The 1,153,433-nt window shown below is 36.1% G+C and overlaps 4 protein-coding genes, 1 long non-coding RNA gene, 1 other non-coding gene and 2 pseudogenes across 17 annotated transcripts; 5 read left to right on the top strand and 3 right to left on the bottom strand.

The window, feature by feature from the left end:
* Positions 1–225,403: 225,403 nt before the first annotated feature.
* LOC125171367 (U6 spliceosomal RNA) lies at positions 225,404–225,509 on the top strand. The gene has a single exon (XR_007154286.1). It is a non-coding gene; the product is annotated as a U6 spliceosomal RNA (small nuclear RNA).
* Positions 225,510–279,369: 53,860 nt separating this feature from the next.
* On the top strand, positions 279,370–756,880 carry PPFIA2 (PTPRF interacting protein alpha 2). Of its 10 annotated transcripts, none has more exons than XM_047868598.1 (33): positions 279,370–279,449; positions 280,177–280,283; positions 284,496–284,746; positions 362,733–362,786; positions 556,744–556,845; positions 567,572–567,736; positions 573,759–573,833; positions 606,531–606,647; positions 632,879–633,100; positions 642,263–642,409; positions 643,427–643,561; positions 648,934–649,017; positions 649,279–649,410; positions 650,947–651,009; positions 655,786–655,877; positions 660,296–660,431; positions 662,255–662,475; positions 675,548–675,785; positions 679,097–679,126; positions 683,258–683,388; positions 686,556–686,710; positions 695,819–695,912; positions 720,856–720,937; positions 724,896–725,096; positions 732,951–733,013; positions 734,564–734,593; positions 736,202–736,377; positions 740,821–740,918; positions 746,869–747,044; positions 747,932–748,000; positions 751,830–751,989; positions 753,207–753,298; positions 755,547–756,880. In XM_047868598.1, the coding sequence occupies exons 3-32, from the start codon at positions 284,498–284,500 to the stop codon at positions 753,263–753,265; spliced, it is 3,756 nt and encodes a 1,251-aa protein (XP_047724554.1). In that variant the 5' UTR covers positions 279,370–279,449; positions 280,177–280,283; positions 284,496–284,497; the 3' UTR covers positions 753,266–753,298; positions 755,547–756,880. The 10 variants fall into 10 exon arrangements, 9 of the variants coding, with proteins under 9 accessions (XP_047724554.1, XP_047724553.1, XP_047724558.1 ...); XM_047868597.1 differs by having other exon boundaries at positions 736,184–736,377; XM_047868602.1 differs by lacking the exon at positions 734,564–734,593.
* On the top strand, positions 426,380–426,887 carry LOC125171291 (40S ribosomal protein S10-like; annotated as a pseudogene).
* Positions 663,479–670,998, bottom strand: LOC125171289 (hsc70-interacting protein-like). The gene is given in 2 exon segments (XM_047868608.1): positions 663,479–664,370; positions 670,994–670,998. A coding segment is annotated over 1 exon segment (849 nt). The 5' UTR covers positions 664,328–664,370; positions 670,994–670,998.
* LOC125171292 (uncharacterized) lies at positions 738,816–750,361 on the bottom strand. 2 transcript variants are annotated; one of them, XR_007154246.1, is made up of 3 exons: positions 750,185–750,361; positions 743,537–743,633; positions 738,816–740,531 (listed from the first exon to the last, which is right to left on the bottom strand). It is a non-coding gene; the product is annotated as an uncharacterized LOC125171292 (long non-coding RNA). The 2 variants fall into 2 exon arrangements; XR_007154245.1 differs by having other exon boundaries at positions 750,305–750,355.
* Positions 756,881–757,636: 756 nt separating the features above from the next.
* ACSS3 (acyl-CoA synthetase short chain family member 3) lies at positions 757,637–914,321 on the bottom strand. Its single transcript, XM_047868607.1, has 16 exons — positions 913,612–914,321; positions 879,553–879,697; positions 865,569–865,757; positions 861,340–861,474; positions 857,171–857,311; positions 847,246–847,326; positions 847,069–847,164; positions 821,947–822,098; positions 807,590–807,693; positions 790,721–790,816; positions 787,946–788,009; positions 777,636–777,717; positions 775,337–775,459; positions 761,476–761,575; positions 761,210–761,385; positions 757,637–759,836 (listed from the first exon to the last, which is right to left on the bottom strand). Exons 1-16 carry the CDS (start codon positions 913,923–913,925, stop codon positions 759,768–759,770), a joined length of 2,067 nt encoding a protein of 688 aa, XP_047724563.1. The 5' UTR covers positions 913,926–914,321; the 3' UTR covers positions 757,637–759,767.
* Positions 914,322–1,013,430: 99,109 nt separating this feature from the next.
* LOC125171266 (KATNB1-like protein 1) lies at positions 1,013,431–1,014,323 on the top strand (annotated as a pseudogene).
* Positions 1,014,324–1,028,988: 14,665 nt separating this feature from the next.
* On the top strand, positions 1,028,989–1,152,886 carry LIN7A (lin-7 homolog A, crumbs cell polarity complex component). 2 transcript variants are annotated; one of them, XM_047868557.1, is made up of 7 exons: positions 1,028,989–1,029,159; positions 1,029,506–1,029,910; positions 1,072,101–1,072,219; positions 1,114,580–1,114,651; positions 1,116,985–1,117,194; positions 1,144,772–1,144,990; positions 1,151,350–1,152,886. In XM_047868557.1, exons 2-6 carry the CDS (start codon positions 1,029,829–1,029,831, stop codon positions 1,144,988–1,144,990), a joined length of 702 nt encoding a protein of 233 aa, XP_047724513.1. In that variant the 5' UTR covers positions 1,028,989–1,029,159; positions 1,029,506–1,029,828; the 3' UTR covers positions 1,151,350–1,152,886. The 2 variants fall into 2 exon arrangements, with proteins under 2 accessions (XP_047724513.1, XP_047724512.1); XM_047868556.1 differs by lacking the exon at positions 1,028,989–1,029,159 and having other exon boundaries at positions 1,029,272–1,029,910.
* The last annotated feature ends 547 nt before the right edge of the window (positions 1,152,887–1,153,433 follow it).

The following is a 1,153,433-nucleotide window of genomic DNA, read 5'->3' as shown; positions in this document are numbered from 1 at the left end:
TTACATTTCAGGACCTGCCTCTCAAGACTGTCACAACCTCTGGATTAATTCATTTACTTTTCCATATCTCTTTTGTTTTTATTTCATTAAGAAGATATAGTTTCAGAATTTTTTTCCTGATTATACTTAGGGAAATAGAAAGATACTAAAAAATGTAGATAATTCTACGTTAAAACCCTGATTCTCATTGATCTCTCAAATCCAAGTTTAGGTGTTCTACCTACTTCCCAAATCTTTGCCTAACTTATTCTTTGTTTTTTCTGATATTCTATATTGTATCTACTAGTCACTTAGTACTCATTGTTGAAGCCAGTGGGGGTGGCAATAAAAATTATACCAGTACCTTATCCAAATTCTGAAGCAATTAAAATGTAAGACAAATGAGCAGACAGGAGATAAAAATATATATCATTAGTGATAAACTTAATATAGCTAAACGTGGTTCATATCTTATGGCCAAATAGGTTTGCTAATAATTTTCACCAGAATATTGTAATTCTACTGTAGTAGAAATAACAACTGCTTACCAAATCTCTACATCCTCTCTCCAATATTACCTGAACCCTTTGCAGTTAAACTGAATAATGTCACTAGTTCTAGACATATGCCAGATGTTAATTCCTGGTTAAAGTGTTTAAATTCTCTATACAATCGATTTTTCTTCATCTTAGCAACACTGCCAGAAGTTTACATGTTCAAATAGTATCATGGCAAGGTGTAAGCCAACTGGATCCCTGAGTCATTGTGTAGAAATGAGTAGCCCTGTAGAGCTACTGATCTAAGCTGATTTTGGTATGTGAAGCCACTGAAATTTTGACATCTCAGCATTGCCTAATTCAACATACCTAAAACACATTCTCACCTAGTCCTTTGGTGGTGGCAGAATTTCCTCCTGCAGAGAATGGGGCAGCAGAGTGGAGTACATTCTTTCTGTAGGGAGCACATTCTCTCTCCCAAAAGAGAAAAGACAGCAAGTAGCTGGGCTAAATGTACCCAATTTCTTTTTACCAACTCATGGATCATGTGTGGTGGTGGAACAAGTAAAAAGATACAATGATAGTGGAGTTCTTGCCACATACAAATAAACATCAAGAGTGTGAAGAAAAATTCAACTCCTCTAACATTCTAGTTGTTCCTGTTCTCTTAGCCCACTGGATTTAATTTTAAAAACCCATGGATTACCAGTGTTGTGGCTTTTCTTTTGGGGGAAAGACATCATCAGCTTATAAAGATAATCTCCCTTCTACATTCATGAGGCCACATCCTTTATATAAACAACTGTTCTTTTGGGATTCTTCTGGGACCAGTGATGGACAATATAATTTTGTTGCCACAAGGCTCTGAAATTGGACCAAAAAATTCAATATTAAATTAACATTTAGGTATCACTTGTATAAACACTAAAAAATTTATTTACATGTCTATTTCTCTTGCCATTTTGTCCCAAAGTAGCCTATCAATAGTTTATAATTACATTATATGACAACATCAAGATGCAAATAATGAAGTGTTAATATCAGGATCCCCCAAATCTGCACCATGAACCCCTTCCTATTATTGATCTTTGGGGAGAAATCAACATTCAAGGAAATTTAGTCCTCTTGAGGGTCAAAGTATCAAAAAAAATGCAAAAAAAAATGAAGTTAATATCAAATGCTCTTGTCCCTGGCTATTAAATTTCAAAGAAATTAAAGTCCAAAGTTTATCCTTTTCTTTTTTTTTTCCATCTCAGCTGGAGGGATTTCCTGTGTTTGGGGTGATTTAGGACTTCTTCAGCAGTCTTACCCTGCGGGAACTCAGAAGTTAATTAATTGAATGCCAAGCTTCTAAGTGGCTCACTTTTTAAGACTCCAAATACTTTGTAGAGCATGCATGATAAGTATAACTCTAATCCCAAGTCTATTAAATTTAGAAAACTAACCATTCCCCATTTAACAGAAGTTATTCCTGGCCAAATTTTATTGCCAAAAGCTATTAGGAAAGACTGAGTTATTTCAGTGAAGGAGAGAGGAAAATAGGGACAGCTCCTGCTCTCAAGGTTTGGTCTCTAGGATGGCAGTGAGTTTATACCAAATGTCTGAAATACATCATGGCTGCGAATCTAAATGCAGGAAGTATAATTCCCACATTAGAAGGTGAATTTTAGGGGTGCCAGTGTGGCTCAGTCAGTTAAGCATCTGAGTCGTGATTTTGGCTCAGGTTATGGTCTCACAGTTTGTGAGATTGAGCCCTGTGTCTGGCTATACAATGACAATGTGGAGCCTGCTTGAGATCCTCTCTCTCTCTCTCTCTTTCTGTCTGCCCCTCTCCCATTTGTGCACAGGCAGGTGTACTCTCTCCCCCTTTCTCTTTCTTAAAATAAGTAATAAACTTAAAAAAAAAAGATGAATTTGGCATCATATCACTATCATACCTGTGGGAAATACTCTCATGCTTCCTGTTCATGCACGATGAGAGATGTCAGGCACAGTGTCTGGATTAATCTGCTGCTATAACAAACTATAATATGATGTCAGTGGTTAAAAAAAATTAGCATGTTAGCTTCTGGTCACTTTAGGTCACCTGTAGCCCAAAAGATCTGTCCCACATCTCTTTTTATTCTAGGATTCAGGCTGAAGAATCTTTGTTTATTTGGAGCATGCTGTTCTCATAGCAGAGAGAAAAGAGAGAGAGGGCAAAAAAATATTCAGTGGCTATTAAAGCTGTTCTGTGGACATGGTGAATGCCATATTTGTTCATATAAAATTGGTCAGAGCAAGGGATGTGGTCAAACTCAACATTAGTGTGACAGATATGTATACTCCTCCACTGGAGGTACCCCATGCCTTATGACAGCAATGACACTCAGAATTTGCTTACAGGAAATGGGAGTAAATATGTGAGAACAATACAAGTTATTAGGAGTTACTATTTCCTTCTTGCTAAGTTTAGATTTTTATAAAGTGGGTCATCCAATTGCCTCGTTCATTAAATATATCTCTTTTTTTTAAGGTTTATTTATTTATTTTGAGAGAGCACAAGCACACATGAGTGGGGGAGGGACTAAGAGAGAGAATCCCAGGCAGGATCCACACTGTTAGCACCAACCCTACCTGGGGTTCAATCTCACTAACCGTGAGATTATAACCAGAGCTGCAATGAAGAGTCCAACGCTTACTCAACTGAGCCACGCAGGCACCCCTATACTAAATATATCTTAATTTCTGTCTCCTCTCTGAGCGCCATATGTCAGGCTCCCCGGTATTCAATAAAAACTGAGAATAGTCTAGTGTAATGGCATGAAAAATCTCCTGTGAGAAAGTATTTTCATACATTTTCAATCTCTCTTGTCTAGATTTGCTTAGGTATCAAATAAACTAGTCCCCTAGGAATTTTTGTTATAAATTCTTTGACTCATGTAGTATTGGAAGGGGTATTTTTAATATTCTAAATGTGCCTTTTTGATATTAACTTGTAATTTAATATCATTGTAGTCACAAAATGTATAATTCAGATAGTGGATTTTGAAATTGGTTGAGAGTGGTTTTATAGCTTGGTGTGTGGTGGCTTGTGTAAAGAAATTATGTGTGCTTGAGAGAAATGTGCACCTCTAATGTGTGGGTACAGAGCTTTATATGTATCCATTAAATAAAGATTATTAGTTATGCTTTATAAACTTACTACATCTTTATTAACTTTTTTCCTTCATGGCTCATCAATCATTGAGAAAGGCATATTGAAATATTTCACTGTAATAGTCAATTTATCATATTCATTCTATAACTCTAATTGCCTTATATGTATGTTAAAGCTATTTATTAAGGGCTTTCAATTTTGTAATTGTTACATCTTTCTGTTCAATTGGATTAGATGGCACATAGCTTCCTAGCTAGAAAATTCCTTTCCTGGTCTCTTTTGCAACAAGCTGTATCCATATACCTAACTAATGAGGTGTTCTAAATTCTAATTAATGTAGTGGGAGCAAAGTGAAATAACCTCTCATTATGTGCATTAGAAGGAAGGTAATTACTCTCTCTCTCCTTTGCCTCTTTCTGTTGGCTGAGACATGTTGTTGAACCAGATTTATGCATTAAAAAAAGCAAACAAAAAAGAGAGCAATACTCAAAGTGGTGGTGGACCATCAAGGTTGAAGGACTATGAGTCTCTTAATGATCTTCTGGTCCATTGCTGCTACTTTCCCACAACTGGCTGACCTCTTGCTTCTGGATTGTCATATGATAGAACAGGTGTGTTTGGAGTCTCATTTGTTACTGCGGCTCAGGCTGTACCCCAACCAAGTTCATTGGCTGAAATCGACTTGGTCTGAAAGTAAAAGAATCACTCAGGTTTCTTTTTTTAGTATTTTGCTGGTGTATCCTTTTCCAGCCTCTTCTATCAAACTTTGCATTTTATCATATTTTGGGTATGTCTCTTATAAAGACCATGTAGTTAGATATTTTCCCCCTTCAAATCTGAGAATCTTTGGCAAGTTTAGTCATTTAATTTTATTGTGATTGTTGGTAATTTTGGACTTGTCTTCATCATTTTCCTTTTTTTTCTATTTTATCATGTTTTTGTGCTTTTTTTTCTTATCACTTGCCTTTTCTAAAACCTTTATTTTTTCTCACTTTTTTCAGTGATACTGTGATATAGTTTTTAAAGTAATACTTAGGGGCGCCTGGGTGGCTCAGTCAGTTGAGTGTCCAACTTCAGCTCAGGTCATGATCTCACAGCTCGTGAGTTCGAGCCCTGCATCAGGCTCTGTACTGACAGTTTGACGTTTATTTATTTTTGAGACAGAGAGAGACAGAGCATGAACAGGGAGAGGCAGAGAGAGAGGGAGACACAGAATCTGAAATGGGCTATGCTGACAGTTTGGAGCCTGGAGACTGTTTTGGATACTGTGTCCTCTGCCCCTAACCCACTTGCATTCTGTCTCTGTCTCTCTCAAAAATAAACAAACATTAAATTTTTTTTAAATAATACTTTAAAAAAATCAAATAATATCTTGATCCAGTTTTGAGTTTGTTAGAAATTAAACAACATATCCTTGGACAACCAATGGGTCAAAGAAGAAATCAAAAGACAAAATGATATCTAGAAACAAATGAAAATGAAAAGATAGCATAAATACCATGGAATGCAACAAAAGTAGTTCTACAAGGGAAATTTATAGTGAAAAATTAAAAAAAAAGAGTTAGATCTCAAGGAAATAATCTAACTTCACACCTTAAGGAATTAGAGAAAGAAGAACAAACTAATCCCAAAGTTAGTGGAAAGAAGGAAGTACTGAAGATCAGAGCAGAAATAAATGAGGTAGAAAATAGAAAAAAAACAGTCAATGAAATTGAGAGTTGGTTATTGGAAAATATAAACAAAATTGACAAACCCTTAGCTAGACTAAGAAAGAAGACTCAAATAGGTAAAATCAGAAATAAAAAATAAGACATTACAACTGATAACACAGAAATACAAAGAATCATAAGAGATTAGTATAAAAAATTATATGTCAACAAATTGGATAAACTAGAAGAAATGGATAAATTCCTAGAAACATACAACCTACCAAGACTGAATCATGAAGAAAAGAATCTTAACAGGTTAATAATGAGTATAAGGAGATTCAATAAATAATCAAAAACCTTCCAATAAGGAAAAATCCAGGACCAGATGGCTTCACCCATGAACCAAACATTTAAAGAAGAGTTAATACCAATCCCTCTCAAATTCTGCCAAAAAATTGAAGAGGAGGCAACATTTCCAAACTCCTTTTATAAGACCAGTATTACCATAATTTATTTTCTGAAATTTTTCTTTCATTTTTATTCTTTCAGCAGACTATATTTTCCAAAAACATCCATCACAATATATACCATCTCACATGCCCTTGTGCAACTTGAATTTGCCATTTCATCATCAAGAAATGAGTCTCTCTCTCTACCCTTGAGATCCGGGTGGGCACTGTGACTGTTTTGACCAATACAGTCAAATAGAAATGGTAGAAATGACACTGGTGCAATTCTGAGCAAAGTCCTTACATGGCCTGGGAGACTTTCACTTGTTGCTTCTAAGAATTAAGATTGTTAATAATTTTTTTAGTGTTAATGTGTCCCAGGAAATACTTAAGATATTTTACACTAGGAAAATTTGTTTGTTTATCTGAAATTCAGATTGAAGTGGGTGTCCTGAATTTTTAAAAAAATTCTTTTAATGTTTATTCATTTTTGAAAGAGAGAGAGACAGAGCGTGAGCAGAAGTGAGGCAGAGAGAGAGGGAGACACAGAATCTGAGGCAGGCTCCAGGCTCTGAGCTGTCAGCACAGAGCCTAACGCGGTACTCTAACTCACAAGCTGTGAGATCATGACCTAAGTGGAAATCAGATGCTTAACCAACTGAGCCACCAGCACCCCATGTCCTGAATTTGTATTTGCTGAACACAACAATCCTACTTGAGAGCCAACAAACATACCAGAAGTGTGATTAACCTGAAACAACCATTCTTGAGAAGCTCAAGCTGAGTGACCAGGCCTTGTAGTATGAGTCACCATGTGGAGAGAAAGACAAGCCAAGGAGCATCAAGGCACCAGCCATATGATTAAAGAAGACATCTTGGAAATAGCTCCTCCAGCTCTAGGGATTCCCACTGATTCCAAGTGGATCAGGTATGAGCCGACCAGCTTGGACTTTCCCAAAGTCCTGGCACACAAAAGTTTGAACAAAATAAACTGTTTAATTTTAAGCCAAACATTTTTGGGATGGTTTGTTATACAACAATTCAGAATTAAAATCGATCCCTATTTGAAAACAGAAAACAAGCCCAAATACCGTGTCTTTGTCAATTTACATTTGCTGTTACTATTCCTGATGAATTATTCTGGTTTTGGTTAGCAATCATATCTGATTGCTTTTAAGATATTCTCCTGGAAGGAAAGGGAAATTCTATTTTGTTCTGCTGGAACCAGGTCCCAAATTTAATGCAAGTGACTTAATTTTAGCTCCTTATCTCACCAGAGACCTCAAAGTTTAGTATTCTGATCTGAACAATTACATGGGCAGCCCTACCTTTCACCTTCACTGACCATTAATCGCTCCTATTCAAGTTTCAGCTCATGGGCTATTGTTTTTTCTTATTCTGGACATAAAATTGTTGTTTTGGACATTTTTTTTTGGTTAATTTAAATTTAACAATGGCTTAAAAAGTATCTTTTATCTAAAAGTGTCTTTTTTTTTAGTAGAGAATCTCTTAGATATCTATCTGCCTTATTGCACAATTTCCATCTGTTATTTCTTCAGAAATTTTAAAATGGTTTCTAGGAGAGACAAGGTCATTTTATGAGGTCCTAAAGAAGCTATACTAAATTCTTTGGAAGACCTCCAATCTGTGGTTGTGAAGAAACCCCAAGTTCATAAGGAGCATTAAGAACATTGACTGAGATCCAGCATGATAAGAAGTTGGAGAAGAATTTTATTTCTTTAGGCTGTACTTAAAGAACAAGATGGTTCAACTGAAGCTTTAGCTCATTTGAATCTTGATGTTTTTAATTTATATCAGGATTTAGTCTTTGCATTTTAATTTCTTCATTGGAATATAAAAAATGACAAGAAATTTATTTTAGATTTGTAAACTTTTACTATTATTATTGGACTATCCTAATTTAACATTTGAACCTATGTGCAAAATCTTTGCTTATATTGGATAGTGTGGGTGGATATAATTTGAGATGGAAAATAGAAGTGAGAGTATGCCGTGACTTTAGGTACAGAGTGGACTTGGAGTGAATTCCTAGTGGAACAGGAAATGATCAGTCCTCCATGGTAATTAGTTTGTACACAAGGAAAAAAAATCATCAGGTTCAAGTTGCGATGGCCCTGTGCCTTTAATTTCAACAGTGTGTAATTTTATGCAGTTATATAAACAATTCTAGGATTTTCAAATTTACTCTTCACATGAATTATCAGACTGTTAAAAGTATTTTGCACTTTTTCATTTCTCTGATTAAATAAAGAAAAAGAAAATTTGCCTGGTTAAGTAGGTAATTAGCTGAAACTCTGGAAGTAGGTTCTTTGAGCTTGACTTGCAGAGTTTGGCTGTGAAACTTTTAGATAAATCCTCTGAGTTAATTTTTTAAAAATTTCTGGAGCTAAGAATAAAGATTTTTCTTCCTTGTCATCAAAAACAGTCTATAAATAGCCCTATGCATTTCATAAGAGTAGCCCTAAACTTTTCCTTCTGGAGGGGTTAGTCAGAAAATTTTCCTCAGCATTTAATTAATTGGAATTTTTAATTATTTTGGAAGCTTTGAGAAATAAAATCGTCACTGTCTACTGGCCCCAGGAAGATACTATAAGAAGCAAAGATTGTTAAGGGGAGTAGTGGCTTCATGAAAGAAAAACCAAACTGTCATGATTCTCTTGTAATTTCCAGCAATGGGGACAAACAAACCCCCATGTAACCATACACTTAATGTTTAAAGTCAATGGGTTAAGAGAACCAATAGCTAAGGAAGGTTAGTAGGGGAATGCTTCTTCCTATTCTTGATATTTCCTTATCCCTGGAGGGAGTTTCCATAGTATATCCCTCCTTGCCTCTCTCTTATCCCTCTATCCCCACTTCTCCCCACAAATGAGGAGTTAGTTATGTTATTGGAGAGTTTACTTTCTCAATCTCTCTCTCTTTCTCTAACACAGGTGATTTTTAAACTTTAGTGTGATACTAAATATACTAGAGATACTCTAAGAATTTTTCTGAGCCCTCTCTCCAGATATTTGATTTAGCAGGTCTAGGGTGGACCCATGACTTTACATTTTTAATAGATTCTCAAGTGATGTTGAGGCTGCTCATCCAGGAACCGCACTTTGAGCACCACTCTGTAGTAACTCCCTGGCAAAAAAGAGCATGCATTCTGTTCTGCTCTGCCATGTTAACAGTCCTTCAGTGGCAGCTTCTGCCTCCCTGGTAAGGCCAACACTATAGTCACGTCTAACAAGATTGGTAAGTCTGTCCAATTCTGGGTCAATATAAGTAACCCTACTTTGCAATAAATAGAAATGCCTTACCCAGTTTTCATTCTCTGTCTTACTATTTTATGTGTATTTTAACATGATCAGAAATTGAGTGGGGAAGAAGGGTGCACTTACTGCGTGCGACTTCTGAAAATCTCAAAATGAGCACATGTTTTCATGCAGTCAGTCGACCTGCCTAGATTGAAGGGAATTTAGAGGTCTATATCTTGTCTACCTTGTAAAGCCAGTATGCAGTCCATTGCTGTTCACTGTGTACTTGAACTCAGTGCTTATTAAATAAAATGTAGCTTATATATAAATGTTATTGTTGCATCCTGGACAAGAAGATATTTCAATGTTAGTTGGAATTTTATAAGTTACCTCAAACATATGAGTTCAAACATGAAATATGAAACACATGAAATTCAGCAATCTGTTTTGAAGATCTGATGCTGCTGAAATCATTAAATGGGACTTTCAAGAATGTCCAGGGCACCTGGGTAAAGTGTCCAACCCTTGACTTCAGCTCAGGTCTTGACCTCACAGTTTGTGAGATCAAGCCCTGCATTGGGCTCCACACTGAGCATGGAGCCTGCTTGGAATTCTCTCTTTCTCTCTCTCTCTCTCTCTCTCTCTCTCTCTCTGCCCCTCCTCTCCTTGCACTCTTTCTCTCTCTCTCTTTGAAAATAAATATACATTAAAAAAAAAAAAGAATGATGTCCAGTGCTCAGTAAATGAGCCATCTTGATGTGTGATATCCTGGGAAGTTAATTTTTCAAGTTTAATTTATCATTGACTTTATTCCTTCAAGGTTTTCTATCTCATGCTGAGTGGATTACAGTCCAGCAACTACTCCTAGCAGCTAGCCAGCTGGTGATAATTGCTGTTAATTTCCTGGTATTTGGCAACCGATTGTTCCTTGACAACTGGAAGGAGATAACAGAAGTGTCAGAGGGAATTGCAAAAATAACATTTATTGCTTTTGCTTGATTATAAAAATGGTACATTATTCTTGTTGAAAGCTTAAAAAATATGGAAAATATAAAGAAAAAAGTAAGAGTTTAACATGACTCTTCTACTCAGAGGAAATCACTTGCATAATTTAGTGAATTTCAGCTCCACCTATCATCTATCTTTATATGTCTTGATAAATACATACAAATAACGACCACCACTTCTAGTAACAAAAATTTTGCATCATACTATTTATTCAGCTTTGGATTGTACTTTTTTCTACTTAAAGATATATCCTCAGCATTCCCCTCTTTAGTTTTTAGAAAGGTTATTTTTTTGGCACTACAATATTCTTTCATACGGTTGTGGAGTATATTGGTTTAAGAAATAACCAGGAGCAAAAAAGTCCATCAAACTGGCAATTTATCCTGAAATTTATTGTTGAATACAGGAGGAGTAATTCTCAAAAGCAGTCAGATAATGTAATTTCACTTGCTAACCAGAGCCTAATAAAGGCCTAGGCAGCCATAGAAACAAGCCCAGTGTTGTTGGACACTATGCTATGTTTTTATTGCTTATATTAATGAGTAAAAACCTAGATATAAGGAAATGAGTATTTCTTCTTTTTTTCTGATGTGTGTGTGGGGGAGATATTTCTCTCATATCTATTTGTTTTCAATAGGCAAAACTTTCTTTCTTTCTTAATAACTAAATCTGAGTCTAACCTAGATTTATCTCCCTGGTTTATGGGTAAATTCAGTCATAGGTCTCCTCCTTCTCCCAGGTATGCGATGTATCCATAGTTCAGTGCAGCATCAAGATATTTTCTACCTGTAAATGCTAATTGGGGTATAATGCTCACTGACCTAGCCTACAGGTGCTGTACTAATGCTTAAAAATTACCTTAAAGGTTGGGACTTGTATTAGTCAGAGTTTTCAGGAGAAACAAAACCAAGAGGATCTATAGAGATATACATAAGAGGATATTATTACAGGAATTGGCACACATGATTATGGAAGCTAAGTCCCGCAATCCACCCTCTGAAAGCTGGAGAATCAGGAAAAACAGTGGTATAATTCAGTCTGAGTCCAAAGGCCCCAGGAACCAGGAGCTCCAATGTCTGAGGGCAGAGAAGATGGATGCCCCAGCTCAAGAAGAGACAGAATTTGCCCTTCCTTTACCTGTTTTTTCCCCATTCAGGCCTCCAATGGATTGGATGATGTCACTCATATTGGTGAAAGTAAATCTCCCTTTACTGAAATAAATGCTAATCTCTTTCAGAAATACCTGCACAAATACAGCAGGAAATAATGTCTTACCATCTTTCTGGGCATCCCTTAAGCTAGTAAAGTTGACATATAAAATTAACCATCGCAGTACTCTTTGGTGAGTACTGTTTGGATGCCAATTTTTTAGGTATGTAACACAAGCCTTTCTGAGTTTTACCAGCCTCCCAGCTACTGTCCTAAAGTACATAGGGGTGAAACTATCCCCCCCACCCCATTCTCCAAATTTATTTTAGTCTGTGGAAACATCTTCTTTCATTTTTATGATCTTTGAAAACATATTTTAATGAAATAGTCTACTAATTAAAATAGGAAAAAATACTGTCTTCCAATAGTTTCTGTTTTGGTGAGCAAAAATCTTTAAGCTAAAGAAACATCATGGTCCTAAATAACTGTTTGGGCTAGAGTGAAAAGAAAATCACATAAAGTTTAATATATATTTTTGAAAACGTGAATGGATAAATGAATGAAGGGTCACTAATTTCTAAATACCAAGGATTTCTATAGTGTAGACAATCACATATATTGTCGTATTTTACCTCACAACAGCTCTGAGGTAGTAATCATTATTCCCATTTTTAGAGGAGAAATAGATGCTTGAAATAGTTTTTAATTGCCCAGGGTCACGTTGTAAAAAATATCCATGTAGTTTTGATCCTTTGGTAAGTGTTTATTTGCCAAACACGGCTCCTCTGTTATGATGGAGTAACCACTAGAGAAAGAAGAAATAGCACAAGAGTCTTAAGAAAACTGAATATCTAAAAAATCTGTATCAAGCAGTCAGAGAAATGGAGACTGATGTCTCACGAATGGAGACAACAGTTCTGTAGCTTTCTAACTAATACATATGAGACTTGTGGCATCAAGGGTCACACTTGGGAGGAACATGGGTTCTGTGAAAGAAAGATGAGAAAATATTTGGAAATCAAGACAAAGTCACACAGAGAGTTTAGAAAAGTGATATAACTAGGAGAGTAGAGGGATAAACTGATCTACTGGAGCTCTAAAATCAGTAAGCATGTTCTATTATAGGAAACATAGATTTCTGGGAAAAAAACAATTTAGCAGTGTAATAAATCCCCTGAGTTTCAGTGATTCCAATAATCCAGTTTTGTTCCTGGAAAGAACTGATGATTTGTTGTTGACTCCCTGCTGAGGGTTGTAGAAAGAAGGGGCTCCACTGGAAGATGTGCTCTTTAAGGAAGGAATTGTAACAGACATCCTGCCTCTACTCAGTCTAATCTGCTGGATGCTAATTGTTGCTGCTGAGTTATAATAAAGAGGTAAATGATATTTCCAGAACGAAGCTCCCTAAAATCTTAGAGAACTGTGTAATGTGGTTTTGAACAGCAAATGGAAGTACTTCAAGGAATAGTGATGTTTTCAAGTGAATTCAGACATTACAAGTGGTAAAAAAGGGCATCTAAAATCTGAATCCTAACACCAGAAGCTTGAGTCCTTGACTAAGAAATTAGTGTCACACAAACCAAGAAGAATGTTTGTTTTTTTTAAAAATGTACTGTGTTTTTATTTTACTTTATTTTATTTTAACTCCAGTAAAATAAACATATAGTGTTATATTAGTTTCAGGTATACAATATACTCATTCAACAATTCTATGCATTTCTCAGTGCTCATCATGATAAGTGTACTCTTAACCCCCTTTACCTATTTCACCCATCTCCTTCCATCTCTTCTTTGGTAACCATCAGTTTGTTTTCTATAGTTAAGTGTTTGTTTTTGGTTTGTCTCTTTTTTTTTCTTTCTTTGTTTTGTTTCTTAAATTCTGTATATGAGTGAGATCCTATGGTTTTTGTCTTTTTGTAACTGACTTATTTCACTTAGCATTTTACCCTCTAGATCCATCTGTGTTATGGCAGGATTTCATTCTTTTTTTTATGGATGAGTAATATTTCATATACACACGTATATACCACTTCTTTATCTATTTATCTTTTGATGGACACTGGGGTTGTTTTCATAATTTGACCAGTATAAATAATGCTGCAATGAACATAAAGGTACATATATCTTTTTGAATTAGTGTTTTTGTATTCCTTGGGCAAATACCCAGTAGTGGAATTACTGGATCATTTGGTAATTCTGTTTTTAACTTTTTGAGGAAACTCTGTATTGTTTTCCACAGTGGCTACACCAGTTTGCATTCCCACCAACAGTGCATGAGGGATCCTTTTTATCCACATTTTTGCTGACTCTTGTTTCTTGAGCTTTTGATTTTAGCCATTCTGACAGATATGAGGTGATATCTTATTGTAGTTATGATTTGCATTTCTCTGCAAGAAGTGATGTTGAGCATCATTTCATGTGTTTTGTTGGCTATGCTTATGTCTTCTTTGGAGACATGTCTGTTCATGTCTTCTGCCCATTTTTTAATCGGATTATTTGTTTTTTGGGTATTGAGCTTTATAAATTCTTTGTATATTTTGGATACTAACCCTTTATGAGATATGTCATTTGCAAATATCTTCTCCCATTCAGTAGGTAGCCTTTTAGTTTTGTTGATTTCCTTAGCTGTGCAAAAACTTTTTATTGTGTTGCAGTGCCAATAGTTTATTTTTCCTTTTGTTTCCCTTTCCTCAGGAGACATATCTAGAAACATGTTGCTGTGACCAATGCTGTGACCTTTTCTCTGTGATCAGAGAAATTACTGTCTGTGCTCACTTCTAGGATTTTTGTGGTTTCAGGTCTCTCATTTAGGTCTTTAATACATTTTGAGTTTATTTTCGTGTATGGTGTGAGAAAGTGGTCCAGTTTCATTCCTTTGCATGTAGCTGTTCGGTTTTCCCAAAACCATTCTTTGAAGAGATGGTTTTTTTTCCCATTGCATATTCTTATCTTCTTTGTCAGAGAATAATTGACATATAATCATGGTTTTATTTCTGGGCTCTCTATTATTTTTTATTGATCTATGTGTCTATTTTTATGCTAGTACCATACTGTTTACTACCATTTTGTTATATAACTTGAAATATGGAATTGCAATATCTCCAGTTTAGTTCTTTTTCAAGATTGCTTTGACTATTCAGGGTCTTTTGTAGTTCTATACAAATTTTAAGATTATTATTATATTTTTAAAATGTTTATTTATTTACTTTTGAGAGAGTGTGTGAGTAGGAGAGGGACAGAGAGAGAGAGGAAGAAAGAGAATCTCAAGCAGGTTCCACACTCAGCACAGAGCCCAACACAGGGCTCAATCTCATGACTGTGAGACCATGACCTGAGCCAAAATCAAGAGTCAGATGCTTAACCAACTGAACCACCCATGTTCCATGGATTACTAACTATTAATAAATACAATTTATGTAAGACACATTAAAAAATAAAATTTATGGGGCACCTGGGTGGCTCAGTTGGTTAAGCATCTGACTTCAGCTCAGGTCATGATCTCACAGCTATGGGTTCAAGCCCCACATCAGGCTCTGTGCTGACAGCTCAGAGCCTGGAATCTGCTTTGGATTCTGTGTCTCCCTCTTTCTCTGCCCCTCCCCCACTCACACTCTGTCTGTCTCTCTCTCTAAACTAAACTAAACTAAAATAAAATAAAATAGATTTATGGTCTCAGATGTATCTTATACCAATTTCCAGGGTATGGCTACTAAATAAACTAAATGTGAGATTATTACATAAGGTGGTAAAGTTTAACCACACTAATGTCCTGAAGAGTTCTTGGAATGGATTCACAAAGGTGATAAGCAATTGGAACGTGTAAAAATACACATAAAAGTCAGGAGAGGAGGACCAGCAGTAGCCAGCATCAGGAAGAAATATGATAATATACGCTGAACTCCCAAATTCACTGGAGCTGTAACTGGTAACAGATGTGAATATGCTCTCCTCCTAATGCCAGTATACATATATTTTATGTGCACTCATCTTCATGGAGTTAGGAACCTCTTGAAGAAAACAATGTGAACAAAACAAAAATGAAACAAATCAAACAAAATAAACCTTCACTTGTTCAGTACTTAGGGTATAGATCTAGGCTAGATAGGCATTACTGGTAAATTGAGACTATGGGAGGCATCAGAGGCCAAATTATAATGGGCTGAGGGTGGGGGTGGACTCTTTGGCACCTGAGAAATAATTCTTTTAAAGGAAAGAAAAATTTTGAGCATCACAGGAGTGCAATGGCCTTGACTGTAATGGGGAGTTGGAAGAAAAGTGAGTTTATAACTGAGTTCCTCACGTTTTCCTTTTGGCAGGCAATTTTGACTGGACTGTACCTCCTTATGAATGAATATTCTGGTGAAATTTTCAGGCTGGAAAATAAATAAAGATCTTCCAGGAGCTCCTGTATACTGACCACCTATTGTTTTAGCAGAGAACTGGCTTGAGAGGTCTTTTTATTGTAAATAAACCTATAATTTATGGATTGATGAGATATAGCCAAACTGAAAAATAGAAATTAGTCACATAATTTGTGTAGCTACCTGAATTGTAAGGTGTGAAATCTAAGAGAACCTCAAATTAAGCAGCCTCCCTGTAAAGTTTATAGCAGACACTGTTAGTGCTGGTCATTCTAACTTGCAACACACTTCAGAGTGGAAGTAATTCTAGGAAAGGGACTTCTGGTGGAGTTAGGACATCCCAGATTTTGATTTGGCACTGATTATGCCTCCTTTCATGATTGTGTCCTTTGTGAGTTAGTAGTAAGGCTTGGTGCTGGGTAAGATGTTTTGTGTAATCCTGATTGAGAACTGAGCCCTTTGGAGGAGGGCACTAGCTATTACTTGAACTAAAGATGGACTAAGAGCCTACAGCCAGACATGAGAAATTAATGAACTAGCAAAGTATAAGTCTGTGACTTAATGTTAAAATGACATCAAACTGGAGAGCATTTGTGAGAAAGTAAAGGAGAAAAGTGCTCAAGTAACATCATTATCATCTCAGAGCCAAATACATAAATGCTACTTCTTCAGAATTCTTACATTTGAAGGTGACAGACTAACAGATGGAGGGAATGGATGATGTGTTTCTGACACAAATTACAGAACTGGCACAGAGGCAAAGTGAGGGACTTTCTGGACATCTGCTGGAAGTCTCAGTTGGCTAAAATCACAGTATCTGACAAGTTCTTGATTTGCCTTGCTGATGACTTCATCTCCCAAAAGGCAGAAAAAGCAAGAACAGAAATTGCTCTCCTAATTTTGACCCTCTTCTCAAAATAATTGGTAGGCTAAAAGAGATGGAAAGCCTTGAAGAAAAGAAACAATGCTGTTTTGCAAGTTAGTAAAGCCATGAAGGAAAGTCTGGGTGTTTATTGACAAATAGTCTACAAATGGTGAAGGTCAGCTTTATAAATGCATGGATTTATAGGCTCACTTCCATGAGCTAGAACTCCACAAGGGAAGAGTTGTGAGTGTATTAGTTTTCTATTGCTGCTATAACAAATTATTACATAATTCATGACTTAAAACAGCACCAATTTGTTATCACAGGTTTGTGGCTCAGAAGTCTGGACACAGTGAGGCTAAGCCAGATTCTTGGCTTAAGGCATTATGTGCCCAAACTTAATATCTTGTTTGGGCTAGAGTCCTACTGGAGGCTCTGGGGAAAATTACACTGTTTTTTAATGTTTATTTATTTACTTAGAGAAAGAGAGTGTGCAAGCAGGACAGGGGCAGAGAGAGAGGGAGAGAGAGAAAATCCCAAGTAGGTTCCACACTGTCAGCACAGAGCCCGTGGTGTGGGGCTCGATCTCAGGAACCGTGAGATCATGACATGAGCTGAAATCAAGAGTCAGATGCTAATGGACTGAGACATCCAGGTGCCCTGGGAAAATTTCACTTGTAAGTTCATTCAGGTCGTTGATCAAATTCATTTCCTTGAGGAAATGTAGTACTAACATCCCTATTTCCTTGCTGGCTGTCAGCTGGGGCTAATCTTTATTCTCAGGTTGCCTATGTTCCTCTTTCCTGCATTTTATGTCACTGTTTTCAGTAACAGCACATCAAGGCCCCTTCACATTTTGAATATCTCTGACTTCTCTTCCTCCTGCATCTATCTGACTCCATATGTAAAAAATTCTCTGCCTTTAAGACTCTTGTGAAGGGCACCTGGGTGGCTCAGTTGGTTAAGCATCCAACTTGACTCAGGTCATGAACTCAAGGTTCGTGGGTTCAAGCCTAGCATCAGGCTCTGGGTTGACAGCTCAGAGCCTGTAGGCTGCTTTAGATTCTGTGTCTTCCTCTCTTTCTTTCTGTCTCTCCCCTGCTTGTATGCTCTCTCTCTCTCTCTCTCTCTCTCAAAAATAAATAAGTAAACGTTAAAAAAAAAAAGGATTCTTATAATTAGATTGGGTACATATGGATCATCCAGAATCCTTGACCTTTCCTAAAGCCTGTAACTTTAATTATGTCTTCAAAGCCCCCCTGTATTTTTTTTTCATGTTAAAAGGCAGAGATTAGTGCATGGGTATCTTTGGAGGGCCATTTGCATACCACAGTAAGGATCTTCTTAAGATTTGAACTATACAAAGGATAAAAGTAAGGTATGAAAAAGGCAGATTAAATTACCTTGAGCTCACATTTTAAAAGAGTATTTATAAAAAGTTTTTTAAATACTTAAATTTTAAGAATAGTGTCGGAAAGACTAATACCCTAAATGAACTGATACATTCAAAATGTTTAAAAAAATACTGAGAGAGCCTTTACATTTATATTTTCTATAAAGAGATAAGGTTTTAGTCCTGGGGCTGGCTGAAAGAAGAGTATTAATGAATATCCAGGAGATAACGGAACTTTGCCCTTAAGATAAATAATCTTGGTGGAAAAAAATTCACTCAAGAAATGTGAGAACTAATTGTTTTAGATGCTCAAATGAGCTGTGTCTTGGCCTACTTTAGCTGAATTATATGTTAGAGCAGTGAGAGGATTTAAGGAAGAAAGTACCAAACATGATTTTTAAGGAATCCTATTAAATGGGAGAGATTCAAGAAACACAAAGGAAAGGCATTGACATTGTTTTGTTCTGTTTAGTAGTTTAGACACTGAGTTACATGGAGATATAGAAAGGGTTGCTCAGAAGTACTTGTTCTCGGGGCACCTGGGTGGCTCAGTCGGTTAAGCCTCCAATTCTTGATTTCAGCTCAGGTCTTGACATCATGGTGATGGGTTCAGGCTCCATGCATTAAGCTCCTTGTTGGGCTCAAAGTCTTCTTAAAAAAATAAAAAAAGTATCCTGCTCTTTAATCAAGAAGAAGAGTTAAAAAGAAAAGGAGAGTTAAGACACATTTAAACTTTTCAAAGTTCTGATTTCAATGTTTATCAATGGCTACTAACCATGGATACTTATTCAGATGTCATTAATTGATGTTGACACAAATAGTGGCCAGATAATATTCTTCAAAAGATAAAAGAGAATTTACAGTGACTGAAGACTATTTTTGTTTGAGATAAACAAAAATACAAAGATATATAAGTTCTGATATCAACCTCTAGTTTTTCTATGTTAAGAAACTCAAAACCCAAAACCAGTATGGAAAAAATAAATTTTCTGTTGTCTGACCTATAGTCTTTATTTCAGAATTTGGTAATTCTTTTAAAATTGGGCCATGTTCCTCTTGTCCTGAACAAAAAGGGTTTTATGACCACTTTTTATTTTAAAATGTAAATAAGAATAACGTATTCATTTTTCTAACAAGTGATTTTTGAATACCTGCAATAGGTCAGAGCTGGCTCTAGACAAAATTGCATTCTTTCTTGCATCTCTGCTTGTTTGTGAGATTAATTTTCTTTCTGTAATGTATTCCTGAAGATAATTTCCTCCACTGAGGATCTGTTGAGGGTAAACTTCCTTAATTCTTATGTGTCTGAAAATATCTCTATTTCACACTCACTGTTAGATGATAGTTTAGGTAGGCATAAAATTCTAGGTTAATTGTTACTTTATTTTAGATATGAAAAGTATATTTCTTTTGTTTTACAGTTTTTTTTTGTTGTTGCTGTTGCTGTTGAGTTCTGTTATCTACTAATTGTTATTATTTTCTTGGTGATCTGTTTTTTTCTCATTGGTTGCTTTTCCTTGTCTTTAGCATTCTACAGTTTCATTTTGATGTGTCAAAGTACAGATTTGGTTTTGTTTCATTTTCCCTGAATTGTTTTTATACTTTTTAAAAAAGTTTATTTTGAGAGAGACAGAGACAGAGAAAGTAGGGGAGGGGTAGAGAGAGAAGGAAAGAGAGAGGGAATCCCAAGCAGGCTCTACAGTGCCAGCACAGAACCCTATGTGGGGCTCAAACCCACAAAGCTACAAGAACATGACCTAAGCCAAAACCAAGAGTCTGACCTTTAACCAACTGAGCCACCCAGGTGCCCCTGTTCTTATACTTCTTGATTGCTGTTACTTGATTTTCCTTTATCAATTCTATAAATTTTTTAGTGATTTTTTTCTTTGAAATTTTGCCTCTCCCCTATGCTTTCCACTTGGTAAAATTTATACCTTTACTCTCTCGAGAGTCCTTTAATGTCCATTTATAAAACTTTTCTCTCTTTATCTCTGCCTGCTACATTTCAGATAATTTCTTCAGCTCTAACCAGCATTTTATTAATTATCTCTTGAACAATGTCTGGTCTGTACCAAACCATTGAGGTTTATTTTTATTTCAATGACCACATTTTCAATTTCTATAAGTTCTTTGGCTTCTTTTCCAACTTTTCTGGTCTTGTTTTTTTATAGATTTCTTTCTCATATCTTCAATTTTTATTTGTATAATTATTTTAAATATCCATTTGATCATTTTTTAACTGTAATTCTCAGAGGTCTAATTATTGTATGTGTTGCTTTTACTGACTCTCACAATGTTTTTTTTTCCCTCCCATATTATGGAAATTTGTATAATATACTTATTTTCATGAGAGATTTATCTGTGGGAATCTTATGGGGTCTCAATTAAATATATTTTCTTCTGTCAGGCACCTATGGGATTTATTATATATAAAATTATAAAGTCAAAATTCACAGTCTAACCTTATATGATGGCAGGACTTTGCAAATTCTTAGGAGGAGACTTTTTGTTATTATTTCTATCAAGATTCTAGGCAGGAATCAAATTTTCATTTGTGAGGAATTCAGTAATTTTTTAAATGTGAATATAAAACGCAAGGTAGTTTAGGCAGAAAAGTGGGGCTTAATGATGGAATGCAGTGTAGCTTCGTTGAGAACCAGACAGATGAGTTATAGAAAGTCATACAATCAGACACTGGCAGATAGATTATACCCAGCCCATCTCTCTCCCTCCCTCTGTCCCTCTTTACAATTATTAGGAAAGGGCATACGGCATCAATTCATACAATCTGGGAGCTTCTTCATATCATGCAAAATGGATTCTAGACGACTAGCTCTTTAGATAGGTAGAAAATTAAGGAAGGGATAACTATAATTTTGAGACACTTAGGACTATTATTGGTATAATTTAAGCTAACAGCTCTCAATTCTCAATTACTAGGCTTATTTAGAAAGTCATATGGTAACTGATGGTATCAGCACATCAATAGAACTACCCAAGTGAACATGAAAGTTAGAGAGCAGACACATAATGAAAAATCTAAATTATGAAACCTAAAAGAAGAATGGAAGGAAACATGAAATGTAGAGAATGAAGAATTTAATAGTCACAAAGACCACTATAAAGACCAGTTACTGTAAATGAATGATGTCATTCAATCCTACAAGTAGTTGTAGGGGAAATGGAGTCAATGTTTTACTGATTTAGAGAATGGAGACTGTGAAGTTTAGGTGGCCCAACATCATACAACTAATAAAAAGAACTGGCATTTGAATCCAGGTCTGGCTCCAAAGGTCATCCTAAGAGCACAGTGTTTTGTAAGGCTACACCACGAGGAGAGCACAGAATCATGCGACTCAGATAGACTTGAAGACACCATGTTCTTCCAGTAAATTTTGACAAGGAGTCACAGAATAGCTTCAGAATGAATAAAGAACTTACCTATCTTCAATGAATGAAACAAGTTGGTTTTAAAAAATCTACTTTATAACCTTGGTTTCAATCCTTCATCTACTGTGATGAATTTTTATCCTTCATGTAGTCTCTTCTGAATCCACATCCAAGTAAAACTTTAATTTCTTATGTCCCTCTCTGCTCAGCACCAACTCATGAGCTGAACTCAACTCATGTTCCTCAGTCAAAAGCCCAGGCTTTGGAGTCAAACAACCTGACATGAATCCTGGCTTCACCACTCAACAGCTGTGTGACCTCAGGCAAGCTATAAAATCTCTCTGTGTCTGAGTTTCTTAGCTAAAAAGCAAAAGGGAAAATAATAATAGTCAATACCTCCATATGGCACATAATAAGAACTTCCAAAATGTTAAATTCAGAAATATTCTTGATGGAGAGAGGGACAATACACATATGTAGGTGATACACAAAATCTTTATGTTTGGCATACATGTAAACCAATTAGAACACATACTGACCCTAACACTGGAACAGGATCCTGGAAGCATTTAGCGTTTCATTGCCAAATAGGGGGAGTCCCATGGGTCCTCGAAAACGACGAAATTATTTGGGCAGTGAGAAGGAACTCAGAGGACAAAGTGCTGGTGCTATTAGCCAGTTAATGTATGAGCATTCTTATCATAAATAGTATAGTCACATAGTATGTACTAGTTTGATATAGTCCTGAGCATATGAAAAAAAAAAAAGACAGTGATGAGAGAAACTAGTGTCTACAAAACTAAAACTAGCCAGGCTCAAGATTTTATATTGGAACATTGTTCTTCTGATGGGAAGATTGCCTTTAAATCTCATTCCACTAGTGTAGTTGGTGAGAAAAATAATAATAAATATTGATTGAGCATTTCTTAATTGTGAGGCATTTTGTTAAGTAATTTTCATGCAAAAACTAAGCTAATCTTCACAAAAACATATTGAGGTAGCACCATTAAAATATGTACCTTGCAGAAAAAATGAGGAAGCCAGAGTGTTAGAATTCATTGAGGAAAGCAAAATACCAAGTATTTCAGAGTACATTTAATATGGAGGATAAAATAATGATGAAAGTCAAATAAAATAATGATGGAAGAGAGCAAAAAGGGGGTGCCAACAACATCTAAAGATAATAATGGTTGGGGCCACTGGGTGGTTCAGTAGTTTGACTTCAGCTCAAGTCATGATCTCATGGCTGATGAGTTCAAGCCCCATTTTCAGGTTCTGTGTGGACAGCTCAGAGCCTGAAGCCCATTTCAGATTTTGTGTCTCCCTCTCTCTCTGTCCCTCTCCTGCTCTCTCGGTCTCTGTATCTCTCTCTCTCAAAAACAAAAACAAAAACAAAACAAACCCGCATTAAAGGTAAAAATGGTTGGTAGCAGCCATCATTCCTGGAGCTAGGAAACAAAAGAGAAGAGATATATTATCAGATCATAGGAGATTAGAGAAGACAGCCTACAGGGTTCAAGTTTGGACTTCTTTGGGGAAGCTCTGCTCACCAGGACTCAGGCTTGGAATTCTTTGGGAAAGCTCTTCTCAACTGGTGTCAGATCTCTGTGAAAGTGTCATAATCTGCAAGGTACACAGACCACCAAGGATACTATTGGATACTTGGATAGCCTAAGGATCATTTAAACTTTATTATGTAAAAAAGCTTATTTATTTATTTATTTATTTATTTATTTATTTATTTATTTTGAGAGAGAGGGTGGGGGAAAGGAGGGGCAGAGAGAGGGAGAGAGAGAGAGCAGGCTCTCTGCTGGCAGCACAGAACCCGACGTGGGGCTCAAACACAGGAACCATGAGATCATGACCTGAGCTGAAATCAAGAGTTGGACGCTTAACTGAGGCTACCCAGCTGCCCCAACATAAAGGAGCATTTAGCTCAAAGGATAAGTAAGTGAGGCATAGGAACAGGTTCAGGTTTATATCCAAACCTGAGTGGGTGTGGTGAGGCCACTGTTTGATGTGAAAGAAGAAACCGTAGGCTACAGCCAACAATTTGCTGCTGTTGGATCAGTGCTGATGGAAACTGAATAAAATGTGATTCAAGGCCCTTCCCTCACACACTTTCCCATTTCTTTTTATTGCCCCCCAAGATAGAACCTAACAGCTGACAAAGGAGTCTGGAAAGTGTAATTTTCATAGACTCCACACCAACATCACAGAAAAATGTATGGAATGAAGAGCTTGGAGCTGAGAGCTGTGTTGCATGGTATTTTGTACAATGTAGGTATATATAGTTTAAAATGCAGAATTTGGAGCTGTGTTAGTTATTTGCCCTCACAGAGATTAAGTAAAAAGCACCATCTCTGGAAACCAGGTTTCTCACTGTTGGGAGGGTAAGTTTACAGATAAGCATGGGAAAGTGATCAGAATATTCCATGTGGCATGGATTAGAGTGGAGATTATCAATATGAACTCATTTTAGCTTAATATAGACACAAAAGTATGGTCACAAACAAAAGTATATATGTATATGCATGAGTGTATACAATATGTGTGTATATATACACACATGCATGTGTGTGGGTTAATATACATGCATATATTTCCTTCTTTTCTCAGCTAGAGAGTCTAGAACAATGGCATTTAGTAGCAATGATCATACTCAAAACCCAGATCTTTTTTTTTAAGAGTTGGGCACTTAACCGACCACCCAGGTGCCCCCCTTTTTTAAAAAGTTTATTTATTTTTGAGAGAGAGAGCATGAGGTGCAGAGAGAGAGGGAGGGAGTGGATCCCAAGCAGGCTCCATACTGTCAGCTCATGGCCCAACACGGGGATTAAACTCATAAACCATGAGATCATGACCTGAGCTGAAATCCAGAGTCAGATGCTTAGCTGACTGAGCCACTCAGTTGCCTCCCAGATCTTATTTTCTAATGACATTTACCAGTAAAAACAAAACCAAAACCAAAAACAAACAAACAAACAAAAAAACAACAACCAGGGCTTCTTGGGAAACTTGGCTGATTCTAGGACTGGGAAAGGAAATATGTGAGATGAGCCTGTAGCATCATATTGTGTGAGAATGAGGAAAGTGCAAATTGCTTTGAAGGAGGTATGTCAAAGGGCACAAGAACCAACTGAAAATTCTCCCAGTGGAAAATTTAAGCAACAAAATAAAGTAGTAATGGGTTATAACATAAAATATAAAATAAATCAACATGAGTCTATACTGATATAAATAGATGATTAAATAACACATAAATGAAGAATAAGAGAAATGTCCGATGCAAAAAATTCAAAATAATATATGTCAATACTCTGATCTTAGGTGGTGGAACGTAACTACTTTCTCCTTAAATATGGGTTGTACACAGTGACTTCATTCCAAAGAGTACAGTATGGAAAGAGGTGCAGGGAGGATAACTTTACAGTGGAGAAACTTGAGAAATACTATCTTAGCCAAGTGGCCAAGGTCAATATCAATCGTGGTAAGTCATGTTTATAGTTTGTACCTTTGGTATGATGTGATGAAAATGACACTTTATCCCTGTGGTCTTCTTCCCATCACACCAAATCCACAGTCTAATTTTAAGAAAAATATAGAGACAAATCCTGGTGGAGGGCCATTTTACAAAATACCTGACCAGCAATCTTCAAACCTGTCATGGTCGTGAAAAACAAGGAGAGTCTGAGAAACTGTCACAGTCAAGAGGAACATAAGGAGACGTTATGACTAAAGGGAATGTAGTGTACTGGTTAAGACTTTGAAACAGAAGGAGGGCATTAGGTAATAGCTAAAGAAATCTAAATAAAGTATTGACTTTAGTTATTAATAATGTTTCAATATTTGTTGATGGTAACAAATGAACCAACTGCACTAATGTTCACAATTGGAGAAACTAGGTTGGAGGTATGTGGGAACTCTGTACTATTTTGGCAATTTTTCTGTAAATCTAAAACTATTCTAAAAAGTCACCATCTCCCTTGGAAATGTGGATTATATAATTTATTTTTGTACATATACATGCATATAAGGCTAGATTATACTATTTTACATAGATTATATTATAGATTATATTGTAAGACTGGATAAGAGAAGATTTGTTGAGGGAAAGGGCACTATTTTATTACCTCACATTCAAGTTCTTAGGAAAAGAACCTGTAATCTGTCTTATTAGCATGCTCAGGGGATCTTGGAAACTTGGAAAAGATAATGGTGCATTTGAAATGAGGTGAAGATGCGAGGTATGCGTTACTAGAGTGTCAAGGAAAGCTCAGAGAGGTAGGTACTGCAAGATCTCAGTACCCAACAGATAACATGTGCCCTAGGGTGCTAATAGGGTATCTTCTTAACAACAGATCAAGGAATGTACTATAAAGGGGTCTATCAGCAATACTGAGAAGCTCAGTGTTGCCTATCCTGTGTTGAGCAGGGTTGGTTGTAGGAAATTCTGGTGAAAACAGGTTCTCGAGTGTCATTAAAATAATAGCTTCCCAGAAGAGAAGCTAGGGATAGCACCTAAACATTTGAGGCAAGGTAGATGATATTAACATAATGGGCAGCAGACCAAATTGCTCCAAGGAGTTACCAACTGCAGGGATCAGCCTGGGTGTTCTTGGGCACTAGGTGGATTAGAACTGGATAAGCAAGTGGCTGATGCCACCTAGTGCCATGGAAAATGACCATCATTATTCAGGTTTGAAATTTGATCCATTTCTCAGACCTAGAGCCCATCAATTGATGAATAGGCCATGTTCTCTAGAAGAATCCCACAACAACCCAAAGATATACAGTAGTGATTCCCTCAGTCATTAACCCCCCAAATACTACTGTCATTTCTCAGAGTAACTGCATTCTGAGGAAAAGAAATTTCCAAAACTTTTGAAAGCTGTTGGATATAGGGTTCAAGCTTACACTGATATTGGGAGTTCAAAAATGCCATCAAAGGGACACCTGGGTGGCTCAGTCAGTTAAGCATCCGACTTTGGCTCAGGTCATGATCTCAAGGTTTGTGAGTTTGCACCCCGCATAGGGCTCTGTGCTGACAGCTCAGAGCCTGGAGCCTGCTTTAGATTCTGTGTCTCCCTCTCTCTCTGCCCCTCCCCCACTCGTGCTCTATCTCCATTTCTGTCTCTCTCTCTCACAAATAAATAAATATTTTGAAAATTTTTTAAAATGCCATCAAGGAGCCTGTATTAGATTGGGGCTTATGGAGGTCAGTTGAGAGCTCAAGCATCTCTTACTGTAATTTTGAGGAGTCCAGGGCTAACCTGTGTGGTTATTTGAAAATTTCCCGAGTATCTGATATGTGTGTATTTAGCATATGGAAGAACCGTCATACTGTTTCCATGTAAGGAAAAGCCAGATCTCTAAAACTATTATTATCTTGGCCAGATTAATAAATCAGAAACTATAGTGCATCTGAGATGCATAAATGACAGAGTTTAGTGCCACCCTCAAAGATCAGTGACTACAAAGATCAATGACCCTCATTATATATCAATATAGTTTACTAAGCTGGCCCCTTCAAAGGCAGTAGATTGTAGTGAATCACAGTGGAATACTACAAAATTTTCCCCATGGGTGGAATGAGAAGAGTGGTCTTATTTGAGCAAAGAATGGCTGTTTCTTGTCTTTGTCCTGTATGGTTAGGACTGACCTGGGAAAGTATTACACCCATCACTACATCTATGGGAGGCAAAAGAGGGCATTGATCAGAGGGTTTTGTGGAAAAATAGTCTCAGAAGCCTTTGTATGGGTTAGGTGCAACAGCCCCAGGGGACTCCCTTACATAAGGCATAGAGCCTACGGAGGGGTGGTGATGCCCTGGGTGCTAGTAGTGTGAGATACACAGGGGAAAATATACCTCTCAAAAAAGAAAGAAAGAAAGAAAGAAAGAAAAAAGGACACACACACAAAAACAATAAAATAGAAAATATACCTGTCACCATCTTCAGATACTGCAGCACAGTGGTCAGAAAGCACATATATGAGATCTGACACATGATTTTAACATAAGATCCAACACATGAGTTCAAGTCAAAGGGTGAGCAGTGCACTGCTTGTATCTCAAAGTTCTGAACTCATTCTATGCCCAATGTTAGTGAGCATCATACACAATCACTTGTCAGGGGTATTCTGGAAGCCAATCTTATGTAATCCTGTGAAAGAAATAATACACTGGCTGGCAGAGAGCAAGGCCACCCTCTAGGCCACCCTCCAGGAAATAAGGCCTAGCCCAGGGGCCTTGGGATGACCTCCCAGGCATGAGTCATGGAGCACCTTGGGGCTTCTGGTTGATCTTGTGCACAGGATTGAAATTTGGGAAGTATCTGAAAGGGAAACACAGAGACCAGGGAACCCCACTTGGCTCCTCCTCTGAGCCTAAGACTCTGCCCTGACATAATTTCTGGCATCAACTGGCCCCAGGCACAGAGGGGGAATTTTAACAATTTTGAGGAAAGCCCATGAATGTGTAGGGCCTCTTGAAGAGCAGAGCCTGGGTCTCAGGGAGTTCTTGGTCTCTATTATGAGTTCCAAGAGGGCAGGAATGGGTCTGTTTTGCTCATGGTTTCCCTGTACCAAACACTTAATTCATTTTTGAAGGATGAGTGAATTGGAACTTGATTGCCCAAAACATGAAAGATTAGTTAATCATGGAAAAATTTTAACTGAAGTTTGTAGTTCCTTAAATGTAAAGTATATAGCTTAATGCCTTTCTCATAAGATTTTTAAAAACATTACTGTAGTAAGTTATATAAAGTGCTTAGAAGATTATCTGGCACAGAAATATACTTAATATATATTTGTTAAGAGATAAATGAATAATTAATAAGCCCATGAACAGAAGAAAAGTTTTTTTAGTTTTTCATGATTCTGACTCTATCATGATTTAAAAAAGTAATTTTAGAAATGGTTGTTCTGGCTCTGATTTACCTTGGCTGATAATCAGGAGAACATAGAGATTTTGTCTCCTGACCATTTTTCTCCCTTCCTTCTTTCCTTCCTTCCTTCTTTCCTTCCTTCCTTCTTTCCTTTCTTCTTTCCTTCCTTCCTTCCTTCCTTCCTCCCTTCCTTCCTTCCTTCTTCCCTCCCTCCCTCTGTCCTTCACTCCATCCCTCCCTTCCCCCTCTCTTCCCTTCCTTCCTTCCTTCCTTCCTTCCTTCCTTCCTTCCTTCCTTCTTCCCTCCCTCCCTCCTTCCCTCCCTCTGTCCCTCACTCCATCCCTCCTTCCCCCTCTCTTTCCTTCCTTCCTTCCTTCCTTCCTTCCTTCCTTCCTTCCTCCCTCCCTCCTTCCCTCCCTCTGTCCTTCACTCCATCCCTCCCTTCCCCCTCTCTTCCCTTCCTTCCTTCCTTCCTTCCTTCCTTCCTTCCTTCCTTCTTCCCTCCCTCCCTCCTTCCCTCCCTCTGTCCTTCACTCCATCCCTCCCTTCCCCCTCTCTTTCCTTCCTTCCTTCCTTCCTTCCTTCCTTCCTTCCTTCCTCTCCTCTCTTCTTTCTTTCTTTCTTTCTTTCTTTCTTTCTTTCTCTCTCTCTTTTCAAAGAATGGAACTTCTGGGTTGAAGGAAACCAGTATTTACCTTAGTGTCTACACACAGTAGGTACTTAGTAAATTTTAGTAGAGCTCAGTTGACTTTATAAAATAAAACTAATTGATTATAATGGTGATGCTCTTGTCTAAAAGCTTGCCAATATCTTTATAGGAGTTCCCAGGTTTTTCTTATCTGCCCTAAGTGTGTAGAGGCCTTGAAGATTCTGAGAAAAATCAGTTTTAGAAACTTTCCACTAGAAAGCCTGAAAAGTGAATTTATAGGAGTTAATTTCCTTATGGTTATTTCTAGTTTTTCATTTATTTAAATTTAAAAATAGCACTCTCAGAGGCTCAAAAGATTACAGAAAGCATAACTCAAATATTTTGAAGCCTATAGAAAAATGCTTGTTTTTCATTTAATCTTAGGTTATATGCATTGTATAACAAGCAGAAATATGTTGGATATTTAATTCATCTGGAAGACTCTCTAATTCATATTAATAAAAAATATGTTGAGATTTATTCCCATTGTAGTTTTCCTTGGAAAATCTTTGAGGGCTAAGATTACTCTTTTATACATACATAAAACCCTCAGACTCTGGCACATTTTATCTGAAATAACAACTACTGTTCAAGAAAAATGTATTAATTCCTTGGTAGCTAAAAGCTAGAAAGATCTCTGCAGAGGTTTAGCATATTTTGAAGGAGAATAAAAGAAAGTCTACATAATCTTATTTGAATGTGGGGTTAAAATACTGAAAATGTGTACTTTTTTTTGGTATTTAAAAAGTCATTAGTATGTAAGGGCACATAACTGGTATCTTAAAATGTCAGCCATATTGCTCATCTTAACAAATGACTGCATTAGGAGGACAGCTGTCAGTATGATCTTCTGACATAAAATCAGGACTCTGATAATTTCCACTGTTGCCTTAGTTACCCATGAAGATGGTGTCATCTTCAATAGTAAGTAGAAAACTGTCCTCATCACAGGATGTCATGATTTCCTTTAAAGTATTACAAAGATTCAACATGAATATGCTAATTAACATCATGCTAATGGGCACTTTATTGTTGATAATAGAGACTACTGTGTTTCCTTCTTTAAGGAAAATAGGACAACAGATAAGTTGCACCTGACGAATGCATAGCTGGACAGCAGCTATACATTCTTTGCTCATGACTAATACACGCAGCATTTCTCCATCTACTACTTTAAAAGCATCTTTTGAAAAATAAATCTTTTAAAAAAAAATTTTTTTTAACGTTTATTTATTTTTGAGACAGAGAGACAGAGCATGAATGGGGGAGGGTCAGAGAGAGAGGGAGACACAGAATCCGAAGCAGGCTCCAGGCTCCGAGCTGTCAGCACAGAGCTCGACGCGGGGCTCAAACTCACGGACCGCGAGATCATGACCTGAGCCGAAGTGGGCCGCTTAACCGACTGAGCCACCCAGGCGCCCCATGAAAAATAAAGATTTTTAAAAAATCCCTTACTGCTTTCCTTACATAGAAATCCTGAAACAATGGCAGTGGCCCCTATGCTTTCGATTATTGTAATGATCATTGCTTTTAGGTTTCATTAATCTGGAATGGAGATTTGTTTCTGTTGAGCCTCACCATCAAACCTGTGAAAACATTGATGGGCTATGCAGTGAAGCACCTGTAAAAGGGGAGTATGTTCAAAGAGTGAGGGAGGGTGTGCTTTAGCTCTTTCTGCTTTCCTTATTGCAATTGAGTTCTGAAAACTGAAACCCTCCACATTCAGAATGTTTTCACCTGACAATTGTTCCACACTGTATGCTTTTTTATTATTTCTGGAAATTGTAACTGGTTATAATATCACTAATTGAAATTTTAGTTTGCTCGTGCTCATTTGATCAATTTTGATGTTGTGAGCATGCAATATACATTGTTAATGAAGAATGCAAAGAAAAATGATCTCACAAACAGATCTTGTTTGTTGAGTTATATTGGATTAAATACAGTAGGTACGTGTGGGGTGGGGGGGGATCCAACAGGAAAGAAAATTATTGTTGATGCCATTCTTCTGGAATAATTCTATCAACTCAATCCAATGTATATTACTCACATCTAGACATAACTAATGTTAAAGATATATAGGTATATACAAAAAGTAATAAAACCTATATGAACAGCAGAAAAATTAGTATTTAAAACAGATTAGTAGATGACAAGGAAGTTCTAAACACATGTTGAATGCTTCATGACTTACAGATTTCACCATCATATCATTTTTAGGAAATTTTCACCATAATTTTGGGCCATTCATCACTGAAATAGACAAAGTACATCTGTAGTAACCTAGTTTAGGCTTAATATACATTGAAGTTTAATTTGGAAGGATTTTTAAATTAAAGTTGCTTTTAGGGCACCTAGATGGCTTAGATGGTTAAGTGTCTGACTTTGGCTCAGGTCATGATCTCAAGGTTTGTGAGTTTGAGCCCCTCATAGGTATCCCTGCTGTCAGCTCAGCGCCCCCTTCAGATCCTCTGTCCCCCTCTCGCTCTGCCCCTCCCCCACTCCCCCCTTTCAAAATGAATAAACATTTAAAAAATAATTAAATTAAGATTGCTTTTTTGCATCTGATATTAATGCATGATAACAATTAGGCAGTCTCCTACTTTTCGCGACTCTCCAGTTATACCTGCACACATTTAGCATTCCCTTGATGACAACTCTGCTCCATCCCTAAGCTTCAGTCCCCTCCTTAGCAGTAGATATTTAAGACGCTTTAGAGAGCAGCTTGGCCTCTAACTACTTTTGCTATTATTCATGCTCTAATTTGCCCCAGACCAAGTATCTGAGCTCTTGTCTAGAGTCCCTCTCTATTACATGGGTTCCTGCAGTATTGGCCTCAATCTCATTCATATTGAATTTAATGCAGATCTCATACTACATTTCCTGCTCATGTTATGTTTCACACATTTTGGTCCCTGTATTAGTTTACTAGGGCTGCCATAACAAAGCACCACAGATGGGGTGGGTGGGGGCTTAAACAACAGAAATGCATTTTCTCACAGTTCTGGAGGCTGGAAGTCTGAGATCAAAGTGTGGGCAAGTATGGTGTCATCTGGGGCCTCTCTCCTTGGCTTGCAGATGGCTCTTTTCCTTGTATTTCCACATGGTATTTCCTCTGTGCATGTCTGTTTTCTGTACTCATGTGTGTTTTAATCTTCTCTTCTTACTGGAATGGAGCATACTCCGATGAGCACACCTCATTTTCACTTAATTACCTCTTTAAAGACCTTATCTATAGTCATATTTTATACTGCGGGTTAGGACTTCAATGTATGAACTTGGTAGGGGAGTAGATTCAGCTTATAGAAGTTTCTTCTTTTGTTACAATAGCAACAACTATTATTATTTTTATGGCTAACATTCATTGAGTACTTATTATATGCCAGCCACTGTTCTAGCTTCTTCACATCTTCTGTGCCATAAAGACTGGAGCTCTGACCCCACACCTCAGATCTCTAACTTGTGATGTGAGTCTTGCTATCAGCTGCCAGATTCTCTGGCATTAGCTGCTTGATGCCTGACTTTTCAGAGGCAGGGTTGCCTAGTTATGAGTGGACTCTAGAGGTGGAAACCATGGGTCTTTGTTCTAGTTCTGCCTTTTATTGGCTGTTCGACCTTGGGCAAGTTACTAACCTCACTGTGCTTCAGTTTTCTTGCTCTGCATAGATGGAGAAATGATACTAACTATAGGATTGTTGGTGAAGATTAAATGAGTTTACTACAAGTAAACCCCTTAAAGTTTTGCTGGGTGTGCGACTGGCAGAATGAAACACTGAGATAATGTACTCTGCAATAATGACATTTTGGATAGAATGTAATTTGCAGTTAGCCGAGTCCTCTGCAGCAGCCTCACCCCAGTTATTTTATTAATTTCATATAGTGTAACTTCACATCGTACAGGTCATTTTTTTTTAATCTCACATACAGGTATTATGATGGAATTTTGCTGTACTTGCTATATTTTAACTCTTGTTACTATTTTCATTTTTCCTGCCACGGGTATTCCTACTTCTATTTCTATACTTGCCTTTGGTAACATCTGTTGTTATCTTCTATGTAGGTATCACCTACCTGAGTTGACCCCTCCCTTATTACTTGAATACTATGCCAGCCTTACGGTGCTTCTGACTGCTTCCTGTATTGAATATGTCTTATTTCTCCCCTGGCTTGCTCATCAGTGCCTATATCCCATACCTACAATAAGACACGAATCCCTAAGATTAATTATCTGTTGCAAATAATTTTGCTGTCTTGTGTGTAAACCCATGACCATATTCATTGGAGGATAAATGCTGACCTGTCTGTGAATGTTTCATTCAGTAGTTAACTGTCAACAAACAAACAAACAAACCTCTATTGCCCCATGCAAGAAGTTGTGGGCATAGTAGTAGTACTTTTGAATATTGTTACGGTACATGATTTAAGACTACCACCTTTGGAGTCATATTGATGGATCTGAATATCAGCTCCACCATTTACTACCTGGATAATTTTAGCTTCAGTTTACTCATCTGTAAAACTGGGATATTTGGACCTGTGGGGAGGATTCAGTAAAATAATTTGCTAAACAATACATGTCTCAAGTGCTCTACAAACATTATTTTATTTGATGCTCACAGCAACTATGTTAGTTTTATCATTCTTGTTTTACAGAGATATTATGATTCAACCAGAGTAGACCCTGCATCCTTTCTATACTTTCTTGCCATTTTCCTTTAAAATGCCATCTATTATTTGGATGCTCAGATATTTACGAATATCCTGGACAGGGAGAGTTCGTTTTGTTTTGCAGCTCTTACTCCTGGTAATTACAAAATGCATCTTTTTTTAAATAAGTAAATTAATAACTTTCCCAAAAGTGATTTTTGTAATGAATCTGTCATGGCAATTAGAAATAATTAATTTTTGGGTCACCTGGGTGGCTCAATCAGTTAAGTATCTGACTTCAGCTCAGGTCATGATCTCACAGTCAGTGAGTTTGAGCCCCGCGTCAGGCTCTGTACTGACAGCTCAGAGCCTGGAGCCTGCTTCAGATTCTGTGTCTCCCTCTCTCTCTGCCTCTCCCCTACTTGTGCTCTGTCTCTCTCTCTCAAAAATAAATGAACATTTAAAAAATTTAAAATACATATATATATAAATAATTATTTTTTCACTTTTTTAACAGTACAGTCAAATTGGGAAGGTTATAAAAATCCCATAAATAAGAAGCATGATATCAGAAGACATTAATTGCAAAAGATCATTGTTTCCAATAGGTCATAATGTAGACTATCCTTCTTTTCTACAAAAAAAGTTGCACAGCTTTTATTTAAAAAGGTCATTAATGGGTTGGCACATCTTTAAAAATTTTTTTAACATTTATTTATATTTTGAGAGACAGAGAGAAAGAGAGAGAGAGAGCATGAGTGGGGGAAGAGCAGAGAGAAAAGGGGGGGGAGACACAGAATCCGAAGCAGGCTCCAGGCTCCGAACTGTCAGCACAGAGCCCGACACAGGACTTGAACTCACAGACCGTGAGATCATGACCTGAGCTGAAGTCAGACGCTCAAACAACTGAGCCACCAGGTGCCCCGGGTTGGAAGAGCTTATATTCAATTTTGAATTATTTTAAAAAATGACTGGATAGAAATCCCTTAAGTAAGGCAACCATAGTAGAAATGTAAACACGTTAGAAAAAGGCATATAGCATCAGAGCTATGATTAGAACCTTGGTCCTACATGCTCAAAAATATATCCTATTGATAAATGTTGAAAAGAATGGCCTTTAAAACCTTGTATATGTTGTACAGATTTATTCTAGTATAGCAAAGATGTCAGACTTGCCCCATTTTAATTTACTTGCCACTGATGTAATTAAGTTCAGCTACTATTTGTATATTTGTAGCTCACTCTTGGGTCAGTTCTATTCTATAACTGCTTCACTAAAACACTGTCGTTTATGCCACATGCAGCCATTCAATTTGCTCTTGGTTGCATTCATTGAATACATGAAGGAATTATGTTATGTAAACATAATTTCATTTTGAATTCATTAGAATGAAACCTAAGCCTAAATGCAAGGGAAACTGCCAGGACACATGGGACCTGGAACTCTTGTTGATCTTTCCTCTTGAGAAGATGGTTGTACTCTATCACAAATTGGTAGAAGGGGTAATTGTAGAGAGGACCACATATCCCATGACTAATCCGTTTCTTTTCTCCTCAGTATCACCACGTGGACATTTCAGTATATCAGACTTTCCTGAAAATACGGGTTTAATATTATATCAATGAAAATAGCTTAGAATTGAATATTAAGTACTCTCTCTTCTAAAACAATGCCTTTAACCACAAGAAAGCAATCCTCTGGTTCTTTTGTTGTGTTGTCTCTTTCTCTCTCCCCCTTTCCCCTCCGAACTGCTCTCCACTATACCATCTTCCCTGTCTGATTCTGTTCCTCCTCCCCCACCTCCTTCCTCTCTTCTCTCCTTTCTTCTCTGCTCTCTTCCGTCCTAAAATTCTCAATGATTTATTATGAAGTACAGTTCAGCTATGTTTTTTGTCTACTTCATTATTGTATAACCTAGATTCAGCTTCCTCCCTAATAAGGCTACATCCCTCTAGCAAATTTGGAAACAAGGAGTTTTGCCTCACATCTGCTGCTGAATCAGTTTTATACTGCAGCTGCTAATCTTACTGCCTAGCTCTCTTCCTCCAAGTGATGTTTCAGGTAGATACTGTCCCACACAAAGATGCTCCCAATTTTATAAGCAATTGGGGTATCCATGTTGCAATAATAATTTTTTTTTATCTTGGTAGACTTAAAAAAATCTTGCTCTACTTTCTATTTGCCTGTGTCACTACTTGACCTTGATACTATCTAATCCAGTGTTGCTCCTCTGTACACTGAATCAAGATATTTCTAATTCTTATTTTATTTCCATATCATTGTAGCAGTTGGTATTTAATATGCATTTATGTTTCTTGTTAGAGAAAAACACAGATGATTTATTATATGCTTCTGGTCTGTTCACTTTTCCTCCTAAACTTTAGCTTGGGAAAATAGCTTAGTATTTAGAAATTATGGAACAAAAACTTAAGCACAAAAAGTAAATGGATCCTTGGCTAATAACTAGCAGATGTTATATCTACCTTTTACTTCTGCTATAGAATTATACAACTTCTTTAACATCTGAAAAGGCAAGACTCTGAGAACTGAAACAACTTTAAAGTTATAACCTGTAGACATGTCAACCTCATATGCAGAAATCAACTCATTATTTTCTGCCACAAGGTGTTTTTCCTTCTTGGTTTCATGGGACTTCCATACATGTCCACATGGCCAATCATTACACAGGGATTGTCAATGGCATTGTTCTCTCCTTCACTTCTTACATTTAAATCTTCTCCAATGTCTGTCAATTCTTTTTTTTTTCCCTAAAAATTTTTTTAAACGTTTATTTATTTTTGAGACACAGAGAGACAGAGCATGAATGGGGGAGGGTCAGAGAGAGAGGGAGACACAGAATCCGAAGAAGGCTCCAGGCTCTGAGCTGTCAGCACAGAGCCTGACGCGGGGCTCGAACTCACGGACCGCGAGATCATGACCTGAGCTGAAGTCGGCCGCTTAACCGACTGAGCCACCCAGGCGCCCCCAATGTCTGTCAATTCTAATAGTTGGATATCTCTAGAATCATTTATTGTTAATCTATCTCTACTGATAGCACTTTGCACCAATCTGCTAACTAGTTTCTGTGTTTCTTATCTCAATTCTGTTTGCTCTTTACATTGCAGAAAAAGTGACATTTCTAACATGACTGTCTGAGTGGGTTCTTCCTTTATAGTTCAGTGGGTCTTGCTTATATGATAGAATCTGAAGTTACCTGCCAAATACAACAGGCCAGTTGCCTATGTACTTAATTTAACTTTTTCCATTATCAAGTGCCCCTGGTTTCTATTGGTTCACTATGGTGTCAGGGATACGGATTCCGTGTAAGTTTCAAGGATTCAGCAGGAGACCCGGCTAAGGCCACTCAGTTTGTTTCAGTACTTAGCTTTCATGTGACCTAAATGGACCAACCAAAGTGAATCTGTGGATTTTCCTGGAAACAGGACTCATCTTCCTTTTTTGTTTCTATGCTGGGTGTGATGAGAAAGCAAGCAGGTCTGTGTGGTGCTGATAGTCACTATGAGACCATCAGTGCAAGTGTTAGGGTGGCAAGGATGAAATCTTGGTGAGGAATTGGACCTGGGAAAAGAAAAAAATTAACTGGGTCCTAGCCTAACTGCTTGCACAGTCATCTCAGGACCTAGAGCGATTTATTTCTGTTACTTGGTTTTGAAAGCATCTGTTGAAAATATCTTAACTTCTACCTCTCTCACCTCAATTTAATCTCTATAATGGAATTGTACAGAATTTCTTTCGGGTCATTCTTTCTCTTATCTGTGGATCATTGCACATACGGTTTCCTCATGTTGAACAGTTTTCTCTCTTTTCTGTTCACTTCTCAAAACTTGGCTAATTTCCAAACGTCTTTTAGATCTGAGTTTTGATTTCCAAAAGACTTCCTCCAATTTCAGAATTCATACCACCATTGTGTCCTTCTCTCTTAACAGTGTTTATGATATTGGTTCCTGTAATTGTTGACTTGTCTATACCTTCAGTGAACTATAAGCTCTCTCATGATAGGGACCATGTCTACATTGTTTATTACTACATCTTTGGCACCCAGGTCAGTGCATGACACGTGATAACAATTTGTTCCTTCATCCACTTGGTAAATGTTTATAAAGCTCTTGGTTTGAATCTGGGAATAAAACAGAGTATATTATAGAGAGAATCCTCCTCTTGTGGCATTCATATTCTCGCAGGTAGATATAGACAGTACACCATTGAAACAATACCTACATAATAGGTTAGGTGGTGATAATTGCTATGAAGATGCATAGATCAGGGGGAAAGCAGAGTGAATGAATGAATAAACTTCAAGAAATTGGGCTTTTGTTTTATGTTGACAGTGTTGTAAAATCCGAGAAACTTAATTTTTCTGGTCATTTAAAATGTTCCTAACAATTATTTTTTATATAGAAAATGATTTACATTTTGAAGTAAATGACCAGCCACTGAAAGACCATTGTTTAATCATCATCTATAAACATTTCTCTCGAACCTCCCACACTCTACATTTTTAGTGCAAGTAAGTAATATTTCTACGAATCTGTTAGGCATCTTCTTAGCCTTTTATTCATTGTGTTTGAATAGTTCAGATTTTTATTAAAGTATAGGTTATGATAGCTTAAAATAATAAAACCTAGAGAAAAATTATGAATATTTAAATTCCTCAATCATATCTTTGAGCAAGTTGTCAGTTTAAAATTGTCTTTAAAATGATTTCTTAAAGTCAGTTTTTTGTTTTCTTTTCAGAATCATGAATTATAAATTATAGTTTGGAAGTACCTATGAGATAAGATTTAATAACAGGGACTTCATAACATCTTTGAAGTGGTTTGAAATTACCTTAATTTCAGCTTTTGAGTCCTGATACAATTTTTATTGAGACTAGACAGATAAACTATAATAAAGGAAGGAGATTTTTTTCCTATTTTTATGAGTACTGACACGTTTAAAAAAGATACAAATAACTTTCATTTCTTGTTCAAATTATAGTTATTTGGAAATACAAGTTTCTAACCTGGCAGTAACATTTTTGCTTCTTGTGTATGTGTTTCTTTTAAAATTTATTCCCTACTATGGATTTTTAGTTTTTCTTAGAAGGACCACTTTTCTTTGAAATATTAGCAAAAAAATCTAACCTATTACAATATTTTCTTCTGTCATTGTACATAAAAATGGTAGAAATTTTGTACTTTTTAAATCAATAAATATTTAGACTGCCTATTATGTGCCAAGCACTGTGTGTTCATCACTCTCAATTATTTGAATCACAATGTAATATAACCTTATTAAAAATATCAATAGAATTCCATCAAATTATATCATTGAAATGAAAATTCCCTGGTTTTTGGAAGTCTTTCTTTACAATTAGTGTGAATTCTGTAGCTCTGAGACCTTAAAGGGTAGGGGGAGAAAATATATTTCTTCTAAAGGGTAGATATGAATAAACTTGAGACCCTTCAAAGTATCTAGACTTAATGGGACACATTTGCTTAAGTATTTAGTTGGTCGGTAACATGTGCAAAGCATGATGCTCAGCAAACATTTCCTCTTCTACGCTTTCAGCTTTGCAACAGTGAAGCTTTCAAACATCTCCACTGTTTTTGCATGATAATCTTAGGTTAGAATAAAACCTATGTCTCTAAAACATCCAGCTTGCTCAGCACACCTTGTCTGGGCCATTGGAACAAGTGGGCTCTGCTCCACAAGGTGGATAATGGCGGTGTGTGTTTGGTTGCCAGCGTCTGAGATGACACCTAATGATTCCCACCTTTTTGAATTCACACCTTTTTGTAGTCCCCCACCACACTGTACCAGGCTGTCTGTGTGATCAATAGAAGTTAGCAGAAGTGATGGTACGTCCCTTCCAAAATTAGGGGTAAAAGACTGAAGCTTCTGTCTTGAGATTTCTCTTTTCTTTTTCTTGCTTTAGGGAAGTCACGATGTTGTGTGACCAGCTTTAGGAAGAGGAATATATGGTAGAAAAAAAAATGAAACCTCCATCAGAAGTCACATGAGTGAACTTAGAAATGGATTCTCAGTCCCTAGAACTGCAGCCCTGGATGACTTTGCTCCAATCACAGGCAAAGACTGAGCCAGAAGCACCTAGTCAAGCCCCACCTGAATTTCTGACCCTTATAAACTGTTGTGATAATGCATGTTTGTAACTTAAGTTACTAACTGGGGGAATATTTTGTTACATAGTAATAGATAACTAAAATACTTTTAAGTTATTCCATTTTGTGTTTTGGGTTATAAACTAGGTCAGGAGTTCAGCACGATGAATTTTCAGTAACTGAAACCTATTCTTAGGATGAACTCAGGAAAACTTAGAAAGACTAACCACTTTTCCATGATGTAGAAAATACTTGTCATCCTATTTTTTCAGCCTTCCTTTCTCTTAAACCCATGGACATGTCTTCAAAGAAAGGACGGAAAAAGAGAGAAAATGAAGAGTGTTGAGGGGAGTATAGTGAGTCCGAGCTATTTTTCAGGCTTGTGTTAGACAATCCATTTACTCTTGTCGATAATTGCAATAAGCCTTGACAACCCCCTTTTTACTTAAAGAAATTAAATGATATCATGTAGCTAAAACATTTCACAACTGCAAAAGAAAGAAACTGGATCACTTTCTTACACCATACACAAAAATAAATTCAAAATGGATTAAAAACCTAAATTTGAGACCTAAAACCATGAAAGTCCTAGAACACAGGCAATAACCTCTTTGACACTGGCCAAAGAAACTTTTTTCTAGATATGTCTCCTGAGGCAAGAGAATAAAAGGCAAAAATAAACTATTGGGACTATTTCAGAATAAAAGGCTTCTGCACAGTGAAGAAAACAATCAACAAAACTACAAGGCAACCTTTGGGATGGGAGAAGATATTTACAAATGGCATATCCAATAGAGAGTTAGTATCCAAAATATATAAAGAATTTATAAAGTTCAACACCCAAAAAACAAAATAATCTAATTAAAAAATGGACAGAAGACATGAATAGACATTTATTCAAAAAAGACATACATATGGCCAACAGACACATGAAAAGATATTCATCATCACTTACCATTAGGGAAATGCAAAATCAAAACTCCAGTGAGTTATCACCTGACACCTGTCTGAATGACTAAAATCAACAACACAAGAAACAGCGTTGGTGAGGCTGTGGAGAAAAAGGAACACTTGTGTACTGTTGGTAGGAATGCAAACTGGCACAGCCATTGTGGAAAACAGTTTGGAGATTCCTCAAAAAATTAAAAACAGAACTTCCCTATAATCCAGTCATTATACTCTAGGTATTTACCCAAAGAATACAAAAACACTAATTCAAATATGCACCCCTATGCTTGTAGCAGTGTTTTTTTACAATAGCCAAATTATGGAAGCAGCCTGAGTGCCCATTAATTGGTGAATGGATAAAGAAAATAAGTGGTATGTACAATGGAATATTATTTAGCCATAAGAAAGAAATTCTTTTTTGCCATTGGCAATGATATGGATGGATTTAGAGAGGATATTGCTAAGCGAAATAAGTCAGTCAGAGAAAGACAAATACCATATGATTTCACTCATATGTGGAATTTAAGAAAGTAAACAAATAAGCAAAGGTAAAAAGAGAGAGAATTACCAAGAAACATACTCTTAATTATAGAGAACAAACAGATGGTTACCAGAGGAGGGTGGGTTAAATAAGTAATAGGGATTAAGGAGTGTACTTGTTGTGATAAGCACAGGGTGATGTATGGATATTGTACACCTGAAACTAATATAACACTGTGTTAACTAATTGGAAGTAAAATAAAAACTTAAAAAAAATTAAAACATTTCACAACCAGAAATTAAATACGAGTATGCCTGACTCCAATGACTGATTTTACATTATACAAAACTGCCAAATACAAACATGAAAGATTTAAATCCATAATGTTGGGATGCTATTTTTTTCCAGTTTAGTTAGATTCATTTTAAAGGAAGAAAAATATCTATATTGACGGATTTGTTGTAAGAATAAAATGAGAAAGCAAATGCAAACAAAACTTTCGCAACTGCAAAAAAAACATGCAATATAAGCCCTGGTATGATTTTCATAGGTCTTATGGTGGATGGTCAATATATATTTGCTCATGGACAAAACAGAGTGAATTTTGTCCTTTTGTATATAAAATGAGTTTTAATACACATTAGCTTGTTAGACTGTACATTTCTATGACAGCATGGATTTCTATACATATTTCTGATATATGGCTATTTCTTGCATGTAGATTCTATTTTTGACAGGTTTCTACATATATGAAATTTATGAGAGAAAATAACCTTTAAGGTGTAGTATGAGAATATTATACGAACTGCACATTACCTGAAATGCAAGTATTCAGATGAAGCATTTTTATTTATTTATTTATTTAGTTTTTACTTATTATTTTATTTTATTTATTTATTTTTAAATATATGAAATTTATTGTGAAATTGGTCTCCATACAACACCCAGTGCTCATCCCAAAAGATGCCCTCTTCAATACCCATCACCCACCCTCCCCTCCCTCCCACACCCCCATCAGCCCTCAGTTTGTTCTCAGTTTTTAAGAGTCTCTTATGCTTTGGCTCACTCCCACTCTAACCTCTCTCTTTTTTTTTTCCTTCCCCTCCCCCATGGGTTTCTGTTAAGTTTCTCAGCATCCACATAAGAGTGAATACATATGGTATCTGTCTTTCTCTGTATGGCTTATTTCACTTAGCATAACACTCTCCAGTTCCATCCACGTTGCTACAAAGGGCCATATTTCATTCTTTCTCATTGCCACATAGTTATTCCATTGTGTATATAAACCACAATTTCTTTATCCATTCATCAGTTGATGGACATTTAGGCTCTTTCCATAATTTGGCTATTGTTGAGAGTGCTGCTATAAACATTGGGGTACAAGTGCCCTATGAGATAAAGCATTTTTAAATTAATGAAAATATATGTGTTGATGTCAATTTTGAGTAATTTATCTTACATATCAATTTGATTTAGAGGTGTATTTCGTTTTTGATTGCTTGACATTAGTTGAGGCATTACCAATGTGCGTTTTTGTGAATGGTTTGCTTCAAGCAATACCATGATAGATTTGCCTTTGTTCCTTTCAACTGAATGTGTTGTTAGTGGATGTTTGTATTTTAATCCTGTTGCTTTACTAATGTCAATTCCGGAAGCAGTCATATGCTGGGAGGGGGAAGGGTAGGCTAAATGGGTGATGCGGATTAAGGAGGGCACTTGTGATGAGCACAGGGTGTTATATATAAGTGGTGAATCACTAAATTCTACTCCTGAAATCAATATTACACTCCATGTTAACTAACTAGAATTTAACTAAAATTTTGAAACAAAAAAATAAAATAAAATCAGGTCACCTGGGTGGCTCAGTCGATGAAGCATCCAACTTCAGCTCAGGTCATGATCTCATGGTTTGTGAGTTCAAGCTCCACATTGGGCTCTGTGCTGACAGTTCAGGGCCTGGAGCCTGCTTCAGATTCTGTGTCTCCCTCTCTCTCTGCCCCTCCCTGCTCATGCTCAGTGTCTCTCTCCCTCTCTCTCTCAAAAGTAAATAAACATTAAAAAAAATAAAAAATAAATAAAATGAAATAAAAGCAGCCATATTTACTGACAAAGTTTAGTAACTTATGTTTCTAGCTAATTAACTAAATGAAAAACTGAATAATAATCCAGCTATTGGCTTCTCATAAGGAAATGAAGATTCAAGTGAATAATCTGGGAATGAAGGTTTAACTGGCCCTCAGTGCTCACTGGTGTAGTTTTGATGGCCCACAAATTAGATTTCAGCATCTTCATATGTTATAGCAATAGTTAAAAAATTAGTTTGGAAATTATTTTGTGTTCTATGACCTAAAAGACCAGGAATGTATTTTTATATTATTTTCTATACATAAGTTAAGACTAGAGTCCGAGCAGTTTGCTTGCTAAAGCTTCTAACATGGGATTCAGGGCAACATTCATGCTTGTGGTCATTTAAAGAAGGGGAAATGGTGATAAAAAGGAAGCTCTATAGAGGTAGGATTGTGTTGGCCACATATTTATTAGAACCATATATATATATATGTGTATATATATGAGAAATTAATAAATAATTGTTAAATTTATAAATGAATTTATGAAGCTGGAGAGGCAATTGTGTGCCAGTCGTTTGGGTTATGATAAGGCTTTGTAATTTTATGTTGACAGAATTGGGGAACCATTGAAAGATCTTTTTTAAAAAAATATTTATTTATTTTGAGAGAGAGAGAGAGATAGAGCATGAGCGGGGGAGGGGCAGAGTAGACAGAGAATCCCAAACAGGCTCCACACTGCTAGTGAAGGGCCCAACATCGGGCTCCAACCCATGAACCGTGAGATTATGACCTGAGCCAAAATCAAGAGTCAGACACTTAACCAACTGAGCCACTCAAGGGCCCCTGTAGGATCTTGAAGAGGAGATGCATGGACAAGTTTTGGATTATACAAAGATTATCTGATAGCAAATGGATTAAACTGGAGGCAATAAGACTAATTAGATGGCTGATCCAGGCCAGAGATGTTGGTGTGTTAGTAAGAATATTTAAATGGGATAAAATTCTGAACATGCTAATTAGAAAGGCATTTGACTGAAAGTAATAGAAAATCCAACTTGAAGCCACAAATGTCTACTTTGTTTCTTTCACAAACAGATGCTTGGAAGTAGATGGTGGCTAAAATTGGTTCAGGAACTCAGTGATGGAAGGACCAATGTTTTTGTGGTTCTTTGGGAAATCTCATACTTGTTCCCTCTTGAATACAAAAAAAGTGAGCCAGGAAATGGCTGGAAGGAAGAGGGATGTGCTAAGTGCATATGTTCTGTTTTATCATGAAGGGAAAACCTTCCCAGAAACTTATTCAGCAGTTAACTTAACTTTAACTTCTCCTTAACTTCTTTAAGTCTTTTAATCCAGAAACAGATGCCATAGCCATCAAATTAGGAGAAAATATGGTCACGATTGATTATCATGATCCATCACTGGGGTGCCATGTAGCTTTCCCAAAGAAAATATGATTCTGTTAGCAAAGGAGAAAGGGAGAGTGGATGCTGGCAGAATAGTATCTTCCACAGCTAGCCATTTTGACCCAGTGGCACAGTGAAATAGGTCGTCATGACTCTCTGTGCTTCGGTGTAAATGTGCTGCTTTATGGGCTGATTCGTGTCCATGATTGTTTATGATAGTCCTAATTAGTGAATATGTACCCTAAAGGAATGTGAAAATTCAATTAAAAAATAAAACTTCTCAGGCAATTTAATTTTCCTTATCTTTTATTTTTATTTATAACATCCACACACAACCTGCACCCACCAAAGCATCTCTCTCTTTAGCCAGGCTGCTGTGGAGCTTTTTTTGTTTCATGGTGATAAAAAGGTATGATTTTCATTTCAATTAGAAGGAATTGAAATAGACTTTAGCACTAGAATGCCAAAGGATACCATACCGCTGACTTGTATGAAAAATTTTTTATTATCCAGATATTTTATGGTTTAAAATTTTTTCATCAAGGCAGTTGATTTTCCCTGTAGCAGTAGTTTCTCAATAGGAGTAAAATCATATGATTATGCAGCCTGGCACAATCTGCTTCAGTACTTTGGCAGTAACTGCGGAAAGGACATTAACTCCAGGGAGCCTTCATCAGGCTTGAAGAGCTTTGGCATCTGGAATGTTAATCAGGGATTTTTGTAAAGTCAGTGAAAAGGAGATATCTCCTATGTATTTTTAATTTGTTTAAGAAAATTGAATACCATGGACCTTTAAATGTTATCAATTTAGCAATTGAATAACGTAATCAAGCTCTTTGTCTACTGAAGTGAAGGTATTTTGCATTTCCCTAAGATGTATGGAAAAGACCTTGCTTCCTGCTACTGTGCAATAAATACTACTTACTTTATCTTTAAGGGAGAATTGAATGTCTTAAGCAGTTTTGTTATGCAGTAATCTTTTGGGTGGAAACTACAAAATATGTACCTAATATACATGATCAGAAAAAAGAAAAGCTAACTATCTTAGCCAATAGAATTAAATTTATGCCACATTTTCTACCATTTTCTATTATGTTTTCTATTTTCATATTTTATATTTACATAATAATATATTTTTCCTGTTATCTACTGTAAATGAATACTTAGATTTAAATAGATATGTCTTATTCCATGGTGTTTTTATGTGTTAAATTATATTATAAATTTTATAGGCTAAATGAAAATATCCCACTTGTCTGGAAAATGAACAAAACAGTCCACATTGTAAATTCTTAGATTCGTTGAATTTTAGATTACAGAGATGGTTTGAGAGATCAACTTCTTCAACTTATTTTTGAGATAAGGAAATATAAAACCCAGATCACTGAGTTGCGTTTTCAAGATCTCACAGCTCACTAGGGACAGTCAGTAGTAGATTCACAGGTTACTAATATTCAGTGTTTTCTGACAATTCCAAATTCATTTTTTTAATATTTTATTTATTTTTGATTGAACAGGACAGAGCACAAGTGGGGGAGGAGCAGAGAGAGAAGGAGACACAGAATCCGAAGCAGGCTCCAAGCTGTCAGTACAGAGCCCGACGCGGGGCTTGAACTCACAAACTGCAAGATCATGACCTGAGCTGAAGTCGGACGCTCAAATGACAGAGCCACCCAGGTGCCCCTCAAATTCATCTTTCTTTTTTTTTTTTTTTTTTTCAAAGTTTATTTATTTTGGGGACAGAGAGAGACAGAGCATGAACGGGGGAGGGGCAGAGAGAGAGGGAGACACAGAATCGGAAACAGGCTCCAGGCTCTGAGCCATCAGCCCAGAGCCTGACGCGGGGCTCGAACTCGCAGACCGCGAGATCGTGACCTGGCTGAAGTCGGACGCTTAACCGACTGCGCCACCCAGGCGCCCCAAATTCATCTTTCTAAATGAAGGTAGAGTCATTGATCAAGCCAGGAAGTCTTTCAACTGTAACCTAATATCAGATTGATGAGATTGGTCTATTACGAACCAAAGGGCCCCTTAAGTAGTTACTCTTTGAACTTCAATTTGTAGAAGGATGAACCTCTGGTGGAAGGGTGAGAGGTAGTTGACTGGAAATTATTAGTTTTGCTTCATTCATTCATTGATATAGATACATACAGAGTATATGTCAAGAGCCATATACTGTTTGAAGAACTAGGGCTATAATAGTATACAAGACAGATGAAATTCTTATTCCATAAGTTTGCTTTCTCACCTGTAAAATAGGTTTAACACTATGCACAATACATATTAAGTACTCAATAATGCTATTTTCCTTTACTCCCATCATTCTTAGGGTTGTATCTAATTTGAGGATTATAGATTCAGTGTCTGAATTGGGCCTGAATAAATTTCCTATCTAAGGAATCTCTATCCAGAATCTAACTCTGTTAGAGGTACAGAGTAAGTAATTATTAAGAGCTGGTAAGATAGCAGTATCTAGACATTTTGTCCTCTAGTTAAGGACATAATTGAGTCTTCACTAGGTTTTCCACCATTTTATGAGTAAGACCGATAAATCCATAGACACTAACCCTTTGTCTATGTCTTTTGCCATTTGTCTGATGATTAGAAGTAATGTGTGGGACAAAATGTTGATGCATTAGGCATTTAGTAAGTCCACAGATGGTGGTTCTGATAAAAGATAATGAGTAAGGAAAGCAAATTCAAAAGCAGAATGAGTGTTTATTTCCATGAGGATGTTTTACTGCCTTTTTCATGGTGGAAGAGATCCAAAGTAGTGATCTATTTCAGTATTGTCTTGCTGGTTGATTTTATTGAAGCATGATAACAATGCTGAGGGACTAGTTAGTCACCACTTCTGAAAAACTGGATGACAGTGGTAGTAGACAGGTCAGTCTTCATGAAGACAGTCTCATGGCATTATGTTTGTACATATTCATTCTATGCCCATGCCACCATGGCCACCCCCCTTACTTATGAGCCAACTGAACAAGCACTAGGTTGCTAAGAAGAAAGCTTACATACACCTAAAGTAGATGAATATATGCATCCAATTATTGAAGGTCTACTTCACTGTGAGAGTGTTTTGTTGAGTTTTCTCCCCTACTGTTCTTGGTCCCAAGTCTTTAACCTTGTTTTTTACAAGTCTTTGATCATTAGTCAAGTATTTATAACCCATAGCTCAATAATTGGTACGTCTCCTTATCTTAGGCTATCTATCTTTGCAGGCAGTGGACAATGAGATATAAGGCTAATATTCTGCCTGCTGAAAGGATTTCCTTTAGTCCCTAACCTTCAGAATCTTTTAGAATGTGGTCAAAACAGCCCACTTTTGAATCTGTGTCTCAGCTTTAGACTATTTCATCTATTTGTCTCTGTCAGACAGTTTTGATAATATTTAAGACAAATTTTGATAGCTAAGAATATGTACTTTCAGCATTTTTCTTTAAAAATATTATAGCTGGGGTGCCTGGGTGGCTCAGTTGGTTGGGCATCTGACTTCAGCTCAGGTTATTATCTTGTGGTTTGTGAGTTCTAGCCAGGCCTCAGGCTGGCACCCCTATGGAGCTGGCTTCGGATCCTCTGTCCCTCTCTCTCTCTCTGCCCCTCCCCCACTGGCACCCTCTATCCTAAAGATAAATATTTTAAAATATATTTAAAATAAAAAATATTGCCAATCCTTGCATATTTTTTTCCTTTGTGATTTTTATGTTAATTTAAGAAGACTTCATAGTTTTATTGTATAACTCATCAGTTACTAAAGGTTTAAGACTTTTAATAAAATTGAGTATAAATGTTGCCTGGTTTTGAAGGCCCTCCAAAATATCAGGACCTCATTCAAACTACATAGCTTTGCCTTGATAATCAGACTTTTCCCCTCAGAGATACCCAAACAGCTATTTAAATGAATGACAGCAATAAAATATTGTGGACTTATTATGTGCCCAGTAGTTAGGAAAATTGGTGAAAAAATGCTCTTTCTTCTAGAAATTTGTGATATAGTAGAGGACATTTGTTAATTCACAAATAACAATGGCACAGTCTAGTCTTTAATAAATGTTCCATAATAAAGATGTGAATGAAGTGTAAATCCAGACTTCCCATCCTATTTCTATCACTTTCCTAATGTTTAGCCATTTTCAAGGCCCAGATTAAAATCATCTTCTACATAAGATCTTCTCTCATGGCCATAATTCTTAGTGATCTAATTCTTCCACTATTCCATATTAACTACATTACCAACATTAACTACATTTACCAACTACATTACCAACTACATTACCAACATTAACTACATTACCAACCTTTCCAGTTTGTGTTAGATATTGCAGTATTGGCTTTAAAAATTTATTCTCCAAATCTTACATAAGAGGATGTATTACTATCATATTCATTTTATTGATGAGGAAACAGAGGCTCAAATAATTTACTTCCTCCCAAATCATGCAGTTAATGACTGATGGAATTAGAATTTGACCTAGATTTGTTTGGTTTCAGTGTTCAAACTTTTTCCAACATATTTCCTCTTCTCTCAGATTAACACTAATTTATATGCCATATTTTCTTAGCTTCTCATTGAGCCATGTACATTATATCCTCAGTGCCCATTTAACATTAAAATTCAGTCAACATGTCTACCTCTTTCAGCATCATAAAAAATTCTTCTACATATTTAACAAGTTTTATTTTTCATCTCTACCTTAAAAGAAAATCTTCACTTTTACCTTGAGAATTTTTCAGTTATGTATCTTTGTATTTTATCACTAGGTGATCCTATAGAGTAGTGAATTTAGGAAGTAATTCATAAATGTTATAGTTTAAAATGTAACGATGGGGTACCTGGATGGCTCTGTTGGTTAAGTGTCAGACTCTTGATTTTGGCACAGGTCATGATCTCACAGTTCGTGAGTTCCAGCCCCACATCTGCTATCAGCCAGAGCCCGCTTGGGATTCTCTCTCTCTCCCTCTCTCTCTGCCCTTCACCCACAAGTGTGCTCTCTCAGCTTTCTCTCAAAATAAATAAATAAACTTTAAAAAATAAATAAAATGTAATTAGAATTACACTTTGGCTATACATACACTTAAATTTATCTAATATAGTCATCTTCTTTATTGTTTATTTATTCAGTGTCTGTTAACTGCCAATTTTACTATCTCTCTGCTATACTGAGGATACCATGGTAAATAAGGGGGGATACAAAAGGGCATACAGGCAGGAAACCTATGCTGATTCTCAGTATTTCTGAAGAATGTAACACCTAAACTGAGAGCTGATGGATGAAGATTAACTAGAAAAAATAGGGGAAGGGCAGGTTGAACAAATGGAAAAAAGTATATGTTTAAACTTGAGATTAGGAAGAGCATGGAGAATTACCGAAGAATAGAACATATGTGTAGGTATGGGTGGGACTTGAGAGTGTGTGCTTGGTAATGGAGAGAGAAAAAGGGCTCAGTTGTATGCAGGGGAATGGTTGTACAGTTTTTGGAAAGTCTGGACTATCTTGGAGTCAGTGAATGATAGCCAGGAGACTTCAGAGTGTAGTGTTATACTCAGAATTGGGTTGTGGAAGAATTATTTTACTCTAGCTGCACTTTGGAGGGTGCACTGAGTTGGTGAAAGTGGTAAGATTAGAAGCAGACTTCTCAGGTCAGTGGACAAACAGAAAGATACTGAGGTGGAACCATCAGGACTTTGTGACTAAGGGAATGTGGAGATTCAGGAGTGCAGCCAACTGAAAACAGTGTACCCCAGCAACATGCAATCTGAAGCTACAGCATTTTGAAGAAAATATTAAAGCATAATAAATGCAAAGGTGACTATAATTACAGGAGTTATTTCCTGATAAGTTATAGAGTAGAAATGAATTATTTTATAAACAGTTTTTAAAATAATTTCTAAGTGACACATCAAATGTTAAAGGGGCCCTCAGAGGTGATCAACATTAAAGGCTGTTTGAAGAGTGTTGAAGCTACAGCTTGATCTATTCTTGGCTTTATTTACAAACAATATTGACTTAGCTATAGATTTTTGGGAAAACAGCAGTCTTAAATTATACACAGTGGGTTTGGCTAGTTCAAACCTAATTAGCTACTTATATTAATCCTTACTTGACAATGTAGAATGTGTTGTAATATTTTTAAATGCATGTATTTCATGTCAATTTTATGTTCTTGCTGCTGTAATATATTAGTACTTCTCAGAAATCCATTTTTAAAATCTTTTTTTATTTATTTTGAGAGAGAGAGAAAGAGAGGGAGAGAGAGAACCCCAAGCAGGCTCCATGTTGTCCACACAGAGTCCAACACAGGGCTCAATCTCACAAATAGTGAGATCATGACCTGAGCTGAAACCAAGAGTTGGATATGCTTAACCAACTGAGCCACCCATATGCCCCAGAAATCTCTTTATCTTACTTATTACTCTTTTCCTCATTGCTACCTAATTTTGATTCTTTCCAAATTGTTGCATTAACATTGTTTTCTCAGATTTTTCTGTTATCCCTATAGGTAAAATGTACAAGATGAAAATTAAACTAAAATTAGACATAATCAAAACATGATTTCATCATAACTCACTACATATTCTCTAATGAACAGAAATCTTTTGTCTTGTTATACACTAATGCCTTAAGAATGAAAGTAGATTACACAGAAAAATTGCCACTGAAGAAAAGAGGGAATAAATCAACTAATTGCAATGAGAGGACAAGTGATTAATCTGTGAATGTTTCTATGTTGTTTAATTGCAGTGCACTCTTGTGGTGTCAATATTACTCAGTTATTTAATCCTAGCTACTGTTATTTGAAGAAATTCTTATTCCAGGATACAAGAAAAGGCAAACACCACTGGTACTGTAACACTAATTAGAATTTTTGCATAATACTGGTGGGTTAAATTTGTTTTTGTTGTTTTATTTATATTCTACCTTCATTTAAGAGTATTTGGATATTTCATTTTATAAAATGCTTTCCTATTCTTTATATTTTTGATATTCCCAATAATTCTCTTGGAAAATCATCTTTATTCTCATTTTATATGTGAGAAAAATTGAGACTTTGTGAGGTTGTGTGACTTTTCTGACACCAAACTTGTAAATATCAGAGCTGGCCTTCCAACTTAGATATTCTGACTCTAAATCCTAGCCTTTTTCCTATATCATCTTCATCATGTTAAAACCCCACAAAACATGATGAGTTGTAGTAGCTCATTTCCAATTCCACTAACATTCATTGAATGTTAATTAAGTGCTGGATGCTAATTATGTACAGCTCTGATCAAGGTTTTGAGGCTAACAGCAGGATCTCTTCTCAGATATGAATAACCTCAGTGCATCATAGGGTATGCTACTCCATTTACATTTTTCTTGAGTTAGTATATTCTTCAGTGAAGAATGTTCTCTTATTATTATGTTCATGAAAACAAGAGAAATGTCATCCACTGTGAAAATTGAGAGGAATCAAATTCCAATCCAGATTGGTTTTCTTAGATACTGGTGATGAGATAGGAGATGATAGTCTTTATCAGTAGCCAGCCTGTGAACACAAGTGTTTTTGTTTTTTCTTTGTTTGTTTCTGCTTTGGTGCTAAAGAAAAGAGTCCAGTGACTCTAAAAACCATTAAAGCCCATGCATAGCCATCTGCCATTTGTCTGATTTTACATAACTTTATTCAGCAAGACAAACAACACAGTATACCTAGTTTCCATATATAACATGAGCTAGTGGGATAGTCCAAGTACTACATTTAAAGCTATTTCTCCTTGAGTGAAGAGGATATAACTTTCTGAATGGTGTGAAGGCTCAACTCTGAGAAGCTTTTCGTGAAAAAGAAGAAACAAATATATATTTCTAACTGGCTTTTATATAGTTATTTTTCAGCTAGGAATGGGACTTACCTTTCTTTGTCCTTGAAAAGTAGTCTTAAAGGAAATAATGATTTAAAAACTACTTTTTAAAAATTAGGGATCAACAATAATATAAATTTCTTACAGCAAAAAGTTTCCTCCTTTATACAAGCTTGGGTCTTAGGTGTATTTAGATAATGTTTTCAATTACAGAAAATAATTTATTAGGGACCTATTAGAGATGAAAAGATTGCCAATAGAGCAAACATTGCTTTCAGCTTTTGGCAAGTTGATTATAAGGTTAATAGACTATAGGTAGAAATTCTCAGAGGTAAATGGTCAAATACAAATTATAATGCTCTGAATGAAATTATCTTGGGGAATGTGAACATTTTAATACATTTGAAATTTTTATTCATAGCATTTTTGTTGTTTTAGTTTACTTCTGCTCATAGCCAGAGAGAGAGAAAAAAATGTACTTGTTGATGTTTGAACCAGTTTAATCCTGCTAGAACCAGTTTAAAACTTTTTTTTATTGAAATATATTGGACATATAATATCATGTACATTTAAGGTGCACAACATATTGATTTGATCCATTTGTATATTGTGGTACGATTGCCATTGCAGGGAGGGTTAGTATCTCTGTCACGTCATGTAATTATCATTTCTTTTTTGTGGTGGGATAATTAAGATCAGTCTCTTAGCAAGTTTGATGGTTATAATACAATATTGTTTTCTATATTCACTACACCACACATTAGATCTCCAGGATTTATTTATCTACCACTTGCAAGTTTGTATCTTTAAACAACATCTTTCCTTAAACAACATCTGCTTAAAAAATATTAAAGACCTGGGACACATGAATGGCTCAGTCGGTTAAGTGTCTGACTTCGGTTCAGGCCATGATCTGGTGGTTCCATGAGTTTGAGCCTCAAGTTAGGTTCTTTGTCTGTCAGCATGGAGTCGCTTTGAAGCCTCTGTCTCCCTCTTTCTCTGCCCCTCCCTCACTCATGCTCTCTCTTTCTCAAAAATAAATAGACATAAAAAAATACTGAAGACCTTTTTTTCTGTATGATCATGAGGTCTACAAAGTATAAATAAGCTCCAAGAAATTACCATACAAATTCTGAAATAATGAATGAAGGCAGAGAATTCCTACTTTATATCCTGAGCAGGTTGTCTCTATTCTCTAAAGAATTTAAAAGAATCCAGTCCTGGTAAGAACACTGTATTTACTCTAGATACCTACAATGTCCTGTCTTAGGCTAATGGAAGAATTGGAATCATTTGCAAGTAGGGACAGAGTAACCTTGTGCAGCAGATGGTAGCTGAGTAGATTGCCTGAGTTTGGTCCCTGAGGGACTGTATTTGAGGGAATATTGATAGATATTAATCATATTTATTAATTTTTTAAGACATATACACAAAAATAATGTGACTACTGATCAAAGTTAGTTACGAGTGCAATTTTGTTATGAATATTGTACAATTGTATTCTTCTGTAAAGTTATAGAATTTAGAGGCCTCAGAAGCTTCTGGCCTCATGGAGGCACTTCAAAAAAATAGCTCGAAAGTGTTTCTATTATATTTATGTGTCATCAAGTGCCTAAGAACATGGGAGGAAAACTAAATATGTGTATAGATTAACAACATTTTAGTGAAAATATGGTTTTAAACTTATATGAAAGATATACTGAAGACAAGTTTATGTTCCACTGTTCCTTGAGTCTGATGAACAAAAGCTTTGTTATCTTTTCATTTTGAAATAAATAATAGACCTAAGATTATTATTGGATCTAAAAATAAATTATCAATACATATTATTGTTATCCTTATGTTAAACAAAAGAATACCATTTGAATGTATTGCTCTTTTACTCTACAAAAAACAGTGTTTCAACACAACAATTTTATCATTGATTATTTACACCTACAAAGTATAGCTACAATAATGAAAAAAATGTTTTCCAAATATCAAAATTTGTAAGATTATCAAAAAGTCAAGCATGCTTAAAGTTGATGTAAATGCTTTGTAGTGAGAGATGTATGGATTCTCTGCTTTTGAATCATGCATCTCTTGCTTAAGAGCTATATTACTTCTTTCATCTCATCTTCCTTCCATGTAACATTGGGTGATAACCATTCCCATGCAAGAGATGTCATCAGGTAACAGAGGCCAAACTAAGTTACACTTTCTGAGAATTCCATTATAAAATGAACAAAGAAGCCCAATTTTATATAGTAGAATTATAAAACCTGTGGTGTATTTTACACATTTACTTTTATGTATTTATTTTGTAGAGAGATAGAACGTGTGAGTGGGGGAAAGGGGCAGAGGGAGAGAGAGAGAGAGAGAGAGAGAGAGAGAGAGAGAATTTTAAGCAGGCTCCAAGCTCAGTGCACAACCCTGGGATCATGACCTGAACCAAAAGCAAGAGTTGGACACTCAAACAAGTGAGCCACCCAGGCATCCTTAAACATTTACTTTTAAATAAATAATATTGGGAGCTTTTTTCTCTGTTTATAAATGGACTCTCTGAAGCATAAAAAATGCAAGAAATGACATACAAAAACATGGTTCCATTTATAACCTCATATGGTATATAACCAAAATTCCTCATTTAAGTGAGTCCTGGCTAAGGAGATCTCCTGGTTCTTGCTGGCTATTCCACTGCCTTCAATGCTGAATTAATGATAGAGCAGCTGTGACGACTAACTACAATATTTGAAAAGTTTCCAGTAAATGCTTATTATATTTTTTCTTGTCTTTTCCCTTCATCTGAGGAAAAGCATTTGTAACTTTTGGATTAAATATAGTTATGAGGTCATGGAATTCAGTGTGGATTGTCCCCTACCCCCTATTTTTAGAGACCTAAATTAACACTTCTATAGTGTTGGAGTAAAAGAGTTCTCTAGGGGCTTCCAATCTTTTCTGATAGTGACTTACATGATCAAGTACACACACATGCACACACACACGCACACAATATAGGCATCTCTCATTACTGAAACTTAGCCCATTTCTGTAAACTTGTTTAATATAAAATTTTTAACATAGTAGGAACCTTGATGTTCATCATTTAAAAAAATTCAATGATTTCTCAGCCCATACAAAAGTCCCCTCAAACTTTGCCAAAGTTTATTAAAACAAATAACTCAAATGAATATATAAAAATCTATTAGGAGTTTAAGGATATTATAAATCACTTAAAAGTCTAGTTGACTAATATTGTAACACTTAACGAACTCATTTGTAGGCATATTTTGAGGAAAAACACAATGATACTGTGCATTTTATTAGATACAAATTACATTATCATTTTTCAATGCAAGGGACATGTAACATAATATGATGCAAACAATTAATGGCATGATATTTTAAAATTTCATAATGAAGCCAAATACATTTGGAAAAATAAAAAAATGTAAAAACTTTTAAAATGAAAGCTACTTATCAGTTGAAGGGAGGTAGGATTTAGTGGTGAGAAGGTGGAGATGAATGTGGTAATCATCATTGATGTTTGAGGGATGGGCGAGAATGAGCCAGTGAAGGAACAAGTAAAAGAGTAAATGTCCAAATTCCATTTGTGACAAATTCAAAGATCTGGTAGATAGTCTTTTCTTCTTGGGTCCCAAGATTCTTTAAGAAAATGACTATGCATCACCTATCGTCTGAAGCCTTAGTCAAAGCAATGCAATGAACAACAGAAAAAGTCTTCTTGAGATCCTTTCCCTGCTTAATACTGGGCCTGATAAACCAAGATTTTTTTTTTGTAATTACATTTTTGAAAATAAGCTTTCAGCTTATGTCACACTCATTCTCATTGCAATTTAAATGACTTTGTCTTTCTAATATTTTCTTTTTCCTTTAATATTTGATGTCAAGTATCCCTGGATCTTTAGATTGACAGTGAAAATTAAATTGACTGAGTGCCTCAATGATAAGCATGGAAATTTGCTTTTTAGTGTAATTTTTTGGGAAAAATTGTTTCCGCCTCACTATCTGTGGAAGGCATTTCACCCATTATCTTATATAGATCTGCATATTTTTCTCAGGTCATTGATGCATCCAATATTTATTGAAACCCAATTTCTGCACCAAATCAACTTCTTTCTTGATTTCCTCTTTCCTCAGATTTTTAAATATGTACAACGTATATTGTAGTATGCATGTGATACTTGATGGCCAATAATCCATTACAGAAAAGATTCTTTAGTTAGTGTAAAAAGATTAAATTGTAGTTTGGTAACATGGTAAAGCTTTCTAGAATCAAATGCCATGTCCACCATATTTGTTTATTTTCTTACTCATGTCCAGGTTTACAACCTTTATGTGCTTTACTCTATCTATATGGTTTACAACTTCCAACTTCTAATGCATGAGCCTTTCTAGGTCTCTGAATTCAATTACCTTATTTGAAAACATGTACCATTTTTTGAAGACATTTTTAAGTTAATAAGGGGTGGGTTGTAGCCATAATACACAATACATTTAAATGACAGAAGTACACAATTTGATCCTGTTTGAAGAAAATCTGAACGATGATATCAAGTTGATCTTATATTTTCTTAGACTCACAGGCAACTAAACTATTTTTGTTGGAAAATGCATATATATTTATCATAAAGCTTTTTAGATTTTGACATGATATTTTGAATACACATGATTGCATTCCATTGAAGCATATATTCAGATAGAGAAACTTTGGCTAGGGATAATGTGGCTAACTGGATTATTGTTCCAACTCTTCAGTAATAGGATTATATATCCATACCCTTTACCATGTCACTTTGCAGTGCCCTTCCACTGTAAGAAGACTGTCCTTCCTGATCTCTTGGCTCTAGGTTCTTAGGTGACTTGGTCTGGCCATATATTTGCTGATATAATGCAAACAGAAGCATGAAAAGTATATGTGCCCCAACTACTGCCATGGGAAGAACATGAATATGCAATGGCAGCTCTCTGGTCCTAGGAGGAAGATGACAGATCCTGGAGTAGAGCCAACCCGAGCCAAGTTGACCACAGAACCATTGACACCCATCCTTTAAAATGAATGAGCCCAGTTGAGATTAGTAGAGGCATTCGGTGAAGTCTAGACTAAAATAGGCAAACTCTAACCAACCTACCAACTTCGGAGCTAAATAAAATTTTACTGTATGCTGCTGAGATTTAGTTTTCCCTGTTTCTTTTTTTAGTATAGAGTTATTATGGCCATAGTTAAATGATACAGAGGATCCTCATATAAATTACTGAAATATAAATTTCACAAAACAATGTTTTTATATGCTAGCTGAACATTATTAAATGCTATGAACTCTGATTTTTTTCTATAATTATACTAGTCTATTTTCATTTTCCTTCTTTTTTGTTTCTATTTCATTATTTAAAAATGATGATTATAAACAACTGAAATAAGTTATTAGACAACCAATGGATCTCCATCCAAAATACTTTTACAGTTTTGTTGTTTCAGTTCTGGACTCCTTCTATATACCTCATGGCATCTCATGTTCTGAGTTTAAATGTAATATACTCAATGTAGAGCTTCTGTTATTGTCAAGCAAACACACAAGATTGGCAAGGCCAAGCCCAAGGCCAGACTACTTGAGCTGGTGAGGATACAATGAGCCATTTACAGATTTAGACAGTTTATTACTTACATAAACAATGAAAAGAATTATAAGCCAAAGGTGCCCATTCCACGCTATTTTTGTTCCATACACCAAAAAGGATAATATGGAAATGAAAAGGATGGGAGGTTGCAATGAGATCTTTTGGACATACTGTTGCTGAGGAACCAAATATAGACTGTAGCTAAGTAAGTTTATATTCTGACACTATTCTGGGGGAGATGAGCTAGAAAGTCCCACACCTCATCAGACCCCAGAGACTATGAAAAACTGTTTCATAACAGCCTCTCATGGGATAAAAAGAGTGAGTAGGACAGGGCCTTACAGGTTGCAACTTTGCAAAGGACCAAACGTTGTAGGACCATATGGCCTGCTTCAGCCCACTGCAGACATGGTAAAACTCTTCACCAAAGAGCCCCACTGACCCCTCACATCCTCCATATCTATATTCATTATAGCACCCATCTTAGCCCTCTCACTCGCCCTACCCATATGCATCCCTCTACCAATACCATATCTACTCATTAACATAAGCCTAGAAGTGCTATTTATATTGGGTATGTCAAGCCTCCCCGTCTACTCAATCTTACGGTCAAGATGAGCCTCAAATTCAAAATACGCTTTAATCAGAGCCCTCCCGGCCAAAGCCCAAACAATCTCATACAAAGCCATCATCCTCCTATCGCTCACATCTCACACTAGCCATCATCCTCCTATCAGTACTACTAAGTGGATCTTGCACACTAGCCACATGAATTACCGCCCAAGAACACCTATGATTAGTTTTCCCCACAAGACCCTTAGCCATAATATGCTTCATTTCAACATCAGCAGAAACTACTTGGGCTCACTTTGACCTAACAGAAGGAGAATCAGAATTCGTTTCTGGATTCAACGTTGAATGTACAGCAGACCCCTTTGCCCTATTTTTCCTAGCAGAATATGCCAATATTATCATAATATAATCGTAAAAAACATCCACACAACAATATTACTCTTTGGAGCATTCCACAGCCAATATATACCAGAACTTTATACAGTCAACTTCACCGTCAAAGCCTTACTCCTAACAATTCCCTTTCTATGAATTCCAGCATCTCTCCTATTCCAAGAGAATCATAAAACATCCTGCCAAGACTCAGATATGATGTGATTCAAACCTCTGTTTGTATGGATGTGTGCAAGGTAACCAGGGCACAATGGTGGAGCTGTTTCCCTATAGTTAACACCTTATCTATTTTTGTGGCAGTTAAAGGTCAAAGTTCACAGACTTTGCAGAAGTACACAGGCCTCCAATTGTCTATAGAAAAATAGTAATGGCCTGCCTTACTTGTTATCCCAATGGCTGCACAATACATATATTAGCATCTTTTTTATAAGTGCACTTAGTGACTTTTTCCTCTGACCTAATAATTATTTTTTCCTCAGTGATTAGCATTATTCAGACCCTCGTGATTAAAGGGTTACTTAAACCTCTTTTGGAAGGATGAGTAATCTTCTGCTTGATGTCTTAGTTAAATATGGAATTAGATTGCAGAGTACTATGGGGTTTCTTGTTTAATGCCAATAGCTCTTGTCCAGAAGCAATTGTTCGGAGATTTTAACATTTAATCATTTCATTTGATATTATTAATTATTTCATCAGTATTATGCTAGAGGAAAGATACTGATTAAATAAATAATAGTTTGAAATTTGCATTTCAAATAGTGTTGTCAGATGTGAGTTATTTGTAACCAAAGTTTTCAAGGTAAAATGTTATTACGCTAAGACAGTAAAAATCCTCTATATAATACTAGAATGATAGATATGTGCCGTTGTACAATTGTCCAAATCCTTAGATTCTGCAGCATCAAGAGTGACCCCTAAGGCAAACTACAGAATTTTAGTAATATGATGTGTGTCAGTATAGGCTCACCAGTTGTAGCAAATGTACCACTGTGGTAGTAGATATTGGTAATGGGAAGGGTCTGCATGTGCAGTGGGTAAATAGGAAATCCCTGTGCCGTCCTCGTAATTTTTCTGTAAACCTAAAACTGCTCTAAAAGAGTAAAGTATTTTTTTTAAAAAAGGCAAAAGAATTTATTACAGCTCAACCATTATGTTGTACGTACTAAAAAGGAGTTTGTTTCAAAATAAAATTCATTTTCTATAGTATAACAAATTCCTTTTTAGTACGTACAACATAATGGTTGAGCTGTACATTTTCTATGCAATTAGAAAACAATGAATTTTCCCAGCATTGGCATAATTATAAATTACTGCAATAATTTCATTACACTTTTTGTGAACAAACATGGCTTGATTATTCTGAGAGGGAAAGCAATTAATTCTGCACACAGGTTCTACAAAATATTTCAGCTAATGAATTTATCAAAATAGCAATTTATACCTATTAAGTTACTTTTTATAGTCTATAGATAAAAGTGAAAATATCCCCCAGTGTGAGTGCTCACTCTGATGATTTAAAATAACTATCCTTAAAGAAACTTTGCACAAGTTCAAAGTTAGATAATAATTGTTGCAAAGATGTTAAAAATAAAAAAGAAAAAATATGTGCTCCTTTAATATGCGTAGTCAACAGTTGCAACACTTTATAAAAAGAAGGTTATTTCACAACTTTCCTAGAAATTGTACTGGAAAAATTCTGCTATTTTTTGGTTTTCTTTCTCTTCAGGATAAAAGTATACTCTTCATTTAGGGATCCCTTGTTTGCTTGAACCACAATGGTCCATTATAACCTTGTAATATGTCCATTGTATTTGTACCAAACAGTTCTTTGATTTATTGATGTCAGAGACAAAAATGGTAATGGGATCCCAATATAGCTTTCTGGTTTGGAAGACTACATACTTTAAATAATCTAGAATAGAGAATACTACTTTTGGCAACGTGCACTAGTGTTAATCTTGCTCTGGCAGGTCATCAATGAACAGGGTATTTTCCTGCCCTACCCCGGTAGGAAGTTCTGCTAATGCCAGAGTTAAAAAGTTCTCTTAACATTCATGCATAATTCAACATGTGCCTTCTGATTTCTGAGGACTGTGCCTATCGTTGCAAAAGAAAAATACTTCATTGAAACAGAAAATACATGTGATAAGGCAAAATAAATTGCTTTGTATGGGGAAAGAAAATATTTTTATTTAGTGTTTATTGAAATGGTGTTAGATTTAAAAATCCTAACATTAAGGATAATACAATGAAAGTTAAGTTTCTTTCCATTACATATCCACATCTCCTTCCTCAGAGGTAATAACAATGAACAGATTTTTGTATCTTTCCTGAAATAATATTCTATGTTTGCAAATATAAATACACACACACACACACACACACACATATATATATTTAAATTTTTTAATGTTTTTATTTATTTTTGAGACAGAGAGAGACAGAACATGAGCAGGGGAGGGGCAGAGAGAGAGGGAGACACAGAATCCAAAGCAGGCCCCAGGCTCTGAGCTGTCAGCACAGAGCTCGACATAGAGCTCGAACTCACAGACTGTGAGATCATGACCTGAACTGAAGTCAGATGCTTAACCGACTGGGCCACCCAGGTGCCCCTGTTTTTAAAGCAAAATTGGGGCATACCTTGGAAAATATTTTAATTAATATACTATATATAGGTATTCATATAGATAGTAAAGTGGACATATTTCCAATGGGTATATTTAAAGCATTTTACTGTCAGTAGCTATTTCTCCCTAGAGTCAGTTTATGGAGACTAATTCAACATTACCTACAAATTATTTGAGTACTTTGCCAGACTCCTATAGGAGACATATTATTCAAATAAGACATTATTAACTTGAATAATAACAGTAATGAATAAAGTTAATTGAGTGATCCGTATGTACCAGACCCTCTAGTAAGTAATTTACACATATAAACTTATTTAATCATTGAAACAAAAGCTTACTATGTTTATACCATTTTATAGATGAAACTGAATCACAGAAAGACAGGTAACCTGTGAAAACTCACACAGCATATGAATAGCAAAGGCAGAGTTTGGATCCACATAATCTGGCTCATGTTTCTATGTTTTCTGCTATATTAGCTATCAATACTTAATAAGGACTACTTCTTTGTTCTTAATTTGAAAACATTGTCTTTAAATATAGCATAGATCTTTTAAAGAAAATGCATGTTATGACATAATATTCCCTTTTTTCCCCATTCTGTGTGTTCCAAACATAAATGACAGAAAAGTCTCTTTCTTTTTGTCCATCATAATATACTTTCTCTGCATTACTCTCCACAACCTAAGTTGCTGTCATCCCCAACTCTTTCCAAAGAACTCTCAGAAATCCTGTCTATGAGACTGTCTTGACGACCACACAGAGTGTGCTGGATTCATCTTACGTATCTGAGGTTATGGCACCAAACTTCTGGTCTTATATGATCCATTTGGAAATTGACTTCCTGTCTCTCAGCGTTGGGCTCCTCAGCTGTGTGTGACAGTTGGATAGCTATTGGGCTCTCTTTTGGCTTCCCTCCTACCTTCCCTGTCACTTCCATCAAAACAAAGAATCCTTCAGTGATATATTAATTCTTCTAGAATCAAACCTTTGTTTAAAGGAAGTAATCGTGATTTTACAATGAAGTCCTCATAAGTGTGGAAATGTTGACCCATATTATCTTCCTCAACAGCAACATTCTGCTAACAGTGCCTGAGTGCAGCTGTGCATGACCAAAATACTTCCATGGACAGTTTCCATTTATCCTTACAGAGCAGAAGCTAAACAATGTTGCTGAAAGGAAAAACAACCAAGATTTTGAATGTTTTGGAGGAAGATCTCAGCTTCTTTTTGAAATCATATGCATTCTTATCAGTGTAATTAGATATTTATTTTCAGTTTTATATCTCAAATTATAAAACCATCAAATCATGTCTAATGAAGAAGTGAGAGTCACATGAGAGAGAGAGAGAGAGAGAGAGAGAGAGAGAGAGAGGGAGAGGGAGACAGAGAGAAAAAACAGATTACTGCAGAGTAAGGGAGATGTTCCTAAAATTACTCTAAAAAGAATATTGGCTTAAAGCATGATTTAATCCTTCTTGCCTGACTGGGAATACCCTCTATACTGAATTTTACATTCAATGTTATGCAAGGGTCAGTTTTGTTCCCTTGAGAATGATGAGCTAGAGGGATAAGTTGACTTGGTGCCAATTTCTATATTTTTTAAAGGGTGCAAGTTGTAAGACAATATTATAGATTTGTTAGGAACTGGAGATTTTAACTGCTTAGTTGAATTGAGTCTTTCCCCTTCTCCACCATTTATACGTGCATATTTGGGGGGGGGGGGTTTCTGTTTATTTGTTGTTATTTTGTTGTTTATTTAACTGGTTTATTTTCTTATAATTTTGTTGTGACTATTCACAAATATTCCATTTCTCTGCCTTTGTTGCTTTGACAGACAAATTATGAGTAAATGTGGTATGTAGAACTTCCAGGTGTTCATCATGTCAGTATGGGATGGAGACTATCAGTCCCAGACCTTGAATGAACTACATGAACAGGCTCTTTGCTGATCTGCTTTGGACATGTAGTGTGAGGGAGAAATAACCCTTTATTGTGCTAATGCACTGAGATATGGGAATTATTTATTACTGTAGCATAACTTAGACACCCTTGCCTATGCTAACACATAATTTTTCTCTTCTGAATATATCCCTATGGATCTTGAATGGTGTAAAATTTGTTAAAATTTATATCAAGATATCTTACTGGAGCACATTAGTTTTGTTATTTCAATTGTCATATATTGTTATATCATTACATTACAATCCCCATAATTCTTATCCTTTTTTCTGCTCCTAGGAGAAATTACACCTGGTTTTCCATGCTATTACTTTTTTCTTTCAAATCACATCCATATGTTCTCTGATTTTGTCTGAGTTGTCATATTCTCACACAATCTTAGTGGTGAGCCACCACTAAGTGAGCCACAACTGACCATGGGTTTGACTCTTAAAATTAATAAGCATCTTGCCCATAGGGGTTCACCTGATACCTACTCACACTATTGTTTGTAATAAGAGGATGTATCAGTCTTTTGAGAAGTTGTTCTGATCTCACTAGGAAAATAAGCTTTTCTCTCCCTGAATTTATAGCATGGAGGAAGAATTCCTGTTCCATTTCAATTGGCAACCCTGGCTCTATAAATAGAATGTATTCTTTTGGAGTCTGATTTCACAAAGTCATATAGTTTTACTTAATATTATTTAAAAAATAAAATCCAGAAAAATCGTATATATGGTATATAAATATTGATTCAGGTCAGCCTTTCATTCAACAACAAAGCTTTAAATTAAGATAAGGGACCTCTGGGTGGTTCAGTTGGTTGAGAGTTCCACTTCAGCTCAGGTCATGATCTTACGGTTTTTTAGTTTGGGCTTGCTGCTGTCAATGCGGAGCCTGCTTTGGATACTCTATCCCCCTCTCTTTCTGCCCCTCCCCTGCTTGCACTCTCTCTCTCAAAAATAAATAAACATAATAAATAAGTAAATAAATAAATAAATAAATAAGACCATTGGGGAGCACAAATTTTACATCAATCATTTTCTTCATTAGAATATATTTCATAAATGATATTAATTTCTCAAGAATTTTATCTCTTATTTTGCAGTCACTCCCTTGTGACTTAACTTTAAGCATTTAAATATATTCATGTAAATAATCTTTCCACTACCTTATACCCTCTGGCATTGACCTCCTCTCCTCCATGACATTGTCCTTCAATCTGCCTCAGCCATACATTTCCATGGGAATACCCTAAAGATCTTGTCCTTTCTTGTCCTTTATAATTACAACCACTCCACATTTCAATTTTATGTATCCCTCTAACTACATCCTCTTCTTTTTTCTTATTTTACCTCAAGACCCAGACCCCTAATCTTCTTCAATCTAACCACACCTCCCCATGTCTTTTTCTTCCACTCAGCTTAAAATCATGGTTTCTGATTTTAATTTCTTGTATATCCTCCCTATAGTCTTTTCTTTATGTTATCCTTGCTTTATTTTTTACCTCCTTAGCAAAACACAAATCTCGTTTAATTAAACTCTTCTCCTATACCAAGCTCCACCTGTGCACCATAAGGCTGGGGGAAAAAACACAACTATGCTAACTTGTTTTACTTTCAATTCATGATTTTGAATCACAAGCAAATCCTCCATTTTTCTCAGCAATCACACTATATATCCCTAATCATTTCATATTTCTTATCTTTAAATGACCGTTTCTCTTCTTTCCTTCTCAAATTCTTACATGTCTCCATCCTCACCTTACTTTCTACTTTGCTGAGAAAATTATAGCTATCATCAGTAAACTTTCACAGAAATCCATGACTACACTTCTTAACCAGCCACCAATATTAGCATATTCATACTCCAGTATTCATACTTGTTGTCATATATGAGACCACAGTGTTTTTATTTAAACATAACACCTCTGCTCATGATCTAGATCTCATCTCCTGTCACCTAGTCAATGTCATTATTCCAGAATGCACTCTTCTCCAATATGTTTGTTTCTTTTTTACTTGCTGCTGAATCAGTATACAAATATATTATTATTTCTTCTGTTTGAAAATATTTCTCTCCCTATTAGTTCCAATGCCAGTTTGGCAAAGATCTGCAAATGACCAATAGGTATATGAAGAGGTGCTCAACATCACTGATCATCAGTGATATGCAAGTCAAAACCATGGTGAAATGTTACCTCACACCTGTTAGGGTGGTTATTTTCAAAAAGACAAGAGACAACTGGTGCTGGAGAGAATACAGAGAAAAGGGAACACTTGTGCACTGTTGGTGGGAATGAAAATTGGTATAGCCATTATGAAAAACAGCATGGAGTTTCCTCATAAAATTAAAAATAGAACAATCATATGATCTAACAATCCCACTTCTGGGTATATATCCAAAGGAAACAAAATCACTATCTTGAAGAAATATCTGCACACCTGTATTCATGTGGCATTATTCACAAAAACCAAGATATGCAAACAACCTAAGTGCTTGTCAATAATGGAGAAAGAAAATGTGATATGTTTCTACAATGGAATATTATTCAGCCTTAATAAAGAAGGAAATCCTGCCCTCTATGGCAACATGGATTAACTTGGAGGGCATTATGCTAAATGAAATAAACCAAACACAAAAAGACAAATACTGTATGGTATCACTTATATATGGAATCTGGACCAAAAAAAAAAATTTGAACTCAGAAACAAAGATAGAATGGTGGTTACTGGTTCCTCCGAAAGTGGAGGAAAGAGGCAGATATTGGTCAGAGGGTACAAATTTTTAGTTATAAGATGAATTATTTTTGAGGATCTAACGTACAACATGGTGACTATAATAAGTATTTTGTATACTTGAGATTTGCTGAGATTAAACGTAAGTGTTCTCAGCACACACAAAAAATAACTATATGAAGTGATGCATGTGTTAATGAATTTGATTATGGTAATCATTTAACAATGTATATGTATATTAAATCATCACACTGAGCAATTTAAATACATATGATTTTATTTGTTGATTATAGTTGGGAAATGCAGTTGTCAATAAAGTTGGAGAAAAATTAGCCATTTCAAATTAATTCCTTTCATAGAAGAATATGAGGTGTCCCATATTTAGCCACACATTTATATTTTTTAGCTTCTAATTATTTTCCTTAAGTTATATATAGTTTTCTTATGAAAAATCCATTTGTATACCTTGATTTCATGTTGAAAAACTAATTAACATCCCACAAAATAATTGGTAAACCTGATGATGCAAATTTACCCCCAAAAAATGATACCTTCAAATAATTTATTTGTTAAGACACTATAAACAGATTTTATTCCAACTGTTATTTCTGTTCTTACATGTCCTTTATAGAAAAAGGACATAGTGTTATAATGTATTCCAGATTCATTTGTAGATTTATTCAAGAATACTGTTAAAGATGGAACTGAAGTTGGTCTTAAGTACTATAAATGGTACACATAATTCTATATTATTCTATAGGAAGGAAATATCTCATTTAAGTCATATGCCTGCTTATTCTATATATAATTCAAAGATATCTTTGGCCAGCTCAAAATAGAGTCTTGCTAGCTCCCAAACTCAAAGTGGAAGTTGAGAGAAAATAACAGAATGAGCAATTCTTGTTGCAAAATATTAATGGTAGATCGTTGCAAAGTTTTTTTGAATGTTTTGCCTGACTTTTCGATGGGTGGTATTTTACATATATTTTGGGTGTGTTTTTTACAACACTTAATTTATAAAAATGATACCACACTTAGATTAATCCTTGTTTCTAGTTAATAAAATTACATTTATTTGCCTGGAAACTGTTCTAAGAGTCCCGGGTTTTATGAGGTTACACTTTACAAAATTGTACATTATTTCCTATACATTTACATAAATGATAGTGTCTTATTTTAAATACTTTGAGCACCTTTTTGAAATTGTTTTTAGAATCAAGTTTATTATAAGAGAACTAACGAGATGAAATTGAATTGTGATTCCCTCTTTTTGCATTGGTTATCATATTTTTATATCTGTTAGGAAAATCATATGTAAAATACATATATATGTATATGTGTGTGTGTATATATATATATATATACACATATATATAGTCAGTCTTCTAGCAAATTCTTATAACTCAACTCATTATAAGCATCATCAGCCTTCTTCAACAATCACTTATGATTTTATTTGTGATCCTGAGTTTTTTCTTTCCTAGAGAAGTAATCAAGGTGAGAAGTGAAGTCATAAGACTTTTAAACTGAAGTAAAATAGCTATATTGAGTTTTCTCTTTAAAAATAATCGCCATTGGTGACTGATTTATGTCATATTAAGTATTTTAGAGCACCTTTCTGAAAATTGTTTTTGAGTCAAATTTATGAGCAATAATGTAAGTTGCTTATTGTTAGGCTTAATATGTAATGGAAATGTAGTTGTAACCATACCCGTATTTTAAGAATCAAAACAGCACTATGAAATATGAGTCTGGCAACTTTAAGTTGTCTATTACTTTGAATGAAGAAAACTTCAAACACAAAAGGAAAAAAAAAAGAAAAAGTGTTTAATTTCCTATATTGAATTAAAGATCCTACCAAATTCTACTAATCTGTGTTACACATTACCTTAGGGGAATGATGGGAAAAACTTATTAGGGAACACTGTCACACATGTAAAAAATTACCTGACATTAAAATATAAATATTGCCCAAATCACAATCCACTCATCAGTGGTATCATTTCAGTGGTTCTTTACAACCTACCATTGGTCATAAGACATGAGTTAGCTACAAGCATTTCTGTTGATTTCCATTGTCTAGAAAGAAACTAAAATATTTCATTTGAGCCAGTGTGCTAAAACTGAAATTATTTTTCTGACAACTGGGCAATATTCATCCTGGTTTGTTTAGACAACCAATTAAAGTAAGATATCAAATCAATTGCTGATTTTTCTATTGTAGTAAAGTCAACACCATGATATTACCCCTTTCATTTTGTCTCATATTTTCATTTTGTCTCCATGAGAATAGTCCTGTAGAGTGTACCAGCTTTTCTCTACTTTCTCTCCGCCCCTAGATGCACTGGCTGTGGTAAGTAGAAAGTAGGGAGTACCCAAGGGATTAGTAACATATGAATGCCAGAGAATGAGAGATAAACTCCATGAAACTTAGAAGCCTGCCACTTCTGTGTTGATTCTAGAGGCTGAGACATCTGCCGCATGTCAGGGGACTCTGTTTAAAGAGAAAGGTACATTTCTCTACATTACACCACTCACCCATGAATAAAGAGGCACAGCACCTACAGAACCTCTCTGGATGTTGGTGTAGAGGCCACATTTCAGTATGCTGCTCTGATGCCCTCACCCATAAGCTTTGAGTGGGATCCAGCAAGACAGGGCTCTGCAGAAAGTGTGTGGTGTCCACTCTCCTGCTCCTCGGGCCTTAATTATTCAAAATTATTTGCACGTCTTTGGTAGATATTGCCTCATTTATAAAAATGCTTGTATTTTGCATATGTGTAACTGTGTAAGTTAACTCAAATTCTTAAAAAGGCATAAACAACCAAGCTGTTGGATGAACATAGAATGAAAAGAATAAAACTAGAAATGGATTTGCTTTCCTTTTTATAAAATGAACTTGCTATGAGGCGTAAGAGACAGATCTATGAATGAAAATCATAACTCCCAATTAGTTAATTAGCTTATAGGTTTACTAAATAAACAAGTGAATGTTAATTTTAAGTAAAAACTGTCATTCACAAGTCTTTTTGGTGGTACATGTTAATCAAGAGTTGAAAATTTTTTGTGATAGATTTCAAATATCAGCTGCATTTTTCTACATTTCTCATGCTACTGAAATTTTTTTGTTGTAATTTACATTATGAGATGGGAGGTAGTATGATATAGCATTTAAGAATTTAGACTTTTGGGGTGCCGGGGTGGCTCAGTTGGTTAAGCGCCTGACTTGGGCTCAGGAGATGATCTTGTGTGCGTGGGTTTGAGCCCTGCATCTGGCTCTGTGCTGACAGCTCACAGCCTGTAGCCTGGTTCAAATTCTGTGTCTCCCTCTCTCTCTGCCCCTCCCTTGATCCCACTCTGTCTCTCTCTTTCTCTCAAAAAATAAACATTAAAAAATTGAAAAGAATTTAGGCTTTTTAGTTAAACTGTATAAATTTAAATGTTAAATGTGTCATTTTTAAGTTTTGGTGGCCTTTAGCAGGTTGTGTAAGTTTTCTGAACTTCAATTTTCTCCCATGTAAAGTGGGGATAAAAATGGAACTGGGTCAGAGGTTGGTATGAGGTTTTAATGATATAGAACACGTAATGTGCTGGCCATAGAAGAAGCCTTCAATAAATATGAAGTATTAATATTCAGGAAACTACATGTCAGCTTCTTTAATTGTGAAATAACAAGCCCTTTAAAGCCTTAAAATGGTAGATGTCTGCTATTTTAGGTAATATCTATGTAAAGTGAAGTGAGGATTTAATCAGTTATTTCATGAATAGAGAAAAGAACCACTATGTAATCAAGGTTTATGAACAAATTATAAGGACTGACTTTATAGTAGTGACCTACTGAATAATTACTCATGTTTTTTAACTTTAAGAAGTCAGTCTCATTAAAGTCCCTTTTAAAAGCATTTAATTATGCCATAGATCTAGTTATCTTGTATGCCAAATTGTCTTAGCTCCTAGCTACCTCATCCTTTTTCTTCCAACTTACGTATTTTTATATCTCCCTCACATAAGGGATTTTGCAATTAGAACAAATAATGTGTACAATTAGCAGTTTAATTTAGGTTGAAATAATGTTTTCATCTCATGTCTGGTGAAAGACATTTTTTTTTCTAAAACACCTTAATTCTCTCATCAGTACTGTCAAAGTAAATATTTGTTAAAGGCAGAAATATTAATGGGAATGTGGGTCCATTTTTTTCTTCCCATAGAAGAGCAAAAGGACCCAAACACAAAGCACTTGTTTGGCATTTGCAGTTATAGATCTCACAGAAAATAACTGGGTAATTGTTTTGTCAGTTTAGAGATCACACGCAGAATTATAGCGTTTGCTTCATTTCACTTCTGTCTTGGATTGATAGGACAAGCTATGTGGGGGAAGATTCTGGTTTCAAAATACGCTGTGGAATTTTTCCATCAAATCAATATCTCTAAAAATTTGTGCATGATGAATGAAATTTTGTGCCTTTAATGATGACCTCCACAGTTCTCAACTGTTTCTCACTGGGGAGTACAGAGTAGTTATCATAAAATGAACTTACATCAGGCTTTCTATTGTCTTCTTCAAGTTGTGAACTGATTTCATATATTTGGATTTCACTGCCTGACCTGAAATTGGTTCATTGATTGTGATATGTCTCTCTGTGCTTCTTCTCATAATTGTTTTCCAGAGAATGTGACTTACACGTTAAATGCTAAGTACTTTGTGTAGGATCGGGGGACATCGATAATGAACCCAAGAAGAAAATGCATGATATATAATGAAATATTGATAATCTTCAACACATATAACACTGTGACTAGCAGATTTCATAGAAACCCTTACAATTAAAAATGAACTTATAGTCACAGACATTCATAATTCTATTACTCAAAAATCTTTTTCTCAACTATGAAAAACATTAATACGTTAGTACTGGTGACAGCATCACAAACATCCTATTGGAAAACCAGCTTTACCTGATTCTTTCTCTGCAACTCTTCTGCTACTCCTAAATTTAGAGCAGATCTCACAAACTTAAATGCCTGAGGGAATTGTGCCGTTAACATCTCTTCCATAATGTGTAAAGAAAGAAGAGTATCAGGCAATAAATGCATTTATGAACCCTATGCATAGCATCTGCCTAATTTCACTGCTATTTATACCAGCCCAAACAAGTCCTACATTGGTTTAGATTAATTGTCATAACTTGGTTTAGACCATACCTTACCATACACTGTTTCTGTCTTCCATCTCTAATAACTCAAGTACACTCTGCATACTATGTACTGGTCTCCTGTATAACAAGACTGATGACATCGTTTTCCTGTTTACAATATGCTTTACTTTCCCTATGTTACTTGATGCACATACTTCACTTTCTAATCCCATCTTCTACCCCTCACCTCATTGCCGCACGACCCGTGCTCTGGCCCCATTGAGTATCTGTCATATTGAGACTCTTGAGTCCCTCAAGATTTTTCATGACTAACATTTGTCCTTTAATATCCTTCACTCCTAGAAATGTACATAGTCTGTGAATCTTTCCTTGGAAATCAGCAATTTTTCATCCAGGACCCAGGGAATAGGTTCTACCCATTTCCATACCACTTCTCCCGTTGTATTGCAATTTTCAGGGTATGTGTATGTTTCCACTATCTGCCTTTCAGGGCAAGGAAAAATTCTTGTTTATGTTTACAAGAAAACCTAACAACACCTAAACAATTTTTAATTAATTAAAAATTAATATGTGCATGTGTGTGTGTGTGTGTGTGTGTGTAATAAACATACAAGGTAGCAGTATGGTAAATTAAAATTCTGTGTGCACAGCAAAGCACAATAAATGATTCTTTTAATTTTTCATGTAGTGAAGATTTCTTTCAGCAAAAGTGAAAATATAGATAAAAACAACAAATGCAATGAGAATTTTCAAAGGCAATGTGTCCTTTATTTTCATATTAACGGAGGTCAGTCTGTACACAAATCCATATATCTACCATTGTTTCTTAGCCTTGACCTAAGTGCCTTCCATATCTGCAGTTCTTTTATAATTTTCTACTTTTCTGTAGAGTTTTCACCTACTTTTCATTGAAGCAACAGAAAGAACTGTCCTTGGAATTTGAATGTTTTAAAAAGTAAATGTTTTAAAGTAAATGTTTAGCTTTATGCTTATGAGATAACAGACTTTTTTTTTTTATGATTTCCTGCACCCGAGTCTCAATTAGACCTCAAAAGACAAATTGGAAAAAGCACAATAAACTGCCATTTGGTGCATGAATGTGTGTGTGTGTGTGTGTGTGTGTGTGTGTGTGTGTGTGAATAGTATGGGCTAAAGCTAGTGATTTAAAATTCTAAAACACATATTATTACTATTCCTCCATAAAATCTCTGTTTTTCATTACTGGACTTAGAATATTGCTATTACCTGTCTTTGTGATGATTCTGCTGTAATATTGCTAAGATCTCTTCATTAAGCTTTCATTAAAATTGATTTAAAGATGGATGGAAGAGCATAGTCATTGCTTATTTTTTTTCAATAAAGGCAATGATGTATATCTAGGGTGTAGCATAAAGCTTCCTCTTTTTTTAATTTTGGTATTTTTTCTGATTTCTTTAAAAATACTATCCATATTTTTATTAAATCACACTTTTAAAATAAGAAATGTTTATATTTATTTTTTTAATTTTTGTTAATGCTTATTTATTTTTGAGAGAGAGGGAGAGAGAGACAGAGAGTTGGGGAGGGGCAGAGAGAAGAGGGAAACACAGAATCTAAAGCAGGCTTCAGGCTCCAAGCTGTCAGCACAGAGCCTGATGCAGGGATCAAACCCACGAACCATGAGATCATGACCTGAGCTGAAGTTGGACACTTAACCGACTGGGCCACCCAGTTGCCCCTAAATGCTTACATTTCTTATTGCTTACTTTAATAGTTTTCTGTCCTTTTCCATTTCTACAAAGTTCTAAAACTATTCTCTTTGATTTCTGAGTTCATCAGAGAGTTCAGGTAATGAATTAAAGCTCTAGTGTCAGAAATGGTTTGAATAACATCTCTGCCAATTATCTCTATCCTGATTAAGATATTTAACCTTTCCAAGCTGTACAAAAAAAATGGGAATAATACTGAAACCATGTCACAGAGTCTGGAAGATTAAATAAGCTAATGTATGTAAAACAGATTGTAAAGTATCTAGCCAATAATAAGCATTTAATAAATGTCAGTTGTTGAGATAATATGATGTTGATGATGATGATGCTATTTTATCAGTGTCTATTACACTGCAATGCCATTGCAATCCAGCTTCCCCCTATGTCACTTCACACTAAAAAAATTGCTGCCTATAATGATAACTGTTTGTCACATCATTCAAAATGATCTACAGTGCACCAGGCCCTGTTCTATTGGATGGAGATACAGCAGTGTATGAACAGATGAAAGTCCCGGTCTTTTAAAAAAGTTTTTTGATGTTTTATTTATTTTTGAGAGACAGAGAAAGACTGAGCCTGAGTGCGGGAAGAGCAGAGAGAAAGGGAGACACAGAATCCAAAGCAGACTTTCTAGGTGCTGAGCTGTCAGCACAGAGCCCAATGCAGGCCTCAAACTCATGAACTGTGAGATCATGCCCTGAGCTGAAGTCAGATGCTTAACTGACTGAGCCACCCAGGCCATCCAGTCCCAGTCTTTTTAAAGGTCGAGAGGCGATAGACAATACACAAAGAAAAAGTGAATTATGTTGTATTTTAGGTAATGCTATGTGTCATAGAGAGAAATAAAGCCAGAGTGAAGTATAGATAACTGGGAAGCAATGGTGAAGTTTTAAATAGGGCAGTCACAGGGCTCCTACGAAGAAAGTGATATTTGAACAAAGACAAAATGAGGTGAAGAAAAAAACCAAAACACTTGGGTAAATTTCCTAAGAAAGAACATTTCAGGTACAGGGCAAATGCTTACTAAGTGTGAGATCAGAATAAGGTCAGAGGATTAAAGGGATCCAGTATGACTAGAGATCAGTTCCACTATGATATAGGCCATTACCATATGTTGCTTTTCTTCAGGTTAGTAGAGATTTTGAGCCCTAGTAATGACACCCTTTTCAATTTAAGATTGGTTTATGTGTTTGTTCACAGTAACAGTGAGACACTGAGCACCAAAAGGCCCCAAGTGGATCATTTGATCTCCACACAGATTCTTCTCTGTCTTCACCATGTAAAAGCAGCTCCACCTCCTGCTGATTGGAGTCAGTATCCCAAAGATGATGGCCTACTCCTCTCTTTGCCGTTGATTCCTTGTGAGAGGAAGCCTAAAGCTCTGACAGCAGCTGCAACTTATAATTCAATAGGCCCCTTGTGGTATCTCCTGATGAGCCTGTGCCTCCTCTGGGCTCTGAGGCTTCAAGCACTGACAAGCTCAGAGGGATGGGGTCAGGAAGCACAAAATTCTCCAGAGTGTCTTTGGAAGGGATGATAAGTGGGATAACTCCTGCTTCCTGGAAGGACCTATATGTAGCTTTCCTATTACAGCCCTATACCGTGGTCCATGATTTAATGACTACATTACCTTGAAGGATAATGCATTGTCTTTTCATAGCGCTTTCACTTATAACAACAGTTACAACAGTCAGAAGACTGTTGTAGCATTGCATGAGATTAGCTGCTTCTGGATGGTGAGGTTTCAGATTTGACCTGTGGATTCTATGGTCATGGGCTCACTCTCACAACTTTAATGTGAAGTGAGTGCCCTGACCAGAAACTATGTCATGTGGGATTCCACGCTTAAGAACTAGATATTCTATAAGCCTCTTGGTGGTGGTATTGGCTGAGTCTCTGCAGGAAGGGAAAGCAAACCTAACCCACAGTAAGTATCTCCTTCTGAGGGGACAAATAGCTGGCCCTTCTAGGATGGAAGGAGGCTAATATAGCCAATTTGGCATTCACTGGCTGCTTAGCCTTGTTAGAGAATAATGCCATTCTGAGAGCTCAGTGTTGATGTCTGTTGTTGACAAGTGAGACACTCAGAAGTATTAGTAGGTAAATTTACTTTGAGAGGTGGAGTCCATCATTTTGGTATCCATATGTACTCTTCATGTCTGTCACTGGGGCTACTCTAGAGCAGCTTGGGCTTGATCCCAGCTGTGTTATTTTCATTGTTTTGATGGGCTGCTGTTAGGCATGTTTAACTTTATGACTTGGCAGTTCTGAAAGAAGCCAACTCATCGTGAGTAGCTGTGGATGCATATTCACTGAAAGTCCCCTTGGTCAAACATTTCTTTTCTATCAGGTCCTCAGACTTATTTTTCAAAGGCATACGATTATCCACACTGTGTTGCTTCAGAGTCCCTGTGGTTTACATCTGATTCTCCATGAGAGCTTGCTATAAGCTCCACATTTAATCCTTTCCCATCATGGACGTCTCCAACCCCATAACATCTGCCAGATCACATAATGTAAGCAGGAGAGCAGACTGTACCAACTCTGGACCTACTACAGCATCCTTTTGGGCTCCAGGCCCTATTCAGTATAGCCTACAATTACATGTTTCATTTATCTGTAGAGAATTCAAAATGCAGCAATTTGTATTTGAATTTGTGGGAAAACACAACACTCTTCTGACCACAGGATTCCTGAAAATTTTACTGGAGTTTCCTGTCTCTAAAACTTTCTAGCATTTATTTCTTATTACTATGGAACACATGTGTCTTACCACAGCCTCTAAACTACTAACTGCCTTCTGCTCATCCTGTTCCATCAACATGATGTTCATCAATGTAATGGATCAGTGATATGTTCTGTGGAATGTCTAGGTGATACAGGTCTCTTCAGACTATGTTATGACACTGGATAACACAATTAACACAGCCCTGAGGCAAATATGCAAGTGAAAATTGTCTATTCCATATGAAAGGCAGTGATTTCTTATCTTCTTTTCTAATTAGAATGGTAAAAACACATTCACCAAATTAACAACCACCAGTCATATACTTGTGGTTTTGATAATCTATTCCAGCAATGAAACCATGAGCAGAACAGTCCCTGTTATCAGTACTGCTTTATTAAATCGGAAATAGTCTACAGCCATTCTCAGTATCCATTTCTTCAGGGGCTAGTCTGTGAATTAGGTTAAGGTATAATATGGAGCACTGCCCTTCATCTTTAGTCTTTAATGATAGCACTTATCTCTGCTATAACTGCTGGGACATGATATTGGTTTTAATTTTCCATCTTGGCTGGCAGTGGATGGTTGGAAAATGGACAGTTCCAGAGATTTCCCTTTGGCCTTTCCTAATATTATAGCTCTTATTCTAGACTAGGGACTCTTATGGACTCTACACTAATTCCACTATTCCCTCAAGGACTGGGAAAACAAACACTGACTTGGGTTTCTGGACCCAGTGAGCACACAGTTATTTTAGAATTTTGCCAGGATTCTGTTCATTAACTGTTTTCTATAGACTTTAGCAAAAAGGACTGTGATAAAACTATGAGTCTTTAGGTGTCAAAGTCATCTCAGAACATTTGTCTAATAGTTATTGAGAAGTCTGGCTATTTCCCTTTAGGCTACACTATCTGAGTAAATGGTCATATGTAACTCCCTTTGGAGAGTTTCCATGTTACATACTTGCCATGGTGTTGCCAGGTTATTCTTCCCAGAGATTGGAACACCTCTTCAATTTGTAGGCTCCAGATATGAAAATGGGCTCAGGTATGGAAACTGAGCAAGGAATTGTGATTTTAGTTGAGACTCATCGTCCTGTTTTGCCATTCTTTTCAGCTTGAACTTTTTCCACATTTGTTAACTGCCCGGGTATTTTTCTTTTAGGGACATCATGGTCTATTAATCATCTTCACAACTTTCTGTAGGTAAAGTCCCCTTGTTTGCTCCCCTGACCTTACTGTCAAACAGTAATTACTGTCTCTTGGCTTCTGAATATTAAGTACTACCTATAACATCTATTACCCTGAGGTCCCTATTTGCCCAAGAATGTTAATGACAGCAGCTCACTGATCTATCTCCTCTTCTACATCTATTTCCCTGGGCCTTAGAGAAGATCTATCAAAGATGGTACTCCTGTCACCACACATGCCTGTAGGATTTGGTGAATTGTGTATTCTTTGGACCCTCTCCTGGATCAGAATTGTTTGGTGGGTCCTTTGTCCTTACATAATATATCCATTCCAGCATTCCCACTTCTCTTAGACTCTTAGTTCCTTTCTCAATCATCTGCCAGGGAAACTCAGGCATTTCTACTTCACTTAGAGTTGGCTATCATTTTTTCCCCAGGCTTCTATGAACCACTCCACTGCAACTTTCCTTCATCTGATGGTGTCCTTGGTAGAGTTTTAAATCTCATGTCCCAAGAAAATGCTCTACCTTTCCAAGTCAATGAATTCTTGTTTATTCAGTCTTACATTCTGGCACTCTTAATTAAACACACTTCAAATCTAATCCCAGGAGGACTCTTTAGGCTCCTGCTGATAAATGCCAGCTAATTCTTATAATTCCTTATTGTATATAGTCTCTATCCTACCTTATCAGACTGAGCACATCCCCAGCTGAGTTATACTGGGATTTTACTCTGGTTGTCAGCTTAGTGGCCACCAGAGAAGGCAGAAGGACACCTGATGCTTCCTGACAGAGCGGCTCCTGCAGCATATTATAGCAGAGTGGAGTGCTCATTCTTACCAGAGAAGCATGGGTCAGCTCTTACCAGAGAAGCATGGGTCAACCCTCTGCTAGACCTGAGAATTTGAGTGGGTCAGGCATCTCCATTCAGATGTCTCTGAACCATATTTTAGCATTTCAGGTTTTCTATACCAGGCCCTGAACTTTGTATAACATACTTGCCTTAATTGAGCATTCTAATATCTCTGGAGCTTTGTACTCTAACAATCTTCAACCTGGTGCTTGACTGTGTTTGTCCTTCTACTGCAGGTAATAGGGTTCTCTATTGCAGAGGCTCTTGGCTCTAGAACTTAGCCATTAACTGCTTGTTAATAGCCTGAGTCTCTCATTATTTTTCCACAGGGCAGCAATACAATATAGCAGTACCCAGGCAACTCCACTATCTTTGTAAGCATCCCCCCCACCCCGTTAAATTTTTCATTGCCTTCATTCATGTCACCTGCCATGACACTCTTCTCCATTGGGGCTGATTTCTTCTTTCGTTTTATTTTTTTTTTCAAGTCACTACACGTAAAATTGTTAGCAATTACACTGCCACTTTGAACTAGGGATCACCCGAGCCTCATTTATCAACCAGAATGACATTCCCTTCACTCTTGGGGTGATGACGAGCCAGTCCCAAATCCAAAACTTACTTCCCGCTTTCTCAGATTACTGTAATTCTGATACCACTTCTATAGTCTAGACCTAATAAGAAGTAGATAATAAGATGGGCTTAGTTAGGCAAGGATTTTCTTAGAGGAGATGCCTCTGTGACAGAAAATGTGAGGGAGCTGGAGAAACCTGGGAGAGGTAAGTCTGACCCTTACTAAAGAAAGTTGTATGGAAGCATCCTAGTCTTCCCCACTATCTTAGAAGTTTCAGCAGAATCATCAGAGTCTTGGAGGCCTTTTAGGATCCCTGTGTGTTCAGGGAGAAGCCAGTGAGTATGGCCTTGGTGAAAAATGTGGTGGTGTCTTCAGAGTGTAGCAGCCAATGCCTTTGGCCAATTAAGCTTCCTAGACCTGGAGGTCTGCAGGGTGCATCCTCATGCTGCCATATTAAGTGAATAAAATATAATACATTAGTTCAAGGGGTAGAGGGGGTTAGGTCAAACTCAAATAACTACAGGTATGAGTCTATATTATCTAATATACATATATATTATCTAATATAAATGAACAAAGTAGGCAGCCTAGTTACTGGAAAGGAACACTGCTCAAGCTTGAAGGTAATTTTGTCTCAGTGTTGGGAAAACAAGGTTTGGTGCTGTGAGGGAATGATTGTTGCATGCAAAAATTGGAGTCAAGCATTTCCAGATCTTCTGGGGTGTTTTGTTTGTTTGTTTGTTTTGTTTTGGTGTTTTCTTTTTGTGAAGCCAGAAATGTAGATATTTATATGATATATGAATTTTACATACGGGAAACTAATTTTTAAAATAGCACAATAGAACACATCAACAACTTGATTTTAGGTTAAAGACTGAGTTTATGCTCCTCCATTTAATTATCTTAACCATTCTTCTCATCTTCCTCTCTGTTCACATACCCCAGCCAGCTCATTCTACACTCTCAAATGTAAGATGGGATAATGTCATTGCCTACCCTTTCTTCTATGTGCCTCCTAGTACTTGAATTCCTGGCATTGCAAAGACAAAGGCTTAAGATACCCTGTCGAGGCAAATTCTGCTCCCTTGTGCTGTGTCAATGTCGTGGTCACTGCCAAGGATGCCCCCAATCATTCTCTACTCATCCCCATTAATATACTTTTTAGAGTTTCCTACAGCCCTTGCCAATATCCTTCTCAGACCTATTGTCGCCACTGAGTATCTGTTGTCATTTCAATTCGAACTAGTAGACACTTACACACTAAGACACTCTTACCTTTAGACAAAATATGTTCCATATGTATGCACCTGTAACTTGGTAGCTTTCTTCTTGTTTTTCAGATTGATAAACCAAGAAAATAAATATTCCTGGGATTTTTTCCCTTGCTCTAGAATGTCAGCGTCAAAATTTTTCTAAAATTAGGGTGGGCTGAAAGTTGTTGGCTACAGTAGAATGTGAGTGCCTTTTCCCAATGCATAGTTTTCGTCTGAATCTTAAAGGAGTCCTTGACCCAAAAAATATATATATGAAAATTTATGTGCTTTGTTTTGTTTTGTTTTCTAATTCAGAATCTCTTCTATAAGAGAAATGTACTTGGTCCCATGTCCCACCCTTAGGACATTTTTCTATGCTGTTTCAGAGCCATAACTTTCTCATCCACCAATAATAGAGATTTATAAAAGTACATTTTTTCTCCTGCACATCTCTTTGCATCCCAATCATTTCTCTCCTCGAATTAGTCAGATTCAATAAATACGATGATATCATTTCACCTTTCTTTGCTTAAGTGTCCATCTGAGCAAAGAGTGATTAGAGAGCTTGGGAGTCTGTTCACGGACATTTTTTTCAACCTCTTGCAAGCCCAGTCTAAGCTGCTTGTTTATTCTCAATGCTGAAAACAGTTTAAAATAAGAAATAGGAAATATTGTTGCATGTGTAGATATGAAAGACTTATTCATCTAATTCCTTATAAAAACAATGCCATGAATCTTACATTTACCATAAGAATGTTGTTGAGGATGTCATCCAGTGCATTAAAGAGGGTCTTTTATAAGTATCCACAAGATACATTTTACTCTGACCTCAGAACCAGAAAGTTTTAGCTTTCCTTGAGAAACTACTTTTTTTGTTTGTTTGTTTTCAGACACTGAGAATGTAACTGAATACATGTCATTCTTCTGGAAAGCTTGGAGCCAATCTGTGAACCTTCCAAAAGTTTAATAGTATTTATTTATTTGTGCTAAGTTCATGCTGGCTCCATTTTATTTCTCCATCCTTATTTTCTCTTTGCCTCATTTTTCTTCTCATTTTAGAATTTAATCTCACCTAGCTATATCATTTCTGTCTTTCATTGTATGTCTCCTTAAAACTACTTTATGGACCAAAACATATAAATAAATTATACATAAGTCAAAACTCCTGCAACTAACAAGTTCCTAATTACATTGAATGGCCACATCTGATATTTAAATATCATGTAAAATTCCATGGGAGCCTTTATCCTGTCCAGTGCAAAGACATATTACCACAGATGGGATTAATTTTAGAGTTGTTTCCTGAGTACATGGTGACATTTATTGAAAGCACATTGCAGTACAAATGCATGGAGTGGAATTAGGTTGTGTCTACTAGCAGAAAACTTGTTAAGTGTGGCTGCAAATGCTGACATTCTTCAATCTCTGCTTCTTACCAGGCTCAGAATAGTCCTGTGAGATGTGACTTCCTGAGGAAATAATTTGATCTTCTAAACCTAGACATTTCTAAAGTAGAGAGGAATTTACCATTCTTGCATACAGATAGGAGTGAAGAGAAGAACAACATGAGCAAGTCAAGGTTTCTTTAAACTTCTGAGGCTTAAAATGTTTGGTAGATCAATAGCTTCTCAAAAGAAAGTCAAACATCTACTTTAGTTGGCATTGTCTTTACAATTAATTTTTTTCCATGTAATATAATGGTTGATGATTCCTCCATTTTTTTTCTCTAAAAACTCTATGTTGTTTCATCGCAATGTGGATGAGTTTATGCTTGCTGGTTATTGTATATTATAATTTAAAAAAACATTCATGGAACTTACATTTAATCAGATTGTTCCTCTGTCTTAACCTCCTACATTTTCTCTTTCATTCTCAGGGTCCAATTTTCTTTTTATTCTTTTAGCAACCAATATTACTTCCTTCTCAAGTATTGCATTTCCTCCTTCCTTTTCATGAAAATTTCCCCTAGAATCTTCAAATGTCTGACTCTTTCTCTTTATTCAAATTTGGCTTAAGTACACCGTTTAAGAAAGAGGCTTTTTAATGAACAATAGTCTATAGTGTCTATAACAGACTATTTTCCCATGTTCCCACCCAATCATCTCATTACACCATTCTTTTGTTTATTGTATACATCTTATATTAATTAATTTTATTTATTTGTGTCCTTATTTACTGTTTGGTTTCCATTGGTTGAACACAAGCTTATTGAGGGAGTAAGCCAGTTTGTCATATTGACTGCCCTATTTTCTGTTTTACTGACAGAACCTGGTGCCCAGTAATTTCTCAATCAGCACTTTTTCTTATGATTTTAACGAATGTAATAAAAATGAAGTACAACAGCTTATACAAACAATGCTGGTTATAAACCTCGATTGTGCTTTACCAAGATGGTGGACAGTCTTCCTGGGAATGTCTTCTTCCCCTACTCTCCAGAAGCTGGATAAGGACTGTGAATGTTGAAATTTTCTTCATTCAGTGACAGTGGTTTTTTTTTTCCTATGTGAAAATTGGTATCTGTGAAATATATTCATTAGTTTTAAAAAGCTCAAATGCATGGCCAATAGGTCATTCTGTAAGATTTACTTTTTTTAATTTTTTTTATTTAAAAAAAAATTTTTTTTTCAACGTTTATTTATTTTTGGGACAGAGAGAGACAGAGCATGAACGGGGGAGGGGCAGAGAGAGGGAGACACAGAATCGGAAACTGGCTCCAGGCTCTGAGCCATCAGCCCAGAGCCTGACGCGGGGCTCGAACTCACGGACCGCGAGATCGTAACCTGGCTGAAGTCGGACGCTTAACCGACTGCGCCACCCAGGCGCCCCTAAGATTTACTTTTTAATTTGGCAAAGCTCGATGGTTTCACTTGAAAACACTGTGTACTTTCTACTTAAATCTCTAATTGAAAATTACAGTAAAACCTTGGATTGCAAAGTAACTTGTTCTGTGAGTGTTCTGCGAGATGAGCAAACATTTCTAATAAATTTTAACTTGATGAACAAGTGACATCTCGCAATACAAGTAGTATGTGAAATGCCGAACGTCACAGGATGACAACTGAGCCAATGGTCCTTTTCTTTCTCTCTTTGTCTCCCTCCCTCCATCTCTCTCTCTCTCTCTCTCTCTCTCTCTCTCTCTCTCTCTCTCTGTGGGATTGTGGATGATCATATCCCTCGCTCGGATGCTCGGTCTCAGGCTGAAGTGTTTGGCAAAAAACTGATTTTTCAGAACCTTGGAAGGTGCCATGACTGGCACTAGTGTATCTTTTGTCACTTCAAAGCATCTATGGACAGTACTTTGCTTTCCTGTACAAGAGTAAGTTTAGGAATGCCTTGCTTCCTTCTAGGTCAGGCTGCCTGCAGACATAGACCCTTTTCTCTGCTGCCTTATTTCCAGTTACATTATATACAGTATAAGACAAGAATTTATTAATACTATACTGTTCTCAACATCCGTTAGTGATAGTGAAAGTCATCCTACACAATAACCCTCCTCTCTCTTATCTCCCTCACACCAGCCACAGAAGTTTTCAAAGGTAAGTGCAGGTTAATTTGTTTACTTGTCTTTATATTTTGTATTTTCTTTATTATTTTCTATTGTATTACAGTATTGTAAACATTTTTATATTAATATTTTTGGGTTGTGGAACAAATCATGTGAGTTTCATTATTTCTTATGAGGAAATTCACTTTTATATATAAGTGCTTTGGATCACAAACGTTTCCAGAACAAATTATGCTTGCAAACCAAGGTATTATTGTATATACATTTTGCTTATCTGCATTATTTTACATTTAGTTTCAAAACCCTTGAAACCCAGAGTTGCACAATGTGGTCATATAAACCAGAAAATCATTAGACTGAGATTTGCCTTCCAAACTCCATATTATTTTGTCTTTACTCCTGTTCTACTACATATCTGGTGGAAAAGTTATTTTATGATTTAACCTCATATTTTATACAAAGTACATGAGAGATAGTTGTGAAAAATCATACTGAAAACAATAATATTAATTGCATTCACATCACATGCTAGACACTTTTCTAAACACATTGATGTATTATCTCATTTAATCCTAAAACAAACTTCCTTGGCAGTACTATTAGTCCCATTTTACAAATGAGGAGACTGAGGCCAAGAGCTCAGAGATAGTGTGGACCTGGGCTTTGACTACAGGTAATATGACAAATGGCCTTTGTGGCTATCAAAAAGGGAGAAGGACCGACATTTTCTTTTGCTCTCAGCAGAGAAGCTGGTTGACACAGTTCTACTTGCTGTTTGCCTGGGTCACAGACTAGGCAGATTGTGATGTCTGTTGCTCTGAAAGTGTCTCCTAGGATCTTCTTTCCACTCTACTGAGAAATCTCCTGCCCATACTGCCTTTGGACATACCCTTCAGTCCTTCTCTGAGTATTTCTATTTTGTTTGCTTTTTCTTTATTTTTTTGTTTGTTTATTTTGAGAGAGAGAGAGAGAGAGAGAGAGAGAGAGAGAGAGAGAAGAGGAGAGGTGGCAGAGAGAGGGAGACAGAAAGAAAATTCCAAGCAGGCTCTATGCTGTTAGTGCAGAGCCAGACCTGGGGCTCAATCTCACAAACTGTGAGATCATGACCTGAACTGAAATCAAGAGTCAAACACTCAATACATTGAGCCACCCAGGGACCCCTCTATTTTGTTTGCTTTCTATGATTACAAAAATGTTTGCTCACTCTAGACTATTTTGTAAAGAGTATTTATGAAAATATAAAAGTCCCCATAATCTCTAAATTATTAAGAATTAGTTGTTTTCTTATAGTCTCTTATGATGTCTCTCCTTTATAATTAGATACTTCGTGTCTTTATATCCTTATGTTTTGCTTTAGGTCTCCTTAGAAGTGGCTGCAGAGATGGGACTACACGTGCAAGAGATTTATTGCAGGAAACACCTAGGCTGAGACAAGCGGGGAGAACTGGAGAAGACTGAGAAAATCTTCACATCATGACACAGGTCTGATGCCAGTAAAGGAGTGCAAGGAGTGAAAAGAATTGAATATGCAAAATTTTAAGCCATAGGGCAAGTCTAAAAGTTTCAGTGCAGTGGCAGATCAGAGACATAGCTGGTGGGCTGTCAGTTATGTTCTGTGTGGCTCATTATCAGGGTCACCAAGATTTACCCATTATGCAGCACACATCTATTTCTCCATGCATATTCCAGGAGCATCTCCTCATGCCCTTGTGGGTCTCTCAACCTGAGGAAAAAAACCTGAGGACTATTGTTAGTAGCATGAACAAAAGTCAATGTCCCTGCTGTTGATCTAGAGGCCACATCTGAGCTTCCTTCTCTACCATCCTTTCGAAACACTCCTCACCTTTAGCTATGACTGCATCAGGTCTTAGTGGATGGTCTAATTTGGGGATTCAAACCTGCATTTCTGAGGAGTCTGAGACCTTGATAATTATACCCTCCTCCGGTGAGAGTCACTGTATGTGCTTCTTCACATTTGCAGTGGGGTCAGGTAATACCAGAAGGATCAAATGAATCATCTGGGTTCCATATGTATTTCTCCATACCTCCATTGTGTAAAAGCATCCCTACTTCTTCCTGATGATCACAGTCAACTATCTATGCCACCATAATGACTTCTCTTCTTACCTACTGGGTCCTAAATATAAGAAATCAAAATTTTTCTGGTAGCAGACATAACTTATAGTTCAATGAGATCCTTGCTGTATCCTCAGGCAAGGATATGCCCCCCTTTGTGGGCCACAACATCCAACACTAGAGATACCAGAGTTGATTTAGACAAGAATGAAAATTCTCCACTAGGTTTTGAGGAGTGATGGTAAGAATAATGCTAAAGACACTCAGTGGTTCTGTCCCTGAATTCCCAGAGACATGTAATCTTCCCACTTGGGACACAACATCATAGTAGAGTTCTCTGATCTCATACATACATAACATCATGAAGGATATCATCCCATCTTTTCTGGATATTGCCTCAAAGCTAGAGCTTCAGCCGTGCTTTTAGAAGGCTGTTCTATTGTTCTATAAGGTTGGCTATTTCTAGATTATGAGATGCCAGAAATAACTAGTGAGTCCCATAGTCATGGGCCCACTCTCATTCTTCTTGGCTGTGAAGTGGGTCTGCTGATTGGATGCTGTGATACAGGGATTCAGTATCTGTAGATCAGACATTCTGTAAGCCCCAAGATAGTGGTTGTTAACTGAATCTCAGAAGGCAGGAAAGAAATCCATATCCTGAGTAAGTGTCTATCACAATGAGGATGACCCACAACAGTTATCAGCATGGGAGAGCCCAAGGCAGTTGGTTTCCCAAGTGACCAGTTGGTCTCTGATGGAATAGTGCACACTGGGAAGTCTTGTGGTGTTATGGATTGAATTGTGTCCACCCAAAATTTATATGTTAAAGCCTTAATCCTTATTGTGATTCTATTTGGAGATAGGGACCATAAAGAGGTAATTAAGGTTAAGTGAGGTCATAAGGATGGGACCCTAATCCAATAGAATTGATATATTTATGAGCAGAGGAAGAGACACCAGAGCTCACCCATGCACTCTGTCTCTCCATGCATACCCAAAGAAAAAGGCCATGTGACAACACAGCAAGAAGGTGACATCTGCAAGCCCAGCAGTGAGGCCTCGCCAGAAACCAATCATGTTGGCACCTTGGTCTTGGACTTCCAGCCTCCAGAATTGTGAGAAAATAAATTTATGTTGTATAAGCCACCCAGTCATTGGTATTGTGTTATTGCAGCTGAGCAGAATAATAGGTTACTGATAGGATGGAAATTTAGATATGTAGCACCTGAGTTTATGAGTACATTATACTCTTCTCAGCAGATCTAAGACAGTGGAATATTTCCAAGATTTCCACACATATTCTCTTATTATTCATTAGGCAGACAACTCTGGAGAAATTGAAATTGTCTTAAATATGAGTGAATTATAAAATGCTAATAAAAGGCATTCTCCACTCAAATTCTTATTGAGCCCCTGACTATTTAAGTTAACAGTTCTAGGGAAGAGATGGCTAATACAATATCTCAGCCATTAGAGCTTCTACTAAACAGTGGAAACTCGATTGATATGGTATTTCTGCAAGAAGGTATCTTTTGCCTTCGGTTCCAAAAGGCATTTTGTTGAGATTGCCAAAATTAGAAAATGAAATTGTCTTGAATATCTTTTATAGTTCGTTTATTAAACATTCAGTGCGAATAAATGTGAATCTGATGTTTTTTAAATCTTGAAATAGATTTTTAGGAAATGACTTTCTACTTCTTTGGAATTGACATCTTTTCACCAGTAGAAAAATTCCTAAATAATTCAGCAAACTATTTCTGCACCTACTGTGTGTTATTGTAGCATGTAATGGGATAAAACAATAAAAAAGACCGGTGTTAATTACTCCTGCAAGGAGATTATGGAATAACGGATTCTTTGTCAGAGATTCACTGAAGGTGTCAAGGTCAAATATTTGTTACATCTTTTGATGCAGTTTTGAGGCCTGTGTATCTGCTTTAATTCCATTAGAATCTGCAGTCAAGAGGAATAGCATAATGAAAGGAAATACTGCCCAGAGTATGTGTCATTTTATTCAGTTGATACGCATTGTAAAGATAAATCTTACTAATAGGGTGAGCGAGGATGAGCACTGTCATACTGTGTGTAGTGAGCTGGAAGTACAAACATAAAAGCAAATAAAGGATGCCCAGTTCATGCAGCGAAGCTGGTTCAAACCAAATTTGTGGCCTACAGAAATGGGACCTGGGTAAAATTTTCTAATTGTTGTATATTATTACTCTTCTAAGTTATATGTAGTAGACCATTTGTCTACTGTATCCTAATGTGAGAAGATATTTATAAAGTAGTACCTAATTCCCAGTGAGGAAATTCTTTTGTTCATCACTTTTGTTCATTACTTATGATCTTTTAAGTTATCACTATTATTCTTGCACTGTCATGTAGTATATCAAGTGTGCAGTGTGTACTGTGTATACGTGTGTGTGTGTGTGTGTGTGCGCGCCTATGTGTGCATTGCTAGATACAACCCTTCTATTTCTGCCTACAGCATCCAGTTCCTTGTTTTACAGTATACACATTGTAGGGTTTTTGCTAAACTACTGTTCTGTATTAAATTGCTAATCCTCGTGGGGAAATGTCTTTTCTTTCCCTAAATAGATTTAATATAGGCATACAAAAGTTTATTCCCAAGACCTTTAGCTATATCCAATAAATATGTCCAAGGAAGAACATGCATTATTTTTCATATCATCAAACTCAAGGACAGTATCACTGGAGCAACTTTACAGCTCTCTATAAAATTAAATGCACATAACTCTTTTGTTACAGTTACCACAGAACACATTGTATCTGAAAATGTTTCCAAGAGCCACACTAAATTCACAGAATTGAACCAAGTAGAAGATACTGCTTTATTAATACAGTTTACACTAAACTCATTTAAAAAACTATACCCTGAGATGTGGTGGTAAATTTTCTTCTAAATTAAATTGTAAAGGTCTACCCCATAATTAGTCATATTTGCTAGAATACTAAAAATTGCCACATCTTTCCTCACATGATTTGGTTGCTAGACTACATAGTTAATGATGCGTAATCTATGAAGGTGTGAGTACTCCCTTAGCACTCTGACAAGATGTTTCAGTTAATTGTTCCTCCTTGTAATTTATCTTCAGTTTTGAATGTGATTCCAGGGGCAAAAGCTTTATGAATAAAAATAATCTTTGCTATATCATTTCGCTTTCTGGATGAGGAAATACATGGGCCTGGAAAGAAGAAGAACAAAGGAATACCCAGTGTTAGGAAATGTATGAGTAGGATACTCTGTTCTATTCAAACGTGTGCTGCTTTTTTCTTTGTGAATAATATAAATAAGGGTCTTATTTTTCTTGTTTATTGATTTTTTTGTCATGGGTCTAATCTTATTATTTTATTTTTAGTCACTAAACACTACTTGGTTTACATTAGTTGGTTTACATTTTTTTAATAACATTTTTTAATGTTTATTTATTTTTGAGAGAGAGAGACAGAGCATGAGTGGGGGAGTGGCAAAGAGAGAGAGAGAGAGAGAGAGAGAGAGAGAGAGAGAGAGGGGTTGACACAGAATGCTAATCAGTCTCAGGCTCTGAGCTGTCAGCACAGAGCCTGACACGGGGCTTGAACCTACAAACTGCGAGATCATGACCTGAACTGAAGTCAGACACTTAACCAACTGAGCCACCCAGGCACCCTGGTTGGTTTATATTTTGTATAAAGTATATTAATGAGTACCAAGACTGGTGCTGTAAAATGCAATCTATATGTGACCTTAACATAATTAGAGAATTATGTAATTATGAAATTAGAGTTCTGATTGGTTTTATTTGATTTGAACAGTAGTGATCCACATTTCAAAGATGCAAGAAGCATAAAACACTCTTGCAACAAACATAATACTGCCTGATTTTATATGTGACAGCTTATGTTTGTTACACACAATTTTTTAGGATGGCAGTTCAACAGATTCAGCAGATGAAATAACCAAAGACACCAAACTCATTTATGTTATTGTATCAATAAACCAGATATATTCTGGATGGAGTCTCCTGTTCCTTTGAAATAACTTAAGACAGGCTCAGACTCCAAACATAACCTTTGGAAACCTAAGCCCTTTCTCTAACATTATGTGAGCTTCTGTGAGTATGGTTCCTCTGCCTTTGGGCTTATGCTTTTGTACATGCTGTTTCACCCTCAAACAACCCAGAAGTGAGTTTATCCCCATTTGCAACGTATCAAGAAAAATATTCTACAAAAAAATCACTCGTAACTAAGATAGTTCCATTAAATACTATTTGAGAAGCAGATGATGTCAGGGTGCTGGAGCTGACAGAAGAGAGGCTGCACATTGAAGCAACAGAAAGAGTTAGAAAGTAGATAGTTTCTAATGGATACTTCTTACAGATGTCCCTGCCATGCTCCATCTCTCTGGTTCTGACTCTCTCACAATTCTTTGTCTCCATACACTTCCCTCCTAAGAACAAAAACTTCATATCTTTGTTTCTTACAGAAAAGTGTATCACCATTGCATAGTTTGGTATTTTCTGATACTAACCTTCGTAGGATTTACCCTCTATAGAAAGTAGCTTAGCAGGATAATTAGCCAAAGGCATTTCCCTTCTAAGGGAAGCTATTTTGCCTTGTCCAAATGACTTTTGTGAATGAAATATCCTTAGATTAAGGAGGCAGAAAGGGTTCACTTGTAATAAGTGAGGGCTTGACATTCTGTAGTTAGGACTGCAGAAAGGGTTCACTTGTAATAAGTGAGGGCTTGACATTCTGTACTTAGGACTGTAGGGGGCGTCTTGAGGTTGGTGGTCAACAACTCACAGTGATCGCTTCATCAGTCACCAAACTCATCCTATGGGAAAGTTATCTCTGTAAAAGTAAAGTAGTATTTCATAGGAAAATAATTCAAGGGCCTCTTCCTTTGGCTTCAAAGTGTTTCAGGATTTCTTTTTTTTACCTCAATACCTGGGGTTCACTGTCCTGCTGCTTCGAAGAATGAAGAGGTGGACACAAAATTAAGCAGCAGGCAAAAGTTTACTACAGTATGAGAAAGTAAGAATAGTATGCATTCGAAAGTGAATGCCCGTGACTATAGGCAAGGGTCTTTATTTTATAAGGTTTTGGTCGCGCCCCACTCCTACCCCTCCTTTCTCCCTTGTTTCTTCTCAGGTTCTACCCTTATTGACTGAGTAACTCTAAATACCTAGTCATTCTTTTTTGATTGGTTCATTTCCATTGTATGACGAGTGTTCTATGGCCTTACTGTTCCTTGTGGGTCATATGTTTTATGGTCTACTTGTTTTTAGTCGGGTCTTTTTTCAAATTCTTAGGGGAACCTGAGGGGTAGTAGGTGGTGTCTGTTACATCCTTAAGAGGAACTTTACCCCTTGAGGGGGTTTGCTATGGTCAGATACTCCCAGCATTGTTCCAAAATAAGTGTTTTCCCTACCCAAGGAACTCAGGTCCTAATGTTTCCCTCTCTGCCTACTTTATCTTTCCCTGTCATAAAAAGACCAAACTTACCACTTACAACTTTATATGAAAAGTGAGTCTTCTCTTTTTGGTTAAGAAGTGACAAGTATATTCCTGGCCTTGTAGTATTAGTGAAAACGTACATTTATTAAGTAATAAATTGCTGTATTTTTAGTGGTGTACTCATAATAAAATTACATTAATTGTGTAGTAATTTCTAAATTAGAATACATGCTATCAAGTCAGGTAATACCTTCTTGTCTTGGTATTTTCCCAGAAATAATATCTGTAAAATTCTCTATTTCCAGAACAGAATGCATTGATCCAGAACACCCAAATGGTTGTCTGTTTAGAAGTGCTTCAACATTTACAACAAAAACAAAAAAGTATTTAGAAAAATTCTGTCTTGGCAGGCTAACAGGGCCAATTCAGAACTGAAAAATTGTTATTTAAAACTAACTCGATTGGGTTAAGATTTTGCTTTCTATTTCACACTCAATCCATCCACTTTCTTTGAATACACTCACATACATATAATTTATTTTTTTAAAGAGAACACTGAAAATATTTATTTTGGAAATAATATGGGCTGGATATACAAAAATGTCAGACATATTGCCATAGACTTTACATGCTCATATTTTAGACATGTTTTCATATTTAAGACTTGTTTTACACCGTTGCTTAGCAACATTCTGGTCATTTATTTCAAAAACAACTCCTAAATTACAAAGCCTTTTGTGAAAAAGAAATAAGAAAATTTTGACTTTTTTTTCATGTATAGAAAAAATGCAGAGAAAACGTCCGTTGTTGTGCATAAAAGGACTATTGTATTAAATGCTGAAAAATAACATTCTGACTAAATTATTTGTTGTGATCTTTATTTTAAGTCTTTTTATTTAAAACATTAATAACAATGAAGTTATTTGTTCTTTGCTCTTTTCAGTTACTGGTTAATGTGGCATCCAATTTATATCCAAAAGGTTAAAACCCTCTAACCCTCTAATATTAGGCATACAACAGCCTAATATTTTAAGAAAAAAGCTGGATGAAAATGAGGTTCTTTGTTTTCGGTTTTTGTGTTACCTGAAGAGGTGATTAGGTAGGGAGTTAATATTTAAAACACATAAATATCTATTATATGCATAGCACTAATGCATCTATTATAAAAACTTGTTACCTTCTGCCTGAGGTATTAGTTTTTTGCACATATTTTATCCTCCACACTAGTCTCTGTGCTCCTTAAGATCAAAACCTTTTCTTTTTTAAAATTATTTATTTTGATAGAGAGAGATAGTGCGCACTCACAAACGAGTAGGGGAGGAGTAGAGAGATAGAGAGAGAATCCCAAACAGACTCTGTGCTGTAGCCAGAGCCCGACGTGGGGCTCAATCCAAAGAACCATGAGATAATGAATGACCTGAGCCAAAATCAAGTGTCAGATGCTTAGCCAACTAAGCCAACACAGGCACACAGAACCTTTTCTTATTTGTTGTTGAGTTCTCATAATCTGGTAGTGTCTTATATATAACAGGCATTCAACATGTGTCAAGTTGAATATTTTAATAACAATAATTACCATAGTAACAGTGACAATATTTTTGAGCAGTTGTCTATGTGCCATGTACCATATCAAGCACTCTATTTTAATTGTAGAAGCAATTATGTTATTTTTTCTGTTTACATCATGGGCAGGGGAGAAGGAACTCTTAAATTATAGTGAATACAAAGGCTGGGAAACACTCCAATATATAACCAAGAACTTGCAGTCTTCCACATTGTGATAAATAAGGTAAATTGAAATGCTTATACTTTTAACTATTGATAGGCTTAACAATTGTTTTTCTCAAGCTTAGATCTCAAAACACACCAAGCATAATTAATTATATCTTGGTGTAATGGATATCTGGTGATTTAGCCTGTGCAGTGTATATTGTCTCATCTGGTACAGCATCCTGTTTGTTGTTGTTGTTGTTGTTGTTGTTGTTGTTGGGTTTTTTGATTTTTTGTTTTTTCCCTTGAGAAATCTCTCCTCCATTCTCAGTTCATATGGTCACGTGGGACAACCCACCCTCTAACCCCAGAAGTGGGAACATAATCTATGCCTTATCCATGACAGTGGCCTTTCCTTTGGCTATCCCTGTGGTAATTCAGCGATTAATATATGACACAAAGGAAACAATTAGCACTAGGTGTTCTGTTGCAAAAGGGGAAAGAGGTATGCTCTTTTCACTGGGATTGTTGAGCTGGTTGGATTTAAGAGTAGAGCTACTGTAGTCACTATTTCTTCAGCACATCCCTTTGAGACTGAAGCTAGTGAGGAAGAAACAGTGTCAAGGCAAACACCAAAGAATACCTGTTCCTAACAATGTCCACTGATGCATGCTAAAATCACTAGGTGAAAGTTTGAGGAGAAACAGGATATTAGCATAGTCTCAAAGTGTCTCCTCCAAGTTATTTATCAATTACAAAGGGAGAAATCTTAATTTTACAATGAAGAAATCTGGCAGACAAAATTTAACCAAGCAGTCAAGGTCAACATCACCAGAAATAAGATATATTAGCATTATATTTCCTCAATATTATATACTTAAAGAGGAAAAATAAATCAATATTTTGTGGTATTCTTGCCAAAAATTCAGAAACTTAACCTAATCATCAGACAAGAAGAAATGTCAGACAAACTCAAAATGAGGCACATCTACAAAATAAGTGACCAGTATTCATCAAAAGTTTCAAGATAATGAAAGATAAGGAAAGACTGTGGAAAGTTTTGAAGAGACAGAACAACTAATGCAATATGGCAACCTGGATTAGGTCTTGGAAAATAAAAAAATATTTTAGGCAAAAAAATTTGGTGAAATTTAAAAATAAGGTCTGTAGTTTAATTAATAATATTGTACGAACACTAAATTTTCCTGGGTTTAAAAAAAAATTAAGTTTATTTATTTATTTTGAAGAGAGAGAGAGAGAGAGAGAGAGAGAGAGAATCCCAAGCAGGCTCTGCTCTGACAGGGCAAATGCAGGGCTCAAACTCATAAAGAGTGAGATCATGACCTGAGCTGAAATCAAGAGTCAGCCGCTTAATCAACTGAGCCACCCTGGCGCCCGTCTAATTTCCTGGTTTTGAAAATTGTATTATGTCTACCTAAATTGCTAACACTTTATTTTATTTTATTTTTATTTTTTAAGGTTTATTTATTTATTTTGAGGGAAACAGAGACAGTGCAAGTGGGGGAGGGGCAGAGAGAGAAGGTGAGAGAGAAAATCCTAAGCAGGCTTCACACTGTCAGCACAGAGCATGACGTGAGGCTCAAACCCATGAAGCCTCAAGATCATGACCTGAGCTGAAATTGAATTGGATACTTAACCAACGGAGCCACCTTGGTTAAGGTGCCCTTAAATTGTTAACATTTTAGAGGAAACTGAATGAAGAATATATGTGAACTCTTGGTAATATTCTTCCAAATTTTCTGTAAGTCTAAAACTCTTTCAAAATCAAAGTGAAAGAAACACACACAAAAAGAAATTGAGTCAACAGATTAAGATTAGATTCCTGGCAACTTTGTGTACCTCTATTCAGCCATATTTGAGCACAGACATACCCATTAGTCTTTCAGGTCATGAGTTGAAAAATTCTTTAATCATTTTAATTGGATTTCTCTCACTTTCAAGCAAAAGAGATATGACAAATATGTATTTATTTTCTTTGCCAGTGAGTTTACTGTGGTCTGTCTAGAAAATGCCTCATGACTAATAAGGTGTTACATGTAAGGGGATTTTCCCAATAATTTCTATGCTCAAGGCAATACTTTTTTTCATTTTAAAAATAATTTTGCATGGAGGCGTTTTTCTATAATGTACTTTTCACTTTTATATCTTTGCTGTGGAGTGTACTAAATATGAATTTTCATTCTTCCAATGATTTTGAGTCATCATTCTGAACATAGATCATCTTCTATCACAGAACGTGTTGGTATTGATTGACTGATTGATTGATTGAAATATTGAAATGTATGCTTATACATTAATTGACCTCTGATTCTAGAATTTATTTTGTCCATTCTTATAATTTGTGAATCCCATTTATCTTATTGGTTTTACATACATTTTCTTACTGTTAAACTATTTATAACAGTGTTCCTCCCACCAGAACTTGCTGTTGTATATCTGCTGTTGGAGAACACAATCTTACTGAAATCAAATTTAAATCAAGAGTCATATGGTAACTAAGGAATATCATAAATATTTCTTGTATGATCAAAGTTCATAGATTTTGTGATATCTTTTTTAGGCACAGAATTTTTGTGGGCTTTGTTTTTTTCATATATGTAACTATGGACTATGATCTATATGGGTGAATTGAATGTGTCACTTTAGGATATGATAATGTGACTCAATTAGAAATTAAAGTTTGTAGTTTTTGTTTTTATTAATATTTTCAAGTAATGTGTTTCCTTAATAAGTCGTCAGTGCTCCTGCTCACCATGATATGTTTCCCAAGATGGCCTAAGAAAAATGAACATCACAGAATGACAGGGAGAACTACGAATAAGTCCCTTGGGCAGATTAAAAGTGTCTCCGTGTGCCAGGGCCTGTGATTGCTTCTTCCTGCTTACAGAATCATTCATGACATTCTTTTTGTGACAGGTCTTTTGTCCTAGCTGATGTGAATATAGAGCTTCCTTTTTGCCTGTATGTGTCAATTCCCGACAGTCACCTTAAATGCCTATCCCCTTTTATCTTGGTCTCCTTCAAAATGTGTCTCGTGCACATGTATTGGGCTTATAATTAATCTGAGCTGATTGCACTTCTCCTCACTGCCCATATGCATCTATTATTATCCATTCTTCTTCTTTTTTTAATTCCTTCAAGTCAGCAGCAGCTATACTGTGCTGTCATTTCCTTGGCTTGGAATCAATTCTCTTTTCCTGCCAAGTGCCATAGATCCTACAAAGTGCTTCTGTTGCAGTAGTAATTTTGTTACCTAATATAAATGAACAGTAAGTCTTCAGAGTCTACTATAAATAGCATGGAGTTTCTCAAAGGTCTCCCACTGATTGTTCACCAGACTGATTTAATCTCTACTAATAGTCTTAATTCATAAATTGACATTTTAGCATTTTTTTCTGGATTTTCCCCACCACAGTCCCAATTAATTTTTTTTACTGTTTGTAGAGAATTGGCCCTTAATTGTTTTAGTGTACTTATTTGTAACTCTAGCTAGTCTTAAAGAAAGAGGAGAAGGGGTAATAAATAGGGAGATTCAGGTTTTTCCACTATTTCTTATTCTTGTGAACTATTTGTCCCTCAACCTCCTGAGTATAACATAACTGCGAAGGGACTCTTTCTGTACATTTTGTCAATTAAGGTCATCAGCTTGTAAGAAAGTCTATTGATGACTGGCAATACTCAGGGTATAGTGTTCAGTAAAAGGGAAAAGGCATAATGATGTAATGCAGAAAATTCTGGGCAGGGAGTTGAAGAGGTGGAATTTGGTCACAACTATACTGATATATTTCTGAGTGATAATGTGTAAGTTCAGTTCCATCTTCTGAAAATAGTTAGGCTTGACTACATGAACTTAAATTGCTTTCTTCTCTAATATATTATGAGTCTAGAATACCATGTTCCTCTAGGAATTCACAATTTAATTGAAATGTAGAACGAGAAGAGTTGCATTGCCTGCAATTCCTTGTGAGAGTTTTATAGCACAGGAGCCATGTTTTATTCTCTCTCAGGTCTCAAGTCCAAACACAGCCTAAAACAGAAGTTCCAGGTTTTTTTTTCCATTGAGACACATATAACAGATGATAGTCACACTTACAATCCATACTTAAAGAAGTGCATGTGATTATGATCTATTCCATGTCCACATGGGAAATTTCTCCCCTTCTCTGTCATATTTTGAAATCCACTGTTAAATCTGCTTTTGTTCATTTATTTAGACATCTTTATTCAGGCGTAATATACAATAAACTTTATATATAAAGTGTCCAATTTCATGTGTTGGCACATGTATACACCTGAAAAATGATCACAATATAATGAATGTATCTAGCAACTCCAATGATTTCCTCATGCTTCTTTGTAATTCCTCCCTTCTGCTTCACCATATTTTTCTGTCCCCAAGCTACTACTGATCTGGTTACTATCATGAGAGATTAGTTTGAGTTTTCTAAAATTTTAAACAAATGAAATCAAGAAATAGAAAGATACTTTTTGGCGGGAGGTGGGGATTTGGGTTTTCATACTGCACAATTATTTTGTTCATCCCGCTTGTTGTAGGTATAAATAGGTCATTACTCTTTATTGCTGGGTTACATTTCACTATATAAATATACCACAGTATTTTAATCCATTTCCCTGCTGGTGAGCGTTTGTTTGTTTCAAATATTTGACTATTACAAAACAAAGCTACATGAACATTCGTATATATAACTTGTATGGACATGTGCTTTCAATTCCCTTGGATAAATACTTAGGAATGATTGGATCATATGGTAGGTATATGTTTAACCTTTTAAGAAATTTCTCAACTCTTTTCCAAAGTAGTTATACTATTTTACATTCTGACTTGCAGTGTATAAGAGTTCCAGGTGTTCTGTCTTCATCAGCATTATAGTCAATCATTTTGATGTTAGCCATTCTAATAGGTGGTGGTATATAATTTTGGTTAACATGCATTTCTTTAATGATTCATGATTTGAGCATTTTGTGTACATGTATGTCAGAGATCTGTGCATTCTTTGGTAATATGCCTGTTAAAATATTTGCCTATTTTTAAAATGTTTGGGTTTTCTTTTTCATAATTCCAAGTCCTGAGGATGCTTTATGTATACAAATTCTTTACCAGAAACATGATTTATAAGTATTTTCATTCAGTATGTGGCTTATATTTTCATTGTCTTTATAGTTTCCTTTGAAGAACAGAAGTTTTAAACTTCATGCTCTAATTTATTTTTTAAATAATAAATGGCTTGCAGATTCTGGCACTTTATTAATATTAACAAATAATTTGTTACTTACCTCACACCAAATCATGATACATAAATGTGACTGGATACTATGGAAGAGGATGCTGAGTCCCTACTGGTGGTGAGGTAATGATTAGTGCAGCTATTTTATGGTATTTTTTTTCTTTGTTGCATAGTAATTGCTGATACCCAGTCACTTTATTTTTAGGCCATTTGAAAAATAGCTTAGGGTAAAGGTTGTTGTAGATGTAAGCTCCAGGTTGGATACCTTTGTGGATTCATTGTTGTATTTTCAATATTGGAATATTAAGTTTATATCCCTGAAGTGGAACTGCATTGTTGAAAAAACACAAATGTTTTCCTGACAGTCCTAAGCAATTACTTTTATATAATGCTTTTTATATAGCAATTATGTTTCTTGCCCTTAACTTTATTACTGACAAAGAGTAGATGCTAATCTCCAAGACAGGATTTTTTTTTAAGTTTATTTATTTTGAGAGAGAGAGAGAGAGTGAGAGAGGGGCAGAGCGAGGGAGAGAGAGATCCCAAGCAGGTTCTGCACTATCATCAGCCCAGAGCCCAATGTGGGGCTCGAACTCAGCAACCGTGAGATCATGACCTGAGCTGAAATCAAGAGTCAGACGCTTAACTGAAGTGAGCCACCCAGGTGCCCCTCCAAGATAGGATGTTTTATGCAAACAAAATATGCAGTCTCAGACTGCTAAAGACAGAGAAATGACAAGACTTGTGACATACAGAATCTGTTCATTCAAAGAAGTGCCATCCCTGTTCATGGTAATGAGAAGCATGGATGTGGGAAACTGGAGTCAGTTCCCTTATAGTTGATTCATGCCTTCCTATTCACTGCCCCCAATTTTTGTACACAGAAATGTTGTCCATACATTATCACATTTTGGTTTGATCAAAGTTCGGTCTTAGAATCTTTAGTCTGCTCCAGTAAAATAAAGGTATGGGGTATCCTCCTGTTTGAAATGAAAATATCCTAGAAAGTATCATATGATATTAAATCTTCACATTTTATAATTGAAATTCATCAAAATATTGTCTAATAATTACACTACACCTGACCATTGAGGTCATGGTAAATTGGTTTGGTGTGAGAAAGGAAGGAAAAGTAATTTTGGAATATCGTCATTGACAACAGGAGAAGGCAAACACAACAGGTTATTGTGTGGTAAGATAAAGAACTAAGGACAAATACTAGAAGTCAAACAATATCTATCCATTATCTCGTTCTTCAATATTAAAGCTCCCAAGTTTTAGCTGAGCTTGTGATTTTCCTTTGCAGGCTACGTTCCCACTTCCTTTGCAGTTTGTGTACTCGTGTGACTGAGTTCTGGACAATAGGGCATAACTGGAAATAAAGAATGCTATTTGGTCATGCCCATAAAAAGAATTGTACTTATGCTTTCTTGCCTTCTTATTCCTTACTGTGGCAGGTGACGAGTACTTGACAAGACAGCAACTGTGGACCCAAAGATGGAAGTCATGTGTTTGGGACTATAGAATTACCTTCTAATCCAGGCTCCTTACTTCTGGAGAGGTAAGGACTTATGAAAGAAATAATAAACATCTGTTTTCTTTAAGTTTCTGTATTTTTGGATTCTTTGTTATAACAGCTTAGCCTGTGCTCCAATTAATAATGTCAGGATTATCAGAGAAGAGAAGATAACACTAATTTCTACAGAGCATAATAAAGGTAAATTTAAATGTTTCATATATTTTAATTTTTCTGAAGCTTGATAATATATGGACGATATTTTTTGTATACAAAACTTGGACTATTTCCTCAAAACAAAATGTGTACTTTTTACATTACAGGGAGGTTTAAAGAATTCATCTGCCAAATTATTTTTTATATGTAAACTGCATGCAATGACAGGGGTCAGTTTAAAATCTAATGGATACTCTCCTGAATGGTTGATAAAGTGTCTGATCTCAAGATTAGAAATTATTGCCTAATTACATATACAGCAGTTAGTTTCTTCTCAATGAATTTACTGAAATATATGCATACACATACATATACATACATTCATACAGAAAGGTAATCATGTTTAAAACTGATAACTCAGTGATACCTGCATGCCTCAGTTGGTTAGGCCTCTGACTCTTGGTTTTGGCTCAGGTCATGATCTCACAGTTCATGGGTTTGAGCCCCGCATCAGGATCTGTGCTGACAGAGTGAAGCCTTCTCAGAATTATCTCTCTCTTTCCCTCTCTCTCTTTCTCTGCCCCTCCCCTATTTGAGCTTTTTCTCTCTCTCTCAATAAATAAACAAATAAACTTAAAAAAAAAACCCTGATAACTCAGTCTTTAGGAATTGCACAGATCTTTTTTTTGTTTATTATTGTTATTTTTATTGTTTTATTGTATTATTTGTTCCAAGATTTGTATATTTCCCGAAGCCTGGAGATTTTCTATTGGGGCTTAAAGGTAATTTTAAGCCTTAAGTTAGCAAGTAGGAACTGTGGTAGGTTTTGACCTTAATTATGTTCAGCAGCCTATGAGTTTCTTGAAGTTAGTGTTTCCTATTTTGTGATTGACTTTTTACCTATAGCCTGGGGAGATTGCTTTGAACTTAGCTCCTTGTAAAGGCTGGCCACATGGGTTTACGAACTTGCCAGGTTACCACACTTTATGAAGGCTTTATTCACAGGCTTGTAGCGATTTTTATTTAGGTGAGCGACTTTTACTCAGGCCGTTTTTAAATCATTAGGACTACAGCAACAACATTAGCAAATGCAGGAAGACAGTCCTGCCCTTAGCAATCAGGCAGAGCAGAGGCAAGGATTCAATTATGGAGAAAAAGAGTATATTTGTTTTCTGAGACCGTGTAACACATTCCCACAACCTTAGCAGCTTAAAACAATACAAATATATTATTTCACAGGTTCTATGGTGAAGGGGCCGGTAGACTTTCTGCTCAAGTCTCACACGGTTGTAGTCAGGCTCTTGGTTGGCGGGGAGGGTGCTCCATTCTTATCTGAAGTTTGAGAAACTCTTCCACACTCATTCAATTTGTTAGCAAGATTCATTTCTCTGCATCTGTAGAACTCATGGCAGTTACCATTTTCTTCTAGGCCAACAGGAGAAGGTCTCTCAGGCTTCACCTTATTCCTTCTATCATCTATCTATCTATCTATCTATTTATCATCTATCTATCAATCTATGTATATAGCTATCATCTCTCTATCTATTATTGTAATAAGAACATTTAATAGGAGAGCTACCCTGTTGACAAGTCTTGACGGACACGGTACACTATTGTTAATTACAGGTATAATTGTGTACAGCAAACCTCTATAACTTATTAGTCTTGAACAGCTGAACATTCATTGAACAGCAACTCTTTATTTATCACTCTCTCCAGTCCCTAAAAATTCTATTCCCTGTTTCTCTTAGCTTGACTATTTTAAATACTCACATACGTGGCAACATGCAGTATTTATCCTTCTGTGACTGTCTTATTTCACTTAGCATAATGTCCTCGAGGTTCACCCATGTTGTTGAGTGGTGTTGAGAAAACTGGATATCCACATGAAAAAGAATGAAATTGGACCCTTTTACCACACACAAAATCAATTCAAAATGGATTAAAGATTAAAGACTTAAACATAAGGTTTGAAACTATAAAACTTCTAGAAGAAAACAGGAGAAAAGGCTTCATGGCATCTGTCTAGGCAATGATTTCTTGGACATGACATCAAAAGCAAAGGCCTTAAAAGCAATAATAGATTGTGAGAGTACATAAAACTAAAAACTTCTGCACTGTAAAGAAAACAATTAACAGAGTGAAAAGGCAACCTAGAAAGAGAGAAGATATTTTCAAACTATTTATATGATGAGGGTTTCATTTCCAAAACATATAAGAAACTCATACAACTCAATAGCAAAAAAAGCAAATAACTCAATTAAAAAATAGAGAAAGAACTTGCTAGACAATTTTCTAAAGAACAAATACAGAATGGCCAACGTGTATATGAAAAGTTGCTTAACCTCACTAATTTTCAGGGAAATGCAAATCAAAACTACAGCAAGCTAGCACTTTACTTCCGTTAGATGGTTATTATAAATCTAAAGAATTAAAAATAGTACTCTCATATCATCCAGCAATCCCATTTCTGGATTTATATTGTCCCAAATTGAAATCAATATCTTGAAGAGATATTTGCATTCTCATGCTCACTGAAACATTATTCACAATAGCTAGGATATGGAAACAGCCTAAATGTCTGTCAACAGATGAATGGGTAAAGAAAATCTTGTATATACAAATAATGGAATATCATTCAGCCATAAAAGAAGAAGAATGTCCTGCCACTTCACTTTATTTTAAAGGACTTGCTTAATTAGATCAGACTCACCTAAGATAGTATCTCCAATTTAAAACCAGTTGAGTAAGGATTTTAATTACATCTGCTAAACCCATAGTAACACATTAGTGTTTGAATCACTAGGAAAAAGTTTGTACAGCAAGGGCTGTACAGCAAGTTTGTACATCTTGAGGCAGAGAGAGGGGATATCTTATTCTTATCAATTCTGCCTACCACAGGGAATCATTCCTAAACAGACCTTTAGATATTACAGTAGGAAGTAATCTTTCAGTTTCTTAAATAGACTTTTTAAGCTAAATCTATAAGCCGAGGTCTAGGCTTTTATCCACAGAGTTGAGTTCCACATGATGCTATAGAAACCATGTGATATTTTAGATTAAAATCGTTCATGCCAGGCACACCATGCTAGGTATACTGTCTTGCAGTCAAGACAACTTTCAACCAACCTGCTCTGGAATTGTTAATCACTGAATTCTGAAAGTAGCTTTAGATAGCTAAGCCTCAATGTGTCATTCTTTCACAATGAAGGGATAGATCTTATAAGTCAATAAATAAAAGGAAATAATTTTCTTATTATAAAAAGAATAATCCTTCTTCCAAGGTTGTGATGGTAGAAAAATACATTACTGTAAGCCTCAAGGCTAAGATGCTGGTAGTTCTCATATAAATAAAATGGCAGAGTAGCCAGAAGCTGAGTAAAGAGAACCAGGGAAAGAGACAATCAATAAAAACCCTCCTGGGATTACAGACAACTCTAGGGTTTGGAAAGTCAGTGCACATATTTTTCTATGCTGAACTTGCTCAGGAACAGTCAAGATGTGGGGTAGACTTGAAAGCATTCTCCAAGGCTCAAATAGATCAACAATGTCTGAAGCTTCACAGCAAAGAGGCTGAAACACCACCTCTAACGGGACATTGCCATAACAATAACCTGCTCTGAACAGATCTGACTTCTTTAAAATTTTTTTTTTAATGTTTACTTATTTTTGAGAGAGAGAGAGAGAGACAGAGAGTGAGCAGGAAAGGGGCAGAGACATAGAATCTGACACAAGCTCTAGGCTCTGAGCTGCCAGCAGAGAGCCCAACACAGGGCTCAAACCCACAAGCTGTGAGATCATGACTTGAGCTGAAGTCAGACGCTTAACCTACTGAGTCACCCAGGCACTCCTGATCAGAGATGACTTCTTAAGAAGCCAAGTTTTAAAATAATGTTACAGTCATCCCTGGCAGCCTCAAAAACTATATGAATGCCCAAGGCCACATTCTCTCAAGAATGATCAAAGAGAGAACCTCCAACCTACTCTTCCTGGATGAATATGGGGGAAAAAGTAAAATAAAATTCCTGGACTATGATAGTCTCCAAACCTCACACACATGTCCAATAGTAAAGGGTAAAAATCTAACTGCCTAAGGAGGCTTATGTGTAATCTTTGACCAATAAGTGGTTTATGCTGACCCAAGAGTGACCAAGATTAAACTACAACAACAATAAGAGAGGACAATATGAGTGACAATATCAGAGGCTGCATACTGCAGGAAAAATGTACCTTATAGAATCATCTCAGTCAAGTCTCTAAACAAAGAAACCAATGACCGAGCAAATAGCAACCAGGTATAATTAGAATCCAGAATTTGTACCATGTATTTTTGAAAATACCCCATTTTCAACAAAAATAATGAAACATGACAACAAACAAGAGAGTGTGACTCACATACAACAAAAATTTTGGCAATAGAATAGATCTTTGAAGTCATCCAGACGATGGACCTAGCAGACAAAGACTTTAAAGCGGCTATTGCAAATACGTTTAAAGAAGTAAAGGAAGCTATGCTTGAAGAATGAAAGAAGGTATGATGATCATCTCATAAAATATTGAATATCAATGATGAGATAGAAATTATTAAAAAGAACCAAATTAAAATTCTGTGATTGAAAAGTACAATAACTGACATAAAAAATTCACTAGAATGGTTCAACAGTAGACTTGAGCTTATAGAAGAAAATCAGTGAACTTTAAAATAGATCAATAGGATTATATAATGTGAAAAAGAGAGTAAAGAACAAAGAAAGATTAACAGAGTCTCAGAGAAATGTGGAACACTATTAAACACAGTAGCATACTTGCAAGAGGGCTATGAAAAGGAAACCAAAGCAAAGGAGAGTATAAATAATCAAGGAAACAAAGGCTGAAAACTTCCAAGTTTGATGGAAAACATTCATGTACAAAGCCAAGAACCCCAAGAAACTATAAGATAAGCACAAAGAGTTGGGGCGCCTGGGTGGCTCAGTTGGTTGAGAGTCTGACTTTGACTCAGGTTATGATCTCATGGTTTGTGAGTTTGAGCCCTATGTCCAACAGGCTCTCTGCTGTCGTTGCAGAGCCTGCTTCGGATCCTTTGTCCCCTCTCTCTCTCTGCCCCTGCTCCACAGGCACACTATCTCTCTCTCTCAAAAATAAATAAACATTACCAAAAAAAATGAAGATAGGCACAAAGAGGAAAACACCCATACTAGTCACAGTCAAAATGTTGGAAGATAAAGAGAAAGTCTTGAAAGAAGCAAAAGAAGAAGGGGCCTAACATCAAATTACAGAGTTCAGAAAGAAGTGGGCTGACACAAAGTGATAAAAGAAAACACTGTTAAAAAATCTTATATCTAGCAAAATTATCTTTCAAAAACGTGGGTGAGATAAATGGGTGAGATAAAGACATTCTCAGATAAACAAAGATGAGAGAATTTGTTGCTAGCAGATCAACCTTAAAAGAAATAATAAAAGAAGTTCTTATGACAGGAAAGCAAGTGACACAGAGAGTAATGCAAAACCACAAGAAAAAGCAGAGTCCCAGTAAAGGTAATTATGTAGGTAATTACAAAATACAGTGTAACTGCACAGTTCTTTTCTTTCTTCTGTTGACTGATTTAAAAAGGAATTATATAACATACCATGTACATGATGCTATTATTGGGCATATAATGCATGGAAATGTAATATATTTGACAATAACAGCACAAAGGGATGAACAGGAACAAAGCCATGTTGGAGTACAGAAATGACACTAGACAGAAGTAAAGAGAAATAGAGAAGGTAAATAATAAAGTTAACATATATACATGCTTTTATTTATTTAGCTTCTTTAAAAAATTTTTTTAATTTTATTTTTGAGACAGAGAGAGACAGAGCATGAGCAGGGGAGGGGCAGAGAGAGGGGGAGACACAGAATCTGAAGCGGGTTCCAGGCTCTGAGGTGTCAGCACAGAGCCTGATGCGGGGCTCAAACTCATGGAGCATGAGATCATGACCTGAGCCAAAGTCGGACGCTTAACTGACTGAGCCACCCAGGTGCCCCTATTTAGCTTCCTTAAAACATATGATTCTATGAAGTCATAACTATAACAATATATTGTTAAGTTTGTAAAATATATAGATGTAGTATAAATGACAATAACAGCACAAAAATATAGGGAGGAAATGGAGCTTCATAAAATTTTTATATTTTATGTAAAGTTAAGTCAGTATTAATCTGAAACAGACTCTAATAAGTTTAGATGACATGTTGTAAGTCCTTAAGAAGCCAGTAATAAATTACATTCAAAAATATAATCAAACCTTTACTAGAGATTTAAAGTGTTATACTAAATATAATCTGATTAATATAAAAGAAGTTAACAAAGGAAGAGTAGAGGAACAAAAAAAGAATGAGGCACATAGAAAACAAAAGATAAAATAGCAGATTTAATTCCAATCATATCAGTAATATTAAATGTAAATAGATCATACAATCCAATCAAAAGTTAGAGATTGTCAGATTAAATGTAAGAAACATAACTCTATGTTTTGTCTTAGAAGAGACATACTTGGTATTCAAAAACACTAGTAGGTTGAAAGTACCAGCGTGGAAGAAGCTACACCATGCACCAGGAAGAAAAGGAAAGTTGGAGTAGCTATACTCACATTAGACAAAATAGATTTTAAAACAAAAATGTTACTGACACAGAGATGAACATTTTACAATGATAAAGGATCCATTCATGAAATATGTAACAATTATAAATTTATAAACACCTTACAGTGAAGTTCCAAAATTGTACTAAATTGTGGGAGGAATATTCAGCTCAAAATAATAGCTGAAGATTTCAGTCCTACACTTTCAATAACAGAAAAACAGTTGGGCAGATCAACATGGAAACAGACTCACCAGACGTAACAGACATCTGTAGATAGAACCATCCACCCCAAAGCAGCAGAATGCACATTCTTTTCACGTGCTCCTGGGACCTTGTCCAAAACAGACTATACGCTACGCCATCAAGCAAGCCTGAATAAATTTAATAGGATTGAAATCATACAAATGATGTTTTCCAATATCAATAAGATTAAATTAGAAATCAGTAATAAAAGAAAATATGGGAAATTCAGAAATATATTGAAATGAATATTGAACAGGCTCTTCAATAATTAACAGATCAAAGAGATAACAGAAGAGAAAATAACTTGAGTAGAATGAAAATATAAAAGTATATGGGGATATGGCTAAAGCAATAAAAATTTAAATAAAGCTGTAAATGCCTATATTAGAAGATATATACTCAATAATTTAACCTTCCATCATAAGAAACTAGAATAAGGAAGAGCAGATTAAGCTCAAAGCAAGTAGAAGGAAGGAAATAATAAATATCAAAGTAGAAATAAATGAAATAAGGAAGTAAAAACAATAGAGAAAATAGAAATAAACCCCAAATTTGGTTCTTTGAAATATCAATAATATCGACAAACTTTTAGGTAGATTAACCAAGAATAAAAGAGAGAAAACTTAAATTACTAAAATTGAGAATGAAATGAGGGACATCACTGCTGACCTTACAGAAATAAAAAAGATTGTAAGGAAATGTTATAAATAAATTACTATGAACCAACAGGTTAGATAATAGATAAAATGAACTAATTCCTAGAAAGACACAAATGAAATCTGACTACAAGAAGAGATAGAAATTCTTAGTAGGCCTGACAACAAGTGAAAAGGTTGAACTAATAATTTTAAACTTTCCAAAAGAAAATCCAGACCCAAAAAGTTTCACTAGTACATTCTACCAAAGATCCAAAGAAACTAAATATAAATTCTTCACAAAACCTTTCAAAACATAGATGAGTTGGAAACTCATTTTATGAGTCCAGTAATACAATGATATGAAAATTAGGCTAAATATCACAAGAAAAGAAAAAAATATAGACTAGTATCTCTTATGAATATATCTACAAAATTACTCAATAAAATACTAGCAACACAAATTCAAGAACAAAATAAGGATTATACGTTATGACCAAGTAGGATTTATTCCAAGAATGCAAGGTTGAATTTGTAACCAAAAATCAATTCATGTAACACATCATATTAATAAAAGACAAAAATCATATAATCATTTGAAAAGCATTAGACAAGATTTAACTCGCTTTCATGATAAAAACATTCAACAAACTAGGAGTAAAAGGGAATTTCCTAACCTGAATAAGGATATCTATAAAAAAAAATACAGCTAATGCTGTGTTTTATGATGAAAGAATGAATGTTTTTACACTAAGATCAGAAATGGTTTTTTAGAGGAGCCAAAAATGTTGTATCATTAGATTGTTGTGATGGTTGCACAACCCAGTGAGTATACTGAAAAATGTTGAATTTTACATTTTACATCAATGAATTGTACAGAATGAATTGTGAATTATATCTTAGTAGAGCTGACTGAAGATAAATAAAAACAAACAACAACAAAAAGGGAAATGATGCATGAGACCTGTGACTTTTCCAAAGCTCAGTAGGAAAATGTACTGAGGATTATATGACAGAAGTGGATCCATCATAGGCCTCTGGAGTCACAAGCTAAACAAAACAAAACAAAACAAAACAAAACAGCAACAAAAACCAAGCACCAAAACCAAAACCAAAAAAACAGGAGACCATTTCCTTAGAAATATGCTGAAAAGTATATCTCTAGTTGAAACAAATGAAAAGATTAGGGGAAACCTTTCCTGTGCCATTTAATAAGTGTCCTTATTAAATGACTGAACTACATCATGGAGCTAAAATGTTTATTTATAAGATAGTGTGAAAGCACCCCCCCCCCAAATAAATGGATTAGGAGAGATTAAATTTAATGGCTAGATTGGGAGGAAGTAAAACAGCAAAAGGTGACTGGAACTGCTAGTAATGCAAATTTCTAGACATTGTAAGAAGAAAATAGCTCAAACTCAGCATGAGAAGACAGTATGAATAGGTGACTTTCACCCCAAAATGAAAAATTTTTAGTGAAAAATATTAACCCCTGATGAGAATTTTCTCTCAATTATGTTTCTCACACATGTATTTAAATATATGCTGGCATTGAGTACCTGAAATCCCACCATGGCTAAAATAAGTGTTTTCTGCATTTCTTCTCCTTTCTTCAAAAACTGTTGAGTTTATGCTCTGGTGTATGGGAGTCGATTTTTCATTCTGGTTGGATGTTAAAGTACTTTGGGCCAAGATGTACTTCAATAGGTGAATAGATATAAAAACTGTGGTATATTTATATACTAAAATTTTATTCAGCAATAAAAAGAAATAAGCTCTCAAGCCATGAAAACACATGGAGGAACTTTAAATGCATCGTGCTAAGTGAAAGAAGGCAATCTGAAAAGGCTGCACACCATATAATTCCAACTAGGGAATTCATGTGGAAAGGTTCAACTCTGGAGACTGTAATCAGTGGTTGTCCCAGGTTCAGGTTCAGGGAAGAAGGGATAAATTTTTAGGGCAGTCAAAGTTCTATATGATACTGTAATGATGCATACATGTCAGCATACATTTGTCAAAACTCAGAGAATGTTTAACACAAGGAGTGAACTGTCATGTGAACTGTAATATAAATGTAATGTACGGACTTTAGTTAAAAATGATGTTTCAAATATAGGATAATCAGTGTAGCAAATGTACCACACTGATGCATGATGTTAATAATAGCAGAGAACAGAGGGGGAAGTGAGGGAGTATATGGGGACTTTTTGTACTTTTTGCTCAATTGTTCTGTTAACATAAAACTGCTAAAAAAGTTTTTTTTTAAGGGAAAAAAAACTGGGGAGATTTAAAGAATGTATCAGCACAAATTCTTTCTTTAGAGATATAGATTTAATTGTGCTTGGAAAGATACCAGAATCTTTTACAAGTACTTCAGGTGATTATAATATACAGATAAGACTGATCTGTTGGTTGATGACAACAGTAAGTATATTCTTGTAATATAATTTTAACAGGGCATGTTTGGTGTTGTGGTTTGGCTTGTTTTCCATATTTTTCAGGAATGGTCCAATTCTGTGATAATAATAACGTCCTGCTAACGTTTTGATTTTTTTTTTAATGAGGCACATTAGAGATTTTGATTTTAAATTCAACTTTATAGGTACTATGGGATTTATAGCTTTTCCATGAAAACAATACAATATCTATAAGTATCATGACCTCTTCTTGCAGAGATTAAATGAGATAAGAAATTGAGGGGAACTTTAAATTCACTAGGCTTTAAATTCTTTCATCTGAACAAGATATTTTGATTTTAAACATAAAATGTCTTTGGATTTTTTTCCATATTTTCCCATGAAATAATTATGGAAGAGATTTGTATTCAAATATGGAGCATATCTTAACTGTTATTTTATCATTGGCATATCTTAGTCATTTAATCTTATTGCAGAAACTTTGATGAGCTATAATGAACAGGAATTAACATAATTTGAGGTGAAAAATAGAAGAGTATGTAACTTTGGATTGAGCCATGCTTGGTGTTAATTCAACTGATAAAGTAGTTTTTGGTGGGTTCCTCAGTTTTCTGTGGGATATACATTACCCATCAGAGGATTAAAGATAGTCCAGACAGAAGTCATTCATATTTTGGTTGGAGCCTCTTGAGTATGGAAGCAGGATAGTTCTGACAAAAATACTGATATGCTTTCATGAGAGGCGCAATCACTGCCCAGGTTGACCGTAAGTCAAATGATCGTTCCAATAGCTAAGAGTGCACAAAGCTTGGGGGTGGGGAGTGGTGGACCAAGACCACTCCTTTCTCTAGCAAGTCTTCCCTAGAAAGGAGGTTCTCCAGATGGACTGAACAGTAGTATCATCTGGGGAGCTTTAAAAGTCTGAGTGTCTGATAATACCGAGACTAATTACATAAGAATGTCTGGGATGAGACCTAACATCACAGAGGTGGACATGACTTACTTTGGTGAATTTGAAGAATACATTGAATGTGCGGAGCTCACCCACTTCTTTCTGCTCTCATTTTGAAGTTTGCCTAAGTGCAGAGATATGTATTACCTGTGCCTCCATACTGTGTTTTTTTTTTCAGTTACAGGCCCTTGTACCTTGACACCTGTAGTATTCCTTCTGAGGTTGTGCATGGGTAGGTAAATCTGACAAATTTAGGGTGAGTTATTAACAGACTTAGCTTTTACCACTAAAGCTATTTGATTTCTTTTATGTTTCTAAAGTTACTTCTCAATTGGTTCCAAGTTGGGGGCCTAATTTATTATCTCTGAATGACCCTAACAGATTTGATGGCCTGTAAAGCACTGAGGAGCCCGAGGAATCTCAAGGAACCCAGTTGTAGGAAATACAGCTGATTTCACATATATTAGAAGGTTAATAAGCAGCCCCTGTCCCAATATCATGTCCTTTCTCTTCCTTATACTCTAGTTCTCTCTTACTCTAGCTATTTGTCTGACGTGGTTCACACACCCACTGAACAACACCTTATAACTTTGAGAAACAATACCAAAAACCTAAATCCCTGAATTAGAAAGCAAATTTCTGAGAGAATAAGATTAGGTTATTTTGTAATACATGTGCACCTTTGTTCCCATGAATTGTGCTTGCAGTGAAGTCACAGTCACATAGGAGGGCAGCCCGCCCCTTTATCAGAGTCTGGGTCTGAGGATGCTTCTCAGAGAAGTTTTGGCTGCGAAGGCATTTCGTGGTATATCCACAGATTCACCAGCTTTCTTCTGTTTTTACATTTATTTCAGCTCTCCTATGTAACCTTCAACAAGTCATTGAAACCTTTCATCCCAGAATTGTAAACTTCTCCTCGTGAGAATAAATAACATAATTATATGCACTATTTTGAGAATTTTAGAAAAACCCTAATTCATCATATTTTTAGATAGTTCAGTTGTGTATATTAAAATTTGGGTGAAATAGGAGTATTTAAACTTCAAAAGTTGTTATTATTTTTTAATAAAAAATGATTATTGGAGGTTATATTACCTTAGGAAAGATAATAATCACAATCATTTTATTTCTATAATGATTCCTTTTTAGGCACTAATTATTGCTCTACAACATTTTTTTTAAATTCTTTAAACTGTGTTTTAACTGCCTTCTTGAATTTTTAATTGTGTTTAAAAATAGTCTCCACTGAATTTTTCCTCTCAACTGAACTCTATAAAAATTGATTTTTGCCTTTCAAGAAAAGTGTTAGAAAATGTAGTTTAAGGGAAGTGTATTATTGTGTTTTCTCCCCCCATGTTCTCTTGTGCTTTAGTTGTTTAGGTTCCTGTCTTTTAGTTGTACTTTAATATTGCAGAACTTGAACATTTCCTAGGGAGACAAAAGTGCCTATTTTAGCTTTGGCTCCATTAACTAATCATTGGATAGAGGCAGTGCTTTCTTTTCTTTTCTTTTTTTCTTTTAAGTTTATTTATTTATTTAAGTAATCTCTACATCCAATGTGGGCTTGAACTCCTGACCATGAGATCAAAAATTCCATGCTCACATGACCAAGCCAGCCAGACATCCCAGAAGCAATGCTTTTTAATGTTGAGATGCCATTGGACAGTTTTGGAAGATTCCACCTCTCTATAACTAATGAACTGTATGACCCTGGGCTGGTGACAGACAATATTTTTGAATCTCAGTTCTCTCATATGTGAAAGCAGGTAGTTAGAATATATTTTCTCTAATTTCTGATATATTTTTCTGTAAGTGGTTCTGTGGTATGATTCTTGGTTCACAGTTTTTATAGTAAGCAATTACATAAACAGAGATTTATATTTTAAAATGTCTATGAAAAACCATTAGAGGTTCCCTGCCACTGAGAGAATCTTGAACCACAAACACTTGACAGTGTTTCTCAGAGAGTTTCTCTGAGTTTGCCTGAAGATCCAGAATGCCATGGTGTTAAACATAGGGAGTGCCATGGATATCCAGAAATAAAGGATATGAAATTTGAAACTTGTAAAGAATAGTATCTTTTTTGAAAAATGTGAAAATAAGTACCCCCTAAATTTAGGAAAGCTTCTATATGGATGGGGCCCATTCTCAGTTTTGTTCATTGGTTTTATGGGCATGTGGACAAAGGAGGGCTCACAAGACAAAGGCCTAAGCCCTGAATTGATATAATGTCATTCGTGTTGTGTTGTGTGGGTGAAAGCAAGTCAGGATATCAAAACTTGTGGGAGAATAGACTTTATCTCCCTTTTAAAAATAAAGTTTAGGGGCGCCTGGGTGGCGCAGTCGGTTAAGCGTCCGACTTCAGCCAGGTCACGATCTCGTGGTCCGTGAGTTCGAGCCCCGCGTCGGGCTCTGGGCTGATGGCTCAGAGCCTGGAGCCTGTTTCCGATTCTGTGTCTCCCTCTCTCTCTGCCCCTCCCCCGTTCATGCTCTGTCTCTCTCTGTCCCAAAAATAAATAAACGTTGAAAAAAAAAATAAAATAAAAAAATAAAAAAAAAATAAAGTTTATTTATTTTTAAGAGTGAGAGAGAGAGACGGCGGGGGGAGGGGTGGGAGGGTGGGCAGAGAGAGAGGGAGAAAGAGAATCCCAAGCAGGCTTCACACTGTGAGTGTGGAGCCCGATGTGGAGCTCTAACTCACAAATCCTGAGATCATGACCTGAGCCAAAATCAAGAGTTGCATGCTTAACCAACTGAGCCACCCAGGCACCCCAGACTCCATCTCTTGATAGGAAGAGCTGCAAAGTACTGAGGTCAGTTTTGAAATCTATGCATTTCTGATAAAATTGACAAATAAAATATACTTTGCAGAGTTTTCACGGGCATTGAGTAAAATAGAGTGCTTGTTTCAGTGCCTAGCAAACAGTAGCCAATCAATAGATAACTTTTTATCAGCTACATAATTATTATTAGAAATGCTACCTGTGTAGAGTGCCTGGGTGGCTCAGTTCCTTGAACATCTGACTTTGGCTCAGATTATGATCTCATGGCTCCTGGGTTCTAGCCCCACATCGGGCCCTCTGCTGACAGCTCAGAGCCTGGAGCCTGCTTCAGTTTTTGTCTCTGTCTCTGTCTCTGTCTCTGTCTCTCTCTCTCTCTGCCCCTCCCCTTCTGGCACACTCTCTCTTTCTCTCTCCAATATAATAAACATTAAAAAATTTAAAAAAAAAAAAAGAACTGTTACCTATGTTAAGGTCACCAGGAGCCCAAATCCTGTTACTTCTACTCCTATCTTGTATTCCTTCTTCTCTACCTCTATTGCTATTGTCTGAATTGTGAAACCCAATTATTTCTTGCCATGAATGTTGAAACAACCTGTTGAGTAAAAAGCAATTGGCTATTCATCTCTATTGAGAAACTATAAACTCCATGAAGGGCAGGGAACCTGACACTCTGATTTATAGTTGCATTTTCTTTTTCTGATACAGTACATTGATCACAGTAGATGTTCCACAAATATTTGTCAAATATATGAATAAAAGATGAAACTCTACATACAAAGAAAGCTTTAAAAAATCCAAATCTTGTTACTCTGCCTCCTCATATTCTGCCAATATCTCCACACTTTTCTAAATAAAATTTAAGCTTCTTGGTGTAACCTACAAGGCTCTCCATGATCTGATCCTTGCCTCTAACTTCATCTCTCACTCTTCCTGTACACATAGCTGATCTTCCAGCAATTTTCCTGAATCTATCATGATTTACTGAAAATGTCCTTTCCCCTGGAAAAGCCTATTCCCACTTCTTCACCTGGCCTAACTCCTACAATCTTTAAGACTTATGGCAATAATTTCCTCTTCTGGGACATCCTCCTTAATGTTCCAGCATTGGCCACATGCTACTCTTCTTGTCTCCTATCACAATCCTATTACAGCAATTATCACTCTAGAAACCAAGTGCTTATTTTTCATCTCCATATGACCAGCAGTATCTGGTATACAGTAGATGTTTCATAATTATTATGTGAATGAATAAAGGCAGAGTAGCAGGTTTAAAGGAAGGGTAACTTTCAAATCCATTGTCAGGAGTTTCACAGAATACCCCACTTAAGCCTGGGGATGTGTTTTTCCTCCCTCATTAAAGTCTCATTAGAGTATTTTTCCCCACTAAATGGACGAAATTGCCTTCCTTTGTCCTTAAAATAATTCTCAGTAGTGAGCTTGGTGTTACTCTGTCCCCAGGTGGCTATTGTTCTAACCTTTATTTGCACTGAAGCCTGACTTCATTTCTCTTTAACTGCTTTTGTTGATTGAGCAGGTGGCTTATGTTTTATTTCTGAACAATCTCAAAAGACAGACTAGTCCAAGTATAAAGCAATGTTTGTATAATGCTAAACTATAGAATTTGGTAATGACTAAATTATTTTGGCATCTTGAGCACAGAGCTAGGCTCAGCTTCTTCCACAGTAATGACAATTGTGTTATAGAAGTGCCTTCAGGAAAGAAGAGAGATCCAGCATCAATTTGACATGACTAATGTTTAAGTGGATCCTGCTGCATTTGCTTTTCAATAGAAAGCGAAAAATGGTAGTTATTTGAAGCACCCTGTGAATCTTGTGTGTGCTGTTTGTGCATAAGTTAAAGTAGCCCCAGGCAACTTTTTACTTACTCTTCTTTGATTTACTGTCTTTCTTAAATTGGAACACAAATACACTCTAAACAGTTTTAGGTCACCTAGTGCTTTTCCTTATTTCCCAACCATAGCCCAATCCTCTAAATTCTTAGCTTTTTAGAAGAAGAGTGACAAAAGAGGCATATAATTTAGTACAGAAAGATACAACAGAAGATCACAAATAATCCACTATATGTAAACAACCACATTTTCCAAGTTCTTAAGAGTAAACTGGAGCTAACCATTCCATAAATACATTTGGCAATTTCAGAAGATGTATGGACTTCTTTTTGGAAAAATGTCACCCTTTACTTTCCTGTATAATGTTACTTAAGATTGGGCACGTGCTTCCATTATATATCTATTACTTCCTCTCCTTACTACACTAAATAATAGCTGACATACCAAAAATGCATCTTAAGATGAATAGGAATCTTCTTAATGAAACCAACATTCCCTTTATTCAGGTTAGAAAATTAGAAAACGGAGCCCCAAGGAAGGCAGATGACTAGAACAAATTCACATAGCTATGTAATACAAAAGCTAAACTAGGGCAAAGACCTCATTCTCTTCCCTTTCCATTCTTTCTACTACATCACTATATATTTTTTATTCTACTCATTCTTTTGGTTTTATCCTTTTGAATGCTTATTTATAACAAATTGTTTTAAAGGTAGTTATACATTTAAAAAGAAGTGAGATCTTTAGCTGAAAGGAATTATTTGTAAGGATTTGGTTAGAGATGCAAGATGATTATTATCTAGTTCTAATTTCATAAACTCTCTTTTTAAACAATATTTTACATAAACAAAAACTAAATTAATATTTAATCAATATTGCTATTGCTATAAGATTGTAAGTCTTATTTAAGTTATTTTGGGATATATGCTGTAAGCAAGATATATGTTAGAAATAAAGTATATTATCTATATTTAATTTGTATTGAATTTAATTTTTATTCGATGCCCTAGGAATTGCTTGGGAGTATTCTAAAGTATTGTTTTGCATTTGCTTACAGCATCTTATTATGTTGCACTCAGTCTTTTATACAAATCTACCATATAGAAACACAGTTACATTTGTGATCAGGTCAATGTTGCATTTCTGGCTAGATCAATATTCATGCAATTAAGATACAAATATGTCTGTATGATATTAAACAATGGTTGAGTTCTTCTTCCCCTAATTTTTTATATTGGATTTTAATTCCGGTATAGTTAACATACAGTATTCTATTAGTTTCAGGGGTACAATATAGTGATTCCACATTTCCATATACTACTCAGTACTCATCAAGATAAGTGTACTCTTAATTCCCTTCATCTGTTTTACCCTCCCCCTGCCCACTTCCCCTCAGGTAACCATCTGTTTGTTCTATACAGTTAAGAGTCTATTTTTTGGTTTGTCTCTTTTTTCTCTTTGTTCACTGTTTTGTTTCTTAAATTCCACATGAGTGAAATCATATGGCATTTGTCTTTCTCTGTCTTATTTCTCTTAGCATTATACTCTCTAGGTCCATCCATGTTGTTGCAAATGGCAATATTTCATTCTTTCTTATGAATGAATAATATTCCATTACATATTTATATAATCTGTATTACATAGATATGAAGATTAATTGACCATAACATTGTGAGTTTATTTCTGGGCTTTCTCTTCTGCTCAATTGATCTATTTTTATTTTTGTTATTTTTTTATTTTTATTTTTATTTTTGAGAGAGAGAGAGAGAGAGACAGAGCACCAGCAGGGGAGGGGCAGAGAGAGAGGTAGACACAGAATCTGAAACAGGCTCCAGGCTCTGAGCTGTCAGCACAGAGCCCGATGTGGGGCTTGAACTCACAAACTGTGAGATCATGACCTGAGCTGAAGTTGGATGCCTAACTGACTGAGCCACCCAGGCACCCCTATTCTGCTCCATTGGTATATGTGTCTATTTTTGTGCCAGTACCATGCTGTTTCACTACAGCTTTGTAAAATAACTTGATGTCTGAAATTGTGATATTTGTTTGGGTTTTTTTTTTCAAGATTATTTTGCCTATTGAGTGTCCTTTGTAGTTCCATACAAATTTTAGAATTGTTTGTTCTAGTTCTATGAAAAATGGTGTTGGTATTTTTTTTTAAGTTTATTTATTTTTGAGAGAGAGAGAGAGAGAGAGAGAGAGAGAGTATGAGCAGGGGCAGAGAGAGAGGGAGACACAGGATGCAAAGCAGGCTCCAGGCTCTGAGCTGTGACACTGGGCTCAAACTCATAGACCACGACATCATGACCCGAGCCAAAGTCAGACGCTCAACCCACTGAGCCACCCAGGTGCCCCAGTGTTGGTATTTTGATAAGGATTGCATTAAAACTGTAGATTCCTTTCAGTAGTGTAGACATTTTAATAGTATTTGTTGTTCCAATCCATGAGCATGGGATATCTTTCCATTTCTTTGTGTTGTCTTCAATTTTTTCATCAATGTTTCATAGTTTTCAGAGTACAGTTCCTTTACCTCTTTGGTTAAGTTTATTCCTAATTGTCATTATTTTTGGTACACTTGTAAATGAGATTATTTTCTTAATTTCTCTTTCTGTTGCTTCATTTTTAGCAACTGACTGTGACTTTACTGAATTCATTTATCAATTCTAATAGTGTTTTGGTAGTCTTTCACGTTTTCTACATACAGTATCATGTCATCTGCAAGTAGTGAGAATTTTACTCCTTTCTTATCAATTTGGATGAAAGACTTTTATTTCTTGTTGTTGTCTGATTGTTGTGCCTAGGACTTCCAGTACTATATTGAATAAAAGTGGTGCGAGTGGACCTCTTTGTCTTGTTCCTAACCTTAGAAAAACTCAGTTTTTTCCCCATTGAATATGATGTTAGCTGTGGGTTTTTCATACAAGGTCTTTATTATGTTGAGATATGTTCCCTCTATACCTACTTTGTTGAGAGGTTTTATCATGAGTGATGTTGTACTTTGTCAAATGTTTTTTCTGCATCTATTGAAATGATCAAGTTTTTTTCATCCTTTCTCTTATCAATGTGATGTCCTTTTCTCTTTAAAAAAATTTTTTTTAATGTTTATTCTTGAGAGAAAGAGACAGAGAGAGAGCATGAGTGGGGGAGGGGCAGAGAGAGAGAGAGGAAGACACAGAATCTGAAACATGCTCCAGGCTTTGAGCTGTCAGCACAGAGCCCAACGAGGGGCTCAAACTCACAAGCTGTGAGATCATGACCTGAGCCAAAGGCGGAGGCTTAACCGACTGAGCCACCCAAGTGCCCCTCCTTTTCTCTTTTAATTGAATCATTTGTATACATACTAAAGTGCTGGACTGTATATGAATTCCACAGAGTATGACCATATTTGTAAATATGTGAAATAACTTGGAAGGTTTTATTTTCAAAATTATGGATTGGATAAATAAAAATGTAAGTATTCTTATATATATCCAGATAAAAATGGTGCATATCTAAGTACTTACATATGCATTTTTAAGAGGTCATTTGCTTAATACCACCTAATTTTCCTTTACTTTATAATATATATCTACCTCTTTTATTATATCATTATCACAGAGCAGTTCTTCATTTTTCAAAGCATTTCAAAGTTCTTACTAATTAAAGTTTTGTGACAACACTATGAAGAACATATGTTATAATTTTTATTAGCATAGAAATAAAAAGACAAATATTTTCTAAAAATGTGTTATCCCAGCTCTTTTGTTGTTGTTGTCAGAATAGATGGGACTGGTTCTCAGGTTACTTGGGTTCCTTTTTTAATACAAGTCATGGTGAAACTTTGTCTCCTTTTCTCATAAAAATGGAGAATATCATTTGGATTAACTTTGATGACTGCACATTCTCAAATTAACTGTTTATCAAGTATGAGCTAAATGATAACTAGCACTCTGGATTTGTTTCAGTGTGTGTGCATGCATGTGTGTGTGTTGACTTGGGAAAGGGGATTAATGATAATGGAAAGAATATGAATGTTTCTGGAAGAGCATGAGAATGTTTGTGGAGTTGCTATTAGCCTGACCTCAGGAGAGAAGGAAAGAGGTGGCCAAAAAGAGAACTGAACAAATGGTAAGAGGAAGCACTGAGAAAGAAACCAACCTTTAAAAATCCCTAGATCAGGGGGTGCCTGGGTGGCTTATCAGTTAAGTGTCAGACTTTGGCTCAGGTCATGATCTCACAGTTCATGGGTTTGAGCCCTGCATCCGGCTCTGTGCTGACAGCTCAGAGCCTGGAGCCTGCTTCAGATTCTGTGTCTTCCTATCTGACCCTCCCCACTCACACTCTGTCTCTCTTTCACTTTCAAAAATAAATAAAACATTTTAATAAAAAAATTTAAAAAAAATCCCTGGATCAGTCAGATATGCTTTGGGATGTAAGTAACAGAAACCCAGGTCAGTCTGGCTTAAGTAAGAAGAATTCTTATTACAAAACATCCAAGAAACAGATATAATTTCAGGCCAGTTCAATCCAGGGTTTTGATACTTTTGATGTCATCAAGATTTTTCTCTCTCTCCATTGCTCAGCTCTGTTCTCAGTCGTTTTTACTAGCCTGACATTTAGGAGTGAGACCTGTAAAAAAAGGTATAGATTTTGGGGTTACCACCCCATAACTATTGATTATATCCTTGGGAAAGGATGAAATCACCTTTGGGTTCTAGAAATCACATCTGGGTTCTAGAGTGAGAAGAGAAGAAGATCTTGAAGAGAATCTTGACAAACACCAGCATTGAAGGTAGAGGAATAAGAGTTCAACATGGAGACTGAGAAGGAACCTTATGAAAATGAAGAATACTAGAAACACAGAATCCATGGGCATGGTTTTGTGTCATAGATACACATTATTTGACTATCTGATATATTACAATTTTCCCTTTTTCTATAAATAGTCTCCATATGCGGGAATGGCCACCAGAACTATATGGCTATGACTCGTGGCCATAGCTGACTATTTCAGGTGGGTCCAATTGAGCCAAGCTCACCCATGAGACTCTTGTTTCTAAGAAACTAAACTTTAAATTTTTTTTTAACTTTTATTTATTTTTGCGACAGAGAGAGACAGAGCATGAACGGGGGAGGGTCAGAGAGAGAGGGAGACACAGAATCTGAAACAAGCTCCAGGCTCTGAGCAGTCAGCACAGAGCCCGACACGGGGCTCGAACTCACATACCGCGAGATCGTGACCTGAGCCGAAGTCAGACGCTTAACCGACTGAGCCACCCAGGCGCCCCAAGAAACTAAACTTTAGAACTGAGAGATGTGAAAACCATATATGGCAGGCTGAGTTGAAGCAAACAAGTAAAACAAATGAAATAAAAATAGAGTCATGGACCTAGAAGGAAGTAGAGGAGTTTAAAAGGGCTCAGAAGTAGAGGAAAAGGAAGTATCTGTTGGAGGAGTGTTGAGGGAGAAAAAGCATAGGGCCTGGGAACATTTTTTCTTTTTTTTTTTCAGGTTGTTAAAGACCTGAGTATATTTCATTTTATTTTGTTTTATTTTATTAATTTTATTTATTTATTGTGTATATTTTCAGATTTATATTGTCTCTCCCTTCTCATCAGATAAGCTTGCTTCCTAAATTACAAAAGAAATAGAAGTCAAGAGGTAGAACATTTCTTAATTCCTTGCCACCAAAACTGAAAACTATCAGCATCTGTGTTTATTCCTTTGCCCTTCTTTGCACCATGGCACAATGGAAAAATGCTTCTCTCTTGTAAATTACCCCACCATAACACTGCAAGAACGATCCCAAAATTAAATAACTTAATATGGGGGGGGGGGTACAATTGCAAGTTTAATGAAATGAAGTCTGTGTCTACACAGCTATCCATCCTGAGTTCCAGGGGTCTGTCTGCAAGATCCAAATCCAATTTGTCCTGGCTGGTGTTTGGCATGACTTGATAGCTGCTCTCTGCTCTGGCCTAAATATACATGAAGATGATTCTAGGACCTAAAGCTGGCTGTGACTTCCAGGACAGCACTTGAAATTCCAAGAATATTCCTACTTGTTTTGCTTTTGTAAAATTGGGACTGAAAAATACTGCTAACAAAAATATTTTCTGATGCCTGCAGAAAAGGAAAGTATTTTCCTGCCTGACTCCAACCCCTGTCATATACTTCCTGACTTTCAGAAAATAAGAGCTTTGATTCATTCCAGTTTGAGAATGGGAGCTGGATGGAGAACAGGAGCTGACTACCAGGTTTCTCCTGTTTTCTCAAACATATTTTCCAGGATCTTTGTATCCTTGGTGCCTAGCATAGTGTGAGTACATAGTAGGATCTAAATGCAATATTGGAGAATCTATGACCGGATGAATAATTTATGCAAGCTAAGGGAGGCCTGAATTCAGAGCACAAGATAAAGGATACATTTTAGGGAAGAGGAACTCTTTTTTATTTTCTTTTTTTTTTTTTTTTTAATTTTTTTTCAACGTTTTTTATTTATTTTTGGGACAGAGAGAGACAGAGCATGAACGGGGGAGGGGCAGAGAGAGAGGGAGACACAGAATCGGAAGCAGGCTCCAGGCTCTGAGCCATCAGCCCAGAGCCCGACGCAGGGCTAGAACTCACGGACCGCAAGATCGTGACCTGGCTGAAGTCGGATGCTTAACCGACTGCGCCACCCAGGCGCCCCTCTTTTTTATTTTCTACTGAAACTTCAGTGTTCTGCAGAGAAGGGAACAATATGGATGCTGCTTCACACATGAAAAAGAAAAAAGAGAATCAGATCATAGATTTTTAATGTTCTTTTAAATTCTGAGAATGGTGCCCTGTGTGAATAAAGAATTATAATTGGGGATATGTTTAAATATTTACTTCTGATTTTCATTTCCAAGTGAATTAATTGAAGTAGTTTGATACAATTTTCCTATTTTGGAACAACCAGCATTATTAAAGTAAGTTATCATGGATTTAACAGCTGTGAGTTTTAAACCAAGCATGGCTATTAAAGCAATGTATCTTAGTTTTGAGAACCAAACTTGGTTTCGCTTTATTACATTGCAGCTATTAAAATGTGGCCATTTGATCAAAATCTTCAAAAATTTTTAAAGGAAAAAACATGTATACACACGGTTTTAAATTGTTAGTTGTTTGTTTTCTTCCTTTTCTTTAGAGAACAATCCCTATTCCCTAATGCTCTTGGAAATTAATGTAGGACAGGCAGAAACAACTATCTTGAATGAGCTTTGTTTTATTTTATGTCTAATAGGCTACCCTCTCCTGAATTTTTTTCATATTGTCTGACTTTATCGCTTGTTATTTCCAAACCATCATGGAACACTGTTTCTGTTTGATAGGCCCTTTCGGATGAATAAAAGAGAAGGAAGAGGGGGGAGAGGGAGAGGGATAAGAAGAGGGAGAGGAAGAGGGAGAGATGAAGGAAGGGAGGAAGGAAGGAAGGAAGGAAGGAAGGAAGGAAGGAAGGAAGAAAGGGTCGGGGGACAATCCCTTAGAAATCTCTTTTCAGATCACAAAGAGTTGGAGATGCTTTAATGTAAAAGAAGCAAATAAAAATAAGTGCAACTTTGTTACTTTAATTGCACTTGAACTCCACACTTAAAAGCCCAAGCCAAAGTTAGCTGAGGTAACCGTTTTTGAGGGCACCTGTCAGGGAGAGTCTACTATGATGGTTAAATTTGTTAACTTGACTATGCTAAGGGGTGTCCAAAGAGCTTGTAAAACATTATTTTGGGGTGTATTTGTGAAAATGTTTTCAAAAGAGATTAGCATTTGAATCAGTAACACTGAGTAAAGATCTGCCTTTACCTATCTGGTCAGGCATCAACTACTTTGTTGATGACTGAATAAAGCAAAAAGTTGGAGAAAGGGTGAATTCTTCCACCCTCAGATATCCAAGCTCCTGGTTCTCAGGTTTGTTGCTTAAGACCAAGAGTTACACTATTGGTTCCACTGGTTCTCAGCTCTTTACTGTCAAACTGAACTACAATAGTGCCTTTCCTTGTTCTCCAGCTTGTGGACAGCAGATTGTGGGACTTCTTGGCCTCCATAACAGCATTAGCCAATGTCTATAATAACTCTTATCTATCTATCTATCTATCTATCTATCATCTATCCCTATTGGTTTTGTTTCTGTGGAGAACATTGATTAATACATTTACCTTTATCTTTCTTAGAGAAAAAAATTGAGATGAGGAAAGAAGCCTTCAATTAAAAAATAATACTTCTTAATGAGTAAAAAATAAACTTTTTCTTTAAAACATTCGAATGTGGGCCTTTGTAAAAAAAAAAAAGTAGCTTGTTTTCACTAATACAGGAGCTGACAATCAGAAGTAAGAGTCTTCCATGAAAATTTGAAAGTAAAATATGACATTGGCTTAGGAACAGGTGGCTAGATAGATGGTATCCATGTTATTTGGTAACAATCTATTTTATGCTGTAGCAAAATATTTGGTAAATCTATCTCCTAAGCTAACTTTGGGTGACATATCATGTACACATGATCTTAGTCTTAGGGGAAAAAAGTTGGGAAAGAGAATGCCAACCTGCATGTTCATTGTTGAGTACACTTGCCCAGGAATTTTAGAGAAAGATGAACTCAAAAAATGAATTTTCTGAATGTACAGACAAGAATTAATAGGACCAGATACTCCAGAAACTCAAGGCCAGAGACAACTGTTTTTAGATCTTGAAGTGGAGATAACAGTGAGAAACACTTTGAGTAGCAAAGATTGATACAGGTAACAACAAAGGCTGATCTTACCACATCTATCAGAATAGCTAAAATCTGAAACACTGACAACTCCAAATACTGGTGATGATGTGGAGCAACAGGAACTCTCATTCACTGCTGGTGGGAATGCAAAATAGTACAACTACTTTGGAAGACAGTTTGATGGTGTCTTACAAAGGTAAATATAGTCTTACCATGTTATTCAGCAATCCTACTTTTATTTATTTACCCAAAGGAGTCAAAAAGTAATATCTACACAAAAACCTGGACATGAATGTTTTTGGCAGTTTTATCATAATTATCAAAGTAGAAACGATGAAAATGTGCTTCAATAGGTGAATGGATAAACAAAACTGTGGTACATCCATGCAATGGGATATTATTAAATGATTTTAAAAATGAGCTATGAAGCTAAGAAGAGACATGGAAAAACTTCAGAAGTATTTTATCAAGTGAACTAATCCAGTTTATAAGGTTACATACTGTATAATTCCAATGATCTGACATTCTGGAAGAGGCAAACGTATGGAAACAGTAGACAGATTAATGGTTGCCAGGGGTTCATCAACTCCCCCTACACACACACTCGCCTGACAGTATGTCAGATACTAAGATTTTGAGTCAGTACATTCATTTCAGTTCTGACTAGACATTTCTCTTATTTGAGTAGTGTTGAAGAAGTAGGAGGCTCAGTGGTTAATTACTTTCTAATCTCAGTAAGACTAAGGAAACACTAGTTCAAACAAGAATGAGAATCTAAGACATTGTACAAATAATTTGCAGTAGTGTTAGAGTACTAATTGCATGTAAACTTTGGGGATCTTTAGGAAAATATTTTTCTCCTTATTACTTTATCATTTTTGAGAACAAATAGTTGTCTTTTGGAGAATGTGTGTGATTGAGTATGTGAATGTGTGTATTTATGTGTATTTGATCCAGAGTCACACAATTTTTAACATAAGAAGTCTGTGCAAATCTTAGTGGTGAGAAACTTGGAAGAAACATAAGAAAAATTTATCTAAGTAGACATTGTAGTATCTTGGTAAAACCTGGATTTGAAGTCAGGCAGACTTAGGTCTAATTCATGTTTTAGTACTATGAGCACCTGAAGAAGTTTTGCTAACCTCTGTGAATTTTGATTTACTTCTCTGCAAAGTGGGATTCATAATTTATAGCTCACAGGATTACTGTGATGATTAAGATGATAAATGTGAAGGGTTTGGCTCACCACAGAAGCTCAATCAATGTTAACTAATTTTATTTGAATAAATAGTGGGTCAAGTGAGAAAGTAAACACAGGAAGACACAACCTTGGTTCAAGCTCCATATAGATCTTTGGTACAAATGAATAACATTTTCTTTATACTCAGTCTTAATTAAATATCTAAGTCTTATATTAGACTAAGGTATATGCATTTAAAAAATGTATAATGCTTTTCTTCAAGATGCTTAGAAGGGAGTTCAGAGAGCAGTTATTTATATACCCAACAGAACAAACAACAAACAGTACTAAAATGTGAAGGCTAATTGGCAAGTGAGCACAAATTACTATGATGTGGGAATGTCAACAACATTCAAGTGGAAAATAATGGATTTTATCTGGGTCTTAAAAGAGGAAAATGCCTTAAATAAATGATTATGTAGAATTAGAACCTGGGAAAGGAATAGATGACTGATGTTGAGTGTCTACTATTTTTCAGGCACTGTCTATTGATACCAAAATACGTACATAGAGCCTGATACAGTGTTTGCATACAAACAGACAGATGGAAACAAAGAAACAGAGAGAGAGAGAGAGAGAGAGAGAGAGAGATCTAAAAATAGACACAGATGGATATACATCCTCATTTCAACTCTTAAGAGTAGCTGTCAGTGGGGTGCACGGGGGGCCCAGTAGGTTGAGCGGCCAAACTCTTGATTTCAGCCTAGATCTTGATCCCAGGGTCATGGGATTGAGCCCTGTGTTGGGCTCCATGCTGAACATGGAGCCTGCTTGAGATTCTCTCTCTCTCTTTCTCTCTCTGTCTCTCTAAAGTAAATTTTTTAGAAGTGGCTATTATTAACTCAGTTTTGCCAATAAAGAAATTGAAAATTATTCAGTGAGAAACTTGTCCAAGCTCTTATAGACAGCAGGTAGAGAAATGGGTTTACCAGCCCAATTCTGATGCACACTATGTGTTCTTTCTAATATAGCACTTCTTAAGTATTAAAGTGTTTTTGAAGACAGGTAATGAAATACAAGTTTAGAGAGGTTAAAATTAAGCTACTTACTTATAAAATTTCTGCTCTTTCCCATTCACAAATATTTCTGTATAGATCAGGAGTAAGTCTGGGACCATCATGGTGGAAAGAGGGAATAAAGAAATAAAGATAAAGAAATGTAAGCCTTATTATAGAATACTAACACAATTTTTTATTTGGATTTTTTTAATGAAGGGTGATTTTATTATTTTCTACAAAGATGATTAGCTTTTATTTCAAATTGATCTGCAGTTGGCAGCCTCCTACTTTTCTCTACCTCAGTTTCTTTTTATTGTTATTTTTTGTTTTAAAATTTTTTTATATTTAAATTTTAGTTAACATACAGTGCAATATTGGTTTCAGGAATAGAATTCAGTGATTCTTTACCTTCATACAACACCCAATGCTCATCACAAGTGCCCTTTTTAGTACCCATCACCCATCTAACCCATCTCCCACCCTCCTCCCTCCATCAACCATAGTTTGTTTTCTATCAGTAAGAGTCTCTTGTGATTTGTTTCCCTGTCTTCTCTCCTCCGCCTTCTAATATGTTCATCTGTTTTGTTTCTTAAATTCCACATATGAGTGAGATAATATGGTATTTGTCTTTCTCTGATTGACTGATTTTGTTTAGCATATCTTCTAGTTCCATCCACATCATTGCAAATGGCAAGATTTCTTTCTTTTTGATGGCTGAGTAATATTCCTGTGTGAATATGTGTGTGTGTGTGTGTGTGTGTGTGTACATATCACATCTTCTTTATCCATTCAGCAGTTGATGGACAATTTGGGCCCTCTCCATAGTTCATCTATTTTGATAATGCTGCTATAAACATTGGAATGCATGTACCCCTTCAAATCTGTATTTTTTTAAAAAAAAATTAATGTTTATTCATGTTTTGAGAGAGACACAGATGGAGGATGAGTAGGGGAGGAGCGGAGAGAGAGACACACACACACACACACAGAATCTGAAGCAGACTCCAGGCTCTGTGCTGTCAGCACAGAGCCTGACTTGGGCTCAAACTCATGAACCATGAGATCATGACCTGAGTCAAAGTCAGACGCTTAACTGACTGAACCACGCAGGTGCCCCTGAATCTGTATTTTTGTATCCTTTGGGTAAATACCTAGTAGTGCAATTGCTGGATCATATGGCAGTTCTACCTTCAGTTTTTTGAGGAACCTCCATCCTGTTCTCCAGAGTGGCTGCACTAGTTTGCATTCCCACTAACAGTGCAAGACAGTTTCCCTTTCTCTGCACCCTCACCAAAGCCTGTTGTTTCTTGTATTGTTAAGTTTAGCCATTCTGACAGGTGTGAGGTTGCATCCCATTGTGGTTTTGATTTGTGTTTCCCTGATGATGAGTGATGTTAAGCATCTTTTCATGTGTCTGTTAACCGGATGTCTTCTTTGAAAAAGTATCTATTCATGTCTTCTTCCCAGTTTCTTAACTGGGTTATTTGCTTTTTGGGTGTTGAGTTGATAAGTTCTTTATAGATTTTGGATACTATCTGTTTATTCGATATGCTATTTGCAAATATCTTCTCCCATTCCCTAGCCTGCTTTTTAGTTTTGTTGATTGTTTCCTTCACTGTGTGGAAGCTTTGATCTTGATAAGGTCCCAATAGTTCATGTTTGCTTTTATTTCCCCTGCCTTTAGCAACATGTCTAGTAAGAAGTTTCTGTGGCTGAGGCCAAAGAGATTTCTGCCTATATTCTCATCTAAGATTTTGATGATTTCCTGTCTCACATTTAGGTCAGTCATCCATTTTGAATTTATTTTTGTATACGGTTTAAGAATGTGGTCCAGTTTCATTCTTCTGCTTTTCACTGTCCAGTTTTCCCTACACAATTTGTTGAAGAGACTGTCTTTTTTCCATTGGATATTCTTTGATGAAGAATAGTTGGCTTTGATGAAGATTAGTTGGCCATATAGGTGTGGGTCCATTTCTGGGTTTTTATTCTGTTCCATTGATCTATTTGTCCGTTTTTTTGTGCCAGTACCATACTGTCTCGATGACTGTAACTTAGTAATATAGCTTGAAATCTGGAATCATGATGCCTCCAGTTTTGTTTTTCTTTTTCAGGATTGCTTTGGCTATTCAGGGTCTTTTGTGGTTCCATAAAAGTTTAGGATTATCTGTTCTAGCTTTGTGAAAAATGCTGGTGGTTTTTGATAAGGATTGCATTAATATGTAGATTGCTTTGGGTAGTATAGACATTTTAATAATATTTTCTCTTCCAACCCATGAGCATGGAATGCTTTTCCATTTCCCATGTCCTCTTCAATTTCTTTCAATTGTTCTATAGTTTTCAGAGAATAGACCTTTTACCTCTTTAGTTAGGTTTATTCTTAGGTATGTTATTGTTTTTGGTGCAGTTGCAAATAGGATTGACTTCTTTATTTCTTTTTCTGCTGCTTTGAGATTGATGTATAGAAATGCAACAGATTTCTGCATGTTCATTTTATATCCTGTGACTTTGCTGAATTCATGCCACAAGAAAAAACTTGGAATGGTTTCAAATACATAGAAGTTAGTGAACATCCTACTAAATAATGAATGGGTTAACCAGGAAATTAAAAAGTAAATTTAAAAAAAACATGGAAGCAAATGAAAAAACACAACTGTCAAAACCTTTGGGATGCAGCCAAGACAGTTCTAACAGGGAGATATACAGCAATTCAGGCCTATCTCAAGAACCAAGAAAGATGCCAAACACACAGCCTAACCTTACACCTAAAGGACCTAGAAAAGGAACAGCAAATAAGGCCTAAAGCCAGTAGAAGAAGGGAAATACTAGAGATTAGACCAGAAATAAATTATATGGAAACAACAACAAAAAACTCAGTAGAACAGATCAATGAAACTAAGAGCTGGTTATTTGAAAGAATTAACAAAATTCATAAACTCCTATACAGATTTATCAAGAAGAGAAAGGACCCAAATAGATAAAATCATGAATGAAAGAGTGGAGATCACAACCAACACCACAGAAATACAAACAATTATAAGAGAATACTATGAAAAATTATATGCCAACAAACTGGGCAATCTGGAAAAATGGACAAATTCCTATTTGGATTTTCACCTTCTAAGTTCAGAAATTAATTATTGATATCATTAGTATCTCTTTTATGACATTTGTGTTTATAAAGCTTTTATCCATTAGGAATTTTTCACATCTTCATTGGTATTTTCTAGGTAGATGTTGTGTTCAAAATTCACAAGCTGATTTCTTCAGGCAGGGTGGTAGAATTGAATTGTATTGCATTATCCAAAATACAATCTGGTAACTTTAAAAAATTTTTTAACATTTATTTATGTTGAGAGATATAGTGAGACAGGGCATGAATGGGGGAGGGGCAGAGATGGGGAATGGGCAGGACCTAAAGCAGGCTCCAGACTCAGAGCTGTCAGCACAGAGCCACATGCGGGGCTGAAACTCACAGACTGCCAGATCATGACATGAGACGAAGTTGGACACTTAACCGACTGAGCCACCCAGGTGCCTCAAGTCTTGTAATTTTTCTAATAGATTTAAATGTTAAGGAAAGAGTGTTTCTGGAATACAAGACATCCCTTAAGGATATCTCTTATCACTACCATACCCTATGATTAAAGTCAATGGAAAACTACAATAACAATTTAGTACTATTAATGTCCAGATGCTTTAGGAATGAACATTTGAGTCATCCATCAGGCAAAGAAAACCATGAGCTAAAATTGAGGTTTCCTAGAGAAGAAGAAATTGTCCTTTAAGACTAAAGTATTAATCTTACCCAAGTATCCATCCTGGCTCTCTAGTATATCAACTGTCTGAGGTACCAGCCTGCCGGACTGCCCTGCAGACTTCAAATTTGCCAGCTCCCACAGTTGCATGAACAATTCCTTAAAATAAATCTCTTTAGATAGAGATAGGTAGGTAGATAGATAGATAGATAGATAGAAGATAGATAGATAGATGATAGATAGATGATAGGTAAAATACATATATTCTATTTCTATATATAGAAAATACATAAACATTATAGACAGATATATATGTGTATATATATGATTATAGAAATATTAGAAATATAGAAATAATATTCGAAATATTATTATAGAAACATTATAGATTTCTCTGGAGAACCATGCTATAGTGTGGAGAACATACCATAGCAAGTTTTAATAATTCCTTAAGTCTCAGGTGCCTGGGTGGCTCCATCTGTCAAGCGTCTGACTTCAGCTCAGGTCATGATCTTGCAGTTTGCGAGTTTGAGCCCCACATTGGGCTCGCTGCTGTCAGCCTGTCAGCATACAGCCTGCTTCAGATCCTCTGTCCCCATCTCTCTGCCCCTTCCTTACTTGTGCTCTCCCCCAAATGAATAATTATTTAAAAATTATTTAAGTCTCAGTTAGCTTATCTCTTATATGAAATAATAAAATCACTTATAGACTCATTAAGAGTAAAAAAAGAAACAGTGCAATCAAATTACTTAGCAAAATATCAGACAAATCATAAGTACTTGATAAATATTAGCCTTTGTTCATTTTCTACTACTCTGATTATCCAGCCTGCAGTATTCCAGGTATAAGCTTTTTAAAATATCTTTTATCTATATCTCAATTTATTTTAATGTGTAATAATTTCATTTAAGTTTTCCTCCAGCAAGATCCAAGAAATGGTTAAATTTTCTAGTTGTTAAAAGGATCAGTTCTTCTTTGACAATATATTTATTGATTAACTCAAATTTCTCAGGTTGGCTGAACATACACTTTAAGTCTCTGAAACCATTGTATAATTATGACTACCATTTGGACAATGTCCACGGGAAATCTATGACCTAAGAAGAAAATGACAAGGAACTCACACCTTCCCCAACAAACCTTTGGTAATTTGAGTTTAAATTTTGACCTTTTGACCAGTTATGCAAATGAACACCTATTGTGTTCTACAGATTGATCAAATAGCAGTAAGTAAAACAAAGTCCATTTTCTCATAAAGGCTGCCTTCTATATGGCCATTGTAAGGCTTTTCCTCAGCAGGAAAACAGTAGCCATTGGAGGGTTTTGAACACAGGAAAGATAAGTGAGGAAGCAGAATTAATAGTGTACCCAGTTTCCATAATGAATAAGTGTGCATATCATCTCCCCTTGTCATAAACAAACTCTCTATATGGTAGGATATGTAAATAAGCACACAAATAAAAATAGGGCCATGCTTTCTGATTCTAATTCTCCAAATAAATGATATGGTGTTATTTTCCCATAAGTTACAAACTCCTTAGCAAAAACAACCTTATCTATAACTTGAAATGCTAATGAACACACATGATGATTTTGTTATATAATCAATACATATTTAAAAACTGATTTACTATCTTGAAGAGATGAATAAAAACTTTGTTGTCTTAGTCCTCATTTTTCTTTAAATCCTTTTTACATTTTTTATTTGATTAAAACTGGATGATAAGGAGAAAGAAAAATTGTTAGAACAACATCTTTGAGTAATTGGGAGGCCAGTAGGATGTGTGCTAGTACATATGAACAACAAAATCTCTGGAGAGAAGTCTTGATTTGTTGCATTTTCTGATTTTTGTGGTGTAAATACTCCCTCCCAAAAATTGAACACTGTTCAATTTAACAGTGATTATGGACAAGAGAGGTAAATGCATCTATCTAAAGGTTGTCATTTACACAGAATTCTTTTTGAGAAATTTTTTTAGGAAGTAAACATGTCTGTCATTTCATCAACATTATTATAACAATGTTCACACATCACAATTTCTAGAATGAAACCATGTGTGTGCTATGGGTTTTTTAAGTGATAATAATTTTCCTCTTCCTCCATCCAAGTAGGAATAATAGAAATACAATAATAAAGCTATTATATTCATAATAAAGACACTAAGAGAATTGAATGAAATGATGTCTAAATTCAGAGTCATTACCACTCCAGTAGACCAGAATTTAAATGGATTGAATCAAAGCATCACAAGTTTCCCCTAATTTGGGGAATCTTGATATATGACATTGATCATTTCTAATGTGGCAAAATATTCATTCAATAGTCTTCCCTCAGTTTATACACTCTTTTTTTTTAAGTTCACTTATTTACTTTTGAGAGAGAGAAAGCAGAAGTGAGGGGGGTATAGAGAGACAGGGAGAGAGGGAGAATCCCAAGGAAGCTCCATGTTGTCAGCGTGAAGCCTGACATAGGGTTCTATCTCATGAACTGTGAGATCATGACCTAAGCCAAAATCAAGAGCCAGATGCTTAACCAACTGAGCCACCCAGGTGCTCCAGTCTTCCCTCAGTTTAAAATACAATGGAATATTACTCAGCCATAAAAAAGAATAAAATCTTGTCATTTGCAACAACCCAAGTGGAATTAGAAGGTATTATGCTAAGTGAAAAAAGTCAGTCAGAGAAAGACAAATACCATGATTTTACTCATATATGGAATTTAATAAATGAAAATAAATGAACATTAGGGGAAGAAAGAGAAAAGGAAACCATAAAATCAACTCTTAACTATAGACAACAAACTGAGGGTTGATGGAGGGAGGTAGGTGGGGGAATGGGTTAAATGGGTAATGGACATTAAGGAGGGCACTTGTGATGAGCACTGGATATTGTATGTAAATGATGAATCACTAAATTCTATTCCTGAAACTAATGTTATACTATGTGTGAACTAGCTGGAATTTAAATAAAAACTTGAATCTAAAATAAACACCATGCTTTATGTTTTGTATAAAAAATAGTACTTTTAAATTTAGATGTTGATCTGAACAATCTGATTTTAAGTTAATGAACAGACATTTTACTATCAGTGAAAGCCAAATATTATGCTGTATCTTCATTTATTGAGCACATAATTTTCCAAATAAAGTGGTGAACTACTTGGATATAGTCTCAGCATTAAAATATTCTGGAGACTTATAGTCTTACTATTTTATAATATGTTTTAAAAGGAAACATGTGAAGTATAGTTCATGTGTATTTTAGGAAGATAACTAAAGGTAATGTTGGAGCCTGTCATGGGTTGAGGGATATTCTGAGAAAGGATTTGCATGTGAAGTTTATTAAGGAGTATTTCCACAATTGTAGAAGGAAGGCAAAAAAAGCATACTGGAGAAAGGGAGAGCAATTGTGATGCAAACACAGCAAAGGCTTCGGCCAATCCAGAAATTCAGAAAATGATATGACCTTAGAGAGTTTTCCTAAGTTAGGGCAAGTTTTAACAGGCTTTAATAGCCTCAAACAGTCATTAAATGCTGGATATTCTGGGAAGAGCCATGACCCTGGGTGAGGAGATTCTCTTCAACTATAACATTTCTCAATGAATGCTCTGTGATGGTATATTTTATTTATCACCCTGACTAGGTTATACTCTCCAGTTATGCAATCAAACACTAATATACATGTTGCTGTGAAGGTCACGTCAGTTGACTTTAAGGTAGATTATCCTCTATAATCTAGTTGGGCCTGATAAATTGAAAGGCCTTAAGAAAAGAACTATGGTTTACTTGAGGAAGAAGAAATTCTACTTGTGATCAGCAGCTTCAGCTGGTGCCCAGAAGGTCCAGTCTGCTCCTCCTGTTAGCCTGCCCTACAGATTTCAGAATTAACCTTACCAGTCCCCACAATTGTGTCAGTCAATTCCTTGCAATAACTCTCTTCATATCTGCTTCCTACTGGTTCTGTTTCTTTAGTTGAACTTTAACTGATGCAAGCTGACGGCTGAGAATTGTCTACAAACAGAATGTCAAGTAGCTGGTGGATTAATCTGTCACTCCAGAAGGGAGTGAAATCTTTCACTGGGTAGGCATCCCAGTGTTCACCATGGGATAGTTAAATTATTTCTCTATCTTTTACATTCAAATTTATATTCCTGCCACTTGCCAGGCAGAGAAAGATGAGGAGAGACTGGGAACAACTCTTATGTTGTTATACTAGCGATGACTCAGATCAAGATGCAGAAATCCGATTCAAGCAGTCTCCAGCACATATAAAATGAAAATCTGGGAACAATGCTAACTTCAGGTGCTGCTGAACTGAGAGGCCCAAATAAAATGATACATTTTTGGATTCCCATTCTTTATCTTTCACCTCTGCTTTTCTCTGGATTCCCAACTTCACCATTTGTCTCCTTCACTGCTCAGGACTTCATAAACCTCATTCTAGCAAGTCCAATGCAAACATTCGGATTTTAGTTTGATTTCTCACATTTGGATGATAATACTAACTGCAAACCAATTACTATGAGCAAGAAAGATAGACTATGCTAATTTAACAAAGTCTGAGTAATTAGCTTACTACTGGAGACAGGGGTTTCAAATTTCATATAAGGAAAGGAGCTGCAGCCTTGGTAGAGAAAGGAGAGTGAGATAGCGCTGGGAGAAATCATCAAGGATAAACTAAAAATACACACAAGTCAGTATGAGAAGATGACAAGGACATTTGTCTGCCTTAGCCTGGACTCTGGAAAGAAAAATAGTCTCATTATTAAATAAGTATGTTTAAAATAAAGGCATAAAATGTCAAAAGATAATAAGTGACAATGTTTTATGAAAATTGATGGGATTTTAAAAAGAATAAAATAAAACATGTACAATTAAAGTATAGGGCTATTCAAATTAAAATTAAAACCCCAGTAGATGAATTAAATAGCTACTTAGTCACAACATAACATAGAATTAGTAAAGTGGAAAATAGATTGAAAGAAATTGATTAAAATGCAGCAATGGGAATTAAATAAAGAAAATCTGAGAAATTAATATAGAGGGAGGATTCAGTATATATTGAATATGAATTACATAAATAGAAACTAAATGAAATGAGAAGTAACAATATTTGAAAGTATAAACACTTAAAATTTTCTAATATTGATAAAAGACATAAATCCTCATGTTTAAGAATCACAATGGGTTCCTGGGAAACCAGAATAAAAATCAAGCCACCCCTTGGAACATTATAGTAAAAATGGGGAACACCAAGACCAGGTATTAAAATCAGATGTAGGAAAAATTCAGATCAGGTACAGATGAATTATTAATTTTTAAAATAATTTATTTTTTAATTTACATCCAGGTTAGTTAGCATATAGTGCAACAATGATTTCAGGAGTAGATTCTTTAACATCCCTTACCCATTTAGCCCATGTCCCCTCCTACAACCCTCTGTTCTCCATATTTAAGAATCTCTTATGTTTTGTCCCCCTCCATGTTTTTATATTATTTTTGCTTCTCTTATGTTCATCTATCTTGTATCATGAAGTCCTCATATGAGTGAAGTCATATGATATTTGTCTTTCTCTGACTGACTAATTTCACTTAGCATAATACCCTCTAGTTCCATCCAAATAGTTGCAAATGGCAAGATTCCATTCCTTTTGATTGCTGAGTAATACTCCATTGTGTATATATACCACATCTTCTTTATCCATTCATCCACTGATGGAAATATGGGCTCTTTCCATACTTTGGCTATTGTTGATAGTGCGGCTATAAACATTGGGGTGCATGTGTCCCTTGGAAACAGCATACCTGTATCCTTGGATAACTATGTAGTAGTGCAATTGCTAAGTTGTAGGGCAGTTCCATTTTTCATTTTTTGAGGAACCTCCATACTGTTTTCCAGACTGGCTACACCAGCTTACATTCTCACCAACATTTTTTGTTGCCTGCGTTGTTAATGTTAGCCATTCTGACAGGTGTAAGGTGGTATCTCATTGTGATTTTAATTTGTATTTCCTTGATGATGAGTGATGTTGAGCATTGTTTCATGTGTCAGTTGGCCATCTGGATGTCTTCTTTGGAGAAGTATCTACTCGTGTCTTTTGCCCATTTCTTCACTGGATTATTTGGTTTTTGGGTGTTGAGTTTGATAAGTTCTTTATAGATTTTGGATACTAACCCTTTATCTGATATGTCGTTTGCAAATATTTTCTTCCGTTCCGTCGGTTGCCTTTTAGTTTTGCTGATTGTTTCCTTCACTGTGCAGAAGCTTTTTATTTTGATGAGATCCCAATTGTTCATTTTTGCTTTGTTTCCCTTCCCTCTGGAGACGTGTTGAGTAAGAAGTTGCTGCAGCCAAGGTCAAAGAGGTTTTTGCCTGCTTTCTCCTCTACAATTTTGATGGCTTCCTGTCTTACATTTAGGTCATTCATCCATTTTGAGTTTATTTTTGTGTATGGTGTAAGAAAGTGGCCCAGGTTCATTTTTCTGCACGTCACTGTCCAGTTTTCCCAGTACCACTTGCTGAAGAGACTGTGTCTTTATCCCATTGAATATTCTTTCCTGCTTTGTCAAAGATTAGTTGGTCATACATTTGTGGGTCCATCTCTGGGTTCTCTGTTCTATTCCATTGATTTGAGTGTCTGTTTTTGTGCCACTACCATATTGTCTTGATGATTACAGCTTTGTAATACAGCTTGAAGTCCAGGGTTGTGATGCCTCCAGCTTCAGTTTTCTTTTTCAAGATTGCTTTGGCTATTCCGGGGCTTTTCTGGTTCCATACAAATTTTAGGTTTGTTTGTTCTAGCTTCATGAAGAATTCTGGTGTTATTTTGGTAGGTATTGCATTGAATATATAGATTGCTTTGGGTAACATTGACATTTTAACAATATTTGTTCTTCCTATGCAGGAGCATGGAATATTTTTCCAATTTTTTTGTGTGTCTTCTTCAATTTCTTTCAAAAGTTTTCTATAGTTTTCAGTGTATAGATTCTTCACCTTTTTGGTTAGATTTATTCATAGGTGTTTTACATATTTTGGTGCAATTGTAAGTGGTATCAATTCCTTGATTTCTCTTTCTGTTGCTTCGTTTTTGGTGTATAGGAATGCAACTGATTTCTGTGCATTGATTTTACAGCCTGTGACTTTGCTGAACTCGTGGATCAGTTCTAGCAGTTTTTTGGTGGAATCTTTTGAATTTTCCATATAGAATATCATGTCATCTGCAAAGAGTGAAAGTTTGACCTCCTCCTGGCCGATTTGGATGCCTTTTATTTCTTTGTGTTGTCTGATTGCAGAGGCTAAGACTCCCAATACTATGTTGAATAACAGTGGTGAGAGGGTACATCTCTGTCTTGTTCCTGACCTTAGGGGGAAAGGTCTCAGTTTTTCCCCATTGAGGATGATATTAGTGGTGGGTCTTTCATATATGGCTCTTATGATCTTGAGGTATTATCCTTCTATCCCTACTTTCTTGAGGATTTTTATCAAGACAGGATGCTGTATTTTCTTGAATGTTTCCTCTGCATCTATTGAGATCATATGGTTCTTGTCCTTTCTTTTATTTATTTTTTATTTATTTATTTTTTTAATGTTTATTTATTTTTGAGACAGAGAGAGACAGAGCATGAACGGGGGAGGGGCAGAGAGAGAGGGAGACACAGAATCGGAAGCAGGCTCCAGGCTCTGAGCCATCAGCCCAGAGCCTGACGCGGGGCTCGAACTCACGGACCGCGAGATCGTGACCTGAGCCGAAGTCGGACGCTTAACCGACTGAGCCACCCAGGTGCCCCTGTCCTTTCTTTTATTGATGTGATGCATCACATTGATTGTTTTATGGGTATTGAACCAGCCCTGCATCCCAGGTATAAATCCCACTTGGTCATGGTATATAATTCTTTTAATGTATTGGATCCAGTTGCTAATATCTTGTTGAGGATTTTTGCATCCATGTTCATCAGGGAAATTGGTCTATAATTCTCCTTTGTAGTGGGATCTCTGTCTGGTTTTGGAATCAAGATAATGCTAGCTTCATAGAAAGAGTTTGGAAGTTTTCCTTCCATTTCTATTTTTTAGAAAAGCTTCAAGAAAATAGGTGTTAACTCTTCTTTAAATGTTTGGTAGAATTTCCCTGGAAAGCCATCTGACCCTGGACTCTTGTGTTTTGGGAGATTTTTGATTAATAATTTGATTTTTCTACTGGTTTTGGATCTATTCAAATTTTCTATTTCTTCCTGTTTCAGTTTTGGTAGTTTATATGCTTCTAAGAATTAGTCCATGTCTTCTAGATTGCCCATTTTATTGGTGTATAATTGTTCATAATATTCTTTTATTATTATTTATATTTGTGCTGAGTTGGTTGGGAATCTCTCCTCTTTAATCCTTGATTTTATTTATTTGGGTCCTTTCCTTTTTCTTTTTGATCAAACTAGCTAGTGGTTTATCAATTTTGTTAATTCTTTCAAAGAACTAGCGTCTGGTTTCATTTTTAGGTTCTACTGTGTGGTTTTTTTGTTTGTTTTGTTTTGTTTTTGTTTTTTTGTTTTTTGTTTTGATAGCATTGATTTCTGCTCTAATCTTTATTATCTCCTGTGTTTTGCTGGTTTTGAATTTTATTTGCCATTATTTTTCCAGTTCTTTAAGGTGTAAGGTTAGGTTGTATATCTGAGACTTTTCTTCCTTCTTTAGGAAGGCCTGGATTGCTATATACTTCCCTCTTATGACCACCTTTGCTGTGTCCCAGAGGTTTTGGGCTGTGGTGTGATCATTTTCATTAGCTTCCATGTACTTTTTAATTTCCTCCTTAACTTCTTGGTTAGCCCATTCATTCTTTAGTAGGATGTTCTTCAGTCTCCAAGTATTGTTATCTTTCCAAATTGTTTCTCGTGGTTGATTTTGAATTTCATAGCATTGTAGTCTGAAAATATGCACAGTATGATCTTGATCTTTTTGTACTGTTGAGGGCTGATTTGTGTCCCAGTATATCATCTATTCTGGAGAACATTCCATGTGCATTGGAAAAGAATGTGTATTCTGCTGCTTTAGGATAAAATGTTCTGAATATCTGTTAAGTCCATCCAGTCAAGTGTGTCATTCAAGCCATTGTTTCCTTGTTGATTTTCTGTTTAGATGATCTGTCCACTGTTGTAAGTGGGTGCTGAAGTCTTCTACTATTATGGTCTTATTATCAATGAGTTCCTTTATGTTTGTGATTAATTGACTTATATATTTGGGTTCCACCACATTTGGAGCATAAATGTTTATAATTATTAGGTATTCTTGGTGGATAGACCCCTTAATTATGATATAATGCTCTTCTTCATCTCTTATTACAGTCTTAATTTTAAAGTCTAGATTGTCTGATAAAAGTTTGGCTACTCTGGCTTTCTTTTGTTGACCATTAGCATGATAGATTGTTCTGTATCCTCTTACTTTCAATCTGAAGGTGTCTTTAGATATAAAGTGGGTCTCTTGTAAACAGCATATAGATGGATCTTGTTTTCTTATCCATTATGTTACCCCATGTCTCTTTATTGGAGCATTTAGTCCATTGACTTTAAGAGTGAATACTGAAAGATATGAATTTACTGCATTATGTTGCCTGTAGAGTCGGAGTTTCTGGTGGTGTTCTCTGGTTCTTTCTAGTCTTTGTTGCTTTTGGCCTTTTTTTCCAATCTTTTCTCCCCTCAGAAAGTCCCCCTTAAAGTTTCTTGCAGGGCTTGTTTAATGGTCATGAACTCCTTTAATTTTGTTTGTCTGGGAAACTTTTAATCTCTCCTTCTATTTTGAATGACAACCTTGCTGGATAAAGAATTCTTGGCTGCATATTTTTCTGATTCAGCACATTGAATATATCCTGCCACTCCTTTCTGGCCTGCCTAGTTTCTGTGGATAGGTGTGATACAAACCTGATCTGTCTTACTTTGTAGGTTAAGGAATTTTTTTCCCCTTCCTGTTTTCATGATTCTTTCCTTGCCTGAGTATTTTGTGAATTTGACTATGATAGGTCTTGTTGATGGATGGTTTTTGTTGAATCTAATGGGAGTTCTCTCTGCTTCCTGGATTTTGATATCTGTCTTTCCCCATGTTAGGAAAGTTTTCTGCTATGATTTGCTCACATAAATTTTCTACCCCTTTTTCTCTCTCTTCATCTTCTGGGACCTGTATGGTTCTGATGTTCCTTTTTAATGAGTCACTGATTTCTCTAAGTCTTAAATTGTGCTCTTTTGCTTCAGCGTCCCTCTTTTTTTTTGTTTTGTTTCATTATTCTCCTTAAGTTTGTCCTCTCTATCAGTGATTCGCTGCTCTTCCTCATCCATCTTTGCCACCATGGCATCCATTCGAGATTGCAGCTCAGTTATAGCATTTTTTTTATTTCATCCTGACTAGCTTTTACTTCTTTTTTCTCTCCAGAAAGGGATTCTAATCAATTTTCAACCCCAGATAGTATACTTATTATTGTGATTCTAAATTCTGGTTCAGACATCTTGCTTGTATCTGTGTTGATTAAGTCCCTAGCTGTCATTTCTTCCTGCTCTTTCTTTTTGGGTGAATTCCTTCATTCCATCATTTTGAAGAAAGATAAGAAATTAATAAGGTAAAAAAACATTAAAAATTAAAACAACCACCCAAAAATCAAATAAAATGCTAGATCATAGGTGTGTTTTGGTCAGGTTGTTGAAAGGAACTTGATAGATTAGTGAGAAAAGAGAAAGATAAGGAAAGAAAGAGGAAAAAAAAGAAAAAAGAAAAAAGGAAAACGTTTGAAAATTTGAAAAAATGAATACAATGAAATAGAATAAAATGAAATGATGGAAGTAAATTAGAATTTGAAAACTTTACAGAAAAGAAAAAAGTACAGTAAAAAATTTAAAGGAAAATATTTTTGATAAAAATTAATAATAAAAATAAATTTTTTCTCTTTCTGTATTCAAGAATATGAAAAGAAGGGAGTGCCTGGATGTCTCAGTCGGTTGAACATCCAACTTCAGCTCAGCTTACAATCTCATGGCTCATGGGTTTGACCTCCACATTGGGCTCTGTGCTTACAGCTCAGAGCCTGGGTCCTGTTTTGGATTCTGTGTTTCCCTCTCTTTCTCTGCCCCTCTCCTGCTCACACACTCTCTCTCTGTCTCTCTCTCAAAAATAAATAAACATTAAAAAAAATTTTTGAGGGGGGCCTGGGTGGCTCGGTTGAGCATCCAGCTTTGGCTCAGGTCATGATCTCATGGTTTGTGAGGTCAAGCCCACGTTGGGCTCTGTGCTGATGGCTCAGGGCCTGGAACCTGCTTCAGATTCTGTGTCTCTCTGCCCCTCCCCTGCTCATGCTATGTCTCTCTCTCTCAAAAATAAATAAACGTTAAAAATTTTTAATAAATTTTTAAAGAACAGGAAAAGAAAAGAAATTGAATAGATGGACCAGTGAACAGACTAAAATACGATTGAAATTACATTGTTTTTCCTTAGAAGTCAACGTAAGAAGCACTTTATAATCCATAAACTAAGCAGGCAGAGACCAACTAAGCAGCACCCAGTTGGGTGGTGTTTAGTGTAACAGCTCTGTTCTCCACTAGATGGTGCTGCTTAGCTTGCTGGGGTGGGTTGTTGTGGAACTTGTAGGTGTGTGTCTCCATGCGTGGGATGGGTGAAAATGGCGTCACCAAGCTACCCAGTTTCTAGTATCAGAACTCTGCTCTCCCTGACCAGCAATCACACACCCCTCCTTTGTCTCTGGCTTCTGTCCACTCCCCACTTTTACATTGTCCATGATCACATCATCAGTTTGCCAGATGGCACCTCCCTCTTGAGTTTTATCTCAGATGTGGCTGTGTTTCCCAACCCCTCACTTCTGAGGGACTGTAGCTTTGACCTGCTCAGACCTTCTGGGGGAGGGTGTCACTGAGCAATGGCCAGGTGCCAGCTGCACCCCGGATGTTCGCAGGACCATGCTGCTGCCAATGCCCAGAGACTGCAGCTGGGTACCAGCCCACCCCAGAGAAAGTTCACATGATCATGTAGAGCAATGTTTCAGGGTTTATGGAAAATCACAACACCCATCTGGCACCATGCTTCCCATTTAACATCCTTCTTCCAGCACCAGTGAATGTGGTTGTTCTCTAGAGTCCATTGGGACCTTTGCTTGTGGATAGGCCACATAGCCCCTACCAAATGTCCTCCCAGCAAGGGAACCGCCTCTCCCCATGTGGCCTGAGGAACCCTTGGACCTCTTTCTCTGCTGCAGGGGATTTTCTCTTCTAACCAGAGCACCACTAGGTATTGAGTTGCAGAGTTTCAGACTCGGTTCTTCCCCTGTTTATAGAGTCTTAATGGACTTTAAACCCTCTCCTTTCTCCTTTCTCCCTTTTTTTTTGTTCACTCCCATGAGTACTCTTTCTTTTCTCTCCTGCTGCTTTCAGACATGGGGATGCTTTCTCATACTCTCCCCCATCCCCTGTCTGCAACCTCTATGCAATCAAAAACAGCTCCCTGCCCTCCTTGGCCTCTCTCTCCTCCAGTTCACCTCTCCATGCCACATACCTGCTGAGTTCTGTGGTTCAGGTTGTGCAGATTGTTGTGTTAATCCTCAAATCAGTTTTCTAGGTGTGCAGGGTGGTGTAGTGTTGATCAGCTATATTTCAGAGATGCAAAAAAAACGTCTATGTTGTTCTGCCATCTTGGCCCCTTCTCAGTCATTTTTCACAGTAGGCTTTTCTCCATAAAATCAAAAGTCAAAAGAGTATAATAATTAGCTTGAATATAGAGAGAAAAATACTGTCACTTAAAAGTCCATTCAGTAGTTGGCTGGAGCCAGTTCATACTGGCTTGAAAGTGCAAGCTGTTAAACCACTGGCTGCTTCAAATCTAAGCCAAATAGCAAAGGAAATTCCCAGGGAGAATAGGATCTCTATGATATTAGCCAAGGATTTACTGAATTTATAAAAGACTAACTCAGAATTCAAAAGCTCAACACAATTAGGGAAAACAAAAAGCAACACATTTTCCGATGCATCAGAGTGAAAATTCAGAACACGAAAGGCAAAGACAAGATCATAAATGAAGCCGGAGGAACAAAAAGAGGAAAACTAAGGCTAATCTGTTTGTCAGCAGTTTTCTCTATGTAACTAATGGGAGTCCCAATGCAGTGAAATAGTATCTTACAATTTAAAACTACATGCTACTCATATGTATGTATTTAGCTAACCCTATTTAAGAAATAGTATATTTTAATTTGAATTATAATATAAGCATTTGATATTTTAAAAACTAGAATATGTTGTATGTGATTATCTTTTCATATTACACTAAACCTAGAGTGGGAATTTGATTTTAAGAAGTTATTTCTCCCCTTTAAAATATGTTGGCTTATTTTTTGGTTTCTCTTTTACATATTATATAAATATGTATATATGTATAATATATATTTAATATAGGCATACATAAAAATAGACATCTGATTCAGAAAGTAAAAGCATGATTTCAAATCTTCTGTAAGTTTTTTATATTTTGCTATAGAAGTAATAAAAGTTACCACTATATAATCATACATTTGGACCTTGAACAATGTGGGGATTAAGGTATTGACTATCCACATAGTTAAAAAATTTGCAAAAAATCTTTGTTTCCCCCTAAACTTCATAACTGTTGACTGGAGGCCTTATTCATACATAGTCAATTAACACATATTTTGTATGTTATATGTATTATATACTTTATTCTTACAATAAAATAAGCTAGAGATTAAAAAAGTGTTATTAAGAAAATCATAAGGAAAATAAATTTATATTACTGTATTTTATTTACCAAAAAAAATCTGTATATAAGTAAACTTTCACAGTTCAAACCCATGTTGTTTAAGGGTCAACTGTATTTTGAATAGAAGGAGTAAATGAGGTATAAAGGGAATGATAAAAATAAAGGAAAAAGTTCATCTTTTTCATCAAATCCTTAGATCATCTGGAAGTACAAAGGCCATCTGAAGTTACAGGCTAGAAGAGATATATTTATTATTTAAAAGCAATTATGCCTATTTGAATTCCTAACACCTCCCAGAAAGTGTCTGTATCTACTGTCTTTGACCAGTTGGTCAGTCTGGTAAGTGGACTGATTCATCCCACTGAGTAAATTCTGATGGACACTATGAACAACCTTTAGTTGTCTTCTTATCCTATTACCTCATTTCTTTAAAAAAATGTTTTTAATGTTTATTTATTTTTGAGACAGAGACAGAGCATGAGCAGGGGAGGGGCAGAGAGAGAGGGAGACACAGAATCCAAAGCAGACTCTCTAGGTGCTGAGCTGTCAGCACAGAGCCCGACGTGGGGCTCAAACCCATGAACTGTGAGATCATGACCTGAGCTGAAGTCAGATGCTTAACTGACTGAGCCACCCAGGCACCCCTTCTTATCCTATTACTTCATTTAGTTCATGATAAACTAATTTTTTAAAGAGATTAATCATGTGTATTTTATGATTGTTTTTGACAAAACCTTTGGTTAAAATTTCATATGAAAGTAATTTGATTAATATAAAACCATTGTACCTAATTAATATTTGTATTTTCCTTTCTTTGTTTTTTTTTTAAATTTTATTTATTTGAGTTGTCTCTATAACCAATGTGGGGCTCAAAGTTGTGACCCTGAGATCAAAAGTCATGTGCTCCCCTGATGGAGCCAACCAGGCACCTCTATTTTCCTTTCTTTTAAAAATATGGAACATGAATTCTTCAGTGCTTATCTGAACTTCATTATGTACTTCAAAATTAGTTTTTAGAATGTAGATAAGATGAAGTCACCCATTAAAATTTTAAGTAGGATGTTTTTCAAAGAGAAATTAGTATGGATTGAGAAGACAAATTTTAGTTTCCTTTTAGAAAACCTTTTAAACAATCACACTGGAATAAAAATGAATAATTTATGTGGTGCTGGATATCTGAAGGTAGGAGATAAAAAAAAAATTCTGAATTTGGCAAAGCCTGGAGTTAGAGTATAGCAAGTGTAGCAAATTTTTACTTCTGTTTATAGGGGAAAAAATGGTGCAGAATGAGAATGTGAGGCAAGAGAAATTTGTTTTTGTTTCTTAAGATAAAAGAAAAAAAACAGCATGAGAGATAATCCAGGAGAAAAGGAGGACAGGAGAGAGAGAAAGAGGGAAATTTTGGAAGCAAAACTCTAGACTATGAAAAAGCACGTAAATGCAGGGCACAAGTGGCATTTAGAAATACAAGTTGTTCATTTCTTTTTTTTTTTTTTAATTTTATTTTTAGAGAGAGAGAGAGTGAGATCGAGCAGGGGAGGGGGCAAAGAGGGAGAGAAAGATTGAGAGAGAGAGAGAGAGAGAGAGAGAGAGAAAGAAAGAGAGAAAATCCCAAGCAAGCTCCAAGCTCAGTGCAGAGCCCAACATGGGACTCGTACGCATGAACTGTGACATTATGACCTAAGCTGAAATCAGGAGTTGGCACCTAAGGGACTAAGCCACCCAGGCACCTCTGTTCATTTCTTAAAATGGTAGGTGAGACAGAGGAAATGATGACTATAGTGTAGTAGATTGAGGCATATTATAGCGAGAGAATGAAAAGTTTTGTAATAAGATCTGAATATCTCTCTCAAGTTCCCATTCTCTGAAAATTCAGAAAAAAAGTATGATTTTTGAACTTTTCTTGTTTCATGAGAGAATAACAAAAGAAAAGAAACGAAAAGAAACGAAAAGAAACGAAAAGAAAAGAAAAGAAAAGAAAAGAAAAGAAACATTTAGACAATATATACCACATTCCAGGCACTCGAGAAATTTTACTTATGCAGTTTTTATCTTCACAAAACTCTTGAAATAAAGGCATTAGTGTGATTGTTTTACAAATAAGTAAACTGAGAAACAGAGTGATTAAACTATTTGCTTAAATGACCCACTGCTACAAATTAAAAATCAGAATTTAAAATGGAAATCTGGCTGACTTTAGATTCCATGTTTTTTCCATAACTCATTACTGCCTAAGTAATTGAAAAATCACATGCAAGAAACTCCATTTCATTTTAATGAAAAACTAATACTACTATGTTTTAAAAATCCTAGGCTGTGAATTTTATGATAATAGTTTGAAGCAATTATTATAAGCTTACTTTTTTTTTTTAGTTTTCAAGGATTTAAGACCACATGGTATTCTGGTAGTACTTAACAGACAATGCCAAAGAGAGTGCACTTAGAAGCTAATATGTACTTTTACAGTTTTATTTTTTATTAATTTTTCCCCTTCTTAAAATCATTTTTAAATTATAGTTTACACACAGTGTTACATGAGTTTCAGGTATACAATATAGTGTTTCTACAACTCTATATGTTATGTTCACCACAAGTGTAACTACAGTTGTCACTAGACAACACTATAACGATAGCACTGAGGACATTCTCTATGCTGTGCCTTTCATCCCATGACTTATTCATTCCATAACTGGAAGCCTGTACCTCCCACTCCCCTTCACCTGCTTGCCTACAGTGTTTTATGTTTGTTAAAATAAAGTTCCTCATTCTTTAGTCGTAATACTCTACAAAACAGCTCAGAGAGTTGATTGAAGAAATGGAAAAGTCAATGATGGTGTACACAGGAAACAGAAGAGAGGCTCAGGAACTCCAGGTGCTGGGTTTTCTGCTACCCAGCACCTTGGGAAGGTACCCTTCCTGGTACATCTGCTGACGTGCCTGGCTTCCATCATGGAAAATATATTCACAATTACCATGAACTGGGCTGACCATCACCTCCAGACATATATGTATTTCTTCCTCAGCAGTTTCTCCTTTATTTACAGTTCAAAATTTGTCATAATTTGTTAACTCCTCCATTTTGCTACATAATTCTGATGTGCAATAATTTCTTATATTTTTTTAATTGACAATGCACCGTATGTTTAATGTCAAACACTTAGCACTGTCTTCACAAAGTTTTGCATTACAGGTGATATATCTTGCATTTTAAAAACAGCGCAGTGTCAGAATTTAACCACCCAGATGGTGCTGAATATCAGTAATTCTTTTTTTATTTGTTTACAATAAGAAAAATGAGTTGTGTATTTTGCCATTCTATTAATATACATGATCATTTATAAATCAACAGCTTAGCATTAACAAAAATAATTGACTGTGAGTGATTAATATTTTCCTTTTCTTACTGTTAAGTACATAACATATTGAGTTTCTCTGCTTTTTCTTCTGCAGTGTTAGGAGATAAATATTTTATGCTATCCTTATACAGGAGATTAAATAATACTTGAAAAATCTTTATAAATTAGAGAAAAGAAACTTCTGTTCTTCTTTGCCTAATTATTATGAATATTAACATCTCTGTCAAAAATCAGAAATATGTAGATCATCAAAAGGGACTCTGTCATATATAAAGTTAATAGAATATAGAATAATTTCATTGGAAGTCAAAACAAAAATACAAAGAAGCATACTGATATTATATATAATTCTACCCCTCTTCTCCTTTTCAACAATGGAAACCAGTAGCAAAGACAGAACAGGTCTTCGAAAATGTTAAAAGTTTATACTTGCTCAAAAGGGAAGTTTTCAAAAAAAGTGTTATTATACAATACATAGGGATGGGCTGTTGTTTTTTAAAAACACAAGTGATAACAATCAGAAATATTTAGATAAATTATTTTATGTTGAATATTATGGATGGTGCATAATTAAAAGGAGTCTGGGGGCGCCTGGGTGGCCCAGTCGGTTGGGCGTCCGACTTCAGCCAGGTCACGATCTCGCGGCCCGTGGGCTGATGGCTCAGAGCCTGGAGCCTGTTTCCGATTCTGTGTCTCCCTCTCTCTCTGCCCCTCCCCCGTTCATGCTCTGTCTCTCTCTGTCCCAAAAATAAATGTTGAAAAAAAAAAATTTAAAAAAAAAAATAAAAAAAAAATAAAAGGAGTCTGGATTATGTTAACTTTTTTGAAAGGGAACTACCAAGCTTTGTTCTGGCAGGGGGATCCCTTTGATTCCATTTTTTTTCTTTGGGCAGTTTATTTCAATTTTATTTCCACTCCTCGAGTGTGGTCTTATTCTATGCATGGTCTGTCCTCTTGAGATTTGAACTTTAAGGGGTCTCACTTGAGTGATGGCCTTCCAAAAACATTCTCCTCTTTCAGCCAAGCAGCTTAGGTGTTTCCCTTTGCCTTTGCAGCCCAGCCATTGGTCCAAGACTCATAAGGAACCCGCACACAGACTTCTGAATCCTCATCAACCTTGAAACCCTAACTTCAGTCTGTGACGCTTAGTTCAGTGAGACCGTGACTCATGGATTTTGTCTAGTTTTATAATTATTTATGGTGGAGGATAGTTACAATACGAATTACTCCATTATAGCTGGAAGTGTGAGGTTTTTTTAAATAAATTATTGACCAAAATAAAATCAGGTGTGTTTTTGTTTTCTCCTAAGAACTCTCTTTTCCTGAAAGATATGCATTGAATTGGTCCTAAAATTATAAACGTGACGTGTATTGTAGGAGAGAGTAAATAAGTGTTATCTTTTGTAACATATTATTTATTGGTAACAAACATTTTTAGCACAAAGTAAAATGATGGAGGAATTAAAGCAAAGAAGCTAAGGAAAACCCTATAATTCTACTGTTCATGGGAAATAGTAAGATCACTTTAACTTTCCTTTTGAAAATTTATATATTCCCCATCTCTACTGATTGCAAAGGTCTAGAGGCAAAGACAGCATAATAGTATTGAACCCTCCTAGCTCTAAGTATTGGTCTGTAATATCATTTCCCATCAAAAGATAGGAGGACTCCTTGAAAACATGGCTGATTTCAAGTTTGGGTTAGAAAATGTAGAAGAGGAGCCTAGGACATCATGTTGTGCTAGAAAATAAGCTGTAAAAAACTAACAAGGTGATATCAAAACTTCACAGGTACTGTCACTGACTGAAGATGGGACAGTGTGAGTCTCAGGAAAAAAACTGATTTTGATTAAAACATAATGAGTATTAAAGACCATGAATTTCATGTAGCACTTTAAAAAAAAAAAAAAAAAGGAGAGGAAAAGGAAATAAAACTCAGTGCATATCACTGGAAATAGATAGCATACCAATAACTCTAATAATTGATAATTTAAAAAGAAATAATTATGCAATTATTCTACCTTTTCAACATAAACTGTAACTTATGGTAACAAAAAGATACTAGCAGTTGTTGGAGAAAAGTTCTTTTACGGAGAATAATTACAGCTAATAAAGGCAGAAGGAATGACAATGAGAAAATCACTGTTTGCTACCACATACAAAAGGACTGATTTAGGAAATGTTCAATAATGGATGCTAAAACCATTCGGTGAAACTAATGGGGAACTTTGCACTGAAGGAATCAAGATGTTACCGTCTGAAACCACATATCAACCGGTATCAGTGAGGCAAGACAATCAATGTGTGCCTCCAAAGGGATGCAATATAAAGTACAAAGGATTACCTATAGGATACTCTTGTGAAAAAGAAAGAAAAAGTACCTGAATTGAATTGTCTTTAAGAACTTTTATCCAGGGAGCCTGGGTAGCTCATTCAGTTAAGCATCTGACTTTTGGTTTGGCTCAGGTTGAGTATGGTAAGTTCTTTGTAGATTTTGGATACTAACCCTTTATCCGATATGTTTTTTGCAAATATCTTTTCCCATTCTGTTGGTTGCCTTTTAGTTTTGTTGATTGTTTCCTTTGCAGTGCAGAAGTTTTTATCTTGATGAGGTCCCAATAGTTCACTGGCTCAGGTCACCATCTCACAGTTCGTGAGTTCCAGCCCCACATCAGGCTCTGAACTGTCAGAGGGATTGGTATTCTCTATCTCTGTCTCTCTCTGCCCATTCCCCATTCATGCTCTCTCTCTTTCTCTCAAAATAAATAAATATTTTTTTAAAAAAGAAATGAAAAAGAATTTATATCCAGTCTAATGGAATGTATTGTGCAACACCTCAAGAAATAATCAGCCAAATCTTGACTGTGGATCATCAATAAATAGGATTACTGATCTACTTTTTTCAAAAAGGCAATGATGTGAAAAATAGAATGGGAGGAGGGAGACTTGTCTATATTTAAAAACAATGAAGAGAGGGAAGGAGGGGAGGAAGGGAGAGAAGGAAGGGTAGGGAGGAATACAATAACCAAATACAAAAGTGGACTGGATTCCATTCTCATTCAAACTAAGGAAATGTAAAAAGACATTTTGAGACAAGGACATTTTAGCTGATAATAAAAAAAAGTATTGCTAATGTTGTTAATTATGTGTAATTATAATGACATTATGGTTTTGATTTAATTTGCCTTTGATGTATATTGAAATAAAAATGACTTGCTGCCTGGGCTTAGCTTTAAAATTCTTCAGTGAGTGACTTAGTCAGTTGAGTGTCTGACTCTTGATTTCAGCTCAGATCACGATACCAGGGTCGTGGGATTGATCCCCACACTGAAACTCATGCTAGGCATGGAGCTTCCTTGGGATTCTTTCTGCCCACCCTCCCACCTCTCCACACACATAATGTCTCTCTCTCTAAAATAAATAAAATGAAAAAAATTTAAAATAAAATAAAATGCTTCAGCCCCACCCCTACCCCTACCCCTCTTCCACCCACAAAAGGCAAGGAAAATAGATTGAAATAAGTATATAGCAAAATAGTCATGATTTTTGAAACTGGATGATGGGAGTCATGAAAATTTATTTTACCCTACTATTACATATGTTGGAAATATTATTAATGCAAATTTATAAAGAGAACATGAAGTTACCTGTGAAGTTATATTTTACTGTCTCTGAAGAGAAAGGAGAAAAATGGGCCTTATTTTAAAATGTAATGTTAATTTCCTCCCTTCCCAATTGTTCAGGATAGGAACTTGAACTCAGTTCATATGTAGCCTCAGTATGATACATTCTGTATATATCAGGCAGGAAACTGATGGCATCCTCCAAGAAGTTAACTGATGAAAGTTTAATGCCTGAACTATTTATAGAGGTGAGTTCAGGGTGAATGAAACCAAGGGATGGTGAAGCCTAAGGGATTTGTGGAAGTCAGTGTCACCTGAGACTTTAGAGACAGCAGGAAATTGGAACAGTGATGCTAAAACCTGTGAGAACAAGCTCTGGGAGGGGTCTATGGGAGAAGGTAGAGCTGTGTAGAAAACATGCCTGAAGGGAAAGCACCATCTTCTAACCCCTGCTGGTGTCTTCCATCCCTGTAGTCCAGCTGTCAGAGGTGAAAGAGTCTTCTGTCCCACAGAGTTCAGAGCAGGGCAGAGAATGGTTGTTGGTTGGGGAAGGCAAGGAGAAGTGATGGAGAAAATATTAGCCTGAATGTTTATACCACTAAAGATCTGATTCTGATTTTGAATAAGTTCAGGTAATATAAGGTGAAATTTTACAAGGTCTTCAGAACCTTCATAATACAGACAATATCTTTCAAATTTGTTTGTATAATTCATAAATTGGCTATTGCTTCCATATTTTGGCTGTTGTGAATAACATGATAACATGGATGAAACTTGAAGACATTATGCTAAGTGAAATAAACCAGACAGAGAAAGACCAATACTACAGCATGTCACTTATATGTGGAAAGTAAATAAAAAGTCCAACTCATAGAAACAGTAGAAAAGTGGTTGCCAGGGGATAGGGGGTAGGGGGAAAGAGGGAGAGGTTGGTAGAATTGTAAGATGAGTTCAATGGTTCAATTATAAGATGAGTAAGTTCTGAGGATCTAATGTATGACATGGTAACTATAGTTGTTAACCCTGTATTATATAATCAAAAATTGCTTAGAGGGTAAAACTTTAGTGTTCACAAGCATACACACAAAGATAAATATGTGAGATCATGCATGTGTTACTTATATAGATGGGATGAATCCTTTCACAATGTGTACATACATCAAATCATCACAATGTACACTTTCCATTTCTTACAACTTTACGTCGATTATGCCTCAATAAAGGTGAAAAAAATTGTCCATTGCCCTAAGTAGAATTACTGTTATGTTACATTTTTAAAATATTTGATCACTATATCTGTATTTTAGAGTGCACTAAAATGTGTCCTTTTCCTGAGCATGTTGTACTTTCTCTTTTATTTGCTAAACTTTTTAATAACATGTTCACCTTTGTTTTTAATAGTTGTAGCCACTTGAAATACAAAAGAGGTTAGAATGACTTAATTTTTAATTTCTATAATAATTTATAAAGTTCTAAAATCAAGGTATCCATGAGAAAATGGCATTGAATAATTTTTAAAACTAGATCATGGATGTGGCAAGAATTTAAACACAAAAATTTAAAGAAAAGACATGGGTTTGAAACAATATGGAACAGGATCATGGTATTTTTTTTTTGTTTTCAAATATACTAAGATGGAGAGAAACCAATGAACTCGTTCAAGAAATGTTAAGCCTCACAGTCTTATTTAATTTTGTATCTGTGCTGCTTAACTGAGTGAATGAAAGTTAGATTATAAGTCAGGATTGAATCTCTGTCCATTTGAGCCAAATGTTTGCATAATTTTCACTGAAAGAGAACTTGTAACAAACCAGTTATACAGGCAAGGTCACCTTTATTTAAGACTATTGCAATAGAAGAGAGAGATCACTGTAATAGAGAAATAATATTAAACTCCAGTCCACAGAAACAAAGTGGAAAAGCAGAAAGGTACTGAAGTACACTGTGTGGAGTGGAAGGTTCAGTTAATGAATTGGGCATTTGTGTCTTTTGATTGACATTTACAGAAGTTAGATTCTGACCCTCCCACAGAAACTGGTAGATAGAGGTATTATTTTTCTTGAGGATTACATTTCAAAGGATGACTTCCAAGTCCTTGAGAAAGCATTGATTGATTGTATAAGATTTATAACTCAAAGGGTCAGAGCAAGAATTTACAATTTCAAGGTTTCTAAAGTAAATATCCTAAGATGGGAGGTCATGGAACTATACAGAGGAAGAAACTGGCCTAAAGTTTTGTTGAACTTAAAGGAACATTAAGGAAGGCTATCTTAGTCAACTATATCAATATCCTAGTTATTGAACTTGAAATGAAGATTTCATAAAAACAGTAATGCACTCTATACTTTGTGCTCTGAAGGCATTTAGGGGCAAGTAACGTATTACTATTTCAAAGTTAACCTTATGATTAATTTGTAGAGAATTTGGTTCATTGTACATTTTGTTTTAGTTCAAACAATTATGTTTCCATAAAACTAAGGCTTCCATATAATAGGCAAAAGTATTTGAGGACTTTTTATCCCAGGGTGAATAAGCAGCCAATATTTTTTCACAGATGATGAGGGACAATGAGAGGCCCAACTGTTGAAAAAAAGGAATAAACCTTTCTGTTAAGTAGAAAGGAACTCTATATACCAGGGTTACCTTGCGGAAGGGTTGGCAGAACCATAAATTGTAAATCAAAGTGCAAACAACCATTGCATGACAAAATATTATTTCAGGCAATTCAGTGAAGAAAATCTACAAGTAAATTGTTCTCTTCTCTCTTTTTTGATTGATATGTAATTTATGTTCCAAAAGGCTCTAGTCTCTCTTGGCTTAAAATTTTATACTTACTGCTTCTTGAGCTGTCTTATTTTTTAAGCTGGTTGAAAGTACACAGGGAAATTTGTCAGTAGACTGTTTAAAGGACAATAGGTCTGGGAGATCCCTTGGAAAAGGTAAGAAGAAAAAAATGAGCATTATTTTTGAACAAAGAAAGGATGAAATTTCAGGTTACCTTTTCTTAGATATGCTTGAATCCAAATGCTTTTCTTAGATATAATGGAACCAAAATGCTGGAATTGAAGACATTGGAATATGTGGGGTTTTTTTTAAGTTTTTATTTAAATTCCAGTTAGTTAACATATATAGTTTAATATTGGTTCCAGGTATACAATATAGTATTTTTACAAAAGAAAAGAATGGATATTTAGGTTCAGAACAAATATTTGGAAATGTCTAGGAAAAAAAAGAGTCTCTTTTGGTTTGTTTCCCTCTCTTCTCCCCCCCCCCCAATCCCTGCTTCCTATATGTTCATCTTTTTTGTTTCTTAATTTCCACATTTGAGCGAAATCATATGGTATTTGTCTTTCTATGACAGACTTATTTCACTTAGCGTAATACATTCTAGCTCCATCCATTTCATTGCAAATAGCAAGATTTCATTCTTTTTGATGACTGAGTAATATTCCGTTGTATATATATACATCACATCTTCTTTATCCATTCATCAGTTGGTGGACATTTGGGCTCTCTCCATAGTTTGGCTATTGTTGATAACACTGCTGTGAACATTGGGAGACCTGCACCCTTTCAAATCTGTATTTTTGTATCCTTTGGGTAAATACCTAATAGTGCAATTACTGGGTTGTAGGGTAGTTCTATTTTTAGTGTTTTGAGGAACCTCCATACAGTTCTCCAGAATGGTTGCAGGAGTAAAATGAATTACTGAATTCTGCTCCTGAAACCAATATTACACTGTATGTTGACTAAGTAAAATTTAAATTCAAAAAATCATTAGGAAATCCAAATCAAAACCACAACGAGATAACACCCCACATCCATTAGAATGGCTACTACCAAGAGAAACAGAAACTAACAAGTGTTTGTAAGGATGTGAAGAAATTGGAAGCCTTGTGCATTCTTGGGAATGTAAAATGGTGCAGCTGCTGTGGAAAACAGTATGGCAATTACTAAAAAAATTAAATGTTGAATTGCCATAGGATCTAGCAATTCCACTTGAGGGTACACTCAAAAGAAGTAAAAGCGCTTGTCTTGACAAGCACTGAGTAATATATGAAACTGCTGAATCACTATATTGTACACATGAAATTAATATAACACTGTATGTTAACTACACTGGAATTAAAATTTTAAAAAAAATTAGAAAAGAAAATCTACCAAGGATTATGATGAAAACTTGTAGACGTGAAGAAAAGAGGTAATTTTCTGAAAATACTGAGGAGAAAATAACATTAGTATTTGAACACATCTATAGATACAGCCTTATATTAGTTGTAGTTTTATAACTACTCATGCCTGGTTGATAATAACATTAAGTATAGTTCATTCTAGTATGAGGTCATGCATTTTTAATTATACGTATTTTAGGCATATATATATATACATGTATATATATACATGTATATATATATACACACATATATATGCCTTTTTTTCTCCCTTCCTTTTCAAGATTTTTCATCTCTATCTGCTATCAAATTTGAAGCTATTCAAAAAAAAGCTCTTCAAAACTTGGTTCTATACCACTGTCTCTAATCACTTCATCCACATTCTCAACCCAATTACATCTATGCCCCACTCTGCATATGGTGTGTGTGTGCGTGTGTGCGTGTGTGTGTGTGTGTGTGTGTGTGTGTGTGTGTGTGTTACCACATGAAGTGTGATGGCTACATGAGTCACAGATTTGTGCATCTGATGCAGGCCTATTCCCTAAGCTCCAAAGCAAAACCAATAGTTTACCTGACAACTTTTCCTGGGTATCTGATAAAAAACCTCAATCTATCTGAAGCTGAACTAAAGCCAAGCATGATCCTTTGCCAATCATATCTGTCTTATGAAAAGTAGCACACAGCTCACCTCCCTCTCCCAAACAACCTTCCATATCCAGTGCTTTACCATGAATTGTTACTTTTATGTCTTAAATATATTTTGAATGTTTTTGCTTCCATCCATCTGTAATGTCACCATCTTTATCCAAACTGCCATCATTTGACATCTACATGACTGCAACAGCCTGGACCACCTACATTTTTCCTCCTCACCCTTTCCTCACCGTCTCATACCAACACATCCCTTTCACTTCTCCTTACTACAGCTGGAATGATCTTTCTGGAATGTATATCTGGAAATCACATCAACTTCTTCTTTCAATTCTTCAAGGACTACTCTTTGCTTTGAGAATAAAACAGGATTTCTTTACATGACCTTCAAGGCTTCTACTACTTTGCCAGCCGTATTCCACTCCATGCTCCCCCTTAGTGTTTCTCAGAAACCACACTGGCTTTCTTTTGCTCCTTTACTACTTCACTAACATCCTATCATGTTCCCACCTAGGGATTCACGCTTGCTGATCCCTCTACTTGAAATATGTACTCCCTAGATTGCCAAATAGGGAGATGGGTCTTGGCTCACTTCCTCAGTAAGACCTTCCCTAACCACCCTATTTAAAATTTAAAACCTGTCTCCCCAACTTCTGTACTTCCTATTCTTTACTCTGTTCTTTTGGTGCCTTATGTGTCTCCATAGCCCTTACCATCTTGATATGTACTATATATATTTACTTATTTTATGCATTGTCACAGTAGAATGTATGCTCCTTGCTTGCAGGTATTTTTCTGTGTTTACATGTAATATCACTGAACCTAGAAGAATACCAGGAACACAGTGCTAGATAGTCTTCATTTGCTACACCAGATCTACCCCAAGTTTTTTTCTTGCTATTTCTGTGCTATGGGAGGCTGGCCTCTACAGATTGTATATCTGGACTCTCGTCCTCCGGCTTACACTCAGATGTTTGCCAACTGGGAAACATTTTCAGAGGATTGGAAGAGAAAGGGTATTTAGGTTGGATATTCATTTCTCTTGCAGCACACCAGTAGTGGCTATATCTGTCCAGTGAAGGCCAGGGCTGCCCCATAATTCCTTTCCAAAGGTTATAGGATCTCTAGGTTTTGGTAACTGCTTCCTGTCTTTGCTTCTTAGGAGACAAGTCTTTTGTTTTAATTCTTAGACTCTCATCCTCTTCCTTTGGTTTCTTCAACCCTTTCTAAAGCCTTGTAATCTGCCCTTCATCAGAATTTCCTCAGATACCCATTTGAGTGTAACGTCTATTTCTGCAGGTACTCTGATCGAGTAGGCATTCAATAGTAAGACCACAAAACATATATAGTTAGTATTAATAAATTATCTTCTAGGAAGATATACTGTTTATTTATTTATTTATTTATTTTAACTTTTATTTATTTTTGAGACAGAGAGAGACAGAGCATGAACGGGGGAGGGGCAGAGAGAGAGGGAGACACAGAATCTGAAGCAGGCTCCAGGCTCTGAGCGGTCAGCACAGAGCCCGATGAGGGGCTCAAACTCACGGACTGTGAGATCGTGACCTGAGCTGAAGTCGGCCGCTTAACCGACTGAGCCACCCAGGCGCCCCGAAGATATACTGTTTAAAACCTAGTATATTTCTGAGTGCATTGTAACTTTTCAATTAGTGGTAATTATTATTATTATTATTATTAGGCCAAGATTTATTCTCATTGTTAGCATCTTAATAGAATTCCATACAGCATTTTGTATACGGTACAGCAGTTTAGCATATATGGCACATAATACAACATTTTACTAAGTCTGTCTGCTTTTGCTCAGTCTGAAATATTTTACCAATAACTAGAAAGTAGCGTAGTGAAACTTCAAGATGTCAGTCTTCATGATGAATTTATTGTCATTTTATAAAAATTCAAGTGCACCCTCCAAAACTGCTGCAGTGGCAGAAATATATTTATTTTGTTTTATGTCAACTGGGTGACTCCTCTGTGTACAATAGTGTAGTTCAAATACAGCTCAATTTACAATGCAAGTAAGAAGAAGATAAATCATAGAACAAAGATTCTAAAAATAGCCAGTGATTACCTGTCAGCTCCCTGAGTTTCACACTGCTAGTAGAGTGGCTCGCTTCTACTTAATTCAGACAATAGCCACAACATCCAGTTGGCCTGGGTGTTTATGCTTTTAAGCTATAGGGTGTTTAACAATGAACTTAAAGCTAGGTTTTAAAATTCTATGCTCTTCTAATTAATGTTTGTGCATAAATTTTTCCAGGAAGGTAATCTACATGATGCCACTAATGACTTCTTAAAATTCTCTGCTGGTGAAGAAATCAACATTGCAACCTCCTGTTTAGAATTTCTCCTAAGCTCACACCAGAGCATAATGTAGTCTCCATGACACCACATGGGATTCCAGGAGATCTTTAATGAGCAGGTGCAGAATTACTGGGATAAGAATGGGATGTCTAAGAAGTCCTTCAAGGTCTTCATTGCCAAAAAGATAAACTTTTAAAAAGGGAGGACCACAGCCTTTGATCAAGATAGAAACTCAAACAGAAAATTGAGAATTTTTATTTCTGTAGCCACATTATGTAATTTTCTTCATACCTTAATTAAAATTTTAAACTGCATAATTAGTACTTTAAGTTTTATTAATTTAGTCTAGGAATGTACTTTATCAACAGTACAAATACAAGATACCAAATAAATCTAATATTTTTAAAGGCCAAACGTCCTTTGGAACATATCAAATAAATCTATGAGAGGTCTATATTTCTATCACTCAGATCCACTGTGACCATGGAAGGCAGGAAACTTCATATTCTTATACTTTCCATAAATTTTTTAATTCAAATTTTTCTGTGTCAACTTACAACATTTGTCTTCCAGATTTATAGTTAAGCAATTTGTCAGGCATCTCTTCACTCCTGGCACATACAACCCAACCAGCTGTTGTCAATTTTTATCCCTTCCAAGCCTTTTGGCTCAGTGACCATATCTCACCTCAAAAGATTCATTGATGTTTTAACATATGATGAGATAATTAATAAGAAATTTCTTTGGAAATCTCAATATTTTCTATTTACAGAAATTGTTGAAAATTATATTTTAGTAATCTAATCTTATAGATTGATTTGCATCTTCAACAACAGCATATCTTCTTTATCTCCACCCTACTTGGAACCTTTGTTGTCTTCATCCTTATATCTTGAATCTAGTAATGCCTTAACAGTCATTCTTTCTAATTGTCACCGATTTCTCAGCTCCAGAGTAGAGAGTGTCCTTAACTAATCCACATCCAATGCCTCATTTCTGCCCCAAATGCTTGTTTGAGGATGTGGGCAGTCTCAAAGCCAAGGGCCTGCTTAGTGTTCTTCTATAGGTGTATAATGCAGGCAGTAGGATTTCCCTGCAGAAAGGCAAGAGAAATAAGATTAAAACCCTACAAAAATATTTATTAGTGTACTTGTAATGCCATCATAATGTTAGTATATCTGACTACAACTGAAAAGAAAGATAAATGAGTAGCCATGATATCACACACACACACACACACACACACACACACACACACACACGCAAATGCTTCTGGGAGTGAAAGACTATTATTTCCTTAGTCTAATGATAAAAACAGCTGGAAGCACAGTTTGTCAGAGATCTCTTAGGATAAAGAAATGCATCATCGTGTTCCAGAGAGTCCAATTCTGAACATTTCTTACTCTAGGGTAAGAGAAAGACTGCTATGTTAACTGTTGTGGGTATTCATCTTAATTTGTCTAATCTAGCCCCATTTTTGAAGACCTAAAAGTCTTAAGTTTCATGAAAATTTGTGGAAGACTTTAAAATGAGGATGACTCAAATTTGTTGATATTTAAAATAGTGGGCTTAGAAATGTAGTTAATAAGAAAGTCTAACTTTCGTTTTTACTTTAATAATACTTTATCAAGCAAATCATTTGATTTTTCCTCATAGATTTAAGATTCTCTACTTTGGCTAGCCCCACTTGATGAATTGCAGACAGGTAAGCATGACAGAATCTGTGGCATACCCCTTCCCTGTTCTGTAACATCTCCGCATTTCCACCTCTTTGTGATATAAAGGAAATGGTAGATGCAAAAGAAAGAGCAATGAGAAATGAATACATGATCTCTATGGCGCTTTCCAGCCTGAAGAGTCCATAGCTTGAGATTACAAACTAAAGAACTCATTTAATCCATTTCTACATAGAGAGTACTCTTTACATATATATTCAGCAATTATAATAAGATTAGGTTTTGGGATAATTGCTGCATCAGGCATATTGTAACATTCCATTTTACTAGATTCATAGACTGCTGCATTTTTCTCTCCATTGACTACCCTCCCTATTTTTGCTTTCATATAAAATATATTTATCAAAGTAATATGGACATAAAATTTAAAAATACATAATATTGAAAATCACACCCTCTACTGTTAATCCCCAGTGACAAACACTTCTTTAACGCCTTTATTTCTTAATTTGTATCTTTGTACAATACCTATTGACTTCCTTTTATGGCTGAGGAAGAGTTAGTTTCCTTGCATTCTTGCGCTTCTCTTTCTTCCACTCAATATGGAAATCATAATTTGTAGTTAAATCAGTAATCAGTGTTTATCTTATCATGGCTATGTGAATATTATCCATTGTTGAGTGTACTGTGATTTATATTTCCTCTGTTGAATATCTTTTCATGAAGTTAAAACTTTTTTCTTTTTCCATAATTTTGTTTTTGTTGTTGTTAACTTCTCTGGTGAAAGCCTACAGTCACCCAGGTGATAGGAAAACATCGAAGGGTAATATCGAAGAAGGCACACCAATGAAAATTTTAAGTGTTAAAAGTCCATTGCGTTAGGGTTCTCCAGAGAAATAGCTCCAGTAGGATGTATATGTATATCTATCTATCTATCTTCCTATGCATCTATATATCTATCCATCAAAAGAGGGATTTATCTTATATTAATTGGCTCACACAATAATGGAGACTGACAAATTCAAAGTTGCAGTGTGTGGGGGCTGGCTTAAGACACAGGAGACCCGATGATGCAGTTACAGTTTAAAGGTCAACAGTCAGAGACCCAGGAAAGGTCTCTCCCTTCTGCTTAGGGAGGCCAATGTTTTGTTCTATTCTGGCCTTTGACTGATTGGATAAGGCCCATCCACACTATGGAAGGCAATGTGGTTACTAAAGTTTACAGATTTAAAGGTTAATTTCACCCCATAACACTCTCCAATAAGATACATAAAATTAACCATCAAATCCATGATTTTGTAATGTACAGTGCTGTTTTAAATTATATCCCAACTCAACCAGATTTTCCCCCAATATAAGTATCTTAAAAAAATGTCGAGAAAAAAATGGTGTCTTTTCTACATCATTATTTATTTGAAATAGATATTAACTTTGCTAATATAAGGTGCTCTAAACTAAATATGGCTTGTTTTTCATCAGGGGATATAAAAGGTCAAGTAAGAGAGTATATGGACTTTCCATGACTAGAATAGAGCAAGGGTGTAAGGAATGAACTGAATTTTTTTTTTATACATATGCTGCTGCCTCTTATCAGTGTTTTCTTAAGTTGTTTTTCATATACTTCCTTAGATTTGCACTATGCAATGGGAAAGTGACTAACTACATTGGCTCTTTAAATTGAAAATTAAATACAATTCAAATTCCTTTTCTTGATCACAATAGCTAGACTTCAAGTGTCCAAAAGCCACATGCAGATACTTGACTGCACAGTGCAGGTAGAGAGCATTCATGTCATTATGGAATGTTCTACTGAACAGCACTACTCTGGACAAATACTATAGAATTAGTAATTGTAATCAAATATATTGTTCCTGTCTTATGAAAAGATTGAAGTATGAGTTGGTCTTAAAAAGGCTGCTTGATTCTTTTTTCCATTAATAAGAGCTCTTTGGACTTCACACCTAAGACTTGAAAGGAATATTACCTTTAAATCACTCAATTAGGACTTTTTGGTTTTTATAACTGAACCCATTCAATTGATAACAAAGGCCAAGACATGAGTGGGCACATTAGAGGAAGATAAATATGCTTCATATTTTTGAATATGGTACATGAGGAGAGATTCCCAGCCGGTCAGGGGCAGGTGAGGGCTACGTTCTGAAAGGGGATGTAAAACATGTTGTAAGTTTAGTTTTAGTCCCAAAGACAGTAGAAGAGACATTGACATCTAACAATTTTAAACATGGAGATAGTATAAGCGGATTATTTTCTTTAGAAGAAGCTCACAGTTTTATGAAGAAAGAAAGCTAGAAAGAGGGTAGGATTTAAGAGTCAATCTTACCTGGATTCATATTTTTCCATCTGCCACAATCAGAATTGTCTTGTACATGTTCCTTAAGTTTAGTCTATCTCAGTTTCTCATTTGCAAAGTGGAGCTAATAATACTTCATGAGTTGTTAAGATAAGTAGATAAGATATGCAAAGTATCTATTGAATACCTGGCATTTAATAGGAATTTTGTAATTTGCTGGTCCCTAGTCCTCCTCTTATTCACATATGTTTAAATTGCAAAGACAAAAGGCACAAAAGGGAAATTCTGCAAGAGGATAGTATATTTGATCCCATAATTCAAGACGATTTATACATGGCTTAATCGACGGGAAGTTCAAGAAGTCTGAGATCAGATGATAGCTTATCACCCAGTGACAGCTCTGAGTAGAGCAACATCAGAATAGAAATGAATGCCTGGTAATCAAGTGGAAGAAGACCCAGTGCTGATGTACTGACCACCTAACTTAACTGCTACTCTGAGACCCATCAATACAGAATTAGGTGTGGCCATAGTAAATGCAAAAACAGAAAGTAGTTTTTATCCTATCAAAACTGATTTTCAGTCAGTGTTGTGGATCACTGGGGTACCACAAACATGCACAGATGTGCTGCTGATCTTCAAGAGATGTGTACAATTTATATTTTCTACAACTGAGAATACGTATTATAATGCACTTATTTGAGCCACCCATATGGCTGGAAAGCTTTCCTCCTAGAGAGTACCATAACTTGTATTTTTGCTTCATTCAGGTATCTGCTCAAGCATCTCTCTTATGAGGGGAACACTTTGACATGCCATCTAAAATAGCAGTTTTCCAAAGTTCTAAGTTTTACTTGGAGGATCCAATTTAATCTTTGGCAACAAATACTGTCGATTGTTTTCTTGAAGTGACAGGCTCACTCTGTTCATTTTCAAGCAAATGTCTGCCAATTACCCAAGTCTGAATAACCGCGGTTTATCTGCCAGTTCTTTCAAGTAAAAATGTTGTTTCATGAAAAAGGCAGCTAGTTTCAGCTCTCAACTCAAAAAATATACAAGTTTCTTTTTTTTCTGGTTCAACAACACTTTAGTTATGTAGCAAAAGCACTTGTTTTTTATGTTTATATTTATTTTTGAGAAAGAAAGAGGGAGCGGGGCAGGGGCAGAGACAGAGGATCCAAAGCAGGCTCTCTGCACTGAGAGCAGAGAGCCCAATATGGGGCTCGAACTCAGGAACTGTGAGATAATGACTGGAGCTGAAGTCGGCTGTGTAACCAACCAACTGAACCATCCAGGTGCCCCTCTAGGAAAAGTACTTTATGCATACTTCCCACTTCATCACATGGAACATTAAAAAGCCAACATTTAATAAAAATAATAATTTTTACTGTTTTAGTTTTAAGCACAACTGACTTTTTCTGCAAGTGCATGGTCAAATGCAATAATAATTGGTAGTACAGTTGGGTGTCAGTGCCTAAGGCACCAATAATTCCACCTACCATTACTTTTGCACTATCCAAATTGCTCACAATAATTAATTAGTATATAAATATTGTAAAAATACTGATAAAATAAATAATTTTATTTATTGTTATTATTAAATAAATCATAACATCTAGGCTTTAAGTATACTCATAACATTAATAAAGAAATATGTTAGAGAAAACACAGATGCACAAAATTTAGAAATAGAAAAATATAATCACATAAAATATTTTTAAATTATAAGAGATTATAATTTCCAATAGCATTTTCATAAATTAGAAATACTTCATGTAATGGCTAATTTTCTACACAAATGTAAGTTATTACAATGTACCCAGTACAAGGTATATAATGAAGAACCTGAGGAAACATTAACAATGTAACTTAACGTCAGTGATCCTAAATTTATTTTGGACAAATAAAGGGATAAGATTAGCAAGAAAATATGGGTTGATAATAAAAAGAACTTCTTTTATTAATTTATTTATTTTCATATTTTCTGCAATGAAATTTTATTCATTATTATAACAGAAAAATGATATTTAAAAATATCAACATCTTTCTCTTTTAGAGAAAGGTTAATTTTTAAAGACTATACTTATTAGTGTTAAGAAACAATGTCACTGATGATTAAACTGATGTGAACTCATAAGAATATGAGTTCATTTTTCTCTTTTCCAATTAAAGTATAACCATACAATTTGGGAAAGATAAACATAAGCCATAACAAGTGAAGCAAGGGCTGGGAGAATTGACAATTTAGATCATGTTGAAATTGCCTCACTGATTTTTTTTGTCAATGTTTCCCACCTACCATGTTAAATATCCATAGCAAAACCCCCTTTTTACTGGAATTTTCCACTTCTAAAACACACTTTAAACACTTCCAAAAGATTCCTATAGCAAATTCACACTTCCTATCTCCAGATAGCTGCAAATAATCAGATCTGGGACTAGATCATGTTCCTAACTTGAATGCTTCAATTTGGAACTTTTCTGATCGCCGACGGCACATTGGATTAGGAATTAGAGCCTTTACTCCCAGGAGCAGAATTTTTGACACAATTTATGCCACAAAGGTTGCAAACTGAATGCCCCCTTATTACATCCTCCCTGGAGGCATTTTTTTTTTCTTTTTGGCCCACACAAGGTTTAAAAAATATTGAATTAACTTAACAATTTGAAAATATTTGCTTTCATAACAAACTGAAATGTGGGACCCTGAGCTTCATTCTTTCTATCTGGCATGGCAAAAAATCTTCTGGAATAGATAAGTTGCAGAATGCCCTAGATGGGGCTTTCACCAAGATCCGCATTGCCTACTCCTTTACAAAATTTGAATTTATGATCACCTCCTTAGGTTATGTACAAAATCTTGCTGTTAGAAAATGATTTCCCAACATACCTGCTATGCTATCATATTCCTATAAATAAAGACTTTTTTTGGTTTATGGAACTCTACAAAATTTCCAGGCAGAGAGCAGATGTGTATCATGGGAGACATTGGTAATTTCAATCTCACATTTACAAAGATTGGATTGTTAATGCCCAAGCAGGGAATAAAGTTCCCAGTGAAGGTGATATAAAGGATATGTAAGTGTTCATGGGGTTGCATTCAGAAGCAATGGGTACCAAACATCGATGAAAGTCTGTGTGATCAGGCTGTGAAGGAAGTTAAAACCGACAGTCCACAGAAAGCAACAAAGTTACTTTTGAAGTTAATGTGTAAAAATTTCCTGACCTGTGGTGAATACAAATACTAGCAGATTAAAAAGCTGCTCACATTGGCTTTTGAACAATCTGAGTCAGTTGCAAACTTCTAAAATGTGTGTTTAAATATACATGTCTTTTAAAGAAAGGGACTGCCATACAATATGTTTAATATTCTATAGTAGTTTGATCTCAGGAGTACTTTTTAATTCTTATCCTTTCATGAAAAACAATTTTGAAATCTGTTGTTTTCCTTTCAGTATACATGCAATTCGTCTATTTTTGACATTGCTCTAAGAGTAAACATGATTAAAATGGTAATGAAACCATTTATACAGCCACTAATAAAATGTGAATTAAATCCGTATTTAATCTCCAACATGGTTCTTTCTATAAATTTATTCAACTTTTTGAATTTTATCTCAAATAATTTGGAATTGAGATTTACCAGAGTCAGCAGTTCTCAGAATGGTTTACTGCCTAAGGGGATAACAACAACTGGGGCAGAGAATTTAGGTCCATCTTGGGAAACTAGAATATATTCTTTTACTCGCTCAAAAACATTTACCAAAATCTGATCATACATTACTCACACTAGTCCTTGCTGAAGCTATAAAGAGGAAAAGACACGATCCCTGCTTATACGGAGCTAGCAACTTATCTGGCAGAAAGACAGCTGACCAGTACCATGTGATAACTGTGGTCATGATCCCAGGCAACTGCAAAGGAAGCACGGAGGAAGGATAGGTTAATATTGCCGTGAAAATTAGAAAGTTTCCTCCAAAAGCAGTAACAGTGAATTGGACTCAGAAAGAAAACTATGATTTTATCATATAGTGAAGGGATATATGAAAGCACATGGCAGTTCAGGGAGCCATAAGTAAACCCACATGATGGGAAAATGACTTTGATGACAGAGATAAGGATGCTAACGGGGTATTGGGATGGGGGCCCCTGGGCGGCTCAGTTGGTTAAGTGTCTGACATCAGTTCAGGTCATGATCTCACGGTTTGTGAGTACCATCTGCGGCTTGTGAGTTCAGGCCTGCGATGGGCTCTGTGCTGACAGCTCAGAGCCTGGAGCCTGCTACGGATTCTGTGTCTCCCTCTCTCTCTCTTCCTCTCCCCTGCTCATGCTCTCTCTCTCTCTCTCTCTCTCTCTCTCTCTCTCTCTCAAAAATGAATAAACATGGAAAAAAAATTTTTTAAATGGTATTGGGACAGAGGGCAGAGTGTTTTATATTATATTTATATATATATATACACACACACACACACACACACACACATATATATATATATTATATATTCCATTGTCTTAGGAATATTGAGGACATTTGGGAAACTTATTCAAGAGTCTAGGAGGTTATGTACAATTTAAGCAATTGCATGTCTAGGAGTTTATTATAAGAAAAGAATGTGGAGGGGCGCCTGGGTGGCGCAGTCGGTTAAGCGTCCGACTTCAGCCAGGTCACGATCTCGCGGTCCGTGGGTTCGAGCCCCGCGTCGGGCTCTGGGCTGATGGCTCAGAGCCTGGAGCCTGTTTCCGATTCTGTGTCTCCCTCTCTCTCTGCCCCTCCCCCATTCATGCTCTGTCTCTCTCTGTCCCAAAAATAAATAAAAAACGTTGAAAAAAAAATTAAAAAAAAAAAGAAAAGAATGTGGAAAGGAAAATATGATAGAGTAGCAAGGATGCTTCTCACAGCATTATCTAGAACACAAACATTTGGAAACATCTGGAATAAGTTACAATGGGAGCCTGAAATAGGGGTAGACCTTTAGAAATACCTACATTTTGGCTGTAAGTTTAAGATATTATAGTTAAAGCAAACTGAGTTAGACAAAGACCACTTCAAATATCTCTAATTTTCTCAAGACTTGTGCTGCTTCTCACATCCTTATCTGCAATCTTCCCATTGACTTTAATGATTTATGAAGAAACTAGCAGATTCAGAGAAGGCCTGGGGTAAATGACTATTGGCAAAGTTAATCTTCCAGAGAGTCATATTTCTGCATTTGTATCCATCTTTTCATCTTTACCCTTCGTACCTACTGTTCACATGCTTTACTTACACTTCTTAAAGCCACATTTATCACTCTCCCTGAAGTTAAACATTCTTAGTGTGTTTTGTATACACCAAGTAAGACATGTTGCTGTCAAAAGCTATTTTTAAAATAACTCTAACCTCCAAATTAGAGAGTGGCATATGAAGCCAGGCTGCTTAAATGCACATTTTAAGTGCTGCCTCACTTTCTACCTGGGTGGCCTTTGAAATTGACTTAACCCTTCTCCTCAGTTTACTCATCTGTAAAAATTAGGGTTGAAAATAATGCCTACATTTTATAGCTTGAATTTTGTCCCTCAAATACTCATATGTTTAAGTTCTAACCTCTAGTACTTCAAAATATTACCCTATTTGGATATAGAGTCATATATAGATGTAATTAGTTAAATGATGTCATACTAGAATAGGGTGGAACCCTAATGCAATGATGGGCATCCTTATGAGAAGGGGAAATTTGGACACAGACATGCACGCAGTAAGAACACTAAAGATGAAGGCTGACATCTGCAAGCCAAGGCACACGAACAACCTCCAACAAATACCAGAAGTTGGGAGAGAGGCATGGAACAGATTTTCCCTCAGAGCCCTCAGAAGGAACCAAACCTGTGGCATTTTGATCCCAGACTTCTAGCTTCCAAAACTCTGAGGCCATACGTTTCTGTTGTTTAAACCACCCAGTTTGTGGTAATTTAAGGCAGCCTACCTCAGAGGACAATGGAAGAATCAAATACAAAGCCTATAGGATGATTCTTCCCACATAATAAGTTAACATTATCAGCCATCAACTAAAAGAGAAATAAAGGGGTAGGTACAGTGGTTCTTTGTGGTACTCCTGAATCATGATACCTACCTGAATCTATCTTGCTCTCTGTAAGTTAGGGAAATTCAAACTCAACACTTACATAACCAATTCATTTTTTTTTTTGAATGACATTGTGAACTTTTCTCTCAGGCTGCCTACTGTCCAGGTAATTCTGCTATCTTTTGTCCACAGTTCAATTCAATGTGAAAACTTCAGCTCATCTTTAGCTTTTCTATTTCCCTCAATATTGTTTATAAAGTCTTATTTTTTTGGTATATGTTCAGATTTTCATAAAATAACACTTAAACTATCTTAAGAGTCTCCATATAGTTTTCCCTTTATATTTTAGGCACTGCATTTTAGGCACATTCTGAAATGTTCATTTGAGTGCATCATCTGCTTGCTAGAAAATATGCACTGTTTTCAGAAATGGATTTAAACGTTTTACTTAGCATTCATGATCCTTTATGAGTAAACTACCATTTAATTTCCTAAACTCAGATTGCATTCTTATAAAGTTGATTTCCATTAGCAGTTATTCTCAGGGATACAGGTCATAGCAAAAAAAAGGGGGGGAAAGCCTTCTGTTTTTGCATTTCATCTTGTACCAAATAAATAACATAGTTCAGTTTTCCTATAACCTGTTCTTCTCCTTGTTTCCAGAATACTTCATTGCTATTCTTTAAATACTTGAAAGTATTTTTAAGTTTCTTTATATTGTGTGTGTGTGTGTGTGTGTGTGTGTGTGTGTGTGAGAGAGAGAGAGAGAGAGAGAGAGAGAGAGAGAGAGAGAGGGAAGGGGCAGAGAGAGAGACGGGGAAGGGGCAGAGAGAGAGAGAGGGAGAGAGAGATTCCCAAGCAAGCTCTGTGCTGTCAGTGTAGAGCCTGATGCAGGGCTCAATCTCATGAACCGTGAGATCATAACCTGAGCTGAAATCCAGAGCCAAACACTTAACCAACTGAGCCACCCAGGCAACCCTATTTTTAACAATTATATTAGACTTATGAAAAAAGTTTATAAAATAATATGGTGAATATTCATGTTCTTGTCACCTACAATAAAATATAAAGCATTAAGAAACCTTGGAAGTTAATTATGTTCTCCTCCTCTCCTCCCTTTCTTTCTTTTTTAATTTTTTAAAAAATGTTTATTTGTTTTTGACAGAGAGACAGCTCATGAGCAGGGAGGGGCAGAGAGAGAGGGAGACACAGAATCCGAAGCAGGCTCCAGGCTCTGAGCTGTCAGCACAGAGCCTGATGGGGGCTTGAACCCACGGACTGGGGATCATGACCTGAGCTGAAGTCGGATGCTCAACCGACTGAGCTACCCAGGTGCCCCTCTCCTCCCCTTCTTAAACTTCAGAGAAAACCAGATCCATAAATGTCTTTACACTTGCACTATGTTCCCGTCTCTAAATAATGTATAGTGCCATTTTAAGATTTAGTATTATATATTTGTGCTGTATGTGTCTTTCTGCAACTTGTTTTTTACTCGGTATTATACCTTTAGGACTCATCATGTTGATTCATGTGGACCTAGTTCATTTATTTGCCTTTTGTATAGATTTTTTACTTACGACTATACCAAGATAAATCCATTGTCCTGTTGGTTGACATTTAGTTGGTAACCAATTTTATTTCATTCATTCACTCAAGAAATATTTATTAATCATCAAGGATACAAAAGGAAATTAGTTCCCCATTCTCCCGAAGCTTATGTTCTAGTACAAACCTGTCTTTTGCAAATGAACAAAAGTTTCTACAGAATAAATTCCCAGTGGTAAAATTGCTGTGGCATTGATTATTTATATCTTAAAATGAGTAGGTATTTTAAAATTTTTCTCCACAGAGATTGTACCAGAATATTAGAACGTTATTTGATCTATATTTTCACCAATACTTGACATAGTCAAATTTTAAGTTTTACCAGTCTGATAGGTATGAGATAGTATATCCTTATGGTTTAAATATGCAATTCCCTAATTCCTAATGATATACAAATATTTTTATATTCACAGGCCGTTTGTATTTCCTGTGCTCTTACCCATTTTCTACTGAAATATGTAACTTTTTTTTAACTGCTTCGTAGGGGTTGTCTGTCTCTCTCTCTTTCTCTCCCCCCCCCCTCGTTTTTATTTAAATTCCAGTTAGTTAACATACAGTGTAATATTGGTTTCGGGAGTAGAGTTTAGTGAGTCATCACGTATGTACAACATCCAGTGCTCATCACTACAAGTGCCCTCCTTAATGCCCATCACCCATTTAGCCCATTCCTGTGCCCCTCCATCAAACCTTATTTTGTTTTCTATAGTTAAGAGTATGTTTTATGGTTTGCCTTTCTCTCCCCCCCCAACACCACGTTCATTTGTTTTGTTTCTTAAATTTCATATATGGATGAAATCATATCATATTTGCATTTCTCTGATTTTTTTTTTTTTTGCTTAGCTTAATACTCTCTAGTTCCATTCACATCATTGCAAATTGCATGATTTCACTCTTTTTTTATGGCTGAGTACTATTCCATTGTACATATATACCACTTCTTCATCCATTCATCAGTTAACAGACATTTGGGCTTTTTCCATAATTTGGCTTTTGTTGATAGTGCTGCTTTAAACACAGGGGTTCATTTATCCCATTAAGTCAGCATTTTTGTATCCTTTGAGTAAATACCAAGTAGTGCATTGCTAGGTTGTAGGGTAGTTCTATTTTGAGCAACCTCCATACTGTTTTCCAGAGAGGCTACACCAGTCTACATTCTTTATATTTTTTTACATGCTAAAGTTTGAAAAAACTTTCAAAAAAGTTTTATAATTTTCTGTACAAAAGTCTTACTTCTTTCATACATTAGTCCTACTCTGTATATTAATTTTTGTAATGGTGTTTATAAATTACATTTCTAATTGCTTGGGTTGTGAATAGATTTTATTTGGAGATCTAAGTCAGGGGTAGGCAATTTTTTTTTTTTTTAATAAAAAGCCAGTTAGTAGGCACCTGGGTGGCTCAGTCAGTTAAGCGTCCAAATTCAGCTCAGCTCGTGATCTCACAGTTTGTGGGTTTAAGTGCCACATCAGGCTCTGTGCTGACAGCTTAGAGTCTAGAACTTTCTCTGTGTCTTCCTCTCTTTCTGACCGCCCCCCCCCCCCACACACACACATTCTGTCTCTCTTGCTCTCGAAAATGAATAAATGTTAAACAAATTATTAAAGGCCAATTATTAAATATCCTTGGCTTTGCAAACCACGGCACAACCTTTCTCATAGAAAAACTAAGAGCCCTTTTTAAACTAAGTGTCATAATTTGTAGATTTGTGTGAGTTTTCTAGTTAGGCAATCATATCATCTATGATATGGGATGATTTTACCTTTCTTTCCTTTTCAATCATCATAAAATTACTTCTCTTATATTACTGCATTTGGTTAGGACTTCTAGAAACATACTGAGTAAAAGTGTTGATCATGGTATACTGTTCTTGTTTTTATACAGAAGAGATTGTCTTAATGTTTCACCATGAGTATGATGTTTGATATGAGCTTGTATAGAAGCATTTATCAACTTAAGGGATTATCTTCTATTCCTAGTGTCCTGAGAGTTTATTATTATTTTTTATTACAAAAGCATATTTAATCTATGCTTAATGCTATTTCTTCACTTTTAAATTAAGATTATTGTATTTTCTTTTATGATGACTAAAGCAAAGCATATGAAGACTTTTCTGATGGTAAACTCTTTTGCATTACTTGTATTAATGCATTGATAAATAAAGTTTGCTTCTATTTTATTAAGAATTTTTCATCCATGATAATATGTGAGATGAATATGTAAATTTTCTTTCTTTTATTGTCCTTTCTGTCCTTTCTTTTTATTGTTCTTTCTTTTATTGTCCTTTGGTATCAATGCTATACTAGCTTCATAATGTGAGATAGAGAATACAATCACTTTATCATTCTTTGAAAGTATTTGCATGCAATTAAAATGATCTGTTTTGTGAATATATACACCTCACTGGGAAAAATACCTAAGGCCAGTACTTTTAGATGTGTTTGTGTATGAGTATAGATTTTTAGTTATTGACTTAATTTTCTAATGGTTATACATCTATTAAAATATGTATTTCTTAAAAATTAGGTTTGATAAGGTATGTTTTAGAATATTGTTCATTTTACCTAAGTCTTCAAGTTCATTGGCATAGATTTGCACCACTTTTGGTTTTAAAGCATTTTATTATGGAAATTTTCCAAACATGAATCCATTGAAGTAATAAAATAATCTCCCTTGTACCCATTGCCCAACTTCAATCATATATAATTATATAAACCTCTACTATTTCATTTTATTTATCTTCCTGACACACTTTTTTGGCTTGCATAGTTTAAACCAAATCTACTAAATCATATAATTTTACCTATAAATAATTCACAATGCATTAACTAATAAATTAATAATAATAATTATTAAATTTCTTCCAATAAGTGTCTTCGTTTAGTTTTCCTGGTTTTTTTTTTTTTTTTGAATGTAGGCTTTTGGGGAAAAAATTAAGGTTCAAAGCTCAGTATGATCTTCTCTGTAATTTTCCACTTAGAATGAATGAGTTTTAATAATCATATGACCTTGTTAACCATTTTATCTTCATGGCTAAAAATTATTCCGTAATTACAAAATAATATTGCAAATAGAAAAAAAACATTGGAGTTGAAATTAGAGAATCTTAATTTTAGTTCCCCTTTTCTAGCTATCTGTGATTTGCCAATTATTTAGGGCTTCTGCATATCTGTTACCTTAATTGGATAAAACAAAGCAAAAATACCTTCTACTGAGAATGCAAAAACTTACATACATATTAATATACTTTTAAATTTTTAAATGCTATAGAGAATGTCATGTGCAAGAATGATATGTAACACTGTGAGTGATCAGTGCAAATTTCTCTCCACTTCTGAACAGAGAACTCAGTGTGCATTTAGTACTAATGGCATGTAAATAACCCCATTTCTAAATGTTAGGAATCGTGTTTTATGTTTGGGCTCTGATACTCAACATAAGCAGATTTTTGCAGAGGAATATGATTTAATAAAAATCTTACTGCTGCTCTTCGGAGTTAGGTAGAGGAGGTGATGACGTTTTCAACTTCTCTTTTAAAGGTTTGTGTCCTATCTAATGGCAAAAATAAGAATTTTCTTTTTACTACCCCCCAGGATTTATACCTTGAAAATTATAACAGGAGGGGATTGGCTAGGACTGTATGTATCTATACCTTTTCCATTATCACGTGCGACCTTTTTCATTTATTTTATGTTCATTTAAAAATTTTACACTTAGCTACTAAACTTAAGCAATGGCCAATTTTTAGTTGGTAAAATATCAATGAGGAACAAGTGCAAACAGAAGATGTGTTGTGTTCTCTTTTTCTTCATGCTTGTGTAATCATGGAACTGGATAAGGAGTGGTAATAGAGTTAACTCATCTTAGTAGAGAAGAAAAAGTGGAAGCATGAAGGGTAGCTGGGTATCACAATTGAGGTTACATTAGAACTTGAAATGCTGCAATGTGAGAAACTTGCTCCTATTTCCTGCCTTCCTCCCAATCACTTCGCAGAAAAAGGTAAGCAGACATGCCTAGTTCCCACAATTGCTTATAACACAAGTCAATACAATGGCAATAGCCCATGTGAGGCTTTTAATACTAGCTAATGTCCAGACATTTTATAACTTATCATCCTCCATGACACTAGGAATCAAAAAATTATTTATCATGCGTTAGACTGACATTGAAAAAAGGGCCAGTGGCCATTTTGAGTGTTAAAAGACTTTTGTTTCTACAAAAATATAAAACTATAAAATTGACTCAACTAGTAAAGGCTTCCACTTCTGCAGATAATATTAAACTGTAACTTTTTTTTTAAACTGGGACTATCAATCATTTTGCCATCAAAATATCAAAAACTTCCGAGTTCTCAGTTTTGACAGCACCTTGGAGGGTAGATATTGAACCATAAACAGTGACAAGAAGAAAACTATGCAGAGTAAGACATTTCAACCTGCTCAAGCCACCATAAGATGGAATATAACTTTGTAATCCTATTAGTATTGCCATTATATGCCTCAGCAGGTATATACATATGTCATACTGACTGGGTGTTCTGATCATTCAGGCAGTTCTCATGACATACAAGTTGCTGAAAGTATTGAACATTATCACTGTTTAACTTTCTTGTTTTTAACTGATATACAGTTAAGAACCAGATACAGTGTAGTGTTAGGGGGAGAGAGGACATTTTTGTGTGCGGTACCTAGAGGAAGTGATGGATTAGGTGGGGAGAAGGAGAGTACAAGATGATTATGCTCAAACTTGCTTCCATTTACTAGTTTTGAAATCCCTAACAAGAGAACCATAATTAAAAAGTGAAGGGAAACATTTTCAAAGGGATTTGGGAAATACAGGGAATATATAGTGCTGTCTCAGGGTTTCGGAGATAAAGTGTGATCTTGAGTAGTCAGGAGTTTTATTTCAATTTCTGTGAAGATCAAACTGCAACTCTGAGACCATGAGAACTGACACATCATTAGTGTGTATGAGAGCTTCACATCCAGGTGGAAACAAGTAGAAGAAATTGAGAGAATATCTTTGAGAATGTATAAAGCACACATTGGTGACCTTCAGAAAATAAGTGGAGATTGGGGGAAGGATAAAGCAGGTGTTGTGGTCCTCAATTCATTCTCTTAAAGCTAGAAGGTAGCAAAACAGGGTAATAATTTGCATAAATATCAATTTCATGAACAGGAAGGGATTGTGCCTCATGATTTGATCTTAATAAGAGATGGTATAGAGGGAGAGACTATTTTTGTGTATTGCATCAGGTTAAGGAATTATCTCATATTCATAAACTATTTAGTAGTAAAAAAACAAAAGCAAACAAAAAATCACTTGTGAGGCTTTTTCTCTTAATACAGAATTTAACCAAGTTATATTCATTACAATCAAAATTTTTGGTTTTCTTCAGGTCATTTATTTTATGTTTAATATGCTTTTTTAGTTTCCTATTTTTAACTTTTGCTTTATGTATAAAGTCACCACAGCTTCCTATTTTTAAAGGTAGTGTTGCTATTTATGTATTTCTATACTGACAGTAATTTTCTCTGTATACTTTAAACATTTTATTTCACTGTCTCTGGCTTGCATTTTTATTCTTATTGAGAAAACTTCCTTGATTTTTACCATTGTTCTTTGTAAGTTATTTTATCTTGCTTGGGATAAAATGTGCCTTCTGGATAGGTATGTTGTTATTTTTGTTCAGAACTCACAACCATGATCTTTTTAAATGTTTTGGTTAGTACATGTTGGGTATAGCCTTTAGGTTGTTTTACTTTCACTTTTTTCTTTGCTTCTGATATTCCAATCAGAATATCTCTCTCATTCTGCCTTCCATATTTCTTAATATTATAAAAATATATTCATGCCCTTAATTCTGTGATGTATTTTGGTCATATATCCATATTACAGTTTACAAATTACCTTTTTGTCTCTTTCTCATCCACTATTTAACCTACTAGTGCTTCTTTTTTATTTCAAAATCATCTCTGGTTATTCCTGGAAGTTTATTTCTAATTATTTTTTTTCTTATATATATTACGTAGACTAAATGTTTAAAACAACTCATATGTAACTGTTCTAATATTTGTAATTCCATGTCTTCGTAAGTGAATATTTAGATCTTTTCACTCATTGTTTCATCTGACTCTGACTTATGCACTTTGACTTCTTTCACATTTGGTGATCATTGGTTGACTTTATCCATTGAGAATCTAACACAAAACAATTTGGGAAACATGTCTTCCAGAGAAGATTTAATTCTGGATTTACTAGTGTCCAAACTGAGATCAGCCTCCTGCTGACCATCATCAGTGGGCAAATCACACTCTGTTTTTCTGCTCCATCCCATCTAAGACTGAATATCCTGCCAGCATTGTTATCATTGGAAAACTCTCAGAACGACCCATTTTAAGGTGGGCATGTATTGTCCCAGCACCAGATCACATTTATTTCATTATGAGGAGAATAATCAAAGATCTCTTTACTCTTGTGAAGTCAACTATGCCTCATGGAAAGTGTTCTATTTAGGATATAGTTCGACTGTAGTGAGAATGGTTTATCAATTCACTTAGCCACTTATGTGTGAAACAGAAGTCCCATTATATATAGATGCTTGTCATCATTATCTATTAGTGTCTTCATTGTTAGAATCTATAAAATCATCTGGACTATTGGTGTGCAATGCTTCCTGTTTTACCTGACATTACACTTTACCCTTTTTAAAAATCTTGGAAGTAAGTAAGCAATTAGAGACATGGCAAAGGATTTCATTTATTTTTTTTTCGCTGTTGTTAATTTTAAAGCTTACCTTTTTTTTCCATTGTGAAAAAATGTCATGCTTGGACAATTATTTACAAAATACATATTTTTAAAAAGAGGAAGGGGCGCCTGGGTGGCTCAGTCAGTTAAGCCTTCGACTTTGGCTCAGGTCATGATCTCACCATTCATGAGTTCAAGCCCTGCATTGAGCTCTGTGATGATGGCACAGAGACTGGAGCCTACTTCAGATTCTGTGTCTCCCTCTCTCGCTGCTGTTCCCCCATTCATGCTCTGTCTCTCTCTCTTTCTTTCAAAAAAAATGAATAAACATTTTTTAAAAATAAGAATAAATAAAAATAAAAAAGAGGAAAAATGATAACTATAGTCCCTTCACCTAGGAAAATATTATTATCATTTTGAATCATTCAGTCACAGTATTTATGTGCATTTTATTAACATATTTTTATTTAATATGAATTTTTGCTAATATATTTTCCTTTAGGGAATAGATTTTTTAAAGTAAATTTATATGATTAACTTAGAAATTCAAATAAATTTCAAAAGTTAAAAGAAAAAAAGGCATAACATTTTAACACCATAATGTAACCATTACTATACTTTAATGAATCCCTTCAAGATCTCTAAGTACACACACACACACACACACACACACACACACATACACAGAGTTTCTATATAGATACATAACATTCATTCTTCTCATGAGATCTCTCAAACATGTGTCTTTGTAAATTATTACCTCCTGTGATTTGGTTCATTCTCATTCATTCTTGCATGCATGTATATACATCAGGCATTATTCTACTATTGAGAGCCTATGATTCTGAGTGCTAGAACTCGATGCACGGAGGCAAATGCAGCTCTGCCCTTGAGACATACTGACTCAGTGAAGAGGAAACAGAATTAAACACATATAAAACATATTAGTGACCTATATAGAAAACACCAGGAGTGCTTAGAGGAGTGGGCAATTCTTCCCAAGAGGGAAATGGTATAATAGCCTTAAAGAAGAATATCTGAGTTGAGTCTTTAAGATATAAAGATGTTTGTTTACCTTGTGGACTTGTAAGCTTCAGGATCAGGGAGAAGAAATATGAAACAGTGGCTGGTATTCAAGGAAGAGCAACTTCTATAGATTCAGTAAGTCAAGAGTGTGGGAGAATTAACTTATACGTAGTGGTGGTAGTGGTAAGTGTAATTAGTGAAATATTAAGCAGAAATAAAAAAAAACACATTTTCCCCAATTCAATTCGTTTTCAGTGATATGTACTCAGACACAGCTATAGTGTATGCCCTCCTGCTATGATGGTGAGATTAGATATTCATTTCAGTAAACACTTGAGTATGTTTTAATTAAAATGTCTTCTGAGGAAATGGAATGTCACATTTTTAAATAGAATTTCAGGTTGCTATAGTTACTAATAAAACTGTCACTATTTATTCTAAATAACATAAAAAGCATCTTTAAAGATGGTAAATCATTTTCAAAATATCCTGACCATTAGTACTGATATTAAATTGAGTTGTAGTAACAACTAGTTGAATGTTTCATGTGTGAAAAACTGCAGAAAATGGATATAGGAAAATAGAGAAAATAGAGATATCTTTCAAAAGCTTATGAGTTAGATGGAAATAAATGTTAATGTACCTTGTACAGAACAGGAGACAATTTCTCTTCACTGATCAGATCATCTGTTAAGTTCAAATGATCCAGTAAAATTATTTTTTGTTGTTATTCCCACAAAATTATGCCAGTCATTGAAGCATAAAGGTAGTTAAGTGAGGGGAACATTGAGTGACATAAAGGAATAATGCATCCTGGAACTATGGGGCTTTTGTGGTCATATCCCTACAGAAATTCTACCCTATTGCAGACTTTCTGACTTCTGAAACAAAATGTCAACTACAAAATAGTTCATATATTTTAAAAAATGGTTTGCACAGTATAATCAATACCATCCAGAATCTCAGACTTCCTGATATGTTTTGAAAATTCATACAGTATAATTAATACATAATCATGTCCCTATTTGCCAGATAATGGCCGAGACCCCCAGGATAATTACAAGAAGTAAAGTCAGGAGCTGTGGTCAAGAATGTGGTCAAGTTTAAAAGATAAGAAAAATGCCAGCCAAAGACTTCCCAGATGTATTCAAGGCTTGAAAGCAAATTACCAAAATTATAAGTGGCACATAGTACTAATCAACACCATGATGCTTTCTTCCTTTTGAGGAAGGAGCATAATTGCTATATGTTTCTAGTTGGACTTAGTTTCCTCATCTTTCTCTGGACTTCGTTTCATCATCTTACAAGAAGGGGGTGGGGGTGGAATAATACCTACTGTAAATCAGGAAGTGATTTTTTAAAGTATTCTAGCATAGCACCCTATAAGCCTTGGTTCCATTATTTTGCCCACCCTTTTCAAGTCTCACAAGACCTAATAAATGCTACCCTGTCACAGAAATTTACAGAAGAGTGCTTTCACTGAAGGGTACAACTTTGAAGTTAAGGAAGAGTTAAAAAGTCCTGCTTTTTTTTGTTTGTTTAAAGCAGCAGTCCACACATCGCAAAGTAAAGAAATTGGTTTCATCAATAAAAAGATGCAAAAAGGTTCTGAGATGATTCATAATGCACATTTAATGATTCATAATATACATCTAAGGATTCTCATCATATTGTTCTGTTTTGTCTCTTCTATATTTACTAGAATAGGAAAATAATGTATTTATCTTCCTTTATAATGTTTTAATGTTTAAAGGATTTGAAAAACTTCACTGAAAATCCTCCTCACATCTTAATGTCTTTCAGGGTTATTCATTTATCTAAGCAGGTTCCTAGAATTTTTTATGGGATGATCGCATAGATGTATGTCTTTCATATTAAATGTCTAATATTTTATGTAAAATATATACAATATTTATAATATAAAATATTATAATTTTATTTTATAATATATTATAATTTCTATAATATTTATAAATATTAAAATTTTATAATTTTATTGTATATATGTAATATATATAATATTTATAATATAAAATATTATAATTTGGGATAGGACCAAAATTTTTTTTTTAATTTTTTTTTTCAACGTTTATTTATTTTTCGGACAGAGAGAGACAGAGCATGAACGGGGGAGGGGCAGAGAGAGAGGGAGACACAGAATCGGAAACAGGCTCCATCAGCCCAGAGCCTGCCGCGGGGCTCGAACTCACGGACCGCGAGATCGTGACCTGGCCACCCAGGCGCCCCAGGACCAAAATTTTTAAATATAATTTTTGGATTAACCATTTTCCTCATTTGTTTTAGCAATACATGATGGCTAGCATGTGTTTTCTTAGAGAAGATAGAGTTAGAAAGTATGATCAAAAGATAACATTTTTTAATGTTTGGTTATTTTCGAGAGAGACAGAGACAGAGCGTGAGTGGGGGGGAGGCAAAGAGGGAGACACAAAATCTAAAGCAGGCTCCAGGCTCTGAGCTGTCAGCACAGAGCCCAATAGGGGCTCAAACCCACAAATCCTAAAGCATGACGTGAGCCGAAGTCAGACACTTAACTGACTGAGCCACCCAGACACCCCTCAAAAGATAACCTAAATCCTACTAAACAGAGAAAATAATTGCCATGCATTTATATAAAAAATGAAGAAACTAGTACTGGACATGTTATTATTGCTTTTAAAATAGTAAAATGAAATAAAATGATCTCTATTAACCAAAATGATCCAAGAAACAGATGGCAAGAAAAAAATATTTTGTGCACCATCAATTAATCCATGTTAGTTCTAGAATTCTAGGGGAATAAATATTCTTTTCTTAAAAATTATATATTTTTGTAATGCTTAAAGGTAATCACTCTGATATTATGAGGTGGTGAAATAAGGAGTATAAAAATCAGATGCTAAAATTAGAGTATTTGGAATTTTCATCCCTTATCTAGTGAATATATATTTGGCATTTTACTTACCTTCTATAAACCCCAGTTTCCTAACTGAAAATGGAAAAAGTAGTTAACAATCGTGTATAATAAATAAGATAATGTATGTATACCCTTAGTAACCCTGAAATTTTGGTAACCATTAGAAAAGATAGAAATATGTACTCATGCTTTTTCCAAGGAATATTATAGTATACCAAATAATCAGCATTTGCCCTAATATAATAACTTGACTTTTTGTAGAGTAGAGGAGGTCACAAAATGATTATGATTTCCTTGACTGAGTATTTTAGTTTTTAAAAAATTTGTACATCCCGAGTGCATACATATTTAAGGCATTCTCCTGTACACTTAAGCCATATATGTCTTAAAGAGTATAACAACTGTATTTAAGGCTTACAATATCAAAGGTAATTTTACTGCACCACAGAGATAATTCTGAATTCCATGTAATGTGCAATTAAGGACTGACATCAAGTAATATGAATAATTATATGCTCCTTCTCTAGATTCATATAATAGCCATTTTCACTTATGCATTTGTATGACTTTAACATATCAGAGGAAGTGCTTACAGAATGCAAAATGTTTTAAACAGTGTTTCATAAAGTATTTGGGGAAAAGCTTTGTAAGAAATCAGAGAAAACTGGTTTAGAATGTATAAATAGTAGTTTATTCATTTTTATATAAATGCATGGTAATTATTTTCTCTGTTTAGTAGGATTTAAATTACACATTGTTTACTCATGCAATCCCTATCGGCACAAAATTATCACGGTGGTTTTTCATTTTTTCTTTATATAGTGCTTTATATTTTAAAAAAATTTGTAAGTCTCAGAAAGGGTTTCTGAACAATGATACCAAATTTGTAGGTTTATTTTCTCAAACCAGATTAAAAGTTCCTAGAGGATAGAACTCCTTTTCATCAACTTGGAATGAACATTGATCAATATGTTATATTCTTGGCAGTTTGATTGGATTCAATTGGATTGCATAAAAGATTCCTGAAGTCTGATTTTTGGAGACTTAGATTCATATTCTAGCTCTACACTTAATAGTCTGTGGACCACTTTTTGCAAACACTTAAAGCCTCTGATTCCTCAGCTGTCAAGCAGGGATCATAACATGCTCTGCTTTGCTGACCTCAACGTTCTGTTTAGTGCAATAATATGAATGAAAACATGTTATTTACAATGAATGCATTGTTTCCTTTCTGATCACACACCCACTCCAGTCAGGGGCTCTTTTTTTTACCAACTGATATCAAATTATAGGGTCCAGATTTTACAAAGTCAACCTTTGATGGCAAAATAAACAGTCCTTGTCCCACTTCTTTTCTCTTTGAAAACAAAACAAACTCATGTACACGGATAATTAGCTTATATTCTTCCTATAGAACCAGTTATTCAGTAAAATTAGGGAGGACAAAGGTTGCCAAGAACAGAAGTATGTCTATGTTCATTGATGTTTTGAACATAATTTTATCTGGACCCTCTTGTTAATTCTATTATTAATCTTTAATTTTCCTTGTGCTTTATCAACTGTGATCATTGCATTTGAATTGGATATATGCTTTGCCCTGAAACTAGATTAGTCTTTCAGGCAGTTTTTCTTAAAAAAAAAAAAAAAAAAAGAAAAGAAAACAAGAACAAAAACATAACAAACATCATAAACTAACCACAAACTTTTATCAATGCTTTTATGATGCTATTTCTGGCAATTATTCTATTGAATTGTGTATACTATAATATCTAATATGTATTTGACACCACTTTTTAAAAACCCCCATAATTACCCAGTGTGAGTGTACTATCTATTTCCTGATGGACCCCAGATACAGACTAGTAAGGATAGTAGATAACAAGCAAGAGAAGCTACTGGATATAAAGGATTTTCATTTCATTAAAAGAGTAATGAGGGGGGCCTGGAGTTGGCTGAGCATCCGACTTCAGCGCAGGTCATGTTCTCGCATTTCATGAATTCGAGCCCTGCATTGGGGTTTGTGCTGACAGCTTGGAGCCTGGAGCTTGCTTCGGATTCTGTGTCTCCCTCTCTTTCTGCCCCTCCCCTGCTGGCACTCTCTCTCTCTCTCTCTCAAAAATAAATAAACATTAAAAAATAATTTCAAAAAGAGTAATGACTTTATCTCATAAAGGCCATTGAAGGTTTTTAAATAGAAGAGTAGTGTTTTCAAATGTCCATCCTTATCCTAGTAGTAAATACTCAAGGACATGACAATTCAATACATTAAGAGATTCTGAAGTTTCAGAATTGAGCATATTTAGATTCAGTGGTTTAATAAAAACCAAATGAACAAATAACTTCTCTGCATCAGTTTATTGACTGCTGTTAAGGTATGCTTAATCCACATGGGGCAAGATACAAAAAAGAGGGCTTATCAATATTAGTCTTTTCTCAAAAACACCTTCAGACTCCTCACACAAATATTCAAGGACCTCCGTTCGTAGACCACTTTGTCATATGGACCATCATTATCATCCTCTCCTTGTCTTACTAAATCAAAAGTACTGACTGATACGTGTTTGGCATCTTACCTTGACAGGAATTGTATATTATTCCTATTTCTGAGAAGGAACTTTTCAATCCTCTAAAACTTGTTATGCAATTTTTCTTATTACCTTTTGTCAAAGTCTGACACCTCCACAACTATTCCCACAAATGTCCTCATTATCTATTATTTTCAAGGCTGCTGGCGACTTTCCACAGAACCTAAAGTTGCTCAATCTTAAGCAAGTTGAGTAAGGGGGACAAATATCTCCATTTAAAATTATATATCTGTAGTATGTAGACAGCTAAAGAATCTGTTAACAGATTTGTTGTGGAAAGGCATAGTGGTCTTTTGGTGGTTGGATAGAGAAGAGAGGTGAGAAGACCCTGGAGGATACAATTTTAATAGTGTAAATAAGAGATGATGAATGAGTGAGAATAGAATACAGGGAAGAGACCTAAAAATTAGTTACCAAAAAGAACTTGCAGACTACATGTGGATGATGAGTTAATAGGAAAGCTGAGGGTGGTTATAACTTGACTGAGGGTTGCAGGACCTCATATATTGTTGGTGGAATTATAAACTGATATTTCTTCTCTCATATCATTCTGACTAGGCCTTCACTTCCTCTACTCCAGTAGGAATTGCTCTTATGTAGGTCACTGATGATTTGTATGCTGCTGAACCCTAATGGTCAAATCTGTTCTCATTTTATGGGACCTCCCAGCAGCATTTGACAAAGTTGATCACTGTGTACTTTTTCATACATTTTTGCCACTAGTTTCTGGACACTATACTCTTGGCATTTTTTCTTTCCCCTCTTTTTAAAAACAATTTTATTTTAGTTCCAGTATAATTAGCATACAGTGTTATATTAATTTAGAAGTTCAATATAGTGACTCAGTAATTCTATATGTTACTCAGTGCTCATCACGATAAGTGTACTCTTAATCCCCTTCACCAATTTCACCCATCCCCCCCCAGCCTCCTCTCTGGTGACCATGTTTGTTCTCTATAGTTGAGTTTGTTTTGTACGTGAACTAACTAGATTTTAAAATAAAAATTTTAAAAGAAAAAAAAAGATGTTGTATGTAAGTGGAATCACTGAATTCAATTCCTGAAACCATATTGTACTGTATGTTAACTAAGTAAAAATTGAAAAAGAAAAAAAAGAGTTTATTTTTGTTTGTATCTTTTTCCTTTATTTGTTTTGTTTCTTAAATTCCATCTCTGAGTGAAACCATCTAATATTTGTCTTTCTCTGACTGACTTATTTCACTTAACATTATACCCTCTAGACCCATACATGTTGTTGCAAATGGTAAGGTTTTATTCTTTTTTATAACTGAGTAATATTCTATAGTGGGTATTATATATACACTATACTACACACACACACACACACACACACACACATCTATTCTTTATCCATTCATCTGTTGATGGTCACTTGGACTACTTCCATAATTTGGCTGTTATAAATAATGTGGCAATAAACATAGGGTGCATATATATCTTTTTAAATTAGTACTTTCTTATTCTCTGGGTAAATATTTTTTTTCCTCCTTAATCTCTCTTTATTTTTCTTTTTTACTTCTCCATTATCCTCTCCTTGACCTTTTAGTGTTAATGTCCCAAGACATTCTTCTTTACCTCTTCCTTATAGTCTTATCCAGGAGACCCCAACTTTTTCCAAATTTATATTTCCTGCTAAGACCCCTCTTTCTCCAACTCCAGATATGAATAAAAAACTACATATTTAACATCTTTACTTGAATGCCAAGTGGATATTTTAAACTTGGATGAAGACCTCCAAAAGTATGCTCCAAGATATTTCTTTCTTCAACAAACTGTTGTCTTGCCAGACTTGTCATTTCAGGTCATGGCAACTCAGACTTCTGGCTGCTCAGACCACAAGTCATGGGGTTATCTTTGACTTCTATTTATCTTCACACCCCACATGCATCCTCTTAGAAGTCCTTTTGTGTCTAATTTTCAAATATTGTAAAATCCAATCACTTCTTACAAAATTCAATGATGCAAACTTGATTCAAACAACCATCAACTCTCACTTGGATTATTGTAATAGTCTTCTTACAGATATCCTTGTTTCCATCCTTGCCCCTGTACGGTATATTCTCAATACAGTATCAGGGATGGTCCCTTTAAAACAATCAGATCATGTCTTTCATCTGTTCAAAATTCCATTTCATTCAGAATAAAACCCAAAGTCCTTATAATGACCTACCATTTCCTGAATTATCTGTGCCACGGCTTACTCCATTGTCTTTCTGATTTCACCTCCTACTTAGTCATTCCTTCATCTATAATGGCATTCATATGCAAGACATTTTGCACTGCTCCCTCTACTTGAAATGTTCTTCCACTCAACATATGTGTGGCCAATTACCTCACTTCCTTTAATTCTTGCTCAAGTTAATTTTCAACGCAATTTATTTGCAACCTTCCCCTGGACAAGTTTCCCAATTCTCCTAAACCTATTGTACTTTTCTATTCTCCATCATGTTTACCACCTTCTGGCATATTTTGTAATTTACTTATTTTATGTATTGTCCACGTTCTCCATCTAAATGTAAACCCTATGAAGGCTGTTCTTTTCTTTCATTCATTGATGTATTCCATGGATACAAATGATGCTTGGCACTATAGTTTTTCGATAAATACTTAATGAGTGAACCATTTCACAAATCAGTTTGACCTTGTATTGTACTGAACAATCATAAGGTTTCAAGTAATTCCATTTCAAGGTACATATACCCAAAGGAAACTTCAGCACACTTGTACTATGCAATATATACAATCCAAAATATATAGGAAACTCCTACAACTTTATAGGAAAAATAAAAACAAAGCTCAATTTTAAAAACTGGCAAAGAACTTGACTAGACATCTCTCCAAAGAAAACATCCAAGTAGGCAATAGATAAATGAGAAAGTTGTCAACATCACTAATCATCAGGGACGTGCAAATTAAAACCACAAGGAGATATCATCTCACAAATGGTAGAATAACTATTATGGGAGAAACAAAAGATAACAAGTATCAGTGAGATTGTGGACAAATTAAAACCTTTGTAACCTGTTGCTGAGGCTGTAAAATGGTGCAGCCAATATGGAAAGAGTTTCCTCAAAAAATTACAATAGAAGTACTACATGATTCAGCAGTACCACTTCTATGTATATATCTAAAAGAATTGGAATCAAGGTCACAAAGACATATCTGCACTCCCATGTTTATCGCAGCAGTATTTACAATAACTGTGATATGGGAACAATACAAATGTCCATCAATAGATGAATGGATAAAACAAATGTGCTATTCACCTAAAACTAATACAATGTTATAATTCAGTTATGTCTCATTAAAAAAAAAAATAAATGACTAGGGGCACCTGCGTGGCTCAGTCATTTAAGCGTCTGACTCTTGGTTTTGACTTGTCATGATCTTATGGTTCGTGAGTTCAAGCCCTGCATCAGGCCTAGTGCTGCCTGTGTGAAACTGGCTGGGGATTCTCTCTCTCTCCCTCTCTCTCTGCCCCTCCCATGTACTCTCTTTTTCTCCAAATAAATAAAATTAAATTAAAAAAAAATATATGACTAGATAGATTAACAAAAAAAAAATGAAAGAATACATAAGAAAACAAGAGAAAATGTGTCATATGTATGTGTCACATACAATGGAATATTATCCCATCCAAAAAGTAAAGGGATTTTTTTTTAGTTTTTATTTAAATTACAGTTATTAACATTCAGTGTAATGTTAGTTTCAGGTGTACAATTTAGTGATTCAACACTTAACATTCAAAACCCAGTGCTTATCATAACAAGTACACTCCTTAATCCCTATCACCTATTTTTTTTCCTTTTTAAGTTTTATTTAAATTCCAATTCATTAACATATGGTGTAATATTAGTTTCAGGTGTAAAATTTAGTGATTCATCACTTACATACAACAGCAGGTGTTCATCCCAACAAATGCCCTTAATACCCATCAACTATTGAACCCTTCTTTCTACCCACCTCCCTTCCACTAACCCTCAGGTTGTTCTCTATAGTTAAGAGTCTATTTACTGGTTTGCCCCTCTTTTCTTTTTCCTCCCTATGTTTATTTGTTTTGTTTCTTAAATTCCACATATGAGTGAAATCATATGGTATTTGTTTTTCTATGACTCATTTTGCTTAGCATAATTCTCTCTAGCTCCATCCACATCACTGGAAATGGCAAGACTTCATTCTTTTTTATGGCTGAGTAATATTCTATTCTATTATTCTATTCTAATATATATATATATATATGTATATATATATATACAACACTTTTTTATCCATTCATCAATCGATGGACATTTGGGCTGTTTCCATAATTTGGCTATTGTTGATGATGCTACTATAAACATTGAGGTGCATGTATCTCTTCAAATCAGGATTTTTGTGTCCTTTGGGGAAAAGACTCCTAGTGCAATTGCTGAATCATAGGGTAGATCTATTTTTAACTTTTTGAGGAATCTCTGTACTATTCTCCAGAGTGGCTGCACTAGTTTGCATTCCCACCAACAGTGTTAGAGAGTTCCCCTTTCTCCACATCCTCATCAACACCTGTTGTTAGCCATTCTGACTGATGTAAGGTGATATCTCATTGTCGTTCTGATTTGTATTCCTCTGTTGATGAGTGATGTTGAGCATCTTTTCATGTGTCTGCTAGTCATCTGGATGTCTTCTTTGGAAAAGTGTCTATTCATGTCTTCTGCCCAATTCTTACCTGGGTTGTTTGTTTTTTGGATGTTGAGTTTGATAAGTTCTTTATAGATATTGGATACTAACCCTTTATTAGATATGTCATTTGCAAATATCTTCTCCCATTTTTTAGATTGCCTTTTAGTTTTGTTGATTTTTTTTTCACTGTGCAGAAGCTTTTTATATTAAGTCCCAATAGTTTCTTTTTACTTTTGTTACCCTTGCCTCAGGAGACATATCTAGTAAGAAGTAACTATGGCCAAAGTCAAAGAGGTTACTTCCTGTGTTCTCTTCTAGGATTTGATGGTTTCCTGTTTCACATTTAGGCCTTTCATCCAAAAAAATGAAGGGAATCTTGCTATTTGCAACAATATGGATGAAACTGGAGGACATTATGCTAAGTGAAATAAGCTAGTCAGAGAAGGTCAAATACTGCATGATTCCACTTATATGAAAGATCTAAAACAGTCAAGAAATAGAAGTAGCACAGGAAATAGTCAAGTACAGGAAAATATGCAATGAATTTTAGTAACAATATTGGGTGAAAAATGCAGATCCAAAGAAATTTTATATTGCAATGAAAGATATAATACTCAGATTACAGACTGGATCAGAGGAATAATCCATAATAAATATCCACTAGGGCTAATATTATAATTTTTAATGGGCAGTCTTTTTATGGGACTTCTTATTTTTATGAAGAATACAAGACAGAAAGAAGGCCATGTATGAGCCAATGTGAATAATGCTTCATGAACTATAAACTATTATAATAAGCTGTTTATCTAATTCTTTTCACTTATGTTCCAAAAAGAAAAAAAGAAGAGTATTTGGAATTTGGGCAGAAATTGTTTATGTTCTCATTGGTTGTGCTTCAGCTGTCCTTTCATCTTCTGACTGGAAAGCCTCAGGATGTTCAGGGAAATCCTCTTCTACTTCTCTGGCCTGGGTGTCTCAGCTCTTACAGAAGAATGCTCAGTTAGCTACTTGAGTCAGGTTATGTCTGTGGTGCAGAATCAACAAATCTCCAGGTGTGCTCCAAAATTTAAAAAGGCCAAACACCATTCTCTTCAAGCAGTTTCAAAAGTGGAAATTTGTTCTCAGCATGCAGCTATCACAGTAAGAGAATTTAAAGGATCTTTAAACTTTGAAGATTTTAAGTCAAATGCAAAAGTAGTTTAGTTTTAAGGACAACAGATTCTCTAGTTTTTGAAATAACCGAGAAAAAGTAGAATGAGTAATAAGTAATCAACTACATGGATAAATTAAAATGAAAATAGCCAGCAACATAATGAAATATACTTAAAAATCAAAATTGATTTTCTTTGAAATTTTGCCAAATTTCAGTTAGGATATTTTTGTCACTGAGAACTTTTTTTGGCTTTCCAAATGGAAATGTTTGTTTTCTTTCTTTTAAAATATTTATGTATATTTCAGGGCGCCTGGGTGTCTCAGTCGGTTAGGCGTGGGACTTCGGCTCAGGTCATGATCTCGCGGTCCGTGAGTTCAAGCCCCGTGTCAGGCTCTATGCTGACTGCTCAGAGCCTGAAGCCTGTTTCAGATTCTGTGTCTCCCTCTCTCTCTGACCCTCCCCCGTTCATGCTCTGTCTCTCTCTGTCTCAAAAATAAATAAATGTTAAAAAAATTAAAAAAATAAAATATTTATGTATATTTTAAAATTCAGCAATATCTTTGTTTCTGAGTTCTATTTTACTTTAGAGACATAATAAAGTAAGTGTGATGGTGATGATGAAGGAAATATACTGTCTGGCTATGACACTTTCTGAAAATAAGGGTTTTTAAAAATAATATTATCCTGAATGTGTGCACTAGAAAACCAATAAAAAATGGAATCCAGATCAAATAATTGGCATGGTATAGGGAAAAGCCTAGCATTTTAGTCTGCATTAGTCATGTTTTTCATACTAGAAGACACTTATGAAATGTACATTTAATATTCATAAGTCTTATGAGAATAATAGGTTTGCATTTCCAAATGTACTTAGCAATATGTGAATAATATTATGCTGCAATTTGTATAATAACAGTTATAATTATTTTGTAATCAAAGGGTAAATGATAAATGGGAAAAGCCAAGAATTTTGGCTAGGTAATATTTATTCCTTCCATATGAGACAGAATATTTCCCACTTTCCTGGTTCTTTACCCTGTAAAAGAACTAGATAAGGTGAACATGAAACAATTGTCTACTGTGATAACAATATAAATATCATCAAGATTTACTAACATTTCTAATAAGGATATGGCTTATGATTTTATTAAACATGTTAATTTTATGTAAGAATTCCATCTTGTTATTAGACCACTAATGAAATGAAATTGGATTCATATCTTAATTTTTAAAAATCTTATATTCCACACAGGAGTTGATTCCAATAGCTTATCAAAAATAAAATAGGTTTGTTTGTTTCTTTCTGAGAGATGTTAGCCAAAACTTGCCTTGATCATTATTATAATATAATTAATTCAGATGACACAGGTAAGCAAGTTAGCATTGCAATCATTTATCACATTAGTAAAGTATTTCCTCATGTTTAAATTAAATACTAACAATCACGTTCTTGTAATATGCTAGGAGTTCTTATTCCAGCAACACAAAACCTTCTATATCTTCACAGTGCATGATCCATTTGATATTGATAAGAAACCTGATTTTTTCTTGTATTAAACATAATTCCATTTTAGATCGGTAAGAAAACTGCAGTCCACTCAAAACAAGAGATGAAGACCAAATCATACTGTTAACAAGTTTGCGTGCTCTGAGATGTTACCAGCTGCTGCTCTTAATAATAAATGAAGTCATCACTTTCAGCAATCTGGAAAAGAAACTGAAATAATTATGTTTTCAGTTTTGATTTAACTGAAAAACAGTTAATGGGAGGGAACAAACATTCTCCCAACTGAAAAAAGCTGTAATTCACTAACAACCAGGTCAAGTGTGCATTTTTCACAATGGCCTAATTTGTTGGTACGCATATCCACTGAAGTGAGGAAGACCTCAGAGGGCCATGATGTAATTCCCAGGAATAAAACTCAAAAAGCTCTATATTCACAGTCACCCGATATTACTTAAAGACATTATTTTGTGATTACTGAGTAGTTTCTCAGTGATTTTCTGACTTTATTTTATAACAGCTGACATTATTGAATAATCTCTAACTTGCTTCCCTGTTACATTAAATATCACATTTAATCCCCAAAATATACCCAAGAGAAGGTTGATGCTATCATTATTCCTACGTTAAATGTAAGGAAACTGAAATCTATTCACTTGCCCAAGGTCACACAGTTAGTAAGTGACAGATCTTAGATTTCCAGTCTCTCTTATTCCAGAGCCAAAGATTTTTTGTTACCTCTGTAATATTGACTTCCTACGGGCTCATTATTAAACCCACTATTTACATTGTGGCATTAATATGTAGATTGTGTATTTGGTTTAAGAAATGTTTTCAAGAAAAACAAAGAAATTCTTTATCTCTTCAGAAAACATGGCAGCCACAGCATAATTCCGTGAATACTTAAGATCCCAATATTCCAGAAGACATCACTAAAAGTATCTTGTAGATAAAATAGTTTCTTCTCTTGCTTTGGGTCACAGATCCTTGATTACCTGGTGGAAGTAACTAACTCACTTCCCCTCAAAATTGTGTGTGTGTGTGTGTGTGTGTGTGTATGTGTATGTGTGTATATATATATATATATATATTCAGTTATTTTGCATAAAATTTTAGAGCGTTCTCTGAGCATTTGAAATCTATTCATTGACTCCCTGAATTCTGACAGGTGAAAAACAAAACAGCAACAACTGAGCTCATTAATTAAGCCAAAATGATGGCAGATAAAAAGGATCTGTGATTTCTTTACCAGAAAGTCTGTAGTAACCCTTTCCTTTTCTAATTCAAAATGCATTCCAAATCTGCCTGCCTCTTCCCACTTCCAAAGCCCGTCTCAGACTGTAGCCACTGTTTGGCTCTCTAGAAGATAACTCATCTAGTCTGTGTTTCCATCCTGCCTTCCTATACTTTGTTCTCTGCACTTCAGCCAGAGTGATGTATCTGAAAGGTATCCCAAATCATGTTACCCACTCATTAAAACTCTAGAGGTTCTATTTATATTAGAATAAACTCACACGTACCAGGGTCTACACGACTGGTATTCTGGCTTGTGCTGACTTCCCCAACCTCACCTGATACCCTGCTCTCCTGTTGTGCTAAAGCTCTAGCCGACTGGCTGCTTCTTCCTCTCCAACGGACAACTTTATTCCCATCTCGGGCCTCGGAATCTGCTCTCTTTTCTCTGCCTCAGGTACGTCCCCAACCTTCTCATGATTAATTCCTTCTTATAATTACAATCTCAGCTGAAATGTTTAAGCCTAAAGAAGAAATTCCTTAATAATTCAATCAAAAGTACCCTGCTATCCTCATGTCACTATTTCAATAATATATTTTATAGCAATTATTAATATCTGACAAATTCTGATTATTTGTGATGATTTACACCGCTAATCGTTTTCTCTCTCTCCCCACACACATCCCTCAGTAGAATTTGAATGTTTTCTTCTCACCATTCCTATCTGCCTGGCACATAGTAAGTTGTCAATAAATGTCAGTTAAATCAATTTCTCTAGCTAATTGAGACTATGTGTCATGCAGTATTTAGACAGAATCTAAACTACCACCTTTTATGTGTGTTGTGAACAAACGTAGTTTTTAGTAATTGTTTCATGTAGACATTTCTGAGATGAAAAACTAACTTTTACAGATGGATTTAGGTTTCTATATAGTGCTCTGATTTGTTTTATACTTACCCTTTTTAAAGAAATGACTTAATCATTCTTACTTAAAAGCTTGAACTTTCTGTGTATCTAAAGAGAAGATAAAATTCTCTGTATTCTTCCTTATCTAGCTCCTCTGCCAAATTGTATTTCCGCTGATGTGAAACATAAAACAAACATTGCTGAACATTGTTTAGTGTTGCTCCGTAGGTGCCGTACAACCAATCCCGAGTATTTGAAACAAATAAAATAAAAATTTAGAACTATACTGATTTTTAAGTACTAGAAAAACAATGAGTAACATATATAGCATAACTTCTATTCCCTTAAATCCATTTTAAAATATGGGTAGGATGATCATACGTTTCATTTTCCCTTGGATAGTGCTACTTTATGTCGTCTTATCTTAAATATTCATACTTTCTCTCTCACAGTATAATTTGCATAGACAGCAAATTATATGCTAACTATGAAAATGGGCAATATTAACTTTGGTAGCATTATTTGTCAAACAGTAAGAAAGGACAATGAGATTATCTACTTTCATAGGTTGCTGGAAGAATGAAATGAGTTAGTGTATGTAATGTCCTTAGATAGGTGCTTGGAATCTGATGCATGTGAAGTAAATGTCAGCTATCATCCAGGTTTTTTGTTTTTGTTTTTGAGAGATAGAGAGCAGAGGAGGGGCAGTGGGAGAGAATCTTAAGCAGACTCCATGCCTGCCCAGAGCAGAGCCAACGACGGGGTCATGTGAGATCAGAACCTGAGCAGAAATCAAGAGTCTGACACTTCACTGACTGAGCCACCCAGGTGCCCCAGCTATCATCTAATTTGGATGGAAAAGATAGACCAGTAAGTGCTGCCCAACTGGGCAGAATAACAGCATTTAGTGGATCCAGAAGTACTGCCCCTTCATAGATGTCTTTTACTATTTAGCTGGATTCAATTTTCACCTGATGTTTGCAGAGTCCCTGGTTTTAATTTGTAAATGAAGCCAAACAACTACCCGGACCACCTGTAGTCCTTTAAAATGATTGCTTTCCAGGGGTGCCTGGGTGGCTCAGTTGGTTAAGCATCCGACTTCGGCTCAGGTCATGACCCCTTGGTTTGTGAGTTCAAGTTCCTCACTGGGCTCTGTGCTGACAGCTCAGAGCCTGGAGCCTGCTTTGGATTCTGTGTCTCCCCTCTCTCTGCCCCTCCCCTGCTCATTCTCTGCCTCTCTCTGTCTCAAAAATAAATTAAAAACATTAAAAAAAATTTTAAGTGATTGCTCCCCTTGCAGATATATTTTTCTGGCATTTGACTTTACTAGGAACAGGTTATGCTGAACAAAGGACCTTGAAAAAAATATGAAACATTCAGACATTACTTGGTTAGGAAATAGGGAACAACTGTCTTTTCATGTGGGGAGGGAATTGGATTTTGGATGGTGTGAAAACCAGAAGTCAGGCACCAGGTGTTTGATTAGAGGTGTTGTTCTTTAAGCCTCGAGTTTTAGAATAGAATTTATTTATCTTAGGTACCTCTGTTTCAGATGTTAGCGACTCTCAACTAAAATGAAAGTACTTGTATTATATCCCCAACCCACCCCATAGAGCTGTACTACTCATATACTTAGGAACATTGTGTTTTATGATGAAAAAGACGTGGGGGATTCCTTTCTTTGTGATCCTCAAGATAATGAGCGCTATTTAAGAAATACAACTCTTTTGTTTTTCTTTAAGGGAAACACAATTTTATGTCTTTCAGCTTATGCATGGATATTTCAACCATATTAAATTTGAAGCAGTTTACTTAAATTTCACTGGAAATGTCCTTAGTAGTAGAAACATAGTCAGGAGATCTTCACTCTTGAATATGTCTCTGTGAAAGTTCATTATTTATTTCAGACTGCTAAAGGTATTATAAACTTTTCTTCAGTTAAAAATAAATTGTACAAGGATTTTGGAAAATGTTGCTGATTTAAATTGGTCTTTTCATATTAATTAGTTATCCAGTTCTAGATACATTCTTATGTATGTAGTGTTTTGGGGAGAAATCTACAGAACTATCTTGATGACAGAGAACTCGGTAAATTCCTTTACTGCCAAATTTTGTCTCAGGACAAAAAATTTTCAAAGCTTATTTTCAGTCCATATTTCCTCAGACTATTTTCTTTAGTGTATTAAATGTTTCAATTTATTTTTTAATTTATAAAAAGTGTGAGAGTGACAAATATACTGTACTTAAATTTTGCATTACTGTGTAAAACTAGATCCTTAAATTGAATTCGCAATCAGCGTCACTGGCTTAGATTTATATTTCCTGTAGAATAAAGCAGAAAGTGGAGATCACTTGCCATTTGATTGGTTGTGAAATACTCGGAACCAGTAGGAAGATAACCTGGTTTGTGAATGACAGAAATCCTATACGATTTAAAAAGTTGGAAGATGATGGTTTGTCATTACAGAGTGCTACAACAGAAACTGATGTCATATATTCTGAAAGTGACTGATAAAATGGCAGCAAAAGCAGCAACTCCTAAGAAATAACATGTGTGATATAGGTTGTCGAGTAGTAACTTCTACATGAGACTGGATTTATACACCCAACAAAATCAATAGCTTGTTGTTTATTGAATGAATTGCTGAACAGTTTATTCAATGGATTACTCCACTGAAAAGACAACCAGGAAAATGTAGTATTACCACTTTATAAAATTCATCATTGAGTTATTGAAGATACTAACTCTCTTCAACAAAAATAAAGACTAAAAAACTATTGCTGAACCTTTATCCCATTATTTTCAGTGCATACACTGAAGCCAACATATCAACTCACTATAGGTTAGATTTAGAGATGATTATCAATATTTGGATCATTCATTTATTCATTTATCAAATAATTACAATAATAAATATAAAGGAAACAGGCATTTATTGTACAAACCCCTGGAGAGTCAGTATGGCAGAATAATTTATTTTCTTCAGGTAATATGGAATACTTCGTGGATCAAATGGTATGCTAATGATATGGCCTTAAAAGTTGGGTTTACTGTTTAAATTCTCTCAAGTTATAGTCGACTGACAGTTTTTCAGCTATCTTATAGGAAAAACTGGTTGATAAGGCAACTAAGCAAATGTCAAGAAATATTTCATAATGAAAGCATTGCTGATAACATTTATGAAGCATTTACTGTGGGTGAGACTATATGTTATGTTGTTCCTCACTACAACCCTAGGTCAGTTGTGTTAGTTAGAGTAGGGTGAACTGGCAAATGGCTCAAATCCAAAAGCTTAGTTGAATAGTCCAAGGATATTATTGCTGGTTGTTGGACAGGTGTTCTCCATGCAGTGATTCAATGCACTGAAAAAGAAAGCATGGAGGAAAATATCCTGCTTAATAATATTGGCTCAGGGGAGACAAACATTACTTTTCCTCAGATTCTATCAGTAAGAACTGGTAACATAGCCATTCCTGGTTGCAATGAGAACTGAGAAGTGGAGTCTCTAGATGAGCAAACATCTTCCAGCAAAACCTGACTAACATAGAAGAGGAGAGTGTCAAACAGCTAACCTACATGTCTGGTATGTGCTAATGTAATGGACATTTTACTGATGAGGGAAGTGAGCTGTAGAATTTTTAGAAAACTTGCTTAAGATGACACAGCTAATAAATGGTATATTTAGGAACTTTATTGAGAATATGCTCACCTTTCATTTTGTATTTCTTAATTTTCAACTGCTATTCAAATTAATTTATATGAAATTGCAAGTTACTTCTTAAATTCCCTTAAAGTTTTTCTATGTTTATATTTTTTATTTTCCTAAATAGCATTTATACTTTACAGCAGAGATTCTGTCTTTTTACATTTTTGTAACACTAATATTTTTTTGTGGCTTTGAGATCATATCAACTCATAATTAATGTTCAATAAATCTTATCTGAATGTCTGATTACAGGTTAATGTTGGGCCTAGTTTAGAAACATGAGGCATGATGTAGGAGTTCATGTAAGAGAGGAAGAGAAATAATGGTTGAGTTCAGGGTCTTGGCAATTTTTCAGAAATAAATTATAATGTAGCAAGTTAAACTATTAGCACAATCTCTAATCTAACCAAAGAAATGATGCATGTGATATAAAATATAACTGAGTTTTTTTTCTTTTGGTATCATACGAAAATGTCCTTTCTGTATGAGTTGTTAGTATTGTGTGTTAGTATTGTTAGTATTGTGTGATGAATAGAGGAATTGCAGTGGAGTGTTTAAGTTTATTTTTAAATGCATCAAAGTCTGGGATACCTGTGTGGCTCAGTCGGTTAAGCATCTAACATCAGCTCAGGTCATGATCTTGAGGTTTGTGGTGGGTTTGTGAGTTCAAACCCCCACATCAGGCTCAGTGCTGACAGCTCAGTCTGGAACCTACTTTGTATTCTGTGTCTCCCCCTCTCTCTGCCCCTCCCCCGCTCTCTCTCTCCCCCTCTCTCTCTTTCTCAAAAATAAATAAACATTTAAAAATTTTTTAAAATACATGTGTCCAAAGTCAATGAGTTACAGCTATACTGTTATGTCATTTTATTTTCAAAAGCAGTAGAAATGTTTTCCAACCAAAAGGAAGCAAATTTATTATATAGATAGTAATAAAAACACACTGTAGTTCAAAGTGCTCTGATAATCAAATATAGTGGTTAACTTATGGAATATTCCATTAAAATATTTTACATATCATTTCCCCCTTCAGTTTCTGTAGAATATTTTTAATGTAGATACAAAAGGGGAAATGTGTTAAATATGTTCTTTTGGAAGGGAAAGGTCAGACAACAAACAAGATCATACCACACTTGGGTGATGGGTATTGAGGAGGGCACCTTTTGGGATGAGCACTGGGTGTTGTATGGAAACCAATTTGTCAATAAATTTCATTAAAAAAATAATAAAAATTAAAAAAAAAAGATCATACCACACTTGTAGAATTCGTGAGAAATATTCAAGAAAAAATATAAGAACTACCCTAAAGTTTTTCAGGTTGACTACATGTTGAAAAGATAAGGAGATAAACCTTAGAATTAAATAAATGTTGCATTCTATATAGAATGGACTGGAAAAGTCTTTATAAAAGACAAATTTAGTTCTAAATTTATTTTGACATATTAAAATGTTCACTATTTTGGTGAATTTAGATTTTTCTTTATATATTGCTTTCAAATCTTGAACATACTATTTCCCTAAGTTTAAGCACTAATGTACAACCTTTGAAATTTTTACCATTTTGCAAACTGCATTAACTATTATTTGTTAAATATTGCATTTAAAGCGACTTTCCTTATTTCACTTGAAGAGATTTATTTAAAAATAAAACTATGGGGCGCCTGGGTGGCGCAGTCGGTTAAGCGTCCGACTTCAGCCAGGTCACGATCTCGCGGTCTGTGAGTTCAAGCCCCGTGTCGGGCTCTGGGCTGATGGCTCAGAGCCTGGAGCCTGTTTCCAATTCTGTGTCTCCCTCTCTCTCTGCCCCTCCCCTGTTCATGCTCTGTCTCTCTCTGTCCCAAAAATAAATAAACGTTGAAAAAAAATTAAAAAAAAAAAAATAAATAAATAAAAATAAAAATAAAACTATATATCATGTCTTTATATAAAAAAATCAACTTCCACAAATAAAATATGAAAGTTAATAAAACGAAAACAATTTTGTTACATTTATTTATTTAAATAAATAAATTTATAAATTGTATAATCTATTTTACAGTTATTAAAATTTTACCAGATAAATATTACTTGAAAAACATATGTTATTAAGTCTAGAAAGGTATTGAAGACAGCAAAGTGAGATTTTCTTTCTGAGGTGATGAAAGAGATTGAAGATGTACATGTTTCACTCTTTGATTCAATTTTTAACATTGTGTTCACATACATAAAATCGTCTTTTGCCACCAGTGGTATGATCCCATATATTGGAATGTATCAAGAAAATGTATTGGAGATTTTATTTTTATGGAAAGCATTAGTGTTTCTTAGGGGATCTGAGTACCTTCTAAGTTTTGGTATTATTGCTACAGAGAGCAAGAAAGTTGGTTTACTTACCGACAGTAAAATAGTTGTGAATTTTTGCTACAGCCATTTTCTGTTTCAAGTATCTTCACTCCCATTTATGCCTGTTAAACACTTCATCTTTTTTTTTAACCAAATAGAAATGTGTATATTGATTCACAAAATACATGCCCCAGAATGTTCATATACTTGCTATTTATAACAACCCAAACTGGAAAGAGCCCAGTTGTGCATCAACAGTACAATGGATAAATAAATAGTTCTGTAGTCAGTAAAATGAACACTAGGCAGCAATGAGAATGAATGACCTATTGCTATAGCAGCAACATGGATGGATTACACAAAATGTTTTTGAGCCGAAGAAGCAAGGCTCAAAGAGTATATGCTGAAGAAATGCATTTTTTAAAGTATTAAAATAGATAAAAATAAGTCTATGCAAATAGAAATAATGATGGCCACTTTGGGTGAAGGATAGTGACTGGAAGGTAATACAAAGGGGCTTTTAATTACCAGTATTGTATTTGTTTTAATTTTATTTAAATCCAAGTTAGTTAACTTGTAGTATAACAATGGTTTCAGGGGTAGAATTTAGTGACTGATCACTTAATTAACACCCAGTGCTCATCCCAGCAACACTGCTTCATCTTTTAATCCCCAAATTTAGGGCGAGCTCTTCTAAGAATCCTTTCAGGATCATCATCTGCAAACCACCTCTTCTCAACTGGTGTCTGTTGTTCTGGAATCTCATCTTATTTAGTGTATGTCCCAGAGTTTTCTCTTTCTCATCAAGTATTATTACTAATAGCACATCAAAATAAGCTGACGTGCAATTGGTTGATTGACTCTGCCCCATTTCTGCCATAATATTTCCTAGCAGTATCTAAAATACACATGGAGTGCACAGTTTTCACTTCAAAGTGCATGTAAAACTGGAAGACAACCAGCAGCTACCTATGTCTTTTGCCCCATTCTCTCCAGGCACAAGATAACAAACACTTCTCTTCATGGACAACGTGAAGAACAAATAGAATAAGACCTTCTAGGCCCCGCTAGACTCTGATGTGACAGTCTGGGCATCATGGTGCATTTCACAACCTGAATGATAGAGGAAGCTGCATGAGCAGTTGGCATCAGCAGGAAATTATAGGTTAGGTGTAGGAAATATGAGCAAGAAATAGAGGCTGAGCCTAGTAGTTTAAAAAGTATACAGAGTCCAGGGGTGCCTGGGTGGCTCAGTCGATTAAGCATCCAACTTCGGCTCAGGTCACGATCTTGCAGTTGTCAGTTCGAGGTCCACATCTGACTCTGTGCTGACCTCTCAGAGGCTGGAGCCTGCTTGGGATTCTGTGTCTCCCTCCCTATCTGCCCCTCTCTCGCTCACACTCGGTTGTCTGTCTGTCTCTGTCTCTCTCTCAAAAATAAATAAACATTAAAAAAAATTTTTAGAAAGTATAGAGATTTTGAATGTTTTCCTGCCATGGTTTTCCCATTTATTGTTTGATGTACATACATAACTATTAATATATGCTTTTGTTTTATATTTGTAATCTTTAAATTCTGACAAGTCAATAAATATAATCTCTTGTTTAATAAAATGCAAAATACTGAAGATCCATTTCACATGAAAACCGATGTTGATTGTGTAACTTGCTCAAAATGTTTGCTTACATTTAATATCTGCCTCGGGGCTTATAATGATATCAATGGCCCATGAAAATAAAAAGTTATAAATCTGATGAAAAGGCATCAGCATTTACTTCAAATGTAAGTATTATAAGATTCAAATTGTAAGATGTTGTCCCAGAAGATTAATAATTAACTCATGTAGTTGTAGTAGATGTATTTAGGAGCTCTCTCTAAACCATGACTTTTTATTTAGAGCAAACAAGTATTCTTTTAAAATAATGTCACCGTGTTTCTCCCAAGTTTTCTTTCGCACGTACAAAAAGTAAAACCGTCACTGTCAGTGTGTTGGCTCATTAGCAGAGAACTGTAGAAACAAGTAAAGGATACGTTTTTACATCCACAGTGACTTTTTGTCAGTATTACCAGAGAGAAAATCAGTTGAATGAATTCACTGTTTTCATTCATTTCATGAAATCAAAGTAAAGCTTTTGGAAGTTCATTCTACACATGGTGAAATATCTGACATTATTATGAATGCTGCTGTAAATTCAGTTTAGAAATTCAATGCTTACCATAAAATTAGTGATTTTATGATGAAAATTTAAATGCAGATTTTGAGGAAGCACAATGTCAGGGTAAACTGTTTCTTATCAAATTCAGAACTCTTGGAATAGTAATGTGATTTGATTTTGATTGCGGGGCACATGCAAATTTGTAATTGTGTAGAAACAAACTGTGATATTCCACCAATCAAAATAGGGTTGTACAATAATTACAAGAATTTTTTTAGTATATGCTGTTAACTAATTGAACTAAAATATTTTACGATGAAGCTGATATTGAATACCAAAAAATTACTTAGCATAGCAATGTGTAATTTCTATCTTTGCTGCCCATTTCCAATTGGGTTTTAAAAATATTGGGCCTTTGATGAACTACTTTGTAAAATAATCTACATGTCTTAATATAATATCGAACTTATTTTACGGATTAGTGTTCTAAATTTATTTGCATTTGGCCAAAATCAGTTGGAAACCTGTAACCAATAAATGATGCACTAACAATCTCCAGCTTTTAGAGCTTTTAGTAAGTTACAATTACCACAAATGACACTTGGAAACAGGAATTCATTTGCTATCTACAAAAGCAAAGGAGGAAGTGAGCAAATTAAATGATGGGAACACATATATGAGATGTAGTTTTGAAATAGAGTAATTGTTATTATGTATTGATTTGTCTTAAGACTCTTTTGAAGGAACTCATATGCTTAATTGAATAAATTTATATTCTATGCCAAAATTGAATTAGCTTGAGGGGCCCTATGATTTTGCGGCATCTAGAGTTTGTGGAATTTTAAAAAGTAAATATAGAATTAATTTATTGTCTAGTTTACTCATAAGATGTAATAAAAAGTTCCTCTGAGTGAAGGCAAAATTTCAGGTATATTTGTAAATGTTTGGGTTGAAATAGATGTCCATTTCAATATTAAAAAATAGAAGTGAAAATACCCTCCATTGACCAAAATCTTCTCTGCGTTTCCTTTACTTCAGTGCCTATAGAGACATTATTTTCTGAAATAAGATTATGATCTTTAGAAGAGGCTCAATTAAATAAGTCAACCATTTAAAAGTTATTAGCCACAAATGCAATTTTGAAGCTAATTACAGACAAATTTATGAAAAATAAAAGTCGTGAGACCATCTATTCTTCAGAAAAGTAGCAGATATGACATTAGAATAAGAGACATTTATGAAACTCATTAAAGCTTATGAATACTTACCAAGAACAATTCTTTTCCTTATATAATTTATCAGTGAGTTTTAAAAATTATTAGTTGAAGTATATGTATACAAGTGCACAAATACTATATGTACAGCTCCATAGAGTTTCATTAATTGAACTCACTGATGTAACAAGAAAACAGATCAAAAACAAAACATTACCAGGGCCCCATAAGACCTTCTTATGGCCCCCTCTACTCACTATTAAGCTATAGATTTGTTTTGCCAGTTTTGAAACTTATATAAATGGACTCATACAGCATGCAGTTTTATTATCTGGCTTCATATCTCAATATAATATATTCACTTTTTAAATGTTTGTTTATTATTTTTGAAAGAGCGCACGCTTGTACTTGCAAGGAGGGAAGGGGCAGAGACAGAGGGAGAGAAAGAATCCCAAGCAGGTTCTGCAGTGTCAACACAGAGCCTGATGTGGGGCTGGAACTCATGAACCATGAGGTCCTGACCTCAGCTGAGATCAAGAGTTGGGGGCTAAACCGACAGAGCCACCCAGGCGCCCCTCAATATAATGTTTTGAAAGTCACTCATACGTATATTTGTAGTTAATTCATTCTCACTGCTCTGTAGATTTGCATTACGTGAATACCAAAATTTATTTACACATTCTAATTTTGATGGACATCTTGGTAGTTTCCAGTTTGGGCTATTAGAAATAGTGCTGTTGTGACTATTTTAGTGTACGTTTTTGAAAACATATGTATGTATTTTTGTTGAATACATAAATAGAAGTAGAACTACTGGGTCATAAGATCATAAGATTATAGTTATGATTATAAGCATTTTATAGATCAACCACAAAAAATAAGACAGTTTGTAAGCCAATATATAAATATTTTAAATTTTTTGACTTAATTTTAAGTTCTCTTTGCCCTCTCAAAATTGTCCCAATTTGAAGAGCAAAATAAATGATCACACTAATGATAACATGCTCCACTTTATCAGTCTGCAAACAAAAAAAATGATATGTCAAGTGTGCTTTTTGTTCCCCAAATAAAAGGACACACTTTTTTACTATTAATAAAATGTATATACAACTTGAAATTTGCTTTTAACATAATTCAAGTTGAATACAGATCAAGATGCGACATAAGTAGAAAATATAACATTCCTTGCATTTGCTAAATTTCTTTTACAAATAGTGATGAAATCCAATTTCAAGTGAATGATTAAAAGCACAAAAGTAATGTAAAAATAATTTACAACTAAAATTATCCTCTCTTAAAATCCATTTTATTTAATGGATAAATTCCAATATTGAAAAAAATAACGTAATTCAACAATTTGAATTCTAAAATTTTCCATTTTTGAAACTCTAGCTTAAAATATCATGGCAAGTATAATTTCACATTGTATAATTATTTTATGTAGCATTTAAAATGCTTTTAATAAAGCATTGCAGAATGAAAGACTTGTATTTGAAAATATTTGCTAACTATTCCTTTTTTTAACGTTTTTATTTATTTTTTATTTATTTATTTATTTATTTATTCTTAACTTAAACCCAAGTTAGTTAATATACGGTGCAGTAATGGTTTCAGGAGTAGAACCCAGTGATTCATCACTTATATTTAACACCCAGTGCTCATCCCAACAAGTGTCCTCCTTAGTGCTCCTTGCCCATTTAGCTGATCCTCCCCACCCAACACCCCACTAGAAACTGTTTGTTCTCTGCATTAAGGAATCTCTTATGGTTTGTCTCCCTCTCTGTTTTTATATTATTTTTTCTTTCCTTCCCTTATGTTCATCTGTTTTGTATCTTAAATTCCACACATGAGTGAAATCATATGATATTTGTCTTTCTCCGACTGACTTATTTTGCTTTTTGATAACTGTTCTTATAAACCTTTATAATTAATTATTTTGTACTTTTAAAAACTTTTTTCTTCTCCTTGGTAAATAAGTGAAAATCTTTTGAGACAATAATTATATAGCTAAGTATATGGAAAAGATACAAGTTCCAAGCTTCTTTCTAGGAAGTAAAGGGCTAGGAAGTAAAGGGATTTTATATTTTAAATGTGTTTAAAATTTTTATTCTCAGTGGGTTCTGAAATGGCAAATACAACATTCTTCAGTTACTTCATATTTTTCAGTGTTAATTGACATGGGTGGTTCTCACTTTGAGGGAAATAATGAACTGTTTAAAGGAGAGTGAAGCCAGCCCGCTTGAAGAATATTATGTTTCCACAAAACAACCTGCACAACTTTTGGTGCTGTCCCTATGGGTTTGGGATCTTTTACTAAAATATTGGCAAAACTTTAAGTAACTGAATTGATACTGTCCTTTAGAAGAGCATGTGGCTTTTGCTCCTGTTTTAGACTGCTTTTATGTATATAATTCTAAAGTGTTTTTCTTTTGTTTAAATTGCTACAAGCCATAAAGCCTTAATCCACTAATCCATTCATTCAACCAATATTAATTGAGCACTCATTATGTGTTAAGCACCGCCTAGGCATTGGGACTATAGAAATGAAGTAGACAACAATTCTAGAGGGAGGAGGCAGATGGGAGGATATGTATGTTCTGAAGAAAATGGTGATATGAGAGAAGATGCACTACATAATTAGTTATAGGGTGAAAGAAAGGCTTACAAAGGAAATAACATTTGAGATCCTCCAAATCATAGCAGCTAAAACAAAGGATGCTTCTTCAATTTCTTACGTTATTTTAATGAGAAGAGAAAAAATGTTATAAAATCATTCTATTCAGATGCTAAATAAACCATCAGTAGGAGAAACTACATTTGGTTTTGGTCATGTAAATTAGAACATTTAATCAGTAGATTACCTACCCATCAACTGTTTCTGCCTGCCCTTTCAAAATTGTATGATGTGGTTCTCTCTCTTTTTTAAAATATGCACTTGATTAGGGGCGCCTGGGTGGCTCAGTCGGTTGAGCGTCCCACTTCCGCTCAGGTCATGATCTCATGGTTTGTGGGTTCCAACCCCCCCGTCAGGCTCCATGTTGACAGCTCAGAGGAGCCTGCTTCGGAATCTGTGTCTCCCTCTTTCTCTGCCCTGCCCTCGCTCATGCTCTCTCTCTCGAAAATAAATAAACATTAAAAACATTGTTTTTGAATAAAATAAAATAAAATATGCACTTGATTAAATAATTTTGAGAATAGCAGCATACTTTATTTTACCATTATTGAATCTCAATGCATATTAGACTATCAAATATCTAAGAAGTTCTAAAGTAGAGAAACCTATTTAATTTTATTTAACCCCAAATTTTCCAATTGTATTTAATATTTGATCTTTTTTTAAAAAAAGAAACATCTATTAAAATCCATAGAAAACTTATGGTCTGTGAGATACATTTTGGGACATGTTGGAAATATGTCTATATCACCAATACTGAAAGATTTGAAAAAATTTATTTTATTTATTTATTATTATTTTTTAATTTTTTTCATTGTTTTTTATTTATTTTTGGGACAGAGAGAGACAGAGCATGAACGGGGGAGGGGCAGAGAGAGAGGGAGACACAGAATTGGAAACAGGCTTCAGGCTCTGAGCCATCAGCCCAGAGCCTGACCTGACGCGGGGCTCGAACTCCCGGACCGCGAGATTGTGACCTGGCTGAAGTCGGACGCTTAACCGACTGCGCCACCCAGGCGCCCCTATTTATTTATTTTTAAATGTTTATTTATTTTTGGAGAGAGAGAGAGCGCGCACAAGCGAGGGAGGAGGAGGAGAGAGAGAGGGAGACACAGAATCCAAAGCAGGCTCCAGGCCCTGAGCTCACAGCTCAGAGCCCCACATGGAGATCGAACCCACGAATTGTGAGTTCATGACCTGAGCCGAAGTCAGACACTCAACCGACTGAGCCACGCTAGTGCCCCTGAAAAATTTTAGTTACAGTAGAATAGCTAATGGTACATTTCAGACTATATCTAGAAAGAAAAATAATGCTTAACCTTGAATAGTTTTTGAGGGAATTGGACTTAAGTCATTGATATTTACTGATAGGTGACATGAACAAATATCATCAAACTGTCATTTAGTTCTATGGTTAGCTCTTATGTCTTGAATAGTTCTATCACCACCAGTAAGGAAGTGTGGCCTGAGAAGCAATTCTTTTTATATTAAATGTTTATACAAACATTTAATAAATATTATAAAGATATATATTCATAAATATTTACTCAGCTTTTTATTCAAATTATGAGTTGAAAATGAAATATCTTACGATAAAGAATATCAAGGACTTATTAGTTCCTTTAAATATACTTTATATAAAATTAGCTTGAGGAATTTCCTTATTTGTTTATCATTTGTTTATGAAAGGTTTGTATAACCACAGTACCCCTCCTATACTAAGTATGCTCTCATTCTGGAAGCCACACAGAATTAGTCATAGTTAAAGCTCACATGAGAGAGAGGCCAATATTCCATTTCCAACGCTTTATTTGGTATTGTTTGGAATATATAAAGCATCTGGTATTTTGTTTCAATTATTTTCCTTCACTCGAGCAACCAGCTGAAATTTTATTTCTGAAAAATTTGTTAAAGTTGTGCAGAACAAATTTCCCCAAATGTGCCATGTGGGCCTTATGGACCATTTTAAGCTGAAGGAGATTGAGACTGCAGGCTCACATGAAAGTTTTACCCCTCCATTTACTACCACAACAATCTGGGGGTCTTTCCCAGACTTAAAGTTATTACCAGAGATATATTTTACCCGAATGATTCATCTGTATTGCAGGACAAACATCTAATTACCAAGCATCTACTCTTCTTACTGTCTTGTGAAATGCCCTCCACCCCTTTGAAGCCCAGGTCTCTATATTATTCCTTGTCTTAGGATAGGATGTATGTACCTCACTTTGCTTTTTTGTCTTGGAACTTGTCATGTATGTGGGGTTCCAGTACATGTGAAATCAAGTTTGATTTTCTATTATTAATCTGTCTCATGTCAATTTAATTCTTAGACCAGCCAGAAAAAGTTCTAAAGGTTAGATAAAAGTTTTCCTTCCTCAACACCATACAGCCTGTAGGCCATGAGTTTTGTCAGGCATGAACCAAATGATGGAGGCTATGTTGAGGATTTTGAATTCAGTCCAAGGATCAAAGGAAAGACATTGTCAATTTACATAATGTGACATGATTGTATTTGAATTTAAAAATAATTTTGGAGGGAACAGATAGGATTGATTGAGGAAAAAATAGTAAGTTGACAGTATATCAATTCAGCCTCCAGTTTTCCCCTCATTTTGATTTTAGATCTTCCCTGCGTCCTTTCTCATTCTAAGCAGAAAATCTTCAATAACTTCTCCACTTCTTATGAAAGCTACATTCTTCAATACCAGCATGTAGAAGAACATCAAAAGAGAAACAAGCCAACTTTTAGTATTGGGGAACAGGAGTTAGTCATAGGCATGGACCATAGATAAAGGGAACAGAGAATATGAATGCAGTAACAGTAGACAATGAATGTTTTGAAGGCTAGATTTTTAAAAACCACTGCTCCCATCAATTTCACTTAATTTCTATTTCTTGTCAAGATCTTTGACTTAATCATATATGAGTATGTTAAATTTAGGAATAATACTATATTAATATCATATTTAAAATTTTTGACTGGAACAGGAAACAGTTTGAAAAGGTAAGAGACAAATAGGACAAATAGTAAGAAAAACTATTTTTAAATTATACTACTTGAATTCTCATTCATATTTTTGATGTGTGAATTTTTACATTGGCTCATGAAGCTGAAGATAAATTATATTCCAGTTGATTAATTATTTTTGCTAAACTCATGGAATTTATCACTTTTGAAGTAAATGATAAATTACAAGTTTATTGCTTACTCTTCTATTCATCTCATGCACATTATGACCAAATAGAATGAATGTTTTAGAAGAAAAAAATGATTATCCTTTAAAATGTATTTATGATTTAAATTATTTTCTTAAAATTGTTTTATTATATAAAATGTTTTGCCTTTGATTGTCTCAAAAAAGAAAAGATTTATTAAGCCATATATTTTATGGGAGATAGAAGATATAGATTTTATATATATCTAAGAAATTCAATGCATTTCACTTGATAATTGACATTCATGGTGCTAAGGCTTTTCTTACACAACTTTACTTTGAAAAGTAAGTATAAGCTGTATAGGGACAGAAAAGTTTTCCCTTCTTCCCTTCTAGGTTCTTTGGCTGATCTAATAATTAAATAGATAAAAGATAGCATAACAGGAGAAAAACAGAAGTTTAATAACATGCATACCTACTGTATAAGTGGGAGAGACCCAAGAAAACAGAGTGCAACTCTCTAAAATGGTCAAAGTAATCAACTTAAATATCATCTTCAGACAAAAGAACATATTGGGGGAGGTGCTTGTGAATGAGAGGGTCAGTCATGGTAGGCTACCAGGAAAAGCACAATTAATAAAAGAAAGATTGTAATGCACATGTAAGTCTTTTTTTGATGGCAGTTTCTAAAGATTTCGGTATCTTCCTCTTCCTGGTATGCAAAGGAGATCCCCTTACAACTAAGGAGATTTCCCCTATAAATGTCAATGTCTCTTACAAAAGGGTAACTTTTATTCAGTTTTCAGAGCTTCACTGTGTCTGCCACTTCTTAAAAATAACCATTAAAAAAATCAATATGCCAAAGAGGCATATTTCGGAGTGGTATATTTTGCTCCCTTTCAGCTTTATCAAATTAATAAATCATCTTTTCTCTTTTATTTTCATTTTTGTACATAGATGATAATTTTAACATGAACTATTATATAAAATATCTTTAATTCATTCAATGTATATCATTTAATTAGGCACTTATTAGCAGCAAAATTAAGTATTCAACAAAGTAAAGTAATATAGGTGTTTTTCAAGAGCTGTCAATCATATGGGAATAGATTAGAGAATGGTAGGCATCATGAAAAGTACAAGTAATTGAAGAGACAAGCTCTGCACTCAATTCCTATTTGAAAACCACATCCAGGTTCACAGCTATGTGCCTCATTAGAAGGGAAAAGGACATAAGAATTTAAGCATGCAAGTGTTATGGGATAAAATTATTAATTATTACGCAGAAACATTTTCCTTAAAAAATCTTCCATTTTCAAAAGTGATTCATCATGTCAGGACATTAATTTAAAAAGATTCATGATCTTGTCAGCAAAGCCTCACAAAGCATGAAGAAAATAGAAGGAAGTCATTATGTATCAGTATAAAAAATTTAACCAAACTAAGTGTTTTCCAGACTTGCTTATACTCAGTCTTAGACAGGAAGCATATTATAGGAGGGTATATTTAGTGGGACATCTTTTCAGCTGAACTCACTTAAGTTTCCATAGCTAAAAATCACAGCTTTCTCCCCTACGTTTTCAAAGCATTTGATCCTACCTATTCGTGTGTGTGTGTGTGTGTGTGTGTGTGTGTCTGTTTATTTTTAGATTGAAGTCCATATCTAAACAGTTAATTGCACTAATCTAAGTGTATGGCTGGAGGAATTTTAACATATGATTTTTACATATGAATGTACCTATCTAACCACTACCCAGATCAAGGTATTGAACTCCAGAATATTCCCTTCAATCTGTGCTCCATCCCAGGGTACCTTTCTCCAGATAGAACTAATATTCTGGTATATATTGCCACAGATTTGTTTACCCCTGAAGCTAATCTAAATTGAGTTATACAATATGTATAACTTCTTTCAATCAAATAATATATACGAGATCCATTTAGGCCATTGTCGTTGTCACAAATTTGTTTTTTTTTTTTAATTTTTTAAAATTTTTTTAACGTTTTTATTTATTTTTGAGACAGGGAGAGACAGAGCATGAACAGGGGAAGGTCAGAGAGAGGGAGACACAGAACCTGAAACAAGCTCCAGGCTCTGAGCTGCGAACACAGAGCCCCACACGAGGCTTGAACCCATGGACCGCGGAATCATGACCCCACCGTCCAACCACTGAGCCACCCAGGTGCCCCACAAATTTGTTCTTTTTTATGGTTGTGTAGTATTCTTCTATGTGTGCACATACACAGACTATATATCCATTCAATTGTTTTTGGACATTTAATATTTTTCCAGTAATTGAGAAGTATAAGTAAAGCTATTATGTACAAATTACTTGGTATACCTATTCATTCTTAGGAGTATGTAAGTGTAGAGGTCTAGCATAATTTGTAGGTTTAACTTTCATAAATACCATCTAAAAAGGTTGCCAAAGTGGTTTTACCAGTGTGCATGACCACCAGCAGTGTATGAAGATTTTCTTTCTTCCATCTCTGTTTTCACACTTGGAATATTCTCTTAATTTAAGTCACTGTAGTGGGCATTTTGTGGTTTTAATTTTAATGTCTTTGACAGTAAATAATGTGAAACTTCTCATATGCTTATTGACCATTTCAGCATCCTCTTTTTTGAAGTGTTTGGTTAGTCTTGTGACCGCTTTTTGAAACTGAGTTACTTATCTTTTCATTATTTTTTAGTGAGAGTTCTTTTTATATTCTGGATATGAGTCCTTTGTCAGATTTATTTATTGTGAATGTTTTCTTCTAGTATATCTTCCATATTAATTCTCTTGATAATCTTTGATGAACAGATGTTCTTAATTCAATGTCATACAGTTAGCAATTTTTTAGTGACTATCTTTTGTGTGATTTCCTTAAGAAATCTTTGCCTACTCTAAGGTCACAAAGATATACCCGTATGTTCTATTCTATAAGTAATATTGTTTTACCTTTCTCATTTGCATCAATAGTCAGAATTGAATTTCTTCTTTATTATGATAAATATAATAATAGAGATATATTTTTTCTTATTTATATTTAATTTTCTAGTGCCATTTACTGAAAAGGCCACCCATTTTCCACTGACTGGCATTGGCATGTGTATTTATGAGTAAAATAACTTAGTGTGTTTAAATCTTCTTCTTGACATCCTATTCTAGTCATTTGTTTATTTGAATATTCTTATTTCAGTACCACACTGTCTTAATTACTGTAGCTTTGTAATAAGCTTTATAATCTGTTAGTGGTAAATTCTATAAAATTTCATTTTTAAAATTTTATTTGCTATTCAAAGTTCCTTGGATTTTGTTTGAGAACCTTAGTTGGGTTAGACAAAGTCCAGTTCATATTTTACTTAGTCTGTAAATCTTTCTATGGCAAGCAAGGAGTTACTACTTTATTACAATATAAAATTGGCAGGTATTTTTTTCTTAGTGAAACTGGAGATAGCTCCAGTGAGATGTAATTTTTATTATGGACAAATTTGGATTTTGTAATGTGTCACTGAAATTATTCTGACTATCTAGACTCATCAAATGATATGTAAGGATAAGAAATTCACTATACATCACCTTCATATTTAAGCAAATGTCATTGAGCTAAAATAAAATTCCAAATAGTTATGTAGAAAATTTATACTTCAGCAGTTGACTGTTTTAGGAAAATACTATAAATTGGATTGCAGTTATTTTTGCTTTAATGCAACTTGAAAATGGTTTTTATGTAGATTTTAAGAGTTGGAAAAAATATTTTTAAATCCTTCAGAACTCTTTTATATCTTTATCAGAAGCAGGAAGGAAATAGGTTGTTAGCCAGATAAGGTTGTATGATGTAGGAAGGCCTTGTGTTTGTTGTCTGTTGGATTATAGGCTTGCTCATCTTTAAATGCAAACACTTGAAAGGCAAAACATGGATATAAAGGAAAGAGAAATAACAGCCAATGTCATGAATTGAGGTTCCTGAAAGATCAGAGGGGTCCAAAATAGCAGGATTGGGCTTGGATAGGATGAGGGACACCTCTTTTGAAAGAGGAACGACAGGAGAGAATGAGTATCGATAAATGCTTTGCAAGATTGGTGAGAGGAAGTTGAATCCTTTCCTTCTGTGAAATAGCAAGGGACGCCATTTGCTGACAGGGAGGGAGGCAAAGTATAGGATGTAGAGTAGAGAGGTTTTCAAATAGTTTATACAGTAAGAAAGCAATTTAACCAGAGAAATTTAGCAGGATAGCTGTTAGGAGGGGTTGAAAGTTAATATTAGTTTTGTTATCATAAATTTGGTTATTGTAGAATTCTCTCCTGAAACAAGTGTACAACTTGTCATTTTGCAGGTAACACCACAAGCTACTGTATTTTTAAAAAGCTTTTTAAAATATGTTCTCTCACAGACATTTTTTTCAATACAAGTCTAGGTATTCCTTCATATAGAAACATCCTTTGATACAGAATACTATTATGCTTAGAAATTTTTTAAAAAGTCTTTAATATAATTTCCTTATATTATAACTTGGTTCTGAGTATGGTGAAGAAAGAAAATAATTATTAACTATTACCTGTATGATTAATCATCAGCTACTTAAAAGTCATAATGAAGTCACTTCAGGTTGTAGTGGCATATTATATGTGTATATATAATATATATGCAATAGGGTACCTGAACTGTGTGTGTGTGTGTACATATTCCTGACCCCTGAACAACATGGGTTTGAACTGTGCAGATTTACTTACGTGTGGATTTTTTTCAGTACATACAGTACAGTACTGTAAATGTATTTTCCTTTTTTATGAGTTTCTTAACATTTCTTTTCTCTAGCTTACTTTATTGTAAGAATACAGTACATACTACATATAACATACAAAATATGTGTTAACTGTTTATATTATCAACAGTAGGCTGACTATTCGTTGTTAAGTTAAAAAAAATTTTTTTCAATGTTTATTTATTTTTGAGACACAGAGAGACAGAGCATGAACAGGGGAGAGACAGTGAGAGAAGGAGACACAGAATCTGAAGCAGGTTCCAGGCTCTGAGCTGTCAGCACAGATACCAACGTGGGGCTCAAGCCCACAAACCGTGAGCTCATGACCTGAGCTGAAGTCAGACGTTCAACTGACTGAGCTACCCCAGGTGCCCCCATTAGTTATTAAATTTTTAAAGAGTCAAAGTTTACACAAAGATTTTTAACTGTTCAGGGGAGTCAACTGTGTTGTTCAAGGGTCATTTGACCTATTATATAACTTGTATAATATATCCTATTATATAACCCTTTAGATGAGTTTCCCTGCTGTCTTCTGTTCTTTATATTCCTTCTAATTGTCAGATTTAGAACTCATAATACCTTATGTTTGCATAAAACTTCAGAATTTACCACGTATTTTCTCCTCTCTTGTCCAGGTTCATTCAACTGTTGTGCTGCATGCCTAGGCCATAAAGTTAATTATTCTGTTTCTAATTCTAGTGACATTTCCTCTATAGGACAGAGGGACTACAGTAATACATTTTTAGTCAGATTAATTTAATTACACTGGAGACTTGACTTGCATTTATTTCTGCATATGTTGTTATTTGAACATAAAGATACAGATATAGGATTTTTTTCCAAATATGTTTCATAAATATTTTGTGTAAATTCAAAATTAATTAGTCAAGTAATTAAATCCAGTGGGCTAATGCTTTAAAAGAATTCTTTAATCATTTCTTTCTTTTTTTTGGTAAAAATACAGATGATCTTATACTAATTTCTTTGTTTTGTAAATATAGCCTTTTTTTTCCATTTTTTCTAGAGTGAGACATACTTGAACTTAAAAGAAGAAAAATTAAACATATAATGTTAAATAACCAAGAAATTAGACATCTGCATTTCAAATCTATGTATATTTTAGGAAACAATTTCAAGCTTTGAAGACATGATTCATGGTTTAATGTTTTATATAAATCAACAATGGCTGAGATCCAAATATAAACAGTACAACTAATAAAGAAAAAATGTTTCTATTTCTTTATGACCCCCATTAATTTACTATTCCATAACAGCACTTGTAGTGACAGTTGAAAGACTCTTTGAAAATCTCCTCAAAATCAGAAAAATCAAGACAAGATCAGTTTTAATTAGATTCATCTAAAGAATTCAAACAGATATTTCTCCAAAGGTTACAATCATATTAAAAGGAACTCAATTTCACTAGTCATTAGGAAATGCAAATCAAAACCAGGATGAGATGTCATTTTATACCCACTAGAATTGCTATGGTAAAATAGATAATAATGAGTGTGAGCAAGGATACGGTGATATTTGGACCTTTATACATTGTTGATGGAATCTAAAACTGTACAGACACTTTGAGAAGCAGTTTAGCAGTTCCTCAAAATGTTGCACGTTGCACATAAACCAGCAATTTTACTCCTATGTATATATCCAAGGGAAGTGAAAATATGCCCACATAAAAACCTGTGGATGAATTCTTATAGCAGCCTTATTCATAATAGCCAAACAGTAGAAACAACCCAAATGTCTATCAATTGCTGAGTGGATAAACAAAATATAGTATAATCCATAAAATGAAATATTATACTGTAGTAAAAAGTAACGAAGTTCTGATACATGCCACAACATGGATGGAACTTGAAAGCATTATGTCAAATGAAAGACATCAGTCAGTCACAAAGACCACATATTATATAATTACATTAATATGAAATTTCTCAGAGTAGGCAGATGCATAGATACACAAAATAGATACTTTATTATTAATGGTTACCAATGCCAAAGGAAAATTGCACCAGATAAACAGGCAGGGAAGACTTTATTCAAGACTACTGCAACCAGGGTGAGAGACTGAACTTCCTTTCTCTGACACAAAAGGTGATAGGATTAGTGCTGGGGTGAGCTAAAGGAAAAGTACTAGAAGATATTAGGGTGAAGTAGATCAGTGTGATTAGGCCATCTATGTTTGCTAATGTAGTTGGATTCTACATTCCTACAGAGACTGGGGGATAGTGCCGGTATGTCTTTTGATGATTATATTTCAAAAGGATGACTCCCAAATCCTTGTGAAAGACATTCCTAGGTTGAAAAACTGGTAAGAGGCTGGAGGAAGATTTATCTATATTTCAAAAGAGCAGAAAAAGAATATTCAATCCCAAGTTTTTAAAGTAAATTTTCTAAGGAAAGATGGGGGGTGGGTAGGGGGGTCAAGTGTCTATAGTCAGGGAAAAAAATCATCTAAAGTTTAGTCAAGCTCTTGGGAAGGCCATCTCAGCACCTAGGACTAGGAGAAGGGTTGGACAAGAAAAAGAGTGACTGCTAATGGATACAAAGCTTTCTTTTGGAGTGAGGAAATATTCTAGAATTGATTGTGGTGACTTTTGGCCACCTCTGTGGATATATTAAAAAAAAACAGGGGCGCCTGGGTGGCGCAGTCGGTTAAGCGTCCAACTTCAGCCGGGTCACGATCTCGCGGTCCGTGAGTTCGAGCCCCGCGTCAGGCTCTGGGCTGATGGCTCAGAGCCTGGAGCCTGTTTCCGATTCTGTGTCTCCCTCTCTCTCTGCCCCTCCCCCATTCATGCTCTGTCTCTCTCTGTCCCAAAAATAAATAAACGTTGAAAAAAAAATTAAAAATAAAAAAAACGAAAAAAAACATTGAATTGTGTACTTTAAATTATTAATTTAGTTAATTATTTCTCTTTCAAGATGCCTATTTTTTAAAATACCTTGTATAATAGGTAAGTAGTCCTACCTATTACCATTTCTTTACCAAATTACTACAAGAAAAAATAATGCAGTGCAGTTATAATTTTGTCTGTGGTACATGTCTTTTCTTCTTAACAAATTTTACAGGGCTCTCATTACTTGACTCCAGGTGCAATTTAGTGTTTGTTTAGCACCTTTTTTCTCTTCTTTTATACTACCTGAGTTGTCAGCCAGAACAGTCAGCCATCAACATTGTTGCCCCATGATCATTTTATCTAAACTGAAAAGCAAGCTAACACCCATATCCCAAGTGAAAAAATATGTGCTCAGCCAAATGTTATATCATGTACCATGATTTGGATCCAAAATCCTGGTGTGACTTTCAATTCTAATTTATTCAACAGGTACATACGAGGACCTTGAGAACTTGTCTTGCCTTTTCAACACGTATCTTTGACTAAAGGTCAGGTGTAAGCAATAAGCTTTGTTTTTCCTTCTCCTGAGAAAAAGGTTACATTTGACAAGTCAGCATCATTTGACACATTTGACCTCCTGGAAATACTGCCTGTTGCATATTTTCATAATACCAGATTTTGCCAGTTTTCCTCCTACTTCACTGACTATTCCCCCTCTCCTTTGCTGAATCTCTTGTTTTCAAACTTCTGAATATTGGAGTACTCAGATTCCGTGCTCTCCTCACTGCTTTTCTTTATCTACATGTCTGTCCTATGTGTACTTTACAGGTACACAACTTGCATTTGCTAATTAATGACAAAATTTACATAGCAAGAAAAAGAAGTTAGCATTACTTCATTCAGGTAGAGACTAAATAAGAATGATTTTCTTCAGCTATGAATTTAATTCATTATTTACTAAAATAGGTGCTTTAAAGCAGCTTTTTTCATGTCACTAGGAAAGTGCTATTAAAGTGATGAGACTGATATTATTTTTGCTTGTATAGTGTTATAAAATGACTACATCCTTATTTCACATGCAAGAGAGTTTTCCAGCAAATATGGGAGAGTATGGTCAACCTATTAACTCTTTTTTTAAAGCAGCAATATGGTATTAAAAAGTAAATGTAAACTCATTCATTTAGTAAATGTTGGTAAAATGTCTCTTTTATGGCACGTTCTGCTTCAGGAACTAGAGATATGGCAGTGAACAAAATTGAAAAAAAAATTCCGTAATATGGATTCTATATTATACTGTCAAGAGAAAGACAAAAAGGAAACAAATAAATATATAATATACTGTAAAGTAATAAGTGCTATGGAGAAAAATAAATAAGGACAGGGGAAACTGAATATCTCAGTGGGGGTTGCAGTTTTTAAAATGATGGGCTGGGACTGAGGCACCTGGGTGGCTCAGTGGCTTGGGTGCCTGCCTCCTGATCTCAGCTCAGGTCGCGACCAGGGTTATGAGATTGAGCCCTGCGTTGGGCTCCACGCTGAGCCTGAAGCCTGCTTGGGATTCTTTCACTCTCTTTGCCCCTCCCCACACCCTCTCTCTCAAAATAAATAAGTAAATATTTTAAAAAATAATAATGAAATGATGGTATGTGAGGATCTCTCTGAAAAGAAAGCATTTAAGCATATTGTTGAAAGAAAAAAGGTAGTAAACCATGTAGATAAATATCGAGGTGAAGTGTATTCTAAGCAGAGGGGAAAACACAGTGCAAGGAGCCTGAGATAAGACATGTATTTAATCTGTTTGAAAAACAAGAAGGCCAGTGTGTCTTGAGAAAGGTGAGTGAGAAGAGTAGAAGGAAATGAAACCATAGAGATACGTAACAGGTTCGTGTTGGGCTTTGTAAGCAAATTAAAAACATAAGTTCTTAATTTTCATGTTTAAGTAGACATTTATTGGAAGATTTTGTGCAGAGAAGTGGCTTGATCTCTTACACTTTTATTTAAAGAATCACTCTTGTTATTGTGTTGAGAATAAATTTTAAGAGGGTAGGAGTGCAAACAGGCAGATAATAAGGACATTACAAGAATCTAGGCAAGAGGTGGTGGTTGGTAGTGATCACCATATACATATACCAAGAGTAGATGTGTATGGATTGAATGTGGAGTATGAAAGAAAGAGAGATGGCAAGGATAACTCCAACTGTTTGATTACGTGAGTAGCTAGAAGAACAAATAGCCTTTAACTGTTAAAGTATTAATGCAGGGTGAGGGGTGTGAGAGGCTCCATGCAGAGATGGTTAGAGCAATGCTAATTTTGAAATGTCCGTTATGCATTCAAATGTTGAGAATGCAATTGAATGTATGAGAATGGAGTTCAAGGAAGAGGACTGAGCATGAGATTTACATTTGGGAGTCATTACTGTAGATCCATTATTTATGAGTGAGATCTTCAAGGGAAGACTAGACACAAAGGAAAGTGACCTGATTCCTGGGAACTGAGAGTCAACACAGGAGACTGAAAGGTAGCCACAATGAAAAGAAGAAACCAAGGATGTATGGTGTGCTGGAAGCCAAGTGAGTATAATGAATAAAGGTAGAATTGATCAACTGTAAATGTGGCTGAGGGATCAAGTAAGATGAGCAGTGAGAATTGCCTATGAGATTAAGCAACTGGTAACTTTGAAATAGAAGTTTTAGTGTCTCTGGAAATCCAGTGAGTGACTCAAAGAGAGAACAAGAAAGAAACTTAAGTAAATATGACTTTTTGATTTGTTTTTGTTTTTATTTTGTTTGTTTCTTGCTATAAAAGGGAGCAGAGAAATGTATATATTAGATTGATAACAATGAAGCCATTCAGTCTCTTCAAGGATTCCTGCCACCAGATGTCCTAGTTTTTAAGAATGTAGAAGACACATCTTTTAAGCAGAAGATCTATGAGAACCATGATATCAAAAAGATTTTTATAAACCTCAGTGTTAAGGACACACTCTGGTTTTGGTCTCTCACATTTCACAGTAAATGGGCTGTGGTGATAGAGAATAGAGTGGACTGAGACAGACAGTTCTTCCTAAGGCTTAGAGTACAGTAGAATTAAACTGCCTTCACCCAGCTCACCTTCTTGTTCTTCCTTCATCTCTCAAGTAAGTGCCACCTTTAGGTCCTGTCTATGAGCTTAAAACAAAGGTCTTTGAAAAAATAAGACAGATTTCTGGGGCTGCCCCAGTTTAGTTCTATTTGTAATCCAATTTTTGATCCTACTAACATTTCTGTCCTCTCCACATTATGGTAATGGGATAGGCATGAGCAAGTACCCAGCCAATCTCTTATAACAGGGGGGATAATTGACTGCAGGCACAAGATGGTACTCCTTGAAATCTATTTCACAGCCTGCCTGCCTTCCACAGCCTGCCTGCCTACCCCCCTCCAGTGATTAAATGTAGTGGGAATACTAAAGCAGATCCCTTCTAGGATACACAAGACTCTTTTGACCAACTTTGATTCTCAACTCACAAATGGCTTTGCTGAGCCTACCTTGAACTCCATCCAACATTCTCTTCTTCTGTCCTTCATTTACATCACAGTGTGACAACTTTTCCACCCTTCCCTAGTTCCTTCTCTATTTCTTTTTGTGCAAACATTTCAGGGACTATTGCAAACAAGATCTGAGTTGTCATCAATACCTGGAGATCCAAAGCATTTTCATGCTCTTCTTCTCTGTCCCCTGTTCAAAGGGGAATGTATAGGGGCCAGATTTTAAAAAATGAAGTTTTAGTGAAAGTCTGGCCCATAGTAAGCCCACTGGGTCTGCAGACTCATTCTGTGGTCATTTCTTGATTCCTGAGCACAGAAATGGAATTGGAATACTTGGCAGTAGGAGTCACTCCAGACTGAGTCCCTGGTCTATGGATTAAAAGTTAATATAATGGGGGAAGCCTAATAGAATACTTTAAAATCACTCCTCCTCCCAACCACATCCAAGGAAACAATACGTTTTCCTAAGATATATGATGAAGACTAGTGTGACTATTAGACCTAAAAGATACAGAGGTATTGGGTCCCTATAACATATACATTTAATTTGGTAGTGTAGCCACGGCAGAAACTAGAGAATTAATTATTATAGACTATTGTTGGCTCTATACTAGTAGCCCCAATATCACCTGCTGCATCAGGCATGATGCCAACTTCTAGAACAGATTAATAATGTCTCAGGCAAATGGTATATGGTCATTTATTTCACAAGGATTTTTTTCTATTTCAATTATAAAAGAAATGAGAAACAGTTTTCATTCACATCAGATAAACAATACTAATTTATAGGTTTTGTTTTGTTTTGTTTTGTTTTGTTTTGTTTTGTTTTAATATATGAAATTTATTGTCAAATTGGTTTCCATACAACACCCAGTGCTCATCCCAACAGGTGCCCTCCCCAATACCCATCACCCACCCTCCCCTCCCCCCCCACCCCCCCATCAGCCATCAGTTTGTTCTCAGTTTTTAAGAGTCTCTTATGCTTTGGCTCTCTCCCACTCTAACCTCTTTTTTTTTCCCTTCCCCTCCCCCATGGGTTCCTGCTAAGTTTCTCAGGATCCACATAAGAGTGAACACATATGGTATCTGTCTTTCTCTGTATGGCTTATTTCACTTAGCATCACACTCTCCAGTTCCATCCACGTTGCTACAAAGGGCCATATTTCATTCTTTCTCATTGCCACGTAGTACTCCATTGTGTATATAAACCACAATTTCTTTATCCATTCATCAGTTGATGGACACTTAGGCTCTTTCCATAATTTGGCTATTGTTGAGAGTGCTGCTATAAACATTGGGATACAAGTGCCCCTATGCATCAGTACTCCTGTCTCCCTTGGGTAAATTCCTAGCAGTGCTATTGCTGGGTCATAAGGTAGGTCTATTTTTAATTTTTTGAGGAACCTCCACACTGTTTTCCAGAGTGGCTGCACCAGTTTGCATTCCAACCAACAGTGCAAGAGGGTTCCCGTTTCTCCACATCCTCTCCAGCATCTATAGTCTCCTGATTTGTTCATTTTGACCACTCTGACTGGTGTGAGGTGATATGTGAGTGTGGTTTTGATTTGTATTTCCCTAATGAGGAGCGACGTTGAGCATCTTTTCATGGGCCTGTTGGCCATCCAGATGTCTTCTATAGAGAAGTGTCTATTCTTGTCTTCTGCCCATTTCTTCACTGGATTACTTGTTTTTCAGGTGTGGAGTTTGGTGAGCTCTTTATAGATTTTAGATACTAGCCCTTTGCCCGATGTGCCATTTGCAAATATCTTGTCCCATTCCGTTAGTTGCCTTTTACTTTTGTTGATTGTTTCCTTTGCTGTGCTGAAGCTTTTTATCTTGATGAGGTCCCAAATAGTTCATTTTTGCTTTTAATTCCCTTGCCTTCGGGATGTGTCAAGTAAGAAATTTCTACGGCTGAGGTCAGAGAGGTCTTTTCCTGTTTTCTCCTCTAGGGTTTTGAAGGTTTCCTGTCTCACATTCAGGTCCTTTATCCATTTTGATTTTATTTTTGTGAATGGTGTGAGAAAGTGGTCTAGTTTCAACCTTCTGCATGTTGTTGTCCAGTTCTCCCAGCACCATTTGTTAAAGAGACTGTCTTTTTTCCATTGGATGTTCTTTCTTGCTTTGTCAAAGATGAGTTGGCCATACGTTTGTGAGTCTAGTTCTGGGGTTTCTATTCTGTTCCATTGGTCTATGTATCTGTTTTGGGCCAATACCATGCTGTCTTGATGATGACAGCTTTGTAGTAGAGGCTAAAGTCTGGGATTGTGATGCCTCCTGCTTTGGTCTTTTGCTTCAAAATTACTTTGGCTATCTGGGGCCTTTTGTGGTTCCATATGAATTTTAGGATTGCTTGTTCTAGCTTCGAGAAGAATGCTGTGCAATTTTGATTGGGATTGCATTGAATGTGTAGATAGCTTTGGGTAGTATTGACATTTTGACAATATTTATTCTTCCAACCCATGAACATGGAATGTTTTTCCATTTCCTTATATCTTCTTCAATTTCCTTCATAAGCTTTCTATAGTTTTCAGCATACAGATCTTTAACATCTTTGGTTAGATTTATTCCTAGGTATTTGATGCTTCTTGGTGCAATTGTGAATGGGATCAGTTTCTTTATTTGTCTTTCTGTTGCTTCATTATTAGTGTATAAGAATGCAAGTGATTTCTGTACATTGATTTTGTATCCTGCAACTTTGCTGAATTCATGTATCAGTTCTAGCAGACTTGGTGGAGTCTATCGGATTTTCCATGTATAATATCATGTCATCTGCAAAAAGTGAAAGCTTGACTTCATCTTTGCCAATTTTGATGCCTTTGATTTCCTTTTGTTGTCTGATTGCTGATGCTAGCACTTCCAACACTATGTTAAACAACAGCTGTGAGAGTGGGCATCCCTGTCATGTTCCTGATCTCAGGGGGAAAGCTCTCAGTTTTTCCCCATTGAGGATGATATTAGCTGTGGGCTTTTCATAAATGGCTTTTATGATCTTTAAGTATGTTCCTTCTATCCCGACATTCTTGAGGTTTTTTATTAAGAAAGATGCTGAATTTTGTCAAATGCTTTTTCTGCATCGATTGACAGGATCATATGGTTCTTATCTTTTCTTTTATTAATGTGATGTATCACATTGATTTATTTGTGAATGTTGAACCAGCCCTGCATCCCAAGAATGAATCCCACTTGATCATGGTGAATAATTCTTTTTATATGCTGTTGAATTCGATTGGCTAGTATCTTATTGAGAATTTTTGCATCCATATTCATCAGGGATATTGGCCTGTAGTTCTCTTTTATTACTGGGTCTCTGTCTGGTTTAGGAATCAAAGTAATACTGGCTTCATAGAATGACTCTGGAAGTTTTCCTTCCCTTTCTATTTTTTGGAATAGCTTGAGAAGGATAGGTATTATCTGTGCTTTAAATGTCTGGTAGAAGTTCCCTGGGAAGCCATCTGGTCCTGGACTCTTATTTGTTGGGAGATTTTTGATTACTGATTCAATTTCTTTGCTGGTTATGGGTCTGTTCAAGCTTTCTATTTCCTCCTGATTGAGTTTTGGAAGTGTGTGGGTGTTTAGGAATTTGTCCATTTCTTCCAGGTTGTCCAGTTTGTTGGCATATAGTTTTTCATAGTATTCCCTGATAATTGCTTGTATTTCTGAGGGATTGGTGGTGATAATTCCATTTTCATTCATGATTTTATCTATTTGGGTCATCTCCCTTTTCTTTTTGAGAAGCCAGGCTAGAAGTTTATCAATTTTGTTTACTTTTTCAAAAAACCAACTCTTGGTTTCATTGATCTGCTCTACAGTTTTTTTAGATTCTATATTGTTTATTTCTGCTCTAATCATTATTATTTCTCTTCTTCTGCTAGGTTTATGGTGTCTTTGCTGTTCTGCTTCTATTTCCTTTACATGTTCTGTTAGATTTTGTATTTGGGATTTTTCTTGTTTCTTGAGATAGGCCTGGATTGCAATGTATTTTCCTCTCAGGACTGCCTTTGCTGCATCCGAAAGCATTTGGTTTGTTGTATTTTCATTTTTGTTTGTTTCTATATATTTTTTAATTTCTATCTAATTGCCTGGTTGACCCACTCATTCTTTAGTAGGGTGTTCTTTAACCTCCGTGCTTTTGGAGGTTTTCCAGACTTTTTCCTGTGGTTGATTTCAAGATTCATACCGTTGGGGTCTGAAAGTATGCATGGTATGATCTCAATTCTTGTATACTTATGAAGGGCTGTTTTGTGACCCAGTATGTGATCTATCTTGGAGAATGTTCCATGTGCACTCGAGAAGAAAGTATATTGTGTTGCTTTGGGATGCAGAGTTCTAAATATATCTGTCAAGTCCATCTGATCCAATGAATCATTCAGGGCCCTTGTTTCTTTATGACCGTGTGTCTAGATGATCTATCCATTTCTGTAAGTGGGGTGTTAAAGTCCCCTGCAATTACCACATTCTTATCAATAAGGTCGCTTATGTTTGTGAGTAATTGTTTTATATACTTGGGGGCTCCCATATTCAGTGCATAGACATTTATAATTGTTAGCTCTTCCTGATGGATAGACCCTGTAATTATTATATAATGTCCTTCTTCATCTCTTCTTACAGCTTTTAATTTAAAGTCTAGTTTGTCTGATATAAGTATGGCTACTCCAGCTCTCTTTTGACTTCCAGTAGCATGATAAATAGTTCTCCATCCCCTCACTTTCAATCTGAAGGTGTCCTCAGGTCTAAAATGAGTCTCTTGTAGACAGCAAATAGACGGGTCTTGTTTTTTTATCCATTCTGATACCCTGTGTCTTTTGGTTGGCGCATTTAGTCCATTTACATTCAGTGCTATTATAGAAAGATATGGGTTTAGAGTCATTGTGATGTCTGTAGGTTTCATGCTTGTAGCGATGTCTCTGGTACTTTGTCTCACAGAATCCCCCTTAGGATCTCTTGTAGGGCAAGTTTAGTGGTGATGAATTCCTTCATGTTTTTGTTTGTTTGGGAAGACCTTTATCTCTCCTTCTATTCTAAATGACAGATTTGCTGGATAGAGGATCTTCAGCTGCATATATTTTCTGTTCATCACATTGAAGATTTCCTGCCATTCCTTTCTGGCCTGCCAAGTTTCAGTAGAGAGTCCGTCACGAGTGTTATCGGTCTCCCTTTATATGTTAGAGCACATTTATCCCTGGCCGCTCAGAATTTTCTCTTTATCCTTGTGTGTTGCCAATTTCACTATGATATGTCATGCAGATCGATTCAAGTTACGTCTGAAGGGAGTTCTCTGTGCCTCCTGGATTTCAATGCCTTTTTCCTTCCCCAGATCAGGGAAGTTCTCAGCTATTATTTCTTCAAGTACACCTTCAACACCTTTCCCTCTCTCTTCCTCCTCTGGAATACCAATTATGTGTAGATTATTTCTCTTTAGTGCATCACTTAGTTCTCTAATTTTCCCCTCATACTCCTGGATTTTTTTATCTCTCTTTTTCTCAGCTTCTTCTTTTTCCATAATTTTATCTTCCAGTTCACCTATTCTCTTCGCTGCCTCTTCAATCCAAGCTGTGGTTGTCTCCATTTTATTTACAGCTCATTTATAGCATTTTTTAGCTCCTCCTGGCTGTTCCTTAGTCCCTTGATCTCTGTAGCAATAGATTCTATGCTGTCCTGTATACCGTTTTCAAGCCGAGCAATTAATTTTATGACTATTATTCTAAATTCACTTTCTGTTATAATGTTTAAATCCTTTTTGATCAGTTCATTAGCTGTTGTTATTTCCTGGAGATTCTTTTGTGGGGAATTCTTCTGTTTCGTCATTTTGGATAGTCCCTGGAGTGGTGAGGAACTTCAGGACACTTCCCCTGTGCTGTCTTGAATAACTTACGTTGGTGGGCGGGGCCGCAGTGAGACCTGATGTTTGCCCCCAGCCCACTGCTGGGGCCACAGTCAGACCGGTGTGTACCTTCTCTTCCCCTCTCATAGGGGCGGGATTCACTGTGGGGTGGCGTGGCCCACCTGGGCTACTTGCACACTACCAGGCTTGTGGTGCTAAGGATCTGGAGTATTAGCTGGGGTGGATCTGCAAGGTGCATGGGGGAGGGAGGGGCAGGCTCAGCTCGCTTATCCTTCAGTGATCCGCTTCAGGAGGGGCCCTGAGGCTCCGGGAGGGAGTCAGACCCGCCACCGGAGGAATGGATCCACAGAAGCACAGCGTTGGGTGTTTGCGCAGTGCAAGCAAGTTCCCTGGCAGAAACTGGTTCCCTTTGGGATTTCGGCTGGGGGATGGGCGAGGGAAATGGTGCTGGCGAGCGCCTTTGTTGCCCGCCACACTGTGCTCTGTCGTCCAGGGCTCAACAACTCTCCCTCCCATTGTCCTCCAGCCCTCCTGCTCTCCGAGCAAAGCTGTTAGCTTATAACCTTCCAGATGTTAAGTCCTGCTTGCTGTCTGAACATGCTCTATCCGGCCCCTCTGCTTTTGCAAGCCAGACTCGAGGGGTCTGCTTTGCCCGTGGGCTGCCCCTCCGCCCGGGCTGCCCCTCCGTCCCCGCTCCCTCCTGCCAGTCCATGTAGTGCACACCACCTCTCCGCCCTTCCTACCTTCTTCCGTGGGCCTCTCACACTTGGCTCTGGAGAATCCATTCTGCTAGTCTTCTGGTGGTTTTCTGGGTTATTTAGGCAGTTGTGGGAGGAATCTAAGTGATCAGCAGGACGCGGTGAGCCCAGTGTGCTCCTACTCCGCCATCTTCCTCCCAGAATACAATATATATTGTTTTACAACTATCTGTTTCACTTTGAAGTAGGTTTGGAATCGCATTCATGTAAAATGCTCAAACTTTAATTTGAGCACTTTTCCCTCATACATAGTATCTAATAAATTCAGAGACAATCTTGTTTGGTAAATTGGTCATATATTTAGTGTTAGATTGTGGGAGAGAAACTCATAATAGACTGCTTTCCTAGACGTTGGGCACCCCATCTGGAGGGTCTCAGAAATGAGCTCTCTCAAGTCGGCCTCCCTGAAAATGGCCTTATAGTTTTATCTTAGGACCGTGTCAACTCTCCTATGCTTTCTCATATTGAAAGCAAAGAGATTCAGACTAGAGGGAAATCCCATAGAACATCAGACTAAACCCTTACATCTTTGGACATAATTCCAATGTGATATAGTGAACAAAAAATGACCTGAATTAAGAATATATATCGATTCATTTGAATGACCATTGGCCTGGTCAACCGGTCAGGGGTCTGGATGGAAAAAGGCTGAGAGTGTGCTCCCTTCAGCAGCACATATACTAAAATTGAACGATACAGAGAAGATTAGCATGGCCCCTGTGCAAGGATGACATGCAAATTCGTGACATGTTCCATATTTTTCCGGATGGCCAACAGGCACATGAAAAGATGCTCAACGTCACTCCTCATTAGGGAAATACAAATCAAAACCACACTCAGATATCACCTCATGCCAGTCAGAGTGGCCAAAATGAACAAATCAGGAGACTATAGATGCTGGAGAGGATGTGGAGAAACGGGAACCCTCTTGCACTGTTGGTTGGAATGCAAACTGGTGCAGCCACTCTGGAAAACAGTGTGGAGGTTCCTCAAAAAATTAAAAATAGACCTATCTTATGACCCAGCAATAGCACTGCTAGGAATTTACCCAAGGGAGACAGGAGTACTGATGCATAGGGGCACTTGTATCCCAATGTTTATAGCAGCACTCTCAACAATAGCCAAATTATGGAAAGAGCCTAAGTGTCCATCAACTGATGAATGGATAAAGAAATTGTGGTTTATATACACAATGGAGTACTACGTGGCAATGAGAAAGAATGAAATATGGCCCTTTGTAGCAACGTGGATGGAACTGGAGAGTGTGATGCTAAGTGAAATAAGCCATACAGAGAAAGACAGATACCATATGTGTTCACTCTTATGTGGATCCTGAGAAACTTAGCAGGAACCTATGGGGGAGGGGAAGGGAAAAAAAAAGAGGTTAGAGTGGAAGAGAGCCAAAGCATAAGAGACTCTTTTTTTTTTTTTTAATTTTTTTTCAACGTTTATTTATTTTTGGGACAGAGAGAGACAGAGCATGAACGGGGGACGGGCAGAGAGAGAGGGAGACACAGAATCGGAAACAGGCTCCAGGCTCTGAGCCATCAGCCCAGAGCCCGACGCGGGGCTCAAACTCACGGACCGCGAGATCGTGACCTGGCTGAAGTCAGACGCTTAACCGACTGCGCCACCCAGGTGCCCCCATAAGAGACTCTTAAAAACTGAAAACAAACTGAGGGCTCAAGGGGGGTGGGGGGGGAGGGGAGGGTGGGTGATGGGTGTTGAGGAGGGCACCTTTTAGGATGAGCACTGGGTATTGTATGGAAACCACTTTGACAATAAACTTCATATATTGAAAGAAAAAAAAGGAAAAAAGCTGAGAGATCTGAGACAAGGTCTTTGGTAGATCTGTGTGAATGGATATATGGCAGAGGGCATAGAGTGAAGATTTTTGTATTTATATCAGAAAGCATCCATCATGGAAGAGGCACTGCACAATGAAGTAGACAAAATGACTTAACCAGCTTTCTTCATTGACCATCCTGTAATTAGGATAATAAGCACAATAAAAAAACAAATGGCCAAAGTGGCAGAGATGGAGACTATTTATGGGCTCAATTTCATGAAGTCTGTTACCAATATATATCTAGCCTTTGCTGCCTCTGCATGTGCAACTGTGAGTGATAGAAATCAACACTGAGCCCCTTGAAAACAATCAGGAGATGACCTTGATCAGCTGAAGACTGGAGACTAGTATTACTGAGGAGGAAAGAAAGGAATGCATGTGAAACCCTGGTGATCCATTTTCAGTGCCTCCTGGTATTCCCTTCCCCAAGTGCTGTAACTGTGGACAGATATGTGCAGCAAACTGAGAAGTGTATGATGGTCAAGTGTCAGACCACATAGAGGGGGTATTTTGGAAATGAATTTCTTTTCTTAGCGTTGATTGATTAACTCTTGATATGCTACATCTAGGCTAAAAAACATACTAGCTTTACTTATTTTTAGATAAAACTAGAATCTTCTATATAGACTTTCTGTACAGACTTCTTACCGTAATTTAGATTGAGATTGATGCAAAAAGATTTTATTTAGACATATATCTTAAAGATAATGGTTAGTCCACATATTTTCACCTACAATAAAGCAGCAGGTAAAGTTTAAAACATAGTCTTCCTGTTTCTGGTTACTCTTAAATGTTACTGTGTTAGATAACATCCGTTTATCCCACCACCTTTTTTCCACTCTGCTTTCTGAGATCGAAGACTGACCTGACTAGACTATACCAATGGGTTCCCTTTCCCTATAGCTTTCAGTTACAATCAGTAATTTGGGAACTTGCAGGAGATCAGAAAAAGGTAGGAAAGTAAGGTTGGGGAATCTTTTACCCTGAAGTCTTTCCTAAAGGAGTACTTTGAATTGCTTGTTTTTGTCAAAGGTCCCAGTTCTTCTAAAATTGGTCACTGGAATATGATTATTTGCTTCTAGATTCTCTTAACTCCACATCTCTTGTTTTTTGTCTTAGGGCATACTGTTGATAATACCTGCCCTCGCTGATACTAGCCGCAGGATATTGCACTATCATTTGTAGTTTTCCAACACCTTCCCCGTAGCTTTGTAAATAGTTTTTGAAATGAATTCTCCTGGGACTCTAAGTGATACAGTAATTCATTGTTTTTCAACATTTTTTTCATTATCTATCCCCTAAGGAATATTTTTAGACATTATTAAATGCTATTATAATATCCCAGATTTTTTCACACTCAAAATCCAATTTCCCCCACCTGGGGGTGATATTGCTCCTGTTGAGAATATAGGAGTAGCTGGTTAACAGAGGTAGCCTAATGGGATTTATGGTTTACATGCACATATCATCAAGGACTTCAACTGTTGGGAGAAAATAGGACATGGTAGGCTTATAGAATGTGATTTGTACCTTGAACTAGCAATTTATAAATGCTTAGAATGCATAGATCTGGAAACCAAGAGGTAACAGTGAAGGTTATCATTATTACATATAGTAATCCTTTGAGAAAATTTTCTTCTTGTCACTGCAACCTTGAACTTGATGACTGTGAGAATTGACTGTGAGAATTCTAGTGCCCAAAGCAGGAATATTTACTCAAAAAGATACAATCATGATTCAATGAATGGGAGGCTAAATCTACTCCTGGCCACTTGGGGCTTCTCATGTTTCTTCATCAACAAGAAGGGAACTTACCAATGTTATTGATTAGATTCCCTTATCAGGGAGGTATCACAATAATGGACAAAAAGAGGGCTATTATTGGAATCCAGAAGGTTTTCTGTGGTACCTCTTGCTATTTCTTTGTGTTTATTAATACCCATAATCAGTGGAATACAGTGGTAAAGCAATGTGTCAGGTTTCATAGGACAGATGGTTCAGGTTACCACATTAAAGAACCCTGTCCAGAAAAGTTCTGGCAGAGAGTAAGGAGAATATGAAATGTATTATGAATTAAGGCAGTTACAGTCACCAACCTAGGTTTTTTTGACTAGCTAAAAAAGTGGGGACTTAGCAGCCATATTCTACAGTATTTAACTTTATTTCCTCCCTCCTTTCTCCCAGGATATTCAATATGAAACTAACTGAAGAAATATATTTGGCCAAAGAAAATAATCTGAATCTTGAAAGCTTTGAAATTACTAGCTTGATAAAAATTGAATACAATCTGACTTGTTAAAGTCAGCTGTAATAGAGTGTAATGTTGTTCTACCAAAAACCAAGTTAATTTTCAAAATCAAAAACTTATATGGTAAATTACATACTATTCTACTTATAGGAAGGAAACTTAAGTGAATTCTTCTTTACATTTGTTATTTTGCTTAATTATATGTAGGTAAAAATTATGTATACACCTAATGTGTCCTAACTGTATTTAGTTTAGTATGTTATTTTTTAATTTTATTTTTTAATTTTTATTTTTTTAATTATTTATTTATTTATTTATTTATTTATTTATTTATTTAGAGAAGGAGAGAGGGGCAGAGAGAGAGGGAAAGAGAGAATCCCAATAAGGCTCCACACTCAATGCAGAGCCTGCCCCTGGGGCTCATCTCACAACCATGAGGTAGACACTTAAGCTGAAACCAAGAGTTAAACACTTAACTGATTGAGCAACCCAGGCACCACAGTATATTATTTTTTAAAGTAATACTTCAGTTTATACATTTTACATCCTCAAATATAAAACTAGGTTCTAATTCAAACACTTTTTAAAAATTTTTTCTTTAATGTTTATTTATTCTTGAGACAGAGACAGAGCATCAACAGGGGAGGGGCAGAGAGAGAGGGAGACACAGAATCTGAAACCGGCTCCAGGCTCTTAGCTGTCAGCATAGAGCCTGATGCGGGGCTCGAACCCATGAACTGTGAGATCATGACCTGAGCTGAAGTCGGACGCTTAACTGACTGAGCCACCCAAGTGCCCCTCAAATACTTTTAAAATGTAATTAAGATGATGTTTATTTCTGATTAAATATATCATCTTTAGTGTTTTGTCTCCAGGTTATAGCACGGTGAGCAACTTACTTTTAATGAATTACAGTAAACTGAGCTATTTGTTGAATGAATGAAAACTTAGTTTAAAACAAACAAACAAAAACTACCAAAAATATCAGGTAAAGTATCCAAGAGTTATGTCACAATCTTATTCAAGATCTAAGATTGTTGATGATCCTTGAATTTCTTTTATATAACCTTTTATAGATAATATACAGAAAAAAATGTTGCCATTTTCTTTTTTTTTAATTTTTTTAAACATTTATTTATTATCAAGAGACAGAGAGAGACAGAGAACGAGTGGGGAAGCAACAGAGAGAGAGAGGGAGACACAGAATCCAAAGCAGGCTCCAGGCTCTGAGCTGTCAGCGCAGAGACTGACATTGGGCTTGAACCCACTAACCATGAGATCATGACCTGAGCTGAAGTTGGTCACTTAACTGACTGAGCCACCCAGGCGCTCTGATGTTACCATTGTTTTCAATGAAAAAATATGAAATATATTCTAGAAAACTATACCAATTAGAAAGATGAATGATCCAGATATTATAATTAATAATATTGAATTTCTAGAATGTGATAAACCACTTATTTTCTTCAATCTCCCTTACTGTAATTAATTTTGTTGGTTTAATCCTTTTTTGAGATCCAAATCTTTCAAATTTGGCCTGTGGTAAATTAAAAAGTACATATTATGTTCCGTGATACAGACTGACTTTTGTTCATAGCAATGTGTCTACCAACCTCATATTTGCAAGTGTGTATGTGTGCACTTACTGGACCAGACAATGAACAATGTTTATTATACAATCTATGAAATTCTTGTTTATCTGAGCTGTGTCCATGTAATGACTTGATTTTCCATAAACCAAAAGATGAACTATTTGGAATTGAATAAAAAGAAGTTTCTAAAATTAACAAGTAAAGTAATCATCTAATAAATTCTTTTAAGTTCCTCTATTTTGATTGTCATGAACATTACTAAATACCATAAAGGAACTAAAACATAGCTCTAATCCATGTGCTTCATTCAAATAAGGGAGATAAAAATATAACCACCCTTCATAGTTTCCTCAGAGAAGTCTGAGTTTATACCTGTGTCCCTACCTTAAATATTGATGCCCCTTTTATTCCTAAAGGTGGTCATGTTAGGTTAATATTATATAGTCATCACCTTAGAGGTAATGCATATAAACCAATAACTAAAATATGGAGTGGTAACTAATTAGTATCAGGAAATAAGATAAGTACAAAGCAATTACCATTGGAATTCATGATTGGGTGAGTTCAATTCTCTCTGGTGATTAGGGAAGACTTCAAAGCAGATATGGCAGACAAATACGCCATATCTTAAAGAAAGAGGACTATTTCAACAGAGAGAAAATGAAGGAGAGGCAGTTTATTCAAAATATCTATACGTTTAATGTGAAAAATTATTCACACTAAAGTTGAAATGTTGATTTAAAATGTGGATTTTTTGGAGTGCCTCGATGGCACTTCATGACGTATATATCAAGATTGCTTTGCCTATTCAGAGTCTTCTGTGGTTCCATACAAATTTTTTGGATTGTTTCTTCTAGTTCTGTGAAAACAGTTGGTAGTTTGACACAGTTGCATTAAATCTGTAGATTGTTTTGGGGTCTATAAACATTTTAACAGTATTTGTTCTTCTAATGATTGAGCATGGAACGTCTTTCTATTTCTTTTTGTTGTCTTCTATTTCTTTCATCAATGTTTTATAGTTTTCAGAGTATAGGTCTTTCACTTCTTTGCTTAAGTTTGTTCCTGGGTATTTTATTATTTTTAATGCAGTTGTAAAAGGGATTGTTTTCTTAATTTCTCTTTCTGCTGCTTCATTATTGTTGTAAAGAAATGTAACAGATTTCTGAATGTGGATTTTGTATTCTGCAAATTTACTGAGTTTATCAGTTTTAACAGTTTTTTTGGTGGAATATTTTGGGTTTTATATATATATATAGTATTATGTCATCTGCAAATAGTGAAAGTTTTATTTCTTTCTTAGCAATTTGGACGCCTTTTATTTCTTTTTGTTGTCTGATTTCTGTGGCTAGGGCTTCCAGTACTATGTTGAATAAAAGTAGTGAGAGTGAGTGGACATCTTAAGGGAAAAACTCTCAGTTTTTCACCACTGAGTATGATGTTTGCTGTGGGTTTTGCATATATGGCCTTTATTATGTTGAAGTATATTCCCTCCAAACTTACTTGTTGAGGGTTTTTATTGTGAATGAATCCTGTACTTTGTCAAATGTTTTTTCTAAGTCTATTGGAATGAGCATATGGTTGTTATCCTTTCTCTTACTGATGTGATGTATCATGTTGATTGATTTGTGAATATTGAAACACTCTTGCAACCTAGGAATAAGTCCCACTTAATTGGGGTGAAAGATATTTTTTAATGTATTATTGGATTTAGTTTGCTAGTATTTTGTTGAGGAGTTTTACATCTATGTTCATCAGAGATTTTGGCATGTGGTCCTGTTTCAGTGGAGTCTTTCCCTGGTCTTGGTATCAGAGTAATGCTGGCCTCATAGAATGAATTTAGAAGGTTCCCCCCCCCATTTATTTATTTATTGTTTTTTGGAATAGTTTGAGAAGAATAGGTATGAACTCTCCTTTAAATGTTTAGTGGAATTTGTCCATGAAGCCATCTGATCCAGGACTTTTGTTGGGAGGTTTTGATTACTGATTCAATTTCTTTGCTGGTAATTGGTCTGTTCAAATTTTCTACTCTTTCTGTTTCAGTTTTGGTAATCTATATGTTTCTAGGAATTTATCCATTTCTTCCAAGTTGTCCAATTTGTTGGCATATAGTTTTTCATAATATTCTCTCATGATTATTTGTATTTCTGTGGTATTGATTGCTATTTCTCCTCTCTAATTTGTGATTTTATTTATATTAGTCCTTTCTCCTTTTTTCTTGATAAGTCTAGCTAGAGGTTAGTCAATTTTATTGATTTTTTTTTTCGAAGAACCAGCTGCTGGTTTAATTGATCTGTTCTATTGTGGTTTTTTGTTTGTTTTTTGTTTTTGTTTTTGTATCCAAATCATTTATTTCTGCTCTAATCTTTATTATTTCCTTCCTTCTACTGGCTTTAGGTTTTGTTTGATGTTATTTTTATAGCTCCTTTAGGTATAAAGTTATGTTGTTTAAGATAAACCTGTAATGCTTAAACTTCTCTCTTAGAAAAGCTTTTGCTGCATCCTAAAGTTTGTGGATCATGTGTTTTCAGTTTGATTTGTTTCCATGTACTTTTTCATTTCTTCTCTTATTTCCTGTTTCACTTACTCATTTTTAGTAGCATGTTATTTGGCTTCCATGTATTTGTAGTCTTTCCAGATCTTTTCTTGTGGTTGACTTCTAGTTTCAGTGGTCAGAAAAGATGCATGGTGTGATTTTGATCTTCTTGAATATGTTGAGGCTGGTTTTGTGGGCTAATATGTGATACATTCTGGAGAACGTTCCATGTACACTTGAAAAGAATGTGTAGTCTGCTGTTGTAGAATGGAACGGTCTGAATATGTTTGTTAAATTTGTGTCATTCAAAGCCATTGTTTCCTTGTTTATTTTTGGTTCACATGATCTATCCATGGATAAGTGTGGTGTTAAAGTCCCTGACTATTATTATATTATTATCCATAATTTTCTCTATGCTTGTTATTAACTGTTTTATGTATTTGGGTGTTCCTATGTTGGGCATATAAATATTTATAATTGTTATATCTTCTTTTTGCTTGTTTCTTTATTTTCATATAGTGTTCTTTTTGTTTCTTGTTAAATATTGTTTTAAAGTCTATGTTGTCATATATAAATATTGCTACACCAGCTTTCTTTTGCCATCATTTGCATGATAGATATTTTTCCATCTCTTCACTTTTATTCTCCAGGTGTCTTTAGGTTTAAAATGAGTCTCTTATAGGCAGCATATATGTGGGTCTTGTTTATTTTTTTATCCATTTTGTCACTGTATGTCTGTTGATTGGAGTGTTTAATACATTTACATAGATATGAGTCTCTGTCATTTTATGATTTGTTTCATGGTTGTTTCTGAAGAGTTTCTCTGATCTTTTCTTGTCTTTATCTTCTTTCATGGTTTGCTGATTTTCTTTAGTGATATATTTCAATTTCTTTCTCTTTATTCTTTGCATGTTTAGTAGTGGTTTTTGATATATGGTTACCATTAGGTTTGTATATAACCTTTTCTGTAAGGTTATATACAGAAGGTTTGTATATAACCTTTTCTATTTTAAGTTGATGGTCATTTAAGTTTGAATTCTTTCTTTACTCGTCTCCTCCCCACATTTTTAGGTATATGTTGTTATATTTTACATCCTTTTATCTTGTGAGTTCCTTGAATGATATTCATTTTTACTGCTTTTGTATTTCCTACTTCTATACTGTCACTTTTGATCTCTTCTTTCCACTCAGAGTCCCTTTTAGTATTTCTTGCATGACTGGCTTAGTGGCCATGAACTCCTTTAGTTTTTGTTTGTCTGGGAAACTCTTTATCTCTCCTTCTATTCTGAATGATCATCTTGCTGGGTAGAATATTCTTGGGTGAAGATTTTTTTCCCATTCAGCACTTTGAATAATCATGCCACTCCCTTCTAGCTTTCAAATTTTTTGATGAAAAATCCCTTGCTAGCTTAATGGGGGTTCCTCTGTATGTAACTGTATTCTTCTGTCTTCCTGTTTTTAATTTTTTTTTCTTTATCACATTATTTTGTCGTTTTTATTTTGCTATTTTGATTATATGTCTACTCATGGATCTGTTTTTGTTGGTTTTATTTGGGGTTCTCTGTGCCTCCTGCATCTGGATATCTGTTTCTTTCCCCAGATTAGGGAAGTTTTCCGTTACTGTCTCTTCAAATAAATTTCTGCCTTTTCTCTCTCTTCTTCTGGGACTCCTATAATGTGAATGTTATTACATTTGATGGAGTCATTGAGTTCCCTAAGTCTACTCTAGTTTTGCATAATGCTTTTTCTCTTTTGTCCAGCTTGATTACTTTCCATTACTCTGCCTGCTAGGTCATTAATTTGTCCCTCTGCTTCTTCCAGACTGTTCTTCATTCCATAATGTGTGTTTCTCAATTCATTTTTTGAGCCCCTTATCTCTGCTATGTTATTCCTTATGTCTGTATTAAGGGTCTCACTGATGTCTTCTACCTTTCTCTAAAATCCAGTGAGTATCCTTATGATCGTTACTTTAAATTTTCTATCAGCCATGTTACTTATATCTTTTTCACTACAGACCTGAATGTGATGTGTTTTACTAGATGTTCTTGGTCTACTTGTGAAATAAGACTTGTTGCCATGGCTGCCAGAACTGAGGCCCCACAAAATGCCCAAATCTGGAGATGCAGTGCTGGTAGGGGTTTGAGCAAGTTTTCTGGGAGAAGAGTCCCACTGTGCTGGGACTAGGGCAAGTGTGACTGGGGAGGGTGGTTCCACTGAAACACGTGGGGGGTAGGGCTTGGTATAAACAAATGAAGTTGTGAGTATATATGTTGTGGTGTTTCCCACAGATGGCCATGTGCTTATGCTGAGGGGCAGGAGAGGAAATGGTGCCTGCCAGTTCTTTTGTTCCCAGAGGGTTTTTTCCACGAATGCTGCATCTCTGGGACATGCCCCTAGATGACCAACTAACCTTCACACTGTGTACTCCAGGTGCTCTTCATTTCACTATTTCCATGCTATGTATCTGTGGGATATTTGCCCTGCCTTCTCTGCAAGAATAGCCTCAAGGCCTCTGGGCTCTCCTCAAGCCAAGTCCACTGATGTTTAAAACTCCAGGCTTTCAGCCCTACTGGTTGCAAGAAGTCAAGAAATTCAGCCACTACCACTTTCCAAGCCAATCATTATGGGGAATCATCTTCCCCATGTGCTCTCCTGTGTGCTACTCTCTCTTGCCCTTCACCACTACATCTCCCTCCCCACCTCACCAGCCACGATCAGTTTCTCTCCCAAACCACCACTCCACACTTCCTACTTCTTTGATGTGGCTCTTCTCTATCTTTTGTGAAGTTCTGCCAGTTTTCAGGTCAATTTCTGGGGGTATTTAGGATGATTTGATAGTTATCTAGTTGTATTCACAGGATGAGTTAAGCCTAGGGTTCTCCTACTTCACCACCATCTTCCCTTCCTCAATCAGGCATTATACTTTTAGGGCACCTGGGTGGCTCAGTGGGTTCAGCATCTGACTCTGGACTTCAGCTCAGGTCATGATCTCAAAGTTCGTGAGATCAAGCCCCATGCTGGGGCTTGTGTGCCCCTCCTGCTTGTGTGCACGCTTTCTCAGAATAAGTAAAATTTTTAAAAATTAGAAAAGTAAATAATAATCAAAAGTGTGCTTCTCACCACCCATCAAAAAAAACACCTGCACAGAGTGATGTCAGCAAAATGGCAGACTAAGAAGATCCAAGCTCCCATCTTCCCCAAAGACACACCAATACAAAACAAAACAAAACAAAACAAAAAGCCCAAAACAGAACAGGCTCTGTCTGAACAAATTTTATAGGAGCACTGGAAAACAATGAAAGGTTTACAGCAACCAGGCAAAAGCCCAAACAAGCAAAGCCATGTTCACAGCGGTAGGGAGGTTTTATGACTCCTTACTCATGCCCCACAGTCTTGGTTTCCTCTCCTCAAATGCAGACCCTGTTTGTTCCAGTATGCCTGGGAGATACCTGAAAGACTGACTTGCTCACTCAGTCTCGATGACTTGGAACACGTGCAGGAAAAAAAGGCACACACCCTGCTTTAAAAAACTACAAGGTAGGCAACAAATATAAAAATAGGTTGAAAAAAAATACTGCCATGCATCAAGGGACACAATCAACCACATGGAAGGCAACCTATGAAATGGGGGAAAATATTTGCAAAAATAGAGGTGAATATCTAAAAAATGTGAAGAAATTCTACAGTTCAACAACAACAATAAAAAACTAACAGAAAAATGGGCCAAGAACTTACTTGACTATACATTGCTCCCGAGAAGATTACAAATGGCCAAGAAGGACATGAAAAGATGTTCATCATCACTAATCAGATTGGGAAATGTAGATCAAAATCACAATGAGGTACCACTGGATACCCATTACAATGACTATCATAAAAACAAAACAAAACAAAACAAAAAAGTAAACATTGTTGAAGATGTGGAGAAATTGGAACCTTGTGCACTGTTGGTGGTAATGTAAAATGGTGCAGCCAATGTAGAAGACGGTATACTCATTCTTTAAAAAAATTAAATGAAATTGCCATGTGATCTAGCAATTTCATTTCTGGCTATCTACCCATATTATTCACAATGGCCGTGATGTGTCCACCCAGTGTCCATCAATGAATGAAAGGATAAACAAAATGTGGTCTATACATACCATAGAATATTATTCATCCATAAAAAGGAAGAATATTGTGATACATATGTCTGCTCTTACTCTTTCATTTCGACGGAGAGAGTTCCTAATCCAAGGGATAAGATGAGACACACAAAAGAAATACAAAGAAAATATAAGAATTATGAAGGAAGTGATAAATCCTCTTATTTGCATATGATACAGTTGTCTACATAGAAAAATCTGGGAGAATCAAGAAACAATTATAAGTGATTCAGCAACATTGGTCTTTATAAGTTCCACTTAGTAAAATCATTAGCATTCCTATGCCCAGTATAAATAAATATAAAACATAATAGAAAAACCAGTGAATTCAAGGCTAGCCCTATAATAACATCATTTTACTCACATTTTTTGGGTGGGAAGCAAAAGTTGTTATACTAGGCAGAAAGGGTGAGAGAGAAAGAGTCTCAAGCAGGCTCCACACCCAGTGCAGAGGCCAACTCTGGGTTCCATCTCACAACCATGAAATCATGATCTGAGCTGAAATCAGGAGTTGGATATGTAATTGACTGAGCCAACCAGGTGTCCCAAGTTTTATTCATAATCCAAAAGGATATGGAGCCAGAGAGCCTCTTTCCCTCATTTATCTGACTCTTTCTTTTGTGTCAAATCCTGGAAAGGAAAACTCACACCAATTTCACCTTCCCTCCTCCCTGCTTCCATAATTCCATGGAACAATGAAGGACTGGCTTATCCCTATCCTCCATGCCTCAGCTCCCTCCTACTAAAAACAAAAAGCCTCAAAACTGAACTGTGACAGGAGGAAGAGGCATCTTCCTTTTGCTATGCCTGTGTCCTTTTTTACTGCTCCTCAAAATGTTGAATGGGAGCTGAAACAGTCTGCTAATTTTTTTTTTTTCTTTTCATAGAACTGGCTCTTCATGACCAGTGTCTTGCTAAAGAGAGCAAAGCCTCTACCCCGTCCTTCTCAGAAAACTATAAACTTCCTGGCTTGGTTCTGGAGGTGGGAAATGAAAAAATCAAACATGATTTAAAGGCAAAATTAAAATACATTTGGGTCACCATTTGCAAAATATAAATCATAGCACACAAACTTGTGTCTTTCAGCAGCTTTTCTTTCCCCCTTACCTTGTTCGCAACACACGCCTTCATAATGGAACACGGAATAATGATGTAAGCATCTGAAAACCCTCAAAAGTATAGAAAATTAATATTTTTAACAAAAACAATTAAAAATTCTACGCTACCCATTGTTAGTACCCTTCAAACTCTAGCTTTTATTTGCCTGGGATAAAAGAACTTTTATGATCAAAGTTCCAAAAGTGACCCCTGTATAAGAATATTGAAACCTTTATGCATAAGAATAAAAACAACAGGTCAGCACTCTGTCATAATTTACAGCATAACTCTCAAATTGTACCTCTGATTTATTTTGTTCTTAATACATATTTAACAAAATAAGTTAAAATTAGGTGGGTTATACTACCAAAAGGTAGCATGGAGTTCAAATTTATCTCATAGTAAGATTCTGTCATTTTTATGCCTCAAAGTAAAAAAAAAAAAAAATCACATCCTTCAGTTTATCATAATTTTCTTTGGTAGGAAAAAAGGAAAGCATTCTGTCTTGTCTTTAAAATATACTTTGATCACTGCAAATATTTCTATCTTTTTCAATTCTATTAGATATTTGCTCTATTAGGATAATGAGGCAGTTAATTTTCTTTATGATCGAAAATCTGAAGGTTACGTGGTTGAGATCCAGCAAAGTTATTCAGGGATGTCTTCAGGGAACCAGGCTTCTTCTATCATCCTCTTCCATCCTTAACATATACCTTTTCATTCGCTGGCTTTAAGAAAGCTGTTGCACTTGTGATTATCTTTACATTCTGGAGGGGAGGAAGAAGAAAGAGGAAGGTCAAAGGCAAAAGTCTTATTTTCAAGAAATTTTGACATTTTGTTCAGGAAGTAAAGCCGGGGGTATCTTCTACATTCTGCTGCCAAAACTCTGTCTCCTGTCCAACCCTGTAGAGAGGTTGCAAAGGACACTGGAGTAATTAATGAGTATTTTGCTTCCCAGCCTTCAGAGTAGAGGAAGGCAGTGAGTCATGAGTGAGCCAACAGCCAGCATCTGCCACACTGACATGAGTCTATCTTTTGGCATGTGTTCAAACTTAAAGAAGCTTTGAAAAGATCATTATCTATTTCCATTCATAAGTATAAATTACATTGTAATGATAAAACTTTAGTTATAGTAAACATTTATGATTTTAGGTAATATGTATATTAACTACTGACTGAACAACTTTATGTACTATGCAACACGCAGCATGATTAAACACTAATTCTGATCTATCATGACAGAAGTTTCTTCATGACTGAGACCATAATTCTTAGTCAAAACCATAGTAAGATGACAGTATTTTCAATTATAATAAAAAAGCCATGGTGTGCAATATTAATTTTTCCTCAGGAAACAAAAGAAATTGATTTTCAATTGAAATTCTACTTGAGTCCCAGTGAAAAAATCCTTTGGTCAGCACATCGAAAAGAATACAAAAAGAAAAAGAATAAGCCAAAACTCATGAATAAGAATGAACTTGATTCAGGAGAATATCACATTTAGTTCTTTTATTTTCTTTAAGTAAAGTTCTTTATCATAGCTTCAGTTTAAGATATTATAATAGATCTGATTATATACTATAACTATGCCACTAAGAGACAGGGAGCATTATCTTGAGTTTTTGTTAATACTTTAATATACAATGACAGGAAACTGGTGTATGTTTAATAAGTGAGGAAATTAATTCATATAAATGAGGGGGATGCATGTAATTCTTATAATTTCTATTGGAGAAAAATCCTGAAACCAACTTCTGAAACTGATTTCTCATAAGAAAATAAATATCCTAAAAATACAACTCACGATGGATAGTTTTGAAGAACTTTACCTACATCTGCAGAAATTATTTATTCAGGAAATATTTATAGAGCATCCATACTATGCTAAGACACAGTTGGAGGTGATGAGAATATAGTAGCAAATAAAAGAGATATTAAGATATTTGAACCATACTTAAATAGTTCTGCCCAGAGAGGATGATATCATTATGCAAATTTGGTTTAAGGGCCCATAACTAGGGACTGTTAGCTGCTGTAATCAAGAATGCACAGTCTGGGGTGGTCAGTCCTCATTAGTGAAAAGTAGTGACTCTGTCCTATAATGATGAATAGTGCATTTGGGCTCTCCGCAGAGAATCTAATAATATTTAAGAAATATCCATTAGTGAACATGTTTTTAGAAATACTGTCTTTGCACCATGGAGCATAAGACTCTAACAATCCTGCATCTCGTATCCTACAGTTAGCCTCAGGCAGGGTGATGGCTGGTGCCTGAAGATGATCACAAGTGTAACAGAGGATTGTTTTTTCTGCCTCTTATATAAAAAAAAGTGTGGTTGGAGCCCCTAAAAAGACAGAGCTGGGACGTTTTGATGTACAAAATACTTTGTGTGACTTATTTTGTGCCTGCTTGCTAATGACTGTACATTTACCAAAATCTGACATGTAACAGAACTGGTCTAAGATAACTTTCATTCTGATCTAGCAGTAAAACTGTGGAAGAAAAGGAAAGCTGTGAAGGAGGGCTACCTCTCTGGCAGTTGCTATAATGTAGCAACTAACATAACTAAAACATAACATAATGTAGCAACTAAACATAAAACTAAAAGAATAAAAGCTTAAAAGTGACGCTTCAAAAAATCTATTTAAATCAAATTACAACAAAATTGCCCCGCCCTATGAAGCTTATATTCTGATAAGAAAGATGGACAATCCATAAATAAATATACCACATATTAAACTAATTTATTGGGTATTCACAGTCTGCCTCTGAGTGAATGATGTCTGAGGTAAGACCTGAATGAAATAGATTGAGGCAAGTTAAAAAAAAAAAAAAAAAATTACATCAGAGTCTTATCAAGAATCACCAGGATCTGGAAGCCCTTCTTGCTAAAGTGTATCTAAAGCAAGGTTGTTGGAATTAAGTGTATATTAATCACGCAAGGTGGTAGGGAATAGTCTAGATTCTAAAGGACAATTTTATTATCTAGTTATGAGGCCTGGGGAAAGACCGTGACTATTGTGTTTTATGATATGTAAACTGAGGTTGAAATAGAAAATATCTCACGTCTCTTTAAATTCTAAAATTTTTTGTGATTCTTATTCTGAATACTTCTAGTATTAGCTGACGCTCCAGGCTTTGGTATAAATGAAAGTCAAAGCAAACATTTTTAAGAGCTTTAGTGAGATATAATTCATACAACTTATAATTCACTCATTTATGCACGTACAACTCAGTCATTTCTAGTATATTTACAGTCATACGACTAACACCACAATCAATTTTAGAACATTTTAATCACCCGCAAAAGAAACCTTGTACCCATTGGCAGTCACCGCCCCCTCCCCCACACAACCCCCACCACCCGTACTTCTTCTTCCAGGGCTGGACAACCACCAATCACCTTTCTATCTCCATTGATTTGCTTATTCTGGACATCAAGTAGAAACGGAATCATGCAATATGTGATCTTTGTGGCTGGCTTCTTTCACTTAGCATAATGTTTTCAAGGTTCATCCATGTTGTAACATGTATCAGTACTTCATCTCATTTATTGCCACATAATATTCCACAGTAATATATTGAATGGATGTACCACAGCTTACTCATCCATTCGTCAATTGACATTCGTCTTATTTTCACTTTCACCTATTTTTTTTTAATTTTTTTTTCAACGTTTATTTATTTTTGGGACAGAGAGAGACAGAGCATGAACGGGGGAGGGGCAGAGAGAGAGGGAGACACAGAATCGGAAACAGGCTCCAGGCTCTGAGCCATCAGCCCAGAGCCTGACGCGGGGCTCGAACTCACGGACCGTGAGATCGTGACCTGGCTGAAGTCGGACGCTTAACCGACTGCGCCACCCAGGCGCCCCAACTTTCACCTATGTTAAATCAGATGCTGCTATGAGCATTCATGTACATGTTTTTGTATGGACATATTTTAGTTTTCCAAGGCATATGCCTAGGAGTGGAAATATTGGGCCCTATGACAATTCTTTTTAACCTTTTGAGGAAGTGTCAGACCATTCTCCAAAGCTGATGTAACATTTTACATTCTATAAGCATGTATGAGGGTTCCAATTTTCCACAAGGTAAACATTTAAAGGTAAGCTTTTCAAATTCAAAGGGTCATCTTGGGGATAGAATAGCAGTTCACGGCCCCCCTAACTTGTATTTAGTAAACGTCAAAACCCTTCTCTGATTGTGACACTCTGAGATGATCTGTGCAGGTTTATCACCTGTTGTAACTACTAAACAGCATACATTTATTTTTCTCCTCATTCTTTTAGATTCTTAATTCACTATCTGCTGTTATGGAAAATAATGACCTTTCTCAGGCAGGATAGGCTGAAAAATGGCCCCAAATGTAATAAGTATTAATCTTTGAGATCTTTGTAACCTTGTGTGGCAAAATGGACTTTGCAGATGTAAATAGTTAAGGGTCTTGAGGTGGAGAAATTATCCTAGATTGGCCAGATGGGGTCTAAATGAAATCCCAAATTGAGAGGCAAAGGAAGATTTGACACAAATAAAGCAGTGTGACCGCTGAAGCAAGATGCCATACTGCCGGTTTTGCCGGTTTTGAGAGAGGGTCATGGGCCAAGGAATGCAGCTCTGGAAGCTGGAAAGTCAAGGCAATGGCTTCTTTCTTAGAGCCTCTGGAGGTTGCACAGCACTGCCTATATCTTGATGTTGACCCAGTGAAACTGATTTGAGATATTTGACCTCCAGAATCATAAGAGAATAAAGGTGTGTTATTTGAAGCCATCATATTTGTGGTATCTGGTTATAGTAGCCATAGGAAATTAATACATCAGGTAAGATATTTGCATTTTAATACAATTCTTGGAGTTACACACTCTATTATTATATGAATAATTCTGATGATAATTCATATATGCAGTAGGTAGTCGAAGGAGATACTTGGGAGTATATAAGCTTTTATATCCCATAAAATCATACATTCTATATGGTAGCTTATTCTTAAATTTCTATAATTGGGAAAGTACACAAAAATCTTTAACCATTGAATAAATAGTGGTCAGGATTCCAGGTAGCAAAATCTATTTTCTATCAATTCAGTGTGTAGGCATGAATTCTTCATTGTAATGCCCCCGATTTCGAATCCGAGAGACCACCAAGGAGCCGGTACTGATGCAAACGCAGGAGGGTTTATTTGCAAGCTCGAGCTTGGGCCCAAGTATACCCGACACAGCAGAGCAGGGACTTGGACCCCTAGGTTAAGAGGCGTAGCAGTTTTATAGGGGCCAGTGACCAATGAGATTGTAACACACATAGAAAGTTGCATAGTCATGTCAGTCCACATGCAGGTGGCCAACTGAATTACAATTTACCCTATAGTAACTGTTTGAACTAGCCTATCACTCTGGTCAGAATTGGCGCACAAGTTTGGCGGGCAAAAGGCAGGGTTTACATTCTTTGGCGGTTAGGGTTTCCGCATTCCTATTTGAGCTGGTTTCCAGTAAGGGTGTGCTCAGCGGCTTGACTAGGGTGGGGGAGTGTCTTAAGCAATAAGCAGGTCATGTGGGGGTTATACATGAGATGGTGGGTGTAGCACAAAACGGAGTTAGTCTTGCTCTGCTGGTCCAGGGGTAGGGGATTTTTGTTAAATTCCTTGGGTCCCACATTCATATTTATCCTTAATTTTCTTTCCTTTACCAAAAATACTTATAATCACTAGGGGTATGCCCTTGACTTTTCTGGGGCTCCAGTGGAAGGAACTATAGCCAAATGGTTTGCAAATTCATGTTTGGTATCAACCAGTCACAAATTGTGCAGAAAAACACAATGCATGTAGATCAGAGATTGTTTTCTGAGGATTGAAGGAGATAAGTTTTGTAAAATACTTAGTACAGAGCCTAGTGTCCAGCCAGCATTCAAAAGTGGCCTTTACTTGTTTTAAAATGTTATTAGTGAAGGTATCAATGAGCAAGATCTGCATATTGTTGAAGAGCTCAGATTCTGAAATCAGACTTCCTAGATCTGGGTTTTCAGACAATATTAGGTGTATGACCCTGGATAAGTCATTTATCATCTCTGTTTCCTCCTTTATCAAATCGATTTAATAATAGAGCCAACTCACAGAACTAATTTATGAGTTCATGAACTGAAGTATGAAGATCCATGCTTAGCACCTGGAAGCTCAATAAATTTTCGTATTATTTATTGAGGAATTACTTTAATTCTACCTTATCACATCTGAAGGTCTTGTCTTTTCAGTCTGTATTTGTTTATAAGTGAGTAAAGGATGTAATGTTCCTCTAAGTGTCTTCCAGCTTATTGTTACACTGTTCACACCAAACAGCACTGCCTAGTTTTCTTGAACCGGTGGGGGAAAATCCCCTTAGGTGGCCCATGTAATCAGTCCCCTCACGCTTTTGCAGTGCTTGCTGATAAAGAGGCTTCTGCAATTCTGAAGGCTTCCCTGAGGGCAACATCCCCAGGCCTTGCTGCTTGTGTGCAAATCTGTTTCTACTTTTGGGAAAGGAGCCTTATTTACCTAATGAGGTTCAGTTTACAGAATCCAGGCTCCAAATTCAGGTCAAATATGAAGAAGGAGCAAAGCACCCTGCCCAAGCATGTCAGAATCAAGGGAATGAGCATAGTAACAACCTGAATTTTTTTTTAAGTTTATTTATTTCGAGAGAGACAGAGACAGCATGAGTGGAGAAGGGGCAGAGAGAAAGGAGAGAGACAATCCCAAGCAGGCTCCTTGTGCTATCAGCACAGAGCCGACAATGGAGTTGAACTCACAAACCATGAGATCATGGCCTGAGCTGAAATCAAAAGTCTGATGTTTAACCAACTAAGCTACCCAGGCGCCGCTATCCTAAATTTTACGTACAGATTTTCCCCCAAAATATTCAGACCAATTCATATAATTTGATTCACACAAACATTTATTTGGAAAACTTTTCTTAAGCACCACGTTTCAGTGTCCCATATGTGCCAGGCACTTTAAATATATCATCATATCTACTCTTGACCACAATTCACTTGAAAAGGTATTATCAGCCCCATTCTGCATTTGGTAAAATGAAGTATAAGATAAGTGAACTAACTTAGAAACAGTCAAGACACAGAGAAGAGAGAGAATCAGTATTTAAATCTATGCCTACCTAGTCTCCCAAAAGCAGAAAGATGTGCCAATATTCTTTTAAGCATTTTCCAAACGTTGAACATGTAGGTTGTTCCCAATATATTGCTATTAAAAGTAATGCCACAATGAACATATCTGTGCATTAATCTTTGTCAGAATTTTTATTGCCTCTGGATAGAGAACAGTAGGAAGTAGCACACTAGGTCAAAGGGTATGTAATATTTGTAAAGATTTTTTTTTTTTTAATATATGAGACTGCCTCCCAAAAGATTGTTCTGGGCCTTCCTTCCAGCATGAGGAAGAAAGAGTGTCTGATTCATGCACTTTTACCAACACCATCATCCTGTAATCTTTGCAAATTTGATAGGCAGTCTGTTCTCTCCCTTCTAATTATGTATAATTTCAAATGGGTGCTACTGCATAGATAAACACAGCCAATGGCAACAAGTGAATGAATTGAAGCATCTATATCTTGAACACAGAAAAACTGAAGCAGCAGACATTCTACGTTTGCTTTTGTTGGGGTGACAAGACTGGAAGGAAATTCAAAATGTCACTGAATTTATTTTTTAACTTTTATATCAAACTGCATTGTACATACATAAAAGTGCACAAATCATAACTGTACTGCTTGATTAAGTATTGAAATAAATACACCTATGTAACCTATATCAAAATACACTACAGACCTCGCACCATGAGAAGACTCCCTCATGCCTGTTCCCGTGCTGTCCCCGCAGATGACCGCTATTCCAACTTGCATCATTATACATTAGTTTTGTTGCCCTTTTTGCATTTTACATGGGTGGATTTAAACAGTATGTGATGTTCAAACAGGGTGCTGTCGAAAAAACCACCAGATGCCGAATAGAAGCGAGGCAAGATTTTATTCATGGCAGGGCCAAACCTGATCTCCTGATCTTTTTTTTTTTTTTTTAACGTTTATTTATTTTTGAGACAGACAGAGCATGAATGGGGGAGGGTCAGAGAGAGGGAGACACAGAATCTGAAACAGGCTCCAGGCTCTGAGCTGTCAGCACAGAGCCCGACCCGGGGCTCGAACTCACGGGACCGTGAGATCATGACCTGAGCCGAAGTTGGCCGCTCAACTGACTGAGCCACCCAGGTGCCCTCTGATCTCCTGATCTTAAGGAGAAAAGTGCAGAGAATGACCCCAACAAAGGTAGCAGTGAGCTTATATGGATTTTAGCAAGTCAGAATACATCATTATTTGGTTAACCAATTACAATTTACGCGTTTCATGGTAGCCAATTATATTGTGACACACAGACATTAGTTTTGGCGGGAAGCTATCAATTTAAAGTTCTTTGTCCTAAGAGGGTTTAAAATGACCAATCATAGTTAGACACCTGAGATGCCAAAGGGCAGCGAGTACCTGACTTTTTACATGTTGGTCTTGCCTAGGCCAGATCTTGGTAGAGGGGGTGGGGAGCGTTTTGCATCCTAGGTTATCTATTTAGCAAGCAGGCGAGGTCACAGAAGAGAGATAGGGTGGTTAGTAATTTACGATAACCCTAATAGGGAACTAAATAAGCCTTTTATCTCAATTATTCATGAAAGGTGAGTTTAAGCTGAACTTATGTACAATAAGCTTTCTGATATCTTATAAGTTGACCTATTACAATGTTTTTATATCTTCAGATCTTTAGATCTTTTGGTATATGATTTTTTGCCTGGATTCTTTTGCCCAACATAATGCCTTTATTGTTTTTTTCATTGTGGTACAATATTCCATTTTAAGAATGTGACACTATTTACTTATTACTGCTGATGATTACTTAGGTTGTTTCCAGTTTAGAGTTATTATGAAGAATGCAGCTATTAATTTAGTGTTGTGCTCAGATTACACATTTCTGTGTGCATGTCTACTTGCTGTGTATATACCCAGGAGTAAATGACTACAGTTAGTTTTGTTAGATACCATCCAAAAGTTTTCCAAAGAGATTGTATTTATCCTCCTTGGAGCAATATCCAATCGCTCTTTATCCTCACCAACATGGGGCATTGTCAGCTATTTCTTAAGGTGAGGATTGGTATCTCACTGCTCATTTTCATTAAGGATATGCAACACCTCTTCGGAGGTTTATTTTTTATTTTATTTATTTATTTATTTTTTTTTTTTTTCTTCGGATGTTTAAAGGCCGCTTAGATTTCTTCTTTTGTGAAGTGCTTATTCAAGTCATTTGTCTATTCTCTTTAAAAGAATCATGTATCTTTGTCTTGCTGGAATTTTTGAATTTAAAATATTTTGAATGAAATTTCTCTTTAGATACAAGTATTACAAATATCATCTCTCTGAACCTTGGCTTTGAATAGTGTCTTTTGATAAATAAATTTTAATAAAGATATATCACAAATGGAGAGACATTGCTACGATGTGGCAGAACTTAATAAATAAGACCCTTTCTGTCTCAATCATCAATATTCTGCTCCCTCCCTTTCTTGATGGCCCGTTTAACCAATTTGTGCCGATAAATTCCTATAAATTTATCCTATAATGTTTTTTTTCTCTCATGTTCCAATCCATAAATATCATTTATCTTCAGATATCTGTATTACTTGTGAAGAAAATACATTATTTGTGACAGGGAAAAAGTGTTTAATATTTCAAGTCCCCAAAGCGTTGTTTGCTGAGCTGGGTGGTAGGAATGATGAAATTCGCAAAACTAGGAAATCTGATAGGTAGGTGAATTCTGCTGAAGAAGAAACTAATGAGCAGATTCCAAGGGGTTTGTAAAGAAGCTGTGGCCCTGGAGTCTGGAGAGACCTTTGTGGAAAGAGAGCTAACAAAGGAGAATAGACCAGAAGGTGTTTGTGAATAGTCTTAATTTTGGCTATGTGGTTGCAATGAATTTCCACTTTGGTAAAATCTACATTACAAACTGTTGCTTTCTAGAATTGGATCCACTCTGAGGTAGGGAGTGCAAAAATTTCTTGGGATGATTCAGGAAAGGCACAAGAGAGTGAGATGCTGATCACAGGGACTCCATTACACTTGGGTTACTTGCAGCTCTAATTTGCATCTGCACAGTGTGATTTATGCTGTTTCCAGCTGCATTTGCAGTCAACAATAGCAACAATGATTGCAATCCTATCGCAATATATTTATCACAAAAAGTACAATTATATCATATTTCCAATCTACTATCGTTCTCTAAATTGTGGACATGTGAGAATTATATCAGAATATATCAGAATTGGGCTTGTCTTTGAAAATTAGCCTTTTTTTTTTGCCACATTATATTTCCATGGTGAATCAAATTTACATTGGTAATATAGATGGTCACTCGCCATCTTGTTTTTATAAAGTGGGCTTTGTCTTATTTGACATATTTTGGCCAATCCTTGGTTTTTCCTCTCAATTATTTAACTTGCCAGGGAAATGAGGTTGCATTGTGTCCAGAAAAAAAAAAAAAAGGAGCAAGAATGAATAGTAATATTAATAATTGCCTGTCTTTTATATTAATATTTTCTTTTTAAAAAAATGAAAGCTGCACTCTTAGGGGGTACTATTAAGTTTAGAGACCGTATTCTATTATGGAATACTACTAATCTTTCCTATTCCAGTTGGTTCTCTAATGTTTTCTCTCCTATAGTGTTGGAAATTGATAAAATTCACTGAACTACTATCCCTGGCAGACAACTCCTGCTTTCCTTCCTACAAAAGAGATTGTCACATAAAATTTCCGTCAAAAGGATTTTAAGACTTCTACAATTTTGTATGCATGTAAAATTCATGTAACATGTGCATTCACAAAGGCCCTCCACACTGCTAAAACTGTGACTTGTGAGAACTGATCAAATGGGCAGGAATGCCAAATGGCCCTGTGGGTGGAAAAGGGATCAGATGATTTCTATAGGGAACTTGAGTGTCATAACTAGAGTCCCGATTGTACACTTTGTTTACACTTCTAACAGAGATTTTCAAAGTCATGAACGTAGATGTTGCTAATTCCGACATTTCATAAAATGACAGATAACTCATTTTTTGTGGTATCTTCTATGAAAAAAAATTTAATTTTTGTCTTTGTCTGACTGTCAAGGGCTGATTAGGTAGCACAGAAACTGAATACTAAAAGACTCCCTTTTTAAATTAAGGAAATCATGTCTACAAGTCTCCAGAACAAAAAAAGATTTCTACTCTCTTGCCAGTGGGATGAAGGGAATTTTTTCTAATGGACTAAACATGAGATCAGGCAAAATGTTCAATAGACATGTAGGAAACATTTTGTCTAGTGTGGACCTAGGATTTCAGGAAAGCCCTGTATTCTATATGTACTGCCTTCTCCGTGTCTATGAACAAAGACCACCAAAAATTCCCAGCAGCCAGTGGCATTTCCTGTTGGAAAAGTTACTCTGCCTGAGTTTCAACACCTGGAGAGAATGTTAATGATCAGGTGCCAATTCTCTGTGCTTTTTTTTCCCCTCCTCAATTACCTTACAAATTGGTGTCTAAGTAAAGCAGGCTTATTTCTATTACTATTTCTTTCTATTTTTAATATATTTTTAATGTTTATTTTTGAAAGAGAGAGCACAAGCAGGGCAGGGGTGAGGGAGACACAGAATCTGAAGCAGGCTCCAGGCCCTGAGATGTCAGCACAGAACCTGATGTGGAGCTCGAACCCATAAACTGTGAAATCATGACCATTGCTGAAGTCGGATGCTTAACCGACTGAGCCACTCAGGTGCCCTTACTATTACAATTTCTTTACATTTTACTGAATCTTGGAAAATGTGTCATACAAGACCAGTGTGCAGTGTCCCCATTCTGGCTGAATCTTTTCCCTGCCATCTGCTTTATGATTCTTTGCTTTGCTGCTCCTTCCGGGCCCTAATAATCAAGCAAACAGAGAAGGTAGCAGCAGTCTCAACGGTTTTTCTTTCATCCAGCGTGTATCCCCTTGCTGATAATTTTGTTTTCTTGATACCAAATTTCATAAAAAAATGAACACACGTGTCTGGAAGGCAGCATGCTGTGGTGTGAAGACAGAGGGCTTTAGGGCCAAGCGTCTTTAGTTTGAATTGTGGTTTTGTCACTTTGTCAAGAGTGTGGATTTAGACAAGCCCACATCTCTGTGTTACCTAGTTTCCCTAATACTAGTGATGACAATACCTAGCAGGAAGTGCTGTGCAATTAGAGATCGGAGATATGTATTGTTCTTAGAACACACCGGGCATGATTTAAAAGATGGCTAGAAGTCAAAAATTAAAAACTAAGTTTTCTCTCCATAAGCAGCTTGGAATATAATTGCTGATACGTGACTCACACACACTCACAGAATCAGCATTATAATACAGAATATGATTTTGACAAATGATTGATCAAGATAATCATTATTAGGGAATTTCAGAAACCCAAAAGGAAAGATTCTGTGACTTTCATAAGTTAGTGGCCTTTTCTGAGCCAAAAGCACCATGGTGGGATCACTGTCTTAGGCAAGCGCTCTTGGCATGAGTTGATGCAAGACACCAAAAGTGGTTATGGGAGGTTAGAAAGCTATTGCAAAACTTTAACGACGTGTTAAAGGCTGGAATTGTGCAGACAGATAACTCTGTTCACATTGGAATTAAAAGCATTTAAGGACTGAGAGGAGCAAGCAGCACAAATAGGTAATTCGTTCACCAAATGTTAAATAGAGATAAGCACAATTTCTTCCACAGATACATTGGTAGCATCATTGATTTGAAATGAGTTAAATTGCATTGAGCTACTTATTAATCCAGAGGAAACCACTTGGGGTTCTGAAGAAGTTTCTTTACAAATTATGTCCCTAGCAACTTCACATGCTGGCGCTAGTGTTGAATTTAATAAAACAGGGTCAAAGAAGCTGTGGCAATTGAAGCACGTAGCTTAGTTACAGAGCTGAGGGAGAGCACACAGGGCTTTATCCAGACTGTTTCACAGGGATGTGTAAGCACCACAGAGAGTGCCCTCAGGATCTGCTTTCTCCCAAGATCCTATTCCTCCCTTCACTGTTGACCACCTACACAGAATAACAATAATTCCAGTGCCCAATTGAGTAATAACAATAACTGTATTATTCTACATTTGCTTAGTACTTTATGATTGTTCAGGCCAAATCCATATATTTTCAATAGTTTTTATTGGTTATCTTCCCTAAATTTCTTAAAAAATTTTTTTAATGTTTATTTTTGAGAAAGAATGAGTGGGGGGTGGGGCAGAGAGTGAGGGAGACAGAACTGAAGCAGGATCCAGTCTCTGAGCTGTCAGCACAGAGCCTGATGCAGGGCTCAAACCCACTAACCGTAAGACTATGACCTGAGTGGAAGTAGGCCGCTTAACTGACTGAGCCACCCAGGTGCCCCAAGTTATCTTCCCTAAATTTCTAAAGATATGCTTAAAAATGCATTTCATTTTTTAAGAGTTGCATAATATTTACATTGTTGAAGGACTTTCTGTGAATTAAATTTTTTTTTTTTAAATCTTAAAGAATATACTGATTTTCAAATCATTTTAGTGATACTAGATGAATAGAAATGTAAAAAGTTTGGTCAGAATAATTATGTCTCTTGGTAGGGAAAAGAAACAGAAGTGTGGAGAATCTAGATTTTGTTTTTAAAAACAAAATGAAGTGTTTGAGATACAGCCTTGAAGATTCTGGGTAATAGAAAAACAGTAACAGTTTCCCCTATATCCCAGTCCAGCTTCTTGAATGCATCAGTTTGTTATTAATATGGTTATATAAGTCTTTCGAGAAAGAGAATAGAGTTTCCAGAACTCTAAACACAGATATTGAGAATAGCAAGTGTTCTCTTAATATTAAAAGTGACTTTAACAGCACAGTGTGCTCAAGGACAAATGCCCAAGTCGGCAAACACGTATTTCTCATCATCAACTTTAATAAATATGAGCTGTGCAAGTCACAATCTATCTACCACTGTCCCTGACAAGGAAATGAATATTTTTTAAAAGTATGTGCCCTGAGTGGATGATTCAGCTCTTCAACTACAGGAAATCAGTGGTGAAGCATAAGAAGCCAAAAGCAAATCAAATAGTAGGCGAGCCTTTTAGTGTGTGTGTGTGTGTGTGTGTGTGTGTGTGTGTGAAAGAGAAAGAAAAACACCCAGAATAGCTAGAAAGTTCAGATTAAAGAAAATTGAAAATGAATTTTTGAAAGTGTTGTAGAAGACTGTGTATTTCAGAACGATGATCCCGAGGATTCAGTTCATACATTTTCTAAGAGCTTGAACATCTATTTGGGAAGGGCACAGAAGTAATTAATTAGGGACTAATCATGCTATCTCTATCTTTTTCTCTGTTCGAATATGTTGTGAACATAAATTTAAGCCAAAGTCTCCATGAAACTATGTCCAAGGATATTTTAATACAGCAATATTGTAATACTAATGTGTAAAGTGATATTAAAATGAGAATTCCTTGTGCTGCCTATGCTGGACAAGACCAGAGCTGAAGCTGGACATTTCAAAGTAGTGGTTTCCCAAACACATCTTGCCATACTTAATGCAAGAATTAATAGTTATATTTTATTAAAAAAATAAAAAATTTGTGGACAAATAAAAACTGGATGTGACACCATACCAGCAAGCATAATCCAAGGCTCTCCTGAGCAAACCAAGAAATATCATCATTCTGGTCAGGAGTAAAGTCAGGGAATGTGGTTTTAGGAAAGTCAAGGAAGAGAGAGTTCTGGGAGACAGGATTTGTCGACATTGCCAACTGTGTCTCGAGCTCAAATTAGATAAAGCCTGTCAAGCATTCTTTTGGTTTAGCAACATGAAGCTCAAAGCTGACCTTACTTAGAGAATATCGGAGTGGGTGTTGGGATGAGTGGGGGCTAACGAAATGGACAGATGACAGGTGAATATGTCAAGAAGCGTGACTGAAAACAAGAAGAGATCTAAAGTAGTAATTAGTAGAGTAGATGGGTCCTAGGAGGAATTTCAAAGATGGATAGGACTCGGGTAAGTTTATATACTTGTAATAATAAGAAGTCAAAAGAAGAGGAAAGGTTGATAATAAAGAGAGAGAGAAAAGATGAGTAGAACAAAACAGGGAAAGAGCTCTAGAGACAGGCACGTATTGGAAACGAATTTAAATAAATTTTGAATACTTATAAAAAGTTCATTTGTACTTGGGTGAAGCAAATCTAAAGTGAATTAGAACCAATAGAACTAACATACAAATACAAACATACAAAACTAACATAAAAAACACTTTTTAAGAGGGGTAAACTACTAAGTTATGAAGACAAGCTTTCAGTAGTTTGAAATGAATTTCATTATAAAATACATTAAATAAATGAGAAAATATTAAGAAGGTTGATCATAGCAGTAATGGGTTTTAAGTTTTATGAAATGCTGTGATAATTAGGTCAGAATTTTCAAGTGGAAATTGAGTGATAATCCTTAGAAATGCAAAATAGTAATGGAACCTATAACAAGAGTGCTATTAAAGTGTTCAGATAAATATAATTCTAGCTCAAATAATTAAGCTTTCATTTATCATCCTGAATCTCAGTAAAATTTGGCTCCAAATGTTTTTATGGAAACTAAAGTTCTGTTTAATAGTTTTTACAGGGGCACCTGGGTGTCTCAGTCAGTTAAGCGTCTGATTTTGGCTCAGGTCATGATCTTGTGGTTCACAAGTTCGAGTCCCACATCGGGCTCTGTGCTAACAGCTCAGAGCCTGGAGCCTGCTTCTTGGATTCTGTGTCTCCCTCTATCTCTGCTCCTCTCCCACTCATTATCTCTCTCCATCTCTCTCTCTCTCTCTCTCTCTCTCTCTCTCTCTCTCTCGCTCTCTCAAAGATAAATAAAACATTAAAAAATAGTTTTTACAGTTTCTGGAATGAGAATTTCTGAAACTTCACTAGGATTGAAAAAAAATTTTAAGAGTTGAAAACCAGTGAAACTACTATGTAGAGATATAATTAAAGAATTCATCTGTTTAAAAACTTTGGTTCCACTCAGTCATTGCTTCTCACATAGCAATGTAACTAGATAAAGGTTTCATTTATTGCCTACATTTGGCTGTGTCATTCCATTCTTCCATTATTTACATCACTACTGGAAAGAAATCAGTATCTGTTTATATGCTATGCCTGATAAAAATAAGGTTTCTTCATTATTAAGGTAGATGATGTAGTGACTCTTAGTAAAAACCTAAAAATGAGAAACCTTATAGTCTATGTGGAATATATAGGAATGTGACTTCTCATTGTGTAACAATACAAACACCAGACTGTCTGTTTATATTTCACTGCTGCAAGTAAAATTAAATAAGATAACTTTCTACGTATTCACAAGGGAACAAATTTCATAGATATAACCATCCTATCCTCTATAGCATTTAGAGATTACTACAGCTATTAATGATATATTCTATTTAATGTTGTAATTATTTTATCCAATGTATTCAAATATTTTCGTTGTTGTTCAGGAAGCCCTGTGCCCAATGTGGGACTTAAATAAATCCTGAGATCAAGAGTCCTATATTCCACTGACTGAGTCAGCCAGGTGCCCCTCAAATATTTTTAATAAAACAGTTTTCCCTTGCTATCAGAATGAGTCAAAATAGTTTAACTGATGTTGATTTGTAGTGCTGAAAAACTCACAATGTGGGTCAGAAACAAATTGTTCTCATGCAGAGAAAGAATGCATATGAACGACACCATATTTAAATATATATTGAGAAAAGAGATAGTTTTTCAAAATTAAATGTATCTTTTAGTTGAGCTCAAAAAATATTTAATGTGTGACTTCAGTTTAATCATTAAAAAGAATTCTAAGGGAAGGTGGAATGATATAAACCAAAGGAGCATAGGTTTTGCCTAGTTTTATCTTTTCTTTTTTATTAGAATGATTACCCATGTGTGAAAGCTGTTTGTAAACTGTAAAGTCCTATACAAAAATGTCTTTACTAATATTTTCCTATTCTGGTAATTAGAGTGATTTATTTCTCAAAAATTCTGATACTAGGAGAGTAAACATACAAGATGGGTTTTATGAAACTGTGAAATTTTATTTTCATTTGCCACAAATTTGGATAATGACATAACCATACATTTTGACCCCAAGCCCTTTTGAATTGAAATAGCTTATTCTACATATTGATTATTTAATTAACAAAATTGTTAATTAATTATTTTCCTACCTTAATTATTCTTATTATGGACAGGTGTTATGTGAAATATGAATTATAACTCATCACTTCTTAAGTCAAATGAATTCAATGCTGTCAGTGACAGCATAGAATTAAATAAATTCCATAATTTATGGAAACAGCTTTTTTTAAAGTACTTTTTGTTTATCACTGTTGTTTGCAGTCACACTATGTAATGATAAAGGGGGAAAAATAACTTAAAGCTGTTCCAGTATGTTACTGGGTCTCTCGGTTCTTGTCCCAGATGCACCAAAGAATTGGACACCCAAGACCAGAATGGGGAGATAGAGTTTATCGAGTAGGTAAGTATAGTACACTTTCAAGAGTAAAAGGGGACCACTTCCAGAGCAATAGTGGCAATGGCACCAAAAAACTCTAGCTGCATCCTTTTAAGTACGCTTGGTTAACTTGTAAATTTGACTTTGACATTTTTAATTTTTTTTTTCAACGTTTATTTATTTTTGGGACAGAGAGAGACAGAGCATGAACGGGGGAGGGGCAGAGAGAGAGGGAGACACAGAATCGGAAACAGGCTCCAGGCTCCGAGCCATCAGCCCAGAGCCTGACGCGGGGCTCGAACTCACGGACTGCGAGATTGTGACCTGGCTGAAGTCAGACACTTAACCGACTGCGCCACCCAGGCGCCCCAGACTTTGACATTTTTGATTGACAGTTGGTGGTTATAAAAAATTTTGACCTCTGCGCATGCACATACCCATGATGCATTATAATTGTACTTATTTATGTGTTGCCTAGTTATGGACATTTAATAAGCTTTGTTGTGACCTTAAACGTACTTGAGGGCAAGTTGCACCCTTTGTGTACATGCTCAGTTCTTAGGAGTCCCCTCATGGCTTTTGAGCCAGCTCTGTGGTTACGCCTTTCCTGTTCTGTTAGCCTTTTAGAAGTGGCTCCTCCGAGGGTGTGGTGAGCATCTGCTTTATCTCTTCTCACTCATGCCTAAATAGCTGTCTAACATCCCCCGCTCAAGTGATTGGACCCCAAACTACTGGAAATTGGGACATGACCACTGTGGCTTCTTCAAGCTGCTGGGGGCATTATGAAGATTTTGGGAGTTCAACACTTGCTCACTATGGATGAGAGAAGGCAGTGGTGGTTGGCAGCCTTCCTCCAGGGACTTCCTTCCCAAAGGAAAGAGTTGTAGGCATCTGAAGGTTGATATCTTTGATTGAGGACCAGTTAGAAATTGGTGGTGGGTACCTTGGAGGAGACAAAGGATACTAACGTATTGAGTAGCTGTGGTCCAAAGAGTAACATAAAAAGAACCCCTAGAATGAGGAAAGGCAGTCAGGGTGTAATTGTAAGCAGTTGTGATACATTATCCAGGAAGACAGGTGTTTCTTTGGTATGCAAATTTTTAAGGCAGAAAGGGAAGGGAAAAGTTTGTAGGAGATCTGATTCCACATTGGGGAAGAAGACAACTGAGCTATAAAAGGAAAAGATGACTTTGCCAAGCCCTATTCCTAACGGGATAATGCAGAGAAAGAGAGAAGACTTATCTGTCATGGGGTGGAATAATCAATTCTGCCACTCTATACGGTTTTAAAAGAAGTGTCCTATCACAGGTGAATTTGGGTATGGGAAATGCAGAGAGATTAATTTGTATAGAGGAGGGCATCTATCCAAAAATGGGGGTTAGAGATGAAGGCTGCTTGTAAACAGGAAATTACTGGAAATGGTGACCACATCCAAAGAACAGATCCAGTCAACAGGGACTCCTAGCCCACAGCAGTGCTCAGGCTGTGGGGTTTATGGCAGGCAACGGTCATTTTCTGGTTCCTAGAGGTCACCTAGCCCACTGCAGCACATGCAAAGCAGCTGGTGTCAGGGAGCAGGGTCCACTTCCCAGAGGACCACAGGTGGAAGAACCAAGCAGTGTTTGTCACCAGTGGTGGGAACAGTTTCAAGGCAAACCCTCAATCTCATAAAGAACTGGACAGAATTAGGGAACTAGAGTAGAAACTTTCAGACTATACAAATGTGACAGGAGTAGGGGAAAGAAGCAGCTGGGAGCACTCTCAGCTCTTCAAAGAACTAGCTCTAGAAAATGTCTTCATAAAACTAATTCTAAAATCACGCTGCTGACTTTCACACGTTTCTCTGGAATAAGTAAAATGTAATGGAGGGCATCAGCAAGTATAGCTGAGCCATGAAACGTTCTCAGTAAACTTCAAAATACTGGTGTACTAGAAAATGTACAGAGCACATTCTATGACCAGGTTGTGTGTGTATGTGTGTATTAAAATATATAATATATTGGGACTTCTGTCTGGCTCAATTACATGTCCGACTCTTGATTTCAGCTCAGGCCATGATATCACAGTTCATGAGTTCCAGCTCTGCATTGGACTCCACGCTGATGGTGTAGAGCATGCTTGGGATTCTCTCTCTCTTCCCCTGCCCCCCTCCTTGTGTCTCAGAATAAATAAATAAACTTAAGAAAAGTAAAGTTTTGAAACACAATTAATATTCTGCAAGGTTTTAAAAGGATGTGCTATAAGGACAATGTTTTGGATTTTGTCAGCGTGCCCCTCCACATCTATTCCTTCCCTCTCTCTACTAAGTTCTATCTAGACTTGTAGAAATGTCACCAAGAGCTTCCTTGACCTCTGGTTTGCAGTCAGGATGGGACTGGAAGAACAGTGGGAGTTTTCTGCCATTCCCACTCCCTGCTGGGTGACTAAGGTTAGAGTGGGCTGGTGGTTCCTAGAAGGCAATCCTATATACCCAGTCCTCTCTGGATCTGTATTTTGGGGTTCTTCCAGGTCTAGAGAGATGGGAAGATGCCCTCCTATTACTTACCAGTCCCCCACAGTTACCAGCTTCCAGTAATCCTTGTGGTTTTTCTTCACCTCAACCATAACTTTACAAAGAACCCTTAAAATTATTTTAAGTAGCCAGCTGGAACCCTAGGCAATATATGTTGTTTGGTATGACAAAAGGAAGGTGACTATGGGAGGCAGTAAATCACAGCTGTTGAACTTAAGATTCTGGAGTCTGAGCTTGAGTCTCAGCTATACCACTGACTAGAGTAGCTCTGGGAAAATTGCTCAACTTCTTTAAGCCTTAATTTTCCCATGCCTGGATAAAGCAGACACTTTCTGTTCCACTGGGCTATCATGAAGGTTAACTGAGAATATGAGTGTAATGTACTGACCCAAAAGACTGGTCATTAGTAATAAAAGGCACCAGGTACTGGTCACTTACCGTGCACCACATATTCCAGGCACTCTATATGTACTATTTTAGTCTTTTCAATAGCTTCGGAATAGAGAGCATTACATAAGCTGAGATATATATGTGTGTGTGTGTGTGTGTGTGTGTGTGTACATATATATATACATGTATGGCTTAGAATAGCATCTGAAACATAGCAAATATCATATAATTGTTTGTATTATTATCATTGTCATCTAATTTCCTAATTTTAAAGATGAGGAAACTGAGAGGTTCAATATTGAAGGTTGGTTTATCAAACAAGAAATTTAGCTTGGATTTGAATTTAGGAAGTGGCTTTAAAACACAATATTTTGGAGTGCCTGTGCAGCTCAGTCAAGTAGTTGAGCGTCTGACTTTGCCTCAGGTCATGATTTTGGGGTTCATGAGATCAAGCCCAACATGGGCTTACTGCTGTCAGCACAGAGCCCACTTCCAATCCTCTGTCCCCCTCTCTGTGCCCCTCCCCCACTCATACTCTCTCTAAAAACTAAAATAAAAATATTTAAAAAAACCCACAATATTTTATGTGCATTTATCAAATTGATATTACCTATGATTGTTACTGTTTAAATGATTCTACTTATGTAAACATATATTAAAAATATATTTTATTATATATATGATGTATATATATGGTATATATATTTATTATATATATATATACACATGATATGAATATTTGTATGTTCACAGACTATGTCAAGGAAGACTACATAGTAAGCTATTACTTAAAAATTACAGATCTGGAAATTCAAAATAAATTATATAAGTGTATCTGTGTCTATCTATGTGTGTATCTATGTAGTGACTACCTGACACATATAGATCTGTCTATAAATGCATACATATATAGCATATAAAATTGTAACCTATTTATTTCTACATGTGTGACAAAAATTAGCACATGTGTTTAAGATTATTTTTGCCTACGTTTCCTAATTTGAAGAATATAACTTTTTCTTGTAGCTAATGAACAATAGTCAAGAGTTTGAAACTTGTTTAATCAAACAAAATGACTAAATCACTAAATATACCTTATGTTTTGAAAATATGTAGTTGTGATATTTTAGGGAAAATAGTGTTTGTTTGCTTGGATATGAAGAAGGATATCTCTAGCTATGTGAGAGGTATTTTTGCTTTTGTGCTGTCATCTAACATATACGATGATGATTTTTGTCTGAGAAATGCTATTTTACATGTGTCAAAGGAAAGGGTATACTTTGTTCATTTCTGTTTTTTTTCTAGGAGCTGCCAATATTATTTAATATAAGTAGTTGATCTTTTAAAACCCTTGCTCTTATTGTGTCTCCCTCAAGAAGCTGCCTAAAAATGCTGAAATATGCCTCAAATGATGGACATAACACAAATTAATAGAATCTCTGACTAATGCAGAACTTCTAATGTAACCATGGTTTCATCATTGAACATTTCTATTGTTAGTTCCCATTCTCGTGGAGAAAGGCAAAACAGCAGGACTTTTTGATATCTGAATAATTTGAACATAAAATGACAGAATATAATACAAAAGGAGGATAGCTGAGCTTTATGTAAGTATGGATTTAAATATGTATTTTAATTTCCAAAAGGTAATATGGATTCCTAGGCCAAAACGATGACTCTGATTTAAACTACAATTTATTGTGGAGAATGAAGTGCACGATGAAACATTCAGGCAAACTGTCAACACTGATGCTTGAATGTTGTGATTACAGTTGCTATTTGAGGGCAGAGATCATTTTGCTTGAATTCCTTGCTGGTAAATTTATTGTTCAAATAATATGGTGTCTGAAATGTGGTATAAAATGGATAACTACAATCAATAAACTTGTGATTTTTTTATCTATTGCAGATATTTTCATTGTCAGGTTGCTGTGTACAAAGAAAATAAAGAGGGCAGAGTGGCGAAAATGTTGAAGATGCAAATTACAGACTATGCTTTTAATTAATTCAGTGGCAGGGAAACTTCAAGGCATATACCAGTTTCACGTGCTTTTTCTTTTTCTTTCTTGTAATTGGAAGAGACTAAATGTTCTAAAGGAGGTGCAAAATAACAAGAAACATTAGCTCCTTTGGTAAATGATATTGAACAATGTGATGGTGAAGTTAAATTATACATCATTTACATTGATGAATAGATCTGTGACATAATTGATTAAATTAATAGTTATAATGTGAAGTTTAAATTTAAAAGCTCCCAGAGCAAAACCCTCAAAGATAATTAATTAGCTTTCCTTTAACCTGTTGGCCAAATACTGAGGGACACAAAAGAGAATGATACCTTTTTTCTGTAATTTTTCCCTTAGCCTCATCAAATTATGTTGGACTAAATAAAAACCTCCTACCTGATCTCTTAGAATGCTATATCAGAGTTCTTAGGTAGATTTTGGCATATTTTTTAGAATTGCATATGTTCTTTAAACTGAAATATCGTAATGATGATCTAATGGTACACTCAAGTAAATAACTCCTCGAACTAGAACTCAAAGTACCATTTTTAATTTCCAAGACTTTCCATATCTATATTTTAGTGTGTAGTATTGGAAGATGTTTCCTGACTAATCAGAGATGCAGATTGTAAGAGTGGATATTTTATTTTAGTTCTAGCTTTTTTTTTTAAACCCTCTGTATTTTTTATTTTTTATTATTTTTTATTTTTTTTAATATATGAAATTTATTGTCAAATTGGTTTCCATACAACACCCAGTGCTCATCCCAAAAGGTGCCCTCCTCAATACCCATCACCTACCCTCTCCTCCCTCCCACCCAGTTCTAGCTTTGATTATAAGCCACTGTATGCAACAAAAAAGTGATTTAATACTTATGACCTAATTTCCTTTACAGGAAAGTCTTTATTATTATTTATACTAATACTATTGTTAAGGATGGATTTTTTTTATTTTTAGTTCACAGTGGGATCATGGCGTGGGGTCATATGTTGTGGCAGGCAAAAATTAATCTCACTATGGAAATCATATATTATTCTCAAGTTTCTTACATGCGGATAAATTAGTTGTGCATGAACGAGTTAGAAATGTTTATGTGTATTTTAAGCCCCATACACCATATTTACTACTTACTTCTACTACCATTGTATCTGATCATACTGGAAATTCTTTGAAGAAAGGCAATATATTAGTTTTACTGTTCTCTGTCTTCCACAAATTATATATATATTTATATGCATATGCATTATATATAATTATATGTATATATTATCTAGATAAAGATATAGAACAATTTTTCAATCTATGATGCAAAGATAAGCAAATGATTTGTCTTATTTTGTCTTTTTTTGCATTTTTAAATTAAAGTTTTCTAAAGTGATTTTACTTTTTATTTTCAAAGATCTAAATGAAAGTGTAGTGGTTACACTCAGTTTAAAGGCATCATTTAACATGACTACATTTTAATGCAGTTTCCTTTCACAATAATTAAATTGTGAAGTGCATGGCCATAATGGCTCCTGATGTGAAAAATTTGCACTACAGTGATATCATTTAAGAATTGATTTATCTTAGAAAATTGACAGCATAATGGATATAACAACATTAACCTTGAAACCAGGACTTATAATTAGTTGAAGTTGACGAGGAACAAAGGTCACCATCTGAAGGTTATCTTCAATATCTTTATCTAATTTCTAAAGGACAAACTACTGTATCTAACACCCACTGTCTATGTGATCACTAAATAATCATTGAAAATTAGTCAAAACTCAATTACCTTGTCCATCTGTATAGTTCTTTTGTTCTTTGGTAGGTAAGTGACAAAGAAAGAGAATATTAGATTACTCTTGATGTCCACATGTTGCCTGACCCATAAACATATGCAGCCTATTAAGCTAGTGCTGTTTTATTAATCTTGGCCAGATTGGCCAATGTGGCTAGTTCTTTCTAAAATGTGCCCTTCCTTCACAAATATAGGTTTTTCTAAAGTTCCTCAAGTAGATGATATCAGCTCAACCGTAGAACCTTGAGTAGTTTTCCTACTTGAATAAGTTAATCATATCTTTGGGTCATGAAAATGCAATTAATTGAATCATTTGAAGGACTTTTAGGCAGAGAGGCAGTCTTCGATTTACATGGTAAGTACATTATTACAGTAAAAGACAAGAAAGTAAATAAAATATTAGTAAAGACACTTTTCAAGTAATGTGGGTTAGTAAGATAATATAAAGCAAGATTTAAACTAAAATGCCTAATATAAACATGCATGTAGGAAATAATATCTCCTCTCCATATAATGCAAATGGTAGACATAGATGATAGATTGATGATGGATAGGTAGGTATAGGTGTGGATAGAAAGAAAGATATTGTGTTAAAACAGGAATTGTGTAAATATGCACTGACTGGGAATAAAATATTTTATGGAGCTGGTAATTGATAAATGTAAGATATCATTCTTTAGATATATGCTCATTTTACAATGTTATGGCAGCACCTATTTTATTAGTCCTATCTTCAATTATTTAGACAATTTTAAATGTGCATAATCCTTTATGCACAGTTTGAGTTGATATTTAGAGTACATTCATATGAAATATTATAATTTATTTGTTGAAATTGGACCATTTGATATAAATATAATGTAATGTCTCTTCTGAAATGAACCAAAATATGAATTACCCATTTAAACTCTTGAAATGTAGTGTTTATGGCAATAACCATAAAAGGATGTAATGATATTCTTAAACACTGACAGGAATATTGTTTATTCTTGTAGTAAAATGGAAAAGTTAAATTGTATTTTCCCATGTTACAAAAAAGAAACTCCCAGCTTTATTCCCAATATAATTTTAATGTTCAGTTTTTGATATGAACCCAAATATTCAAATTATCTTAGAGTACTTAAGAGAGTTTCCTGTAACATGCCTTCTGTTTGGAAATTTTGTCACATTTTACCATAAAAATAGTTACTGTGAGTTCAGTATTTAAAAAAAAAATACACGTTTTATTTAAGGTTTTGAAGACGGTTGCTTTTCTAAGAAAGAAAGAAAGAAAGAAAGAAAGAAAGAAAGAAAAGGAAAAGAAAGGAAAGAAAAGAAAAAAAAGAAAAGAAAAGAAAAAAAAAGAAAATGTTCTCTTGTAAGGAAATGCAAAATCCCAGTAATGGGAGATTAAAATATTTTCTCATAACTACTATCCTTGATGATATCAGAAGTTAGCCTGAAACTTATAATATTGGCATGGAAATCAAATAAATGACATCTTGGTGAAGTAGAAGGGATACATAAATTAATGAATAAATAAAACAGTTCGATATAGAGTAAAGCAGTTATGAAAAATTGGAGTGCTATGGAAGCACATACTTCTTACCAATTTTAGAGTAAAAATAATACCTTACAATAGTTTAAGTAGATATTGCTTGTTTTGATAAGTTACTCATCTGAAGTTAACAATTATATTAATTGCTCAAAGAAAGTATGTCACATTCAGTGTTGTATCTGACATAATAAATATTTTTGGATGAATTAATAATTTATGAATTTAAACACAGGGACATCTTCTATAGTTCAAAAACATGTATAATCCTAACATAGTCATATTAATAATATTTTGCCTTGTGTTTTCATGCCTTTTAAAAGAACTCCTAGATAGTCTTGTCAGAGAACTAGTGTTATTTGGATATCTCTGTCTGGCGAATCAGTATTATTTGGATATCTCTGTCTGCTCTGCCTTCTCATACACTGTTTGAGCTCCATACCGTACAATTTAGGAATACAAGCTGAAGTCCCAAAAAAGGGTAATTTGAAATGTATTTTCCCCCAAACGAAGATATAAAGGGTTCTCACACGTTAACAATCTGACCTAACCACGTATTTACACTCTGATAAAGAGGCAATGAAGATAAATGTATTAGAAAGCATTTTATAAAATCATTAATAAACGAAATGGTATGCTGGTGCCTTAAATGTTAACATAAATTCCGTATAATTTAGTTATGCATTTTTTACTTGAAGCTACAGAATTGAGAGGGTAGAGCAAGGTATGTTTATCTATCAAGACCATCCCTGACTTTTATCTGCTTATACAAATTTGCTCTACTGTGACCTCTAATTTTTGTCTCAGCGGCAAATTCTAGGTTTTGCCTGGTTTCTCAGGTCTGGAATCACTGGTGCTAATAATAGCTGGCATTTATTTAGCTTTGTATGTAAATGATCTTCTTTAATCCTACGATGTAGATACGATTTTATCCTACGATGTAGATATGATTTTATCCTTCTTTTACACATAATGAAATGGGAAAGACAGTTATTTCCCATGCATTTATTTATTTATTTAACTTTATTTTAAATAAAGTTTAAATCATTTGCCTAAGGTCAGCTAGCCTATGATAGGATTTGAAACCAGGCAGTCTGCTTAGATAATGCTTTCAGGACATTTTATTTCCTTGGGGCAAGTTTCCTGCCTTTCTCTTGCAACCCTCATGTGGGCTGAAATTGTGCTTCAGTGTGTATCCGAGTAAACCGCACATGCTGCCAGACATCCCACTCGCTCCTGCTTGACTGCTGGAGTCTCACCTGTTATGTGCGGACATGATGGTTCAGATGCTCTGCCTGCTGAAATATTTGTGTATAATCTGTCACTACACCTCCCTACTTGCGGCTTGCCCCAAGACCGTTTATATTCTGACTTCTCCCTACACTTGTTGAATGCCTACAAGATTATTACAGTCAGTTAAATAACTTCTATAATAATATGGCATAAGATTTACATCACAATGAAAGAAAGAAAAAAACCAGAAATACTTTGTAGTTAAAACTCAACAAATCTTGCTATCATACTAGATACCAGGCCAAAATATAGAATTAATTAAATAGAGATTTCAAAATTATGAAGCTTATTTACTGGAAGGTTCGATGTGTCATTCAGAGCAAAGAGAAACTTGAGAGGAGGTAGGGATACAAAGAAAAGAAATAAACCTGGTTTTGGCTCCCATGAGTTTGAAGCAAAGGAGAAACATACAGAGATTCTTGATATCACCATGTCCACATGTTTATTTGATCACCATACATGATATATACATATATATTTAATTTTAATATCTCATAGAGAAATACTGAAATAGCAGGAGCTTGGGAAATTGCTGTAAGAAGTACATAATAGGTGCTCTGGAATTTCATTGTAAATTTAATTGTAATTAAATGACTAAGGCATAGATTGATATCTAATTTTGACAGTTTCAAGGCCAATTCATTTCAAATTGAATTTGCTACAATTGTTAATAGATCGAAAAATATATCAAATGTCACTTAAAGCAGAATCTGCTTTACAGGTATATTCAATTAATCTTAAAAACTTTCAGTATTATATTTAAAGGCGCTCTAAGAATTTTTATTTTTATTTATTTATTTTTTTTTTAAGAAGAAGACACAGGTCTTTTTTTTTTTTTTTTAATTTTTTTTTTTTTCAACGTTTATTTATTTTTGGGACAGAGAGAGACAGAGCATGAACGGGGGAGGGGCAGAGTGAGAGGGAGACACAGAATCGGAAACAGGCTCCAGGCTCTGAGCGATCAGCCCAGAGCCCGATGCGGGGCTCGAACTCACGGACCGCGAGATCGTGACCTGGCTGAAGTCGGACGCTCAACCGACTGCGCCACCCAGGCGCCCCAAGAATTTTTATTTTTACCCTTAATAACTACTAAATGAAATTAAAAATCAGTCTAAAAGTTTCTGATTAATGATGCTTAAATTTTAATTCCAGGTCATTTTAAAGGTGTTTTAATAACTATCTTAGTGTATTTTATTTCATAAGGAAACAGGGGTTTGAAGGAAAAAATTATGAGATTTGTTCCTGATAATTTGCTTGGGAAGTTGTACATAGTTACTATTTGTAACATTTAAGCATTTAATAAATTGATGCAGTTATATTTTTAGAGAGCAAAGAATATTTTTTATCTTTGTTTTCCTTCACTTCTCTTTTGTTTTTTGTTTTTTTATTTATTTATTTATTTATTTTTTTTATTTAAAAAAAATATTTTTTTTCAACGTTTATTTATTTTTGGGACAGAGAGAGACAGAGCATGAACGGGGGAGGGGCAGAGAGAGAGGGAGACACAGAATCAGAAACAGGCTCCAGGCTCTGAGCCATCAGCCCAGAGCCTGACGCGGGGCTCGAACTCACGGACCGCGAGATCGTGACCTGGCTGAAGTCGGACGCTTAACCGACTGCGCCACCCAGGCACCCCTTTTTTTTTTTTTTAACTTGTATGTAGGACACTGAAACCCAAATGGACAGAAATTAATTTCCAAGAGAATTATATTCTTTGGTATATCTTTAAAATTGATTGTCCTTAGATTTTGAAGAGGTTCAGAAATCACTAATACAATTTTGTGTCATTTTTAATCCCTTTTATCTATACACGCATGCTCTTACCCACCTGCCCTCTGGCGATCACTATTTTGTGCTCTGTATTTAAATCTATTTTTTTGTTTGTATTGTTTCTTAAATTCCACATGAGTGAAATCATATGGTATTTGCTTTTCTCTGACTGACTTACTTCATTTAGTACTATACCCTTTAGGTCCACCCATGATGTTGCAAATGGTAAGATTTCACTTTTTTACAGCTAATATCCCATTGTGTATACATAGCATATCTTCTTTATGTATCCATCTATGGATGGACACTTGGGTTGTTTCCATATCTTGGCTATTGTAAATAATGCTGCAATAAACATAGGGATGCATATATCTTTTTGAATTAGTGTTTTCATATGGGAGGGGGGTAAATACCCAGTAGTGTGATTACTGGATCATATGGTAATTCTATTTTTAATTTTTTAAGGAAAACTCCATACTGTTTTTCACAGCAGCTATATCAATTTGCATTCCCACCAACACTGCACGAGCGGTCCAGTGTTGACCAACACTTGTTTCCTGTGTATTTTTTAAAGTTTATTTATTGATTTTGAGAGAGAGAAAAAGAAAACATGCACATGCTAGTGAAAGGGGCAGAGAAAGAGGGATAGAGAATCCCAAGCAGGCTGTTAGAGTTCACAGCCTACAAGGCCTTGATCCCACAAACTGTGAGATCACAACCTGAGCCAAGATCAAGAGTGGGTCACTTAACCTACTGAGAGGCCCTGATGCCCCTCTTTGTGTTTTGATTTTAGTTATTCTCACAGGAGTGAGGGAAATCTGGTTGTAGTTCTCATTTGCATTTCCCTGATGATTACTGATGTTGAGCATCTTTTTATGTGTCTCTTAGCCTTCCTTGGAAAAATGTTTATTCAGTTCCTCAGTCCATTTTTAAATTGGGTTATTTGTTTTTTGTGTGTGTTGAGTTGTATAAGTCCTTTATATATTTTGGATGTTAACCCTTTATCAGATATCTAATTTTGTGCATTTTTATTTCCAAATAATTATTTCAAATTGTTTTCTTGTCAACTTTATTAAAATGTGGAAACATCATAATAGTCATAAAAGCCACGCATGAAAATAAACAAATACAATGAGACAATAAAGAACAATTTTGTAAAGTGCATTTGAGGGGTGCCTGAGTGGCTTAGTCAGCTGAGCGTCTGACTTCAGCTCAGGTCATGATCTGTGATCTCACTGTTCATGAGTTTGAGCCCCACATTGGCTTGGTACTGTTAGCCTGTCAGCACAGAGCCCGCTTCAGAGCCTCTGTCCCCCTTTATCTGTTCCTCCCCCACTTGCACTCTCCCAAAAAATAAATATGTTTTTTAAAAGCACATTTTATGTTTAAGCTTCTCTGTACCTTAATAGAAATGGATGTAGAAGTAAAGTGCATTTTAAGAGTCAGATATTTATGACATGCTTCTGGGTAAAAGATTCTTTTTGTATATACACACGTACACACAGACCATGGGTCCGTGGTTTGCAAGGCACTGGACAATAACTGATGTTTGTTACTGGGTCCCATTGTACTGATGAATTGTCTGATAAAAAGAAGATCTGTAATAAATGTTTTGAAATAAATGAATACTGGTATATGAACTCCATGAGCATAGGTTTGTCTTTTAAAATTCACTGCCACTTCCTTAACATTGACACATCAAGATGCTTAAGACATATATAATATGAAAGAAATGAAATCCATAAATAAGGAATGAATTAGAGGAGGGAAGAAATTATATGAATATAAAAATGTATTTCCAGCCACTTGTATTAACGCTGTTCCTCCAAGCCCTATATGTTTAATTCCAAACCAAGTATTAAACATCATCTTGTATTTCCAAGTTAACTCCTTGTTCCTCCTCCTCTGTTACCTATTTCCACTTACAATCAACATAATGATGTTTTTGCTCTGTACTCCAAATGCCTTTGGTTCCTTCTTTCACAAAAGTTTTGGTGTCACTTATTTGAGCAGGTGAATAATTGGCAATTTTGCTGTCTTATCACTGTCTTAGGACATCTTTCTGGTCAGATGGTCCTTCTCATCATAACTCTTTCTCCACTACCTCCATCCCCCAAAATAATTATGTGTAACTCTTCAAGCTGTTTACTCATACTTTTACTCATTAAAAAAAAAACAAACAAAACATTTAAAACCGAATTAACATCTACCTTCTTTGAGAACATTACTGCTTTGATTTCCATAAAATTTCACTGGATTATACCTTTACATTTTTATGCTAAAGTCCATTGTGATTTTGTCTTATTTATTCCTTAGGACCCCAGGGAGTGTGGCCAATTTTCTTTTTGCATGGTTCATATTAAGTAATATTCTGTCATTTCTCAATATATACTTGTTCTGTGAAAAAAAATAAAATTCTTGATGCAGTCCTTCCTTTGCATTGGTTACATAGAATGGAAAAGGAGAAAAACCTGAGAATGGCAACAATATCCCAAGAATATTGATGTGGGAACACATTAGCCAAAGATATGATTTTGGAAAGTACATTAATATATTAGGCTAAAGGAATAGCATCTCTCTTGGATCTGTGGCAGAAGGAAAAGAGCCATAGAAAAACTGTGATAAAATTTTTTTAGGTCCCGGTATGGCCACTTCTTCCATGAACACAGTCAAGAAACATGAGCAGGCTTATGTCAATACAGGAGGGATGCATACTCTTCCTATGGAAGGCAGTGCAATAAGCATTGCAACAGGTGGGGATTTAAAATCTTCTTCAGGGAATATTGTGAGTAATAGCAAATAGTAATAAAATATATAACAATACGCATTATAATAAAGTAAGTAGATTTGTTTTCTTGTCTCACAAAAACTAGTCACAATAATATATTGTGATTATATACAAATTTAGATCTCTGCAAGTTATAAAAATTATACATAGAGTATAAAAACTAATGGGTATCTAATATATTACATACAGCTCTGGTTACTAATCTTTTGATCTCTGACTCCCCTCAAGAATCTCATACTATCAATATTTATTTAAAAAATGCACTTGTGTATATACACATACAAATTATTTTTTGCGTATTATTTCAGGGGATTCTAGAACTTTCTAAAGCCCACCAAAGGACTATGTGGAGCTCCAGTGACTCCAAGACAAGAACTCTTATATTCTCTTTTCAGTTTACTCTATCCCTTTCCCACCACCAGTAGCCATATTCCTTGGACGGACACTATTTCAACCTGTAATCTCCTTAAGCCATTGTGATTTGTCTTCTATAATTATCACTTCAATGAAACTTTCCTTACCCAATATTCTAGTAATATCTTCTTGCTAAATACACAAGTTATTTTCCCCTTTTTAAATCTTACTTGATTTTTCAGGAATATTTGACACTAGTCACCATCCCCCACTTTTTGCAATTTTTTTTTTTTAACTTGTATCCATGTCATATACCCTCCTGATTTTTCTCTTTTATATGCCTATTTCTTGTTAGAATCATTTTGTAAATATTAGTGTTCACTAGGATTCTGGACTTCAGCTCTCTTTTCTAATCCTGCACTTTTTGTCATCAATGTTGTTCACTTCCATGGTTTAAAATACCACTAATGATTTCCAAACAATCAGATTTCTCATTTGATAGGTTAGCTTTTCCAACGTATTTTGAATATCTGTAAATGGATGGCTCACAGTCAGATAATAAATTTCAACATGGTCAAAACTACATTCATTTTGTTTTAACCTAAATATTCTCCTGCCTGTTTCATATGCCACTGAAGAGTGTTTCTATCTTCATACCTTACCTATAATAGCTTTCTTCTTTCCTATTTTTTTATCCTGCTCCTTCCAAAATATGTTCTCCTTTTTCTTGATTTTAAATTTTCCTAGGCTCCCTCAGGATAAATTTTAGGCTCTTTAACAAGATTTACATATTCTTTCATGGTCATGGCTGCTGCTTCGATTTTTATTCTCTTCTCTCAGTCTATGTCTCCCCCATCTTCACATAGTAGCCAAACTGTCACTATGTCCTCTTCTGTATGTAAGTTATAGTTTATCTGTCTCTGGTTATTTGCCATTGCTATTACATTTTCACACCATCCATTCATGATTTACTTAGTAAACCTTTCTCTTCCTCAGCTCTGATTTCTCATAAATAGATTAGATGGTTCTTTTCTGGGTTCCCATATCACCTCCAAGTTTTCTCTTATCATATTGTGTGACTCCTGACTCCCTATGCCAGCTGGTTCTTAGATGATTCATGGACTCCTAGAAACAGGAATAAAAACTTTGTTTACAAATGTATGATATCCAAAATCCAAAGACTCATTTTATAATACGAAAACTCTAAAATTGATTGAGAAAGTAAATGAAAAGAAAACACAGATGTGTACTGTAACGAATATTTACTATAGTAAATGATTACTAAAATAAATTTAATTACATAATATGAACATTTGCATAATTTCAAGATTAATCAAAGGATCATAATGAGCCTTTACTGCCAGCTTGCCAGGAGTCCAGGTTCCGGGTCCCCTATACAATTTTAACCTGGACCCAGTCGCAGGTTGGCACCATTTGTTGGTGGTTGTCTGACACAACTTACACATATATCATAATTTTGGGTTCTGTGGCTGAATGAGACTTCAGGGATTCCAGGGAAAAGCCAGTTGACTGGCACCTGGTGGGTTAAGATCAGGTTTTTTACTGTTGTTTTTTGTTTGTTTTTGTTTGGGGCCCAATCCAAAAAAATATGGAAAAATATTTGGAGTTAAAAAAACCCAAACTTTGCCTCCTCACTTCCCAATATGAAGTGTCATAGGAGATTACCTTAATACAATGGTAGCCTCCAAGTAGATCAACAGCACACTATCCGGGAGGTCATGATACAGAAAAGCTCACAGAACAAATTAAAATACTTAAATGACACATTTTATCTAGTTTATTAAAAACACACAGAAGCAAGGGGAAAGAGGGTAGGTTAAGACACAGAATATGGTACAGTGTGGAAGGGCTACATGGTCATAATCCTGAGTTATGCAATAATCAAATGTCCTATTCCTCTCTCTGCTACATCAACCTTCCAAACTGATGGGGTGGTCACAAAGACCAGGCTTGAAGCTTGAGCTTTATTCAAAAGACAAAATACACTCTGGCTCAATGATTCATAGGTGCAGGGACAAATACACGTGGCTGATAGATGTAGTTCTCCCGTTAGCCTAATGAACAGCAATGAGTTTTATTTGTGTTATTTAAGCAGAAGACATATAAAGTCATAATTGAAGTCACCAATGATGGCCAAATAAAGACTTTTGAAAGATAATTTTTCATGTATATCTATTGTATCCTAAATACATACAGGCTTCTTATATATTTATTATCAGGTATATTTACATACTATAAATATATAGTTTCCAGGTGTCTCATGAATATTATGTATCTCTGATATTTCCATCGCTCTCTGCCTATGTTTAACACAAGTATGCTCTGCTTTATAACTACTTATCTTATATTGGACAATTCTCATGAATTCCACCCATGTCTAACAAACATTTTACTTACCAACACTTCACCTATTTTTAAAACATTCTAAAATACTTTGCCTACACTTTACAAACTAAAAACTTATTCATATAATAGAATATTTTCACAGCAAATGTGCATTTCACAAAAGTAGCCTATGGTGGGTGATTGTATTTGCTAAAAATGGCTTCAATATTACTTCTCTTACCATGTGATTTTGATGCTCCTCCCATTGAGAGGTGAGGGTCTATGTTTCATTCCCTTGAAATCAAGTGGGCTGGTGACTGGCATCCAATAATGAAATGTTGCAGAGGTGACACTTTGACTTCCAAAGCTAGGTCATAAAAAGTGACATAACAAGCTTCTGCCTTGTTCACCACTTGGTTTGACTTCTGCTGTGATATCTGACTGCGCTTAGGCTGCCATGCTGCGAGGAAGCCCAACCTATCCCTTTTAGCAATCCACATGTAGAAGCCATAAGACCACAGAAGGAGGGGGTGAGAAGGGAAATAGAGTTAGAGATATCTCCCCAGTCAGCCTGAGGTGTTTTAGCGTTTCTACTCTCCCAGGCCCAGCCACTGTCACATTACAACCACATGAGAGATTTTAAGCCAGAACCATGTAGGCAAGAACTTCTCAAATTTTGACCAACTGATACCATGATTAAATAAGAAAATGTTTGTTGTTTTACATTACTAGGTTTTGGAATGATTTTTTACCCATTAGCACATGCTAGAACACTTGCCATGTCCCCACCTAGTCTTGACCTCCCTTCCACATCTCACCCCTCTACATTTATGAACGTATTTCCACTCCATTTCAGCCTGAGAACACAAGAGCCATTTGCTAAGTACATTATATAATTGTCATTTTGAAGAAAGTTTTGTACAGACTTGAACTGTCTAGGACTTCTTGTTATTAAATTTTTCTTATTAATTTAGGGGCACCTGGGTGTCTCAGTTTGGTTAAGCATCCAACTCTTAATTTTGGGTCAGTTTCATGAGTTTGAGCCCCACATCAGGCTCTGCGCTGCTGGTGTGGAAACTGCTTGGGAGTCTTTCTCTCTCCCTCTCTCTCTCTGCTCTTCCCCCCCCCCCCCACTCATGCTCTCTCCGTTTCTTTCAAAATAAATAAACTTAAAAAAAGTAAATTTTTCTTATTACTTTAATACTGAAGATACTGTTTTCTAATTATAGTCTTTCTAAATCATACATTTATGTGCTTCATTACTCTATGAATTTTTAAAGTATATCCAAAGTGAAGATTACCCATCTAAGTTATTTTCATTGTTTACTTGACTGTCTATGACTGCTTGCACATGTCTTTGAATGAAAAAGAAATGGTGATTTTTTTCCCAAAGATGTCTCACCAAAAGAACAGCAGTAATCACTGAGCTCAACTTTATTCAGTTTATTTGTGTTGCCAACTGATTCAAAGAAATATTAGATTGGTATCAGTGATGTCGATAATCAAGGTAGTTAGGTAATCAGAAATAAGTTTGAGTCAAATTCTGGAAGATTTATATTTGACAGAAGTTAAAAAGTGCATATCAGAAGTCAAGCCGTGTGTACCTAGCTTCTTCAGGTGCTTGAGCTGGAAAACCCAGCAATTATTAGTAATGAGTTTTAATTTACTCACCTGTAAGAATGGAGTTAGATTAGTGTTCCCAGCATAAAATTCTATAATTCTTAGAGAATTATAAGTGAGGTTCCCAGAATTTGAGCAGAGGCAAAAATGAAAAACTTTATTATGGGGCTTTATATTAGAATAAACCTCTCTAGGTGAAAACAACTGCTGAATGTATTTAGGATGTTTCTTCTCCCTTGATATTTCACCTCATAGTGATCTAAAGAGGAGGAACATAACAGATTTTTCCCCTACATGTTATTTTTCCTTTTAAAAGGAGAAAAAATATTTCTGAAGTTTTCACTATTTTGTTTGTTTCCAGTGCCTTGGTATTAGTCTTAGATTTGATGTCAGCACAGAATGATGCAAGAGAAAATTCTATGGAACTTGCCTTCTCTTCTCATACTTTGACTTTAGACAATAACTAACAGTTTTTGCTTTTCTCGAATGCTAAGATACTCTTAGTTATGAGCTGAAATCTCAGTGACTATTTGTCAAATTGGTACATTTTACAGTAATCCCATGTAAATGCATAGATAAAGGCTGATTAATGTAGTCTTTTCACAACAATTTATCTTGTGAGAATTGATGCTTATATATTCATGTGGAGGCACAAGTGTTAGCAACAATGTGCTTAGTATAGCTCTCCTATTCTGCAGTTTGTTTTTTAGACAAGTAAGTAGAGTAATGTGTAGCATTAACACAAGAAACATGAAACCTACATAATAAAAAGTGCTTACTATTTATGATAGAACCGGATATGAATTTTATGACAGTTCATTTCAATTAATTACATTTGATCTATTTTTTAATGTGTGCATAACAGAAAAATTAAACATAATATGCTTTTACATACCTTTTCTTTCTATTATCATTTCACAAACAGTATGTGGGAGAAACTAAGTTTTCAATAAGAGCCTTTTTATTCTTCTTTCAGCCTTAAGGCTCTGTGGACTACTTTTCCAGCTTCTCTTATAAGTGGATATTGCCATGTGGGTTGTTCTCGGCAATGGAACATGAGAAAAGTGTGTGTTACTTCTGGATCAAGGGTTTTAGAAGTGGGGTGCTTCCTGTACCCTATATTTTTCCTTTCACCACCTGGATATAAAACCAGAGGAGATGGCAGGGGCCAGCTAAGAAAGGTGCCCAAATTACTGTGTGAAAGAAAGGAGACCACTGACCAAGTCTTACCCTGGAATATTGAGAGAGTGAAGAATAAACTTCATTTGGGATTGAGTCATTATGTATTTGGTGTTTTGTTGCTTATTCTAAATAATACGATGTCATAGTATTGTGTGGCCTTGCTGCTTAATGAAATAAAATAAAATTCACATTCCCACAAAACTATAGGTAAAGTGTATGAAAGGAGTTACTTCTATTTTTTATTCAAATCTGTCTTCAGTTTTAAACTCAACAGTAAGCATAAGTGCAAAAAAATCATTTAATTATTTTAACAATGTTAACATAAACTATTGTGAATATAGGCGAAATATTTTTAGAATGAGTAACTATACGATTGAAATGAGGTGATATTGAGATCAACATGTCTATTACAACTAATATTATTTGTTCTCTTTTTGCATCCAAATTATCCTTGCACTCAAAAGACAAATTACTGTCACTTACCGAATCTTTGTTGTTGTCATGGCCCTTGCTTCTCTTGTGCTTTGATCTCAGTAAGTTAATCCTTGTAAACAAAACCATCCTTGATCAAAAAAAAAAAAAAAGCCCTTTTTATTATTATTACTAAAGAGTAGTTGTATGACACCTCCCACTTAAGAAAATATATAGAAAAAAATCATATGTAAAATAAAATATATGGAGGGAATATTAGTAAGTGTGACTAGTAACACTGTATACCTCTATGGACTAAATCTTTCCATTGATAAAAGGTATTGGGACTAATGAAAGGGGTGATTTTTACCACCTCTTCCCTCTTTCTATTTAAAGTTTAGTTATTCATTTTGAGAGAGAGAGTGAGCTGGGGGGGAGGCAACGTGTGAGGGGGAGAAACCCAAGCAGGTCCCCACTGTCAGCACAAGCCCGAAGGCGGGGGCTTGAACTCACCAACGGTGAGATCGTTACCTGAGCCGAAATCAAGAGTTGGACTCTTACTCGACTGAGCCACCCAGGTGCCCTGCACTATCTCTTCCTAAAACTAGTTGACCAAAAGATAAGCATATCTCATCTTAATCAGTGATCCTTGGTTATTAAAGAGCAGATGATAACTGTAGCATATCAATTGGTTCTATATTTGTTTGAGAGACTTTTGTCTTCAATGAACAAGATGAAATGTGTTTTTGGATCTCTATGTATTTTGTTCCCAAATTCCTTCAGATTTATTTAAGCAGTAGTTCTCAAAGTGGGATTCTTGACCTAGCAGTATTCCATCGCCAGGGAACTTATTAGCAGTGCAAGCTCCCTGACCATACTACAGACTTGCTGAATCTGCAACTCTTGGGATGGAGTTCAGAAATCTGTGTTGTTACAAGCCTTCTGGAGATTCTCCTACATGCTAAATTTGAGGGCTATTAAACTAGAAGAACTGGTGTAGAGGGTGACTCCTCTTTACTCATGTGAATTGGCTGACCTAATTTCTTCTGCAAAATTGCTATTTATAAATGCTCCTCAGTTTTGATTGAAAAGGTTATTTTTTTTTTTTGTAGTGATGTTAGTGGTAAGAAAATGAGAACGTATAGTTTCTAAGCTGAGAGTGCCCATGAAGACTATCTCTTCTTACTAAAATATTTTTTACCTATGATTATTTCCAGCCTTCCATTATCAAATTCTTCCTTTTTGTGATAGCATCTACTGGGTGTCCTTTAATTGTGTGTCAGCCGCATGTAGGGATTATACTGAGAATTAAAACTTTTGTTTGATGTGTGAATGGGAGTCAGGCAAATCAACACTCTTCTTGGAAATGGTTACAATATCTGAAGCTGTACAAGGCAAATGTTGATTACTAAGGAAATTAGAACCAAGGTTTAATAAGAAAGGAATTCTTCTACAGAGTGACATATAAACTGTCTTTAAACATATGAAGTTTTTTCAAGTATAAAGGGCATTTTATGTCTTCTGGGAAATGCCAGAGAGTGAAAGTTAAAAGAGTACTGATATATGATTAATATGCAAAAGTTATTATTAAATTAGGTCTGTCTGAAAATGGACTGGACTATCGCATGAGTTAATGAATTTTCTGTAGTTAAGAGTGGTTAAGCCACATCAAATGGTAGGTTGACTGAGTGGTCTAGACCCTTGTTAGTCAAAGTGTGATCTTCTCTGGGAGCTGTTAGAGGTATAGAAGCTCAGGGTTTACCCCAGTCCTGGTGAATCAGAATCCACAATTTAATAAGATCCATTGGTAATCTATATGCATGTTATGTTTCAGAAATAATGCTTCAGTAGACATCTAATGAATCATCTAATTATTCTTATACCTAATTATTTTTAATTTAAATCCAAATTAGTTAACATAAAGTGTAATAATGATTACAGGAATAGAATTTAGTGATTCATCACTTACATATAACACCCAGTGCTCATCCCAACAAGTGTCTCCCTTAATGTCCCAATTCTTTTAGCCCATCCTCCACCCCAACACCCTCCCAGCAACTTTCAATTTGTTCTCTGTATTTAAGAGTCTCTTATGGTGTGTCTTCCTCTCTGTTTTTACATTATTTTTGCTTCCCTTCCCTTATGTTCATCTGTTTTGTATCTTAAATTTCACATATGAGTGAAATCATATGATATTTATCTTTCTCCAACTGACTTATTTCACTTAGCATAATACATTCTAGTTCCAACCACGTGGTTGCAAATGACAAGATTTCATTCTTTTTGATAGCCAAGTAATATTCACACACACACACACACACACACACACACACACAGCACATCTTCTTTATCCACTCATCAGTCGTTGGACATTTGGGCTCTTTCCATACTATGCCTATTGTCAATAGTGCTGTTATAAACACTGGGGTGCATGTGCCCCTTTGAAACAGCATTCCTGTATTCTTTGGATAAATACCTAGTTCTTATATTTAATTACTATAGGATTATGTCATGATGCAGAATTTGAATAACAGTCTAGAAGAGAAGGGGGAAATATATGAACTTGGCCTCGCATTTCACTATGGGGTTGCTAACTGAATTAAATGCTACTCCAGAAGAAAAGATCCTGTTTCCTGATATTGTACTTGATTTAAGTGAGATGGCGCTCACAAACTATTTTTTCAGTTAGCTTCGGATTCTTTGTGATACACAAAAGCAAAACATGCCTTTTGGATTTCTTGCCCTAAACCCTGAGGATACTTGCATTAATCCCCACATTATACACAGAGTTTAATCCTTCTCCTTGTTCCCTTCTCCGTGGCCTCTTCCCGTTCACTAAAACTAGGCGAGGCTAAATTCCTTCCCTGACAACATTTCCTCCCTTCTCAGAGTGGGTACTGGTTTTGTCTCCTGCTTCCTCCCTATTCCTGGCGGAACGAGTCCGTACTGACGGCAGAAGGAAAGGAGAAGCGGTTAAAGAGATGTGTAGGTATAGCGGGGGACTGGAACCCCTTTCCAAAGACCAGACTTTGCTCACAGCTGAAATTCACTAGGGCGGGGAGGACTTCGCACACCATCCTTATCGCCAAAGCAATGCATGGAGAAGAGCTGGAGAGGCAGTGAGAAGTGACGGATGCCACCACACCCTAGCTTGACTCAGGTCAACCATGACCACCGTGCCTCGGTCCGGCGAGCAGGGCGCTGCTTAGAGAAATGACAAGCACGGAAGGCCAGAGAGCGAGAAGGTGCCCAAGCGCATCGGCCTCCCCACAGCACCAGCCGACACGCGCTTTCCTGCGGCGACCATTGTGCGGGGGAAGCCCGGACGAGGAAGAGCGCACCCCCTGCCCACACCTGCCCACCCCCAGCCTTGGCTTCTCAGGGGCGCTGGGACGGCCGCCAGCCCCAGCAGCCCGGGAGCGGCTTTGAGGGAGTCGTGTGTATCCGCGAGCGCGTGTGCGTGAGGAGGAGAGCAAAGACGTGATTACTTCAGAATTTATTTAAGGGCCGGTGGAAACCACTGCAGCAGCTTCCAGGGGAAGCCCTGGTTCCAGAGGAAGAGGAGGTGGCGGCTGCCAAGGAGGAGGAGGGGGGAGAGGCGGGGGAGGAGGAGCGGCGGCAGCGACAGCACGAGGCGAGTGAGGAGAGACGATGCTGTAGCGTCCGCACCGGCTCCCGGCAGGTTGGTCCCCCCCGGCCGACTGGTGCAAGCAACGAGGCTCGCCAAGAGGCTGGGAGGAGAGTCGGGTGTGGGGGGCCGACGGCTCGCCTCTCCGGAGAAGAGGCGCCTCTTTCGAGTTCGATGAGACGCCCTGGCGCGGAAACAGTCTGGGGGCCCGGAGACGACCTGTAGTGCTCCCCGCATCCCTGGGGAGTCGCTTCCCTTTAGCTTCCCAACTCTCGGCGCTAGCCATCAACTCCGGAGAGGCTCCGGGTGGGGGCATGGGTGGAGAACTTCTCTTCCAGATACTCCTCTCGCCTTTCCCCAAAGCTCGCGTTTGCAGGGACCCCCTCCGGGTGGCCTGCGAGGGGGGATGGTGGCCGGGGGGTGGGGGGGAGCGGCGCCGCTCGGTTAAGTTTCTGTGAGTCCAACCCAGTCCCCTGCTCCCGGCTCCCCGCCCCGGGTCACCAGCTGCACGCGGGAAGCCGAGGCTGCTCCGCCAAAGGGGCCGCTACTGCTTTAAGAGCCGCCTCCCCCTCTCCTCCCTTTGACAATGGTCTGAACCGAGCTCTGCTTCCCAAAGCAAAATTTGTAATATGCCATTTTTCCGATGGACGCTTCTCCTTTTGGCTGCTGACGGAGCCGCGGGAAGATGCCGGGCTGCTGCCACGCCACCCAGCCGGGGCACGTTCAGGGAGGGCGCCGGGGCACGCGAGTGTCTAAGCTGCCTTTCTCCTCCGGTTGCTAGGGAAATGGTCCAGGAGTGCCGGCTGTGAGCTTCCCCTCTCGTCAAGCCTGAGACTGCGGTTGTCATTGATCAACTGAAGAAGCAGGACCCGAAATTACAGACATTAGGTACCGAAACTGTGTTCGAGTTGCAACGTTTCCATTCCGCCTTATTTGTTTATTTATTTATTTATTTATTTTTTTTACCACCCCCCTCCCCGGCCCCACCCCGCCCCCAGGGAAGATGAGATGCAAATTCCTCCTTGCCAATTACTGTTCCATACCTTTTGCTTTCCACCCCCATCCTCTCCCTTCTCCTGTTTCTCCACCTCCTCCCGACTTGGCTGTCTCTCGTTGGGCAAACCATACAGAATTTTAGTGTGGAAATTATGAAGTCAACTTCAGGGTGGTGGTGGGGGGGGGTGTGTGGCTGAGAGATAACTGTCCAGCTGTGTGGCGAGGGCTGGCTCCTGGCCATCTGTAAAAGCACTGGGGTAAAGAAAGTGCAAAATGCTTCCATTAGAGGTGGTCATAATATTTCCTGAGGACAAGGGATTTCAAAGAGTTAAATAGGAGGAGGAATATTCATGTAATGTAATCAGACAATGGCTAGGATTTCTCTCACTCCTTGTGGGTTAACTGAGGTGGAGCTGGGTTGGTTCTTAAGACTAAATCTTTGAAGAGGAAACTAACTACCCAGAATAATTGCATCTTTGCCTCTAGTCGGGTCTAAATCCCAATGATTTGCTTCAATAAAGTGATTCATTGACAGAAAAAAAAAGCCTTTTGTAACATTGTCATATCTGAATAAGTACTTCTTGAGAGGCGTATATTACTAAGAAACACATTGGATCTTGAAAGCCCTTGGGTAACGACTCCAGTGGGCATTCAAAACTTTTATTTTGAAATCTGTGAGATCTGGAAGACAGTCAAGGTTACATACTAAGAGTAAGGGAGTTGGTGTTCCTGGTATAAAATTCTTCCAACTAAATTTAAGCACTGGGACAATTAAACCAATCAGATTATTATTATTTTTTTTCCTTTCACAACAAAATAAACAATGTCTTTAACTAGGTCTTGAAACCTTAGGTAATTTCATGAACAGGCATCAACATCTAGAAGAGGATAACATAATTCATAAATTCAATTGGCTTTGGAGAGGGGTGCTGAAAAGGCAAATATCCAAGTGAGCTGTTAGGATGTCCTTCCTGGTTTTTCAGGAATTGTGTGGTACAATACAATTTTTAAGACTGAAAATGATTGTAAAAGTTAAAAGTGGTATAGGAAGATGGAGTACACTAGAGGGTAGACAGCCTTTGGAAGTTGCTTCAGATGTTGGCCATTCTACAATAGGGTGTTTAACTCTTACCTTGAATATATGATCTTAATACCCAAATATGCATTTAGAAACGGGTTGTATTTTGTTTTCAGGGTTATACAAGTATTTTGTCATTTATATAAGACAGGATAGGAGTTCTAGTGCCAGAAACTAAGCTAGTTCATGAAAGTGACCTTTAAATTTTTTAGAAAAAAAATTTTTCTTCTAGTTTTGGTGAAAAGACTTTAGATTTGTTCATCTGGGTTGTCTGTTGGTGAAGAAAAAGCAGATTAAGTCATCTATTTCCTAAGTAACTTTTGCATAGTTTAATTTCTCCCAATTGGATTTGAAGAGTTCAGAGTACCCACTGGAATTAAAACTTTAGGCCTAGAATTAGAATGAATCATAAAGGCAAAATATTCTGTCTGAAAAGGTTAATGTTGTTCACTTTATACAATAACTAAATAAATACTAAAATTTTTAATTTTTTGCCCTTTAGAATTTTACTGTGTTATCTCAGTCAGGTATTCTATTGAAGCCTTACAATGGGCTTGTTTTCAAAGAAAATCATGGATTCTCCCCCTCCCTTACAGAAGAGAATACTGAGGTTTTGAGAGGTGATGTGACTTGCTCTCCTTCCAACGCCTTAGTTGTGAAATTAAATCAAGTTGAGTGAATTAATAGGCTAAGACCCTAAGTCCCTAAGCTACTTCTCATTGTAGCATCTCTGGACTGACTAAATCAGACACCAGCTTTTATACTGATATAAGAGCCCAAAGTTCGTGAATGTGTAATGTCCCATGGTGACACCAAGCCTTTGTTAGCACTAGGGTAGTATATCCAGGAGGGCATTGTAGCTGAGGTAATCACCGCAGTTATGCTTTTCCTTGGAATTTCAAGTTTTTATGAGTAATTCAGAGTTAAGATGCACGAAGGGCTTTTTCCCAAGAAGGATATGATGTAAAATACGGATTTAAGAATGTTTAAGTAACCCTAAAATGTAAACCTTGCAAGTGTTCTGGCACAGATTGTCACAGTGCTATCATTTCCTCTCCCAGTGTTTTGTTTTAACCTTAAATGTCAAAAAGAAACACATTGGCTCCTGCTAATGATTTCTCAGAATGACACAGCTGTTCAGTGTGTGGATTTTCATGCATGGCATGTGAACTAATTGTTTTTAATATTCAAATGTGTTGGAACATTTTTTTTCCCAATTCCTTCTCAATTAATGAAAAGAAGATGTATAGCAGTTAGAAACGAGTCTTCTTTCCATTTTTGTGATAGTGTTTCAAAAAATTCAAATTGAGAAAAATACAAAAAATATTATATTTTTATCTGTTAAGTGGTTAGCAGTAGTAACAATGTGTGTGCGCACTCACGTGTGCATTTAAATACATCTTATGTATCTATTCTTTTACTTATTTTAGGGTGAATAAGAAATTGAACAAGTCAATTCTTTTGCCTTCAGGTAGCCCAGTGTTTGGAGTGATGAGCAACAATTCAAACTATTATCTTGAATTATCCTACAGTTCATCCCCCCCCTTAAATTTTTATGTAGAATATCAGTCACAAGATACTTTCCTTTTATCTTTTAAAAAGTTTCTCCTAGTTTTCAGTGTGCCCTGACCAAATCATTCAGGTAATTGAATTTATCTCCTCAATAACCCAATTTATATGAAGAATTGCATAAAAGTAATTAACTATTGACCTGTTAAGTCTTGACATTTTATTTGACTATATCACCAGAAATATTTTCCCCAAGGACAGGAATATATAGGCAGAAAAATGAATTGACCTTGCATTATAAAACCAAAGAATGCTCCAGGATCAACAGCAAAACCAGTATATCTCCACATCAGCCTTCTGCAAAACCAAGCCCTCTAATTAATAGCTCCTGGCCTCAGTACAACAACTGAAATTGAGATGGGTTTGATTCTTTTTCAAACATAAGATAGAAGGTAAAAGGGAAAATGAGATAATTTCTGATTTTTAAAATGCTATACGGTATATCAGTATATCTAAAAGTCTGTTGTCTATTTTAAATCAAATTAATAAATGATTTAAAAATATTCTAAGCAGTTCATTTATTTCATGACTGGAACCTTGTGATTAACAGCTGAGATGTGAAGTTACTACATTAGATAATGTAGTTTATGGTGTCTGTTTTGTGGAATATTTGAAAGAGTGTTAGCTTGTATTGTTTGGATGGAAAGCAGACAATGCAGTTCTCAGGAGACAAAGGAATACTAACAGTAATTAGGGGAATAATGACCTAAACAAACTTATATACCTCAGTCTGTTTCATAAAGCCTCTATCAAATTTAGTCAATATCACTTTATCTACTTTATGTAGACTACTTTAACAATTTAGGTAGAGAGCACATAAAAGTAATAAAATGGGAGTTGTAAAGTCAAGAAACTATAAACTAGTTGGTATGCAAAAAAATCTGTTGGTAAAATTAAAAAGTCAAAACTGATTATTATATAAAATGAATACTCAATTATTCATAGGTTTCCTAAATGAACGAGTGAACATTAATTCATTCAATTATTTAAGTCATTCAAAAATCATTTACTTCCTACCCATTAACAGCCAGACACTCTGCTTGCTTTTAACAATGTAACAAATAAGGGTAAAATGGAGGTGTTAGCTATAAGAGATTTGTAAACTTACAGGTGAAGATCACTTATTAGTAAGTTGAATAACATATTACTATAAATTGAATTGGAGGAATAAATCATGAAAAAAACCCCAAATCTTTGAGAAGTAGGTGAAACCAAGTTGTATCTTGGGTAGAAGCTTTATAGATTATCAATAAAAGAGAAAGGATGTAGATTGGCCAAAGTCAATGAATCATATTTCATTGAGGTCAAAATATTTAGTTGGAGTTGGAACAGTGTGTAGGAGAAGAAAGAGACAATCAGACTAATGAGTTGCAGAGTTTGGTGAGTTGAGGGTCAGGTGGCATTATCGCAAGTAGTTTCTTAGTACTAAGACTTCCCTCCCCTTTACTTCCTTTAAGCAATGATGTGTGAAGTGATGCCCACGATTAATGAGGACACCCCAATGAGCCAAAGGGGGTCCCAAAGCAGTGGCTCAGACTCAGACTCCCATTTTGAGCAGCTGATGGTGAATATGCTAGATGAAAGGGACCGTCTTCTAGACACCCTTCGGGAGACCCAAGAAAGCCTCTCACTTGCCCAGCAAAGACTGCAGGATGTCATCTATGACAGAGATTCGCTCCAGAGACAGCTCAATTCAGCCCTGCCACAGGTATGATTCCTGGTAATATTTGTCTTTCCTATTGCAATCACAAATGTGACAAGACTTTGCTTTATTTCTATTCTTAGAATTATCTTTTTGCTTAAAATGTATGATATGTATGTTTTGGTGAGAAAAGCATAAGAATAGATTACTACTGGTTCACAGAAAATCTTATCTTAAATTTGTAGTACTTTGGTGATGGTGGGTGTGAAGGCTGAGTTCCTATCAGGTCTTTCTTTTGAAAATTTTATCTGAATGTTTTGGTGGGTGTAGAAAAATCACCTGTTGATCAGCTTTCAATCACCCAAATATGGGAATAGTTAGTTTTCTCTTTCTTGCTCTTTAAACAGTATTATGACATTTGGAAATATGTGTTTTCCATTTTCAGCTGTGTGGTCTGTCTTTGGAAATAATCATAGTTTGGAAGTCTACTGTCTTTCTTTAAAAATGCCTAGCACCTGCTCAAAAATTCTTGGAATTTTCAATGTATTATACCCTCTTCTTCAAAAACATTTCAACCAGTTTCTTGAAAATATATTTTGGAAGTTAGAGAAAAGGCAAAAGTTCAGCCTTACTCTAACAAACTTAAAATTGTTAGATTAGCTATTTTTCAATATGTTTGTCAAGCATCTTATTTTATAGAAAAATATATCATTTTAAGAATTTCAAGCTTATTTACATACAAAGTTAATACTGACACTCAATTTTCTTATTTAAGAATAGAATAATTGTGTTTGTTTTAGGTATGAGAAAAATTATAGAATATGAATGAGATTTTTAATAATCAACCGCAATACACTATATTTTTCTCTTAAATACAAATTTGATTGGCCCTCCACTTTAATGACAGTATAGAAATGTTGACGAGTTGACCTCTCTCCATGAAGTTATGTCTTGTAGCAAATATCTTTTCATAAATATTGAAAATTATATAATCAAAGTTGATAAAATTCTAAACCCAGATGTACTATTAACTTGAAGTGTGTTGTTGAGATATTAAAGACTCTCAGAATGGAAAGGATCACCTAGAATCCTTTATCACATCTCCACTAGGTAACCCCATAACCCTATATGAAGAACTCTTGTAGTCCTTTTTGTTTTCAGTTTGTCTTGTGTTAAGATGCAATACTGTTTTCTGTAACCCTCACCCATTGGTACACCGGTTTATTTAATTACACAGAATGAGTTGATTCATTTCAAAAGACAGCTATCATATCTTTACTTGGAGTTATATTTTTCAGCTGTATTGAACATTTTGATTATAATAACATCTAAAATTTTAAGTTTTTTTTAAATTGTTTAATGTTTATTTATTTTTGAGAGAGACAGAGACAGAGTGTGAGCAGGGGAGGGGCAGAGAGAGAGGGAGACACAGAATCTGAAACAGGCTCCAGGCTCTGAGCTGTCAGCACAGAGCTCGATGTGGGGCTCAAACTCATGAACCATGAGATTATGACCTGAGTCAAAGTTGGACGCCCAACCCACTGAGCCACCCAGGCACCCCTAAAATTTTAAGTTTTGGATTTGAATTATATTGGTCTGCAATCTCTTATCTCAACACTCTGGGGCTAGTGTGTTTCAGAGTTCAGAATTTTCTTGACTTTTTTGTAAGTATATGATGTATATTATGGAAAACTAGATGCATTCTGGGAAGCACCCTATAATTCTACATTTTCATATCTGAAAAGAATTATATGAATATTCCTATTGCATGGAAAAAATAAAGACCATAAATCTCTCACGTTAGTACAGCTTTAGTTTTGTACCTATCAAGTTTGCAACACACTTACAAATAAAATATCAGTTTTCAGAGTATATGGGTTTTGGAATTATAGGTTAGGGATTATGAACCTGTATATTCAGATGGACATAGTCCCAAAGTCTTTTGTGAATACTTTGACACTTTTCTTGTTGTTGATTTACATCTTACTATTCTATGTATTTGAATAATGCCTGCAATTCACAGGTCCTTAAAGACAGTGATGGTCCTATAATATTTTTAAAGTAAATTTTAAATAATCTAATCTGTAACTTTAAGCGCTCTGGGTATCCTGCAAGCAACAGAGGAATATTCTTCTTTAACTGGTATCTTTGAATATTTTTGACTTTTTTGTAAGCAATGTGCCTGCACTGTTTAGTGGCATTGCATTGGATATTTAGCTGGAAGGAGAAAATGACTACTATAAATGTGTGTTTTGAGGCAGAATAAAGCATGTAAAATTGAAAACTACTACAATAACATAAAAATGAAAATTATTTTAACAAACATGGGATAGAATTCAAAGCAGAGTCAATCAAACTTTATGACACACTATGTTTTATATAATACTTTTAGGTGTTGGTGATTTGATGCTTTGCTTTAGTCACTTTCTCTCAGAACATTCCTTTAGGAACAAACGTAGCGATGATTTTAACAATCCTAACCATATAAAGTATTTTGTAGCCATAGTGTTTAGTTTTTCATCACTTGATTGGGCGTAACTGTGTTTAAAGAGTACTTATAATTGCACATCACCAGGCCTGATGTTTCTAACCTTCACACTCAATTTTCTACCTTTCTTATGCACAGATGAATTTAAATGTTCCATAGAACCTCAGATTCAACATGCCCCAAACTCAGTCATCCTCTGCCTCCCATTCCCCACCCAAATCTGGGTGCTCTATCTCCTCACCCAGACACCTGACAGTCCTAAATACAATCATCATTTAGCCATATTGTTTTTAATCTTCTAAATAATTCTCAAATCTCTCTCTATTTTTTTTGTTTTTTGTTTGTTTTTGTTTTTGCACCTGGTCCCAAACTTCTTTGTTTTTACATCTCCTAACATTTCCACTTTAGCAAATGCGTCATGCCATGTGTTTGAATAATATTGCTCTGCTTGCAGGATCTCCATAAGCTTCAGGCTTTTCCGGTCTCTCCTTTGTACATATTCATCTCTATGCCCATAATGTTTTTCCTCAATGTCTTTGCTTCATGTCTAAACTTAGCCAAGACTTTATCTCTTCCGGGAAGGCTTCTCTGAACCCCCAGGTACATTTCCTCTGTGCTCCTTAGCCTTATAATTTCCCATATTATCATTAAATTATCTGTGTATATGCCTGTTTCCCAACCTGGACTATATGCTTCTTCAGAACAGGAGCATATCTTAATCCTCTAACCCTGTGAACCAGTGGAGTACCAGGTCTGGAGTGAGGGCTTTTAAAGTAAAATCAGAACTAAATGCATATTCATTTGGATGGAGAAGTAGCAATAAACTTGATACAGGAAGATCTAGTTTGTATTGTGGCTCTTCTGTGCATCATCAACTTGAGTCAGAACTTCAGGTTTCCAGGCCATAAAAATCAGTTCATACTAATACTTCACAGGGTAGTCTGTGATGATTAAAGAAAATAATATAAGTAAAAACTAATTAATTTGCAATGTATAAATATAAAAAGGCTTGCATTTTTTTTGTCTCCAATGCCAAAAGATAAATTAATTTCTGTATATGTATGGAGCGTTAGAATAATTTACTAGGAATATTAATCAAATAGTTTTAAAATTTTTGAGTACAGGACAGATATTTGTCAATTACTAATATGCTTATTAAGAATATTTACAGGAAAGGTAAGAGGAGGTAAGAGGAGTGAACTTTCCATTATAAAAAGTCCATTTTATATATATATATATATAATTTATATAAAAATATGTTTATATTTAGTTTTATTTACATATTTTTATTTACAGTATTAAAATATTACTATAATATATTATTCATATTATATTTTTATATTTATTTATATTATTTATATATAGATATATACATATATATTATACATAAAATATATTAGTTCTTCATTTAGCATATATTGAGGATCTTCTGTGTATTATTAACTAGTTACATATATTTGAAAAGGGGATAAAGGAGAAAAGGCACATTATTTGGCTCCCAGAGAACTTAGGAAATAAATTTGCTTAGAAACAATATATAAACGAACCCAACTTAATATAGTACCAGAAGATTGTACAAGTATTGAAAAAATTTTGAGCTATAATCTAGGCATATGATTAAATACAGAAACTTTCACGTGTAAAGTGATATTAAGGAGGTCTTTTTAAGAAAATGTTGGAAATAATTCAAATATATTCTGTGTGGAGTTGTAGAGTTGTGCATAGGGCCCTCTCAAAGACTTTTGGGTGGTTAAAGTTCAGCCTATGCTCTTCTTTCTAGTCTAGGCCTGAGGTTCCTAATTTGCACAAAGGAGACAGATTAACTAGCAGCATGCCTGAGTTTTGTTTTTATTTTTTGAAAGACTATATAGGAATCAAATAAGGAGAATAACTGAAAGATTTGTTTGTCAAAGAGTTGTAGTGTAGGAATGAAATTTTATATACTGGCAGTGGAGGAATATGACCTGTTAACAATAGGAGTTTGTACACAGTATGATCAGTAGAATTTTGAGTGAACTGGTGACATGATGAGGTAATGATGAAGGAATATTACTCTGCCATTTTGATTTAGGATGGATTACATAATGTACTCATTAGCTATCTATCGCTGTGTAGAAAGACAAATACCATATGATTTCACTCATATGTGGAGTGTAAGAAACAAAACAAATGAGGAAAGGGGAAAAAAGAGACAGGCAAACCAAGAAACAGACTCTTAACTATACAGAACAAACTAATAGTTACTGGAAGGAAGGTAGGTGGGGGGATGGGTAAAATAGGTGATGGGGATTAATGTGTGAGCTTGTTGTGATGAACATCAGGTGTTGTATGGAAGTGGTGAATCACTACATTATACACCTAAAACTAATAGAACTGTATGTTAACTAACTGGAATGTTAATAAGAACACTTAAACAATAAATAAAATTATGCTATGTAACAAACACAAAATCTCAGTGTAAAACCTCATGTAAAATTTTGGATTTATGGAAGTCAGCTGATCTTGACTTAGATTGGTTGATCTTGCCTGGGCTCATTTACGCCCAGTTTATGGTTAGCCCAATTTATGGTTAGCTGAAGGTTGGCTCAGTTAGCTGTATGTTAAGTGGCTATTGTTTGAATTAGGATGGCCTTGGCTGGACCAACTGGGGCCATTCATCTCTATGTATGTGTGTAATCCTGCAATAGGCTAGCCCTGGCAAGTTCTCATGGTCGTGGAACAGGAGTAAGAGCAAAGCAGAAACAAGCAAGTGGTTTTTAAGCTTCTGGTTGAGTCTTATTTTGGTAAAAGTTATGGCCAAGCCCAGAGACAGAGTGGAAGGCAATACATAATTACATGGCAAAATTACAGGAGGGGATGAAGCATAAGGACCACCACGGTAACTGGTCTATCACAAATATAAGCTAAAAGGGTCATTTGGGCCATTATTATGTTAGGGAGAGCTTATTGTGATAATGTAATAATTCTGGTGGGTTGTGGGAATTTGAAATAGGATTGTGCAACTTGAATCTAAGAAAGACAATAGAAATGTAAAGAATGTTGGGGAGAAAGGATGGACAAAGACTGGTAATGAACTGAATGGCAAAGACTTGGAAGTTGAGTCAGAAGATCTGAATTTGAATTGGAGTTCTTCCACTTATTAGCTGAGGGACCATTGGTAAGTAACTTGACTTCTCTGAAACTCTATTTCCTTAATTCAAAGGAGGGATGATATCCTCTCTTGGGAGTGGTTAAAAGGAGGCATGTATATATTCTTCAGAAACCTTGAACATTTAAAAATGTCAGGAGTCATTTTTCATTAATTGGTTTGTGCTAGTAGTTTACTCTGAGAGGAATTAAGTTAAAGGAAGCTACTTATGGACAGCAGGAATATGTTTATATTTTGACATTTTAAAATGCAAAATATTTAAGTGACACTTATGAAGAGTCACTTTTATTCTGGAGACAGACTACCTCCTAGGTATCTTTGTGGCTTGCAACGTACTAGCTCAGTGACTCTGGTTAAAGTAGTTAATTCAAATAATGATAGACCTACCTCATAGGATTATTATGAGGAATAAATGACCTGGAACATGTCAAATGATCAATTCAATGCCTCACAGATAGTACATGCTCAATAAATGTTAAATGCCGCTATTGATGCTGTTATTATTACTATAGATATTATCATCATTATCCTTAGCCAACCTTAACTGCATAATTTTGCTGGGTAATAATGAACACCAGCACGAATTGAAAGCACTAAAACGCCGTACTCTCTGCAATCTTTATCAAATTTTGGAAGACCTTTGATTTCTTTTTTTTAAAAAAATTCTTAACTACACTCTTCTAAATGGCTTCCCCCAATTTTCTACTTCCTCAATGACCAGTTTCACATGTCCCTTGATTGAGTCAAACAAAATCCCTTCTTATTCTACTGAGAAGATAATATCTGGATTGAACTCTTTCCTTTTCAATGAAACCTAATGGTAGTGCACTAAGCATTTTATCCCTTGCTCTGTCAAAGATGCTACATCTTTTGCTGCTTCCTATTACAGTTATTCTATTTTCTTAATGTGCTTTTCTTTCTTCCAGTTAGTTATTTTTCCCCTGGCCAAATGAAATGGTGTTCACAAGCAGCCTTTGTTTCTCATGATTTAGATCTCTTTATTTATATGTCTTTCTTAACCTTTATTTTCAGACGTCTATCATCACCATTTTCTTAAAAATACACTTCTGCATGCCATCACTGGATACAGATTTTGCAAATCTAGTGATCCTCTTTCATTGTCATGCTCCTTGGCATCTCTGTGCCAAGCAATGCTATTAATTATTTCATCTTATAATTCCCATGTCCTTAATTCTTTATAACCATTCCTTTCCTAGATTACTAGTTTTGATGTCCTCTAATAACGATTCTCTTCCCACATATCCCTGTACACTTATTTATTCCATACTCATCTTCATTTACTTGTGTTCTCCAATCTTAAGCGTTGCCCTTTTTGTTTAAGGCTAGTACCTGCCTCTAGATCTTTGATGTCCCCTTCTCATGTCCTTTTGATTATTTTTTTGTCTCTACTATCTTCAATCTTTCTTGCTCTATCAGTTGGCTTTTTTGTAACATGTTCAAATCAATTTCTTAAAAGTAAAAGTACAACAATACCCACAAAAGAGTTGCTTAACACTGTGTCTCCGCTTAGCCACCAGTCTATCTTTTCTTTTCCTATAACTTTATTTCCCAACTTGCCTGTTCTCACTGTCTCAATTTCTTCATTTTCTATTCACCTTTGAGCAACTGAAGTCTGGCTTTCCCTCAGATTCCCTGCTCAAAATGATGTAATCAGCAGCCAAGTGATGGATGCAGTAGGTCTGTTTTATTAAAATTCACTGCAAAATTTGACACTGTGATGACTCCCTTCTCAAAGAGTGAAACTAAACAAACTAAAAAGCTAAACACCTTACACTGTTAACTTGTATGACACCACACTATCTTGGTTTTTAAACATTTTTTACTTTTTCCTCCCCATTTCCTTTTCTGTGAATCCACTCCTTAAATGTTAAATAATAAAGATATGATGGGGGCACCTAGGTGGCTTGGTCAATTAAGTGTCCAACTCTTGGTTTTCGCTCAGGTCATGATCTCACAGTTTATGAGTTCAAGCCCCGCATAGGGCTCTGGGCTGACAGTGCGAAGCCTGCTTGAGATTCTCTCTCACCCTCTCTCTTTTTACCCTCCCTGCTTATGCTGTCTGTCCCTCTCTCTCTCATCCAAAATAAATAAATAAACCTAAAAAAAAGATATAATGAATAATAACAATAGCTAATATTTCTAAACACTCCCACTAGGATAGGCAATGTTCTATGTAAGTATTCAGATATTAAAATGGGGGTCTTTCTGTCTTTCTCTTTGAAGGGAGGCTAAATAAGTGAGGTGTAACTATTTGCAGAAAGTACTAGGACATAATCCAACTAATAAGTCCAACGTTAGTTCAAACTCCATTTTAAGTCTCAACAAAGGTTGAGGTGGTAAAGCTAGAAGAGAGACTGGATTGTTTTGGAGAGCTGTTGGTTTGTTGTACACAATCTACCATTCCATGTAGGAGGGATGGGGTGATTACCATTCAGTTGAACCAAGTGAGAGGAACTTCAGGGCAGATACTTAGGAGAACTTGATGTATTTCCTCCAGAAGCCAAAGGATATAGTCTGAAGTCTAAAAGCCACAGCTGTGGCTGGAGATGCCCCTGCCTCTATAATAGATTAGAAAGTCACATGGTAGGAAAGCTTCAAGTCCTCCAATGTCAGAATAAAGGTTGGTAATATTTTGAAGCCCAGGTCCCAGGTGGTGAATAATGAGAGAGAAATTGGAGGATTGATTTCAAAGGACAAACAGAACTAGTCAAATAAAACTGGGGAAGACAGATTCTTTGAGAAAGCCATGAACCTGCCCCAGAAGAAGGGTCATTGATTGTGTATTTGCCATTCAGAAAGCCCTGAACACACATGACAATTGTCTGAAAAAGTTCAGCCACATTCCACTGTGATCTTTCATTCCAATTTCACTTTCCTAGGGTCTGACTCTGGAAGGGTCAGGAATTGTTGCTGTGAATGTAGGCTATCAGCATGAAGGAGACTACCTTGTCCCACCCTCCATTGTAGACTTTAAAGCTTGAAACAAGCCTGAGCTAAGTGAAAGGATGAGCTTTAGGCAGGACAGAAACTTGGGGCTTTGCATATTATATAGTCCTATATGGAATGAGACTATGAAATTGTTAGACTACTTAATTCCCAAACAAAAGGATAGATAGCTTATTTTCTAAGCATGAGCAGCAAAGCTAAGACACCCACCTGAAATTTTATTTGGGGTTCATTTCTTCACCTGAGGAAATCAGGAGACACAGAAATGTTGATTTCTGAATCCAGCTCCTTCATTAAACTGGTTAGATGTATCATCTCAGTTAATCCTCAAAACATTCCAATGAGGTCGTTATTATTATTATTCCCATTTTACAGATGATACAACCGAGGCACAGAGAGGTTAAGTAACTTGTTCAACACCACACAGTTGGTAAGTGGTACTCACCAGGATTTTATTCATGGCTTACTTTTGTTTTACTCTGAGCCATCTCCTTCATCTCATTATGCTCATTAGATATAAAGAAACCTTTCTTGAAACCTTCTTTATGAGACATGGGCCATTGAAAGTATTTCTCATGACTACTCCTAAGTTTTTAATAAGGCAAACATTATGATTTAAATATGAAAAGATTATTAGAGTTCATATAATTATACACACAATTATTTAAGAATCTCAGTTCTTTGTATTTATAAATTTACCTTTTAATGTATTAAGCATACTTCATAGCCCATCATCTACTTTTTATAAGCAAGAGTGTATGGGTTGCATGGAAAAGTATTTAACCAGAAATTATAGTACGTGGGTTTCATTTTCAACTTTGTGAAACCCCGTGACACAGAAAAACCAGTGAACTTCTGAGGCTTCTTGTTTACTTACATGTAAATGGGTAATTCTGGTTCCCTCTAATATGTTGAATACTTTTGTTAATTTCAAATGATTATAAGGGTATAGACTTCAGCTTTATTGATTTAATAATCACAATGTAATAAACAATTGCTATTTATTTTTATTTAATTTTTATTTGAGGGGGGGCACACAAGCTAGGGAGATGGGTAAAGGGAGAGAGAGAGAAAAAAAATTTTAAACAGGCTCTGCACTTAGTGCAGAGCCTGACGTGGGGCTCGATTCCATGACTCTGGGATCATGACCTGAGCCAATATCAAGAGTTGAATGTTCAACTGACTGAGCCACCCAGGCGCCCCAAACAATTGTTTTTTATACAACAAATATTTTAGGGCCTACCCTGTGTGAGGTTCTATGCTTACAGTATAGTGTTGCTGATAACTATGCTTTATTTTAAAACTTGACTAACCATGAGTCCTAGGAATGTATTGTAACAAGAAGGTAATGCCTATAATCCACTGGATATCATGTTCATTAGTAAATTCTTTGAAATGAGAGTTATTTCTAGTTGCTCCATTGCCTTTTATCCTCTAATGTAATGAACCGTCCATGTTCCTTGAAAAGGGCAGTCCCTCTTTTGTGTTCTAGAAATCACCCCCTCTTGCTATTTCAGGACAAAACGTTTCCCCTCTTTTTCCTACATCATTAAAAAAAAATTCTATTACCAACTCACCTAACCAAGTTACCACCCCATTTCTTTCCCTTTACAGCAAAAGTTTAAAAAAATTGTCTACAATCATTATTTCTCATTTCTCTCCTCCTGCTTTCTCCATTTTCTCTTGAATCTACTCTAGCTGGGAATTTACCGCAAAAACTTCTAACCTGCTTTGTGAACAATACCTGTAATCTCCATAGTGCTAAATGCATTGGTCAATTCTCAGTCTCATTCCTGTTTATCAGCTGTATTACATACTTTGGGTCTCTTCTTTTTTGAAACACTTGCTTCATTTGGCTCTAGTGCTTCATTTGGCTCTAGTGCAGTGCATTTGCCTGCTTTTTCTCCTATCTCTTTGGTCACTCCTCAGTCTTTTTTGTTAGTCATTCTTAATCTTCCTGACCTATTAATGCTTGATTATTCCAGGATTCAGTTCCTGTACTTTTTCTCTTTCCATCTTGGGCTAATACCAGTGATGATTTCTCCTATCTCCTAGCTTTATGTATTATCTAACTATTGATGACTTCAGAGTTGACCTCCCAAACCCAGACATTCCCATGACCTTCAGACTCCTATTGTCAAATGTAGAAATTAAACATGTCTCAAACTGAGTTCATGATCTTCACTTACTCTTCTGCATCTAAATTAATAGCAACGTCAGTCTTCTTTTGGCTTAGGCCAAAACCTCATGGTTTTATTTCTTTCACATTCTGTATTCCATCCAGCAGTGAAGTGTCTCTATTTTATCTTTAAAATATATGTAGACTTGAACCACAATAATCACTTCTACAACTCCATCCTAGTCAGAGTCATCATCTCTTACCTGGATTAGACAGTATTTTCCTTTCTCCTTGCTCATGTCTGTACCTCATTAATCTATTGCCAACATAACAACAAGAAAGATCCTGATTCTGATAAAAGGTAAGTCAAGTTTTGTTTCATATCTGCTCAAGTGTCTGAAATGCCTCCCCTTCTCAATGTAAATGCCCAGGTCTTTAAATTGGACTAAAGTTCTAATAGCCCCCTCCCCTTTTTCTGTCTGATAGCATCTCCTGTAGTTTTCTAGCTCATCCACTCTACTCCCACTATCCTGGTGTCCTTGCTGTTCAACATGTCAGGCATTCAACTGTGTTAGGGTCTTTGCACTGGTGTTCCTTAGGCCTGGAAAGTTGTAGCCCAGACAGCTATGTGACTGGCTCTTTCAACTCTTTAGGGCTTTACTCAGATACTGCTTTCTCAGTGAGGCCCTACCTGAGCAATGTATTTTAAATTAAAATAGCTCCCTCCTTAATATTTCCAATCCCTCTTCTCTGCTTTTTTTTCCTAGCACTTATCACCATCCAACACAGTGTATACTTTATTTATTTATTTATTTATTTTTGCCTTATTTTTTATGTCTTTCTTCCTCCACTAGATTCTGTTCCATGAAACCCGGGAACTCTTTTGTAATGATTTACAGCTGTATTTTCTGCCCACAACAGTATCTGGCACTTAGTTATTGTTCAAAAATACTAAGTAATGAAATGAAAACAAAAGTCATTCTTTTGCTTATTGAACACATTCTCTGTGGTATCTAGTTTGTGCTTATTTGGCAAATCTCATACAGTCATAAAGAATTACATATACTGACAGAACAGGAAAACAAATACAATTTATACAGTATTATGGCTGAAGTGTTTATAACACTAAAGTCATAGTATATATGAGGCTGGTGTTGATATTACACCTCAAAGGTCCTTCTAGAATGAAGTGGGTTTTATATCAAAAGATTGTGGCATTTTTAAAATATTTTATAAATCAGAGCAAGGAGATCAGAATGTAAATGGCTTGCTTTGAAGGTATGAACAAAAGATATTAGTCCAAGCCTTTTTTACTTCAAATTCCACTTTTTTCACATTTTCATGTTCTTTTATAGGGAATTTATTTCTTAAATTAAACCAGCTTTCATGAAAGAAATGATGTGGAGAGCTGTGCAATGTCATAATACTACTACCATGATTTGAAAACTATATACAAGTTTTATTTCATGGAAACAGAAAAATAAAAGAATATTTTGGTTAATTTTTATTTTTTAACAGTTTATCTTTTAATTACTGATTTTCTATTTCTTTCTTTCTTTCTTTCTTTCTTTCTCTCTCTCTCTCTTATTCTCTCAGAAGGAATTATATCAACAGAAAAACAGCTGTTAGTATTCTCAAGATGAATTTCTAACTTGAGTTTTCCAATCAATTTTATAGTATAATTAGGTGTGCTTAATAGTATCATGCATATGATTCATTTGTTTTTATTAATCTTTGAAGAAAAATTCTAGGTTCAGTAACAGAGACCTTGAAATTTACAGTTTACTTTTTCTTGGTCTTTTTTCTTCAGGACCTTATAGCTTAAGGCTAGATAGCAACCATCACAATGTTCTAGTTTGGGAAGAGAGAGAGTTTAGAACTGTAGTTTAGAATGCTTTACAAACATGACTTTCACACTCTAGTTAATTATATCACACATTTTTGCATCCATTTCTGCAATTTAATTGGTTTAGCTCTCTATTAGCTTATATGTCACAGATCTTAGTGGGCACCTAAAATTTGTTGTCTGATTACTTAACAATCATAAAGATTACGTGAATAATTCTTAGTGAAGATTAGTAGATCGAAGGGAAATAGTGCTTGAATTTAAATTATTCTTTGCATTGCAATTGAGTTTGTGACTCTAATTTTTTTTTTAATACAGTTCTACTAATTTCCCCCAAGTGTGACAGAATTTATTGAGTGAGATTTTGAATGATTGGTACTTTCTTCCTTGGGCCTTGAATTAGGACAAATTTTCCCCAAAATGGAACTTTTAAATCCTTTTTTGCTTCCCAAGAAGTGAGATCCTTGATAGCAGAACTTGGAATAGGTGCTATAGGAACAAGGTAAATATTCCTCTTGAGTCTCCCTCCCAGGAGATCTAGAGGTGTCAGATTGCCTGCAAAGGCAGGTGTAAGGATTGACACTAGTTCCTAAGGTATTTGGCCTAAAATGATTTCTGCTTTGCAACACTACTTTGCCTGCAAGCCCATGTTCATTTTGATGTTAATTAAAGGAAATTGTTCAACCATGGATGTGAGCAAGTAGAATTTGGCACTACTTGTCTTATGTTCAACTAATTTTCCTGTTTTATTATTACTTATGATTCTCTTTTTATGCCCACTTTTAGGATAATCTGCTTCAATTAAAGTATATAATATTTTGGCTCAATTTATTATATATTTATGCTAGGGCTTAGAACATGCATTTATGTTTTGGTGACTTACAAAAGATCATTAATTGATGAGCTTTAAAAAATAGTGGTCATTAATTTAAAAGTTTTTCATGATAAAATCTTACCTAATGATCTATTTCTAAGATAAAGGAGAAAAATCAGTTCGAGATGATAGCGAGATTATTTTATCTTTGTTAATTTTGTATATGGAAAACATTATTTAGCGATATTTATACAAATGTCATTTAGAAAATTCTGTTAGTTAATTGCCTGGTCTATTCTGTCATCAAAATACAGTCCTATGAACTATATTCAATATGTACAAAAGAATCCATGGCAGTTGATATTGCTTGAGTTAGAAGAAATTTATCAATTAATATCTTTTTAGTAGAAAAGATTTGATGTCTGAATCAGAGTTTTTAGTAACTATGTTAGGTAAATTTAATTTTTCTTCTAAAACTTTAACTTCAATTTACAGCTCTAAGTCTAAAATTCTATGTTGGTACGATCACAAATTTTATCTCTTACTATGATGTAGATTCTCTATTTCTCCCCTCAATTCTATTAATTTTTACATGTTTTGAGACTCTTATTAGTTGCATTCTACTTTATCATTATTCTGTTTTCATGGTCAATTGAAAATCATCATGAAATGATCACCTTTATTCCTAAACAGGCATTTTCTCATAGATTCTGCTTTGTCTGATTTTAATTGTACGATAGAAGATTTCTTTTTTGCTAGTCTGTACTGTACACATTTATCTATCTTTTTACTATCACAGTGTCTGTGTTTCTATGTGCATTATTCACAGAGAGCAAGTTTTATTTTTATGAGTTTGACAGTCTTTCTTTTTTGGTCTCTTTATATTGACTATAATTACTTGAATGTTTGTGCGAAATATACTGTCTTACTAAGGGCTTTCTCTTTTCCTTTTCTGTTTTGTGTTCCTTTTATTAACCTTTCATGCTTAACTTTTGAATTGATTGAATATATATTTTTGTTGTACAATTTCCCCCTCTATTGTTCTGGCAGTTTCATATTCTTTTGCTATTCTTTTAACAGTTAACACATAAATTGTGATGTGCATTCTCACTATACCAAAATGTAATGTTTAATGTGTACTATTCCTGCCATCTATTCCCATGTGTGTGATGTGAAAGATATTATTTTGTAGATTTACACAGGCAATATTCCTTTAAATTTATTCACACATTTACCATTTGTGTTACTAATTCCTCTTTCTGGATATTGAATCTTCCATTTGAGATCATTTTTCTTCTTTCTGAAGAACAACCTTCAATATTTCCGTAAGCGTAGTCTACAGATGAATAATTTCTCAGCTTAAGACTTTCTGAAAATGTCTTTATTTCACCTTTATTCCTGAAGGATGTTTTCACTGGATATAGAATTTTAAATTAGTTGTTATTACTTTTGGCATTCTTTTTTGTTTTGTTTTGTTTTAAGTTTATTTATTTATTTTGAGAGAGAGAGAGGAGGAGGGGCAAAGAGAGAGAATTCCAAGCAGCCTCTGCACTGCCAGTGCAGAGCTCGATGATGCGGGGCCCAAACTCATGAACTGTGAATCATGACCTGAGCCGAAATCAAGAATCAGCTGATTAACTGGCTGAGCCACCCAGGTGCCCCTTTCCTTTGGCATTCTTTACATGCCATTTTATTCTGACCACCATTCTTGCTATTGAGCGGACAGTTGTGAATTTAATTATTGCCTCTTTGAGGGTAAATTTCTTTTGTTGTTTTCTGTTTTGAGGGAAAGCATGAACAGGGGAGAGGGGCAGGAGGGGAGAGAGAGAGAATCTTAAGCAGGGTCCACCTGCAAGCCCACCTGCTGGGGGCTTGATCCCAAGACCTTGGGATCATGATCTGAGCTGAAATCAAGAGTCAGATGCTTAACTGAATGAGTCACCCAGGAGCCCTGGTTTTTGTTTTTATTTTTGGCTTCCTTGAATAATTCTTTTTTTAAGAAGTTTTAGTATCATGTGCTTAATATGTATTTTTTAAATTCTTTTTTGCTTTGTATTCAGAGGGATTATTGACATTGTAACTCAATGCCCTTTATTAGGTAGGAACATTTTTACTCATTTTAAAAATTCAGTTACATTCCATCTTTCCTCTCATTCTAGAATTCTACTTGTTTATTAATCTCATTTTATTCTCTCTTTTATACTCTTTTCTGTATTTTCTATTCCTTTATCTCTCTGTGATTTATAGGATTTTTTTTGTACCCATCCTTTGGTTCACTAATTTTCTCTACTGTATCTTATTTGATGTTAACTTATTTATCTGGTTCTTTACTGTGTTTATTGTCCCTTCTGGTTTTACAATTTCATTTGTTTGTATGTAAATTTTTAGCTTTCTGTGAAGTTTTACAATCTCGTCTTTTATCACTTTGAACACTGTAAGTATAGTTATTTTAAGTCTTTTAGATAACTTCAATGTTTGGGACTCCTGTGGTCTGTTTCTGTTGTTTACTATTTGTATTATCATTTATTCTTATTTTCTTGTAATCTCATGTGTATGGTTATTTTTGACTGTGTGGCAGACATTTCATTTATAAAGTTGTGGAAGTCATTTTAGTTCTAGAATTATATTATCTTCCTACAGGGAGAACATGTATTTATTCTGGCCAGGTGCCTAGGAAAATAGCAATCCTCATTCACCTTTATTCAAATAATTCCTGGGGTGACCCATCATCCAGGGATATTCCCTCTAGGGACCCATCATCCAGGGATATTTCAGAGTCTCAACTTCAAATGAGGAGGATTTCCTAGGGCCCCTTCATCTTATCAGAACTTGACTCCAACTCCTGTCCCTCTAGTCCTATGAAACAGTCACATGTGCTGAGCTAGTCCCTTTAAAACTAGGGGAAAAGCAGATCTAAATGTCTGGGACCTAACTTTTCCCCTGATCCCAAATACTCATTTTTTTACTATCTTTCTATATTAGGTCATACATGAATACAAAATAAAATATAGATATAAAGAAATATGTATAGATAGATATATCTCCAGTGTTTTTAGTTTTCCTTATCAAGAGAAGTAGTCCAAATTGCACAGTCTGACATTACCAGAAACAGAAGTCCAAGAGCTTTAATGAGTACAATAAATGTAATTAATTGAAAAGAGAGCTGAAAGCAATTTTCTTAAAATAAACATGCTAATTTCTGTGAAAAAATTAAGCAATTATCTTTCTTAATTCATTTTCTAGTATACTCCTAGTCTTGTTATATATTCCTGGTAGGCTTCTGGATGTCAGTAACTGTTTCAACAGTGTTGAAAAATAATCTTTCCTCCAGCATTTCCTCCTTCAAATACATCCTCCTCACAGCTGCAAAAGTCTCTATTTAAAATGCAAATCTGACTTTGCCACTCCTTTCTTAAAATGCTCTCATGTCCACAAAAATCAAAGCAAAACAACAATAAAAACATTATTAGAACCAATACACTATTTCAGCAAGGTCACAGAAGAAAAGATGATTACACAAAAATTGATTGAGGTGACTGATGATTAAACCAATATTTATGATGATATGTGATAGAAGCATAACAATGATAGAAGTATGTAGCTAATGAACAAAAGCAAGGAGACCAGAGCAATGGAATGGGGGAAGAGAAGAAGCATTTGTTGGTCATGTATTATACATATATAATCATGTATTACATTAGTTGCCACCTTTGAATATCTTATTTTATCCTCAGAAGAGTCCTGAGATCAATCTCTTTAATTCTACATAGACATAGTAAAATGAAATCTCAGGAAAGTATGTTTCCTACTGTCAGATTACTGGTAAATGTCAAAAGCAGGATTTAAATTCAAGTTTCTGTAATTTTATTTTATTTCATTTTATTTTATATTTTATTTTACTTTTTTATGGTATGTAAGGGCACTTAACATGAGATATACCCTGGTAATTTTTTTTAACTGCACAGTCAGTATTGTTAACTATAGGCACAAAGTTGTATAGCAAATCTCTAGAACTTATCCATCTTGCATAACTGAAACTTTGTAGTATTGCACCTTTAAAATGAAACTTCTCTTATAGCACTTAAGATTATAAAGTCAAAGATAGTCAAAGATAGTTTTTTTTTTAAATTTTTTTTTTCCAACGTTTATTTATTTTTGGGACAAAAAAGAGACAGAGCATGAACGGGGGAGGGGCAGAGAGAGAGGGAGACACAGAATTGGAAACAGGCTCCAGGCTCCGAGCCATCAGCCCAGAGCCTGATGCGGGGCTCGAACTCACGGACCGCAAGATCGTGACCTGGCTGAAGTCGGACACTTAACCGACTGCGCCACCCAGGCGCCCCAGATAGTTTTTTTTTTTTAAAAACATTATCTATATTTCCTTATTTAGCAAAATCAGGAAAATAATTGTATGATTTTTGCCCAAACTATAAAATTGCTTTAAGCTGTATTTTTGATTAATTACATTTATTGTACCCTATTCTTACTCTTTTCCCATACTGAACTTGCCCATCTGTGTTAACATAAAACTGGTATGCATTTTTTTTTTTTACTTAAGATGTTGTCCATAATTGCATTCGGGGTTGCAGGTAAGTATTCAGCACCTATTTAAATGCAATGTTTAATATATTTCAATGTTTGTATCATTTATATATTCACCATTTATCCATTTATTCCCATAAATAGGAAGATACTTCATTTTGATTTCATCCATTGGCCTAATGGAATGTAACTTTAGTCAACCTTCTCAGAAAGGTATTTGAGTGTTGGCATGTTTTCTGAACACTGAACATATAGGGCAGTGTCTATTGATTTAATATAAGGTCAAACTTCATGTTATATCCGCCTATTTCCTTATTCATGCCATGGCACAGGTTTTGTAATTGGCTTTCATGTTTTCATTGTGTTTTCTTGTTTAAAAGTTTTTACAACTGATCTTCATGCATCCCTGCACCACTAGCTCTTCAAGTGGTAACTACAACCAGAAACAGAAATGACAGCCTCTGTCTGAGAGTTTTTGTACCAGATACAGTTCCAAGGACTTTACATGTCTATGTAAATATGTTGTATATGTTAAATAACGAATTTAATTTGAACCACCACAATATGGACTAGAGGTACTGTAATTATACCCCTTTCACAGCTAAGGAAATTAACATGGAGCATGTCCCCAGGCTACAAAGGTAGTATATGGTAGACTTTCAGTTCTCATCATGATGGTCTAATTTCTGAACTGGACTGATACACAACTCTTAAAACCATTTCAAACTTACATATTTTTAAACTAACTGATATGTCTTAAAAGGAAAGGTTGAGAAGTTTTTCACATAAGATACTAGCAAAATAAAGCCCTTTTGTGAAACTTGAGACCCTGAACTCTACAAGACTCTAGGCCTTGATGCACAAAGAAAAGCATTGCCTGTGAAATTTTAAGTTTAGATTTCAAGTTACGTCAATGTCTTGAACCTCTCTGTGCCTCCCAGTTCTTCGTTTTTGAAAAATTAGTGAGGTTCATATCCATAGCCAATAAAAAGTCAGCAAAAAAAGAACTGAAAGTATTTCACATTGTTATGTGGAACAATGGAAAGGGACACTGGAAAGTTACAGTTCGAGTTTCAATCCTTCCAGACAGACCAGAGATAGCCTTCTTTTAACTGCTGGGATCAGATAGGAAAAGAAAAAAGGGAGAGGAAAGAGAAGAAAGCATTTTTGAGCAGCCAGCACCAGGCCAACAGAGCAGCATCCAAAGACAGACTTCTGAAGGCAAAGAGTGTATTTCACCTGAGCTTTGTAGCAGTGGTGACAGTGACGTTAGCGTATAGAAGTGGTGGTAATCAGAGTAGCAGTATCAGGATGGCAGGAGACCCAGAGAAGGAATGGCTTAAGCCAAGACTGTTGACTCTTTTTTGTTATCATTAAAGAGTACCTTTGAGCACTGAACAATTTCACTGTGCTTTAAAAAAATAAATGGCATGTATCTCTTCTCTTGATAGTTAGAAATTTTTCAGAAGCCAAGCCTGTATCTAATTCAACTTTGTTGTTTCTAACACTGTGCATCATGTAAATACTGTAAATTTCCTGCAAATTTTTGGTAAAGTAGGATGGGCAAAAGTCAGTTTCAATGAGTTTAAGAGAAAATGAATAGAGTAGAATTAGAGATTTCAAGTATAAGGAGATGTTTCAAGGAATTTTGCTATAAATAGGAAGATATAAACAGGTGATAGGGGAAGTGGAATCAAAAGAAATAATTTGTTTCTTTTCCTTCCAGACAGAGTAACAGGATGTTTTTATGCTGATGGATGCTGATGAGAATAATCTCCATAAATTTGTGATGTATAAAGGTGGGGTGGGGGATGACTTCCTGGATTAGGTCTTTAAGGAGGTGGAAAGGGAAGATAATGAGAATGGTTTCAGTAAGAGAATACCTATTTTTTTGTATGCTAGTAACTGAGATACGTCGGTAGAGGTATTGGTAAGTGGACAGATGTGATTAGGAAGTCTGTGAATGTCCTCTGCTGGTTGCTTCTGTTTTCTCGGTGCAGTAGGGAGCAGGGCATAAGTTCAGAGTGATTATGGGAAAGAAGTTGGACGTTTGAGGATAGAAGATATGAAATAGTTTCCTAAGAGTGTGAAAGAAAAAATGAATTACAATACAGAGTATAATTGCGGAAAAGTATTAACAACCCTCTTAAGATTTGTTATAGCATCCGTTATTTACCTATTGTCTTTTTGCTTTGTGTATCTATGCTTTCTTCTCTTTTCTTTCTTTTTAAAAAAATTTTTTTTAACGTTTTATTTTATTATTGAGAGACAGAGAGAGACAGAGCATGAGCATGGAAGGGGCAGAGAGAGGAGACACAGAATCTGAAGCAGGCTCCAGGCTCTGAGCTGTTAGCACAGAGCCTGATGCAGGGCTCGAACTCAGACCACGAGATCATGACCTGGGCTGAAGTTGGATGCTTAACTGACTGAGCCACCCGAGCGCCCCTCTTTTCTTTCTTGATTAAAAGATTCAAAAGGTTATCTGTTTCTTTTCAATTAACTATTGTTTGGATTGTCAGCTGTTTAATTTTTTTCCTTATTCATTTATTTATTTATGATTTTAAAATGATTTATTTTTGTAAGTTTATCTTCTTTTTTCTATGAGTTGCATGTTTAATTCACATATTTTCAGTATTTATTCTTCATTAATATGAGTATTAAGGCTTTTTTCCCCCTGAGAACTGTTTGGTTTCTCTCCATTAGGTTCAGATATATATGGTATTTAAGATATTCTGTAGTTTTTAAAATATTAAATAATTGATGAAAATTTTTGATTTTTAGGTAATGGGATATTTTTAGCTTGTTTTCTAATTATTATTTCTATCTGTAGTGCATTGTGATCAGAAAATGTGGTCTCTACTAGTGCCAGATTTCAAATTATTGATTTTTTTGTGTTCCAATATGGCAAAATTTATGAGCTAAGGGAATTTGGGAATCAAACTTTATTATTTTTCAAAGTGTAGAATTCAATGTGGATATCCTAGCTTGTTTGTTATTAAGTTCTTATAAATTGTTATTTAATTTTTGTTCACTTGATCTCACATGAACTGAGAAAAATCTGAATTAATTATATAGGCAATTTAATAACATTTTGTCATTCCTTATAATTACAGAGCTTTCAAGTTATCAGCCAGGCATAACATAATGTCATTCTGAACTTATAATAAGTAGAATAATTAATGATCACTATTAACAATGTCAAATACAGCCTTTTAAAAGAGGATATTCTATAAATCTTTTAACATTTTTAAGATTATTCAAATTTAAGATAAACAGTTGAAACCAAGACAAAAGATGACTGGAAATACTCCCATATGAAATAGTGGTATTTTCCACTTTATTTTTCTCGTATTTGCAGATAGCTCCATTATTTAAAATAAGCAAAGCAATAATAGTTTGAAATTGCCTTAAATGTGCTTCAATCTCAGACATTTTAGTTGACAATTTAGATAAAATTAACAGCAAATATCATTTATAATTTATCTCATTTTCAGTCTTGAAGGAGAAATGTCTCTTAATTTTACCCTCTAATTTGTTCTTTCAGATATAAAGCACCTTAAGTGGGGGGAAATTATCCCATTGTAATATGCAGAATTTTCTCAATGAGCTTGCTTTATAGACAGAAATTCTAGGGTGTCTTTATATTTCATAATTTGCATTATAATAGATGTTTTTGCAAGAACTTAATGCACTCAACTGGAAGCTTTTCAGTGTGTAGAGGGAATTGTATTCTACTAAGCAATGACATGATTTTTTTCATGAAGAAAAGTAATTCTTTTCTTGGATACCGGGGGAATGTACTAGAATTGTATATCAAGGACAGAATAGGTGACGATAATTGATAGTTAAAATTGTATTTCATTGATCCCCCCAAGTACATCAATAGGGACAGTTTTCTGCACAGTGTTTCCCCTTAGTCATTATTTTTATGAGGCTTAAAAAATTAGTTTTCTACTTATTAATTTTTTTAGCTCTATGTATTTAAAACTAAATGTAGGTATGTCACATATCATCTCCTTTAATTGTCACTATAACCTATGAGGCAGCTTGTACAGTCTTCCAGTTGCATTTTCTATAGACTGACCAAACACGTCCTCCTTATGTTTTGTATTCAACTGCAAGCAGAAAGGGTGCAGTGAGCTAGTTGGTATTTTGAGATGTTAATTACAGCTTTCAAAGGGGATGCATGGAGTTAGTGGAGTACGAGGCAGCAAAGGAAAGGCACAGTGTATTCATAACCTTTATGTTCTTGAACATGTTTGCCTACATGCTTTAACCTGTACACATGTGCAACTGAACTTTTAATTGAGGCGAGGCACAGATGATAGAAGGTTATATCCTCTGGCCAGGTTCCATTGTTTGCAGTTATATATTGTCAATTGATGTGTAATTCATGTATGTCAGAAACCTGACAAGTTGAAGAGGTAATTAATTTCCCTTATGCTTGTTGCACTGCACCTGTGAACTCTCAGAAGAGAAATTTGAAAATAAATCATATCTTGGCAAAGCAGCAAGACCAGATTAGATAAGCATCAAGTGGACAGATTTTTCAGAACAGGAATCTTGCTTAGGTGGGTTGGAATGAGAGAATATGGAAAATCAATATTAAGGCCTGAATTCTGGATAATACAAAAAAAAAAAAAAAAACAACTTCCTGTGTAGAAACTGGAGCTTGCCTGAAATGGTGTCCTGATTTGCATTTGGGAAGGCAAAGAGGAGAAAATATAGTAACTATTCCTCGAGGGATTTTTCTGTGGGAAGCTGAAGTTTAATATAGGAAGTGGGATAGATGCCCTTTCTCTCATGGGGTTCTGTGATGTTAGATAACACTTTGTTGATAAATGAGGAATTATTTTTTATAAAGTTTTGAAGGAAATTACAGAAGCTTTGTTACCTTTTATCATATAAATACATTAAAAATGTTAATACAGATTTAGCCAATTTAGATTTGGGAATAAGATATGTGTTACATACACATTAAGAGAATCCCCATAAATAATGACTTGATGGGCAATAAATCTTAGAGAAACATCTATCTCAAAGGCAGATTGATATAGATGAAATCAAGTTCTTATTCTTGTATAATGTATTCTGACATTATTGCAAAGTTTAAGACCATTTGATTTTTGGTTAAGATTAAATTGGGTTGAAAAGTCGGAATTAAGGGAGAAGGTGAGAAGTGTGTTACATCACAAAACTCATCTGGTTTATACCTATTCTGTATCTATATGAAGATATATCATCATCTATATGAAAACTATATTATTTTAGAGGTAAATGCTGTAGGAAATGTTTTTCTCTGAAAAACTGATGCATTTTCCCTTCTGGACATTAGGAGCAGTTATAAATTACAGCTAAATTAGTGACCTATACTTATCATACAGATATTTTTTGGTTTTACAATACATTGTTTTAAACAGTAAAAATAGCCAGTGTTTATTAAGCACTTATAATACATCAGACACTCAGTTATCTCATTTAAATCTTTACAAAATTCCTTTGAAGTTGATAATTACAGTTGACTCTTGAATAGCATGGGGGTTGGGGCACCAGTCGCTTTGTTGTCAAAAATCTGTGTGTAACTGTTGAGTCCCCAAAAACTTTACTAATAGCCGACTGTTGACTGGAATTCTTACTGATAATAAAAAAAAACACATACTTTGTATGTTACATATATTACATACTGTATTCTTACAATAAAGTATGCTAGAGAAAAATGTTATTACTAAAATCATAAGGAAGAGGAAATACATTTACAGTGCTGTGTGCATATTTATTGAAAAGAATCTACATTTAATTGGACCATTTAAGTGGTTGTTCAAGGGTCAACTGTATTATTTTGTATTCCAGATGAGGGGTAAGGAGAATTATTGTCATGTCCAAGGTAAAACACCAATAAGTGATGAAGCCAAGGCATAAGCTTAGGCAGTCTGATTTCAGAACTAATTTTTTAAAAAATACCAACTACGAGTTGATATCCTAGTTTTAAATTTGGGAGATTTTTATATCTGCAATTCTATTTTCTCTTAAAACTTGGGTAATCTGATGACTAGATTTGTATTTATTTATGGAAACAATGAGCTTAAACTGAGCAGCAATTGATCCATTAGGCACATTTCACCAGGGCTCTCACGATTGTACTCATGGGAGCTGAGACCCTGAATGATCAAAGTGATTATGTTCTCTTTGTTTTGATCATCGGGATATTCAGAACATTTATGATTGAACAGTAATTTTTTTCTTCCTTCTGGTATTGATTTTTAATGTTCATAGTTCTCTAATGAACATAATTTGTTGTGCATTTCTTTTTAGGCATGCCAAAGTTTTTGTAGGATGCTTTATTTGACTATTGTGCTAATAGTGCTCTTCGTGTAATTGTATAAAGAACTTGGACTTTAAATAGACATAAATTTTGTCAAAAAGAATTTAAATAGATTGCTATGGAAGAGTATTAGAGCTTCTGTAGTGGAGTTGTGTTATTCTTAAGTATATGAAATTTGTGTAGCTAAAAATATATGGATGGTATAGTATCAGTGCTATATCATGAGATTATGAAGAAAGGAGTGGAGTTATTTTTAGAAAATACTTGTAGTAAAATAATACTTTTCTAATGAAAAAATTGGGGGGATATGCTTTGTGAGACCCCTAATTACAGCTACCTAATCACTGGGGACAATTTTAGAGCTCCAATGGCCCTTGTGTGTGTGTGTGTGTGTGTGTGTGTGTGTGTGTGTATGCTTCTTAAGTGGAATGAAATAAACATGTATTAATGGAATAAAAATTCTGCACAATTCGCTCTACCAGATATAGAAAATATGGTAGCCACAAGTCCTGCCTAGTTGGAGCTTAAAAATGCATGGAGGGATACAAAAGAGTTTAGAACACCTATACAACAAAATATACAGTCCTGAAGAACAGACTATGGTTAAGCAAAAATGATCAGGGGAATTTTTCTAGGAAAATCTTTGGGATCAACATGAAAGAATTTCCAAATTTGGCCTCATCTACACCGGTTTCCCCATTTTATTGGAGGTTTTACGCTTTTCCCCTTTATTGTAGTACTAATGTAATTTGTAATTCTTGCAGGAGGCAGTATGAACTGTCAATATTTTTGTCTTGCTAAGGTGTTATCATTTATTTCATAATCATCTGCTTGTTGCACTTTTCAAGTTGAGATTTATGGGACAGTCTATAAGCCAATTCTGATTTATTTGTTATTACTGCCACATAGAAACATTTCATTTTTCTCTGAGCATATTACATTTCATCATTTCTAGGAGCTTTGATTGGTCAGAGATCTTGCAAGTTGCAGAAGTTAATTTTAACTAAATATAGTGAAAAAAGAATTAATTAGACATATACAAAGCAGTGCAGTCTCAGAAAGGAAACCGAATAGTTAGGTCTCAGAAAGAATAGGGACAAAAGAAAATCCAGGGATGTGAGCAAGAAGAAAGCGAAAGTCATTGGGGTGTTTGCATTCGGGTTGAGCCCCCTCCAATTCTTTTCAGTGTTTCTGACTCTGTTCAAAATTCACATGCCCAGGTAAAAGAACTGAAGCAGCTGAAGTTGATTGAGAAGCTCACACTGTGGCTAGAAGGGAGCAATAATTTCATCCGTGGTCTTAGCGTAGGTGATAGAGAGGGGTATGTTTCTAAGAAACTGAGGTCTCATTAACAGAAAGGTGGGATAGGCACTGTGCAGGGAAACTGGTAGATGACATTCCTGCTGGAGTCTTAAATTTGATCCATTTTAGTTCTACTCATACTTGTGTAGCTCTTGGCTGTACAAGAATGAAGTTAGAATATGCATTTGACATACAGATGCAAATGTATTTAGTGCCAGTAACTTCAACCAATTTTTCCTCCAAAAACATATTTTATAATCAGTTAGAGCTTTTTCCAGAAACATTTCTCTTCCTAATTAAAGAATCCTGTTGAGAGCAACTGTCTGCCCAGAAGTAAGTAACAATTAGGGATTTGATTTTATTTGAAATTTAAGACATGAACATATATAGGCGATGCTTCTTCACCAATTGTATCATAGGTTACTCATATTTGACCCCTTAAGGGACTCATATTTGACCCCTTAAAGAATGCCAGATTAGGTTTAAACTGCATTAAGTATTCCTGAGGTTTACCAACTCTAAACATTAGAAGGGATATTTTGTTAGTAAAGCAAACATCACTCTTAAACTGCAAGCAAATGAAATAAATGCTTTAACACCCAAATATTCTATATAGTTAAAAAGAGAATATTTAAATAAATTAAACTAATTGTGCTATATGTTACTTACCAGAAATATACTATTTAAAAATTTTTTTAATGTTTATTTATTTTTGAGAGAGAGAGAGAGAGAGAGCGAGAGAGAGCATGAATGGGGGAGGAGCAGAGAGAGAGGGAGACACAGAATCTGAAGCAGGCTCCAGGCTCAGAGCTGTCAGAACAGGGCCTGATGCGGGGCTTGAACTCACGAACTGTGAGATCATGAGCTGAGCTGAAGTCGGACGCTTAACCAACTAAGCCACCCAGGCACCCCAGAAATATGCCATTTTAAAAGTCAGAGGACATATATACTATTTTGTAATGACTTTGCCCTGGCAAAATATTAAAGTATATATAATTGCAGAAAAGAATTGAAGTTTTATTCATTTATCTTTTTAAGATCTCTGGTTAAATACTGTTTTGAATATTTTTTTTAACGTTTATTTATTTTTTGAGAGACAGAGCATGAGCAAGGGAGGGGACAGAGAGAGAGGGAGTCACAGATTCCGAAGCAGGCTCCAGGCTCCGAGCTGTCAGCACAGAGCCCGAAGTGAGGCCCAAACTCACGGACCTCGAGATCATGACCTGAGCCAAAGTTGGATGCCTAACTGACTGAGCCACCCAGGCTCCCCTTGAATATTGTTTTAATTAAAATAGATAAAGATGTTTAATTGAAAGATTTAACTCCTCCACATATATCAGTTTGACATCATTTTCTAATGTCATTGATATCTCAACATATTTAAAAAAGAGAAGTGTGACACAGAAATGGAAATTAGGCTTCTATTTCAAGGATATCTCAGAAAGGGCTAATCACCACACCAGAAGTTTTTTCTTTTCTTTTTATTTTTAATGTTTATTTATTTTTGAGAGAGAGAGAGAGACAGCATGAGCAGGAAAGAGGCAGAGAGAGAGGGAGACACAGAATCTGAAGCAGGCTCCAGGCTCTGAGCTATCAGCACAGAGCCCCAGTGTGGGGCCCGAACTCATGAGCCATGAGATCATGACCCGAGCCAAAGTTGGTGGCTTAACCAACTGAGCCACTCAGGTGCCCCCACACTAAGAAGTTTTTACTGGCAAATAATCAGGAAGCACTATTAGGATCAGAAACTCTTATGTAGGAGATTGACATCAGAATGAGATATGGACTGTTTAAGGTAAAGCCAGAAACAAGAAATTGTGTTTGAAGAAAACAAAGTATGGCTTTGCATTGGAGAATATAAAGTATTTTGATGTAATTGAGTTACTGGATATAGTTACTCTACATTCAACAACAACAACAGAGCACTGAAGCAACTAATAAATATTTCTATGAAGGCCAATACTAATATGAAATGGGATATTTCTTTCAAACTAATAGAAGCAACAGGATATCATTAATGTTATTGGGTATTCATGTGCAGTGTCATTTTCAAATTGCTTTATAACTACTTACTGATTACCCTTCAAGGATGGTCTGCTGTTCTCCATTCATCAACTTGAGTATAAAATACTTTGCATTGGACCTAGTAGAACAGACAATTTATGGAGCTATAGTCATCCTGGAAGTAGCTGACTGTTGCATGTAAGGAAAATATGGCTCACTTGCTTGAAACCAGATCACCATTTCTCTTCCCCAATGTGCCGGAGTTACAGCTAGAATAAATGCCATGCTCATGCCAGACTGTGAGCATGCATTCTCTATACATCAGCCAGCTCACTCTCATCCTCTTGCAGTTTTGCCATTGATGGGGTGACGTTAAGATTCAGGACTAAAATGAAACCTAATACACAGAAACTGCTCAAATATTTATAGCAGAATTTCCTTCAAATGTACTAACTGGGAAGTTGCTTTCCATATACTTTAGAACTCTATCCTTGTCTTTTAGCTTCAGTGAGATTTTTTTCATTGTAGAAATTCCCTAAAATTTAGAAGTTAGACCAGATGGCTTTTGAGAGACCTTCTGGTTCTAAAAGATATCTTGTGGAACATAGCACTTTTGTTTTCTTAGTATAAGAGCTCAACACCCTACAATGATCTATAAGGCTCTTTATGATTTGTCACCACTTCTTTCCTCTTCAGCTTAGTTCCTACCTATCTCATTACCCATCCTCAACTACTTCAGCCACATCCACCTTCTCAAACTTCCTAGAAGATTCTAAGGCTAGTTCTTTTTGTTTTTGAAGTTTATTTATTTTGAGAGAGAGAGAGAGAGAGAGACAGAGCATGAGTTGGGGAGGGGCATCAAGGGGAGAGAGAGAAAGAGAGAGAGAGAGAGAGAGAGAGAGAGAGAGAATCCCAAGAAGGCTCCCTGCTCCCCCACACCCCCACCCCCAGTGCAGAACCAGACTACAGGATTGATCTCACGACCCTGAGATCATGGCCTGAGCTGAGATCAAGAGTTGGATGCCTAACCGACTGAGCCACGCAGGTGCCCCCAAGGCTACTTGTGTCTTGAGTTAAAGTCTTTCTTTTGGATAACTGCATGACCAAAACTCTTAATTTCCTCAGGTCTCTGAGGAATATGTTTAATATATGTTAACTTCCTGTAAATTTTCTCCATTGCATCAATGTGAAGCCTGTCCCCAGATAAGACTATTTCTTGCTTAGATTTTACCTCTTCTACTAAATCTTCCTCCTCCATTCTCCTCTTCCTTAGCCTCTGCTTCTATGGAACTTGACCCAATGCACTACTTTGGAATGTAAGCTGCCTAAGGTTAGACAATTTGTGTCCTTTATTCACTGCCACATTCTCAGCATTCAACTTGGCATCTGTAAATACTTAAATATTTTAGAATGACTGTTTTAGTCTTGAAGGCCCTAATTATTTTAGAGGATTTGAGTACTCATTCTATATTGGGTAAAGACAAGCAAACAAACAAATAACAAATAAAAATCAACCAACATTATATTCTCCACTTGCAAGCATCTTAAAATTCAGTTAAAATGAGTTTCACTAACCTAAATCTTTTCTATTATTCTCAGTGAGAGTGGGCTTTTTGAAGTTCTGTGTGAAGATTTAGGATAAACTCTGACCTGTGGGTCAAATCGAGCCCTGTTTTGTATTGTCCATAAGATAAGAATTTTTTTTGTTTGTTTTTTTACATTTTTAAATGGTTGAAAAAAGATTTAAATAATAATACTATTTCATGATGCATGGGAATTTCGTTGTATGAAATTCTAATTTCAGTGTCCATAAATAAAGTTGTATTGGAATAGAGCTATGATCATTTATTCATGTATTGTCTATGGCTACTTTCATGCTACAAAGGCAGAAATTTTTAGTAATTATGAGACTATACTGCCCACAAAGCCTAAAATTTTATTCTCTGGCCCATTGCAAGAAAATGTTTGCTGATCCTTTTCCTCAGATGTAGACTCTCATGTCTCATTACCTCTTGGATTCTTATAAGCACCTTTCATTATCACTTTAGATCATGAAATGTCTTTAATCCAACAGACCCATGACACCATACTTTTCCATGTCATTATTTTCTGACTTCTTTCATTCAAGAAACTAACTTTATTCTTTCCTGTTGGGAACTTCATTTTTTTTCCTACTTACCAGCTGTTACATGTCTAGCTGGTAACTTTCTTAGTCATCCAAAACATTTACAACTCTCTCTGAGTATATTTGCTGTCTTACCCAGGAAAACATTCCTGCCACATTCTTACTAGTAAAAACAAGAAAAAAAAATAGAATACATGAAAATAGAACGAAAGATCTCCACTTGTGGCAATTTTCTTCTAAGTTTTTATTGTTTATCAGATACAAGTCCCACAGTCTTTTATTCCATATGAAGCAAATTTTGTCACTATCTCTAACTTGCATTCTTAGATAACAGGTCTTTTTTTTTTTTTATTCCTATGAAAAGTATAGAGAGGAGCCAAAGCTTGTGTGTGTGTGTGTGTGTGTGTGTGTGTGTGTTGATGCTTTCTAAGAGGTAGTTTATTATCCAGCTGAAGAACTGTTAGGTGAGAAATAGAATCTCAAACAATAACCATGGATTACATTTGATATTAAAAATGAATGTCTTAGCAGTTTTATGAACTGCTTTATGATTTAACTATTTCAGTAGTTAGATCATAGTGCTAATGAGTTGAAAAGGATGAACTTGTTTCCTATAGGCTAATTAGCTTTATGCTCTTCTTTGGCCATTGAAACGTCAATTTGATGAGATGTTTTGCTGGTCCAGATCTCTATTAGCATAGATACTACAGCAACAGTGTGGATGAAACCAGTAAAATTTAATTATACAGCTTATATACACATTTGAGAAGAAACCTTATTTTATGTAAGATATTTAGATTATATTTTAATATTTATAAGTCTTATTATTCTAGATGATGCATAGATAAATATAAACTCAAAGGTAGGGGCATCTAGGTGGCTCAGCTGGTTTAGCGTCTGACTTTAGCTCAGGTCATGATCTCACAGTTTGTGAGTTTGAGCCCTGTGTCGGGCTTTGTGCTGACAGCTCAGAGCCTAGAACCTGTTTTGGATTCTGTGTCCCCCTTTCCCTCTGTCCCTCCCTGCTCATGCTGTATTTCTCTCTCTCTCCCAAAAATAAATAAACATTACAAAATTATATAAAAAAACAAAACTCAGAGTTGAAAGTGAACAATTAGCCATTGTGACTAGTTGACATAATGACAATCATTATTATAACCAATTTTTGTTACTGTTTCAAGGTTAATGTTATTAGTTGATTTATTCAATAAATCTATTAAATATTTATTAAAGAAAATTGATTAAAGAAATTGACTCCAGTTCTACCTAAAATTTCTCTGAACTTTGAGCTTAAATTTAAAATTTGTGGTTCCATACAAATCTTAGGATTGTTTTTCTATTTCTGTGAAGAATGCCACTGGAATTTTGAAAGAAAGTACATTAAATCTATAGATTGCTTTAGGAAATATGGGCATTCTAACAGTATTAATTTTATTGATCCATGAATACAGGATATCTTTCTATTTATTTATGTCTTCTTCAATTTATTTAATTTGTGTCTGACAGTTTTTAGTGTAGTGATCTTTAAACTCCTTGGTTAAATTTATTCCTAAATAGTTTTGTTTGTTTTTTTAATGCTGTTATATATGGGATTGCTTCTGCAGTTCATTGTTAGTATATAGAAACACAATTGATTTCTGTATGTTGATTTTGTATCCTGCAACTTTACTGAATTTATTAGTTCTAATATTATTTTATGTCTTTAGGGTTTTCTGTATACACGATCATATCATTGACAGAGGCAACTTTACTTTTTCCTTTCTTACTTGTTTTTATTTGTTTTTCCTGATGAATTGCTCTGCCTAGAATTTCCAGCACTATATGAACTAGGAGTGGTGAGAGTGGGCACTCTTGTCATATCTCTGACCTTAGAGAAAAGCCTTCAACCTTTCACCATTTAGTATGATGTTAGCTATGGGCTTGTCATATATGGCCTTTACTATGCCAAGGTATGTTTCTTCTATACCTTGTTGATTGGGAGTATTTATCATGAAAGGATGTTGAATTTTGTTAAGTGCTTTTTCTGTATCTATTGAGATGATTATATGATTTTTATCCTTTCTTCTATGAATATGGTAGATTGATTTGTATATGTTGAACTACCCTTGTATCCCAAGGGTAGGTTGAAGTACCCTTGGTTACTAGTATGATCCATTTATATCCTATTGACTTTTATTTGCTAGAATTCTGTTGATAATCTTTGCAAGTGTTTGTATCAGGGATGTTATCCTATAGTTTTCTTTTCTTATAGCATCTTATCTAGCTTTGATATCAGGGTAATTGTTGCCTCATAAAATGAGCTTAGGAGTATTCCCTTCTCTTTAATTTTCTTGAAGAATTTGAGAAGAATTGGCTTTAATTTTTCTTTAAATTTTTGGTAGAATTCACCTGTGGAGCCATATCCTGAATAGTCAAAGCATTCCTGAGAAATAAAACAATGTTGGAGGCATCAGCCTTTCTGATTTTGAACTATATTATAAAGCTATAGTAATCAAAATAATACAGTACTGGTAATAAAATAGACATAATAGCCCAGTGGAACAGAACTGAGAGCCCAGAAATAAATCCATACATATATTGTCAAGTAGTATTTGACATCACAAATAATCAATGAAGAAAGGATGGTGTCTTCAATAAGGGTTGTTGAAAAAACTGGATATTCATATGCAGAAGAATGAAATTGGACCCCTATTTTATACCGCTCATAGAAACAACTTAAAATAGATTGAAGACTTAAGTGTAAAACCTGAAACTGCAAATCTCCTAGAAAAAAACATAGGGGAAAAGCTCCTTGACATTGGTCTTGGTGATGAGCTTTTGGATATGACACCAACGTGCAAGCAACAAAAATAAAAAAATAAACAAGGGGGACTATATCAAACTAAAAAGCTTCTGTACAGGAAAGGAATCAATCACTAAAATGAAAGGACAAAAAATGGAATGGTTATCATAAAATCTGGTAAGGAGTTAATATCCAAAATATATGAGAAATTCATATAACTGAATAGCAAAAATCCCAAACCAAAACAAAAAAAAATGATTTAAAAATGGGCAAAGGAACTGAATAGTCATTTTTCTAAAAAAGACTTAGAAGTGGTCAACTGGTACATAGAAAGGTGCTTAGTACCATTAATTATCAGGGTAATGCAAGTAAGAACCAGAGTGAGGTATCACCTTATATTTGTTAGAATTGTTGCTATCAAAAAACAACAAAAGCAAACAAAATAAAACAAAACAAAAAACAAGAGATAATAAATAAAACAAAACAAAAAACAAAAAACAAGAAGGATGTGGAGAAAGGGGAACTTTTGCACACTTTTGATAGGAATATAAATTGATACAACCATTGTGGATAACTGTATGACGGTTCCTCAGAAAATTAAAAATAGAACGACCATATGATCTAGCAATCCCACTTTTGGGTATACATCCAAAGGAATTGAAATTACTATCTCAAAGAGATATCTGCACTTTCATGTTAACTTCCTAAGTGTTGATTGATGAATGGATAGAGAAATGTGGTTTGGGGGTGCCTGGGCGGCTCAGTCAGTTAAGCACCCTACTTTAGCTCAGGTCATGATCTCACAGTTTGTTAGTTCGAGCCCCATGAAGAGCTCTGTGCTGACAGCTCAGTGCCTGGAGCCTGCTTAGGATTCAGTGTCTCTGTCTCTCTCTGCCCCTCCCCCCGTGCTCTCTCTATCAAAGGTAAATAAACATTAATTTTTTTTTTAAAAAGAAAGAAAATGTGGTTTTATATATAGAATGGAATATTATTCAGAAAAAGAAGGAAATCCTGCCATTTGTGACAATATGGATGAACCTTGAGGGCATTATGCTGAGTGAAATAAGTCAGAGAGAAAAAGACAAATACTTTTTGGTATCACTTATATGTGGAATCCAAAAAAAGCCAAACTTAGAGAGTAGATGAGTAGTTTCCAGGGGGTGTGGGTGGGAGAACTGATCAAAGGGTACACACTTTCAGTTATAAAATGAGTAAGTTATGAGGGCATGATGTACATTATAGGGACTAATACTGTATGGTATACTTGAAAGTTGCTAAGAAAGTAGATCTTAAGTGTTCTAACAAGAAAGAAAGAAAGAAAGAAAGAAAGAAAGAAAGAAAGAAAGAAAGAAAGAAAGAAAGCAAGCAAACTAAAGGTAACTATGTGAGGGGATGGATGTGTTAGCTAACCTAACCTTATTATGGTAATTATTTCATAATATATATGTATATCAAAACATCACATTATACACCTTAAACTTACACAATGCTTCTTGTCAATTATATCTCATAAGGCTGAAAAAAATTAAAATTTGTCTATATACCAAGGTCATTCATATGTAATAAGCTGTAATTGTGTTGCTAATAATACACTAAAGCTTGTTCTAATTTATTTTTATAGAGCTATAACTGATATATAGCATTATATTAGTTTCAGGTATACAGCATAATAATTTATTATATGTATATATTGTTAAATGATCACCACAATAAGTCTGGTTACACCATCACCATATATAATTACATTTTTTCCTTCAATGAGAACTTTGAAGATCTATTCTTTTATCCACTTTCAAATATACAATATATTTTTATTAACTATAGTCACCATGCTGTATATTACATCCCCATGATTTGACTTATTTTTTTATAGATGAAAGTTTATATCCTTAAAAGTTATTTTTAAATAGTAAAAAATAAAGGTAAAATGAGATCAGAGGTATATAGGCCGTTAGCTTCTCTTAAAGTCATGTGAATTATATGTTTTTATCAGTAATTATTCATTTGTTTTATATAATTTAGATTTCCTTGCCTAAACTTTGCACTCCAGCTTGAAAAGCATTACACTTAAATTACAAATGTGTTTCTCATGATTTACCCTAGCAGTGAAGATTACATTCATAAAGTCTACCAGCAAATGTTACATTACTCTCATTGATGTTATGGTCCTCACCTTAATGTTATTGGGGGGAAAAAAAGAAAAAAAGCTGAGAGAAAGTACATCATATTTGATCATCTCCTAATCTGCTAATACCCAGCAGCTAACATGAGGCTTGAAAATTAAATCATCTGAAAAAATGAAGTCTTATTTCTTATACCCCTCCCTTTTTAAAAAGTGTTATCTGTATTAAACTTGGGATACCAGCATGATTTTAAAAATGTGTACCAGACTCAGCAGTTAGTATGTAGCTACTAACATGTAGTATATTCAGCTATGACATAATTAAATTCTGTTATTATTAATAAAAAGAGGGAATAGATTAATGAAAATAAAGAATTCTCAGTCTTATAAATGTATAGAAATTGTTACCAGGACTCTACACATATATAAATATTGTATTTCTGTGGTCTTCTGTTAACATTAGGAAATTATCTGCATATACATACCAGGGTTCTTGTGCCATTTTATGAGATTAGAGTCAGGGAGTACTTTTATATCTTCAACAATTTGAACTTTTCCTGCTGGACAGAATAATAGTATGAATAACACCCAGATTAATAATATGAATAATGCTAATAATACTCAGGAGAATTTGTTAACAGACTTTTCATTAATATCCATTGATCATTTACAGATATTTTACACTTTTTAAAATTTTTTAGTGCTTATTTTTGAGAGAGAATGAGAGACAGAGCGTGAGCAGGGGAGGGGCAGAGACAGAGAGAGGGAGACACAGAATTGGTAGCAGGCTCCTGATGCGGGGCTTGAACCCACAAACCACGAGATCATGACCTGAGCCAAAGTCAGACACTTAACCAACTGAGCCACCCAGGTGTCCCTATAGATACTTTATTTATAACAAATCCTCCACCATTAACTGTTGGAAATGATAAATATTGGCTTCTGCTCTTGACCCAATTTCATATCAAGAATTAACATACGTATTCTTCTTCAATGCCATTATTTCATAAAATTGTGGGGAAATAAGTTCAAGAATTCCTTATACTTACATAAATGGGTTAAAAAAAAGCTTAGGGTGGAAAGCTGCCGCCACAGGGTGAAAGCACCCAAAGTTAGCTAGTGAGATATTATACCATTATAATATCTCGAGTAACTTGTATCACCTGCAGGAAATAACTTTGCATCTGGCGCCAATATACTTTGACCACAAACTCCACTTACCGCCCAGACTCTTTACTTCTTACACACAGGAGTTAATGGTTACTATCTGATTGTTTTCTTCATGTTCGCCACGTGTGTAAGATCTTGAGCACTCAATAAATATGGAGACGAAACCCCTGCTCAGGGCTCTTATTTCCTCCCAGACATTAGCGTCTCTCATTTTCACTTCTGCATCTGTTCTCTTGCTGGACAAGAGAGAACTCCAAACTCACAGTCTGTGACATAAAATAATATCAACTTTATATTCTTCTTAGTTCATTGTTAAAGCCAAAGGATCTTCCCTTATCCAAGTACTATATCTCAATGAATTTTACAGTGTATCTTTTATTATTAAAGGAGTAGTTGCAAAACATAGTATTCTTATAGAATATTATCTGAAGGATATTCAGACTCTCTCTATTCCTTCATGTTCTATAGTCTAGTTATTTTTTTACTCAGATGATATAATTTCTTTCTCATCTTCCTAGCCTCTAAATGTCACTATGCACCAAATTTCGTCCTGTGTCTTCTTTCTACATTGAGTCTGAGGTGATCTTATCCAGTCTCATGGCATTAAATATGATGCATAATGTGACAACTCCCAGATTTCATGTACAGCTAGTAACTCTTCCTCAAGGAGGACTCATATCTGCAACTGGGTTATTCAACAGTTCCTTTTTGACATTGAATAGGAATCTGAAATTTAACATATTTATAACTTGAATACTTGATTTCCACATCCAACCCTTCAAAAAATATTGCTCACCCAACTGCCGTCCACATCTTTGTAATAGATTGTATTCTTCCAGTTACGTAGACCAAAATTTGAACTAATTCTATATTTAATTTTCTTTTTCTTTCATATATATCCAAACCAGCACTTACCTTCTTGGCTCTACTTTCAGTACATAAATGTATGCATTTATGTATATATGTATGTACACACACATATTTACATACACATTTCCCACTTCATCTGTCCCCTGCATCTTTTTAATCCATACTACTCCCCCCTCTGTTTTCTTTCCTCCACTCACACTGGCACCCTGGCTGTTCTTCTTAGAATGGTCTTTTCCCAGAGATATATGTTGATCACTTCTTCATTTAATTTAGGCCTTTACTCAAGTATCAATCTCTTGTTGAGCACTACCCCACCATCCTATATAAAATGACTTTCCCCATCTCTGACTTTTTCTTACAAAGTATTTGTAGCATAACTGGCTAATTAACACTCACCACCCTTATCTAGAATATAAGCTTTGTTAAAGCAGCAATTTTATTTTATTCTCTGCCATTTTCACAATGGCTGCAAGAAGTAATGGACACATAGTACGCATTAAATAAATTCTGATGAACAAAAGAAGCAAACTGACCTGCAGGTTAAATTAGACAGCAGAAAATGTTATGATAATGACATGAGGAATATGCTATAGGTTAAGTACATTGGCAAGCTCATGATATACTGCTAACACGTTAGGATTTACAGAACTTGTTAGAGGTAATTAAATATTGGGTTGCTGTAGAACTGTAGAAGTTGGCACTGTTGAATCAAGGAAATGCTGTCTCTAAAATTTTCATTATGACCTTGTTATAACTTCGGACTACGGTAGCTGGAAAAAAAAGTGTAAGCTACATCAAGCACTAGACAGTATACTCTTCGAGAGTGGGAGGTAGAAGCAGTCTGCCCTGCTTTTGTCTTACCTCTACTACTCCTAGATAATAAGTATTGGCAAGTATCTGAATTTGTTGTTGTGTCAATATTCTTGTCTTTCCATTAGTAATACAAATAGAACTAACTTCGTGTTTGCTAAAGGTTAACTGAATGAGTACCCTTAAAGCTCTTAGCGTGCAATCAGCCCTCAAAACATTTCTACTTTGATTGTATTTTCTAATAAACTTGTACTAAATATTAAGGGAATCACAGAAATACTAATTACGAACATGAATCACATGGGTGTACATTTGACTTACTATTAAGCAAGAGTGAAAAAATGCAAAAAGTTAATCGTGGTATTTTAGATTTCCAGAAATAGGCTCCAGCCCTTGCCTTGAGAATAATGACCTAATGATAAAACAAAACTTTACCTACTCAGTGGGACTCTAGCCACACCATCTCTTAGAGATGTAGTTAAAAATATCAGAACCTTTAAGGAAGTTTTAGGCATGGACAGGATGGCAGCTCCATGAGCCAAGTGAAAGGCACCACAATTGGAAGTATAACCTAGTCTCTTTGTGGTTGATGTCCGAAAGAAAGAAAGAAAGAAAGAAGAAAGAAAGAAAAAAGAAAGAAAGAAAAAAGAAACAAAGAAAAGAAAAGAAAAGAAAAGAAAAGAAAAGAAAAGAAAAGAAAAGAAAAGAAAAGAAAAAACAAAACAGTGATGTCCTACTAAAACATCCTTTTGTGTTATTGTTAGAGCCAGAGTGAAGGGGCTGAGTCACCCGGTAAGCCACCTGTTAAATCATGATGTTTCAAACTCTATCTACCTTCAGGATATATTTAAGAGTGGGCTGTTCATTAGTCATAACTAAAAATATGTGGTACTGAAATGTAAAGTAAAAGGCACGTATTCTCTATAACTGATACTTATTACTCAGCTCTTACTCTAAGTTTCCAAGTCTATTTAGAAGTTTAGACAGCCTTGCTGTCATTTGGGAGAGATGCATTTGCAAATAAGCATTTTTGTCCCATAGAGGCAATATTATTAGGGATGTTTTCTTTGCAATCAATAGGAGACATTAAGTACTTTGTATCAAACTATTCAAATGGCACTTTGATACAAGCCTCAACACATTCAAACTTGCAAAATGGTTTCTCTGATATTATTTTTGACTTTTGCTGAATATTAAAGATAAAAGTGTTACTAACATATAGCATACATGTGTCATATGTATTATAATATATGTATTGTGTGTGTGGTGTGTGTAATTTTCAGTCTTGGGATAAATTAGGTCCTTTTAAAACTTGATACTATAAATCTTGATATAAAAAACTTGGTATAAAAATTAAACTTGATATAAAAATGGTGGAGGGAAAACCAATTTGACTACAAAACAGCCAACCACATACAATAAGACAAAATACATATTAAAAACTGGAAAAAATATTTGCAAGTTGAGTACATGTATTAAATACTATTAATATATGAATGATCTTAGAAATCAATGAAAATGGTAAATTTTTCAATGGAAAAATTATCACAGGCCATAAATCATTTATTGAAAAGGGGATGATATATCAACCCATATTGAATTGGCAAGTATTGATAATTTCAGTATTGCCAAGAATATGGAGAAATAGTCACTTTTGCACAATGTTGATATAATTAGGAAGAGAAAACATTTTTGAGGAGAGTACAGCAATATGAGTCAAAATTTAAAATGTGTATATTTTTATTTATTTAGCAGTTTAATTAGGGGAATTTATCTGGCAGAAATAATCAGGCATGTGTTCAAATACCTATGTACAAGGATGCTAATAAAAATATTGTTTATAACAGTAAAAAAAAAGGCACTAATCTAAATATCAACAGTAGGGAATTTGATAACAATATCTACTATATTTGGATGGTGGGCCAGCCTGTAACCTTTAAAAAATTTGCTATAGACATATGCTTATGGATTTTGAAAGCTCTCATAATAGATTTTTACTAAAAAAAACCTGGCTACCAATATCAGTAGCAACATGAAATTAACCAGGTTATATACATATGTGAATCTGTGTATGTGTATGTGTGTGGTATGTGTGTTTGTATGCATACCATCAGTTTGTTTGTTAATGGTAGTTTGTTAATGGCAGTGGAAGAACCAAATAAGGTTTTAGTTCTCATGGAGTGTTCTACAGAGGGAAGTTTAAGTGTAAACAACTAAGCATACAAATTAACAAGATACACTCAGAGTTGATGGTTGTTCTGAGGAAAAGAAAGGAATAATTTCTGCGTTAGGGGAAATGATGGTACTTAAAAAAGGAACTCTGGAAAGATGTCTTTTAAGTAATAATGTTTGAACTGAGACCTAAATGAAAAGAAGGAGCTTGTTGTAAGAGGATTGAGGAATCTAGCCTTCTAAGAAGAGGGAACAGCAAAGACAAGGATTCTCTGACCACGATAGGTTTGTAGGGCTCAAGCAGAAAGAAGCCCTAAGTGATACAGAGATTTGAGCAAAAAATCTTGTTCTCTCACTTGAGAGAGTGTGAGAAAAAAATCTTTACTACGCTGTATGTTACCCAATTTGAATTTAAATAAATAAATTAAAAAAGAAAGATTCTGTCTGCTTCTCTCTCCCTCTGGCCCTCCCCCACTTGACACACATACTCTCTCTAAAATAAAAAATTTAAAAAATAATCTGAGACCCTAGCAGTCCAATGAATCCAGTTAGGAGTCTTTTAAAAAAGTGTATTTTAATCTTAGTGCATGTATGAGTTAAGCAGGACTAAATTTTACAGATACAAAAAATTAATGAAATAATTTTATTTTTAAAATTCCCTTGCCTTGAAAAGTAAAAAATTCAAATAGAATTGTTATTGCCTTCCTAAAACAAGAGTATTTCACCTTCCCCTTCCCTAAGTTTAATTTAAGAGTGAATCAGGTTCACTGAATCACAGCTAATTGTGAAGCTTTCAGAATTAGCAGAAATCTTCCATTAAGGGCCCGGTGATTATGTTTATTAGTATTTGTGGCCTGATTTGTTATTAGGTAAAGAATGCTATTACAGTGTAATCTCATGCATTTTAACAGCTGTGTTATTCCTAATCATTTGAAGGAAGCTGTAAACTGAGTCTCTTACATTAATAGAGATTCCCTAAACACAGTAGATAGTAATCCATTTTATTTTAAGGCATTTCACAGAAATTGGTGGCACTATGTAATTAGTTTAATGTTACTGAATGCCACTATTGCTTTATATTAACTCAGCTAAATAAAATATTAGTTGTAATTTTTGTACAAGTAATGATTTTATTAAAATAACCAGAAAACTTTTTATATGAGGGTCATTGACTTAAAAGTAATTTTTAAAGGTACCTTCCTTAATTTTACAGTAATTAATGAAAATGGGTCTCAAAATATCTAGTTTAGGTTTCATAAATAGATATTGACTATTTGAAGTCATTTTTAACTTAATTCTTAAGTTATGTTATCATTGTACTTTTATGTTTCTTTAAAATTAAAAATATAAAGGTAATCACCATAAATATATAATCGTTACACATTTCTACCTGATGTTTATCTTTAGCTTTAACATGTATAAAGTGCTATTAGAAATCAATAGATTCAGGGGCGCCTGGGTGGCACAGTCGGTTAAGCGTCCGACTTCAATCCAGGTCACGATCTCGCGGTCCCTGAGTTCGAGCCCCGCGTCGGGGTCTGTGCTGCCAGCTCAGAGCCTGGAGCCTGTTTCAGATTCTGTGTCTCCCTCTCTCTGACCCTCCCCCATTCATGCTCTGTCTCTCTCTGTCTCAAAAAAAAAAATAAACATTAAAAAAATTTTTTAAAAAAAAGAAATCAATAGATTCAAAGGAGGGGATACATGGATTGGAAAAATTAAACATATTTGTATGTTAATTTTCTAGGGTTCTGGAAATAAGAAAAGTAACATAATAAAGAGCCTCATTAAAAAAATAAAGGTGGTTATGAAATTTCCCATCAGTATAGGACACCTTAGATGTTTTTAGGTTTAATTAAAATTATAAAATACAGTTTCCCTAGGTAAAACTACATTAAAAATGCTCAATGCTTCCCCACATGTATTACAGATTACTACCGTGTTTTATAATGCTAAACTTTTATGGTTTTCATTTAAGGCACATATTATTTAGAGAGGATTTTATGGGCTCAGTGTTGAGTAATCTCTAATCTTCTAAATTGGTCTTATCCATTCCTGGAGAATAGTATTAACTTGTTTTATAAACGTCTTAGAACAGCACAGTCCAATAGAAACAGCTGGACATGTAGTTTAAAATTTTCTGGAAGTCACATTTAAAAACAAAAATAGGTGAAATAATATTAATAATATATTTTATTTAAATCAGCATGTGGCAGTAGCCACGTTTCAGGTGCTCAGATGCCACCTGTGGCTAACAGCTCCAAATCTGGTCAAAGAAGCTTTAGAACATGCATTGATCTAGGACTTAAAAGAGTCCCTGTAGACTGTAGTTTCTCCAAAAGAGAAAGAGTGTTTCAATTAGCAAAGATGGTTATAGTGGTAGAAGGCTAAATGACTGATTAAATAATTTTGTATCATGACAGCAACTAAATGTATCACTTTGCCTTGGATTTTTGCCTTTTTACCTTTTAGTGGGATGTTATGACTCCGAGTGAACAGTCTTCTATGCTGCAAGAACTTGTATTAATTCACTGAGATGTTCTCAACCCTTGACCTGGACTGCTTTGCATTCCGTATTCCTCAGACACCCTGTTCCCTGCCCCCACTCCCCAGACCTATGACTTTGAACAGGTCATTCATTCTTTCTATCTGGAATAAGCTACTGTCATTTTATGGAAAATCAAAACTCTACTTACCTTTGACGCTTGGCTCCAATGCTTTGTAAACTGTAAAATTGTAAATTTGTAAATTGGCTCCAGTGCCTCGTAAATCCATCTTAGAATCCACTAGATAGAATTCATTGACCTCTCAATAGTGGGGCCTCCATAACATTGTATTATGTTTTCTATACTGCTTGTTGCACTGTGTATATAGATTTGACATTCGTCTCATTATCTTCCTTCCCTTTCTCTCCAACTGGATTATGCACGCTCTGTGAGTACACACCATATCTTATTCATCTCAGCCAACCTGAATTCAGCTAGAGGATAGACACAACATAGGCCCCTAATAAATGTTTATATATTATATTTAAATTGCTATCTCAAAGTATTGTACACCACAATTCTGAATTTTTCTTGTAAGTTATCTATATAGTTATTAAAATTCCTCAAGGCACATGAAGCTTGTATGTGCACATTTATATGTAATTTGAATCTGCTACATAGTGGGATCTACTTTTGTCCTTGATTTCATCTCATTTCATTGGTGCTCACCTTTTGAAGGGCCGTGGACATTTAAGGTTGCTCTCATCAAAGAGACCCATTTGTTATCATTAAGTTTTATTAAATATTTTACAGCTATTTGTGACATCATGAAGTCATTTCATGTATCCTTTAACCGTTGCTTTGTGTTTTTAAAACTTAGGTCCTCAAGAATGTAAACATTTTTAGAGAGTAATGACTATTTTTATTTTTATTCAACTCTCCCCATAACACCAAGCAGTTTTCTGGGAATAGTGTAGGTACTAGGTTCAGTAAAATCTTCTTGATGAACCCACAATATTCCTGCATAACAATTATGTGTAATATTGAGAGGTTACTATATATCAATATAGTTAATTTTTTTAATATTGTATAATTTATAATAAACCCGACTTAATTATTTAAGTGTATGTTGAATGCCTGTTTCATACTTGAGTTTATTCATTCAGCTTGTTGAGTGCAACAAATTAGAGTGCAGAAACTGTATTAGACACTGAGCATGCATTAAAGAAAACAAGAGACAAGAGCCCACCCTTGTGTGTTTTACAGTATAATGAGAAGTACACATGGCAAATAAATAAGCAAATACATATAAATGAATTCTTCTTAATTCAATGAAGGAATGAATGGTTGAGGAACAGAAAAAAAAAACAAGAGGAATACATATAGATGCAGTGGAGAGGGACTCTACAAATAGAGGACATTTAAACTGGGGCTTGAGTGGGGTCCCTGGATGGCTCAGTCGGTACAGCATGAGACTCTCGATCTCAGGGTCATGAGTTCAAGCCCCATGTTGGGTGTAGAGTTTACCAAACTGGGGCTTGAGTGATTCGTAAATCATTGCTGTGTGAAGGTGGGAGAAAGAGGATTCCCAGGAGAGGAAACAGCCTTTGTAAGAGCACAGTGCATATTGGAATTTAAAAACTGGCCAATGCAGCTAGGACCCTGTGAGCCAGTGGGAGTGGCATGGGATGAAGATGGAGGAAGAGGCAAGGCACAGGATTAAGCAGAGATTTGCAGGCTATGCTAAGGAATTGGGTTTTACTCAAGGTTTTTAGCAATGAAGGACACGACTCATATTGAACAGAAACTAGTGGAGGAGAGCAAGAGGACGAATGGAATAAGATTAGGGGCACATTATAGGAATTCTTATGATAGAAGCTGGTGGCTTGGGCTAGAGTTGTCACAATGGTGACAAAGAGAAGATGACATATTGTGCACCGGTTTACAGAAAATTTATCAAGAGATTGTAGATGAGGATTGAGGAAGGGTGAAGAATCAAAAATGACTAACAATTTTTCTGCTTTGCAACTTGTGGATGTTAGAATTTTTTTTAATGAGCTGGCAGAGAAAACACAATAAGAGGGTTGTTAAAAATAGTTTTTAGGAATGGATAGAAGATGGCAGAGGTGGACCCTGAGTTTATCCCATCCCACACTTACAACTAGGTATCATCCACATGCAAGTCAATAAACTGGAGAGTGATCCAAAGACTGACAGAACAAACTCACAACTAAATGTAAAGAAGCAGCTGCATCTGGAAGGTTGAGAAGATCAGAGAGGCAGAGGGAGTCTGCTTGTAGGAGGAAGGCAGCTTTGCATGTAGAGAGGGCAGAGAAGCAAGCCCTTGAGGGCCTAGGTTGCTCAATGATATATTTTGGTTTCTTTCTCTTTATTCTTTGCATACTTGTTAGTGGTTTTTCATATGTGGTTACCGTTAGGTTTGTACATAACATCTTCTGCATATAGCAGTCTATATTAAGGTGATAGTCATTTAAGTTTGAACCCATTCTTTACTTCTTTCCTCCCCACATTTTAGGTATATGTTATTATATATTACATTCTTTTTTGTGAGTTTTCTCGATGGATTTTTTACAGAAATATTCATTTTTACTGCTTTGATGTTTCCTACATCTATACTGTCACTATTGGTCTCTCCTTTCTACTCGAAGAGTCCCCTTTAATATTTATTGCAGAGCTGTTTTAGTGGTAATAGATGCCTTTCAATGTTTTGTTTTTGTTTTCTTTTTCTCTGGGAAACTCTTCACTTCTTCTATTTTGAGTGATAGCCTTGCTGGATCGAGTTGGCTGCATATTTTTCCCATTTAGCACTTTGATTATATCATGCCACTCCCTTCTGGCTTGCAAAGTTTCTGTCAGAAAATCTCCTCTTAGACTTATGGGTTTTCCCATGTAAGCTACTGACTACTTTGGTCTTGTTGATTTGAAAATTTTTTATCATTATATTTTGCAAATTTAATTACAGTATGTCTTGGTGTGGGTCTGCTTTTGTTGCTTTTGATAGTTGCTCTCTGTGCCTCCTGGTTCCGGATATCTGTCTCCTTCCCCAAATTAAGGAAATTTTCATCCTTTATTTCTTCAAATAACTGCCTACCCCCTTTTCTCTCTTTTCTTCTTCTTCTGAAACTTCTGTAATATCAATGTTATTATATATGCTGGAGTCACTGATTTCCCTAAGTCTATCCTTATTCTACAGAATTCTCTTCTTACTCTTTCATTTGCAATAATTCCTTTGTCTTCTCATTTTGTCTGTCTCTCTGTGTCTGTTTCTAAGTATTAAGAAAGTCAGCTGTGTCTTCTTGAAAGTAATGACTTTATGAAGAAGAGATCCTGGAGTGTCCTGCAGTGCAGTGTCTCCTATTCACCAAAACCTAGCAATTCAGGAGAACATCCTATGTGTGTTGCTTACACCCTGCTGTTATGTCTAAGTCACTTTTCCTTTTGGTTCAGTCATTTGTACTGACTCTGCCTCTTGTGGGCTGTGCTTGCTCTCTGTGGTGTTATTGGGACCCAGGCAGGACAGCTTTGAGGGGGTGTGCTTGCTGGGGAACTCGAGAGTGGGGCAGCAGTGTTAGCAAAATTTGTGCTGGTCCCCTAGTATTTGCCGGATTCCCCCAAACCCTGAAGTGGTTAGGGGCTACATACCAAGGTAGTTGGGGGTGGGAGCCTGGTTGCATTGCACAATGATGACTGAGTGTGGTTGGGTCTAGTGCCTGAGGGTGGCTGAGGATGCACAGCTGGGCATGGCATGTCAGATGGGTGCAGTGCACAGTGGCAGCTGTGTGACCCAGTGGCTGGGCGGGGTGCGTGCCCAGCTTTAATAAGATTTGCTTGGAGTCCAGGGCTGAAGCTATCAGACTTGGAGTATGCAAGTCCTCATGAAAATCAGTGGGGATGGCACACTGCTAGTGGGTTGGGTAGCAAGTGTCTGTGCAGTCCCATCTCTCATAGGTGTCTCTGTTCTTATGCTGGGGGAAAGGGTAGGAAAATGGCCCCTGTCAGGTCCCTCATTTTTGGAGAAGTCCCTCAACTTGCTCTGAAGCTAGCAGGAACAGATCTGTCTTCCATTTACCCATGGTGTTGTGTACACTGCCATTTTTATGTTGCTTTCCTGTGTAGGCTGCTATCTCTTTAAGGGTAGCAACCTTCTATCACTAGCTCTCCCAACTTGCCTGGTGCTGAGTCAGCTGACTTTTAAAGCTCCAGGCTCCAAGTTCCACTGATTCTACAACTCACAGAATTCAGCCCCTCTAGTTTTCAAAGTTAAATATTATGTGATACATCACATCAATAAAAGAAAGGATAGAAACCATATGGTCATTTCAACAGATGCAGAACAAGTATTTGACAAAGTACAATACCCATTCATGATAAATACCCTCAACAAAGTAGGTTTAGAGAGAACATACATAATGAAGGCCACTATGAAAAACCCACAATGAACATTATGCTCAGTGGTGAAAAACTGACAGCTTTTCCCCCTAAGGTCAGGAACAAGATAAGGATATCCACTGTCACCACTTTTATTCAACATACGACTAGAAGTCCTAGCTCCAGGTATAAGACAACAAAAGGAAATAACAGGAGTCCAAATCGATAAGGAGTAAGTAGAACTTTTAGTATTTGCAAAGACGCGATACTATATATAGAAAACCCAAAAGACTCCACTGAACACTGGCTAGAAATGATAAATTCAGTAAATTCTCAGGATACAAAATCAATGTGCAGAAATCTGTTACATTTCTATGCACCAGTAATGAAGCAGCAGAAAGAGAAATTAAGAAAACAATCCTATTTACAATTGAACCCAAAATAATAAGATACCTAGGAATGAACCTAACCAAAGAGGTGAAAGACCTATACTCTGAAAACTATAAAACACTGATGAAAGAAATGGAATACAACACAAAGAAATTGAAAGACATTCCATGCTCAGGGATTAGAATTACAAATATTGTTAAAATGTCTATACTACCCAAAGCAATCTACACATTTAATGTGATCCCTATCAAAACATCACCAGCATTTTTCACAGAACTAGAACAAACAATCCTAAAATTTGTATGGAACCATGAAAGACCCTGAATAGCCGAAGCAATCCTGAAAAATAAGGCACAGCCAGACATATCACAACTCTTGACTTCAAGTTATATTGTAAAAGTTATAAAAGTTATATTATGTAGCAATAATCAAAACACTATGGTAGTGGGGCGCCTGGGTGGCGCAGTCGGTTAAGCGTCCGACTTCAACCAGGTCACAATCTCGTGGTCCGTGAGTTCGAGCCCCGCATCAGGCTCTGGGCTGACGGCTCAGAGCCTGGAGCCTGTTTCCGATTCTGTGTCTCCCTCTCTCTCTGCCCCTCCCCGTTCATGCTCTGTCTCTCTCTGTCCCAAAAAAATAAATAAACGTTGAAAAAAAAATTCAAAACACTATGGTAGTGCCACAAAAATAGACACAGAGACCAAAAGAACAAAATAGAAAACCCAGAAATATATCCACAATTATATGGTCAATTAATCTTCAAGAAAGCATGTAAGAATATCCAATGGGACAAAGACAGTCTCTTCCACAAACGGTGTTGGAAAAACTGGACAGCCACATGCAAAATAGTGATACTGGACCACTTTCTTACACCATAAACAAAAATGAGTCAAAACGGATTAAAGGTCTAAATGTGAGACAGGAAACCATAAAAATCCCAGAAAAGAACACCGGCAGTAACTTCTTTGACATTGTCCGTAGCCTCTTCTTTCTACATGTCTCCTGAGGCAAGGGAAACAAAAGTAAAAATAAGCTATTAAGACTACATCAAAATAAAAGGCTTCTTCTGCAAAGCAAAGGAAACAATCAACAAAACTAAAAGGTAGCCTTATGGAAAGGGAGAAGATATTTTCAAATGACATATACAATAAAGGGTTAGTATTCAAAATATATAAAGAACTTGTAAAACTCAACACCCAAAAAACAAATAAACCAGTTAAAATGGGTGGAAGAGATGAACAGGCATTCTCCAAAGAAGAATGTGGCCAACAGACACATTAACAGATGCTCATCATCACTTACCACCAGGGAAATAAAAATCAAAACTACAGTGCAATATCATCTAACACCTGTCAGATTGGCTACCATCAACAACACAAGAAACAACAGGTATTGGTGAGGATGTGGGGAAAAAGGAACCTTGTGCACTGTTGGTGGGAATGCAAACTGTTGCAGCCACTGTGGAAAACAGTATGGCGGTTCCTCAAAAAGTTAAAGATAGAACTACCTTATGATCCAGAGGTCACACTACTGGGTATTTACCCAAAGAATATAATAACACTCATTCAGAGAGATCAATGCACCCTTATGTTTATAGCAGCATTATTTATAATTGCCAACATATGGAAGCCAAGATATGGAAGCAGCCCAAGTGTCCATTGATTTATGAATTGATGAAGAAAAGATTATATATAAATAGAATCTTATTCAGCCATAAAAAAAGAGTGAAATCTTGCCATTTGCAATGACATGGGTGGAGCTAGAGAGTATAATGCTAAGCAAAGTAAGTCAGAGAAAGACAACTACCATATGATTTCACTCATATGTGGAATTTATGAAAGAAAACCAACAAGCAAAGGGGAAAAATAAGAGATAGATAGTGGGGGTGGGGAGAGAGAGAGAGAGAGAGAGAGAGAGAGAGAGAGAGAGAGAGATCAATAAACAGACTCTTAATTATAGAGCACAAACTGATGTGCTCAGAGAAGAGGAGGGTGGGGGATGGGTTTAAATAGGTGATGGGGATTATGTCATGATGAGCACAGGGTTATGTATAGAAGTGTTGAATTACTATTTTCTATACCTGAAATTAACATAACACAGTATGTTAACTAACTGGAATTAAAAAAAAACTTAAATAACAAGAAAAGGAAAAAAAATAGACTTAAGTTTGAGGTGTCTGGGACATGCCCAGTAAAATGTCAAATAGGCATATTGTTTCAAATATCTGGAGTTCAGAGGAACCTTTGCGGGCAAAATGCACAAATGTGGAATTCATTGACACACATAGATAGCCTTTAAAGCATGGAACTGGATAGAGACCCCTGGGGGGAAAAAGTGTAGAGAAGAAGAGGTGAGGGTTCGAACCAAACCCTGGGGAATACCTGTCTGAGGTCAGGCTGCCAGAACAAATGCCATAGGCAGGCTGTTTATTTATTGCTCTATAATTTCTTTTTTTCAGAGCAAAATGGTGCTTTTATTGTAGCATGGGGACATTTACTTCTTACAGTTCTGGAGATTGGGAGTCCAAGATCAAGGTACTAGCAGATTTTGTGCTTGGTGAAGACCCTCTTCCTGCTTTTGGATGGCTGCCTTTTTCCTGTATCCTCACACGGAGGAAATAGGGACAGCTCTGTGTCTCCTTTTTATAAGCGCAGGAGTCCCATCATGGAACTTCACTCTCAGGACCTGATCTTAACCTAATCTTGTCCACAAAGCTCCACTTCATAATACTAGCACACTGTGGGGAGGGGGGTGGAGGGCTTCAACATATGAATTCTGGGGAGATGCAGACATTCAGTCCATGACAACTTTTGTTTGAGAAGAATACACCAGGGAAGTAGGATTAAAACTCAGATATTGTAGTGTATTTGGAGCCTTGCCCTCCCCCCAAAAATCTTTTTGTGGCTTCCTGCGGCACTTTGGATAAAACCCAAGATTTTTAGTGTGTTCTATAAATCTCAATGTTTTAAAAAAGGATGCGAACACCTCCAGGAGATGCCACTGACATAGTAAAATGTATTTAAATAATTGGGTGATGTCAACAAGATTGGCTTTCCAGGAGTGGTGGTATTTGAAGGCAGATGGGAGTTGTACTCATTGCATGCTATCATGCAATACAGTGAAGGGAACTAGTGGAGACAACGTTAAAAATTTGGCTATCAATGGCAAGAAAGAGAGTAGTAGCTGGGAAAGAAAATGGACTGGGAAAAGATACATTTAGCCTGGGACATGCTATAGCACTTTTGCATATTGAAGGGGTGTGTGTGTAGAATTACATCAACTTGCAAAATCTGGGCTAGAGTATGGCACTAGACAAGAGTAGTCACAGTACCATTTGTGGTGGGGGTGGGTCTCAGAGAAAGAAGCTACACTCCGGGTGTTTGCCAGCTGCCCTATTTTTCTTATTCATCTCCAGCAACCAGCTGCTAAGAAGCAAGTGATAGGAAATGCCTGCTTACATCCCACGTTTTCTCTCACTTTCTCAAGTTTCCAGTCTGCTGTTCTTTCTCTTTCTTTCCTTACTTATCCAACTCTTGTTAATCTAAGCTTCTAGCCACTGTCTTTTTTATTCTTTTTACCTTGCCATAAAAACTAAGTTTATTTTTATGAAGTTAACTGAAATCAGAAAAAGTACAGTTCAGGGTTTATCAGAACAGTTATGTGACTGATAAAGTGAAGCCTAAATAATACACCTCTAGTTTTAATTGAGATCTTTTATTATTATTATTATTATTTTGCAAAAAAAAAGAACAGGAGAATGGTAGAATATTAGGCAGTGACTGATATTTACTTACTGATCACTGACTATGCTTCATAAAGTGTTTACATGTTTTATGTGACATGTGCTATATACACTTCACAATAATCCATTTAGTTACCTATCATTTTTGTCCTTGTTTAATAGATAAAGAGGTTAAGTAACTAAGATAATGCATTTTGCAAGTTTTTGGAGCCAGGACTTGAACCCAAATAGTCTGAAAGAGAGCCTAGGCTCTAACCCCCTAAATCTTGCTGCCTGGAAATGGTGTGGATGAAGTAACAGTGCCAGCATTACGTAGCTCCTTCAAGATGTTATTCTTCTGAATCCCTCAAAATGCATGGATCAGTTTGACCCATACCCCGAAAGGAGGGCACCGTGTCTCTACCAACACCTACAAGTAGTAGTATTAGCAAATCTATGACAGTCACATTTGGTAAGAGATGACCTTTGTTACATGATGACTGAATGCCAGGCACTGTGCCAAGAATTCTACTTGGAGCATTTCATTTAATCTGCCCAACAGTCCTGTGCAGGGCTCTCACGATGGTCTTCATCTCACAGATGAGGGAAGTGAGATTCAGAGTGGGGTAATTTGCCACCTTGCCCATAAGTGCTGGAAGACACAATATTACCATAGAATCTAGGCTATCAATCTCAAAATCTTGAACACTTTTACTTGTTCAAAATTCTTGATGAGTTTACCCAACTCTCCATAGCAGTCTCTGCTTTATCTTCCAGATTTTTTTTTTTTCACTCCAATTTGGGAACAACTTGTAGATAACATTTTATTGATTTTTAAAGTACAAAAAATATAGGAAATTCATATTTTGAGCATTCTCAGTGAAATTTATTTCCATTCAAATTTTTTTCACTCAATTTTTTTTTTTCCAACGTTTATTTATTTTTGGGACAGAGAGAGACAGAGCATGAACGGGGGAGGGGCAGAGAGAGAGGGAGACACAGAATCGGAAACAGGCTCCAGGCTCTGAGCCATCAGCCCAGAGCCCGACGCGGGGCTCGAACTCACGGACCGCGAGATCGTGACCTGGCTGAAGTCGGACGCTTAACCCACTGTGCCACCCAGGCGCCCCTTCACTCAATTTTTATATCCAACGAATTTATTTAAATTTTATGTTTCTTTTCTTTTCTTTTTTCTTTCTTTCTTTCTTTCTTTCTTTCTTTCTTTCTTTCTTTCTCTCTTTCTCTTCTTGGTTGATATTGGTAATTGTTCTCTGAAATACTTCTGTGGTAAATTTTAACCATCACTTACTTTTTATATCATTCTGAACACTGAATGAAATTGAAATGTAAATTCAAACATAATGCACAATGCCAGAAGTGAAACTAGTAATCTTTTACATGGTGACATAAAATTGTTTTGAAACACATGTTCCAAAACCATATGCTGTGGAATGTGCCAAAAAAAACAAAAAAAACAAAAAAAACAAAACCTTTGTACAGAAAAAGTTTTCAGGTTCTATATATTTTTCTTATAAGCTCATCATTTATGTTTTCACAAGCTATGATAAATTTTATATTTAACAGAAGAAAACATTTTTAAAAAGCATAAGAACAGGAATTTTACCTTTTTTAAATTTGAAAGCAATAGACATATATTGAGTCAAAATTTGTCCTTAACAATTGTAATTTTTAAAAATATTTTCATTTACATGTCAAGTGCAATTTTGTTGCCCTTGTGGTTAGATAGGCTTACTGTGCTTTCTGAGTTAACTGTGGTCCCCAGAGAATAGCCCCAAAAAGCCAAATGATTTTATGTAACAAGGTCAGACTTAGCATTTATGGCAAAGAAAAAAAAATCCATTTTTTTGGTCATTTTGGCCCTTACCTGGGGACTTCATTGGCAGCACTGAACAACTCCTTAAACACAGTGGCGCCCCAGAGAGGGTGCAAAAGATATTACTTTCCTAAGATACAAGCCACTCCCAAAGATCAGGGTCAGTAGGATCCTACCCCCAAATGGAAAACAACTCACATTTCTGTCCAGCCATAATTTTGTGGTCCTCAACCTGAGAGTTGTCAAAAAATTTCTCAGGAGACAAAACAAGTCGAACAAGAGGTCAAAGCTGTTCAGGAAAGAGAAAGGATCCACAACCAATGAATACTTGAAAGCCTGAAAGCAAATTCAGGGGTCACAATTTAAAGAGAAGTTATATCTATATCTATTTCTATATGTCTATATCTACATCTATATATTTATAACTATATTTATCTATCTGTATCTACATCATCTATTATCTATATCTATGGTGGGTTTTTTGTTTTGTTTTGTTTTGTTTTGTTTTTGTTTTTGTTTTTGCCAGCCAATCTGAATTTGGAAAGGAAAAGGGAACATAAAATTTCACCTTCCTCTCTCAACCAGGCACACAGATAGCTATCTAGGAGAACTGGCTTTGGTAAGAATTCTTACCCTTTGCCAGCTTCTGCCATTTTTCCCAGAATCTAGTCTGCAGACTCTGGAATGAGCAGATCTCATCCTAGTAATGATAAACTGTAGCCTAGGAAAAATAATTACCCTTTATCCTTTATGGTGAGTTTTTGGCTGAGACCCCTTTTTCTGTAGGGCAGCTCATAAATGGATGAGCTCATAAATTACAGGCCTCTGTAATTCAAGACTATCTTTGATAAGTTTAACCTGCTCGTTCAGCCTCGAAGTAGAATTTTACTCACCTGAGGTTTTGCACTCGACCCAGCGCAGCTTTAAGTCGTACCAAGAATGATTGTAGACCAGAACGACTCTGGACCTGGTTTGGTTTCTGAGTGGGACCCAATTTGACCCTGGACAGGATCTGGTTTCTAAGCCGGAAGTAATTCAACGCCGGACCTGGTCTGGTTTCTATGCAGACTCCTGGATCTGGTCCAGTTTGTAAGCCAGTTCCTGCCTGAACTTGGACCGGTCCCGTTTCTTTGTAGGACCCAGACCAACCCTGAACCCAGTCTGGTTCTAAGTCAGACCCGTCCAGGCCCAGTTGGTTTCACGATCCAGTCCAGAAAAAGAAATTCTCAGAGTCTGAAAGTTCATAACGCAAAGCTGCAGAGGATCCGAGAAGGACTTAGGACCCCTTGAGGCAGTGAGAAAGCAGTGAGCTCAAGAGGCTCAACAGGTACCCATCCATGTCTGGTTGCTCCTTGCTCCAGGAGCTTGGGAGGCGGGGAGATCGGGGGTCTCCTTTGATTTTGTCTTTCGACACTAAGAACTGTTAAGATATAAACCGAGGCATATTATACATTTTAAGAGTTTACTTGAGCAAACATTGATTCAAATTGGGCAGCATCCAATCTAATTTATAGGAAGGAGCTCTGAGGAGCAGTACAAAATTAAAGACTCTTATAGAAGGAAGGGAGTAGGAACAAAGAGGTTATACTAGGCAAAAAAGTGAGTTCTTTACTTCAAAGTTACTTTTGTTTTAGGGGATTATAAGGGTCTGCCATGAATATTACCTAACTAGTGCTGATCGGGAGATTCCTGATTGACTGGTTTAAGTAAGATTTCATTTCTGGGAGAAGTCTTGGTTCAGTATTGACATAGGGTTTAGCATAAGCAAATCCATTTTGGGCCTGTTGTCTTTTTTTTTTTTTTTTTAATAAAGGATATAATCTCCAACAATAAGATACAACAAAAATCTTGAAAAAACAGGAAAAAAATATTTATCTGAGGAATACAGCTAAGAAGAGACTAGATAGAATGATAATGGGATCTTTAAATTTGTACATGCCCTCTCCACTACCTTCCAAACCAGTGTTTTACCAAATGTTATAGGATTGATTTCACATGCCTAGCACCATTATTAGTTCCCTGTTTTATTCTTCGATGACTCCTTATCTATAGTCTATACACAGCCTGTACACCTCAGATTTTACCCATCCTACAAAAACCAACATCCTTTGCTAGAAATGCAGATTTTTATTCCTATACCCACGGAATCAGAAACTTTTGGATAAGATGTAGAATCTGTATTTCTGTATTTCACATCTGGAAAGATGGGCACAGAATTTGAGACTTACTTAAGAGGTAAAATTAGAAGGCCTGGGTGATGTGATGGAGAAAGGAATCATCCAGGGGTTCTACAAAGTCTGATCTGGGTGATGAATGGTGGCATTATTAATTGAGGTGGGAGGGTCAGTTGAGAAGAAAAGATGAAGACTTCAGTTTGGATACATTACATTTGAGATTTCTCAGTGACAATACGCCACAGGACAGATAAAGTTTCAGGAATCATCAGTACGCTATTGCTGGTAATTATTTCCCTATAAATGGATGAGATCCTCCAGGGGAATCACAGAGTAAGAAGACAGATGGGTCAAGGATTTAATTTTGAGGGACACTAGTTTCAGGTAGAGACAGGCATGAAAGAATCTGAGGAGTGGTCATTGGGTATAGGGTTAGAACTAGGAGAAAGTCCAATATTTTCATGGAAGCAAGTTTCTTAGGTTAAAATTTCAAGGAGTGAAGATTCAACCATGTTATAGTCGTGTGGACATCTAATAAGAATTTTATTTACGGGCGCCTTCGTGGCTAAGTCAGTCAAGGGTCTGACTTCGGCTCAGGTCATGATCTCATGTCTCGTGGGTTTGAGCCCCACGTCAGGCTCTGTGCTGACAGCTCAGAGCCTGGGGCCTGCTTCAAGTTCTCGTCTCACTCTCTTTCTTTGCCCCTCCCCCACTCAGACTCTGTCTCTCTCTTTCAAAAGTAAAATAAACATTAAAAATTAAAAAAAATTATTTAGACATACGTAAAGATCATTGTTCCTTTGGCAAGATAAAATTCAGTAGAATTTGTAGAAGCAGAAACAGGTTTGGTATTGAATAATTGAAGATATAGGAAGCTAATATACCTTTGCTTCTTCTAAAAGATGGACTAAAAGGCAGGAAAGACAGGAAGATGCCTAGAGGATGGTTCAGGGCTAAGAAATGTATATTAAGATACAATAATTAATATCATTTAATGTTGTAAGACAATTACAAAGGATAGTGATAAAAACCACTAAAGGTATTCTTTTATCTTTATGGAATCATCTTAGAATCCAATAATTTGTTTCTTTTTACATTTTGTAATTGGATTACACTTAATCTACTTGATTCTAATGATCAAGGGAGAAGCTAACTTTTGTTTTAGGGAGTTTACAATAATTTTTATGTTTCTATATTCTGGATAAGGGCTTACATGACTACTATGAACAAAGTAATTTTACCACTACACAATTTTTGACCCATAAAATGTTTATGATAAATGTTGGGGAAAAAATTTTAAAACAAGAAGGAAATATCTATTCAAAAATTAGTGTTTACACAATCTTAAAATCATTTAAAAATAAAGTAATTTTTATGTAGATTATATTTATTTATTTATATTAAAAATGTTAATGTTTATTTATTTGTGGGAGAGAGTGAGCATGAGCAGGGGAGAGGCAGAGAGAGGGAGACACAGTATCTGAAGCAGGCTCCAGGCCCTGAGCTGTCAGCACAGAGTCCAACACAGGGCTCAAACCCACAAACTGCGAGATCATGACCTGGGCTGAAGTCAAATGCTCAACCAGCTGAGCCACCCAGGTGACCCTTATTTATATTTTTTAAATAAAATGTTTCATATAATGTATACCAGAGTAGGGTCTGCTCAATCCTAGCAGATTTAAAAAAATTTTAATATTTATTTATTTTGAGAGAGAGAGAGAGAGCGAATGCAAGCATGAGTGAGGGAAGGGCAGAGAATCCCAATCAGGCTCCATGCTATCTTCACAGAGCCTGAAATGGGGCCATCACATGAACTGTGAGATCAGATCTCAGCCAGAATCAAGAGTTGGATGCTTAACCAACTGAGCCACCCAGGTGCTCCAACCCTATCAGATTTTTAAACTGCTACTGAAGCAAATCAAATACAAGTCAAATTGATCCTGTTTTATCTTTTATTAATGTTTGAGGATATGGGTAGTTAATTTGCCCATTAAAAAAGGTTTCTACTCTATATATCATCTTTAGTGATTTCTTTTAATTTCTTGAATCCTATCATGTTTTATTTCTGAAGTCTTTATGTTGTTTTATAGTAGATCTATAATCTGATTATATCCTTTGATAGTAGAATACTGATTTAAAGGCTTTTCTGAGTTGGAAGAAATAAGTTTGTTTTCAGAGTTACTCATGGATAGCAAATATCTTAGCTTTCCCAGTATTTATAGTAAAGTCCCTTTTGCTCAAGTGCATTTATTATGATACATGGGAATTACCATGGAACATGCAACAAATAACTTAGATCCAGTCTACTTAAAGCTGCTACTTTAAAGAAGAAATGGAATGAATCTTCTTTTCCACTAATGGAAATATGTTTCCACTAACAGTGTGTGTGTGTAACATATTTACATTTGTCTGTGTATATGAAAATGTGTGCGCATGATTGTGTATGTAAAAGCCTATGTGTATATATGTGAGTATATGTATATGTATAAATATATATGTATATATACGAAGATATATGTGTGTAGAAATATATATGCCTATATGAAAATATATGTATATATAAAATATGGCTTATTTAAAAATGTCATTAAACAAATTTATCTGAATAGGATTATTCTTATCACATTGGTTATAGTATTCTGTATTGCAAATTCCAAACACCATAGATGAAGGTACTTAAAAATTAATTTCACATACTTCCTTGATTGATCATTGTAACCTAATTTGAATTAAAATAGTATATTCATCCAGTCATTCAATCTCACTTACTGAGTACCTGTAGACACTGACCCAGATACCTGTAAAGTGACCAGTGAACAAAACAAAGCCTTGGCCATGAGGAAACGTGCTGAATAGTGAGACAATGTGAGAGCATTTGTAACATTCTGGAAGTTTTTCTATTGATTGATTTTCATTTTACTGAGGACAACCCATGTTCTCTTGCGGTTTCTAGGTTACTGTTATTACCAAAAAGTGTAAATTATCCTCTTCTGAATAACGTAAATCTAAATCCAATAGTGTGATATAATTATGTATAGATTTTTCAGTTGAAGTGGCCTTAAAACTCGTCATAATTATAAATCCAACTTATTTAATTTATCCTCTTTTCCTTTCCTTCCCCAGACTAATTAAATATCTCTTCCTAGTCTGAGCTGAGAATTGTTGTAAGGGGAAAGAATTGTAACTAGAGTAAATAATTGTATTTTGTGAATCAGTTTTTAACTAATTTAGCATAATTTTCTGTAACTTACCATATGGTATAACATTTAGTGACTCCAAATAGCCTTAAGGTTTTAAAAATGATTTACTGAGAAATTTTCTGATAACTTTCTGATAAGACCTCCAAAGTGAGAGAGAGGAAAAGATTGTCTTCCTTTCTATGTTTAATTCATTACACAATTAAAACATATTCATTAGAGAAAATTTAGAAATTCAAGGGACAGTCCACATTTTCTATGTAAGCCTGCCACTTCTGTATTAGGTAATGTCTGTCTGTGATTCATTTTAACCACAAAAAATTATTCTAGATTCACAATAAATCCACATTTAAGATTAAAATCTTTTACTTTCACAGGCAAACAGTATCTTGCTTCTCAAAAGAAACAATCTAATTGAAAAGCTGGAACGTTATTTCCTTTTAAGTATATGAGGTTTAAGGCTAAAAGAATATCTTTTCATCTTGTGTAGAAAAACATAGCAGGAGATCAAATAGGTCAAGACTAATTAGATCCTATTTTAATAGGTTAACTTTTTTATTGTCTGTTTTCCAAAAAGTGTCCAAAACATTTTTAATTCCTTTTCTGAGAGAATTGAAAACATGATATGGCTTGAGAAATTGCTTGTTCAAAAGTAAGCTTCAAAGAAGTGAAAGCACAGTAATGTGTGTTAACACAAAAAGTTTTGCTGAAGCTGAGAAATGCAAGAAGACTTGAAGAGATCCTGCTTAATTTTAGGTCTCACTAAACCTGAAAAATATCGTGAGATCTATTAACCCTGCCTTATGCCTCTGCTTCATAAGAGAAGCTTGGTTATTTCATGATTTTGTAAGTCAAATATTCAGGGTTTCAGTATGCCAATATTTAAATATGTCAGTCTTTTTTCCTTTTCATTCAGTCACATTGTCTCCTGATGAAATTATGTCACCACGTCCTCATGATTGGATGAGATGCAGAGCCTGGAGGCCACAAACCTGGTAAAATTGAAAGGCCAGACTTTTTTTTTTTACTCTGTCAGTATGTAATTCAGAATTTAAAACAAAATACATCAAAACAATATTGCGTGACTAAGCCTGCAGCTGCTTTTGCTGCCTGTGCTGCTACCAGCTAACACTTGTTTTCGGTTGCTATGCACAGTCATTTACCCTCCCTACCGCCCTGTGAGACAGGTACTATTACAGAAGTTTTATATGTGAGACAGGAAAGCACAGGGATATTAAGTAACTAACCTAAGGTTCCATATCTGGTTAGATTGAAACCCAGGGATTCTGGCTCGAAAGCTCTTATTCCCTAATTACACTGTCCAACGCCACATACTAACACTACCACCAAACTATATGACACAGAACCACAAGACATTGAAATTAGATTATCTTCCTAGTCTATTTTCTCGGTGCAGACTTCTGGATAAATTTGTCTCACATTTTGGGGGACCCTGCTTGTTCAGACAATTACATAATAGTCCTGGAAATAAGGAATGAGGTCAAGGAGTTGCCTAAGGAAATGAGTTGGGGATATAAAATGCAAAACCATTTAGAAGAAGTGGGAATCGATGGTGATCATTTGAGCAGGAAGATAAGGGTTTTTAGGAAAATGTTTTTAAAATGTTTCTGGCTGGTGTGTGTGTGTGTGTGTGTGTGTGTGTGTGTGTGTGTGCGTGCGCGCGCGTGCAGAAGAGGCCGGATCATTGTAAATGCTCATATAAAGGAGAATTCTTTATAAGGAATTTTAGTGTCGTTTGTACTTTATAGTGCTTCCTCAAAAGGATGTTTTTAAACTGCCTTATTTATTACTAAAGCACTAGGTAGAAATGAATTGGATGGATATGCTCATATTTTTATTAGATGGTCAGACATTGAATGAGGAGTATTTTTAATCTCTGTTGTAAAATATCTCAGGTTAAAAATAAAGTATGAGTCATCTGCTCTGATGGTATATTCAGTAGCTAAAATCACAGTGCTTTTAAAACATTCTGCTGTGTCAATTTGACTAAGTTGTTCATACATAATTGAAAAGAAACTGCTTTTTCTTTATAAGATTCCGTATTGTAACTGATAGTTACAAGGCTTTGAGGTATCAAAACTCAACCTTGTAGTAATCATCACCAAAAAAACTCTTTTTCTTAGAAATTTAAGAATCTTTAAGTATTCAGAAATGGTCAAGACAATGGAAATGTGTTTGGAAGAAGGCATATTGTGAGTTATGCATACTTTTTTATGATTCATAGTGATAAGTATCAATGATGCAGCTAATCAATTGATCACTGAGTGTTTTTCCCCCAAACATTGCTCTGATTTTAAAAATATAATTACAGTTGTACAGATGCATAAAAAATAGAAGAATGCTTATTTTTTCTGGATTTATTAGTATAAAAAGTTTAATCTTGTGCAGTGTTTTTGTTTTATAAGAGCACTTATATGGAGAATATATAAAATTGAATGATAAAGTAGAAATTATGAATATTGGGTTTACTTGCTGTATTAGCTATCTAGTCTTTTGTAAACAATTACACAGTTTTGTAAGCCTCAAAACTTAGTGGCTTAAAACAACAGCATTTATTGCCTCACGGTGTCTGTGGATAGAGGTTTGGTGCAGTTTAGCTGGGTCCTCAGACCCAAGGTCTCCCCTGAAGCTGCAATCAAAATATTAGCCAGGGCTGCAGAAATGTCATGCTCAAGTGAGGGGGAAACTGCTTCTCAGTTCACTTGCATGAGCTTGGCAAGCTTCAGTCCCCAGCTGGTTGTTGGCACGAGATGTTTGTTTCTTGTCACATTGACCTCCCCACAGGGATGCTCACAATGTGGCAGCTTCCTCTAGAGGGTTCTGAGAAAGAAAGAGAGAGAGGTATCACAATTTTTTCAAAACCTAACCTAACCTCAGAAGTGACATCCCATTTTTTTAAATCACATTTTCACTAGGTCCAGCTTACATTCAAGGGGAAGGGATTACACAAGGGCATGAATTCCAGAACATGAAATCATTGAGAGCCATTTTAGAGTCTTTCTACCACAGTGTCCAAAGACATACTAAACAATATTGTGGAAGGGGTGCCTGGGTGGCTCAGTTGGTTAAGCATCTGACTGTTAGTTTTGGCTCCGGTTATGATCTCACGGTTGGTGAGTTTGAGCCCTGTGTCTGACTCTGTGCTGACAGCATGGGACCTGCTTGGGATTTTCTGTCTTCCTCTCTCTCTGCTACTCCTTCTCACTCTCTCTCTCTCTCTCTCTCTCTCTCTCTCTCTCTCTCTCTTAGAATAAATAAATAAGCTTAAAAAAACCCCTAATGGGGCGCCTGGGTGGCGCAGTCGGTTAAGCGTCTGACTTCAGCTCAGGTCACGATCTCGCGGTCCGTGAGTTCGAGCCCCGCGTCAGGCTCTGGGCTGATGGCTCAGAGCCTGGAGCCTGTTTCCGATTCTGTGTCTCCCTCTCTCTCTGCCCCTCCCCCGTTCATGCCCTGTCTCTCTCTGTCCCAAAAATAAATAAACGTTGAAAAAAAAATTAAAAAAAAAAAAAAAAAAAAAAACCCTAATATTGTAGAAGAAGGGAGGTGTATCTTTTTTTCTTCTCTTTCCCTTTTTGATAACTTTCTTCCTTACGGAATTCTCTCCTTGGGTCTGAAATGACTTGTTTCTTCTCTACGACTGATTAAAGTTTGTTTTGAGCTATGATCCACCAGTAGGTACTTGTTGAAGTAATCTTATTTTGTGTTCAAGATGCTTAGCAAATGCAGCGTAGACAGTAAAAGAATGAGTAACGTAATGTACTTCCTCCCAATGAGTTTGTGCTGGAAGTACTTAAGATGGGTTAGAATATGTTGAAATGATTCACTTAGTGTTAGTGACTAATTCCAATAATGAGTTATCTTTTAATTATGTCTTAGGTTTCAGTGCCTTAGAATAGGAGAATAATGAGTAATGGGACCTAAAGGGGAATCCTCTTTGGTAGAGGCTTTAAGAACACCTTGCTTCCACTGCACAGACAACTGTATACTCCAAGCATCCTTCCTTGAATTTGGGGTTTTTGAATTGACATATTTATCAAGAGATTATAGAACATGGAGAGGTGTAGATAAATCTCTGCTAAGGAAATTAAAATTTTATACAAAAAGAAAACAGAATGTATGACAATTTGTACCTGAAAAAAATATAATGGAAGGTCAGTGGATGAAGAGGTCACTTCTGGCTGGGTTGGTCAGAAAGTGTTGTTTGTTTTGAATCTGAGATATCCTTACAGTTCCTGTGATACAGGCTAAGCCTACTCTGGCTTATATTTTTAATATCCCCTTACGGTAGGTTGAATAGCAAACCTCCAAAGGTATTCACCTCTTAATTCCCAGAACCTGTGAATATGTCACCTTATGTGGTAAAAGGGACATTTCAAGTATGTTTAGGATCTTGAGATGAGGAGATGGTTCTGAATTATTTGGATGAGTTCCTGTAATCATTAACAGGCCTTATAAGAGGGGGGCAAGAGGATTAGAATCAGAAAAAGGAGATGTAAAGGTAGAACAGAGATTGGAGTTCTGCTCTCTGAAGTTGGAAAGTGGGGCCATGGAACAGGGAATGCAGATGGCCTTTAGAATCTGGAAAAGGCAAGAAAGAGTTCTCCCCAAAGTCTCCAGAAGAAACGCAGCCCTGCCAACACCTTGATTTTTAGACTTCTGACCTCCAGAATTGTAAGAGAATAAATGTGTGTTGTGTTAAGCCACTAAATTGTACTAATTTGTTACAGCAACAATAAGAAATCAATACACTTCTTATTCCCTGAAATTCCACTTCTCCATCCCTAGGCTAAGTTACTTAACCCTTCTAGGAAGTCTCTTGGGTCAACTACCTCTCAGCATGTACTCCCACCTGTGTAGCCCAAATATGGTCTTCAGGATTGTGTGTGTGTGTGTGTGTGTGTGTGTGTGTGTGTGTGTGTGTGTGTGTTGGGGTAAGTGAATAAGAAATAGGGGGCCACCTGGGTGGCTCAGTCGGTTAAGCATCTGACTCTTGATTTCGGCTCAGGTCATGATCTCATGGTTCATGAGTTTGAATCCCTCATTGAGCTCTGCGCTGACAGTGTGGAGCCTCCTCGGGATTCTCTCTCTCTCTCTCTCTCTCTCTCTCTCTCTCTCTGCCTCATCTGTGCACTGTCTTTGTAATAAATAAACTGAAAACAAAAATCAAAGAAATAGGGATGTGCTTTAGTGCCCATGTCTGAAGTTGCCACACATCCTGAAGGCAAAGATACTGCATTGTGCATGAAGAAGATTACGAATGTCGGTGAAGATATGCAAACATTGGAACCCTGTACGCTGTTGGTAGGAATGCAAAATGGTGCAACTGCTATCAAAAACAGTATGGAGGTTCCTCAAAAAATTCAAAACAGAACTACCATGTGATCTACCAGTCTCACTTCTGGATATTTATCCAATTAAGAATTAAAATTAGGATCTTGAAACGATTTTGGAGTAGCACAATTTACATAGAAATGTGGAAAAATTTTAAATAGATAAGTGGATAAAGAAAATGTATGTTTACACATGTGCATATATACACATATACTGTGCACACACACATTAACACATATGTATATACAATGAAATACTATATGGCTTTAAAAAAGAAGGAAATCCTGCCAAATGCAACAATATGAATGAAGCTTGAGCCTTTATGCTAAGTGAAATAAGCCAGTCACAGAAGGACTGATTCTGCATGATTCACTTATATGAGGTCTCTATAATAGTCAAAGTCATGGAAACAGAGAATAGTGGTTTCCAGGGACTCTGGAAAGGAGGAAATGGGGGATTGCTAATCAACAAGTACAAATTTTCAGTTATGCAAAATGAGTAAGTTCCAGGGACTTGTGTAACATATGCCTATAGTTAATATATACTTAAAATTTTAAGGGGTTAGATCCCATGTTAAATGTTTTCATTATAGTAGAATATATGTATAGAAAGATTTTCTTACCCAATATACCAATAATGCCCCCCTTAAGACAAGATGCCTGTGAATTTTGGCAGAAACTTTTTTTTTTTAATGGTATACAAGCATGGCCTGGTGTAGCTCCTTGCTTGAGGATGTGGGAATATTTGTCACCATAACATTGTTTCTGGTTTTGGGCCAAACTAAAATTGAGACAGTTTTTAACTTTAATATTGGGTTATACATAGCCACTGCATTATGCATTCAGGATTCACAATCCAGTTTTGGGGATGCTGGAGGCAAAGAAATAAAGACTGATGTACCATTACAAAATAACTGTAGGCAGTTTTTAGTATACATGTACTGTGTTACCTGAAACCAGTGGGTGTCAGAACCAGAGAGTGGTGTCCTTGCTTTATACAGTAGCTGAGTTACCACAGAGCCATGCAAAGTCAGGACATGGTTCTTATATCTACCAGTTTCAGCTAACACTGTGCCATGCAAAATGGAGGATTGTCTGCATTTTCTGTCTAGGTGGCTTTAAGCAAGAGAAATATTCATACTTCTTTGTTATTGCACTAATCCCAGGAGACTTAGTGTTCTGTTCACTTTGGAATTCTTAACCTGGCTGTGTGGCTCAGTTGAATGTTCTGTTACATCTGAGAAGAATAATTAATAGTGAAAAATATATTCCAGAAATATGAAGGAAAAGAAAGATCTGAATACAAAATATTTTAAATCATAGTAAATCAAAGCATATTATAAATGTGAAGCTTGGCTTTATTTATTTATTTATTTATTTATTTATTTATTTAGGGAATCTGATCAAATGAATAGAAGAAAACAAGGCTGTCTATAGAGCATAAACTGATTATAGAACATTCCGTCATTGACTCTTTAAGTCTTCAAGTTAGACGACTCTTGCATTATATTGTAATCTCAATTAATTTAACAGCATAACATCAATGCATTTTATGTTCTCATTTCAGTGAGTTCATTTCCTTTCATTTAATAGTATTTTGAGAATATGATATAGATATTGTAAACATTGATTCATATCAAAATTTTGGTAGCATCAGTTGAAATGGAGCTGCCCAGAAGAAAAGTAGAGAAATCATATGTTTTAATTGCTATTTCTAGTTACCATTCTAATCATCATTCATCATTTCAAAAGCAGAAAAAATAGGAAATGAATTTGAAATTTACTTCTTATGATTTAGAACTTGGTAATTTTTTTTTCCTGCCAAAGTAAATAGCAATGAAAAGGGAATTTGTCTGCATATCCCTTAGATTCAGATTAGACTCCATTCTGAAAATTTTGCATATCTGATTTTTTTAATGTTTTTATTTATTTTTGAGACAGAGAGAGACAGAGCTTGAGCAGGGGAGGGGCAGAGAGACAGGGAGATACAGAATCCGAAGCAGGCTTCAAGCTCTGAGCTCTCAGCACCGAGCCTGACGCGGGGCTCGAACTCACAGACTTTGAGATCATGACCTGAGCCGAAGTTGGACGCCCAACTGACTGAGCCACCCAGGTGCCCTGCATATCTGATTTTAGATAGTGCTACTGATTCCTGTGCTTTCAAGTTCTCATCTCTCCCCTAGTTCTATCTGATTCCTCCATGGCTGTCATTTCCAAAATTAAAGTATGCACATGCAATACATAACTGTTAGCTGACAAACCCATGCCAAACTTTTCTGAAAGTGTGAACTTAATGTATTTGACAATATTTTATTTGCTCTCTTGCCAGCTTCTCGTAATTACCTTAAAAACTATTAATGTTAATTGGCCAAATACTTAAATATATTAAGAGAGAGAGATAGTTAGATATTTGTTAGAATTATCTGTTTAATATACATATATTTTTTAACAAATTATTTGCTCTGTTTTAGTTTTCAGTTCACAAGCAATTCTTTCTTGCAAGTATTTATAAGTCAAAATGATAAATGGTGTTGAGGTATTTTAGTGTAATTAATGAAATTCCAGATAATAGTTGTTGGAAGGATAGATGTATTTTTAAAAATCACCTTAGATAGGATAATCTCCAGTTAGTTTTTCAACCCAGCAAATATTTTAGGCTCTTATGTATGGAGTTAAAAATAAAACCGGATACTTTAAAAGGGTAAGATATTGTATTTTTTCCTAGTTATTGTGTTTTGTGTCTGGTAGGGGAAGACTAAGTATAATATAATTGGAGGTTTAATTGTAAACTAAGATCACAGTAATTGAGTCTCTGACTCTCAACCAACAAAGGCTGATAGATAAATCTCCCATATATTATGTGTATCTAGGATTATAGCATTGATATCCTCTTTTAAATGCCAGATCTTTTCTTTCAGTTCCTATAGCACATTTTGAACAGGCTGAAAGCTGCCCACATAAATATGTGATGTCAGATAACACACACTGAAAGAGGAATAAGTTGTGTTTAGGTTGATGGTATGAATTTTATTCAGTAAATAATTCTACAGCAAAAAGATTGCTCAAATTTTAGTAAGAAGAATAAAAATTATATATTTAAAACTAATGGTGAAAATTTATAATAACCAAAGCCACAAAAATACCTGAAAAATTGTAGGGTGCATTGAGGAGGTAAAATACAGAATTTAGGGTCTTTTGCCTTTCAGGGAAAATACATTCTATAAATCTAATGGAGATTTATAGCTAGAATTAATCTGTATCTGGGTCTTATCCATATGTATTCTAATCCATATCTATTTCAATGTATACCATGTAATCTGTGTTGATAACCCATATCTGTTTCAATGTATACCATGTAATCTGTGTTGATAACCTATCTTTATTTTACTTGTTTACAATCTAATTTGTCGATGCATTATTTCACGTATAGTAATAACTAATATTAATTGAATACTTACTATAAGTTGTCAATAAGTAACTTTCCATGAACAGTCACAATTAATATTCCAGTGTCCTCCTAAGATAGGTACTAGGACATAGATTGACTTATTTTACATGAGGAACATAAAGAAATTTGCCTACATTCACACAGCTAGTAAGTAGTGAACATAGGCTTGAACCTATTCTCCTAGTCACTGAAGTATTTATTCTTTCATATCTATTGCATTTTGCAGACTTGAGGTAGAATTGAAGGGCTCAGGCAGGGTCTCTTGGGATGGTGCCTCTGTTGTGTTAACAAAAATATCTGATCACTCTTGTCATTCAGAAGTTGAATTTCTGCAGTAAATTCAAAGGTAATCAGTTCCTCAGTGGTTGCTTTACACTAATAAAACAAAGATGTAATAAGAATGAAAATCTATTATTATAGGATAATGCACATTTCAAAGCAGTCCCAAGCACTAATGTCAGCCAATCAGCTCATCCTCTCCTTGCAGAAGGAATTCATAGGAAGCTAAATTCAACATAAATGTATAAAATTCCTCTAACATTTATTGGTTGTGTTTTGTGGTAATTTCTTAGGATACAGAAGTAATAAGTACAGTACTGAGCTGATTTAACCCTCAAATGAATGGGAAAGACACATGAGTAAAATGACAATTACAAAATAGTGTAATAAAGTTGTGATAGAGTTAGGTGCAGAATACTGGGGATGACAGCAGAACCAGCAGTCTCATTTGAGGGACTCAAGAAAGTCTCCTGATTCTTACCTTTTAAAAAGGGTAAGATTTATCCAGAGGAGGGAGGTGGCTTTCTAGGCACTAGCGTCTGTGATGCAGAAGCATAGAAGTAAGAAAACACTTGACACAACAAAGGAAGTACAGGATTCATTATGATAAGGGTATAAGGGTTCTGTGAGGAAGTGGTGAAAGGTAAAATGAGAAAAGTAGTCCATAATGATATAATGAAAGACCTCATGCATAAATACACTTGATATTTTTTCTTCCTAAGAAGAATGGGGACTTTATTAAGAATTTTGAATTTGGGAATAATCTACACATATTTGTATTTGAAACACATCTTTCTAGAGTAGTGGTTACCGAACTTTAGCCTGCATCAGACTTACTTGGGGGGCTTGTTAAGCAGAGTTTCCAATTCAGTAAGACTGGAGTAAAGCTGAAGAAAATATATTTCTAAGTTGCCGGTGACGCTGATGCTACTGGCCCCTAGACCACTCTTTGAGAACCACTTCTCAGTAGATGAGATCGTATGAGTGTGAGAGTGGAAAAAATAACTCAAAAAATACACTATTTTGGAGAAGGCCTATGTTGCGGTAAAAATAAAATGAGATTCTAAACTAAGGCAGTGAATGCAGTAGTTATTAAAAGTAGGCAATAGATTGAGCTGAGCAGATATTTTAGAAGGAAAAATGAACTGGCTTGGTATATAGATATCAGGATGAGGGAAGACTTTATTGAACCTCCAGAAATCCAGATTGGGCAACTGTATGTTTATTGGAAGGACCAATAACATAAGAACTGGGGGAAGAAATTGAATGGGAGGCAGCTGACCATAGTAATTGCAGAGGAGGAGAGGAGATGATGTCTGATTTGGACTTGTCGAGTTTGAGATAACAAGGATACATCAGTGTATAAAAGTTGGCAAAGAGGAGCTGACAGAGACTGAGTCAGGATTCAGCAAAAGATTCCCTTTATCACCTCAGCCATATGGAAGGGAATAGAAAAAGAAAAAGTAACACACAAAACATTCATAAAGGAAAGCGTTTCAGAGAAGGTATTTCATAGAAAAGGCGCAGAACCTTAAATCTCTTTGGTACTTTCTTCAGAAAACCCTGTTCCATGCAACACTAGCACAATTGTGTCTTTGCTACATTTTAGATTTCCTGTTTAGGTGTGAGTTTGAGGACAATGCTTTGAAATTAAAAATATATGCCAGAAATCTTTGGAATTGTACTTTTTTGCTAAATTCAATGGCATTCACTCTCATATCTTTAGGTCAAACAAGGCTATTCTTTTTCCCATCAGAGACGATCCACTTCACCTCAGAAAAATTCTGTTTGCAAGTCAATTCATTCTTTCCACAGATATTGAATAAATATGTTTTCTCTCAAGTCATCATGTGGCATCCCAGGAAGTTCTGCCCGTTTTCTCCCCACACCTCCACTTATTTAAGAGAGCATAATTGTTAGAAATCATTGCCTTTGGAGTCAGCCTTTCTAGATTTGAACACTTACTAGCTGTGCGATTTTGGGAAGACTCTCTTCCATCTTAAAAATGATGGAAATTACATCTAAAGGAGCTAAGATGCTATGTAGTAAGACAGTAGAGCTGTTTATACTGTGTCTGGTATAGTCAGTGCCCAGTTAATGTTATTTTGTTACCCAGCCAAGGTCTTAGGACAAACTTATCCAGTATGCATTCAAAAACAAATACTGAAACTTATTGTCACCCTATAAAATCTACTCCTGAAGCACTTGTATAATTTTAACAACTTGTTTCTCAGAATTCTTCCTCATGTTGTTAGATTGAAAGATCTTTTACTCTTAGATTGACACACTCTTTGATTGAACAGATCCTTGAACTGAGAAAGCATGTCATAGCCTCTAGATCCCATACATCAAATTCTGTGTGATGCCTTGTGCTTATTATGTGTACAATATACATATACTGACTAAATTGTCTTTGTCATTCTGACTCCCCACCAGACTCAGAACTCTTTGAAAGCTATGACCTTGACTTATTTACCATCATGCTCTTCATGTTCAGCACAGTCACCACATAGGTTCAATCATTCTTTTTTTTTTTAATTTTTAAATTTTTAACAATATTTTTAGAAAGATGGAGAGATAGAGTGAGTGGGGGAGAGGGGCAGAGGGAGAGAAAGGGAATCTATGCTGAGCATGGAGCCTGATGCAGATCTTGATCCCATGACTCTGAGCTGTCAGTGCAGAGCCCGATGCGGGGCTCGAACCCACAAACCGTGAGATCATGACCTGAGCCGAAGTCGGACACTTAACCAACTGAGCCACCCAGGTGCCCCTATTCTTTTATGAAAGAATTGTGTGGCTCATGGAACATTCAGATTTGGGCTGGACTGTGGTCAAAGTAAAAGTGTAGATATTTTCCTTTTTTAATTTCAAAAAATGACTACAAAGGGCTTTTTCTGGCTTCTGTAGGAAAGGAGGTTTATAAAACTGGTTGTGTGTGTTTCCTGCTTCTCTGCCTCCCAGGAAATTTACCCTGTAAAGTTGCCAAGGAAACACTAACAGCTGAAGTCTGGTAGAGGAGAAAGATGCCTCATTAACAAACTCAGCTTCATTATTTGGATGCTTGCCTCAAGGAGATGCTGTTCTCTGATGGAAGTTTGTTTCCATTAAGCATTGTGTGAAAAACTGAATGATTTTCAAGGAAATTTTTTCTTCTATTACTCCTCAGGGCTGTGAACCTACACACTATGAGATGTTACATAAAAACATTACGGACTTGTAGTTTAATGTGTTTGAACTATTATTGCTAAGCATATATGTTAGATCAAGTTTTCAAGCATATCACTGTATAATGATTAAGGTGTCAGGTCTTTAACTTGAAGTATTGGCAGTATTTCACCAGAAGATAAATTTAATATATTGTTTATTATCTATTAAGTCATTTTGTATATTTCCTTCTTATGAACTAGAAACCCTGGGATATATGGAAATTTGTTGCCTTAAGATAATACAGAGTTGAGTGCCTTTTCCTTTAGTAGGATGTCTGATCAGTGATGTATAATGGAAAGAATGTACGTGGTGCTTGGGGTTATAACACTTGGGATTTCAAAGTTTCTTTCCAGAATTTACCAGCTGTTTGATCTTGGGCAAGTCATTTATTAGTTTGTTCATTCAGGCATTCTATAAAGATGGGTTGTGCAAACACTGTTGCCTTGAGCCATCTTTCAAAGTGATATATTTATACAAAAATGAGAAATTATTCATCATTTCTATACTGTGAGCCTCAGCTATTTTGTGTATAAAAATGGTATTATGTGCTTTATTCAGTCAGTCATTCATCCAGTCAAAAAGTATTTATTGAGCTCTTACTGTGTGGCAAGCTGTTCTGGAGAGTGATGGGAGGTGTTCACCCTTTATTGGGCTCTTGACAACATTGTTCTTTTATCTTCTTTGGATTTAGGGTTGGGTAAAACTTCCAGCTATTACTAATCCCTGTGCTTCCCTATTCTCCTGGATCCATGGAACCATCGGTACCTCTGTAAAGCATCCTTGTATTAATTGCTCTTTTATGATGTTTTTGAGTTTGCCATTTGTTTCTGGGTGGAACTTTCACTGATTTAGACAGTTAGGGAAGGTCTGTTTGAGATTTTGATACTTAAACTGAGATCTGATGGAGTGAGTTAATTAGGAGGATGTATAGGAAATGAGTATTCTGAGAAGCATGAAAAGCATGTGTAAACATGACCCTAAGATAGGCGTCATATTTGGACTGTTTTTGGAACAACAGTGGGGTCAGTGTGACTGGGTGGCATGAGAGAGTTGGATAATGGAAAAAGGATGATATCAGAGAGATGGCCGGATCACTACAAGACATTGCAGGACATGGTGATAAATTTGTGTTTTATTCTAGGATTAATGGAAACCTCCCTGGGGGTTTGGATCAGAGGAGGAATCTGACGTAACTTACATTTTGAATGGATAGTCCTGACTGCTGTGTGGAGAATACGTGGGGGAAAGAAGAGACATGGACAGATGTAGAGACAACAGTTAGGCTATTTCTTTAGTCAAGGGAGAAATATTGATACGGTCCAATGAAATAGGATGGTAGGAATGTATGTGGTAAGGAATAGTCAAAGTCAAGCCATTTTTTATTTTTTATTTTTTACTTAATTATTAAAATTTTTTTTTTAATCTTCATTTATTTTTTTTTTAATTTTTTTTTTAAACGTTTATTTATTTTTGGGACAGAGAGAGACAGAGCATGAACGGGGGAGGGGCAGAGAGAGAGGGAGACACAGAATTGGAAACAGGCTCCAGGCTCTGAGCCATCAGCCCAGAGCCTGACGCGGGGCTCGAACTCACGGACCGCGAGATCGTGACCTGGCTGAAGTCGGACGCTTAACCGACTGCGCCACCCAGGCGCCCCAAATCTTCATTTATTTTTGAGAGAGACAGAGTGGGAGTCTCTGGGGGAGGGGCGGAGAGAGAGGGAGACAGAATTGGAAGTAGGCTCCAGGTTCTGAGCTGTCAGCACAAAGCCTGATGCTGGGCTCGAAATCACAAACCGTGAGATCATGGCCTGAGCTGAAGTCGGATGCTCAACCAACTGAGCCACCCAGGCACCCCAAGCCATTTTTTAAAGATAGAATTGGCAGGATTTGCTGAGAAGCTGGGTGAAAGGTGATGTGAAGATGGAGAGCACTGGGACAGGAACTTAATTTGCGGGAGGGGTAGAAGTGGGAATCAAGTTTGACTTTGCATTATTAAATTTTAAATGGCTATAATACATCCAAGTGGAGATCAGAGTAGGCAGTGTGCATCTCAGAGGATAAGTTGGAACTGAATATGTAATTTCCTAATTCATCAGCATACATGATATTTAAAGCCATGGTAGCCAGTACAATCATATAGAGGGTGAAACTAAATGGAAACCACGAGGAAAAGTATTTGAAGGAAGATGGAGCAGTCAGCTTTGTCAGTGTGGCTTATGATCAAGGAAGGTGATGATGAACATTGACCAGTGATTCAGCCAATTGGATGTCAATGGCAGCCTTAATAAGAGGGTTGCAGTGATCCAGTGGGGACAAAAGCTGCATGAAGAGAGAATGGGAGATGAGGCACATTTGAGAAATTTTTCTGTAAAAAGGTTGAGAGAAATGCTTAATTTTGATATTTTGAATATATAAATTTTGTAAGCTTCTCTACCAACATAAAATACCCCGTTAAGTGTTTTTAAATACCTTGGCACAAATTATAAATATAATCATTCAGTGAAAATGGTTGATATCTTTTTTTTATTGATTTCACTATACTGATAGACTTTTGATAGATTATTTTAATGCACTCTGTATTGATACTGAATCACTTTCCCTCAAACAATTTCTAAAATGGTCCCAAATTTTAAATATGTATAAACCAAAATTTAAAATATCAGTAGCTGATAACAATATTACAATGTTTTAAGTATTTTTATATTATGTAAAGTGATTTTTTAGAAGTGTGAAACTTGAAAATTTGATATTAATTTAAATGCAACTCTCAGATTTCGAGATAGTCTGGGTTTATGGCATGTGCAGTGTTAGATTCAGTGTGTTATTTAGAATTTAATTTTCTTCATTTTTAATGTATTTGATACCCAAGCTATTTTAACATCTTTTTTTTGACCATACCTGGCTGATCCACTCTTTAGGGATAAAAATAAGGATATGGCAGTAGCCCTGAGGGAGACCTCAATCCCAAAATCTTTTTTTTTTCCCACCTGTATGCAGGGGAAGCAAGACTTAAACAGCGAACTTAAATGATGTGCACTGAAAACCACATGATTAATCCCTAAGCTCCATTATTCAAAGTCTCTGTCAAGGGGGAAAATATGTCAACTCTTGGAGAAGGAGTCACAGGGAGGAGGGTGCAGCTGGGTAACCAACAGCATCAGTGCAGCACAATGTGGAGTTTATTTAACCTGTCCTGATGCGATCCTCGGTGTCCAGGCTGCCCTCAAATCTTACACTTCTTGGAGCCCTGACACTAATTGCTGCTCTTGCAGCTCAACCTTCCCAAGACTTGAGACTTCTGATTCATAAGCCAGCCTTGGCTGACCTAGGAGCAGAGCTCTCCTGCATTAGACGAGGCTGCCTTTACATGGCTTGTGTCAAGGACTGACTAATAATGTCTCTTAGGTATTTGACACCTTGCAGGACAAGTGAAACTTTCATGATCTAAAATCATGTTAAGAGATAAAATTGTTTGTATAGTGAAGGATCCTAGTCAGCAGATGATAGCAACACATATGGTGGAGGCGATGTAATACAGGTGTTTAGCAGCAATGGTACCTGAGCAGCAGCATGTGGGCAGGCACTAGGCTGGCTTGGCATATTTTTATAAGTTCAACCGGGAAACAAGTCAAATGTATTGAAAGAGTCTGTTGCATACACAGCATGACCAAGGTCACCATGGTGTTAGCTCTCTCCATATCCCTCAGAGGGTCAGGACTTGGTGAGACAGGTGGGGTGCTTAGGGCACAAACTTTGAGGAGTCACTGACTCCTAGGATTGTACATATGCCAACGCTGCTCTTGTAGGCACCTGTAAGAATCAGGTGCCTAAAGGATAAAATTTAAGGAGGCACTCACTGCCAGGATCCTGCACCTGCAGGGTCAGGTCAGTACTTGTATGACCCTTGGAACGAATGCCTCCTTAAATTGTGTGCCCTAGACGTATCAGTTACCTCACTCTTCCTGGCCTGGTCTCTTGTCCCACAGGACAACACTAAATTGGGTGGACCAGATGACAGCAATAGTACGAGGAAGAGGCAACGGGGAGTAGCAAATTCCACAGTGCATCTAAGCAGTTTTACAGCTCGCAGGTGGATCTAGGTTGCGGAAGAATGAGGTGGAAAGTTCCCTGCCTCATTGGTGCCAGAGAGGCAAATGAGAAACAGCTGTATGGAAGCTCTTTCTAAGACTGCCTACCTTGTTATGTTCTCAGAAGGCTGGCAGGACATTCCAGTAAGAATTAGGCCAGCCTGTTGTTTAACTCTGCCTACATGGCCCATGTGGATATGTTCAAGGTAACCAGAATGCAAGGGTAAAGCTATTTCCCTATGGCTGGTATTAAAAAACACAGGTTTGCAGTCCTGCAAATATGTTTGTAACACCACTTCCTGATAGCTACATGATATTGGGTAAGTTATATAAACTTTTAAAAAAAATTTTTAATGTTTATTCTTAGAGAGAGAGAGAGCAGGAGAGGGGCAGAGAGGAAAGGAGACACAGAATTTGAAGCAGGCTCCAGGCTCTAAGCTGTCAGCACAGACCCTGACACAGGGTTTGAACCCACGGACCATGAGATCATGGCCAGAACCGAAGTCAGATGCTCAATCAACTGAGCTACCCAGGCGCCCCAAGTTACATAAACTTTTTAACCTCCTAAATAAGAAAAGAAATAAGTACCTTATAAAGCTATAATAATGTTAATGTTTATAAAACATTTACATGGTATGTAATAAATGTTTAAGTAGTAGATATTTTATTAGATGTAAATGAAGCTATTAAATCTAAGTGAACATGGTACATAATATAGTTAAATAAATCCTGTAACAAGTTTTAAAAATCAGTTTGTTTTCAATGTTTTAGTCAAACAACATTATTATAATAGTAAGTTAAAGTTTCTAGGAAATCAATGTTTTCTACTTTTTGATGTACTTTTGTTGTTATCTATATAGAAAGATATCTAAGTAACAAGATAGATGGATTTGTTAAGGATTTAAGTTATATTTTGCAAACTATTCAAGAACCATCAAAAAATGGACTCACTTTCAGTTCAGTGTTCCTCAAAAGATTTATCTCACCTTTTAATTTTACAACATAAATGCATTCATGCACACTTACGCTCATTATTCATACCTGAAAAATTTATTTTTGCATCAACTGATAGATAAACTATAATTTTGGCATCTGTCCAAGTAGGACACTTTTTTCTAATTTATACTCAAAATAGCACATAAGCTCAAAAAATCATTTTTTCAATTAAATGAATAAACAGTAAGAATGTGCATCTGTACTCTGTTTAGAGTCATGAGTTCCTAGTGTGCTTTAATTCAACATGTTAAAAATCATAAATACCAATGCCTTTGAATTCATCTTCTAAATTCTTTTGCTTAATTTTTCTGAAGATGATAACTATCATGAAAGGCTTAAAATTTTAGAAATGTGAAAATTTGCTCAGTTGAAGATAGCAAGAAATCTTCATATCTATGATACCAAGAAATCTTCAGATATAATTAAAAAAAACATGACAATGCAGGGGTGCCAAGGTGGCTCAATTGGTTAAGTGTCTGACTTCCACTCAGGTCATGATCTCACGGTTCGTGAGTCTGAGCCCCGCAGACAGCTTGGAGCCTGCAGCCTGCTTCAGATTCTGTGTCTCCCCCCTCTCCACCCCTACCCCACTTGCACTCTGTCTCTCTCTCTCTCCCCAAAATAAATAAATGTTAAAAAAAATTAAAAAGAAAAAAAATTAAAAAAATGGCAATGCATTAAATAAATGGCTAAACTACTTTGAATCTGAATCAGTTTCTCTGTTACCTCTCTGATAATGACATCAGAAATGTTTATCTTTAATGTACTTTATATGTATGTCTATTTAGAAAGGCATATATTAACTCAAAATGTATTTAACGTTATTTTCTTTCATTTTAAATGTACTTAGAAATAACTTTTAATATGAATAGAACTTTGTTTTTTGTCATGGTCATAACAGGTGTGTTTATAAACAGTGCAATGGCTGTGTGTTTTATTTTCTATTTATCTAGTATTTTAGCTACTTTACTACCTAATTTTGTCAGTTCATTCCATGAAATTCTAAAACAGTTTTAAAAGTTATATTTTACCTTTAGATTAAAAATGTTTGCCAGTTTATAAATGTTTCATACTTTACTTTTATTATCTAAGGACATAAGATTACTTAAATGATTTAATGATAACGTTAAAGAACTTATTAGATCAAATAATTTAAATGATTTGATTGTTTATGGTGTACATGGTAGTGAAATAAAGAACTTCAGCAAGACAGGGAGAGCCTTTTACAATAGACTTAACAATGCAGGCATATTAATTGGGATCTTCCTGTTTTTGAGAGGCAGAAATTTAAAGTTGCAGGCAGGAGAACATGTAGTTTCAAATGTGGCCCAAATGATAGAATCAAGGACTTGGACCCTACCATTATATCTTTCTAAATCCACATTGCCTTAATTTTCCGTAAGACTTCTATCTCATTGGAAGCAGTCTTTCTAAGCCTCTTTTGGAGCTAGAGTGAGGGAGAGGAAGTTCCTCAAAGGGATGCTGACTATGGAAAAATATGATATACAATATATTTGTTACAGTGAAGACAACTTAATAATTTTCTTGGCAAGCATTCCTTGTGGTTGCCTTATCATTTATGGCCCTTGATAAAATATGCATGTAGAAATTCATCGCCCATTGAGTTCCTGTTCAAAGTCAGCTTCTTCTGATGGAAACTTCCATCACACCATTCCTTTCTTCTCCCTTATCCTGCCTTTAATGTTGTCTAATGTTGTCATCACATGCTTATTTCAGCCCCTTGTTTTTGTTTTGTTTTGTTTTTGTTAGGACTCCCTATTTTTGAGATACTAGGGAAATAATGTGATTAAGTCACGAATGAATTGGTAGCATAAATCTTCTTAATGGTATAAAGGAATCAGCTATTTCTCTGATCACAGGTATTTAATTTTCTCTTCCTTCAATCTTGACTCCATTCTCTTTCATCTTTGATTTCTTACTGCAACTGTATTTCTCCTTATCCCTATCCTTTCAACTAGATGCAGACAGATAAGTGACCAGGGCCACAACCAAGAAGCTTTTTATGAAGTATAACTCTTCTTCAGTGGAGCCCCAGACTCCTATCCAACCCCCTTTGAGCAGAGAGTTTTGGTTTTGTTTTTTCACTTGGGGGACTGGGGTATGATTTAAAACTACGATGGTTGCAAGCATTAAAATCCTGAGAGGTTTTAGTTAAAAATCCAGAATTCTAGCTTTTGAAAAAGTCACATGGTTAGTAACCCTGGAAGCAAAGTCCTGCAACCAAGGTGGAACTGCATTTGTACCTATAAACAGGCACATGCTCTCCAGTTTGTCGCAGTCACCTGTTTCTCCGTTTATGATATCCTTGACAATATAATCATTACTCAGGCGTGATCTTCTGCGGTTACTGATTCAAGATTCGAAATCAGTCCTTGTAGAAGAATAGCTAGTCTCTTTTAAAAATATTTTTATCTTCCAAGTACAGTAATAGAGTAGACTATACATAATTAAAATTTTTATAGGTTCAGCGTTTTCCATGGGATTTGTATTCTTGCAAATAATATGTTAAATTGCAGTTTTGTTAAAATTGCTTTTTTTTTGTTCTGTCCTCTTTTCAACACCTTAGAGAACAAAACATTTGCTTTCCTACCTAGAGCCTAACCTTTTTTTTTCATATTTCAAGACTTGTCTATGTACATTTTTTTTTCTTTTTACAGAGTGTGCAGAATTAGAGGAAATATCTAGATTTTTAGATACAGGTTATTTGTATAGTGTTACAGTGTGCAAGACTGTCTGAAAACAAAACAAAGAAAACAAATGTAGCTGTGTGCCCTAACTTAGTAGCTAAAGAAAATATTATACTATGGGTTTGGGAAATTCTCCATGCTGTTGAGTAGCATTTTACAATCAACACCTCTCCCCTTTTCAGGATATCGAATCCCTAACAGGAGGGCTGACTGGTTCTAAGGGGGCTGATCCACCGGTAAGTTAGATTCTTCATTAAATTTAACTATTGACAAATTGAATTATGTACACACCAGATCATGAGATAGTTACTTGTATACAATTTGTGATATAGATACCTTTTGGAAATCTGTAGTTATTGCATAACTAATACAAAAGTGTGAACTGATTTGAGGTGTTGTTTGCTATTTTTAAAAGTTTTAAGATCTCATAAAATTATCTCCATGTACTGACTTTAAAAATAAGAGTAAAATCTTCATTAGAATGTGTAAATACTTTACGTCCTATGGCCTACACCAAAACTTTTGGAACATGAGGGGAGGTTTTACCATTCTAAATATGAATGTATGATTTGGGTTGCAATATATTTTCTAGTTACTGAGAAAAATTATTGTATCAGCCCATTTTATCAACAGTGTTAATGTGTGATATTGCTGTTTCTTTTCTACTTTATCTGGGAAGCTTCTGGAAAATTAGAAAAAGTGCTCTAAAGTTTTAAAGGATTATTATTTGTAAGCAATAAGAAGAGATTGATAGTCTAGTATTGGAATATCTTGGTACTTTCTGTGATATCTGCTTTCAGAAAATATTGATTAAGATAACATTTATGTGATTCCATGTTTGAAGTACAAACATGAGTTCGTGGTGTATATCTTAAGTAATAAGATTCAATCTGTTTCAACAGAAAATCAATGCATAAATTTCTATCACTGTTTGCTTTTCACTTGGCACTGTGAGGTTTAATGCAGAACACACAGAACCTACTCTCATCAATTTTAGCTATACTTCCTCTAGGTCTCTAGGATCTAGGTGGAGTGCATAATCACATTAAAACATCAGTGAGGTGTTCAAAGACAACTTTCAACGGCACCTCTTTCTCTCCTGTCTCCCTCATGTGTCCATGATGTTGTCTGATCTTCATCAAATTACTCCTAAAGTAGGCTAAACAACATATTTTAGTCCTATCCCTTCCTTTTATTTTCAGTGTCTGAATTTATGTGGGAAAAATGTATTGTCTTCAGGTATCTGCGTATATTTAGTCCCTGAACCTATTACATTACAGTATAAAGCAAGATGAAATGTAAGTCAGCCAGCGAGTATATTGTGACAGGATTTACAGGCAGCCCTATATTCAAGTAGTGTAGGTGAATGTTTATGTGATGTAATTTCAGCCTGCTGCTTAGCATGGTTTTACGTAGTACTCAAATTTTATTAGGAAAGTAAACCCATTTCGTTCCAAATCGCACCCTCATAGGTCTACTGATTCTTAAAAGAATTCCACAATTAGAGATCAGTTGGTTTTAAAGGGATTTGTCCCTGGCTCAAATAAAAATTAAACATCTCTTTTCTGCAAGGGGTGATTAAAATCTTATTCATTATTTATATGTTAAAATAAGTTAAGCATGTCCTTTCAAGAAAACATTTTCCAAATATGGAAAATTGAGTGGGCTTAAAGCCTAGTTGTTGAAAGAAGCTCCTTGCAGGGAAAAAAGATCACAGAAAGGAATGATGGTGTACAGAAGGCAAGCCTCATCAACTTCATTCCCAATTGCTAAAAGTGAAGTGTGTGTGTGTGTGTGTGTGTGTGTGTGTGTGTGTGTGTAGTTTATAATATTGTGAAGATAGATGTTCCCTCTTGGCCGTGCCCTACCATGATGTTGGATATTTTATACTGCTGCCTGTATTTTCAGAAATTCAATGACTATCCCTATTTTTTACCTTTTTGTAGAATGGAAAACTTGCAGATTTTAGAGTACATAAGAGCTTAGGCAATCTAATTAGGGGTTAACAGTACACATAAATTTAGTACCCCCCCCATTGTTAAAGATTTATCTAGAATATATTACTGATGCTATTTAATAAAATCATTTTTAGTCCCATATAAACCTTATGTAGAACAGTCTAAGTAGAGATGAAATGGTAATAGTATCTAGTGTTACTTCAGTCATTTAAGAGTAAGACATTGAATGGAGTTGTTGTTCTTGCCCCCAAGTTAGAAAAAAAGTCAGATTATATTAATTATAACCTAAACCCATTTGAAGTTTTATATAACTTTTCCTTTCTCTAAAAAACATCTTTATAATAGGTCATCTAAATACTATTGTCCATTTCTAAAGTTATGTCTTTTGCATAAGTGTTTACAATATATTACCAAAATTATTCAACAGTGAAATTTTTATTGGTAAGAAATTCAAGGTCCTTTACTTCCCCCTCATTATACAGAATGTATAAAGTGCTGAATGAATGGCGTCTTACATCACAATGGTGCAGAGCTGTGAAATAATTTCTTTACCAGTATAACAGAAATCTCAGGGATATTTTTAAATGTGTTATATTAAAAAATTGTAATTTTTTTCTCTGTGTATGCATGTATTATTTCTGAAGCATGGGAAAAAAGTGAAGTTTATATTATTTTAAATAGTATACATGTACAAAAAGTTGTGTACATTTGTAAATGTAATTATAAATAAGTTTGCATACCTGGAAAGAATAAATTTGAGGAAGTCCAAGAATATAGTTTACATTAATATTTTTAACAATAAATGTTAGCAAGTTTCTTTTTGAAAATTCAAGCAGTCTCAGTTTCAATACTGATAATGAATGGGAATATCATTCATTTATGATTTTCAGGAGCAATTCAAGTTTTATGATGGCTTTCTTTCTCTGAAAAGGATTTCAAGAGGATTTTTTTTTAATTCAGAAACTGAAAATTAATTGATTCAGTAGATAGAATTTACAGATTTTTCTCAATCACAGTTATTTTAAGAACTCTTCCATCATTGAGAAATGTATTAACAGTTTATATATTACCTTGAAACTGCTTTTGAAAAACTGTATCAGACATAGTCTACATTTAGCATATGTTTTTCATTCACAAAAATTGGATCACAAGTTAACTTCCAGTGTAAAAACATAACATATATTTACATATAAAAATAAAGTGAAAGAAAACGTATAATTAAAATCTAAAGGGTAAAAATATCATTAAGTTAAATAGTGCTTTTTATATACCATTTACCATAGTGTTTTAATTTTTTTTCTTGGTTTATTTAAATTCCAGTGTAATTAACATACAGTTTATGTTTCAGATATATAGTGATTCCACATTTCCATACAACACCCGGTGCTCATCACGACAAGTGCCCTCCTTAATCCCCATCAATTTCACCCATCTCCACCCCTACCTTCCCCCTGGTAACGAGCAGTTTGTTCTCTATAGTTTGTTCTCTATAGTCTATATAGTCTGTTTTTTGATTAGCCTCTCTCTCTTGTTTTTTCCCTTTGCTCATTTGTTGTTTTTTAAGTTCCACATATGAGTGAAATCAAATGAATTTATCTTTCTCTGACTGACTTACTTTGCTTAGCATACTTTCTAGTTCCATCCATGTCATTGCAAATGGCAAGATTTCATATTCTTGTATAGCTAAGTAATATTCCTCTGTGTGTGTGTGTGTGTGTGTGTGTGTGTGTGTATACCTCACGTCTTTTTTTTCCTAATGTTAATTTATTTTTATTTTTATCTTTTTAATACAATTTATTGTCAAATTGGCTTCCATACAACACCCAGTGCTCATCCCAACAAGTGCCCTCCTCAGTGCCCATCACCCACTTTCCCCTCTCCCCCACCACCCATCAACCCTCAGTATGTTCTCTGTATTTAAGAGTCTCTTACGGTTTGCTTCCCACCGTCTGTGTTTGTAACTACTTTTTTCCCCCTTCCCTTCCCCCATATTCCTCTGTTAACTTTCTCAAGGTTCACATATGAGTGAAAACATATGATATCTGTCTTTCTCTGAGTTATTTCACTTAGCATAATACCTTCCAGTTCCATCCACATTACTGCAAATGGCAGGATTTCATTCTATCTCATTGCCAAGTAGTATTGCATTGTATATATAAACCACATCTCCTTTATCCATTCATCAGTTGATGAACATTTAGGGTCTTTCCATAATTCGGCTATTGTTGAAAGCGTTGCTATAAACATTGGGGCACAAGTGCGCCTATGCATCAGCACCCCTGTATCCCTTGGGTAAATTCCTAGCAGTGCTATTGCTGGGTCATAGGGTAGTCTGTTTTTAATTTTTTGAGGAACCTCCACACTGTTTACCAGAGAGGCTGCACCAGTTTGCATTCCCACCAACAGGGCAAGAGGGTTCCTGTTTCTCCACATCCTCACTGGCATCTGTTGTTTCCTGAGTTGTTCATTTTAGCCACTCTGACCAGTGTAAGGTGGTATCTCATTGTGGCTTTGATTTGTATTTCCCTGATGATGAGTGATGTTGAGCATCACTTCATGTGTCTGTTGGCCATCTGGATGTCTTCTTTAGAAAAGTGTCTATTCATGTCTTTTGCCCATTTCTTCACTGGATTATTTGTTTTTTGGGTGTGGAGTTTGGTGAGTTCTTTATAGATTTTGGATACTAGCCTTTTATCCGATATGTCATTTGCAAATATCTTTTCCCATTCCATCAGTTGCCTTTTGGTTTTGTTGATTGTTTCCTTTGCAGTCCAGAAGCTTTTTATCTTGATGAGGTCCCAATATTCATTTTTGCTTTTAATTCCCTTGCCATTGGAGATGTGTTGAGTAAGAAATTGCTGCGACTGAGGTCAAAGAGGTTGTTGCCTGCTTTCTCCTCTAGGGTTTTGAAGGTTTCCTGTCTCACATTCAGGTCTTTCATCCATTTTGAGTTTATTTTTGTGTATGGTGTAAGAAAGTGATCTAGTTTCATTCCTCTGTATGTTGCTTTTCAGTTTTCCCTGCACCATTTGCTAAAGAGACTGGCTTTTTTCCATTGGATACTCTTTCCTGCTTTGTCAAAGATTAGTCAGTCATACGTATGTGGGTCCAATTTTGAGTTGCCTATTCTATTCCACTGGTCTAGGTGTCTGTTTTTGTGCCAATACCATACTGTCTTGATGATTAGCTTTGTAGTAGAGGCTAAAGTCTGGAATTGTGGATGCCTTCTGCTTTGGTCTTCTTCAGTGTTACTTTCACTATTTGTATCCCACATCTTCTTTATCCATTCATCAATTGATAGACACTTGGGCTGTTTTCATAATTTGTTGTAGATAATGCTGCTATAAATATCAGGAAGTATATAGAAATACAGGTCTACCTTAAGAAGCAAGAAATATCTCAAATAAATAACCTAATATTACATCTAAAGGAGCCAGAAAAGGAACAACAAATGAAGCCTAAAGCTAGCCGAAGAAAGGAAATAAAGATTAGAGCAGAAATAAATGATATAGAAGCTAAAAAAAAAAAAAAAATAGAACAGATAAATGAAACCAGGAGTTGGTTCTTTGAAAAAAATAATAAAATTGGTAAACCTTTTGCCAGAATTATTAAAAAGGAAAGAGAAAGGACCCAAATAAATAAATCACAAATGAGAAAGGAAAAATAACAATCAACACTACAGAAATACAAAAACTCATAAGAGAATATTATGTAGAACTAAATGCCAGCAAATTGGATAACCTAGAAGTGGATAATTTCCTAGAAACATACAAACTACCAAAATTGAAACAGGAAGAAATAGAAAACTTGAACAGACCAGTAAGTGACAATAATAAAAGAAAATCTCCTAACGAATAAACAAAAGTCCAGGGCCAGATGGCTTCACAGGCAAATTATGCCAAATATTTAAAGAAGAGTTACTACCTGTTCTCTCAAACTGTTCCAAAAAAATAGAAATAGAAGGAAGACTTCCAAACTCATTAGATGAAACCAGCATTACCCTGATACCAAAGCCAGGTAAAGACTCCACTAAGAAAGAAAACTATAGGCCATTATCCCCAATGAACATGGATGCAAAAATTCTCAATAAAATACTAACAAACTAAATACAATAATACATTTAAAAAAATTATTCACCATGATCAAGTGGAATTTATTTATGAGTTGCAAGGGTGGTTCAATATTTTCAAATCAATCATTGTGTTATATCACATTAATAAGAGAAAGGGTAAGAACCATATGATCATTTTAATCGATGCAGATAAAGCATTTGACAAAGTACAACATCCATTCATGGTGTTTTAAAGTTTAAAAAAAATATTAAAATGTAAAAATCTGGTGAAATTTCTTATGAGGGTGTCCAGGTGATCAGTTGTCAGACAACGTTTAGGAAGACCAGGGTAAGATCTAAACCACTCAGCTTCAGAGAGCCAAGAGGATTTTGGATACTGAAGACTGGGGCACAAAGCACAAATATTCCTAGACAGATGTTCTAGCTGCAGTTGGTATCTGGAGAGCTGTGGTATGTAGTCATGTGAAACCAGTATTGTGATGGATCGCTGTCTAGCCCATGAGCCAGAGCCAGAGGTGTTGACCAGCCCCACTCAAGAACCAGGATTTATCCCAGCCTATGGGCTAATTCTAATCTGCAGCTAGAATTTAGTAGCTCGACTTGGCCATAAAACTTAAGTTTAATGACAGCAGACCCATACAGACTAACATACACAATGAGGAAGGTTTCTTTTCTTAATTTGGTTTAAGAAATGTCTGATTATTAATTAGCTGTTTGCTTTCTTATCATTTTTGATTCTTTTTAAGGGTCAGTATGGGCAAAATCTGATAGGGACAAACCCTAAACTACATGAAACACATTTTTGAACATATTTCACTGTAACATACATATTGGTTAAATGCGAAAATGTCATGATATATCATAGTGCTAGTATCAGTGTTTGAATTAAGTCTACCTCATTGCCTCATCCAGAACTTATAGCAGTAAAACTGGGGCTATGCAGTCCCTTCCCTGTTTTTCTTTCTGTTTGTTACGTTGGAGTAGCAGGATCTATAAATTTGCTTCTTAGAGAACTTAGTTCTTTTCATTGTTCTGTTTCCTTTATCCAAATGCTAATGGTTCTTTTTATTTCTAACGTATGGTGAATAAGTGGATGCCCATCTACGCCATATCCTTGGGTTTGATATGTACACCATCCTAAACATTCTCTAGCTTTATTAATTTTCTCCACTAAAGAACCAGAATTGTACATTCCATATTTTGCTTTTTTCTGTTCTCATTTTAATATCTTCCTGATGGTTCTGAGCAATTTGGGTAAATACTCCATAAAATTTGAAACAAATTTATTTTCTTGAGGGTGGTGTTTAGACCAGGTTATATATTTTTCAAGTTCTGAATGGTCTTAAATTTTTAGTCTCCAAAACCAATTTTAATTTGATTATTCAAAAAATGCCAGTGTTCTACTTATTTGCTTCAAAAGATAAGAGAATAAAAAAAGTAAATCTGAATTGTGATATAATATAGTTTATTTCAACCTAGACTTTATATTGCTATATTACATACTTTAATTCTTCTATTTATTTATTTGAAATTCAGTGTATATTTGAGTATACACTATGTGTTAGACATTCGTTTAGGTTTTGGAAATAGTGATGTACAACACACAGTTTCTCACTTCAGAATCTTACGATGTAGCGGAGTAGACAGGTTGGTAAAAACAATTCCAGTGTAAACTAAACACAGGATGAGATGAAAATGAGTAAGATAATTCATATAATCTGATTGTTAGAAGTGAAAGGGGCTGGAGAATCAAGGAAGGTGAATAGAAGAAAATACTGCCTAACTTAATAAGTATAGGATAAGTTGAAGTTTGCCAACTGAGGAGAGTGGGCATGGCATTTTAAGCAGAGGAAACAGTGTGTGTGCATAGGTCAAAAAAAGTGAAAATAACTTACTGTGGCTAGAGTATGAATAAGCTGGAGTGTTGGAGGTAATGGTGAAGATAAAAGGCTAGGTTAGGCCAGGGCAAGACATGAGAAATTTCATGGAAGGAATTTGTTCTCTATAGTAAGAACCATGAAAAACCATTAAAGTCTTTAAACAGCAGATCACTTAATCAGCTCTGTCAAACATTTTTTTTTTATTCCACTTGTAGAGTGATTTATAAAAGTCTAAAAAGCAAGAGAACAAGTGAAAGGCTCTTGCAGTCATCCCAAAGAAAGATAATAAAAATGATAACTGCAGCATGTGTGTGTGTGTGTGTGTGTGTGTGTGTGTGTGTGTGTGTATCCCACTAAATTATAATACTAATAGAAGGCCATATCTCAAGAGAATGTCAACATTTTGAGTGAAACACTGAATGATTAATATGAACCTATAGAGTGGCAGTGAGAATGGAGAGGGATGGACCGATTGATGAGTTAGTAAGGACACAGTGAATACTCAAGAATAAGGGGTTGTTCAGAGAGGGGAGAATGAGACATACTGAGAACTTAAGGCTGACTTTGTTTTGGCAATTGAGTGAATGGAAGACAAGAATAGAGACAAGAATACCATGAGGTAGTGCACTTTTAGAGGGGGGATGATGAGTTCAGTTTGGACACATTAATTTGAGCTGACACAGTTGGGAGTGTATGAATGATGTTGGAATTTCTAGGTGAGATCTCATTTAGAGCCATTGATTTGGACATGTAGAATAGTCAGTAATTGAAGCCATTGGAGTTGATGAAGTTACCTCCAAAAAAGGTATTCCAAGTGATGTTCATTGTAAACTTCAGAGGAAGAAAAGAAGTTAAGTAATAATCAGAGGAAAGGGAAAGATCAGAGGGAAAGTAGGCCTCAAAAAAGAGCAGAGATGGGTGCAAGGAAGGAATACCAGGAAGCTGTGGAATCAAACATGCTAAAGTCAAGAGAAAGTGGTGATAAGGGTTACTAGCAGTTTCACGATGTTGAGAGTTCAAGGAGAACAGAGTGCCCGTTTTATTGAGCCACAGGAAGATAAAGTGTTCTAGGTGAGAATAATTTAAATGGCATTAACTTGGGTAGAATCACATTTCCAGTGAACTGAACGATAAAATGGAAGACTTGGATTCAGTGACTACAGAAAACAGTCTCAAAGAGCTTGATTATGAAAAGTGGGAGGGAATAATTCCTGATATAGGTTATGAGGTCGAGTGTGTTGAAACATATGGAAAGCACATAAAGCGGGAGGAGAATTTACTGAGGAAAGATAAATTAATTGATAGAGCACAAGGTGAGGCAAAAAAGCAAGGACTTCAAATGTGCCTTCAAATGTGAAATGAGTGAGAAAGAAAAGATTGTTTTCAGAAATATGTTTCTCAAAAACATTCACAGGTGGAGGTCTTAAGAAGTTAAAAGTTTCCATTTAATAGCTTTTATTTTCCTCACAAAGTATAAAGGTGCTAATTAGCTGATAGTAGCAGGGAAGAAAATAGAATAAGGAATTTCAGGAATACAGAGATTTATCTAGCCATTATGGATTATGGGAGAACTATGTAAATCACAGATGGATTACTGGAAAGTGTTAGGGGTCCACATGTGGTTTTAGGCAGTGAATTTGTAATGATTTTAAGTGACTCAAAGGTGTGTTTTCAAAACAGTGCTCAGGTGTTGGAGGGGAGAATGCCTGCAAGCATTTTAATTTCAGGTTGCTCTGCCAGACCATTGCTATGGAAGGGCAATGGGGCAAGATAATGGAGAATGTTAGCAAAGATGCCGTACAGTCTAAACTGAATAAGAATTGCAGTGGAGATAGGAAGAAATTGATAAAACAAGAGGATTCAAAGTTCTTAATAAATTTGAAAAATAGTTGCAGTGGGTGTAGGGAAAAGGATAAAAGGTTATGGTGAGAGAGTAAGATGCTTGATTTAAGCATTTCAGGACCCAAACATTGCCAGGTCTAATAAGATCCAGGTTGTGGTCATGGGAATGGGTGAAGTGCAGAGGGAATGAGGCTCATTGAGTTTGAGGATGCCAAGACAGTGAGGGACCAGTGTAGGATGATCATTTCTGTGAATCCTGCAATCTTTCTTACTACATTCATTCCCTTGATAATCCCAACCTATTTGACAGCTTAAGTGGCATCTAGGAACTGAAAACTGAATAATTTACATTTCTACACTGGGTAACTTTCCTGAACTTTAGACTTGTGTATCCAACTAAATGTTTGACATATCGTCTTATACACTCAAAAAAGGAATTTAAAGCATGGCAAATTAAAAATTGAGCTTCTGATCAGCTCTGTCGCTCTCTACAAATTTCTTGCAGTTTTCCCCATATCAGTTAATGGCTACTATTTCAAAAAAATCAAGACCTAGAGTCATTTTACAGGTTCTGTCTTCATAATTTATGTAGAATCCAACCAAGTCTCACTACCCCTAGAAAACTATCAGCCTTGTCAAAGCCATCATTCTTTCTCATGTGCATATGCTCAGTGAACCAAGCAGGATAAGTTTGTTAAAGTCAGATCATGTCACATCTAGGCTTGAATCATTGTTGGCTTCCCATCAGAATAAAATTCCCAAAGCTAGTGAAGTAGCTTCTAAGACCCTTTATGACTTCTCTCATTACAGTGCCTCTAGGAACTCATCTACCTTTTTATTTTTCCAAAGGTCATTCCACTTTGGTTGTACTAATAATTTGCTACTCTTGACCCAGGCAAGCACTTGCTATTATTTCTTCTGCCTGCCATGCTCCTTCCCCAGATATCACCATGGCTTACTCCCTCATTTTCTTTACGTTTCCCTTAAAATGCTATTTGAACAGAGGGATCATCCCTGAACACCCAATATTCTTTTCCTTGCCTCTATGTGTTTACTGTTAGTGTTCTTCAACTAGAATACAAACTATATGGTTAGGGTCTTTGTCTCTTTTGTTCAGTATAATATCCAAAGATCTAGAAATAAAATCTGTTATATGAATTCTTCAATATAGATTTGCTGAATGAATAAGTAAGAACAAACACATTTTAGGCACATGATTTATATGATTGTATTTGTGTGCTTAAAATGATTACTAGAATACTGCACGGAGAAAGAGATTAAGAATGTTATAAAAATTCTGTAATGAGATTACACAGTTATACTATGATAGTGGTAGTAAGAATTAAAATAGCAGAGTTAAAACCTTAAAAAAAACAATATTGGTAGAACTTTTTGGTGGGGAAGGAAGTGAGACTCATGGATAAATTCAAAAATTGGCCACTGGGGGGAAAAATAACAGCAATATAAAACCAGAAGGATATATGTTTGTATACTGTCTATCTTATTTATCTTGTTTACTATCACTATATAATAATTCCCCTTGAAAGGAGAATGCTTCTCTCTGGCTTATAGCCACATTTTCAATGCTTTGAACATAGTGGGCCTTCAGTAAGCATTTAATGATCAAATGAATGAAGCAAGAGTAGTAACGCTAAAGGGTCTTCAGAAGGTGAAACTGTGAACCAAGTATTGGAAACTTCAGTATAAGGGAGGAAAAAAAGGAGACATAGTATAAAAGATAAAAAAAAAAAAGAAACTTCTATTGTTGATTCAAAATACTATTTTAAGCTCCAAAACATATACTACTAATGATAAATATCCCCACATTCTATGGAGAAGTGCTAGACATACTCACCACAGACTTACTAAGTAATAATTACAGTAATATCAGTCCTGCCACTGTGAATGATCACCTTGATTCTGAGAGATGACCAGCAAGGAGTCAGCAAAATTTCAGCTGTAGGGAGTGCTACAGGGTTTTTAGCCTGTGAAAGAGAGAAGGGTGTGCTTCTCCTAAATCAAATGAAGGTGAGCCCAAAACAGTGACTCAAAGAAGGACCCAATGGCATCTGCATGTTTGGATATTTATTCAGTAGCTAAATCAGTATGTGGTTCCATGGAATAGATGTAAAGTAAGGAGGGAAAGAAATTAATGTGTATCACTTGGATGCATAACCAGTAAATTAGATATTTGCTTCCTATCTAGTAAACTTGAATGGCAGAAGCATGATTAGGGCAATGGAAAGGGGTCTTAATAGGAGTGGCTGTTACAACTAGAGTTTGTTGTGTCAAAGATGCATGAGCTTCTCATGGACCAGGTTGATGAGGTAGAAGGATAATGGAACCTTCCTAAGATGGCTACTTTCTACCACAATGGGACCCAGTATTAAGAATTAAAAGAATGTCAAATATTCTGCCAAAGATAGAGGCTGGGATATGAGGGGAGGCAAGTGGTTAGTCATGAAGCAAATAACAAAATGCCTGTGTCAATGAACTGTGTAGCATGGGACATCCCCATGGGAGGATGTCCAGGGAATTCCCTAATGAATCCCAGTTTAAAATTTTAATATTTAGGCACCTGGCATATATAAGTCACCAATCATATAAGACTTGGCCTATTTTTGTCTATTATCTCTTTCATACCCCTGTCCTAACCTAGAAGGAAGGTTTGTGAAAAAGAAGATAGGTGAAAAAAAAAAAAAAGAATCATTTCCCTCTTCCCAATATGAGTTCCTCAGTCCTAAATCGGACTGATCAATTGAGTTGAATAAGAAAAAAAAGTTAGAGAGGGAGGGCACCAAACCATAAGAGACTCTTAAAAACTGAGAATAAACTGGGGGTTGATGGGGGGAGGGAGGGAGGGGAAAGTAGGTGATGGGCAATGAGGAGGGCACCTGTTGGGATAAGCATTGGGTGTTGTATGGAAACAAATTTGATAATAAATTTCAGGAAAAGAAAAAAATTAAAGTATTCCAAATGAAACAAACAAACAAAAAAAAGAAACTAAAGTTTTGATACAGTCTTAAAATCCAAAATAAGACTTTTCTTATAAGGACTATGCTCAAGCTCAAGGAGTTAGACATAAGGAGGGAATATATGACAAAGCTTATTTAATGGCAAGGATGGATGAAAAATGAAGTTGGTATTTATTTAGATCTGTTACCTGTATGCAGTTACTCATTTAAATTGAATTCAGCTCATTAAATAAAGTCATTTATATTGTGGAAAGACCATGGCATTTATAGCTATTAATGACAAGGAGGGGTGAAGCAGGGGGTTTACTCGAAGTGAAGATGGTTTTACTTGAGACTGGAGAAGTAATGGATTAGAAATTCTAATGGCTTTCAAGAAGGATGCCAACTTTACCTTCTGAAGTGAGCTGAGAAATTATGAACAGAATAATCTTAGTGCTACCCATGAAGCCATATAAATTCATTTCAGTTAAGATGAAGCGATGGTGATCTCCTTCAACAAAGTGATAAAATACACAGGAAAGATTATTTACTATAAAATAGGAATTTCAGAAGGCATGATGAAAAGTTTGAAGGGAAGAGTTGAAAGTAAGATAAAGAGCAAACAGAATACTACAGGATAAATATGCTAGAGAGACTTGGTGACTTAGAAAGGTTAACATTTTGTGTATCCCCTAAAGATGAAAAAAGTTAATAACTGGCAGGAAACGTTCTGTAATGATTCATACAAAGTGTACATATAGATGCTGCTCAGACTGTAATTTACAGAAAATAAACTCTGTCTCTCTCTCTCTCTCTCTCTCTCTCTCTCTCTCTCTCTCTCTATATATATATATATATATATATATGTGTGTGTGTGTGTGTGTGTATAGACATAGTCTCTCTCTCTCTCTCTCTCTCTCTACACACACACACACACACACACACACACATTCAGCAATGTAGTATACAAATTACATTTTTTGTAAATCTATACTTGAATTGTTTTGTAATCCATGAGAAAATAGCATAAGATGTAGTAATTTAGAGTGTGGGCTCTGGAAAATGGCCTGAATTTGAGTTTTGGCTCTGTCCCTTTTAGGTATGTGTAATTTTGACCAACTTATTTGAAGTTACTTACTTCATTGTGCTTCAGTTTCCTAAACTATACGATGAGGGTAAAAATATAATCTCTTTCATAGGGTGGTTATATTTTTTTAATTTTTTTAATGCTTATTTTATTTTATTTTATTTTATTTTATTTTATTTTATTTTATTTTATTTTTGAGAGACAGAGAAAGACTGGGCGTGAGCAGGGGAAGGGCAGAGAGAGAGGGAGACACAGAATCTGAAGTAGGCTCCAGGCTCTGAGCTGTCAGCACAAAGCCCGATGTGAGGCTTGAACTCACGAACCATGAGATTATGACCTGAGCCGAAGTTGGACACTTAACTGACTGAGCCACCCAGGTGCCCCCACAGGGTGGTTATATGTAATGAGATACCACATACAGAATGCTTCAGATAGTGTGTGGTATGTGCAGATCCTCAGTGTTTACCATCGTAATTTTTATATAAATGAAAGTCTTCATTAAGTATTATGGGGTCATTGCAAAGAATTGGCTTAGAGTGTATGCTATATTTTAATTGGAGATGGAAAAGCAATAGTCTGTGTAAATTATATTTAAATCGGTCCAACCCAATAATTTGATGAACTCCTAAGGATGTTCTTCTTAAGACGTGGGTATATACCAGGGTGGATAGGGAATAAGAAAGAAAGGAATCTGTTTCATTGCAATCAATTAATATTTTTAACTTGTCAGAAAAGGTAGTTAAAGTATTGATGGCATGAATATGTAGCCAAAATGCTGAAAGTAGTTCAGATGCAGAAATTTTATCATGAGAGAAATGTGATTTTTAGCATATATGGTACCATGATTCCCATGCTGTTATTTCCTACTCATTAAGGCATTACTGATTAGAACTCTTTAAGTGAGCGTTTATATTTCAGCACAATCAAACTACTCACTTAAAGGGGACATTAGAATGTGGCTTCCTATATTCAAAAGCATGTGGTAAGTGTGGAAGTGAGAAAAGAGATGAATTATAGACTAACATCTGAAAGCTGGGTTTGGAATAATGCTGAATGTAGGAAGCATTTATGAGGTCTTTCAGCATATTGTTTCACTAATGATTAATGTGATAAGAAATATTTTAGAAATGATTTCCCCAGTGTAGGTCATTATTTGAGAAGCTCGGGTAATGAAACAACTCCTTGTTGGAAATAGAGTCTTGGTATTTACTGTTAATTTTTAATTTTAAGAAAAAAGATTTTTGAAAAAAATTTGAGGGAAAACCAAAGTTTTTCATGTGAATGAAAAAGACAGAAGTAAAATAAATTATGAACTTACATTATTGCAAAGATACATTATTTTTGTTAATAATAATATTAAACATTGGAAGATATACTGATATATTCTGTTTTCTGATCATATGAAGTTCAATATAAATTAATGCACTTATCTTTGCTCTCCAAAATACCTTTTTCCAAAATAGTAATATAATTTCAACCACAGACATTGTACCCATTTATATTTTGTTCTTTTGTTCCTGCCTTCTTTTCTCTACTGTTTATTTTTATTATACATAATGTGTTTATTTGTGTATATGTACATATGTATATTTTTATATATAACATATGTAAACACATATATAACATATATAACATATGTACTCATATATATATATATATATATATATATATATATATATATATATACTTTTCCTACAAAAAGCAGAACAGATTTTTTAGTCTGAGTTCTTAGCTAAATAAGAGGCTGGTTTCTAATTAGATTGTTATTATCTAACACAATAAAGTGGAACTATTTTTATTTTTGATCAAAGATACTTATAATTTAGGATGTTTTTCTGAAAAGACAGATGGACAAATACAGCTTTTTACACATAATTGCTCATTAAAATGTGAAAAATATAAAGTAAAAATAAAGGTTTATTTAGAAAGCATATCTGTAATGCCTGTTGTGTACTTAGTGCTATTCTAAGCATTTTAGAAAAAATATCAAGTCAGTGCAATAGATTTTTGCACTCTAACTGCTTAGCAATTGTTTCTTTTAAAAACATGTTTAATAAGTATAAAAAAGGGTATATAGATACATAATTATTTTTGTATTACATGGAATAATTACGGGAAATGTGTTTTTGGGTATTTGATTTTCATTTTTTTGGAAGACTGTTTTGAAAGGTAAATGTTAAGCCAGGTCTTAAAGAGCTAATTTGCATTAAATTAAAACTTATTTTCTGGATGGAAGGAAATCATCCTCGTATCTAAAGTAGTTCAATTCTATATATAGGTTTTAGCAACTAATAAAGCTGGCGGCTGCAACTTGGGTTTTAGATATCCTTTACAAAAGTGTGTGTGGGTAATTGTTTTTCTAGGAAGCCCCAGATAACCTTCACGTGCCTTGTAGTTTAAGAACTAAACATTGGTTCACCCTCAGTGAGACTAGGCTCCTGGATGATGCTTGCTGGCCATTCTGGAAAGTGGTTCTGATTGCCCCCAGGGGCCCTCTAAGAGGAAGGGTCTGGTGGGCAATTCAGCATAGTTTGAGGTGACAGGACCGGCTCAACTCCAAGGCTGCTGCTTTTGCTTTTCCAAGAATCCCATTTAGGTGATGTTCTACCTTCTTTGGAAAGATGAAAAGGAGCTAGTTTTCTAAGAATTTACCCCCTTTACATTTGTGTTCTTTATTAAAGTTTTACTGGTAGGAAATTGCAAACTCCTCTGGCCAAGATCTTCCCCTTTTCCCTCATTGGCCTCCAGGGGACAGGAGGCCGCCTGAAAGCTTGCTTGCCTTCTAACCCTACCGCAGGAACTTGTGTCTCTGTGTGAAGGAACATTTATCTGGAAGGAAAACCACTTGCTCTGACTAGTCTTTATAACCAGATACGTCTTTTTCAGATGCACACAGTCAGGGAACATGAACCAGCAAAATGCAAATGTTTGAAATTGCATGCATATCCTTCTTTCAATTAATATTAATTATAACCATGGCAGGAGCTTTAAAAAGGAATCTGCTGGTATATTCATAATAAGTTAAAGTTGAGATTCTGCAGAATTCTTACTTTCAGTTAAAGTCTATCTATGTTGCTTCAAGAACACTGTATGATAGGAATATGTCCTAAAGATTTTATGATAGTCTATTAAATTATTTTTCGAAAAGATATTTGAAGCTGTTGAAGTATATTTAGAAAATTATAAGCATTATGGAAGAGTGGAATGTTAAAATACCAGAAATTTAATATTTGACAAAAAGAATTCACCAAGATTTTCTGAAAATTTCTAAATTGTGTTCTGGCTACATAACAAATTCTGCAGATATTTTTTATTTCACTAATAGAAATCATTTATATTTTTATTGGAATTATGGAAAAGCCTGGTTATTTTCTCTACTTTCCCTTTCTTTTATCACAGATAAAACTAGTAATCCACATAAATGACTATTTTATCTCTCTATAGACAGTTCTCTCTGCAAACTTTATTTATTTAAACATTTTTAAAGTTTATTTATTTATTTTGAGAGACAGAGGGAGAGAGAGAATCAATCCTAAGTAGGCTCCACGCTGTCAGTGCAGAGCCTGACACAAGCTTGAACTCACGAACTGTGAGATCATGACTGAGCTGAAGTCAAGGGTCAGATGCTTAACAGACTGAGCCACCCTGGCGCCCCTCTCTCTGCAAACTTAAAAAAAAAAATCTTCCTGTTATGCCTACTCAGAAGCACTGGATTTCATTTAATTTATATTACCATTCTCTAAAAGAGAAAGAATTTAACTATAATTTTGCATTGCATCCTACCTCATTATTCTAACTTTTAAATAAAGGTATTTAAGTAATTGAATTACATTTAAGTGGGGAAAAATGGTCAATTTGAGATAAAGATTACCTGAATAATTTTTTTTAAGAGTTATGGGTTTACAAAATAAAATTTAAATATAAGAATAAAGAAAGGTTGAAACTATAATGATAGAAAATATGTACCATATAATACTAACTAAAGAAAAAAAAACCTATGCAACTATATAACATCAGAAAATAATCTTTAAAAAATTGCTAAATATAAAAAGAGAAATACTTTAAGAATAAAAATTGATATAACAGGAAGACAAAAAATTTTTAATTTTATGCCCCTAATAATGTAGTCTTAAAAATAGAAAACAAAAATTAACAAATAAAAAGATAAAAAAAATCTATTATGGTGGAACATTTTAATATTTTTCTTAGTACCTGGTTGAACAAGAAGGTGAAATCTGTAAAGGTAATGATAAGTTGAGCAATATGAAAAACAAGCATGGCCTAGTGGTATATATAGGGAGCCTAGTGATATATTTAGGGAGATGTATCTCCCTAAATATATACATATACATATATACTATATATATATACACATATATACATATACATATATATACATATATACTAGATTTCTCCAAATTAACCAAATGTGTGTCATACAGGAAGACTCCACAAATTTCAAAGAATTGAATCAGTTGGAATATTTTCTTATAATAGCAGAATTCAGCTAGAAATTAGTAAAAAAGATGAAATTAAAAAATTAGAAAATACTTATGTTTTTGAAAAGTATGGCAGCTAAATCTAAATAACTCACTGGTTACAGAAGAGTTCAAAAATTAAAAATTTTTACATTCAGTGATATTGAATACTGCATATTGAAACATGGAGGAGGCAATTAAAGCCCCACTTAGAAATTTACATTTACATATATTAGAAAAAACAAAGGCTAATAATCAATGATGTAAATATTCATCTTTTGAAGCTATGGGAAAAGAAGCAAATAAAACCTAAGGTTTATGGAAAACAAGAAATAATGAATCAAGTAGCAGAAATTAATAGAGTAGAAATATTTAAAAGTTACAAATAGAGCTAGAAATTGGTTTGTTGAAAAAATTATTAATGCTAATAACTCTCTGGTGGGTTGGTAAAATAACCAAGTGAGAAGGTGCAAATAAATTAAATATAATAAAAGGAATTTTGAACACAATTTATGCATTATGAATTTTAAATTGTAGATGAGATGAGGAAATTCCCAGGGAACCACACATAGCCAGTTTAACACAAGAAGTAAGAAACACAAAATACTTTTACTATGAGAGAAATCTACAAATAAAAATCACACAAAGAAAACTACAGGACCAGATGGCTTCACCAATGGATTCTACAATCATTCAACAGAGGAATTATACCAACTATTAAAAGCTTTAGAAGACAATTAAAAAGAAAAGAACACTTCCAAGTCATTTTATGAGGTGTATTAGTTTTCTATTGCTGTGTAACATATTACCACACCTTAGATGCTTTAAGCAACACACTTAATTATATCAGGTTCTGTGGGTCGGGAGTTTGGGAATAGTCTACCCGGGTATACTGGTCAGGGTTTAACTGGATGTGATCAAGGTGTGTGCTAGGCTGCATTTTGTTATGGAATTGGGCTCCCTCTCCAAATTCATGCAATTGTTGGTATATATGCCTGTATATACATATATACAAATATACACACACATATACACGTACATATGTAACAGTGGGAGTGACATCCTATTACCTTTGCCATATTGTTTAGTTAGAAGCAAATCACAGACACTGCCCATGTTCAAAGGGAGGGGATTAAAGAAAGGCTGAACATGGGGCCATCCTAGGGTCTGCTACATGAAGCCAGAGAGAAAAATCTTAAAGCAAAGCCTGAAAAAACAACCTAAATGTTAGCTAATTAAATGAAGCCATACATAAGGATATGACATCAGAAACTAGTTGGGTTTGTTCCAGAAAGGGAAAGTTATTTTAACTTTCACAAATCAATGAATGTAATTCATCATATAATTGTATACATAAGTATAATATGTGCAGATTTATGTGCATATTATATACATACATAAGTGAAGACAACATGTAGGTAAAAACTAAGTACTTATTTAAAATGGTATATTCTTATATATCATATTCTTATATATCACATATATATAACATATGATTCAATATCATTATATGTTAATTATATGATTATTTTTATGATAAAATGTCAGCATTCTAGGAATAGAAGTGAACTTTCTTATTCATTAATTACTCCATCATTATTTTATTCAAATATTTATTCAACAACTAATACTCATCAGGAACTCAACTATTTTCCCTGTCCCTGTGTGCTCATAAAGATCACTCCCTTTAAAGTATTGGCAGCTCTTCATATTCGTTCACTATACTTATCCCACGTTATACTTATCAAAGTACTTACACATCAGAAGTACACACAAAGTACACTAATCAAAATTTACATCTGAGCTTATTTCTATTTGATAATAAATATTTTTCCTCCTGTCCTTCCTTCTGAATTTCCTTCCTTTTATTTAACCAAACTTAGTAACTCTTCCTTATCTTTCCATATTTAGCAGTTGGAGTTGTGTCCAATTTTCAAGGTTTATTTAATATAACTAGTCCCCTTTAATAGATCACACACATATTTTTTAAAACTATGAAATGAACGAAATGAAAATTTTCAAGGAAGTATGACTTAGTTTGATTTGTTTTTAAAGTGGAAAGAAGGCAGATTATTACAAGTAAATTATGTAAAATATACTTCCCAGATAATTAGGAGTATGGAAAAGTTTGCAAACATGAAGGTATTATACACAAAGTATAAAAATAGCATTATATTCTTTATGTAAAATGATAACCTGCTCCAGAATGAAGACTTGAAAAGTAATATACTCTTTGTTTTGCTGCTCTGTGCAGAACTTAAACTCTACAAACAAATTACCAAAATGCATACATCACTAGCAATAATTAGGGAGGGGATTACAATAGTATTCTTTTAAAGTACTTATAAATGTCTGGAACTTGTTACTTGTAATTATGTTTGTTTATTTTATGTTTGTTAACATTGGGACTTAATATCTCTCAGCCTAAGGAAAACAAAAAGAGTTCAAGTTTTTAGATGACATTACTAGTATTAAGGAAAAGAATACCATTGATATCATATGGTAAGACTCCCTTCCCCCTTTATTTTTTATTTTTATTTTATTTTTATTTTTGGGACAGAGAGAGACAGAGCATGAATGGGGGAGGGGCAGAGAGAGAGGGAGACACAGAATCGGAAACAGGCTCCAGGCTCCGAGCCATCAGCCCAGAGCCTGACGCGGGGCTCGAACTCACTGACCCGCGAGATCGTGACCTGGCTGAAGTCAGACGCTTAACCGACTGCGCCACCCAGGCGCCCCTCCCTTCCCCCTTTAAAGTTCTGGTTATGAATCAATTTCTTTGAGGGCAGTAATCAGCTCTTCGGATTGGATTATATGGCAGTCTTGATTTGCTTATCTAAACTAGATGAGGTTAGATGCCATAAGGAACATAGGAAAAATGCCAAATTCTTGCTCTTAAGAAATGTAATTCTGAAATCATCAAGACATCAGCTTAAGTTCACATATTTTAATGCTATTCAAACAATTTTAAATATTTATTTGGACATGAAGGAATTCCATTTTCGAGACATTATAGTAAGAAAGATTGCTGCAAATACTTGAAAGGAAGTTTCATTTATATTAATGTTGAAGATGTGACAAGAATTCAAAGGTATTGCCAAAGTGTAACTATAAAACTGCAGGTTTTGCTAAAGTGCATAAAGGTTTTATGTAGATACCGACATCAATCAGGATATCCATAGCTACACATCTAACTCTGATCTCCTGTCAAGGTTGGATTTAATAGGAATGACTGAGAAGCCTACTTTCCTTCCTTTTCCACTCTTAAGATGCTATTGTCTTTGGAAAGCTCATTTTTTTTGGAAGACAAAAAATAGTTCTTTATTGCTGATCCTATCAGAGGACTCTTTAGTCCTTACACTGAGATTAATAGACTGGAAAGTCTAACTTTAGTGTTTTTTTTTTTTTTTAACAACTCATATAATACTAAGTGTTATTGCCCCATGTCTTCCCTTTGATTTCCATCATTTTCTCATATTTTTTCTGTGACATCTGTTTATTTTTTAATTTTAATTTATTTTTTTATCTTATCTCTACACGCAGTGTGGGGCTTAAATTCATGACCCCAAGAACAAGAATCACATGTCTACTCAGTGAGCCAGCCAGGCACCCCTCTTTTGATACCTTTTAGACCGACAGATGTTCCTGCTCATCTTCTTTTCCTCCTTCCTTGTACTCTTTATACTGAAGGTGATTTTTAAAAACTCTTTCTATTTCTAAAATATCCCACTCATTTCTCGCTAGCTTCCTTTGAGTATATACCATGACAAAGTTAAATTAAAAAAAGTTCTCATGTTCTTAAACTGAGGGTTGATGGAGGGAGGTGGGTGGAGAATGGGCTAGATGGGTGATGGGTATTGAGGAGGGCACTTGGTATAATGAGCATTGGGTGTTGTATGTAAGTGATGAATCACTGAATTCTGCTCCTGAAATCAATATTGCACTGTATGTTAACTAACTACAATTAAGATAAAAATTTGAAAAGAAAAAAGAAATGTTTTCATGTTCTTAAGTGATCATACAGCATGTACATGTGCACATGCATACAAATATGTTACTATATTTATGTTTTCTTTTATATGTATATATTTATATTTAGAATGTATTTATATTTAGGATGTATATATGTATTATATATGTATTCAGTATGCGTGTGTGTGTATATAATGTACATGTACACATACACAATGTGCTGCATATAAAATATACCACTGAAATTATGCATGTTTGGCTAGTATTGTGAAGGCAGCAACAGAGAGCTATTATTAAGGGGGCACCTGGGTGGTTCAGTTGGTTAAGTGTCTGACTCTTGATTTCAGCTCAGGTCATGGTCTCACGGTTCATGGGTTCGAGCCCTGGCGTCGGGCTCCACACTGCCAGTGAGGAGCCTGCTTGGGATTCTCCGTCTCCCTCTCTCTCTTCCCCTCCCTTGCTCAAGCTCTCTCTTGCCCTCAAAATAAATAAATAAACATTAAAAAAAAAAAAAGATGAACCATTTAAAGTGTAGATGATGAATGATCTGGGCAATAATATGAAGAATGTGATGGATTAAATAGTGTCCCCCAAAATTCATGTCTACACAGAACCTTAGAATGTGACCTTATTTACAAAACAGATCTTAAAATGAGATCAACCTGGATTTAAGATGGGCTCTAAACCAATGACAAGTGTCTTTATAAGAAGATGAGAGGACACAGAAACGCACAGAAAACACAATGAAAATGGAGACAGATATTGGAGTCATGCACTTATGTATCTCATGCACTAATGTATCAGTGAATGGCAAGGATTCCTGATAGCCACCAGAAGCTGGAGAGAAGTATGAGATAAGTTCTCCCTCAGAATTTATGTTTAAAACAACAGCAACAACAAGAGCAACAAAACAACCTGCCCAATAACTTGATTTCAGACCCCTGGCATCCAGAACTATGAGAGAATAAATTTCTATTGTTTTAGGCCACCAGGTTGTGGTAGTTTATTACAGCACCCTTAGGAAAGTAAGACAAGGTGCACGGGACCTGGACAAACATGGCTAAAGTTTAGTGAGCTACAGGGAAGTGATGTTAAATTAAACTTCCCCCGCAGCCCATCATATTGGGTCTTATAGGAGTTTGGGTTTTTTTTCATGTGCTATGGGAAGTCATAGGAGAGTTTAATGTGAGGGAAATACATGATAACATTCATATGTTAAAAATATTATGCTGGATGTATTACACTCTTTAAAAATGAGTGGAATAAGACAAGAATGGAAGCAAGAATCAAAACTGTGTGAGTCCAGGTAAGAGATGATGGGAGTCTGACTTAAGTTGTTGGTGACAGAGAAGTGAACTAGGCTGAGGTATATTTTGAAATTACAGTTGATGTCTTGATGGTGGTTTGGGTTTATGTGCTGACAAAAATAAAAAAATGCCCTTAAGTTGTGGGCTAAGCTACTGGATAGATGATTATGACATTTACCAAAACAAGAACAAAGAAGAGAAAAATTTGGAGAAAGGGAAGGAGGAGAATGTTATTTAGCTTGACAGGTGTGAGTTGTTTACATGGATTGAGATGTAAATTTCCGGGATGATAGTATATGAATAATATTTAAAGGCATGAGAATAGTTAAGTTCTTCTAGGGAAAGAGTGTAGAAAGAGAGGAGAGAGAAGTCCAAGCCAATATTGAAGCAAATTAGAGGAGAAGTATGCAATATAGGGCATTAAATAAGGAGCTTCCTGGATGAAAACGTAATGACTGTTAGGTTATAGAAGAAGAGAGCTCTAAGTGGGGAGCCAAGTTCTATTGCCTCACGATATTAGAGTACATATAACATTTACTTGTACGTAAATGAAGGATTTATGAGTCAAATGATTTAGAGTTCAGGACTTTAGCCTAACATCTTGAGAAAAATTTTCCCCAGCAATACATTCAAAGTAAGACTGTAGCATATCTGTGTCTTTTGTCTTTGTGCTGCTTTTTACTATTGAAGATGATACAGAAATGGAATTCTGAAGCAAATTGCCAAAGACATTTTTTGTAAGGTCACAAATCTAGTTCATTTTGCTTTCAATAGCTTCTAAGAGCAATAAACCTCAATAGCATTCCCTTCTTAATTTCATAATCAGATCAAATGGTATAACTTAAAAAAAAAAGTGTCTATATGTAAAGGCCAAGTAGCAAGTAAAGGAGGATATAAACCCACAGCCAGTCCAAAGTTTTGTTCATACATATGACTGAGCAGTTATTCCAGTTTTAGACTCAGAGGAGTGTGGAACTGGAAGGTCTTACAAACTGTCTGGAAGTATATCTTTACTCAAAAATAAGGGAATCAAGAATCAGAAAGGCAAAACCAACCAAATAAAAACCAAACTTGCGTATAGTCTTATCTTGGCTGAAATGGAACTGGCTTTTTTTTTTTTTTTTTGGTCAAAACTGTACTATTCCCTTATGATAGATAAGGGAATGCTATCATTCAGAAGGCAGTAATAGGTTCTAGTTTCATGAGGGAAAGAATAAAAAAAAAATTATATACTGTGGTTATACAAGTTGTAATAAAGGACCCTAAGGTTTAATCCCAGTTTTATCACTTTAATAAGCACTTTGATTTTCCTCAGGCAGCATATTCTCACAGAGCATCAGTTTTCTTATCTGTACAATTAAACCTGCATTTCACAAATGCGATGATCCTTTAGTAGCAATCATTAAGATTCTGAGTCTCTTGTAGCCTTCAGTCATAACACCACTAAAGGAACACAATTTTGACTCACCTTGGAAGCTGGCCTTGACAGGAAGAATCAAGTAGAGGAAAGAGGGAAGTCATGAAAACAAAGATAAAAACAACAGTATTTTAAAGTTCTGGTCATGTACGTGTAACACCAATACACTGACCTTAAAGTATTTATCTATTACTAGATACAGCTACTTTACAGCTTTTTGTAAAAAATGTTATAAACTTCCCCTGCAGCAGGTTTTTTTTTTTTTTATTATTATTCTAAACCTTCACTACTTCCCATCTTGTTAGATTACTTTTTTCCCATCTCTCATGGCTTTTTACCTATAGTATCACTCCCCCTTTTTCTTTCAGCATCTTGGGGATCTTTAACCTTCAGATAGTACTTTTTCCCTCCAGCAATCTCTACCTTTCCACTGACCCCTCTTTCTCTACTTTCAAATAGTCCCTGTGCTTTAAACCCTTCTGTAAGATGATACTGTCCTCTCGAGTTTGGGTCTGTATCTCTTCTACACAACCAGATTCAAACCACATGGTGCCCCCTGCTACAGTTGCTCAGCTCCCACTCTCCTTCATTTTCTGTGAAATTATGTCTACTCCCAAACTATAACAGAATGTTTGAAAATTATATTTGGAGCTGTCGTAATTGAATCCACTGACCTAATTTCATTCTTCATTTCCCTTGCTCTCTCTGTGGCACTTGATGCTGCTCTGTCCCTGTCTTGAAAGACTCCTCTTCTTTCTCCCACTGCAACCAAGTGAACATATCCTAAAATTCAGTCCTCGGTCATATGCTTCTCTCTGCACATACTTACATTTTTACAGGGCTTAAGAACTACCATGGCTTCTACTATAGTGCAGCTAAATCTAAAATCTCTGGCTGCAGACCTAAAATCTCTTTTGGTCTCTAATCTTCCACTTGCAATTAAAAGGAAAAAAAAAACATATTTAAGGAGTATTACAGAGAGGTATCTTAACTCGTGACCCACCCTTCTTCCTACCAATTGTTTCTGATAACCAAATCTAGTTTTACCTTCCTTTGTACATTTTTACAAATTGTACATTTGATTTCATTCTCCTATTCAGGAGTTTTTACTATTTCCTGCTGACTATAGATTATAAGCCTGTACTCAAGTGGATTGTTTCTTATGCATTTGGAGTTCTAAGAGCCAGAAGACAAAAAAAGAAAGAAAGAAAGGAAAAGAGTTAAAATTATTTTTGAAAATCCCTTAGGAAGAAGCCATTATAAAGACAGATAGTAAGTACACTATGTTCAACTCATCCAATATATTTATTTAAAAATTATTTAGGTGTAATATATAGGGAGCATATTTTACACTTTTGAAGTATACTGTTTGATTAATTTTTAGTCACCACCCCCATCAAGATATAGAACATTGCTGTTACCCTAAAACTTTCCTTGTGTCCCTTTGTAGTCAAAACCCTTCCTGACACTTAAACCATGGCAGACGTTAATCTGCTTTCTGTGAGGATAATTTTGATATTTCTGTAATTTCATATAAATGGAATCACACAGTATGGCTACGTCCACTTAGCATAACAGTTTTGAGATTATTACATAGTTTTACCTGTATCAGTAGTATATTCTTTGTTATTACTAAGTAGTAACCCGCTGTATACTTATACCACAATTTGTTTTTCCAGTTGCCAGTTGATAGACATTAGGGATATTTCTCATTTTGGCTATCGTGACGAATCCTGCTGTGAGCATTCAAATATGTATTAACTTCTCTTGAAAAGATACCTACAAGTGCGATTTCTAGATTGTCTATTAAGTGGTCTTTATAAGAACCTCACAAGCTGTTTGCCAAAGTTACTTATCATTTTGCATCACTGACACAAAGTATGAGAATACTAATTGTTCCAGCCTTCTCACCAACACCTGGTATTGTCAATTCTTTTTATGTTTGTCACTCTCGTGGGTGTGTCGTGGTATCTTGTTAGAGTTTTAGTTTTCATTTCTTGATGAGTAATGATATTGAACATGCTATCTAATGCTTATTAGCCATTATGATTAATGGCTATATGTCCACTAAAAGATATTTTTGTCTTTATTAGTAAGTTTTCATAGTTCTTTACATAGTGAGGAGACAAGTCCATTATCAGATGTTTTATAAATATATTCCAATCTGTTGCTTATCTTCATTTATTCCAACAGTATCTTGCAAAAAGTTAATTTTAATTTTGATGCGGTCCAATTTATGTTTTTTTTATGATTTGTGTTTTGGGTCCTAAGAAATTTTTGCCTAAATAAAGATAAAAAACATTTTTTCCTATAGTTTCTATGGAAGTTTTATAGATTTAGCTCTGACATTTACGTCTGTGTTCCATGGATCATGTGTCAATGTTGTGTTTTCTCACATGGATATTCACTTGCTTCAGTTGCAGTGGTTGAAAAGACTATGGCTTCTTCATAACCTTTGCCACAATAAATTCACCATATCTGTTTTCATCTGTTCTGAACTCCCTCTTCTTTTCCATTGATATGTAAGTCTGTCTTTTCTCAATACCACAGAGTCTTGATTACTGTGGTTTGATAGTATACTAATTCTTGAAAGATTTACACTTTTGTTCTTATTTTTACTATTCTAGGTTTTCACATTTCCATGTAAAATTTCGAATCAAGTTATCAAGTTCTATTAACGAGAAGCAGCGAAACAACCTGCCAGGGTTTTATTGAGATTGCATTAAATCTGTAGATCAGTTTTGGGAGAACTGATATCTTACCAGCATTGAATCTTACAATCCACGAACGTGGGATATCCCTCTTTATTTAGGTTTTTAAAAAAATTATCTCAGAAATTGGTTTAATATTTTAATTTCCAATATTCTTTGAAGGTATATAAACTTACAGTTTATTTTTCTACATTGACCTTATATTCTACCATCTTACTATATACACTTATTAGTTCCAGTTGCTCTCTATGTAGATAATCATATTTTGTGAGAAAAAAGACAGACTTTATCTGGTTAGGACTTTCCAAAAAAACACTGAAAAGCAGTGGTAATTCTGACATCCTTTTCCTGTTCCTGTTTTTAGGAGGAGTAGTATTTTGTTATTAAGAAGGATGTCGGGGAGTGCCTTGGTGGCTCAGTTGGTTAAACGTCTGACTCTTGATCTCAGCTCAGGTCTTGATCTCAGGGTCTTGATTTCAGGGTTGTGAGTTCAAGCCCCACATTGGACTCTGCGGGAAATTAAAAACACACATATATATTAGCTCTAGGGCTTTCTTTTTTGTTTTGTTTTATCTAATTTTAATAACTTCTTCCATTTCAAATTGAAGAATTTCCTAGTTTTTAGGGACCATTTTAATGAATTGACTTGTGTTTTATGAAATTATTTTCTGATTTTTTATTGATTGAAAAATGTATTTTTTCTAGTAAATTGTATGAATTAATTTTGATTGTTGAACTAGCTTTACTCCTATACTACAATATGAAGCCTTGTGGTTTTTATATAATCCTGGGCAAATGTATTTTCATCAATTATGGTATTCTAGATTGAGATTTTTTTTTTTTTTTTGCCTTTCAGTAAAGGTATTGCTTCATTGTGTACATGCACTCACAGTTTCTGACAAGAAGTATCCTTTAATTTGTAATTATTTTTTTCATATTTAGTGTCTTTTTTCTCCTGAGGATACCTTCAAGATTTTCTATTTATCATTGATTTTTAGTACTTTTACTATGATTTGCCTATTTATGTTTTTCTTCTTATTTCTCTCTCTTGGAATTCTCTGAGCTTCTTGAATATATAGTTGTTCTTTTTTCCATTAGTTTTGGAAGTTTTCCATGTATTTTGGACTGTTGGAAACTGTCTTGCAGGTTTTGAAAGTTCTATTTAATTTTTTTCCCATTCCTTTTTTCTCTACAAGTTTCAGTATGGATAACTTCTATTTGCTTATTTTCATTTTCAAGTTTGTCTGCTTCTAAGTCTATCAAGTGAATTTTCAATCTCTTCCTCTCTCAAGAGGAAGAGAGACAGAGAGGGAGAGCTAGAGGGAGAATGACACTTTCATTGCAACACAAGCTTAAAAGTCCCCCATTTTTCAATTGTATCTATTTTGTATTTTATGTGAGTTTTGGAATGACAAATGGTTTGTTGAAATGTTCTATTCCTCTCTCAACTTCTAGAAGACATTATATGCCTATCCTACAAGGGGGGCTGGGAGAAGTCTATTTGCATTCTTGCATCTTCTCTAGCAAGAAATTGCAGTTGCCTGTTACTCATTGCAAGGCTCATGGTAGGAGCCAGGGGAAGGAGGTACTGGGACTTGATAGTTCTCCTCAAGTCTTAGCCTTAAACTGGCTTTATGGACCCAGCCTCAGGACCAAGTGTTTCTGCATTGTCCTGCCCCTTCCAGGGTGGAAAATTTTCTATCCCTCCTCCAAGGTAGCTGACTGCCTTGATTCAGTAGGTGTTTCAACAAGCAGTTTGTTGCTTCCCTCAAGCAAGAGACCTCTTCTTTAGATCATTGTAGATTCTTGGGAATGAGTAGGTTACTTGCTCCTCCCCCAGTGGCAGATAACTTTTTCTTACTGTCAGTGCTGGTTAGAGGGAGTGGATTTCTGTACTTCTCCCAGTGGTGATTGCCTTTGGCCTGGGAGCAAGGGGTGAGAGGGCTTCTGATCCCTTCCTCAGTGAAAGCCAACCTTTACCTGGGACTTACAGCAGGGACTTTCTATCTCTAGTAGATAGATGACTTTAAAAAAAATTAAAGCAGAATCAGTTGTTTGATATTAGAAGGGTTCTAGCCCTTCTCCCAGTAGCAGATATCTTTTTCTTTTTTCATACCTGTCCCCAAGCAGCAGCTGAGCTCATCTTGTTAAAGAGCTAGTAGTAGACAGGTGCAGACTCCCTTTGGGTATGGAGCTCCCAGGATTTAGATCTCTCATGAGAGCCCACACTAGACTTTTAAGAGTTTGTTAAAATGTGAGTTTATTTCTTCTCACTTACTTTTACACCACCTTTTATTTGTCTCCCATGTTCTGCCAACAATTATACAGTTTTTGTATCCTGTTTTTCCTTAGAGGGGCTTGTCAACCTTGGAAATTTGTTTCGTCTGGATGCCTTGTGTCCTCAGTTTTGTGATTATTAAAGAAAAAAATTGGTTTTTTAGATCACCTGGTTATTCCTCATGGTTAGCATAGGAACAGTATTCTCTTAATGCTTCTGTATCCTAAGTGGAAGTAGAACTCCTTATCCAGTTATTTTTTTCCAGTATTGAAATATATTTTTCTTCGTTAGCTGATTACTGGATGAACTCTTTGACTTTCCCTGAGGAGTGATGTAAACATAATATAACAGTTTGAACACTAGAATGGGCCTTAAGAAGGTGAGATGTAATACTCTAAGAGAATTGAGGGAACTCAGGGCACTGAAGAAATAGCAGATTCAAACTTCCCGCTTTATACTGAGGAAATACAATCCTTGAAAGAAATGGCGAATAAAATCACTATTGTTATTCAGTTTCTTTTCTTTTTTTCCTCTCTCTCTCTCTCTCTCTGGCTTTCCTCTTTCCTTCCCCACTAGCTGAATCTGTACTTAGTTTAAAGTTAAAAGCTTTCTAGATAGTGTTTCCATGCTCTATTTTAGTTTTCCTGTATTTCCAGAGAAGAACATCTATTCCAGACACATTTATCTTCTTTCTTCTTTCCTTTCATGTTTTTTCTTCTGAATAGAATGCATTTTATTGTTCAGATTTTAACCCTGAATGATTAAGACATCCAAATTTTTAGTAACTGAATTGCTACTAAAACTTACTAGTACATTTAGCAATTTTTAAATAAAAATTCAACTTTAATCCACTACGTGACATGGGATCAATAAAAATAAATTTTAACTAATGCATGCATTTTCATGGCTCGTTTGATGATTCACAATGTGCTGAAGCTTGTGTAATGTCTTTGAACACTATGCAAGTAAAGAACAAAACTGCTTTCTGGTAGAATTTTTAAATTAAGAGCACCACCTTGTGGGAATATGTATTTATATGAAATGTGAGACAGAAATAGTAAGGTAATAAACCTCATTCTGACAATACCTACAATCTATACTAAATTATTAGTGTAAAAAAGAAAACATCATACTTTTTCCTAAGGAAGATTAAGAGATATCAAGATAGAATTAGAAAATTTTTATTGTGCAATTTACATCAGTTTTTTTCATACCTTATGAATCAGTAAGAATTTTCTGCAATATTACAATTGCTAATGATTCCTTTTAGATAAACATTATTCTAGAACTGATTTTTACCATAAAATAGTAAACATTGTTATAAGGAACTATTAAGATGATCTAATCCAAAAAAGCCTTACTTTAAAAATAAGGAAATCAAAATTGAGGGAGTGTATTTAGTGTGTCCACTAGGTATAACCAATGGTGGGATAGGTTTATTCATTGAAACATTGTTGCTGTTTGCATAACTGGTTTTGATCAATTAGCAGAAATTAGAATATGATAATGCTTCATTGACCTCTACTGGGAATAGATTATTTAAGAAAAGTGAATTTTGTTATAGTAAAGCAATGCATAATATATAATGTACTATTGTATGCTTAAAATGATTATTTTTCTACAATCTTTCTATGGTGTATTATTCTTATTTACTTTTTAACATCAAATAATGTATCTATTGTCTCATGGAACTTAATTTGAAAAAAAAACTTAATATTTTTATGGATTAAAGTATTGCTGGTTCTTTAAAAAGTTCTACATTTGACATTCCTTCATCTCAGCTTACTTTCAAAGATTGGACTAAAATTTGTTGATATTCATGGGATGAGGAGCCCATGACTAAAAAAAAAGTAGTTCTCTCCACAAACAAACAAAAAAAATAGGCTTCTTTATGTCACAAACTCAAACACTGGTCTTCTGCTTTGGAACTTCAGATTCCCTTACTACTTTTTGATATCAAGTCATAATCATTCTTCCATGTTGAAATTGCAGAAGAATAAAATATGCTTTTTGTTGATGTTTTATTTTTCTTTAAACATGGAGTTTTGTTGAGCCAGGTTTTCCCCTGTTGTAAATTGTGTGAGTTGGGCAAATATTTCTGGTGAGGTTAAGCAATCTGGCTTTGATTCTTCCAGTTTGTTGGAATCTTCATGAATTCTGATTCTGTTCTTTGTTTCTTATTTCTCTAACTTTGAGTGATAAATATAATTTATAAATATGTTTTTGAGTCTTCATATACAATAACAACAGTAAACTAGGAGGGGCCAATTATAAAAACTTAAGTCTTGCTTCTGGTACATTTAAGTGACTCTCCATATAGTTATTCGTTCTGCTAAGAAACCATCTCACCACATCATCCAACTTGTGTATCCTTATCTTTTCTCCAAGAGCCTTGACTCAGGTGATTATACTCACCAGGATTGTTGGGCTGTAGTAGTATTTATCTCTCTAGTCTTATAGCCAAATATAATTCATATAAATCTATTTGTAACTATTTTCATTTGATAGTTTATTGCATCTAACAAAGCATGAATCTGAAGAACTAGGTTGCATAGATTTATTGAACTATGCATGATTTCCAGAAGTCATTTACAGAAACTTTAGGACAAAAGTCTGAAAATATTTTGGTGCTTTAGGGGACTTTGATATTTATCTTTCAGTTTTTAGAAGTCTTACTTACGGTATATTTACTAGAAACTTATCCTTCAGAGAGATAACGTGACAATAAATTATTTTGGGTAAATTTCAAATAATAATTCTCTTGCTTCTTTTTTTTTTTAATTCTCTTGTTTCTTAAGCCAATCTGAATAGAGTATTGAATGATAGCATATTTTTTATAATGATATCTTAAATAATTTGGATATGTATGTTGCAAGAATTAAATGAGTGTATATAAAATCCTTGGTACAGTTTCTGGCACCCAGAAGTTTCTGAACATGTTTGCAATTTTTATTAACATTATAATCATCATATACCCAGGAAAATCTTGTAGCAAATAGAAGCATCAGAGGGCCCTAAGTATTGTACAGATGTGAAAACTAAGGCCAGAAAAATAAAATAACCTATATAAAATCTTATATAATTCTGTTTAGAAATTGTTCTATAATGAGAGCTAATCTTCCACCTTTTTCTGCATTTCTTTAACTCAGTTACATAAGCAGTTTTATGTTAGTCTTTTTATAACAGGTATGTGATAAAATGTGTGTGTGTGTGTGTGTGTGTGTGTGTGTGTGTGTGTGTGTATTTGAAATAGCAAGCCTGGGGTAACTACAATAATGTAATCAGGAGGTAAAGTATGCCAATAAATTTAATCAGTAAGACATCATTATGAGAAAATAATATGAAACTGTGAAATGCAGTATGTAAGTATAAAAGTGAGGGAATAAATAGTAAGTAGGCTGCTTTGACTAGAGCAGAGTTTCATAAATAAGTAGCCTACATTTTGATGCATACTAGAAACCCTGGCACTTAGTGATTTAAAACAGCAACCATTTATTTAGCCTGTAGTTGTGTGGGGTAGCAGTTTGGGGTGGGCTCTCCAGGCCAGTTCTGCTGATGTGGGCAATGCTCAAGTGAGCTTGGTTGGGCCTGTTCATATGACTCTAATCAGTTGTCAGATCAAGGATGCTGGCTGGTTCAGGATGGCTCAGCTGGTATAGCTGTCTCATCCTCCTGCTGGGCAGATATGTTTAATAGCTAGCAGGAGCAGAAATCTCAGGAAGGAAGGCAGAACCATGAAAAGTCTCTTGAGGTTTTGATTCCAAACTCACACAACCTCATTTCTGGAGCTTCTGTGGTCCACAGTAAATTACCAACCAGCCCAGATTCAAGGAGTGGGTGACTGCACCCCTTGTTAGCAGATAGATCTGCAAAGAATTGTGGTCACTTTTGTAACCTACTGCAATCAGAATTGGTCGCCATCCATGGAAATGAAAATGGTACATGCTGAAATAATGATCAGTGGGACTTGGAATCAGACAAATAAATGAAGAAGGGAGAAGAGTCAAGTTTAAATTATTGGAACTAAGTGATTTAGTTCATGAGAAGCAACATACTTTATATGGTTAAAGATTTGTAGTAAGGTTCACCTGGATTAAAAGTCCATTCAATTTTACCAATTCCCTTCCTAAAAACTGGCCTTAGGCATCTCATTTAATTTCTTTAAGAGCTCATTTGTTCCTTCATTTGTAAAAAACTGGAAATGATAACAGCCACCTCAGGTGATTGGGAGAATGAAATGAAATCATGCAAGTAAAGTGCATAATTGTATGCTTTTTATACTAAGGGTTCAAAAGTGTCATTAATTCATTATTTACAGAATTCATACTTTATTGGTAGTATTACAATTAGTATCCTGATTACAACAAAACCACATCTCAGGACGAAAACTCAGTTGAAGATAATTCTGTTTGGGACAGTATTTGACTGTATTGTCAATGGAAATAGTTGCTGGGGCTCTGAATATTTTAAACTGGAGCTTTAGATGGAAATCAGAGACTGAGATACCCATATAGAGATGATAGTTGAAACCAGGTAATGGAGGAAATATAGAGCAAAAATCTGTGCAAGGAAAAGAACATGCAGCCAAATCTAAATATTTAGGAATTTAGAAGATTAGATTATGATTAATTCAGCCTGTTTGATCAAACATATAAGGTAATATGGTATTTTTGTTGTTGTTTGCTTTCCTGGCACTAAATTTTTGCTCATTCTGTTTTCAGTCATTACTGTCCTCACCAACTGTTAGATCCTATTCTGCAAAGAATTATTCATATATCCCCTGCTTTCCATGCTTAATGATCTCAGCCTGTATTGTAGGCAAATAACAGCTCAAGAAATATTTTAATTGAATAAAAGGAAATGCAAGAATCATAATAGGTTTCCAGAATTTTATAACACTTCATATATGATAAACATTAAATTTAAACATATCTAATCACATATTTATATATAATCATGTTCACATTTGAATATCATGCATCATAGCTAAACTTCCCCAAACTCAAATTAAACAAAACAAAATAAAACAAAAAAAACTAATAGTTCTTCCTGATAGTTGAGTATAAATTTGCCAGGTACAAATAATATTTACTAATTATATCTGATATAGGAAAACATGGAACCATCTGGTTTCTTTAAGCACAACCTTTTATTTTTTTTATTAATGGCTCACCCCAGGGCAGAGCATTGTCCAGATCAACAATTTTCGTCTCCATTGTATAATTTAGTATTATAATCTTAGTGTGAACTCTTCTGTGAAATATTGTATCATTTCTCAGTCCTATTCAAGTTAGAATATATTAAGTTAGAATATGCTACGTGAAGAATGTTCTTGTTTATTAATAAAACGTTTGCCACCTTTGTGTGAAACACATATATTTTAACTTTCTTATGTTAAAATCACAAAAAAACCCAAAATAGGACATTTCAGCATTGGTAGACTATGGTGACTATATAATTTATTTTATTGCTGACTTCAGGAAAACTAATTTATTTCAACTGAGTAGACATTCTTTGTAAATGTGGTTAAGGGGAACGTGTGTGTTTGAGTCATGCTGGAGGTAGGAGGGGATGTGGGAGGTTGTAGTTTATTTTTCTAGGCTGTAGGTGGTATTTGGATATTTTGGGGATATTTCAAGGCTTAGGAGTGAACGTTCTATTGTACTTTCTATTTTCTTTTGTCAGAGATATGCTGAATAGTTGTTTTTGTTGTAGGTGGTATTTGGAAATTTGATCCAGAGGAACATGTTTGAAGAGAAAAAAAGTAGGGGGAAATCAATACCAGTCAAACACTCCTACACTACTCATCTGGTAGTTGTTATTGCTTTTGTAGTTTTGTGTTTTTCATGAAACAGATACTGAATGATGAACAAATTGTTGGCGTTCATATTTGACGCACTAAGGACTTTGACAAATCCCTTAATAACAAGTACTTCCCTCGAAGGAGAGAAGAGAAAACTTGACAAGAAACTAGAGAAGAAATACAGGAAAGAGGTTCCAAAATATATAGAAGAAAATTTAAGGCAAAAGGAGGAAAGGCTAGCATTACTGTTTCCATTTTACTGTGTTAAATATGGAGCTCTAAGAAATTCTTGTATAGAGATTCCAATTTTATAAAATTATTATCATCCTGCATACAAGATCCATCCTCCGCATTCTACTTCTCTCTCTCCATAAAATCTCGAAACTCGTGATTCCAAGTATAGCTATAAAAATTACTTATCAGTGTAAGGTTAAATTTATCTGTTACTATATAGATACTTCTATTATTTATTACTTAGGTTTTTCCTGAGCTCTAGGTCCACTTTATAACTTGAGTGTCACATAAGCACCTCAAGTACAAATCCAGTAATTAACCTTAATTTTTTCTTTTGTGTTCTATGTTTTACTAAATGGTTCTACTACCAAATCAGGCACCCCAGTTCAAAAGTTGGATATTGTTCTTTTGAATCTTTCTTTTTTTGAACCACTCTTCCATTACCAATTTTCATCAATTTAATCTTCAAAATACATCTCAAACCAAACATTTCCCTTTCTTGTCACTGTCACAGCCCTAGTCTAAATCACTGCTGTCTTGCAGTTAGACCTCTTTATTAGATTCCTTATACCCTGCTTCATTCCCTCAAATTATTCTATAAATATACACTGTGCTTTTCCGTAATGTATAAATCTGATCACAGTTTAGCTGCAAAGGAATCCCTGAGGAAGTAAGTTGGAGCACAGGAGACTAGTCAAACGGTTAGAATCCTGAAACTGAGCTTTAGAAAATCACGTTGTCACTGATGATGATAATAAGATCAAGGTATACCCATCAGCATGTGTCAGAGAAGAACTACTGGAGGTGAGGAGACTGAAAAGCTCAAAAAGCACTTTGTTGAATGAATTTCCTATGATTTTTCAAGCCATTAAGAATGGTGATAGGAATAGGTAGGAGGACCTGGACCTCTACCTTCACCTGGAAATAATGAGGCAGCATCTCCCTCGCCTAAGCACTAGACTGGAGGCATGCTGAAACATGGGATTTTTTGTAAAAAAAAAAAAAAATATAATAATGTTTATTATTGAGGGGAGTGGCTGAAAGTGGGAGACACAGAAACTGAAGCAGGCTCCAGACTCTGAGCTGTCAGCACAGAGCCTGACGCTGGGCTCGAGCTCATGAACCACAAGATCATGACCTGAGCTGAAGTTGGACGCTTAACTGACTGAGCCACCCAGGCGCCCCTGAAACCTGAGACTTAAATAAGATCCAGGGATCATAACATAATACCCAGAATGTCCAGGTTTCAACAGATGTTAATCCTGAGATGGACCAATGGTTAGAATTCTATGACACGGATTTTAAAGCAACCATCATAAAAATGCTTCAATGAGTAATGTTAAACGTGCTTGAAACAAATAAAAAGTAAAGTCTCAGCTAAAGAATAGAAAGTATCAGTGAAGCATTAGAAAATATAAAGGGAGCCAAATGGAAATTTTAAACCAAAAATTACAGTACCAAAAGTAAAAACACAATGGCTAGGCTTAACAGTGGAATGAAGGCAGAGGAAAAAAAAATCATTTGAACTTGAGGAAAAAAATAAGATAGGGATTATCTGTTCTGAAAAACAGAGTAAACAAACTGAAAAACGGTTTCACAGACATGTGGAACTAAAACAAAATCTCTATTCATGTCAATGGAGTCCAAGAAAGAAAGGAGAAAGAAGGTGAGTTGAAAAAAATATTCTAATAAATAATAGCTAAAAAATTATTTTTGAGTAAACCCCAACCAAATAGGGTAATTTCAAACATCTACACCAGAAATTTCTGAAAACAAGGACAAAGAAAAAAAAATCTAGAAAGCAACCAGAGAGAAATAACACATTATCTATTAGAGAAAAACAATATGAATGAGAGTAGTATTTCATAAACCTTGGCTATCAGCAGAAGTGATACAGTGTTTTAAGTGCTGAAAGAAAAGAACTGTCAACACAGAATCTTATCCTTATCTACTGAAAGTATCCTTTAAAAATACAGAGGACAATCAGGACATTCTCAGGTGATTGCAAAATAAGAGAATTTGACATCCACAGACCTACTTAAAAGAATGTCTAAAGGCAGTTCTCTAAACAGAAATAAAATAGCAGTAGGCCACTTGGAACATCAGGAAAGAAGCAAAAACATGGAAGAGGCAGAGCTATAGACTTTCCTTCTCTTGAATTTTCAAAGTTTGTTTAATGGCTGCAACAAAAATTTTTACACTGTCTAATGTGGTTCTCAAAAGCAATTATTATGAGAAGTAATGTATCTGAACATTGTACTGTACAGCATGTCCCTTCAAGGAAAAATACTCCACTTTCACCACAAGAGGGCGATGCAAAAGCATCTGGGAGGAGGATGGTTTTAACCGCGAAGAATTAATGTAGAAGTCACGAAAATGACTCAGTTTCAGGAGGTTATTAACAGCCTTCTCAACTCTGGGGAACAACAAAATCACAATTGGATTGGACCGCTTCATCAGTTCACCTGAAGGCCGGAAATACGCTGTTTACTGTAAAGAATACAAAAGGAAAAACTTAAACATTTTTTCATCGCACAAAATAAGCTTACAGAAATCATTCTGGTGTTATGAAAAATGGTGTTAGTGGTTACAGCAGGAACATTCAAAGAAAGAATGGAGACCTCTTGACTTGTCCACAATTTCAAACCCTCAGCTATGAATTTCATTTTGCAGGCTACAAAAAGATGCCAACCTTCAAACCTACAATTTACACAGAACAGCCCATGAGAACAAAACCCACTATTGTAAAGGTTAGAGACTTTCTAGAAATGAAAGAACTTTTATTTGGAATCCATATTTGGTGTGGCAGGGCACAAAACCTGCTTTACTGAAAAAAAAAAAAAAAGAAAGGAATGGTAACTTTTTCCTTATATTTCAAGCCATTCCGAAGTGAAAACCAGCTGAACACAGAGCACCCTTAAGTAGATTCTTTTTTACCTCCAAGCTTTGCCAAAGAGCCTGGCAGTGTTTAAAGTACCTGGTCTTCTCATTTTTGGCATCTGTTCCTGAGCTCCTAATAAAAATACAAACAGCCTATTACCCCCCTTACCACCTTAACAAAAATCACATTACCCAGAGGAGAATTATAGCTACTTTGATACTCTTCTATCTTGTTTGATGGTTTCTATTTAGTCTCATTATCTTCATATGTTTAGTCGTATGGTTTTTACCTGTATATATGTTTTTGAACTTCAGTTTATTGAGATTTTTTTTCCCTGGCTCATAAAATTCCTCTCCCATAGAATTTCCTATCCGTACATGGACCATACCCTTCTCTACTAGCAAGCTGCCTTTTAGCTTTTAACAACCAATTTAAAAGCCACTTCTGCCGGGAAGTCTCTCCAGTTTTGTTGTTTTATTGTGTTTTTGTTTGCTTTTGTTTTTTGTTGAATGTCTTGTTTTGTTTTGTTTTTTCTGTCTTGCAACAAAAAAGAAAAGCAGCAGCAGCTACAACAAGCTAACCAGGATTACAGCACTAGATTCCACATCTAAGTTCCTGGGTGATCACCAGAATGACTTAGGTGCCATTATATTAGAGTTGTTTGCACATCTGCTTCTCCACAAGTTTCTCAGCAAGAAAAGTGGTGACAATGAGAAATTTATCACTAAATCTCCAGTAGCTAAGGCAGGACCTAGCACACGACTCCAATGTCTGGTTTATTAAATATTTCCTAAGAGAAAATAAACTTTTTTTCTTTCGAATAATCCCAAGCCTTTCTACAGGTTATTCTTTTATGTTTTGCGTAAGAAAGAGAAATTGCAGGTGTGCTTTAGGAGTATGAGATTGGAAAGTATTTTTTTTCCTTTAGTTCCATTAAGCAGAAGGGCACTATAATAAAAATAGCAACACTCTGTTTTGGCCGTCCGACAGTTCCCACATTCATCACTTACTAGATATGCGAAAATGACCAAATTTTTAAAATCTCTGCAACACTCAGTTTTCTCGTGAATATCATAACTACCTCGAAAGAGTTGCCATGAATATTAAATTTAAAAAACACAAGTAAATGTAATAGTTAGAGTGCTTTGCACAGTGTAAGCATTCATTTTGTTTCCTAGTCAGGCAGAAACTGAGATTCCAGTTAGGTCTCCAGTGCCACTAAAAATAAGAGCGCCAAGAACTTTAATAGAGACCTATCACTTGGCCAGAGCCCACAGAGGCTGGGACAGAAAAGAGCAGAGCATTTCAGAACAACCAAGGGCCATTGAAGCCCTCGGGGCACAAGCCAAGGACTGTAAAAAAACGGGAGCATTCACAAACATCCTTGCTTACTTTTCTTTGGCTCAAAGACTAAGAAGGACTGCATTTGCATCTTGCAGGCTTCCTTTCTTATTCCTAGGTGGGCTGAGAATGTAAATTTATGTAATTTCTATCACCAGTTAAAGAAAGCTACTGGTAAAACAAGGAGAATGAGAAATGCAAAGAGAAGAATGAAGTAGCAAAGATACCAGCCCAATGTAGAGTTTTTCTTTCCATCAAACTATCTTATGTTTGTATTGCCTTGATCTCTTTGTTAACTGCCTTTGCATTTCTAACAGGTTTAGTGCAGTATACACCTGATCACTTTCAGAAAGATGATTCGTGTGTATATATATATACACACGCATACATACATACTTGCATACATATACATATATATTTCTACACATGCATATATATATATAGTGGGTTTCATTATATGTTTTTCAAATGATGTAAGGATGACCTTTATTTTTATTTATTTATTTTTTTAACATTTATTCATTTTTGAGACAGAGAGAGACAGAGCATGAACAGGGGAGGGTCAGAGAGAGAGAGGGAGACACAGAATCTGAAACAGGCTCCAGGCTCCGAGCTGTCAGCACAGAGCCCGACACAGGGCTTGAACTCACGAACCGTGAGATCATGACCTGAGCCGAAGTCAGATGCTTAACCAACTGAGCCACCCAGGATGGGTGACCTTTAAAAGAAATCAGATACTTTTGTCTGGTAGGGTGACAAAGTTTGCATTGCCAGAAATATTGCAGAATGATTTTGGGTGATATTTGTAATTAACTGCAATGAAAACAGGAAAATAATGACTGCAGTTTACAGAGTCATTGATTACTTTGCTTTTATATTCAGAGTTATTTCATGGTTTACGCATTACTTGAAATTAGAAAATACAAACCAATACGCCACTTCTGTTATTTTCTGTTAACGAATACTTTTGAACGTTGTATTTTGATAAGAAATCTACTTTAATACTATGTAAAAGCACATTACAAAAGATGATTATAACAATACTAGCCGTATACTGTGAAGAAGGATAGTGTTATTTCAGTGAAAAAAATATGTTCACCACACTGGTGCATGGAATACATTATGTAAAGACACATGTATAAAAGATATTTCTAGGAGAATATAAGAGAAATATGTTTTAAAAGACCTATCATTTGTACATGTACTGGTTAATAGTAGTAGAAATGTGTACAGTAAAAATAGTATGTGTCCCTAAGAATGAACACAAATACACTCAATACATATTTGACTTGTCATAGTTAACATTACTAAAATTAAGAACTAACGTGTACTGAGTAGTTTTTCTGTGCTCAAGTCACTTAAATTTTTTTAATGTTTATTTATTTTTAATAGAGAGAGACTCAGCATGAGCAGGGGAGGGGCAGAGAGAGAGAGGGAGACACAGATCCAAAGCAGACACCAGGCTCTGAGTTGTCAGCACAGAGCCCGACCTGGGCTTGAACCCATGAACCATGAGATGATGACATGAACTGAAGTCAGACACCCAACCAACTGAGCCACCCAGTCACCCCAATGTGTCAAGTCTCTTAGGTATTATATGTCATGCCATGGAATCTTGTTACTAACTTGTACAGTAAGTGCTATGATTGCTTCAATTTCACGCATGAAGAAAGTTATTTGGAGATTGTAATTAGAACAGGTGAGAGCCAGAACTGGAAGTCATGTCCATTGGGAATGAAGACTTTGTTCTTGAACACATTTTTACACTGCTTAAATATTTTGGAGTCACTGTAAAACAAAATTAGGATGAAAGCATTTACAGAAACATGAACACTACTACATAGTAGGATTTGTGGTGATTATGTTGTAACTTGGTTGAGATGGTATCTTCTAAATTTAAGATTTAGCAATTCATAACTTTGATCTTCTGTATTCATCACCAGAAAAAATGTTGAGAACGAAAGATAAACTTAATTTCAAATTTTGCTTTTTGTCTATTTTTGTAAGCAATTTTATAATTCTGTACAATGTCGTCAGTTGTTTTCTTTCATTTAAATACCATCAGACCTTGCGATTAGGTGAGGTAGAGGTGTAGCCAAAGGAACTGGGCTTAGAATCATTTTCACAAGATCAGCTCTTCATTCAATAAGAACTTTATCATGAGGGGTGCCTGGGTGGCTCAGTCGGTTAAAGCGTTCGACTCTTGACTCTTGATTTTGGCTCACGTCATGATCTTGTGATTTGTGGGTTTGAGCCCCAAGTCTGGTTCTATGCTGACAATGTGGAGCATATTTGGGATTCTCTGTTTCCCTCTCTCTCTGCCCCTCCCTTGCTTGTGCTTTCTCTCTCTCTCTCTCTTTATCTCTCTCTCAAAAATAAATAAATAAACTTAAAAAAAACCTTTATTACTGTATTGTGAATTTATCCAGACTCTTAACTCATCATTTTTTCACCAGACAACACTGACAAATTCAATAGTATAATCCAATTTTATATTCATTACAATAACTAGAAATGTGTTTTAGTGTAAACATTACTAATAGCATTGAAATCAATGTCTAATTGTATGGATCAAAATCAGGTTAAAAGAAAGTTCTACAGCCCTTCCATAGCAATGTTTATGTAAGAATGGGGCAGAGACTAGCAGCAGGATTTTTTTTTTCTTTAATGAAAGCATTATATAGAAAAGACACAATTATATAGAAAATATTTATTTTTTAATATCATGGCATGTCTGAAATAGCTATAGTTTTAGCTACAGTAGGAACTGGCTTTGATCTCTAATAGCTAAGGTAGAAGTTTTAGTTTTTGAAGTTTTATGATTTTGCTTTGAGCTGTTGGAGGTAGTGATCTGGGAAAGAATGGAGGTAATGGATCAGAAAGTCATCAGGACTAGAACATCAGGCTTCCAAAAGCAATATGATGATGATACAATCCAAAGAATAATGATAATATGAAAGTATAATAATAAGAGATACTTGTACTTTCTTTGGATTTCCTAGCACCTGAATCTCTCCTATGCTTTGAGAATTCTTCACCATTTACTTCTTCCCCCACTGCATCTAATTTTATTTAGATAAAACTGAGACATGACATTGTGTAAGCTTAAGGTATATAACATAACAATTTGATATGTATGTATATATGTATACATGTGTATATACACGTGTATATATGCTGTGAAATGATTACCGCAGTAAGTTTAGTCCATGCTCATCCCTTCACATAGTTACCACATAGTTAACATTTTTTTCTTGTAATGAGAATTTTTAATCTCTACTTTGTTAGCAACTTTCAAATCTGCAGTACGGTATTGTTAACTATAGTTGCTATGTACATTACATGCCCAGAATATACTTATCTTTAACTGGAAATTTGTCCCTTTTAACCACCTTCCACCTTCACCCATTCTCTTAGCCCTCAGCCCCCACCTCTGGCAACCACCAATCATTCTCTGTGTCCATAAGCTGGGTTTTTTGTTTTGTTTTGTTTTTTTAAGATTCCACCTATAAATAAGATCATACAGCATTCTTCTTCCTCTTTCTGGCTTTTTTCACTTAGCATAATGCCCTCAAGTTTCATCCAGGTTTGTCAAAAAGGTAAGATTTCCTTCTTTTGATACCTGAATAATACTCCTTCCTATATATACCACATTTTTTTTAATCCATTCATCTGTAGATGGGCATCTAGGTTATTTTCATTTATTGACTCTTGTGAATCATGCCAAAATGAACATGAGGGTGGAGCTGTCTCTTCAGGATGGTGATATCACTTCTGCCAGATACCCAGAAGTGCAATTGCTGGGTCGTAGGGTAGTTCTGTTTTTAATTTTTTGAGCAACCGCCATACTGTTTTTTCAGAGTGGCTGCACCAGTTTACATTCAGTGCACAAAATGTTCCCTTTTCTCCACATCCTCACCAGCACTTGTTATCTCTTGTCTTTTTGATAATAGCCATCCTAATGGGACTCAATTGATTTCTCATTGTTTTCATTTGCACATCCCTGATGCTTAGTGATGTTGAGTATATTTTTGTGTGTCCATTGGCCTTTTGAATATTTTCTTTAGAAAAATGTCAGTTTGAGTTCTTTGCCCATTTTTACATTGGATTATTTCAGGTTTCTTTTTGCCATTGAGTTATAAGAGTTTCTTATATTTTTTTGGATATTTACCCCTTATTAGATGTATGATTGGCATTTTTCCCATGGATTTTTCCCATTCCATATGGATTTTTCCCATTGCATAGTTTGCCTTTTCATTTTGTTAGCTGTTTCTTTTGCTGTGCAGAAGCTTTTTAATTTAATGTAGTTCCACTCATTTATTTTTGCTTTTGTTGCTTGTCTCACTGTGTGTGTCACAGGGAAGCAGAGCCTCTGTGCCCTATAGAAGCTACAAAAATACTGGCTTTATAGGCTGTCATGTGGTTAGGCATTAGCTGCATTCCCTGGGCCTGGCAAGTCTGATGTACCCAGCCATCATTGTAAATGAGCACTAGTGATCAAGGAGGCATCTGCATTGGGGAACGTATTTGTTTCTTACTGCGACTCTAACAAATTACCACAAAGTTAGTAAGTTAAAACAACACAAATGTATTATCTTTTCTAGAAGTCAGAGGTCTGAAATTGATCTTATTAAGCTAAAATGAAGGTGTCAGCCATGTTGTGTTCTTTCTGGCGGTTCTAAGAGCCTGTTTCCTTATCTTTTCCAGTTTCTAGAGTCTACTGCATTCCATGGGTCAAGGCCCCTTCCTCCATGGCCTTGCCAGTAGCATATCATGTTCAAATCACCTTCTCACCCTTGCCTTCTGCCTCCCTATTTTAAGGACCTTTGTGGTTACATTTGGGGCCACTGGATGATCCAGGATAATCTTTCCACCTCAAGATCCCTAAGTTGATTAGATCTTTAAAGCCTTTTTGAAATGTAAAGCAACACATTCACAGATTTCAGAGATGTGGATGTCTTTGAGGAGCCATAACTCTACCTACTACAAAAATGCTTTCTGTGGATCCTTTCTGTGGATCAACGGAAGCAGCGATATTTATCTCCTAGGGGCTTCAGTGATCTAGGTCTTGGTGGGGACATCTGCAGCCCATTTGGCATTTAGTGTTCTCTGACAGTAGTATGTTCATTTGATGGGTCTTGTGGTTTGGGGTGGTCCCAATTACTCCAGACCCTCTGTTTTTGTTTTTGTTTTTGTTTTTGTTTTTGTTTTTGTTTTTGTTTTTGTTTTTCCAAGCCAGGTACCTCAATTGCTTTTGGTGGTTCTATGAGCTACTGCGTACTTTTTCTATACTTTCCTTCTCTGCTTAATTAGATCTCTGTATGAGAGAGAGACCATATAGTTAGTATGGGTGAGATAAATGATATTTGAAGATGGAAAGTCCAGGCAAAACAACAACAGCAACAAGAACCCCCCAAAAACAGCAAACAAAAAACAATTAAGTTTCCAGCTTCTAGCTGTTATAAAGGCTAATCACTGATTTGTTGAATAAATGTAGTAGAGATTAAGTAGTTATTTTTAATCTTAAAGGAATTTCATCTAAAAATAAATGTTTTAGGGGTGCCCGGGTGGCTCAGTTGGTTGAACAGCTGATTTCAGGTCAGGCCATGATCTGGCAGTTGGTGAACTTGAACCCCGCATTGGGCTCTGTGCTGACAGCTCAGAGCCTGGGGCCTGCTTCAGATTCTGTCTGATTCCCTCTCTCTCTTCCCCTCCCCTGCTCACACTCTGTCTCTCTGTCTCTCTCAAAAATAAAATAAACATTAAAAACATTTTTAAATATTTTAAATGACTCTTGGATTTTAACTTGCTGTATGGTTAAATCAAACTATCAATGCTCATTCAATGTAATGTACATTGCATTAAAGTAATCGATGCATTGTAAAATCAGTCCATCAGTCTCTCTGTCTATGTATATATATAGATAGGTATCTCCTGAGATCTATGTTACATGAACATTCACAAAGCTTGTATGATTTAGTTTGTGTCTGTTTCTCATTGTGGTGGTGACTACAGAGCTGGTTTTACCTTTCTTTTTGGCATTTATTCCTTCTGGAAGAGGTAGAAAGGTCAACTAATTCAGTTTACCCAGGGAAGCCTGCTTAGCATCTCTCTGCCTGTGGTCCTCTCCCTCCCTTTTATTGTTCTGTGCCACTCCTTGCTATTCCAACACTGAAAGCAACAGGGACTGTAAATATCATGTGTCACTGTGTCCTTTTGCTCTGAGAAGAACTCTCTCTGAAGTTTACAAATGTGATGACAAGGCAGCGTCTTTTTTAGAGGAATTAATAGATATTTTGACTTACATTCTAGAATTCAGCTAGAAAGACAAAACAAAACAAAACAAGAACATAACTCTTCATTGCTAGTTAGTTCTTGCTAATGCGATGTGGGCCACAGCTAAAAGGGATGTTAAGATCACCTGGGTCAAACTTGTCATGTTACAAATGAGGAAGCTGTGGCTTAGAAAGCTTAAATAGCTAGCTCAAGATCAATACATTTTTAGCAGCTTCATTGTCTGATTGTATTATTTCTTAAGCTGTCTTTGAAAATGAAAGTGCTCAGTTTATTAAATATGTTAGGTAACCAAGAATAAATCCTTTTCTAATACTAGTACTTTTCTTATAATAATATTAGATTATATCCTAAAATTTCCCTTTCTCTTGAAAATTATGTTACAGATAGCTTTAGAACTTAATTTGATGAAATTAAATCATATTAGTTTTATGGATCAATAAGTGTCCACAGTTTAAAATTAATAACCATAACAAGACTCCATTTACTTATTTATTGTATTTCTTGAATAATTTTATTGCAGCCAGTTTTGAATTTTCAGAAATCAAGATTTGGGGCTCCTGGGTGGCTCGGTTGGTTAAACATCCAACTTCTGCTCAGGTCATGATCTTGCATTTTGTGGGTTCGAACCCCACATAAAATTCTGTGCTGACAGCTCAGAGCCTGGATCCTGCTTATGATTCTGTGTCTCCTTCTCTCTCTGCCTCTCCTCACTTGTGCTCTGTCTCTCTGTCTCTCTCTCAAAAATAAACATTAAAAATTTTTTTTAAAAGAAATCAAGATTTTACTTATAATTTACGTTGAGGAATATTCATGGATATTTCATCTTGAAACATTATAAAGTGAATTTTAAGATATAAACCCTCAAATCATTTCCTAGATAGAAAAAAAAAATAACCACACATGAAAAATTTTCATTTTGTTGTTTGTAGCATCACATATGGCCACAAGAGGGCAATCTGTGAAAATAATTGCAATTGCAAGGACCATAGCATTTAATAAGTGGATGTTAGGTACCTTTGATCATGAATTTAGCATCATTGTCGGGATACATAAGAGGGTTCCATTGTAACTACATAGTACTTAATTTTAAATAAGACAAATTAAGCCCTACATTTTCCTATAGGTTGTAATGTTTATAGCTATGCAATAGATATATCCCATGTGTGACACTGGAATAAGATTACATTCTTGTAATGATACCTCAGAAAAGCAATTGTAGTAAACTGTCAATACTGTCCTAGGAGAGTGACAGTGATCAAAATAATTCTTATTTGTAAAGTGTCGTGGATTTTGATGACTCTTGCTTAATCACTGATAAAGGTATTTCTTGCTTTGGTGCACATCACATAAGACATAAGGAAAAATAAAAGGATCCCTTATGGATTAAAAGCTTTTTTGATAGGTAGAAGTAGATCAATTATTAATTTTATCTACATCCCTTTGACTCAAGTTAATGTAGCACAAGAATGATAACTCTTCACAGGACCAAAGAGGAAAAAGTGTTTAGAGGATAAAGAACGGTTTAGCATACTGAGCACTTCAAAAATCTCTGCCCACACTAACTTCCCACCCCAACAATCCCCAAAATAATACATGTCATCTAAAATGTACATTCACTTTTGTTCTTAGGAAAATAATGCAATGGAGTCTTCCAGTCAAATTTCTGGAAGCAGGTGTTCTTTATGATAGCATCACCTTCATTCCTGCCAAGAACATAATGTTCAGCGCACAATTCCAGTTTTATTAATTTCATTATTGTGTGCAGTACTCTGCCCATTCTACCAGACATACTGCAGGGTGACTCAAACAGCTCAGAAGAGAATTCTATTTATATCCAACATTGTGTTTATTTGTTACATCCCTTAATTTTTTTAAGATTATATACTTTTCAAATTTAATAAAGATGCAATAATAACAAATTTGTTACAGAATTATATTTTTGGTGGTACCTCAGACTATGTGCTATAGATTTAATTTGAGATTTTATAAATTAACTAAGCTACTTAGTAGAAAACATTCCTTTGAAAATATGCAATGGAAAAAGCTTGAAAATAGCTTTTTTTTAATGTTGACTTATTTTTGAGACAGAGCATGAGCAGGGAGGGGCACAGAGAGAGGGAGACACAGAATCTCAAGCAGACTGCAGTCTCTGAGCTGTTGGCCCAGAGCCTGATGCGAGGTTTGAACCCATGAACCACGAGATCATGACCTGAACCGAAGTCAGATGCTTAAACTGACTAAGCCACCCAGGTGCCCTGAAAATAGCTTTTTTTTTTTAATCTTACAGAGAATAATTCTTTTACGTTTCTTTAAAGTTCTTTTTGACCTAAGAAGCATCCTCTCACTACCTTTAAGCTTCCTGTATTAGGTATGGTGTAAAATTTACACTTACTAAGTTGCTATAAATGGTAGCACCATGAGTTAATGATCAAACTTAGAAAAGGAGTAACTAAAACTAGTTTCACATGTTCTGCTGCAGGAACTGGGCATTTCTGTCAACTAAGTGAGGCTCTGGGATTGGGTTTTTTAATGAAACCTGATAACGATTGCTATTGAGTATGGTTTCTTTCTCTTTCTGTGACTTTTGCATCATATTTCGTTTTGTCACAGACACTGAAGCTATAGTGCAAAAAAATTATGGGGTGTAGAAATAGAAGAGAGGGAAAAATAAGGAAATAACAATAATGCTTAGAAAATGCCCACAGAATAATAGAAATAACATATAAATGAAATCAACAAATATTAAGGTGTCTATAATGTTAGTTATTTTCAAATAATATGTCCAGTTACAGTGTTCTCAAGAAATTTCTCAGGTATGTGTTATTGTAGCTAGTTTACAGCCTGAGAAACCATGAAGTTAAAAGTTAAGTATCCACGGGGCGCCTGGGTGGCGCAGTCGGTTGAGCGTCCGACTTCAGCCAGGTCACGATCTCGCAGGCCGGGAGTTCGAGCCCCGTGTCAGGCTCTGGGCTGATGGCTCAGAGCCTGGAGCCTGTTTCCGATTCTGTGTCTCCCTCTCTCTCTGCCCCTCCCCCCGTTCATGCTCTGTCTCTCTCTGTCCCAAAAATAAATAAATGTTGAAAAAAAAATTAAAAAAAAAAGTTAAGTATCTTGCCCAGGGACACATAATAGCCATTATGCAAAGTAGCAGAGCCATGATTCAGCTGGTGCCATCTGAGACCAAATCCAGTTTGTGTGTGTGTTATTTTGTTATTGTTTGTTTGCTTGTTTTGCTCTTGTGAAAGTTCCTAAAGGAAATCACTAAACTACCAGAATACTAGAGATCACAAAATTTCTTGAATATTCATAATGCCTAATAGAAAGAAGAGTCAGAAGGAGAAAGGATGTAAAGAAAGGGAAAATAGAGTAAACGCAAGAAAGAGGAATATAATTTGCCAGGATTGGAAATGGAGAATTTTGATATGGTATCTGAGAGACACCAAAACATAATACAGAGTAGAAGGCACTTTTCCACACATATGCTCTTACTCCCCTGCATTCTGCCCTAAACCCTGCTTTGCCCATGTGCTGTCAGCTCTTGTGGTCTGTGCGTAAGCTCTGACTCACCCAGGCACCACAGGGAATAAGGGGTTCGCTCTCAGATGTTAGAGCTATGTTACTCAACTTCAGCCAGATTTCTAAAGATTTTTCGGGCTTCATTTTAGGCCCCTTCCTTCCTTCCTTCCTTCCTTCCTTCCATCCTTCCATCCTTCCATCCTTCCTTCCCTCCTTCCTTCCTTCCCACACTGTATTGATGACACCAGTGCTGAGTTTTGACACACAGCTTCCAGATCTTTCCTTTCATATTGAGTTTTCCTGCCTTCTTGGAGTGTTATCCATAGAGAATTCAAATTTTAATAACGAATCTGAACACTGTATCTGAAGTCAAGCATGATTTTTCTCACTAAATTTCATGTTTTGGGATGTAAATGCATACTTCTAATTCCCCATTCACAGCTTTTTTTTCCAGTGCTCAGGACATGTCCATGCAAATTGACTGTAGTATAGACAACCTTGACTTTTCAGAATTACTGAGACTGATAAGGTTAGGTCCCAACCATGACCTGGTTTAAAGTGCTAGGCAGTTAGGCACCAATCTGAGCCCAATTTGTCTGTAGATTATAAAAAATTCTCATAAGCTGAACAGAAGCAATTCTGATATCCCAGAAGCCTCCTGTTCTTTATGTAGAGCACGATTATGTGTGTGTGTGTGTATGTGTGTGTGTGTATTCATGCAGACATATATTGTGTATATATAATATATATATTATACATACACACACGTCTGTGTGATATGTGTATCACATCAATATAATATATATATATTGTGTCATGTCTGTGGTATTTTTCCTTAGAAAAATATAATATGCAGTTTTATTTATTTGTGAGAGTAGTGACATGTCCCATACTTCATAAATTTTTATTTAAACAACCATATTTTTTAGCTAAGTAGGTCCTCCTATGACTCAAGACAAACTTGGTGATGAACATGGACAAATTCTAGTAAATTCTAGTACCACTTCAGAGAATAAAACTGATTAATTTATTATAATCACAGCATTACTTCATAGCATCGTTACCTCTATATTTTAACAAACTGCCTCAAATTCATTCTGTATGAAATTTGCCCAATTATTAGCATTTTAACAGACTAAGTTATTCTGAAATGTTTTTTTATAGCATAGTTAATTGCATTGTGGCCTAACCTCCTTCACTTTTGCATTGATATCATATTTAGCATATGAAAGGGTCTTTTTCATTTATACAACCTGTCACTTAGAATTTGTTACTTCCATTATTAAAATTCTGAGAAAGCCTGGGACTAGTAAAAGACTATGCCATTCATTGCCTTAATTCTGGTTGCTGTCTGGGGTAAAATGTGGAGAGGAAATTCCTTAAGGTATTTTGTCATCACCCTTATCATAGTTAGATATTATATATAACCCTGCGACCTGGGACAAGTGCTAAAGCAGTGTATAAATTATACGATTTGTCCTGGCTCTGAACCTAACAAATTAATAATTAAGAAACAGAATATATAATGAGCATGTATCTACTCTATATTTCTCTAGATTTGCCAGTTTGATTATGATTGTCATATGATTATCAACTACCCTAGGAAGACTGTGTTTTGATGTTTAGTGCTTATACATATGAAGATCCATTTTCCAAACCACCTGTCTCTTCTGTTGCACCTGTTCCTTCCTAGTCACCATTTCACAAGGAATGTTTTCCCTTGCCAAAGATCTATTATTGCAAACCAATTAGTATAAAATATGACAAGTGACTCACTATAAAGGTTTGTTGGCATAATGTTCTGATCACGAACATAGTGAACATTGTTTTTTGTGGTGTGTTTTCTTTTTATGCAACTATTTGACTAATGCCCAAATGTAACTGCCTTGTTTACAGGAGATAAAAGAGTACTAAGTAAAATTTGCCTTTTTTAACCCCAATGTCACAGTCTTACTTTCATCACATCTTAGGTGGAAAATGATGTGGTTAACACTTCTCTATTCAAAATAGACTCCAAACTCAAAAACATGATATCTTTAGCTAACACATAATAATTTCCATTTCCACAAAAGATTTCCTGGTGTCCTGATTTATCTAACTTAAATTTTAATTTTTTTGATATCTTTGTATAAGTTCTGTTAATTGCCATGTATACTTGTGTCATGTCTGTGGTTCTTCAAAACCATAATTATTCCAATTATGAATTTTTCTAATTAACCATTCAGTAAATATTGTTTTAGTAACTTCTTAGCATAGAAGATAAAGTTGTGAGTACGGTCTTTAATCTCATAAGACTTACAGAATCAATTTATAGATAAAGCAAGAAAAAAATACAGATTTTTCTGTCACATTTTATGATCTAACCATCAGTAACTTAGTACTAAAGGTTAATAAGCCATTTTCCATGGTCTTTAAGAGAACTGACAATGAATTGAAGGAAATGAATATACAAATTATTCTACTGTAAGAGATAAGGTTGTAAGCCTTCTAATAAAACTATAGACAGCAGGATCTGGGACTATCTGAGAAGGAGAAATTATACCACTGTTTGAATATAAGAATGGATAATTATTATATGAACATTTATATATTATATTGAATGAATAATTACAGCATAGTAATTCACACAAGGATTGGTTGCAACTATGATAAACGGAGTTATTTAGGATGCAAGATTTTCCTTTGTTCTATTTTATACACACACGCACAAATGCACACACACACACACACACACACACATATAGAGGCTTTTTAAGAATTCAAAGTTAAATATTTATTTCTCTTTTGGGCGACCTGCAAACTGAATTTTAACCACCTATGGTTGGTTTTTTGTTTTTGTTTGTTTGTTTGTTTGTTTTGCTTCTATACTTTTGTTTTGATTTAACCTGCTTTGGCCTACTTCTTATCTGAGTAAAAAAATCTAATGCCACCTAACCATGTCTTAAGGCTTTCCTCTTTCCCTAATTACTTCTGATGATTATCAGCATAGGGACAATTAGAAAAATCAGTTCCTGTCTCCTGCAGTTTGTTTTAATTACCAAATGTTGTTATGTTTCTATATTCACCAAAAATGGAGTGTATTGTCTATAATTTGGTAGTAAAAAGTGAATATACATTTTAGGGCCTCCTATCTATGCAAGTCTATAATTCTACTATTCAAAGTAGCTTCTTTAAAGTGAACCTTTTTGGGGTGCCTGGGTGGCTCAGTTGGTTAAGTGGCCAACTTCGGCACAGGTCATGATCTCGTGATCTGTGAGTTCGAACCCCGTGTCAGGCTCTGTGCTGATAGCTTGGAGCCTAGAGACTGCTTCTGTTTCTGTGTCTTCCTCTCTCTCTGCCCTTCCCCCATTCTCGCCCTGTCTCTCTCTGCCCTTCAAAAATGAATAAATGTTAAAAAAAATTAAAAAAAATAAAGTGAACCTTTTTACTGACTTCCAGGGAATGGTGTTGTCACTATATCTTGTGTATGTTTCTGGCATTCATTCTATCAACTAATATTCATTAAGTTGTGACTTTGTGAGGCACTCTTCTTTTTTTTTTTTTTTCAACGTTTATTTATTTTTGGGACAGAGAGAGACAGAGCATGAACGGGGGAGGGGCAGAGAGAGAGGGAGACACAGAATCGGAAACAGGCTCCAGGCTCTTGAGCCATCAGCTCAGAGCCCGACGCGGGGCTCGAACTCCCGGACCGCGAGATCGTGACCTGGCTGAAGTCGGACGCTTAACCGACTGTGCCACCCAGGCGCCCCATGTGAGGCACTCTTCTAAGCAATGAGGTTATAACAATGACCAAAACAAAATTCCCTGCCGTTACATAATTTACATAATTCTAGTAGAAGGAAAAAATGAGTTAGTTTGTTTTTTGGTATCAAATTCATATAAAGAAAAGGTCCAGATGCATATCTGAATCATTAGGACATTTGTTCTTCTTTTGAATGCCTGGTTTTAGAAACTGTACCCACATACCCATAGGATGCAATTGTGGATATACTGTATATGCAATCTGAAAACAGATTGTAGTGGGAGTCTTACATTGCAAATGTTAGTTACTCTGACATCTTTGCAGATCACTTAACTGCTCACATTTGTAAACATTGTTGGCCTTAGACAGAAAATTAATGTTCCAATTCTGTATAGTAGATGGATGAAGTTAATGGCATATCATTTTAGGTCATTAAAATTGCCTAAGATACTCATTATTTTAATGAGCATTTATAAATACCAGTTTATATTTCTCATGACACTTATTCCTTTTCATCTACTCTTTTAAATTAATGCTATACATTTTGAGCATCTCTGTTTTCACTGTTTTGAATATCTCCTGAATATCTCACATCTCTAAATAAGCTGGAGTTTTCCTCTTGAGGGACCCCACAAGATTGCTTTCCTATTCACACTTCCACTTAGTGCTGGCAGAAAGGCTTATCTCTCATGTGATTAAAATAGATTAATATTGCAACTGTGAGTTCATTATCATGCCTCCTCTTTATTGCAACTTCTGTCTTGGTGGCTGTGGAAGAGCATAGTCACTATGTTGTTTCTCTTTTCTTTTTTTTTTAACTTTTTTTTTAAGTTTATTTACTTTGGGGGTGAGGGAGGGACAAAGACATGGAGAGAGAGAATCCCAAGCAGGTTCTGCCCTCCCAGATTAGAGCCCTATGGTGGGAGGGGGTGGGCATGGAGGGGAGGGGTGTGCTCAGTCTCAGGAACCATGAACTGAGTTGAAATCAAGAGTCAGACGCTTAACCAAATGAGCCACCCAGGCACCCCTGTTTTAAACTTTTAAATGCATCTTTTTATTCCCTTATTTTAGATTTAATGTGTTCCTGAAATGGATAAACCTCACTAAATGTGTGTATTCTTATTTACATCAAGTTTAATTTTCTTCTGTATTAACTTTCTCCCTTTCTTTAAATTACAATTTATTTAAAATGATTGATAGATAGCCCTGGTTATCCCCTTTATGCTATCAGTAGTTTTAGAGATTTTGCACATCATAATCTAGGGAGGAAGAACAATACATTGACAACCTGGACATATTTTATGGAGGTCCTTTTCCCCCAAACCTTTCCTGACTGCTGCAAATGCCAATTATTTTCCCCTCTGAACTGATTAAGGTTTTTTTTTTTTCTTTTACATTTATGCTTGTGTTTTTAAGCCATGTTTACCAAGGCCATAGGACTATGTCAGGATGCCTCAATGAGGATAGCTTCAGCAGGACTGTGAACAAGCAGGACTCTGATTCTGACTCAAACAAAGAAATTCCACTTTTATATGGCTTACATCTTGGGCTCCCACATATAATTTCACTTAAAATACATTCTGTTTATGGTTACCAGAGCAGAGGTGGAAAGTGGGATGGGTGAAATAGGTGATCGGGAGATTAAAGAGTACACTTATTTTGATGAGCACTGAATAATGTATAGAATTGAATGTATAGAATGAATTACTATATTTGACACCTGAAACTAATATGACACTATGTTAATTATACTGGGATTAAAAGTAAACACTTTATAAAATAAATAAAAGATATTCTATTTAGAAAAAAAGAAAATTATCAATCACTGGATTATATCAACATTTTACTCGAAGAATCTATACTATGCCTCTTACTGCTGACATCTAGCACTCCCAGATTATTTCAGGTACTGGCGTTGAGCTCTGTATCAAATTTAGGCACAAGTTGTTCATTATTATATTCCCCTCCTGACCTTCCATTAGAGTCAGAATGGGAATATAGTCATGTGACTGAACATCAACATCATGAACATCATCTAGTTGACCAGGAAAATGCCACTTCCTTTTTGAGTCTACCTGGTTTGCTATCCAAGTTATTGGCTTGGCCAAAGAGGCTGCCTTCTCTGAGTAGAAGCCTTTTGCTTCAGGTAGGAGACTAAGAGTGGGATGCTCCACTGGTGAAACACCATCCGCATCCTAGTGTATTGCTTACTGGCCCCTCCTTTTAGCTTCTTTTGCTGGCCCTTCTTCATTTTGCTGGACTCTTTTAATATTGGGGCACTGGAGGGTTTAGTAGTTAGACTTCTCTTTTTTTCCAGTATTTACTCCCCTAAGTCTACACACTGAAGACTTCCAAATTTATTGTTCTTGCTAAGACTCTCCACTGAAACCCAAGCTCATGTGTCCAACCACCTAGTTAAAATCTCCATGTGAATGTCTAATAGATGTCCATGTTGAAAATCGAGTTGTGGATCTTCCTTCCAAACTTGATCCAACCATAGTCTTCATGTAGGTAGAATTCTTGGAGTTATGCTGGTTTCTTATTTCTCTTATTTCCAAATCTACCTTCAAAGTATTTTTAAAGTCCAGCTAGGTCTCAGTCGCCTTTACCACTTCCACCTTTGTCTGAGCCACCATTAGCTTTCACCTGAATAGCGCCCTAGTTCATTTCCCTTGTACCGCTCTAACCTCCCCTCCCCAAGCCTCATTCTTTTTTGTTTTTAAATTTTTATGTATTTTTAAAATTCCAATATAGTTAAGTTTCAGTTTTACAATATAGTGATTCAACACTTGTGTACATTACTCAGTTATTACCACTTAATCCTCTTGATCTATTTAACCCATGTACACACCCACTGACCCTCTGGCAACCACCAGTTCTTTATATTTAAGAATTTGTTGTTGTCGTTGGTGGTGGTGGTGGTGGTGGTGGTGGTGGCTGTGGTGGTCTCTTTCTTTTCCTTTGTTTCTTAAATTCCACATATGAGTGAAATCATATGGTATTTATCTTTCTCTGACTGACTTACTTCATGTAGTACTACACTGTTTATATCCACTCATGTTGTTGCAGGTGGCAAGATTTCATTCTTTTTTATGGTTGAGTAATACTCCATTGTGTGTGTGTGTGTGTGTGTGTGTGTGTGTGTGTGTGTGTGTATACATATATATATACACATACAAACATATATATATCACATTTTCTTTATCCATTCATCTATCAGTGGACACTGGGTTGCTTCAATATCTTGGCTACTGTAAATAATGAAAAGGTTCTCTACATCACTTCCCATCAGAAAAATGCAAATCAAAACCACAGTGAGTTGTCATCTCACACCTGTCAGAATGGCTAGAAAAACATCCACAAGAAACAACAAGTGTTGGTAAAGCTGCGGAGATGAAGGAACCCTTATGCACTATAGGTGAGAAGGCAAACTGGTACAGCAATTGTGTAAAACAGTGTGGAACTTCCTCAAAAAATTTAAAAATAGAATTACCCTATGATCTAGTAATCCCACTACTGGGTATTGTCTATACTTTATTCTTAACCCAGAAGCCAGAATGATTCTTTTAAAACGTTGGTCAACCATTTAATCATGTCTCTCCTCCCCTCAAGGCCTTCCATAGCCTTCCACCCTGCCTCCTGTCTTACTCAGAATAAAAGCCAATGCCCAGTTAATGCCCTATAACATCCACCATAATATGGCTTCTTGTTCTCATTGTGATTTCATCATCTAAAGCTCCCTTGCTCATGTACCCAGCTTGGGACACCACCCTCCCTTTTCTTTATTCACACCCTGAGCATGCTACCACCTTAGCACCTTTGTATTTCTTCTTTGCTTTACCTAATACCCTTTTCCTTTGGATACCTCCATGGCTCATTCTTCACCTCAAGTCTGTTTCTGTTCAAATGTTGCTTTTTCCTGGGGGCCTTTTCTAATTACCTTTTAAAAAATTCAGTTCTCCTATTTACTCCACTGGGAGATAAGCTCCATGAGGAAAGGACTGTTTTTTCTGTTTTGTCCACAGTAGCATCCTCAACAGTTCAAACAGCTTTATAGAAAGTATGTATACACACACACGCACACACATACACACACACACACTGATTTCCTAAAGCACACATATATATATATATATGTATATACATATATACACAAATAAAGTATATACACATATATGTATGCACACACATGTATTTGTATATATATACACACATACACACAAATATATATTTTTAAATAAATAAATGACATTTCTTTAAGTTCTTTCCTTTAATATTGAAATATGTAAATAATATACTTTATCATGGGTGTGATAGATGTTAAGGTGCCCTTACATTTTGTTAAGACATTTCCTTTAATATCTAAATAATATACTTATCTTATCATGGGTATGATAAATGCTAAAGTGCCCTTAACATTTCTGTAGATGTAAAGGGGGATTTTAAATTTGCCTGCCATTTGCATCAAACTTGTTGCTTCTGATTTATGCTGCAGGCTCAATTCCAATGACCTTAGATACTCTTAGATACTACCAGAATCTGTCCTCTCCTTGAACCTACTTGACTCATGCATGGAGGCATTTCCATTACCTTCTTTCCCTAAATTGTAACAAATACAGCTTTTTATGGATAATTTTAAGATAATGAAGGTATTACATCACCGAACAGAAAATAATTTAAAATCAGTAGAAGACATAATAGTTCATAAAGTTTATTGGTCATTCTCTGCCTCAGATTATGTCTTACTGGCTGTCTCTCACATGAAAGTTTGGATATTTATATCTTTATATCATTCTAGGTTTTAGTTTAGTCTAGGTATAAAAGTATAAATGTTGGTACATTTTAACTTATAGATTATAAAAACTACTCAGTAGATCTGGTACTGCATCATTTTGGACCCAGAGGACAAATTTGAACCATATAAACCTTTATGTTTCACTAACCCTTAATCTAAGTGTCATTGTCATCAGGACCAAAGCTCCTAAGAATAGAAGGAACATTTACCAATTCAGGTGCTCCTGGTCCTTCACCAGGGAGAAACAGTTAGCTTTACTCTGAATCCAGGGAGGAGATGCATACAAAAATATCAAGCTTCTGTGACCATTGCTGAATGGTAATTTAACTCAAAAAGATTAGCAGTGTGATTATATTCACAATTTTTGGATTTTAATTTTTATAATATATGTGTAGGGGTTTTTATTAAAGATTACTTTAAAAATAATTATCTCCATTTAAACAATTTTATTATTATTTATTTTTAAATTCTAATATAAATAACTTACAGTGTTATATTAGTTTCAGGTGCACAATATAGTGAATTGCTGTATCCCCAGTGCTTAGTACAAAGCTGAGAACATTATAGGCACTCAGTTTTTAATTGTTGAATTGATGAATCAGTGGTCCAATTTAAAGAAGTTTGTCAGGAAATTTTTTCAATAGAAGTGCCATGGACATCAGAAGCAGAACTTTAAAATATGAAAACTTCCCAGTTATTGAGAAATAATAGATTATTGACTAAATTTTAGTCTTCTTGGCCCTACCTCTTATATTTAATAATGATTAGTTGAAGCTAATTATTACCTATGTTCATTTATTCAATGAATATTTATTAACTTTATGCCAAACATTATGGGAATGAATGCAACAATTAATAAAACAAAAAATACATTCCTTTATAAAATGAATAAATGTCATTTTTCACATATAGTGCAATGGAGAAAATAAAGCTGACTAAGTGAATAAAGTGTTGCAGGGAAAGAGTGGGGACATACTTTTTAGACCGTCTTCAGATAAGAACTTACAGAAGTGCTGACATTTAGGCATACCCTTAAGTAACTGATGGACGGAACCATCTGACTATTGGGTGGGCTGGGGAGAGAGCCAGGCAAAAGGAGCCGCAGTTGCAAATACCAAGGAGGCAACATCAATATGGAATTTGAAATCACAGGTCACTAATCCCTCTTCCCTTGTTCTAGTGCCTGTTTCTCTTCACTCTTCTCCTTCTTTCCATTACACTTATCCCCTCTGACATACAATTTAATTTACTTATGTATTGCTGGTTTCTGCACTTCTTCCCACTGCAGTGAGAGCTCTACAAAGAAGGGTGTCTGTCTATTGTGTTTACCAATATATGCTAAATGCCTAGAATAGAATCCACCTCATAGCTGGTACTCGGTAGATCTTCATTGTATCAATTGACATTATATTTTGGGAACTGCAAGGAGATCATTTGGCAGTGGACAGTATATAGGGGTGTGGTGGCATGAACTGAGGACAGAATTGTATTTAGGGACTTTGTATTTTCTTCAAAATATGACAGGGAGCTTCTGGAAGGTTGAGAGTAAGAGAATGCAATGGCCTGATTCACATATATAACAGATCTTACAGGCTGCTGTGTGGAGAACAATCCACATTCTCCAACAGCCCCCAGTTGAGTGTACAAGCACACCAACATGCTAATAACTCACCTTTTGGAGACTTTAGTAAGGGCCACAATTGAAGTGTGGACTAATTGTGTGACAGTAAAAAGTTTCTGGACTGATAAGACTTCATAGATGAGGGGGCACTGAAACTAGATCTTGAAATGAGTAAAAAGAAAATTCCAGGCAACCAAAAACAATTGGGCAAGGGATAAACGAAACACAATTGTTGTTGGGTTGAATAAAGAAATTTGGAAAGTCGTTTTGGATTCTGAGTGCTGAGAGGGTAACAATGACGGTAAGTTTTTTAAAATACATTATCTCTGTTTTTACAATGAGTTGAAACCTATTTTAATCCCCACTTCAAAGAAACCTGATGCACAGGGAAGCTAAGTCAAAGCTTTATTAATCAAGAAAGAAGCATGGAGATTTGAACTTGGATCTGTTTGGTGCTAGATCCCATGTACTGAGTTGGTGATTTAATAATAATACAATCAAAGTTCGAAGAATTATCCAATTCCTTGCATCTAATAAGTTCAATCACATTAATATTTATTTTGTATGACTGGGGATGCTAGAGTGTGTAATGCTGTCCAAGGCATCATAATCATGTTACTGATTATGGCCCTTTTGATATTAAAGCAATGCATTTATAATAAGAATTTCTGTCTTTGTTATGAAATGTTAATATTTATGTTCCTTTCATTTATTTATGTGTGGTGAATGTCAAGTACAAGGCAGATAAATTGAAGAAATTAATGTATGCCCATAATTTATCATGATATAATAAACTCTTGATTCTGTATCTGCATGGCCTTCTAATCAACAAGCTGAAAAATTGTGACTTGACCATAGTCATTTAGATGTCTACATTTCCAACCAGGAGGTTGTGATCCAGGACATAATAATAACTTATAATAATTCACTAATACTCACATTCATTTAAAATGAAGTTTTGCTGAGGTCATCCTCTACATGGTGTTTTAACTTTTCATTCCTTACTTAGTTATTGGGCAGAAGAAATTACTGATAACACAAAATTGGTCACATGACCTGGGCTTAGAAGAGAGAGGAAACATTAAAAATGGAATTACAAAAGTTTTTTTTAATGTTTTATTTATTTTTGAGAGAGATGGAGAGACAGAGTATGAGCAGGGGAGGGGCAGAGAGAGAAAGAGAGAGAGACAGAATCCGAAGCAGGCTCCAGGCTCTGAGCTGTCAGCACAGAGCCCAAAGCAGGGCTCAAACCCACAAACTGTGAGATTGTGTCCTGAGCCAAAGTCATACGCTTACCCGACTGAGACACCGAGGTGCCCCAAAAATGGAATTTAGTGGAGAAAAGGTGAAAAGACAGACTTCTCAAAGAAGAAATATTAGCCAGTGGCTCTTGAGGATAAGCACACACCAGATCAGTGTTTCTCGATCTTGCTCACATTGTAGCATAAAGAGGAAATCATAAAGTTTTCCATTATACTAATGTAGACAGAGGAGGGTGCTCATGCCTAGTATTGAGTACCTCAGGAGCTCTGGAAGTCCCAGGATTTGACAAATCACTCTGAAGCTGAGAGACTGGTGTTTCAGTACACCTGTAATCTGTTTGCAACACACCGGCTGGGATGCTCTGTCCTAGTTAGCTCAGAATGATTCATGGTATCACCAAGAAAAGCAGGACATTTTTATCTTGCTTATGTTCGGTTTGACTATAAAAAAAGAATTCCACTACATCAGCTATCCCTTAATCCTGTTTGCACATTCAAAAAAAAAAATCCGGGGGGATTTAGAAAAACACCATTTTGACATCCTTAAACTAATTACATAAAAAATCACTAGCGTTGAGGCCTAACCATTGGTATTTTTTAAAGCACCATAGAGGATGCTAATGTGCAGAACATTCTACTCCACTAGATGATCACTAGTGTGTTCTATATCTCTAACCATCTAGGATTTTAAGTGATGTTAGGAGATAGTCTATAGCAACCTAAGTTTGGAGAAGCCATTGAATATGTGGATGCTTTGCAGGGACAATTAAGGAAAACTCACAAAAGAGACTGTCTTTCAGAAAAAGTGCAAACCATTGCTAATGATGCCTAAGAAGATCCCCAGAGTTAAAATTGCCTGGAAGCTTCCCTTTCTCCTTGTGACAAGATTCAAGTGGAAGTATCAGTCTCAGACTTTGAGATGAGAGAAGAAGAGATAAGGATAGGGGCAAATAGATGGGAGATTGTAAGAAAAGGAATTTTAGTATAAAACAATCAACCCTTAATCTGCCACAAATGAGTGAGCAAGCAGCAAAGAGAGGCCTTAGCAGACTGGAGAAATGTTTATTATTGACCTGCTATGAAAGGAATGTAAGGTATGAAGGGCCAGGCAGTACAGAGAGCACTGCTGAGGTTGAGGATTATGAATTTGTCAGTGTTTTGATTATCTGAGGTGCTCCAACAACACACATCCACTCACGTTGTAGCAGAGAAGCTGGACGAGTGGATTAATACAACTGTTTACTGAATGGGTCAAACAGAAGTATATTAAGAAAATAGAGTGAGGGTTTTGGCAAGAGAATGAAAGATATGATGGACCATGGATTCTTGGTTGGGTATAGAGAGAGTGAAAATGGGAATTAGCAGATAGATTGGGACAGAACTTGGTCAAATGGTATTTATTTTCATGATGTCCAAGAAAAAGTGTAGTGAAAATAAGAGAACACGAGAATGGAAGAAAGGGGAGTCACATTCTGGGGAATACATTCCCCTCCACTCTAGGTGGCTGGACTCCCATTAGAGTAATTCTTCTGGCCCCATTAGAGTAACTTGTATGCCCCCAGGAAGAAATGGCTTCCTTAATAGATGAGTTTGATAGAATGAACTGGGCATGTGTGACTCATCCCTTTCCTCCCTTCTGTTCTCAGTCTGTGGAACTGCCTCCTCCAAAGAGCATGCATTCTAAACTGCTTTCTGCCATGCTATAAAAACTCTAGCTTCTAGCAACCCACCCATTCACAGCCAAAGCTTTTAATTGAAGAAGTTAAAATCAACTGATTTGCTTGCATGTCTAAGCTTGTTCTTTAATATAGGTATATTTTATTATTCTCTCTCTTTTACATGACAGCTTCACATGACAGTTTCATACCATTTCCTCACTTCTTCAAACATTCACTACTCCCTCCCCTAAGCTGACTCTCAGCTGATATCTCAGCTTCCTAAGTTCCTGAGCAGTTACACAAACCCCCACCACTATAGTTACCAGCAAGGGAAACCACATGCTCTGCCTTCCCACCTGTTATGAAAGATGGTGTTGTCTTCTCTCTAAAGCCAGTGTCTTCTCTCATATGTTCTACCTCCTTTCACCTACTGAAGGACATTTCTCCAGAAATTCACCTTCTTCACCTATGATGAGCCTACATCACAATCTTTCACCTTCTGCTAGACCGTCTCCCTCAGCACAGCTTGTTCGTATTTCTTTCCCTCCTTTCCTTGTCAGCTACTGTCTCATTTCTTTGGTTCCTTGTACAGCGGTGTGCTTTAAAAGTATTGTATAAACACATGGTTTCTATTCCTCTCCTCCCATTTCATTTTAAATTTACATCGATGAGGCTTTTTGCATGTTGTGCATGTCCCTTCCTTTCCGACTCTGGACCAGGACATAGCAGGTGCCAAGATGTTGATGCCCAGGAAGAACCATACTGCCATTTATGAACTCCCTTTCAAGGAGGGAGTGATGGTGGCTAAGAAGGATGTCCACATGCCTAAACACCTTGAGCTGGCAGACAAGAATGTGCCCAGTCTTCACGTCATGAAAGTCCTGCAGTCTCTCGAATCATGAGGCTGTGTAAAGGAACAGTTTGCCTGGAAACGTTTCTATTGTTAGCTCACCAACAAGGGTATCCAGTATCTCTGTGATTACTTTTACCTGCCCCCTGAGATTGTGTCTACCACTCTGTGCTGCAGAAGTCCTGAGATTGGCAGGCCACAGCCCAGAGTTCTGGAGAGTGACCTGCAAGACTCACACAAAGGGAAGCTGATAGACACCTATAGACCAAGCGCTGTGTCCCCTGGTGCCGACAAGAAAGCTGAGTCCGGGACTGTCTCAGTAACTGCATTCCAGTTTAGAAGTAGATTTGGTCATAGACGTGGTCAGCCACCTCACTAAAGTTGGAGGAGGTTGTTTTGTGTTGAATAAATCTGTAGTCAGAAAAAAAAAAAAAGGCTTTTCTCCCAACCATCTGCTGAATCCAGTGGCCAGTGCTCAGTCCTTGTTTTAATTGATCTTTCAGCACCATTTGATACAGATGATCACTCTTGCCTACCTGCTTCAGTGCTCACCCCTGGACTTCCAGGACACATCCGTCTCTTAGTCACCACCACCCCCCCCCGCCCCCACCTCACTCCGCTGATTTGTTCCTACTCATTCTCCTTCGCTGGTCTCCCAGGACTCTTTATTTTTGGAGTATACTAGGGCTTGGGTTTGGACCACTTCTCTTGTCTATTTACATTCACTTCCTGATGACTTCATTCCAGTTTTTTGGTTTTCAGTCTGTATGCTAATGTGGTCTACTGATTTGTATATTCAACTGCCAATGTGACATCTCTATTTAGATGACTAATAGAATCTCAAACTCAACATGGACCAAATTGAACAATTGGATTTTTCTCAAACCTGCTTCTTTCACAGCCTTCATCTCATTGGTAGCAATTTCCTCCTTTCACTGCTCAGGCCAAAAACCTTGTAGTTGTTCTGGATTCCTTTTTTGTCTTTCACAAACCACTTCTGATTCATCAAAAGAACCTGAATACTTCCAAAAAATTAAAATAGATCATTAAATAGCCAATCATCAAAGAATTATTTCATGTGTGAAATCAGTTAGGAATTTATTAATTCCACTTTCATATTGTATACTGAATTAAAATCAGTACCAGATAAAGAAGTACCAAGATGTAATTTTGATTTATGGTGTGCCTTTGTAATCAGAACTGGTTTCAAATGATGTGACTTTCCCATTTGCCTAAGATGTGATCTTAGACAGCTATATTTCCCTAAGACTCCATTTCCTTATATATAAGTGAGGAATAAATACCTCCTTTTAGAAGGTTTTGTAAAGGACAACTCTGGCATGCCTATAAATAATATCATTCAATAAGTAGCAGCTATTGAATTATTGTTCTTGCTCTTAAACAAAATAAGACAGGATAGTGATTGGCTTTGTCTTTCAAATGAAATTCTTGGAAAAAGTCAAATTAAGGAGAAAATAATGTACCCGCTACCATGGCAACTGAGGCAGTAGAGGCAGTAGAGATCTTAAAGAATAAGAAATGATAGTCTAAAGATTGCTTTAGTCTATATTTTCCACAGTTTTGACTAATATTGCCTTTGTTCCTGTAATCTTATAATCTTTGTAATCTTAAACATGGGATTATGAGTAGAATGTCCATCCCTATAAATTAATGTTTTTTTAAATGTTCTGTTATTCCAAGATAGCTATGATAACATTATCTGAAAAGCTCTTGTATAGAATTGATCACCATTATGATTCTTCTCTTCCTCTCATCCTATCAGTTAAACCTGTACCTTCTGAGATGGTATAGACAAACTATTTAACATCAAATGAACTATATGAAGAACATTAGAACATCTGCTTTGTTTGCTTGGAATATACCTTTCTTCTCTTTAATATGATATTTCTCCCAAAACTCCATGAATGTGTGCATGGAGATGAATTTATGTGTGTGTACGTTTAAGTGGGTGGATACATGTAAGTTTGCAAAGTTTCTTTCTCATTCTATTTCATATTTTTTTTAATGTTTATTTATTTTTGAAAGAACAAGCAGAGGAGGGGCAGAGGATCTGAAGCAGGCTCCACTCTGACAGAGGTGAGCCTGATGTGGGGCTTGAACTCATGAACCAGGAGATCATGACCTGAGCTGAAGTTGGAGCTCAAGTGACTGAGCCACCCAGGGGCTCCAATCTGTTTCCTGTTTTTTAAAATCTATTTTTGAAGCTTTTTTAAAAAATCCATTTTCTAAACTACTAGGCAGCATTATTTAATACAAACAATATGAGTTGGTAGTTAGAATATCTGTGATTTGTACATTCTCTCTTTTTGTTTTTCATTTATTCACCAACAACTTGACTATTATGTACCAAGAAGTGCATTCAGCCCAAACTTTGAATGCTATATATACCACATATTAACTATAAGAATCTGGGAATAAGAATAAGTATTTTTTGAGTTCTCAGGACTAGTCAGCAAGTCAAAATGAGATAATTACTATTAAAATACAACCCATGAAAAGAGAGAAACAAAACATCCAGAGGAGGATGTGTCAAGTATTTCCCAAATATTTACTGGGTGCCTTCTCTATGCCTTGCGTTGTGCTGGTTTTGTTAGTTATAGACAAGAAGGTCTATATAAGGCCGCTTTTGCACACTAAGGAATCTTATTTCATCTCAGACTTTAGCTGGAAATTATGCTTCTTGATTTAAAAAATAAAATAAAAATTCTGTATCGGTTACTGAGAATTCTTTTGCATCCTGATGCGGTAATTATGGTGTATAGTAACAGAGAACATCTATGGAAACTGGACAATAAATAAAGTAAAAAAGATTGATTTATCCAGAGTGGAAATATTGGTCACAAATAGCTAAGAATTTAGCCAATTTCTAAGAAAAAGGGAAATTTAATATCAAAACTGTACTATACAATAGTATAGTGCATGTAGGGTATATCCATGTTTAAGTTCAATATGTAATATTCTATATGTAGGTCTCATGCCATAGAATAGACCCAGTATTTCTCAACTATTTATGTTTATAAAAGTCAGAACTCAGAAACCCCTTCAGATGTTATAAAAACTTAAACTATGTGGGCGTCTGGTATCCACAGTGGTAGATGAAGAAATAACATCCTGTCATAAAACTGTAATGTGAGATTTGTAAACCAGGCTAATGACATGTATTTTAGAACATGAGAGAAGCTTAACAAAATATAGTAAAATTATTGAGTCATAGAATTATAGAGTTCTAATCAATCAGTATTTTTTTTTGTTAAAGGACCAAAACAAAACAAAGCTTAATCCTGAATTTCAGACAGTTTAATATTTTTAATTTAAGCATGAAGATGTTTATGGGCTATTATAATACATGTAAATATTTGTGAAAAATGTCATTCAAGCAAAGAGAAACCAAAGTGCAAAAGAAGAAGGATTATGGAAAGAAGATACCATTTTAAAATTTTCTAATTTGAGTTTGGAAGACAATATATATGTAGGTATGTTTGTGCATGTATGTGTACATATGTGTATGCACATGTGTATAGTCATGCATGTGTATAATGCACACACAAAACATACATGCTCATAAATATATACATGCATCTACATACCTGCCTGTATCTAGACATATATAAAAAACTTTATGAGATTATGTGAAAAAAAAAATAACCCAACACATTATCATCAAAATGTGAACTGAAAGCATATTTAATATTTTTGTCTTGTTACAAATGGAAGTTTGGAAATTTCAATATGCTTGATTTGTGTTTATTTATTTAGTCCACATAGCTACAAATCTTGAAGGATCACAAAGGGTTCTATATTTATTTACTTGAGACACTCTCAATGAGTACTTAAGTAGCTAAAAAAAATCTCTTGAACTTGGAAGAAAGTCTTTGAGGCATTACAAGTTTTGTTTTGTTCGTTGTTTTTTAATTTGGATCTTCTAATGTAAGATCTCACTGCTGGAATTGATTATACCTGTTGGTGGAGTGTCTCATTGGCTTACTACAAACACAGTGAGTGTTTGCTTTCACTTCATTCACCTGCCCTTCATTTCTGTTCTAACCTGTAAAAGGTGTCTGGCACTTCATTGCTCTTCGATAAAAATTTTTTGAATAAATGCATGAATAAATGAATGAATGAACAAAACCTACCAACCTATGCACAAGCAGCTGTGACTCTCAGGAAGGAGACTCTGAGGCAGGGTGTAAAAGTAAACTTACAGTTTTGTCTGTGTACACAGGGTCATCTTTGCTCAATCTTGTAGAAGTCATGATATGAAGAGAAGGATCCAGATATATAGAGATGCATAAATATGACTACACATTTAGTAGATAGATATGATAGATAATCTAGCTGGCGATATGTACTTAACTAGCTTCCACATGCCATCCATATGGATCACTAGGATGTATTGCCCATCTGGACTGCAAATTTCACTCCATCTGGCATGACTTCTAGCTGAACGCTTGGCTAGAGAATTCTTTGTTATCCTATAGTGTTATGGTGTAAATTGTAGTGATATCTCTCTTCCTCGTCCTTGTCTCTCTCTCTTTCTCTATCTCATTCCTATTTTTGTCCAGTGTGGCATTTTTCCTCCTGAGCATTTATCAGAAACTAACAGCACATGAACAGCCCTTTCAGTGTATTTCTTTAATTCCCCAAAGTATTATCACTCTAGCAAATTTTTGAGCTTCTTATTCAGTACCTGTAAATGAACAAAAAAAGGTGTATTGAATTGCTTGTATTGAAGTAGAATATACCGAACAGTTATTTGTTTAAAAGGTTACATTGAAGGGATATAAAAAAAGTGTGAGCTGAATCCTCCTGACAGTATATGGAATAGTAGACTCCAAAGTATGTTTTTGAACTTTTTATCAAATCAAGTTGATAGCATACATTTCATAAGGCTTTAAGAATAATTATTCTCAGAGGCCCAGAGGTGGATTCAATGACTTCTGGGAATCTTCTCTGTAAATCTATTAAAAACAGTGTCTGGCTTCAGGACTTTTATTTTACCCATTTTTAAGAAAGTGTAATTTAGTTATCCTTTTACTTTCTCATTTTCGATTTCCTTCTGTAAAAATTCAAGTGGTTGAGACAGCTAGAATTAAACTTTTCTGGAGTTTGTATTCTTAATTTCTTTCTTTTGAGAAGAGATATATCTTGAGAGATTTTTGGGCTGTGGTCTGTGGGTAGCAATTAAAATGGACATCTTACCAGTACTTGATGTGGTTGGTAGACATGGCCCAGAAACTAATGAGTCCTGGCCTGAGCACAGTAAGTTTTGTTTCACATAGTAATATTGTACTATCTTTCACTTTTGAGTTAATACTTAAAATAGTGTTATTATAAATTGAATGCAATCAAACTAAGAATGAAGTTTTTGACAAGCCAAAAAAATCTTGGAAAGCTATTTGGAAAACGTAAGAAAGATGTCAAAATATACTAACCAAAAGTATGAAAATATGTCTCTACATTTTATATATTTTTTGAGATAAGAATGTTCTTACTTTACTTGATTTCAGAGAAATGGGGTGTTGACCAGGTTAATAAGTCTCTTTATTAATTTCACTTGAGAAAAGTTTATATATGAGAAAATACGTCTAACACAGTTACCTCAGGTGCCCTGAAATGCTTTCAGTCATATTTCCCAAAACATTCCCTGTCATCTTGTATGTCTTCATGCATTGTTCCTTCTCTTCCTTCAACCTCCTGCCTTTGCCAAGGTCATTTTGATATATCCCTGTGTTAGATACTTTTCAGATGAACTCAGTCTCCTTTACATTAAGTCAGTCATTAGCACTTACTAAACTTCATGTCAGTTGTCTTGTTAGTTAATAACCTCTTAGTAATCGATGTCTCTCCCACCAAATTTAAAATTCTTTAATAAGGACAGAGACTGTATCTCTTATAATTGTGATGCTAGGGCCAAGAAATAGTACCAGACTTCTGTAACCAAAATGGACAAGGCAAGGTTCTGTATCCTTTCAATTTTCAGATGTGGACACCACTTTCCCTGTTGGCTACCAAGCAGAGAAAGAAAGTTATCTTCAAATAAACATTCAGTACCATTATATACCATCATTATCATAAATAGCCTGCTTAGAAAACAAAAGTTTGAGGAGGAATGTATCTTTTGGCAATTTCTGCAACATTTAGAGTAAAGCACTGTATTTAAAATAATTATGTATTTATACTGTTTCTCCTTCCAGCTTACTCAACATTAATTCTTTCTTCCCCTCCCCACACAAAAACTGTGAAAAAGAAAAACCTGTACCTTTCTTGGCCAAAAAGCTTCAGAATTCCTTGCTGAAATAGTTTGTTGGTTGAGGCAAATTCAGCAAATATATGAAATTATGCCGGGGATATGTAATATTATACCATGAATATTTGATTTACTGGCCTTCTAAATAATAATAAGAAATCTAGTGAATCATATGGTCTGTATTATATCAGAACCAATTTACAGGTAAGCATAAAACACATGGGTTTTATTTGCACCATAATAATCTATTTGGCAAAAAAAATAAATAAAAATTCCTTTAAAACCTGGGTTCACAAGAAGCTTCACATTTGTTTTCGAGACATTGTTTCCACTGATAGCTCTTTGAGGAGCAGACTTACTTGGCCCTGCCAACCATAAGAGGAAGTATCTCTGAGTGGGAAAAACTAAATTTTTTTACATACATAGCTAATTACCAAAGCTAGTATGCCTGTATACTTATTTTATTTAATTTGATAGTCATTTGAAAGAATCCCATGTAGCCTAAAAAATCAGAAGGGAAAAAAGAATATTTAAAAAATATAAGGTAGCTGCTTAAATAATCATGAAAAAGAAAGCACGATTTTTCTATTTAAATTGCAGTGGTAGAGTTATAGTTAAGATGACTAATAGTTTTAGTAACTAGGTAAATCATGCAGGAGGAAAAAAAGCAGTTTTAAAAAATAATCATTTGTGTGCTCAAAGGAAAAAAAGGATGGGAACACATCAAAGGGAAATAGGAGCCGACCTGAAGGACTTCCCCGTAGCCAAATCTGGGACGATTTAAGCATCAAAATAAATTATATTGTATAATAACTCTAGGTACAAAATAAATATCTCTGAGTTCATACTGGTAGAAGTAAATAGTTGAAAAAATAATTGTAGATGAGGCAAATCTTCTCTACAGAAAAATTCCATTTAATACATATAAATACTACCCTCCCCCAGGATGTAAAGCTTAATTTTACCACTTTCTATCACCTCTTGGAGAATATACTAGACTTAGTGGCCAAGTTCCAAAGAACAGAGTATGGAAAGGAAAACATAGTAACTTTACAGTAGAGAAACCTGGCAAACACCACCTTACCAAGTGATGGTTAATATCACTAGTGATAGGTGGATATCACATACTCCCATGATGTTGTGATGAGGTCACTTCATTAATATATGATGAGGACACTTTACCTCTGTGGTATTCTTCCCTAAAACCCATAGCCCAGTGCTAATCATTAGGGAAACATCAAATAAAGTTAATAAAAGCATCAAAGCAGGGTAGCCTGTGGGATACTTGGCCAGTAAATCTTAAGACTTCCAAAGATTATCAAGATCATGAAAAACAAGGAAAAGCTGAGAAGGTGTCACAGGCCAGAGGAAACTCAGGAGACACGGAAACAAAATGAATGTGAAACCCTGGATGGGAACCAAGAACACAAAAGAGACATTAGTAGAATGACTAGTGAAACCATAGTAAAGTCTGGAGTTTATTTAATAATAATGTACCAATATTAGTTACTCAGTTTTGACAAATGTATCGGAGTAATACAAGATGTTAACAGAGAAATCCGTTGAGGGATGTATGGGAACTCTCTGTACTATCTCTGTAACTCTTCCATAAGTGTAAGATTATTCTCAAATTAAACATTTGTTTAAAAATTATCTTCTGGTTTATTTAGCAGTTTACCGAGCAAACAATTACCTACTTGCAGAATTTACCAGAATGTGGGGGTCCTATCTAAAGAATTGAGAATCATGTTTCTGCTTCTTCCTCATTGATATAAATTTGAATCATAGTTGGCAAATAAAAGCTACAAATGAATAAAAATTTAAGTTTTCAGAGCCCATCACCATCATAGTTTGATAGTCTTCAGGTTCAAAGCAGGTGGTTCCTGGTTGTTAATTATATATAACTATGCCATCTTAGATACATTCACAAAGTCACCACTTTGGGCTCATTCTCATCTCTGTTCTCCTGAAGTCTCCACCTTTGAACCATGTGTAAATGGAGCATTTATTTTTACCTCTAAAAAGTGTAAAGCCATCTGAATATGATCTTTTATACAGACTGAATAATCTGTGTTAAAAGACATAAAAAATGAACACACTTTGCAGCACAGCCTATACAGTTTACAGTTTACAGTTAATGTTTTTGGATATCGACTTAAAAATCTTCATGTATCTAAAAGATAATTTTCTTTTTTTCTATATATGAGAGTTAAAGTTTTGATTTTTTAAAAACAAGTATATTGTCCTTTTTTAGTTAACTTGGAAACTTAATGATTTTTGAGTTAAAATGGGAGAAGTAGAGTAATGATTATGCTCATATTGTGATGTGCATTAAGAGTTCAGAAAAGTAGAAATATTTAGTGCATTTTATTTGATAATACTCCTAGTATTATATAGCTTTCCTGAATTGTATGTCTTGAGCCTTAATGTTCTAGCCAACTATAATATGCTTTGATCTCTAAACTTAAAAATATTCTTCCCTTTCAAAGAAAAGGATTTGTACAAAAGTCTAAAATCTCATTGAAAAGGCTGGGAGTAACAAAGAGATCTGGAAACATACAGAAATAAGAGTGATGGAACAATAATTTGTTGCTAAATACGGCTTTAAACAGCATATGAAACATGCTTCAGGTTAGTCAGAAGAGGTCCTCTGTATTACACTGTGCGCGCTTCCCTGAAATGAAACTGTATGTTATTGGTTAACCAGGATATTTAGCATAATCACTCTGCTAGACTGTGGTGGAGGGAGGTGATTATCACTGAGAACAGATGGGCAGGTCCACAGCACTGCCAGATTCTGCACAAGCTCCATTTATTGTTGGTTCTTGCTTTTTCCCTTCTGTGTTTTAATTTTTTAAAAAAACATTGTACGTTCTAAAGAACTAGCTGCACAAAAGGTCGGTGGCTGATAACCTTTCAGCTTAGATTTCAAACGTAGGAGAAAGAGTCAAAATGCTATCACTGTGTATCTATGAAGGATGGGGCAGATTTCATTTTACCCTCTAGCCTCCCTCAATGCATGCACGGATTTATCTGTACGCTAAGCTCTCTGCTCTGCATCTGTAGCTCCTTGTGGATTATATTGTCTCTGTGATCAGAAATGATTTTCTCGGATATGAACACCGTTTCTGGCTCCCCTAAAGTGCATCCTCCTAATGGGACCCGGTTTTACACTTTTCAAGTAAGTGTGTTTTAAATGGCTTCACTACTTAGGAAGTTAATGTATAGTCAAACTTTTAATAAAAGGAAATATAATCAAAGGAAAACTGCAAAGTGTGCAAGTGTTAAAGAGGATGTAAGAAATGGATAATGTGCATGTCAGTTTAATCTGTTTTTTAAATATGGAAATAGGATGGCATTAGAATTCTCTGTGAATTCAAGCAAAATAATAACGAACACTTAATTTTCTCAGGGATTTTAAAACTTGCTACTGTGTCATCCTTGAGGGTTTATGCTGATACTGTTATTTCTGGCTATAATATGGTGAATATTAGAGTTACTTCTCTTCTATATCACAGAGAGAATAGAAGTAAGAGACATATTATGGAACTTTGAAAACTATGTCCTCTGGGCTTAGAAAAATGTTTTCTATTTCATACACATAGCTCAACAGAATTTGTTAGTTAATTTTGTTACATGTGCAATATACAGGCAATCAATAATATAGGAAGCTTACATACCATGTTTAGTATGCGTTACAATTTGAGATCAAGTAGAAACTCATTAAGATGGAAGCTTTTCTGTGTTATCAAGAAGTCAGAATGATTTATAATATAAATATGTGTGAGTAACAAAGCTGTTACCTACTAAATGTATTTCAGTTGCCTGTGAATAAATCAGTCATCAGTCTAGAAAATGGATAAGCCTAAACTAAATCAGATTCTTCCTCATTTTTGTCCTCAAACTGCATCTTTTAGTACTAAGGTTTACTTTGTAATTCAGTCATTTCATCATTACATGAAAAGAGAAAATGAACCTCTTCCCTCCATATATCTTACTTTATGGGAATATAAACAGCCTGGCATTTAATTATTTTAGCTCTACAGTTACAGTGTTCTGAAAAAAAATATATATAAAGACCTAGAGATTAATAGGGGAGAGAGTCAGAATTCTTTTAAAAGAGGGCTCTGAATAAATGCACATCTGATTTGTTAATGTCTTTTGCCTTTGCAAACTATGAGCAGTAAATATAATTACTCCATCTCTCTCCCCGTTTTTATACTTCTATTTTTAATCCTGTTGCCTCTCCTGCTTTACACTGATGTCTACTGATAGTGCAAGTCTGTGCTGGTACAGAATATATTCACTTCCCAGTGGCGATCTGCTTATTGTGGCAGTGACTCAAAGTGCAAGTGCCCTGGGGCTGTTCTGCAGAATTATTACTTTTTTTTTTCTTCTCCGTACACTGAGATATAAACACTCTTTACAATATCCTGTAGCTGGCTCTTTGGGGCAGCTTTTGACATTAGGTATTCTACTTCAGTCTCTTAAAGTTTAAGGGTCAGTAAATTCCATATGCTCAGTCATGACACAAGCTTTTTACAATTCCTTCGGTAAAGATCTTACTGACACCTTTCTTGGCAGATGATTTTCTTTGAAAACACACTGGAATGATTTTTAAACACTCATTTTGTTGTTGTTGATGTTATAACGATTCATGTACAAACTCTAGGAATTTGGACAAAATAGAAATGTTGACAAATAATGAACTCTATTTCACATTTTTAATTCATAAAGTGACATTTGATCCTGACATTTATGGTAACAGGCAATGTGTGCTTAACTTTTTGTTGCTATTCGTTTTTGTTTTTGGCAGAAGAGAAGGAAGAAAAAAAGATCATTTTTTAAAGCATAAAGGTAAAGATTGATAAAAGCTGACTCTTTTTATTTTCAAAGGGCAGAATTAAACATGATTAGTTTTCTTCGTTATGTGTATCAACCTATTTTAAGGCAATGTATTTTCTTTGGTTGACATATTGTTATAAGAGATGAGATGCTGGAGAAGTAACAGACCATTTCTGGGGAAAAACATGAAAATGATTAGTTAAATTTTCAAAAGTGGTTCTCATTATGGAATGGCATGCATAAGTGTGTTTCAGAAACGATTCTGCATCAAGGAGTTGAGATTTTAATGCTTACTTTCTTAAAATTATTTTAGCATAAGAGTTAGCATATGCAAAACATTTAAGATAGCTTAGCATGAATAATATTCAGTTTCAGTTCCATCTTCTCATTAAATGTTCAAACTGTTCTGTCATATTTGCTGAAACTGTACATTACCAAATTTTAAGAGTAAGATTTAAAATGTATTTGACCTGAACAGTTCAAAGGTAAAAAGCCAACAAATAAGCTAAAGGATATTAAGACTTTCTTTTTCATTGTATTTTAATTTAGTCAAATATATTCATACTTCTACATACACATGCAAATACTGTTTTTGTATAGACTATCTAACACTTAATTTAAATTAATTTCCTTATGTGTGAGATCTCAGTTCTATATTACTGTGAATATACGCGTATCTGTTTTTTTGTTTTTTTGTTTTTAATTCAGAGGTGCTTTGATCCTGGATGATGCCAGAACTCAATTTGCACTATATATTTAGTGAATTTTTTATCCCCAAAAATCAAGTTCTGGAGTGTGGTTGCTTAGAATGCCTTTTGGTTGACAAAAATTAAGATTAAATGCTACCATAAGAAAAAATTGATTATAATGTTTGTGTGTATTAGAACTGCCAACTTATGGAGCTCAAATACACATTTGAGGAAATGTGGGAAATCTTATTTAAAACAAATTTGAATGGATATATATATGTATATATGTATGTGTGTGTGTATATATATTGTGTGTATATATATGTGTGTGTGTATATACACACACACACACACACACACACACACACACACACACACTATACATAAGAATGCAGTAAATTCTCCCAAATTTTATGTCCATAACAATTATGTCCCAACGTGATTTCACATTTAGCTGTAGTGTTGCAAATAAAACAGTCTATATGCTTTATTAAATCTCTAGATTGGCTAATCATGACTTAAAGTGTGAATCCTCCCAGAGGTATTGGGGTCCAGCATACTACCCCTCATTTTCTAGAGATAAACTGTCTTCACCTAGTGGTTTTCAGACTGTAACCACACAGCCCTGAGACTTCATGAAAGTTTGTTAGTAGATGCCATAAACAGTAGGGAAGAAGAATACACTCTGAGGCTCTTAATGTTTCCCTATTCTGTATTTACCAGTTTTATTCACTGGAGCTCTATGCAAGTTTTATGAACAGCAATAATAACAAACAGCATGGTGTTATCAAAAACAGAACAAAATAAAGGTTATGTACTACTTCCTCACATTAAAGGAATTTATTTCTGATGAGAGCAACTTTGTCTATTTAATCTGCAAGGAAGTTATTTCTGTTTAGAATACCTTTTTTTTTTTTACCATTTAATCCTAGCATTAATAACATCAACTGCCAGGACTGTGTATAAGAGTGACTGACTCTGTTGCCCCCTGGGACCCACAGAAAACAAAATATGGCCACATAGTAATCACCATTTTTATGTTTGAAATAAATACTTCATGTATCCTCCATCCTTAAAGGATAAAGTTCATCTCTCCAGCTTGGCATGAAAAGCTCTTCATGGTCTGGTGCACACGCAACATACTGCTAATTTACTTGGCTTTGCTCTCCCAGAATACTGTCTGTATACTTCTGCTGCCCACCTCTTCCATGAACCTGCCCACTGGGATTTTTTTTTGTTTTGTTTTGTTTCTTTTTACTTGAAGACTCATCTCAAATTCCACCTCTCCTGTGAAGCTTTTACTCATTCACCTCATTTCTGCAGGCTGTATTAAGTGGCTTCCTTCCCCTTGCTCCTTTGCCTGTGCGTATAATCATTGGAGCATTTATCACGCTTTGTCTTAATCCCCAAGAACATTTTATCAATCTGTGTCCCTAGCACATGGATACTGTCAGTATCTCTGTTTTATAAGCTGGGGGCATATATTAGAAAGGTAAATGATAAAAATATGAAAACTTAAAACAATCAGCTACAAATTCTTTTTATAATGATATAGGCAGCAGGTGAAGCATTACTGTTAAAATATCTAAAGTGTATATAAAGGTAAATTTAATAGTAAACTTTTGTGTACTGCTGTTCTTCAAAGTTCTTCAAAGTAGGTAATGGTTACATGAGTAATCAAGGAAAAATGTTAATTTTATTATTTTTAAGATGCATTTTTGGGGCTCCTGGGTGGCGCAGTCGGTTAAGCGTCCGACTTCAGCCAGGTCACGATCTCGCGGTCCGTGAGTTCGAGCCCCGCGTCAGGCTCTGGGCTGATGGCTCAGAGCCTGGAGCCTGTTTCCGATTCTGTGTCTCCCTCTCTCTCTGCCCCTCCCCTGTTCATGCTCTGTCTCTCTCTGTCCCAAAAATAAATAAAAAACGTTGAAAAAAATTTAAAAAAAAGATGCATTTTTATGGCAGCTAGACAAAATCTCCTTGAGATTTTCTTCTTTCTATCTCTTTACCATTCCTTATTACTCAGGGGTTTTTTTATATTTCATCAAGAGAGATTTAAAATTTCATTAGTATATAGATTTCCCATTCAGCAGATAGGATTAGCACCCAAAATAAACAGAATACTAAAAAGTAAGCTACTAATTTCAATTGCATGAAGAATTTTACTCAAAAGATTTACTGGTTTTTAGTGTGGCACACCATATCTTTGTTATTGAATGAGGTTGAGATAATTCTGGCTTTTTAGCAAAGAGCCAGATTTTTTTTTTTTAACATCTATTCTTTTGGTACTACCTAGGAGTCCACTGTTATTTTTCTGTTGTTTGGAGCACATTGTAACTTCTTATTGTTGATGATTTTGAAATGCATGGAAAGTATCTAGTAGAACACTTGGCACATGCTATGTGTTAAAAAAAAAACAACAACAAAAAACTGGGGCAGCTGGGTGGCTCAATCAGTTAACCGTCCGACTTCAGCTCAGGTCTTGATCTCATGATTTGTGAGTTTGAGCCCCGCATCGGGCTCTGTGCTGACATCTGAGTGCCTGGAGCCTGTTTCGGATTCTGTCTCCCTTTCTTTCTGCCCCTCCCCAACTCACGCTCTGTTTCTCCAAAATAAATAAACATTAAAAAATTTTAAAAATTAATTAATTAATTAATTAATTAAAAAGAATAAATAAATTAGCCCTATAGAGATAAGAAAGGCCCCATGGCTCCAGGGTTACATAGCAATACAGGCAGAGATCCCCAGCTAAATGAGAGAATTGCGTTTTTTCTCTATCATCCAGTTGTATGCAGTCATGATTACGAGTGGCAGAGATACATAAGAGGTGGAACAGATGGACTAGCATATTCAGAGGCACTTACTGGTGTGTGGGAAAGGCAGAGTTTAGTATAACAGGAACATAAACTGGAGATAAGAAATGGTTAAAAGTGAAGTGTGCAAACTCAAAAATTAAACATAAATTTGAATGTCATCCTCAGGGATCTTGGACTTGAGATTTAAGGATTTTCAGTGAGGATTGACAAGCTTGGAGTTGCTGTTTAGTTAGAATTTTGAACTGTGCCTTGGCTTGATGATAGGACTAGAGCAGAGAGAACAATTTCAGAAAGCTTTCAGAAAAATTCAGATGAATCTTTATGATTTCTCTGTGCTACAGATGAAAACAAACACTAAACTGATACTCAGAAAAACTGATGCACACAAAAGGATTTCAAATAGTTGTTAACAGTGTAGAGTAAATAATGTAGTTTCTGTCTGAAATCAAAGTTATGGGAACCCAAAAGTCCATGCTCTTTCCCTTATAGTCTGCTGCCTGTAGTGTTGATATTTAAATATATTAGCAAAAGTATTCCAAGCTACATAATTTCCAACCTCAGTGATCTATTTATTTATAAACATACAGAAATCTGCTCTACCACTAAAAACATTGTACTACAGTCTCATTGTGTGTGTGTGTGTGTGTGTGTGTGTGTGTTTAACTTAAGGTTTTCATTTAGTTACCCCTCCTCATTTTATCTTTACTGACATGACATTCTCCTATTGGAAAGGCATTTTTATAGTAACCAAACTATATCCTATACTATATCCTATTACTATATCAGTAAACTTATATCCTGAAATTGTACTGAATGACAAAAAGAGAAATCAAATCGGGAGGGAAAGCTCTCCTAAATACATGCCTGTATTAATTAAATAATACTCTGGACATCAGTGAGACCAACCAAGGGAATCAATGAGTAGCCCTTGGAGCTTCATGTAGGAAATCATAATTCTTTAACCTGCAGAGGTTTCTGCTTATTGAAAATCTGGTGGACTATATGTTCTGTGAGCACCGCGTCCTTCTTTTCACTGTTAAATCACCAACACCAAGCAGAGTGCTTGGCACACAGCCATGATTAGCAAATAATGTTGAATTGATTAGCAAGCTGAAAGGAAGAATGTCTTGTCCTGCATCATGTAGGCATTACTGATAGCCTGATATAGAATGACCTTCCCCTAGGAACATATAAATGGTTCTAAGATTCCCAGGCTGATGTCCACAAATATATTTCACTTATACCTAGCTAAAATAGCTTCATTTTTCAGGTAGTGTCTGGAGGGGAGGGTAATTGGAAGTAGGGAAATGATTGAAGATGCTCCTGAGATAATCATTTCATGCACCAAGCGCAGTGCCAGGTGGTTAGTAAGGGCTCCATAACCAGCAGCAACAGTATCAGAAGCAGCAGAGATGGGGTCTGTGGACCACACTGGACGTGGCAAGGATGAGCCAAAAGAAATTAAGCATGAGGGAAAAGCTATTAAGAGATACATTCTAAAGAGTTTAACTTACTGAATATAGGACACGAAAGAGGACAAGGCAAGATTACCCCCAAAGTTTCTAATGAGGGAAAGAAGGATATGGAGGAGGAACAGCTTTGAAAAACAATATATTTAGTTCAGTTTTGGACAGATTGAGTAGACCAGTTGGAAACACAATTGTGCCTCTCAGGAGAGAGGTCTGAGTAGTAGATGTAAATGTGGGAGGCATCTGCTTACAGAGTAGAGAACACTATGGAAATGGATGAAATGACTTTGGCAATGAATGAGGTGAAGGGGGCAGATGGATGGGACATGAAATCCTTGGACATATTGACCTACTCAGAAGTATCATTATGGGTATATGTACTTGGTTTATTTCATAAACATATTTGGAAGCCTTTTCTTTATCACTCCTCCTTGAATATCACCCCTGAACCTAATTAAAAAAAAAAAAAAAGAAAGTAAGAAAAAGAAAGAGAAATGAAAGCAAATTAGCCCTATAGAGATAAGAAAGACCCCGTGGCTCCAGGGTTGCAAAGCAATTCAGGCAGAGGTCTCCAGCTAAATGAGAGACTCTTGAGGTTTTTCTCTGTCAAGTTAGATGTTCCTGCCTCTTTATGTGTATGTTTGCTTCATTTTGTGAATGCGTTTTGGAAGCTAAAATTCTCTTTCAACCCCCTCCTTGAATGTCATTCCTGAACCTTAATTCTTACACTTGCGTAAAGTAATTGACGTATATCTGTTATACCGCTTATGATACTGTTTGTAGTTTTTCACTTAGCTCTCTCTAAGACTAGTCTGTGAACTCCTGGAAGCATAAAATGTATTTTACTTAGCTACTTACAGTTGTTCATTGACACTTAGCCTAATGTCTGTTAAACAGAGGTTGTCTGTATTTTTTGAATGAATGAATGAATTCATGTTTAAGTTGGAGACTGCCTAAAATTAATTCTTCTCTATTAATTCATGAAATCATTAAACACACCTTGTTGAGTATCTCCATTATGCCATACTTTTACAATGGTGAGCAAAACACCTGGTTTCTGCACTTAAAAATCTTAGAGTTTCCTCAAGGAAAGTTATCCAAAAAGTCACAGTAGAACATTATTTGGTTCTCTGGAGTAGACAACCAAAATGCTTTGACTTTAAAGGTACATATAAAGATAGTTTTATCATAACTTGGAAATTTAAATTAAATAATTATGTCTCCAAATCCGCTTTTAATTCTAGTTCATGGTTAACTTTTCTACTGTTACCATATTGGTAACAATAAAATTCCATAATAGTTAAGATTGTGTCCTTTGGAATTAAACACAGGATTGAAAACCAAGTTCCGCCATTTATGGGAGTGTGGCTATGAGCAAGAAGAATCATTTCTGTATTTTTGCTTCCCTTAACTATTTATTGTAAAAGAGTAAGTCATGAGGTCATCATTAATGCTAAGTAAATTATTTATGAAATCGTGTAAAGTATTTCCTTCTAATAAACATGGCCCTCAATCAAGATTAGCTATTGTTGTTTTTAATGATTAATGAACTTTCCAACTAAAAGCATAATTTATTTTACAAGTTATATTTTTCCTTTTGGTTTATTTTAAATTTAGAAAAAATTAATGCTAAGAGAGCAGATTTTACCACTTTACTTCATGTATAGGAGCTTATTAAAATATATTTAATTAACTTTTCAAGATCTTAATTTTATATAAAATAGTTTCGTGCCTATGGAATGTATGCTTTTGGAACATTGATACTACATATCCTTTTGAAAATGTACTTGGATTCCTTTTTATAAATGCATTATTTATTATCACTTATTATCATCTAAAGTTTTGCACACATGCAAATGCAAATTTAAAATCACTGGTTCGTGAAATTGGCTAATGTAGTATAAAATTCAAAATATCTAAAAATTCTTAGAGGTATCTCACTTTGTATGTTGGGTGCTCCATACACTATGTAAAGATCTAAAGTAGTTTATGCTACTGGGAGCCAGCAAAATTAAATCTTATTATTGGCAGCAGAAGCATCTGAGAATTGCTGAGCATCTCACAAATAATGAGGCATTTTAACAATACTAAAAGGTGTGTAATGTGTTTAAAGAATTTCACAAAATGATGTGTTCAATCACAAAGCAGAGTTGGCAAAGTTAAATGGAAAGCTGAACGATGTCATTAAGAAGAAATTATTGTAACCTAGTTCGTGTTGCTTAAATATTCACAATTTCAATTATGTTGGTGGAAAAAAAATACAGAAGATTCATAGAAAACAGCATTACACTTAGTTTTTCTCTACCAGGTACATTCAGTGCAAAAGTGACAGCTCTGAACTACAGTGTCATTTTACACTGTTATATAGTATACTGTTTCCTTTTATTTGTTTTTGTTATTTAGCATAGCATTAATCTGTTTTCTAAAATGATCCATCTTTGAAGTTATGATAGGCCTATAGAAAGCCACGTGTGTATTTTGATTCATGTTAAAAGAGGAAACCTTGTTTGAAATCCTAAAATATGTTATTGTAAAATATTATATATTTATTATATTTGAAGAATTATACATTATCATTGTTAAGCTACATTATTTGTTTAATAGCATTTTGTTTAGACATTAAAATAGTTTATGCATAAAGAACCAAATCATTCGGGGTGCCTGGGTGGCTCAGGGCGTGATCTCACGGTTTGTGAGTTAGAGCCCCGCGTCGGCGCTGTGCTGACAGCTCGGAGCCTCGGAGCCTGGAGCCTACTTTGGATTCTGTGTCTCCCTCTCTCTCTGCCCCTCCCCTGCTTGTGCTCTGTCTCTTCCTGTTTCTCAAAAATGAATAAATGTAAAAAAAAAAATTTTTTTAAAAAGAACCAAATCATTCAACACACCTTGTTGAGGATCCCCATTATGCCAGACTTTTACAATGGTGAGCAAAACAGCTGGTTTCTGCACTTAAAAATCTTAGAGTGTCTTCAAGGAAAGTTATCCAAAAGTCATGGTAGAACAGTATTTGGTTCTCAGAGCAGACAGACAAAAATGACAGAAGTTATAATTAAGGAATAATTTATTTTTGTATAGATTTTAAAATACAGTTAAGGTCTGTTGAAGTGCTCCCTCTAGGAGTCAACATGCACAAATATAAAACAGGTGTAAGTACAGAATTCTTTTTATTAATATTATTATTGAAGTATCAAATATTTGAAAGAAATACTATGTTTCTCAAGAATATAATTACTTCCCAGGGCATCTGGGTGGCTGAGTTGGTTAAGCGTCCAACTTTGGCTCAGGTCATGATCTCTCAGTTCATGGGTTCGAGCCCCGTGTTGGGCTCTGTGCTGACAGCTCAGAGCCTGGAGCCTGCTTCTGATTCTGTGTCTCCCTCTCTGCCCCTCCCCCATGCACTCTCTCTTTCTCTCTCTCCCCCCCCAAAAAAATTAATAAACATTAAAAAAAATTTTTTTTAAGAATATAATTACTTCCTGTTGCCAGTGCATATTCTTTCTGGGAATTGACATTGGAATTTCGGATATTATGTTATTGACTACAGTTTATTTTATCCTTCCTCTCTTGTGGATCAGTGTTAAAGATCCTTAGAATTGTTATAGCGATTCTCAAGCTTCGGAATACGTAACTATCCAAAATGCAGGCTACCAAGTGCCACCCCCAGAGATGATTCAGAAAATCTGCTAAGGGCCAAAGAATTTTCATTTTAAATAGAATTCCAAGTGATGTCTGTTCAGAAATGTCACAAATTGGGAAACAGTGGACAGGAGGTGGAGAATTTTTTAGCACTGTGAGAGTTACTTTCTGTTTGAAGTACAGCTGATGAATAGGTGGAATACCCATAAGGCCTTGCTCCAGTTTTCAATACAGTTGACCCTCAAACAATGTAGGAGTTGGGGCACCGACACCCTGAACAATAGAAAATTTCTGTATAGCTTTTAATTCCCCCCAAACTTAACTACTAATAGCTTACGGTTGACCAGAAGCCTTACCAATAAGTTAATTGGCATATGTTTTATGTGTTGTATATATCATATACTCTATTCGTACAATAAAGTAAGCTAGAGAAAATAAAATGTTATTTGGAAAATCACAAGGAAGAGGAAATACATTTATATTACCGTACTGAAAAAATCTGAGTCAGTGCAGTTCAAACCCATGTTGTTCGAGGGACAGCTATAATTATTCTGTTTTAGAAAGACATGCTTTTGATTTGTTGTGATGAAGTCATTTAGTTATTGCTTTTCATGTTTCAATTTTTAACTCCAATCGATGTATGGATTTTGAGGATTCCAAACTACTGCCAAGAGAACCTGATTAAATCAAGGACGAGTGCTCAAGAGTGGTGAACTTTAGCTTATCTTTCCTTTAGGGCCTGTGTTGGTCACAGAATTTCCAAATTCAGACTTCATATATTGCCATGTCAAGAAAAATATTCGTTTGTTTTTAATTATTTATTTATCTGTCACCTAGAAACTGTGTAGGATTAAACAAAATCTTTGAATTATTCACTGGTTATAATATAAAAAATAACCAGTTCCTTTTTAAAAATCCTGAGTTTAGGGGCGCCTGGGTGTCTCAGTCGGTTAAGCAACTGACCGGCTCAGGTCATGATCTCGCGGTTTGTGAGTTCGAGCCCCGCGTCGGGCTCTGTGCTGACAGCTCAGAGCCTGGAGCCTGCTTCTGATTCTGTGTCTCCCTCTCTCTGCCCCTTCCCCGCTCATGCTCTGTCTCTCTCTGTCTCTCAAAGATGATTAAACATTAAATTTTTTTTTCTTTAAATCATGAGTTTAAAATAGAACTTGATTAAAATAATAAGTGTTCATTAGAAGAGGGGTGTTAGGTGGTTGCTCTACCCGGCCTACACGATTCTCAGTTATCAAGAATAATCCCTCCTTGTGTGTTTAGCCATTATCTTTATGCCTTCAGCTAAATCTCAATTTTAAGACATACAGAATGGCACTTAATTTTCATAAAATATCTGCCCTTATACCAGGTTATATTTGCAACTTCAAAATCATGGGTTCATAAGAAAATTGTGATTTTAAAACCCTCACGAAGAAAGTTAACTGTTTAGTTGTAAATTCACTAATTCTTTGTCTCCAGAATTTTTTTTAAGTGTGTTTACTTATTTTGAGAAGACAGAGACGGCACGAGTGGGAGAGGGGCAGAGAGACAGGGAGAGAGAATCACAAGCAGGATGGGTGCTGCCAGCGCAAGGCCTGATGTGAGGCTCCAACCCACGAAGCCATGAGATCATGACTGAGCCAAAACCAAGAGTCGGATGCTCACCAACTGAGCCACCCAGGTGCCCCTCCAGATTTTTTTTTTAATTTAGCTTCAATGAGAAGAAAATTGACAATATTACTCTAATTTTGTAAAATAACAGCTATTAAATATATTTTACCTATTATAGAAACAATTGTTTTAAAATACCTGAATTGGGGCGCCTGGGTGGCACAGTCGGTTAAGCGTCCGACTTCAGCCAGGTCACGATCTCGCGGCCCGTGAGTTTGAGCCCCGCATCAGGCTCTGGGCTGATGGCTCAGAGCCTGGAGCCTGTTTCCGATTCTGTATCTCCCTCTCTCTCTGCCCCTCCCCCATTCATGCTCTGTCTCTCTCTGTCCCAAAAATAAATAAATGTTGAAAAAAAAAAAATGAAAAAAAAAAATACCTGAATTATCAGTGTTGACTAATGTCTCCATCTCATGCACTTTGTGCTGTATTTAAGAGGGACAGTGGTCACTATGCAGACATTTTTAATCTAGCAGGGTCAGCCCAGAGCAGATAATATTTTCTGAGAATCATGTATGGTTGAAGGAGTGTTAAGATTTGGAATCAGATCAACATATATCCTGCCTTACTGCCTATGTGACTTTGGGCCAATTATTGGATTACTCTGAATTTTAGTCTTCTCACTTTAAAATGAAAATAATTAAACCTGTCTCCCTAGAATTTTAGGAAGTTAAGAAATGATGCAAAGGAATTTTATGAATATTAGAAATGAGTATACTGCTAAGTACATGGTAGGCCCTTTTATAATAAAAATGATGATGATAGTGATAATACTAATATTAGTAATACCTGATTTGTCTTCTGACTTCCTGATAACCTCCAATGATTCTCACCACCTGCTACTCATGCCTTTGTGTAGAACTCTCCTTCATTAAACTAGAACTGACGCTGTGTGAATAATACAGGGTTCAAGTGACAGTGTGTGCCTTCTGAAATGAGATCATGAGGCATTGCAGCCTGTACTTTGTGCCCTTGGAATTGCTCACAAGCCAGTTGCCATGCTGTGGGGGTGCTCAGCAGCCCTGTCAGAATGGCCCCACATGGAAAGCCGCTGCCCCCCCCACCCCCCCGCCAATTGCCAGCATTAACTTCCCAATCATGTGAATGAACCATTTTGGAAGTGGATCCTCTAATAGTTAAGAATTCAGATGACTGTTGCCCCAACCAACCTCTGACTGCAGCCTCAGAAGAGGCCCCGGGTAGAACTATCCAACTGAGCCATTCCCAAATTCCTGACGACTCATAAAAACAATGACAGATGATAAATAATTGCTGCTTTTCAGCTACTAAATTTTAGAATTTGTTGTGCAACAATAGGTAACTAACACAATAACAAAGGTCAAAAGACAATGTTGTCATCTCTAAGCAAGTTGATGGTAATGTATTCTGTCCAGATATATTTCATTATCTCTAATAGAGCCTTCCTAGCCAACTGACTTGCTCTTTCTCCACCTAATTTATCTTTGCTCCCCACTTTACTTCTCAGTGCATCTACTTCATGAATATATAAATCTTACAGCATCAATATCTTTCACATTAAACTTATTTTATGCACTTTTCTTCCTGAAAGTCTTTTCTAAGATATTTACACAGTACCCTTAGAAGTTGCTATTAGCAGGTAACTTAACTTCTTTTATTCTTTTAAAAGAACGTATGTATGTATGCTCTCTGGTATTTTCCAATGGCTTTTTCTTAGTAGAAAAAGCAGGTGATTGAAGGTTATGTCTACTTGCTAATACTGTGCATAGGAAAGGAGTCTTTTTTTTAATTTTTTTACTTTTTTTAATGTTTATTTTTGAGAGGGAGAGACAGAGTAAGAGCAGGGAAGAGGTAGAGAGAAAGGGAGACATAGAATCCGAAGCAGGTTCCAGGCTCTGAGCTGTCAGCACAGAGCCCGACACGGGGCTCGAAACCACGAGCTGCAAGATCATGACATGAGCCGAATGACATCTGACGCTTTACCAACTGAGCCATGTAGGCACTCCAGGAGCCTTTTTTTTAAATTGAAGTATAGTTGGCAAATATTACGTTAGTAATATTGTACAATGTAGTTGACATAGTGTACAATAGGTGTACAGCATAGTGATTTGATAACTGTACATTGTTATGCTCACCACAAGTTAACTACCATCTTTCAGCATAAAATGCTATTACAATACCATTGATTATATTCTTTGTGCTGTGTCTTTAAAAAAAATGTTTATTTATTTATTTTGAGAGAGAGAGTGGGGGGGGGGGGGTGGGGAGGGGCAGAAGGAGACAGAATCCCAAGCAGGCTCCGCAAAGCCAGCGGAGCCCCGTGTGGGCCTCAAACTCAAACCATGAGGTCATGACCTGAGCTGAAACCAAGAATCAGTGTTTAACGGACTGAGCCACCCAGGCACCCCATCTATGCTGTCCCTCTTATCCCCGTGACTTATTCATTCCGAAACTGCAAGCCTGTAACTTCCACTCTGTTCACCCATTTTGCTGAATACCCTTTTCCCTCCACCCTCCTCTCCTCTGGCAACCATCAGTTTGTTCTCTGCATTTATGGGTCTGTTTCTGCTTTTGTTTGTTTGCTAATTAGGACAGGAGCCTTTTATATGGGAAATAACCAATCCAAAGAGAAAATTTAGAAGAAAAAAAAGTAAAAGAAGTAACTCCTTATGTGTTTTTTAATTTTTTATATTTTACGACCAAATACACTAATGCTTAACTTCCTTAGGTAAAATACCATTATGTATTGAAAGAATTTGAATCCCTATTGAGTAAATCTATAGATCAGAATAGCCTGTTTAGTAATACATTTTATTATCCTGACCAACAAAATTCAAAATAACAATTCTCATATTTGACTTATGATAATGTTTATGTGAAATTCTAGTATCTTCAGATGTATTTCAAAACTATTCCTGCCAAGTCTGGATTTTTTAAAAAAAACAAATGACTGCTCTAAAAGTATTTTAAATAGTTTTGGATAAATTGCCAATACGCTCTCGTCAAAAAATAAATGGGCAGGGGATATTTCCAGAGAATATGTATCAGATGAAAGCATAGCAGTAAAATGGACTTTAGGACATGTTTTCAAAGGAATATTTTCTAACATGTGACATTTATCACCTAAGAATTTTCAAAATCTTTACTTTAGCAAAAGTACTTCAAACAGCTTTTATAAAATATGTATGTATGTATATGTGTGTTTGTGTGTATATATATGTATACATACACAATATGTGTATATGTGGCATACACCTGTGTGTATATGTCTATGCACACACACACTTGTGACATTTATATGATATTGACAGGAGAGATTTATTTACTTGTGTCTTTGATACTGTTGGAAGCTTACACAAACTCATTGTAAACCTATGATTATTAATAAACAAAACAAAACTATGCACCAGCCTGAAGAAAAATAGTAAAATATGGAAACTAGACCTTATCTAAGGGGTTAGTAAAGGCTGTTATATTAGATAGGATAGTTAGGATTAGTTTGAATTGCATATTTTAAAAATCTCAAGGGGTGCCTGGGTGGCTCAGTCGTTAAACATCTAACTTCGGCTCAGGTTATGATCTCACAGTTTGTGAATTCGAGTCCCCACATCGGATGAGTTCAAGTCTCACCTTGGGTGAGCATGAGCCCTGCTCTAGGTGAGCCCCGCTTCTGTCTGTCTCTGTCTCTCTCTGTGTCTCTCTTCTCACCCACTTGTGCCCTCTTTCTCTAGGGAAAAAAAAATCTCAAAACAGCACTGCTAAAACAAGAGATAAGTTCTTTCTTTTCCCACATAAAAGACTACTGGACACCAGTGGTCCACATCCCACTGCAAGGGACGCCGGCACAACCATGTGGATTGTGCCTTTGCCTGGAAAGCCCTTCATTCTCCTCCTCCTGTCACCGTCTGTCACCACCATTCACCTTCAAACCTCAGATCTAAAGTCATCTTTTCAGGCGAGCTATGGCAGACACTGTACTTGCCTCCAAATATCAATTTCTTTCTTCTTTATTACAAGACTCCTAATTCTTAATTAGGCACATTTCACATGGCTGCACCATCCTCTCCTACAGCTAGGTATGGCGGTATGACTAAGTTTTCACCCACTAATGTTTGGGAACAGGTTGTACAAAACTTCTAGAAAGCTCTTTAAAAGAGATGGAAGGCACTATTCCCCACTTTACTCCTTCTTGCTGATTTGAATGCAAACTGATTGCTGGAGCTCAAGCAACCATCTTCGACGATGAGGCAGAAGCACATACTTAAATTGGCAGAAACCAAAAAAGGAGTATAGGCTTCTGGCTACTTGGACTTCCCATAAATAGCCTTGGACCACATATATCCAGTAGGTTTTTTTCTATGAGGGAGCAGTAAACTTCTCTCTTGTTTCTGTCACTTTTATTTTGTGATTTTTATATGCAACTGAACATTAGCTTAACTTATATAACAGTCTTTGTTTACGCATTAGGTAAGGTCAGATTTCTCTATTTTCATAGGTTTATAGCACCATATTCTTTTCTTTCATACTAGTTATGTCACTATATAATTATACATTTCTATAAATTGGCTTTCTTTCTTTTTCAGTGTAGACTCCCGACAGCAGGGCCCAGTATACTTGTGCTTACTTTTATTCACTAAAGCCTGTCATAGTGCTGATCACAAAGTTAATATTCCATAGATATCTGCTCAGTAAAGAATGATCATAGGGTCAATATGTATGAGCTGAGGTTGATAAGCTTAAGTGGGACTTTAAATTTCTATGAAATACGGTGAATAATAATTATGTTTCAGGCCCACGTTTGCACTGGTTGTATGCCAGTGGCTGTAATGGATTTGTAACTATCTACTTCGTCATAAGAATTAACTGGTGGGGGCGCCTGGATGGCTCAGTTGGTTAAGCGCCTGATTTCAGCTTAGGTCATGATCTCACAATCTGTGAGTTCAAGCCCCGCATCAGGCTCTGTGCTGACAGCTCAGAGCCTGGAGCCTGCTTCAGACATGTGTCTCCCTCTCTCTCTGCCTCTCCCCTGCTCATGCTCTGTCTCTCTCTCTCACTCTCAGAAATAAATAAACATTAAAAAAATTTTTTTAAAGAATTAATTGGTGAAAGGAGCAGTATGAGAAATACTGTCTATTTTGGTGGATGAAATTCACTGATGTCATCATATTGTGATAAAATTCAGTTTCCAGCTGTCTTAATTACATTTGTCTTTACTTTTAGGAATTATTTCCATTGTGGAGATGGGGGTATTAAAAAGTAATTATTGGGGCACCTGGGTAGCTCAGTTGGTTGGGCATCTGACCCTTGATTTCAGCGCAGGTCATGATCCCAGAGTCGTGGGATTGAGCCCGGCATTTGGCTCCACACTGAGTGTGGAGCCTGCTTAAGATTCTCCCTCTTCCTCTCCCTCTCCCTCTCCCTCTCCCTCTCCCTCTGCCCCTCTCCCCTACTTGTGCTCTATTTTTCAAAAAATAAAAGTAATTATTAAGTGTATGGTCATAAATTACATCAAGTGTGTATGTCACAGAGAAAAATTTACCAATTTTAAAATCAGTGATCTCAAAAATAGTGCATTTTTAAATTTAAATTTAGAGGGCATCCTTTGGAAATTATTACTCTTCAACCTCCTATAAACTTTGAAAAATTTTAATAACTATATAACTAACTATAACTATATATATGTTTTTTGCTTCATAATGGAATAATCTGCCAGTTTTCAGAACCAAAAGAAACATCAGTTTACTTAACATTCAAATTACTTTTAATAAAATTACCTGAAAGTAGGAGAAGATATCAAAATCTTTTTGTTTGCATGTCATCTAACCTCAGGTAACACAAAGCCTTACCATAGCAAACAATTAATCTTGGGAAACGTGAGAGCAGTGTAAACTATAAAAGAATCAATCAAATTAGGACTGTGTTTCTATAAAGGAACACGTGACTCATTGAATGCAAGCCCTCTCAGGAGAGCGGAGGTTTATTTTTTTAAGAAAAACAAAAAGTCTGTAAGGACACCATGGTGCCTTCAGGTAGAAATGCAGATGCACATATTTTGTTCATGGGCACTGGAAAGTCAAAGGGTATTCTAGGGATCATATTACTATAGAGGTAATTGACGGGTTGTGCAATGTGTTATCACTGCATTCGTTTAGTGTTAATTGAAGGATGCGAACTTTTGTGCCTGGGAAGCTGAACACAGTGACATAGGAGTAAGAATCACCTGCTCTAATTCTGACTGTTTTCTATTTAGTAGGATTTTTGTAAGCTCTTTTTGTTTTTAAATACAAGGAATTTCAAAATCCTGATGGGGCTTCTGAAACATCAAGAAAAAAGTCAAGAATGGTTCATTTAGCGTTAATCTTAGATATATTAAAACTCTTTAAAAACTGATTATCCATCACTATTACACAGAATATTATGTTATCTAGAATTCTCCATTAATTCCCTAATTAAAACAAAAATATATTAGCAAGAAATCCATCAACAGATGGTAAGGCGTGGCATGGAACCTTCTGGCTGCACAGAAGTAGATGATAAAAGAGGAAATGTGAGTTATTTTTCCTGGGTGTCTACAGAAAATGGATATGCAGCCCATGATCACTATTTTTGTATTGTGATATTAGAAATTGTAACATTAAATGTGCAATGGAATACCATCTGTCTAGTTGCAAGCCAAAATCATGATCACAGATCTGACATATTAAGTAAAGCTCTAATGAGAGAGTGAAAGTCAGAGGTACAATTCCTACTGAGAATGTTTATAGCCTGGAACGGTATACAGATGGATTCTTTTCCTTTTGTTATGATATTAGAGTGCTTTTAAGCCAGCATTATTGACCGCTTTGAGATCTTGGGGTCAACCAAAGCATCTTTAACACCCGTAATAGATATTCCAAAAATAATAGAATATAGTTAAGGGTGATACTTAATTGCTATTCTGCAGGAGCGTTTTAAAGAGCGGTTTGGGAGCTCCTAGTAGCATCAGGGATTGAAGCCCTGCTGCTCTTTTTTGTCTTCCTTCAGGGGGTTATACGTTCTTAGCTGCAAAGAAAGATTTGTGATTGGACTGTCAGACCACACACAGGATCAGAATCACCAGATGAAAGCTCTGAAATCAGGCAGAGAGAGGAACGCGGGGTTCAAGTTTATCAGAAAGGACCTAGAAATAGCGATCACGTGGAGAACCTAAGTATTGACTCTGCCTTTTCTCCTTTGAGGATGCAGTCTCACTAATGTCTAATGTGGTTCAAGAATCTGAATGGCTGTCTGTAAATACCTGTTAGATGGACATACATGGATTGTTAGCATTCCAGAATGGTGACATAACACACGCGTTGTCAGTAGCAAAGAATTGGCTATTTTTGCACTACTACAGAGAATGTGGTAGCAGTTGTGTACCTATCCTTTAGGAGATCAGTGGATAAGGAGAAGACAGGCCAAGATATGCTACTGCTTTGTGTGGTACCCCCTCTTTTCTTAAGGTTGGTGACCGTCACCATATTGATTAGGAACTTGTTACACATATCTCTGTGCTGTTCCTTCCCACCAATCTGCAGCACAGTCTAAAAATCTGATAGTCATATATGACATTTGGAGCATGACATTTCATTTAAACTTATTATTAGCTTAATTAATTAGTTCATCAATCTCATTGCCTTCTCATGATACCAACTAAACAATATTAGTTCTTGTTACATATTGCATTGGTAATTTTAAATATAGGCTATGAATTTTTATTAATTTTCTTTACATATTTTCTTTACATATGATATGTTAGTAATTCACACTATTTAACAACAAAAAATAGACATTTCTAGAAAAGCAGCCTTAGTGAGCATCATGTTTTTTTATATGGTCATAATTATTATAACTCTAAGAAAACCCTTATTTTGTTCTATTTTGTAAATTAACCTAGAGTAAAATTGACTTTTTTTGGTATAAATTTCTATGAATTATAACGCATATATAGATTGCATGCAACCACTACCACAACCCAAACATAGGACAGTTCTGTCACACCAAAAATTCCCTCCTGCTATCACTGTGTCATCACACTACCCCCTTCCCACTATCCCCTGGCAATTTGATCCGTTCTCCATCACTATAATTTTACTTTTATCTTTTCAAGTGTCATGTAAATGGAATCATATATAATCTAACCTCACGACACTACCTGCTATCACTCAACCTAATACCTTTGGAGAGCCATCTAAGTTGTTGTATGTATAAATACCATGAATGCTTTTAAAAGCTTCTTATACACACTTCCAAATAAATGTTTCTTTTTCCTGTGTAAATATACCATGGACCAAATTACAAATTTGGTATTTTTTACTAGGAACAGCAAATCTTAAACTACAAGGCCCCCCAAAAGTAATTTGATCTCTATTACAATAATGTGGGGAAAAGATTTTATATTAAAAACACACACACACACATTTGCTAGAGGTTTTATCAAGAGAGCATTTTTAAATTACATTTAAATTACATTTAAAAATACTGTTTTTTAAGGGTGCCTGGGTGGCTCAGTTGGTTCAGCATCTGACTTCGGCTCAGGTCATGATCTCACAGTTTGTGGATTTGAGCCCCACTTTGGGCTCTGTGCTGACAGCTCAGAGACGAGTCTGCTTTGGATTCTGTGTGTGTGTGTCTCTCTCTCTGCACCTCCCCTGCTCGTGCTCTGTCTCTCTCTTTAAAAATAAAGAAAAATAACTTTTTTATCGATCTTTCCAAACATTTTATCTTCAAGAATTAAAGACATACCTTGAGTGTGTTTAATGGGAAAAGTTGTATTTGAACAATCATTTATATTAATGATCATTTAATCATTGACTGCAACCACAGTGACCAGAGATAAATATTAATAGCTCTGTAACCTTGGGCAGTTGACTTAACCACTTCTAACCTTTTAAAAAATCAATAAAAGGAATAATGACAGTGTCCATTACATAGATTTTGTGTCATTAAATAAAATCACATATATGAAGCTCTTTGCACAGTTCTTTTATTCATTAGGGGCTCGTGGAACGTTTTGATGTTATTATTTAATTCTTCTTTAATTCCACAATAAAAATGTTCCAAACTTATTTAATATTCTACTATTATGTTTATTATTTGGTGTTAAATTAAAAATATAGGACACAATGTTCCATGTACAGTATGATCCTTTTGTTATAAATGCTTTTGAGTGAATGAACTTTAAAAATTCTGGAAATATATTTTGAAAGTTATTACAACCATTTTTCCTTTCCTGATTTTACATATTATAAAATATGTCTCTCTCAAAAATAATAAACATTGAAAAGAAATAAAAAAATAAAAGCATGATTCAAGATGCATGCACATTGATTAAATTAAAATAGTTGAAATATTGGTTTGTTTTTTAGCAATATCATTATGAAGAAAAGCAGAAAAATACCTAATGTAGTTTAATTTAAACAGGTTTTCTATTTTGGCCATATACACGTATTTTATTATTTTAAATAGATAACAATAAGTTTATATCCTTATTTGACGAAGGATAATGTTTTGAAAAAAGATAAACTGCTTTGTTTTAATTTCTCCATTAAGCCGAAATTTCATTTGTAGCTTCTGAACTCTGACCTTGAGTAGTGATGTAAAGAATGGGTAAAGCCTGATCCTCTCTATAAGAGAAGAAATGACAGGAAGGAGGGACAGATATTGGTCAGGTTAAAGATCTAAAGATATATTAGATAAAAGAGAGGCATATAAGGAAGAAGGAGGATTTGACCATATTGGATTCCCACTCTTTATTCTGAGATGAGACTCCCTCAACTAGGAGTATAAGGGAATGTGGTTTCCTGGACATGCCTATTTTCCCTGTAGGATGAAAAGGCCCGTGGGTTCTCAGATCAAATCTCCCTGAGAAGACATGATGGAGGCAATTGGTTTGAGTATTTGTGGGTCTGCAGTTGGGCCAGCCTTGGGAAAAAGCAGTTTGACCCTGCAGTAAAAGTGGGAGGTGGACGACCCGTACAAGGAGACTCAATGGAGCATGGGGCTTAGGTAAGTATAAGCTGACTGGCAAGAGTGACCAGGCTCCATCAGAGATCCCAAGTAACATTAACCAGAGACAGTTTGTGATTATAAGGGAGACGGACAAGGGATGGAGGAGGTAAAGGACAGCATCTTTTGTGGCCCCTGACCCTTAATCCTTTTTTGTGAGTTTGTATAGGTTCCATCATCCTGAGCTGTCATCTCAGAGTATAGCCAGGGCACAAGATATGGAAGTCTTGGGGAATCATAGCTTTATTTAAAGGGACTGTTCAGGGGTACGGGGTGGCTCAGTCAGTTAAGTGTCTGACTCTTGATCTTGGCTCAGGTCATGATCTCACAGTTGATGAATTTGAGCCACATGTTGAGAGGCAGCTTTGTCCATCAGCATGGAGCCTGCTTAGGATTATCTTTCTCTCCCCCTCTCTCTGCCCCTCCCCTGCTCGCTCGCTCGCTCTCTCAATAAATAAATAAATAAATAAATAAATAAATAAATAAATAAATGGACTATTCACATTATCAGACTAGATTAAGTTCATTTTTTATCTACTACTCAGTGTGTGTAGTAGCTTCTTGAAGAAGCTTAGATCAGTTGCATATTAAGCAGATATACAGGTCACTCTTTACCTTCAAACATAGTGTTAGTACATTTATGGCATGGTCACTGCACTATGGTTCTGATACTAACTACCCATAGTTAGCATAGGCTTCACATGTTGAGGGATACAATTTAGACATCAGTTGCAAGCTCTGGGCTTCCCAAGCCACTCACACTTCTGACCAACCGGCTATAAATTTGAGGACCCCCTCTAACCCTCTCAAGTTCAATAATTCATTAGAACAACTCAAGGAATTGAGGAATATGCTATATTTACAATTAAGGTTTCATTATAAAGATTACAAATTAAGGGGCGCCTGGGTGGCTTGGTCGGTTGAGCGTCCGACTTGGGCTCAGGTCATGATCTCACAGTCCATGGGTTCCAGCCCCGCGTCGGGCTCTGTGCTGACAGCTCAGGGCCTGGAGCCTGCTTCGGATTCTGTGTCTCCCTCTCTGCCCCTCCCCTGCACATGCTCTGTCTCTCTGTCTCAAAAATAAATAAATAAACATTAAAAAGATTACAATTACGACTTGCTAAATGTAGAGACACAGGATGAGATCTGGGAGGGGCCCACATTTAAAGCTTCCATGTTCTCAGAATGTATCATCCTCCTGGCATATTTTAATCACTAATAAGGAAGCTCATCAGTCTTCAGGTATTCAGTTACGGTTAATTGAATCATTGGCCAAATGATTGAATTCCATCTCCTGTCCCCTCCTCTCATTGGAGATCATGAAGTCATGCTAATACCACATGGCTGAAAGCCTCATTACTCCAATCACATGGTTGATCTTTCTGGATTGCCCAGACCCTATTCTGAAACTATCTGAGGGACTACCATGAGTCACTTTATGAACATAAAGTCAGGTGTGGTTTAAGGGACCCATCATAAGTCATAAAGACAACTCACCACTGGGGACATTCCAAGAGTTTAGAATTTCCCTCCTAGAAACCTGGGACAAAGACCAGACATATTCTTTATTATGCAACAGTTTGTGTATTTTAGAAATTGTTTCACTAGATATTTTGTTGTTGGAGCATTTTAACAAAATTCAGTAGATTTCTGAAATAAGCTTTAATACCGTCAAAACACTTCTTATATATGTATATAGTTGAATATTGATATACATATATACACACCATATATGTATTTATATTTATCAGTATATATGCAGGTATGTCTCATATATATGAAAAAGAGTATATAAAGTAGAATGGCATCACTTACATATATATCTTATATAAATTTAATTATTCATGTACTGCAACTTCAAAAGAAGGAACGGAGAGACAACCATTTAAGAATTACAGAAGATTACATACAATGAGCATATTCTCTCCTAGTGAATGCGAGATCAGAAACCTGAACAATTTCTGAAGTTGCTTCTGATGTGAACGCCTCATGGTGCTGAATCAGTCTGTTTTTAAAGATATTTCTCATACATTAAAAAGTACACATTGTACTTTAAAAAAAAACAAAGTCCTTATGGTAGGATAGGTCATCCATCTGGTGCTTTTCCCCTGTAGGACTGATATACTCTTGACTTGGGAGGAAAATCTCTCAGAGTGGACTGAGTGGGGCATAGTATGTTAGTTTCTTGTGTGATGTCTCCCTGAGGAATTGTTTAGAGTGGCTTTGAGTAAGTTGATTTTTCCTTATGGGCTGACTTCTAAAACCAAACCCACCCCACAGAGAAGATGCAATTTTCCTGTAAATATGTACATTTTGAGAACATCAGCTTCAGGTCTGCCGTTGGCAACTAATTTTTTCAAAAGGAATAGTTGTGGATTTGTGCTAAAATGAAGTGATCAGATGACAGATAAAGGAAATATTTCTTGCATTATCTATGAGATATTTAGAGACACATCTTGTAATTTTTTTATAAGATATGAAGGACATTTCTAGGAATCTTATTTTCTTATTCTTGTTTCTTAGAGCAACACAGTCTCAGCTGTGTTAAGTACCATCCATTTGAGGGTACCTGGGAGTTTAATACTGCATTTAGGAGTTGATCCATCATTTTATAATTGGAATAAATGATGGGGTGGGAAAAGCATGTAATACTCAATACACATTAACATATTTTTCTCTGGACTATTATAAACGTTTTCCAGAAAGGGGTGTATGCACTTCACTGTGTAGTCTTACTTTTGTGCTCAGTTTTTCTGGTTGGTGAAAGATCATTTGGAACAGAGCCTCGTGGGTTCTAATCCTGTTGTGCCCTATGTGTGACTTAGAACAAGTGTCTTCCAGAGTCAGTTCCGTCTTTATAAAACAATGAGTTTGGACCAGATGGTTTCTGAGATCCCTTCAGTTTTAAAAGACTTTTCTCAGTTCAACTACACCACCTTTGAAGTGCCATTTGATTAATAATTATTTTTGTAAGTATTTAATGAAGATGAATGTTTTCTATCTATAACGTTAATCAGAACTAATACTATCACTTAGACTAGTTTTTCATACTTAATCTGTTTTGCAGAATGAGTTATGGTTTATGTCATTCACACAGAATTTTTTAGAAGCTATTTCTGTTTGTTTCTTTCCATTAAAATGAACAGATTTATATATATATTTTAACTTTATATACTTGAATGGGAACAGTGATTTGTATTGAAGTATTTTAAAATGAGACCTCTTCCGTGATACGATTTTACAATGTAAATATCTCTTTTATAGCATTTATCATATTTTATAACAATTATTTGTGTATTTTTCCTTTAAAAGTTCATATATTATTTATTTAAGTTTATACTTTGGCACCTACCATGATGCCTGTCAAATGATACTGATTAAATATCTGTTAAATGAACCAATTAATGAATAATGACTGAACACTGTGTCATTATTGAAGTCAAGAAAGGAGATAGTTTTAAAGGAAGGAGTCATAAATTGTGTCAAATGCTAGACACATTATTAGATGTGGACTAAAAGGACCATGGATTTAATCCATTAAAAATGAAACTGGAGTGCAATGAACAAATTAAAACCAAATGGAAGCAGTGAAGTTATACCCTTTAAGAAGCATAGTTATAAAAAGGAGAAATCTAAGGCAGAAGAATAAAGGTTGTACATATATTAAAGGCATCGTTTTTAAACCTTTGAATATATTACTAGTATATAATGTTTGAAGGTCATGCTGAAGGATCCGATGGAGATACTGGGAGAGGAGGGTACCTAGGGTAAGTGGTAGAGTGACAGACACATCAGAGGAGGGAGAAGACAAAAGTAATGACATGTAAAAATGTATACTTTTAGAAAGGAATAGATGGTTGAGTTCTTTGGGAAAGATAATTTAAAAGGAAACTACATGTGGAGTACCTGGGTGGGTCAGTCAGTTGAGCGTTTGACTCTTGGTTTAGGCTCAGGTCACGATCTCAGGGTTTCGTGGGTTCAAGTGCTGCATCGGGCTCTGTGCTGGCAGCGTGGAACCTGCTTGGGATCCTCTCTCTCTCCCTCCCTTTCTCTGCCCCTCCTCCACTCATGTTGTCTCTGTCTCTCTCAAAATAAATAAATAAACTTAAAAAAAAATACATGTAAAAGAGGGCAAAATGAAGAAATTTATTCCTAAATAACACTAAAAGAGGAGGCTGTCACTTCTCTGTGTAGACAGTGTTCATTGTGTTCATTGTTCATATGTCCATTGTCATGCATAATGACTTACAAGAATGTCTCTTCTTACCTAATAACCTGAAGAGGTCTTAATACTACCATATTGGAATTCTCCAGAGCCAGTGGTTACTGCGTAGTCAACATATACTCTCTTAAAAAATAGCTATATGCTCTTGAAATATTCCTCAGTGAACCTTATTCAGCTCTCACCTTTAATCCTAACTACACAGAAGTTTTTAATGTTTTCTCTGAATAGTTATCTGTATAATAAAAAAAAACAAATTATTGTTTGGCAAGAAAATAATGCACTATCATTCTCCAGATTATTTTTATTTTATATGCTGGCTTAATCATTTGTCACATGTTACTTTCATGGAGAATACCTTTGCAATTAACTCTTGGTTTATATTAATACACCTTATTCTTCTTAGTAACTTACCACTTTTAGAGTCATTCAGTTCTTCTGTTCTACTGGGTCTTCAGAATTTTCTCTTTATGTCCCCTAAGTTATATTTATTTTTCTGCAGTGCTTGCTAACAGACAACAGCTATAAAACTAAGTCTGAAAAACATGCAGTCCCATCCTCTACTTAAGAGATAAGAAAACTTTAGAATTAAAGAAGTTGTGTCAATATTAACTTATTAAAGGATTTTTATCGTTCATGCTATCTCTGTTTTCTGTCACTAGCAAAAAATGTGAACATAGAATATTTGTTACAGTTAAAAGAAAGCCTAGCCAGATCGCTGGGCACAAAAGGCTGTTACTGGACATTGGATAATATTGCCCCCACTTTGGTGGAATGAACTGGCTCTGTCTGTATTATTGTTTATCACAAGTCTCAGATTATAAACCTCAAGTAGAAGCACCCAAATGTCTGAATGTATTGGTGCTCCAGTTGTTAAGGATCAAGGTAAGCATCTGACTTTTTTGCAGTGAAATGCAGATATTTTCTTCCTGGAGACCCACCCATCCCTCCATCTAACACTCTCTCACCTAACTCAGGTTGGGTTGGCTACTTTAGGTCAAGTAGTGACCACCTGATCTAAACTTGCCAATAAGATCTTGCTAGGGAGTTTTAGGAGAAACAGGAAAAGAGGAAGCTTTGTGCTTGTACACATAAAGTTTGGAAGCAGTATGAAGTCCCATGTTCTTTCAAAATTAGGGGGCCTATGGTAGAAAAAGGAGAACTTAAGAGGAGTAACAGATTATGACAAGGGTACAGATAAGAGGAGTGAGTCTATGGACATTCAAGTACGCTTTCTTAATTCCTGAGACCCAGTTCTTTTCCCATCCCTGAATTTTGTGAGACATCTATTATAATAATTTGCCCTTCTTACTTAAGTAAATTCAAGTTGTCTGTTAACTCTGGTTCTGTAAATACATTCCTTATTTGTTGGTCAGTTAAAATGAGATAAAATATGGTGAAATTTGATGTGAGATAGTGAAATATTTATATAGTGTTTGACATTTATAAACTTTTAAAATTATGAAATAAATTCTATAATAAATAATGCCACATAGTTTAGTATAATATAAAAATCTATTAAAAAGGAGAGAAAACAGAAACTGTACCCTCAGAAAAGCCTGTTATGGTTTGCTTTGAAGGATTAGTTCTTTGACGTGTAACTTAGAAACAATAGGTTATTTCTATGTCAACAAATTACTTGCTTACCTGAGTACATTTCTTCTGAAAATACTTTCAGCTTTATGTGTCTATGTTCAAAGTACAAAGGATCTAAAAGTCTCCCATAGTTAATGCAAACTGGTGTAGCCACTCTGGAAAACAGTTTGGAGTTTCCTCAAAAAGTTAAAAATAGAACTGTCCTACAATCCAGCAATTGGACCACCAGATATTGACCCAAGGAATACAAAATATGAATTCAAAAGGATATATGCACCCCCATGTTTATAGCAGCACTATCAACTATAGCCAAATTATGTAAAGAACCCAAGTATCCTTCAACTGATGAGTGGTTGAAGAAGAAGTGTGTGTGTGTGTGTGTGTGTGTGTGTGTGTGTGTGTGTGTGTGTGGAATATTACACAGCCATAAAAAAGAATGAGATCTTGCCATTTGCAATGATGTGGGTTGAGCTAGAGAGTATTATGCTAAGTGAAATAAGTCACTCAGAGAAAGACAAACAGCATATGATTTCACTCATATGTAGAATTTAAGAAATGTAACAATGGGGGCACCTAGGTGGCTCAGTCAGTTAAGGGTCTAACTTCAGCTCAGGTCACGATCTTGTGGTTCATGGGTTCGAGCCCCAAGTTGGCTCTGTCCTGACAGCTCAGAGCCTTGACCCTGCTTTGGATTCTGTGTCTCCCTCTCTCTCTGCCCTTTCCCCGCTTGCACTCTGTCTCTCTCTCTCTTAAAAATAAATAAATATTTCCTCAAAAAATTAATTGCCCCTACCCTTCCTAGATTAAAACCCCACAAAGGCTCCTAATTTTGCTCCAAGAAGACTGCCCATTCTTCCTAACAGAGTTTTAAAAGCCCTAGAGGTTGGCTCCCGGGATGTTTTTAGCATCATTTCTTGCTGTTGTCTACTTTATACATTATACTTAGTTAGTTGCCCTCCACATTAAAGCCTATTTCTTATTGTGTGCTTTGCTGAATTTATTCCACCTTTACCAGGTAACTCTATTTAACCTTTAAGCTTCTTCAGATTTCACGTCTTTATTTATTAATCCAACAGTGTTTTTATTGAGTAGCTACTAATTATATTAAAGCAGCTGTCTTAGAGCTTCCTGTCTAAAAGAGAGTAAATATTTATCAAATACTCAAAGAAATATAAATATAAAAATTAGTAAGACCTATAAAGTAAAGGGATGAAGTTCAGGAAAAACTTCCCTGAATAAGTCCAGAACTAGAAAGAAGACTTGGACTTAGCTAGTTCAAAGGAAGGACAGGGAGTATGATGGTATTGAATGAGCCCGTTGACAAGAGGTTTTCTACCATAGCAATAGGTTCAATTAGGTATTTTCTTGGTGCCCCTGTATGCCTGTATGCACATCCTGGGACATATCTCATTAATTTGTTATTTCTACTTGCTTCACCAAAGAGATTGTAGAATTTCTGGAGCATGAACTGTGTCTAATTTATTCTTGCTTATTCTATCATAGTCGCCTGTCACAAAGAAGACACCCCAAACCACTTTATGAATTATTAGCTTATATCCTAATTGAAATGTTATGCTTCAAACTAGTGAGATTAAATTAGTTCCAGTATCATAAGAGAAAAGTGGGACATAGGAGTCAGCATATTGTATGTTCATGCATTTTGCTCTTTGGCATCTCATATAATATATAGTCTGTGTCTGTCGTTTCTCCTGTGTCAGCCACATTAGAAATATGTGCTATCATTTTAAATGAATCATAGGAATAATTTTGGCATGTTATTATACTTTTAAATTTATTAGTGAATTAAGTAAACTATAGCAGTAAAATAGCTAAGGTATATACAGAAATAAGCAGTTAGCTTTTCATTGAGAATAAAAGCTCGTTTATTATAATTTGTGCAGAATGTCTTTTGCATAAGATGTGGTTTATCTGATGCCTATTCTTCCCTCATCAGAAGTGTCAATAAATTAAATGTATCAGCTGTTTTGAGGTAGATGTATTTTGTTAAGTTTTTTGAATTTTCTAAATTTAAGCTTCAAAATCGTTCCCATAATAGTCAGATCTGAGGCCCTAGCACTGAAACTTAAACTTAGGTCTCTGCGACCTCTTTCTCCTATTCCGTGCTTTCTCTTGCTTTACAAGTATAAGGTTACATGATGCTGGGAAATAGTACAGGCAAACTGTTGAGACATTGAAGCTACATTAAAATGTTTAGGGCTATATACTTAAGATCTGAAAAAGTCTTCTATGAGAGAGAGCCCACTTTCTGCCTGACAAAGTGTAGACCCTTAATGGACATTTGTGGACATTTATTAAATAAGTCAATCCAGTTTTTATTTAACAAAAACTAAGACATCCTGATAAATCTAGTTCTTTTCAAAACACATACGATCTTCTGTTAGTATTTTATAAGAACAAGTAAATGGTGAGAACACTTCAATACTACAACAATTGTTATATGATTACATATTGCTTTTCACATACAATTCTATGTCCAGCGCTAAAGGATTTTTTTCTCTTTTCCTGGCTGTCTGTCTCTCTCTGTCTCTCTCTCTGTCTCTCATGCACACACACGCACACAGTATTTTGTCTTAAAAAACAAAAAACAAAAAAAACAAAAACAAGATGCCAGTACTTTTGACAATGTTTTAAACATTTTAACCATGCTAACTCTGGTAACTGTGCTGTTTCACCCACATTTTAACTTTCTTGCATTCCAGTGACTGGTACCTGTCTTCCCCAAGACCCAGGTACAGGCCGATAAAAACACAAAAGCAGGTCAGTTAAAAATAAGAAAGAGTGTTCACAGCTTTTGTGCCTCTGTCACTGTGAGGCATAATAACATGCATTATATTTTCAATGGAGGAGGCCACATAGATCAACCATAAATTAGCATTTGAACTTTTTTATTCAGGCCAAATGAGTCTACTGAAGTAGGCTGATAATTAACTTGAGCAGATGTATGTCAACATCCGTCTAAGGGGAAAATGAGCCAGAAGACTGCCAAATAACTTAGCGTCACAGAACAAACACTGGATAAGAAAAACAAATGAAATGTGAAAATCATTTAATAAGTATCATTATTTTGCAATTTTAGAGGCTTACAACATCCCACCTAAGTATAAAGATATTTTTCTTTTGATGTTTTCGTGAACTTTTAGATACAGTAGCACTTGATCCCATTCTCTTTTTAAAAATGTGTTTTTTGGGGCACCTGGGTGGCTCAGTTGGTTAAGCGGCCGACTTCGGCTCAGGTCATGATCTCGCGGTTTGTGAGTTTGAGTCCCACGTCGGGCTCTGTGCTGACAGCTCAGAGCCTGGAACCTGTTTCAGATTCTGTGTCTCCCCATCTCTCAGCCCCTCCCCCGCTCATGCTCTGTGTCTCTGTCTCAAGAATAAATAAATGTTAAATTTTTCAACGTTTTTTTATTTATTTTGAGAGAGAGAATGTGTGAGCACAAGAGAGAGAGGGGGAAGGTCGGAGAGAGAGAGCTAGAGGGAGAATCCTAAGCAGGCTCTGCGCTGTCTGTGCAGAGCCCCATGCGGGCTCGATGTTGCAACTGTGAGATCATGACTTGCACTTAAATCAGGAGTCAGATGCTTAAACGACTGAGCCACCCAGGTGCCCCAAACCCATTCTTTGGTCTAGAATTACTGAGCCCTAAGAAAAAAGTCTTGTAATGGTGTCTTGGGTATAATTTTTAATATATTTATAAAGTTCACTTAGGTTGAAGTCATAATTTTCATTGTGCAACAAGAAACACTAATTTAACTTTCAGATAAAAAGATATTTTCCTTCCAAGTGAATAAAACTTAGGAGAACCTATAACACGCAAGTCCATGGGATTTCAATCTTGTATCATCTTTTTCTTGTCCTCTAGTTTCCTTACCACTTAACATACAAAATACATACACCCACTGCTTCCACACACATTTTTTTTTAATGGGAACATGGCTCTTTAACACTTATTTTGAAATGTAATTAGCCGTTATTACCTGAATTTTGTGCCAGTTGGAGCATCCTAAAGCAATCTTGACTCTTTTAAAGAAAAGAAGGATGGCATTTTCTTTGTTTTAAAATTGTTTCAATTATTGCATGAAGTACATTATTCACAAAGGTTCAACTTTTTTTTTTTTTTTAATTTTTGGGACTATTTTGGATTTAAGAAAAGAATTTAAATTATCCAAATAGCCCGAATTGTAATTCATAAACTTAGAAAACAAATTTCATGCTTTTTCTGATGCAGAAAGGACTGTATTTCAGCCTTTTGAACACACAACATACTCCTCTAGATATGGTACCAATACTATTGTATGATATAGAATCAAACACGCATGTCTTCATAATGTAACAGCATGAGCTTCCTCAGGCCACTGCAGCCAGAGGGTAAATTGGTGGAGAGTAACCCATTTTTCACTAGTGCTTCCCTTATTTGCCATTGCAGGCCTTTAGTTAACACGGAGCTGTCCACAACTTCAGGTATTTTCCAGGTCTCCAGAAATGCCTGAGGAGTCCTCTTAAACAAACCCTTGAGTAATGCACATCAGTTGTCCTGCCTCTTTGGACTGTCCTGGCCTCATTGTCATACACTACTCTGTAGCTCTGTGATGTAAGATGGGCTTGTCTCCACTTTCACAGATAGGTTGGCCATCCTGTTTCAGGCAGATATGTGAGAATGCTTTCTCTGGGTAGTGCAGTTACCAGCGGTTTATTTGTATTTTGCTTATCTTGATTTCCTAATTATTCTCAGTGGACTCATACCAAATTAAAATTTATATGCAAATATATTTGCATTAAGGTAAGTAAATATAGTAGATCATAGTAACTATGCATCAGTCCTCCATTTGTTTTAAATATTGGTTTCAGGTCCAAGCTTCACAAAGGGAGAAGCATAGAGAACATTTGGAAAACCATGACTATAATTCTATATTTTAATTTAATAATGAGAAGGATCATATATCATAACAATAATATTTCTTACAAACAAGGCAGAGTTAATCATCTACATATTCTTTGAGAAATGAGCCACAATCCAGGGATCCCAAGAAGCTATAATTTGATAAAACCTGGTAGAATCTTAACTGTTAAGGTGATGTGTGTATAAAAGGGATATCTTCAATATAATATAATGTCTCAAAATACTATCCCTACTATAATGCCATTTTCTCAGGCAAGACCACCTTGAGAGAACCCTATAGTTTTGCCATCCTGTGGCTCTGATATAAGAATTTCTTTAGTTTACCAAAATATATACATTTCTTATCAGCAAGAGTAAGTTAGCTTCTATAACTTCGTTCTCCATTCTATAATGTTCACCCTTGATATGTGTACATAGTTTTAAAATTTATAACATTCTGTTATGAATGCTTCAAAAATACACTGTGGATTTTATATTAAAATATTGTTTATCTGCATGTTATGTCAAATAGCAGCAATTAAATGCACAATATAATTTTTATAAGACTGACATTTTCAAATATAGCTAAATATGATGTCAAATAATTAGATAAATGTATTTCCTTACTCTTTAAATGATCTTTAAAATAGAGACCATTTATTTCATTATTGAAAATAAATTAAAATATTGTGTTATTACACTTCTACATATTAATGACTTACAAAATTGAATTATAACGTATTCATATAATAATTTTTTTTTCAATTAAGGAAGGACTATGTTAATGGCTGTCATGAAATTTGACCCAGATACAATTCCATAGTCCTGTCTTTCAGATTTTAAAGAATTAGACTGAAAATTTCTATGTCACCTTTTTTGGCTAATAAGGAAAAATTGGGTCTACATTATATTTTGTTTCTATTAGCTATGTAGATTTCTTAAAAACACACATGAAACATTTTAACTTTTTAAAAAAGTTTTTATTTAAATTCCAGTTAGTTAACATACAGTGTAATATCAGTTTGAGGTGTACAACATAGTGATGCAATACTTCCATACAACTCCGGTGCTCATCACAAGTAAACTTCATCTCCAACACCTGTTTAGCCCATCCCCCCCACCCACCTCCCTCTGGTAACCATCAATTTGTTCTCCATAGTTAGGCGTCTGTTTCTTGGTTTGCCTCCCTCAACATAAATTTTAAGACTGTCACTAAAATGTTTCATCTCTGATGAAGTAAAAGAAAGTATCATATTACACACCCACCAAATTGTGTGGACCAAAAAATGAAATTAGAAGGAAATTTTGGTGTAATTTTAAAATTATGACCTAGGCTACTTACTCCCAAGTACATGACTTGTAACTGGAAACTCACAGTCCTTCAAGAAGCTTGTTGATTCCCTTTCCTATGGTAATGCACTTGGCTCTTGAGAGACCTAGTATCTAGTCAGATCTCAGCATCTGAGCTTAGTGCAGTAATAATTTGTTCATAGGAATTAGGCCATAGCTTTCCTATAGACAGCTTTCCTGGGTCTCAGATGATATTAGAGAAATAATTTATAGCCAGAGATTTTCTAGGTACATTTTTGCACAGGCATTAATTCTTTCAGACCATTAATACTTTTAAGTAAATTACCCATTTAGTGAGCTAAATGCTATTTAATTTGAGAAGGCTCACTTATGATCTGAAAGTATTTAACTCTGAGTAATGACCTAGAGTTAGTGTATTTTCAAGAATTAGCTTAAATAATAGAAAAAGGAAATTATTACAGCTATTCACCTATGCGAAGACTAACTTTAATGTTAGCTGGTGGGAATTGCTGAAAAGGGTGCTATCCAGAACAGTTGGTAACCTTTATCATAAGATTTTGAATAAGAAAACATTAAGTGTAACAATTCTATAATTTTTTAAGGTTGATCGATTTTAAAGATCCTGCTCTAGTAAGCAGAAGGGAAAATAGGCAAGAATTCTAACTACAGTGATGACATTGTGTGTCTGCAGCAGAAAGGATTTTAAGTATTCATTTAAGATTTGGAGATTTGGGGGTGCTTGGGTGCCACAGTTGGTTGAGTGTCCGATTTCGGCTCAGGTCATGATCTCGCAGTTCATGAGTTTGAACCCCGTGTTAGGCTCTGTGCTGACAGCTCAGAGCCAGGAGCCTGCTTCCAATTCTGTGTCTCCCTCTCTGTCTGCCCCTCCTCTGCTCGTTCTCTCTTTCTCTTTCTCTTTCTCTCTCTCTCTTCCTCTCTCTCTCTCTCCCACTCAAAAATAAACATTAAAAAAAAAGATTTGTGGATTTTGAGAGTTTATCTGGGGCAAGAAATTATGTTGATTTAGGAATATCATGATGAATGAAAGTAGATCTGAACCCTCCACTCATGGAATTTTAGTCCAGTTGGCCAACAAAATGAATCAAGTAATCTAAGTAATATACAGCTATAGATAAGGAAAGATACACAGTTGTGTACAAGCATGTTAGAATGACTTTTCTTCAGCTTGGGAAGAAGATAGAAAAGGCTTCCATAGATGAGTATAATTATATTGCTCTTGATCATAAATCCGGTATCTCATAAATTCTCCAGCAGTCTTTGTAACCACAATTTATTGGTAAATTGATTTGGTTTTACAATGACATATCTAAACGTGAATAGGGATGGGAACTATATCAATTAGAGTAACCAAAATTGCAAGAATGATTGGTAGGATTGAATTGGTTAGATAGTCTTAACTTCATTTTGTGAAAAAGACTGCCATTGTGTGTATGTGTGTGTATGTGTGTGCGTGCATGCGCATGTGTAAGTTTTGCATAGACCTGATAAACCACTTCTTATTTAATCCCTTCTTTTTCTTATAACATCAATATAAGTATAAAAGATTGTTTTCAGCATTTTAAGAAATTAAGAGCTGCTAGTGTAAATTTATATTGAATCCAAAAATTAGATAATCTGCCATATTCTTTCTACTAAATAAAAAATACAAATAAGTCGAGAAGTGCAAGATGTACCATCCTTATGTACACCCTACATGTTAGCTTCTCTTATATCTATCATGAATTTCAGTAATAAGGACCCCAACAATGAAGTTTCATTCTGTATGTGAAATTTCTCTAAGTTTCTCTAAATTTGTTGTCACTGATAAGATTTTGCTTGATGTCTTACCAGCCACAGAAGTTAGTGTAGCGGGTGGGTAAATTGAACCAAAACAACCTAACAATGCATTCATCAAAAGCTGGCTCAAATTTCTCCACTTCTGTTCCCACTTCATTGCCTACCTAATCTCACCTTCAGCAACAAGCTTTCAGTCATAGGATCACCTATTAAGTCCAATCAACAAATTTACATTTAGTTTGTAAAAGAAGAGTTCAGAATTTTGCATGTTTTAATGTGCATGGAAAATTGTACGAAATACTCTGTAAGTGATCATCGAATCAAAGTCAATCAAGTTTAACAGGGAACTAGTTTAAAATGTTAGAATCTCAATGAACCCATTCTATTATTCATGATAAGATGTGTTATTCATTTGATAGCCATAAACTCTTATTTATTCATTGGGTTAATTTTGATAAAATAACCACCACACATTTATCAATGAATAATTATTGAACTATCATCATTTCAAAGTATTTGGCCTAATTAGTAAGTTTTCATTATGATGAATAAGTAATGATAATCAAAAAGTGTGTCAATATAGTGTACATTATGTAGAGTATTTGGAAATAGTTGGCAAGTGACCTTCAAATTTTTTTTTTTTTAACGTTTATTTATTTTTTGAGACAGAGAGAGACAGAGCATGAACAGGGGAGGGGCAGAGAGAGAGGGAGACACAGAATCTGAAACAGGCTCCAGGCTCCGAGCTGTCAGCACAGAGCCCGACGCGGGGCTTGAACTCAGGGACCGTGAGATCATGGCCTGGGCTGAAGTCGGACGCATAACCGACCAAGCCACCCAGGCGCCCCAGGCAAGTGACCTTCAAATACCCAGTCCAGTGATTTTCATATATCATGGCTAGTCATGGATTAGTGGTATCAGGATCATCAGAGGTGCTTTTGAACATAAAGATTTCATGGTTCTAATAAGAGTTTCCAAAAACTTTTTACTCAGTTTATTTAGGGTTAAAGACCCCTGGGGTCTCTATTACTAAAAACTATTTGGATTTTCCTGATAAGCAGCAAGATACCAGAGCCACTGATTTTTTGTCCTATTATATTTAATGAGGCCCATATTTGAACACCCAGAAGTATAACTGTAACATGTGCATCTCCAATTTTGAAGCTTTTTTTTTTTTAATTTTATTTTTAAGTAATCTCTACACCCAATGTGGGACTTGAATTTACAACCCTAAGATCAAGAGTCACATGCTCTACCAATTGAGCCAGCCATGCACCCCTAATCTTTAAACTTTTGATCTGCAGACGTGAGTTGTGATTCTGGATATTTTCTTAAGAAAGATTAAAATGCTATTATTTATTTGGAAAAAATATCTCAATTCTGTCAATTTACTGAATAATTAAATTGTGCTGTAGTCTTACTCTTGTCCTTTGTAAAATTAATTGTAATGTTTTGTGTTTTTTGCCATTCAAATTATCAGTAAAAAAGATTAAATAACAGAAACAAGTGACTAAATAACTGTATATTTTCTCCTAATGAAAATCTGTCATTGTCTGAAAATTATGCCTAGTAAGATATGTAGATTGACAATTCAAAGGATCTCAGATGAATGCTTTTTCCTTTTGGGAAAAAATAGGAAAAGAATTAATGCCAGTGTTATCCTTTAGTTACAGTTATCATATTTAATGAGATTTCTTTCAACAAATAATATATATGGTGATGATTTTATCCACATTGTTATATGTTGTGTGTTACACAACGTATACTCTAAATTGAAATTGTAGCCTAAATATTTTCTAGTTTGAAATCATGGAATAGATTTTTAAATCAATATTATCTTAAGTGCATTTTCCACAACATGTAATACAGGATATTAGAAAGGTTATTTTTGAATATTGTCAAGTACTTTAGATAACACTATGGATATATAAAGTAGGGAGAGGGAGACAGAATTTTTCAGATCTTCTAATCTATATAGTGAATGCCTAAGAGGCAAACATAGAATGTAGCACTTCCAGAATCACATGACCACAAAGGTCTGTGTTTTTAAAGTATTTAGAAGAATACTCTTTGGGAAATGCTCTTGTAAAGACAATGAACTTTCTTAAGATTTGCTCACAAACCACACCCTGCAGTCCTATTCCCCAAAGAATGGCTACCTTTAAATAAAGGGGAAGAGTCTTCCTTTATTAGAATATCCACCCAATGTTATCACTGATAATTTGAAATGAACTCACATGGTACCGAATGAGAAAAACCCTACCATACATTTCAAACAGCCTTCAGTTATTGTGCTGAAAAAAAGTGCATAGCTTTTTAGTTCAGAAGACATTTCTATTTCAAGTACAAAAATAACTTCCACTTGATCTATTGCGCTTTCACTTGGACATAATCATCTTCTTCTCTAAGACTGTCTCACACCACAGACAAAACTCCCCTTTGCCACTTTTGAGAATGTGAGCACTAAGAAATCAATTCTTTTTCAAATATTTGCCCAGGTATTTCTGAAACAATTTGTTCTCGACCTGAGAAAGACAAAGTAGGCTTTCTATTGGATTTTGGACTATTAAATGTAAATCTATTGGATTTTGGACTATTAAATGTAAATCTTAGCTTATGTGGAGGCCATATTTTCCTCCATCCAATTTTCTTTGTCAAATCTAAAATTTCCTACCTGAGAAAATTGGGAGAAACCATTATACAGAGAGAGAAAAGAAGGAAAGAAAATTCAGCGGAGAAGAAAAGTAGAAAGAGATCTGGGGACATTGGGTTCCTAGCTCCAGTTGTCCCAGACACCCAGACACACACATCTCAATCTGATTTTCAGTTCTAAGAGAAACCCCACTGTTCTGCAAATATGCCGCATGTTGCCTTAATAAAATTTAATTTGCTGTAATTTTTGACCATTTGAATAACCCAAATTGTATCTCCCATCCAACTGATCATGTCCTACAAAATTTTTTCTCCTATACAGATCTTGACACCATTTGTGTCCCACCTTCCTCCCACTATTACCATTTTATTTCAGGCTCAATATTTTTATTTCAATTACTGAAGCACTCTTGTACCTGGTCTCTTGATTCTAATGTTAGACTCTTTCAATTTAAGTTCAAATATCTAACCTGCAAATTATATGAGATCAATTCCTAGCAAAAAAATTTATATGGATCATTTTTTGTTTTGTTTTATCACTCCCGTTAATATAAAACCAAAATCTTACAATGTCAAGAAGACCATTCTTAATCTGATTCCCAGCTTCTTATCCAGCTCTGTCTCTTGCCACCTACCCCTTCATCACCATCAAAACACTCTTAGTACACAAAAACTTAAAAACACGGTGGCTTAAAGCAACCATTTATCATGATTTCTCATGATCTAAGAGTTGACTAAATGATGCTTACTGGAGTCTGTAATGCAGTTGCAGTTGGAAAGCAGTTGGGGGATGGAGTCATGTGAAGTCCCAGCTGGGGATATTCAATAGGATATTCAGTATTCAATATTCAATATTCAATAGGATATTGGCTACATCCAGATCTCAATGTGGTCATACAGAACAGAGCATTTTGAGTAATAGAGGAACTGAATTAATTAATCAGATTATTTTTTTACTGAAACAGTTACAGTGTATGTTCTTATTCTTTTGGAGAAAAGTTTTAAAGGGATACAACTGAGGGGCGCCTGGGTGGCTCAGTCGGTTAAGCATCTGACTTCAACTCAGGTCATGATTTCGCCATCCGTGAGTTCGAGCCCCACGTCAGGCTCTGTGCTGATGGTTCAGTGCCTGGAGCCTGTTTCAGATTCTGTGTCTCCCTCTCTCTCTGACCCTACCCCATTTATGCTCTGTCTCTGTCTGTCTCAAAAATAAATAAACGTTAAAAATTTTTTTTTTTAAAAAAAAGGGATACAACTGAGACTATAATTAAGGATATGGCAAGGAATACATTAATCCACTTATTTGAAAAGATGTTTATGTGTACAATTTTAAAACATTTTTAAAATAAGAATTTCACAAAGTTACTCTATAAATTTTATAATACAAAAATAAGTTACACATATAAGTGAAATCGTATGGTATTTGTCTTTCTCTATTTGACTTATTTCAGTTAGCTTAAAACCCACAAGGGTCCATCCATTTTGCCACAAATAGTAAAATTTTATTTTGTTTTATGGCTGAGTAATATTCCACTGCATATATTTATACCATATCTTCTTTAGCCATTCATCTATTGATGGCCACTTGGGTCGCTTCCATATCTTGGATATTGTAAAAAACAAAACAAATGAACAAACAAACAAAAGTCAGAAACAGGCTCATAAGTGTAGAGAACAAATACAGGGGAGGTGGGTAGGGGCATTGGTGAAACAGATGAAGGAGACTAAGAGGTTAAACTTCCAGTTATAAAATAAGTCACAGAGATGAAAAGTACAGCATGGGGAATATAGTTAATGTATCATAATAATGTGGTGTGGTGACAAATGGTGGCTACACTTGTTGTGGTGGACACTGAGTACTGTATAGAATTGTTGAATCACTTTGTTGTACACCTGAAACTAATACAGAATTGTATGTCAACTGTACTTTAATAATAAAAAAAATTAAGTAACTATAAAAACATAGTCTCTAAAAAGAGACTACTTGCTTATAACAAAACATCTTCCTATGAATATCATAGTATTGTAATGTAACAAAGTTAACTAATATAGTATAATAACACAGCACCCAATAATGAGGAACATTGTTGATATTCCATTTGGGATATGAGTAAACCTTTAATTTCATTTGTCATTCATCTGTTCATTCAGTTACCCCATAGTCTTTTATTCAGCATCTGCCATATGCTAAGTCTTATTGTTTTGACCTTGGTTTGTTGACATTGCCACCAAATTCTGAGTGTAAATTTGTAGCCTGATCATTTCTCCACTCAATATAATCTGTGTTCTCCCTAACCATGACAATTAAATTGCTTTTGCCATGTTTTCTGTCCTGTTTGCCAAATTCAATGAATATTTTTCAATTTATGTCTTATTTGATCTCACTGCATTATTTATTACTGTTGATAACCCCTTCTTAAATTCTCTCACTGGGATTGTAAGAGTTCAATCATCTGATTCTTCTGATTTCCTTCTCAAACATCTTCCTATCTCAGATTCTTCTTTCCCTTAGCCATTAAATATTAATTTTCCCTAGGGTTCAGTCCTCAGTCCACTGGTCTTTTCACTTATATGTTCTTTCTCAATATTTTTATTCACATGGTTGCCTTCATTCTCTCTTTTATACTAATAGCATAGCAAAGACCTCTTGACTTTATTTCTACTCCCAGATGTCCCATGTGCATGTCAAGATCAGCTTAACTCAAATGCCAAATTAAAAACCATCATTAAACTCTAACACTGCTCTGTGGAGTTTCCTCAACCAGAATCCTGAGTCCATTGAAACCAAAGTCTTAACAGGAAACTTGTGCCTGCTCAAAATCCTCTAAGTACTGTTTACTTCCACTGCCTGCTTTACGACCTTCACAACATATCACTTTAATCCCCTGCCTTCTGGCTAATTGCATTGCATCATTCTGTGTGTATCCTGTAAAAGATATCTTATTATTATTTTTCCAAATAAAAATCTTCCATGCTTTTACAAATGCTATTCCCCTGGGTCTGGAGTGCCTTAACTTTCCTAGTGCCTAGCAAACTCTTATGCATCTGGGAAGACTTAACTCAGATCAGATGTTTCCTTCTACGTGAATTTTGCCTTAGGCCATGAGCTCTGTAATCTCTGGATTTTCCCTACTTCTTAAACATCTCATACAGCTCCATTATAGTTCTTAGTGCATTGCCTGTCATCTTTTTCACCTATCTTCCTGACTAGACTGAATTCTGAAAAGGGGAACAGTTTTGTTATTTAGTCTGTATCTCCTGTGTCTAGTGCTAATTAATTGGTCGATTTATTTGAGATTAAAGATAAAAAAATTATACTAAATTATTTTTTTTTACCACAAAGATCACAAATTTTTGTCAGGAAGGAAACTGTTTTGGAATATACCTTAATGAACTTGGTTTCTTGTTAAGATAAATGGTTTGGACTGATTTAGGAAAAAACAGAGACAAATAAATTGCTTTACATAATAAGTTAATTGGGCTCTGCAAATGGAGAGAAAATAATAGGGACCCCAACAGGAAATTGGTCAGCTGGACAGCAAGTTTTTCAGTGATGTGGAGAAATAGTGTCTCAGAATACATTTTAGAGTAAAAAAGCTTTATGCTCAGGTTATTATTTATCCTGATGCTACTATGCCGTACTATTATCTATTCTGAGATTACTGTATTAGGCAATATCTATTGAACATGCAAATGCCTTATGTGAATGATGTTTTGAGAATATTTAGGGAAAGGGGCCATATTCAAGAATTCAGTAAGATTAAGCACTTTGGGGTGATGAGATTGTTGCGCGAATGAACACTTCTGTATTTAAAAAAAATATCAAGGGTGGGGGTGTATTGGACTTCCCATAGGACATGATGTGGATTTACCAATCAGTATTATTTAAATTTCAAAATGAAGGAGACCTCCGTTGACATTGAGGTCATATTTTAATAGAAGCTAAATTTTCTATCAGTTCCTGTAGTGTTTCTAGTATGTATGCACCAGTAGGTATCTTAAAAGTAGATTTCTTTCTTAGAATACGCATTAACTTTCCACTTGTCAATTCAAATATTATTTTCAATTTTAGTGGTAGTCTGTAGTATATTCCAATAGAACATGTAACTCTTAGTCAACATCATTAAAGGACAAACATTTCTAGGAAGACAGATATAAAGCTAGAACTATATATAAATAGAGGCAATAATAATATATGTGCCAGTGCTCTTTCCAGGAAGGCATGTGTTTCTAAAGGATATAGTTGGGTTAGGACAGATGGGACAGTATGATTCTCTACTTGTGTGGAGGCAAGTTATGGCTCAAAGACATGATTTCTACTATTTATTTCTCTTGTGGGGAATTAAGCCTCCTCATATTTTTGCTAGTAAAAAGTTTACTGACTAAAGCTTTGAAATAACACATGTATTTCCTTTGCAAATTTGGTATTATAGCTCCATAATAAGCACCTGTAGTGTCTTTGTGTAAAATCATAGTATCTATTGTAATATTAGTTTAATGATTACCCTCATAATTCCTAACTGTGGCTACAGGTGTCATGAATTAATGTTGTCATTGTTTAAAGGAAAGTAAATATTCTAATTACCTTCTTACTTTTTTTTTTAAAATAAGAATAGTCTTTGCCAGAAAAACACAGTAGAGTTTTGTTTCATTTCCTTATTACATTTTTCCTAGGTACTTGCTATTGTTATAATTAGAGATCAGTTATTATTTTTTTTCTACTCAAAATAATAGTTATATGGAATTCACAGAGATTGTCAAAGAACCATATAGAAAATCATTGTGGAATTGAGCTCAAATGCACAGTTTTCTTTGTTTTTTTTCTCTAATTCTCTCTTGCCTCTTCACATAAATTTATCACTGATCCATTTACAAGTTAATCAACAAGTTAATAGTTACCATAAAGTGAAGAGTATAGAATTTTGTTTCAGATTGAGACTCAAAGGTAGACTGTGGGTTGATACCTAGATTCAATTACATTCAAGATGTGTAATTGATCAATAAGATGTTTTGGTAATAAAATAGGAATACAACCAAAACTTATACAATACAACTTAGGTTTGTAGTTAATTTAAAGTGAGCGTAATTCCATAAAGTGAGCACAGTTTCTATAAAAGATAAATGCAGATTGTCATGGACTAGTAATTTTGCTGCCAACACCAGAATCTAGGTGCTGGAAAATATTATTTCCTTTTCTCTTCCAGCACACCCATCCCCAGCATCTGCCACACTTCTCATTGCCAGGCTTAGGACATGATTAGGAATTGAGAAGTCACAACCTGCTAACTCTTTCCATACTGGAGAAGAAAGCAAACAGAATCAGGAGCTTCCTGGACCAGTGGTGCTCAAGCCTCCCAGACCCTACAACCCTGACTTATAATAAACCCAATACTTTCTAATGCATTGCTCTTTTTTGCTTCCTAAAGTGACATTCACGCAACTATAATTCATCTAAATATGTAATTTTTTAAAAGTCAACATAATACCATAACTGAAGTGTAAAAGAAATTTAATGCATAGCAAATGGCATGTATTTTAATATATAAATGTTCAGGCATGTCCAGACATAATGAATTTGTTATTGTTTATTTGTATGTTCGATCTCTGTGAATATGGCAGAAATATGCTCTATTGGTGACTTGACTCACTGGTAGTGGAGCTTTCCAAAATGTTTTCAAATAAAATCGAGTCTGGTCAATTTTCCCTTTGCTACTGAGGTGCCATTTCTTCTAGGCTTTCCCAGCTGACAGAACAATTAATTATATGCATATGCTAATTCATATGTATATGTACATACAGATAGATAGGGTAGATAGATCGATATTAGATAGATAGATCTGTATTAGTTGCCTGTGACTGTTGTAACAAATTGCATAAAAAGTGAAACAGAAATACATTCTCTCACAGTCTAGAAGCTAGAGTCCAAAATTGAGGTGTCGGCAGAACCACACTCCCTCCCAAGGCTCTAGAGGAGAATTCATTTCTTGTGTCTTCCAGCTTTTGGTGGTGGTAGGCATTCCTTGGCTTTTGGCCATACCAGGCCACTCTCTGCTTCTGTGATCTCATTGCCTCCTCCTCTTCTGTCTCAAAACTCCCTCTCTTGTAAGGATACATGTGAAGCCATCTGTTTAGTTAATTGTTCAATTCCATCATACATCTATAGTGGTGTTAAATTGTTAACTGATAGCCTGGAGCAAGTCATCTGAAGAAAAAGTTTCTTTTTATCTCACAAGCCTGATCCCAGATATCTGAAACACTCAACTAGAAGTCTTTTGTTTATTGATCGTTATAAAGACATAGCCTGGGGCACCTGAGTAGTTCAGTTGGTTAAGCATCCAACTCTTAATTTCAACTCAGGTCATGATCTCATGGTTCGTGAGTTTGAGCCCTGCATTGGGCTCTGTGCTGACAATGTAGAGCCTGCTTGGGATTCTCTCTCTCTCCCCATTTCTCTCTGCCCCTCCCCCACTTGTACACACACACACACACACACACACACACACACACACACACACACTCTCTCTCTCTCTCTCTCTCTCTCTCTCTCTCTCTCTTTCAAAATAAATAAACTTAAAATAAAGACAGTCCATCTGATTAATATAAAAAGGGAACGATTTGTTGATCAATGACAGTTTTTATACAAGTTGATTTTCTTACAGAGAAAATAAAACCCTTTCCACATTGTAGATACTATAAAGATCACATAGGGACACACCAAAATGAATTTACTTTGTTGTATATCTCTTCTTGGAGTTCACGATTTTCCTTTAGCACTGGATTTCCCACCACAAAAGACAGCCTCTCTCATGGGAACTTCTTATAGAAACATTAGTTTTTACACAAAATTATCTTGTATTAGTATGGACAGTTGTTAAGGAGGGGCTCATGGACAGGGTTGTTAGATTTGACTATGCCATGGACAATTTCCTACAGCTGAATTCATTTGAATAGCACTCATTAAAAAAGAAAATTCCTGCCAATGAATTGTTTGTAATGCAAGGGGGAAAAAAAGTGGAAATAACCTGATTCTCTGTAAGAGAATAAACTGTTTTGTTCTTATGATAAAAATGATTTAGCAATTAAAACCAATGAACTACAGCTACATATATCCATACTGATAAAATTTGAAAACCTAATGATAAGTTATAAACCAAATTATTTATGCAAATATTCAAACACTGAATGATACTATATTTTTTATGAATACACATATATGTGTATAATATGCAGGAATCTGTAAGGGAGTAATATAGTTCCATTTCAAGATATTGCATATCCCGGGAGAAAGAGATAAAAAAAGGACTAGATGAGGAGATACAGTCTTTCATTGTATCTGTGACATGTGATTTTTTTTCTAAAGAGAGATCTAAAGCTAATGTGGAAACATGAAAGATCTCTAAAATCTTGATACATACGGGTTGTATGTCATATTATTTCTGTACTTTTCAATATGCTATTTTTATTGAAATGTACCAAAATACCTAAAAATTCTAAAAAAAATAATATATGACTATCATACAATTATTTGAGTATGTAAATTTTTATTTTGAATACCGCTTTTTATCAATAATACAAAAGGGTATATCGAGATATATATATATATAGTTTTTCTCTTTAAAATATTTTAAAGCCCTAGTTGAATAGCTATATTTATTTAAAATGAAATAGTTGATAAATTCCCCGTCCCAAAGTTCCATCCTTTAATGAGAGATAATTTTTTCCATCTATCTTAATAGCAACTTAATCTTTACTTAGTTCTTGATTTGATAAAATATTGAGATCAATCTCAGCCTTCATGGTAAGTTTACAGGGAAGTTTTTCTACTTGTATACATATTTATTGTTGAACATGAAGAGGTTCTGAGAGATTAAATCACTTTCCCCAAGTTAGATGTTGGGCTAATATCAAACACAGTTCTTTCAGTTCTTAACTGTTAACTCTTAAGACAAATCTTTCTACCATCCTTAAATATTAAAGAAAATTTCAAAAGATCTGTTGTGTATTTACTCACTGATTTATGTGTTTATTCCCTTGCTATTTGTGATTTTATCTGGTTTATTTGCTTTGGTGAAGGTAGGAGTGGGAGTTGGTGAGAAGTATAGAATCTGCCTGAAATAGGCAATTAATATAAACATTCTCTGTCTCTCTGTGTGTGTCTCTTTTTCTATCCCTCCTCCCCACTGAGGGAATTCATTTGGGTAAACAAGCTCTCTTTCAGAATGCTAATTATCCCTAGATGGGTAAAAAACCTTAGTTACATTTTCATTGCTTTAATTAGATTTAATGGAAAGGAATTGAAGTTAATGAAATCAACTGGGGAGTATAAAATTTGCTTAAAGCAATCATGCCTAAAAAGAAATGGAAAATGAGAAAATAAGAAATATGAAAGTATGTAAAAGCAATAATCTAAGTGTAGTAACATCTTAGGGTCTGCACTATCCGAGTGATTGGTCAATACTGTATCTAGTCGAGTGTGTGGTTCTTCACACAGGATCTATGACAGATTTTTATTAACATTTAAGGGAATCCTTGCGAGTTCCTCCATTTTAACCCAAATCCAACTGTACCTCCAAGGCAGTGGTTCTTAAACTGAAGCATGCATCACAATCATCTGGAAGAGTTACTAAAAACATGAATTGTTGGTACCACCCTGAAGCTTCTTACTCCTTAAGGCATGAGTAAGGCCAAAGAATTGCATTTCTAACACTTTTCCTGTGATGCTGTTGATGCTAGTTGGGGGGAAATCATACCTTTTGCTCCTACTTCACTGATTCTACCTTCTCAATTTCCTTTGCTGATGTTTCTCCTTCCCAGACCTCCTGCTACTGGACTACCACTGAGCCCAGTCCTTGGCTACTTGATGATCTTATCAGGTATCATCCAGTCTCAGGGGTTTTAATACCATTTGTAAGCCAAACACTCTCAAATGTATATATTTCCTTCCCGCATTCATCTCCTGAACTTCAGACACAGATATCCAAATGCCTACCCAACATCTCCATTTCTAGTTCTAATAGACATCTCAAGTCTGACAGGTGCAAAACTAGAAATCTTGAACTTTGCTCCCAAACTGCTCCCTCACAGACATGCCCATTTCAGTTAATGACTAGTCAGTTCTTCTAATGGATTGGTGTAAAAATCTTTAAATCATCCTTGATCTTTCTCTTTTACATAATACAATATATCCAGAAATCTGACCAGATCTTAGCCATTTATATTGCTACTACCCTGCTCTGAGCAAACCTCTCTTCTGGATTATTATAGGACTAAGTATATATCCTAAACCTTGCTTTTACCCTCGTCTCTTTACAGTCTATCCTCATAACAGATGTCAGAGCGAAGTTAAAACTGTCAGTTCTTGTGGTTTTTCTGCTCAGAACCCTCCAAAGACTCCCTATCTCCTTCCAGATAAAACCCCAAATTCTTAAAAGGACAACACAAAATTCATGCTCTGGCTTCACCTCGTTCGATAGTCTCATTCACTCCACTCAGGCTATACTAGCCCCCATCCTCTTCTGCACAAAATATCAGGGCTTTATGCTTTAAGAACTTTACATTTGCTGTTCATGCCAAGATGATTCTATGCCTGAAATCTACATGCTCACCTCCTTCAAGACTTTGTTCAAATAGCATCTTCTTAATGAGACTGATGGGAATTTCCCAATTTAAATTTAAACTCCTCTTCCCTCTCCTTCTCTGCAGCATTTTCCGTCTCTCTGTATCTTCTCTCCTCTTTTTCCTGCAGCACTTATCATCGTCTTTCTAATTATATAAAATATATATTAAATATATATATTTATTGGATTTTTATATTTACCTCCATCCCCACCAGAATATAAACTCTGTAATGTTTTGTACATGGATGTATCCAAACATCTAGAATAGTGACTGGCACTCAATAAGAATATGTTTAAGAAAGGAATTAATTAATCATCAAGATCCACAACTTCATCTTCTTTGCCTTTGTTATTGTTACGGCAATAGGAACATTTGCTACTTGTTGGGAACATGCAGTGACTGTGCTGTGGTATTTATCCTACTTTATCTTTTTCTAATATTGAAACCCAACTTTTGAGGTTATCTGTCATTATACTTATTTTAGAAATGGGGAAACAGGCTTATTGGGATATAGTAACTTCCAACACCAGCAGCTAGTGGGGACGGCGACATTTGATTTAATAAGATATGATCCAGGGGTTGTAAGCTGAACCACAAGGCTGTGATGCCTGGCATTCACTTGTTGGGATTTGTGCTCATGTCAAATTATGAAAATGGGTGATATGAGTCTCAATTTAAAATGTGGGTCCTTTCTCAGCATACTGTCCATATCAAATGTTTCACCATACAAGATGTGGGAAAGGTACTGATCTGGGGAAGATTCTGTAAGGAAATGTCACACCTTGAGATCCTTCATAGCATTCAGCTCTCTTCTCCCTCAGAGCTCAAGTGTCTTGTTCAGACTGAACATCTGCATAGGCTAGGCACTGCGCCAGGCCCTGGAAGACGTTGGTGAGATAAAGAACTCATTCACAGGCTAACAGGAAGAAGGGATTCTTAAAATACTTTGTGATCTGCACTCTACTAGAGGTGTGTTAATGGTAGAATAAATGGTCTATCAAGAGCATGTACATTTGCCAGGAGGTGTAGAAAGGCATCTCAGGGACCTGGGTTAGAGGAGTAAATTATTTACCAAACGTTGGTGGAGAGCAGTAGAGGGAATCCAAATATCCATTGTATGGGCAAAGACACAGAAGTGAGAAAGAGCTGATGTCTTCTTGGATGCCTTTGGTTCTAGTTCAGGCCACACTGTATTTTTCTTTCTTTCCCTTACCTCTTTTCCTTCCTTTGTTTCTCCCTTTTTCCTTATTAGTTAGGGAGTAAGGGGTTTGGGGGCAGTGTCTGGATTGCCAGTGGGGAAGATTTGTGGGGAAAAAAAATTGATGTTTTTTAACATGTTTAAATGTTTAAATGTTGGCTTTAATCTACTACATAATTGTCCCAGCAGAGAACTTTTTTTCTAAACTTATATCACATTAATTTTTTTTTTTTTTGGCCTGGTTTCCCTATCAGTGTTTCAGGTTGAATCTTTTGTGTCATCTATAAAATAACATGTGTATTTAGGTGCTTTATTGGAAGATACTTTTTTTTAATGTTTATTTATTTTTGAGAGAGAGAGAGAGTAGGGGAGGGGCAGAGAGAGAAGGGCAGCTGCCAGCACAGAGCCCAGCACGGGGCTTGAACTCACGGACCTCAAGAGCATGACCTGATCCAAAGTTGGATGCTTAACCAACTGAACTACCCAGGAGCACCAGAAGATACTTTGTTTTAATTCATTTTCCTTCCGCTTCCTACTTAGGTTTTTAGGGCCCTGTAGTATAAACAGTATGTGCTTGATAAATTAATAATTACTGATGTAAAATCATAAGCTTGTATGGCACCGGCAGGGCATCATTCATGGGTTTTCAAAAATGTTTAATTGTTACACTGAATGTATATTATATAATATATATTAGTAATTTGATAATCTACAGTAGCTAATTTGCCATTCGTAATTTTTATTATTCCTTAAGAGAAATTAAATAATTTTATTCTGCTCAATAAAAAATTTTGGAACTTTGAGAGACAGTTTGTCTTTTTGATTTTCTGTAGTAATATCATTGGGGGGAAAACAAGTGATCTTTAGCTGGTGTCTTAAATAAGGTGGTTGATAGTTTTTAGTATGGTACTTGAGTAGTTTGGAAAGTATAATTAAAAGCTTTATTTGTAAAGCACAATGAAAGTCATATAAATTACAGTTTATATATAATATTAAATATTCATGAGTATGTTAGAGTAAAATGTGGAAATTTTACTCTGAGCTAGTGAGGATTACTGTTTTGATAGTTCAGAACAGATGATACATTTATCTTGTTTCATGTTTATCTTAAGCCAATCTCATATGGTAGTAAATAATAGTTGTCAACTTTGTTGTGATTTTTGATGAATATTAACTGCTTTGATAATTGATTCTTATAGTATATTCTGTGCAGGTGGAGATGCTGACTGTATTTACTACACTCATGTTTTCACTGCAGACTTAGCTGTGATGATGAGTGAAAACGTATTTGAGGAATAAATTTGAAAATCAGACATAAGTAATATCTTACTAGATATATCTCCTGAAGCAAGGGAAACAAAAGCAAAAAATAAACTATTGGGACTACATCAAAATGAAAAGCTGCATAGTGAAGAAAACAATCAACAAAACTAAAAGGCAACCTATGAAATGGAAGAAGATATTTGCAAATGACATATCTGATAAAGGATTAGTATCTAAAATATATAGAGGACTGCCTGGGTGGCTGAGTCAGTTAAGCATCAGACTTCAGCTCAGGTCATGATCTCACAGTTCATGGGTTCAAGCCCCATGTTGGGCTGTGTGCTGATAGCTCAGAGCCTGGAGCCTGCTTCAGATTCTGTGTCTCCCTCTCTGTCCCTCCCCTGCTCTCTCTCTCGCTCTCTTTCTCTCTCTCTCAAAAATGAATAAACATTAAAAAAATTATTTAAAAAACCCTTCTTAAAAAAAGAACTTATAAAATTCAACACCCCAAACCCAAATAATTCAATTATAAAAATGGGCAGAAGACATGAATACATATTTTTCCAATGACTTAAGTTTGAAACTCAAAGTTCAGTAACGAGTTCTTAGTCTTGGAGGTCCTGTTACAGACTTTTCTAAAAGTATTCCAAAAGATTAAAAGTAACAAGAAAACAATTTAATTTCCAAGAAGAGAAAATGTATTGGCAGTGTTTCAAAACACAGACCCCCTTCATTGTCTCCATTCTTCAACTTATAAAAAGTCCAGCAAGGGAGTGATAAATGAAAGACAGATATGATGTTATTATGCAAAGTCACTGGGATAGGACAGTGGCTCAAAGCAAGGAAATTTGAAGTTAGAAACCATTTTGACTGAAGAGGATAAGGGGCACCTGGGTGGCTTAGTCGGTTAAGCATCCAGCTCTTGATTTCGGCTCAGGTCATAATCTCACAGTTTTGTGGGTTCAAGCCCCGCGTTGGGCTCTGTGCCGGAAGCATGGAGCCTGCTTGGCATTCTCTCTCTGCCCCTCCCCCAGTTGCTCTGTCTATCTCAAAATAAATAAATGAATTTAAAATAACTGCATTTATTTTATATAAATAAATAAATGCATTTAAAATAAAATAAATGCATTTAAAATAAAAAAAGATCTTTGCCATACCATTGATAAGTTCTAATATTTCACACATTTATCATGTTAGGACTATTTCTAATTAAGAGCAATTTTTGCACCCAATTTTATTCCCATCCTGAAACTTTACAAATTTTAAAAGTTCATAAGTAGTGGAAAATCACTATGGACAGTCTTCAACTGAATGTAATCTACCAGAACTTATTTGCCATAGATCTTGAGTCTGTTCAGTTGTATTTTTTTTAAATCACCTGGGCCTAAACAATAGGATAAAAAGAATATTGAAGACATACATTTAAAGAATATATATATTCTTTCTATACATATATATGATATGCCCTAGAATCACAAATGATCTTTAGAGAAAATTAGTACCTTTACACAGTATCCTTTTGTATTAAAATATTGCAGTATTATTTACAACAGTACCATACCTAAATACTTACAAGCATTTTGAACATTTTAACCAGTGCCCTTTTCATCATGGTTACACACTGCACTCTATTACTTTCTTTTTTTCAGCCAGGTGACATTGGATATGAAACTGAACCCTCCTTTACTCAGAAAGCTAAGTACCCCTTCACAGCATTTCACACCAGTGTTACAATGCGAAATTGGAATGTCAGCTAAATTTTGGCCAAAAACCAGATACGTGAGAAACATACTATTAATAGAAAACTCTTAAGTGATATTTGATAAATGGAGACTGATTCTTGGTTGAGATAAAGGGGCTCTTGCTTCCATTGGTGAGAAGCTACTTTAGTTAATATGTTGAGAGAAAGAGGCAAATAACAATTTAAAAACATTTCTAGGTACTCTTCTAAAGAGAAAGAGGTATGGAATGGGGGGAAACAAACAATAGGCATAGTTCTTGCCTTGATAATAAAAATGAGGATCAAGATAGACTCCATCATAGTATCAAGAACTTGCTAATACTTAACACCTAAAATTCTGAAAGTAGAACAGACTATCCAAAACAGATACGCTTCTAGTACCTAGGTATTCATAAAGAGGCTAAATAACTTAATAAGTAAAAGAAATTCCTAACTACATAGTATCTTATCTATTGATTGATTTATTGCATTTCCTACCCAGTGTTGCCTTGGTTGCAAGCAACATATACGTACATGCAAACCAGATCAAGAACAGGGAGTATTGATTATAAAGGTTTGAAGACCCTCACAAAATCCAAGCACGGGAGGGAAAGACTACTTGACTTCATGAGAACTGGCAGGCCTTTAGGAGCTGAGTTGCTGTGACAGTCCCTCAAAGACTACATGATTCTTATCTCATTTTCCTTTTTTATGTCTGTTCTGCCCTCCTTTCTTTATGAATTGGCTTAGTCATAAGTTTGCAGAAATTTGCAAACATCCACTCCAGAACCTAAGGGCACATAATCCCCCAGCTGTAAAGTAAATAGCTCACTAGTAACAATCTCTACATCTCTCATCTGATTGCATTAGCACATCTCTGGCTTAAAGCCAGACTACCAAAATCCTAAATTTCATCTAGCAAATGTCATGGCTGCTTTTATTTCAATTTATTTTATTTTATTTTATTTATTCTCAAGTTAGTTAGCATACAGTGTAGTCTTACCCTCCTTGATGCCTGTCACCCACTTAACCCTGTCCCCCACTCACCTCCACCCCCACCCCCATCACCATCAACCCTCAGTTTGTTCTCTGTATTTAAGAGTCTCTTCTGACTATCGCCAAAGGTTGTGGTTGGGGGTACAGGATTGTATTAAAGACAATGCTGATCATTCAGGAAACCAAGCAGCTCAGTTATCAGGAAATGTGTCCATTACATTTATTTTCCTAATTAATATCTGCTTAATGAATTCTGAATTACTTCCAGAACTGATTTCTTAAACGTGAGAGTTGATCTCTGAGTTTCTTTCTTAGTTTCAGACTCTGTTCTAATTACTTCTAACCAATTTTGTTTATTATAGCCCTTAAATTCATTCTTCTTGTCTCTAGTCTCAATCCATTTCAGTGTACCCACCTGTGTTCTTCTCCTTTTTAAAGAAAAAAAAAGTCTTTACAACCTCCCAGTACCGTTAGGAAAAAGTCTTTCCTTCACATATCCTACTGTGTTCTGGGGACTCTAGGCCTTCTTCCTTTCTGTCTCATGTCTTGCCATATCATCACATGCCAATCTGTCCTTCGTCCTGATCACTTGCTGCTTGCCAACTAGTATTATCTTCTTCCTTATCATTAGTCCTTTTTTTTTTTTTAAATGCAGTTGGTTAAAACTGATCCATTACTAGCCCAGGGAACTCTTGATTATTTAAAATTCTATCCAAACATTAATTTACCCTGAAAGTCTCTGATCCTTTGATGTGGTCCTTTGCTTCCCTTTTCTAAGATTTCATGGTACACTCTACTTACACTATCATCATATTTCTTTAATGTTGTTATTTGATTATGTGTCTCTTCTGCAATACTATGATTTTCTGAAGGTCAGGGGAATTATCTTTCACCTCTGAATATGCACTGCCTAGTCAAGTTCCAGGTACATTGTAACTAACTGATCAATAGGCATGTTTTAATGAATAGAGATTATACTGCTTATGCCAGTTTGATCTGCTGATGTGGCATCCATTCCCTGAATATAAGAAAACTGAAAAACTTAAGAAAGGTGAATGATATGTTAGGAAAATAATTCAAGTTATTTCTTTGAAATGATTTTTGTATCTTTGACCAAAAAAAATTATGACTTTTTGTACCTTATTTTTCTCGCCCATAAAATGAAGAATGAGGAATAAATGATCTCTAATAAGTCCTTAGCACTAATATTATAGAAAAATATTGACATTTTAGTGTTAGTAACATCAGTTTTTTCATCACAAATATTCCTAGGATAACTCAAAATTATCTGTTGATACTTACACTCTAGGCTTACCACCTAATTGATATAAATGAATTTGAAGTATATTAATACAAAACAAGGAAGCAGATAAACAGGTACAAATTTCAAATGTGTTTCTCCTGCCCTGACATCCACTGAATCCTAATGTGTACATCCAGCTGCCAAGTTCACATCTCCACTGGGATATTTCATAAATGTCTCAAAAGAGACATCTTGATTTTCCACCTTTAAAACTTGTTTCTTTTCAGTCTCAATAAATAATGCCACCATCTTTTCAGATTCTCAACCCAAAATTCTAGGATTCATTCTTAATCTCTCTCTTTTTCTTATATGTCTCCCCCATCCACAAATTCCCAATGGACATCAGCAAATTTTATCAGCTTTACATGATTTCATGCATCCAAACATCCTGATTTCCTTTTGGCATGAAGCATTGTCAAATCTTAACTGAAATATAACAGTAGTCTTTTAGCTGGCCACTGTGCTTCCATTTTTCTTTCCCTACACAGCTACCAAAGCGACCACTGAAAAATGCGTATCTGATCTTGTGCCTTCCACAGTTAAAATTTTCCAGTGCCTCCCAGTGTAATATTTGGGGGAAAAAATCCCTCAGATCCTCACTCTGGCCTTCATAGCCTAAAGTGCTACACTCAAACCTGCCCAAGTGCTTTGACTCTAGATATTTGAATTAGCCTTAAATGTCACCTCCCTCAATTCATGTTTCTCTCATCATCCTATGATCCACTTGCCTTTAATCTATATTATCCCTTTAATATATATTTTGCACATCCATGTTTGTTTCCTTAATTTTGCTCTCCATTCCTACCTTTTGCATACATCCATAACGTCTATTTTAATACATAGAAAATACTTATTTGATGATGACTATAGTTTTAAGAATTAATATTCAGGAATACAGGAATATAAAGTGGTTTAAAGTTATAAGTTCTAAACTTAATTTTCTCATATAAAGCTTTAAATGTTAAATTGTGAGTCATACTTTTCTACTCAAAATTTTAGATTTTAACTTTTACAAGGCTTTTGTTAAATCCATACTTTACCATTTATAAACTTAATTAATACATTTTTTTTATGTTCTGGTCTGCATCATGTAGTTAATAAATTTGATTTCCCTTTTAATGACTTTAATCGTTTGACAGATAACATCATTTCAAATTGCTTAAGTTACTGTCAAACCTTAATTATAATATATTCAAGTTTAATTTCCCTTAAATATTTCAATACTGCAAACTTAATAAGAATTTTAGTTCTAAATCAAATGACACAGAACAAGAGATAGTCTTGCTCCCAAAATATTCTTAGTGTCTAGAACAGGAATATAAAGCTTATGTTCTCCCTGGAGGTTATTCCTTCATGGTGGACTCTTGCATTGGGTTTTAGTTCTCCCATTTGATTTTCTCCCATCTTTTTTCTCTCCCTTCCCTCTAAACTTCTGTTTTGTTTTGTTTTTTTTTTAATACACATGAGTCTAGAATTATGCAATACAAAATTAAAAAGTGAATAGCATTAGATTGAAAATAGAAGAAAAATACAAAGCAAAAACATATGATATTCCCAGTGGCTCAGTTCGTTAAGCATCTGACTCTTGGTTTGGCTCAAGTCATGATCTCACTGTTTAGTGACTTTGAGCCCTGCATCAGGCTCTGTGCTGACTGTGCAGAGCTTGCTTGGGATTCTCTCTCTCCCTCTCTCTCCTCCCCTCCTCCACTCACACTGTTTCTATCTCTCTCAAAAATAAATAAACTTAAAAAAATATGATACTGCCTTATCACTTGATGCTGGAAAGGTAAGTGAAATATTAGCATTAGGCTCAGATGTCTTTTTTTTTTTTGGTAGAAAATATATGATTACCTCATTTTTTTTATTTTGGACTTAATTTTTTTCAATTTTTAAAAAAATTCTAATTAGTTAACACGTAGTGTAATATTGGTTTCAGGAGTAGAATTTAGTGATTCAACAAATACATATAACACCCAGTGCTCATCCCAACAAGTGCCCTCCTTAATACCCATCACCCATTCAGCCCACCTACCACCCACCTCCCCTCCAGCAATCCTGTTTGTTCTCTATAGTTAAGAGTCTCTTATGGTTTGCCTCCCTCTCTTTTTTTTTCTTCCTTCCCCTGTGTTCATCTGTTTTGTTTCCTAAATTGCATATATGAGTGAAATCATGTGGTATTTGTCTTTTTCTGACAAACACTCTAGCTCCATCCATGTCACTGTAAATGGCAAAATTTCATTCTTTCTGATGGCTGAGTAATATTCTAGTGTGTGTGTGTGTGTGTGTGTGTGTGTGTGTGTATAATTTCTTCTTTATTCAGTCATCAGTCATTGAACATTTGGGCTGTTTCCATAATTTGGCTATTGTTGATACCTCTACTATAAACATCAGGGTGCATGTGTGCCTCAAATACATATTTTTGTATCCTTTGAGTAAATACCCAGTAGTGCTATTGCTAGGTCGAGGGTAGTTCTCTATTTTTCACTTTTTGAGGAGCCTCCATACTGTTTTCCAGAGTGGCTGTGCCAATTTACATTTCCACCAACAGTGTAAGATGGTTCCCCTTTCTCTGCATCCTCTCCAACATCTGTTGTTTCTTGTGCTATTAATTTTAGCCGTTCTGACAGGTGTGAGGTGGTATCTCATTGTGCTTCTGATTTGTATTTCTCTGATGATGAGTGATATGGGGCATCTTTTCATGTATCTATTAGTCATCTGGGTGTTTTATTTGGAAAACTGTCTATTCATATCTTCTGCCCATTTTAAAACTGGATAATTTGTTTCTTGGGTGTTGAGTTTGATGAGTTCTTTCTAGATTTCGGATACAAACCCTCAGATAGGTCATTTGCAAATATCTTCTCTCATTCCTTAGGTTGCCTCTCAGTTTTGTTGATTGTTTCCTTTGCTGTACAGAAACTTTTTATTTTGATGCAGACCCAATGGTTTATTTTTGCTTTTGTTCCCCTTGCCTCTGGAGACGTGTCTAGTAAGAAGTCACTGCGGCTCATATCAAACCGGTTGCTGCCTGTGTTCTCTTCTAGGATTTTGATGGTTTCCCGTCTCCTGTTTAATACAGAGAAGTGTTTACTTTGTTGGTATTTGTTTGTTTAATGTGATTCACTAAAATAAAAATGATTCTCATTTTAGCTGTCAGTTGGATCTTTTCTTCTTTTGACACGTTGGCTTTGATAATGTATTTCTTTCCTAGTTCCAGATGAACTCTTTTTAGCATTGAGAAGAAAATGAATTTCATTAATGAGGTATAAATTAGGATATTTGATTTTTTGCATTTCTTCTTCTAAAATTGGAACGCTAGCTGCAATGCTTTAATTTTAGAAAAATAATCCAAAGTTAGAATATGATATATCCCACTGGTAGTGAAAAATATCACAATGTTTCTTTTCATAGTAGTTATCATAAAATATATATTTTAATACTCATTGGTTTACTTATAATTGTAGAATGCACCATGGCTGTTTCATATATAAAATATAATTTTCTGTTGTGTGGGTGAGCACTGCAGTCCCATGATTCTGAGAAAAATAAAGCTTGGCTTTAGCACATTTCCTCTGTTGCTGATTATAGAGGTAATTATTCTGATGTTGCTGTGGAAATACTTTTAATAACACTTTTTGTAGATTGTGTTGCTGGTGTAAAATTTCTGTTTATTTACTTACTAAATTACAAATTGGTGAACTTAAACATTTTGTGGGCATAGACAATTATAAATTATTATTGTTTAGGTCTGAACACAAAAGTACTCAGTAATTTTAATGGAATGCGAATTTCTACCCATTGTCAGGAACTTCTTTTATTTCACCTCAGACCTAGAAGTTATGTTTTCCTATTTTCGTTTACATTCAGCTTTTTTCAAAACAAGTGCTGCCTCTAGAACATATGTTTATATGGATATTTTGTCCAGTTGAAAGCTGATGCTTTATATCTAATTCTATTCTAGAAGGTGGAGTCCTAGTCTTTTTGTTGAGTCTCTGAATTCTTGTCACCTATATCACTATCTGATTCTTGATCTCTTTTAATCAACCTGTCTGCTTTAAGACTGTATGTACCCTGACATCCTGTGGCTACTGATGGTGGCTGCCCTAATTTTTGCTCACTTGATAAATGGTGCTCCTTCATTCATTCAACAAATATTATTGGGTGTCTACTTTTCTAGGAACTGGGATAACCTAATGAATAAAATAGAGACCCTCCTTTGTGAAGATTACAATTTAGTGGGAATGAATGGTGGTGATGATAAATGTAATAAATATAATATAATATAATATAATATAATATAATATAATATAATATATAATAAATAAATAAAATGTAATAATATATCAGATGATCACTAAGCACTAAAGAGAAATGTAAAGTATAGGACCCTGGAGGTATTAGGGAAGGCTTATCTAAGATTACATTTGCACAACTCAAAGAAGGTGAGAAAGGGACAATGCAGATATATGAGAGGGTATGGGGGTGGTCACTGTGAACCTTTTCAAGGTGAGTTTTAGTTAATAGGGTTTGAGAGAAAACAGAAAGAGTGGAAGTAAATACCATGAGTAGAGACCACTTTTTCAAAGATTTTTATTCTAAGAAAAAGCAGAAAAATGGGATGGTAGCAAGTAGGAGATAAGAGGATTAATGATACGCTTTCCAGATAGTTGAAATTGCAGCATGTTTGTATGCTGATGGAAATGGTTCAGTGGAAAGAAAAAAATAATAATGTCATCAGATGCCCAAATCTGGTTTCTTAGTTTGCTCATACAGTGCTGATACCTATTGATTAGCCCAGTTCCTACAGGCAAAGAAAATGTTATGGTTTAAAAAATATATCAAGACACAAACATCTTGATCATGAATTTTCCAAAATTAATCTTTCCTGCCATTACCATTTTATAGGATTAGCTGAATTTCCCACCAGTTGTGCTATTATGCCACAGCCTTAGTTCTGATCAAAAGCTAATTTATGTTCTCATGGAGAAAAATCTTTTATTTTAACCATTAGGTCATACTCCCTTCTAGAAACATAGATTCTGTTATTGGAATGCCAAAATTCTAGTACCAGTATCTATCCATTTAAACAAACATAAATCATGTGTACACTAGACCAGAACTATCAAGTAGTTAGAGATGAATATCATTAAGAAATCAAATGTGTTAAGAATTTTAAAATATCTGATATGTGTTACTTTTATTTTTGTAACTCAATATTGAGGTAAGAAATGCATTATTTTTGGTTTGTGTTATCATATGAGGAAAGTATTAACAAAATACCAAAATTATCAATTCAGTTACTTAATATTTTGTGAACAAACCACTAATCGAATGACTGGTATTTATACCAAATCCTAGTAATTCCTTGAGAACGTAGTTTTAGAAAGTCTGTCCATTCTAACTTTATGTGAAAGCAACAAAATCCCAACCAAAACTGGTTTTAAGCTATGTTGTGATTTACTGGTAACTGAAAATCCCCAAATAAAGCAGGATTCAGCATTTGGTGGTACAATATTTCCAGTAATGTCATGAAAAACACGATTTCTTTTGTTTCCTTGTTCTGCCCTCCAGAAACATTATCTCTGTCATCAAATAGGCAAAACATGGCCATAAATTGGCTTCCATTAGCAACCAGAGTTACAGACATCCTTATTCACATTTAGTAGGAGACAAAACACTTTATGATTCCAGAATTCCAAGTAAAATAGTCACAGAGGGTACATCCCTAAGACAGTGTCTGAGGACAAGAAAATAATGCTGACTCTCAAATCAAAAAGGTTCTCTGAAGTTATGAAATTAATTAACTTTTTTTTTCATACTGCCTGGGATACATGTAGGAAGGGTAAATAAGTGTTCCAGAATCTGGATACTTAGGATAAAAGGAACCAGCAGTGTCACCACTGACCTAGATTTTTATAATAATTTCCTGATTTTTTTTTTTTATTTTGCTTCTTTTACCAATGATTGTATTTACTAGACAAGAGTAGAGGGACATGTACGGGAATTTTCTTGTGTAAGTATATTATTAAAATATACTTAAATAAATGATACTTATTAGCAATAAAAGATTTACTAATTTACTGAATTTTATAGCTAAGAGTAATTCCTGCCTTCAGGGAACTCAGAGTCTTACTGGAAAAAAAATATTTTAACAAGCCACAGTTATAGCATGTTAAGTGTTGTGACTGAGTTAGTACACGCTCCTGGGATAACATACATAAAAGTTCTGTATTAGTTTTCTAGTGCTGAATAATGAATTACCACAAATAATACATACACATTTATTATCTCACAATTGTCTTGCTTCTGGAATCTGGGCACGATTTAGCTGGGTTTTCTGCTCAGTCTCACAAGCCCATAATTAAGGCTTCAGTCAGTCAGATCTCAGTACTCATTTGGGGCTTGAAGTCCTCTTTTAAACTCATAGGGTTGTTGGCAGAATTCGGGCCCTTGTGATTGCAGCGTGGAGGCCCTCAGCTCCTAGAGACCACCTACAATCCCTTTCGACAGGAGAGTCTTTCATCTTAAGGGAGGCCAGTGTCTTTCTTAAGGCTTTCCACCTGAATAGATCAACCCCACCCCCAAAAATAATATGTTTGATTAACTCAAAATCAACAAATATGGAGCATTAATTGCATATGCACAAATCTCTTTACCTTTGTCATAATCTGTTGGCTAGGAGCAAGTCACAGGTCCTGTCCACACTCAAGAGAAGGAATATATGGAAAGTGAACACCAGAGGATAAAATATCAGTGTCATGACCCTGGTCCTAGGTTCCATTCACCATAGGAGCCAAGTTGACTCTATCTAGAGGAGCAGAGGATTAAGGAAGGCTTCATGCAATGGGTAAAATGTGAGTTTGGTTATGGAAAATAAGATGTTAAAATTTTTTGTGTGTGTTTATTTATTTTTGAGACAGAGAGACAGAGTGGGAGCGGGGGAGGGTGTGACAAAGAGGGAGACAGAACCTGAAGCAGGCGCCAGCCCAGGCTCTGAGCTGTCACCACAGAGCTTGATGCTGGGCTTGAACTCGCAAACCATGAGATCATGACCTGAGCCGAATTTGGATGTTTAACCGACTGAGTCACCCAGATGTCCCTAGGATATTTTTAGATAAGAGAAGAAAGGACATGTGGGTACTGAATTAAAATGAATAGAAGTGTATATGGAGTTCTAAAAGTGATTAAAAGTAGAATAGAAAAATAGGTCCAATATTGTTCAACCAAAGTGTTGGTAAGAAAAAAATAATGTCTTTAGTTTTGATTATGTGTGGCCACATCATAATATGTCATAAAAAGTTTACACTTTCCTCTGTAGACAATGGAGAATGATCACAGGCATTTTTACTTTTGTCCATGCATCCATCCATTCATTCATCCATCAGTATTGACAAAGTGGTACTTTGTACAAAGCACCTCTTAGATACCAAGGGTATGCCTTTCCCTGCCACCAGGCACTTGCAGTATAGTGAGTAATGAGCCGAATTCACTTAACAAATTGTATAAATGGGACTATGAGATAATTATAAATCTGTAGCTTACTTGGTTCAGTCCCAGAGAGACTTTGCCATCCACAGAATCTTGTTCAGCAACCAAAATTATTTCAAAATAATTCAGTTCCTTTACTTTTGTTTGTTAAAACTGGGAAGGGAGCACAAAGTTTGGTAATAATATCTTCTAAACTTTCCCTCATCTTTCTCCCCATTCGCTATCCTCAAACTAGAAGGGACCTGTTAAAGATCACAGAACGTCCATCCACTGGGTCCTGGAGTGAGTGTGTGCAGCAAAGTTTCCCAGGCCACTAATTAGAAAAAATCTTCTCTTGAGATGAAAGGGTTTCTCTGTTGCCAAAGCTACCATTACCATAACTAATAAGAGATATTGTCTCCATGGATAAAAGCATAGGAGAGCAATGCATTCTAAATAAAGCTCGGTTTCAGTCAAAACAGGCAGATGGAAAAGCATTCTGTGAAGAATGCAAGTAAATAAGAGAGTGATTTATTATGGGAAAGGGTTTCTGAGGAAAAAATTGGATAGGAGGGAAACAAAGTGGAGTGAAATGAAGAAGCGATCTAACTTTTATAAAGATAAGTCTTGCAGCAATATGTAGGGAGAATTGTAGTACTGAACCAGAAGGAGCCTGCAGGCAGAAAGTTTGTGCGATTCCCGATTCAGAAATATTTTTATTGTATACTTAAAAGAGAGGTAGTATTGGGGCGCCTGGGTGGCTCAGTTGGTTAAGGGTTTGACTTCAGCATAGGTCATAATTTAGCCATTCATGGGTTCGAGCCCCATGTCGGGCTCTGTGCTGGCAACTCAGCCTAGAGCCTGCTTCAGGTTCTGTGTCTCCCTCTCTCTCTCTGCCCCTTCCCTGCTCACAGTCTACCTCTCTCTCTTTCAAAAATAAACATTAAAAAAATTAGAGAGGTAGTACTGATTGATTCAAGCTTTTTATGTCTAAAGCATTCTGTATAAGAACTTTTAAAACATTTTTTCAGAGAGCTAATCTTTAGATAGGTATAATACTCTTATTTATTTTTTAAATTTTTTAATGTTTATTTTTGAGAGAGAGATAAAGCACAAGGGTGGGGGGCAAAGAGAGAGGGGGACACAGAATCCAAAGCAGGGTCTATGCTCTGAGCTATCAGCACAGAGCCCGATGTGGAGATCAAACTCACAAACCACGAGATCACTACCTGAGCAGAAGTCAGATGCTTAATCGACTGAGTCACCCAGTCACCCCTATAATACTCTATTCTAATGTATCGTATCTTTCTGAATATATGGCATATAGAGTTATATTAAATTTTACATATATATACATATATATATGTATACATATATACATATATATACGTATATACATATATACGTGTGTGTGTGTATATATATAATCTACACTAAATGATTAATGTGTATTTCTAAAAAGAGGGTATTTGTGTATATTGGAGAGTACTTAATTCCCTGGGAAGGTGTAGGTACTTGAACCAAGAGAAAATATAGCCTGCAACAAATTATTTCAAAGCAATTAGATAGCTAGCTTTAAATATCTTAAATAATGAATGTTTGTACTCCAGTTCACATTTATTATATATTTTTTCTTCTTTTGAATCTATAGATTTAATATTTTCAAAAAGCTATAATGGAACAAATATGAGGATAGTTGTATTTCAAATATTGTATTAGTCCTAATATCTTTCCTGAGATAAATATATTTATGTGATTATGTTTTGTTGGAATAAACACAATCACAAATATCAATCTATGCTCTCACCTTTACATAATAATCTGCAATGTAAATTTTATAACATAGAGTCAAGCAGGCCCAGATATAATTTAAATTCTTCATAATATAAGAATTATATTACGTGCATGTGTGTGTGTGTGCAGTGATTTTAACAAAACTCTATTAACATTTCAAAATGTCTCAATTTGGATGACGTATTGCTATTCAAAATTGTACTTCAATTAAGAAAATAGTCTTATTAAGCACTTACTGCATATACAGACCACACTTAATATTGTGGCTCAGACATTTCAGGTGCTTGCAATATATTGGCTCTTATCCAAAGAATTTGTGATTAGTAAAGATCAGAATAAACTTCCATCCACTCAATTATATGATTATAATATGTCAAATTACCACTCACCAGAGTTACTGTATAAGCAGCATTTATTAGTGGCTGTTATCTAGGGCATGCAGAAGGCTGGAAACTCACTTTGATCTTTTGCTAGTGATCATTAGACCACGCTTTCTTTCATATGACTCCTGAAACCTCTAAGAAGTGTCAGGAACACATTGTTTTCCATCACCACTAATCATTTAGCTACACTCTAGTATTTCTTTCATGAGTATCTAGCACTACTCTTTTTTTATAAGTGTACTATAATTTTTGGGTTTATGTGATTCTTTAACATTATATACAAAATAGGGTGACATATAAATGAGAAGAAGTTTCTACTATTATCTTTGACAATCCATTGATAATTTGGCACTCCTCCACCTTCCCTCCCTCCCAGACAATGGCTTCTTATTAACTTCCGATAGAATCCATACACCCTCCTTGGAATACCAGGCACTGCATGGTATCAACCCTGCCTACCTACTCTCTCTTCTTTAACACACTTATTGTCACCCACCCTGTTCTCGGCACACTGGTTCTTAAAATATACTCTGCTTTTCCCACTAGAGGAAAGCTCTCAGGAAAGACAGTCACTTCTGACCCCCCCCCCCTTACAGCTATTCTCTTGACTGCCTGCTTTCTATCCTTCAGATCTCAGTTAATTTGTTTGTTTTATTTGTTATTCTGTCAAACCTGTCAAAGTGACTAGCACATAATAGATAACCAGAAAAAGGAAGTGAAGGAAGGAAAGAAAGGAAAAAAAAAAAGGAAAAAGGGAAGAGAATAACAATTGTCTTTTGCATTGTTTATTGCATACTTGATGGAGTCACAGATACATAAACCCAAATAATTCCATTTTAAAACTAATTCATCATGAATATTATGATAAGCTCTAAACAGCATTTTCTGTGATAAAACTGTGCCATTTTTAGGAGCATGTTAATTAACACAAGGACTTGAAACATTTCTTTAAGTATACTATTTCATGCGATTTGACATACTGTAGATCTTTGGACAGTTCATTATAGTAATGAAAGCAACATTGCTGTAAACAATCAAAGTAACATGCATGTAAGTGTACAGATATAGGCTCTCCTATTTCAAGCTTATGTAATATGAGTCTCTATAATTAGCTAATCAGTTTAATAGTTTTTACTAATTTAATTTTCTTCTCCATTTCCTATTAATAGATTGTCATGGTTGATTTACCTGATGTAATTAATAACTTGGGAACTACATTATGACTGCTGAAAGGCATCGTTAAATGAATCTTTAAATATTTTCAAACTATTTAATTTCCTTTCTTAAAGACAGATTGAAGAGTAGAATCAATTAGAAGAGAATAAGAGTTTCAGTACAACATTAATGTAATTTATTGCTATTTTAATTGGCCATTTTAAGAATTCATTCAATTAGGTATCATATACTTTTTAATCTTTGAAAATTATATTGTTGCTTTTTGAAGTAATTATTGTTACAAAGGTGGGAAATTCTAGAAGAGGAAATAGAAAAGGAAAATTTTCATAGATGTATATTCCCAATTTCACAATATATAGCCAAAAGAATACATTTGTATTTTTGTATGTCATTGACTTTACAGTGAACTTTTCCACTTTCCATTAATGGGTAGACCAAATAGAATTTTAAGGAATTGCATTCTATATAACTCATTTATTCAGCAAAATATTTGAACATGCATAGTGTTCTAGTTAAATTAAGGATTTATTACTAGATAATTATGTTGTTAATTTACTCAGTAAATATTTGTGGAGCTCTTACTTTATGCTGGACACTATTGTACTTTCTGAGGCAACAGCAGAGAAGAAAAGAGTCTTTGCCTCATGGAAATTACACTCAAGTAAGTAAACAGGCAGACAGATAGATAGATTTCATGGAAAATTATTAAGTCAGGAAAAGTGGTTTAGAGAATGTTAGGGAAGAGAAGGAGATACTTGAAAAGGTGACAGTGTACGAGATTATAATGATGAGTTGTAGTGTCTCCGATGGGCAGATCGGCATGTGAGGACATGAGAAAGAATGAAGAAATGATAGGCAGTGGATATGCTCCTTCTAGCTTTGAACAATTCCTGAGTTTGGGTTATGAGACAGTAGAAGATGATTTATAGAGAATGAGTTGTTCATCATTGAAATTATGGGAATTGGGGTATAGTTATATTATTAGTGGACAGAGCATAAGCCTGAAAGTGGGTGGCTGAGATATGATTGAGAATCAAATCATTGAAAAAGTGAAAGTCAAGATTCTTCTCCATGAATGTTGAATTATTAGGAATTCTGAATGGAGAAATCAAAGTGGTGGTGAGCCAGGTGTTAAACTCATTAAGGAATGAGTGGAAATCATTAAATTACATTTTTAAATTACTTCAACAAAGAAAGGTGGTGGGCAGTGTAATCTGAGAGTTTGGGCTTCAAGGTAAGCAATTTTCAGGAAGCAAGTAGTCTGGAAGAGGCAGTGAAGAGAAGGACGCCTATACCAGGCATTTTCATTGGGCGTCTAAGGTGCTTCCATAACAAACCAACGTTACTAGTTTATCAGGTGGCTATTGTTGATTGGCCCTCAACACTTTGCCACCCTTGCTCTAATGGGCCTTGATGACCAGCAGAATGTGGACAGCTTCAAGCTACATTTTCAAGATTCTTTTGTAGCCAGGGCTAATCACATGTGATTTAGGTCTAATCTTATGCCCTCTCAGAAAGCTCTCATCCTGTAACTTCTGCTCAGTTGGCTGACAAGCACACCAGAGAGGTATGTGGGGCTTTGGACGCAGACTTAGCGGCAGTGTCAGCATCTCGTCAGGCCCCTCGTGGACGCGGGAGAGGCAGGGCATGTGGCACAGATCTCAGTGGTGTAGACTGGAGCATTTTATGTGCCATGGCTCTGGAGCTGCCACTGCTTTTGTTTTTCTGCTCAGTGCGGTGGTGCAGAGACTTCCTGATTTGGGGCAGGGAGAGCAGTTCCCCTGGATCTTTGTTCTGTGTAGTATCTTTAAGGTTAGTTAGTAAATGTTTAACCTAAAGTCTGTTTCTTTAGCCCACCCAGTGGTTCAGTCATTCAACATGCTGTGACAAATGTCCCCACAACTAAAGTGGATTCTGGTCTCTCCAATAGAGGCTCGAGCCATATAGAAGAGTTAGAGTGTCGTGGACTTCCACACATGGTAGACATATGGCGGGGGGGGGGGGGGGCGGGGGTGGAGTTAAGGAAAAATGTTACATAAATGACAGCTTTCGCTTTTGATCGTGAAGTCTTCCCTTTGGCTCTGTAGCATGTAAGGACTATTTATTTCAACATGTTTTCATGTAGGTTTGATAGAATTCCACGTCTGGCATTATCAATATTTTTCGTTAATTGTCTTGTTATCTGTGGTACATTACTAAGCCATATGACAAACGATCTACATACTCCAGGTGCATGTCTTTTCATAATTAACCTTCTAAAATAGTTAACAAAAGAACAGAAACATTTGTAGAAAATACAGTAAAACAATTTCACTAGTTTGCCCAGGCTGCTGTAACAAAGTCTTACAAACTGGGTGACTTAAACAACAGACATTTATTGTCACACAGTTCTGAATGCTCAAAATCTGAAATCAAGCCGTTGGCAGGCTTAATTACTTTGGAGAGCTGTGAGGTGGAGTTTGTACCGTGCCTCGCATTTAGCTGGTGGTTGCCTCGGGGATCTTGGTTTGTAGATAGTGTCCTTTCTGTGTCTCCACATGGTCTTCCCTCTGTAAATGTCTGTCTCTTTATCCAAATTTCCTTGATTCATAAGGACACAATCATATTGGATCAGAACCCAACCCAGTGACATATATTAATATGAACATCAAAGATCTTATTCCCGAGGCGCCTGGGTGGCTCAGTCGGTTAAGCATCTGACTTCAGCTCCAGTCATGATCTCATGGTTTGTGAGTTCAAGCCCCACATTGGGTTCTGGGATGAGAACTCGGAGCCTGGAACCTGCTTCAGATTCTGTGTCTCCTTCTCTGTCTGCCCCACCCTAACTTGTGCTCTGTCTCTCTCTGTCTCTGAAAAATAAATAAATGTAAAAAAAAAAAAAAAAAGGTCTTATTCCCAAATAAGGTCACATTCATAGATACTGGAGGTTAGGACTTTAACACCTTGTGGGAAAGCACAATTTAACCCATAACAACCAAATAAAAATACAAATGTCTAAAAGGCAAGTGTATAGTAGAGTTGATAAATGGAGACTGGAAGATTGTATAACTAATTTACTAATTTAATCTCAACAAGAACTATAATTGACTAATTTAATCTTGACAAGAACTGTAGCAGGAAATACCATCCTCATTTTGCCAATGAGTAGACTGTGTCTCTGGGTATTTGCATAATTTGGCCAAGTTTAAATAAGCATAAAGACAAGTGTTTGAACTCTGAAATTCTAGAACTGATCTATTTAAAATAAATCCAATACACTTTTCCACTCTTCTCCACTGTTTTCCCAAAATAGAAAAGCTACATAAGAATTATAAATCTAGAAAGTATCTTTTTCTCAATGCTTGCAATCCTCATGGAAAATAAATTGTTTCAACTATTATTGAACTACTTCAACCACGCGGCACAGAAAATGTGTATGCTTGGAATTTAAGGTCCTTCCAGGTATGGAAGAATTTGATATGGAAACTTTGGTAAGAGGTTTGGCAACAGATGATGAGGACTGTGGAAAAGGAGAGGAGGGATGGGATCCCAGAAATATATCTGGGTAGTATTTGTAAGTTTTAATGATTTATTAGATGTGTAGTAATGAGAAAAAAAGAAAGTTTAGAATGATTTCCAGATTTCTGTTTTGAAAAAAAGGAAGTCAGTCACGAAAGCATTCATGTGTATATAGAACCATATCCAAAAAGAGAAGATACAGGAAAAGTAAGTTTTGAGGGCATGTGATTGGAGGTGACTTTGAAACATCCAGATGAAGTTCAAATATGAGAATCTGAGCCTATGGAAAAAGCCAACAATAGTCTTCAGAAGCCAGGACTGAATATCAGAGTGAATGTGAAAAGTAGTCAAATTCAAACATGAGTCAGAAATAAGAGAAATGGATAATGAAATGGAAATAATTGTGACATGATGTTTGTTTTTGACAATACACATTTTATTAATTATGTAAGCACAGTATGTTGATCAATATCAGTATTATGCATATGGATTTGTGTATTTATTTTATATAATCAGAGTGTGATTATATACATATTGGTTAATCCTCAAGACTTCTCAGAAATAGCAGGTTTTATCCTACATGTAAGGTTCCTTTTAATTTACCCTTTGCCAACAACTCAATATATCAAGCAAGTAGGAAAGAGTGGTGTAGTCTTAATGTAGTTTCCATTACTGTTGAGTTAGCATTATCTGTTATTTTTCAAATCCCAAACATTGTTCATTACAAATAAAGTATAATTTTGTCAGCTCATTTGTATTGTGATTTTAAAGTACATAAAAGCAAATGAATATTGTAAAATTCATGGAGATGTCAGTAATAGGATCATGTTAATATTTTCTCTCTCATTAAATTCACTTTAGTTTCCCCGCTCATGATCTTACAGATTAAAACAAATAGCAGGGAAAAACACTGAAGGAATGCAAAAAAATGCATAAGAAGAAAGGCACTAAGAATCTACAAGTGATTCTTCTTTAAAATAAAAGCATAAATGACAGCTTAAATAGTAAAATGTCGTAGAATAACAAATGAGTTAATTTATTTCTACAATGTGTTATCAAGAAAAGGATAGTGGGTTGAAGCAAGGAAAAAGGCTAAACCATGTAGGATACTTTAATATATTTACTTTGAGAAATAGAAATCAAATTTATTATTATATATAAATAACTATTTTAAATTTCCAGCTGTGTTATAAATGTATCATTTAGTTGTATCAGAATACTATTTTACCTCCCTAAATCTTTCTTTTCTAATTAAACAGTCTTGCTGAATAATTTACTTACATATGAATTAAATTATAAGAGAATGCATAACTTCAAAAAGATCCTAATTTTGTGTAGATGAAAATACTCTTTTAAAAATGTACTTCTGTGGGGTGCCTGGGTGGTTCAATAAGTTAAACGTCCGACTCTTGATTTTGGCTCAGGTCATGATCTCATGGTTGTGGGATTGAGCCCAGCTCTGGGCTCTGCGCTGAGTGTGGATCTTGCTTGGGACTTTCTCTCTCCCTCTCTCTCTTCCCTTACACACGTGCTCGCTCTCTCTTTCTCTCTCCCTCTCTCAAAATAAACATTAAAAAATAAAACTTTGCTTCTAACAGGGTTAAAATAAAATATCTGTTTCTTCTAATGAGTGTATAGTATTCTGTTGTGTGAGTGTATAATAATGTATGTAATCATATATAAATTAATGGGCATTAGATTATTTCTATTTTTTTATACCGACACAAAAAATGATATGCAGTGAACATACATTTACATACCTTTTAAATAATTTTGAAGGTATGTAGTAAGCAGGTTTAAGTAAAAGAGTCTTAGAAGCAGGTTTAAGTCAAAGAGTACCTGCATTTTTAATTTTAATAAATATTACCAAGTTCCTTCCCAAAGATATGTATGACTTTATATTTCCCTAGTCGAGTGTGTGCCTAGTTTACCTAAGTCACCTTATAATGGCATCTGTGATATTTATGAAATTATATATGATATCTATGATACTATAAGGAAACACTGGCTCCCTGTCATAAATGAGGAGAGTGTATTTCTAGTCACATGGGATATTTATTTCTATGTTTATTTATTGGCCTTTTGTATCACTTGGTAATCCCTCTTTTTCTGCCCTTTGTTCAGTTTTACAAAATAAATTTGGCTTAGTTTTTAAAAATCACTTTGTAAATTTTCATTGGTTTGAGTTTAATCTATCTAAGCCCTTCTATTTTCATTGGTAGACATTGACACTGTTTGTCAATAACTGTACAGTGGGTTTTATATGTTTACCTAAACATCAAGAACATGATTCACATATCCCAACAAGAAATAAGCCACCTCATTGACTTTTTGGTTTCTGTGTTTGATTATTTTCCCCAAGTCTACACTTTGAAGACATTAAGGACTAAGGTAAATATACTCTCAAATATAATTTTTTACTTTGTTAGAAAAAATAGTATCAAGGCATTCCCATTAGCTGTTAGATTATTTTAGGAAAGGAGTCTTAGTGGTATTTGAAATATGAAATGCCTTTATCAAACAAGATCACACATATGCTAATGATGAAGAAAAAAGCAAATGATCAAAGCCCATAACAATAAAGCACTGTATTAAAAAAGAGGTGTGTGTGCCTGTGAGATGCCTATAAACATAAAGTGGTTCATTTCTAATTTGCAAGGTAACTTGGAAAGCTCGGTCCATGCTAAATGTGCTTTTATGCTTAATTGGCCTCTTTGGTAAACTTGCCCTAAATAATTAAAACGTTCTTTGAAACTTTAAGCCATTTTGGATTTCGAGCCTGAGTACTGTAATTTCTAACTAATTCAATGTATCACATCGATAAGAAGATTTCACAAGTTCTGCTCCTGTTTCTGTACTCATCCATCTGGAAACACTATGCTAGGCAATTTATTCACCCCATAACTATGTATGGAGCTTCTGCATTGGGCCAAGCTATGTGCTGTGCACCAGAAAAGATGACTAAGATACAGAACCTGACCTTGAATAGGTGCCACTGTGGGGGGAAGTCAGTCAAGGAAAGCTGCAATGATATCAGAGCCACTTAGGCATGTGTAGAAGAGGAACCCCAGGTCCAGCTGGGAAAGAGAAGACAGAGAAAGTTTCCTGGGAAAGGTGACAGTTGTGGTGAATTTTAAAGGAAGATTAGAACTTAGATCAAGGCAAAATTGTATTGCAAACTAGGGTACAGAAAATACAGTCTAAAGTAGAGAGTTCAGGGAATGTAAGTAATTTAGTTTGGCTGAGGGTACATACAAGACACTAGTGGGAGATGGAACAGGAGAGGTAGAAATGTGCCAGCCCATCAAGTGTCTTTTGTGTCAGTTTGAGGATGGGAAGCCATTATGGGATTTTAAGTAAGGAATAATAAGGTAACATCTACTAAGTATTAAACACACTGTTAGCTAACATGCTGACATTGATGGACACTACAGAAAAAAGAACTAAAAGCAGGCAGAAAAAAAAGTACATAGTCCATCTCAATAGATCCTAAGGGATTAAATTTATTATGATAATTGTAGCTCTTACTTATTTAGTGCTGTATGCTTATGGTTAAATGCTTTTCATGCTTTGTGTCATTTAAGCTGCACAAGAACATTATGAGGTTGTTTCTAGGCTGCTATCTTTTTAAACTTATTTTTTACTTATTTTTTACAGTTTATTTATTTATTTTGAGAGAGACAGAGACAGTGTGGGTGGGGGAGGGGCAGAGAAAGAGGGAGAGGGAATCCCAAGCAGGCTCCTCACTGCCAATGCAGAGCCCATGTGGAGCTTGAACTCAGAACCATGAGATCATGACCTGAGCTGAAACCAAGAGTCGGAAGCTTAACTGACTGAGCCACCCAGGCACCTATCTTTAAAAATAAATAAATAAAAATAAAAAAGACTCTATTTCCTAATTTTGCAAAATTAAAAGGAGATGCAAACGTCCCTTCCTTTGACTAGAGAATATCTGCTTGGTAGATGTGCTTGGTCTATCAAGAAGGGCAGTCAGCTTAGGAGTTGGAAACGATTGGGTTTGAAGAACTCCTTACCAGGTATGCAGCTCTAAATACTCATTTGTTAATTTTCTGTTTTGTTTTTTGTTTGTTTGTTTGTTTTTGCCCTGAGCATTAGTTATGTTCCTGATATTGAACTAGGTCCTGGAGACATGGGAATGAACAACACAATTTTTTCCTTAATGGACCCTCCAGTATACAGGAGGGTCTAATGCAGCTTTGTGTGTTTTTATGTATTTGAAATCAAATTCTACACACACACTCACACACACACACTAGCCTAGTGCTCTATAAAACAATATTATTCAAGAAAAATTTTCCTATGGCTTTCAAATTTCCATGATTTTAAATTATGTTTTAATCAGTTTTAATTATGAGTATCATTGTATATTAATCTTGATCATCAATTTTGATTATTTCCTCCTAATGATTTTCTAGAGGAGGTATTATTTGCTTAACAAAAAAATTTGCACAAGGTTGTACCAGTTAACACTCCCACCAGCAAAGTGCCCAGTAACAGTGTTGAGAGGAGTTTTTTTAATGTTATTTCTTGACATATTGTTGGAAAATGTGCAAAGATAGGTCAAAATGGTCACAAGGTTGACCTAGCATTTTTCAGAATTCTCTTTGAATGCCAAGCAGTTTTTCAGTTTTCATTGTTTTGGTTGAAAATTTTTCAAATTTTTTATTGCTAACAATGACTATTTTTAGAAAAGCTGTCATTTATTTTGCAATAAAAATCTTACAATATGCGGCTTTTCTTGTTGCTAGTAAATTATTATTGTGAGTTTAACAACTACATGTCTACTTCTATTTGAAGATTATGGAAGAGATGAAGATAGAAAACAAGAAAAATAAGACAGTTAATTAGAATATTTTACTGGACACAACGGCTTCCTGGCTGAAGCTGAGTTACGTTTGTGGGGGTGGTTATGTTTTTAGGCTTGGCCTTCCTTTTATTATTTCTAGTCATGAATATTTTGTTTGCAGTAGCAATTTCTTTGAAGGCTTTTCTTTTATGATGATATACAAAATTAGTACATCATGACATTAATTAAATGAAGCCGAAATAGTTCTGAGCAGACTCTGGAGTTATATTCTGTGTTTAAATCCCTGCTATGCCACACATTTATCACATTTGTGATTTTCTGTACCTCCGTTGTTATCACTAAAATGGATATAATCATGAAACTTATTTCATGGTGTTGTCTAGAATTAAAGATGTAAAATCTGCAGTGCTTTGAATAGTATCTGGCACCTAATAAATGATTAATAAATGTTAGGTATAGTATCATATATTTTTCTTCTAAAAATCAATTCAGTAGTCAATGATTTCATGTTGCTGTGCTAATAGATTAAAAGTTACACAAGGATAAAACGCAAATGTAAAAACAAATTTGAATTTTTTCTGTAATAAATAGAAAAATTAACATGTAGACAAGTTTGAGGTTCAAATTACCTGGAGCTCAGGAGAAATGTATATTTCTCTAGGAAGTTATTATATATATGTATATAATTTGTATGCATATGTACACATATGCATCTGCCTTTCATGTTTATTTGTATATATGTTATTAAGGAAATGTGAAGAAGAGCTGTTTGAAAAATACTCAATTTTTGGATATTCAGTTGAGATCTGGAATTGTGTGTGAAGATAACCTTTGGAATGTGCCAATCAAAGAAACCAATCTATAAGGCATAGGCAACTAGGTGATTCGAATAGTTGGGTTGCACTTTATCTGTGGAATGTGTGTCTTCCTTTTTTCTTCTTCTACTCTCCTTTAATATTTATCAGAATATAATGGTTCTGAACTTTTAAAAATGTTCACATTACTTCTGATGAAGAAAGACAAGGTTGAATTCTCACAGAAACCATCTTGAATCCTTTTTTGTCAGGGAAGAGAGAATTTTTTCTTTACAGTCAGTGTCCGACTTCCTCTCTTGTTCAAGCTAGGCTTTTGGAACTCTGACCTGTTCTGGGTCAACAACAGCCACATTTGATCATGGCAGTAAGTAGAGGTCATCTGCAGCTGTGAGCTTGGGGCAGAGAGAAACCAAAGACTGCATTTCACACAGGAAGACTTTACACATTTTTAAGTTTAAAGAGAAAGTTTGGGATCAAGAGCTAACATTGAAATGAAGCGTCCTCAGAATGGCTTAGGTGGAGCAAGTAGATTTAGACCACAAGGCCCGGAAGTATTTATTCCCTGGAGCAAGCAAACATGGTGAAGAGTGGGGAGCTGCCAAGAGCCCTGAGATCCTTGGGACACTTTATATAAATCCCTGCAATTAAAAGCTTGTTAACCTCAGCTCCAAACCTGGTATTTGACCCTGATTCATGATCTCAGACCAAAGGTGAGAGAAGAGGAGGATGGAAAAGACACCCTTAGTAATATAATTTGAAGGTCTGTCCTCATCAACAGGAAGGCTAGAGTTAAAAGCCTTTTTTCCCTTACCGTTTTCTAAGTCCTATATAATACGTGAAGTCTACGAGCCCTCGTGGAGGGCACTACTCAGATTTCTACTGTCTATACACCCAAACGCCTCACCAGGAATTCATGGATAAATGGTTCTATTTTGCTTTGATCCTCAATGAAGTGGTATTGTTTCTATACTTTAAATGCCTATAAAATATGCTCTTATTATTTGTAATTCTTTAAATTTTAATTTTTTAAGTTTATTTTATTTTTTATTTTTTTGAGAGAGAGAGCAGGACAGGGGAAGAGAGAGAGAAAGAGAGAGAGAATCCCAAGCAGGCTCTGCACTGTCAGCATGGAGACTACTGCAGGGCTCAAACTCATGAACCATGAGATCATGACCTGAGCCAAAATCAAGAGTCAGATGCTTAACTGACTGAGCCACCCAGATGCCCCTGTAATTTTTTAAATTTAAAATTTTTAAATGTTCCACCATAAATATTTTCTCATTTGTTACTTGCAGATGATATAAGAAATAGGATTTATACTATGAACTTCATTTCAAAGATGAAAAGCAAATATACAGATGATAAAGTTATTGCCATGCCATACAGTTTAATAAAATGTGACTAGAATCCAGAGCTAAGGAACTTAGGACTTAGTTCAGAAGTAGGAGTAAAGGCTCTATGGTATTATTATTTTTTAAATCCCTAACACTAATAAAATCATCAGCATATAGATGTAAATTGAGGAAGCTCTGGTCATATAACAGAGCTACAAATGCCAGATGTTCTCTATGCTAGTCTCAAACCGGTCACAGTTTGACAGGTCCCTCTACCCTTTAATAGACTATTATTCATTTAAAGTTTATTATGTCTTGAGGTTTGAGCAAAGGGGAGACTTGTGTGTTCCATGTTTGTTTTAAAAAGATCTCTAGAAACTATGGTGAGAATAGATGGAAAGAAACAAGATAAAAGCAGAAATCAATTATGACGTCACTGCAATAATCCAGAATACGCATAAGGACGGCTTGAACCAGCATGGTTGCTGGGAGAGAAATGGATACGTTTTGAAAAGTAGAGCCTGATGGAATCTCTTAATAGACTGAATGAAATGAAAGATAGGAGTCAAGGGTGATTTCAAGTTTCTTTGCCTTGTTAATATCTAAAAAACTCAATGAAAACAATATATCTACTGTAAACCTTCCTGATTATATAATATCATATTATGTCACATTTACCACAAAAAAATCATGAACATTAATTTCAAGATAGAAATCAATGGAATAGTGTAGGAATAAGAAAACCTGATATATGTGTTTAATTTAATCCAGTTCATCAAGTAATAGTTCCTTAGCATAGATCCCATGCTGTGTTTGGTTTGGAGTTAAGCAAGAATGAGCCACAATCCATGTGCTTGATGAACCTATATGGTAGTAGAAAAAAATACACGTAAGCAGATGTATAACTCTAAGTTAGAGTTATATGCAAAGTTAAGTTAGAGTTATATGCAAAGACCTATCTGAAATTAAGCTAATTCTGCTGATGGTGTATTGGGGAAAGTTCATGCAGTGTAGGCATGTGACCTGGGCTTCAGAGGACCTTGGAAATTGGACAGGAAGACAAGAAAGAAGCATCCTAAGAGAGAGATATGCATGAACGAAGAATAAAAGTTATAAAAGCATGTGGGTCTTGGTCCATTCAGACTACTATAACAAAAGTACCATAGACTGGGTGGCTTATAAACACCAGAAATTTATCTCTCACAGTTCTGGAGGCTGAGAAGTCCCAGATCAAGCACCAGCAGATTCAATGTCTGGTAAGGACCTGCCTTTTGCCTCAGAGATGAACGTCTTCTTTCTGTGTCCTCACATGGTAGAAATGAGAAGGGAGCTCTCTGGGGTCTCTTTTTAAGAGCATTGATCTAATTCATGAGGATTTTACCCTTATGACCTAATCACCTCCAAAAACCCCACCTCATACTGAAGAAACATTTAACATATAAATGGGGGGGGGGGGGGATACATTCCGTCCATAGCTGGTCTCTGTTGAAAAATAAGTACAAATAATATTTTATAAGCCCAGTTTAACTGGTGGTGGGAAAAGGAGGACAGCACCAAACTTCCATTTGTATTCTTGTTGTAGACCCTGCAAATGTTCTGGGCAAGCCTGTAGCCAGATGCCAGAAAACAAGTTCCAGCTGCTTGCCATCACTATAGACCTGGGTTTAGATCAGACCCACTTGCATAGGGAACCAGAACTCAACAAAGACACCAAATATAAACGATCATGGGAAAAACATGTGGCCAAAGAGAACAGAATGCCAGATCCTGACCTTTTGATTAATGGCCAAGATTTTCTATCTCTTTACAAAGATAAAGCCTAACAGCTACTCCACCATTACTCTCAATACATTCAGCTGCCCCTTCTTTTTAAGTTTTCCCTTTCCTTTCCATAGTTCGCTTGCCTCTGAGCCTCAAAAATTTATGAGAAAGAGGATTAATATTTTTAAATACTCGGGAAATAGCTAACTTATTTATAATTAGTTTATTATTTACTGTAAACCGCATATAAAAATATCTCAACCAATTGTAATCTGCCTCCAGAATATCACCATCTCTAATCATCTTACTTTAAACATAGTATTACTTTGCTCAAATTACCTTCTTTGTAACTTTTTCATAAACTACAACAACCCAGAGATTTTCTTTTTAATGAGTTTTAAACCCAGCATTACTTAGACGTCTGCCCCAGTTTTCTATACATTGTAGGTTCTTCTTAAAATAACTTTTTTGTGTGTTTATGCATCGACATTTGCATGACTATTTAGGCTGTGAGGTGAACTTTAAAAATGTAGGATTTATAAATAGGGAGAAAAGAACAATCTACTCAATTTCCCAGGCACCCAAGAAAATTAGTGTCTGTACAAAGACTATAGTTTTCAGCTCATACTTTACCTATAAGGTTATCAAAAACTGCATCAATGACAAAGATTTCATCCTTTCTGTGCTATTTCTTCACTTAGTAAAGTTTATTCTTTTTATGAAACAAAAAAAGAGTGAGTAGTCCTATGTATCTAGGTTTGGCTAGCTAGAGTTGCACCGGAAAATTTGATCTGAGTCAGATTGTGGAAAAGTGTGTATGCATTCTAAACTTGATCTTTGAACATGGGGATTTGTCTGGATTTTTTTTTTTTTTTTTTGACAATGAGATGAGCATATCTGAGTCTCAGGGATATTTCTTGGGACTCTGAAGGGATGTTTGCAGACTGCATATTAAAACAAACATGAAAACAACACACAGGAAACTAGCTAGAAAGCTGTTACCATAGTCTTTGCTGGAAGTGGACCCTGGCAGTGGCAGTGCAAGGGAGAGAATGAGAAAAAAGGGCTAATCAAAGAGAAGTGGTTCTTATGGAAAGAAGGAGTGTTCAGTCTGGAGAACGAAAACCTCAGCCAGGGTTTCAAAATAATTGAAGATCTTGTGTTTGGTCTCAGGTGAAATTAAATTCTCTCTCTGTGTGTCTGTCTCCCTGTCTTACTTTCTCTTTCTCTCTTAAAATTTCTGTGGGCAGATGGCTTCTGATGAAGACTGCAGTTTCTTCTAGAGGAGACATTCCAAGTAAAGGGACCAGTATAAGTTGTATTAGGTAGTAAATGGTGGCCTAGTTTTACCATATCTTCGATATTATTTAGATAAATAATAAAAAATAAATTCAGGTTAATTTAAATCAGATTCTCTAAGAGTGAGGCTAAAAGAGAAAGATTGAAAGGTTTGCTCATAATGAGAAAAGGTCACTTGATCTACTTGATTAAAATTATTAATTAGGTCAGGGCATGGCTTCCATGAAAATATGGTCTTCCACTGGAAAACAGAGAAATGCTCAAAAATGCACATCTCATTTTTTTTTGAGAGAGAGAAAATGTTCCTTATTATGTAACTTCCTCTCAACACCAGGGCTCAGATCTATTCCTCTTCAAAGCCACATTAGTGTCTCTAGCTCTATGCATCTTTGGCTTTCAGTTTCTTGTTCTTTGATCTACCCTTAGGAGCATATTGACAATAGCAATGTTAGGAGCACTATTTATACTTAAGAGCCAGTCTTCATCTTGGAAATACCACTGCCTTCAGCATATACTTTTAAAAATTTTATTTAAAAAATAAAAATAGTTAATAGTAATAGATAAACTTCTAACAACAAATGTAAAGATTTAACAAAATATGCCTGCATAATATGAGCTTCTTCGTTAGGCTCCATAATCTAGCAATGCTCAAAATAGAGAAAGGTGCCTATGTCATGGAGCTTACAACGTGTTCAGGGGAGACAATAAATCAACTCATTAAAGCAAATATATAGAATGTTAGCTGGTAATAAATACCCTGGTTGAAAATAAAGTAAAACAGAGTGCTACAAATTTAAGTAAGGTGGTCAGATAATGCCTTGATGAGAAGAGGGCATTCAAATAAATATTTGACTAAACTGGAGAAGCAATAATCTGGGAAAAGGCAAAGAAAATGGCAAGTGCAAAGGCCCTGAGGTGGAAGTATTCCTGGCATATGTAAACAGAGGGAGACCAAGTCTACTACAAATGGTTTAGGATTAAAATATCCTGTGGTTAAATCAGAGAAGAGGGGCGCAGATATTGTAGGACATTGCAGGCAATAGCTATGACTTTGACTTTTACTATCAGTGAGGTAAGAAGCCACTTGAGGACTGTGAGCAAGGGGTAGTTATACTGGTCTGACTTTGGTATAAACAGGATCTCCTGGCTACTGTGTTGAAAATAGACCAAAGTAGGGCAACGACTATTATTGGTTTTGACCTCTTCCCTGAAGCAGCTTTATCTGAGTTAATCTGATTATGAGGAGCAGAGGCCAAGAGTACAAGAATCAAGTCCATGGATAAACACAAACAGTGGTTGAGAAATCAGGGTCAAATTAACAGCTCACATTCCAAAAATCTCACAGTTCAAAGGTATGGGTCATATAGCAGATCAGGATATGAATTAATGACTGCTTGACTCTATTTAATACAGCATAACACCCAAGTAAGATAAAATATGATTATGTTAATTTGAATTATATTTAAAAACATAACTTATTATGGAAATGGCAATGGGACAGTTTCTCTTGTGCATCAGTGGAGGCACGTTGTAGATTGACGAGATCCTGGATGCTGAGCGCCAAAAGCAGTGTTGTCTGTAGAGTGTGCTTTTTGATCTGGAAGCTTTCTGATCTTAAGGGTTAGCAATTTGGATAAAATATGCAAATACACTCAAAATTAATAAAATGTCATGGAAATTACTTAATTCAACAGCATTTATGGAACATTCATTGTGTTCCAAGCAGTTTACTACAAATATGGGCTTGACAGGGATGAGTGGTACAGGGGTGCATAGGACAGGGAGGGGGCATAGGACTGCAGTGGTTATGAGGTCAACCTTTGGACCAGAGAAGCTAGAATAACAGTTCTGATACTTGCTAACTTTGTGACATTGAGTAAGTAATTTAATCTTTCTAAACTTCAGTTTCTTCAAGTGTAAATGGCAATCTCAATTTCTGCTTCATAGGGCTGATGGAAGATTAAATTAAATAATTATCTGAAGTGCTTAGCAGAGAGCCAAGCATGTAATGACCGAGTTAATGGTGACAGTTGTTCTGTTGCTGCTTTTTGTCCGAGCTTAAGAGTTTATAGGTTAAGACAATAAATTTACATTTCATAATGTTATGTGTCATAAAATAGATTCAGTGTAATTGCAGGAATCAAGAAAGATGTCACACAGGTATGCAAGGGAGAAAATAAGCTGGATTTTGAAGAATGCTCAAGGTGGAGGTCATCATTCATTCATTCATTGTTAGTTTAATTAATAAATACTTATTTTGTGTATGCTATATCCTGGAATTGTGCTAAGAACTGAAAATGCTAATCTTTACAAGAAATAAGCTTTGCCCAGCATTTTCCACTATGATAGGAAAGGGCAACTTGTAAGAATCAACGGTTACACCATGTGAATATGTGTTCCCTAAAACTTCCTATATGTTATATACCCTGAGAGTATAGTGGAGAGAAGGCAAAGCTTGATTCTGTTTGAAGTAATGAGAGGAGGAAAATGAAAAGAAAATCCTGCAACTATCTGTTCTAGGAGCTTTATACACTCAGCCCTTACAGCAGCTCTCTGAATTAAATATGTTTTCCTTATTTTACAGATGAGGAAACTTAGAAGCAGGGGTGTTAACTATCTTGGCCAAGTCACTTAACTAGCAAAGGGAGGAATTAGGATTTGTAAATGGCCATAGCTAACTTCATGGGGGAAAGGGAAGTGCATGTTGCTATGTGCCCAACAGGAAATAAGACTTGAAATATTTGTGAGCATCTCTCTCGTGACAACCACAGACGGCTCCCTGCTTTGAGGAAAAGGTCAGAGTTGTGTTGGCCGAAGTAAATTGGTGCAGGAGTATCATGTCCTTTGGTTTTAGAATTCCTGATAAAGACTGGAAATAGCAATGCAGAGTATTGGAACAGTAGTGTTCTGGAGAGACTATAAAGAGACACTTAGGCATGGAGAATGATCAGGGACCCAGACCCAGAACCTCACATGAAATTAAAAGTCCTTAGGAAGCACTGGACTGTGTATACTTCCATTAGAATTATGTGATCAACAGGGGTTCTCATTTTTAATAGGGAGCGTTAATGCATTGGCGTGAAGAAATTTGTTTTGTAAGTTCAACATCTTTGCAGACAGATAATGTTAAAGCCAAGAGTAAATTCTTACAAAGAGTAAGAATCTTCTGTGTTTAGTTTCTCATTTTGCCACATTTCCTATAAGAAATCCTTAGTTATTGTTGGGTGAGATTCAGGGAGCCATCAGAAACACAGAAAAACATAATTTTTATTTGCACTTTAGATTTGTTTTAGAGTAGGACTGGCCACGTGAGCGGGGAAGCACCGGGCCGTTAGAGGGAGACACACACACCTCAGACCTTTAACAGAGTTCATTCTATGTACAAATGAATAGCATTAAATAAGAACTTTTTGCAGCCCTTGTGTGCTGCAGATGTTATTGTTCACATCATTTCTGCCTTTCGAAAGGAATCAGAAGCACAGAAGTAGCCACTACCAGTTATCTCAGGGCAATTACTAGGCCATCGACGCTCTGAGAGAATGGGATCGCGATTGCATTTGGGGATATCAGGAAGATGTGTGCATTTCAACCATGAACTCAGAGGGTTTACATGGTTTACCGCCTTCAGGTGAGGGGGGCAGAGACCTTTGGTCTTTACCCTTTATTACCTGGCTGACTTTGAAGGATTTTTTAATCCCACTGAACTCTACTTTCCTCATCTGTAAAATAGGGAAAATAATGTTCACCTCATAGGTTTCTCAAATATAAATGAGATCTAATGAAAAGTGCTCAGCATGGACCTGCAGGATGAGTCATTTTCCCTTCTCCCCCTTTCCCTATTCCTCCACAAATAATTATTATTAGCTAAACCTCTACTCCCAGGGTGAGAATTAACTGATGGAAGAGGGTGGACTCCTCTGGGGCATTGCTTTTGACTGTGTTTCTCTGCTCAGATGTAGAATCAAAGAGAGGAGAGAGATTAAAAAAAAAAACAGAATATGAGAGTTATAGACTTTTTTTTTTAGTTTATCAGCAATTTCTGTAGCTGGAACAAAAGAAAAAAGTAGTCACTGACTCCCCCTAGTTGTTATTGTGGTTGATAACAGAAGATGGAGAGCAGATGTGGAATGGTGCACCCTTCGAAGAGGCAACAGAGGCATTGTACAGAGATAGGATGTATGTCCTACCAAAGAGAGATGTTCCTTGAGGTCACTGCAAGGGTGGCAGGCTGCAAAGATTAATGTAGCAGAAGCACAGAAGTTCTTGTAGCACAATACCTGCTAGCTTGTAGTATTGGTTTATGGCTGGTAGGCCAGAAATGCCAGCAGAGAAAGAGTATCATAACAATTTTCTTCTTCCATTGCTTGATGCACAATGCTTTTATCTTACTTCCCAAAGGGAACCATGCATTCCTAAATCTCTATGACCATACTCCCTGAAAGGATGCAAATAAAAAGAGCACATCATCTTTGTCATATTTTTACAAAAAATTCATAACCTCAGTGTAATCCTGAGAAAATATCAGATAAACCCAAATTGAGAGCCATTCTACAAAATATGTGACCAGTACTCCTCAAAAAGGTCAAGGTCATGGAAGACACAGAAAGAAGAGACTGTTACAGGGCAAAGTACGCTAAGAAGACATGATGACTAAAAAACATGGTATCTTGATGTCTTGGATTGGATCCTGGGACAGAATATGAATATTAGTGGAAAAATTTAGGAAATCTGAATAGTTTATAGTTTTGCAGCACAATTTTTTCATAAAGGTATTTTCTTTCTTTCTTTTTTTGAGAAAGAGACACAGAGAGTGCATGGGCGTGAGTGGGGGAGGGGCAGAGAGAGAGAATGCCAAGCACGCTCTGTGCTTGATGAAGGGCTCGAACCCACAAACAGTGAGATCATGACCTGAGCCAAAATCAAGAGTCAGACGCTCAACTGACTGAGGCATCAGGTGCCCCAGTTTTTCACCACTGTTAATTTCTTAGCTTTGAGAAATGTTCATGGCTACACAAGATGTTAACAGTCATTGAAGCTGGGTAAAGGGTATAGGGGAACTCTGCCAACTTTGTAACTCTTCTGTAGATTTAAAATTGTGTCAAACTAAATTAAAAAAAAAATTCTGTTGCACATACCACGGGATAGGCTCTTGAGCCATGTCAGCTTTATGTAAATTTGTGAGAATGAGAGCTGTTAGGGTTTTTGTTCATTTTATCGGCATTTGGAATACAGTGCCGTCTCCCCGTCTGTCTCTTTCCCAAACAATCTTATTGAAGAGCCAGAGAAAGGGAAAATTGTGGAAAAAAGAAATGGGGCCCTGCCCACATAAAGTGAAGGAAACTCTTTAGAACTAAAAGCTAAGGTAGTGCTTAAAAGTATCCAAAAAGGGGCGCCTGGGTGGCTCAGTCGGTTGAGCATCCGACTTCGGCTCAGGTTACGATCTCGCGGTCCGTGAGTTCGAGCCCCGCGTCAGGCTCTGGGCTGATGGCTCAGAGCCTGGAGCCTACTTCCGATTCTGGGTCTCCCTCTCTCTCTGCCCCTCCCCCGTTCATGCTCTGTCTCTCTCTCTCTCAAAAAATAAATAAATGTTAAAAAAAAAAAATTTAAAAAAAAAAAGTATCCAAAAAAGATGTAAGAAATATGGGGACTTATTTAGATGCAAAAATATCAAGAGGAAAAAGGTTCTTTTTATAGTTCATCCCTATTATGTTTTCTTAACGTAACTCATATAGTAAAAGCATAAAGGAAACCTGTGTTCTAATAGAAAGAAAATTAATTTACAGATAATCTTGGGAAGAAAAGATATTAAGTCACTGGTCTCATCCAGAAATTCAAAGCATCTCATTTTTTTTAATCCTTAATTTTCAATATTGTTGAGCCAACAAATAAATAATAATGAAATGACCTTAAAATGTGGCCTCAGTGCAGTTGCTTCTGTTCTCATTTTTATTAATCACAAAGAACAATCTCTAAGAGGATTATTTCTGTAGTCACAACTGTCATTGGTGAATAAAGCATTTGGTTGTCTCTAGGGAAGTGGGACAGCTGCCAAACAGCTCACATGCATGAGGAACTAAGCATGGGTTAGGACATATATTTTGACCTTTATGATTTAGAACTCTTACTTATGACAAATTTTTGTTAGCAATTATTGAATTCTTTCAAAAAAGCTGTAACTCCACTCTCTAGGGAGATGGTGCTACATTATGGCTGAAGCCACTTTAATGTCTATTAAGTCAGCCCTATTTGCTTGGAGGCATGTCATAGTCAAGAAAAGCACGATGGTTCATCACGTAAGGTAACCTATTTTCTCAGATTTATTTTTTATGACTCAAAGCCGCCTCCTTTTCTATCATACTAAACTACCCTTCTAGTCTTACTAATATACCATTATCAACATCCCACAATACGCTTCTACTCAGCTATCCCTTCTGTTTTATTTCCCAATGAATTATCTCATACCATCCCAGAGAGGTGGCTGCTAGAAACATTGGACTCTGATCATTTGTATTAAAGCTGACAAAATATGTAGAGTCAAAGTTATTATTATCATTTTTTCCTTTCACATAGATTTATGTTTGTTTTGCCATATTTGTTTCATGTATTTCCTTCTCCAACTTGCTGGAGAACTATCTGGAACACTTGAAAGTAAGTGGCAGAAAACATGGTGGCTCACCCCTAAAGACTTAGCGTGTCTCTTGTAACAGTGAAGACTTTCTCCTATTATAATACAATACTATTACCACACTCAAGAATGCCACACAATGTTAGTCTCTAACAGGCCATATTCAATCTTCTCTCATTCTCCCCCAAATATTCTTATTATTTATAGGTCTTTTATTCAGTCCAGAATTTAATCAAGGATCACATGGATCCATAATTGGATATTCCATGCACTCCATTTCCTAAAATTGATTTGCCTATTGAAGAATCAAGCTGATTCTTTTTTATCACACCCCATGTCACAAAAGCTTATCTCCCTCTATATGAAATGAAGGAAGATGAAGGAGAAAGGAAGGATGGAAGAAAGGAAAGGAGAGAGAAAAGGGAGGAAGGAGGGAGGGAAGGAGGGATGCAATGCATGACTTCCATCCATTTTGAATTTTTCACGGTACATAGTTCTAAGTTATAAAAACTCCTGAGATGCCAAACAATAAAACAAAGCGTAGCATTGGCATCTGTGAAATATTGCTTAATCAACTTACAACATTCCTCCCTATCTTTTTTTCATTATGCTATGCATTGCCAATAAAATTTGCTTCCTATATCTTAGAAACATCAGACTTTGTAATATATGTATACTGTTTTTCTTTGAATAATATTTGACTAACAATTAGTTGGCGATTTTAACTAATAACAATTTGATTAACAATAGTTTATAACAATTCAAACCAGAAGGAAGATTTAAAAGTTGGAGCCTTATAGGGGCGCCTGGGTGGCTCAGTTGATTAAGCGTCCGACTTAGGCTCAGGTCACCATCTCATGGCTCGTGAGTTCGAGCCCACATTGGGTTCTGTGCTGACAGCTCTGAGACTGGAACCTGCTTAGGATTCTGTCTCTCCCTCTCTCTGCGCCTCCCCAGCTCACACTCTGTCTCTCTCTCGCTCTCAAAAATAAATAAATGTTAAAAAAAATTTTAAATAAAAAACATTTAAAAAGTTGGAGCCTTATGACATTATACATTTTTACTACCACCTATTTAAACATATTTATTGCAGGCAATTATGTTCGGTGATTAGTGAGTGACTCTAAGCTTTAAAATACATTCTGTGCAGTGAGAAATGAAATAGAAATACAATTTAGGCAAAAGAAAAATGCACAATTTCTGTCTCAGAGGAGAATTTGTGGGTTTTGTTGTTTAGTAATAATGGTGATATAAAATTGCAAACGTATTATGATTCAGTTTGATGTATTTAAAAGAATGACATAATAGTTTTATTTTAATATGCTAAATATATCTATATATCACTACCATATATCAGAAATTGCATAGTTTGTTTCCAGTTAAACATAGAGTGGCAAATTTTGTGTCTCACTTTAAAGATGTGTGAGGAGTTACATTCCCTAAATTTCATAGGGGATAATTAAACAAATATGTTTGAAGGCCAGTGCCCTAAACTTTGTCAAACTGCCACTTTCTCTCATATTTGCCACAGTGCCTTTCCCATTCTCATTGTCAAGTGTTGTTTCTACTTCTTCCTCCAAGAAAACTGAAGTTCCCATCGTCACATCCCATTTCCTTACACTTTATACCCCTGTTCTATCTTCTCTGTTGTTACTGTGGGAAACTGGTCCTGTTCTTGGCAGAGATAAATCCCTTCTTCAGCTCCCCTCTTGCCTGCTCAAAATGCATTTTCAATAATCTTCCTCTCTTTCTCCTTGTCTTTTCCATCAAAGTTCAAAACTCTGAAATTGTTCCCATGCAAATACTGTCTTTAAAAACCCTCTTGACTTCACTTGTGGCTCTAGTTACGCTTCTCACCGCAATTTCTCTCACTTCCTTTACGGCAAAGTGACTCAGAAAATTGTGAATGCTCGTTGTCTCCAATTTCCCTCCTCAGATTCTCTCAGTCTCCCGCCCCATCTCTCCCGAGAAACTAATAATGTCAAGAACACCAGAGATTTCCATGTTGCCAAATCCAGTGATTAAATTTTAGTCTTCAAGGGTACTTGGCACACTTCTCTTCCTGCAGCATCTTCCAGCCTTCGGGTAATAACACTTCTGTGTTCTTCTCCTCCCTCTCTGGCCACTCCGACTCAGTTTCTTTTATTAGCTCTCTCCTTATCCCAATGTTTAGGTATTGAGGAGTACACCAGACTCAGTCTTTGGCCCTCTTCTTTATTTATTCATTCTATTACATACCTTGGTGAGTTTGGCTGAATTATAGACTTAACTACCATTTTATAAATAATGACTCCCCAAATGAATGTCTCCAGCTTGGACCTAAACTTCAGATTAAAACAAAAATACATCTTAGTTTTCTAAATGGCATCTCAATTTAACATATCAAAAACCGAGCTCCTGACTTCCTACCCCTTGTGACACACCTACTCTTTTCAAAATTTTCTGCATCTCTATTCTGTTCTTCTAGTTACTTTGGCCAAAATTCACTGACTCATCTCTTTATCTCACACCCACATATAATTTTTCAACAGATCTTGTTGGATTTATCTTCACAGTATAGTTTTTATACACTGGCTACTTCAGTCACTTCCAAGGCTAATATTCTGGTTCGAGTCACCATCACCTCTCTCTGGATTCTTGCAGTTGCACTGTCATTGGTATTCCTCTCTTGCCCCACTTCAATCTATCTCACAAGCAGCTGCCCAAAGGATTACATTAACACTGAAATTGGATCATGTCACTCCCCTGCTCAGAATCTTCCAATTGCTTTCCAAGAGCCAAATCCTTACATCAGCCTATAGTGTTCCACATACTTGAGTCCCAAGTTACCTCTGGGAACTGGCCTGCTTTTCTTCCTTGCTCACTCCACCCAAACTACTCTGTCCTTTGTACTTGCCCTTCTTTCATACCAGATATGATATGATATTCTACCTCTTAGGTATCCACATCATTACTCCCTCATCTTTACGTCTTTGCTCAAATGTCACACTATCCCTGAGTACTTTCTTCCTTTCCTATCGATATTGCACTTCCACCTTCCCTGTTTTGTTTTACTCCTTTAGTACTCGCCACCACCTAATATTTTCTCTATTTGCCTTTGTCTTCCTTATTGTCTGTCTTTCCAGCCCCTTCCACTATCTGTGCAAGGATCCCCACCACCAACCCTTGCAAGCTTCCCAAGGGCAAGTTTTTTGTATGGTTTGACTGAATATAGTCAGCTGCTGTATTTCCATTCTCTGTCAGAGTGCCCAAACCTCTTCTAGGAAGCCTGTCAATATTTTTGAGTGAGTGAATCCATGAATTATTAATTTTTGAAAAAAACAAAAGCAAAAACAAAAACAAGAGATTTTCCTGCATGCCCTCTTTTGTGTGTGTGTGTGCAGATTTTAGTGTATCAAACCTTAGTAGCATAATACCTACATGATAATTCTTTTCCTAAAACAATTTAGAAGATAATTCAGACACCAAACTGTTTTTGCTTAGGTTTGAGTAATTATGAAGAAAAAATGAATTGATCACTAAATTCTAGGACAGTTAGAGAAGTATTTATTGAAGTTGTAGGACATGAGCTAGACTTTAAATAAAGAACATACAATTTAGCAATGTAGAAAGTGAGTAACAGGATGATCCAGGCAAAAGAAGTGATGTGAAACTACACTGAACAGGCAGGAATGTGTGTAAACATGCTTTTCTTCCTGAGCAGAGTATCCCTGCTGAAGGAGGGAAGTTATGGTTTAGGACTGTAGGTAGAGGCTCGTACATGGTGACGTTGAACAAAGGGCTGAGAGCTTTTCACTTTATCTGATAGGCCAGGGGTTTTCATCAAACATTGAGGTGACATATTTCGATGGGGTAATGTGGGAGTGAAATGCTAAACAAAGTGTTGGAATAGACAACGTTATGGCTGTAAGACTAATTAAACATAAGAAAGACTGAAGATAGAGAACCTGGATTGGCAATTATTTCAGGAGAGTGGGGAATGAAGCCTAAAATAAAAGAAAGAAAAAGAAAAGTAATGTTGAATTCAGGGAAAAGAGCAGAAAATAATTTTCCTGAAGCATGATAGAATGCAGAGATGCAGTAACTGGTAAGAAAGGGTTGCAGAAACCTAACCTAGAGTGGGTGAAAGGGAAGACCTCTCTCAGAAGATGGTATTGAAAAGAGGACAATATTCCAGGCATAATGAAAAGCAAATGCAAAGTCCATGTGCTGGTGAGAATTTGGTGTGATAAGAGGATGGGTGAGAGAAGCATTATGCTCAAGTAGGAAATGGCTGGAGATGAGGTCGGGAATTAAGTCAGAAGCCTAGAAGAAATGAAATCAGATAATGGCTTGCAGTTGACAAATTAGGGAATCATTTCCTTCAATTAAAAGATATTGAGTAGAGGAGTTATGCTTCAAAGTAAGTTGAATGAATTGAGAATGTTAAACATGAGGAGAATCAATGGAACACGTATAGGCAAATGTCTGCATGTCATCAGCAGGGGGATGAAATGAGAACAAAGCAAGAAAAGAACAATAAGACTGAGGGAAAATGTCAGGTTGGAAAGGTAGGAGGTGGAAGGTGCTGTAACAGGGAATCTGATGGTTTGGAAGTCTTAGAAGGCTGCAGACGTTTTTGTTGTTGCCTTTTCTCCTGCAAAGTCAAAGTCAGAGCTACTTACCAGCATTCACTTTTATCTGTTGGATGTGAATCTGACACCCAGAATTTCTATAAGTTTTAAATATACAAACTTCAGCAAACATTTAATTGTATTTAGTGCTTTTACTTTTAAGTGTTCTCAAACATAAATATCCAGTTTACAAGAGATAGTATGTTGCTATTTAGAAACATTAGTAATGGCAAATTAGTGATAGAGACAAACCACGGAAAAGAATGTGCTAATGGCCCGGATGCATTTCTCTCTATTTGGCAATAATGCCCTTCCACTGAGGCAGGTGTTTATGTTTATGCAGAGTTTGTGCTGTTTGCATTTGCAATTTCTAATGGATGGTATTTTTAGAAATATCCTAAAAAGCTGTATGCCCCCAAATGAATTATCAACAACAATAAAATTAGAATTTTCCAAAGGGTTAACCTGTTAGCTCCTAAAATTCCCAGGGACTCATCTGTGAAACAGCAGATGTTGTAACTTCCAGTTTTGTATTTCTAAACTACCTAATTAGTTTAATTCAACATGAATTTATTAAGCATCTACCATGTTCTCAAAACTGCTAACATGTTTATTCATGATACCATGAAAATGTTAGTTCCTACAATGAGGAAGATCTTATAATGGAGAACCTGGAGAGAGAGAGAGAGAGAGAGAGAGAGAGAGAGAGAGAGAGAGAGAGAGAAAGAGATAGATAGATCTATATATATCTGTATATATGAAGACCATGACAATAAGTAAAAAAAGAGGGGGCAGGGAGTATGAGGATATGAAATAGATAATAGATAAGAACGAGAGAAAGAGAAAAAGGGAGGGAGAGTTCACTTGTTTCTAACTGGGGGGATATCTGAGTAGCCTTTTCTATACTGGTGAATACAAAATGGATCCTGATAGGTGGGGAGCATATCAATAGCAAGCTATGCAGCAAGAGTTAGAAGGATCTGGGGTGCCTGGGTGGCTCAGTACATTCTTCCTCAGTAGGGAAGAAATAGGGGTATAATAACCCTATTGTGCATAATGGGAAAAGGAGAACAAAAGCATTGTCTAAAGCAGTGGAACAAGAATTGGGATATTTAGTATAGTATTAAATTACAAAGGTGTCTTGTGGGAAAAGTGAAGATAAAGACTATCAAACCGGGAGGGAGAGCAGACACCAGGTTGGAGAAGAGCCAGATGTCTTGAGTATAGAGTAAATTTCCATATTTTCCAAAGATAAGTTGATAAGTTGCTCCTAATATGGTGTTAATATGTTGTTTACAGTTTCAAATGTAGCCACCAGAAGAAGCAAAACGTAAATGATGAAAAGAGTTTATCTCTGGGGTCTGGGCCTAGAAAAGGGGGAGGGTGTCTGCTTGTTTGCCCTATAAGCTCCCTTGTAAACCTTGATTTTTTACCATATGTGTAAATTCCTTATTTTAAAGAACAATAATAATAAATTAAAGAAAGGAAAACTAAGTATAAAACAAAACAATGTAAAATGTTCATCCTTAGGAAAATGACATTCAGTGGAGTAAGATAGTTTTTACAGATCATAAATAAATCTTCATAGCTAAAGTAAAATCAAGGAGAAGCTCATCTACAAGCGACACAAATATGCGATGAGCCGGGAAGTTTGGGAAAATAAGAGAGATGGTGCCACACAACATCTCGCTAATCTCTATGGTGCTCACAGATGTCAAGAGACAACAATGCAAGGTGTCCTGTATCAAAGTTAGTGCTCTTGCTGACTTTTTTTACCATGACCTCTCTCTAACTCTGATCTTAGAATTCTTAGGTAATTTGATTTTCTACAAAGAGGAATTCTGTCTTGTGAAGACTAAGAATTTGTACGTCAGGCAGCAATCAGATTAATTTACCTCTAATTTTGTGGTATTAAATGCTTTTGTGGAATTTTAGAAGAGTAATTTCTTCTACTGGGTCTTATGATGTTCATTTGTCGTATGAACTTCAGAAGAGTTGATCATATTATCCCTTCCCAAAGTTTTCTTTCTGACTTTCATTTAAACCTACCTCCTGAAACTCAGCAGATCTATACATTTATTGAGTTGTTTGGCAAACATTAAGAATCTTTTTAAAATCACAGTAATTTTATTGAAATGAATAGGAAACAGATGACTGGGAGGAAGGAAAAGTAGCAAAATTATATTATCTTTAGTCAAGATATATGATTTAAACTCCAAAAATCACAAAATTGATGGACCACTAAAGGCAATAGAGTATTCTGGATTGAACTGTAGAATGAAAAAAAAAAAAAAAGGAAATGAGTGGAAAAACTGGTAAAATCCTAATAAAGTCACATTAGTTAATAGTAGTATGCCAGTATTGGAGCATCTGAGTGGCTCAGACGGTTAAACTTAGTCTGACTCTTGATTTTGGCTCAGGTCATGATCTCACGGGTTCGTGTCCATGCTGACAGCACAGAGCCTGCTTAGGATTCTCTCTCTCCCTCTCTCTGTCTCTGCTTTTCCCTTGTACATACATGCCTGCGAGCAGGCTTGTTCTCTCTCTCTCTCTCTCTCTCTCTCTCTCTCTCTCTCTCTGTCTCCCTGTCTCCCTCCCTCCAAAATAAATAAAGAAACATTAAAAAAAAAAAAGTTGAAGCACATTCTGGTCAACCTCCACTTGTGCGATGTTTTGAATTGTTATTTATGATTCATAGGTGAATTTCAAAGTACTTGATAGAAATTTTATTTCACAGCAAAAACTATATAGGGAGTAACAACTAACAGTTGAATTATTTTAAATTATGTGAAAATTAAGCTTTTATCTAAGACAAGTTTGGGGATTGTTTTTTCAGGATTGTGTGGTAATGGGGTATGGTAATTATTTAGCAGAAAAGCAAGAAAAAGACTTTTTTAAAGTATATTTTTGACCACCTGTTCCATGATCCAGACTGTCTAATAATTTTTCTCTGTGTTATTTTGAATGCTTTAAAATGGTACTTTGAAACATATACACATGGAAACATCCAAATAAACATATTTATTTCATCAGAAATAACGTCCTTGAATGTGGGAAAAATATCTTGAACTTTTCTGCTACCCTCAAAATATTTGGTAAAATACTTTAAAAAATAAATGTATGCTATAAATATTTTGATCTATTAATAATTTCTTTATATATTATTCCTAGAATACTGAGCTACTAGAGAACCATTTTTGAGCTTTTTCTCTACTTTGCCACTTTGAATACCTGAAAATTCATGAACTACCTGAGTAATTAACAATGCCCATTTTTACTGTTTATCATTTTTGTAATTCTCAGTGTTACCAAATTAAAATATAGTGAGAATATGGTAAACAGTATATCTTATCAAATAAAAATTGAATATTGGTGATCTGGTCTAAGTAATTTGTAAAAGTAAAGCAGGGTCTTATTTATATGACTGATCTCTATGAACTTAAAATCATTGTACTGTGCTCAGTTTACCTCTACTCCATTATTTATTACTCATCCAAATACATTAGATTCTGTTCTGGTCAAACACCTCATGTGAGAAGGTTAGAACAATAAAAAGACCACAGTTTCTGCCCTACAGAGTCATGTGGTCTTGTGTGGGAGTTAGACATCTGCACACATAATTACAGTACCATAAATAGATTGCCTAGTCTAGGGGAAACCTCAGGACAGATTTCTAAATTCTTTTTGTTGAAGACAGGGTTCTTAGAATAAAGGGTATGGCATCTAAGTCTCAGACAATAAAGAGGAGTTGTTCAGTTAGACAAGGCAAGCAAGGTCAACATGAGCAGAGGAAACAGGTAGAACAAAATAAGTGAGATCCAGTGCCTTAGGCAAATGTTGTAAGTTCATGAGCTTTTAAGTGACCAAACTCAAACGTTGTCAGGAACCAGATTACACAGGAATTTAAAGCAGAGGAGTCACAGGATGATAATTTTGTTTTTGAAAAATCACTTTTGTGTTGATGTGGAGAGAAAAGGCACCGGGTGCACGAAGAGTTGATAGGAGTCTGGGCCAAAAATAATCTTGGTGTTACCTAAAATAATAGTAATCAAGAAGGAAAGGGTGATATATACAAGAGCTATCAAAAAAGCAGAATGACAGAACATGATAATCAGTTGGATATTATGACAAAAGACAGGGAGTAATTTTTGTATTATTTGTTGCCGTCCCTTTTAATTTGTGTGTTTGTATCTGTGTTTGTTGGTAACTTCAGTGATATTTCCAATTGTAATAGAACAGGGACGTATAGCACACAGTCTTTAAAAATGAATCCTACAAAAGGACATGTGCACCCCCTGTGTTCATTCAGCATTATTTACAATAGCCAAGATGTGGAAACAGCCTAAGTGTCATCAATGGATCAATGGATAAGGCAGTGTGTGTGTGTGTGTGTGTGTGTGTGTGTATACATACATGCAATGGAGTGTTATTTAGCCATAAAAAGGAAATCTTGCTATTTGTGACAGCGTGGATGGATCTTGAGGGCATTATGCTATGTGAAATAAGTCAGACAGAGAAAGGTAAATATCTTATGATCTCATTTAAATGTAGAATCTAAATTAAATTAAATATGGAATAATAATAATTAAAAAAAAAAAAAAACAAGCTCACCCGTGCAGAAAACAGATTGGTGGTGGTTGCCAGAGATGGGTTAGAGAGTGAGCAAATAGTTGAAGGGGCTCAAAAGATACAATCTTTGAGTTATAGAATAGGTAAGTCATGGGTATGCACAGCATGGACCCTATGGTTAGTAATAATTGTGTTGCATATTTGAAAGTTGCTAAGATAGTAGATTAGACTTATTGCAGTGATTATTTCATCATATATACAGTTATCAAATTATTATATTGTACACCTGAAACTAATATAATGTCAGTTATGTCTCAAATAAATTCTAAAATGGCAAAATGAAAATTTTAGGTGATGAAAATTTTAAATAGGGGTGGTGGGAGGAAATATATAACGGAAGTGCTTATTACACATTTTACACATTTACTAGTAAAAATTGGCTTCATTATAATCATACACTCTGTATGTAACTGTCTGATCCTATTTTCCAAATACAAATATTTTTTTTTAACTGGAATAATAAAATAATGTGAAAAGACAATGAAAGACCATCAAAATTCTATTTTGTACTATATTGTTCATATACATATATAAATGCTGGAATTCTCAGTAATGATTAACTTTTTTAATTTTTTTTACATTTATTTTTGAGAGACAGAGACAGAGCACAGGTGGGGGAGGGGCAGAGAGAGAGGGAGACACAGAATCTGAAGCAGATTCTCTGCAGGCTCTGAGCTGTCAGCATAGAGCCTGATGCGGGGCTTGAACTCACATTTCTATTGCTTTTGAAATAAAATGACATAAAAGTATAGCTGTAACTCATTTACTTCAGACACTGATGCATTTTTTAAAATTTTTAAATGCTTATTTATTTTTGAGAGAGGGAGAGAGAGAGCAGGGGAGGGGCAGAGAGAGAGGGAGACACAGAATCCAAATCAGGCTCCTGGCTCTGAGCTGTCAGCGCAGAGACTGACACGGGGCTTGAACCTACTAACCATGAGATCATGACCTGAGCCAAAGTCGGACGCTCAACTGACTGAGCCACCCAGGCACCCCATGATTAATGTTTTAATAAAGTATTTAACTGTGTTACATGTCTTTTAAATGCCTGATTTAAGTATCAAATCTTAAGTGGAAGGGCAAATGTTAATCATGAAATCATATTTTGAGATTTGTTACCCCCGCACACGTTGCAAATTATTTGTATAATCTTTATCTTTTGTCTTCTATGGCCATTTATATTAATTACTCTTTCTGTTCAGTTCTGTCCAGATCCTTTATACATCAGGTTAGCCATCAAACAGATTTCTTTATCATGATATTAGGCCCAATATTACTGGGTGTTTTTCTTGCCATAACAGAAATAACTGGACATCGCTAGGATAAAATTCTGAGGGTGGATCTGAGACTGTGGATATGAAATACCAGTCACGGAAGCTGATGGTTAAAGTGACAATGTCAGGGGTGCCTGGTTGGCTCAGTCGGTTAAGCAGCCAACATCACCTCGGGTCATGATCACGTGGTTTGTGGATTCAAGCCCCATATGAGGCTCTCTGCTGTCAGCGCAGAGCCTGCTTTGAATCCTTTGTCTCCCTCTCTCTCTGCCCCTACCCCACTCATGCTTTCTCTCTCAAAAATAAAATAAACATTTAAAAAAATAATAAAGTGACAGTGTCAGTCCCTATACATAAGTGGGGTTTTGGGACATATAGCTTACTCCTACAATGACCTGTGACAGAGTGTCCTGTCCTTAAAGCCATAAGCTATGAGTTTGTTCCAACAATAATAAATAGTTAATACTTAGCAAGTACTTACACTTGTCTTGCAGAGACAGTGTGTGTTTAATGAAACTGTATGTTTGGTTCTGTGATTTATCCCTATTTTTCAGATAGGTAATAAGGTAAGGCACAAAAAGATAAAAGCAAATTTCCCAAGGGTATACAACTACTAAAAGATGGAGCTAGGATTCTAACACAAAGAGTTGCCTCCAGAGCTGAAAATTTTAACCACTCTGCTACTTTACCTTCCCAGAAGTCACCTTTCTCCTTCATGTAAACAGGGCAGTGACAAATTGACCCCTGATAGATTAGTCTATCCATTGCCAGATGAGGTTCCAGATGCTTCAAACTCACACACAGTGTTGTGAATGTTCAGATTCTTTTCATTGTGAAAAGTAGAGATCAGGTTATGTTTTGCAAAACAGGAACATCCATTGAATAAATTTATATATATATATTTATATTTATACATTTTTATTTTATTTTTTTAACGTTTATTTATTTTTGAGACAGAGAGAGACAGAGCATGAACGGGGGAGGGGCAGAGAGAGAGGGAGACACAGAATCGGAAACAGGCTCCAGGCTCTGAGCCTTCAGCCCAGAGCCCGACGCGGGACTTGAACTCACGGACTGTGAGATCGTGACCTGAACTGAAGTCGGACGCCTAACCGACTGAGCCACCCAGGCGCCCCTATATTTATACATTTTAAAAGAAATTTTAAAAAGAAGTTCCCAGAATTCCACATGATTCATTATTTGACTATAAGAAGGACATAAGTTCAGGTTCATTAGTTCAAGTTTATGAGTTCAAGCCCCAAGTTAGGTGTAGATATTACTTTAAAAATGTTTAAAAAAAAAAGAAGAAGGACATGAGGTGAGTGCCATATGTTTTTTAGGTTTACTTAAAAGTAAAAATTAATATTTCATAAAAAACATATTTCTCTTTTAGTTTGACTGCATTCTCTCATCAACAGATTGGAGTTGACAGTTATGTAAAAATAATATATTTAGACTGACTAAAAATGTTATCTACTATTATTATAATGATTCCTACCAGCCAAGAGTGGTTATGAGCATGACTCTTCTAAGCTAAAGATGTACAGTTAATTTCCTATTACTGCTAGTGTGAATTATGTGAATGAAACATGGCATACCTGTTAGTTTTAAGAAGTAATCACTAGCTGAGTTGAGGATTCAGCAACCAAGTTTGAAAATATTTGTATAAGTTTATTCAATAGAGTTATGCAGCTTAAAATTAGCATATACAGGGTTCCTGCGTGGCTCAGCCCATTAAATGTCCAGCCCGGGATCTCAGGATTGTGAGATGGAGCCTTGCGTCAGGCTCTGAACTGGGCATGGAGCCTGCTTAAGACTCTGTCTCTCTCTCTCCCTCTGCCCCTCCCCTGCCCAGACACATACTCTCTCTCTCTCAAAACAAACAAAAAATAAAACAAAACAAGATGATATTGGTATATGTTTATAGTAAATAGATACTTTTCCTAAAGCAATTTGTGCCTGAAAAATGCATTGGTAATATCATTTCTAGAGCTACCATGGGTATTTACCCTTTCTCTGAGCTTACATCCTGAAGTTCTCTGCCTTTTATATTAGACTGAGCTACCACTGTTCATGTTATAACAAATGAGAGTGACATACAGTGTGATGCTTAAAAAAGTTGATGCCAGGTGACTAGGTTCAAGTATTAACTCCTCCATATAAGACATTAAAACATATCAGACATTGGGAAAATTGTTTAATTCTCTGTGCCTCCATTTTTCCACATGCAAAGTGAGATAATCCTGGTAGCGATACCATATGAAATTGTGATTATTAAGTAAGTCAATACAAACAAGGTACCTAAGATAATGCTTGAAATATAGTGCAAGATATGTTTGCTGTTATTTTTATTGCTCCTATGAGTTACATTGTGTTTAAAAATTAATTTCTAACGCTGAAAATGTATGACAATACGACAGATTCTGTTCAATGAACTACTGAAATAAAATACGAAGTCGAAAGAGGAAATATTCTTCAGAAGTTTCCATTTCATTCAGTAAAAGCTTGGTATTGAAAGGTAATTTTTCTCTAGGAAATCTTGATGTTGAAAGATAACTAATTCACTGTCGATCCGATTTTCACAGTAATAATGGATAAAATTTGAATTAGGTTAATATATTAATTATTTCTGAAAACAAAAATTGAGGCCGTAAATGAAGCACTTTGGCCAATGCCTCAACTCCTTCAATTCATTGCAGCAAGTTTCACCCAAGCAGAACAAACCTAAAATCAAAAAAAAAAAAAAAAAATCAGTGTCCCCCAAAATAATTACATTTTAAATGGAATTTTCAACCATTAGGAAATTATTTTTTTTTAATGTTTATTTATTTTTGAGAGAGAGACAGAGCACAAGCAGGGGAGGGCAGAGAGAAAGGGAGACACAAAGTCTGAAGCAGGCTCCAGGCTCTGAGCTGTTAGAGCGCAACGCAGAGCTTGAACTCAAGAACTGCAAGATCATGACCTGAGCCGAAGTCAGACGCTTAACCAACTGACCCACAAATGTGCCCCAAACATTAGGTAATTATTAAAGCTTAGCCCCTTAATAAAATTATTAGCACCTGAAATCAGCAATGATATTTGTATTTTAATGGAAGATATTTAATAGAGAAAACCATTAAATTTTACCCAACAGAAACCTAGAATGGAGATTTGAAAGCTGAGAAGATTCAATATAATCTAATGCATTTCTTGCTGAAATAAGGGTCTGACCTACTATGAAATGTGTATTCTTATTTCTAATGGTTATTTTCAAGGTGCCATAAGAAATGTTGCTATTATTTCAATTTATTAAGGTATAATTAAATTACAATATATGCATTTGAATAATATGGAAGCATGACAGCAAATAAAGCCTTTGAGTGTTGGAATATGCTGGGCAATAGGAAAACAACTATCTTTGAAAGCCTTTCTTGGCTCCGTATTCACCATTAATCCCATTTCCTCTGGAGTATTTCTGTAGCACTCTGCACATGTTTTTATCATAAGGCCCTGGCCTATAACTATTCATTTGCTTTGTTTTCCCCACCAGATAATCAGCATCACTTGAAACTACATCTTATTTAAACATGTCTGTCAGAGAGCTGGGCTCCAAACACTACGGACTAATTTTTAAGATTTATTCATTATACCTATCTCAAGAGCTTTTGACTTTTAAACTAATTATATTCCAGGCCTTTTATTTGGGCTTATTTAAAAACTCAAATTACTAGAATATAATGGATTTATTAATATGGAAATGACCTTTACCCAGGCAGTACCGCACTTCTTTTTTAGTGTTCTTTAAGAATATAGTACCGCAAATGAAAGAGTAGAGCATTTAAACAGTGATTCCTCCCCTAGAGACACTTAAATTTCCTGCACAAGGGCAAGAACTACTTTATTTTTGTATATTCACCAAACAGAACAAACAAAACAAAAGAAAAACCAGGGAGTAATTCTATAAAGTACTTTGAAATGAATGCATCTATAATGTTAAAAATTCCCAAGTATGCAAAAAGGAATTTAATTAAACTTGAAATCTATAGCCTATAGAACTGAAAATACTAGACTTCAGAAATTGGAAAACTATCTTCTATGAAAGTCCTTTTTCATTTTGATTTTTAAATGTTTTGTATAACTTTATTTCCCTTATAGTTTTTATAGCAACTTTACTAAGATATAATTTACATACCATAAAATTTACCCCTTTAATGTGTGCATTTCAGTGTTCTTGAGCATACTCACAGAATTGTACAACCTTTATGACTATCTAATTTAAGAATATTTTTATAACCCCTCCCCCCAAATACCTTGTATTCATTAATAATCATTCTCTATTCCTTCTTCTAGAAACCACTGCCAACTGCTAAACTATTTTCTTGGTCTACTACTTGTCTATTATGGACATTTCATTTAATTGACCTCACTCAATAGGTGGTGTTTTGTGACTGACTTATTTCACTTATCATATTTTCAAGATTCATTTAAGGAGTAGTATATTTTCGTATACTTCATTCCTTTTCATTGGTAAATAATATTCCATAATATAGATCTGTCACTCTGGATAAAATTTTGTTTATCTGTTCATTAGCTGATGAAAATTTGGTTTGTTTTCATTTTTTGGCAATTATGAATAATGCTGCTATGAACAATCATATACATTTTTTGTGTACACTATGTGTTTTTATTTTTCTTGGATGTATAAGTAGGAGTAGAATTTCTGGGTTATGTGGTAACTCGATGTTCAACATTTTGAGGAAGTACCAAACTTCTTTCTAAAGTGAATGCACCATTTTTTAATCCCACCAGCAATGATGAATGAAGGTTCTAAATAAGTTTTTATGATATACAGTTGAATTAACGAAAAATTCCATCTCTACTTTTTGTAATAACTTCCATTTTTTTGTTTGTTTGTTTGAGAGCGAGAGTATAAGCGAGGGAGAGAGCAGAAGCAGACAGAGAAAGAAACTTAAAAAAAAGTTTATTTATTTATTTTGAGAGAGAGAGAGAGAGAGAGAGAGAGAGAGAGAGAGAGAGAGGGTGAGTAGGGAAGGGGCCGAGCGAGAGGGAGAGAGAGAATCCTAAGCAGGCTCTGTGCTTAGGAGCTCCATCTCACCAAGTGTGAGATCATGACCTGAGCCGAAATCAAGAGTCATACACTTAACCAACCGAACCACCCAAACATCCCTAACTTTTTTTTTACTTAATTTTTATCATAATATAATATATATCACAGTATATCTGGAACATGTCTGTGACCTCCTTAGACTATAAGCAGAATTTAAAAGCCATCTTTGTGATATCAGCACAATTTTGACATGTGACATTTTTCAAATGTTGAATAAATAAATGGGGATTTGTGTTTATCATTTAATAAAATATCTATAAATATATTATTCAACTTATATGTTCTGCCAATGTAGTAAATATAGACGTCTGAAAGAGCTTCCCAGTACAAAAGCCAACATGCACCAAAAAGGACACTAAAATACTAGTACAATGTTTTCTGAAGACTGGAGCAACCTAAAGACATTTCCTAATCTGAAGAACTGGCAACTTGGGTTTAATTGCAATGGGGTAAATTGGGAGCAGGGGAGGAAGAAAGGGAATTGATACTAAAACCCTGTATGAATCCAGGACTAGTACATGGCTAACCCCTCAGAGATAGGGTAGCCTAGAATAAATCCGGCATCAGCAAAAAAATGTCAGGAAGACTATCAGTATAAACTTGAGTTAGGAAACTAGGTTTAGAAAAACCGCAACAAAAACCATGATTAACAATACAATCTTGCCCTTGAAAAGAGTTGAAGTTCATACTTTTTATTAATTATTTAAACTTAAAGTAGTCCCTGCTTCATAGTGCTTAGCAGAAGGATAAATATATTCTCACTGAAGAAAGTTCTATCAGCCAGACCTTACAGACTTCCCACAGGTTAAGATAAACCAAATATGAGTTTGCAATCACTGTTTTAAGTCATAAGAGGAACTAAGTTGCCTTGTGCTAGAATCAGAAGAAACAGTAAATACCAAATTCTATTCTCAAGGATATTGAATATTAGAATTATAATACACATAAGTTTAAAATATTTAAAGAATAACACTTTAAAACGAATGAGAGGCACCTGGGTGACTCAGTTGGTTAAGTGTCCCGACTCTCGGTTTCAGGTCAGGTCATGTTCTTGCGGTTCATGGGTTTGAGCCCCACATCAGGCTCCACTCTGGCAGTGCAGAGTCTGCTTGGGATTCTCTGTCTCCCTCTCTCTCTGCCCCTCCCCTGCTTGCTCTCTTTCTCTCAAAATAACAAATAAACATCTAAAAATTAAAAAGAATGAAACTAGTATGCCTATTTTAAAATTCGTTCCTCAATAGCTTTATCAGAAACAAAATTTTCTGTTGTTTTTTCCTAAAAATGCTTATTAACTTGCATTAAAGTTGTCATTACTAAATATGAACAGTTAAAAATTGTTTTTATTTAACAAATGTAATTTCTATGACAGGCCCAGTGTGAGGATCTGACTATATTGCAGAGGCAAGAAAATCTTAGTTCTTAGCCCTCATAATTTACCATGTATAAGAGGAAATTTTTATCTTGGATTAGAATTAAACCTTCTAGTTTCTGTCTTACTGGGATCTGAAGATTTAGACTCTAGATTAACTAAAGTCAAACAAAGAGTGTCATGAGTAATTTAAAATGAGAGATAACTCTCCTAAAATTCTCATTAATTTTAAAAGACCATTTTATTTTTATGTTTTACGTATCACTGTGTTCTGAACAATTTACATTTCAACATCTGTCAAAGTTCTTCAGTCAGGGTCTCCCTTTTCTATGTACTATTGACTTTACCACACAGATTCTAAGAGTGGTCTATTCAAATAGAGCAAAATTAACAAACTTATAGGGAATTAAAAGGCTTTTTTTTTAATACATTGGAGGCAGAGACTTAGAAACACAAAGTGATTTTTGCTTACTTGTGAAGAGCGGGGTTTTTATTTTTTATTTTTATTTACTTTCTATTTTAGAGAATGAGAGAGAGAGTGCGGGGGAGAGGGGAAGAGCGACAGAGAGAGAGAGAGAGAGGGAGAGAGAGAGAGAGAGAGAGAGAGAGAGAGAGAGAGAGAGAGAATCTTAAGTAGGCTCCATGCTCACCACAGAGCCCCACGCAGGACTCTATCCCACAACCCTGGGATCATGACCTGAGCTGAAATTAAGAATCAGATGCTCAAGTGACTGAGCCACCCAGATGCCCCAGATGCACGATTTTTAAAGAACATAATCAGAAGACAATACTTGTATTTCAGAGCAATTAAACTATTACACAATGGGAGTGGGTGCTAGTATATATTTACAAGTGTGGTATTGTTTTAAAAAATGTAAAAACTCAACATGGAAGGAAGTATTAAAAATGTTTTCTTCCCCAAGATTTATAACTTCCTCTTACTTCTTTCTGTGTAAAGTTCTCACTCATAGAATATGTTCTTATTCTTGAAGTATATTATTAAATAAACTATTTTTACACCAAAAGATAAAACTGGGAAAAAAGAACATCTCAATATATACATTGACTCATAGCTATTTTTCATTCTCTCAAGCAACATTAGCATAAGAAACAAAACAAAACAAGACAAAAAACAAGTAAGGAGTATTATGGACACTCAGTCAAATAAAGTAGCTTTTCCATGTTGTTCTCTGCATAATTTATACATGTAAACAAATGATGATAATCTAAGTCATGGTTCTGCAGTTGAAGAACTTTCTATAATAGAAGTTTCTAACTCAGATTACTTGAAACATTTATTATTATTTTTTGAAGATATAAAAAAAAGTAAATTCCAGAACAGAATGGCAAGTAGGATTCATCTTGGGTACCAGTTTGGGTTAGTAAATAGCTGCTGCTTAAAATTGCATCAAGAGGAATATTGTGAGGCTGCTTCAAGAAACAAATGGTTATTTAAAGTTGTCCCAGGCAAGGGAGGATAGAATGTCAATACTCATGTGGTTTATTTGATACCGCTATAGAAAGATGATGTAAGATAGCAAAAATCAATTATGTAGCTGAATGTACATTTTACTATCCATATGCAATTTTATGCACTGTGTGTTTGTGTAGCAATTCAATATTGATGGGACTTATTTTATAAATGAGTAAATATCTGTACAATACAGGTAGGTCAAGAGTTTTTCCTAACTTTGGCTAAGTCTTTGCCAAAGATTTCTTATGAGCAGTTGAAAGGTTAAGAATATAGGTGAGTGATTTTCCATATATGTTCTTCTTGACAAATGTATCTTACAAATTGCTTCCCAAGGAAGCAGTATTCTGAGATTCTTTTTGCTTCTACTGACCAGAAAGATTCAGATGTTAGAGGAAGTCCCCTGGCAAAAGAAGGAACAATGGCATATTTCTTATGTAAAGTGTTGTTTTTAATAACTTTTGTTGCTGGGGAAGGAATACCAAGATGATCAAAAGGATAGGAATAGAAAATTTTCAAATAGCAACAAGCAAATTTTTGAAATTGAAACAATTAGGTGTCCAGAAGAAGACCAAATGGTTATTAAAAAGAGTGTGCGAGGGTATTATTACCTTAATAAACATAGCAAGGTCCAACAACTGGCATTTTGCTGGGAAAGTCCAGAAATTTGTTTGTTTTTTTTCAATGTCTGTGAGTGGTAGATAAACTCCTATGAAGGAAGATGAGGTTTAATAATGTCATTTACCTGCTTAAATCCCTTCCATCGCTCCCATTCTCTTCATCAAAGACCAAAACAAATAGCAAGCATAGCTTATACTCCACTGCAGCCATACTGAACTGCTATTTTTTTTAAATGTTTTATTGAAACATCATTCACATACCATTTACAGGCCTAACTTGGAGATATTGTGGGTTTGGTTCCAGACCACTTACAATAGAGCGAGTATCACAATAAAGTAAGAGTCAAATGAGGTTTTTTTGGTTTGCTCATGCATAAAAAAGTCGTGTCTGCACTATACTGTAATGTACAATAGCATTAATGCGGGAAACAAAGGCAAAAGAAAACCTCCAGTGAGGCTCTTTCTGCCCACAGGTCCTGTCCCTGCGCTTCAGTAATACCACCTTTTTGCACCAAAAACATCTCAAGAATTCCTTCTTGATCATTCTCTCTGAACCCCAATGTTTCCACATCATTGCCACAACAGTGTACATAATTTAAAAATACTTTATTGCTAAAAAATACTAACCATCAGCTGAGCTTTCAGGGAGTCATAATCACTGATCACAGATCACCATACCAAATATAATAATAATGAAAAAGTTTGAAATATTGGGAAAATTGCCAAAACGTGACACAGAGACACAAACTGAGGCAAAGGCTGTTGAAAAATGGCACTGACAGACTTGCTCCACTCAGGGTTACCACACGCCTTCAATTTGTAAAAAAACACAATTCTCTGTGAAGAGCAATAAAATGAAGCACGAAAAAATGTGGTATGCATTGTAATTAACCCATTTAAAGTGCAATTCATTGGCTTTTATTAGATTCACAGAGTTAAGCATCCATCACCCCAGTCAATTTTAGAACATTTTCATTACCCCGAAAAGAAATCCTGCTTCTCTTAACTATCACCTCCAATCTCCTTGCTGCCTTTATTGGTTTCTATAGATTTGCCTGTTTTGGACCTTTCAGATTAATTGAATTATACAATACATGGTCCCTTGGGGCTGACTTCTTTAATTTAGCATAACATTTTCAAGGTGTGTTCATGTTATAGCATGTGTCAGGATTTTGTTTATTTCTACATAATATTCCATTTTCTGATATGTTACATTTTTTTCCATCCATTCTTCAATTATTGGACATTTGGGTTGTTTCCACTTTTTAGCTATAAAGAATAATGCTGCTGTGAACATCCATGTGTAAGTTTCTGTGTGGACATATGTTTTTCATTTTCTTGAGTATATCTCTAGTAGTGAAATTGCTGAATCATCTGGTAACTGTTTTACCATTTGAGACCCTGCCAGACTTTTTTCAAAGCAGCTGTACCATTTTACATTTCAGCTAGCAGTGTATGAAGCTTCTCCACATTCTTGCCAACACTTGTTATTATTTATCTTTTGATTATAGCCATCCTAGTGGGTGTGAAATGGCATTCCATTGTGGTTTTAATTTGTATTTCTGATGATTAATGATATTGGATGTCTTTTCATTCATTTACTGGCCATTTGTAGATCTTTAGAGAACTATCTATTCAGACTTTTTTTTCATTGTTTAATTGGGTTATTTGTCATTTATTATTGAGTCGTAATAGTTATCTATATATTCTAGAAACAAGTTCTTATTATCACATATATGATTTGCAGAACATGTTCTCTCATTCTGTGGGTTGTCTTTTCATTTTCGGGATTTCATTTGAAGTGCAAAAGTTATTCCTTTTCATGATGTCAAAATTCTGGTGGTGTAAGCTTGGTCTGCCTTAGACTGGATGGCTGAAACCAATTTATTTTCTCACAGTTCTGGAGGCTGGAAATCTGAGTTCAGGGTGCCAGGATAGCCAAGTTCTCTTCCTGACTTGCACGCGGCTGGCTGCTTTCTGTCTATGTCCTCACATCATAGAGAGAGAGGTCTGGTGTCTCTTCCCCTTCTTATAAGGGCAGAAATCCCATCCTGAGACGCTCACCCTCATGACCTCATCTCAATTTAATTATTTCCCAAAGTCCCCAATTCCAGATACCATCACATTGGCAAACAGGGCTTAAACATATGAATTTGGGGGAACACAATTCAGGTCATAGCAGATGGTGTCCATTTTATCTATTTTTCTTTTGTTGCTTGAGCTTTTAGTGTCGTATCTCAGAAACCATTGCCTAATCCAAGATTATGGTTTACCCCTATGGTTTGTTCTAAGAGTGTTACAGTTTTTGTGTATTTAAGTGTTTTGTTTCTTTGTTCATTTGCTTTGACTTCAGGAAGTGGTTCATGGTGTTTTTTTGATCTGGAAAATATTTTACTCAACACACACTTTGCCTGGCTAATTCTTACTCATTTTTCACCTGTCATCTCAGGTGCTCCCTCCATACACATACTTTCTGCAGGGCTTGGTTGATCTGTGCTTGTGTATGCTGAGCACCCTGGATTCAGCCCCCAATACAGCATTTCTCACATTGTATGGTAATTGCTTCGGCTACCTTTGTTTACTATGTCTTTTTCTCCACTGTACATATTATAAAGTCTGAAAAGATTACAGGACCTCATGTATATTAGGCATTCAAGAATATTTTGTGGGGCCAATAAAGAAATGATCAAAATGTTAATTAACTCATGGTGAGAGATAGAATTGTCAAGCAGACCTGGTATCCAAACTAGGCCAACCAGGGCAAGTCTCTTCTCTGCAGGAAACTGCCCAGAAAATTCAGTTATTCTAAGACTATGTCTTGCTGTCCATGGGCTCAGAACATGTTACATTATTTGAACATTTATGGCACCAGGTCATGTTAGTGTGTCCTGATAATTCCAGAGTACACATGTACTTGTCTTAACCCTTAATCTCACATGACTATAACCCTTGAGCCTTGACTCCCTTTCAGAGACAGTGTGCTTAGAAGATCCCTGCCAGCTCTTTTCTTTGGATTGTTTTTCTCTGGTTTTTTTTTTTTGGCTGCCACCCCCCCTCCCCCTTCTCACTGACAAATTCTGCCTATTTTTGTGTTAATACAACATAATAGGACCCAAAGTGTTATTCTCTGAGCTGTGTTCTTATTCTAAATGCTGCATACAGTAAAATTCTCCAAGGCAGGACAATATATTTTAATATCCTTTCTAACTTCAGGGCACCCACTAGAACATTTTAACTCAGTGGATACCAAACACTGTCCTAGCCCAAATATTTTTGGCTGTATAATTATAACTCTGTTGACTAGAGACATGATTTAGTTTTGTTTTGTTTAGAGTTAGAGCCTTGTTGGGCTATGTGGGGAGATTTAAATATTCAGCTTGAATGCTATTTTGTGTGCCTGGGAATGTTCGCCACAGCAGGTGTTACCTAACCAGATGCTAAAGCCTTTTAAATTAATACGCAGCATCTTGTCAAACATGCCTCCTGCTTTACACCGTTAGAGCTGTTGAAAATTGGCTTTTCCTGCCAACAGAGTTGTCGGTTGGCAATGACTCAGCCCTGACATGCTTTAGCTACGATGCTTACTGGGCCAGGTGATTTTACTAATGTGCTTAGAATGTTGAGTTTTAATAAATTTTCTAATTATTTTCAAGCATCTAATAAGAAAAAAAATATCTTTTGGACATTGGTTTGAATAAAAGATTCATTCCCTCTCTTTCCATAAAATGAGTCAAGCCCAAGGACAACTTGTTAATGGGGTTACAGAACTAAAAGGCTTGGTTCCTGTGGTAGGGTTTCTCTCTGAAACTCTCTTTTTTCATATATCTGAAACAATAAAACCCGGGCCCAGGGGCTATTCCTATTTGGGTAAAAGTACAAGAGGGAGCTGGAGCAGTTTTAAAGGAAAAAGATACCTGGAGTGTGTAACGTCAGTCATAGTTCTAGGCCATTGAGTTTGTCTGTCTTTGTGATTTCAGTAATAATATGCAGAGGCACAACAGGATTTGGAAGTTACAGAAGCAACTCAAAGATAGGATTTGGAAAGCTAGTCAAACTTAGAGCCAGATCCCGAGAGGAAGGGCTCTTCATTCAGTGTGGTCCATCCCACTCACCTGAGTCAGGCAATCTATAAAAGGCTTTAGGCTGTAACCCTGGGTTCCAGCCAGACTTGCAGGCAGCTGGGCTGCTCTCAAACAACAGCTCATAGCAACCAACACAGGGGTTCACTGAAAGCTCCTCAAATATACATTATTTTGTAATTTCACATTTGTAATTTCACATCTTGAGAGTTGTGTAAGCCCCAGGGGAGGATCAAAAGATACAATGAGGTGTGGAGGGAATTAGAGCAGATAAGGTCACATGAATTTTAGGAGGCTTTTAAGAACAGTTTTATGATGTCCAGAGAATTTCCTCATAGTTTCTGTCTTTACAGACATTAATATTATGCTTAAGAGAACAGAGAGTGTTATTTGATGTGTTTTTGGTAATATTATCCAAATTAATGGAAGAGAAAGAATATACTAGGTGCAAAGGAGGAAACAGGTATAACAAGGCATTTTCTCTTACAAAAATGTTTACTCTGTCACATTAATGTCTATCATTTTTACCATGCTATTCCACTAATAATCCAATGGGATCCTTTCTTTATTGTTCCTCTTGAGAGCATTCCTGCCATCCCTGATTTAATATTAGGATCTTCCAAAAGAAAAGTACGTGTGCATGGCAGGGAGTAGGGATCTCAATGAAATTTATTTAACTGATTTATTTAAGTCAGTTATGTGACTCTTGAGTTGCATTTCAGTTGCCATGAATGGGAAAAGAAAATTCATGATATTCTAAAGCATATAATTAAATATAAAATCCTAATATGGAAAACTGGGTCTTAGAAGAAAATAAAAGTGTATATAGAATAACCACACATAGCTAAAAAATAACAGAGTGTATATCATTAATTGGACATCTGTTGTAACCAGGACCTATGCTAGTCACATTTATATTAATGATCTCATTGTTTTATTTACGTATTTATGTATTTACTTTAAGATTTTATGTTTGTAGGGCAGTTTTGGATTCACAGCAAAATTAAGTGGGAAGTACATAGATTTGCTAGGTATTCCTTGCCCCCACACATGCCCCAACCTCAATTATCAAGAATTTTCTATAATTGATGAATCTACATTGACACATCAGTGTCATCCGAGTCCATAATTCACATTACAGCTCACTCTTGGTGTTGTACATTCCGTAGATTTGGGGGGATGTATAATGACATGTATCTATCATTATATTATAATACAGGGTATTTTCACAGCCTAAAAATCCTGTGTACTCCATCTATTCATGCCAACGTCCTCTGACTCAACTCCTGGCAACTGCTGTTTTTTTGTTTTTTGTTTTTTTAATGTCTTCCATAGTTTAAATTTTAAACTATACCTGGAATCATGTAGTATGTAGCCTGTTCAGAATGGCTTCTTTCACTTCGTAATATGTATTTCAAGTTCATCTATGTTGTTCGTGGCTCAAGAGCTCACTTCTTTTTACCACTGAGTAATATTTCATTGTCTGGATGAACCACAATTTATTATTCATTCACCTATTGAAGGACATCTTGGTTGCTTCCAGGATTTGGCAATTGTGAATCAAGCTAGTATAAACAACCACGTGCCGGGATTTTTGCAGACTTACGTTTTTCAATTCCTTTGGATAAATGTGAAGGAGCACAACCACTGAATCATATGGACTAATGAGCTCATTTTTACCCACACTCATCAAATAAGAAAGCACTGCTACCTACATTTCCTACATAGACAACTGTGGCTTAAAAAGTTCACTACTGTTGGTTTAGATATGAACCTAGCTCTGTTTCACTCCGAAAGCCACATATGACTTCCAGGAGTAGGCAGAGTATAAGCCCAATTTACCCATTAGGCACAGTAAAAGCACTGCTTAGGGTTCACGATATTCTTAGGGGCACATGCAAATGTTCCAATTACTTTTAAAATTAAAAGCAAAAATGAATATTGTCCAATCTAGATTATATTAATCTTTATATCAACACAATCACAAAATACAGCTTTTAACACTTTTTTTGAATGAAGGGGCCCACAAAGGCAAAAGTACTTAAGGCCCACAGAAGTCATAATGCAGAGTAGTCAATTTTGGGGTTGCTGAAAAATGTGCTTCCCTCTAAATATGTCCCCAGCCAATCTATGATAGCATTGCCTGTCCTCTGGGATTCAACAACAAAACTGAATTATTTCTAACAGCTGCTTTTAAAGAGCATCTGATACCTGGGGCAGTTCTATACACAGACTGACAAATTAAAGAGTAGAAAGAAGAGCAGAGATAAGATAGAAGATGGGAACATTTCAGTGGAAATGTAGTAACTGAGGCACGGTAAGAACATGGCTTCATGGGCAGACAGCCCGAGCCTGCCTGACAGCACCTATCCTTGATTTCAACAAATATCCATTTTTTAGATGATGCCAGTTTCCTTGATTGGAAAAGTTTTGAAAACAAAAGTTACCTGGTACCTGTGTCCACATCTAGCATAAAATGAGTCTTGTAGCTTGATTGACTTTAAATAGACTCACATCTTTCGGGTGACCGTAATACATTAATAGAATTTGCTATTATACAGTTGTAGGGAAAAGACAACACAGTTCTCTTGTTGGAATATGGATACATAAAAATCAAGGGGGCACAAAATATTATTTGCACGGAGTTTAAATCTCATTTTCCTTTTAAATTGGGCAGCCTTACTCAACAATTTCTGTGAAAACTCTGAGAGTCCAGTTGTGCCTGTCAAATTGTATTAGTTATGCAGGCGAGCCTACCTGCAAGCCATTTAGCCCAAGGCTGACCATGAGATATGGCTGTTCCGCACAGTAATTTTGGGTGACAGCTTTTCCTGAGCTCATGCAAGTCTAGGAGGCAATTATGAGACCAGAGGTCATTAATACTGCATTTGATTGCATAACATAGTATGGCAATAATAATAGTAAAAAGAAATGTATATATACATACAGAAAGAGAGAAAGAGAGAGAGATGGGATATAAATTTCTTTAAAACAAATGCTTTTTTGTTTTCATACTGAAAATCTACAGACTCTTGTGAGTTTATACCTGATATTCTGAGATATATATATATATATATGTGTGTGTGTGTGTGTGTGTGTGTGTGTAGATAATGTAAAGACTCTATTAAGACTTTTTGTTTTTTGTTTTCATCTCTTCAATGTGATATTTCTGCTATTAATTTGTTCTAGAAAATATGTCCTATGGTTCAGGGAAGGAAATATGTATCCTTATACATGTAAATTTATGTGCAGTTATATCCAAAGAAATGTAGATTTAAAATCCAAAGCTTTCCACTGAGCATTACAAATAAAATTGTTAGAAGAATTTTCAATTTTCAGAAGATGAGACACCAAAATATAGTAAATTGGAGATAGTGCCTAAGGAAGTCATTATAAAAACATTTTGAAGTCGTTAATTTTGTCTAATTTAAATGCTAGATGGTCAAGTCAGCATGCTTCCATGCCATATGCTTTCCTCAGAGCTATTTTTGATTTGCACAAATGTTAGATGGTTGGAGAATAAACTTAAAAGTTGCTTTTTTTGTGGTTGGTGAGGTTGTTGGTGGTGCTTAGTGAAGCTGAATTCCAGCTCACCCTTTTTCTCTTTTCTCTCCGACTGATTTTCGCTTACGCTTCTTCAGCCAGTACATACTCAGATAAATTGCAGAAATAAGGCCATTGCCAGCTAATTAATTAAGTGGCACCCAAGAGTAGAGAATGCAGGTTTAATGGGAAGGTAAAGAGGGTTAAAATTGTAATTATGATGAATGGATTGTCAGAGATTACTCTGGAGACTGCTGCCTGGTGTCAGTAACTTGAAATTAAAAGGTTGAATTTCCCTCTTGTCACACAGCTTCTCCTGACCTGCTTTTCTGAGGTGAGGATTCACCTATTAAATAAAGCCTTTCAACCATTTGTTTGAATAGAAAATATGTCTTTTTTCCCCCCAAATAAAGCCCCTCGAGTAAGCACAACATTCTGAAATGAGTGTTAGTAGTCTATTTCAGTCCAATGTTTAATATTAAATAACAGAAAACTCACTTAAAAATGAACATGTATCAAAGTAGAAATTTCTGCATCTGTCTGAAGATGGACAGCCTAGTGGGCTTCAGGGAATTACCAGGTGAAAAGAGACATGAGGAGAAAGGAAGAGAAACGATGACTAGAGGAAGTTCTGATCTAAACACTCCTCTGTCCAGGTTACTCCTATAGAACGTAATTAGGCACCGGAACTGAGTCAATCTGTATTCTGCCCTCGTAATTTTCACTTTGAGAATAACACATCTAGGAACCAAAACAAGAGAAGCTTCTTTGCATGAAACCTGTTGAGAACAAGTCACTGACCTAAAGGCTATTATTTCAAATATTAGCAGCTCAGACACTTGAATTTCTCAAGTTCATCCTTAGCTCTCATCCCAGCAAGCACAGGCAAAACCACTTTTAAGATACAAAAGCAGGTTACCTCTGCTCTGGGGATCTGACAGGCCTGGGCTTTGCCATATCTAGCATGGACCTTGCTAGAGTTAGTTAATCTCTTTTAATCAAGTTTTCTTATATGTGTTCTGGGGAGACTAAGACTGCCATGATGAATAAATGATATAACAGATGTAAAGTTCCTAGCAACATCCCAAGCCTATAATAAAATGCTCAAGAAATAACAGCTTAAGAAGAGAATGATGTGGGCAGAGGAGAAAAGAGGTAAGACTAGCAACTCAGCTGAAATAGACTACTTTAGATTTCATACAGTTTATAAGACTTGTAAATTACAATTAGGGGTATACAGAAACTAGATGACTTGTGTTTGTGTATAAGAAATGATACTTTAAATTTTTAAAAAAACAAAAAATTCTGTCTATATATACATATATAATAGAATTCTTACAGTTATCTACTTGGCTGGCTTTATTTATTTATTTAAATCCCAATGTCATTAACATACAGTGTTGTATTAGTTTCAAGGGTACAATATAGTGATTCCACAGTTGCATATATTACTCAGTGCTCATGAAGATAAGTGTACTCTTAATCCTCTTCATCTATTTCACCCATCTCCCCCCCCGCCCCTCCACCACCAATCTCCCCTCTGGTAACCATCTGTTTGCTATACTTAAGAGTCTGTATTTTGGTTGGTCTCTCTTTTTCTTCCCCCTTTTGTTCACCGTTCTGTTTCTTAAATTCGACATGTGAGTGAAATCATATGGTATTAGTCTTTCTCTAATTGGCTTATTTTGCTTAGCATTATACTTTCTAGCACCACCCATGTTGTTGCAAATGGCAAGAGTTCATTCTTTTTTATGACTGAATTAGGTATGTGTGTGTGTGTATATATGTGTGTGTGTGTGTGTGTGTGTGTATCTCACAACTTCTTTATCCATTCATCTATCAGTGGACACTTACGCTGCTACCATAGTTTGACTATTGTAAATAATGCTGCAATAAACATAAGGGTACATATAACCCTTCAAATTAGTGTTTTTATATTCTCTGGGTGAATACCCAGTAGTGTGATACTGGATCGTAGGATAGTTCTATGTTTAATTTTTTTGAGGAACCTCTATACTGCCGTCCACAAGAGCTACACCAGTTTGCTTTCCTACCAACAGTGCACAAGGGTTCCTTTTTCTCCATATCCTCGCCAACATTTGTTGTTTCTTGAGTTTTCTTTTTTTTTTTATTTTAGCCGTTCTGACAGGTGTTATGTAGTATTTCATTGTGGTTTTGATTTGTGTTTCCTTGATGACAAATGATGCTGAGCATCTTTGCATGTGTCTGTTGGCCATTTGTATGCCTTCTTTGGAGAAATGTCTGTTCATGTCTTCTGCCCATTTTAATTGGATCGCTTGTCTTTTGGGTGTTGAATTTTATAATTTCTTTATATACTTTGGACACTAACCCTTTATCAGATATATTGTTGTTTGTTTCTTTTGCTGTGCAGAAGCTTTTGATTTTGATGCAGTCCTAAGAGTTAATTTTTGCTTTATATTTTAAAGGAATTAATCTACATTGTGAAGAATTAGTTTTTAGTGTGATTGATATAGCTAGAAATGATTCACTCTTGAGTAAAAGTTGCTTCAATGGTGAATACCTGAATGTATATAAACATGTTGAGAGCAAAGATTTTAAGCTGCCTCTTTTATTGTCATCTACCTAGCACTTAGAATAGTGTCAGTACATAGGGAGTGCTCATAGAAATGTGTGTGTGTACACATGTGTGTGCGCATGTGTGTGTGTGTCAGATGCATGAGTATGTGTTAACAAAGAACAGTACATCCCCTTTGGTTTGAGGGTACTTACATGGCACTTTGTGTCCTGACTGCTCTTTAAATTTACAAGAAACAAATAGAGTACGGAAAGTCATTTTGGTCCTGGGGAAAAGTAGGAATTTTGGCAGACTATCATTGGGAAAACAAACGATTAGTCTGAAAAGTTGTTGAATATGGCCTATGGTTGGTAACTAATCTACTAGTCCTGTCTCAGTGATTCAAAGCAAACTGAGCTCTTCCTATAGACTCCTTTGAACTCAGAAACAGTGAAGTTATGAATGAAGTTTTCTTACAACATTTATCTTTGTTGTCCTCAGCTTCTGAAAATACTGTTAAACACTGTGTTCTGTTTCTTAACTTTTTCACTTAAAATTATATTTTTGAAATCATTCCATATTTCTATAAAAAGATGTAGCCTATTCATTCTGCCCTTTGTACAGTATTCCATCATGTGCATTTACTATATTTAATTCACCCATTTTCTATAAATGGAAATCCAGGTTGTTCCCAATTCTCGGCCACAAAGCCAGCTTTCCTCAGAATCTCTAATATTCTGATGCCCATAATGTTGTTCCAACAGCAAATATATGTAATGTAAATCACTTCCTAAATTCATTTGACTATGGATTTTTTTTTTCTGAAAATCTTACAGAAATACAGTTGTATAGACTATAGTTTGGGAAACAATAGGCTAGAGAAGTAACATGGATTAAATATGTATTTTTTTTCTCTGAGAATGAATAAGACAATATAATATAGCCAATGAACAGGGGCACCTGGGTGGCTCAGTTGGTTAGGCGTCTGACTTTGGCTCAGGTCATGATCTCACAGTTCGTGAGTTCAAGCCCCATGTCAGGCTCTGTGCAGACAGCTCAGAGCCTGGAGCCTGCTTCAGATTTTGTGTCTCCCTCTCTCTCTGCTCCTCCCCTGCTTGCACTCTATCTCTCTCTCAAAAATAAACATTTTTTAAAAATATAGTCAATGGGTTAATAATACATCTGAATGCATGAATTATTGGGATAATAGTATCACTTTATATATACATGCAATAAAACATAGTAGACAATAATGCCATTGCTGTGTAGAATATAGCACAGCATAATATTTCAGATGTAGACAAAAACAACTGCTACAAAATAAAAAGGATATCAGACATGTTATATGTTGTGCAAATTCTAAAGATATCAGAAAAAGAAATAACTACCAAATGATACCTTTTAAAAATCATTTGGCTATTATAGTAAAAAAGTTTGGCAAAAGTGATCCATTCATTTATTGTAAAAACAAGGAATCAGTGTATAATTTGTCAGGAACTATGCTAAATCCTAAGAATATAAAAATAAGCAAGATAGCAACCTTGTATTAAAGGGCCATACTGTTACTTAGAGAAGATGAACACATAATTCAATTATTTTAAAAACAATTTAGTAAATGCATTGATAGATTTTGGACAAGGTACTGTAGAACATTAACAATGTATACTGCTAATTTAAAAATAAATTAGGCAGAGAGGATGTGGAAGAGTATAAGGAAATATAAGGAGTATAGGAAGAGGATGTTTAAGAGATAGTATGTGAAAGAAAGAAATCGAAAAACAGAGAGAGATGAGGAAATGGAAAGGTGGAAATAGAAACAAGACAGAAAAATCTGTGGTAGATGCAGAAGACGGACCTTCTAAGAAGGAGGCTTTACATTTCAGAGTCACCTGTAAATCAACAATGTCTCTAAGAATGTAGACTAACATTAAGAAGTTAAGTGTGTGTAACTTTAGTGATGGGTTTTTAGTGACAGAAATCCCCAATGCCCCTCAAATGTGAATTCTGAAAGACCTAGGAGGTCAGTGCAGCTAGTGTTAAGTTATCTCTGTGTCCTCTGCACCTAGCAGTGGGTCTCAAATGTAGTAGGTGCCCCATAAATGTTGTGTGGGTGGATGGATAAGAAGGATGATAAGTTTGTATCAATTGAAACTATTAAGAAATTTGATAATTTTTCATTTTCAGCCCAAAGAAGGCAGTGTTGCAGAAATTAAGGAGTTTTGGAATCAGGGTGGATTATTTGTAGCTGTGTGACCTTGAGCAAGTTATTCATCCATAATAAGCCTCAGCATCCTCATCTGAAAAATAGGGAAGAGATTAAGTAATTCATATGAAATGCTAATGTCAGGGCAGAGCAAAATGACTCCTGCTCAAAAGGGTAGTTATTGTTCAATGATAAAGTGAATTAATTATGAAAGGGCCATGTTTTAGAGCGTTTCAATTTTAAAAGTTAAAGTCTGTTTACATTTGGTGTGTTTGAAAGTAGGAAGCTCTGAGAAGTTTTGTGAGCTTGAGACCAATAAATTTTTTGCAAAGACTGAAAGAAGGACAAATTAGAAAGATCAGGAGGAAAAAACAAACAAGTTACCATCTATAGCACTGACTGACTCTCTAACATTGGGCAAATTTCTTATTTTCGCTAGGCCTCAGTGAGATTTGTTTTTAAGACTGTATATTCTAAGAGCAGTTTTAGGTTCCCAGCAAAATTTAGGGGAAGGTATAGAGATTTCCTACCCCCACACATGAACAGCCTCCCCTATTATCAACACCCCCCATCAAAATGGTACATCTATTACAATTGATGAACCTACATTAACACATCATTATCACCCAAAGTCCACAGTTTACATTACTCTTGGTAATTGTTCACTCTTGGTGTTGTGGATTCTATGAGTTTAGATAAGTATATAATGACATGTATCTAACATTTCTCCTTACAGAGTATTATCACTGCCCTAAAAATCCTCTGTGCTCTTCCCCAACCCAAACCCTGTCATTCACTGATCTCCACAGTTTTGCTTTTGTCATAGTTGGAATCATACAGTGTATATATAGCCTTTTCAGAATGGCTTCTTTCACTTAGTAGCATACATTTAAGTTTCCTCCGTGTCTCTTCCTGTCTTGATAGCTCATTTCTTTTTAGCATTGAATAATATTCTATTGTCTGAATGTACCAAAGTTTATCCATTCACCTATTGAAAGGCATCTTGGTTGCTTTCAAAGTTTTTGCAATTATGAATAAAACTTTTATAAATATCTATGTGCATATTTTTATGTGGACATACTTTTTAACTCCTTTGGGTAAATGCTAAGGAGTGGTATTGCTGGATTGCATGTAAGAGTGTTTAGTTTTATTTAGTGACATTCTAGCATTTTGTTACAGAGTTTTATTATGATTTATGAGATCATACAAATTGCTTGGCAGAGTACCTGGCATATTGTAAGGGCTGAATCAGTGTTAATTATTTTTGGTGTAATTATTATCTCATAAAAGATATATAAAACTCAGTTCATTTTCACAGTAAGGATGGAGAAGTAGGTACAGAGGAGACAAATGTCACAGGAAAAGTATAAAAACATTTGATGATTAACTCTATATGTGATGTCTGCATCTAATGCAGTCCCGGATACACAGAATGTGCTTGTCAAATTCTTGTTACTCTGCATGGAAGGTATACTTTGCCTTGGGCCTTCTAGTTCCCCATACTCCCTTTGGACTGAGTAAGAGGGATGGTTTACGTAATGGTTATCTAATTCTTCAGATAAGGGGGGGAAACTTACTGATAAATGCACTTCAAATCTGAATCATATAAACCTGACAAACAGCTAGGGCGAAGTGATATAGTAGAAGAGCACTAGACAAAGGGTCTAGAAAACTATGTTCACAGTCTAACCCTCTTTCTATGGGTTGTGAGCTTCATGAACTTAAGATTTGAGTCTTAGTATTTCAGTTCTCTCAGCCATCAAATGGGAATGAGACTACCCGACTGGTTATTTAGGGGAGAGCAAGAAGAGATAAGGAATGTCAAGCAGTGCCTGCAATTTGCTAGGAAGTTAATAAATTTAAAATTAATCTTAATACAAGCAGTCACCAAATAGCGTGCTCGGATTCAGTTCCATGATAAAAAATAAAACAAATCCAAAGTCATCTATCGCCAATAACATCTTGACCAATTGCCGTCCTCAGTTTTGAATACGTGATTGCTTCAGTACATTTATAAATTTGTATTTTTCTCTTCTCTAAGCATAAAAGCATATTTCTTCATTGTAGAGAGTTTTGATGATAAAAATACATAGGAGGAAGCAGAAAAAAAAAAAAAAACAAACCTCACTTATTTTTTTACCACCTGGAAATATATCATGTTAAAATTCTGAAATATTTCTTCCTTCTGGTATTTTGTCTTTCTGTACATATATAGTAAGCTGCACCTCTAGAAAGATAAACCCAGATATATTTTTTAAATTGATAGATATGATGTTAAATATAGATTTGATTTATGTTTTGTCTAGTAATATCCATAAAGATTACTTTTAAATGCCTATGTTAACAATATATAATACGGAATTGTCACTTTCTTCTTTTCTCCAACAAAATTATGCTGTTCTTAAAAAGTTTTTTTTATGGAAATGTTTATTATTTTCTACTTGTTGCTTATTTCCATTCTCCACTTAAAGAATATGCTCAGAGACTATCAACAACATTTAAGCAGGCAGCAATGGGGGGAGAAAACATTTATCTATAATGCTAGCCTAAGTGTAACAATGAATTCTTTCATCTTGATTCTAAGCTCTAAGTCTGCTCTGAGGTTTTTGAAGTACCCACTTGGGCTATAGCCACTCAGAAACTCAACAAAATAAATGGTTTGAAGCAAACAAAAATATAAACCCTAAATCTTTCCCAGCTTTGCATAATCATCATATTCACTTACTTTTGACTATATTTGCCTTTAGAGAGGTTAGGTTAACCAAACTGTCTCCCTGATTTTCATTTTTATGTTTGATCCTCTGACAGTGACTTCTGAGCACAGGGCCGTTTTCCCAAATATTTAAATATTTGGCAAAGATTTAACAATTCTCAGTTTTATTACTGAGAATAACTTTTAAATAATTTAATGATCATTGTAATGATAACATGGATCTCTTTACTATTTTTCAAAATTATTTTAAAATAATATTTGTTTACGCATTGGAATAGCCAAATAATTGAATTAAGTTTCTTGATTTTCTTTTTAAGTAATCTTTACTGTGTCTAAACTCTCTGCCTCATGGTAAAAATACCCAGATTATACAATCTCTGATCCCATTTTGGGGAAGCCGTTGAAGATTCCTCCAAAGTGTCATTTGTCACATGGAGAGAGGATTACTCCAGAACCCTTAATTTTTTTATTGAAAATAAATACTGAGTACACGCTACGTCTTAGACATTGAGAGTATAGCAGTGAAGTCTAGACAAAGTCCCAGTTCACAAGGTGCTTATGCTTCAAAGGGAAGAACAGAATAATGTATAAATTAATAATTTGCTAGATGATTTTATTAACTCTTAGATATTTATTATTTTGTAAGAGGTACATTCTCTTTTTTCATCTTGTTAACATATAAATGAACATCTTAATCTCTAAATAGCATAGTATTTAGTAGGATTTTTGTTGTTGTTGGTAATGGTTTTTGTTTTGTTTTGTGTTTTGATTTTTGATGATTTAGTATACTCAGTCTGAACATTGCTAAATAGGGATTAAAGTGAGATTTTTGGAGTTGTTCACAAAATTGGCCAGATTTAAACCAGTAATTTCAATGTGATGTATCTGATACATTTTGAAATATATTTTATACACTCATCTGAGCAACATATTATAATAAAATGTGAATGCTAAATATCATGGATTAGCATTCTCTGACATTCGGAACCAAATTACTTTAATAATAGCAATATATTTATATTCCTGTCATTGAAGTCATTGTTTCCATTTTTTACATTCAGAAGTTTATATTTTGATTTTTTTATCCCTGTGGGACATTTCTTTTTATATCTGAAATATGTCTTCAAATGTATTTATTCCCTTTTCAGGAATTTGCTGCACTGACAAAAGAACTCAATGCTTGTAGGGAACAACTTCTAGAAAAGGAAGAAGAAATTTCTGAACTGAAAGCTGAAAGAAACAACACAAGAGTAAGTATAAAACTGCCTCTGCTTGGAATTAATTCCATATACAATGCAGTGACTTATCTCTTGTATACTCATACAAATAAAATATTTTAAAGCTTGAGGAAGACTTTAAGCAGATACTAACTCATAGTGTGTTATTTAAAGTTAAGGAGAATATTCTATAAAACTCAAAACAGGAAGGCCGGAAACCTAAATTACAGTCTCAGCTACTAAATCACTATGTTGCCTTAGAAAATGTTTTTATTCCTCTTTCTTTTGCTTTATTTGAGATTAAAAAGAAGGGCTGGATTTCAGTAGTGAGTTTCAAACTTCCAAACTGTTGTATTGGAGTAAGGGACCAATACCCCAGAGGCTGGAAGTGGGCAGAAGAGGTGAGGCTTAAGAGGGTGTAAGTTTCAATTGTGGGGTGATGTGAGGGAGTGGCTGGGCATTGGTCCTCGCTTCACTCCAGCAAAGTATTTATTAAAAAAGAAAAAAAAGAGAGAATGTATAAAACCACTGGAGCAGAACTCTCCTAATTAAGAGAGGCATACCTTTTCTATTTCAGAAGATGATTGAGATTTCCAGTTCTGATGTTCTGATTTCATGATACTGATGGGCTTTACTGTATTCTGTTCTTGGAAACTCATATATTCTTTCAGTCTTATGCCCTGTGACATTAAAGTCCAGAATTTGATCAAAGATGCTGCATTTTCTCATTCAGAAGGAAAAGTCACTAAATTTCATAAAATATATAAATCACCAGATTACCTATAAATTTCTCTACTAAAAACACTTCTGTGTGGATATATAACTCAATTTCAACATGAAGTAGGTGAAAAATATTTTCAGGGTTACAACGCTCTCAGATTAATACTATAAAATGAGAAAGTGAGGTATAGTTAATAGTGTATTCATTTTATGCTTGGACTTAGAAAGTAACATAAAAATAATACCTCCACAAACAGTGAGCTTGTGCCTTTAATGAGAAGTATGCATTGTATGAATAATGGCTATATGATCAAACTCGATTTATCTCCTTATTCTTAGGGGTCTTATTTTATGGTAAAGAGAATTCACACAGCATACACACAAGGAATTGGTTTTCTATTTTTTATTATTTTTTTTAATGTTTATTTATTTTTGAGACAGAGAGCACAAGCAGAGGAGGAGCAGAGAAAGAGGGAGATACAGAATCTGAAGTAGGCTCCAGGCTCTGAGCTGTCAGCACAGAGCCTGATGCAGGCTCCAACTCAAAAGCCGTGAGATCATGACCTGAATGGAACTCAGACAACTTAACCGACTGAGCCACCGAGGCCCCCCAAGGAATTGATTTTCATTGAGACTTTGATGAGCCAGTTACATGGGCTGCCTCAAAGAGAACACAACAAAGACAGTTTAGATCATGTTATCGGGTGTCAGATGAATTTTTTCTATTTTTTTCACCCTTGATTTTTAAGTTATAATTTTTTGTGCAAATTTAAAATTTATTTCTGCCATGAGATTTATTCTGCCCTATTTCACTATTTTCCATTTTAATGCTTTAGGCTACATTCCCTGCTGTAGCACAGTACAGCCAAATGTAAAAGTAGGATCCGGAAACTGAACATGGAGGGAAATGCAAACTTCTTGGTAGACTTTCAACTAATTCTCATATTTAAAATACACCAGAAACTCTTCTTTTAGCTATGTATTTCTTCTTTATACAGTTTTTTTTTTTCCCTACAGCCCTTTACTCCTTCTTAATGCCTATGAGGGACACATTATAATTACCCCCACTTTACAGAGGAGGCAACTGCTCAGAAAAAGGCATATAACTTGCCAGAACTTACACAGTGAATAGATAGAAGAGAAGGCATTTGAAAGCTAAGGCAGTCTAACTTCAGAGCCTGTGCCTTTAGCCATCAGACCACTGGCATAATTACTCAAGTTACGTCTATGGAAAAAAAAAAACAACAACTAAGATTTACAACAGCTTAGAGAAGACATTACCTAAGAATAAACCATTGCAATATGGAGTGAGTACCTCATTCCTTCCTGATTGTGACTAATTTCAGAGAACTAGGAAGCAGCATCCATACAATATTCATCATATTACACTCCACGAGGTCCAGGAGTACCTGCAGCTGTTACACCTGCAAAGGAACCTTGGAGGATACAGGAAGTAAGGCAAGCTGTACTTGAAATACCTCTTCAGGGGTCAAAGTGAGAAAGATAGAAATATTAAATTCCAGTAGGGTAACAGAAGCCATTGATTTTAAACATGACTTTGAACATGAATGATATTTGCTTTGAAACCATAAATAGAGCAGAAAAACACTTTTTCCACGTTCCTTAAAGCAGTCGTGTAGAGGACTTTTGTTGTTGATTAAACCAAGGAAAAAAGATTTATGGAACCTTCTTTGTGCAAAGTATCAATTACATATCAACTTCCTAAGTTACATAATCACCTATCACCCTCCCCCAAAAAATATCCAGGGCTAAAAATCAAACATATCTTCTTCCTTCCCCCATAATGCCCTCTCAATGTTGTAAAATGTAATACTTTTTATAAATTTATGTAATAATTTCTCCTTCTACATGTCTACATGTTCTGTTTTTTGTTGTTGTTGGGGTTTTTTGTTTTGTTTTGTTTTTCCCTGCTGTAAACACCACTATTTAGTCATAGAGAAAGAGCTACAGAATTTGCTCTTGGTTTATATTGTGAGGCGGTTTAAAGTAGAAGTGAGTGTCTCCATTTCCAGCATTCTGATACCATTCTCTTTCCATGTTGGCGAGTTAACATCTGCTCATGAATTGAGATAAATAACAACAACAAAAAAAGTCCGCAGAGAACTCATAAGAGGATAGAGTATTTGTGTTAATTTTGAGTATCATCAAAACAATAAATGAGACAGGGCTCTACTATATAATATTTGAATGAATTAAGAATATATGTGTCAGAGGGAATTCAATAAATGATTTATTGGATATAGCAATTAATAATAATGATCATATTATACTAGCTAACATTAATTACATGTGAACTGTTTTCTAAATGTTTTGTATGTTTAACTCACTTTATCCTTACAGAAATCTCACTATTCCCATTTAATTGATTGTAAAACTAACATATAAATAATTTGCCCCAGGCCACCCAGCTTATAAGTGACACATTTAGGGTATCTACTTCTCAGCTTAACCACAGGATATATATTTAAGAGACCATATTCCTAATGTCACTTGCAAATCATACATGATACAAGGGTTGTGTTTAGGAAAAAAGGAGAGTTTGTCCATTTTTCTATAGTTCAGTTCTAATGTTCAGTAATTTATTCTGTATCAATTGTGTGCAAATTGATAAATACGAGGTATTTATTCTGATGTCAGAGCTGAAAGTTGTGGCCATTTATCATTTTGTCACTATAGTAACACCTGGTCCCCAGCTCAAAAATATGAATGAATGAAAGAAATCAAAGTAATCAGTAAATTCAGTTGCCTCAAGTAATTAAATTTAGGACATCCAAATAAAAGTCATCCTAATATTATTAATTACCATGCAAAAGTAGAAATTTAAAAAATTGTAGAGAATATTTATAAAAACATTCAAAAAACTTTACTGTTTAATATTATCACACTGTAAGTGTAGAAAAATGATTAGGCAAAATTTGTTATTTTTTCTTTTTTTTAATTTTTATTTATTTACTTATTTATTTATTTATTTATTTATTTATTTATTTTTATTTTAGAAAAAGCAAGAAAGCAGGGGAGAGGGACTGAGGGGGAGAGGGAGAGAGACTCTTAAGCAGGCTCTCTACTCAGATCAGAGTAGGATGTGGGCTGAATCGCACGACCCTGGGACCATGACTGGAGCTGAAATCAAAAGTCCAATGGACACTCATCTGACTGAGCCACCCAGGCACCCCAAAAATTTGTTGTTTCTAAAACTTTTCTGACCATACTTAGGCAAATTATATTTATACAAAATAATTTACTCCTGCCATTATTTCAACATAACTCAGATCGACTACTAAACCTTATCATGTTTTAGTAGAATTAATTAGTAAAAAGCTAAAAGAAAACCAGAAATAATAAACCAGTTATTGTTTCTTAATATCAGAGTGGAGAATTTTTATTGTTTTGGAACCATTTTAACTGTTTTTGTGGCTGAAGATTTCAAAGAATGTTTTATGTTATTGGCAGTGTTTTAGAAAGTAGCTATTGCATGACTTTGTAAAAGAAATTATGAGGCATTCTTAATGTCAATTATAAATAGTAAAGCTATAATTTTATCTTATAGGTCACCAACTAAAAGACTTAATTATCTTCAATTCAAATTAAAGACCTAATTTGAAACATTCCTTAAAATGCCCTTACTTTTGTTTTGAGCCAAGAAATTATACAAATAAACGCTTAATTACAATGAGACCCCTTCCATTACTAAAGAGAAGCTTCCCATTTTTGACAAACTTCTCTCTACACTAGTTAATAAAATCCCTTCAAACATACTTCCTCAATGAGTAGAAAGTACAGGCCAATTGAAAGGAAGACCCTAGCAGTTGAAGGCAGGTGAAGACACATGTGCGTGCATATGTGCTTGTATCTGAAAGTGCTCTGATAGGATATGATAAGCAGAAGATGACACATAACTAACATATAACATAACTAAGGACATAACTAATAGCACAACTTTTGCCACATGAGACCTAAGCATTTACATAGAACTGTAGGGGATGGTAAACAGTATTTGAGGGTAGAGGATGTTAAGTACACTGAGCACAAAAGCAACTAGTTTGAAGTTTCTCATTCTCAGATGTTAGTGATGTATTATGTGGCCGTATTACAGCAGCCAAATTTAGTATACAGTCCAGAATGTATTTCTACTTGAATGTCATTTGTGATTGAAAATAATTTCACACTCAGGGTACCTGGGTGGCTCAGTTGGTTAATCATCCGACTTCAGCTCAGGTCATGATCTCACGTTCATGAGTTCGAGCCCTGTGCCAGGCTCTGTGCTGACAGCTTGGAGCCTGGAGCCTGCTTCAGATTCTGTGTCTCCCTCTCTCTCTGACCTCCTCTGCTCATGTTCTGTGGCTCTCTCTCTCAAAAATAAATAAACATTAAAAAAATTTTTAAAAAGGAAAAGAATTAATTTCACATAGGTTAGGTGGAATTTAAATGTAATAACAAGTTGTATAATTTTAGAAATTTAGTTCAAAAATTTCCAATGATGCAATATGTACATATGGATATATTTTATGTTTGTGTATATGTGTGTATATATATAAACCATGGTCATTAAAAAATTTTTTTTAACATTTATTCATCTTTGAGAGACAGAGAGAGACAGAGCGCAAGTGGGGGTAGGTCAGAGACAGAGGGTGACACAGAATCTGAAGCAGGCTCCAGGCTCTGAGCTGTTAGCACAGAGCCCAACGTGGGGCTTGAACCTACAAACTGTGAGATCATGACCTGAGCTGAAGTCAGATGCTTAACTGAGAGCTACCCAGGCGCCCCTAATCTGTGGTCATTTGAAATGAATTACACTGTAGAACTAGTGGCCATTTATGTAGTCCCTGCAGTCTTTTGAGTACACCAGGGAGAGTGCCTTCGGCAAGATTTATTAAATATTAGAAAAAGAGTAGTTCTTAGCAGAATGCCTGGGTGGCTCAGTTGGCTGAGAGTCCAAATCTTGATTCAGGCTCAGGTCATGATCCCAGGGTCATGGGGATTAAGCCCCCTGTTTTGGGCTCCATGCTAAGCGTGGCTTCTCTCTCCCTTGGCCCCTCTCCCCTGTTCATGTGCTCTCTCTCTCTCTCTCTCTCTCTCTCTCTCTCAAAATAAATAAATAAATAAAAGTGTAGCTCCTAGCAAAGGTGTGTAATTAGTAGATTATTAGTGGTATCTTATTGAATTCCTCTTTATTTTTCATTTATTTAAATTTGTAAGCTTCAAAGCTGTAGGTATACGCTAGATTTGAACATTTTTGGCCACATTCTCTAGGCTGGATAAGCTACATTTATCTTACTTCAATTCAACAAGTGAGTATTAAGCACATATTCTATAGAATATTTTCCTAAGTATTGAGGAGTATTCAGGAGCCCTTAGTATTCAGTAACTATTGAGGAATATTCAGTATTCTTAAGCCCTTAAGAAGTCTGTTTTTTTTGTTTTGTTTTGTTTTTTTTAAATTTTTTTCCAATGTTTATTTATTTTTGGGACAGAGAGAGACAGAGCATGAACGGGGAAGGGGCAGAGAGAGAGGGAGACACAGAATCAGAAGCAAGATCCAGGCTCTGAGCCATCAGCCCAGAGCCTGACGTGGGGCTCGAACTCACGGACCGCGAGATCGTGACCTGGCTGAAGTCGGATGCTTAACCGACTGCGCCACCCAGGCGCCCCAAGAAGTCTGTTTTAAAGAACACATTATTTTGTGTTATTATTAGATAGATGAAAGTTCCTAATTGCATAAAGCAGTACAGCTTAACTGTATTAATCAAGAAGACATTAATTAAGGAATATGAGAAATCTCTAAACATAGCTTCTGTGCACAATGTCTAGGACCATATTTCTTAGCCTTGTGGGTTTTCCTTACATTCCCAGACCCGGAAACATGCAGCCTCTGCTACCACCTGTGCCAACAAAATGGACCCACATGCTAGCAAGTTTCTTCATCTGCTCCCTTCAGAATCTGCCCTATGTGGGTGACTCTGGTTGGCTGACTCTTAAGTCACATGTCTGCCACCTAGTGGTTAAACATGCCTGAGAAATGTTTTGAATCTAGTATTGGGAGGATGACATTCAGAATGCAGAGAACTATCAAAGATGGAGGATATGTTCAAAAAATTGGGGGCAACCACAAATACATCTCTACTACAACTTTTGTTGTACTCTTCCATATTAAAATTCTAAACAGCAGCGGTACTGACATGTATCTATCCAGCAATACAACTATACTTGAACATAAACAAAATCACCTTTTCTCAAAAAAGAAAGTCCATGAATGTAGCTACATAACCAGGGTTCGTCCATATGTATACTCTTGCTCTAATTAAATCTCAATCATATCTTAATATTCTATAACCTACTGACTACTTTAAGTGTTAATCAGAATCAAGTAACCAATATAAAATAAAAAGGGAGAATAATATACATTATGTATATATAATATAACAAAAAAAAATCCCCCTTTCTCCAGCTGGTCAAAAAGTCCTAATAGCAGTTATAAATTCCAATTCTAAACCTCAATTCTTGGACTTCTGTAGATGAACTGATATATATTCATCACCAGCTCTAAGTACATAATTTCAGGATGTTAACCTCCCAGCCTAGCACTGTGTTATCTCCAAGATTGAATTAAGACAGACTCTTCTTTGGATCCTTTAATCGTTCTATAGAATCACCTGCTTCTGAATGATGTGATAGTGTAGTGAAACCAGGCTGGAGGCATCAGTCAGTTGCATTACCCCCTTTACTTTAAAATGTGGTTTTTTTTGGTCAGAAGTAATGTTGTGTATGATAAGACTGTAAGCAAAAATCTTGATAAAATGGTATTGCCAGTAGAAGCATAGCCATTAGAGAAGGCAAATCCATATCCAGAAAAAAAAAAACATTTATTACATTAAGAAAAGGTAGACACCCCCTCCTTGACGGAAGGGATTTGATGTGATCTGCTTGCATCAAGGTGACTAGCCTGGCCTCTAGGTGGACTGTTATCATGTCAGGGGTTCAAGATTGATGGTTGCAGCTGGTCACTTGGCCATTCAGCTGTGGTGATAACCCTATCAACCTTAATGATGAGAAGCCCATTTTGCCAGGTCAATGAATAACTTCTATCCCTGAAACCATGGTCACTTTTCTATACCCATTGAACAAATATTGTGGTGGCCAGAGAAATAGGCTGATATCCACAAGGTGATTAATTTTTGTCTAGCATATTGTTGAACTAACTAGTCCTAGTTCAGAGGTAACATCCAAGAAATTTGGTATTTTCTTTTCCTCAGTACTGTTACCATGCTAAATAGTTGAGGGTTCTTTTAGAGAATATCTTTTGATTAGCTATTGCTTCATAACAGACCACACTAAAATTTAACCTCAGAAACAACATTATACTGTACTCACCAATTCAATGGGTCAGGGATTCAGAAAGGGCACAGTAATGATGGCCCTTCTCCGCTCTGTAATGTTTGGGCTCGCAACCCGATGACTTGATGGCTAGTGACAATGATATGCTGGTAAATGATTTATTTTACCAGAAAAAAATTAAAAAGCACTAACCTATAGTATTTGGAATTCCCATGGTTTTAATACTCCCATGGTGGCTGACTTCAGGCTACCAACATGATATCACTGAAAGCTGAGAAGTGAAATGATGCACAATAGGGAACCAACCTGTGGTATTTCTACCTTCAGATGCAATAGACGTAAACACCCCAAAGAGTGTAGATAATGGTAAAATACTTAGGAATTTTATTAAAAATTTGGAATTTAGTAAAATAATTAGGAGTTAATACATTTTGAGTGTTTATTATCTTTTCAAATATTATTTATTTAATTATAAGCTTACATAATTTAAGCTTCAACAATAACTGTGTTTAACCACCGGCTCACAGAATTCCTGAAAATTAACAATCCCCTCTAACAAGCTGGTATGGGCCAGTGTCAGCACACCATTTGAGGCGGATAACTCAAGTATCTGGACTCTGCAAAGTCTGCTTGGGAGCAACCTATTTCTCATAGGTTCTAGGGCTCTGTGTGAACTTAACGCTGCTTATTTCTCCAACATCCTCTGATGTTAGCCTTTCCCTGACAAACTTTGCTTTAACCACACCAGTCTATTTTCAGTTCCTCGATATGCCCAGCTGTGCCCTCTTCCAGGAGTTTTCTTCCTCTGGCTCTTCATTTGGCCAGCTCTTTCTCATCTTTTAAGTCTCAGTTTCAATATCATCCTCTCAATGAAACATCTGTTTACTGCTCTATGCAAAGTAGGTCTCTCCTCTTTTCAGCTCCCATAACTCTCTGTTTTAGGGTTAAGTTTGTACAAACTCCCATAACCTACGTGAAACAGCTCGGATTTAACCAGTGCACACACGTATCTGTAGACTTCAAGAGAGTAGAATACCATGAATATAATCAAAGATTGAGAAATAAAAGGAAAGCTCTTTGAAAACATTGTGTCATTTCACACGGAAGAACTATTAATATTATTTTGACCCTTAAATATGATCCCTACCTATTGATCTATACATTTAGGGTCTCAGTTATTTGTGTTCTTCTGTGCCAATGCATGGCAAAGTTTTCTGACACTTCGAACCATAACTACTGATGGTGAATGTAGAGAAATTAATTTATTAAGAACTAAGAAATGTGACACTAATATGTGACACCGAATCGAACAATGACATTGTGAAAACCAAGCATTTTTACTACTTTAGGAAATGTAAGCTTTAGGAAAACTCCTGAAAAAAATGTTTTCTTTATTTCTTTCCATCCCAGTATCTTATATCTGCTTTTTCCTTTTTTGTTTGAGTAACTTCTGCTTTATTTTACATAGGCATTTGTTAGCCTATCCTTTTCACTACCCTTCTGAAAATCTCTCCCACAAAACTTCCTGCTCATATATTATTCTTCCCTGACCAAAATATTAATAACTGAGAAGTTAACCCAACAGTTTTTTTTTCAGGTATCTTTGTTTTTAGCAGCAGAACTGCCTTATTAAACTAAACAAAGGTGGAGCCCCAATTCACAAAACATTTTTATTTTTTTAAGTTTATTTATTTATCCTGAGAGAGACTGAGATAGCATGACTGGGAGAGGGGCAGAGAGAGAGGGAGACAGAGAATCCCAAGCAGGCTCTGCACCGTCAGCATAGAGCCCAGTGAGGCTTTCAAACTCACAAAACTGTGAGATCATGTCCTGAGCCAAAACCAAGAGTCGAATGCTTAACTGACTGAGCCACCCAGTCGCCCCACACAAAACATTTGAAAGTAAAATTTCTTTAGGTCTGGAACAGACTGAGACACTGTTCACTGGACTTTCATGGCCCCAGAGGCTACTCTGGGTGAGTGTAGGTTCCCAAGTAGACCGTTATTTAAAAACCTCTTTTCCCCAAATGACTATTGCAAAACCTCAGTTCCTACATTCCACTTGGTTGCATCTACTTTTTATTATGTAACCTAAGAATTAATTGTAAATAAAATTATTAGTGATTTTCACTGTGATTTTTATAGCAACATGTGATTATAACTATTACTATAATCACTATACAAATGTGATTATCACTATAATCACATTCAGAGCAACATAATTATGCTCATTTCTTTCAATTCAACAATTTTAAATGACCAAATGTGTATGAAGTTAGTTGTGACTTTTAATACTCTTCTAACAAAATCATCATGCATTGTGCAATGTTCTTCAATAATTACTCTTTTTGATCACATCTGTTTTGTGTTCTATTTCTACTGAGCTCATGCTGAAATTATTAAATTTTCTAAAAGGATGAATAAGAATTTACATTACATTTTTTAAATGATTAATTCCATTATATGATAGAGATGCAGTTTTATGGACCTTTAATGCCTTTTATGGACCCTGGCTTAGATTCAGGTGTGTGCTTCTTTGCTGCTACCTGTGGTAAACTCTGAGGTTATCATGAGATGCTAGGTAAAGCTGCAATCTTTTCAGATAGAAGTCATTCATAAGTATTAGTAACTTGTGTTCATAAGATAATTGCATTTAGGGTAATTACATTTTCTGTTACGCCCAATAGCTGTTACTGGAGCACTTGGAATGCCTGGTGTCACGACACGAAAGGTCGCTAAGAATGACGGTGGTAAAACGGCAAGCCCAGTCCCCCTCGGGAGTGTCCAGTGAAGTCGAGGTTCTCAAGGCACTGAAATCTTTGTTTGAGCACCACAAGGCCTTGGATGAAAAGGTAGAGTATTTAGAAAGGTTGATTACAGTTTTATGTGTCGATTGTACCTCAGTGAAGCTGAAATTTAAAAAAATAAAATAAACTGCAGCTACCAATTTTAAAGAGTATTAACAGGAGATTTCAAGCTTCACTGTGCTTTCGTCATGAGCATCAGGTTCCTTGTCTTCATCCATGACTCAGCTGACTCCTGACGTAAATGAGTACAGAGAAACACGTTTGAATTATAGGAAAATCATTTTTATAACTGCAGCTGGATTATTGTGTGTATATTGGTGATGCTCATAACCCTGTTTTTTTTTAATACCACCGAATCTATGGCTTATCAAGTTACACTTTTATTGTGGTGCATTATGGTCCTAGTCCAGATGGCCATTTGAAATTTAATATTGTCATTCAGTCTCCCTCTCTCTCCTTCTCTTTCTCTCCTCCCAGCCCCTCTCTGAAATGCATGTCTATAGACCCCAACACAGAAGACCACTAACTGGAAATTCAACTTATCTTGAAGTATAAATTGGATGTATACTCTAACCTTTGGAGGTTTATATTAGAAGCATACATTTTATTCGATCTCTGATACCTTCTGAGTATATATTCTGAGTATATATTTTGAGGAATCTCTGAATATAACAGCATAAGGTATCAGTGGAGAAAACCTGCTTTAGGTCTTTTTAAAAAAGTGGCAGTAAGCTTCTTTTAGCTGTTACTCAAAAAACTTCGACTGACATAAATAAGCCAATATGATGATAATATCCTTGAGAGATTAATAAGGCTTATGACATGATTTTAATTTTGTGAAATGTTACAGAATTAACTTTTTAAAATTAATAAAGCTTTAGGATTTTGTAGAGTGGGAATTGGGGCACTTCAATTAGAAAGTACCTGATAAGTTCTGAGTATTAAAATCCAAATGAGAGATTATTACCCGGTTATATCTAGGTTTTAAGTATGCAGACACTTGTGCTCTGGTTAAAATTTATGTACATATATACTTTTATCACTGGTCTTTCAGATGGTCTTAGACCAGGGTATTATGTGAAGTATGTGCATAAGGATAACTATAATTCTACCTTCTAGATTGTTAAGAAGAAATTGTAGCTTATTTTTCATTTTAGCCATGAGAGGAAAGTAGTTTATGAATAATTTTGAGTAAGATAGAAATTGATATTATATAAAGATCCTTGATAAATATAATATCACTACTATCAAGTATCAAATACTTAATATGTTTGATGTCTAAGTTCATATTCCCTTTATTATTAAAAAAATACATTGTTAAGAATTTGCAAGACTTCATACTTATGGAATGTCTATTATAAGTCAGACAGATATTTGACAAACAAAAATAGATAAGACATTGTCCTTACGACTGAGAAGTTCAAAGTTATTGCTAGAGATTCACGTGTCAATAATGGGTAATGTTAAGAAACAGTATGTACAGTGCAATAGGGAGCCACAGGAAAAGTGACTAATTCCACTTGAGAAAGTGATTTTAAAAAGTTCAAGAATGTCTTCACAGAGGGTATGACATTTGGACTTGAATATTAGAGAATGTGTAGGAGTTTTTTAAGCAGAGTAATGAAGATACTCTGAGCAACAGGATCAATATGTAAAATAACCCAGATGTATAAGAAGAGCATGGCCTATCCAGAGAAAATGTAATACTTTTGAATGCCTTGAATGAAAGTGCTTGAGAATGTGTGATCTTAGAAGTTCCCTATATGCACTCCCACATCACTTGAGTGGTATCTTATGAAAGAATGGATGCAAGGCAGTAAACAGTATTCAGGACAAATAACCTGATGGGTGTGAGTACATTTAAGAAGAAAATAGTTGTTGCACAACTTAGACCAGACAAATAATCTACTATGTAGACATTCAGTGAGTTTAGCATAACTAAATGAAGCATTTTATACTATGGCGCTAGGAGTTGTAATAGTATGTACTAACTCACTAGAAGTTCCAGGGACATTAGTTAGTTCATAGGCAACTGAACTGATTATCAGCTAAGTATTGTTGAACAGTCTAAAGGAAAAGTGTTATGAGCTTGGATTCTGGAGTTGGACAGATATGGACAAGTGACTTCTCTGAATATGTTTCCTCTTTTGAATGGAGAGCTAATAGTACTTAGCTCATAGAATTGCCATGAGGATTAAATGTGATCTGATGTGCAAAAAACTCTTATATGGTACTTAGCATATGGCAAGTGCTCATTGAATGTTAATGAGTATCACTGTTAATGTGAATAAATTTCAGCACTTGATAAAACTTTCAAACTAAGTAAAGATGTTGGTGTTACTGTTGATCCACATGCTTGTTTTAAGTAGCATTTTATTTAGTTATTGAAGGATTAATTTGTGCTTTCATGGACAGTTCCCCTAGGAATAGCTCACAGCTACTCAAGAGGCTAGGAAGGGTGGGGAAACAAATTACAACATTCTATAAGTACTATGGATACTATGTTATAATACAGAGAGATGATCAGAAGAAGATGCAATTAACCATTTCTTGATGACAAGACACTACCGACTTTACAGGGTAAAGTTACACACGAAGAGCTAAACAAGTAGAGAAAATTAAGCATAGCTATGGATGGTTACAATTACTGGCAGTTGTCATTATTAATGTCCTTATTTATACATCCACTGAGTTGTAAGTTTGAATTTTCCTTATTAGCGAAGACTGACCGTAACTTTGAATATCACTCTCCAATGTGTTAACCAATTTTGGAGGCTGGAGGAAATGATAAATATACATGTTTAAGGATAAGTAAAAATTCATAGTAAATATATATATGCACTCCATACATATTTCTGTGATCTAATATCATATTGCCAAAACTGGATTTGAACTTCTGGTCTAAGGAGAAAACATTTACAATGTTTTCTGTTATAGGACTGATAATTCCAAAATGAAACCCTGCCATACCTTACTTTTAATTTGGAATGTATGCTTCTTCCACCAAAGTTTCTTTTCATCCTGAAACACATTTGTTATTTTTAGGGAATTATTTTATTTTAAAATCTCAGGGATAGGATGTATGTAGCCTTGAAACATCCTTTGGGGAAAAATTTCTTTAATTATTTTTTATACCCTTATGAAGAAAATTGATATAGTAGATGAAACTATAAATAAAAAATTCTAGGTGTATATAAATATTTTAGAGGTTATACTATAGTTCTATAAATTAAAACATTAACATGTATTAACTAAGAGACTACAAACAATGGATGCGTTGAATGTGGTTAAATAGCAAAAGAAATCAGAAAAGGTTACGTATAGAGCTAAGGATATCAACTGTGTACTTACATTTAGGAAAAAAAAAGTTAAAATTATAATTTTTCATGGCATATCAATCATGTCTAGATAGTTCCACAGCACACCAAATCCAACAAGGAAAGTAAAGGTAATTATGTCATTCTGCTGGTGCTGTGCTTAGCAGAGCAGAGCAAAAAGCTAAAAGCTGGTCAGAGACAATATTTTTTTCACTGCTAATGCAATTTAAGCTATATAGACAAGGTAAAATGTTGGGATTCTTTATGCCTTAGAAAAGTTACTTTTTTGCATCCCACCTTTTTTGTTTGTTTGTTTGTTTGTCTTATTCAGTTTAGCAGAAATTAGTGCAGTATGAATTAAATACAGAGAATAATTTATCCTAATAAAAATATGAATCATACATTTATCTCATAATGTATTGATATTTACCGCCCCAGTTTTTGGATTTACAACTAATTCAAAATATATTCAGAAATTGTTTTTATTTTCTTGTAGAGACACCTTTAGATTCATTACTTTGTGGGTAATATAATCTCAAGCTGTAGATACCATTCTAAATTTATTTGAGGGGTTATTCTATATTCAAGTTGTTTGATAAGCTTAATGATTTTTACCCTTTGAAGACTCACTATAATGAGAATAAAAATGTTTAACTTTGTGGTAAATAGGAATCATATTAGAACAATTTTTGTGATCATCAGTTTAGCAAAGAAAGGAAGCTACTTTAGCCTACAGGATAGCCTGGTTTCAGCCATTCTGTAAATTATTTGAAGAACTCTTTTAGAAACATTCCAGTGTATCAGTATATCTTAAAATAAGACACCTAACCTCTTCACAGCAGTGTTAATGTGATAGTATTCAATGTTGCTCATAGTGAGATCGTTAACTTACATTTTGACAATTTCATATTGCTCTTCTCATCAACTACGATTCTTAGAACTTTCTCACTCAGAACACCTGAATTTTATAGCTGGTATTTTAGGAAGTGGGTGTAAAACTTTATAATCAACCCTGTTAAATATCAAGCACATCTACTAAGATTTTTGTTGATATCTGAATTCCACGCATCAGCAAACCTCCTTATTTTCAGCCTTCAGATATTTGCTTCTTTTACATCTATCCAGGCTGCTCATAAAAAAAGTATTCCCCAAGTCAAATCATCAAAGACTTCCTTTCAAGTAGTTCTTGTTCAGTTATTAATCAGCATTATTAGTTTTATGCATTTTAATGAACAATTGGATATTTGTCAAACAGCATGGGTACGTGTCAGGCTATCTAGCACACCTAAATATCATGAAAGATCCTATGTAATTATCTTTGATATCAAATATCAATTCATGTACATATTACTAATTTTCAGAGGATTTGAGCATAACTAAATATAATTCATATTAAACTCCTCTCAGATAGTTATTCTTTCTAACTCAAGATACATTTCAGGAGTGAAGTGCACCCAGTCACCTGAATATGTATCAGTTATCATTATACAGCACAAAAATATAATTGATATTTTTTAAAATTTATTGTTAGATTCTAGATTAATAGGATATTAGTGGGGGGTTTTTGTCTGCTTACTAATTGAAAAGTAATGTTAAATTCAACTTTCATTATTATGTGAATTTCTAAAATATATTTAACCTATATTATCACTTAAATCTTATCTTTTTAAAATAGGAAAATGTGATACACTAAAATACACTGTCAATGCATTAATAAAATTAGAGCTAATAAAAATATATATTAAAATACATATTAACTGCACAAATACTATAACATCCCCATGGAGCAAATTCTATGTTAGCTCATATTCAATCATTCACCATGAATTGCATCTTAAGTTGAAGAACTGTGTATTTTATTGATTCTTTTCTAAGGAAAATTAAGTCACTGTAGACATTAATTTTAATTCCAATTTGAATTAAATTAAATTAAATTAAATTCAGTTAAAATCCTTTCTCTGAATTCCTTAAATTTTTATATGATAATATATATTTTACGTATATGTAATATAGAGCATATCTAAAAGAGCTGAACATATAATAACTAAAACAATTTTAGAAGTTCTAAGAAAGCAAGAATTAAAGACCACTTCTTTAGTTTCATTTATTTATGAAACATTTGTAAATCATATTATTTCCAAATCATAAATATTTTCAAACTAAATGTGCAGAATATTCGGTTCTATAAAATATGATGGCTTAACCTTTGGTATCTGGAAGCTAGTTAGGAATTCCAGACTAATCAAATAGTTTTCAATCCCTCAGTAGCAATGTAGACCTCTAACTAATACAACATTATGAGCAATAGACAACATTTTTTCAGATTCTGAGAATCTTTTATGAAGTTACTCATACCAAATGAAGCTCACATATTATTTTTTAAAAAGTAGAAAGAAAGATTTTGCCTATGTCTCATACTTAATCAGTGAGTCTTTTTCAGGGGAATTCATAATATATTTTTGAACTTTGCCTCCACTTACTGTGAGTCAGAATTAAGAATAAGCAGGTCTGTCTCTTTTCCGTTAGAAATTCTGTCATTGAGACTAAAATGACTTGCTTATAAGGAAATACCGTGATAGAGAGATGCTATAAGGTGACAATGTATTCATAGAATTTATGAGCACTTAGGGCTATAACTACGTTAAAAATTCGCCAAATATGACTGTCTCGGATAATGTTAATGATGGATTCAGCACAGTTTAACATGTATGGGATGTACATTACTGCACATATTTTGGTTTTTCTTCTAGGTAAGGGAGCGACTGAGGGTTTCTTTAGAAAGAGTCTCTGCACTGGAAGAAGAACTAGCTGCTGCTAATCAGGAGGTAACATACCAAACTTTCTCCTCTTTTGAGGTGTGATATCACTAGCATTATAGCCCTTGTGTTTCACATCACTTTGATTAAAACTGTCACAAAAAATAAATTACATTCTGTATATGCCACTGAACAAGGTGTGTTGAAACCAGTTGCCAGAGTCATGTTTCCTGATATCTGGTGGTTCAGATCAGTCACTTAAAGATGAAAAGAAAATTATCAAGCTCTAGTGACAAAGTGGCTTAGAAAGACTGCAGTCAGAATGCCAGTCCTTTCAGAGAGTAAAACACAGCTCCAAAATTGGAAAGCATGTCAAATATCTGCTAAACTTAGAAAATGGCACAAATGAAGTTAAGTCCTTGGAGATATAAACATACTTCCCTGAAGGTTCTTACTATTCTTATCTTCTAAAGCATCATGCCCGTGTTTAGTGGCACCATTAAATCCACTTCTCTTGCTCTCATTCATGACTAAGGTATTATAACCATCTCTGAGATTTAAAAAGTTGTGTTTTTTTTTTCTTTAGAAAAATTGACTTATTTTGGTTTTTAGTATACAGATTAACTTGGGTCACTAGACCAGATATATATATATATATATTTTTTATATATCTGTAAAAGAATATATTAAAATATATAAACAATAATCTGTATAGGCCACTAAAATCAACCCATCTCTTTCTCTGTCTCTAAGAGAGAGAATACTTGTAAGGCTACTTTTTCCTCCAGAAATGTATTCCAGTAAGGTAAATATTGGCATTGGCTAGTTGGACATACTAAAATAACTCTACAAAATATTCTTATTTTAAATAATTAAATATGTGGGCAGCTAATGTCATTAATTATAAGTATTATCAGGGCATTCGTACTACAATAATATTTGCATTTACATTACACACACAAATACACCTTTTTAAGGCATGTTAAAAATTCCATCTAGTACAAATCACCTTGTTCTTTAAAATAAGCTAAACCAAAAAAAAAAAAAAACCACAAGTTTAAAGTTTGCCTTTGTTTGTTCTGGGTTTAACAACTTAAACTTTAGAAAAAATGGACTTTTAATTGCAGAGACAATCAGTTCCATGTCAACTAAATGCTAGCTGTGTTAAAAACATAAACGGTGGCATAATAGTTAAAAAATAGAGAAAGCATTCAGTTCAGCTTAATAAACTGGATGGCTTCAAATAAATAAAAATAAATAAGTAAATAAAACAAAGGGAAATAAGAGATTGGTACATCTTAGTCATCACAGAAGAAAAGAACCTCTGAGATAATGGATGATGACGAAGAACTCAGTCTTTTTATGAGAAAGGATAGGTTTTACCTATACAGCAGGTATATGCATTCCTGGAACGTCCAGAAAGAAAATATTAAATGTTTGTTTATTTTGTGTTTTATCATTGTTAATTTTGATTTTCTTGTATGTTTAAAAGTACATTTATTTTGGGTACATCCCTCAAAACATTTTATCATTAAGGGTAGAGAAACAAAAGCTTTGGCAACTACGAATATGAAAGCCTTGCTTACCATACAGTAATAAAGCCTCTGTCTGTTATAAACAAAGGTGAGGTGAGACCCCTTGGCCAAAGTATGTATGCTGCAATAAAAATATCCCTCAAGTTTAAGTAAGGCGCTGAAAATTAGCTCCAGAAATGGCAACTGAATAGTTCAATTAGATATAAAATGGGAGAACAACACTTGAGGGAACCAAAGCAGAGGAAAGACTTTTGCTGGTTGTCTTAAACATTTTAGCCTCAAATTTTTTTGTAGTCTCTTATAGGCAGCATGGTCCATTTGATTCTTATATGTAAATTAAATATATTTTAAATCATTAACATCATTCTACAATTACTGCCGTCCTTCTAAATGCTTTTTGTTTTGTTTTAAATAATTTGTATAAGAGGATAGTAATTGTGTGCTCATTATTAACTTCAATATGTTTTCTTTTTGTTGTTGATTTTTACTAACTTCCAGGTGGCTTAACCAGACTCCCTACTTAGGAAGCCACATATCCACAGATGGGGAAAGGGGTAGCAAACTTATCTTAGTTTTCTAACAATAAATTGTTTATAAATAATTAATGATTTTAAGAGAGAGTACATGGGAAAAACCAACTTTTACTTCATATTGAAATTTATATTTCACTATGAAAATCAAAAAGAGAGAGAGAGAAAGATCAGAAGACACCTGCAGTGTGAGTTCTTAGAACAGCAGTTGTACATGAAATCTCTTATAAGTAAGGCGTCATGTATTGATGATAAGAAACATTTAGAAATCTGGGGCGCCTGGGTGGCGCAGTCGGTTAAGCGTCCGACTTCAGCCAGGTCACAATCTCGGGGTCCGTGAGTTTGAGCCCCGCGTCAGGCTCTGGGCTGATGGCTCAGAGCCTGGAGCTTGTTTCCGATTCTGTGTCTCCCTCTCTCTCTGCCCCTCCCCCGTTCATGCTCTGTCTCTCTCTGTCCCACAAATAAATAAATGTTGAAAAAAAAATTTTTAAAAAAAAGAAACATTTAGAAATCTGACAAAATAAGCTTAGAAAAAATGTATACTATTGGCAGCTTTAGAAAGGGGAAATAGGTAAAGTTTGATTATTAGAGGAAGTAATTGAAAATATTTTAGAAAACAAAGGACAATTTTTTATAGAAAAAAAAAAGAACTATTGAAGAACACATTCTTAAGAACCAAACAAAAATATGTAACATAGCCAAAAACAACCAGGTACTAGAACAAAATTCTGCATATGGCTCAATTAGCAAAGCATTGGGGAAAATTTCATTTGCTGCTTCAGATTTTAAATTAAAATTAAAAATACTTACAAGTGTCCCTTATAATTCAATCTATGCATTTCTTGAGTTCATATAGCAAGCTTGGCAAGTGAGGATACCATATTATCAGAATCTGATTCGTGAGTTTCTGGTAGTGATAATAACCATCCAGATAGCAAGGAATCTATCCAAACATTTTCCTGAATTGTTTCAGTCCCAAAATTCAGAAAGGAGAAATCAGAGAGCAGAGGTTAAGACTGCAAGTGATACCTTGAGATATATATATATATCTATACCTATATATATATATATATCTATATATATATACATATATATATGTAGATATCTATATATAGATATATAGATATATATTTGTAGAGTCTGAGAAAATGATAGAATGTAGTTTATTCTGTCATCGTTATATTATACATATATATCAGCAGAATAATCCTGGAAGTTTGGTACTGCTATTATTTTACAGATGAACCTAGAGAGGTTATGTCTCCTAATATGCCATTCTCTCCTACTAGAAAATGTTGTTATCTCTGAATTTGTCTTAACTCTCTGTATTCAGGCAGCGCCAATCCCTCCATTTAACTGTGGCTACTCATTTACTCCCTTCTTTTTACATATACATTAAAACCACTATAGTTCAGGTCTTCATAAATTCTCACTTGGAATATTACTATAGATTTTTATTTATTCTTGTCTCCTATCCTTTTCTGCTATATAATTCTCCAAGGTTAAACTTGCTAAGCAAAGCTCTAATCATAGTGACTATTTTTAATAACATATTCTAATGTGTAATATATACTTATATGTAATATATAGCATATTAGTGTATTAATAACATAATGATATACTGTATTATCATATGTTAATAATATAGGGATATATCAAGAATCTCTTCAATGGTCCTAACTTACAAATCTAGCTCTAACTCCCACCCCCTTACTGCCCTGACTGAGTCATTCTAAGGTCTTGTTAAAATATAGTATTCACTATTTTTGAAATCAGCCAACATTTTTCCTGCATCTTATGCTAGTGTCTCTCTTGGAATGCTTCCACAACCCCAATTCACACACTGAAATCATATTTCCCCATTTAAACTCAAGTTCAGACATTACCTTTTTAATGAAATATTTTATGATTTCTTGCTAACAGTTATCACTCCTTAGTTTAAATTGCTAAAGCTCATTGCTTCAGCATTTATTATGACTGTTCAACAACTATTGGGGTTGATTATATATCTGTCTAAGCCTAAGTGGTTAGTTCCCTGATAAAGTGGACTGCATCTTGTTCATTTGTATTTATTGTATTCACCACAGTGATGTGAACCTCATGATTAATATATATTTGTCAAATTTCATTGTATAGATTTGTTCTAACCAGTGTTGTCACATTGTTCTTTTGCTGTTTCGTTAATATTCAAGTTTAAATAACCTTCATGCTCAAAAACCACAATGTATTGATTATATGGATTATATGAACAAGATGTCTTTCCAAATACAATTATTGAGTAACCACCAAGTGCAGAAAATTCCAAGTCTCTGACAGGAAGAATAGGAAAAAAATAAAATAAGTGAATCATAATGCAAATTTTCATGCAATTTTCCCTCAACTGATGAAGACGAACATGTAAACATAAGTAAGATATAACGTCGTGCAAAACTAAATAAATGAAAAATAGAGGCCCAAAAAGCAGAGAGAGGAGGGTATTTATTCTGAACCAAAGGATCAGAGAAGGCTCACCCTTGAAGGAAAACTATGATTTGGCCTTAAAACTGGGGGAAAATGCTTCAGGCTGAGCAGAGCGTATGGAAAAAACAAAACAAAACCTGAAATTGGCCATTTCAAGAGTAAAGGATGATGTTGTGTTGGTAAGGATTTGGGTGTGAAAAGATGTGGCAGTAGAAAGTGGGGTGGTGGGGAGGACTCAATTTCAAGACGGCCCTAAATGCCATACGCAAAGTGTAAAATTCATACGTTATGAGAATAAAGAAATGAAATGAGAAAGCGTTGAAGGCTTTGTTTTATTTCTGTTTTGTTTTGTTTTGGTAAAGTGAAAACCACTGAAAGTATGTTCCTTTTTTATTTTATTTTATTTTATTATTATTTTTTTTGTAAAGTGTTAGGTTAGAGTGGAGTAGAGCTTGAAAGCTGACATGATTGGCATGGCTGGCTGATGTAATTATCTGCTATGTGATTTTAATCATGACACCTCAATTCAACAAACATTTAATGGGCATCTTCTGTTTCCCAGGCAATGAATTAAGTACTAGATATCAACATATTAATAAAACTCAGACATTGATAAATCAGTAGTTCTCTCAAATATGGGAAATAGACATGTTACAAAGAAATTATAGTGGGAAGTTATTATTTATGAGGATGGAGTTTCAGTTTGGGAATATGAAAAAAGTTCTGAAGATGGATGGTGGTATAACAATGTAATCATACCTAATGTCACTAGCCTCTACACTTAAAAATGGTTAAAATTGCAAATGGTACAGCTTACTACAATAAGAAATTAATTAGAATACAATATGACTAATGTGAAAGTGGAAGTAAGTACAAGGTTTTATAATATTACAAAACAGAGTAACCCGTTGTATGGGCACCAAAGAGGAAAAGCAGATGGTATTATAAAAGTTTTCCTAGAGAAATTTTGCCACTTGCAATAACATGGATGAATGTTGAGACATTTACACTAAGTGAAACAAGTCAGACAAAGAAATACTGTAAGACCTTACTTATATATGTAGAATCTAAGAATGTTGAACTCACAGAAATAGAGTAGCTTGGTGGTTGCCCAGGCTAGAGGGGTGGGAGAAATGGGAGAGGTTTGTCAAGGATACAAACTTTCTGTTATAAGGAATAAGATTAGAGGATCTGATGTATATACCATGGTGGCTGTAGTTAATGATACTGTATTGTATACAGCAAATTTTAAGATTTGCTCGAACGGGAGATGTTAAATGTTTTCACCAGCAACAACTAAAAAATGCTAATTATGTGAGATGATGGAGGTGATGTATTAACTACCCTTATTGTAGTAAACATTCCAAAATATGTACATATATCAAATTACTGTTTTGTATGCCTTAAGCTTACACAATGTATTTATCAATCGTATCTCACTAAAGGTGGAAAAATATTTCAGAATCTTCCTAGAGAAAAAAAAATTACCTAGAATTTGAAGGATGACTTTAAAGAGCTTACCAGATGGACTTGGAGGAAAAGAAGGGAAGCAGGCAGGAGGAGGGATGGGGACTAGGCTGCAGAAAATAGCAGATCTGGGTAGGGACGCCTGGAGCCTGGGCAACAATGAGCCAATGAAGAGTCATTAAGGAGGGAAGGAATGTGATCACATTTTCAATTTTGCAGACCAGTGGGACCTCCAAAGGTTAAAGGTAAAAAAATGTATATGATAGCCAAAGTACCATGTTTATAGTTCAGATTTTGAAAACTCACTATGATTTTTTGAAAGAAACAAGGGACTAGTGTCAGAAAATACTGAACTGTGTAGAATGGAGGTATTACCAAGTCTGGCATTTTTTATGTTCTTTTAGTAATGGAAAATAATATAAATTAAAGAATCAAGACAATATTGTAAATAAATATATATACATAATAAAAATTTGCTGTCATTTTATGCCTCTTTGAATAACCCCACTTAGGTAGATTGTATTGTTAACGTTGAATACATTTTCCAGGCCATTGTCCTACAAAAGTGAGTTCAGGTTATTTAGACACAGAAAATACAATAAAACCTTTATTTCTTGCAGAGTATTTTTGTTACTGTTTAAAATTGGAAAACCACACACACACACACACACACACACACACACACACACACAAAATGTACAATAAAGGGAAGTGCAAAGAAGAATAAAGAGATTACTTCCTAACAATGTGTTCTCTTTTAGCAGAAGCCCATATACTCTTAAAATTATTTAATTAAATGAGACAAAATGGATTATTTAGAAGTTACAGTAAAAACTTAATTGACAGACTAATTTTCACTGAATGTACAGGTGTGCTTATTTTAAAAGCTTTTCTACATGGCTGCATTATACATAAAAAGAACTGGCACATTGAATTGTAGGCTGAACTATATACATTTTTTTTATATTGCTTTCATTCTGTGTTGTTTATTCCAAGCAGTGAATTTACCAACTTTCAATTAGAATTTTCTTAAGGAAATTAGTATTTAATTTCACTTCCTTTATAACCAGCCTTATCCTGGGAGTCTAATTTCCTAAGGAAAAATTAAAGAACTTTCATGGGTATATCAAGTATCATTTGCATTCAGAATATTGGATCAGAATGGTGAGAGGAGCTACTGGTAGCAAGTTCACGTTTGGGAAACTTTAGGACCATGGACTGTAGCCATTGCTTTAAATACATTACACCATTAAGTCATCGAAATGATGTATTGGGTTTGGATAAGACCCAGTACTCTGTGGAATCCATGGAAATGAATGGAGACAGTGAATAGATACAGGTAAAGGGAGAACCTACCTTAAAAAGCAAATAAAAGTCTGGGAAGGAGCAATGAGAGATGTGAGACTCAATTGAGTCAAGAGTTAACGAAGCAAAAAGAAGGGCACCTGGGTGGTTCAGTCGGTTAAGCATTGGACTTTGGCTCACGTCATGATCTCACAGTTTGTGAGTTCAAGCCCCACCTCAGTCTCTGTGCTGACAGCTCAGAGCCTGGAGCCTGCTTTCGATTCTATGTTTGCCTCTCTTTCTGTCCCTCCCCTGCTCACTCTCTGTCTCTCAAAAATAAGTAAATATTATTTTTTTAAGTGAAGCAAAAAGAAAAAGAGAAAGTGAGGAAGAGAGTTTTAAGTGTAGAGATTGGAGATGGCCAACAGTGTCAAATGTCTTATGAAGACATAAAAGATTATGTTTAATATGAGGTGATTAGATTTACAATTAGGTTTCTGGAAATGTTTGCAAGGACAGTTCCAATAAAATATAATGGAAGGAGAATAGCTGTGATGGAAAGAATTTATGAGTCAATTATAAGTTTAGAAATGGAGATGATGAGTAATATTCTTCTGAGAAGTTTGGCAAAGAAGGAGAGAGGAGGTTAAAAGCGGAAAAGGTAGGCAATATTGAGAAATAGCCTATTGAAAAAGCTTTCAGCCAAGGAAAAAACAAAGGAGAAACGATTTTTGATGGGCACCCACAATAGAGGATGGGCATGGTTTCAAGATCTATTGTAGGTAGTAGAACTCTTTCCTCTGAGAAATGGAGAAGGGAGAATGGAATATGTAGTGTAGAGATGAAGGAGGAGTTTGATTTGGAGGGAAAAGAAGGCATAGAGATTTTATCAGAAATATTTTTCCCAAGGAAATAAGGGTCCTTTGCTAAGGGAGGTGGGAACAGAGATACTTTTTATAAACTTAAATAAAATTAAAATAAGACAATGTAGAATATGGCAAGGAGCCAGTAGGACCAAACAATGAAGGGGCATCCAGGTGGCTCGGTTGGTTAACTATCTGACTCTTGATTTTGGCTCAGGTCATGACCTCACAGTTGATGAAATTGAACCTTGCCTTGGGCTCCGGCTGACAGCACAGAACCTGTGTGGGATTCTCTCTCTCTTTCAAAATAAATAAATAAACATATTTAAAAAAAAAGATTAAACAAGGAAAATCTCTCAGGGGAGATGCTCATTGAGTTCCCCAGTGAACTTATAATGGCTGGTTTCCACAACACTTACAAACTGAAACAACATGGATTCTACCATGATGTTTCCTTATGTAAATGTATCAAGGTTTGTTATACATCACAATTTGAAAGAAAGAAATAGGAATATGAAATTGAAGTTGTTTCAGATGACTTTGGCCACTTTGAATAAATCCAGAAGTGAAATGCTTTTCTAAAATTTGACAGGGGTAAAAATCAGGAAGCTTCTAAAATCCATGAGCAACTTAGCTATATTTACATAGTTGGAAAGAAATTTAGTAGCTGAACATGATCCAGAAAAATGTGGAAAGTGAGAGAGCTTTAGTAAAGAAATTTGCTTTGGGGGAACTGATAGCAATACTCATCTAAACTTATGTGATCATTTATTTGCAGACTTAATGAAATGACCAAGCCATTTTCCTCTTCAAATTAAAGCTGCCATTTCTGTGAGTGGAAGGCTCCAGATGTAGAAATAAGAGACCACTGCAAAAGTTCTTGAGTTATTTCAGATTCATAAAATTCATAATTATTTATCTCGATAGACTCTGCCAACTACTTGTTTTTTGGTTCTTTTCATTCTCTTTCCCAGTTCCATGAGATGAATGTCTATTACTGCCTTCATAAAAATGATTAATCGTACAACAACCTTCTAATTTCCTGCATGTTTACATATTCCAGATAGCCTAATTCAGGTGACTAGCTTATTTTCACCCTTAGTAAATGTATGAAACTATTTTCATCATTAGTAAATCCATGACCAATTTTGAATTAACATTCTCACAGAAAGTCAAATACAAGTTTTTCTGTGTTTTATTAGCATTTGAAGCAAGTCATTATCACTACACTTACCTGAAAATATTATTTGTTTAATGACAGCAGTGTTTGCATAAAGTAATGACATCTTGCAGCTCCCAACTTCTGTCCCTTGAAGACAATGTAAAACTCTCCAATGTGACATTTTTAGCTTGCCTGCAAACTATTATGACTTTCTGATAGACTCACTTATTGGAAACCTATAATTCCTGTTGGAGTTGTATCATTTTGGGTTAGAAAATTGGGTAGTTCTTAATTGATTTTATTTCATGGAAGAGTTTAATAATAGTTGAATGATGTCCTTTTTTTTTACTTTGGTAAACTCAAAGCTTCAGCATTGTCAAACCAACTGTTATTCACAAAGGCCTACAGTTGCTTATTATACTTCTAGATTATCCTTCATGATGATACTGTATTGTAAAGATAAGTGTAGATACTGTAAATTGCTCACGTTATTATCATCAGTAGGAAATGTCTTCTTTGCTGTTGATAATTGTACTGTTCCAACACAAAGAATCTTTCCCCCAAAAAAAGGAAGTCAAGATGTCTTATGAAAACATATGTTAAAACGCAACAATGAAAAGAGCTAAAGAAATGGCTGTTTGCTATTCCCACTGTTTTTACTATTCCCAAAACCTGTGTGAAGCAATTGTTTAAAATATAGGTTAAAGTTGTCTCCTGTTGTGTATGAAACATTTGAAGTCTGTTTGCCAATTTTTTTTTTACTCTTTTTCCCATTTTGGTTAGAATCTTTTCCCTGATGAAAGCATAGGATTTGTTTTTCTAAGATAGCAGGAATGACTTTTTTATCTTTGCATATGGAGATTATGAACTGTTTTTTTTAAATCTTCTAACAGCAAGATCATGCTTGGCATTAATACTTTGATCATAAGCATCATAAATTGACCCATTTTATTTTACCCATATGTTTACTAAAGCATTCTTATTAATTTTAAAGCTGACAAATTTGAAAAAGATTACTTTTAAAAAATATAAAAGGAATACTGAAATTTAGTGGGCGACAAGGTAGAGGAAAAAAAAAGATTCCAGTTGAGTCGTAGAATATCACTTTCTAATTTTGTAACTGCTGGCAAATTATTTACTGTCTCTGCAGCTCAGTTTTCTTATCTGTGAAATAGAATACTAATAAATTTGGGATCAGCCTATCTTTCAAAGAAGGCATGATACTTGGATGAGATTATATACAAGGGAGTACTGGGTAAACTTGAAGTGCCAAACTTGTATTGCTATTACAAGGCTCAAAAGGCCAATATCAGCTACTTATTAGTTGAGAAGATGAAAAATATTTTCTGTTGACAATTTCAACTTTATGGTAAACAAAATAACAGTACTTGCTTTTATGCCCAGGACTAAATCTCCTTTTCTTGGATAAATAAACATTTATTCATAAGATGATTGTGTAGCACAATATGCATTTTATAAATTACTTTGCAATTCACTTATTTATGCAGTTGGTAAAAATAACAGCAGTCTACAGTTTTTTGAGAGACGATTGTGTGCCTGCTGAGCACTATATATCTCCCCAAACACATGCATACAGTTTTCAGTTAATCATCCCAGTTAATTTATGAGAGAAATAGAAATATTACTAGCATTTTGCCAATGAGGAAATTGAGACTTAGAGAAATTAATAGAATTATTTTGAGAGTTATCATTAGTCAGTAAGAATCCAGAGCCAGGATATCTGACTCGAAATTGGAGTGTTTAACAGTAGCCACTAGGCTGCATGGCCTTTCTCTTAATAACAAAATGTCTTTATGTATGAAAACTGTATTTTTAAATAAATAGTTTGCCTTCTACCAGTAACTAAATTCATCGTGACATCCTCATATTTGTTATATTCTTATGGATGAGTTCAAGCTTCATAGTTTCATTATATTGACAGGGATAAAAATAGGTGTTAACTAAATTAATAAAACATACATTAAATCAACTAGTTAGTCAATTTTTAAACTGTTGAATATTGGATTGAAATTAAACAATTAACTCTATAGAAAAGATTTAAACATCTAGATATTTGCAGTTTGGAAAAATAAGATTACTGGATTTTAAACTTTGCATCTAAGTGTTTTTTCTTGGTGTAGACTTCAGTGTCAGTGACTCTGACTAGTGCCCTGAAGTAAATAGCATGACAATGTTGTGTTGGCCCCTATGTTTTCAATGTAGAAAATGTGAGACCTCAGATTATATTGAAGAAGATCAGAGAGTTTTTATAACACTTCTTTATTCTCATTTCATTTTCGTCAGGGAAAAACAAAAAAAAATTTAGTGTTGAGAAATTTGGAAGTTTCAAGCAGGTGAACTTTTGAGACATTAAAAGGAAATGGATGGGGGTGCCTGGGTGGCTCAGTCGGTTAAGTGTTGGATTCTTGGTTTCAGCTGAGGTCATGATCTCATGGTTTCATGAGTTCAAGCCCCACATCAGTCTCCAAGCTGACAGTGCAGAGCCTGCTTGGGATTCTCTGTCTCTCTTTCTGCCCCTCCCCCACTTGTACTGTCTCTGTCTCTCTCAAAAAAAAAAAATAAACTTAAAAAATTTTTTAAAGAAGGAAAGGAAATGGACAAAAAGGATGCATGAATTGCTTTAATTTATTTTTTTCTGTAATTAGTAATCTGACTGCTCATGATTATACTTTTTAAAACTTAATAGCAGAAGACATTACAAATTTGATTAGCTAGTATTTATCATATGCTGTTTGTCTCTATTTGGGCTGCTATAACATAACATTGGATGGTTTAAACAACAAACATCATTTCTCATAGTTCTGGGAGCTAAGGTGTCCAGAGTCAAGATGCTGGCAAATTTGGTGCCTGGTGAGAGCTCACTCATGGTTCAAAGATGGCTGTCTTCTCACTGTGTACTCACATGGCTAAATGGGCAAGGGAGCTCTCTGGGTTCGCTTTTATTTATTTTTTAAAAATTGTTTTAAATGTTTAATTTTGAGAGAGAGAGACAGAATCTAAAGCAAGATTTAGGCTCTGAGCTGTCAGCACACAGCCTGACATGGGCTTGAACTCATGAACCACAAGATCATGACCTGAGCCAAAATCGGACACTTAGCCAACTGAGAAACCCAGGTGCCCCTCTGAGTTCTCTTTTATAATGACACTAATCCCAGTCATAAGGGCTGAGCCCTAATGCACTTATCACTCTCAAAGGCCTCACCTCTTAATACCATCTCACAGGGGAATAGAGGACAGAGGGATTTCAGCATATGAATTTTGAGGGGAAACAAATGTTTAGAACAGCACTAAGCCAAACTGCGAAGTTTGAAGGTACAGTTCCCTACAAGACTAGCTCACTTCTGATCCTAACTGCAAGTTCAAGGGATTTGAAAATCCACTCTCAGATTCAGTAATTAATTCACTAGAAAGACTCATAGATCTCACTAAGAGCTGTTACACTCAGGGTATGTTTTATTACAGGGAAAGTATATAGATCAAAATCAGCCAAGGAAACAAATGCATAGGGCAAAGTCTAGGAGGGCTCCAGAGGCTGTTTCTGTTGTTCTCAGGATGCATTACCTTCCTAGAATTGGTCCATAACAATATGCACAGAGCCTACCAACCAGAGAAGCTCACCAAAGCTTTGATGCTTAGATTTTTATTACGATTTCCTTACATAAACATGATTGTCCATGTGGCTGATCTCAGCCTCCAAGTCAAGATGCAAAACCTCCTAAATCATATGGTTGGTCTTTCTGGGATAAACAGCCCCCAACTTAAGACTATTGTATGTGCCATCCTAGGAACTACAATGTCCAGACCTTGCCCTAAACAAAGACATTCCCAGAAGTCATGGCACAGATCACCTCCTAAAAGCTAAGGGTTAGGCCAAAATCTTTACTATACAACAATAAATTATCTTAACTGTCTATCTTAATTGAAGATTTTTACGAACACTAAGTGCTGATAATATCTCCTTATTTAGTAACGTGTTGATAAGGCAAATATGTTATTTTTCACCCAGAAAACACTGCCAGTAGGACATAAGGAGGATAGTAACTTATAAGCAGGATCAGAATATTTGTTGAGAAAGTTTTGTAACAGAAAAAGCATGACAGAGGGAGAGAGGGGAAAATACAGTCTTTTAAGAGAAAATTGCAAAACAGATTATAGTGTCATTAGAAATATTTGGGGGCACCTACTGTTTTGGAGGCATTAGGCTGGGCCAAACACTAAAGTGGTGCTTTTACACTCTCTTTTAGGCAGATTCAATCACTTGCCTCTCCTCTCCTCAGGTTTATGGATCTCTACATCATGAGGTAATTGCTATTGACAGTGAAAATTTATTGAGATCCTATTATTGCCTCAACACCGTACAGCCGTTTTAGAGATGGAGAAACAGAAACATGGTTCTAAAGCTAGAGGTAACTCACCTGAAATATACAACTAGTAAATTACTGAGCCACTAGGGTTTTCTTGGCTCCATTCATTTCTTCAGATCCTTACTCTTTAAAACTCTTCATAAGGTTTTGGTTATTCCCCATTGATTTTCAGAAGTGTAGCTATTATCTTTCCAAATGATTGGATGGATTTGTACCCACACAAATGTTTCTGTATGTTTTTGTATGCTGAATAAAGCAGTTGGAGGAAGAAAATAAGTTAATACTATAACGTTAGAAGAAAAGCAGTCTGCTGAAGCTCTGGTCCTTTTTTTTTTTTTTAATCAGTTATTTCTGATATATAGGATTCTGTCACTAAAAGAGGTAAATAAATGGAGAGGAAATATACCACAATTGAATAGTTCTCAACCAGCATCACCTATAAAGCATTTGAAAAATATAAATATATCTAGAAATTCTTATCCATTGTTAGCATGAGACCTGGCTATATTCACTTTAAAAGAAAAAGTGGGGGCGCCTGGGTGGCGCAGTCGGTTAAGCGTCCGACTTCAGCCAGGTCACGATCTCGCGGTCCGTGAGTTCGAGCCCCGCGTCAGGCTCTGGGCTGATGGCTCAGAGCCTGGAGCCTGTTTCCGATTCTGTGTCTCCCTCTCTCTCTGCCCCTCCCCCGTTCATGCTGTCTCTCTCTGTCCCAAAAATAAATAAACGTTGGAAAAAAAAAATTTTTTTAAATAAAAAAATAAAAGAAAAAGTGTTATAATTGATTCCTATGTTAGCCTAAGATTAGAACTAGAGTAAGGATATAGTAGAGGAAAACCATGGGTTTTGAAGCAAACAGACAGGTTTGACTTTCTAGCCTGCCATTTATAAGCTATATGATTTTCCCTGAGTCAGTTAGTATTTTTTAATGTTTATTTATATTTGAGAGAGAGAGAGAGAGAGAGAGAGAGAGATGGAGACAGAGTGCGAGCAGGGAGGAGCAGAAAGAGAGAGGCAGACACAGAATCCGAAGCAGGCTCCAGGCTCTGAGCTGTCAGCACAGAGCCCGACGTGAGGTTCGAACTCATGAGCTGTGAGATCATGCCATGAGCTGAAGTCGGACACTTAACTGACTGAGCCACCCAGTATTGCCCCTAAATATTTTTTAATGAATCAGTTAACATTTTTAAATCTGTGAGTGTCTATCAGTAAAATATGAATGAGATCAATAACTACTTACAAACCTGTAAGAATGAAATAACAAAGTAAAAAATCTAGCACAATATAAAAATACTCAATAAATGATAAATATCATGCTGATAATCAAAATGGTGATGGCTCTTACTTCTCTAATGAGAATAATTTGGGAGACATATAAACTTGTTCCATGAAGAGATGATTAAAATGCTGTGCAAATGCTCAGGACCATTCTTCTCAAAGCTAGTTAGAAACTCTAGGGATATGATTTGGAAAGTATGATTAAGTTTTACCAAAAACTTTTCTTGAAATTAACATGCTCAAAACACTATTTCAGGTATCAAACATAAGGTTCAAATGATGACACCTATAGGCTCAGTGTGGAAGTATTAACGGGTGCAGTTCTAAGTCCTGATTTGCTGCAAGAGGACACTGATGAAATAAATGTTTGAACCAACTTACCTCTAGTCATTCAGACCATAATCCATCTCTAATATGTATTCTGATTTACATGTATGACTAAGCTAACATCGAACCCTGAGTCACCTTGCTTTACTGGCTATTTGTGGTAGAATATTAAGTAGGGCCCATCTGTCCAATATGACCACTTTATAGCAAAGCCCCCATTCCAACATGGTGCTCCAACCAAGGTACTCTACTATCTTTTCACACTTCTGACCATGGTAACAGAAACCCTAATGGTTATTAAATTCATTGCTCAGGGCCATGCTCCCTTGAAATTTAAAGAATCTCCTTCCACTTATGTCAGAATTAGACTCATCACAAGGATAGTGCATCATCTTAGACATACTTCTTGTAACAACCAAAGTAACTAATTTTATCTGTATATAAACTCAATATAGTGCTTCTAAAATATACAGCTGGTTCTAACTCATAACATCCATTTCTACAAGTTGTTTTTATCCTTTCTTACTGATAGAGTTTATCACAATTTTTATTGACTCAACTGACACATACACACACACACAAATGACTTTGGGTTGAAGTGCCTGCCATAGTTGTCATCACTCTAGGCAGCAAGAAGGGGATAAAGATGTATATAAAGATAAATTTTAGGGGCATGATAAGGAAGCAGCACACATGATTTTTGTTTACATGCCATTGAACAAATACTTTGAGCTGTAAAGGAGACCAACAAGTGCATTCTCTAGTCATATGGCTGTATGCAGAAGTTCTGTTGCTAAAGAATGGGGGAATTGATATTAATGTGCAACAAGGAGCCTCTAGAACACATGGAATATAAGGAATGCTCGGGGAGTTCCTGGGTGGCTCAGTCAGTTAAGTGTCAACTCTTGTTTCAACTTAGGTCAACAAGCCTCTTATCGGGCTCCATGCTGATAGTGCAGAGCCTGCTTGGGATTCTCTCTCTATCCCTGTCTCTGCCCCTCCCGTGTTCTCTCTCTCTCTCTTTCTCTGTCAAAATCAATGAAATAAACTTCAAAAAATAAAGAATGCTTGAGATTCATTGGTAAATTGAATAAAGTCATATAAAAATATGTACACAAATATCAGTAGCATTCCCACACTAGCAGTAAATAAATAAATAGAAATAAAAAGTAATAAAATCAAGGGGCACTTGGGTGGCTCAGTCAGATGAGCTTCAGACTCTTGATTTTGGCTCAGGTCATGATCCCAAGGTCATGGGATTGAGCCCCGCATCTGGCTCCATGCTGAATGTGGAGCCTGCTTAAGATTCTTTCTCTCTCTCCCTCTGCCCCTATCCCCCACTCATGCACTCTCTTTCTCTCTAAAATAAAAAAAAATAAATAAATTTTAAGTAGCAAAATCAAAATAACAAAAATTGAAGACCATCAAAAATGATTTATCAAAAATGTATGCAAAGGTAACAATTTAAGATCTTATTTGTATTTAGCAGAAGCAACATTCACTCAACATTCATTGAAATAACAATTGTAACTAACAATTATAGAGTACCTAGAGAGGCCCTCTTCTAAGTGTTTTATGCATTTTAACTCATTGTGTCTTTACATTAGTAGTCTTTGAGGCTGCTATTACAAACATCATTATTTACAGAAAAGGAAACTGAAGGCCAGAGAAGGTAAATAATTCATGTAAGTTTATCCTGTCGAAAGTGGCAGAACCAGAACTCTACTTCATATCTCCTGCTTTTTTTTTTAAATGTTTTTTATTATTTATTTTTGAGAGTGAGAGAGACAGAGCACAAGCAGAGGAGAGGCAGAGAGAGAAGGAGACACAGAATCCAAAGCAGGATGAAGGCTCTGAGCTATCAGCACAGAGCCTGACGCGGGGCTTGAACTCCTGAACTACAGTATCATGACCTGAGCCAAAGTTGGCCACTTAACCAACTGAGCCACCCAGGAGTCTCATATCTCATGCTCTTAATCAGCACTTTGTATAATCACCTTGGACAAGTAGCAAGCACTGTTTTGGCCCTTGAGGACATACCAGTAATCAAATCAGAAATTATCCCTGCCTCAAAGAGCTTGTGTTAGAAACATATAAATTTGGGGCGCCTGGGTGGCACAGTCGGTTAAGCGTCCTACTTCAGCCAGGTCACGATCTCGCGGTCCGTGAGTTCGAGCCCCGCGTCGGGCTCTGGGCTGATGGCTCGGAGCCTGGAGCCTGCTTCCGATTCTGTGTCTCCCTCTCTCTCTGCCCCTCCCCCGTTCATGCTCTGTCTCTCTCTGTCCCAAAAAAAATAAATAAACGTTGAAAAAAAAAATTAAAAAAAAAAAAAGAAACATATAAATTTAAAAATAATTTCAGATAGTAATAAGTTCTATGAAACAAATCACATGGGGCTATGGATAGAAAATACTGCAACTCTAATCTACAATTATTTTTAAGATATTTCTTTGTTCTCTCAGTTCTTACTTTTGTAATACTATTAATCAGTGTCATTATGTCATCCAAAATTCCTATTTTGACCAGAGAATACCAAAGAGCACATAAGAAGAACACATTCACTTCATTGAGTAATTTCATTGTCAAGGATAATTTATCCTATATTTCTACTGACTTAAATGGCATTAGAAACAATGTCTGAAACTGAGTAGAGAACGGAAGCCTAAAAACTCAAGAAATGGAGTTACAGTTCTGACTTTCACTGGGTCCATTTGAACGGTTTTGAATTTTTTTTATTTCACTTATTTTTTTTATTTGAATGTAGTAGACACACAATGTTGCATTAGTTTCAGGTGTACAACATAGTGATTCGATGAGTTTACACATTATGCTATGTTCACCACTTGGGTAGCTACCATCTGTCCCCATGTATCGCTACTACAATATCATCGACTGTATCCCCTATGCTGTTTTTTATTTTTAGTTTTTTAAAATATTTTTAAGTTTATTTATTTATTTTGAGAGAGGGTGGGGAAGGGGCAGAGAGAGAGGGAGGGAGATAGAGAATCCCAAGCAGGCCCACACTGACAATGCAGAGCTCGAACTCACCAACTCACAAGATCATGACCTGAGCGGAAACCAAGGGTTGGATGCTCAACCAACTGACTCACCCAGGCATGCCCCACCCCACCACCCCCCACCCATTGCAGCTTTTTAAAAAAGAGATAGGCATGATCTACTACATCAGGGATCAGCAAAACTTTTCTGTAAAGAACCATCTAATAAATATTTTGGGCTCTGTGGGCCAGATGGTCTCTGTCACAACTACTCTACCATTGTAGAGTGAAAGCAATCATGGACAATCATGTAAACAAATGAACTTGGCCATGTTCCAATAAAAATTGATTTATGGACACTGGAAATTGAATTTCTTCTACTTTCTGTCTGTCACAAAGTATTATCCTTCTTTTGATTATTTTTCAACCATTCAAAAATGCACAAACCATTTTTAGCTTTCAGTCCTGACAAAAATAGGCAGCCTGAGGGCTGTAGCTGAATACCTTGGCACTAGATGATCACTTAGGGCCTGTCCTGGAGGTTCACTGTCACAGGCCTTCAGCAGCTTTTCACTGGACCTGCCTGCCTCAACCTGCGCAAGAGATGAGACAAAAACCCTGAACTGAAGACTTCATATGCACTCATCCTCAAACTGAAGGGTGTAGAATGGTCACCTGGAAGTATATTCAAATTCAGATTCTTTAAAATGGAGTCTACATTTTTAACAAGCATCATAGGAGATTTTGATGCACATGAGTTTGAGCTGGTAACAAGAACCTGGACCTAAATATAACATAAACATAGAACACAGAACCCGTAAACTGGAGATTACAAAACAATGAGATAAGCAGCTCAGTAGAAATCAGCAGGAGCCAAACAAAGAATACCAGATATTCTGTGAAAAGTGGATACTAGGGAGTAGTTAGAAGTTAGTGTGGACAAGCGGGAAGAAAGTGGCAAGTTTAAAACCCTCTTCTATATAGAATACTTAATTAGGTGCTGTGAATAAATTCTGCCCTGACTGAGAAGAGAAGGGTGAGGGCAAGAGAGGAAAGGAGCAAACACCGCAAATGGGAGCTGTAATCTGCCCGCATGGGAATTTACTTTCTCCCTGAGCCATTCTGGCATCTGCTAGCTCTGTGACTGTAGGCAATTTCCTGAATCCTCTTTGCCTCAATTAGCTCAACCCTCCTAATGAACTTATCAGGTTGTTGTGAGGTTTTAATAAGTTAATACAGGTAAAGTGCTTAAAGGCACCAAGTACCTTTCAGTAAATATTTTTAATGCTGATATTGATCTTTTTAGTTATGATACTGTCCAACTCCTTTTAAAGATGATTGAACTGAGGTCCCGAGAGATGGAGTGTGTGTCCCACAGTGGGACTGACTAGGTAAAGTTTGTTGTGGGGACAGAATAAGGTTTATCATTCATCCTCTGTAAAATTTATTTATCTTTTATCTATGAAAATAAAGTATAAAGACTATATAAGTTCTGGTCCCTTTCCATTCTGACCTCTTATGATATATACACATTTAAAAATCACATAAAAATAAAATTGGAATGTGTGCAAAAGAACCATAGCACATGATTATTACCACTAGAACCCAAGCAAATAGGTACTTTAAAAGGAGTTATTCAGAATAATGGGTTTAGTATGCTTTTTTTGCTACTTCAAAGGAAGAACTAAATGAATAAACTCTTTGTATTGCTCTGGCTTCCTTTTTTATATGCACGAATGACTAATGGGTATTGTTTCTGCTTTTACATTTTCTCAAGTACTTTTCAAGCACTTTGAAATGCTTTTCTTTCCCTCAAGACTTTTTCCCTTACCTTAACAGAGCGAAAAAGAATTGTTCTAGGACGAGGCCTATAATTTTGTCACTTCTGCCCTGATAGGGAAAAAAAGGGAGGGGCAACAAAAAACTCAAGTTTGCATTCACTGTGTTAGCTGTGCCTGGCTGAGGACATCAAATCTAATAGTGCTTGAAAGGGATTAGAGTCCATCTTCAAAAAGGTTACTTTCATTTATTATTTTTTATATGTTTATTGGCCGTCTCTCTTTTTTTAAGTGTTATTGAGGTATAATTGATATACAAAAGTTGCACATATTTAATGTATACAGTTTGATGAATTTGGACATATGTATATACACATTAATATCATCACCACAGTCAGGGTACTGAATATATTCATCGCCTCCAAGAATATTTATGTTGTCTTGTTGGTTTGTTTTTGTTTTTATTTTGTTGTGGTAATAATACTTAATATGAGATCTGTCCTCTCAGCTTATTTTAAAGTGCACCATGCCATATTGTTAACTAAGGACGTTCTGTTGTATTGGAGTCCCTAGAATTTATTCATCTTGATTCACTGACAGTTTGTATTCATTGAGCAACAATTCCCCCTCAACTCAACCCTCTGAATGTGCTAAATCTCTTCTCTGATCTCAGAAGCTAAGCAGGGTGGGGGCCTGGTTAGTACTCAAATCAGAGAGGTTAATTTTAACGTGACATTTTAAAAGATTCGAATATTTGTTGATGGAAATGCAGTGTGTTTGGATTATTAAGGTGGAAATTTTATTCCAAATGTTTTTTAATGTTTATTTATTTTTGAGACAGAGAGACAGCGTGAGCAGAAGAGAGGGGGAGAGAGAGAGAGAGAGACAGAATCAGAAGCAGGCTCTAGACTCAGTCATCAGCATAGAGCCCAACATGGTGCTTAAACTCACAGACCACAAGATCATGACCTGAGCCACTAGGACACTTAACCGACTGAGCCACCCAGACGCCCCTGGAAATTTCATTCTAAAACACCCAAAAATTCCTGACAGCAGATGAATCACTCTTGAGTAAACAGATGACAGAAATTTGATTAGTATTAGGTAGATTTACCTTTATTAATTTAATCAATATTTACTCAAGGCATTTAATAGTTCTTAGTGTATATAAGGTAACTAAAGCAGAAACTTTTATTCATGTCTTAACATAGTTCATAAAAATAAACATTTCTTGAGACTTTTAAAGACAGGCTGTTACTCACAGAGCCTACTTGCTACTCTGTAAACTAATCACGTCTAGACCCATTAGACCATGTAGTTTGCTGTGACTCACTTCTCAGCAAGTCTTGGTCTCCTCATTTTTGCTTTTTTTTTTTTTTTAATTTGGAGGGTATGGGATAATTACTACAGTCAGTTGTCCTGCCCTCTCCTGAAGGCCATGTCAAGTTAGCATGTTTCTTTTTGTTTTGTTTTGTTTTGTTTCGTTTTGTTTTGTTTCGTTGCTTCTGGTTTTAGGGAAGTAAAGGGTCGAGTAAATGATTGTGGGAAGTATCTTGAAGGGAAGCCTCTGTTCAAAACCAAAATGTCTTTTATGATAATCAATACCTTTAGTAGTAACTCCTATTTGCTTTTTTCACTGTGAGACATGTTAAAAGGTAAACTGAAGCATATTAAAAATTCTGAGTTTCTTTAAGCAAAAATCCATTCGAATTGAGCAGCAGGGTCAAACTGGAAATGTTTGGGAACCCTCCCTGACAAGATAGGGGTAGAGACAGACTGTGTAGAGAGAGTGCCAACACAAAGAAGGATATTATTTGATTGGCTATTGTAAAGTCTAGTGGGATATTTGTGATTGGCAGTCCTTAACATTTTGATTGCTTAACCCTGTGGCATTTATAGAGTCTTATTTTGGTTTGCTTATATAGGGTGCCATGGCATTAAAGCCACCTCAGTCTAGTGGCCCCTTTGTTTAATTAATTTAACAGTTTATTTTTAAAATAAGATTCTACTGTCTTCGGGGTTGGGGGACAAGTTATTAGCAACTGGCATCATCCTGGGTGATGGATATTGCAATGTATTTTTTTTCTTGAAATTTAATAAAATTTAAGTCAGATGCTTAAACAACTGACCCACCCCAGGTGCTCCTTATTTATATTTTAAATGTTGGCTTGCTTTCTTGCAGTGATAAGTATATTTTGTTCAGAATGTGTTTTCCTGTTAGTGACACTTTTGGAAAACTCTTTAGGACTTTGTTTTTGCTTTTTGTTCTCTTGACTAATTATTATACTTTACCACAAAGCAGCTTCCTTGGTCGTTTTTATTACTATTCTTCGATTTTATGACACTCTTAGCTGCTAACCTGCTAAAACAGCAGTCCTGTACCTTAACAATGTTCACTAATCCTGTCCATTTTAAATTGTTTTGCATTTTCTGTAGTCATATATATGCCCCTAATGAAAATACCAGCATTTGACTTTATTATAATTTTAAAGATTAGAGAAATATTTGAATAATGGAAATAAATTAAAGAGTAACCAAGTATCAAAAATGGAATGACTGAAATATCAATTAGATGAACAGAATAGACAGTTTGGTAAAGAATTGTAATTCATATTAGAACTAGGTATTAGTAACTATATTAAATATATAGCTATTGAAATTACTGTTGTTGATTATAATTAAATTGAAAATGAACACCATAAGCATTCTATGCAAAAACAAATCTATCCAAGCAAACATTTGAAATACTGTTGTTATCTATTTTATTGTCTATCTATCTATCTATTCCATTGTCTTAAACTTAAAACTAAAAATAAGAGTTTAGGGGCACATATATGGCTCAGTCAGTTAAGCATCCAACTCTTCGGCTCAGGTCATGATCTCATGGTTCATGAGTTCAAGCCCTGCTTTGGGCTCTATGCTAACAGAGTAGAGTCTGGTTGGGATTCTTTTTCCCTCTCTCTCTGCCCCTCCCCCACTTGCTCTCTCTCTCTCTCTCTCTCTCTGTCTTTCAAAAATAAATAAAAATAAACTTTAAAAAAATGTTTTGCATGCCAGTTATTGTTTTAAAAATGGGCCTTAAAATTTTTAAATTGTTAAAAGGATTTTTTTCACCATTAAAAAATATATAAGGAATCCTTACGTTTTTAGGTATAAGCAAAATCATTTCATATGTAAAATTTGGAAATAGCCAAAGTTCATGTACTGTTCATGTACTGTATTTTCCATCAAAAAATCACCAGAAACTTACTTGTGACTTGCATTTAAATTTGAACACCCAGTTAATTCATCTAATGGGGATTGGAAAGGCTGGTTAGCCAAAGAGGAGCAGGTTAAACATAAAGGTACATAGTGTGTTCTAATTTATTCAATAAATATTTGTTGACAGAATAGAGGTAACAGATGGTAAAAATTCTAAACAACCACGAAGTGAATCTTTTTTTACCTCCAAGCTATTTGATTTTTCACTAGGATATATGGATTCATTTATTAAACCATTGTTTAAATATTTTCTGAACCTGAAAAAGGCAGAATCTCACAGTGCAAACGTCTGATTCTTATCTCAAAACAGTTTGATCATTCATCGAATCTGCTCAGTTTCACAAGTTTTCAGGTTATCCATGCTCACTGAAAAATAGTGAAAATGAATATTACATGTGAGCTGACCAAAATGCATTAGACTACATGAAGGTGTTTTACTCTGGTTTTAATATGCTTCAGTGGTACTTACAGATCAGTGGCCAAGAGCCAAAGCTAGAAAGTGAAATAGCTATTGGCTTGTTTGAATAAATATCTAAATCTGTATAGTTTCCCAATTAACACAAACCCATATAAAAACACAAATCCAAACTATTGTGACTAGAGAGTTGCTTAAGTGTAAATTGTAAATCTCTAGTGTTCTACTAGTTGCCTTTTTTTTTTCTTTTTTTGCTTTTTCATGTTGCAACGTCAGTGGAATCTAAGCATGGAGTTCAGCTAAATTAGAATAAGTATATGTGTAGAAGCAAATTATGTGTTAGTGTAGTGAGACTTCTGTAAGTCTCACTCTTGGAATTGTTAATTGAGTTTGGGGTAAAAATAGATGAAAAGAATCTTTGTTAATTAGACATGGGCACTGTCTGGAAGTTGTTGTTAAGTAGGTAAAGGCAAGTATGAATTCACAAATATCAGAATGAAGATCCTTGGAGAATTAGCATGAGGCATAGACATGATTTATTTTAAAAAGTAGTTGGGCAATTTTCAAAGTAAATTGAAAGGCTTGAGCCACATAAGAGTTATAAATAAAAATGTAAGCAGCATGATTTTTATTCCTAGGAGTAATTGAAGATATTTTCTAACTGTATCTAAATTGTTTTGCCAAATCAGGACAGGTAAATTCCCTTGCTATCAGACCATAGAACTGTAGTCCTGACCTAGATAAGTGTTTGGATTGTGTATGCAGTGACTCACTTCAGTAATTTTCAAAAGTCATTATAGCATAATGCTTGAACAAGTTTTGAAGCTATCAAACCTGGATTGGAAAACTGTCTGTGTCACATCTTTTTCTGTACAATTTCAAGTATATTATTTATTCCCTCTGTGCTAGTTTCCTCATTTGTAAAATAAAAATAATAATACCCAATTTATAAGACTGTTGGGAGGATGAAAAGAAATAATGCATGTCAATTATTTTTCATGTATGTGGCATGTAATAGATATTCAGCATATACAAGTATTATTGCTAGCAGTTCTTAATTAGAAATTTAATTTCTAAATTTCTTTTTCTTATTTCTCCTCCTTCCTTATATAACTTCATGGACTGTCCTATACACTAATATTTTCAAAAAATGAAGAGTAAAACCAAGTGAAAATTTAATTTAATTTATGTTGCTTTTCTTTTTTATTTTAAGAATTCTTTTGGCAGAAATGAATTTCTAGATACCCTTGGAATTCCATTTTTCCATCTAATGTCGATCTGTTGTAAATCTAAAACATTTAAACATAGCATGTACTTCAGTACACCTGAATAGTATTACTTAGGCTGCAGTATACTTGTAAATATTTTAAGACACAATGAGACAGAAAGTCTGGCTGACTTTCATGAAGCTGCCCTCCCATGATCCCATTCCCATCCTCCTTTATAGCCTATGCCTTCCATCCTGTCTGCCTCCTAATACTAGAGCTGTGAATATCCCACAAGGCTATGCCACTACTTCTCATTCTTTTCTTCCTATTTTTTTCTCAGTGAGTTCTTCCATTCTCATGACTCCTTTCTAACCTTGAATCATGTGGTGTGAACATTGGGAAGATTTTAGGTTCACATAGTCTTCCACACAGATGACTAATTTTCTTCTTCATGTATAAATTTTCAAGAAATTTTCCATCCAATTTTTCCAACTCTCTATAGGTCTTTTCCAGTCATATCATCTACTTTCATTCAACAACCTGTAGTATTTCTAGAGTGTCTCCTACTTGTCCATCAGTGCCCTAAGAGCTGGGAATAAATAATCAGATATAGTTTCTGGTCTCAAGGCACTCGGTGTCAAAAGGGGCAGTCAGAAAACCAATAGCTAATTGTGATAAAGAATAATAATTTGTATGACATGAGTTATCGGAGAATGCTAAAGAATTACATAACTTAAATCCCTGGCAGGAGGATGGTTCCAGAACCTGTCCCAGAGTGGGTGACATATAAGTGAAGACCTAAAAGGTGACTCAGAAGCAGTCGAGAAGGAAGAAGCATGTGTAGGGGAAAACCCCAATCCACCTCCTGTGTTTCTCCTTTGCTCTCACATGACTACCACACTCACAACACTTCTAACATCAGATGTATCCATGCATGGATGTGGTAGGGAGTGTTCTTCCACCAAGCATTCACTGAAACCCCATCTATGTGTTCTACAATTTAGCTTAATTCTGACACTCCCTGAAAATGGTGTCACAAGTTAAAGGCTCAGTCCCACATGACTATTCCCTCCCTATTTCAGATGCCAGTTATGAGTAAAGTCACCTGTGTTCCTGACTGATTGGCTATAATCAGAGATTCCCATAACCCCCTCTTTGGGTTCTATTAATTTGCTGGCGCAGCTCAAAGAACTCAGGAAGACAGTTGCATTTACCATTATTAAAGGATACAGATGAACAGCCAGATGAAGAGGTACGTAAGGCAAGGCCTCGGAGGGTCCCCAGCCCGGGAGTTTCAGTCCCTGTGGAGTGGGAGTGTGTCATCCCTCCAGCACATGGATGTGTTTACTAACCTGGAAGCTCCCTGAGCCCCATACTTGGGATTTTTATGGGAGCTTCTTCACATAGGCATGATCAGTCATTAACTCCATTTCCAGGCCCTCTCCCCTCTCTGAATTAATTGGGGGTAGAGTTAAAAATTCCAAGTTTCTAATCATGGCTTCACCTTCTGGTGACCAGTCCCCATCTAGGAGCCCATCCAAAGTCCCATCATTAGATCAAAAGATGCTCCAAGTGTTCTTCTCACTTAGGAATTTGCAAGGGTTTTAGGAGCTCTGTGCCAGAAACTGGGGGCAGAGACATGTGTATATATTTTCTGTTATCTCACAAAGGGCAACTCACATGAATATAAAAACTTGCAGTCAAGATGGCATTTTGTATGTGACTACACGTCTTCAATGAACTAGAGCATAAAGTATGAATAAGAAGATGAAGTTGAAGTGGTGAGTGGAGTTTCCATTATCGTCACTACATAATGAATGATTAGTATACATCATATTTGACTAAGTACTTTACTAAAAGGTAGGTATTATTGTCCCTCCTTTTTCAGCAGAGGAACATGAACTTGAGGTTAAGTACCTTGTACAAAGTCATACAACCAGTAATATCTAGAAGGACCAAGACTCAACCTGGTTTTTAAAAAAATATTTAATGAATGCTATGCTTCTGGAAATTGTCTCCCAAATACACTATTTGTTACCAATTACTTTTTTCTACTTTCAAGAAATCTCAAACTTGGAAAGAAAGGATGGTATAGATGAAAAGTTGATGCAAAGAAGCAAATTTATATAATGTGCTTAGCACAATTTTTGTACATTGTAAGAGCTCAATGAAGGACTTTTGTTGTTGTTTTCTCACTGCTTCTTTCTTTTTTTCCCTTCCTTTATTAGAATGTAATCTCCTGGAGAGAAGGACTTTTATCTGCATTTTCCCCCGTGGCATCTGATACTTAGAACAGCAATCAATTAAAGTTTGTTGAAAAAATGGATTAAGACATTTTAAGCACTAGAGAAATCCCCAAGTTTGAGAATACAGAAATATTAAATAGACTGTTATTTTCTCCCAAATCACATTTCTCCCAAGAATCCATGTTTCTGTGTATTTTCTGACACCTTAAGTATCCAAGTTCTCAACTTTTACTTGTGTTTTAACTTTCTTTTAAAGAGGACATTTACATCATTTGAAGAACTCACTGAAACTTTGCATAAGTCTCAAGCTTTTGTTTTTAATAATGATTTACATTTCCCACACCCTCTGACTACAAAGTTCTTCTCCCAGATATCCACATTGATTCTTCCCTCTTATCTTCAGGTCTTTTTGTAGAAATTACCTAATTCCTAATTAAAATGAATAAATTCCTCCAGGCCATTAAGGAAAACAATTGTTCAAAGGAAAGGGATAAGAATGGGTCTGTGGGAAGACATAGTGGGATCCCAGAGATAGCCTGGTAGAAAAAAAGGAATGGAGGGCTGGGGTATTTTCCACATGAGAACACAGGACACCAGTAGTCCACTCTATGGGGTCAGAGCTTGTCAGAGATTGAGAAGAGCCAAAAGCAGCTGACAGAGGCAAAGGCAAGAACAAAACTTGGAAGATTGGCTTGGAAATACCATAGTTTGGGAATGCCTAGAAACAATGGGTCAGGCTCTCAGAAGCTAGATGAGCAATCTGGAAATGCAAATAAGGGTCAAGGCTAAGCAATAATAATACCGGGGCGCCTGGGTGGCTCAGTCAGTGAAGCATCTGACTTCAGCTCAGGTCATGATCCTGCCGTATGTGAGTTTGAGCCCCATGTCCAGCTCTGTGCTGACAGCTTGGAGCCTGCTTCAGATTATGTGCCTCTCACTCTGCCCCTCCCCCGCTCATGCGCGCACGCGTGCACTGTCTCTCTCTCTCTCTCTCTCTCTCTCTCTTAAAATAAACATTTAAAAGAATAACAATAAGCCATACAGCAAGAAGCACAGAGATAGCAGAGTGTTTGTTGAGGTACTTTAACTTTTTTTTTAGTTTGCTGTCATTCTTTTATCTTTATCCACATAATATTTTCCACAGGAATACTGAACAACCTATAATACTGGGAACACAAACAGCTTGTGTTCTTCTATCCACATGGACAGTTTTGGACATGGACAAAATGGACAGTTTTCTCCCATTGTCTCCCTGGTAAATTCTTAGCCACTCTTCAAAATCTCCACTTAGACATTCCATGCTCTTTGTTGCCTTCCACGTCCCCTGTTACACTTGCAAAGGCACTTTTAGTGGTAAGTGACAGAAAAGCAAGTTTGAGCAAAAAAGAGAAATTTGGAGCTCATATTAAAGAAATGCCAAGGATAGAGATGATTTGAGAATGGCTAGAATTAGGAACAGAAGTGATTCATTAGGGCTCTGTCTTTTTCATTTGCTTTTCTCCATAAGGCAGAACTGATGGTAAACAGCCATCCTGATTGTATCCTGTCAGCTTATCTCCCATAGTAGAAAAAGAATCTTCCCCGCCCCCATATCTCTGCCAGAAACATCTGAAGCAATATTCTGATTGCCCTGGCTTGGATCATGTACGCATGATTTGCCCTGAGCTCTGGCCCCCTAATTGATAGTCTTTCTAGGATTAGAATAGGGAAGGATAATTCCCCAGTGAAAATGTAGGATGCTGTTAACAAAAGGAATATCAAAGTGATGCTGGGCATTTAAAAACAAATGTCAACGAACAGTTGACAAACCATGGTTGCTAAGTTAAAATTACTGTGGACAGTTCCTCTTAACCAGAATTCCATTGGCCTTCAATGGATTGATACCCTGAAGATGTATGTGAATCTCTCCAGGGAGGAGTCCGTACCTTAATGATATACAAAGGATTCCAGGGTTGGAAGGTAACAGTACTTGGAAAGGAAAAGCTTTCTCCCCATCCTCACCCACTACTAATTAACCCTGACTTAAGAGAGTGCAAATGCAAAGCCATCTGAGACCATGTGACAGAGTAGACAAGGAGTTAACTTTAATTTGATTCCTACTTAGTTCTCATCACACTCTGCTTATCCCAGTTTAATCACTTGTTAAGTGTGGATCATGAAAACTATTTGCAGATTAAAATAGTTTTTAGCACAGTCCTTGGCCCGTGCTGAGTTTCCAGTACTTTCCTGCAGTAATGTAACACGGGGTAAGCCCCAGAGACTACCCAGAAGTTATTCCTCCTGCCTGCCATGCCATTCCAGTTGTAGTAGGTCATGCTGTTTAGCAATGAGGGATCCAGGTCTGCTTTGGTATCCTAGACCAGTCACTGCCCCCTCCCTGTTACAGCGTTTTCTGTCAGTTGAGAGGCCAGAGAATGTTTGGGAGCCATCAGCTTCTTTTCATTATGCTTGTGCTTGCAAGCTAGTTCTGAAGCCATCTTCTGCCTTTGTTTCTCAAGCCAGCTGGGAGAATTTCCTACAGAGGCCTGTGTTGGAACCCTTGTAATTTCTAGGTGACCATCTCTGCCCCTTGAGCACATTAAAGAGGGGGCCATCCCCCAAAGTTGCATTCACTGGAGAAAACCTCTCACTTTTTTCAGTGTGAAAGAAAGAAATCAACATTATTAGCACCTACAATTAAATCAGATGCTGAAGCTTTGCTTTCATAACTACTCAGGATAATTTGTTATTGGGCAAAAATAGAACAGAATAAAATCATTTAACAGTGATAAAGAATACAGAGTATTCTGCATCTATTCTTCTGTTTCAAAAACATGATTTGGGGTCTTGATTAAAGCAAAAGAAGTGTGCAGTTTGCATGTTAGTGGTTGAAATTGATGTCTTTCTTGGAACTGTCATGCGTATACTTTGCAAAACACTTAGTTTGTCATATTTTTAATGTGGCTGCACAATTGTATTTGCAAAGAGTGTTTTCAATATGAATTTGGTATTTTGACTTTTTTTATTATTATTAAAGGCATTAATTCACTGAGTCATTCAGTAAACCTTTGTATAGCACCTACTTTATTTCAGGCACTAGGACATATTTAAAATTTATCTGAATTACTAAACAAATAGAAATTCCTCTGTAAACAGGGTTAAATTTGGTTTGAATGTTTTTTAAAAAGGTCTCTCTTCCCTTCTAAGTAACTAATGGAAGAAAATGCAGAACATTTTAAAATCTATTATTACCTTTGTCAACATACTTGGTTTTTTTTTAATTTTTTTAATCTTTTATTTTTGAGAGGAAGTGAGAGAGATAGTCAGACAGACAGAGAGAGACAGAGTGCAAGCAGGGGAGGGACAGAAAGAGAGGGAGACACAGAATCTGAAGCAGGCTCCAGGCTCTGAGCTGTCAGCATAGATCCTGGGGCAGGGCTTGAACTCATGAACTGTGAGTTCATGACCTGAGCTGAAGTCAGATGATTAACTGACAGAGCCACGCAGGCATCCCACAACATATTTAAGTCATGGATGTTATGTTAGTAGAATGTTCTTGTACAATGTTTGAATTTTTAAAAATTCAGAATAAAATTCCATTATGTATTGGTGGTAATATAATATTCTTGTATTCAAGAGACAAGATGTTAAGAATGTAATATAAAAATGATATACCCAGGGACTATTTTATATGTTTTCCTTTGATGTAATTCATTTCTATGTTAACTAACATCAGAGAAATGTCTCTGTAGGTTTCCACACACTCTAAATCTTTATCTTTTGTTATTTCTGAATGAATTAGGTTTACACTCTTTGTTTATCCCTATCCATTCATTATTTAAATCAACACATTTTTATTGAATAAAATAAACCTTGCACATAATAATATGATGTGTTACTTCATATGAAAATGTTGTTTTCAATAAGGTATTCCTTTCAAAATTATTTTCCCTTGAGATATTAGGACTTCTGCTTGCTAAATAAATAAGCAAAGTGATTAAATTAAGAAATAGAAAGTAGATTTTAATCAATGAAATACACACAAAAATAAACAGGGACATCGTAACAAGTAATTAATGGCAAAGCACGTTTTCTCTGAGGGAATGATATTTCAGTTGAATTTTGAAATCTGGGATTGTGTCAACTGTGGTCTGAGTTGGGGAAGAATGTTTCAGGCATGAAGATTAAGTTCCTAAATTCTGGGTGAAAAAGAGTCCAGTGTATCTGAGAGACAGAAATGAGGCCATTGTGACTGAAGGGATTATATAAGATATCATTGGCTTTGTTAAGAACTTTCAGTTGGGAAAACGTTGAGGTTCTTTAGAAAGCAAGGAGGGACACAATGTAACTTAAGTTTAAAAGATGCATCTGGCCCTTTTGTGGATGATTGTAGATAGGCAAGAATGGGAACAAGGGAACTAATTCTTTGTTGATTGCACTTCTCCAAGAAGAGCATTTACAGAGTTGTTCTTCATTATTTGTGATATGCCCTAACAAAAAGATATGTTGTGTGCTCAAATGCTGCAGGTCATACACAAGATACCTGATCTCACAAACACATCATTGTGCATCTGGGCATTGAAGCAGTGGCAGCGATCATGGCAAAAAACCCAACCTCTTGATGTTTTATGTTTACTTGCTAATTACTGATCTGTGTGACGTATTATTGGTCTCATAATTTAAACATAAATTGTATGTGATTGACTATTTATTGTGCATTAAATACTATGGGCATTGACTTCCCCAAGAAGCACTAATTCCATATCTGAGTTGATAATATAATAAAATTCGCCATGACATAAGTAAGTTATGGTAACAACGTAAAATACCTTAAAAATATATATAAATAGCAACTTTATTTTAAAACATCCTTTAAAATGCTAGAATGCTATTTTTTCCTCTGTTTATTACTATGATTACTTAAACCAGAACTGAGAATCTTTCGTAGTTTAAAATATATGTCTGAATATTAAGCTGAAACTTTTCAAGAATTTTGCCTTCTGAGAATTATTTTGCAAACTAACTATATTTGAACTAGCAGTGCTAAGATAATCGCCATTAAAATGCTGATAATGAGACCAATTTAATTCTAAGTATTCATGATGGTGCCACAAAATTATGTCCAGTTTATATATTTGTTTATTTTAAAATTACAGATGTGCTACCTCTTAGGGTAAAAGAATGTGCTCATATCTAGCCTTCAGCCTGCATGTTTTCATTTATCTTTCTTTTATACTTTAAAAATTCAGTATGAATTTTATCACATTTCATAGATTAATTTTAAAAGTACTTTTTGAATGAATAACACACAGATCATGGCATTGATTTAGACACATTTCCAACTAGATAGATACATTTGCAACTAGAAAATATTTTCTCCAATAAATTTCATATTCCTGTAAGTACGATAAATATTCAATATGCTAATTTAAATCTTAAAAAGATTTTTAAGTAATAATATGAGTAAAATCTAATGTTTATTTTCTGATTATTTGTTTATATTCATTAGCTCTAAACCACATTTGGGTAAATTCAGTTTTTCTATACTTTATACTATATTTTAGATTTTTAAGGCATAGTGCTTTTATTTTGCAGATTGTTGCCTTGCGTGAACAAAATGTTCATATACAAAGAAAAATGGCATCAAGTGAGGGGTCCACAGAATCAGAACACCTTGAAGGGATGGAACCTGGTCAGAAAGTCCATGAAAAGGTATGACACATATGACATGGCCCTATATGGAAATGTTCACTTGCTATATATCTTTTGACAGAAATATGAAATCCATGTGATAAACATTCTTTATTATTTTTTGATTTGTTGGTCATAAGTCCATGATTTTTCTTTTCACGTATTGCTTTTAATTGGATTTGCTTGAAAATAATATGTGTGTATGCATAGATATGCATAGATTTGAATTTGTCATTACTTGCTGTTAACTTGCTCCTCTGAAATATAATTAAATTATGCATCAAATTGAACATATATAATTAAATAAATATATTTGTATAGTTAGATATATCAGTAATATACATCTAAGGCTTTTTAAAGTACAATAACAATTTTGATTTACGAGTAGTATTATGTATAGTTGGTGACTAATCTGTGGCTTATCACAGCAAAAATTTTTTGGTAATCTCCTATTTGATTTAGTATTTTCTGTGTATGTAAGAAGGTCCTAACAGTACTCCTGTTAAAGAAAAGTTATATAAAAGAATCTGAAGTCTTGGGACTTTTACTGTTGTTTAGAAGGGAATGATTTTCCTTTTGCTGGGGCTTAGACCCAGGCTAAGAAAACCTAGCGGTCTCTTTGGACCTTTTGTGGGCTCAGCCATCTTTTCCAGCACAAGAAGAAGAAGGTCAGTTGCTGGTAGGTAGGGATCAGATAAGATTATATAGGCATTTGCATGTCCAATGACAATAGACAGTCGGCTAAATATTTGCCTTTACAAGTTATATCTTCAATGGTTAAGCTCTTTAATCATCAAGACTACATGAATTAAGTAGCTAAATTGGTGTCATTGTGAATGTTGAGGGGTTTTAAAACAGAGATTAAGAAGCAAGTGACTGGACCACAAAACAATAGCACCAAACTTCTTACCAGAAAAGAAATTGAACACTTGCTTCGTTACCAGTTGAAACAAATGGAGGGGCTTCTTATGTCTCCTCCTTCAAGTGTAAAAGCAAAGGAAGCCAAGTAATCCAGACTAATTTCCTGAGACTGCCATCAATTCTGGTGGCTGAGAAGCAAACAGCTCTTAATTTAAGGCTTCACTATTTTAGCCTTTATCCATGTGTTTTATAGAAATCTCAAGTTGAGTTTTAAAAATAAACTAAAACCTGAAAGCTAGATTTCATGAGCTGTATTTCAAATTTGAATAAAATTATTTCTCTTCCCTTCAGATAAATGAGCTGACATTAATTCAGTAAACAAACCACTGAGCTCTTTAGAATAAAATGTTTGCACACAAAACTCAGTTTGGGAAACTAATGTAATTTTCTATTATTGTCTCATTTTAATTATGTCATCAGTTATACAGTACTATGCCTTTTCCCAGAGAATTCTAAAGTATACTTGTTTGGGTATAAAAATGGACTTTGTGGTCATGCAGTCTTTTCATAGAAATCTACAAAATATTGTGTTTTTAACAGTGTTGTATTTATACTAATCCAGACTATAATTAAAGAAATATGTCTTTGAAAGGCATAAAGAACCCGAGATTTTGTCTATTCTCTAACAAACCATTTGATATATAAAACATTCTTCTAGTACTTTTGGGGGAGGGGCGAGTACTCACATATTTTTTTCAAATGTTGTTTTTTTAAACATACAACCCCTAAATATCCAGACATAATAGAATGCAAGACAGTTCATGTCAGATTAAATTTCAGAAACTGATTACAAGATTAGGATGAGGACCTATGTATAATAGATATTTGAAAGTTTATTTATTTATTTTGAGAGAGACAGAAAAAGTGTGAGCTGGGGAGGGACAAAGAGAGAGAGAATCCCAAGCAGGCTCCTCCCAAGCCCGACATGGGTTTGAACCCATGAAACCGCAAGATCATGACTTGAGCTGAAATCAAGGATTGGATGCTCAACCAACTGTATAATAGAGCCACCAAGGAACCCCTGTATAGTAGATGTTTGCCTCTCTTGGACTCCACAGATAACGTGCATACATGGAGGATTCTGAGTAGTTGGTGATGTAAATAAAGTACTGGTCTCTAACTTGCCTTCCAGTTCTTGGAGTAGGCATTTCAGCCACTATAGAAGGGAAATTCTGTGCCATTGCTAACTTACTCACTCTTCCTTACGGATGTAACTAAAGACTTTTAAACATTGTAATTATTAGTATTCTTTTTTTTTCAATTTCCCATAATTGCAGGAAGAGTGATTTCCAAATGCTTTGAAATGATGATATACTAGTATTGTTTAAAATATCATGCCCCTATCCTCTTCCAATGTAAACCTAAAATATATATCATGCATATATATGTGTGTGTGTGTGTGTGTGTGTGTGTGTGTGTGTGTGTCTAATTTGAAAATAAGTAACTTGTTTCAATTCATATTTCTCCTGAGATGATACAAGAAAGTATTTTGAGGTTTTTTCTTTTTTATTGAAATATGATTGATATACAATATTATATTAATTTCAGGTGTATAACACAGTAATTTGATATTTATATACCTTACAAAATGATCACCATGATAAATCTAGTGACATCTGTCTCCACACAAAGTTTTTACAATATTATTAACTACATTCCGTATGTTGTACATAACATCCCCATGTCTTGTTTATTTTACAACTGGAAGACTGACTGTATGTCTTAATTTTCTTCATCTATTTCATCTATTTCCCAACCCCTTCACCCCTGGCAACCATCAGTTTTACATTTATTCATTCATTTATATCACATTTCTTTGCCCACCATTTTTTTCCAGTTTTATTGAGATATAACGGACATATAACATTGTGTAAGTTTAAGGTATACAAGATGATGATTTAGCATATGTATGTATTGTGAAATAATTACCACAATAAGGTTAATTAACATATACATTACCTCACATAGTTACCGTGTGTGTGTGTGTGTGCGTGTGTGTGCTAAGAGCATTTTAGAATTACTCTCAGCAACTTTTATGTGTTTAATACAATATTGCTGATAATAGTCACCATGCTTTGTTAGATTCCCCACAATATTCTAACTGTTGACATTTATAGGTAAAATATTAAATGATATCCTAATCATTACAGTTATCATCCTTATATAAATACTCCTAACTTCAATAAACATTATAAAGCATCTTTCCTTTATTATCCTCTATAACGTGATTATTTAAAGCTTATCAATAGCATTGAATAACAAGTGTTAAAAGATTGTAATTTAAATCCTACCACTTAATTTTTTGTTGGGAATTGTTTAAAAAAGTATATTCAAACAAAAAAATATTATTTTGGGTAGTATCTATGCGATTATCAGTATAGCATGACTGTAGTATTAGTGTATAAATTACAAAATGGTTGTTGGGGAGAAATACACAAAACTATTGTTAGATACTACGGAGCTGTTAGAAAATGACTTGTGAATCCTAGTCACAAGGATTACCCCTTGTTTAGGGTAGTAAATTAGCCAACAGTTGTTTTATGTCAGTGGTTTGAGAACTCTGTTGACAAAATAGTTGATAAAAATAGTCTCATAAAAGCACAGTCTGTAACAGGCCTTATTACTCACAGAAAAGCTGTGTAATTATTGTCAACATTTTAAAAACAAAAAATTAAAAGAAAGAAATAAGCTTAACTGGAATTAGTTTAAATGTCTCTGTGGGACATAAATTTAATCAGTTCTAGAAGAACATACTCAAAGGGTAATAAAAATGTTCAGAATACTAAGTTTTACCTCATTAATAATAAGTTCAGAACTGGGCTCAGTAACTTTACTCCTGTTGCTTTCTAGAAGGGAATGAATTTGTGAAATTTTTGCAGTAAACACACTGCTCTTGTAAAGGAGTTAACAATGCTCCTGACGTATATATTCTGAAATTCCAATTATTTTTTGCAGCTGCAGAATTTGCTAAGTGATATGGATAACCAGACTGTTAGACACTGGTAGAGGTTCAGAAGACATAGTCTCTGGTACTAAATTTGCTGCGAAACTAGAGAGAAAAATAAGCATGCCCAAATTACTGTTGCAAAACATGATAAATGAGTAGTGTCAAAAATGATCTTAGAGTTTGAAGGAAAATAAATTAATTGTGATGGGAGGTGGTAGAGAGGCAGCATGGAGTAGTGATTTGTTTGTTGTCAGTACACCTGGATTCAAATTCCATCTCTGCCAATTACTAGCTGTGTGACCTTACACTTTTACCTCCCTGAACATCACTTACCAGTAAATAGTCATACCCAGCTTACAGCTTTGTTGTAAAGAGTAGAGACACTGACTATGAATAAAAAACTCTTGGCACATTGATTACAAGCAATAAATGGTGTGGTTATATTATCTGTTAATCCTGTGTTTTCATTCATTTTTCAATAAATATTCAGTGACAACTTTATTGATAGTGCTAGGATATAGGTCCTGGTCTAGGTGGTTGGACCGTGGTAATGAACAAGGCAGATAAAGGCACAGGCAATAAACAAGTTGTATGTCAGAGGGACTGATGTGCTGAAGGGGCAGGTACAAAGTGGGTGGGGAGATGTTAAATAGACATGGCACGGAAGGATTTTTTTTAGAAGGTACGGTTTGAACTGAAACCTGAAAGAGGACAGGGATTCAACCATATGGAGAACTCTATGCCATTAGAGTTTTTGAGGCAAAGGAAATCCTAAGGGCAAATGCACCAAGGGTGGGAAAGAGCTTCTTTGGCACATTCTTGGGAAGGAAGGATGACAGGGTGACTGAAGCCTAGGGGTCAGGGGAGAGAGCAGCAGGAAACAGGACTGAGCAGTGAACAGGGCCAGATCATGTAAGTTCTCCTAGGCTGTGGCAAGGAGCCCAAGTTTATTCTCAGAGCAATGGGAAGATATAGAAGTGTTTTAACTTAGAAGCATCTTGATTAGATACCTTTTTAAAAAATCGTTTGCACTACAATTTTATATCCATTTGTCATTTTCTCACACATCAGACTTCTGAAGTAGATAGAGATGTTCCTTTTCTTAATTTTACCAATAATGAAATTGAAGCTTACTCAGAAAGATTAAATGACTTATTTGTCCAGAGGAGGGCCACAACCCTGGTCTTCTCACCTCCAGACAATATTATGCCTTCACATTTCTTCCCATATGCCAGCATGATTTCTTTAAGTATTACTGTTGATTTTCAAAAAAAATCATTCTAACCCAAACTTTTTTCTGATCTTTTCTTCCTTTATTATTACACATACTCATTTGTTTTTTAGAGTTGATTATTTTATTCTATTCAAGAGTGTGTTTTAAAAGAATTTTTTTTTTCATCATTCCCTCAACTTCTCCCGGTTATTTTTTTACTCTGAACAGATCCTTCCTCCGAGGCAATGGCATTCACCAGTTTTGATCACTCCAAGTATGGCTCTTAAACCGAGGCAAGAGGGGACCGTGATTTAGTGGGCCTTGCTGTGGCCCTCTGTGCCCCTCTGCAGGATGAGAAGTTTACGGGGCCAGGGGAAATTGCACACCTGTAAGCCACACCACCACCCCTTCTTGACCACATGCCTGGTACTTGATAGCCAGGACTTTCTGACCAAAGGGACCTTAGCCTGCCTCCAGGGCCTTTAGTGACTTCTTCCCAGAAGCAATGTCTATAGTCGGCCTGCATTCTCATGCACTCATTCCTAGACTGAAGGAGTGGCCGAGGAAGCCTGTTTGCTGGGGTTACACAAAATTTGAAAGTGTTGGCTAAGGGATCCATTCAGGCAAAAACAGATCAGTGTTCTGGAAGGAGATGAAACCAGGAAGAGAAGGGGAGCAGGCTGTAGTTCAGGGATCATATCTGGCTAAGTCTTGGTGTAGAACTTCCAGGAGACTGAGAATTATTGTTTAGAATCTGGTCCAACAGTCATTGTGAAAGGTATATTTTCATGAAACATAATAGGTTATATTTTTACTTGACAGTTTGCTAACTTGATTTATAATTGTTCAATATTTAGATTTATGGTATATGGACCGCGCTTTGTTGTTTTGCCCCGGGCCCCACAAATACTAGGGATCTACCCGTCTACTACACGCTGTAAGAAATACAATTTAATTTCAACGTTTTACTCTGTAATATATGTATTACATCTGTTTGCCTGTATGTGTAAAACTGAAAGTAAAGTCTCACCAAACAATAGTTACATTTTACTATGGGCCATACATCTTGTTACTTCTTATTCATCAGTGACTGAAACTTTAGTTCTTCACAGAGGTTAGAGTGAAGGAGGTGGCTGATTTATCAGTGACCATCCAACACCTGAGGCATATCTGGACGTGTGAGACCCTTTCCAGGCTGGTGGCTATCTGCTACCCTCTGAAGCTTCTTCCTTCCCTTGTCATCCTCACTTTGAACCTAGGTACTCTGGATGATCCAAGCTGCATCTTCCCTTTTCAAAACTGTTGCTCTGTTATTCTCTCTTAAAATCTGACATTACTTCCTGACTGTTTTTAAATTAAAATAAAATGTAACATAGCAATTTAAGCAACAGTGATATGTAAATGTAAAAGCTGTGTAAATGCAAACTCAGGAATGGGTTTTTGTTTGCATTTTTTTTCAGTTCTTTAGTTCCTGCCAGATAGGCAGGAGCATTTAAGCCAAAAAATTTACAGATCAAAATGAAGAACCAGTGGCAAGAATAATCCTCAGATCAGATCTAGTAACTGCATGTGTAATACTTGCATTGTAGAACCTTGGTCATGAAGGACACTGAGCTAATGTGTTATAAAAATTGAAATACGGCATGTGCCTTTACCAAAATTAAGGGTTTTGTGGATTTCTAGCAATGCATGCTATGTTTCAGACTGAACTACCAATGACAAAAAAATAGGCATTTAGGAAAAGTTCATAAAGCTATATTAGCAGCATGATCCTCAATGATGACAGAAGGATTTTATTTCATCATGCTATTGTGTTCTATTATGCACAATAATTGGATTTATTTACATCTGAATAGCCCTAACAGAATATTTTCTGTGCATGAATCCCATATATTGTGATCTAATTCCTCATAGTAACATGATAATAGTGTGTACACGTCTCTTTCATTCTTCAACTGAGTTTTCAAGCAGTAAAACCAAACAAAAGGATGGAATTTATGAATTTGCCATCTTGGAGTTGGCACACCTCTCAAGAAAGAAAAGGTCTGTAGATACCTGTGGCTGAGTGGCTTAGAGGTCTGTGGCTAGGAAAGGGCCCAGCAGAGGCAAGTGTGGGATGTTCCATGGTTCATTCGTATGTACATGAAGTTATCCCATATCAATTTTATAGGAGCCGAATTGGAGAGAAAGCTTATGACCACAAGTTAGGCATCTTCTCTATGCAGTGGCAAGAATAAGAAAAATGTTCTAATGTTGTGTGGGGACTCATTAAGCTCAAAATAAATCTCTTTCTGATTTCAGTGACTGGGTTTTTGTGCTTTAACTACACCCTTACTAAATGGGAAGAGAAAGGGAATTGACTTGTTTATCTCTATAAGCAGATTCAGTATCCTTTATGTTATCTGTCTAGATCTGAGGACAGAAGAATAAACACACCTTTGCTAAAGTCAGAGATCTTAAGATTTTAAAAGGCTGATTCACAGACCTTGACAGAGAGTGTGTTCATTTATCTCTATTTTATTGATATAATTTAAATTTTATGCCATGAATTTGCTCCCTTAAAGTGATATAGAGAAGAACCAGTGTTTTTCCTTCCCTGTGTATTGTCTTCTCTGATCTGCCAAGCCAATCCAGGAAAATGTTTAAGTCTATTATTCAGACACTCTGCAATTGATTCTGCTTTTATTTTTCATTTTTGTGGAGTTTACCCATCTTAAAATTCTCATAAAGCACTAGTTTGCCAGGAATTTGATGGGTGTTTTACAGAACCCACTCCCCTAAAAAGAGATTTCCTAGGACAAGAATATTAGGACATATTGTGCTGTATATTTTTGAATTGACACCTTTACTGTAGTACTCATTAGAATTTTTTTATTTTTTTTAATATTATCAAGTTCCAAGGGGAACAGTATTCAGTTTTTCCAAAATTTATATGACCAGAAATTCCCTTTATCTGCAGGGAAATTACACATGCCAGGATGAGTGTTCTGAAGAATATTTCTTAATGCTGGCTCTGGCCTTTTAATTTTTTTTAATGTTTATTATTGAGAGACAGGGAGAGACAGAGCATGAGCAGGGGAGGGGCAGAAAGAGGGGGAGACATGGAATCCGAAGCAGGCTCCAGGCTCTGAGCTGTCAGCATAGAGCCCCAACATGGGACTCGAACCCATGGACTGAGATCATGACCTGAGCCGAAGTTGGATGCTTAACTGACTGAGCCACCCAGGCACCCCTCTGGCCTTTTAAAGATAGGCAAACTATTCTTCAAACCTGTCTGGAAATATTATTAGCAAAGGCTACATCCCAAGTATGAACAAGATAAATAACTTGTATAAAGCTCTTCACAGCTTTCCAAAAGTGCTTTTACGCAGTTGTTTTATTTGATCCCTGTAATAACCCTGTGAGGTTTACAGAGCAGGAATTACTGGCTCAAAGTCCTATAGCTTATCAATAGGAGGAGTGGATGGAAATAGTATAACAAGCATGCACATATTAAAAATGAACAAGAGTGAAGAAAGGCAACATGTCAACTACCTGATTTCATGGATTTCTAAATATAAGAGTATTTACTTTGAGCAAGAGTGTTTACTTAAATTTGCCCACGTGTCTAAGAGGATGAAAGAGCTTATTAGACGAGCATGAATCTTTAAAAAATTCAAAAATAAACCTTAGACAAAGAAAACTTTGTTACCTCCTATGTTGGTGTCTTCAGCAATCACCTAGTCAATTATACTTCTCCGGCAATTCTTACTGGTCTCTCTCTCTTTTGTCATTTTTCTTCTTTATCCCATTCCTAGAACAAAGAAACTTCTTGCAACTCAAAAAAAAAAATTTCTCTCTTCACCTGACTTCTACAATCAGCTATTTCTCTATTTTTGGCTCCCTTTTGCCACAAAGCTCTTCAACAGGGTTGTCGGCTCACTTTCCCCGATTGCTTTCTTTGCATTTTTTATAAATCTGTTCCAATAGAGTGTTTGCCCCACCATTCCACAGAAATGTCTCCTGTTACCATCACCACTAATTTTATATTGGTAAATACAAAGGCCAATTCTCAACCTTTGTTGTAGTTGATGTCATAGTAGATCACTCCTCCTTGATTCCTTTTTTTTTTTTTTTTAACTTGCATTACAGGAAACCACACTATTTTTGTTTTTCTCTTACTTCACCAGTGGCTCCGTCACAGTCTCCTATCTTGTTGGACCATATTCTTCTTTCGGACTTCTTGATGTGATCCAGGGCTCAGTCCTCCATTTCTTCTCTCAATGATTGCCAGTCAGTCTTAACTAGTATCCATATGCTGATAGTTTACAAATCTTTACCTGTAGTTCGGACTCTACAACCAAACATTTATCCAGCGGCCTATTCAACATTGCCACTTGTTCATCTAAAAGATATTGCACACTTAAAATGTCAAAAACCCACCTCTTGTATCCCCCCACCCAAACAAATTGCATCTTTTCCATCTCAAATCATGGAAACTTTGCCTTTCCAGTTGCTCAAGTTGAAAAATATTGAGTCACCCTCAAGTCCTCCCTATGTCTCACACCCCACATCAAACTGTAAAGAAGTAGATTTGCCCTGCTTTCAAATTATACCTAGAATCTGTCCACTTCTCATCATCTCTATTAATCTCTCCACTCTGAACCACTTCCAATCATCGGTCACCGGAATTATTGTAATTATTCCCTGCCCCGTCTCTCTTCTTCTCCAGTGCAGCCTTCACGGTCTATTTTCAACATCTCAGTCTGCTCAAAAGTCTGCAAATGCTTCCCATTTATACAAGGCTTTAAATGATTTGCCTTTTTTTTTCCTCTTTGGTCTCCTGACCTTGACCTCTGTCTCCACTCCAGCTGCACTGGCCTCCTGTTGACTTGCTCTTTCTTCTGCCTAGAATGACCTTCTTCAAGATATCTACATGGCTGTTTCTGTCACCTCCATCAAGCCTTTGTTCAAATGCCATAACATATTCTAAATGGCATGTAATTTATTTATTTATGTTGTCTGTATTCTATTGTCTGTTACTCCAGCTAAAGAATAAGCTTCATGAAGGTTAGGATCTTTGTTTTATTCATTATGAGGCTCAGGTGTCTAGAACAGCTCCTGGCACATGGTAAGCTCTTAATAAGTATATGTTCAGTACATAAATAAATGAATACCATGCTATTTGAACTATTGTTAGTTTTTAAATCTTAATTCTTAGAGCTTAATTATAATATCTACTTTTCAGATCCCATTTAAAACCCCTGGGGAGATTATTTTGGAATTACTTAAGTTAATATATTAATTTGGGGAGAATAATCACCTCTATGATGTGCTGTCTTGCCATCTGTAACATGCCTTCTGTCTCCATTTTTTTATGAATTATTTTATGCTCTTCAATAAAATTGTTAATCTGTCGCATAGAGGTCTTGAAGATTGTTATTTGTTTCTAGACATCTATAGTTTTGTTGCTATTTTGATTATTTTCATATTTTTTCTAATAAATTAATACTGGCATGAAAAGATCTATTGATTTTTCAATATTGATATGACATCCATCAAACTTGCTAACGTATTGGGGCACCTGGGTGGCTCAGTCGGTTAAGCATCTGACTTCAGCTCAGGTCATGATCTCACAGTTTGTGGTTTGAGCCCCATGTTGGGCTCTGTGCTGACGACTCAGAACCTACAGCCTGTTTCAGATTCTGTGTCTCCCTCTCTCTCTGCCCCTCCCCCATTCACACTCCGTCTCTCTCTCTCTCTCTCTCTCTCTCTCTCTCTCTCTCTCTCTCAAAAATGAATAAAAGTTAAATTTTTTTTAAAAAAGCTGTCTGACATATTGATTTCAAGAGTATGTTGTGGTCTTAGACTTTTCTAAGAGTTCAAGAAATTTAGAAGTATTTTATTCTTTTTTCTCTTCCCTCCCAATTTTTATTTCTTTATTTCTAATATATTGCCCAAGACTTCAATGTTCAATACAATGTTTAAGACTTCAGTACACCAAAGAGTAGCATGGGTCAGAATGGTATACTTGATTTTATAAAGTCACGTTTTATGCAACTTTATAATGATCTAGACTGTAATGGTAACATTAATTATGATGCTTTCCATAGTAACCATTTTTCAGATTTGGATTTGCTCTTCTATTACAAGTTTTCTAAGAATTATTATCAAGACTAAGACATCTCTTAGAGTGATGAATTTCATTGATAGGTATTCCAATGGTAAACTGTTTTTTTTTTTTAACCTGGGGATTAAGTGTTTGTTTTTTAACCATCTGCATTCTTCTCTAACAGAAATTAAATTTTAAATTAAAAAAAAGTTTTTAATGTAAAAACATAGAAATTTTAAATTTAAAAACTTAAAAGTGTTTGATTCACATTTATTATTCTTATGTCCATTATTAGTTCTTTACATATATAACAGTTATGATCTGATTGGGCTACAAATAAGTTGAGCCCTCTTTTGACTATTTAACTTAAATACAAGAGGACTCATGTGACCCAATGAACAGTAAACCTGGTAGCTCTCTCTTGAGACCATTCTTGCTCTGCCTGAATTATCTAAGAACCTCTAAAACTTAATCAGGTCAAAAGAAGCATTTTTTTTTAACATTTTGTAAAAAGAGAACTAGAAAATGTGATAAGGTAACAAGTGAGCAACAATTTTTTTTAATTGCCATTGCCTCTTTTGAGTTTTCAAATTATCACTTTTAAAAATAGGTGGCTCCTCAAAGTCAAATGTCATCCATGTACCATTGCAATAGCCCACTGACATACAGGCTAAGTGAAATCCTTCCGTATCAGTCACTGGCCTGGTGAGAAGTTCCTCCAGGAGTAGTGACATCCCATGGCAGAGTGGTTCTTCAGTGAGGATTCCCCCTTCTTCAAGTTATACCACCTTGAGGCCTTAGTTTCACAGTTAGGCTACCAAACTCATCAAGATGACTGAGTCAGGAATGTCCTCCAGAGCCAGCTACCCACTGAGCTGGAACCATGACTGTTGTTGGATATTGGACTCAGGTCCCAGTGCCTACTCCCACTTCCTACATTCTTTTCACTAGCTCTTGGAAACTATAATGATTCAGTCAATTGTCTTAGTTTGTAGGATAATTTGGAATAACTCTGAACTTCAAAACTGAAAGGAAAGAAGTCTTGTTTTTCCTTTCTCCCCTGAGGTTTCCTAGTAATTATGCAAATTACCCTCCTGCTATCCTCTCTTATATCAAGAAACACTGGAAGAGAGTTTGTCAAGGTTTCATTAAATATTCTTCTAGGGCAGGGGTGCCTACTAGCCTTATATTTACATATCTAAAAGGAGTGCTGAGTGATTCTTCCTAGAAGAAAAAAGATTTTCTCCAATGTTACTTCTTTATTCTATAGCTAAACAAAGAAGGAATTCAAGATTTTCAGTTATAAGCAAAAATGAAAAACAAAAACCAAAAATTCTCCGCTATACATATACCTCCTTATATCTTCTTTTTTTAGAACATTTAAGAATTTTATAGATGAATGTTTTTCCACATTAATCATTCGCTATGTTTATTTCATGTGGTAATATGGGAAATAACTACTCTTTACATTTCTGAGTATTATTAATATCAATCATGGGACTATTGAATACAAATTCTTCATGTTTCATCTAGATTCAAGACACTACAGAATGAAGTATATTTCTATCAAGCTACATTTACCAGATATAGTGAATAAATTATATTCTACTTTAAACATTATGAAAATATTAGAACTTCAAAGTAACAGATATTCCTCAGATTAAAATATCCTTGCTTTTAAATTTGGTGGAAATTAAGAATGACTTAAACGTCTGAGAAAATAATAAATATATTTTATAGTTATTAATGAAATGATTGACCACATTAAAGAACTGACAAGTGAAAGTCCATCAGCTAGATATTCTAACTAAATAAAATTTCTAGGAATTTATGGTATCATAATAACTTTGTAATTCTCAATGTGGAATAATAAAATCATTAATGGGGAAGTAACTATAAGAAATCATCTGATCTAGAAATTTTCCAAGTAGGGCAATTTTCAGTCAACTCTGTATAGAGGTTTATTTCTTTCCATCTTTCAAAAATAAGAGATAGTCACATCTTTCCATTTGAACCATTAAATATGTTTTAAAGCAATTTGTTGATACTACAATAAAGAACACTAATTTCTCAGATCTATTATTACATCTTTTATTACATTCATTTCACCAGTCATTATGTTATTACTTTAAATTCTTTCCCTCTTTATGCCAATTTTTTAGGTTTGATGACTAAATTGGATACAGTAATTAGTAAAGTACCTGGATAATATGGATCAATGGTTCTTAACACAATTAACATTACAATTACTTAGGGAGATTTAAAAACAATTGTATACCCGGACTCCACTATTGGATATGGTTTAGAGTGGGATCATTTTTTTAATTGAAGTATAATTAACATACAGTGTTATATTAGCTTCAAATGTATATAATGACTGAACAATTTTCTACATTACTCAGTGTTCATCCAGTTAGGTGTACTTTTGATCTCCTTTATCTGTTTCACTCCTCCCTTCATCCACCTCCCCTCCTGCAACCACCAGTTTGTTCTCTGTATTTAAGAGTCTGATTGTTGTCTCTTTTTTTATTCTTTATTTGTTCATTTGTTTCTTAAATTCTACATATGAGTGAAATCATATGGTATTTGTCTTTCTCTGCCTGACTTATTTCACTTAGCATTATACCCTCTCGGTCCATCCATGCTGTTGGAAAATGGCAAGATGTCATTCTTTTTTATGTCTGAGTATTATACCATTATACATATGTGTGTGTGTGTGTGTGTATACATATATATACATAAATATATATTTATGTATATACCACATCTTCTTTATCCATTCATCTATGGATGGACACTTGGACTGCTTCCATATTTTGGCTATTGTAAATAATGCTGCAATAAATATAGGGGTGCATATATCTTTTTGCAATAGTGTTTTTATTTTCTTTGGGTAAATATCCAGTAGTAGAATTAGTGAATTACATGGTAATTCTATTTTTAACTTTTTGAGAAACCTCCATACTGTTTTCCACAGTAGCTGTACCAATTCATGCTCTCACCAGTAGTGTGTGAGGGTTCCTTCTCCACTTTCTCACCAACACTTGTTCTGTCTTGTGTTTTTCAGTTTAGCCATTCTGACACATGTAAGGTGATATCTCATTGTGGTTTTGAGTTGCATTTTTCTGATGATTAGTGATGTTGAGCATCTTTTCATGTGTCTGTTGACCATCTGTGTGTCTTCTTTGGAAACATGTCTATTCATATCCTCTGCCCATTTTTTTAATTGGATGGTTTGTATTTTTAATGTTGAGTTATATAAGTTCTTTAAATATTTTGGATATTAACCCCTTATCTGATATGTCATTTGCAAATATCTTCTCCCATTCAGTAGGTTGCCTTTTTGTTTTATTTATGGTTTCCTTCACCGTGCAAAGCCTTTTAGTTTGATGTAGTCCCAATACTTTAATTTTGCTTTTGTTTCCCTTGTCTGAAGAGACATATCTCATAAAGTATTCCTACAGCCAATATCAAAGAAATTCCTGCCTGTGTTTTCTTCTAGGAGCCTTATGTGTATCACATTTAGAGTGGAATTCACTTTATATTTTTATTCAACCCTCCCAAAGTTTCTAATGTGTGGTCGTGGTTGAGAATAACTGATATGGAGTACAGATATTATGTCTGCTTTATTCTAGGTTCTAGATTTGTAAGGTTTATAAATAGATGGTTTACATATGATTAAACAGATTTAAAGAGTCAATGTGGAATTGGAAATAATAGCTGTGAATTCTGTGCTGGAGAATTTCAGAACAAAGACAAAATGTGTGTACATATAGGGGAAGATTTGAAATCTGAGTTCAGGTCTGATTTCTGGGAGTTAAAAAGCAGTATGGAAATTAACAGAAACAGTCTAGGCTGACACAAAATGCCCAGAATCATAGCTGTGAAGCATTTGGACTCCTCAATGCTTAAATACTTTTTGGTCCCTATGAATTTTGTTAATTGTTTAGTTGCTTGATTTGGTTTACTCTTTTTTCCTATATTATGTTACACTCAGGTAGGAATCCTCATATTCTGAGCCCCCAACCTACTCTCTGGCATATGGTAAAGGCTAAACAGAGTTTTAGTGATTGAATGAATGGATAAATGAAATAACAAGTAGAGATTGAATAAATTTGTAAATAAAAGAGTAAAGAAACAAAAGTAAGCAGAGAGAGTGAGAAAGTGAGAGAATGAAAGAAAGAAAGAATAAAAGAAGAGAGAGAGGAGAAAGGAAAAAAATTCCTAGAAATATGACACTGGAATACCTATGCTCATGTTTGAACCTCATCACTTTTTAGTAGTGTGACCGTAAGCAAAATACCTGTGTTCCTTGCTTCAGTTTCCTTTTCTGTATACAATAGTTCCTTATAGGGTTTAGGCATGTCATGCTCTGTAACAGTGCCTAACACATCGTCAGAACTTAACAAGTATTAGTGAAGTAGAATAATTATTAGAAACCCATGCATAGAGCCAGACATCTTATGAATATGTCAGGGAAAGTAAGTACTCAGTAAATGATAGCTATTATTATTAGTTGTCATTATTCTAATGAAAGATACAATCCTATTGAGGATTTGGAGGCAAATCCAAATTTGCGGATTTAAAGTAAAATGAAGAGTATAATGGTCTCTTGGAATGAAAGGAAATATTTACTGGGACATCAGATTGGCTGAAGTCTTCCAAAGTCCCTCCTTGAGTCAATGCTTGGTCTAGGATTTACTCATAGAGGTCACAAAGAGACTTCACTAACAGCCCATGGAATCCCTGATTGATTCAGTCTTTTTTCTGTTATATACATTTTTTTTCACCCCAACATTGCTGACTCACTTAGGAAATTTCCAGTGAACTGGTTCTAGGTTTTTTTTCTCTATTATTTTTGTGCTTATTAATGCTTTTCCTCTAGATTTGTGTTATTTCATTATTTTTGGCTCTATATTTCAATAATACTGTATTTTTCCTCTCACAGAGTGAAATATATCTTATAAGACTTTGCCATTTTATAGATTCTCCCCAATCCTCCACAGAATTATTAGAAATAGATTGCTTATGTTAATGATTGCAAATCTTAGTGTATTTTTCTGACCAAACAATAATTTATTTCTAACCATAATATTCATAGAACTATTTTCAAAAATGGAATGGAAGGGCTTGGTGTGACCCCTTCAATGCTAAGTATTAAGTGTATCTGTGTCTTTAATATCTGGATTTAACTGATAGTAAAATAAATTCCTACTTTCTACTCTTTGGCCCCACCTTTTTTATTTTCTCTAGAGAGATTAATAAACCATAAGAAATAAAATGCATAAGAGAAAGAGATTTACTTGAAATTCATTAGGAGAGAATCAAGGACTTATGTGTTAGGCATGAAAAACATTAGAAAAGAGGTGTCAAAATGTGCAAATCACATGTGGAAATAATGTTCATAATAAGATTAAATTATCAGCTACCATGGCGACTATAGTTAAGAGTACTATATTACATATTTGAAAGTTGCTAAGAGTAGGTCTTAACTGTTGTCACTACAGAAAAGAAATGGTAACTACATGAGATGATGGATGTGTGTTAGCTAACCTTATTGTGATCATTTCATGACATTTACATGTAATGATTATCATGTTGTACATCTTAAAGTTACAAAGTGTTACATATCAAGTATATCTCAATAAATCTGAGGAAAAGGTATCAGCTCTCAAAAATAATGGCTTCTTGGTGTAGGCAGAGGTCAAGCAAGTATTTTGTTCTGCATAGTCAGTGTCCATCCATCTCAGAGATCTTATAAAGGGGCACCTGGGTGGCTCAGTTGGTTAACTGTATGACTCTTGATTTTGGCTCAAGTCATGATCTCATGGTCGTGAGATTGTGTCCTGTGTCAGACTCTGCTCTGGGCATGGGACCTGCTTAAGATTCTCTTTCTCTTTCCCTGTACCCCTTCCCCACTTGCTTGCACTCTTATTCTCTCTCTCTCTTAAAAAACAAAACAAAAAAACAAAACAAAAAAACTGTCCAAGGGGAACTTAATTATTGTTATACTAATATAGCACTTTAAATGCCCTCTGTTCTGTACATTCAACAGGCATTATTTTACCATTTAAAAGAAATGTGAAAATTATTCACTATTATGTTTCCTAAACTACTATTCTTTAGTGGGGTAGAGGAGCACTATGTAGTCACTAAAATATGCTCAAAATAAGGAACAACCATTAAACCAAGATAAAATGAAGAATGAAAATGGGCAATTAGTAATTTAACAAGACAACTGGTTTTTTTTTTCATATGTTATACTATTTTTTAACTCAATATTAAAGCCAGAAGTAGGAAGGAAAACATATTAATGGTGAAGTCATTTTGTTGAAGATTATCAAATACAAAGAGAGACATATTTCTAGTATTTACCTGATAGAAAATGGAAGAACATGTTTATATTTCTGGCTTTATCTCAGGATTAACTTTAGAAGCACTATGGCCATGACATGGTAGGACATCTGGGGCTTCAGCTTCATTCGCTTCATTTGGTGTTAGATGTAGGCTGTATATTTCTACCATATCATTTACTTTAATGCACATTTATAATATTTCTTTAGTTTATTTCAGATTTTTCTACCATAAAGATAATTCTCCTGCTTTAAAACAGGAGAAAAATGAGTAAGTTCTCTTTCCTATTTGCTTATATTTTTAAGATGGTGTATTTGGTTTGAAAGAGAGAGAGGGTGAGCAAGGGAGAGGCAGAGAGACAGGGAAGGAAAGAATTCCAAGCAGGCTCTGCGCTGTCAGTGTGGAGCCCAATGCAGGGCTCAATTTCACCAACTGCAAGATCACGACCTGTAGCTGAAACCAAGAGTCAGACGCTTAACCAACTGAGCCACCCAGGTGCCCCTATATTTGCTTTTTATGAAAATATTTTTTCATCAACTTTGCACAATGATGGCTGAAAATATTGTCTCCGTATTTTGTTTTTCTTTGAACCCGTACTGCTTTTCCTAAAACTCATCTTACTTATTACCAGAAATTTTCTTTCACTCATTCATGCATTCATTCATTCATTTAACAAATATATTTTTGTGGAAGGTGCTGTTCTGTTCACTAGAGACACAAGTAATCAAAACATTTATTCAGTCAGCCAAATTCTATCTCATTACCATCACATGCCAGGCATCATTCTATGCACTTGTGATACACAAAAAAGAAAACATATAAAGGCTCTTTTCTTGGCTGGAGCTTACAATCTAGCAAGTTGGAAGAGGTTAACAGACAATAGACAATAAATACAAATAAGTAAGTCATTCAGTATGTTAGAAGCTGATATTGAAGAAAAGAAAAAGTAGATAAACACACACACACACACACACACACACACACACACACACACACAAAATCAGGAGTCCTGAGATGTGGAGGTAAGGGCAGTTTTCTATTTTAAATAAGGTGGTCAGGATCGGCTTCCTTGAAGTGGTTGAGGTTGTTAGCCACTTGGAACACTAAGGAAGAACATTTCAGTCAGAAGGACAATTTAGGGGCACCTAGGTGGCTCAGTCAGTTGGGCACCCAGCTTTGCTCAGGTCATGATCTCATGGTTTGTGAGTTCGAGCCCCACATCAGGTTCTATGCTGACAACTCGGAGTCTGGAGCCTGCTTTGGAATCTGTGTCTCCCTCTCTCTCTGCCCCTCACCCGCTCATGCTCTGACTCTCTCTCTCTCAAAAATAAATAAACATTAAAAACAAAATTAAAAAAAAAAAGGACAATCTAAAGGCAAGGCTGCAATGTGGGAGTGTAATGGACTTATTAGAGGAGCAGTGAGGTTGCCAGTGTGGCTGAATTGAGAGAGCCAGTGGGAAAATAGTAGGAGAGAGGTCAGGGAGGCTGTGGCATGGAGGGAAGGACAGTGGAGTAGGGAGTCAGGGGCGGTGGTTATTGCTTATTACAAGATTTTTGCTTTTGTACTGGGTAGGATGGAAAACCACTGGAGTGTTTTGAGCAGAGGAGTGACTTGATCTGACTACCATGTAACAAGATTACCATGGACCACTCTGACTGTTTTAAAAAATAGGAGTAAGAGGATAAGGTTAGAAACAAAGAGACCAGTTAGAAGGTTATTATAGGAATTCAGGTGGGAGTAGATGACCCAGACATCATGTGTTGAACAGGAAAATCCAGCTACAAATCCCAGGTGAGGATTGGTGTGGAGGATGGCAAAGATTGTAACAATACCAACTGCCAGAAGTAGGAGCCCACAGACCTTTGCCTACTGCATCTTCTAAGGGTTCAGAGTCATCAAGGAGGATTGAACACACAAGGTGTTCCTTGACACATAAAGAGGTCATAGAAATGGGTCTAATTGAAATATGTCACAAGGTAAAGCAGACAAATTTTTTCTAAAAGACTGTCACTCCTCTGCTCAGTACCTTCCTATGGGGCCCATCTAACCCATAGTAAAAGTCAGTGTCTTACAATGAACTCAGGAACCCCTGGCATCTCAAGAATCAACATCATCTGCCCATGTATGCTCACTCCCATCTTCTTGCTATAGCCTATTCCATTCTAGCTATACTGGTCCCCCTTGAAAATCCTAAACCCACTTGTGTCTCCCAGCCTTTGATTTTTCTATTTCCTCTGCCAGATAAATACATGATGTGCTCTTATTCTGGATTTGGGCTCAGTGTTTTCTTTGCATCATCAATTCCTCTAGTATAAGCTTAATCCAAATACTGCATGTGATATCTTATTCTAAAAATTTTTCGTTGTTTATCTGAAATTTAAATATAACTGGACATCCTGTATTTTATCCATCAACTCTAGCCATGGGGGGAGGGAAAGAGAAAGGGAAAGGGAAAGAGAAAGTTACTGGTACTTAAGGCTTTAAATAGGTTACCAGGTCATGAAGAGAGATGAACAGTTTGACAGCAGGTTTTCACGTGTTATTTCCCTCTTCAAAAACCTTTGATGACTCTCTGTCATTCTATTTAGTACTCAAAGTGCATTGTATTTCATACAAAAAGCTAAAGCCATCTTAATCTATGGCGGCCTTTTTTCCCAGTCTCTTGCACTCGTCTACAGCACTCGTCTCTGGCTCTCCACACAGTACAACCTGTAATTGCCCTGCAGAAACTACCTCCCTACCTGTGCTCATGCTTTACCTTTCTGAAATAAATACCCTCCTTATTTTACTTTAAATGTAATTACTCATCTTTAAAGATCAAAGTCAAAGAGTATCACAAATAGTATCGTCTCTCTGCTCCCATGTCATAAATATTTAGGATGTTTATCATAAAACTTTATGATAACATTCATTGTCATACTTAATAATTGCTTATTTATGTGCTATTCCTCTGCTTGACGAGACTTTCCTTGATGTCAGGAATGTATCAGCACATTTAACAAAATCCCAACACCTAGTTCTTTCTTCCTGGTACAATGTTTAAGAGAAAAACATTGAAACTCTTCATAACCTTGTGTTAGGAAATAATTTTTTTTTATTATTTTTTTTTAATTTTTTTTCAACGTTTTTTATTTATTTTTGGGACAGAGAGAGACAGAGCATGAACGGGGGAGGGGCAGAGAGAGAGGGAGACACAGAATCGGAAACAGGCTCCAGGCTCTGAGCCATCAGCCCAGAGCCCGACGCGGGGCTCGAACTCACGGACCGCGAGATCGTGACCTGGCTGAAGTCGGACGCTTAACCGACTGCGCCACCCAGGCACCCCTAGGAAATAATTTTTTGATACAACACCAAAGTGCAAGGTATAAAGGGGAAAATGATAAATTGGACTTCATTAAAATTAAAAACACTTGCATTTCAAACGGCACTGTCAAAGTGAAAAGATAATCTATAGACTGAGAAGAACTATTTGGAAATCATATAACTGATAAAGGAATTGTATATGTGTGTGTGTGTACACACACACACACACACATCTATATATAAATAATTATTGTAACTCATTAATAAAAAGACAAATAATTAGTAAATGAGTAAAGAATTTGAATAGACAGAGAAGATACATAACTGACAATAAAGACGTGAAAAGAGGCTCCATATCATTAGCCATTAGGAAGTGCAAATCAAAATCAAAATCAAATCAAATCAAATCAAATCAAATGCAAATCAAAATGCAAATCAAAATCACAAGGAGATACCACTTCATACACACTAGAGTAGCTATAATAAAAAGGCAATAACAAGGTTTGGTGAGAATGTGATAAATTGGAAGTCACACGGTTGCCAGTGGGAATGTAAAGTGGTGCAGCCATTTGGGGAAATAGTACTTCAAAATGTTAATGTAGAATTTCCATGTGATTCAGCTTTTCTACTCCTAGGAATCTATCCACAAGAATATAAAACACATGTCCACACAAAGACTTGTACACAGATGTTTATAACAGCATTATTTACATTAGCCCAAAGGTGAAAACAATCTAAATGTCTATTACCACATGAATATATAAATAACATGTATTATATCCACATGATGGAATAGTATTCAGCAATCAAAAAAAATCTGATACTACAACATGAATGCAACTCAAACACATTTTGTTCAGCGAATAAAGCCAGTCACAAAAGACTATCTATTCTGATTCAGTTTATGTGAAAAGTACCAAATAGGCAGATTTACAGTGGCAGCAGTAGATAAATCATGCCTAGGGCTGGAGGTGGGGGTCAGCTGCAAATGATTGTTAATGGGCAAGAGGTTTCTATTTGGGGTGACGAAATGTTCTCAAATTAGATTATGTTGATAGTACAACTCTTTAAGTATATTAGACACCATTTATGCTGTAAATGGGCAAATTTTATGGTTATAAATTCTATCTCAATAAAGCTGTTTAAAAGAACCACTGGGTTTTCTTTTAATTCAATAATAGGTCATTTCAGTTAAAGTGCCACAATTTATTTTAAAGATAAATCTACAAATCACTGTTAAATGATTTCGAACAAAAGTTATGTATTCTTTTTCTAAGATATAAATCACAGTTCTTAAATGAACTTTTACTATGGAATTATGAGAAAATATATTAACCTCACCATAAAATATATTTAAGGTGATTTGAATACATGAAATGTTACACATTTTTTAAAAAATAAAAGATTTAAGGGGCACCTGGGTGGCTCAGTCGGTTAAGTGTCCGACTTTGGCTCAGGTCATGATCTCACAGTGTGTGAGTTCGAGCCCTGCGTCAGGCTCTGTGCTGACAGCTCAGAGCCTGGAGCCTGCTTTGGATTCTGTTTCCCTCTCTCTGCCCCTCCCCCATTCATACTCTGTCTCTCTCTCTCTCTCAAAAATAAATAAAACATTAAATTTAAAAAAAAAAAATAAAAGATTTAAAAACACTTCAGAAAAAAAATTGAGAGTTCAGAAATTTTCCATGGATAGTCCCAAATTTCAAAGTAGTGTAAAGACCTTATGTTATACATCTGTTACTAAAGGAATTAAAAAGGTTAGCATTTTAAGTGGTTTTTTTTAGTTGCCTGATTACTGTTTATACTTAATTAAAATTTTCTTACCTTGAGCCCGTTCAAAATATGCAATTTTTAAACAAGATTTTAATGGACTTCAGGTGCACAGAATTGGACTAATCATTTTTCTAATTAGAAAATTAACATGATTCCGTTGACTTAACAAATATTTACTGAATGCATACGTGTGTGTATGAATACACACTACATTCTTGCTACTTGTCTATACCATATACCATGCATAATTTGTATCTTTTGATCTTTATATTCTGAGTAAAGGCAATATGGTAAAGGGTAGATGAACTTAACTGGGAATTAAAAGTTCTGCATTTTAGGGGTGCCTGGGTGGCTCAGTCTGTTGAGCATCTGACTCTTAATTTTGGCTCAGGTCATGATCTCACGGATCATGGGATCAAGTCCAGAGTCAGGCTCTGCGCTGACAGCACAGAGCCTAATTGGGAGTCTCTCTCTCCTCTGTCTCTACCCCTCCCCCATGCATGCTCTAATTCTCCCTCTCTCTCTCTCAAAATAAATAAACTTGAAAAGAAAAGTTCTGCATTTTAATTCAAATCAGCTCTGTGTGATTACGTGAGTCTCAGTTCTCCCAAGTTCTTTAGGGTTCCAGAAACCTAAGTGTATTTTCTCCAGTTACATAAAACATTTTTCAAAGCAAAAATTTGTTTTCTAGTGATTTGTGTAGCTTCTAAAAAATTGCCTTTTTTTTTAGTTGACTAAAGAAAGTCCTCAATGTGAGGAAGTAGAAGTTCTATTAAAGCTTAAGATCGCTTAGTTACCTGTAAGTAGTATACGGAGTTCAAAGGTATTTCCTATTATGAAAAAAAAACCTGTAATATCATACCTCATTTATACCAAATTTGGGCATAACTGACTGGCAATTGGCTCTAGCCTTCTTCCCTAAACCAGTTCTCAGTTGTTGCCTAATGATTATAAACTGGCTTATCTCAGCTCCATGTACACATAGTTGTGTCCTGTATAAGGGTCACCATCAATGTGTTTGCATTTTGTATCCATAAAAACTGTCTAGAAAGTTGGTTTTTCATTAGCTTCCCAGTACTTCTTCATTGTGTGTGGCATTGCACACCTCAGGGATCTTTGGAAAGACCCTGAGGGACTCTGATCCCTCAGCAAGCAGCCATCTCAGCAGTCGGGGAAATAGAGTTGCTGGATCTCAGCAGCATCTCTGACATTCCTACATATTTGTAAAATCTCTTCCTTCTTTTACTAGATTATCAGATGTTCAGTATCTGCAATTTAAGAGTTCAGTAATACCTTCAAGGTATTAGGTTTGTAGATCTGGCATCTTTAGATACCATTTTAAGATTAACTCCATCTTTTCTGCTATTTTAATTTAGATTTTCCAGGCTGCTTCTTCATGTGTTAGTTCCTGGACTTAGTAAACACCCCTTGCCATTGGTCTGTGCTCCCTGTTTGCTCTCTGTTTTCTCTTTCTCACTGCCTTTGTGGCGCTTTCTGTTCTCCGTCTTTTCTCCTACAGTCAGTGCTGCTCTAATGTGTCATTTGCATCCCTCAGAGTTCTGAGCTCTGCAAAACTGCACAATGCAAAACACAGGGCTTGTGGAAGAAGAAGGGTTTGTGTCACAACTTTATCAATGGCATAAAACAAAGAGATAGAAAACCAATGAAAATTGTAGCACCGTTTTACACGTTAAATAGTCAAGAATTGCATAAATACTGTAAATATGGCTCTTGGACTTGAAGAAGACCTGAATTTGGCTTGCAGAAATGGATGTCAGATGGGTTTGGGGGTTTGTGCATTATTGTGAAGTGATAGAAAGTGGGGTATCTGAAATCAGACAGAAAATTGTAACACGATGGGGATGGTGTGACTCAAAGCCTGAGATACACTGAGGCGATATTAGATGTCTGAGGAGCGTGCACGAGTTCATTTTGTGTGTTCCTACACAGCTCAGTTCAGCTGGGTATGGGATTCTGTGTTTAACCAGTGATTCTCAGGAATGAAGTCGTGCATAAGAAAACACAAAATTTAGAGCACAGCATAACATACAGAACCGTCGGATCATTATGTTGTGCACCTAAAACTGATGGAACATTGTAGGTCAGCTCGACTTCAATATATTGAAAAAAGGAAAACGCAAAATTTATGTAACATTCAAATACTTTCTCATGTGTCTATTGTATTAACACAGATTCGTGTTTTCCACACAAGCACTGTACTAAAATTAATGGTACTTTCTTTGCTTTTTCTCATTTTCTCATTCTTTTTTCATGTTTATCTTTTTTAATTTGGGTTTTAATTTGGGAAAATTTAATTTGCCCTTTTAATTTGGGCATCTGTTATTTGCATTTATGTTAAGGCAAAGTGCATCATCATTTTCTTATTTCAGCCTGGCTGTGCCCTTTTTCTTTTAGTGCTATTTCTCCAGTTGTGGCCCTGTCTCCACCACAGAACTTCTCCAGTACAGTTAGGTTGTAGGACACACTTCTGAAGACATGGGTCAGCCTGGTTTCTAAGCAGCAAGGGGAGAAATCAGTCTCAAAGTATTTAATCCTTTTAAGCCTCCTTCCTGTGGGTTGTGTGCATTCATGACTTTTATGTTCTTAACAATATAGAAATCAAGGCTTTTTTTATGCTATACCTTTATTCTAGCTAGGTCACATTCACGCCAGGAATAACCTTCGTTAAAAGAAAAATGTGTGTAAGTTCTTTCTCTGAGAGTCATTGAAAATGAAACTTGCAAATGCACCAGGATCTTGAATAAAAATAGAAAATATGGAGCACCTCAGTGGCTCAGTTAGTTAAGCATCCGACTCTTGATTTCGACTCAGGTCATGATCTCATGGTCCTGAGATCGAGCCCCATGTTGGGCTCTGTGCTGGGAAGAGAGCTTGTTTAAGATTCTTTCTCCAATTTGACAATAAATTTCATATATTGAAAAAAAAAAGAGATTCTTTCTCTCCCAGGATGCCTGAGTGGCTCAGTCAGGAGCATCCAGCTCCTGAGTTTGGCTTGGATCATAATCTCACATTTCATGATATCGAGCCCCATGACAGGCTGTGCACTGAAAACACAGGCCCTACTTGGGATTCTCTCTCTCCCTTTCTCACCTTCTCTCCCTCTCTCTCTGCCCCTCCCTTGCTCTCTGTCTCTCAAAATAAAAAACTTTAAAAAAATTCGCTCTTCCCTCTTTGCCCCCCCCCCCGCTTGCATGATATCCCTCTCAAAAATAAATAAATAAATAAATAAATAAATAAATAAATAAATAAATAAAAAATATTACACAGTTTCTGTGCTCCTTCTTATCATTTAATAATATGCTGCTTATATAAGTATTGTTTACAATAAACTTTGGATATAATTGACAAAATAATAACTGCCATTTGTTAAATATTTGGGATACACAAGTGTTTCATGCTAAGTTGCATCTGTTCAAATGCATCTGTTAACCTGTTTGAAAATTACTGATCTACCTTTACATTTTAATGTCCATTAAGACTTTTCTCAAAAACTTAGTTTTTTTTCAAAACTAGTTAGGGTTCTTATTTCTCAGTGTGAAAGCTCCATCAGTTTCATTTCTTTAAGTTCATGGATTTTAAATTAAAGATGAAGAGAATCCTAAGTGCCATTTCTTGTTCTTTTCCTGCAGCGTTTGTCCAACGGTTCTATAGACTCAACTGATGAAACTAGCCAAATAGTCGAACTACAAGAATTGCTTGAAAAGCAAAACTATGAAATGGCTCAAATGAAGGAACGTTTAGCAGCACTCTCTTCCCGAGTGGGAGAGGTGGAACAGGAAGCAGAGACAGCAAGAAAGGATCTCATTAAAACAGAAGAAATGAACACTAAATATCAAAGGGACATTAGGGAGGTAAGTGATTCATAACGGTTTCAGTCTTTGCTTTCTGAATGCTGCTTCTGAGATGCTTTTTGCAAATCTTCCCTAATGGCATATAATCTTTACATCTATTCAGAAAGCCAAAATTTGGGATGCATGATATTAGTTATGAAACATGTCCACTAAGACAAAAATAGTTTATTTACTTATCGACCCTTTAAATATGTACGGAATTTCATATCAAGTCTCGGGTAGAGTAAAAACTTTCTATAGTTTTTAATGAATTTTTAAAAAATTTAAGCTGCTAATTTTAAATAGCTTTAGATGTGGGTATGAATAATGAAAGTGCTACACTCTTAGCAAATGGGAATACTCAAAATCATTACTTTAAATTTTCCCCCTCTTATTTTGGTGTTGTGTCTGTGAGTGTGAATATATATTTGGGAATGTATGCACCTTTCTTTCTCCATGTATTCGGTTCTTCTTAGATGTAACATCACTTCATCTGTTTAATAGAGTACTTGAAAGTTACTGCAAAAAATACGAGATTTTTTTTGTAACACTGCCCAATCATCTTACCAACTAAGGTGAAATGTTTAGAACCTTTCACTTTCTCATTCTATTCAATTAAAAAGAAAATTATTCATAATTGTTAAAAAATGTATTTGGTGACCTTTCACCTTTTGTCATTTTTACATATTTGTTTGAATTACATATTTTATCTTATTTACATTTTTGTATATAATTAACTAATTGTTATTGGAGTTGACTCCACTCCATGTATTCAATTATTTTTTTCCCATTCCCTGTTGAGCCCATTTTACTTACTTTTGCCTCCAACATCCCCTTCTTTGATGAGAACAGATTGCTGACCTCCATGTTGTTGAACCCAGCACTGGATCCAATCATTACTCCCTGAAGTACGTCTTCAGTTGGGTCATAGCACCCTATACGCTTCTGATTTTCATCCGTCTTTACTTCCTGCCCTTATCTCGGGCTCTTTTATTTGCTCAATGTCTCCCTAGACTTGTAGTGTCTTCCCTTCTCAATCTACTTTCACTTCCCTGCTAAGTTCATGCAGTCTAATGGCTCCAAAAAACACCTACTGCCTTATGACTCCCAGTTTATATCTCCGGCTTATCCTGTGTCCTGTTTCCCAGTTGCCTGTAAAATTAACATATTCTCAAAATTAATATATTCAAGAGTGTTTTCCTGTTATTCTCCCACCCCCAAGGAACCAGAGTTTCTTGTCTTCTTACACAGCCCACCTGTCCTCAATGCCGTTATTGTTCAGAACGGAAGCCTTGGAGCTGTCCTTGGTACCTGTTTCACTCACACACTGCATATGATTCAGCCATAAACCCATTATTTCCAACTTCAAAACTTATCAATAATGTGACCTCTTCTCACAATCTTTATGGCTCTTCCTTATTCCACACAACCACCATCTCTCTCTGAATTATTACAGTACTCTTGTGACTAGTCTTCCTTCCGCTTCAGTCTATACTCAACATAGCAACCTGAGTGACCTGTTACAATGTTAAGTCAGCTCAAGTTACCATTCTGCTTCAATGGCTACCTGTCCTACTTACAGGAAAATCCAAGTCCTTACAGTGGTCTACGAGCCATGTACAATCTCCACTACCACCTTTCTGACTTCTGGGAACTCATCTCTTGCTGTTTCATTTTAGTCCACTCTGTTCAGTTAAGATGGATGGCCTCTTAAATTAGCCAGACGTATTCTGTTGGGTTTTCTTTTCCCTCTTCCTTTTGCTCAAATGTTTTCTTCTCAGTGAAGTGTTCCCTAACCTTGTTATTTGCACATGTACACTCTTCCTCTTCTTTCATTTTCTTTGTTTTATCTCACAGTATTTACTGCCATCTGACACAATATATACTTTACCGATTTACCTGTTTGTCATATACCTCCCTCTCCCCTATACATAAAGATTCATAATGGCTGGGAGTTTTGTTTTGTTGTGTTTTGTTCACTTCTCTATTCTAATCACCAACACAACTATTGAGCTTATAATAGGCATTCAAGAAAACTTTGTTGAAAGAATGGATATTTATAGGTGTTTGATGTAAATGTCAAAAGGCACGGATGAGATGAGAATGTGGGTTAGAACAATACCTACTATCTCAGAAAAAATGTAGATGATCCATGAAGTGGCAGGTTGCTCTGCTACCATGCAAATGATGATACTGTGCTCTCTACTTCTTTATATGAATTGATCGTTCAAAGACACGTCTGTCATTTTCACTCCTTAGCTGAAGGTTTGCCACTCTTCTATATCACTGTTAAGAAACACTACAATTTCTGGCTGTAAAGCTATTTGTTGAGGCCTTGCTTATCCCGGTTTCTTCATTCTCTTAGTCCCAGAGATTTAGCAATTTTCCTTTCATTTAGCACTCCTCTCTTGCTTCCTCTCTTCATGTTTATTTAATGCAGTGTCACAGGTAGAGCCCAGTATCTCCAGCCCCCCCTTTCTTATTGACTATGTAAAAATAATTCCTTAATTCTAATCGTCTTCAGGTGTAGGTGACAAAAAGCTAATTCAGATGGAAAATAGCAATCATCTGATGCCAGGTGTTTTGTTTTTTTTTTTAATGAGGAAATCTCTTCGAATAGGTAAGGTACTCTGCTTTCATGTGGAATTCTTTTAAAATGTAACTATTCTTGGGGCACCTGGGTAGCTCAGTCAGTTAAGCATCCAACTTCAGCTCAGGTCACGATCTTGCCGTTCATGGGTTCAAGCCGTGCCGGACTCTCAGCTGACAGCTCAGAGCCTGGAGTCTGCTTTGGATTCTCTGTCTCCCTCTCTCTCTCTGCTCCCCCCTCCCCACTTACTCTCTCTTTCTCTCTCTCTTTCAAAAATAAATAAATGTTAAAAATTTTTTAAAAAGTAAAATAAAATATAACTATTCTTGGGGCATCTGGATGGCTCAGTTGGTCGAGTGTCTGACTTTGGCTCAGGTTATGATCTCATAGCTCGTGAGTTCGAGCCCCGTGAGCTGACTGCTCAGAGCCTGGAGCCTGCTTCGGATTCTTTGTCTCCCTCTCTCTCTCTCTCTCTTTGCCCCTCCCCTGTTCACTGTCTCTCTCTCTCTCTCAAAATAAATAAAAACATTTTTAAAAATTTAAATATAACTATTATCATCTCTAAAATTTTATGTAGTTATATTTTAGAAGAGATTTGTGAAGAATATCTCTCATCATTCACTTCTAAAGGGAGGTTGCAAATACAGATGCTTCAAGAGCCAGTCAGGCAATATAAATGTATGACACATTAGGCAGTAAAGGTATAACATAGGAAGCACTAGAAATTAATGAGACCTGGGCAAGAAACCTATACACTGCCTGACTTTCTGTATACATCATGTGTGCTGTGTGTGTGCGCACGCGTGTGTGTTAAGGACACCATGAAAGGCCAAGTAAAATGTTTCCAAAAAGGTCTGATTGCCAGAGGCCCTGGTTTACTTCTAGGAAATTCTTTTTTTTTTTTTTTTAATTTTTTTTAATGTTTATTTATTTTTGAGACAGAAAGAGACAAAGCATGAACGAAGGAGGGTCAGAGAGAGAGGGAGACACAGAATCTGAAGCAGGCTCCAGGCTCTGAGCTGTCAGCACAGAGCCTGATGCGGGGCTCGAACTCACAGACTGTGAGATCATGACCTGAGCTGAAGTCGGCCGCTTAACCGACTGAGCCACCCAGGCGCCCCTACTTCTAGGAAATTCTTAAAGACCAACATGAAAACTATTACAGGTGTATTATATTTAATTTGTCTAATTTCTTACATCTGTCCTATCCAGAAGGTACTCATCATTATGCCCATTTTTCTCAATTGAGGTAAAGTGACTTGTCAAAGGCATATGCACTGCCCTCCGAGCATTGCACTCCTTCCAAACCCTCAGCACCAGGAAGACACAGGATCAGCCCAGCTCCAAAACCTGTGCTTCTTCCACTATGAGCAACTTCTAAAATCAACAAAACAGAATCATTTACCAGTGATAGCAATGGCATAAAAAATGCAGCTGCACTGTAACCACCACTGAAATAATTTTGTGCTCTCTGTTTCCAATAAGAAGAAAACCATGGACTTTAAAAAGGTATCACTTACACTCAAAACTCCAGCTTCCACTTTTATAATCCAGACTGTGGTCTGTGGACACACAAGGTCTACTAGATTGCAAGTATTTATAAGAGGAAAAAAACAGTGGGGGCACCTGGGTTGCTCAGTCGGTTAAGCTTCCGACTCTTCACTCTCAATATCAGGTTAGGTTGTGATCTTGTGGTTGTGGGATGGAGCCCCACCTAGGGCTCTGTGTTGAGTGTGGAGCCTGCTTGGGATTCTCTCTTTCTCTCTCTCTCTGCCCCTCCCACCATGTGCTCTGTCAACATAAATAAGTAAACTTTAAAAAAAGTGATTCTTCTTGCTACCCAATGTGTAACATCACTAGCACAGTATGATTTATGTATTGTATTAGCACTACATATTTGTTGATTAAGGAAAAAAGGGGAGAGTAGGAAAAACCATATAATTAAAAGCTTCAATGCATTTTGCTTTACGTGTGAGGACTGTCTAGTATATCTAAAATGAATTATGTAAGTGTATTTCATTAATGCTTTTAGAATATATTTTTCTCATTATTCCTCATCAATAAGTAAACCTATTTAAAATTTACTTTTTTGATGACTATAAGAGATATACTTTATTTTTTATGATTTTTTTTCTTTTTCAAATTTTTATTTAGATTATCATTAATTAACATATAATGCAATATTGGTTTTGGGAGTAGACTTCAGTAATTCATCACTTACATACAACACCCAGTACTCATCATAACAAGTGCCCTCCTCAATACCCATCACCCATCTGGCCCATCTCCCACTCACCTCCCTCCATCTTCCCTCAGTTTTTTTCTCTGTCAATAAGAGTCTCCTATGGTTTGTTTCCCTCTTTTTTTTTCCTCCCTTCCATATGTTCATCTATTTTGTTTCTTAAATTCCACATATGAGTGATATCGTATGGTATTTGTCTTTCTAAAATTTACTTTCTTGAAGTTTTGTCTTAGTTGCTCCTTAAATTGACTGTGACCTATATGTAGTTGGGAGCTGGAGTAAAGCAAAGAACAGTACACATATTAAAAACATAGACAATCTTATAACATGCTTAGCTCTCCACTTTATAATTAAGAAAGCTACTAATTGGGGGAGTGCCTAGGTGACTGAGTCAGTTACATGTATGACTGTTGGTTTCGGCTCAGGTCATGATCTCATGGTTCATGAGTTTGAACCCCTAATTGGTTCTGCACTGACAGTGCAGAGCCTGCTTGGGTTTCTCTCTCCCTCTCTCTGCCTCTCTGTCACTTGTGCTTTGTCTCTCTCTCTCTCTCTCTCTCTCAAATAAATAAATAAATAAACTTAAAAAAAAGCTACTAATGGAGTATTGAATAATACTTTATTAAATATTATGCAAATATGCAAATATTATGCAAATTTTGATGTGCAAAGAATTAGAATTTTTCTTTAAATGTTTGTTTATTTTTGAGAGAGAGAGGGACAGAGTGTGAGTGGGGGAGGGGCACAGAGAGAGGGAGACACAGAATCTGAAGCAGGCTCCAGTCTCTGAGCTGTCAGCACAGAGCTTGATGCAGGGCTCGAACTCACGTACCATAAGATCATGACCTGAGCCATGGTCGGATGCTCAACCGACTGAGCCACCCCAACAAAGAATTAGAATTTAAATTCTATATTGTTTTGTGAATAAAACCAGCTTATCTTTCTAACTTCCTATTAAGAGTTCTTCAAAAATGCCTAAGTAATTAAATGAATACATATCAGTTTTGTCTTTTCCATTATCTGAAACATGGAGTTTTATTTTTTAGTTTACTATGTCTGAGTTACTATAGAGTTATATTTATTTGCTATAATAAAGTCTATTTTGTAAACAAACCATAGGTCAAGAGATAATTGAATCTTTATACTGTTTTCCTCTTTCTTTAGGGAACAGTTTTTAGAGACTAGAAAAAGCTTCCCATTTTAGAATTTCTAAGTGACACACAGGGAAAAGATATTTCTCCAACTTGTAAATTCAAAATTTATTTTTGGCAACACAGCTTGCAGTTAAAAATTGAATCTCCCACATGAATCACTGAATCAAAAATGCAGCACCAAAGTCTGTACAGTGACTCCTGCATGCAATGTATCCCATAGAGTCAGATCAGCTAATTATAGGCACAATAATAAGTAATAATCAAAAAGCTATTATTTATGGAGTGTGTATTATGCATAAGACTACACAAGGCACTTAAAATACTGTATCACAACAATGTTATATGGTAGATACTAGTATCCCAACCTAAAACAGAAAACAAAATAGACAAGCAAGCAGAGAAACCAAAAAAGAAAAGAAAAGAGGATGAGTTATAGAAAAGGTAATCAGCATTCACCCATGATAACTGAGCTAATAAGTAGCAAAAACTGGGATTTGGAGCTAGTAAGTGTTACTCCAATGCTCATGTTGTCAAGAAACATGTATATGTCTTTAACTGAGTTTATCGCTATTATAATTTTATAAGAAGTTATATATGTAGGCTAGAGTCAGAATTCTCTTTTTTGGTTACAAAATTGACACAATATTCCCAAAGTTCTATATGAAACTGAAATTAACAGTATACAGTTTAACAATACATAATTTTTCAAAGACAAATAATGTCAAGAGGGTACACATCTAAATACATGCACGCACACACACACACACACACATACACACACAGAGTGCCCACCTACTTTCCATCTCACTTGCCTGAGATTCTTAATTTCAATCCTTTCGCTGTTAGTTGTGCTATTTTCTCTCTTATTTAATCGATGCCTTGCTATTATATGAGGATTTTAGTTCTTTTAAGTTTACTTATTTATTTTGAGAGAGACAGAGAGTGTGCAAGTGGGGGAGGGGCAGAGAAAGAGGGAGAATCTCAGAAGGCTCCACACTGTCAGCACAGAGCCCAATGCGGGGCTCAAATTCACAAACCTTGAGATCATGACCTGAGCCAAAATCAAGAGTCTGATGCTTAACCCAGTGAGTCACCCAGGCACCCAGAGGATTTTAGCTTTTTTTATTCTCTACTTTTCTCTCCCACACATCCTTCCACTACAATTACCCCCAAATCACATTTAGTGTCACCATTATTATGGCTGTGTAGATCATTTCCACAACTGATCCAAGTAGTAATTTCCTCTGATAGCATTTCCTTTTGTTGTACAGCTTTTTGTTTTTCCAGGATTTTATTAATTACTTGTTACATTTATTTCCTTGCTTGTTTTTAAAACGGTGGTGTATCTTCGCAGCCGCTCCAGCAGAGTAGTAAAATTGCATAATTTCAATTCAGTTATGGTCAGTGATCAAGCAGATAATTTATCATTCTTGTTTTTATTTTCTTTAAATCATTCCTTTTTCCTCTTCCCTCCACGTCTCATCTGTACAAGCTTATTTGTAGGCCTGCTTCATTGTTTTAGCTGTAGTTGTGGGATTTACTTCTGCTATCATCTTGAAAATCCAGGACAGAAAAGTGATCAAGGTCCCTAAAGCAGAAAAGGCATAAAAACTAGAGCACAGATAATGATTAAAACTTTGAGAGAAGGCGAACACCTGTTGTAAAAGTAAAAGCTAGAAGTTAAGGATTCGTGCATATGGTTATTTCCAGGGGGTGATGAGGGAAAATCGGGAAATGAAGGACTATTCATTTAAGGACTTCTATTTCTTTTGGAAAAAAATGGAAGAAAATGTATCTGCTCTGTGCATGTGGCAGGACTGGCTCCAGATCCTGAAGGAGAGGACCAGAAGGGCTGCTTAGGAACATTGACCAAAGGAATTTGGATAGCAACATATGGAAACCACCACTACCAACTCAATTTTAGGCTCCTTATGCAAAGGAGCTCCCCACATTATCAGGAAACCGCCACAGGCCCATGAGGCTTGCTTCTACAGCTGACTTTTCTTAATATCTTTTTTTAAAAAATAGGTTATCCACCTACTAGTAAATGTTCATGTAAGCTGTTAGGAAGATAAAATCATCTCCATATTATCTATGAATTAGGTGGTTTAAAAATTATAGTTGAGAATAATATTAATGCCATGGTTATTACATTCACACTGATAGCTGATTTTTCCATAGAGTTGTGTATTCTTTGAGGTTTCTAAATTCTTGGGGCACCTGGGTGGCTCAGTCAGTTACGCACCCAACTTCAGCTCAGGTCAAGATCTCACGATTCATGAGTTCAAGCCTCGCGTCGGGCTCTGTGCTGACAGCTCAGAGCCTGGAGCCTGCTTCTGATTCTGTGTCTCCCTCTCTCTCTGCCCCTCCCCCCTTGTGCTTTGTCTCTCTCTCAAAAGTAAATAAAAACATTAAAAAAATCTTTTTTTAATTGGAATATATGTAACAAGGAAAATGGTTAAGTTCCCAAGTCAATTGGTCAATTCATTTGTGAATATGACTCTAATTTACTTTTCTGGGGCCTCCTTTTTTTTACAAATGTTTATTCATTTTTGAGAGAGAGAGAGCGTGAGTAGGGGAGGAGCAGAGGAGGAGGGGACAGAGGATCCAAAGCGGGCTCTGTGCTGACAGCAGCAAGCCTGATGCGGGCTCAGACTCACTAACCTTGAGATCATGACCTGAGCTGAAGTCATACACTCAACCTACTGAGCCACAGAGGCACCCCTGGCCTCCTTTTTTAAACACTGGGTTACTCTTACTTATATATGTAGATGAGGATACTGGTGATATTGGTTATCCTTATTTGAAGATTGATTTGCAGTTTGGAATGGTAGCCACCATTTTACTGATTTTATGGTTTACAACTGTACCCATAAGTGTACTTATCTCTACTGTATAATGAGCTAATTTATCTGCCACTTCTTTTCTAATGCCAGTTCTACAGTAGGCAGTTTCTTGTACTCCATTCCATTCTCAGAGAGAGGAACTTTTTGTTAACCCAAGATGTAAAAAGAATTGTGACAGGTAAATTGGGAAAATTCACATGAAATTTGGCATGCTTTCCATAAAAAGAAAGGAATGAATATTGCTTCAAGAAAACGGTAGCCTTTGTATCTTACTATTTTATTTAAATAACAAGACAATACAGTAAACTATGTGAAAATCTGATTTTAATTAATTTATTATTTTAATTGTAGGCCATGGCACAGAAGGAAGATATGGAAGAAAGAATCACAACCCTTGAGAAACGTTACCTCAGTGCTCAGAGAGAATCTACCTCCATACATGACATGAATGATAAATTAGAAAATGAGTTAGCAAATAAAGAGGCCATCCTACGGCAGGTTGAGTATCTTATCTTGGTTTTATTCTCGTCCATGTGTGCTCTCACCATTCTAACAAAATACAGAGTAAATAAAATATAGTATTTCTTGGCATTCAACTGTTCTCTAAAATTTAGAATGGAACTGACTCAACAGATGTGATTTCTAGCATGTAATTCACAAATATGTCTTAATAATAATAAAAATAATTACTAATATTTACTTTGGGTCTAGACATGAATCAGACACTTCTAAGCAGTTAACAATTACCTCACTTAAATCTAACCACCACCTGTGAAGTAAGCACAATTATTATACCGAGTCATCAAGGTTCAGAGACATAAAAACTTTACCAATGTCACACATCTGGAAAATGCCAGTTCTTAATGGAAGCCCAAGTCTGTTTGGCTCCAGAGCAGAGTCTATTTGGCTCCAGAGCTCCATATTTGGACAAACTATGGCCCATGTGCCAAAACTATAACTGTTTTATAAATAAAGTTTTATTGAAACATAGCCATACTCATTTATTTAATCATTTTCTATGACTGTTTTTGTGCTACAACAGTAGAACTGAATAGTTGGAACAGAGACTAAATGATACACAAAATCTGAAATATTTATTATCTGGCCCTTCAGAGAAAAAAGTTCTGTTAACGCTATCTCTAGAGCTTGAGCTGTTAGTCATTGTGCTACATTTCATCTCTCACTCCAGTTAATACTATAATTTTCAATAATATGCTCTCATGGTACGTCTGAAACCTTAGCGTTGAGTTATACTGCACATGTCCACATTTATATTCACTGGTAACTTTTATTTCTTTTTGTTGCCATTGGTAAGAGCTTTTCTATTTTTTTTAATGTGCTGAATTTTATTAAGGAATGTGAGTAAGTAACATATAAAAACATGAGTACAGTCATCTCTTTGCACAGTAAGTGTGGTTGATTTTAAATCTAGAATAATGGCAGAAACCCTAGTGTCTGGTGTTAGTTATCCTTACTGGGACTCTTTAAGTGTCTCTTTTTCCATCCCTGTTTCAGATGGAAGAGAAGAACAGGCAGTTACAAGAGCGTCTTGAGCTGGCTGAGCAAAAGTTGCAGCAGACTATGAGGAAAGCTGAGACCTTACCTGAAGTAGAGGCTGAACTGGCTCAGAGAATTGCAGCTCTGACAAAGGTATTGCCATAAAACAATTAGTCTAGATACACTCATAGAAAGGAGTAGTGATCCAAATGTAATCTATAGATTGTCTAGGTTTCATGAAATTTAAGTTTATTTCATCTTTATTATACTGGTTTGTTGCTTAGATGAGTTTTTCATATTATAGATCTTATTTATGCTGACATGAATGATTTACATATGAATGTGATGATACCTTTGCCTATGTAAACGTTAGCAAAAACAAAATTTTGTATCCTGATGGTTGATTTTCCATGATAATATTTGAACATTAGAATAACCACTGAATATAAACAAATAATGATGAAATTTTATATGTATATAGATAAGTTGCAATAACTTAATAGCCTTAACAGAAGTTGTTTGGTATTAAAAATGTAGGAAATATCATAAGCAGTTCCTTTCTGACTATATATGAAAACATTTGTTAGCAGTTGGAAGTTAGATTTGCAAAAGTCTAAATTCTAAAGTTACTAAATAGAAAGTGGTTTTAATAGTTAGTTTCTTCTGAACCAATTAAATTCAATAATAATCTGAGGAATATTCAAAATTATCTGCCATGTTATGGCTGTCAAATTCTACAATTATACACATATTGTAAATTTTGCAACCATTATAATGTTAAAAATGACTATCATTCACAGTGAAATGGAAAGGACAGTGCTTCAAAGTGTATATGTACAACAAAACTTCAGCTTTGCTCACTAAAGGCATGTGTTACTTTTAATATCAGTTCAAAAATGTACAAACATTTTAGATATCCATGCAATCATTGCTCAGTGCTACATTTTCCATGCACCTAATAAATGGGTAAGACAGATATATTAACTACAGGTTACAAATTCTGGCATTAGGACTATCCAAAACAGTCAATACAGCAATACAAAAGTAGGCACACACATTTGCTTTCCCAAAAAAGTAAATAATTAAAGAGGAAAAGTAGATTGATGCCTATTGGTTAAAATAAGATAATTAGTCAGGTAGTGAAAAGACAAATATTTGCAAAGTAGAGCAGGGTTAGAAAGTTTTGGAATAATTGCTTGTCTACAGAGTATTGGAATAACCAGCTGAATAAAACATTAGTGTGATTAGGATAATGTCACAATCTGGATCCTTCTATAGTCATAGACATACCATAAACCCTTCTGGCAATTTTAGAAATGTGTGCTTTCTCAAATAAAGATAAATTTATCATTTGATTTGAGAAATAATCTCTAAATTATATAAAAATATGCAAATATAGTGGTAATATTCTATTTTTTCTTGCAAACACATTTAAAATTAATCAAATATGGATAAGGATGTGTGTGTGTGTGTGTGTGTGTGTGTGTGTGTGTGCACGTATATACACACACACACACACACTAAGGCTCTTCATTTGAAGAACATGAACTTAAATAGAGTTATTGAAGTGAACTATTTTCTGGAGCTTTAAGTGAGTGACTAAATAATAAAAATAATTTTGTAAAACTTTAGTGTAAAATAATCAATACTATCCTGAGTAAAATACAAGAAAGTCTGGAATCTCTTCCAAAATAATACAATTTAAAATTCACCAAATAATTGCTCCTAATTAACTTCTGATGGACTGAGGACAAAACATACTTTAAAATATAATACTTGACTTACGAGGCTTCAAAGTATATATCCGTAAGCATCCTTAATTTAGAATATAAAAAAATAACTTGAAATAGGTGTCTTATCTTTTTTCCCCTCATTTTTTCTCTGGGGCTCTTACTTGTTTTTGATACATACTTTCATTCATGTACCCAAAATAATTTCTTCAGTTTACATCTAACTAATAATATATTGCTAAAATTTCACTTCATCTGAATACTTTTGATTTCCTCCTTTTTCAGTAGAGTTTCATCTTTTTTAAGAAATGTTAAAAATGCTAGAGTTCACTGTGTTTCTCTTTTTTACTGCTTTCTCTTCAGGCTGACTTTATATCAACACCATTATTTCAACTACAGAGTTTCTAGATTATTGCCATATTTAATATACACTTGTCTAGAGAAGAGGTTTTATCCTCAGCACACTCCCTATGCTTGTAACATTTTTATAACTTTTGAAGATGCTCTTTCATTTGTTTTCCCAAGTTTTATGGCTACAATGATCTTGTACTTTTTCTTCTCCTCTGTTCAGACACTTTTAGGGACTATCACTAGAACCAGTTTTATTTATATATTTTTATCACTTCCATATTTTCAGTATCTCACTCTTATTGATCATCATAATCTTTTTCTACTTCTTACTATTTTTGATACTACAGTAAAAAGATTTCTGCTTTGCTTAAACCTAGGCTTCCCTCTCCTATATTATGAATGGCATTCTAAATAATGTTTCAGGCATTTTATTTGGCCTATATGTTTTTTTCTGCTTTTATTATCTGCTACCTATTGTTTTCTTCTCTTTGCCCCACCCCATCTGACTTTTATTTCTTCCCCATTTCAAAATCTACTCATGTTTTCCTCAAAGCCATTTCTGCCTATAATTTCCTCTAAACTGTAGCTCATTTGAAATTTTCCTATGTCATATTAAAGAGTGAAACGAAGATAAGCCCTGTATCCCATCAAGGAGTACAAAAAATAGATTGTTTTTGTGTGACTTTTGTATTTACACTAATTACTTAAACTACAGTCTTCACAAGGCTAAGATGAACATAAATCAATACTATTGAAATTGATCCCAGTTTTTGTTTAGAAATGATGTCTGAATCTATTCTGTGGTTGATAAGGTGTGTGTGTGTGTGTGTGTGTGTGTGTGTGTGTGTGTGTGTATAGATAGGTAAGGAAAGCTCATTTAAGGCTTTAGAAAGTCAGAAATATTGAGGAGTGGCTACAGATAAATGTTAACATTGGCTATAGCAAGTATACACAAAATTATCCAATAAAGACTTTGGGATCCCAATTTTATGATTTATTATGTTTACTTCTTTAATTAAAGTGCATATTCCCTCAGCAAGGACATAATTCGTATTGAATTCCATAAGGTATTTCATTCATTTTTAGTACCAGTAAAACATATCAACAATAACAAAGTAATTTAAACTTGACAGAATTCTTGCTCAATCTTTAAGTGAATTTTTACAATGTTTAGTATGTTTTCAATAGTTCAGATGGAAAGAGGTAGAAGTTTTAAGGACCTTTGGGAAGACCTACTGGGCTTGTGTTTTTAAAGAGACAGCTTTGGAAATTGAAATGTTCATGCTTTGACTACCTTGAATCAGTCACCTGATTAATTTTTACACCACCAACTGCATGTTAAAATGTACTTTTGAGAGATTACAGATATCTTAATGAATTTAGATGATACCATTTCAACAACATTTTGACCCATTTACTATATTCCTATTTGAATTCTAGGTTTTAAGTGATATTAGAAAACCATTTTGTGACATTTGGGAACTATGGTAGCTTTCTGTGTTTCTTCTGCTTGGAAATTTGGGGAGAGAAATTGGTTATTTGTTATTTCTTCATTATTTTCCCCATTTATGAAACAAGAATCTCAAAAGGAAAATCTTACAAATGTAAATATTGAGTTGTAATCTATATAAGTACACCAGTTAAATGTTAAATGTTTATTTTATAGATTAGTTGGAATTTGTTGCATAAAATAGTACATATGTGTGTGAGCCAATACATGAATAGGCTACTATTTCTTTTCAGGTACTGCATGACATATTTATATATAGTCCTATATTTGCATAAAGTAAGTTTCACTGTTTTAGAATAAACTTAGAGAATGTAATGGAATATGCTCTGGAGTTAAATCTTATAGATCTAACATAGAATAATTTTGATGTTATATATACGTGTAATTATGATCAAAATGTTGATTTAACTTTACATGTAATCTGTGCATAACATACTAATACAATTCAGCTATCAGCAATGTCACATGTGTTAACACTCTGTGTCTGATAACCTGACAATCACCTCCAAGACATGTAACGAATCCTGGCACTGGGCAAATATTAGCTGACAAAGGCACCATGCTGCCTGTTCACTTTAGGGCGCTATTTTGTTTCCATGGCAACAAATCAATGTAGAAACAGTTTCTGAGTGGTTCCTAGTGTCATTCAGGAGACTTTGTAAATAAATATTCTTGTCCTCACAATATATTGTCACCTTGATAATTTGAGGACTTCTAATCGCTTTCATTTACAATGTCAAATTAAGACTACATATGAGAATAGGTGCCAGGGTACTAGACCAGGTACTACACACTTGTATTCAGAGACCAGAAGTCAGTTTGTCAGCTCGTCACTGTTGCTGAGGAAACTCAACCCTGGAATTGGAGAATACCCATAATAATTAATCCTGTGGCTTAGTTTGTCTTGATGTCTACAGTGTTAGGTTTGTAATAAATTTTTTTCCAAATTTATTTCACCTGGGTCATTGTCCTAGCATACACTTCAACGCTGAGACACACAGTTTGCATTATTTTTTAGTAATATGATAAACAAACAAACCAAAATACAAAACATTTAACAATCTATCAGAGACATATTCTAGTGTTTGGTTTCCCATAATTCCAACTATTACATGACTCTTTCAGAGTTGCTTTAATTCATTCTGTAGTAGTCTTTCATCGCCAGCCGTCACTAACCTTCCATACCTTAGGTTGGTAGCTTTTTATTTGGGCGTATCATTGTTTTTCATTTATAACCATTGACTGCATCGTGTTCACCAGATATCAGTGTAGTTCTTTCCATGTAAAATTCTGTCTATTAAAGTATTAAATTTGCTGTCACATTTTTCTTTTAAGCATTCTGTGCTATGTTCTGTTCAGTGTCAGTGTCTTTAGTTCTGATTTTTCAATTTTGTCCCTCTCCTTTTCCTTGACTTGTTAGTCTGATCCAACCTCTTCTACCTCATCTGATGATTATCAATATGTTATGGAAGCTAAACTACAAGAAATGATCTCCATACGTAGGAAGGTAGTCCTACTGGACTTTACTTTCTATTGCTAAATAGAATCCATCTAAGTTTTTCTTTTCATTTATAAAAATTATGTTATTTTTATTTATTGATAATCAACCATCTGTGCAGTTCAGTGCTTCAGGAGCTTAAGATTGGACAATGGCAGGTTTGTGTTCAAACCATGCACAGTCTGCATGTTACATTTGGCTGATTTCATTGCTCATAAATAAGTCCAATGTTTTGCTGATGCTTGGATGTAACAGGCCTTTGTAGCTGACACATTTCAAGCAATGCTGTTCAGCTGCCTGTTTAAAAAAAGTTTATTTTTTGAAAATTACATTTGCGGTTGGTAGTAGCTTGCTTTACATTTTATTTCAATTTATTTAGAGGTAAAGTGTTAATCAAATCTTACATGTCAGGTACATATTTCAAATTTCTTAACAGGCTGAAGAGAGACATGGAAACATTGAAGAACGCATGAGACATCTAGAAGGTCAACTTGAAGAGAAAAATCAAGAACTTCAAAGAGTATGTATATTAAGAACCACTCCCCTCAATCATCAGTCTATGGGCATGTAAGAAATGAATGTCTTTCTTGATGATAGGTTATATTTAAAATCTTATGAATATGCTCTGTGCATTTTAATTAAAAAAAGAAAAGGTTCTGCCAATTTAATCACACCAGACATAAAATGGAATCCAATTTTAAACTAGAAAAATAAAAAAACAAACCCAGTGCTTTTTAAATGATTGTTATGTCAAGTTTATTTATTTTTTCTTGAATATAAGGCTAGGCAAAGAGAGAAAATGAATGAGGAGCACAACAAAAGATTATCTGATACGGTGGACAGACTTCTGACTGAATCTAATGAACGCTTACAACTACATTTAAAGGAAAGAATGGCTGCCCTAGAGGAGAAGGTAAAATGACAGAAGAGTAGAATCACATGAATATTTATCAATGTTCTTAAGAGCATGGTTGTTTTATACCCTGCTGTAATTATTGTATTGGTCGGATGATCCATTTATTTTCCTTAAGTATATATGGCATAGTCTTAGAAGTGAACGAGTAGTTTCTGTAAAAATGTGTAAGATAAATTTTTAAATGAGTAAAAGTGCTGCATGGTATGTAAATCTTGCATATTCTCATGATCGTATAGATAAATGTATTAAAATGTATATTGTGGTGAAAATACTTAGTTATTCTTCACCTGGTGTGCAAAAAAAGAGCAGTGAGACAAAAATCGATTATTTTGGGGATGTCTTGCATTGAACTATTCACATGTTTCGAGTAACTAAATCTACTGCTTGTCTAAAAGCCAAAATGAGTAACTGAATTTATATTACCAATAGAACTAATCCTACTACAGTTTAGGAACGCAATAATTTCAGCTGCATCATTTCCAAAAATTGCCTCTTTACAGTGTGCAATGTCATTCACAATGCTATGTGTCTTGTTGATAGTTGGCAACTACCACACCAGCACGAGTTACATGCGTTGGTTGCCGATTTCAGAGCAGATACAAAGGTAGGGGCTAAAACCCAGGTGGACAAATCATTTTGGAAATTGAGAATGAATGCCAGTCACTACTTAAGCTAGACATTTTCCCCTGACCCAGACAATAAACCAAAATAGAAAAAAATACTCCCCTGAAATTGTTAAAGTAGACTGGCTAACTTTCATTACAAAGTGATAACCTTCTTCCCATTCAACTCCAAATGCATGGCCACTTTACCAATCACTACACTCTTAGTTTAGTTTTACTAAAATTAAATTTGAAAAAATATATTTTTTAAAATCATGCTTTGTGGTAATATAAAAAAGCATAAAGCTTTTATGATAGTAATCACTTCATGACAAAATTTTAAAAATAATTTCTATGATGCAGCTTATTTCTACATGTCATGAGATGTAACGGTTTTGTAAATAGCTAAAATTTCATTTATATTGCTCTAATGATTTAACCTTTATTGGAAATTATTTATTCTGTGTTTGAAATAGAATGCCAGAAATTAAACTTTCCAGAAATAGGATCTGATAATTTATTTTTTTCCTCAGATGATAAAAATGAGTTCATCTGAATCCTTTATCTGTAATACCTTTGGCTAATATTGAGTTTATTACTCACATTTTCTCATTTTAAAAGTAACCTAATTATTTCAAATTTTAAAACACTGAGAAGAAGAAAATATAGCTTAGAAGATAATATTTATTCCATTTGCCAGTCCAAGTGTTACAAAATAACATTTCCCATTTAAATTATGTATTTTTCTAAATGTTAAGGTATTATGTTTAAGGATTCTATTTAAATGTGGTTTCTATGGAAACCAAGAAATAGATGCACCAAGGAAGGAATCAAAGAGAAGGAATCAAAGAAGATTCTTGAGCAATAAAACATTAATCTACATATTCAATTATTTTCTCTTTAGTTAATTATTTTTCTTTCTTTTCTTTAGAATGTTTTAATTCAAGAATCAGAAACTTTCAGAAAGAATCTGGAAGAATCTTTACATGACAAGGTATAATGGAAACTTACATTTTACCCATTTTTCTATTTTAGACTGACAAATGTGTTATTGTAAAATAAATTTGATAAGAAATAAATTTAGGATGCTACCTTTTTAAAACAATTTTAACTTTTGTATTATACGTACAGAAAAGTGTACATATCTAGAGAGCTTGATAAATTTTTACAAACCAAACACACTGAAAATCAAGTCTTATAGCCCCCTTCTTGTTCAAATACAATTACTACTCTTATCCTAAACGATAATCACTGTCTTATTTCTAAAAAAAAAATGCTTTTGACTTTTTGTGCTTTACACAAGTGGAGTAAACTAATTTGTATTTAGTTTGAGATATCATTTAAGCAGACATGTATTAAATATCATGCACAATGATTGTGCTGAATTATGCTTGCTACATGATCCTGGTTCCAAAGTAGCTGAAAAATGTAATTGAGAGAGAACACGCCTTTGACAAAGCAGCAAGTTGCAGAGGAACAGATGCCAAGTGTCGAAGGAGTGAAATATGTAGTAAGAGCTATAGGTAGGAGAGACTACCATATAGTGCTGCTATAAATAAGGCTTCAGGGAGGTGTCACTTGACAAAGCTCTATGGAAAGGGAAGAATACGTTACAAGCCTTTCAAATACAGTGCATGTGGCATGATTGCCAGTGCTTTGTGTGAGGCAGGAGTGGTAGGGAGTTTCATTTCTTAAATAATGATGGGCATAACCTGGGGCACGTGGGTAGCTCAGTCAGTTAAGCGTCCGACTTGATTTCTGTTCAGGTCATGACCCCAGAGTTATGGGATCAAGCCCTGCATTGGGAGCAGGGCCTGCTTCAGATTCTCTTTCTCTCCCTGTGCCCCTCCCCCTGCTCTCTCTCTGTCTCTCTAAAATAAAATTTTCTTAATTTTTTAAAAAAATAATAGCATAACATTTGGCTGGAATCAGTTATTCCTGTTATAGGACATATTATATAAGAGGCAGTTAAGGACCAAATTATGAAATGTTAAAAGCTGTAATTGCTAATATATCTTCTCCTTCTTCATTAGCCTATATATTTTTTAAGTCTATTAGTTATTTTGAAAGAGAGAGAGCATGAGAGCAGGGGCGGGGCAGAGAGAGGACAGAGAGAATCCCAAGCAGGCTCCATGCCATCAGTACAGAGCCCGATGGAGGGCTCGATCCCAACAACTATGAGATCATGACTTGAGCCAAAATCAAGAGTCAGACACTTAACTGAATGAGCCACCCAGGTGCCCCACATATAAATTTTTGTTAGCAATTTTGTCTGATTTCATTTTGTTTAGCACAGGAAAATAATGTAATATAAAATTATTGACTTAAAAAGTGACCTACAAATGTGTGTGGAACAAAAGAGAAGAGAGAGAGAGAAGAAGCAAGGGACAGAAGAGACGGAGGGAGAGGAGGGAATATCTGGGAACAGTATGGCATGTGGAAAGTATTGGAAAAGATGAGAGAAGAAAGATTTAAAAAAAAGGAAAACTGTACATTTAGCCCCACTAAATTCTACATATTATGATGTTAATTTAAAACTATGTGGCCCCACAGTCAGTGTATATATGATCTGAAAGATAGATCTCTCTGTGGCAATACAATATGGTCCCTAGAAGATAGCATCTAATTCTTTCTGAAGTAGTTTTAAAAAAAGTCTACAGAGTGGAGATGCCATTTCATCAGGCTCTTGAAGGCACAAAAGATCTTGCCAAATAGGCAAGGGTAGGGCAGAGGACAGAGCCTATGTGAGAGCACAGAGAAAACAAAGATGGTTGATTTGCTGATTTACCAGAAGTTTGCTGTGACTGGTATGTGTTTAAAGAACTAGGTTGCGCCCAGATTGTGGATTTTGGACTTGATCCTATTATGCAATGTTATGTTTTCCAAAGCTCTGTGTGCTCCTGGCAAGATCCCCAGAACCCACTCCCCCACCACCTACCCAAACCTTGTAGCTTCAACAATCTGCCTAAGCAACTAACAGTACTAATCACTCCATGCTTTGCACCCTTGTTCACGCCAGTAACTAGAGGAAGCAAATCCCAGGTCATACCTCATTTCTGAATATCATCCCACACAGCTAAACATATTTCCAAATCTAACCACATCTCCTATAACTTCTGAAATTTCCACTCAGTTCTCTATAACTGACAGTCATTCATTAGCCAAATCTCCTGTGTACTCAACCTCTTCTTGTTTCTCATCATCTTGATCTCTAAAATTTGAAATTCCTAGGACTGGTTTTGAATTTCTTCTCATGTTCACTCATTGAGTTGAGGCTCTTCTGATCTCATGGATTTAAAACCATCTATAAATTGAGCACCTCCAAATTTAGATCACCGACTGGGTCCTCTCTCCTGAGAGAGTTCATGTATTTAAGAGCCAACTCAATATCTCTATTTGGACACTTGGGCAACTCAAATGTTCACAGGTTCAATACCCCCCACCCCCAAAACCAGCACCACCAACCTCAACCACCGCCAGCAGTAGTCCTCTCAGTAAATTACAACTTCTCCTCTTAGCCAGGTTAACCTTGGAGTTATTCTTGACCCCTTTATCTCACACTCCACATTCAGTCCAATAGCAAATTCAGTTAGTTCTGTCTTCAAGATATAACCCAAATCCATCCAGTCTCTTTCTAACACTGCTATTGTCCAAGCCACAATTTTCTTGCCTATGTTTTTGGAAAGACAGTAATAATTATCTTTCTTCCCTCCCTCCCAGTCTCATTCATCAGGAGTGATCATGTCACCATTTTGCTCAAAAATCCTCCAGTCATTTTCTACCTCACTCAGAGTAAAAACCAAAGACTTAAAAATGGTTGACAAGGCCTTTTAGGACTACCCTTCCCAAGCCCTGCAACCAAAACATTTCTAAGTCTATTCCCTGTCTGTCTTTCTCTTTACTGCCCAACCCAGCCACAATGACCTCCTTGCCCTCTACTTCAACAAATATACTCCTTCTCACTAGGGAGCATTTGTATCTGCTAAACCTTTTCCTAAGACATCCGTATTTTTTTTTAACTCCCTTCCTTTCTTTAGGTTTTTGCTCAAATAGCACTTTATTGGAGAGATCTTCCATGCTTCTCTTATTTTCTTTTTCCTACCAACATCCTATAGACTCTGTTTATTGTCTTGTTTACTAGATTATAAATTATAGGAGGGCAGGGAATTTTTTATCTTACTACTTTATCTTAGGGCATAGCACAATAGAGGTGCCCTATGTGTGTATGTGGAAATAACAAACAAAGGGATTAATGAATGCAATAAGAAATCCTTTAACATTTTAGGCAAATAATTTATTTGATCATATGTGTTTTTTTAAATGATACATCTAAAAGAGAAATGTGTAGGGAAGAGATTGAAGGGAGCACCGCCTCTGTGGAAGCTGGTGAAGTAATTCAGGAAAAAACTTAAAAAGGTGTCGAGTAGGATGATGTTAGTAAGAATAAAAAGGGCAGATAAGAGAAATATTGGGAAAGCCACATTAACAACAAAGTATGGTGAGAAACGAAGTATGAGTCAAGTAAAATGTCAAGCATTGGCTGCTGGGACGGGAAAAAAACAGTAAGAGGAAATCTAGAAGGACATATTTAAACTTTCACAACATTATAAAATGTTATAATCATGAAAACAAAATAAATCCTTACATATGCATTTAATTAAGGACTATTAGGTGACCCTTACATTGAAGATTTATGGACAGAAACTGGTAATGACAATCTGAGAAAATTTTCAGGTGTACAAATAATTCTACCAATATCAAGCTCATAGTTTTAACTTATATCACGTAATGACCCTTTTCCTCATCTTTTTTTGTTTAATCTTCATTTTGAGAGAGAGAGAACGCAAGTGAGGGAGAGGCAGAGAGTGAGAGACAGAGACACAGAATCCAAAGTAGGCTTCAGGCTCTGAGCTATCAGGACAGAGCCCAATGTGAGGCTTCAACTCACGAGTCGTGAGATCATGACCTGAGCTGAAGTTGGATGCTTAACTGACTGAGCCACCCAGTTGCCCACTTTTCCTCATCTTTTTAATCCATTTTTCTTTCTCCTTCATCATGTGTATTACAACCCTTATAGAATAATCAAAGTCCTTTTCTTCATGAATAAGACCTTTTCTTTATTTTTTTAATCTGCTATGATTATGACTTTGCCTTTTGAAGTGATGTATACATAGCTAGTCATGATCTTAGTATTCCTATATGTTTGCAAAAATTTAGGATTAATGAATGCAAGACAATGTAAATAATTTTTTTTAGGGAAGTAAAATTTGTATTTTTTATTTTTAACCCAAACTAACTAATGGCAAAACAAACTTTAGGAGTTTTTGACACATCTTTTCATCAGAAATGAACTAACTGATGACCATGGAAGTGATTGCCAAGAAATAAAGATCGAAAGAATTGATATTAGTTGTACTAGGAAATATGACCATTCATATATTGAGTTCAGTTCATTGATGGTGAAGTTTTAAGCATAGCATGTTATTCTGTGTTTATTTTTGTCTCAACAATCTAAAGTACTACTCTATAAAACATCTTCAAGGCACTAATGTTTAGATAACTTTCTATTGATTTGTGCTTTTCACATTTTCATTACAAGGGGAAAATGAGGCATATTTTGCCGTCATGTCTAATGACCTGTAATAAAAATATATCCATCAGTTTTCCATTTTTAAAAAAACACTAAGATTGATAGCTTGGTTTATCATAATTGAATGTTGGTATTCTTGGCATATGCATATCTTCTGAGTCAAACATCTTTGATTTTTAGGAAAGATTAGCAGAAGAAATTGAAAAGCTGAGATCTGAACTTGACCAATTGAAAATGAGAACTGGCTCTTTAATTGAACCCACAATATCAAGGTAACATTAAATTAAAATCTTATTTATAGTTTGCCAAAAATCAATATGAATTTTTTATGGTCCCGTATTACCTCAAATAAAATAAAACAGGCCTCTTACTGCCCAGCAGGCATTACCCTATGTTCACTCCTTACTCCTTACTGATTTACTATTTCTATATTCAAAAATAATTCTCTAACTTAGTAATCTATTCTGCAAATATGCAATAAAAATTTTGAATATTACATTTGTATTCTGCATTTAATTACACAGCTATAAATAACGTAAAAAGAGTCTTTTTTTTTATTTTTTTTTTCAACGTTTATTTATTTTTGGGACAGAGAGAGACAGAGCATGAACAGGGGAGGAGCAGAGAGAGAGGGAGACACAGAATCGGAAACATGCTCCAGGCTCTGAGCCATCAGCCCAGAGCCTGACGCGGGGCTCGAACTCACGGACCGTGAGATCGTGACCTGGCTGAAGTCGGATGCTTAACCGACTGCGCCACCCAGGCGCCCCAAAAAGAGTCTTAAATGAAGGAATAGAACTGTATGTGAGGAGATTACTTCTCATTCCAGGAAGAGGCAACACCTCTTTTCTCTACATGCAGAAATGCTTTCAATGTATAATGTTACTGAAGAAGTATCATTGATTATGGTCACTTAGCATCCACCTATCTTGTTAAATTAATTGCAAATACAAAGTGAAGGAGAAATTATACATGTTTTGAAAACAAGTAAATTTAGCCATACTCATCTGCTTTGACTCAGTACCTCATCTTGAAAAAAAGAAGCAATGACATAATTATTTACTCTGTAGATAAATACATTGATCTTGATAATTCACATGTAATTTTCTTTTGTGCTTAGGGCCTTTTATTTAAAGTTAATGAGAAACCCTACAAGGATTTACTCATTTGATCATTTATTTATTAGACAACACAATCGTATCAATTATTTGAAACATTTGACCACCACAAACTTTGAGAAGTTCATTTTTCTTGGTCTTATAGTTATTCTAAGAATGTTCATTCCATGGGCGCTGGAATTTATGTTTGTTTTGGTTACTGTAATCTCAGTACCTAAAACAAAGAAACAAACCAAACCTGGTATATAGTATACTCTCAATAGATATCATTGAACAAATGAATAGGTGTAATAAAGCATTTTTGAGATATTCAGATCAAAAATCCAAGTTAAAAAATCCTAAAGGTGCTTATATTCTCTTGAATGTAAGTATTAGTAAAAATAAAGTTCAGTATTTTGAGTATTTTTTACCTTCAGTTTAATATAAGAAACACAGTTCTGCAGGCAAAAAAAAAAAAAAAAAAACATCCAAAGAACTTTTAAACATGTAGGTCTTTAATTTAGAAAATTGTGTTTATTTTTCTAAATGCTTTATTATTATTTATGTATCTGAACTGAAATTATTAATTCAGTGATATATGTTCACAAGGTAGGGTGATGATGATGGTATTGATGAAGGAGAAAAAGAGCTGATAAAATAGCAACAGAATAAATACATAGAATGACCATCATCCAGTCAACAAATTTAGTAGTTTTTTAACAGAACCAAATGGTCATTTTGTTGGCTTTTTGACCTTTGGTCTCAGAAATTTGATCTCAGAGTTGTATAAAAAGAGAGAGAGAGAAAGAGAGAGACTCTTAAATATAGAGAACAAACTAGTGGTTACAAGAGAGGGAAGCTCGGTAGGGAGAAGGGTAAAATAGGTGAAGGGGATTAAGAATACACTTATCATGATGAGTACTGAGTAATGTATAGAACTGTGGAATCACTGTATTTTACACCTGAAACTAATAAAACACTGTACATTACTGAAATTAAATATATATATGTATATATATATATACACATACATACATATATGTATGTAATATCCTTAAAAAATAGAGAGTTGTAGAAGTGTTATCTAAAAGTTCTAAAAGTTCATCACTACACTGAGTCATCATGGACAGCCTAATAATATGACATTTATCCACCATGAAGGATCATTCTGAAAGCTTGGGAACTACATACAGAACAATTCTTCTTTGATATACGAGATTGTAGTAGAAACAAAACTAGACCAAGAATAAGAAGATTGACATTTCTAGGTCTAATACATACAATTATTAGCTGTTTCATTTTGGAAAACCCATTTACCTTAAGAAGGTCAAATTTTATATGTATTTTACATGAATTATATATAAAATAATATTTTTATGATTATCTCACAAGCTTACTTTGTAGATAAAATGAGACTAGTGAGCAAAGGGGGTTTTGTAAACAGTAAATCAAAAAGTACAAAGTATTATAGGAATTACTGATTAGACAAACTGATGGAATTTATAATATGTTATAGGATAACAATATGTGTTGAATGGCAATTACTTATTGAACAAACATGCTTCTGAATGCACAATTTAAACAGCAATAAGAAAACAGAAGATGCATAGGAACTTCACTGATCTTACAGATGAATGAATAATACCTGTTTCAAATGGGAAACACAGGGATACTCTGAGGACTATTACAATAAAGGGAATACAAGGGGCTATAATAGTATAAGACAATGGGAGTTTTAAGCTGACTTTAAAAATGTCAACCACATAAATGTGGGAAGAGACTATTTCTAGCAGAAAGAACATCATGTTCGAAGGCTCAGGATCAAAGGAAAGTGTGAGTTACTCAAGAAATTGAAAGAAAGTCAGTACAGCTGGATGGAGAGAGAGAAGGCAGATAGTAACTAGAAGTGAAGCTAGAAAGCAGGGTTCCAGATTGTAGAGGGCCTTGTAAGGCCATCGAAGGGTTTTAAGCAGGGCATCAATAGTAGCAGATCTGTGTTTTGGTTCACATTTTTATAAATGACCTGGAGTTGAGAGATAAGACAACAAGAAAACAATACTCCTAGGAAGATGAGTTATAATTTTAGAATCGCCCCTCCAATGACCAAAGAGACGTTACCCAAACAGTGACAGACAAGATACCTAGAATGTTCTAAGGTAGACAGTTTAGACTGTATTTTGATTAATTTCATTCATTTATGAGCTTACCAGACATTTATGAAGTGTTTATTATATGCTAGGAATGCCTCCTTTCGCATACAATGGTAACTAAAATCTGACCTTTGTCTTCATGAAACATATACCCTGTTATAAATAGGTCCTGAGAGAGGTCCTATTTATGAATGTGACCTGGTTCGTTAGTTTTTATATGTGGCTATTCCATAATAAAACCAGTTTCCTTGATTGAGTTTCAAGTTCACTGCTATAAAAACAATAGCTGCCCTCCACTTGGAGGATGATTCCTTAGTTCATTTGCTTTAAATTTCTGCTTGACAAAACAGGGATTTGCATTAGTTAGGTCAGTGTCTTCTATTGTTGCAAAAATCTAGACCTCACGTAACCTTTTCTGATCTTGCCAATAGTTTGGAAATGCTAGGGTTTTTTTTTCTTTTTTTTTTCACAAAAGGAACTAACAGAGCACAGTAGATCAGTAGGAGCCCCAAGTTCGAGAGAAAATACAGTGTTAAACATATTTCCTACTGATGATGGATCATTTTATAGGACAGCATGCTGTCACTATTATCATCATTATTATAGCAATAAACTGAACTTGCTATAAATCTATATATAAATAACATGTGTAGCAAAATGTTTATTACACTTTGATTACAGTGTTTATTGAAAACCAGTGTGATGATATTTTTCAACTGGAATTTTGCAACTATTTCATCTCTAACCATATTTCAGAATCAAATGTGCTTATCAAAATATTTTTCTTTATATTTTTGAAACAATGTCTTATCAAAAGCTGAAAAATTGTCCTGGTGGTAGGTCCCATTATATTTAAAAAATAAGATTATTAACCTTGGGTCCATTTAATTTTAAGTATTTTGTTAATTTCCTAAATTGAAAAATAGAACACCTTGAGAGAGAATTCTGGGACCCCAAAAGTTTACACATTTTACTGTTAGATTAGTGGGAAATATTTAAAACAGACACAGCAATAAATAACATATATTGGTATGTACACTAAATAATTCAACTACAATTCTATTTAGTTTTGTTTATCCTATTTGCCAGAATTTAAGCCAGTGGATTTTGGTTGTCAATCTTAACTTGTTTTATTTTACTACCACATTTGAAAACGATAATTAACAGACAGATGTTTTATATTCTGTTTAAACAGACAAGGTCACTTGACCTTCAAGAATGGACCTGAAACCAGTTTCTGACCTAAGCCTCAGAAGAGACCCCAAAGAGTCATGACAATTCACCAGTTTTGTTCTGTGATTTTTTTTTCTTTTTTCTTGAGCATTTATGTTTTATTCCTTTTTTTATACTTTATTCTTTATTGAAAATTGAGCAGTTCATAGTGATTTGCTGGAAAGTTTAACTTTTGAGATTGAGCATATGTCATATTTTTCCCTTTTCCAGAACTCATCTAGACACCTCAGCTGAGTTGCGGTATTCTGTTGGATCCCTAGTGGACAGCCAGACTGATTACAGAACAACTAAAGTAATAAGAAGACCCAGGAGAGGCCGCATGGGTGTACGACGAGATGAGCCAAAGGTTAATTTTTTTTATTTCAAGTCTTTGATGATTCTCAGTAAATATACTGTTCCATTTTGGATAGAATTTTAATACTGAGAGAATTTAAAATGCTAGCATTTTTAGTTTCAAGCATGACATATTTTTTTAAACTATAACTAATGTAAAACTACCCGTGTGTGCCGGAAGTTGAACTATACACTTCCCATGTGTGTATCCACATAACCTTATGAATTTGGTACTATTTTTATGTCAACTGCAGACATAAAAAGATTGAAGCTCAGAAATTTTAAGTGCTCAACATTAATTACACAGCCAGCAAAGTGAGAGGATCCAAACTTGAACCTCTATTTGTTTCAAATTCCATGCTTTTATCCAGTATGCTGTATTGCCACACAAATGGACTTTTGGTTTGCTTGGGCACTTATGCATTGGCATTCATATTGTCAATTAAAATTAATTAAATATTTTAAGTAGAATTACTATTTTAATAAAACTTCGAGAAAAATGTACACACACTATTGCAAGTGTTTATGGAGAACTTCTGATAAATTGCAGAGCTGTCTTTCATTCAGTCAGTTAACTTGCAAGCTATGTATATTGTAAGTTTTTCATTGCATTTTATACTGAAGTGATATAGTTCCTTTGTGCCCTAAGTATAGCTTTTTCTCCCCAACCACTTTTATGTGTCAAATACTACATAACCTACTTGTCCTCATTTGTACACAGGTTCTTGGATGCCCTATGGTTTTTAATTGGTACCCATGTCATGCATAATTTAATCCCTCATAGTAGGCATTCAATATCTGTTAAATGAATGAATAAAGAAGTGAACAGAGGAAGACTAAATCAAATCCATCTTGGTTCTTTTCATATGCCAAATAAACTAGTGCCACTTGTACGAAACCAATTTGTGACACAAATACTAATTCAGGTCATCAATCTTAAATACTCAGGGCAAAATCATGTGGTCCCCCTCCCCCCCCCCCAAAAAAATCATTTTACATCATCACAAAAATGAAAAACATTTTTTTAAATGCAAAAAATTCTTTCTTACTTTCCTTCCTCTCCTACCTTCAGATCACAGCTTGAAAAATGCTGGTCTGTTGCTTACTGAAGATTTTCACTGGGGCACCTGGCTGGCTCAGTCAATAAAGCATGCGACTCTTGATCTTGGGATCATGAGTTGGAGCCCCACATTGGGTGTTTCAGATTATTTACAAAATTATTTTTTTCATTCACATGAGGGATTTATTATATCAAATAAAAAAAAAACATAGCCATGTAAATTAGTGTGCCTTGGGCTTAAAAAAAATCAATGAAGCATTTGAGTGATCAGAAGAGTAGAGATGAAATTAATATTTTTTTAATAATATGTTGTTAGAACCTATGTAAATGAATGTTGGGGAGAGAATTATTATATAATTTGTGTGGCAATATTTGTAGTCAGCCTGTAACAAGAAAGTGTAAGTAAGACTAATTAGTATAAGAGATGGAAATGCATCAGTACAAGTGAATAGAGGTTGTTATATTTAGAAAGAAGGAAAATGTTTCAAACATAGATGCTTTAAAGTAATTGATACCTCACATTAAACCAGAAATCATGTGTAAGTTTATCGTAATTATTCCTATTAAAATCTTGATATTTATGCTGACAATTAGTACCTGCCATTACTTAAGATGTCAAAGAAATATTTTATTGAAACAATACATTAAAATTTTAATAATCAGTTCCGCTTTTCCTAAGTAAGCTACAAAAGAGTGTGTGCAAGTTGATTTTTTAAGACTACTGCTTTGATAATGAGCAATAAGATATGTACAATAATTACTCATTTACCATTCAGGTGAAATCTCTTGGGGATCATGAGTGGAATAGAACTCAGCAAATTGGAGTGCTAAGCAGCCACCCTTTTGAAAGTGACACTGAAATGTCTGATATTGATGATGATGACCGAGAAACTATTTTTAGCTCAATGGATCTTCTCTCGCCAAGTGGTCATTCTGATGCCCAGACTCTAGCCATGATGCTTCAAGAACAGTTGGATGCCATCAACAAAGAAATCAGGTGAGTTCAATTATCACTGATGGTTTTAAGGGATTAGAAAACCTTGATCCTAAAAATATCATGATTAGATCAGAAGCACTGGCATCACTTGGGAGCTGCAGACTCTGAGACCTCACACTACACTGAATCAGAATGTGCATTTTCACAAGATTCTTAGGATATCTATACATGTCCTGTGTAAAATTAGAACAATCTTTATAAGGAAAATATATGAAACATAGGTAAACTAATGATTTTAGGGCAATATAAAAGCATAAGGTAAAGATAAAATATTCTCTGATGAATTTTAAGTTGCCTTTTAAATTAAAATCTATTTAAATGTTATTTTGTGGTAATAAGGTACATTTTGAAGGTACATTTAACACTACAGTAAAGGTACTGAATAGCATGCAATTAATGTGCAGCCAGCTCCTTAAAAGTAGAATAGACATCAGAGTGAAACTATGACTGAATTATTGTATACTAGATATGAAAAAAAAAAAAAAACGTACTGTCACCACACTGATAATTAGATGGCTTCCAAAGAGTAGATTAATTATGGAATTAAGTTGTATAAGTTAACAATTCAAACATTGAGAAATATTGTCACTAAGATAATCTCTCTTTTTTTTGGATAATTTCAACTTTAACAATATATACTTTCTTGAATCCCAATGATGATCATAGTCCTCTCTTTTTTTTTTTTTTTAGTAAAGAAAAATGTAAGGATTAACACACCCTTTGAATATGTTTTTAAATATTTTTAAGGTTTTAAAAAATGCTTACAGTTTGTAGTTCTTAGTAGGAAAACATTATCTGAACATTATCTGAATGAATACCCTAATGGAAAACCACTATAAAATGTTTCAGTTGCATGTGGGGCAGAGGGGTGGGGATTATCTTCACAGCACTCCAGCTTTCTCCACCAGGAGGTCACAGGTACACTGGTTTGTGTTACTGCGACATCCAATAGGTGATCTAAGTTGCTTTTCCTTCAGCAAGGGCTTTATTTGTCAGAAGGGCGTTATGCTTGACCTCCAAATTTGGCTGACAATTTACTGGTGAGATTCATTACTTTTGTGCTGCTCTGATATTTTGACCTATTTGCTGAGTTCTGGGCCATATCCTGGAAGGCCACCATAACTTTTGGATCCTGCATGGCTGCAAGAACCTCTGGGTCACTAAGAATTTCATTGAGCCCAGGCATTCCTGCCATTCCAAGCATTCCCCCTGCCATTCCAGACATGCCTCCAAGAAAATTACCACACATTCCCCCAGGAAAGCCACCTGGAAAAGAGCCATACTGAGCTCCAGATTGTCCTCTGGCTTCTTCCTCCCTCTGAGCTCTCTCGTGTTCTTCCCAAACCTTCTTAGCCCTTTCCATTCTTTCTTTGATGTTTCTCTCTTCACATTTTTGCTCATACTTTCTCCTGTGTTTAGCAATTTTCTGGGCCCTCAGTTGAACTTCTTTCAACATTGCACTAGCATCTTCATCATAATCCAATTTACAAGCAAGAGCAAGATCATGTGCTGCTTCTTCCCAATGGCCCAGAAGTCTGTGTCCTTTTCCTTTACACTTGTAAGGCTGAGCTGAGTCAGGATTTATTTCAATAGGTCTGTCACAGTCTCAAATGGCAGTATTTGGCTTCTATAATTTGATGAAGAACCTGGCTCTCGTGGCATACAGAATGGCCAAGCGAAGATTCAGCTTAATGGCATGTGTGAACAAGTCAGTGGTTTTCCATAGTTCACCATCATTTAGGGCATCAGTGGCAGCCACTTTTTTATCATTTGCCTGATCCATCATTTCCTGGGTTATCTCCACATTTTCATCTCCCATTTCTTGAGGGGCATCAGTATCTGGTTCAATCATACCTTCATTGTTAATTTCTAGATCACTCTCCTCACTTGATGGTCTGTCTTTGTATTTTTCTTTCCTCCACCTTCTTACTATCTGTTTTTTCTTCCTTGATATTTATTGTCTTCTGATTTAGTTTTATGAGTAGAAGGTGGTATTTTTACCCCCCATGCTCTCTGCCCACTCCCGCAGGAAGCACATTTTTCTCACTGTGCAGTACACTCAGATAGTGCTTACTCATTTTTATGAAGGCCTGACGCTCACTCACTTTGTGGGGGTCGATGGTCCAGTCAGTGGCAAGGCTAAGATTTCAGCCTGATTCCAGGCGAGAGTACTAGATCAGCGTGACTGTGTGGAAGGGTCATAGTTTCTTTTTCTTATCATTGACTTAACTAACCTCAGTGAAGAACCCAGCTGTGTCAAGTGGATTTATATTCTTTTGAACATTGAGAAACTATTCTTGTTTTTTTTTTCAACAAATGAACAGTATTTTACTATTTTGAACAATGTTTTTGTTTTTCTGGCTCTAGCTAAATCTGTTGGCCTCCTAATATGATTCAAATCTATCCAGTTCTCTACTATCATCACCCTATTGGGCATTATAATAAGTTTTCATCTAGATGACAATAATAGTTTCTGCCTGGTTTCTTCATGATATACGGGTTCCCCATCTGACTTTTTAAAACCCAGTTTGCTTATGTAAGGTCACCCTTTTTCAACCCCTTCAGTTGCTTTTAAGATAAAGAACACAATACTTCATATGGTCTATAATGCCCCATCTGCCTCAACTTTCTCACCTACCTTATTCTATATCCCATTAAACATGACTTCCAGTTCTTTGAATGTTCCATGTTCTCTCCTTTGTTGTTGCTGTTCCTTTCTTCTGGAACATTATCCTCATTCCACACCCTTGTGCCCTAACATTTCACCCTCTTTACCCTTACTCACCATGAACATCTCCACCATTCTTTCTTCTGACCTTCAGTTTGTTTTACTGTCCTTCAGTTCCTTACCTTTATTAGATTGTAAATTATATAAAAACAAGAAATGGATCTTGCTTTGCTCACTGTTTTATGTCCAGATCTTGGCACTTTTCTTGATAAATAGAAAGTGCCTCATAATGATAGATTAGCATAAATAGAAAAAATAATATAGGGGTGCTTGGGTGGCTCAGTCAGCTAAGTGTCTGACTCTTGATCTTGGCTCAGGGCATGATCTCATGGTTCATGAGTTTGAACCCTGTATCAGGCTCTGCTTGGATTCTCTCTCTCTCCTTCTCTCTCTCTGCCCCTCCCCTGCTCATGTGCTCTCTCTCTCTCTCTCTCTCTCTCTCTCTCTTGCTCATGTGCTTGTCTCCCTCTATCTCTCTCTCAAAATATATAAATAAATTTAAAAAAAAGAAAAAGAAGGAATATAGAATGTAAATTCAAACTAAATAACACTTTTTGATGCTTTGCAGTTAATGGTTGAACTCACTGCATAGATTTGAAATCAAGTATATATCTCTGTGATATTTGTTTTCTCTGAAAATAAATACACACACCCTCAATAACAATCTGTTTCCCTCTAGGAACTCAGCTTTGTTACATTAAGATAGTAAAGCCCAGTTATAATCTTGACCTAGGCTAATTAAGTTTGATAAATAGTATGTTCAAACTACTGTCCTTTTATATATTTCTTTGCTGACCCTAGTAATGTATTTAATATAGTTGCTAATTTGTAAGAAATTAAGAAGTACATATAATTTAAGTGTATAGCAACATTCAAAAGACACAGGAATCTTGGAAATCATGGAAAGATTGTGGAGTAGGAGGACCTTGCCTCATTCCATAAACAACTAGATAACACTCATGTCAGTGCAAATAACCCAGAGGATGATTAGAAGACTGGAAGAAAAAACTCCATAACTAAAGGTAGAAAAGATATCTGTAAAAATTAGTCAAGGGATTCACAAAATAAAAGGATGTAAAATATGACACTATAGACTAAAATGTGGTGTGGAGAGGATTAAAGCATGGGTTCAAATGTAAGCGACCATCAACTTAATATTGACTGCTAATGGTAATCACAAGTCCAAAACCAGTAATGGATATGCAAAGAATAAAGAGGAAGGAATCCAAGTATATCACTAAAGAAAGCCAACAAAACATGAAAGAGAGAAAGAGAAGGATGAGAGAAAAACTACAAAAACAACTACAAAACAAGTAACAACATGGCAATAAATACATATCTATCTATCAATAATTACTTTGGATATAAATAGACTAAACGCTCCAATAAAAAGACATGGAGTGACAGATTGGATAAAAATCAAGACCCATCTATATGCTGTCTACACAAGATACATTTCAGACCTAAAGACACCCGCAGATTGAAAGTGAGGGGATGGAAGAATATTTATCATGCAAATGAATGTCAAAAGAAACCATTGTAGCAATGCTTATATCAGGAAAATAGACTCCAAAACAAAGACTGTAACAAGAGACAAAGAAAGACACTATATGAGAAATAAAGGGGACAATCCAACAAAAAGACATAACAATTGTAAATATGCATCCAATATGGGAGCATTCAAATCCATAAAAGGTTTAATAACAAATGTAAGGGAACTAATCAGTAGCAATACAATAATGGTAGAGGACTTTAACTTGCATCAAAAGACAGATCATCCAAACAGAAAATCAATGAGGAAACAGTGGCTTTGAATAACACATGAGACCAGATGGATTTAAAGATATATTCAGAATATTTCATCCAAAAACAGCAGAATACACATTCTTTTCAGGTGCACATAGAACATTCTCCAGAATAGATCCCATATTAGGCCACAAAACAAGTCTTAACAAATTTGAAAAACCAGTCATACCATGCATCTTTTCTGACCATAACACTATGAAACTAGAAATCAACCACAACAAACATCTAGAAAGAGCACAAATATGTGTAGGCTAAATAACATACTACTAAACAAAGAAAGAGTCAATGGAGAAATCAAAGAAGAAATAAAAAATTACATGGAAACAAATCAAAATGAAAATTCAGTAATCCAAAATCTTTGGAATACAGCAAAAACAGTTCTAAGAAAGAAGTTTATAACAATACAGGCTTAACTTAAGAAGCAAGAAAAATCTCAAATAAGCAATCTAACTTTATACTTCAAGAAGCTAGAGAAAGAGGAGCAAACAAAACCCAAAACTAGCAGAAGGAAGGAAATAATAAAGATTAGAGCAGAAATACATGATACAGAAACTAAAAACAAAAACAAAAACAAACAAAAACAATAGAACAGATCGGTAAAACCAGGAACTTGTTCTTTGGAAAGATCAACAAAATTGGTAAAGCTCTAGCCAGATTCATAAAAACAAAAGAAGACCCAAATAAACAAAATCACAAAAGAAAGAGAAGAAACAACAACCAACAACACAGAAACACAAACAATTGTAAGGGAATTATTTTGAAAAATCATATGCCCATATATTGGACAATCTAGAAGAAATTGATAGATTCCTGGAAACATGTAACTTACTAAAAATGAAGCAGAAAGAAATAGAAAATTTGAGCAGACCAGTTACCAGCAATGAAATTGAATCAGTAATCAAAACACTCCCAGCAAAAGTCCAGGACCAGGTGGCTTCACAGACAAATTCTACCAAACATTTCAAGAAGAGGTAACACCTGTTTTTCTCAAACTAGTCCAAAAAATACAAAAGGAAGGAAAACTTCCAAATCCAGTGTCCCCTTGATACCAAAACCAGATAAAGACATCACACACACACACACACACACACACACACACACACACACGTGTATACACACACACACACAAAAGAGAGAGAGAACTAGAGGGCAATATCTTTCATAAACAAAAATGCAAAAATCCTCAACAAAATACTAGCAAACTCAATCCAACAATACATTAAAAGAAATCATTCACCACGATTAAGTGGGATTTATTCCCAGGATGCATCCCAGTATGCAAGGGTGGCTCAATATTCACAAATCAATCAATGTGATATATCACATCAATAAAAGAAAGGATAAAAACCATATGGTCATTTCAATAGATCCAGAAAAAGCATTTGACAGAGTACAACATTCATTTAAGATAAAAACCCTTAGGGGCACCTGGGTGGCTCAGTCGGTTAAGCAGCCGACTTCAGCTCAGGTCATGATCTCGTGTTCCGTGAGTTCGAGCCCCGCGTCGGGCTCTGTGCTGACAGCTCAGAGCCTGGAGCCTGTTTCAGATTCTGTGTCTCCCTCTCTCTGACCCTCCCTGTTCATACTCTGTTTCTCCCTGTCTCAAAAATAAATAAAACGTTAAAAAAATTTTAAAAAAACCCTTAACAAAGTATTTCTAAAGGGAACATACCTCAACATAATAAAGACTGTATATGAAAAACCCACAGCAATCATACTCAATGGGGGAAAAACTGAGAACTTTCCCCCTAAGGTCAGGAACAGGACATGGATGTCCACTGTCACCACTTTTATTCCACATAGTACTGGAAGTCCTAGCCACAGCAGTTAGACAACAAAAAGAAGGAAAAGACATCCAAATTGGTAAGGAAGAACTAAAACCTTCACTAATTGCAGATGACGTAATACTATATATATATAAAACCCTAAAGACTCCACCAAAAAACTACTGGAACTGATAAATGAATTCACTAAAGTGGTGGTGGGATTCAAAATCAATGTGCAGAAATCTCTTGCATTTCTTTACACTAATAATGAAGCGGCAGAAAGAGAAACTAAGAAAACAATCCCATGTTCAATTGCACTACAAATAATAAAATATCTGGGAATAAACTTAACCAGTGAGGTGAAAGATGCTACTCTGAAAACTATAAAACAATGGTGAAGAAATTGAAGACAACAGTAAGAAATGGAAAGACAAAAAAATAACAAAATTTAAAAAAAGGAAATGGAAATACATTCCATGCTCATGGATTGGAAGAACAAATATTGTTAAAATGTCTTTACTATGCAAAGCAGTCTACAAATTCAATGCAATCCCCCTCAAAACAGCAACGGAATTTTTCACAAAACTAGAACAAACAATCTTAAAGTTGTTTTTTTTTTAATTTTTTTAATGTTTTATTTATTTTTGAGACAGAGAGAGACAGAGCATGAATGGGGGAGGGTCAGAGAGAGAGGGAGACACAGAATCCGAAGCAGGCTCCAGGCTCCAAGCTGTCAGCACAGAGCCTGATGTGGGGCTCGAACTCACGGACTATGAGATCATGACCTGAGCCGAAGTCGGATGCTTAACCGACTGAGACACCCAGGCGCCCCAACAATCTTAAAGTTTGTGTGGAACCACAATAGACCCCAAATAGCCAAAGAAATCTTGAAAAAGAAAAAACTGGAGAGATCACAGTTCCAGACTTCAAGCTATATTATAAAGCAGGTAGTTATCAAAACAGTATGGTACTGTCAAAAAATAGACACATAGGTCAACGGAACAGAAAAGAAAACCCAGAAATAAACTCACAGGCATATGGTCAATTAATCTTAGAAAAAGGAGGAAAGAAAATACAATGGGGAAAAAAATAATCTCTTCAACAAAATGGTGCTGGGAAAACTGGAGAACTACATGCAAAAACAAACAAACAAACAAACAAAAAAGAAACTGGACCACTTCTTTATATTGTACAGAAAAATAAATTCAAAATGGATTAAAGATCTAAAACAAAAAAGAAACTGGACCACTTCTTTATATTGTACAGAAAAATAAATTCAAAATGGATTAAAGATGTAAAGTAAGACCTGAAACCCTAAAAATCCTGTAAGACAACATAGGCAGTAATTTCTGACATTGGTCATGTCAGCGTTTTTCTAGATATATCTCGTGAGGCAAGGGAAGCAAAAGCAAAAATGAACTACTGGATCTACAGCAAAATAAAAGGCTTCTGCACAGTGAAGGAAGCAATCAACAAAACTGAAAGACAACCTATTGAATGAGAGAATATATTTGTAAATGACATATCCAATAAAGGGTTAGTATCCAAAATATATAAAGAACTTTTATAAGCTCAACATGCAAAACACAAATAATCCAATTGAAAAAATGGGCGGAAGACATGAACAGACAGGTCTCCAAAGGTGACATGCAGGATGGCCAGCAGACACATGGAATGATGCTCAACATCACTAATCATCAGGGAAATACACATCAAAAGCACAGAGAGATACCATTTCACACTTGTCAGAATGCCTAAAATCAAAAATACAAGAAATAGCAAATGTTGGTGAGGATGTGGAGAAAAAGGAACCCTTGGGCACTGTTGATGGGAATGCTAACTAGTGCAGTTTGGAAAATAGTTCCTCAAAAAGTTATAAATAGAACTACCCTATGATCCAGTAATTGCATTACTAAGTATTTACCCAAAAATATAAAAATACTAATTCAAAGGGATAAATGCACCCCTGTGTTTATTGCAGTATTATTTATAGTAGCCAAAGTGTGGAAGCACTCCAAGAGTCCACAGATATATGAATGGATAAAGAACAAGTGGTATAGGGGTCCCTGGATGGCTCAGTCGATTAAGCAGCCAGTACTTGATTTTGGCTCAGATCCTGATGTCATGGTTGTGAGATCGAGCCCTGCATTGGGCTCTGCAGTGAGTGTGGAGCCTGCTTAGGATTCTCCTTCTCCCTCTCTCTCTGCCCCTCCCCTACTCACTGTCTCTCCCTCTCTCTCTCAAAATAGGTAAATAAACTTTAATTTTTTTTTATTTTAAAAAAAGAACAAATGGCATACACACACACATACACACTGGAGAATTATTCAGCCATAAAAAATAGACTGAAATCTTGCTATTTGCAACAACATGGATAGAGCTAAACAGTATAATGCTAAATGAAATGTCAGTCAGAGAAAGACAAATTCTGTATGATTTCATTCATATGTAGAATTTAAGAAACATGACCAGAGGAAAAAGAGAGAGACACAAATCAAGAGACAGACTCTTAATTGTAGAGAACAAACTAATGATTACCAGAGGAGAGGGTGTAAGGGAGGGGTGAAGTAGGTGATAAGGATTAAAGAATAAATACACTTAGAGTGCACAGAGTAACACATAGAGTTGTTGAACTACTATACTGTGCACTTGAAACTAAAATAACACTACATGTTAACTATATTGGAATTAAAATTAAAAACAATATAAAAAAGAGAAATAGTGTCAACTTTTAGCAAATTTTTGCTACTTAAGTGCTGTGATACAAATATTTTGTTTGATGATTGTGTAAATGTAAAAGTTATGTTTCTATTTTTCTTTAAAACATTTGAATTTTGGATGAATAAATAGTGCATGTATTCATTTTGAATGTTTCAAAATGAATAAACCCCGTTTATTTTTAAAAAATAAAAAAGAGAAATAGGCATCTTCATAAAAACAGTTGCTCATACCAGCTAGAATCTATTTCTGGTTAAGATTTTTCTTCTTTCACAAACTAATTTAAGCATTAAAAAATGCCTCTTTTCTGGTTTCCTCACTGTTCACTAATCTCTCTTAAAGGAAGAGATCAAGTTACTTCATTTGCCAGTGCCCTGTTTGTTAGTTAATCTGTGCATCAGTAGTTAGCTACTGGGCACTTGGGTGGCTCAGGTGGTTAAGCATCTAACTCTTGATATCGGCTCAGGCTGTGATCTCCTGAGACTGGCCCCTGCCATCAGGCTCTGTGCTAAGCATAGAATCCACTTGGGATTCTCTCTCTTCTCTCTCCCCCCCCCCCCCGACTGACACATGCACGCTCTCTTTCCTGCTCTCAAAGTAAATAAATAAACGTTAATATATATTATATTATATTATATTATATTATATTATATTATATTATATTATAATAAATATATATTATATATGTAATACTATATATTAATATATATATATATATATAGTAGCTAATTAGCTACTATTTTGACTCCCTTGCTTTTGTGGTCTTACTCATTGTTTCATCCTTTTGTATATGGTACGCCCTCCCCAACACACTGGGACATTTCAGAGGGTGTCTGTTTTGTTAGTTCTTTTACTTTCTGTAACTACATCCAGATTCTAAAGATAAATGGATTGTCATTTATTTTTCCAAATGAACTGAATATCTAAGGTAGCATTCGATTTCCTATTTAATTAAACTTCAGTCTACTTCTTACTCAGCTTTTTCCTCAAGGTGTGACTGTTCCTTTACAATTAATACAATGCCTAGAGTTAATAACTACAGTTAATTTTAGAAAAAAACTTTTTTAGAAGAGTTATTTCCCACCATTTTTAAAAACATTTTTATTTATTTTTTATTTTTTTTATTTATTTTATTTTATTTTTTTTTAATTTTTTTTTTCAACGTTTATTTATTTTTGGGACAGAGAGAGACAGAGCATGAACGAGGGAGGGGCAGAGAGAGAGGGAGACACAGAATCGGAAACAGGCTCCAGGCTCTGAGCCATCAGCCCAGAGCCTGACGCGGGGCTCGAACTCATGGACCGCGAGATCGTGACCTGGCTGAAGTCGGACGCTTAACCGACTGCGCCACCCAGGCGCCCCTTAAAAACATTTTTAAATGTTTGTTTATTTTTGAGAGAAAGACAGAACTTGAGTGGGGGAGGGGCAGAGAGAGCGGGAGGCCAACAATCCTAAGCAGGCCCCAGGCTCCAAACTGTCAGCACAGCTTGGACACGGGGCTTGAACACACGAATTACTAGATCATGACCTGAGCTGAAGTAGGGCGCTTAACAGACTGAGTCACCCAGGCGCCCCTCCTACCAATCATTTTAAAGTACAAATTTTTTTTTTTTTTAAGAGGAGACAGTGTTTCCTTTGGAATGTGTTTAAAACATTAATAATATTGTGCTATGTTACTTGATTAAGCTTTCCTCTGGGTGAACTTAAAGTGCATCCATGAAAATAAACTTCAGAGTAACAGAATTCATATTCTTTGTGGAACTGAAAAATTATAATTAAGAGTAAATATGCCTCCTTGTTGGGATGAACACTGGGTGTTGTATGTAAGCCAATTTGACAATAAATTATATTCATTAAAAAAAGAGTAAGTCTGCTCAATATTTTTTTTTACTTAAATTTTTGGAGTGGATTAAGGTTCACACAAAGTTGAGGGGAAGAAGGTACAGAGATCACCCATGTATGCCCTGGCCTCACACATGCACAGCCTCCCCCATTATCAACATCGTTCACCACAGTAGTATATTACAATTGATGAACCTATGTGACACATAATAATCACCCAGATTCCATTGTTTACAGTACAGGTTACTTTTAGTGGTGTACATTCTATGGGTTTGCAAAATGTATGACAAGTATCCATCATTATGGTTTCATACAGAACATTTTCACTGCCATAAAAATTCTCTGTGCTCTGCCTATTCATCTCTTCCCCCTCCCAACCTCTGTCAACCGTCGATCTTGTTAATGGCCTCATAGTTTTTGCCTTTCCTAGAGTGTCATGTAATTGGAGTCATATAATATGTAGTCTGTTTAGATTGGGCTTCTTTTGCTTAGTCGTGTGCATTTAATGTTCTTCCATATCTTTTCATGGCTTGATAGCTCACTTCTTTTTTAGCTCTGAATAATATTCGATTGTCTGGATGTACCTCAATTTATCCATTCACCATTGAAGAAGATCTTGGTTGCTTTCAAGTTTTGGCAGTCATGAATAAAGGTGCTATAAACATCAGTGTGCTGGTTTTGGGTGGACATAGTTTTTAACTCATTTAGCTAAATACCAAAGAACATAATTACTGGATAATATGGTAAGAGTATGTTTAGTTCTGTAAGAAACCACCAAACAGTTTTCCAAAATAAATATATAAAAATAAAACTTTACGGTGATTATAACCTTACAGTTAAGGATTATATATCATAGGAGATCACAATAAGCCATTTATAGTTAAGAGGAAAATGTCTTAGGGGAAGCTCTAAACCCCATTTTTTTTAAATTGTTTTTTTTCAAAGTTTATTTATTTTTGGGACAGAGAGAGACAGAGCATGAACGAGGGAGGGGCAGAGAGAGAGGGAGACACAGAATCGGAAGCAGGCTCCAGGCTCTGAGCCATCAGCCCAGAGCCTGACGCGGGGCTCGAACTCGCAGACCGCGAGATCGTGACCTGGCTGAAGTCGGACGCCTAACCGACTGCGCCACCCAGGCGCCCCTAAACCCCATTTTTTAAATCACCTACTGGTACAGTTTCATTATAACAAATAGATACAGCTTAAATAGGGTATTTATGCAACCCCACTAAAATTCTTTGTTCTTTGCATCTCTGTAATAGTTCATTTATACATATTCTTGAAGTTTCTCTTTATTTTAAAAAAAAAGGAGTATTAGTGCTTTGTCTTCTGAAAAGCATTTATATCAACAGTTAAAACATTTTTTCACTATGTATGTAAGTATGATGTATGTATCTATCTAGGGATAGATCATCTCCACATTATTAAATTGCCTGGTGCTTAGTTTTTTTAATGTTTATTTATTTTTGGGAGGTGGGGGAAGGGGCAGATAGAGAGGGAGAGAGAGGATGCAAAGTGGGCTTTGGGCTGACAGCAGTGAGCCTGATGTGGAGCACGGATGTGGGGCTCGAATTCATGAACCATAAGATCATGACGTGAACCAAAGTTGGATGCTCAACCAACTGAGCCACCCAGGCACCCCACGTGGTGCTTATTTAAAGTTGACGTGGCTGAGTAGGTATTGGTTTAAAAAAAAGTGTAAGGGTTTTATTTGACCAAATGATAATTATGAATGACCATTTATTGAAGATTCTATCAAGTATACTTTTTAATCAGTTGGGAGGTAAGATTCAACATCTTTGTTAGGACCTGAGTTTCTAAAAGTCTCATCTATTGGCACCTCGGTTCAAAAATAAGATTAGGAAAAAAACAAACAAACAAAAATAAGATTAGGATTAGTGGCAAAATTATCTAGGCAGGCAAGGTTTTAAAGGTTTTAGCAGGTGATAGTATAGATAGAAAGAGGGTCAAAGTGGGGAGGAGCTGTATATCATTTGAAAAGAAAGATGTTCTAAATTTCAGCCAGAAAGTGTCTGAAATTTATTGAAAGTTATATTGCCTTTGAGTAAAGAAAACATTAGATTTGATATAAAATGCTCACAGAGTTATTTATTTATTTGTTTATTTATGTATTCATTTGCTTTTTGTTATGTGAATTCTCATTACCACTATAGCAGCATATAATGGATCCAAATTCAACTGTGTCTTTTAGGCTAATTCAGGAAGAAAAAGAATCTACAGAGTTACGTGCTGAAGAAATTGAGAATAGGGTGGCTAGTGTGAGCCTGGAAGGCCTGAATTTAGCAAGGGTCCACCCAGGTACCTCTATCACTGCCTCGGTTACAGCTTCTTCGCTGGCCAGTTCATCTCCCCCCAGTGGACACTCAACGCCAAAGCTCACCCCGCGAAGCCCTGCCAGGGAAATGGATCGGATGGGAGTCATGACACTGGTATGATGATGTGCACAGAGAACATTTGACCCCATTAAGACTCATGTGCATTAGCTGATTCATATTGGGTGTTTGTTCTAAGGACTTTCTGTGTGTTTTATTGTTTTTCTTTTTTTCGCAACAACCATATGTGGTAGGTGCAACTACTAATCCCATTATGAGTGGAGGAAATGTAGCCTACAAAGATGTAATTTTTCAAGTCACATAATAAGGAAATAGAAGAGCAGCGATCTAAATGTCACATCAGAAATCTGAGTGACGGAAACCATTAAGTAAATTTTTCCTTATGATATCTTGGTGAAGTAGTTGGGAGTGAGTATTTTACTTTTAACACAATAAGTAACAGAAAATACTGGTTCTAATTGCTCCAATATAAGAACCTAAAATGTTAAATTTTTATAATATAAATAATATAACTTTAATAAAAAGAACCACCAAAACCAATAGCAACAATTTCCCAATTTTGTTTTAGAATTTCATGTCAACATTTTTACACTTCTTTATTCTTTAATCCTTTGTTTCATTTATTTTTATGTTTAGAATTAAAAGTCAGAAACCTAAATTATTAGGAATTAAAAGTTGGAAGCCTAAATTATTAGGAGGTGCTCTGAACATAACAGAGAAAATCAAAGTGCCCTTCGCTAAAAATAAGGTAGAAAAACCTCTGGAAAAAAAAAATGATAGGAACGACTACTGAATGCCGTGATGTTTTACTTCCATCATAACATCTGCACGTCAGAGGACACCATTTTCATAGAAAGCAGAAGTAACGGGCGTTCGAGAGCATGAGTAAATTGCCCACGTTTAACACAGTAAATGGAGCTGTATGTCTTTCAAATTTGCTGACGCAAAAGCATATACTATTCTGCCCATTTATTTTTTTCTGTGATTACCTAGAACTGTGTTTAAATGACAATAATGAAGATTTAAACATTCTAAACTATTTATGGAGGTAAAATTCTGGTTTTGTAATGAATATTAAAACTATACTATTAAAACAAAATTCCAATTAAACATAAATTTGGGGGTAGAAATTAATTAAAAATAAATAGATAAAATAATAGCTTAGAGACTGTAAAACTAGCACAAATATAACAAATGGAGAGTAAATTAATGTTACCACAGAAGAACATGAAGTGTATATAGTGTTTCTGCATATGTTCAGAAAGCTGTGAAGCTACTATAAAAAGTGTCACAATATCTGTATCTGTGTATGTATGTGTGTAAAGTATCTGAACAAAAAATTTTAATTAATTTTCTAAATAGCACCTTTAAATAAATATGTTGCAAAAATGTGTACTGTACCTAATATATATATATCTATGTGTATATATATAATACACATATACATATATATGTATATTTCATGCTCTCACGTCTAGGGAAAACTAATACATATTTTTTTAATTTTTATTTTTATAAAATTTATTATGTATAAATGTCTTTTTTCTTTAATTTTACAATTGTGAATTGAAACAAAACTGTATGGTGTGGCAGCATTTTTCATATTCAGGCTCTTTGCAATTATGGACTTCAATGCAATAAAGTCAACATAAAAGAGAAATGGCAATATTTTTAAAAAAGGAACCATTTACCTTCTTAAGCCATTGAGTCCTCTATTCTGCGCTCATTTCCAGACTTGATATTAAAAGTATTCTTAAAATAGACGTCATAGACAATGCCCGTTCAGAACAAGGGACGGTAATCAGAACTGACCCCACCTAGACACAGCACAAACTTTTTAGTCAATGTACTAAGATATAATAACCCAATATACTGAGCTACATTGTGATGTGGTGATTTTAGAAATCTAGGAACCATCAATTTGACTTTATTAACTAGACACGATACTCTCTTTGGCTTACTTTCTGTTTATATTTGCTACATATATTTAGCTTTTTAAATATGTTCATAAACATTAGTATCCTAATCCTTGATAGTGTTAATATTTTTATAATAGCAAAATAACATATTTATAATCATTTAGACATTTATATATATATATATATATATAATCATTTAGACATTATATATATATATATATGTCTATTTATATATAGACATTTATATATATTTATATATATTAGTCATAAATAAATCAACAGTAAATGAACATTATTATACTATAATTACAGTACTTAAAAAATATTTAAAGCATTTCTTGAGGGTAAAAAAGTACTTAAAATGTCCCATATCTGACTCAGAAAAACAATAAATGAAATTCAGGGAGTCTTTATCACCTAATAAAACGTCGTCATTAAATTCATCACTGTTATAGTGAAAGGCAGGTAGATTTTCTTTTACCTGTAGAAAATATGAGGGAGGGCATAATTTGGGGGAATATAATCCATGTTTGAATATTCAGAGGAAAATGAAAAGTTTGGGAGACATAAAAGCAGAGATTGAAAAGACATTGTTTTCATTTGTATTGTATGTGTGTATATGTTTTACAAAGATTGTTATTTTTCTTGATTATAAAATGTACTTTTATTTACTTTTACCTCACCACAAATCCATAAGCATAAGGAACATCCTGCCAATATTTAGTAAGAATATTGTGTGGGGTAAATCAACCCATTTTCCAGGAACAAAAATATATAAATGTAAATATAACTATAATGGAATAAAATTGTTTTACTTACATAAGAAAAATTAACAAAGATATTAAGTGAGCAAGATTCATCTGAAATCATAAAGAATTAACTTTTAAAAAAATTATGTAATTTTGTAACATTGTAACGTTGACAAGAAAACAGCAGCCCTAAAAACATATTTTATTGAGGCCAGAGCTCTTAGCATTTGGGAATGGGAGACTAGTTAGGAAGCCAGGAAGTTTGAGATAGCTCAGGAGCAGTATGCCTGTCCAAGGGTGGACCAAGGCTCTGCATAGATAAGGCAAGAGGGAATGCTTACAAACTCCATACATGTGCATTGGATCTTTGTTTATGGATAATCTCTTTCATTCCCATTTATATTTTGGGGAGAAGATAAGTCCCATATTTATTTCTCACTAGCTCACTACATGTGCTTCATATTCCCCAGGGTTCCATGTCTCAGATCCCATGCATGTATGCGTGACCCCATCATGTAGACCTGTCCCCCCCCAAACCCCACCATTCCATCTAAGAAGTTCCTTCTCTGAAGTCACTTTCAGGAGGAGTCCTCTTATAATGGGTAAAGACATTTATTTAGAAAACAATGGAATGAAAAAACAAGACAGTCAAGTTACAGAATACTATTAAAACTTGTAACATGGTCAAATGATACTCATTAATTCTGTTTTATGTTGCTTTTATTACTGCCAATCACAGCCAAGTGATCTAAGGAAACATCGGAGAAAGGTAATGTAAATATCTTTTGTGTGATTACTAGTTGAATATTGTTTTTTTTCTGTGAAAGTTTTAAAATTGCATTCCCTTTATTTGAAGCATTTTATTAACATAAACAGAAATATTAAAAGTATTTAAGCATTATCGAATTGTTTAAATATGATTATAAGAGCAAATGCCTCAAAATAAAATTGTTTATGTTTTCTAGAGTAATGATTAGATTATGTAGTCTACATATCCTAGAATTAGATTATTTATTGTCAACGCTAGAAGAATGCTGCTTACTTTTAATGTAGTTTTACTATTATTCATGGATGTGAGACCAACAGATCAGGAGACTACTGCCAATGAAAAGATACCTTGTTACTCACCCTTCCCTTTGCGAAGGCAAAAGCACCTGAGTAGGTCCTGAGGCAAAAAGAACTAAGAGAAAGGATCGGTAGGAGTTTTATTGTAGTTTCTGTTGGAAAGGCAAGGCAGGGTGAGCAGGCTTAAGATTGGCCTGTTTTAATCATTTCTGTGGGCTCTGGGTATAGGGGCTGTCTCTAGTTGTCTGATTCCTGGCCTGGCATGATTAAGGCAGAGGAATATTGCCTCCTGGAGTATTACAAGAGCCAGATCAAGAATATGATTTGGGATACTGGTCTAGATAGATTGATGTACATATGGAAGTCATACTCCAGGGAAGTAGTTTGCAATCTCTAGGAATTAGCTAGTCCTGGGAGGTGCATTCTGTCCTGGGTCAGCATGGTGCCAGACGCCAGAGCATCAAGAATATAGAAATTTCAGGGGCGCCTGGGTGGCGCAGTCGGTTAAGCATCCAACTTCAGCCAGGTCACGATCTCGCGGTCCGTGAGTTCGAGCCCCGCGTCAGGCTCTGGGCTGATGGCTCAGAGCCTGGAGCCTGTTTCCGATTCTGTGTCTCCCTCTCTCTCTGCCCCTCCCTCGTTCATGCTCTGTCTCTCTCTGTCCCAAAAATAAATAAACGTTGAAAAAAAAAATTAAAAAAAAGAATATAGAAATTACAAAAATATAATTAATCTTCTCCTTTCTTGTTTAATGTGACATCAAAAAATACATATTGGAAATGAGAAACAAAATTGACTCCAGTCCTGATTCACAAAATGACATCTTCTTAGATAATTGATAACAGCAGAATTCAGACTCATGGGATATCAGATGGGAAAGATTTCAAAGGTTGAACCTGCTCTCTAGAGCGTAAATCTATTTTTCAGCATCATCAAGATGTGGTAGGGGGCACCTGGGTGGCTCAGTTGGTTAAGCGTCCAACTTCCACTCAGGTCATGATCTCGCAGTCTATGAGTTTGAGCCCCACATCAGGCTCTGTGCTGACAGCTCAGAGCCTGGAGCCTGCTTAGGATTCTGTGTCTCCTCTCTCTCTCTGCCCCTCCCCTGTTCATGCTCTGTCTCTCCCTCTCAAAAATGAATAAACTTAAAAACAAAAAAGATGTGGTAGTCAGATTATGCCCACTTCTAAAACTATAAAAGTATTTTTTTTCTTTGTTTCTTTTTTAAGTTAAGGGAATCTATATTAACTTGTGTGGCATAGATTGATGGAATTTCTTTTCCGGAGTTATCATCTATCTTCCTATAGCATCTTCTCCTTGATACTAACACTTGGTTCTCAACTATCAAATTTACCATCATAATGTTCTTATTGTTTGTCTTTGACTTTCTCTGCCACTGAAAAGAATTATACTGGGAATATAGAAAGATATCTGAGTAGATGATGGATATAAAAGAAGTTTAGTGGATATAAGAAAAAAAGTCACAAAGGAAGATTCCATACAGAAATGCAGGCTCAGGGAATTCATAGGATGAAGAAATAGTTGATAAGAAAGGTAGGTCATGGAAAGAAGGCCACAAACTAAAAACTGTTGTTTATCAGGTTAAGGAGTTACAAGTGTGATTCCATTTACCCTTGAAACGAACACATTAAGGTAAGTATTATTAGTTTCCATTTTATTGATGAGGAAATTGAATCTTAGAGCAGGTAAATAATAAGCATATGTCATTCAACAAATAAGAGAAACCAGAATTCAAATCCATCTCTGATTCCAAATCCTTTCTCCTCTATTTTATTTATATAGTGTTAACTCTAAGCATTATTCAGAGGAAGAGTGTCTATGATGTTTTTAAGAGCTGATATTTTGAAAGTTTGCATAGTTTGACTGGCAGAATAGATAGAGGAAGGCATTTTAGGAGGTGTTTCAGGAAAAAAAAAAAGTAATAGAAGCAGAAAGGTCAGTCTTGGCAGAAATAATCACAGAAAACAATTATGGCTAGATCATGGAACTGTGAAGACATAAATACATATCAGGAAGAGTTTAGAAACACACTTTATGAATTTAGATGAGATGTGAGTTTAGAAAGAGTTTTCTGTAGGATTAACATCATGCTGAAAGTAGTTCTTGAAAAAGATTTTTCTGGTGGCCCTTTGCTAGTTGAAATGGAGAGAGGAAATCCTATATAGATGCCTACATAAATCGTTAAAAGGAATCAAGGCTTGGATGACAAGAGCCCAGACAAACAACTTCATTCGGTTTCTTCAATGCATGAAGTCTTTATCATGTATCATATAGAAACACATTTATGCATAATAGCCTAACATAGAAACAAAGCAAGACATTATGTGAACATAAGATGAGAACACAGCTTTAATTTTTTTGCTATAGCCATATTGCTCTTTGTCATTAGAACTTCCCGAGCCATATCTATTAGCTATGCTTTCCACAATCTTTCTATGTATAGGTATTTTAACGCACAGTGATGCCATGAAAAGAAATGCAAGATTTGTAAAATCTTGTAAAAGATTTGTTGTAAAAAATATCTCTTCACAGTCAACTTTACCATTGAATATCTTTATTGTAATGCGGTTTTATATGTCTATCTCTGACAAAATTTATGGTATCTTGAATTGTTCTGGACTCTGAACTAAATTCTTTCTTTTTCTTAATGTTTATTTTTTTCTGAGAGAGAGAGAGAGAGAGAGAGAGAGAGAGAGAGAGAGAGAGGCAGAGTACGAGGGGTGGGGGTGGGGGGCAGAGACAGAAGGGGACACAATCTGAAGCAGGCTTCAGGCTCTGAGCTCTCAGCTTAGAGTCCAACATGGGGCTCAAACTCAGAAACCACGAGATAATGAGCTGAGCTGAAGTCGGATGCTTAACCAATTGACTGAGCCGAAGTTGGATGCTTCAGCCACTCAGGTGCTCCTGGACTAAATTCTTTAAGGAAAGCCCTTCCATCCATCTTCTGGTTTCTGTATGCCTTTGTCTGTGTTCCCATGGGAGATAGTGAAATGAAACTGTTTGCAAGAATTATGTTCTTACCTTTTATAATCTTTACTTTAAAAAGAATTTTTGTTCTAATAAGCTACAACTCATGTTTTAAACATCTGGACCACATTTCATTTGCCTGCGTTAATAATACACTTTATCTGATAAAGTTGTAGTTTTGCCATCTTCTCTTCTCATTTCAAAAATCTCCTGTTTAAAGGGGGCCTGGGTGGTCAGTTGGTTAAGCATCCAACTTTGGCTCAGGTCATGATCTCATGCTCTATGAGTTTGATCCTCATGTCGGACTCTGCTGACAGCTCAGAGCCTGGAGTCTGCTTTGGATTTTGTGTCTCCTTGTCTCTCTGCCCCTCTCCCACTTGTGCTCTGTGTCTCAAAAATAAATATTAAAAAAATCTCCTACTTAAAAGATTTCCATGTTATGATAACCTGACTATGCATACCTTCTTAATGAATTAACTCAAATATGTACCCAGTAACTTTTTTGTAAGCCTTTACATTCTGATATGTTGAAACGGAGTCCGTGATAGCTTTTTCATAGTTCCTGGATATTGATCTATGGTGCTTATTCACTCTTAAATAATGTTTTTTTTTATGAAATGTGTCCAGGTTATATATTAAACTGGAATACCTTCACTTTTAAAACCGTTATTAAGCTCACATGCTTCAGTAATAAGAATTTATATGTCTAAGAGCTATATGCCCCAAGTTTTTTGTTTTGTGTTTGTATTAGAATTACTCAAATAGTTTTGCTAATGACTCTCCATTTCTGTCAATTTCATTTGAAATCTAGGAAGAATTCATCTGAATGAATTGTTTTCATTTCTAGATTGCAGTGGTGGAAGAAGATGGTCGGGAGGATAAAGCAACTATAAAATGTGAAACTTCTCCTCCCCCTACCCCTAGAGCCATCAGGATGACTCACACCCTTCCCTCCTCCTACCACAATGATGCCCGAAGGTATGATTCTCTCAGCTCACTTCACGGTTTGCATGCTCTCCTTCTGAAAAGATTCTTTCTTTAAGTGCTATCAAATAGACTGCTTAAAAATTTATATGAGAAATTTGGTTTGAGCTATAACTCTCCGTTAGAGTATTGCCCTCCTCCCTCTCCCCTCTCCTCTTGTGAAAAAAAAAATGCATTCTGAGATCAAATTTTTAGTTTTAAAATTAACTATGTATTTGTGGTCTTATTACTAGCCAATATTGATGAGATTATCTCTTCTGTATTTAGTGGATATTTAGTATTAAAATGAAGTCAGGCTAATGGAAAGACTCACTAGGAAGAATAGCAAAAAACTTAACAGACTCTAGGACAAAACTATAAATTTGGCTTAGGCTTAGGTGTAAAAGTAAGGTCTGGGGATGCCTGGGTGTTCAGTTGGTTGAACATCTGGCTCTTGATTTCAGCTCAAGTCATAATCTCACGGTGGTGAGACAGGGCTCGGCACTGAGCATGGAGCCTGCTTGGGATTCTCTCTCTCCCTTTCTCTCTGCTCCCCCCCCCCCCACCAATAACTAAAACATTTTTTAAAAAGTAATTAAGTTCTGAAAAGTCCATAATTGCAGTTCATTTATTTTTAGCAAACAGGTATGTGTACTACCCCCCAGGGTCTGGTGCTGACAGCTATAACAGCTAATAAGCAGAAAGTTCTTAGAGGGGGAAAAAGCATATCTGCCAAAATGTTAAAAGAAGAGGTAAGGGGAAATACCCTATCTGTTGTAGCAACTCATCCTGTGGTGCTTTCCATCTGCCTACAAAATTGTAAGCACATCACTATAATAAGTAGCATAAACAATCTAAGCATGCAATTCACATCTTAAATATATATGCTTTTACAGTCTTATCAATTGCAGCATCTCAAGACACATCATTGATATGGCTGTGCATAATGGCTTAGTATTAACACTTTAAGAATTTATCTTCTAAATAGTATGAATTTTACAACAAATATGCTTTAAAACAGAGGTTCTGTGCTGGCAGACATTTGCTCCTTTCTGTTTTGTTTATGTTTAATTTCTAATATGAGTATAAAACCCCAGTTACTCCAGCTTCAAACTATCTGCTTTCATCCTCCAAGAAAAGAATCACTCCTGTTTTAACATGTGAAAAGCTATTGGTTTGGAGTTTAGAGAATGTCAACTCATTAAAGAGGATGAATAAGTAAAGTTAAGTAATTCATCATGGTGTTGTCAAATGGACAGCTGTAGAATAGATAGCAATGTATCTATTGTACCTCTCCTATTAATACTATGTCAGTTACATTGACCAGGAATGGAGTCTAGAGCAACTTCTTGGAAATCATTTCAGTTTATCATATACCTGAAAGAATACCTGAGAACTGTAAGAAAAAACAAAATGATCACTAGAGCATATGAGTATTTGCTTTTAAATCCCACCTAGATGATTTAAAATTAAATGAATGAGGCACCAGAGGTGCCTGGGTGGTTCAGTCAGTTAAGAGTCTGACTTCGGCTCAGGTCATGATCTCAGGGTTCATAAGTATGAGCCCTGAATCGGGCTCTCTGCTGTCAGTGCATATCCCACTTAGGATACTTGGTCCCCCCTCTCTCTCTGTCCTGACCCACTTGCATGCGAGTGCGCTCTCTCTCTCTCTCTTTCTAAAATAAATAACGGGCACCTGGGTGGCTCAGTTAAGCAGTTGGCTCTTGATTTTGGCTCAGGTCATGATCTCAGGGTTGTGGGATCAAGCCCCCATTGGGCTCTGCAATGAGTGTGGAGCCTTCTTAAGATTCTCTCTCTCCCTCTCTCTCTGCCCCTCCCCTACTCACTCTCTCCCTCTCTCTCTCAAAATAGATAAATACATTTTAAAAGTTTTTTTTTTATTTTAAAAAAAGAACAAGTGGTACACACACACACACATTGAAATGACCAAAGGAAAAAAAGAGAGACACAAATCAAGAAACAGACTCTTAATTGTAGAGAACACACACACACATTGAAATGACCAAAGGAAAAAAAGAGAGACACAAATCAAGAAACAGACTCTTAATTGTAGAGAACAAACTGATGGTTACCAGAGTGGAGGGGTAGGAGGATGGGTGAAATAGGTGATAAGTATTGAAGAATACACTTAGGGTGCACTGAGTAATGCATAGAGTTGTTGAATCACTGTATTGTACACCTGAAACTACTATAACACTGCATGTTAACTATGTTAGAATTAAAATTGAAAACTTAATATCAAAAAGAGAAATAGTCATCTCATAAAAACAGTGATGATCTGCTAATACCAACTAGGAGTTATTTCTGGTTAAGATTTTTCTTCTTTCTCAAACTAATTTAACCATTAAAAATGCCTCTTTTCTGGTTTCCTGACTGTTCACCAATCTCTCTTAAAGGAAGAGATCAAGTTACTTCATTTGCCAGTGCCCTGTTTGTTAATCTGTGCATCTATAGTTAACTGCTGAGTGCCTGGGTGGCTCAGGTGGTTAAGCATTTGACTCTTGATACTGGCTCAGGCTGTGATCTCCTGGGATTGGGCCCTGCTGTCAGGCTCCAAGCTGAGTGTGGAGCCCTCTTGGGATTCTCTCTCTCCCCCTCTCCTGCCCCTCCCCTGCTCACGTTTTCTCTCTCTCTCACTCTCCCAAAATAAGTAAACTTTTAAAAAAATAAATTAAATAAATAAACATTTTTAAATTAAAAAAATAAATGAATTAGGTTCCAAAACTGAGAGAGAGAAAGATGGCTAGAAGAAAATCAGGTAAAGCTGTGACCTGGAATAGCAGCTTAAACTTCACTGTTAGTTAAATGTAAATGTCTTATCATAGGTCATTATGTTTAAGACTAAAAAAACCATACTCTGAGGTGGAAATAGGTAATGGAAGGTCATTTAACATGCAATTAATAAGCCAGCCTATGTTCATTGGTTGTATTAAAATAAGGGGGAAAATCATTTAGAACAAAAATCATTTTCCTTAGACAAAATTTGGAGGCTCAGAGCCCTAAGGCTGAGGAAAAAAAACAACAACAACAAATTTCAATATGCTTAAGAGCAAATGTGGGAGGAAAGGAAGAGAGTAAGTGTTCTTTCATTTGTCCCTTTATGAAGGAACAAGTCTGTGTACCTTGTGGATGAGCAGTTTGCCCTCTTTTGTGTTTTGCAGTAGTTTATCTGCCTCCCTTGAGCCAGAAAGCCTTGGGCTTGGCAGTTCCAATAGCAGCCAAGACTCTCTTCACAAAGCCCCCAAGAAGAAAGGAATCAAGTCTTCAATAGGACGTCTGTTTGGTAAAAAGGAAAAAGCCCGACTTGGGCAGCTCCGTAAGTGTGCATGAATTTGACAACTTCCGCTGCAACTCATTTTGGTCACTTGTGAGGGTCTGTCTAGTTTTCATTTCATTTCTCGTCTCTGCATTTTTCTTTTGCCTACCTGACATACTTCCTTTTTCAGTCAGCTCTGTAAATTCAATTTAGCTGAATAATGTTTAACAAAACTTACAAGGGAAGAATATTATAAAACATCCAATCCTTTTGATTCCTCTGTGAATAACAATAGCTAGACATTATTTAGGACTGACTCTGATAGACACAAGGTCCCTACGAGACAAGTGTTATTACTGTTGTTCTTATTTATCGATGAGTAAACAATGTCTTAGTAATTTACAGAACTGAAATATTCATCTTAGTGTCAATGTTTAAAACCACTGAGTATACTACCGCTTAAAACACAGATGTATATAAATGCTTTTCTGTTGAAAAAATTGAGATGCCTACAAAAAATCCATAATAACTTTTTAACCAAAATAAAGAATTGTGATATTCAGGCCAAAAAAGTACAGGTTTCTTTATTTAAAGCTATCACAGCTTTGCACAGAATAAACTCTACAGTATGTAAGTGGGAAGACAGAGGAAGGAATAGGGCAGTAGGGATTGTGTTAGTTATTGTTGGACACTAATGGAATAAAAATATAGATCAGTACAGGGGCGCCTGGGTGGCTCAGTCGGTTAAGCATCCAACTCTTGATTTCTGCTCAGGTCAGAATCTCACAGTTTGATTTGTGAGAGTGAGGCCGTGTCTGGCTCTGTGCTCTCAGCGCTTGGGATTCTCTCTCTCCCTGTCTCTCTCTGCCCCTCCATAGCTCACGCTTTCTCTCTCTCTCAAAATACATAAATAAACTTTATATATAAAATACATAAGTAAACTTTATATATATGTGTATATACACACATATGTATATATGTATACACACATGTGTATACATACGTGTGTATATATATGTGTGTGTGTGTGTATATATACATATATATATATATATATATATATATATGTATATGAGCCTGGGTAGCTCAATTCATTAAGTGTCCAACTCTTGATTTTGGCTCAATTCATGATCTCATGGTTCATAGGTTCGAGACCCACATCAGGGGCTGCACTAACAGTGCAGAGCCTGTTTCAGATTCTCTCTCTTTTCCTCTCTTGGCCCTTCCCCTACTTGTGTGCTCTCTCTCTCTCTCTATCAAAATAAATAAATAAACTTTAAAAGAGATAGATACATACATACATACATACATCAGTACATTTGAAATGACCCTAGGTAAATATACACTTGGCTTGTGTGTGTGTGTGTGTGTGTGTGTGTGTGTGTGTGTGTGTGTGTGTGTCTTCCTATATTTTTTCTTCTGAAATCTCTTTTCATCACATTGGTTATTGTGATTGCATCTTCTTTTTTCTATCTTTTCTTATTTAACGTAGAAATATAGTTAATCTGTTGAAAAATATTTAGCTCCTTCCTCCAATGTGAATGCTGAACAGAATCATACAAATCTCTTAGCACTTTCTTTCCCAAATAAAGGAATGATTACTTACAAGTAATGCTCCAATTTCCTGGCTAACTTTCCAGTCCTAGCACCGAAAGAATTTCTGAGAGCAATATTTATGTTTGCAGAGGTACAAATGTAGTATATTCAAAAGTGCCTTTGTAAAATCCACACAAAGTATCAGAAGCCATGAAAAAGTAATGTCCAGACAGCTGTGTGATTAAATGTTACTCAACAGATGAATTAAATCCTCTTTGGACTTCTGTTTCTCAGGAAAGGAACTCCTAAGGCTATAAAAAAATTATTGCATAAAAGAAGATAGAAGATGATTATTTTTTGGATATAAAATGTGCCTGTCAAGGCGTTGTTTTAATTTCTTGTTTGATAACTATTTATATTCTTACCAAATTATTTGTCATTTCCAATATATTACAGTGTAATTAACAATAATGTAGGTAGTTATTTTAAACTATTTTGCTAACATAGTAATCATTTTATTTACTCCTATTTAAACATATATATTCATTTTGGGATCTATAATTTACTTTTACCTTTTAAAATATATTCCATTGCCTTTCTCTTTTGGATTTTTTCTATTTTATTTTAAACTTAATTTTGATGAAGAGTTACTAAATCATTAGAAATTTTGCCAACAATATTCTGTCAAAATCAAGGTATCCAAAATATAATTTAAAGTCTAGAAAAATATACATTCTTCTTGAAACCTAGCCTTTCTTACCCATTTTTAGTAACTTTGTGTCTCTATGTCATACCAGTTATAAAGTGAATCAGTGATCAACTCCATCCAAATCAGAAACTAGCAATAGTTATTCATGATCATACCATCACCCTGGGAAGATTTCTGAGCTCTGAGCCATTTTGTTTTACCCTGAAGAACAAAAAAGTTACCACATAAACAAAACCAGAGTCAAAATCACGCTAAGGACTGCAATGCTGATGAGGAAGACAGTTACAAATATCTACTCCTCTGGAGCTATGTAGAAGCTATATTGAAGGTGAATCAAAGCTCCTGGAGAAACCCAATACGCTTGGGAATTTGAGGGAAGAAAACGAACACACAGATAATCCAAAATCATTCTACTTTGAGTGAATAAGCATATATTGAAACACTTTTAAGTTTAGAGTACCAACCATGAGCCTTAGTAAAATGGCTACAGCATAACTGTTGGCATCAAGGAGCTTTCAAATTAGTAGGATAGAGTACATAAGCATATACAACTTTTTATTTAAAACAAAACAAAACCTCAACGTATTTCTGACCCTGAAAAAATTTACCTGCTACATTGTCTATCCTACCAGCATAGCTAGGGAAAGGGGTTTGAACCCCACAATCTATGATTATACATCAGTTATTGGAATCCTGACGGGCTTGCCTTTTAATTTTATCTGAAGGCATTAACCTATTTTGAAGCAAAACAAATTAAACTGTGTTAAAAATAACTATATCAGATGACACTCATTTTTTTTTTCTTTGACAAAGTTACTCTGGAAGAGAATAGGAAGGGCAGTGGGTGAGCTGTGACTCATGGCATCCCTGTGGACAAGATGTCAGAATGAGGCCTAGGTGATGGAAAAATGCAGCGAGGTTTGTAACTGGTTGAATAGTCCTCCTGTTACGGTGCTAATAAGTAGAATGATGACACCTTGGATCAAGGGTTTCTAATGGCCTAATTAGGACTCACTCTGTCCTTGGTAAATACATCCCTAGTCACTGTATGTGAATATTTCAATAGCACAGGTATCTGATTTTTGGATTATTGATATGGATAGGAAACACAAATGGAAAAAAAAGTGTTATTTCTAAAGACTGTCTCAAAAACTGAGTTATGGAGGGTCCAAAATCTCTCTCCCTGTGATCTTACCACATTCTTTGGCTTACTACCTGGGGAAGCACCAGCTTTCCCAGGTCATCAGAGAACTCCAATTATAATGACTATAAAGAAAAAAAGAACAGAATGCACATGACCATCCTAGCTGATGTTAACAATTAATGTTAAGTATAAAGAAAAGAGGCCACTGGGGTGCCTGGGTGGCTCAGTCGGTTAAGTGTCTGACTTCGGCTCTGGTCATGATCTCACAGTTTGTTAGTTCAAGCCCCACGTCAGGCTCTGTGCTCAGATTCTGTGTCTCCATCACTCTCTGCCTGTCCCTCCCTCTCAAAAATAAAATAAACATTAAAAAAATTTAGGGAAAGAAGCCATTGACAGGTATTGTAAGAGAGGGCAACACAAATCAAAGACAAAGAGATTTTCAAGAATGGAGACTTGATCCAATAGAACCAAATGAGACAAATCTATGAAAAACAAAACAGTAAAAAAGAAAAAAATAGATTAAATTTGAACAGGCAATGTACCCAGTTATTGCTGTATAAAATACATGTATCACTAAGTAAAAATACACAAATGCATAATTAAATACATAAATAAATAAAAGGTACTCTTGTGAATTTCCTTTAAATGAATATGAAAGGCTATACATCTCCAAGAGATTTTTTTTTGCCTACTACATTGTAATTCTGTTTCCTTTATGGTCATCTGACAGATTGTATTATAGTTGCCTGAACTCCTTGACAATAATCAACATAATAAAGAAAATAACTTCATAATGACGAAAGCAGCATCAACATTGCACCAGGATTATTTGGCAAGCATATTTCTACACATAAAATTTGCGTGAATTGTGCTGGCCTTTACTCCCAAATTTAGATTGTTCCTAGATGCTATGGAGCCAACAGATACAATGTAAATTCCACAAAGTATCTATTAAAGATGACTCATACTCTGCATGGTGAAAGGCCCTTTTGTGAAGAAAACACTATTTAGCTTCAATTATGAGAGCGTTTATCACATACCCTTTTTGAGCCAGGCCCTGTGTCTAGGTGCATTTTTTAGAGAGCTAATGGACTAACAGATATAGAGCAATGAAGTAACCATTTATAAACTCAAAGTGTGTTTAAATCCAACTGAATGCTATGGCTTTAATGCTGAAGAGAGATCAGATGAAAAAGATGAAATCACCAGTGGGCAACAGATTGAAGTCTTAATCTCTCTAGAGTGAGAAGTCCCTTTTTAAGTCCATTTGTCTATTGGACAAATGAAGAGGCACAGACTTTGCAATGTGGGTTTTGGCTAGAAATTCCCACAGACTTGTACCTCAAGGGCCAACACGAAATAAATTATTTTGAGTGGAATCAAAGGATCAAGCAACATAGAGATATTTGCCCTCACAGTCTGGATGAACAGAAGTCTCCAACCAGTACCATTCATAGATCCAGGTATATGAGAGTCCTTTACTGAACTCCTTGACCTGGGTCTTAGGAAGCCTCATACTTTGCAATACTTTCCTTGGAATTTTCTATCATCCCTCTCCGTTGCCTGGGAGAGACTGGGGCTGGCAGTGCTATCTGGGCAGGACTCTTAGCCAAGATTCGTACCTGTGTGGGTCCAATCACTGAAAGCACTGTTTTTTGTTTTTTGGGGTTTTTTTAACCTTTCAGACACTAGGACAAAACAGGGAGGCAGTGCCATCCAGCCATGGTGTCTGATCCAACCAAACCATGTGGATTTGAGTCTCTGTTGCTTCCCTTCAGAGTGTATGCTCTCTACCTCATGCTTGGGGTCAACCAGATATCCCAGGGAGCCCAGAGGCTTAGAGCCATGGAGTTGTTCTGGGCCACTGGCCTAACTCTGTTTCCAAGAAGGTGATCTGACAAGTGATCCACTCACTCCTGCTCTCTAGAATGATATTGTATGACATTGGACCACCAGATCCTTGTCCTGCTGATTTGGGGTTCCTCAAGATGTTTATGTAGAAAGGGAGCTGGAAAAAAAATACTTTAGTGGAACACTCACATCCCACTGGTGGTCCTGTGTCCAACAATTCCAACTCCTCAAAGACCTTTCCAAAGTAAGAGTGATAGTGATGGCCAGAGAACTTCATTGAAGATGAGGATTTGGGCTTGGTGTTTGCATGTACAACTACAAGGTGGCCATTGAAAAGTGATAAGCAGTTTATTATCTGAGTAATCCTCTGAATCATGAAACTCAAGCCTTGTATTCCTGAATACCTCATGCCATGAGAGGATGGAGCTAATGATGTTCTCTTCATATTCTTAAAAGACCTCCTGGAGAGTGAGCAACCCCCCAGATTCCCACAGGCTAATGTTTCATATCAGGGGCACTCCTGCCATTTTAAAGATACATTAGAGGATTTTCTTCTCATTGAAGAATGCTTAGAATCCTTGTTCCCTGCCCACTATATATCAGTTGCCCTTTGCAGTCACTGTGACATCTGAATATGGGCCTCTCTCCTCCAACCAACATACACAAATACTCATATTTTGTATGGAGATTGGTACAGTCTCTAGTTTACAACCACTGAGATATATGGAGCTGTGCAACAAAAATGTAACTCAAGCCACAAATGTGAATCCCATATATAACATTACGAAAAGTAAAAGGAGACCAGTGAGATAAATTTCAATAATTATTTGTCTATATATCAGAAGTATTTCAACATGTAATCAATATAAAGTTATTGATTAGATATCTTATATTCTTTCTTTTAACACTACATTTTCAAAATCATATGTGTATTTCATACTTGCAACACTTAATTTGGACTAGCCACATTTCAAGTGTTTCATAGCCCTGTGTGACTAGTAAATAAAATATTGGTATAGATGAATAGGTAGACATTCTTAAAACCCACACAGCGATATGAACCCACTACCAGCTGGGCAAAAATGAGGCAGACTCTCTCCAGATTGGGATGATCATTCATAAAGTAAGAGTTCATAAGCTGGTTTGGCTGACATCATCCTTACCAGAACCTGAAAATTCTTCTATGAAAAAAGGTTCTCACCCAGAAATGTTTTAGCTGGGCTAAAACAAATGCACATGACTAGACTTTTGCTCCTGCTTAAGGGTACTGTCCTACATGCGATGCTTAAAAATAATTGTACCTACTATGGCAATAAGTTTCATTTTCTATTGGCATTTTGAAGTAGGGTGTAGCCATAATTCTCTATTAAGTGCTCTATTCAAAGGATATTAGATTTTGAAGTATTCAGAGTATTTCCAAGCTCCTCATGCTTTTTATTTTTATGGTTTTATTTATGGGAAACAATTCTAATATCTATTTTCCTGGGTCTAGCTTTGACTCACAATATTCTTCTAGAACTTTCTCTGTTTCTCTCCCAGAGCTTTTAATTTTTTTTAATGTTATTTTTGCTAATTAAAATGTTGGGTTCTTAAAAACATTTAAATGATAATTTATATGTTCTTCTTTGCTCAGAAAAATATAAAAAGGCTGATTCATATAACCACTTGGTGGATGAAGTGTTTCATTGTTTACTTAATGGGTCTACTTCATCAGTTTCTGTGTCCCCATCTGATCAAGAATTTCATAACTTTTATGTGAATCATTCATTTTAGTTTTCACTTCAAGAAAACGATTTTATTGTTACTTGCAGACTGTGAATAATAATTTCTAGATATACAATAAGGCAAGTACACCGATGAGAGAAATAAAATATTCACACGCCGTGAATAAATGGAAAATCCCACATTTAAAAATGAACCCCAAGAGTCCTTCAGTCAGCTAGTGGATGACTTTCCTAATGGTACCACCAATGAAATTCTTTCATAATAAAAAATTTTTTAAGTATTAATTGCACATGTGCATAATTGAATAAAGTAAATGTTTGTCCCTGAACTCAAAAGTATTGATTAGATCTAGACAGCAGTCAGTGTGTTTTCAATTAAAGAGGACTGTGTTGGGGCACCTGGGTGGCTCAGTCGGTTAAGCGTCCGACTTCAGCTCAGGTCATGATCTCGCGGTCGGCGAGTTCAAGCCTCGCGTCGGGCTCTGGGCTGATGGCTCAGAGCCTGGAGCCTATTTCAGATTCTGTGTCTCCCTCTCCCTGACCCTCCCCCGTTCATGCTTTGTCTCTCTCTGTCTCAAAAATAAATAAACGTTAAAAAAAAATTAAGAGGATTGTGTTACAATGATACAGTTCAGTTAACAGAGTTACTAGGCTATGAGATTAACATTTATACCAATGCTCCAGAAGTAATAGCATTGAGTATTATAAATTGTTTGCTAAAATAAATTATGAAAAACAGTAACAATAAAATTTTTCACTGACACTTTAATAAGATACTACTTTTCACTAGAGAAACCATAACTTGGTCAAGCCCTGCAAATGTGAAGTCAGGAAATTACAGTGGCAGAATAGTAAAATTATCTTTAATAATTTTATTTATTGACATATTGGTGAAATTTGTGTGGGTAGTAGTAGTAGTCTTTCTAAGAGTTGGTATTAGCTTAATTCTTTCTACCTAATCTTGAGCTTAACTGGAATTGAAATCCCTTCCATTTAAAAAATATGGGTACTTTGGGGCGCCTGGGTGGCTCAGTCAGTTAAGCGTTTGACTTTGGCTCAGGTCATGATCTCACAGCCCGTGAGTTTGAGCCCCGTGTCGGGCTCTGTGCTGACAGCTCGGAGGCTGGAGCCTGCTTCAGATTCTGTGTCTCCCTCTCTCTGACCCTCCCCCATTCATGCTCTGTCTCTCTCTGTCTCAAAAATAAATAAACATAAAAAAAAATTTTTTAAATATGTGTACTTTAACCCACTTAAAAATAGTGAACATTTTTTCACTTACCTTGACTTCATGTTTTTTGCATATAGTAAATACCAAAAAGAAAACAGCATCCAGGATTAAGTTCTCATTTTTCAAGCGTAACAAAGAATTTATGAATTAACTATATGTTTATGGATCCTGGATGAAATAATTGCATTGTGAAATATCTAGTTCTATCTGATGCCCAACATACTTTTCTTTCCTCTTCCTTTCCTTTCAAGGTTATGTGTATTGCGTATTTTTCAGCACCAATAAAAATGGTGCTACACCAAATAATTAGTGGCTTGCTGGGATAAGAACCATTCTTACCAAGATTTTTTGAAGATATAGGGTTTTTTTTTCAGATATAATTATGAAATTTACAAAACAAAACTAACCTGCCAGAACATATGAAGTTCTGGAAGTAAGGCATATACTGAAGGATAAAGGAGTCAGCCAGGTGAGGAAAAGAGGGTGCCAGAAGGAGGATATGCAAACTCTTTAGACGTCAGCAAATACTTCTATAGTCTCTTGCCTTAGAATTGAAGACATACACCCGATTGTGTTCATTGGGCTATCATTTATCCCGTTTTACATCAAATATGTCAAATTTCAAATACTGAAAACAAATTTCATTCACTACACAGATATGTGCTCTTCTTTTTCATAAGAAGAAAAAGAGACCTTGAAGCTTGTATATTCCATGGAGTGTATATTCCATAGATTATGTATTATGTCGAGGGTGGTATGAATAGTAGGTCAGTCGTTACCTTTTCTTTTCATTCTCTCAGTGTACGTTCATTTATGTACCCATGCCATTTTATGCATGTTGGTTTGGCAGTATAAGGATGATCTAAAAAAGAAAAAAATTCGTGATACTGAGTAGTTGAACAAATAACTTTTAAAAATTTATTTTCAGAATTGACCCAGTGTATCCAACCTAACATGAATAGTTACTTTTTCACAGGAGGCTTTATGGAGACTGAAGCTGCTGCTCAGGAGTCCCTGGGGTTAGGCAAACTTGGAACTCAAGCTGAGAAGGATAGAAGACTGAAGAAAAAGTAGGTTTGGAGATTTTCTTCCTCTATTTTCTAACTTGCACTTACTCTTTATCATTTGTGGGGGAGTTAAAAAGACAGTCATTGGAAACAATAGACTAAGGCCATTGTTGTTCTAGTATTCCCTAAAACTATTCAGTTCTGGAGTTTTCTGATTCTGCTGAGCTACGGTTTGAAATAGATGTACACATCCCTGACCTGTAGTAGAAATCGACAGTTTTCTCTAAGAGACCAATGCATTGATTGCAAAAATCATATATATTTAAAATATTTGAATGTAGCCTTGTAAGTAATGTGATAATCTATTTGATATGAAATTCAGGGCTGAACTGGTATGATAAAAAGGGAATGTATACTATCCAACTTCGTGTTTCCTCTGACAATTAAAGTATCTCCTCTTATACAGGAGTATTTAAAAGAATATTTCCCTGACTGATTGAACATAAATTTATTTTAGACCCAGAGCAGATTGTTTTGCATCTGGCAGGAAATTATAGTGTATCTTTTCATTCATATATATAATATGGAACATTTAAATGACTTGCAAAATTGGCAAATGTTGAGTCTCAGCAGCTGTTAGAAAGCTAGTGGGGTCCATAAGTAACATATTTTTAAAATACAAAGTAACATTTTTCAGTGATCAACTAGTATCTATAGAACATGTTCTTTAAAAGCCAAAGGATTTCTCTCTTCCAAAATCTATTGGGGGGTTACTTCTTTTCCTCTCCTCCTTCTCATATATTTTATTACGTTGTGTTTGTAGTTTTTATGTTTACTTTCTTTCCTATGAAATAATATTCATTGCTCTAGTCATCATTATTGTAGCAGATATGCTCATGGGGTTATAGTATTCAGTGTAATCAACTGACTTCATATTTTGCCTTCTCATTTGCTTTACAGATGTTTACTAATAATGAGGAAATACAGACTTGCAAGTTTTAGAAAAGCTCACTAGCCTAATTATTTCACTAATTTTCTACATAGTCCATAATACATATCCAATGTATATATATATATCCAATATATATATTATATTTATATACACATATATATCCAAATTTAATAGAAATATTGTGCAGAAAAAATTACCTTGAGAAGATTATTTCTTGAATATAGCCAACTGCTCGGTGTTATTCAATACTAGTAGATATTTCTTTTTTCATTACTGATCACTAAATGTATAATTACATATTATCACAATCTGTCTGAAATGTCTTACCTTTATTTATTACTATCAAGGAACTTTTTATTCAATTTTTTGCCTCTTTATTGAGAAACATTCTTCTAAAAAATCTTCTTTTGATAGAGTCTTTACAATTTATTTCAAGTGTAAAGAACTTTCAATTTTATTTATTCAAAATTACTTTAAGTCTAAAGGAATAAGAGTGATTAAAGCCCAGCCTGGCTAATGAACTTGTTTTATTTCACTTAAAGGTTAATTTTCATTTCTCCTATAATGAAATACTTACATATAATGGCAATTTGGCCTGTTTTCACATTGCATGCAAGGATGATATTGAGGCAAACAACATAGTTCATTGGTTGTTTATGGAACCAAATTAAATGTCCTTTTCAACAGCCACTAAAATTAAACATTCCAATTATGCAGGATTTAAACAATAACATATTTACATTTTATCTCTTTCTGTTGGATTGACTTAATGTTAACTTTATGTAATTATTTCCCAAATCCTGACTACCCTCATAGTCAGAAACCAGTTTTAATTCTGGACTTAGTTTGAAGATTTTACTGTACTTGATTTTTGAGTGTTATTTTGCAATATGTTTCGGCAAAATATAATTTTATAATGTGTTAAATAAAATACTGGTCTTTAATATTAAGAAGAATATTAAGAAAATTCTATAATATAATAATAACATTTCTCAGTACAATTATTTCTTATAGAATAATAGTATTTGGGTTAAAATGGATCCAACAAGACAAGGCAGAGGTGATTAATGGAAGGACAGGAGTATTTCTGGTATTATTGATTATTCCATGTGTATAAATATGTAACCAGTATTTATGAGATGGATGTAAGTGCTAATACTTATTCAGGACTTGGATGACACTATGCCTTAGTTTCTGGATTACCAAAATCTCGTCTAATGAGTTTTATAAGCTAGACAAAATAAATTATTTCATGTTTATTAGTCTTCCAAGATGGAGGAAAAAATCAAATACATTTTATTGAAAAATAAACAAAAGCAAAAATGAGGTAATTTCTTTCAAAATTTTGAACAATTATAGTTTATGTGCATAGTCGCAATGACTGTGGCTTCCTGCCAATTGTTTATCTACATTCTATCCATTGACCAAGCCAAATAATGTTTCTAGCATGAAGTCTAGCATGAAGGTCTAGCATTAACTTAGACCTATGTTCACTGCCCCAAAATTCCTATCAGAGCTTCCTTAGTCTCAATGGTAATAAGCAGAACTGAATAAAAATCTTATTTTCAACTTTACTAGCGTAGCAGGTATCTAAAGTTGACAATCTGTGAATTTAAATTTAATTGAGAGAAATCTTATCTAAAGAAGTTAGTTATGACACATTTTTTTTTAAAAAAACCCATATGTGGGAGATACTTACAGAGAGCAGCATGCAAGATAGTCCAGATTCTTGCAAAGTTCAGAAATTTGTAATGTTGGCACTCTCAAACAAAGGTCTAATTTGAGGCACATTTGCGATCCAGTATATTCAACATACATAGGTTAGGGCAGCTTACTGGCTCTGTGTCCCTACTTCATTCTTTTACTTTGCTTTGTGCTGTAGGCATTTGTTTTTCTTATATTTCTAGTTATTTCCCTATGATCAGAAATAGGAATAGGACAATACTGGATCTGCGAAAGCACCCACTTTCAAGAAAATCTTGCCAACCTTTCCCTTCCTGAGTTGGGTGACCTGAGTTATCACTCAGGTGCTATCCCATCAGAACACAGTCTCACCTAGGCCTGAAGTTGATCTACTATTGTTCTGCCTGGTTTGCTTTTACTATGCCTTATCTTTACTACACTTTCCTTTAAAGCTTTAATTGCATCCATTGTTCCAGCAGGTTGATAGAGGGTACAGTTAATACCTACAATGATTGTGTCAAGCTGAAACTCATCTAGTAATTCTTTGAGTACTTCACATTAATTTTTCTGGTCTTCCCCATTAAAATTTGACCAGTTTTTCTATAGCCTCATGGTATAGCTCTCCTAATCTTTAAGCATTGAGTCACTTAGTACTCTCAATATGTTCTCTTCATATTAAAATTGTGATTCTTGTAGTTTTCTTGATGTGGGCTGCTCTCTGAGATCTTGTCCATCATCCTTTGTTTGATTTCAGTGGACTCCAAGCACCTTCTCTGACTCAACACATACTAAATGGCATTACCATTTCTAAAATTCACATTATGATCAACTAGACCTGAGAATTCCACCTCTTCCCTTTTGTAACTGTCACCCTGATATTTAAGAACTTATTTCCCTTTCTTAGCTCTCCAGCTAATGTTTTAATCTAAGACTACAGCTACTTGCTCAAAGTGGCCAACTGAAGCCAGCCACGCAAATACAAAAGGTAATTGTGTGGCATGATAGAAACTATTGCAAGGTCACAAACTTACATGGTCTGGCTCATAAAAACCTGAATTTCTTTTTATTGTTTTCTCTGAGCATAATATTTTTATTGAAGTGTAATTAACATAAAATATTATATTAGTTTCAGGTGTACAACATATTCCAAGTTGAGAATCTATTTGATGATAGACAAAGGAGTCAGGCAATTAGAGATCAAAATGTCAGCTTTATCACCAATCAAATTGTTAGAATATGACTTAAGTATATGGCAAAAAAGGGGTGGTTTCCTAAAACTGAACCCCAAAATTCAACAAATTTACCTGACACAGAAAAAGCTGGGTTGTCACAGACTTGCAAGGTGTACAAATATAATCCCCACTTCTCCTTGAAAATAGCATCTACAATATTGTGATTTTGTAAATGTGTCTCTCTAGAATCAAGGACTATAAACTTACAAGGAAAGAAATGAAAGTTTAGGTCATTAGCATCTAAAAGAATTTTTAAAGTGTCAATGTTAGTGTATTTGTATTAATATCTCATCATATTTCTTGTCTTTATTTTCCTGGAATATATTTAGCTGACAATTTCCCATACCACCATTTCTAGAAACATGATGTTGGGTGTGTGGCAACCTTCCTGAGTCCTTAGAGATCTGGAAATATATTTTACATCTAAAATTCGTTGATAATGGCCAGAAGTGTACAGCTATTGGTTGAAAGTAATTTCTCTCAAAACTTTAAAGCTACTGTTCTTCTTGCCTCTAGTTATAACTAATGTCAATTAGTTGTCACTTTTGTATATAACATGTAGGGCTTCTTCTCTCTCTCTCTGAACATGTTAAGATTTTTCTCTTCGGGGTTCAGAAATATCATAAGCATGTTTCCATTCAAATATTTTTTGTTTCATATTTTTACTTTATACTTGCAATCTGGAGACTTGTTAACCTGAACTGTTTTACATGTACTGACTTTTAAAAATTTCATTTTTAGGCTCAACTTTACTTCCAAAAAGCGTATTTTTAGAGACTTATGAGATTAAAGATGAACTTGTTTGTTTCAATAGTAATGTACCTAATTCTCATGACAGTCTTTGATAGTCAGTGAACATATGAAAATTGACAGAATACCCTGTAAATGGATACATATCTCCAGATATATATGTTCTGAAGTCTTTATCCTAATTTTTATCTGCTGATTTTCCTCCTGCGCTTTTACACGGTATATGTTTTTTTGAAACGTGCATGTATACTGAAATCTTTTGTACCTTGAGACTAAAACTGAAAAGTACCATATAAATATTAATACACTAATTTATCATTTTCACTCTTTAGCTATAATGTAGGTAATATATTATTATTATTATTGTGTTAGATATGTTATATTCTTCCAAATGGATATCATTGCTAAATGAATATGGATTTGAAATCAATTTTTCAACATCATTAAAATGAAATTAACATTCCAACTCAGCTATCAGTAGCATCCTCCAGAGAAGCGGTTTTATCCTTGAAGCATGGCAGTCATAGTTAATCACTACCAATGAATCTTTATGTTAGAACTTCAAAGACATAAAAGTGAAGCTCTATAGATTTAGTTAATTTATTTCCATTGCAGTCCTAAGGGTCTTCCTCAGTGCATAATCTTTAATGTGTTTTGAGACTCGGCACTTTTAATCTTTGGCATTTGGAAGGTTCAGAGTTTGCATATCTCTAAGTAAAATAAATATCACTGAAAATATTCATAATTAGAGGTATCACATAAATTCCACTACATTCTCTCATTTAATAAATATTTATTAAGTGTCTGTGTGCCAAGTTAAACTTATAAATGAATTGCATTCCAGAGGTTAGTTTGTATGACATGTGTTGGAAGCTTTGAATACATTTTCCCTTCGAAGTAGTGCTATATATATTGAAGGTAAATGTCTTTGCTTCCTCCTCAAAAATCTATTTTGTAAGCCTGTTATAGGAATTGAATCTGACTAAAGCAAAAAACAAGAATTCATGGTAGGTTATTAGAGTATCAGAGATTTCAGAAACAACAGAGCCAGCACACCTCCAAAATTTCAGCAGTAAGAGATTATGAAATATTTCTGCAGAGTGTTATCAAGAATTCGTATTTTCTTTCTTTCTTTTAATGTTTATTTATCTATTTCCAATAGAGAAAGAGCATGAGCAGGGAAGGGGCAGAGAGAGGGAGACAGCGGATCCGATGTGGGCTCTGAGCTGTTAGCTCAGAGACCAGTGTGGAGCTCAAACTCACAAACTGTGAGATCACGACCTGAGCCAAAGTCAGAAGCTTAACCGACTGAGCCGCCCAGGCACCCCAAGAACTCATATTTTCTGTGTCACCTAAGTCCAAATTTTAAATTCCTAGGTGAAAGCATGTGATTGGCTTAGTGAGGAACAGATATGTGTGCTTGGGTCAATCAGTTACAGTCATAGGTTTGTTTTATACAGACATGACTGCAAGGGGAACATCTGGGGACTCAACTCAAAAGGATCTAACAAAATAAAATACTTCAGAACCCAAACCTAATGTTCTCAATATTTCTCTGGGAAATGTGTCTCGATTTCTTACTCGAAACTTCACAAGTATGTCTTCTCTACCTGCACTGAGCTAGCGCTAACGTTGCCTTGCCATCTGATCCTACGTAGCCGTCTGACTCCAACCATGGACAATTGTAAAAAATTCCCTAAACCTAAGAAAATAATAATATCTGAAGGCTAAAGGCCAAAATGCATTGATTTTTTTAGGAAAATTAAAGCTAAGGAAAATCCAAGTGTTTTTATAACTAACTATATTTAGATATATTTTATCTATTTGAAGGAAGGAAAAGAATTCAGAATGAATAGAGCTGCTGTTTTGAGCCAACAGTGCAATGTTCATAGATCAGAATAAGTAGAACAGAAGCGCTATATAGTCCCTATACTTTCTGCTCAGGGGAAACATTTATGATATGGAATGATTAAAATAAAAATTAGTAATAGGAAATTAAAACTTAAGATAGCTACATATACTAGAAGAATGATCTCCTTTTCTAAATAAGTCCATATCATTTGTCTTTACTGAAGTATATCCTAGATTAATAGAATACACAAATGATCATTTTTTACTCATTCCCTTAATGCCTATTATGTCCCAAGAACTGTGTTGGAAACTACTGATATTCAAATTGCACAGTTCCATTTTTCAGAGCACTTGTAGAAATACAGATGTGAAAACAAATAATCGCACTTAGGTATTTCAGAGGCCATGCATGATCCTTTCTCTAAATCACTAGTCTTTGAACAGAATAAAAAAAAAAGTGCCACAAACCTAAAGCTACCTAATGTTCTTATTTCAAAGTTGTTCTCCAAGCTAGGGACTGCTCACCTCATTGTTAGTTGACAAAATAAATCTATAATATTTATTAGATTATTTTTGATCAGTAAGAAAGGAGATTATCGATTACCAAGAGTAAACGGAATCCTTTAAGAATAAACTGTGCCCTTAAACTTTTCAAACATTTTCTAGACATGTAGAGGAGGAAAAAATACTGTAGAAACACCATTTATTGAGTTCAGCAAGGTATTTAATTTACTTCTAGACACAAGATTGGATTGAAACTAACAAAATGGGTTTATAACTGATGAAACCATTGTAACCGAAGGGGCTGAACAAAAGAACTGGTGAGGACTAAGTAAAATACAAGGTGACAGACTCAGTTCTTTCACAGGTGACCTAAATAAGAGTATCAGATTTGTGGAAGAATGAAGCTGGAAGACATAGTTAAATTTTTAGATAAATTATTTTATTTAAGGAAGACCTTTACATAGAGGTCCAAATCTAACAAGATAAAGTTTAACAGGGGTGTTTATATAATTCTACATCCAATTTTACGACTCTACTTACTGGTTACTTGTGTATGGGGGATATGGTATGCGTGTAGGTATAGAGGAATCTTAACTGCAACTCCTAAGATCTCTGTTTCTACAAAAAAGACAAGTTAGCAATGTCTAGCAAGGGTGTTAATGATTTTCAGTATCGATAAAAGCAATGGATAGGGCCAAAATTCTATGTACTGCTCAGATTATAGTTGGATATTGTGTTAATTTCTGGGAAATATACTTTAAGTGGATATATTCAAACCAGCATATGTTCCAAGGAACATGACCAGTATAGCAAGATTATATCGAACATGTCTTCAAGGTATGCTAGAAATAATTAGGAATGTGTGGGGTATAAACAACAGAGATCCAGATTCTGCCAAGAGAAAGAACTCTCAAGTAAAGAAGAAATCCTAAGAAAATAATAGGAACTAGGGCAGTGACTTCTACTCAGATGACCAAACCAGAAAACTAGGCTTCATCTTTGCCCTTGGTCGTCCTTGTCCTTATTCTTCCTTTGTGTACCTCTGTGCACCTCTGTATACTCTTGCTCCATATACTATCTCTTTAAAATCTCTCAAATGTATTGGTTTTCTTCTTTCCTTTTTCAGACCATCATACTAAAACCATGATACATTCTTGCCTTCCTGTAATCCGTTCTTTGTACTTCAGCTAAAGAGATCTATCTAAATTATATTTCTGAACTTGCCTAGAATCCCTCAGTTATTATCTAGCTTCTCTAGGATAAATTCCAGATGACTTTATATGGCCCATAAATCCCTGCATCATCTGGTTCCTATTTATCTCACCAGCCTTATCTCTCTCTACTTCCCATCTTGTATGTTATTGTCTTAATATACTTAATATCTAATACTTGTTTGTAATTACCCCTGTTCCATTTTCCTCCTCATTCTTTGTATAGTAATGATAATATTTATTATATATGTAATAAGAATTTGATAATCACATTGAGCAGTTACAGTATTCTAGGTATTATACTACATATTTTCCATGTATTATCTTTTAATTTTCACAAAGCCTTTGAGGTAGATTTTCCTCCACCTATGAGGAAACATAGCTTTCCAGGCACTGTACGATACAAGAGTCTGGATCTCTTGAGTCCAGCCTTTTTCTAAATTATTTGGGATCTCAGGGTAAAGCTGCAATTTAAAGTATGTAGTTGTTTGTCAGCTCCACCTTTATATCTTATATATTTGAATGGTTTATATAGGGAGTCAAAAGAGAATCCCTCACCCTCTTTATACTCCGAAAAGAGTAGCATATTTTTTTTCTGGAGGATAATTAGTTTGTCATCTGACCTTATCCCATCTTTCAACATGAGCAATGAATATATTCAAGCCAAACTATTTTTTTTTAATACTGGGAAGAGGAGATAGTTTCAACACACAAAATGTAGCTGTGTTATAAAATTGCTTTTTTTCATATAATTAGCCACACATAATATCTCAAAGTTTGATGTAAGAATGCTAATGAGCACTTACAAATAAGCTATGTAAGAAATTTAAATGTGTGCTTGAATCAATCTTACACAATTCATTCCAATAAAACTTAAAAAGTTAGTATCGAATACCAAGGATAATTAAGCTCCTTTTTTAGAAGAAAAAAAGTCACTAATTAGGGTACCTTTAAATATACTGCTGACATCTTAATCTGGAAAGAATTCTCCACATTTGTTTCCACAAATATAGGATCTTATATTGGCTCTGCATAGGTTTTTCATAAGGTCTCTGAAGATGCTGTCTCTTCCCACAGTTATTTAAAATTAGCCACCTATCAAATAAGATTCTCTTCTTTGTTTCTACATTTCTAAGGAGAGCAGTGATTATCTGTATCTTATTTCCAGAGTTTTATTTTAAAAACTAGTTCTATATGTCCCCTAAAAACATATGTATGGATATATGTGTATTTTATGTACATGTATATAAAAATACAAAGAAATGTCTTTGTTTCAGATTTTACAGAACCACAACTTTAACTGTGTTTGACTGGGTTAGATTTGCTAGGCAAATGAACAGAATTCTTAGAAGAATAAAGATTTCTTAACCTCTTTAAAAGAGTCTCAAAAATCTCTAACTGTTTGAAATTAGTATTAACTTGATTTTTTTTCCTTCTAATTTTTCCTTTAAATTTTAGGTTAACATAGTATAATATTGATTTCAGGAACAGAATTTAGTGATTCATCATTTACATACAATACCCAGTGCTCATCACAACACGTGCCCTCCTTAGTACCCATCACCCATCTAGCCCATTCCCCCACCCACCTCCCTCCAACAACCTTCAGTTTGTTCTCTATAGGAATGAATCTGTTATGGTTTGCTTCCCTGTCTCTCTTTTCCCCCTTCCCATATGTTCATCTGTTTTGTTTCCAGAATTCCACATATGAGTATTTGTCTTTCTCTGACTGACTTATTTCACTTAGCATAATACACTCTAACTCCATCGACTGATGAATGAATATAGACGATGTGATATATATGTACAATGGAATATTACTCAGCCATCAAAAAAGAATGAAATCTTGCCATTGCAATGACACAGATGGAACTAGAGTGAAATCAGTATTAACCTTAAAGAAAAGTTATTTCTGCAGTAGCGTGATGATGAACCATACTGAAAACTTCTGAACCATTTCCTTTCATTTATAAAGATCTCTAGAAATATGCTTGACTATTTATTTTCAATGTGTCCCATGTCTTTATACATAAAGTAGACCTTTCCATCACCCTGTGGTGCCCTAATATCCACATAGATCACCCACTCACAATTTAATCTGTAAGTGTCATGGCTTCCAATGCCATTCTCTACTGAAGTCAGACACCTTCCATGGTCATATTCTATATCATCTCATCTCCTCCAAATCACTCTTATTCCAAAATTACTAATTCTTACTAATTCAAACAGATCATTCCTTCCTAACCATAGTCTTCTCCTCTCAGCTTTGCTTTGTCATTTTCGTCAACTATCATTCTTCTTAACTTCTATCCTTTCCCAGCACAGTTGCCCCTTTCTGTTCTCTCCTTGCTTCCTATTTAGCTTAGATTCCATGTCCATGATTTCAACACACTCAAAAATTCCTCTTTTTTTTTTTTTTTGCTCTTCTTTCATTTGGTTGTATCCACATGCCACTATTGCTGCCACCAATGAATTTTCTTTCTCTATGTCTACAACTGAACACCTTTATGCTGCTGGAGAACATTATAGTACAAGACTTCGGGCCAGCTTCCTTTGGCATTTCATCAGTGCCCTGTAATTACAGTATTTTTCTCTTACCAATCTTGTTTCTACTCCTTGAAACTTTTGTTAGAGAACTCCACTGTTCTCAAAGCTGCATCCTCTGCAGATGAACTCACATTCTGCTTTAGAGGGAGAGAAGGAAGAAACCATCTGAGTGCCCTAAATTATTTGCTGCCAAATGCATACTAAACACTAGCCCCTCTTTTGTTTTATTACAGGAAACTAGGATACTCTCTTGCTTGAGTGCTCATCTCTTCCTGGTCTCTCAGTCATGTTGTGCTGACTTCTTATTTGCTCTTATACTTTCAAATTCTGCTCTCTTCTTTAAACATTCTCAGGTTTCACCTATTAAAGGAAATCCTTTCTTTATTCTACTTTTTCACATCAGTTGCTACCTATTCACTCCTCAATCTGGTATTAATAATTGATTTTAAAATCTTTCTGAGTCACCAATTTGAACCTTAAGAAGAGAGAAGCAATCACATTTCACATATGAAGCTCATGTAATGAATTATGTATCATGTGAAGTTTTAACATTCAAAGTTTACTAGTTTATAAACAGGAAATGGCCCATTCATGTAGTAAGAGATCTAGAAGATTAAAATGAGACATCTGAACAGTTTCAGGCACCATTTTGGAAAAAAGACAGATGTTCGCTGGTAATGTCTACTTGTGTCTGGATGTATGCTGATGTTCCCAAGGAAAACATGCCAATAATTGGATTTGATCATATTCATTAAATGGTAACTTAAAACCTGTTCTTTTTCTGTGTCAATTAAAACTTGTTATTTGCCTATTACTCACAGTGATCTTTACATGAAGAACATTTATTTTTCACAGAATCTGTCTTGATGTTATCATAATCTTGACAATCTGGAGTGAAGAGAAAACGAATAATGAGGTTATGTGTTATTGTAAATAACTGCTTGTAGGAAAGAACATAGAAGAAAAATTAAATACTTTATCCAGATGAAAAAACTCTGCAAATATATATTCCCTCTGACATGAATTTAGAGTATTTACCACTCTGAGATATGTCAGAGTCATTTATGACTAGCTTTTTGTCCTTTGCAGGACTTTTTTTTTTTTTTTTTACATCATGAGCTGAAATCCTTAATATTCTAAAGTGAGGTAACTGCTCAGTATTGCTTTCAATTGACTCTGGAGAATAAGAAAGTTCATAAAAACTCTGAAAAATCAGAAACCTTATAACAATTGATAACAAATATATTAGAAATTTAAGTAATACTTTTTGAATGTATTTTTATATTTGTGTTTCCTGTTTGTTTCATAATTTCTCTTACATTTTATATTTAAGGTATTTTTATTGATATTAGTTTTCTATTTTTGAAAATGCTAAATGAATACATGGGGACTATTAATATTCCATTGTGCACATATTTAATCAACTTGTTTTATTGGAGAGCAATTACTAGATAACTGGTAGGCTGAGAAAGATGATTTTGTCCATGGGAATAACTGGCCCCAAATGCTTTTGGCAATTTTCCTGGAAAGCTCAGAAATTGCCTTTTTTAAGAGCTCATCAAAGAGTTCACAGATACGTTGACAGGAAAGCCATTTTAACAATTTAGAAACTGTCTCTTTTTGGTTTTAATTTTCTTTCTGTTCCATGTATGATGTAAAAAAAAATGCCTTAAATTTCTTAGGTCATTGTGGTGCCAATATGTATGGACATTTATGTTTTTGTTTATGTGAATATTTAAAGAGCTTCCCACAGCTGTTCTGGAGCTAAGGTCAAAGAATACGCATTTCTCCAAAAGGCCTATTTAATAAAATAATACATGGTTTCTCTGAATGAATGCATTTAGATGAGGCACGTACAGGGTGTTTTCATTGCACGCCAACCTTTTCTTTATAATGACTGAGCAATAAAAAAGAAACTCTCTAAGTTGCCTAATATCTGAGATAATGGATTTCTGCTTCATATTTTGTTATATTTAATATATTTTATGAGTTGTAGTAAAAGTTTTATTTTTTCTAAGAATTAGTCTACTATGCTTGTATAGAAAATTTTAAATAATATTACCATGGCTTTTTGTTGAATTATTTAAATTCCATATTTTCCCAGTGCCACTACTATATCCAGGGAGCAAGTGGGCTACCTCAAAAATTATATTTAAATCAATGCTGTTTTGCGATGATTTATGGTAATATTGGTGAACCAAACTAGTTTCCTTTTTCCTCAGAGCAACATTTATAAACATCTGTCCAAATAAATGTTTCTGTCGAAAGAGACTCAGTTGGCACAAACAACATTTATTTTGCCAGTTCAAACAGAGGAGAAGGAATTATTGTAGCAAGGGGAAAAGAGTCATGGGATTCTTTTATCCTTCTCATGTTCTGATTACTGGCAAATGCCATATTATAAAAATTATTATTCTTACGGCATTTGTTAGAATATTACAATTATGGACCTGAATGTATAATTTTCTTCTTGCCCCATATGAAGGTAAGGAGATTGAAAATCAGAACCTGCTGGTAATTTTGACCAAATCATGTATAAAAACTAGAACCCCGATATTCTGACGCTCACACCAGTGCTCTCTTAAGTTGCTGCCTCTCCAGGGGTCTCTTGTACTTTTTCTTGAGCTCAAACAGTAGACATGTAAGGCTGCATGAGAATCTGAGCACCATTTGGTAAATTCTGCTTCTATTTGTAAAACAACCCAGGAGTGGCCTGAGGTAAAGAATGTTCTTTAATAAAATGCCTGATTTCTTCCTGGAGTATACTAGAGGCTGGGAAAAATGTGGTCATGCATGTTTCAGAGTGGCTCATTTTCAAGAGACAGACTTACTAGTCAACAATTAGACCTGCCCTCAACCTGATCATGCTTTTGGACGCAGTGAGTATGTGTGCCACGGTGAAATAAAAAAAGACACCATGTCTTTCTCATATCTGAGCTTTTGCACATCTGAAATGATGCTCTTGTTTTATTCCATGGCTTTCTTTGGACTAAAATGTATCCATTAACATTTGTGTGCTTTTCTTTTCCATCCATCCTTCTCCATCTCATGAAAAGCACATCTGGGTAAGTTGAATGACAATGGCTGCTGAACATGTTTATTTTCAGCACCATCCTTTTTGTCTTTTATCTTTAGTATTTCTCTTTTCAGTTTTAACACAAGCTGCACTGCCTCTGACCTAAAATGAAAACTGCAAAGTGTATTCATTTCCACACTGTAAAAGGAATCATTGGTTCAGAGAAATGTTCACACTCAAATTAATTATGTTGGCCTTGCAGGCACTTCTGTTTATTCAGTTCTATTAGACACACGTCAAAAGATATTCCAGACGTCATTTCCTTCCTTCTCAAGTCATGCTTTAGGAGTTAGTGTGGCACTCGGTGAGGCTTAAGTAATAGTTGGAGGCCACATTGTTATTTTGGACTGTGCTGCATGGCTGCGTTGGCCTGAGTGCTCCTTAGTGCTTAGTGGCTCTCCACCCACATTCTCTTCCAGAGACAAACTTCTTTGTTAATTATTAAAACTGCACTTAAATGAAGAGGATAAATGTTGGATCTTCCCCAGTAGGACTTTTACACTTAGATTCCAAAGTAATCCTTGGTTTTGGTTTATTCCTTTGGTTTTGTGTGTGCTTCCCATTATTTCCTGTACTACAGGTTAATTTTCAAAGATTTAAAAATCTAAACATCTCAGATTACAGTACAAAATTTTAAATCCTTCTCTTTGAACTAAAATGAAAACATGTTAATTATCTATTCCTAAGACAAATGGGGCTTCAAAGTAAAACAAATTATGCGTAACGTTTATAAAATATTTACATTGGTTTCAACTTTTACATTGGTAACATGGTGAGCTTTTAAAAACACTTCTGTTTGGGAAAGGTATTGCTTTTAAATTGAAAACCAAATATATATATTATATATTATATAATAAATATATAATATATAATATATAACATATTTATATTTGTAGTATTGCTTAGTTCATTAGTATGGCTTATATTTGTCATATTTTTCTACTCTAATTTTAAGTTCTAGTTAGTACTACTAATTATTTAGTAATGCAGAATTTACTTCAGTTAGGATAATTTATGATATTAAGGAAAGCCTAGTAAGTGTTCTTAAAAATGCAAGGCAAGCCGTGGTTAGGGTACTATTCAACTATGATAGCCAAATTTGTAAGCTCTTTTTAAATATAATGAATATTCTAGATATTAGATTTAAAACATTGTTTTCATGTTATCATGTAATATCAGTGGTCTGTCTTCTCATGGTTTTTAAGTTTCATAAGGAAAGTAATCCCATTTTAAGTTTCATAAGGAAAATAATCCCATTGAATATTGAAAATATTCAATCCCATGAATGAATAATCCCATTCATTTTCCCTTCACTTTTTGAATTAAATATTGAAAAATAATAAATGCATGTTGCATTGTCATTTATGTACTTTAAGAAACTGATGGAATTGTCTTCATTCTAAAATTGAGATTCTTGCCGTCTTGTACACGCTCCTGGAATTTAACATTTTAGGACTTTAAAATCATTTCCTCAGTAGAATTGCTAAAAGAAAGCTTAGGAGGTTAAAGTGTCAGGAGAAGATAGTACAAACTTAGTGAAGATAGGAGATTGGAGGTGGAAAGATCATTCCTTGAATTAGGGATGAGAAGGTAAGAATGTAAGCCCCAGCTTTCCCATTTGTTTTGCGTACCCTTGAGTGACTGACATGTTCTCTGTACTTACTGACACTACTATCAACTTCCTGAACCTCACAAAAGGATGAGAAAATATCTATAACCTCAAGAAGCATGAAAACTATAAACTTCAAAATCTGAGTTAAAGAGGGCGAAAATTAGATGAGGCACTAAGGTAATCTAGTCTAAATGGTATCCAAATAACCTGAAAATTACCACTGTTCCTCCAATAAGTCCCCAATTTACTATCAGGAGGTGACTAGGGAGAACAGACCACAGAATCCTTCAAAAATGAAATTGTTTAATGGAAAGTAATACAAATCCCTTTAGTTTTCAGTAACAGCATGAGTAATTGTATTGCTTCATCACATTTCTGTGTGTGCATGTGTGTGTGTGTGTGTTTATACCTTTTTAATGGCTTTGAAACTGATTAAATTCAAAATAAAGTGAGGAAAGAAATTATGTAAATCCCAACTCAAATTCACAAATAAATTACATTTTGTTTCTGAGACTGTGCCCTCCATTTCAGAGCAGCTTGAAGAAAAAAGGTTTCAGTATGAATAAACTTTGGTTTTAATGTCGTCAAACTATTTCATTTCCAAACAACCTAGCATGTGTTCTTGGAATCCAAATAAAATAGTACTTAGAAGTGTAATGGATTTTATATGCACTTCATGTGAAAATGTGCCATTATAGGATATACAAACACACATACACTTGCACACACACACAAAATCACAGTATGCTATGCTTTTTAAAATCAAGTCACCCTTGTTAATGTTGAATTCAAAACTCTTAATTTTATGGAGCTAAATATGTATATTTAGGCAATCAATGTTCTGAAGCAGCTGATTGGGATTTGTGACATTTCTGTTTAGAAAAATTATGTTAATTAAGATATACATTTTCAGCTTGCACATGTTAGAAAAAATGTGGGTGGCACCACATTTTGTTCATACTTGCTGACCAGAATTTCAAATAGCTTCTCAAATATGTAATGTTGATTTTCATAGCATTGATCAACAAGTCTATATTTCTGAATGATAGATGTATAGCTCATCGTCTGTTGGGAATTTGAGATCATATCCTACTTACCCTCCTGACTACTGAATTTTAATGGAACAATTAATAACAGTGTGAAATGAAGTATAAGTAAATTTACTGGCTACGTTATGTGAGAGAGATTTATTCTCTGGACTATACTGTTAAGAAGTAGATTCAACTGTCAAATTATTTTGACTTATGTTTTATTCTTGGTTCTTATCAAGCCACATATTTATTTCTTCTGGTTATATCAATAACTAATTACTTGTCATGTGCCACAGTAAATTAATAAGCCCTTAAGGTATATTTTTCAATCAGAGAATTCCTTTATATTGCAATTATACAAAATCAATTGAACTGACACAAAGTGCAAGCAATCCAGTTTGTCCATCCCAATGAGATAATCAAGACCAATCTTGGTTCCTCTGGCAGAGATGCAGAACCTGATATTAGGGAGGAAGAAGAAAAGAAAAGGCAAAGCTCCTTATTTATCAGATAATGTTAAGAATTAAAGGGTGTGATAGTAAGCGGGTAAAGATTATACATATTACCCAGGAGGTCAAATAAATATGTGCCACTTCTGAATATAAATGAACCACAAGAAAAGAAAGAAAAGGGGGAGAATACCATTTTATTTAATACTAACAAGGAAGTTGCTTTTAATATAATCAAATTATTGCAATCAATTTATCCTCCTTTTTCAGTTACAAAAAGTTCAAGAGATTAATTAGCTAAAGGATAGAATGGGGGTTAAGAAAGTTAACTCTGTGGCCAAGGTCTTGGGGCTCAAATTCTGGCTCTACCACTGCTCACTCTATGCTCCAAGTGGTTTGTGTTCTTCAGTGTCCTCATCTGCAAATGAGTATCAATATGTATCTTATTGTTGTGAAGCTTAAAGAAATTATCCATACAAAGCTCTTAGGATAGCGTTTCACACGGAATTTGTGGCAATGCGTGTTAGCTGTTGTTTTCGGGGATCTAAACCCTAATTTGTCTACATCCAGAACCTTTGCTCTTTCAAACCATGATATCATATCTCAGAAGAATAGAAAGTGGTTTAAATGAAACAAGAAGTCACATTAGAAAAATCTCTATTACAGTACGTACTATATTGAATTGTAGTAAAATCTAAAAAATTACATTTAAATATATTTTTAAATTTTAAATGAGAGGTATAATAAGTGCAATCAGTGGAGTATGCACAAGTCATAATATTTGTGTAGAAGAGAAAATTAATTCTGCCTGGGAGAGGTCTTGGAATCTTAACAGGAAGGATAAAGCATGAGCTATGCCTGAAGGACAAGTATGAATTTGCCATGATTATGATGCAAAGAAGGATGTTTCAATCAGAAGAAAAAGGGAGATAAAAGTCACAGAGGGTCAAGTAGAATGTGGTATGGGGGAATGGCAAGTGTTTCAGTACTGATTGAGCAGAAGAGTCTGGAGAGAGCTGGGGCTAGATTACTAAGGGTCTTTTTCATCATGCTAAGATATTTGACCGTTATTTTTAGGACAACGGGGAGGTTTTTAAGTAGGCAAGTCTTAACAAAAGTTTTCATTTAGGGAGTTCTCACTGGGAGTTGGAAAAAGCATGGGCGGAGGGGTACCAGAGACAGAGAGACTCCGGGAGTCCTTTGCCATGATCCGCAAATGATGAGGATTTGAACAGAAGCTTTGGTAGTAGTCAATTTGCAAAATATCTTATTTAATGTTAGAGAGTGCATGTTTTTCTCTTTCTGAGCAGCCAGTGTAGGTAACTGCTAAACAAAATGCTTATTCCTTTTTAAGATGCGATGCATAGTTTGATGTTAACAAAAACAAAATACTTACAATTCATCCTATGATCAAAGATCCCAGGTGGTTGTCAACATTGAGAGTTTTGTGGATTACAGTGTAACAGTCATTCGAAAGATTTTCTTGGCTAGAGCAGATGATGAAAAGCATGATGCAGTGGAAGGACAAGCTCTCATCTCTAGGACTTTAGAGTTGGGGGTGGGATATGAGGCACACACATGTGGTGCTAATCAACAATCTGTATGAGTGATACTGACACACTAGAAGTTTCCAGACTTTGAAGGATAAAGAGTCTTTATGGAATGGGATTATCACAAAATGAAAGCTAGGGTCGTAATTTAGGCAAACAGAAAGATTTTGATAGTTGAAGAAGGGAAAGAACTTACCAGCCCTGGAAAATGGTGCTTGCAATGAGAAATTAGAATGCACAAATTATATGCAAAAGTAGTTTTTCAGTTCTGGTTAGAAGTGAATGAAGATGGTTAGAAAGGTAAGTCAAGACTAAACCTATTTTAGTATTCGTAATGCAGGTTGAGGGTTATACTTTAGGCATTTAAGAAGCCGTTGGCAGGTTTTCAGAGGACAACACTATGACAAAAGTAACACCTCACATTTATTAGCTGCTTCCTTTGTGTGAGGCACTGTTGCAATCACATTATCATATGTTTTCTCTCATTTAACTTGCATTGCAACCTCCTGAGGTAGGGACTAGTATTGTCAGCTTTATTTTACAGATGAGGAAACTGAGGTACAAAGAGGTAAAGTGACTTGTCTGTGGATGCACAGCTAAGAAGAGGAGGCACCAAGAATCAGGCCCAAACCATCAGACTTTAGAGGCTGCTTTCTTACCTCTTTTGCTATCATGGCAGATTTTCTTCTTATGCCAGTGTATTAAGAGGGTTAGAGGACTAGAGATAGAGGCCAATTAAAGGGGTGAAAAAAAAAGGAGTATGGTGGTGACAAAAATAGAAAGTAAAGGAAGATGAAATAGAAAATATGAAGGGGGAAATTGGCAGGCATTAAATAGAAAGTGACTGAAATGGCCATCCCGAGTGACAGAGGAAAGGGTACTGTATAGTATTCAGACAGTCATATCACAAATTGGCAATCCCAAAATAGCACTGGAGGCTAAGTGGTCTGAGAATAAAGTCTGTTTTCACTGACAGTGATGAACCATTCATGTTGGGAAGAATATGAGAAAGGAGACTTTACTGGCCCTATGGTCTGTGACTTTTTTGAGTAATTAATGAATTTTATTTTTCTGAGTTTAACACTTGATTGAATTTTTTTGATTTATAAGTTGGTTCCCCTACTGTGAGGGCATGAATACAGGGACTTTTCCTACTCCAGGATGAACCAAATTTGTTAGGTAGTCAGTCATCTCATTTTTATGATCTACCGCGTACCAGGTTTTGTGTTCAGCAAAGAATAAGACCAACTGAATCTCTGAGTCAATAAAATGTTAAAGGTACTCTAGGTAAGAATGCTTGGTATACTAGGGGGCTTATAAAAAGATGTAGTGGATATTGCCTCAGAGGCGAGAAAAGATGGCTTCAGGGAAGTATTTTAGTATGTCTTAAAAATCAAGACAAAGTGACTGGGGAGACAAGGCATGGAGACATGAAGACATTGTTTAGTGTGATAGAAACGTAGCTTACAAATGCAAGCATACTGTACCAATTAGGTTAAAACTGCAATAGTTGAGCAGAGACATAAAACCAAAAAAAAAGTAGAAGCCAGACATTTCCATTTGGTTTGAGTCATTTAAGCAAAGTCAAACTTGCTTAAATTAGTGTGCATTAGGAGTAAGAAACTACAAGCCTGGCAACTGCCTTTGATTCATGTACATTTTTTTAGACACTCTCGATTTTTATTCAGAAATCCTTGGATCTAGTTATTACTAGGGTGCCCAACCTTGTTCCTATCTCAGACCAGGCATAGCATGCACAGGCTTCCCTGTGCACAGTTATATCTGAGCATGCAAATGACTCATGCACCTGGTGGGCCTTCCTAAGGTGTCACTTTCCAGTCACAGTAACTCATTGACACCTATTTCAAGAGAGTCTAATGGCATTCTTTATTAGAGATGAGAATGTGTTTCTTGAAAATAGTCAACAATTCAAAAATTTTTCTTACTCAAAATGACATTCCTTTACAATTAGTACTTTTCTTTTTTGGGTTTTCACACAGGTGATGACAACCCTATGTCAGATAGAATTTCTAAAAGGAAGTGCTACTGGTATTCTCTAAAATCTAGTCTAAATCTTAAAACAAAAATGCATATCCTTAACTATAGTGATATATAAGTGATCCTTTGGGAAAGGATGATTAAATATTAGATCATCTGGAGGAAAAAAAGAAAGAAAAACAAAAATATTTATTCAGGTCTAGATAGAAAAACAGCACTTTCCAGACTCACACTTATACTAGGGAAAATTGATCCTAGCCTTGCTCTGGAAGAACTGTCTTCTGATCTTTGAAAAGGTTGAATCTCAGGTACAGAATAAATACATACCTTTTCACACATAGGGTGGTTGAACAGAGAACACCAGCATATTCAAAATGCCTATTTGTGGCAAATCAGTTTTTTATTTTATATTTCCTAAACAATTCAGATCACTGTTAAAATATCTGTCAAAATATCTGGTGGGAAGAAGCATGCCCCCATACAATTAATGCTACCTTTAATAATCTGTTAGGAAATCTTCATGTGTTAAACTCAGTGATTTCCAATTATTATAGCATTGCCCATATTATTTTATTTTTTTAACATTGCTTCTTTCTCATGGAATACACCCAGATATATGTCTCTTATAAATATGTCTCTTATAAATATGGTGAGAGTTGTTTTTTTTTTAATTGAGAAGAATTAAATGTAATATTGCTCTGAGAATTTCAATGCCTTTCTTACACAGTTGATACTGCCCTCAGATAAAGGGAAAGCACATCTGGAGTCAAAGTCATGTGACATGCAGTCCTGCTGCAAAACCCAGCCATCTACCCCTAACCTGGCAGTTCCTCCCCAGTTTCAAGTGTGTCAGTTCAAAGGCTGGGGATTCAGCCCTGCCAGCTGGGGACCAAAGAATAGCATCCACTTGACTAGAATTATTTTTCTTATTATCTTAGCATACTCTTACTAAAGTTATTATGTTACAAGAGTTTGTGATTAAACAAAGCAAAAACAAAGAAAACTTTTTCAAGAACAAGATCACGCAAAGATTTCACAAACAACTGTGCAGTTAAATTTCTATTCAGATGAAGAATAGAACTATCTGAGCACATTGGATTGCCTCTTAACCAGACTCCTGTCAGGGATTCCAGGCCAGATCAGATTCTTGGCATCAACTGGAATGGGTGTTATTCTGACAAACTGGCTCAAGAAGAAGCAAAATTGAAGGATTTTTTTTTACTCTTTGAAACATAAACATTTGAATGGCATTGTAAGCCAAAATATAAAAGGATATTTGGACTATATATATATATATATATATATATATATACACATATATATGCATTGCCTCCATACAATTATGGGGGCATATATATAGAGAGAGAGAGAGACTCAATTTACTGAAAAAAAGAAGTACCTAAATGTGAACCCTGGCAAACATGTTAACATTCACAGATATTTATTGAGCACCTTGTCAGTGCCTGACTTTGCTCTAGATTCTTCTAATTATCTCTAAACAGAATATGTGAAAACATCAGTCCTCCTTGAGCTTATACTTGAGTGGGATATAATAGACGGAGGTGTAAATGATACTCTGTGTTAGAAGGTAAGTACTGTGGAGAAATATAAATCAAGGAACAGGGATAAAGAATGTCTAGTGAGGGTTGAAGGAGGTAGGGAAGAAGACATTCAGAGAAGGTGACATTTGAGTAAAGATTAAAAGTAGGAGAGGGAGTGAGCCATGTGGAGATGGAGGCATATGCATTCTATACAGAGACAATAGCGAGTACAAAGGTCTTGAGGCAGAAAGAAGCCTGAGCTATTTCCAGGATCAGTGAGGAGGCCAGTGTTGCTGTGTGAGGTAGCAACTGAATCAGAGAGGGTACAGGCGGATCCTAACTGCTGCTTTGGCTTTTATTCTGAGTGAGTCAAGGAGTGATTGAAGGTTATGAGCAGAGAAGTTACATTATCTGACTTAAGTTTTAACAAGTTCACTCTCGCTTGTGTGGTAGAATATTTTTAGAGAACTAGTGAGAAGTCTCACAATTAAAATGTTCTAACTTTTAAAAATGTCTTTTGTACAGCTCATATAATTCACTTGTTAAATGTTATGTACTTCCTAGGTGTTGAGTGCATATTTACTTGCCTTTTTACTAAATGTGGCCAAAAAAAACCCAGCTGTAAATGTATATTTGTTTCTTCTCCTTTAATGCCACTCAGCTGTTACATAACTGGAAGTGTTTCTTCCCTATTGGGTATAACATTACAACTCTTAATAATAATCCTCAGCTCTGTGGAGGCCTAATATCAATTGTCTTGCACATAGTCCAGGCTCAACCTTACTGCATATCCTGCTTAGAACGTCTTCCCACACGCCCTTCAAAGCCAGCTCAGTTACCAAATGCCTTCACCAATCGTTTCCATTGCTGTTAACCCATTTTCAAAATCCTCACGCCCAGAATGTGCATCACTGAGTTTTAGCATCTATTTGTGTATTGTATTGTGTTTTTGGACAGTTCGTGTGTTTGCTTTTTCTATCTAACTAGGGACCTTGTGAAAAACTGAGCCCATGTCTTCCACATTGAGCACAGATCTAAGGTCACAACAGATGCTCAATGAGTACCTGATGGTTGGTTGTTTGACCCTTCAACCCATTTCTGTCAATACCAGTAACAGTGAGAGTAGGCTATTCAAGTCAGGTTTTCATTGAAGGAATGTCATTGGGAAGTGCAAGGGAATGGGAAGGCAGGTGAGGAAGCCCCTCTAATTTTCACTTTGTATTCAGGGGTGCTGAGATCACTTTCCCCTGTCCTCTGTGCTGAAAAAGTTACTTGCAGAATTCACCTATGCTTTCCTTGCTATTCAGATAAAACAGCAGTTGATTTATGTGTCTCTTCAGCAGCTATAACTTCAGTTTTTGTTTTGCCTCTTTGTTTCTTTGTCACACTGAACTTTTGTTGGTAGCATCCACTGCAAATATGGAAAGTTCTCGCTGAAAAGCATTTTTGGTTATGTACAGTTGATCATTGAACACCATAGGCTTGAACTGCTGGGGCCTACTTATCCACACATTTTCTTTTTTTATTTTTTTTAACGTTTATTTATTTTTGAGACAGAGAGAGACAGAGCATGAACAGGGGAGGGGCAGAGAGAGAGGGAGACACAGAATCTGAAACGGGCTCCAGGCTCTGAGCTGTCAGCACAGAGCCTGACGCGGGGCTCGAACTCACGGATCGCGAGATCGTGACCTGAGCCGAAGTTGGCCTCTTAACCGACTGAGCCACCCAGGCGCCCCTGTTATTTTCTTAATAGTTTTTCTCTATATTTATTGTAAAAATACAGAATGAAACATGTATAACATACAAAATATGTGTTAATTGACTGTTTATGTTGTCAATAAGGCTTCCAGTCAAGGCTATGAGTAAAGTTTGGAGGGAGTCAAGAGCTAAATGCAGGTTTTTAACTATGCAGGGAGTTGGTGCTCCTAGCTGCCATGTTGTTCAAAGGTCAACTGTATCTTAACAAATTATAAAAATCAGTTGATTGATTGATAGTAGGAAATAATCAAATGTTTCATTTTGGAGTTCATATATGATATTATTGATAGATTCCTAACCATGAAAGACACACATTCAAAAGAGTGAATATACACTACATTTTTATCATTTGTGTGTAAGATCAAAGTATACTAAGGAACAGAATATATTTTCCAATATAGCCCTGGTCAGGTATATATCAATTTGAGTTTCAGTAAAAACACATATTTGATATTTTAACAATAAATGACTCAAATTGGCTTTGTAAATGGATGTCAATTATAAGGCTCAGTTGTAGGGACAATGATTAATAATGCATTTGTCAAGGCTTTTTACATTTTGCTACCAGAAACAACCATTTGTTTTCATTGAAATGTTTCACTTTCATTAAAAACAGGAGTGATTATAAATGAAAATGAATATACTATTGAACTTCACACCTTACATTGCTTTCTAGTAATAGAAGTTAATTTCTCTCTGAGTTTTCTTTAAATGAGAGGCAATTTCATAGTCTAGATTTAAAAAAAAAAAAAACTCCTAATGTAGCTACCTTGACCTGGAGAGCATACTAAAATGAGGCACATCTCTTAAATGGGGATAAAATAACCAAATTTATCCACTGCCTCTATATTCAGACATTTTCTCTATCATTGAAATAGTAAGGGAAAGTAAGTAGGTTGAAAGAAGCCTCATTTAGATCCCATAATGTATGCTTGAAAATGCACATGTGCGCCATTTTCTTGTTAAAGAGCTAAGATATTTGCTGATAATATAATTCAGCTTCTTAGTCCATTAACATTTAATGTTTCAATTTTGTGAATAAATGTTGGGAGAAATTATTTTTAGATGTCAATGTTTTACTCATAAAATCAATGGCTGATTTCCATGTATTTCTAAGAGGAAGAAAGAATTCTGTTATTCTATATTAACTCAGAAAAAGCTTGTGAAGGATTATTGGTTTTTTAAAAATATTGGCATTTAAATTAATCACTACCATCTTTTTCCATGTTACCTGACTAATGATCTTTGCTGTGTACTTCAGGCATGAACTTCTAGAAGAAGCTCGGAGGAAGGGATTACCTTTTGCTCAGTGGGATGGGCCCACTGTCGTTGCATGGCTGGAGGTAAGAGAATTAAACCAGAAAGCTCTTAAATTAATGACTTCAATTTGATAGTTTTTCTAGAAACAGGTGAAGATGGGTTCCTGAAGTCACAGCTTTCCACTAGCCTGGAGTAGCTTATAGAGGGAATATTTGCTTTATCCAGGGGGCTGTGAGCATTGTTGTGATGCATTCTTGTGATTGTGGCCAAAGGAAGCACCCAGTAGGATAAAAGGAAGTTGCTCTAAATTTCACTGTCTTCATCTTTAGAAGAAGGGAAGGCAGGTATTGAGCCACATTTCTCATGTTGCAAGAAAACATCTGCCCTAGTCTATCAGTCTAGAGTTCTTTCTCATCAGCAGGTTACAAACAAGACCCATCTCTATATTCAACATGTTATCCGTGATATCACTGTCACCTATTTGCGCAGAGAGCCATTTCTTTGCCTGTAAAATGATTCCTGAACCTAATTCTCTAACGCCCAGAGGCCAGCTAGGTTTAGACACTTGGAATTAAGCAAGAGAATACTTATCCCCTTGTTCTCTTCTGGGTCTAAATTGAATGTAATTCAGCATTTTCTATGTAACACGGGAGCCAGGAAAAATAAAAACAGTACCTGAGCACAGTGGAGGCCAGTAGAAGCAGACTGCAACAGTGAAAGAAACGCATTTGACTACAAAGGACCAGTTCATACCACTTACTAGTAGTGTTCACTTGCCTGTTCCATTCAGTCCTCTAAGGTGGGCTGCTGGCAGCTACCAGGATATGCCAATGTCGGGGCAAAGAAGAAAATATGCTTTCCTTGCCTGGCAGAGGCAATTCGAACCCATTGTTTTAACTGGTTGGGGATTATAAAATCACTCACTTTCATATCATATCCAGGGCTAACAAATAATCAATGATGAAACGTTAAAACCCTTTTTTAGTTTAAAAAACAACCTTTAATAGATAGATGTAATAATATGCTTTGCCTTTTTTTTTCCTTGGACTGAGTAAAAGAGGCCTATGTCTTGCTTTATTTTATTCTCTCGCAGCAGTCAGGGAATTTTTAGCATATTAATGATCAGAGCTGCTTCTTCCAAACGTGCCTTTAAAATTACTATACTTTAAAAATCAATTATGAGTCAAAATGCTTAAGAAAACACACCTCGAAATTAATAGCAGCTCTTTGTTCAGTGTCACTCCAGTGAAATGAGCTGCAGTGACAGAGAGTTAGCTCCTATTTTGGCAAATGATGAACAAACCCTTAGATTAAAAAAAGAAAAAAAAAAGATTTACTGACATTAAGGGGCTAGGAAATGACAAGCAGTGAAGTTTTGTGCTAATTAAACCTATCCTGAGCACACAGAAATTGCTCATAATGTGCTTCCTAAAGTGACTCAAATTGTAAAATGGAATAAACAAGATGAATGAGTGGGGTGATCCAGTGAATGAGAGCTCTTAACTCTCACCTCCTTTAGCACCTCCTCATGTGCACAGCCTGCTCAGAATGATGAGCAGAAGGAAGTCTGATGCTTCACACACCATTTATCACACCAAAACCTTTTTGAAAGTCTAATTAGAGTTGATACTGATAACAATGTATTGGCAAGCATTTGGGTAATATTACTCAGTATGGGAATAAAAATATCTTTAAAAAGAGGGGGTGAAAAATCGTTAGGGTCCAGCGAAGGTATGTTTAGATCTTTAATTATTTTTGAGCAAGTTGAGTTGATGAACTAAGACATTAAGTCCCATCTTCCATCAGTGGTACCTAATGGTACTTAATGGTACCTGTCAAGGTAAGGCCAATTCCTTGTGTCTCACCTGCTGGAAGACAGTATGAACTATTCAGTCATGTGCCCTACTTAGATTCCCCTCTCTCCTGTCTTTTACCTCAGTCACAGCCCAGGCCACAATGACTCAAAGTTGGCTTTTGGTTTGTTTGTTTGTTTGTCTCCCCTATAGAAACAAGTAGCCTTCTAATATGACAGAATTTTTTAAATAGAAGGATGTCTAGGTTAGTCCCCTATTACCATGTAAAAAATTACACCAAAACTCAGCATTTATTTTCCTCATAGCTTCTGTGGATCAGGAGTTTGACTTAGCTTGGGGCTTTGATCAAAGTCTTTCACAAGGCTGCATCCAAGGTGTCAGCCAGGGTGGCAGGCATCTCAAGGCTCAATGTGGGGAGAATCCACTTCCAAGCTGACTCCTGTTTTCACAGTCATGATTGGGTTCCTTGCCAGTGGTTGGCTAGAAACATCTGTTCCTTGTCATGTGGGCATCTTCACAGGGCTGTGCACAACATGGCAGCTGGATTCCCCAAGCTAGAGCTCTGAGAGGAGGGAAGTAGAGAGGACTAGCAGGAGTGAAGCCAGAGTCTGTTTGTAACCTAATCTGGAAAGTGGCATCCTGTCATTTTCATAATCCATTAGATATAAGTCACTGATTTCAGCCCAAACTGAAAAGCAAAGAATTACACAAAGGCAGAAATGTCAGGAGGGGCCCCCCAGGTGGCTTAGTTGGTTAAGCGCCCGACTCTTGATTTCGGCTCAGGTCATGATCTCACGGTTCATGGGATCGAGTCCCGTGTGGGGCTCTGCGCTGACAGTGCAGAGCCTGCTTGGGATTCTCTCTCTACCTCTCTCTGTGCCCCTCCCCCCACTGGTGTGCTCTCATTCTCTCTCTCTCTCTCTCTCTCTCTCTCAAAATAAAAATAAACATTTTTTTTAAAAACCTTAAAAAGAAAAAGCAATATCAGGAAGAGGAAATCCCAAAGATCCTCTTAGAAGCTGTCTACCAAAACGCCCTGGAAATAATACAGCTGAATTTCTTTGTTTTATAAATGAGGAAAGTAAAACTGAGGCTTAGAGAAGTTACATGACTCACCAGTGACACTGAAGGAATTAGAGCCCAGCCTTCTAGTCCAGAGCTCTTGGCGTTGACTTTTGCTGGCTTATACCTTTTCTTCTTTCTCTTACTGTCACTCTTCTTACTCATGTTCTCTCCCTTTTGCTCAGTCTATTCACGTCCACAAATAATCAATATCAACAAAAATCAACAAAAAATCAATATTTTGGACACTTAAAGACCAAGATTTAAACTGCTTACTCTCATGTGCCTTGCTTCTTACTCCTATCTAGTGATGGTGGGGAGGGAGAATGGAGAGAATATTCCATTTTTAAGTGTGTGTAATTCAAATGCTGCAACACAATCCATGTGAGTTGGCATTCACCCAGTGCTTAAGGTGTGTGCAGACACTGTGCTGTGCTCCTTGCACTACTGATTCGATTGTCTTTCAAGAGCATCTTAACAAAGTTGAAAAATTGGAATCCCTAATTTCTAATGCATTATTCATTTAGTTACTGTCTTTGCCTAAAGTTTTCCAGATGTTTATAGCTTTAGCCTCTTCCTTTAGCACATCATTTTGTTCTCCAAAACTTTGTTCGTGCAGGATATCAAATTAAGTTCACACAACTATCACATGAGAAAGGGGTCTAGCTACATGCAATACAGGCTTCAGTCTCTTTCCAGGGCAGCTGGATTTCTTTGCACTCAGAATTCCGAAGGAGAATTATAAATTGAAACCACGCATTAAACAAACGTCGATTGAGTCTTCACCAAATGCAGCTTGTGGCTGTTCTTGCCCTTAAACCTACGGTGGGGTTGGGGGGGGGGGGCGGGCAGGGCTGGATTTGGTGATGTGCACCTATTATGTTTAGCCTAATAATATAAATTAGTTGTTAAATTGGACACCCTGGAGACTCGATTTCAAATCTTCCTTTCCATCACTGCCTAGCTGATATTTTTAAATAAATTGCTTAATGCCTCTGTGGCTCTGTGTCATCTGGGGGAAATAATAATAGCATCTATCTTTTGGGGTGTGGGCAACAAAACAGTTCACACATGTAAGGTACTTAGGAAAATGCCTGGCACATAAGACACTAAACTGTGTAACTATTAGAATAACCTGTGTATGTATTTGTTCCCTATCCAACAGCTCTGGTTGGGAATGCCCGCTTGGTATGTAGCAGCCTGCCGAGCCAACGTGAAAAGTGGTGCCATCATGTCTGCTTTATCAGACACTGAGATCCAGAGAGAAATTGGAATCAGCAATCCCCTGCATCGCTTAAAGCTGCGATTAGCAATCCAGGAGATGGTTTCCCTAACGAGTCCTTCAGCTCCTCCGACATCCCGAACTGTGAGTCAAGCTGAGCTCCTTCCCTCTCCCAGTGCTGGGCAAGTAGCAGCCTCTCTAAGTCCACAGAGCGAGACTGTGGCAGCACACATTTCAATGTCAGCATGAATTATTCTGAAGAGATTTCACTTGCTCTTCATTAACCTTGCTGCTACTTTTAATAGGTTTTCAAGTGAGGAGCTGTGATTCCTATCAGACTTGAAGGCTGAAACCAAGATAGGCTTTTGAGCTAGTCTCTAACGGAAGTCTAGGTTTTTCTCCCAGGCAAGAAGACCCCAATTTTACTCTTTTTTAGGATGTTCCCCTTTTTAAAAAAATGCAACATCCAGTATCTCAGGAGATGAGTTGTTGGCGTTAGTGCTTTTGGAAGATACAGTGCTTAGCTTAAGCAGTTTCCATAATTATGAAAGTATGCACATATTTGATATTTTATAGATACCAAGTGGAATACCTTCCTTCAAATTCTATTTGTTTCTCATTTATAAATCCCTATTCTTCTGTAATTTTGTTCCTATTCTAATGTTAGGAAAGAACAAAACGTCTAAAAAATGCATGCCAAATGACAAATTCATATAGTAAGAACAACTCCAAATAATATTCATTCTTTCTTTAGTCCATTTCTGAATTATATCTTTTGCTGATAAAGGGTATGATTTCTGATGTTAACTGAATTTCTCTGATCTCAAAGAAATTGGGAAATTTATTATTCTTAATGCAGAATAATAAAATATGGAAGAATGAGGGAAATTTGAGTAGCAAGTAAGAGAAAAGTGGTATTACTTTATTGCAATTTTCAGGAACAAAACTAACTTGAGTTTACTTTTTCTATGTGGTCTTAAACAGCTTTAAAGAACTAGCTTCATGTTTATTGTATCTATCTTTACATTCCTTCCCAGTATTCCAGATTCTAATGCCAGAAATACCAGGTCAACTTTAAAAAGGTTTTATCTTTCTTGTATAATTCCATTTTAACTTCTTTCTAAATAAGATGTAGAAAAAAATCTATAATTTAACAAACTCTTATGTATAACATTATTTTTAAATGTAAATAATGTTGTATACTATAGCTAAAATACTACTCAAGCTAAAAAATAATACAGAATATGTTTAAAATAAAAGCTGAGTAGACCATTAAAATAGGTATTGTAAGCTGAATTCAGATCTGATAGAGTTTCCTGCATAATTTCCAACTGACAGAGAAGCATCACAACTGGCTTATATCAGCACTCTTTTCCTAAGAGCAAATGCATGCATAATTGCTAAAAATGCAAAATTAAGAACATTTGAAGTCACAATTTCAAGATGAAAAGTAGCATATGCTTTATATTTTTATTTAGCATCCTAATCCATTTATTTCTTACTGGAAAATAGAATAATTGAGCACTGTTTTTCTAAAAATGTCTAAGTGAACTTAAGAAATTTAAATCACAAACTATTAAAAGTAAAAGCATATTCAGTTGTTTAAAAGACAGTCAAATGTGAAGAGAATTTATGAGACTTCACGATCTAGCCTCAACTTCACCTCCTCAGGTCAGGACCCCAGTGACACAGAACTAATTTCACTTTGCTAAACTTTTATGCTCTTGGGTAATTATGAGCTTTTGTAGTTGCTCTGTGCTGTGACTGAAACATTTTCCCCACTCCAGGATCACTGTCCTTCCCCAACTCATCCTTCATTGAATGAATCTTGAATGTTTTTCCTTGAGAAATCTTTCGCCAGACGCCAAAATCTGGTTTGCTTCCCTTCCCGAATTACTACTCTGTATGCTTACAAAAGCCATTTTATAATTTTCTCTTCTTAATTTATCCTGTGCTAAGCCAACCAAAGATATTATCAGTTTTCCATAGTCCCCAAGCCTTAATTCAGTGCCTGGAAAATTGTAGAGAGTGGTCAGTAAAATTCATCTTAAAAGTGGTGATTGTATAAGTTAAGTCGCTCTACCAACCATTACAGAGGATATAAAATATCCTGACTTCAGAAAGGATAACTATGGTAAAGAAGGTGAGCCTTGTTCACCACTAGATTAAGTAGGAGATGATATAGTTTAATTCCTCAGTGTTAGGTAGAAGCAAAGAGTTGTGGAATTCCAAAGAAGGGGAAACCATTTCTGGCCTAATAAGGCTTCAAAGAGGATTTAACATTGCAAAGACAGGTAATATATTATTAATTATTAAAAATTATTTTTTTCAATATTCACTGTTGGACAGATTAACTTTCAGTCTATTTTCTTCATCTGTTTATGATATGAAGTATGAATTATTTCATATCATATTTTATATTTTTATTTTTAAAACTTCATAATATAGCATGAGCATTTTCCTCACTTTATTAAATATGCAATTATAATATCATGTTTAATTGCTGAATAACTGCTTCATGGAAATACCATAATGTATTTAACCAAATCCCTAATGTTGGACATCTTGCCTATTTGACAATTTTCATTGTTATTCACAATACCATAGTGGATACACATGAAGTTATATTGTTGCATAAACTGATTACTCCCATAGCAATATTTGTATATAGGGTTTTTATATTCTTATTAATTTTCAATCTTAATTGTTAAATTATATTGGGTAGCCTTTTCTTCATCCTTTCATCAGCATTATCATGCTGCTTAAATTTATATTTTTAAAAATGCTACTACTGTTAAAATTTTTCATATGCTTATTGATTTGGTATTTAAATGAATTACCTGTTAGTAATCTCTTCAATTTTTTTAAAGAATTCTAGGACTATACCTCTTTTTATTAATGTGTAAAAATTCTTTATTCAGAGAGGATATATATGCCCTTTACCAAATATTAATACAAATTACATAAAAGATAAGTTGTATCTATTGGTCTTAAAAATGATCTACTGAGTAGGTTTTCTTCCTTTTACTCCACCTACATGGAAATATTTATTCATTTTCTAATATATTTTAAATACTATTTGCTTTGCAAAAAAGGTGATTATAAATTGATATTAATGAATACACCATATAAAGTGAAAACTAAAGTCACCACATAAAATTATATATTAGGATTCACATTTAAAAAAAATAAAAAAGCAGGTTGTCTTTTTTTTTTTTTTTTAAGGAAATGGTATTATGTCTCCCAGAACACTGTGACTAGTTCAGGTCATACAGGTGTTTCTGTGTGTTTAGGTTCGGGTTTGTGTTCCTCAGTCAGGTTTATCTTGCTTAGTTCCTCAAATTCTCAAGAGAAAAAGACAAATTACTTCACTTGGGTTTTTTTTTTTAATTTTCTACCCAAAAAGAAATTCTAATTCTGCCTCCTTTCTTGTCTACATGAAATGGGCTGAACCACCAAAAGGAAAATCTAATGTTCACATTTATTATTTTCTTGGGCCAGCCCTAATCTTCCAGCTTTCTGTTTCTTCTTCTGAGCTGCTGTTACAATGGAAGGTCTCTTACCTCATAGAATAGGGATGGAGATATCAGTCCAATGAAATATTTGGTTATAGGGGGATGTCATAAGGAATAAGTACATACTTTAAATACTTTATCTTTGATAAAATATGTAAATATTCAGGCACTTGCAAATTTAGATGAAACACTTAGGACTTTTCTTTGAGTACAATTCCAGTGCCTGGAGTTCGACATTATCTTTCTTTTATAACTTCATCTATAAAACATCTTTAATTTTTCTAGTTTGAGTGTCTTTTTAATGTGATAACTTTAAGATACTTAAAAAGCTCTGTTGGAGTGCAAGATTCTCCTGAACATTTACAGTTTTTCCCCCAGACTGATTAAGTTGTATCTCATTGATAGCAATGTGTTAAGGTTTGCCTATACTGGTCTTTCCAAATAATTCAACTTAGTGTTCATACATGAGCCAAATTCCTTTTGTTTTATGTAGTATATATTTCAGTTGCCTAATTAAAAAATAGTGCAGTAGAAATAAATAGGTTTGGGAACATAGAATTCAGCAAATTTGAGCAGGAATGTAAGGCATAAAATAGGAATCAGTCGGTATAATGTACAGGAGAAACAGCATTTATTAAATGAAAGACTTACTTGAGTGGAGATTGCTTAACAAAATTCCTAATGAAACTGTAGTAAATTTCTAAAGAAATTGTAATATCCGACATCATTGGATGTCTAAGTGTCACATGCTGTTTACATGTAATAACTCATATAAGCCCAACCCTATGAGATAAGTACTTTTATCACATCCGTTTTATAGATGGGAAGAACTGATATACAGAGAGGTTAAGTGACTTGTCTAAGGTCAAGCTGCTGTGTGGTTTACCCAAGTTTATGCTGCTAATAATAAGTACACATTCCTTCCTGCACTCTGTTTTCTTCTCTTTTACAGCATTCTTCCAGCCTGCTTTGGTTCCTCCTTTCTTTATTAGTAACCTCGTAATAAAGTGAGGGATCATTGTGCAAATACTAGTCTTATTATAATGAGAAGTATTTATCTTCTCATACTGAGAAACATAAATTCAGATAAGGGAGACATGTGAATCTAGGCCATTTTGGTTGTAAAAAGTAAATTTCAAGCTTATTTACTTTGTAACTCAATTATAAAGTAGAAAAATACTGCAAAATGACCTAGGAAGTAACAGAAGTTACTACCAGGCGGGTAAGGTTTAGGATCATTCTGAGGTCTGACTGCTTTACTTATTTTATATTTCTGACGGCAAGAGAATTAATTATTTTCCCACAATTAATTTTCATGGTTTATCCTTTAAACTCATTTTAATATTTATTTTCATGTCGTAAATCTCTCCTGAATGATTTAATTAGGTAAGTGCTTTAATACTGAACATCCTTTAGGAATTTTCCTCCCAGTCCTCATTTGATAATACTATATCCATATTCTACTCTAGTTGGGCAAAGGTGAGGCAATCGAGGCATGTCAAACACAAAACTGAGGGAGGCACGCACTGTCGGGTATTGACCTTGCATTTGCACTGCCAGGAAAGTGAGAGCATCCTTGAATGGAGTTCCCTTGGCATCCCATCCGCCTTATCCTAGTCTCAGGCCTGTATCAGAATTTGCAATATCATAGCTTAAACTTTTCAATATTTTTTTTTCTAGGATGAAGTATATTTTTAGCCCACTTACCAGATATTGAATCTAAAATTTAGAGAGGTTAGGAAAAGTCCTAGGGTAGTTATTAAAAAGTGGCATGGTAGACCTCAAGCCTCTTGATTATAATTGAGTAAATTTTCAGATAGTTGAAATTTTAGAAATCACCTTTTAGATGCAGACTATGAACCACACACACACACACACACACACACACACACACACACACACACAAATGACTACAGATTTGCATTCTCCAGCTAAGATATTAGGGGCTACAGCATGGACTGCCAAGGAATGAGTAATTCTCAACGGTTCTCAGAGAACCACACCCAAATTACGTGATCCGTGTCCTTTCTGCTTTTCCAAGCTATTTTTTTGCACTCTTTATCTTTGGCCCCCGACACAGTATCCTCTGTCCTTTGGCTGCTCAAAGTCTCCCACTCCAGCTCTTATCTAAGATGCACCCTTCACTGAAATGCTTCTGCTCCAAAGCACCACTTTATGACTCACCCAGGTGAAAGCTTCATACCTTTAACTGGTGCTGAAGAGAAAGGAATCTGAATACTTGGCCCTCTGTGCATGGGCTTGTTTGTCAAATCGACTTGTTGAAACCTACACTAATGTCTAAATGTTTGGATTGTGCAGAAGCTATTTTGTGAGTTCCTTCACCAGATTCTGGAGCAGGCAGTGCGCCTCACAAGTAAAACTTGAAGATCAAAGGAGAACGACTAACATACAACTTAGGAAAGGTTGCCAACCATACTTTAGAAGATTGCCCTGCATATATACTTACTTTGCATGTAAAGCTAAAGATAAAACCAATGGCTTCCAGCATCTTGCCTATTCCACAATATGATGATAAACTGGTAAATATACACTTTAAGATAAACCGTGAAAGAGATTATACAGGTATGAATTCCAGTATGAGATAATACTGGTCAAGTTTCTTGTAGAAGGAGGAAGCTCTTAATTATTTGGATTCACAGTTAAGATAGAAGCTACAGAAATCATTGTAAAAGGAAACTGGCTTAAATGAATTTCCTCTCAGGTACTTACCACCTGAGAGGAAATTCATTTAAAATAGCTCATTTTGAACAAACAGCACAGCCACTCAGGCAAAGCACTGTGGTCACTGGGTATAAAGGGCATGTGACACATGAGTATGACACATGAGTTTTTAGTACAGTACACTCCTCACACACAAAGTTAATAAAAGCTATTTATTCCAAGTGATTTAATGATCCATACACTCATGTGCCTCTTTGTTTATAATGAGCACCATTCCCAAAAGCTGGGAGTAGAGGGGAGGGGCTCTTAGTAACATGGATGACCTATGTATTCTAAATACAGTTTATAGGTGTGCATAGTTTTATCTTATAGGGGAAAAATTCAGATATGCTCTAAATTCCAAAACGGTAGGAAAGTGAGAATTTTTTTTACCATACAAATTTTGCACATATGATGACTCTCCTCTGGGATTTTTTTTTAAGCTCTACACCCAATGTGGGGCACTACTTAACTCCCCTTTGTTACTCAACTATATATATAAATGCTCATTCTATATTACTCATTACTCATATATATAATTCTCTAATGAAATTTCTCTTTTATTGATTTATACTCATCAGTTTAGTTTATATGTAATTATTTTTCAAATTATACTGAATTACATAATTTGTAAGAGAAGGAGAATTAACATGTATACTATATGTGTTGGTAGAAGAGACCAGAGTGATTTATGGTGGAGGCTTATGCTGGTGCATCAGATTCTAGACTCCTTCCAAAACAAGTAGTAAGCAATGCATAGAATATTAATTCCATTGTAACTATAGGATGGACATATTTGCAGAAGCTTGCTATGTTCATAAGGATTTCCCAGTGAAATAGTGGAATTTAATAGGAAGTGGTTCCCAGGGGCCATTATCATCAACAAAATGTCTGATCTGTATGTTACTGACTGGACTTTAGTTTAGAAATTGTACATCATTCAGTGTCTAGAACAAGTATCATGGGTTATCTTATTTAGAAAGCAAATGAGACTTTATAAAAGAATAGTGCCTGCTGGAGGGAATTTTATATATATATATATCATGTTCTTCTCTGTAATCGTATAGCACACTGCTGAGAAATTAGGAAGCCTAGCTTTTTAATTTCTAACAATATTTAGCAAGGTTGAAAAAATACCCTTTATTAAATTAAAAATAGCATTTCACTTCTTTTTCTCTATAAGAATATAAGAACACAACATACCTACTGAATTGTAAAAGGAAGAAATCATTTGGGAAAAGCTGATATTACTTTCCAGACACGTGATGATAGTGCTTTCAGCTTTGTATTGACAACAAATTTTCTTTTTTCAAGGACATTGAAGAATCAAACCTTTGTGAATGAAATATTGGTAATCACACAGCAAAGGACCTGTGCCTTTGTTTTCTGAAGAAAAAACAAATACGTTCCTCCACAGATCAAATGTAATCAGTTCTTCATGATCGAAAAAAAAAAATGGATCCAATAGCTACATACCTTTGCAATGCAAATTGTGATTTAGCCTTTTTCCCGATTAATAATTGCAGGAGTATCATCTTAAATCTATCCCACATGAGCTTCACAGCATGCCTCTTTCTATCTAATCTTTTTTAAGTAGAAGAAAAAGGGAGCTCTGAGCAAACCAGCAATGCTGTCTCTCCTGTGCATGCCATAGAGGCAAGAGCATGTCGTGTTGCTGTTAACTTACAGTCCTGCTGCCTTTCTTCTTTATCACTGCTTCCCTCCTGTGGACCCCGCCGCTTCCCCTGAACCGCCTCACTAGCCTTCAGGCAACGTTTGGGTGACCCATGAAGAAATGGAAAATCTTGCTGCTCCAGCGAAAACGGTTAGTCTTACACCTTTGTTGAACATGAAGAAACGTTATTTTACTGCTGTTTGGGTGAAAAACTATCTTGTTTGTGACAGATCAGAGTAATGGGTATGTTGACATAGTGATATGCATGAAAACAACATTTTTCATGAAGGTTTTATTTTACTGCACTTGGATATTAAAAAAAAAAAGAACTTTAATGTTTATTTTTGAGAGAGAGAGAGACAGAGACAGAGCGAGAGTGGGGGAGGGGCAGAGAAAGAAGGAGACAAGGAATCTAAAGCAGGCTCCCGGCTCTGAGCTGTCAGCACTGAGCCCGACGGCGGGGCTCGAACTCACCGACCATGAGATCATGACCTGAGCCGAAGTCGGTCACTCAACCAGCTGAGCCACCCAGGCACCCCAAGAATTTAAAAACACTTTTTTATCCATTTTGCAACATTGGGAATTTTTTAGTAACAGATATCACTTAGTATTGGGCATATTCACAGGTAGTACATGTTACCCTACCCAATTAAAAGAGTGTGAGTGAGGGAGCCACAGAGAGACGGGGAAAGAGAAAACCCCAAGCAGGCTCTGCACTGTCAGCACAGAGCCAGACACAGGGCTTAATCTCACAAACCGTGAGCCAAAATCAAGAGTTGGATGCTTACCTGACTGAGCCACCCAGGTGCCCCTGAATACTCATTTTTAATGGAATAATTTAGTTTCTTGTACTTTACCAATACAGAGCTTAAACCAGCCCCTCCCCAAAATGTTCTGTTCATTTGATTTTCAAATACAGGCTTGAAAAGTGTTTTTTTGTGACTTTGATTAATTGTCAGCTTTTAACACTATAATGTTATATGTAGTCATTTTTCATTTAAAGTAACAAAGTTAAGTATGTCATATATTTTATTCTTAGCAGCTTCTTTTAATTTAATGTCCTTTTGGTTTTATCCATATTCAAAATATCAACTATCTACTTTATGAAGGGTAAAAATGCCAATGTTTCCTAATTACATTTCTAGTTGAATTTGTTGTGTTTGGTTTTATTGTTGTTTAATTTTGTTTGTTGTTGACTGTTGCTGAAATCCGGATTACCACAAAGCTTTGTTAGAGGGAAAAAGTTACTTTTTGCACATGAATTTACTTTATATAAGATTTCTTTATTTTAAATGTATGTGTGTATATGTGTCTGTATATATGCATATATGTGTATTGTATATTTGTATACATATAACCAGAAATTTTTATTATAGCTCATTACATTTGGAAAACTACACACTTTTAAGAATGAAAAGTTTTGGAATGACCAGATCAAATGTATCATGAAAACCCCATATGTCATATGTGTGTATATTTAACTGGAAATAACTAGAAACCATGTAGTTGTCCTTGTAGTTGCCCTTGAACTGCTAAACTGATTGCTGTGGATTTGAATAAGGATCTGTGTATTTATCTATTTATGTCATAATTAACATCTTCAATAACAAGTTTGCTTCTGCTAGATAAATTTTACTGTCTTCATTTGAGATTAATTTATATTTATCTGCTTTATTAATCATTTTCTGCTGCTAACACAGAAAGAATCTGAGGAAGGAAGCTGGGCCCAGGTAGGAAATTCAAATGCTTTAAATACCATTTAGTACGCTATGAGGATATAAAGTAAGAAACTGTAGTATGTCCTAATATTATAAACCTTCACTTAGCTTAGGATTAGGCTAATAGGTATATTTGAATTTATTATGTGTAATACTATATATGCCTTCTTAAAATCACCATATTTTGCAAAGAAAATGATTATCATTTCATATGTGGCCTCTTTCGGAAAGGGAAATTATCTCTCTCTTTTCCAAAGAATGAACTATAATTTAAATGTCTCTGAAATCGCCCCTGAATATATTTAATCAGGAGTCATTCAAGTTGGATATATAAAAGGGGGGAGGCATTAAAAAAAAACCTTATTAAACATCTGCCTTAAAGTATAACGGAAAGTGTGGGAGGACTGGGGTCGGAGGAACATGTGTCAGCATTGTGACTGCAAGTCAGAACTGACGTCCGTTAATTGAGGCGGCGCTATGACGCAAGCATATGGACTTTGAACAAGTCTGTACGTTTGCAAGGGAGCTGAACATTTGTCAGCATTTCCACGTGACGCACAACTGAAAAGAATTAATGCGTGGAATAGCGCATGTGATTCAGGCCTCTGGCTGGAAGGAGAATTTTGGCAGTATTGATTGCTAGGACCTGTATTTAAACATTCCGTAAATTAGGGTGGTATTTGATTTTGATTTTGCTTCGAATTTCATCATTTTCAAGAATACACAAAAGAAAGGGAGCACCTAAGATTTTCAGTAGAAATGCATGTTATGATCGCAATTGTGATTTTGTTGTACCATAAAAAACTGAATCAAAGACATAGTAAAATTAATAGATAGTAGTAGTCCTTTTTAAAAATAGGTTTAGAGAGGATGGTTGACTTTAGTTTTTATTTTGGCTGTCATGAGCAATGTTTGGTTAGATGACTTTGTTCATGTTGTTATATTAAAGAATTAGATTATTTGTCTTCATTTTTTTATCATATCCTGCTTCTAAAATACAGAACCTATACTGATTGATTTCTAAAGAGAGACTGATTCTTTCCAATGATCTTTCTGGAATACTGGCTGCATGCTTCACCAGATAACAACATGGTCCACACAAAGCTTCAGCATTCTGTCTCTCTAGCTTTGTTGCTCCTTTCTTTATTTGTTTATCGAGGTTTCTATTTTCACATTGAGATTTGCCATTATACCATAACAATGGTAGTAGTATCCTCGAAGAGAAGGAAATGGTGGAGTATTAGCTGACAGATAAAAATAAATTAAATAAACCTATCTATACAAAGAATTTTTAAGCTAAGCATTTATATTATACCCTTAATTTGATTTTTTAATTTAAAAATGCATGTTTGTATAGAGTGTAATTTCTTTTGAGAATATAAAGTGAACACAGTTATTTTCTAGAGGTGGGTACCATGATACATGTACCCAGAGTTCCATTTGATACCAAATTAAATCAAATACTTTGAGTCTTAAGTATTATTTTTGCTTTTGTCCTATATATCATAGTAATTAAATGTCAGTTATAATAATATACAGTATCCTCCTATTACCATCTCATTTTTTTGGCTAAGAAACTTGACTGCTATAAAACAATTCTAGTGTCCGGTTTTTCTACAGACTCTGGCATATGGAGATATGAACCACGAGTGGATTGGAAACGAATGGCTTCCCAGCCTGGGGTTACCTCAATACAGAAGTTATTTTATGGAATGCTTGGTAGATGCAAGAATGTTAGATCACCTAACAAAAAAAGATCTCCGTGTCCATTTAAAAATGGTGGATAGTTTCCATCGGTAGGTTTTTTTTTTCAAACAGAAATTAAAATGAAACAATAAATAATGTATACCTTACTAAAACAAAAAGAGACGTCTAGGAAATAGAGAATGTGTGCTATTCAAGACATCTGTGTACATATACTTGGCAAAATATTTTCATGCAGCAAATTGCAGGGACTATCTAATGTAGAGCTGTGCACATACTATGAGCCCAAAGTTTATGGAACTGCACATATACACAATTCTCATTCAACATAAATCTTTTTTTTCTTTAAGAAATTCCATGTTTGTGATTTGTATCTATGTATGTTTTTATATTAGAAAATTATTTAATAAGAATTTTAAAATTAAGTCAGTTGCAACTCTATTACCAATTATATAATTTAGATATATACTAGGAAAAATTTGAGAAGGAATTCTCTGAAGACAAATTCTTTTGTTCTCATAAGAAGCTTTTAATATATTTTTGCTTCTTTATGTATTAATTCTCAGAAAAAAATACTGAATGGATTGTGAGACAGCTATAAGCACACAGATGAATAAAATGCAACCTCTCTTTTCAGGTAGTTTACCAGCTAGGGGGGTAAGAAGAAGCTTGTTATAATATCATGTCATAAATGTCATGCTGATATATTTGTAGGTTATGTGAAAAATTGTCAGCTGGATTGTGATTCTTTTTTGTTTCAATTTTTTATTTAAATTCCAGTTAGTTAACATACAGTGTAATATTAGTTTCAGGAGTAGAATGTAGTGATTCATCACTTACGTTTAACACCCAGTGCTCATCACAAGGACCCTCCTTAATGTCCATCTCCCATATAGCCCATCCCTACCCAACTCCCTTCCAGCAATCTTCAGTTTGTTCTCTGTAGTTAAGAGTTTGTTTTATGGTTTCATATACAGATTATTATGATGGTAAATTAATACATATAAATCTAGGTTATTTGGCTTATAAAACCCTATTTGATTACATCCTATCCAACATTTAATTAGTGACTGAAATAAAAAAGTTATAAATATCAGATATGTTGATGACATAAAGATAGGATAAAGAGATAACAATCGGACCTCTTTGATTAAACTTATGGAGATGTTTTGAATCTTAACACAGTTGTTGATACTGTTGGGTTAAATTTAGTAGAGATAAATATGGTATAAATTTAAATACCATTTTAATAATGCTAGATGGGGAATCCATGATTTAAAAGTAGATCAATGGGGCGCCTGGGTGGCGCAGTCGGTTAAGCGTCCGACTTCAGCCAGGTCACGATCTCGCAGTCCGTGAGTTCGAGCCCCGCGTCAGGCTCTGGGCTGATGGCTCAGAGCCTGGAGCCTGTTTCCGATTCTGTGTCTCCCTCTCTCTCTGCCCCTCCCCCGTTCATGCTCTGTCTCTCTCTGTCCCCAAAATAAATAAATGTTGGAAAAAAAAAAATTAAAAAAAAAAAAAAAAAGTAGATCAAGTGAAAAAAGATACAATGTATAGATGACACTAAAATCTCAGTTTTGTTTAATGGATTCACAAGGCATATTTAGATTGTTGTTTTTGGCAGATACAATAAAAGTCTACCACGTGGTGAAATGACAACAAGAAACTGTATTAATTTATGGGCATTAAATTGTTACTGATTGGTAAAATCCCGGTGGAAAAGTTGAAAAAATTGAAGACATTTAGCTTGAATAAGGGTAGACTTTATATGTTTTCCCATGTTTTGATATTATTACATGTTGGAAGAATAATATTTGCTCTGTTGAACATGTACTTTTCTAGTTCAGATGTGTAGGTAGTAGGGTGAATGATTTCTGTCCAAAAGAGAGCTCTGTATAACTCTCATTTGCCATATAGTATACACATTGTTAGGTAGCGAGTTCCTTGTCACTGAACATTTAGGCCCTCAAATTTTGTGTGGTTGTATTAGATATTTGAATACTAAAATCTTTGATGGCATATTTGTGCCTATTTTCCATTCTTCACTAGATTGACTTTTTTTTAAATCTATGGGGGTTTCTTAAGCTTATTTATTTATTTTGAGTTGGGGAGGAGAGGCAGAGAGAGAGGGAGAGAGAATCCCAAGCAGGCTCCACACTGTCAGCACAGAACCTCATGCAGGGCTCAAACTCAGGAACTGTGAGATCACTGTCTGAGCCGAAATCAAAAGTCAGATGCTTAACTGACTGAGCCACCCAGGCATCCCACTAGATTGACTTTTAATTGCTTTACATTATGGTAAAAATGATTATTACAATGGTCAAATTTTTTAATGTGTATTTATTTTTGAGAGAGAGAGAAAGCACACAACGAATGCAAGTGGGAGAGGGACAGAGAGAGGGAGACAGAGCTTGGAAGTTTCTCTGCATTGACAGTAGAGAGCCCAGTGTGGGGCTCCAGCTCACAAACTGTGAGATCGTGAGTGAGTCAGAGTCGGACACTTAACCGACTGAGCCATTCCGACGCCCCAAGTTTTTTTTTTAATAAAAATTACTGAAACAGCAGGGATCTTTTTGTTCTGGGAAATATACAAGCTTCATCTCTGCACCATGCCTAATTCAGACTTAAAGCAAGTAGTACTGACTACACAGTGCATCCCGCTGTCTTTATGGCCCAGTTTTTCATCTCACAGATGCTAAAGTAATAATAATATGTATCATCTTTCTGGTACTGTTTTATATTACCTATAAAAACTTGGCAGAAATTAGCCAAAAGCCATTGGTTTAACCTCAAGCTGCCTAATGTCTATGACTGTTATTACATTAGTATTTTCTGTTTTTCCGCTGAATTAGTTTGCTGGGGCTACCATAACAAAATACCACAGACTGGGTAGCGTAAACCACAGAAATGTATTTTCTCACAGTTCTGGAATCTAGAGATCCAAGACAAAGGCGTCAGCACAATTGGTTTCTTCTTGGCTTGCAAATGGCTGCCTTCTTGTTGCATCCTTAACATGGTGTTTCCTCTGTGTGTGCACCCCTGATTTCTCTGCATGTCCAACTTTCCTCTTCTTGTGAAAACACCCACCAGTGAGACTGGAATAATACCCACCCTATGGGCTTTATTTTAACTTAATTACCTTTTTAAAAACACTATCTTCAAATATGTTCACGTTTGAAATACTGGGGATTAAGGCTTGGACATTTGAATTTGGGGGAACATAATTCAGCCCATAACACTTGGAATTTTTTTCCAGTTTCCTCCAATTCTGAAATATTTTAACTCAACATTGTCCTTATTAAAATGAAAGGCTTAGAAATGCATACAGTGCTTCGGCATTACCTGGCCAGTGTGTATGTCTAAATTTGTGTGTATTTATAAACCAGAAATCACTAATAAGCCTAGATAGTTTTCTTTTCCTATTGCACTCTGTCACATCCTTTATATCTAATATCACCATGTCTTCCCCTTTCTTCTCTCTGAACATCTCTAGTTTCTGGATTTGCTTCATATGTTCATGGCAGTTGTCCTTTTTCTGCCCTTTATTTTCACAGCATTGACCCCTTAATTGGTTGCTCTGTTCCTAGGTTTACCTATTTTCTCTCTCTCTGATTTTGCTACCAGGTTAGCCTTCTTAAACTAAAATGATCATTTTGGTCTAAGGAAGACTAACCTGATAGCAAATGTTATGATCATCTCTTTCCCTGTGAAACCATTCAGTGCTTCTCAATCACCTGCATGTGTTCCGTGCTTTCGCTGAATGCAAGCTTTCCTTAATGTTACCCCGTTATGTTACCCCGTATATATGTCCCCATATTCCTCCTTACTTCCTATCATGGATTCCCAACACTGTACAGTATGTCTCACTATCACCACACATTTAAAATTTCATTGGCAACCCTGTGTTCATGGTGCTCCATTTTCTTTATTGACTCTTTCTCTCCCACCTGATCGTTTAAGGACAGTCAGTTGTCTGTTCTTCCACGATATCCTTTCCACAGGGAGTTTCATGTCTGGTGACCTATTTCTTTCACATACTTCTGTATCACTGAGACGTGGTGGCTATTCATTTTGGTATGTGGTTCTCTATCTTATTATAACTTATTCATGTTTTGATATTTTTCTCAGCAGCTTAAGAAGAAAGTATTCATTTCTCATAAATTACTTCCTGTTTTCATATTAGCGACTTTAATTTTTTTCCAAATGAGTGAAATGTTCATTTGTCAGCAAATAATGTCAAGACGGCCTGATGGAAGACAAAGACATATGGATGAACAACATAATCCATAATCATTTTAAGGAGGGTGGTTTTCTTATTTTGAAATTAATATTTTTACTCTTCAGAAACACTGTGTGCTTAGAATAACTGCAGTTTATTTCCCTCCAGTACTAAAGGATTTAATTACAAATGTAATTTATTATTCTGTTGCCCTGAGAAGTATTGCAAAATGTTAACTATGCTTAATCAAAGAACATGCATTATCTGCTGAGTAAATTCAATGTGTTTTGTTTTCTTTTTTTAAAAAAAATAACAGAACAAGTTTACAATATGGAATTATGTGTTTAAAGAGGTTAAATTATGACAGAAAAGAACTAGAAAGAAGACGAGAAGCAAGCCAACATGAAATAAAGGGTAATATGTCTTTCTTTCATAGCAAATACCTTTTTGGGGGGAGAGGGGATAGCTTTCACTTTTATGAACCTAAAATGCTTTATATGTTAACAGTGGTCACTAAGTAGCGTAAGTATTTGGCTGGAATAGTGTCATCATTATTTCTTTTTCATTAGTTTTATGATTGAAACACTGAAAGGGTATCATCACTTTATAAGATGAATATCCCATCTAAGACATATTCTTGATTTTTTTAAATTGACATTTATTCCTCTGAACCTATTAATTATACATTCTGTTTGTCCTAAAGATGCCTCCATGCAGATATTTTTGTCAAACTTTTAATAGAACATTCTCATATGATTCAGAGAAACATGGTATATAATTTATTTATAGTAGTTCATCTTTGGTGTGTATCATTTGAATTTTATTGCAGTGCTTAGAAATGTTATTTTTGTACAATAGTTACAGAGATATTATGTAGGATTTTATATAGAAGTTACATAGAGATTCCCACCTATAAATGAAACTAGTCCATTGATAATTTTAGCTATAATTATTAAGTCAAATAAATGGTTAGAAGCATCCCTAATTGCTGCAACTATTATGTGTACAAAAATGTTTGACTTGAATAAGAAAAGGCATTCCCTATTAAAGATTAGAACACCACCATATTAATAATTAATCCTCTAAATGTTGAGAAATACCTTAATGTACAGAGGAAAGAATTGTTTAAAAGAACACGTTAGATCCTATACTTATTAGAGACCACATTACTTTTATTATTGTTGATGAAAGAAAATACAATTGTTGGGTATAAGTATCTATGGGTCTTTTTTGGTGAAAATCATCAGTCCACTTATGTCCATTTATATTTTTTAAAGGAAAAAATTCTCATTAAGGGAAACATAACCAAAAGTTTTTGTGGGAAATTTTGGATACAAGCAAAATAAACTATCAGTTGTATTACCGTTTACTGTTACCAGGAGTTGACATGTGGAAGCATTTCATCAGATTGAATAGGGGTTTAAACATTAATTGTTTACAGTTAGCCATGAGTCTCTGTTTTCATCTTCACTTCCTCTGGGGCCCAATTTAGATATGAAAATAGTATGTACCCCATGTTATGTTATCCTTCCCCTTAAGCTTAGCATTGTTTTATTCTTTAAGATTACCTTAGACTTCTATCATTTTCATTTGTGATAAACAATGTCAGAAATTACTTTTATCTTTGGCAGTTTTTGGACAGCACATTAATTCTAGTACAATGGGCTTCAATGCATGCAAAGGTGATTGGTTGATATATTTTTCTATATATGGTTCATTGGAGACTAGATAGACACACAATGGATTTCTTGTAACAGTTCATTTGACTCATTACTTAGGAGCAAGAAAGTGTTTTTCCATTATCAAAATTGAGTTGTTAGATTTCACTTTATTTTGGGGCCCAGGAAATTGCAAGTTGTTTTCAGTACATTGTCATTCAGTTGAACTGAAATTTGGGAACTAATTGATCACACAAAGACCCTTGAAGGAAGTCCATGCTTGACTTAACAAAAGATGTTTTAGTTTTAGCACACATATTTTACCCATGAGATACCACTTCTAGTTTTCTGTCTGAAGTGTTTTTTTTCCAAGTAGATTTTATTATGCTTGGTTTCACCACATAGAATACTTCATATATAGATAGATATAAAAGAGAAGGAGAAATTACCCATTTGGCCCCACACCAAATATTATATTAGTATTTGGCAGTTGCTGGTTAGAGCACTGCCCTAAGAAAAGCTACTGTGATTCACTTGATTATACACAGACAGCTCCATATGATGGGTGGTTGTGAGTGAGATCATAAATAACCCCTGTTTCCCGTAACTGATCCAGTGACATTTACAGGAATAACTCTTAACTGTGACCAGGGGTCTCTGTTATTATCTGAAGTGTTAATTAACCTTGACCTTAATAAACAGCTTTCTGAAGTGAGGGGACCAGTGAATATCAACAATGTACTAACATTTCATTTGTTGCTAGGAAACAGTCAACACTGATCTCTAGCCATTTATTGTTTAGGTCAAGAGGATCCTTACAAAGCTTTAAAGTCAGGGCATAAATTTTGCTTGAAAACAGATTTATAGAAAGGGATCTGATTTACAAAATGAAAAAGAAAGGTACGTTGCTGTTCTGAAAAAGAAAAGCTTAGATTGGTGCCGTATTTACCTTGAATTATAACTCAGTTGAATTATTTTCTACATATTATTTTGTAAATATATTTTGTAAATCTGAGGACTCTTAACTACAGGTGTGGCAATGACATTTTTAACGAAGATATATTTGCAGAAATATGATAACTACAAATGTCTTAGACTATCAAAATATAAACTCATCTCTAGAAAAGAGCAAACACTTCTTACTTGCAGATCCACTTAATGCAAGGAAAACTGGACAGTTTTGTTATTTTTTGAGGAAATTGTTGTCACATTTGTTTTTAAAAAAAAGTGTTGCACTTAGTGAAAGCAGTGGGAGAACTGATGCTGTCAGTTCCTGCCCAACTTTTGAAGTGCAAGTTTAGTATAACCAACAGTTGGAACTAATCAGTTGTTATCAACAGAAGTTGATTAATGTAACCAAAATATAATACTCACCAATTTATATCCCATTTTCTGAGATTTAACACTGCAATAGAACAAGCTAAAGAAAACTCGGAGGAAAGTATATACTTTAGGAATGACCCAGGGAGACCTAGTGAAAAAAAAAAAAATATATATATATATATTATGATATATAATATAATACAGTATAATATATAATATAGTATGATATATAAAATGTGTGTAATATAAAATATACTAAAGATCATTAAGGAAGTCTTGCATTGATGAAGAAAGGCAAAAAAGAGCCAAAAGTCTGAGGGAGACATTAAACCTCCTACTCCCTTAAGAAATTAATTCTGCTTTGACTGGAACAGGAAATAGTAATAAGACTGTAGGAAGAGGATATTGTGGGTCTTTCTTCACATGTTCTTCATTAACTAAAAAAAATAAGGATTAGAAAAGATATATAGAAAATCCAAGTAATCTAATGATATGCCATATAATTCAAATTAATATGTGAATTTAGAAGGGTCTGTATATAAAAATTCAATATGGCTAAAAAGAAATGAGCTAACTGTGAAAAGGCATGGAGTGACTTAGCGTGTACTACTAACTGAAAGAAAAGTACTATGTGATTATACTGTAAGAATCATACCACATGATTCCAACTCTGTGGCATTCTGAATGAGGTAAAACTATGGACACAGGAGAAAGATCAGTGGTTGCCTGCAGTTTGTGGAGAGGGAGAGATAAATAAATGATGCACAGGGGATTTTTAGGGCAACTATTTTTAGTAAAAATATTCTGTATGGTGAACCTTAATGTTAACTATGGACTTTGTGTCAATGCAGGTTGTCTATCATAACAAATGTAGCACTCGAGTGAGGGATTTTATAGTCAGGGAGGCTGTGCATCTATGGGGCAGGGGATATATGGGAACACTGTACTTCCTGCTCAATTTTGCTGTGAACTTAAAAATACTCTTTAAGGAGTGCCTGGGTGGCTCAGTCAGTAGAGCATCAATTGCACTCTTGATTTTGGCTCAGTTCATGATGTCACAATTCGTGAGATCGAGCCCCACATCAGGCTCTGTGGTGACAGCATGGAGCCTGCTTGGGATTCTCTCTCTCCCTCTCTTCCTGCCCTTCCCCTGATCACGTATGTGCACATGTGCTCTCTCGTGCCCACATGCTCTCTCTCAAAATAAATAAACCTTAAAAAAATACTCTTTAAAAATAAAGGCTAGGAGCACTTGGGTGGCTCAGTCGGTTAAGCGTCTGACTTCGGCTCGGGTCACGATCTCGCGGTCTGTGAGTTCGGGCCCCAAGTCGGGCTCTGGGCTGACAGCTCGGAGCCTGGAGCCTGTTTCCGATTCTGCGTCTCCCTCTCTCTCTGACCCTTCCCCAATCATGCTCTGTCTCTCTCTGTCTCAAAAATAAATAAACGTTAAAAATAAATAAATAAATAAATAAATAAATAAATAAATAAGTAAGTAAGTAAGTAAAGGCTATTTTACAGTTTTAATAGAAAAAGCAACTATATTTCCCAAAGTATTCTTTATACTTTTTCTGGAAAACAACAGAAATGTATTGTCTCACAGTTCTGGAGGCTAGATTAAGGTGTTAGCAGGATTCATTTCTTCTAAGGGCTGTGAGGAAGAATCAGTTCCATGCCACTGCCTTACTTTCTGGTGGTTTTCTGTCAGTCTTGATGTTCCTTATCAAGGAACACATCACCCTGATCTCTGCCTTGCTCTTTGTGGTGTTTTCCTTGTGTGCATATCTTATTTCCAAATTTCCCATTTTTAGAAGGAAACCATCATATTGGATTGGGGCCCACCCTAAAAATCTCTTTTTAATACTTCAATAAGAACCATATCTCTAAGTAGGTCACATTCTGAGGTACAGGGGATTAAGACTTAAACATATGAATTTTGAGAGGACACAATTCAACCCATAACAATAAGAAGTTTACCATAATGGCTAAAAAAGCAAATAAAACAATTGAGAAATACAGAGTATTGGTAAAGATGCAGATTTTTATACATTGCTACTAGGGTTTTAATTGTGCGAATGGAATTTATTTAGCATATCTATGAATATTTAAAGCAGCACTATCCTTAATAACCCACGATGGAATCTAGCCAAATGTCCATCAACAGTAGAATGATGAATTGTGGTATAATTATACAATGGAATACTATATAACAATGAAAATAAGATACTTCCATTTCTATAGCAGGGATAAATCTCATATTGAGTGAAAGAGGTAGACACAAAAGTACATATTGTACGATTTTATTTATAAAAAGCTAAAAAATCAAAACTAAAAAGCAAAACTCATCTGCGGTGAGAATAGTTAGAATATTGGTTACTGTTGGTGTGAGGTCAGTGACTGAGAATATGACATAAGGGGTCTCCATTGGGCTGAGTTATCACTATATTGCTTTAATATTAGGCACAAGAAAACCTAACTTGATTATAAATGACTGTATTAGAACAAATTAGTAATGTTTTTGAAAAACGTAAACAATATATACTCTCTCTGCTACCGCCAAAAAAACAAAAACAAAAACAACTACTACCTTGATTTTTACGGACTTTTATAATTTTAAATGGGGGGAGAGGAACATGATAAACAGTTGAAGTTGAAGAATATATCTCAGAGTATTCTTTATTTTTTTTTTTCTGGAAAAGCTATACATTTCTCTCAGAAAGAAAAAAAATTAACAGGAAAACTTAAATTTTAGCATAAAATTAAATTCTGGGTTTTATTTCCCTTTTTACAGGATTAGAAAAAAAAGTTATCATTTTTTTCACATTTCCTTCTTAGTTCTTATAGTGGGGTAAATCTCGGGCTATGGAATCCCTGTTCTATCTTACTGTTCTGTTCTTTGATTTATTGCTTCAGGTTAAAAAAAAAAAGGCTCTTCTAGTCTATATTCAGTATTTAATTAGTGGTTAAAAAACAATGATGAAAAACCATATTAGCTTCTCATTTTTCTGTCTTTACTAAAGAGCTGTATATCAATACAGGAATAAGAAATGCTCCTGTCTGGTAATAAAAAAACATTAAGCTTGGGACAGATCCCTGGAGCTCCACAACCGCACAGGAAACACCGTGAGACATTGTATTCCATGTGCTGGAAGTGCTTTTCAGTGATAACAAACACGCTTCAAAAGACAATTTTTTTTCTAGGCTAAAAGTAGGACAGGTTAGCTCTGAGAATGAAATGCAACACAAGGGGGCCAGGTGCACTGGGGAGTGGATAAAGAAATCAGCATAAATGCTGACTTGGCCAGACACTTGTGGCTTATTTCAGCCGGTAGTTTTGTTTATTGTGCAAAATACTGTCGCCTAAAACGATGCACCTCTTTTCCTAGATGTGTTGGTGTGGAGCAACGATCGAGTGATTCGCTGGATACAAGCAATTGGACTTCGAGAATATGCAAATAATATTCTTGAGAGTGGTGTGCACGGCTCACTAATAGCCTTGGATGAGAACTTTGACTACAGCAGCTTAGCTTTGTTACTACAGATTCCAACACAGAACACCCAGGCAAGCCCCTTTCCGCTGTAGTTGCACTGTGCCCTAGTTTATAGAGCGATAAAGTACACTTGTAGGGAGAAAAAAAAAAAGTTGGCTGTGTATTCATGAGCCCTAATGAGAGTTAGCTCAGCTCAACCTTTGAAATATGGCACTGGGGCTTTAATTTGAAGCCACTGGATTTCTAGCCAAAACAAAATCATAAAATTAATCAGGAAAAGGGATTTAGAGGTTATGTAGTCCAGCCTTCCACCTGAATGCCAGATTTCCCAAAACAATATCCCTGGCAGATGGCTTTCAGTCTCTGTCTCTCTGAGAGGCGTTCATTTCTATTTACATGTCTGAATTAGACAGACATTTAACACTGAGTATGCCACTGGTTCCCCAACCTGGATAATTATTCAAATCGGCCGAGTTTCTTAAAAATTTAAAATAAAACCTACAAGCTACAGCACAGGCCTAAGAAATCAGATATCCAGAGATTGGGTATAGGAATCCAATTTATCTAAAGTTTCCCCAAATAATGAGTATTGGCCAGGTTTGAGAACTATCTCTATAGACTTGAAAAAATTTGGCAGTCTAACTTAATTTTTCATTTTTTTCATTTATTGCAAAGTTTATATAAAATATTCAGTTGGATTAAAGTAACAAAGTGCCCCTTGACTTCAGACATGTATGTGAGGCTGTCTCTCCACTGTCCACAGACTGACTATAAAGAAAATGGCCCTACCTTGTATTTATAACTAAAACTTGCAATGGCTTTTAGACACGGAGGACTAAAATCTTAAGACGCTTTAAATAAAACAGGATTGTAATGTTTTCTCAGATGAATATAATCTCTATGATCTTTAAAGTAAACTGTGACCTCAGTGATAGTAACTGTAGTTTGATGTCAACAGGCAAGGCAGATTCTTGAAAGGGAATACAATAACCTCCTGGCTCTGGGAACTGAACGGCGGCTGGATGAAGTAAGTCCTTATCTGTCATTCACAAGGGATCTAAGAGTACAAATAAAACAACTTTCAAGGAATAGTGCTCAAAAATCAATCAGAAGCTTGTTCTCTGGATAGAACCTAGAATTTTCCCCAGTATCGTGCTTAATTATTAAATTTTATTAGTCATTTGGTTTTGGAAAAACCTTTATGCATTCATAAATATTATCATATCAGCAGTTAGAAACACCTAGAAGTAATTTAAAAACAGATTCTTATGAGTTGTGATGGCAAAATTATGATGAGTGACCTTTTTTAAAAAAGCAGTGATAACATTAATCCTGATAAACTCAGCTTTTAAATAATTGTGTGCTGACTTCCTAAATATCAGTGTATCCTACAATAAATTTTAGGATATTACAATGAAAAGAAAACTTGCTTTCGGTAAATGGGAAGCTTTTCATTATTTTAGAAAGTGACATTGAGTTTTCCCTGAAAACATATGAGTAACATTTTAACAGTCATAGGATTTAAAAGTTACATGAAGTGTAAGAATCCCAAACATAACATATGCATGTTTAAATTATTTGGAAAATAATAAACATATGAGTAGACTCCTGAGACAAAGGAATACAAGGAACATTAGCAAACTCTGTGCATTGATAGATGCTGTGGATTTTATTAGTCCTTCTGAGTTTTTTACAGGGTTTTTCTGGAAGAAGTAGAAAGAAAACCCGAGTATGAAATGGAAAACGCAGAGAGGCATAATTCTGTGTTGCAAAATGCAGGCGTTTCTTGACTAGAAATAAAAGCTGATTAAAATAGTTTTGTGAATGAACCCAGCAAATCCTAAAATGAGGCAATTATTTCACATTCAAATGAGCAAGGAAGATGATCTTGGATTTATAAAATCCAAGCTTTCCTTTGTAGAGGAGGTTATAAACAGATTAGCTCTAGTCTTGACCTCAGCTAACTTCCTATAAATCCATACTCCTGTCCAAGCAGAATAATGATTGATATTTTTAAAACAGTTAATACTTAACTGATTTTAATTTTATAAGTTGTTTGATAATCTTTTTAATCCTTATTCTTAATTGTTGAATCAAAAAGATAATCTACATAAGCCCTACATGCTTTTGAATGCAATTATTCTTCTTGTTTAAAAGTTGCAAAAGGAGGGGCACCCGGGTGGCTCAGTCGGTTGAGCATCTGATTTTGGCTCAGGTCATGATCTCATGGTTCATGGGGTCAAACCCCACGTCGGGCTCTGTGCTGACAGCTCAGAGCCTGGAGCCTGCTTGGAGTTCTGTATCTCCCTCTCTGTCTGCCCCTCCCCTTCCTGCTCTCCCCTGTCTGTCCCTCTCAAAAATAAATAAACATTAAAAAAATTTTTTTTAAGTTGCAAAAGGAATGTTAATAAAAATTATTGGGGTGCCTGGGTGGCTCAGTCGGTTGAACGTCCGACTTCAGCTCAGGTCATGATCTCACCACTAGTGAGTTCAAGCCCCACATCGGGCTCTGTGCTGACAGCTCACAGCCTGGAACCTGCTTTGGATTCTGTGTCCTGCTCTCTCTCTGTGCCCCTCCCTTGCTCATGCTCTCTCTCTCTCTCTCTCTCTCTCTCTCTCTCTCTCAAGAATAAATAAAAACAGGGGCGCCTGGGTGGCGCAGTCGGTTAAGCGTCCGACTTCAGCCAGGTCACGATCTCGCGGTCCGTGAGTTCGAGCCCCGCGTCAGGCTCTGGGCTGATGGCTCAGAGCCTGGAGCCTGTTTCCGATTCTGTGTCTCCCTCTCTCTCTGCCCCTCCCCCGTTCATGCTCTGTCTCTCTCTGTCCCAAAAATAAATAAACGTTGAAAAAAAAAATTAAAAAAAAAAAGAATAAATAAAAACATTAAAAAAATTTAACAAAATAAAATAATTAAAGAAACATCCTATTGCTACATTTTAAAATGTGGATTGACTCAAAGGAGCCAGGTAGAGACTCAAGCATATATGAGTTAGTGTTGCTTTCTGAAAATAATAAAAAGCCAAAAGGTCTAAATGGTATGTGACTATCTGCCTTTAAAATATGCTGCATCTTTTTCTTATTTATTAAAGAACACAGTACATGATTTTATCATTCCAACCCTGTAGTCTCTTTTGTCCTAGTTTTTTGTTTGTTTGTTTTTTGTTGTTGTTTTTGTTTTTTGAGTGTGAGCAAAAGTAGCTACACAACTTACCCAGAACCTGTGCTTGTTTCTGGGGCTGATTACATTCAGCCCCCACGGAAAGAATTTGAGAAGTGCACCTGTGCTTCTACAGACTTTCACTTCAAGTTAGTGGGTATCCTTTATCCTCACCTCATGGAAACTTTTTCCTCTGATGTTGCTGATAGGTCCCATTAACTTTCTGAGGGAAGACAGTGCTAAAAGAGCAAAAGAGATCATGATTTAAATCCTCCACTTGCTTATTTTTGAGTCCCTAACCCTTACATTGCAGGAGTTGTATATCCCTACACTGTAATATAGTGTTTTGTAGAACTGAAGAGTGTTTATGTTTATGCAACAACTCTTCCAAAATTCTGATTTCCAAGAAATCAGAGGCCACAACTGTGAACTTCTGCTTCTTTTCTCTATTTATAAACATTTGGAGGCCTAGGGCAATGTAGAACCTGGCAGTGGAGAAAAGGAGTAGCAGACATCTCTTAAATTGTAAAATGGCTCCCTAATCTAAACAAAATTCAGATTTGGATGCTATGGATTCTAGTAGAACAATGGATATATATAATTTCATAGGTGATTTCATTTTTTCCAAATTGACTCTGAATGTCAACTAAATTAGCAGTCCATGATGAAGAATACCTTATAGTTTTACTTATTTAGAACAATGATAATTTGAGCTAAGTATTGACCTATTATTCTATATGCCAAAATGAAGTCACCTAGCTAATAAAGGTAACCACACACACTGAGATTAACTTCAGGGAATAGATAACCATTCCCTACATGAAAAACATAGTGACATAAGAAGATAAGATCTACGTAGAATGATTAATATTTTCCTTAGAATTTGACATAAAGAGTAACTTGTGTTTAATAAAGAATAATACTTGCTAAACAGTAGATTACATATCACTCCTTGTGAATATAGAGAAAGTTCATTGTATCTAAGCAGATGCTTTGTGTATGCGCAGAGAGGGAAGAGATTATATCATTATGATATAACAGAATCAGCAGCCAGAAATACATTTGTAAAACAGCAACCAGAATTATATTATGCTTTTAGTGGTGTCTAAAGAGCTAAAAGGATGGTTTCCAAGCTCCACAGGTTTTTCAATAAACCACAAGTTAATTCATTATCAGCTGAAATCTAACAAATGACAAATTTGGTTTCTTACACAAACTATAGGTTATTTATCTGATATGATCCAGGCTGTATCAAATATAGGTCTCCCATATGTCTCTTGTGTACTTAAAAGCAAAACTCATGAAATAGTTATTTAAGTTTGTGAGTCAAACACGGTTTGTGTAACACTTAGTGAACTAAATATATAATCTCATACTATAAAATCAGTTGGCATAAAGTGTGACAAAGAAGAAATAATATTGGGGTTTTACTTTAGGTTTTCAAAACGATTTACTTTTACAGATAGCAAACCTTAGATTTGGAGTCAAGAGGAAAATTTTTATGAAAACATTTCTGCTGCAAATCTCCTGTGTTATTGTTTTGGAATCCGTAGAACTTTCCAAATAAAACATAATATTCCATAGGTGTGCTTTACAGACAGACTGTAGATATCAGTGTTGCATGTTTCTAAGTGCACAGTTTTAAGGACCTGGACTAGTTTACTTGTTATTACATCCAATTATAATTCTGTACTGGCAGAGTGATGATAAGAATTTCAGGCGTGGGTCAACATGGAGAAGACAGTTTCCTCCCCGTGAAGTACACGGAATCAGCATGATGCCTGGGTCCTCAGAAACGTTACCAGCTGGATTTAGGTTAACCACAACATCTGGGCAGTCGAGGAAAATGACAACGGATGGTACAGTAGTTTTGCATTTCTGCTTATAAAGTAAAAAAAAAAAAAAAATGTTACCTGTTTAGCAAATGCTAGTATCGTTCTCTGACTTTGCATAGCTTTCTGGAAATTCTTAAGTTGGTTTGCTCTGCTTGAAGTTTACTTTGCTTTCATCAAAAACAGACTCTTGCAAACGGCTGATGCATGAACCCATGGCACCTCATTCACATTATTAAACATAATTTATAAAATCCTGGAAAGGACAGTTTTGGCTAATGTCCACATCTAGGAAGAACAATACTCATCTGCATGATTTGTGTTTCTTTACTCTTCTATTCTCAAAGCAAAGAATTTGTTTAGTTAGAAGATGAATTCGGACTAAAAGGTCCTTAGTAAATGGAAATTAACTCCACAGTCACCCTACATGTTTGAATATTGCAAGTTTTGTATTTCATCTTAGAAACCCAGATTCATCAGATATTTTCACCTCTGACCAAGGCAGAAGGCCTTAAATAAACAAGCACAACTATGAGAAGAGAATTAAACAAACACAAAGCCAATAGTAATTTCCCAATTAGTATTATTTCCTTCTGTGGACATTAGACTTGTGTTATATACCTCACAAAGGAAAACAGCCATTCTGAAGGAGAGACCACTTTGAAATAGCAGTCACAAAATTATTTCTATTTGGTAGACATTAAAAGAAAAAAAAATAGCCCCACTCTCTTTATTAAGAAAATTGCCTAGAATCATTATTTCTTTTCAGGGTTGTAGCTATCATGGCCCTTAAAATTAGTTCCAGTATAACCCGTGATCTTTGTTCTACATGTCTTCTAACTTGTTAATATCATGGAACATATTAAAAAATTCAGGAGGAATTTATTGCAACTAAAATTAGTGAAGAAGCTCTTCAGCACTTGGAGGGGGAAAAAATCCTCTATCCTGAATTCTCTGGGAGCAATCTTTGCTTCAAAAACAGAAACACCACGGGGAGCTGCTTTTGTTACAGGCTTCATCTAAGGAGGAATACACAGCAACTCGAAAGTACAGTCGAATCACAATGGAATAAGTTTTCATTAGTAACTTGGTCTAGCGGGAAGGGATAGGAGTGGCTGATGTCTGAGAGAAAAAAGGTCTACTAGTATGTTCAGGATCCCTTTACGCAGGGGATAATCTTTCTCATCTGAGATTTTTGTACTCAATCATCCAAGTTCCTCTAAAGCCCTTTTCTCCATTTGCAGTTGCCTCATCAAGACTGCAGAGGTTAGACAACTCCACTGTTCGCACATACTCATGTTGACAAGCCACTCAAAGGAGGCAGCACTGACTTGCTGTGAGTAGCTTTCCTCGGCTGACAAAAAAAACAAACCACCCAAAAATGGAACCGACATAGAGTAGTAAATCCACACGATACTCTCTGGTATGGCCTGGCAGTACAGAGGGGAGATGACCCTTTTGGACTGCTAGAGGGTGGAAGAGGAGTCTTAATATCGTAGCTCTTAATCTCATCTTTCTGATCACCATCTGTCTGCTCTGATTTAAGGTCCATCTGTTGGAGGCCTATCACTATCTTATTACACATCAGCAGGTCGCAGCCCCAGCCACCGCCATCTACTTTTCAGTAGCATTTTATATGGACGCACATAGCGTTTTATTGAAGAGAACTCGGCACTCACAGAGTAACACACTTTTAAGTGAATATTTTATATAGGGCAAGTTAAAGCAAGCAGAAAGTGATTCTAGTAGGTACACGGAATCAACTAGCAGCAGAAGCAGGTAAATGATGTAGAGGTAGTTTATTATTAGAAGCCAAAGTATGACTGATAATTTTGAATTTCAGTGTATTGTTTTTCATCACTGATTTATATTTGCTGAAAACAAATATGAGCTTTAAGGATCAGGGGCTCACAGCATAGGAACAAAGTGAAATTATAAGAATGGCAAATAGGACTAAAACCTTAATATATAATTATAAGATATTAGGCATTTGTATTTAGAGAAATACTGGCTGATGGGATCTACTTCCAAGTCCATACAAAAATGGAGTTTTATTGAAAAACGGTTGTAGTAAACCTGTGGTTTCCTAGGCTGTACGTGTCAAATGCTCATGAAACTTGTTTAACCTAAAACTGAGTTTTACCAAAATATTTACCATTTATAATAAATTAATATTTTGGAAAAAGACTTTTTAGACCAATATTTAGAACCCAGTGCGTGCACAGGGACAGGGAGAAGAAGCAGTTACAGGCAGAGGAACAGCTCATCTTGTGTTGTTTATTCATCGCCTTGAATGAAAGCTCCATGCAATTTCTTGTTGGTCTTTGGGGCCTACTATGGGAGCTGGTGTGCTGCCTTATTTGGGTCACTGTTTGAAGCTGCTGATAAAATAAAAAGCTTTAAGAGATTTAATTTCAGAATGTAAAACCCTAACATTAAAAATTTAATTATGGTATACAATTTGGCATCTAATTAGGCATGATCTAAAGTATATAATGATTTGGCTAAATAAGAGGCTTTCCAAAATACTGTTTGTAATAGCTTCTACACATAACATGATAATTTCCCCAGGAACTGAATACTTCACTAATTTACAAATGACTAATATGTTGAATAGGGCTCGCTTCTTAGTTTTTGACTGATGGGTAGAATTACTCTTTAGCTATTTGCAGTTTGTATTTTGTGCATGGCATTGTAGTTCATATTTCCTAATTTTTACCATTAAATAAGATAAAGGTATTTGTTTACAATAAGCCAATCAAGGACAGCCAGTTTCTGTTTTGACGAAACATTAACACTTTTATAATTAAAATAATTCAGAACATATTATTTATCATTTCATTTGTGTCAGAAATAGAAATTGTGAGCTTTTTCTAAGTATATTATGACAGGAAGAATCAGTGATGCCACATCACTGATCCAGACACTGATCCAGATCCTTTGAAATATGGTGTTTTTGTCACAACAAAGATGTCTTTTCAGGGGCGCCTGGGTGGCTCAGTCGGTTGAGCGTCCAACTCTTGTTTTTGGCTCAGGTCATGATCTCATTGTTTGTCAGTTAGAGCCCCACTTTGGGCTTGGAGCTGACAGCACAGATCCTGCTTGGGATTCTCTCTCTCCCTCTCAGCTTGCCCTTCCCCCTGCCCAATTTCAAAAAAAAAAAAAAAAAGCAAGAAAAGAAAAAAATAAAGGTGTCTTCTTTTTAAGAGCTCTAAAAGATATGAACTAGAATAAGAATCCATTCCATGAAAGAAGTCAACTCGACCGAATTTACTGATGAGCAAGCTGCAGATTTTTCAAAAGGACTGCTCACATTTTCTATGAATACCTTTGTTTATATTTACTGCCATGCTTTCCACAAACTTGAGCAAATCTTGTGATTTATTAAATTGGCTTGCACAAAGTTGGAGAAGGAGCAAATGTTAATTATGTCCAGCTATCGGCCAGATCCTAGATGGCGTTCCGTTTGTAGACTCCTAAGATGGAAGTAGGCAGGCTCCATGAAGGAGTCTCACTGGTGGCACAGGGGGACTTTCCAGTCCGGGAGCTGACAGCAGACTAACACTGTTCATTAAATATTTCAGATGTCGTCTTTTCAGCCTACTCTACCTAAAGTGCACTACCATCTATGAAGACAAACAGTAAAAACCTTTGTGAAGACTGAATTCTAAGGAAACAACCACCAGTGGTTTATTATGCTGAAAATGTGATTTTGGGGGAGTCAGATATTAAGTTTGATTAGTTTACTACAATTGTAAGAAAATGCTTAAGTCATTTGAATAATAAGCATCATCCACGTCATAAATTCTGTACAACAGATGCTTTTATGAAATGGAGCCACTTGTTTTTTCATGTTTTATTGTAAAATACTAGGCATTTATGTATTACTGTGTATGTATTTCTTTTTAAATGTGTAAGTCTTATGTAAATGGATATAAATATGATTTTTAAAAAAATAAAATATATGGTTCATGGAGTCTCGAGTGCAAACATTTGACAATTCCAAGTACTGTTTGTATTTTACCATTCCACCATTTTTACAGTTTCTGAATTGTAACAGTCAAATCGATATGTTTCTCCTTCAAGTCTGTCAATACTTAAAGCTGAAAACCTGCCTCTGATCATGTAAAAAGGAATGATTTAACCTGGAACTGGAGCCAAAAATAGTCCTTTAAAGGCAATCAGGGATGTCCTATATCTTTAGAAATAGCACTGTGATGGCTCGATCTCCTTTTCAACACAAAACAAAGCTAAACTGTTTACAAGAGTCAAGAGCAAATATTAAAAAAAATAATTTATAAGGAATAAACAGCATCTTCTCTTGTTATCTGTGGACCAAGAAAAAAGAGAAAAAAAAAAAAACTTCTTTACTAAGAACCACATGTTCATCAGATATCTCGAACCGCCAGCCGGCACTGTTCAGTGAATGTCAACCACTGCAGAGTCCGAGGCTCATTTCCATTGAAAAAAAACAAAAACCCAGAAACCTTTCCCTTTTGTCAATGTAACAGGGCATTAGCCAGACTCATGTCTAATGTTATAAGCTTCTAGCCAAGATGGCCTTGTTGCGACTTCCCTGAAGTCAGTCTTATCAGAGGAAATAAATGAAAGACAGAATGATTAACATATATAGTGTATAAAAGTATAGAAGAGTAATCTCTTCCCTGTGGCTTTATTTGGTGGTGTTACTGTTGTTTATTCTTTGTTTATACGGGAGATTTCAAAGTAAAACCTATTTAATAATACCATTTATCTAACTGCTGATTTTCTGCTGCTTGATCTTATGAAGCGCAAGACCTGTCATTAGTAATTTCCTTTTTGTATTTAATTTGCTGTTTGCACGTACATTACATTTGTTTTGATGTCTATTTTTGTTTAACAGATTCAGTCAAAAGGTAATGGTAACAGAAACCCTCTCCATTGTCAATAAAAAAAAAAATACTTCCAGTTCTCTGTTTAATCTTTGTTTTCTAGTCACATAATATTTAATTTAAACTATAATGAAAATTGGTCTTCTAGTGACTTTCAGTCTATTTTTTACCTTCAAAAGTGAGTCTGCCACAAGAGGGAGCACTGAACTTGCGTATGAAGGTGATTTTTTAAATTTTCTGGAAATGTTGCCTGAGCAGAAACAATGCAAAGGAGCTTTCTCAGCTCATCTGATCACTGGGATCTTGACTTAGGGAAATGAAATATAATACAGAAACTATGATATTATAACACACTAGATCTGTATCTACTCTCAATACATGACTTAGAGAATATCCAGTAAGAAATGTTAATCGTTTATAATAGATTCTAATGTATAGAGAGAAAAAGATCTAGCTATTCCCTCAAAACAAAACAAAACAAAACATAAAATACTCTTCAACTTATAGTATAATTTCTGCCAGAATCTAAAATCCATTTACTGGATTAAGCTCAGAATCTCAATATTTTTCCTTCTGACCAGTTATCAAACTTATGAATTTTCACATTTGTAATGATGAGAGCCTTCTCAAATACAATTTTATATAAACAAAAGTGCTCCTTAGATATAAAGCAGATCTTTTATATATTTAATGTATTGTCTGGAGCAAAATAACTGGAAAACACTCTTCCATAGATTTGAAAGAAAATCTTATTTAAATTTTTCCAATGTCTTACAGTAAAATATCCTATAAAAATACCAAGAAAAAGTCATGAGGACTTTATTTCAGAAAATACAATGATTGTATTTTTAGTAACATTATATCGTTATTTTTAAAGATACATTTAATCCAGAATATTCTAGGTACTATCTACTGAAAGTGCTTTATGGTAAGTATGTAAGAGAAAATTCGTTTTTTTTCCTACCAAATTTTAGGCAGTCCAACAACTCAAGTGTATCTTTCTTGCCCCACTTTTAATCACATGAAAGTAACAGTACTTCCTTTGACTCTTCGGAGGAGATAAATTTCCTCGACCAGATGCAGGAACAGTACTTCCTCCCCAGTCTCATGCACCGAGTTATTGGAAAATAACTTGAGCCTGCTTGCTAATGTGTCCCTTCAGAATTGATGGCTAGGAAAAATGTTCAAGAGGTCCACAGATACACCCTTCACACAGTTCTCGGATCTGCCTTTGTTAATCCCTTACAAATGAACAATGGTACACATTCAGCTAAAGAATTTGCCATTTCAAATTGACGGGATGTTACACGAAAAAATAATTGTTATATTCTTAACAAGAATATATTACTTAAGATTACAGTTGTGATAATGAGTAAAATGTACCCAACAGAAGGGACACTTTAAGGAACTTCACAGCTTCAAATTATAAGTTGAATGTCTATCTAGTTGGTTTAATGCAGGCTACCGAAACAATTAAAGAGAACAATTAGCTGAAAAAAATTTCAGGTGTAACAATCAAGAAGCCAATTTAAGCAAAGAGGACTTTACTTTGAGAAGCCATTGATTTATAGCTTATGGTCCAAAAAAAAAAAAAAAAAAAAACCTATCATTTTCATAATGTCTTTATAAGTTGTAAGCAATTTTTATGAAATAAACAAGTAAATAAGCTCTCTGTTATCTCTCACATATATTTCATATACCCAGACTATCATGTTAGGACAGCTGCTCTTAAAAAATAATTTTCCTGATGGACTGAAAGATTGGGAAATACTTTAAGCACCATCAAAGACTCAATGGGCATGGTATATATATATTTTTTAGTTTAAATGTATTCTTCAATAACTGATAGCATGTAGAATCCTAAGTAAATCATATATTTAATTATCTACTCTGGCTAATTGGTACATTACCATAAACTTATTAACAAAGATTCATTTTCAGGAATTTTTCTTAAATTCTCAATAGTTTTAGATAAGTTTAAATGGAAACGTGTTTGAATGTCACAATGTGTTTTTAGTGAGTTATTATTAAAAAATTAGAGATTTCACATAAAAATCTAGATTTGGGATTACTTAAAAACTCCTGGTCTTTAGCATAATATAAAAACTTTTACATTTCTTCCTTAAGAGTTTTCCTTGTCAGTTTACTGCATTTTCGTGTCATTTCCTTGTTTTTATAGGAAGCTGGAATCATTAAGTGTACGGTCAACTAAGAACCTGAGACAGGAGGAACTCCAAAGCGCTCTCACCTCCCTGACAAACAGACTGGATTAAATGACCTCTAGGATCTGTCAGGCATGTGATTTCCCTTGACAAGGTCAAAATGACCCGAAGGCAGAGCTGTATCCTGGTATCTAAGCTTCCCTCAGGAAATGTAGGTCTAGATGGATGCTCCTATTTCAAAGTCATCAGTCTAGGTGATTCCCTAAAACCTCCCATTTTATCTTTTGTTTTTTAATAACCATGCATGGGGACATCTCAAGAATGTTAGAAAATACTCAGAATTTCTATAAGAAAAATTATTATTTTCTGACTTCAACTTGAGTTTTAGGTTCTGGGTCAAAGCTACAGATTCCTCATTTCAGGAAGTACTCTATGTTAATGTGTCACTTTCGATTAAAATATTTGAGGGAGTAAGCTTTTTAAAATCATACATTAGCTATATTTTTCCTAAATTAAAGTGATAGACAATCTACAATGAACCATGTTCCGGGCAACTGAAAAAGATGCTAATTGGGTCTAATTAAACAGAAGGCACAGGTCTTCTTCTAGTCTTCAAGTACTATTTTTTTTTTTTTTTAGACCAAGCTTTATAATTCACATTTAAGGTTGCAAGTAATTTCTATTTAAGTATTTATTTATGGGAAAGAATTCAAAAAATTTGACTCCAGTTAGAAAATTGACTCAAATTGACTCAAAATAGGAAAAAAGAAAGTCATGATGCCTGCTTCAGCACTTCTTCTATGTGCCCAAAAATGCTGGGGTCTTCAATTGTAGGTGTTATCTGGAAAGAAAAAACGAGAGATGAATGTTCGTCCCTGAACCCCTTCCATCTCTCTATAATTAAACAATTACATGCAATGTTGTATTTCCCATTATCTTATAATATGCATATAAAAATGTTGAAAACAAGGGAACTCTGATTTTAATATTTTAAAATATAATTTGTAGTCTTCCAGAATAATAAACTGTTCATTTAGCAAAACTATTGGTCCTAAATGATGGGGTTTTGGGGTGTTGGTGAGGGTTTGGAGCCAATGGCCAGGAAAGAATTCTCAAAGAAGTCTTTGGTGTCAAAAAGGTGATTTTATTAAAGCATGGGGACAGGACCCATGGGCACAAAGAGCTGCACTGGGGTTGTGAGGAGTGACTTTATTATATACTGTTGGGGGAGGTAAAGTCAAGAGGAAGTTTCTTAAAGGGATTTCCACATGCTAAAGAGGATTTACAGATTATTGGAAGCCTACCTATTGTCAAGCTAAGGTTGTTTTTCCCTCTAGCAAAGCATTATCATTAAGATAGGGAGTTCACAGAAATTAGGTTATTGATAAAATGGTCTTTTTCTTGTAATATTACTAAGATATTTGTAAACTGATGGAGACTCTATCAGTTTAGCCATTTGTTTTATGTCCTTTCCTTTGTTCTTGGGCAGCTAGGAGTACCTGAGGAATGTGTCACATAGCCTACCTGGGGGGTGGGGGAGTTGGGGCAAGTCAACTTGCCTTATGCTCCTTCATCACTAAGTGGTACTTTCTCTAGAATCCCTCTAATGAGTCTTTCTTTGTGCCTCTTTTGAATTTTTTTTTTTTTTTGCATTTTCTCATACAACTATTTACTGTTGCATCACCTTCTAGTAGATATTGGTGATTAAGTACATACACTTGAATTAGCCTAACATTTTCCAAAATAATTTTCACTCAAAATAGAAATAATTAGAATATATATCAATTAGAACTATAGAGTATATATGAATGAGAACTATATAACCAGCATATATATTATATATATGATACATACACATATATATATCATATATATCTGCACATATACAGCATGTATATAACCAGCATGCATAACCAGTCTCAATTGTTTGCTTTCTCGTTCAGTAATAGCCATTAATGACTACAATGAAGGAAGATGTGTCTTTAATTCATTAAGACTGCATTTCCACTAGTTGTTTGCATTTAACTGACATACTGATAGTAAAAGTATTTTCACACACTGGTTCCTATAATCTCAAAGCATATGGTTTTAATTAATACGTGTTTCCACAACCCTCATTCCTAGAGAGTGGTTATGCAGTTTCCCCCTTAACATTAAAAAAAAAAAATGTAAAAACATTTCAGAACCTGGCGTTGAACATTTTGGATAATTTACCTTATACGGCTTGCCGTTGACCAGGGCAGACAGAGCTGACCGGGGAATTTTTCCAGATCTCGTTTTGGGTAACTGTTTCACAAACACTGCATTTCGAAAAGCAGCCACAGGGCCAATGCTCTGTCTAACATGGTTCACAATTTCTTCCAAAACTTGTTCCTCTGTTGTATTAATATCTAGGGAGAAAGTTCAGGTGGATAAGCACTGAATTAACTAGGGTTAATCATTCAGGGTCCAAACACTCTGGGAGAACAAAGATCTCTCACCTTTTCTCAACACGCAGAGTGCTAAGGGGACATGACCTTTCAAAGGATCTTCCTTACCAACAACAGCACAGTCAGCTACCATGCCATGGGAGAGGACCGACTGTAATAAGGAAAGCATTCATTTAGAAAATCTGTGTGTGTGTGTGTGTGTATATATATATATATATATATATATATATATATATATAAGAATATATAAAGAGAGAGATACGGACATACATATTTCAATCGGAAAAAAAAAGTACACGTCAGAGAACTCAAACCCTATAGCTGCCTGCGTGAAAGTTACTACTAATTCACAATTCGTATCATTATAACCAGGGTGAATGAATGATTAGGACCCCCATGGTAGTCACTCACAAAAGGCTAACAGTGATTAAGACAAATTGCTTAGCTTACCTGGAAAGTAGGAGAATTGTTTCTTCACCTCACTTGTTCATTAATGAAGTCAGGGCAGGTATGCAGTGAGAACACACTGCAGTGTGCATCCGAAATAAAAGGGCCTCATGGTGATTTAGCGTTAGTGCTGGCTACCATAAGTGCACTTTCCAGAGAAATCCAAGGCAGCCCCATGACTAAACAGGGATTTTATTTCTGTATCTGTTACTAAGCAATGAACAGAGCATCTCTTTTCTTGAATGACCACGCATCCAGAGAGGATTTTCCAACTTCAAAGAAAAGGCTGGAGATAGCATGAAGCCCTGACTTCAGATAATCACCCCTGTCAGGGAGCCATTTTCATACTGCTTATTCTAAGCTCTAAATATCTTAAAGAACAAAGCAGCTATCAATCTAGAATCACAAGAAACCACAGAGTAACCATATGAAATACAGAAGCTTAGGGTTAAAAAAACATTTCTGCTGTGACGGTACTTTTAAAAATGATTGTTCAAAATGTCCTCTTCTGAGAGAGTAATAGGTATTTCAGTGACTGCAAATCTCTAATAGCTACAGAAAACAGTGGGCAATATACCAACAGCCCATTTGACACTTCTTATTCTTTATTCTTTCAACAAATATTTACCAAATCCTTCTATGTTCCAACCACTGCACCAGGCTCAATGCTGAGCAAAAATAGGTGCTTACAGTCTAATAGATGAGAACAATCTTAATAAACAATCACTAATATTTGTTTTTGTGAATGTCTAAATATAAAAGTGGTAAGGGCTCTGGGGAAATAACCGGGTTTTTATAGGAAAGCTATAGCAAAAGCCTCCAAAATAACTTAGGTTTTTATGTGAAATACAGAGCAAAAGCAGAAGGACAGGGGTCTCAGAGAAGCCTTCAGGAAATGACAATGAGCTCAGGTGTCAAGGATGAGTAGACACTGATTAGGCAAGGAGAAAGGGTGGGACAAATCCCTGAGGAGAGACTTCACACAAAGCATTTGAACCTGAAAGAAACTAATGTGGTAGGAAAGCAGCAAGGCTGAGAGAGGCGCAAGAGGAAAGGAAGCTGAACAGGTAGAAAGGGACTGTGCTAAGGACTTCCGATTTAGTAGAGTTGGAAAAGCGATGAAGCAATTTCAAGAGTTGAGGAGGAGATACAAGATCTTCATGGATTTTTTTAACAGACTTTATTTTTTGGAGTAGTTTTAGATTCATAGCAAAATGGAGTGGAAAGCACAGAGTTGTCATATCTCTCCCACCCCCATATATGTGCAGCCTCCCTCACTCTCAAAATCCCTCACTAGAGTGGTGTATTTGTTAGAATTGACGAACCAATATCAACACGTCATTCTCTCCCTCGTTGACAGTTTACATTAGTGTTCACTCTTCATGTTGTATATTCTATGGATCTTATGAAATGTGTGCACCATTATATTGCATTTTACAGAATAGTTTCACTGCCTTAAAATATCTCCTGTGTTCTGCTTATTCATCCTTACTTCCTGCTAGCCCTTGGCAAACACTGATCTTTTCAGTGTCTCCAAAGTCCTTTTCCAGAACACTGGAATCATATAGTATGTAGTCTTTTCAGATTGGCTTCTTTCGCTTCAGATTGTATTTTGAAACACAAACTTACTTTGGGTTCACTGTGGAGAACAAATAGAGGATTGTTAAGGGTATTACAATTTATTCAAATCACCCATGAGGCTACAAGTAGACTAAGCCTATGACAATGGGTAATGGGATTCTAGAGTTTCTTTAAAGGTAAAATGAACATATTTTTATGATAGATTGGATATGGAGCAAGAAGAAGGTAGGGAAGTTATGGATGATTCTATGTTCTTTGGCTTGAACAGATGTTTGGATAGTGGTGCCATTTTCTAAGCCAGAAAATGCTAGTGAAGGCTAAGCTTGGAAGGAATGATCATGTATTAAGTCTTGGAGATGTTCCACTGAGGCATCTTTGAGATATCTAAGTCAAAGCAGTTGAGTCTGATGGGAGTCTTAATCTGGAGATGCACATGTAAATGTCATTAATGCACATGTAAATGTCATTAATGCATAAAGGGTTAATGCATAAAGCTACAGATAAAGATTAGATTATTTAGGGAGATTGGGGCACCTGGATGGCTCAGTTGGTTAAGTATCTAACTTCAGCTCAGGTCATGATCTCACGGTTTGTGGGTTCAAGCCCCACATCAGGCTCTGTGCTGACAGCTCAGAGACTGGAGCCTTCTTTGGCTTCTGTGTCTCCCTCTCTCACTGCCCTTCTCCTGCTCATGTTCTGTCTCTCTCTCTCTGTCTCTCAAAAATAAATGTTAAAAAAATAAAAAATAAATTAGGGAGAAAGCAATAAGAAGACGAAAGCCTTAAGGAACTCTGACATTTAATGGCTACATGAAAAAGGAGAAGCTGACAAACAAGATGAAAAAGGCACAACCAGAGAGACAGGAAAAACACAGCAGAATCTGGGACATGATGCTTTCCAGTCCCAAAGTTTCCAGGAAAATCTTTTTTTTTTTTTAATTACACCAAGTTGAAAATGAGTCCTGGAAGACTCAGCGAACGACTAGAATGTTGGGTGCAAAGCCGGTGCACTACCTCACACTGCCCCTGATTAAGCACAGAAATCAACATTTCTCCCATATCCTGTTGTTACCATCCACTTTGAAGGACTGAGTTATAAGAGTTGCCAGCCACATAGTTTTTGACTCTTCCAGTGCTGACGATAGGATGTGTTCAATAAATTATTTTCTGTGGTACATATTTTATTCACTTCATTGCTGAGATAGAGCTGTGTACTGCATCTTCCATTAGTTGGGTCTGACTAAAAAGCTCCTGCAAAACACGTACTATACAGACCACACAACACCATCTTCTCCCAGTGCTTCAGTTGGAACTCTCAAAATGCTTCCAACGGCTTCCCATTTGTTAAGATCTTATTTATGTGTTAGGTGCAGATGCTAGAGACAAATTTCATTGCCAGAGATCTGTACTGGGAGTTAGTATACTCAGTCTGTGGAGACAATATTTTGTTGATGGCAGATAGGATGTCGTTTTGGTGGGCCCGATCCTATACTTCTGGCTTAGGATTCCCTTCATGGGTGGAGAAAAGCTTTTTTCTGGCTAGCCAGAGTTTTGATTGTCAAAGAAGAAATTGTTAAAGTGTTCATTGGTGCCATAAGCCTCTCTACCTTAGTTTTTTAAATGCCAATGTATCTGCTCAAATTACTATTAAAAAAAAATTTGATCATCCAGGTATTTTGTCACCTAACCAGTGTAATTTTAACTAAATCAAACATCAAACCTTCTAGTTTGCCATTCATTCACCATATTGTTTTAATTTCACCACGTTTCTACCCTCAGTATTAGTATGTTTAGAAGTGGATGAAGGGGGGTTCCTGGGTGGCTCGGTTGGTTAAGCATCCAACTTCAGCTCAGGTTATGATCTCACGGCTTGTGAGTTCGAGCCCCGTGTCGGGCTCTGTGCTGACAACTCTGAGCCTGGAGCCTGCTTCTCTCTGCCCCTCCCCTGCTCACTTTCTCTCTCTCTCTCTCTCTCTCTCTCTCTCTCTCTCTCTCTCTCTCAAAAATAAATAAACATTTAAAAAAAATTTTTTTTAAAGATGTGGATGGGAAAATTCTGACTGGTTTTCCATATGGGCAGAGTACTTTAAAATCAGAATATATAACACAGTTTTCTACAGTATCAGAGTTTCACATTTTTCCTAGTTTGTAGACAAGCTCTTAAAAATCTGTGAAAAACATAATCATTTACCAGAATTTTATGTCATCTATAAACAAGATTCATTATTATACTGGATAAAATATTATATTAATCCATCAGTATTGAAAAGATGCCATAAAGGAAGGGGGGGATGGCTTTCTATGTTGGCTCCATAAATAATATTTACATGCTAAATAATGATTGCAACAACTGAATCATTAAAAAGGAAAGCATCAAATTATGTCTTGGCAACATTTAAGGGACAGAAACCAAACAAATGTCTTGGGGGCTAAAAATATCCAGAGCCATTTTCATATATTTTCTCCACATAAAATCCATAAGCCTCTGTGATTAACTGGCATTTAAGAACTGAAAAACTAACACAACTTAAAAGGTAATTGTTTCAACCAAAAGTGTGCAATGGTTCCAATTTACGACTTTTCATCTTTAGGGTGGTCTGAAAGCAATATGAGTTCAGTAGAAACTATGCTTCAAATTTTGAATTGTGGTCTTTTCCTAGGCTAGGATATGTGGTACAATCCTTTCTTGAGACACTGGGCAGTGGGGGAAGCCTCGGCGCCCAGACAGCCAAGTGATCACAGGGTAAACAACTGTTACACTTACAACCACTCTCTACCCATACCACCATTCTCTTTTTCATTTTCAGTACCATAGCCAATAAATTACACGAGCTATTCAACACTTTGATATAAAGTATTTACATAAGATGATTTTGCCCAACTGTAGGCTGATGTTAGTGTTCTGAGCATGTTTAAGGTAAGGTAGGCTAAGTTATGATGTTTGGCAGGTTAAGTGTATTAAATGCATTTTCAACTTATGATCTTTTCAATTTACAATAAGTTTATCAAGATATAACATCTTCTCAAATTGAGGAATATCTGTATAAATGTTAGGGTAATAGTCCTTATAAATGCTTGTCATTTGTTGTTTTTGGGGTACTGTCATTTCTGGGTAAATTTTAATGGATTTGGAAGGCTTTAGTGAGCTGAATTATACAGATCTATTAATTATGTTTTTAAGTAGTTTAATCTTAGAAGTATTAGTTTAAATCAAGCACTTTCATAAAATGCAAGGAGCCAGTTTTGGTGGGAGATTGTATCTGCAGTAGGGAAAAGAAGAATGCTTTTTCATTCCCTCTGATGTTGGAGTCAGATTCTACATTATTATCAGTATTCATATTCATACTCAGGAAAATATTCAGCAATTTGACAACTATTTAAATCCAGTAATCATTTAATGCTGAGTAGAACAGAAATTACATGGCATCTTTGTTGAATATACACTTTATGGAAATATATTCGATCCTGAAGAAATCACTCCTAAAAATAGCAAACGAAATAGCCAACTTGGAAAACAAACAGTGAAACTATGGTTAGAATAAACTTCCAAAGGGCAAATTGCAATGAACACTGCCCTAGGCTTTAAGTGCAGTATTTTAATGCCAGATTTCCAAGTTCCCAACAATACCAGTGGGATTATTTTAAACTACAAGTGAATGAATGAAATCAGAGAGCCTAATTTGTTCCCTGGAGGTGTCTATGCACAATAGCCTGCCCACAGCAGCGAAAAAGCACCAAGCAAGAAGGACCGCATTGGCTTCTGGTAATTTTGGCTCATAAGACCTGAACTAGCAGACTTCAGACCCGATTTTCTTAAGAACACCTTGAACTTCCACCAGAATATTCCAAGTGTCTAGCTAGATGCCAGACTTTCAAAGATTAACTTTTCAAATAGATACAATTGTTCTTTAATAGTTACAGAAGGCCCTAACAGGTGTTGAGATCTGCAAGGATAAGATCCTCTTAAATTTATAAAAGCTATTCTAGAATTCTTGTTTTCTTATGATGAGAACAGAAAAGAACATATAGTTTCCTAAAATGTTTTTGATGTAGTAACTTTAATAGAATTTGTTTGATTAGTCTTATGTAATGCACTTGTCATATTTTACTTTAAGAAACTGGGAAGGCACAGATTTTTACTATATATAAAAGCAATATTCAGTCTATTTTTAATTATTGCAGATGACACTCCCATGCATTAAGACCCTCAAATCCTATTTCAAAAACTCAAAATAGAATTCAGCATTCAGAATTGACAGTTGAGAATCCTAATGGGAATGCTGAAAAGCATCTACATGTAAAGTAAGGTTTGGACACGTTAATAAAAGTTGGTTATGTCATCAATAAAAACATTTCACATACATATTAATTATCAATATGTTAAGCAATTTTTATAGGATGTGGGAAAAAGCCAGTAAAAAATGTTAGTTCCCAACTCTTTAAAGGATGTCATCATAAAGAAACAAACCTGATATGAATTGAGTTACTAACTTCCTTATTAGACATAAGTATACAATAGAGTTAATCATTTAATTTATACAAAGGGAGACATTCACTTCAAGAAGGCTTGAAGGCTGGCAGGTGTCCTATTATGTGCTGTAATTACTCCAAGATCTAGTGACAAAATTCTTGTTGGGAAGCATTGATTCCAGCATGCTTTTTTTTTTTTTTTTCCAATTTTGTCATTTTAACTATCTTCTGCCTGCCTCATTCTCTGATTACATACAGTGAGGATGTCAGTAGAAACATATATTTAAATAGATTGATACTTCCCTTTTTATTCTAAAAATAAAAGAGAGAACCAAGAACTTTGATAATAAAAGCTGTGCATATGTAATCTCCAAATTTTGATTAGCTGAGTCTGCCAGAAATACAGGTGAATATTGGAGGTAATCTCCTACAGGCAAGAAATTAAAAGTTCATGCAACCAGAACAACCTTTTGCCAACACACCAAAATACATGAAGCATAAATTTCAATTTCAGGTTATCACAAAATTCAGAGTAGGTTAAAAACAAGATAATATTATAATAGAGCACAAAGCCACATATCCAAAAATATTATATAGAATTATTTCTTTTTACTCAAATAATATCAAACTGTCACACACACACACACACACACACACACACACACACACACACGCCAACATGACAAGAAGTATTCATATGTTTTGTTTTAGCTGAAAGTAAGTATGATTTTTAAAGAAGGTGACCAGTGGGGCGCCTGGCTGGCTCAGTCAGTTAAGCAACCGACTTCGGCTCAGGTCATGATCTCACGGTTCTTGAGTTTGAGCCCTGTCTCGGGCTCTGTGCTGATAGCTCAGAGCCTGGAGCCTGCTTCAGATTCTGTGTCTCTCTCTGACCCTGCCCTGCTCCTACTCTGTCTCTGTCTCTAAAAAATAATAAATAAATGTTAAAAAAAATGAAAGAAGGTGACCATCTTTTAATTATAGGAAAGAGAAGTAAACTTTGATTCTGCATGCTCTGATCCCACTGGATTACTACTCATACTACTTTAAATATTTTCTTTCATTTAAACTATAGTTTGCTCTATTCCATTTAAAAATGATTCTGGGTTTGGTTCTGATAAAGATGGAATAAATACACTCCACCTTATCACTTTCACTAATTGCAATGAAAAACTCTGGCCTGAAAAAACCAGATCAGATGACACTATTAGAATTATAAACTTGAGACACAACCTGATGGTGAATCCCCTCTTTTTTGTTTGTTTCTTTGTAGGATTTGGTTTTTGTTGTCATTATGGTTTGTTTGTTTGCCTCCTGCATATTCCGGCCTGGATGCTGGAGTAGCACAAAAGATGGAACTGCCAATAAGTGCAGACAGAAAAAGCCCCCAAAACATCTGCCTTTACAGAGGTCTAGGGAAAGGAGCAGAGGATCTGGGAAACAATCCTTTTCATGCTACCTCTCTCCTCTAGGTGAACACCAACAAGGAAGCACTGTCCCTCTGCCTTCCTACCGAGCTGTAGCAACCTTGTTGACTTTCCACACCCTACTCCAAATGAAGGCCAGCAAAGAGCTGTGTCCTTTCCTTCCTCCACTACTGGTGTGCATCCTGTGGGATGGCGCCTTGGGAGACCCCCCCCCCCAAAAAAAAGCAACCAATCTAAGGGAGTCTAGAAAGATTCAATGTCATTTGTCCCCCGCCCCCTCCTCCCACAATAGCAGCCAGGCAGTCCCTGTTAACTTGCCCTGCTCTACACAGAGTGCTGTCAATGAGACAGAGTCCCATCCTCCGCCCAGGCATGCTGTGTAAGTAGAACATGCAGTATTGAACCCTGGTAAGAACATAGGGAGGGTAAAGCCCTGACTTTTTACCCAGAAGAGCAGCAATGAGGAGCCTTGGAAATCAGAAAGCACAAAGTAAATTATGGAGAGGAAGGAGTTGGAGAAAGGCATACTTTCAATCCTCGTATTTAAAGTAGTCCTGAGCCCACCCCAGATTTGTGCAGGCATGAATCCAACCAGAATCAGCACAGTGAGGATTCTGAGCACTTAACTCGAGTTTCAGATTGGCCTCTGGGAGAGACACAAGTGAGATGGATCAAACAGCACTTTGGAGTCTTTGAAAATTAAATTGACATTAGAACCACAGCCCATAGAAAGTGGGCATGATCTGATTTTAACTAAAATAAATAATCACAAGAACGCAAATCCAGATGATTTAAACAGGATCCAAAATTTCATAATGTCATATTCAAAATATCTAGGATAAAATCTAAAGTTACTGGACATAAAAGAAATCGGGAAAACCTAAACATCTCAAGAAAAAAGACCATCAGTCAATAGATGCCAACTCCAAGATGACCCAAATATTAGATTTATCAGACAAAGATTTTAATGCAGCTATTATAATGGCAGCAGGGGGATAAAACTTTCCTGGATTCCTCATTGTTCCTATAAAAAGCCCTAGCCTGTTGAGAATCTTCAAATACCATGAGAATTTGATCTATAGCTATTTGTCGAGTTAATTGCTCTGATCTGACAGGATAATAAGACTTTTTCTAATTTACCTGGGAGGGCAAAATTATTAAAGTCTAGACTAGCTCCCTAGGTTAAACTTACAAAGTGCAAGGGAGACTGGCTCACTAGCTTCCTAGGTATTGACATGTCAAAAAAGATGAGGCCTCAGATCTTGGAAACATTTCTAGGTTGTAAGAGTTGAGATTCACAGGGCTGTCCGGCTCCTGGAGAGATTTTATTTACATATCAAAGAGTGGAGTCTGGATGCAGGCCCTTCAGTTTAGGAGACCTTCTGAGGAGGAGTGAAGAAGCTGCTCCATTCCCCTTTAGAAGCAGAGAAAAATTATCTCCCTTTTCTGTCATCTAGAAGTGTCTGGTGCTTATGTAGGACTAGGGCTAAGACCTCAGGTAAGAGGGCAATGACACACTTACTACCAAGAAATCTGTCTTTGACCTATAACACCCCATTTGCACATTCAGGATAAAATTGACAAAGATGAATATTAAAAACCCAGAAATAGCCATGGCCCAAGAAGTATGGGCAAACCTTCCTGGAATGAATGGAAACAGAAGTTCTCAGTAAAGAAACAAAAGCTATCAAAAAAAAAAAAAAAAAAGAAAGAAAGAAAGAAAGAAAAAAAGAGAAATGACTTAAAAGAAGGGAAAAAAGGCAAATGAGGGGAATGAAGAAAAGGCAAAAAGAAAAACCAATAAACTGATAGGCATAAATATAAACATATGAATAATTAGTTTAAATGTAAGTGGTCCAAAAACACCACCAGTTAAAAGATAGAGATTTTCAGATTGGATAAAAACAAAAGGAAAATCCAACTATATGCTATCTACAAGTCCATAGAAAGCATAATGATCCGGATGATGGATTTATATGGATCCATAATGATCCATAATGATCCAAATGAAAGGATGGCAAAAGACAGAAGATTGAAACACAAAAGATGGAGTGGCTATGTGATTACCACAGATGACCAACTTCAGAACAAAGAGAATTACTATAGATGTTTGTGAAAAATCAATATATAAAAACATTGCAACCAAGTAAGGTTTATCTAGTAACGCAAGACTGAACATTTGAAAATTAATTAATGTAACTCACATATTAAAAGGCTTAAAAAGAAAAGCCACATGACCATATCAATAGAAGCAGAAAAGGCACTTGGCAAAATTTGGCATTCACTCAAGATTTTTGAAAAATCTCATCAAATTACAGGGGCACCTGGATGGCCCAGTCAGTTAAGCGTCCAACTTCGGCTGAGGCCATGATCTCACAGTTCATGAGTTTGAGCCCTGCATTGGGCTCTGTGCTGACAGCTCTGGAGCCTGCTTCTGATTCTGTATCTCCCTCTCTCTGACCCTCCCCTGCTCACACTCTGTCTCTCTCTATCTCTCAAAAATAAATAAACATTAAAAAAAAATTTTTTTAGGGGCGCCTGGGTGGCGCAGTCGGTTAAGCGTCCGACTTCAGCCAGGTCACGATCTCGCGGTCCGTGAGTTCGAGCCCCGCGTCAGGCTCTGGGCTGATGGCTCAGAGCCTGGAGCCTGTTTCCGATTCTGTGTCTCCCTCTCTCTCTGCCCCTCCCCCGTTCATGCTCTGTCTCTCTCTGTCCCAAAAATAAATAAACGTTGAAAAAAAAAAAATCAAAAAAAAAATTTTTTTTAACTGATCAAATTAAGAATAGAATGAACATCTTAATTTGATAAAGTTTATCTCCAGAAACACTGACAGGAAACTTCTTTTTTTAATGTTTATTTTATTTATTTTGAGGGGGGTGGAGAGAGAGAGAGAGAGAGAGAGACATGAGTGGGAAAGGAGCAGAGATATATGGAGAGAGAGAGAGAATTCCAAGCAGGCTTCATGCTGTCAGTGCAGAGCCCCATGCAGGGCTCAAACTCACAAACCATGAGATCATGACCTGAGCCAAAATCAAGAGGACATTTAATAGACTGAGCCACACCGCACTCCAGGAAACATTCATAATGGTAAGGTATTGAATTTTTTTACCCTAAGATAAAAACAAGGCAAGGGTGTCTACTCTCACAACTCTTAGTCAATATCATACTGGAAGTTTTAGCCAGCTCAAGAAGGCAAGAAAAAAATGAATAAAAGGCATTCAGACTAAAAAGACAGCAATAAAACTATCCCTACTCACAGACAACATGATGGATTATCTATATAGGAAATCTCAAGAAATCTATAAAAAATACCAGCTCAAAGAAGTCAACAGTATTTCTATCCACTAGCAGTGAAAATTTAGAAACCAAAATTTTAAAAAAGATTCTATTTGCAATACCTTAAACATTAAATACTTAGGTATAAAGCTAACAAAATATGCTCAGAATCTGTATACTAAAAAGTATAAAATATTGACGAAACCTATCAAAAGAGACCTAAAGGCATGGAGACATGTATAAAATTCATGGATTGGAAGATTCAGTATAGGTCAGATATCAATTTTTCTCAAAAGAATCTATAGATTAAGACCCAATCAAAAGCTTGTTCTAAAATATACATGGAAAAGTAGGGGAACTGGAACATCCAAAACAACTTTGAAAAAGAAGAACAAATGTGGACACCATTCAACTGGAAGGCATTCCATAAAAGCTACAGTGTCAAGACAGAATATTATTGGTAAAGAGATAAACACAAAGAAAAATGAAAGAGAAGACATGCTCTAAGAATAGATCCATTCAAACACTGTCAGCTGATTTGGACAAAGGTGTAAAGGAAATTTAAAGGAGAAAGGGAGTCTTTGCAAGAACTGATACTTGGAACTACTGACATCCATATTAAAAAAAAAGTAATAATCCTCAACTACATCCTGCACCATTCACACACAGAAAACTCAAAATGTAAATGTAAACTGATAGAAAATGTGAAATACTAAACTAAGTGTAAAACATGAAACTATAAAATTCTTAGGTCAAAACAAATGAGAAATATTTATGACCTTAGGTTAGGAAAGAAATCTAAGATACAACACCAAAATCATGATCTGTCAAAGAAAAAAGTTAGTGAACTTGACTTCATCAATATAAAAAATACTTCCGCTCTGTTAAGAACACTGTTAAGAGAATAAAAAGACTAGCCACAGACTGGAAGACAGTATTTGCATATCATGTATCAGATAAAGGACTCTCAAAACTGAAAAATAAGAAAACAACCTAATTAAAAAAAAAAAAGAGGGGGGGCAGATGATGTTAACAAGTATTTTACCAAAGAAGATATGTGGATGAGAAACAAGCATATCAAAAGATGCCCAATGTCAGTAAGTCATTAGAGAAAAGCAAATTAAAAGCACAATGAGATACCATTTCACATCTACTAGAATGGTTTAAATAAAGAATAATGACAACTCCAAGTGTTGATGAAGAAGAAACAGAAACCCTCAAACACTGCTGGTGTGAACGTAAAAGTGCACAGACACTATAGAAAAACAGTTTGACAGTTTCTTACAAGATTAAACATACACTTACCATATAAACCAGCAAACCACTATAGGTATTTATCCTAGAAAAATGAAAATGAATTTTGCCCAAAAACCTATACATGAATGTATATAACAGAATTATTCAAAATTTTTCCTAACTAGAAATAATCCAAATATCCTTTAATGAGTGAATAGATGCAGAAACTGGTTAGTACATGCACACACGGAATACCGCACAGCAATATAAAAGGACAAGTTAGTGATATACACAAAACGTGGATGGATCTCAAATGTATTTCCCTAAATGAAATAACCCAGTCTCAAAATGTTACATACAGTGTTATTCCATTTATATTGCATTCTAGAGAAGCAAAAACATAGAAACGAAAAATCAGTAGTTACCAAGGGTTAGGAATGGGAAGGGTTAGAATACAAAGATAATTTTATGACAGATGTCTTTGGCAGTGTTGACATTTTTCTGTATCCTGTCTGTGGTGATGGTTCCAAGAATCAAATAAGTATAGAAATTCATGGTATTATACAACAATAAAGTGGATTTTACTCTATGTAAATGTAAAAATCAAAAACCAAAAACATTAAAAAAAATCTTCTGGGGACTCTGGCAATGTGTTTACGTTGGAAGAAAATTCTCAGGATTTAAGATTAGAATAAAATGTCTAAATCTCATACCACTTAAAGGCTATATGCAACCTGGTTATCAAGCAAGAGAAAAACAAGTAGAGGCTATCAAGAAGCAAAAATATATAGGCTCTCCTTCTAGTGGGGCGCCTGGGTGGCTCAGTCAGCGAAGCGACCGACTTCAGCTCAGGTCATGATCTCATGGTTCGTGACTTTGAGTCCCGCATTGGGCTGTGTCCTGACAGCTCAGAGCCTGGAGCCTGTTTCAGATTCTGTATCTCCCTTTCTCTCTGCCCCTCCCCTGTTCATGCTCTGTCTCTCTCTCTCTCCCTCTCTCTCTCTCTGTCTTTCTTAAAATTAACATTAAAAAAATTAAATATATATATTTATAGGCTATAGCCTATATATATATATATATATATATATATATATATATATATATATAGGAATTTTAAGGATATATATGTATACATATATATGTATGTGTGTGTATATATATACACATATATATACATATATATATACATATATATATATACACATATATATACATATATATATAGGCTTTTCTATAAATAACACATATATATCCTTAAAATTCCTCACTACCACCCAGGCAGAGATCAGGGAGTTTGGAGAATATGAAGATTTACACAAGAAGAAATAAGGGAAGAGAAATACTAGAGTAATCTAGCCTCTGCTTCCAGAGGATACAGTAATTTTCCAGGTACAGTGACTTAACCTCAATATTAACTTAAGTTCAGCTCTGTCTCTAAATACTACCTGGAATAGTAAACCAATATTCATCAATACCTCTTCAATAGCACCTGCAGAAATTCTGTGACCTGCAACATTTATCACGTCATCAACTCGAGACATAACATATAGATAGCCTTCTTCATCCATGTAACCAGCATCCATGGTGTCATAGTATCCCTGTAAATAAGAATCAATAATGTCTAATTAGCATGTATTGCTAGGTAAGACAATCATTTAAGCTTGGTATATATAAAATGTGATAAAAATGGATTTACTCCATGCATTTGACTTTTTTCATACCTAGACTATGGAATTAAATTCCTTTTGATTTTGGTAACTTACTAGAACTTCTTTGCTCCTCTAACAGCCAGGAATCAATTTAAGTGTTCTTATATATGGTCAAGTTAAGTGTCTGAAGTATAAGTTATAAAGTTTATGAACTCAATTTTTTAAATGAAGAATAGTTCAATATTTCCAATATACTTTGGTTTTGTAAAGTAATTCTGATAGATTTCTTCATTAGTTATATTAATTTTTAAAAGCTTTAAAGCTCTCTATGAATAATTAGAAAATACAGCGCTAAGTTTATTAACATGAATTTGGATTGGACTCAAGCTTCCGTGAAATATAATAAGGATGCAGTATAATTTTTAATCAACTCAAAGTAGCAGCACATCTTCACTGACCCAGAAAATCACAACAGAATGATGAATAAAGAGGAATAAGAAGTAGAAAGAAATATTTCTTCTAATGCTTTTCAGTCATCTTGATTCTTGCGTAATGAGCACAGACTTTAGGAACAATCCAGATGAGTCACTGTTTGGTTTCCTAATCTTTCTGAGATTCAGGATGCTCATCTGTTAAACAGGGTAGTGAACTATACCCTGTAAGGCTTCCATGAAGCATAAATGAGATGGTTTATACCTAGAGGGCCACTCTGGCACATCATAAGCCCTCTGTAATTGTCAGCTCTTATTGCGATTTCTGTTGGAGAGAAAACCTAGACTACAGTTAAAGAGAATGGACTCTGGAATCAGATTTTATGTTCAATTTTCAGCTCCATCACTTCTAAATGACAGGCAAGTTACTCAACCTTGTTGTACTGTGGCCAAGCCCTTTAATGAGAAGTATGAGGTCAGGGTAACAAGGCGAGTGTAGAGTCACTCCATACAGTTTAACCATAAACTGAGACTTTGAAAGAGCTTTCAGTGTTAAAGGTGATCATGTTAAAACCACACTCACATCTGATTTGTCATTGTCGGGTGTAATTAATCACATCAGAACTCTGATGACTTCACAATGGCCCATCAGGCAGATAGATTGGGCTGACAGGAGTCAACCCTACTGACAAATCTTCCCTGCCACAGTCCTTTGGGGCATGTTTAATCTTAGCTACTGAGGTCATTTAACTCCATGATCTCCTTCTAAAGGAAGCTATTTTAAATCTTGTCATTTGTCTGGCTGATGAGGTTACCTGTCTTTCACTCACAAATAATAAAGATAAAATGCTAAATACTGAGACATCGGGGTTTTTTTTTTATGAAATTACAACCATTTATTTATTTTTTCATCTAATGCATAATGAGGAGAACCAAGGATGTCTCAGGGAAAGAAACAGAGGTGAAAGGACAGCAGCAGTATGATGGTGGGACCTGATGTGGATTATCAGTAAAGTGCTGTTATAAACACAAAACACATCACGGTGATATGGAGAAACAGGTAAAAAATGACAAAACAGAAAGTAGGAGAACACTGTTTGTTATCCAGGGTACTGGAGGTTGTGCTGGGAGAACACCGTCTCTAGCATGTGTCCATATTTTAAAAATGAGAGTTTAAAATAAAAAGCTAAGAGAGAACATTCAGGAACAAAATGTCAAAAATAGGCAAGGGATAGAAAAATACAACTTGTGGGCCATCTGAATGAACTTTGCTCACATAACCAGCTTAGGGGGTGAAGGGGGCCTAGTGACAGTGTACAATTCTCATCTGGTGCTTTCATTCTGCAGAGGGATCCAACGTAGGAAAGAATAGATGGCCCCAAAGTTTTTAACTTGACAGAAACTTTCCTGATAATGAGGGCTGCTAAATTTCAGGAAAATGTGCTAAGAGAAACTGAAAATTTTCTATGTCCACAGACTGAGAAAAATAAATATAAAAATGACTCATTTAGATAATTCTACTTTGGACACTCTTCTTTCTGAGATCTAGAACTTGGTCCAGATAAACTTTAAGAGTTGTAGTATTATCTATGATTCCAGAACAAAGCTGCTCAATTTAAGAGGCAAGAACTATAAAGAAGTACTTTGGAAGGTTGTTGTTGTTGTTTTTTTTTAAAGTATAATAAAGTTCTTACAGGAAATTTTTCAAAGTATAAATGCTTGAATGCTTCCTGGTTCTTCCAGAGTCCTGAAAAAGCCCCAGGTGGTAATGGCAACCTTATATAAAAACAGAGCAGTTAGAATTATGATCAAAATGGTAATAAAGAAAGATTGATTCGAATAGTTTTCTAGTGTGATGGATAATTGCAAGTCAAATCCCACATCGAATACAACCCCTAAATCTGCTGGATCGATCATGTCTAATAAGGGCTGAAGTAGTTTGATCATGACATAGCAGCATCATTGAGGGATGACTGTAGTTTCTGCAAAGGGCACAAAAGGCACGTGCAGTTGGCATTCAAAGACATATTAGCAGCAATCACTGTTTCAATAAGAAGCGTAACATCTGCAAAAAGGAATAAAAAATGTATCACTGAATTGACTTTTTAGGACAAATATGCTTCCACCATAAGCAAATAAATTCTCTTTTTTCTTTTCTTTATTTTCTTTCTTTCTTAAGTTTGTTCGTTCATTCTTTCTTTCTTTCTTTCTTTAAGTATCAAGGTTCCAACTGCCACCCCTGCATGTCTCTGTGAAGAAATGCTCCAATTAAACATCCCAGGAACAATCTTATCTTCACAGTCAAGCTGCCTCCCCTCCCGGCTCAGGGAATTCCCTCTCAGTACGCCCTCTATTCTTCCTTTTCACAACCATCCCAACCTCTGTGATTTCTCATCCTATGAACACATGGAGATACTTGAGAATATAAAATATAAGGTTGGATACACTTCCTCTTTCCAACCAATTTGCTCTTGTATTTCCTGCTTTCCTCCAAAGTACCAAACAGATGTTTTACGCATGGCAAGGCTTAATCTGTAGCTATCTTTCCTTCTTTTAAAAAAAATTTTAAAATGTTTTATTTATTTTTGAAAGAGAGACAGAGCGTGAGTGGGGGAGGAGCAGAGAGAGAGGGAGACACAGAATCCAACGCAGGCTCCAGGCTCTGAGCTGTCAGCAGAGCCCAATGCGGGGCTCGAACTCACGAACAGCGAGATCGTGACCCGAGCTGAAGTTGGACACTTAACCAAGTGAGCCACCCAGGCACCCCTGTCTATCTTTCTGACAGGTAAATGTTAGATTGGTTCCCTGTAAGAAGTGCCACCTGACAAAAATACCCACTCAAATTGTTTTCTGGATACAGAAGTCTTTTAGATGCTTTAAAGTTTGGAGATTTAGATACCGTAAAACTTAAGGATTTTGAAAAACCTTCCCATATTCATACAAAAAAATACGTAGTGAAGCAGGGACCGTACAGTACGGCTGCTGAGAAAACTGAAAACAAAGTAGACGTGGCTGCTGCCTAGGTGAGGCAACGTCACACACCTCCCCACCCCAGTATTAGGCCTCCGAGGTGCTGAACTGTATTCTCACATTCGGTCGGACGGAAAGTGCTGTTACAGGTGGCATCAGGAGCCCAGCTGCAATCGCCCAGCCCCACTCTCTCCAGCCTCCAGGCAGGTCCTCCTTTGCGAGGGCTTCATTTGGTGACATTTTAAGATGGACGAGAAATGCAACATCTGCATTTCTGGACCTCATGTCATGACATAAAAGTGCATGTGAAAGCATTCTGTAATCTGTAAAGAAAACTACAGAGATTCTGCTGTTGTTACTACTGCTGTTCATCACTAAGTCTGCGGGCAGGAGGTAGGCTAAAGCAGATGATCCCTTCAGGTCCTTTGAACGGACTTTACTATGTCAATCCTAAATCACTATGTATATAATTTCACTTCATCGGTGTGTTTTTATTATTAATATTTTACAGACCAGTGTATATCATTGATTAGTAAACATGGACAGAAAATATGGATAGAGAAGCCACCAAAACACATTCAACTTAGCATCATTTTCAAGATGTCGAGGAGGAAGAGGTGAAGAGGACACCAAGAAGGGATGGTAGATGGCGAATCAAAAGCCAAAACAGGCCAGAAGAGATAACCTTAGTCAGTGAAGCCGACTATACATAAAATAAGCAACGCCAACAATAACCCTGCTGGAGATAGATTCTGCTTACATATTAAATAAATCATTTTCAATTGTTTCTCCCCAAATATATCATGATATATAATCCTGTATGTTTTTCATGGTGATATTTTTAAACAATATTCTAAGAAAAATAAAAGATAACTGCCATAATAAATGCCAGCTGACACTAGGCAGTTTGGCAGACATCAGAGAGTGGTGGGGTCTGAGGCAAATTGGAATGCACATGCCAGGTGTAATGGGAGCAGCTGTTTCCTAACTCCATCTGTCATACAGAAATGCCCGTCCAAATACTGAGTCTCTTAATATTGCCCATACTAAAAACTATGCATATAGAAGGACATATTGTTAAACAGGCTTCTCTTTCACTTTATCTACCCCTGGTATTAACAATACATAACAGATACATTATATTCTGATAATTAATTAAAGCTTAGAGGATTAAAGTCTAGGTAGTCATCCTCCGGGGGCGAGGGGCAGGAAACTTTAAGGACCTGGGCTTTTTCAGCTGTTGCACAAAATTTTAAATACCTGCTTAAATTTTGTGAAGAACAGGGACAGTAGGGATTTTTATACCATTTCTCATTCCTGTGTGAAAGGTCTGCATAAGTTTGGGTATACCCATAGACCTTGAGAATTAAGAATAACATACCAAAGATAAGATCCAGGGACAGAGCATGAAACAGGAAGGAGAAATTCAAGGCCAAATGCTATTGTTCTTTAAGGACCAAAAAAAAAAAAAAAAAAAGACTATTGAACAAAAATAAAATAAAACAGAGATGTATGAGAACTAGGAAAAAATAGTAACTTAGGAGCCATTAAAGTAGAGTTTTAATAATGACTGAGTGTTCAACAAGGTCAAATGAAAGCACGGATTTTGTCTGAGGGTGGATTCAAGAGAGGTTAGGGAACTTAGTGATTGAGATATTCTGAGTATTCTTAGGATTGCCATTTCAGTGGTGTGGAGCGGCCAACAAGGGATGTGACTAAAAACTAAACAGGAAGTTAAGTGGAGGTAGCAAGTTTAGACTATATTTTTTAAAAGTTTGTGGGTGACGGGCAGGAGAGATATGTAATTGTTTAAGGCAGAGAGGCAGGCTGATTTAAGATGGGGAAGATTTGAGTAGAAGTAGCCAGTGGAGAGAGGATGAAGATATGAAAGAGAAGAAAATGCCAGAGAACTTATGTTTCATTCATTCATTCATTCATTCATTCATTCATTCACTCATGTATTTATTTTCTTCATTCAATCAGTATTTGTTCGATTCCAGTATTCCTCAGTCATTGTATTAGACATTAATGATACAAAGATATAAGAACTCTGGTCTCAGACATATGAAAATCCTGGTGTGTTGTGTACTACAAGAAATGTATTTTTACAATACAGATAGGGAGAAAGCCTGTCATGAATGATATCTATTCAGTCACGTTAATGAAATAACAAGGTAAAGATGTTTGTCAGGCAAGTTTTACAGCAGATCCTTAAACTCTCTACTGGCAGGAGCTCTTGGAAGGGAAGGTTTTATCCCTAAAACTAAGTCACGCCTAATAAGCCAAGGTGTGGATCTACTGGAAATAGCATATGTGCCTCCTGATCATTTTTGAGATGTCCCCAGAAAACTACTTCATTATCTCCCAATCTAACTGAGGAACAGGCTGGAAAGCATATATGAGATTGAAATTGTTAATTAATGGGATAAAATGAGGGAATGCTATCTGTTCTTCACTAATAAAGTCTCATGTTGTTATTTCAATATTAGAGAAGAACTCTGTAAAAGGAACCTTGAAAGATGCCATATAATAGTCCTAAGGAAAAGCAGGAAGAGAGGTTTCCAGAATTAGGAATATCTGTGATTATCTATAGGTATATAAAATATATGTGAAATAAAACATGTGAGAAGAGAAGCAATGAGCTTCAGACAGAAGTTAGGTATACATGAGCTAGAGCAGATTTTTTTTTTTTTTTTGGTGGGGGGGCAGAATTCTAAATTAACACTTGTTGATATCCAAATGATTATTCTATACTAAATGTAGGTCTTCTTTCTGGAACAGTGGGTGCACTGGGGCTTTTCTTCTGAAGTTATCTTAAGAAAAAGAACTTTTTTCTGTAGTTACAATAACATAAAGATACACTGGACTGGCAGAAGAAAAAGGAAGATATTAAAATCCCAAGGCATCTGCTGGTTAGCATCTGTACTCCTCCTTCAAATCCAAGGTAAAATGCTACCACCCTGTGATACCTTTCCCAACTCTTTCAAGCAGAGTGAAAAGGGTTCTGTTGCAACCTGTCTAATTGTGAATCAAGAGTTACCCCTAAAGAATGTCTTTCCAAAGAGACCATTCTTAAGGGGAAAGAGAAATAACTGAAGTGATCCCATTGGGGGGTGGGTGGAGGGAACACATGATGGGGAAGCATGGGGATGCTGAAAAATCCTTAAATAGCTAAGAAAGGAAGGGAATGCCCCTCATTGTAGAAGGTGACACATTCCTGACCACTCTGAAATATCAAACTCCTTTTATGCCTCCATTCCCAGATACAGGCGGGTCTGTATTTACTGCTCCATCAAAAGTCTCCATGGTAACAGAAGTAAATTGAAGATATAACTCCAGTTTCCTGGAGAATTCTGGGGTTAGATCCCAACTTTGCACCCGAATATTTCCGATAGAGTCTTTAGGCTTTACTTGAGATTTTCATGTGAGGCTATTTTTTGTCTTCCCACAAAGAGACTGATTAGGCCATAATTTCTTTCTCTTTGGACAGACAAAAGACTAGGTTTGAATGTGAGTTCCAGCTGTGTAACTACTAATGATGCTTAGATACCCATGTCTAAAATGAGGACGACATTGGCCCACTGTCTACCTCACAGTGATGTTGTAAGGCTAATAAAACATCTTGCTAAAATCTGTATATGACCTTTAGAAAAGGAACATGATTACAATTATGCGACAAACTTGTACTCAAAGGCTACACTGATGAAAAGAAAGCTGTCTGACCCTTTCCCAAGACAGCAGCAGAGTGACTGAATCATTCCTGCAAAGCTATAAAGATGTGAATAAACAGCATTAGGGGACAGAAGTTCAATATCTCGTGGCTGAGATATTTATCACCAGGCACCCGAGTAGAAGCCACTTGGACAATGCTATCCGGCTCCCTCATACTCCACCACTGGCTGTGGGGCAATGTTCCCAGGCTTGGCTGGGGGCACACAGCAGGGAGACAGGCCCCACTTCCAGTAGCAACAACTGGATCTGGTCCAAGAAATGCAGGCCCATAAAAGAGGACTTTCTGTTTTCATTTTTAGACAACTGAATACTGTAGAAACAATTTATTAGTCAGTGCAAGTTGGTTATGATCAACTCTTGCCTACTCATTACAGTAGCCAGAGACCTATGGCTTTAATAACAGTGAGCACTGTGGTACCGAGGAAGGCAATTGTAATGAAAATTTTCTTTCATGCCCTGCTCTGGGTGCTTGGACATTACTGACTCAGTTTTATTTCTGCACTTTAGAGCTTTGGACACAATTGCAGGAACACTTCCCCAAATGCGTGAACATCCTGTATTCATAGCAATTCAGATGCCACAACTTTCCCGCTAAATTAACTGCCTGGCGTAGCTTTCAAAATCAAAGGAATTCTCTAACATCCAGGCAGACGTGTAGTTTTCTCTTCTACTAGAAAGGAAAAAAAATCCTAGGAATGCAAGAAATCTACAAAAGCCTTGGATTCATGTTTATTACATCCTAGAGTCTGCAGTAGTTTAGGAATCACTTAAATATCTACCTTCCAGTTAAAGGATCCCCAGGAGAGCAAAACAGCGGTTTCTAAAAAGCCTTAACAAAGAAAATGGAAAAAACGAAGTGGAACAAGAGCTTTCTTTTTAACATTTCCACATACCATGATTTCTCATTTTAGGGTGAATCATCTTAATATGATAATATGAATCATTACACTTAATATCTTGAAAAGGGTAAAAATATGATTATAGCTTCAGATTTTAAAGAAACTGTCAGAGAAAGATAGTTTCCAATGTTATTTATACTGTTCATAACAGAGTTTACAGCGAAACAAGAAGCTATAGCAGTACTTACAAAAGCAAACAAACTTGGGACTAAAACAATGAGTCATTTTCTTTATTGACTTACTTTAACATAGTTTGAGCCCCATACATTGCAAATATTCTATGCAGATTTTCCTTGCATTCTTGGTTATACTACTATAAGTATAATTAGTGAACATAAATAACATTAGGGAATACTGCTCTTTCAAACTGCTCCCACTCCATTATTATACAAAGTAATAAAGAAAAGCATGGGCATGAATAATTGAGAGTGGACATCTATCTCTGGCCAGGGATCACTCCCAGTGCTGGCTTTGGATGCCAGCTCAGTTTTAAGTTCCTCATAGACCCTAATTATTCTTATTGCTGGTGGCCTCACCCCATATCTATGCACAAATAATAAAGCATAGCAATACACCATAGAAACTAGAACTTTTTCTGGAAGAAAAGTAATAATTTTGCTGTTAAAATTATTTGGCAAGAAGCCACACATTTAGTTTATGATTGGCTACTATTTGTCAGCAGTCACTGTACATATTCGGAAATTATGCCAAGTAAGAAAATAAGACCTAAAAATTGTTTGCAAATGAAATGAAAACTTTATGAAGACTAAATTGACAATGAAGTTGTTAGGATGTTAAATTTCAAAGATATTTAATGAAATACGTATTAATTTTGTTATGTTTTTCAAATTTGAGGGTCAATACATTTTGTTTTTCAATTTAGAATCTCAGGGGAGCCTGGGTGGCTCAGTCAGTTGAGTCCAACTTCGTCTCAGGTCATGATCTCATGGTTTGTGAGTTCGAGCCCTGTATTGGGCTCTATGCTGACAACTCAGAGCAATGGAGCCTGCTTCGGAATCTGTGTCTCCCTCTCTCTCTGTCTCACCCCTGCTCACGCTCTGTGTCTGTCTCTCTCAAAAATAAATAAACATTAAAATAAATAAAATAAAATAAAATTTAGAATCTCAGATAATAAATACATACATACACACATACATACATACATACATACATACATAAATAAAATTTAGAATCTCAGATATTTTGTGGACCCTTCTCACCATGTATAATCCCTTTTACATGCCACCTTGTTTTTCTGGGGGCCCATGTAGCTAATCTCTGGAAAGAAGCCTGCTTTCACATCACAGACCTTTTAGAATGTGATCAACACAGAAAGAATTTTATCTCCCAAATTACACACTCCTTTTTAAAACCAAAATAATTTTCATTAAGTCAAAAAGCTGTGTTTTTTTCTCTCCCTTAATTCAACTAAACATATATTTATTATGAGCTCTTAAAAAGCATTCATTGGCTATTTCACATTCTGGATGAATAATGTATCCCCTCAAGGCACACAGAACAGCTATAGACGGACACAAACAAGTCTTACGGATAGATGTTAAACATGAAAACATTCTATGCATACTGCGGGCAGCCATTCAGATGCACGGATAATTTTGAGGTTGGTGGGTTAGGATAGAATGGACTCTAGAGATGTAGGTTTCAAAAGGAAATCCTTGCTCTCACAGATAAAAATAAGTTCCTAAAATTACATTTCAAGAACTATTCTTTAAGAAAAAAGGGATTTTGGTGGCAACTTTTTTCCTATTTTTTCTACTTTAACCTTTTGAATACAATAATATATATATAATATTTTCAAACATCTAGTTTCACCATTAATGTATGGGAGGGATCAAAGTCCACTGCATGTCATAATATAGTGTATCTCCAAATAGTTCACATAGAAATTTCAGAATCCACATGAGCATAATAAAATTCCCTGTTTAGGAATGCAGAGGGAAGAAAATAATTCTGAATTGGTGACAATTTAAACCATAGAATGACTTAAGGCAATTGTGTTAATTTTAAGTACTTGAAGTAATACTCATGGCTTCAAGAGCAAATACAGTTTATGTGGGTTATTGCTACGCTTTATTATTTTTGAATGGCAGTAGGGCAAAGCCACCAATAATGAGATGACAGAACACAGATGGGTGTATAAATGCTGGCATCAAATGCCACCTCTAGGATCTTACAGGAAGAGTTGCTTTATGAAATAGATGACTCACATAGAGTCAGGCAGTTATATAAAATGTATGCCGCTAGAGTGCTTTCAAAGGCTCTCGAAAACCATGTGCTTCTGTAAGTAAGCTAAACATCCACCCACGATCTTGTTCAGATTATTAGTTCCTTGGAACGCCATCCTCCCATCCCTACCATTTCCCCCCCAAGAGGTCAGATTTCAACCAGATATTTCAAGCAGATATTCAACCAGAACATGGATTCTGGCTCAGAAAAATTGTGACTATAAACGGCATATTCAGTATTTTATTTTTCCATCTTGCCAACAAGATTTATTAAAATTTAAACTTGAAAAGAGTACTATAACGTTTACATGTTTACTGATAACATGAGAATCTGAGAAGTGTATCATCAAGTATATCTCCTCTGTTAGCTTTCTATAAGGCCAAAGTATCTCGACCAGAAGAAACACATTCTTTTTAAAGTTACTGTTTTTCATTTAATTTTCACAGAATTGTAATTTTTTTTAACCTGAGGGGGAAAAAAACTGTTTCCTCTAGCTCCATTCCATGTCATTGCAAATGCCAAGATCTCATACTGTATCACTGTTGAGTAATACTCCATTGTATAAATATACCATATCTTCCTTTTTTTTTCTCTCTCTCTCAGATCTAGGATTTAGGTTCAGATTAGGGAACGGGTGAGAGTATATGTTTGGTATCCTGCAGTTCAGAGACCTCACCTGAGACAATTTCATATCAATCTGAGGATGTCAAGTCATAAGAATTCTTCTCAATAAATGAGAAAACGAATCCTTTTCAAGGCTTGACATAGAACATTCTTTATTTAAAACAGCTCGTTCTGCCAAATTCTACTACTTAAACCATATGAGTAAAGAGGCCAGTATCATGCTAATCGGAGGCACTCCAGCAACCTATATCAATTATTACAATGTCACACCTTGTGTGTCCCTCAACTTAATCTACTTGCATTTCAGCTTCTACTATCATAATGATTTTAAAGTATGGATTTAATCAAAGCAATTTTTAATATTTTCACTCCAAATTTGACATGTTTTGCTTACCAAATGAACAAGGATGAAAACTGTTGGCAAGGAATTGTGATACTTGCTAAATCATGGATTTTATATTAGGCTGCTATTTGACCTAGTAATTATACTTTTAGAAATCTATTCAATTCTATACTAATTATCAGAAAAGAAGAAAAGACAACACAGGGGCACCTGGGTGGCTCAGTTGGTTAAGCATCTGACTTCGGCCCAGGTCATGATCTCAGGGTCCGTGAGTTGGAGCCCTGCATCAGGCTCTGTACTGACAGCTCAGAGCCTGGAGCTTGCTTCAGATTCTGTGTCTCCCTCTCTCTCTCTGCTTCTCCCCTGCTCATGTCTCTCTATGTCTCTCTCTCAAAAAACAAATTTAAAAAAAAAAAAAGAAAGAAAAGACAACACAAAAAAGATGTTCAATATAGCATTATTTATAATCATAAATTTTCAAACAAGACTAAAAGGTCTAGAATCGGGATAAACATTTTTGAGAGGCAGAGTTGAAGTTCAAAATGCTCGTGAGACAGGGTAAAGGAAAAACAGCAGCACAGAAGAATAAGCTGAATTGTTTCAACACTCTAAAATGCTGGCCAAAAAGTAAAAAGTCAGATCTATTATAAAATTAATGCCGTATTGCTAAAGTGTGGGAGTATAGAAACTTTATTTACTTCTTTATATATTTGGTATTTAAGTTAAATTCACTACCTATACATTACTTGTATAATCAAAAATTATTTAAAATGCAGGATTTATCTTTTTAAAAATTGTATCTAAATTTGTTCTACCTTATGGGGCTTCCGTGCTTCAACCATAAGAGTTGACATTGTGTATTCTCACACAATGCACAAGCTTACTTTGCAACCCCCTCTTTAGTACTGTCACGGCAACCACTCCATTTTTAAGTTTATTTATTTATTTTTGAGAGAGAGCAGGGGAGGGGCAGAGAGAGGAAGACAGAGAGAATCCCAAGAAGGCTCTTCACTGTCAGGACACAGCCTGACACGGGGTTCGAACTCACAGAGGGCGAGATCATGACCTGAGCCGAAACCAAGAATCGGATGCTTAACCAACTGAGCCACCCAGGTGTCCTCGATTTTTCCCTTAATATTATATACTAATAATTGCTCTTTTAAATAGTAGCATTGCAAATTTTTCTTACTTTACCACAATATTTCCTAAACATCGAGCCTTCAGTTTTTGCATGTTGTCATCCAAAATCATAACTGCAAAGTAAAATATAAACAAATATAAATTTGAATAAAAATGCATAACCTTAAAGCTTAAACCTTTCCATATTTTCAATATCCAGCCCCCAAAACTGTGCCTTTAAAGGTATCTTTTAAGTCCTGAGACCATGAACATATATCACTATGCTAACATCTTACAAAAAATTAAAAGAGCATATGCTTTGATTCCTAATAAGATTATGAATTTTCCTTCAGAACCTCTGTTAAATAAAGACATCGTATTTCAAACATGCTGTTCATTTCATAATCTATGTTTATATCCACTTCAACATATCCTTCTATTCTATCAAAAACATTAAAAATATATCCAGTTTTTCAAAACTTAAAGGAAACAAATCAAGTTCTTAAATACACCAAAAAAATATCTCAAGTAATAAAAATAAACTATTTAAAAGCATGGAAAACCCCTTTTTTTTCCTAATTTGAGGCTGAATATCCACTTATGAGCCTTAAAGCTCCATTTAACCTTCCCAAATATTATCCCAATGCTTTCTGTGCTAAGCTGTTACAATCCTGAAATATTTTAGGAGGCCGAAGCCTGTATCCCCATTCAGCAACCGCTAGTGCAAACTGGAAATGAGGATATATCATGTTTTAAGCTCTAATTTATCCTGTATGCGGCCTCATCCATCCAGATTATTCTACTGAGTGAAGCTATGAGAAAAGAAGGACATTGTCCCCAGGAAAAAATTAATCATCCCTTCTTTGTGTTCCCAGAGCAGTTTGTTTTAAAATTCTATTTTGACAGTTAGTAGTGGTGTAAATATCCCTTTCATAAGATGGTGAGATCATTAAGGGTGGAGGTCATGCCTAACTGTCCCCAAATCCCAGCACAGTGGTCAATTTACTCAATTTACCCTGAACAAGTATTACCCTTCAATTTCTTTATATAAAAAGTGCAGTAATTCTTTTCTCATAGTTTGTTACCAAAATTACTTGAAAAAAAAGTGACAAGCTTGTGGAAGGTACTCAATGAATGTGAAATTGTTACATTACATTGAATATTTTTCACATAAAAAAATGGTTTTCTTTCTTTTCCCAAGTGGATACAACTTATGCTTTGAATCTCTGACTAACTACAAAACACAAAAGTCATGAGTCATAAAGTCACTATTTCTTTGGTTATAAATACTTTAGTTCTAACGTTTAACCTATGCTGTCTGTAAGCCATTGGCTTACAGACAACAAGAAACTTCTATACTGAAATTTCATGAGGCATCAAAGCTCAACTCATTCTGATAGCTGGATATAAAAATGGTACTGAAATTCTGAAAGGGAAATGTATTTAACATCTCCCATAAACATTAGCCCCTAAAAATGGCTCAACACAAAGCATTTTTTCTGATAAAAGGAATAGGGATGACAGAACTGTTCAAAGTGAGGATATCACTAAAGCTGGGTTCACCTTCCATGCCTGGAAAAGTCACCGACTTCACAGAATATCTATTTCTGCTCTAAAAAAAAATCTTAAGTGTCTTTTTATAAACACATCTGCTAGACTAAACCAAATGATCTCCATTTCCTTAACTAATCATTGTCCTGAAAAGAAAATGCATGTTATTTTAACATGCTACTTTAGAGAAGCAAGGACAAATCTCTGTATTTTATAATTTACATGCAAATAGGAATTCTATGTAGGAACCATATTCTGTCACCCAAAGATGGGTCCTCATGAATCTATGAAGCTAAATTGTGTGACCTTATGCAAATAAAATAACTTCTGTTCTTCATTTTCCTTGTCTAGAAAATGAATGTGTAAGTCTAAATTGAGTCACCTCGTCCAGGTTCTCTGAAATCTCAGCACACTACTAGGTGAGACTTAGTTCAGTCTGTTTACTGGCAAGAGCTTGCATTAATGCTTCGTTGTGACCCTATGAAGCATGTGGTATTATTAATCTCATTTAGAAATAAGGAAATTGAATTTTTGGAAAGTTAGGTGAATTGTTACAAAAGTTATACAACTAGAAAGTAGAGCCCAAGGGGAATTTCTGAACTATTATAACCACTAGCAACAATGTAAAAACAAATACTTAAAATATATTGTATCTCATTTTCACATACCACTTGCATGAATGAAATGATTTTTCTATTTGGAATCTTTAGGCTTTATCTTTAACCAACGAGGTTCAGAAGATTTGTCATCACTCCTAAATTAAAAGGTAGCATATATATAATGGAAAGAACTACAGCTTTTGTGAGAAAAACAAGCAAAGACATAAACAAAAAAATAAAACATGATGGTGGGCGTTGTCTACAGCACCTAACCAGCCATGTTACCTCAGCAAAGTTATTCAGTCTCTCTGGGCACCAGCTAACTCATCTTTAAAATGGTAATGATACCTCTAAATTAAATATACTTCATCATTAAATGAAATGATGTATGCAAAGTACTCCATACCTAGCAAATATTCCATACATATTAATTTCACAGACATATTCTTAATGTGCCTTATAAATATTATTTTCTTGGTTATGACAGTCATGTAGGACATGTCCTTGGAAGTTAACAATCTTATTTTTTATCAAATTGACTAATAACAATATGAAGGCATTTATTTTCAGTACAAAGTATTCATTCAATCAAATGCTTTTAAGTACCTACTATGCATTTTGGTTCGCATTAGACACAGAACAAATACCAAATGTATTAACCTTACATATTTCAAATGATCAGAATCATTTCTCACCATTGTATCCCGGAACACTTTTTCCTGCTTGTCCTGGAGGAGGGGTTTTAGAATTACCTAATCCGATGCATGAGGCTGTAATTGGGGATCCAGTCTCTGGAGAAATAAATATTATTTATCATTTAATGTTTCAACTTGAAATCATGATGTTTCCTCAGTGTATGCATTTCTCCCTGCCCCCCACCCCACCGTTTCTCAACAAATTTAACTGCATAAGGAATAGATAAATAGTGTAAGTGTATTATTTAAAAATGAAAAAAAATATATTAGCAATCTATACCAGATCAACATTTTTAAAACTTAAGGATACAAACTGAGAATAACATATATTGTAATGCTTCTTCTAAAGAAAAGAAAGGCCTCTCTAATGTCCTTAGTTATGAATCAAAAGGCATGAAAAATGGAGAATTATGTGACTGAGAATTAAAAAAAAAATTTTAACATTTATTCATTTTTGAGAGACAGAGAGAGACAGAGTGTGAGTCAGGGAGGGGCAGAGAGAGAGGGAGACACAGAATCTGAAGCAGACTCCAGGCTCTGAGCTGTCAGCACAGAACCCAACAGCACGGGGCTCGAACTCACGAACTGTGAGATCATGACCTGAGCTGAAGTCAGACACGTAACTGACTGAGCCACCCAGGCTCCCCATGACTGAGAATTTTACAACACACGTTAAACACTAAAAGATCCCTAGTAAAGATGCCTTCACTTATTTCACCTAGTTATTTTACCATGGTAAATAACAGCTACTTGTGAAATATTTTCTGTTATTTATAGATTAATCTCTAAAATTAGTAATCCAAAAATTTGGGGGAATATATGAACAATATCAACTCGAATTTTTCAAGAACTACCCCTGCTTACAGACCTTGCATCTGAACTTGAACTTAACAATGCTTTGTCAAACTGCTCTCAGCCTGCTGTTCCTGAACTTCCAAAAGTCTGGCAGCCAGGCGTATAAGAAGGAAGGAAGAAAGGAACGGAGGGAGGAAGGACATTACTGTATGCTGATGATTTCATCAAGAGCAGACACTTAGCCACCGTTAACCTGCATCAATTAACAAAAATGATAGATTAGTTTTCTCTATCTCAAGTTGCTAACCGAATAACAGCAGCTATTATATGATATCCATAAGTTCTGAAAATGATTATTTTTATGGACAAATGCATTTGTTATTATTGGTAAACACAAGTTTGGGGTTAAGAGCTCTTTTAAATATGAGGCATGTATGTTGGAGGAGCTGGATAAGAATATTGACAGTGAAAAGTTCTGGAACTACTGGCTTAATATTATACACAGAAACATACACGTACATATCCCCAAAGGATTAATTGTCAAACCAATTGGGTCCAGGGGAATCCAAAATATTAAAAAACATCTATCTTCCTAAGGACTCAGAATGTATTCTTTCCACTATGGTTTCTATCATAATTTTTCATACATTTATATCACTTCAGCATGGTGGGAGGAATTTATTACTGTTCTTTACTTTCCAGAGTAGCTCAGTTTATTATTCACATTTTATGGATGGTGGCTCGGCTGGCATCAATAACAGAAGATGGACCCTCGAACATTAAAACACAGTTCCTAAGTCACAGTCCAGTGCTTAAGATGCTAAGCCATATGGTCACTGCTGAGGAGAAGCAGCAAGTAACCAGAGCAGACGTTTCTGATGTTTAACAAAAAATTCTCAAGTACTTTCATACTATGAAAAAAAAAAAAAAAAAAAACAGACAGGCATTTTATGCAATGGCATTCCATCAGTCATGCAATACCCCTGTCCTTTCTTCCTACGGTGCACATGAAGCAGGGAAGGAAGCCCCCTTTTTGGAAAGGTTAGCAACATTTTCCCCTCTGCCTTTTTAAAAATGTCTCAGTACTGACCTCAGCTGTCCTCCAAAACTGACAGAGACAAGAACAGTGTGATGACAAGAAGCAACCCTGTCGAGTGAGGTGCTTAAAGGAAGGTATACAGACAGAGCGAGGTGACAACAGGGGCAGAAGCTACTAGGACGCATGAGGAAGGGAGAGGTCCCCTTTATGGAGCCTCTGTTCCCTCTCCCACCCCAAGGCGGGGGAGGGGGAAAGCAGCTGCTAAAGCACATCTTCTATGTTAAAAGTGTGTCTCATCAAGTTTAGTTTATCACTAGAGGCACTCCAATCATTTCAAGTTCAAACTCTCTACATTTCTAAACGCCATAAAGCCTCTTAGCAACTTGTCAAGAGATGGCCTCAGAACCTACAAATGAACCTTCCAATGACTTCAGGACCTGCTGTCTCAGAGAAGCAAACAGAAACCACAACAACAAAGCTCTAACTGCACTCTGCTTCATCTCGTCTCCATGCGGACTCTCATGAAAGATGCCCGCCCTCTGTCCTTCTTATACCACCGGGGAGAGGGGATGGGGGCTAGAGGAAGCGAGAATAAAACCTAGTCTTAAAGAAAGACACAAGAACAAGTTAGCGAAGCACGGTCAGTATGTCCTGCCTAAGTTGACACTATGCATACTTCCTGAGATTCTTAAGCATCTTTGTATAGTGACTACATATTTATAATCTTGTCAACCTTCCGCTGTTTTGTTATAATCAATGACTGTTAAGTTAAATGAACAGCCTGTTGTTCTATAAGATTACTTTGACTCACGTTTAAGGGCAATGAAAAGGATTATCCATTCAGGTACTTAAAGTAGATACTGTAGGTTTATACTTGGAACATTAGTAATTTGAGTGCCTTGTTGATTTTATTTTGATATTCATTTGGGGTTTTGGGAAAAGAACTGTTGGTAGTGACATGTAAACGATACATTCAGATGAAATGACAGTTTCCAGGATTCTCCACACAGGGAGCCATAGTTAGGACCAAAGTGGGATAAGAAAGACCATAATGATCGCTATAGAAACTTTGGTTGTCTCTCTGTATACCTCTGAACGTCCTGAGACCCAAAGAATGTACTGATCCACCTGCATGGCAAGCACACTCGTGTGCTCACATGTTCATGCACACAGACTGTGTCACCACCCTGGCTCTCAGGCTTGTCCAGGTGCAAAGTAGGCTTCTGGTTGGGGAAAGCCCTCAGGCACACTGCCGCCCTGACCCAAACTTCTAAGGACTCCCAAAGCCCCATTGCGAAGATGTTCTTAAAACATCTGCTTCACACTGCCCAGGCTATAATTAACTGGCTAGCAGTTATCTAAGAAGACAGGAAATCCGGATGTCACACTGAGACCGAGAAATGGCTGCATTTAAACCAACCAGAACATTCTTTTGAGGAAAAGAATTGGATGCTTCATTTGGAGAAATCTTTCCAAAGATACCTAATCTTAGAAAGAGACACCCAGGAAGAAGGTGGCAGGGAGCTGAAGGCTGTGAAGAAGACGTTAGATTGGTACATTTATATTCATACTGCATTAACAGCTAATGCAGACACTTCACTTTTTTTTTTTTTTTTTTTTAGTATCTTTACTGCCTCTCCACCTTATTGCATTGGTGAGCTATTACTTGGAGGATTTTTCCCTAAAACCTCTAACTCTAAAGAAAAATAATGAGAACATACGTTTTTTTTTAAATATGAATTATGCTGTGTTATGCTAAGTGTTTTTTGTTTATGTTATTGCACTTAATCCAACTACACAGGGAGATAGAAAGAAAAGGGATATTCTTTTTACAAATGAAAAATACTAAGGACTGACCTAGAAAATTGAAACCATTTTTCCTGGTTGCATAGTTCTTACAGAAAAGGATCAGAATGAAATAGAAAAGCATACCACTTGTGAGGTTCTTAAGTAGAATATGAAGGGCTGAAGAGAAATCACCTGGACTGTGTCTCAGAGGAAGAAAAATCCTTGCGATAGACAGTGAGCCCAGTCTTTCAGATTTGCAAATGGAAGTAATGGTGGGACACAGCACTTATTAGCAAATATTTATTGAGCAGCTACTATGTGCTAGGTGCTGTCATCAGAACTGGGGTAGAACAATGAACAAAAGTGACCATGATTCCTACTGTCGTGGAGCTCACATTCTAGCCAGAAAGACAAACAATAAAAACACACATAAAACATATGACATGTTAAGGAGTCATAAGCACTAAAAAAATTTTTGAAAGCATAGACGGGGTGTGTGATGTGATGGGGAAGAATCGCGATTTTAGATTGGGTGGCTAGAAAAGACTTCTCTGAGAAGGTAACATTTAAGTGAAGGCTTGAAACGAGTGAGGACCTGTGTCACATGACATCTAAGGACAAAGAATCCAGGAAAAGGAACCACAAGGGCAAAGGTCCTGAGGTAAGCTTATTTGTAGAGTGTTTGAGGAATGGTTAGTCAGCTAGTGTTACTGAAGCAGAATAAAGGAGGAAAGTGTTAACAGGGAATAAGCTCAGATAGGTAGTGAGGAGACAGATCATTTGAAAGTTCTTTGAAGTCCTTGTAAGACCTCAAGCTTTAGTTTTGAGTGATGCTGAATGCTAATGAGGGCTTTTGAACAAAAAGTAATGAATCACAACAATGCAAATAAAATTTATGTAAATATCTGCACAACATTCAGTTCTATGGCCAAGTTTATTTTATTTGGGTTTTGAGAGAGCTGTATGTGAGAAAATGCATGGAAAGACAGATGTTGCATTAGAATGGTTGGTTCAGACACAGAGATTTCTGTGTCTTCCCGAACACTCAGGAACCAATTCACATGAAAATGCCCTAGACTAGTTGAAAGGCGAGGGTCCAGTCAGGTGATGCAGGGAAGACAACTGCCCACATCAACCAAAATAATCACTTTTGTTATATAAGTGTTAGTGTGTATATAGATCAGCACAACATTTCTGAAAGGCACTTTGGCAACTATAAAAACCCTTAAAAATGCACCTACTCTTTAACCTAGTGGTTCCACATTAAGGAATATATACAAGGAAATGTTTGTAGACGTTCACAAATATTAAGCGTCAAGGATATTTATCACAGTATTGTTTATATTGATGTTTAGAAGACTGTCCACAGAGATCAGTCCATATTAAGAATCAATGCAAAGCTACTCAAACATCATAGAATAATGTCTGATAGGAAATAATTTTTACAAAGTATTGTTTAGAAAATCTGTAAAACAGAATGCATAATATGATTCTTTTACGTAAGTAATATGCACTGAGCAAAAATATATATCTTGGCAAGATACACATTAAAATATTGACAAGTTATTTCTGAATGGTGAGCGAAGGGGAAATTATGTTGATCAATTCAGAAGGCAATATCCACAACTTTGAAATGTACTCACTATGGAGAGTAGATTGGCTGCAATTTGTTGGATCCTCATCTTATTGAAAGGTGGGACCTATGTCCTCTCGATTTGAGTCTCAGCTACTTTTTGATGGCTCTAATAGAAAAGAGTAGAAGTGACTCTTTGTTTCCAGGCACAGGCCTTAAGAATTTTAGATCCTTATCTCTGGAACCTCTGAGCTGCCATGTAAAATGGCCCATTATTCTGAATCCTGCAGGCTAAAAATGCCACTTGCAGGCATTCCCGTCAAAAGTCTTGACTGACTCCAACCTTGTGGCCATTCCCAGGCATGAGAGTGAAGCCATCTTGGACCCACCAGACCAGCCTATTCACCACTAAATACTGTCTGAGTTGTCTCAGTCAAGAATACATGGAGTGTGGGGCCCCTGGTTGGCTCAGTCAGTTAAGCATCCATCCTTGGTTTCAGCTCAGGTCAAGTTATGATCTCATTGTCTGTAGGTTTGAGCCCTGCATTGGGCTCTGTGCAGGCAGTGCGGAGCCTGCGTAAGATTCTCTTCCCTTCCCCCAGTCATGTGCAGTTGCCCTCTCTCTCTCACAAAATAAGTAAATAAACTTTATTTAAAAAAAAAAAAGAGTGCATGCAGTGTAAAACCTCTAGTTGATCGCTGCCCATACTCCTCATCCATAAAACCATAATATATGGTTGTTATTTTAAGCTACTAGGTTTTGGAGTAGCTTGGTTTTGTTTCTTTGTTTGTTTGTTTGTTTGTTAACACAGCAATAGATACTTGGAACACTGGTCACTAAAAATATTATTAAATCTTCCAAAAAAGAATCAGTGCAATTCTCAAAAAGAATTGTGCACATAATTATATGAAAACACTCTCTTCAAATCAGGTTCTTCCTGAGTGCTTGAGAATCATTTGAATCAGCAGAACCAAACACAGTCTAGTCCCTGACATTTTATGTTCAAGAATTGTTTGCTGACTAGTAAATACATATTTCTTCCATGGGTTTAGGCTCCAGTTCCCATTATTAAGGTCAGGGTTCTTAAAAAAATAAATAGCGGATCACAGAATAATGCAATCCCAAAATGAAATGGGAAGCAGGAGAAACAGAGGACTCAGAAGAGAAAAAGCTGTATGTTATCATTATAATTCTGTTCCAACATTTTCTTATCCCAAGAATGATATTAAAAGGTCAGGCCTCCAATACATATTTATGGAATTCTCTCTGAAAGGCATTTCTTTTAACGGGAAGGCAGTGTTAAGGGTGGAAAGACATGCCAAACAGAAATAGCAGCATGTTCAAAGGTTGAGAAGTTAGACCATCAAGGGACTGACTGCAAGACATTCAGCAGAGCAAAGCTCAGGGGTGTAGGGCGGACAAGAGAAACAACAAGAGACAAAGTCAGAGAGATGAGCAGAGGCAGATCAAAAAGTGCCTTTTGTGCCAGGATAAGAAATTTAGATATCATTCCAGGAAAAATGGGAGGCAGAGCAGGTTTTAGCAGAAGTGATTTGCTCAGAATTGCATTTTACAAAAATCTCTTCAGTTGCAAACTGGAGCACTAAACTGGGGATCCCAATCCAGAGCAGAAGTCACTTAGATGTTGGTGGTTTGATGAGGGGTGAGCAGCTGTGGAAGATGAGATCAAATCTGAGTTACACTCAGAATCAGAGGGTCTTGGTGATTGTTTGAGTGTGGAGAAAGCGCAAGAGGGAGAGGTCCAGACAACCCCAGGGTTTTGGCTCATAAATGAAAGGCAATGCAGAAAGAAGAGTAGATGTGAGTGAGGGTTAAGAGGAAGAACACAGTGGCAGGTTCACAAAGCCCATCTCTGTCAATAAGAGCTCCCGCTGCATCTGAAAATCTGCCATTCTGTACACACTGTGGTTCTAGAAGCACTACATTTAAGCAATATGGATTTAGAAGTTGGTGGCCCATGCAGAGAGCTGAAGTCCTGGAAATCAATCAATTCAGCAGCCTGGTACCGCTGAGTCATATTAATCACAGCATCATGATGGGCATAAAAGCAATTTGTAAAGAAACCATTCTCTCCAATTCTGAATCTATGCAGTGTGCTATAAATAACTTGAATGGTGGCGGCAGAGGGGAAGCAGAACAGTGAGATGTACACCGGTGAAAGAAAATCAATTGAATCTTTGTGTTCACGAGATGGTACGATTACAGTTTAAAATACTTAATTCAAAGCAGCCTAAGTTTTTGTACTGGAAGCAGACCATTAATTTGAGTTGTGGTCTTATCCTTCTCCCTTACCAGCCCCTTACTGCCTCTAACTGTGGAGAAACTCATAAATTACCTGCAGTTAAGTTAGATAAGAAACGCTGAATTAATGAAGGCATACGATAAGACCTAGGAAGGGAGGAGTGGACAAAACAGAGAAATGAGAGTTCCCGTTTTAATCTTAACCAGCAAGTTGACTCCGGGAAATTAAACTCTCTATGATTACTTTTTCTCGTGTACAAATTGAACTCTTACGTTCCAAGTTTTCTTGAGTCTGGATTATCTACAGGCCAGGAGGCGAAAGATGGCCTTTACATTCATGAAAGGTGATTCAAAGAAAGGGAAGGAAAAAGGAAAATATTTATTGAGAGTTCCTGTAGGTCACAAACTCTGCTGCATTGTTTGTACATATTTCACTTCACTTCAAGCTTCCTACAAGCCCGTGAGATAAAGTGCCCGCAGAAGATCAAGGCCTTGCCTATAGCTGCAGAGTGAGTGTTGCACCAGGATTGAAAGGCAGTCCTGTTAGGAGTCAGCATCACTTTTCACTACCTACACTGCTTTTCCAAGGAGAACAGTCACCTGTGGTTCCTGAAATTAGAACTGACAGTACAAGAGGAATTGGGAACTATTTTGGGGGGGTGAGGGTCAATGGGTCCACGATGAAAGGGTTTATAAGCAACAGGGGGAAAATCAAATTTCCAGACAGTAAGGTTTGTCAAGGAAGGGTTTAGGAACTCTTTTTTCTTGTAGAGATCAACAAAACCATAACATATTTTTGCCTTTCAAGAGTGGATTAAATGTGATTCTTGCCCAAGGTAGGAGGATTAGAATGGAAGACATTTCAAAGGCCAAACCAACTTTATATCATTCATTGATTTTACAGTGTTTAGTCTCTTGTGAAAACATGACCACGAATACAATAATGAGTACAAATATTCTAAAAAGCAATTATACATATCCAAACTACTTCATGTAATCATATTTGAAAAAAAAAAAAGAAACGATGTTCTTTCTACATGATCATAATATAAAGATGATAACGTCTGATTCGAAGGGTGGTATTTGACTTGGAAGATTCATTTTCAGATGGATTAACAATTTGTAAACAGTTATTCACTTTCAGAAAGAAAAGCCTTGTGAAGGCTGCCTTACATTTGACAAGAGATTATTCCTTCCACAAATCAAATTCATGTAGCTTACCTCTAAGCCCCTGCTTCTCAAATTATCAGTAAAAATTACCTACCTTAAACTAATGAAGATTGCTCTAAATGAACAAAAAAATCCTGTTGCCAGGCAACAAAGATGGCATCAGGACTTTCTTCTCTCTCACCAGATGGATAGTGTCAGCATCGCTAGCTGAACATTGCTGAGAAGCCACTGAATCCATAAAACTGTTTTTTCCCCAATCACAACTTCTCATGCTAAACTAGGTAAAAATTCTTCCCCATGAATGAAAAAAAGAGATGAACTTATTTTTGACTGTGACATTGAAAAAAAAAGTGCAGCAGACAGTAGTAATCCATTCACATAACTAAAGACTCTGCATTCTACTATTTGAAAGTAGCATACGGTACATCCTGGACAGCCCCATTCATGGGGCAAAGGCATTGTCAGTCCAGTGCAGTTCAACCCAGTGAACTGGGTTCCACAGTGTGTATTTCAAGAGTTTAGTGCAATCCTTTGTCTTTGAAAACACAGGCCTGTACTTTAATGAAACCACAGCACCTGAATTTGATGGACTCAGACATGAAGTAAAACCCAAAAGCAAGGAATAACAAAGAGTCCAAAAGTGAACCTAGGAAGGCAGCATTTAGTTGTACACAGGTATCTCACTCTGAGATCTGCAGCCATGGGAAGTTTTGCTAGTAGCTTTTGGCACCCAAACTATAGAAAATATGTTTTAAATAAAGATAGAAGCTTCAAGGTAAGTCACCAAGAAGATGCTTTCCTCACTGTCATCTCAGCCATGTAGGGCCTCTTATGCCTGAGTCCTAGAAAAGCATTTTGCGATAAAATATACAGGATTTTACGTGAGGCACAAGTACATTTAAGTTGGAAGAAAGTCATAAATTTTTCACACAGTTGTACATTTATTTTAAAAAAGGCAGAAATAGGGGAGCCTGGGTGGTTCAGTAGGTTGAGCATCAGACTTTGGCTCAGATCATGATCTCGCAGTTCATGAGTTCCAGCCCTGCAATGGACTCTGTGCTGTCAGCACGGAGCCAGCTTCAGATCCTCTGTCCCCCTCTCTCTGCTCCTCCCCTGCTTACACTCTTACTTTCAAACAGTAAATAAAACATTTTAAAAAGGCAGAAATAATAAGAGTCATAAAGCTTCCAACGTTGAATTCCAAAGATGAAGAAAAGTCCCTACTGTAGAGTAAATTTAGGGCTCCAGACTGACAGATTGGAATCTCTCAGCAAAAAGTGTACCAACTTACTTATAAAAGCAGAATGCCTGAGAAAGCAGGGGTAATAAGGGAGAGGATGACCCAAAACAGCAAGTGGCTTCAACTTTGATACCCTACCTATCAAATCCTCAAATGTTGGCTATTTCACAATTAGTCTACCTGGAAGGAATGAGACAGTACTACATTTGAAATGTACCATTTTCCACAGAGGTCTCTGCTTAGGAGAATTGTTACTAAACTGTAATTACTTATTCCATTTTGTACTTTTGATTTTTGTGAAGAAAATGTATTGCTGTCTTTAAAAAAATACTTGGGCTGGGGTACCTGGGTGGCTCAGTCGGTTGAGCGTCCGACTTCGGCTCAGGTCATGATCTCACGGTTCGTGGGTTCGAGCCCCGCATCAGGCTCTGTGCTGACCTCTTACCCAGCCTGGAGCTTGCTTTGGATTCTGTGTCTCCTCTCTCTGCCCCTCCCCCACTCACGCTTTGTCTCACTCTGTTTCTCAAAAAAATAAATATAAAAAAAAATTTTTTAAATGCCTGGGCTAAAGGATCTTGCCGAGATAAACCTAAGACTAGGGACTGAATTGGGTCAGCCTAACTAATTTTTGTGGTTAAAACTGTGGTTGAGTTGTCTGTTCTTAGGAAGTATATCCTACTACACTGTGCGAAAAAAAGGATTATTGTGTCAAGTGGCCTTGACATATCTTAATAAGGTAGTATTGGGGGGGTGTGCTATTAAGATCAATGATTTTGATTTAAGAACTGGCATGATAGAAGTTTGCTGAAGGCTTTGAATCCACTTTAACAAAATCCAAAATTATCAGATTCCTTCTCAAAGGAGGAAGATTTAGTCTATGTATAGAACATAGTGACTTCAGAACTGGCAACTGCAATTAAAACTGCAGCAGTTCAATCAAACAGAGAGAGAAATACTGTGATTACTCTGAGACCTAAGAACTCAGCAAAGATGGCTCAAGGCAGATAAAGTAAGATCAATAACTTAATTGTCACCAATGTCTCAATCTGTTAGGTGGCTACTGTTTTCTCACTGAAATCCCTCCTCAGGGTTTCTCAAATACTATGAAGAATCTTATTCCCTCATTAAAGTGATAGAAACAAAACAAGTAAACAAACAACAAAACCACCCAGTGCCGCTCAAGTTGGTAGCTATTACATCATCACTACTTCATCACTACTTGGGTACTTGAAATACTTTCAATGTAAGCTCTGTATCTTCTGATGGGAATCACACAGACAATATTCTGACAGCAGATAGAAAGAATCACGGATTCCTTTCATCTCAACCCTTTACCTACCAAGGTGTTCTTTATTAAAGCCTTTGTGGAACTTGGGTATTCTAACCTCACAGTCGTTGTCTTTAATTGACTGGTAGCATGTGAAAAAACAGGGTTTCTACTTAACTAACATTAAAAAGTGGGATGCCGGGGCGCCTGGGTGGCGCAGTTGGTTAAGCGTCTGACTTCAGCCAGGTCACGATCTCGCGGTCCGTGAGTTCGAGCCCCGCGTCAGGCTCTGGGCTGATGGCCTGGAGCCTGTTTCCGATTCTGTGTCTCCCTCTCTCTCTGCCCCTCCCCCGTTCATGCTCTGTCTCTCTCTGTCCCAAAAATAAATTTAAAAAAATAAAAATAAATAAAAACGTTGAAAAAAAAAAGTGGGATGCCAAGCTGTTTTGTTACAATCACTTCTAAACCAGTATCATGTCTTGCAGGGAAGCGGGAAGCGGGAAGCGGGAAGCGGGAAGCGGGAAGCGGGAAGCGGGAAGGGGGAAGGGGGAAGGGGGAAGGGGGAAGGGGGAAGGGGGAAGGGGGAAGGGGGAAGGGGGAAGGGGGAAGGGGGAAGGGGGAAGGGGGAAGGGGGAAGGGGGAAGGGGGAAGGGGGAAGGGGGAAGGGGGAAGGGGGAAGGGGGAAGGGGGAAGGGGGAAGGGGGAAGGGGGAAGGGGGAAGGGGGAAGGGGGAAGGGGGAAGGGGGAAGGGGGAAGGGGGAAGGGGGAAGGGGGAAGGGGGAAGGGGGAAGGGGGAAGGGGGAAGGGGGAAGGGGGAAGGGGGAAGGGGGAAGGGGGAAGGGGGAAGGGGTCTCTGAAATTTAAGGAATCTTTTTTTTTTTTTTGTATTTGGCCATTCACTCATAAGGAAAATGATTCCTTTATAGTTATCTTCAGACAGGGGCGCCTGGGTGTCTCAGTAGGTTGAGCATCCGACTTTGGCTCAGGTCATGATCTCACAGTCCGTGAGTTCGAGCCCCTGCGTCGGGTTCTGTGCTGACAGCTCAGAGTCTGGAGCCTGCTTCAGTTTCTGTGTCTCCCCCTCACTCTGCCCCTGCTCTGCTCATGCTCTGTCTCTCTCTCTGTCTCTCTCTCTCTCAAAAATAAATAAACATAAAAAAAGATATTTATAGTTATCTTTAGTCAGAAACACAACAACAACAACTTCCTGCAAAGGACACCATGCACTGCACAGTGCTTTCCAAAATTGTGCTTTGTATCTGATTTTTGGAAAAGCTAAAAATGATTAATAACAGTAGGGTGTTTTATCTGGTGATGTATACCTGAGGATAATGAAGTTTTGGCTGTTTATTTATTTTTGCCCATGAATTACCATATCTTAATGGGACGATTGTCTATTCTCTTAATCTCTCCTTTTTGTTTTGTTAAATTTTTAAATGTTATTTATTTATTTATTTATTTATTTAGAAAGAAAGCACGAGTGGGAGGGGCAGAGAGAGACAGAGAGGGAGAGAGAGAGAATCCCAAGCATGGGGCTCAATCTCACAACCATGAGATCATGACCTGGGCCGAAATCAAGAGTTGGACACTTAACTGACTGAGCCACCCAGGTGCCCTTAATTTCCCCTGTTTAAACTATAATTGCAGCACCTCTGTTTCTCTTTCTCTATGTATAACAGAAAATGAAAGATTCAGTCAATTATGCAAGTATTTTCAATCATTTTATGGATAAGTTATGGTGAAGATAAAAAATCTGAATGAATGACAACAATTTGTCTTTTATTCAGATTTATGAATCAAATATATAGTCTCCTATCTAAATTTAGCAAGACAAATTTTCTTTATGAAAGCATTAAGTGTTTACATTAGCACAATCCAAAACAAGGGCTTAATATTTCAGTCATGTTGAATAATGATGTTTTTATTTAAATGCTCCTGCAAGGGGTTGATTGGTTCTCAAATTTTCCACAGATTAGTTCTCAGTTTAGAATCTTATATATTATTTAAATCAAATATTAAATGGTGTTGATATCAAGGGGCCAAAAGAGAATGCCAGTCACCAGAAATCTGTTATTGCTAATACAAATTTCACTAACGTAACAAAAACAACATGATAATGAAATGGATTGACTGCAGAATGCCTTCTTATAACTCAAGTCACAGGAATTAATCAATTTTTATTCATACATTTTAGTTACTTACCATATCCCTAATTAATTCTAAATCATACATCACAGTTTCTAAGCAGCCATTTGTACACTTATATTAATGTAATCAGAAAGCAAATTCATAAATTATACATTGTATGGAAGACTCATAAAAGTGTACGATTATATAAAAAAATCAATTTCTAAGTCAATAACAAGAAAAAAGATCTTGTAGAAAATCTGAAATTTGAAATGAAAAGTATTTCTTTGGCCAAAGCTTAACATGCCTTCAAATGCTATCAGGTTTTCACATGGCCACTCTTGTGGACATGCCCCCATCCATTTAATATGTAAATAGTAGGAAATTCATGACTGTGACAAACACATTGATTTTCCTTTCTCTTTCCTAAGAGTTAATAATAACCCACAAAGTACTTGCCTTTTTCTCCCTGGTGATTTAACATTAATTTGATATCACTTTAAGAAAGGTCCGTGGGGAGTGCCTGGGTGGCTTAGTCGATTGAGCATCTCGACTCTTGATTTTGGCTCAGGTCATGTGGGCATTGAGCCCCACATCAGGCTCTGCTGCTGAGCATGGAGCCTGCTTAAGATATTCTCTCTCTCTCTCTCTCTCTCTCTCTCTCTCTCTCTCTCTCTTTCTCCCTCTGCCCCTCTCCCCCACTCATACTCCTTCTCTCTCTCACTCTCAAAAAAAGCTGCAATTAAACCTGAGTATCACTTTGCAGTTACTCGCCACATCATACAACTTTGTTGTTTTTTTTTTAATTTTTTTTCAACGTTTTTATTTATTTTGGGGACAGAGAGAGACAGAGCATGAACGGGGGAGGGGCAGAGAGAGAGGGAGACACAGAATCAGAAACAGGCTCCAGGCTCCGAGCCATCAGCCCAGAGCCTGACGCGGGGCTCGAACTCACGGACCGCGAGATCGTGACCTGGCTGAAGTCGGACGCTTAACCGACTGCGCCACCCAGGCACCCCAATACAACTTTGAAAGTAATGAATTGATTCCCTCTATGCAACTGAATAAAAATTTGAAGGAAATTTTGTTAGTAGCTGACATCTGCATCACCTGGGATGAATTTCTTTTATAAAGTACAAAACTCCCTACCTGACTGGCTACCTATCCACCTCTCCACAGGTATGTATTTCTGTACTTTAATTGGACACAACATCAAATTCTGTAAAATCAGATGGGAGGGGATAGAATCAGTCATTATTAGTAGAAATCCACTATGTTTTCCACAGTACTGAGCAGCCCTTCAAACCTGATTAAAATGATGGCACACTGACATAATGTTGCTATTAATTTTCTCTAAACAAGACATTAAAGAAAAAATTGCAAATTCACATGAAACTCAGTACCCACCAGGGAACTCCTATGTGTGTTTTTTAGGTGTCAGTAAGCTTTTCGTAAGCCTGGATGCACTAACTACATACATCTGCACAAGCTATTATATATAAAGATACTAACAAGAAAAAAAGAATCATAACTTTATGTATTAATATGCTGATTTCCTTCAGTAGGCTTTGGCATAGTCACCTATAATGGGGGAAAAACAATATTTTTCTGCAAGCACTTGCATGAGGTCACTGTGTTGGAAACAACCCCTCATATTGACCAGGAAAAGGAAAGGAAAATCATCTTAAAGTTGATAAGATATTTTCCTCTTCCTACCTAGGAGAGTAACAGTTAGAATTTTCCTGGTGAATAAGGGGATGCATCAATCCTATAAATACTCTTCCTTGCAGAAACAGTAAGTCTTCACTTGTTTTTGTATATTTCTACATATGGCACTGCTCTTTCTCTGAATTCAGTCTTACCATTTTTATTTCCTAAATAGTTACAAATCTGAATTTAGGTAAGAAGTTTTTCCCTTAGCAAATAAAACTAGAGAGAATAGAAACTCTTTCTGATTTTCACTGTATTTAAGGAAAATGTATTCCACTCTGATCATTCATTTTATATTTTGTATTACCAAAGATATGGAAAACATGTTTTTCCAAAGAGCAATATCCAAGAAGATAATATAAAAAGTATCATTTATCAGAATCAAAGAGTTCTAAAATATCAAACAATGAACTTCAGTTTTAGTCACTCACTTGATTTTCTAGACTCTTACTATTTTTAAAATCACGCTTAATCTTTGCAAAGAAAATTTATTTAAAAATTGTTTTCATTCAAATTTGATACTCTGCCCAGTTACTCAGAAGATAAAAATTCTGAAAACATTAATCTAAAAGGGTTGATGTAATTTACTAAACTAAGTAGAACTGAACTAAAATATTTACATACAGGGGTGCCTGGGTGAATCAGTCAGTTAAGTGTCTGACTTGATTTCAGCTGAGGTCATGATCTCATGGTTCGTGGGTCAAGCCCCGAGTTGACAATGCAGAACATGCTTGGGATTCTCCATCTCCCTCTCTCTCTACCCCTCCCTGACTCACACTCTCTCTTTCTCAAAAATAAACTTTTAAAAAATTGCTTTAAAATATATACATAAAAAGGCCACAAGGTTCTCATAGCTCAGTTACTTTTTGTGAGTCAAATGGAAAACCCAACAAAACCTCTATACTCAGTGAAGGGGAAAACAGGTTCCAGTTAATTTCCTTACTTTCACATATATACACAAATATGCCTAAAAAGAAGCAGCATAGGGGCGCCTGGGTGGCTGAGTCAGTGAAGTGTCAACTCTTGAGTTCAGTCAGCTCAGATCATGATCTCACGCAGTTTGTGAGTTCAAGCCCCATGATGGGCTCTGTGCTGACAGCACATAGCCTGCTTGGGATTCTCTGTCTCCTTCTCTCTCTGTCCTTCTCCCACTCATTCTCTCTCACTCTCTCTCAAATAGATAAATAAATAAACTTTAAAAAAAGCAGCAGAAAGGTTTTTTTTCTTTTTTTAAATTGTATTAAATTTCATGTTACATCCGCTTAATATGACAATTTGTTTCCCAGGGATCACTTAGTGTGAGGAAAATAGAGAATAAACAAAATAAGTAAATAAATTATACATATAATGATAAATGTTTTGGAGAAAGATACATTTAATTTTATAGAACACAAGAAGGGAGCCAGAGAACCACAGAAAATCTTATGAGAGAAACACTGCTTTAAGAAAAGTACTCTGGGAACACTGTGCCAGCCCTACAGCAAAGCAGAGGGAACAGAGATGAGTGATGAGGACAATTTAAATGGGGGCAGATGATAATGCAGCTGCCACAGCTCAAAGGCAATGGGAGCGCTGAGGTGGTATGAATCCAACAGACGCTTCAAAGGAAAATCTGAGATTTAGTCACTTACTGGATACAGGCAAAACAAAGAGGAGGAGAAGCAAGCAAGATCTTCAATACTCTATACCTAGAGACCAGGAAAATGGCGTCATTGATATCGTTTACAGAGACATTTTCAACAAAAGGATAACCAAAGAATTGCTTATTTCTACTGAAGCCAGAACCACCTAAGTCCTGAGTTTATGCTTGACGGTAATAGCTCAGGGTCTTCTCCAATCCTTGCAGTGTTTTCGAACACTTCTGCAATATTTCTGTACATGTTTGGAAAATGCTCACCAGTTTGCCACCAGTGGTCTAGGACAGGTACTCTGAAGACCTTTTTGGACCATTCCAGGGTCTCCACATCACATCGTTCTCCAGCCACAAACAACGTTTTGAACCTGAATATAAGAGGAAGCATGAATTCAAATTATTCCTTGAAAATAAATCTAAATAATTTCATCCTCATTCTTTAAAACATTCTAGAATCCAACCACATTAATTCCATCAAGGAAAACAACCATATTACCACTATATCATATTATAGAATGGTGAGAAGGATTATGTGTTTTGACCCAAATGTAGCCAAATGGACATTGCAACATTGAAGAAAGATGCTTCCAAAGAATTTACAACTACAGCTTCTCAGTTTGGAGAAGAGCAATTGAGTTGATCTTTGTACTGCATCTGTCATATTCATCTAATGATCAAAGATGAAAACCTTTTTCCTCCTTGACATTATGTCTGCTAATTTTAGCTCCATGTTTGATTGCTGTATTCTATTTAAGTCTATACACAAAAATATACGCTTGAATATCAGCTAAGGCAACAAACAAGCTCATAAATATGATGTGCTTGTTCATTTTGGTGAGTTCCTTTGATAAAAATTACTCTGATTTCAAATACATATTTACCCTATTCCAAGGACATACATAGGAAAAACAGGTTATTTAAAAGTAAATACCATTGTGACCTTTCTGGTCAAAAAGACTCTTATCAAAAGGAATACAAGGTTATTAAAGAGAGCACTATGCCACAGAATAGAAAGGATGAAATAGATAAATGGAATTGGACTGACACTTTTGGTGGTTCATTAAAAGAATGATTGTTTTTCTTTTATTCTCAATGTTTCCATGGTCTATCAAAAAAAAATGTATGTATGAAGAGTTAATTCATGGTCATCAAAGTAAAAATCAATCAAATAAATAAAAACCTGCCTACCCATTCTAAAAAATATAATATTAGCCACAGGAGATTTCTTACAGTTCCCTTATCATCTCATGAAGATTCACGGAGATGCAGATACTCCCACACCTATGCTCCAACAATATACATTTCCCCTCTTGGTTATAAGCATATACATCATTTTATACTTATTTGTTTCTTGTCTATTTCCCACAGTGGACCGTGAGCTCCTTAAGAGCATTTATCTTCATGATGTCAATACCCATAAAGGAATATCTGGGACTTTTAGGTACTTGAACATTTCTAGAAGCTCAGGAAGATGAAGTAGAGAGGTGGGGTATAGGTAAAACTTATGTCAGCTTGACTCATTCTTCTAAGTAAAAGAGGAAGCATGCTGTTTTGTTAGAGCATGGAAATAGACCATAGGAAAGTGACTTGAAGAGAGAAAATTTCTGGCTATTTTAGGAAATTTTTAATGAATAACATAAAAGCAAAAGAAGTGAAGAGCAGCCACTTGGCTTTCTTTCACTGATTCAATTAGTAGGTCTAGGAGGCCAAGTGGAGACAACACAAACTGGGTGTAGTACAGAAATAACGGGTGGCAAGTCACGCTAAAATTGCTGTCTGGCAAATCTAGAGCAGGTGTGAGAAATAGGGAAGCAAAGCAGGAATAATCGTGATGGAGAAAGATATGAGGAAAAATAATATAAAGACAGAGAGATGTAATTTCAAATTTCAGATCACCCATTACTAGTCTTTGTTAAGAAACCATTTAAATAATGTGGATCAATCATTGTGGTGAGTCACCTCTCAAAGTATGCAAGGCTGCTAGGTGATAATTTCAATCTTTAAGAGCACTCAAGGGAAACAGAGAAAAGGGATGAAAGTAGGAAAGCAAAAAGGGAGAATAATAAGAGACAGAGACTAGAAAAGAATAAATTAGACTTTCTGACTATATATATTATGTGCATATATATACATATATATATTATATATATGTACATAATATATATATGTATGTTTGCAACCTGAGATAAAATTTAGATAATTAAATGTATATTCATTATAACATGCTTAACATTAAAATGTGGACACCAAATATGACCTCATCTGGCAAAAGAGATATAGCACAATAAAACAAATATTAAAACATTAAATTATTAAAACTAGGTTAAAATATTAAAAAAAAGATTAGGGGCGCCTGGGTGGCTCAGTCGGTTAAGCGTCCGACTTCAGCTCAGGTCACGATCTCATGGTCCATGAGTTTCAGCCCCGCGTCGGGCTCTGGGCGGACGGCTCAGAGCCTGGAGCCTGCTTCTGATTCTGTGTCTCCCTCTCTCTCTGCCCCTCCCCCATTCATGCTCTGTCTCTCTCTGTCTCAAACATTAAAAAAAAAATTTTTTAAAAAGATTAGTGTAAAGTTTTAAAGTTTAAAATGAAGTCAATACATTTGTGTTTTTAGATGCCAGGTAAAAACAAGACAAAAATTTAAATATAAAGGCCCATATTGTTGATAATCCTATGACTCAAAAATGTGAACTTATTTTAATTACATTTTCTTTAAACAGATTCCTAATATTTTAGAAAATGTCTGTGATTACAACCATTATGCACATAGATAATTTGTATTAAAATTTATAAATGATATGTTTGGGTGATTCCAACAGTGTGGCAAAGAACAATAAAAAGGAAGTTTTACAGATATCAGAGGCCATATTTCCATCATCTATCAAGTCACAGATTACTCCAAAGAGCTCTAGATTGTTCAGATGGTCAGGTGTTCAGTTAATATGCGAAACTGCAGATCTAGAATTATATATGTTTTTGAAAACATGGGGTAAAATATTGTCAATTAAAAATATTAACACATAATACAAAATAATTTTTGGCTAATTAAAGGGCAACCGACATCTTGATATCACCACCATTTTTGCAAGTTTTAATTTATTTTTTTGGCTTTTTTCCCCAGTCAAGTAAATTACAATTAATCTAATTAATTGGTTATAATGATAAACTATTAACTAGTATTGAGTTTTTATCTGATGACAAATTTCCACATTATATATTTTAAAGCTTAGTATTTATTATTGTGGTTTTGCAGTACAATTCTATCACTTATTTTTCTTAGAATTTAATTACATTTTTATTATTATGGTAGCAATATTCATGCTGGCACTAATAAGCCATATATAAAGATGAAATTCCATAATGAGTAGTTAAGGTGATATCTGGCTTTTCTGCATGTCAGTCTCTTCAATTTCCAAAAAGTCGTTTATTATTTACTAAAACAGAGGAAAAATTGCAAGATGATTGGTGATTTAGAAAAATGTTAAAGTAGTATAGATTAATTCCTTTCCCTAAATACACTAAAAACTATTAATCTACTTTTTTATTAAAATTCCTCAAACTGCCCCAAAGTTATTACTTTTGTCAACTACAGACTCCTAATTGTATAACATTATTGAACATTAACATACTGTATACAAAGATTTACGAATAGAATACGACTAATGAAAAAATTAAGTCTTGTAATAAATACTTAATCAAATATTATTAACTCCTGGAGCACCTGGACGGCTCAGTCAGTTAAGCATCTGACTTTTGATTTTGGCTCAGGTCATGATTTCAGGGTTGTGGGATCAAGCCCCGCATCAGGCCCCACGTTGGGCTCTTTGCTGAGAGCACAGAGCTTGCTTAGGATTCCTTCTCTCTCTGCCCCTGCCCTCTCATATTCTCTCTCTCTCTCTCTCTCTCTCTCTCTCTCTCTCTCAAAATAAACTTAAAAAAAGCTTATTTAATGGAGCGCCTGGGTGGCTCAGTCAGTTGAGCATCCAGCTTTGGCCCAGGTCATGATCTCATGGTTCAGGAGTTCGAGCCCGCATCAGGCTCTGTGTTGACAGCTCAGAGCCTGGAGCCTGCTTCAGATTCTGTGTCTCTCTCTCTCTCTCTGCCCCTCCCCCATTCATGTTCTATCTCTCTTTCTCAAAAATAAACATTAAAAAATTTTTTAAAAAAGCTTATTTAATATATATAATTAACTCTCAGTTCCTCATAGTAAATAAAACCATTCAATGTGATATATTTCTATAACCAAGATGATTACTGAAAGAAAAAAAACAGCATAAATCTATAATTATAAAGATAAATTGTAAGGTAATTTAAAGATAAACTCATGCCTTAGGTCAGTCTTATTTTTTAAAGGACATTTTGTGGCTTATAATAAAAAAGAATAATAACATCACTTAATAAACTTCTCATTAATGACCTTGCAAATATTTTATTGATAATATGAAAAGACAAATACCTCAAAATGAAAATATTTAAACAATTTTTCCTTGAAAATGCATTTTATAAAGATTAATATTAGCCACTCTCGTAGTAACTTGGATTCTCTGGAATCCAAATTTACCTAAGTTAATTACATAGGTCTTCTATCTACGCTATAACTACACTGTATAATATGGAAGCTCTAAGCTACATGTAGCTATTTAAATTTTAAATTAGTTAAAATTTAAAAAATATATATCAATGTCATGATAGGATTATCCTCTTGTCAAGAGTTCAATAGTCACCTGCAACTTCTATCTACCATATTGCAGAGCTCAGTTTTATTGTATAGTGCTGCCATAGATTTTGATAGACTAATAAATATACGGGTAATATTCTGATGATAGTAACACAGGGAAAGATGAATTTACTTCCAAGAATATACTACCAAAAACTTAAACAAAATTATAACATACAATATCTAGAGTAGAAAAAACCAGTAGGGGGATAGAATTAATGGGAATGAAACCTGTCTACTTTTCCCCAATTCTGTGTAAAATGGACTACAATTCAACACTCAAATGAAGCTGAAAATTAAGCCAAGAGAAAGAGAAAAACAATAATATTGTCAAGTTAATTTTAGTCCAAAATAAAAAGGAAGCTGCCCAAAAATGGATAAAAGCTAAAGATAAATTCTGATGAAGAATTTTCAGGTAACAAATTAAGAACAGAAGAAAACTAAAGTGAATATTTCTTTCAAGCTCTATAAACTACCAAACAAGTGAAAAGTACTCTTCACTTGTGCCAAAATAAGTTAAATAAAAATAGATCATTTCAGCAATGCCTCGTCAACTTCTAGTCTACAGAATATCATTACTTTTGCCACCAGTGTCCCTGAGCTTATCTCCATTTTTTCTTCATGCTATTTTCCTCCACTTGCTCCCCACTAGAATTCAGTTTCAAAATGTTACAGACAGTAGTGTTAGTATTACACATGCATTTGTCACTCTGTCAAGGACCTACTAGCATTTTGTCCACCAGGCTCTCTCTCAAGCACAACCAGAAAAGCTAAACAGAATGTAAAATAGAAACATCTCTTTCAGGTATCAGAGAACTACAAAGACAATCAGCACTGGAAGCATTAACATCCCAAGGAAAAAAATGTGTAGAAACGTCTTACACTGACATGCCGTTTTTCCCCCTTTGGAATATCTGCCCAAGCAACTAGTGGTTGAAAAACTGAGAAACTGAACAAAAACTGTGACTGAGAGGCTTAGAAAATGAACACCAATTCCTGCCACCACAATTTCTTGGTGGGGGGTGGGGGGGCGGGAAACAAACCAACCTGGAACTCAAGACTCGTAATGGAAAAGAAGGAGTAGAGGGTTGTAAAACACTCAAGTTTCCATTGGAATGCCTGAAGATTTACATCCTAACAATAGGGATAAACTGGAAAGAAACTTGCCTTCTTAAATACTGAAGTACAGCTGCAAATCAGCTAGAACCCGAACTGGATCAAAGTGATCTTCCCTTATGTTAACAGCCTGCCAAAATAAGAATTACTTTGTAGGACCTTAACAACTCCAGAGTGTCAAAGTAGCTATATAATTTTTAACATATGATGATCATTAAGATAGAAGGCCATGTGACCAATATGCAAAATAGAGTCATCAGAAAAAAAATCACAAAGATTCACTGATAGTCTTGTTATTAGACATAGACTTCGCAATAACTCTGAATATGTCCATGAAATATTTGTATAAATTATCAAAGAACTAGAAATTATAATAAAGCATCAAATAAATATCTCTGAACTAAAAATACAAAAGTACAAACTTAGAGAAGTTTAGATCTAAAGAAAGTTTATATACAACTGAAAACAAGATTGAAAACCCGAAATGTAAGTTAAGAGAAAATAACCAATCTGCAACTGAAAAGAATAAAGGAGAAAAAACAGAGTTTATGAGATATGGGTAATAGGGTAAAACGTTCTAACAAATGCCATTAAAGTATCAATGCCTAAGAAGGGAAAATAGATAGAAGCAATATTTGAAGAGATAATGGATAAAAGAGTTTCTAAAAATAATGAAAGCTATCAAGTTACAAATTTAAGAAGCAATTTGAATGAAATGAAATTGAATCCATAATTTATGGGAGGATGGGTGAAATAAAGAGGATCAAGAGTACACTTATCATGATGAGCACTGAGAAATACATAGAATTGTTGAATCATTCTATTGTACACCTGAAACTAATATAACACTGTGTGTTAATTATACTTCAATGGAAAAAATAAAAAAGGAAAATTTCTTGAAACAAACCTAAGAAAAGATGTCTTTCATGCAATAAACAAAACAGCATTAATGCGATAAATTAAAATAATAATAACCTTAATAAATTAAGAGATATACTATAATTATGAACTAGAAGTCTCAATATTAACTTGCCAGTTTTTAACATAGAAATCTATAAATTCAAAATAATCCCAAACAAAATTCTAGCAGTTCTATCTGTGTGTGTGTGTATGTGTGTGTGTGTGTGTGTGTGTGTGTGTGTATAAACAGGCTGATACTAAAATCTGTATGGAAATACAATGGAGCAGATTAAAGAGCAAAGAACAAGGTGATGTACTGCTGTTACTACTACTACTATTAGATATCAAGACCTGTTATAAATCTATAATGACAAAGACACTGTGAGAGTAGCACAAATATAGGCAAATAGGCCAATCAATGAAACAGAATTAAAGCAAGAAACAGAAAGGACTTATGAACACTTCTATGACAAAGTGGTATGCAGAGCCATGGGAAAGTATGGCCATTTAAATGAACGGAACTTGATTAATTGGATACATATAAGGGAAAAAAAAAACAAGTTTGACCCCTTACTTCATGCCATACACAAAAATCAAACCAGTAAGATTATGTGAAAGGTAAAGCAATAAACTTCTAGAAAATGATATAGAAGAGGGGTACCTGCATGGCTGTCAGTTAAGCGTCCAACTCTTGATTTCGGCTCAGGTCAAGATCTTACATTCATCGAACTATACACACATATTTTATCAATGTAAATGTCCTAATTTGGTATTGTACTACAGTTACGGAAGATGAAGCCATGGGAGAAACTTGGTGAAGGGTACATAGGCCCTCCTTGTACTATCTTTGAAATCTCCTGTGAATTACAATTATTCTGAAATAAAAAAAAATTTTTTTAAAAGATCTCTTGTTCATGAGATGGAGCCCCACACTGGGCTTGGAGCCTGCTTGAAATTTTCTTTCTCCCTCTCTGTCCCTCCCCCATATGCGCTCATGCTCTCTCTCTCTCTCTCTCTCTTTCTCTCTCTCTCTCTCTCTCTCTAAATCAAAAAAAAATAACATAGAAGAATAACTTCTGATCTTCAAATAAGTAACATGTATTAAATAGGATTTTAAAAGCACTAGCCATAGAGAAAAAATATTGATGAAAAGGCACATCTCTTCATCAAAAGTCACCGCTAAGATAGTGAGAGAAATTCAAATCACAAGGTAAAGATTATTTGTAATACATATAGTCAGTAAAAAAAAAAACTGGATTAAAAGTATATGAAAAGTCCCACAAATCAACAAGAAAAAGAAAACTGAAATGTGCCAAAGATTTGGATAAACATTTCACAAAACAGAATCTTCAAATGGCTGATGAAATATGAAAAAGCCATAAGCTTTAAAATACAATAAACAAGAGATGTAATATTTTTCTATGTTGTATAAATTATTAAGATTTTACTTCTTGGGGTGCCTGGGTGGCTCAGTCAGTTAAGTGTCCAACTCTTGATTCCGGTTCATGACTTGATCCCAGGGTCATGGGATCGAGCCCTGTGTTGGGGCTCTGTGGTGTACACAAAGAATGCTTAAGAGTCTCTCTCTCTCTCTCTCTCTCTCTCTCTCTCTCTCTCTCCCTGTGTCTGCCCTTCTTCCCCACTCACACACACTCTCTCTCTAAAATAATAAACAAATACATAAATAAATAAATAAATAAATAAATAAATAAATAAATAAATAAATATTTACTTCTTCACATAATGGCTTTAAATTATTTACTTTCTGATTCAACTACCATGGTGATAACTGGCAACTAAGTTTTTTAAAAGATTCAACAATGCAAGTTGGATATTTGGATGGCTCATCAGCAATCCACCACCAACCCAAAGACAGGCAACATATGGTCACTGTCATTCCGAGATTCGGAAGACCACATATTTGGAGCAGTGAGTCAAATGTAGGAGATCTCTGAAAGCTTTTAAAAAAGGATTGATAACTCTGAGATTTTCTCATTTGTTTAAATTTTAATAGTCGTTGTCACTGAAGTAGGAAAGTTATTTGTTTAGGCGCTGCCAGCTCTGTAAGACCAAATGAAGAGAGGTGCAAAGCATGTACACATACATACCCTCGCCCACCTCTCCTTCTATGAAGGCACACCTATAGTATGACATCCTCGATTTACCAAGGTGGTTCAGAGATTTCATGTCAAATGAGCACATAAAGAAAATGGGAAGAATTTTTCGTTATGAGATTTTTAACTTCCTTTAGAAACAGGACAAGAGTAGATGATAATATAATGGACTTATTATGTACATACTGCCCAGTTATGGGATAATTCTCAGTTTTATCATTCTGCCATATTTATTTCACTTAGAAAATAAAATAGCATTGATTTTATTGAATTCTCCCCAAACCCTACTTAACTCTTAGTTCTCTTCACCACCCACTAGCCACCTAGTCTCAGTAACTAGCATTACTCAGAGGTTTTCATTTCCTGAATTAATTTTTTTTGCCTATTGTGTATCCCTAAACAAGACAATATGGTTTTTCATAATTTTTCAAATTTCTCTTGATATGTGTAAGAGAAAAATAATCATTTTTCACTTGCTTTTTTTTTTAATTTTTTTTTCAACGTTTATTTATTTTTGGGACAGAGAGAGACAGAGCATGAACGGGGGAGGGGCAGGGAGAGAGGGAGACACAGAATCGGAAACAGGCTCCAGGCTCTGAGCCATCAGCCCAGAGCCTGACGCGGGGCTCGAACTCACGGACCGCGAGATCGTGACCTGGCTGAAGTCGGACGCTTAACCGATTGCGCCACCCAGGCGCCCCATTTCACTTGCTTTTTAAACTCAGCATTATGTGTTTGAGATTTATCCATGCTAATATTGAAGTTCTGGTCAATTTCCACTTCTGAATATCCTGCTGAATTAATACACCACAACACATAATCTATTTTCTACTATGTTTTTACTACACATGTACTTACTTATATTTTGTTTTGTTTTGAAACAAACCTGCTAGAAACCTTCAAATGCATGGTTTATTGTTCACATTTCTGAGAGTTTCTCATTCTCATCCCTCCATATTAATAAAGCTTGATCATGGGACATCTTGAGTGCATAAATATCTATTACTACATATTTCCACTTTATTCTCTCCATAGTAGTGTAAAAACAGTTCTGCTGCTTTATATCCTTGCAAGCAAGTATCATTGTTAGGTATTTTAACTTTTGTCTATGTGATGGGAATAAAATGCCATTTCTCTGTTTCTTAGTGAGATTAAAGATCTTTTAATGTTTTGGACTACTCTTGTCTTCTCCATGAACTGACTGTCCATATCCTTTGCCCATTCGTCTATTGGATGGTGTGTTTTCTTATTGATTTGTAGAAGCTCTTTATTTCCTCTACACTAATTGCTTAATGGTTATACATGCTGCAAATATCTTCTCTGAGTGAATCATTCATCATTTAACTTTGTTTATTCTTTTAGTGGGCGATTTTTCATTTTAATGTGGTAAATTTCATCAATATTTTCCTTAATGATTTGTGGTTTACACTTTAAAAGGTCATTCCCTACTAAAAATATATTAAAAGATTTTTTTCATTTTCTTCTGAAAGTATTGTCTTTGCTTTACAATTTTAGAGCCTTGAATCCAGCTGAAATGTATTTTTGTGTATCATATATGGTAGGGAACTCACTTTTTTCTACATATACAGCCAGCTGTTCCAGCACCAATTTATCTAAGGGTCTATCCTTCTTCCGCTGTTTGTTAAACCACGTCCTCCATAAAGCAGGTTTCCATAGCAATGTGATCCGTTATTCAATTTTATTAGTCTTGTTTGTTGATCCCTGCTTCTATACTCGTATCTTAAGTAGAAGAAAAAGAGATTCTTTGTTGTTATTTTTATCTCTTGCTCCCTCTCCTATGTTTGCCTTCTCTGTTCAATAAGTTTGTGGGTGATGTAGCTATCCCCCAGTGATCCGATGCCACAATGATGGTCCAGAATTCTTAATACACAGTGATACTCAGGATATCATAGATCCAATTCTAGGACAGCAGGTGGGCAGTTTAGTTCAGTCTACAGCTGCTGGGCTATTCTCTGTTTCATTCAGACCTCTGTACCAAAGCTCGCTATAAGTCCTAGTCCCAGAAAACCTCTAACCATCATTATCAATCTCCTTTCATGAGTGAAGGGTAACACTGCACTGCAAGTTCAAGCACTGAGCTGGCTCTGACTCCACAATCAAAGCTGCAGAATACCGAGTTTCTACTATGCTGTCAATGCCTGCTCTTACACCTAGCAAGCCTCTGGCTTCAGCCATGCTTACTACTTTGCAAATCTGTTCCATTTCTGATCCGCAGATATGTTTACTTTAATTTTGAGCTCATCTCTGATGCTCTGCTTTTTCTTTTTTGTATTATCTCTCATTACAGTGCAATTGGGGGGAAAAAGGGCTGCATCGGAGCATGAGGTACTGTGATACCTTGAATGGAAGTACCAGAACTGAATTTTTTCTAACTTTATTAAGATTGAACTAGGAGAAGAACGTGGGAAAATAAATCAGCATGACATGATGAAAAAGAGCAGTAAATTAGAAAGCAGACAATAATAATAGCTATGACAGTCTACGTTAAGAACTGTTCCACGTGCTTTGCGTGGATCATATAGCTTTTATTTTATTATATTCTTGTGCTATTACTATATTTACATTCTGGAAGAAGGAGCGGGGGGAGAAGGGAGGGAGAAGAGAGGAGGAGAGAAGGGAAGGAGGGCAAAAAGAAAACAAATCAACAACAAAAAGAACAGAGACGCTATGTAACATTGTTGAGGTCATACAACCAGTACATGGTAGACTTAAGCTCAGTGAGTCTAACTCCAGAGTAAGAATCTTAACTATATGACACTGCACTGCCTAGTCACAGCTTTGCTGCAGGGAGCTTTGCAATTCTGGGAACATTATTTCACCTTCACCTCTTTGTGACAAAGTTTTCTCAATTGCGAAATGAGGTAACTATCCTAGATGACTTCTAATCTGTTTTTCTAACTTCTACTCGTCTATGATAAAATGAATTTGTAGTTCTGCTTAGTACCCTGTTTCAGAACATCTTTTGAAATTTGCTTTGGGAGTGAAAATTTCTGGCAGATCTCCACATTTATTTTATGTGTTGATTTTTTAAATATTTATTTATTTATTTAGAGAGGGGGAGGGGCAGAAGGTGAGCAAGCAAGAGAGAAAGAGAGAGAGAGACAGAGAGAGAATCCCAAGCAGGCTCCACTGGGGCTGATGTGGGGCTTGAGGCCACAAACTGTGAGATCATGACCTGAGCTGATATCAATCAGACACTCAACCAACCCCAGCCACCCAGGCACCCCTCCAAATTTACTTGTTTTTAAAAAAAAACGTTCATTTATTTTTGAGAGAGAGAGAGTGCGTGTGTGTGAGCAGGGGAGGGGCAGAGACAGGGGGACAGAGGATCCAAAGTAGGCTCTGTGCTGACCGCAAACAGCCCAGTGTGGGGCTCAAACTCACAAACCTAGAGACAATGACCTGAGCCAAAGTCAGAAGCTTAACCAACTGAGCCACCTAGCCCCCTCCCCCAAATTTACTTTAAAACAATATTTAATGAGATTTGTGATACATTTTAAAAATACAATTGCATCATTTGGAATGTCCTGTAAGAGAAGAGAGAGGCTAAGTTCTGCAGATATATCACGAGCCTGCAGTCATAATACCTAGTGAGTGTCAGTGCAGTAAATAAGTATGAAAAGTCTTCAACATAAATAAAAAAATTAAAGATACAGTTGTGTGAAAAGACTTGAGTCCTGGTCTTTATTCTGTCTCTAACCCAAACTTAACTTTTTTGGACTTCGGTTTCCCTGCTTTTAAAATCAGAGAGTTAGATTTTTGACGTCCCTTCTAACAGTTCCTTAGTTCACAAGGGAGGATCCATTAAAGTTCAGTGAAGGTATTATCTGAATTGACTCGGGGGACCTGGGTGGCTCCGTCGGTGAGGCGTCCGACTTCAGCTCAGAACGTGATCTCACAGTTTGTGGGTTCGAGCCCCATGTCGGGCTCTGTGCTGACAGCTCAGAGCCTGGAGCCTGCTTCAGATTTTGTGTCTCCCTCTCTCTCTCTGCCCCTCCCCTGCTCATTCTCTCTCTTGCTCTCAAAAGTAAACATTAAAAAAAAAAAAAAGAATGTGGGCCCTTGTCAGATTGCCTGAGTTAATTTCTTTCTAAAGGTTTCTTAAACTTTCTGGTCCTAATATTACTCACTCATAAAATGAGGATAATTACAATTCTTCCTTATTGTGGTGACTGAATGAGAGAAACTTAAACTGCTTATACCTGGCACGTAGTTGGTAATCAGTAAATGTTTGAATTTATTAATAGTAATTTGAATAATTGAGGGTGTTTTCACAGTCTGCATCATTAAACATCTATTAAAACCTACGTGCACACCATCCTGAATAACATAGGTGCCTAAAGACAGAAGGGCATCATCAGGGGGGACTTATTACAATTTTCCTTACATTAAGATCTCATATGCCATATTAGTATTAGTTTGAAAAAAGGCATTTGGTGCTGTTCAATATTGTATATATCAGGAAAATTGGAAAAGGTTCCCGCCTTCACAGTAATGGATAACCTTCAAAACTCATGTACAAATGCGAAAAGAAGATGGTTTAGCAAATGAGAGGCCTTAGCTTCCAGGATACACAACTTCACCCCCTGCAACCAGAATGCATTTGTTAGTAAAGACACAGTGCAAGATACCACAATCCCTGTTTCTTCAAAACTCCCTGAAACTGTCTAAGACATAGAGACTATACACAGCCTATGACGTTAATACCAAAATCTACTTTTCTATCCTTTTGGCTGCAATGGAGGAAACAAAATTGAAATGTAGTAAATGAAGGAACAAATAGAGGGTGAGTGGAAATATTACAATGGAAGGTTCATTTTATGAACACTTTTATTTTAATGAGTATATTGTTTAGATTACAGGTGCAATTTTATGTAAATCCATACCTGAGTTTTCATAAAAAAAAAAAATAGGACAAGAATGAAAAACAAAGTCACTGACTGCCCAAACTGAGAGCTTCTTCCTTACACCTGCAGTGTATGATATCTATTTTAACTCCTTCTTTGGGTTATAACAACACACAATTCATAACACTTGGTGCTTAACTTAAAAATTTCAAAACAATAATTCAAACCCGTTTTTTCTGGCTTGAAGAAATTACAAAATCCTTCTTTTAGTTTATGATAGCAGTGACCAATTTCAAAGAGGTTCAATAAGAATTGATGTTGGAAACTGCCTTGCAGATACAAATTGCTATAATTATCTTCAAATATACATATCATTAAACTAAAATGGATGTCAATAAACCAACAAAAAATATTTAAACTATTCAGAGCATACTATTATAAAACAACAGAAAAATAATTTCCTTCAGTCTTTCAACAACAGTAATTTGGACTATAATTTTCGCGTTTTATCTGTACATATGAAATCGAATAATATTTTCCCTCTATTTACACTATTATTCTATTTTCAAAGGATCGTTAGATGCTATTATACATGTACAAATGCATGTTAAGTCATGGTCTGCATTTTACTTTAAGGGAAATACAAGAAAAACAGTTTAAAAAAAGAGAAATATTTTGGTAAGATCTGAACTGAAATAAACACAATACGGTATTAAAAATATTCCCGGGTATAGTTAAAATTCTAACTAATTCAAAGCTATGTTTAGAACAGTCATTCTTAATAACATGCAGAATCTTTTGGCTCTTTCCATCGAGGTATCGCAGTGCCAAAAAAATGTATAATGTTCAGTTATTCATTCTGATGGCAGTTTTTAATGTAATTTGCCCCGCGCATCCCAAGTTCACCTTGTCAGAGAGTACCGCTTCCCCAAGGCTGCCCCAGGGTCCTGTTGACGGATGGCTCTAATTGCAGTCGGCGCTGTAAACAAGGCAGCTACTCCATGCTCCGCGAGCACACGGAAATAAGCGCCAGCATCTGGTGTTCCCACAGGCTTTCCCTGCGATGAGATTCATTTAAAATGTCACCGGGTAAAATGTCTCCTACTTCACTGACAGTTCAATGCTTATACACTTAACACAGCAATGTTAATAAAATGGGGTTCTCGACAGATCTGAGTTTTAAAATGTCCCCATACTCTACAATAAATACATAAAAAAACAAACAAACGCCCAGGCTTCAGAGAGGCCATTTGCTCCCTTACATCATCCTAAAAGCTTTTCAAATTGCACTGTTTTCCTTTCTCAAGTTTTGAACGATAAAGGATAGGGTGTATATATCACATTCAAATTAATAACATAAAACAGCCTTCTGTTTTCCAAGAAATTCAAGACATTGTTTTGTGTGGTAGGACTAAAGGAGAAATATGATTGCTACGAATTTCTAACTTTGACACTTTTTTTTTCATAATCACTTCTAAAAGTGACAATAACAATTCTCTAAATTTTTGAGAACAGAGAAAAATATGGAATCACCGTAATTTCTGCATCATAACCTTTACAATTAAATGCCTCACTCCAAGGAAAGCAACTTCTGTGACTTAAAAATTCAGTAAGATATCTCCAGATGTATGCTTTCCATAGCTTCAAAATGACATTTCACATGTGCAGTGAAAACTCTGTGAATAAAAATCTAACAATTTTTATAGAATACGTAATCAAAGGGACACAAAGCATTTGTATTACTGATGTTTCCGCAAAGTGGAAAATGAGCATAGCATAAATCAGTGATTCTGCAAAAATTCTGTTACATAAAATCTATGTTGGCCCAGCCATATCCCCTCATTCCTCAATCCATTCTCATCACGGCTACTTTTTCCTTTGATTCTAAGGCAAGGTGCCTGGAATGTTAATATATGTTATATGAAAAAATACGTATTATAGGTATGTAATATATATTTCACAATCAAATCATTTTGGGAGGGGTTGGGTAAGAAAAAGAAAATAGGTTTCTTACTTTGGACCATTACTTGAAGATTTAAAAGTGTTAAAGGAAATCAAGAATTCCCAAAAGAGGAATTACTATATGTAATATTTCACAATCAAATCCTTTTAGAAGGGGTTGGGATTAAAAAAAAAGGAAAGCAGGTTTCTTATTTTGGACCATTTCTTGGAAAATTAGATGTTAAAGAACATCAGGAATTCCCTAAAGAGAGTTACCATATGTAATATTTCCTAAACTTCTCTGCCCACATCCCCTATATGAACATCTCATAGATCTTATATTCTAGAGAACACACTTGGGAAACACTGATGAGGTAAAAAGAGGAAAGAAGTTGCTAATAGCAAACTTAGAGCTCTCCTCAAACACAGAATAATAAATGAGTGGATGATAATAAGAGGCCAATCATAGCTGTCTAGTAATTTAGATTCAGTATCTACTTCTGACTGGATCTTTGATAGGGCGTTACGTAGTTTGTACTTTCCTCTTTTTAATGGTTACCCTTAATATTCTTTAAATGTAATTTTATTTTCTTTTTGAAAAATATAACCCCTTTCTTATATTCTGTTGCTTTTTCTCTTGCTCTTTTAATACCAAAGACAGTATTTATTGTAACTAGAAATTCACTTTTATTATCACAACTATCCCAAACTTTTGATTTCAGTTTATTCCATTACCACCTCATATAGGTCATGAGGTTGATACAGTATGGAAAGCTGCCAGATACAATTTGGTAACTCATGTACATAACTTGACTCACACATTTTGAAGCCTTGAGCACATCAGTCTAAAAGGAGTCAGCAAAGTTATTCTTTTGAAGCAAGTGAGGTAAACATTTGACTTTTACTTTTTCGATCTGTCTTAGGCACTGATCAGTCCCTGGTGTACTAGATTGTGACTTTGGAAATCTGATCTCATCCACATAAAAAGTATTTATTAACTGATCATGTGCAATTGACTTTCCCTATCGATGTTGCCATTTTCTTGCCCATTAAATAAGAATAAATCACTTTTCCAATATTTCCTCGATAAAAGCATTGAGATAATATTTTACAGTAGTTTGAATTCTACTGAAGAAAGATATTTTATAGCCAATTGAAGTTGAATTTCATTACAATTCCAGTGTCATGGGACAAAGACAATATACCCACAAAAGGGTGATATTAGTGTCATAACAAAATACTATACCATAATGACTTTCACGTATTTTACAATGCCTTCAATTAATTATGTCTAATGATAATGACAGCTTAAACATTAGAAATATTAGTTAAAAACTGTACCATATTTTTATAAATAATATAATTGCTGCTGCAATTCTGACCTGCACCAAATAAATTTCCATCAGTATTCTATTTATTGAGAATAAAAATCATGATAACGTAGCATTACTATTAAAATACTAACGGAAGTATAAAATCTCACCATATTCCTTTGTAAGTTAGCTGAGCTCAGAAAGGTTCAGATTTTTCCATTTTATTTTCTATTCTCACAGGATCATTCAATGCTATGATATGTTTTACTATTTTAGAATTAAGTGACTCAATAGCTTAGTGGTTTTATGGAAAACTCTTCTCCCCTGGCCTCCTGCACATACACAAGCTTGTGTAAATACACACACGTGCATACACACACAGGCAATATAATCCCTTTATAGTACTTTGTAAATTTAATCAATAACATGCTAACCACTCTAAGTTACCTAGAGAAAAGGACCCTGATTCCAGAACTTGCATATTCAGTGAGAAGCAACAGCCCAAACAATTGAAAAGTAGGAAGATCCTAAGATTATGGAGATTTTCAACAAACAACATATACACCAAAAACAGTAATGCAGCTAAAAGGTAACAATAACTTAAAAACTCTTCAAAACTCAAATCCATTGATGTAATTTACCCTTTGCTTTTATTTCCTTCCCCCAAACTAAGGGGTAAAGTGTTTATTGCCACCCAGAACACGAAAGCAGAAAGCGATCCCTACAACGGCGAAGCAGAGATTCTAAGCTTTCAGCTATTATAATCGTGAATTTTTAATATCAGAGATTTATAAAACACTAACTGCTAATATTTATAATGCGGTTAGTGATGGTACAAAGCATAGAATCCAAGCAGATAAATACCTTAAGATTAAGTTGCACGTACAAATTTCTACCACTTATGATTCATTGTGTTAGTTTTAGGGAACCATAAATGATAGACCCTGAGTTAGAAAACCAGGTAATATCTCAACTTTTCCCATAATCCCTACTGAGGTTAAGTTTCAGCACAGGAAAGTAGTGAAAGACAGCAACTTAACAAAACGAAGATGAGCTTAAACACTAGACCTAGAACTTTGAGCAAAATAATCCTATGATTTCGGTTTACCCAAGGCTTGGTGTCAGGGCTACGTGCAGTTTCTCAGACTTTGACATACACATTTTTGAGTCAACTGTAGTCTTTGCCTCCTTTTGTGGCTGGATTAGAAACACACCTGGTACCTTTTTGAACGCCGCTTCTGAGAATATCACCAAAGGCATGTTTGCACTGCGGTTCTAAGGCGAAGACAGCGACATCCCTTTTAGAAGAGTCCTGAATTTAATTTCAGCAGACAGGTGCAGCAGTGTTGGCTTGTTTATTTTGGAAGCGTGATGAAACTGGCAATAGCATGTGTTGAATTCCTACTATATGCCTTGTGCCTTTACCAAGAGATGAAAATTTGGGCGTGCAACATCTAAACTTGAGACTTATTAAAACATAAGCAGTTCTCCAGGATATAATATTTAGTGAAAGAAAGGTAAAATGCAGAATACTGCACATATCATTTCTACAATGTCATCTGTATGAAAATAAAGGAGGGGGCATTGCTTATACAATAACGAACCATTATACACATAAGATTGCTTCCAAGTCAGAGAAATTGAACAGCTGGGAACGGGGGACAGTGAGATTTGCACTCTTTACCCTTTTGTGGGTTTTGAAATATGAACCAAATGAGTGTACAAGCTTTTAAAAAATGGGCTTTTTCTTCCCCAAAGTCCCTCTCTCAATAGCTCACATTATCTTGTTCCAATTTTGAAAACATTACCGCTGTTTTAAAGCCATATGGGATAACTGCACTATGCCTTAAAACCTTCAGATCTATGATTTTGTGTTACTATAGCAGATTCCTTTTTAAGGAGTAAAAACTTACTTATAAATACAATCTGATAACTAAGAATTTATATCAACTGACTTGGCTGATTGTTTGCTAGAGATTTCCCATAATTCCATGGGCCTCACCTGTAGGGATATGCTGCCACCTAGCTTTCCTTTATCTTATCCATATCACCAGCTAATTTTACTCTAATCCACTGATTGTCAACCCTAAATGTACATGAGGATTGCTTGGGATGCTTTTGAAAGGTACCAGTGTCTGTTCCCCTCTCCCAGAGGTTCTGATCTAATTGGCCTTAATTTGGGTCTAGCATTGTTGTTTCACGTGTCCCCTAAGTAATTCTAATCTACAGCCAGGGTTGAGAACCAATTCACAGTCCTTATATATGAGGCATTACCTGAGGCTAGGACATTATCCAGTACCCACCTGTCTGGTTACCTTAGGGGATGAGCCTAGAACTTAAGATTAGCCTTTGCTGGGTTTTCCCCCCTGTTATTGGGGAGAATTGCTTCATCCTTTGTCTTGTTCTATAAACTAGATTCCAGATTGTACATACATATTAAGATTTATAGGCTGTCACACCCTGAATACACTTATCCTTTTTCCTAAGATGGAAAGAATAGCCCCAGGCCAGCAGCTCCTGTGTTGCCCAGATACTTCTGAAAGCTAAGTTTTAGTTTGAGGCTTTTGTTTTGTTGTATCACTGCTTGAAATGATTATGTCTTAATCTTTTAGATGAAGGGTTTCTGACCAGACATCAGGGAAGTTTATGACTGTTCTGATTTTTTTTTTAATGTGTATATGTTTGTTTTCCTAGGGAGATTAGTCAATATGATCAGATCCTGAAAAGGAGTCCATAACCAAAAGGTTTCTAGGCCTATGAGAGCCTCCCCAACACAAGAATCTCTTCAAAGATTTTCTGTCTAGCTCTGAGGAACAGCTTGGCATCCATATTGGTAAGGAGGAGTTATACTGTTACTATTTGCAGATGACATGATACTATCCATACTTATACACACTCCACCAAAAAACTACTAGTAGTAATAAATGAATTCAGTAAAGTTGTAGGATACATAAGTAATAACTAGAAATAGATGGCATTTCTATACACTAAGAACAAAGTAGCAGAAAGAGAAACAAAGAAAACAATTCCATTTACAATGGCACCAAAACCATATAAGCATAAAAGCCCAAAACCATAAAACTGGAAACCATAAAACAGATGAGAGAAATTGAAGATGCCATGACATATACTTTAAATATCCTACAATTTTGTTCATTATACCTCAATAAAGCTGAAATTAAAAAAAAAAAAAAAAGATCTACGCTCTGGTTCGGTTCTTCTCCTGCCTTCTCCCACATCTCTGAGAGAGTTAACCATCTGGGACCTTGTGATGAGGCTACCCTCCAATGAATAAGCCATTGCTTCCACCCCAGTCATAAGAGTCCATCTGTCCCACTAAAAAGATGCTTACTTCTGAAAGTATTAATGCCAAGTAAATGAAGCAGCGCACTGGAATTGGTAATTCTGCAGACCCAGTGCTGAGCTAATTAGGGACTCTGACATATTTACCACTCTCAGCAGTCACTAAGAGCATTTATCACTAGGATAGCTGGTAGCTCATGGCTTCTAACAGGACTGCTTTCGCCTCTGAATTCCTCCATGCTGATGAGCGATCACTACTATCTGTAGAAGAGGGACAAATTAAGGTTTTCTTTACTCATAGTGAGTAGTTAGACTTTGCTATAAGCAGAGAAATTAAATGGCTTGCTTTTATTATGCTAACAGATTTCTGCCCAGGAAGGGAAGTGTGGCTATTCCGTCCATACAATGCAGTTCAACCTGAGGTCGTACAAACCCCAGCTACTCCATACCATCCAATAATTTACCTAAGATAACCTTCAAACATTCTCACATTCCCCCCATGTTTAAAAACAAAACAAACATGCAAACCTTCCTACAGAAGTGCTGTCATAAGGGTGACTAATAAAACCCTAATTCCAAACACTCTCTTCATCTATTGTCCTAGCAGACCTTTTTCTGAAGCAGTTGGCACTGATGATCCCCCACCTTCTGGAAAACCTCCCTTCCACCTCAGGATACCGGTTTTCTGGTCCTCCCACTGCCTAATTTTTTCATTCTCAGTTTATACAGCTTCCCTTCCTTAATCTTTACCTCTGAGTATTTTAATCACCTTAGGAACTTGAATTATTAACTCTTCTATGTCTCTAATTCTGAACATTTTTCTGAGTTTCCCAATATCATACAAATGTCTGAGTCGTAGGTTTAAAATCAACATTCCCAAAACTAAAAATACTCTTTCCTGCTCCACAATAGCTGTAACTCCTACTATGGCAGCTCAGTTGGCAACCACCATCACATTGGCTATCTTAGCTGAAAACATCAGAGTTATTTTCAACTTCTTGAGCTCAATCTTACAATATCCACCTGACACCCTAATATCCTGCCTTTGCCTTTAAAGATCACTGATACCCCGGTTCTGGTCACTAGCTGGTATTATTCAGTAATTTCCCAATTGTTCATCTCTAAATTATGGCCAGAGGGCACTGTTATTGGAGCCAGAGAACCCTGTTTCAAATCCCAGTTCTGTCACTCATGTGCCACTGGAAAAATTATTTAATGTCTCTGATCCTTGGTTTCTAGAGCTGTAAATAGGGACTCAAAATATTTATCCTATGGATGTATGGATAGAAATAGTTAAGGCTATGTACATAAACCGCTTAGTAGAGTTCTTATCAGGCAACACCCAATCAACAGTAGCTATTATTATTACTGGCAGTGTTTCATCCACAAAGCTTTCCCTATCTACTTTAATCCTAAACTTCCCTTAAGAGACCAGTAGACAGATTTTGAGCCTGGTGGGAATGCAATCTGCCATTTTACAAGGTATGTAACCTAAGGCAACTTATTTAATTTCTTTGATCCTTATTTAGTTCTATCATCAGAAAACTGCATCAAAAGAAGTACAAAAATTAAATGTAGACTATTTACCATAGGCAATGGCTCAATGTAATTTCTGGAAAAAAGTTTTATATCTTCTACACTGTGTAAGAAATTTCTTAGGTAGTGTCTTGGTTTGTTTGCTTTCTGTCCTTTACATTAATCTTACTTTTTTTTTTTTTTTAACATAGTGTCAGTGTGTTCAGAGCAAGGAGTGTGTATGATACTTATTCTGTTTCCCTCTCAACCCCTAGAAGATACTGAGCTCACAACAAGCACCAATAAATATTGTTGATGGAGTCATGACAATAGCTGCACTTCCTTATTCCAACATAAAACACAGGCACACACAGAGAAAAAAAAAACTCCGGAATAAGTATCTTTGAACAACTAGCCATGTGAGAAATCTAAAAGATGCTGGCATCAGCTTTGCAATCTTTTCCAATTGAGAAGATCAAATTATACAGCCTGAATTAGAGTAATAACTGTGTCATCATTTTTCTCATTCGATACATACATAAAAATACATTGCTGTTATACTAGATTAAAAAAGAAGAAAGAAGGAAATCATTTTCCATTCGATAAGGGGGTAGGACGACTCTGATGAGTGCCTTTGAGGGTACTAGTTAACAACATCACGGCTACTAGTCATAAAAGGAAGCAACGTACCCCTGTGCTTGGAGGAAGCAAATCTCTGTCCTGAAAACAACTGATAATCAAATTAGAGAAAACAGGTTAACACGTAAAATGCAAAATTCTTGCAAAAAGAAGGTAACTCTATACATGCAAGCAATTGCATGTTTAAAATGAAGCCTTGAAGGAGATAAGAATTCAGAAGGTCCACGTGTGGAACACACATCATAGGATGTCTTCACGGAGATTATAGGCCCAGTGCAGTACAGAGGTAGGTGACATGTGCATTGAAGGTGCGCTGTGGATGATCTAACGAATGTTAAATACAAAAATAATTTTAAAATATTTAAAGTAGTATCCTCAATACTCTCAAACATGAGATTTCACATAGGAAAATGGCTACAAGTTTTGATCCATGTATATAAAGTAATAATAATTATGTATAAGATATGTGTGTGGTCATATTTTACTATACACACATATATTGTGATATTTCTTTGCAGCTTTCAAACTAATTTCATATACATTATCTTATCTGATTCCCATGCAAATAAAGGAAAGTGTAGAGCTCATTTTCACACTAATCATTCTATGAAGAAAGAATAGATAATATCTAAACTCTTCCTTCTTCCTATGAATTCAGGAAAAAGAGCACTCAGTAAGAAATTATCAAGCTGAATATTCTGAATTCTTTAAAGATACATATAGCTTATAAACCAGCAATGATAAAGCCCACCAAAAAATAGAAGAGAAAGATTATACATGTTTGGATAATGGTGAGCCATTAAATGTACTGGTTTATTCACAGATGAAAGGCATCAAGGCTACTCTTCTTTCACTCCTGGTTCAACTCTGAAAGGACAGATCCTTGAGGGGACAGATCACTGGATTATTTTCCATATATGCTACTCATTCTTCAAAATCGGTACTAGCAGAATCAACACATCCTTGTGTGCTGATTCCTCTGCCTGGCTCTTAGAAGAAAGTTAATGGGCTCCAAAGAGAGCTGCCTTTAGTGCTCTGATGACTGCTGCAGAGTTAGGAGGATAGACTTTGAAGGAAGAAATGTGGAGCACCTGAATATTCAAGCATTACAATGACTGGATTGCATGGGAATGAACGGTTGGTGTTTATATTGTAGAATTTTATTCTGGCAAAGAATAGATTCATATGTTTGGATAATGACAGTAGCTTATAATATCCAGCATTTATTCTACTATTATAGCCCGGCAACCTTTCTAAGGGCTTTTCATGGATTAACCAATTTAATGATATATGAGAAAAGTACTGTTATGTTTTTGAAAAGTAATATTAATATTGACATTTATAGATGAGAAAACTGAGTCTGAGAGCAGTTAAGCAACTTATCTGAGGCCAAACAAATAATACGTGGAAGTTTCAGGAATCTTACAATGGAAGTCTTAACTGCTATGCTGCCTCTCAAACATTAAAATTTTGGGGGGCACCTGGGTGGCTCAGTCGGTTAAGCATCCGACTTCGGCCCAGGTCATGATCTCATGGTTCATGAGTTCGAGCCCCGCATCAGGCTCTGTGCTGAGAGCTTGGAGCCTGGAGCCTGCTTCAGATTCTGTGTCTCCCTCTCTTTCTGCCCCGACCCCACTCACACTCTGTCTCTCTCTCAAAAATATATAAACATTTAAAAAATGTTTTTTAATTTCACTAATTTAGAATGAAATCTTCAGTAATACATTTGAAGAGTCAGTATCATTCTCTAGGGAAAAAATTGAAATGAATTCCAGAATTAAAATTTAAAACATGTTACCAAATAGTATACTTATTCTAGAAAAAAAATTGATTTGGAGAAGATTCACGGAAGTGCAGAATGGGGAGACCATGTGTCAATTCTCTAGTTTCAATGATGAAGAAACGGATTCCCCAAGAGGTTGAATTAACTTGCCTAACGTCATATAGGTAGATAAAAGCAGAGGAAGATAAATAACACAGATGTTCGTATTTCCAGTCCAGTAACCATGCTCCTATACCACAATTCAGAATCTTAAATAAATCCTCTACCTCCTGTAACTAATTTATTGTCTGAGAAGGAGGAATATAGGATATATCTTCAAAGCTAATTGTTGAATTAACAGACAGCCATTGGTCCTGGTTAATTTAGTGAGCATGCATAAGAGTTTATTGAAATGGCTTGCTGTTCTGAAGTGTAGAGTTTGTGAAATGCAAACAGATGTAAAATGAGAGGAGGCTTTCCTTCCTTGAGGACTTCCAAGGATACAGTTATTACATAAAAATGAGAACTGCCATATCAAGATCAAGCATACTAACTAGTTTATGACTTAATGCCAAGCTAAAGTTAAGGAGACCAATATCTAGCATTCCATTCTAGGTAATTTAGCCAACAATAGTACGCTGCTTTCTTTCTTTTTTTTTTTTAAGGCAAAACCTATTTTAGTATATTTTGGTATATTTTTATGTACACATAGTTTTATAAAATCTTCCTCAGATTTACTGAGGTATAATGACACATAAAAATTGTATGTATTTAAAATGTGTAACTTGGTGTTTTGATACATGTATACACTTTCTTGTGTGTGGGGGGGGGCAGTGAGAACACTTGCAATCCACCCTCTTAGCAAAATACAATATTGTATTTTAAACTATAGTCGTGTCGCTATACATTAGATCTCCAGAACTTATTCCTCTTAAATAACTGAAACTTTGTACTCTAGAAATCAATAGTAAGAAAACAGTGACATTCACAAAAATGTGGAAACAACACACTCTTGAACAGCAATCGGGTCAATAGAGAAATCAAAAGAGAATTTTAAAAGTATCTTGAGACAAATGAAAATGAAAACACAACATAGCAAAACTTATGGGATGCAACAAAAGAAGTGACACTAAGAGGCAAGTTTATAGCAACAAACGCTGACATTAAAAAAGAGAGAGAAAGATCTCAAACTAACTTTACATCTCAAGGATCTAAAGAACAGCTAAGATGGAAGTTAGCAGAAACAAGGAAATCATAAAGACTAGAGTAGAAATACTTCAAATAGAGAATAAAAAACAATAGAAAAAATAAAAACTAAGAGTTGTTGGAAAAGATAAAATCGATAAACCTTTAGCTGGACTACTAGGGAGAGAGAAGACTCAAAATAAATAAAATCAGAAACAGCAGACAATGTAACAGATGCTTCAGAAATAAAAAGTATCATAAAGGACTATAATGGGGAGATAGATGTCTGTTGAATAAAGTTTTCTTGCTTAGCCACACTGCCACCATTACAGAAGGCTGGGTTTCACAGCATTATTGTAATTGAAATGTATGTACAAGGTATACATTTGTACATTAGTACCCAAGGAGAGATGAGGAGAAAAGGGGCCCGGGCAGATTTCTTAGACCTTGAGAAGGAATGTTGGGTTTTGATTCTGCAGGTGATAGGCTTTTTGAAAAAGGGGACAGATACAAAATAGAAGACAGAAACCAGAAAGCATATCTGAGTATAACCATCACTTACATGTGCCTACACACACATACCAGGTTGCTAAAGTTGTTTGTACATTAAAGTTCCTATATTAAAGCAATGTTTGTTTAATTTCTCCTCTTTGACAAAACTGCTGTACCAAATATGTCTTTGCCTACCTGTTGTTGGAGTTAAGTCTGTGGAATCAGTGCTCCATTAATAAAGTAACGTTCTGAAAAGCACTGTTTATTTTCTTCATCTCAAAAATAAGGTCTGAGTTACTCAGAATTGGTTTGTAGTCCAATTGGCCAGTCCAATCTGGCTTCCCAAATTGTACACTTTAAATATGCCTAGTTCAGGGGTGCCTGGGTGGCTCAGTCAGTTAAGTGTCTGACTTCAGCTCAGGTCATGATCTCACAGTCTGTGAGTTCGAACCCTGCATCAGGCTCTGTGCTGACAGCTCAGAGCCTGGAGCCTGCTTCAGATTCTGTGTCTCACTCTCTCTCTTCCTGTCCCCCACTCACACTCTCTCTCCCTCTCTCAAAAATAAATAAACATTAAATATGTCCAGTTCAATGAATAATAATAAATCTTTGCTTATTAAAAATGTAACCTATTGCCTTATTTATTTAATTTGTTCATGAAATTCTCTGGTAAAGATAATTAGAATTACTTTTTCCTCCCTCAGAGGGACAGGTCTTTACTTACAACTCAAGTTATTTTTTTACTGATATCTTCACCCAGGCATTTATTTAACAAATATTTAGTAGGAACCAAATACATGCGGAGAGCAAGGCTAAGGACACCTATCACACACACATTCCAGGTTTTGTGTATTACTCAACCGTCACTGCAAAAAAATTCAATAGAAATAATACTTATGCTATAAGTGACTGAATATATATGAAACATATATATTAAAGTACAATTATTATTTTTTTAAAGGCTAGTAGCTGAGAATTGATGGTATGTAAATGTTAAGATGATCTCTTCCCTCTCAAAGAGCAGACAGGGGCAAATAAGCGAATTAAAGGGGCCGATAAACTAATAGGAAACTGTATCTGGGACACAAACCAGGAGGGAAAACATAAGGAACTTAAGAGAGATGACAAGATTTCAGCTAATCAGAGAGGTCAGAGAGGACTTCCAGGAGGAAAAGACACTTGAGCTAAGATCTAAAGGTTAAGAGAAATATATTTCAGGCAACAAATGGGCAAATTCCTGTAGCGAGAATGAGCACTAGAACAGCTTCCAGAAGGGTGTGCCTTATAAGGGAAGAGATTAAACAACCTTCAAGGGTTGAGAATCCAAATATTAGTAGGACTGGAAATGGCCATCAGCATTTGGAAAAACAGAGAGGGCTTCTGGGAAGATGGTGGCATAGGAGGACGCTGAGCTCACTGCGTCCTGCGATCACTTATATCCCACCCACACCTGCCTAAATAACCCAGAAAACTACCAGAAGACTAGCAGAACAGATTCTCTGGAGCCAAGCGCAGACGAGAGGCCCACGGAAGAGGGTAGGAAGGGCAGCGAGGCGTGCGTGCTCCATGGACTGGCGGGAGGGAGCTGGGGCGGAGGGGCAGCCCACTGGCAAAGCAGAGCCCCCGAGTCTGGCCGGCAAAAGCGGAGGGGCCAGACGGAGTGTGTTCTAACAGCAAGCGGACTTAACATCTGGAAGGTTATAAGCTAACAGCTCTGCTCAGAGAGTGGGAGGGCTGGAGGACAATGGGAGGGAGAGTTGTTGAGCCCCAGACAACAGAGCGCAGCTTGGCAGGGAACAGAGGTGCTCGCCAGCACCATCTCCCTCGCCCATCCCCCAGCCAAAATCCCAAAGGGAATCAGTTCCTGCCAGGGAACTTGTTTGCACCACGCAAACACCCAACGCTGTACTTCTGCAGATCCATCCCTCCGGCAGGGAGCGGGTCTGACTCCCTCCCAGTGAAGCGGATCTCCAAAGGAAAAGTGAGCTGAGCCTGCCCCTCCTGCCCCTGTGCAACTTGCCGATCCACCCCAGCTAATACACCAGATCCCCAGCACCACAAGTCTGGCAGTGTGCAAGTGGCCCAGACGGGCCACGGCACCCCACAGTGAATCCCGCCCCTAGGAGCCGGTAAGAGAAGGCACACGCCAGTCTGATTGTGGCCCCAGAGGTGGGCTGGGGGCAGACATCAGTTCTGACTGCGGCCCCACCCACCAGTGCGAGTTATTCAAGACAGCACACAGGAAGTGCCCCACAGTTCAGCACCACTCCAGGGACTATCCAAAATGACGAATGGAAGAAGTCCCCTCAAATGAATCTCCAGGAAATAACAACAGCTAACGAACTGATCAAAAACGATTTAAACAATATAACAGAAAGTGAATTTAGAATAATAGTCATAAAATTAATCGCTGGGCTTCAAAACAGTATACAGGACAGCAGAGAATCTATTGCTACAGAGGTCAAGAACTAAGGAACAGCCAGGAGGAGCTAAAAAATGCTATTAATGAGCTGCAAAATAAAATGGAGACAACCACAGCTCGGATTGAAGAGGCAGAGGAGAGAATAGGTGAACTAGAAGATAAAATTATGAAAAAAGAAGAAGCTGAGAAAAAGATAAAAAAATCGAGGAGTATGAGGGGAAAATTAGAGAACTAAGTGATGCACTAAAGAGAAATAATCTACACATAATTGGTATTCCAGAGGAGGAAGAGAGAGGGAAAGGTGCTGAAGGTGTACTTGAAAAATAATACCTGAGAACTTCCCTGATCTGGGGAAGGAAAAAGGCATTGAAATCCAAGAGGCACAGACAACTCCCTTCAGACATAACTTGAATCGATCTTCTATACGACATATCATAGTGAAATTGGCAACATACAAGGATAAAGAGAAAATTCTGAAAGCAGCCAGGGATAAACGTGCTCTAACATATAAAGGGAGACTGATAAGACTCGTGACGGATCTCTCTACTAAAACTTGGCAGGCCAGAAAGGAATGGCAGGAAATCTTCAATGTGATGAACAGAAAAAATATGCAGCTGAGAATCCTTTATCCAGCAAGTCTGTCATTTAGAATAGAAGGAGAGATAAAGGTCTTCCCAAACAAACAAAAACTGAGGGAATGTGTCACCACTAAACCAGCCCTACAAGAGATCCTAAGGGGGATCCTGTGAGACAAAGTACCAGAGACATCGCTACAAGCATGAAACCTATGGACATCACAATGACTCTAAACCTATATCTTTCTATAATAACACTGAATGTAAATGGACTAAATGCGCCAACCAAAAGACATAGGGTATCAGAATGGATAAAAAAACAAGACCCATCTATTTGCTGTCTACAAGAGACTCATTTTAGACCTGAGGACACCTTCAGATTGAGAGTGAGGGGATGAGAACTATTTATCATGCCACTGGAAGTCAAAAGAAAGCTGGAGTAGCCATACTTATATCAGACAAACTAGACTTTAAATTAAAGGCTGTAACAAGAGATGAAGAAGGGCATTATATAATAATCACAGGGTCTATCCATCAGGAAGAGCTAACAATTATAAATGTCTATGCGCCGAATACGGGAGCCCCCAAATATATAAAACAACTACTCACAAACACAAGCAACCTTATTGATAAGAATGTGGTAATTGCAGGGGACTTTAACACTCCACTTACAGAAATGGATAGATCATCTGGACACACGGTCAATAAAGAAACAAGGGCCCTGAATGATACATTGGATCAGAAGGACTTGACAGATATATTTAGAACTCTGCATCCCAAAGCAACAAAATATACTTTCTTCTCGACTGCACATGGAACATTCTCCAAGATAGATCACATACTGGGTCACAAAACAGCCCTTCATAAGTATACAAGAATAGAAATCATACCATGCATACTTTCAGACCACAATGCTATGAAGCTTGAAATCAACCACAGGAAAAAGTCTGGAAAACCTCCAAAAGCACGGAGGTTAAAGAACACCCTACAAAAGAATGAGTGGGTCAACCAGGCAATTAGAGAAGAAATAAAAATATATATGGAAACAAACAAAAATGAAAATACAACAAACTAAATGCTTTGGGATGCAGTGAAGGCAGTCCTGAGAGGAAAATACATTGCAATCCAGGCCTATCTCAAGAAACAAGAAAAATCCCAAATACAAAATCTAATAGCACACCTAAAGGAACTAGAAGCAGAACAGCAAAGACAGCCTAAACCCAGCAGAAGAAGAGAAATAATAAAGATCAGAGCAGAAATAAATAATATAGAATCTAAAAAAACTGTAGAGCAGATCAATGAAACCAAGAGTTGGTTTTTTGAAAAAATAAACAAAATTGATAAACCTCTAGCCAGGCTTCTCAAAAAGAAAAGGGAGATGACCCAAATAGATAAAATCATGAATGCAAATGGAATTATTAAAACCAATCCCTCAGAGATACAAGCAATTATCAGGGAATACTATGAAAAATTATATGCCCATAAACTGGACAACCTGGAAGAAATGGACAAATTCCTAAACACCCACACACTTCCAAAACTCAATCAGGAGGAAATAGAAAGCTTGAACAGACCCATAACCAGCAAAGAAATTGAATCAGTCATCAAAAATCTCCCAACAAATAAGAGTCCAGGACCAGATGGCTTCCCAGGGGAGTTCTACCAGACGTTTAAAGCAGAGATAATACCTATCCTTCTCAAGCTATTCCAAGAAATAGAAAGGGAAGGAAAACTTCCAGACTCATTCTATGAAGCCAGTATTACTTTGATTCCGAAACCAGACAGAGACCCAGTAAAAAAAGAGAACTACAGGCCAATATCCCTGATGAATATGGATGCAAAAACTCTCAATAAGATACTAGCAAATCGAATTCAACAGCATATAAAAAGAATTATTCACCATGATCAAGTGGGATTCATTTCTGGGATGCAGGGCTGGTTTAACATTCACAAATCAATCAACGTGATACATCACATTAATAAAAGAAAAGAGAAGAACCATATGATCCTGCCAATCGATGTAGAAAAGGCATTTGACAAAATTCAGCAACGTTTCTTAATAAAAACCCTCAAGAAAGTAGGGATAGAAGGAACATACTTAAAGATCATAAAAGCCATTAATGAAAAGCCCACAGCTAACATCATCCTCAACAGGGAAAAACTGAGAGCTTTCCCCCTGAGATCAGGAACATGACAGGGATGTTCACTCTCACCGCTGTTGTTTAACATAGTGTTGGAAGTTCTAGCATCAGCAATCAGACATAAAAGGAAATCAAGGCATCGAAATTGGCAAAGATGAAGTTAAGCTTTCACTTTTTGCAGATGACATGATATTATACATGGAAAATCCGATAGACTCCAACAAAAGTCTGCTAGAACTGATCCATGAATTTAGCAAAGCTGCAGGATACAAAATCAATGTACAGAAATCAGTTGCATTCTTATACGCTAATAATCAAGCAACAGAAAGACAAATAAAGAAACTGATCCCATTCACAATTGCACCAAGAAACATAAAATACCTAGGGATAAATCTAACCAAAGATGTAAAAGATCTGTATGCTGAAAAGTATAGAAAGCTTATGAAGGAAATTGAAGAAGATATAAAGAAATGGAAAGACATTCCCTGCTCATGGATTGGAAGAATAAATATTGTCAAAATGTCAATACTACCCAAAGCTATCTACACATTCAATGCAATCCCAATCAAAATTGTACCAGCATTCTTCTCGAAACTAGAACAAGCAATCCTAAAATCCATATGGAACCACAAAAGGCCCCGAATAGCCAAAGGAATTTTGAAGAAGACCAAAGCAGGAGGCATCACAATCCCAGACTTTAGCCTCTGCTACAAAGCTGTAATCATCACGACAGCATGGTATTGGCACAAAAACAGACACATAGACCAATGGAATAGAATAGAAACCCCAGAACTAGACCCACAAACGTATGGCCAACTAATCTTTGACAAAGCCGGAAAGAACATCCAATGGAAAAAAGACAGTCTCTTTAACAAATGGTGCTGGGAGAACTGGACAGCAACATGCAGAAGGTTGAAACTAGACCACTTTCTCACACCATTCACAAAAATAAACTCAAAATGGATAAAGGACCTGAATGTGAGACAGGAAACCATCAAAACCCTAGAGGAGAAAGCAGGAAAAGACCTCTCTGACCTCAGCCGTAGAAATTTCTTACTTGACACATCCCCAAAGTCAAGGGGATTAAAAGCAAAAATGAACTATTGGAACTCATCAAGATAAAAAGCTTCTGAACAGCAAAGGAAACAATCAACAAAACTAAAAGGCAACCAATGGAATGGGAAAAGATATTTGCAAATGACATATCGGACAAAGGGCTAGTATCCAAAATCTATAAAGAGCTCACCAAACTCCACACCCGAGAAACAAATAACCCAGTGAAGAAATGGGCAGAAAACATGAATAGACACTTCTCTAAAGAAGACATCCAGATGGCCAACAGGCACATGAAAAGATGCTCAACGTCGCTCCTCATCAGAGAAATACAAATCAAAACCACACTCAGATATCACCTCATGCCAGTCAGAGTGGCCAAAATGAACAAATCTATAGTCTCTATAGATGCTGGAGAGGATGTAGAGAAACGGGAACCCTCTTGCAGTGTTGGTGGGAATGCAAAATGGTGCAGCCGCTCTGGAAAACAGTGTGGAGGTTCCTCAAAAAATTAAAAATAGACCGACCCTATGACCCAGCAATAGCACTGCTAGGAATTTACCCAAGGGATACAGGAGTACTGATGCATAGGGGCACTTGTACCCCAATGTTTATAGCAGCACTCTCAACAATAGCCAACTTATGGAAAGAGCCTAAATGTCCATCAACTGATGAATGGATAAAGAAATTGTGGTTTATATACACAATGGAGTACTACGTGGCAATGAGAAAGAATGAAATATGGCCCTTTGTAGCAACGTGGATGGAACTGGAGAGTGTGATGCTAAGCAAAATAAGCCATACAGAGAAAGACAGACCATATGTTTTCACTCTTATATGGATCCTGAGAAACTTAACAGAAACCCATGGGGGAGGGGAAGGAAAAAAACAAGAGGTTAGAGTGGGAGAGAGCCAAAGCATAAGAGACTCTTAAAAACTGAGAACAAACTGAGGGCTGATGGGGGCTGGGAGGGAGGGGAGGGTGGGTGATGGGTATTGAGGAGGGCACCTTTTGGGATGAGCACTGGGTGTTGTATGGAAACCAATTTGACAATAAATTTCATACATTGGAAAAAAAAGGAAAAACAGAGAGAACTTGGGAAATTATCAAAAACTGTTATTATGGAATGATGGTGACAGATGCCAACATGAGAACTGCAGAGTAACTTCCAACTACTGGGTGCAGGCAAGTCTTCAAAGATGAAGACAGTGTTCTAAATGCAAGGGGATATGGGAATCAAGGATTTCTGTGGGACTGTTTGTTTTAACGAAAGAAATAGTAATGTGTTAAAAATTTGGTAATTATCGAGGCGATTGGGTGGCTCAGTCAGTTAAGCGTCTGACTTTGGCTCAGGTCATGATCTCATGGTTCATGAGTTCAAGTCCCACGTCAGGCTCTGTGCTGACAGCTCGGAGCCTGGAGCCTGTTTCGGATTCTGTGTCTCCCTCTGTCTTTCTCTCTGCCCCTTCCTGGTTTGCACTCTCTCTCTCTCAAAAATAAACAAACATATTTTTTTTTTCATTTGGTTTAATTATCAGGAAGTTAAAGGCAAATCCACAGTTAGAATTTCCAATATGTTTTCACTCTACAGATGCACAGCTATATGTACACTATGGCAGACAAGAAAATTGTATTTAAATATCCGCTGTGTGTGTTCATGTTGAAACACAGATCATTTCAGGTGGGTGACTCTTAACATATCTAGAAATTAAACTGATGATCCAACTTAGTTATATCCATTTTTAAGTTTTTTCGGCCGATGTAATTATAGATGTGTATTAAGTTCCAGAATATAAAAAAGTGATCTTTGCTGAGAAAAAAATTCATTCATTATTCATTCATTAAATATCACGAACCATTTGCATTCAATAAGAGGTATGTTTTATGAACCATAGATGACTTGGGCACATAATGAACCAGTACTGCAGAACACCAATTTTTATTAACTCAAAATTCATCAATATGGAAACATATTGTCACACTCACCAATTCAATAACTATGTTATAGCTTTGAAATTCTATAACTCATTTAAAATGAAAATAAAACTTTGAACATACTGAGATGTATATGATTTTATTTCTCTTTAGAAGAGATAATCCTATGAGAAGTACAAGTAGTACTCTATTCACCATAAAAAGAATGTATTTTTAACTTTTTAATGGGATATTTTGGCTTCTTAAATAAAAAATACTAACCAGACAAAAATAAAATAATATTAATTTGGTAATCCACTTAAAATTGGGGCACAAATAGGATGATAATTTGGGGGAGGTTAATCAATATTTTTTCACTTGCTGGACTGGTGACAAATCAGAACTCATTTCCAGTTTATTTTAGCTTTGTTTAATTGAGTAAGTGAGTTTTTTCCCTGCATTTTGCACACTTGCATTGTCAGTTAATCCCCTTAGAAATGGTTCATTTACACAACAAATTTTATCTACCACCTGGAAGGCACTGTGTCAGGCATGGGGAGGGTACAGAAATGACAAACATCCCCTGCCCTTAAAGTTTACAGTATCACAGCACTGAATCTACAAGGTCAGAGGTATCTAGATATCATAGAAGCACAAAGAACACCTCAATCAGCCTGAGAAAAGCAAAGGAAATATCAGATAGGAGATGATATTTAACTTGATCTCTTAAGAAAATGGACCACTCTATTACATGATCAGAACAAGTGGAATTTTACTGTCAGGAACAAGCTAATACTGGCAGCTCTGTTCACGTAAGTGCCTGTAAAACAGGATTATTAAGTGGGAAGCTGAGTCAGAAATAAGATTTAAACATAGCAAAGGGCAGATGACTATCAATCATTTGTATCTGGCAAATAAGCTTGAATTATGTTTTTTAAGAGACAGGAGTTCTTTGAAGATTTTTAATTTTTTTTTTAAATTTTTGAATTAAACTTTTTATATGAGCTAACTGTAGATTCACCTGCAAATATGCCATGTACCTTTTACTCAGATTTACCCAATGCTAACAGTTTGCAAAACTGTAGTTTAATATCACAATCAGGATATTGATATAGTTGAGATGCAGAACAGTTCCATCTCCATATGGATTCCTCCTGTTGCCTTTTCATGACCACAAACGTTCATTGCTAGTATACAGAAATACAGTTGATATTTGTGTTTACCTTGTATACTGAGACCTGACTGAATTCACTTATTATGTGTTTTTATATGTTCTATAATTTTCTACATAGATAATCGTGCAGACTCAAATAGAGACAATTTTATTTCTTCCTTTCTGAAATGTTTTTGTTTTTGTTTCCAGAACTATGTTGAAATAGAGGGTGAGAGTGAGCATCCTAGCCTTGGTCTAGACATAAGAGGAGTATTAAATCTTTTACCATTAAGTACTGGCCATTGGCCATTCCTTTGAGGGAGGCCTGTGGTGACAAATTCTTATAAGTTTTTCTTCATCTTGAGAATGTCTTTCTTTCTTCTTTATTTCCAAAGTATCTTTTGATGGATATAGGATTCTGGATTGACAATTCCTTACTTTCCAAACTTGAAAAATGTGTCACTTTCCTCTGGCCTCCAAAGAAAAATCCTGTCATTCAAATGGCTTTCCCTCATAGATAAGGTATTCTTTCTTTCCCATTGGTCTCAAGATTACTTTTTGTCTTTAGTGTTCAGAAATTTATGATTTGTGTGTGTGTGCGTGCGTGTGTGTGTGTGTGTGTGTGTGTGTGTTTCTGTAGACTAATCCGGTCTGGAGGTTTACTCTGTTTCTTGAATCTATAGATGTATAGTTTTGGCTAAATTTAAGAAGGTGTGAATTTTCATTATTTTTTCAGCCTGACCCCCTTTCTCCTCTCCTTTCGTGACGCGAATATCAAAAAAGCTAGATCTTGTGTCATCATTCCACATGTCCCTGGAGCTCTGCTAATTTTTCTTTCCAGTCTATTTTCCTTCTCTTGTTTTCATTGGGTAACTTCTATTGTTCCTTCTTCCAGTTTACTGATTCTTCTTCCCACTCCCTCCATTCTGGCCTTGAGCCCATCCACTGAGGTGTTTTGTTTTGTTTTTTTAACTTTATTATTGAGTTATAGTTGACATACAATATTATATTAGTTTCAGGCATACAACAAAGTGATTTGACAAGTTTATATACATTACATGATCCTCACCATGAGAAGTGTAGTCACCATCTGTCACTGTCACCATACAGCATTATTATAATATTATTGACTGTATTCCTTATGCTGTATTTTTCATCTCTGTGACTTATTTGATAGCTGCAAGATTGTACTTCTTAATCCCTTTCACTTCTTTCACCACCACACCCTCCCCAACACACACACACAATGAGTTTTTATTTAGGTTACTGTCATTTTCAGTTCTAAGATTTCCATACGGTTGTCCTTTATAACTTCTACACATTTAGTGTGACTTTCTATTTTGCCATTTGTTTCAAGAATGCTCATAATCCCTGTGGAAGTACTTTCATCATGGCTCCTTTAAAACCTTTGTCAGATAATTCTAACATCTCAATTGGTCTCTATAAATTGTTTTTTCTCAAGTAGCTTGAGATCATTCTAGTTTCTGGTATGAGGAGTGACTTTTTTTTCATCAAATCTTAGATATTTTGTGTATTATATTTATAAGACTGGCTCATATTTACATCTTCTGTTATAGATGGCTTTACTTTGGTTCCACTCCATTAAGGAATGGAGAGGTAGAGATAAAAATCCAGATTCCTCATTTGGCCTTCACTGATACCCAAGTGGGAGGATGCTTCTCATTGTTCTGGGTGGGTTCTACTTCCAACAGTAGGCTTCCACTGATAACCCCCTGGCTGGGTGAGGTGAGAGTAACTGCTCCCTGATACCACCTTAATGGGAAGAGGGGTACCTCATTACTGACAGGAGGGGGTATAAGTCCAGACTCCTATGGTCTCCACTGTCACTACAAGTTTGAGGGGTCCTCATTACCACCTGGCAGGGATAAAAGTCTTGGCTCCCTAGTTCAAACTTCTCTGATACCCCTGTGGGAAGATGGAGGGTTACACTTCCTCCTTACACCTTGACAAATATGGAAGACTAAGCTCAGCTTTTGCTGTTGGGGGTGGGGAGAGAGAGCATGAATTTTTCTATGGTGTTTGCCTAGAGGAGAACCATCTAAAAGTTTTACGTTTTACTTAGGCTTTCTTTTTCCTATTCCTTTGGCTTAAGAGATCATGTTTCTTCACATTTTTTTAGGTGTGTGTGTGTGTGTGTGTGTGTGTGTGTGTGTGTGTGTTTTGTTGTTGTTGTTGTTGTTGTTGTTGTTGTTGTTGTTGTTGTTGTTATTGGTGTTTCTGGGTTACCAGCTTTTTCAGCAGTGAATATAGGATATATGAGGGAAAAATAAAACCCAGGGTCTTATCACCATGTTGTTCCTTGGGTCCCAAGGTCCCTAAAAGCAAGTTTCCCTTCCTCTCTCCAACTTTTAGTCTTGTAATATTTTCACTAGACATAATTCTTATGATTTTTAGTCCTATTTAGAGACAGGAATAGAGAAAAGTATGTCATCTTCGTCTTTGCAGAAGTAGAACTTAACCCTTTGAAGGATTTTAAGCAACAAAGTTCTATTTGGCTTTTGCATTTTAGACAGATAATTACATAAGTAGGGAGAGCTCAGAAACTGGAGTTAGGGGAGAGGTAGACTGAAAGGAACTTTAAAGGCAAGAGCACCCATTAGAATGCGCTCTAGACTCATTATCTGAGGATAATCTGAAATCTACAACTGCAAAGCATAGGCACGAGTCAAATCAGAAGTCAAACACAGAACACACACCAGTCAACAACATACATATGCATAGCAGCTGAATATCAGCTTTGAATATACGGCAGGAGGCATGGAAAAGAGGATACTCTTGATAGGTACTAAAATATAAACTCAACAAAATGTAATGACCAATAGGGTGTGGTATGTAAGGATAATGAAATTAGAATCACTCCCTGATTCTTAGTTTGGATAACTGAGTAAGTGCAGGTCAAATTAACATTGTAGAGTACCTGGAAAGAAATGTGTTGTGCAGGGAAGAATGGAGATGGTCAGTTCAGGTTGTCATCTTGAGCATAAGATGTGTATGGACCATCCAAAGATGGTCTAACAATAAGTTGGTGCTCAGCAGGAAGATCTGATATAGACAGGAGTAGACAGAAGCCTTGGTTTAATTTGTACTACTCAAATCCAACTGCATGGAGATTACAAAACATATATATCTGATGAGAAAAGAAGGTTAGGAATAAGACCCTTCTAACCTCCAGTGTTTAGGACCAAAGTAAGGGAAACCAAGAGAGGAAAAGGAGGACAAGCTGTCTTGAGAGGTAGGAGGAGAACAAAGGAGTGGAGCTCAATTTAGTTCCATGAGCATTTATTGAGTGTTCAGTGTTTGCTACACACTGTGCTGGAAGACTGGTTTTTGAAGATCTCACATGCTACTGGATATAAACAAAGCAAACCAGTGTGCTCAGCTCAGTGCTCAGTGATAGACATGTGCTCAGGGGGCAATCGAACCATGGAAAGGGCCCTAAACAAAACCAAAGAATATAAGAGGAAACTTTAGAGAGATGATAACATATAAACAGAGTCTTCAAGATTGGAAGGGAAGGAAAGACACAGGAAAAGTCATGCCAGGCAAAAGAAACAGCCTGAACAAATAGCAAAAGGGCAGGGAGCTCAAGAGGAGAAATAATTACTTGCAGCAAATAGCACGGTTGATGCACTAAAAGAGTGAAAATTAAATCAGATTGAAGACCTTTTGACTTGGTCACTTAAGAAGTCACTGTTGACCTCTGCTGCAGCAGCTTCTATGAAGTCATGTGGATAAAAATTGGACCACAGTGGGATAAAAGAGGAACTAGAAGAATATGAAATTCGCACAGTGTGAACTGGGTATTTTTTTTTTCAAGGAGTTTAGTGGAGAAGAAAATAAAGATGGGATAGCTAGAAGTGGGCAAAGGTCTAAAAAGCTTTGTTTTGTTATCAGAAAGAACTGAAGATATTTACACTTGGTATGAAGGAAACCAGAATTCAGATAAAAGGTTTAAGAATGTAGCTATTACATTCACTCCTTTACACAAAAATATTTATAAAGCATCTACATTCCTCTTGAGTAAGTCATTCCAAAAAAAAAAAACCCACCAAGCCCCTTTCATAGTATTAAAATCATGTTTCAAATAAACTCAAGAAGTAATAAAAGGCCAACGGTAAATGCACAAGAATTGTATGTTCTTCAGTTCTAAAGGCAGCTTATATTTCTAAATATAAATACTTACAATGGCACCTTCAACTCTGTTATGTGTATGTTACTAACACCATAATTCATAATAGGGATTCAGTGTTGAGGCTTAATTTGTTTACTTCAAAGAGAATCCTTATTTTAAAAAAAAAAACTTTTATTGCAATGCCTTTGTATGATACTTTCTAGAAATCCATTAGGGATAGACATCAAGCTGATGAGTATATGTTTTTCATAATATAATTTTTGCTGGTTTTGTTCAGCACAATTTTAATAGCTGGCTATTATTTTCTGTATTCCATTCTCTTTTGATATCCTATTTTTTAACTGAAAGAACATATAAAAAAGTGTCATGCCCCAAATCCAAATTTTTCGGTTCCCACTTAGAAACCACTTCTTTAAAACCTTCAGTTAAAAAAATTGTTTAGATGGTATTAATTTCATCTTATTACCTCATATAAAACTGTTGTGTTCCCATGTAGAAGAGGTCCATAACAGATATAGGAATGTCCAACAACCCAGCCTAAGTCAGAGGCTGCCCACCACACCTAAAAAATAAGAAGGTAATAAAATACATATACGTTCATCAGAGAAATGTTCCTGTAACATGAACTTAAAACCATGATTACCTCTCCAGGTTTAAGTCCATATATAGAAGACATTGTCCAGTTTAGCATCACAGCATATCCCCCAGTGGGTCTAACCACACCCTAAAAGAGAGAAAACATGAGGTTAACATCAATAAACGATGTGTTAAAAGATTCTCTGCCTTCACACTATCCATCTCAAAAAGTTCCTGTTTAAAGTCTTTTATATTCTATAAAGTACGTATTTGGTTTTCATCCAATTGTATTTACTTCAATATTTATTTGGTTCCCCCATTAATAATATCCACATCAGTTCACTTGTAGAATCCATTCTCAGAGACCATTCTTGACTTTCTAAAGAAAACTTACGACTTCACAGAATTACATGCAATAAAAATTTTTTTTCCAGTGGTGACATAAATTAACATTACATTTGCAGGCATATTTCCAGAATGAAAATGGAAATTCTCAAATGGTGTATACAGAAAAATCAAAGGTAGCTGTGCTCTTCAGACAGACCAGCATAAGGATGGCTATTCCATTATATGATTGAATATTAATAGGATGCTTAGAAGAAGCAAAGTCATATTCTAACTGGAGCCTCGTTACAATGCTACACTAGGGATTGTGCTAGCACAGTATTCGAGCTGAACAATTCTTTAATGATGAATTCTAGAATTCCAACAAATCAGTCCTCACCTCATGAGTTGGATCTAAGGCTCACAGACTTGCCTTATATTACAGTTGGGGCAAAAGTAGGGATTGTTACATCACAGTGCCGCAGCTTTCATGAATCAGTTTCTAGCAGCTACCCATGATACTGAACGTATTCAAATTTAATACAAGATTAATATTTGAAAACTGGCACAAGAGTCACCACAAATAAAAACTGATGGTAAATTTAATAATTTTATTTATTGCTTCATTACAAACATTAACGATCATTGGCTTGAAAAGGCTTAACCCTGTGAATATTCAGAATGAGCTAGTGAAAAAGTAAAGCTGTATTCCACTCACATGTATTTTGAAACATCCTTTAGTAGAACAATTATTATTACTGCATACAGAAAATAATTTACCTAATATTTTACCTAAAGGCAAACATGGCCGGAATTAAGAAATGTACTAAGGTTGGGACTTTTTGGCATAACTCTGCAGCTTTAACGTACGTACATGATCAGAGAAATGAAAAACAAATCGACTTTCCGTTAGTTACTAAAATTGCTGCTCTCTGCAGGCACCGATAAAACATAGGTATCAAGCTGAGGAACACATTTTATCTACCAGAAAAACACCTGGTCTCTCAGCAAATGTCACATGCAGGCATTTGACAGCTACTTTCCAAGTTGTACAATGTGGTCAGCAAACAGCTGGTTCTCTTGATCACCGTCGCGTATTAGAAACCTTAGCCTCCTGCAAGGGGGTTTCACATGTGCCTTTTCCCAGGTAAGCTCTTTTCCCAGTATATTCTGTGCCATCTTCCATGAACTTTGCTTCTTGGTTTGTTCCATTAAGATCTTTTCTTATGATTCAATTCCTCGAGTAGTTTGACATGAATCAACTTGCAAACACTTTTTTTTTTCTGAAAAATTTTATTCATTGTGTAGAGAAGAAAAAGTGGAGCTTCTTTTCATAGATGTTAGCCATATACTATGGTAGACAGTGAAAATTAATGTCAGTAATGATTTCATTTAAAATGTTTTAGAATTTTCTCTCCATCTACTTGTCCTTGCATTTAGAGCTCGTTGTTATCAGTAATTCTAAATATTATTATAACTGGGTAAATTTATGGTGCAGAGGATAAAATGAATCAACTGGAAGTGAAAAAGGAAGAAAAGGCTAGAAAAAAATATAAACAAGAAGTAACTCATTTGTAAAGCGAAAAAGATAATTTAAAGGAATAGGTTATCAAATTCCTATTTACCTCACAAATGGACTTACTCTTTACCCTTCTTTAAAGAATATTTACCATTGTTGCTTTGCCCATAAAATAGTGGATATTTAAATCCAATTGATGCCACAAAAGTGAGACTTAAAAATGAGGCCAGGCATTAAAAAAAAAAACACACACATGTAAAATCATAAAGTATTTACAATTGAATTTTGTATCCTATTAGCAAAATTAGTTCCTTAGTTCTAGCAATTACTGCTTTTTATTTTTCCCTGTGCTAATACTGCCCAAAAGGCAGAAATGTCAAAAAATTAAAGGTTGCCATCAAAGATTCTCATTAAAAACAATTTAAATGCAGCTAATAGAAAAGCTGTGACGTCTGTTTTTCATTAGTTTTGATCCACTTGTTTTTATTTATTTTTATTTTTTTTTCAACGTTTATTTATTTTGGGGACAGAGAGACAGAGCATGAACGGGGGAGGGGCAGAGAGAGAGGGAGACACAGAATCGGAAACAGGCTCCAGGCTCTGAGCCATCAGCCCAGAGCCTGACGCGGGGCTCGAACTCACGGGCCGCGAGATCGTGACCTGGCTGAAGTCGGACGCTTAACCGACTGCGCCACCCAGGGGCCCCTTGTTTTTATTTTTTTAAGAATAAGGATAAAAATTTCTGTCAAGTATCATTTTACCATTCATTAATCTAGATAAGAAATCTGAGGTTTGGCCTTGCCTCCAAAGTATTGGGTGATGTTTTCAATTTTCTGAGTATTTGAGATGATGTAGAAAAAAAGAGCAGCATAATTTCATACTCTCCATTAGATCTTTCATAAAAAGTTTGAAAGTAAAAAAAAATTGAAAGATTCAGTTTAAAAAGAGAATGCCTTTATTATAATATTAAATATGTGACTGAAAATAAGGTGCTAAAGCATTTCTTGTTTTGTTTGTAATCACATTTTCCAGGTAATGATTAAAATGCAAAAGAGAAACTCTGTTCAGCCTCTAAAAACACATAAATCATGTTCAAAAATCAAATCATTATATTCTAATATTCAAAATTAATCAGGAACTGAAAACTACTTAAGAATATATTTGAAATCTTGAGTATGAGATTAAAAATTCTTACCCAGTATCAATGCTTACTCCTAAAACACAAGCATGCTGCATTTTGCTTTCTTGAGTCTCTGTTACTACTCTTTTTATGTACTTACACTCTATCTACCTGAAAGTAAAACCATTAGATGAATTAATATATTGTCAGAAAATCCCTGGAACCTACCAATATACTGATCTGGTTTTTGGAGTATTAGCCGTAACACTTAAAGTCTTCTGGAGAGCTTAAAAGACTTCCGGGTGGGAATAGCATCCTGTATAAAGATGAGAAAGTGAATTCTATCTCAAAAATGCTAAAGGAGGGGTGTCTGGATGACTCATTGGTTAAGCATCTGACTGTTGATCTTGTCTCAGGTCATGATCTCACAGTTCGTGAAATCGAGTTCCGCGTTGGGCCCTGCGCTGACAGCCTGGAGCCTGCTTGGGATTCATTCTCTCTCTCTCTCTCTCTCTCTCTCTCTCACCCTGCCCCACATGCACTCTCTCAAAATAAGTAAATAAACTTTTTTAAAAATGCAAAAGGGGGGCAATATGAAAGTGCTCTTTAAAACAAACAAAACAACAACAATTTTTAAGTGATGGCATTTTAAACTTCAATCCATACAGGTAAAATAAAACTCTGGTTATTAAGTCGCCCAAGAATAGGACCACAGAGTCATCACAGGTATTCTTTATGATTTCCAGCTTAATGAGCTGCCTATGAAAACAAGGAAAGCCACAAAACGTCATAAATGGGGCCATTAAAGTGAAACATAAGAAAACAGAAAACATGTCAGTATCAAGTGTGGTATGCAGCGTTGGTTGCCACAACTTAAGAAAAATACAAAACAATATGGGTTTTATCAAAAGGAGAAGACCGAGGAGTGTGGTAAGATTAGGAGCTTGGAATTCTACACCCTATTTTTTTTAATTGATCTATAAAAATCTGAAAAGTAAATCTCAAAAATCGGGTAAGAGAAGTCTGGAGTACTCAACAAAACTTCATACTTTCTAAGTTGAGCCCCTCTGTCCTCCTACTGTGTAACAAGGTTTATACAAAAGAGATATGCATATTTACATACATGAGATGTATTTATCCATACATACATATGTAAACGTGTGTGTGTGTGCATGTGTGTTCCAATTTGGCCTGACAAGTTGAGTAAAAAACAGAACAAGAAGAAAGGATAAATGAGTATTTTACGTAAATACAAGAAAGCCATCACCAGATGATAGCTGGGGTCAGTTCACTGAGAAATAAGAGGTGTGGTTCTGATTACTTAAAAGAAATCCAATAGATCAACAGTAGTTGTGTTCTTCCAATGGCTTTACAGATGACAGCCCCTCTTTCTAGAATGAACCCCCATCCCCACCTCTTTCCTGAACCTGGTTAGCTCCTACTTCATCACGCAAGTACTTAAAGACATCATGAAAGTGTCCCCTCTTCTAGAAGCTGTCCCCAGTGCCACAGTCTGTGTTAAGTAATGGTCTCTCCTGTCTTGTTCCTTGTCCCCAGGGTCTGCAAACCTCCTCCGGGTGGCAACCTGACACTGTGATGCGTCTCCCCCCAACGATGAGCACTATGAGGAGAACCCTCTTCATCTTTAGCACAGTAACTGCCATGGAGTAGGCATGTAATACATTTCTTGACCGATTCAATACATGAACAGTTGAGTGAATAAGCACATGTAAGAAAAATATAACCGCCTTCTTTGTTCAGGAGAAAGCTCTGAAACTTGTAGAACTGAGTGAATCATACTGGTGGGAATGGAACGGCTCCTTTTGGGTTAGTTCATCCAACATGAAATCTGTTGCTACAGGTTTTTGGATGACTCTGAAGCAACCTCTATGGAGAATACTTTAGCAGCAATATAATTTTTTATCGATCTGAACAACTGTGATAGAAGGGGCAAAGGTATAGCAAGTTCAGCGTCTTAACTGCAAGAATTGTACCACAGATAAGAAAAAAAGTTCACTGCTTTTTATTCGTATTTCTCCTATTTTTTGTTCTAGGGTAAGAAATATGAATGTCACCCAACATGTGGGAATAAAAGTGACATAAATTGTGTAAATGCACATCAGGACAAAAGGCCTTCCACCTTCTTGTCATGTCTTTCTCTTTCTTTCCTGTCCTTCCTTCCTCCTTCCTTCCTTCCTTCCTTCCTTCCTTCCTTCCTTCCTTCCTTCCTCCCTCCCTCCCTCCCTCTTTTTCTTTCTTTCTTTCCTCTTTTCTTGAAGTGTGGTTGACATACAATATTCTATTATTTCAGGTGTACAACATAGTGATTCAACATTTATATCCGTTAGGAGTGGTCACCATGATAAATCTAGCTACTTTCTATCACCATACAAAGTTGTTACATATTAACTATATCCCTTATAGTTTGTACATTGTATCTCTGTGGGTTTTTTTCTTCATTTTTTAGCTGTTAAGATTGTGCCTCTTTATCCCCTTCCCCTATTTTGCCCATCTCTCCAGCCCCTCTCCTCTGCCAACTATCAGATTGTCCTCTTTATCATAGGTCTGTTTCTGGTTTGTTTTGTTTTTTAGATGCCACATAGAAGTGAATTCATATGGTATTTCTCTCTCTGTGTCTGGCTTCTTTCACGTAGCATCATGCCCTCACATGCTTTCCTTTCAATCCTTGGCTTTTTTCCCCCCTATTCTCTTGTTCGCCTTTTCTGTTTTGGCACTGGACTTTGGTGTGTGTGTGTGTGTGTGTGTGTGTGTGTGTGTGTGTGTGTAATTATCACTGTCCCTTCATGATATCAAGCTGGAAGCAGAGAAGTATTATCATCACTAAATCTCCCCTTCCCAAAAGGACACCCCTGCATCCAGATGCAGAATTCTTCCACTGTGCAGTACTTTGAAGTATCTTGAATACAGTCACCCAGACTAAACAGGATAGAAGCCCACAACATTGCAGAAATGTATGCAAAGTCGCTCAGTTGTGGTTGCTAGAATATTTACAGATTAACCTCTCATACAGCAACCTGACAAATCCAGGGCTGGCAGATGCAGACATGCAAATATGTCCTAAATAGATCTTCAACTTCTAACCAAAGAACAGATTGCCTTATGTGTGTCTTATATGTGCTTATGAAAAGTATTTTTAAGCAGAATATTTTTACGGGCCCAGAACATTATTTTTCCTCATGAAGGCCAAAGATTGAGAGAACAAATTGTATGATGACATTAAAATTATTTAAATGCTTCATGAATGTATGTGTGCTCATCTTTCCTGTACTTCTATTCTAGAAATACAAGTATTAAAATTTCAGATCCCATTAAGCCTGATTATACCTACCAGAAGTGAAATGAGAATCTTCTGAATAAAGAGGAGTCTGGGAACTAACTCAAGAAGTCAAAGATCATTTAACAAATTTTCTGAGAATTTACCATGGCCCAGTTTTTAGGTTAGTGACATAGTGGATTCAAAGATACATGAAATATATTCTGACTTCTGAGAATATGCAACATTATGAAGATAAGCAAATAAAAACTGGTATCCATAAGGTAGAATAAAATAAGTGACATAAAGGTTTGTTGACAATGTATAATTTCAATGCAACTGGAATTCTAAAATGCACTAGAGGAATGAAGGAAGGATTTCTGAGGGACCTTGAGAGATGACTACTTTTCTTGCCATTCTGCATGTCCCACTTTGCAAAACCTACTCACCACCATGCTTTAAACACCAGAGCTGATGACCCACAAAGGTCTATCTCCCAACCCAGATGCACTTCTAGGACCCAGACCTCCATCTCCAACCTCTGGTCAGGCATCTCCATGTTGCATCATACTCAGTATGCATCTGAGGATGCATCATACTCGGTTCAAGATGCATTATACTCAGTATGTTCAAAAACTCTCAGCTTCCCCCAGCCCCAAACCACATCCTGTGTTTCTATTTGGCAAATACTCAAAACCATCTGCCTGGGTTCTCAGTTTTGAGTCTTGGACCTGTCCTCTGCCTCACGCCTATCTTTGAACCAGATCTGATTTCTCTTTATTAAATGTGCTATCTTAAATAAAGTCCTAAATTAAAACAGCCTGGAAACGAATCTCTTTGCCTCTATTGTGTGTATTTGCTTATTTTCCCAACAGAATGTTGCAAGGATTTACCTTCCGTCATATTTTTCTCTCCTGCCTAAAAAGCATTAGTGCCCTCTGTCCCTTCCATACAGAATATAGCCTAAACTTCTTGGCTAAATGCTAAGAGTCTGGCCCTTGCCTATGTATCTAACCATTTATACTCCTCATTAGTACCACATGCAATAGCCATCCTGGAAACTTTCTTGCACACTCCTGCCTTTGCTTATGCTGACCCTCTCTGCCTACAGTGCCCTCCTCTCTAGGATGCCACTCTATGAAGACGTTTTATTTATCCTTCAAACACCACCTTATAAGAGCTTTCTTTGACCACTGTTTAATAGAACAGCTCTCCCACTTTTCCCACCACTCGGTCCAATTACCCTGCTTTATTTTTTTCTTCATAACACTTTCCACATATTAAATAGCTCTTTGTTTATGTGTCCTGGATATAGAAGATAAACTTTTAAACTTTTAAAAAGATAACCAAACACATACTTGGGTGCTCAGTAATATTTGTTGAATTTGTTGAATGGAACCCTTCAGATACCATTCAATCTCATCTTTTCCGAGAGAGGAATAGTGCAGGGATATCAGTCTACCTCGCCTACCTGTGTTCATGAATATTTCAATCCATTAGACTGAAGGGACTGTGGTTCACTCATATCTTTTAGCACAGAATGAACACTCAATACACGTATATTGAATGGAGTTGAATTTGACATAAATAGAGACCTCCACACAATTAAAGCCTTCTCCAATTTAGTGAAGGGAGATTATCTTTAGGATGGTACATAAGGAAGTAAATGAGAATGACTGAAACTTCAAATGATCTTCAGTTTGGGCATCTCCAGGAGAGGACTTCCTGACCCGAACAACACCTGGAAAAGCTAGGATCCTTCTTTATTTGGAACCACAATTTTTCAGATTTGATGCTCTATATGTTACTTTCATCTCTACCACACTGGCTGAGTCAGGTTTGAGTCTCTAACAAGCTCTTCCATTCCTGCCATAGACATCCCCATCCAGACCAAGTGAAATTCAGGGTAACTTAAAATCTTGAAGTGGCACAACTGTTTTTATAAGAATCCTTCAGGCTAGTAGGAGCTAAAGTGATTTTTGGAGGGTTCTTTTTTATTTGGTTAGGTTATACTATGTTTTCAGGGTCAGGGATTCCCTTTCATGTTGAACTTTTCTATTAGATTATAACTTGGTGAATCCCATTTTATTTTACAGCCACACATCCAGTTAGACTCTATGCAGCTGGTGCATAATGCAGAATTGCAAAAGGTGGAAGGTTAAAGTTAGGGTCCAGAAGATCATTTGGACTGCTTGAACAAGTCATCAATATGAAGGAATATTTATTTTTCAGATGACCAGGGTTGTGAAAAAAATCATAAGGGATTGATTCCACAATGACACAAATTTGTTTTTTTATGCATGCAACAAAAATTTATTAAGCACCAAACTACATACAAAGCACAATGGTAGTGGGGCACCCGAATGGCTCAGTTGGTTAAGCGTCTTGATTCTTGATTTCAGCTCAAGTCATGATCTCACGGTTCGTGAGTTCGAGCCCCACAACTGGGCTCTGGGCTGACCACGCGGAGCCTGCTTGGGATTCTGTCTCCCTTTGTCTCTGCCCCTCCCCTGCTCACTCTATCTCTCTCTCAAAAATAAATAAAGATGAACTTAAAAAAAAAAAAAGCACAATGGTAGACTAAAATGTAATAAAACATGGTCTCTGTCCTCAGAGAGAATATACTCCCTACCAAATATTTCCTTTTTTATAAGCAAGGGAGTTTGATGTGGAACATCTTAATTTTTCTTTTTAAAACTAATCTAATGGAATCACTATTTTATGATTATGAACAAATTACATTCTCAGAACTCTGATGCTACAGAAATCTAATTATTAATAAAGAGGCCACTGTCCTCCAGGATGTGAGTGATTGTGAAAGCCCCTTCCCCCACTAAAATTTTAGGGTTCAGTGACTACTGAACTCCCTAATATGGGCACCTGGGTAGCTCAGTCAGTTAAGCCTACAACTCTGGATTTCAGCTCAGGTCATGATCTCACAGTTCCTGGGTTCGAGCCCCATGTCAGACACCATGCTGACAGTGCAAGCCTGCCTGGGATTCTCTCTCTCTCCCTTTCTCTGACACTTCCCTGTTCCCACTCTCTCTCTCTCTCTCCCTCAAAATAAATAAATAAACTAAAAAAAAATTAAAAATGAATAGGAAGATGACATTGCAATCCTTTATGAAGTTGTATGAAGAAACAGTATAATTTGGAGATACAGACAAAAGTGATATTTATTTCTTATCTGACACCTGCAAAAATATTGATTCTTCTAACTTTGTTTTGTGAAAACACCTTTCATGGTAAGCAGATTTAAAAATCCTTGAGTGTCTTCAGTGCTACAAATCACATAGTTCAATACTCTGGATAAATTGCCTGTTGTTCAAACTGTCTAGGGCAATTCTCAATCTTGCATTTATAACAAAGAATTGAATTCCCCTAGATCAAAAATCAATTCCATACTCTATAAAAGTTACACCTTAATTTAGAAAATAAAACTATTTAATTTAAAATATAGTTTTATAAAATTGTATTAAACCAACTGATGTTGGATCAAATACCTATTCATTTTAATAGGTTACTAAATCAATAGCAGCTTGCTTATGTATGTGAAAATTTCGGAAGAAATAGGGGCAAAGCATTTGACATTAAATATAATTAATATTTTTCTAGATTTGAACATAACATAGCTTTAAGGTACAAAGTACCCAAGTCTAATCCTTCAGGTACAGTTGCATTTTCAGTCAGTAATCAAACATTCTCAGGGCAAAAGAAATCTGCCGCTAGATACTTATTCTTAAGAGAGCAAATACCTTCGGCAGCCCTGTTGTTCCAGACGTGTAAAGAATATACAGCGGATGTTCTGAAAGAACAGGAACACAATCATGTGACTGTGCTTTGGCCATCTCTTCATCCCAATCAAGGTCACGACCTGGAGCCAAGGGAACGGTCTCCTGCACAGAAAGTATACAGGAATATGCACTGAACAGAGGAGGTTAAGTCAGGAGAACAATGCAGACTGGCTAAATCTGTATTAGTCTGAGCATATGATTGGAAATCTAGGCCTATATAGCACTAACTAGCAGATTTAAGACTATATATTTCAAGGTCATGACTTAAAATAAATATTCCTAAAAAGTCCAACAGTTTGATGTTGGCTTCAACAAAAGAACATGTTTTATTCAATCTAAGGAAATATGTAAGAAATTCAATGTGATGCAGTCATGTTTTCATCAACAGTCAGAGCTTAACGAACAGAGGTTCATGTTTTCCATAAACATACATACACCATTAACTTTATAAACCAGTTTCTATTTTTATAACTTTTCTTCTTTTACTTTGGAACTAAAGTCTTCATAATACAGTATCAACTAACCCATTAAAATTTTTCTTTATATGAGGGCAACTTAGCACTAACACTGAGGCCATCTTTCCAAATGAGGAAACATTAAATCATTTTCAAGGGTGGAGGATAAATCAATTTTTGCTTTTTCAAGAACAAAATTAATTTTGAAAACTAATGAGTGTATGTGACATATCTAGAATGCTACCCAATTTTTCCCACAAGTCATTGATTATTATGGCAGACATGTTTGTTTTCTTTTTTGTTCCTAGAACTGAGCTCTGTGTTATAAACCTTATGAAAATAGTCATGACTTAGTCAGAGACACCTTAAAAAGAATTAGACCTCTTTATTTAAGATGGTGCCAATGAAATAAGCCAGATAGATAAAGAGTAGGGAAGTGGCTTTTGGGAAAATTATTCTAATGGAGGGTCACAGCTATGTAAATAGAATTAAGACTCAGTACATGTCTAATTATTTTCTGAAATGTTAACTAAGCTCCAGATGACACACCAGAAAGTTTACATTTGGGGAATTTACTAGTATAGGCTACACATTCTTCAGTGAGAGTTAGTAAGATCCACCACCTAAAATGTATGTAACCATTCATTTCATCCAGGTGATCCCTGGGTGAAGCCCAGAGACTCTGAGGGATTTAGAAAAGCCAGGCCACTTCCATTCTTCAGGGTCCTTAATATATTAATCGGGGTTGTAAAAAATGATCATGTATTTAAATGAGTACATTTACAAAATAACACTTAAATATGTCACAAATAAAATGCCTCTGTGAATAAATAATAATAGATAACCATCAGAACAGAACTTCATGAAGATGAAGTTTAAGGCCCAATTGTCTTCTCCAGCCTCACTCTGATGGAGCTGGAATGTACCAGAGATAAATAAAAATAGTTAACTGTAACCCAGTTGTATATTTCCACTTGTTTTTATGAATCAGATAAACACAACAAATTTCAAATTACCAAGCCTCTGACATTACAATCACAGACCCATAAAAAAATTATCACACCCTATAATGAAAAATGTCAATTGGAGGATCACAAAAATTTTTACAGATGAACACAATGAGGACTTGAATGAATGGTTTTTCTTCAGGCTAAGAAAATCCTCTACAGGCGTATATAAAGAAGATTTGACAAAAGGAAGAGAGGGAAAATCAGCATTAGCTTCTACATCTGTCCATTTACTTCTATAGATGTGTCCTGTTATCGTTCCTAAAGAGTAATATTGGCAGAGCACCAGAGTTGACTGATGTGATATTCCTTTGATTCTGTCGTTGCCTGCTTGAGGCTTAGGAGTGGCAGCCAGGTTTTTACCTCCTTTGGCAAAAACGCAATCCTGATTAATGAGACACACTGCCGAGCCTCATAATTTGTGTTTCTAAGCTGAAAGAAAATCCAGTCCATTGAGCTTAATTACTAACTAAACAGCAGGCCTACTATAAAGGACAGGAGACATCCAAAGCTCTCATCTAAAATAAAGACAAGTTGGGGTGCCTGGGTGGCTCAGTCGGTTAGGCGTCTGACCCTTGATTTCAGCTCAGGTCATGATCTCAGGGTTTGTGAGATGGAACCCCAATCAGGGTCCATGTTGACAATGTAGAGCCTGCTTGGGACTCTCTCTCTCTCTCCTTTTCCCTCTCTCTGCTCCTCCCCTGCTTGTATGCACGTGCTCTCTCACTCTCGCAATAAAGAAATAAACTTTAAAAATAAAATAAAGATAAGTCAAAATAGAGGCAAGAGCCTCAAGAAAAAGGGAAAGTATGCCATTTTGGGAGGGAGGGATGGAGCAGTGGGTCTGTACCTATTAGCAGGAAAGAGAAGAGATGTGCATTAGAAAAATCTGAATAAGAAACTTGCATACCCATATTCAGTGTGTTTACTGAATATGTAAACATATGAACAAGTAAAAGAAATAGCATATATCTTGTTGGGTAAAAGTCATCAAACCAAGTTCAAATTGTGGCCTCAATTATTGGCTGTGACTTTGAGCTATGACCTCTCCATAACTCAGTTTCTTCATCCGCAAAATGGGACCAGTAATAGCACCTACTTCATTCGTTTGTGAGAATTAAATAAGAAGTATTTGAAAGTACTTAGCTTTGGGCATAGCATAAATTCTTTACAAATTCATGACTTTCTGTATGTGTGAATGTCCCACACATACACGATTAGCACACACATACTCACAGAAACACCTGTGTGTATGTGTATGTGTTCCTACCTTTCCTCTAACCTCCTCATACCCCAAGCCTCTTTTATTGCTAACTTTGTATTCCTTAACTTAACAGCAATAGGCCTTTTTAAAAAAAATATGCTTGAGGGCATCTGAAAGAAACTCAAAATTCTTTGAGACAGTAAGAATATTAAAATCATTGAGGGACGTGGTTCATAACCACAGACTACTAAAACTTTACACAGGAATTTAATGTGGTAATGGGAACTGCTAGGTGGTAACCAAAGTGACATAGCTTTAATACTTTCTCTTCTTGTATCCTGTCATTTAAGCATTTTCTGCAGATAACCTCTCAAGAGTTCCATAACATTACACGATTCTTTGCACTCTTATAATTTTTCTTCTGCAAAAAATTTTAAACTGCTAGGAACCCAAGATGGTTCTACTATAAATTGCTGACACTTGCTTGGATATAGAAATAAGGTGATCATTAGATCAAATTTACTAGGAAAAGCACTGTAAAATATGTTCATTTTCTGTATTATACTGCTTTTTCTTCCTTCATGGATCACAGAATAATTTATGTGCTTAGAATATTCATATTTTGTTTTCTTGAACATAGTTTTTATTTCTAGACTAAATGCCTTCTCTAAAGTTATTGAAAGACAGATTTTATATACAAATAATCATACCTCTCCACGAGGCAGGATAGCTGGGGGATCAAGCACGTAGTCAGAATGCATGTGTTCAGATCATGACTCTGACACCAGCTGGGCAAGTTATTTTATCGCTGTTCACTGAATTTCTCTTCCATAAAATAGGAATAATGGTATCACCTGGCTCACAAAGTTGTCAGAAAGATTTTTTAAAAACCATTCATTACCAGAATATCAAAAATCATATGGTAAGCAGCCAGTGTTTGTTAAAATTATCATTATTGTTATAATTTAAAATAATATATGGCACCACAATAGATTCTGCAGAGAATCCAATTCATCAACATGACATATTATTACTATATGTATTTCAATCTTATTGTTTTAATCCAGTTTTTAAATTTTTTTTAATGTTTATTTATTTTTGAGTGACAGAGAAAGAGACAGTGCAAGCAGGGGAGGGGCAGAGAGAGAGAGAGACACAGAATCTGAAGCAAGTTCCAGGCTCTGAGCTGTCATGTCAGCACAGAGTCCAACGTGGGGCTTGAACACAGGACCCGCGAGATCTGAGCTGAACTCGAATGCCCAATTGGCATTCCTAAGCTAGTTTTTTTCCATAAAGACAGAAAACATCATTCATACCTTTTTCAGTTTTTATTTTTTTTGCCAAAATTGTGACATTCAGGAAGTATATTAAATGGTCTATAAATCAAGTATTTCATAAGGTCAACACTAGAATAATCCTTAGTGCATCACCATACGCAAGAACCAAATTCAATATTCAGATTACCATATTTGGACGATTATAAATGAGAACATGATCTGGTTTGTGTTGTCCTAGTCTCAGTGCTTCTTCTAGAAGTGGTATGTATTCTACTCTCCGTCCGGGTTCAATCCCAAAGGATGCTGTAACAACCACCTTGGGCTACAATGGAAAAAATGACAGTAATTGAGAAAGTTTAACAACACCAATTAAGGTAATCCCAATATTTTAGGTGCAGATTGGCAATTTAACATTTCTAAAGAAATGTTTTAATGATTCTGTTCTCTATTGAATAAATGGCTTGAAAACAAAAAATTCATTTGTAAATGTTGTAGACCTAACGAATTCCACACAGATCTAACCTGTTTGAAACTACAAGTTCAGTGAGGCTTTGGGCTAGTGAGTATGAGCTGTTAAAAAATACTTTCCAGGGGCACCTGGTGGTTCACCTAGTTAAGCCTCTGACTTTGGCTCAGGTCATGATCTCAGGGTCATGAGTTGAAGCCCCGCATCAGGCTATCAGTGCAGAGCCCGCTTGGGATCTTCTGTCCCCTTCTCCTCTGCCCCTCTCCCCCCAACCCTCAAAAATAAACATTAAAAATTTTTTTTAAATAAAAAATACTATCCAAAGAATTCATGAAACCAGATAGACTTGCCCTGAACCAGTGAAATGCAAACCTAGGGGCCCCTCACTTACTGAGACCTTTGTACCCGCTGGTTATTGTGACCTTGTAGTATTTCTCAGGTGGGGAGAGCCAGCCAATTGCTATCAGGAAGCATTACTACATTTTTAAATGTCAGCATCTCTCCTTAAATGTGACCACAGAAAAAAGGGCTCGAATCTCTGATTTTTCTTTCGCGATTCTTTTCTCATTGCCAAATACTATATTTGTAATTTTGTTGTATTTTTCTTAAAAGGGCCCCCAAATGATTTAATCTTCAAGCCCCACAAGCCTGAACCTACTCCTTAAGATACACTTGGTAACTTCTCTTTACCTGACAACTTTCTAGTCTCCTTCAAGATATACAGAGATGTAGCCAAAAGGAGTCCCTGAAAGCTTAAGAAGTTGGGGTTAATCTCCATTCTGGGCAGGCCTCAGATGCCCTACTATAGTCAAATGTTCCTTCCCTCAGCCACACACTGCACAGGAAGCTCTCTGAGGCCAAATCTGGATCCCATTTATCTCTTTGTCTTCTATGCCTGGTACAATGCTTGCTTGCCATACGGTAAGCTCTCAAATGTTTTCGGAACTGAACCAAAATTCTCATTAATTTGCAGAAACAAACATGTCTTTATTCTTTTAAGTACACTGTTTCTTCACCAAGAAATCCAAAGCAAAGGAGGCAGCTAATAAATTATTCAAGAGACAGATAATCAATCCAAGACAGTGCATCTATTCCTGAATTCTGATTTCTAGTTACAATACATTTCATCTAGGGAAGGTTCATATTATACCAAGTATATGCATATATCATTACTGTCTGCTTTTTGAATATCATTTAATATTCATGGAGCTGAGGCTCAGTGCAGTTACATAGCTTGCCCCAGGTTACAAGTAGTGGAATCAGAAAGAGGGCCAGTTTTGTCTGATTACAGAACCTGTCTCTTCCCACTATATCAAGCTAGCGTTTAAAAGACACACACACACACAAAGGAAAGAAAACAAAAATAAGTCTTGTTTCCTTTTATTATATTTTTAAAGATCCAGCATTTGAATAGAATTCACATTTTACTATCTGTAATACTCACAAAAATAACTCCAGGCAATATTTCCTAAGATTAGAATACAGAATAAATGAAAGTAAGTTCCATATCAAATTAAAAATATATAGAAAATATATCAAAACTTGAATAATTTAATAAACTCAAAATTAGAACCTTCATCTTGAAAAAGAATCCTTTCTAAATTTGTATTAACGGCCTTTTATTGGAGGCTCTATTTAGTCTAGACTGACTTGTTAGGGTACTGTACATTCTTCCCATCATCAGCCAGTAACATAAAGCTTTTTCTTGAGCCAGTTTATTTGAAAATCCTGACATCAAAATCATTCCTGATTTCAATCATTCCTGAGTAATTCTATCCAACTATCTCAGATATATATCTCTATCTTCTCACCTTTAATTTGACCTGCTCAAAGGTCTTGCCCATAGGAATATACACTCATTGCCTAAGCTGCTTAGCAAGGTTGTGTGTGTGTGTGTGTGTGTGTGTGTGTGTGTGTAATGAAAACTTAGCAAGTGATATAGTAAACATTTTATAAATCCTTATTTTTATGTATCTAAATTTGCCCACATCATATAAATTTTTTAAAAGGGAAATAATATATCTCATTCTTTTATCCAAATGGTGTTAAGGATTTCTTTAGTTAAAAAACTGGAGTCTATAGCTTCGTTGGAGAAGCCCCCAAATGCCCACTGGTTTCCAGGTCAGTGACTGACTGATATTTCCCCCTAGATTTACCTTCATAAGCACTAACTCAACAAGTTTAAAAAAGAGAGGGGGAAAAAAAATCTATCTAGTTAGTCCACAAGCCAGCTTCCTAGTTCTAATAACTGATCTATTACAAGATGAAGTCAGATATGCAAACCCTCACTGTCTATCTCGCACTAATATCAGATATTAGTTCCCTTGTTAGGAATGTCTCATCTCGTATTTGTGGAACTCTGAAAGCCAACCATCTCTTACTCCCATAACGACCTTCCTTCCTTAATCTTCCCACTGCTATTACTCTGCTGCACATTACCCATCACTTCACAAACAGATCACATGCCAAAATGTCTTCTTCCACCCTCCCCTCTCCCCCATTCATGTTATTTGCAAGACCTTCCTCCTGTTAGCATTGCCTACAACAAGACACCCACCTGCTCAAAAACGTTGACAGGTCAAGATCTACAGGACCCAGTTCAGACAAAAACTGACTTTGCAAGCCCACCATCTCTCCCTCTCTGGGCTCCTCAGTCTCTTCACTGTCCTCCAAATGAATTTTACCCTTTCCTCTCGAATGCTGGACTCATAGTCTTTTTTTCTTCTTTTGGATCCCCTGACATCATTCTCTTCAACTAGCTGAATCTTGGCCAAGATCTAACCCAAATCTCACCTCTAGGAAGTCTTCTTCAGCCACCCCAACTAAAAGAAATCACTCCTTCCTCTAAGTCAGGGGTCTACGAATGACAGTTGAGAGATGAACTCTGCCCACAGCATGTTTCTGCAAAGCTTCATTGGGACACTGTCATGCCCTCTGCTTATGTAGTGTCTAAGGCTGCTTGTGTTCTACAACACCACAGCTGAGTACTTGCTGCAGCCACTTGTAAACCACAATGCCAAAAACATTTACTATCTGGTAATTTGCCAGAATAAAGTTTTCTGACTCATAGAGGGACGATAGCTAACCTTTTTTTAAATGAGTACCATATACCAGGTACTGTGTTAAATGCTTTCAATGTAATATCTCAATCATCATTTCACAACAGCCTAATCAAGCTTGCTATCCTAGTACCCCCATTTGAAGATGTAACTCCACCCCTACTGGCACCCCTCTTAACCACTGTGTGGTGGTATACCACCATTCCTGGACGTGTGTAAATTATAAAACTTTAATACGCGTTCCATCCATTTGATAAGTATGACTCATTATCCGGATTTAAGGACAGTACCTGGCATATTGTGTTATGTTAATAAATATATGGTAAGTGAATAAATTGGTTATTAGTTATTTTCCCTGTATGTCTTATATACCCATATACATGGCAAGCTAACTTGAAAAGTATATACCTAATCTTCTATTTTACATCCCTCACAGCATCTAGCAAGATGTTTTTCATATAAAACTGACCCCAAAATAAAATTTGGTGTTGGTGTGGTGTGTGTGTGTGTGTGTGTATGTATGTATATATACAAATGCAAACCTAGGGGTGAAATGCAAACCTAGGGGTGTATATATATATATATATATATACACACACACACACACACACACACACACACACACACACACAGTGAAATGCAAACCTAGGGGTGTATATATATATATATATATATATATATATATATATACACACACACACACAGTGAAATGCAAACCTAGGGATGTGTGTGTGTATATATATATATATATATATATATATATATACTTTAAGCATCTCATTGGAAAGGGGAATCTAGTAAGTACAGAGCACTTCCAGATGGTTCCTTCACAGATAACTATGGCTGTACTACACATAGCTACTACTTGATTTCTCCAAATAAAGCACTTACCTTTGCATGGTCAATACGACTACTTAGTTCTTTGGATGCAAATCCCCCAAATATGAGACTGTGGATGGCTCCTATTCTTGCACATGCCAGCATGGTATACATCGCCTGCGGTATCATGGGCATGTAGATAACCACAGTGTCACCTTTTTTGACACCATGCTTGACCAAAACACCAGCCAGCTTAGAGACCTACAACAAAATCATTACATCAGCAAAGTGTTTTCTGTGTTATTTCACTAGACTTCTAAGTTAAGACAGTAACACAAGAAGTTGATCATCCTCTTGGTAGTGGATTAAAGAAGCCTGAGTAACACATATTTGATGATGATGTGAGCTTAGACAGTGAGAGTAATAACAGTAATAACAAACAGTATGACAATAATTGACTATGAACCAACTTACTGTTATTATGCCACATGAACTCTATGGCCTAAATTTGCTTAATTATTAATTCAGCAACATATTTACTGAGCAACTATGATGTACCAGACACTGTGTTTAGAGTTAGGAACATAATGATGAAAAACAAACACACAGATATATCCCCATGGAGCTTTTATTCTAAAGGGCAAATCTGTCAAGTGAACAGAAAAGTAAAATGGCAAATTTAGACATACATTGGGTTAACTATTAAAAGAGACAAGAACATGTTAGGAAAGAAAACATATCATCTACTTATAAGGTAAGTAAGATAGATTCTGTTATTATTATTCTTATTTTAAATATAAGGTAGCTGAGACTCAGATATAATAAACAGCTAACTCAGAAGCCGAGAGGTAGTAAATACAGCCAGGATACCATCACAAATATTTTGACCTCATATTCTTTGCCCTTTCTATTGCTTCGAGCCAATTATTTTTTCTTTAAAGTTTTTTATACTAATTATCTATACAAAGTGACTGCCCTGTACATTGAGACCAAACATACAAACTTTGCTTAAATTTTAATATGTGTTTTGGAAATTAAAACAGGTTATGAAAAATACACCCAGACCTATGAAAAAGAAGTTCAACATTCTTTCACTTAAAAAATGTATATTGAGCACCTGTGTATGGCAGACATTATTTTCTGATACACCAGTAAACAAAACAGGACAAAGATCTCTTATGGTTTAGCAGAAGAAATATAATAAACATAATTAGTAAGTGATCTATTATGTGAAAAGGTAGTCAGTACTGTTGGGGCGGGGAGGGCAGGACAAAGTGGAGGGATTGAGAATGCAGAAAATGTAATTCTCAGTGGGAAGGTGAGGGTAGACCTCATTCAGAAAGTAGCACTTTAGCAAGGAATGTAAAAGTTAAGAATGAGTGGAGTATACTATTTCAGGCAAAGAGAACACCAGCACAGAGGTGTAAGGGAGATCATTTGTGATGTGATGGAGGAAAAGCAAGGAGACTAGGGAGCTGGAACAGAAAGAACAAGTGAGAAAGTGGTCGTAGATCAGGTCAGAGAGCTAACGAAAGGACTGTAGGTCCAGTGGGCAACTGGAAGGACTTTGGCTTGCCTTTGGATGTGGCTGCTCAAGATAATGAACAGAGGAGACCTGAGACAAGGAATTGGGCCGCAGGGCTATTTATATGGATCCTTTCATTTTATTCTGCCTTTCCTACTTTTTCAACAATTTGAAGGGATTTGGGATCCTGATCATTCTTCCTTTTTCTCTTTATTCCCTTCCTCTGTGCAGAGGGGGAAAAATGTGGTCAAAATTAAGGGCTCTGGTGAAAGACAGAAAGTAACAAACAGCTATCTTAGTGTTTTATTCTCTCCTATTTGCCTGGTATAATTTAGTGCTATTTTTTAAGAACTCAAAGCTGCCCAGCATCAAGTTATGAGAAAGATACACCAAAGTGATATAATCATGAACTTTAATTCTTTCTGGAGCTAAAGACCAAAATAAACACTGGAAGGTTCTATCCAAATCCTCAGTGTGCAATCCATGCAGAAAAATACCATGCTCTGTGATCACATTACTGGGTATCCCATTTAAGCTACAGCACTAGGAGAGACCAATGAGAAGTCTGTCCTATTTACAGCTATAACTTCAGCATCTTGAATAGTGCCTATTGTTGAATAAAAATAATCTTCAACCAACACCCAATCTAGTACTTATTCAGTAACTTTATATTCTAGTCTCACTTCTCAATGTTGCTGAAAGATGTCCCCCAAAACTTTTCTGTCCTTTGAAAGAAATGAAATCAATGAATTCAAAAGTTTTTGAAAAAAAGATCTCAAAATGACCCAATGTGACCCCAAGAAGTATTTAAGTTGGAGTCATGCCACAGCTTCAAAAAAATGAGCCAACATATTAAATTAGAATGTTTCATATACAAATCCAGTTTTCCAGGTTCTCCTGAAAAACTGTCAAGTCTAGCAACACTGAGCCTGTGTTCTTGAATAACAACTATCAACTGAACCTGATGATCAGCTACTAGGTTGAGCTCACCATTCCTGGGGACATTATTGACAGAGAATTAATTTTTCTTTCCATCCTGAGTTTAAAATGTATTCTTCTACATCTTGTTTATTTTATATCATATGCTTAAACCATAGTTCTATAGCCATAAAGGCGTGATATATACTGATAATGAATTTTTTTCCCACCCACTTCTCCCACTTATGTTATCTACTTGGTTCCAGCATCTGAATTGTGAACCACTTCCCTGAATGAAGACAACCTTCAGTAAATTAGGCTGCAGCAGGTGTGTACAACCACTAGATGGCGCCCATCTGGCCTTCTTAAACTGGCTTCCTGTAGCCATTCAATGTTTTGATACTGTGCTAACCACACCAGAGTTGCTCTAGAGAAAAAAAGCTATATGTGATCAACAGAGAAAATCTATTTTTCAGTAGTTTCCAGGGCTAAATGCCGCTCCAGCAAAAGTTTACATTGTAAATTATGTAAATGATATGCATGTATGAAATTATATCGATATAAATGATATACATATATGAAATTTTACATATATATTTATATATATGAATGAAAACAGGGGAAAACATTCATTTCTGGTGAGATTTCTAATAAATATGCATATGGAAAACAATATTAACTCATTGCAAGAATGGACATTGGTTTAATATGAGAATATGTGATAATATTTCATTAAAAAGTATTTCTTACTAATATTAAATCTAGAATTAGTTAATATGGGAGACCTAGAACAGAATACTTAGGTATTACTTCAGACACAATACAATCATTTTGAAAAGAAGGGTGAGCAGCAGCAAACAGAGGAAAAATCTAGAAATCCCAGTCAGCTGAAAGTTCATAATCACTCAAATAAAGTGCTATGAAGCTTCAACACGAAGGGGGATGTGATGATTGCTATTTCAGGGCTCGCCTTGCTTTTATTGACCTTCAGATGTAAAATTATCAAAGAGAAAGAAATTCTATATTCTTTTTGTTTAATGTTATAGTCTTATCCTACCATAGATATCTGAATGTAAATTTATAATTTCTATTGCTATCCAAAGAGAAAATATTTAACATATATCTTGTATAATTTATAGTTTCTCAACTATAGTTAAAGGAAAGTTAAATCACGTGTAATTCACCCAATCCATATTCATTTTTGTACCTTCTTAAAGGTGTGTTTTAATTTGTAAACAATTTAATCATTTTATCACTCACACACCACCAAATTTGGTTTTTAGTCTGAGTTAAGGGCAGGACCTATGCTATGCGATCATGGTCAGGCCATGCCTCTCCGCTAGCATGATGATAACTGAGCTGTGAAGGAAGCCTGAAGAAACAAAATGAATACACATATTCATTTAGATACAACATTATTTGTTTCTTCCCACTAGAGACTATATGAATTAATCATTATTTTGGTACTAATTTAAAACCATTCTAACATATGAGTGCCCTGTTATTGATTCAATTTATACAGTATCAGCTATGTATACTAAAGTCAAGTTTGCAAGTCAGATGCAAACAAGGAAGACATAGTCCTTAAAGCAAAGCAATTCAGAGTCCAGGGAAAAATAATATGAATAAATAGTAATACCAACATAAGAAAATACAGTAACAGATATTTGTTATATAAAGTAGTATACACATGTATTTGGTTTATATGTAACACGTGCTTATTTTGACACAAGTAAAAACTTTAAATTTTAAAATTATAAAATGAAAACATGCTCATATAAATAATAAAAAAGAATTTTATAGATTTTTTATGTATTCATCCCGCAAAATCTTCATTCACAAGCAGTCTGTGGGTTAGTATAGTTTCATGATCAAATGCCCAGGACACAAATATAAACATTAGATGAAACTGACCAAACACTATGTTCTATAGAGCAAATTAGCACTTGCTTCACAAGCAGCAAGTGTGTCCATCTAAAGAAAATAATGTTTGTATGAGAAAGATAGAGCTGGTGTCCAAATTATAGCAAAAAGATAATAATTATGGGCAATTTCAGGGCCATGTCAAAGAAAATTATATGAAAGACAAGACACGAGGAAGCCTATTTTCAAGCTGCAGTGATGTCACCCTGCAAACCCTGGTCTAATCAATCACAGAAAATATAACTAATTGAAAAACCAATTATAGTATCTGAGAAAACAGTCTTCTTTTCCGAGGATTCTACTTGAAAAATATTCAGAAACCTTCCCTTAGTATGCTATATAAAACCACCCCGAAAAATGGGGAGCAAGCAGGGAATTTACAAGTGGTGTTCTATAAAAGTTCGAATCAGACTTGTTTCAAGCCTAGTAGGTATAGCCAGAGATCCTAAATAAAGATATGCATATGGAATAGTTTCCCCAAGGCACAAAGTGGTGGTATCCTTTAATTGCCCATGCAAGCAACTGTTGCTATCGTTAAGGAGATTTTAAGCTAAAGGGGACCTATTTATTTCTCTCTTGGACCATTTGTCATCTCTTGACTTCCAATCTTGCCCACCACAGCTTTCTCTTTGGAGAAATCAAAGTGATGGAGCTTTCCATCATACTTAGAATAAAATACAGTCTTTATAATGGTGCGCAAGGTCCTATGGAATCTGACTCCCGGAGGCTCCCACAACCTCACCTTCTTCCACTCTCTTCTCATGGCGGGCCTCCGGGTGCCCCATGGTGGTCCAAGTCTGTTCTTGTTCTGGGGCCTCTGTTTCACCTGATTTTCACACAAATGGGAACATGGTTGTCTCCCAGCCTGCATTTGGGTTTGTGTCACTGGGTCATCTCCTCGATGACAAGTAATTTTCTCTGACATACATCTAAAATGGCAGCCCAAGTTACTCTGTAGCATATTTTTCTTTATTTATATGGTATAATTTTTCATTTATGGTGTATTATCTTTTTATTCATAATGTAGCTCCCTAATTAGAATGCAACTTCCCTATGGGAAAAGATTATAATATTCACTACTGCAGTCTATGATGCCCACAGTAGTGCCATATAGATCAGGTGCCCTAAAAGTATGTTTTAATAAATAAATTGACTCCATCATAATTCTAGTCCAGAAAAATGAATTCAAAACAGTCTACTGATTTTGTTGAGTTGACTTTCTAAAAGTCAGAGTTTAGCCACTCTGAAGATAATACAAATCATCTATTAAGAATCTATCAATGAATGATAAAAATAATCAGTTAAGCAAATGTAAGAATAAAAGCCATGAACCAGAATTTCTTCAGGCTTGCGAGAAAGCCAAGTAAGGTAAATGTTATAAGCAGAGTTTTAGCTGAGGCAGGATATAAACCTTCACAGTCAGGCAATGCACTAAAACAAGGAAATTTCTCACCATATTAAAAAATAAAAATTTCCCAGTGTAAAAAGAAACTCACAATGTGGAGGAAACAAGTGATATTTTTGGAAATAATTATTTCTCTCAGACAAGGATTACATTTTTCTTTACTTTTTAATGGATGAGTTACTATTCTTTCTATATAATATGAGAGTATGCTATGAGGTCTGTATTAGACATTGTGTTGGTCTAAAAACAAATACATAAATAAAATATTAACTCTATCTTCAAGGGGTATTACTTTGGCCAAGAAATACGCTAATAAGTAGATATACTAATAAGTAATGTAAAAAGCAAAAATAAACCCATACATGGAGAAAGGTACAAATAAAGTGTTCTGGACTTCAAATCATGGTGAAATAGTTTCTGTTGTAGAGGGAAGTGAAAAGAAGTGAGGTTACACTTCAAACAATCTCAAAAAGTCTGCTGAGAAAATTCAAAGGGAATGGCTGCATTGTTATTTTGGTTGATGTAAAAATTTAATTTGGACATTTGTATTTTGAATACATGACTCTAAACATGGAAAAAGGAAGCTAGGAGATACTAAAATGTTGTTTTCTCATTTAATTAATTCCTGTATTATCTATCAAATTGGTATAATATTTATTTTATTTACATGGAGTATTCTTAGAATCTAATCTAACAAATTTTATTAAGTTGAGAAGTTATTCAAAACAAACTTTTAGCTACAATTTTGATAAAAATGTAAATCAGTAGTTGGTGCCTACTCATGTACAACTTCACATGAAATACAAGAGTCTACTAAAACATATTTTACAACATTGAATTATACAAAATAGCTCACAATTGTTTTTAAATTTTTTAATGTTTATTTATTTTTGAGAGAGAGAGAAAGACAGGGTGTGAGTGAGGGAGGGGCAGAAAGAGAGGGAGACACAAAATCTGAAGCAGGCTCCAGGCTCTGAGCTGTCAGCCCAGAACCTGACACAGGGCTCGAACTCACAAACCACGAGATCATGACCTGAGCAGAAGTCAGATGCTTAGCCGACTGAGCCACCCAGGTGCCTCCAAAATAGCTCACAAAAATTAAGGCTTATGGGAAAATAACACTTAACCAGACCACTCAAAAATCAACATAACTAGAACTCTTTAACATTCATTTAACATAATATCATGTTCAATAGATCATTTACAGCCTTAAACAGTGGAAATAACGCTTCCTGTTTTAAGGTATTCTATCAGAAGGCGTTCGCTTCTAAATATCCTTGCAAAGAATGACCAGTCAAAAGAGCACAGTGTAGACTTCATCATTAACGATTTTTAAAACAGGGGAGAATATTTTCTTAGCTTTAAATTCTGAAAGGCACTTAACTCATCAACACTTGCGCTAAAGGATCTTCATCATTTTTTTCTTGAGGTTTTCAGATATTGAAAAGATGTTCGCTTTAAATTGTGAGAAAGTCCCTGCAACTTGCTAACAAGGTAACAACAATCCAATAGGAGAATGAATGGGCAAAAGATCCAAATGAGCACTCCAGAAAAGTGAAACAAATGGCCAATAAGCACGGGTGAAGGAGCTCAGTTTCAGCAGTCATTAGGGAAAAGCAAATTAAAAGCACAATGTGATACCACCACACATTCACCCAAAAGGCCCAGATTAAAAAAGACTTGGGGTGGGGGTGGGGGGGCGCCTGGGTGGCTCAATTGGTTAGGTGTCTGACTTCAGCTCAGGTCATGATCTCGTAGTATGTGGGTGTGAGCCCTGCGTCAGGCTCTGTGCTAACAGGTCAGAGCCTGGAGCCTGTTCTGGATTCTGTGTCTCCCCACCTCTTTCTCCCCCTCCCCTGCTCTCTCTCTCTCTTTCTCTCTCTCTCTCTCTCTCTCTCTCTCTCTCTCTATATATATATATATATATATCTCAAAAATGGATAAACGTTAAATAATTAAAAAAAGGAAAAAAAAAGACTTGGGATTCTCAATGCCAACTATTGACAACTAGCATTCTCATACACTGCAAGGGGGAATGGTAAATGGGTACAACCAGTCTGGAAAACTATTACACGAAAGAATCTCATGAACAAAAAGTTGAGTAAAAAAAGCCAGACACAAATGAGTGCATCCTATTATTCAATTTATACAAAGTTCAAAAGCAAGGAAATGTCATCATGGATGGTGTATCAATGTCTGCATGATAATCCCATAAAGGCTGAATGAGAAATGACTAACATGAGGCACGGTACGTGCTTCTGGGGGTGGAGATCTTCTGTCTCCTGATCCGGTTATGTGGGTGTGTTCTGTTTGTGAAAAATCCAACACGGTTCTGTGTACTCATCTGAATGTATATTACATTTCATTAAAAGTTGACAAAGTGGCATGCGAGGAAAAAACCTACACAAAACACTGTGAATGAAGTTCAACCTCAAACCAGCATCATTCACGGAATGATGATTCCAGCATCAAGCACGGAAAAGGTAATTCACCTTACAGAGACGTACTTTTTAGCAGAGCCGACTGCAGTACAACTGAAGTTCTTATTGCTTATTTAAGAAGCTTAAAGAACGAAAACTGCGCACGCGCCCTGTTGCATTCTTTCCCCACAACAAGGCAAGTGCTGGCAGGGCTGAATTTCTGCAGGTTTGGCGCATTTTTGCATTTCCAGTTCTTGCTTAAGAAAATGATGATGATGTGACAGACAAAGAAATATCAGATTATCATACCCTGACATACTTCCGGAAGTTGGAAATCACACTTTGAAAAGAGCACCTTAAAGGGCAGAGCTGGAGAAAGGACTTCTCGTGGGACATGACCCTTGATTTCAGAGTAATTTTCTCCTCCAAATTACTCAAACTTCATAATTACAACCACCACTGTAATCATATTTCAAACAATTGCCTTCAGTGGAGATCATCGACACTTTGAGTTTGAATTAAATCAAGAAAATTTGGCACACTCTGGGCTTCCTCAATTCTCCCTGTATATATATATATATATATTCATGAAAATTTCTAGTGGTCACATTTTTATTTAGCAAATAAATAAAAATTCACAATTGTTTGAATACCAAAAATAAAAATAAAAAAATAAAGCAAACTCAGAGGTAATTCGAAATGAAGTTAGAGATAGAGAAAACAAACTCAAAAAAATTAAAGTAGGAATTTCTTAAAATGATGAATACGGTATATAACATATACAGCCAAATACAAACAAAAACTCTCATACACACCCCTTTACTTTGCTGAGGTTTAATATAACCACTAACTTGAAAAGAGCTAGGGACGCCTGGGTGGTGCAGTCAGTTAAGCATCCGACTTCAGCTCAGGTCATGATCTCACGGTTTGTGAGTTCGAGCCCCACATCAGGCTCTGTGCTGACAGCTCGGAGCCTGGAGCCTGCTTCGGATTCTGTGTCTCCCTCTCCCTCTGCCCCTCCCCCACTCGTGCATGGTCTCTCTCTCTCTCTCTCTCTTTCAAATGTAAATAAACATTTAAAAACTTTGTAAAGAGAAGAAAGGAGCTACCAAGAGAAGGACACAATAAGCATATACATTTCTCCTGGAATGCAGACCTGGGTGTAAGTGTGGAAAATTCAAAGAGGAAATATTCATCTTGAACTTCCAAGCCAAATGTAAATAGGCTACAATTCTTCAGAGATAGTAAGAGGTCAGAATTTGCCTAGAAAGAAGTTCAAGTTATATTACTGACCCAATTCAAAGATAAGAAGTTCCCACAATAAAGGAAGTTAGAGTCATTTAAAAATTTCAAATACAGTTTCATTCATTCCTTCATCATTGAACATGTTTGCTATGTACCAGGCACTATTCGGTGAACAGAACAAAAACCCCTTCCCCTTCCTTCCCTGATGGAAAGTACATTCTAGAAGAGGACCCAGCACTAAAGAAGATAGACAAGTAAAATATAAACAAAGGTACTGAGTAATAAGTGGCAAAGTTAAAAAGAAAGTGGAAAAGGAAGATCCGAAGTGATGTGCACATGGGAACATTTGTGTTCAATACGGCCAGGGAAAATCTCATTGAGAAAGTAATACCCAGGTCCTATGAACCATAAGATATCTGGAAGAAAACTATTTCCAGCAGAAGGTAGGTAAGTACAAAGCCTCTAAGTTGGGAGTGGAGCAAGCTGACAGTTGGCTGCATGAGGCAGGGGGCTGCGGTGTGGGATGCAGTGGGGCTGGGGAGTAGGTCACCGGAGGCAATCATGCAGAAGCACAGGTCACAGCGGGGAGCGGCTTTTGCTTTTTTTCTTTCCATGCTCTCAGAATTAAGAACAAATCTGTAGTGCCACACTCAGAGTTCTGGAGAGTCTGGCTCATGGGAGTCCCATCCCCCAACCACTTGTGCTTTCTGCCAAAGCCACTGCGGAGGTGCTAGGATCTCCCTGCCCTGAAGATCTCTGGAGGTGCTATTTCCTCTGTCTGCAGGACTCTCCTGTCCACCACTTCCCTTCCCACTTTTGGTGGTTTGGCAATTTTAGGCACTGATTCTTCCAGAAAGTCTTTCTATGCCATATTAACGGTTGGCTGAACTGCATGTTTTCCCATGTGTTTCCACAGAATATACTACTACCCTCGAACATCACCTTGATCGTGTTTATACGGGTTTCTTAGCTCCTTAAAGTTATGGAATGGTGAATTTAGCTTGTATCCCTTGTTCCTAACAGGGTTTGGCATACAAAGTCAATACTTGTTGAATGAATAAAGAATGGATCTTGAACAAGGTTCAAATCACTATACAAAAATCTTAATAAAGGGTTGTATGAACTATCAGATCTACATAAAAAATGAAAGTTTCGGAAAAGCTCTACTTCTGAATCATTCAGATCTTTTATGTCACTGAAACAATTTAGTCTAACATTTGTCCGTCCGCTAATTAAATAAGAAATGCTAACTAACTTAATCAAGTTTTACATGGCCAGAAACTCCCAGTAGAAATGAGATGGGGGAGGTTAAAACAAGTTCAAGTACAAAGCCACTTCTCTTTGTTTGTTCTCAATGGCATTACCATTAAATCTTTCTTCCTCTGTCTTCTCTACTTAATAAAATAAAGGCCACAGGGAACCAGGAGCAGGTAATCAAAGTCAAGCACAATGCCTCCCTCTTTCCTAACACTTCTTCCTTTAGTACTTTAGAGAAGAAAAGCCTGGGGAATCAGAAGCTGTCAGCAGGTGAGAGAAACAGGCCTTTTAAGTACTTTGATGTCAGGCTAAACTGAAACCAATGAACCAGTACAAACCTCAAAAGGGTCTAAGAGTCCAGACTCCATGTTAGAAAATCAAGATGGGTTAGCAGAAATGCCTCTAAGCAAAATGTGTATTTATCATATACACTCATACAATTGACCAAAAAAAAAAAATAGAAAATGAACAAATTACTTAACTCTTCTTATTTTATGTTTCTCTAAGGCTTTCTCTTAGTTTTTCTTTAGTTTTTTTAATGTTTTTATTTATTTCTGAGAGAAAGAGAGTGTGCAAGCGGGGAAATGCAGAGAGAGCAGGAGACACAGAATCCAAAGCAGGCTCCAGGCTCTGAGCTGTCAGCACAGAGCCCAACATGGGGCTAGAACTCACATACTGTGAGATCATGACCGGAGCTGAAGTTAGATGTTTAGCCGACTAAAGTCTTAGGTGGCCCAGGTTCTCCTAAAGCTTTCCTTTTGACTCTGATGTTTGGTTATGAATCAAATTCAATATTGGCATAGATAATACTGTGTAATATACAAATAAGCTTCCTAATCTGTATACTAATTAAGATTCACCAGTGTCTTAGGCCTTAAATTAATAAAATGAAACTGTGACAATATGCCCAAATCACAGGAATAAGATTTTAATCATAGACAAAACCTCATCTAAAAGCTCAAAACGTAAACCTACAATAAAACACAGAGTATACCAGGTTATCGGGAAATTTCATTATCTCTTCGAATAAAACATGGCTTCAGATGAGTAACAGGGTCATTTGCTAATGGAGTTCTTTCTCCAGGCTCAGTGTGAGCTGTCTCTGTTTAATTCATTCTGAAAATAGAGTTCCCACTTACAGACCAATACAAAGTATCCAACAGTATCTTTGTGGCAGTATTTTGTTTTGTTCTGTGTTGGGCTGTCCAGCATTTGAACTTCCCTCTTATTATCTTGGAATTCCTACTATGAAATCAAAAGAGGAAAAGACATCTCTTTCTCCACTGCCTGGTGCTTTAGGCATGTAACCTAAAATTGGCCACGTAGGTGTTCCTAATATGTCAATCTAGGAGATTAATTCAAGTCAGCAAGTCTAGTTACCAATTTGTAGGTTCTCCTTGAATTTTTACCGCTGCCCCTTCTCTCTTGGGGCTACTTTTTTCTGAATCCAGCTCTTCAGTCTTCCCTTTTCATGAATTCCTCTTATATTTACTTCAGCTGAAGCTGGCATTTGTTGATACAACCAGGCTGAGACCCAGCTTGAGCAAAACTAGTTTAAATTTTCTCTTAATTGTTTGCAACAACTCAGGATTGAGACATTGGATTGTCCCAGTTGCCTTTTTTGAAATCTCTTAGAAAAATAAACAAGAATATTGCTAACATAAAAGGGTATAATTTCAGAGAGTCAAGGAAAGTTGACCAGATTTTCTAAAAATCCAGCACAAACACCAAATAGGTTTAAAAAGCAAAAGAAGAGAATGTGTTTCCACAAGCCCTAACTTAAAAGCAAATGCTTCCAAACCCTACTGTGACACACTTTGCCCAATCAGTAGTTCTCAACTAGTAACCATTTTGCCACCCAGGGGACATTTAGCAAGGTTTGGAGACATTTTGGTCATCACAACTGCTGGAGGGGTGCTACTGGCATCTAATGGTTAAAGACCAGGAATGCTGCTAAACATCATACAATGTACATACCAGCACCCCACAGCAAAGAATTCTCTGCTTTAAAAATGTCAACAGTGTCAAGGTTGAGAAGCCCTGCCCTGTACTATTATCTCCCTTTAAATCAATATAAGTAAATGTCCCACAGAATACGTGTTACATAGTCCACAATACCCAAATCCTTTTATAATTACTTGTGAAACCTCATTTCCACCCTAATGTTCAAAGAAAATCTCATGGGGTACCTGGGTAGCTTAGTTGGTTGAGCGACCGACTTTGGCTTAGGTCATGATCTCAGGGTTCCTGAGTTCGAGCCCTATGTCGGGCTCTATGCTGACAGCTCGGAGTCTGGAGCCTGTTTCATATTCTGTGTCTCCCTCTCTCTCTCTCTCTGCCCCTCCACTGCTTGTGCATGTGTGCTCTCTCTCTCTCTCTCTCTCTCAAAAAAGAAAGAAAGAAAGAAAGAAAGAAAGAAAGAAAGAAAGAAAGAAAGAAAGAAAGAAAGAGTGAGTCTCATAATTCATCTGTCAGTATTATAATTCACCCAAGAACTAAATAGATAGAAAAGAACAACAAAAAGGAACAAATAAGGGAAAGGCACAGTATGTAAAAAGACCTGTAAAGGGTCAGGAGTGCCTAAGGGCAAGACAGGATCCCCAGGGTGAAGAAGAATTGTGTTTATGGCAAAGAATATCTGGAAATAAAGCTTGCAGAAATGCTGTGATCAGATTCCAAATGTCTTCTACATCACAGGAGTCTAGATTATACTAAGTAGTAGTAATTTTTTTAAATGTTTATTTACTTATTTTGAGAGAGAGACAGAGGGAGAGAGAGAATCACAAGCAGGCTCCACTATGTCAGCACGGAGCCCAACACGGGACTCGATCCCACCAACCTTGAGATCATGACTTGAGCTGAAATCAAGAGTTGGACGCTTAACAGACTGAGCCACCCAGGCACCCCTAAGTAACAGTAATTTTTAAGGAAAACATTTTTAACTAGTTGTTCCTTAGGGAGAAAACTCTGGTGTCACACTAGGTGGTGATCTAACGTGAGAGGAGGCTGGTCATCGGGAGGTTGGGAGAGGCTGCTGAACTGGTACAAGAGCTGAGAGGAGCCAGGCTGACAGGATGGCAACATGGGTGGAAGCAGAGGCCAGGAGAGGATTTGAACATATTCTTAGAGTCTTGCTCACCTCTCCCTGTAAAATGAGTATTCTCCAGTACCATAACATATAAATATAAGGGATAAAAACTCAATTAGTTAACATACCTCTATTTTTTCCAATGTGCATCAAAAGAAAAGCAAAGTAACACATGTCAGTGAATTAAGTGAATTAAAGTTTGAACAATATGAATGCGTTTTAAGGAATTTCGATAGCATTTCCAAACAGCATATACAGAAAGTGTATGATATTACCTGCTCCAGAACTTCTTTGTAGGTAATAGTTGCTTTAGTATCAGTAACAGGACTGTCATAGATGATAGCAATCTTATCTCCTTGACCATTTTCAATATGACGATCAACGGCATTGTAACAAATGTTAAGCATTCCTTCCACAAACCTGAAAAATTGGAAGGTAAAGGTTAATAATTCTTTCCAAAATATATTGTTGCTTAACTAGGTTGTATATTTCTAGTTTGGCAGCGCTGCCCTTAAATTAGTGCTTCCCGTGGCACACATGCAATGCCAGGTAATATCTAGAAAGTAGACATTTAAGACGGTACAGAAGTGACATCTTTGTTTTCATATGTGTTTGCTTTTATGTGCACTAGAAAAAAAATATACCTCACACTTCAAGGTGACAGCTTTGTAGATTTTATTGCTTAGGATGGAACGACAGTATAGACACCAAAATAATCTACGTGAAATGGATGAAATGAATTGTATGTAAGTACAGCGCAGCCCACGGAAGCATTAGGCTGAGAGAACAAATGGCAGATGTATGACTGAGTTTGGGTAACTGCTGTAAACAGACCAGCTTACTGGAGAATTCAATTCTCCTTTAAAAGAGCTACACACACACACACACACACACACACACACACACACACACACACACACATATTTGTTTCCATTAAGTGGGATGCCTCCAATTGCCCAAATGGATAAGCTCTATTCTGCATGTTTGAAATGCTCCATAATTTGAATAAAGTATGGACATGAATATAACATTTTAATTAATTTTTTCAAAAACTTTTGCAATTTCGTACTTTTCATCTCCCAATTTATCAATGCCTTCCTCTGAAAACACAGACATCATGTAGATGGATGGAGATAATGTTTTGAAAAATATAGCTCATTTTTTTTCCAAAAGAAAAAGTTTTGCATTTGCCCCTTCTCTAGGAGGAGGGGATTAAACCAAAGCATACAAGGACAGTAATGGTCTATTTGTCCCAACATCAGGCTAGCAAATATCATAACAATGCAAAATAACAGGAAAAAAAAAACATTGAAGCAAGAAGAAAAAGTCCTGTCAGCAGAACATCACCTTCAGGTCTTCACCCAAAAAGCCCTATGTGAAATGAGGCAGTGAATTAAAAGCAGCTATAGATACAGTGGCAGCATTAAGAAATAACACATAGAGAACGCAACAGGAGGAGGGATCACTTACTCAGGGTCAAATGACCCTATATACGTCAATAACCCGAATATGACTACCTGACAGCATAGCACAAGGAGCAGTTAATGTAAAGATTCTGAATCACCAAGTGTGAAAGATTCAATGTTTGTTCAAAAATACCGTCTCTTCCCCTTGCCCCACCTCCACGAGTGGAGAATACTTCCCTTGTTTGGGGCTCATGCAGGTGACTGTGCTTTGGCCAAAGAGTTGACATAAGTCAAGCAGAGGTGTGAAGGCACCTGTGCCTGCTCTCCTTCACCTCTACTTTCTCCAGAAGAGCCTCCTTCACCTCTACTTTCTCCAGAAGAGCCTCCTTCACCTCTACTTTCTCCAGAAGAGCCTCCTTCACCTCTACTTTCTCCAGAAGAGCCTCCGGGTGTCTGTGACTGCTGCCTCCTCGGCCTAGTATCCAAAGCAAATATTTGCAGGTGGAGGAGAGCCCAAGAAGCAGGAAGTGTAGCCCAGTCGGATACATGTCTAGGAGCAACGTTTCCAGTCATCTGACCCCATGACAACCTAGAGATACATGGAAATAACTGCCGAATATGTTATGATTTGGACATTTGGTATGATGATTTGACATGCAGCATAATTGTGGCTTTAATTAGCTAACATGCCAAGAAAAAAGATAGTTTGCTCAATGTTTTGTATCAGAAAGAAGAAAAGATGTTCTATGGAATTTTCCCACAAGAATATTTATTTGTATTGTTTTTGTTTTTGTTTCTGAAAAGAACACGTTTCAGACACATGGACTATTGGCTTGCTGGAATACTTCTTGATGTTGTTATTATTGTCCTTCTCTTTATCTACAACTTCTACTCTACCACTCTGTGCTCAACAGTTAATTACACTCATGACATTGCACAATAAAGAGGCCCTCTCAATACCAAAGATTGATGAAGGATTCACTTTATCATTTGCTGACTATTCTCCTACCTCTTCTTCCTTCTCAATATCTTTCACGGAGTCTGCTTCCTCTGCCAGATCTTTGACAGTGATCCCCAAGGTTCCATATCCATCCCTTGGCTCACTCTGCATACCCTCCCTGGGCGATCTTAATACTCATATGGCTTTAACTTCCATCCTCAGCTCCAGCCCTGGCCTCCTTTCTGAGCTCCATACTCTTATAGCCAACAGTCTGCTGGACATTGAAGGGAGTCCAGAATGAACCTCCCCAAAACATGCTACTTTGGAATGTAGGTTATTTTGGGTAGAAGACAATCAAGTACCAAGACTCAGGAAGACTTTTTAACCTCCCCTCTTTATTGATGCTAAGAATTTAGATAGAGGGCCTAGTCCAAGGAAAGGCTTATCACTGAAGATAAGTACAAAGAGTATGGGCTGGGCATGGTAGGGGTGGAGTGGGGAGTGGAGAGTACTTGGCAGGGCCTATTTGTTCAATTCCTCTCTGTATCCCGTGGCCTTTGCATGGCATGGCAAACGTTTGTTTACCAAACGCTTGCTCCTCCCATCTTCCTGTGAACTGTCTTCCTTCCCTTTGAAGCTCTAGGCCCCTACCCCCTTCTCCTTAGCTCAGGATAGCATATAAACCTCAACGGTCTCTCTTCAAACCTCTCATGTCTGTGTGAGACTCCCATACATCCAAAATTAATTTTTCTCCTATTAATTTCACTTTACGTCAATTTAATTAATAGATCAGCCAAAAGAACGATGAAGGATACAGGATTTCCTCTCCAACAACATCTATTTGGAAAGAATAACATGTCCAAAACAGTAGTCATTTTTGCCCTATCTCAACCCATAGCCCCATGCCAAATGCAAACCTTCCCCTTCTCTGTTTTCCATATTTCAAGGAACCACCTTGCACCCAAGGACCTGAATTAGAAACCCCACAGTCAGATTTGACCCCTCATTCTCTACATTCAGTTGGGTACATGTAACATTACATTAGTCTCTGTAAATATTCAGTTCTCTCATTCACAACCTGGGTTAGAATTACTGCCTCCTAATTAATCCTCCTGCCCCAGGCCTTACCCTATCCTCTCAAGTCATCTCTCTATGCTATTAGAATGTTTTTCCTCAATAAGTCAAACTGAGAAAGACAAATTTCATGATTTCACTCAAATGCAGAATCTAAAAGGCAAAACAAATGAATAAATAAACAAACAAAAAGGAGAATCAGACCTATAAATATAGAGAACAAACTGATGGTTGCCAGAGGGAAGGAGGTGGGGGATGTGTGAAAGGGAGTGGGAGATACAGGCTTCCAGTTATGTAACGAAGTCACAAAGATGAAAAGCGCAGCCTAGGCAATGTAGGTAATGATACAATAGCATTTTACAACGACAGAAGGTAGTTCCACATGTAGTGAGTGAGCATAGTATAACGTATAAATTGAATCACTATGCCGTACACCTGAAACTAATATAAATTGTGTGTCAACAATACTCAAATTAAAAAAAAAGTTTTTAAAGAATGTTTTTCCTCATAAATGTTCTCATACCATTTGGTGCTCAAAGTCATTTACTACTGTTGCATGAAGTTCAGAATAAAAACTATGTATCTTTAGATGGCATGCAAAGACCATTCATCTCAGCTTTATTTCTCCTCATCCAACTTCCCACACTCCAGCTCTAATGAATTATAAAATCTGTATTTCCTGAATCCGCTCAGCTGCAGATTCTTTCTGTGACTGTTCTCCACCTTTACCTTTACTCCACCTTTACCTCCCCCAAGCAGTTCCAAAGCCCTATGCACACATCTCTACCACAGTACTTATCACATTGTATTAACAATTGGTCTACCTACTGATATATTTCCCTCATTATACTGTAATCTACCTTACAGCAGAGAAAATGCCTTATTCTCCTTATAGTCCTAGTGATGTCGGAGTGTGGGGCAAGCTGAGGGCAAAACACAGGCTAACAGCAACCTCCCCACCAAGTGGAATGTGTGATATTCCTCAGACACTCCTGGCTATACTCAAGAACAAAGGAAAGGGGTTTTAAATGCTTGCCATGGGAATGTGGGAAACTAAGGCAAATGAAAAATTAAATTCCCTTCCTGCCTACAGCCCATTGACAAGTCCTTGAAGCTGGCGGAGTGACCTCCCTCTCGAAGCCCAGCTGCCTGGATGATGACACTTTTAGGAGCAAAAGAGAATCTTGGTTTAACATTATCCCAACCTTGAAGATCCTGTAAGTCTACTTGCTTTGGCTCAACTGCCCCCAAGACATATGCTGGCAATCGTACTCCAAGATTATGGCCCCCCAATATGCATCTGAAGGGTCTCATGACTGAGGTTTTACTAAACAGTAATAAATGGAATTTCGCTACCAACAGCTAGCCCCTCAAGGTCTTGGAAATCTTGCTTCCAAAATTCCTTAGAGACTTACTCTATCCCTGACCCCCCGTCTCCCAACCTGAGGGTAGAGAGCTGCTCTTCTGCCCAAGTGTCCTATCCCCATGCTTTAATAACATCACCTTTTGCATCAAAGACTTCTTCAAGAATTCTTTCTTGGCTGTTGGCTCCAGATCACCCCACCATCACCCCAAAACTTCATCACTAGGATCTACTATAGAAGCTCTTCTGTATTTGGATGCAGTATATATTTGATAAATCAATGAATAAAAATATTAGTAGGTGTTCAAGAAACATTGGATTTAGAATCCAGCTAGAGTAGCCAGGGTAGTTTTTACTAACTCATTTTAAAGTTGAGAGAACAGAGACTTAAAAAGAATAATTCCCAGGACATTTGGCAAGAAATTCAAGAATGCCACACTTGTAACCCAAATCTTTAGGCATCTAGACGTGTATCATTATTCACATCATATTAATTCACTCATTTATCAATTATTTATTTACTATCATCAAGTTCACAGATTCTTTCCTCTGTGGTCTCCATTCTGCTATTGAGCCAATTCAGAGAATTTTTATTTTGGTAAATGTATTTTTCAGCTCTAAAATTTCCACTTGGTTCTTTTTTGTATCTTTAATTTCTTTGCTGAAGCTTTCTATTTCTTTTATTGAGGCTTTTTTTTTTAACATTTTATTTATTTTTGAGACAGAGAGAGAGAGAGCATGAACAGGGGAGGGTCAGAGAAAGAGGGAGACACAGAATCCGAAACAGGCTCCAGGCTCTGAGCTGTCAGCACAGAGCCCGACGCGGGGCTCGAACCCACGGACCGCGAGATCATGACCCGAGCCGAAGTCGGACGCTCAACCGACTGAGCCACCCAGGCGCCCCTATTGAGGCTTTTAAAAAATATATTTTGTGTATGTTTATAATTATTTGTTGAAGCATTTTCATGATGGCTGCTTTAAAGTCCTTATCAGAGTGTTCCAATCTCTGTGTCATCTCAGTTTCGGCGAGTGATTTAGGGTTGTATCCTGGACATCGTGGGCATCTTACTGAGACTGTGGAGCTTATTTAAAGATTCTATTTAAATTCCAGACCTCCTCTAACACTGTGTCAATGGAGGAGAGGGACGTCTCATTACTCCCAGGTACAGGTGTGTTAGTCCCTGTTCCCCTAATGGCCTCTTTTGACACTGGTGGGCATGAGGGGTATCTCATTACTGCCAGACTAGGGTAAAAGTTCAGGATCCCACTAGGCTTCCATGACACTGGCTAAGAGCAGGGGAAATATGTACAAGTTTAGTATACAGGTTACTATACCCTAGGGTTTCTTTTTGAAGGATACCCTTACAGAAGTTTTGAAAATTTTAAGGGCTCCCTTTAGGAGGGCAGAAAGGAAATTCAGAGGGAAGGGCCTGCCAACAGTGTTAAACAAGAACTGCCACAGGAGATGACAAATTGGCATGGCTCCAGAGGTGGTAAGAGTTAGTGCATATACCACTATAAACTGGCTCAATTAAAGATTGGTTTAGTGTGGTTGACTGGACCAAGTGACCTGCAAGGGGCCTTCCGGCTCAAAGATTTGATTATTCCACTATGACAAGATTCTTATTTCATTTTAACTCAAATCATTTTAGTAAAGGTCAACTGAAAGCCTTCTATGTGATAGCTCCTCATTGTCCCTTGTAAATTCATGAGTAGGTTCCAAAGGGTTTGTCTCCCCAGATTATTAAAATAACTGATGCCCCCCTCTAGACAACTGAGAAAATAACTTTAGAGTATTTTCTCTTATTTTTTATATATGTAAATAGTTTGCCTCTATGTTTAAGATTGCATTATGAGCTTTTCCCAAGAGCCTGAAAATTAAAAAAAAACAACAACAACACATTTAATGACGGCATCATATTACATTCAATGGCTATTCAATAATAAAGTTAACTCTGTATTGTTGCAAATTGCCTTTCATAATATTGTCATTATTTTAAATGATCCTGAAATGATGTTTCTTACAGAGAAATATTGGTTACATTGTTTTTTTATTACATTTGCAGGCAAATGTCATTCCTACAATCAAACACATACATCAAATAATTAAATTCCTTCTGGAAATATTGAATCAATTTATATTACAATCAGCATTACCTGAAATTCCATTTTATCACACTCCTCCAAATACAGATTATTCTCAATCTTCTTCAATTTGAGAATTGAAAAATAGTTTCAATTTTAGTTTCTCTGGTTACTGGTATTAAGTATAATGTCTTACCAAGTTTTAAAAGCACTTTATATAGAACATTAGACTTAAGTCTGACACTATTACAAATTATTTTCTCAATTTATTCACTAATTTTAATTCATGCCATTTCCTGATATAAAAATATTTTAAATTTGTTAGGGTGCCTGGGTGGGTCAGTTGGTGAAGCGTCCTACTGCTGATTTTTGCTCAGGACATGATCTCATGGTTCATGCCATCAAACCCCATGTCAGATTCTGCGTTGACAGTGCAGGGTCTGCTTGGAATTCTCTCACTCTCTCTCTCTCTCTCTCTACCCCTCCCTCCCTCCATCTCTCTCAAAATAAATAAACATTTTAAAACTATCTGAAATTTGCATATAGTCAAATACTCATCATTTTCCTTTACAATTTCTTTGTCTAAGAAACTTCATACTACTCTCTTCTGGTTTCAGTTTTTATATTGATCTTTGATATGAGCCAATAAATATTCATACATGTATAAAACTTGTAGGTAATACATGTTATACAGAATATATTATACATATGTATTGTAGGACAACTGTGCATGTATACATATTATGCACATGTACATAATATACGTGTGTGTGTGTATACACACATATTCAAAAGTTCTGGCTACAAAGAACCTTCAAATCACATAAGAGACATCTACACATAGATGTATCACATGACGTCTGTGTGTGTGTGTGTGTTGATATATATATATGTATATATATACATATATATATATTAAATGATAGTACAATTATATTTATTTATCCTTAGTCAATTTTACAAGCATCAATGTTTGACTAATGCTTACTGTCCTCATTTTTTTATGATGTTTCATTCTTCCCATATGTATTATGCATACATACTCATATATATATATATATATATATATATATATATATATCAGAGTCTCTGTCAAGGCTATGTAGTTTCTAGCTATAACTACTGGAATGTTCTGTCAGTAGAGTCTTGTGAATAGTTCTCTCTTTAAACTCAGTCAGCTTTAAGTTCTGTTGAAGAAAGAAAGGAAAAAAACCTCATATTCTATTCTACCCCATCTCTGCCCTGAATTCCTTCTGCAGAAAATTGAAAGAAATCTGAATGCACCCCACAGCTCACTCGAAAAACAGAAAAAAATATAAAACTGAAATGAAATTGATAGCAGCAGTGGAACCACTAGAAATGGAGTGACCACGAGATCACAGCAGTGGCAAATTTGGGGACTACATGAAGCAAACAGAAGCAGAATGACTGCTAAACCCAGAAGTCATGCCAAACAGGGCGGATGCGGGTGTACTCCTGACATGGAAAGATTTCCATGACATCTTAGATACTATTAGTTAGATTAAAGAAAGAAAATAATGTGTAGAAAAATTATGTAACCATACTATAGAATACATTTATGGGGAAACTATAAACCCCAAGCAGGTAATTAAAAGGCTCGTTAAAAGGCTCTCAATAGAACTCTGAACTATTTCCAAGATCAGAGGCAACAAGGAATAAAAAACAGGCCATAAATGTTTGGATGTATTATTAACACATAAGCCACACCTACATACATGTCGCACAAACTTTCACCAGCCCAGAGGCTAACTTTCTGAAACAAGTTTCTGCATGAATGATCTAGGAGTAGGACAAGAACAAGGTTCTATATAATTTCCAGGAGGCCTAGGAACCGCACATACCATTGCCACCTGGAAATCCCCTCTTTTCTCTCAATCACAGTAAGAAGGATTTAAGTAACCAAAATCTACATTTACTGACACATGAACTAAGATCCTTACCTGGATTCTGAGATGTACTCCACTTAGCTACCTGAACCTGGCCACTCAGATGAGTGTGTGCGTGTGTGTGTGTGTGTGTGTGTGTGTGTGTGTGTGTAGGTGTTCATGTAGGTGTGTATGAACATATATATGAAAAAGAGGACAGCATAAAGCTGAGATGCAGGAAAGGCATATTGCCAACGTAAATAACAAGGGGAAAGGCATATTTTTAACTTCAACAATATCTAAAGTGTACCTAAAAATCAATACAGAAAAAATTAAAAACCCAGTAGGTAAAGAATCTCAGCACACCATCCATAGAGGAAAAAAATGATAATGGTCAATAAGCAAAAAAAGATGATGCTCAGCTTCACTGACAATCAGGAAAATGAACATTAAAACAATAATAATATTCCATTTCTCCCCATTGGATTGATACAAAGATACAATACACAGTAGTGTTACCTTAGCCAAAGCAAGTTGCCTGTATGTTTATCTCTGTGCTTGTAGAAAAGCACAAGAAGGTGGGGCGCCTGGATGACTCAGTTGATTAAGCATCCGACTTTAGCTCAGGTCATGAGCTCACGGTTCAGGGGCTCAAGCCCCACATCAGGCTCTGTGCTGAGAGCTCAGAGCCTGGAGCCTGCTTGGAGTTCTGTGTCTCCCTCTCTCTCTCAGCCCCTCCCCCACTCGCTGTCTGTCTGTCTCTCTCTCAAAAATAAACATAAAAAATTTTTTAAAAAATAAAAAATAAAAGCACAAGAAAGATGTACAAGATCTAAATGTACAAGAGAAGTAAAGTTGGGTAAAAGAAAAATTGAGGTGCAAAACAGAAAAGAATAGTCTATATTTTTCTGTAATAAATACTTCTGTGTGATTTGATTTTTACCAATATTCTTTTATGTATTAAATATATTTTAATAAAAATACAAATTTTAATAGAAGATTGCTTGGCTCTTGGATTGACCGAATCATCAACTCTATATCATTATAACTGCCACTAATGAAAAAAAAAAATTTAATTAATTAATTAATTAGAACATCTCTTTTCAATTTTCTTCTGGTAAAAAGGAGTATTTCTTATACTTATGACAACATCTAAACTCAGTTTTAAAAAACTAAAACGGGCCATCAAATTTTTGCTTTTCCTTTTTATTTATTTTTCTCACCAGAATCAACCTCAAGCAGATATATAGAAATACTAAGAATGGCTAGACAGAACCTTCAAATCACATAGACAGATCTACTATAAATCTGTGTTCATCAATCTTGCTTGCTGCCCACTGTCATTTTGGTTGCCCTCATTCCAGGCGCTTGTAACACTGCACTAGAAATGAGGCACGGCCACGAAGTTTGCTGTGGCCCATGACGTGGCTACAGAAATAATGCAAGAAGTCTTTAAGATTCAGTGTGTGTTTTCCACATTTCCTTCTCTGTGTCACAAGGACCAGTGACATTCCAAATGGTGACAGCACTGTCGACCTGTATTTTTTTAAGTTTATGTATTTATTTTGAGAGAGAGAGAGAGAAAGAGAGGGAGAGAGAGGGAGGGGCACAGAGGGAGAGAAAGAGGGAATCCCAAGCCATCCAGCCTGATAGCCAATGGCTGACAGCCATTGGGCTGTCAGCACACAGCCCAATTTAGGGTTTGAACTCACGAACCATGAGATCATGTCCTGGGCTGAAATCAAGAGCCAGATGCTCAACTGACTGAGCCACCCAGGTGTCCCCAACCTGTATTCTTGTGTGAACACGGATGATATGAAACAAATTTGCTGCGTAATCAAAGATACATTTACATGAGTGAGATACACCTGGGCTATTTTAAACCAGGGATATTTGAAAGCTGTTTACTCCTACAGCACAGCCTAGTCTATTCCGACTGAGAGAAAAGTCCCCAGACCCATCTATTTTGGCAAACTCACACAAACTTTAAAATTGTCATAGTTTACAATTTTAGAGGCAGAGGGATACATTCCAGGGCAAAAGAAATGAGTGTAATCACAGCTGGTATAATTATGTAGTCACTATAGAATTGTTAGATGTCCCTGAAAAGAAGTCAAGGTGCACCATCATCTGTGTCTGAGCTCAGAGAGGTGGAGCTGAAAGGCTTCAGAAGGAGCTCCTTTAAGAAGAAAGCTCTTGGGGGGCGCCTGGGTGGCGCAGTCGGTTAAGCGTCCGACTTCAGCCAGGTCACGATCTCGCGGTCCGTGAGTTCGAGCCCCGCGACGGGCTCTGGGCTGATGGTTCAGAGCCTGGAGCCTGTTTCCAATTCTGTGTCTCCCTCTCTCTCTGCCCCTCCCCCGTTCATGCTCTGTCTCTCTCTGTCCCAAAAATAAATAAATGTTGAAAAAAAAATTAAAAAGAAAAAAAAGAAGAAAGCTCTTGGGGCACCTGGGTGGCTCAGTTGGTTAAGTATCAGACTCTTGATTTTGGCTCAGGCCATGATCCCAGGGTCGTGGGATCAAGTCCTGCACTGAGCTCTACAATGACAGCACAGAGTCTGTTTGGAATTCTCTCTCTCTCTGCCCTCTCCCCCACTCATTCTCTCTCTCTCTCTCTCTCTCTCTCAAAAACAAATAAACATTTAAAAAAAGAAGAAAGCTCTTGAAATTCTTTCAAGGCTTCTTCTTATGCATAATTTTCTATTTTCCCTTGCCTTTTCCTCATTAACCCTGCTAGTTTACTACCAGAATAAAAACTTTGACTCAGTTCTTTGGAGGGAAGCTTGTTTGAATTTGACTTCTTCTTTAGAAGAACTAAAGACTAAAATGTTCCTCTCAATTTCACCATTCCCTCCTATTTCAAGAACAAAACTTATTGTACTTTCGATACCTGTGGACTATGAAACTCTTTCACAAACTGCCATATTTCAATCTGCATGAAATAGTTATTGACATGAGTATATTTGGTAGTTGCAATGTTGCAACCCTCTCTGTAGTCCCAGCTAGTGATTTCTGTACTGGACATACATTTTCTACTAAGTAACTGGAAAGTCCAACATATAATTTACCTTCTGATATGAGCTCCTTTCCCTGGATCATATTACAATGTCCTTCCTTGATGATCTCCTATTTGGGTTTTTATTTTGGCATAATTTCAGAAAAAAAAAATTCAAGTTCTTTTTCAAAAGTTAAATAAATCTAAGGATAACATACTGAAAAGAATTTGAGGGTAATGGATATATTTGGTTATCTACCTACTAAAATACTAAATCTATATTAGGAATGTGTAACATTTATAAGAAATAATTTATTATATTATAGGCAGACTTTGGCAGATTATAACCTCCAATATTAACTATCAATAATTATTTCCTCAGGGCTCCTCGGTGGCTCAGTCAGTTAAGCATCTGACTTCGGCTCAGGTCATGATCTTGCAATTTGTGAGTAGAGCCCCACGTTGGACTCTGTGCTGATGGCTCAGAGCCTGGATCCTGCTTCAGATTCTGTATCTCTCTCTCTGTCCCTCCTCTGCTCATGTTCTCTGTCTCTCTCTCAAGATAAATAAATAAAAACATTAATTTTTTTTAAATAATGATTTTCTCTTCAAATGTTTTTTTTTAGCCAACAAATTTAACAATAATTTGTTGTTGGTTCGACCTGAAACTGTTAAGAAAAGGCAAAAAATATAATTGGGAACATGTCCACCATTCTGATTTACAGAACATACTGATTTACAGGCATACTGATTTACAATAACTATAATAAGAAGCAAAATGTGGCCGACTTCCTGGCAGAGGTAGAAACAAAGTGTGATGAAAGCACAGTAAAAAAGAGATTAATTCTGGCTAGGGGAATGTGGTTAGGAACTGGTGATGTTGCAAGGAATGTAGTCTAGTTATAAAGGTCTGAGCCTTGAGGTCAAAAGACCAGAGCTCAAATCTCGGGCATGTCATGTAATAGTTGCAGGCCTGCAGGCAAATTAACATGCCTAGGTATTTCTTCCTCCATCTATAAAACCAGGAAAACAAAACAAAGAAAACCCAACAACATAGCACTTACTCTATACCAAGACAACACTATGAACATTTAACACACATTCATTCAATTTTCATAATGACTCAATGTAGACACCAATATCGTCTTCATCTTACAGATGAGGAAACTGAGGTATGGAGAGGTTAAGTGGCCTAGTCAAGGCCCACATTGGTGTGTTACAGGCTTGGACTGGATGTCAAGCAGTCAGGCTCCAAGTCACAACCTCTTATTCTGCACTGAGGAGTTAATACGAAAGTACTCTACACTCTCCACAAACATGCTTTCATACACATTTCCTTGACTCCTTTCAATAACCCTATTAGGCAATTACTATCATTATACACATTTACAAATGGGGAAACTGGATTAGATAAGTTATGAAAGCACAGTTTTGTGGCAATGGGTATGATTGGGGCTGAAGCAGGACATAAGGGGAGGGCGACTGTTTCAAGACTTTTTTGCAATAATAATGTTGTGGTGATAGAGATGGAAGGGAGGGAAGGGTTTGAGAAATACAGAAGACTGAAAAAAGAATTTTAGAGAAAAAGAGGAAGAGAATGAAAAGAATGCATATCAAAGAAACTGGGGCTCAAGGGGAGTCAGCAAACTATAGTCACATGCCAAATCTGGCCCACAATCTATGTGAATAAAGTTTTATTGAAACACAACCACACTCCATTGTTTCTGTATTCTCTGGGGCTGCTTTTGCTCGATAATAGCAAGATTGAGTGCTTGCAACAGAATCTATCTGGCCCACAAAACCAAAAATACTTACCATTTGACCTGTTAAAAACTTTGCCAGTCTTGTCTCTAGCGAGGCCTTGTACAACAGAAATTTCTGTGATGATGGAAGTTTTCTGTACCTTCACTGTTCAATTGCATAGCCACAGGTAGCTGGCTAAATTTAAATTTTAATTAATTAAAAGTAAATGCAATTCAAAATTTAGTTCTTCAGTCACACTAGCCAACCTTTCAAGTGCTCAGTTAGCCACACTTGGCTAATGTTACTGCAGGACTGAATTTTAATCTTAATTCAAATTAAACTTAAATTAAAATAGCCACATGTGGCTACCAACTTTCCTGTTGGACACTGCACTTGTAGGGAATTTAGAGGAGGCAGAGGTGGTCCCCAGAGTCAAATACTGAAGGGAGATCAAATGAGGTAGGACTTCAAGTCAATCCATTGAATTAAGGAACAAACAGGTACTGGTGATCTTGGGGACAGCAGTTTGCATACAGTGATGAGGATTGAGGCCCCCTGCAGTGGATATAAGGGGTATAAGGGAAAAGGATATGTAGGGGTATAAGGGAGAGAAAAGCCTGGAGTATAGACAATGTGGCTGAGAAGTGAGGATATCGAGAGAAGGGGGATGCTCTGACATCTCTTTGGGCTTGTGCAAATCTTTCAACTGGCTTTTATCTAAAAGGGTGAAAAGTGAAGGCAGTTGAGGGGAGGCAGCATTGAAAATTAATGGAAATATGATTCTTTAATGGCAATGGCAAGTGGAACATGTGCAAAAAGTAGGCAAAGTTCAGGTTCTGTTTTAGAAGTGCATTAATGCCGCTGAAATAGGAGATGTGTGTTTAGTGTGGAGCATAACCTGAACTAAAGCAACGAAGATGAGAGTAAGCCTTATCTTAAAAGCCTGGAATGCCTAGTTAAGGAAGGGCAGGCCATTAAAGGGTTCAGAGCTGGAGAATGCTGTGCTTAGAAATGGATTTCAGGCCAGTCTTGAGAGGCAAAGGAGGAAATGGAATCAGTTAGGATCTATACTGACTAGCCAAGAAAGGCAAAGTAAGTAATGAAAACTTGGGGGAAGAGGAACTATTATAGAAACAAATTAAAAAGGAACTAGAAGTAGGGGAAGAGTGACATCAAAGAAAATTGAGGGTTTTTTTCCCCCATCTCTGGATGCCAAGTTTATGTTGTCTTTAAGGGAGACCTGGAATAAGAAGAAAAAGAAACAGTTTTGAAGTATGAAAAGGAATCACCAGTATGCCAGGTTCTGCATCTGGAAATTTATATGCATCAAATCATTTAATCCACACACTATCCCTTGAGGAAGACACTGTTATTCCCATGTTATAGATGAGAAATGAGCCTCAGAGAGGTCAAATAACTCCCCAGAATTATAAAACTAACACATGGCAGACTATAGCCCAGTGCTTTCTGCCTCTAAGGAAAATGTGATGAGCTTCCAATTTTACATGTCTGTCTGCTTATTTGAGTAATTCGTGAACCTTCACGAGAAGCTGTTTCCTGTGCGCAGAGACCACATGCTAGCTCATTAATGGCACACAGCAAATGCTCAATAATTATTTTTAAGTAAATGCCTGCAAGTGTGAATGAACGTGAATTGAAATAGTACTCTTCTGACACATTAACACAAATAAGAAAAAGAGTCTCATGAGGTAAACGCTCAGTAAAAACAATGACAAGCTCCAAAGACTACTATTGCACACAAACAGACAAGGCTTTAAGCATTTTGAAGAGGGCATCACATTGCTTTCTTCACACAGGGACATCTCATCTAAATTACAGATACTTGGCCTTAAGCAGTATCAACTGACTGTTCCAGGAAACCCTCCAAATTGGGTAATTGCCTACTTGGGGCAGCATAATAACCTTACATTAATTTAACCACTAGGGATATTGTTTTTGTAAACGTACTTGGAAAGCACATCTCTCTATAGGACAATTATTTTAACAGAAAAACCTAACACAAAGAGAGCGACATTCTTTAGCCCTACCAATCCTTTAAACATGAGTACGTGTGTGCAGAACCTGGCCCCATCCACCAGCCCTAGCCACAGACTGTCCCATCTCAACATGAAAGGACAGCCCAGGCATCTGCATCTCTGCCAGATCATCTCGGATTAAAACTGAGTGAATTGCCAAAGGTGAGAAATGCAGCCAACAGGAAAAAAGAATAGAAAGAAAGACTTTCAAGAAATCAATACCTGTTATCTGAACTGGATCCACACTGTCAATGAAGAGAAAAGGCATGAATGAAGGATTTTAAAGATCCACAGACTGTGAGTCATGTCCGACAGTTAAATTCAAAGCTGAAAGTAAAGACACCATTTTGCCTTGTTTGCCTCATTTTTATTCTAGAGGAAATGCAGGAAAAACAGGGTTTAAGCAAACAGAAATAGTATTCAGTTTAATATAAAAAATAAAAGAGAAAATTATAGTGAATTAAATTAATATTAAAGGTCAAATGTTAAAGATACAATCGAAATACATTTGAATTTCAAAGCACAAATCTATTAAGATTGAAATATAATCATAAATGAATATAAATTTAAAAGAACATTTTAAAGGAAAGTAAACTGCATCATTCTGCCCTCTTCAAGACGGTATTTAGCATACTCTTAGGAGCAGAGGTCCTCAATCAACCAACTAAGAAACAAGCCATGATGAGGTCATAAGAAACTAAACTCCAAACTGGGGCAGGTTCCTAGAAAACCAGACTTACAGATCAGGGTGCTCAAAAGGTCTCCCAGAAGGTAACCCTGGAACCTCAAAACTATCCAGAGAACCAGGAAGGGACAGAAGAAAAGGTACACCTCCAATGTCAATCAGTGTTGGTTGAAGGGAAGAAAAAGAGGTCTCAGAATTTAATACTGATAACAATGATGAAGTGATGAAGAAAGAACAAAAAAAAAAAAAAAGGAAAGAGGGGAGGAAAGGAGAAGAGAGATAGTGGCCCCAGGACCACGCAGGGGAGAAGGAAGCTAATTTGTTAATATGGTGTTACTTTACTCTGGTTAAGGAGAAATAGGAAGTGAGGCGAGAAATAGGTAAGGCTTGAAACTAATGTGCTCTAACCATGAGAACGTTAGGACTGTATATTTTTTCCTATTTTCACATTGCATTTTCATCTTAGCTATCCATTTCTTTCTCTTTAAGGCTATAACTCATGTAGAATTACACACCACAATGTTCTGATGAAACTCTCCTCTACAGCTGAGGCTCCCAGAACGCAGACACCACGTTCATTAACTCATTCTGCACAACACTTAGCTCATGTCCACAGAGAGATGTTTAATACAAGCTCTTATTAAAGAGGAGGAATACAATCAGTCATCTTAGAATGTCTGAAAAGAGCTTTTTCTTCCCACTGAGCTACATAAATTATTCTGAGATTGTTTCTACAAAGATTGTGTAGTTGGCAGAGCTACAAAGGGGGCATCAATTTTGTTTTCCTGCTTAAAACAAAAAGATTTAAAGGAAATGTGATACAACATTAAGATTTTACAAAGCCCGGTGTTCGATATCCACTAGATTATTATCTTTATTTATTCTTCAGATATTTCATAAGGAAGAAGGTTGTGATACCTTATTCACAGTATTAATGTTTTTGAACAAAAAATTTGACTCTGTATTAGAAAGGGTATAATATCTCTTTGATCTAGAAATCTAAGAATTCATCAGCAAGAAGAAAGGAAACAAAGAAGCAGAGAAAGAGACAGAGAGAGAAATCTTCAGAATGCTGTATCCAAAGATGTAAGTATATCTGCCTGTTTATAATAACAATAAAGAGAAACAACCTAAATTTCAGCATGAAGGGATTGTGAAATAAATAACATTCATCCAATATGTTAAAACATTCTGCAAACATTAAAAATCACTGAATAGAAGAATAGAAGAATGGAAAAAATATAGCTTATTGCAGTGGAAAAAAGACCTGTCAATAGTATGGATAGTATAATTCCATTTTTCTGTAAGAACAAAAATAGAGACCTAGAGTGTCAAACAGACTTACAGACATATAGAGTTTTAAAAAGCAAAACACATACACAATAAATATGTGTGCCTGCAAACACTGGTGAATCTGATTAAAGTTTATTAGTTTAGTTCATTGTACTGTGCCAATGTAGATTGTGGTTTTGATAATATAATAGTTTTGGTTTTGATAATATACTAGTTGTGTAAGACATCACCACTAGGAAAGGCTGAGGGAGAGGCACAAACAAATCTCTTTGCACTATTATTGTACCTTCTTGTGAGTCTACAATCATTACAAAATAAAAATTTTAAATGAAATTAAAAGGCTGAAGGAAAATATGCAAAATATGCCAAGATATACACTGAGAATGTATTGAGATATTGAACTATACAGCCGGTTTTCCATCTATTTCAGCTTTCCTGAGTTTACCCAATTAGAATTTAAAAAACTATTGCTTCTTTATGGGGAAAAAGAAGCATAAACCTAAATTTTAATCAAGTTTTTTTTAATGTTTATTTATTTTTGAGAGAGACAGAAATAGAGCATCAGCAGGGGAGGGGCAGAGAGAGAGGGAGAAACAGAATCTGAAGCAGGCTCCAGGCCCTGAGCTGTCAGCACAGAGCCCAATGTGGGGCTCGAACCCACAGACCACAAAATCATGATCTGAGTCAAAGTCGGACGCCCAACTGACTGAGCCACATAGGTGCCCCTAATCAAAATTATTTTTAATAAAGCAATGTCACTGAAGAGGCCATGTCAATTCAAACCTAGGTCTCAAACCTAGGCCTTGTAATCATAAAACCTCTGCTCTCTTAATTAAACCCTACTATGTCCCATCCAACTTCCCACCTTCATTCGTCACCGAAACAACCTTACACTCAGATACAAGCATGCATGCTATGGACATATCTACAAAGATCATCTAATTTGACTAGATACTATTGAACATAACTTAAAATTTTTATTATGCCTTTTTCCCTAGCCTTATCCTCAAAATAATCTGAGAACAATATCACAAACTGTATCTTTGCTTTATCCTTGTCAATGTCCCCAATATCTACATATGTATTATATTCATAAATAAAACATTTCCCATTAACATTTCCATAATATGAAACTTGAATACAGTGCAGTTTACTCAATTATCCAAGAGTTCATCATCTAACTCGTTCTAAGCCCATTATTTCCTTTTATTTTCTTTGTTGTTACTTGTCTTCTCCTCACTTTCCTGTGTATTAGCACCTCTAGCAGAAAATGAGAGATTGTACAAATGGGTAAAATTTAAAATGGCTGATTCTCTTATCTATGAAAAGATTCATTAGTTAGAAAATGGCTTCTGTTGACCAAAATGTGAGGTTCTATACTCTAGCCATTCACACCTCAACAGTCAAAGGTAATTCAGGGTAGAGTCAATTGTCAAATAAAACAAATTTTATTACCCATATTTTCAAAAATTATAACTAGATAGTACATAGCACTCATAATTACTCTTTTTAAACAGGAAAATGAAAGCTATCTCATTGCACGCAAACACACTTTTTTCCTTTGATGTATGAAATTGCCCTTCAAAGTTACAATCTATCTGGAATCTCATTCAGTATCTGGGATAGCTCCTGGATTGTAGAAGGCATTTAATAAATGTTCAATGAATGAACAAGAGAGAGAAAGAATGAATGAAGGAACAAATGAGTTAATGAATAAATAAATTCTAGAGCCAAAAATACTCCACTCTTACAAATACAGTAGGACCACAAACATATAGGTGTGTATATATGTATATATGTGCCTGGCTTGTTTTTAAATCTGAAACACTGGTATTATGAGGATAAAATAGGATTAACTGGAGAGGATATGGATTATGATACAGTGAGATGCTGACACACTCCAGAGTCTAACACATCTGGTTTTTCATCCCAGATCTGCCACCTGCATGCCAAGTAAACATGAACAAGGTATTTAATCTTCCCTAAATTCTTCTTTCAGAACGTATGTGCTTGAGAAATTAAATAACTATGGTAACGATGCATTGTTATCATTACTGTAATAATATATTACGTATTGTGTAACACTTTACCACTCACAAACACACACACACGTGTGTGCACACTTACTCATACAAATACACACATATAGAGTAAAATCATCTTCTAGCATTTAAGCAATTTTGATTTAAGAGTATTATTATTTCCATCAGATACAGACTTTGAAATAACTAGATATGTAATTACAAAAAGGAAAATCTTCCTAATTAAAGATATTTTTTACTGATTATAAATTTAAAAATTAAATTTTTTATAAGTTAATTAAATCTAGATAAGAGAAAATGTCATCAAATTAGATCGACTAATCGTGTAATTACAAATCACATTTCAAATAGCTCTTAAAATATTCGGGCGAAATAATGAAATGTTTCTAGTAGACACATGTAGCAGGTGTTAAACAGTCAGGACCCAGAATTTTAAAACACTAATAAAGGGGCGCCTGGGTGGCTCAGTCGGTTAAGCGTCCGAGTTCGGGTCAGGTCATGATCTCGCGGTCTGTGGGTTGGAGCCCCATGTCGGGCTCTGTGCTGACAGCTCAGAGCCTGGAGCCTGTTTCAGATTCTGTATCTCCCTCTTTCTCTGACTCTCCCCTGTTCATGCTCTCTCTCTGTCTCAAAAATAAATAAATGTTAAAAAAAATAAAATAAATAAAACAATTAATAAAAATCAGTTTTATATTTTCAAAATTTAAGTGCTTAACAGAATATATTCAGCTTTTACTCCAAATAACAAAATATTAAGATTTATATCATTATTTATGGCAATACCATAAATGTGTCCTAGAAACATAATATTTTTAGGTTATCTCATTGCTATCACTTTTTTACTTTTTATTGTTTTTTTAATTAAAGCATAATTGACATATAGCATTATATAGGCTTCAGGTATACAACATAATGATTCAACATTTGTACACACTGCTAAATCATTACCACAGTAAGTCTAGTTATCATCCATCACCATGCACAAAATTTTTGTCTTTTTTTTTCTTTCTTCTTGTGATGAGGACTTTTAAGGTTTACTCTCTTCATAATTTCCAAATATGCAATACAGTATTATTAAGTATAGTCATCATGCTATATCCCCATGACATTTATTTTATAACTGGAAGTTTGTACCTTTTGACCCCCTTCACCCATTTCATCCAACCCCGTTCCGCTCCCCACTCTGGCAACCACCAATCTATTCTCTGTATCTATGAGCTTAGGTTTTTGTTTTGTTTTGTTTAGATTCCACCTATAAGTGAGGCCATTCAGTATTTGTCTTTTATCACTTTTAAGCAATAATTTTCATTTGATCAATAAAATTTGGTTTATTTGGTTAACTTATTGACTACAAAACGACTAATAACTGACAATATGGTAATATGTTATTGGTCCAACTATTAAATCTGAAACTGGGAATCTGGTGTGTTCCAGAGAGACAACTTTTTCAGTCCCTACTCACAAGGGCACTGGGTCTGTACCACATAAGTAAAGTATTTTCCTTCCATGTAATATGTGTGTCTTTGGCTCGATGACTAGAAACTCATGCTGACTGTAAAATAGTCTCTACTACAACTTAAAGATAAATGAGCTAAAGAGAAGCAAAGAAAGCCAACTGCCTCATAATGGCACTTAGACCCATGAGGAATGCAAACTGGTGTACCCACTCTAGAGAACAAATGGAGGTTCCTCAAAAAGTTAAAAATAAAACTACTCTACAATCTAGCAATTGCATTACTAGGTATTTACCCAAAGGATACAAAAATAATGATTCAAAGGGATACATGTACTCCAATGTTTATAGCAGCATTATCAACAACAGCCAAATTATGGAAAAAGTCCAAATGTTCATCAACTGATGAATGGAAAATGGTGGTATATACATACAATGGACTATTACTCAGCCATCAAAAAGAATGAAATCTAGCCATTTGCAATGACACAGATGGAGTTAGAGAGTACTATGCTAAGTGAAATAAGTCAGGCAGAGAAAGACAAATACCATATGATTTCACTCATATATGGAATTTAAGGAACAAAACAAAACAAAAACATAAGGGAAATTAAAAAAAATTTAAAAATTAAGGCAAACCATAAAAGAGACTTTTAACTATAGAAGACAAACTGAGAGTTGCTGGAGGAGAGCTGGGTGACGGGATGGGCTGAATGGGTGATGGGTATCAAGGAGGGCACTTGCTGTGATGAGGACTGAGTGTTAAATGTAAGTAAAGAAACACTAAATTCTACTCCTGAAACTAATATTACACTGTATGTTAACTAACTGGAATTTAAATAAAAATTTGGAGGAAAAAAAAAAAGAAAATTTCAAACTCTTTGATGCCTTGATAGAAAGAAGATTCATAAGTCATTTTGGGTTCAGGTAGGATGGATGATTCAGGTAATATCTACCTACAATCTATATAGGAACCCCACGATAAGATAGATTAAGAAAGTACATCTGCACATGGCAAAGTTTTTAAATCAGAGCAACTGATATCCACAAGGTTATCTGCATTCCACTGTGGATATAAAGGTGACTGAATCCTGATCCCTGCCCTTCTATTACCTAGTATGATTGGTTAAATTGCTGGTAAAGTATCCGCGGAGTGTGAGCTTATCAAGTGGATGTGTAGTGGATGGAAATGAGTACTGAGTTATTCTTTGCCAAACTACTTAAAGGGAAATAAGATTCAAGGTGACGTGATTTTTAGGGGGAAAAAAACAACACTTAGTCAAGAACACAAGTAAAAGTTGATTCTGGGAAAGCGGTGAAGATTTACAATTCCTCTAAAATGAGAGAATGGAAGATACATGGAAGCACAGCTGACACAGGACAAAAAGGGAAACTACATCTCTGATTAAAATTTTTAGAATTGTAACATAGTTCTCATTCTCTTGTACCCTCTAGGTCCTGATGTCTAAACAGTCACAGGACAACCAGACAGAAGTTAAAGAGTGCAGTTACAACTCATTACAGAAATTGTGCTTCATAGTGTGTGACCCAACTGGTGAAAAATTAAGTCCACCACTATATGGCAAGTCACTTAATCTCTCTGTCCTTTTGTTTACAGAGCTATAAAAGTGCATTATATCTATTTCATAAGGTGTTGGAAGGAGTCAAAGAATACATATATAGTTTTAGCACAGGGCCTGAGCCACAGTAAGTGTTCCATAATTAGTTAACTGCTTTTGTATTGCCATAGTTGTTAGTATTAAAGAATGGAAAAGCTCAGGCATGAGCTAGAGAACAATTACATGTGAATTCCCTTCTCAATCCATTACAGGCTCTACAAACATCCCAAATTTCAATGTGGCACATCCTCTAAATACTCAAAGAAAGCATTTTAACATTTTTACATCACGTGTTCCCCAAAGTTTGTTACATCTATGCAATAACACAGTAAGTGGGAGAGCCTACAACTCGTTGTCCTTGTACTAAATTTTTAAAAATTATATATATTTTAAAAATATATATAATATAAATTATATATATCATAATCATATATATGATCCTATATAATATTATACATCATACATAATCATGTATATGATTATATATGTGATGATATATAATATTATATACCATATATAATCAGATAATCTATGATATATAATATTATATATATATAAGCTGTATGCAGTATGATTCCTGAGAAACTCATCTCTGCACTTAACATAAGCCATTTATCAAGGTCTGTCCATGCACACTAGGATCAAGATGAAAGCAACGAAAGAAAAACAGGAAAGAATACTGTAAATGAATGTGTAAATCAGTAATAAATGCAGTAAACAAAATCAACAAGTTCCATAATTACAAACATACAAGAAGTCAAGTATTTTCTTTTACTGAAAGGTTGGAGGGAAAAAAAGTTCAAATATTCATACTTAGATGAATTAATTAGACTGTTCCTATCTTTTAATAAAAATATTAAAGCATACTGCAAGCAATGAATAATGTGGTCATTATAGATTTTCCTTAAGCCAGAAAACCAACAGAGCATTTTTTAGAGAGAAGATTAATACTACTTTCTAGAGTCCAAGAAAAATTTCTAAGATAGGTAACAATTAATATAAAGCCTCTCTTCCCCCAACTTTGAGACTGTGGTACACATTTGAAATATTTTACATATAAAACATGGGTTATTTTTTTCAAAGAGTATCAACATATTATTCCATATATATAATATGGATATTTTCCAAATGTTTCTGGGAATTAGATCTAGATGTTCTAAATTACTTTTAGTGGTTTCCTTGGAGAAGGGATAAAAAAAGAAAGAAAAACTAAAATTAATTGAGATGCTTTTTTAAAAAAATTTTTAATGTTTATTTTTTGAGAGACAGAGACAGACAACAGAGCACAAGTGGGGGAGTGGTAGAGAGAGAGGGAGGCACAGAATCCGAAGCAGGCTCCAGGCTCTGAACTGTCAGCACAGAACCCCACAGGGGGCTCGAACTCAAAAACAGTGAGATCATTACCTGAGCCAAAGTTAGACACTTAACTGATGGAGCCACCCAGGTGCCCCTAATTGAGATTCTTATTACAGAAACACTATAATGTATTTAGAAAGAGTACAGATGCTAAGCTCAGACTACCTGGGTTCAAATCCTATATCTGCTACTTACTAGATTTTCTTAAACTCTCCATATCTTCATTCCCACACCCATTAAATGAGAATAAAAAACTGAGGAGTGCCTGGATGGCTCAGTCCGTTAAGCGTCAGACTTCAGCCCAGGTCATGATCTCCCAGCTCATGAGTTCGAGGCCCGTGTTGGGCTCTGTGCTGAGGAAATATTATTTCCTATTATTTCCTTCTCAGTCAAAAAGACAGGACAGATTGCACTGCAGTAACAATTGCAAACTCTCTGTAACTTGCAAAAACGAATGTCTATGTCTTATTCATATGACTTCACTGCGGGGTGGACTCCCCAAAGCATTGACATCAATGATTTTTGCTCAGCAATGCAGATTACATCTATTACACACATGTTCCACGATGGTGGAGAAGACCGGAGAACTATAGACTGAAGCACTCACAGCTAAAGGCTTCACCCTGAAGTGACACACCTTCCTCTTCTCACCGCCTTGGCCAAAGCTAACCATATAACCCTGGGTATAGGGGGATATCCAATCCCCCTGCATGTCTGAGGTAGAAAACAGATACCACTGACTAATAATAACCATCACAGACTAATTTTATAATTCTCCCATTTTACAATTATTTTGGGCAAAGCACTGTTCAAAGACTGGAACCAAAATTCTAATCTCTAGGAATCATTTGTTTTCTCCACTAATAATGATCCTTGACTTTTTTTTTTCTCCTACCCACCAAAATCGGGTGTCTAACAAACTCCCATTGGTAACTGGCAAACTTCATTTGGCCTTGATGAAGGCAGGGAGTAGGGAGGAAGGCAAAGTCAGGGCATCTGTGGTTTAGAAAAGCACTTAACTCTCAGCTGAGAATCAATACAACCCTGTAAAAATAAGAAAAACTGTGGAGAGAAAGCAAAGTTAGATTTGTACAAAAATGGACTTTTCTAAACTCCAATGCTTTGCTTACAGTTATTTAGCAAACAGTCAATGATACTGATGCTATATCCCTTTGACTACTATCTATCATACCAACTTTTTTTTTTTTTTTTTTTTTTACAAATATCTATATTGGTCATGTCTAAGGTAGATACTGAGCTTTCTTTTTTTTTTTTTTTTAAATCTTCCTTAAGTTCTTTTACCTAACTAATGCATCCACTTAGGAGAGAGGTCTTGAAAGATTATACTTGGGAAATGTTTTTATTCTAATATCAAAACCTAAGGAGAAGTTATTCCTATTGTCCAGAGGTAGCTTTTAAGTCAAAGACCTATGGAAATTAATTGCTTTCCCTCCACTTAGAAAAATTTATATTTTAAATCAGTAAAATTCACTATTTACCTAAAAGTCATATACTAAATTCTACTGCTCTCTAGCTTAGAATCTGAAAGTGCTGCTTCTTTTTATTATCATTATTATTATTGTTGTTGTTGTTGTTGTTGTTGTTGTTGTTAGCTATTCTAGGACTTTCAACTGGACTATTTCAAACTCAAAATTCTTTTTTTTTAAGTATATTTATTTATTTTTGAGAGACAGCAAGTGAGTGGAAGAGGGGCAGAGAGAGAGGGAGAGAGAATTCCAAGTGGACTCCACACTGAGAGTGCAGAGCCTGATGCAAGACTCAAACTCACGAACCACAAGATTGTGATCTGAGTGGAAACCAAGAGTCAGAGGCTTACCTGACTGAGCCACCCTGGTGCCCCTCCAAGTTAAAATTCTTAAACTTCAGTTTTCCTAGATATCATAAGAAGAATACCTCTCCTTTCCATGCACTGTCCTTTACCTCATTTGGCCCCAGTACTAGCACAAGCACACAGAATCTGTCATAATAAATTCTCTATCCACATGGTTTAGCTAAAAGATTTGAGTTCCACATTCAGATGTGCTTCTAAACTACAATTTAAAGAGGTTATTAGATTCATATATATTGTCACAAGGATTCATTAGCCTCCTACATATTTCTCTTGCAAATGTCACACCACAATGGAAAGCAATGAGTTGCTGCTTGTTGCTTATCAAACTGGAATTCTTTTTAAAAAGCAGCAGAAGCAGAAGCAGCAGCAGCAGCAGCAGCGGAGGTAACAGCAGAAGCAAGTAACTTCGACCACCGGATTTCTTCCCCTCAACTAATAGTATAAGGCATGAACAAAGGAAGACTAAGCCACCTTCCAGGAGGTGCTAAGCCTTTGGATTTTCCCCTACACCTGGTACTTGATAGGGTCACAGCCGATTGAATTTCCATTGTTCATTGATTGTGCCATTTGTGAGGCAATCCATCCTTGCTTATGTAATTGCAGCGTTCCTGTAGTTCACTTCTTTCTGCCCTGAAGGCTCGGCAGCATGGGGACTGAGAAAATTAGATATGGCACAGCCTCAAGCTGCTGACCTTCAGAATATAAAATAAGGCCCATCTTTTAAAATTGGTCTTTCTTGATGAGGTTACTCTGCAGGACTATATTTCCAGCAGGCAATTTTTCATGCTGACCATGTACCTTCTTAAAATATTTTTTGTATTTATAAAAAAAATGATAATTTAAATTTTAAATATGCCTGTACTGTGCACAATATTATGAATAAATTCATTTCATTTAGAGTTTGTCAAAAGGGGACCGATTTTTCATTTTTAAGTAAACCTCTCACCTTCAAACCAGAATTAAATATCATTTTAATAAAATCTGATAAATATGAAGGAAACTTCACAGACTCTTAATAAGTTTTAAAAAAATTCCCAAACAGTTTAATGTGGCTAACCAGTTGACTGCCAAAGTACTAAGATTCAGTAGCGAAATTAAATTACCTCCCGGTTACATAAAAATCCACATTATATTTTGCTTATTTGTTTTCCTTTGAAACAAAGTCAAACTCAGAAAAGTTGCAAATACAAGACTGAAAAAAAACGTTTTTTCCCTCTGAACCACTTACTTACATGATGCCTAATAACCCCAGAATAATTTAACAAATCAACAAATTTTAATTATTTCACCCCTTTCCAACTGTCTCCGTATCTTCCCTGTCAAACTCACAATCAAATGTGGAATATCTAGCTAAATAGAATTGTTCCAATGTATAACAAGAACATACAAATTGCCTGAGTAGCTCTTTATTTCAACATTTAGGCTTTTCCATTGGGTTTCTTCCATGGACTCCTAGTATCTAAACAAACAAAAAAGATAAGAAACCACACAAAGTTCAACTTGCAAAAACAGGGAGAGCTGCTGATGAGGAATGGGTTTCAGAATAAGCAAAATGCCCTTCATTCCTATGTCACAGATTTCATCACTTCTGCCATTAGACAGAAGTTTCTCCTAAAAGGGGAGGAAGGAAAAGTAAAGATGGCGAGGAAACTTACATAACCCAGGTACCTCCACACACAGTCATCTGGTCTCCGTACCTGTCTCTAACCCCTCCGCCGTCGGTTCACTCTGTAACGCACTATTCTCGCTCTGGCCTCCATCTCTATACTGATATCACATTATGGAAAGTCACTGAGGGTTTCTGAATCAAAACTGCCTGTTCAATCCTCAATAGCCTCAAAACATCTCCAGAGCCCTTGATCTCTACTGACTTCCCCTATTTTTATCTCTTCTCTCCCTCATGCTCCATGACACTAAAATATCCTGCTCTTCCTTTTACTTCTTTGACCAAGTCTCATCCATTCTTACGGGGTATTTTTTTCTTTCTTCTACTTGTCTCCTAAGTTCACTTCTTAGTATTTTGCTCTTCCTCTCCCTCTCTCCCCCTCCACCCCACTCTCCACTCAACATTCACAGGCTTTAACTCTCACATCTTTTTAACTTATAGTTAAATCTATAATTCTACATAAGCTCCACGCAGTTTTCAACCCATTAACTTTCACTTCACAATCAGTTGCTCCAGTTGGACATCTGACTCAAATTCTTGCAGTTACCATAAATTCCTTCCTTCCCTGAATCCCGCTGCCAGGAACTCATGATGTCTCATTTAGCCTTCCATAGGGGCTACTGAGTTCCAGCCAAGTGTTGCCCATTGCAGATGGATATTCCGCTTTTTTTTTCCCAAAAGAAGACCAAAACTTGAATTGTTAATAGAAATGTAGATTTTAAATAAAATCTTCCAATGTTTAAATACTGAGAACTACCTAAATAAACAAAAACTCAGCACCTGGGGCAAACAAAACCTACCTTCAGGTTTACAGTCAGATTGTGACTTGTAGCCTAAGACATAAATGCAAATCCCTTTTTCTTATTATTCCAAGATTTTTAAAACCATCCTGAAACTACCTTCTGAATCCGAGGTCAGTAGTGCCCCGCCTTCCCTGCCCAATTGTGGTTTCACTTTCTGGTGTTTCAGTTACCTGAGGTCAATCTCAGGCCTAATGTGATCTCACAGTGCCTATGTCATTCATTGCACTTGATCTCATTCTGTAGGCATTTTATCATCTCACATCATCACAAGAGGAAAGGTGAGTACAGTACAATAAGATACTTTGAGAGAGACAGACCACTTTCACATAATGTTTATTACAGGCTATTGTTATCATAATTCTATTTTATTAGTTGCTGTTAATCTCTTACTGAGCCTAATTTATAAATTAAATTTTATGATAGGTATGCATGCATAGGAAAAAAACAGTATATAAGTGTTCAGTTCTATCCATGGTTTCAGGCATCCACTGTGGATCTTGGAATGTATAAGGGGGATAAAGGGGACAATCCAAAATAACCTCTACAAGCCAACTGCTCTACTACATTATTCTCTAAGCACACTTGATTCTTTCTAACCTCTATGCCTGTCATGTTTGTTTCCCACACACACAAAAAGTTTTTTCCTAAGTCCTATTTTCAAACGCTATCATTTCTCTGAAAACCTCCCAGACCACATTAGCTTATGGGAATATCTTTCCCAAATCCAAAGACATTCATACCTAGTATTGTGTGTCAGGCACAGTCTCAGACACTTTACAAGCCCCTCTCCACCCCATATAATCCCAAAAAATTGATACTACAATCATTTTCATTTTATAAATAAGGGTATTGAAGCTGGCCCAAGGTAAGTGGCGAACTGGAGTTGAACTCATAACTGTTTTTTTCCAGTGCAGAAAGAAGAGTAGGAAATTCATGTTTTGGTCATGCATTATATATTATGTACCAGGAAAAAAATCAAAAAATTCGTAACATGACTCACAAGGCCATTCACCATATGGCTATTTTCTTCCATTTCTTGATAATTTCCCCATCATTCCTTAAGCCCCGGCCACATTAGTCTTCTTTCAGTTTCTACAATCTACTGAGCTACTGCATACTTCATGGCCTTTGCATATACTGTGTTCTTTGCCTGGAATGTTCCTCCCCACTTCTCATGTCTAATCTCTACTCATTGGAATCTCAGTTTAAATATCATTTCCTCAAGACTCCTCCCATGATCCTTCTAGAGAAGACTATATTAAATCCACCACTAACCATTGTACTGAATAGTATGTACTGCAATTCTAAATAAATAGCTCTGTGATAGTTTAGTCAATGTACATCCCCCCTGCTACTATGTGGTGAGTTTCTTCACTACCTTTTCCACAATTTTCTCTGTATTATCCACACAGTAAGCTAATGATTGATATCTTTAACTCTAGGAACCATTTTAAGACTTGGAGGGATTAAACAACCTTTATCTCATAGCTAGTAAGTGAGATCTTGCATGTTGAAAAAACTATACTCCATTATAGAAATGTTAACCAACCTGAAACCATTTTCTAATAATCGGCATTAAGTTGGAGTCTTTCCTTTTCAGCTTATAGTCACTGTTAATAAATATTAAATTCTAAATTAAATAGTATATGAGAGTCTTATCATGGAACATTGTTTAAATAAAAATAAACAAAAATGGGATTGTAATGCTTCCATAGAAAGGAATAAATTGATGAACTAGACAGAAGAGTCAACCACAATGTGTAATGCAAAAGTAGATTGCCTAATCTTTATATCACAGAGTGGCAGCTCGATTTCAACTTCAGGATAGGCAGCAGGATGCCTAATTCTTGAGGAGAAACTAACCAAACATCCATTTTGTTGTTTCAGGATTAGAGAAACTACTAGGAATTCTAATTGCTTCCCCTTTGGCTATAGTTTTCCACTAAAGTCTCTGAAATAGATATTTCATCACCGCAGAAACCAGGTGTCAACAATGTGAATTAACCACCAAACTGAGAAAAAGGTGGTTCTTCACAACTTCCTAAAGCACCTACATATAACTGGGATTTATTTTCCAAAGATTGTAGAGATTACAGTACCAGAAGTGTATTGGGGCATCTGGGTGGTTCAGTCAGTTGAGCATCCGATTTCAGGTCAGGTCATGATCTCATGGCTCACGGGTCCAAGCCCCGCATCAGGCTCTTTGGAATCTGTGCCTCCGTCTCTCCCTGCACCTCCCCAACACTCTCTCTCTCTTTCTCTCTCTTTCAAAAATAAGCATTAAAAAAATTTTTTAAAAGAAATATATTTTACAGGGCTATTGACTTCAGTGGAAAGTTCCTTCAGTCTATCACCCTTAACGATTTCTATCCCATGTTGAAATACAAATCAAAACCACATTGAGATACCACCTCACACTGCTAAGAGTGGCTAAAATTAACAATTCAGGAAACAACAGATGTTGGCAAGGATGTGGAGAAACAGGAACACTTTTGCACTGTTGGTGGGAATGCAAACTGGTATGGCTGCTCTGGAAAACAGTGTGGAGGTTCCTTAAAAAAATTAAAAATAGAATTACCCTATGACCCAGCAATAGCACTACTAGGAATTTATCCAAAGGATATGGGAGTGCTGATTTGTAGGGACACGCATACCCAAATGTTTATAACAGTGCTACCAACAATAGTCAAATTATGGAAAGAGCCCAAATGTCCATCAACTGATGAATGGATAAAGAAGATGTGGTTTATACATACAATGGAATACTACTCAGCAATGAGAAAGAATGAAATCTGCCATTTGCAACAATGTGGCTGAAACTGGAGGGTATTATGCTAAGTGAAATAAGTCTGTCAGAGAAAGACAGATATCATATGTTTTCACTCATATTTGGAATTTGAGAAACTTAACAGAAGACCATGGGGGAAGGGAAGGAAAAATAAGATACAAACAGAGAGGGAGGCAAACCATAAGAGACTCTTAAATTCAGACAACAAACTGAGGGTTGATGGGCATGCAGGTTCGGTGGGGGATGGGGACAATGGGTGATGGGCATTGAGGAGGGTACTTGTTGGGATGGGCACTTGGTGTTATACATAAGTGATGAATTATGGGAATCTACTCCTGAAGCCAAGACTACACTGTATGTTGGCTAACTTGACAAAAAAAGAGAGATTTCTATCCCATGTTTATACTCCTGCATATGTAAATTACCATTGGGTAGTTTATGCCACTGTGAAAGCTAATATGCATTACTATTTATGTGTTGGAGCTTCTGATAGGCCTGCAGATTCTGAGCAGAGTTTACTTTCATGAAAAACAAACAGACAAGATTATAATGAAAAAAGAGAAGCCAAAGGGCATCAGAGATCTTGACTCCCTGTATGTCAGCTCCATCTAGAAGTTAGCTACAGCACCCTATGAACTCCTCAGTTTTCTTAAAGATTTGGCTACCCACATCCACATTTCCAAGACCCCAGCTTCGAAGAAAATAAGCAAATCTCTTTCACATCAAATTGTGCCTATATCCTCTTACTATCTCCCAAAGACATATAGTAGCAAAAATCAGCAAATCTATGCATTCTGTTACTTTACTATAATTTTTTAAACTCATATGTCAGCTCTGCTCTAGACCCTAGGGATATAAAGATAAAAAGAGAGAGAGAGAGACATTTCATCCTGCCCTTGAATTTAGCTTTATAGAAAACTGTTAACCAATGAGGAGTGTCTGCAAATAAGTGTCCAACACAGTAATGGATTCTACTTGAAACTGAAAAGTCTTATTGATGAAGTTTAAGATTAGATATGTGATCTTCCACCTCGATTTCCCTGCCCAAATCTGCTCTGCCAACCAAAATTTTTAGTAAGATTGAATCACTCTTCTGAAATAAATACAAAGTCAAAGACTTATCTTTTTTCACTTTGATCTTTTGGGCTGCTGTAAACAGGTTTGGCCATGCGATTCCAATCCCAAGAGCTCAAAGATGAAGAGTTCAGCTACAGTATTATCAAAAATCAGTGATCTACAATGTACTGAAGTTTTAAAAATACAAAGACCTTTTGGCAAAAATTCTCACTAAAAACATTTTATGCACACAATTTTAGAAAATTTAGGCGAGGAATTAAAGATTAAGAAGAAAAAAAAAAAAACAGAAAGAAAACCTCCAGGTCTAAAATGTCTACTTGATGAACTTTTGATTTCTGCATTCTCTGCACTCACCTAGGCCCTTGCCAACCCCAACCAAGCCTCTAACAATCTGTCCTTTCCCTTTCATTGCCACTGTCACTGCCTTACATCTGGCCCCCATTGGTTTTTACTTGGAAAAATTAACTTCTCTGCACATGGTTTTAAGGGGAGGGGAGGGTCACATAAATAATTTCAGTACCACAACTTAGGACAGATATGCAGACACAGACCTTTGAGAATACACTCTTAGGAAAGCTATTTAATTTCTGTTTTGATCTGAGAAACACAAAGAGGGTTTTCTGCTCCTGAAATAATTGTGGTTTAAGAGTGCAAAGATAGCTAGCTACTCTTCCTCCAACATTTATAAGGTCTATTTCATCCAAGACATGGTCTTCCGTCTTAAATCTTTACCCATTTAATCCTCATACTATTTCCACATTTATATATAAAGAAATGGAAGCAGAGATTAAATAACTTGGCTGTGAACACACTGCCAGTAACTGGGAGAGCCAGAGCTCAAACCCAGTATTCTGGCTCCACAGACCATGCGGTTAGTCACCATGACTCCCAAAAAGCAGGGGTCTTATATTACTCATGGGCATACACACAGTGCTTGAATCACTGTTGGCCCTGTTAAAAAGGGTTAGTCGAACACCACTGAAACAACTGAACTAGAAGAGAACATATGTTCAGATTCTAAAGGAAAACAACGTAAATATTCCAAACACTGAAGAGAGAACCAGGCATAGTGACAATATAGAACAGACTCTGATTGGCTTGGCCTTTCTCCATTCCATCTCCCCTGCTCTCAACAAGGAGACATTTGTCAAATGCAAATCTGATTGTGTCATTCCCCCAACTCACTGCTGGGAATTTGGAAATTTGGGAAACTCCACTGTAGTGTTTCTCAAACTTTTACAAGAAACAACTCTCCCTAATGGCTGGCAGATGAGAGCAACCACGTTTTTAGGATTAGGCACATAGCCTAAAGAACACCCAGAACTCTGAGCTCTCATAGCTGTGTGCCTCACCCTTACTATTCCAGCAAGTCTGGCATTTATTCTACAATGTATCTGTTTTGTTGTAATGCAAAACTGATGTGTATAACTACTTATAATTGCAACTGCAGACAAAAAAAAAATTGTATTCATACAATTGTATTTCTAGCACTTCCTGGCTATATGTGCATAATTTTGGAGAACCTCATATCAAAGCTCCCTATACACGACAGGGCTATGGATCTAACCCAATCTACTGGTCAACACACAGAAATCCCTTCCCCTCCCAACCCTTGACTCATCAGCCAGCCCACTCTCCCACCTCTCCAGTCAACACAATTATTTGCAACCACGGTTACCAGCCAAATTTCAGCCACCTCCTGGTCTTAATAATTAGATCTTTGCCGACCTTGAGAAGATATAACCATACTTCCAGACCCTACTTAGGTGTGATTTTATTGAAGTCTTTCCTCAAATCTCCCTCCCTGCAGTATAGGGCACTTGACAGTACTTCCCTATTTGTTTCCGTGGTTGTCTCCTACACTAGACAGTGCTGTCCGTAGAGACATACCCTTGTTTTTGACCGTGGAACATCTCCAATGCCAAGTGGAGTCCTGCCATATTGGTAAATCTCTGGTCTATAGGAAGCTCGGCTCATAATGGGTAAGCGAATTCCTCAAGAGAAGGGAGGAGAGTTGACTCTGGAACTAAATGAGATTCGAATGAAAAGATCTGAACACGTCTCCGCTCTTGATTTCCCGTCCTGACACAAGGCCGGATTCCCAGAGAAAGGGACGATAAGCCCTGTCGCCCAAAAGTCGTGAGAGCTCTGGCTAGGCGAAGGAGGCACTCACCAACTGGTGGAAGGCGGGTATCTGTTCTCCAGCGTTTTGGTCCAGGGCTTGTACCAGCTGATCTGCTCGGCGGCTTTGCCCCAGAACCTCTCAGGGTCGGCCACAGAGGCCGCGAAGTGGGTCTTGTACTCGCCGCCACCGCCGGCCGACGACAGCGCTCGGCAGCCCCGACCCCCGAGCGCGCCCCGCGGGCCGGGGGCCAAGTAAGCCCTGCGGGCAGTGCCCGCGCCCCGGGCCGGCGAGGACCCGGGCAGGGGCCCCCCGAGTCCCCCGGCGCCGGTGACTTTGCGACACTGCAGCCAGGACGGCTTCATCGCCGCGGGCTGGCCCCCCGCCGGCAGCGCTGCCCGCGGTCCGGAGCGCACCTCTCGGGCGAAGATTGGGGCTCTGGCGACTTCCTGAGGCCCTCGGGGAGCAGGCGGGAGGCGGAGGCAGATCCCGAGGTGAGCCCGGGGCCCAGGAGTTTGGAAGTCACACTGGAGTTGCCGGGAAAAGCCGACCTGGAGCGGAGGGGGTGGGGACTAAGCAACAGGCTGGAGTGTTGGGGCTCGGGGGTGAGGGGTGGGGGGCCACAGAGTGAGGAATCCAGCCGCTCGGTGCATTCCCGACCCCGCGGCTCCCCCGGGAAACGCTGCAGACCCTCCAGCGGCCCTCGGAAGAGGCCGACGCGCCCAACTGTTTTCAAACAAACAAGTCGTGCGCAGCTTCTCGGGCTTCCTCTTTGGACTGCGAGCTGGTGGAAGCGCACCGCCTCTGGCCTGCGGCGGAAACCCACCGTCGTGGGCTTCGCGGCAAGGCCCCTGCACACTTTGCAGTGTTCGTTTATTTTTTAAACTCGGCCCAGCCCCGGGATATTAAAAGCATAAGCGGCTCCAGGGCAAGGACTGCTCCAGGATTTCATCACAGCTGAGAGGGTAGGAGGAGTGGAGAAAGGTTGCAAAGAATTGAGTAGTGCTTCGTGAGAGTGATTGACAGGCCGCTTGAACTCGGATTCACCTGCTGCCCGACTCCCCCACAGGTGTAGGAGCTGAAAACAGAACCGACTTGTTGCATCCCTTCCCTTCCAATTTGAGTCCTTCGAGTTTCTGTGTCCTTTTATTTATTTATTTATTCTTTTTTTTTTTTTTTTTTTTTTTTTGATGAGAAAACAAGAAAGCCAAAAGGAGGAGCTAGGTAAAGACGTGAATCAAACAAAAGGGAGAAAGAGGAAGCTGGGGAAAACACAAAGGCCCTATAAATTATTATCTGGGTTTAACATTCTAAAAGCGCTTTCGCTGTTTTTTACACCCTAGTGAAATTCAGATGCGATCTTGTTTGTCTTACCATTTGCCATTTTATTTGTAAAATTGTGTATCCCCAAATCAGAGGTGAGAAATAGCGGAATGTCCCCTGCCCCTGGGAAGGATAGTAAACTTGAGAAGCTGTTGCCAGTTTACTCTGTAGCAACAGAATAATGCGGAGATAAGGCTACACAGAACAGAGATAAATCTAATGCACAACTTAGAAAAGTTAAATAACCACTTCAGTTATTCCTTTCAACTGAGAAACAAGGCACTAGACTTTTCCCTGACACCTGCAGCCTACTTTATTCCTTACAAAGGTTTCGCATTAAATGATTTCCAATGCCAAGAGTCACTCACTACCACTTGAACTCAGAGATAAAGTCATTTCACTTCCTAGTCTCCACCTTTCCTCTGCCCAGTTGCTTAATGCTGCTCCCTAGTATACAAGATCCCTTAACTCCAAATTATCCCCTATTGTATTACAATGATGTCCAGTTCCCTTATTTGCTTAAGAAATGTGTGAGCACCTACCCTGCAAGATATGGTTTGTTGGGGGAGATTTGAAGGAGGGAAGCAGACATTATTGGCACCTACTATGTATACATGTGGTGCTCCCTTTCAAATATGTTAGTGCCTATGATTCTCAAAGAAGTGCTAAGAAGTTGGAACTATTATCCCCATGTTTACAAATGGAGATTAGAAATAAATTAACTTGCTTGAGGGCAAGCAAAATAGGATTCAGACCTTGTTGATGCTCAGAGTTTGGCAGCCCCTGCACATTTCAGGGCTTGAATGCCCTTGACACTGATCACCATGGCCTCAAAGTGGAGGGCTCTCTCAGAGTCGGTTTGCTCCACTTCTGTTCCTTACCCCAGAATACTCTACAAATAGTATCATTTTCTCTGTGTGTCATGACTGGAATAAGGTAGGGAATCTGACCCTGAAATCTATAATTTTTGCACTAAGCTGATAATCTTCCTATTTAGGAAGAGACAGAGACAGAAACAGAAGGCGACAAGGAGGGAAGGAAGGAAGGAAGGAAGGAAGGAAGGAAGGAAGGGGAAGATTTTAGACCTCCAATAAAATATGACAAATTGAGTATCCACATCCATTCCTCTCCTACAAACCCCACTGAAAGAGAATCTAAGAGGGGCAGTAGTAGTGGTGGTAAAAACCTACAAGGGCAAAGAATAGGAGAAAATAAACCAAATGAGAATTACAGGGTCACTTAAGGGTGAAGAGGGTCTTGAATTTAACTGCTTTTGTTGGAGAAAGGGATTTTCTCTTCAGAAACTTGGAATGTCTCAGGATTTCAAGGCCCTGATTTCCTCTGAAGGTTCAGAATGAAGGTTTAGGGCTTAAAAACAGAAGCATTAATTGAAACATTGTGTGAGACAAAGACTATCGCATTGCTGGGTGAAACCATTTTCTCTGGACCTGGCAATACATGGTCTTATTTTAAGTAATTGTACAAAATAGATTACTGGGTCCCTTGGATGGCTTAGTTGGTTGAGCCATCCAACTCTTGATGTCAGATCAGGTCATGACCTCACAGTCATGAGATCAAGCCCCATGTCGAACTTAGAGCTGAGCATGGAGCCTGCATAAGATCCTCTCTCTCCCTCTTCCTCTACCCCTCCCCCACACAAATGCACATGCTCTCTGAGAGAGAGAGAAAGAAAGAAACAAAGAAATAAAGAAAGAAAAAAGGGAGAGAGGAAAGAGAGAAAGAGAAAGGAAGGAAGAAAAGAAGGAAGGAGGAAAGAAAGAAAGAAAGAAAGAGAAAGAAAGAAAGAGAAAGAGAGAAAAATAAAGAAAAGAAAGAAGGGAGGGAAAGAGGAAAGAGAGAGAGAGAAAGGAAGAAAGGAAAGAAGGAAGAAAGAAAGAAAGAAAGAAAGAAAGAAAGAAGAGAAGAAAGAGAAAGAAAGAAAGAAAAGTTCTTGAAAAAAAAAATAGATTGTTAATGTAAGTTCCAGTTCAGGCCACAGGAAGAGCATGAGTGAAGACACAGTCCAGCAAAGGCAAAGATAATAGTGTATAAGTAGAACACGAGTGAGCAATGAGACTAGAAATTTTTATTGGAGCTCAATATTGGAAGTGCAAAATAATGCCAAATGCAGACCAGAGTCAGAGGGTACACACTGGCCTTTAAATTAAGCCACTCAAAGCCTGTTGACTGGCCACTAAGCTTAAGATCATTAACTACTGAGTCTCATTTTGGATCCTAGTGCTGGTGAAATTTGGAAAATTATTTACTCTCTTACACTGTAATATCAGTATCTGTATTCTGAGGCTCACAACCCTTATTTAACAGGATTGTTGCAAGATTTAAATATGTGTACATTGATTAGCATCAGGTCAGTAGCAAAACAAGCCAATTTAGGACAGCAGTCAAGCCTATAAACAACCAACCAACCTTAAAGGTCAACCACAAAAGCCTCCAGCTTCATCAGCATACCTAAAAATTTACAATCAGAAAATTATGAAAGAACTTATTTTAATTTAAATGTGCATGGGGGCAGTCAATTAAGCATCCAACTTCTGCTCAGGTCATGATCTCACATGTTTGTGCGTTCAAGTCCCATGTTGGGCTCTGTGCTGCCAGCTCAGAGCCTGGAGCCTGCCTCGGATTCTGTGTCTCCCTCTCTCTGCCCCTCCCCCACTTGCACTCTGTCTCTGTCTTTCTCTCCCTCTCAAATATAAATATTAAAAAAATAATAACTAAAAACTTAAACTTAAATTTAAAAAAAAGCATGGGGATATCTGCGTGGTTCAGTCAAATGAGCATCAGACTCTTGATTTCAACTCAGGTCATGATCCCAGGGTCCCAAGATTGAGCCCTGCATCATGCAGGCTCTGTGCTGAGCATGGAGCCTGCGTATGAACGTTTCTCTCTCTCCTTCCCCTCCTCTGTCCCACTCTCTCTTGCTGTCTCTAAAATATAAACAAGCAAACAAACAAACATGCATATACATTCTGTACTGCTTCAAAAAATAAAACTGTATATTTAACTAATTTGGGGACAGGTTAATCACAACCTTTGCAATGGTTATACCTCTAAACCTCCAGCTTTTTAATACAAAATATTTATTTTCTTGTGTGTCAATAAATTGTGTATATATTTTTCATTTATTTATCATTATGATAAGTGTACTCTTTAATCCCCATCCCCTATTTCCCTCATCCTCTCCCCACCTCCCCTCTGGTAACTATCAGTTTGTTCTCTATAGTTAAAAGTGTGTTTCTTGATTTCTCTCTCTCTTTTTTTCCCTTGCTCATTTATTTTGTTTCTTAAATTCCATATATCAGTGAGATCATATGGTAATGGTATTTGTTTTTCTCTGAGTAACATATTTTGCTCAGCATTATACTCTCTATCTCTATTCATGTTGCTGCAAATGGCAAGATTTCATTCTTTTTGATGACTGAATAACATGCCATTGTGTATATATACCACATTTTCTTTACCCATTTATCTATCGCTGGACCCTTGAGCTGCTTCCATTGTTTGGATATTATAAATAATGCTGCAATAAACGTAGGAGTGCATTTATCCCTTCAAATTAGTGTTTTTGTATTCTTAAGGTAAATACCCAGTAGTGTGATTACTAGATTTTAGGGTAGTTCTATTTTTAATTTTTTGAGGAAACTCCATACTGTTTTCCACAATGCCTGCATCCATTTGTATTCCCACCAACAGTCCATGAGGATTCCTTTTTCTCCATATCCTCCCCAATACTTATTGTTTTGTGTTTTTTATTTTAACCATTCTGAAAGGTATGAGGTGATATGTCATTGTGGTTTTGGTTTCATTTCCCTGATGATGAATGATGTTGGGTTGTTTCATGTGTCTGTTGGCCATCTGGATGTCTTCTTTGGAGAAATGTCTGTTCATGTCTTTTACCCATTTTTATATTGGACCACTTGAAGGGTATTGAGTTGTATCAATTCCTTATGTATTCTGAGTTTTATTTATTCTTAACTCTTTTTTTTTTTGGTTTCAGGAGTAGAATGTAATGATTCTTACATACAATACCCAGTGCTCATCATAACAAATGCCCTCCTTAATACCAATAACCCATTTAGCCCATCACCCAACCACCTCCCTCTCCCAACTCTCAGTTTGTTCTCTATAGTTAAGAGTCTCTTATGGTTTGCTTCCCTCTTTCTTTTTTCCCCTTGCCATATGTTCATCTGTTTTCTTTCTTAAATTAGACATATGAGCGAAATTATATGGTATTTGTCTTTGACTGACTTGTTTCACTTAGAATAATACACTCTAGCTCCATCCATTTGTTGTTACAAATGCAAGATTTTATTTCTTTTTTATGACTAAGTAATATTCCATTGCATGTGTGTGTGTATGTATGTGTATGTGTGTATGTGTGTGTGTGTATGTATGTGTATATGTATATATATTTATATACATATATATTTATATACATATAAATGTGTGTGTATATATATGTATATATGTATATATTTATATACATATACACATACATACACACACATAACCCATATCTTCATTATCCATTCATCAGTAGGTGAACATTTGGTCTCTTTCCATAGTTTGGCTATTGTTGATAATGCTATTCTAAACATCGGGGTACATATGCCCCTTCAAATCATTATTTTTGTATCCTTTGAATAAATACCTAGTAGTGCAATTTCTGGGTTGTTGGTTAGTTCTATTTTTAACTTTTTGAGGAATCTCCATACTGTTTTCCACAGTGGCTGCACCAGTTTTCTTTCCCACCAATAAAGTAAGAGGGTTCCCCTTTCTCTGCATCCTCACCAATGGATAAAAGACAGTCTCTTCAACAAATGGTTTTGAGAAAACTGTACAGCAACGTGCAATGAAACTGGACCACTGGATGAAACTGGACCACTTTTTTTACACCAAAATGAAAAATAAATTCGAAATGGATTAAAGATTTAAATTTTTTTTAACGTTTATTTTTGAGACAGAGAGAGACAGAGCATGAACGGGGGAGGGGCAGAGAGAGAGGGAGACACAGAATCGGAAGCAGGCTCCAGGCTCTGAGCCATCAGCCCAGAGCCCGACGTGGGGCTCGAACTTACGGACCGTGAGATCGTGACCTGAGCTGAAGTCGGAGGCTTAACCGACTGAGCCACCCAGGCGCCCCCAAAATGGATTAAAGATTTAAATGTGAGACCTAAAACCATAAAAATTCTAGAAAAGAATACAGAAAGTAACGTCTTTGTCATTGGCCATAGCAACTTTTCTCTAGATATATATCCTGAAGCAAGGAAAACAAAAGCAAAAATAAATTATTGAGACTACATCAGAATAAAAATTTCTGCCCAGCAAAGGAAACAATTAACAAAACTAAAAGACAATCTACATAATGGGAGAAGATATTTGCAAATGACAAATCTGATAAAGGGTTAATGACCAAAATATATAAAGAACTGATACAACTCAATGCCCAAAAATGAATAATCCAATTTAAAAATGGGCAGAAGACATGAACAGACATTTTTCCAAAGAAGACATCCAGATAGCCAACAGACACATGATAAGATGCTCAACATCACTGATTATCAGGGAGGTGCAAATCAAAACTACCATGAGATTCCACTTCACACCTGTCAGAATGGCTAAAATCACTAACACAAGAAACAATAGCTGTTGGCAAGGATGTGGAAAAAGGAGAACCCTCTTGCACTGTTGCTGGGAATGCAAATTGGTGTAGCCACTGTCGAAAGCAGTATGGAGGTTCCTCAAAAAGTTAAAAGTAAAACTACCCTACAACCCAACAATTACACTACCAGGTATTTACCCAAAGGATACAAAAATACAGATTTGAAGGGGTATGTGCACCCTGATTTTTATAGCAGCATTATCAACAGTAGCCAAATTATGGAAATAGCCCAAGCATCCACCAATTGATAAATGGATAAAGAAGTGGTATAGAGATATAAAGGAATATTAGTCATAAAAAAGAATGAAATCTCGGGGCACCTGAGTGGCTTAGTCAGCTGAGCGTCCGACTTCGGCTCAGGTCATGATCTCACAGTTTGTGGTTCGAGCCCCACTTCGGGCTCTGGGCTGACAGCTCAGAGCCTGGAGCCTGCTTCAGATTCTGTGTCTTTCTCTCTCTCTCTCTCTCTCTCTCTCTCTCTCTCTCTCTCTCTCTCCCATCCCCGCTCATGCTCTGTCTCTCAAGAATAAATGAACGTTAAAAAAAATTTAAAAAAAGAATGAAATCTTGCCTTTTGCAATGACATGAATGCAGCTAGAGAGTATTATACTGAGTAAAATAAGTCAGTCAGAGACAAATACCATATCATCTCACTCATGTGTGGAATTCAAGAAACAAAATGAAAGAGCAAAAAGAAAAAGAGAAAGAGGCAAACCAATAAAAAACCTCTTAACTATAGAGAACAAACTGATGGTTACCAGAGGGGTGGGGATGGGGGGTTACATAGATGATGGGGATTAAGGAATGCACCTGTGGTGATGAGCACTAGGTGATATATGGAAGTTTTGAATCACTATGTTGTACACCTGAAACTAATATTACACTGTATGTTAACTGACTGGAATCTAAATAAAAACTTTAAAAATGCTTTATCAGATAATGAAGTTGTGATGGAAATTCCAATACAAATCATTAATATTTAATTCAGATCACCAAAATCCTTGTGAGATCATTTTAATTCTTCTGTACAGATCATTGCTAAGAAATTGCCCTGTTTCTGTTTCATATTCCACAACTAAAATCACTCTATGGTGCCCATATATTTGTAATAAGACTTTGAATACATAAGAAATTATCTTAGTGTCAGCAAATAAACGATGAAAGGAAAAGAAATATTTTTGTACTAATATTTTTTTCGTACAGTGTAATTACCTACCATTACGTTAGGTTGCCATTTTTTATGTTTCTGTGAACGTGTGGAGGGAGGATATGAAATTGAACCAGCAAAAGAAACTTAAAGCCAGTTTATGACAACAAGAGCTATTCTTATATAACCAGGAAGTGAGCAGTAATTTGGGGGTTTCCAAAAAAACGCAAGTATCTCAACTGAAGTGCTGTTTTAAAATTTTTTTTTTTTTTTTCAACGTTTATTTATTTTGGGGACAGAGAGAGACAGAGCATGAACGGGCGAGGGGCAGAGAGAGAGGGAGACACAGAATTGGAAACAGGCTCCAGGCTCTGAGCCATCAGCCCAGAGCCCGACGCGGGGCTCGAACTCACGGACCGCGAGATCGTGACCTGGCTGAAGTCGGACGCTTAACCGACTGCGCCACCCAGGCGCCCCTGAAGTGCTGTTTTAAAATCGAAGACAAAGGGGTACCAGGGTGGCTCAGTCGGTTGAGCCTCCGACTTCGGCTCAGGTCACCATCTCACAGCTCACGGGTTCAAGCCCCGCAACAGGCTCTGTGCTGACCACTTACTCAAAGCCTGGAGCCTGCTTCAGATTCTGTGTCTCCTCTCTCTGCCCCTCCCCCGCTCTCGCTTTGTCTCACTCTGTTTCTCAAAAATAAATAAATGTAAAAAAAATTTTTTTAATTGAAGACAAAAATATAAGGACACATAAATGACTTACTTTAGATAGATCATGAAGTCAGATGTCTCCTTTATTTATTGGAAGCAGTGTAGGTAAAAAAACTAAAAAGTATAAAGTACATGTGAGGTATATGGGCACCCTTTTTCAGCCATCATGCTGAATGATGGAATGCTTAGATGAATCTTGTGGTACCTTTATGCTTTATTTGTTGATACAACTTTCTATCTGTATTTAGTGTTGAACAAGTAAATGTTTAAGGCTTGCTTAGGATATTTGTTTTAAAAGAGATTTTTGTGAGGCACCTGGATGGCTCAGTCAGTTAAGTGTCCCAACTTCAGCTCAGTTCGTGAGTTCAAGTCCCACATCGGGCTCTGGGCTGACAGCTCAGAGCCTGGAGCCTGCTTCAGATTCTGTGTCTCCTTCTCTCTCTGCCCCTTCCACTCTCTGTCTTTCAAAAATGAATAAACGTTTTAAAAAATGTTTAAAAAATGATTTTTGTAAATTTTATTAAAAGATCCAGAATGTATTCAGAATTTTCAGTGGAGATGTTTGTGTATAAAAAGTGTTTTGATTGGGACGCCTGGGTGGCTCAGGCAGTTGAGCATACAACTCTTGATTTTGGCTTAGGTCATGATCCCAGGGTCGTGGGATCAGAGCCGCACATTGAGCCCCATGTTAGGCTCTGTACTAAGCGTGGAGCCTGCTTAAGATTCTCTCTTTCCCTCCCTCTCTCTTTCTCTCTCTCCCCCTTCTGTCCCTCTCCCCCGCTTGTGCATGCTTTCTCTCTGTCTCTCTGAAAAAATTATCTCAATTAACATGTCTTTGTTGTTTGCTTACACTTGGAATTTTAATTCAGATACTCCTATACATTGATGTAAATATAAAATTCATTTCTTTATGCCTATATACTTATAACTCTATGTGGATATAGGGTTTATATTTTTATAACATTTTATTGTTCATTCCTATTGATATTTGTATCAGCTCAGTATAAACCAACTCATCAATTTGAAAGAGCAAGAAAACTGTTATTGGCTTTTTAAATTTTATTATTTGTCCTTTTTTTTTCAATTGTTGTTTTTATAACTACAAACTTCAGCTAATATTATTGGGCTATGCCAGGCATTCTAGCATAATAGAATAGAGCAGTCTTCCTGGTATTTCTGCTTAAAAGCTATGACAAGACCAGGAGGCAGTACAAAGAATTAGACTTTTTGATAATTCATGACACCTGCAAAATTAACTATAAATCCTTGTGTGTGTAAAATGACTAATTTCTGTTTCCTTCTTCTTTAACATCTCTAAAGTTTATTTCTTTTCTCTTTAATGTTTATTTATTTTGAAAGAGGGAGAGAAAGCATGAGCAGGGTAGAGGCAGAGAGAGAGAGAGAGAGAGAGAGAGAGAGAGAGAGAATCCTAAGCAGACTCCATGCTGTCAGTGCAGAGCCCAATACAGGGCTCGATCTTGTGAGCTGTTATATCATGACCTGACCTGAAACTAAGAGTAGGACACTTAACCAACTGAGCCACCCAGGTGCCCCTAAAATCTCTTTCTTCAAAACTTTTCCAATGAGCTAATGTAATAGCCTGCTAGCCAATTTCCTGTCTTCAGATTCATTTACCTACTATCACTCAATGTATCAGCAAGTATTTACTGATTGCCTCTCACCATGGTCAGAAGGATTCCGGGAATACAAAGAATGATTTATAATGACCAATAATTCATTTGTGTTCTCAGGTAGCTCCCAGTCTAGTCAGGAGGAAAACAAGTCAACAAATTCCATTAAAGTTTGTTACTCCTTTTGAGCTAGGTGAAAAGGCAATAGTGAAGGACCCGAGAAGCAAACAGAAAACTCTGTGTTCAAAGCAAAAATAGTCATTCTAAAACATAATTTAATTGTATCACTCCCTTACCTTAAATGTGAAAAGTCTAAAGCCCTCCACATAGATCTGTGGTTTTCATTTGTTATTTACACTGTTCCCGGAGGGCATTTGGAGGTGAGTAGTGCATTCTTATCTATTGCTAACTAATAAATTGTCCCAATTTGGCAGCTTGAAACAGCAAATGTTTATATGAGATTTATGGATCAGGAATTGGAATGGCTTAACTAGGTAGTTCTGGTTATATTAAGGTTATGGTCTGGTTGTTGGTCAGAAGTATAGTCATCTGAGGGGCACCTGGGTGGCTCAGTCGGTGAAGTGTCCAACTTCAGCTCAGGTCATGATCTCCAGGTCCGTGAGTTTGAGCCCCGCGTCAGGCTCTGTGCTGGCAGCTCAGAGCCTGGAGCCTGTGTCAGATTCTGCGTCTCCCTCTCTCTCTGACCCTCCCCCGTTCATGCTCCGTTGCTCTCTGTCTCAAAAATAAATAAACGTTAAAAAAGTTTTTTTAGGGGCACCTGGGTGGCGCAGTCGGTTAAGCGTCCGACTTCAGCCAGGTCACGATCTCGCGGTCCGTGAGTTCGAGCCCCGCGTCAGGCTCTGGGCTGATGGCTCGGAGCCTGGAGCCTGTTTCCGATTCTGTGTCTCCCTCTTTCTCTGCCCCTCCCCCGTTCATGCTCTGTCTCTCTCTGTCTCAAAAATAAATAAACGTTGAAAAAAAATTTTTTAAAAAAGTTTCTTTAAAGAAGTATGGTCATCTGAAAGGGCAGGAGAATCTGGACTGTGTTCACTCATGTGGCTGTTCGCAGAAAACTGCTACAGCTCACTGAGCTGTTTAGAGGGCATGGCAGCTGCCTTTCCCGAGATGAGTGATTTAAGGGTGTGTGTGTGTGTGTGTGTGTGTGTGTGTGTGTGTGAGAGAGAGAGAGAGAGAGAGAGAGAGAGAGAGACAGAGAGACAGAGAGAGAGAGAGAGGCAGAGACAGACAGAAAGAAACCAAGACAGACTCCACAGTCTTTCATGATCCAATCTCAGAAAGGCAATTTGTCACTGCTTTCATGCCACTGATCACACAAACTCTAGTGCAAAGTGGGAGGAGACTACACGAGGGTGTGCATAGCAGGAGTCTATAGATGATTGGGGACCATTTGCAGACTGGATACCTTTGGTTTGTTATAATGACTGGTGATTGTTATTAGCATGGGCAAAGAACAAGGATTTTAAAGTCTTGAACAAGAAGGAATTGTATCCACTCTTTAAACTGTCAACAGTGTTGCCAAATAGCTCTTCTACGCTTGGTGTACATTACCTTTCCCCATATGTACACACCTGGGCCTCTCCATACCTGGCTTCTGGCAGTTCCCTGTAAAATGCTATTTCTTCTGATCTCCACAAATCTTCCTTCTGGCTGCAGTGCCTTCTTCACTTTGGCAACCCTTCAAACTCCCTCTTTAGGATTTAGTACAAATACCTTCATCTCCTGGATGCATTCCCTGATCACATTAAGCAGATGAGCCCTTGCTTTTCTCTGCCTTGTTTACATCTTTGTTATAGTACTTACAGTACTTATTACACTGCTGTAACTACCTTTGCCAGCTATTCTCCCTTAGAAGACTAAGAGTCCCAGCAGGAACATGTTGTATAATCTTAGTTTAATCTCTGTGTCCCCATACCTTACACAGTCCCTGCACACAGCAAATACTTCTTAATACAAGTTTGTTGAATGAATGAGCCACTTAGTGAGATGTTGTCTGTGTTGGTGGACATGTGTTTACAAGGATGGTGGCACTTGAGAGAGAACTGCAGAACGTAAGAGTTTGAGAACTGGTGTGCTCTCTTTCAACCCAGATTCTGCTTTGTTGCATTCATGTCTTATTCAAGTGAAAATTCACCTTCACATTTCATATGTTTTTACAATAAACATCTCGTATCTTTGACCAAAGGATAACCGAAAGTTGTGTTTTCATAGATCATGTTTGCAAATTTTAGGGGACACTACCTGATTAATACACTTATCTTTTGGAAAATGTTCATGTTAAAGAGCTTAGGATCCAGTACAAACCAAGAAAGAATAATCGTGCCTCAGTATATTTAATGATGTTTAAATGTTGAACTCCAAGAGTTAATACATGCATCTTATGTTGCAGCCACTACAATTTATTAAACTGGATCTACAATGATAGGATAAAAGGTTACTATCCTCAAAGAGAAATGGGCTAAGTTATGAACAACAGTAATCTGAAGCTATGAAAACTGAAGTTTACTATGCTAAAAGAGTTAATGCAGTATGTAAATGCATTAACTTAAGGAGTAGCTTATTAACAGAAGCACCTGTACTATTTAGGAATCATTTAGTAGCCTCCTAGGGCTTGGGGCTTTACTTCTGGTGTTTGATCCCAGAATTGTCTGTTTTTGTGTATTTCTATTTATGAAAGATTCAGCCTGCCAGTCATGATCATGCCTTGACTGATTTCCACTAAATCTTCGAGATACTGAATGGCTTCCTAGACCTTCACATGGTCCTAATCTCCTCCGATGCTCTTAGAAATATGGCTATTTCAATGTATATTCATTCATTCAGGTAGCCTTTTGGCAAAGAGCAATTCAATGTCAACTATATGTCAGGCATATATATGGATAATAGAGGTCAAAAATAAAGACACTTTTAGCTATATCTCTTGATATTTAGTTTCTAGTGGGCAAATATCGGAAATACTAATCTAGCACATTATAATACAATAAATAAATATTACAGATAAGGATGTGAACTGTGGTGAAAATAAAACAAAGTAAAGGGTGCATGAGTGACTTCCCTTAGGAGGTGATATTTAAACTAAGTCCTGAATTATAGGAAAGAACTGCCATGATGAATATCTGGGGAACGAGAACTTTAGAGAGACAGAGACTAACAAGTGCAAGGTTTCCATTGTTGGAACAAGTCTGGCAAGTATGGGAGTCAGAAAGTTAACAAGTATAGTTGGAGCATGTCAAAAGATAGAGAGGTGCAGTATGAGAGACAGGAGGAGCTAGATCAAGAAGGAAGACTATGGAAAGAGGCTCAGATTTTGTTTTAAATTCAGTTGAGAGCCATTGGGTGGATTTCAAAAACCGAAGGGATGTTCTGACCCTCCTAAGCTGGTAACATAATCATTAGCTCCTGAATTTACATCTGTGACAAAAGGTCTTCAAAGTATCTAAAAGTAGGGGTGGCATGGGTTTGAGAAGAGTACACTGTCTCTTCTATTTATAATGTTCACATATCATGGAGCTTCAATACAGAGTCCCACCCAAGTTCAGGAAGTCCTTTCTCCTAGATTCTATATTCTACTTTTACCTTTTGGTTACACAGGCACTCAATTCTTCAGTCATTCTCAGCCTTTTTAACTCCCTTGTCAGGTCCATATTAGAGAGCTATAAGGAAACTTCCCCCTCCACGTCTCCTCCTCCCCTCCCAAAAAAACAAATGAACCCCCAAAACTCAAACGTCTCAAACTCCATCCCGGGCTTCTTAAGACTAAAAATGATTAAATGGATTAGGCCCTTAAAAATACAATTTTAACACAGCCAGATAATGCCAAATATTCCTTGCTCATTCAGTGTCATAACTGATCATTATTTTTTACAAATTGGAGCACATTCAATGGATATTCTAGGCCCATTCTTAACCTACTAACTTTAGATAAAAGATCATTTACTTTAAGATATTTCTTACCCCCGGGGCACCTGGGTGGCTCAGTCAGTTAAGCATCTGACTTTGGCTCAGGTCATGATCTCACCATTTGTGGGTTCGAGCCCCGCATCAGGCTCTGTGCTGACAGCTCAGAGCCTAGAGCCTACCTCAGATTCTGTGTCTCCCTCTCTCTCCCCTCCTCCCCAGCTCACCATCTGTCTTTCTCCCTCTGTCAAAAAATAAATAAACATAAAAAATTTTTTAAAGATATTTCTTACCTCTTTCCTCAAAAATTCTCCTCCTCAACATTATCAAGACCATGCTTTTTCCATATAAGTTTTCTATAATGGAAAACCATTAAAAACAAACAAAAGAGCACCTTGTATAAACAAGTATAGCCGAGGTAGAAAGAGGCTCAGTTATGTGGATGCCCCCTTTATACTTTGTCTTCCTGGGACTCGATGCTTCAGGAACTAAAGTAAACCTTTATTTCTGTCTATGAACAATATTGTTATAAATAACCCTTAGACCCCAATCAATATTTGAAGTAAAAATTTAGATTAAAAAAAACCAAAATGTCCTTAAACATGAGCATTTATGCTTTTGGGATTAGACAAGGAATAATAGAAAAGTGACTAACTTTGCATCTCTGTACCTCTTTATTACCTACCGGACGTGTAAATATATAATGTCCATTGGTTTTGATAGCACTACAAGGAACGTCTGTGTGCAGCAGCACTGTTCTCAGACTCTGTAGAGGGAAAATAAATTTGAACCTCAACACCATAAATGCATTTTTGGTGATTAAAAAGTCCAAGCTGTTAAAATTATGTTGTAATTAAGGTAGGTAACAAAATTCTTAAGTTTATATGGAAGTCAAAACAATTACATATGGCAAAGCAAATGCTTTTACATTGAAACATAAATATATCCTAAGGATTTGGTTGTGTTGTATATAACTGAATGATGATCAAATTTTCTTTTGTTGTGTTCACCTTCAAGTTGGCTTTTTTCTCCACAAATAGAATTAGAAAATAACACTTAAGTGATTTATTGTAATATAAATTTAAATGAATTCAAAATAGAGAATGATGTGAATGTTTAACTGAACTGCCACAGTTTTACTTTTGGTAATTTGATCAAGATTTTGTGCAAGATCTAAATCCAGGAGACTTGGGTTTTGTAGGTAATACTTTTCCTTCACTTCTCAAAAAATAAACTTAGCCAGCTTAGGTTAGAAAAATTATAATTGGTAAGCTTGCAAAGGAAAGGTTCAACCCACTTCAAATTTCTCTTTTGGAGATGGAACATAGGTTTTAAAAAATAACATTAAAAAATAATAATGATTCAATTATCGTGCAATCAAAACAGATTTATTAAGAACTAAAAGAGCAGAACTTTTTTATATGTAATTTATTTTTTTTAATTTATATCCAAGTTAGTTAGCATATGGTGCAACAATGATTTCAGTAGTAGATTCCTTTTAATGCCCCTTGCCCATTTAGCCCATCCCCCCTCCCACAACCCCTCCAGCAACCCTCTGTTTGTTTTCTATATTTAAGAGTCTTTTATGTTTTGTCCACCTTCCTGTTTTCATACTATTTTTGCTTCTCTTCCCTTATGTTCATCTGTTTTGTATCTTAAAGTCCTCATATGAGCAAAATCGTATGATATTTGTCTTTCTCTGACTGACTAATTTTGCTTAGCATCTTACCTTCTAGTTCTATCCACATAGTCGCAAATGGCAAGATTTCATTCTTTTTGAATGCTGAGTAATACTCCATTGTATATATATATCACATCTTCTTTATCCATTCATCCATCAATGGACATTTGGGCTCTTTCCTAAAAGAGCACAACTCTTTATTTAAATTCTACTCTGAATTTACCTGTAAGCTCCCCACTTATTAAAAAAAAGTGGTCTTTATCCATTCTGTAGAGGTAAATTAATAAAATTTGAGGTGCACAATTTGAAGATATATCTGTTCAAAATACATGTGGAAACATTGATAATAAACATGTGTAGCTAACATTTATCCAGAGGAAAGAAAAATAGAGAAAGGAAACAAGAATATTTAAAAATTGTATGATTTTTTCCACTCTGCACAATAACCTTTGATGTGGACCAAATAAGCTGTAAATTCTAGGCCATCAAAACAAAGGAGTAATTATCAAAGAGAGAACCAGAGAGAAATTTTATCATATAGATGTTAAGAGTTCAGGCTCTGGACTCAGACAGTCCTTGATTTCAGTCCACATTCTGTCTCTTATTAGCTGTATAATTTGAGGTAATTCTCTTATTTCAAGACTCAGTTGCCTCATGTTTAAAATGAGAATAATACTGGGAAGATTAAGTAAGGTCATGTATATGAAGTACTTGGTACAATGCTTAATTCATTGTTCACACTAAACAATAGTTATTCCCATTCATCCATTCAACATCTATTTATGAGGTACCAGGTATATATGCAAGGTATTCTGCTGGTGAATAGGAATATAACAGAAGCAAGATTCTTGTCATGGAACTTAGTAAGAAGGACAGAAAATTAAATAATCCATTATAAGAAAGTGCTGTGGGAATATGGGAGCACATGATCATTCTTGAAGAGGGTGGGGGAAGAGGTAAACCAGAGAAAGCTGCTTGGAGATGATTTTTAAAAGTTTAGAAATGAAGGAATAGACAGGGGTTAAGCAAGAAACAAGGTAAGACATGCTCCAGACAGAGGAAAAAGCATATGCAAATAGGCCTGTTATTTTTCAGAGATTGAGATGGACATACACTTTTCCTATCGTCACCTCTAGTTATTTTTACTTACCGTGACCTCTGTCTAGCATACTTTTCTGCCTCTTTGTATGCTCCCTCCCCATTCCGCCTCACCCATACACAGTGGTTTCTAATGGTCAAGGAAAGGTGTTATCAGGACCTACAAGGTCATATTAGTACTGTTTAAATCACACAAAGTTATATGAAATTTATTTTCAGAGCCACAAGAAGTCATTGAAGGTTTTTAAGTGTGTGTGTGTGTGTGTGTGTGTGTGTGAAAGAGAGAGAGAGAGAGAGACAGAGAGAGAGAGAGATAGAGTGCATATGTATGTGACACCATTGCTTCCTGGAGGGTACTATTCTTCATTGTACTTTACTTAGACAGCATCAACTTACATTGAGAAGAGGAGAAATGGATCTTCCTGGATGCTGAGAAAAAAAGACCCACGGATGAAATGGTCCAGAAGCTGAAAGTTATAGCATTAATTTAAGATTTATATAGCTCTATAGTCAGTGTGAAAACAGTATCTGCTGTGATACTAAACTCATATATGCAGCAAGAAGAGAAACTGAACCCAGCAGAGTATAAAGGCATAAATGTTCAGAATGTGCAGCCCAAAAGATAGTGACAGCTGTGGTGACAACAGAAACATGACTGTCTGCTGAGAAAACTCACAAGAGGCTTTTATGCCAGATTGCGATGCAAGAAATGGACCGTAATGGGTCAGAGACAGAAGAGAAATTGGGAAAATAATTTGATATGCTTATTATATTCCAAATAAACTCCATATTTCTCCACTTAACTTAGAAGTTTCTCTGATGTCTATGCTCTCTTTACCTCCCTTTCCTCATCTCTTGCCACATCGCCAAGTTGCCTCTGGACTTTCACTTTCTTTATGCCTGCTTCTCATCCCCTGCTGCTTTACACATGGTTTCATTTTGCTAGATCATTCTTTCCTTATCCACTTGCTTAATTTCTCCCTAGCCTTCAGATCTGTCCTTCTATGTTGATTGTTCAAGAAAGCTTTTCTAAGCGCAGTATATGCCTCTGGTTACATTCTTCGCCTGTCAGAGCACTTCCCACACTTTACTCTCTGCCCCAACAAACTATAACTTGTGAAAGTTAAGGATCTAACTTCCAGAGGAATCATGGAATCCATGATAGCACTGTTGCATAGTGGCCGTTTAATAAGTGTTTGTTGGAGGCTGGATCTGACCTGCCAGTTGACTGACTGAATGAATGAATGAATGAGATAAAAAAAAATCAAAACAAAAAGACTTAAGAGCACACATGAAAAGAAAGAAGGGAGAGCAGGACACTGTAATGACGCTTTACCCACAATGTTTAAAAAGATTTTACTGCTCATCTTTGTATTGCTTCATTATCAGTGTATAAAAATGTAACAGATTTCTGTATATTGATTTTGTATCCTACTACATTCATTTATCAGTTCTTGTAGTTTTTGATGGAATCTTCAGGGTTTTCTATGTACAGTATAATGTCATATGCAAGTTGTGAAAGTTTTACTTCTTCCTTACCAATTCGGATGCCTTTTATCCCTTTTTGCTCTCTGATTGCTGTGGCTAGGACTTCTTAGTACTATGTTGAATAAAAGGGGTGAGAGAGGACATCCCTGTCTTATTCCTGACCTTAGGGGAAAAGCTCTCAGTTTTTCACCATTGAGTACGATGTTTGCTGCGGTTTTTTCATATATGACCTTTATATTGAGGTAGATTTCCTCTAAGCCTCTTTTGTTGAAGGTTTTTTTATCATGAATAGATGTTGTACTTTATCAAATGTCTTTTTTTTTCATCTATTGAAATGATCATATGGTTGTTTTCCTTTCTCTTGTTGATGCAATGTATCACATTGATTGATATGTGAATATTGAACCGCCCTTGCATCCCAGGAATAAATCTCACTTGATCATGGTAAATGATTTTTTTTTCATGTATTGTTGGATTTGATTTGCTAGTATTTTGTTGAGGATTTTTGCATCTATGTTCATTGGAAATATTGGCCTGTAGTTTTCTTTTTTTGTAATGTCTTTATCTGGTTTTGGTATCAGGGTAATGCAGGCTTCATAGAATGAATTTAGAAGGGTTTTTTTTTTCTCTTCTATTTTTTGGAATAGTTTGAGAAACTAAGTATTAACTCTTCTTCTTTGGTAGAATTCACCTGTGAAGTCACCTGGTCCTGGACTTTTGTTTATTGGGAGGTTTTTTGGGGGAGGTTTTTTGTTTGTTTCTTTGTTTATAACTATTTCAATTTCATTGTTGGTAATCAGTGTGTTCAAATTTTCTATTTCTTCTTGGTTCAGTTTTGGTAGGTTAAATGTGTCTAGGAATTCCTTCATTTTTTCCTAGTTGTTCAATTTGTTGGTGTAGAGGTTTTCATAATATTCTGTTCAACTGTTTGCATTTTTGTGGTGCTGGTTCTTATTTCTTCTCTTTCAGTAGTAATTTTGTTCATTTAAGCCCTCTCTTTTAAATTTAAATATCAAATGTCTGTAATGCAGTGTCAATTAAAATAAATTAGAAGTGACACCTGTCGCCAGGCTTGAGTAATTAGAATTTTGAGAGAATAAGAAACTTAAAGTTCTTCATATGACTCTTTTGAATATACAAAGCAATAGGCCATGTTTCAACATCTAGTAAATAATAGAAGGCTGAATAATATTTACAAGTCAGATACCTTTGAAGACAGTAAGATATAACAGCAAGTTTTGGGTAATATTCCTTTCTTGTTACATCTTGCCATCATAAAATTTATATTTTATCACCTATAAATGTAGTAATTTGTTTGAAAGAAGATCTCCTATGAGATTTTAGTTTTATGATCATTATTTTTATTACTAACCTCAAGATTCTTGTTGCTTGTTTACTTGGGGTTATGGAAAATTGTACTTAATCTCTGTAGATTTTTTTCTTTAATAAATTGGATTTAAAAGCACTCAAATTTAACCTGCTGGCAATTATTTAATTGCTCTTATTATAATTAACTCAATCTTTGCAAAAGAATTAAGTCAACATGTATACAAGATTGTTCAGAGTCTCAGGAAATTAGGATCAATGAATTAATTTAATTAGGATTAAATAAAATAGTGTTGAGTGTAATAGAAATATTTGTAAAAAATAATGCCATTACTATATCAGCAAGAATCTGTGAACTTAAACCAAGATTCCTTAATTTTTATAGAACACTGGCAAAGCCCACCCAGTTGATGATCAACATCTATGTTCTCTTATGTTTGGCACACTACTACACTACATTCTAGCCCCTTATGATGTGGGGCCAAGAGTTCAAGTTCTGGACAGCTAATGTGGGCCTGAATGATGTGTATTCTCCAAGCCTGGTTCCTAAACCTTTGAACAAGATGCTCCAGATCCTTTTTCTACCTGTTTGCTATCTAGCTGCAGAAAATACTTTGGAAGTCTCTAAGACCTTAGAATGTAGTGGAAATACATGACAGAAACCTACATCCCTGAGAAAACATGAAGAGTAACATCTACCACTTCCTGGCTTAGAGGTGATATAAGTAAAAAACAAATCTCTACTATGGTAAGCCATCGAGATTTAGGGATAGTTTATTACAGTAGATAGTCTAATCTGAATAATATAGAGGATTTGAAGAAGATTCTAAACTTAGTCTGATGCTTTCCTTTCTTAAATACCACCCAACATGCTCAACCTTGCTACATACTGAATTATCATTAATTGTGTACAAATTGGTCTAAACAAAGATAGCATTGATCTGGATATTGCTAGGAAATCTATTTATCAATTGTTTCCTGCATTTTTATAATAAAAAATGTGAGTTTAAATTAGAAGTATATAGTATTTACCATAGAGCCAAACTATTCTCCTTTTGTCCCACAGAACACTAAAACACCTTTGTTAGTTCTTAGTAATACTTTCTTCTCCCACATGGTCTGTATTTTCTGTAAGATCATTTTACTGGACAATTTCCTATTGGTAGAAAAAGAATATTTTGGGCTTCTAGGGAGTCTGATTTAATGAAAATCCATATTAGTAGTCAAAATCCATTTTATCAAATCCTATCATGAAATACTCATTCAAATTAAAGTTAATCCTCATTTTATTTCATCTTATAAAATGAATATACTTTCTGCTTTCTATTTAAAAAAACAAAATTATATGCTAGTTATCAAACTGACTAGCTATTAGCAATATAAAGTTTCTCATTCTTTAAATACATAGAAAGAGTTTGGTCATGATGGCTAACAAAAGTAGTACCATTATTTCTAAAGTACTATACATTATTTTCACTTAATTATACCCAGAAGCCACATCAGAATAACAAGGAATCACTGTTATTCTAAAATAGCATTTTTGGATTACTAATTTTATGGGTGAATGCAATGTTCCCCTTAATTCTAAAAGGAAGTGAGCATTTTGTATTACATTAAATTTCTCATTTTACAGATGAAAATATTGAGATTCAGAGCAGGAAGGTAACTTGTTTAAGGATCCACAGCTAATAAGTGGGAGAGCTGCATTTGACCCTAATAAGATTGGCTCTGATAGCTTGACCTTTAAAAAAAATTTTTTTTCAATGTTTATTTATTTTTGGGACAGAGAGAGACAGAGCATGAACGGGGGAGGGGCAGAGAGAGAGGGAGACACAGAATCAGAAACAGGCTCCAGGCTCTGAGCCATCAGCCCAGAGACTGACGCGGGGCTCGAACTCCCGGAACGCGAGATCGTGACCTGGCTGAAGTCGGACACTTAACCAACTGCGCCACCCAGGCGCCCCAGACCTTTTAATGACTAAATTCATTGACCAGAATTTTTCAGACTGGAGAACTTACAGATTGTTGAGAATGTATCTGTGGTTCCCTAAGGGTCTATAGACCCTAATTGAGAAATACTACAATTAACTACTGAACATAGTCTCATTATAGCTTGGTCTAGTACAACTATAAACACAAATTTACACAGAAATTACAAGGCAGTTGCACGATGATAAAAGACGCTATAGAATTACCTAAAATATGTGTGTACACACATGCACATCTGTCTATCCATCCGTTTATTCATCCAGTTATTGAAGACTCTGGACTTGGTTGTGCACAAATAGAGACATTAGTTTTCTCTAATTACTGCCTTTGCAGGGCTCTGGAAGCAGTCTCTAAATCTAGGTCTGCACACAGCTGTAACACCAAGACTTTAAAAGTAATAAAGGAGCAAGGGTACTTGAAAGAGTATCAGTTTCCATACACTCAATTTCTTATGTGTTCTTTTCTAATACTGATCTAGTTTTGAGAGATCTGTGGGAGAGACTCAAAGGCAGTTTCTCCCTCTCCATCTCTCTCTCTCCCTGTGTCTCCCTGAGGCACACACTTCAAAAATCTCCCTGGACATCAAAGAAAGTGATTTCAAAATATTGACCTAAGAAAATATATCACCGTCAATGGATAACCAAGGAAATATACACCATTTTACGACTTGTGCCTTTCCCTATCTTGTAGACATTTCTGTTAAAGCTGAAAAACTGACACTTAAAATGGATTGGCTTTGTTAATTATTGTTTAAACAATACATCTTCCATCTTCCCACTTTTGCCAAAGAATGCATCAATTTTGGGGCGCCTGGGTGGCGCAGTCGGTTAAGCGTCCGACTTCAGCCAGGTCACGATCTTGCCGTCCGTGAGTTCGAGCCCCGCGTCGGGCTCTGGGCTGATGGCTCAGAGCCTGGAGCCTGCTTCCGATTCTGTGTCTCCCTCTCTCTCTGCCCCTCCCCCGTTCATGCTCTGTCTCTCTCTGTCCCAAAAATAAATAAACGTTGAAAAAAAAAAATTTAAAGAATGCATCAATTTTGAGGGGGTTCCACAAAAGCAAAGCAAATAACATATGGGTAAGAAATATTAAAAATTGAAAACAGCTTTTTTCATGTATTTAAATGTAAGCAGTTCTTTTCAGCTTTCTCATCTTTGGGACATGTTTTTAGATGAAAAGAAAAATTTTGAAGAGTTAAAGCAGTATAGGTTAATGAAGTAGATCCTTTTAATATAATTGGAATATTTTTTGAGACCACCAAAATTTTCAAGATACTTTGGATAAAATTTTTATGATTTCTTTCAGAGTTGGTATGTATTATTCAACAAAGGAGTTAAAACCTGTTTTATCAAGTCATATCATGAAATACTTATTCTAATTACTCAGTTCTCCTCTTATCTCATCTTATAAAATGACTATATTTTCTACTTTTTATTTATGAAAAATAAAGGTATATACTAGCATCTAGACTGGTTAGGTTTTAACAATAGAGAAATTTCCCTTTGTTAAGATATAAGGAAAGTTTGATCATGATGGCTAGTAAAATTGATAGTGTTCTTTCTAATTTCATATGGAAACATTTAATTATTCCCAGTGACCAAGTAACAGACCCTGATAGCTGAACGTACACATATTTAACAAGGAAATATTTCTGGGTAAATAAATGATTTATGATCTAGGCTTTGTATTACATGCATTACTTTTAAAAATTAGTAATAAGAAATAGCACATTGATTTACAATTTTATTTTATAAATTATTATAAAATTGTATGAATTAATCTTATCTTGATTGAGAGGATTCTATCTCACAAGACATGTTCTATACTATTTTTCTCAGTTTTTTGTAATACTTTTGAAAACGAGTATTAACATGCTTACTTGACTAGAAAAATGCCATTAGACTTTCCTTATCACAAAGTATTTTTTTCTGTTTTCCAAGTTTTATTTTTAAGAGGTATCTATTGATATTTCTTGAATATGTCTCTTCTTTATTCACTGGTATGTATAATTGCATTTAAACTGCCGCATAATGATTTGTCCAACTATTAGTGTCATCAGTTCAAGTGCAAAAACTTGCTTGGCAAATAGTAATGTTATGTTTGCAATTAGTAGTGTCGTTGACTTATTAAATAAGTGCGATGATAGCCATTTTGTAACATAGTATTGTTTGAGGATGAGAAGACAGAATCAGTAACTATGCTATAAGCCAGCATACTGTATTTTGCTAAGATTTTTATTGCCCAAGTTGAGATTTAGAGAACACCATCTAATCTGTAGCACACAGCAATCCATGTTGTATCACACAAGGAGTCTGTGGTGTGTGCCAAACAACTCTTATTAACAGGCAAGAGAGAGTGTAATTTAATGAAACAAACAAGGATAGGATAGGCTGCCGCTTCAAAAGGTCACAGATAGCCAATTTAATGTAAAACTTTTTTCTTTTCTACTGATGAACACTACTCTGGTTTGGATTCACTGTTTATTAGATTTTCTGTTCCCTCTTTCTTGATTTACTTTCACTTCTGTAAGAACACATTCTCAAGTCCCTTCCTAACAAAGAGGTCGTCAGAGGTAATACTGCATCTATGAATACTTTAAAATGGCTTTAGTTGACCCTTACATTTGATTAGGTGTTTTGGTTGTTTATTAAATTCTGACTAGCAAATCATTTCCCAACAGAATTTTGAAGATGCTACTCCATTAGATTCTCGCATCCAGTGTTACTGCTAACATTTTGAGATTGGTATAATTCCTATTATTTTGTAAGAAGACTTGTTTTTCTGCCTGAAAACCTGTTAAGATCTTCCCTTCATCCCTGGAATATTGAAATATTCAAAGTGCCTCACTGTGGGTTCTGGGTATTTTTGCCCATCTATTATACGAGGTATTTGATGGGTTCTTTCAGTCCTAAGACTCCTGGCTCTTTAGCTCTGGGAACTTCTTTTCTGTCATTTCTTTAGAATTTCCTCTTTATCACCTTTGTCCTTTTTTCTGGAAATTGTAGTATCTGATATTAGACTCTCATCAGAAAGCATTTTCTCTAAGATTTTATTTTGAAGTAATTGCTACTCCACCATGGGACTTGAACTTACAACCCTGAGATCAAGAGTTGTATACTCTACCAACTGAGCCAGCCAGGTGCTCCAGATAGTATTTTTGATAATGTGTTTTTCTTTCTTTCTTTCTTTTTTTTTTTTTTTTTGGTTTGGCAATGAGAAATGGTTTTACTAACTAAATTGCATAGTAATCAAGCTTAGCTAAATCTGCAGCTCCAAAGTTTTTTTTTTATAAAGCTTATTTAAAGCATATGGCAAGAGAAAAACATATTATCAAAAATATTATATTGGCAAATATATATTAAAACTTAGATTAATTTATTTTCCAAACATCTCTGAGTACATTGAGGGGAGTTTTAATTTAGTGGGTGAGAGAACAAACTAAAGCAAGATGATCTGAATGGAAATCCTGGCTTCACCACTTTCTAGCCAGGAGATATTAGGCAAGTGACTTAACCTCTCCATGCTTCAATTTTCATCTTTTTTTTAAAGAAGTTTATTTATTTATTTATTTTGAGATAAAGAGAGAGAGAGAGAGAGAGTGAGGGAGAATCCAAGCAGGCTCCACACTGACAGCACAGAGCCCAACGCAGGGCTTGATCTCACAAACTGTGAGATCATGACCTGAGCCAAAATCAAGAGTTGGATGCTTGACCAAGTGAGCCACCTAGGTGCCCTTCAATTTTCATCTTTAGAATGAGGTATCAACAGGACCCATCCATAAGGTTGTGATGAGGATTGAATTGTTAGTAGATAGGTTAAGCTGTATGAAATTTCTGTGCCAAAACTTTTGACCTATAAGTTCAGTTTCATGGGGTTCAACCTAATATAAAAAGTTCTTAGAACAAACAGTGCCTGTCATATGGTGAGAAATATACAGAATAAGTCTTAGCTATGATTCAGTTCAACTAGATACTATTAGAGTAACTGTTACAGATAACAGTTGTTTGGTAAGTTTTGGTACAGCCATTTCAGAATACTTCCCAGAATTGGAGAAAGCAAATGATTTTCGCCTCTAGGTAACAAATCATTTTGCAAGTCAGTGCTTTTCAAATTATTCGCTTTTGACAAAACCAAAGGAAGACCTAACTGAGCTATGACTAAATAGCTCATTAACAGTTATTTTTGGTGATAGATTACTGTGCTATTTTTACTTATAACATAGAAAGTTCAAATAAGTGAGTGATGTTTATATTAAAAAATACTATCATTCCTATCAACATATTTATATAGGCATATTTTAAGCTCTATACAACTATAAAAAACAGATATGGAATTGATCCTTAATTTGTTGTATTCTAAAATTAAATGATATTAATCTTTGCATGTATTAACTAATATTTTTAAATTTAAATTTATAGATAACTTAATCTCATTAGGAGATTCATTTTTAATTGTTTTATATTTGTAATAAAATTTTACCTTTTGTTATTTTGGATGACATTTGTAGAATATGTTGTTTTGATGAATTGCACACAATATTAAAATAACTTGATCCAGAAAAAAAATACATGTTAAACCTATAGGAAATTTTTAACAAATTAATAAATTAAGTTTAATGTATATCCTTAATCTAATTCTCTTAATTCTGAACAGAGAGGCATAAATCAACAAATATGCTGCATAGAAAAATGTTCAACTGGGGAATAAGATACTACTATTGACTTCTAATTTCGTGGAGTATCACTTCTTGAGGCTTTGTCTCTTGGATTTAGTAAACACCATTTCTCCACTGTTGAGGCAAAGAAGTGAAAACCCTGGGTTAATAATTTACAATCTGGATACAGCTCAGCTGTCCCTATTCCCTGAGGTTCTGCTTAAATAAACAGGGTTGGGATAGAAAGTAGGGCAATGATAGGTAGGTAACAGCCAAGCTATTTGTAATCAGCCATCAGAGAGATCGTGGACCCTTAATTATTTCTAACATTCTTCAGAATGTAGAATTGTGCTGGAGTCCAGCTCCAGCAAATCCAGGGGTTCCTGAAAGATGGACGGCATCCAGCGAAAAAGTGAAAATAAAACAAAAATAAAATAAAACAACTAAAATATAAGAAACTAAACTAAAATAAAAATGGGCACAGACTTTTCCTCAATAACGAAGCCAATGACTAAATATATTACAACTATTTAAGGCGATGCATATATTTATTAATATAATAGTATTTCCCAAGAGTACAACATGTTGTTTTCCAAATGGCATTGTCTGTGTGGTAAGAACATCTGATTTAGTCAGTGGTCAGTCTTCTGGCAGCTTCAGCATCGTTAACAACCTGAGAACCTGATTGCAAGTGGGACATTTCTGACCTATTGGAATACCTGGTGTTCGAAGATTCGTGCAACTTGTCTACTAGCTAGAACCTTGATTCAATATTTTATATTATGAATGGACATTTTCAACAAGCTTGGGTATTTGATTTCTCTGCCCACATCAAAGTAGAAGGAGAAGAACTGAAAGCTTCATTTGAGAATTCATGCATTCATTCCATAAACATTTTTGAAAGAACTTCCCATGTGCTCAGCCCTGCACTGACAAACTAACATGTTGTGTAATAGTGAAATAACAGCAAGGGGTGGGATAGAAAAACAACCATACTAAAACCAAGAATAAAACTGATGGTCATGAAAATGACTCTGAATTGTTAAAATAAAGCTAAATTGTACCTATGATTTTCTTTTTGTGAAAGCAAATAAAAATGTCCATTCATTATATAAAATATTGAATCAAGGTTCTAGTCAATAGACAACAGAAAAACAACCATACTAAAACTACGAATAAAATTGATGGTCATGGAAAGGACTCTAAATTATTAAAGTTAGAGCTAAATTATGCTTATGATTTTCTTTTTCTGAAAACAAATAGGAAGTGTGTTTATTTTAGTAGAATTTTTGAAATTTTCTCATCATTTTATAGGATTGTAACTTAAAATACATATTGTTGAAAATGTGATCTTTAATACTTAATTTGGTATTCTTATATAAAATTCATTTATTGAAGCAGTGAATTTCACAACAGCAGCAGGTATATGACAATATTACCATGCAGTGCCTCACTGTTTCTTTAGAAACTTTTAGAATTTATTTTCATAAAAAATAACAATCTCTAAAGGCCAGTAGAGAAATTTAATAAGTTTGAGATTAATTATGATTCCATTATGTCTCAGAAAATGGACATTGTGTAATAAGGCACAGATAGATTCCCTGGAGAAACCACAGTAGTTATTTTCAATTGGCTATTTCTATTAGATACAGGAACAGCACCAAGAAGCTTTAAAAATATAATAGTCTCTGTCCATCCTAGAGGACTAAATCAGTAGTTTGAAATGCAATGTTATTCTGGATTTCAAAATAGAATATTCTGAATATGTACACGCATTAATATTAGCGGTCATTCAGAAAAGTAATCAAACATCGCGCATGTTAAACTAGCCATGTAGAATGCCATGAGTTCATAAGTTCAAGAGCTTCATAAAATATTCCTGTGGGCAAGTAAACGTTTAAATGAAAATTGAACAGAGAAGCCTCAGGTCTATAGCTTAATGTATTTTCTGGTCTAAGTTACATGTACATTATCACATTTTGTGCACATATAAAATGCACAGTTTCCAAAAATAAACACAAATGGTCACCACCAATCAAATTATTAACATCCCAGTAAAATTCAATTTGGCTAAAACCCAAAATTGGCATTCTCATGTCTGATCTCCTAAAGATGTTCTTTGTTTTCTGTATAATATGTACTCATTGTTTTAACCTACCAACATACCTCAAGGCTAGTCATTACCAAAAATAGCTATACATGATCATTCACATATTTTGAAATGTAAAGTTGATAATTATTTCTAAGCAAATGTTTTATATTTTACTTGCAACTTACTGATTTCTAGGCTTTCCCCAAGAATAGCAGTTTTGAACCAATAATCCTACATTATTCTTGTTATGTTTCTATAAAAGCGTCTGTTAATAGTTCTTATTATCCCATTATATGTAATTAGAGTTATAAGTGCAAATGAAATAAAAATAAAAATTTGACCGGATGTTCGGTTCATCCATTTGTAAAGCAACTGAATAAAATGAAAACCTGCCATCTGTTCTATGTATTAAAATTCCACCTCTTTGCAACACGGTCTATTGTAGCCTTTTCATGTTATTTTGATTTCCAGAGGAAATATATTCAGATCTTTTTTGATGGCATATTTCAAAATATTTTGGACTCTCAGCAACTTTATGAATTTATGGTTCTTGATACATATCAGTTTTACCTTCCATTCCTTACTTTTACATTACAAATCTATGGACATGTTTTAAATAATGAAAATAACTTTTACCTTATTTTCTTGAATGATAAAAAAATTTTTAAAAAATCTGTTTCCCTAGGCACAATCACTGAAATCCCAAAAGAATGAGTCTTTAGATGTAATAAAATTGGGAAAAAATAGAGTTTTTTAAGTAATAATATTGTATAAAATCACCAGATGACATCTCCTTGTCTCTATAGAAGATTTCTGTTCTCTTGGTAGACAAAACATTTGAAAGAACAAAATGAATTATTCTGTATCAGAAAGGAGCTGTTTCCAAGTACTCACTTTATTTTTGTATGTCCTTTCCTCACTTGTTAGTTTCTTGCTTCCATGTTTACTGATGTTAACAAAAAGATTATTTATTGCCTATGTAAATTATAAGGTTTATTACCAAGGAAAGACCTAGAAGCAACCACTAAAATTCTCTTCTTAAAATCTCTCTCTAAGAATACAAACTCCAGGGTGTAAATCAAATGTCTGACTGATGCTCATAATGTGACAGTGGTACTTCTGATTCAAAGCTGAGTTCTGCAGTAATAGGCATAGCCAGAAGGCAAAATTAAATGTGCAATGTCTAAACTGAGTTCACTGATCATCTTGTTTTCCTCTGAGAATCTCAAGCTGTGGTTTACAAACAGTTTTCTTGCAGGATGTGCCCTAAAATAGCAAACTGATTTTAACTTATCTGTTACCTTGGGGCTTTGTTTACTCTCCTAAATGGAAAAGCAGCAGGATATTAAAGAAAGAATTCTGGAAAAGTACGCGATCTAGAACTGTTTCCCCAGCCTTTTGATGTGGTTACATGTTATGTAGAAATAACTGACTCAACAAAAATGAATGTTTTTGTGTATCTGCTTGTTTGAGATGGCTTAGGGGTTTTTGTATTCTAATGTGTTTGGTGAATCCTCAAAAGGAAATATGGATAAAAGTGGTACAAACAGTGGTTTCACCACAGCATGCATGTTTTGTTGATTTCTTATGAAGATTTGATCTCAAATGAAGGTACTTTGGGAAATGTTGGCCTGGTAGAAGCTAATGTTAATACTTTGTTTTAAAGAAACAATTATGAAAAGTTTAATACTATCATTAATGATGTTTTTTTCTTCTTTAAGTGTGATATTAGTGAATGAGAAGATCTGAAATATTTTTTGATTCCAATTTTTATTGGGACATAGTCTATAACATTTTAGGTGTGATGTGTATCATCACATATTTTCTCAAAGAGAAATGTCTGTATATGTGGAAAACCTGAGTGAGTCACTGAATTTTTCACATTTCTATATGAGATGTGTTGATGCAGACTGTGACATGGCATGGATTGTTCAAATAAATTATTTGAAAGCTTTTGCTGAATCATATAGAATATTAAAATATGAAGATGTCAATGGAACTGTTTAATAAATTTACCTCTCTTGCTTTAAGGAAATCCCAGTTCAAGGAGATAAAGTAAAATGTTCAAGTCTAAGTATTAGAAAAGAAAAAAAAACAGCAAAAACTAAGAAAAACAGTAATAAACAGGATATCTTTTTTTTTTCTCTCTCATATCTTTAGGGAACCCAAAGATTTCCAGCCCTGGCTCTTGTCTCGATGACATGGGCTTCCATTCCCAAGGCCCCATCATGGTCCCTGGTAGCTGCTGGCATTTCAGCATTTATGTGTTTGTTCTAAGCAGCAACAAGAGGAGGATGAAAGGATTCTCTCTTTCTCTTTTTTAAAATATTTATTTATTTATTTATTTATTTATTTATTTATTTATTTATTTTGACAGAGAGAAAGAGAAAAAAACACGAGTGGGAGAGTGGGGGAGGAGCAGACAGAGAGGGAATGAGAGAGAATCGTAAGCAGGCTACATGTTCAGCAAGAAGCCCAACTTGGGGCTCAGTCTCACAACTGGGACATCATGATGTGAGCTGATATCAAGAGTCAGATGCTTAACTAACTGAGCCATCCCAGTGCCCCAAAAGGATTCTCTTTAAGAGCATTTTCCGGAAGTTGCACACCCCTCTCTCCTCATATCCATCATTAGAATTTAGGCATATGGTCAAAACCTAAAGGCAAGGAAGCCATATGCCCAGCTAAAAATTGAGAAGAAAGTGAGAATAGTGATTAAGGGATAATTAACAACCTCTGCCACTCAGGAAGCCAATTAAGGCATCAGCTTTTTAGATTTACTGTTTTTTCTTTAAATAAAAAAAAAGTTTATTGAGGGAGGGGCCAAGATGGCCAAACAGCATGTAAGTTTTTTTGTGTGTGTCACCTGTCCCTGAAATACAGCCAGATCAACAATAAACCATCCCGCACACCTAGAAAACTGATTTGAGGATTAACACAACAACCTGAACCAGAGAACTCAGCAGGTACCCGGCCTGGAGAGGTGAACTGGGGGAGAGAGAAGCTGCGGAGGGCAGGGAGCTGTTTTTGCTTGAGGAGAGAGTATGGAGATGGGGGGAACAGAGTATGGAAAGCATCCCCCCCACCCCTGCCCAAGCAGCTGGAGAGAAAAGAAAGAGTACACAAGGGACTGAGGAAAAAAGTGATAAAGGAGAAAGGAGAGGGTTTAAATTCCATTAAGACTTTATAAACAGAGGGAGTGCAGAGTCTGAAACTCCACAGCTTGATACCTGGCGGTGCTCTGGTGGGAAGGGCAAATCCCCAGGAGCAGAGAGCGAGGTCCTCAGGGTCCTCAGGCCACATGGGGAGAGGCAGTTCCCCTGCTGGGAGGACATTTAGTAAAGTCTGTGTGGCCACCCCACAGGCCAAGGTCCCAGCAGACCCTGGAGAACAACCACATTGCTGTTGTTGGAACAATGACATTAAGGAGGAAGCCTGGTGCCAGATGCGTGTTGTGATTTTCCATAAATCCTGAAGCACTGCTGCTACATGATCGTGTGAACTTTTTCTGGGACCGGCTGGCACTCAGCCAGAGTCTCTGATCATCAGCAGCAGCATGGTCTCCCAAATGTTCCTGGAGGCAGGCCAGCACCCAGCCATTTCTCAGTGAGACCCTCTCCCAGAAGGTATGACCCTCTCCCAGAAGGGTCAAAACTATAGTCCCTCAGAAGTGAGAGGTTGGGAACCCAACAGCTGCATCTGAGATAAAACTCAGGAGGGAGGTGCTGCCTGGCAATCTGATGGCTTGGTCATGGACAGTGTAAAAGCAGACAGTGGATGGAAGCCAGAAAGGAGGAATGTGCAATTGCTAGTTTGGGAGAACAGAGTTCTGATACTAAAGACTGGGTAGCTGGATGACGCCATTTTCACTCCTCCAACACCTGTGCATACACACCTACAGGCGCCACAGCAATCCACCTCAGTAAGCTAAGCAACATCATTTAGTGGAGAATGGAGCTGTTACACTAAGCCCCGCCCACCTGGGCCAAACTTGCTCTTCAGGAACATCACAAATCTCTCTGCTTGCTTAGTTTACAGACTATAAAATGCTTCATAGTTTGACTTCTAAGGGAAACCTATGTAATTTCAGTTGTACTTCAGTCTGATTGCTGCTCCATCTATTCAATTTTTTTTCTTTTCTTATTCTTGAATACAGAAAGAGAAAAAATTTATTTTTATTTTCCATTTCTCTTATAAATGCTTTTATTTAATTTATTTTTCTACTATATTTTTTACTTTTTTGTAAATTTTTCAAATTCTATTTTATTACTTCCATCATTTTATTTTATTCTATTTCATTGTATTCAAATTTTCAGATTTTCAAACATTTTCCTATTTTTTGTTTGTTTGTTTGTTTCTTTTCTTATCTTTCCCTTTTTTTCTCTAATCTATCAAGTTCCTTTCGACAACCAGACCAGAAGACACCTAAGATGTAGCATCCCTTATTTGATTTTTTGTGTTGTTTTTAATTCTTTAATTGTAATTTTTTTACCTTATTAATTCCTTTTCTTCCTTTAAAACGATGAAATGAAGGAATTCACCCCAAAAGAAAGAACAGGAAGAAATGACAACCAGGGACTTAATCATCACAGATACAGACAAAATGTCTGAACCAGAATTTAGAATCATGATAGTAAGAATACTAGCTGGAGTTGAAAACAGATTAGAATCCCTTTCGCTGGAGATAAAAGCTAGTCAGAATGAAATAAAAAATGGTATAACTGAGATGCAATCTCCAATGAATGCCACAGCAGCAAGGATGGTTAAAGCAGAGCACCAAATCAGTATTACAGAGGACAACTTTACAGACAACAATGAAGCAGAAAAAAAGAGGGAGACTAAGACAAAAGAGCAAATTTAAGAATTAGAGAAATCAGTGACTCATTAAAAAGGAACAACATCAGAATCATAGAGGACCCAGAAGATGAAGAGAGACTAAAAGGGGTAGAAGGGCTATGTGAGCAAATCATAGCGGAAAACTTTCCTAACCTGGGGAAAAACACAGACATCAAAATCCAGGAAGCACAGAGAACTCCCATTAGATTCAACAAAAACCAACCATCAACAAGGCATATCTTAGCCAAATTCACAAAATATTCAGAAATATTCAAAAATGTGCAGCCAAGACTTCTTTATCCAGCAAGGCTGTCATTCAAAATAGAAGGAGAGATAAAAAGTTTCCCAGACAAACAAAATTAAAGGAGTTTGTGACAACTAAACCAGCCCTGCAAGAAATTTTAAGGGGGGCTCTCTGAGAAGAGAAAAGACGGGGGGGGGGAAGAGCAAAAGCAACAAAGGCTAGAAAGGACCAGAGAACACCACCAACTCTACAGGCAGAACTCCAACTCTACAGGCAACATAAAGGCAATTAATTCATATCTTTCAGTACTTACTCTAAATTTCAATGGACTAAATGCTCTGATCAAAAGACATAAGGTAACAGAATGGATAAGAAAACAAGATCCATCTGTATGCTGTTTACAAGAGACCCACTTTAGACCTAAAGACACATTCAGATTGAAAGTAAGGGGTTGGAAAACTTTCTATCATGCTAATGGTAGACAAAGGAAGCCAGAGTAGCCATACTTATATCAAACAATCTAGACTTTAAAATAAAGACTGTAACAAGAGATGAAGAAGGGCATCATATCATTATTAAGGGGTCTATCCACCAAGAAGATCTAACAATTGTAAACAGTTGTGCTCTAAATGTGAAAGCACCTGAATATATAAATCACTTAATCACAAACATAAAGAAATTCATTGATACTAATACCATAATAGTAGGGGACTTCAACACCCCACTTACAACAATGGACAGATCATCTAATCAGAAAATCAACAAAGAAATAATGGCTTTGAATGACACACTTGACCAGATGGACTTAACAGATATATTCAAAACATTTCATCCTAAAGCAGCAGAATACACATTCTTCTCCAGTGCACATGGAACATTCTCCAGAATAGATCACATACTGGGACACAAATAATCCCTCAACAAGTACAAAAAGGTCAAGATCATACCGTGCATATTTTCAGACTACCACGCTCAAAATCAAAATCAACCACCAGAAAAAATTTGGAAAGATAACAAATACTTGGAGACTGAAGAACATCTTACTAAAGAATGAATGGGCTAACCAAGAAGTTAAAGAGAAAATTAAAAAGTACATAGAAGCCAATGAAAATGGCAACACCGCAGCCCAAAACCTCTGCGAGGCAGCAAGGGCAGTCATAAGAGGGAAGTAGATAGCAATCCAGGCCTTCCTAAAGAATGAAGAAAGGTCTCAGATACACAACCTAACCTTATACCTTAAAGATCTGGAAAAAGAACAGCAAATAAAACCCGAAACCAGCAGAAGACAGGAAATAATAAAGATTAGAGCAGAAATCAATGCAATCAAAACTAAAAAAACAGTAGAACTGATCAATGAAACCCAAAGCTGTTTCTCTGAAAGAATTAACAAAATTAATAAACATCTAACCAGTTTGATCCAAAAGAAAAAGGAAAGGACCCAAATAAATAAAGTCAAGAATGGAAGAGGGACATCACAACCAATACAACAGAAATGCAAATAAGAGAATATTAGGAGCAATTATACACCAATAAATTGGACAATCTGGAAGAAATGGAAAAATTCCTAGAAACATATAAACTACCAAAACTGAAACAGAAAGAAATAGAAAATTTGAACAGACCATAACCAGTAAAGAAATCGAATTAATAATCAAAAATATCCCCAAAAACAAGAGTCCAGGGCCAGATGGTTTTCCATGGGAATTCTACCAAACATTTAAGGAAGAGTTAACACCTATTCTCTTGAAGCTGTTCCAAAATATTGAAATGAAAGGAAAACTTCCAAACTCTTTCTATGAAACCAGCATTACCTTGATTCCAAAACCAAAGATCCCCATAAAATGAGAACTATAGGACCAATTTCCCTGACGAACATGGATACAAAAATCCTCAACAAGATATTGACCAACCGATCTATCAATACATTTAAAAAAATATTCACCATGACCAAGTGGGATTTATACCTGGGATGAAGGGCTGGTTCAATATCCACAAAACAACCAATGTGATTCATTACATCAATAAAAGAAAGGACAAGAACCACATGATTCTCTCAATATATGCAGAGAAAGCATTTGACAAAAGATGGCATCATTTCTTGATGAAAACCCTCAAAAAAAGTAGGGATAAAAGGATCATATGTCAAGATCATAAAAGCCATATATGAAAGCTAGTATCATCCTCAATGGGGAAAAACTGAGAGCTTCCCTCTAAGATCAGGAACAAGACAGGGATGTCCACTCTGGCCACTGTTATTCAACATAGTATTGGAAGTCTTAGCCTCAGTAAGACAACACAAAGAAATAAAAGCATCTAAATCAGCCAGGAGGAGGTCAAACTTTCACTCTTTGCAGATGACCTGATACTTTATATGGAAAACCCAAAAGATTCCACCAAAAAACTACTAGAACTGATCCATAAATTCAGCAAAGTTGCAGGATATAAAATCAATGCACATAAATCGGTTGCATTCTTATACACCAACAATAAAGCAACAGAAAGAGAAATCAAGGAATCGATCCCATTTAAAATTGCAACAAAAATCATAAAATACATAAGAATAAATCTAACCAAAGAGGTGAAAAATCGATATGCTGAAAACTATAGAAAGCTCATGAAAGAAATTGAAGAAGACACCCAAAAAGAATGGAAATAGATTCCACGCTCCTGATAGGAAGAACAAATATTGTTAAAATGTCAATACTACCCAAAGCAATCTACATATTCAATGCAATCCCTATCAAAATAACACCAGCATTCTTCACAGAGCTAGAACAAATAATCCTAAAATTTGTATGGAAACAGAAAATACCCCGAATAGCCAAAGCAATCTTGAAAAAGAAAACCAAAGCAGGAGGCATCACAATCCCAGACTTCAAGCTATACTACAAATCTGTAATCATAAGAAAGTATGGTACTATCACAAGAACAGACACTCAGATCAATGGAACAGAATAGAGAACCCAGAAATGAACCCACAGACGTATGCCCAACTAATCTTTGACAAAGCAGGAAAGAATATCCAGTGGAATAAAGACAGTCTTTTCAGCAAGTGGTGCTGGAAAAACTGGACAGCGACATGCAGAAAAATGAACCTGGACCACTTTCTTACACCATACACAAAAATAAACTCAAAATGGATGAAAGACCTAAATGTAAGATAGGAAGCCATCAAAATCCTCGAGGAGAAAGCAGGCAAAAACCTCTTTAATCTTGGCTGCAGAAACTTCTTACTCAACACGTCTCCAGAGGCAAGGGAAACAAAAGCAAAAATGAACTATTGGGACTTCATCAAAATAAAAAGCTTCTTTCTGCACAGCGAAGGAAACAATCAGCAAAACTAAAAGGCAACCGACAGAATGGGAGAAGATATTTGCAAATGACATATCAGATAAAGGGTTAGTATCCAAAATCTATAGAGAACTTATCAAACTCAACACCCAAAACAAATAATCCAGTGAAGAAATGGGCAAAAGACATGAATAGACACTTCTCCAAAGAAGACATCCAGATGGCCTACTGGCACATGAAAAAATGCTCAATATCACTCATCATCCAAGAAATACAAATCAAAACCACACTGAGATACTACCTCACACCTGTCAGAATGGCTAATTTTAACAACTCAGGCAACAACAGATGTTGGTGAGGATGTGGAGAAAGAAGATTTATTTTGCAATGTTGGTGGGAATGCAAGCTGGTGCAGCCACTCTGGAAAACAGTATGGAGATTCCTCAAAAAACTAAAAATAGAACTACCCTAGACCCAGAAATTTTCACTACTAGGCATTTATCCACAGGATACAGGTGTGTGGTTTTGAAGGGACACATGCACCCCCATGTTTATAGCAGCACTATCAACAATAGCCAAAGTATGGAAAGAGCCCAAATGTCTATCGATGGATGAATGGATAAAGAAGATGTGGTGTATATATATATATATATATATATATGTGTATATATAATATATATGTGTATATACATATATATACACACATATATATATATATACATATGTATATATATATATATACACATATATATTATATATACATACACATATATATTATATATACACACATATATATATTACTCGGCAGTCCAAAAGAATGAAATCTTGTCATTTGCAACTATGTAGATGGAACTAGAGGGTATTATGCTAAGCAAAATTAGTCAGTCAGAGAAAGACAAATATCATATGACTTCATTCATATGCGGATTTTAAGATACAAAAGAGATGAACATAAGGGAAGGGGAGCAAAAATAATATAAAAACAGGGACAGGAACAAAACATAAGAGACACTTAAATATAGAGAACAAACAGCAGGTTGCTGGAGGGGATGTGGAAGGAGGGATGGGCTAAATGGGTAAGGGGCTTAAAGAATCTACTCCTGAAATAATTTTTGTACCATGTGCTAACTAACTTGGATGTAAATTATGAAAAAAAATAAATTATAGAAAATTTTAAAAAGTTTATTTATTTATTTTTAGAGTGAGAGAGAGTGGATAAGCAGGGGAAGAGCAGAGAGGGAGGGAGAGAGAGAGAGAAAGAGAGAGAATCCCAAGCAGACTCCATGCTGTCAGGATAGAGCCCTACACAGGGCTCGAACCCAAGAACCATGACATTATAACCTGAGTTGAAATCAAGAGTCGGATGCTTAACCGATTGAACTACCCAGTCACCCCCCTGTTTATTCTTTGTTTTTGTTTGTTTGTTTATTATTTTTACCACATCTCCCCTTATTATGTGAATATACTCAGGTTCTCCATTATTAAAGTCTTCAAGCTCTATTTCAAATCTTCCCTTCCTCATAAAGCTTTTCCTGATTATCAAACCTCATTATGATGATTTATGTCTCTGAATTTTCATGTATTCCATCTATACTACAACTTCTGGGTGGTATTGTATTGTAGGCACTTCTGTTTGTATGCAGACTTTTTCCAACTGCATCTCAATTCCAAAAGGCCTGAGAGTACAATGTTACTATAGAATTGTAACTGACCCAAGTTTTTTATTTTCTGGACCCAATGACACTTGAACCTTCAATCTAGTTTAGCAGCTGTAACCTTGTTGACCAGAATTGTTTACAAAGCTTCATCCCACCCCTTGACTTCTGTGGTGTCACACATCAACTCTTCTTATGAGTTGCAACTAGAATGTTAGTGTTAGAACACTGTGTTCTCACAATCCATAGTAGAAGAAATCTTGCACTTTGAGCCCCACTCAGTGCTCACTTGTAGGATATTTTAATACAGTCAAAGTTTGCACACTGTTAGCCTACAGACTGGATCTGATTTATAGACCTATTTTACTTGGCTCATTAAGGTCATTAAAAGAGTGATTTAGTTGCCAACATTTAAAAATCAGGAGAAGTCATGTTAAAAAAGGAAAATGGAATTTCTAGATGTTCTTGAAAAAAATCAGAGATCTGGCAACATTGGGCCAACATGCCTTCATTCTATTAATAAGCTTGAGCTGAGTAGCTGTTATCCTGTTAGAAGATACAATGCTATGTGTTCACTAAATCTTGTTTCTTTTTCTTGTCTTCTTTTCTGAGCACTTGCAATCAAACAGGTATGGCTGTTTGAGTTCAACCAATACAATATAGTTAAAGTGATACATGTAACTTGGAGGAATGGCTGCTGAAAAATTTGCCTATATGATACTCACTGTTCCCTTTCTTACCCTGTATGTCAGACTGGTACAGAGGATACAATTGGAAAACTTCAAGGCTATAAGAGACAATAGAGGCATAGAAGGAGTCTGAATCCTTGAGCTATTACATGGAACAGAATTCCCATGCTAATCTACACTATAACATAAACAATAAATAAACCCTCACTGTATTAAACCATTAGGATTTGAAGATTGTTTGTTACAATAGTTAGCCTAAACCTCTTTTTTTTTTAACTAATCTCTACACCAAAGTGGGGCTCAAACTCACAGCTTCAAGATCGAGAATCACATGCTTTACTGACTGAACCAGCCAGGCATCCCTAATACAGTCTCTTCAGACAGTGGTAGGCAGTCTATAGTTCACCATGATCTCCACCAATCCCAATTAACCTTCCTAATTCCAATGAGTTGCCTTTTTGACTTAATTATGCACTGAGAGCAGTCATAGAGCAAATTTTGAAGACTGAGTTTAAAAGGAATTTGACAAAGTGAAGTATTTAAAAACTATTTTACTAAAACCTGGATTACTTATCATAAAAAGAACAGTTGAAAGAATTATGAATGTACAGCTTGGACATTTAGAAGGTATTTTAAACAATCTCCAAATATTTGAAAGGGTTATGCAATGAGGATTTGAGCTTGCTTTTTATATCTCTGGAGGACATAATTACGACCAACTGGACAAAAATAGAACTAAAAAACACCTTCCAGGATGTAACAGAGACTATTTTTATATTGGATTAGTAGGTTGGACTAGAAGACTCCTGAATTTCAGAAAAATTCTTAGATTTTATTAAGTTTGTGCTAAAAAATTACTCATATTATATGTGACTATACCTATTATATGTGACTCATATTATATGTGACTATACCTATTATAGGTTCTGCTATCCTTGGAATATTACGGTTTTTGTTTTGTTTTAGTTTGGTTGTTTTTATTGTTACAATTAACTTATTATGCTTTGTTTTTACAAAGTGAACTTCAGGGGCGCCTGGGTGGCTCAGTCAGTTAAGCGTCCGACTTCGGCTCAGGTCATGATCTCGCGTTCTGTGTGTTCGAGCGCCATGTCGGGCTCTGTGATGACAGCTCAGAGCCTGGAGCCTGTTTCAGATTCTGTGTCACTCTCTTTCTCTGACCCTCCCCTGTTCATGCTCTCTCTCTCTCTCTCTGTCTCAAAAATAAATAAATGTTAAAAAAATTTAAAAAAAAAAGTGAACTTGAGCTGTGTTACAGATTGATTTGTTTATTATGAATACAAAATGAAATTGCCTTGGTAAAGTAATTAATAATCAATAGACCCTAATGATGCTACAGTGTACTTTCATAGCTCCTAATATTGAAGATAGATGAGCTTTTATGTTTCTTTATGTGAATCTTCTTAAATAGATCCAGTGACTATTCAATTTATAACCATTTTGAAATTTCATGATTTTTTACAGAATCCTAGTTAATGTTAACATCATTAAAATATAAAATATATTCAAAAGACTTTCCTAAAATAATTCCTTTATCTGAAAAAAAAAACAAGCATATCTGTCCTTCTGCCTTTTTCTGAACTTTTCAATCTATGTGACCTAATCTCAAATAAAAATATGAGGGTGCCTGGGTGGCTCAGTCAGTCAAGCATCTGACTTCGGCTCAGGTCATGATCTCACGGTTCATGGGTTTGAGCCCTGTGTTGGGCTCTGTGCTGACAGCTCGGAACCTGGAGCCTACTTCAGATTCTATGTCTCCCTCTTTCTCTGTCTTCCCCGATCATGCTCTCTCTGTTTCTCTCTCTCTCAAAACTAAACATTAAAAAAATCAAAAATTAAAATGTGAAAGTTACTCTTGAAATCACTTGGCTTTCCTTTCAATCCTATTTACTTCTTTATCTTTCCAGAAATAACCATTAACCTAAATTTGGAATTTATTGTTCCCATGCATATTTTGGAATTATTACTACATAAGCAGGTATTAATAAATTATATATTATTGATTTGGCTGCTGTGAAAACATATATAGTTGACCCTTGAACAATGCAGGGGTTGGGGGGTCAATCCCCCACACAGTCAAAAATCCATGTATTACCCCAAAACTTAACTACTAATAGCCTACAGTTGACTGGAAGCCTTAGCAATAACATAAACAGATGATTTACACATGTTTTGCATGTTGTGTATATTATATACTATACGCTTATAATCAGATAGAGAAAAGAAAATGTCTTTAAGAAAGTCATAAGGAAGTGAAAATATATTTACAGTAATGTACTGTATTTTAAAAAAAAAATCCACGCATAAGTCGACCCCTGCAGTCAAACCCAAGGGTCAAGGGTCAAGGGTTGTTCAAGGGTTAGCTACGTATGCACCACACACAATGCAATTTGCTTTTTCTCATTCAACATTATGGGCTTTTTTTTTGGTTTGTGTTCAAAAAAGCGAATGCATTCCTGTTAAATATTTTACTTGTTTTTCTCCTTAAGCATTTAAACAATTAATTAATTTGTGCTAATCCATTCATATGGTTCCAAAGTCAATAAGTATAAAACACTGTAGAATTAAGTCTTACTCCCACCCCTGTACTTTAGCCACCCAGTTTCCACCCACCTCCATTCCCCAAAATAGGTACCCATGGTTACTGATTCCTTGTGTATCTTTCCAGAAATGTTTTAAATGCACAAATAAATGATAGCATGCTATGTAATGTTCTGTAGATTGCTTTCTTTACTTAATAATGTATTATCTTTTCACATCCGTGAAGAAAGAGCATCCTTTACCCCTTCTTAGTGTAGCATGATGCTTCATTTTATGATTGGACCTTTGCATATTTACTATTCTATTAATGTACATTTAAGCTGTGTCTATTTTTTTAGCCACTACAAATAATGTGGCAACATATAAGTATATACCCATATATGTAATTTTGTACATATGAATTATATTAGTTTTCTATTATAGCATAAGAAACTTTTAGCTTAAATTGACAAATACTTATTATCTGACATTTTCTGTGGGCTGAGATTCCAGATACAATACACATACAATCTTTAGCTAGATTCTTCTGCCTCAGTAAGTCTCATGAGGCTGTTATCAGGGATTGGTCTGTGTCTGCATCTGAAGGCTTGACTGGGGGAGGATCTGCTTTCAGGCTCACTCACATGGTTGTTGTCAAGATTTAGTTCCTTAGAGAACTTTATTTAGAATAAACAAATATTAAAACTATACCCACTATTTCAAAATGAGTGAAAAGTTACCAAATTATTAAATAAGAAATAAATACATAAAAATATTGCAACAATTAGACTTAGAAAAGCCTAGAAGTGTGATGACAGAACTCAAAAATAATCAAATTTTATTTTTTAAATACTTTGATGAATAATTGTGCCTGTAGGTTGGAACACAAGTGCTAGAGTTTCACTGCGATATATGCCAAGATGTGGGAATTGCTTCATCAAAGCACCTATACATCTTTAAATTTACTAAATATTGCTAAATTGCTATCTAAAATGTCATAAAAGATAAATAAAATAAAAGTTTTGCTAGTTTACATTTACATCAATATTTTAGGAGACTTAACAGTTCTACATATATTTATCCACATTTTTATTGTCAAACTGTTCCAATTTTTCCAATCTCTTGGGAGTGAAATGCTATCAAAATATTATTAAAATTTTTAACTGTGTGATTACTAATGAGGTTTTTCATTTCAATATACTTATCATATTTTTTCTGAATTACCTGCTCATATCTCCTATTTTCCTCAGTTTTCTTTTCTTCTTCTTGATTCTTTGATAATAATTCTTCAACCTACTCTGGAAAGCTGTACTCTATTTGTTGTATGCATTTCAAGTATCTTTTTCTTAAGTTTCAGGTATGTTTTCTTAATTTTCAGTGTCTCTTTTTGAAATAAAACTTGTCATTTTAAGGTAGTATATATCCCAACAAATGTTCACATATGCTTGTGGTGTTAAGTTTTTATGCTTTTCCCCACCTCCTGTCCCTGTAAGAAAAATAATTGTCCTATACATTCATGAATATTTTTATAAAGTTTTACTTTTCCGTGTGAGTCTTTAATCCATAGATTTTAGTTATCATTTGAGGTATGGTTCCAAAAGTTTATTTTTGCTGCATCAATAACCACATTGAAACCATTTTTTCACTAATAGAAACTATGGTGCAACTGGCTTCCTTGTGCCCATGAGCATATGGAAAAGAAAAAGAGGAGGTACTGGGGTGAAGAATATGCATGTTTTCATATTCACTAGCTACTGCCAAAATTGTTATCCTAAGGAAATTGTTAAATTGGTTCTATTACTAGTAAAGTATGAGTTCTACCTCCTCATGAGCATCGACAAACATTAAATTGCACCAATCTGATAAGCCTTAATTGTTCTATCAGTAGTCATTTTACAAAGATGTTTTTTCTTTCAATTTGTTTACTTGAGATATATTACACACTTACTTTTCCAAAATGGGTGGTCTGTGTTCTAAGTTTGCATGATTTGTGAATCCCAGTTTATTTTTTTCAGTGAGAAGCAAATATCCCCAAAGAATGTATTAAATAATGTATCCTTCCCCCAATGTTACCTTATATATAAGACTATCTTAAAGGTGATCAAGGAAAAGGAATTTACAATTATTTATTTGAATTTTCTCATCCCTGGGCTTTAAATAGTCATAATACTAATAATATCTTATACCTTATGAGCACTTGACAATTTTAAAGAGTTCTAAATGCATTTGACAAGCATTTAAAACTCAGATTAAAGTTTCTCGTAACTAAGCATAATAAAAGTAGTAAAATGTTCTTTTCATGTGGATGACTCACTTTTAGTTTCTTAGTTATTTATTATGTTATGTTTAATCAAAAATGCTTGCATATTTATATCAACTTTCTGTTTACCCCTTAGATTATTCATGCCTGAGTGAAGTGTCAGCTGCAGAAATAGGAGGTTTAATGAGTTTCATGGGGATACCTCATTCCAAGAACAAAAACTGGAAAAGGAATAAAACACAAGTGCCTGCATACTAATATGGCCCATTGTCAGAGCCAATCTCAGGAGCACAAGATGACAGATAGTCCCTACACAATATACACCTCATTTAGAGAGGCCTTTAGTTCCAATTTGGTTTTCTTTTTATAAGTTAATCTCTTACAGACACCGTGCTAATGCTAAATACATAAACGACAAATACCCAAAGGGAGAGGTTACCACTACTCTACCCTGAATACTGCATTACTCTGCACCTGCTCAGGTTTTATTTTAGACTATTGCTTTGTTCTGCTGCTCTTTTCCTTCTTCTTCTTCTTTTTTTTTTTTAAGAACCAATGTTGTTTGTTAGAAATGGATGCCGTAAGAATAAACATTTAGCTTATTAGCATTCTACACAGACATTCTTTTTCTTTGACCAAGAGCCTTAATTTACTTTGGTGAAGATAATGCATTATAAAGTACCTTTTTTACATATTTAATATATGCTATGTAGTGCTGGTCTGTTGGGACAGCAAGCAAAGTTAATTTAAAAGAGCGAAATTTAAAGTTGATGTATGAAAAATGGAGAACTAAGGCAATTATTTATGCTTTTCAGATTAAAAATTCCAGTATATGTATAAATAAAAAGAGAAAGATTTGGGATCTGTATAATTTTGATATATTATTTTGTGTATGGTTTCTGTGTGTGTGTGTGTGTGTGTGTGTGTGTGTGCGTGCGTGTGTGTGTGTGTAGTAAAATACATGGAATTAAATGGTCTTACATTTTACAGTAAAAATCAAACAAAAGACTTCCAAGGGACCTTACATTTCTTAAGCCACTTGAAGTTTTTAAAGTAACATTTTCCATTTCCAACCAACATTTTCCAACATTTTCAGAAGGATTTCATTAACTCATCTGAAACATAGAAGGAAATATTGTTTGTTTTAGTTTTAGCATTGTTTTGAACTATATTCAGCACTTTTAAACTATATTCAGCACAAAGAGAATAAATTTCATTCATTAAAGCAGAAAGATGTTGATTTTTCCACACATAAAAGAACACTCTGATGTGGTGCACGGGTAACAATGAGGAAGGAGATAGGTAAGAGAGACAAATGGGAATGAACATTAATATAATGACTAATTCCTGGAAGATATTTTATGTATTATTTATATTATTATTGTGGTTGATGCTATTTCTTGTAATTCACTCATTTATTTCTTCTTTTCAAGCATTCTTTTTTTCTTTTAGGCAAATGACCTGAGAGAAGTAAGCGACTTGATCTATTAGAATTCAAAGGTCTCCAAACTTCTAGTCCCCTAAACTAATACTCTTCCCACAACTCCAAGGGGTCTATTCAATACATCAGAGAAGGAGGACAGTCAAGAGCCCAACAATGATTTCAAATTAAGAAAATGAGACAATTATTGCAATTATACACACTTCCAAAATTCTTTTTTGTACAGTGTAACCCAAGTATTCAGATTCCAAAACATCCAAGTAATTATTTCAATCTTTTCTTTCACTTTGCCAAATAAATTAAATGAAAAAAATACTTCTCCATCAATATTTTTGAATTAGATATAGAAATATTAAAGAAATACTCTTTAAAATTTCTTGAATAAAAAAAAATTTGAACTATCGTTGAAAAATAAAATAAAATTTCTTGAATGCGCTGATAGTAAATGCTACAATGTTTTCAGTCATCAATTAGGAAGGCCATTTATCTCACACTGGGCTTTGGAGTTCTGACTTTCAGAATCCAAATCCTAGCTCTAGAACTTATTTTCTAGACAGTGATATAACATTTCTGAAACTATTTTTTCCATGCATGTAATGGAGACAATAATATGCCTATGAATCATTTATGATGCTTGATTATAAGTTTTATAAAACTCCTCAAAACAAACCTCCATAACCAAAATGCAGTGGCCTATGTAAATTAAGAGTTCAGAGTTCTCAAGAAGTCTTTGATCCCAGCTCTGGCTTCATTTTTCTCGTTTTGTGACAATGTTGGCCTACTTCAGGATGGCCAAATGCCTGCAATAGTTCTGAGCTTCCATGTCACGCTGAGTCCTTCTGAGTAAGAGAGCTCTACCTTACAATCGTCAAATGCAACCCTTCAAGTTTCATTGGGATTTAACTATCTAGAAGGTTTTAAAAATTGTTTCTGCAGCAGGAAGAATGAGGAGTACTCTTAGTGGCTTAAGCCAATGTGTTGATCTGGGCACAACTCAGTAGTAAACAGACCACATAGCAAGCTCACAGTGAGGGAAGAGACAGAAATGGCAATGGAGAATGCCAAAATCATTGTCCCCTGCAGCCTTCCTTATTGGGTGGTTATAGACTGAAAGAAGTAATCTATGCAGTGTGCCCAGGAGAGTTTCTGACACACAGTAAAAAATACATAAACATGAGATAATGTTTTTCCTCTAATGCTTTTACTTTATTTCCATTTCATTTGATGATTTTATTAGCAGACAATCTAAAATATAGAAGGCACAATTATATAGAGTATCTTATAAGTAATTTTTCTAGGATACTTATTCTATATAACTAAATTAAACTGTTGTTATTTTATGTGCTGAATTTGACTTATACAGAGAGCCTAATCGTATATCTTGATTCAAACAATTCTTTGCTCTCATCCTCCCTTTTTATTTCCATAAAAATATTTATAATTAAATTAATTATTCAGCAATGGTTTATTTGGAAATAAAAAACTACAGTACAGTAATTTCATTAACTAGCTCATTGGTTCTCAAGCTGTATGTGTTCATGATACACTTTCAAATGCACCAATTTGAGCTGAATATTTAAAGGGATTAAAAGAAAATGAGTAATTTTTTTAAAGCACATTTCAGAAAATTAAAGGGAAGAAATCCTCTCATTGAAGTTATTCAACTATCTTTTTCAGAACCGAGTGACTGTGTAGTTTTATATTATGTCCTACTCTGACCACAATCTTGTGAACTTGCAAGATGTTTTCACATATTCTGATAAGCATGCCATCTCTCTTTCTTTTCCCTTCCCTTTCTAGACACCTCTCTTTTTTTTATCATAAGAGATTTTATGTCACTTCACCAAACCCAATTTTTTATAATGATAATATTAGCTAAAATTTATTGACTGCCTATTATTTCCCAGAGGCTGTGTTATATTTTTATATGCCTTAAATCTCTCTCTTTTTGAAATGTTTCTTTATTTATTTTTAGAGAGAGAGAGAGAGTGTGAACAGGGGAGGGACAGAAAGAGAGAGAGAGAGGGGGAAAGAATCCCAGGCAGACTGCGCTGTCAGCTCAGAGCCAAATGTGGGGCTGGAACCTATTAACCGTGACATCATGACCTGAGCTGCAACCAAGAGTCAGTTGCTTAACTGACTAAGCCACCCAGATGCCTCACTTTAGCGCTTTTAATCCTTGAAATGGTAACATTGCTTGTGAAAGATGTTATGGTTCTTTTAGCACATATTATTGGGAACTCTGGAGTCAGTCTGTCTTTCATTGCACTCTATGCTTCAAGGAGTTGCTTTTATAGTTGGAATAAGTCCCTACACAAAAGAATGCTTATATTGTCATCTCTCCCCTCCCCCACCACACATACATCTGCTATGTGATAAGTTTAGAGCTCTTCAACCAGCAGGAGTTTCCATGCACAAGAACCCCAGACTCCCTAAGTTTACAGCTTCATATTCATGCACGCATAAAGACAGTTTCTCTTTGTTTTTCAATGTTTATTTATTTATTTTTGAGAAAGAGAGAGAGCGTGAGCCGGGGCGGGACAGAGAGAGAGGGAGAGAGAGAGAATTCCTAGCAGGCTCTGCACCGACAGTGCCAGGCTCAAACCTACAACCATGAGATAATGACCTGAGCTGAATTCAAGAGTTGGACTTGTAAACAACTGAGCCACCCACGTGCCCGGTGTCTACCTATTTCTAAATCATAGTTTCAAATTCCTGGAATAAAGAATCTAATTGATCCAGCTAAGGTTAAATGTCCATGAATGATTCACTCAGCTATATCTAGTAAGAAGAATCTTATAGTTCAAGAAGTTGGAGGAAGAGGAGGACGACGACGACGAGGAGGAGGAAGAATAGGAGGATGAGGAGGACAGGAATAGACCAGTTTTTGCTATTAGTATAACAGCTCTGATGAAAGGAAACAATGCTATATGAATGCGTAGTAGGATTAGAGGAAAACGGGACATACAGAGATCAGAAGAAGCTGGACAAAGGAACAGGAAAGATACTTTGCAGAGGCACAATTCCTTAGCTTTACGTCTAAGGGTCTGGATAAGTGCTTTAGTAATGAACATGGGGAATTTATGAATTATTTATAGTTATTACTTATGTTTAACTTCACAACATACTTGTTTTTTCCTGTAGTGTGAGTTGAACCATTCTTACCAATTTCTCATAATATGAGTCAGAGAATCCTTCCTGATAGTTTTATAAAGTTATATCAAAATAGGGACTTTCAGCAGAATTGTAGTTAAGGTTCTTATAGTTGGTGATGGCAGACCATGTAAGTAGCACGTTTTACAGAATATTGCAGTAATAAGACATTGCTGTCTGGAAGTTTTGTGCTATTATACTCATTCTTTTTTTAAATTTTTTTTTTCCCAGCGTTTTTATTTTTTTATTTATTTTTGGGACAGAGAGAGACAGAGCATGAACGGGGGAGGGGCAGAGAGAGAAGGAGACACAGAATCGGAAACAGGCTCCAGGCTCCGAGCCATCAGCCCAGAGCCTGACGCGGGGCTCGAACACCCGGACCGCGAGATCGTGACCTGGCTGAAGTCGGACGCTTAACCTACTGCGCCACCCAGGCGCCCCTATACTCATTCTTTTAAAAAATGTTCTTTCCAGGAGCAAAGAAGTAAAAGAGAATATCAAAACACAACACAACATAGAACAACCAAGAACTCATATTCAGAAGTGCAATAATCACTTCCCTGGACATAATGGCTGTAGATGTCTCTTCACATCCTTTTATAGAGAGTGGCTTGCACTATAACTGAGTTTTCTGGTCCAAAGCTATCCAAGAGCTTCCTCTCTTCTTAGCATGTTGGACTCTTCTCTCCACTACACTGAAGAATACATAGTTTTCTTAGTTACCATGAAGAGCACAGATTATCTTTCACAAGCTAACTAGTTAATATCTGTAATGTCCATTGTGGATATTAACATAAAAAGTAAAAGAAAGAATAGGACCCTGCATTAGCAATTCAGACTCAATCCCAAATCAAGATCTGAATCATACTTTCCAACCAGGTTCTTTTTTAACAGGGAAAGATATAAGAAGACAACATTTAGTATTATCAGCCTTTTTTTTTATCTTAACAATTTCAGTTGCTGTGCAATGATACCTCATTTCAATTTTAATTTGCATTTCCCTGATGACTAATGATAAATGCACATTTTGTGAGTTTTGGCCACTGACTCTTATGTCTTTTGTATGCCTTTGTCTTTTTCCCATTTAGAAAATTGAGACTTATGTTTTCCTATTGACTGTTTTTTTTAACCTTAATTTTATTGATAGATTATTTATTGAATAAGATAGTCTGGAGACAAGTCCTCTGAGGAATGTATGTGAGACAATTATCCATTCTAGTCAGTGGCTTATCTTTCCAGTCTCATAACAGTATCTTTTGTGAATAGTCTTAATTTCATAAAAGCTAATTTATCAAACCTTCTTTTATGATTTGCTTTTTTTTTTGTGAACTGTTTCAGGGATCTTGCATACCTCAAACATGAAAGCCTTCTCTTATATTTTATTCTGGAAGCTTTATTAATTTACCTTTTATATTTTAATCTATGATCTATCTCAAACTAGTTTTTAAGAGTCAAATTTTTAAAAATGTTTATTTATTTTTGAAAAAGAGAGACAGCACACACATGGGAGTGGAGAGGGGCAGAGAGAGAGAGAGAGAGAGAGAGAGAGAGAGAGAGAGAATCCTAAGCAGGTCCATGCTGTTAGTGCAGGGCCTGACCCAGGGCTCCAGCCCACAGTCATGAGCTCATGACCTGAGCCGAAATCAAGAGTCAAATGCCTAACCGGCTGAGCCACCCAGGTGCCCCTTTATGAGTCAAGTGTAATTTTATTAGTTATAAATATCCAACTGGCACAGTACCATTTATTGAAAAGACCATCTTTGTATAACAAATTGCAGTGGTGTTCTTATCACAAAACTGAGGAACATGTATGTGTGAATCTGTCTCTGAACTCCTCATTGTGATTCCTTAATCTCTATGTCTATACTCGTGCCAATATTACACTTTCACAATTACTGTGGCGTTATACTAAGTATTGATACCTACGGATATAAGTAATTCAACTTTATTCTTCTTCAATATTTCCTTGACCCTTCTAAATCCTTTTCATTTTCTTATACATTATAGAATTAGCTTAATTTTCATTAAAAAAAGCTGCTGGGATTTTGATTGGGATTTTATTTAATATAAAGACTAATTTGGATGGGGTCTAAAATCTTTAGTATTTGAGTTTTCTGTCACTACCTCGCAAATTACCACATTTAAGGAATAAAAACAACACATTAATGATCTCAATTTCCATAGTCCGAAGTCTGGGCATGGTTTATCTGGGTTCTCTGGCCAAGGTCAAGAATCACAAGGCTGTTTGTCTACAGCCAAAGTGTTGGTGGGATCTGGGGTCTTAAATGAGGCTCGGGGTCCTCTTCCAAGTACTTGTTCCTTTTTTTTTTAATTTGCTGTGTAGATCACTTTTTTGACAACTTGTTGTGACGATGACAGTAATATCAGAGTTTGAATAAGTCCTGCTACTGAAGTAAAATAAATTGGAGGGGAAGGGATGGGATGCAGGGCAGGAGAGGAGAGATGAAGAGACAGCTAAATAATCCAACTTGGGGATTTGGGGAAGGGAAAGGAAGTTACCACAAGAAGAAAAATATAAACCATATAAACCCTAGTGAAAGCAGTCCTGCAAGAGTGTCCAAATTTAAACACTTCTAGTTGGTAAAAAGTGGTTGAGATTTTTCAAATCTGCGTTTCTTAAGTCAGGCCTGAAGGGGGGAGCATCTAAATAATTAGCATAAGACAGAGAAGCCAGATACCTTCTAAGAAGGGCAATAACAAATAAATACAGGTCAGTTGGTCAGAAGGATGGAGATGTCAGAAGAAAGGGAGAACCAGATTCTAGCTGGCCTATTCTTACTACCCTTAGACTTGGGTGAGTTTAAAAATGAGCAAGGCAGGTGGGCAATGTACTATGATATAGATTTGACCAAAGGTTGGCTTTCCCCCTTGGGTTAGTCCTGGTTTAGAGCCAGGCACCCCTAATCTAGCTGGCTCCACAATCCCTCAGTTCATGTAGATAAGAAACTGGCTGGGGTCTGTGTCAGCTTCTGCATCAACTCAAAGATGAATTTCACCTGGTTCTCATAGGCTTGCCATAAGATTTTCTCCCTGATTCCTTGGATACTACTGAAGTCCTGAAGGTAGAGGTCAATTAGGTTAAACCAGTAGATGCCAGTGGTGAAGTTCATATAGTGTGGCTGTCTATGTTATGCATACAAATGGTGGGAGACAATATTGACTCCCAGGAAGATGAATTGCATGATCTGTTGGTGCAGCTGATAGCCCAAGGCCTGGTCATTCAGAGGGGTTCAACACACAAAACTGGACAGTCATCAGCCACAATGCTCTTGATGAGCTCTTGTCTGCATGTACAGGGTGAATCTGGAAGTGGATTGTGACCTGGATCATTGGGGGAGACGACATTTACCTTGACCTCTACATTAAATATGGTGAGTGCCATGGTGGTTCTCACCAGGTCATTGGTTATGTTTTTCCCTCCATTAACCCTAGGACGGGTCTCTCCTTACTTTAAGTCAGCCTCAGGGGCACTCAACGGTCAGGAATCAGTATTTGTTCCTTACTATGTAGAACTCTTGACAGCTTGCTTCTTTAAGACCCGGAGAGTCTCTGACTTCTTCCTTCTTTGCTCTCTAAACCGTCTTTAAAGGGCTCCTGTGATCAGTCAGGCCCACCTAGGAAAATTGCACTCTTCCTTAACTTCAACTAATTAGAGACATTAATTATATCTGCAAAATCCCTTCACTTTTGCCATATTCCTTAGGTAAGAAGCAAGCTAAGGGCCCTGACCACAGTCTAAAAGAGATTATATAAAGTATGAATCATTAGAGCTCATTTTACAGTTCTGCATAGTACAAAGTAGTTAAGTCTTCCAATACAGGAACATGCCATTTTCTCTATTTAAGCAACTTTTATTATTATTTTTTTTAATCTTTGGTTATTTTATAAAAAAATTTTTTTAACGTTTATTTATTTTTGAGACAGAGAGACAGAGCATGAACAGGGGAGGGGCAGAGAGAGAGAGACACACACAGAATCTGAAACAGGCTCCAGGCTCTGAGCTGTCAGCACAGAGCCCGACACGGGGCTCGAACTCACAGACCGTGAGATCATGACCTGAGCCGAAGTCAGATGCTTAACTGACCAAGCCACCCGGGAACCCCAATCTTTGGTTATTTTGAGAGAGAGAGACAGAATCTGAAGTAGGCTCCAGGCTCTGAGCTGTCAGCACAGAGCCTGATGCAGGGCTCAAACTCACAAACTGCGAGATCATGACCTGAGCTAAAGTTGGACACTCAGCTGACTGAGCCACCCAGATGCCCCTATTGAAGCCACTTTTAAATTTCTCTCAACCATATTTTATAGTTTGCATTGTAGCACATCTATTATATTATTTTTATTCTTCTCTTCATATGATTAATTATATTGATAACTTTTCTAATATTAAACCAATCTTGCTTTCCTGAAATAAAACATTCTTCATCATGATACCATATCATACATTCTGCATATTACTTTATTCGACTTGCTAATTTTTATTTAAGAGTTTTACTTACACACCATGAAAAACACTACCCATAATTTTTCTTTCGTATATTGTTCTTGTCAGGTTTTAGTATCAAATTTATTCTGGCTTCCTAAAATGCCCTGGGAAGTATTCCTTCTTTTTATATGCCAAAGAAGTTTTTTTGCCTTTTGATTAATATTATTTCTTCCTTATGTGTTTAGAAGACTTCACCAGTAAAGGCTGGAGTTTTATTTTTTGTGAAGACTTTAAGTTGCAGATTCAATTCCTTCAAAGCATATAGGGCTGTTCAGACTATTTTTTATCATGTCACTTGTGGTAAATTGTCTCTCTTAAGAAATTTTTCCTGTCATTTTCTCCTGTCTTCCTTCCATGTTAGTTCCACAGGATTCTTACTTCAGGCTTTCAGAATTCCCATCTCTGCTCAATTACCAATGAGAGAGTACGTTAATTCTTGACAAAAATTCTTTTCAAGCTGGTAGGTAAGCTTACTGACTATCAATGATTGGTATATTGCATAATTTCCCCCATCTTTCTCATAACCAATCAACCATAACCAACAATCAAGTAAAGAGTTTTTTATTTGTATTTGGTATCTTTTAAATAACTTTTTTTCTAAAAGTTTTTTGTTTTTATAACCTTTGCTAATGAAGTCTCAGTACCTGAAGGGCAAAAGCTAGTAAAAAATTTGAAAGGATTGAAGACCCTTCTGTGCGTGTAACTGTATCCACTGTAATATAGGTGCCAATTGATCATCTAAACATTCCCCTGATAAGTCATCAATGTGGCATAATGTAGATATGCTTCATAATAAGTATAAATATGAGGGGTGCCTGGGTGGCTCAGTCGGTTGAGCATCTGACTCTTGATTTCATCTCAGGTTGTGATACCAGGGTCGTGAATCAAACCCTATGTCTGGCTCCATGCTTAAGCATTCTCTTTCTCTCACCCTCTTCTCTCTCTCTCTCTCTCTCTCTCTCTCTCTCTCTTTCTCTCTCTCTCTCTGCCCCTTCCTCACTCATGCTCTTTCTCTCTAAAAGAATAAATATAAAAATGAAGATAATTTTTACATGTCTTGATAATGTCAAAACATCCTAAAAATGTGGAAGAATCCAATTAACCATTTGGGTTTTGTTAGCTTGTACCTAAAATATATATTTTTATGACTATTTCACCCTTTATAACGGCTATTTATTTTTAAATAATTCTGAAGGCACTTCAATATGTGAGAGCTAAGATTTTAGCAAATACACCTGAATTTTGGGAAATATGGATTTGTTCAAATATAGTTAAACAATGTTTATGCAAAATACATATACCGTTTAAATATTTTTGAAAGATATTGACAATAATACATAAATTGGTGAAATGGCAGCCCTAGACATTTGGGAATTTTGACTTTTATTTCTTCATCATAGCTTAGATAGCTTTTAGCTATTCCCAACACTTATAATTGTACCAAATTTTTACTTATTTGAAACTAGACTTACAAATACTGTATCATCTGTCTAATCAACCAGAGAGGTATTTATTTTTATCAAGTATAAAGGAATAAGGTTTTCACTTTACACCATTCTGTAAAATGATTTTAAAAATCAAGTAAAAAAAATTGTCTACCTGATTTCATTTGCTGGTTGGTTGATTGGTGTTTTGTTGGGTACTCTCAGAAGGGCAGAGCATTAGTGAAGGATCAGATGGAGGGCACGTATGCTCAGACAAGGACAGTCTTCCACAAGTGTAAGTTGAATATTCTAAGAAATCTGTTACAGCTTGATCAGCATCATCAGTGTTTCACACACCAGATATAAAGTGTACTCCGAAATCCAACAGAAGCTGCCCCTCCAGTGCATTTTTGATGCTTTCCCCCTCTCTGCCTGAGTAGGTTCCTATCGGTTGATGCTTGATTGGAATGACAATTACTCTTTCTTCCTACTGCCAAAAATCCCTTTGATGGCCTCTCTCTAGACCTAGTTCCTCATTACCCCTAACTTTAAACTTGTAAACCACTTATTCCTTTATATGAGTGTGAGTCGACGTGAGTGTGAGTGTGAGTGTGAATTTGTGCCCAAGAAAATAGATTTGTTAGAGTTTAATACAGAAGAGCAAATATATGACCAGCTTTCCCTGTAGGTATCTATTTGGTAGTCTCATGGAAGACAATTTTGTTTAAATATATTGTCATATCAAGATTTCAACACTTCAGTATTCACTCCTTTGGGTCCTCAGTATTAAAGTCTAAGTATTTCTCACTGGGTAGAATCATACTTAAACTTGCTGGCTGCTTGCCCTATAGGGAAGAATCAGTTGGAAACTAGTCTCAGTACTTGTAGGGTAGGAAAAAGAACTGCCCAGGTTAGAAAAGGTATCAGGCTAATGGAAAGAGAAGCCCAGTGTGATGATTAAATATTTGAAATTCAAGATGTTTTCCTATAGATTCTTCGCAGATTTGCCTATATTTAATTCTATAAAAATAGGGGCGCCTGGGTGGCTCAGTCGGGTAAGTGCCCGACTTCCGCTCAGGTCACGATCTCATGGTGGGTGAGTTAGAGCCCCGCGTGGGGCTCTGGGCTGATGGCTCAGAGCCTGGAGCCTGCTTCCGATTCTGTGTCTCCCTCTCTCTCTGCCCCTCCCCCGTTCATGCTCTGTTTCTGTCTCAAAAATAAATAAACGTTAAAAAAATTAATTCTATAAAAATACATTTGTTTTGTAAGTGGGATTAACTGCAAAATGGATACTTTAATCAAAGTTAAAGACTCTATTTTAATCCTTTCCTATGGGTTATTTAAATATAGAGAAGAATTCTATCTCCCTTCTGTTGTCTTTGGAAGGGCTTTCAGTTAAACAGATATCTCTTGTATGTGTATTAAAGTTTTTGTTTTGTTTTGTTTTGTTTCTCCTTAAACGCAGGAGATATGTACAGACAGAGATTAAACTATGGGAAAGGAGAAGACAAGACATATAGCTTATCTTCTGTCAAACTCTTTGCATTTTCCATTAAGTCATTGTTACTGTAGTTTTGGAATTCTTTGTGTGCTTAATATTAGTATCACGGTACTTTAGAGCTGATAAAGACAATCTAATTTACACTCTTCATTTCCCAGGTGATGAACAAAGATTTCCTAAATCCCAGTTCAGAAGTGATTGTGCAATATCAAAATGTCTCCTTACATATGTATTTTTATTTATAATTGTTTCAGGAATGGAACTGATAACTGTAAGAGAATAATGTTCAGGTAAGTTAGCAGAGTGAAGTAATTTTTGAATAAGTATTTTAGGCAAAACACATTGTTTTAGTAGTAACACGATATTTTGTTCAAAACTGAGTAGCTATTTTGCTTATTTTAATGTCATATAAAGATACTAAAATAACATTATTAGCATTAAAGCCTTACAAATGAATATGAAATATAGTCAAAACTCTCCCTTAGCTAAGCAGAGTTATCATAAATAACACATACATCCTTTGAAATTTCCATTTTAGAAAAGCATAAACCCAAGCCTTCAAGTGAGAAATATCAACAAACAATTCATCTTTAGAGTTCAAGTTACTTACACTTTAAAACATGGAACTTCACTAAAAATTCCTCTTTTAAATTCACAGTGTTTTTAATTTTATGCAGTGCTTTAAGTATTGAGGGTCCTGTAGCTCTGGTTTCCTTCTATTCATTAAATGTTTTATTTTGAACAAAGAGCTGCCTCCTTGGAATGCATGTTGTTGCATTTCACTGAATGAATGTCTAAGTAGATCAAAAATTGAGTTTAAAATTTTCTGACTTAACAGAGAATATTTTAGTACTACACAATAGAGAACTGAAAACCAGCTTAGTCACTTGGAATTTTAGAAGTTACGTGAAGTAAAAGTTACCTGGGAGAAATGTTACCATATGGCACATAAACTTAGATGTTTGAAGTTATTAGATCTATAAAATTCTCAGATCTGTACAATTTCACTAATTATAAGAATGTTTACTGCTTAGGGATACTCTGTCTTGAGCAATTTTCTCTCTCCCTTCCAATTTCAGAAAGTGGGATATTATAGGAAAAATAAAGAAAAGGAAGTGAAATCACTATTAAAAAATACCTGGAGTTCCTGGGAGGCTCCATTGGTTAACCATCTGACTCTTGATTTTGATTTCTGCTCAGGTCATGATGTCATCATTGTGAGATCCAGCCCTCTATGGGGCTTTGCCTTGGGCATGGAACCTGCTTGAGAATCCCTCCTCTCCCCTGCTACTCTTTGCCTTCTGTTCCAACCCCTCCCAACCCAATTCCCACTCTCCCCACCCCCGTTCACACAGGTGCATGCTCTCTCAAAAAAATAAAACAAACAAGCAAACAAACAAAAACCCCTCATCATTGTTCTTCCAGGTTAGCTATATTTTGGTCACCATTTCCCATGCTCATCTAAAATCGTGGGACACATTTTGAGAATTATTGACTTGAAACTCTTGACCCTAATCTACTTTTTCCTCAAATCTATCGCACTTGCTTCCTCTCCTAAAGTTTCGTTTTGCTCATCCTGATTGAATGCTTCCTCCTCTTCTGAATGACATATTATTCTGATAGATGCAATATATATATTATTATCTGCCATTATTTTAAGCCATATAAGATTGCCATTTAAAATACTTAAAGCATCAAAATGTTGGCAATTTCATATAATTCAGATTAATATATGTCAAGCAAGAAGTGCATGCTCTCAAATGTGTCATTCATTTAATTCCCTCGTGTACTCATTGTATACATTTTATTGTATGTAATTAAACATACCATTTTCCCATTTAGCTAGAAAAATCCTAAGAACTGTCACTTTTATTGGTTTCTAATGAAGAAGAGCACACACACACACACACACACAAATTGTTGAAGGAATGAATGAGTAAATGAAAGTAGCAGTAGGGAAGAAGCAAATACAGTTATTGCATTAACAAATACACTTGTAACATCTCTTAGCCAGGGCTTCTTTTATAAAACATAGCCAGAAAAGATAGAATATAAAATTTCTTCAACATATGATATGTAATTTTCAATCCAGAAGCATGGATATTTCTTCATTCGTGTATTCATTCATTCAACTATACTAACTATTGTTTGGACATAATACAATAAGTATGAGAGACAAAAACAACAATATCAAATATTCCTTGACCTCTTATATGCCAGGCACCATTTTAAATGCTTTACACATTTCAAGTTATTTTACACTCACATGAAATGTATGAAGTATTATCTATAGTTAATAGTGAAAATGAGACACAGAGAAGTTAAGTAGCTTCTTCAAGGGCACACAGCTCATAAGTGGTAGAGGTGGGCTTTGAACCATTCAGTCTAGTTCCGGTCTGTTCCCTGAAACACCCTCCAGTACTGTTCCTCAAGATAAAATCTATACACAACACCCACTATATGCTGAGGCCAGAAATCGTTTATATTGTTTTCATCACTGCATCCTGAGCACCCAGACTTATGGCTGATACATTTTATGTACAGAATAGCTGTTGTTGAATAAATGAATGAATGCTCAAGAATTCCTCTAGAGAAGTGATATGGTGAGATAAAATCCGTACTAGAGACCTGAAAAAATAAGTATTACGGAAGGTCTCAAGTGCAGGATCTGATAGAATTAGGACAGGTTTCATGAGTAACATGTGAGCAGTGTTTAAAAGAGATTAGCCATAAGAGTATTGTTAGTGTAGAAAACAACATTTGCAAAGCTGTGAGGCTTGAACAGAGGTAAGTTCTATTGCTGGGTGTTAGTAGAATATAGCGGAGATGAGAAAGCTGGAAAGTTCCTCTTGGATGGGACTATGAAGGGTGATGTATGTCATTCTCAGGAGATTGCATTTCATCCTATGGGCAATGGAGAAGGCAGCAGCCTTATTTTCTTTGTCTTTACTCTTTTTTTGTTTGAATCTATCCTTCAAAAGTTTTTCACTTCATTAGAAGATTTTCTTGTTGCAGTTATAGTTGTTCCCAACTGTGTCTCAGCTACATTTAGTGAAAAATCATTTATTAAAACAATAGGTTTCAGATTTTATAAAAAATGTAACAGTATTTATTTTTATTTATTTAATTTTTTTAATGTTTTATTTATTTTTGAGACAGAGAGACAGGGCACGAACAGGGAGGGGCAGAGAGAGAGGGAGACACAGAATCTGAAGCAGGCTCCAGGCTCCGAGCCGTCAGCACAGAGCCCAATGAGGGGCTCAAACTCACAGACAGTGAGATCATGACCTGAGTTGAAGTCAGATGCTTAACCGACTGAGCCACCCAGGAGCCCCCAAAATGTAACAAAGTATCAAACCAAACCTCCACAAGGTCTAGGGGAATGATGAGTAATTTAACTGCCTGTTAAAACAAAAATAAACATTTTCAGAGAAAGGTAGCAGAATGCACAGTTTCTACAACTCCCCCCTCCATAATGTCTAACATGTAATAAAAAGTACTAGGCTTCAAAGAAGCAAGAAAATATAAATCATTGTCAAGCAATTTTTTAAAAAAGTGTTCAATAGAAAACTCCCTTGAGATGGCCAAGGTATTAGAAGTAACAGACAAGGGCTTTATTTAGTTATTTTTTTCTAGGTTAGTTTTTATTTTATTTTTTAATTTTTTTTAAATATATGAAATTTATTGTCAAATTGGCTTCCATACAACACCCAGTGCTCATCCCAAAAGATACCCTCTTCAATACCCATCACCCACCCTCCCCTCCCTCCCACCCCCCATCAGCCCTCAGTTTGTTCTCAGGTTTTAAGAGTCTCTTATGCTTTGGCTCTCTCCCACTCTAGCCTCTTTTTATTCTTCCCCTCCCCCATGGGTTCCTGTTAAGTTTCTCAGGATCCACACAAGCGTGAAAACATATGGTATCTGTCTTTCTCTCTATGGCTTATTTCACTTAGCATAACACTCTCCAGTTCCATCCACGTTGCTACAAAGGACCAGATTTCATTCTTTCCCATTGCCACGTAGTATTCCTTTGTGTACATAAACCACAATTTCTTTATCCATTCATCAGTTGATGGACATTTAGGCTCTTTCTATAATTTGGCTATTGTTGAGAGTGCTGCTATAAACATTGGGGTACAAGTGCCCCTATGCATCAGTACTCCTGTATCCCTTGGGTAAATTCCTAGCAGTGCTACTGCTGGGTCATAGAGTCGGTCTATTTTTAATTTTTTGAGGAACCTCCACACTGTTTTCCAGAGTGGCTGCACCAGTTTGCATTCCCACCAACCGTGCAAGAGGGTTCCTGTTTCTGCACATCCTCTCCAGCATCTATAGTCTCCTGATTTGTTCATTTTGGCCACTCTGACTGGCGTGAAGTGATATCTGAGTGTGGTTTTGATTTGTATTTCCCTGATGAGGAGCGATGTTGAGCATCTTTTCATGTGCCTGTTGGCCATCCGGATGACCAGACAAGGGTTTTAAAAGAACCATGATAAATACACCCAATGTGCTTAGCATAGAATTAGAGATAACAGAAGAAAGTGCCAATGAACTTGAACACAAATCAGTTGAAACTATCCAATCTTAAGATAGAGGAAAAAAATTGTAAAAAAAAAAAAAAAAGAACAGAACACAGTCTCACTAAACTGTGATAAATATGAAGAGGTCTGCAAATGGAGTTCTAGAAAGAGAAGAAGAGAGCAGAAAATATTTGGAGACATTTTTCACCAATATGGTGACAAGCAAGAAAGCTCAGCTAACTCCACACAGGATAAATGCACAGAAAGTACACAAGGAAAACCATAATTAAGGTACAAATGAATATCAAAGATACAGAGAGTGTCTTAAGCAGCAAGAGGGGGAAAAAGATATATTACATTTAGGGAAATAGCAATACGAATTAAGTGGGCTGATTTTTCTCTAGAAAAAAAAATAAAAAGAATGGACTGATACCTTCAATGTGCCAAAAGAAATCAGGATTCTATGTCAAGAAAAAATATTCTTTAACAATAAGGATTTAAAAAGATATTTTTCAGTAAAGCCAAAACTGACATAATCCATACCAGAGATCTATACTACAAGAAATGCTAAAGATTCTAGATGATGAAACGGAATTGAGCAGACTGCTCTTTCTCCTTTATGTATTCCTCCCATCGCAGGTCATGGACTTACTCAAGGTAGGTGCTCAGGAATTAATTTCTTACAATCCATTATTGTAATTAATTAACAAATAAAAAGTAGTTTCCAATTATCTGAATGATCAATAACTCATTTTCCAACTTTTGCAATTTTTGTTTTCCTAGCCCAATTCTGCTATCCCTCGCATTTGAAGATTTTGACTCACCTGTCCTACCCCAAAATTTTACTAAAATCAGGTCAATATTTACAGAAGGAATGAGATTTGTGCTATCCAAACAGAAATTCTGAATAACCAACAATTATCCTTGAAAGATTTATGGTTATATATTATTACTGCCAGAAGCATCCGAGTAATTGCCTTTTATTTTGAGATGTTCCACATTATCATGGTATAACATATTTACATATTTCTACCTTTATTTTCTAGACACAGTGCAATTTAAAAAGTATCAACATGCATTTTGTTGGGATATATTTTAAGCTATGGCCTGCAGAAAAAGTATTATGGGAAATTTTCTGCTGCTGTGAGTTTTCTTTCCAGGACAAAAATTTATTAGAGCCCTAAACCTTCCCTTCTGTATTTTAATTTTCCTAATCTCCCAAACTAGAATACACACTCCTCATGAATAGAATAGAATTTTGTTTTTGAAATCCTTTGATATAGTACTTTCTACTCACTAGTTGCTACTGGTGAATAAAAGGAAAAAAAAAATGAATGAATTTCCTAAATAATAGAATCACTAGTTAGATACACAATTTTCTAAATTCTACCTATTCCCAGGTTGATATTAATGAAGTTGGATTGCTAGCTACACAATTTAATTATTTATATGTTGTTGACCTTATAGCCAAACACCATAAGTTTACTATAATTCCTCACTCTATCCACCGAAATTCTCCTTATCACGGTTACAATGATTTTCATCTTACAGAATGCAAGGGCTTTCTATCTTCATCATATTCCAACTCTTAGAACCAACAACACCTACCCTGGTATTGAAAATTTTTTTCCTCTGGTTTCTATGATTCTACCCTTACCTCATTTTCCTCCTAGTTCACCAGCTTCTAGACATATAATTTTATTACGTATTATTTTGCTCACTTGTTAAATGGTTGTGTTTTCTTTATAATACATTGATGATGTATCAATATATTTCCTGATATTAATATATCCTTGAATTACTATGAATACCTACAAGATTATAGAGAATTATTAGCTATTGCTGTTTGTAATCAATTCCAAAGTTTTTTTTTTATTCTACATACATATTCCTAAGCAGGTTTGAATTAAGTGAGAAAGAGAGAGAGTGCTTTCCTGTGTCTTGATCTCAGAAATACATATGTTAACTTTGAAAATAACAGAAAAAACTCTCCATTTTTCTAACCTCTGGTAGTTCCCATAGCACCTGTTACATCTGCAATAAAGCTATTCAGGGAAGAATTCTTAAATAAATTTAGCAATGTCTTTAATAAGTTTAATAATGTGCTTTCATTTTTTAAATATTTATTTAAATATTTAAATAAATATTTATTTTATATTTAAATAAATATTTTTAAATATTTATTTATTTAGAGAAAGAAAGACAGAGCACAAAACGGGGTAGAGACAGACAGAGAGAGAGAGAGAGAGAGAGAGAGAGAGAGAGAAAATCACAAGCAGGATCCATGCTGTCAATACAGACCTTGATCTCACAAACTGTGAGATCATGGCCTGAGCCCAAATCAAGAGTCAGACACCTAACGACTAAGCCACCCAGGAGCCCCATAAATTTTTATCATGGTTAATTATTCAGAATACTTTTTTTTTACTTCTGGTGTCCATATTGGTAACTTTTCAGAAAAATATCTACTTCATTAATATTTTCAAATTTTTTAGGTTTATGAAAAGCAGTCTCTTAAAACCAATACCTATTTCTTACTTTTAGTCTAAAGCTATTTTTTCCCTTATTACATTTGTCAGAGAGTTTATATTCCATCTTACCACACCTTCTCCTCATTCCCATCCTCCACACACATGTAAAAGCAAAAGCAAGTACAACAGAAATCACAATTTTTAAATTTATGAATTATGTTCCTTACTAAAATTTTATAAGTTATCAATTTTCTACCTTGATCCCATTTATTCCCATTTCAGTACTCTCTGTTAACTATTTTTGTCCCTTCTGTATTCTTTATTTGAATAATTTATATTAATTTCTCCTTCTTTCTTAATAACATATTGCCCTCTTTGAAGCAAGTTACTTTACCTCTGAGTATACATTTGGCCATCTGTCTTACAAGCTCTCATTTTTCTTTTCTTTATATGTAAGAATTTTATTAATGCAGATTTTATTTTCTATTTAAGCAAATAATTACTTTGGGAATTTCTTTAATTAAGGTTTTAAATTCTTACTCTGAGTATGGCTCTTTCTCTCTGAGAAATATTATTTTCCATTAATGTCTGATACTTGCCAATCAGACCTCCCTGTTCAGCCCCAGGCCCCTGTGCCCAGCTGTTTCCCCTGCTGATTCCCCAAGTCTCACATGCTTTTGCTAGATGTACATACAATTTCCATCCTTTATAGTTTTGCAGAAAATAATATGTATAACTTCCTCTTTTTTCCCCTCCATTCTCCTTGATGCTTTGTAGGAGAGCAATGGGAAGATAAGTAACTAAGTCATTGCTACTTTTTTTGGAGATTGAATTTGTAAAATATTTATAGTGACTTAATAAATCTGCCATGGCAGAAAGGATCTTTTCTCTCTGCTACGGTCTCTGCTCATTGAATATATGAATATCCTTTTTATAGCATCTCATCACTACTGAAGTTAATTTTAAATTAAACTTTTTCATCAACTAATCTAACTTTAAGTTAATTAATGTTCAGGCATCCTGTGTCTATTCAAAGAGTGTGTGATTAACATTTTAGAAGCTAAATTGAATTTATATCTAGGGAATCATACCAAGAGTGATAGCTGGATTACAAGGTATTTTGGAGGATAATGATAAAAATAAAATGAATCCAAAGAAAAACAGTTAATTGTCTATTTGAATGTCTTCAATATTTGGAAAGCTAAGTAAATCACTAGAATAGTCTATATTTTTTATCATGCACTTATTAATTATTCATATGATCTAGTGAACTATTCTGTGACTTCTTTTATTAGTTTGATCTGATTCATTGTATGTATGATGTTATCAAACTAATTTGTGTCCCGGACTTCTTTAGCTTTTACATATAAAATGAAAGGCTATCCAAATTTTTTAAAAAGTTGAGGAAGGACATTAATACCTATTACCGTTAATACTATTAATGTAAGTTTTAAAATATCTCTTAAAAAGAAGTATTAGCAACTTCCTAATTTTTATGTTTTTGGTAATAGGCTCTAAGTAATCATCACTACACAAGATCTACTCTTATCCTAGTTACACGTAAGCCGTCTACATGTAAGCTTATTATTCATCACAGTTGTACAGTCTCTCCTCCCACTAACAAAATTGTCTCTAAAAATTCTAGTGGTAGATTTATATTAATGAGGACTAACCTGTCTCATAATATTACACTATATGCATTTTTCAAACTATCATATATAATTACCTTTAAAAGTTGCCACCTTCTGCTTGGTTAATTTCCAGCCGTCTAGTTTGGATATGATTTTGAGCACAGCATATTGTGAGTTTTTTATGCTCTTATTTCAAGTTTAATTCAAACTTGCCATTGTTATTTGATTCATAGTTTACAGATGCTAAATGGAATCTGCTTCTGAGAGTAAACTAAATACTTCTGCCAAAAGTACTAGAACAGCATTGTGGCTGTTGTGTTAATAATTTCTATGATACCTACATTAATGCATTTTTATGTAGTTCACCTCCAGCCACCCAAACCAATTTTCTTACTAATAACTTAATTGTGATATACACAATGTTTGATCTTTCTCTTCTTTCAGGTCTTAACTCAAATGTTATCTTCCTGGCAAGCTTTTCCCTAGCCATCCTATTTAAAAATATGCTGCCAATGTCCCCTACCCTGATTTATTTTACCTCATAGCGTTTATCACCCTCTGATATTTTATATTTTACTTATTATTTGTTTGTTTGTTTGTTTATGGTCTGCCTCAGCACTCTAGAACTTAAGTTTTGAGATGCCAGAGATGTTATATGCCCTTGTTCATGCTCTAATCGCTGCTACTAGAATAGTTTCTGGAATGGTTTCTCAATCAATATTTGTTGAACAAAAAACAAAACCCAGGTTGAAATGGAAATGTATTTATAGAAAATGTCAAGGGTGTTACCGGAAGTAATGGAGAACATTTTTAAATAAAACTTTTTTTATTATATTATGCAATACGGCATTTAGTATTCTTGGTAACATGTGGCAACAGAAGCTGGTCTATATGAGTTTCTATTTTCCCACATAATAGTTATACAGTTGGATAGGACCGTAATATTTGATAGTATCTTGAGATAGAAAATAAGAATGAAGTTCTCAGTACTCTGGATTCATATTGACAATGAAAATATTAAATGATGGCATGAGCATGTGCTACGAAGGGTGGGAATATAGTAGAAGATGGAAAACTGAACCAGATATGCTAGTGATAGGTTGCTTCTCCATTCCCAGATGCTGTGTCTCATTCAGTCATCTTCATTGTGACTTCCTCCTCACTGCCAAGAGCAATATAAGAGTTTGAAAAATATAAAACAACTCTGTACTGATTTTTTCCTATCTTCTGGCATGCATAGTAGAAGGTAAATAAAGACACTCAATAGAGTTTGTTCCTCTAGCATTCAAGGTGCTCCTCAGTGTCTACAGAAGCAAAGTGTTCTACAGCTGAATAGGTAGGGGCATACCAAAGCAGCAAATACGGAACCATAGCTCATTTTGGCACTAGTTCCTGATGCAGAATGAAGAAAGTAGCAATATGCCAGGTGGAGATAAATCACTTCGCTGGCTGATTACATCAAATTGCTTCCAATATAAGCAGCCGGGACACATTTACCAAATTGGCATTTCAAATCATTATAAGGAAGTGGAATTAGTTACCCATTTATATGGGTTAATATTATGTGCTCAGTATGTGCCATTAGTAGGCACTTAAAAATGTTAATTATTACATATGGAAGGGAAAATAGAATAACATCACAGCTAATTTTTTTTTTGTAATATTAGACTTATCTTTACATTATGACTCCGGAATATTGTCCTAAATATAAACTCTATTAGCTGTCAATGAATGTTTTTGATTAACCTAAAATATGTACTGAGGCATCAGTGGAGAAAATTAGGAAAAATAGACCTCACCCTAAAACATTCAGCACCTGAATTTCCTTGTGTCATTTTCCATTTAGAGTCAATCAAAATTAGATTGCAACTCATTTTAAAATTTTCCTAGTTCTTCATTGCTATGTGACTGCCAGCCCCTGGATCACAATTCGGCTGTGTTGTGTCCTGTGTACATTTTTCTTGATTAAAAGGCTTTATTGGTTGGTTGTGATGAGGTTTTACACAGTCTTTTGATCCACTGAGTTCACTGTCTTGCCATTTTCACATTTCATTACATAGAGAAAATGAAGCATGGGGAAGACTGGGGCATAGTATACATCATTTTTCTAACCTTTGAAACTGATGACATGACAAATGGCAATAAAAATCCATTTTAAATCCTAATATAGTGACATTGAAATTAATGTAAGTGGTGATTCTGTGACTGTCTTCCTTCTCTATTGAAAATAAGTATTATACTACTGCCTTGATTTCATAACAAAGATTTTTTTAATGCTTTTTTTTTAAAGCTGTTTTCAGAGCTAAAAGGTTCCCTTTCCTAGGGACTTTAAGACTCTGACAACATCAAAATTAAAAGTATAAAGAGTGGATGGAGGCTTTTCTTTATCACTTCAAAGTAATTTGGTCAGAGAAGTCTCTAAAATTTCACTCCTGACATAGAAAAAAAACTTCCAAACTATTAACACTGGCTACTGCAGGAAGGATTATAATTTTTTGCTACTTGTTAAAATAAGAAATATTATTTTTGAAATTTAAAATATTTAGCAACATAAATTTGATCACAAAAAATAATGAGCTCTCATTTCAAAGAAGTTGGTTAGTCCTTAGTTTTTATAGAGCATATTTATTATAGTCCATATATTCATTTGCCATAATAAGAAGATAGATGTATTCCACCGTTTTTAGTTCCTGGATGTTTTTGTAAGATAGTTGAAAAAAATAATTTCTCTTAAGTTCTCCAGAATTGATAGTGTTGCTTACAACAAAAGCTCTGGTGAAGAAATTGGCTTGGGGGAATAGATTGTATACAGCAGATACTTAGAGAAATAAGAAATTTTGAATTGGTTATGGGCTCAAGAATGTGGAAGGGGAATGGGAATCTCCTGTTATTATGATGCATGGAAATCTGGCAATAAAGGTATGCAAGGCATGAACAATTCAAGACTGTAAGGTGGGGTGGCTACTTTTAATTATGTTGGAAAGAAAAAGAAAGAGACTAAAACTTGTGTTGTCCATTGTGGTAGTCACTAGCTCCATATGGCTAAACTCTATAGATATTAAAGCCTTAACGCTTGGAAAAAAGAATGTAAAATATCTCAGTATTAATTTTTATACAGTTTTATGTTGAAATGATAATATTTGGGGTATGTTGGATGAACTACAATATAGAAATAATTTCATCTGTTTAATTTTTACTTTTTAAAATGTGGCCACCAGAAAATTTTAAATTACATGAGATATTTCTGGCTTATGGGTTATGGCATTGGTTGAGAAAGTGAGGACACAATAGGGATAGATAGGTGAGATTCTGGAGGACTTGAAATATCCTCATTCTTCAATCCTACCGAACTCCTTTTGCCATATAAAGAAGCCCTTTCTTATTTGCCTAAAACACTGTAATTCTCTTGCATGAGAGTGTTACATAGAAAATTAAGCCGGGGCGCCTGGGTGGCGCAGTCGGTTAAGCGTCCGACTTCAGCCAGGTCACGATCTCGCGGTCCGGGAGTTCGAGCCCTGCGTCGGGCTCTGGGCTGATGGCTCAGAGCCTGGAGCCTGTTTCCGATTCTGTGTCTCCCTCTGTCTCTGCCCCTCCCCCGTTCATGCTCTGTCTCTCTCTGTCCCAAAAATAAATAAACATTGAAAAAAAAATTTAAAAAAAAGAAAAAAAAGAAAATTAAGCCAATTTCCTTCATATCACACGGTCCATCCTTCATGGTCTCTGGGCTTCCAGTTGCAGTCAGGTATTAACATGGTTCCTATAGGCTCAAATAATTTCAGAATGTTGATATTTATTTCTGTAAATGTGTGGGAACATGAGTGAAAATAGATTCTAAGAGTACTCAAAAAAAGGGACTAATATAATTTGAAATTGAGCTGAAAGTATTAATATAAACATACCTCCCAGAGATTACTGATTCAATATGTTAGGTCAGTCAGCTGACATGAGCCTAATTGTTTATTTCCTAAAGCCACTCATGACTAGTCACCCACATAACGGGCCCAAACACATCAGGGAATTGGTACACTGAGCCTGGTTATCTCCTATTATCCCACATCACCACTGAAGTCTGTCAGTTAGAATGAGTTTACTGCAGTCAGAAAGATAATGGAGTTCTGACCAAAGAAATTCTGCCTCATGGTTGACCCCACTGAAGCCTAATTCATAGAGATTTTATCCACAATCCCTGAAATTATTTTGTAAATTGCATTTCTGCTAAAGTTAACCAGAGTCCATTTCTATAGCTCACAATACAGGACATTCACTGACTGATTAGATTTATGGAACTTAGTCATGTCTTTCACTTATTGGTAAGGGTACTGATATGGAGGAGAATATACCATCTTTTAAGTTCAGCTTTGAAATTGAGTAACTATGACTTTGAGTACCTAACATCTTCACTTACAAAATTAGAATATTTGACTATCATTTGAGTTGCTCCCAAGCCTAAAATTCTTGATACTTTAGCCATAATGGAATCTACATGCAGTAAATGTCTGCAAACTAAATTTATATTTAACCCAGTGGTTTGACAGCTCCTACCCCAAATATTCACGTGTCAACAGAATCAGAATTATTGACAAAGCCTGCAATAAATCTGGTTTTTTTTTTATTTCCCTGCTGAGTGATATGTCCACCAAAGTTCTAAAACGTAAAACCACATTTACTAATTTATCTCCCCAAAAAGTACTCATCATTTTTTAACCTTGTAACTATAGACTTGGATTATTCATTTACAATTAAACCAACTTCTTGAGGCTACAATTTAACATAATCTCCAGGCCAAAGCGGAAGACAATTACAAAAAGAGCAATTTTATAAGCATATCACAACTGTGGTATGTGCCACAAAAGTTGAACAGGGTGCTGTGAAAACACATAATGAGGCACCTGGCAGGTAAGTGCCTCCGAGAGAAGCAATGCATTTTTCAAAGCTGTGATAAAGGTGGAATCTGGATTATATTAAGGCTCGCAGGTGATGGGTACAGGGGTGTTCTCCAGCTGATGTGTTTGATGAAGATCAAACTGAAGCACAGGGCAATGTATGGCGTCAGTCTGCTGACATGCTTTATTAATCCTCTTTTCCTCTTGGAGTTCTGGAGCCTCAATCCTCAAAGGGCTTGGATCCAGTTTTCCCCCCCTCACCAACCCAAAATAGGTGTTCACATCACTTGAGAAAGACAGTCATGAAAAAGCAAATAAATGTCTCCTGGTCGCCTCAAACATCAAGTTATCTGCAAAGTTGTGCCATTCCTGTGTGCAGCCTTTACTTCTCCTGGTTAGGTCCACTTTCCTGTAAACTCAGAGAGTAGAAGTTTCCACCTGCAGGAAATAAATCCAGAATTCTCCTTGAGAAACAGAGTCCCATAAAAACCCACTATCCACAAAGCAGAAAATAGATTTTCTTTTAGGCTAGTGTTCTCATTTTCTTTGCCACTTCAGTTTAATTTAGGTCCTGGGCATGAGTTTATTTTCACAGAGGTATTTATAGAGAGAAGACGAGAGAGAAGTTTAAATTTGAATTTCTCCAATGCCTTTAAGATATCAGGGCTCTCTCCAAGGAACATGAATGTATTTCCTTCATAGTGGCAGCTTCCTAAACATGATAGCCCGATGGCTAAAAGCCAGGCTCCGAAGCCAATAGAGTAGGTTATTATTTATAACTGTCACTTTCATGGGAAAATAGTTTAATCACCTAAGCCTCAATTTTCCAGTCTGTACAATGTGGGCAGTAGTAAGATTCTGGTGAGGAATGAATGAAATACATTTGTGATGGATTTCGTACAGTGCCTGGCCAATATCTCCCCGACAGCTGGTACCCATTAACATAGCCATCATCATTATTTTTTATCAAAGAGTTGATACCAGAAAGCAGTGGAAGTTTTGGGCCACAGAAAGATAAACAGGGAAAGGAGCACATTCATGTCACATAGGCAGCTTCTGGAAACATTTTAATTTATATAAAACCTATGCTCATCTACATTATTCATTCTAAACATTTTTATTGACTATGCATCTTTGGATTAACCTTTATTTATCACATTACAAGCAGCTCATTAAAATGTTTGAATAAGGTCTCTGGAATCAGGATGCCTGGATGCAAATGCAGTTTCTGCCATTTTCAAGGTATGCAGTGTCAGGCAAGTTACCTCTCTGCACCTCTGTTTTCACATCTTCAAAATAGTGGTACTAATAGTGTATACCTCATAGAGTTGTGAGGATTAAATGAGAGAAGATAGATAAAGTTTCCAGAACAGAGCCTAGCACAAGGTAAATATTCAAGAAATGTTAGTTGACTATAATGATATTATAGAGCATCATAGATTTATTATGTTCTTCCCTCAAAATCAATAGTGTTCTCATTTCTTATCCTGTAGAGCCTGTTAAAGGATTTTGCTCAGTGTGGTAAATGTTGATCAAATTTTCACCAAAAAAGTTTAGGCTAAAACAGGTAGTGTTGCCAAATCTCAAATTTTCAGGATTGATTTAAGCAACTTGTGGTATCAGTCAGGGTTGAGTCAGAAAAATGGACTACTCTGGTATTTCGAACAGGAAGAAATTTAATACAGTGAACTAGTGACTTAAAAATGCGTAAGGGATTGGGGCCCTGGGTGGCTCAGTCGGTTAAGCATCAGACTTTGCCTCAGGTCATGATCTCATGGCTTGTGAATTTGAGCCCTGGGTCGGGCTCTGTGCTGACAGCTCAGAGCCTGGAACTTGCTTCAGATTCTGTGTCCCTTTCTCGCTCTGTTCCTCCCCTGCTCACATTCTGTCTCTTCTCTCTCTCTCTCTCAAGAATAAATGAACATTAAAAAAATCTTTTTAAAAATACCTAAGAAGGGCTAGAGGAGTAGTGATTGTGGAAAGCACCCACAATTACTCAATGTTATTCACTTTTATCACCAGCCATGAGAGGATTAGAAAGTTCCAGGAGTCACAGGAAAGTTCGCTAATGATCTCAGCTCACCACAGCACCAGATGAACAATTTCCAGGGATCCAAAGGAGTTGCAAAGAATCACATCTGTTGAAGCCCATGAGGTCTCCTTACTGGACGAAGAATAATGGTTTCTGCTTCTTTCCTCCTTTGTGACCTCTGCTTAGTGGACTCTAAACCAGAAAGCTGTTAGCAAGGGATTCTGGGAAATGTGTTTTCTAGACTCTCAGCCACTGTGATGTGAGGACAGCAAGAAAAAAAAAGTGCATGCCAGTCGTTCTGGGAAAAATAATATGCAAGTCACTTCTTTGGCCATTCAGCATCCATATAGACCCTTCTACATATATTTAAGTTTAAAAACAACAATAAAAATAACAATGTTCCTAAATCTAACATATTGCTATTATTTCTTATTTAAATACAGGTGTGCTTACTCTCCTTTTTTTTTCTAAATTTTTTTAATGTTTATTTATTTTTGAGAGATTGATAGTGTGCAAGCAGGGGAGGGACAGAGAGAGAGGGAGACACAATCCGAAGCAGCTCCAGGCTCCCGACATGGAGCTCGAACTCACAAACTGTAAGATCATGACCTGCGTGGAAGTCCAACACTTAACCAAGGCACCCCTACTCTCTTCTTATAAGGGAAAGATACCAAATTCCATCAGATACTTTATCCAAACCAGAGTGATGTTACTTACCCTTCTAGTTTGGTCATGACACTGTTTTGATAAACTTTAGCCTAAACAATAAATTTTTAAGTTATCCACCACCAGAATACTTTATATAAAATAGGAGAAAGGAAAAAAATAATATAGGTTAATATACACAAGTATATTCATAATGAATCCGGCAAGAAATTATGTCTGGGCAGTATAGTGATTTCTGTACCTAGATAGGAAACAATAATTGATTTTAATAACTTTCTTTTTGTGGTAACTGTTTTGTCACCTTTGTGCTCAGTTGGCACTTTAGCTCCATGTAGTTCTTTACCTGGTGAGTTGCCCTAAACCTCAGTGGTCCCACCTGCATTAGGTTGCTATGGTCCTCCAAAGATGCAAGACATAAGAATGTCCTGGAAAATCCCTTCCGTTTCACACCCCATCCCACTGTGTAGCAGAGATCTTATTTTTCCTTAATAATCAAGACCATTCACTCCAAACCCTTTAGTGAGCCTCTTCTTTGCCTATTGATTCATTGGCAATCTCATCTTCCAGTTTCATAGAAATTCCATTTGTCCTATAGTAGAAGCATTCCTCCCTTGGGACCCAGGGAGCAAAAGTTGTTAGGACAGGATGTGGGACATTAAGAATGAAATGAGCCACTCCCACTTATTTCCTTAGTTTCAGACCCTTGTATTCTCATTATACTTCTAGGTGATTGCATGTCTGATAAGACCAGTGGATCCTTTGGGTATTAGTTCATTCCCTCACTTATAGCACAATAAATCAGTTCCTTGGTCAGAAACAATGTTTTCTCTGACAGAAACAATGGATCCTATGACACGAAGTTCGAGGTTGACTCTGCCAGCAAAGTTTATGGGACTGGCGAGGAAAATCTATACCCACAGTGTCTATTGAACAGAGCTCAAATTGCTACCTTTAATGAGATATAAAAATTCAATGGATCAACTTGCCGCCATGTGATTGGCTGATGGTAGGGAATGGTGCACTACTGGGGACTCAGGTTTCATCTCAGCCCTTGGTGGACTGGGGACTCAGTGATAGTATTCACTGGCTGGATTAGCATTAGAGAACTTCCACTCAAATGGCTTAACTTTGCATGACTTGCACCTGAACTACATTGAATACTTTGTTTTTTAATTCATTGAGCAAACGCTGGGGTGGCTGTTAAAAAACAGTGATTAACATGCACGTGATTATTGACAGTTTCCTCCTCAGTGTATGACCTTTTGGTGAGGCAGGGTATAGGGACACAAGAATCCTTACACTAAGCAATGACTTAAAAAGTCCTCTTCTGCTGATCTTTCATTTACTTCCTTCTCTGACTTCCTTGTCACCAGTGTTCCAGTGATGTTCCACCCATATTTATCACTATTTAGTAAATCCATTAAAATCATCTATTAATTGGTGTATACCTGTATATCTGGTCATTTCCAGATTACCAGCAAAGTGAAACACTAAACGCCTTGCTCAAGGTTCAGTCTACTAGGAAGATTTCTCTTTCCCAGCCTTCTAGGACCCCAACTGAGTAGAGTTATTATGCTACTGTTGTGTAGTTCTGACAGGTTGCAAATCTCTTTTTATGTGTAAACCAAAACCAGCCTTGGAATTTTTCTTTCTTACACAATCCTTTATAAGAAACTCCCCACGAGGTCACCCTTGTAGGCCGAGAGAGAGGTGGTAATGCTTGCTAACTGCAGAATCTGAAGGGGCTCTTTGTTCTCAGCGATAGTGCAAGGTGTAGCAACTTCTCTTGTACTTTGAAGGGAACATGTTAAGATGACAGAGGCCACTGGCACTTTAGAAACTTTGCTGAGGTAGCAGGCTCCAGAATTTTCATGGAGATTACTTGTGAACTTCTGGCACATTATTTATCCTACCAAGGGCATCTAGGATACCTGTTGATTCTTGTCAACCAGATCCAAAAAAGATGTCATCAGTGCAGTAAACTTAAAAAAACCTATGGGTTGTAAGGATGATTAAGATTCCTGTAGAGAGGTAGAAAATTGAAATAACCGTGGTAAGCAAAGACAAACTGCTCCTAGGAATCTTTTTAATGGGTTTAACTTTAAAGACTAGCTATAGGCTTTTCACTTGTGTGAATTAGTGTTTTAGAAAAACTGACTACAGAGCAAAACATAAATGCTCATCGCCTTCTGGTAATTTACAATCTAATTCATAAACCACTCTAAATCCCTCCTCATTTTATACATCTGTGAATTTTAAAAAATCTCATTTCATTGTTTTATAGTTTGGATTTTATTTTATTTTATTTTTTATTTTTAAACGTTTTTATTTATTTTTGATAGAGAGAGAGAGAGAGAGAGAGAGCACGAGTGGGGGAGACGCAGAAAGAGAGGAAGACAGAATCTGAAGCAGGCTCCAGGCTCTGAGCTGTCAGCACAGAGCCAGATATGGGGCTAGAACTCATGAACCACGAGATCATGACCTGAGCTGAAGTCTGATGTTTTACCGACTGAGCCACCCAGGTGCCCCTATAGTTTCGATTTTATAACATTACAGTTCTAATGATCTGTCAACATAAGAAGTTAAGTGGTATGCATTTTAATGTTCTTTTTTTTTTCTTCAGATTTCAGCTCTGGTATTTTATAAAATTTGTTTTATTGAAATATAATTTGCATACCATAAAATTCAACCATTTGAAATGTACAATTCAGTAGTTTTTAGTATATTTTCCACTATCTAATTTTAGAACATTTCATCATCCCCAAGAATTCTGGAGCAATCAGTACTCATTCCTCCTTTATCTGAGTCCTTAGGATTCACCGCCTATTTGTCCGTTCTGTACATTTCATATACACAGAATCATACAATATGTGGCTTTCTTCATCTAGTTTCATTCACTTACAATGATATTTTCAAGATTCATCCATATGGTAGCGTGTATCAGTACTTTCCTCTTTTTATGGACAAATAGGACGTGTGGACATACCATATTTGTTTATCCAGTCATCAGTTGACTGATAATGTTGATTGTTTCTACAGTTGGGCTACTATGAACAGTGCTGCCATAAACATTTATATACAAGTTGCTGTGTGGACATACGTTTTCAGTTGTCCTAGGTACACACTTAGGAGTGGAATTGCTAGGTCATTTGGCAACACATGCCAGTATGAATAAGATCCATTCTTTAACAAAATAACACACGGGTTATAAATCTTATGAATGTTTTGTCACACCAACCTGGAGGGGTATAAAAGTTATCATTCATTATCATCTCTGATTATTGGCAATTTAGCATCATTCCTAAATCATCTTATTCTGCATCTAGGTTGGCAGGTTTGTGGACTGAAATTTTCATGAATTTTTCATGAAAAGCCCTCCTGTGAGAAATAAAAGCCACTGGCTGCTCTTGGATCAACAGTGGGATACATGTGAGATTCAGCAGATGTGAAGTTTTGCCATAGCCTCTGAGAATTCTCCCATAAATTTCTTCTTGGATACTATAGATGACTATAAATATACGTAGTGAATCTTCACATTTCCTGAAGTTGCTTAGGTCTCAGAACGTTAACAGTGAACCTGAGACTTATAGAGCCTTTTTTTTTACCTTTTCTCTTCCAACATACCCAATGGTTTTCCAAGTTTTTAAGTCCTTGTATTAAATCTTTGCCTTCTTATATTACTTAGAATAACTTTTGTTTTTTCTTATTGAAACTTGATATATTTACGTTGGAGGCTTTACCACACACACATTTTTAAGTCCTGTGAAATCAAAATTCTATCCACATGTGTAAGAGATTTTATTTTAAACATTATTACAAGAAACTTTCTCATGCTGCTACATCCCTTGCCTTGGTATTGCTGTAGCTTCATCCAGATTGTCTACAAAAAGAGGGAAAATTTTCTACTGGTGCTTTATGCTGAGGTCACTGTCTTAGTGCCTGTGGCGTAATGGGCTCCGCTGCCTAGCTCTTGAAATATCATAGCCCAGAGAATTTTCCACCCACTTCAGTCAGATGTCTCTGCATGGACAACATGTGGGGCACCTCTGATTTCTTATGGGAGGCTCTGATTACTTATGAGACTTTGTGGGAATGCATGAAGAGATAGTATTCATTTTCATCTTTCACCGTTTTTAAAATTTAATTTTTTAAATGTTTATTTATTTTTGAGAGAGACGGAGAGACAGAGCATGAGCGGGGGAAGAGTAGAGAATGAGGGGAGCACAGAATCCAAAGCAGGCTCCAGGGTCTGAGCTATCAGCACAGAGACTGACGTGGGGCTAGAACTCACACACCATGAGATCATGACCTGAGCCAAAGTTGGACACTTACCCAAATGAGCCACCCAGGTGCCCCTCATCTTTCACCTTTGAAAAAGAGTTCTTAGAGTGTTATTTTCTGCTCATTTTGTCTTCAGCCAGTTTTCCAATTTTTTTCTTGTATAATACAAATCTGGTACTACAACCAAGGCATGTAGATAAATACACTGATAAAGATGTTGATATCTATAAATACACGTGTAAAGACTGCCATTTTATGAGAAGCAACTATGTGTCAGATCCTGTGTGATGCATTTTATATAATAATGAGATAGTACTTTTTAGTGCATTGTATGTTCAAGGCACTACACTAAGGGGTTTATAATCATTATCTTATTTAATCATTAAACAATTTGGCAAAGTAAGTATTGTTATCATTTACATTTTACTGATGAAAAAACAGAATAAAAAAAAGGTTAGGGGCCTCTGGGTGGCTCAGTTGGTTAAGTGTCCAACTCTTGGTTTTGGCTCAGGTCATGATCTCACGGTTCCCATGTTAGGCTCAGCACTGACAGCTCAGAGCCTACTTGGGGTTCTCTCTCTGCTGCTCTCTCTGTGTCCCCTGTACACACTCTTCCTCTCTCTCAACATAAACAAACATTAAAAAAAAGGTTAAATAATACTTCCATAGTCAAAAAGTTACTAGGTAGTGAAGCTAGGTATCAAACCCAGGTTTCTGTGTCCTTGAAGCCCATACTGGTTATACCAGCAGATTCTCTGAGTTATATCTACACATATAATAAAGAAGTCTATAGTCTTCATCTGTATTATTCCAACCCATCTTCCACACCACAGGGTGTTTTGTTTTCTTTTTTTTTCACAAGCAAGTAATATAGTCATCTCTTGCTCATAGTTCTTCAATGGTTCCCTATCACCTACACTATGAAATCTATACTTTTTAGGATGGCTCAAAAGGCACTTTGTGCTTTCACTCTTTGAACCTTAGTTCCTCCCAGTTCCTCCAAACTGCATCTTTTCCTGACATCATGTTTTTCCATCTGTTTGGAATGCTTATATGACTAGCCAACCCCTAATCATTCTTTAGGTCTTCTGTGAATGTTCTGTGAAGGTTCTATTGATTTGATTTCTTCAGGAAGATGGATAGAATTTCACCTCACCTGACATTGCTTCTTGGCACATCTGAGTTAGTAAAGTATGGTTGTGTCATAGGTGTGTTACAAAGATTAAGTAAGAGTGTCCTTGGAAAAGACTCAACAGAATGCTTTTACTGCTAAGCGTTCCCTAAATGTATAAAATTAACACATTGTAATTTCATTTGTTTTTATTATAGCTTTCCAGTTTTGATTATTCTACCTTTAATACTGTAAATTCTTTTACACGGTGTTTATGCTTATGACCAGAAAAATTCCTGAGAATGTTCTAGTCATGGTTTATTGGTTAATATTCGCCTGCTGCCGAGACTCTCTCGTCGGTCACCAAACCACATTTGAAAAGTTTTTAGGTCCTAAGGTGAAAATAATATGTGATGATGCTGTACATGTTGGTTTGCACTCAAATAGTGTTATTAACTGGGAAGAACTGAAGTGAGCCAGTGAGCATCTATGAGAACAATCATAGTTTCAGATGCTCAGCTACTTTAAAAAGTGGTGGTGTAAAAAAAAAAGTGGTGGTGCTAAGACTCCTTTTGGGAACAGCTTGAGGGAGCCACGGGCACTCTTTGCCTGTTCTATTGGCTGCTGGGGCATGATGAAGGTACCATCTATTTTCTAGCAAGGAGATGACAATACATGACTCACAGCTTGTTAAAACACACAATAATTCCTATTCCTTCTGGTAGGAAAGCTCATGAAGTGTGGCCTCAGTGAAAGCTAACAATAACGTGGCCTTTTCAGTTCTTAAACTGAAAGTGAGTATATGTGAATGTGTCTTGTCATTGTCATCGTCAAACATGAAAGAACCCGAGATCTATGACCTGAGTGACATTCTCGTCCATTGCTAATGCCCTATCTTTTTATTTTGTGACCACAAATTCTTAGCAATATTCTTGTGCCATATGAGATATTGAGTGAAAGCTAAAAGAAAAGAAAGAAAAAAGAAAGAGGGAGACACACACACGCGCACACACACACACAAAATGAAGGAAAGGTGGGAAGGAAGAAAGCCTGATAGTCGTTACCTTCCTGAAGAGGAAACTCTTTTTTTTTTAATTTTTATTTTTGAGAAAGAGAGAGAGAGACAGAGAGAGAGAGAGAACGAGCTCATATGCATGCTTATGTATGGGAGGCGCAAAGAGAGAGGGAGACAGAGGATCCAAAACAGCTTCTGTGATGACAGTGCAGAACTCAACATGGGGTTCACACTAATGAACAGAGATCATGACGTGAACCCAAGTGGGACACTTGGGTTAACTAACTGAGCCAGTCAACTGCTCCCCCCATCCTCCTGAGGAGGAAACTCTTACAAACCTTAGCATTCTTCATTTATTTATTCATTGAACAAATATTTACTTTATAACAAAAGTCATTCAGACAGTTTACTGTATGCTGGGGGCCCTGCCCTCATGGGGACACCAGATAATAACCAGGAAACCAAATGAACTAGAAAACATTAGATAGTGAGAAGAACTACATATAAAATTAAACAGGATGGTGTGTCAGGCAGTGCCAGGGAATGGGTCGCTTTAGATTGGGTGGTCAGGGGACACTCCTTACCTTATTAGTGTGACTTCACACCTATTAGTGTGCTTCTCTGGGTGAGCTCACACTGCACCAGGTACTGTGCAAAACAAAAACAAAATTAGCCCCAAACAATTGCCCACAAATATATTAGTGAGTTTGGGAAGAACTATGACCAAATTGGCGCCAGAGAGCCTGATCAGCTTCCTCTGTTTTGCCAGTCACACCAGTCACCCTTCCAATATTGAGGCCTGGTCCAAATCCAGTCAAAACAGTTTCCATCACAACGAAATTGGTTTATGAATGTGGTGATTCACACTGCCATCTGACTCTGTGTATTTGGCTCGGAGCAGTGCTCCAGGCATGGAGACATGTGAAGCCAATGCAATTCAGATTTAAAAATACCATCAGTATTATATTCACTAAACACTCCCATTTTTATCACAGTGTTTTTATTGACAGATATGAAAAGGAGAATTATTCTTATCACAACCGCATTTTAAAAAGGGTCAATGAGGGGAAGTTCAAGTGCCATGTAGTACCAAGGATATTTTGTTCTGTGTTGACAGCAAATGAAATAGTCATTTAGAAAAACTAACAGCATGTGGATTAAGTGGGCAACAAAACTGCTCCACCCAATGAATCTGAGTCATTGACATCTAGGAGGGCGTTTATTGAACCTCAATGTACAGAAAGCCAAAAATTCTCCCTCTGAGCTTTTCACACATGCTAATGCAGAAGATAATATTCCATAAATGGGACAATGGTTTAGCTGACACCCACAATCTGAAGGAAGGAAGAAAAAGGTAGTAGAGATTTAGAATGTGCTTGATACTGTGCATGTATTTCCTCACTCCAGGTGTCCTTCCATGTGGTGTTGAAATACTTCCCCAGGGCATCAACCTCTGCCTTTGATAAACACTCTTCAGCTATGTTCAAGTCTTCTGCAGCTTTTATTGGGATGTAAACATGCAGACTCCATGACTATAGTTACGGTTTATCAGTACAGAAGAGCAGTGTGCCTATTCCCACAAAAGAAGTAAATGCATGCTCACAGGGGCTAAGGCTGTGTATTTATAAAATCCCCTCCTAGAAAGTGTATTTAGGAGATGGATAATCCTATAGTGTAACCATATTTGAAATATACATACATAATCTCTTTCATTAAAAAAATAGAAAAGAAAGAACAAAGAAAGAAAGTAAACAAAGGATTCTGTCATCTTGCCTCTGACTTATTTTTAAGCTTTTTATATGGTAATATCAGGAAAGGAAAGATAATGTCAATACTGCAAAGAGATGAAGGGAAGAGCCAAATACTGGAACACAGGTTGAGAGCCTTTGTGGCATACCCCCTTAGGCTAGGACATAAATTAAACCATTCCCCCAGGGTTGCCTCACAAGAACAGACTGTCTATTAAGGGCAGGTTTAGAGATCATCTTATTTATTGTCTGGGTTTTGTTGTTTCTTTTTGTAACTAAAGCGTATCGGACTTTTTCTCCCCGTATTTTCATTTGAACCAAGGTTATAAAAGTAATCTGAATTATATATGAGCCGTTTACATCCTCACGAAATCTCTCAACATGGCAAATTTGAAAGTGAATGATTATGTGAGGTATGTTTAGAATAGTAATGCCATAATGGGAAATATGAACTGCATTTTTGACATTTACCCATAAGTTAATTACTCAAGTATTCATGCGTAAGTGGAAATTGTTGAATTTTCTTCATATGTTAGTTATTGACCAAAATCGTATTAATAATAGCTAGATACACATCATTCAGGCATTATTTTCTTATGTGGAGTATACCTCCAGAAATAAAATATGAGCCTCTAGGGTAATTGAAAAACCGATACATTCTACAATTATCAGATAAAGTCTAAGGCAATAAATATTGTCTTTAAAACACCCGAGAAACCATTATTTCTGAAAATAAATTGTAAACTAAGCATGATTTTATTTTGCAGGGCTTTGAAGCTATAAATCAATTTATGCTTGCTTCTATTCGTTTAACCTATTGTTTCCTCACTTCCTTTTTTCCAAGGAGGTGATAATAATAACTCCCCTGTGTCTCACAGGGGCTATTATGAAGATAAGTGGCAAATTATACGTGAACATGTTTTGGGTTACTTGAAAGAGTATGTATAGAGACTTGAAAGAGTCATTTAGAAGAACAGCCTGTAGATAAGAGGTCAACCAGACTATATTATTAATTGCTATTGAGAAGCTATAGAATGGGCATTTAATAATATTTTTATACTTTAATGTAAATAAAATTACACAGATATATTCAATATATTTTTAAAAAAGCATCAGTGATTTATCACATTCTCTGATTCAGATGATTCAGAATAAATGCTATTGAGTTTTTCTTCTTGAGTTCATTAGTTTTGATCATTCTAGTAAGTCCTCATGGGCCAGCATTCACAGCATTTCTTTCTGGGCCATCGAGCTTAAACCCAGAATTACATACCCAGACCTTTTTATCCTGTGTTACAACTATAAACAGTTAAGTCAATGGCTATATAGAGTTAACAAATTATATTCTTCACATTAATTCATAAAATCCATTGTGTTGTTATCTTCAATCTTAATTGTGTTATTTCCAAACCACCATTTTACCTATAAATAGAGATGAGCAATGATGCAAGTTATCAGAAACAACAGATAATCCATTGATCCCTCTGGCAGAATAAGCAATTCTATGCAATGGGGACAGTTGTGGGGATTGTAAAAATGTGACTGTAACTAGGTTGGATTTATTTATTTATTTATTTATTTATTTATTGAATTCAATATATTATTGGAAAGGAGTCTCAGCTGGGGTCTCCAATCCCTCAGTTGAATTGTGGTTATTCATGGGTTCAAGGTCATCAACAGTCATTAAATGAATGCAGATTAATATGGGGAATTGAATTTAATTCTCATTACTCTGGAGAAATAGCACTGAGAATGGAGGCTGTGCCTGCTTGTCTAATAGATCCCTTCTGTTCTCCCAAGGCACCTTGCCTACAGAGATATTTTCACTTGGATAAATAAATAAGCCAGGCAATGACATGTATCCTTTACATGACCAAAAGCATCGATTGTGCATTTTTACTCCCAGCAACTAGAATAGTGGCTGGAACGAAACAGATGCAATATAAAATATGCTTGTGTGAATGAATAAATGTCTTGAAAAAAATAGTCATTAACCATTTTAGATCTCAATTTGGAAAAATATTATTCTTGAATTTTGAGGTCAGCTAAAATTAGAAAAAGAAAACTGGAAAGAAATTTAGGAGAAAATGGTGGAATTCGAATAGTCCTTTAAAGGACAGGGCTTTGTTGGGGAAAGGAGACACTTTATTAGGCTATTCAGTTACACATAAACAAAGCGAGTTCTCTGCCTCCTCTTTGTTCTTTAAGGAAACTAGGGCAATTAATCAGAGCTCTATTTCTTTGGGGAAGTTACTCATAAAATAAAGAGGGGAGGGAGTCTCACTCACTTAAGGTAAGGAGTATCGGATCTTTAACCAAGAATTAAATAATGTGCCCAGCACTTTACAGGGATCCACGTATCACAAACACTGGTCAGGAAAGGTTCCCCATCTCTTGCCCAGCGTTTTCGTGTCTTCAAAACAAAGGCACCTGCTGTTAGGTGTGGAGGTTTGCGCGCTGTGCTGTGCCTTGCTGAAGTTTGAGACAGACCTTAGTACTTCCAAAGATAGGGATTATTTAAGTGGTGAACAATGGCGACAGGTGAGAGAAAAGACAAGTTAAGTAACTTCTCAAATTCCTTCTCTTAGGCAAGCAGCAAAGTCTCGCCTAACAAAATCTCATTTCCCATTTGTAACTGGGTGTATGTTTTCTTGCCTACTGATCCAATTCATAGTTTCAGAGGCAGTTTCAAATTGTACAATATTTGTGCCAGTCACTTGTGGAGGCTGGAAAACAGTTTACAGTATAAAACAATTCATATTTCTCTTATTTGTGAGTATAGGTTGGTATTTGCTACAATTGATAGTGTAAAAATGTTTAGGAAGATTTAATTGAAATTTCAAAAAGTGATTAAATGCTTCATTTTATTTTACTTAAATAGGTTAGAAGACTAATAAAATAAAATACATGATAAAGTTAAATACTGTTAAGGGCAAGCTCACGAATTAGTACTAAATTCAAGAATTGCAGCCAAACACTTAGAATCACATTGTTTGCTGTGTATGAGCTTACTTTAAACTACTGCAAACAAACAAGCAAAAACAAACAAACAAACAAAAAAACGCAGGGCTTCAACTAGGCCAATAGTGGAAATATTCTTTGAAATATCTGGTGAAATAAATACCAAATCCCACACTCAGACTCACTATGAAAATGTCTACCACATGGTTTTAAAACAAGACACACTAGAGAAGTTAAGGAAAAAAAACAACAAGGTTCTCAAATTAGGAGTGATTGATAAAACCAGACCCCAAATTCAAAGAGTGCCAAGAAAAGGAGATGCTTGGAGATCTTGCTCCGTTTGGGGAAAGGTTTATTAAACTTTCGTAGTCTATATGTTATTCAAATATCACAACAAAATCTTATATTTATTGTTTTGTTAAATGAAGTTAATTAGTTCATGTGTTGCCCCCAGAACACCCAAATTATTAAGAATTTGTCTTGAGCAAAGAACTCTCGTATCTCTTTGACCAATTCCATAATAGGTCTGAGAATCTCATGGGATGTGTATAAATGTGGAGCTGTATCTTTGAAATAGTATCAGATCTTTATACTACGATGGGAATTTGAGATGTCAACGTTTATCAATACTTTTGGAATCTGTCCTTAATTTTGCACAAGTGATGTTTATTTTTTTAATTTTTTTTTTTAACGTTTATTTATTTTTGGGACAGAGAGAGACAGAGCATGAACGGGGGAGGGGCAGAGAGAGAGGGAGACACAGAATTGGAAACAGGCTCCAGGCTCTGAGCCATCAGCCCAGAGCCCGACGCGGGGCTCGAACTCACGGACCGCGAGATCGTGACCTGGCTGAAGTCGGACGCTTAACCGACTGCGCCACCCAGGCGCCCCTGCACAAGTGATGTTTAAAAGTGTTATCTATGTGCTGCAAAAAATTAACTACAGATAATGTTCATTACATATTAAAAATTTCCACTGGGATTAATGTAAATAATTGGATAAGGTATTAACATAGTAAAATAATCTTTCAAATATCAACAATAATAAAGGAGTGAATTAAGGTCTTTGGCAGAAAATGAAAACAGTTTTGTTCTATATACAATTGTTTGGTATGAACTATTGCTTGACATTGATAATGTTAGAAAACACTAATGTTGGACACCTCAATTTTAGACAGTTTAAAGCACACTATTTCAAAATCTAGAGAAAATAATTTTTAAATGGAAAAAACTGCGTATAAGATATGCAACAAAATTGAATTTCCAATAAAATGTGAAGAAATTAGGGAAATGAAAATACTTGCATAACTATAAAGGAGAAGATTCACATCAAATAATAGTGAAACTGTCTATAGATACTATTTTCTAGCTATTATAAATTCAAAGTATAAAATACTATAAATTCAAAACTAGAATATTCAAAGTATAAAAAGTGTAAATTCAAAGTATAAAACATACAAATGAAGCATATATTACTACTTTCAATTTTCATTATAATATCTTATTGGAAAAAGTCAAAGAAACACATATAGTTCTAGAAGTTGTATGATGAAACGGCAAAAATTTGATATAAATAATATAAAATAGTGTAATTAGATATTTTTGTAATAGCTTCTGTAATATTTTTTCATGTATTACTACCAATACAATGTTCGAACATGTAATAATTCCAACTATTGCACTATAAATTTATAAACAATTCCAGACAAATTTCTCCAAATTGAAGTTATTAAAGCAAATACACTGTATTTAAGCACTGTGATGATTTGACAAAAGTCTAATTTGGCATTGCTGTCAATATAATAAAAATTATTTGAAAACCTTGATGATAGCAATATAATGAGTAATTCTGCTGACATGAGAGCTAGAAAATTACGTGAAATAAATATATAATAATTTATGATTTGCTTTGCTTTATTATTCATCCAAATACCTTCTTCCTTTCAATAGGATAGCCAAGCATGTGTCATATTTAAATTTGTTCATTTTTGATGTATTGCTGACCTTCAGTAATAAAAATTATCAAAGCTTAGTGCACACATTTCAATGTATTCATTATGAAGGGATGTTTGTCAAGGTAAAAAGGAAGACTATATTTCATTTAATAGCCTGTAAGTCTAATTTATAACTTTTAAATATTTCATCTTATTGTATATAGACCTAGATTTATAATATTTTCTAGGTCTCACAAATAGCAGGTGTAAATCTGATAGTGAGTCTTGCTTTGAAGGGAGTAGGCATTTTTATTTTCACTAATCTTGTGAAGAAGCCAGAGCATCAAAGTATAATTTTCTACCAGTTAAAAATATAACTCATAAAAACATAAAGTAAGCTCATGTCGAAAACATTCATAGGGGACTAAGCTAAGGGTTAAACTAGTTCAGTGAAGTATAGGAAAGACCAAAGTGTGCATAGTCACAGAAGGGAAAAAAATGCTGAAATGGCATTGCTAAATTAAATACAAAACTATTTAATATCCTCCAGGTCCATAAAACATAACCTTTGGGGTTATCTTTTCTATCAGACAGAACTCATTTGTATCTCAACTGAACAAAAATCATTTGTAATTTAACAATCTTCTAAAGGTTACATCTAACTGCACAGAGTCTGGAACTTTATCAATAGTAAATAGTAAATCAAAGAAAACTGAAGCCTCCTAGAAAATCAGATAAACTTTGACTAGAGATGTTAGTGTTCTAGCATGTCATGGACAGGATGTGCAGTCATTCTTTGTATCCCCAAATTTTGGATACTTTTTCTCAGTAAGGGAAAGGAAATAAAATAAAATAATATATTGGGGTGAGAGAGGGACTTCTTTAACTGGAGCTTGGGCTGTGGGCCAGGACTCTGATGACTCTAAGTAGACTCAAAAACATGCCATGTGGTAAGAGTAACTTGGTTTTGCCCAAGCAGAGGCATAAATAAAGCCAGGACATGCCCTGTGACTGGGATTCTTCAAGGATCAGCCAGGAGGGGTGCACTCCAAAAGTAGCCTTATTTTATTGTAATTGTGTTTATTCTGTGTTTTGATAGCTTTTCTGTATCTCCAGCCTTTGGTAAAACCCAGTCAATGGATAGCCTCTTGGCTATGGATAGCCAATGGATAAGAACTTAAACAGAGGGTCTGTTCCATGACTGGGTGAAGTATTCATGTTAAGCACGGAGAGAAAAGGGAGGGACAGTAGCTTTCCAAATGCTGAGGCCAGTATAGTTAGCAGCAGTTGTTCAAGGAAAGGTGACCAAGCAAGACAACCTATATGAAATTACATAATGTTAAAATCGTTGGTTATACAAAGAAAAAGAGCTGTATAGATTGAACTTGGCCAACATCAGTGGTAAGCAAGGATCAGGTCATATGAAGGACCTAGGCTGGTGTGTATCACAATGCTTAGAAGGGGGTCCTGGAAAAAACTAGCTTTTAATTTTAGACAAATGAATGAGGGTGCTGAGCACCTGTGCTTGTTGAATTGCAGTACAATTGCAGGTATGAACTCTAGAATCATATTGTCCGGGTTCAAATTTTAATTCCACCTCTTGATAGCTATATGAGTTTGATTGATGTGATCTAGCTTCATATTGCCTCTAATTCCTTGTGGTGAAATACATATAAAGCATACCTACCACACAGGGTTGTTAGGAACTAAATGTATACCCATCTGGGGCACCTGGGTGGCTCAGTCGGTTGGGCATCTGACTTTGGCTCAAGTCATGATCTCATGGTTCCTGAGTTCGAGCCCCAACTCAGGCTCTGTGCTAACAGCTCAGAGCCTGGAGCCTGCTTCAGATTCTGTGTCTCTTGCTCTCTCTGCCCCTCCCCCGCTCATCCTCTGTCCGTCTCTCTAAAAAATAAATAAACATTAAAAAAGTTTAAAATATCTATCTATCTATCTATCTATCTATCATCTATCACTATCCATCATCTTAAAAGACTTAAAGCGGTGCCTATCATATCGCATATCTTTTGGCAATCTTCTCTTGCCATAACTCCTTCTTGCCTTTCAACACTCCCTTGTGAATTATCGGAGCCATAGCCTGAAAATCGTATTTCCCTTGTTAGTTAGGCTCAGATTTTTGGAAAGCAAAAGGAAGAGAAATGCCATTTTCCTTTCTTTTGGAGATGCCTTCAGCAGAAGGAGTAGCAGCAGTGTCAGTAGGCTCTTCCGTGGGAATGTCGCTCTCAGGTTTCCAGTCAGCTGCAAAAACAAGAGAGACAGAGCCCCCATCAGAGTGGTGGCTAGGCAGGGCTTTGGCCTAGGCGTATTACCAGCTCGGGATCAATGAAGAAACCCCTGTACCCTTCTGTTCACCCAGCTCTGCCAGTACCTAATACTGTGCATTCAATCCTTTTACACTTGAAATATCTAATGGTTTCTGTTTTTCGACTGATGGACATAGTTCTTATAACTTTATTATACTATTTCTATTATTAATATCAGTTATAGTATTAATATTACCATTCATATCCTCTGAAACATTATCCAGGAACCACAATGTCTAAGAACATAACATCCCTATCCAATGTTTTCAATCCACTCCTCTACTTCTTTTCCCCACAGACTTAATCCTTGATCCAGAAGCATATATAATGAATGATCGATAGTTGTATGAACTGTTGTCTCATTTAAATACACCACTATGGGTTTATATCTATCATTGATCAATGACCTAATGGGTGGACAGATTTATTTCCTTTGACACCAGTCTAAGGAAGATCATTGGTGTTTTGGAGAACAGATTTTGAACAATTAGAAAAATGTGTAATCAATAATAGAAGAGTTCTTCTGTCCTACATAAAGCAAACATGTCAAGAAATATTGTGTGATTTACCTTTAATACATTATCTTTCTCTAACTCTCTATTGATTACCCATGACTTACAACAGTTTGAAGGAGAAAATATATACCACACAGGTGACCTTGTACCGCTGAAACAACTGTAGTTTATTTTCAGTATCTGGACTGCCTTGTTAAGAGGAACTTTGATCAATGGACTTAGAATCTAGAATTACAAACTCACAGAAAAATCTGTAAATGTGAGGGCTTAAAACCAGGGAATAATTTAAAAAAATTATCTGGAAAAGATAAAACTGATGTGGAGGGAAAGCATCTGGCTCAGCAATGCACTTAAAATGTTCTAAGAGATCAATCTGGCTCACATTAGGGTCTCTTCATTTTGATTTGGTTCTCATTCCTCTCTTTCTTCAAGGACTTAATTCTATCTTAAAACTGTCATATCTGTCTTTCCTCATTGTCTTCTTCTGTTGCTGTCTGAGAAAGACTATCACTCACTTTGTCAGCCCTATATTCTTGTTTTTGCTGGCCAACAAGAGGCTCCTTATTACACATTAATTGTGTGAGCTGGAAAAATGTCTTTACTTTGAATGGCTGTTCCCAACAGTATTTTTCAGCAAGCAGTTTTTTCTTTTTTTTTTTAATTTTTTTTTTCAACGTTTTTTATTTATTTTTGGGACAGAGAGAGACAGAGCATGAACGGGGGAGGGGCAGAGAGAGAGGGAGACACAGAATTGGAAACAGGCTCCAGGCTCTGAGCCATCAGCCCAGAGCCCGACGCGGGGCTCGAACTCACGGACCGCGAGATCGTGACCTGGCTGAAGTCTGACGCTTAATCGACTGCGCCACCCAGGAGCCCCTCAGCAAGCAGTTTTGTTGGTTAGGTTGATGCCTTTATTAATAATCTGGAGTTGATAACCATGCCACATATGAGTAAATATAAATAAGATCGATATCCAGGCATCACACTAGAATCGGCATTGTTGTTACAGTTACACTACTTGTGACATCTGCTAATTCTACACATGAAACAATTTATTGCTTTCTGAAAGCTGAAAGAAGAAAATCCAAAGAACTGCTGGAACGTCATTTGCAAAGTTGTTTACTGGAAGACATTATGGTGAAATAAAAATAACACTGACTTTATAATGAGAACCCTTGAACTCATTCCCTGACTCTTTTTTTTTTAATTTTTAGAAATGTTTATTCATTTTTGAGATAGAGAGAGTGCACGCACAGGCGCGGGGGAGGGGGGTAGGGGCAAAGAGAGAGAGGGAGACACAGAAACCCAAGCAGCCCAGAGCCAGACAAGGGGCTCAAACTCACAAACCCCAAGATCATGACCTGAGCCGAAGTCCGAGGCTTAACTGACTGACCCACCCAGGCGCCCCTGACTCTTTTATTCTAAGGATTAACTCATTTAATTCATCTCTCTCTTTCAGTCCATTTGTCTGTCTCTGTCTCTCTCTCTCTCTCTCTCACACACACACACACACACACACATGCACGCACATGCCACACATTTGGCTTATATCAGGAGCCAGCCAACTATGACTTGCAGACTAAATTCAGCCTGTCACCTATTTTTGTAAATAAAGTTTTATTGGAAAACAGCCATATCCATTTGTTTACATTTTCTCTATGGCTATTTTTTCACTTCAAAAGCAATTTAGTAGTTGTGCCAGAGACCAAATGGTTGCAAAATCTAAAATATTTACTATCTTATTCTTTATAGAAAACATTTGCTGATCTCTGGCTTAGATTATAGCAGAATACCAAGAAATAGTAGTCTTGTCCCTTTTAGCTTGAAAAAAATATGACAGAACACCTAGTGCTTTGGGTCTTGTTTTTTTCTAAACCAACCTCCAGTAAAAAGAACCAGGGCTTCTTGGAGAAATGACTGATTCTAGGGCTGGGGCAGGAAATACATAGGATGAGCCTGGAGCACCCTATAGTGGCAAAAAATAAAGAAGCGATTAAAAAAAGCAAAATAAATAATAATAGGGGTATGTCAGCGCGACACAAGAGACAAATGAAGGTTCTCCTGATGGCAAAAGCTGAAACATTTGAGTAAATAAATAGACAAATAAAAAATGGTATTGGATTGTAACTCAAGGTCTAAAATAAATCTCCATGAGTCCAAAGTGATATAAATACCTGACTGAATAAATAACTAATAGGATAAAACCAAAGAATCTCCAGTACAGAAGAATTTTAAATAACTTATGTAGATACTCTGCCCTCAAGGAGGTGTAACATAACTGTCCATTCCTTAAGCATGGCTGCACTAGTGACTTCCTTTGAAGAGTACAGTACAAAAAAAAAAAAAGGGAAAAGAGTAACTTTGGAGTGGAGAAACCTAACTAACACTACTGCAGCCAGGGGATCAAGGTCAACAGTAACAAGAATAAGTCAGATTGATAATATGTACCCTTGATATGATGGGATGAAAATGGTACTTTGCCTCCATGGCCTTCCTCTACAAAACATATAACCCAGGACTAATCAAAAGAAAAACACCAGAAAACTCCCAATTGAGACTTATTCCAAAAGTGTCTGACCAGTACTCCTCAAAACTCTCAAGGTCATCAAAAACAAGGGAAAAGTTGAGAAATTGTCACAGTCAAGAGGAGGCTAAGAAGACATACCTACTGAATGTAATGTTCCTTCCTGGATGGAATTCTGGAACAAAAAAGGGGTATAGGTAAAAACTAAGAAAATTGGAATAAACTATGGATTTTAGCTAATGATACTCTATCAATATTGCTGCCTCATTAATTATAACAATGCATCATACTAATGTAAGATGTCAATAATAGAGGAGACAGTTTGGGGTAAACAGAACTCTCTGTTCTATTTTTATACTTTTTGTATATCTAAAACTATGCTAAAAGAAAAAGTTTATATAAAGATTTGGGAGAAAACACTTGAAAAGCTAGTGTATTTGGATGGCTATCTCTACACATTTAGATGTAGAAATTATGTCACCATGTGTCTCTAACAAAGCAGAACAAAATGAACAAAAAAGTTCCAAATATTTTTATTCTCTTATAGTAATCTACCGTACTAAAATGTTTACTTGAAAATTTCTGCAGCTTTTGCATTTGTAACTAATGGGCTCTGATCCTAAAAGTACTAAAGAAATAAGAAACTCTATTTCAAGTAGAAAAGACAAAAATAGCAGTCATGTTCTGAAATATAATAAAGTCATTCAGAGGTTCTATGTCATTGCAGTACAAAAAATGAGAAAGGGATACAGTTAAAGGGTAAAATCTACTGGGGACATGTTTAATTCAAGCATTGTGTTTTGGAAACTACCCAAAAGCAGTAAGAGACTTAGCACAATGTCAGGAAAATTAGAGAGAGCAGTACAATAAAATGGCAGTTCATTTGTACATTGGAGGAAAGACATGGGCATAATAAGAAAAAAAACTTTTCCTACTTTTGAAAGAAAAAATACTCTAAGCCATAAGCATATTTCCCAAAGAAATAACTGTTTTTAGGTTAAAAAAATGTGCAGCTTATTATGTGCAGCTTATAATGCAAGGGCAATTTTTGGCCAAGACTAAATCTAAAATTGACACACAGTTTATTCTAGAGAATGCTAAAGTTTGAATGCTTTAAAAGTTAAATAAAAAGGGGCGCCTGGGTGGCTCAGTCGGTTAAGCATCAGACTTCAGCTCAGGTCATGATCTCACGGTTGGTGAGTTCAAGCCCCACATCGGTCTCTGTGCTGACAGCTCAGAGCCTGGAGCCTGCTTCAAAATCTGTGTGTCCCTCTCTCTCTCTCTCTCTCTCTCTCTCTCTCTCTGCTCTCCCCCGCTCATGCTCTCTCTCTCTCCCTCTCTAAAAAATAAACATTAAAAATTATTTTAAAAAGTTAAGCAAAAAAATCCAAAGCTGTCATCTGAAGCATTTTAAATCCATGACACCATGCTTGGTTTTAAAATGATGACTCTAATCCAAATTAAATCATACTGGCAACCTTTCCCGAAAGAGAAACTGGATATTTCACAAGGGCTGTTGTCAGGGCATGTTGGAGTAAGGTATCGATACCCTGGGCCTCTGATGCTAGAAGCAAAGGGATTCAATTCTCAGGAAATATCTTTTTCAATCTATTCAAATACAAGGAAGCAATGCAACCTTTCAGAAAACGATGTTATTCCCTTCAGAAGACATGTTATTGTGAATACAGTTAACCCAAATCACAGGTTTCAATGGTTTTCCCTGAAAGAATAGAAACACTCAGAATTATACCACCTTTGCCTAGAAAATAATTTTTTAAAGATAGATAGTCTTCAAACAACTCAAAGTAATAAAGCAATTTAACTTATCAGTTTCATGATACTAGATGGGAGAATATCTGTTAAATTGAATGTATTTATTGGCTATCGATATTCTATATTTGTACTTACATATAGAAAAATCAGACAATGAGCTATTAGGAACTTCATTGTCAAAATTTTATTATAATGACTAACTAAAAATTGAGCATTATAAATTCTACATATGTTTGCTTTAGCCTGATGTCCATAGTGTTGTTGTTGTTGTTGCTGTTGTTGTTGTTGTTGTTTTAATACAACTGGTATTTCATTGAAGAGTAAAACAGTAAAGGTGAAACAGACAAACTGATCCCTTTGACTGCTTAATAGTTAATGTTGTTTCAGTTCTTGGATCCAGAGTAAGAATTAATTTTGCTTATTCCAGTATAGCCTTAGCATAGATTAATCAAGTTTCATTTATTTAACAAATGTTTACTGATCACAAAATTTGCATCAGATACTATACTAAAACTCTAGGGATACAATTGTAAGCAAAATTAAAAAGGGGTGTCTGTCTTTGTGGAGCCTATAAGACAATAGAAGAGACAGATATTAATTAAATAATCACATGAGCAAATGTGAAATTCCTCTTATATAATTGGCAGGAAGGACAAGTACATAGTGCTATGTGGTATAATCAGAGAATTGGAAAATCTTCTCTGACAATCACACTTGAGATCAGACCTAAAGAGTAAGTCAAAGTTCACTAGAACACGAGAAGAGGGAAAATTTCCCAGGTAGAGGGAAAAATGTATGCTGCTACATTCTTTGAAAGTTAGTGTGGACCATGAGGAGCTTTGGAGATCACAGTAAAAATATCTGCCTTTATCTTAAAAGAGTAGGAAAACATTGCGTTTTAACCAAAGTGGTGTAACTATTTTTGCCTTTCAAAAATGCCATGTAGTTTACTATGTGGATAGATGACGAGACAGGGTTGATCCAGTTTCAAATACACTAGTTAAAGGGCTATTACAGTATAGGGGAGTTAGTTTCTGAGAACCTGAGTCATGATGTTTTCTCTGGAGATTCTAAGAAAGTGGATAGATTTGAGCGCCATTTAAGAAAGAATATGCACTGGACTTGGTGATGGGTGGAACATGGGCTGGGAGATAAAAGAGAGAAAGAAAAACAGGTATAAAAATTAGCCTATAGATTTCTGGTTAGTGTAGTTTCTGGTTAATGTAGTGTAGTGTAGTTTCTGTTAGTGTAGAAAGAAAAACAGGTGTAAAAATTAGCCCATAGATTTCTGGTTAGTGTAGCGGAGTTTCATTGGGACAGACAACAAAAAATTATTAAAGAAAGAAGATGATGTTGAATACAATGAGTCCATTGTGGGATGTTGACTTTAAGATACCACTGGGATCTAGAAGAAAGGATGGCCACAGTGGCACTTCCTCAATGGCAGAATAAGGATTTCTGAAAATTTGCCCCCCGTAAGAACAATGAGAAGACTGGCAACAATTGTCAAAATCAACTTTTTTAAAACTCTGGAAATCAAGCAAAGGCTTACAATGATTACAGAAGTTTTCATGTAAGGAAGATGGCTGAATCACAACAGTGAGCTCCGTGGCACTTTAATTTGCCTTACTCCCATCACCCTGTTCCCAGCTGCTCAGTAGCACTGAAAACCCACAAGCTAACAATCAGCACCCATCAGCCCCTGAAGGGAAAAGATTGGGTTTGGACCTTCCTAAAGCCCCATCTCCAGAGAAATGTTGCTATTTGGTCTTTCTAGCAGCAAAGAAGGTATAGCTCCCTTCTTAGGGCTTGCGTTTAGTTGACATAACTCAGAACTCCTTCTCTGTTTGTTTTACATCCATTGCATTCATGGAAAATGGTTACTAGTAATTATTTAACATTACGGTTGTTTAGGCAGCAATACCAGTTTTAGCTAAGAAATAAAAATCACAAGGCAAATGGGGTAATGAAATGTCCCCTGGGGGATTTGAAAGGGTCCAGCATATTTCTGGAAATCCAGAAGGACATGCTCACCTGCGAGGCTGTGCATATGCCCAAGAATGACTTGAGAAGGCTCTAGTCTCTCACCTTTGGTTGATACTGATGCTCTGCCCAAGAAGGAAGAAGAGACTAAGGCAGAGTTTAACTGCATAATGGGGCATTGAAGGCATATCCCAGCATACAGGGCCCGTCAAGAAAGACTGAATGACTTAGTGGTTCAAGGCCTCTAAGGAAATATTTGTCTAATCGCTAGCTGATCACTAAGTTAATTGAGAAAAGTCCTCATTGGCTGCACATAACAAAGAACACAGGTGGAAATAGCTCAGGTAAGTCACTAAAGAAACAACTTTGTCAGTGAAGTTGCAAAGTGGTGCAGCCATTTTGGAAAACACCTTGGCAGTTTCTAAAATTCTTAAAGGTAGAGTTACTTTAAGATCCAGCAATTCCATTCCTAGATATATGTCCAAGAGAAATTGAAAATCTATGTTTATACAAAATTCATACATAAACGTTCATAGCAACATTATAATAGCAAAAAATTGGAAACAACACAAATATTCATCAACTGAAGAATGGATACAAAAATATGGTGTATCTATATAAGGGAATATTATTTGTCCATAAAAGGGACCGAAGTATTGATACCTGCTGGAACATGGATCATCTCGAAACATCAAGGTAAAGTGCACAAAACTAGACACAAAATTATTCCATTTGTATTAAATTTCCAGAATAGGTAAATCTAGAGAGAGAAAAGATTGGTGGTTGCTAGGAGCTGGGGGAAGTGGGAATAGGGAGTGAAAGCTTCTGGATATGGTGTTTTCTTTTGGGGTGGTGAAAATAGTCTAAAATTATATAGAGGTGATGAATGTACAACTATGTGAAAATATTCAATTGTACACTTGAAATGGATGAATTTTATAACATGTGCATTATAACTCAATAAAATTGTTACAAAAAATAAAAAGGATGGAATGATAACTTTCAATGTTTGGTGTTTATAGGAAAGATAACAACTTTGGATGCAAGGGTATAAAGTTTTCTTTAAATTTTTAATATGTTTAGGGGCACCTGGCTGGCTCAGTCAGTTAAGCATCTGACTTCGTCTCAGGTCATGATCTCACCGTCTGTGGGTTCGAGCCCCATGTCGGGCTCTGTGCTGACAGCTTGGAGCCTGGAGTCTGCTTCGGATTCTGTATCTTCCCCTCTCTCTATCCCTTCCCTGCTTGTGCTCTGTCTCTCTCTCTCTCTCCTTCAAAAATAAATAAACATTAAAAAATTAAGAAAATTTTTAATATGTTGTTCAGTGGAAAGTTTCATCGTTGTCTTCATTTAGGCTGCAATAACAGAAACACCATAGACAAAATATATTTCTCACTGTTCTAGAATCTGGGAAGTCCAAGATCAAGGCACCGGCAGACTATATGAAGTCCCACTTCCTGGATCTTCTAACCGGTTCTCATAAGGTAGAAGGGGCAAAGGAGTTCTCTGGGGTCTCTTTTATAAGGGCACTAATCTCATTTGTGGGAGGATCAGCCTTGGGACCAGATCACCTCCCAAAGGTTGCATATCCAAAGGCCATCACATTGGGGATTAGTATTTAAACATGTGAATTTGGGGGAGACACATTCAGTCCATAGCAATAATGAAGTTACAGAGCACAATTTTTAAAAAGAATATAAAAAATAAAGTAGGGGAGATAAGGGCCCTAGGGACTCAACAAAGAGGTGGTTGAAGAAAACATCTCAGAGACATTGCATGTATGTCCCTGGTTTATATTGCCATAAAGCTACCATGTTAGAGAAAGTAAATATGTCCAAAGTAACTTTGAAACTGGGCAAGAAATATTATTAAGATAAATGGAGCTCACTAAGGAGATTAAAACATATGGTCCTTTCCTGTTTCTTAAACTTCCAAACTTTTCAAAGGCATTTGGATGATAGAACAAAGCATAAAAACAGAGAGAAAACTGAAAGGAGCCATTCACAGTAATTGAAATAGCCAAATGTAAAATGCAAATTGTCTTTAAGGCACTGGTTCTGTGCTTTGAGAATGCTTGAAGGTTTTTTAAGAGGAGCTGGAGATGGGCACGATTTATATGGATAAACAAGAGATTTAAATAAAAAAGAAACAACATTACTTTCCACTTATGTGGTACATTCAAACCACTCCTCAGATCTGAGGGCCAATTATATACATATATAAGAAAAGCTAAAGAAAACATTTGAGTGTGTTCTTTTTGTGAGAAATACATTGTAACTACAAATCAACCTCAGCATCGATCCTCATTGTCTTATATAATTATAGCATTTCTATCTGCTTTGTCCACATTACAGTCTTATTCAAAATAGTGTTCATATCAATACAGTTCCTCTTGGCCAGCTAACCTGCTGGCATTTAAACAATTGCCAGCCTTGAATATTAATCTCAGAATTATTAACAAGGAAGATTGGGGAGGTGATAGGTGAATTCACTTTTGAACAGTGGATGAAAAGCTGGTATGGTCCAGGGTAGGTCTTTAAAAGCAGCTTTTTGAGAGGTGGAGATAGGGCCGAAAGAAAGAGAGGTGGGCTTTGAAATCAAGCTCGTGAAGGAAAGTGGCCTGTGTATTGATTCTCTATTCTTAGAGAGTAGTATCTTCTTCATAGAGATACAGGAAAGATTAAGTAAAATGATGTTAGAATCAAGACATCAGGAAGTTCCTGGAGAAACATTTTACTCTGCCTGACTCAAGTATTTGTCAGTGGGCTGCAGGTTATAAGGAAATTCAAATTTTATCTGCCACTTCCTTCTTGCCTTTGTTCCCCACATCACTATGGAGGGGAGGGTGATTTGGGGGCTCCAGGAAACTGAGACTGTAGGTTTTTGGAGATTAGGCTATTAATAGATTGCTTTTTCTTGTAATTTAGTAAGATATTTGTAAACTGATGGAGACTCTATCAGTTTAACCATTTGCTTTCTGTCCTTTCCTTTGTCCTTGGGCAGCCAGGAGTGCCTGAGGAAGGTCACATGTATCCCACCCTTGGGGGGAGGGTTAATGCCAGCTTGTGCTTGGCCCTCAGCTTGCCTTATGGTCCCTCATCAACTATATTTGCCCCTCACATGTGAATAATACCTGAATGTTGACAAGTGTTTCATATTTACATAGGATGTGGTCTGGTCTTGCTATCCTACAAAGGAAAGTTAGGTACAGAGTCGCAACAGTGGCATATATTATAGCAAATTTTCATTAATATAATTTTCATTCCTCCCTTCCAGCTCATAGGTGTCATGAAATCAGTGTATCTTCTTCCTCATCCATTGGTCTCCTAAATGCACTATGCGATCTCTGGTAGGCTGCGATACAGAATGCATATTGGTTTGGTGACTGAGATATTCAGACTAGGTATGCTTTCAGCAGGAAAGGGTACAGTCTGCCCTTACACTGGCAGAGGCAGGGGCTCTCCTGACTGCTCTACCAGGCAAAAGCTCAATGGAGGTAATGGTGACAAAGAGGTAGAAGTTTAAGTAACTGGAGTTACAGAACGTGTGTGTGTGTGTGTGTGTGTGTGTGTGTGTGTGTGTGAATGTGAATGTGTGTGCAGGGTGAATAATGGACCCCACAGCTTTCAGACAGAGCACCTAGAAAAACCATTCCTTTGGGAATTCTAGCTGGGGTTGGATATGCTGTTGAAACTTGGTGAGCTATAATACTATGGGGGGGCTTTTTGGCCAAGAAGCTGAAAACGTTTTATGCCGAAGGAGTGACCTGGAAGATCTCAGTGCAGTGGAGTTATATTATAGGTACTTTTGAGGTGGATTTAGAACCTAACCCTTATTTCATGGCATTAATGCCTAAGAGCACGAGCCTGATTCCTGTTCAGCGGGGCCTCAAAAAGGTATTGACAGACTGGAAAGATAGATGCAAGCAGTCAAGGTCCTCTCCATACTTTTTCCAAGAATAGTATGCAAGTCCATCTGCGCACGCAAGATTTAACTTAAAATCCAGTAAGCATTTACCTACTGTGTGCCAGGTGACATTTTATCTTGTTACCTCCTCCCAGGAAACAATTTATTTATATTCATTAGGTTTGCAGAGGCTGATTTATTAAAACAGAATGGACTAAATCCTTCAGGCAAACAGAAACATTTTATAATTCTCATCCATCATTTGCTCTCTATTAGGATTTTTATAGTTTTCAAGTCAGGAGGAATAGCGAACACATTTACTACATGCCAGACACGGTTGCAAACAGCTTATACAGATTATCTCCTTTGACCTTCACACCAGCCTATTCCATAGGTACAATTATAATCCAATTTTACAGATGTGGAAACAGAGCAAGAGACACTGTCATTTAACCAAGGTCACACAGGTGCTAAGTGATGGCTCTAGGATTCAAAGTCTGTGGGCTGATTTCAAGGGAGGGACTCTTAAACTCCGGCCACACTGTCTCCCAGCACCAAGTTGCTTGCTACCTGAAGGTTTCAACTTTGGTTTTAAGCTTAGCATAGTAGTCCTCAGATTTTAATGCATTTAAGAATGAGGGCATAAGGGGTGTCTGGGTGGCTAGTTGGTTGAGTGTCCGACTTCAGCTCAGGTCATGATCTCACGGTTTGTGAGTGTGAGCCCTGAGTCGGGCTCTGTGCTGACAACTCAGAGCCTGGAGCCTGCTTTGGATTGTTTCTCCCTCTCTCTGCCCCTCCCTAGCTCGTGCTCTGTCTATCTCTCTCACTAAAATAAATAAACATTAAAAAAAAAAAGAATTAGGGTATAGACCCAAATCAAGTTTTATAGATGATATAAAGGAATTCAAGGACAATTTTTGCCTTACTAGCTGACTTGAGAATTTAACCCTGGCAAGAAGCAATCTCACTGTAATGTGCAAAATCATAGCCAGCCTGTGAAGTAAATGTAATGTAAGTAGAAGCCAGCCCTCCCTAATAGGGTGCTTGGACATGCTAACTATGGATAACTTATCTATTCGTTTGGGCCTAGGCATTTTTTAGGTACCATTAGTGTGCCTGCGGTATTACAGTTAGTATATGAAATGCAAAATGTAAAATAAGTACTTAGAAATGTATTTTTATTGGCACGGCCGTGTTTGAATGGCTCAGAGTGGGGCTTGGCCCAGCAGCGGCGGGACGTTCTAGGCTGCCGGGCGCAGCTTGTCAGCCCCGGGGTGGGGCTGAGGTGCTGTGGTACCAAGAGACACCGGTATTTAAGACATGATGGCATCTGAAGCCCAGAGTGTTAAAAAAAGAACTTATTGTGATACTATGGAGGCCTATTCCACCGGTCTTCCTAGAAAAAGGGTCTCTAATTTTACTAATAAGAACATGAAGGAGGTTAAGAAATCTCCAAAACAGTTGGCTGCTTACATAAATAGAACAGTTGGACAAGCTGTGAAAAGCCCAGATAAACTACGTGAGGTGATCTATCACAGAAAATGCATCATCCTTTTCCAAATCTTTGTTACAGAAAAAAACAGTCCCCTAGAAGTGCGGGCTGTGACATGGTAAATAAAATGAACTGGCTTGTGCAGGCCACCCACCTGAAAAATTACGCCATGATAGTCAAACATACTTGCTTAACTCCGGTGATTCTGGTTCTTCACAGACAGAAAGCCCATCATTAAAATATAGTGGGTTTTTCTCTGAGGTTTCTCAGGACCATGAAACAATGGCACAGGTTTTGTTCAGCAGGAATAGCTTTAACGTTCTGCAAAAAGAGAAGTATAAGTGAGCTTGTAGCTTATTTGGTGAGGATAGAAGACCTTGGAGTTGTCATGGATTGCCTTCTTGTGCTCACCAATAGTTTACAGAAGGAAAAACAATACATCTCACTTGGCTGCTGTGTAGATTTGTTACCTCTGGTCAAGTCCCTACTTAAAAGCAAATTTGAAGAATATAGAATAGTTGCTTTACATTGGCCTCAGGCAGAAATAAAAAGGTGGTGGTCAGAACTATCATCCAAAACAGAAACTATAAATGATGGACATATTCAGATTTTAAAGCAACAATTAAGTGGATTATGGGAACAGGAAAATCACCTTACTTTGCTTCCAGGATATACTGGTAACACAGCCAAGGATGTAGATGCTTATTTATTGCAGTTGCATTGAGACACAGTCTACTATAAAGAACATTTGATTATTTAAAATGTCCCCAGACTAAGATTAAAAAAAAAAAAAGTCTCATCTGAGAACTGTGAATTGCGGAAGAAATCGAAACCTTTTTTTTTCCTTAAAAAGCCACATATGAAACCACTAATGAAACCCTAACAAACTACGTCACACTGAAGTGGAAAAATATACAAAAGGAGCAGCTTCAACTTCAATGAGGTGAAAGTGCACAGTGAAGACTGTGGCCTTTGCTGCATTTGGGACTAATATGGTTATTTGGTAACATTGTTCAAGAGCTACTGGGTCTTAATGCAATCCTGCATAAGAATATAATTCATGCTAGGGGTGCCGGGGTGGCTCAGTCGGTTAAGCGTCCGACTTCAGTTCAGGTCATGATCTCAATTTGTGAGTTTGATCCCCGTGTCAGGCTCTGTGCTGACAGCTCAGAGCCTGGAGTCTATTTCAAATTCTGTGTCTCTCTGGCCCTCCCCCTGCTCGTGCTCTGTCTCTGTCTCTCTCAAACATAAATAAACATTTAAAAAATGTTCTTAATAAAAAGAAGAATATCATTGATACTATGTCAGAAAGAAGACAGGACTTATTACTAGGAATGACAATGACCAATCATTGTGACTTTTTTGAAGATTGTGTTTTATAAGAAAACACTTAAATGTGTGCAGCCATTTTCTTATTTTGAAAAGATTTTGCAAGTTTAAACTGTCATAGGAAATAATCAATACTAAAAATTTGTTGTCCACACTGAGATACTGTGTATACAAAATGCCTTAATTACTAATAAGCCAATGTGTGTGATATGAATATCTGTTTAAAAAATTAATACCAACCATGCTTCTGGCATGATAAAATTATGGAATTAAATCAGGGGTTTGCAATCAGGTAGAATGTTGTTAAAACTTATTCCATACCATTTTTAAAACGAGAATATTTTTAGTATCTCTGATTTTTTTTTGCCAGAATCGTGTCATGTATGTATGTGCTATTCCTATATAAAAGGAAAAGATGAATATATATTTGTATGAATGCTCAACTAGAAATGTCCATGGAGTTGGTTAATTTATAATCACTTTTTATTGTATGTAGAGTTCTAATATTTTCAGTTCTGTATCATTTAAGCTTTCTTCATTTGAGTAAATTCACTAAATATTTCTAAAAAAAAAGAAATGTATTTTTGTCAATATCGCCTTTTCAAGCAAGCCTTAATCACTCTTCATTAATTTATTCACTCATTTGTCCCTTTACTCTTTCTCTCCTTTCTTTCCATCTATTCATAATTCATTCGTTACTATGCGCTGGGTATGTGGACCAAACAAAACAAAATAAAATAAAACTCAAACGTGCTCAGCTTATGCCCTTCAAATGACTAAGAACCAGCTACCTTTTTCAGTAGTGCCCTCCCTCCTAGGAACATGCCTGGGTGCCTGGGTGGCTCAGTCAGTTAAGCATCTGACTCTTGATTTATGATCTCATGGTTTGTGGGTTCCAGCCCCAAAACTGGCTCTGCACTGATGGTGCAGAGCCTGCTTGGTATTTTCTCTCTCTTTCTCTCTCTACCCTTCACCTGCACACTTTCTCTCTCTCAAAGATAAATAAATAAATGAATTAATTAATAATAAATAAATAAGAAACATGCCAAATATTAATCAGTGGAACTAGGCCTTTTGCCTAAAACCATAGAAAAATTTAAGATGCATAGAATTATGTCTTGATACTTATATTTTAGAATTCTAATGGATAAAATTGCGGCAAAATAAGAGGATTAAAATAACCTCTTTTGAATTTGGTACATGTATTTGCTTGTCATCATAACACTTTCTTTTATTGCTAAATAATAGAAATAATGTGTTTAGCTCTTAAAAACGTCCATCTGTTATCAAGCTAGGATATCTGTATTCTATTCTATGCAGTTATCTGTATTCTATTTTTATGTTTCCACATTTAAAATTTCCTTAGTAAGAATTCCTGGATTTTAATTTCTAAATGTTCCAACATTACAAATAGAATTACAAAGTTTGATGCCCAAATGCTATTCTGTCCAAAAGAAAATTTCTAAGTCATGAATATTACCAGAATATTATTAAATGAATCTTGTGAGAAGAATCCAGGCCAATAGGATGAAGAAGTTCAACCTACATCTGACTCTGAAGGAAACACATTTATATTCCCTCATTGCAATAAAGTGATGCCCATTGGAGAAGATCTCCGTTAGTGGAGATAAGGATATTGTCAATTTTTAGAAAGACATCTTAATATTTTAAAATTTTATGATGAACTTGTAGTTTGTATATCCAGGAAAATGAATGTATGACTCACGTTTTCCATATAGATAAAACAACAGTCAAAATCACTGACAAGCTTATGAAAAAATATATAAGTTTTACTGTAGAATATACACAGTTTTGTAAAACTTAAAAAACAATTTTAAGTGATTGTTTTTTTTATCAAAATAGGCATTTTCTGACAGAGAACTTAAATTGTGAGTTGGGCAAGGTAATGACAAGTTTTTTTTAAATTTTTAATGTTTATTCATTTTTGACAGAGACAGAGCATGAGTGAGGAGGGGCAGGGAGAGGGAGACATAGAATCTGAAGCAGGCTCCAGGCTCTGAACTGTCAGCACAGAATCCGACACGGGACTCGAATCCATGAACCATGAGATCATGACCTGAGCCAAAGTCAGACACTCAACTGACTGAGCCACCCAGGGACCCCCATACAATTTTAAACATGTAAGTGATGACAAAGGCCTATAAATTTAATTTGACTGTTTCACTAAACCACCTAATAAAATTTGGAACCCAATGGAATGTTCTTTTCCAGAGCTCTCTTTTAAAGGTGAAGAGACAAAAGAAAAGTAAGTTTTGTTTATTCCTTTTTTAGTAATTTTTGCATTTAATAAGCATGACAATTTACAGTTCACAAAAGGTTGTTTTATACTTCTCTTTGCCACCTTAACTTCATCAAGATTTGTGTGTTTCCAAACTGAACAATGGAATGTCTTAAAATATATACATTTGGAAAGGTAATATTAATATCAATAAAAAGGATAAAAATAAAAGCAAACATAGAAGTGGAAATTTGAAGAATGACAGCGTGAAGAAAAGAATACATTAGTAGATGGAAAGAAAAATGTAGCTATTTTTTAATTTACATAAATATTAACTTTCTGAATTAGCAAAGTAAACAATGTTGATAGTAATCTGAAGTCTCAAATTTAAAGACAATGTCAACATGAAATTGATAATTAGGTAGTAGTATCCTAGTACATTATTATAGTATAATCAACATCTAAATCACATTGTAAAGATGAGGACTCAGATAATATGAAAGCCAAATTATTGAAACTGCGTTTTTGAAGTCAAAAGTTCTTTCTTAACAGGGAAGAAATTTCTATAGTCATTGAGTAGGTGGATCCCAGAGGACTAGAAAACTACTAAAAGAGAAAAATGACCTGTCAGATAATAATTAAAATTACCTGCAGGCTTAGCATTGGTGATATACCACAATCTTTAGAATGCCATGGAGACATCTAGTAAAATACCTCTTTCTTCATAAAATCTATTTTTCAAAAGGTTACTTGATAATATTTTCCATGAAACTGTATTTCCAACTCTATATTGAAAATGAATAGATGAATGGCATTTTCTTTATTTTGAAACTGTCTTGAAAGTCAACTTTATGGAATATATTTCTTCAATAACCCAAGGAGTTAGGGGAGGAAAAAAAATCAGACATGGGATGTAAATAATAACAAGTGAAGAAAATCTAACAAGTATAGAGATGAAGGAAAATTGAAGGGCAGAAATATAAATGCTGTAATTTTATCTCCACTTTTTCTCCTGAATGATGTTGAATGCAACAATTAACCTGGCACTAACCTCCACCTACACTTCCCATTGACTCAATGGGAGCTCTTTACAGAGCTACAATTATGAGCTGCACATAATACAAAACTGCTACCTTGCTCATTTACCATCTCTCCTATTCTTTAAATATTTTATCTCATCTACTAACATGAAGGTTCCACTGACGTCAAATGCAGATATTTTGTATCTTAAGAGCTATAACGTTTATATATATCCCATATGAAAATGAAAGATAAATCTCATGTCTTTGCTTAAGATATGTCTTACACACATGAATCTTTGTCTTATATAACCACTTGTCTGAAGACAAATGGCAATCACTGTGCATTAACACATTATGATGCTGAAAATCTCTGGTAGGAATGTTTTCCAAATAAAGACTTGGGGTAAGGAGAGGAAGATTTCTTCTACCTGATAATATAATCTCTACAGGCTCAGTGACATGTTCCATTTTTTCCCGGGTTTTGTCTCTAATCTAAAAATTGGTGTTAATAGTAATTGTAACAAGAACGACATAAGTAACTCCGTGTATGCGCCGTCATTTAAATCTCTACAGCTATTCTCTCTCCTTGCCTAGTTCATTTTCTTCAAAACATTCCGACTGAAGGAACATATCATGATTTCAAAACTCATCTGGGAATGAAGAGGTTTCCTCGATAATTTCCTAAAGCCTTTCTTAATGAGCATCTTATCCTCGGTGTAATACCATATTTTGTTTATATCCTATCCACATTAAAATTTCTCATCTCCCAATAAAGAAAATGGTAGTCAGTGCCATCAAACCAATGAATCGAGCTATAGTTTGGTGTAAAGGTCTGTATCTATAACCTCAGAATGGATTTGTTGTCTTCAAATGTGACGTGGCTAGAACATCCCTCCTTGATAAGGATAATTTTGACTGTTTTATCCAATTTAGAACTTGTAATCATTTTTCTGTAATAAATCTTAATATACTATTTCAAGAAGAGCCACATATGACTTTCTCACTCAAAAGCTCTAAGGGCCTTCTGAATAAATTCTAAGTCCTGAGAGTGACTCCCAAAGCCTTCTGCAGTCCCTGCCATTCCCCTTCCCTGCCAGTTTCTTTCTCGTCTTAACATTTGTTTACTTCATGTCTTCCATGTTCTAGCAAAGTGAACCGTTTCAACAATAACATGCATACCATTGTTTCCTGACTCCATTTACATGCTCTGTCAGTTTAAGTAAAATGTCTTCTGATTTTACCTCCATCTAAAAAATCCTCCTATTTTTAGATACCCAGCATAAATGCCATCTCTTCTATAAAGCCTTCCATGTTCCACATAATGCTTTGTTCATATGTCTTGTATGTTGCATTTACCACACACTACCCTGTTGTGCAGATAGTTGTAATCTCAAATTTAATCTCTCTGGATCTCATTTACCACTGTTGGTTAGATTTGATGTTCTTTACCATCTTTTATGGCTCAAAAATATCATTATATTTTATTTTGACTCTAGAGAAACACAGTGGATGCAACTTGTTCAATTATATATATGTCAATATCAATGTTGTCTTTTTAAAAAAATAATTAGATTGTTTTCTCTCTGGGTAGACCAAATAGAGTACCAGCACATGTATTTACTAAGTAAAAGCACTTAATCTTAAGGAAAAAGAAATCAGCTTCAAACAAATATTTTAGTAGGCCTAGTATAATTTACAAAATGTTAATAATAAAAAAATATAGGATTAGTATGTATTGCTTCAGACAAATGATGGCCCTCCCTATTGGAAACTCCTGGCCAGAAAGTGCGCCAGAGTTGAGTGTTCCCTCCAGCCATGTTTATTCAGTCAGATAGTCATGATGGAAAGACGACTTTCACAAGATTAGTTCAGTGCTATAGGAAGGAAATAAGGACACTAAACAATGGCTAAACCATAAACTATAGAATGTTATGATCTACTTTGAAGAACATTAAAGAGAGTAATTCACAAAACCATTCAGAGTCCACAGTTTGGCATTTAAGGGATTCGAGATCAGAAGACCTTACAGACCCAGTCATTATTAGTGAACGCAGGAGAAAAATCCCTCTAAGACTGATTGAACCTGGACCTATATCCACTTTTATCAATTCTATAGAATAGTTGCTTCAGATAGTCTCTACTCTTCCCAGACCCACTTTTATCTCAACAGATGGGCTTGTTTCCTACATCATTGAAATCATAGAAGCCTTGCAGTGGGAGCTTTGCCAACCACTTCACAAACTTTACAAACCTGCCTCCAACAGCTTCTATTCTCTCCTCTTATCAAGACCTATCTTGCCACCTATTCTCTGGATCCCTCTTACCTTCTCCTGCCCTCTTGATAACCATATGCTACCTATTATTGTTTCTCCTATATCTTCAACCTTCCATCCCTGGTAGCCACTTCTCCCTTAAAAGTATTTAAATATGCTCAAGGATTTCCCTTAACACACCATAAATATTTCATCTTTGGAGAAGTTTTTTCTGAATCCCCAGATTGGTTTAGGTTATAGACTCTCATTGCACCATGTACTTTCCTTAATAGCATTTATAACTTTTTAAATTGAGAAATAATTCAATAAATACCAATTAATTCCAGTAGGGTACTTGTTGTCTTAAAAACTGCTTTATCATCAAGGCTTAGCACATGGTAATCACTTGACATGAAACCACAGAATGAATGAATGTATTTTCCTCTCTCTCTCTCTCTCTCTCTTTCTCTCTCTCTCACACACACACCCTTCTGAAACAAATGGCTTGCATAAGTACTTGTAATAAAATTTTCTCCTAAGCTTTAAAAGAAGCACCAATATGTTGATTGTTTTAGTATTTGCAGAGTGGTATACGAAGGAGTGGTAGAGAGAGAAAAGAGGAAAGAGTCCATGGTGGTGGTCTCTGTTTACTCTGAATTGCCCATATACTCGGGCACCCATTCCCTTGGGAGGCCTTCCCTTGTATTTTCCAGGGATCAGGGAAAACAAGTGCCACTGCTTATTAAAACAACTGTATACAAAAGTATGCCTTACATTAAAGCTCCCCATTCATTTTTCTGTATTATCTCTTTAATATATAATTATTTGTAATAATGTATGACAGCAATTCATTTGCAAAGTTCAAAACTAACTTTAGTATAGAAATTCAAGAGTGAATATTTATGTACACACATACATATACATGCAACACACACACACACACGGTTAAAGTGGAAACCAAATAGAGATTAAAATAAAAAATACTAGTAGTCTTTTAGGATAGAGATGATTTTTGTAACTGTATAAATACCCATTTGACACTGATTGTAGTTGCAATAAATATAAGACCAGTAGAGAGCACTGCTTGCACTAAATTTTTAAATATTCTTTCGAATACTAACTAGTAACAACATTTAATGAAAGGATATTATTTTTCATCTTAAATATTACTTATGTTTTTCTCCAATTAGTAATCAATGTGTTCTTTTTATTTGAAAAATAAGGTACTTAAACATCTCCTTTTGTTTTCATGGTGTTCCTATCTCATTTCATTTGGTGGAAATAGAAAAATCAATTAAAAAAACATCTAAAAGTGAATTTTTAAGTTTTTAATTTTCACTTGCTTTAGACATATATACTGTTAGCTTCTTAGGTGAAAATTATGGTAATCATCATTGACTTTCTGAATTGCTGGACGGTGCATCATACCACATATTTTAGACAGAATAATGGACATCAGTCTATGGCAACTAATTTTTTTAAATCACTTTGTCATCTTAGGTTTCAAAAATTCAATTAAATATAACATTTCTGTAGCTAAGAGGTATCAGCTGGTGTATGATAGAATGTTAATGGAGCAGGAATAAAATAGTCACAGGTATTATAATCTGGAAGCATATCATTGAGAATGGCCACATTTAGCACTGGATTATACAAAAGTACAAAGCTTTCACTGAGTGGAATCTACGTTCATAATGATGATATAAATAACAAAGATTGTCAATTGTAGCACTGTTTGACATAGAAAAAAAACCTAGAAAAACCTGGAAGAATACCTGTAAGAGCCTATTTCAATGGAATTTTGTGAAGTACTTAATGTTATATATATCTATATGGATTGCTATGAAAATATCAGTATATAAAATAATCAAGGTGTAAATATGGTGCATAATATAAAGCTATTTGAGTTTTTATTTATTTATTTTGAGAGAGAGAACACGTGTGCATGAATGGGAAAGGGGCAGAGAGAGAGGGAGAAAGAGAATCCTAAGCAGATTCTGTACTGTAAGCATAGAGCCCACACAGGGCTTGATCCCAACCGTGAGATGATGGCCTAAGCCAAAATCAAGAGACAGATGCTTAATCCACTGAGCCACCAGGTGCCCCAAAGCTATTTGAGTTTTAAAAAAGATATGTGCATACACATGTGTGTATCTATAGAAATTAAAATATTGTATATAATATTTAATATATGTATAATATATAATATTTAATAAGATACGTATAATATAATAATGCAATAATATAATGTGACATTATATGTATAATTTTTGGAAGAATACACCAAAAAAAAATTCCTGTTAACATTTATTGCTTGCAATGAGTGAGAGAGCTTTTGCAGTACCTTTTGAGAATTATTTTCCATGTGCATGGTCTTACACTTAAAATTTCAAAACAAAAACACTTGTTAAAAAGAGAATACAGAAACCATATAAAATATTTAATAGTTTATTTACTTGTCCTAGACGAACGGTAGAGATTTGTTTACTCTCCCCATTTATCTGCCAAAAATATTTGTTTGGCTTGATTTGCCACTACCGATCAAGGCAAAATTCCAGGTGACAGGAACGTGAAGATATTTGGAATTAAAACCATTTCTATTTGCCTCACTTTTTTCTTATTCTAGTTAAATCCTCAAGAAGCCAAAATACAAGTCATAATTGGATTTATTATGTGAGTACATGCTTTGAGTAAGAAGTAAAATTAAGAAATCTTTAAAAAAGGAAATTTCTCAGAGACACTATTTCAGGAGGCAGATCTACCTTGTAACTACAGACTCTGGAAAAGGCAAAGTGAGATTATAAGTGTCAGAAAGGGCCACTGACATAGACAAATGGGTAAGAGTTCATCCAGTACCAGAAAGGCAGGGAAGGCAGAGAAGCTAAAAGAGAGGAACTTAGTTTAAAAGAGCATAATTTGGGGCACCTGGGTGGTTCAGTCAGCTAAGGGTCCGACTTCAGTTCAGGTCATGATCTCGTGGTTTGTGAGTTCGAGCCCCGTGTCGGACTCTGTGCTGACAGCTCAGAGCCTGGAGCCTGCTTCAGATTCTGTGTCTCCCTCTCTCTGCCCCTCCCTGACTTGTGCTCTGTCCCTCTCTGTCTCTCAAAAATAAATAAATAAATATTAAAAATAAATAAAAATAAAAAATAAAAGAGCATAATTTAATCCAACTGCTAAATTACAAAAACAAACAAACTAAAAACAAAAACAAAACAAAACAAACAAAGACAAAAAACAAAACCAAAAACTTAACGCTTTGGGTTGGGGTCAGAAATTTAAATGCAAACCAATTAAAACTGTAGCAATTTTTGCTTTAAATTAGAGCACTGGAGGATAAAAATGAGAGTTTTAAGCTCTGTTCTGAATGTGCTGTCCATGCTAATTTTGTATTTTGCTGTTAAGCTTGCTAATTACTGACATATATGTCCCTCAGCACACCTACAATAAATTCTGTTACTAGCCTCAATTACTGTACTGTACAACAATCTGGGAAGAATTCAAGGATGCCCTTTTCATCTGTTTCTCCCTAATATCCTTAATTAATTCCATAGCACCAGAATTAGAGAAAAATAAATAAGTTGAGCGGATTTTTTTTAAGTCAGGATTGAGGTGTTTTTCAATAAAAACCCATGTAAACCATATTTTAATTGAAGCTGAGAACCTAAACAAACAAACAAACATGCCTTGGCCACAGTGCCCTCTTCAAGGATCAAGGTAAGAGTGTTCTCTTTTCACCATAGTCAGATTCTCCAACAATACAGATGCCCAATTACAATGATCATATTCCTCTTTTTTCTTTAGTTTCTCACCAAAGATCCTGACCCACTTGGTTAGCAATCCTTTGATTCAAAACTGCAAAGAGTAGCTTCCTGTTCAAAAGTATAACATTTCATGCTAGTCAGCACTCCATCAACTACGGGGTAGATTTGTCATTTAAACAAATTTTCTATCAAGTACAATGTGACCTATTTTCTGACCATTCTAAAGTAGACTTACCCCCTGAGGCATATTTCATCACAACTTCCTTTTTTATTTATTTATTTTTTTTTTTTGTGGACTTTGTGGTGTGCTGGTAAATGTTTAACTTTCCGGGGTGGGTGGGGGGAGAAGAAAAACAAAACAAAAAACTTTGCATAGAGTATTTGCCAATGCACAGGGTGTAAATGCTCCCACCGTGGCCATTTGTACGTGATGTCACTGAAAGCAATGTTGGACTATTATGCACATAATTGGGTCTTGTGAACAGTGTGAACAAGTTTCAGCAGATCACTGTTTGTGGTTGTTACCACTACCTAAGATTACTTGGTATAATGACTGTTTCTTCGTAGTTTATCTGTTTCCCTTCATAAAAACTAAGGTGCATAAGAAAAGGGACGTATCCTATTTTACCATTGAATCTCTCCAGCCATAAAACAGTGCCTGGAGCATAGCAAGGACATAGTAAGCAGTTTTTGTAAAACACGTAATTCTCCACTCAAAATTGAATACATTAAATGTTAAAAAATGTAACAGTAATAATTGCTTTTATTGAAACTTTCCCAAAGGTTGTGAGTTTTAAACATTTGGAAATATCTCCTAAGTAGATGTGAGAACGAGATAAGTCCAGTATCCCTTGTAAAAATTATTTTATCTTGCTTCTCTTAAATCTCTTAGGCTTTCTCAGTGGTGTATATGAGAGGTTGGGATGCATAAAGAAAAAAAGAAGAAACTTGTGAGCTTTGAATTTAAATTTCATTATAAAAAGATCAGTCACAATTTGCAATTGTGAAAACAGAAAAACGTTCATTTCAAAATGAAACAAAAACATCGTTATATTCAATGAGTTAAATAGGCATAAATAAAATACCCTAGTACCAGGAAGGCTTTGGACTTATTTATGTGCCATTGCCTGTGGCAGAATCAGAGTACAAGTTAATTATTATACTTATGATTTGCAGGATAACTGGTAATGTAAAAAAATGCAAATAAGACCGTACCACTGAGGAAAAATTATTCATATTTCAGGTTTCTGTCTCTCAAAGTCTTTTTTCGTTTTTTTGGAAAGAAATAAAAAATAATTAGAATTGACTTTTTGTATTTTTATTTCATCTTTAATTTTCTAACATCCAACTCTGAATTAGTAACTCTTCATTTCATTCTGATGCGAGTGATTTTTAATGTAGATGCTACAATACAATGTTTTTTCTTACCTGCATTGTATTGGTACACTTCATTGTATGACGGACACAAAGTAGTTCATAAAAAGGTTCATTACATTTCTGTTAATTAGATTATCTTTCACAACCTGACTGTCAAAGGCCCTCTTTAGGTTTTTCTTTTACTCCAGATTAAATAGCTTTTTTCCCCCCAAATATACACCATGTCTGTTCTCCCATCCCTGGTTTTGCTCTCCTGCTTCTGGGAATGCCCTTCTCCCTATCACTGTCTTTTGTAAACCTAATGTTATTTTAGACCCAGTTCCGTCATCAAATCATTCATTCTTTGCACAGCACTTAGTCACTGATTGATCTCTTTTGTGTTTGTTTATTACTCTGTTTATTGTCTTTCTCTCTCCTGCAGAATATAAACCAAGTGAGAATAATTGTTTACTGCAATATCCCAGTGCCTAGAACAGTGCCTAGTATATAGCAAGTGCATTAAGCATTTGTTAAATGAACAAAGTAATAATCAAAACAGATCCAAGGATTAAATAAATTTAGTAAGATTCTATATTTATGATGACTAAAAAAACACAAACATTTACATTCCAAAGTATAGTTTGGCACTTCATCTTAATCTAGTGTTATTTTGACAAAGCTGTGAGGATCAAGGAAGATAATGTGATATCTTGAATAAGTCAAAAATAATTTCTAACACCTAAGGTTGAAAGAACTCCAGTTTCAAGGTGCTATTTTCCTCATATGAAACTGTGTTTATTATACTCCATTTATAATCTAACTAAACTCATTTTCTTGGTATACTAATTCTTCATGCAAACACTCACCTGGTTTTGTCATATAATTCAAAAAGATTCAATTAAGTGAAACAGACCTTAACATAGGTTTGAAATACTTTTTTAGAAAAAACAGATTTTATATTTCAAAGTAGGTAGTCATTTTAATATTAATCTATATGGATATAGAATGGATTCAGGATCACACTTCTTTTCTCCTTTGACCTAAATTTCTTCCATGCATTCCTCTCTTTGAGGATAACTCAAGCATAACAAAAAGAGAGAAGAGATATTTTATACATACATTACATATATATATATGTTACATATATATAAATTACATATATATTATACATATTACATATATATTATACATATTACATAATTACAAATACAATATAAAAGGCTGAATTCCCTAAATTTTCAGTAATACAAAATGAGGTGTAACATTTCTTAGCAGAAAGCACAGGGGCTCTTGAACCTCGGTGCTACTATTCTTAAGCAAGGTGCTTAACCTCTCTGCCCTCAGTTTACTTATCTATAAAATGGGATAACAATACCTACTTTTTTGGACTAAAAAGAGGAGAGAAACCAACCTGGCACTAAGCCTAGCATATAGTAAGTGCTCCATAATCATTTATTGAATTAATGAATTCCACTGAAAACATAGTTACCACACATATACTATACATGATTTAATGAAAGACTGTAGTGATTGTGTAACCCAATAGCTAAGGTACAAGTGTAATTACAGGTGTTTTACAATTCCCTGATTAATACACAATCAACAAAGCAAAAAACATATGAATAGATCAAATATATTGACCTTGATGAAATGCTATGGTTAGTATAGTAGTGATCCAGGCAATTATTCATGAGACCTAAGTATGATCACATCTACTGAAGCAAAAGAAGAGGATAAGGAACTTTTCTTATGTGTCTGCATGTCTTAAGCAGACACTCACAAATACTATTGGAGATAGTTATTCATACTCTATAAAAAATAAATCTTAACAGATAATGCAGTGTTTGCTGTTAATTTTCTACACCTACATACACATAAGCTAAGACACTGAACTTGTCCCTAATAGAGATAATAACTAATGAATATATGGTGATTTGTGCTTTCTCTTACTTTTTCTTTTAATCCTTACAAAAGCCCACAGGGTCAACATAGAGAATGATAGAGCAAATTTTCAATTAGGGAGCTCAAGTTATAAGTATAGAAACACGTTATAAAATGTTTGGTGCTGGGGATAGATCAGAAAACAAAAAGACAAAAAACCTAATTTTATAGACCTTACAATCTGGGATTTGTGTGGAAATTGGTACAATTATGGCTTTTAGACTTATGAATCAAGCCACTCAAACGCATATTCATAATAAACTATGTTGTTAAAAGAGCTACATTAGTGACCAAGAGATTCGTATGTTCTTTTCATCTTCAATTATTGAATGAGGTTGGATATTTGTGCAAATCCACAGAACATACTCTACTGTTTATTGTGCACAATTAAACTTTTCTCTGTTGTTTGATTTAAGGGATGTGAATAATGATAACCATAGTTGTTGCTTCGTCCTGTCCTTTCTATGCTGCTTGGAGCACTTACTTCATGGAATTCTCACAGCTTGCTCATTTTTTGTCTCCCAACTTGGACTGAGCACTGTCCAGGGAGAGGGCCAACTCTCTTTAATCTCTGCATGGCCAGCACCCAGCATAGTGCTTGCTGGACAGTTCATGTGGGATGTATGTTTGTTGTATGAGTAAATGTATATATACTTTACTGTTTCCAAAGCATGCTCACATGCAGAGTATCATCAGACCTTCACAAAACTCAGTTTGATTGCAGGGTAGAATTACTTCTCTCATTTTGCAGAATCTCAGTGAAATGGAAGGTTATTAATTCCTTTGTTTGACAGATGAGGGAAGGGGATCAGTGAGAGATTACATGATTTCTGAAGAGCACATAACTAAGACTTGAATTTCAAGATCAGGGTTCTTTCTTAAACACTAAGTGAAAACACAGGCATTTTGAACTACTATTTTAAGTAGTTTAGGATCTATTTGGTGTGTGGCCAGGCATCTTTGACTTGTTCGAATCATTGGTGAAATCTTGCTTTTTTTTTTTTTAATGTAGAAAATGGGATAGAAAAGATCTTCAGAAACCAGTGGTTTCTATAATCCGAAGACAATGAAGTAGATAATATGCAAATATTTTGCTATAAAACAGTGTCTGCCTCTAAGAGTAGACTGCTAGCCAAAACAATTCTGCTTTGTCATAAGGAAGGGGATGGAGACAGCCTTGTCGTTTTCAATCCTGAACCCACAGTCATCACCATTCTGCTTATATAAGATTTCTATATGCTCCTTATTTTCTTGATCAGAAAATGAAAGCCCCGACAGTGGCAGGATAGTGAAGACAGTCTGTTGGGGTGAAGGGGTCACAGTCAGTATTTGAAGGTTCTAGTCATGGAATCTTGATCAACTGACTCTAAAATGACCCTTTTAATAGCATCATCTCCCCCTAGACCACAGGCTACATGAAGGCAGGAACTGTCCTGAACCCCCAAGTCAGACCATGGCACAGGGCATGGAACACTCCTAGCTAATTTCCTGTCACACATGCTAATTAATCAGTAAGTGGCAACTCTCAGTAACCACTGACTGACTATAAATTAACCCGACAAACTGCTGGGTACCTGGTACATGTTCTTCAAACCGAGTGATAGAAATTTCCCTTTGTGTTTTTTGATTCAAAATCATTTTTAAGAAGTTTGTGTTTAAAGTAAGTAATTTTCTAGGCAATACACTCAGGTCCTTAATGGAGACCTAATGATGGAACCCTGGCCTTAAGTCAGTTATCTTATATACTGTTACAAATCAACATTCCAAAGGGGGGGGTACTTTAACAGAAATTAACAGCAACTATAATGAAATCCCAACATTTCTGAACTAGAAGCATTTTGTCTCTAAGGGATGGGATTACCGGATTGACAAATTCTCCGAATCTGAAAAAAAAAAAAAAATCCATCTCTCCATCTCCCTCCCTCTCCTCCCCATCCCCTTTCACTCCGCCTCCCCCCCCCCCCCCCCCCCCCGGCACACCTACACTCTGACCATTTTTATTTGAGTGGAAAGTTGAAAGCGAACACCACACCGGCTGCACCCATCCGGCGCTCGTTGGGGTGCCATAGCAAAGTTCTAGGGCAGAGCCTTCCTGCCCGGAGCCCGCGATGCAGCCGCCTTCCGATACCTGCTCAGCTTCACGCCGCAACTGAAGGTCCGCCTGCCGCGGAACAGTTGCGTCTCCATCTGGCTGCCAACCCACCCAAGCTTTCTTCTCCTCCACCACCACCACCTTCCCTCCTTCCCCCCGCCTCCCCCGCCTTTCCGTCTTCCCTCTCCACCCCCGCCCCCAATCTCCTCCTCTTTTTCTCACTACAAGCGGTTGCTGATGCTGAAGCCGAGCGTCACTTCGGCTCCCACGGCAGACATGGCGACATTGACAGTGGTCCAGCCGCTCACTCTGGACAGAGGTAAGGGAGCGGCTCGCCCGCCAGCCCACTGCGTCCCCTCTGCCTGCCCCTCTGCCCCTGCCAACTCCCACCGGGACAGCCGGACGCGCTCGAGCAGGGGCTGCGGGGCGGGCGAAAACGAGCGAAAACGAGCGTAGAAGGCGTTCGCGCCAGGAGCAGGACACTTTCTTCCCCTTTCTCTGCCCGCCACGTCCCCACTGCCCCCGCACGCTGCACTCGCCCGGCCGAGGGATGCCTTCGTCGGGCTCTGGCGCCCCCGCCGCCACTCCCAGCCCCTCGCCGGGTCGCCTAGGGGCCGCCGGCTTTGTTGGAGCTGAGGCGCAGGGACCGGTAGGCGCCCGGGCTCGGGGCTGGAGAGGGGCAGGGAGGAAGCTCGCCGTGCCGGGCGAGGGCGCCTGCAGCCGGAGACCAGGGAAGCCTGGCGAGAGAGCCGCCTGCTAGCCAGCGCGGCCCGGGGCGGGGGGGCGGGGGGGGGAAGGGGAGGGGGGTCCAGGAGGGAGGAAGTTTGTCCGGACGCCAGGGAGGACGAAGGTCGGTCCGGCTGCGGGTGCTCAGGCGGCCGCCCGGGGGCGGAGGAGGCGCACCCGGGGTGGCCTGTGCCGGGGCGCACGGCTGCCGGGCTGCGGCGGCGGGGAGTCGCCCTCGGCCGAAAGGGCAACGCGGGGCGCGGGCAGCAGTGGCCGGGCTAGGGGCGCAGCGTCGCTGCAGCGGAGCCCGACTCTGCTCGGCTTCGTGCTCCGAAGGTGGCCGGGGTCTCCTCTGCCCCGCCACCCGCAGCTCTCCGGTGGTGGCAACTCAGTTTCTCCTGCCCCAGCCGCCTGGTTTCTCTCCCAGCCCGGGCTCCAGCGCGATGCCGGGGCTGCGGAAGGCGCCGGGACGCTGCGCAGGCTGGGTTGAAATTCAACTTCTGACCCGCGACCCTCGGCGCCCTGCTCTCTGACTTGAATGGGGGAAGCAGTGTTTGCTTCCCCCCAGAGCCTTGCCAAGCCTAAGGCTAGAAGGCTCCGCTGCGCTGGGGGCCTCTCTGGAGCGCGCGTGCGAGGTTATACCTGTGCCTGTGTGTTCAGGTTTCCTTTCTGGCTTCCGACGTCTAGTTATGTTGGCGCTGGAGTCCCACGACGCCGCCGCAGCGGAGGACACCTGCTCGTCCCGATCCGCAGCGGCCGGATTTAGGACCCTGGGCGGCCATTTGGAGATGGTGTGCTCAGTCGAAGATGATTTAGTCCGATGTGCCTCTAAAAATATTCTTCTAGCAGATTAAACTGGACTGTGGAGCAAAGCAAAAGAGCATCCTGCTGCGAGTACAGTGCAAAGCCGGTGAACTCAGTAGGGCTTTAATTTGGAGAGACTGAGGATGACTTTAACGCAATCTGTTGGCGCCAGAACAGATATTATGTGGTGCCCATAGCAACCTTACTTGGGGTAAGAGTTGAAAAATTAGCCAAAAAAAAAAAAAAAGTAATAATTGATTTTGTGTTGGGAAATGTTGATTTGCAAGTTAGTAAATTAATAACAGTACTTAAAGAGCTCAGAAATGCACTCTATAATCCATGAATGCACCCCAGTATCATCATCTATACTAAGCAGGACAAATCCATTGCCACTAAGCGCCGAACAGATGGCGAGCTATTAGAAATTATAGATTTCCCATGAATTTCTGTTTTAATGTAATGGGCTCTTATATTGTCCCATTACTAAATCAGTCTTTAAACATCCCAAGTAAAACGACTACATTGGGAGAAAAAACAGACTCCAAGAAAACTGCATACCTGGGCAATTTTACATATTGCTACCACTGAAAATATTTCACTTTTTGGATTTTATCCTGACCCTTAGATTCCTTACTCAGTTGTGGAGAAGAACTGCAGTCAGACCTAGATCTATTCTTAAAGTTTGTTCTTGTTCACAGCCAGACAGTACGTGTCCTTTCCAGTGTGATTAGGTCCGTTTAGTAAGTAGCTCAAGAGGCAAAATGAGGCTGTGGATGTAACTGAATAAATTAACCAGAAGCTAACTGCAAAGTATGTAATTAATGGATGATGGGTTATTGACATCATTGCTGTGCATGAAGTCAATTATTTTTCCCATACCTTATTAAAATGTGATTAATTAATTGATCAATAGCATCATTAAACCAATGAAAGAAGGGGTTCTGGAAATGTTCCTACAAAAAAACCAAAGTCTTTTTAAAAAGGCAGCATAATAATATGTACGTTGGTCCCATATAGTTATAACTGTCATACTTACATTGGATGGCTTGGTTAGCATCTTTGGGCATCAGTTCTTTTGGGGGGAGCAGAGGGGTTGTTTGTTTGTTTTGTTTTGGTTTTTTTGCTCCATAAGGAATTTAGATGAGATGATTCTGACACTGTGCAGCTTTAACAGTCTATAATTCAATTAGTTGCAATCAGAACTCAGTGTCTGGTCATCTACTGCAAGGTTTTGCAGATTACTCCCTCTCCCAGGTTGTTGCGGTGCCCTTTGATGTGCTTGGAGGTCACTCACTGATTTGGCCCTATCAAAGCATTTCTCACATGCTGATGATGTATCTGTCTCCTTACTGAATGGTGCTCCTTGAGGGAAGAGACCATTTCTAAAATCATCTTGGTATTCTCTGTGCCTGTCATAGTTCCTTGATGCACAGTAGATCAAAAATTAATGTAAGTTAGTGTAAGTGAACTAAGGACTGCAGTGATTTAAGCAATGTTAAAAAGATAGGGATTTAGTAGTGAACCAAGGTACAGTTCATAGATTCGCAATATTTTGGCCCTGGGAAAGATGGCAGGAAGAACACAGGCCAATGATTCTTAACCTTTCTTTTCCATTGTGTGCTTGTTGGATTCCAATCAGTAACCATAGCTCACCAAAGTTATGATTAATAACCAAGAGGAGTTGGGGCAGGTGGGCAAAAGAGAAGAAGGAAAGAAGATGCTTGACCAGACCTTCCAAGGGCATCTCAGCAAACCTAAAGCATGAATCCATAGTTTGATTTTTTTCTAGCATCTTTCCTTTTCAAGTGAAAAATATTGAAGAAGCAATGATAAGTATTTTCAAGGTTACTCTACTAGTGAGTGGGACATTTTATGCTAAAATTTAGATTTTCTTGTTTGATGCCCTTTGGCACCATAAACTGATTTATCTGGAATCTTCAGGGCAAAGGTTTTAATTAAAGAAATCAAACCTACGATTGAAATGAAGATTTACTCCTCCCAGAATTTAAAAGATACTATCTGAAAGCAAGACGCTCAGAGGTCTGCACTAGCTTCTTGGATCTTATTTGGGAAGAAAGCCTTTGCCAAGATCAGACTGGGCCCTGGAAAGGATGAACAGAGTTACTTAAGGTTTTCACCACTCTGTGCATATTCCAAACTCTTTTCCACCTGTCATTAAGACCTCAGATTAACCCTGTGTAGGCCTCTGGGTGGCTAGGAGCCAGAGTAGGCTCCTGTTCACTCTGGTCCCAGTACTTTCGATTCTTCACTAACCCATTGAGTGCCTGGTATAAGCCAGACACTACTGTGGAATTGGTTAATACAGTGGTAAGCTAAACAGACATAATTCTAGTCTCTGTGGCAATTAGAGCCCATGAGGGGAGAGAGATTAATACACACACATACACCCGCACACACACGTACACAATTTACTCATTCAATAAATATTCATTCCTTGAATGTATGTATCATATATGTATGTGTGTGTGTATATATATATATATATATATATATATATATATATATATAATATACTATAGAAATGCCAGAAACAAAGTTTCTGCTTTCCTGGTCCTTAAGAGCGTAGTGGGGGGTAATAGATAATAAATAAGGGATTAATTAATTAATTCAGCAAATAAGTATTAAGTGTCAGCCTTATGGAAAGCACTGTTTTCAGGTTTGTGGCTAATGAGCATAAGAGATAAAGTCTAATGGAGTTTATACACTAATGAGTGAGTCACTCACAGAACATATACACATAAAACTGTAAGTGCCAGGAAGAAAAAATAAGACTGGGTCAGGGACAGTGGCAGGGGCTGCTGTTGTGCATATGATAGTCAAAAAAGGTCCTCCTTCCTAAATGGATGATGCTTGAGAAAAGATCCAAAGGAAATGAAGCAAACTTTGCAGATGTCTTGGGGAATGCACTCTGGAAAAGGAGTTCACGTGTGCAATCTGGGAAAACAAGGAAGTCAACATGAAAATGGGAGCACAGGGAAGACTGGTGGAAAATGAATGTGTGAAGTTGGTGGCCAGGGGTCAGATGATGTATTTTATGATTCAGATTTTAGATTGGGGTTGAAAGTATGAAGTACTATGAAGACAATGGAAATGACAAAAGGATGGAGACTAATGGGGGAGGACCTATTTATTTAGATTGTGCTGGTCAAGGTAAGCTCCATGAGAAAGGAAAATTTAAACTGAGTTCTGATATATTAATAAGATTCTTAGGAACGGCATTCTGGATAATTCTGGATAAAGGGAAGAAGACCCTAAAAGCAACTAGTACGTGTATATCTTGACTACCATCCCATTAATACATCTATAACCAAACATATAATCAAAAAGAAAAATTACCAAGAAGTAATAGCACTCTAGGTATTCATCCTAGGATAGGAATATGGTTTCAAGTATACTAAGAGAAATCTATAGATCAGCTTTTGCTTCTTATTACTAGGCTAAAATATCATATAATTAAACTTTCAAAGGCATACCGAACACTGTAATTTACATGTCACTATGCATAAATCTACATGTCGAACCCAAGTGGTCATAATATGAGATATAGTTACTTTTAGTCTAGTATTTTATATTAGTGATATAGGAAGTAGTGCCTATAACTTACCCTTGTGGCAAAGAGGAGAGGCTGATAAGGAGATTAGTGTGGTGTCTTCTCTGCCAGAGTTTAAGATGTTTTATAGCAATTCTTCCCTACACCCGAGGTTAGTTTGCCCCATTATAATCTCTAAAACCAGGAATGACCTTCAGCTAAACTCAAGAGAACAAAACAGGATGCAATCTACGATACTTAACACTTTTGTAACAACACAGGAATACTTCACTACATTCAAGACTCCATGGATTTAGGTACTTTCTTAAATATAGTAGTTCAGACTCTCCTTCACTCTCCATCTCAAGGTTGGAAAAGGAAATACAACAGAATTCTTCAAAATTTCACGTCTGTGTAACTTCTCCCTCTAACTTTAATCAGAGGGAGATTTTTTTTTTAAATCATCATTCATAAACAAATAATACAAAACCAGGTCTTGGAGAAATAGGGATAAATAAAGCAATTGCTAGGAGTAATTAAAATTATCTAATTTTAAATGTTTGAGACTTTGTTAATGACACAATTGATAGTTTATAATCTGTATTAGGTGCCTATTTAAAGTAAAATGTTGTCAGTCATCGAACTTTTTTCTGTGAGTTAAATACAACTTGGTTAAGTCACAAAAGTATAAATGGAAATCTTGATTCCTGGCTTCTAAAAAGAATTTTAATCTAAGATATTGATTAAACAAATCTTGATGTGTTTTCCCTTTTAAAAAAATAAAACTTTTAGTCCTTCAGAAATTCTAATATAAACCCAAAACCAAGAGCTTATATTTTGTGGGTTTCAACCTTATGGGGGAAAAAAAACCGAAATTGAACGCAAATGAAAATCCCATGGGCACCACACTTATCATGGAATTTGTGATACATTAAAATTTTTCTTTCTTTTCTTTTCACTTTTCAAGGCATGCAGAGCTTATTACTTTATATATCTCCCAATTCAAGCCTTGGGCAGCATATAGCTTTCTAATCGACTTCATTCACCAGTTTTTATAAAATCTATATTTGCCTGAAAATTGCTTTTGTTCACAGTCCAAAGGGACTTGCCCCTTTTCTCTCTCCTTACTATTTTTTTTAACATGAGGAGAGATTAAGAAAGGAAAATAAAAATTAAATTAGTTCAGGGTGCCTGAGTGGCTCAGTGGGTTAAGCATCTGACTCTAGATTTCAACTCAAGTGATGATTTCACGGTTCCACAGTTCTTGAGTTTGAGTCCTGTGTCAGGCTCTGCACTGACAGTGTGGAGCCTGCTTGGGATTCTCTCTCTCCTTTCTCTCTGTGCCTCCCCCCCCCCCCACCTTGTTCTATTTCTCTCTCAAAATAAGTAAATAAAAATTTTAAAAAGTAAGTTATTTCTTCTGTTGCTTTAAAGATGTATGCCCCAGTGATCATGATTGTGGAGAAAAAAAGAAGAGGGGTTGACTATATACGGCTCTTGTCCTAAAACCTTCTCACAGCAGCAGCCAGAATGTTTTAGTCTACAAACATTAAGTGCTTGCTTGATTTCTCATGTTTTCTGTGAGCTTCACTACCCATTAAAAAAAATACTTTCACTGAACTTTTTTTTTGGCAAATCAATGTTTGAGTCTTTCATTCTGCACTATATAGTTACAGAACTATGAGGGATCACAACTAGGACTTAACTATTAGTAAAGAAAAGGAAACATTGAGAGAGTAGCATCAAATGTATACTGGATCTTAGGGATGCAATTCTAAGTGCAAAGCCAATAGAGAGTTCTTTTCTTAGTCTTGACATCTGTCGATTAGGATACAGTCTTCGTCAGATCAGAGACCATGCTGGATTTGTTTATGTAGAGCCCAACACATTGTCTGGCACATAGTTGGCACACCCTTAATATTTGTTGATTGAATGAGTGAATGCAATTGACCTAGCTGGACTCGTTATCATGGACACATTTTTAGTGCTTAAAAAACAAAGCCTTCCAACCTATAATAATATGAAAGGGATGACTACCTTACTTTATCACTTTGTTTCTGTGCTTATGTGTAACAAACTCCTAAGAGTGACAGCTTTCCCCGGCCAAGAAAGGATGTGAAGTGATGGTATTGATATCATAGCCTACTTCCATTGCTCACCTCCACCCACTATTTTAACTTGTTATTTGAACCACATAAACTAAGGCCAAAATACAACTGAAAAGCAACCCCCATCCAAAAAAAAAAAAGTGTGTGTGTGTGTGTGTGTGTGTGTGTGTGAGGGGGAGAGGTCTAGCAGAATTTCCTCTACACACACACACAAACACACACAAGCTACACTGCCTCATCCTTTTTTAAAAAATCACAAATGGATGAATGAGAAAGCTGTGTCTTGATAAAGCAGTTAAAATGGATTTAATTTGAAATCACTCTGTGTTGGCAAGTGAGCACACATTTTAAAAGTCATATTGATTACATCAATGATTTACTAATGGTTTAAGTGATAGACAAGTTGTTCTATGATTGAATTTTACCACCGTTATGTGCTAGCTGAATTTGAAGACTGGTCTTATAAAATATAAATATGCCCAAGGATTACTTGCAAAAAAGTTATGTTGAATTGAAACTTATTTTGAAGTTATACTCGGATAGTTATCTGTATTGGACAGAAAACTATAGCTTCTTTTTTAAACTGATGGTAATTTCCCACAGAAATAATGTGGCTATTTCAGGTCCAGCCAGTTCTGCTATTTTTGTTTACTTGCTCAGTGTGGTGATAGTTCTGATATTTCAGTATAAAATCTGTGGTTTTTTTCCTACCAAAGAATTATCTGTAATCAAAAAAGGATAGGATAATGGGAATCCAAAGTGACACTACAAGTTAAGCCCCCAATTTATACGGGGAAGAAAACCATTAAATTACAGCTGAATCTATTTAATAATAATAAGAGAGGTGGGGGATATGGCTGAGAGACTCCTGAAAGAGATCTTTGATAAAAATTGGGGAAGAGCAGTAATTGCTGATGGACAAATATCCTGGGTTCCAAAAAGGTGAGAAAAGTGTCTTAGGAGACTACCGTTCAATCTACTGTTTTTGCTTTCTGGCAAAAAAAGAAAAAAACTCTAATGATATTAATAAAAGAATGGGATATTGGCACTTATAAAAGAAAGTGGTGATCCCACAGAGCCTACATGGGATCACTAAGAATAGATCTTGTCGAATTTCAAGTGTGTGCTATGGCCCTACCATCCTCATGACACCCATGACATCACAACTTTTATAGAAGCCTTGTGGAAAATGTAGAAATACGTCAAGTGGATAATTGCACTTTTGGATTTCTAGTGGTTGAAACACTACTACAAGGCAGTTTGCTTCTCTGTCCTATTCGACATTGTTACTGATATTTTGGATGAGAGTCCCTAGAAGATTTATGTAGGTGACATAGAACTAGGAGGAATAGCAAATTATTTGAGAAACCCTATCAATATTCTAAAATTATACCTAGCTGGAATAGCAGGTTACAACATAAGAGAAAAATATAGGGACAGTGAATATAGCCTCCATTCATTCATTCATTCATTCATTCATTCATTCATTCCACTGGGAAAAAAGGAGCCAGCCTTGACTATTTATTGCTCTTGGTTAGACTGTCCAGTGAATACTGCCCCACTAGACTCCACTCAGTTACTTTGAAAACCACAGACGGGCCATGTCATCATGACTCAGTCCTGGGCTGGAGTTAGGGGTGGTGTCAAATGGCAAAGATGCATTCCACAGCCCGCCTGCCTGATTTTGAAACCCTGCTTTTCTGTTTACTAGCTCTGCAAACTTCCAAGGTTGCTAGACCGCTTTGAATCTCCATTGTCTTATCTGTAAAATGGCAAATGACAAAAATAGCGCCAACTCCATGAAATGTTGGCTTTAAATGAGTTAATATGTATGAAGTAGTTAGAACAGGTCATCCTAGTAACCACTCGACAATGATAATTATTTCTTCCTTGAGTCCTGGAAGTTCTGTACTCCCACCCTACTGCCAAGGGGCATAGACAGAAGATATTTCTTGTCTTCAGGCTATACTAAGAGGTAGAAATGATTTATTTTGGTATTCTCTAGAAGCAAGATGCATTTGGAAGTGCCTGGAGGTTGAAACCAAAAGTTTCCTCATTTGCTGACTTCCTCTCCCCAGATCACTTCTTTCTTGATGCTTAAATGACACTTTTCTTCATAATTCTATTGGAGTACTTACCACACAGGATTAACTTTTCTTTTTCTTTTACACTGCTGTCACCCTAACAACATAAGTTATTTACATCTATCTTTTGTGTACCCGTTGCCTATCACAGGGTATTAAATAAATCACTGGTTTGTCTTCACATGTTGCATAGTTTTGTGGGGGGATAAGATTAGGTAAATGAGCTGGTGGCACAAGATGATAGTTTTTTATTCAAGAAAAAATTCCCTACACCTATTCTGCCCAAAATTCAAATGAGTGCCTTCCAGGAATCAGTGAAAATCCTTTTACTGGATTATTGGAAATGTACAGACAAAAGTTGAATGACAAACTGGAAAAGCTACAGAATGACTTTAAGATTCAGTAATAGCTTAAGACAGGGATTTGAGTTTATGTAGATGTTCATTGTTTATGTTTGATTTGATTTATATGCAGATATCAAACAAATATGTATTAAATAGTTGACTGGGGAAAATACAACCGAAAACGACTTTTTAACTCCTTTTTAGGGCTATTTAATTGTTAGGCATCACAAAATGCTGAGAAACATACATGTGCCCCTCAGAGGTGTGAGCTCTGGTCCAGATGCCTGGGTTCAAATTCTACTTATCCTTGCCTCCTCCTTGGTATGTAAACTTGGCCTGTTGCTACCCTCTCTGTATTTGAGTTTTCACCTGTAAAATTGAAAATAGTATTTCTTTACCTCCTGAGATTGCTATAAAAATGAACTGGGAAAACATATGCAAGTGCTTAGAACTTCCAGGTCCATACAAGTGCTCAATACTGATTGATTATTCCCCACCTCTTCTCCCCAGGGCATGCATTTCCCCCAGTGCAATAAATGGGAAGTGCACAAGCTTCAGTTTCAGACACATAGAGATTTGAATTGCAATTCTGCCACTTACTATCCGTGGACACTTAAAATATTGCTTATTCTCTCCACATCTTAGTTCTCTCATTCTTAATACAGGGATGACATTCACTTTGTGTGGGGATACAGCCCTTTGATTCTTCCTTCACTTAGTCATTCAAAGAGGAGTGAATGAGAGTCTACTTTGTGCCTGGTAGCAAGTCAAGGGCTAGAGGTAGAGCTTGCAGTCTAGGGAAGATGGACATTAAGCAGATGACTTATGATAACATAATTTAAGAATTATAATAATAGCTCACGCATTGAGCATTTACTACATTACACTGCATCACATTACATAGACTACTACACAGCCAGGCGTTGCGCGTAGATCTCGTCTTTTTTTTTTTTAATGTTTATTTATTATTGAGAGACAGAGTGTGAGCAGGGGAGGGGAGGGGTGGGGTGGGGGGAGACACAGAATCTGAAGCAGGCTGTAGGCTCTGAGCTGTCAGCACAGAGCCCGATGCGGGGCTCGAACTCACTATCTGCGAGATCATGACCTGAGCTGAAGTCAGTCGCCCAACCAACTGAGCCACCCAGGTGCCCCACGCATAGATCTCTTCTTATTTCATTCCAGTTAGTCGTCAAAATGAGCCTTTGAGGCAGATGCTATTAGTATTTTGAAGATGTGGGAATTGGAGCCTTAAGAGGCTAAATAAAGTGATCGAGGCTCAGGCTGGTTTATTCTTGAGGCCTTCAGCTTACTCACTATGCTACACTGGAGAGCAAGGGCATAGGTCTGTAACAGGGTCTGTATCAAGCTTGGAGGAATTTGAACTTACTTCTAAGGGACAGAAGATGCAGAGGTGCTTGTAAAGTCTTCAGGAGACAAACAGACAGAAGGCACACCAGGAGAGCATGTGACCCTGGACTAAAGAGAAATGACTTTCTCCAATGCTCGCAAAAAGGACCTTATACTAATGTTGGTAAAGATTAACGTAAGTGATACTTAAAAAAATTTTTTTAACTTTTATTTTTATTTTTGAGAGACAGAGAGAGACAGAGCATGAATGCAGGAGGAGCAGAGAGAGAGGGAGACACAATGTGAAGCAGGTCCCAGGCTCTGAGCTGTGCAGCACAGAGCCCGATGCGAGGCTGGAACCCACAAACTGTGAGATCATGACCTGAGCCAAACTCGGACGCTTAACCGACTGAGTCACCCAGGCGACCCTAAGTGATATATTTTACAAGTTTAGCACAATTATTATAAAATAGCAAGTGTTTAATAAATGGTTGTGCTTACTGTTGATTTCTTAATACCGAGCAGCAAAATACTCATAAATGCTAGTATCACGAAGTACTAGCAATATTCTGTTCCTTCCCATGTTGTGCCAGTGAACCAAGAGAAAATGACTGTGGCATTCAGATTACCTTTCAGTGACCTATATTGCACTGCCAAAATTTCTTTAATAGACATAGAATTTTGACAGGCTCTTATAAGTGAGTGATAATAGTGTCCCAAATCCCCTTTCCTTACAGACCTTGCTTCTAAGTGGGATTAGTGAGAGGAATTTGGGAATATAGTAGGACCTAAATTTCAGACCCAAAGAAAATTGTGACTTCTTTTTCTTCTTCCAAATTAGCTTTAAATATCTTGAAGATTATAAATACTCTCTGCTTACTCACTATTATTAAAATGGATGCACTGAGGTTTTAATATGGATTCCAGTGGTCCAAGTAATGCTGTATTTGCTTAGCATTAAATGTGAAAGAGATGTTCCATCTAAATAAAACTTAACAAATAGCTGAAGTTTATTCCTTGAGGCCCCAAACTTACTAATTTTTAACCTAAAAATTCATTTACTTTCCTTCTTTGGTACAGTGTATGTTCTCCAGAAAGTGGGATTTTTATAAAGGAATTGTGGAAGATAAAACAAAGAAGTCAGTGAGGCTTAATGCACATTACTGAAGGAATGATGAGGTACTTATTTGGCTGGCTCAAAGGGAAATTCTGCGTCTCTCCTGCTTCTCAGACCTATTTTAGTTAGTTGAGGTTGACAGATAACCTGCCTCTGGATAAATGAACGATTCTGGATCACGTAGGCACTCATTTCTTCTGATGTCACACACTTTCCAAGCATTGTCAATTTGGCGTCCAAATGATAACTGTAAATAGAAAAATGTTAAGTTGGGCAAATGTTATGGACTGACTGTGTCTCTCCCCTTCTTATTTGTATGTTGAAGCCCTGGTCCCCAAGATGATAATATTTGGACATGGGGACTTTGGAAGGTAATTAGATTTAGATGAGGTCATGAGCGTGGAGCCCCAAGATGGGATTATTGCCCTTATAAGAAGACATCTGAGTTTTCTCTTCACTGATTGAGTATACACATCCAGAAGGCAGAGGCTGCAAGCCAGCAAGTGAACTGAAGGAACGGAGTCTGCTGGCACCTTGATCTTGAACGTCGCAGCCTCTAGAAATAGGAGAAATAAATACCTTTTAAGCCACCTATTCTATGCTATTTTGTGATATCTAAGTCATTGCATTGACTATATTGACGATATCTATAGTCACTCTGAACTAAGACAGTGTAACATTCACCCCACGGTCTTGGCCTTAGCAACCCTCTGTCCTAGCAGCTAAACCAATTAGCCATAGGCAAGATGTGTTGTACATAGACACACACTAAAGCATGCCTAATTTCCTACCTAATTCCATTTTCTCCCCTCTCCGGGTTTAGAAATCTCTGTTTTACATGTACTAACAAGTTTTCAAAGCGTCTTCTCTGGGATTGCTCTCCATTGTTTTCAGGGCTTGAAAAGAAAATACATTTCATTTATCTTTCTTAAAAGTTTCTCTGGAATATTTTTCAAGAGGGGATTTTCTATTTGGAAATTATATCTTTTCCAAATGTAAAGGATCGCTCACTAATGTTGTCTTATATTCAAATAATACTTTACTGATCTGTTATTGATGCAGGCCTTTGCTTATCTTACTGTTACCTTCCTTTTTCTATCTGTGGTTGTAGGCCCTAGGGTGTATAGTATACGTCTTTAATTTAGCATAGTTGTGCTTCAAACAATATACCTCGCTGCTCACTCCCATCTTTTGTGCTATTGTTGTGCCCATGTTGGAAACCAATGATTCACAGCTACTAATTTTGCTTTGAACCAGGGGTCACAGGCTATAGCCCCCCAATCCCATCCAGCCTGTGAGCTAAGATTGGTTTTTTTTACATTTTTAAATGGTTAGAAAACTCAAAAGAATATTTTGATGGATGAAGATTCTATTAAATTCAAATTTCAGTGCCCGTAAGTAAAGTTGTATGGGAACACATCCATGGTCATGCATTTACATTTTGTCCATGGCTGTTTTCTAGCTACAGAGGCAATGTTGAGAGTTGAGGAGCTGTGACAGACCATTTGGCCTATAAAGCCCACACTGCTTACTATCCGATTCTCTACAGAAAATGCTTGCTGACCTCTGATTTTAGAGCATTAAAAAAATAGAGAAGAGAACATGTGTTTTGTATTTACCTTCAATTTAAACATTTGAGCGTCTTCACCCTCAGCTTTTAGTCTTCTCAGTCTTGGTCACCTGTGTTCCAGAGGGTTCTTTCGTCTTGCTCTCTGCCTTCCCCCCAAGGGCAGACTGCTCTTGTTTGTTACTTGATACTTATTAGTCTAGGAGGTGGGGGGAGGAGAGGTTTCTCTGTTTTCCTGGCCCAGCCTCAGTCTCAGGAAGTCCCTATAACTAAGTCCCAAGAATGGGGCTTTCTCAGTGATAATGCCTGTCTTTGTTCTACAGACTAAAAATTGTGCCTTCATCATTGGAGGGTCTTATGTGGGAGAGTTCCTGGTGATAGGGGATTTCTAATAGCATTCGCATAAGATCCTGGAACTAGGACTGTTTTTCCTCTTCTTTTTCCTCCCCCTTGTTGTGGAGGGTTTTTTTCTTTTACTTTCTCTTGGTTGTAATGGGTCTTCATTTCTGGTCCTCATCTTGGTCCATTCTTTCTCATGAGCTCCCAGTAAACATTTGTGGAAAAAAGCCTATGAATATTTGCCTGTGCTCATTCTCCCGCTCAGCTTGGAAGAGTTTCTATACCCTTGCAGCTACTGTTTTGCAAAGTTAACTCATCCTGTGTGAGCTATAATTCATACTAACCTAGTTGAGTAAGGAATTGTGTTCCCAGTTGGGAAGACAGGCCTTGCAAGCTTTTTTACAGCCTAGTTAATTTTTGGTACCGATTTGCGCATCTGAGTATCTATTAGGTTAGGTAGACTGTCTTTATGTTGTTAGTCATATTTCACATTAAAATCTAATTTAGAGACTAATTTGACTGAATCTGTAATATGGTAGACTTAGCTAACACAGAACCTCTCCCATTACAAGCATCAAGATGTGCCAGATAAAATCTAACAATTATAAAACTATCTATAGCTGAGATTGCAAGGGAGAAAGAATAATCTCCAGGTGCCAAAAATGAAAAGGGAGGTGAAGGCTAGAATGGTAGTGATTTTGAGCTGACATCTTGGTAGAAGTGAAGGGGAAGGGAGATGAAAAATGTGTCAAGTGGTTCTAGACTTAGAAATTCGCCCCATGGCTGGGGGCAAAGCAGGAACTGGGGGTGAGGTATTAGATATGCACTCCCATACCTTAACCTGTGTTACTAAGCTAGGATTCTAAATATACACTACGGAGTTGGTTTAGGAAATGTTCTCTCAAATTTACATAAAATGATTCTTAAGCTAGAACAAACTAGAGGAAGAAAATTGAAGACAGTACTCTTGAGAAACATCTAGCTACGCTGGTTTCTCATAAAACAAATAATCCCTGTCAGAGGTGCACTCACAGACACTAGAAACATATGAGAAGAGGGGCACCTGGGTGGCTCTGTTGGTTAAGCATTTGACTCTTGATTTCAGCTCAGCTCATGATCCCAGGGTCATGGGATCAAGCCCTGCATCAGGCTCCTTGCTGAGCTTGGAGCTGCTTGAGATTCTCTAGATTGCTCCCTTGGCCTTTCTGCCCTGCTCGTGCACGCTCTCCCTCTCTTTCTCTCTCTCTCTCAAAATAGCTAGCTAGCTAGCTAGATAAATAAATAAATAAGTAAATAAGTAAGTAAGTAAGTAAATAAATAAATAAATAAATAAAAAGAAACATGTGAGAAGAAACTAGAACCTTGGACTGAGTCAGTAGTCATGACAAATCATTAAGTGAATAAACCCTGCATTTCTGGCAGAGGGAACAGAAATTCGCAGAGAATAAGGTGTGTCTGAAAATGAAAACAAGTTGATGTAGGAAAAAAAATCAGAAAGAGACTATAAAATTAGCAATTTATAATTATTTTAAAAGTGTAGTTTAGAAGAATGGAAACTAAAAGGAAGGAATGTGACCCTGAAAAAGTAATAGGTATGTTTGAGAAACATAATTGAAAAATATGAGAAGAGAATACTGAAAGAAGATTGTTTTAAAAATAAAATGACATTATGGGGCGCCTGGGTGGCGCAGTCGGTTAAGCGACCGACTTCAGCCAGGTCACGATCTCGCGGTCCGTGAGTTCGAGCCCCGCGTCGGGCTCTGGGCTGATGGCTCAGAGCCTGGAGCCTGTTTCCGATTCTGTGTCTCCCTCTCTCTCTGCCCCTCCCCCGTTCATGCTCTGTCTCTCTCTGTCCCAAAAATAAATAAACGTTGAAAAAAAAAATTTAAAAAAAAAAAATAAAATGACATTAAATGATATTAAAGTTCTGAAAAATTTGAAAACTTTTACTTATAAGACCATTATTGTGCATTCACATACAGGAAAAAAATTACTTACATAGGAACCTTTTCACTTTATCTGATGTTATAGGCTCAATTAGAAATTACTGGGGAATCTGAAAGGAAGTTCTTGTGGGTTACATATTAAACAAGCCAGGTACTGGGGGTGAGCCTTATGTTCGGTTTTGGTTTTCTGAGTATTAATCTGGTCATGCCATCCCTAGCGTTAAACTCTTCGGTGACTTCCCTTTGTCCAACATTCTTGCTATGTTTTATATGTTTTTAATTTTATTAATTGAGCATATGCCAAATATTTTATTCTGCACGACCTTTCCCTTTTGCTCTACGTCCCCAATGCCTGGAACAGTCCGGTACATTGTAGGTGTTTAATAAATAGTTGTTGAATGAAAAGATAAACTCAAGGTCTTGGCAATGTTGTGCTGTGTGGGAAAGTTCTTCCTGTCCACCTCATCCCTTTTCCTGGCAAGAAATCTTTTCTTGTTCTCTCAGCCTTCCATCCCTGTTTTGTGCTTCCAGAGCACCTTATAATGCCCGGTTATCACTCAGTCATTCACTCAACAGATGGTTTTTGTGTGCTTGCTATGTCCCAATGCCTTCCTAGGCCCTGGGAATGCAGTCCAAAACAACAGATCATCCCAAGTCTTATGAAGTTTATATTCCAGTGAGGTTGGGGTGGGACGGGACAGACAAGAAGTACGTAAACAAGTAAATACACAGTATTGCGTTTAATTGTAAGTAACCTGAGGAAACATGAAGCAAGCTAAGGGGGAATGAGAGAGCCGAGGAACTGGGGGTGGCTCCTTTACATAGGAGACCACGGAGGTCCTCATGCATTAGATGTTTTTAAAGAGAATGAGGCATTGGCCCTGAGGACTACTGGGGGAAAGTGGTCCAGTTACAGGGAAAAGTAAGGGTAAATGCCTTGAGGCACTAATGTTCTAAAAGTATTGTAGGACAGCAATGAGTCCAGTGTGGTTGGAGCAGGGTGAACAAGGGGAAGGGTGAACAAGATGAAGTCAGAGAGGGACTTGTTTGTTTGTTTTTAGTGATGTTTTATCAACCACTGGGATGGGCTTGGCCGAGGGGGAAGGGGATGGGTGTGGCTTTTGCCTTGCACGTGGTCAAAGGAGCACCCCGCGTTGAAGGTGTAGCCCCAGGACCAGCCGCGAGATGGCGCCAGGCTGCACTGGCCGCTTGAGAATGTGCGGCCCCCGGCTGGGAGATGGGAGGCCGCCAGTGATTCTAGGGGACTCCAGGACCAGCCCTCTACAAGGCTGGTGGGCCTAAACTCCTTTCCTCAAGCCTCAGAGGGGGTTCGCTCCACTTAAGGGATCCCGGTCCCCAGTTCTGGAATCCGTTTGAGGTACAGTAAGGTGGTCACAGCCTGGGACTGGTTCCAGCTCAGCCAACGCAGCAGAAGGTCAGCATCACCCACCTCCTTTACGTGCTGTTCGGACGGTCATTGTAGGGAGGGACCCACACAGCCCAGTCCCTACGACTGTGGCTGCTGAGGGCCACGTTGCCCACCTCCTGGAAGAGGGCATGTAAGTTTTCCTGGAGATGAGCCAAGCACTGGAGGGAGGCCACTGCGCCCACGGACTGGCTGAGGCTGAGGCTTGCTATTTTAGGGCTTTGGTTTTTATCCCTAAGATATCGAAGCCACGGGAGGGATTTTAGTTCGAACAAGGTCTCTGCTATGTTAACCATAGAGGGTAAAGAGTAGACAGGGAGATTAGTTAGAAAGTAATGAAAAGGATCTAGAACAGAGATGATGGTGTTTGGGATCTGGGTAGTAAAAACTGTGATAGGTGGTCAAATTCTGAATACATTGAGCCAGCAGGATTTGATGAGAGATTGAATGGAGAGTGTGAGAGAAACCAAGTAGGCGAGGATGAATCAGGCCTCTGGCCTGAGTATCTGGAAAGAGTGAGGCTTCAATTTACTGAGATTGGAAAGACAACAGAAGAGCAGAGCAGAAGAGGTTATTCTGGGAGGAGTGTAAATTTGGACACACAAATGAAGAGTTTGAGTTGGCAGCTGTATATAAAATTCTGGAACTCAAGGGAAATGTTCAGGATGGAGATGTGAATAGCGGAATTATTAACATATAGATAGTATTTAAATCCATCTGGAGGATGAAAAGATGAAGGTTGTTGACTCGGCTCTGGGCAACTCCAACATTTAAGGGTGGAGAAAATGAGGCACCAGCACCAGCTGGGGAGGAAAACCAAAAGAAGATGGTGATCAGAGTTCAAGAAAATGTGTTTAGGAAGATGACAAGGATTATTTGTGTGAAATGATACTAGGTGAGGGGAGATGCCATTTGGAAATTGACCATTGTGTCTACCCGTGTGGACGTCATTGGTGGTTCTGACATTTTGGTGAAAAACAGGTGAAGGCTTCATTGGAACAACTACGACAAGGAATGGAAGCAGATATTTTAAAGACAGAGTGAATTATTTTTTGGAGAACTTTTGCTTTCAGAAGTAGCAGACACATCATAGAGTAGTTGAAGGAAGAGATAATACTCAACGTGCTTACAATGCCTGTGTCTGTAAGAATGGTAAGAACCGTACGTTGTGGTTAACAGTTATGTCCATCTTGTTGACTCCTTTTTGTTTACCATAATACCTGACCTAAGTGAGATGTAGAAGTACAAGCAGACAGGTACAATGTCGCTAAAATTGCAACCCCAAATTTGTTATCGTTTAGAAATATTTTCAATTGATGCTGCTTTTTCAGAATATGTATTTTGACAGTGGTAAAAAAAATGAAGTGATCACAGATAATATGATTATTCCACATTTACTCCCCAATTCTCCAGCTGACTTAATTGTGCGAACACTGCATACCACCTTTATTTCGGAAAAACCATGCAATGTGACAAATTAATTTGCTTAAAATATTCAGGACAGGTAGCTTTAATTATCTGTAGCAGAGTTTTTCAAACCATGGAGAAAAGAAAGTAAATCTATTTTTCTTCAATAAAGTAGACTTTGATTTAGGTTTGGAGAGTCTTTAAGGAGTACAGTAGTTGTATGTGAAAGGTTGATTCATTGCTAAGTGATGGTACACATTTATTTAATGAAACGCATTTATTTTATATGAGAATGGTCAATTGTTGTACTATAGATCTGACATCTAGGAAAGCCTGACATCTAGGAAACTACAGAAATGAATGAAGTCACAAAAGATAAGATGAAATATGTAGGTGCAGATATATAGGGGTGCTTAGCTTTGTTTGATGGATAGTCAAGAGTGTTTGAAAGTTTTAAGCAGGGAAGTGAAATGATCTGAGCTGTGTATTTATTAACTAATATGAAAATTGGTTGCAGGATTGAAATGTATGGAGAAGAGCAGTGTTTTACAAACACAACTCTGAGAGATTTTATTGGATGCTCCTTGAAAAAGTTCCATGGTAAAACAAATAAGGAAATACCAGGTTTCCAAACACTGGATTAAACAGATTTAAAGATGTTTCTTTAATGTAATCTCTGACTGGCTTTGTGAGTCTCCCAAGTTGAATGCACATCATAGAACTCTTTGTTCAAGAACTCCATTTTTCTTTGGAACAGTTTGACAATTTGGGGCTGTATTATCACTGTGATCTGGATGACCCAACCTGAACTTGAGGAGGAATTATAGGAATGGGAAGGAAGGAAGAGACAATAATGAGCATGCCTTATTGATTAATAGGTGGTGAAAATAGGGAAAGGAAAAAGCCAGAAGAGAAACATCTTGGTCCCCAAAGCTGAATGAGTTTAGCTTAGCACTTAACGAGCTTTGAGATGCTGGGGGAACAACGAGGTATAAACCAGGGCTTTGACCTGGGAAGGGGTTCAAGACGGGAAAGATTTCAGAAGCACAGACACCTGGAGAATAATGGGAATGATTAGAGCATGAATTAAGGATATTGAAGAAATAATAGCTGCTGCTATTTTTTTTTTTCAGGAAAAATGCAGGGTAGAGCAAAAAAGACTAGTTTTAGAAGAGATATGGCAACAAGTACTTTAAAATAAGTACTTTTTTTTAGTATATGACTGCATCATTTTCAATGTTCAGACTGAAATATAAAAAAAAAAAACAACCAATGTAAAAATGTTTTTCTGCTCAGCATATTAATTCACCATGGCAGGAAAGTGTGATGCCTCCTTCATAAATCCTAACATACTCAGCATACTTGGGCACTCAGTGTTTTGTGACAAGTCAGGAATTCCTCACTCTTTTAGCTTTGTCATCTTTCCTGTAAGTATTGATGGCGATCCATCAGTGGTATCCACATCAGGATTACAGTACTAGGTTCCTGTCTCCTCTCCTCGACATGCTCAGAAGTCTACGTTCTGGGCTTTCTGGAGAGCCATCGTTCTCAAAGAAGCATTTGTCCTTAGAACCGTGCATGTCAGCAATTACAGGTGTATCAGAGAAAGTGTAGGAATTTACTGACTGGAAGAAAAGCTGACAGAGCGCCACCACCTGAAACAAAACCTTTAAAAAATCCAGAAATCTGAAATTAAATGAAATATAACGCACTATGTCCTTTGTTGTATGAATACCCTTTATGTAATTGGGTCTCCCTGCATTTATGATCAGAAAGAAATGGATGTAGCGAAACATGTAAATGCATTTTCAAGGTCAGGATGTGGAGTTTGGAAGAAAAATATCGAGCAGACGGTAAGCTCATAGGAAAATTAAGTCAGCCAGCTCTCCCCAGATGGTCACCTTTATACTGTTTTTGTAGCTTGTGAATTAGGCACCTGTGTTTTCTTCAACTCACTCCCTGCCATGTGATTTCTTGCATTTGACATTTTAATTGAAAATAAAAACAATAAATCCTGATTTTTTTTCACCAAAAAAAACCCCTTATGTTTTTTACTCTTATTTTTGCTTGGAATGAAGTAACATATTCATATTTGGGGATTCCGAGAATGCTTGTTTGAATTTTATAATTCAAATTGTATGATATGTTATGATAATAAACATGCAAGTATAGTGGTTTGACACACATAAAGGTTTTCTTTTTTGCATTTTTCAGGAGACTGGCTTGAGTAACTTTTAGGATCTGTCCAATTTCAAAATATATATTACATCTTTTCTATAGCCTGCATTTTTGAAGTAGATCAATGACGTATGATAAGGATAGCCATATAGATTTCATACCTAATTGAATTTAACATGTTCTTGAATGTGATGGTCATGCATTCTACTGCACACATCATCTACCCCATGCTTGAGAAGAACATAATATCTTTAAATAAACAATGATTTTCAGGTAAACAATGTACTTTTCTCAGTCACTGCTTTCAAACTTCTATGGCATTTGAACTGGCATTCTGTTATTGAAATGTCAGGTAAAGATAATAAGGCGATTTCTATCAGTGCCTAATAAACCAACACAGTGATTTCTTTTGTATTAATAAGTGTTAACATTGAGATGCATGTAAAAGAAAAGTGATTCCTAAGAGATACCTATTACTTTTTTCTCTTTCTGTTAGAGATACCTTTGATCAATGTAATGGGAAAATAAATGTGCCTAAAGCATTAGTAAAATGTGATGAAGTACTTATTTGCACGTGAGTTAAGGTGCTCAGTGTATGTACAAGTAAAGATAAGATAAAACTACTCAGTAAATTATGGCAGGAGTGGTTTAATACCACTTGAAAAACAAATGCCTTTCAAATTAAACTCGTTCATGTGTGAGTAATTTGTCTTGCATTAAAAAAAAAGAGAGAGAGGGAGGGAGAGAGAATCCATGGTCAGATTTAAGGATTGGAATCTTGTTCCAAAGATAAAGTTAAGCTTATTTTATTTAATATTCTCTCAAATGGAACAAAACCAAGTTATTTACTATAAATTTGAGACCTTGTTGAGTAAGTCATTTCAGGTTTATTGCATTTGCCTGTTTATTTTAGTTAATTAGATCCTAATGACTCATGAATTAGAAAAGGTACAAGTATAATTTTAAGGACATCTAGTGGTCTGTGGGATTAAATTTTTTCATCTGACAAAATATTAAATTACTATTTAATCTAATATGAGCTTGTAGCATCTGTTTTTATGCAATTATGTTACTTGTGAATTTAAACATTAACTCCTCATGCTGTCTACAACTCAACGTCCCAATTCATCTCATAGAACTTCCTTAAAATTACATTTAAAAAAGTTTCTGATACATTTTCATGTACATACAGATTGGATTATTGTTATAGAGTCAGTAAACAGCCTTTTGAACAACAGTGTGTGTTGAATAGCATTAAGCAATTCAACCCTACCTCCAAATATTTCCTCGACCCTCTGGACAGGTATTTTGTTTTGGCTCACTTGTTTATTCTGTAAATACTTAATGAGTACCTGTCATGTTACAAACTTTAAGCTAGGCATGGACGTCAAAGCAAAACAAAAAGCAATCATGGTTCTTGTTCTCATGAAGCTTACGATCTACAGGAGAGAGAAAGTAGCCAAATAATTATGGGGATAAATGTAAAGTTCAAATAATGATAAATGCTAGGAAGCAAAGATAGATGGTTCTGTGAGAGAATGAAGGCACGTGGTAGGCATTTAATAGTAGGCACTTAATATTTGTTGGCTGGATTAATGAAAGAATAACTGAAGGAAAGGGATAACATAGAGACTTCTCTTAGAGAAAACTTCCCTGAGGAAGGTATATTTGATCTGAGATCTGACGCCTGAATAAGCCTTCACTTGGTAAAGATTGTAGGAAAGGGGGTCTAAAACAAAAATGAAAATAAGGCCTTGGTGGCAAGATAGAACATGCCAGATAAAGAAGAATGAGCCTGTAATAAAAGTTCAAAATAGCCGGAGTGGGTGGTCTTTATTCACAGACAACATGACTGTCTATGTCGGAAATCCTACACAATCTACCAAAAAAGCTACTAAAACAAATTGATTTTTATAAGGTGAGAAAATATACAGTTAACATTAAACTATCAATTGTATTTCTACAGAGTAACAATGACCAATTAGAAACTAAAGAAATAAACAGTAATATTTACAACAGCATCAAAACCATGAAATACTTAGAGTCAAGTGTAACAAAATATGTGCAAGAACTGTATACTAAAACCTATAAAACACTGCTGAAAGAAATTAAAGATTTAAATAAATGGAATGGCATGCCATATTTATGGTGTTGGAATACTCAATATTGTAGGGATGTTAGTTTTTCCTAAACTGTTACAAAACTTCAAGACAATCCCAGTTAAAATGTCAGCAGTCTCTTGTTTAAAAAAAAGAAAAATTAACAAGCTAATTATAAAATTTTCATGAAACTGGAGAGGGTATAGAATAGCAAAATTGAAAAGCAGAAATAAAGTTGGAAGATTTATAGTACTCCTTTATTTCAAAACTTATTCTAAAGATATAATAATCGAGAAAGGGCGGTATTAGTTTAAGTATTGATATATAGATCAATGGAATAGAATAGAGCTTAGGAATAGGCTTGCATTGGGGCGCCTGGCTGGCTCAGTCGGTCTGACTTTGGCTCCGGTCATGATCTCCTGGTTTGTGGGTTTCAGCCCTGCATCGGACTCTGTGCTGACAGCTCAGAGCCTGGGGCCTGCTTTGGATTTTGTGTCTCCCGCTCTCTCTGCTCCTCTCCCCCTCATGCTGTCTCTCTCAAAAATAAATAAACATTAAAAAAATTTAAAAAATAAAAAAGGCTCACAAATACATAGTCAATTGATATTCAATATTTATGCTCAGAAACTCAATGAGGAATGGCTAGGCCTTTCAATAAATGGTACTATATAAATTGGATACCTGTATGAACTATATCTGTGGTGCCATATTCAAAAATCAACTCAAAATGGTCCATAAATATAAGTGTAAGACCTAAAACTATATTATTTTAAAAGAACGTATAGAAGAAAATCTTTAAGACTTTGGGTTAAGCCAAGATTTCTTAGATTGACTGTAAAACACATGAGCCATAATAGAAAAGAGTGCCAAATCTAAAATGATTGGTTTTCAAAAAAATGAAAAATAAAATAATTCGTTTTCAAAAGAGATTAAGCAAAATAAAGCCAAGGAATAAGAGAAAATATTTGTAAAATATATCTGATAAAGGATTTTGTCTAGAATATATAAAGAACTCTTAAAATTCAATAAAAGAAAAGAAATGACCCAATTTAAAACAAAAGATCTGAATAGACACTCCACCAAAGAAGATATATAAGTGGACCCAAGTAAGCATCTGAAAAGATATTCAATACCATTAGCATTTAGGGAAAACCAAATTAAAACTACACTAAAGATACTCGTATTAGGATTTTTTTAATAGTCCTTATTTCTGTGTATGATTTTTTTTTAAAGGTAAACTGTACCGTGCATGATTATTGTCTCAGTTACAGACAGGATAGAAATGGTTCTTCTCTCATACAAGATCTCTTATGTAGTCTCAATGCCTTCCATCCTCTTTCTCTAGTAGTTACCTTTCATTTGATAATAAACACTCATCTTCCCAAAATTATCCCTGTCCAAAACCTCAGCCAAATCATATTGTGTCCTTTGACCCCAGTTTCCTCAAATGTAAGATGTAGAGTTTGGAACATTAAGTCTCTTCCAACCCTGTGATACTAGTTTACTCTCCTAAAATTGAGACAACTTTTTGATAAAAATCAAGCAAAAATAGCCTCCTTCAGTTACATTTGCCATATCTATGCTATGAATAGATGCAGATAGATTTCTAATTCTGGTAAGACCTACTCCTCGTACAATTGTGCATTTTAAAACCATAGCATTTATTTTGATTATTTTTCATAACCCTTTCCCCTGAGGCAAATTCTTACTTTAACTCTCATTACTGATCTATCTGAATTCCACCCCCCCACCCCAAAAAATGAATAGTGATAGAGTAGACACATGAGTATTGATTTTAGGAAATGTGGATTCATTTTTTAAAATTTTTTTAATGTTTATTTGCTTTTTGAGAGAAGTAGAGAGAGGCAGAGGCATGAGCAGGGGGAGAGTCAGAGAGAGGGAGACACAGAATCTGAAGCAGGCTCCAGGCTCTGAGCTGTCAGCACAGAGCCGGGTGCGGGGCTGGAACTCACGGACCACGAGATCATGACCTGAGCCGAAGTCAGACGCTTAACCGACTGAGCCTCCCAGGAGACGCTGGACTCATTCTTATAATTGGTACACATTTCTGTATACAGCAAGCTATTTTTAATTAGAACTCCAGGACAAAAGCAAGTCTGAACAGTTTCAATTAAGTATTGAAAAGGATAGTGGAAAAAGATCTGCCCTGGGATTCAGAGTATCTTAGTTTTGGTTCTGGCTTTATCACTATTTCACACTACTTAGAAGTACTCAACCTTTAGATCATGGACAAGTAAGGTTTTGGTTTCCTCATCTTTAAATTTATGGAGTCTAATTTGATTACCACTAGGGTACCTTCCATTTGAATAGTTGATTGCTTCTATTCAGATTTATTACTTTCAGGCACATAGGAAAATTTAAATTAGGCTCACTGTCTATCGAGAGCACTTTTAAATAACTCATTTTCTTTTACTGTCTTATATTTACTGTTTGTTTACCTGGTAGCAGGGTATTCTATAACCGCCTTTTCTTCGAGATTCTTCCTTTTGAACTCAGCTCTCTGAAGCCATCTTAGCATAAATTCTGTGTTGGCCTGTTGTTTTGGGAACTCAAACTGCCCTCTCCCACCACTCATGTTTTGTGTCCCACTTGTTACTTAATAGCACTCTTGTTAAATGAACCAGTCTTTCAGGCAGAACACTTCTTGTTTTAAGGCCAAAAGAAGATCAGCTAGTCCAAAACACTCATTTTATAGATAAAAATGCTGAAGTTGACAGAAATTAAGCATATTTCCAAAAATTAAGTTAGAGTAACAATCTCAGTACTAGAAACCAGGGCTCTTGGCTTTTTAAACCTTTGTGTTTTTCATAATACCATAATGTGTTTCTAGAGCAAGTGGATCATGATAAAAGGAAGATTTGTACCAAGGTTGTAGGTTTTTGTTTCCTTTATTTCTTCTCATCTCAAGCATCATAAATGTCAAAAAGATGTGAAACAAACAATAAATTTTAAAAGGTGATGGAGGAGGGGCACCTGGGTGGCTCAGTTAGGCGTCCGACTTCGGCTCAGGTCATGATCTCATGGTCCGTGGGTTCGATCCCCACGTCGGGCTCTGTGCTGACAGCTCAGAGCCTGGAGCCTGTTTCGGCTTCTGTGTCTCCCTCTCTCTTCTGCTCCTCCTCTGCTCACGCTCTGTCTCTGTTTCTGTCGAAATTAAATAAACATTAAAAAAATAAAATAAAAAATAAAAGGTGATGGGGGATAAAGGGTATTATTAAAAGACAAAATTTTGAAGAATTCCTGGAAGTAACAAGCACATAGGATCAGATCGATGAGTGAAAATGATAATAATAATCAGTAGTAACATTTATTAGGCATTTACCAGGCACTGTGCTGACCATTTTCATTTATTATGTTATTTATTATGTTATTTAATCCTCAACACACACACACACACACACACACACACACACGCACACACACACCTGGATAGGTTCTATTATGATCTTTGTTTTAATGAAAAGGAAACTCAGGTAAGGTTAATACCCCCATCTAATCCCCTATGCTCAAATCCCTCAGCTTCCCTGCCTCTGGGTTTTGTCTGTTTCAAATCACTGTGATATTCTGACAGAACAGAGAAGACTAAAACTCAAAGCATCAACCTGAGAAAGTAGTGCATGGGTATGGGCAGATCCTCCCAGTGAAGGCTACAGAAAAACCATAAACTCAAATACAAAGGGCAGAAGGGATTCCTAGTACAAACATTTGGTAATTGATTAAAGAACTCAGTTGATCAAGTGTATCCCCTCTCTTTTCTTCCTTCTTTAGACTTCAAGAAAGTAGCAGTTGTTCCTAGGTTAAAACCTCTCTAAAGTAGGACATTTGAATTTTGGAGTAGGAGCTGAGATGAGAAAAGAGGCATAGCAATATCCCCAGATGCTTTCCAAAGGCCAGGGGTGGACTGAGCCACCATACACAGTGACAGACCATCTCTTTATTACCCCTTGCTGAAGTGGCCATTCTTGAGTCACTTGCATACCTACTCCTGGAAATAAGCTGTTATTATTAGAAACTGTATCCACTGACAGATAGAAATGCATATTTGATAATGGAAGCATATAGTTTAATCTAAGTCTTTAAGTATACATATTAAGCAGAGCAAAAAAATCACTGACTCTTTGAGAATTACCTTCTTCTTTATGAAGAAGGTATATGTATATCTTTATATATAAAATTATCTCAGAGGAAATAGAATTCATAGAGCAAACAGATTGCATTCTTTAAATATCAGAGAAAATCAAGAAAATAATAGGCTGATGTGAAAAAGAGACAATCATAAAGAAAAACTTTGAAAATAAGAGACGAAAGATGTAAGGAACCTATCAGAGTTGAAGAATACAATAACAAAATGAAAAATACACTAAAAAGAGAAATACTAGGAATAATTAGCACAAAAATATGGCAAAACAATATTAAAATACCAGTCAAAATTGAACTTAAGCCAAAATTAAATGTGAGAAAGGATAATACTTAATTTAGAGAAAAATTACAAAGAATTTATTAGCCTCCTAAACTTTCGTGTATCTGGCATCAGAGTTTTGAAATATATGTGAATGAGGCAAAAACTGATAGTGAGAAAAATTAGCAATTCACACAACTTTCTCAGAGATTAATAGCTCCAATAGACAAAAAAGTAAGACTATTTGAGATTTCAGTAAATTACATAACAAGCTTGAGTACACATATAGGTTTGTATATATATTTATCTATTGTTTTCAGACATCTGTGGAATATTTATCATGTAGGACTCCAAAAATATTATTAAAATAAAAAACGAGAAATCACACAGGTAATATTCTCTGATGAATATGTAACAAAATCACAAAATAAAGAATAAAAGTGTAGTCCTCTTAAAACCATTCCCTTGGAAACATTTTTTTTTGATCTAAGTAACATTTGCTTTAAATAAGAAATCAAAATTGAATGGTAGACAAGAATGAAATGATCCACTCTGCCAAAAGAAACAAGATACAGCTATAATTGGGATTCTGAGGAAACATGCAGGGTCATTAACACACCCATAAGCTAAGCAAACTACAAGGAAGAAAGTAATAAGAATAAAAGCATACGGTACTAGTAAGTCATAATGACACAAAATATATTTCATAAAAACAAATACTGGATTGTTGAAAAGACCAATAACATAAGTGAAATGTTTTCATGTTTGTCAATAAAGAGAGCACTGGTACAACTTATAAAAAGAGAAAATCCAGATGAAATACACATTCTAAGACCATAGAAAGTATTAAAACTGACAGGTGATAGAAAACTGAAATAGCTTAATAACAGAAGAAATTGAAAAGAAAAGCTAAAACCTATCCTTAAGAAAGGCCCCAGTTCCAAATGAATTTACAGAAATCTACCCTTCAAAGAATAGGGACTTCTAAAATGTTTTAACTAAAACTAATGGAAAATAGTATCTTGTAAGTCAGTAAATAAAATATTAGCCAGTATTTGATTAATCTAATATAACAAATGATCTGATGTCAGAGTAAATGATTATCATAAAACTAACATTTTATAGAATGGAATCACTGTATACCCATGATTGCAAGTCTTGATAAAATAATGAATTTTAGGAGTCAGAAAATTACATACAATAATTATTTTGAGGGGCACTTGGGTGGCTCAGTCGGTTAAGCGTCCGACTTTGGCTCAGGTCATGATCTCACGGTTCGTGGGCTCAAGACCTGAGTTGGGCTCTGTGCTGACAGCTCAGAGCCTGGAGCCTGCTTCAGATTCTGTGTTTCCCTCTCTCTCTGCCCCTCCCCTGCTCACGCTCTGTCTCTCCCTCTCAAAAATAAATAAACATTAAAAAAATTTAAAAAATATATTATTTTGATTTTAACCTAAAGGTATTAATTTAGTTAAATTATTTTGCATCATCTTTGAAAATCTTCATTTTAATTTTAGGAAAAAATGTAGAAAATCTTAAAAGATTTTTTAAACAAAGAAAAAATGTCTAAATCACAGGATTGAGATTCATACACCTCATAAATTCAGAAGATGTGATTTTGTTTTATAACTAGGAGAAAATGTACTCAGGTTTGTTTTTGATAATCTTTAATTTTATCCAATATTCCATATAACTATACTTATAACCAAGCAACACTTCATTAGTTACTTGTTAGTTTGATATGAAAATGCAGTAAGTTACTAAACAAGTATTTTTCCTCCTTCTCTATCCCAAGCTTTAGTTTATAAAAGAAACATCAATAGAAAGCAGCCCCAGGGAATCTAACATAATGAGGAGAAACTCATTATTTTGTTTTTTACTTGGAAGTTTAAATCATCTTAATAGTAATCATGTTCTTAACAAAATGCATAAACTATTCACTATAACCATTTCTGCAAACTCCAAGCTTCACCTTGTCCTATGAACATCTTTTAAAGATATAGATGTAGATAGTATCACGCTAACCTCACCATGCAATTCCCAAAGTAACTAAGAAATTGGATGACAGTATGATATAGCAGCGATAAGGTAAAAGGGGAAACATATTGTTAAGTAGCTTGATAGCAGAATAATACATCAAAGTGTGTCAGTTTGGATAAAAACATTCATTCATTTTCTAGTAGAGGAGACACTCGAGGACATGAAAAGTTAAATTTGTAAGGTTTCTTTGTAACAAGCTCTCTGAAAACTTACCCAGCTTGATTGGGTGTCTCTCCAGCAATTTCTTGATAAAGTCTTTCTCTTCCAATTTCCTGAGCACTATGAAAAAGGGAATTGGGATTTACTAATGATAATTATGAAAAAAGCCTCCCAGTTTTACAATATGCACGGGTAGAATCACTACCAATATAAAAGCTTGGTTGCTTTCTTATGTGCTAAGCTAGGGAAATATTACAGAGCCGAAGGGTCCACATAATTTTGTGTCTAGTATTTTAAGATGCTGAATAATAAGTATTTAACTTTGAGAAATCATTAGATCAGGAGTTGTGGAAGAAAAGGTAAAATACACACACTTCAATTTTAAGGTAAACTTTTTTTTTTTTTTTTTAAATTTTATTTTGGGGACAGAGAGAGACAGAGCATGAACGGGGGAGGGGCAGAGAGAGAGGGAGACACAGAATTGGAAACAGGCTCCAGGCTCTGAGCCATCAGCCCAGAGCCTGACGCGGGGCTCGAACTCACGGACCGCGAGATCGTGACCTGGCTGAAGTCGGACGCCCAACCGACTGCGCCACCCAGGCGCCCCTTTTTTAAGGTAAACTTAAAGCTCTGTGAAAGATATTCTGTTCTTTCATCCAGCTGCATCTAAGGTCAGTTGAGGTCATAAATGAAGCATAAATAAATAATAGTGTGGCTGGACAGGCTGGGTAGCTGGGGGTGCACTGTTGCGGTATCATATTGCTAATCTGTATGTGGTAGTTTTATTGTATTCCTACAGTCATATATCCAGTATACTTAACTGGCCAGTGGATAAGTGTTCATTATATTCATTTTCTAAGAAACTTCAGAAACAACTTGTCTACACACAAAATGTTGTAGTTTGGACAATGTATTTTAAAATATCTCCCCAGAGAGCTTAAAATAAGACTTCCTTAAAATTTTTCACAAGTGCTAAAATGAACTTTGATATATTTTTGAGTCATACCCACTGGTTCTTACTCCTCCCACTTGTGGAAGGAAGATTAAATTTGATCATTGTAGAAAGATGGAGTCCAGTCCCTTAAATCCTCATTTTCTCAGAATTCACATTTTGTAAGAAGTCTAAATCTTGTCAGTAGGGCCTGACACAGGTATCACTGTTAACTAGTGAATACAAGTACTTATATTTATGTCACAAGAAAACCTAATTCCATACAATCAGTTCCACTCAACAAACAATCTTTAAGTGCCTACAACTGTCATGATGCTGTATTGGATACAATGGCATATACAAAAATTAGTAGGACATGGATGTCCTAGTATTTAGTATAGGAGAGGACAGTAGGTTGTTCAACGTCTTTCAAACATGCAAAGACAGATTACATTTTGTTCAGGTCTAATCCCTGACAGATTCCCAAAACAATCAAATCAGGTGTTCATTTGCATGGATGCCATGAAGGTTGGAAACAAGAAAAAATGAAATGAGCTAATTTCAAGGAGCAAGGGTATAGTTGGTTGTCATGATGTACAGACATAGATGCGAGATTAAATAGAAAAGTGAGGTGAAACTATAGAAGAAAAGGGAAGACATCTAATATAATAGAAAAGAAAGCTCAAACAAAAGGAAGTGAATTTTGATTTCCTGAGGTCTCAGGTAATGCAGGCAAATCAAGATTCAATTTTAGCTGCTTGGGAAAATTAGAATGAATTTTAAAAGGTGGTGAGGGAGAAGGAAGAAGAAGAAAAGAAAAAGGACAAAATGCTGAATATAGTTCCTAGAAAAACTGGGAAGCATTACTCATTCTGACCACATAATGGATTGTTTAACAAAGAAAACTGTATCTTAAGCTTTGTATACCTAAAGATTTGTTTATTGGGTAAGTAATCACTTTCAAATGAAATAGGTACCTTCCATTTCAGAGACTCTCTTAGCAACTACAGCTTTTCGTTTTGGAGCCTAAATTATTCCTTTGGTTGTGGTAGGTTTGGCAAACACTTTAAGCAGAGTCTGGGCCAAGATTTTGTCATTATATAAATTCATGATTTAACAATTCTAGTATTGTCAAACGTTTTTTGTTATATACTCCAATGCCAGCCCAAATCCCATGAAGAGAAGTCATTCAGTTTTTGATAAATAACACAGAGTAGAATATCTTTAACACCATAGGGGTGAAGTTTTTAATTTGAGCACATTTAAATTGGGCTGATTATCTTTCGGGTTTACCAGTTAGTCTGCATTTAAGAAACATGGCGAGTTTTTGGTGGATGAAAGCAGAAATGATTGGTAGATGAGAAGGACACACTGATGATCATGTCTTATTAGTAACCGGTAGTGTGAGAGTGTTTTCTTTCACAACACAGCCATGGAAGTGCAAAGCATTATTGACCATTTATTTCATTTTCTTGGCACATATGCTCTGTTGTGCAGCTTTAGATTTTTAAACTGACCATTTATCTGTGTAGTGGGAGCTGATTATGAAGTAGTGAAGAATTTTATTGGTGGTTTGAAACTGCTTATGGTAGGAATATTTACACAACAGAAATCAGCAAATGGTACCAGTCAGGGCTTCTGTTTTGTTCTGTTTTGTCAATTTATTTTGGAGAGCTGGTTACTGATTATTTACCAGGACACCACTCTTGCTGTTTTGCTCTGTGCCTCACTCACCATGTTCCAGTGACACTGGTTTTGCCTATTTTTCCAACATGGAGACTTGCTCCCCTCAGTTTAAAGTCTTTGCCCTTTCTATCCTCTTTGTCCGGATGTTCCTCCTTTGGATTTTCATAAGGTTGTCTCTTAACATTCAGGTTTCACTCTAAATGTCACCTTTCCCGAGAGGCTTTCCAAGACTATCCTCATCAAGGGACCACCACATGTGACTCAATGTTATCAACCTTAGCTCTGCAACCTGGAATAGTGTCTTCAAAGTGTGCTCCGTGGGGCGCTGGGGTGGCTCAGTCAGTTAAGCATCTGACTCTTGGTTTCAGCTCAGGCCGTGATCTCACCATTCATGAGTTCGAGCCTCGTATCAGGCTCTGTACTGACTCTGTGGAGCCTGCTTGGGATTCTCTCTCTCCCTCTCTCTCTCTGCCCCTCCCCTTCTTGTGTCCTTTCTCTCAAAATAAGTAAACAAACTTAAAAAAAATGTTACATGTTCTTGTATCAGTTCTTTTGTATCTGATTGCAAGTCACAGAAAATTAGGTGGGAAAGCATGTGTTTGTCTCAGAGGCAAGAATCAAGAATCATGGGGTTACACAGTTCAAGGCTAGTACAACAGCTCAGTGATGGCATCAAGGGCTAGGCCCCTTTCTTCTTCCTGCTCCACCTTCCTTAGCATGGGAGGGTTTTCTGTATGATCGCAAAGTGGGAAAAGAGGAAAGGTGCAAAGACCAAATTGCTGAAGGCATATGTCAGCAGTTTGTCCACTTAAAAAGACTTCCTGGAAACCATACCCAGTGCCTTTACACTTAAAACAATTGGCCAGATGACAAGAGTCTGGAAAGAAAAGTATTTTTGCTTTCCAGCTTTTATAGTAGAAGGCAAGGGACATGCGGGTTTTAGATGGTTTTGGAGTAGATAATGTGCATTGTTTGCCACAGAACCCAGTGCATGTTTATGGAATTAGTGGACAATATGCTTTAAATGACCCAGATCCATCTTCACCCAGGTTCCAGATTCAGATGAGTCATAGGTCAAATTCTTCAGTCTAAATGTCAGTCAAGTTGATAAAAATTCACCGCAAAGGAAAAAAGAAAATGATAATTGGATTATTCCAGATCACGAGAAGCACATGCCATTTAAGTCTCAGTATTTTCTTGGTTTGAGTTGTAATGTCCAACCTATCTTAAAGGAAATCTTTTCAAGATATGTTATCTTGCTACCATGAGGCAGTTGATGATTGATCACTTTTCAATGGTCAAAATATGTTATCAATAAGAACATATTAATTATAACATAATATATTGAAGGGTTACCTCCTGAGACTTTGGGTAGTGTTATTTGCCCCAGCGTATAATGACCCATGATGCTATGTAAAAAAAAAAAAATTAAACAAATTTTAATGTTTATTTATTTTTGAAAGAAAGAGAGGGCAAGTAGGGGAGGGGGCAGAGAGGCAGACACACACAAAATCTGAAGCAGGCTCCAGGCTCTAAGCTGTTGGCACAGAGCCCAACGTAGGACTCAAACTCACAAACCGCGAGATCATGACCTGAGCCGAAGTCAGATGCCACAGAGCCACCCAGGCGCCCCTAAAAAAATTTTTTTTGGCCATACCTTTATTTTATTGTTACTCCCTTTTCTGTGGCAGCATAGAGAAATAAATAAGAGCATGAACACTGCAGTCAAACATGTGGTTTTGGATCCTGGCCCTATCATTTATTCGTTGTATTGCCTTGACCCAGATAATTCATCTTTCCAAGCCTTAGTTTTTCGTTGTTTATCTTTAAGTACACAGAGGAAACAATAGTAATTCTTTTATTTATTTATGAGGATATTACAAAATGATATAAGTAGGGTCAGTAAGCACTGAATAAATGATGACCATTACCTCACCTTGCTCTGGATCACATAGAAAACTGTCAGTAGTAAACTGAAGAGATGCCTCTGTGACCAGCTTCCTGCATCAGCGTCATCTGAGAGGACTAATAAAAGAGCAGATTTCAAGGCTCAACCCTCCATGTTCTTTTTATGTCAATTAAAAGAAATTTATGTTTATTTATTTTTGAGAGAGAGAGAGAGAGAGAGAGAGAGAGAGAGAGAGAGAGACAGAGTGCCAGCAGGGGAGGAACAGAGGGAGAAGGAGACACAGAATCCAAAGCAGGCTCCAGACTCCAAGCTGTCAGCACAGAGCCCAATGTGGGGCGCAAACCCACAAGGGCGAGATCATGACCTGAGGCAAAGTCGGACGCTCAACTGACTGAGCCATCCAGGCGCCCCTTTTTTATGTCAATTTTTAATAATAAATGGTCCAGGGTTAAATTTGTTTGTTGATTAAAATTTGAGAACCACTGCATTTCACCCTCAAGTAAGGATTTGTTGATCAGCTTAGCTTAATCTCTGTTAACAACCTTGGAGAAGTGCTGGGAATGATTTTAAGAATACGGATTCTGAGTCACATCTCAGTGTAGCCCAGATTCTAGAGCCATGTCACTGAGATTCAAATCTTAATTCTACAACTTAACTGTTTCCTTGGGGAAGTAATTTTAACTCTATTGGTCACGGTTTCCTTTTCTGTAAAATGAGGATAATAGTACCTATCTCATAGTGCTGTTAGGAAGAGTGAAATGCTGGGTGCGGGATGGGCTAAATGGGTGATGGACATTAAGGAGGGCACCTGTTGGGATGAGCACTGTGTGTTGTATGTAAGTGATGAAACCCTGGGTTCTACTCCTGAAACCAATACTACACTGTATGGTAACTGACTTGAACTTAAATATTTTTTTTTAAAAAAGAGGAGGAAAATGTTTAAATAAGTGTGGTACTAAATATTATGTATAACTGATACTAATATTATAAGTAGCATTTTTATTTAAAATCCCCAGGGTGTAGGGGGATGGGCTAAATGGGTAAGGGGCATTAAGGAATCTACTCTTGAAATCATTGCTGCGGTATATGCTAACTAACTTGGATATAAATTAAAAAAATAAAATCCCCAGGGTATATCTTAAGATTCCATATCAGTGATTCTCACTATAACTATACATTGTAATCACTGAGGAGCTCTGCAGATCCTGATGTCTAGGCCATACCCCCAGAGCAATGAAAGCAGAAATATATGTAGGTAGGATCTAGGTATGTGTTGTTGTGGTTTTCTTTTTTTTTTTTTTTTCCCCCAATGCTCCCAGGTAACTACAGTGGGTAGCCAAGACTGGGAACCACTCCTTGTCATTTAAAAGCTCTCCGGGTGATTCTGATGATCAGCGAATACTATCTGAAAGGGGTCTACTGGTAAATGGACTAAGGATTAATCTTTATTGAGGGAGGAAAGATTAAGAGCTCAGCCTCTGACCAGGAAAGCCTGCAGAGCACAGAGCTATTATAAAAGTACTGAATGTTGAAGGAAAAGCTGCTAAAAGAAAAGCTGTGAATGGAATAAAAATAAAAGGCACAGGGTTTAGAATCACTTAGATTCGGACTCCAGGCCCAGATCTCCTGTTTGTTAATGAGATACTTAAAACTCTGTAGAAGCCTCAATTTTCTCATTGCAAAATGTGGATATTTACTACCACATAAAGGTTGTTGTAAGGAGAAAATGTAAAGCTCTTAGTATACAGTGACCCCTACTTCATAGACATTAAATAAAAGTTTATTGTTATTGTTGCCTTTAGAAGCGAGGACTCTTGGGGCGCCTGGGTGCCTCAGTCGGTTAAGCATCCAACTTTGGCTCAGGTCATGATCTTGCTGTTCTCGCGTTCAAGCCCCGCGTCAGGCTCTGTGCTGACAGCTCAGAACCTGGAGCCTGCTTTGGATTCTGTGTCTCCCTCTCTCTGCCTCTCTCCCGCTCATGCTCTGTCTCTCTCTTTTTCTCAAAAATAAATAAACATTAAAACATTTTTAAAAAGTGAGGATTATTGTATAGCTAAAATTAACAACACAGGAAACAACAATGTTGGCAGATGTGGGGAAACAGGAATCCTCTTACACTGTTGGGAATGCAAACTGGTGCAGCCACTCTGGAAAACGGTATGGAGGTTCTTCAAAAAGTTAAAAATAGGGGCGCCCGGGTGGCTCAGTCAGTTAAGCGCCGACTTCAGCTCAGGTCACCATCTCCCTGTCTGTGAGTTCGAGCCCCGCATCAGGCTCTGGGCTGATGGCTCAGAGCCTGGAGCCTGCTTCCGGTTCTGTGTCTCCCTCTCTCTCTCTTCCTCCCCATTCATGCTCTGTCTCTCTCTGTCTCAAAAATAAATAAACGTTAAAAAAAATATTTAAAAAAAAAAGTTAAAAATAGAACTACCCTACACCCAGCAATTGCACTACTAGGTATTTCCCCAAAGGATACAAAAATACTAATTCGAAGGGATACACGCACCCCGATGTTTATGGCAGCATTATCAACAATAGCCACATTATGAAAAGAGCCCAAATGTCCATTGACTGATGAATGGATAAAGAAGATGTGTGTGTGTGTGTATGTGTGTGTGTGTGTGTGTGTGTGTGTGTGTGTGTTACTCAGCCATTAAAAAGAATGAAACCTTGCCGTTTGCAATGATCTGGGTGGAGCAAAGGAGTATGAGGCTAAGTGAAATAAGTCAGGGAAAGAGAAATACCATATGATTTCACTCATATGTGGAATTTAAGAAATAAAATAAATGAACATGGTGTGGGGGGCAAACCAAGAAACAGACTCTTAATTATAGAGAACAAAGTGATAGTTACTGTAAGGGAAGTGATAGGGGGATGGGTTAAATGGGTGATGAGGATTAAAGAGGGCACTTATGAGCACTGGGTTTTGTATGTAAATGATGAATCACTAAATTGTACACCTGAAAAAAAAAGATTGTAATAATATTGTTTGGTGACAGATGTTATCTGCACTTATTGTGATAAGCACTGAATAGCATATAGAATTCAAGAATCAGTATGTTTTATGCCCCAAACTAATATCACACTGTATATTAATTATATTTCAATAAAAATTACATTAGTAATAAAAAAAAAAAGAAGTGCGGTTTAATGGAATCCAGAGTATGAGAAAGCGTGAGGGGGCAAAGGTAATACCCAGCATTTTCTTAGGTAATGAGTAGGGGGATGAACCTGAGAAATGGTGGGCCAGAGGAGGAGTGGGTTTCTGGAAAATATTCTTGAGATCTTCTTGCTTTCATTGTTTGTCTGGCAGCTTCCCCATCCTTCCCTAATATTCCTCCTAGCCTGAGCTAAACTAGTTAGGCCAAACTTCTATATTAGTAACCAAATTTGGTAGGATAGTTTCATAAAATAAGTGCAAGGAGGTTCTGAATAGGAACATTGTGTGGACTCGTAACTAAACTACGCACACTTTATTGCATTAGTTTTAAAAGCAAGCATTTTGCTGACTCAAAGGCTTCTTTTGCTCCCTTCCAGGTCCTGGCCTTGTAGGTTTCTGGTACTTTTACAGAGCTAAAAGGGATCAGAATTACTTTGAAAATTCCAGTCTCGTATCCAGTTTATCCACTCATCACCTCTTTGTTTGTAGCACCAGCCAAGTCTGGGTTGGAGGGATCTGATTTCTCCCACGTTTGGTTCTTAGACTTCTTGTGGCTTTTACCAACTGCTTTATATCCCGTGACCTCATACTGCTCGATTCTCTTGGGTGGGTACCGACAAGATGGGTCAGGCTCCAGTGGGCTCCGCTGTCCAGTTCTCTCCCTCTGATCACATAGGCATAGATGGCAGGCAGACCACCAAGTCCATTGCGTTTCCTGTGCACCCAGGAAAGAGTCTAGTCTGCCTTCGTTCAGGTATCCCCAGTGTCTACCATTGGTTCTGCTGTGAACACTTCTCAGTGACACAAGGGAAGCAAAGACAGTACTGTGACCCCAATTAGTGATGTAACACTTCTCCATGGATTTTTTTTTTTTTTCATCTCACAATTACTGTTTACTCAGGACTGGAAAAGGCCTTTGGTGTAATGTGACAGGGCTGGCCCAGCCTTTATTTTTTATTTTTTATTTTTTATTTCTGGCCCAGCCTTTAATAGGATGTGCGTGGTTTCCTTGATCGCCTTTTTTGAATGATATATCTTAACCTTGAATGGTCACAGGAATCATCTGGAGCTTAAACAAACAAACAAACAAACAAACATCCTGATGACTGGATCTCAGGTTTAGAGATTTTGATATAATTAGTGTGGGGTAGCAGACTGGTTTAAAAACTCTGCAAGTGATTCTAGTGACAGCCTTTTTTAAGGAACACTGTTTAGAATGGGGTGGTACTTAACACTAATTACTTTCATCCATGGGCTTTTATCAGTCATTCTGAGACCCTTGGAAAAACCCCATTTAGTGTTATCCAGGGCATTAAAGAATAATGAAAAATCATTTTATTTACTTTCTCAACAAATGGGGTCTGTGAACCGGCAACTTTGGAATCACTTGAAGTGTTTGTTTAAAAGGCAAATTCCTAGGCCTTACTTTCACAACCTTCTGAATTAACCTCTCTAAAGTGGGGGTGGGAGAGGGGTCATAAACATACATATTAGTAATTTCCCCCAGGCGACTGTTAAGCATATTCATGGTTTAGAGCCATTAATCTGTACCTGAGTTCTTCAACCCCGACTGCACATTAGAATCACATAGGGGCTATAAAGATACCCATGCCAAATAGACCAGTGGTTCTCAACCTTGGCTGCACTTCAGCATCACCTGGAGGCTTTTTGAAAGCCTCATACCCAGGCCTTACTCTGCCAATCACATCAGAATCTCCTGGGTGGGACGTAAGCATCTATGTTTTTTTTTTACAACTCCCTAAGTGATACCAATCTACAGCCAAGGTTGAGAACCAATATTCTTAAAAAAATTTTTTTTAATGTTTATTCATTTTTGAAAGACAGAGAGAGACAGAGCACAAGCAGGGGTGGGGCAGAGAGAGACGGGGGCACAGAATCTGCAGCAGGCTCCAGGCTCTGAGCTGTCAGCACAGAGCCTGATGTGGGGCTTGGACCCACAAACCGTGACATCATGACCTGAGCTGAAGTCGGATGCCTAACTGACTGAGCCACCCAGGCGCCCCTGAGAACCAATATTCTGAATATTCTGGTATAATCTGCGGGGTGGGGGGGGGAGATGAGTCCCAGGTGCTAATAATTTTTAAATGTACCTCAGATGAATGTAATGTGCAGTCAAAGTTGAGAACTCCTGAATATTCCGCTTGGTGTCATTTTCAGCTTTTCTGAACTTCCCTCAGTGTGGTTACTCAGTGCCCTTTAGCCTACAGATGCAGGCTTGCCTCCTTCCCCACACCAGATCCATGCCAGTCTTGACCAAGGTTCATAGTGATCTGGAGGTTTAGTCTCATGAGAAGTTATGTGTCCACCTAGACATAAACCTCTAACTCTTTGAGTTAGTTTCATTAATTAATCTATTGCTCATTCTGTAAGTGTGTATCAAACACCTAATATTTGTCTAGTACTCTGCATTGAACAATGGATACAATGACAAATAAGATATTGTTCCTGGAATCTCAAGAAGCTTATAGATTTGCAAGGGTAAAGGGGCGTGTATACATGCAACAGAGGTGTAGCGTTGAGTAGTATTTATTACAGTGGCTGAATGAAAAGAGAAATGTAGAATATAGACATAGACATGTCTAAGGAGATGCTACTTAAGCCAAGTCTTCCATACATGATTTAAAACACCTTCTATGATATGATATCTCTCTACTTCATCTCTTGCTACTCTTACTCTGGTTCCAATTTCAGCCTGCCTAATTCTTTTCAGTTCTCTGAATGCCCCACACTCTCTTACAAGACTTCAACCTGCATTTATTTGCCCAGAACACTCTTCCCATTTTCCCCACCTGCACCTCCTACCTAGGATTCTGCTTAGCTGTTACTTCCACGAAGAGATCCTTCCTGACCTCCTGAGCTATGATAAATGTCTTTGTTATACATTCATCCACTAACCTTAAGCAATTTTTTTATAGGACAAGCCCATTTTATTGCATGTCTGTGACTCCTCCCCCTCCCCCCCCCCCCCCCCCCGCCAAACCTATAAATTTCATGCAAGTGACAGCAACCAGCTATCCCCTTCACCACTATGTCCCATGCATACTGCAGTGTCTGGCCTTATTGGATGAATGAATTAACTGCATTCCAGGAATAAGGGATGATATGTGCAAAGCCATATAGGTATGGAAATCTGTGGCATGTCCTAGAATAAAAAATATTTTGGATGGCCAAAGTGTAGAATGGGCAGGAGGAGGTTTCTAGAGATGAGTCTGGAGAGGATGGTTATTAAGGGCCCTGTACGTAACCCTAAATGATCTGAACTTCACCCTGTAGGCAGTGGGAAGTCAGAGGTTTTATGTGGCGAAGCATAATAGTGAGGTTTATCATTTAGGATAATCACTATGGTAGCAAGGTGGAGGATGGAATGAATAAAAAAAGGCTAATTTAAAAAACAGTTGGGAGACGTTCCAGTAATACAGGTGAAAAATAATAAAGGCTTTTCTGAAGTAATCAAGCGAAAGGGCTCCATTCAAAACGTACATTTCAGACAGAATATACAGCTCTTACTGACTAACTGCATGTGGGGGTGAATATGAAAGATGATGTTTAGCTTGGAGGACAGGCTTGGTAGGAATGCTATTCATGGAATTATGGAATAAGGAAAGAGAAGAACTAGTTTCAGGAAAAAAATTAATGAGCTCAGTTTGTAACAGTTGAGAGTTCCACATACCTGTAGACATCCATGTAGTCTTTTGTGTAGTTAAAAATGCATATGTTCTTAGCTTGGTAACTTATTGATTGTGGATACGGTTGGTATTGTCTAATTGACTACATTGACTTCCAGTTTATGCACAAAAAGACAAACTTTTCAGACTGGCAGTGTTGTGTTGATTTCATGATTTTTGCTTCATTGGGCGACAATTAACAATCAGTTGGCAATACTTCAAGGGAGAGTCTCCATTAAAGTCACTCACTAGTTATTTTCTTTGATAGAGACATATATGTATGCCAATCCCACCCAAATTCTGAGGAGGTAATGATTTTATTATAGGTAGCAATGCTGTTATATTTTTTTTCATTTGATTGTGAGTTCAGAAAGGAAGTATGTCTTAACTCTTCCAGTTAAACTTAGTGCCAAGTCTAATGGGAAGAGAAATTAGTGGATGGATGGATGGATGGATGGATGGATGGATGAATTTATAATCTGGCAGGGATATGGGATGCTTTCTGGAGCTAATCACTTAGAAACTGAAAACCTTCCATCTTAAACATAAATGCCTAAGTGACTGCACTGAGTTATTAACTACAACAGATAGAAGAGGTCACCGTAAGCTATTTTTAAAATGTCCTTTCATCGTATCATTTTCTCTAGGCACTACAAAACCATCCTGGGAATTTTAAAGCTATGGGTATAAAAGACAATGTTTCTTGATACATTAGCCTTTGATATTGTCCAGCAAAAGATGAGCCTTTAACTTATTATTGAATTTTTTTTGCTTGGTACTGTTCTTAGAAGCTGGTAGGTGGGTACACAATCAGATTATTTTAGGAAAATAACCTTATGGACCATATGAAGAGGCTGGAGAAGAAATGACTCTATTTGGATAGAGGGGAGATGATGATAAGGGCTTGGAATAATAATAGCCATATGGAGAAAGCCCATTCATTCATAAATTTATTCATTCCTTCCTTCATTCATTCATCAAGTATTTATTCACTGTATTATACTATGGGGATGCCAAGGTGACCCAACTTAGAGAGAGTTTGGGTAAGAGTTTAAACTGTAAGAGTTTATAGATAAACATTTGTTATATTAATAAATGTAAAATTGCAGATGTGATAAATGTGGTATGGGAAAGGAAAAGTCACACTGAAAACAACATCTCAGAGGCAAAATTGACAGGCTTTCTTTGGTTATTGGGGTATCAATGAAAGACACGCTACCTCTTCTTTCCCGAAATAACATTCAAACTGATTTGCGTGACAGAGAACATATATGAAATGCCATTAAAGAAGGTGTATTCAGTGACTGTGTAGAACAAATTAAAATGACTTTTTATCAAAAGATGAGATCAATAAGCTATGAATTATAAGTTCTGATTTTGCAATTTATTCCACTTACTCATTACACCATCCCATTGGAATGATGGTACTTTGCTGATAAGAGACAGTTGACTCTAGATCCCTCTATTTTGATTTTTTTTTAGATGTCGCCAGAGCAATTGAATTACTGGAAAAACTACAGGAATCTGGAGAAGTACCAGTGCACAAGCTACAATCCCTCAAAAAAGTGCTTCAGAGTGAGTTTTGTACTGCTATTCGAGAGGTATGACACTAAAATTTTAATAACGATATTTAGCTATATGTCTCCTGAATAGAAAAGATGTCTTTTCCACACAAACAGTTGAAATAGTTAAGATTGGAACTACATCTTAGCTTTCTGTTTTTAGCTGCTTGGACAGATGATAAAATATAATTTAGTCTGCTAAATTCATAAATTAGATCCAGTCAGGATTTATACAGTCATATAAAACCAAATGTTGACTTTATGGTACCAATGAAGTCACTGCCTCAGCAGGTAGCTGTTACTTACTTGCAGTCTAAGTTATTTAGTGGTCACATGAAGTCATATGGATACTCAGTTCAAAATAGTCATAATTAGTGGGGGATTGTGCTTTTCTTAAAACAACATTCAACTGAATCTTAGATAAATCTGGAAGAGTAACCTCCTACTGACTAATGTTACAGTTATCCAAACATTACTGTCTAGTGCAATAATGGAAAATCTCTGAACAGACTGCTATGCCCCTCTAACAAATCTTTGCGTTGCTTTCCTTGCTAGAGATTTTAAGAAGCCTAACATAAAACAAGTGTGTAGAAATGACTGTTTGAATCTTGTATTGACTTGTGGTGGAACCGACTAGTCCGCTAATTAATTTAATTGTTAAAATAAAGTTCATTCAAGATGTATATACCATATTGTTTCTTGAATAAAGTAATATTAAGTCCATCATTTCTTCCCCCCAGGTACTAAGTAGTAATTCATTAGTTAGGACCTGAAGTCCATAACTCCAGCATATTTGCTCTGCTAGAAGTCCCCACTAATGAATTATTTACTGTCATCTCCCAAACCAGTTGAACCCAGTGACTTTCTGGAGAGTTCGTTGTAGCAGAGGACATACACTTGTCAAGGAATACTTGTTACCAACTTCCTTTCCTTTTTGCAACTCTACCTGTGGCCAATGCATATATTTTTACCTCAACAATGCTAATATATGAGTAGTCACTACATAGGAAAGACCCAGGTGACTAAGACAGAGACATACAAAACTTCTCTCACTATAGATTTAAACTGTAGCCTAGGGGCGCCTGGGTGGCTCAGTCAGTTAAGCGTCTGACTTCGGCTCAGGTCACGATCTCGCGGTCCGTGAGTTCAAGCCCCGCGTCGGGCTCTGGGCTGATGATGGCTCAGAGCCTGGAGCCTGCTTCTGATTCTGTGTCTACCTCTCTCTCTGACCCTACCCCGTTCATGCTCTGTCTCTCTCTGTCTCAAAAATAAATAAACGTTAAAAAAAATTAAAAATAAAATAAACTGTAGCCTATCCAGTGAGGTACAGTTTGGATTTTGCTGAGATTTGATTTAGACTGTGCTTGTGCTAAATCTTTATCAGGTGAAGTTGTTCACTGTTTGATTTTTGTTTATGATGAACACAGCTTAAGTAAATAACCATAATTGTGTCTCCAAATTCTAACCTATGAGTTTAACCAAAGGCTGAAAGGAAATTTCTGAAAGTGTATGAGTTCTCGGCCACTGACTGCTCAGTGGGAAAGGTATAGATATGTGGAAACCCCATGGGCCTCTTTCAGGTCAATTCCTATAGTCACTCTGTAGATCAAGGTTAAATCCCCTACACGTTCTTTTCTTCCTTCACAGAGTGCTTGCTACTCCCCTGAGATTTGATGGCCGACTTTTCATTTTTAGATATTCTATCATCTCTTTTACTTTCCGCAGAACTAACTAAAGGATAGGACACATCAAATGTGTATCTCTGCTAAGTGGGAATTTGGCATGTGAGCAATGCAAAGTCTTTACCTTTGTGGAATTTACATTCCAGTGAGAAAATGATGATAAATAAATATGCAATACAATGTCAAAGGGTGACAAAACTATGGAAATAAAAGAAGCAGGATTAGGGGAAGTAGGAATAAAGCTCTATGAAGTTAGGGTGGTAGGAAAATAACCTAACTGAAGTAATGGAACAGGTCACAAGTATCAGTGGGATACAGTGTTCCAGGTGGAAGAAACCACAAGTACAAAAATCCAGAGCCAAGAATGATCTTAGTCCATGGAAGGAAGATCCCAAAAGCCAGAATGTATGCAGTGAAATAAGCCAGGTAGGCTTCCCAGAGGCAGCCAGAGAGCAGATCACATGAGGCCTTGCATGCCGTTGTTAGGAGATTGGATTTCATTCTAAGCATGATAGAAAACCCTTGGAGAATTTTGCCTTGACCTGATTAGATTTTTAAAAGGTCTTTCTGAATGCTGTGAGAATACAAGTGTGGGCAAGAGAGGAAACAAGAGAGTCCAGTAACAAAGTAATGAGTAGATCAAGTGAGAGATGTGATGATGGTTGCTTGTGTGATAACAGTTCAAGCTGTGGGAAGTCTTCAGGTTCAATGTGTGTTTTTTGAGAGTAAAGTCAACAGGCATTGTAGATGCATTGGATGTATGGATGAGAGAGCAAGTCTCAATCGCCTTTTAGGTTTGGGCTTGAACAATTGGATGGATGGTTACATAAGGAAATAGAATCTTTGCATTTGGACCAAGTTTGGAGAAGACTGTCCAAGAATTCTGTTATGGACAAAGCAAGTTGATGATGCTTTTCTGACATCCATGTAAAGAGTCTAACAAGCATCTAAGTCTGAAGCTTGGGGGAGAAGTTGGGTCTGGAGAAAAAAATGTGGTATAGATATCTGTTCAAATAAATGCACAGACCTTTTTCTTTAAAGAGTTTACTAACAAAAAAGAGAATAAGAGTAAAATAGAAAAGAAATGAAGACCTTGTATAGGCATTATAAATATATCTTTCAAACCCAATTTGTGGTAAAGTGTCCTATGTGCATCATTAGTGGTCCATGGAAATCTATAACTGAATTATGGGCAGTCCAATACTTTCAGAGGGAAAAAATCATATAATTTTTCTGCTTTACATTTTATAAATTTGGACTAGCAAGATTAATTTTAGATTCATACTAATGCCCTTATAATAATTTTGTCCTTTAAGGGCAATGCATGTTGTACAGATATTATTTTGATCAATTCATCTTGACCCACATTTTACACTAGTTTTATGATATTATTCATATTTAAGTTTGGAATGTTCCTCATTATTCCTGTTATATCACTTTACATTAACTACAGGAAGTAATGATAAAAATAACAATAGGTATTCAATAATTCTGAATCATAGAATAATATTGTATACCTATCTAGTGAAAAGTTCTTCAATAAAAACATAAAATATGAACCCATGTTGCCAGACAGGTGACTGCACAAGCCGGTAAAGAAAAGTGCAGCTGGGAAGTATGGCAATATACAGCAATAAATATCTGAAAATTAAATTTTCTTGAGTCAAGAATCCTTTCCCTCCTGGTCTCTTGGGTACTGACTGTTCTACTGGCATGAAACCTTTGAAGGTTTAGTTTCCTATTCAAGTTATGCTTAGAATCTCGATGGTTAAATTATTTGAGTTTTTTCAGGAATATTTGTTAATTCATACTTTCCAGCGTGACAGTTATTAATTTTGTCGTGACAGGTAGAGAAAGGACAAAGAACTACATGGGTGTCAATCTTAGTTGCATTCACCAGAGCAAAAACAGATAAAGGTCATTGTCAACAAGTCTGTGAAACCCAAATTATGCTTAAAAAAAAAAAAAGGGGAGAGAATCAGTTGCCAAGTCTTTAAATTGCCATACACCTTACACTAGTGTAACAGTAGTTATAGTTACATGTTGAGGCAATCCCGTGTTTTGCTTTATATTTGGATGAAACCACTGAATCAGCTCTTGGCCTATGGGTAGCACTTATATGAGAAGAATGGTTTAATGAAATTTTACTTTGTTTTTTACTGAAAATGAATGATTAAAAGAGATTAGATGTTTTCTCTACTTAACTATTCTTCTGTAATCTGTAATAAAGATAGAAAAAATCATGTTGAGACCAGTACTGAAACAAGACCATTTATGTACCCAACTAGCATTGATGTATTAATAAACAAGTTTCATTTGAATGCCAACCCACATACAGCTGTAGCCATAGAATAAAGGTAATAGATGGCACTACTTACCTTGATATTTTATTTTCTGGTTCAAGGATCTCAAAGGACCTGATTAATAGTTAAATTGCACCATTCTGTGCAAGTAATTTTGGGGTACATGGTGATAAATGGACTGACACATGATGTTCCTTTTCCCATAGTGAGAGGTACCAGCTGACAAGAGAAAGTTCACAGAACTTTTTGAATGAGAGATGAAATAAAAAACTTTATGGTAGTGATAGTCCCAGTAAGGGCCATTTCTGGGCCTTTTTAAGTGTCTTTTTAAGTGTCTTCTTCAAGTTTTTGTTCATCACTGTATTATTTAGGTTGAACGACCTAAATTTATAAATTGAAATGTAAGGAAATACATGGGTTGAAATATAAGGATTATAAAATGTTGGCTTTGGTAAGAGAATTTCCTATGAGACTTGAATGGTGAATTTGAATTGAATTTAAATAGTTCGATTGCCAAGCAATGAACTTTTTCCTAACACTTCATATTCTTCATGCCTCAGAGAAAGAAATCAATAGTATATGAGTGGTTATATTTTAAGAGGACATCCCATTTCTGCAACACAGTTCAAAGAAATTCTTTCTGAAACTAAAATAATAAAAAATAAACAGACTTAATCTATTTACCATCACCATCTTCCAAGTTTTACAACATTTAGGCTTCCTGCTTTCCAGGGGAATGTGCTCATCGATCTGGTGTTTGATGTGCTGCTGAGAGTGGTCTGTGGTGAGGACTTGCTCCCGCATTTATGGCTGTCCTATGCATTTTTGAACCAAAAATGCAGAACCAAATGACACAGTCGCCAAAAACTGCCTTCTTTGGCCAACTGCCAGATGCTATGTGTTAGTATTTTCTAATGTAGTAGAACTGTAGATTAAGAAAATAAACCAATTCCATATGGAATCATTCTGATAGTCAGGATTGTCGGAAAACATTCTAGTTCTCTTCTTCTCAGCACATGTTACAACTGGATTTCCCCATCCTCTTTAAGGCGAGATGTGGTTGATGCCTTGGCTAAGGAAGTGTGAATGGAAATGGTGTGGGCCACTTCCTTGGTGAAACCTTTGAGTCAGTGCATGGTATGTTGTGTTCCTTGTCCTTTGCTATGCGACTAGTGATGTTTTTAGTTGGTGAATGATCAATCAGTCTGGGTTGCAGGGTGAGGAAATGAGAAATACAGGCTCTGCAAACCCTTTACGAACAGGTAGCCTGAGCAAGAAATACACCTTTTTGACTCTAAGCCTCTAGAATATTGGGTTGGAACATAATCCAAGCCATCCTGACTGATAGTACACAATCATCAAGCCAAATTTAGCTTGGATAAAGGTTATAAGCAGTAGCAAGCATCCTTTTAACTGCTGTAAAGCAAAATTAATGTTTAAAGTCTATTATTTTAAATAAGATATGATAAATCTTTTTCAAACTTTATGAAATTAGTAACCAATATAAGTACCACGCCCATGGGATGGTTCATAAATTTTAAAATCTGAGACACTTGGATTATAGATCTTGCTTCTGGATTATTTTCCATTTGCTCCTATTCTCACTTTTTCTCCCTGAGGATGGAGCCCGTTAACCATCCAGCACCACCTCCTACCCCATACAAGTCTTACACTGTTCCTTAATAAAGGGATTTCTTTGTTTATATACTAAAAGTTATAATCAACATGGAAGGAATAGTTAGGATGTATCAATCTGCTATTCAGTTGTTCTTAGTCTCCAGTGAGATTCTTCTCCTGGAGAGAGCTATAGATTGGGAATTACCACAGTGACTCCCACCAATATCATGTGAAATTTCGCAGTGAGGCATTCTGTCAGATCATGGGAAGCAGCAACATCATTAGAGCATTGTTGTAGTCAAGTCGACCAATGTTCAAATCCCAACTTGGCTGCTTATTTCAGAACTCTCTAATATTTTATTTGTCAACTTTTAATAATGGAATGATACCATCAGTCTTGAAGTGATTCTGATAGTTAGAGATCATATATGTAAAGTCACATAGTACAGAGTCTGGCATCCAATAATTACACAATCAATGGATGCTATTGTAATTAAAGGGTAGAGTCCTGAATTATCACTAGGTATAGTGTTTTGGTAAGTCAGGAAATGGGTAACAGATGGGAAGAGAAATGTTAGTTTCTATAGGCTAGATCTAAGTAAATCCATAAGACTAATAGACATAGTCATTGCCCCACCATTAATCATGAAAACAAAATAAATGGAGCCATTGTATTCTAATTCCACAATCATATGAGACATACCATTATGACACACGTTTGTTTTTGGTGTTGTTCTGTACATCTTAATCTACTGTGTGGATGAAAACATGGTCAGCAAGTGTAATCAGCTTTATGAGAAAACTAATGATGCGTCGTGTGATAGAAAACAGATTTAGAATTATCTTAAGAAAACATACTTGGATCAATCCTGACAAGATGAGATGAAATAAGGATACATAGAAAGAGAAAAAAGTTGGTGGTAGGGAGAGTGGAAGGGAAAGAAGGTAGAAAGGAAGAGATAGAGGGAAGGCAGAAAACAGGAAAGGAAGAAAGACAGGAAGAAAGGAAAGATGGAAGACAGGCTGATGCTGAATCATGGCTTGCTGTTGTGTATTTAAAAAATGGCAAGAACATGGAGTCAGAGTGTTGACAATTGTTTCAGACAACCTGGACACAAATCCTTTAGCCATCTAATTATATGATCTTGTACTCATTACTTAACTTCTATGTTCCTGGTTTTGTTTATTCTTTTTTTAAAACATGAAATAAGACAATAATAACGTTGGGAAGATTAAATCAAATGAGATTAAAAATTATAAAATACCTTGACTAATACACTACCTAGCTAAAAGAGTAAGTAGTTAAGAAAGGGTAGTTACTCTGGTGAAAAATTCAGTGGCTTTTAGTGACAATACAATAAAATTTTGTTGTATTCTGATAGAAATATTAGTTACAAATACAGAGAATAACAGTTCTGTAGTTACCAACCATCCAGACAAATGTAAATTTTTTTCTCCATAGGAGGCTCACATTTAAAAAAAGTTTTTTTCATGTTTGTTTCTTTTTGAGAGAGTGAGCGCATGATCAGGGGAGGGGCAGAGGGAGAGGGAGACACAATCCAAAGCAGGCTCCAGGCTCTGAGCTGTCAGCACAGAGGAGGCTCACATTTTAAGAAAGATGTTGGCAATCTGGAGTAGTTTTAGAATAAACCAATATAGTAAGGACTCTGGAAACCTCGCCATTTGACAAAAAGTTAAGGACTTGGTGATAGTTAGCCACAAAAGAAAAAAAAAATCATGTGCAATATGCTTGTCATTTACTGTTTGGTAGGATGAGGTGAAAGGAAGGTAACCATGCTAGAACACTGGGTGAAAAGTAGAAGGATGCAGATAACTAGCAGTAACCAACAATGGGCTCATTTATAATGTAAGATGCTTCCTATAACAACAGCAAAGGTTAGATGATCATATTTCAGATCACTTTTTCACAAGAGCTTTTAATTTAAGGTCATATATAAGCTTCATGTTATAGGTGAAGTAAAAGCAAATATACATGTATGCTTTTATAATGTATAATTATATAAATACTTCTATATAATACATATAATTTACTTTCCCTGTTTCTGTTCCCTTCCATTTACACGCAAAAAATTTATGGCCAAATGTTTTTAATGTTTTACTTTAAACATGGATTTCATTATGTAAAATTAGCATCCTGTTATATAATGGCATTTAAAATAGCACTATATTCGCGGGAATTAACAAAAATATATCTGACATATGTTTACACATATCTTTCTGTTCGTATTGAACTTAAGTTGGCAGATGACAAAGGAAAGAAAGCTTGATGGCTCTTTCATTTCCTTTGATTTTATTTGCACTGCCAAATGTGATAGGACACAAAAGCCAGATTGTTTCTTGTGTGATAAGTTTCCTGCCAAGAAGAGCATGAAGTCAATAAAGCTTATTTCTGAACATCCTGAAAATACATTGCACAATATAGAATTTTTATTTTCTGTACCAAAACTTAGATTTGTCCCAGCGTGTCTTGACACGTTTCCAAGCAAAAGGAACCAGGAATAATTGGAGAAATCTCGATCAAGTCCTGTACTTTAGAAACGTTTGAACTGGTGGGTTGCTCAGAAGCACGAGAACAGCAAAAATAGTGTCTCTGTTCACATGATATAACCTGCTTCTGAACTCTGACATTTTGCTAATATTTTGAACCAGTTATGGTGAAAATAACAGCTGTGCCATTTGTACTTGGCAGGCAATTAGTGAAAACTATGATTGTTGCAGTAAAGCTCTGATTTTTATCCATCATGTGAATGCTGATGGTCCTATTGAAGTCTATGTGTGTGTGCGCATGCGTGCTTTTGTGTGTGTGTGTGTGTGCGTGCGAGTGTGTGCACATGTGCGTTACCCCATTGATATTTTAAAGACCAAGTTGTTCCAACAGTAGAAAGTTTCTTTGTTTTGCAAAACTCCTAATGGAGGAAAACTCTTCATATTCTGTGTACATGTGGAGTACATATGGAGTTTCTCGGTCCAACATCCAGCTTGATTATTTTGGTGAAGAAGACAAAGCTTTTACTTTTTATGGAGGTTTATCACTTTTCAACATCAGCATGCATTAGTGTCAAAGATTCTGACAATTATCCTAAAAGATGCCTTGCCTGCTCTGTGAAAAGTGGTCCAGTAATTTCACAGTCATAGCTTGGAACCTATATTTACATTTTTATTTCTAAATAGAGCAAGCTGTGTTCTTTTCACTGTCAAAAGTTGTTGTGGGGTTTTTTTTGTTTTTTTTTTTTTTTTTGGTCTTTTTGGTTTTCCTTAGGCTTTCCAGAGGATATGTGTTAATGTACTTGGTTGAACTTGAGTCAGAAATTTCACTTTATTTATTTACTTATCTATCTATCTATATATCTATCTGTTTGTTTAAGGGTCTGATTTATTTTTTGCTGTATCCTAGAACAGTTTGACAAGAGAGGTTCATTTGTGGCTAGACTTTCTTGTAGTAAACTCTAAGATGGCCGTAAGAAGGAGGCCAGTCATCAGATTCCAGATTCACGTATCTTGTATGACTGCTGCTAGCGATACCTGCCGTTTTGGAAGCAGAAGTTAGAGCCAAAAACTTGTGACCTTTCCAGAGCTACAGAAAGGATACCTGTGAGGGCAAAGGGAGTCAAAAATGAGAAAGCCTTGTCAGTTTAACCACGGAGAAGAACTACAACAACTGGAAAGACTGCAAAACTCTTTCAAAGGTTACTTCTGCTTAAATGATTTAAAATTGAAAAAAAAGGTTTCAAATGTCTTTCTTTGCTGACAGAGGCTGCATAGATGCCAACCTTTCTAAAAATAACTTCATTTACCTTGAGGACAAAGGATTTGGTAGGACCTAAATTCAGCTTGAAGTGTCTTGAAGAAAGCGCAGGTGTCTTGACACAAGCCTGTTCTCCTGTAAGGGAATTTAATTCTGTTTGCTTTTGAAAGTGGTGTGAGTGGCAACTTTGAGCCCTTGCTGGTATTAAAACAGACTCAAAATTGATTGCATACTAAAAATGACATAAACATTTCCTTGTAAAAGATCACTCCAAATTTTGGCTTCTTCCAAATCAAACAGTCTTCTCACTGAAATTTATTTCAAGCAGACGAAACTTTTCTTTTCCTTAATGTGATTTGGTTAATTGGGTTTTTTTTTTTCAGAAAGCTACCATTAATTTTTACAGGAAAAAGTCACAGAATCTTCTGTAATAAATAAAATAGCTCCATGTCAAAGGCAAAAAGACAGCATGAACATTTACACACGATTGTATTTTTCTTGAGATAACACCGTAACTTCGGGAGATTCTCAAAAAGGCCCATGATATATCTTTCCATCTTACCTGCCAGAAAGTGAAGACCACTCCCTAATAAAGGATTTTGGTATCAGTCGACATATACTACTTGACTAGTTGGTCTCCATCTCTAAAATCCTTCCAATTCGATGAATCTGTAGTTACATAGCAAGTAACCCATGTTTTTCTTCACATAAATGACGTGGAACTATATAAGGCTCAGCATGTATGCATCGTAGGCATTTGTGACTCTGTGAGACTCCATATGAATGGGTAGGGAAGACAGATACTATAAAGATTTTTAAACTGGTAAAAATAATGAGAAAAGTAAATGTACTCATTTTATTGAGTTTTTCAAAGGATGTAATTTATAATTTTATCACAGAAAATTGTGAAAACAGAATGACAATTCACTAGAAACGGAATTTTTAAACTAAGTTATATTTCTGCAGCTTTCTCAGAAAAGAAACACTTGTAACAATGTGAGGGGTGTTTATAACATCAATATGTCACTTTCTGGTAGCAAGAACAGGGTCTGTGTGGCAGGAACCATTTTAGACTATAATTGCACTAATGGGTCATTGATCTTAAAGGTATCTAAACAGACCCTCACAAGCAGTCTATAATGACTCTGAATGCTGTTAGCATCACTGTTGGGTAAATACTCAGCTTGGGCTTTCTATTTGCTGTAACAAATGGTAAAATAAACAGTACATATTTTCAGAAGCTTGTAATTACATGCGCTTACATAGTAGTTCAAAATAATAGAGTCCTCCAAGAAGTTGTATTTTATATAGTCAGATAAAGTGAACATCCTGTCTTCTGTTGAGATCATAGGACTGGAAATCAGAACTTCTATTTATGGCACTATGGATGACAATTTTTATTTCAGTGAAAAAGTCATTTAACCTTTTATTGCCTCAGTATTGGCAACATATGTGTAGACAAGTCCAATTGTACAAGCCATCTGAAGTGAATGTTAAGTTACAAATTGGCATTTAAAAAATTTTTTTTAATCTTTATTTTTGATAGAGAAAGACAGACAGACAGAGTGTGATAGGGGGAGGAACTGAGAGAGAGGGAGATACAGAATCGGAAGCAGGCTCCAGGCTCCGAGCTGTCAGCACAGAGCCCGATGCAGCCTTTAACCGATGGACCTCGAGATCACGACCTGAGCTGAAGTCGGACATTTAACCGACTGAGCCACCCAGGTGTAGTTCATTTGTTTTGACTGCAATGTGATATTCCATTGTGTAATTTATTAACTCACTTTCTCATTGATGAGCATTTATGTTGTTTCCAAGTGCTTCTGTGAACATACATGCATTTCTTGTCACATGACCAAGATTTCTTTGGGGTACATATCTAAATCTGGAATTTCTGGATCAGAAGGTATACAAATATTCAACTTTAAGAGATAATGCCAAACAATTTTTAAAATTAGTTGCTCCAGTTTATACCTCAGCAAGCAATACAGAAATTGTGCATCCACACTATCTCCAGCATTGTCATAGGAGACATTTAAACTATATCAGTTGTGGGGCACCTGAGTGACCCCACCACTTAACCTTCTGGCTTCGGCTCAGGTCTTCATCTCAGGGTTCGTGAGGTGGCGCCCCCGTCAGGCTCTGCGCTGGCAGCACAGACCCCGCTTGGGATCCTCTGTCTCCCTCTCTCTCTGCTCCTCCCCTACTCTCTCCAAAAAACAAACAAAAAAACACATATCAATTGAATATACTAAAATAATATTTCATTGCAGTCATCATTTGCATTTAGTTGATCACTAACTTGCTGCATAGCCCGTCTTGTAATTACTGGCCGTGGATGTTTCTTTTTCTGTGAAAAATTCGTTCGTGTATTTTTTTTTACTGATTTGTGCTTATATTTTTTTATATATTCTTGTTATTAACTTTTTACTGATGGTATATGTAGTTCTCCTACATTGTATCTCCTACGTTATAATTTGTCTTCAAGGTGTCTTTGTTTTTTTAGTTTTTTTAAGTTGAGGTGTTTTTAAAAATTTTTTTTTATGTTTATTTATTCTTGAGAGAGAGAGAGAGCACAAGTGGGGGAGAGGCAGAGAGAGAGGGCGACACAGAATATAAAGCAGGCTCCAGGCTCTGAGCTGTCAGCACAGAGCCCAATGCGGGACTCAAACCCACAAACTGTGAGATAGTGACCTGAGCCAAAGTCAGGTGCTCAACTGACTGAGCCACCCAGATGCCTCTTAAGGTATCTTTATACATACAGTTCTTAATTTTAAATATTCACATTGATTATCTATTATTTTACCTTTTTGTATTTTTTTAAGTTTATTTTGAAAAAGAGAGAGTGCAAGCAGGGTAGCAGCAGAGAGAGGGAGAGCAAGAATCCCAAGCATCAAGCTCCATGTGGGATTCAAACTCATGAACCTCGAGATCATGACCTGAGCCAAAACCAAACATCGGATGCTTAACCAACTGAGCCACCTACGTGCCCTCCATTGATTATCTTTTAAATAATCAATGCTTTTTTGGAGTATCTTACGTAAGAAATATTTCCTACCCCAATGTCTAAAAGATATTCATCTATGTTTTCTACTAAAAGTAAAATTTTTATTTTTGAAATTTATGTTCTTAATCCATCTAGAGTTGATTTTTTTGTATGTAGTGTGAGGAGGGATCTGATTTTGTCTTTTATCTATAAGGGTCACTATATCTTGCTCTGTTTGTTGAATAATTCATAATTTTCTCTGTCACTGGCCCAATTAATATATACCAGACTATGTACATGGATCTGTTTCTGAGTTTCTAATTAATTCATCAATTTCTCTGTTCCTTCATTCATGGCCTACCTATTTCATTTGGGAGAATCAAGGCAATGAGTTGGCTTGGGGGGGGCACATTGTTTTAATCTTCACTTTTATTAGAAGATTTATGAAATCTTATTGCATGTGTGTGTATGTGTGTGTTTGCATGAAGGTAAATTAATAAAAGCAAACCATTCATGCATCAGTGAACAATAAGTATGTGCCATAAACTAAAGATTATTATGATAACTCCAATTCTGTTTTTTGCACTGGAGGTACCATGGGGAAAGAAAAAAAATAACATAGTTTAATGCTTTCAAACCGAGTAGTTTCACATTCATGATTTGTGGGTCTCTTTCAGTTTCCTTCATCAAGGTTAATTCAGGTTTTAAGTACAGTCATTAATCTTATTCAGCAGATGGCAGAGAATGTTTCAGTTATCATAGCAAAATTAGCGCCTACCATACTGTCTACCAAATAACGAGCATTTAATAAATATTTGCTGGATGCATGAACAAATTCATTAAGATTACCTTTTCATTAGTAGACAAACATATATTTGATTTTTATAGGCCTTGATTTTTAGATGGGATTCTGAGCTCATACAGATCCCAGACAAAACCTGATAACACTGCTAGTTTAGAATAAGATCTTACTTACGTTAAAAAGGCTTCCAACCTCGAAAGGTGGTCAGTGATTATGACTAAAATTTTATTTGCATTTAAAAATTGTTTCCAGAGATGAAAACTGATCTTTAATTAACATAAAAATGTCTAGGTTTTTTATGTATTTGCATAAATATATACACTGGTACAGATGTGCAAATATGATTTGTTTTCATGTCATGAATGCATAACTATTGTATTTGACATAAAATTTAGTAATGTGTATAAGGTGAAGAAGGAACCTTAGAAAGCCCATCATCCTGTAGTTCTTAGGCATAGGGGAGTCATACACTTCTTTGTGAATCTCGTGATTGTGAATCTTGTGAAATTATGGATCACTTTTCAAGGAATATGTATATGCAAATTTTTTTGAATGCCAGTGGTTGGTAAATTATCTAAAACGGATCCATTTGGAGTCTTAAGCTGTTATAACTTTTTAATTTTAGAGCTGAGGAAATAGATCTGGAAAGTTTAAGTTGTCTTTCAAGCTAGTCAGTGCCTGAGTTAGTAACAGAGCAAAGTTTCCTGAACGTTAGTCCAGTTCTAATTCTATTTGCTATGGACAGTGGCAAAAACGGAACATTCTGGAATGTGGAAACAATGAAACATTATTTCACTACTTATCAGTAATGAGCCAAAATAATTGGAAAATCGCATCATGGTTCCCGTTTCTGTAATTTCTATTCATATCAGTGTTCCATGTGTACCAACAGCATTCTTTAATATTTTTGCCTTCTAGTTCTTTCTTTGCCTCATTTAACACAAGACAATGCATCGTGGCTTAGTAATATATCCTCTCATATGTTTGTAATCCAAATTTCCAGGAGGCAGTGTAAAAGTTTAGTTACTAATCATTGTATAATTGGCATTATATCACCAAAAGCGTTAGGATATTTCCAGAAAATATCAGTCCCTGCTGAAATCATTTAGTATTTTTGAGATCAGACTTTTCCAAATGTGTTTCAGGATCTATCACAAATATGCATGTCTATTCAAATATGCCTTTAGTCCTTTTCTTTCTATGTTAGCACTAGAAGCAATGAAGCCATTTTCAACTAATAGATATTTTAGGGAGAATGCCTGCTCTCCCAGAAAAAGAAAAACCTATTACAGGTAATCTTGTCTTCCAGACTACTTGGTTTTCCTCATGTCTACCTCTCGATTATATAAGAGATACCAAATATTTATTAAGCCTAATACTTGGAAATTTTTTGAACTGCATTTTTTCCATGCTGTTTCCCATAGGTCAGCAATAGTGCATCCCAAATTTATCCCACTGCCTAAAGTCCTGCCCAGAATTACTTTGCAGTTCATTTCCCATTTGCTAGCACCTAGGGGTACAGTCACAGTTCTTAGATAAGAGACAGTAATCACTCTGAAAAGCATCTTTCCAAGTTTTTCAGGGGCTATGCAAAGAAATAAGCAAATATAAAAAATAAACAAGGAACAAACCCATCAACAAAAGGGACCAAAAGAGATACATCCTCTTCTTCTCCTCAGTCTTTCTTCTGGAAGGATGGGGGCAGTGACCAGAGACAAGTGACAGGGCATTCATAGAGGTGTGAATAAGCAACAGAAGCATTACCTTGATGACAGTAAACAGATGTGTGTTTTCCATATTAAATGCAGTAATGTCCCTCTTTATTTAAGGTCAAGAAAGGAGAGGGAAATTAGTCCTTCTGGAACACACAGTAGAATAGATCATTTCTCTCTCACTGATTTTGTTAACATCATTTTTTGCACACACCTTTCTAAACAATTCCCAGCTCCTATCCACCTAGGGATATCAATATAGATATGCAGCCATAGCAAGGATGACGGTGCCACGCACATCTTTCTAAAGAATACCTGTGGCTAACCATTCGGAGGAATATAAACCCATACCATATGGAGTCAATGTGGGAAAGGTTACTGGCAGTGCAGCAAAATTAAAGAATCCTACCTCCCGAGTTTCTAATTGAAAGGATATTCTGTTAAATTTCTTTTATGACCACCTGCTTGACTACCAGATATATTTTACTCCTTGTTTCGGAAAGTGAATTATAACTGGATTCTATTAAAATTTCTATGAAAATCATTCCATTTCCTCACAGATGGGATAGTAATTACTTCTGTGTCCAGGACAGAGACAAGCCAACTACCACTATACATTGAGAGAAATGGGATTGCTAGATATTAGCTAAGTAAATCAGACTTTCCTAAACAAGGTAAAAAAATATGTCTTTTATCCAGATATAACAAAGATCTGCATATCAATTATATTTTGATAAAGATTAAAATGGCCAAATCGTAACATTGGAGAAATTTGAGGTCTTAGACAATTATAAAGACACCATAATAGTTCCATAGAACTTCTCAATAATAAATATTTTCAATGTCTGAAGATAGTCCCATGAGAGGACAATAATTTATTAGTTACTATGGTTGAAGAGTTTGTAATTATATGATTCAAATCACATTGTTGATATTTCATGCAAAATACCTTGTCAAGCATAGGCAATTGCTCAAACAATAGTTAGGAGGAAAAGATTCATTTAGAATGTTCATTTGCCTTAATTAATTTTGGCACATTACTACAGCCAAGGGAGGAATTTTTAAGATCTCCGTGACATACTGATGGAAAATAATAGAGCCACTGAGTCATACTTGATACTCATATTTTCATCTTAGAAAGGATAAACTTGCTTAATAAAGAGTCCATTTAAAATGTTGATTTAATCATCATGGAATTAAAATTGTTTTTAATGAAATTGCTTATTAGTATAATTATGGCTTTACAATATTTGCATTGCCCAGTATAAAGACAAACTGAAGTAGCCACACATTTAAACATGTGAATATATAAATGAATGTTCCCTAACTTGAATTTCTATATAATTAAAATTGGACCCAGTAAAGCTATAGCTTAGTAAAAGAAAATCTCAGAACATTTTTTTCTATTTTTAGTTTAGTTAGTTATAATGATCTACTAATGAGAAAAATGAATAATGCCTAATGTGATTATATTCCATAAACTATTGCCGTTTCCATAAAATATTTCCATTCTGTAGAAGACAAAATGGCATTTTTTCATTGAACTCCCAGTGATGAAAAGATTTATTTTGTTAATTTATTATAAGACTTCAGAAAATTTGTGACCATCAGATACTTACATTTAATCTTGAAAGATGTTTTACAATGAGTTCTTAATTAAACATGTGTTTACACGCAAAATATTCACAACACAATCATCTATCAGGCTATTTTGTTTATTCACTATCAAATGTTTAGAGGTTTACAAACATGGATTTTCTTTTAGGAAAGCAATATTTATAATTGGTAGAAAAACATATGCTTATTGAACTATATATTTCAGCGCATTTGGTATTGATGTACATATTGGCAGCTAAAAAAAAGAGTAAAAGGAGAGTTTTCCTCAATGACTAATTTGAATTTAGAAAACTATTTAGTTGGATTTAAAAGCAGATGAATTGTAATTAAGCTTGTTGACTTGCTTTGCTAATATAGAAATAATTTTTTAGAGATCTTGTTCCAGACACTGCAATTCAATATACATAATTTTATTTTAATGTAGCAGGTTATTTAGAAAATAAATTCATTATGTGTTGTGTGCTCACTGTGAGGGACATTTCCTGTTTCCCCATTCTTCTCCATTAGCTTCCCTTTCAATGAGCCTCTAAAAAATCAAGTAACCACTGATACATTCTCTTTACCTCCTCTCACCCCACTGCTTTTATCCTCTAATGTGTCTGGAAGAGAGAAAGAAGCCGAATGAGATGGATACATTCCGCCCTCCCCCACCCCCGCCACGGTTTTCAGCTGAAGATTTCTTACTTCTGACTGTGATATCGGTTCTTTCAAAAATGTAGCAGTCACTAGTTTTGTGACCTCGGAGCTTAGATCATTTCTACGTGAATGCTTTTTCCATTTACAGAAGAATATTCCATTGACCTTTCCTAAGGTGTACAAATAATTCCTTCGAATCTTCGTTTGCAGCTAAAAATAGTACAGACACATCCCATTTGCAGTGTTCATGTACAGTGGTAAATTAGACACCAGATCAGTGAATCTGAAGGTACTCATGATAGTCAACAAAAATGTTTTCCCCTGTGCAAAGAAATACTCATTTTCCATTTGTAGCTGGCATGTAGAGGAGCTCATGGTGAAAGAAATGACTCTACATAGTCTGGCCATAGTCCTGGCTCAGCCAGTTTTCCCCTGTTTATAATCTCTAGTCACAGGAGACTGTGTCTTCCTTTGTGGTCTCTCCCCGTAAGCCACAGATGGGGGCACCAAACACCTAGGAGGTGTTTGCGATGCCAGTTGTAATTTCATGTATGTCTGGAACATTTCTTCTGTCCTCTCTGCTTGCTGAGCCCCCTGCTCTACTTCACATCAGCTGGTCCTCCATCCATCCTGTGCCCAGGACTTGTCCAGTACTTGTGTGTGGCTTCGGTCTGATCACCTGGCCTGGCAGGATTCCCCTTTCTTCCTAATAAAGAGGAGAGGCTACTTGCTCTAGTTATTCCTCTGGAACTTCTGAAGGGTACCAAGTAAGACTGTGCAGTGCACGCCTTAAGGACATCACCCATTTCTGTGGTCATCCCGGCTTTATATTTATTATTGCCATTTCCTGGCAGATGGCTATGTCTTGAAGAAGTGCCAGCTTCTTCTAACTCGCACAGAGGCACCAATTGTGCTAAGTACGAGACTGGATTTCTCATAACATATTCTGTGTCATTTGGTCCGTTCATAATAGAATGGTAATACTTTGTCCACTGAAATTCTAAGAGGGATCTTGATCCTATTAGGAGTTAGCAGAAGTTCTCAAAGCCTTGCAACCAGCAAGCTGCCTCTCCTGAATTTAAGCATTCTTATACCCTGTAACTTTCATCGTTAACTTATAAGTTAACTTATAACTTCATAAGTTAACTTATACCCTTTAACTATAAACTCCAAAGTTCATGAGAAATGCTTACTGAAAATATCTGATTCTATAATTTAAAAAAAAATTTTTTTTACCGTTTTATTTATTTTTGAGACAGAAAGAGACAGAGCCTGAACAGGGGAGGGGCAGAGAGAGAGGGAGACACAGAATCGGAAGCAGGCTCCAGGCTCTGAGCCATCAGCCCAGAGCCCGACACGGGGCTCGAACTCATGGACCGCGAGATCGTGACCTGAGCTGAAGTCGGACACTTAACCAACTGAGCCACCCAGGCGCTCCACAACATGACATTTTAAAATAAAGTTTAAGATACTTTGGCTTAAATGGTTAAATACCAATGCCTTTTCTGCACCTAATTCAAAACTAAGGCCACCTTACCTTCTTCACCTTGTGGCTTCTCCTTGCAGCTAGCTTCTTGAGGGCAATCATGTCACTGTATAGATTAGGTGTCACATCCTTATCAACCTTAAGTGTCAAATACAGAGCAGTTGTGATGCAGTGGGTCTGGGTTTTGACATTGGAGAACAGTCTCTGCTCTAGGGTTTCCTCAAGGGTGAGCCCATCCTGCTACCTGATAGTGATTAATAACTGATAGGAACCCGCTTGTGAAACCAGCCAAGAGGCAAATTGCAGCTTTCAGTGATCTTATCCAATAGTTTTATATGCTCACTTCATTAATTAAAGCTGAGTAATAAGTTGGCAGGTAGTGTTTCTGATCTATCTTGTCAGGGGACAGTTAAATGAGATACTAGCCACTTCTTGGTTTCTGAATTAATTAGTTCCTGGCAAGTTTGACCTAAAAGACAAATAACACACAGCTGTGGAGAAAGGCATACTTCCTAACTGGTTCTTTCCTGTCTTACCGGCAGGGCTGATGTCCCTGTGTCCTTGAGTAGGCAAACACTGACATGTTGGAAGAACTCTGCGAGTGATTGTCTTGCTACTACAGATGGGCTCGCATAATTACTATTACACTCTTGTGGGAGGCAACTTCAGCATTACCAAGAGAAGGAATGCTACCAAGGTGCAGTCAAGTTGCTAACCATCCATTATTTCACTATAGGAGGCCCAGAATAGCTGCTTCCAGCTTTTCCTTTGCTCTGCTGTCAATATAGTAACACTTCAGGGATAAGCATGTTTGTGCGGAGTGTATACATGAAGTATACTTAAATGCAAATCAAAATTCTAATGTTAAATTGGCAATATAAAACACATGTGGCAGACATTTTTTTTACACATTTCTGGGTCTGAAGGGAATGGGTTGCAAATACTAACAAAATGAAAATTGAAAAAAACTGGAATGTACTATAATAAGACTGGGCCACCAAGGACATGCTTTAAGAATGGGATTGTTTTGGGATCCCTGGGTGGCTCAGTTGGCTAAGCATCCAACTCTTGATTTTGGCTCAGGTCATGATCTCACGGTTCGTGGGATCAAGCCCCATGCTAGACTCTTGAGATTCTCTCTCTCCCCTGCTCATGCTCTATCTCTGTCTCTCAAAAATACATAAATAAACATTAAAAAAATGAATGGGATTATTTCCAGTTGATATTCCTCTGAGCCCTGCCACCTTCATAATTTCTTATTTTTATTGAGCAAAGAAAAATGGAAGAAAAAATGCATAGAAGTTTTATTTAAGAGGACACCTATACAAGCGATGGAGTAGAATATGGAAGAAAAAGAAAGAGCAGGCACTCCATGTTTTCTACCAAAAAGCTTTCATCACTTCTCTTCAACTGCCAGAAATATAATTTTTTATTTAGGTGCCTACACCTCCCAGCATAATTCAGGAAAGGGTGAATTTACTCCCTCAGCTAGGAGGGTAAATCTGATTGGCTTAATCTAAGACAGATGCCACAGTGTCATTCCCCTTGTGAATGATTGGTTTAGCAGGGTGGGGAAGTCACCCTGATCTAGTTAATGTGGCATGAGGGGAAGTCCGATGACATGTTTCCGAGGAATATATCATAGCTATTAAAAAGAGACATAGGAACAGATGATTACCTCTTTTCCACGGGATATTGTTCTGTCTGGATGTGATTTTTGGAATGATGACAGCCTTTGGAGGGCTACAAAGAGAACTCGCCTCCAAAGACAAGGCTGACATTCAGAGCATTCCAGAGGAGTAAAAACCAGGGTCTCTGATGAAAAGGTTAAGTCCCTGAGCTAATTCTCTAGATTCTTCTCATCTTGAACTTCCTCAGTGTTTGAGCCGGTATTTCCCAAACTTTGCTGCACATGAGAATCACTGGGAAATCTTTGAAAGTTCCCAATGCCCAGCCCTCACCCCAATGCAGTTGGATCAGAATATTGGGTAGGAGCCAGATATCAGTATATTTTAAGGATCCCCAGGTGATTCCATTATGTAGCAACATTTGGAAACCATCTGGTTTGAGCCATTTTGAAGTATATCTTTTGTTATTTCCATTTGAGTGCTTCCCAACTGAAATGACAGAATTCAAACAAAAACAAAACAAAAAACATTATTTGCATTATATGAGTAGCTACACTGAATAAGAAAACAGAAACAATATTAAGAAGAGTATAATAGTAAAAAATGCTTTCATAGTTTTCAAGAGGAATTCTACTTCAGTTACTAAGCAATTTAATTGAACCATATTCAAATGTAATCAAGTACCTACAACTCTTGATAGAGTAGTCTTACTGAATATTTCCTTTTATACAGCTTCATAGCTATTTAATAACCTGAAGTTTAATTTATGTAAAATAATTATGAGTGAGAGAACACTTCCATATTTATTAAATTTAGTCCTTAAAGAATGTCCACAAAACAGAAACAAATGTTGGCTTCTATTATATATAATTTCAAGAAAGGAAGACTCATTATCCTTGTCAGCTATTACAAATAACCCCTAACCACACATGCAAACACACACACACACACACACACACACACACACACACACATTGAATTTACGAAACCATCTAAGAAATGGTCCATGGTGACTTACACTCCACATGGATAGACAAGGCAAAAACCTAACAGCTCACTATGACTCTATGACTCTATGACTTAACCAAAAAGAAACATTTTCTACTCTCCAGAAGGCTACACTTTCTCTCATTTTCAGGGGGTGATCTTCCTGTCTTCTACCTCGTCAGGGTGGAGATTACAGAGCAATAACCCTTCAGCTGTCTCCTTATTTAAGAGCCAGAGGGCAGCAGCCTGCGTCTCTTCCCACACTTTTAAAACACTGCAGTGGACTTAGGATCTTGCTGAGAATCTGTGTCATCCCCAGTCCAAGAGTGGAAAGTTTTGGTACCCTACGCTTTGACCTTGTTTGTGATCATACTACCTCATAATCCAGCATGATGGCTTCCAGAAAAAACCTCCAGTTTTTGCAAAAATGTTCTTGGTATCACCTACCTATCATTGATTCCATTCCTCTTCTTCACTGCTCAGTTATTGGACCAGGGCCTTTACTTCCTACTTCGTCTTCAAGTAAGATCATAAAAAACTGGATAGGTATTATGTAAGTAGGCATCCCTAATCTCATTAGATAGAATGATAGGCCACTCAACTTTTTTAAATTTTTTATTTTATTTCATTTTTTTAAGATTCAAGGATTATTTATTTATTTATTTATTTAATATAATTTATTGTCTAGTTAGCTAACATACAGTGGAAACAGTGTGCTCTTGGCTTTGGGAGCAGATTCCCATAATTCATCGCTTACATACAACACCCAGTGCTCATCCCATCAAGTGCCCTCCTCGATGCCCATGACCTGTTTTTCCCTCCCCTTCCCCCCTGCATCAACCCTCAGTTTGTTCTCTGTATTTAAGAGTCTCTTATGGTTTGCCTCCCACTCTGTTTGAAACTACTTTTTCCCCTTCCCTCCCCCCATGGTCTTCTATTAAGTTTCTCAAATTCCACGTATGAGTGACATATATGCTATCTCTCTCTTTTTCTGACTGACTTATTTTACTTAGCATAATACCCTCCAGCTCCATCCACGTTGCTGCAAATGGCAAGATTTCATTCTTTCTCATTGCCGAGTAGTATTCCATTGTATATATAAGCTGTATCTTCTTTATCCATTCATCAGTTGATGGACATTTGGGCTCTTTCCATAATTTGGCTATTGTTGATAGTGCTACTATAAACATTGGGGTACATGGGCCCCTATGAATCAGCACTCCTGTATCCTTTGGAGAAATTCCTAGTAGTGCTATTGCTGAATTGTAAGGTAATTCTATTTTTAATTTTTTGAGGAAACTCCACACTAGTTTCCAGAGTGGCTGCACCAGTTTGCATTCCCACCAGCAGTTCAAGAGGGTTCCCATTTCTCCACATCCTTTTCAACATCTGTTGTTTCCTGAGTTGTTAATTTTAGCCATCCTGACCTGTGTGAGGTGGTACCTTAATGTGGTTTTGATTTGTATTTCCCTGATGATGAACGATGTTGAGCATCTTTTCATATGTCTGTTGGCCATCTGGATGTCTTCTTTGGAGAAGTGTCTATTCATGTCTTCTGCCCATTTCTTCATTGTATTATCTGTTTTTTGGGTGTTGAGTTTGGTAAATTCCTTATAGATTTTGGATACTAACCCTTTATCCAATATGTCATTTGAAAATATCTTCTCCCATTCCGTCGGTTGCCTTTTAGCTTTGTGATTGTTTCCTTTGCAGTGCAGAAGCTTTTCATCTCGATGAGGTCCCAATAGTTCATTTTTGCTTTTATTTCCCTTGCCTTCAGAGACATGTTGAGTAAGAAGTTGCTGTGGCTGAGGTCAAAGAGGTCGTTGCCTGTTTTCTCCTCTAGAGTTTTAATGGTTTTCTGTCTCACATTTAGGTCTTTCATCCAAATTGAGTTTATTTTTGTGTATGGTATAAGAAACTGGTCCAGTTTCATTCTTCTGCATGTTGCTGTCCAGTTCTCCCAGCACCATTTGCTAAAGAGACTGTCTTTTTTCCATCGGATACTCTTCTTGCTTTGTCAAAGATTCATTGGCCATACATTTGTGGGTCCAATTCTGGGTTCTCTATTTGATTCCATTGGTCTATGTGTCTGTTTTTGTGCCAATACCACACTGTCTTGATGATTACAGCTTTGTAGTACAGGCTGAAGTCCGGGATTATGATGCCTCTGGATTTGGTTTTGTTTTTCAACATTACTTTGGCTATTCGTGGTCTTTTGTGGTTCCATACAAATTTTAAGACTGTTTTGTTTTAGCTCTGAGAAGAATGCTGGTGCTATTTTGATTGGGATTGTATTGAATGTGTAGATCCACTTAATGTTTTGTGGTTTTTTTTAAAAAAAGCCTTGTAAATTGACAGATAAATGGACTTTGCATTTCATTGGTCACACCAGTGTAGAATTTTTAAAATTTTACAATACAGAGAGATAATTTCCTCAACACATGAGAAAAGTGACTATCCAATCTTTTTCTTTAAATAAAAGACTTTTGAAAATATGTATTTACATAGGTGGGTAAGAACGTAATATAGAGGGCACTATAGATTTAGAAATAGGCGTGGTATCAGGAGGCTTTTTTCTTTTAGTGCTGAGTTACTCTGACAGTTATTTCTGATAAAAATAAATGGGCAATGTGACAGAAATAATTAGTGGCTGAGAGAGGGATTGTTTGCAACAATCTGAATTGATAACATTTACCTGATTGAGGATACGTAGTAATGAAGCACTTCAACCTGATTAAACTTTCTGAGCTTTTCTTCCCCCTTTTGAAACTGAGATTTTTACAGGATTTAATTTGAAGGATATGGAAATACAAAGGCAGATTTTCGTCACGCCTAAGGACAGGTTAATAATGCATTCAGATTCACATCATCTTCCATGTTGATAAAACTGACCTACTTTTTCTTCAAGAGAGGAAATGTCTTATGAAATATTTTCACATTAAAAATGTTGCATTTTGGTGTCTTTCTTCTTACATTCTATAATTAAACCTGGCATATCACTTCCAAAAGTTAAATGAAGTTTAGTTCATTTTCAGGTCTGGGCTGCGTAATGAGTTAGCATCTCCATTGCTCGAGACGAGTGGCATTTGCTGCTTTGCATGCCAGGGAATTTTTCCGACAGTAGTGATAATGATGCAGATGTTTTTCTTTGTAGGGATCTTCCAACAATATCCCTAATGAAAACACATGCCTACTTCCTGGCAAATAAAAACAATCATTTTTGAAAGCAAGAAAATCCAAATGCTTTCATCCTAAGATGGCAAATGTAAACAGTCCATTATTTTTGTCCCATCATTTTTGCTGTGTTCTGTTGCAGCAATAAAGTGGTTCTTTTCTTTTACTTTTTTTTTTTTTTTTGGCCCTGATATGGAACCAACTTTTACAAAATCTTATGCAGGTTCCAAGTAGAGAGGGGGAAGTGTGATAAGCAGTGCAATTGTAGTGAGAGCAGAGGGTCAAGTCTTGTGAATTGACTTTCATTTGCCATCTCATCTTGAACCTTAGGTCCGGGTAAACTGATTTCCTATCAAGAAAGAAAGAAATACAGTTGCTAGAAGTAATATGCCCTTAAACTTAGGAATGTAACTTTGGCTTTTGAGATTTATATAGATGAAAATAATGAATGATCTTTGTAAATCTGTATAATAAATAACCTTTAACAAATCCTTTTACAGGTATAACTGGTATATAATTGAACAAATCTTTTTACATTGGAAAAAAAAGTGAAATTTTGCAAAAATGCAGCTGAGATTTTCACAAAACTAAACTCTAGATATATTTTGGGGTTAAAGTGAATGTTTGCTGCTGCTCTTTCCTCAAAGGAACATTTTAATATGTTCCAAAACACAAGCCTTTCATCAGTTACCTTTTTAAAAAAGAATTTCCACGTGTACGCACAAGAGATGCCCTTTCTCCATTCGCTTTTTAAAATGTTATTTTATTGTAGTAAGAACACTTAATATGAGATATATCTTCTGAACAAATTGTTAAATGTACCATGCGGTATTTTTGACTATAGCTACAATGTTGTACAGCAGATCTCTAGAATTTACCTTGCTTAATTGAAACTTTATGCCCATTGTTTACAAACTCCCATTTCTCCATACCCCCAGCCCCTAGCAACCATTATCATTCCACTCTTTGTGTCTATTAATTTGATTATTTTATATCCCTCACTTAAGTGGAATCGTGAAGTATCTGTCTTTCTGTGACTACCTTATTTCACTCAAACCAAAGACAACACATGTTGGTTAGGATGTGGAAAAATTTAGAACCCTTGCACATGGTTGGTGGGAATGCAAAATGGTGTAGTTGTTATGGAAAACAGTATGCAGGTTCCTCAAAAAGTTAGAAATAGAACTACCATATGATGGAGCAGTCACACTTTTGAGTATTTATGCAAAAGAATTGAAATGAAGATCTTGAAAAGGTATGCATGCCGTGAAAGTCATGACAGCCTTATTCCTAAGCATCATAGCAAGCCTGACCCACACCAATAGATGGGGTACAGAATGGGGTAAAGGCCAGAGATATCTGTTATAGCCTTTGCTTGGTCATTAAAAAAATATAGTATTTTAAATTTACTTGTTTATGTTAAGTGAAGTATGTCAAAATGCCACATCAGGTGGACCATAACAAAGTATTCTCATTTTCAAAACTTATTTACTAGCACAAGGGATATTTTGAGCCTCTTTTCTGTCCTTCTTGGGTGAATGACCTATCATAATCATAGGACATATAGGTAAACAACTCATCAGAATAGAATGGGGAGGAACCTGAGCAGTATGGATAATTAAAGCCAAATAAAATCTGTCATTAGGAACAACTTGGTTGTTTGTGTACACCCATGGGTAAGTGATTTTGTTCTCTCTCTTACCCGTGAGAGGACACACTGACTGCCCTTCTGTATGACCAAACTTAGAATATTTTTAGGCTCTACCTTCATAAACAAAGTATGTTTAATTATGTTTATTTACCTACTCTACTTCAATTACCTTTTTAATCTGACTAGAAAATGAAGAACAAAATCACCAATTTCTGCGTGTCTCTTTAGCCCTTGAATGAATGAGCTTGAAATAGAACTGTAACAGAAGTCTGCCTTAAGCCAGCAGTTTTAAAATCCCCTTCATTTCCTCCCTCTTTCTTTTTATCAAACCTGCACATGTTTAAGAGCTAGGGGGTCATCTTTGAGAACAAATTAGAACTTAGCGATTGTTTTATGGGCTTTACGAGATTAATTAAACAGAGCAAAGCCTGGTGCCTTGAACATAAGCTGAATTTAATAGAGCACATCAGAGAAGACGAAATGGAAAACTCTTCACAAACAGGATAGTCTGGTGTTTTGGTAACAGTGAGCCAGGACAGTGTCAGGAAAGGCAAGCATTTTCTGATAGTTTTCATTTTGCAGCTTCTTAAATGAATTATCCTTGCACAGTCCATCTTCATTATTCATGTACTCTGTATTTGTGAATTCACCTATTTGCTAAAATTTATTTTGTGGTCATTCTCTAATGACCATTCTCTCAAAACTCTGCACAGAGTTGTGAAAAATGTGAGTCACCTTCATGTTTCGTGTAAGTACCTTCATGGTTCTGGTTGAGACAAAACGAGGCAGTGCTCCACTTTCTTGTTTCAGCTCTTATATGGCAAAGATGTTTTACCTGTTTAGTGTCATGTTTATTTAGTGTCATGTTTATCTCATTTTTGTATTTTGGTGATTTTGCTGTTTGAACCGGCTCCCATGCATAGTGGTAAAGTGCGGTCCAATGTTCCTAAGTACAAGAAGGCTGGGATGTGTCTTACCGGAGAGAGCTCTTACTAGATTAACTTTGTGCAGGCATAAGTTATGGTGCTGTTGGCCTTGAGTTCAATGTTAATGATCAAAAATACTTATTGAGTAAAGTGTCTTTAAACAAAAAACACACATAAAACAAGTTAATAAACTGATAGGTTGATGGAAGTGTTGTGACTAGAGGCTTGTAGGAACCTAGCCCTGCATTTCCCGTAAGAACAATGGCTCAGTGTTTGCTAATTCAGCACTTGCAGACTTTATAGACCATAACTATGACAAGTAACAAGAATCAGTTGTAGTGCTCATTTTCAATATAATCTCTCAAGAAGAGAGATCAGGACCACGAATGCAATTGTATAATATAAAGTTTCATAATTTATTATTTTCCAAGATACCTAGAAATTATGATGAAACTATTTGTATGAGTTTCACAGAGATCACCAAAATGTGCCTTGCTGTAGAGTTGGTGGCAGCTGAAGGACTTGGTCAGAGCTCAGACAGTTATAACATCTGCCTTCTGGTAACTTTTTTGGAAAAGAACCGTATCTTCTACTTCTCTGTTTTGAAGATTTATTTTGAGAACTGCACAACCACTATCTAAAAAGTCTTTATTTTTTTAAGTTTATTTATTTATGTTGAAAGAGAGAGAACAAGAGTGTGAATAAGGGAGGGGTGGAGAGAGAGGGAGAGAGAGAATCCCAAGCAGGCCCCTTGCTTACAGTGTGGAGCTTGATCTCCCCACCAGAGATCAGGACCTGAGCCAAAATCAAGAGTCGGATGCTTAACTGACTGACCCACCCAGGTGCCCCTAAAAAGTCTTTAAGTGGTGAGTTAGCACATCCTTTAAAAATATTTTCTAAATAGTAGGAGGAATCATGGAACATATACAAGGTCGGAGTGATGATGCAATCTTAGTAGTTTGGTATTAAAACCCAGACCAAAACTCAGGATTCTTTTTCGCTCATTTTTCAATATGTGCCTGTAATCTCTCATGTTCTGAAAGTTCATTTATTAAATCATCTTTTCTGGCAATTACCTAATTTCAGAAATATCTGTTTTAGGCATACTTGGGTGGCTCAGTCAGTTAAGTGTCCTATTTCAGGTCAGGTCATGATCTTGCAGTTTGTGGGGTCAAGCCCTGCATCAGGCTCTTTGCTGATAGCTCAGAGACTGGAGTCTGCTTTGGATTCTGTGTCTCCCTCTCTCTCTGTCCCTTCCCTACTTGCAGTCTGTTTCTTTGTCTCTCTCTCTCAAAATAATAAATCAACATGAAAAAAAAGAAATACCTGTTTTAGTAATTTTCTTACTTGTTATGGGAAATTTTATCTATAGCAAAAATTACTTCCTGTAGTAAGTATAAGAAAACTTTGTTTCTGTATACCAAATAAATTGGCAGGAGGTTCAGATAGGGAATTACTAGAATTAATTTGTTAATATCTTCTCTTTTTATTGAACTGTAATCCAGTTTTAACATTATTAAACTTTCAAGTAATCAAGTAGAAAGAAAAATAGTAAAACAATACAAAAGTAATTGGTAGATTATAACAGTAAGTCATACAACCTGATCCCAATGTTTTTTTGCATGAGCAACAAACTTTTGTGGTTTAAAAATCATAGGACTATCACCAATAGGATTTTTTCTAATTCACACTTTCTTATGAAAATCAGAATTTTAGGCACTACCTAACACGTTTGTGCATTAGGATTGTGATGAGTAATGATCATGTATACAGGCTGCTTTTGTGTTTTAATGAGCTGGCTATGCTAATTGGTAAAATGCTCAGTTTAATTTTATTTTTATATGCTAATTTTTTATGCTTAGGACGTAAAGAAAATCAGGACAAGTCTAATGTATATTTGGCAGTAAACATATTGTAATTGATCAAGAAATAATTATAGTCTATTTCTCTTTTCTATCGACCCCATCCCATTTCTTCCATTGTTTAACAGACTTCTAGTTACAAGTAAATGGGCCTGTATTTCCTTGAGTCTATCTGAACATAAGCGAGAAGAGATAGGAATGAATAAGCATCAAGTATATAAACTATAGCAGGAAGGGTAATTGATAAATTCACATGGACAGATGGTAAGATCTATACCTAGAGTATAGAGTGACTCTTATTTTCCTATCATCCTTTCATAAATATGTCATGGCACATTTTATAAGATCAGATATGATGGCACCATTAAAATAATGTGAAAGAGTATTTAATAAATGGGAAAAATATTCTCAATATTTTAAGTAAAAAATTGATTGTAAAAAGTATACAGTGACTGAATTGATGTTGATTTTTTAAACAAATAAGGCAGACTGGAAATAAGTCTCCCAAAATGTTGACAGTAGTTGTGTCCTGATACAGAATTATAAATTATTTTAATATTTTTGCTTATACAGGTCTATATTGTGCAAATTTTGTGTAATGTATATGAATTACTTTTACTGTCAACTCACTTTTACAAAATGCACTTCTTAGTATTCTCTTTCTCTTGAATATATTCCATTTTAAAAGGCATATATGTGAGTTATATAAATTCAAAACAGATGCCTTGGCTCCACTGGTTAAATATAAGACTAAAGCAGGGTGCCTAGGTGGCTCAGTCAGTTGAGAATCTGACTCTTGATTTTGGCCCAGGTCATGATCCCAGGGTCGTGGGATTGAACCCCACATCAGGCTCCACACTAAGTGTGGATTCTCTCTTTCCCTCTGCTCCTCACCCACTCGGGTGCAAAAAATAACACTCTCTCTCTCAAAAAATAAAATAAGACTAAGGCTTGGCTGATAAATTACCTAAGTAGATATCAGAGCCCCTCAAGACCTCCTTATCTTCCCACCCTAAATTTCTCCTAGAGGTTAGCGTATACACAGAGGGCTTCATTTGCCAACTGAGTAGATCACTCACAAATTATATCTTATAGTCTATATTCTTCCTCTGATCTTCAGATCTACATATCTAGGTGTCTGCTGAACATCTCTTGGAGATCACAAGGCAGCTCATACAATATCATCCAAAGTCAAACCCATTATCCTGCATGCCTGCCCACACCTCCAACCTGGACCTCTTTCCATCTTTTCTCACCCAGAGCCTACCAACACCAAGCTCCATTCGGTCTACTCCTTAATTGTATCCACTAATTTGCTCTGAATTGCATCCAACACTTCCTGCCTGCCAAACTATAATAGTCTCCTTTTCCATCACAGTTCATTTATGATGTCCCAAATATTGTGTGGGACACATTTAAACTAAAAATCTGCTCATTGTCTGAAATTCCAATTTAATTGAGCATCCCTTATTTTTACTACTACCTCTGGAAACCCATTATTAACCATAATAATTTTAACTCAAACAACTGAATAATCAGGTTGGCTTTTAATAACTGAGTTAAATTTTTTCTTTAGTATTTACTTATGAGTTCATATGATCCCTGTGACAATGACAATATACACTCAATTGACTCAAAATGATTAATTCACTGACCACATAAAGACCTATTTTTGGAAGTAAAAACTAACTTTACAACTCTTGCAGAATTTTAAGTACATGGGTAAATTTTAACCTCACTGAGAAATATTCTAGCATTTTGGGATCCTCAGTGAGATTTTACATCATCTTCATCCAATCAGTATATAGAGACAAGTTTTTAAACCCCGAACCTCATTTGAATTTTACCCCAAATATGAAAATAGAGATAATCCAGTCCCTTTGAATGGTGTTATACTAATTGGAAATGACATCTTCCCAACATTTTGCTCAGGCATTTCCTGTCACAGAGGACTCTGGCTGTGTAACAAGGACAGGATGGGAACAGCTGCCTTAAGGGAATCCTTTTTTAGACAACCATAAGGAAAGAGATTTCTCCCTGGTGGCTTGGCCATCTGCCATTTGGACTCTGTGGAAATGTTGTTATTTATGATTTCACTTTTTCCTCCAGTTATTAAATGATTTGTACAAGGAATTTAATTTGTCTTACCTCATGAAAGTTATATGTGTAAAGAACCCACTAGGAAATACAAACCAATTATAAAAATAAGTAGAGAAATTAATAGCTAATTACACATTTTTAAAAATTATAGCCATTCTTCAGTTTTATGGTTTTACAACTAATTATTCTGCTTTTATACAATAGAAGAATTAGTTACAAAACTATAAAACTGAACAAAGTATTTTCTCTTGCCTTTGGAAATAAGTATAAGTATAGTCATTTTAATTCACTTAAAGCAAGTGATATAAATAACCTCTGGAAATTTCAAAATTGATAGAGACTTGAGGACTGTGTTATGTAGCATACCAATAGTTTTGATGCTTTCCTTCTGACTCCCTGAAAAACCAAAAGCAAATAAAAAGATGTGCCATTTACTGTCAGGCACGAGGGGGCGTTTAATCCTCCCTGTTAAGTGGTCCCAGAATACCCTCCTTAAGAATCCTTTCATCCCTCCCACATATGTTAGGAGGTAGAGTGCTGGAGAACTTTCTTAATGTGTTCTCATTAGAATTAACCTATACACACTATTTCAGAAAAGCTCCTAGTTCCTTTGTAACTTGGCCAGGCAGGTGGGTAGATATTTAAAGGCATCACTTTGTCCAAAATATTCCCGGTCTTCATCTAACTCTAAGCATCGGAGATCACTTGCAATAGTAATGCTATTTTCACATAAATTCTCTAAGACATGGGATTGGTCACAAATTATGGACCCTTTCAATTCAGCTTTTCTACTGCTGTAGGTTACTTAGTGTCCTTTAAAGCAAGTCATGAATGGCATGTATCACTTTGCAGCAGAAAGTCTGAGTCATGTAGTTGAACTTGGGCATACACACGTGGATTGTGAGAGATAGACTTGAAGTTTCAGTGCTGTTGAGATGCTGTCATAGCTAGTGGTCCAGGAGTACTCAAATCTTCATTTCACCTTTCCTTCTCAGGGAGTTAGCAACCAAGAAAGCTAGATGAAAGGACCAAAACGAAGGAGAAAACAAATTACCACTTTGTTAATTGTATGGGAAGTACCCAAATCCTCTCTAGTGCAGTTCTGTCTGGTCTAGACAGAACTTGTCTATATATATCCAAATATATAGATTGGATAATGAAGCTTGGGCTCAGACACCTAAATAACAGCCCCCCCCAAACTTTCCTCCACTCTGAATCGGAGATGTCTGGTTAGGTCTAAGAAAGTAGAATAGAAAACAACAGGACCATTTACATCTACCCTAAGCAGGCAACTCCTGCCTGATTTCTTGTGACATAGATACAGTAAGGGATGAAGGTATGTCTCATGACTGCTAACTTTTTAGAAATACTATCAGTACCTCTAGTAAAATCACGCCCAATACAGTTCCTGGTTGCTGACCAATTGCATGAGCAAGTAGGCCTTCCTTCCCAGGGGGTATTGGGACAATAAGTAAAACTGGGATGCAGAGACTAACATGTGGGAGGGAGGGCCAGAAGGTTTTAGTCCCAAAATGTCATAGTTGTTTTTGATCTTCAAATTCAGTGCTTTGTTTGTTTGTTTGTTTCTGTTTTTAGTTATAGGTAATGCCATCCCATTGATGACTTAGTTGTCAGATGTATTTTGTCAGGATACAAGTGAAGTAGGAGGCCCTACAGTAAGGCTGATTTGATTCTTGAAAACAATATAGTTGCACTGGAGAGTGTCAACTGAGATTTTTTCTTGAGTGCTAAAAGGAAATGCTGCCTTGTCAAAGGCACTTACTATATACTGCATCGGCATGGTTGAAAAAAATAGTAATGAAGTAATGAAGCATACTGCCTAAAAAAGGTCTTTTGTGTCCTTTGTGACTAAAAACTGCAGAGTCCATTTAACTTCCCCTTCCTGCTTTGAGAACATAAAGAGTACTTTGCATGGCATAGTTGTCACTGAACCAAGGAGGAATGCTTCTTCAAGTCGACGGCCCATTTCTGGAAGCAATATCAGTTGCCATATTGATTTCACCAGTAATACCATCAAATGTCTGCCTTAATGACTGAACTGTTTTTTGCAAATCATTTCAACCTAATAGAGATGTATTGTCCTTTGCTTCTTTATACCTGTCAATATTTTTCTTGTCCAGTGGGTGGCATGTTTTCACTAAAGTTGATGGCCATACAGAAATGTAGAAAAAGACATTTCTCTGGAAAGTTTATCCTTCTTGGACTTTCACAGGATTGGTTTGAGGCTTGATGGTCTAATTATAGCAGACATGACTTGTAACCAGTAAGGGTCATTTTTTTTTTTTTTTTGTAAACAAAGTGGTTGGTTCTAGACATTGTCTCATACCTTAAATCCCTTAGTTTATAGGACTTCCAACACTACAATTTTAAACAAAATGTTTCTGCAGCTACAAAAGCATATGGAAACTATAGATGATAGATACATGGATAACTATAGTTCTAAGTACACAGCATTTATTTATGGTTGCCATTTTTCCAAAATGGAAGACAAATTCAAGGCAAAAATTAAATACTTTTTGGATTATTTCTTCCATTATTAATAGATGAACCAATTATCAGTTGATTTGGAATTATTTCTACAAAACCTCCTAAAATAAGCAGATTATGTTTTCAGCAACTTAAGCTTTACTTCTCTTTCATTCCAGCCATATGAAGGATAGTGTACACATTCATATCAGGGCACTTATTTTTGCATGGATGAAACCCACTCCACTACATGCAGTTTAATTTAGAGCCACAAATTCATTATAGATACCTCTTCCCCTGCCTAAACTCTGCCTTCAGAAAACCTGCCGTGTTTTTTATTATATTATGATAAATATATTGTGGCTTAATATTGTAAATGTTGTCCACCCAGCCAGGTGGCCTATAATAATAAAAGGGTACGGAAGGAATCGTTTTACTTTTAATTTATGAGAATATTTAAATATTTTAAAATCAGATACCGCATCAGATAACTTTCCTTTATTCCACTTTTATCTGAGTTTCCAAATCTGAAAAATTAAGAAAACCATTAAAAATTGTAAATATAGATACAAATATCAGTGTTTTTAAAAAAATTTTGATTTATTTATCTTGAGACAGAAAGAGCACGTGTCCACGTATGAGTGGGAGAGGGGCAGAGAGAGGGAAAGAGAGAGGATCCCAAGCAGACTCTGTGCTGTCAGCGCAGAGCAAGACACGGGGTTCGAACCCACGAACCCTGAGATCATGACCTGAGCCGAAATCAAGTCAGATGCTTAACTGATTGAGCCACCCAGGAGCCCCTACAAAGTCTTAATACTCATATTGGTTTTTTTCCTACTTTAAAAATATACATTCTTGCTTGTTTTTTCAACAAAAACTATACATTTAACAAACCTTAATGAACACTATAATGTGGTAGGATTTGGACCATATCATTTTCCCGTTTGGACTTTGTTCCTCATTAATTTGCTCTAATAATTCTGATCATTTGTCTTTCTACTTGAAGTACCTTGGTCTAATGTTAGACATTTAGATTTTTCATAGTTACTGAAAGGTTTATTTCTTTTTGGCAGTCACTGATATAGAGGGGTGTATTCTAATTGTAATTCTATTGACATTTTAGTAGCCAGCCTGTTCACAATGATGCACTACAAAATCTCTGGAGTATCTTGTACTCGAGAGAAATGTTACCCTCCATTAAAGTATATGTTGCTTTCCACGTTTATAAATTTTAAGGAATGGGAGCTAATGTCATCTTTTTATTATATTAAACATATCTTAAATATAGGTAGGTCTTTGTGTTTCAAAGCCCTTATTTTTAATTTCCAAAATCCTGATGAAGTTTCAGAATATTTTCATCTAAAACTATTTTCTCTTTTTTAAAGTTGGGTTTATGGAAGTATAATTTTCATAGAGTATTGGTATTTCCTCTTTTCAGTGTACAATTCTGAGACTTTTAATTATGACATGCAATCATGTGATCATCACCATTATCAAGGTATAGGAGTTCCAGCACCCCCCAAAAGTTCTTTATGCCTGGTAGTCAACTCATCCCCACCCCTAGCTTCTGGCAACCTTTGATCTATTTTCTGTTCCTATTATTTTGCTTCTTCCAGAGTGTCATATAAATGAAATAATCATAGAGTCTGACTTCTTTCACTTAAGCAATACTCATTTGAGATTCATCCACATTGTTGCATGTATGAGTAGTTTATTCCTTTTTATTGCCAAGCAGTATTCCATTGTACAGGTGTGCTTCCATTTAATTATTCATTCACAGTTGAAGGCTATTTGAATTGTTTCCAGTTTGTGGTGAATATGAATAGAACTACTGTAAGTATTTGCATACCAGTTTTGTATGAATATACATTTTTATTTATCTTGTATAAATAGCTAGAAATACATAAGGGAATCTTAAGGTAAGTGTAGGTTTAACTATATAGAAAACTGTTCATCTTGTTTTCTCATGTGGCTGTACCATTTTGCATTCCTACCTGCAATGTACAAGAGTTCTAGTTGTTCAACATTCTTGCCCATACAAAGTGTTCATTTTTTTAAAAATCTAGACATGTTAATAAAAGTGTAGATGTATCTAATTACGGCCTTATTTTTAATTTTCTTAGGGACTAGTGATATTGAGTATCTTTGATGATGAGTATCTTTTCACATTTGCCACCCATAGATCTTCCTTGCTGACATGCCTATTCAAGGAGTTTATCCAATTTTTAATTAGGTTGTTTTCTTACTATTGACTTTTGAAAATTCTTTATATATTTTGGATATGAGACCTTTATCAGATATGTGTTTTACAAACATTTTTGCCTAATCAAGTTGTTTTTTCATTTTCTTAAAGTTTTCCTGAGAGTTAGTTTCTACTTTTTAAAACTATGTTTTAGTCAGATTCTCAGTTTCCAAACCCTGACATTAACAAATTTTCACTAATTTCTAGTGAACAAATTATACAACTCTTCGAATTGGAGGGGGCTCAAAGAAAACAAACTCTAAAGATAGCAGTTCCGTATAACATTCACTTAAATAATACAGCAATCAGGAGTTCTTTGGGCTGAAACTAGCAGAAAATGCAACTTCATTGGCTTAAACAAATATTTTTCTTCATTACAAGTTGAGAGATAAAGGCAGCTGCTTACAGTGTTTGAGGAGCTCCACATAATCAGAGCTGATATAGACACTTTTTCTTGGCCTTTCTCTTGCAGTCGTAGGTTGCTACTACAGCTGACCATCTTCACACTCAGAACAAAAAGTAAGGAAGGGAAAAAGGATAGCGCTTGTACCAAGAGGACAACACTTTTCCAGAAGCCTCTCACCTACTTCCAATTAAATCCTTATTGGAAAGAACTAGGTCATATGGCGAGGCAGTGCTAGGAGGAGGAGGCTGAAAATGGGGGCTGGGCAAGGTGAGCCTACCTAGTATCTGCCTCACACAGCCATTTTAAAATAACACGAAATACAGGGGTGCCTGGGTGGCTCAGTCAGTCGGGCATCCGACTTCAGCTCGGGTCATGATCTCACAGTCCATGAGTTCGAGCCCCGCATCAGGCTCTGTGCTGACAGCTCAGAACCTGGAGCCTGCTTTGGATTCTGTGTCTGTCTCTCTCTCTGCCCTTCCCCTACTCACACCTGATCTCTGTCTCAAAAATAAATAAAAACATTAAAAATATTTTTAAAAAATAGCACGAAATACAAAAGGCAGTAAAACTGTAAGAGCAGAAGACAGAGCAATCAAAATCTAATTTTGAACTCAAGTGTTTCCACACTTGCTGACCAAGCAGCTAAATTCTAAAGGTGTAGCTTCCATTGTATTTTAGGCATGCATGTAATAGTAATAATAGAAACATAGTAGCTATTATCATAAGAATTTAATAAGAATAATAGGTTATGGTTTATAAAGCCACATACTTTATCTTCTTTGACTGCCTCTCGAAGATAGGGCTTTACATAATGGAAAACTAAGATGCATAGATAGTAGGTCACTTAAAGTCACACACAAAAGGGAACCAGGATGAGAAACTCATAATACAGATTTATCATCCCATACCTACCTCTCTGTACCAATCAGGGTTTTCAAAATCAAAAAGAATAATTCAATGTAAAGTTTATATTTTGATATTATCTACATAACCTGTGTGTAAATGAAAGCTCAGAAGCAAAAATCCTATTACATTAGAATTTTAGCTGTTCAGTTTAATTTATCTAAATGGGAATTCTGTTGTATAGTTGGTAAATAAGTTGAAGTAAAAGTGAAACTTTTACTTTATTTGTATTTGTTATTCTCTCAGTGATAAAATTTCCATCTAGAAAAAAGTAGTCTATTTGCTTTCTTAATATAAAGAAAAGTAAAATTTATATTATTTATTTAAAAATTTTTGGAGCGCTTGGGTGGCTTAGTCAGTTGAGCATTCAGCATTTGGTTTCGGCTCAGGTCATGATCTCGCAGTTTGTAGGGTTCGAGCCCTGCATCAGGCTCTGTGCTGGCAGTGTGGAGACTGCATGGGATTCTCTCTCTCTCTCTCTCTCTGCCCCTCCCCCACTTGCACTGTCTCTGTCTCTCTCAAAAAAATAAATAAACTTAAAAAAAATTTAAAGCCCTTCTATAGTGAAGATTTATGTCAATTCAAAGTTTTAGAAGATGCCTTTAATTTTTTTTTCTTTCATATTTTGGTCCAGGTGCTTGACACACTGACTAGAGTAACTCCTAAACGAATGTTAGCAGAACGAATGAACAAACGAACTTTCTGAATCAAGTGACTGCAACCCCATTGCCTTGATTGAATTGATCTATATTTGTAAATTTTCGATAGCTTGGAATAAGTTCCAAATATTCAAAATGCTATTGAATCTGTGAGATTTATTCAAAGTCAGTAAATTACTGATACTAAAATGTAAGCTCAAACTGTGTACAAGAGTTTCTGTAAATTATTCAACTTTCACTAGGAATTAACCTATCTTACCAATGGAATGTGCTTAAAATGCTGCTGTAGCTGACATTGCCCAGAAATTTGGAGACCCAAGTGATTCTGGAAACTATAAGCCCCACTGTCCTGTGTTGAAGCTCACACAACCATTTTCTCTTCCTTTTAAGAATTCTCTGAGGGCATCTGGTAAAATACTTTAGCTTTCTATAACAATTTCCTTCAAAATTTTACAAATACCTGTACACTTGTCCTTGAAAAGTAAGATAGGTAGGGATAGAGCTAAGAAACTTTAACGAGACAATATAACCAATGGAAATAGAATTAGTGTTTCCAAGTTCTGACTTGACTCTCTAACTAGACCATGTCAGCCAGTGTTTAAAAACTGACTAATCAGAATCTGTTGTGCTTTACAAAAGAAAACACTAAAAATAATATTTGACTTCTTTCTTTGAATCATAGTATATATATATATATATATTTTTTTTTTTTTTAATTTTTTGTTTCAACGTTTATTTATTTTTGGGACAGAGAGAGACAGAGCATGAACGGGGGAGGGGCAGAGAGAGAGGGAGACACAGAATCGGAAACAGGCTCCAGGCTCCGAGCCATCAGCCCAGAGCCTGACGGGGGGCTCGAACTCACGGACCGTGAGATCGTGACCTGGCTGAAGTCGGACGCTTAACCGACTGCGCCACCCAGGCGCCCCTGAATCATAGTATATTATAATCATAAAATATTATTAAAAATGCTATTTCACTTTAATTGGGAGTGATGAATTTGTTGGTTTCTGAATCGTATTGTACATTTGCAGCCACCACATGTATAATGATAAGCATCATGTTGAACCTAGATACCTTTATTCAAAATATAAATAAATACTTGTGACATCTCCAAGTTTTTGTTTCCTCAGTGCAACCAAAATGGTAGTAGTCCGATGCTGTCTTTTTTTTTTTTTAATTTTTTTTTCAACGTTTATTTATTTTTTGGGGACAGAGAGAGACAGAGCATGAACGGGGGAGGGGCAGAGAGAGAGGGAGACACAGAATCAGAAACAGGCTCCAGGCTCTGAGCCATCAGCCCAGAGCCCGACGCGGGGCTCGAACTCACGGACCGCGAGATCGTGACCTGGCTGAAGTCGGACGCTTAACCGACTGCGCCACCCAGGCGCCCCCGATGCTGTCTTAATAAGAAAGCCTGATGTGGTTGAAAGAGGAAAGACGTTGGAGGCAATTAGATATGAATCTCTGTACCAGATCTGCCACTACCTGTGTGGTCATAGGCATGTTACCATCTCTGTGACTGCTTCCTTGTGTGTAGAGGGCCTCAATCATAAGTTGTGAGCATTGACTGAACTCTTAGATATAAAATGCTTAGCATTATGCTTGGCCTACAGTAAGTCCTCATTAAATTCACACCAGACTTGTGGTTACTTACTTCAAGACGTATTCGTTGAATAAGACCCTTTAATTTATTTACAAGATCCTTTACTCACTGCTACGCAAGGGTCTTTTTATGGCCTACTAATTATTACGTATAAGAAGAAATGATACAGCATGATTTCTTAGTTCAGGGTTTCTCGATCTCAAGACTATTGGCATGTTGACATAGTTCTTTGTTACAGGGGGCTACTCTGAGCATTGTAGGATATTTAGCAGCCTCTTGGTCTTCTAATACTACATACCAGTAGCATCCTCCTGCTCTTCATTTGTGACAACCCAAAACGTCTCCAAACATTGCCAAATAAATTGGTGCAGAAATGCCCCCAGGCAAGAACTACAGTCTTCCATCAATTCTCTGTAAAATGTATTCACGGACTGCTAGTCCTAGGAGATTCTTCCCCAAAGATCTCAGTGTCAAATAAGTTGGGAAACATTGAATATTAATAATAATAATAGTAATAATAATAACTATTTTTTATAAACTTACTATATGCTGCAAACTGTTCTAACCTTATTTAATCCTCCTAACAGACCTAGAAGTTAGTTACAACTCTAAGGCATATTTTTCAAATTAGAACATTGCACTTGGTCAAGTAACTGACCGAGATCATACACTTAATATGTGGCAACTGCAGAACTTGGGCGTTATCTGTACATCGTACTGCCTCTTGCATACTCCACTTTTTAATTCACAGCTCAAATTAGAATGTTAAGGATAGTTATTCTTAAATTTTTATTTCTTTATTTTAGGAGCTTACAAAATTAGTTTTTGCTGTTATCAGTTGATAACAATCTCCTAACTGTGTGCAAATGATTGTCTACATAAACATACTTTGATGCACGTAAATATATCATTTTCCCTGGAAAAGATAATCAAGATGTCCCTAGAAAAATTCAAATGGTCCAAAATCAAGGAAGGAGAAATTTCTTTGCTTGGAGGAGGCAGGGAACAATGAACAGAGAAAATGAAATTTGAATTGGGTCTTTTATCATCATGTTAAACTGGGTTAAAGAAGATTCTGCCAAATGAAAGGGCATTCCAAACAGAGCAAACAGCATATCCAAAGGCCTAGGCAACTGGGAAGGCATTGTATATTTGGGGAATAGTGAGGATAGAGGAAAGGAAGTTGGAGAATAAAACTAGAGAAAAGGCTGCGTTCTGCATTATTATTGCTGGTTTGACTCGTGTGGGCATTGGACTTTGCAACCTTTACTCCAAGGGCAGTAGACAGCCAAAAGCTCGGTAGTGACATGATCAGGTAGGTACTTGACAATGATAACTAAAGTCAATAGTGTTTGGTGGTGGAAAACCCAATTAAGACACTAATGCAGAGCTTTGAGCAAGATATAATGAGTAAAGACAGAATGAAGGGCCAGATTTGAAAGAGTTTCTTAACAAGAAAAGCAGAGTAAGGAAAATCTTCCTCCCAAATGGGCTGTAAGATCAAGTAAGTGGAATTTATTTGTAGAAGGGATATTTCTGCAAAATAAAGTGATGTACTTTCAAGGAAATAACATGGAAACATGTTAAGCAGCTATTCTGGTAACCTAGAAAATTTGCATTAACAAGTCCCAGGCTCCACAAATGCTTTCCTGGAAAACTCTTCCTTTTTCATTCCGATTTCTCACTAAAATTGTATATACTCCAGTTATTTAGTGAAGTTTCAGCCTACCTGATAGATTCTAAATAGTGCCCCTACCTTTTTAGTCTAGACCACTTTGTCTTTTTCCCAAACATGCTACTTGGGAAAGATGAGTCAGCATTGATGGAGATTCAACCAAATGTATTTGAAAAATGATGAGCCAGCCAAGAGATGTTGGAAAGAGATTGGTCAGAGATACTCAAAGAATGGTTGTGGAATGGATGTATTAATCACATTCTGAATTCACTTTAATAACTTTGGACTTAAGTGTGGAAAATATGATTAATAGAAAGGAAAAAAAAATCTTTGATTGCAACTTTCTATTTCATCTTTTACAAAATAGTTAATGGGCCAATCGCAAGAAATATCCCAGCGAAATCCCAAATGGACTTTTACCTCTGCACATTATGCAGTTGATTTTTATGACTATTATTTAAATATTTAAAATGGGCATATAGTCTAACATACTTAGCCTTGTTATTTTTTTCTATCTTCTCAAACTGTCCTTTAAGAGTCATTCTGTATATGTAAGTTATTTATAATGAAGCAATTTATTTTGCCACCGATATACAGATTTTATAATCCCATCCCTGACAATTTAGAAGGAAAACATTTTTTTCTACTAACAATTTTTGTGGTTGTGCCTAAAATCATAAATAATAATAATACCTGCTGTTTAAGGAGTGCTTATTAGGTGCCAGGTGCCTCGAAAGTATTATTTCAAATGAAACCCATACGAAATAAATATTCTTTACCCATTTTTCAGAAGGGCAAAAAGAGAGTCAACATGGTGAAGTGGTTCAGCCAGGACCTCACAGTCCATCAATTATACTGCAAGGCTGAAACTTAGGTCCGTTAGTCAACAAAACCTATGTGCTTTCTACAATATCATTTTGGGTCCAGATTTTACCTGTATTTTTTTTATTTCATTTAAACGTTAACATGAACCAGAGCTGATAGGTTGCTCTGTGTTACTGGTGCTAAAATCTCTTATTTTACTTGTTCCTGCCCCTGGATATCATTTTATTTCTCTATTTATGAATTATGAATATGTGTCACAAAAGGTAACATACATTCCGATAGGCAAGGAAAAGATATTGTTACGCAGCTTTATATATAAAATTTTTATCAGATATTTGAGAGAAGGCACTATATGTAGGGGTAAAAATTTTTACTGACAAAGTAGCTTTTATAAAATCAAGTATCCGAGTTTTTATACCTGATGAACACGGATAACCAAATAATAAGTGCTTGCCTTCTCTGCTGCAGCCCTCACCCACCAAATAGGAGAGATTTTTTTTTTTGGTCCAAATCATCAGGATAATTGATTCAGACTTATTTCAGTTTGTAACAGAGAATTTCTGTTTTACAAATGAAAATTTGTCATCCTATCTGCAGTGAAAGAATTGATGCTCTTAATGTTCTTACACATTCTTTTTTTTTTATGTGAACATTTTAGGTGTATCAATATATGCATGAAACGATAACTGTTAATGGCTGTCCTGAATTCCGTGCCAGGGCCACAGCAAAGGTAAGACTTGAGTAACTTTAAAAATACATTTGACCCCAGTGATCTAGTAATTGATTGTGCGCGTGTGTGTTTCAGGTATTCTCGTGTGTACACTGTAAGAGAATTTAGACATCAGTGGCAGCCCAGAGTCTAGAACCAGTACTGCTTCCCAGGTAAAAATCCTAATGGAAAATTGAACGTTTCTGCTGCTTCTGTAGCTTAAGAAAGGAGAATGATTTCATAAAACTCACCAACTGTCCATTTGGCACAAGCAAATCTACTGGTTCATTGTATGAAATAATACATGGTTTTCTGACACGTTCCTTTGATCCAAAAGAACCTGTTCGCCTTTCAGTGCATGAAGATTTACTTGCACAAGTCGAAAGCTTTGACTTCAGTTAGACATGAGGAGAACTCACCTGAGACCCACTGACATAGGATCCTTCCAAGTATACAGCTGAACAGTGGGTAGCTTGCTGAAAGAATGTGACACTGACCTAAAGGGAAAGCCTGTCACCTTTTGTGAGAGTGACCACGTGTGCTCTTTAAAAACTCAAATCCAGACATTGCAGAGAAATCTAATGGAAATCTTACACGAATGGTAAGCTTATAGCAATAGGATAGTGAAATTATCTGGAAAATAGACCATTAGGAAACAGTAGTTTTAAACTAAAATTACTGATGTAGTTCTTATTTTACAAACAGAAGTGCTGTAATCGATGCACAACAGCTTGCTTTTTAAAAGCTCTTATCCTTCTAATAATGTGTAAGAAATAAGAACTGGTGAAAATAATCAGAATTTTCCATTTAATTCTTTTGTGTTATATCACCTCTTGTTTGGTTTCTCTCCTGATTTCTTAGTTTTCATTCTGTAACTGAACACTGTAGATTTGTAAGGTTTTTTTAACCCAGGCAAAAGGAGGGTATTATTATCGTTACATCATGCTTTGCTTGTACTGAAGTGGAACACACACAGAAAAATGATCCCTACATGGTTTAATTAAGGGGAAAGTGAATTATGTAGTGTTTTACCATTCTCATTTCTTATTCATGTAGAACAGCAGGATAGCAGCATAATGTTGCAATAGCACAATATTTTCTGGTTGTTTCTGGGCTGTCTGCATTGCATCCATGTCAGCCATTAAAATCTATGCATGACGATGAGGTTTGCATGAGCAAATGCATGTAGCTAAAAACAAGCCATTATTTCCATATCATTCACTAAACTTCACTAAATGCAGACAGTAGCATAATGCTCAATTGATGTGATAATGCTGTGTGTGGAAAAGAATGTACAGTCGTTGGCAATCAATATTTTCACAGTGTTGAGTAAATCACTTTATAGTAGGCATCTAATCAACTGTGGTTAAGTCAGGTTAATGGAAATGGAAAATAAGAAGCAGGCAGAGGATCTTTTCTTGATAGAAACTACTTAAATGCTGTTATTTTATTTCCATGAGGGGTGGGAACTAATGGTAAGTTGTGTTTCCAGCTTATTTTTAAAAATTCATGTATGAATTTTAAAATAAAATGACGTCCACATTAAATGACATTTTGTACATCTAGGTTTAGAACCATGAGCTGCTCATTTTGCCCACGTTGCCGTAGGAGTTGAAATATTAATGTAAAATGTAGGGGGAAACATCTGTACCAGACAAGAGGACCTCTCATAACAACACAGAGTACTGATGTGAAATAATAATAATCTGTTTGAATCTATTTCCTATTTTAGCTTTTATTTGCTTTTAGGTATCCTCAATCAAAAAAACAAAAAACAAAAGCAAAAACAAAATGTGCCAAGCCAGTGTTCTGGCAATAGCAAGATTATATATGTATTCCCCAGAGTATACACGTATAAGTGCTTCTAAGCACGTTGAATAAACGTTCATGTACATGCACCGGGGTAGACTGGGTGTCCTACAGAGACGTGGATTACATCATCTCTGCCCTTCAGGTGCTCATAGTCAACACGTATACATAACAGTTAGGGCGTGTGTACCGTATAAAGGTAATATGAGGACGCAACCTATTTTGGAGTCCAAGAAAAGGAGGAATTGCATCTAACTAAGGTAACTGGGGAAGATTTTTATGAAGAAGGGAAATTTGTATCATAATGGATAAGCTCTAGAAAGCCGGGAATAGCTAGGCAGGGCTTTACCAAACAAAGGAGTCATAGATGACGTTTAAATGAAGCGAATCTTCCCACCACCCCGCCCCCACAGCCCCATCTTGTTCTTTCTTTCACAGGAGAATGCTATAAAAATAAGAGGAGTTGCCTGATCCTACGCACTGCAAAGCATACGATTAGCCTTATTTCCCTCGTTGTATTACCAAATGACCATCTTTTCTTTCAGGCTACAGTTGCAGCTTTTGCAGCTAGTGAAGGCCATTCCCACCCTCGGGTAGTCGAACTGCCAAAGACTGATGAAGGCCTTGGTTTTAACGTGATGGGAGGAAAGGAGCAAAATTCCCCCATTTATATCTCCCGCATCATTCCTGGAGGGGTGGCCGAAAGACACGGAGGCCTCAAAAGGGGAGACCAGCTGCTATCAGTGAACGGAGTGGTATGTTCATAAAATAACCGGAGGTTTTCTCCCCTAAGCACATTTTTTGCCCCCTGCTGTTTCTAAAGTCAATGTTGAAATCCTAGAACAAATCATCATTTTGTGTCCAAACAGCTTCCTCAGCATTGATGGACATTAACCCTACAAAAGCAATAATTTTATAGTTTTTATGTCTCATTTCATCTGTTCGGGTATGATAAGTGTGAACTAGTTGGAAAACTATCCCAAGAAATTATCCCAACTAGTAGAGTTTTCCCCCATATGATACTCAAGTTGAATTAATGCTTAGAAGAGCATAATAATAACTCCAAGGTTCTTTCTATTCAAATTACTATAAACAATTACACGCATTTTAAAAATAACGACAAAACTCCTCATCCTGTGTTTTTTAATTAAAGAGGAAGGATATTTTTAATATACATAATAATAACGCACATGGAAAAAGAATGCGCAGATAATTCCTTAATGTACAGCTATAGTATGATAAAAACATAATAACCTCTTCCCCAAAAATGTTTGATTATGTTGTCTATTCATCATATATATTTTGACTTTGACATGAAGTTAAGGTAGATTAAATGTGTAACATTTTAAAGTAGAAGTAGGAACATACTCTTTTGTTCATAAACTCATATTCTTTGGATGCCATTACCTCCACATGTAATAAAGACCTGCTAAAGAAATAACTTTATCTGAAAGGAACAATTTTCTACCCATAACTTCTACACGTACTAAGAATAATCTAAAAGCATAACTTTCAGAAGTTTAAATAAGAACACATCAATGTTTATGTTTATATTAACCTAAGATCTTTTCCCTAAGGACTTAAGATTTTAATAAATAAACTAGACCTGGGTTATTTGTGACCTTGTTGATTTCTGCTAAGAACACAATATCCAAAATAAACAGCTTTTAGAATGTGATATTGGTAACTATGGGGTAAATTGTTGTATATTTATATCTTTTATTTTGTTTATTATTTTTTTTTATTTTTAGCATGACTAGCTGTTTTGTAGAACCCAAAACTACTCATTTAACTCTGCTGACCCCTGATATACGTCAAAATCATTAATCCATGAATATTCTATATCACTTCAGAATTCCAATTCTAAAACTACCATTTCTTTCACTTTTTTGTATGTAACCATGTTTTGAGATGAGCTTTCTTATTGACCTTTAGGTAATTATGACTTTTTCAAAGCATGTTCCAGCTGATAATTTCAGAGTCCAACTTTCCAGTAGACGGTTCTGGAGCTAGGCCATGCAATTATTTCACAAAGTAATCTCTACCTCGGTGTATGAATTTATTACAATTGATCTAAATATATTGGGTACATCAAAAAAAGTATAGATTTTTTAAAAATGAAAAGTACAAAAAAGAACCAAAAACACAGTCAGAGAAATTGTGATTATATGAAGCAACAATAGATATAAGTGAATTCAATGTAATAGGTGGTTGACTTTTAACTATCTTTAAAGGAGCTAAAGAGCCTGTGTTTATTAACCCGTGTATAGGCACAGCTATCGGCATTTCATAATCTCTCATCCATTCCTTGCAACGAACATGTGGCTTTATCTGCAGGGGGTATTGGAGAGTGGAATCAGACTCATCAGTCTCTATCAGTCAGTGTTCATGTGATTATAAATTAATATCCCCTATACTTGAATTTCCTAGTCTGAATAAGGGGAGTAGTAACTAAAAGCTCTATGAAGATTAAAATGAAGCAGGGCATCTTTTAAGAACGGTACTGTGATAATTTAGTCCCACAGACTTTTTCTTTTCTTTCTTTCTTTTCTTTTTTTTTTTTTTTTTTTTTTAGAGAGAGGTAGGGGAGAGAAGCTAATGTGGGTGAGGGAAGGGCAGAGGAAAAGGGAGAACGAGAGAGAGAGAGAGAGAGAGAGAGAGAGAGAGAATCTTAAGCAGCCTCCATGCCCAGCATGGAGCCTGATGAGGGGCTTGATCTCACAGCTGTGAGATCATAATCTGAGATGAAATCAAGAGTTGGACACTTAACCAACTGAGCCACCCATGTGCCCCAGTCACACACACCTTTGATAAGTAAGTGTGGTTACTGAAGAAGGTTGAAGAGGGTTAGCAGTAGCCCTATGATATTGTTAATGCTAGTCTCGTTGAAAGAAAATCTTGAGGCAAATTCTGCTACACGTGTAAGCATATTTTAGCAAACATAGTAGCAAAAAGGCATTCATGCAGCCTCTGTCATAAGCTGATGAAATTCTAGTTCTCTGTCCATTCAGATGTTCCAGTCATTACCTTGGAAAAAAGGTTTACTGAGGCAGATGAAACAACATTCCAGGGCCAGGATTTTGTTACCCTTATATTCAGCCTCAGACAACCAGAAATTCTAGTAAACTGACAGTTGGAAATAGGAAGGTTTAGTGACCAAACTTAGGCCACTAATCTTATGGTATGGGCTATGAGCCTTCTGAAGATGTTTGCATTCTTTTCCTGCAAAGGTGGGCAACGTCTCCAAAAGTCTTTAATATTCCACATATATATAACACTTTTAATTTTACCATTTACATTCCATTTGCCATGCTAGTTAATGAGTCACTGATTTTACGAATGAGAATCCATTTCTGACCTATTTTTGCTAATAAGCAAAGCTTCGTTTGTTCATTGAAATAGGTATAACAAATGCTTTTGTGGTAGCCAAGCTCTGGAGTATTGCTTATCTGATTTAGTGCTTTGCGGACGACCCTGGACTGGTTTAAGCTCCTGAAGTTGGGGTTTAAAAAAATATTGTACATCCATATAATCAAACTATATATTATAAACTACCTATTTTAGAATCTTTGAAAGTAAGTTATATACATTTTAACAGTACCCAGTATTGCTCAGATGTTCATCAAGAGGTAGTTTTTATTCTGTAAATGAGAAATTTCATGCATTTCTCATAGTCATGCAGAGTGGTTAGCCCCAGGCAAGAACCTGGCCTTGCTTCTAAAACCCAATCCAGAAGTCTTTTCAGTAGAAATTTCAGTCAGATAGACGTACTTAAAAAAAAAAAAAAAGTGACAACTCTGTAATGGAAGAGTGAAAAAAGAGAAAAGATTTAGCAAATGATCAAATTATTTCTTCTTACACTTTAAAGTACCACATGGGGAAATTAATATGAAAGCTTTTCAGAACATGTCATTATGAAGCGAGAACAAATTTTAGAAGAAAGTGATTTGAAGGGCTGAAGCAAACCTGAACTATTTCAGTACACGACCTCTGGGAAAAGTTTCCTAAAGTCCCACTTAAAAAGTGAAGAAATTATTCCGGGGATCTTATCTGAAAAGACATTTGAAAGGATGTCTTGATTATGTACGTTTGTTTTTCTTCCCTGCCTCCTTTTAGAAAGGATATATCACAATATTTGGTGAAAAATACAATATGTGCATACAGAACTGTTAACATGGCATGTTAGGTAATAAAGTAGGATGATGGAAAGAGGGGAAAATCAATAAGTAGAAGTAAAGAAAAGATACAGCAATTGAGCAAGTGTTTTTCCGTGTCTCTATTAGTATCTTGGAAGTCAAAACAGAAGGAAACTCATACAAGCTCAGCTATCATTGGGAGGAAAGCTTTTTTTTTTTTTTTTGTATTCCTGAGCTCCAGAGAAATTTCCCATGGGATTCATACAGATGAGACACTGAATCACCTAATGCAATTTTATAGAAAATACAGAGGCCTTTGTATAGGGCTACTTCTTAGGTCAACCCTCAGTAAAAACAGCAGAATGCTCAATTAAAATTTAACATTAACAGAAGGTCAAAATGTCACAGTTTGAATTTATAGCTTCCTAATGATCTTCTTTTCACCCTTTTATGCCCAAGTATTTCATCAGCAATTTTGAGAAGGACTAAAGAACCATTTATAAAGGCTGCAGCCAATGTGGAGCCAGCAGAGACAGTAAATAAATTTAGTGATAGATTCCAGATATTAAAAAATCTCAGTAGAACAGTAGCATAGGCCGAATTTAATGAGAATCTACATGAAATCCTGCTCCTGTGCCCAGAAAACTTGCTACATAGGTGCAAAATCAGGGAAGAATGGCTAACCATCAAAACCTGAAAAAACAAACAAACAAAATCCTGGGGATTTCAGTTTATTTTAAGAGGAATATTAGGGAAGTTAGTTGAGGGAAAAAATCACAAAAACATGTTAATGTGAGCATAGGGGCTAATAATACAAATACAGTGTACAGACATCGAAGGAGATTGGTCGTGCTCTGGAATGTGCTGTTCAGCTCACACCCCATTGTGCTCCAATCTGGGTTCCATCCTTGTGGAGGACAGTTCAATACATCTGGAGATGAGAAGGCTTGTATACAATGAACAGGTTAAAGAAGGACTTGAGCTGTTTAGAAGAGAGAAGAGGATATTCAGGGGAATTCTGGCTGTCTTCAGTTGTCCTGCATTGTGTCAGGTGCCTGATGGCAGAACCAAGACCCCTGGTAAAAGCCACAAGGAAGACAGATTTCAGTTTATTATATTAAAGAGCTTTTAAACACATAGAACTCTATGAATAGGGAAAGACTGAATCATAAAACATTATGTGCCCATGATTTGAAGTTTTAATCAGATACTAGAAGACCACTTCGAAGGAGTACTTTAGAACATGTGTCCTGTAGAGACAGCTGGAACAGTTGGTCCCTTCTAACTCTGTAGCTGTGATTCTATGCCCTTCGATGGGATTTTCCTGACACTGCTATACACACCCCCACACCCTTCCTTATACAGGTAAGTGGGCTCCACCTACTCTCTGTGTACACTACTAAGGAGAGATTTTTCCTAAACAGATTAGAAATCTACTACAATATAATACTTTTTGTTTATTTAGCACTTAAAACTTAGGAACAGCTTTTACAAAAGAGATTCTCCCATTTGTTCCTTAGAACAGTCTCATGAAATGGGTAGGGCCAGAATTTGTTCTCTCTCTCTCTCTCTTTCTCTCTCTCTCTGTCTCACACACACACGCTTGCACACACACACACACACACACACACACACACACACACAAATACAGAAATGGATACACAGAAACCCACATGAAATACACAAACTGAATTTCAGCCTTTACTGTGATCATCACTGATACTTACCAAATGTAATAATTAGTTATTTAAAAAGCACCTGGGGGCGCCTGGGTGGCTCAGTCAGTTAAGCGTCTGACTTTGGCTCAGGTCATGATTTCATGGTTCGTGAGTTCAAGCCCCACCTCGGGCTCTGTGCTGACAGCTCAGAGCCTGGAGCCTGCTTCAGATTCTGTCCCCCCCTCTCTCTTTGTCCCTCCCCTGCTCACACTGTATCTGTCTCTGTCTCTCTCTCTCAAAAATAAACATTAAAAATAAATAAAATAAAAATTAAAACAATGTCAACCCCAATGAAATATGAGTAAGTTCTGTGGATTGTGCCAATGTCAGTTTTCTATTTTTAATATTATACAGTAGTTTTGTAAGATGTTAATATTGGAAGGAGCTGAGTAAAGGGTACATCAGACTTCCCTGTCTGTTCCTTTTCAACTTCCTATAAATCTATAACCTTTCCTAATAATCTTGTTTTAAACAGAGAAAGTCCAAAAGAATCAACCTGAAATATGATGCCCTACTGGTACTGATGGGAGAGAGGGCAGGTGGGAAGCAGAAGGCAGACAGAAAGATAAAATAAAAGCATGAGAATTTTAAAAATATGTCACAGTGAAAAGAGGCTTTCATTAGTCTCTGAAATCGAAGCATGTTTTTAGAGCATCATTGGTGGGAAAATGGCAGTTGAATTCGCCTAGCTCTGTAGTTAATCCTAAATGAAGCTGTTGCTACAGTGTATGCACAACACTAATTGATTTTTAAGCATAACAGATGAATGACTAAAAGTTTAGGGATGGAACAGAATAAATTGTTTTCCTGGAATTTGGCTTTTTTCCCATTTTATAAATTACCTGTGCCAAGTTAAGGGTGAGTACTCACAGTCTAAATTATTTATGCTGAAAGGCTGTCAGGTGTGGGATGTGGACGAAGCGAAGTGAGAATTCCTTAGATTTGAGCTCTGTGGGGCTGTAGCATCCCAGAAGGGAAATCTGCATGAAAAACTTATTTACCTGTTACCTGAATGAAGAGAAAACACAAATAAAATGATTTTTAAAATTACTATGAAACGCACTAAGATTTCTATGAAAATTTAAGCTCCACATCAAAATGTGTGCCCGTTGACAGCAGTAATTTTTGTTCATTGCCTTATCTTCAGCCTTAGAACAGTCCCTGTAAGTAGTCGAGGCTCCATACAGAATCATTGAACTCCAGACACCATTGTAAGCCCTTTACGTAATGCATTTAGTATTTCCCCATAATGATCTTTGGTGGTAGGTGCCATTGTTAGTACTCTCATTTTACAAACAGGGAAACTGAGAGAGAGAGAAATCAAGTAATGATAGAACTGGAAATTCTAACTCAGGCAGTCTGGCCTCATTCATCGTAATTTAAAAGTAAGTATATACCTTAGCCATTGATAAATTAGTATTTTTATGTATCTGTAGAAAACATCAAAGTTTCTTAACCTTTATGGGTTTATGTAAGTGCATTCTTGATGGGGAGAGGATCTGTTCTTTTTCTCAGATTCTCACAAGGGGCTTTACCGTTTCAAAGTTAAGAACTGTTCCTAAAAATAGTAATGTTTCGAAAAAGGAGGAGTTTACTTGAATTCAAATAGCTCAGAAAACTGAAGAGGCCTGAAGAGTTTAGTTTGAATGTGTTTGACTTGTTCTATATCTGCCTAACCCTTCCGTCCACTCCATGCCAGACATAGAAATTTCAGAGTCTAGAGTGTGGCCTAAACAGCCAATTACAGCCCGGATTGATCCACACTCGATGCCGAGGTCTGCTTGGCTGTTAGAGGGGAGCAGGCACAGACCTAAGGGGTCAGGCAGAGAGTTTGAGCTTCAGTCTTTGCTTTCCCTAGAGGCCTGGCACCAGGATCCCCAAGTCTGTTCTAGGCTACGAGGCCTCGAGGAAAAGCTATTCTCCTCCCATCCTCTCTCTGTCTAGGAGTCATTTCCAGATTCTTTACCTTTCTTGGCAGCTAAGTAGGAGGTTGTTTGGGTTGTAACGAAATAGGAGTGCAAGCTGGAATTCCAGTTAAGTACTGAAAATTTTTGTTCTCCGATGGCATCATGTGACACTCCACTCACCATTGTCAAGAAGCCAAGAGAAATGCGATCATGTTGTTTTATCCCAGTCACCTTTGGAATGACACACGCAAGGCACCACAATCCAGTATATGCTGCAACCCTGAGCAGGCGGTGGTGTGGTCCCCCTCATTCTGAGTTGGCTCAGGATCAGAGATCTTTTCACTTAAAAAGTGGAATAGGAAAGAACTGTGCTGTGCCAATAGAAGCGGTAACAGTAGCTCACAGATAGAACTGCCGCATCCCCGCCCTGTGATTTCAGCCTGCAGAAATGAGCGCTGGGTATAGTGGTTCTCAGACATTAACAGATCAGCTTGAGCTTTGAGCATGCACTGAGATTGTGCTGATAAGCTGACTTAAAGTGTATCTGTGCCAGGACACGCTCACAGTCAGTGAGTAATGAAGTACAAATCTGTAGATGCTAGAAAGCATTCCTACGCATGGGGTCAGACTGACCTAAATCTCTATTTAGATTGCAGATAATGGGTGTGTGACTGATAAATGTAGTTGCTGGTGCAGTCTTTCTCAGAGTTATTTTTACCATGTGTTGTTTGTGTTTTCCTCATTTTCTGCTGATATTTTAGCATTTTTTTTCATTCATCCGATGATTATTTGTAGAGCAATTATTATGTGACAGCTGCTGAGCTAAGCCCTGGGTATAGATGGTGAACAAAATAAAAAAAGGTTGCAACTCTCATGGAACTTTCTGCCTGGTAGAGAGTAAGAAAATGATGGTGATGATAATAATAATAAATGATAAATGTATGTGTAACTAGTGATCTATCTATCACTTATCCCAACCTAAAGGAAATCCCCCCAAAGCTTCAGTGCAATTCTACATTGGTCGGAGTTTTCACTCCAGGTATGGATTAGTTTGCTCCAACAAATTACCACGAACTTGATGGCTTAAACAATAGAAACATGTTCTCATGTAGTTCTAGAGGCCAGGAGTCTGAAATCAGCTGAATGACTCCAAACCAAGGTGTGAACAGGACTGTGCTCCCTCCTGAGGCTCTAGAGGAGAATCCCTTCCTTTCTTGTTTCTTCTAGCTCTAGTGGCTGCCTGCATTCCTTGACCAGTGGCCACCGCCCTCAGACCTCTGCCTCCATGGTAACGTTACCTTCTTCTCTTCTGTGTCAGATCTTCCTCCACTCCGCTCTTACAAGGACACTTGTGCTTGCATTTAGGGCCCACCAAGATCATACAGGATGATCTCCTTATCACAAGATTGTTAAACACATCTGCGGAGACGCTTTTTCCATGTAAGGCAACATTTACAGGTTCCAGGGAAGAAGACCTTTGAGGGCCATTATTCAGCCTCCTGCACATTATGCAGTGTGTTAATATCCTAAATCCAGTGAGCTGACACATGTCCAGTACTATGTCATAGGACCAGTTGTCCACAGGCCATGGACAAATTGGTTTTCGACGCTCAAGTCAGCATGCGCTGAATCTTTTCCACCCTACTTCTGTTCTGACAGTGCAACTTCCTTCTTCCCTTCCCACTTTGGGCACTTTTCTCCTACTTTTTGTCTATACAAGCAATGAAGCCCTTCAGCCTTCTCTTTGTCTTTCCTCCAGCCCCAATTCTATCTTGTCTTTGGATGATGAAAAAAAAAAAAAAAGCTGCCATCTCTTTCTTTCTTACAGCCAAGGGTTTTCAGCTATTTTTGCGTCCTTTTTTTTTTTTTTTTTGCCACCTAGGTGAGACTGAAGGACGCTGGGTGGGGGAACACGTAAAGAACACAAATTTATATTTCAGGATATAAAACTGCCTCATAATTAAACACCATGACAAGTATGACAAGTGTTAGAAAGGGAAAAGGGGCAGAAGAAAACAAGTCTCCATGTAAAAGAATACAAGGAGCTACTTTATAGCAATAGGAATAGTCCCTTTGAAGGGTGATATATAGGCTGAGGCGAAGGGCAAGGAAGAGTCCATCATCCTCAGAGGAAGGAGCTTGGGTGAAGATACCCAAGTAGGGAAGTCAATGACTAACAGTGGCTGAAAGAAGAACAGAGCGACTGGGTCATGGAGAGTCAGATAAGATGAGCTGAAGAGTTGGTTGGAAACCAGATAGGGCGGATTCTTCTAGGTGCTACCAAAAAGGTTTTATTTCCTTTCATTGTAAGTACAATAGGAATCTTGATGTTCTTCAATTCTGAAATCTGGTGATAGGCTAAGGATTTCTTTTTTATAATTAAAAAAATTTTTAACGTTTATTTTTGAGAGAGACAGAGCATGAGGTGGAGAAAAATTTAATGTTTATTTTTGAGAGACAGAGAGTGACAGAGCACGACGTGGAGAGAGGCAGAAAGACATGGAGACACAGAATCTGAAGCAGGCTCCAGGCTCTGAGCTGTCAGCACAGAGCCCAACATGGGGCTCAAACCCTTGGACCGCAAGATCATGACCTGAGCCGAAGTTGGACACTTGCTTAACAGACTAAGCCACCCTGGTGCCCCCTATTTTTTATAAGTTTTTAAAATTTTTTAATGTTTGTTTACTTTTGAGAGACAGAGAGAGTTAGGCTAAGGATTTCTGATACCTTCTATGGCTATTCATTATGAAATGAAATGTATTATCCTTTTTCGCTATTTTAGTAGTGTTGTTTTTTCTATACTGACGTTCTCTTTCTATACCCTTAAACCACTTGACCTAAGATCTGGCACCTGAGAACAACTTCAGAAGCCATTTTCTGTCTTTCTATTGTTACTTTCAATGGAAATTACAAAACTTTTACTTTATTGCCAATTGATATTTTCAACATTTCAAGTAAGACAAGAAATTTCAAGTTCTTATAGCTTCTGAGGAGTGTAAGGATATTCTAATCATAATATGATCAGTTACTCTTTGAAACTCTGTTTCATCATGCATAATGCAGAAATAACCATACCTCTTTCACAGAGCAGCTGATATGAAGATTAACTAAGAGAAAGTATGTGGAAGTATCTGCCACTAACTGTTAATTCTTATTAATAGTATTTATATTAGCTATCAGGGTAAATTCCTTTCCTTTAAGACAGGCAATAGTCTCTTTATCTTACAATTTTGCCTACCTATGCATTTAAACTCTCAGCTCAGACCAAGCCATTTCCTCTGGTCTCTGCTTATCTTCAAGAGGCAGTAAATGCCCCCCCCCCAACCCTCCCCATTGACCATCTAAGTCCAGAGGCAGTTGGATCCTATTCATTGGTTGTTATTGTTGAGTCATTGGATTTTTTGGTGTTCTTACATCTGCAAAGCTGATATAGTGGCACCTGTCCTATCTACCTTGCCTAATAGTAATGAGAGTAAAAGAGAGAATTAATAAATATAGATAGTATTGGCCAAAAAAAACCCCCAAACCCTTTATCTTCCCACAAAACACACACCATGATTGGTGTATATTATTATCCAGCAGCCTTTTCACCAAGCTCTTAGATGGGTCTCTCTGTATTTCCTGTTGCTACAAAGTCTTAATTTGCAAATGCAGAAAATGGAAGTAGAGTAATCATCCTTCTTCTGGTGGCTGAGAAATATGTGGTTTATCTCAAAGGAATACAGCATCTGTCTTTAAATTCTGTACTAGATCAAGTTCTGGTATCATTTTTGCTTTAAGGAATTCACCAAACCCAATCACCGTTATTGTTCTAACCATTAGCAGAGAAGCCAATCTCTATGACCTAAAAGCTATGCTTTGTGATTCAGTTTAAGCCTAACTTGCTTGAGAAACAACATTCTTTTAGGTTATTAAATGTTGGTCTATAGACTGCTGGCACCAGCCTAAAGCACAGTTAAGATGTTGTTAATATACCACAGTCCCAAAGGTATACCTAATGAAATGCAAACCAAGTCAAGTCTTCGAGTTTGTGCAGTTTTCCACAATGGGTTTTGATCTTGACTTGTTCTTGATTTTATTTTCAAAGAAAGAAGACACTGGTATAGATGGCAGGCACGTAACACATCATAAACTATGTGTGATTACTGAGACGTGTGAGATGCCCAAACTTAGGTGTTAGTTGCTGAGCCTCAGATACGGGAAATGGGGTGAGAGAGTCTCGGTAGTCACGATGCCAGGACTACACCTTTCTAAGTTCAGCCATGACCACTTTTAATGAAGTTGCAAAGTGTGTCATATTGAACCATAGGCCTTCCTTCTCTCCTTGGTTTATTCTCTCTTCTTCTCTCATAGATACAGAATCACTAGTGGGTAATTTTATCACTGCTGACTACTCTGAAATGGAGAAACATAGAGTGGACTTCTACCAAATCATCACATGTAGGGAATTTCACAAATGACAACCATTCTGGAAAGGAGACTTCATCCAAGGCATGTCTCAGAATTACAGGATCCATGAGCAGGAGCCCTGCCATTGACCTTAGTTACCATGGGTGATAAAGGCAAAGAGATTGACAGCTCTTCTATGACTGAATCTGTGTCTACAGGCGAGCCATATTTTAAGAAAATGACTTTAACGGATTCAATCAGACTGTCAAAAAAAGAATTATTTACCATGTGCCCATGCCTGGTACCGGGAAAAGATCAGTTTAAGCAAAACATAGATCATACCCTAAAGGGGCTCGCTTTTATCTAAGTCTCCTGGAGACATCAAGTTAAGTTTTTCATAAATAGAAATGGCTACATTACTCATAATTGGCCTTCGATATAGTTTTGAATGATTTGTAGAAATATTGTGCCAGTGTGTCATAAACAGAAATATGCCAAGGCTGTGCAACTTTTCTCTTCTGCCTCAATCTGGATGGCGCAGTATCTATTTGACCATTCCATAAAGTCAGAAACTGAAGTCTGCAGGGAGCCTGAGACTGAGAGCTGTCTCAGTTTTACATGGGTCTGGAATGAAGCTGGCCACCAGGTAAAAACAGGACGGACAGCTGCTAATCCTGAAATTCTCTTTATTTTTGTGTCCTTGCTTTTAGAAAATTTAAATGATGATTGCATCGTTACTCGTTCTTAAGCAATGTAAGAAGCAACTTTAAAAATTTTTTTTAACGTTTATTTATTTTTGAGACAGAGAGAGACAGAGCATGAACAGGGGAGGGTCAGAGAGAGAGGGAGACACAGAATCTGAAACAGGCTCCAGGCTCTGAGCTGTCAGCACAGAGCCCGACGCGGGGCTCGAACTCACGGACTGTGAGATCATGACCTGAGCCAAAGTCGGACGCTTAACCGACCAAGCCACCCAGGCGCCCCTAGAAGCAACTTTAAATATCACTGCCCATGCTATAGCAATTGAGACAGAGCTAACTACCACAGGAACCCACTGCACACACCATTTCACATGGGCCTTATTTTATTAAATGGAATTGGCAGGAGGGATGATAAACAGCTGTATGATGCTAACTCGCAGATCACACATCATTTTATGGTGTCAATATTTGTAGATGTTAAAAATGTGATTTCCTCCGGGTGCATTGAATATATTTTGCCCATATTTGGAGTGTTCCACAAAGAAACCCAATCATTTTTAACCTGCTTGACCTCTAATAAATGTATTGTTTAAGAAAATCCTCAAGAAGTTAATTATGTGCAACTTATTAGGCATATTTGATTATTCTGGGAATAAACTTAATTATACTCATTAAAATTCCCTCTGGTGCATTTTCAATTATTTATAGAAATGGGGAACCTGAGTCAAACTTTAAACTTTATCTCTGTCGTGTAGCTCTCTCCTGATCTAACCACAGTCATTTGCTTTCTCTAATAGCCTACCTGCTCAGTTATTCCACCAAAATTTTAGTTTGAGAGATAAAAATAGAGCAATCAGTTGACAAAAGATAGTTAAGTTCTCTGTATCTAGAGCACATATGTGGCCAAACAAGTTTACACAACGTTGCCCGGTTGTAGTCTTGATATTCATTCATTCACTCATTCAAAAAGTACTTTTTAAGCATCTCGAGTGTGCTAAGCACTATTTGGTACAGTCAGGATTCTCTAGTGAAAAAAAAAAAAAGAGAAAGAAAGAAATTCTTTCCTTCATGGAGTTTATATTCCAGATAAACAATAAATGAAATAAATAAACAAACATATACAGTGTTAGACAGTGGCAAGTATGAAGGGAAAAACAAGAAATGTAAGGAGGATAGGGAGTGCCAGGGTACGGGACGGGGAGAGTGCAGTGCTGGGTGGTCAGAGAAGGTGATACTGGAGAGGATGAGAGGGGATGAGGGGGTCAGCCACGTGAGTATGTAGGGAAGAACATTCCATTCAGAGGAAAGAGCTAGTGGAAGAACACCTGGCATGTTGGAATGTTGGAGAAGCACCAGGGGAGCCACAGATGAGGTCAGTGGTAGTAACTCCCTTTTTTTTTTTTTTTTAATTTTTCAAGTTTGTACTAATTTTAAAAAAATGTAACTATATATCTTCAATATATATGTAACTATATATCTTCAATATATATGCCACTACATTAAAATGGCAATTTAAAATTCCCTGCATACTTGGTTTAGAAGTAAAGCAGGCGGTAGTCACAAACTCAGGAACAAAAGTAACAGAAAAGGCTTCCTTTGAGAGCGTACCGGCTAGGCATTTGCCAAGCGCTCTGAATTTGCTGGGTGATTTAATTCTCACAAATTTTAATTCTCAAAAATTCAGTGGAATGCCTGGAATTTGAGAAGTAATTTGGTAATTTCCCTGAACTTTAGTTTCCTCATTGGGAAGAGATGGTAACAGTGGCTACCTCGTTTTTTTTAAGTTTTGGTGTTAAAATGCCATAACACGGTTCCTGACACATAATAAAAACTGAATAAATGTTGATAATCATGGCTAGTTTATAATGACGGCAGCAGCCATTAATTTAACTAAGAAATCATTGTTTTCTCAGAGAACTGACAGCACAGCTAAGTTAACAAATTGGTTGATGAACGTCAGTTTGTAAAATGTACGTATTCGTTCATTCAGCAAAATATCGCTGGGTCTGGTGTTGTCTGAGTCATTGGTGACATAAAAAATAAATACCTCTAGGGGTGCCTGGGAGGCTCAGTCCGACTTCTACTCAGGTCATGATCTCGTGGTCCATGAGTATGAGCCAGGCGTCACTCATCAGGCTCCGTGTTGACAGGTCAAAGCCTGGAGCCTGCTTCGGATTCCATGTCTCCCTCCCTCTCTCTGCTCCTGCCCCACTCGTGCTGTCTCTCAAAACAAAACAAAACATTAAAAAAATTTTTTACATAAATAAATGAATACCTCTGATTTTATCTTTATAGGTATGGGAAAGAAATAGGCTTAAGTATGGGGTTCTGTGGGATTATGGACGGGCACCTAACCGGGGCTTGGAAAGGCTAAAGATGGTTCCTCCTGTGGAGGAGACTCACAGGTGAGAAGACGCTGTAGGTGAACGGAGGCAGTGAGGAATATCAGAGCCACCTCAGGGAGAACGATACCAGAGTCCAGACTTGAGACAAAATGGCCAGTTCTTCTGTCTAGAGCCTGAAAATATAATCAGGGGCCATATTGTGATGAGGCACACTGGCCTGAAGCCACTGGGCTGTGTCTGAGCAATATGGCAACCCAGAAGGACTTCAGGCAAGACAGTGACATGATTAAATGTGCATTTTAGAGTGATTACTCTGATTGCAGTGTGCAAAGTGGTTTAGCGAGAACCACAATTAGAGGTAAGGCAACCAGGCAGGCATGCATAGAACTTAATGTTTAGTAAGAGGAAAAACATGCATCTCATTATGAATCTATTATATAGAGAATGTGTTTGTTACAACACATTGTTATTTGGGGGACAAGGGGCAGAGGATCAATAATAACCATATGAAAGCAAGAATATAAAGCCAACTCATTTCATTTGCAAAAAAATTCCTAGGTGGACTGATGTGTACCTCCCTTTGGGAGCTCACATCTATCAAGCTGGAAATCACTGCCGTTTTTCATCTCAGGAGCCATTAGGTGAAAAGCAAAAATTTAAACCTGCAGTATTTCATAATTCTTTCTCCATTTCTCAAACATCATTCCCTGAAAACCTGGATGTAGAGCATTCCCACTTCAACATGAGTGATCTACCAGGCCATGTCACTGAAATGCCAGCACAGACCAATAAACCGAGAGGACGAGGAAGAAAGGAAAACTCAGGTTTCTGCAAATTAATGTACCAGCAGAAAAAACATTCAGCCATGACTGGTCAAAGGGAATCTCAGTCACATTCTCTCATAATTGGGGTTTTGAGGCTCACACAGACCACACTTCTACATCCATAATTTCTGTGGTAATGCAGCTAAAATCCCTTCATTTCACCTAAATTACCCAGGCAATTACAGTTATGATTTATTTTTGCTCAAATTACTTCGAAGCTGTGCTTCAAAGCACTTTTTAAACACAATTGGCCTTTGTCCCACCTCTTCGGTTTATTCTCATTTTCCTTATGATGATGCTGAACTATTGTATTAAAACAAATTATACAAAAAATATGTGAGTATATCCTTATAAAATTTCCAAATAATTCAGTGAGAAAGACTGCTGTCAATTTTTTGTAAAAGCCCCTTTAGTCATTCGCCTCTTCTTCCATTCTAGTTCCTTTCTCTCTCCAAACCTTCCCCATGAAGATACGCTATGGTGATGTGTATTTATGCAAACATTTTCTTTGCACTCAAGTACACACACACACACACACACACACACACACATTTACGTGTTTATTTTAGACGTAAACATATGACACAAGACAGAGCAGTGATTATAAGGCAAGCATGGAGACAGGGTCATTTCCCATTAATAGTGTGCCCTTGGAAACTTACTGTGCCTCAGTTTCCTCCTACAAAATTAGGATGATAACATTACATACCTCACCACGTTCTTAGGAAGAGTAACTGTTTTGATAAATTTAAAGCACCTAGAACAATACCTACCAGTAAATAGTAAATCGTGAATGTTAGGTATTATTATAAGTTTTAAAAATGCACGGATATTTCCACATGCTTATTATTCTGTGACTTGCTTTCTCAGAAGTATGTCTTGGGTATCTTGCCATGTCAGTTTATACTTACATTTTTTAATCTGCTCTATAGTATTCTATGGTGTGTGAGTACCACAGTTAATCTAACCGTTCCCCCCGTGATGGACATTTACCTTGCTACCCAATTGGCTTTTTGTTTTGTTTTGTTATTGTGAACACTGCTTCAGTGAAAATCTTCATGTATCCCGGTGACTATTTCTGTGGGGTGAATACTGATAGGGGGCAAAGATTAGGGAGATAAGAGTGGGGGAGGGGCAGAGAGAAAGGGAGGCACAGAATCGGAAGCAGGCTCCACGCTCTGAGCTGTTGGGTAAGTACCGTGCACCGTGCTGGGGACTGGGGAAGAACAATTGATGCGGCGCAGTCCTTGGCCTCTAGGACAGTGTCTACGAGAGCTGTGCATTTTCTGCCCTTCACTAGATTTAAGCAACAGCATGGAAAGACCAAGTGACTCAGACAAGAATCTGGAGAAGAGTTCTGATAAGAGAGAAGGTAGAGGATATTTTAAAATCTAGGCAAGAAATGGTCAGAAATAAGAGGGAGGAGAGGATTAGGTGAGATATTACACGGGGAATGAATATCAGTCAGTAGAGTGTGGTGGTTAATTGGATGTGAGTTGAAGGGAGCATTAAAGATGTCCCCAAAGTGTCCAGTTTGGATGGCTGCGTGGCTAGTGACGGCAAGAACCAGAGAGGAGGGGTGAAAAGAATCTTTGGAGGTTAGAGCCAGTTAGAGCATTGGCAATAAGTTTTATTTTGTGAACCTACATGAAAAATCTTAGTGTAAGTTACTGGTGACGGATCTGAACATGTTCTGTGGGTGTGCTTTTAATTGGTAAAGACGTGTGTATGCAGAGCCAGAGAGGTATTGGACAGTAAACCTGAAATATCCTTTAAATGTTCACTTCTCCTGCAAGAAGGCATCCGTAATGTTGAGTCTCTGCAATTAAATCAACTGTTTAGCTCTTATTAATGTTTGTCATTCATGGTACACGGTGACATAAATGTCCCTGCTGTTCCACACGTCACAAGAAACACATTTGACAGCTGTGGACTCAGACAGCCCCTGCCTAGATTTGTTTTGTTTCTCCCTTATGCTTTCTATGAATTGCCTGGGTGTCTAGGATTCCAAAACGGGTTAAATAATAAAGTGTATCCTTTGAAGGATTTGATAGAATAATTTCAGGAACACATTATTATTTCTGACACCCCTTAGAAGACTGTGATCTCCGCGAGATCACTAGAGTAAGATAACTGAAGGGGAAAACAAAAAACAAAAACCTGGTTCTGGTTGACAGAATCCCAGTGTTATTGCAGGGAGAGGAGATAGGATGCTGTGTGCTACACTCAGTTAAATAAGATTCCCCCAAACCTCCTGTAGACTAAACCTTTGTTCTAAGTTGTAAAATCTTTCATAGACCCTTCCAGCATTAGCCTTGTCCCTGACATAATAACAGCCCACCCATCCTAAAATTCGGAGGGGGGACTTCGGTGTTTGTCTTTAGGGATCTCAGCCAGTGTCCGGATATGCAGCACGACTTCATTGACATTTAAAACCTCAACTGGGGGCGCCTGGGTGGCTCAGTCGGTTAAGCGTCAGACTTCGGCTCAGGTCACGATCTCGTGGTCCGGGAGTTCGAGCCCCGCGTCGGGCTCTCTGCTGACATCTCAGAGCCTGGAGCCTGCTTCAGATTCTGTGTCTCCCTCTCTCTGACCCTCCCCTGTTCATGCTCTGTCTCTCCCTGTCTCAAAAATAAATAAACGTTAAAAAAAAATTAAAAAAAAAAATAAAACCTCAACTGAATCTGGGTACCCCTTCGAAACTAGTTTGCCGTTTTAAGCCAGGCTCCACCATTCTTGGGTTTCTGCAGCGGCAGAAAGAGATCATGCTCCATGGTACCAGGTCTGCATCTAAGGCCTTGGCGGAATTGCAAAGTGAGCAATAATGACCCGAGTGCCAGAAAACCTACTCTTTCAAACGTTTCTTCTAAGTCAGATCTCTTTCTCCCTTCCTCTTCCTCATGCTGCCCTTTGGTGGTCAGGGGACCTGTCCTTGTTTGGTAATGTCTCTTCCCCTCATATCCACTGAAAATTCAAATTCCACAGGGCTGCTGATTTAAAAAAAAAAAACAAAAAAAGACGAACAAACATAACCAAATGTATACTAAAGAAATAGCATGTACCGGGCACTACTATTTACACTCAGCAACATCTTCCTGCATGTTAATGGATGACCAACTGTCTCTTATTGCTTGGGACTGAGGTACTTCCTGGGACATCATTGCTAAAACCCAAGACTGTCTCTGTCTGGGAACTGAGGCACAAAGAGGAAGGGCATTTCCTAAAGATCAGACTCTTAGTCAGTGATTTGTCTACTCTTCACACACCCCGATCTTCTTGACTTCAATCTCTGGGCTGTTCCCGCTGTCACATGGGCTGGGCTAAAGGTCAGTTTGATGATTTGATGGAGTCGCACTAAGTTTTAGTGACTGAGATATATTTGCATGTTTCTGTAATAGTGCTGAGTATGGAGGAGGAGACAGTTTTTGGGTGGTATGTGGGCTGGTGGTCATTACACCTCCACACCTCCTCCCGTTTGCCAAACTACACCCGGAAGCAAATACCGAGAACCGGCGATTTCTACACACCTGTTTCTGAACATTAGCAAGTCTCTGCTCCTCAGGGGTTTAGTGTCACAGAGTGTCATGGCTTGGGAGAGTGTGAGCAGACATAGCATGCCTTGTAGAAGGACAAATCAGGTGAATCATGCCTGGAAAGTGTTCACCGTAACCTCGACATCTTGGTGAAACCTACCACTCAAAAATTAACAGATTTCATTGGAAGATCTCATTTTCTAGGAATAATTTTCCCATGCAGCTTTCTTCTGTTTCCAAATCTCTAGTGCTCACGTTTGTATTCCTGAAAATGGCTGTGTGTGCGTGTGTGTGTGTGTATTTATGTGCACATATGTATGGGTGTGTATGTCTATTGTGTGTGCACGTGTATGTACATATGTTTATTGAATGCATGTGTGTATTTATTGCATGTTTATGTGCAGTTGTGTGTGTGTATTTATTCTTCATCCCCAAAACCATCAGGAATTGGTTTTACTCCTCTTGGTGCCAGAATATCAAGGGTTGAGCAGTTACTATAAAGCATTACAACTGAAATGTAGCAGCTGCATTTGTTTCCAATTTTAATCTCCAGATCTGAAAGGTGAGCTGAGATAACCCAAATGCTAGATTTGTGATTGCTGGTGCTGATTTTCTCTAAAGCTTTTGCTCCCTCTAGGTTTTCTGCCCCTGGGGCCTGCTGGTAATGCTCTATACTCTCCACGCTCACGGTTCAGAAATTTTTATATTTGTAACTAACAGGATGAAAATGTGTGTAACTACATACACCTTTTTTCCTGTCAACCTCTCTACTCCTTTTTGTAGTGTTTGGTCATTCGATGGCTTTCCCCTCTCAAGTTTGCTCACATCATGCATCAGGCAAATCTTCTGCACACTTTCCCTCTCCTTAACAAAATATGACCTAGTGGAAGGACTGAGAAGAATAATTTTTTATGAATAAATAATGATTGTTTGTAATTAACATATCAATTGTATGTATGGAAATGATGCTTCTAAATTACTTAACAGTGATTAGAAGCAGTTGATTTACTGAAGTAGCTTGAAACATTCTTCCAACAAACTGTTAATTTATTTAGTAAACTTTGCCCCAGGATAATATAAAGGAAACTTCTGCTTATTCCAGAATTAGATTTTGTTGTTGCTGTTGTCCTTAAGCCCCTGAAGTCCTACAGTAAGATTATCACAAAGAGCTAGCATTTGTTGGGTCTTTTTTAAATGTCACACACTTTTCCAGGTGCTTTGTGTATATTAAGTTTAATGCCCATAATGAAACTTTATACATAGATACTCTATGATACCAGTTTTACAGATGAAGAAATTAAAGCTTGGAGATACTAAGCAGCTTACTATATATATATATGAGAGAGAGGGCGGGAGGGAGAGGAGGAAAAGAGAAAGATGGTTTATTCATTGACTATTAATTGAGCACACAATAGATGCTGGGCACAGAGGTAAATAAGACTTATCCTACCCTTGGACAGTCTGGTGACAGCAGAATGATTGTAAACTGATAAATTACAGTGCACTGAAATAGATATTATCATTTAGGCAGGAACAAAGTACTATGGGAGAATATTAGCATATTTTTTCCAGGGGATAAATGTGATACTTTTTATACACTTGCCACTTTCCTTCAGCAAAAGAGAATACGTTTAGAACAAGAAATTAACATATTTGAGGAAAACAGTGGATCAAAAGTCAAAAAGTTTTTTCTGAATATGTCCTGTAACTTGTGCAGAGATATTCCATTCTTCATTAAACACCCGATCAATATGTATATGTTTTCTCAGTGACCAAAAATGATGATTCTAGAGCTACTACAAGGCAAAATTATGAGTTTCTAACCTACCCAGGTCTCTTTCCTGGAATAACTTAGTAAAGAAACTCTTACTTTTTACTATTTGGGTTAGTTATAGTCTAGAGCACTGTGCCCAAACACTAATCTATGTGTCAGGGACTGGCTGACTGGCTATATCAGAGTTTTATAAAGTCACATATTCTAGGTCATACTGCTGTGGATATAGCAAGTTTGAGACCCAGTCTAGGCCTCTAATATTTTTAAAATGCCTCGATTGATTCCTATGTATATACAGGTTTAAAAACTACTGGTCTAAAAAACCGCAGATAAGGAAGAGCCACCCATATGGTATTTACTCTCTAGTATCTTGTTTAAGGCTATGGATTTTGTAGGTAAGAGCCTAATCTCTGGAAACAGATCTCAGTTCTGCTTACTACCTGGGGACCTAGGATAAATTTCTTAAACTCTCCAGTACCTTTCTTATAGAGTTGTGAGGATTAGATATGATGCACAGAAAGTAGCCAACAGTGCTCTGCACTTAGTAAGTGTTCCATAAATGTTAGACTATATGCACACACACACAGGAACACATTTATATATATATATATATATATATATATATATACACACACATATATATGTATATACATATATATATATAAATGTATGCATTCTTTTTATTATGTTTATTTTTGAGAGAGAGAGAGAGAGAGAGAGAGAGAGACGGAGACATAGCGTGAACAGCAGAGGGTCAGAGAGACAGGCAGACACAGCATCCGAAGCAGACTCCAGGCTCTGAGCTGTCCACCACAGAGCCTGATGTGGGGATTGAACCCACAAACCCTGAGATCATGACCTGAGTCGAAGTCAGAAGCTTAACCGACTGAGCCACCCACACGCCCCTAGATGCACACACGCTTAATAAAATGCTTTAACGGACTAAAAGGAAAGCTGTGATAAGAACAAAATGATCGATCACTGTTAACTTTGTGGAAAAGGAGTTGGTCTGTCTTCGGCTATTTCAGGTCATTTCAAACTTGAGAATCATAATCTACTAATATTAAGCCCTTCACAGAGACTCATGCTGCTCCTTCACCAGCCAACTCTTATAGATCTTACCCTTGTCACTAGTTCCTACCTTTTCACATGGCACAAACAAGTTTTGTACAAAAGGTGCAAATTTCCAGTTATAAAATGAATAAGTCATGGGGATATAATGCACAGCATGGTGACTGTAGTTAATAATTCTGTATTGCATATTTGAAAGTTGTTAGCAAAGTCAATTTTAAAAGTTCTCATCCCAAGAAGAACATTTTGTAACGTGAACGGTGATGGATGTTAGCTAGACAAACACTAAAATGCAAGGAGATAACTAAGATTGTTTCTAAGGGTCTTTATAGCTACAATGTTCTGTGTTTCTGAGCTACCTAGATATTGTAATCCAATGCTCTTCATATCATTTACTCCCTGATAACATCATTTGGCCCTTAATCCAAAGGAATGACTGATGTCATTTAGGAACCCATGCATAAACCTCGCTCAAGATATGCCTAGAATAACTGAGAAGCATAGCCAACTCTTGGTTATCAGAAAAAGTGTTTAAGCAACTTACCTATCAGCAAACTCCATGAAGATTATATTCATGTAATCCCCACAGAGAAAGACCTGCATAAAGACCTGGGCATGGGCCATTTGACAGCTAATTATGCACAGATAACAAGCTTCCTTCCCAGGGCAGGCATCTCTTCCATCTGAGGGCTAGCCAGGGTCAAAATTTAACAACTAGTTTCTCAATTGCAGCGAGGAGAAAACACAAGTCATGAGCAAATTAGTGTCTGCGGTGTGATCCAAAGTCTCTTTTATGAGAGAGAATTCTTAATCAACTAGGAAATAGAGCATACCATGAAAAAGCAACCATTCTGATATCTCACAAAATGTGGAAATAGAAGAACCATTTAAAGATCAGAATGGCCATATTGTTAGGTTGGTTCATTTGCCAGCCACCGATTTGCTAAACCTCCATTAAATTAACTAGCTTTAAAGCTTCCTCGAACTTACAACTGCATGGGATTGCTGATGTAACAAGTATGCATCTGGATTTTACTAAGCTATTTTTCCCCGGCTTCCTGAATGAAAATATCTTCTTTTATATATTCACATTACAGGAGATGCAGCTCTTACGGTTTTGTATCAATTTAATATTTCATTAGCTTGTATTTATGCATCTGGAAATGGCAATAAAATGATTTGAATTCTCCCCATATTGATTTCTATGTGTATTTTTAAAAGGTTCGGCAGAAGGAATAAATCTTTTCAGGATGGAAATGTCCATTCTTCCTAGGGCATTTTAATTCACTTCAGTGAATGATCATGGCCAAAATATGCCTAACTGTAGGGTAGATCATATTTCTTTTTAGGACCTTTTCTCTTTCCGGTCCCTGCTTCTCTTTGGTCTAAATATTTCCTAGGGACCTACTATATACCCCCATGCCTTCTTGACCACCCCTCACCTTTCTTACTGAAATCTGACTTTCACCAGATGTCTTTATTAAACGAATCCTTGTGGGGCACCTGGGTGGCTCAGTCTGACTTCAGCTCAGGTCATCATCTCACAGCTCATGAGTTCGAGCCCTGCGTCGGGCTCTGTGCTGACCGCTCAGAGCCTGGAGCCTGCTTCGGATTCTGTGCCTCCCTCTCTCTCTGCCCCATCCCCACTCATGCTCTGTCTCTCTCTGTCTTAAAAATAAGTAACACATTAAAAAAATTAAATGAATTCTTGCTAATGAGTTCCTAAAATTGCAGTAAGTACAACAAAGCTCCAAAGCAAGGGAATGAAATCTTAACATATAGGAAGGATTTCAGGTTTTATTTTTTTATTTTTTTATTTTTTTTCAACGTTTATTTATTTTGGGGGGGACAGAGAGAGACAGAGCATGAACGGGGGAGGGGCAGAGAGAGAGGGAGACACAGAATCGGAAACAGGCTCCAGGCTCTGAGCCATCAGCCCAGAGCCTGACGCGGGGCTCGAACTCACGGACCACGAGATCGTGACCTGGCTGAAGTCGGACGCTTAACCGACTGCGCCACCCAGGCGCCCCAGGAAGGATTTCAGGTTTTAAATGCAAGAGGGGATTTTGCTGTAAAATTGGAAGGCTTGCTCAGTCTCTTCACATTCCAGGAGGGCCACATTCTCCTGCTGGGTGAAAAGCTGGAGCTGCAGGTTCTCAAGTGACGATCAAACTGAGCTGGTTGTTACAGGACAATGTTACAGAACAAGTCAGGAGTGCTTTTAGATGTGCAGCCTTGACAGAAACAGTTTAATCGTTTACAAATAAACTATTGCATTTCAAAACATGTTTTAAACATTTAGCTCAAAATAAGGCATACTTTCATTAAGAGTGAGAGATTGAAGAAGCCCGAAGTAGGGATGGGTGATTAACGTTCAGGGCTCAAGGAATACCTGTTGACAAGTGCTTGCATATCAATATGTGTATCCTAACTGAGCAGATAGTTCGGCTTCTTTTTTTGCATGGAATAAGACATCCATGCGTAGGTGATCTGCTTTTTTGTTCTCGCCTTAAAAGAAAAAGACAGGAGAGAAAACGGCCTTTGTCTTCTAAAAAGTTGTACTGAGGGGAATGGGTTAAATGGTGGATGGGTGGTGAGGAGGGCACTTGTGATGAGCTCTGGGTGTTGTATGTAAGTGATGAGTCACTAAAGTCTACACCTGAAACTAATACTACACCGTATGCTAACTAACTGAAATTTAAATACAAATTTGCAGAAAGGAGAAAAAAAAGTGATGCTGAGGGACTAAAAGCACTTAAGAGGTAAATTATAGGTTGAAGAGATAAGCAATTGCACCCAATAGTATTCACCAAGTAGGCAAAGCCAATGGAAAAGGGCATCCAGATCAGTCATTAAGACAAGGGTTAAGACATTTTTCTAAAAACAATTAAAACATAAAGTTAAACAGTGTTTGAAATAATACATCTTACATACTTCCACTTCTTCAAATCTTGGAATTACCTCTTAGTTTCTATTATACTGTTCAATCATGTAATTTCTACCATTTTCATAAAGCATTTTTGGAAGCAGAAGAAGTATGACACTCGGCCCAAATACCTTCGGAAGGTTCTGTGCCCTGGTGAAGAAAGCAAAGCGAAAGGCAGAGTCCAACCAGGAGATCTATTGACTCTGGTGAGCTCAGAGGAACCTGAGTCATCATCTAAACCAGAGATAGAGAATCAAGGCAAAAATTCTAGATTCGAAGACCATGGCGTCTGCTCCTTTATAAATTGCTAACTGTGTGGGGAGGAGCGGAGCTGGGGGTTGGAGAGGATAACTGATGGTTCAGTGGGGTTCGGTATGGCATACCAGCCATATTTCTCTCAGCTTTTCGTCCCCATGGTGAGAACTTGATGGCCCCATGTATTAGTACCACAGGTCTCCTGTGGCAACTCAAAATTGCAGGCATAATGCCTAAACTGGGATAATGGGCCTCCAAAGGTCTGGCCTAGAATTTCCAACCCTATTAGATGAAAGCAAATAGAACAAAAACCAAAAGGAGTTTGGAGACTAATCATCTGGCGTAGAAAACATGTGAACCAGTGTTATTGAACCATATCAACAAATACATTTTAATATTAAAGAAGAAACTAGAGAAGAGCAGGGACAGCCAAATCACTTTCCTTTAGAAGGAGAGATTCACACAGTAACAATTCACCTTGGGGCAAATTAGAAATTTTGTGCACACTGAAAACAGGGATTATATTGTGCACAGTTGTCAAAGTGTTCACCTGTCCTTTATGTTCTTCTAAAGTACTTAGAATATAATTTGTAGAATATGTGCTAAATAAGCATCTGTTGAGTGATCATGTCAATGATTGAATAATTAAAAGAATACATTCGTCAATGAATAAGTCTATTTCCCTAAGCTTTAGCTTAGGCAAAAATTCACTCTGCCCAGCAGCTTTTTTTAATTTTTTTTTTATAAGCCCTTGTTCTCCATTGACCACAGAGTTAGTGAAGGAGTAGTCATGGAAGTTGCCTCCAGGGCTCACCATGGTCATCTCTTAAAACCTTAGTATCTGCCTAGTGCTCCAACACATGAGGAAGCCGCATTCTTACACACCAGCGTGACTGCCTCATTGCTAAATTCAAAGTTTTTGGGGTTTTTTCACTTTTTTGTTTTCTCAATCTACTCCAGCTTGCTGAAGCAAGTGATAGAATGGAACATAATCTTTGTCTCCAAATCTGTATAATGTAGTAATTATGAATCTCAAGATAAGCTGAAGTGTGCTTAAAATGCAACTTACTTTACTTTGAGTAACTCAATATAATATCCATTTTGAGTCCCCTTTCTTCTTGGGTTGTAAAATGTGATCTCAACCAATTTTGGGTGGCGTCTCGGCCACCTTAGCCCACTCTTAGGTTTTCTGGAAGTCTCTCAGCCTATCTCCTCACACAGATGATTCTCCTAGGAACTCTATCCATGAAGCAAGTCAAAAGACCTTTGTACTTCGATCCTACAAAATAGGAGTTATGTCATCAGCCCTGAAGATCAGCTGAGAGGGAAGAAGATTATCTTCTTTTCTCAGAGCCCTTCTAATATGATTACAGCTTTCTTCTGTTTTGCTTCTCACTAATCCTAACCTGGAGAATCTTTAGAAGCTCTGGGAAAAGAACCCTCTTTGTATTTCCTTGTGGTAAAAACATAGCTTCCCCAACTATTATCTGTACCATCTGGACCATGATGCTCAAAAGACTTCGTACTCCAAAGCAGAGAATTGATTTATTTTTTTGCTTTCTGCTTTATCACTCCTACCTTATAGGTATGTGTGCATATCTGATTATATCCTTAGTAAATTTCTCTGAAAATAAACTGTTCTTTATAAAGGGCTTATTCAATGCATAACGATAATGCCCTCTAGAAAAATTGTACCAGTTTGTGTCAAGTTATTAGCAGTATATGAGAGTGCCATTTCCCTACATCCTTGCAAATACACCATATTTACCATTTTTAAATTAAAAATGAAATATTTTGTGTTCATCTGTACTTATTTCATTACAAGAAAGCTTAAACATCCTTTCATGAGTTTTTATTTTTTAATTATTATGTGTCCATGAGTCCATGTGCCCATTTTGCTTAGGTCTTTACTGCCATTTAAGAATATTAAAAATTTGTCAGAAATTGAGAATGCTTTTTTTTCTGGTTTGTTATTTGACTTTTATGGTATATGAGATAGAGAAACTTACAATTTATAAATCTGATTTTGTGATTTTTCCCCTTGGCATTTTTACTTCAGAATTCTTCTTCCATTGCAAGATGAACGTTCACCTCTGTTTCATTTTAGTTGCTTTATGGTTTTATTTTTACGTTTAAATTTTTGATCGGTTATATTTAGCATAGACTATGAGGTTTGGGCTCCACATTACTTTCTATCTTTAATTATTATTTGTTTCAGCATCCTTATGTAACAGTCCTTTCCCCCTTTGGTCTAAATCCCACATCTGTCCTATAACAGAGTTTTACATAATCATGGATCTGCTTCTGGACTCTGTTCAGAACTCTTACTACAACAATAAGACACTGCTTTAATCATTATAGATTTTTAATAACATTTAATATCCGATAGGGAGACTTTACCTTTATTACTCTTTTTTAAAATTTTGTCAGAATTTTCTTGACTAGTGCATTTATTCTTCCAGATGAAATTTAGAAATCCCACTCTAAACGTTAGTGTGATATTTGAGGTCTTGATTGCTTCTGATCCTCTGAACGTGAGCCCCCATTCAATCCATCCGGTACCCTACTGCATCCTAACCTGCCTATACTTCATCTACAAATGCAATAAATAATGATGATGGCAGTGAATGCCACTTGCCATACCTTCTTGAGATTTCAAACTGGGATCTTAATAAGATGCTAATTTCAGATTGGTCTTGCAGGGAAAAGAACATGCAAGCTCTCCCCTTTAAGAGATGTCACTGTTTTTTCAGAGCGTGGAAGGGGAACACCATGAGAAAGCGGTAGAACTACTCAAGGCTGCTAAAGACAGCGTCAAGCTGGTGGTCCGATATACCCCCAAAGTCCTGGAAGAAATGGAGGCTCGCTTTGAAAAGCTCCGGACCGCCCGGCGTCGGCAGCAGCAACAGTTGCTAATCCAGCAGCAGCAACAGCAGCAGCAGCAACAAACACAGCAAAATCATATGTCATAGGTAAGAAGTGCCTTCTTCCGCACAAGGGAAGGTCCCTTACGCATATGTTTGTTTCGGTTTTTAATATAGTTTCTTAGCTGGATTAAAGTCATTAGGTTTGACAATGCCTCCCAGAAATCAATCAAGCAAATAAAAAAATGATGATCTCAGAAAATGTCAAGAAGACAGTTGCTGACTTTATGTCATTCAGCCATATTTTCTGCAAAGTTAAATATTTTGGAAAATAATATACTTGCGGGGGGCAGGTACAGATTAGGAGATGCCTTTATACAAATCGGGAAAATACACCCTCTGTGTAACCCAGATCACTGGGCACATAGCCACATGATAAGAGTGTGGGTTGGATTCCAGCCCCACTCAGCCCCTTGGCCATTTGCCTTTGCACAGTGTACAAACTAAACAACCTGATCTTGGGAAGATCCCTTTAGAATACTACAAATTATTGGAAAACTACTCCACTCTGAAGAATGAAGTGGATACCAGTGTGCATGTTCTAAGAGATTCGAAATTCTCTGTGGGTGCTCACTTCAAATGTGATGCTCTTCCCTTCTTTCTAAATTTCACTTTGTGACAAAAATGCTAAGTCAGGTTTTGCTATATGTTTTTAAGAAAATTCAAGAAAAAATGTTAAGAATCACCATCTTTGAAGTGCCTCTATGTGTGAGGTTCTTTTCACGTATTCTTCCTTATCCTCAGAAAAACTCTTCAAGGTATCACTAAAATCCCATTTTTTAGATGAATGATATGAAATTGCAGTGGCTTTGTGGTGTCCTCACAGCCACACTTACAAGTGGCATAGAATTATTTTCCTTTTTGCTCTTGCAGGCAGTTCATCCGCCAACATCAGATATTCTGGAGTTCTATAAATTGTCCTTGCTATCCTTTGGAAGAGAGTTAATAGCATTGTAGACCTCTATGCTGTGATGTCTGCAAATGTGATTTTGAAGTTTCAAATGTCCTTGGAAAAATGACATTTTTGAACCCATTTTGAACATTGGGTAATAGTGGTTTTAGGTCATTCAACATCAGATTACTATTTGCACAACCGAAACATTGGATATGACGTGAGACTTTCTGTTGCTTGCAACACAAAAAGGAGAAGCTACAGGGGGAAGTATAAAGACTATAGGATTTGTCCTCAGACAGTGCTGAGGATTCAGTCTTTCTTTTATAGCCTGTAAGTGCTATTGTATATACCACAGTTTGGTGACTTTATCTAAAATCACCTTCCATTCATTCTACAAATTACATTTATTCAGCAGTAAATATCTATTTGGTACTGCTGTGGGCCAGGCACTGTTCGATGGGCTGCAGAAACAGCATGAACAAAGCAAAGTCTTTGCTCTCATGGTGCTTACATTCTGGTTGGGGGAGATGGTTAATATACAGGTAAATGAAAATATCCTGTTGGAACCAGTACTTTGCAGAGTTAAAAGGGTGCTTTGATAGAGATTGGCTAGGTGACAACTTTTGATTAGGTGATCAGGGGAGACGTCTCAAAGGAGAGGACACTTAAACTGAGGTTGAAGGATGAGGAGAAGCCAGAAATGAGCATAAGAAGAGGAGGAAATAGCCAGTGTGTAGCTCTAAGAGAGACTCCTGAGCTATTTGATGTTTGAGGAATAGAAAAAGAGCCAGTGTAATTAGTTAGGAAATAATGAGTGAGGAAAGAAGGTAGATGGGGGCCAGGTCGCAGAAAGCTTTTTAAACCACTGAAAGAAGCTAGATTTTATTGCAGTGGAAGCCACTAAAGGTTTTAAGCAAGGGAGTGACATGATCTGATTTATGTTTTTAAAAAGATTACTCTGGCTGTTCTGAAGAAAACAGATTATTGTAAGGTGAAAGTGAGAACAGAGACTAATTACAAGGCTATTATATAGTAGTCCAGGCAAGATATATGGTGCCTTAGCCAGGATGATAGGGTTGAGATGGAATGATAGGGATACATGTGGACAAGTCATTTCGTCCACATCCTTCTCCTCTCTTATCCATTCCAAATGTACAGGTATTTTACCTTGGTGCTTTCAGAATCCCTTCAAAGATCTTTTTTCTAATAATAACAATCCACAATTCTTTAGTCAAACATGGACACTCTTTCCACTAACCCCTTTTTTTCTTCTATCCTCAAAAATGCAGACTTGTACCATTTTTCTAATTGGTTTGCCACACTGGCCCAGAGTAAAATTACTCTAAAGTGTTTTGAAAGAAATATGTTGCCATTCAGACTTCTGAGGTCTTACTAAAAGCTTCCACCATTATATCCATTCAGTCTTCATATCTTTCGAATATCTTTGTATTTCCTGGGCTGTGCACTCAATTCCATCTCTCTGCTCCATCGGTCTTCATTAAATTACTTCAGAATTTCCTATTGTCTCATCACCAAAGATTAACATAAAAAAAAATTTGTTTAATGTTTATTTATTTTTGAGAGAGAGAGAAAGAGAACATGAGCGGGAAGGGGCAGAGAGAGAGAGGGAGACACAGAATCCGAAGCAGGATCCAAGCTCACAAGCTGTCAGCACAGAGCCTGACGGGCTCAAACTCATGGGCCATGAGATCATGACCTGAGCCAAAACCGGACACTTAGCTGACTCAGCCATCCAGGCACCCCAAAGACTAACATTTTTAATAAAAGACATTTACGAACTGTTTTTTTTCCTTATACACGATATGGTGATTCTACTTAAGTGAACATGAAATTTATATTTATGCCTGCCAAGACAGCACTTCCTACACACACCATCATGGCCCCTTGAGATGAAACCGTAGTGACCATTTCAAGTACAAGCCAAGTACAACCAAGTCATGTCGTGCACGGATTTTATGGTGAATTCAGTCAAAGAGACCTACATTAGGTCTTGTTCAACTTTTAATTAATTAGATTTTAAGGATTAAATGGGATTTGTTACACTTCCTAACTCATACTATGACTGCTTTTGGGAAGAAATTTGAAGCTAATTTGACCAACTGACTGAACAGATCTCTGATTTTTTTTTTTTTTTAAGTTTGACACGTCAAGCAAAGACCAGGTAAAGCAACATATTCATCAGATACTGTCTTATTGTTTACCACATGAAATACAGTTTCTATTCTCTCTAAATTAGGAATTTTTTAAATCCAAAATGGTATATGTTATGAAGTAACTAATCATGGTAAGTGGTGCATACAAATGGAAAATATGTCAAATGCAAGTGGTGTGTGGAGAATGTCTGTTATGCTCACTTTTAATTTTAAACTCACCTGAAATAAAACTCAATTGTTTTTTTCCCCTTTTATGTTTGATAATCAGGAGGAGTAGATTACATCTTCTAAAAGGTAATAGATATGATCTTTATACAACTGTATTATAGAAACCGAGACAGAGAATAGGCATATAGGTATTTTTATGTTATACCCACTTTCTTGACAGAGAGTGTTACATTTATTTGGCTTGCAGGATCTCATTTTTTAAAGCATGAATTTGTATACATATTCCACCCAGACTCTTGAACAATAAAAGGGGGAAAGAAGAGTAATCCTTCTTGAGTTGTCTCAGAAAAAATTCTGAGGAAGTCAAGACTTAAAAGATTGTCAACTTCCTCTGCCCTCCTGTTGGTGGATTGAGGGTGGAGAATTCATGGCATCTGAAACCATTCTGGATCTTAACATATTTACAAAGTAGCTGGAGTTTGCTAGTGGCCTCACCAACTGTCAGGCCCCCACTTCCTTTACTTTGTCCACTGCTGACTGTTCTATATCCTCCACTACCACTGCCACAGCCACCATCTTGATGATCCGATCCAGAAAACCACTGCAGAAGTGAGAAAACCAGCCTCAAAGGAAGGATACCTCTGATAAAATTGAATCCAAGGAACCCAGAGTGACCGAGTAGAAAACTGGAATAATAAAAATAATAATCATAATGCTGGATAACATTTATTAAGCAATTAGGGTGTCCTGAGAACTCTCCTAAGTGCTTCATATATGTTAAATTACTTAATCGTCACAACAATCCTGTAGGTATTAGGTAGTAGTTTAAATCTCATTTTAAAGAAAGAAAATGAGGCATGTAGGATTTTTTTTAAACCATTTCACAGCTAGTAAGTGATAGGGCCATGATTCAAACCCAGAAACATACGTTCCAAAGCCTCTTTCTCTTAATCACTGTGCTACCCTGCCTTTTTCTTCGATGGCTCTTGCCCTTACGTGTCCCATCCTTCCTCACAGACATGTTCACATAAGCTTTCCAGGGATTCCTTCTCACCCTACTTACAGCTGGAGTTATCCAGTTCACCTTTACCACTCATCCCATACCTCAAAGCACTTCCATCACTTTGGTTTTATTAATTTCTTACTGCTGCCCTAAAAAATTACAAGTTTGGTGGCTTAAAAGAACACAAATTTATTGTCTTGTAATTTTGTAGGACCAAAGTCCAGCACAGTCTCACTGGGCTTTAGGAGGCTCCAGGGGAAAATTCATTTCCTTGACTTTTCCTGCTTCTAGAGGCTCTCCACATTCCTTGCCTCTTGGACCCTTTTCCTTCTTCAAAACCAGCAAAGGTGATTAAGTCCTCACATTGCAGTGCTCTGACTTCTGCTTCCTCATCGCACCCACTCTCCTGGCTCCTTTTCTCTCTCCATCTTCCACTTTTAATTATATCGATTATAGATCCCACTTGGATAGTCCAGGTTAATATCCATATTTTAACATCAGCTGTTTAGGAATCTTAATTCCATCTACACCTTTAATTTCCCTGTAGCATGGAATCTACTAGGTATTAGGACGTGGCTATATTTGGGGTCCATTATTCTGCCTACCACAATGACTCATTAAAAAGTTAGCAAAGCAGGGGCACCTGGGTAGTGCAGTCAGTTAAACATCTGACTCTTGATTTTGGCTCGGGTCATGATCTCACATTTCGTGGGATTGAGCCCCGCAGACCTGGTTGGATTCTCTGTCTCCCTCTCCCTATGCCCCTCTCCTGCTCACTCACACGCAATCTCTCTTTCTGTCTCTCTAAATAAATAAATAAACATTAAATAAAATTAACAAAGCAATTTGATCAGTAAACTTTACACTAATATGGAAAAAGAGCTTTTATTTAAAAGCATAAAAAGAATAACTAATCTATGGAATTACAAAGCAAGGGAATAAGAGAAATAATGAGAACATTTGGTGCAGATGGTTCTTCCCGGTGGGTATTTCAGTGACCCACATTTTGGAAGCCCAGTCATCTCTCAGCTGCTGGCATATCCCTCAGGCCTACCCCCTCCCCTGGATAGATGAAAAGATCCAAGACTCTTACTAAAATTCACCTGTTCTGAGTCCCATTCCCTTCGGACGTGTAACTATATAATAAGTCAATTCATTAAAAATTCACTTGGTAATTAGGGGACCTGTAGACAGTTATTCAATATAGGACTCAGTAAAATGGTCTGTTCGACAGAAAAAAAATATGTAAAACTCATAATAAAATATGTGGCAGTTAGCGAGCACTCCAAAGTGGTAGGGTAGTAGTAGAATTACAGTAGTAAAATGTCACTAACAGATACTGCTTGTGTGTAATATGTTGTTAGGTGACTCCTGAAGAAGCACAATGGTCTTGTGCATGGCTTTCAAGCCACACTGCAGGCCCCAGGGGCTTTTAGGCACATCTCTAGAAGGCATGCCAGCTGGAGAGTGTTGATGCAAAGTAGGCAGATTGCAAGGCCTGCCACAATTTGTGAAAATCTGTTTTGTATATGATGCTTCGCATTCATTGAAATAAAAATATCCACAGCCTTGAAAAACAAAGATTGGAAACCACTGTTCTCTCTGGAAGGAATGATTCCATAATGGCGGAAGAGGGACAGGTCTTGGGGGAGTGTTCAGGGAGGCTGCTCCTCCAGATCTGACCATAAGGGCAGCTGCCTACTCTTTGCTACCTGGTGTCAGGCCTGAGACAGGCCTGATACCTGCTTCAGAGAAGGGATGTTGGTGCTTCCAGCCTGTCAGAGAGAAGCTTTGCTGACTGCACCTCAACAAGATCCCTGAGACTCACACCATAAAGGTTATCTATCTTTTGCTTTTATGAAGAAAAACAGAGTCATCTGGAATAGGGAGGAAGAAATGTTTTACATTTGAAATGTTTCCAAACTGGGGTTCTGTCTTTCATTTTAAGGAATAACTGTGTCTTTTCCATCCTCATTCGATAATTACTTCCTTTGCAAACATCAAACAATTTTTTTTTCATATGTGGAAGATTGTGCATGAGTGATAGGGCCTAAAATAATCCTTGCTGTTCTCACATAGCACATGCTCTTTTGATATTTTTAGCATATTGTAGTTGACAAATGAATACTAATCACTGATTTCCCTTCACTCTTTTCCCTCCTTTCAGGTCCTTAAAGAGAGGCTACTTGGTCAAACACCTGATAGTCACAAATTGGAAACCGTGCTTCACAATCCCAGCACATAATGAAAGGAAAAGACAACATTGATAATTATACCTGTCAAGAAGCTGTGACCACGTGATATATAAGTTCTTCACCCAGGCAACTCGACACCTTCTTTCTCTGGGGCTGAATCCCCACTGCTCACGCGCTCTTTACACACACAGACCTTCCATGCACTGCAGTGGGAATTCTCAGTGTGTAAAGGGAGCAGTTTTCCGGTCCGCAGACTGAAATAGTACAAGAAGAATAAAGTCCATGACTTTCCGATAAATCACCGGGCCAAGATTAAATGAATCTTTGTTCTACAGCTTTTCCAGAGATTAACAAATCCCTCATTAGGCTATAGTTTAAACTGCATCAGTTCAAGGTTGTCATCACTTAAAAGAAACCTACTCATTGCCCTATACCCTGACCTCTTCCACATCCATATTGCTGAGTTGTCTGAATTAGAATTCCAGTTAATTGCAAATTCCACCTTTATTCCCCTTATGCTATATTTATACTCTGTTCAGGTTCTAGAAGCAATTGGCTTTTTATTTTCTGTTTCCATGAATTTTATTATGCATTAATGGAGAGGGACAATTTTAGCTCAAGTTTTGGTTTGCTAGAGACACGGAGAGAGAACTCTAGTACTGTATATTTTTTTAATTTAACTATCACTTGTATCTATGATTATTAATTCTAACAATGTAACATGTATTTATTCCACAAAATATATATTATCAGAGTGTATCTGTTACAAACTGAGGTCTTTTCTTACCAAATGTTATGAATCTGGTAAGAGAATACTAGCAAAGGACCTAGCTTCATGAACTGATCCTCCTGTGATATTTCCATATAACCCTGCTCTCGATATTTGTTTGTTAAGTTTTATATTTTTTGATTGATAAACTCTGGGTAAGTCAGAAATCTTTCTGTCTACACTGATATGTTGTCATAGAAATTTATTTAATATGTTAAAGCCTATGGCTTTACAAAACTCAATTATGATATATGTTCATACATATACAAATACATGTGTCACACAAGGTTTAAATCAGTTTCCCCAAAGACAAAGTGGATGTTTTTGGCAATCTAAGATCAAAAGTAGTATTCCTTTCAAAATTAGGCATATGTAAATGAGGATATTAATTTTGTGAATGAAAAATGCTGCTCCTTCTAGAGGGAAAAAATACGTAATTCATGACACACATTCATATAGGAAAATAGACAATGTGATATCATCTCTCAGAAAGTATCATTTGCTAGAAAATGAGCCACCTCTACAGATCTTCACTTTTGACTTATGGTAAATCTAAGCACATAAGTCTGATTTTACTCATTGGAATGAATAGAAAGCAATAATTATTTGCGCAGTTAAATACCTTAGGCACAAAAATGTACCTGAAAAAAGAATACACGTTCAGTTGAAACATTCTAGAAAGATGATTAAAACTGAGGCCAATATTTGAATGTTTCTTTTTCTCAAATGCAGAAATTGATTCCCCAACATAAATCAATTTTACATTTCAGATAGTCCCCCAAATTAGAAATTTATGAAGCTCACTTCAGGAGCTATTTCTTGAAAACAAAACAAAACCAATCAGAACTACCCAGTACATTTTATTTTGCCCTTTCAAAGGGTGTTATTATCAATACCAAGTTCTGCCTACTCTTCACAGTGCATCACCCAACAGAGAGCAAAGAGCAAGGAAGCTAGGAGGTACACCAATTCCAACAACCATCCTGAAAACATATCATTTTTTACTAGAGAGAAATGAGGGGGGAGGGGAGGGCAAGGGGGATGACCCTGAATGTTATGTAAAATAGGTTTACAAAAGAGATAAGCATGACTAAAGGGAGTGAATGGAGACTAAGTGAGTATTACTCAGTTTGAAAGAGGTAGTTCTCATTTTTATAAGAAAAATTTAATAAAACATATATTTTAGTTATCATTTAACAAAGAAATGTTAAAGCTATTCAGGCAATGCCACAGATTCTCATAAAGGGAGATATTTGCACCCTTGTAATGAGAAAATGGTCATTTCAA

This window comes from Prionailurus viverrinus, chromosome B4 (genome assembly GCF_022837055.1).
Source record: "Prionailurus viverrinus isolate Anna chromosome B4, UM_Priviv_1.0, whole genome shotgun sequence".
NCBI lineage: Eukaryota > Metazoa > Chordata > Mammalia > Carnivora > Felidae > Prionailurus > Prionailurus viverrinus.
Note: the sequence above shows the minus strand (reverse complement) of the source record. Positions and strands in the feature narration are given on the sequence as shown.

Excerpts from the sequence above, each read along its gene's own strand:
- LIN7A (XM_047868557.1), top strand. The coding sequence starts at position 1,029,829 with ATGCTGAAGCCGAGCGTCACTTCGGCTCCCACGGCAGACATGGCGACA. Across the intron at positions 1,114,652-1,116,984 it reads GTGCCAGGGCCACAGCAAAG|GCTACAGTTGCAGCTTTTGC; the intron begins GTAAGACTTGAG and ends CTTTTCTTTCAG. Across the intron at positions 1,117,195-1,144,771 it reads TGCTATCAGTGAACGGAGTG|AGCGTGGAAGGGGAACACCA; the intron begins GTATGTTCATAA and ends CTGTTTTTTCAG.
- ACSS3 (XM_047868607.1), bottom strand. The coding sequence starts at position 913,925 with ATGAAGCCGTCCTGGCTGCAGTGTCGCAAAGTCACCGGCGCCGGGGGA. Across the intron at positions 865,758-879,552 it reads ACAAAGAAGTTCTGGAGCAG|GTCTCTAAGCTGGCTGGTGT; the intron begins GTAATATCATAC and ends ATTTTGTTGTAG. Across the intron at positions 761,576-775,336 it reads CTGCAGGTGCTATTGAAGAG|TCGGTCCTCTCCCATGGCAT; the intron begins GTATTGATGAAT and ends TCCTTATTACAG.
- PPFIA2 (XM_047868597.1), top strand. The coding sequence starts at position 284,498 with ATGATGTGTGAAGTGATGCCCACGATTAATGAGGACACCCCAATGAGC. Across the intron at positions 567,737-573,758 it reads ACAAGGCCTTGGATGAAAAG|GTAAGGGAGCGACTGAGGGT; the intron begins GTAGAGTATTTA and ends TTTTTCTTCTAG. Across the intron at positions 573,834-606,530 it reads TAGCTGCTGCTAATCAGGAG|ATTGTTGCCTTGCGTGAACA; the intron begins GTAACATACCAA and ends TTTATTTTGCAG.